The sequence below is a fragment of the Pan paniscus genome, chromosome 6 (assembly GCF_029289425.2).
Source record: "Pan paniscus chromosome 6, NHGRI_mPanPan1-v2.0_pri, whole genome shotgun sequence".
NCBI lineage: Eukaryota > Metazoa > Chordata > Mammalia > Primates > Hominidae > Pan > Pan paniscus.
This window is the reverse complement of record NC_073255.2, coordinates 47,339,519-48,492,951: the sequence shown is the minus strand read 5'-3', so window position 1 is coordinate 48,492,951 and position 1,153,433 is coordinate 47,339,519. Positions and strand designations below refer to the sequence as shown.

Sequence of the window (1,153,433 nt, the reverse complement as noted above, 5' to 3'; positions counted from 1 at the left end):
GGTCTTCCTCTGTGACCCTGTCGGAGTGCAGTGGTGCGATCATGGCTTACTGCAGCCTTGAACTGCTGAGATCAAGTAATCCTCCCACATCAGCCTCCTGGGTAGCTGGGACTACAGGCATGTGCCACTGTGCCATGTTACTTGTTTTATTTTTTGTACAGATAGGGTCTTGCTGGTCTGAAACTCCTGGCCTCAAGCAATTCTCTCACCTCTGCCTCTCAAAGTGTTGGGATTATAGCTGTGAGCCACTGTGCCTGGCCTAGATCAATTTTAGAAGTATACAAGTTGAGGATCTAAAAACTCACTTCCTTAAAACTTTCCCAACCTATTTATTCCTTAGAACATCTTTGAGTACCACTACTGAATTTGAAAATCATGGATCTAGATGGAAGGCAAAATAAACCAGGCTTCTTTTACAAGTAGCAGTAGGATCTTGGATAAGACATTTGATTTGTGTAAATCTCAGTTTACATCATAAAAAGTGAGTGTGGGGGGATTAAGCTAATTTTTAAGATTTTATTTTATTTTATTTTATTTTATTTTGAGATAGGGTCTCACTCTGTCACCCAGGCTGGTGTGCAGTGGCACAATCTCAGTCCACTGCAACCTCTGCCTCCTGGGCCTCAGGTGATCCTCCCACTTCAGCCTCCTGAGTAGCTGGGAATACAGGTGTGAGCCAACATGCCCAGGTAATTTTTTTTTTTTTTTTTTTTTGTAGAGATAGGGTTTTTGCCATGTTGCCTAAGCTGGTCTCGAACTCCTGGGCTCAAGTGATTCACCCACCTTGGTCTCCCAAAGTGCTGGGATTGACCTCCCAAAGTGCTGAGATTAGAGGTGTGAGCCACTGTGCCTGACCTAAGATTTTTGATTTTTAAATCCCTTGAATTCCACTGGTAATTTTTAGCTATGCTCAGGACAATAAGAAGAAGGCCAGGAACAAAGAGAGGGAAAAGGAAAGATGAAAAGCATCTGTGTGGTTACTGAGGACACCACAAAGGAAAAGAGCTGTAGATCAAGACTTTGACCCTGTATTAGTCTGTTTTCATGCTGCTGATAAAGACATGCCTGAGACTGGGAAGAAAAAGAGGTTTAATTGGACTTACAGTTCCACATGGCTGGGGAGGCCTCAGAATCACGGTAGGAGGCAAAAGACACTTCTTACATGGCGGTGGCAAGAGCAAATGAAGAAGAGGAGAAACAGAAATCCGTAATATACCCATTAGATCTTGTGAAACTTATTCACTATCAAGAGAATAGCATGGGAAAGACTGGACCCCATGATTCAATTATCTCCCCCTGGGGACCTCCCATAACATGTGGGAATTCTGGGAGATAGAATTCAAGTTGAGATTTGAATGGGGACACAGCAAAACTGTATCAGACACTTTAAAAAAATAGTTTTATTTGTGTTTAGAATATGTTTTGAGGTTAAAATTTGTTTCACATTATTGTTTATGTGGCTATAGGCAACTCAGTCTCTTTGATCTTTACTTTTCTCATCTGTTAAATGATAATAATATCTATTTTGTACTTCAGGTGATGATTATGAGAGAGAAACTAAGGCTTCTTTCACTTAGCATAATGTCTTCAAGGTTCATCCATGTTGTAGCATGTATTAGAAATTCATTCCTTTTTATTGCTGAATAATATTCCATTGTATGGATATGCCACATTTTGCTTATCTGTTCATCAGTTGATAAAAGTTTGGGTTGTTTCCATTTTTTTACCTATCATGACATGTTGTGCGAACATATGTTTTCATACCTTTTGGGTGATATGCCTAGGAGTGAGATTGCTGGGTCATATGGTAATTATATGTTTAGCATTTAGAGGAACTGCCAAATTATCTTCCAAAGGGACTACATCCAGCCCGGCGTGGTGGCTCACAGCTGTAATCCCAGCACTTTGGGAGGCCAAGGTGGATGGATCACTTGAGGTCAAGAGTTTGAGACCAGCCTGGCCAACGTGGTGAAACCCCATCCTTACCAAAAATACAAAAATTAGCTGGGTTTGGTGGAACGCCTGTGATCCTAGCTACTCAGGAGGCTGAGGTGGGAGAATCGTTTGAACCTGGGAAGCAGAGGTTGCAGTGAGTCAAGATTGCCCCACTGCACTCTAGTCTGGGCAATAGAGCGAGACTCGGTCTCAAAATAAATAAATGAATAAAACAAAACAAAAAGCACAAAAGACATTTTGAGAGAAGATTTTCTCATAATATTTAATCAACAAAAGTTGATTATTAAGCAATAATAAATAAACATTTAAATTTTTAAAAAGTGGCTGCCCCATTTTTACACTTCCACCAGCAGTGTATGAAAGTTCCAATTTCTCCACATCCTCAACAAAACTTGTCTATTGATTATAGTCATACTTTTTTTAAATTTTGTTTTGTTTATTTATCTATATTTGAGACAGGGTCTCGCTCTGTCACCCAGGCTGGAGTACAGTGGCACGATCTTGGCTCACTGCAACCTCCGCCTCCCAGGTTCAAGCGATTCTCATACCTCAGCCTCTCAAGTAGCTGGGACTACAAGTGTGCACCACCACACCCAACTAATTTTTGTATTTTTCTAGAGCTGAGGTTTTACCATGTTGCCCAGGCTGGTTCTGGTGTTTGAAATGGTATCTCCTGTGGTTTTGATTCGAATTTCCCTAGTGGATAATGACACTGAGCATCTTTTCATGTGCTTTTTGGTCACTTGTATAGCTTCTTTGGAAAAATGTCTGTTTAGGTCCTTTAAACTTTTTTTTTTTTTTTTTTGAGACAGAGTCTCGCTCTGTCACCCAGGCTGGAGTGCAGTGGTGCCATCTCTGCTCACTGCAATCTCCGCCTCCCAAGTTCCAGTGATTCTTGTTCCTCAGCCTCCTGAGTAACTGGGATTACAGTTGTGTGCCACCACACCTGGCTAATTTTTGTATTAGTAGTAGAGACGGAGTTTCACCAGGCTGGTCTTGAACTTCTGACCTCAGTTGATCACCTGTCTCTGCCTCCCAAAGTGCTGGGATTACAGTCATGAGCCATTGCGCCCGGCCAAATTTTTTTTCTTTTTCTGATAACACTTAAGATCTATCCTCTTGGCAAATGTGAAGTACAGGATCAGTTTTTCTTTGTTGTTGTTTTTGAGACAGTGTCTCACTCTGTCACCCAGGCTGGAGTACAGTGGTGGGATCTTGGCTCACTGCAACCTCCACCTCCTGGATTCAAGTAATTCTCCTGCCTCAGTCTCCAGAGTAGCTGGGATTACAGGTGTGCGCCACCACACTTGGTTAAATTTTGTATTTTTAGTAGAGATGGGGTTTGGCCCAGTTTGGTCTCCAACTCCTGGGCTCAAGCAATCTGCCTGTCTGGAATTTTAATTTGGATGAAATCCAGTTTATCTATTTTTCCTTTTGTCACATGTGCTTTTGGCTCATTTCGATTTTTTTTTTAATATGGTATGAGGTTGGCATCCAGCTTTTTTCTTTTGCATGTGGATATCCAGTTGTCCCTGTATCATTTGTTGAAGAAAAGTCTATTCTTCCCCATTGTATTGTCTTGGCACCTCGTTGAAAATCAACAGACCATAAATGTGAGTGAATCAATTCTTAAATGCTGATTTTTATCCTTTTTTTGTAATGTTCTGTAAACAAAATAAGACTCATATTGCCAGTTAAAAAGTTCTGGTAGAAATGGGCCGGGCGCGGTGGCTCACGCCTGTAATCCCGGCACTTCGGAAGGCCGAGGCGGGTGGATCACCTGAGGTCAGGAGTTTGAGACCAGCCTGGTCAACATGGTGAAACCCCGTCTCTACTAAAAATACCAAAACTAGTCAGGCGTGGTGGCAGGCGGCTGTAATCCCAGCTACTCGGGGGAGCTGAGGCAGGACAATCGCTTGAAGCTGGGAGGCGGAGGTTGCAGTGAGCCGAGATCATGCCATCGCACTCCAGCCTGGGGGACAAGAGCAAGACTTTGTCTCAAAAATAAAAAAAAAAAGTTCTGGTAGAAAAGATTTCCTGTGACCTATATCGTCATCAGCATTATATTTTAAGATGCTAATGATTCTACTTATGAGAAATTTTAACAAAACACAGATGAATTGTTCATGTTTGTTTCTCTCAAATTTGTTGATGTAATTAGTAACTTGAAATACTCTTGTTATCTAGTTGAACTTCCAAATATTCATGAATATTTATCTCCTAAGAGGACCTACACATTCTTGTAAAATTACAGAATAAAAAATATTTGGCCAGGTGCGGTGGCTGACGCCTGTAATCCCAGCACTTTGGGAGGCCGAGGCAGGTGGATCACTTGAGGTCAGGAATTCAAGACCAGCCTGACCAACAGGGTGAAACCCCGTCTCTAAAACAAAAATTAGCCAGGCGTGATGGCGCACATCTGTAATCCCAGCTACTTGGGTGGCTGAGGCAAAAGAATTGCTTGAACCTGGGAGGTGGAAGTTGCAGTGAGCTGAGATCACACCACTGTACTCCAGGTTGGGCAACAGAGACACCCCGTCTGAAAAAAAAAATGTAGTTTGGGGCCAGGACATGAATCTTAAGTTTTTGGAAAAACCAACTCCCCAAAAATCACGAAAATTATTTTAGGACAACATGAAAAATAAGTTTAATGCTAGTACCATCCCTGATCTATTGGTAATGGATGACTGCATCACTGTGTCTGTGGGATTCTGAGGCTACATTTAGGGTGAGCAGGAAGGAGTGCTGCCATTAATTAATGATACCTACCATGGAATGGAATGAGGACATGGGGTCACATGGTAATATTTAGCAACTTAATTTGGCTGTAATATAATTGAAAATAGCAGTGGCTTAAACAAATTATTCCTTTTTTAGTCTAGGGTTGGTTTGAAGGATCCATAATGCCCCCGAGGAGTCACGTCTTTCTATCTTCCTTTCACTTCACCATCCTTAGCCTGTGCTTATTCCTTTGTTGTCATGGGACAGCTGCTCAAACTCCAGTATTGCATTTGAGTTCCAGATGTAGAGAAAAGTAAGAAGTAAGAGTGAGGGGCAGAAGGTACAGGTCAGCAAAACTGACCTTCCTTTTTTTTTTGAGATGGAGTTTCGCTCTCGTTGCCCAGGGTGGAGTGCAATGGTGCACTCTGGGCTCACCACAACCTCTGCAACCTCTGCCTCCCGGGTTCAAGCGATTCTCCTGCCTCAGCCTCCCGAGTAGCTGGGATTACAGGCATGCGCCACCACACTGGGCTAATTTTGCATTTTTAGTAGAGACAGGGTTTCTCCATGTTGGTCATGGTTGGTCTTGAACTCCCGACCTCAGGTGATCTGCCCGCCTCAACCTCCCAAAGTGCTGGAATTATAGGCGTGAGCCACCGGGCCCGGCCCTGACCTTCCATTTTTAAAGAATCATTTCCATAAGCTTCGCCCAACAACTTCCACTTCACTTCATTGGCAGGAGCCCATGATCACGTCTTATCTGCAAGGAATACTGGGAGATGTAGTTTTTAGCTAGGCACATTTACCCCCATCAAACCCAGGATACTGTTACTTAGGTAATCAAGGGAAAATCCATTTAGGAAGACAGCTAGAAGTTTACTCCACCATTACTGTTTTATAAATACGTATCCCTCAGCTTTACTGAACCAGCAAGAATTCCCACTCCCCAGCACATAGAAGCAATATTGCACTTCTGAAAAAAAAGTGCTAACACTGTGGGCCTCTGAACTGCATAAAAGATGAGTCTGGGGCCTGGTGCAGTGGCTCACGCCTGTCATCCCAGCACTTTGGGAGGCCGAGGCGGGCGGATCACCTGAGGTCAGGAGTTTGAGACCAGCCTGCTCAACATGACAAAACCCCGTTTCTACTAAAAATACAAAAAAATTAGCTCGGCATGGTGGCGGGCAACTATAATCCCAGCTACACGGGAGGCTGAGGCAGGAGAATCGCTTGAACCTGGGGGGGGCGGAGGTTGCAGTAAGCCAAGATTGCACCCCTGCACTCCAGCCTAGGCGACAGGAGCAAAACTCTGTCTCAAAAAAAAACAAAAACAAAAACAAAACAAAACACGAACTCCCCACCCCCCCCACACACAAGCAGTAATAAAAATATAGTCGTAAATGGGAATTTCAAATCTCTTTAATATTCAGGCAAGCAGACAGGTTTATAGAAACAGACGGCTTCTAATTCAAAGGTCCTTCCCATTTTTTGGAGTTTGAATCCTATTAGTTATTAGTGTTTCCAACCACGTGGGCAGGTATTGTGAGCTCAAAATGTTCATTCAACCTCCCCCACCAAAGGTAGAATCTTTGAGGAAACATGGGGGTGGTAGAACCACAGTAAAAATATTTTAGTACATGTTTTTTGTTTGCACCCTGGATTGGGAACTATCAATTTACTTTTTTTCCCTTCTTCTCCATTTAATACACTTACACATGGGAATTATCCATTTACTATGGATCAAGTTTTCTTTGAAAATATATGATAGAAGATGACATTCTCAAGTGGAACTGGTTGTACACGAGGGGAGCTGCAAGCTAAACCTCTTATTTGCTCTCTTTGTTCTGTTATTCCAGTCTATTTAACGTAGGATGATGGAACAAGTTGATCCTACATGTTTCTGAAAAAGCCACTTGCTAAACAGTCTTTGGTAGGAGGCTGGCTACAGGACCTTCACTCAACAATACTGTCAACGAGAAATTTGTTTTAGGAACCCTGCCCCCTATTTTTCTATTCAGTTTCCCAATGCCCATCCCATGGTGTTGCCCACCCAGGCCTGCCCTCCTGGGAAATGCTCTGACTTTAAGATTACCTATTCCTTTGCCTCCTCCTTTATCCTTCAGCAAACCAACATCCTTTGTACTCGGTCAGTGAAGTCTGATCTTAGCTTAAATCAGGCCAGTCTGTGATACTGTGATGTCAAACTGATTAAAATAATTTACACTAAGGTATTAACGATGGATAGATACCAAGTGTTTAAGAACTAAACCAACTGATGATCTGAACAAATGAATTTTCAAAGGGGTTACTACATTTAGTCATTGAACAGACGGCTTAGCTTTTTCTTTTATTAGAGGCAGGGCCTCGCCCTGCTGATTGGCCAGGCTGGGGTGCTGTGGCACGGTCATGGCTCACTCCAGCCTCGAACTCTTGAGCTCCAGAGATCCTCCTGCCTCAGCCTCCGGAGTAGCTGGGACTACAGGCGTGTGCCACTGCACAGGGTTAGCTTGCGTTTCCAACCATTCTAAAAGCCAATAAGCCATTTACATTTTAGTCTAATTATCCCGAGTGCTCAGTCTGTAACTGAAGGGCAATTCTAAGGCAAGAAATGAGATGTGAGGTCACTATATGGCTAAGTTTGGCAACCCCAAAGGTTTAGATATGAAGGTGAAAGTGGGTGAAGTACTAAGAGGGCAGTCCTCATTCGCACAAGATGTTTTGATTTCAAGGCTCCTGAGAATTTGGAATTTTCAGTAGTTCCTTTTAACATTCCACTTATTTCCTGTATTGATTTAAAGCTTTAAAAATTTTTATTTTAAAGTAAATAGTGTTACCGAAGCTTGAGCTGTGATTCCCAAGTGTGTTTTTTAGGATAAGAAGGGGCCTCGCGGAAGTTGCGGTGAGCCGAGATCGCACCATTGCACTCCAGCCTGGGCAACGAGAGCGAAACTCAGTCTCAAAAAAAAAAAAAAAAAAAAAAAAAGATGGGGCCTCGAACTTTGGCGTACGTGAGACAAGTTAAACCAACGCCATCTCCACCCTGTTTTGCGGGGTGTTTCCTCTCCTTTCGCAGCTGTTCCACTCCCAGGGCTTGACTGAAGGTACACGGGGGGTAACTGCCTACTCCAGAAGGCCACCAACAGCATTATTTCCCTCGCAGTCTCCAGAAACACTTGTTCTCACTGTGACCTTTCGCTCAACAGGCAGGCAGTGCGGCGTCTGCAGAGAGCCGGAACCGGCACTGCGCGCTGGACGCAAGCAACAAGCACGACAGGCGCGCCACCACGAGCAGAGTCTCAAGCAACAGCAGTGGGCGGCGCACGAATCCTCTCCTTTCTTTAACCCTTCTTCACACGGAGTCCCACCCTCGCCGGAAGCCGAGCGGTTTCTACATCATGCCACTTCCGGTGCGGCCTGCCGGCCCCTGGCGGGAGCGAGCACGCCAGTGCGCGGCAACTTTGTTCCCGCCTCTCTTGCTCCGGCCACCTCTCATCTTCGGCTTTCTCTGAGCGTGAATTGCGGGCGCGCTCCCGGTCGTACGACAGGGCTGAGGGGAAAAGCCGAAAGAGCGAGGCGAGAAGGAGGGGTTGTGGAGGTTAGGGCCCAACCAGCAAGTCCCGTTGCTCTCCCTCCTCCTGACGAGGAGCGGAGAGGGAAGGGGAGGAGCGAGCCGGGGCCGGCCGCGCACACCAGGAGCCTCCTCGTGGAGGGGGGGAGCGGAGGAAAGGGGTAGCTCCGCCACCTCTGCTGGCGGCGGCGGCGGCGGCGAAAGAAGAAGAAAGTCAGGGCCCGTACCTACCGCCACAGACTCAGAAACGCCCCCGCCCCCATCTCCCCGGAAATAGCCCCCCGCCCAGCCCCGCACAGTCGCTGCCCCCACCGAGAGCCGCAGCCCGGTCGCCCCCGCCTCGCCCCGCCCCGCTGCCCAGCCCCGCGGGCCGCAGAGTGCGCGAGGCCCTAGGCCGGGAGTTGTTGTCAGGCCCAGGCCACTTCCGAGGCGCCTGCGGTGTGTCGCCGCCACCACAGGAGGACGACGTCGACGCCGAGGAGGAGGCGGTGGAGGCGTGTTGTTGTCTCGCCCACTCCCCTCCCCTGAACTTGCACCCAACGTCAGGGCGCGATGGAGTGAAGCGGCGACGAAGGTGGTACTTCCGCGTTGCGCTGCCCGAGCCGAGAGCGCGGCCAAGGCCGCTCCCCCACCCCCGGGGGCACTTGGAGGACTCGGGACTCCCCCGCAGGTCAGCGCCCGGCGCATCTGGTGTTTTCGCTGCCGAGGATAGGACGACGAGCGCAATCGGGAGCTCCGCCGCCCGGATTCCTGCTTCCCTGAGGCCCGGAGGCTGCTGCGTACCCCACTGTGACCTGGAACCCAGGGACCCGAGTCCCGACCCGGATTATCGTGGCGCGTCTCCCGGCCGGCCCTGGTGCTCGGTGTCCGTCCGCCGCCGCTCCCGTTTCCGGCGGGGGAGATGGCCAGGATCTGACCCGGGAGGAGGCCGCACCCGCGCCGCGCTCTGCGGCTGGCTCTAGGCGATGCCGAGCAGCTCGGACACGGCGCTGGGGGGAGGCGGGGGCCTGAGCTGGGCGGAGAAGAAGTTGGAGGAACGCCGCAAGCGGAGGCGATTCCTGTCCCCTCAGCAGCCGCCGCTGCTGTTGCCGCTCCTGCAGCCGCAGCTCCTGCAACCGCCGCCGCCCCCGCCGCCTCTGCTCTTCCTGGCTGCTCCCGGCACGGCCGCCGCCGCAGCCGCCGCCGCCGCGGCCTCCTCCTCTTGCTTCAGCCCGGGCCCCCCTCTGGAGGTCAAGCGGCTGGCGAGAGGCAAGAGGCGCGCAGGAGGGCGGCAGAAGCGGCGTCGCGGACCCCGCGCCGGGCAGGAGGCGGAGAAGCGTCGGGTCTTCTCGCTGCCCCAGCCGCAGCAGGACGGCGGTGGCGGTGCTAGTAGCGGCGGGGGTGTGACCCCGCTGGTGGAATACGAGGATGTGAGCTCCCAGTCCGAGCAGGGGCTGCTGCTGGGGGGGGCCAGCGCGGCAACGGCGGCGACGGCTGCCGGGGGAACGGGGGGCAGCGGCGGGAGTCCGGCCTCCTCCTCCGGCACCCAGCGGCGCGGGGAGGGGTCGGAGCGCAGGCCCCGCCGGGACCGCCGCAGCAGCAGTGGCCGCAGCAAGGAGCGCCACCGCGAGCACCGGCGGCGGGATGGGCAGCGCGGTGGCAGCGAGGCCTCCAAGTCCCGCAGCCGCCACAGCCACAGCGGCGAGGAACGGGCCGAGGTCGCCAAGAGCGGCAGCAGCAGCAGCGGCGGCGGCCGCCGGAAAAGCGCTTCGGCCACATCTAGCAGCAGTAGCAGCCGCAAGGACCGGGACTCGAAGGCCCACCGCAGCCGGACTAAGTCGTCCAAGGAGCCGCCTTCGGCCTACAAGGAACCGCCCAAGGCCTACCGGGAGGACAAGACCGAGCCTAAGGCCTACAGGCGGCGGCGGTCCCTCAGCCCGCTGGGAGGCCGGGACGACAGCCCGGTGTCCCACAGGGCCTCTCAGAGCCTGAGGAGCCGCAAGTCCCCCAGCCCGGCAGGAGGTGGCAGCAGCCCCTATTCTCGGCGGCTGCCGCGCTCCCCGAGCCCCTACAGCCGCCGCCGCTCCCCCAGCTACAGCCGCCACAGCTCCTACGAGCGGGGCGGCGACGTGTCCCCTAGTCCCTACAGCAGCAGCAGCTGGCGCCGCTCTCGCAGTCCCTACAGCCCTGTGCTCAGGTGAGTCCCGCCGTTCTGCCCGTGTGTGCCTTGGCTGCGCTGGCCAGATCCCCAGGAGGAAGGGAAAGTGGTGACCGGGTCCTCAGAACGACTCAGGTCCACCACCGAGACGAGACAACACCGCTTGAGCCTCCCAGGAAGGATAGGCGTTTTCGCGCGCGTGACACTTTCTTAGGGGGTCGAAGGGACAAAGCAAATGGGCGAACGGAACTTTTCTCCTAGCTGTGGCTGGAAAGATTTCTAAGGAAGAATTAAAAGTTTCAGACTTGTTGCATTAATGTGTTAACAGGTTTCTCTCAGTTGCTCTTTGCTTTTCTGGTACAATTTGGGTAAACCTAGAGGTGGTTTAAGTCTCAATTTTGAAAGTTCTGTGAAGAGGTTTCATTGTTGGGAATTTAGGAATGGACTGCAACTTAGGATCTAGTATTGTACAGGGGAATAAGAATCAGGTACTGATGTCAGAGTTAGATGTGGATTGCAGATGTTTCTTATGATTATTACAGAAATGGGAGAAGCAGCCTTTTTGTAAAGTTTATTCTTTTAGTATGTTAAAAAAGCTTAGGTGGAAGCCGATAGTCCTGAATACTGAAGATAAAAAAGGTATCTATTTAGTGATATTCTTGTGTGGGATAGTTTTTACCTGATCTTTCAAAGTCATAATTATAGAAGGTAGAAAAAATGATAAGACTGTGGTTTCTTTGTTGGTTTGTGATGACACACAGTTGCTAATAACATTATAAATCTGGGTGGTGTAACCTAGTGTAACCAAGTGAATGGCTGAGTACATTCTTACACTATTATAAGCCTGTAACTGCTTACTTTAAAAGCTAAGTAGACTTTTTCTTAGATATATGCCCGAAGGATAAAAACACAATATAACTAGACCTTTAAATATCAGGATCTTTGTCCAGAAATCTTTAAAAGGTGTAATTTAATTTAATGAAATTGGAGTAAAACTTTTCTGTAGCTTTCTTGCCTTTTTTTGTTATATAATATTCTTTTTAAAAAGTGTGCCTTAAAATATACTTATCCACTAAGCAAAGTGCATTAAAAACAACTTTCGAGTATTTTATGGGTTTTTATATTCCTTGAGATGTTTGGACATTCCAGACCTTATAGTGTAGAGTATTGCAAAATGACATTTGTATCAATTTTTCCTCCTGGGTTTCAGTAATGGCAAGTGGATGTACAGTACCTCTAAGTATGGGTTATGTGGAATCTCAACATAATACGAATATGCATCTGCAAAATTAGCAGACCTTTTTGAAGTATCACCATAATAAATGTAAAGGTGTGATGTTTATAGAGATCTGAGCGTGAGTTTGTCTTTAAGCCAAAAAGGTTGTATAAATTGCTTCACTCTTAAAGAGTGTTGAAGCATACTTAAAATGTTAGTTGATACCTTAGCGAAGAATTGAAAAACTCATTCATCAAAATTAGCCATTGTATCTTGTAAGACTTTGTATGTTACTTTTAACTATAATACTTTGCCAAAGGGTTTGCAGTTTTTGCAATTGAATTTGTTTTGCAAACTGGTTGGTTGAAGTTTCAGCACTTGAACAATTTAAAGTGCTTGATGCAATTTTAAGAATGGATTTTGTACTTATCAGGCTTTTTAGTTGCTGGATACTTCAGCGAGATCCTTTATAATAGTGGTATGTATTTTTTATATATATATGAAATATATAATCGTGGTATGTATGACTAGGACTATTCATATTTAGCAAGTATTTTTTGACCCTGTATTGTATGCCATATACTGTTTTAGGTATTGGGATGTAGCAGGAAAGAAAAAGTTACTTGCCCTCATAGAGCTTGCATTCTGGAGGACCGTTCAACACATAATCTTTTCATGGTGTTTACATTGACCACCAGTATTTCTAAAGAGTTGAATTTGGAAGGAACTTTAGGGTATCTTGGCTAACATTCCTGACAGATGGCCATTTGGTATGTGCCTGAAATACATCTAGAGGTGGGAAGCACGTTGGTTTGAGGCAACCTGTTCCACTAGATTTGGGACTTGAGTGTTTTAGCAAGATCCTTGAAGACTCAGTTTCCTAAACTGTAACAGGGAAACACTTGTTTTTCTGGATTATTTCAAGGATTAAGTGAAAATTTATCTTTTTAAAGCATGCAGCCTTACAGAAATATTTAAGGTCGTTGAATTATTCAATATCCCAAATTGTTAGAATTCTTCATATTGTGACCAAAATCCACCTTCGAACCATTGCTCCAAGTTTAACCCTTTGGAATGGTACAGAGCACACGTGTATGCTAACCCTTCAAAATATAAAGACAGTTGTCATGATTTCTGAGTCTTCTAGACTAAAAAACTCATACGGTTTTCAGATTTTTCACATTATATCTAGTTTGTCAAATGTCCAGCTTAAAACATAGGGCCCAGAATTAATAGCTAAAATAGTTGATTGGGAAAATCTGAAGATTTTAAAATATAATAAATGTATTGTTACTTTTTAGGAACGGTTAATTGAACTCACTTGTACAGATTAATGGAAAAGTTTTATTTATTTTCAGAATTTATTACTTGTGGTAAGTGGCCCATGTTCTTTAATGAATGGACTGCTGTGAGTTCCATGAAGGCAACTGGGCTGTCTTGTCCACCATTGTATTTCTAGTGCTCAGCACTGTATCTGGCACAAGTACACTCTTAGTAAATGTTGAATAGGTAAATGAAGGGATGCTGGAGTTTACTGAACATACAAAATATTAATGTGGGCTTGTATTACAAACTTCATTCAAAATATTTAATACAGACCATGTGTAATGCTGTAAGAAACAGTGTAATCTTTCCCCAGCCTATGCAGAACTTACATATTAATGAATTGTCAGTGTAGATATTTTCAAGGAAATGCATACACATTCAAAATAGTATTGAAATCGTGGTATGAAGATGAAAAACAATTTTAAATAAGCTGAAAATAGAGATAGGGTTTCACCATGTTGCCCAGGCTGGTGTCAAACTCCTGGGCTCAAATGATCCACCTGCTGCATCAGCCTCCCAAAGTTCAGGGATTACAGGTGTGAGCCACCACATCCAGCCTGAAGCTTTTTTTGATGTCAGATAAATAAATCCTTTTCATTTTAGTGACTTCCACTTCACAACTTGTTCTTTGTCTTCATTTGAATCTTCAGTCCTCGGCTCATGCATTTCTTTTCATCAGTTCCCTCTTACCTTTACTTTTTCCCCTGTATAATCTGTTTGCCATATTTTCTTTACTACTTGACTGTTGGGGTGTGGAAGGTCACGTAATCTTGCTGATTGGCCCTATAATAAATGTGAGGGTGTGCTGAAAAGAGGGGAGGGTACCGTTTGTAGTGTTTCACTGTGTGCCAGGCATTGATAAATATTTAACATATATTGACCACCAAAATCCATGTGATAGTTGGAAACATTCCCATTGATGGATTGGGAAACGGGAGCTCTAAAAGGTTTTAAGCGATTTGTTCCAAGGTCAGCTTGGATTCAAACCCTAGGCTGATTTGAAAGTACATGCTCTTAATATTAAAGAGCATGGATTTTGGTTACAATATGAAGGTGGATTTTGGTTACAATATGAAGAATTCTAACAGCAGTCTATTCATTAAAGAACATGGGCCACTTACCACTTAAAGCATATGCTTTATTGAACTTTAGTTGGCATTCAGGGGTGCTGGCCACCTCACATAATGACCTGTTTTGGTGAAAAATCAGCTTCTGCTTGGGTATTTATGTGTTGATTTCTGTTCCTTGGCCATTTTATCAGCATTTTGAAGATTTTAAAAGATGAATCTTCTAAAGATTCTTTCAGCTTATTTGCATTTATTTGTAATTTTTTTGAACAATTGGGTTTAAATCTTGTGGATGTTTTTCCTACTTTGTCTTTACAAAGATTGGCTAAAAACATTTCTTGAAGACATTAATTACTCTTAGTTATTGGTGGTGGTTTTCCAGAATTATTTTGATCTGAAGTTACTGATGTCAGATTAAAATCCGTGCAAGAAATTATTATGTGTGTTTTGTTCTTTCTCTAAACCTATGGAAGTTCCATTCCACCAAGAAGCACAGAAGCATTCATTATGGAATAATAAGAACCTAAGAATCTGAAAAAGATGGGTGGACTCTAAATATAAATAAGAAAAATTATTGTTATATGTGGTACCTCTGTTATGGATTATTTAGTGTTTTGTCCTGAAAACTATAGTTCAAAAGTATATGAAATGAAGATATTCCGTAATGAAAAAAAAACTCAAAAAATATGCCACTGATTTAATATATACTTAATAGAAATAAGTCATGAATATCCCTAGGTGAATGGAATTCTTAAAATGCTTTTAAAAAGTGTCAAAAAATAGGATACTAGAACAAATGGAGAAACTCTCAGAAGGGAATGGAAGTTTAGGTTAACTGTCTTAAATTTCCAAAGCTGTAATCATTATTTTCATTCTCAAAGTGATGGCCTTGTGTTTTGCTCCTTCTCTGACCAAACTTCACCTGACATTTACATCTACTCAGTCCTTATCACATTTCTTTTCCGCTAACGCTAATATTTCTTTCCATTTCTATCACCATTTCAGGTTAATTAGCTAGACTTCCTGTTACTGTGAACATTCTTCTCGTTTCATCCATTCTTCTCTTCTCAGTTCATTCTTTATCAGGAGAGTTTTCTTAATATCTTTGTTTAGCTCATGTCACTCCCATTATATTAGAATTATTATTAGAATAAACCTAAACTTTTTTTTTTAGGGATAGTGTCTAGCTCAGTTGCCCACCCTGGAGTGCAGTGATGATGTGATCATGGCTCACAGCAGCTTCGAACTCCTGGGCCCAGAGGATCCTCCTGCTTCAGCCTCCCGAGTAGCTGGGATTACAGGTGCATGCCACCATGCCTGGCTAATTTTTGTATTTTTTGTAGTGATGGGTTTTACCATGTTGCTCTGACTTGTCTTGAACTCCTGGCCTCAGACAATCCTCCCGCCTGGGCCTCCCAAAGTGTTGGGATTACAGGCAAGAGCAACTGTGCATGGCCAAGTCTAAACTTCCTAATGTTTCATCAGTTAATGCCTTTTATGATCTGGCTTCATTCTATCACAGTTCTGTTTTCAAAGACATTTTTATTTCTATTTTTATACTTGTTGTTCTGTTAGCTTAAATGATAAGAGACACTCCAAACTCTCTTTTGCTCTTCATCTCCAGCTTTGCATTTAAAACTCAGCTCAAAAATCCCACTGTCGTGTGTGTGTGTGTGTGTGTGTGTGTGTGTGTGTGTGTGTGTGTGTGTGGTTTGGTAGAGATGGTGTCTTACTGTGTTGCTCAGGCTGGTCTCCTGGGGTTGAACAATCCTCCTGTCCTTGCCTCCCAAAGTGTTGGGATTACAGGCATGAGCCAGTGTGTCCAGCCTTAAATCCCACTATCTTGAGACCTTTTTCCATTCATCTAGATAAAAGTTCATTTTTTTTCCTGTGCCCCCACAGCACTTTATCTTTGTTGTAGAGTTTTAAAAAATTCTGTTTAATATCTGCTTAGTTGGCTGGCTACCTTTGTGTTTTCCCTACTAGATTGTAAGCTCCTAGAGGACAAATTACAGAGCTTATTTATTGGTGGTTTAATTTAAATACATTTTTTCTCTACAGATTAGTGCAAACCAGTCTGCACAGATGCGAGTTATATCTGTAAACTTGCTTGGTATTTTGGTTTACATACACTCTCATACTCTAGGATAGGGCAGGTAATTGTTTCGATTTATAAGGAGGGAATTTAAGAACCTCCTTCTAGCTTCTACTTTATTAGAATGAGTAGAGGATGCTGGGAGTCACTTTAGTGTGAATGGAATAAATTCAGACCTAGTGTTTATATTTGCCCTCTGTTGTGCTGATCAAGATAAATTCTTGGTGAGTTTGAATTAATCTTTAAAGAGAAAATTTTCTGAGCAGACATTATGTCAAACTTATTTCCCGACTCTGAAAAATTGTAGCTATTTTTGAAAAACCAGTTGGAAGTGAATGTTGCTTAATAGTCACATATAAGATAATTTTAATTTTTTCCTTTATTTTGGACTTTTTTTGTGTGAATATCATTTTGTTGTTGTTATTTTGGTTTTGGTTGGCTTTGTTTTCTATAAATTTATAAGCTTTGAAGTGGGTGTTGGAAGCAAAAGTACCAAGCTAAAATCAGAAGCATTACTTGTTAGCAGTGATTTTGTTCCTTGAATTCCTGCACATTTAAATTGTGGAAGAACCTAGTGTTTTTTATGTATTTGGAAAGTAAAATTGATGTACATTAGAGGATAAATATAGGTAAAACTGGAATGTAAGTAAAATGGAAATGAGGTTAGTGAGAGGAACCGAAAATGGTAAATTATCTACACGCCTCCCTGCTTTTCTGTTTGCATTTTCAGTTGCATAGGGGCACTTTCACTGGGATATTTTATTGGCATTCCAAACTCAATTTACCTAACATTAAATTATTTCACCTTTCTTAGAGTCATTTTTTTTCTGTTACTGCTCTTTATTATTTTTCACCTGTTTGCAAGCATAATAGAGGCTAATGGTAGAAATTTTCCGTTAGTATAGAAAAGTATAAGAGATTAAAAGGCCCCTTAGGTCCAGCTACCTGATGAGATGATCACTCATGACATTTTGATAAATATTCTTCTAGACTTTTTTATGCATATATGCACAGGGACGTATGATTTTTCCATAAGCGGGAACATGTAACAATGCTGTCTTGTAGCCTGTACTCCATAGTACAGCATACCATTTTTATTAGTAGCTCCTAGTATTCTGTTGTATGGATATAGCATAAATTGTTTGGCTGAATCCACTTTGATAAATTCTTAGTTTTGTTTTTTTTTTAGTTTTTGCTATGTGTGTATATCTAAAGCAAATTTTTTTGTGTGTATTTGTTCCATTATCTTCTTTAGATTGAATTTCCTGGGGATAAAATTGTTGAGGCAAAGGTGGTATATACATTTGTAATATTGATACACTTTCAAAATGTCTTTCAGAAGGCTTTTACAAATTTACATTTCCCAACAGTGTGGAATTACCCATTTCCTGAGTCTCACCAACACTTGGAGTTGTCACATATTCCATTATTGGTTTTTTTTGTTGTTTTGTATTTTTAGTAGAGATGGGGTTTTGCCATGTTGGCCAGGCTGATCTTGAACTCCTGACCTCAAATGATCTGCCCACCTTGGCCTTCCAAAGTGCTGGGATTATAGTTGTGAGCCCCTGTTGGTGCCTGGCACCATTATTGTTTCATTCATTTGCATTTCTTTGATATTTAATAAGGTTTAATGTATTTTCATCTGTTTACTGGATATTTTAATTTCTTTCTTTTTTTTTTTTTGCTCTTGTTGCCCAGGCTGGAATGGTGCGATCTCGGCTCACCGCAACCTCTGCCTCCCGGGTTCAAGCGATTCTCCTTCTTCAGCCTCCCGAGTAGCTGGGATTACAGGCATGCGCCACCATGCCCAGCTGATTTTGTATTTTTAGTAGAGACGAGGTTTTTCCATGTTGGTCAGGCTGGTCTCGAACTCCTGGCCTCAGGTGATCCACCCGCCTCGGCCTCCCAGAGTGCTGGGATTACAGGCGTGAGCCACCGTGCCTGGCCTTTTTCTTTCTTTCTTTTTTTTAATTGAGACCGGATCTCACTCTGTCACCCAGGCTGGAGTGCAGTGGCACCATCTGCTCACTGCAACCTCCACCTCCCAGCTCAAGTGGTCTCTCACCTCAGCCTCCCGAGTAGCTGGGATCGCAGATGCATGCCACCATGCCCAGTTAAATTTTTTATTTTTGGTAGAGACAGCGTTTCACCGTGTTGCCAAGGCTGGTCTCGAACTCTTGAGCTCAAGCAGTCTGCCTGCCTTGGCCTTTCAAAGTGCGGGGATTACAGGTGTGAACCACTGCACCTGGCCAGATGTTCTAATTTCTTGATTCTTTTTTTTTTTTTTAAATTAACTTGCAAGACCTACTTGTGTGTTATAGCTACTTTTTTTTTTTTTTTTTTTTTTTGCGGCATTAGCAAGTATTTTTCGTTAGCTTGTCTTTTATCTTTTAACCTTCTTTATGTAACGTTTTGTTTTAGGACTAGGTTTTTGATTTGTCTCTGTGTGTGTGTGCACATGTGTGTTTTAAGTGGTAGTAGTTTCTCCCAGGTACCTAGTGTCAAACTTTAGTAGTACTTTTATCCCTCCATAGTTGTAATGAACTTCTTGTTCTGTAAAGTTTTTTCTTTTTCTTTTTTCCAGTGGTCTTTTGGTCCACACATTTATCTTGGAATGCTTTGTTAGTTCTGCTTGCTTTTAGATTTCTCTTTGAGCCCCTCCTGTTCTCTGCATTCAGATTTAAAATACCACTTTCATTTGATCATTTTTTTTTTTCTATAAGATACTTACAGAATCAAATACTTTTTTTTTTGAGATGGAGTCTCGCTGTGTCACCCAGGCTGGAGTGCAGTGGCATGATCTCGGCTCACTGCAAGCTCCGCTTCCCAGGTTCACACTATTCTCCTGCCTCAGCCTTGCGAGTAGCTGGGACTACAGGCGCCCGTCACCACGCCTGGCTAATTTTTTTTGGGTTTTCAGTAGAGACGGGGTTTCATCATTTTACCCAGGATGGTCTTAATCTCCTGACCTCGTGATCCGCCCGCCTTGGCCTCTCAAAGTGCTGGGATTACAGGCATGAGCCACTGCATCCGGCCATCAGATACTTTTAAAATTTATTTATTTATTTATTTAAGATGGAGTCTCACTGTTGTCGCCCAGGCTGTAGTACAGTGGTGTGATCTCGGCTCACTGTAACAACCTACGCCTCCCGGGTTCAAGCTGTTCTTCGGCTTTAGCCTCCTGAGTAGCTGGAATTACAGGCGCCTGCCACCATGCCTGGCTAATTTTTGTCCTTTTAGTAGAGATGGGGTTTTGCCATGTTGGCCAGGCTGGTCTCGAACTCCTGACCTCAGGTGATCTGCCCACCTTGGCCTGTCAAAGTGCTGGGATTACAGGCGTGAGCCACCGCACCCGGCCAATATATTTTTTATTGACAAATAATTGTATATATTTATGTGTGTGATGTTTTGGTGTTTACCTGTGGAGGGCTTCAATCAAGATAATTCAGAAATCAGTCACATCACATACCTATTTTGGTGGTGAAAACATTTTTAAAATAATTTTTTTTTAACACAGCTCGAAACAGCCATTGAAGAAAACATTTTAACTCTACTCTTTGGCTGGGCACAGTGGCTCACGCCTGTAATCCCAGCAGTTTGGGAGGCCAAGGTGGATGGATTACTTGAGGTCAGGAGTTCAAGACCAGCCTGGCCAACATGGCGAAACCCCGTCTCTACTAAAAATACAAAACATAGCCAAGCATGGTGGCATGCGCCTGTAGACCCCAACTACTCGGGAGACTGAGGCAGCAGAATAGCTCGAACTTGGGAGGCAGAGGTTGCAGTGAGCCGAGATCTCGCCACGACACTCCAGCCTGGGCACAAAGCAAGACTCCGTCTCAAACAAAAAAACTACTCTTTTGTCAGTATCAGAATATGCAGTGCATTATTGTAGTCACCATTCTGCCCAATAGATCACTAAAATTTATTCCTTCTGTCTATCTGAAACTTTGTGTCTTTTGATCAACATCTCCGTTTCCCTATACACTCCTCTCCCCTAGACCCTGGTAACCACCATTCTACTCCCTACTTCTATGAGTTTGAATTTTCTAGATTCCACATATAAGTGAGATCATGCAGTATTTATCTTCCTGTCACAAATGACATAATTTACTTCTTTTTTTTTTTAAATTATACTTTAAGTTTTAGGGTACATGTGCACAACGTGCAGGTTAGTTACATATGTATACATGTGCCATGTTGGTGTGCTGCACCCATTAACTCATCATTTAACATTAGGTATATCTCCTAATGCTATCCCTCCCCTCTCCCCTCACCCCACTACAGGCCCCGGTGTGTGATGTTCCCCTTCCAGTGTCCATGTGTTCTCATTGTTCAATTCCCACCTATGAGTGAGAACATGCGGTGTTTGGTTTCTTGTCCTTGCAATAGTTTGCTGAGAATGATGGTCTCCAACTTCATCCATATCCCTACAAAGGACATGAACTCATCATTTTTTATGGCTGCATAGTATTCCATGGTGTATATGTGCCACATTTTCTTAATCCAGTCTATCATTGTTGGACATTTGGGTTGTTTCCAAGTCTTTGCTATCGTGAATAGTGCCGCAATAAACATACGTGTGCATGTGTCTTTATAGCAGCATGATTTATAATCCTTTGGGTACATACCCAGTAATGGGATTGCTGGGTCAAATGGTATTTCTAATTCTAGATCCCTGAGGATTTGCCACAGTGACTTCCACAGTGGTTGAACTAGTTTACAGTCCACCAACAGTGTAAAAGTGTTCCTATTTCTCCACATCCTCTCCAGCACCTGTTGTTTCCTGACTTTTTAATGATCACCGTTCTAACTGGTGTGAGATGGTATCTCATTGTGGTTTTGATTTGCATTTCTCTGATGGCCAGTGATGATGAGCGTCTTTTCATGTGTCTTTTGGCTGCATAAATGTCTTCTTTCGAGAAGTGTCTGTTCATATCCTCTGCCCACTTTTTGATGGGGTTGTTTTTTTCTTGTAAATTTGTTTAAGTTCATTGTAGATTCTGAATATTAGCCCTTTGTCACTTGAGTAGATTGCAGAAATTTTCTCCCATTTTGTAGGTTGCCTGTTCACTCTGATGGTAGTTTCTTTTGCTGTGTGGAAGCTCTTTAGTTTAATTAGATCCCGTTCGTCAATTTTGACTTTTGTTGCCATTGCTTTTGGTGTTTTAGACATGAAGTCCTTGCCCATGCCTATGTCCTGAATGGTATTGCCTAGGTTTTCTTCTAGGCTTTTAGGTCTAACATTTAAGTCTCTAATCCATCTTGAATTAATTTTTGTATAAGGTGTAAGGAAGGAATCCAGTTTCAGCTTTCTACATAATGCTAGCTAGTTTTCCCAGCACCATTTATTAAATAGGGAATCCTTTCCCCATTTCTTGTTTTTGTCAGGTTTGTCAAAGATCAGATGGTTGTAGATATGCGGCATTACTTCTGAGGGCTCTGTTCTGTTCCATTGGTCTATATCTCTGTTTTAGTACCAGTACCATGCTGTTTTCGTTACTGTAGCCTTGTAGTATAGTTCAAAGTCAGGTAGCGTGATGCCTCCAGCTTTGTCCTTTTGGCTTAGGATTGACTTGGCAGTGTGGGCTCTTTTTTGGTTCCATATGAACTTTAAAGTAGTTTTTTCCAATTCTGTGAAGAAAGTCATTGGTAGCTTGATGGGGATGGCATTGAATCTATAAATTACCTTGGGCAGTATGGCCATTTTCATGATATTGATTCTTCCTACCCATGAGCATGGAATGTTCTTCCATTTGTTTGTGTCCTCTTTTATTTCATTGAGCAGTAGTTTGTAGTTCTCCTTGAAGAGGTCCTTCACATCCCTTGTAAGTTGGATTCCTGGGTATTTTACTTTCTTTAAAGCAATTGTGAATGGGAGTTCACTCATGATTTGGCTCTCTGTTTGTCTGTTATTGGTGTATAAGAATGCTTGTGATTTTTGTACATTGATTTTGTATCCTGAGACTTTGCTGAAATTGCCTATCAGCTTAAGGAGATTTGGGGCTGAGACGATGGGGTTTTCTAGATATACAATCATGTCATCTGCAAACAGGGACAATTTGACTTTCTCTTTTCCTAATTGAATACCCTTTATTTCCTTCTCCTGCCTGATTGCCCTGGCCAGAACTTCCAACACTATGTTGAATAGTAGTGGTGAGAGAGGGCATCCCTGTCTTGTGCCAGTTTTCAAAGGGAATGCTTCCAGTTTTTGCCCATTCGGTATGATATTGGCTGTGGGTTTGTCATAGCTCTTATTATTTTGAGATACGTCCCATCAATACCTAATTTATTGAGAGTTTTTAGCATGAAGCATTGTTGAATTTTGTCAAAGGCCTTTTCTGCATCTATTGTGATAATCATATGGTTTTTGTCATTGGTGCCGTTTATATGCTGGATTACGTTTATTGATTTGCGTATGTTGAACCAGCTTTGCATCCCAGGGATGAAGCACACTTGATCATGGTGGATAAGCTTTTTGATGTACTGCTGGATTTGGTTTGCCAGTATTTTATTGAGGATCTTTGTATCGATGTTCATCAGGGATATTGGTCTAAAATTCTATTTTTTGTTGTGTCTCTGCCTGGCTTTGGTATCAGGATGATGCTGGCCTCATAAAATGAGTTAGGGAGGATTCCCTCTTTTTCTATTGATTGGAATACTTTCAGAAGGAATGGTACCAGCTCCTCCTTGTACCTCTGGTAGAATTCAGCTGTGAATCCATGTGGTCCTGGACTTTTTTTGGTTGGTAAGCTATTAATTATTGCCTCAATTTCAGAGCCTGTTATTGGTCTATTCAGATATTCAACTTCTTCCTGGTTTAGTCTTGGGAGGGTGTATGTGTCCAGGAATTTATCCATTTCTTCTAGATTTTCTACTTTATTTGCGTAGAGGTGTTTATAGTATTCCCTGATGGTAGTTTGTATTTCTGTGGGATCAGTGGTGATATCCCCTTTATCATTTTTTATTGCATCTATTTGATTCTTCTCTCTTTTTTCTTTATTAGTCTTGCTAGCCGTCTGTCAATTTTGTTGATCTTTTAAAAAAACCAGCTCCTGGATTCATTGATTTTTTTTTTTTTGAAGGGATTTTTGTGTCTCTATTTCCTTCAGTTCTGCTCTGATCTTAGTTATTTCTTGCCTTCTGCTAGCTTTTGAATGTGTTTGCTCTTGCTTCTCTAGTTCAATTGTAATGTTAGGGTGTCAATTTTAGATCTTTCCTGCTTTCTCTTGTGGGCTTTAGTGCTTATAAATTTTCCTCTACACACTGCTTTGAATGTGTCCCAGAGATTCTGGTATGTTGTGTCTTTGTTCTCGTTGGTTTCAAAGAACATCTTTATTTCTGCCCTCATTTTGTTATGTATCCAGTGGTCATTCAGCAGCAGGTTGTTCAGTTTCCATGTAGTTGAGCGGTTTGGAGTGAGTTTCTTAATCCTGAGTTCTAGTTTGATTGCACTGTGGTCTGAGAGACAGTTTGTTATAATTTCTGTTCTTTTACATTTGCTGAGGAGTGCTTTACTTCCAAGTATGTGGTCAATTTTGGAATAGGTGTGGTGTGGTGCTGAAAAGAACGTATATTCTGTTGATTTGGGGTGGAGAGTTCTGTAGATGTCTATTAGGTTAGCTTGGTGCAGAGCTGAGTTCAATTCCTGGATATCCTTGTTAACTTTCTGTCTCGTTGATCTGTCTAATGTTGACAGTGGGGTGTTAAAGTCTCCCATTATTTTTGTGTGGGAGTCTCTCTTTGTAGGTCTCTTAAGGACTTGCTTTATAAATCTGGGTCCTCCTGTATTGGGTGCATATATATTTAGGATAGTTAGCTCTTCTTGTTGAATTGATCCCTTTACCATTATGTAATGGCCTTCTTTTTCTCTTTTGATCTTTGTTGGCTTAAAGTCTGTTTTATCCGAGACTAGGATTGCAACCACTGCCTTTTTTTGTTTTCCATTTGCTTGGTAGATCTTCCTCCATCCCTTTATTTTGAGCCTATGTGTGTCTCTGCACGTGAGATGGGTTTCCTGAATACAGCACGCTGATGGGTCTTGACTCTTTATCCAATTTGCCAGTCTGTGTCTTTTAATTGGAGCATTTAGCCCATTTACATTTAAGGTTAATATTGTTGTGTGTGAATTTGATCCTGTCATTATGATGTTAGCTGGTTATTTTGCTCATTAGTTGATGCAGTTTCTTCCTAGCCTCAATGGTCTTTACAATTTGGTATGTTTTTGCAGTGGCTCGTACCAGTTGTTCCTTTCCATGTTTAGTGCTTCCTTCAGGAGCTCTTGTAGGGCAGGCCTGGTGGTGACAAAATCTCTCAGCATTTGCTTGTCTGTTAAGGATTTTATTTCTCCTTCACTTATGAAGCTTAGTTTGACTGGATATGAAATTCTGGGTTGAAAATTCTTTTCTTTAAGAATGTTGAATATTGGCCCCCACTCTCTTCTGGCTTGTAGAGTTTCTGCTGAGAGATCAGCTGTTAGTCTGATGGGCTTCCCTTTGTGGGTAACCCAACCTCTCTGGCTGCCCTTAACATTTTTTCCTTCATTTCAACTTTGGTGAATCTGACAATTACGTGTCTTGGAGTAGCTCTTCTCGAGGAGCATCTTTGTGGCATTCTCTGCATTTCCTGAATCTGAATGTTGGCCTGCCTTGCTAGATTAGGGAAGTTCTCCTGGATAATATCCTGCAGAGTGTTTTCCAACTTGGTTCCATTCTCCCTGTCACTTTCAGGTACACCAATTAGATGTAGGTTTGGTCTTTTCACATGGTTCCATATTTCTTGGAGGCTTTGTTCGTTTGTTTTTATTCTTTTTTCTCTAAACTTCTCTTTTCGCTTCATTTCATCTTCCATCACTGATACCCTTTCTTCCAGTTGATCGAATCAGCTACTGAGGCTTGTGCATTCATCACGTAGTTCTTGTGCCTTGGTTTTCAGCTCCATCAGGTCCTTTAAGGACTTCTGTGCGTTGGTTATTCTAGTTACCCATTCATCTAATTTTTTTTCAAGGTTTTTAACTTCTTTGCCATGGGTTTGAATTTCCTCCTTTAGCTCGGAGTAGTTTGATTGTCTGAATGAAGCCTTCTCTGAACTCGTCGAAGTCATTCTCTGTCCAGCTTTGTTCCGTTGCTGGTGAGGAGCTGTGTTCCTTTGGAGGAGGAGAGGCGCTCTGATTTTTAGATTTTTCAGTTTTTCCGCTCTGTTTTTCCCCATCTTTGTGGTTTTATCTACCTTTGGTCTTTGATGATGGTGATGTACAGACGGGGTTTTGGTATGGATGTCCTTTCTGCTTGTTATCTTTCCTTCTAACAGTCAGGACCCTCAGCTGCAGGTCCGTTGGAGTTTGCTGGAGGTCCACTCCAGACCCTGTTTGCCTGGGTATCAGCAGCGGAGGCTGCAGACCAGCGGATATTGTTGAACAGCAAATGTTGCTGCCTGATCGTTCCTCTGTAAGTTTTGTCTCAGAGGAGTACCCGGCCGTGTGAGGTGTCAGTCTGCCCCTACTCGGGGGTGCCTCCCAGTTAGGCTACTCGGGGTTCAGGGACCCACTTGAGGAGGCAGGCTGTCTGTTCTCAGATCTCCAGCTGCGTGCTGGGAGAACCACAATTTACTTCTTTTTAAAGCTAAGCCGAGTGCAGTGGCACACGCCTGTAATCCCAGTACTTTGGGAGCCTGAGGTGGGCAGATCGCTTGAGCTCAGGAGTTTGAGACTAGCCCTGGCAACGTGGTGAAATCTCTTCTCTACAAATACAGAAAAATTAGCCCAGCATGGTGGCATGTACCTGTAGTTCCAGCTACTTGTGAGGCAGAACTGGGAGAATTGCATGAGCCCTGGAGGTAAAGGCTACAGTAAGCTGAGATCGCGCCACGCCACTGCACTCCAGCCTGGGCAACAGAGTGAGACCCTGTCTCAAAAACAAAATAAAACAAAAAACAAACCTGAACCACATTAAAAAAAAAAATCCGTTCATCTAACGATGGACACCTAGGTTGCTTCCATATCTGAGCTATTGTGAATAATGCTGCAATGAACATGGGAGTGGAGACATCTCCTAAGCATACTGATTTCATTTCCTTTGGGTATATACCCAGAAGTGGGATCATGTGGTAATCTTGTTTTTACTTTTTTGAGGAACCTCCATACCATTATCCATGATGGCTATAGTAATTTACATTCATACCAGCAGTGCACAAGGGTCTCCTTTTCTGTATACCCTTGCCAACACTTGTTATCTTTCATTTTTTTGATGCTAGCCATTCTAACAGGTGGGAGGTGGTATCTCATAGTGGTTTTAGTTTGCATTTCCTTGGTGATTATTGATGATGATGAGCATTTTTTCATGTATCTGTTGGCCATTTGTATGTCCTTTTTAAAAAAAAAATTGAGATGGGATCTTGCTATGTTGCCCAGGCTGGTCTCAAACTCCTGGGCTCAAGGAGTCTTCCCACCTCACCCACTTCAGCCTCCCAAGTAGCTGGGATTCAAGCACTAATCACCAAATCCAACTGTATTCCCTCTTTTGAGGAATGTCTATTTAGGTCCTTTGCCCATTTTTGAAATTGGGTTATTTATTTTCTTTCTGTTGATTTGAGTTGCTAATATATTTTGAATATTAATGCGTTATCAGATATGTGCTTTGTAGGTATTTTCTCCTTATCCACAGGTTGTCACTTTACTTCATTAATTGTTTCCTTTGCTTTGCAGAGGCTTTTTAATTTGATTCCATCCCTTTGTTTATTTTTGCTTTTGTTCCCTGTACTTTTGGGTTTATAACCACGAAACCTTTGCCCAAACTAATGTCATGGAGCTTTTCTTCTCCTTTCTACTGTATAAGGTGTGAGATGAGAGTCTATTTTCATTATTCTCCATGTTGATATCCAGTTTTCCCACCCCTGTTTATTTTTAAGACACAGGGTCTTGCTGTGTTGCCAAGGCTGGTCTTGGAACTCCTAGGTTCAAGCAGTCCTCCCGCCTAGCCTCTGCAGTAGCTGGGTCTACAGACATGCACCACTGTGCCTCACTCCCATCACCATTTATTGAAGAGGCTGTCCTTTTCTTGCTGTATGCTCTTGGCTACTTTGCCAAAAATCAGTTGACTATAAATGGGTTTATTTCTGGGTTCTCTATTGTGTTCCTTCAGTTAATGTCTCTGTTTGTATGCCAGTACCATACTCTTTTGATTAACATAGCTTTGGAATAAACTTTGAAGTCAGGTAGTGTGATACCTCCAGCCTTGTTCTTTTTTGCTCAGGATTGCTTTGGCCATTTGGGATCTTTTCAGGGTTTGAGTATTCCACTGAATCAGAGTCTTGAATGGGGCATTTAAGACCCCCAACACAGACTGAACCAAACTACTCTTACTTCTTACCGTATATCCTGATCACAATACAAACTGGACTGTTTACTATTTTCTTATATCTTAGTTTGTATCCTTCCTTCAGTTTGCCAGTCTGGCTTGCTCATTCTTTCAACCTTAGTTCAGGTGGGTTTTTTTGTTTGTTTGTTTGTTTTGAGATGGAGCCTCGCTCTGTGGCTGGAGTGCAGTGATGTGATCTCAGCTAACTGCAACCTCTACCTCCCAGGTTCAAGCGATTCCCCTGTCTCAGCCTCCCAAGTAGTTGGGATTACAGGCACACACCACCACGCCTGGCTAGTTGTTTTTGTATTTTTAGTAGAGACAGGGTTTCACCATGTTGGCCAGCTGGTTTCGAACTCCTCACCTCAGGTGATCCACCTGCCTCAGCCTCCCAAAGTGCTGGGATTACAGTTATGAGCTACGGCACCTAGCCTCAGGTGTTATTTTTATCTATGAAGTCTTCATTAATCTCGTTCAGAAGTGATTTTTAAAAATACCTTTAGAACTGAGATCACTTTGTGAGTACTTATTACATCCAGTTTACCCAGTTGATAGGCATTTGAGTTGTTTCCAGTTTTTGGCTGTTATGAGCAAAGCTACTGAACATTTGAATACAGGTCTTTTGTTTTTGTTTCTCTTGAGTAAGTTAGGAGAGGGTTTGCTGTGTTGTTGTATGGGAAGCGAATGCTTGACTTCTACAGTCCCATGGTGTTTTTCAAAATGTCTTTGCCATTTGCATTCCAGTCAGTAGAGTATGGGATTCCAGATGCCTCACCTCCTCAATAAGACTTATTTTTTTTTTGTCAGTCTTTGATTTTAGCCATTCTAGTGGATGTGTATTGGTATCTCATTGTGGTTTTATTTGCAATTCCCTAATGATAAGTAATGTTGAGTATACTTCCATATGTTTATTTGCCCTTCCTATTTTTTGCTAAGTGTCTCAAAATGTTCATTCTTCATGAATTGGGTTGTTGTCTTACTAAAGTTGTAAGAATTCTGTGTATATGCTAGATACAAATAAATGTTTTGCAAACGTTTTTTCCTCAGTCTGTGGCTCACTTTCCCTAACAGTAATTTCCAAGAGCAAACGTTTTAAATTTTAATGAAAAACCAGTTTAGCATTTGTCTGATTTATGCTTTTTTTTTTTTTTTTTGAGACAGCGTGTCTCGCTCTGTCGCCCAGGCATGTTCTCAGCTCACTGCAACCTCCGCCTCCTGGGTTCAAGCGATTCTCGTGTCTCAGCCTCCTGAGTAGCTGGGATTATAGGCGTGTGCCATCACGCCCAGCTAAATTTTGTATTTTTAGTAGAGACAGGGTTTCACCATGTTGGCCAGGCTGGTCTCAAACTCCTGACCTCAACCTGCTTCTGCCTCCCAAAGTGCTGGGATTACAGGCGTGAGCCACCCACTGTGTTTGGCCAGATTTACGCATTTTATGTCCAAAAAAATTTTTGCCTAACCCACAGTAACAGATATTTTCTCCTTAGGCTTATAATGTGCATGTTTCTCAGTCTACTTTTATGTATAATGTTAACATTATGATAGCATACTTAACATTTTCATCTTGTCTTTTGTACTGTTGTCATCTTTTTTTTTTTTTTTTTTTTTTGAGACGGAGTCTTACTTCTTCGTCTAGACTGGAGTGCAATGGCATGATCTTGGCTCACTGCAACCTCCGCCTCCCAGGTTCAAGCAATTCTCTTGCCTCAGCCTCCCCAGTAGCTGGGATTACAGGCATGTGCCACCACGCCCAGCTAATTTTTGTATTTTTAGTAGAGCTGGGATTTCACCCTGTTGGCCAGGCTGGTCTTGAACTCCTGACCTCAAGTGATCCACCCACTTCAGCCTCCCAAAGTGCTGGGATTACAGGCATGAGCCACTGCGCCTGGCCTGTTGTCATCTGTTTTATGTCTGTTTGCATGGTGTATGTGTGTTAAATACAGACATAAAATTTAAAATGAGAAGAGGCACTTATATTTACTCAAATATTTACCTTTTCAAATGCTTTTCCTTTTTACAGATCCAACTTTCCATGTAGTATCATTTTCCTCTGGCTGGAGGAATGGCTTTGAACATTTTTTATTATGTAGGTCTGCTTTTTCTATGTCTGATAAAGTCTCCATTTTGAAAGATCGTTTTACTGGGTGTGGAATCCTAAACTGAAATTTTTTCCTTAATATTTTGACTTGTTGCATTTCTGGCTGATAAATTTCTGTAATATTTTGGTTTTGCTTCAACCATTGGATTTCAAGTCCTGTGACTTTTTAAATATTTGTGGTTCTTAAGCACCTAGTACAGCATTTGATAGTAGGTACCTAGCAAGTGAGATTAAATTGCCTGTCTTGTTTTATAATTTTATTTTCTAGGGCTGGGTGTGGTGGCTCATGCCTGTAATCCCAGCAGTTTGGGAGGCTAGGGCAGCAGATCAACTGAGGCCAGGAGTTCAAGACTAGCCTGGCCAACATGACAAAACCCCATCTCTACTAAGGGTACAAAAACTAGCTGGGTGTGGTGATGTGCACCTGTAATCCCAGCTACTCGGAAGGCTGAAGTAGGAGAATCGCTTGAACCCAGGAGGCGGAGGTTGCCATGAGCCAAGATCTTGCCACTACACTCCAGCCTGGGCAACAGAGTAAGACTCGGTCTCAAAAAAACAAAACAAAAAACAAACAAAAAAAACACCTTGTATTTTCTAGCAAACTATTCCTTCAGCATAAATTGCTTTGGATTAAAAAAAAAAGAGGTCCAGGCTGGGCGTGGTGGCTCACGCCTGTAATCGCAGCACTTTGGGAGGCCAAGGCAGGCAGATCACGAGGTCAGGAGTTCGAGACCAGGCTGGCCAATATGGTGAAACTCTGTCTTTACTAAAAATACAAAAATTAGCCGGACGTGGTGGCGGGCGCCTATAGTCCCAGCTACTTGGGAGGCTGAGGCAGAAGAATCACTTGAACCTGGGAGGTGGAACTTGCAATGAGCTGAGATTGCACCACTGCCTGGGCAACAGAGCAAGACTCCATCTCAAAAAAACAAAAAATGAAAAACAAACAAAAAAAACCAAAGAAAGGTCCAGCCCCACACGGTTAAAAAAATTCTGTTGATATTAATAAGGTCTGGTAATACACTTTGAACAAATTCTTGATGGCTACAGAGAGACTAATCAAAGTATGTGCTTTTGTGCATGTCAAGTACTGAGCTCCCTTCTACTCTTCTCACCTGCTTTTCATTTTCTGTCTTCAAAAATACATATCAAGGCATGGTTCAGGGAAACATGAAGACAAACACAGAATTTATGCTCAGTGGACTAGAACATGTTTGCTTGAGCAAATCTGCAAAAAGTCAGCCATGTGTCTTTTTGTTGTTGTTGTCGTTACTTTTAATATGGCATGAGGACCATAAAGGAAGCGTATTTTTAGAATAAACACAAAACATTTCAGTTTTATGTTATCTTTTCTAGTTTTAAAAATAACATGTTTATTGAAATGTATTTCACATACTGTACAGTTACTGTTTTAAACTATAATTTATTAGTCTTTAGTCTCTTCATAGCTTTGTGTAACCACTAATTTGAGAATATTTCAGTCACTCCAGAGAGAAACTCCATGGCTATTTAGCAGTCACTCCCCATTCCCACATTCCACAGTTTTGGCAACCAACGGTTGGTGATTTCTTTCTGTCTTTATAGATTTTCCTATGCTGGATATTTCATTTCAGTGGAATCATATAATGTATGATCTTTTATGGCTGGATTCTTTCACTAAAGCATAATGTTTTCAAGGTTTATCTGTGTTGTAGTATATGGATCAATATTCCTTTTATTGGCCAAATATCCCGTTGTATGGTTATGCCACATTTTATCATTAGTCATGGACCTTTGGGTTAACTTTTTGGCTATTTTTTTAATGCTGCTATGAACATTTGTGTACAAGTTTTTGCATGAGCATTTGTTTTTCTCTTGAGCATATATCTAGGAGTAGAATTGCTGGGTCATATGATAATTCTATGTTTAAGATTTTAAAGAGCTGTCAAGCTGTTTTTTAAAGTAGCTGCATCATTTTTATATTCATATCAGCAACATATGAGGGTTCCAGTTTCTTCACATCCTCAACAAGAGTTGTCTTTTTGATTGTAGCCATCTTGGTATTTGCAGTGGGATCACATTTTGGTTTAGATTTGCATTTCTCTAATGACAAATAAAGTTGAGCATCTTTTCATGTGTTTTTGACCATTTGAGAAATGGCCAAAATCTTTTTTTGAGAAATGTCTACATGAATCTCTCGTCCACCCCCACTACCCCCTCTTTTTTTTGAGACAGGGTCTCACTCTGTTGCCCAGGCTAGAGTGCAGTGGCACAATTTTGGCTCACTGCAGCCTCCATCTCTGGGGCTCAAACAATTTCCCTATCTTAGCCTCCTGAGCAGCTGGGACCACAGGTACACGCCACCACACCTGGCTAATTTTTTCGTATTTTTGTATAGATGAGGTTTCGCCGTGCTGCCCAGTCTGGTCTCAAACTCAAGCTCAAGCAGTCCTCCCACCTTGGCCTCCCCAAATGCTGGGATTATGGGCATGAGACACCATGCCTGGCCTTCTTTGCCCATTTTTAAATTGGGCTGTCGTCTTATTATAGGATCTTAAGAGTTTTTTATACTGTCTATTCTAGATGTAAGTCCTTTATCAGATACATGATTTACAAATAATTTCTTTCATTCTATCACTTTGTTGATGGTGTCTGTTAAAGCACAGAAGTATTTTATTTTGATGGAGTCCAATTTATTATTTATTGCTTGTGTTTTTTGGTCTCAAATCTAAGAAGGCTTTGCCTAATCTATGTTCACAAAGATTTTCTGCATTTTCTTCTAAAAATTTTATAGTTATAGCTCCTACTTTGATCCATTTTCAGTTAGTTTTTTGTATGGTGAAAGGAAGAGGTCTAGCTTCATTCTTTTGTGTGTGGATATACAGTTGTCCCAGCACCATTTGTTGAAAAGAGTATTCCTTTTCCATTGAATTTTCTTAGCACCCTTGTTGAAAATCAACTGATCACAAATGTTAGGATTTATTTATGTACTCTGAATTATATTCCATTGATTTATGTATCCGTCCGTATGCCAGTACCACACAGTCTTGCTTACTCTGATTTTGCAGTAATTTTTGAAATCAGGAAGTGTGAATCTTCCAACTTAGGTCTTTTTTAAGATTGTTTTGACTGTTTGGGTTCTTGGCATTTTCAAATGAATTTTAGAATCAGCTTGCCAGTTAGTTCAAAAAAGCAGCTAGGATTTTGATAGGGAGTACATTGATTTAAAAAATTTTTTGTTTCATCACTACAGAACTGCAATACATTGACTTTTTAGATTAATTTGGGGAGTATTATCTTGTTAATTGTTTTTTTTTTCTTTTTGAGACAGGGTTTCACTATGTTACTCAGGGTGGTCTTGAACTCCTAGGCTCAAGTGCTCCTCCTGCCTTGGCCTCCCAAGGTGTTGGGATCATAGGCATGAGCCAGCGCGCCTGGCCAGGGAGTATTACCTTTTAACAATTTAAGTCATCTAATACGTGAACACGGGATGTCTTTCCTTTTATTTAGATTTTCCTTAATATTTTTTAGTGTGTTTTGTAGTTTTCAGGGTATAAGCCTTGCACTTTTTAAATTAAATTTTTAGGTATTTCATCCTTTTAAAGGCTATTGCAATGGGATTGTTTTCTTTTTTTCTTTTTTGAGATGAAGTCTTGCTGTGTCGCCCAGGCTGGAGTGCAGTGGCACGGTCTTGGCTCACTGCAACTCTGCCTCCTGGGTTCAAGTGATTCTCCTGCCTCAGCCTCCTATGTAGCTGGGATTACAGGTGAGTGCCACCATGGCTGGCTAATTTTTGTATTTTTAGTAGAAACAGGGTTTTGCCATGTTGGCCAGGCTGGTCTCAAACTCCTGACCTCAGGTGATCCACCCACCTTGACCTCCCAAAGTACTGGGATTACAGGCGTGAGCCACAGTGCCCAGCCGGAATTCCTTTTATTTCTTATCCTTGACTAATTACAATGGCTAGAACCTCAAATACAATGTTGAACAGAGGGATGAGAAGGGACTTTCTTGTCTTGTTCCTCATTTAGTCTTTATTCGCAAAGTAATTAGCTGCAGATTCGTCATAAATGGCTAGTTTTATTTTTTAATAAAAATAATGACTTTGATTCCAAGTCATTGCAGAAGTCAGGAAAAAAAAAAGACTTTGTTTCTCTCAAAGTCTTAAGTTCTGGTGTAAAAAAAATTCTGGGTTGGGCATGGTGGCTCACACCTGTTATCCCAGCACTTTGGGAGGCCGAGGCAGGAGGGTCACTTGAACCCAAGAGTTTGAGATTAGCCTGGGCAACATGGCAAAAACTTGTCTCTACAGAAAATACAAAAATTTGCCGGGCCTGGTGGTGTGCACTTGTCCCATCTACTTGAGGGGCTGAGGCAGGAGAATCACTTTGAGCCTGGGAGGTTGAGGCTGCAGTGAGCCAAGATTGCACCACTGCACTCCAGCCTGGGCAACAGAGTGAGACCCTGTCTCAAAGCAAAACAAACAAAAAAAACCCCTCAAATACCTTGTTTGACCCCTATATGTGAGCATATATTAATATAAGTATTCATTACTATTCTAGGGGCCATGAAAAAAGGAAATCTCCTATTTTGTAGTATGTGTGTAATGATTGCCACATTGGTTTCTCATATACCATGCGTACAGAAACATTTGAACAGTGTTTTATAATGAATAATGTATGCATTAATGTTGAAATTATGAGAAAGAGCCAGCCATGTGATGATCTAAGCATCCCAGGAAAAGAAAATGATGCATGCTTAGGCACCAAGTCAAGAAGAAGCTTGACCTTCTGCAAAAGCAGAAAGGAGACCAGCATGGCTGGAGTCTGGTAAATAAAGAAGGGTATAATAAAGATGGAAGGCGGTTTAGGCCTTGTGAGTCACAACACAGAGTTTTATTTTTATTTTAAATGCAGTTGGAAGCCACTGCAGAGTTTTTAAGCAAGGACATGGCATAATCCAATTTATGTTTTTAAAAGACAAAGACATAAAATACAAGCCAACCTGTAACAAGTACTGTGTGATCAGCAAATAGGGAAGTGATAGAGATGAGACTTTAGCTTGACCCATGCAAAATAGATAAGAATTACAGGCTCACACCTGTACTCCCATCACTTTGGGAGGCCGAGATGGGCGGATCACCTGAGGTCAGGAGTTTGAGACCAGCCTAACATGGTGAAACCCCGTCTCTACTAAAAATACAAAATTTAGCTGGGTGTAGTGGTGGGTGCCGTAATCCCAGCTACTTGGGAGGCTAAGGCAGGAGAATCACTTGAACCCGGGAGGCGGAGGTTGCAGTGAGCCGAGATCATGCCATTGCACTCCAGCCTGGGCAACAGAGCGAGATTCCGTCTCTCTCTCTCTCTCTGTCTCTCTCTCTCTCTCACACACACACACACACACACACACACACACACACAGAAACAAATGGAGGAGAAAGAGATAGTGTGGTAGCAATAAATAGTGCCTGGCTTTGAAGTGAAAGACTTGGGTTTGAATATTGACTCTGCCTCTTGTTAGTTCCCCCATCTGCTTTCTCTATACCTTGGTTGCACATGAGGAGCAAATCAAATGAAAAATGCTTATAAATGTGAACCTGTGAGGGTTAGTGTGGTATACAGTCATGTCCCCAGTTTTCCATGGGGCATATATTCTAATACTCCCAGCGGTTGCCTGAAACCACCAAAATAGTACTCCACTCTAAATATACTATGTTTTTTTCTATACATACATACCTATGATAAAGTTTAATTTATAAATTAGGCACAGTAAGAGATTAACAACAATAATAAAATAGAACAATTATAACAATACCCTGAAATAAAAGTTATGTGAATGTAGGGTCTCTCTCAACATCTCTTATTATACTGTACCTTGCATAAGAGAAACCATGGAAAGTGAAATTGAGGATGAGGGGACTGCTGTACGGTATTTGTTTTATTCAGTGAATAAAACACTGAATTATGCTAGGGGCTGTGGAGTGATACAACAATGAATTAGACTCAGTTTCTGCTCCTCAAAGAGGGTGCAGTCTGATAGACTATGTGGTTGATATCTAAAATGTGAAGTTAAGAGTTATCATAAGAAGGGTGCAGATAAAATGCTATGGGAGTTCATAGAATGGAGACCGTGCTTCTTGTTTGGATTTGGCTTCTTTTTTCATAAGGCTTTATGAAGTCCTTTATGCTAGTCCTTGAGAGATGGATAAGCCTTGAATAGAAGATGGAGGGCAAGATGATATTCTCACTAGGCCAGTATGTGGGAATGTAAAGGCATGGAAGTATTGGGCAAATTTAGTACTTGATAAGCAAAGGTAGGTTAGGACCAGACAAATTATGCAGTACCTTGATACTAGGCTGCTGTGAATTCTTTTCAATAGGAATACTATCAGCAGTGTCTTTAATTGTGTAAATATTTATTGAGCATCTACCACTGCCAGGTTTATGATAGAAGTCAAGGCTTGAGGATAGAATATCTCAGTTTAGTTGGGGAAGATAGATTATCTGATTATTTTTATTCTGAGATATAAACAGAGTTGTGATGGGATCATAGGACAAGTACCAGCTCTAGCTGACTGGCGTAATAAGAGAGGGCTTTATAAAGGTGGTAAACACTATGCTGAGATACGAAGTATCCTTTTGTTTCCTACATAAAGGAGGTGAAGACAGGAATATGAGAGAAACATTCTAGGCCTGACACTTCCTATATTTTGTGATGGCTGGACAAGGACTTTATATGCAAGTCAAGCAGGGCCGAAGGCTTTGGGGTAACTGAAAGATTATTCAAGTGCAGAGTTAATTGGAAAGGGTGGAGACTCGAGGTGGGAACCTGGTAAGGAGACTTGCACTGGGCCCAGTGTGTGATGATGTAGTACCTAATGTGGAATAGTAGCTATGGGGATAAAGAGCATGGAAAAATGGAGAGATGCTTGAGATGTAGAATTGGTGGAGCTTGGAAACCAAATAGATCTGTGAGAAGAGATAAAGAGATCATGTGGAATGTAGAATAATTTCCAGGTTTCTGCTGTTTTAGAGGGTGCCACTGCCTCAGAATAGGGTATATTTAAGGAGAAGGAGGGTGGATTTGAAGAGGAAGCTTAATAGTTTTAGCTGTATTGTGTTGAAGGTATATGTCACAGAGTTGGAAGTAGAGAGGATGATTTGCGGGGGTGACGGGGGACGAATTGACAACATTTAGGTAATCATTTAAGCCACACATAGCATAAATTAAACTTGTGGGAGAATGAATATAGGAAGGAAGAAAAACCTCAAGGTGCGGAAACAGCCATAGAAGTAAGAAAATCATGAAGACGAAAGGTAGTAGAAATAGCTAGGAAGTGCTCCAAATAATTGGAGCAGAGAGAGACTTTTAAGGTTGTAGCCAACATTATCACAGACAGTGATGTTTTTTTCTTTTTCTTTTTTTGAAAGGTAGGTCATTGGTTGCTTCAGAGGTGACCAGTTGCAGAGAGGATGTATGTATAAGCCAGATTGTAGTGATTTGAGGATTGAAAGGACAAAAGAGATTTTGGCCGTAACTGGAAGGACAGATAAAGATAATATCAGTATGCCATCATTTTCTCTTTGTTTTGTTTTCTTGTCTGTTTTTAAAGATCTTAGAGATTTGAGTAATTTATTCCTTCAGGGGAATTAACAAATGAACAGCAAAGGTTAACATCACAATTAATAGAATAAGCCAGCTATTGTCATAGAGTAGCCTAGCATAGTGCATCTCAGACTTTAATGGATATCTTGTTAAAATGCAGATTGTGGTTCAGTAGGTCTGGGCTGGAGTCTGAGACACAGCATTTCTGACAAGCTCACAATTGGTGCTGATGCTGCCTGTCTATGGACTACACTCTAAGAAGTAAGGCTCTAGAGAGTATGAGATTGATGCATTATAGGGGAGTTAGCCTTAGATAGAAAGAGGAACACCTCCTTTCTTAATTGAGGTGGAGTGTACGGTGGATGAAGGCACAGGAAATACAGATTAAATTTGCAGGCAAGAGACATGCCTGGTAGTCTTTGTTTTTTTCTGTGAAACAATAAGTAAAGCTATGCTATGTGAAGACTAGGAATGGGATTGTGTGAGCTTGATGAAAGTTGTGAAAGTTTGGAATAGCTACTAAGAGGAGGAAAATGAGTGAACTTGGGACATGTAATAATCGCTGAACAGTGAGGATTAGTTTGGTTATGGTGTCTGTAGAAATGGAGCAGACACAGACTAGTAATAAAGTAAAAAAGACTAGTAATGTAGATTTTTTTCTTTCTTTTTTTTTTTTTTTTTTTGAGACAGAGTTTTCGCTCTTGTTGCCCAGGCTGGAGTGCAATGGCATGATCTCGGTTCACCGCAACCTCCGCCTCCCAGGTTCAAGCGATTCTCCTGCCTCAGCCTCCCAAGTGGCTGGGATTACAGGCATGCGCCACCACACCTGTCTGATTTTGTATTTTTAGTAGAGACAGGGTTTCTCCATGTTGGTCAGGTTGGTCTCGAACTTCTGCCCTCAGGTGATCTGCCCATCTCGGCTTCCCAAAGTGCTGGGATTACAGGTCTGAGCCACTGCACGTGGCCAAGAGATTGCTTATTTTTTTAAGATGATATGGTACTCTAGGGAAGTGGTAATGAGGTCTAAAGTAGAACAGTGTCCTCGAGAATGGAAGAGGAGGATGTGGTAGGCCGAATAATACTCACCCAACACCACACCCCCTCCAGGTGCCATGCCCTAATCTTTGCAATCTCTGACTGTTACACTTTACATTTTAAGAGGAACTTTGTAGATATGATTAAATTAAGTATGTTGATGTGGCGGGGTTATTCTGGGTTATCTGGATGGGTCCTGTGTAATCACAAGGATTTTTATAAAAGAGAGGCTGTAGGGTCTAGTCAGAGAACTCACGTGATGACAGGAATAGGAGAGAGAAAATGTCATGATGAAAGTAGAGGCCCAGGTGATGTAAGGTTTTGAGCCAAGGAATGTAGACAGCCTGTGGAAGCTGGAAAAGGCAAGGGAACATTTTCCCAAGAGACTCCAGAAGGAACAAAGCTCTGGTGACATGTTGGTTTTAGTTCACTGAGACTGATTTTGGACTTCTGACATGCAGAACTGCAAGAAAATAAATTTGTGTTGTTCTAAACTGCTGACTTTGTGGAGTTTTCTGTTACAACAACGATCAGAAACATTCAGAGGGTATGGATATAAGGGAATAGTATAGAGTTAGAATCAGTAAAATGAGACAATTAAGAGGTTGTGGTGTGGGAACTGGGAAACTAGATTTCTAGCCTGGGTAAATGAGTGGAGAGTAGTGAAATTAAAAATAGAGAATGGTAAGGAGTAGATGTTACAGGAGGGTATATTTGCTTTGCATGTCATAATTTCAGGAACTGGTGAGAATAGTATTTTGAGTCTAGTAATATAGATTAGAGTGGAAGAAAATTTGAAACAAGGAGATGAATTTAAGAGGCTACCACAGTGCTGTTACATATAGTTAATAGAGCTGTTATAATAACGTTACATGACAAAATACACAGGATCATCACTTTATATAGTGCTTTTCAGTTTGGGAGTCATATTCATACCTTTTTGGGGGGGTTAATAAGTTTTTGAAATGGACACAGCTGCTATTAGCATGAGAAATAAGCAGAGTGGAAACATTGGCCTCAAAGATGTTGTGGATAGCAGCTACTGTATTGGGCATCATATGTATAGAACATTTCTGTCATCCAGAAAGTTCCATTGAGTGATGCTGCTCTGTGTTATTTTCAACAGTGGAGGACTGGATATTATCAGTATTACAGTAAAATTTTTAGGACACAGTATTTGCTAATTAGAAATAATCTTCAGAAGACCTAGACTCCTGGAGAAACTGTGAGATAATAGTCAAGTGAACAATATACAGTGCTCTCCAAGGAACACTAAATAGTCTAACAACGAGCACTAACCAGTTGGGTTTCAGGATACTGGGTTTTTATTCTGGTACTACTTTGTGTTGTGTGTATTTGGGAAAACCTGTTAGAAACATAGAAAGTTCTCTTCTTAAAGAGGTCCTGTAGCCTCTTAAAAACATCACAAGCAAGAAACAGGTAATATGTATTCATTAATTTCTACAACAGTGTAGGAATATTAGGAAAACATTTTTAGAAAGAAAAATCTTGGCTGGGTGCAGTGGCTTATGCCTGTAACCCTAGGCCAAAGTGGACAGATCATTTGAGTCCAGGAGTTTGAGATCAGCCTGGACAATATGGCGAAACCCCTATCCCTACAAAACATACAAAAATTAGTCGAGTGTGGTGGTGCGCGCCTGTAGTCCCCGCTACTTGTGGGGGGTGGAGGTGGGAGGATCACTTGACCCCAGAGGTCAAGGCTGTAGTGAGCCTTGTTTGCGCCACTGCACTCCAGCCTGTGTGAAAAAGTGAGAGACCCTGTCTTAAAAAAAAAAAAAAATTATCTATTAAACAAGGAGGTTGGACCTGCTACCTACCTCCATTTCAATTCTTTTAGTAAAACATTATCATGCCATAATTCATTATATAGTTTTAAAGATGCACTTCTCTCTTATTCTCATAACTTTTTATGGCTGAAATGTTAATCATTAGTAAAAATGGCCTAAACTGAAATTTGTTTAGTTTTAGGTTCCCAAACCATGTTTGTTATAAACAGTAAATATATTTTTGGAATTTATTAGCAAATCACAATATCTGAGAGAATGGAAACTTACTAAGACACGAAATAAATAGTTTAAGGAAGGAACTTTTGTAGAGAAATAAAAGAGTTGGAGAGGAACGGAAGTTGTATGTAGAAGAATTCAGTTGATAAAGTGATCAAATACTATAAAAAGTCGCTTCCAAAATATCTTTTTTTTTTTTTTTGAGACGGAGTCTCGCTCTGTCACCCAGGCTGGAGTGCGGCGGCACAATCTCGGCTCACTGCAAGCTCTGCCTCCCGGGTTCATGCCATTCTCCTGCCTCAGCCTCCTGAATAGCTGGGACCACAGGTGCCCGCCACTACGCCCGGCTAATTTTGTTTTTTTTTCACTATTTATTTTTTCTTTTTTCTTCTTTTTTTCTTTTTTTTAATTATTATTATTATACTTTAAGTTTTAGGGTACATGTGCACAATGTGCAGGTTAGTTACATATGTATACATGTGCCATGCTGGTGTGCTGTACCCATTAACTCGTCATTTAGCATTAGGTATATCTCCTAATGCTATCCCTCCCCCCTCCCCCCACCCCACAACAGTCCCTAGAGTGTGATGTTCCCCTTCCTGTGTCCATGTGTTCTCATTGTTCAATTCCCACTTATGAGTGAGAACATGCGGTGTTTGGTTTTTTGTCCTTGTGATAGTTTACTGAGAATGATGATTTCCAGTTTTATCCATGTCCCTACAAAGGACATGAACTCATCATTTTTTATGGCTGCATAGCATTCCATGGTGTATATGTGCCACATTTTCTTAATCCAGTCTATCATTGTTGGACATTTGGGTTGGTTCCAAGTCTTTGCTATTGTGAATAGTGCCGCAATAAACATACATGTGCATGTGTCTTTATAGCAGCATGATTTATAGTCCTTTGGGTATATACCCAGTAATGGGATGGCTGGGTCAAATGGTATTTCTAATTCTAGATCCCTGAGGAATCGCCACACTGACTTCCACAATGGTTGAACTAGTTTACAGTCCCACCAACAGTGTAAAAGTGTTCCTATTTCTCCACATCCTCTCCAGCACCTGTTGTTTCCTGACTTTTCAATGATTGCCATTCTAACTGGTGTGAGATGGTATCTCATTGTGGTTTTGATTTGCATTTCTCTGATGGCCAGTGATGATGAGCATTTTTTCATGTGTCTTCTGGTTGCATAAATGTCTTCTTTTGAGAATTGTCTGTTCATATCCTCTGCCCACTTTTTGATGGGGTTGTTTGTTTGTTTCTTGTAAATTTGTTTGAGTTCATTGTAGATTCTGGATATTAGCCCTTTGTCAGATGAGTAGGTTGCGACAATTTTCTCCCATTTTGTAGGTTGCCTGTTCACTCTGATGGTTGTTTCTTTTGCTGTGCAGAAGCTCTTTAGTTTAATTAGATCCCATTTGTCAATTTTGGCTTTTGTTGCCATTGCTTTTGGTGTTTTATTAGACATGAAGTCCTCGCCCATGCCTATGTCCTGAATGGTAATGCCTAGGTTTTCTTCTAGGGTTTTTATGGTTTTAGGTATAACGTTTAAGTCTTTAATCCATCTTGAATTAATTTTTGTATAAGGTTTAAGGAAGGGATCCAGTTTCAGCTTTCTACATATGGCTAGCCAGTTTTCCCAGCACCATTTATTAAATAGGGAATCCTTTCCCCATTGCTTGTTTTTTCAGTAGAGATGGGGTTTCACCATGTTAGCCAGGATGGTCTTGATCTCCTGACCTCGTGATCCGCCCACCTCAGCCTCCCAAAGTGCTGGGATTACAGGCGTGAGCAACTGCGCCCGGCCCCAAAATATCTTTATATAGAACAAAAGTTTTCTGAGTCTTTATCTCTGTTATTCAGATTCTGTCTAAAAGAGATTAATAGTTCAGAAGAAAGAATTGTGTTGGGATTTTACCTATTATCTTTGTATCTCTTTTCTTAGATAAGATTCACTGATTGTAAATTTCAATTAAATATAGTTTACGTGTCTGAATGAAATTGATGACCAGAATCTTGCCAGTGTAGGAAAAGTTGATTTAAGAAAAGAAGGTTTGCTTTCCAAACCTTCTATGCTGTTACCTTTGATGAGATGACAGTCTCTTTGCTTTCTTCTGCTGCTTACCTTTCTGCTACTCGTCAGTATCTGATCAGGGGATAGAAACATGACGTATATCAGACTTGTTTGGAGCTCCAACAAAATCTGAAGGGAGAGGAAATTAAAAATGTGGCTGAGTATTTCATGTTATGACACTTTTGGTTCCTATATTAAAGTTAACCAAGTTATTTCACAACCAGCTTACAATCACTTCATATTTAGCCAAACATTTCTTCTCATTTCTATGTATAATTATAAGCTTATTGATATTAAAGTGTGGGTTTTTATGAAATGCTTCCTCAATACTGAACCTTAGTTGACCCTCAGCACATACTTGTTTTTGAAAGAGGGAGGTAGATGTTGAATTTGTGTTTGAGTTTATCCTAAACCTAATCATCATTTTGTTTTTGTCCTAGAATTAGAATGTTTCTAAACACCTCCCTCCACACTGTATTAATGTCAACTAAGAACGGAAAATTTCAGTGTCCAGGCACGGTGGCTCATGCCTGTAATCCCAGCACTTTGCGATGCCAAGGCAGGAGGATCCCTGGAGCCCAGGAGTTCAAGACCAGCTTGGGCAGCAGAGTGAGACCCTGTCTCTACAAAGTTAGCTGGGCATGGTGGCGCACACCTGTTGTCCCAGCTACTCAGGAAGCTGAGGTGGAGGATTGCTTTAGCCCAAGAAGTCGAGGCTGCAGTGAGCTGTGGGTAGTATCTCTGCACTCCAGCCTGGGTGACAGTGAGACCCTGTTTCAAAAAAAAAAAAAAAAATTCTCTGCCTATTTATTATTTTTTTTGAATTAAAAAAAATTCACGAAATAAAAATTTAAAAAAATTTTGTGGGTGCATAGTAGATGTATATATTTATGGGTTACATGAGATATTTTGATACAGGCATGCATGCATATTAGTCACGTCAGGGTAAATGGGGCATCCTTTTATCCTTTGTGTTACAAGCATTTATCCTTTGTGTTACAGACAATCCAACTATCCTCTTATGGTTTTTTGTAAATGTACACTTAAATTATTTTTGACTGTTGGCCGGGTGTGGTGGTTCACACCTGTAATCCCAGCACTTTGGGAGGCCGAGGCAGGCAGATCACTGAGGTCAGGAGTTCGAGACCAGCCTGGCTAACATGGTGAAACCCCGTCTCTACTAAAAATACAAATACTAGCCAGGCATGGTGCGGGCATGCCTGTAGTATCAGCTATCAGGAGGCTGAGGCAGGAGAATCGCTTGAACCCAGGAGGCAGGATAATCTCTTGAACCCGGGAGGCAAAGGCTGCAATGAGCCGAGATTGCACCACTGCACTCCAGCCAGGGCTGGAGCGAGACTCTGACTAAAAAAAAAAAAAAAGAAAGAAAAAAAAATGTGACTATAGTCAGCCTATTGTGCTAGCAAATAGTAGGTCACCTTCATTCTTTGTATTTTTTGTGCCCATTAACCCTCCCCCGACCCTCCACCATGTCACTACCCCTCCAGCCTCTGGTAACCGTCCTTCTACTCTCTATCTCCATGAGTTGAATTGTTTTAATTTTTAGCTCCCACAAATAAGTGAGAACATGCAAAGTTTGCCTTTCTGTGCCTCACTTATTTTACGTAACATGATGACCTCTAGTTCCATCCATGCTGTTGCAAGTGACGGGATCTCATTTTCTTTTTATGGCTGAATAGTACTAGATTGTTTATATGTACCACATTTTCTTTATCCATTCATCTGTTGATGGACACTTAGGTTACTTCCAAATCTTGGCTAATGTGAATAGTGCTGCAATAAACATGGGAGTGCAGGTATCTCTTTAGTATTATTGATTTCCTTTCTTTGGGGTATGTACCTAGGAGTGGGATTGCCGAATTAAAAGATAGCTCTAGTTTTAGCTTTTTGAGGAACCTCCAAACTGTTCTTCACAGTGGTTATACTAATTTACATTCCCATCTACAGTGTACAAGGGTTCCCTTTTCTCCACATTCTCGCCAGCTAGCTCCTTGGCAGTGTGTTAATGTGTTAACCTGCCTACTTTAGAGTTAAAAAAAAATGCTGAGTTTCAGACCTGAGTTCTAGATAAAAATAGAATCCAACTCAGATCTTATAAGAGACTTTAATGCAGGGACTACAGAGGTGCCGTGGATTAAGGGAACCCATAAGGCATGTTTTTACTAGCAGCAGAGAAGCCCAAAGGGCCAGGAAAAACATAGTGTTATTGGAGCCTTGTGAGAGCTGTGAAGAGGGTGCCTCACAGCAACCATGGCGGTGGAGGGATGCAGCTTCTTCCAGAAAATGTGGCCATGAGGAGGGAGGGAGCTAGGAAGAAATAATCCAGCCTTTCTCTGCCTCCTTCTGTCAGTGGCAGAACAGCCCTGGAACTCAGAAGGCGTATCTGTTGGGGTCAGCATCATTGGGCACAGAGTAGGGCAGAAAGGTATTGGGAGATAGGGCAGTTGTAGTAAGATAATAAGCAACACAACTACTAATGAGTTCAGGTGTTGACTTCAGGTAACGTAATATTTTACCCAATTTCTTATCTGTTAACTATGCATACTTTACTGGGTTGATGAGGGCATTAAATGAGATAATGTGAAAGTACTATCATAATGTCTTTGTCTTGTGAGTATATTTTAAAAGTCTTGGTAATGCATGGATTTGAAAACCTCAGCTTCCTTTCACTTGGTACTGTGTTAAATTTGTTTTGTGGGAACTTTGCTTGCCACTATACTTTTAAATATATATTTTCCAATAATTTTTGAGAAGTGAATGGCCTCATTATTATCAAGTAGTTTCCAAGATTTAGTTTGTCATTGTTTTATAGAGCCAGAAGCCTGAAAACCTAAGTCCTAGTTCAGACTATACTACTATTTGTGGCATAGTTCTTTGTGGGAATTATTTTTACTTTGCCTCTCTGTGCTTTTCCTTTCTAAGAAATTGGAGTAATAATACTTAACTAGTAAATGTTTAATATTATGGTAAAATAATAGTTGTCAAGTACTTTGAAGACTTAAATGATATGTATATTAACTTTTTTACTCTCATTCATTTTGAAAAGTATCAGAGCCTCAGATTAAGAGTGATTGGATAGTTTTTACTTTGTTGCATTTTCTGTGTGAAATTATGTAGCTCATAAGCTATTATCTTGTATATGTGTGTTTACGTGAGTAAAGTGATTATGCTTATGTCTATTTTAGTTACTGTGTATGAATGTAATTTTTTAATTTTTTTGAGACGGAGTCTCGCTCTGAAGCCCTCCGCCTCCCAGGTTCAAGTAATTCTCCTGCCCTAGCCTCCTGAGTGGCTGGGACTACAGGCGTGTGCCACCATGCCGGGCTAATTTTTGTAGTTTTAGTAGAGACGGGGTTTCATTCACTATGTTGGCCAGGCTGGTCTCGAACTCCTGACCTCGTGATCCGCCCGCCTTCGCCTCCCAAAGTGCTATGATTACAGGCGTGAGCCATCACGCCTGGCTGTAAATTTTCTTAAAACTATCTTTCTGAAACGAACTCTAAGAGACTCTACTTATTGCCCAGTAGTAAGTCTTGTCTTTTTCACTCTTGCCATAGACAGAGCACTGCTTACTTCTGAACTTATAGTTGAGGAAGGTACTTTTGAGATGTGGCAACTGTCTCCTGGTAAAAGATTTGTCAGACTTTACCCTGCTGCTACTACTACCATTGATGTAGCCTTATTGCCTACTTCTTTTTTCTGAGACAGCAGTGATGCCTTGTCACATTTTTCGTCCTAATTTTTACATTTGTAGACCAGAGCGAGATCAGGGCAATCCATTTTGAAGAAAACTATGATCACCAAATAATACTCTACTTTAAAGAAATTTTTATTTTTCAAAACTTCAAAAATGTAACTTTGAAATTAAGTAAATTTCTATTTTATTTCATAAACTTGAGTTAGCACTGTCTTTGTAAATTCCAAACTGAACCTTTCTCAATTACTGACTAAATCTTAATTATTTCTCACCAGACGGTCTGGAAAATCCCGAAGCAGAAGCCCGTATTCATCTAGGCATTCAAGATCTCGTAGCAGGCACAGATTGTCTAGATCCAGAAGTCGTCATTCTAGTATTTCTCCTAGCACACTAACTCTGAAGAGTAGCCTGGCAGCTGAATTGAACAAGAATAAAAAAGCACGAGCAGCAGAGGCAGCAAGAGCCGCAGAAGCAGCGAAAGCTGCAGAAGCAACTAAGGCTGCTGAGGCTGCTGCCAAGGCTGCAAAAGCTTCAAACACTTCTACACCTACCAAGGGGAACACGGAAACTAGTGCCAGTGCATCACAAACAAACCATGTGAAGGATGTGAAGAAAATTAAAATTGAACATGCACCTTCTCCCTCAAGTGGTGGAACTTTAAAAAATGACAAAGCAAAAACAAAGCCACCTCTTCAGGTAACGAAGGTGGAAAATAATTTGATTGTAGATAAAGCCACCAAGAAAGCAGTCATAGTTGGAAAGGAGAGTAAATCTGCTGCTACAAAGGAGGAATCAGTATCTCTTAAAGAGAAAACCAAACCACTTACACCAAGCATAGGAGCCAAGGAGAAGGAGCAACATGTAGCTTTAGTCACCTCTACATTACCACCGTTACCTTTGCCTCCCATGCTGCCTGAAGATAAAGAAGCTGATAGGTAAGTGCAAAAAGTATTTGTCAATAACTGTTCAAAGAAAAAATGTAAGTCTGAAGTGAGAAATGAGTTGACCTCCCCTAACCCCCTCGAAACAACTTTAGTGAAAAAGACTACAAGTAAGTGAATGAATTTTCTTGATTATATGCATCTTAAAATGAAGCACATTGCATACAAGATGGCAAAATTAAAGTTTATACTAAGACATTCAGGGAAAAATTGCCATTGTCTTGGGATACAATGAATATTTCAATATGATTTTGGGTATTACAAATGCCAGTATTCTCTTTGGTTTAGTTTTCCTTGATGATGTAATCAGAGACAGAATATTTTATGAATGAGTTGGCCCTAGTTAATATACATCTCACAAGCATTTGTCTCATTTATTTCTAAGTTTCTTCAGTGGCCTTGTAAATTTATCACTGTCAGTGATTTTGTTATCACTTTTTAGTTTAGTCTTTTCTTAACTCTTTTAATTAAAAAAAATTTTTTTTAGCCTGTCTTGCAGTTGGGATTAATCACATTATATTATAGAAAACTCATAATGTGGCCAGGCCTGGTGGCTCAAGCCTGTAATCCCAGCACTTTGGGAGGCCGAGGCGGGTGGATCACCTGAGGTCAGGAGTTCAAGACCAGCCTGGCCAACATGGTGAAACCCCGTCTCTACTAAAAATACAAAAAACTTAGCCGGGCGCAGTGGCAGGTGCCTGTAATCCCAGCTACTAGGGAGGCTGAGGCAGGAGAGTCACTTGAACCTGGGAGGTGGAGGTTGCAGTGAGCCGAGATCGCGCCACTGCACTCCAGCCTGGGTGACACAGTAAGACCGTGTCTCACAAAAAAAAAAAAGAGAAAATTCATAATGTGATTATGCTTTCCTTTAAGATGTTTAAAAATTTCTATTATGAACATTGAGGGTATGGCTGATTTTTTATTGAGAAACATATTCTTAAGAGGCAGTAAAAATACAGCTAAGAATGTTTCTTTTTTGTATCCTAGTGTAGAAAAATTAGACTTGTGTGGTTTATCTGCCTGTTACACCACCTAGCTGTTTTTATTTTTATGAAGAAATTAGAGCTTCCACCCCCTCCCACTCCCCATTAAAAAGCAACTATATGAGTAGTTTTCCTAGCTGATTTTTTTTTTTATATATAGATTTTGAAGTCAGATGGATAAAAATGCCATGTGGACAAGTGCTTACTTTGGCATTATGAAAATTTTATAATTTAACACAAACAAAAGTGAAATAATAATTCTTGAGTTTCATGCCCTTTGAGGTGCCTTTTTAAAAATAATCAAAATGTTATTGGAAGACCCCATCCAATTTAATCGGGTGTTATTTAATTATACTACTATAATTGTTGTATTTGCAGGTTTGACCGTTCTCAGGGAACGCTGAAGGTTCATAACAGTAGTGATTTGTAATTGTGAGGCTTGAGTGTGGAATTGAATTACTTCATTAGAGAGTAACTAGTTACTGAGAATCCATGTTTCATTGAGACTGGTGTTTCTCTACTTTATCCTTTTTTTTTTTTTTTTTGAGACGGAGTCTTGCTCTTTTGCCGAGGCTGGAGTGCAGTGGCGCTCTCTCGGCTCACTGCAAGCTCTGCCTCCCGGGTTCATGCCGTTCTTCTGCCTCAGCCTCCCGAGTAAGTGGGACTACAGGCGCCCGCCACCAAGCCCGGCTAATTTTTTGTATTTTTAGTAGAGACGGGGGGTTTCACCATGTTAGCCAGGATGGTCTCGATCTCCTGACCTCACGATCCACCTGCCTTGGCCTCCCAAAGTGTTGGGATTACAGGCGTGAGCCACTGCGCCCGCCCTACTTTATTCTTCATATATGCTTTAGGAGTAAATTTTTACTAGGTTATTTTCAAGAATTCTTACGTATACATGTGAGTGCTTAATGAGGATATTCCTTATGCATCTGTCTTTAATTAGTTGGTGGCACATTTAATTCTTGTTCATTACTTTTTTTTTTTTGATCCACCTTTTCTGTCTCCTCTGCTTTTTCCCCTTTTTGTTGTCTCTTCTTTCTTTGAATGTGTTTGTATGTTTAATGGATACGGAAGTTTCTAAAGATTCATGAGCACTTCTACTACATGTCTGTGTGGCCAAAGATTAACTCATCACCAATGGAACTTTCCTTATTTTGATGTCTATAATTTACCTAAATGTATGTACTAACTACATATGAGGAAGAGACTTGATATTGTTTTACTTTTTATAAAAGTTTTTAGGTGATTAAATAAAAATGTATTGTAAAAAGAAATGGTTAGAAGTGATTACTTTTGGAAATAAATGGGCGCTGAAGGGAATGGATGGCACAGGAGACTTATTTTATATTTACTATTTATAATACTGTTAGAAGTACAATAACATTTGTTAGTGGGCTGTAGTAGAAAGCTTAGTTTTTAGTGCCAGTTGTACCTCTTACTACTCTCATGACTTAATCTTTCTGTGCCTCAGTCCATAGTTCTATTCATGGGTGAAAATATTTACAGTTTAACCTCACAGATTAGTTGTAAAGATTAAATTAGTTGATGGACTGAATTTTGCAAGCTGTAAAGTGTTATGCATCTCAGTTATTGTAATTAGTCATAGTATAAATCAGCACTGCTGGAAATATTACAGATATTTAAAACTGCTTTAGATTATTGAAAAAAAGTAAAAATTACAAAATATGATTTACATTGTATAATATATAAACCATTATATGTGTAACATGTAGATCCGGTGTGTAACGAATAGACCTAGTGCTTCATTTGAAAAGGATTGGTTTTTGTAAAAGAGGAACTATTGGTTGGTTCCCCTTTTATAATGAAGGGGGACCACCCCCAGGCCATTTTTTTCATGTATCTGAAAGTAATGCTCTTGGTAATTTTGTTTACAAGTTTCTTTTTAGTAACCATTGTATACTTTTTGTTTTTTGCTGAACAGCTATTAGTTGAAAGTGGTTTATAAACTATTTCTCTTGAGGTAAAGAAACAATCTTTTCTGTTACAACATACTTTAGGAAACCCGAATATGGGAGGTATCTTTATTTACTTGTTACTCACTGTAAATGTAAAGATCACTTTAAAGAAGAGTGAGTAATGGTCTGCATAATCTCATTGCTGTATCTTAAGGAAAGCTTTTGATCTTTGCTTTCTTTGAGCATGCCTGTATCTGTATTCCTGGTTGACTTTCACTGTTGTATCCACAAATACATTAGCAAAAGTGTGTGTGTGTGTGTGTGTGTGTGTGTTTTGGATGGCCTCTTGATTTTGCAAACCTGTACTCCACTTGCTTTTGCTGTTTTATTGTATGTCCAAGTAAATTCTCCCCTTCCCTCATAAATTCTTTATTTTTAAAATATTCAAGCACTTAGAAAAATTGAAATAATAATACAATTAGCATCTGTGTAACTACTGGAACTACTGGATGGAATTTATCCATCTAGATTAACGAAGTGTTAACATTTTGTTTTATATGCTCCATCTCAGCAGGTGTGGTGGCTCACAGTTGTAATCCCAAAGTGTAATAAGCACTTTGGGAAGCCAAGGTGGGCAGATGGCTGAATCCAGGAGTTTGAGAGGAGCCTCGGCAACATGGTGAAACCCCATCTCTTCAAAAAACACAAAAATTAGCCTGCTGTGGTGGTGCAGGCCTGTAGTCCCAGCTACTTGGGAGGCTGAGGTGGGAGCATCACCTGAGCCCAAGAGGTCGAGGATGCAGTGAGCTGTGATTGCACCACTGCACTCCTGCCTGGGTGACAGAGTGAGACCCTGTCTCAAAAAAAGGAAAAAATTATACACACACACACACACACACACACACGCACACACACACACTCCATCTCTAGTTGTTTAAGAGAACTAATGAGAGTGTGTGTGTGTGTGTATACACTTCTCCCTGAGATGAAGTCTTGCCCTGTTGCCCAGGCTGGAATGCAGTGGCGCCGTCTAGGCTCACTGCAACCTCCGCCTCCTGGGTTCAAGCAGTTCCCCTGCCTCAGCTTCCGGAGTAGCTGGGATTACAGGCGCACACCAGCATGCCCAGCTAAATTTTGTATTTTTAGTTGAGATGGGGTTTCACCGTGTTGGCCAGGCTGGTCTCAAACCCCTGACCTTGTGATCCTCCTGCCTCGGCCTCCCAAAATGTTGGGATTACAGGCATGAGCCACCGCTCCCAGCTGTGTATACATTTCTTTTTACTATACTGTAAATACTTAAGTCATCTCCCAAGAATAAGGTCAGTCTCCTGCTTGATCACAGTATCATTGTGATAAGGAAATCAACAGTAGTTAATCTAACAGAAATAAATAATAATATCATCCACTATATATAATCAATAATCAGTACTCCCCCCCACCCCCTGCCCCCAGCCCTATGACTTTTTGAAGAGTCTAGGCCAGTAATCTTACAGAATGTCTCACCTTTGGATTTATCTGATTATTTCTTCTTGGTATCATTTAACTTGTTCTTCTCTAACCCCTTTATTTCCCATAATCTGGAAATTACTTGTGCTTTGTTTATATAAAGAATACACATTTTTTTAGCCAGAATATTTAAGAGGTGATTTTATGTACTTTATGCTGTTGTTACAGGAGGACCAAAATATCAGATTGTTTTACTCTACTAGTAGTGATGTGATGAGCAACTTTAAGGTCTCTCCATATATGAGGGTGCATTTTCCTCTTTGCAATTAGAAGTGAGCTGTAGGGTAATATTTTTGGCAGTGATTGAATATTCTTTTTCCCAACAACCTATCACCTAATGGTTTAGCAACCATTAATGGTATTTGTCTAATTCAGTTACTGTAGAAGGGACTGCACATGGTGATTTTTTTTTCCATTGCTGCTGCACAAATTAAAAATGGTTATTTAATAATTCTGCCATTCCTTTTAACATTAGCTGGCCTTGTTTTGTAAATACGTGTTTCCCCATATCCCATTTAATCATTCTACTCTCATGGATTTTTATTTATTTTCTGCGTTACTAATAGTAATAGCCACTATTCTTTTTTACCCTCACATTGTCCGAAATTTGGCCAGTGGAAGCTCCTATAAGCTGACTCCTTTATTCTTCTGACATGACCTCGTTTTTTTTTTGTGTTTCCTTGCTTTCTAGTTAAAGGTATATGTTAGGTTCACTTTGAATTTTGCTTCATTCTCAAAATTACAGTCTGTTTTCCCACAAAATCATGAGATAGATGGTAATCTGTGTGTTTTCACAGAATGTAGTTGTTTTATTATTTTTAAAATTAGAATCATACCATGGATAATGTTCCTTGACTTGCTTTTTCATTTAATGTGTTAGAGATCTTTCCATGTTGGTATAGATGGGCCCAATATTCTTATTACAGGAATGGATGTATCGTGTTCTTCTGTTGATTAATGGATACTTAGGTTTATAATTATTTGCTATTAAACTCTCCTTATATATTAATATTTTATGTATATTTAGGTAATTTTTATAGGATAGTTACATGTCAAAGTATACACATTAAAAATTTGATACAAACTGTCAGATTATGTCTTAGTAAGGCTGTGTAACAATTTATGCACCCAGATGTATGAAATTGCCTTAACAGTTTTGGATAGTGTCAATTTTGACCGTCTTTAAAATATGTAATTAATTTTGCATTTTTTGATAATAAGGTATGGTATTTTCTTGAATGTTTATTGGTTGTTTATTATTTTTCTGGTGAATTGCTTGCTTGTATTCTGTGCTGGATTTTCCTTAAAGTTGTTTCCCTTTTTCGAATTGATGTTTAGTTGTTATGTTAGGGATGTTGAGCTTTGCTTCTCAGAGTCTGTTGCTTATTTTTGACATTTGTTTTGCTTTTGGTTATATGAATGTTTTCCATTTTTATCTAGTCAAATCTATTATTCTCTTTCCTTTAAAACTTCTAGGTTTATAAAATTTAAAAAGGTTAAGTCAGATCTGATAGAAGTTTGGTTTTGGTTATTGTGTAAAGAAGTGTTCTGATTCTTTACTCCCCCCAACCCAGTGTTGTTACCGGTACCATTTATTGTATAATTCATCTCACTAATTTCCATATATAAAAATTCTTACATATATCTGTTTCTCTACTTTCTTTTCTTTTAACATATTGTGTTTGTCAGTATCTTAACTGTTGTAGTGTCTTTAGATACATTCTATATTGGCTCCCAAACTCAAATTTCTATTTTAGGGGGAGACAGTAATATAAAAATGAAGGGGATGGAGTAAATTAGTGATGCATAAATGGCTCTGCTGTTGAGCCTCAACATCAGTGTTGCTCTACAAGAATTTAAGCTTGTCTTAGAACTTTTGCTTTTTTAAAAGAGGAAGCCTAGAACCTGAATATTATGTAAATCTTTGGATTTAAAATTACAATTCATAGTTCTTTATAAAACATTGGATAGACTGAGTAATATATATCCTTTGACTTCAACCAGCATTTGGCTTTTAGTTCTGGATCTCTGAATAGGTTGACAGGGCAAATGCCACTTAATTTTTCTTTTTGAGAAATTTCTTGGCAGTTCTTTTGCCGTTATTCTTAGACAAATTTTATAATCAGGTTGTCAAGTTGTATTTAAAAAAAAACAACTCTTCCTTGAATTTTTTTTGGAACTCTATTAAATCTAATACAGTCATAATTTGGAGACAGCTTTATAATATTAGTTTCCCATATTAAAACATGGTTTCTTTTCATTCGTTCAGATCTAATTTTATTTCTTCAGTCAAATGTTTTATTTTTTTCTGTTGCTCGTGTGTATTTCTTTTTAAGGCATTTTATTTTTGTTGCTGGGGTGTATAGAAGTGTTTTTAAAAAGCGCATTTTCTATTTTATTATTGCAAATATCCAATAAAAATGTTTTAAATTATGTAACATTGTTCTTGGAAAGTAATATTCGATAATATACTGACATTTAGTATAGATAGTCTTTTAAGTTTTAAATTATAAGTGAAATTAAGACTTTAGTTTTTTCCTCTAAAAAATGTTGATTTGAATCTTCAAATAAGAACTCTTGACTAAAGCCTCATTACAAGTTAGAGACTATAGTTTCCTAAATAAGTTATTCTAAATAGGCCTATTTTCAGTTGGCATTCAGGTGATACCTTTTCTAGAAAGAAGCCTTTACTGTATTTCAGACCTGATTTAGCCACCCTTTAGCTACTACATTACTCTAAGAATCTGTTTGTGTAACACTTTATCCTACTTTCCTACCTGTCTTCCAGACTGTAAGCTCTTTTTGAAAGAAACTGTAGCTTAATGTGTTTGTTGTTAAATTTCCAGTGCCTTACAAATACCTAGCACATGGAAGCTCACAATCAATATTTGCTGAATGGAGGGAGAGGCAAATTGAGAAGTGGGCTGTGTAATACATTACTTTAAAAATAAAACTGCAGGCCTGGCATGGTGGCTCACGCCTGTAATCCCAGCTCTCTGGGAGGCCGAGGCAGGTGGATCATCTGAGGTCGGGAGTACAAGACCAACCTGGCCAACATGGTGAAACCCCATCTCTACTAGAAATACAAAAAAATTAGCCGGGCATGGTGGCACGCACCTGTAGTCCCAGCTACTCAGGAGGCTGAGGCAGGAGAATCGCTTGAACTCGGGAGATGGAGGTTGCACTCCGTCTGGATCATGCCGCTGCACTCCAGCCTGGGCGACAAAGCAAGACTCTGTCTTAAAGAAACAAAACAAAACTACAAACCAATTTGTTTTAAAGCATGTTTTTTCTCTGTTAAAGAACCTTCCAGTGAGTAACACAGGACATAAATTTACTATGATAATTAAGTCGTTTTTATCAGATGGTATTATTAAGTTTTTATCAAGTGGTATTAAAGGATTCATTTGTTTTACAGTATTATTCAACACGAATAGGAGGATAATTACAATTAAATTATTTACATTGATAATAATATCTTCAGTAATTTCTGATCACAGCAGTGTAGTTGCAATAAATTTTTTCATTATGGGACTCAACTGCTGTGAAAGTATGTGAAGTCCAAATTTTATTATCATTATGAGATTCTCTTTCAACGTGTCACATTATATTAGATGACAGACTTTGTCATATCAGGGAAATTTAAAATAAATTGCCAAGTTAAGATATACTTTAAAACTCAGAGCTCTTTATGCATTCATAAAAAGTACAAAGCTAATGGAGTTTAAATTTCAGCTGTAATTCTAGAAAGCTGGAATCTTAAAAAAATTAGAAGAATAATTGTCCAATTTAGAAAAATTAATTAACCCTGAAAAGGGTCAAAGCTGAATTAGCTGTTGCTTGTGGTTATTTAAATGGGAAAGATAAATATTATCATGTGCTTTCTTTTATTTCTTACGGTAAAATATGTTTTGTGTCTCTACCAGAATCAAACTAAATGCTTTGCAGCTGAGCGTTGTGAGGCCAAGGCGGGCGGATCACTTGAGGTTGGGAGTTCAAGACCAGCCTGGCCAACATGGTGAAACCCCGTCTCTATTAAAAATACAAAAATTAGCCGGTTGTGGTGGCGGGCACCTGTAATCCCAGCTATTTGGGAGGCTTGAGACAAGATAATCGCTTGAACCCAGGAGGTGGAGGTTGCAGTGAGCCAGGATCTTGCCACTGCACTCCAGCTTGGGTGACAGTGAGACTCCATCTCAAAAAAAAAAAAAAAAAAAAGAAAAATGCTTTGCAAAACTGAGTTTTTATGCAAAGCATGTTTAGTTGATTTTCAATTTTAATGTACAGTTTTATAGTTAATTCTGTATCGTTTTAAAAAATAAACTTTATTTTTATAACAGTCTTACGTTTATAGAAAAATTATGAAGATACTACAGGGACCCTGAATACCCCATACCCAGTTTCTTTACTGTTAATATCTTACATCAGTATGGTACATTCGTTAACAATTAATCAATATTGATACAAAGTTACCATTAAAGTTCCTACTTTATACAGATTTCCTTAGTTTTTACCTAATTCTATATCATTTTTACTCCAAATTTTGCATTATACAGTTGAGTATAGTGTATTACTTTAGCTGGAAAGAAACTTGGACAATAGTCTTATAATGTGAAATACTGTTGAATATTCATGACTATTGCTACTTAAATGTAAGACATAAGCATATTTTTATTAGTCAACAAAATTTTTGTTTTATTTGTCTGACTTCTTTCACTTTCAGCTTACGAGGAAATATTTCAGTAAAAGCAGTTAAAAAAGAAGTAGAAAAGAAACTCCGATGTCTTCTTGCTGATTTACCGCTGCCCCCTGAGCTACCAGGAGGAGATGATCTTTCAAAGAGTCCAGAGGAAAAGAAAACAGCAACACAGTTACATAGTAAAAGGAGGCCTAAGTATGTGCTTGCTTTCTACCTGCTCTTAAATTGACCAGCAGTGATTCTGGGTCATCAGAAGTTCATAAAACACTAAATTAAGGTTTAAAATAAAAAATGTACTTATTCTTTCAACTTAAATATATGAATTCTATTAGAGTTTTGAAAAAAATCATAATTGCTTGCATTCCTATTCACAATGACTAATAAAACCAAATTTAGTTTTCTCTCGTAATTTGTAATGTATTAATTTCCTGGGGTATTCTATATGTTAAAGATACTTTCTGTTATTAAGAGATTGAAATAACACAGAAACACTGAAATTGGGCAGAGTAGAAGTCAGCATTTAGTGAGCCCAAATAAAATTAGTAATGGGCAAGCTGCTCTTTCCTTTGCTTTTAGCTCCATTTTCTCCCATAAACAAATATATTCTTCACTTTGCAAGAGATGGAGTAGAAGTTTTGAAATTTGTATCCTAAATTAGCTTCAAGTAAGTGCCTAAAGAGACCTCTTTCCCTTAAAACCTGTTAATCAGTTAAAGGCGGGGAACACTGGTGCCTTTTTTTTTTTTTTTTTAACTTCTTAACCAAGGGACAGTGAAGACTTTAAGTTAGATCTGATTTTAGAATTGCAGTTGAGGTAGTGCCTAGTGTGTGAATTTGAGGTCATTTTCTAAACTGGCCGGTCACAGTGGCTCATGCCTGTAATCCCAGCACTTTGGGAGGCCGAGGTGGGAGAATCACTTGAGTCCAGGAGTTTGATACCAGCCTGAGCAACACAGGGAGACCCCATCTCTACCAAAAAAAAAAAAAAAAAAAAAAAAGCCGGGTGTGGTGGTGCATGCCTGTGGTTCCAGCTACTCAGGAGGCTAAGGCAGGAGGATCACCAGAGCCAAAGAGGTCAAGGCTGTAATGAGCTGTGATCGTCTGCCACTGTACTCCAGCCTGGGCGACAAGGCAAGACCCTGTTTCAAAAAAATAAAATAAAATAAAATAGCTAAAAAATACTCTCTTCTTGAGCACTGTAGTTACTTGAATTTCTGTGATTTACTATAATATTAAAATACTACAAAATTATGTATCTTTTTGAAGAATGTAAGATTTTTGTCCTACCTGTCCATTTGTATCTGCTTAAACGTGGCTTCCTGAGAGTTGGTTATATTAATATCTTTTGTACTCTCTTAGACTGAAAAATCTTTTTTTTTTGATGTTTTTCAGATGATTTCATCCAGTCATAAGTCTAAATTTGTCAATAAGTTTTATAGTTAGATTTTTGTTCACATTCTTTATCAAACTCTTGTTTCTTAAAAGTAGATTATATATATTATTGTTAATGGATGCAAAATAAAACTTTCTGGAGATTGGTTAGAGAATTTTGACTCTACTAGTGTTGGTTTCATCTACTCACTGAAAAATTATATTTTATTTCTGAAAAGCCTTCAAGCTCTACTACTTTTTTTCTCAGTTTAAATACTTGTCTACAGAAGAAGAGTCAGTATGTAGAAATGATACCTCAGTTTTTACGATAACTTACAATACCAAATCAATGTTACTTGTTTGGGATAGATGATGATAAATACTGCAAGGGTAGGGAAAAATAAAGAATATACAATTGGGTGGCGAGTAGATATTGAGTTATTAGACAGTTTATTCTATTTGCTTGATTGTATATAAAAACTTTAGAACTATATTTGATAGAATATGTGGGCCTCGCTATGGTGAAATCAAAGAAAAAGATATTGACTGGGGAAAACGCTGCGTGGATAAATTTGATATCATCGGAATTATTGGAGAAGGTACTTACGGACAAGTTTACAAAGCCAGGGATAAAGACACTGGTAAGAATGCCAAGTTCTGGGGATCTTTGGGCCTACGGAATGTACTTAGTTTGTGTTTCTCCTCTGATGTTTGGCTTCAGAAATTTTCCAAAAAATTAAATTCAATTTTATTGTGCTTTTGTTTCATCTTGTTTTTAATTTTATTCTATATATGCATTTTGTAAGATATGAGTACATGTAAGTGGGTCTGTATATGTGTATATTTTAAAAAGTGTTCCTTTAGTATTTGTGATATACTGTATGGTAGGATTTAGTTTTTCTTTCCTCTTTTATGGTGAATAATTCTTATACTGTTATTAATCAGAGGGAAAGGTATCTTGACCTGAATTAATTTTAGTAGTAAATTTTTTTTGTCATAAGCCTTACACAACACTTTCATTTAGCCTTCAGTTTTTTTCCTGCAGTAACTATCCTTGGAGGCTAGTTTTAGCAGCTTAATCTTTCAGAACATAATCAGGAACTCAGAGAAAGTTTTAAAAGGCTTCACAGGAGAGCAAAAAGTAGCTGTGTCAGAAGCTATGTATTTTACTTAATAATGCATAGAGCTAGTATTTTATCTTTCTTTACTCATAACTGCTTACTGAAATAAACCGATAGGCCGGGCGTGATTGCTTATGCCTATAATCCTAGCACTTTGGGAGGCTGAGACAGGCAGATCACCTAAGGCCAGGAGTTCGAGACCAGCCTGGCCAACATGAAGAAACCCTGTCTCTACCAAAGACACAAAAGTTAGCCGGGCATAGTGGCACATGCCTGTAAACCCAGCTACTCGGGAGGCTGAGGCTTGAACCCAGGGAGTGGAGGTTGTAGTGAGCTGAGATCACACCACTGCACTCCAGCCTGAGCGACAGAGCGAGACTCCATCTCAGAAAATAATAAAATAAAAACACAAAAATTAGCCAGGTGTGGTGGTGGGCACCTATAATCCCAGCTACTTGGGAGGCTGAGGCAGGAGAATTGCTTGAACCTTGGAGGTGGAGGTTGCAGTGAGCTGAGATTGCACCACTGCACTCCAGTCTGGGCCACAGAACGAGACTCTGTCTCAAAGAAAGAAACCAATAGATTAAAATAGCACAGCTATTAGAGGCCATATAGTACATGGGAGATGACCTTACAGTTAGAAACTACTGAGGGCAATTACTGCATAGAGTAATAATTGGTGTTTATAATGATGTGTTATCAAAAAGATTAAATGACAACTTTTAAAACTGTTAAGTAAAACAAGGACTCATACACAATATAGAAGGCATTCCATAAAAATTAATAGAATAAGTTTAATGATTAAAAGAACATGCTTCCTTCTTTTAGAAAATTTGTAAGAACATTTTTTTCCTCCAAGGAAGTGGAATGAACAAACCTTTATTATAGTGAATTTTTTCTTATAATAGGCTTCGTGTATGTGTGTATATTTCATTTTCTATTTGGATCATTTCTGATACAAAGCTGACTCATACTTAAATTATGTGGCAATTTAGTGTAGTGGGGAAGAACATACATTTTTGAGACAAGTAACTGGATTTTGAATTCCAGTTTTACTACTAGGTAACTGGCCAGGTTTGGTCAGGTAATATGTCTGAGCGTATTTTTTTCACTGATAGAGTTTTTCTCCTCTGTTCAGAGAAATTTTTATGCATACATAAGCATATTGGCTATATTTGTCTTTCCCTCGTTTACTTAAAAAAAATAAAAATGACAGTGTGATATACCCAGTCTTCAGCATCTTTTTTTTTTTTTTTTTGAAATGGAGTCTTGCACTGTTGCCGGGGCTGGAGTGCGGAGTGCAGAGTGCAGTGGCGTGTCATGATCTTGGCTCACTGCAACCTCCACCTCCCAGGTTCAAGTGATACTCCTGCCTCAACCACCCAAGTAGCTGAGGTTACAGGCGCCCAGCTAATTTTTTGTATTTTTAGTAGAGTTGGGGTTTCACTATGTTGGCCAGGCTGATCTCGAACTCCTGACCTCGTGATCTGCCCTCCTCAGCCTCCCAAAGTGCTGGGATTACAGGTGTGAACTACCACGCCTGGCCTAGCATCTTTCTGTTTTCTTTTTATTTTTTCCCAAGTGAATGTAAAAGCATCTTAGTTTTTTCACTAAATATATAAATGGGGAGCATAGTATATTTGGACTTACCTCATTCTTTCTAATGGTTGTATAGTATTCCCTGGTTTATGTAAATATTCCATAATTTGTTTAATGACAGACTTAATTTTTTGAACTGTAAATATTATTTGGTATATTGGAAACTGAAACATACTTTGTGGTTCTATATTTGAGAAATAAGAACAGAATTGAATTAAAATACATTTAAAGTTAAGAAAAATGTCATCTGCTTTTGTTAACTGGTAACCTGATTTTATTAAATTCCTTAATAGGAGAAATGGTAGCCTTAAAAAAAGTACGTCTGGATAATGAAAAGGAAGGCTTTCCAATTACAGCAATTCGAGAAATTAAAATTCTCCGGCAGCTTACCCATCAGAGTATTATCAATATGAAGGAAATAGTGACTGATAAAGAAGATGCTTTGGATTTCAAGAAGGACAAAGGTATGTGCGCATATTTAAATAACGAATTTTTTGTATTCATGATTGATGTTGCTAACTTGGAAATTTTTTTTATAGATGTGACTATTTGAGTAATTACATACTATTGCTCTAATCGTGAAACTCTATTTTTAAGTTTGGTAGAGTTGAATAATGAATTGATTTACTTTAGTGGTTTTTGAGTAAACTTCATAAAGGGTATTTGCCAATATTACACACAAAGTATTCACTAGTAATATATATTTTATTGGGCATCAGTGTATAGTTTTTAGTATTCGTTTTTTAGTAGTTGAAAAACCAGTTCATAGTAGTAGTATTTTTACCCTACATTTTTATGTTACAAATGCCTTAACATACAAGGAAACTTTACAGTAGGCATATGTATTATTTCTGAAAGTGTGGAGGCAAAAATCATACTTGAAATTGCCTTTAATAATCTACAGTGGGGTGTGTATATATGTATAGTTATTATTTAGCAGAGAAGCTGACAAAAAATTAGCCTGCTTATTAAAGTAGTTATTATAGGGCATATGATGGGTGAAAGCAGTGCTCTACTGCTGGTGTGTTTTACATCTTCATAAGATTTTATATTTAAATCTTCATAAAATCTTAAATCTTATATTTTAGATGTAAATATAGGATCTTTATTTAAATCTTACATTTAAATCTTTATGAGATTTTAGAACCAAAGTTTACTGACTGTATTCTGAGGTTTGCAAACAGCAAAACTTTTTCTCAAACTAAATCTAACATAAAGCAGACAGAGTGTCTCACATCTATAAGCCAAACACTTTGGGAGTCCAGGGTGTGAGGATCACTTGAGCCCAGGAGCTCAAGACCAGCCTAGGTAACATAACGAGAGCCCATCTCTACCAAAAAAAAAAAAAAAAAAACCCAGAAAATTGGCCCTGCTTGGTGGTACATGCCTTTGGTTCCATTTACTCAGGAGGCTGAGGCAGGAGGATCTCTTGAGTGCAGGAGATAGAGGCTTCAGTGAGCTGTGATTGCACCCTGCACTCCAACCTGGGTGACAGAGCAAGACCTTATCTCTAAAAACGAAAAGAAAAAGATTAAAGTAGGTATGTTCTGATTGAACATGGTACTTAGGCTCCTGTCTTCCCCAGCTACACACACACACACACACACACACACACACACACACACACACACACACACACACACACACTCTCTCTCTCTCTCTCTCTCTCTCTCTCTCTCTCTCTCTTACTCTGTTGAGGGACACAATTCAAAATGATTGATAAACTACATGGTAGTTATTTTGCATAAAGGAACTGTTTGAAAGTACAATATGGAGTTCAGAATCATCATTTTAATTGATGTCACTTGTGTTACTTTTTGTCCCTAGTAAAGCTTTCATTTCTCAGCCTGACTTTTACCCTGGTTTGTCTTTTTAACTTTATTTTTCATTACTACTTATTGTGTGGTTGATGGGGTACTGGTGTGACTTAAATTAGAATGTCTGGGTCTAGAGACTTAGTGTATTAGTGGTGTGGCCTTATTAGCAAGGCTTTTAGCCCTTTTGAGTCTGTTATCCCTTCATCCATAAAAGGGAAACATTGTCTTTCATAGTTAGAATTAAGACTTTTAAACATGAAAGTTTGTGCAAATGCTGTTTGTTTTGCATTAACCTCAGGCTCTAGCCAAATCAGTGTATTTGATTTTCCTCCAGCATACCAGGGACGTCCTGCTTTTTTGATCTGTGAGATCACCTCCCTGCCTACTTCTCCAATCCCATCTATGCCATTTTGATTGCCCACCAAGCTTGACAGACACACACATACCCACACACTCATTCACACATGCACGCATGCACAATTTGAAAGGCTAATTTCTCACGCCTGAGGTCTCAGCCTGAATGTTGCTTTATTCATTAGTGAGGCCTTACTTGATCAGTCTTCCCACTTTCTACTACGTATAGACAGACAATTTAATGTTTCCTAATAAGTGGGAATAATTATAATGGTTTGTTACTTGTTTCTGTACAGATAGCTGGGAACCATACCTGTTTTCTTCACTGTTGTGCCTCTTACCTAGCTCAGTGGCTGAACCATAGAATGTGCTGAATGACTAATTGTTGAATGAATATATGAGCTCTATTTTTTTTAATAATCCTATTTATACTTTAATACTTAAACAGTACTACCTGTGAATATATTAATAGTCTTCCTGGTATTATAATTATGGTCATAATTTATTTTCTTTATCAGGTTATAAATTCCCAGAGCCTTTGTATTTTGCTTTGTTTTTAGTTTTGTTTCTCCTCAGTGCCTAGCGCTGCATTTCAGAAATCATAGATTTTCGTGTTATTTGCACCCTTCATCATCTTTCTTCCTACCATAATCCTGTTTGTAATTCTATGCATCATGATAAATAAGAATGTGTTTTACTATGTGAGAAGTTACATGTAGGTACCTGGAATTACTTAAATGCATTAGAGAATGTGAGAGGTTATAAAATTAAAACATAATTATTTCTTAAATGAATCTAATAATTTTGATGGGAACTATGATGAAGCAACATGATTTTCCGAAAAGGGAACTAGATTTGAAGTCTAATCCTGACCATGCTAGCTGTATGACATTACACTAATTGTGATTGCCATGCTGTGTGGTATTAAACTAAATTTGATTGTCTAGTTAGAGCATAAAGACAGTTCAATAACACTGGTTAAATGTTATGGGCTAATCTAAAATGAGTGTATTAGAACGTATAAACATTAAAAAGCAAAAGTTAGACAATGTAAATATGAAAATTAGAAACAATACAAAAATCAAGTAAAAATATTAACTTTTAAAAATATAAACATTTGCACTGTTATAACTAACTAAGCTATTAGTTGTGTAAGAGAAACATCATAAATGCCCGGCACAGTGGCTCACACCTGTAATCCCAGCACTTAGGGAAGGCCGAGGTAGGTGGATCACCCGACTGAGGTCAAGAGTTGTTTGAGACCAGCCTGGCCAACATGGTGAAACCCATCTCAACTAAAAATACAAAAATTAGCCAGGCATGGTGGCGCATGCCTATAGTCCCAGCTACTCAGGAGGCTGAAGCAGGAGAATTGTTTGAACCCGGGAGGTGGAGGTTGCAGTGAGCCGAGATTGCACCATTGCACTCCAGCCTAAGTGACAGAGCGAGACTCTTGTCTCAAAAAAAAAAAAAAAAGGAAAACATCATAAATATATTTTTTTAAAACTTAGCTTTACTTAAAAATGAGAAAAAGTTAATCATGAAGGTTATTAATTTCAATTAATTATTTAAAGTGAATTTTTTTTTTTTTGAGACCCAAGTCTTGCTCTGTTGCCCAGGCTGGAGTGCAGTGGCATGGTCTCAGCTCATTGCAATCTCTGCCTCTCAGATTCAAGCTATTCTCGTGCCTCAGCCTTCCAAGTAGCCAGGATTACAGGTGTGTGTCACTACACCCATCTAATTTTTAATTTTTATGTTTTTAGTAGAGACAGGGTTTCGCTACGTTGGCCAGGCTGGTCTGGAACTCCTGACCTCAAGTGATCTGCCTGCCTTGGCCGCCCAAAGTGCTTAGATTACAGGCGTGAGCCCCTATGCCCTTCCAAAAGTGAAATTTTATTTCGTCTTAAAAAAGGAATTATTCTTAAGAAACAGAGGGTTAAGTGGTATCACCAAGTCATGGGTATATTTTTGTGCAGAAACTTGCAGATGCTGAAGAAGATTTTTCTTGTTTTTTGTTTTGTTTTTTCTTTGAGACAGGGTCTCATTCTGTCACCCAAGCTAGCGTGTGGTGGCATGCAATCAGGGCTTACTGCAGCCTTGACCTCAGGCAGTCCTCCTGCCTCAGCCTCCCAAGTAGCTGGGACCACACATGCATGACAGCATGCCTGGCTAATTTTTTAAAAAGTGATTTGTAGAGATGAGGCTTGTCATGTTCCCCAAGGCCGGCCTCAAACTCCTGGCTCAATTGATCCTCCTGTCTTGGCTTCCGAAAGTGCTGGGACTGGCGTGAGTCATCACACTTGGCCTGAAGAAACTTTTTCTAAACTAATTGGGTGAATGGACAGGGGATAAACTGATTCTGAAATTTCCTCCTAACGCTTTCATCTGCATATAGTTTCATCTCTTTTAATCACTTTGAGGGGAACTTTGAACCTTTTTGTCTGATTTTTAATCTTTTATTGTTAGCAAGGTGGGGTTTTGGGATCAGAGAGAGCCTTTCCTGTTCCTCTAGGTACTCAGTTTCTTCATGTATGGAAGGAGAGTGGGATGCAGTTACTTACATTAGTTTCAGTATTTATGTTCATATTTGACTGTTCAGAAAGTCTTTGAACTGTTGGGTGTTTATACTGCAACAGATTATGGATGGAGATGCATTTGCTGAAAATAAAAGAATTATTTTGCAATATAAGCTTTTCTTTGTTACTTTCTTCCTTTCACTGAGGATTACAAAGTTATAGAAAAATGCTTTCTGAATGAGTAAAATAATATTTAATTAAATATTAAACATTTTAGTGCTGTTTATAATTCTCTGGGTAGGCTGAGTGTGGTGGCTAACACCTGTAATCCCAGCACTTTGGTTGGCTGAGGTGGGCGGATCACCAGAGGTCAGGAGTTCCAGACCAGCCTGGCCAAGAGGCCAGCTGGGTGTGGGGACACATGCCTGTAATCCCAGCTACTATGGAGGCTGAGGCAGGAGAATCTCTTGAACCCGGGAGGCAGAGGTTGCAGTGAGCCGAGATCGCGCCACTGCACTCCAGCCTGGGCGACAGAGTGAGATGAGACTGTGTCTCAAATTATCTTGCTAGAGAAGATTTTTATGCTGTATGAAGTAAAAACTCGAGTCATTGATCTTTATTTCAAGATGTAAATATTTCAGTATTCAGATTAAAAAAATTCCTAAACTGAAATGTACCAGTTTCTGCTGATAAGACCTACACATTAACATTCTTCTTTTTCCTCTTCTGCCCTACCCTCAAAAAGGTACTAACTCTGCATAGTAACAGTACTACACAGAGGGGTAGAATCCTAAAACTATGAATCTGTGACCTTATACCTTAACTGTAAATTTCACATAAAATCTTCCTACTTAACAGTGTTTTGGTACTTAAACTTAACATGGTATCCTGGACACCCAAACATCAGTATTATAATTACTATCCCGTAATTAATTTAGCTATAATACTTGGAATATTAGTGTTTTTATAATGAGGGAATTTGAGCACTCTAGTGTGGAATTTTCCTAAAAATCAAGAAGACAGTATTCTATAGCAAATGCTTGTGGCAACATGTCACTCTTTGGTCTGGGGAAGAAGTCCTCACATGTCACTTCCTGTGTACTCTCTGATTCCCAAACAGTGTTAGGTGCTCCCGTATACTTGAATTGCATGTCATACGTAATTCTGTAATAGTACTTTCATATAACTTGTAGTTTTGCTTTGGTTTGTTTTTGTTTTGAGACGGAGTCTCGCTGTGTCACCCAGGCTGGAGTGCAGTGGTATGATCTTGGCTCACTGCGACCTCTGCCTCCCGGGTTCAAGTGATTCTCCTGTCTCAGCCCCCTGAATAGCTGGGATTACAGACGTCCGCCACCACACCCAGCTAATTTTTTTCTATTTTTAGTAGAGACGGGGTTTCACCATGTTGGCCAGCCTGGTTTTGAACTCTTGACCTCAAGTGATCCACCCACCTCGGCCTCCCAAAGTGCAAGGATTACAGACATGAACCACCGCGCCCAGCCATAACTTGTATTTTCATATAACTTGTCATGTTTTCATATCTTATTCTTACTGTATTTCTGAGAGCAGGGACTCAATTTTATTCTTTGTGTTCATTGTGTGCAGCACACAGTTGATTATCATTAAATTTTGAGTAAGTGAATGAATGAAATGGAGAGGTAGGAATGTTCTATGGAATAGGTGGAATGTTAAAGGTGGGTGCAGTTTGGATAGGTATAGTGGAGGGCATTCTAATTATTAGTTGTCATGACTTGTTTTTACAAGACAATGAAAGATCGGCATATCTCCTAAAGAATACCTAGCTTCCAAATTATTTACCTTGTGTTTTTCTAGGTCTGAATTTATATTCCCGCAGTTTAGAACTGCTGATATCTCCTGAGGTTTGAGAAGAAAGCAACATTGATTTGTTCATTCTTTCTTTCCACAAATGTTTATTGTGCTAGGTTCTAGATAGATCTGGGCTGGCCAGTGCAGTAGCCACTAGCCACATGTAGCTATTTAAGTTAATTAGTATTACATAAAATCAAAAGTTTAGTTCTTTAACTGCACTATTCATGTTCCAAGTGCTCTGTAGCTACGTGTAGCTACTGGCTACATTTTGGACAGTGAAGTTACAGAACATTTTCATCATCTTAGCATTGAGTAATGTCCATCTAAATACTGGGGATATTAAACAAACAAACATCTGGTCCCTGACTCAACCTAGTTTCTGGAACCAGAAGAATCAGCAAACACTGCCAGAACTGAATCAGACTAATATATGAATGACAAACCTGTTTCTGCCTAGAGATTTTTCTTTATTGTTAGTTAATCTGTAATTGTTGGAATTTCAGTTGAAGGTGTTGAGTTTCAAAAGAAGTGAAAAAACTTAAACAGTAACTCACTGTGGAACCTACCCAATAAGTCAGGGAGCTTTGCTAAGGAGTCTGTTCTTAGCAACTGTAAACTATGTATCTTTTTTTCCCCTCCTAAAAAGAGAAATGAACTTGCAGGGTTTTTTTAATTGAAAATAACATGTTCCTGTAACAGTGCGGCTTCCAGCAGCATGTTAAGGCAGGGTTGAAAGTCACTCATAAGTTACTTTTTTTTTCTTTTATAGTGAGGGTTACTATATCGTGTTATTCATTATGTTATGTAAAAGATAAAACTTACAAAATAGTCTACGTTCTACATTTTATTTTTATCTGGAATTTTATGTGAAATTTACAATTAAGGTATAAGGTCAGGCATTCATAGTTTTAGGATTCTGCCCCTTTGTTGGCATAGTACTGTTACTGTGTAGAGTTAGTACCTTTTTGGGGGTGGGGCAGAAGAGGAGAAAGAAGAATGTTAATATGTAGGTTTTCTTTACTTGATGATAAAATAAATATTTGTCATATATTTGAAAAACAAAGTGTAAAAGAGAAAATAAGATGACCCAGATACTGTCACTATCATCATTTGTCTATATTTTCCTCTAGTGTCTCTTTTCTCACATCTGTATGATTATTGATTACCAAATGAAGGTTCTGCTTTTATTGTCTTATTTAATAAAATGCTTTTGTAATGGCATAATGTCACTTGGGTGAAATGTAGCCTGAACTATATTTTATTCCTCCATTTTGCATATTTAAGTTCCTTTAGGCATTTCATTATAGTTCCTTCTATTGAAGTTTTATGCTTGGATATTCTAGCAGGTACCTGCCACTATTCATATGCCTTTAGTTAAAGCAGAGGCTTCATGTGCTAAGAAAAGTCCTAATCAATTCTGAATTACTGGTTTGGTTAGGAATGAAGAATTGAGGATAAAAGTCTTACATAATGAGCAGCTGTTGCATCAATCCTAGCAGTCACTGGGTCATAGATACTAGAACCAGATTTCCTTCCATTCTGAATGTCCTTAGGGGTAAACGGTTTTTTTTTTAACATTTGATTATTTCCTTAAATAGATCAACAGGAATTGAATTGATAGACCGAAGTTTTTAAATTCTGAAACTTCTTGACATATATTACCAAGTTGTTTTCCAGAAAAAAGGTGCCAATTTATACTCCCAAATCCAGGGTACACTCAGCAACCTAGAAGTAGAAGGGAACTGCCTCAACCTGATAAAGGACATCTTATGAAAAACAGGGATATCTGCTTCTACCACCTGTATTCGGCATTGTACTAGAGGTTCTTGCCAGGGCAATTAGTCAAGAAACTGAAATAAAAAGTGTCCAAATGGGAAAGGAAGAAGTAAAACTATCTTTAGTTTGTGTGTGTGTATATTTATGCATGAAAATGGAGAAAATCCTGTGGAATCCACCAAAACAGTGGACCCCAACCTTTTTGACACCAGGGACTGGTTTCATGCCATTTTTCCACAGACTGTGGGGGAGGTGGGGATGGTTTTGGGGTGATTCAAGCACGTTAGATTTATTGTGTACTTTATTTTTATTATCGTAATATATAATAAAATAATTAACAACTCACCATAATGTTGAATCACTGGGAGCCCTGAGCTTGTTTTCCTGCAACTAGATGGTCCCATCTCAGGGCAATGGGAGACAGTGACAGATCATCAGGCATCAGATTCTTGTAAGTAGTGCGCAACCTAGATCCCTCACATGCACAGTTCATACTAGAGTTTGTGCTCCTATGAGAATCTGATGCTGCTGCTGATCTGACAGAAGGCGGAGCTCAGGCAGTAATGCGAGCAGTGGGGAGTGACTGTAAATACAGATGGAGGACCAGGCGTGGTGGCTCACACCTGTAATCCCAGCACCTTGGGAGGCCAAGGCAGGCAGATCACTTGAGGTCAGGAATTCCAGACCAGCCTGAACAACATGGGGAAACCCCGTCTCTACTAAAAATACAAAAATTAGCTGGGCATGGTGGCATGTACCTGTAATCCCAGCTACTCGGGATGCACAGGCAGATTTCACTTGAAACTGGGAGACAGAGGTTGTAGTGAACTGAAATCATGCGTCTGTACTCCAGCCTGGGTGACAGAGGGAGACTCCATCTCAAAACAAAACAAAAAACAGTTGGAACTTCACTCACCCGCCGCTCATCTGCTGTGCGGCCCAGTTCCTAACAGGCCACAGGCCAGTACTAGGATTGGGGACCCCTGCACTAAAAAACTGTTAGAACTAATAAGTAAGTTCAGCAAAGTGGCAGCATAAAAGATGCAGAAATTGATTGTTCTGTATACAAGTAATGAACAAAGTAGAATTAAGAAAACAATTTAAAAAGGCCTTAAAGAGAATAAAATATCTAGAAATAAATTGATAAAAGAAGTGCAAGACATGTATCTTGAATACTAGAAAACATAATTGAAAGAAATTGAAGACAATGGAAAGGCATTCCATGTTCATCGATTAGAAAATTCAGTATTATTAAGATGGCAGTACTTCTCAAAGTGATCTACATATTCAACACAATTCCTATCAAATCTCAGCTGACTTCAGAATCTGACAAGCTGATTCTGAGATTCATATGCAAATTCAAAGGAGCTAGAATAACCAAAAGAATCTTAAAACAGAAGAACAAAGTTGGAACCCTCACAATTCTCAATTTTAAATCTTCCTACAGGCTGGGCATGTTTGCTCATGCCCATAATCCCAACCCCTTGGAGGCCGAGGCGGGAGGATCAGTTGAGTCCAGGAGCTTGAGACCGTCCTGGGCCACATAGTGAGACCCTGTCTCTATTTTTATAAATTTACATAAATTAAAAAAAATCTTCCTACAAAGCTAGAGTGCTCAAGATTGTGTGGTACTGGCATTATGATAAACGTATAGATCAATAATAGAATTGAGAGTCTAGAAATTAATTCCACACATTTTATAAGCTCAACTGATTTTCGACAGGGTGGCAGGATGATTCAGAGGGAAAGAATAGCTTTTCAGCAACTGGTGCTGGGATAACTGGATATCCACACACAGAAGAATGAAGTTGGACCCCTTCATACCTCATACAATAATTAACTTAAAATGGATCAGTGACTTAAATGTAAGCACTAAAACCATAAACCTATTAGAAGAAAAGGTAGGAGTAAGTCTTTATGATCTTGGATTGGGCAGATGCTTATTAGATATGACACCAAAAGCAGGGGCAACAAAAGAAAAAAATAGATAAATTGAACTTCATCAAAATTACTTTTGTCCTTTAGTGGATGCTATCATCAACATGAGAAGAAACACTTAGAATGGGGACGATATTTGTATATTGTATATCTTATAAGGAACTTGTATCTTAAATGTATAAATAACTCTTAGAACTAAATAATGAAAAAAGACAACGTGATTAAAAAGTGGGCAAGGGATCTGAACATATATTTCTCCAAAGAAGATATGCAGATGGCCAATAAGCACATGAAAAGATGTTCAACAACTTAGTTATTAGGGAAGTGCAAATCAAAACCACAGTGAGTTACCACTTTATATCCATTAAGATGGCTATTATAAAAAACAAAACACCACCACCACCAACAAAAAAAACCCTAGGAAATAAGTGTCGTCCAGGATGTGGAGAAGTTGGAACCCTTACTCTTTGCTACGGAGAGAGTACAATGGTGCAGTTGCTTTGGAAAACAGTATGGCCTTTCCCCCAAAAATCAAAAATAGAATTCTAGAAATTCTACTACTGGATCTCCAAAAGAATTGTCATTAGGTGTGGTGGCTCATAGCTATAATCCCAGCACTTTGGGAGGAGGCCAAGGTGGGAGGATAACCTGAGGCCAGGAGTTCAAGACCAGCCTGGGCAACATAGCAAGACCACATCTCCTCAGAAAATTAAAAAATTAACCAGGTGAGGTGGCACATGCCTGTAGTCCCAGCTACTCAGGAGGCTGAGGTGGGAGGATTGCTTGAGCTCAGGAGTTTGAAGCTGCAGTGAGCTATGATCACTCCATTGCACTTCAGCCTGGGTGACAGAGTGAGATGTTGTCAAATAAAACATTTAAAAGATAATAATAAAAAATCTGAAGGCCGGGTGCAGTGGCTCACGCCTGTAACCCCAGCACTTTGGGAGGCTGAGGTGGGCGGATCACCTGAGGTCAGTTCAAGACCAGCCTGGCCAACATGGTGCAACCCTGTCTCTACTAAAAATACAAAAATCAGCTGGGCGCAGTGGCGGGCGCCTGTAATCCCAGCTACTCGGGAGGCTGAGGCAGGATAATTACTTGAACCCGGGAGGCGGAGGTTGCAGTGAGCCAAGATTGCACCACTGCACTCCAGCCTGGGCGACCAAGTGAGACTCTGTGTCCAAAAAAAAAAAAAAAAAAAAAGGGAAACAGCATTTCCAAGAGATTTGTTAAGCTCATGTTCATAGCAGCATTATTCACAGTAGCTGCAAGGTGGAAGCAACCCAAGTGTCCTTGGATGGAAGAATTGATAAGCAAAATGTGGTGTGTACCTACAATTAAGTACTGTTAAGCCTTGAAAATGAAGGAAATTTTTACACATGCTTACAACATGGATATATCTTGAGGACATGCCAAGTGAAATAAGCCAGTCACAAAGATAATATATGTGTGATTCTACTTACGTGAGGTACCTACAGTAGTCAAATTCATAGGGACAGAAAGTAGAATGATGGTTACTAGGGGCTTAAGGGAGAGAGAAATGGGGAGTTACTGTTTAATGAGTGTCAGTTTTGCAAGATTAAAAGAGTTGTGGAGAGGGGTGGTAGTCATGGTTGCACAACAGTATGAATATGCTAATGCCACTGAACTGTACATTTTAAAATGGTTAAGATTATGTTGTGTGTATTTCGCCACAATTTAAAGAAATTAAACGAGATGAAGTAATACATGCTGCTATTTGGATAAACCAAGAAAACGTGCTAAGTGAAAGAAAGCTAGTCACAACAGACTATGTATTATATGATTCCATTTATATGAAATATCTAGAATAGGCGCCAAATATTATCAGAATATAGATTGGTGATTGCCAGAGACATGGGGAGGGGATTGGAAATGGAGAATGACTGCTAATGCGTGTGAGGTTTCTTTCTAGGGTCATGAAAATGTTCTAAAATTCATTGTAGTGATGATGGTTGCAGAACTCCAAGTACACTCAAACCAATTGAACACTTTAAGTGGTTGAATGTATGATATGTGAATTATATCTCAATAAAGCTGTTATTTAAGGAAAAAAACGATAACTAGCTCCTATGAATTCTGTGTTTAATGAAAATACTGTCCAAATTGAGACGGATAGACAGGTGAGGGGTGTCTCTGTTATAAAAGATGAGACTGTAAAGGTGCTAGACGTTTGAATACTATGCCAAGAAACCAAAATATCAAAAAACTTCTACTTTTTTCAAAAAATAATACAGTGCTTATTATACATTTCAACCAGCATTTATAGTAATTTTATCTTTGGGCATTTGATAGGCAAAAAATGCTGTCTTGTCTTTTTTTTTTTTTTTTTTTTTTTCGAGACAAGCGTTTCACTCTATTGCCCAGGCTGGAGTGCAGTGGTGTGGTCTTGGCTCACTGCAATCTCCGACTCCCGGGTTCAAGCGATTTTTCTGCCTCAGCCTCCTGAGTAGCTGGGACTACAGGCACGTGCCACCACGCCCAGCTAATTTTTGTATTTTTAATGAAAACGGGGTTTCACCATGTTGGCCAGGCTGGTCTCGAACTCCTGACCTCGTGATCTGCCCGCCTCAGCCTCCCAAAGTGCTGGGATTACAGGTGTGAGCCACTGCCCCCAGCCTGTCTTGTCTTTTTAATACACATTTTTTAATTTCTGTGGAGCTTGAATAGTTTCTTATACTTAGAGGCCATGTGTATTTCTCTCTCTCTCTCTTTTTTTTTTTTTTTTTTTGAGACGGCCTTGCCCTGTCACCCAGGCTGGAGTACAGCGGCGCAGTCATCTCAGCTCACTGCAGCCTTGACCTCCTGTGCTCAAGTGATCCACCTACCTCAGCCTCCCGAGGAGCAGGGATGACAGGCACATTCCAGCACACCTGGCTCATTTTTGTCATTTTTTGTAGAGATGTGGTTTCAACATGTTGCTGAGGCCAGTCTCGAACTCCTGGGCTCAAGTGATCCACCCGCCTTGGCCTCCCAAAATGCTGGGATTACAGGCGTGTGCCACTGTGTCCAGCCCATTTATATTTCTTTAACCATACATTTTCATGTTTAGGTCCTTTGCTCTTTTTTAACTAGGGTATTAGTGTTTTTCTTAATTGATTATAATTGTATGTTTTACATAGTAATAATGTTCATCTTTTGAGTAACATTAAAAGCTGTTCAGGCATCTGGTTTTCTGGCTCTCAGTGTTTTTCTTATGTTAGTGATCAATAAATTTTTTTGAGGGGTGAGTCAAATTGAGAAGAAAAATATGTATAAAATAGATTGTAGTCTGTTTCAGAATAATCAAATAATTAGTAGAAGATGATAGAGGAATGTGTTTTAGTTAAGATACACCAAATAATGTCTTAAAGGAAAAAAGCTCAAATCTTAATTTGGAATGACTTTCTTCTCTGGGTTTCAAGGAAATGTAGAGTTAGTACCACGTTTTGAAATTTAAAGAACATAGAACAGAATGTGTTAGATGCCCATCAGGAGATGACACATGGCAAAGGGACTGTTAGGAGTTTAATGGAAAGGGAAACTGTGGGCAAGTAGGGAAGGGAGTTGGATAGGAATGGAAAGTAGGGTGGGGAGTACATTTCCCATGTCACTATTTCCTGAACAGTGCAGTAGAGCACTAGAAATATGTGCTCCTGGAACAGGTGGTATAAGGTAATAGTGATGGTAATATGTATAATGGGTTAAGAGCATGAATTAGAATCCTATACTCTGTTTTCTTCATCTGCAAAATGGGGTAATAATGACTAACTCACAGGTTTGTTGTAATTATTTAGTGATATAGTGCATGTGAAGTACTTCACATAGAATATGGCACATAGTAAGCACACATCAGTAAAGTTTAGCTTGGTAGTAGATTGATTTTGAGGGCAGAATTAGATTATTAATACAATAATTATTAGGCAGGTAGGATGGAATTTTGGAAGAAATAAAAATTTTAGTTTTAGTCCTCTAGTGAAATTTTATTATGTGGAGATCAGACCTCAGGAATGGAGTTGATCCAGAAGTTAAAAAAAAAATTTTTTTTCTGAAAGCTTAGAAGCAGTCTCTAATTGTGAAGAGTTTCAGTCACATCTGACTAGCTGTGAGTAATTGGTTAACCCACCAGAAAGAAAAAAACGAGTCATTGGTTGCGATCAAACCCAAACTGGCAGTGAAAGGAAGACTGACAAGTGAAACTCAGAGCAGATAATAAGGGAAATGCAAAGAGCAGATGCCTTGGTACAGGTTAGAAATGGAGGGTAGAAGAGGAAGTTAAGGAGCAGATACTGTTGAGATTGAGATAACTATAGCCAACAAGAACAGATAGAATTCTGCAGTTAAATTCTGCACTGGGAGGAACGCCAGCAGTGAAGGGTGGAAGGGGCAGAGTGCCATTTAGAGCACATTAAGCTAAAAGATACTTGTTATGTTGCTGTGCAGTTTTTGGTACCTCTTGGAGGAAGCTAATGATTAACTGTTGTTTCTTCATTGTGAAAAGTAGAGGACAATGAGGCTGGGGGATTGTTTTACTTTTGCCACACAGTAGTTATGTCAACGTGGGCAAATTATTTATTGTCTCTGAGCGTGACTGTTACGAGAAGATCATTATACTTTTTGGGTTGTTGTGAGACCTAAGTGAGACAATATGTGAAGTATTTTCACCATTCTTTATGATTACCATTAGAGTCTACGTATATGTACTAGATGTCACTGTTACTATGCCATGTGATAGGAGAGACTTTATATAGTAGTTGATCCATCATACAGTTATCATATAAAACTTCCAGGTTTCTTACTTGTTTTAGTTTGTGTTTAGAATTTTGTTGAAAGTCAGATGTTAAAGTTTGGGAGTACCAGGTGTTATATATTTATAGAAATATATCATCTGATGTTGAGAAATATGAACTGTGGCATAACTTTTAAACAAGGAGGCATAGTTCTTCTTTATACCTCATTAAAGATTTACTATAAAAGTACATAAGGTGGGGCAAAAAGAAGAAAATAATTTCTGGTAAATGTAAGAAAAAAGAAAAAATATCCAGCCTCACTATAATAAAAGAAATGCAATTTAAACGATACAAACTTTTTATCTCTCAAAAGTGGTAGTGTTTTAAAAAATTTTTCTCATTTGTTTTTTTAGAATTATAAAATTGTATTTGGTTTAGTTAAAACAATGGAAATATGGAAATAAAAAGCATAAATGGATAGAACGGGAATATGCATATGTAGCAGATAAGAATACCATGGCCAGTGATGAAGAGACACCAGTCACGTTTTTTCAGTTTCCACAAATTTTTTGTGCAAAACAAGCATGCGAGTCACGTTTTTTCAGTTTCCACAAATTTTTTGTGCAAAACAACCATGTGCATTATTCTATTCATGAATTTTTTCAAAATTGAGGCATTAATATGCAATATTCTGCAAAATAGATATCTTTATATGCCATGATATAGCCACTTAAAAAACAGAGATAGTATTCTGTAATTCTATAATTTGGATATATTTTGTATTTTATTAGGCTTGCCCATATAGATGAATATTTCGGTTATTGGTTTTTAGCGTCTTCCAACAGTGCTTTACCAAACATCGTTAAGTGTAAATCTATGTGTATTTGTTTGGGACTTTCATAGGATACATTCATAAAACTGGAATTGCTAGTTAGATGATATAATTCTTTTGTATATTAATAGTTATAGCTAAATTAACTTATAAGGAAGTTTATTCAATTTTTTTACATTCTAATAAAAATTTTGTGGGAATATGTAGTTTACTGAAGCACAGTATATTATTGATTTTATGGTTTTGCCCATCTGATAAGAGAGAGTAATACCTTTTTCCCTATTTGTGAAGTCAGACCTTTTTTTCCATAATTTTTACCATTTCTTCTGTGAATTTTCCTGTTCCTTTGACATTTTCTACTGATTTAGAGAGATACTAAAATACAGATATTAATGTTTTATGTGTTTCATATGTCAGATAATTTTCCCATTTATATTGCTTGCACTTTGTTTTTCTTTGTTATTTTAAATCTTTAAATATAGTCACATCTGTCCGTTTGGGGGCTTTTTTTTAATTTTGGAAGGGTGGTTTCTCTCATGCTTAGGAAGGCTGAATCCTTGGCAGAATAATAGGAATTTTTTTATATTAAAAAAAATTATATTATAGTTTGAAAAAGTATTCAGATATCTTAATCTTTTATTTTTATCTTACAGTGTTCTGCCATCTTTAGCCTGTATGAAATTCCCACGTTCTTTTTTTTTTTTAAATTCTCACATGTTCTGAGGATTCCTGTTTCACTGATGTTTTTGTATGTCCTGCCACCATATTATATTGCTTTAATTATCACCACCCTATAGCATATTTTAATTTCTGGTGGATAAAGATCGCCTTCTCTTTCCCCTTTAAAAAAAAGATTTTATTTTTGTGCATTTTAGATGGATACGAGGTCTGAAAACATACTGATGGAAATTTGGCTGGAATTACATTGATGTTAGTGTGGGAGGAAAAATGCTTTTTAAAAAATTGGTCAGGGTGTGGGATCATTGACAAGCATATTAATGTAATGCTGGAGAGTAAAAATTGTTAGAGAGTAATTAGGGATGTAGTATAGAACCTGGTGTGTGCTAAATACTAGATAAACATTTTATGTTACTATTTTAATAATCATTATTTCTTAAAATATAATGTGTTCTTTAACTCTGCAATTGTATTTTTGGAAACATAAGGGAAGTAGTCATACCCAAGAGAAAACAAGTCATTATATCAGAAAGACACCTGCATGCGTGTGTTTATTGCAGCACAATTCACAATTGCAAAGGTATGGAACCAACCTAAGTGCCCATCAGCTGAGGAGTGGATAAAGAAAATGTGGTTTGTATACACCATGGAATACTACTCAGCCATAAAAAAGAATGAGAGTATCTTTTGCTGCAACTTGGATGGAACTGGAGGCCATTATTCTAAGTGAAGTAACTCAAGAATGGAAAACCAAATACTGTTATGTTCTCACTTATAAGTGGGAGCTAAGCTGTGGGTATGCAAATACATTCAAAGTGGTATAAAGGATGCTGGAGACTCAGAAAGGGGGAGAGTGGGAGGCAGGGTACAGTGTACACTACTCGGGTGACAGGGGCACTAAAATTTCATACTTAACCGCTATACAATTCATCCATGTAACCAAAAACCACTTGTACCCCTAAAGCTATTAAAATTGAAAAAAAATTTTTAAAGTAATCAGGACTAGATACAGCTACAAGAATGTTCTTCATTGTATTGTTTATAATAACAAAACGTTAGCATCAACATAAATATCTCAACAATAGAGAATTGTTGAACAGAACTATGGTATATTATTACTAGAGAATGCTATGTGGTTATATACATTGTGTAAAAGTTAAATTATAAGGAAGGTTATTCATACTGTTTACAAAGGACTAGGTAAAGTTTCATCCAAAGTTTTGTTAAAATTTATTCCAGGAACACAAGAAAACTTTTGAGGGTGGTGGATATATTTACTGTCTTAATAGTAGCCACAGTCTTAATGGGTACATACCTATGTGAAAACTATTTAAGTCATTCCCTCTAAATATGTGCAGCTTATTATTGTCACTTAACACATCGAAGCTGTAAAAGAAAATTTTCTGTTAAAATGTAACAAACTTAAGCTAAAATTCAGTTTATTCCTTTAAGAAAGAACCAACAGGATGTATATTTACATATGTGTAGAGAGATTTATATTAAGGAATTAGGTCACACAATTGTAGGGGCTGGCAAGTCTGAAATTTGTAGGGGTGGCCAGCAGTCTTCAGTCTGAAGGTAATCTGGCATCAGAATTTTTTCCTTTTTGGTGGACCTCATTCTTTTCTTTCAAGGCCTCAACTGCTTGGATGAAGCCCACCCACATTGTGAGGGTTCATCTTTTCTCCCCAAAGTCTTCTGATTTAAACGTTAATCGTATGTAAGAAATACCTTCATAGCAACATGTAGGCTGGTTTTGACCAAGCAACTGGGCACTATAGCCTAGCCAAGTTGGCACATGAAATTAACCTTCAAACTGTAACAAGTTGATTTTGGCAGAATAACAAAATACCTAACTGAGAGACTTTTAAACCGTATGGGAATCTATTAGCTTACATGAGAAGAGACCCAGAGATAAGGGCAGGGTTTAGGGTTGGTTGGTTTAGTGGCATAAAGATGTTATCAGAAACTCAGTGTATGCCATAATGCATGATGCTTCATTCTCACGCTCAAGAATTTCGATAACAGGAACTGAATGATTTTTGCACTTTCATGAAGTTTTTTTGTTATTTGTCTCTGGCTTTAAATGTGTTTTCTGAAAGTGAATTGGAATTTTACAATATGTTCTAGATTTAATATAAATGATAAACTTTCAACTTTATTTTATTTTTTTTGAGACCGGGTCTTGCTTTGTCACCTAGGCTGGAGTGCAGTGTCTCAATCTTGGCTCACTGCAACCTTCAGCTCCTGGGCTCAAGGGATTCTCCTGCTTCAGCTTCCCAAGTAGCTGGGACTACAGGTGCATGCCACCATGCCCAGCTACTTTTTGTATTTTCAGTAGAGATGGGGTTTCTCTGTGTTGCCCAAACTGGTCTCCAACTCCTAGGCTCAAACAATCCTCCCACCTCCTCCCGGCAAAGCTCTGGGATTACAGGTGTGAGCCACCGCACCCGGCCCAAATTGTTTTATCGCCTCATGTTACTTCTGCAGCAGCCACTTTACCAACCAGGATTCCTTTATTGCTACTTTCATACTCCTTTACTCTTCAGTTTTGAAGCTCTTCCTTTCCCTCCTGCTGTTCCCCCAATGTATTTCGTTGCCTAAGAAAGGCTAAACTGGCATGCTACTCCTAAAATGTTAACAGTGATTGCATTTGTCTTAGAATGTTATTGAGGTTACACATACTTTTTGCAACACTTCCAACTCTTATAACAGACACTACATTAAATGATGGCAGTTCAATGGAATATTCATAATTAAGCTAAATAAAAGTTGCTTAAACATAAATATGCCTTTAATGGTAATATTATAGCTATAGGTGAAATACTTTGTAGGTAAAATTTTTAAAAAGCAAGGTAGCTTTTAAGGAAAAGATTGCTTTAAATATATTAAAAAGTAGGGGCGGGCATGGTGGCTCACGCCCGTAATCCCAGCACTTTGGGAGGCCAAGGTGGGTGGATCACGAGGTCAAGAGATAGAGACCATCCTGGCCAACATGGTGAAACACCATCTCTACCAAAAATACAAAAATTAGCAGGACGTGGTGGTGGGTGCCTGTAGTCCCAGCTACTTGGGAGGCTGCGGCAGGAGAATCACTTGAACGCAGGAGGCAGAGGTTGCAGTGAGCTGAGATTGCGCCACTGCACTCCAGCCTGGTGACAGAGTGAGATTCCATCTCAAAGCAAACAAACGTGTGTGTGTGTATATGTGTATATATATATATACACATACACACACACACACACACACACATAAAGTTTTAAGTCTGAAATTCCCAAAGATCAGTTCATACGCTTTCTTAGAAATAGTAATTTTGACTGGGCGCGGTGGCTCACGCCTGTAATCCCAGCACTTTGGGAGGCTGAGGCGGGTGGATCACTTGAGGTCAGGAGTTTGAGACCAGCCTGACCAACATGGTGAAACCCCATCTCTACTAAAAATACAAAAATTAGCCGGCGTCGTGGTGCACGCCTGTAGTTCCAGCTACTTGGGAGGCTGAGGCAGGAGAATCGCTTGAATCCAAGAGGTGTAGGTTGCCGTGAGCTGAGATCCTGCCACCGCACTCCAGCCTGGGTGATAGAGACTGTCTCAAAAAAAAGGAAATAATAATTTTGTCTGTTTTAACTTGATAATTTTCTTACACATAAACCTCCAAAAAATTTTTGAAAATATCACCAAAAAAGTAGAACCAACATACTTTTTTTTGAAAACTAGTTAGAAACTTAACAAATCTAAAAAAGTAGTGTTTTATTTAATTAAAATATATGTGTATAATGCTTACTGTGGGCCAGACACTGCTTTAAGCTAATTACAAATATTCAGTTAATCATCATAACAAATCTATGAAGGATAGAGAAGGAAATGAGGTACAGGGGGTATAGGAAAAGTTAGAATTTTTGTCATGCACTAAATATGTGAAAAATAGCAACTAAAATTTTTCTTTTCAAGCAGATAGTTATTTCTGTTGGTTTGATTTTAACAGGGTGTAGAGAATCTCATTATTTATCAAGGTATATTTATGGGAAAATGTGTTTGGAACTCAGATTTTGAGGCAAGATGCACACCTGTTCCCACTCCCAGTTGTGGTGTCATTAAATGGATTTTTACTCTTTATATTCCTACCACCTTTCACATTGAGGGCGAGGGCGAGTATTTACTTAGGCAGCTCACTATCACTAGTGGCCTTAAGGCCTGAAATTTGGAATGGAAAAGAGCCAGGAGGTCTTAAGTTTTCAGCATTCGAAGGTTTGAGGACCAGAGTTTTCTCTGGGCCTCTTTTTGGTGTAAACACCTCTGGGTTTGAGATATATATTTGGTTTCATGTCAGCACAGTGACCAGATCTTTCTCTTTTGCCATTTCAGGAATTGATCTAGTTTTTCTTTTCATTGCTACTGCCCCCATCAGCCACAAACTTCTTGTAATGTGCATGTATCAATTTTTAGGTTTCCTACCACTGATACTAACGAGAAATGGAATAGTATAGGTTCCTTCTCTTCCAATACTCATACTACACCTTCTACCTTCAGGCATAGTTTTTTCATATCTCTTCTACAGGTCATGGCTTTGGGGTAAATAGAAATGTTGAAATAAGATCCCTGAATACTTTTAAAAGAAATATTGTAACAAATATTTGTTGAGCACCAATTATATACCAAACATTGTTCTAGGTGTTTGGAATAGACAAGGTAGACCCTATGTTGTGTCATAATGGCTGAGGATTGGGGCTGGGGTGGGGTTAGGGGAATAGAGGAAGTATCTTTTTTTTTTTTCTTTTTTTCTCTCTGTCCCAATTGAACCAGTGTCAAAGCAGAGTAGAGGAATGTCCTGATCTACCCCCCATCGATACTGTATGACTTGGGACTCTAATGTTAGGTTAATTTGCTTACTCCTGTTAAAACTGGAATTGTTTTCTAGCAATTACAGATTAAAGGTAGATCCATAGGAAGAAAGTTTTTTTTCTTTTCGTCTTCTTTTTTTTTTTTTGCAGTTAGGCAGAAATGGTTTTGAATTTCATATGAATGTCCTGAAAACTTTGCAAATAGTCTGATTCTTTTACTTGTTTTCTCAAGTAAAGATCAATGCAATTGTTGCAGCCCTTAGTTTTACAGTCAGAACTGTTAAATCTTGTTTCTGAAATTCTCTTCCTTAGTTATTTCTGTTGTTGAATTTGAGAAAGCAGAGTTCTAGTACAACTTATACTTAACTTTTTTTTTTTTTTTTTTTGGAGACAGAGTCTTACTCTGTTGACCAGGCTGCAGTGCAGTGACGCTATCTCGGCTCACCACAACCTCTGCCTCCCAGGTTCAAGAGATTCTCATGTCTCAGCTTCCTGAGTAACTGGGACTACAGGTGTATGCCACCATGCCCAGCTAATTTTTGTATTTCTGGTAGAGGAGATGAACTCCTGGCCTCAAGTGATTTGCCCACCTCGTCCTCCCAAAGTGTTGCGATTATAGGCATGAGCCACCGTGCCCTGCAAACTTCTGATTATATATTTTCATAAGGTATTCGTGGTTGAAATAGGTGATTTTCTGAGACTTTGATCGGGAAGTTTATACCTCTGATATTTTGTCTTCTGGTGTCACACCTGCCCTAGCCTTCAACCTTGGATCTCTTTTTTTTTTTTGAGACTGAGTCTCGCTCTGTCATCCGGGCTGGAGTGCAGTGGCATGATCTCAGCTCACTGCAAGCTCCGCCTCCCGGGTTCACGCCATTCTCCTGCCTCAGCCTTCAGAGTGGCTGGGACTACAGGCGCCCGCCACCATGCCCGGCTAATTTTTTGTATTTTTAATAGAGACGGGGTTTCACCATGTTAGCCAGGATGGTCTTGATCTTACCTCGTGATCCGCCCGCCTCGGCCTCCCAAAGTGCTGAGATTACAGGCGTGAGCCACCACGCCCCGCCCTGGATTGATCTCTTAATACTAAAACTGCTGGAGAAGAATCATTACAGCCATCTAGGTTATTTTCTTCTCAGATTTATGGTCAACAAAGATAGGATTTCAGGGCTACCAAAGTATCCTTTTATTTGTCCTTAGTCAGCTCTGTCTTCCATTCTGCAAAGCAAGGATTCTTGTTCAACTTCTATTTCTTTTCTCTTAAATAGAAGATATTGCTTCATTTTCTGTAGGGAAAGTAACACCAGCCAAGAACTCACTCTCAGCTTTTAACTTTCCATGTATTTACCTCACTCTGTACCCGTTTTACTCATTTATCTCAGAGGAAGTAATATTTCTCTTTCCTACTTGAAGCAGATTCCCTCAAGTTCCTATGTACTTTGACGTGTGTGTGTTACCTTTTCTGTATTTTCAACTGCTTCCCTCTCCACTCACTCCTTACCTTCAGCGCTAACCCTACCCACATATTTCCTGTATTAAAACAAAAAAACCCTTCTCTAATTTGAGTCGGCTTTATGGATCATTACTCTGTACACTACTTCTTTTTGTTGTCAAACTTTGTGAAAGAGTAATCAGTAGATGCCAATTGTACTGCCTCGCTTTGTCATTCACCCATTGGTCTGAATTTTCTCGCCACTTTATAAAGATAAGGACAGTAGTAATTTCTTGCTAAAAGTAATAACAATTTCTCAGGTTTTCTTAGTTGACTTGGCCAGCGTTTATTATGTTGACTTGCTCTTAAAACTTCTACCTTTTCTGAAAGAGTTCTATTCAGGTTGGCTTTCTCTCTCTCTGGCTGTTGCTTCATAGTCTTTCTTAGTGGTGTCTACTTGGTGGTGGTCTTCTTCCAAGATATCTTTAGCTCTGTGGTTTTTTTTTTTTTTTTTTTTTTTTCCCCGAGACAGAGTCTCGCTCTTTTGTCCAGGCTGGAGTGCGGTGGCATGATCTCTGCTCACTGCAGCCTCCGCCTCCCAGGTTCGAGCGATTCCCCTGCCTCTAACTCCTGAGTAGCTGGGATTACAGGTGTGCGCCAGCACGCCTGGCTAATTTTTGTATTTTTAGTAAAGATGGGGTTTCACCATGTTAACCAGGCTGGTCTCTAACTCCTGACCTCAAGTGATTCGCCCGCCTTGGCCTCCCAAAGTGCTGGGATTACAAGTGTGAGCCACTGCACCCAGCTGTAGCTCTGTGGTTTTTTAATCATCATATCTCTGTGCCATTACCTTATGAAAACATTCCCAGATCTTAGCTTCAGATAGCTACAGCTATTCACTAGGTATCTCAATGTTCATATTTCACAAAGGTATCTCAAACTCATGCTCCTGATCCCTATCAGCCTGCTTGCTCTTAGTCCTGCTTTAAATCTCAGCTTAAGTATCTCTTCCTGATAGCTGAATCAGGTTTTATCTTTTGGGATACCACTGCATTTTTAAGCCTATCAAAGCATTATAATACTACAGTTACTTTACTTACATATTTATCTGCAGTGGTATTAATAAATTTCCAGCCTCCTGATGTGAACAAGTCTTACTTGTCTTTGTACTTGTAATCAATAAACTTCTGTTGTTTGTTTTGTTGAATAGTCTCACAAAGAAAAAATTCCAAAATAATTGGTAGAGTTTATATAAAATTATAATTTAAAAATTATTTAAATTAGTATTTGTAAATGTAAACTTGTAGTTTTTTGATCCACTTTCACCATTGCTATTCCTTGTATCTACTTTCAACTTCTGCCAACTTACTAGTCTTAACAGGTAGGATCTATATTAATTCAGATAATTTCTAGAATTGGTAATTAAAAGTTGATTGGGCATTCACAGCCTTTTTCTTGAGATGGGATTTTCTTCCATTAGGAATAATCTTATTGAAGAATTTTAAAACACATTTTTATAAATAGTGCTACCTTGCTTTCCATAATGTTTTGGTCATGTGTGAAATTTTATTTTGGAATTAGTAATAAGTGAAAACTTTGGTTTCATCTAAACCAATGTGCCATTGAATTTATTGTTTTATTGGTATTGTTTTCCCCTTCTTGCCTTATATGAACACTTAGAGAAGAAAAATTAAGAAAATCAAATGCTTTATTCTCTCTTAGTTTTAATACCAGTTCTGCTAACAGGTATTTTTCTATGTGAAGCAATTTTTTTTGTTGCCAAAGTAAGCCAAGGTTTAGATTCTAACTGTGTGAAGTAGTGGATAAGGACACTCAGGGTCAGTTCTTGGTTCTATCTGGCTGTCTTTCCTTGCACCCCTGACCCCTTTTGCTCTGATTCTTTCTAACCCATGGTTAGCAGTCTCAAAAGCACTAGTGGCATCTCTTTTAAGTACTAAACATGTGGGGAGAGTATTTCAGTAGAATTGGTTATGGCCACTATATCTTTTCTAGAGAACAAAAGTACCTCACCGTTGAAATTAAAAGAGAAATAAATTCTGTGTAAGTATACCATTTAGGCCAGATGCAGTGGCACATGCCTGTAATCCCAGCACTTTGGGAGGCCAAGGCAGGAGGATCTCTTGAGCTCAGGAGTTTGAGACCTGCCTGGACAACATAGCTAGACCCTATCTCTAAAACAATAAAACACATTAGCTGAGCATGGTGGCACATGCCTGTAGTCCCAACTACTTGGGGGGCTGAGGTAGGAGGATCCCTTGCTTGAGCCCAGGAGGTCAAGGCTTTAGTGAGCTGCGATTGCAGCACTGCACTCCAGCCTGGACAACAGAATGAGACCCTGCCTCAGAAATAAATAAATAACAATCTACCATTTAAAAATAATCTGAATATGTTTTTCTTACTCTTTCCTTAAATAACCTCATAAATAACCATAAAATTTATTCACTTCGTCTACAAGGTACTTAAAGCAGTTTTTGTTCTGGTTTTTCCTTGAAATAGCCAAAACATGCTGTTGGAAAGGCAGATGGTAGATTAAGCAGATTTCATAGACCTTTGTGGTGATTGTCATTCATTTCCTTTCCAGCCTTCATTTTAAAATGAAAATACTAGGTGAAAATTGGGAAATAATCCGAATAATAAAATACTGTGGTGTACTTAGAGTTGTAGTCTGGAACTGTTTGCTTCAAGATATTTCATTAGCTTTTTTTGAACAACAAACAATTTCAAGTTATATATAGACTTAGCTGGTTTCTCTTCAAGCTATTAGCTGGTTAGGGAGATGATTCGCACCTTTCTGATAAATAATGCTAACCGTGTATGTAAATTTTAAATGTTCTAAAAACCCCATTTAAACTAAAAAGACAAGCGAAATTATTTTAATATTATCTTTTATTAGGCTGGGTGCAGTGGCTCATGCTTGTAATCCCAGCACTTTGGGAGCCCGAGGCGGGTGGATCGCTGGAGGTCAGGAGTTCGAGACCAGCCTGGCCACCATGGTGAAACCCCGTCTCAACTAAAAATACAGAACATTTGCTGGATGTGGTGGCGTGTGCCTGTAATGCCAATTACTCAGGAGGCTGAGGCAGGAGAGTCTCGAGCCCAGCAGGCGAAGGTTACAGTAAGCTGAGATTGTGCCACTGCACTCCAGCCTAGATGACAGAGTGAGACTCTGTCTCAAACAAACACACAAACAAACAAAAAAACTTTCATTAACCCCAGATATAAAAATTATTTAGCTACTTTAGATTTTTTGGTACTAAATCTTCACAATCCACTTTGTATTGTACACTCACAGCATATTTTATCTCAGCTGGGTCTAACCACATTTCAACTGTGCAATAGCCACGTGTTAAGACTAAAGCCTTCCGAATGGACAACTTAGTTCTAAACAGCTTGGTATTTGCCCTACTTTGGGAGAGATATGGTATTTGACATGTTTTGGGGCCACCCACCACTGGTTTACCTCACTTTCTATAACACCCTTGGGCTTTCTTTTTTTTTTTTTTTTTTTTTTTTTTTGAGGATTCACCTTTTTTCTGTTCTCAGTCTGTGTAGCTGTGAAGCCTGCTCTGTTTCTACGGGTACGTGACTCAGATTGGGCAGTTGGAGCCTTACAGTTCTCTTACGAGGTTGAGACTTAACGCTGAGATTTCATATACAGAGTGAGGTCCTCTTACCTGTGCAGTGTGAGTGTGAGGGTAATCATCTTGAGACAGGATAGGTTCTGAGAATAGAGCAAGCACTGAGAAATGGAGAGAAGGAATGTAGACCCTTGCCATAGGATTTTGATAGTTCTGTTTTTTCCATAATTACAGTAGAAGCTCAGAAGATTGAGAAATTAACCTTGTTTTTTTTTTTTTTTTAATTAGTGTACATTGGGTTTTCTGTCACTTGCAAGAGTGACATTCCAAGTAAATAAGTATGGATTAGGGAGGTTCAGTATGGTGTTAGAATGCCCCAGCAGCTGAAGGTCGTTCTCTTGTTGATCAGAGTGGGGGTTTTCACCAGGTAGAAGTCAGATCCTTTGTGATTCCCAGGATCTCAGATGCTTGAATTGACTTTTTTTTTTTTTTTTTTTGAGATGGAGTCTCGCTCTGTCACCAGGCTGGAGTGCAGTGGCCTGATCTAGGCTCACTACAAGCTCCGCCTCCCAGGTTCACGCCATTCTCCTGCCTCAGCCTCCCGAGTAGCTGGGACGACAGGCACCTGCCACCATGCTCGGCTAATTTTTTGTATTTTTAGTAGAGACGAGGTTTCACCATGTTGGCCAGGATGGTCTTGATCTCTTGACCTCATGATCTGCCCGCCTTGGCCTCCCAAAGTGCTGGGATTATAGGTGTGAGCCACCACGCCCAGCCTGAGTTGACTTTTTACCAGGGTTTTTACAGACCTGTTGGTGGGCAGATACTTAACTATCTACTCAATGAAAAAGATCAGAAATGCAAATAACACAATTATTTATTCCCCTGATGGTGGTCTCACTGAGTCTTATTTGCTTTGCCTGTGAGTTTAGAACTTATTGTTTCCAACTTTTATTGAATTTTAAATCTCTTGTCTTTTAGGGACTTTTAACTATAAATTCCTTAATATTTTTCTTTTCAAAATAAAGTTCCTCTGTAAGAAGTATAAATGAGTTTACTATGACCACAGTAATGCAAATATATATAAATATATATAATAATGCAAATATACATAAAGAGAAAATTAATTTCCCATTTTCTCTTGCCACTTTTTGCCAAATCCAGTGTTAACAGCTTAGTATATATCATTGATACTATATTACAAAAAAAGGAAAACAGAAATGGAAAAATATATTAGATATATGGTTGACCCTTGAACATCATGGGTTTGAGCTGCATGGGTTCACTTATATGCAGATTTTTAAAATAAATATATTGGAAAATTTTTTTTTTTTTGGAGATTTGCAACAATTTGAGAAAACTCAGATGAACCATGTAGCCTAGAATTTTAAAAAATTAAGAAAAAGCCTGGGCGTGGTGGCTCACACCTGTAATCCCAGCACTTTGGGAGGCCGAGGCAAGTGGATCACTTGAGGTCAGGAGTTCAAGACCAGCCTGGCCAACATGGCGAAACCCCATCTCTACCAAAAAATACAAAAATCATTCGATCGTGGTGATGGACGCCTGTAGCCCCAGCTACTTGGGAGGCTGAGGCAGGAGAATCACTTGAACCGGGAGGCAAGAGTTGCAGTGAGCCGAGATCGTGCCACTGCACACCAGCCTAGGTGACAGCAAGACTGTGTGGAAAAAAAAAAAAATTTAGTCCGGGTGCAGTGGCTCACCCCCGTAATCCCAGCACTTTGGGAGGCTGAGGTGGGCGGATCACAAGGTCAAGAGATTGAGATCATCCTGGCCAACATGGTGAAACCCCGTCTCTACTAAAAATACAAAAATTAGCTGGGCGTGGTGGCGTGCGCCTGTCGTTTCAGTTACTCGGGAGGCTGAGAGAGAGAGAGAGAAAAGATTCTTTTTTTTTTTTTTTTTTTTTTTTTTGAGACAGCGTCTCGCTCTGTTGCCCAGGCTGGAGTACAGTGCTGTGATCTTAGCTCACCACAACCTCTGCCTCTGCCTCCCGGGTTCAAGCGATTCTCCTGCCTCAGCCTCCCGCGTAGCTGGGACTACAGGCTTGCACCACCGTGCCCTGCTAATTTTTTGTAGTTTTAGTAGAGACGGAGTTTCACTATGCTGGCCAGGCTGGTCTCGAACTCCTGACGTTGTGATACGCCTGCCTTGGCCTCCCAAAGTACTGGGATTGCAGGCATGAGTCACTGCGCCTGGCCTAGATTAGATTCTTACTGTCTGAAGTAGTGGATAAGGACACTCAGGGTCAGTTCTTGATTCTATCTGGCTGTCTTTCATTGCATCCCCTACCCCTTTTGCTCTGATTCTTTCTAACCCATGTTTAGCGGTCTCAAAAGCACTAGTAGCATCTCTTTTAAGTGCTAACCATGTGGGGAGAGTATTTCAGTAGTAGTAGTTATAGCCACTATACACTATATCTTTTCTAGAGAACAAAAGTACCTCACCACTGAAATTAGAAGAGAAAATTATATATATATATGTGTGTGTGTATATATATGTGTATAGATGTGTGTGTGTGTGTGTATATATATATATAGAGAGAGAGAGAGAGAGAGAGAGAGAAAGTCATTCAGGCAGTCTGGCATGCAAAGACAGAGAATCTGAGAGTGACACAAAAATAAACAGAATAGTTTTTCTGCTTTAAAAGTCCTGCGTTCATCCTTCCCCACCCCTGCAACTCTGGCAACCACTGATTTTTTTTTTTTTTTTTTTGAGATAAGAGTCTTGGTCTGACACCCAGGCTGGAGTGCAGTTGTGCCATTTCAGCTCACTGCAACCTCAGCCTCCTGAGCAGCTGGGATTACTGGTGCGCACCACCATGCCTGGCTAATTTGTATTTTTAGTACAGACAGGGTTTTGCTGTGTTGGCCAGGCTGGTATGCAACTTCTGACCTCAAGTGATCTGTCTGCCTTGGCCTCCCAAAGTGCTGGGATTACAGGTGTGAGTTACTGCATGCTGTCACTGATTTTTTTTTTTAAACTTTATCCATAGTTTTACCTTTTCAGAATGTCATGTAGTTGGAATCATACAATATGTAGACTATTCAGATTGGATTCTTTTACTTAACAGTATGCACCTAAAGTTCCTCCTTGTCTTTCTGTGGCTTTATAACTCAGTTATTTTTTCACTCAAAATATTCCATTGTATGGGTGTACCACTGTTCGTTGAACCATTCACCCACTGAAGGATATTTTGGGTACTTCCAAGTCTTGACAGTTACGAATAAATATTTGTATGCAGGTTTTTGTGTTAAGTTTCAGCTCCTTTGGGTAAACACCAGGGATTGATGGATTATATATGGTAAGAGAATGTTTACCTTTTAAGAAACTGCCAAACTGTCTTCCATAGTGTCTGCATAAGCAATAAATGAAAGTTTGTGTTGTTTCACATTTTTACCAGCATTAGGTGTTGTCAGTGTTTTGGATTTTTGCAATTCTAATAGATATGTAGTGGTATCTTATTGTTGTTTTAATTTGCCGTTCTCTGATGAAATATGATGTTAAGGCCGGGTGTGGTGGCTCATGCCTGTAATCCCAGCACTTTGGGAGGCCAAGGTGGGCGGATCACTTGAGGTCAGGAGTTCAAGACCAGCCCGGCCAACATGGTGAAACCCGGTCACTAATAAAAATACAAAAATGAACTTGACGTGGTGGCACGTGCCTGCAGACCCCGCTACTTGGGAGGCTGAGGCAGGAGATGTGCTTCAACCTAGGGGGCAGAGGCTGCAGTGAGCCGAGATCATGCCACTGCACTCCATCCTGGGCAACAGAGTGAGACTCTGTCTCGAAAAAAAGAAAAGAAATATGATATTAAGCATTTTTTCACTTGCTTATTTGCCATTGGTATATCATCTTTGGTGAGATGTCTGTTCAAATGTTTTGCCTTCTTTTTAATTGGGCTGTTTGTTTTCTTTTTTCTTTCTTTTATTTTGGAGACAGGATCTCGCTCTGTCATCCACGCTGGAGTGTGGTGGCACAATCATGGCTTACTGTAGCCTCAAACTCCCAGTCTCAAGTGATCCTCCCGCCTCAGCCTCCTGAGTAGCCGGGACTGCAGGCACTCACCACCAAGCTCGGCTAATTTATTATTACTATTATTATTATTATTATTATTATTATTATTTGGAGAAATGGGGTCTTGTTATGTTGCCCAGGGTAGTCTCCGACTCCTGCCTACCTGCCTCAGCCTCCCAAAGTGGTAGGATTATAGACGTGAGCCACCATGCCTAGTGGATACCAATCTCCCAGTCTGACTTGTCTTTTCATTTTCTTAGCAGTGTCTTTTGAAGAGCAGAAGTTGTTCTTCGGTTGTTTTGTTTTGTTTCGTTTCGGGTCCTGCTCTGTCACCCAGGCCTGGAGTGCAGTGGTGTGACTTTGGTTCACTGCAGCCTCTTCCCCACAGGCTCAAGCCGTCTTCCCACCTCAGCCTCCTGAGTAGCTGGGACCAAAGGCGCATGCCACTGCACCTGGCTAATTTTTGTATGGTTTTAAAAATATTTTTTGGAGAGACAGGGTTTTGCCACGTTGCCCAGACTGGTTTCGAACTCCTGGGTTCAAGCAATCCGTATGCCTTGTTCTCCCAAAGTGCTGGGATTATAGGCATGAGCCACTGCACCCTGCCAAAGAGCAGAAGTTTTAAATTTTAACACTATCCAACGTATTAGTTTCTTCTTTTCACATATTGTGATTTTGGTATCTTATATAAAACATCATTGCCAAACTCAAGATCACCTAGATTTTCTTCTGTGTTCTAGAAATTTAGTTTTGCAGTTTACACTCAAGTCTATGATCCATTTTGAGTTAATTTTTGTGAAAGGTATAAGGTTTGTGTCTAAATTTCATTTTGTTCACTTGTTGGTGTCCCCTTGTTTAAGCAGCAGTTGCTGAAAAGACTGTCCTTTCTCCATTGAAGTGCTTTGACTCGATTATCAAAGATCAGTTGACTGTTTTTTTAATGGATGCATTTCTGAGCTTTTGTATTCTGTTTTATTAGTCTAATTATGTTTTTTTTCCCCACTGATACCATACTATATTAATTACTGTAGCTTTATGGTCAGTCTTAAAGTTGGATAGTGTCAGCCCTCTAACTTTGCTCTCATAAAATGTTTTCTTGCTACTCTGAATCTTTTACTATCTATATAAACGTTAGAATCAATTTGTTGATAATCCACACAATAACTTGCTGGGATTTTGATTGGGATTGCTTTAAATGCATACAGCAAGTTGGGAAAGAACTGACGTCTTGACAGTGTGGAGTCTGTCTATGTGCATGGAATTTCTCTTCATTCTTTTGATTTCTTTCATTAGAGTTTTATTGTTTTCCTCATATAGAGTACTTGGGATTATATGTGTGAGCCACCATGTTCGGCTAATTTCTATATTTTTAGTAGAGATGGGGTCTCACCATGTTGGCCCGGCTGGTCTCGAACTCTTGACCTCAGGTGATCTGCCCACCTCAGCTTCCCAAAGTGCTGGGATTACAGGCGTGAGCCACCATGCCTGGCCTGAACATTGTCCTTTGATTCTTTCTTAGAGTTTCCATTTCTCTGCTTTTGCATTTTGCCCATCTTTTTTCCATTAGAGCTCTAGGAATATTAATTAGAGCTTTAAAAAAATTAGTAGTCTGATAATGCCAATATTTCTGGTATATCTGAGTCTGACTCTGATGCTTGTTTCTTCAAACTGTGTTTTAGCATGCTTTAAACTTTTTCATTGGAAGTCAGACATAGTACATGGTGTAGAAGGAACTGAGGTAAATAGGCCTTTAGTGTAAGGTTTTGTGTTTATCTGGCTAGGGGTTAGGCTATGTTCACTGTTCACTGTACCTATAAGTATCAGAGGCCAAAATTTCCTCTAGTGTTCATGTTTTTGTCTTCCCTGTTGTCTTTTGGTTTCTCTGGAATTTCTTCTTAAATAAGGTCTGAGGTGTGCAGTTTGTTTAGTTGTATTCTCCACTTAGTATACAGGAGCCATATTTGTATAGTGGTAAGGTGTAGAGGGAGGGAAGTGTTCTATAGCCTAAAGATTTGTTCTCAGTCTTTTAGTGAACCTGTGCCCCTGGTCTGTAGTCTCTACAAGTACTTCTAAGTTTTAGTTTTTCCCTGCAGTGAGACAGGAGTGCTAGAGGATGCTGGTATTGGGTATTTCATTACCCTAAGTCTAAGGCTAGAATGCTCTGGAGTTGAATATTTCCCTTCTAGATTGGTAAGGCTCTGGTGGAACCCTGGTAGGTTAGTCTCTGATAATTAATTTCTCTTGAAGTCAGGCCTTGTTAAGGACAGAATGCTCTGGGCATATTTCATCATAACTACGTATTTTTTTCTGATCTTCGCTATGATAATCTGGCAGGGCTTCTGGTTGTTAAAAACTGACAAAATGTGGAGGCCTCTCAGACAGGGTCCTGCTGTAGTTTTTAATTAAAACTTGTTCACACTGAACCTCCAGCTTGGTTTAGGCTTTCCTACCTTGGTAATGGTTCCCAAGGAGCTTTCTGCAGTTGTAAGTTGTGGTTCTCTGTATCCTGAACCTGCCTGCCTCTCTCTAATTTTGGGGGCAGTGGTTTGCCCTGTGACTCCAATTTCTGCGATGGCTTTAAGAAGAGTTGTTGCTTTTCACCTTTGCTTTTCTTTTGTTTTGAGTATGGAATGGCAGTTTTTAACTCCTTAAATTCCAGACCAGAAACCGGTCGTCTGCAGGGCTAATTTTTTTTCTATATTTTACTTTTCTTATTAAAGATTATAACATATCTCTAGCTGCATAATATACTACAATATGGATATACTAGATTTATTCAACCTTTGTTTATTGATGGACATTCAAGTTTTCTCAGCTTTTTTCCATTATAAATAGTACTGCTAAAAATATTCCTGTACATGTATATTTCCATACTAGTGCTGTTATTTCTTTACATTTACTCTTAAAAGTGGGATAGCTAAGTCAAAGGATATTTGTGTTTTTAATAATACATATTGTCTGATTACTTTGCCTAAACATAGCAGTGTATGAGTTTCCTTTCTTTGGCTATTACTGGATGTTGTCAGTCTGGTAGAAGAGAATGGTATCTCATCATTGCTTTGATTAGTACTTTCTTGAAAACTGGTGAGGTATGGAGCATCTTACATATGTTTATTAACATTATAATTTCCTCTCTGGATTCTTTATTTGTGGACATTGACATTTACTTTCAGTTGGGTTATTTGCTATTCCCCTTATTAATCTGTTAGGCACAATTGATAATATTTCTTAAAATTATACTTTTAGAAAAAGTTAGAAAATTGCAGCATAAGAGAAAGTAAAAATCACTTATCTGTTCACACAGATAAACTCCTAGAGTTTTGATACTAATATTTTTCTAAGGATATGTATATATATCAGCTTTCCTACCATAATGAAATTTTATGTGGCATGTTATAGTTCCACAACTACATTACATATGATTTTATTAATTTTTAAATACAATATCGGAAAAATATGAAGCAATATAAAAATGTTTTTAAAAATGCAGGTCATGACCTACTCAATTGATTGCATGACCCACAGTTTGAAAAACATTGCCTTAAACCAGGGTTTCCCAGCCCCCAGGCCATGGACAGGTACTGGTCTGTGGCTGGTCAGGAACTGGGCCGCACAGCAGGAGGTGAGTGGAAGGTGAGCGAGTCAAGCTTCATCTGTATTTGCAGTGGCTCCCCATAGCTCCCATAACTGCCTGAGCTCTTCCTGCTGTCAGATCAGTGACGGCATTAGATTCTCATAGGAGCACAAACCCTATTGTGAACTGCACATGCAAGGGATCTAGGTTGTACACTCCTTATGAGAATCTAATGTCTGATGATCTGTCACTGTCTCCCATCATCCCCAGATGGGACCATCTAGTTGCAGGAAAACCAGCTCAGGGCCCCCACTGATTGTACATTATGGTGAGTTGTATAACTATTTCATTATATGTTACAGTGTAATAACAATAGAAATAAAGTGTACAAGAAATGTAATGTACTTGAATCATCCCAAAACCATCCCTCCACCCACCCGTCCCCCCATCCCCCCATCCCCAGTCCATGGAAAAATTGTCTTCCATGAAACTGGTCCCTGGTGCCAAAAAGGTTGGGAATCACTGCTTTAAACTACATAAATATATAACCTTGGCTTCCACCCGTAATCCAGCACTTTGGGAGGCTAAGGCAGGAGGATAGCTTGAGCCCAGGAGTTTGAGACCAGCCTGGGTGATATAGTAAGACCTCGTCTCTATAAAAAATTACAGAAATTAGCAAAGTGTGGTGGCACACACCTTTAGTCCCAGCTAATGGGGTGGCTGAGGCAGGAGGAGGAGCACTTGAGCCTAGGAAGTGGTGGCAAGATTGTACCACTGCACTCCAGCCTGGGCAACAGAGTGAGACCCTGTCTCAAAATAAATAAATAAATTATATACACACACACACACACACACACACACACACACACATACACACACACACACACACACACAGAGATATATAAAACCTTGATAAAAAGTAAAAACCAGTTTTAAAATATAGGAACATGAAATTTATCTCTTAATTCAATTTAATAATTTCAAAGCCTTCTAAAATTTTATTTACATTTTTAAGAGACTCATTATTACTAAAATATTCAAACATCTAAAAGTAGATGAGGTCAGGAGTTTGAGACCAGCCTGGCCAACATGGCGAAACCCTGTCTCTACCAAAAGTACAACAATTAGCCAGGTGTGGTGGCAGGTACCTGTAATCCCAGCTACTCTGGAGGCTGAGGCAGGAGAATTGCCTGAACCTGGGAGGCGGAGGCTGCAGTGAGTTGAGAATGTGCACTGTACTCTAGTCTGGGTGAGAGCGCGAGACTCCGTCTCAAAAAAAAATTAAATTAAATTAAATTAAAATAAAATATAAAAATAAAAGTAGAGGAAATAGTATAATGAACCCCAGTGTCCCCATCCTTCACTTTTATAGTTAACACATTTTGCTAAATTAATTTATCCCTGTCAACTTAAAAAAAAAAAAAAAAACTCCTGGATTATTTTTAAGTGAATCTCAGGCTCATTGTATTATAAAAGTTAATCTTTGATTATGGAGAGACAATAGATAATGAAATTGTAGTTACATTTAAAAAGAAAAGAGACCTTACAGTTAACAAAATCAGCCATAATTTTATGTCATCTAATGATCTACATTCACGTTTACCCAGTTGTCTCAAAAATGTTTTTTATAGCTGCTTTGTTTGAACCTGGATGCAAACAAGATGGCATGTTGTTCATATTAATTAATATTTTAAGTCTCATAATTTATAGTAGCTCTTCTTGCCTTTTAAACATTTTATTCCATTTATTTATTGGAGAGTAGACTGCATTTTCAATTTGGCCAAATGCTTCCTTTGGGTGTTAGTTAGCTTGTTCTTCTATCCCTCTTTTTTCCTCTAAATAGTAATTAAATACAGAAGTTTATTTAGATACAAATTCAATTCTTTGGCAGTTGTACTTAAAAGATTATGATAGAAGCTACTATATCTTGAAGTTTCTGTGGGCAGGAATTTGGGAGCATCTTGGCTTGGCAGTTTTGGTTTGGGGTCTCTCATAAGATTGCAGTGAGATGTTAGCTAGGGTTGTCGTTAGAAGGCTTGACTGGGGTTGGAGAATCCACTTCCAAGATGGCTCCCCTCACATGGCTAGCAAGTTGTTCTCTTGATGGGAGGTCTCACTTATTTACATGGGCCTTCCACAAAGTTGCTTAAATATCCTGACAGCCTTGGTGGCTGGCTTCTCCCAGGTTGAATGATCTAAAAAAGTAAGGTAGACGCTGCATTGTCTTTATGACCTAGACTTGGAAGTCACATCATTCACTCTCCAATATTCTGTTGGTCACACAGACCGTCCTTGAATCACTGTGGCGTGGCATGGATGCTAGATAGTCAGGATCATTTAGGACCATTTTGGAGGCTTGCTACTGTAGATGATTTCAGTTTCAATTTCAGAGTACAGGATTTATACATCTTTGACCTTATCTTTCTTGTAAACTAAAAGCCCTGGTTCCTAAAATACTAACATAGCTTGCTTTGTTCTACCATATACATGTAATAATTTCAAAGTAACAATGCTGATATTAATTACTAAAAAGACTACTGAATGCAGTTTAAGATTTCTTAGTGTTTCTTTTTGTCCTTAAAATATACCCCCCAGCTGTATATAGTCAGTATACTCTATTGTAGACAGTTTATGCAACCAATTTGATAAACATAAATCCACCTAAATGTGGATATGTTTCCAGTTTTTTAGGGATTGCTTTTTTTCCCTTTTTGATTTAATGATGTATTTTAATTATATAAAACTTTTACTTGGTTTCAAACTCTAAACTATAAAACAGGTACATTCAGAATAGTGTCACTTCCATTCTTCTTTTTCTTGTTCTCTCCCTTACCCATGGGTAACTATTTTAAATGTTTGTTTCTTCCTCCAATGTTTCTTTTGTACATATTCACATTCCCTTTTTATATATATAAAAAAAAGGTAGCAATGTTGTAAGTGCTCTGCTGTACCTTTTTCTTTTCATTTAACCATATATGCTGAAGTTTACTCCATGTTAGTAGACAAACATCATTTTAGTAGACAAAAATCACGCATTGCTTAGAGGCACTGCACTGTGTGGGTATACTATAGTTTATTCAGCTAGTTTCCTAATGATAGATATTTTCATTGTGTAAATAATGCTGCATTGAATAACCCTATGCATACATCATTTTGTATTTTGGCCAGTGAATTTTTGGTACAAGTTCCTAGAATTGGGATTGTTAAGTCAAAGGGAAATACTGAATGTGATTTAGCTAGATATTGCCAAATTTCTCTTCAGAGGGCTTTTTTTTGTGTATTTCTACTACCAATGTATGAAAGTGTTTCTTACAGCTTTGTCAGTAGACTCTGGAGTTCTACTTTTAGATTTTTGTCAATTTAGTATCTTGGTCAAGTTTTAGTTTGGGAAATTAATTAATTTATATTTATTTTGAGACAGAGTTTTGCTCTTGTTGCCCAGGCTGGAGTGCAATGGCATGATCTTGGCTTACCGCAGCCTCTGCCTCCTGGGTTCAAGCGATTCTCTTGTCTCAGCCTCCCAAGTAGTTGGGATTACAGTCATGCACCACCATGCCTGGCTAATTTTGTATTTTTAGCAGAAACGGGGTTTCTTCGTGTTAGTCTGGTCTCGAACTCCCGACCTCAGGTGATCCGCCCATCTCAGCGTCCCAAAGTGCTGGGATTATAGGCGTGAGCCACTGTGCCTGGCCACAAATTTTTATTGTGAGCAAGATTAAGCTACTTTGCATTCACTTAGGGGCGCTTCGCTCTTTTTTCGGATGAGCTAATTGTCTCTTTCTCTCACTTTTTTGTAAGGTCGTTGATCTTTTCCCCCCCTAATTTAGAGTTTTTAACTTTGCATTCACTTAGGGGCACTTTGCTCTTTTTTCAGATGAGCTAATTGTCTCTTTTTCTCACTTTCTGTAAGGTCGTTGATCTTTTTTCCCCCTAATTTAGAGAGTTTTTATTTTAGTTATATATACAGATAGAGAGAGAGAGAGAGTGTCTTGCTTTGTTGCCCAGGCTGGAGTGCAGGAGTGCAGTGGCACGATTGTGACTCACTGCAACCTCCGCCTCCCGGCTTAAGTGATTCTCCTGCCTCAGCTTCCCAAGTAGCCAGGATTACAGGTGCCCACCACCATGCCCGGCTAATTTTTTTTTTTTTTTTTTGCGACAGAGTGTCTGTCGCCCAGGCGGGAGTGCAGTGGCAGGATCTCAGCTCACTGCAACCTCCACTTCCTGCATTCAAGTGATTCTCATGCCTCAGCCTCCTGAATAGCTGGGATTATAGGCATGAACCACCATGCCCGGCTAATTTTTGTATTTTTAGTAGAGAGAGAGTTTCACCATGTTGGACAGGCTGGTCTCGAACTCCTGACCTCAAGTGATCCACCTGCCTCAGCCTCCCAAAGTACTGGGATTACAGGCGTGAGCCACCGTGCCTGGACTGTAGTTGATACTAATAATCACTCTGCAGTATAAGTTGCAGCTATTTTTTTTCCAGGTTGCTATATTCTTTTAATTTTGCTTGTGGTATTTTTAGCCATGCAGAGGATTTTTATTTTTACATAGTCGTATTTGTCATATTTATTATTTCTTGGTATAAATTATTTCTTGATTCCTAGTTGGAACTTTTTTTCTACTCTTAGGTTATTAAGGAATTCTGTGTTTTTTTTAAAGTACTTTTATAGTTCTTTAAAAAAATTTAGATAACTGATTAATTTGCTTTTTTTTTTTTTTTTTTTTTTTGAGATTGAGTTTTGCTCATGTTGTCCATCCAGGCTGGATTGCAATGGCACAATCTCGGCTCACTGCAACCTCTGTCTCCCAGATTCAAGCAATTCTCCTGCCTCTGCCTCCCCAGTAGCTGGGATTACAGGCACCCACCACCACACCTGGCTAATTTTTTGTAATTTTGTAGATTCATTTGCTTTTTATGCTGGTGTATAGTGTGAGAGACAGACAAGTTTTATCTTTTTCTGGCTATTCAGTTATCCCAATACCACCAATTAAAAAGTCCATCTTTTCCACACTGAATTGATATGCCATCTTTATCATATAGTAAAGGTCCATATGTATGTGGATATATTTCTGAATTTTCTGTTTTATTTCATGTTTATTTACCAGTATCACACTTTTTAACGATGGAAATGTATACTGGTTTAATATCTGATAGTGTGTACACATACCCCCTTTCTCTTTCAGGTGTTACTTTGCTATTCTTAATTATTTTTCTATGTGGATATACATTACAGAAAAACAATAAGTATTGTGAAAAATTGGGCTGTGTCTAATTTATAAACTAACATAGGGATAATTAACATCTTTATCATGTTTAGCGCTGCTATCCATTTGCTCATGTGTACTTTTCTGTCTTGTAAGAGTGTTTATAGTTTAAAGGATTTCTCACATTTCTTATGTGAGCTTTTTAAATTTAATTCATTGATTAGCTATTACTAATGGGGTCTTCCATTTTATATTTTAACTGGTGGTTGATGTTAGTGACTACTATATGTAATATTCTACTTTTTTAACCTGTTTAACTGTGTGTAATAATTTTTTTGTTGTCATTGAGTGTTTATGGCTCTCCGGAGGCCAAAAACTTGTTATCTGCATTTAAAGATAGTTTTAGCTTTCCTATGTCAATTCTTAAATCTCGAATTCAGTGCTGTTTAATGGAAATAGAATGTGAGCCATTGTATTTTAATTTAAAATCATCTGGTAACTTCATTTTAAAAAAAGAAAGGTTGAAATTAATAACGTATTTAACCCAGGTGCGGTGGCTCGTGCCTGTAATCCCAGCTCTTTGGGGGGCCGAGGTGGGTGGATCACCTGAGGTTAGGAGTTCGAGACCAGCCTGGCCAACATTGTGAAACCCCATCTCTACTAAAAATACAAAAATTAGCCAGGAGTGGTGGTGCACACCAGTAATCCCAGCTGCTTGGGAGGCTGAGGCATGAGAATCACTTGAACCCAGGAGGCGGAGGTTGCAGTGAGCCAAGATCGTGCCACTGCACTCCAGCCTGGGCAACAGAGTGAGACTCTGTCTCAAAAAAACCAACTCAACAAATAATACATTTAACCCAATGTATCTAATTATTTCAGTATGTAATCAAGACCACAAATTATTGAGATATTTTATATTCTTTTATTTTGTACTGTCTTCAAAATTCAGTGTGTGTTTTGCACTCATAGCATTTTTATTTTTAATTTTTTTCTATATACTTTCAATAATTCTCAAAGTCATACCAGAACTTGTAGCATTTTTTAACTAGCCACATTTCAAGAGCTCATTAGCCACATGTGGCTAGTGGCTAGTAGCTACTGTATTGGACCATGCAACTCTTAATGCTGTCTTTTATCTTTCTGTGTTACATAATGCCACCAATATAATGTTAAATAACAGCAGAGATAGCGGTATGTGTATATTTGATAACTGACTTACTTTTACTCAGCATGCTCAGTACATTTCCACATCAATAATTATATCTCTACAACATTTTTCAAAGTTACATGGAGTGGCATAAGATATACCAGAAGAACTTTTTTGACATATTGTTTTGTTTTCTAAGTGTTTTATTATTACATTGCTTTAGTGATCATGCTTACAGCTAAATCTTTGTAGTCTTGCCACGTGAAAGAGTATGCAATTTAAAAGTGGTATACAGTTGCTTTGATTTGTGTATTTTGTTTAGTAATGAGATTAAATATTTTTCGTGTGTTTTTTGGACATAGGCATTCTTTTGCATATTGACAGTTCATTTGATGTCTTATTTTCTGTTGTGGGATTGGTATTTTTTTGTATTGATTCTTTTGTTGTTGTTGTAGTTGTTTGAGATCTTGGTCTGTCTCCCAGGCTGGCGCGATCTCGGCTCACTGCAACCTCCGCCTCTCGGGTTCAAGTGATTCTCCTGCGTCAGCCTCCTGAGTAGCTGGGATTACAGGCTTGTACCACCAAGCCCAGCTAATTTTTTTGCATTTTTAGTAGAGACGGGGTTTCACCATGTTGGCCAGGCTGGTCTCGAACTCCTGAGCTGAAGTGATCCGCCCACCTCGGCCTCCCAAAGTGCTGGGATAACAGTCGTGAGCCACCACACCCAGCCGTTTTTGTATTGATTTGTAAGATCTCATTTTATATTAAGGATATTAATCTAGTATATGTTATAGATACTTCTCCAGTTTGTCCTTTTCTTTTCTTTCTTTTTTTTTCTTTTTTCTTTTTTTTTTTTTGACAGGGTTCACTCTATCACCCGGGCTGGAGTGCAGTGGCGCAATCGCAACTAACTGCAACCTTGACCTCCCAGGCTTAGGTGATCCTCCCACCTCAGCCTCCCGAGTAGCTGGGATTACAGGCATGTGCCCTACATCCAGCTGTTTTTTTTGTATTTTAGCAGAGACGGGGTTTTACCATGTTGTCCAGGCTAGTCTCAAAACTTCTGGCCTCAAGCGATCCACCCACCTCGGCCTCCGAAAGTGTTGGGATTACAGGTGTGAGCCACCGTGCTCCAGCCCTCCTTTTTTTTTTTTTGGAGACTGGGTCTGTCTCCTTCTGTCACCCAGGCTGGAATGCAGTGGCCCTGCAGCCACAGACTCCAAACTCTGGGGCTCAAGTAGTTCTCCTGCCTCAGCCCCCCAAGTAGCTAGAATTACAGGTGTGCACTACCACACCTGGCTAATTTTTAAATTTCTGTAGACAGGATCTCTCCATGTCGCCCCAGGCTAGTCTCAAACCCCTGGCCTCAAGCAGTCCTCTCACCCCGATCTCCCGAAGTGCTGGGATTACTGGCGTGAGCTACCATGCGCAGCCATCATTTGCCTTTTATCTCTCTTCCATATTGTTTCCTTAGGCAGTACTTCTACATTTTCATTTAATGAATTGAAATCTGTTGGCTTTTTACTGCATTTTTCTTTGATATAACTGTCCACCTCCTTGTGGGATTATACATTTGTCAAACACTATTTTATCTATTCTTTCTTCACTGACTTAAATTGGCTATTTTTATAATTATTAGATATATAACTGGGATTTGTTTTCTGGTGTGTATTATTTTCACTGTTCTGTCAGTCCCTATGGTATGACACAGGTCAGATTAATTTCTAGTAGGGCAAGTGTTTATTTTCAGAAATGTTTTAGCTGGTACTCTGGTTTGTTTTCTTCAAGGATAATTTTAGAATTATTTTGTCAAGTTAAGTCTCCTCACTCCTGGTGACAAAAGAGAAAAACCATTGGTCCTTTTATTGAAATTGCTTTAAAATACAGAGTTTTATATGTGCGCGGTACCTCAAACCTGTAATCTGCCACTTTGGGAGCCAAGGTGGGAGGATCTCTTGAGTCGGGGAATTCAAGACTAACCTGGGTAACATAGAGAGACCCCATCTCTACCAGAAATAAAACAAACAGAAAAATTAGCCAGATGTGGTGGTGAGAGCCCATGACCCCAACTATACTTGGAAGGCTGAGGTAGGAAGATCACTTGAGCTAAGAGGTCAGGGATATAGTGAGTTGTGATGGTGCCACTGTACTCCAGTCTGGGTGACAGAGTGAGTGAGACCCTGTCTCAAAAAAAAAAAAAAAGAAAAGAAAAATACAGAGTTTTACAATTTGGTGTTTATTAATGAATTTTGTATTTTTTTTTTTTTTTTTTTTTTTTTGAGATGGAATCTTGCTCTGTTGCACAGGCTGGAGTGCAGTGGCACCACCTCGGCTCACTGCAACCTCCACCTCCCTGGTTCAAGTGATTCTTCTGCCTCAGCCTCTGGAGCAGCTGGGATTACAGGTGCACGCCACCATGCCTGGCTTTTTGTATTTTTAGTAGAGATGGGGTTTCACTATGTTGGCCAGGCTGGTCTCTAACTCCTGACCTCAGGTGATCCGCCCACTTTGGCCTCTCAAAGTGCTGGGATTATAGGTGTGAGCCACCACGCCTGGCTCAGTTTTGTATAATTCTTGTTAAAGTTTAGTCCTGGTCATTAGTAGTAATTTTTTTCTATTGTGAAGTCATTTAAATTTTATTTTCTAGTGAATTGTTGCTTCATATATGAAGTCTTTTGCTTTTTTTTTTTTCTTCTTTGAGACAAAGTCTGGCTCTGTTGCCCAGGCTGGAGTACAGTGGCTCAATCTCAGCTTACTGCAACCTCTGCCTCCTGGGCTCAAGCAATCCTCCTACTTCAGTCCCCCGAGTAGCTGGGACTAAGATAACACACCACTACGCCAGGCTAATTTTTGTAGTTTTTGTAGAGACAGGGTTTCGACATGTTGCCCAGGCTGGTTTCATGTTCCTGACCTCAGATGATCCACCTGCCTCAGCCTCCCAAAGTGCTGGGATTATAGGCATGAGCCACAGCGCCCGGCTGTCTTTTGCTTTTTGAATATTGATTTTTCTTTTTTTGAGATGGAGTCTCGCTCTGTCACCCAGGCTAGAGTGCAGTAGCGTGATCTCGGCTCACTGCAAGCTCTGCCTCCCAGGTTCACGCCATTCTCCTGCCTCAGCCTCCCGAGTAGCTGGAACTACAGGCATCCACCACCATGCCCGGCTAATTTTTTGTATATTTAGTAGAGACGGGGTTTCACTGTGTCGCCAGGATGGTCTTGATCTCCTGACTTCATGATCCGCCCACCTTGGCCTCCCAAAGCCCTGGGATTACAGGCATGAGCCACTGGCAATTTTTGTTTTTAATCTCATACATAATATCTAGCCTTTCCTATTAAATATGACATTGGTTGTTGGTTTCAGGGAGGTACCATAATAAACTTTTAAGAAAGACTCCTTCTGTTGCAAGTTTACCAAGAGTTCTTTGCTCTGTTTTAAAAATTAGGAACTTACCTGAACCAAGTTCAGATGCCTTTTTTGTCTTCGTGTTAGTTTTTCTGCTTTTCACAAATGTAATGAATTATATTTCTCATTCAGTTTGTGTGTAAGTTTCCTTTAGGATTTCTAAATCTCTCACAAGTACGTTTGTATAGTTTGTGTGTGTGTGCTATGTGCTATTTTAGGTTTTGGTAGCAGGACTAAGCTGTTTTTTATAAAATAAAGTTGTAATTTCAAATTATATTGTTTTTCCTCAAATTCTTGCTTTTAGGTACTCTGGAGCTGTATAAACAATTAAATTACATGTTTATTGAGGCATTTAGAAGTCGCCTAACATCTTTCTTGGCCTGTACTCTTTTTTTTTTTTTTTTTAATTAAAAGCAGTTCTTTTACCAACTTTTAATTTTTTGATAAACTATATTGATTTTATTCAGCTTCTAAGAGACAATTTGATGTCTAAAACATTAATCACACCTAGAAACTATACAATATGGAGAACAGCAGGGTGATTTTTTTTTTTTAAATCATAACTGTTTTTGCTGGGAGAAGAAAATAGATTAGATGTTTTCCTTGGGATTTATTTATTAATATTATTAAGTCCAGAGAGAAAGATGAATGTTATTAAAGTAACAAAGTAACACTTCTTTTCAAGGATTAATTCTTCCTCTACCAGCCTTTTATTGTTAAAAATTGTGAATTTATGGAAAGGTTGTAGGAATAAGTTTCTAATGTATTAATTATTCTCATTCTTAGGTGCATTTTATCTGGTGTTTGAATATATGGACCATGATCTGATGGGACTACTGGAATCAGGCTTGGTTCATTTTAATGAAAATCACATAAAGTCATTTATGAGACAGCTCATGGAGGGTCTGGATTATTGTCATAAGAAGAACTTTTTGCATAGAGATATTAAATGTTCCAATATCCTTCTAAATAATAGGTATGGGTATGAACTTTATATATATTTAAAATGAGTTTTACCATGGACATGTACATGGAGAGAACAGACTGGAAACCGTAGCGGCGGGGAATGTTGGGGGTGGTGAGCGTTGAAAGTTACCTATTAGGTACAGTGTCCAACATTTGGGTGATGGGTACCCCAGAAGCCTAACCCCTACTATTACACTTGTAATACCCATGTCACCAACAAACACATGTACCCCCGAATCTAAAATTTTTAAAATAAAAAAAAGATACGGTGTTACATGATGTTGCACCTTGATTATGTTAAAAAAGATTTAAAATTTAGTTTACTTTATACAAACTATGTAAAAATAATCAGGCCAGCCACAGTGGCTCACGCCTGTAATCCCAGCACCTTGAGAAGTAGAGACGGGCAGATCACTTGAGACCAGGAGTTCATGACCAGCCTGGCCAACGTTGATGAAACCCTGTCTCTACCAAAAAAATACAAAAGTTAGCTTAGTGTGGTGGAGCATGCCTGTGATGCCAGCTACACAGGAGGCTGAGGCATGAGAATTGCTTGAATCCAGGAGGTGGAGGTTGCAGTGAGCTGAGATCATGCCACTGTACTCCAGCCTAGGTGACACAGCGAGACTCTGGCTCAAAAATAAAAATAAAACTAATCAACAATATTATAACTTGGGATACCTCAAAAGTTGTGTTACATAGCTGTTAGTGGCCGGGTGGGGCAGCTCAGCCTGTAATCCCAACACTTTGGGAGGATGAGGCAGACGGATCACTTGAGGCCAGGAGTTCAAGACCAGCCTGGCCAACATGGTGAAACCCTGTCTCTACTAAAAATACAAAAGTAAACGCGGTGTGGTGGCACACGCCTGTAATCCCAGCTGCTAGAAAGCCTGAGGAACGAGAATCGCTTGAATCCCAGAAGTGGAGTTGAGTGGAGTCAGTGAGCTGAGATAGTGAAGTGCCACTGCACTCCAGCCTGGGTGACAAAGCAAGCAAGACTCGGTCTCAAAAAAAAAAAAAAAAAGAAAATCTAATAATAGTCTGTAATGCATATAAAATAATACTTAGTTGACTTTTCTGTTTGCTATTATGCCAAGTAATGTGAATGGATCATCTAATAAGCAATGTAACTTCAGCTTTAGGTTAAGAATAGATTTTAGAAAAATTTAAAAAAGCAGTCACAGTTGTAAAGTGAACTTCTTGGAAGTGTGTACACACACATACACATTCACATATTTAAAACTTATGTAAATAAGGTTAGATTTGTAACATCTTATATTTGAACCCTGGTAATTCTCTTGTAATTGGTACTGTTTGTTAATTTAAATAAGGCATGGCTGGTTCTCATTTTAATTAATAGACAGTGTTCTATGCACCTAGCCCCTCTAAAACTGGAGAATTAAACAAATTAAAAGTGATGTCACTTCATTCTTGAGCACTGTTACCTTGAACAAGAAATTTGTCTTACTGCTAAGTAATAAAAATGATCTCATTTTATTTTCATTGAAGTATGCTTTTCTAAATAGGAACTGAATAGTAATAAAATACTATTCTAATATTATAATACAGTAATTATAATAATCATATTACTATAATAATTTTAAGACTATCCAAGGATAGTTTACTTTCTTGTTTTGTGAATTTATCCAGTACTTGCCTTTGCCTGTATTACCTTGATGATATTGCAGTGTGAGCAGAGTTAAAGTTTACATAGGTTTTTTTTTTTATCAGTTCTAGGCATAGAATATAAATGTGTATTGTCAATTCAGAGTAAATTAATACCTTTTGTTCATTTGGTCTTATTTCCACCAGAGGGCAGATAAAACTTGCAGACTTTGGACTTGCTCGATTGTATAGCTCAGAAGAAAGGTAAGCATACCTTCAAATGAATATTGTAGATACTAGAGTTTAGTATTAGAAGCTATACTAAGAATACCTTATTGATAGTTTTATTTTTTAAAAGAGAAGTTTACTTTTCATGGTTAGTACATAAAACATTGAAATTTTATACCATATTGGGTTGATTATTGTAATTACAATATTTTATACATTATCTCAATTTAAAAATTGATCTTTAACAGGTAAAAATGATTTTTTTAAATGAACATCTTTAAGTGTAACTGAAGTGAACTTAAATTTCTAATGCGAATTCAGATATTAAATATTCTTAATGAAAACCTTTTAAATTGCATTTTTAAACTTATAAACTTTGGTTTCATTATTATTTTAGACAGGTTTTATTGTTATATCTACAGTTCTTTGTTTTTTTAACTCCCTAGAACCCTTTATTTAAACCAACTGTTGGGAGGATGTTCACTGTATAAGACACAAAAATGTAGAACTTTTCTGGCTAAAGTTGGATTATATACCCAACTTGGCTTTCTTTGTGCCTGGTGGTAGTGAAATATGATTTGTCCTATTAAAACTAATATGGGATTTCAAAATAAAATATTTTTGTGCAATAGTAGGTTTTATGTAAATAAAATACGGAATTAATTTGGCTTAATAAATCTTTAGTCCATTTACCCCATTCCTTTCTTGTCTTTATTTTCATATATGTATATATATATCTGAAATAATATAAAGAATTTTTATTTTATGACAATTTTGTCATTTCTTTAATATCACCATAATTTAATATAATGAAACATCAGTTGATTGCAGTCTTAGGAATAGATGTTTACTTTCATTTAATCTTTGCTTTTTTTGGTTAAAGCAATAAACAAAAACTCTCGTTTGAATTTTTCAGAGTAAAAAGTCTATTTTGTTAAATCTTGCAGCACCTGTGACATAATTCTGGAAAGTATTTTCCTTATATAGTGTTCTAGAGTAGAGGTTTATAAGTGATATGTTTTGGATCTATTCAAGTTCCATGAAACCCCTCAGAAAGTGTGCAGTGGGCCAGGCACAGTGGCTCATGCTTGTACAAATCCCAGCACTTTGGGAGGCAGAGGCAGGCGGATCACTTGAGGGTCAGCACTTGGAGACCAGCCTGGCCAACATGGTGAAACCCCATCTCTACTAAAAATAGCTGGGCTTGGTGGTGCACGCCTATAATCCCAGCTACTTGGGAGGCTGAGGCACAAGAATCACTTAAACCTGGGAGGCGGAGGTTGCAGTGAGCCGAGATCACACCACTGTACTCCAGCAAGACTGTCTCCAAAAAAAAAAAAAAAAAGGAAGAGAGGAGGGAGGGAAGGAGGAAGGAAGGAAGGAAAGACAGACAGAGAGAGAGAAAGGAAAGAAAGTGTTCTGTGGATGGGGTTTTGTGATTGGACCTCCAGTCCTCTGTACCAACTTTCACCAGAGTTACTTGGTTTTTATTTGTTTTAACTACTACACTTAAAATTAACATTTTATTTTAGGAAAGGGTTGTATGAGTGTTTTTTTTTTTTTTTTGAAGTTTAAAAGTGTTTTAAAGCTCAAAAGCTATATCCCTCATTTTGCATTTGAGCGAATTGAGACCCAGAAAGGGCTGAGTTAGTTTCCTTTTTTAATTTTGAAATATGTATACATTGTGAAATGGCTACATTGAGCTAATTACTATGCATTACCCCACATTTTTTTTTGTGTGTGCCAACACTTAAAAATCTACTCTCAACAATTTTCAAGAATACATTGTTACTAAGTGTAGCTGCCAAGTTGTACAATAAATCTCTTGAATTTACTTTTGTCTAACTGAACTTTTATATCCTTAGGCCAGCATCTTCCCCCCATACTCCCTATGCCCAGTATCTGGTAACTACCAGCTCTACTCTCTACCTCTATGAGTTGAGGTTTTTTAGATTTCACGTATAAGTGAAATGATGAGTTATTTGTCTTTATGTGCCTGCCTTATTCCACTTAACACAATGCGCTTCACGTTCATCCATGTTGTCATAAATGACAGGATTTCCTTGTTTTTTAAAGACTTGAATAGTATTTCATTGTGCGTATATGCCACATTTTCCTTTTTTTGTTTTGTTTTGTTTTTTTTGAGACAGAGTCTCACTCTGTCGCCCAGGCTGGAGTGCAGTGGTGCAATCTCAGCTCACTACAACCTCCACCTCCGGGGTCCAAGTGATTCTCCTGCCTCAGCCTACCGATAGCTGGGATTACAGGCCACATTTTCTTTATCCGTCCATCTCTTAGTGGACGCTTAACGTTGATTCCCCATCCTGGCTATTGTGAAGGATTGAGTGACTTTAAAGATCAAAAAATGTTGGCAGAGCCAAGGGTGTATAGTTAAGTTTTCAATTCCCAATTTTTTATTCTTTCTGTCATATATAATAGTGCCTCTTGGTAGAAGTTGAAAGGAAAAATTGGTCTGAATGTGTACTTAATCCAAAACTTAACTTGAAGTATATTTTTTTCTTCTGCTGTTTAAGAAGCATATGTATTTTATTTTATTTGAGACAGTCTCACTCTGTCGCCTAGGCTGGAGTGCAGTGGCGTGATCTCAGCTCACTGCAACCTCCGCCTCCCGGGTTCTAGCGATTCTCCAGCTTCAGCCTTCCGAGTAGCTGGGACTACAGATGCGCACCACCACGCCCAGCTAATTTTTGTATTTTTTAGTAGAGACAGGATTTCGCCATGTTGGCCAGGCTGGTCTCGAACTCGTGACCACAAGTGATCTGCCTGCCTTGGCCTCCCAAAGTGCTGGGATTATAGGCATGAGCCACCATGCCCAGCTGAGAAGTATATATATGACTAAATTAATGTGGCTATTATTTTGGGCAAGTTCTGGTTAATTAAGAATTCTATCTGCTAAGCTGGTTGAGATTTCACTGTAGTTAGATTTTGCTTAATATAAGTTTGTGTCTGTTGTTAATTATGTAAATCCTTTCCTATGGAATGGAAAACAGCTAATTACCATTTTAATCTAATAGATTCTTGTTATGCAGATATTTGTGCACATTTGGAATAGATATGTTTCAAAAAAGCTGATTATAAAGCCAAATTTTATATTATGAGGCTTAATTTTCCCATTGATTTTCATTTTAAAATCTAATTTGGGTTCCATTGGAGTGCCGGGGTGTGGTGTGTTCACTGGGCCATGGTCCCTGTTGCCCTGCTGGATTGATGTAGAAATTTTGAGTTTAGAGAACCAGAGTTTTAAAGTCCCATAACTTTGCATCTTCAGGTAATGTATACTGAATTTTTCTGCTCAGTTAAATGTATAAGAGGAAAATTCAGTCTGTCGTTTTGTTTTAAGAGCAAATATCCTATCATTATGGGGTTTATATACTCCTTTAAAACTTCTCTTTTTTTTTTTAAGAGAATAATTCTGATTTCTTCAGAATCTCCTGGAGAAGTAGTATTAATATAATGGAATACCTTTAAAATACATATGTTGCTCTAGTGAACCTTAATAACTGTGATTTTAAAAGAAATCTACCTTTAACAGATTTATTGTATTGTCTCAAATTTTCTAGATATTTTTTGAGATAAATATATAACAAATGATTTTTCATTCATATTTCTGCTTCATTATAAACAGAGAGCCAGGTAGGGCCTTACTGTAATACTCATGCAAATATAAAGTCACTTTGAAGTGTTTTTATTTTCTAAGTAGTTAATATAGATCGAATAACTGAAGTGTTCCAAGAATTTTGTGTAAGGTTTTTTGTTTGTAAATAGAGCAGATTTCAGCTTACAACTGTAATAGCATCAACCACAGCTCTCATTAGATTTTGGATGTTCCTTTTTTGAATTTGAGGAAAGCTGGGTGGAGTTACAGCTAGTACTTGGGGGTCTGTGACCAATGTGGATCTGCTCTTCATGTGCCTATTGAAGAAAGAAAGAGAACCACTGGATTAAAATTAGAGGGGAAAATGATTTCTTAAATTTCAGTCATTTTCTCATTTTGAACATTGGTATTTATACTTTGTCCCATTCTGCATTGGGAATTTTAAAACTTGAGAATAGAGATTTTTGCCCCATTTCTTCATTAACTGTTCATCTTTTAGTATATGGTTTTTTAAGTATAGTTTTTCTGACAGCTACAATGTTTCCCTCTTCTTAATTTTTATTTTACCAAGTCATTGCTCCAGTGGTTTTCAAAAGGATGGAGTATCTTTCTCTCTTTATGTGACCGTCCTGTATGAAAAAAGTTTTCCATATTAATTGAAACTAGCCTCATTTTCTAGAGAAGAAACTATAATGTGACACTTTATTTGTTTGTTTATTTATATTTATGAGACGGAGTCTCACTCTGTCACTCAAGCTGCAGTGCAGTGGTGTGATCTCGGCTCACTGCAACCTCCGCCTCCTAGGTTTAAGCGATTCTCCTGCCTCAGCCTCCTGAGTAGATGGGATTACAGGCACCTGCCACCACACCCAGCTAATTTTTGTGTTTTTAGTAGAGACGGGGTTTCACCATGTTGGCCAGGCTGGCCTTGAACTCCTGACCTCAAGTGATCTACCCACCTCTGCCTCCCAAAGTGCTAGGATTACAGGTGTGAGCCACTGTGCCCAGCCCTGAAAAACATATCTTTAATAATATTACTGTGATCAAAATGAAAGTTTTTTAAACAGTAACCAGAAAGCATACTACATTTCCATATGATGATCCAGTAAGGAGAGAGAAGGGAAAAATGAAAAGGGCCTTAGAGCATTAGCTCACTAATACCACCCTCCCAAAACGCACACACCTTTTTGAAGGCAGTATCGCCATCTAGTGGCTTTTCAGAACATTGTTATTGAAAGCAAAACTAAATTTTCCTAAAGTTGAAGGTATTAATGAGAGAGGAAGATAGTATTACCATATTTTATTCTTTTGTGTTTTGTGTTCCCTAAAACATTGACTGCATTCATGATAAGTGCTTGGTTGATGCTGATCTGGGAGAAGGTGATCTTCATCTGGAGGATCCTCCTGATGCAGATGAGTGCAGGGAGCTTTGGGGATTCTAGGTAATGAAAAGGATCTTCTGAGAATCACTAGACAAGATTGGAACCATGGTAATAAAAAAATTACTAATAACAGATGAATGACAATAAAATTATTAAACAAGCTTCGGGAAAGGAGATCTCATTTAGATCATTGACTTTTAACTGTAAGATCAAGATTAAATTGTTCTCCCTTCAACTCTAATGGAGTAGTCTTCATTTTTGAGCATATAAAGTGGAAAGAATTCCCCCCTCCTTCTGTTGGGGGTATATCATCCAAGACATTACTGCTGAATACTTACAAAACTGAATTCCAATCCTTGATCTTTCTTCTGGTCTCCAGACCTTTTGTTCATTGGAAATCTCTACCCGGGTGATTTGGGTACCCTAAATTAAACCTTGTTACAAAACCTATCTATTTCATTCTCCAGAAAAATGTCTACTCCTTTTCCTTTATTTCCTGTTTTAGTTAAAGGTTTCCAGTCACCTTCTCATATAGGCCATTTGTAAATAGAATTGTATTGGTTTTTCTGTCCTCTGGTCTTTCTCCCTTATGGTCTTCTCTTCTGCCATTCCAGCCCCCCTGATAATAGCAATGTTGAACTATTTGTAGTTCCCTAAACTTGCTGTGCTCTTGAATGCCTTTGTGAATCTACATAAGCTGTTTCTTTTGTATGTAATTATACTTCCCACCTGAGTTTGACAAATTTTTTTTTTTTCTTTCAGTGTGCAATTCAGGCCCTACCGCCTTTGAAATCTGTCCTGAATCCCACAGGCATCATTGGGCACATCTTCTTTTATGTGTTTAGAGTATATTATTCATTCTATGTATTATTTATAGTACATGATTATAATTTATATTACCACCATTTTTCTTTTTTTTTAAGAAAAAGAAGGGAAAAGGAAAGAACAAACTTAACTAACGTTTGTGTACATCACTTTATTTTACATAGTTTCCTTTCACAAGAATTATTTTAAAAGAAAGTTGTTTGAGATGGATGATGTAGGTATCATTCTTATGTACATTTTAAAGTTACAGAAGTTTAGAAAATTTAAGTGCATTTGCAAGATCACACAACCAATAAGTAGTAGAGCTCAGGATCTTTTGACAGAAAGATTATTTTCATTATATGGGAGTGCTTCTCTGATAAGACTCTGAATTCAGCCTTGATTACCTAGAAGTATCTTCCAGGTAGAGAACTCTAGGGGCCTCTCAAGTCTGCTTTAGAGGTACCATTAAGCTGATGGCAATTTTTAGAGTTCTTTTGTAGTAAAGGGTCTGCTGAATTTTGCTTTTTGTCTTTGCATCCTCCAAATATATTTTTGACAAATGAGTTATGCTGTAGGTTTAATCTTCCAGCAGATTAGCAAGTTATGTGATATTTCTACTTTTGAATCTCCCTTTGTCATATTGGATTTAATTATATTTTAAGCAGTTTGAAAGCTCTTGAAATATCTAATGAGAAATCTATAAACAAAAAATATTTTGATAGCAACAAATATTTAAAATTACCTGTAATTTTTCCCATGAAAGTTATATTAAAGTCTGATGACTTTTTTTTTTTTTTTGAGACGGAGTTTCGCTCTTGTCTCCCAAGCTGGAGTGCAATGGCGCAGTCTCGGCTCAACCCAACCTCTCTCCTGAGTTCAAGCGATTCTCCTGCCTCAGTCTCCCAAGTAGTTGGGATTACAGGCACCTGCCACCACACCCAGCGAATTTTTGTATTTTTAGTAGAGATGGGATTTCACCGTGTTGTCCAGGCTGGTCTTGAACTCCTGACCTCAGGTGATCCACCCACCTTGGCCTTCCAAAGTGCTGAGATTACAGGGGTCAGCCACGGCACCTGGCCTGACTTTAAATTTTAATACTTGGTTAATCACTTAAGGTTTAAGGAAAAACAAAAGAATTGTTTGATTTTGTTTTCTAATATGTTACTTTCCTGGCAGACAAAGAAATAGTGTCTGCCTTCTTTTCAAAAATATTAATGAGATTTACAAATGAAAGTATTTAGCAGAAGGACTGGCCTTGGTGGCTCTTGCCTGTAATCCTAGCACTTTGGAAGGCCAAGATGTGAGGATTACTTGAGCCCAGAAGTTCAAGTCCAGCCTGGGCAACATAGTGAGATCTCTATTTTAAAAAAAGTAGAAATTGAAATGCACAATAGTTAATGTTAAGAGCATTATTTTTGGGTCTTTACAAAGTTTAGTTTCTTGCCATCCAATAACAACTTATTGAAGTTACTAAATTTCGTTTTCCAATTTAATGGCAGAAGGACTGTGTGTGTGTGTGTGTGTGTGTGTGTGTGTGTTTGTGTTTTCCTGGGTTATTGAGTTTATTGCTTGGAATTGATCTAATTATGTAAATAAAGTGGAGTGGTTCATTTCACTTTTAGATTTTTCTTTTTTGTGTGTACACATTTATTTGATAACATCTAAGAACTCGACTATATGTTTTTCAGTCCTGTTTCTTTTTCATTGTGAGTTAATTTGCTTTTTGTGCAAATACTGGGTATAGACACACCACAAGAATGTAATTTGTTTTTTAATCCATGAAAGAAAAAAGCATCGTATATGTAGTGTCACATCAGTTTGCTTCTTCTTTGTGTGATCTAAACAAGATCATCTCTACGATGTTGACAGTTGGTAGCCAAATCTAATAGCGCAAGTTTGAAATTCATTTTTGAGGATTCCGGATTTTTTTTTTTTTTTGGAGACAGAGTCTTTCTTGCTCTGTCAACCAGGCTGGGGTGCAGTGGTGTCATCTAGGTTCACTGCAACATCTGCCTCCTGGGTTCAAGCAATTCTCATGCCTCAGCCTTCTCAGCAGCTGGGATTACAGGCATGCACCGTGATACCTGGCTAATTTGTTTTGTATTTTTAGTAGAGGTGGGGTTTCACCATGTTGGCCAGGCTGGTTCCGAACTCCTGGGCTCAAGCAATCCTTAGGCCTCTGCCTCTCAAAGTGCTGGGATTACAGGCATGAGCCACCACGCCCGGATGGATTTTCTTTTATTTGTCTGTCTTTGGATAATGTATTTTCATATTACAACGTGCTTTAATTTTCCTGGGCTTTAAATTTCCTGGAGCCAAAACATAGTTTCAGTCTCTTTTACTTTTGTCTTTACATTTGTAAATGGTTAACGGGATTTAATATTAGCATCCTAATCATAACATGGATTTTTGTTTGATAGTATACTATATTACTGAATTGGGTGATACCTGAAATTGTCCTTATTCTCTTCTAACTCCACCTATGTTGGAACTTGCTTTTATGATTAAATACTTCTGTCTGCACACTTTCTCAATATTTGCTTTTTCATTAGAGAGGTAGAAAGTGAGGCATGGTACCTATTATGCAGAATTTTTGAGTAAATCATCAGGTGTTTTTCCTCGTCCTTAGTAACAGTCATTTTCATTTGTCTTTTGTCATTGTTACCTTTTAAAAGCTTTTTAAAAAATAGTTTATTAAAAATATTTAAAATACAATTAAAGTACCACTAACTTCTTTAAAGTTTTCTTGCCAGCTCTGTTCTCTCTCTGGCTTTATCCCCTTTCTCTGGAAAATGAACATTTGCTCACCCGCCTCAGGGAACTGAGGGTTTAGTGTGATTGGAACAAAAACCAAATGATAATGGATTTTATAGGCCTTGTGTAGGTATTCTCTAGATGGAAGCAATGTGTACTATAGCCATAACATATTCATGTTTCATTTCACGCTATCACTTTGGAAAGTGGTTTGGCCTTATATGTCTGGAAAGCAAGAACAATCACTTAAGAAAGCTGTTGCAGTAAATCTAAATAGGATGATTATAGCTAGAGCCAAGGAATGGGCACAGGTAGTGGAAAGACAGATTAATTATATCATAAGGATGTAGACTTGTTAGAACTTGATGGTTGAATGTGTTGTGAGATACATCCCTGCCTCCACCCCCTACTGTAAGGTTTCTGCTTAAGCAACTGGATGAATGATTTGTTGGTTAGGATAGTCTAAACTTTTGTAACAAAGAGAACCACAAAAGTTAGTCGCTTAAAGAATGAGAAGTTTATATATGTATTTCTCACTTAATAATCTTGAGTGGTGGCTGGGCATGGTGGCTCACGCCTGTAATCCCAGCACTTTGGGAGGCTAAGGCAGATGGATCACCTGAGGTCAGGAGTTCAAGACCAGCCTGGCCAATATGGTGAAACCTCATCTCTACTAAAACTATAGAAATTAGCTGTGTGTGGTGGCAGACGCCTGTAATCCCAGCTACTTGGGAGGCTGAGGCAGGAGAATCGCTTGAACCCAGGAGGTGGAGGTTGCAGTGAGCCGAGATCACGCCACTGCACTCCAGCCTAGGTGACAAGAGCAAAACTGTCTCAAAAGAAAAAAAAAATTTTTTTGAGCAGTTGTTGCTTACCCCTGTGCACAATTAAGATTATTTAACCATACCACCAAGTCAAATGGTGACTGCTTCAATACAGCTATTCAGAGAAGAAGATTGGAAGATCTGTCATCTTCTACACATGCCTTCCAATGCTGGTGCCAGAGGTGAGAAAAGAGGAGGGAGGAGAGTAATGAGCCAGGCCTAGAAATGACACTTATCGCACGTGCTTATGTTTCACTGGAGAGCACTTGGTCATGTGGCCACACCTAACTGCAGTGAGGATGGGAAATGTAGCAGAGCTGGACAGCTGCCATAGAAGGGAGGAATAACAGATTTTTAGAGGGCAACTATGAGTATCTGCCACGAATGGTGAGGCTGTTTGCTGAGACAGTAAAGAAGAACAGAGATGCAGTTTGTAGCAAAAGGTAATAATGTAGGTACTTATAGGACTTCTAAATTTGCTTGTGTAATAAGAATGGGCAAGTAAGACAGCTGATCTTAGTAAGATGACAGCATCAGTTGGGAAAAAATTGGTTTTGTTTCTCTATAGCACTGTGATGATAGAGGAATTTAAAAGTTATTTTTCTTGGAAGATACCAAAAGGAGGAAAACAGGAGTTCAAATAGAAAGGGGGAAAGAGCATGAGAGAAAAGATTGTGTTTATTGTTATGTAGTTATGTTATATGAAAGTATTAATAAGTTAGGCAATGCATATGTAGGGTGAGGAATTTAAAATAGCTGAGTGCTACAAAGCAAATAAAATAACGACTATAGTGTCAAAGTAGGGGTGGTAGTGGATAATTGGGTAATTTTCATTAGGGGAGTTAAGATAGGCCTCTTTTAGGAAGTAAATTGGAGCTAAGACAAGAGTGATGAGAAAGGGAAAACTTAATGAAGACCTGGGCCAAGAACATTCCAAGTACAAAGGAGAAGGAACTCAGTACGGCCTGGGAACAGACTTGGGAGGTTTAAGGTCAAAGGTTGCCCAGTGTAATAGGAGGTAAGATCCTTGCTGTACAGTCTTATCAACTGAAGTAAAGTTTAAATTTTATTTGATTGCAGTGGGAAATCACTGGGCAGTTTTAAGCAAGCAGTTGATACCTGGTTTTATGCTTAATAAAAAAACTGAAAAGAAGTTAAGGGTAGCTGGGCATGGTGGTGCATGCCTGTAATCCAAGCTACTCCAGAGGCAGGAGAATTGCTTGAATCCAGGAGGCAGAGGTTGCAGTGAGCCAAGATTGCGCCACTGAATTCCATTCAGGGCAACAGAGCGAGACTCTGTCTCAAAATAAATAAATAAAATAATAAAAACAAAAACAAAAACGGGCAGGGCGGGTGGGGGGGTGCAATTAGAGATGGAAGCCAGGAAACCAGTTAAGATATTGTTGTGGTCATACCAGTGAAAAGAATAATAGCTTGGACTAGGTATTTGGATTGGGGATCTATTTTGGATGTAGAATTGGCAGAAGTTGTTTGGAAATTTGAGGGAAAGATGAATCAAGAATGACACTTGGATTTTTGACATCAAAAGCTGGGTAGGTGTTAGAAAATAGATCCCAGATTTCTTTTGTAGGTTTGATAGATTTTTCTGCAATGGATTGTGAATGTCTTAAAGATGACATGGCATTTTGTGTATATGATGAATTTAGTTTACTGAAGACTCTCTTTGTCTCAAAACAGTATAAATTATAGTATAAAAGAAGTACATGGGAGGGTTGCCTTCAAGCAGGAAGAAAGAAGTACATGGGAGGGTTGCCTTCAAGCAGGAAGAAAGAAGTACAGACTTTATCATATGTTGTTGGAAAAATGAAACATTTTAGAGCTAGTTTAGGTATTTCATTTTATATGATTTTTTTTCACTTAGAGTAGTCTTTAACAAAGGCAGCAACCCTGCTTTATAAATTTTAACTGAGATTATCTAGAACCCCCAAATACTTCAAGGATCTAGGATTTTGTTCTGTTTTTCTATATATATCTAGACCAATAGGAGGTTGAAAACGTGCCAGCCAAGGGGCACACTCCTTTATCACACTGCTTGGTTTGTTGTGGATACGGTGCAGCTTATCAGGCCTTAAGGTAGGGAAGGCCATAACCGTATCTCATCTTCCCTGCCCTCCATCTCTGGAATTCCTGGGATTGCTTTTTGTGTTTTGTTTTGTTTTGTTTTGTTTTTTGAGACAGAATCTCGCTCTGTCACCCGGGCTGGAGTGCAGTGGCGCAATGTCGGCTCACTGCAACCTCTGCCTCCAGGGTTTAAGCAATTCTCTGCCTCAGCCTCCCAATTAGCTGGGATTACAGATGCATGCCACCACGCCTGGCTAATTTTTGTATTTTCAGTAGAGATGGAGTTTTACCATCTTGGCCAGGCTGGTCTTGAATGCCTGACCTCGTGATCCACCCACCTCGGCCTCCCAAAGTGCTGGGATTACAGGCATGAGCCACTGCACCCAGCCTTCTTGGGATTGTTCAGAGGCAAAGTATTGGAATCTATAAATGAACAGATAGTCTTTGATCTCTACTCCGTTGACACTTCCTTGAATGTAAAAATAATTTTTAGAGTGTGGTACTTTTTGTTTTATAAAAAGTGTGTATCAGTCTGAATGTTTGTTTGCTTCATAAATCAAAGCATTTCCATATTTTTGAAATTACATTAGTGTTTTAAAATTCAGCTTCCTAGATTAAATTTTACAGTTGAATGTTTTCTCTCAGTATTTTGCCTAGTTCTTATTTCTTGTCTAACAGAAACTAAGCATTTGGAAAGGCCATTAATTAGTACACGTTAAATATTTTTCTGTACAGTTAGAAATATATTTCATGTGGTTTTGTGTTTAATTTTTGAAAATTTACTATTTTCACGTCTGAATTAATAAAACATTATAGCAATTAATAAAAAGTATATTCTAGTTTGCTAAGGTGACTGCTAAATATTGCATTAGATGATGCTACATATTGCTTAGAATTTGATATACAATATATAAAATAATCTTTTACTTATTCCTTTTTAGTCACCTGAATTTGTTTAGTTTCTCTACAATTCAACATACTTTTAATTTTTAAGATTTTTAAAAAAATACGAGACACTAAAAATATTTTTTAAAGTAAAATAAAAATTAACTATTTGTAGATAGATTTATATAAATTTAAACATTTCCTTGAGCCTAGTTATCCAGTTGCACTTTTATAACACCATTGTATAGGTTTGATATACTGATAGATCCCTTGATGTGTTTGAGAAACTAGTTGTCATAATTTTTACAAATTTTGTTCTTCCACCCAAGTTAATCATGTGTCATCTAAAGTTAGAGGGCAATATACATTAAGGTGCCTGACCTGTGCCCAGCATTGTTCTGGGCTTTGTGTGTGGGGTTCATAATAAAGAATGTTACGAGGTTTTTTAACTTTCTGGGAAAATACAAAATAGGGAGTTAAGACAGGTAAGTATGATGTAAATTTAAGAATGTGAAGATAAATATATTATTAATAGAGATTAGACTTTATGAATATGCATCTTTTACTGTGTTGTAAAGGAAGTATAGCACTTGAATGAGAAAAATAGGGAAAGGATTTTATTAAAAGGGGATAAGGCAGCTGGGCACAGTGGCTCACGCCTATAATCCCAGCACTTTGGGAGGCTGAGGTGCGCAGATCACCTGAGGTCAGGAATTTGAGACCAGCCTGGCCAACATGGCGTAACCCCATCTCTACTAAAAGTACAAAAATTAGCCAGGAGTGGTGGCGGGAGCCTGTAATCCCAGCTACTCAGGAGGCTGAGGCAGGACAATCGCTTGAACCCGGGAGGCGGAGGTTGCAGTGAGCTGAGATTGCGCCACTGTACTCCAGCCTGGGCGACAAGAGTGAGACTGCATCTCAAAAAAAAAAAAAAAAAAAAAAAGTGGGGGGGGGGCTAAAGCATAAAGAGGTGAGTATAATTTTAAAGAATTACTAAGTTCAGTTTAACTAGAGTAGCTAAAATTTGGAAGACTTGCTCATTATGTGAAGATAAGTGATTCCAGTAAACAAGCAAAAATCACTGAGAAAAGTACATTAATAATGTTAGAAAAACCTAAACTTAATTTACTATTAAAAATATTCATCTTATTCTGTCCTCTTTTCAGAATTTTTACCAAAGTCAAATGTTTTTGCTAGCTTTGGAGCACTGTTAACTATAGTCCTATCTGTGGTAATGCTATAATGCCCAAATTGATAGTTTTATAATGCTAGTGCTTAAGTTATTTGGAGAAATTTGGCTGGATGGGGGCAGAGCAGGTCAGGCAGATCTTACACTGCCTGGAACTGCAAATCTATAGATGGCAAGAGGGAATTGCTTTCTAAATTGAATGCTCCATTTCCTTAACAAGACTGGTCCAGGACCAAGCCAAGCTTAGGTAAATGGGCTTGGAATACAGCCTTTCTGGGGAATTTGCTATGGCTTTTGAGTCCTTGTGATTTGGAAAACATCTGGATATAAAGAGATGTTTATAGCTGATCTGAATATATATGTGATCTCCCTGAAGTAAGTAACTACAGATCAGCCGAAGAACCTCCTCTGACTACTTAGGATTCTCTTCAAGCGTGTCAATCAGCTAGAACATGACCATTCTCTGAGCGTTGAACACTTTACATTGCCAGATAATTTGTGCTGTTTTCGTCAAACCTGACCCTAATATAACTTGACTAAATAATCTTGTCTGTGGCAAATAAAGAGGTAGCAGTATATTTATGTCCTCTTTTCGGAAGGTGATAAAGGAATTATTTGATAAAGTACGATATGTATTGCTACTTTGCAGAGTAGACCTCAAGTAGATACTTGAGTAGACACTCTGCATTTGTGTGCTTTTTTCAAATATTCACACACTACAGTGGGTATGTGAATCAGTGAAAAATTGCCAAAAATATGATCAATTGAAAACTTTTGTTAGGTGGTCTCTATTTGAACTATATCTTGTCATCCATTAGTAATTTAACAAGATTTGATCAGAACCAGTCAACGCTCTTTAAATCAGTTAATCCCATTAAAGGTTTTTATGGAAAGGAAAAACAGTACTCAACAATTGAGTTGATACTAAAGCTTTGCTTTGACCAAATTGCAGTTAATACCAGTAAACTACTTTTTTTTTTTGAGACGGAGTCTTGCTCTGTCACCCAGACTGGAGTGCAGTGACGCTATCTTGGCTCACTGCAAGTTCTGCCTCCCGGGTTCACATCATTCTCCTGCCTCAGCTTCCTGAGTAGCTGGGACTATAGGCACCCGTCACCACGCCTGGTTAATTTTTTTTTAGTAGAGATGGGGTTTCACCGTGTTAGCCAGGATGGTCTCGATCTCCTGACCTCGTGATCTACCAGCCTCGGCCTCCCAGAGTGCTGGGATTACAGGCGTGAGCCACCGTGCCCAGCCTATCAGTCAACTACTTTTTGTTTTTATCTTCATATATTAAGGGAATTTTTAGTTAAACAGGTTGCCCTCACATATATTTTATGATCATATATTAGATACCTTTGGATGTCTGTATTTTTTAGTAGGCAGATGAAAGTGTTTTTAGTTAGGATTATAGGGATTGCTTTAGTAAAATAATATTTCCTCAGAGAATTTCTCTTACTCCAACAAATACTAACTCTAAAGACTGTTTTCTGTGTTTTTTAGTCGGCCGTATACTAACAAGGTAATTACTTTATGGTACCGTCCACCTGAACTGCTACTGGGAGAAGAACGATACACACCAGCCATTGATGTTTGGAGCTGTGGGTAAGATAGCCTTATTTACTGGTTTATTTTACTTGAAACTTTTGGTAGTGAATTAAAATAGATCATTTGGTAATGACGGGTATTTTTTCCATTAGCTGTATCCTTGGCGAACTCTTCACTAAAAAACCTATATTTCAAGCAAATCAGGAACTTGCACAACTAGAATTAATAAGGTAAGCTGCTGATTATAATATTGGTGGGAATTGGGAGAGTGTCATACTCCACAGGAAATTTAAACTCCCCCAAGTTTGTCTTTTCAGGAAGAGAACAACATGGTTCTCTGGAGGGCTTATGACTGCTAAATGGAGGACAAACTGAAATGTAGGCACTTTGATACTTGTTCCAGTGAAATTAAGGATATCAAAGCCCCTGGGTGGGTACATGTGTATGTGTACATGCATGCGTGCATGTGTGCGTTTTTTTTAAGTCAAAGGACTTGAGGCCCAAAAGATAAGACTGGCAAGGAAGAGTAAATGTAGGAGAGAATGAATGCTAGGTACATATTTTTTAATTATGAAAGAAATGAAAAATTCATGTTTTGGGGTATTGTTTAAAAATACTCTTGTAAATACACATATTTTTATGTGTATTTACGTGTCTATATATGTGTGTATACACACTAAAATACATGCATATACCCCCTAGCGTAGGCCTTCATTATTTGGAGCCTATCATAGGACCTAGTTCATAAGCAATTACTCATACATTTTAGTCGCTTTTCTCCTTATCTTTTATTTTATTTTATTATTTTATTTTTTTGAGATAGAGTCTCACTCTGTCACCTAGCCTGGAGTGCAGTGGCATGATCTCCACTCACTGCAACTTCTGCCTCCTGGGTTCAAGCAATTCTCCTGCCTCAGCCTCCCGAGTAGCTCAGATTACGGGTGCCCACCACCACGCCCAGCTTATTTTTGTATTTGTAGCAGAGACGGGGTTTCACCATGTCGGCCAGGCTGGTCTTGAACTTCCGACCTCAGGTGACTGCCCCCTGCCTCGTTCTCCCAAAGTGCTGTGATTACAGGCATGAGCCACCTCATCCAGCCCGTCTTATATTTTAAAATAATTTTAATTTTAAAAATGGGCTTTGGCCAGGCATGGTGTCTCACGCCCGTAATCCCAGCACTTTGGGAGGCCTAGGTGGGTGGATCACCTGAGGTTGGGAGTTCGAGACCAGCCTGACCAACATGGAGAAACCCTGTCTCTACTAAAAATACAAAATTAGCCCGGCGTGGTGGCCCACGCCTATAATCCCAACTACTTGGGAGGCTGAGGCAGGAGAATCGTTTGAACCCAGGAGGCGAAGGTTGCGGTGAGCCAAGATTGTGCCACGGCACTCCAGCCTGGGCAACAAGAGCGAAATTATGTCTCAAAAAAAAAAAAAAAAAGGTAGGGGGGCTTCAGTTTCATATGTAATAATGTAAATGTGCAACTTATAAAATTTCCATGAAAGTTTCAAAATATATATGAAGTTTTTTAGGAAAGATATTGATAGGGGGTACAGATTTACAGAATTTTACTTTACCGACTGAACAAAATGAACATAAAGCAACAAATAGTAACCAGAGAAGGACCTCAACATCATATCATAAACAGACAAATTGAATCAAACTAAAAATCTGACTATTGCCCTTTTTGGTGGTTAGGCAAGGTTTTTACTATAGGGTACAGCAGGGAAAGATGAGTGCCCTAGTTAGAGCCTGCTTCTTCTCTGGGGATAACTTGGCTATAGTCAGAAGTACCCGAAGCCAGAAACTAGTAGTGCTTCAACTCCAAAGCAGCCAGTTGCCTCACTTTTAATAAAATTATGAAAAAGAAGAAGGGAAGGGAAGGAGTTCACCTGAAACATAGACAACTTTTATGTTACTTTTTTTTTTTTTCCTATTTTTTGAGACAGTATCTCACTTTGTTGCCTAGGCTGGAGTGCATTGGGGCAGTCATGGCTCACTGCAGCCTTGACCTCCTGGAGCCAAACAATCCTCCTGCCTCAGCCTTCCAAGTAGCTGGGACCACAGGCATGCACCACCATGCTGGGTGATATTTTTTTTTTTTTTTTTTTTGAGACCGGCTTTCTCTATGTTGCCCAGGCTGGTCTCCAACTCTTGGACTCAAGCGATCATCCTGTCTCAGCCTCCCAAAATATGTCTTACCTTTTTAATTGTGTGATAGACAAGTAAAAAGGGTTAAGAAGAACTGATACTCTTGGAAAAAAGAAATACACCTTTCAGTGCTAATTGGGCATTTACAAAAGTTAGTTATATATTAATAGAGGAAGAAACTCCAAAACGTTGAAATACTACAGGCTAAATTCTCTAAAATAGAATAAAACTAGAAATTAATATAAACATGGAAACAACAAAGTCTCTTAACTATCTAAAAATTTACATATGCTAAAAAATCCTGGATTAAAGAGAAATCAAACTTTAAGACAGGGTTGTCCAGTCTTTTGGTTTCCCTGGACCACACTGGAAGAAGAATAGTTGTCTTAGACCACACATAAAATACAGTAACACTAATGATAGCTGATTGATAGGCTAAAAAAAAATTCCAAAAAAAAAATCTCATAATATTTTAAGAAAGTATGAATTTGTGTTGGGCTGCATTCAAAGCCATCCTGGGTTGCATGCAGCCCATGGACTGTGAGTTGGACAAGCTTGCTTTAGAACATCTAGGTTTAAAAAGAGTGATAAGTATAAAAATCCATGGGCTAATAACCCTGTGCTTAGGAGAAAATCACAACCTTAAATATACTACTAAATAAGAAAAGGAAAGCAAATTAATTAAGCATTCTACAGACAAACTAGACAAAAGCAGCAAAATAAACCCAGGAAATAAAAATGAATTATAGTACATAAAATGTAAAATTTATGAAGAAACCTATGACCTGGTCTTGGGTTTATTCACACATATATGCAATATAAATTAGTCTACTAGTTTAACTTCGTATGAAAAGAGAGTATAAAGAAATTAAAAGACTGAGTGCGGTGGCTCATGCCTGTAATCCCCGCATTTGGAAGGCCGAGGCAGGATCACTCGAGCCCAGGAGTTTTAGAGCAATATAGTGAGAACTTGTCTCTACAAATTAAAACAAACAAACAAAAACAACAACAACAAATTAGCTAGTCATTGGAGTGCGAGCATGTGGTCCATACTACTCGTGAAGCTGAGGTGAGAGGATTACTTGAGCCCAGGAAGTCGAGACTGCAGTGAGCTAATGACACCACCACATTCCAGCCTGGTTGACAGAGTGAGACCATGTCTCCAAAATAAAAAAACCAGCCCCATTATTTTCTTTGATAAATTATTGCACATCTTTTAGAAACCAGTACTTGTAATGTTCTTTAAACTATTCCAGAACATAAGAATAATTCAGTACAAGCTTTCTTATTCAGTCTTCTCTTGAAGAGTCTTATTAGATTAATTGATGCTCTTCATTCCCTCTGTAAAGAAAAACTGGCTTGATAACATGGCAAGCTGAATGCTTGTAGCTAGTAGGCTGTCACTTTCTAGTAAGACTATGTATTTATCCCACCAGTTGAAGAGTATGCTGAACAGGAGGTAGTTGTTAGTTTTCAATTTTTATGCTTTTTATTATTATTATTACATAGTTTAAGCGTAGATACAGTGCTTTACAAAAACTTTAAGACATTGCTGTCTAATTAGGGATGGACAAGTAATTGTGTAAGTTAGAAAAGTTATAAAAATCCAAGATGTATTAGATTGCTTTGAAAGTGTTTTTAATTTCTAGATTTATTTAAAGAAATCAAAACTAAAAATCCTTGATGATGTGTTATGGGCGTGGTTTGTACAAGAGAGCTAATACAGAATTCCATTCACTGAATCCTCTGTTCAAAGAGAAAGCCTTGGCCTTTGTCAGAAGATGGGAAAACAAATGTACATTTATAAACTTTCAGTTAAAATAAAATGTTTAAATTATATACCTGTGTATCTTTTTTTTTAAACGATTCCTTCTAACCCATTTTTTTTTTGTTAAACCCAACCAGCCAACTCTTGGTCCTGATTGTATTGGAAACTAGGGCTTCTATTAAAGATAGTTAACATCTATTTAGTTCATATACAATATCAGCATTATTCGAAGAGTTTCACTTGAATTATCTCAGTTAAGCTTCATAACAACCCTATGTCTTCTCTTTATAGTTAAGAAAACTGAACCTTAGGTGAAGAATTTGTCCAGGGTCATAAAACTAGCAAGTGGCAAAATTGAGATTTAAACACTGCTAGGTGTTACCTTAGGATCTAAACTTTTAACCATTACTCCAAACTACAGGCTGGGTGCAGTGGCTCACGCCTGTAATCGCAGCACTTTGGGAGTCCAAGACGGGTGGATCACTTGAGCCCAGGAGTTCAAGACCATACTAGGCAACATGGCAAAACCCCGTATATACTAAAAACAAAAATTAGCCGGGCATGGTAGCACACACCTGTAATGCCAGCTCCTTGGGAGGCTGAGGCATGAGAATTGCTTGAACCTGGGAGGCAGAGGTTGCAGTCAGCCAAGATCGCACCACTCCACTCCAGCCTGGGTGACAGAGTGAGAATTGGTCTCAAAAAAATAAATAAATAAACTACATAGGAAGTAAAACTACCTGGAATCTTTTCTTTTACAAAATCAATATGACACACATATCGGTACTTGACAAAGACAACATGAAAAATTTTATAAGATATTAGGCCGGGAACGGTGGCTCATGCCTGTAATCCCAGCACTTTGGGAGGCTGAGGTGGGAGGGTCACTTGAGGCCAGGAGTCTGAAACCAAGCCTGGCCAACATGGTGAACGCCCCCATCCCCCATATCTACTAAAAATATAAAAATTAGGCCGGGCATGGTGGCTCATGCCTGTAATCCCAACACTTTGGGAGGCTGAGGCGGGTGGATCACTTGAGGTCAGGAGTTTGAGACCAGGCCGGCCAGCATGGCGAAACCCTATCTCTACTAAAAATACAAAAACTAACCGGGCGTGGTGGTAGGCGCCTGTAGTCCCAGCTCCTCAGGAGGCTGAAACACAATAATTGCTTGAACCCAGAAGGCGGAGGTTGCAGTGAGCCGAGATTGCTCTGCCGCGCTCCAGCCTGGGCAATTGAGACTGTCTCAAAAAAAAAAAAAAAAAGAAAAATTGTATAAGATATTAATCCAAGAATTCTAAGGGAGGTATTAGCAAATAGTATCCAGCTTTTTATCACAAAGTTAACTTGCAGAAAAATGATGGGAGCTAAGATGATATAGAGGGTCAAGAAATGTATCTCCCTTTAAGTGACATTTGAGCAGAGATCTGAATGAAGAAATGGCAAAGTATTAAAGACTCTGAGGCATGAGCATATTTGGTTTTTTTTTTTTTTTAGGAATATGTTCTCAGTGAACCATATGGGGGGAAAGCTTGGTTTATCCATTTTATAGCATGCTGTACAGTTACTAAGAAGGAAATAGTTGGTCAGGCACAATGGCTCACGCCTGTAGTCCCAACACTTTGGGAGGCCAAGGTGGGCGGATCACTTGAGGTCGAGTTCAGGACCAGCCTTGCCAACATGGTGAATCCCTGTCTCTACTAAAAATACAAAAATTACCTGGGCGCAGTGGTGTGTGCCTGTAATCCCAGCTACTTGGGACGCTGAGGCAGGAGCATCCTGCCTCAGGTAGCTTGAACCTGGGAGGCAGAGGTTGCAGTGAGTCGAGATTGTGCCACTGCACTCCAGCCTGGGTGACAGAGTGAGACTATGTCTCAGAAAAAAAAAAAAAAAAAAAGTTGATTTGGAGATAAAGAAATGGAAAAGCAGCATGAATAGTTACAGAAGGCTATATTGAGATTGATCTCATTTAGGTAAAACAAAAGACTCAAATTGTTAATCTGAACATGGACTTTCAAGAAGACTAGGGAGGAGAAATTTTTATTTTCTAGTTTATATATTTCGGCATGTTTTTATTTTGTTAAGATACTTAAAATTTTATAAAGAGATTCACCGGGCACAGTGGCTAACACCTGTAATCTCAGCACTTTGGAAGGCCAAGGCAGGTGGATCACTAGAGCCCAGGAGTTTGAGACCAGCCTGGGCAATGTGGCCAAACCCCGTCTCTACAAAAAATACAAAAATCAGGTGGGTGTGGTAGCACACACCTATAGCCTGAGCTATTGGGAGGCTGCGGTACAAGGATCACCTGAACCCAAGGGAGGTCGAGGCTACAGTGAACTGTGATTGCACCACCTCCCTTTAGTCTGGGCAGCAGAGCGAGACCTTGTCTCAAAAAAAACAGAAATAAAACAACAAAACATAAAAAGATGCTTCAATTTTGATTTCATAGCATTAATTTCTTTTCAGACATGAAGAAAATGAAAGGAAGTTTCTGATAAAGGAAACAAATCTGACTATAATGAGGCAACGGAGTATACCGAAAAGTGTGTGGCCTTTAGAATCTTACAGGGTTGGGTTCTAATGCCAGCTCAGCTACTTCCTGCGCTTATGGTTTAGGGTCCCATATGCTCTTAAGTTTTTTTCTTCAAAAGTAAAAGAGGACTGATAACATGCTTAGGGTTGTGAGAATTAAATGTAAATAAGTTTTCAGTACATATTTCTTCCCTCACCTTATTTACAGTAATGCTAGATTGTTTCTCTATAGGCTCAGGAATGATGAGACCTAGTGTCAGTATTGTACAGATACATGTAAAACTGATCAAGAGTGATAACACTAATTTGCTTTAAATGGCTTTACACCATAGTGAATGAGTTATTTTATTTATAATTTGCTTTGTTCCAGAAAGTATTTTAGGCAGATTACAAATATTTTATAATAGAAGTAGCATAGATTAAAAAGTGATGGAGGGAGGCCGGGCACAGTGGCTCATACCTGTAATCCCAGCACTTTGGGAGGCCGAGGCAGGTAGATCATCTGAGGTCAGCAGTTTGAGACCAGCCTGGCTAACATGGTGAAACCCCGTCTCTGCTAAAATACAAAACAAGCCGGGCACAGTGGCTCATGCCTGTAATCCTAGCACTTTGGGAGGCCGAGGCGGACAGGTCATGAGGTCATGAGGTCAGGAGATAGAGACTATCCTGGCTAACACGGTGAAACCCCGTCTCTACCAAAACTACAAAAAAAAAAAAAAAAAAGCCGGGCATGGCGGCGGGCACCTGTAGTCCCAGCTACTCAGGAGGCTGAGGCAGGAGAATAGCATGAACCCAGGAGGCAGAGCTTGCAGTCAGCCGAGATGGCGCCACTGCACTCCATCCTGGGCAAGAGAGCGACACTCCATCTCAAAAATAAATAAATAAAAAAACAATTAGCTGAGTGTGGTGGCACACACCTGTAATCCCAGGTACTTGGGAGTCTGAGGCAGGAGAACTGCTTGAACCTGGGAGGTGGAGGTTGCAGTAAGCGGAGATTGTGCCACTGCACTCCAGCCTGGGCAACAGCAAGACTCCATCCCCCCCCCCCCCCCAAAAAAAAAAAGTGATACAGGGCACAATGACTCACGCCTGTAATCTCAGTACTTTGGGAGGCTGAGGCCAGTGGTTTACTTGAAGTCAGGAGTTTGAGACCAGCCTGGCCACCATGGTGAAACCCCATCTCTACAAAAATACAGAGTTAGCGGGGCGTGGTAGCTAGCACCTGTAATCCCAGCTGCTGGGAAGGCTGAGGCAGGAGAATCGCTTGAACCCGGAAGGTGGAGGCTGCAGTGAGCCAAGATCGTGCCACTGCACTCCAGCCTGGGCAACAGAGCGAGACTGTGTCTCAAAAAACAAAACAAAACAAAAAGTGATGGAGGAAGAGAATGGAAAACACACATTGGGACAAAATGGGATGAATGAAGGCAGAAAGCTCTGTGTGGCCATATATATATATATATATATTTAATTGTTTTTAAACATGAGGATCACATTACCCTAAGCCTTCTAGCAGTCAGCTGAAGAGCCTTTATATCACACAATGTACATTGCTTATGAGATAAAAAGGATTATAATCAGTGAAGAAATTGAAAGTAGATTAGAATTAAATGAATCCTTCTTTTATCTGACTATCTGCCACCTCATCCAGTACACACAAACCCTCAGGCCTAGGTGGTTTACACAGGTGAAATTTTTTAAACTTTAAAGGAATTAGATTTTGGTTGTACCAGAAGATAGGAAAAGAGGGAAACTTCCCATATTGAAAAAAATGAATCATGTATACCTTTATAAACTGATGGCATAAAATATTCTGTAGAGTTGTGCTTCTCAAACTTTTTGGTTTCGTAACTTCTTTATGCTCAAATTATGAAAGATCCCAGGAGTTTTTGTATCTACTGAGATTTACCATATTAGAAATTAAAGATATTTATGAATTCATTTTAACATAATAATGTTAACATGTTTTAAAGTCTATAACGTCTGTAGTTTCTAAAATAAAAGTTGTTGGAATGGCAGATCTGTCTGGTTTAATAGACATGACACTTGGATCCTCATATCTGTGATGTGCTGTTTTCAATAGCCTTTTTGGATAATGGTGCATGTTCTTCTTAGAAACCACAAAAATTAGATGATTGGTAGTTTTTTACAGGTTGTAATGTGTAATCTGAAACCATATGAAGGAATATTTTATACTGTACTATATTGAAATCCATTGTTCTGTCTTACACTTTGAATGGATCTTTTATCTGTGATGATTTTGTGATATTATGCATTGGTCATTTGAAAAATGCTACTTCACTGAACAGATCTTCCAAATGTAATGTTTTATGTTATATAATTTGTACCACCACTGATCTCATCAGAAAAGCTTTTCAGTATTTTGAAACTGTTAAGCTCACGGTGGAGGATATAAGTTTTCTAATATTCTAATTTCTCTAGAAAGTTCCAGTTTTATAATTGACAATAAATACTGTTGTTTTCCTTCAAGTGACAAGCTGACTTTGTTCCTATTTGAGAAAATGTCTGGAAAATACCCAAGTTTGGATGACTGTAGTTTGTTAGTTTTCTTTGCCGGTAAAAATAGTGGTCCATGAAAAAAGCAGCTGCCTCAGTTCGCAAGTCAAATCATTGCACATCTTCTCAAGATAACTATCATATTTTGTTGTACAGTAGAAGTGCTTATGAGTATTTCCCATTTCATCGCAGAGAATATTAAAAAGATACATACTCAAATATCAGAATTAAATGCCATTAACAATTTGTACTGCTTCAACAAGTACATTCTTTTTTTGAGAGAGTCCTGTTCTGTCACCCAAGCTGGAGGGCAGTGGTATAATCTCAGCTCACTGCAACCTCCGCCTCCCGGGTTCAAGCAATTCTCATGTCTCAGCCTCCTGAGTAGCTGGGACTACAGGTGCGCACCACCACACCCGGCTAATTTTTGTATTTTCAGTAGAGACAGGGTTTTGCCATGTTGGCCAGGTTGGTCTCGAACTCATGACCTCAGGTGATCCGCCCACCTTGGCCTCCCAAGTGCTAGAGTTACAGGCGTGAGCCACTGCACCTCACTTAACAAGTACATTCTTAAGTGAAACTGGCTTTTCTCCCCACCCTGAAATTTGCATGATAATGAAGACTACATCCTGTTAATATAGTTTGTTGCCACTGAGTTGAATCATGTTAAGGTGCTGGTAGTTTTACCACTGGTTTTGTACCATTAGTGCAAATCAACACATGGAAAAAGGCAAATAATGGCTTAGTAATAGCTTTGACCTGCCAGACCTTGAAGTGTCTAGGGGACGCTCAGTGGTCCTTGGACCCCACTTGTGAAAACTGTTGCTGTATATCAGTGTTACATACGAATACTGATGTACAACATCCAACTTAACAAGTGGAAAATACAGCATTACATTGAAATAATAGTACTTTTATTAGGCTTGGATGGTATTCTTCCTTTGAATATAATGATGAATATGTATTAGGAAGTCTGTTGATAAAATTCACATTAAGTAGCCTGGGGAGAAAATGCAGATGATGATGGTTATAGAAGTTCTAAAATATCAAAACTGATAAAACTAAAGCACTCTTAGAATATAAAAGCCACAAAAATTAAAATCCATAGTAGAGAGGAATAAATGAATGCTTCCTTAACAGGAAATATGTGTGAATTTGTATGTATATATATGAGTATATTTCTGTTATGTGTTTTTCAAACCCGAAGGCATCATTCTTCCCAGGGCTAAACAATGAATGTGCTCCCATTAAAATCAGAAAATAAAGTTACCCAATATTGTGTACTGTCATTATCATTTTAACATTGTTTAGTAATTGCCACATAATGTAACATAACACAGTGATAAAGATACATTTGAAAAAAATATAGATGAATTCTAACATGGGTTATATGATTTATATACCTGGAATACCTCAAAGAACTGCTAAAACTGGTAGGAACCCTACGATCTCAGATGGCTACTTATTATTAAATTTTTGTTTGTGGCCAGGAGTGATGACTCACACCTGTAATGCTAGCACTTTGGGAGGCTGAGATGGGAGGATTGCTGGAGTCCAGTAGGTCAAGGTTGCACTGAGCCTTGTTTGCACCCCTGCACTCCAGCCTGGGTGACAGTGAGACCTTGTCTCAAAAATAAATAAATAAATAAAATTTCAAACCTTTCCTGTAATAAAGCTTTTCTTTCTTTTTCTTTTTCTTTCTATCTTTTTTTTTTATTTGAGACAGAGCCTCGCTGTGTTGCCAGGCTGGAGTGCAGTGGCGCAATCTCGGCTCACTGCAACCTCTGCCTCCCAGGTTCAAGTGAGTCTCCTGCCTCAGCCTCCTGAGTAACTGGGACTAGAGGCGCGCGCCACCATGCCCAGCTAATTTTTGTATTTTTAGTAGAGACGGGGTTTCACCATGTTGGCCAGGATGGCCTTGATATCGCGACCTTGTGATCTGCCCACCTCAGCCTCCCAAAGTGCTGGGATTACAGGCGTGAGCAACCGTGCCTGGCCTTTCTTTTTTTCTTTTTTTTAAGATAAAGTCTTGCTGTCTGTCACCCAGGCTGGAGTGCAGTGGCCTGATCTCAGCTCACTGCAACCTCCACCTCCCAGGTTCAAGTGATTCTCTGCCTCAGCCTCCCAAGTAGCTGGGATTACAGGTGTGCGCCACCACGCCCAGCTAATTTTTGTGTTTTTAGTAGAGACAGAGTTTCCTCATCTTGCCGAGCCTAGTCTCAAACTCCTGCTCAAGCAATCCACCTGCCTCAGCCTTCCAAAGTGCTGTGATTAGAGGCATGAGCCATCATGTCTGGCCAAGCTTTTCTAATTAATTGCTTAGAAAATATAATGGGCATGGGCCAGGCGCGGTGGCTCACGCCCATAATCCCAGCACTTTGGGAGGCTGAGGTGGGCGGATCACTAGGTCAGGAGATCGAGACCATCCTGGCTAACACAGTGAAACCCTGTCTCTACTAAAAATACAAAAAAATTAGCCGGGCGTGGTGGCAGGTGCTTGTAGTCCCAGCTACGTGGGAGGCTGAGGCAGGAGAATGGCATGAACCTGGGAGGTGGAGCTTGCAGTGAGCCGAGATGGTGCCACTGCACTCCAGCCTGGGCGACAGAGCAAGATACCATCTCAAAAAAAGAAAGAAAGAAAGAAAGAAAGTAAATATAATGGGCTAAAAACATGTTTAAGGCTGGGCTCAGTGGCTTATGCCTGTAATCCCAATACTTTGATAGACTGAGGCAGGAGGATCACTTGAGGCTAGGAGTTTGAGGCCAGCTTGGGTCTCAAATTAGATGGATGTAGTGGCATATTCCTGTAGTCTCAGCTGGTAAGCTGAGGCAGGAGGATCATTTGAGACCAGGAGGTCGAGGCTTCAGGGAGCTATGATTGCATCACTGAACTCCAGCCTGGGGTAGCAATGGAACCCTGTGTCTATTTAAAAAAAAAAAAAAAAGCTATTTAAAAAACAAAAAGCCCATAAAGGAAATACACAAGATCTCACTGAAAATAAATAAATAAATAAATAAATAATAAATAAGTAAAGGAAAGAAATAGAAACACTATTTCTAAGATAGAAATATTAAGCATTGTAAAGGCAGTAGTTGGTTCTAAATCTATAAATTTAGAGTGGCGGTTGAATCCTAGCAGGATTCTCTTTTGGAGTGTTACAGTATTGATTATAATTCATGTGTAATAAAATTTTGAGGAGAATAAGTAAAGAGGTGGATAGGAGATTTGTCCTATCAGACTTTCAAGGAATATTAAAAGCACAATATGGTATTGACACCAGAGTAGATTGATGGAATCACGATAGATTCCCAAAGTATACCTCAGGTAATTGGGGATTTAGCATATACCTTAGTGTATGATGCATCTCAGTAGTAAATGGTATTGGAGTAGTTGACTGGCCACCAGGCACAGATTTTGTAAATGCAGTTATCAGTTGCTGTCATGTCTACCTCTCTAGTTTCTAGGAACTTTCCTTGCATCGGTATGTGTATTCCATCGTGTATCCTGCTTTCAGTTAGATAAATTCAGTACTCAGATATCTTTCAACATCACATATGATAAAATAATTGAAATTTTATTGAAATAAAATTTTAGGGTAATGAAACTGTTGTTTATTATAAGACTATTAATGGGCCAGATGCTAGCTCATTTAATTTTGTAGCTTCAAAATAAAATTAATCTTAAGTTTCCAAAAGAGGAGCAGATTCCTAAGCAATGTAATTTGACCGATGTCAGACAAGAGTCAAATCTAAAACTTGCTTTTAAATTCTGTCTTCATTATACATAGGCAAAGTACCTTAGAACTGTATTGTGGACTGGGTGCAGCGGCCCATGCTTGTAATCCCAACACTTTAGGAGACTGAGGTGGGAAGATCACTTGAAGCCAGGCGTTCAAGACCAGCCTGGGCAACATAGCAAAAACCTGTCTACAGACAAACCTACCGCAGTATTATCTAGACCCAGGTTATGCTTCCAGCTGAGCCTCCCTGAGCCCTGTATTCCCCCTACACTGATTTACATAGTGTTCCTCCCAAATGTCTATACTTTGCTACTTCCATGCCTTTGCCTGTGTTCTCTCTTCTGGTAACATAATTTATCTTATTCCATTTCCCACCTGTCTATGGTTTACTTATCCTTGGAATTACAACCGAAATTCTTCACTCTTTCCCTAACTTGAGTAAGTTTTCTTGTATTTCTGCATCTTGAAAGTATCTTTGCCTTCCTGGATTCCAGTATGCTTTATACTTCTATTATAGTGCACAACAGGCTGCCTGGGGTTGATTAATTGTGTTTACATGGTTTCTTGGAAAAGTATACAAAAACAAGAAATAGAAAAGAGACCTGTAAACAACTAAAATACAGAGCAGGATGAAACAAATGTCAAACCAGTAGCATGCAAGGAGTAATTCTGAGTAGCATTGGAGAATACAGAAGACTTTTATTAATTAGATTACTTTTGATCTGAATCTTGAGAAGTGAAAATAATTCAGCTATATAGAATTTAGGGAGAAGGAGCATTAGCATAGACATGAAGGAGTGGCCTGTGGGGAGAGATGCATTGGGAAATGAGACTAGGAAGGCAGATTGGGACCAGATCTAGAGAGCCCATGCTACAGGAGTTGGGCTTTGTTTTCAAGGGAGTAGGATTGAGGAGGTTGTGAAAATTGGACTTTAAGACAAAAGAGAGTAGAACTATATAAAGAATAAGTTCTTAGTATCTTTAAAGCTTGGGTTTATAAAAATGCTAAATATATTGAGACAAAAAAGTACATTTCAGTGACATACGGCTTTAAAAACATAAAAGGTCTCCTATAAATATGTGTTTCTGAGGTATCATTCTAAAGCTCAGCTAAAAGAATGTCTGGCAACTTGAGCCATTACTTGTTCATATACATTTATACATGCATTTGTATTTACGTATGTTTGGAATATTTTTACTTTTAATCAGTGATTCATCAACGTTTTCTTTTTACATATGCAGACCAGCTGACAATTTTATATATAATAAACATCCTTGAAATTTGGTATACTAAAAATAAGTAGATTTAAGCAAATTTTCATCTACCTATTACTAAATCAGTTAGTTTTTAAATGTTTACCAGCTGGAGTTGCCTATTTGTTTATAGCATTTCTTCTACAAATTACCATAACAAGGATTTACTAGTTAATGCTAAAATAATGAGGATTTTCAAGATACAGATAAACGAGAGTAAACCAGTTAAAATTTCTTTATGACTTAAGATCAGCAGCACTACTTAAATTGAAGAACTTTAATGTTTCAAGAGCGTTATGTTTAGGGTCCTTCCATTGATGGCAGTTAGCAGTAGTCTTTACACTACAGTTACCTTCCTGAGGTCATATAGAAATCCGTTTCTGCTATTATTGTAGACTGCCTTATATTCATGGGAAGGAGGAGTGACAGGTACCAAAAAACCAGAGAGGGACATATATTCAACTCTAGTTCCTTAATTTATGGGCATAAATTTTTTATGTTGGTTTTAAGGTGTAAGTCACATATTTTGAGTGTCATCATGTTTTAAGATTTCATTTTGCAAATATGAAAGTCCTCTAAGAATTGGAATGCTTGGATTGTTAAAAGTATCCACTGAAAATAAATTAATTTCTTAAATAATTAAATTCGGATGACTAAAATATTTAACGAGGGCCGGGCGTGGTGGCTCATGCCTGTAATTCCAGCACTTTGGGAGGCCTAGGCAGGTGGATCAGTTGAGAACAGGGGTTCAAGAGCAGCCTGGCCAACATGGGGAAATCCTGTCTCTACTAAAAATACAAAAACTAGCTGGGCCGTGGTGGCGCATGCCTATAATCCCAGCTACTCAGGAGGCTGAGGCAGGAGAATCACTTGAACCCAGGAGGCAGAGATTGCAGTGAGCTGAGACTGTGCCACTGTACTCCAGCCTGGGTGACAGGGTGAGACTCTGTCTCAAAAAAAAGAAAGAATAAAATAACAAAACTTTTTATAGACCAAGGCTTCAATTTTTGTGTATTTAAAAATGAGTTGATGTTTTGTATAACAGTTGTATGTATTCTTTATGTAGTTGATAGTGATGTACTTCCTTTTGTGTGTTGCTTAGCCGAATATGTGGGAGTCCATGTCCTGCAGTGTGGCCTGATGTAATCAAACTACCATATTTCAACACCATGAAACCAAAGAAGCAATATCGTCGAAAGTTAAGAGAAGAATTTGTTTTGTAAGAAGGGGATGTGTAAAACATCCTTATTGCATGAATGTTTTACTTTTAATTCTAGTGAATTATAAATGTTAGTCTATTCTCTAGTGATCTGAGGTAAACCTATAATTCTTCTAGGGCATTTAATTTTGAGTTCTGTTTGCTACATGCAGATTACCATTTTACCATTATTATGGAATCAGTGATTTGAGATTGTGTGTTTGGTTTGGTGCTTACATGAAAGAACTTTAATAAGATCATTTAAATGTTACTGGAACAGCTTTCAAGTTACTTGAGCTCAAGTTTTCATTTTGCTTTAGAAAAAACTATACTGTTCAGTTCTTAATTTGTATAATAACAGCAAATTGCCGATAAGTAACAATATATACTATTGTTTAGAAAGTGGTTACAAAAATTATGTAAAAATGAAATATTTATTCAAAGGAAAATTCGGATTTATTGAAGTAAAGTATTATGCACATATTAAAAAAGTATTTACAATTATTTTTAAATGATCTTAGTTTTAGTTTTAAAATTTAATTAAAAATAATTTAAGCTCCTAAAGAAACATAAGCTTGTGTCTAAAGAACACATCTGACTTTTGTAATCCTCTCATGCTAGTATTCCTGCAGCTGCGCTAGACTTATTTGATTACATGCTCGCCTTGGATCCTAGTAAGCGCTGCACTGCTGAACAGGCTCTTCAGTGCGAGTTCCTCCGAGATGTGGAACCCTCAAAAATGCCTCCACCAGAGTAAGTGACTTTTTATCCTATTATTATTATATATTATTATTATATTTATTATATTAAAACAGTTTTAATAACATTTATATATAATGATAAGATATTTCATGTCTGGTTATGAGAAAAGAAATATAATAAAGGAAAGATAAAACAGCAGTAATACACATAATTTGCACATCTGGGATATAGATGCTTGCTTAATGTTTACCCATAGGGCTAGCAAAAACAGCTGCCTTCTAGCTAATTTTAGGCTTGATTGACCTCAAGATTTAATAATATATTTCAACTCTAAGAAAATATTACTGCTGCCGGGCGCGGTGGCTCACGCCTATAATCCCAGCACTTTGGGAGGCCGAGGTGGGCGGATCATGAGGTCAGGAGTTTGAGACCAGTCTGGCCAACATGGCAAAACCCCGTCTCTACTAAAATTACAAAAATTAACCAGATGTGGTGGCAGGCGCCTGTAATCCCAGCTACTTGGGAGGCTGAGGCAGGAGAATCGCTTGAACCCGCGAGGCGGAGGTTGCAGTGAGCCAAGATCATGGCATTGCACTCCAGCCTGGGTGACAAGAGCAAGACTCCGTCTCAAAAAAATATATATATTACTGCTGTTGCTATTCTAATACTACTTCTACTAAATACTTAACACTACTACTGGTACTGCTATAGCTATAATTTTGAGTGCCATGCTAAGCATTTTTCATTTATTACATTAATCTTTATAACCTTATAAGGTAGGTATTAGTATTATTATCATCACCACTTCACAGAGGAGGAAGCAGGCTCAGAGAGGTTAAGAAACTTGCCCAAGAATACAAATCTAGTAAAGGGTACAGCCAGCTCTCAAATTCACATTAGTCCAATAAGTAAGAGAGGTTCTGAAAATACTTTATAGCATAGTATACAATATAAATTTCTTACCATTGAATGAAAAGAATGTTAGTATCAGAAGCCTGTATAGAAGGAATTATTGTCTGATGGGGGAAATATATAGAGTTTGGGAGTCAAAATAGCTGGCTTCTCTTGAACCTGTAACTTCAAATGGCTCCTGTTATTTCTCTAGGATTGATTTGGGGAGTGGGGGGGAAGGAAAAACAGTTCATTTGCATTCCTTGACAGGATCTAGAAACCTTGTAGGTATTTTCTTAGTAATTTTTATTTTATTTTTGTCTTGAGACAAAGTCTCACTCTGTCTCCCAGGCTGGGGTGCAGTGGCACGATCTCAGCTCACTGCTACCTCTGCATCTCAGGTTCAAGTGATTCTCCTGCTTCAGCCTCCCGAGTAGCTGGGATTACAGGCATGCACCACCACATCTGGCTAATTTTTGTATTTTTCGTAGAGATGGGATTTCACCATGTTGGCCAGGCTGGTCTCGAACTCCTGACCTCAGGTGATCCACCCACCTTGGCCTCCTAAACTGCTAGGATTACAGATTTGAGCCACCACGCCCAGCCTTTTCTTAATAATTTTTAAAATGATAAGGAGCATCATTAAAAGCAAGCCTATTATCTATAATAATAAAATGTTTCCATGTAATAAAAATAGCATATTTTAAATGAACAGACATGGGCTCTGGAGTTCAAATCCTGGTTCTTCTACTTATCAGTTAGATAGTGCTTATTATATTTCTATGAGGCTGTCATATTCAGCTTCAGTAAGCTTTTATTGAGCTGTACGTGGTTGGCCTTTATGGGATGATTTGAGAGCCAAAAAGGATCTATTACCTGACATCATGAGGGACCTGAATTTTTCACTGTTGAATTATTGTTTCATGTTTGCTTTTTTCTTAGTGTGTATCAGTAATCTTAAAACTTGGGCTCAGTACCCCTTCAAATAACATTTTTTAAACTTCTGATTTGGAAAAATTTCAACTCTATAGAAAAATAGGAAGAATAGTACAAAGAGTATTCATGTATATCCTTTACCTAGATTCAACAGTTAATAATAGTTGGACACATTTGCTTTATCACTGTCTACTTTTTTCCTGAACTAGTTGGATATCATGTTGTGCAGGTGACACTTATAAATATGTAATCATATCTGTAAGAACTAGGACTTTATTCTACATGCATACCATATAAAGCATATGAAATTTAACATGAGAATATTTAATGGTCAATCCATATTCAGATTTCCCCAGTTGACCCAATAATTTCTTTTATAGGCTTTTTTTTTTTTAAGATAAAGAATTTTTCAAAGTTCAGCATTCTGTTTATTTGTTATGTCCTTTTCATTTAATCACTCTCTAGGGAAGAGATCTTTTGACATTCAACATTTTTTAAGATTCCAAGCTAGCTGTTTGGTAAAATATTTCACAATTTGGATTTGATTGCCTTCTTTTTATCAGAATTAGATTAAGAGTTTGGGGGGGCAAGAATGTAATGTTGATGGTGATCCTGCTCTGTGATAATTATGTTCAAGAGAACATAATGTTACTTTGTACCATTATTATTGGTAATGGTAACTTTGACCAAGAGATGTAACCACTGTACTTAAAAATGTCAACATAGTAAATGCTGACATTTTTAAGTAGAGCAATTATATCACTCTTGTAAATATATCAAGTGGAAAGCAACTATCATAGCATTTTGATATCCACCACCAATAGTCATTTAGAAAATGTTGAGCAGTTGTACGTTGTTCCATTTTCATCTTGAACTTATGTTACTCCCGTAGGCTTTTATTCTAATGTAAAATATTTATGCTAGAAAGTATTTTATTGATTACTGTATCATATATTTTAAAAAACAAATACATGTATATAAATGGAAATTAAATTTCACATTTCCTGTGACTAAAAGCTCTTTTCTTGATTAAATTGTCATTGTAAATATCAGTAATGAATATTTCCTTATTTATTTATTGATTGATTGATGGAGTTTTACTCTTGTTGCCTCAGCCTCCCGAGTACCTGGGATTACAGGCATGCGCTACCACACCCGGCTAATTTTGTATTTTTAGTAGAGACAGGGTTTCTCCATGTTGGTCAGGCTGGTCTCGAACTCCGGACCTCAGGTGATCCGCCTGCCTTGGCCTCCCAAAGTGCTGGGATTACAGGCGTGAGCCACCGTGCCCAGCCCAAATATTTCCATTTTAAATAAAGAAAAAATTAGTAAATTTTGTTGGAAGTACAACCTAATGAAAGAGAGGGCTGAGACTTTTTTCCCAAGTAGTTTGCATATCTGTTGATTAATATTGCTTATTCTAGAGTGAGACATATTTCCATATGAATTCCAATTTTATTTTTTAGTTTTATAAGTATGCTTGTAAATTAGCATTTGAGAATGTAAGGAGTTTTGTCATAGTTATATCACTGAGTTCTTGGAACTCCTTCGACGTTATGTGTGAAAAGTCTTTCATCAAAAATGATTTTAGGCTGGGTGCAGTGGCTCACGCCTGTAATCCCAGCACTTTGGGAGGCCAAGGCGGATGGATCACAAGGCCAGGAGTTCAAGACCAGCCTGGCCAGGATGGTGAAATCCTGTCTCTACTAAAAATACAAAAATTAGCCGGGTGTGATGGCGGGTGCCTGTAATCCCGGCTACTCAGGAGGCTGAGGCAGAGAACTGCTTGAACCTGGGAGGCGGAGGTTGTAGTGAGCCAAGATGGCGCCACTGCACTCCAGTCTGGGCAACAGAGTGAGACTCCATCTCCAAAAAAAAAAAAGATTTAAAGGACGGGCACAATGGCTCATGCCTGTAATCTCAGCACTGCAGGAGGATCACTTGATGCCAGCAGTTTGAGATCAACCTGGCCGACATGGCGAAACCCTAGCTCTACTAAAAATACAAAAATTAGCTGGGCATGGTGGCGTGTGCCTGTAATCCCAGCTACTCAGAAGACTGAGGCAGGAGAGTCACTTGAGCCTGGGAGGTGGAGATTGCAGTGAGCCAAGATCTTGCCGCTGCACTCCAGCCTGGGTGACAGAGCAAGACTCTGCCTCAAAAAAAAAAAAAAAAAAAAAAAAAATTATTTTAGGCCGGGTGCAGTGGCTCATGCCTGTAATCCCAGCACTTTGAGAGGCCAAGGCAGGTGGATCCGTTGAGCCCATGAGTTTGAGACCAATCTGGGCAACATGGTAAAATCCTATCTCTACTAAAAATACTAAAAAATTAGCCAGGCGTGGTGGCACATGCCTGTAATCCCAGCTACTCCAGAGGCTGAGGCACGAGAATTGCTTGAGCTTGGGAAATGGAGGCTGCAGTGAGCCGAGATTGCGCCACTGCGCTCCAGCTTGGGCAACAGAGTGAGACTCTGTCTCCAAAAAAAAAAAAAAAAAAAAAAAAAGATTCTAATGACCCTCTAGGTGTTAAGATTCTTTTTCTCCTTCAGTTTTTTGGATAGTAAAGAATTGGAGGCTGGGCATGGTGACTCATACCTGTAATCCCAGCACTTTGGGAACCAATGCAGGAGGATTGCTTGAAGCCAGGAGTTTGAGACCTACCTGGGTAACATAAGGAGACCCTGTCTTTACAAAAAAAAAAAAAAAAAAAGATGAAGAATTAGGGATCACATGATCTAAAGAAGGATTTCTTATCTAGTAATTATTTGCCTTTTCAGTTGTCTTACCAATGCTTATGAAATGACATTTTCTAGTACTTGTTACTGTTTCTTTTCACAGCACATTTAATCCAGTATACCTAGAAAAGATTAGGAAATCAGCATGTAATATCAGTGCTACTTTGCCAGTCCATTTTTAAAATTGTTTCTTAATTATGTTTTTTAAGTATTTTGCCAAAACTTGGAACTATAGGTTTATCCCACTCAATGTATGGGAAATGCCTACCTTATATTCTAATCATAAACTGTGTCCTTATTGTAAAGCAAATCACCTAAATCAGACTTAATTTTATCAGAACACACCTGACTGCATTTTTTCATTAAAAACAAACATGTTAAAAATACATTCAAGGAACATTCTGTAAGCTATCTGTAACAAATTATGGAATGAATCTTGTTAGATACATTACTAAAGCAATCAAGTAAAGATTATCAGATTGATCCAATATTTAAATAAAAACATTTTATAAACAATATAATATCTCACTATTTTGCAATATGATATAATGAGTAGTTAAAATTATGCATTACTTATGAGGTAAGGACTGTGAAGAAATACATGGCATTCCTTTAGAAAGTTGGAAGGTGTATCAAACTCTTTTGATCAATTTTTAGGAATAATCAAATGAGAGAATGGGGTATTTAAAAATCGGAAATAGGCTGGGCACGGTGGCAGTGGCTCATGCCTATAATTCCAGCACTTTGGGAGGCCGAGGCGGACCTATCACTTGAGGCCGGGAGTTCAAGACCAGCCTGGCCAACATGGTGAAACCCCGTCTCTAGTAAAAATACAAAAATTAGGCCGGGCGCAGTGGCTCACACCTGTAATCACAGCAGTTTGGGAGGCCGAGGTGGGCAGATCACGAGGTCAAGAGATTGATACCATCCTGGCCAACATGGTGAAACCCCATCCCTACTAAAAATACAAAATTAGCAGGGTATGGTGACACATGCCTGTAATCCCAACTACTTGAGAGGCTGAGGTACAAGAATTGCTTGAACCCAGGAGGCAGAGGTTGCAATGAGCTGAGATCACACCATTACACTCCACCCTGGGTGACAAGAGTGAAACTCTGTCTCAAAAACAAACAAAAAAGTTAGAAATAACTCCATTAATTGTATTAGACGCCCTGTCAAACGTAAAGTATATATAGCTAGAAAGTGAATTAGACTAGCAGCCAGCCTGTAAGCTTTCTTTAACAGCAAGTAAAAAGCATTAAGCCATTTATAAGACAAAATATCAATTGCCATTAGAATGAATATTTCACAATAATGATTTGATGGAAATAGTTGTAAACTATGAATTAAATGATCAGTGATGTCAAACATGAATTAATACATTGCCTACTTTGTAAGAGGCACTGCTGAAGAGCTTGCACATGTTAACATACAGTACTACCCCATGAGGTAGATAGTATTGTTAATCCCATTTTTAAAGACAAGGAAAATGAGGCACAGAGGTCCAGTTATTTGCCTAAGACACATCAAGTAAGTGACTGAGCTGGCATTTGAACCTTCAAGAAAGCAAATAAAAGTTTGGTTATCTGGAAGACATTCCTGATCCATCTGAAAGTATCAGCATCAGTAACCTGTACTATTTTAGCTATTTCTTGGGTAAAATTTATCTTTCCTAGAGATGAGTATTAAGATCATCCATAAAGAATCTCTTACTTTTAAGGGGGCCAGGTACGGTAGCTCATGCCTGTAATCTCAGCACTTTGGGAGGCCAAGACTGGCAGATCACCTGAGGTCAGGAGTTCAAGACCAGCCTGGTCAACATGGGGAAACCCCGTCTCTACTAAAAATACAAAAATTAGCCAGGCATGGTGGCGTGTGCCTGTAATTCCAGCTACTGGGGAGGCTGAGGCAGGAGAATTGCTTGAACCTGGGAGGCAGAGGTTGGAGTGAGCCGGGATAGCACCACTGCACTCCAGCCTGGGTGACAGAGCACGAGAGCAAGATTCCATCTCAAAAAAAAAAAGCAAAGAAAATAATCTCTTACTTTTAAATTGTGGGAGGGAACAAAAGCCCTTTTTAATGGATTACTTTGCTTTGCTCTCATGGGGCTGTCCTTCAAGAGCAATGCATTCCCTGAGCTTCAGGATAGAAAGGTGGAATCACTCCAGTTACCCCACTCTGCAGTACTACAATATATCTGAATTTAAGGTATCCCAACAGAGACTGAGACCCACATCATATCATACACACACTTAGAAAGGAAATTCTTTGGCGGGTTTATGATGCCTGAAAGCTTCCCAATATCGATATTTCAAATTGTCCCTTTGTTTGTTACTCCAGGAGGTTTTTACACGCTGAGGCAATGCATCATAGTAAGATGGCTGAGAGGTATGCCTTTGTTCTGTTTTTGGACCTCAGGTGCATAGACTTGGTTTAATCATAATCCTTGTGTCACTCATCATTGGTCCATGCATGGCTCTCTTTTATTTATTTTAGTTACTTTAGTTATTTTTAATAATGTTAATAAGCAGCCATGAACCTACCAAACAAAAGCTAGAATGCTGAAAATAACATACTTTAATCATATTACCCCTACCCCCACCAACCTATCCCCTTGCCTTCCTCCACCTGAGGTAACCATCATCCCTGTTTTCTTTTGTATATACTTTTTGTTGCCATCTATATGTACTCATAAAAGGTTATATTTTAAAATTTTAGTTGTTAATTTTATAAAAGCGCGTCATGCTGTTTGTAATATTTTGGGAATGACTTCTTAAACTAATATTGCTAAGATTCAACCATATTATTGCATCTGCCTTTATTTTATAACATGAGTAATTGTGAAAGAGGAGATGTAAAAGAACTTGCTTAAACAAGCAGGCCATCCTCAAAGCTCAGTCTTAGGAAAGCAGACATATGGATATGGAAATTCCTTTAAAAAAATTCCAGGTGTACCCTCTTGGAGAGTCTTCAGGTACCTCCTAGAGGTAAACAGATCCAGGTTGAGGATTATAGGTATATATTACCAGGTGGGGTTGCTTAAGGGAATTTGTAGATATTCTGGGCAAGTTTATTCACCTTTCTAAGCCTCAAGTTTCTCATCTTTAAAATAGATACAACAGTAACGTTCCATTAAGTACTTAATTAGGGTAAGAAGAAAGCATTTATAAACCAAATATTTGTATCTTTAAGCAAAAGTTATTCTCTAGTGTTATCAGTTGTATGAAGTTACTTTAAGATAGAATTGACTAGGAATTGTGGGCAGTTTTGATAGTTGTTATTCGCAACTCTGTTGATAAATGATGAGCCACTCTATGCCAGGATTACCTATTTTGAAAACTCGTCTGTAGCATCAGTTTAATTCTAGAGCATTTGGATAGACAAGCAAGTTAGTAAAAAGTAAGCTTTTACTGTAAAGTTCTTCACAAATGTTATGTTCCAGCCTTACTCTTTTTTTTTTTTTTTTTTTTTTTTTTTTTTTTTTTGAGATAGGGTCTGGCTCTGTCACCCAGGCCAGAGTGCAGTGGCATGATCTTGGCTCTCCGCAGCCTCTGCCTCCTGGGCTGAAGCCATCCTCCCACCTCAGCTTCCCGAGTAGCTGGGACTACAGACATGTGCCACCATGACTGGCTAATTTTTTTGTAGAGACAGGGTTTTTCACCATGTTGCCCATGCTGGTGAACTCCTGAGCTCAAGTGATCCATCCACCTTAGCCTCCCAAAGTGCCAGGATTACAGGCATGAGCCGCTGCGCCTGGCCCTTTACTACTTTTTTATCCCATATCTGGTTTCTGCAAATGGCATGTTTTTCTTTTTTGTGTGACAGGGCCTGGTTCTGTCGCCTAGGCTGGAGTGCAGTTACATGATCTCAGCTCACTGCAACCACCACCACCTGGGCTCAAGCTATTCTCCCACTTCAGCCTCCCAAGTAGCTGGGACTGCAGGTGCACAACACCATGTCCAACTAATTTTTGTATTTTTGGCAAAGACAGGGTTTTGCCATGTTGCCCAGGCTGGTCTTGAACTGGGCTCAAGCAATCCTCCCGTCTTGGCCTCCCTAAGCACTGGGATTATAGGCGTGAGCCACTGTGCCTGGCTGGAAATGGCATATTTTTCTGCCTTCTTTTTCATGTCTTATTCAGTGTATGATGTACTGTCATAAGAACTGACTTTGAAGGGTTGCACCAACAGCAATAGTGGTGTTTTTTTTTTTTTTTTGAGACGGAGTCTCGCTGTGTCACCCAGGCTGGAGTGCAGTGGCGCAATCTCGGCTCACCACAACCTCCACCTCCCGGGTTCACGCCATTCTCCTGCCTCAGCCTCCTGAGTAGCTGGGATTACAGGTGCCCGCCACCACGCCTGGCTAATTTTTGTATTTTTAGTAGAGACGGGGTTTTGCCCAGGCTGATCTCAAACTCCTGACCTCAGATGATCCACCTATGTCGGCCTCCCAAAGTGCTGGGATTACAGGCATGCCCAGCATAGTAGCCTATTTTTATGAATATATATTCTTCATTCATAATTTTGATAAATGATTATTTATTGATTATTCAAAAGCCAAAGAAAAATAGATTATCTGTAAAGGCAAAGCAAGCCCTGAAGGAAGTGGGACAATAAGGATGATTTTTATTGGAAGAGTTTTACAGAGCCATTCTATGAAGTCTTCAAGAACTATTTGGGGTGGGGGCATAACTTTGGTGCTATATAGTGACTGTAGCATTTTTTGTTAAGAGATGCCATTTACAATTTAATTCCTTTTTTTTTTTTTTCAGTCTCCCTTTATGGCAAGATTGTCATGAGTTATGGAGTAAAAAGCGAAGAAGACAGAAGCAGATGGGCATGACTGATGATGTTTCCACAATTAAAGCCCCCAGGAAGGACTTGTCTCTGGGCTTGGATGACAGCAGAACCAACACACCCCAGGGTGTGCTGCCATCTTCACAGCTGAAATCTCAGGGCAGCTCAAATGTGGCACCTGGTCAGTAATGCTTCCATGGGTTGGTTTTCTTCACATTGTTTTGCAGTTAATTCTGATCATATTGCTCTAATGTTAAAGCATCTTGTGGCTAACAATGAAAATTAACATTTATTCACTGAACTAGACATTTCTTTGTGCCAGTACAGAAGTTTCATTGCTATTGGCACCACAATTTTAAGTAATCTTAAGGTAACTTATAAAGAAGCATCAAATTACCTGACTGGCAAGTCCTCGGATTTCTGTATTTCCTTTTTACTCTTAGTGCAGGAGTCAGTAGGTCTTTTACTGACACTACTCTCAGTGAGGCTCAGCATTCAATGTCTATAGATGCTTAAGCAGTAGGAAGAAAGGTATAAGAAGACAGCCAAAAATCATAATGAGAGCTCTTACATACCATTTATAGCGTCCTCATGTCACTCCTAATGTTATAATTTCTCTGGTTATATTAAAGAATCTTAAAGATTGGGGCCAGGCATGCTGGCTCACGCCTGTAATCCTAGCACTTTGGGAGACTGAGGCGGATGGATCACCTGAGATCAGGAGTTCGAGACCAGCCTGGCCAACATCGCGAAACCCCGTCTCTACTAAAAATACAAAAATTAGCTGGGCGTGGTGGCACACACCTGTAATCCCAGCTACTCGGATGCTGAGGAAGAAGAATCGCTTGAACCGGGGAGGTGGAGGTTGCAGTGAGCCGAGATTGCGCCACTGCACTCCAGCCTGTGCGACAGGAGGGAGACTCCATCTCAAAATATATGTGTGTGTGTGTGTGTGTGAGTGAATCCGATATTTGTGCCCAAAATAACTTAAAATATGAGAAGGGAAGGCCAGGCATGGTGGCTCACGTCTGTAATCCCAGCTCTTTGGGAGGCCACGATGGGCAGACCACTTGAGCCCATGAGTTCGAGACCAGCCCGGACAACTTCCTGAAACTCTGTCTCTACTAAAAATACAAAAAAAAAAAATTAGCTGGGCATGGTGGCACACACCTGTAATCCCAGCTACTCAGGAGGCTCAGGCACGATAATTGCTTGAACCCAGGAGGCAGATGTTGCAGTGAGCCAAGATTGCGCCACTGCACTCCAGCCTGGGTGACAGAGCGAGACTGTCTCAAAAAAAAAAAAGGATATCTTATATCTAGTTATTTTAGGGAAACTTAAATTTCTTCCTCTGACTCAGTCTGTCATAGAGTAAGCTTTTTGATGCAAAGTCTGCCTCTTCAATGTTGTCAAGAGTGTTAAAATCATTTAAGGACTTCCACTCCCTCCTTTTGCCTAAAGCATCCAGAAACACCCATCTTTAATTTAACACCATCTTTAGTTTAAGTTTTATGAAAACAGAGACTGATATAAAATAGAGAGAGAGAGAGAGAGTATGTGTGTGTGTGTGTGTAGGTGGTGGCTTATTAAACATGAAAAAATAGACTAGCACTTCTTAAGAGATGAGTATATGTCGATTGATGAGTTAGTTGATTAAAACAGATGTGTGGATCAGACTGAACTTTTGGTGGTTGAAGATAAATATAGATTAACTGAGAAAGCTTTAGGAAGATAACCATTAATGCTTGCCGATGTAGTCTACAAGCTTCTACTTGACCTTGGTTCAACTGCATACTTAAAGTACTCATTCAATGAATACCAAAAGCAGTTGTTATTTGTTGTTTAAAAGTATTCTTTCTTGAAATAGTGAGTTCCCCTTATACATTAAAATATTTGTCCTGCTAACAAAAGGATGTGAAATGGCAATAACAGAAATTTTGGATGGTGATCGGTTTTCCCAGGCAACAGTTGTCATATTTGGCAAGACTCTCAGGTCTTTATTTCTGGTCCTCTTCATGGAACTGATGTCTTAAACTCTACCAAACATAGTAGTTTACTCATTTTAGCTGGTAAAAAATGATTTGCCCTTTCTGGGCTCATTTTGTTGTTAATTTGCTCTAACTTACTTTACAACCCTGTTTTAATGGTGGAGAGTTTTATTTTTTATTTTCCTTTTTTAACTTTAATTTTTTTTTTGAGACAGTCTCTGTCACCCAGGCTGGAGTACAGTGACACGATCTCAGCTCACTGCAATCTCCGCCTCCCAGGTTCAAGTGATTCTCCTGCCTCAGACTCCAGAGTAACTGGGATTACAGGCATGTGCCATCACGCTTAGCTAATTTTTGTATTTTTAATAGAGATGAGGTTTTGCCATGTTGGCCAGGCTGGTCTCGAACTCCTGACCTTGAGTTATCTATAAATAGCTGGGTGTGGTGGCTCATGCCCGTAATCCCAGCACTCTGGGAGGCCGGGGCGGGCTGGTTGCTTATGTTTGGGATTTCGAGACCAGCCTAGGTAACATGGCAAAACCCTGTCTCTACAAAAAATACAAAAATTAGCCTGGCCTATATTCCCAGTTACTTGCGGGGCTGAAGCAGGAAAGATTGCTTGAGCCTAGGAGGTCGAGACTGCAGTGAGCTGAGATTGTGCCACTGGCACTGTGGCCTGGATGATAAAGTGAGACCCTGTCTTAAAAAATCAAAACAGAAAAGAGAAAAATCAGTATTATGATTAAGAAGTGAGAATTCCAGGCTGGGCATGGTGGCTCATGCCTGTAATCCAAGCACTTTGGGAGGCCAAGGTGGGTGGATCACCTGAGGTCAGGAGTTCGAGACCAGCCTGGCCAACATGGCAAAACCCTGTCTCTACTAAAAATAAAACAACTGGCCGGGCATGGTGGCTCACGCCTGTAATCCCAGCACTTTGGGAGGCTGAGGCGGGCGGATCATGAGGTCAGGAGATCGAGACCATCCTGGCTAACACGGTGAAATCCCATCTCTACTAAAAATACAAAAAATTAGCTGGGCGTGGTGGTGGCAGGCGCCTGTAGTCCCAGCTACTCGGGAGGCTGAGGCAGGAGAATGGCATGAACCCAGAAGGCGGAGCTTGCAGTGAGCCGAGATTGTGCCACTGCATTCCAGCCTGGGCCACAGGGCGAGACTCCGTCTCAAAAAAAAAAAATAAATAAAACAATTAGCCAGGCATGGTGGCGCGCGCCTGTAATCCCAGCTCCTAGTGGGGGCTGGGGCAGGAAAATTGCTTGAACATGGGAGGCAGAGATTACATATCATGCCACTGCACTCCAGCCTGGGGAACAGAGCAAGACTCTGTCTCAAAAAAAAAAAAAAGGAGAATTCTGGTTTTTTGAAAAAAGGATGAATCCTCTGAGTCATTTTCTTCTCCGTCATCAGTAAGTATGCTGAAATAAGAAAACGCCCCTTCAGCAAAAGAGGCACCTCAATTAAAGACCACATCCTGAATTCACATGGAGAGACTACCTGTGGTAATAGGGAAATGAAAATAAGGAAAAATGACTTGATTTGTAGCAAACAAGCATGCTCACGGATCATAAGAAGAACTTGCAGAAGTATCTCAAAATATATAAAGAGAATATAAAAGCATTAAACACCAGTTTTTCATCATCTTAGAGTTCCTCTTCTATCAATCTGTCATCTGTGATTATGGGAATTGCTTATCATTGCAGTCTTATAGTTACCATATATGGTATTATATGCATTTGAGCCTTGTCGTTATATGTGATTCAGATAAGCTTGCGGGAGGGAGGACCTGTGTAAATTATCCCAAGTCTAAACTGAAAGTTGGAAAAACAACTGAATCCTTATTACTGGTGATGAGTTAATACTATCATATGCATATATTAATAATAAGCATATTTCTGTAGGCATTCCTAACTTACCCAAAGTTACAAAAAAAAAAAAGGTAATTTGAAGACGCAGGCATTTTATCAGAATCTGAAAAATGTCATGATTTCAATATAGTGCAAAGATAACCTTAGATTTTGCATAATAAACTTTATTTTAGAGAAAGTACGGTGTAGTTAAGAGCTCAGATTGTGGAATCAGAATATCAGATTCAGATCTCACCTCTGCCACTTACAGAATATTTGCCCTTGGGCAAGTTGCTTGGTCTCTTTCGGTGTCAGTTTCTTCTTCTCAGTAAGAGGAGGCTAATAATAGAGTCTGCCTTCTAAGGTGGTTGTAAGGAATAAAGGATATTAAATGCTTAGAAGGTATGTGACACTCCCTTAGCTGTCATCATTATCATTATTCATTTCCCATTCACAATGTGCTGTTTCCTGGTTAAATCCGTAACATGAGGTTTTAGTAGTGGTCTTGATTTTCCTTTTGAAGTATTTACCCCTAAAGATTTATTCAAAATTGACTGCAGTTCTTTTTATGTACAGGTACATTTTAAATGTACATGATATTTAACTAGACTTGAGGTTCTCTTTTTACAGTATTTCTTAAATACTCTTCCTCAAATATATATTTTCATATGGTAATACAGAGCCATTTTGGTGTGGGAGTGGGAGGAGCTGTGAATTATGACAGTTCTAATTAATATAATTTTGTCTTTAGTAAAAACAGGCCCTGGACAGCACTTAAACCACAGTGAATTGGCAATTCTACTAAACCTACTACAATCTAAAACAAGTGTTAATATGGCTGATTTTGTCCAAGTGTTGAACATTAAGGTAAACTCTGAGACTCAACAGCAGCTAAATAAAATAAACCTTCCTGCTGGAATTTTGGCAACAGGTGAAAAACAGACAGATCCATCAACACCACAACAGGAGTCTTCGAAACCGTTGGGAGGAATTCAGCCTTCTTCTCAGACCATCCAGCCTAAAGTGGAGACTGATGCTGCCCAGGCGGCTGTGCAGAGTGCATTTGCAGTTCTGTTGACTCAGTTAATAAAGGCTCAGCAGTCAAAGCAGAAAGATGTGCTACTAGAAGAGAGGGAAAATGGATCGGGACATGAAGTGTCATTACAACTCAGGCCACCTCCAGAACCTAGCACTCCGGTGTCGGGTAAGTGTGCAGATACCAGACCACTAACACAGCTGCATTACATTGTCTACTCAGTGTTGCTGACTATATATAATGTGTATAGTTCAGTGACATTGCCAAAAGATGTCCTGAAGAATCTCAGGTAACTGGCAATAGGTTGGTTTTTCAGTCTGTTTACTTCCAGGAATGGATTCTTTAACAAATTATCCATGTGAGATAGAACTCATTATGAATGATAAAGATATTTCTAAGGTAAACCTATGGTTAAGAAATAATATTTAACTCCAAATACGAAAGGATGCTTGACTAAGGCATAATTTATGTACACAGTAGCTTTTGTTCCTCAAGCAATGAAGTATACGTGAATTCTGCACCTAGCCGTAATTAGCTTTAAAAAGCCAATTACGGCTGGGTGCAGTGGCTCACACCTGTAATCCCAGCACTTTGAGAAGCTGAAATGGGAAGATTGCCTGAACCCAGGAATTCAGTACCTATCTGTGCAACATAGTGAGACCCTGTCTCTAAAACAATTTTTTTTAATTAACTGGGCATGGTAGCACATGCCTGTGATTCCAGCTACTTGGAAGGCTGAGGTGGGTGGATCACTTGAGCCCAGGAGGTCAAGGCTGCAGTGAGCTGTGATCACTCCACTGCACTCCAGTCTGGGTGACAGAGTGAGACCGTGTCACAAAAAAAAAAAAAAAAAAATTTTTTTTTTTTTTTTAAAGAGAAGCCATATACAGTAAAATTTACCAGTTACCATAGTACTTGTAAACTTTTTGCTTTTTTCATTTAACATTTTGCCAGAGATGGAACTTCTAATCATCTTTAGAACTACCTACAGGAAACACTGAGTATTTTGAATATTTAGTTTTCCATGGTAACTTTTGACCTTGTTTTTGCTCTGTTTCACCTAGGACAAGATGACCTCATCCAGCATCAAGATATGAGGATCTTGGAGCTAACGCCAGAACCAGACCGGCCTCGAATTCTGCCTCCTGACCAACGACCTCCCGAGCCTCCTGAACCACCACCAGTCACTGAGGAAGATCTAGATTACCGGACAGAAAACCAGCATGTACCCACCACCAGTTCTTCATTAACTGACCCTCATGCCGGAGTGAAGGCAGCCCTGTTACAGCTGCTTGCTCAGCATCAGCCCCAGGATGACCCCAAAAGAGAAGGTGGGATTGATTATCAAGCAGGAGACACTTACGTGTCCACTTCAGACTACAAGGACAACTTTGGATCCTCTTCTTTCTCTTCTGCTCCTTATGTTAGCAATGATGGTCTAGGAAGCAGTTCTGCTCCACCACTAGAACGACGTAGTTTCATTGGAAATTCAGATATTCAGTCTTTGGATAACTACAGTACTGCTTCATCTCATTCTGGTGGTCCACCTCAGCCTTCTGCCTTTTCTGAGTCATTTCCCAGTTCAGTAGCTGGATATGGAGACATTTACCTCAATGCTGGTCCCATGTTGTTTAGTGGAGACAAGGACCATAGATTTGAATATAGCCATGGTCCTATTGCAGTCCTGGCAAACAGCAGTGACCCTTCCACGGGGCCAGAGAGTACTCATCCTTTGCCAGCAAAGATGCACAACTATAACTATGGTGGTAACTTACAGGAAAATCCGAGTGGCCCCAGCCTCATGCATGGACAGACCTGGACTTCTCCTGCCCAAGGACCTGGATATTCACAAGGATACAGGGGACATATTAGCACATCAACTGGCAGAGGCAGAGGCAGAGGGTTACCATACTGAGTATCTGTTTTTCCTCAGGCACATCATTTTTATCTGGAAAGACTTTTCTAGCTGCAATTTAAGGCAGCAATCCAAGAGACTTGAATAATAATAATTCAACAACAGCTTTATTTTTATGTGGAGAAGGGTCTTGCATACAATAGTTTAAAAAAGACAAAAAAAACCTTTGCTTAAATTCATGCTGTTCTAAAAACTAGATCTATCGATTGTACATCTTCACAAATTCTAGTTAACAATTTTATTTTGTATTCTTGCAGTTTTAAGTGGATGCTAATTTTAGGGACATAAGCCTTTTATGGCCCTCTTGCAGATCTTCTGAACTATGCACATTTGTGCTTTTTTTGTAAGTTTGGACCAACTTTTATGTAACAAACAGCCCCTCCCCACCTCCAGTTTTACAACAATCAGAAAGGGCACTGATTTATTTGGTATTTTTCTTTTTACAAAGCTACCTTTAGTCAAAGGTCACTGTCAGTCTTTGCACCTGCTTTCAGTGTTATTGTGAAAGGTGTACTTTGTGCTCATTTCAGAAAATAAAACACAACCTTTCTCTTGATGCAACAGTTTTATAAAAAAAAAATGGTCAACGTTATTTTTGTTTTGTTTTGCAGATTATCATAGCCTAGCAAAATGCATTTAAATGAAATAGTGGGTTTTATATGAAAACTATGGGTGGGGTGGGGAGGGAAAGTAAGTGCCTTAACAGGTAAGCTTAAGGTCTGAAAAAAATAGTTAACTTTTACCCCCATTTGTCTTTTAAAGGGAATCAATGCATTAAAAAGGCAAGAAACTCTGAAGTTTCAGGGGCTGCCTGTTCAGTTCCTGTTAGGTCCATTCCCTCTGCTTGTCACACTTTCTCCTTTTCTGCCTGTCTTTGGGCTGTGTTGCCTTTCACTACCACCTTCTCTTGATAGGGGAGTGAGACCAAAGAAAGGGAGTAGAACTGCAATCAGTACGTATTGTTTGAGAAGTTCTAAAAAGTTTTGTCATTTAAATGGTTGAAAGTAATAGCTCCAGGAGAATTTTAGAGTACCATTTTCTTTCAGGCTGCCATATTATCCCTGTTTCCATTTGCCATGAATAATTGGAGGGCCATGGTATAGAAGCAAGAGTTAATAACAGAACTTGCCTAAATGTGTTAAAGTTCATGGGGGAGGGGTGGCAAATACCGTATTTTAAGTTATGCAATTGCCCTTTTAAGAAAGTCAATTCTATTCACTTGTTAACTAGAAACATTGCCTAGATTGAATTTATTGAAGCAAAAAGAAAAGGCAATGAGAGAGAACTTTTATCTTCCTTCCTGTCACCTTCTGTAAAGTTGATTATGACTTCTGCCAGACTTAGAGCAACAACTTTAGTTCATTTTAACATTTTTTTTTAATGAAGAGCATCAAAGAATGGAGTAGTCCTTATTTAAACTATAATGGTGTCAGGTCTCACTGTGTGCACACTCTCACACATACACACACAATTATAATAATTCTAGAAAGGAACCAAAGGTAAATAACCAGTGTTTCCATTATCACTAAATGGAAAAACTGACTGGAAGTTAGAGTTGTGCCAATTAATCATTTTGTTCATCAACTGTTCTGGTAACTTATTTTTTTTTATCGGAATCTTAAATTGGAACAACTGTTACAGAATGTATATTGCTCCAGTTCTAAAGCCAGTTAACCCTGTGCCCTCTAACTTATGAACCTTCATTTCAAAACAGTATGTGGGAAGCCCTGTAGTTTGATAAGAGTAAAATTATTTTAAAGAGGATAATTTACCATTTTACTACTATAAAATAAGTTGATATCAGTTGACCATTTTATTTTTTGATGGACTCTTTGTTGGGAGAAAGAAATGAATGGAAGAAAAAATATTTTGCTTTTATTTGAATATTGATTACTAACAACTTATAAACTACATTGCAGGAAATGAAGAAATATTTTGAAATTAGCAAAATAGCAACAGTATTCAAGTATCTGAAATTTTAATATGGTGAGTCTTAGAGCTTTAGACTTTCCTATAAGTGACAGTATCTAAGTTATTCTTAATAGTCACACTTGATAATTCTGCTGACCATAAGCAGCTAACCTACAGTTGAAGATATTTATGTGACATGAATAGCCTGTGTTTTAAAAATTAAATATTTTATATAAAATTGAACTGTGTTTGGATAGTTTTTCTAATCAAACATTTCAGTTACATATTTATGTTGGGAGAGTGGCTGGGAAGACAGGGAAATTGTTGCTTTGAAATTGAAAATTTGAACTAGAACTTCTAATATTATCCTTACACAGCATTACTGTGAGACATGCTAGTCTTTTATATGTCACTTAGAAGAAAAAATGTTGCCAATTAAGCCACAATACAATGCTAAGACGTCATCAATTGTAAGCTGCATCCCAGATTCAGACATATTATATGAAAATATCTGTCTTATAATTGATGAAATATGATAGTAAAAAATTTTAATGCTTCCCTTCATAGCATTTAATATTTTAATTCAGTGAATTTGGATTAATAGAACAAAGTTGGGAAATCACTAGTTCTGTAGGTTATAACAGCAGTCATCGCTGAAAATTTGAGTGAAATCTAAAGAACACAAAATATTGCTTAAATTTTTTGGAAAAAAGCAGGTAAGTCAGACTGCAAGTTAAGAAGACAAAAATATAAAAGATTTGACCTGCCAAAAGAAGAAAGTATTTATCTTCTCCCACGTGAAATTCCCTTTTGTATTTACTGACACAGCAGGTTTTTCTGCATGCAACTCAGTATGTTTCCTATGTCTTCATTATTTGTTGGAGAGTTGCAAGTCATTTGTGAAACCTTAAAATGCCAATTTTAAGGAGTTGTCATTTGTGGCATGTGAAATAAGGTAATAATTCTAGCTGTGATTCAGAGCTTTATTCTGTCAGCAAATACATAGTCAGTGCCTACAACATGCCAGGTACTAATCTAGTCCTTGGGGTACATCAATAACCATCAACAGTGTTAAATCATACTTTCAGTGTGCTGACAGTGAGCAAGATTTTTCAAATGTCTGGAGAAGTTAGTGGTATTTGCTACCCTCAGCTGTATCTAAATTGCACTTAAGTGAATGTAGGGCATGAAAATTTGAGTATCTTTTTGAAATTTTAAATTGAAATTTGGATAGAGATGGTTATGGAGAGAAATCAAACAACTGGAATAGCTGTTTGATATCACTTAAAAGTGATAAAATTTTAAGTTGAATCTGGTCAGTTTGCAATGGCCTATTTGTAAGAAATATCAAGACTTCTTGAGAAAAATGAAAAGTGAATACATAAATGCTTAAAATCTGGTACTTCTGAGTTAAGGTTTTGCTCTTTGAGCTTAATCCAATTTGGGATGATTTTTCATCCTAGGGCTTTTTGTTTTCCTTTTTTATTTTAATTTTTTCTTTTTTTAGGGGAAGGGGACTTGCTTTCTTTTCCAAAAAGGTGAATCCTTCCTGTAGGACATAGGTAAAAAAAACAAAGCTGAAATACATGTTTTGAATATAGATAGCTAATTCCCTGGGATATAATATCCTTTCAATTTTTTTTTTTTGGCCCAGTCTGCCTTTTGATATTTTAAAAGTCTGAACGAGATGTCCCAGTAACCTAAAATTATCCAGTCGGTCTTCTTACTTTACAACTAAGAAAAATAAGGCTTAGAAAGAGGGATTGCCAGAAACTTTGGCAACTGGATTGCCTGTGCTTGTTCCTCTAAGCTATACCTAAATTCTGCAGTAAATACTTAACTTTTTAATAGGGAAATTGCTTCAAAATAACTTGACCAGTGATACGGTAAAATAATCAGACTATTGGACCAATGGTTTAACACAAGTGGCTTTAAAAAGTCTGCTTAAAAAACAATTTTTATTTAGAAAAAATAGAAAAATAAAAACATCTTCAAAATCTAGGAGCCTGAAGGGGCTGTTTGTTTCATATATGGATAATCTTTGAAAAGGCAAGTCCTGTATATATTTTTCATTTGTTGAAAGAAGATTGGTTATCAGTAGGCTTGCAAACATAATTTGCTTTTAAGTTCTTTCAAGGTTTTATGCAATAAAACCTATTGATTTGGAACTTTAAAAAAAAATACTTTCAGGGTTTTGTAATTTCAAGTGGTTTTTTAAGGGGAGCAATAGTTTGCCATTTACCAAAGGCTTCTCCAGATAATTTCTTAAATGTTTCTACTTAAAAATAAAAGCTATTAATAATAAGCTGTCATGGGATCCATTTGAAGACAGGGAAAATAGAAAATTTTTATTGTAAAGGGAAGAACTTATCCTTTTAATTTTATGGACTAACAGAGTCTGCAGGTCTTAACTCATTTCAGCCTGTCAAATGTGCAATTAAAAATGAATTTTCTAATTGTATTCAAATGAGGCTCTATAGTGAATACAGAATCACTCTTCTAAGTTTTTTCCCAGTTAATTTGTTTAAAAGTGTTGTACTCTCTTGCAAGAACGTTTAAAAGTCTTGTAACTGTTAACATCTAATGTATTAATATAAGCCATTTGTTTTTTACCATTTTTTTAAGGCTGTATTCAATAGTCTGTAAATAAATTGCCATAACACTCCCAGGCCATTTTTCAGCCTTGTTTGCTTTTTGCTTCTATCCAGAACAGACTTTTTGAAGTAATCTTATCTGATAAAGATGACCACTTGTAATCCACTGTGCCGTTTTTTTGACAAAGGTTAAGATGTGGAATCTTTTTTTTTCTTTTTATAATTAGTACATATTTGGAAATAGGAACACAGAGAAGAACACCCCCAGATAACAACATAATATTTTGCCTTTGATGGATGTATTTGAATGCATATCTTGGTTTTTTTTTCTTAAAACAATGGGATCATACTGCCCATAGCTTTGTAATTTGAATTTTTTCATTTAATAATATGTTGTGAACATCTCTTGGTATCAGTCAGTTAAATTCTATCCTCTTTCCCCCAGTCTGGAATGCAATGTCGACATCATGGCTCACTGCAGCCTTGAACTCCTAGGCTCGAGTGATCCTCCTGCCTCAGCCTTCCAAGTAGCTGGGAATACAAGTATGCACCACCATGCCTGGCTAATTTTTTAAATTTTTTGTAGAGATGGAGTCTCCCTGTGTTGTCCGGGCTGGTCTTGAACTCCTGACCTCAAGCAATCCTCCTACCTTGGCTTCCCAAAATGCTGGGATTACAGACATGAGCCACTGCGCCCAGCCCACCCTCTTTTTAATGGTTGTAAATTATTGCTTTATAGAGGAACCATACTTTCACAATTTCTCATTGCTGGACACAATATTTTGGACTTTTCTGTTACAAATAATGTGATGAAAATCCACAAAAATACATACATACACACAAACATAAATCAATTTCCTTGGAGTTGCTGGTATAAAGAATGCACTTTTAAAATGTTTGCTAGATCCAAATCGCTCTAGGGAAAAGTTTACCAGTTTCCCATTCCTGTTCCTTAACCTTTTCATTTAGCCATGTTGGGTACTTAAAAGTTAGAGATCTTTGTTAGTTAGACAGGTGATAAATCATCTTGTTTTAATTCATATTTCTTGGATTACTAGTGAAGTCCAACACTTCATGTTAGCCAGGTCTTTTATTAACTATTCAGATGTTTGAAAACTTTAACAGTTGATCCTAATATTACGTATATATATAGTATAATGCATACATGTATACATATATAGTATGTATATGTACATATTATATATTGTATATATGTATGTATATATTGTAAATATGTATATTATGTATGTATATTGTATATATTTGTTATATATATATTTGTTATGGGAAAATTTTAATATGTAGTTAAGTCTGTTAATCTTTTCCTTGTTTCTCTTTAGAAAAGCTTTTAGAAAAGCTTTCCTACTCCAAAGTTATTTAAATATTTACACATATTTTAGTATACATTTAATTCTAAACCATTCTATATTTTATAGATGTTTGTTTTGAGATATGGATCCAACTTTACACTTTTTTTTTAATCTTTATCTTCTGTTTACAAGTCCTACACTTGTATCATTATAAACTAGGCATCTGACATTATGTGTGTGTTTTAAAAATCATTTTATTTTCAATTCCTAGAAAATGTGTAGCACATAAAATTTGTCAGGCAGAACTTTAATTTAATTCTCCCCTTTTCAGAGTTTTCTATTCCTGTTTATTTTTCCATGTGACTTTCAGAATCATTTAGATTATTTTCTCAAGTATTCTGTTAGGATTTTGGTTGGAAACATATTAAATGTTTTTTACTTAGGGGATCTTTCCATTGAGAGCTTAGTAGAATTGTTTTTTTACATGTACCCCATTAAGAGTTCGAACTGTTTTTTTGTTTTGTTTTGTTTTGTTTTGAGACAAGAGTTTTACTCTGCCGCCCAGGCTGGATTGTGGTGGCGTAATCTCAGCTCATTGCAGCCTCTGCCTCCCAGGTTCAAGATTCTCCTTTCTCAGCCTCCCAAGTGGCTGGGATACAGGCCCCTGCCACCACACATGACTAATTTTTGTATTTTTAGTAGAGACGGGGCTTCATCATGTTGTCCAGGCTGGTAAGGGTTCCAAAATTTTCTTCATGTTCTTTTTTTAAGTTTCCAAAAATATTTTTGTTGCTTTTAGATATGGACTCCTCGTATTATAATATTTTTAACTAGTCACCAATTATATTGTAAAGCTGATTCTTAATTGTTGTTGTTAAACTGGCCACATAACTTTTATTATCATTTTTAATAGTTTTCAGTGAATAAGTGTAATGGCATTCTTGTTTCTGATTTTACTGATGTCTGATTTTTAGTGTTTCACTCATGTAATTTATAGGTTAAAAATAGAATATTATGTTTAAGAAGAATCTTTTTTCATGAAGCCTGCTTATTAGGATCAGCTGTTAAAGGTTTTTTTCAAATGACATTATATGCAATTGCTCTTTTGACCTTTTGATGACAGAATAGAATGTAATAACCATTAATTTAAAATGCTGTTATATTCTAATTCCTAGCCATGTATTTAGGACTTTGTATCTATGTTTTGTATCTGTGTTAATTTTGATTAACAGGTTATGACAGGTTGGCAGAATAAGCTGGAAAACTAATGTTTTATTTAGAATATAGATCCTGCTGGGTGCCGTGGCTCACGTCTCTAAACCCAACACTTGGGAGACTGAGGCGGGTGGATCGTTTGAGCTCAGGAGTTCAAGACCAGCCTGGGCAACATGGTGAAACCTCGTTACCACCAAAAATACAAAAAACTTAGCCGGGCATGGTGGCGCATGCCTATAATCCCAGCTACTCAGGAGACTCAAGCAAGAGAATTACTTGAACCTGGGAGGCAGAGGTTGCAGTGAGCCGAGATCATGCCACTGCACTCCAGCCTGGGTGACAGAGCAAGACTGTCTCAAAAATAATAATAGTTAAAAAAAGCGATGTTTTAGTTCTCTTAACTATTATAATTATTTCTAAAATGTTATCCAGCAAACATACTTGGGGTAGAATGTTAGACATTTATTTTAAGATGAGGAATAGACAAGGATGTCCATTATTAGTTACTGTTCAGGTTGTCAGCATTTTTGAGGGATGGAGGAAGGTAGAGAAGGGTTTGAAAAGGCATAATTTTATTTATTTATTTATTTGTTTGTTTGTTTGTTTGAGACAGGGTTTTGCTCTGTCACCCAGGCTGGAGTGCAGTGGTGTGATCATAGCTCACTGCAGCCTTGAAATCTTGGGCTCAAGTCATTCTACCGCCTCAGCCTCCCAAACAGCCGGGACTTACAGGCACATGTCACTATGCCCGGCTAATTTTTAATTTTATTCTTAGAGACAGAGTCTTGCTATATTGCCCAGGCTGGTCTCAAACTCCTGGCTTCAAGCGATCCTCCCAAAGTGGGAGGCCAAAGTGGGAGGATTACGGGTGTGAGCAACTGTACCCAAACAGAAAAAATTATTAATGGCAGACTTAAGTGATTGTCTATGTAAAGCACACAAGATAAACTATTATTAGCATTGATAGATTTGCGTGAATTGCTAGTAACTTTTACAGTAGTCTCCCCTTATCTGTGGGTATGTGATCCAAGACTCACCACTTAGTGCCTGAAACTGCAGATAGTACCGAACCCTGCATAATACTGTTTTTACAATCTGATAACCGAGACAGCTACAAGTGACTAATGGGCAGGTAGCATCTACAGCAGGTAGAGCCAGGATGGTGTGAGATTTTATTGTGCTACTCAGAACTGCTCACAAATTAAAACTCATTAATTGTTTCTGGAATTTTCCATTTAATATTTTCAGACTGCAGTTGACCTCTGATAACTGGGGTAAGCAAAACTATGGATAAAGTGGAACTACTGTGTGTAGAAGAAGAGGCCATGAATAGCTAAGGTAATTTCAAAGAACAAGATTTTGGATTTGTTCTACCAGATATAAAGATTCCTGGGACAAATGATTATCTACAAGAAGAAATAGGAAGAGGCAAATTTTGAAAAAAAAAAAAACACATTTTCATAGATCTGAATGGGAAAACTTTAAAATACTGAGAACAAATACACTTTGACTAGCAACTCCACTTCTGGACATATATATATTTAGCTTATTTCTGTCTGTATAATTTTATATATAATTATAAAGTGAAAAAAGGTAAATATCTTAAATATTCATTTGTAGGAGAACAGTTAAATAATATGGATAAAAGTATAGAATGACTCCATTGTATTAAATAAGTATCTCTATATAGTGCATAGAAAGAGTATTTGAAAACTGAAACTGATCGTGGGTTATAATAGAGCAGATTGTTTTAAAAAGAGACTTGTGAGCCAAGACTAAATCCTGGTTTTACTATTTATTAATCTGTATAGCTATAGCCAAGCTATTAAAACTCCCTTATTTCTCAGTTTTTTCGTTCATGAAGTGGGTACAGTACCTAAAGGTTTGTGTTGAGGATTAAGTAACTGAATAGTGCCTTGTACATACTTCAGGGCTCCCTGAATGTTTGCTGTTGTGACTGAGAGAAGAACTGGGTGGGAGTGAGGAAGGGGGAATTTTGCTGCTGCTTTGATGCTTATTTTTTATCTTGATTAAGAAAAATGTATTTGTAATAAAATAAATTTTTAAGTAGGAATTTATGGGTTCCAGTCAACAAAGCAACAATATTCACTCTTGAGGCTTTCCTTCCGGTTTTAAACTACTTTCTGTCTAGTTCCACCTTAAATATCTGATAGAAAAAGATTAATGAAGAACTGTCTAAAGTATACGTAATCCGTGGCTCATGCCTGTAATCCCAGCACTTTGGGAGGCTAAGGTGGGTGGATCATTTAAGGCCAGGAGTTCAACACTAGCCTGGCCAACATAGCAAAACCCCGTCTCTACTAAAAATACAAAAATTAGCTGTGCTTGGTGGTGCGCATCTATAGTCCTAGCTACTCAGGAGACTGAGGCACGAGAATCACTTGAACCCAGGAGGCGGAGGTTGCAGTGAGCCGAGGTCAGCCGAGATCACACCACTGCACTCCAGCCTGGGTGACAGAGTGAGACTCCATAACAACAACAACAACAACAACAACAACAACAACAACAAGTATATGTAATCCATTTATTCCTTGTCATTTAAACACTGGAACTTACTCTCTTCAATTTCACGTGATTTATTTCTCTGCTCTCTATTGGAAGAGATTATAGAATAAGCAAATTCTATGCTTGCTAGGAGGAAATGGTATAAATAAAATATCCTAGCATAGGAACCATTCACTTTGAAAATTTAGATCTCCAGTAAGTGCTCAAATCGGCTCTCAGGCCACACTTGAACTCAAAATTTTCAGTCTTGAATAAGCATCAAAATCATTTGTTAAGTTTATTTTCCATGTAATTTTTAAATTGTAATATGTTTACATTAAAGTTAAATTAAGTACACTTAATGGATTTTTAAATTATATTAACACCCACATAATGACCTAGGTCGAGATGGAGAAAATCTGTGTTACTCCAGATCATGTTCTTCTCAATCAGTACCCCTAGAAGAAATTACTATTCTAACACTCGGTTAGTTTTGCCTGTTCTTAAGCTTAATTTGTTCCAATAAATCTGCTAAGTTAGATGATACAGAAAAATACAGCTTAAAACTGACAGAAGAAATCCCAAAATCTTGTATCTATTAATGAGAATGAATCTGTAATTGAAAATCTTTCCACACACACAAAAAAACAAATATGACTGCAGCCTCAGAATGCTTTCCTGATGAATTCTTCCAAATACTTCAGGAAAAAAATATTTTTTTATACACCGTGAGATTAGAGATAGAAGGAACATGTTCCAACTGGTTTTCTGAGTTTAGTGCAACTCTAACACCAAAACCTGACATGGGACTTTACAAAAATGTTACAAGCCAATATTTCTCTTGAACATCCTTAAAAAAAAGGTTGGAAAATCCAGAGGTTTTTTTTTTTTCTTTGTTTCTTTTTTTTTTTTTTTTTGAGATGGAGTCTCACTCTTGTTGCCCAGGTTGGAGTGCAGTGGCACCATCTAGGCTCACTGCAACCTCCACTTCCTGGGGTTCAAGAGATTCTCCTGCCTCAGCATCCCGAGTAGTTGGGGTTACAGGTGTGCATCACCACGCCCAGCTAATTTTTGTATTTTTAGTAGAGATGGGGTTTCCCCATGTTGGCCAGGCTGGTCTCAAGTTCCTAACCTCAAGTGATCCTCCCGCCTTGGCCTCCCAAAGTGCTGGGATTACAGGTGTGAGCCACCGCGCCCAGTGAAATTTTTTTTTTTCTAAAGGATGATATATCAGGATCACATGGGATTTATTTCAGGAATGCAAGGTTGGGTAACATTCATAAATCAATGTAATTTACCACTTTCACTGAATAAGGGAGAAAAATCATGTCATAATCTCAAATTCAGAAACTGTAAAATTAAACACCCACTTATGATAAAAACTCTCAGCAGACTAGAAATGCAAGGAACATAGATGATCTGATAAAAGGTATCTATAAAAAACCTATAGTTAACATACCTGAAGAGGAAATACTGAACACTCTCTCCCTTAAGTCCAGAACAAGATAAGGATGTTTACTATCACTGTTTCTTGTCAATATTTTACTAAAGTTTGAGCCATTAGGTAAGGAGAATTAAAAAATATATATATATAAAGATTGTAGGCTGAGCACAGTGGCTTACACCCGTAATCTCAGCACTTTGGGAGGCCGAGGTGTGATGATTGCTTGAGCCCAGGAATTCAATAGAGGCTGCAGTGAACTATCATTGCATCACCGCAGCCTGGGTGACAGAGTGAGATCCTGTTTCTAAAAAAAAATAAGAAGAAGTAATTGGAAAGGAAGAAATAAAGCTGTGTTTATGTGTAGATGACATGATTGTATTCATAGAAAATCAAAAAGAACCTACAAACAATAAACTTATTTAGTAACAAAACTAAATAAAAGATCAACATACAAAAATTAATTATATATATATAGATTAGACAAAGATTTGGAAAATGAAACTCAGTAAACACTGCTTACATTACTGTCAAAAACAAATACTAAGAAATACAACCTAAAAAGATGTACTTCACTAAAAACTACAAAATATTGCTGAGATGGTAAAGAAGACCTAAAAAAAAGATACATGTATCTATGTATATATCTTGCAATATTTTGTATTCTATTTATATATTTTATATTTATATTATATATGTGTGTACAGTGTTTATATATAGTGGTTTTATATAGTTTATATATAGTATAGAGTGTATATAGAGACTAAATATATATACACACATATATACAGACTGTATGTATACATATATTTATAGAGAGAGAGACACACACACACACATAAAGAGAGAAAGTGCTTACATATATAAATACACACTGTCCCCTGGTATCTGTGGGAGATTGGTTCCAGGACCCTCTAGGATTCCAAAATCCACAGATGTCTAAGGCCCTTATATAAAATGATGTAGTATTTCCATATAACTTATGCTCATCCTCCTGTATTCTTTAAATCATGTCTAGATTACTTACAGCAGCTGATACAAACTGCTATGTAAATATGTTATACCATATTGTTTAGAGAATGACAAGGAAAAAAACGCTGTACATATTCAGTATGGATGAAACCATCCATTTTTTTTTCCTGAATGTTTTTGAGCTGCAGTTGGTTGAATCCATGGATGCGATAGCTGACAGTATGTATACAGTCATGTGCCACATAATGACATTTCCACATTTCAGTCAATGATGGACCACATATATGACACTGTCCCATAAGATTATAATGGAGCATTGGGATAAAGTAAGTACTTGATGGCTCTGAGGAATCTGTGTGACTTGGGCATTGCGGATCCATACCCACCATTATGTGACATTAAAGGACCATATACAGCACAATTGAACATACCATAGTGTTGGGTCCAACATGTAAAGAAGTTGTCAGCAGAGGAAATGACTATTCAACTTAGTCCCAAGCCACCTCAACATCTTTATTTTCTAAGCTTTGTTGGAGTATATTATATGAGAATTAATTTGCAACATGTCGTCTGTTTTAACAGTGTACCTATGTAATACTTCTTTTTTTTTTCTTTTTGAGACGGAGTCTCCCTCTGTCGCCCAGGGTAGAGTGCAGTGGCGTGATCTCGGCTCACTGCAACCTCCATCTCCCGGGTTCAAGCAATTCTTGCACCTCAGCCTCCTGAGTAGCTTACAAGTGTGGGCTACCACGCCCAGCTGATTTTTGTATTTTTAGTAGAGACGAGGTTTCACCATGTTGGTCAGGCTGGTCTCGAACTCTTGTCCTCAAGTGATCCAGCCACCTTGGCCTCCCAAAGTGTTGGGATAACAGATGTGAGCTACCACGCTTGGCCTGTAATACTTTTATCCATGTTTAAAAAAGAAGGAATTTGGCTGGGCGCAGTGGCTCGCACCTGTAATTCCAGCACTTTGGGAGGCCAAAGTGGGAGGATCACGAGATCAGGAGTTCCAGACCAGCCTGGCCAACATGGTGAAACCCTGTCTCTACTAAAAATACAAAAATTAGCCGGACATGGTGGCGGGCACCTGTAATCCCAGCTACTCAGGAGGCTGAGGCAGGAGAATCACTTGAGCCCGGGAGGCAGAGGTTGCAATGAGCTGAGATCGAGCCACTGCACTCCAGCCTGGGCAACATAGCAAGACTCTGTCTGAAAAGAAAAAAAAAAAAGGAATTGGCTCAAAGACAAACCATCTAATGTAATTAACCAAGGAAAAAGCTTTCAGGACTTTCAAATGTTAACTGTTTTTCCCTTTCCTGCCTGGGAAAATGCTATAAAGCTTCATTGAGTTAGGAATGACTTATACGTTTTGTTTTGATCACCCACGGGATGCTTTTCTGATATTTATATTGCCATAATTTTACTTGAATGCTTTGAATGACTACATCCAATTTTGCACCTATACCCTTTGGTGTTGCTTTTTAATCTTCCTGGAATCCATTTTCTAAAAAATAAAGACATTTTGAGATCTGAGAGCTACATCTCAATGTCTGTCTGTGGTTATAATTCTGGACAGGAGGTAGCTAAACTTAGTGTAGGGAAATGCAGTGACATTTATCGGAATTGTAGACCTCTACACTGAGACTTTCTTCTGTCATAGTGGCTAAAACAGGATCTACACGTGGATAAAGTGGGACAATCATCTTTTCTTCATAAATACACAGCTTTAGGAATATGTCACCATTTTTTATAGGACATATTAGTCTTTTTTTTTTTCCCCTGGCATCAGAAAGATGTACTAATTGAAACATAACTTGGGAACATTGTGCCATCTTGAAACCTTGATTTAGTAAAAATATGGCAGTACTGATCAGGAAATGTATTCAGCTTGCTGAGAAAACCAAAAGGGCATTAGAGCCACAAAAGCAAAGAAAACTTCCCATGTTTGGATCATGTTCTATAGAAAAACTAAATTATAATTGTAGGCTTCTTCATTCATGAGCCAAATGCTGTAATACTTTGCCCTTTGACTGGTTTGGATTCTTAACATTACTAGTGGTATTTCCAGAAGTAAGGTGAGAGTTACTCTCCTTATAGCAACTGAGTGTACTAAGTTGAATGAAAGGATGAATAATATTCACTTGTTTGAACTGAGCCCCACTACTGATTCTTTAACAAATTGCTTGAATTTTTTTTTTTTTGGAGATGGAGTTTCACTTGTCACCCCCCACCCCCAGGCTGGAGTGCAATGGTGCGATCTCAGCTCACTGCAACCTCCGCCTCCAAGATTCAAGTGATTCTCCTCCTCAACCTCCTGAGTAGCTGAGATTACAGGCATGTGCCACCACGCCTGGCTAATATTTTTATTATTAGTAGAGATGAGATTTCACCATTTCGTCCAGGCCGGTCTCGAACTCCTGACCTCAGGTGATCTACCTGCCTTGGCCTCCCAAAGTGCTGGGATTACAGGTGTGAGCCACCACTCCCGGCCTTGAATTCTTACATGTAAACAATTTGGTGGGAACGTTCCATCATAAATTCTAAGTTGTTTATATACCAAGGTAGCCTTAATTTGTATACATTTCAGTACAATGAGATTTTATTGCCTCTGGGATGCTGTTTGGTTTATATTTTGTTGAACGTTTTTCTCATAGAGAAACCTATGACTTCCGTACCTAGATCATTTGTTACATTAAAAAGCTGCTCTTTCAGCATTAGAGCTATAAAGGAATGTTATCTTGTGGGGAAAACAATCTAGTCTTTAGCTGTATGAGCTACCTTTATTAGGATGCTAGTTGTCTAGTGACATTGTTGCCTTCATAACATCATAAGGCAAAGCATTACTTTTTCTAGGTTTAGATACACAAATACTTAACATTGTATTACAACTGCCTGCAATATTCAGCATAGTAACATGTACAGGTTTATAGCCTAGCAGCAATAGGATATACCATATAGCCTAGGAATATAGTAGGCTCTACCATCTAAGTTTGTGTAAGTACATTTTATGATGTTCACACAACAACAAAATTGCCTAACAATGCATTTGTCAGACTGTATCCCCATCATTAAGAAACACATGACTGTCTATATAACCAGAAAACTAGATAAATAGGTAGGTAGATAAAGTTCATGGGTTGGAAGGCTTGATATTATTATTATTGTTACTTTTAAGACAGAGTTTCATTCCTGTCTCCCAGGCTGGAGTGCAATGGTGCAATCTCGGCTCACTGCAACCACCCCTTCCTGGGCTGAAGCAATTCTCGTGCCTCAGCCTCCCAAGTAGCTGGGATGACAGGTGCATGCCACCACGCTGGCTAATTTTTATATTTTTTGTAGAGAAAGGGTTTTGCCATGTTGCCCAGGCTGGTGTTGAACTCCTGGATTCAACCTTTCTGCCTGCCTTGGGCTCCCAAAGTGCTGGGATTACAGATGTGAGCCACTGCGCCTGGCCAAGGCTTGATATTATTAAGTCAATGCTACTCATATTGGTCTAATTTATAGATCAATGCAATTATAATCAGAATCCTAGCAGGTCTGTGTGTGTGTGTAAATTGACATGTTGAGACTAAAATGTATGTGAAAATGCAGAGGGACTAGTGTAGCCAAGCCAACCTTGAAGAACAAAGTTGAAGAACTTACTCTACCAGATTTCAGTGCTTAATGTAAAGCAACAACTATTAAGACAGTGTGATATTAGCATAAAGATAGACATAGACCAGGGCCAGGTGCGGTGGCTCATGCCTGTAATCCCTGCACTTTGGGAGGCCGAGGCAGTGGATCGTGGTCAGGAGTTTGAGACCAGCCTGGCCAACATGGTGAAACCCTGTCTCTACTGAAAATACAAAAATTAGCCAGGTGTGGGGGCATGAGCCTGTAGTCCCAGCTACCCAGGAGGCTGAGGCAGGAGAATTGCTTGAACCCAGGAGGCAGAGGTTGCAGTGAGCCTAGATATCACCACTGCACTCCAGCCTGGATGACAGAGTGAGACTCCATATATTTAAAAAAAAAAAAAAAAAAGCAGGTCGGGCAAGGTTGCTCACGCATGTAATCCCAGCACTTTGGGAGGTCGAGATGGGTGGATCACCTGAGGTCACGAGTTCAAGACCAGCCTGGCCAACATGGCGAAACCCCGTCTCTATTAAAAGTACAAAAATTAGCTGGGCGTGGTGGTGGGCACCTGTAATCTCAGCTACTAGGGAGGCTGAGGCAGGAGAATCGCTTAAACCCGGGAGGCGGAGGTTGCAGTGAGCCAAGGTAGCACCACTGTACTCCAGCCTGGTCGACAGAGCGAGACTCTGTCTCAAAAAAAAAAAAAAAAAAAAAAAAAAAAAAGAAAGAAAGAAAAAGAATAAAAAAATAGACATAGACCAATGGAACAAAATACAAGTCCATAGACCTCACAATCATTTTCAGCTTTATGCGATTCAATGGAGATGAAATAGTCTTTTCAATTCATTTTGCTGGAGCAATTGGGTTCCATGTGGGGAAAGAAAGGAAGCTTGGCTCATATATTCATATATCACACCATATTCAAACATTAATTTGAGATAGATTCTAGACATACATACAAAAGGTTAATGTCAAAGCTTGTAGAAAAAATAGATTGTTATGATCTTGAACAAAATAGAAAATCACTAATAATACTTCATTAAACTTAGGAACAAGTCCATGTATTATTCTTATAGTTATTCTAAGCGGTATCTTCAAATCAAGCTAGGCTTCATAACATTTAAGTACTTCCACCATTATCCACCATTATCTTGAAATTTGTAGAATTATCTAAACTAACATTTTATTATTATGCTCTCAGCTTTTTATCGAAGGGCACTATAGGAAACATTCACATGAAATTATTACTGGGCTGAGCATGGTGTCTCATGCCTGTAATCCCAGCAGTTTGGGAGGCTGAGGCGGGAGAATCACTTGAACCCAGGAGTTTAAGACCAGCCTGGGCAACACAATCAGACCCTGTCTCTACAAAAAATTAAAAAATTAGCTGAGGCAGTGGTGCATGATTGTAATCCCAGCTACTCAGGACGGAGGATTGCTTGAGCCCAGGAGGTGGAGGCTGTAGTGAGCTGTGATTGCACCACTATGCTCCAGCCTTGGTGACAGTGAGACCCTGTCTCTAGAAAAATTTTAAAAAAATTATTACTGCATTTGCTGTAGATGATTAACTAACACTTTAGTATTTACTGTGCACTAGGCAGTATTCTTAGCTCTTATAAATATTACATCACTTGGTCCTCATAACGCCTATGAAGTAGATAGTATTCCTATGTACATTTTACAGATGAGGACACTGGTGAAAAGACATTAAATTACCCAAGGTTAGTAGCCAGGGACTGCCACTTAGTATCAGGGATGGAATTTGAGCATAATCAGTGTATTAGTAAGCTAAGGCTGCCATTACAAATTTCCACAGGCTATGTGGCTGAAACAACAGAAATTGACTTCTCACAGTTACGGAGGTAGAAGTCCCAGATAAAGGTCTGGCATGATTTGATTTCTGGTGAGCGCTCTCTTCCTGGTTTGCAGACAGCTGCCTTTTCATTTTGTCCTCACATGGCCTTTCCTCCGAGTCCATGAGGAGAAAGAAGAGTGAGCTCTCTGGTGTCTCTTTCTATCAGGGCACTGATCCCATTGGATCAGGGCCTCACCTTCATGGCCTCATTTAACCTTAATTTTTTTTTTTTTTTACCCCAAATACAGTCACACTGGGCTTCAACATGAATTTTGAGGGAATACATATAGTAAGTCTATAACCATTCCATCACCCAAAAATTAATGTCCTTCTTGCATGCTGATATAAATGACCAGATCTCATGAGAACTCACTATCATGAGAACAGTACCAAGGGAAATGGTGCTAGAGCATTCATGAGAAATCCACCGCCACGATCCAGTTGCCTCCCACCAGACCCCACCTCCAACACTGGGGATTACATTTCACTGTGAGACTTTGGGGCTGGGGACACGTATCCACACTGTAACAGATGGAGAAATGAGAGTAGAGAAAATAACCAAAAACATTGGTGGAAACTACCACATGGTGAAAAACTCCAGGGAAATTCCAAGCTCAGGGCCAATAAATTCAGGAAGTCCTTTTTCATGCCAGTGTAACAGATGCAGCAAAAGACAACGTACAGAGACTCCACTTAAAATGGTGGTGGTAGGGAGAATTCTATAGTGGAGAAAAAAGTTTGTGAAAGCTATGAAGATAAATTTGTTGAATTTGTAGTTCAAATTTGTGTTATAATTGCAACTGTGTTAACTGTTAAAAGGACACAATTTGAATCACTCTTTTGCCTTTCTTCTATAACATTTCTGACCAGGCTGGGTGTGGTAACTCAGGCCTATAACTCCAGCACTTTGGGAGGCTGAGGTGAAAGGATCTCTTGAGGCCAAGGGTTGCAGGCTGCAGTGAGCTGTGGCTGCATCATTACACTCCAGCCTGGGCAAGACAGCAAGACCCTGTCTCAAAAAAGAAAACAAAAATCTAAGGCCTGGCGTGGTGGCTCACGCCTGTAATCCCAACACTTTTTCTTTTCTTTTTTTTTTTTTTTTGTCACCTGAGCTGGAGTGCAGTGGCACAAACATGGCTCGCTGCGGCCTCAACCTCCTGCACTCAGGTGATCCTTCTGCTTCAGCCTCCCTTGTAGATGGGACCCTAGGTGTGTGGCACCAAGCCTGGCTAATTTTTTTTACAGGGTTTCTCTTTGTTGCCCAGGCTGATCAAACTCCTGAGCTCATGTGATCCTACCCTCTTGGCCTCCCAAAGCACTGGGATGACAGGCGTGAGCCCCCATGCCTGGCCAATCCCAGCACTTTGGGAAGCCAAGGTGGGAGAATCACTTGAGCCACGGAGTTTGAGACCAGCCCTGGCAAAACAGCAAGACCCCCATCTCTACGAAAATAGCATTTAAAAATTAGCCAGCCATGGTGAAGCATGCCTGTAGTCCCAGATACTTGTGAGGCTGAGGTGGGAGGATCACTTGAGCCCAGGAAGTTGAGGCTGAAGTGAACCATAGTCACGCTACTGCACTTCAGCCTGGGCAACAGAGTGAGACTCCGCCCCCCGCCGCCTCACATTTTTTTCTGATGAAATAGTGTGATGGGACAATAAGAGATTTTCCATTCCATGCTTCATTTTTGTAACCTATTCATCGATCTGACCTTCTATTTAGTGGTATTAGGCCTTGAAGCAATTTGAAACAACAGCCTTGGGTAGGAAGCAATGATTCATAATTCTGTAGTTCTGAGAGAAGCCTGATAATGTGTATCTCTTTTTCTCTATCTTATCTCCTATTATGTCTCCCATTTTCTTGGGGGAATAATCCAGCTTTTTAAAACGTCAAATCAGGCTGGCCGTGGTGGCTCACACCTGTAATCCCAGCACTTTGGGAGGCCAAGGTGGGCAGATCACCTGAGGTCAGGAGTTCAAGACCAACCTGGCCAACATGGTGAAACACCATTTCTCCTAAAAATATAAAAAATTAGCCAGGTGTGGCGGTGTGTGCCTGTAGTCCCAGCTACTCGGGAGGTTGAAGCAGGAGAATCACTTGAACCTGGGAGGCAGAGATTGCAGTGAGCCATGATTGCACCACTGCACTCCAGCCTGGGCAACAGAGTAAGACTCCATCTCAAAAAAGAGCAAATTTGCCTAACTATCAAGTTGAGAGATGCTAGGGATCGTCCTCCTTAAATGAACCACTAAAAATTTTTAAAAAGTATAAAGGCAAATTGAGAAACGAATAGATCTAGATATCCCATTATCCATCCTACAGGGGTTCCAAAAGAAGAAAACACAGAGAATTTGGAGGAAGAAATAAAGAAATACTAGAAGAAAAATTCCCAGAGTTAAAGGAGACATGAGTCTTCTAATTTAAGAGGCCTATAGAATACCAAGCAAGATACATGACAAAGGTTTCAAACTTGGAATACATCAAAGTAAAATTTCAGAATTTTAGATTTTATTGGAACTTTAGATGTATTTATATTGAGAAAATAACAAAACAAGATTGTCTACAAAAGAAAGAATCAGACTGGCATCCACCTCCTCACCAATTAACATTACATGCAAAAAAGATTCTGCAATGTCTAAGAGAAAATAATTTTGGCTGGGTACAGTGGCTCACACCTGTAATCCCAGCACTTTGGGAGGCTGAGGTGGATGTATCACTTGAGGTCAGGAGTTCAAGTCCAGCCTGGCCAACATGATGAAACCCCGTCTCCACTAAAAATACAAAAATTAGCCAGGCGTGGTGTGGGCACCTGTAATCCCAGCTACTCGGGAGGCTGAGGCAGGAGAATCGCTTGAACCTGAGAGATGGAGGCTGCAGTGAGCTGAAATGGTGCCACTGCACTCCAGCCTGAGTGAGACTCTGTCTCTAGCAACAATAATAATAATTTTGACCTTAGATTACCATACTAAGTGTGTTAAGGAATACACTTTTCTCTAAGGAATAGCTTTTCTCTAAGCGTTCCCTTGGCCTTCTTGCTTTGACTGAAACCTGGCTCTTCCCTGAGGACACTGATTGCCCTGTCGCTTTCTCCAGTGATGACTGTTTTCTCTCCTGTGTACCACTGGGTTTGGAGTCTAGCTGGAGGTTCTTATTTCACAGATAGATAAATAAATAGGAGAGAGAAGCCAGTTGGCATGTAACAGGTTTTCTCGCTCTAGGGAGATTCTTCAAGCAATCACTATGTCGACAGACACAGATGTTTCCTTTTCTTCGTACAATGAAGATCAGGCTAAAGAGGCACAATTCACCCCCATTGGAATGGCAGGTTTTGTAGCAATTGTTGCATATGGACTATACAAATTGAAGAGCAGGGGAAATACTAAAATGTTCCATCATCTGATCCACATGCGTGTGGAAGCCCTAGGCTTTGTTGTAGGAGCAATGGCTGTTGTTGGTATGGACTATTCCATGTATCGGGAATTCTAAGCAAAACCAGAGCCTTAGAAGAAGAGATGTTGTCTTGATCTTGTTGGAGGAGCTTGCTTTAGTTAGACATCTCATTATTGAAGTTACATATTAATGTTGAAAATTAACTATTTGAGTGGGTTAAGATGGTAACACGGCATTTTGAATATTGGCTTCCTTTCTTGCAGGCTTGATTTGCCTGGTGATTGAATTACTAGTGAATAGTTTACTAACTAAGTCATTAAAGGAAGTAGAGTTAACATAAAAGATACATGTCACCTAAATATACTTCATAATGTTGAAATGTCCACCTTCTTAAACTGTTAAGATGAAATTAGTTCTAAAGAAGATAGTAGGCCAACCCTGAAGTACTCCCAGTTTGCTGCAGAATCTCACGTTTTGAATGTTATATAAGAGTCCTATTTGCCCAGTTAGTTTAACTTTTTTCTGCCTGTCTTGTGGACTGGCTGGCTCTTTCAGAACTCTGTCCAAAAAGTGCATGGAATATAACTTGTAAAGCCTCCTACAACTGACAGTATCTATGTGTGTGTGTTTAAACCCAACCTCGAAAGCTTACAATAGAGCTGTATAGTAGTAGTATTAAAGAATCACACTTGTAAACACGAGAATAACTGATGGATTCTAGTTTAGTTCTTTTGTAATTGCAGAATTATATTTTTGCTGCTGTTAGAATAATTTTTAAATGTTATCTTGAAATAGAAATATGTATTTTGGTTGGGCACTGTGGCTCACACCTGAAATCCTAGCACTTTGGGAGGCCAAGGTGGGCGGATTACCTGAGCTCAGGAGTTTGAGACTGCCCTGGGCAACATGGTGAAACCCTGTCTCTACCAAAAATACAAAAAATTAGTCAGGAGGCATAGTGGCAGGCACCTGCAGTCCCAGCTACTCAGGAGGCTGAGGCATGAAAATCGCTTGAGCCCGAAAATTGGAGGTTGTGGTGAGCCGAGACTGTGCCACTGCACTCCACCCTGGGTGACAGAATGAGACTGTCTCCAAAAAAAAAAAAAAAAAAAGGAAGGGAAGAGATATGTATTTTAAGAACTCATGCAAAAATAAATGAACACTATTAAAATGTGTGTGTTGCTTATTTTCTCCATAAAAACTGTAAACAATGGAATTGATTAATGACTTATGAGCAAACTAGTTTGGCCAGAAAGTATACAGAATTTGTTTGTTTGTTTGTTTGTTTAGTTTCAGTGTGTCTCCCAGGTTGGAGTGCAGTGGCACGATCTCGGCTCAATGCAACCTCCACCTCCCAGGTTCAAGTGTTTCTCCTACCTCAGCCTCCCCAGTAGCTGGGATCAGAGGTGCCCGGCACCATGCCCGGCTAATTTTTGTGTTTTTAGTAGAGATGGGGTTTTGCCATGTTGGCCTGGCTGGTCTCAAATTCCTGACCTCAGGTGATCCGCCTGCCTTGGCCTCCCCAAGTGCTGGGATTATAGGCGTGAGTCACCGTGCCCGGCACACAAACTTTTATATACTACAGAATGCTATTATACTTGTGAAATTCTCTTGTCTAACCTGAATTTACATTCCATGATGATAACATGGTATACGTATTGTTATGAAAGTGACCATGTCCATAAATAGATAGGAGAAATCCCATAACTCCTACTACATCAGTTCTACCTTTTGCAACCATTTCCGTTTCATTAACTTCTGTCCTGCTGCTATGGAAAAACTATCTGGACTCCTAGAAAATCTCTGCTTGCCAAACAAAGAACACACCAGCTCACCGCTCTCTCCTGCCTCATTTTTTCCCCCATATAAGGTCCATGAGGGTCACAGTTTTGTTTGTTTGTTTTGATTTTCTCTGCTGCTAGCATCAAGTACTGTGCCTGGCACACTATACAAGCTTAGTCTTTAATGAACAAATACAAATTAAATCTGTATATGGGCTGAGTGTGGTGGTTCATGCCCATAATTGCAGCCCTTTGGGAGGCCAAGGTGGGCCTATCACTTGAGGCTGCCAATTTTGAGACCAGCCTGGCCAACATGGTGAAATCCCATCTCAAAAAAAGAAAAAAAAAGGCCGGGAACGGTGGCTCACGCTTGTAATCCCAGCATTTTGGGAGGCTGAGGTGAGTGGATCACCTGAGGTCAGGGGTTCAAGACCAGCCTGGCCAACATGGTGAAACCCCGTCTCTACTAAAAATACAAAAAAAAAAAAAAGCTGGCATGGTGGTGGGTGCCTGTAATCCCAGCTACTCGGGAGGCTGAGGCATGAGAATCCCTTGAACCCGGGAGGTGGAGGCTGCAATGAGCTGAGTTCGCACCACTGCATTCCAGTCTGGGTGACAGAGCAAGACTCCAGCTCAAAAAAAAAAAAGAAAAAGAAAAAGAAAAAAAAGAAGTTCACTTTGCTGCCAAGATTGTGAGTTTTTGCTATTTCTTTCAATTAGGGGATGTTATACGTGTATGATTGCAACCAGTGACCACTGTATGTTTTCGTTTCTCTCCTTTCCTAAGGGAAGTTTCTTACTTTGTCTTTTCTTTTTTTCCAACTGTGGTTACCATGGTTTTGTTTTTTGTTTTTTTGTTTTGAGATAGAGTCTCGCTCTGTTGCCCAGGCTGGAGTACAGTGGCGCAATCTCAGCTCACTGCAACCTCTGCCTCCTGGGTTCAAGCAATTCTCCTGCCTCAGCCTCCTGAGTAGCTGGGACTACAGGATCACGCCACCACACCTGGCTAATTTTTGTATTTTTAGTAGAGACGGGGTTTCACCATGTTGGCCAAACTGGTCTTGAACTCCTAACCTCGTGATCCTCCTGCCTCAGCTTCCCAAAAGTGCTGGGATTACAGGCGTGAGCCACTGTGCCCGGCCACCATGTTTTCTTTCTAACATTGCATGTTGACTGAGCTGGAGTCAGTTAAGTGTAATTTGGCAATCATTTGCCATGAGAAGTTGTATTATATCTAGACCTGAAAAGAAATACAAATCATCCATGGGTTTCTGACCCTCAATCGGAATGAATAATGAGACTTTCAGCTATCTCCCTGAGGAGGTGTGTTTTGTCATGTAGGTTAGACAGTTACATTAGCTGGCGTGTGACCATTTTTAAGAAAGTATATAGATGCTAAATGCAGTGTGGAGTCCTGGATTGGATCTTGGAACAGAAAAAGATAATTATTGGAAAAAGCAATGAAAGACAAATGAAGTCTGTAATTTGTTTAGTATTCTTAGTTTTAACACATGTTCTATGGTTGTGTAAGATGTTAGCATCAGGGAAAGTTGTGTGAAGGCTATATGGGAACTCTGTACTATCTTTGCAACTTTTCTATAAATTTAACAGTCAACATATAATATAAAAACAAAACAAAACTACAAGGCTGGGCCTGGTGGCTCATGCCTGTAATCCCAGCACACTGGGAGGCCAAGGCAGGAGGATGGCTTGAACCCAGGAGTTCGAGACCAGTCTGAGCAACATAGTGAGATACTGTCTCTACAAAAAATAATACAGCAAAAAAAATTAGCCAGGCATGGTGGTGCATGCCTATAGACCCAGCTACTCAGGAGGCTGAAATGGAAGGATCACTTGAGCCCAGGAGGTCAAGGCTGCAGTGAGCCATGATGGTGCCACTGCACTCCAGGCTGGGTGAGAGCAAGACCCTGTTTTCAAAATAAGAAGAAAAAAAGAAAACTACAAAAACAAAAACCAAAATAGTGTATTATAGCAAAAGGTTTGTGTATGGAAACTGGGCTGCCAGGACATAGAATGTCTTTTCTGGCCAGGCGTGGTGGCTCACGCCTGTAATCCCAGCACTTTGGGAGACCGAGGTAGGCGGATCATGAGGTCAAGAGATCGAGACCATCCTGGCCAACATGGTGAAACCCCGTCTCTACTAAAAATGCAAAAATTAGCTGGGCATGGTGACGTTTGCCTGTAGTCTCAGCTACAAGGGGGGCTGAGGCAGGAGAATCGCTTCAACCTGGGAGGCAGAGGTTGCAGTGAGCCAAGATCACGTCACTGCACTCCAGCCTGGTGACAGAGCAAGACTCCGTCTCAAAAAAAAAAAAGAATGTCTTTTCTTACTGAGTATTCATTTTTTTTCTCAACAACATTCTATTTTCTACTGGGAAACTGTGCATTCCCTTATTCTCCGTCTTTGTGATTTAGAGGGACGCTAATTCCACCTCTGCCTCTACGGATAGCAAGTGACCTAGACTTGACCCACTGAGCAACATCACATCTTCTTGGTCACAGTTGCAGATTCAGGGATGGACATGTGATTTAATCAGAACAAATGAGGTGCAATTACAAGACTCTTGTGAAACTGTTAAGAAGCCTGCCAGGTTGAGGCTGCAGTGAGCTATGATAGTGCTACTGTACCCTAGCCTGAGCGACACACTAAGACCCTGCTTGAAAAAAAAAAAAAAAAAAAAAAGCCAGAATCTCTCCTTTCCACTGGGGGGTTGATAAGAAGAGTTGTGTTAATCTTATTGTCATCATGAGGTGAGAGGCTGCTGGAAAACGGGACCAAGACAGGAAAGAGCAGAACAAAAGAGCACAGCCAAGAACTGACAGCATTACTTAAACTCCTTTACCCAGCCAGGCCCTGTACTTTTAAAATAAAGTATGTTTGTTCCATGAGGCCATTTAAGTTGGGTTTTCTGAATCTTACAACTTGACAGAATCCAGACTAAGACAAAAATCGCTAACTATAGTGAGGTAATGCAAAACCGTGAATTAGTATGAAACCATCAAAAAATGTATTTGTTAGTGCATATGAAAATCTTTGGAGGCAGGGTGCAGTGGCTCATGCCTGTAATCCTAGCCCTTTGGGAGGCTGAGGCAGGCGGATCACTTTATGTCAGGAGTGTGAGACGTGCCTAGGCAACATGGGGAAACCCCCGTCTCTACTAAAAATACAAAAATTAGCTGGGCATGGTCGCACACACTTGTAATCCCAACTACTTGGGAGGCTGAGGCGGGAGGATCGTTTGATCCGAGAGGCAGACGTTGCAGTGAGCCAAGATCCCACCACTGCACTCCAGCATGGGCAACAGAGCAAGACTCCATCTCAAAAAAACAAACAACAACAACAAAAAAACAAACTTTGGAAAGACTAATCAGTTAACTGGATTGGGATTACAAGAGATTTTCACATTCTGCTCTACACATTTCTGAATTATTTGAATTTTTTAACAGGAGCATATATGATTCATATTACCAGAAATAGCAAACATCAAGCTGAACTGCAGCTAAGGAGTGTCTGTGATAAAGAGAAAACTGTTTGATTATTAAACAAAAGACAATTGAAGCCTCAGTTCTTTTAATTTGCCTTGTTCAATTAGTTACTTAACTTTATGAACTCAAGTCATACACTGAGACCCTAAAGTTGTTTTTGTTTTGAATTAATGCCATATAGCTGAAAGTGACAAACACTTTACTCATGGCAGTATACAGAAAATTTTCAGGGAAGATTAAAAGGCATGAAAACAGCAGGTTGCGGTGGCTCACGCCTGTAATCCCAGCACTTTGGGAGGCCAATGCGGGTGGATCATTTGAGGTCAAGAGTTCGAGACCAGCCTGGCCAACATAGAGAAACCCCGTCTCTACTAAAAGTACAAAAATAAGCCGGCTGTGGTGGCGGGTGCCTGTAATCCCAGCTACTCGGGAGGCTAAGACAGGAGAATCACTTGAACCCTGGAGGCAGAGGTTGCAGTGAGCCTAGATCGCACCACTGCACTCCAGCCTGGGTGACAAGAGTGAGACTCTGTCTCAAAAAAAAATAAAATAAAATAAGACATGAAAACTTGACTCTTGATAGACAATTCTAGCAATATACAAACTGTTTTTACTTTGTTTCCCTACAGTCTTGAATTTGTTGTCCAACTCATTTTCTGGTTATGAATTTAAAATTACAGCATAGTGCTAATGTCTGAGATGTAATCTGTTATTGGTTTAAATTCAGGATTCATAATATAATATGGAGTCTGCTCACATATTCCATGGGCTCATGTAGTGATGTTAATTATGTTTCAGAAAAAAAGCATCATGGTCATCCATTCTCAATAGACACTGTTGAATTACAAAACTAGTCCTAATATGTAGAATGTCAGTCAACAATGAGAATTCCTTTATATCTACACATGATGAGAATATTTAGGTAAGTTACTTAATAAATCCTGATCCCAACTTAAAAAGTGACTTTTGCTGAGGTGGATGGATCGACTGAGTTCAGGAGTTTGACACCAGGCTGGACAACATAGGGAAACCCTGTCTCTATGAAAAAAAAAAAAAAAAAAAAGCAAAAACCTAAAAACCACCACCAACTAAAACCTAGTCAGGCATGATGGTGCACGACTGTGGTCCCAGCTACTCTGGAGAGTGAGGTAGGAGGATTTCTTGGACTGGGGAGGTCAAGGCTATACTGATCTATGTGATTGTGCCACTGCACTCCAGCCTGGGTGACAGAGCAAGACCATCTCAAAAAATATATAGAATAATAACTTTTCCACCCCAGAAAGATACTGGTTCCACAAGTTTATTAAAAAAATAAAATAAAATGGCCGGGCGCGGTAGCTCATGCCTGTAATCTCAGCACTTTGGGAGGCCAAGGCGGGTGTATCATGAGGTCAGGAGATTGAGATCACCCTGGCCAACATGGTGAAACCCTGTCTGTACTAAAAATACAAAAAAAAAAAAAAAATTAGCTAGGCATGGTGGCCCGTGCCTGTAATCCCAGCTACTCCGGAGGCTGAGGCAGGAGAATCGCTGGAACCCCAAGAAGCAGAGGTTGCGGTGAGCCGAGATCACGCCATTGCACTCCAGACTGGACAACAAGAGTGAAACTCTGTCTCAAAATAAATAAATAAAATTAAAAAAATAAAAATAAAAAACAATGTGTGCACAATTCTGTTAATCATTTACAACAAAGGTCATAAACTGGTGACCTGGGGTTGGGATTCAGCTGATATGTGGTTTTGACGTACATTGTTTAAACAGTAACAAAAAATTAGTTTCAAATTGGGAGATTTTGAGTAAAAAAGCCCAAGTTTTGGGGAGTCTTTTGAAAAACTGAAAAATCTGGTGACACTACACTTTTACATTGGGTTTTAATTTTATTTTTGTGAGACAGAGTCTCACTGTCACCCAAGTAGGAGTACAGTGGCTTGATCATGGCTTACTGCAGCTTCAACCTCCCAGGCTCAAACAATCTTCCTGCCTCAGTCTCCCAAGTAGCTGGGACCAACGCGTGCACCACAACACCTGGCTAATTTTTGTATTTTTGGTAGAGATGAGGTCTCACTTTGTTGCCCAGGTTGGTCTTGAGCTTCTGGGCTCAAGCAATCTGCCCACCTTGACCTCCCAAAGTGCTGGAATTAACAGGTGTGAGCCACCACACTTGGTCTACAAGCTCTGACTTGTAAGTAGAAGCTAAATAATGGCAACACGTGGACATAGAGTGTGGAATAATAGACACTGGAGAGTAGGAAGAGTGGGAGGGTGCTGAAGAATAAGAAATTACTTAGTGGATACGATGTACATTATTCAGGTGATGCTTATGCTAAAAGCCTAGACTTCACCACTACGTAATATATCCATGTAATAAAATTGCTCTTGTGGCCCTTAAATTTATACAAAAAAAAAAAAAAATTAACAAAGTCATAGCCAAACCCAACTTCACACAGGTTTTTTCCTGCTGTCTTCTTTTATAGCTCTGTGTTTTACATTTAGGTCTATGATCCATTTGATGGTTTCTGTGAAAGGTGTTAGATGTGTCTTGATTCACTTTTTGCATATGGATGTCCAGTAGTTCCAGCAGTATTTGTTGAAAAGACTGTCCTTTCTCCATTGAATTGCCTTTGCTTCTTGATCAAAAATCAATTGATTTTTGACTAAGATCAATTTGTATTTGTGTGAGTCACACAAGTGTGTTTGTGTGGGTCTATTTCTGGTCTCTTTATTTTGTTCCATCAATCTAGTTGTCTATTCTTTTGCCAATACCACGTTGTCTTGGTTACTGTAGCTTTATAATAAATATCGAAGTCTGGTAGTGTCGGTCCCCCAACTCTGTACTCAGTCAATACTGTGTTGCCTATTCTGAGTCCTTTACCTTTACAATTAAACTTTAGAATCAATTTGTCTATACCCACAAAATAACTTGCTGGGATTTTGACTGGGACTGAGTTGAGTCTACAAATCCAGTTGAGAAGAACTGACATCTTGACAATATTGAATCTTCCTACCCATGTGCATGGATTACATTAAATTTCTTAAGATTTTCTTTCTTTCACCAGTTCTGTAGTTTTCCTTATATAAGTCTTATACATATTTTCTTAGATTTATCCTTAAGCATTTCTTATTTTTTGGTGCCAAGGTAAATGGGATTAGGTTAATTTCAAATTCCAATTGTTTATTACTGGTATGTAGGAAAGCAATTTATTTTTGTGTATTAGCCTTGTATCCTGCGACCTTGCTGTAATCACTTATTAGTTCCAGAAGTTTTTCCGTTTTCAATTCTCTGATTTTCTGCATAATCGTGTCATTTTTGAGGAACAGTTTTACTTCTTCCTTCCCAATTTCTATACTCTTTATTTCCTTGTCTTATAGCGCATCTCAGTACAATATTGATAGGAGTGGTGAGAGGACATCCTGACCTTTTCCCTGATCTTAGTGGGAAGAATCTAATTTCTTACCATTAAGTATGATGTTAGTTGTAGAATTTTGTAAATTAAAAAAAAAATCAAGTTGAGAAAGTTCCCTCCTGTTCCTAGCTTGCTGAGAGTTTTTGTCATGAATGGGTATTGAATTTTGTCAAGTGCTTTTTTGTGGCTAGGCATCATGGCTCACACCCATAACATCAGCACTTTGGGAAGCTGAAGTGGGAGGATCACTTGAGTCCAGGAGTTCAAGACAAACCTGGGTGACATGGCCAAGTCCCATCTCTATAAAAAATACTAAAATTGCCCAGGCGTGGTGATGTGCAACTATAGTCTCAGTTGCTCTGGAGGCTGAGGTGGGAGGATTGCCTTGAGCCCTGGAGGTGGAGATTGCAGTGAGCCAAAATCATGTCACTGCACTCCAGCCTGGGCAACAGAGTGAGACTTTGTCTCAAATTTTCTTTAAAAAAAGCTTTTTTTGGCCAGGTGCGGTGGCTCACGCCTGTAATCCCAGGGCTTTGGGAGGCTGAGGCGGGCGGATCACGACGTCAGGAGATCAAGACCATCCTGGCTAACACAGTGAAACCCCCTCTCTACTAAAAATACAAAAAAATTAGCCGGGTGTGGTGGCAGGCGCCTGCAGTCCCAGCTACTCGGGAGGCTGAGGCAGGAGAATGGCGTGAACCCGGGAGGTGGAGATTGCAGTGAGCCAAGACCGTGCCACTGCACTCCAGCCTGGGCGACAGAGCAAGACTCCATCTCAAAAAAAATAAAAATAAAAATAAATAAAAAATAAAAATAAAAAAAAGCTTTTTCATCATCTATTCATACGATAATGAGATTTTTCTTTTTTCGTCTATTGATGTGATGGATTACTTTGATTTTTGGATGCTAAGCCTTAAATACCTAGAATAAATACCACTTGGTCATGGTATATAATTATTTTTATCTTACTTTATTTTTGAGACAGAGCCTTGCTCTGTCCCCAGGGTGGAGTGCAGTGGCGTGAACACTGCTCATTGCAGCCTTGACCTCCTGGGCTCAAGCTATCCTTCTGCCTCAGCCTCCCATGTGGTCCTATCCAGCTGGGACCACAGGCGTGGACCACCATGCCTAGTTAATTTTTCGATTTTTTTGGTAGAGACAAGGTCTCACCTTGTTGCCCAGGCTGGTCTCCATCTCCTGGGCTCAACTGATTCTCCTACCTTGGCTTCCCAAAGTGCTGGGATTATAGCTGTGAGCCACTGTACCTGGCCAATATAATTCTTTTTATTTATTGCTGGATTCTATTTGGTAACACTTTATTGAGAACTTTTGCATCTATGGTCATGAGATATTCGTACGTATTTTTCCTTTCTTGTAATGTTTTTGTCTGACTTTGGTATTAGGGTGATGCTGCCATCACAGTATGAGTTAGGAGGTCAGAGTAAATTTTTTATTATAAAATATTTCAAAGAAGAGAAAGTAAATATACGTGTATTCCATGGTGAGGTTTAATAAATTTTAACATTTTCCAAATTTGGTTGACTTGAAATACATATCCACTCACACATCCATGTCCATCTGAAGCTTGTATCTCCCTGAACCCACCCCAAAATAATTACTATATCTAAAGCATGTTACCTTCATTTGTATTTACACTATGACCTTATATTTACCATTTATAGAGAGTACAGCATATTGTTTTGCAGACTTTTAAATTTGACGTAAAGAATATCACATAAGTTTTGCTTTGGCTTTTGTTTGTACACAATTTTAGATTTATTCATGTTGTATCAAATGGCTCTAATTTAATCAACTATCTTGTTATACTGTGCAAATATGCAACTTATTTATCCTTTCTCCTATGGTCATTTAGATTGTTGCCAATCTTTTAACTGTAAAACTTTTTTTCTTTTTTGAGACAGGATCTCCCTGTGTTGCCCAGGCTGGAGTGCAGTGGTGAGATCTTGGCTCACTGCAACCTTCACTTCCTGGGCTCAAGCAATTCTCCTGCCTCAGCCTCCCAAGTAGCTGGGATACAGGCACATGCCACCATGCCTAATTTTTGTATTTTTAGTAGAGACGGGGTTTCACCATGTTGGGCAGGCTGGTCTCGAACTCCTGACCTCATGATCTGCCCGCCTCGGCCTCCCAAAGTGCTGGGATTACAGGCGTGAGCCACCGCGCCCAGCCTCAATTATGGTTTTTAATGAATTTGAACAAATACAAATATCTGAGAAGAGTTAACCCTAATTAAATAAAGCCAATTTTCTTTTTTTTTTTTTATTTTGAGACGGAGTCTCGCTCTGTCGCCCAGGCTGGAGTGCAGTGGCGCCATCTTAACTCACTGCAACCTCTGCCTCCCGGGTTCATGCCATTCTCCTGCCTCAGCCTCCCGACTAGCTGGGACTATAGGCGCCCGCCACCATGCCTGGCTATTTTTTTTTTTTTCTTTTTAGTAGAGACGGGGTTTCACTGTGTTAGCCAGGATGGGTTAAAGCCAATTTTCAAATGTATTGTCCTACACTACCTTTTGGAGACATTTACTTCTATATACCTACTTATATCTAAGTATATGTTCTGCTTTTAAGAGTACTATAGGCCAGGAACGGTGGCTTAGGCCTGTAATCTCAGCACTTTGGGAGGCCGAGGTGGGCAGATCACGAGGTCAGGAGTTCGAGACCAGCCTTGCCAATATGGTGAAACCCCATCTCTACCAAATATAAAAAATTAGCAGGGTGTGGTGGTGCGTGCCTGTTGTCCCAGTTACTCGGGAGGCTGAGGCAGAAGAATTGCTTGAACCCGGGAGGTGGAGGTTGCAGTGAGGCGAGATCATGCCACTGCACTGCAGCCTGGGCGACAGGGCAAGACTCTGTCTCAAAAAACAAACAAAACAAACAAAAAACAGTATTGTATATGAGCTGGGTGTAGTGTCACACACCTGTAATCCCAGCTACTTGGGAGGCTGAGGCAGGAGTTGGAGACCAGCCTGGGCAACATAGGAGGATCGGTCTCAAAAAAAAGAAAAGTATTGTATGGTATTTTATCAAACTAAGACATGTATTTAACATCTCTGAAATTAAGATGTATCTTATAATCAATGACATGTCACAGCTTAACTGGCAGTATTTTTACTAAGTGGCATATAAAATAATAGTGAATCTGAAAGCATCTTAAATTAGATGATAAATTATGGAAATTATGAGCAAAATAAAAGAGGTAATTCAGGCTGGGTGCACTGGCTCACCCATGTAAGCCCAGCACTTTGGGAGGCTGAGGTGGGTGGATCACCTGAGGTCAGCTGTTCAAAACCAGCCTGGCCAACATGGCGAAACTCCATCTCTACTAAAAATATAAAAATTAGCCAGGCATGGTGGCTTGCACCTGTAATCCCATCTACTCAGGAGGCTAAGGCAGGAGAACTGCTTGAACCCAGGAGGCGGAGGTTGCAGTGAGCCGAGATCACACCACTGCACTCCAGCCTGGGCAACACAGCAAGACTCTGTCACAAAAAAAAAAAAAAGAGGTCATTAGGAAGTTCAGGGCTTATATAAGGTGTACTGATGACTACTATGTATTTTTTTTTTCCAGACTAGTCAAGTGCAGCAGTGAGAAGCGGGGGGAAGAATAGAACAAGGAGTTCGATCTGTAACTGACTGTGAACAATCAATTAAGATAACTCACTACCTTCCAACCAGGCGATTATGTGTCTTATTTACAGTAAAAACTACAACATATTTCTGTTAACTTAAACCTAAGTATATGGTAGGAATGAATGATACAGAGAAATGGTTGAGTGACAATAGCAGGAGACTTTGGCCTACGTAAAACAATTAATATGGAATTTATAGAACCTAATAATAAATGTATTGGCAAGGGTTAATGAAAATGTTTCTCTTAAGAATCTGAAAATGTTTCAGAAAATGTAAATTCATGAACTTACTTCTAAAATGTTTTTAACTTGAAGATGTAATGTTAGTATGTCAGAAGTAAACATGAAACTTTTAACTTCCTCCTCCTTGATATCATGCAAACTATGCTACTGAGACAGGAATTGAGATATCTTCATCAGGCTTTTTATAATTATCAAGAATGGTGGAGGGCCGGGCGCGGCGGCTCCCGCCTGTAATCCGAGCACTTTGGGAGGCTGAGGCTGGGCAGATCATGAGGTCAGGAGATTGAGACCATCCTGGCTAACACGGTGAAACCCTGTCTCTACTAAAAATACAAAAAATTAGCTGGGTGTGGTGGCACATGCCTGTAGTCCCAGCTACTCGGGAGGCTGAGGCAGGAGAATTGCTTGAACTTGGGAGGCAGAGGTTGTAGTGAGCTGAGATCGTGCCACTGCACTCCAGCATGGGTGACAGAACAAGACTTCGTCTCAAAAAAAAAAAAAAAAAAAAAAAAGAATGGTGGAAATACAGAGTTTGCTTCACAGGAGATTCACCAAAACTAATCATGCTTTTTTAATAATCTTGAATATTTTAATTCTTAGGTAGATGAGGCAAAGAGCCTTACCATTTGCTTTTTGCCTAAAAATAAGGTATCTTTTCCTTCATGTTAAACTCATGCTCTTTGCTTTCCTTTCACACAATGTACCCACAGAGGAAATGATTTTTTGGATAGTCCAGAAACAAAAAGGCAAGGTCACTGAACACTTTCATCATTATTTCCCAACTTGATAATACATCTGAATTCTGAACATCTCCACACGGGCCAATATAACTTTTTTTTTTTTTTTGAGATGGAGTATCACTCTGTCACCCAGGCTGGAGTGCAGTGGCACTATCTCGGCTCACTGCAACCTCTGCCTCCTGGGCTCAAGTGATTCTTCTGCCTCAGCCTCCCCAGTAGCTGGTATTACAGGCGCGCGCCACCATGCCCAGCTTATTTTTGTATTTTTAGTAGAGACGAGGCTTTACCCATATTGGCCAGGCTGGTCTCAAACTCCGAACCTCAAGTGATCTGCCCACCTGGGCTCCCAAAGTGCTGGGATTACAGGTGTGAGCCATAGTGCCTGGCCTATAACTCATTTTTAACACCACACTTTACCCACAATGAAAATACATTAACTTCCATCATATTCTCTTAATTATGGCAGTCAGAAGTTGGCTAAGGGGCCAAGTGTGGTGGCTCACACCTGTAATTCCAGCACTTTGGGAGGCCGAGGCTGGAGGACCCCTTAAGCCTAAGAGTTAGAGACCAGCCTGGGTAATACAGGGAGGCCCCTAAAGGGAGACCCCCTAACTCTTTGAAAAAAAAAAAAAAAGTCTGTTCATGTTCAAAGGGAAGGGATGTAACTCCACATCTTGATAAGGGTAGTGGCAAGGTTCGAGAAGGGTATGAGACTTTAAATATTGTTGGGATCATTTCTGCAAAACACAACTTGCCATAGGTTTCTTTTGTAAAATGGGAGAACAGTGATTACCAAAAGGCAGCAGGGAAAAAGAACTGGCATGATCCCTTGATATGGATATGTTTTTATGTAGGTCAATTTTAATAAAGAATTTACATGGGCACTGGGATCTGAATTTGCATTCCCTTAAAGCTATTTATGCCTGCATATCCCTTAGAAAGTTTAATATTCCCAGGAGTATGTAGACCCTTGTTTGAAGACTCTTATAGACTACACTTCCATCCTTTAAGCATATGAATTTTTAAGATGTATACTTAATTGTAAGTTTTTCTAAAAAGTTATTCAGCATTTTTATAGAGGTAAAATGTGTATCCTAGAACATTAAAAAACAATCCCTTTCATTTTAAAGAATAATCCATTCCTTTTACTCAGATAAATAAAAATAGAGTAACGGTAACAAACCAAATGACCAATGCCACAAGAATTTTGATAACTGAATACACTACTTACAGTGTATGCATCTTTCCTGAGGACAAAAATTTTTCTTAAAAAACTCAGGCCAGGTCTCTAGAAGTAGATGTTGGTAAGCATTAGCAAGAAATTTTACCTTTGTTTTATGTTACACTTATAGTGAAATAAAATGTATGTAGACCATTAGAAGAGTTACAGTTTGAATGTCTTCCAAATATGATATAAATACACTGGCACAAAATCCTAACTTCCGTTTTCGTCTTTACTAATAACCCAATGATCTAAGAGATGCTTCAGTAAATTATCTCCAAATGTCATTTCCTAAAGACAACATTTCTTACCTATAAAGTTCAATAAAGTATTTAAAAAAGTATTCCCTTTGCTTTAATTTCCATTATACATCATGACCTCAACATATCTGGAAAGACATAATGTTGGGAATAAGGACTTTTTCTTTAAAATACTGGGGAAAAATTACTAAGTTATCCCTTTTATATACAGGGTGTAGGTAGAACAATATAGTAGTTAGAATCAGAATTTCTACATCCATTTATCACTTAAGTACCTACTATCTTGCAGACACTATTCTAAAAACTAAGGAAATGGGGGGAAATGAGAAAGTAACAGCTACCACTTATTGAGTGCTTACTATGTGCCAGGCTCTGGCTTAAGAGTTTCATACTTAAATTCATTTAATCCTCCAACACAACACCTCTATGACACAGGTACTATTAATTTTCTCATCTTACATATGAGAAAATTGAGGCATAGAGAAGTGAACTCATCCAGCTAGTAACTTGTAGAAACAGCATTTCCAAAATCCTGGCTTTCATGGAGCTTTTATTAATCTAAAAGCCTTCCATTCTTATTTTCTAGTCTCTGTGAAATACTTAATGAACAAATTTCTGTGGGTATGGTTCAAATAGGAGGTGTGACCATTTTGTTTTTACACGTTTCTTTCTGGGAATGTTGAAACAAAAGTTTTACTAGCTGTATCTTCGTATTTTGTAACTTCAAAATGCCTAGAGTCTGTGTTACATGTTAAAACACCTGATTTTGGCCGGGCATGGTGGCTCACGCCTGTAAACTCAGCACTGTGGGAGGCTGAGATGGGTGGATCATTTGAGATCATGAGTTTGAGACCAGCCTGGTCAACATGGTGAAACTAAAAATACTAAAAATAAATGTTCTGGGCCGGGCACGGTGGCTCATGCCTGAAATCCCAGCACTTTGGGAAGCCAAGGTAGGGGATCACTTGAGACCAGGAGTTCAATCGAGACCAGCCTGGCCAACACGGTGAAACCCCATCTCTACTCAAAATACAAAAATGAGCCAGGCGCACGCCTGTATTCCCAGCTACTCAGGAGGTTGAGGCGGGAGACTCGTATGAACCTGGGAGGCGGACGTTGCAGTGAGCCAAGATTGCGCCACTGCACTCCAGCGTGGGCAACAGAGTGAGACCCTATTTCAAAAACAAAACAAAACAAACAAACAAACAAAAAAAACAAAACATGGTCTCTACTAAAAATACAAAAATTAGCCAGGCATGGTGACATGCGCCTGTAGTCCCAGCTACTCAGGAGCCGAAGGTTGCAGTGAGCCAAGATTGCACCACTGCACTCCAGCCTGGGCAACAGAGACTCCATCTCAAAAAACAAACCAAAAAAAAACCACTTGATTTTTAAAAAATAGTTGGGGTAACAATTCTTCCATATTTTTCTCTCCAGAACTATAGGTATATATCCATAGCATCCCTTAATTTGGAAAACCACTTCTCTACTCCAGGTAGGCCCAGTGGTGTTCAAGGTCACAGAATCCTGTCTCATTATGGTGATGTGTCCATGATTCAAGTTAATTAGGTCTCATTGTGGCCTTGGCCACAGTTAATTGGTTCAATAATACAGAAACATGATCTAAGTATGGCAAATTTGTCTTCTCTTGGATTGATGGAGATGAGAGATGTTCTTTTTGCAATGGAAGTGATTTGAGGCTGCTGGTAGCTATCTTCTTTGGCCTCAAGAGAAACTAACTCCATAATGCTGAGAGGTATAGAGAAATTCAGATAGAACACTTTGATTTAGCTATGCATGGTCTATTCTTGCCTTTTCCAGTTAAATGAGTATAAAGTTATGCTTAAATGGGTTTCTGGGGCTTCAAGTTTTAATGCATTTTAACAGAAGCATTAGATAAAATGAGTATGAACAGAACTCTGTTATTCTCATCCTCATTATTTACGAACAAATAGAGCTGTCTACAGCTCAAAGGATGGTTTACCTATTTCATTTTCAAAAATAATTTGCAAAACATTTACCTATGAACTCTAAGTGACTACAAAGCATTACTGTAGTAAGTCTACTTCTTTATCATACCACAAAACCACAATAGCTAGAAGACAAAATGTTTTATTTTAAAACATTGAAAAAACATTAAAAGACAAATGTCCATTATGTAACCAGGAATGTTAAATATATGGAAACGGTAAATCTCTAAAATGTGGTAGGTACTTCCAGAGCTAAATGTTGCAAGTTATCCTACTTTTTTCTCTAATATCAACAATACCTGATACGACAAAAAATAACAAAAAGACCTTACTAATTATCCAATCAAAGTCATCATCTTTGGGTAAATTTATATCAACACAAATTAAAGTTTTGTCCAAGATGTTCCTGACACATGAAGCTTCCAGTTGAATTTCAGAAATGTTAACAAAAGTATCTTCCTTTTTTGCCTGTGAATGTTTGAGTATTGCTGTATTGTTGGCTTATATCCACTACAGATACTGGTTCTAGGCCAGCCCAAGGATCTTCAAGCATTGAAGGCTTGAAATAATTTTCCAACTCATTAGACATTCTTTTTTCTCTAACACGCCCTGATCCAAATGGTGTAGATGTCCTTGGAGAACCCTTTAGAAAAAAAATCAGTTAAAAAAACACTTAGTAAAGATAATTGGTACTTCTTCCTTTAGCTAAAGGTTAGCGGGAATCACATTGCTGCTTAAAAGTTGTGACTTGAACCTAAATATGTTCAATTACAAAGTCCATGCTTCCTTTAATCAAGTGTTCCTATTTTTTAAAAAAAGTACTTAAAAGCAATTTGTTATTCTCATTTATTCATAATTCCATGACCACTGTCATCTCAAATACTTTTGTGTCTACTGTAGTAACTTTGCAGTAATTAAATACAAGCAGTGATGAAATCAAGTAATTATATTCAATTTTCCCTCGAAATTTTCACTTTTTTCAGGAGAAAACAATACTATAGTTTTAAAGTTTCTAGAACCTTTCTAGCTCATGAACATTTTCTTTACTCCTTAGCTCCAGGCTCAAAAGGGGTAGGGGGTTGGTGTAGAATACAGCAAGTTGGAAAACCACGTAGTTGCAATTTGTAAACCACAGAAATCCCAGACATGCTAGAGATACTCTGTCTTTTGTATTTGTTCTCACTAAAGGAATGGAAAACTTCCACTACCACCGATTTTCTTTTCAGGGAAGTTGGAGCAGAAGCCAGTGTAGCTCGAAAGAAAGATTAAAAAAAAAAGAAAAGAAAAGAAAAAGAACGATTTCTTGAAACAAACTGGCAAGGCCTTTGGCAAACAGGAGGAAATGGAGAATTAGGAAAATCTGTGTACGGGTGGCAGTGTACTGGTTAAAAGCACGAGGGCTCGAAAACAGAACGTACGGCTCTGCCACTCTTTCGGATAATCTTCCGGAAGTCACTCAACTTCTCTAAGCCTCAGTTCGCTCATCTGCAAAATTGGGCTAACAATAGTACCTCAGAGAGGATTAGACAAAATAATCCACGTAAAGGGAATATTAGTACCGTGCCTGCCATACAGTAAGAGCTCGGCAAACGCTGGCTATTATTATTACCTGGGGGTGGGTCTGCTGCTGCCCTGGGGAGTAGCCGAATTGCTGCTGGGACCCCGCGGGGGACCTGGAGTAGGAGCCAGGGTAGCCGCCAGGGGACGGAGACCCGAACCGGCCCCCCGGGAAGCTGCCGCCGTGTCGCGGAGAGTGACTGCTCCCGTACGGCCTAGACCGGGGCCCGTACGGCGGCGTGTGGTGCGGACTGCCGTACCCGTCTCGAGGGGAGGGCGGCCGTGGTCCGCCCCCGCCCGGGGTTCCCCGGAAGCTGCTTCCGCTACCCCAACCTCCTCCACCCGGACCAGGGTAAGGAGGAGTTGGGGGCCGAAAATTCTGTCGCTGCATATCAGGAGCCAAAGCCGAAAACCTCGCAGCCGCGTTCTCCCACCGGAACTGTATCAACCGGCCCTCCGCAGAGAACTGCTAGTCCTTTACTAAAACAGTCCTCCGACCGCAGCCACCCTACGGCACATCAGTTCCGGCGTCACAAAGGTTCCGCCAGGGGCGGCGGGATTACCTAAATTACTGACTTGGCGAAAGACTCAGTGGATTTAAGTGAAAAGAGGAAGAAAAGGAGACAGGAAAGGACGGACACCCAAGCCCAGCAACAACCTTTCCAGTCTGAGTGCCCTTGGTCTGACCGACAGACGAGAAGCTGGCCCAGCAGGCGACTAGTGCTCAGCCCCGCCCGGCGGGGGCGGGGTCTGCGGCGTCCGTGGGCGCCCCCCAGTGGCGGCGGGTGGCGCCGCACGGAGTTCGCCGCTTGCACCGGGACCGATGCCATCTGAGACGCACGCGATGCTGGCGACGCTGGCGAGGGTGGCAGCTCTGCGCAGAACCTGCCTCTTCTCCGGCCGGGGCGGCGGGAGGGGGCTGTGGACTGGCCGCCCGCAGTCAGGTACCCTCCGAGATTCGGTCTGGGTGGCTAAAGGGACCCCTGCCCCAGCTTGCCTCCTCGGGCGCCCTGAGGAGAGCAATTAGGGTCTGAAGTCTCTGCTGACCCCTTAGCGGTGGCTTTGCTCGCCTCCCTGCAACCCCGTTCCGTGGGCCTGCGGCCGGCCTGCCCCGCTCTGGCCGCCCAGGGTCGCCTCTGCCGCGTGCGTTGTTGTGACTGAGGGCTCCGTGCGCCGTGGGGTCCCGCTCCTGCGCGTCCCGCGGCTCGCGTTTGGGGCCTCTTTACTCCTGTCCTTTCGTCCGCCAAGTTTAAGTAACTTCGAAAATGCACACCAAGCCACATTTCAGAAAGGACTTTAGCCCGCTGCTTTGAATAACTTGACACTTCATGTACAATAAAAGATGCCCTTGTACAGTTACCTGTTGCAGAATTTTATTTAGACGATGAAATTTAGCTTTACTACAGTGTTATAGAACTTTCTTTACTCCCTCTGAATTTGGGAATGGTAATCCACTATGAATCTTTTTTTTCCTTTTTTCTTTTTTTCTCTTTTTTTTTGAGACGGAGTCTCGCTGTCTCGCCCAGGCTGGACTGCAGTGGCGCGATCTCGGCTCACTGCAACCTCCTCCTCCCGTGTTCAGGAGATTTTCCTGCTTCAGCCTTCCGAGTAGCTGGGATTATAGGCATGCGCCACCACGCCCAACTAATTTTTGTATTTTTAGTAGAGACGGGGTTTCGCCATATTGGCCAGGCTGGTCTCGAATTCCTGACCTCAAGTTATCCTCCCGCCTCGGCCTCCCAAAGTGTTGAGATTACAGACGTAATCTCTGTGATTATGCGCGCGGCCCACTATGAATCTTGAAATTAGTTGCAGGATGCAGGATTTTTTTTTTTTTTTTTTTGAGACAGTGTCTCGCTCTGTCGCCCAGGCTGGAGTGCAGTGGCGCGATCTTGGTTCACCACAACCTCTGCCTCGCGGGTTCAAGCGATTCTCCTGCCTCAGCTTTCTAGAGTAGCCGAGATTACAGGCATGTGCCACATGCCCGGCTAATTTTTTTGTATTTTTAGTAAAGACGGGTTTCACCATGTTGGCCAGGCTGGTCTCAAATTCCTGGGCTCAAGTGATCCGCCTGCCTCTGCCTTCCGAAGTGCTGGGATTTCATGCGTGAGCCACCGCGCCTGGCGTAGGATACAGAATCTTAAAAGAGTTTTAGGACTCATTAAATCATAGCCTAACGGGTAGCCTGGACCTGTGATTTCCATTCACCCTCTTGTAGCTGCTACTCCTCGCTGTCTCTTTGACATGTTCTGTGACATCCCAAGCTGACGAGTGTGGTATCTTCTCAGCTTCTATCCTCCTTGATGAATGGAGACACACACAGACAGTTTTTTTGTTTGTTTATTCTGTGGAAATTCAATTCACTACATTTCGTTTCTTCCGTAGATACAAGTGATAGACTTAATCAAGGTAGCATGTTGCCATTAAGGCTTAGTGATACAATTAAGGTCGGAGGACTCCAGCCTATCCACTTTATTAAATACAGTAGTTCTGTCCTGGCCAAAAATTCACCTTTCTGGACATTGTCTTTAGTGTTTAACTTAATGCTTGGGAATTGCTCATTTGAATATTTATTGAATAAAATGACCTAGGTGGGACGATTGCTTGAGCCCAGGAGTTGAAGACCAGCCTGGGCAACATCGTGAAGCCCCATTTCTACCAAAAATACAAAAAAAATTAGCCGGGCTTGGTGGCGTGCGCCTGTAGTCCCAGTTGCTTGGGAGGCTGAGGTGGGATGGCTTGAGTCCTAGGAGGTTGAAGCTGCAGTGATCCGCTATTGTGCCACTGCACTCCAGCCTGGGTAACAGAGCGAGACCCTATCATGCCCCCCCACCCCACTGGAAAAAAAAAAAGGTTCACATACATCACATAGGTAATTTTCACCTTTTAGATCATCAGCCAGTCTACTCAGGGGAGGGGGCAGAAAAGTGAGAGTGGTGGGGACCAAAATTAACTTTATTGTTATTATTATGGACATGGGGTGGTCTCACTCTGTCACCGAGGCTGGAGTGCGGTGGTGAGATCACAGATCACTGCATCCTCGACCTCCTGGGCTCAAGTGATCTTCCCACGTCAGTCTCCCAAGTAGCTGGGAGTACAGGCTCATGCTACCATGCCTGGCTAATTTTTTTATTTCTTTATTTTTTGTAGAGACAGGGTCTTGCTGTGTTTCCCAGAACTCTCCACCTCAAGCGTTCCTCTCTCCTGCCTTGGCCTCCCAAAACTCTGCAATTAAATGGTGTGGTGAGCCACCATGCCCAACCAACAAATTAATTTAATAGTAAACAGTTTAATTGATGGACGCCTAATGAGTATATAGATCTTTATTCCATCAACCCATTTATCTGTATAACTTCAATCTAAAGTTCACTAAAATTTATTAAAATTCAAAAGCCATGCTCTTTTTAAGCTTCTAGTAGTACATTTTGTAGCAAGATAAAAGTGACCAATAAAAAAGTTTGAGTTGTGTTTTTCTGTCTTATAGCAGTATACTCTCTCTATATATTTTTTATTTATTTAAGTATTGAGACATGTCTTGCTCTTTCATCCAGGCTGGAGTGCAGTGGCGCAATCCCAGTTCACTGCAACCTCTGCCTCTCTGGGCTCAAGCAATCCTTCCACCTCAGCCTCCCAAGTAGCTGAAACCAGAGGTGTGTGCCACCATGCCTGGCTAATTTTTGTATTTTTTGAAGACATGGGGTTTTGCCATGTTGCCCACACTGGTCTTGAACTCCTCAGCTCACAGAATCCAGCCACCTGGGCCTCTCAAAGTGCTGGGATTACAGGCATGAACCCCCTGTGCCCCAGCCAGTTATGATTTTTTTTGGCATATATTCATGGGGGTACAAGTGCAGTTTTGCTACATTGATATATTGTATTGGGGTGAAGTCAGGGCCTTCAGTGCATCCATCACTGGCACAACACACATTGTACCCAGCAAGCAACCTCCTGTAGTCCATCCCCTTCCCTCTACATCCCCAACCCTCCAAGTCTCCATTGCCCATCACTCCACACTCTGCTTCCATATGTACGCATTATTTAGCACCAACTTATAAGGGAGAACAGGCAATATTTGTTTTTCTGTGCCTGAGTGATTTCACTTAAGATAATGGCCCCCAGTTCTATCCATGTTGCTGCAAAAGACATAATTTCATTCTTTTTTATGGCTGAATAGTATTCCATTTTGTATATATGCCATATTTTGTTTATTTAGTGCTCCATTGATGGGCACTTAGGTTGATTTCATATCTTTGCTTTTATGAATAGTGCCGTGATAAACATATGAGTGCAGGTGTCTTTTTGATATAATGATTTCTTTTCCTTTGGGTAGATGCACAGTAGTGGGATTGCTGTATCTTCCGGTAGTTCTATTTTTAGTTCTGTGAGAAATCTCCATACTGTTTTCCATAGAAGGTGCACTGATTTACATTCCCACCAACAGTGTATAAGAAGAGTTCCCTTTTCTCAGCTTCCTCACCAACATCCTGTGATTTTTTTGTCTTTTTAATAGCCATTCTGTTGTGTGTAAGATGATATCTCATTGTGGTTTTTAATTTGTATTTCTCTGATGATTGGTGATGTTGAACATTTTTTTAAAATTTTACTCATGGCAGTACACAGAAATTTTCAGGGAAGATTAAAAGGCATGAAAACATGACTCTTAATAGACAATTCTAGCAATATACAAACTATTTTTACTTTGTTTCCCTAGAGTCTTGAATTTTTTGTTCAACTCATTTTCTGGTTATGAATTTAAAATGATTACAGCATACTGCCAATGTTTGAGAAGAAATCTGTTATTGGATTAAGTTTAGGAATCAGGCTGGGCGTGGTGGCTTATGCCTGTAATCCTACCACTTTGGGAGGCTGAAGTGGGTGGATCACCTGAGGTCAGGAGTGAGCCGAGATTGCGCCATTGTACTCCAGCCTGGGCGACAACAGCAAAACTCTGGCTCAAAAATAAATAAATAAATAAATAAATAAATCCAGGATTCATAATATTAATTAATTTATTTAATTTTGTGACAAAGTCTTGTTCTGTCACGCAGGCTGGAGTTCGATGGCAAGATCTCAGCTCACTGCAACCTCCACCTCCTGAGTTCAAGGATTGTTCTGCATCAGCCTCCACAGTAGCTGGGACTACAGGTGTGTGCCACCACGCCTGGCTAATTTTTGTATTTTTAGCAGAGACGGGGGTTTCACCATGTTGGCCAGGCTTGTCTCAAACTCCTGACCTCAGCTGATCCACTCACCTCAGCCTTCCAAAGCGCTGGGATTACAGGCGTGAGCCACTGTGCCTGGCTGATGGTGAACATTTTTGATATGCTTATTTGTCTTTTGAAAAATGCCTACTCATGTCCTTAGCCCATTTGTTAATGGGATTATTTGTTTTTTGTTGTTGAGTTGTTTGAGTTGCTTACAAATTCTGGATATTAGTCCCCTGTTGGATATGTAGTTTGCAGATATTTTCTTCCATTCCTCAGGTTATCCGTTCACTCTGTTGATCATTTCTTTTGCTATGCAGAAGCTTTTTAGTTTAATGAAGTTCCATTTGCCTATTTTTGTTTTTGTTGCCCGTGCTTTTGAGGTCTCAGTCATGAATTCTTTGCCTAGATCAATGTCTAGAAGAGTTTCCCCTAGGTTTTCTTCAGTATTTTTAGAGTTTCATCCTTACATTCAAGTCTTTAATCCATCTTGAATTTATTTTTTTCTTTCTTTCTTTTTTTTTTAAGATGGAGTTTCGCTTTTGTTGTCCAGGCTGGAGTGCAATGGCGCGATCTCGGCTCACTGCAGCCTCCGCCTCCTGGGTTCAAGCGATTCTCCTACCTTATCCTCCCAAGTAGCTGGGATTACAGGCATGCGCCACCATGCCCCGCGAATTTTTTGTGTGTTTAGTAGAGACAGGGTTTCTCCATGTTGGTCAGGCTGGCCTCAAACTCTCGACCTCAGTTGATCCGCCCGCCTAGGCCTCCCAAAGTGCTGGGATTATAGGTGTGAGCCACCGTGTCTGGCCAAATTGATTTTTTTATATGGTGAGATACAGGGATCCAGTTTCATTCTTCTGCATATGGCAATCCAATTTTCCCAGCACCTTTTACTGAAAAGGGTATCCTTTCCCCAGTAAATGTTGTCGACTTTGTCAAAAATCAGTTGGCTTTAAGCATGTGGGTTTATTTCTGGGTTATGTATGCTGTTCCATGGATCTATGTGTCTATTTATTTATTTATTGAGGTAGAGTCTTGCTCTGTTGCCCAGGCTGGAGTGCAGTTGTGCAATCTCAGTTCATTGCAACCTCCGCCCCCCGGGTTCAAGCAATTGTCCTGCCTCAGACTCCTGAGTAGCTGGGATTACAGGCGCACGCCACCACACCTGGCTAATTTTTGTATTTTTAGTAGAGACGGGGTTTCATCATGTTGGTAAAGCTGGTCTTGAACTCCTGACCTCATGATCTGCCTGTCTTGGCCTCCCAAAGTGCTGGGATTACAGGCATGAGCCACTGCACCTGGCCCTATGTGTCTGTTTTTATAGACACTATGAGTATTATGCTGTTTTGGCTACGATAGCCTTGTATATTTTGAAGTCAGAAAATGTGATAACACCAGCTTTGTTCTTTTTACTTGGGATATTTTTGGTTATTCGGGCTCATTTTTAGTTCCATATGAACTTTAGAATTGTTTTTTCTAATTCTGTGAAAAAATGATGTTGATAGAAATTGCATTGAACCTGCAGATTGCTTTGGGCATAATGGTCATTTTAACCACATTAATTCTTTCAGCCTATGTGCATGGGGTGTTTTTCCATTTGTTTGTTTCATCTATAGTTTCTTTCATCAGTGTTTTGTAGTTTTCCTTGTAGATTTCTTTCACCTTCTTGGTTAAATATATTCCTAGGTGTTTTATTTTTTTGTAGCTATCATAAATGGGACTGCCTTCTTGGTTTTGTCCTCGGGTAGAACATTATTGGTGAACAGAAATCCTAGTGATTTCTTTTCCTTTTTTTTTTTGAGACAGTCTTGCTCTACTACCCATGCTGGAGTACAATGGTGCAATGTAGGCTCACTGCAAAGGCCTCCCAAAGTGCTGGGATTACAGGCATGAGCCACTGTGCCCATCTGATTTATAAATTTTTGACAGATTATGCATGAGAGTGTGCTTCTTGGGCCAGGCGCGGTGGCTCATGGTTGTACTCCCAGCACTTTGGGAGGCTGAGGCAGATGGATCACAAGGTTAGGAGTTCGAGACCAGCCTGGCCAACATAGTGAAACCCCGTCTCTAGTAAAAATACAAAAAAATAGTCAGGCGTGGTGGTGGGCGCCTGTAATCCCAGCTACTTGGGAGGCTGAGGCAGGAGAATTGCTTGAACCTGGGAGTGGGAGGCTGCAGTGAGCTGAGATTGTGCCATTGCACTCTAGCCTGGGCGACAGACAGTGCAAGACTCCATCTCAAGAAAAAAAAAAAGAAAGTGTGCTTCTTATCACATTTACAGGTAATATATGAAGATTGAGGGAGAGGGAATTCTTTTTTTTTTTTTTTTGAGACAGGGTCTGACTCCAGTAGCCCATGTTATAAATAAAGGTTTGGTGCCACAAAAGAAATAGCACTGGAATATAAAATTTTCTTTTTAATTCTCAGCAAGGCAATGTACTTCTATAGAAGAATGCGCCCTTACAGATGGAACAATGGTGAGCACACACCTGGACAAGGGAGGGGAAGGGGTTCTTATCCCTGATGCACGTGGCCCCGCTGCTGTGTCATTCCCCTATTGGCTAGGTTTAGACCACACAGGCTAAACTAATTCCAATTGGCTAATTTAAAGAGAGTGACGGGGTGAGTGGTTTGGCAGGAAAAATGGTTATGGCAGAGCAGGAAATCTGAATGAGTCAGGGTGGAGAATGAGCAGGTAATCGGAATGACTAAGGGTGGAATAGGTAACTGGAATTAGTCATAGTGGAGCAGGTAATCAGAATGAGTCAAGGTGAAGCAGGTAATCGGAATGAGTCAGGGTGGAGCAGGTAATTGGAATGAGTCAGGGTAGAGCAGATAATTGAAAAAGGTTGCTTTACCAGGAAGTTAAGTTTAAAACTAGAAAGCAAAGAATTGAACATACTGACAAACTGATTCTTTGAAGAGAAATTTAGAACTCATATCTAACATTCTGTCCTCTTGCATTTCCTTACAGCTCTTTTTCTTCAAACTTCTTTAACATGTCTTGGCTTAGTTGTTCTACAGATTTTCCCAAAGAAGAAGCTTCTTTACATAAGGCAGAGAATAGTTAAGGGAGGTTTCAGTAAGTGCTGTTTTTATGAGCCTCTGCACCAACCCATGGATGCATGGTGTGACACAGCACCCAACAAGAGTAAGTACACCCATTATGGCTGCGAGGGAAGTAAGAACTGAGGCTATTATTCTTTTCCACTTACTGAACCACTTTTCTAGCCATCCTGTAAAGGAGTCATTTACCCCTGAGTTGTTGGCTAACTCATCGGACACAGCACTCAGACCTTGCAATGCCTTTGTTATACTTCCATCAGGGACAGTGTTGTTTGGATGAAGGTACAACATTTGTGTTTTAATCATGATGCAAACTCCTCCTCTTTCTGCAAATATCATGTCTAAGGGTATCCTATTTTCCCAAGCCATCTGGCTAGTAGCCCCTAATTGCTCAGCTATTCCTTTAACAGCATCTCTAGTATAGTTAATAAATTGCTGTTGGTTGTAATAGATGTAGTTTATCCAATCTACATTTTTATTAATTGTCACCCACCAAAATATTGACTCAAATTCTGTAGCTATTTGATTTTGGGGTTTAAATTGATCTGGTATTCCCTGTGGGACTCCAATTGCATTTAAATAGATGTGAGAGTCGAAAGACCCATAAGAGGCTTCTCTTGCTTTACGACGTCTGGTTTTTCCTTCCTCTGCTTGATGAAAGGCCAGAGTAAAAGGGATAGCCGATTGGACTAGAGCATAAATACTGCTCTAATTATTTGGCAGAGTGTCCAGTAAAGGTCCTCCATAATCCCACCATACATCCGCTTAGGGATGAATAAGGGCAGACTGATGGGTCAGCTCTTGGAAGTGCCGCACTTCACTGCATCCTGTTAAGTCTCCAAGGAATGCCAAATTTTTCCCTTGGTCGTTGGAGACATGAGGTAAAATTGGTTTTAGAAGATGGAGGCTGGATGGCCCTTGGGGGCTGACCCGCAGCATGCTGGACTTTGGGATATAGCAGAGAGAGAGTGTGGCACAACTTGTTACTCTAGGCTGTAGAATCCTGGAAAAGAGCTACCATGCAGCCCATGCCTGGTTGACTGGATGACCACCCTAGTGGAAAGGGGACAGTCTGGGCCTCTGGCCTGCGGTGTGCACAAGCATAACAATTGCTTTTGTTTAACGTGCAGACGGAATATTTGATCCATTCCAACCAGGCATTTGCATCTTGGTATCTTGTCTTAATTGCCGAAGTTTGTTTTAAGTCTTTAACTTGTATGATAGCTATCTTGGTCTTGTCGTTAGATGGAGGAGTGGCAATTGTTCAGTTGTGAGAGGTTTTGGAAGAAGGCTTAGAGGAAGGTGCAGTCACTGGGGGATCAAAGAAACACATTTCAAAGAATCCAATAGGGTCTGTCCCTGAAACCTCAGCCCCCATACCATAAAACTAGCTTAAAGAAGGGAACTGGCTTAGAAAAGGGGAAGAAGTTTGAGGGTTCGAGATAATAACCTGTATTGGAATGCACTGGTTTAGCTGACCCCCAGTTGGGGGTTGGCTGTCCCTCTAGTAAAATGAATGTATGGTTTTAGGAAATTACAAAAACTGGTTGGGGCAGTCCATCCTTGCTCTTTAGTGGTCCACAGAATGTTGGGCAAACTATGGCATAAAAGCTCTACATTGGGGGGCAAGACTCCTGGTTGACACTGGGGTCTTTACCCAAATCTCCCTGGATTAAGTGGTCCCAATTCACTAATGTCTAGTCTCAGGAGAGTCAGGAGGGAGAGAGGTACTTTTCTGAAGTAGAGAGCTGTCTTTGACTTGGCAAGTCCCCACAGGGTATAACAAGGCAAGCATCAAATGCAATAGTTTGAAGAGAAATTGACTTGGTTATGTTAATAACTAGATGGTCAGCAATAGAGCGAGGAAAGAAGAAAAAGTAATAGAATAGATGAAAGAGAGTGAAATTTTTCTTTGCTTTAGTTTGGTAGGGTTTTCCCCTGGGACTATGGCCCATGACTCTGGAGGGGGCGGCGCTTTCTTGACTCAGGTGTGATGAGTCTATCCCCTTTCCCACTGTAAGAACAGCAGTCTAGGTGGTTAGCAGCACAAGGTAGGGTCCTTCCCAGGGTGGCTGGAGTTTTCCTTCTTTCCACCCTTTGATGAGACCATGATCTTCAGGCTGTTGCTGGTTTACCGGAAATTCTAGGGGTGGTACCTATGCTAAAAGACTTTTAGTTTTGAGGGAAAGGAAAGTGGAAGATAAACCAAGTATACAATTTCTAAGAAATTGATCTTTTGTTTTAAATGTGGGGACATCAGCAGTGGACTTTATAGTCCTTGGTATCTTCTTACTGAGAAATTTCCTTTAGCACCTATTTTTATTAGTTTTTAGACCAAAGAAAGCCAAATACCATTTTATATTTGACAATGCTTCCTGTATGATTTTTATACCAGAAAAGCTAAATTTCACCTTTATATTAGTGTGCTATTAGTGATAAACTTAATTTTAATAAAACTTGTAGACACATTTATCCAATTTTTAATGTCTGACCATAAGGTAAGATTTTTATAGACTCTTTTTAACCTTGTATAATTTTTGTTAAAGAGCAGGTTAGTGCTTTAAGAAAAACCTGTTGTGCTTTTATTTTAATGTCCAGTTTACAGAAAAGCTGGATGATACCCCTTTAACTTTAGCCAATATGTTTACAAACAGAATTTTCTTTAAAATTAATGTTTCAAAACTTGCTTAAACCTTTAAAACAAAAAAATTTTTTAACCTTTTAATGTAGGTAAAAATCTACATTATTATGCCTCATTATAATCCTTTTACCAAAAGTATATTTACTTTCCTTACACACCTTGCACATAAACTGTTTCTTCAATAGTTTTACATTCAAGAGGCCTAATTACTTGTACATTATACAACATTTCTTGCATAAATTCCCTTTTATAACTTTTTTTTTTCACGACTTTCACAGACAATTCTTTGACATGCCTCAGCTTTCTCACTTGTTGCAACATCCCTTTCTTTAAACAACCAGTTAATTTATTTTAGGACAAGAATTTACTATATAACATTCATTTTTACATAAATTCTCCTCCCCACTTTTTTTTTTTTTTCTCAAAGATAATAACCATTCTTTTCCAAAGTGAACTTCCTTCATGTCTGTGGACTAGTCTAAGGCCACAAGATTAGAAGTTAGGATAATACATGTTACACTGTTAACTTTTAGCAAACTTTACTTTTGTTGAAAACCTTGTGAATTTGGGATTTCAATTATTCTTTGGTATTAATAACACCCTGTTCAGTCCGTATTAACTTAGAATTGATATAGATGGCTCCTTCCTGATTCTGTAAGTTCTTCAAGGCTTGGCTGAGTGCAAACAGCTGGCACGTTTGAGCAGCCCAATTATTAGGCAATTTTCCTAACTCGATTCTGTTAGAGTTTCCTTATCCCTTACTGAATACCCATTGTGTCTTTTTCCCTCAATCACCTGGGAGGAATCATCTATCCTCCTGTCCTGAAGGGAGTTCCTCCTAGGTCTGGTCAGACCTTTGTACGGTAATTAAGATTTAGACCCCCTGTTAGGAAACCTGCTGGGTTAAGAGAATTTTCAGTGGTTAATGTTAAATCATCTTTTTCTAACAGAATAGCCTCATACTTTAAGGTTCTTGAGTCAGTAAATTACCTTTTGTGCTTTTTTTTTTTTTTTGACTTAGTATAGTTCTGACCTGATGAGCTGTGCTCATAATGTTTCCTCTGAAAGTTATTTTTCTACTTTCTTCTGCTAGCAAAGCAGTTGCCGCTACAGATTGAATGCATTTGGGCCATCCGCAGGTTACTGGGTTAAGGATTTTTGATTAGGAAGGCTAATCAGTGGCCTCAGCTTGTCAGTGGCCTCAATGCTTTCGGGCTATGCCCTTGTTTACAGTGACAACTGCTGAGACCAGCTCAGTCATGGAGACCCTAACCCAGTGTCGCTAGAGGAAGTAAAGACACACATGCAGAAATATAGAGTGTGGAGTGGGAAATTAGGGGTCTCACAGCCTTCAGCGCTGAGAGCCTTGAACAGACATTTACCCACATATTTATTGACAGCAAGTCAGTCATAAGATTTACTAAAAGTATTCCTTATGGGAAACAAAGGGTTGGGCTGGAAATAAAGGTATGGGCTCTGGCTAGTTATCTGCAGCATGAACATGTCCTTAAGGTACAGATCGCTCATGCTATTGTTTGTGGTTTAAGAACGCCTTAAGCGGTTTTCCACCCTGGGTGGGCCAGGTGTTCCTTGCCCTCATTCCGGTAAACCTTCCAGTGTGGGCATCAAGGCCATCACGAGCATGTCACCGTGCTGCAGAGATTTTGTTTATGGCCAGTTTTGGGGCCAGTTTATGGCCAGATTTTGGGGCCTGTTCCCAACAGACAACAAGGTGGTATTGGAGTGTTATAGGGTCACAGGGAAGACCTTCAATTATAGGTTTTAAATTTACCTTGGCTTTTAAAGGAATAGGGTACACTGTTTTCTCTTTACTACTTCTATCTCTCTCCTTCTTTCTTCCTCTCTTTGACTTTCTGTCCTTTCTGTCTCTTTGATTCCCTCTTTGTCTCTCTGTCTCTTCCTTTTTCTCTCTGCCTCTCTTTCTCTCTCTCTCTTTCTTCTCTCTCTCTCTCTCCTCACTCTCTCTCTCTCTCCCTCTCTTTCCTCTCTGCTGGTCTTTCCCTGCCTCTGCCAGCCGCTTACGCTGCTGTTCCCTCTCCTTCCCCTTCTGCTAGGGGAGGGACCAGCAGGAGTGGACCTACTCTTTCTTCCCTAGAGAAGAAAGGAAAGGGGAGTTCTGAATATTTTTCTTACTACTGGAGGTTTGTGTGAGGTTCAACCCCCTCCCCATGGGGATTTCTTACCTCTTTTTGAGGTTCAACCCCCCCATCATGGGGATTTCTCACCTCTTTCTGAGGTTCAACCCCCGCCTTCAATGGGGATTTCTCACCTCTTTTTAACCTCCAAGACATCCCGACTAAGGAATACTTCACCACATCCCGTGGCTTTCTTTCCCTAGTCCCGACTAAGGAATGCTTTACTGTCCCTGCGGTTTCTCTCTCCTTGGTATGTCCTAACCAAGGAATACTTTACCACCCCGCAGCTTTTTCCTTAGTCCCGACCACCAAGGAAATACTTTACCCGCTCCTGCAGCTTCTCCTTCCTTGGTCTGTGCACAGAGTTGTCACCACAGTATGTGAGGATTCTTTAAGCTAGGTTGCTGGCCAGTTTCTCTCCGCATTGCTGAGAGCTCGAGTTATTCCTCCCACTGGGTGGGTCCTGATTTCTCACCCCTGAGGCCGCCACAAGGGGGCGGGGCAGACCTCCTCATGAGAGAGAACCAGAGACCACCCCCAGAGGGGAATGTAATCACAGGAGAGCCCCCAAATTGTTATAAAGTTTCTGTGCTGCAAAAGAAATAGCATTCGAATATAAAATTTTCTTTTTAATTCTCAGCAAGGCAATGTACTTCTTTAGAAGGGTATGCCCTTACAGTTGGAGCAATGATGAGCACACACTTGGACAAGGGAGGGGAAGGGGAGTTTATCTCTGATGCACGTGGCCCCTGCTGCTGTGTTGTTCCCCTATTGGCTAGGGTTAGACCACACAGGCTAAACTAACTCTGATTGGCTAATTTAAAGAGACTGACAGGGCGATTGGTTTGGCAGGAAAAATGGTTGTGAGAGAGCAGGAAATCGGAATGAGTCAGGGTGGAGTAGGTAATCAGGTAATCGGGATGAGTCAGGGTGGAGCAGGTAATCAAAAAAGGTTGCTTTATGAGGAAGTTAAGTTTAAAAGTAGAAGGCAAAGAATTGAACATACTGACATATTGATTCTTTGAAAAGAAATTTAGAACTCCTATCTAACACAGGCAATTATGTTTCCTAAGAAATATGAATGGACTGTCAGTTGTGGAAAGGTAAAACCTGGCCGGGCGCGGTGGCTCATGCTTGTAATCCCAGCACCTTGGGAGGCTGAGGTGGGCGGATCACCTGAGACCAGCCTGACCAACATGGAGAAACCTCGTCTCTACTAAAAATACAAAATTAGCCGGGTTTGCTGGCACATGCCTGTAATCCCAGCTACTCAGGCGGCTGAGGCAGGAGAATCACTTGAACCTGGGAGGCAGAGTTTGCAGTGAGCCGAGATGGCGCCATTGCACTCCAGCCTGGGCAACAAGAGCAAAACTTCATCTCAAAACAAACAAACAAAAAGAAACAAAAAAACCAGAATGAAGACCCAAACCCATGATGAGGTTTATGAGCTCCTATACCATCTTGAAGTTACAGAAAGAATGGGGGATTGGATTCTGATGAAAGAGGTTATGGGAACCGGGAGAGAAGAGGAACTCTGTTGGGGGAAATAAAGGATTGCTAGGGAGAATGAATGGATGAGGATGGAGATTAACTGGTAAATAGTTCTCTTTAGAATTTGAATGAGTCTTAGAGACAGGCTTTATCTTCTGAAAGGGCCTGTTCAGTTCTGATTACATTCTTGGTCTTCCAGGGAGGGGAGGAAAAAACAGTTGTTCTTCTTTGGTGGGTGACCCTGGAGTTTTGGCAGATAAAAATCTTAAACTTCTTTAGAAGAGATGGTAGGGGTGGGGAACCTTGGAGAGTCCTTAAGGTTTCTCCTTTAGTTCAGCATGTCAATGTGCCATATTTTGGGGTCTCAGTTTTTGAGTCCCAACACAGTCCATTCTTTGAAAAGTAAAATAAGCATGTAGCTTATTTTAGATTTAAAGATTTGGAGATACAACCTTAAATACTGGATTTTTATACATGTAGCTAGGGTCTTCCTGAAACCGCCTTTGCAAAATTATGACTGAGATAGTGAAAGAGATCTAACTTAACTGACTCCATCTTGCTTCTAACCTCCAAGCTGTCCTTGTTCATTCCTGGGTGTAGGCTGAACTAACTTTAGGAGAAACTTAGTTTATAGTTCATAGTTTAAACAAAGACTGTAACAGCCCTTTCCCAAAGCATACCTCCTTCTTGTCTGGGGACTAGATTTCCTTTGTAGGACTAGCATTAGCCATAAGATTAGAAATTATGCTTTAGGGCTGGGCGCGGTGGCTCATGCCCGTAATCCCAGCACTTTGGGAGGCAAGTGGATCAATTGAGGTCAGGATTTCGAGACCAGCCTGGCCAACATAATGAAACCCTGTCTCTATTAAAAATATGAAAATCGGCCAGGCGTGGTGGCTCACGCCTGTAATCTCAGCACTTTGGGAGGCCGAGGCAAGTGGATCACCTGAGGTCAGGAGTTCACGACCAGCCTGGCCATCATGGTGAAACCCCATCTCTACTAAAAATACAAAAAATTAGCCAGGCATGATGGCAGGCGCCTGTAATCCCAGCTGTTCAGGAGGCTGAGGCAGGAGAATTGCTTGAACTTGGGAGTCGGAGGTTGCAGTGAGCTGAGATCACGCCATCGCACTCCAGCCTGGGCAACAAGAGCAAAATTCCATCTCAAAACAAACAAAAAATTACAAAAATTAGCAGGGTATGCTGGTGCATCCCTGTACTCCCAGCTATTCGGGAGGTTGAGGTGGGAGAATGGCTTGAACCCGAGAGGCGGAGGTTGCAGTGAGCCAAGATCACGCCACTGCACTCCAACCTGGGCAACAGAGTGAGACCCTGCCTCAAAAAAATAATTATGGTTTAGGAGTCATGCAGCTGGAGGCTACAAGATTCTGACCCTCCCAGAACTACTCCTGAGATCAGTGCTTGAGATATTTTGCAGACCCTGCACTTGATGGATCAGCTGGCCCCACCTAGATCAATAAACTGGCTCATCTGATCTTGTGGCCCCCGCCCAGGAACTGACTGATCAAGAAGACAGCTCTGACCCCCTGTGACTTCATTCTGAGCAATCAGCACTCCTGGCTCACTGGCTCCCCCAATCCTCACCAAGTTATCCTTAAAATCTGCTCGCTGGGCCGGGCACGGTGGCTCACGCCTGAAATCCCAGCACTTTGGGAGGCTAAGGCAGGCGGATCACTTGAGGCCAGGAGTTTTAAGACCAGCCTGGCCAACATAGTGAAACCACATCTCTACTAAAAATACAAAAAACATTAGCTGGGCGAGGTGGTGGGCACCTGTAATCTCAGCTACTCGGGAGGCTGAGGCAGGAGAATCACTTGAACCCAGGTTGGGAACGTTGCATTGAGTCGAGATCAGCCATTGCACTCCAGCCTGGGGAACAAGAGCGAAACTACGCACAAAAAAACAAAAGAAAACAAAACAAACTCTGCTCCCTGAATTCTGGGGAGACTGATTTGAGTAATAATAAAACTCTGGTCTTCCGCTCAGCCAGCTCTGCGTGAATTACTTTTTCTGGATTGCAATTCCCCTGTCTTGATGAATCGGCTCTATCTAGACAGTGGGCAAGGTGAACCCCTTGGGCAGTTACATTCCTAGGCCTTAGCCAGGGAATTACCATGTATATGATGATGAATTCAGGAGAGAAGAGATGAAGAGAAAGGGAGAAAGTTTTATCTTGGCTGGGCACCGTGGTTTACGCCTGTAATCCCAGCACTTCGGGAGGCTGAGGCAGGCGGATTGCAAGATCAGGAGATTGAGACCATCCTGGCCAACATGGTGAAACCCTGTCTCTACTAAAATACACACAAAAAAATTAGCTAGGCGTGGTGGCGTGCACCTGTAGTACCAGCTACTTGGGAGGTTGAGGCAGGAGAATCACTTGAACCCGGGAGGCGGAGGTTGTAGTGAGCCGAGATCGCGTCACTGCATTCCAGCCAGGTGACAGAGTGAGACTCCGTCTCTAAAAACAAAACAAAACAAAATAAAACAACAAAGTTTTATCCTGGATTACCTAGAGTTAGAAAAGTTAAGAACTGGAGGTGGCTTCCAGTCGTGTGACCTGAGCACATGAGGCCAGTGGAATGCTGGAGCTGAAAGCATCTGTGTGGCAGCTGGACATGTCCTTTTCACTGGCTTCAGCTGCCTTTTTTAGATGAAGATTGTATTCACAGTGACTGTGAGCTCCTTAGGCACAGAAATTGAATTAGTGTTAAACACTATTGTATATGCCTGGCATTGGCATGAGGATAGTATAGATATTTCGAAGATCTCTCCTCATGGCCATCCTTGGATCCCAGAGCCTGGGACAGTGTTAGGGATCTTGGAAGCACTGCCAACATGTCTGACATTCAAGAAGCCACTAACAGCTCCTAGTTGTAAACCTGCATGAAAACCAGAGGTCTGCACAAGTGACAGAAAGTGACCTCAGAGATGAGTCTTAGCTTCCTCAAGTCACTGTGTAACTGCCCAGTGCATTCATTTTGCCCAGTGGCCCAGATACAGTTTAATTCATGCTTAGCCAGCTGTACAAGAGACTGGAGATTTATTACTCCAATCAGTCTCCCTTAAAATTTGGAGACTGAGGTTTTCTAAGGATAACTTGGCAGGTTGGGAGCCAGAGGGTAGGGAGTGCTGATTGGATGGGTCAGAGATGAAGTCACTGGGGGTCAAAGTGGGTTTTTCTAGCTTTCTTTTGTTTCTGGGTGGGATCACAGAACAGGTTGAGCCAGATTATTGGTCTGGGTGGCACCAGCTGGTGCATCAGAACGCAGGGTCTAGGAAATATCCTCAGCACCAGTGTTAGGTTTTACAATAGTGATGTTATCCCTAAGAGCAACTGGGAAGGTTCAGAATCTTGCAGCCTCTGGGTGCATGACTCCTAAACCATAATTTCTAATCTTGTGGATAATTTGTTAGTTTTACAAAGGCAGTCTGGTCCCCAGGCAAGTAAGAGATTTGTTTTGGGAAAGGACTTTTATTGGCTTTGTTTCAAAGTTCAACTTTAAGTTCCACCCAAAGATAGTTCAGCCTATGCCCAGGAATAAACAAGGGCAGCCTGGAGGTTAGAACCAAGATGGACTCGGTTAGGTCAGATCCCTTTCTCTGTTGTAACTTTCTCACTGTTTTAGTTTTCATCAAGGTGATTTCAACTATTGGAGCCAGCTTTGAGCAAACAGCTGTGGAAGAAGTGAGAGACGAACTGGGGTCACCATACAATCAGCAGAGACCATGGCAAGATATATTTTGTCATTTCAGTGAAAATTTGGCTTAGGTTTATTGTCCGAGATCGGTTGATAACTTATTTGTGGTTGTTCAGGAGTTTTAAGATTACTAGTTTAGAAAAACAAAGAAATTCTAAAGAATTTTGAAGACTTGGCTGGAAAACTCCCATGGTCAAACACTTTAATTTTATGGAAAATTAAGGTTTTTTTTTTTTTTTTTTGAGATGGAGTCTTGCAGTGTTGGCCAGGCTGGAGTGCAGTGGTGCGATCTTGGCTCACTGCACAACCTCCACCTTCCTGGTTCAAGTGATTCTCCTGCCTCAGCCTCCTGAGTAGCTGGGACTACAAGCGCCCACCACCATGCCTGGCTAATTTTTGTATTTGTGTTTTTAGTAGAGACGGGGTTTCACCATATTGGCCAGGCTGGTCTCGAACTCCTGACCTTGTGATCTGCCCATCTCGGCCTCCCAAACTGCTGGGATTACAGGCGTGAGCCACTGCGCCCAGCCAATTAATGTTGATTTTAAGTAACAAACAAACAAACAAACAAACAAAAACAAAGCTCAAAAAGATAATTCAGAATTCAAGTAAAAGGAAGGTTCATGATGGACAAGAAGTCCAAACAGATGAAAGAGATGTTAAAAAAAAGAGTTCATTCACTACAATGTTTTAGATTCACACATCTTAGGTTATTGTGAAACTCCAGCCATCAAAGGAGATAGCAACATTAGTAGGTGATGATTTGGCATCTTGCAGAGATGAGACTGATGAAAGCAAAAAAGAAGAAACTGAGCCTCAAGTGTAAAGTTCAGAGTCATGTGCAACAGAGTAGGAGAGAAACACTGCTTTCCCTCAAATGAGACTGGAAGAGATTCTGGGGGTGATGTTTAAGGCTATTTTAAGTGGAAGGCCGACATGACCAATTTGATGTTGCGATTCTTTTGAATATCCATGATAATGAAGTCACTGTGGGCATGGCATTGACTAAAGCGAGTCTCCACTGAAGACGTATCACACATTTTGGACCTATGACTCTTTTGTACCTATCAACATTTTGGACCTATGGGCACATTTTGGACCTATCAACTCTTACCCCTGGGATACTCAGCCTCTGTGGTCTGCTACCTTATGTTATAATAGTCGATCCAATGTGTGGAACAGGGGCAATACCAATAGAGGGGACTACTTAATGTTTTCACGTTATATTCTGGTGATAATAATCCTCTGGTTGTGAATAGAGCAGCAAACAACATCACATCTTTATTGACCAAGAGCCAAATTAAAGAAGGCTAACCATCCGGAAGCTTGCCCATAGATGCTGCTCAATGGGATAAATGCAATCTGCCATTAAGAACTGGCTCTGTGGATATTATTGTGGCAGATTTGCCATTTGGAAAAAGGATGGGATCCAAGAAGAGAAACTGGAACCTTCATCCAGCTTGCCTATGGGAGATGAGTTGTGTCTGTGTACACCTACAACAGGCCAAGCTGTACGATGTACTCAGGACGTGAAATGCTTTACCAAAGCATTATCTGGCATGTGATGTGTATGGTGAAAAGTGGATACAGTTCGGGTGAACACTGGGGGTCTTTGTGCTGCAGTTTATATTTTGAAATGTACACCTCAAGCTTTTGTTCATCCTTCAGAACAAGATGGAGAAACAGGAGCTCTGGTAATGCAAAGATTGAAGCTAACTAATAGTACTCGTACTTCCCAACACTGGAAATGTCAGCATGAAGAACTTGCTTTGAGAGCAAAATAGTATTTAAAAAAGTGCAGTGTGCACTCTTTAAACCTGTTCAGAGCTCTTCACTCTAGTTGGCAAAAGATGTGAATGTAATGTAATGTAATGGGATTGAAAAAGTCTTATGAGAAAGCAGAGCTTTTCCTTGGCACTGTTTTGTATTTTGGGCAATTAGTATTTTGCTTAAAATGCTTTTAAAGATGCCTAGTGAAAAGCCTAGTAAAACGCTCTGAGATTTGGGTGTAGAACGTTTTATTTTCAGGCTTAAAACATTTTTTTTAAATATTATAGTTTTTTGTAGAGATAGGGGTCTCACCATGTTGCCCAGGCTGGTCTTGAACTCCTGGGCTCAAGCAATCCTCCCAAAGTTTTGGGATTACAGGTGTGAGCCACAACACCTGACCTATTTTCAGGCTTTACGGCCTGTTTTCTGTTGTGCCAAGCGGAAAGCTACTCCGGCCTAAAGGAAAGGCAGAGAACATAATTACATCTTAGGCCACATTTCATTGCCTGCGTATCTGTGCTATTCAGTTGCTCAAATTCTTTAACTCTAGAAGTGAAGTATTGCATTTTGTGAACAATGTTTGCCCCATAAGATGAAATCTCACAAGTCCTATAGGAAAGTTTACCATCTGCCTTAAAAATTAAAATGCACATCTGTTATTCAGATTAATATGCATCTGTTATTCAGAACTAAAATAGAGGACTAGGATTTATCAAAGGGATTGCAAAAATACTGTTAGTAGTAGCATAGAGCATTACTATTTGTAAACAGCAGAGGCAGGGCATTGTGGCTCACGCCTGTAATTCCATAACTTTGGGAGGCCGAGGTGGGTGATCACCTGAGGTCAGGAGTTGGAGACCAGCCTCGCCAACATGGGAAACCCCGTCTCTACTAAAAATAAAAAAATTCGCTGGGTGTAGTGGTGCATGCCTGTAATTCCAGCTACTTGGGAGGCTGAGACAGGAGAATCACTTGAACCTGGGAGGCGGAGGTTGCAGTGAGCCAAGATTGCGCCACTGCACTCCAGCCTGGGCAACAGGGCGAGACCCCGTCTCAAAAAAAAAAAAAAAATAGCAGACACATTGGTATTTGAGGTGTGGGACCCACAAAGCAAATTAAAAGAAATGTTTTCTTCCAGTGAAAAAAAAAAAAGGACAAATGAAGAACTGGGATGATGCATGTGAGCTTATGGTGGCTGTCCTCTGAGCTAAGGGAAAAGGACACTGCTCGTTTTTGTGAGCAACATAGGTATGGTTCCCACAAAAAGATCCTTGTAGCACTGTTGAAGGAGGCCCAACATTAGAAGACAAGATCCTGGATAAGGCAGTGCTTTTAGGAAATATGCTTCCAGTGGCTAGGGGCTATCTTCAAGTGACATTGTATACAGAAGACATCATCAGACAAAAAAACCATCAAGGAACATTTGAGCACCCAAGCCTCTTGGGGAGCCCCATAAATAATTGGTTATTATTGTTAATAATTGGTTATTAATGATGTGGTGGTGTGTGTTTAGAAGTTCTGCTTTAATGCAAGTAAGGGTAACAAGACAAGAAAATTTAAGTATAAATGTAAATGGGACCTTGTCTATTTCTGTGAGGCTGAGGATTTTTACTTAGGATACCTAAGATTTTTTTTTTTTTTTTTTTTTTTTGAGATAGAGTCTCCCTCTGTAGCCCAGGCTAGAGTGCAGCGGCACAATCCTGGCTCACTGCAACCTCCACCTCCTGGGTTCAAGCAATTCTCCTGCCTCAGCCTCTGAGTATCTGGGATCACAGGTGTGCGCCACCATGCCCGGCTAATTTTTGTGTTTTTAGTAGGGACGGGGTTTCACCATGTTGGCCAGGCTGGTCTCGAACTCCTGACCTGAAGTGATCCACCTGCCTCAGCCTACCAAAGTGTTGGGATTACAGGTGTGAGCCACTGTGCCTGGTCTAGGATACCTAAGATTTTTAGTGCTGACTGGCCATGGTGGCTCACACCTATAATCCCAGAACTTTGGAAGGCCAAGGCAGGCGGATCACGAGGTCAGGAGATCGAGAGCATCCTGGCTAACACAGTGAAACCCTGTCTCTACTAAAAATACAAAAAATTAGCCCGGCGTGGTGAAGGGCACCTGTAGTCGCAGGTACTCAGGTGGCTGAGGCAGGAGAACGGCGTGAACCCGGGAGGTGGAGCTTGCAGTGAACCGAGATCACGCTACTGCACTCCAGCCTGGGCGACAGAGTGAGACTCTGCCTCAAAAAAATAGAAGATTTTTAGTGCCTTGTCTTAAAAAACTATGCTTGGAAGCCCAATATATAAGAGCAAATGGGCTGTATTCAAAGGAGGAATTGGAGTCCCAGAGCCCTGCTCACTCTGTACTCCTATTTTAACTACCCTCCTACCCCTTCACCACCTCTGAGGTGGTGGCTCCTGGTGGCACCTCTGAGGAATTCCCAAGGCTCTGCAGAAAGGGTTTGAAAGCCACTATTTTAGGTTGATGTCAGGTATTAACCAGTGCTACAAATAGAAATCGTTGGTTAGTTTCACTATGTGTTATTAAGAAGTAAATATTGGCTGGGCATGGTGGTTTACTTGAGGTCAGGAGTTCGAGACCAGCCTGGCCAACGTGGTGAAACCCCCGTCTCTACTAAAAATACAGAAATTAGCCGGGCGTGTTGGCACACATCTGTAAACCCAGCTACTCAGAGGCTGAGGTACGAGAATCGCTTGAACTCGGGAGGCAGAGCTTGCAGTGAGCCGAGATGGCACCACTGTACTTCAGCCTGGGTGACAGAGCAAGACTGTCTCAAAAAAAAAAAAAAAAAAGGGTAAATATTTTCATGTTTCTGCATGGTCAGGGCTTTCTGAGCATAGAAAAGTAGAACCTGGGTTAAAAGACAAGCCTTGGAAGTTAAAAGATGACTTAAGGGATATAAAACCCAGAGCGTTGGAGGCATTCCCAAGATTGTAAACCCAGTAACGCTTATCTTACCTTCTCCTGGAGACATTTATTTATGTTCCAAAGGGTAAGATCCCAGGGATCTTCCCCTTTTCTTCCCAAGGAGAATTTGCTTACCATAGGTAGATTGCTTTCTTTCACTTTCTCAGGCGAAGGTGGCAGCTGGGCAGTTATCCTGTACAAACTTACAGATTCAAAATTTTGGGATTCTTCTCCTGTGGTTCAACCCTTACCTATCAATGGGTTTTCATTGCATTGTCTATGGGGTATTAGGTATGGGAAAATGATGTATGTCTTGACTTAAGTAATAATAACTCTGATCTCTGCTCCAGAAACTTTGTGTTTACTTTCAGGTTACAAGAATGAATCAATATAGAGATTAAAAACTTAAATATTTTTAATGTAAAACACTTCTTAGGAGAATATACTTAATAATTTCTCTGTACAGAAATGATTGTATGTATACTTCAGGTTTAAGCTTTACCTTGGTATTCCTAAAACTTTTCAGATTATATCAGTTTTCCTTATAGAGGTGCTTATTGTTAGCTGTTTCATGTTAAAGGCTACTAATAGTGGAAAAGTAAGTGCTTCTGTAGGATGTGATTAGCTCACTCGTTGATAGGGTTAGACCTGCACTGAACACAGTAGATTGCTTAACTGTCACTTAAATAATGATCTCATTGATAAAGGGAGAATTAGAAGTGGCTTGTTTTCAAGGGTTTCTGAGAGTCAAATTCTACTGCTTCATTAAAATGTGGTATTTTGGGGCCACGCACAGTTGCTCACGCCTGTAATGCCAGCACTTTGGGAGGCCGAGGCAGGCAGATCACGAGGTCAAGAGTTCAAGACCAGCCTGGCCAACATGGTGGAATCCTGTCTTTATTAAAAATACAAAAATTAGCTAGGTATGGTTGTGCGTGTCTGTAATCCCAGCTACTCAGGAGGCTGAGGCAGGAGATTGAACCCGGGAGGTGGAGGTTGCAGTGAGCCGAGAGCGTACCACTGCACTCCAGCCTGGGTGACAGAGCAAGACTCTGTATCCAAAAAAAAAAAAAAGTGATATTTTCATTTCCAATTATGCAAGGTAGTCAAGCACAAGAGAAATGTTTTATACATATTTACTTCTTTGTAGACTAATATTCCTCACCCAAGTGTAACACAGGTATTAATGCATTAAGTTATGCTTATAAAAGTTTTTCACTGAAAATAATAAAATTGCTGACAGATTATTTCTATATGAAGAAATGTAGAGTATGAATATTGTTTTCCAGATACAAAGACTAAAAGTTTATTTAAAAATAAGTAAATATGGCTGAGTGTGGTGGCTCACGCCTGTAATCCCAGCACTTTGGGAGGCCGAGGCAGGCAGATCACCTGAGGTCAGAAGTTCGAGACCAGCCTGACCAATATAGTGAAACCCATCTCTACTAAAAATACAAAAATTAGCTGGGCGTGGTGGCATGTGCCTGTAGGCCGAACTACTCGGGAGGCTGAGACAGGAGAATTGCTTGAACCCGGGGGGCAGAGGTTGCAGTGAGCTGAGATTGTGCCACTGCACTCCAGCCTGGGTGACAGAGTGAGAGTCTGTCTCAAATAAATAAATAAGTAAAATAAATAAATAAAATGAGTAAATAAAATTTTTATGTCCCTAGCATTTACATATTTGTATTTTTTCAATTGTTAAAATGATGGATACATTTTGCAAAAAATGTGAAATATTTAGGAAAACAGAAAGCAAGGAAATATAGAGATCTCTTTTTAAAATTGTATTTCTTGAGACAGGGTCTGGCTCTATTGCCTAGGATGAAGTGCAGTGGCATGATCACAGCTCATTGCAGCCTTGACCTCACTGGCTCAAGTGATCCTCCTACCTCAGCCTGCTGAGTTGCTGGGATTACAGGCATGTGCCACCAGGCTAGACTAATTTTTTTGTATTTTTTTTATAGAGACAGGGTTTCCTCATATTGCTGAGGCTGGTCTCCAATTCCTGTGCTCAAGTGATCCGCCTGCCTTGGCCTCCCAAAGTGCTGGGATTATAGGTGTGAGCCACCATGCCTGGCCAGATAATTTCTTTATGTCCGGTTTTTACACAGATGTGGCAGAGAGACAATTGGAGTAGTATTTTTAGGTTTTGTGGCTGGCATTGGCGAAAAGAGGTCTGGTTTCTGTGACCCTTCTTAGGGAAGAGGGATTCTAGTTTTTTTTTATTGTTGTCGTTGTTTGTTTGTTTTGAGACTGAGTCTCGCTCTGTTGCCAGGCTGGAGTGCAGTGATATGATATCGGCTCACTACAATCTCTGCCTCCTGGGTTCAAGTGATTCCCCTGCCTCAGCCTCCCGAGTAGCTGGGACTACAGGCACGCACCACCACACCTGGCTAATTTTTCTTATTTTAGTAGAGACGAGGATTCACCATGTTGGCCAGGATGGTCTCGATCTCCTGACCTTGTTATCTGCCCACCTCGGCCTCCCAAAGTGCTGGAATTACAGGTGTGAGCCACCGTGCCTGGCCGGATTCTAGTTTTTATAGCTATCCTCAGAGGAGCATGGGACTGAGAGATAGGAAGGCAGGAGGTCAGAGAAAAACTTTGGCTTCTGAGGCTGCTGTGATGCCTACATTTTTGGGTGTGGCTTCTGTGCCTCAACAATGGTAAACACCTACCTTTCTTCTGGGAGGGAGTCTGGAATTGTGCTACATGGTATGCAGAGAGTGCCTATGTAAATAGTCTTCAGTGAAAACCTAGGTTCTGAGTCTCTAATGGGTTTCCCTGGGCAGAAACTTTGTGTGTTTCTGTATCTATTTTTAGTTGTTGCTGGAGAAAGAAGCATGCTTGATATGGCCTTCCATGAGAGCAAAAGAACATAAGCAGCCTCTGCATGGCATGAATTTTTTCCATTTCTACCTGTGTCTTTTCCTCTTGTTGGTCCTGTCATATGTCATTTTGCTGTAGTAAACCTCAGCTCTGTATACAACCAGATGGTTAGGTCCTGTGGATCCTCCTAGCAAATCACTGAAAATATGGGTGGTCTTGGGAAACCCTGAAACAATTCCAAAGGCAGAAACCATAAAATAATTTTTTTCTTTTTTTTTGAGATGGAGACCCACTTTGTCGCCCAGGATGGAGTGCAGTGGTATGATCTCGGCTCACTGCAACCTCTTGCTCCCGGGTTCAAGCGATTCTTCTGCCTCAGCCTCCCAAGTAGCTGGGATTACAGGCATGCACCACCATGCCCGGCTAATTTTTGTGTTTTTAGTAGAGATGGGGTTTCACCATGTTGGTCAGGCTGGTCTCAAGCTCCTGACCTCAGGTGATCCACCCTCCTTGGCTTCCTAAAGTGCTGGGATTACAGGCGTGAGCCATCATGCCCAGATGAAATGATTTTTTTAAAACATGAAATCTTAAAACACCTTTGAAAAGTGAAGAACAGATAGGGAAAAATTACTTTTACTAAATATGACTGATAAAAGATTAATATTCTTAGTGTATGTATAATTCATATAAACTTATAAGAAAAAGATAAATGTGCATGTAGAAATATGGACCAACATCAAGAATAATTTATAAGAGAAGATATAAAAAGAGCAGATTTAAAAGATGTTCAATTTCAGAAGTCATTAAATAAGTTCAAATTAAAATAATAGTGACTTGCAAATTTTTAACTGTTAGGTTGCAGCAAACAAACAAAAACTCCACAAACCCAGGAGATTATGTTTAGGGTTATGGAAGATGATAGAGAACATGATTTTCATAGCATACTGATATATACACACACACACATATATATAATATTATATATACCCTTTTTGGTGGACGGTTTGATAATATGTATTAAGAGTATTAAGGAATTCATAACATGAATATGGCTAGGCCACTTAAAAGCCTACCTCTGTCATTGGAAGCAAGTTCTTTGCTTCCCCTTCTCTATCTCCAAAAACTCTGAAAGCACTGAAGACTAATTTTTACCTTTACTACCTGAAGAGAAGTCTCTGGGAAGATTCCTTAGTCCAGCACATAGAAATTTCTAAACTTCTCTCCAGACATTTCTCTTGCTCTTCAGAGTTGCTCACTGGAAGCTGTTAAAAACAAAATCAAATCATAAAACAAATCTCTCACATATGTATCGCCCCCACGTTTCTTCCAAGCTTCCTCTTCCTTTCCCTTCTATTCCTCCGTGTTAAATATCTAAAATATTCCATGGAATGGGCTCTCTCTATATTTTTTTGTGTCAAGAGGCTCTTCGTATTCACACTCTAACACTGCAACACTCCACTGTCTTCATCCACCCCATGCATATTTTCTTTGCTGTGACAATTATAATTCTCCTTAAGTACCTATGAAGTTGTTTGATCAACCAACCTAGAATGGTCACTACTTTGCCAGTTTTCCCCTGGATGGGATGCATTTTTCTTATTTGCACTAAAGTCTTCCTTTTGGTCAGTCTTCTCCGTAGGAGAATCACGTCACCAATGTTGAGAAATTCCAGGGATCTTTTGGGTTTGTGAGCATTCTTATGTTGAATAGTAATTTGCAGTGATCATTTCCCCTCCAGTTTCTGGTTCAATCCCTTCTAATCCTCTGGACAGCTAACTTCAGGATGGCCCGTTAAAGAAGCCTGAACACCTAAGTTTTTTCCTTTGACTTGTTGACTTTTGGTTGTGCATTCTATAACTGTAGATTGATTTATAAAATCTATAAATTGGTACCATTTTGTACCCTTCCACATACCAATTTGAGGTGATTTTCTTTTTTATTTTTTTGAGACAGCCTCTTGCTCTGTCACCAGGCTGGAGTGCAGTGGCGCGATCTTGGCTCATTGCAACCTCCGCCTCCCGGGTTCAAGCCATTCTCCTGCCTCAGCCTCCCAAGTAGCTGGGATTACAGGCGCCCACCACCATGCCCAGCTAATTTTTTGTATTTTTAGCAGAGACGGGGTTTCACCATGTTGGGCAGGATGGTCTCGATCTCCTGACCTCGTGATCCGCCCGCCTCGGCCTCCCAAAGCTCTGGGATTACAGGCGTGAGCTACTGCGCCCGGCCGTGAAGTGATTTTCAAATCCTAAATGATTTGAAAAGGAATTATTTGCATATTTTAAGTTGATATTTTAAAGTTGTCATCACTTATGTAAATTTTATACTGTAAACCAAGGTGAGAATAAGATCTGGGATATGTTAGGAATCTGCTTTCCTTTGCCTTGTAGGAGAAGGCTTATTGTGAAAGAAGGCTTACTTACAGGTTGATCAATTGTAGGAAAGAATACCTATGGAAGTTGAAGATCTGGAAATTGATTTACTGAAATGATTCATGCATCCCTTAGGCAAGTATTTTCCTTTTTTGTTAGACAGGGTCTTCCTCTGTTGCCCAGGCTGGAGTGCAGTGATGCCATCGTAGCTCATTGCAGCCTTGACCTGCTGGGCTCAAGTGATCCTTCCACATCAGCCTCCTGAGTAGCTGGGACCACAGGCATGCACCATCATTCCCAGCTGACTTTTTTACTTTTTATTTTTATTTGGCAAAGATGGCATCTTGCTATGTTGTGCTGGTTGGTCTCAAACTCCAGGGCTGAAGTGATGCTCCCACCTTGGCCTTCCAAATGTTGGGATTACAGGTGTGAGTCACCTCGCCCAGCCCTTAGGGAATTCTTCACATATTCCAATTTGAAGATTGCCACTAAAAGGACAGTGAAACAGTCTACCCTGAAATAGACATCCTAGTTGTTGATGGTGGTAACTCATTCAGAACTCATGCTGCCTCTGATGCCTGGCATCTTTATTGGGCAGGACTGGCGGGGTTGTGCTGCAGTACAAATTAGCCCAATCTCAGTCGCTCAATACAATAAAAACATCTTACATGTGTAGCTACACTATTTGAAATTTGTGGGCTCTAAGGAGAGTAGAGGCCTGGAGGATTTCATGGGGTGTTTTTAAAGGTCAGAGTTGGAAATGGCTTTTATTATTTTTGCCTGTGTTTCACTGGCAAGATCCAAGTCATTTGACTCCAATATAATTGCAAGAGAAGCTGGAAAATGTGGAAGAGCAGTGAGATTTGGGATTAGCACTGAGTTGTACTTTGGTTGTGACATGCTTTAACCATGATTCAAAAGTTCTTTTTCTGGCCTTTTTGTACTATACTTTCTGCAAATTTCTCAAGCTTTTATTTAAAAAGTAGTGTTGGCTGGGCATAGTTGCTCACACCTGTAATCCTAGCACTTTGGGAGGTCGAGGTGGGCAGATCACAAGGTCAGGAAATCAAGACCATCCTGGCTAACACGGTGAAACCCCATCTCTACTACAAATACAAAAAATTAGCCAGGCATGGTGGCGCGCACCTGTAGTCCCAGCTACTCGGGAGGCTGAGGCAGGAGAAACACTTGAACTGTGGAGGCGGAGGATGCAGTGAGCTGAGATCGCGCCACTGCACTCCAGCCGGGGTGATAGAGCGAGACTCTGTCTCAGAAAAAAAAAAAAAGCAGGTTATTATATAATATCTAGCACAGATTAGATTTTTTTGAACAAAAATGGTGCATCTGTGTATGCAGCCACCCACTTGTCTATCTCTGAAAGGATTTATACCCAAAACACTACCAATTATTACCTTTAAATGATTAAAAAATGAGTGATTTCAATTTTGTCAATTTTCTTTAGCTCTATTTTCTTAATTTTTTGAATTGAATTTTTTTTTTTTTTTTTTTTTTTTAGACAGAGTCTAGCTCTGTCACCCAGACTGAAGGGCAGTGGCGTGATCTCAGCTCACTGCAGTCTCCACCGTCCTGGGTTTGAGCAATTCTCCTGCCTCAGTCTCCCAGATAGCTGGGACTGCAGGCATGCACCACCACACCCAGTTAATTTTTGTATTTTATTAGAGATGGGGTTTCACTAGTTGGCCAGGATGGTCTCGAACTCCTGGCCTCAGGCGATCTGTCCACCTCAGCCCCCCGAAGTCCTGGGATTATAGGCGTGAGCCACCATGCCTGACCCTTGAATTTTTTTTTTTTTTTTTTTTGAGACGGAGTCTCGTTCTGTCATGCAGACTGGAGTGCAGTGGCGCAATATTGGCTTGCTCACTGCAACCTTCTCCTCCTGGGTTCAAGCGATTCTCCTGCCTCAGCCTCCCAAGTAGCAGGGACTACAGGCACCTTCCACCATGCCCAGCTAATTTTTTTGTATTTTTAGTAGAGATGAGGTTTCACCATATTGGCCAAGCTGGTCTCGAACTGCTGACCTTGTGATCCGCCTGCCTTGGCCTCCCAAAGTGCTGGGATTACAGGCATGAGCCACTGCGCCCGGCCTGAATTGTTTATGTAAAGAGAAAACATGGAAATTAATTGCAAAAGTTGAGGATTTTTTTTTTCTGTTTTTGTTGTGTCTCTTTATTTACTTTATTAATGTAACAGAGGCTTCAGAAAATTAATATTAATTAGTTGAATTGGAAGGTGAATTCCTATTTTATTTTTTATTATGCATAAACATTTGATGCTGAAAATTCATGTCCCCTCTGCCTCCAGAGATTTCAGAAAAAGAAATCTAGTTAAAAATTATCATCTCGATGTGATTCTTTTGTGAGTGATTGTGTTAAAGAGGAATAAAGTGGATGATGATGAGACAATAATTAATCCATCAATACATACTTATGAATTTCCATGATGAACAGAATTGAAGCCTCCTTGAGTCCATGAAGATCTTTTACTCTCCTTTTCCACGAACCTCATTTCTTATTTCCCATGAACCTAGAAATTGAAAACAATTATTGCCTGCTGACTCCCAAATTATTATTTCCCTGGAATGTCTTCCAGTGGATACTAATTTTCCAGGTACCCTCCACTCCTAAAATTTCCTATCAAACTAGGTTGTTAGGAACAGAGCTTCTTCCGTGACTTCAGACACATGCTGGAAAGGAAACATCATGCTAACTATTATAGATAAAGCTTCAGCAGATTAAGAGAGCATGCTTTGAAGAGAGGCCCATTTTCTGCCTCCTCATGCATAAGGTCTGGTGGTTAAATTCTCTGTAAATCATCAAATTAAAAAATTATTTTGGTGTATATCACAGGTTTCTGTTTCATATTGCTATTTGAGCAGTTTGTTTTGTGACTTGGCCTTTAAGAATTTTTTTTTAATCTCAATAGTTGGCTAGTATGGGTGGGAAGGGATGCCATGATTCCTGTCACACAGATGAACCACTTATGTGGGCATCTGTCAATTATCCCTGCTCTGGTGTTGCTCAAGTTTATTTGTGTCGTCTAAACCCCAGGGCCAAGTACCAGGGGAGTCCTACCAAGCAGCTTTGGCAAGCATAGAATTGATGGCAGCTTCATTATAATTATACTTCTTTGCATGGTTGACCAGCTGTATCATCATAATAGCTTTCCATACTAGAGGCCAAAAAGACAGAGAGATATACAAGCTGCTCAATATATTTCAACAAATTACATTACAATTTATGCCTTTTCCAACTGTTTCATGCCTTGTAATCATCCCCTACTCCCACCCAGCCCATCAGTTCTTTCAGAAATATGCAAAATTTGACTCTAGATATACTTTTTAAGTATAGCGCATTAAGAAGTGATTTTTTTCCTGTTCCTTAGAATAATCATATGTTTATCTTTTCTTGTTTTCAAACAAGAAGTTATTTGCTGTAATAGATCATGTGACTGTATAATACATATATGATAATGATGATAATCATAACAATTGCAGGCCAGGTGTGGTGGGTGGTTCATGCCTATAACCGCAGAACTTTGGGAGGCCGAGGCTGGTGGATCACTTAAGATCAGGAATTCAAGACCAGCCTAGCCAATATGGTGAAACCCCATCTCTACAAAAAAATATATAAAAATTTGCTGGATGTGGTGGCACACGCCTGTAATCCCAGCTACTCAGGAGGCTGAGGCAGGAGAATCACTTGAACCTGGGAGGTGGAGGTTGCAGGGAGCCGAGATTGTGCCTCTGCACTCCAGCCTGGGTGACAGAGCTAGACTCCATCTTTAAAAAAATAAAAATAACAATTGCAGCTTTTAGTGGCATTTACTTTATACTGGGGGTATACTAAACACTTTATATACAACATTTCATTTAAAACTTGCAAACTCTATGAGACGGGTGCTTCAGATGAGGAAAGGGAAGCTTTGAGAAGTGGAGTTACCTCATGCAATGTCACTGAGCTCTTATATAGTAGAGCAGGGAGTTGAATCCAGGCAGTCTGACTTTTAGTTATTTAAAACTCACTCATTGATTTTGACTTAAATATGCTCTAGAAGTCCTTTCTGAGTGTCTTATCAGATAATAAAATTCCATTACCTGATATTAAATGAATTCAATTTACAAGTTTTTGTTTCATTAAATGGCCAACTATTTACATGAAACGATATTCAACATCATTAGTCATGAGTGAGATGCAAATTAAAACCCCAACAAGAAACCTTTATACGCCCATTCAAACAGCTAACATTAAAAAATAAACAATTCCATGGCTGGTCATGGTGGCTCACACCTGTAATCCCAGCATTTTGGGAGGCTGAGGCAGGCAGATCACCTGAGGTCAGGAGTTTGAGAGCAGCCTAGCCTACATGATGAAACCCTGTCTCTACTAAAAATACAAAAATTAGTCAGGCATGGTGGTGGATGCCTGTAATTCCAGCTACTTGGGAGGCTGAGGCAGAAGAATTGCTTGAACCCAGGAGGTGGAGGTTGCAGTGAGCCGAGATTGCGCCACTGCACTCCAGCCTGGGTGACAGAGTGAGACTCCACCTCAAAAAAAATAAAAAGAACAATTCCTATCTTTCAAAGATATGGAACATATGGAACTCTTATACAGTGTGGTATAAGCATTTTAGAAATCTGTTTAGACAGTTTCTTAAAAAGCTATACATGCACTTACCATATAACTCAGCCATTCCGCTAAGTATTTACACAAGAGAAATGAAGACATGTTCTCACAAAGATTTGTACACAAATGTTCATAGCATCTTGATTCACTGTAGCCTAAAAACCAATTCAGTGTCCGTCAACAGCTGAATGTATAAACAAATGTGGTATATCCATACAGTAGAGTGTACTCATAAAAATGCAACAATGTGATGAAACTCAGAATCATTATGCTTAAAGAGAGAAGCCAGACACAAAAATACATACTGTTTTTCATTTATATAAAATTCTAGATAATGAAAATTAAATTATAGTGACAGAAAGCAGATCAGTGGATGTCTGAAGCTGGAAATTGAGGAAGAGGTAGTTTGCAAAGGGCAGGTGGAAAGTTTTAGGTGCTAGAAAGTTCTCTTTCTTGATTGTGGAGGTGATTTTGTTACGGGTGGGTCTTTGTTCTTAGAGCTCCCAAGATGGTGGCAGGCTGCTCCTAAGATGGGGTGGGCTGCTCCCAAGATGGCAGCAAGCCTTTTGTTCTCTGACCTGGGGTTCTTGACCTCACGGATTCCAAGGAATGGAACCTAGGGCCATGCAGTGAGTGTTATACCTCTATTATAAGCTGTGGGTCACGGAAGAGAACTGTGGAACCCAGTGACTAGTGTTCAGCTCGATTAGGATGAACCTGGGCACTTAGCAATGCAGGAACAATGGTGAGCCTTTAGCCCAGTCGAGAGCGGCAATGGGTGCCTCACTGGATCAGAAACACAGCGGACACCCTGCCGGATCCGGAGGGGTGGAAGTCAGCGGCGGGTCTGCGACAGCAGCAAACAGCAGTGGTGGACAGCAAGCGAAAGCTCAGCTCGAGCCATAACAAACACGGACCAGAAGAGTGTGCAGTTGCAAGATTTAATAGAGTGAAAACAGAGCTCCCATACAATGGGAGGGGACCCAAAGGGGGTTGCCCACTCCCGCTCAAATGCCTGGGGTTTATATCCCATTGTGCCTTACCCTGTGCTCTCAGGTGATATATGATTTGTCTATTTCTTTACCTCCTGCTTTTAGCCTAATTTGTATTTTAGTGAGCCCTCTTTACTACCTGATTGGTTGGATGTGAGTTGAGTTAAAAGCCCCGTGTTTAAAGGTGGGTGTGGTCACCTTCCCAGCTAGTCTTAGGAATTCTTAGTTGGACTAGGAAATCCAGCTAGTCCTGTCTCTCAATTTCACAGGTGTATACATCTGTCAAAATTTATTTAATTGTACAATTTATTATATTTATAGAAATAATATATAGTATATCATATAAATTATATATAATGTATTATATAGTTATTTGTATAACATAATTTATTTATATAATGTATATCCTGTGTGTGTGTGTATTTTTCTTAGAAACAGGGTCTTGCTCTGTTGCTTAGGCTAGAATGCAGTGGCATGATCATGGCTCACTGTATTTTTTTTGTTTTGTTTTTTGAGATGGAGTCTCACTCTGTCCCCCAGGCTGGAGTGCAGTGGCACGATCTTGGCTCACTGCAACCTCTGCTTCCTGGGTTGGAGCAATTCTCCTGCCTCAGCCTTCCGAGTAGCTGGGATTACAGGTGTGTGCCACCATGCCCGGCTAATTTTTGTATTTTTAATAGAGACGGGGTTTTGCCATGTTGGCCAGGCTGGTCTTGAACTCCTGACCTCAGGTGATCCACTCACCTTGGCCTCCCAGAGTGCTCGGATTACAGGCGTGAGCCACCACACCTGGCCCATCATGGCTCTCTGTAACCTTGAACTCCTGGGCTCATGTTATTTCCCGATCTCAGCTTCTCAAGTAGGTAGGGCCACAAGCATGCCACCACACCTGGCTAAGAATATTATAATGTATTATATATAGTATTATTATATGTAAGTCATTCTTCAATAAAGTTAATTAGGTGCTGGATGCAGTGGCTCATACCTGTAGCCTCAGCTACTTAGCAGGCTCAGGTGAGAGGATTGCTTGAGCCCAGAAGGTCGAGGTTACAGTGAACTATGTATGTTCCTGCCACTGCACCCTAGCCTGGGCAGCAAAGCCCAGACCTTGTCTCTCAAAACATAAATAAATGAATAAAGTTGATTATAAAACATCTAAAGTACAGCAGAAAAAACAAAATTTCTGCCATGAACATTTTTATACCTATGTCTTAGCATACTTATAGAATGTTCCTGTGAATTCAATTCTGCCAACAGGAAAACTTAATTAAAGGCTATTAAGATTTTAAAATATTATGGAAAGTGTCAATTGCTCTCCTAAAAGATTGTTATTGATTGATATTCCACAATGTATGAAAGTGTCCATTTCACCCCACTTTTGCAAGTATTGAATAGTTATCTTTTAAATGTTTTCCAATGTGGTGAGAAAAAAAATTTTATTGTGATAATATTCATCTTTTTTATTTTAGGTGGAATTGCTATGAACATCTTTTGCTATGATACTGGAGATTTTTATTTATTTGTGAGTTGGTTGTTCATGTTCTTTTCCCACTTTTCCATTAGGCTGTGTTTCTTTCTTACTGATATGTGAGAGTTCTTTATACTTAAAAACCTTTCTTCTTTATTTTTTAGCCTTTCGGGCTGTCATTTATCTTCTAATTGTGTTCATGGTATCTTTCACTGTACTGCGTTTAAATTTTTTTTTTTTTCGAGACAGAGTCTCACTCTGTCTCCCAGGCTGGAGTGTAGTGGTGCAATCTCGGCTCACTGCAGCCTCTGCCTCCCGGGTTCAAGCGATTCTCCTGCCTCAGCCCCCCTAGTAGCTGGGATTACAGGTATGCACCAACATGCCCAGCTGCTTTTTGTATTTTCAGTAGAGACAGGGTTTCGCCATGCTGGCCAGGCTGGTCTCTAACTCCTGACCTTAAGTGATCCGCCTGCCTCCTCCTCCCAAAGTGCTGGGATTACAGGTGTGAATCACCGCACCTGGACTGTGTTTCTTTTTAAAGACAACTTATTGATTTCATTAACACCCTGTTGATTCATTAACATTGAACTCATGATCTGCAGCACTATAACTCATGCCTGAATGAAGCTTATCTAACAATGTATTTTCTCCATAAGCCACATCATGGCCTTCTTATGCTTGGGAACACTAGACAGCACTATGCTTCTGGGCCATAAACAGTGAGATCACCAACAAAAAACACAAAAATGTTAAAAACGTAACATTAAATATACTGCAAGAGGACACTTGTTTATAGTATGAGAGGTGAAAAAGTATCACCTTGTTCAACCTCAGCTGGGAACATGCACAATGACCTACTCAAATTTTCCTGCATCTGCATGTCTGGGAATGACCATGAAAGCTCCGCATGTATTGATTTTGGGGTTACAAATAAATTTTAGTGAGTAGGCTGGGCGTGGTGGCTGGCTCATGCCCGTAATGCCAGCACTGTGGGAGGCTGAGGTGGATGGATCACCTGAGATGAGGCGTTTGAGATCAGCCTGGCCAACATGGCGAAACCCCGTCTCTACTAAAAGTGCAAAAAATAGCGGGACATGGTGGCACATGCCTGTAATCTTAGCTACTTGGGAGGCTGAGGCAGGAGAATCACTTGAACCCGGGAGGTGGAGGTTGTAGTGAGCTGAGATCACTCCAGCCTGGGTGACAGAGCAAGACTCCATCTCAAAAGAAAAAAAAAAAATGTAGTGAGTAGTCAAATTCCCAAATACAGAGTCTGAGTATTAACTGTAATTCCTCTGTGGTGCTGCTGCCATGTGTACAATGAGTCAGTAAAAGCTTCAGAGTGGAAATATTTATCAAAACACTGCAGGGGGCTGTATAGCAGGAGATACACAGAATGATACTTCACTCTGTTGTTCACAAATGTAATATAGTTTATAATTTATTTTTTAATTTTTAAAATCAAAGTTTTAGGTATACTTGGTTTTAAAACTTCAGAAGTTCTGCAGTGTTAATTATGAAGAAGAGTAACCCCTTATGCCTTTCTGCCCCTTCCCTTTGCCCAGAGATAATAAATTTCAATTCTTTTTGCCTTTTTTTTCTGCCAAGTTGCTAAATAACCTGATTATAATGTTATTGATTATTTTGTTTTTTTTTTTAAGGCACTATCAGTAGAGATAAAGACTAGCTTTCAGGCCAGGCACGGTGCCTCATGCCTGTAATCCCAGCACTTTGAGAGGTCGAGGTGGGTGGATCACCTGAGGTCAGGAGTTTGAGACCAGCCTGGCCAACATGGCGAAACCCCGTCTCTACTAAAAATACAAAAATTAACTGGGCCTGGTGGCAGGTGCCTGTAATCCCAGATACTTGGGAGGCTGAGGCAGGAGAATCACTTGAACCTGGGAAGCGGAGATTGTAGTGAGCCAAGATCGCAAGCCTGGGAGACAGAGTGAGACTCCGTCTCCAAAAAAAAAAAAAAAAAAAAGACTAGCTTTCTTTCACTACCATTTGAACAAATATTCATGCCCTTTTCATCCTTCCAAATTATACATTTTGTTAGATCACTATTCAGTATTTAGGTTGTTATTATATTGTTTCATCAAACTAAAATCTGGCCTAAGAAAGCCTCCATACTCACATACTTGAGTTTTTACCTACAACCCACAACCTAATTTAGTAGGTAAGCAAACTGAAAACCTAACTTAGGGGTATGCTTCAATAACAGTTGCTGACTCTCAGCCAGTCCCAGCAGCTGGACCTCAAAGACTTACAGCCACCAGCTATTCAGATCGTGTTCTGATAAGGCACTAGCTGTTTCTATACCTTGCTTCTGCTCCCTGCACATCACTTTCCTTTTTCTATCCATAAGTTCTCTCCCACTGCGCCCACTATACAAGCAGCGCTGGCGGCCCTCTAAATCTGCTGTGACTTGGGGGAGGGTGGGGAGGGGTTGTCTGATTTCACAAATCATTTTTCCTTGCTAAATTAAACTGTTAAATTACGTTTGTTTAAAAAATTTTTTGAAATAGTACAATTATTATTCATACTCTGATTACACTGCTGCTCATGTATACCTTCTTATTTCTCTTTGTTAATATTTGTCCAGTTTCTTTAATTGCCTTCTCAATATCTATCCTCCATTTATCCCATACCGCAATGCAAGTGCAAACCTCTCAGCTATTGTGTTGGTATCTTCCTTGTTGTCATCCTGAGCTTTCACTTCACCCCTCTGCTTTGTTTTATTTTATTCTTTTTGTATTTTATTTTATTTTTGAGATGGAGTCTCCCTGTGTTGCCCAGGCTGGAGTGCAGTGGTGTAATCTCGGCTCACTGCAACCTCTGCCTCCTGGGTTCAAGAGATTATCCTGTCTCAGCCTCCTGAGTAGCTGGGACAACTGGTGCTCCTCGCCACACCCAGCTAAATGTTTGTATTTTTGTAGAGATGGGGTTTCACCATGTTGGCCAGGCTGGTTTCGAATTCCTGACCTTAAGTGATAGGTCTGCCTTGGCCTCACAAAATGCTGGGATTACAGGCATGGGCCACCTTGCCTACCATTATCTGATTTTTAATAGTTTGTTTGAATCAGGCTCTAAGTGAGGCTCATATACTGCGGTTGGTTGACACTTTTCTTAAGTCTCATTTAATTTGAGGTCTTCTTCTACATCTTGCATTTTCCTTGCCTTTTTATTTTTTAAAGAAATAAACATTTCCATTTCCTGCAGTGTTTCAGGCATTCTGGATTTTTCTGCCTGCTTCCATATGGTGTCCTTGAACATAGTCCTCTGTCTCCTATAGCTCCTGTCACTTATTTGTAAGTTGGATCTAGAGTCTTCCTTATATTCAGGTGGGGAGGAATGATTTTCTTATAAAGTAATTTTCTAGATTTCTAGATTACCTTTTAAAGTAATTTTTCTGAGAAAGGATGCATGAGAGGTAGTTTTTGAAAACCTGTGTGACTAAAAATTTATTTTTTTCTACCCTCACACTTGACTTGTGCTTTAATTGGGTTTAGAATTTTAGGGAGAAAGAATTTCTCCCCTCAGAATTTTAAGGGTTTTTTTTTTTGCTCCAGTTTTTTGTCTTTCAGCATTGTTGAGAAATTCAATGTCCTCTTGATAACCAATACTTTATATCTGACCTGCTTTTTTCTCCCTAGAAATGTTTAAGATCTTTTGTCAGAGAAGTCAGTATTCCAGATTTTCACAATGATGTCTTGGTGTGCTTGCTCTGTGTCTTTTTAAAATCCATTATACTGGGCCAGTAGAGGGACCTTCCAATCTGGAAATTTATGCCTTTCAGTTCTAGGCATTTTTTTCTGAATTATTTCTTTGGTAATATTCTCTTTTCTGTTTTTGCTGTTCACTAAAGAAGCTCATATTATTAGGTTTCCTGGACTGATGTTTTATTTTTCTTACCTTTTCTCCATTTTCCACTTTTATTTTATTTTTTTGTTCTGCTCTGTAGGTGATTTTCTTATCTCGATCTTTCTGCCTTTCTATAATATTTTTCCTTCTATCATATTTTTAAGTGTCAAGGGCCACAACAAGCAGGATTTTGTGAGCTGCAGAAAGAAGTTGGATTTCATTCTAAGTTTAGTAGGAAGCCATAGAGGATTTTGAGCAGGGAAGGATATTATGTTTTACATAAAAAAGGATCATTCTCACTGCTATAACAGGTTATCTCTGCTGTAAGCCATTGTATTAATCTATTGCCATATAACAAACCACTCCAAAACTTAGTGCGTTAAAACAAGACTTTATTTTTTTCTCAAAGTTCCGTGGGTTGATTGGGCAATTCTTTCTTTCTTTCTTTCTTTTTTTTAAGACAGTTTTGCTTTTGTTGCCCAGGCTGGAGTGCAATGGCGCCATCTCAGATTACTGCAACATCTGCCTCCTGGGTTCAAGCGATTCTCCTGCCTCAGCCTCCCGAGTAGCTGGGATTACAGGCATGCGTCACCATACCTGGCTAATTTTGCATTTTTAGTGGAGACAGGGTTGGCCAGGCTGGTCCGGAACTCCTGACCTCAGGTGATCTGCCCGCCTCGGCCTCCCAAAGTGCTGGGATTACAGGCGTGAGCCACCATGCCTGGCCAGTTGGGCAGTTCTTTTGCTGGATTCACTTGGGTTTATTCATGTGTCTGCAAATAGCTAGTGGCTTGGCTCGGCCTGGGTGTTCCAAGATGGCTTCATCCAGATGCCTGGGCCTCAGCTGGGACTGCTGCAATGACAGTCTCAGCTGAACTTCTCTCCATGTGTTCTTTCATCTTGTGCTTCTTCACATGAAGATGGAAGTGGTCCAAAAAGTCAAGCCCCAGTGTGTAAGCACTTATCCTGCCTCTGCTGGCATCAACTTTCCTAATATCCTGTTGGCGAAAACAAGGCAGATGTCAAAGCCCAGTGCCAACGTGGGAGGAGAATGTATGAGGTTGTGGATATCTGGAGGTGTGATTTTTGGGGAAATAGCTGTAACAATTTACCACATTAAACATGGTTTTAGCTACTTTCCTTTTTCTGATGCTTTGCCTATCAGTTTACCTTCTGATTATAATTTGGTTTTCCATGTAAGTATGCTGTCAAGAAAATAATGCACCAATCACATGCACTTCAAATATTTGCTATTGCTGTGATTGTGATAGTAATTTTTTTTTTTTTTTTTTGAGACGATATCTTGCTGTGTCGCTCAGGTGGAGTGCAGTGGCTCGATCTCGGCTCGCTACAGCTTCCGCCTCCCGGGTTCAAAGGATCCTCCTGCCTCAGCGAGTAGCTAGAATTACATGCACATCCCACAGTGCCTGGCTATTTTTTGTATTGTTAGTAGAGATGGGATTTACCATGTTGGCCAGGCTGGTCTCAAGTGCCTGACCTCAAGTGATCCACCCGCCTCCGCCTCCCAAAGTGGTGGGATTACAGGTGTGAGCCACCATACCTGGCCTGTGACAGCAATTTCTTACAAAATAATAAATTGGCTCATTTCAAGGACAGAATGCCTACTGTATGAGCTTCCAGTATTTTTTTTTTTTTTTCGAGACAGAGCCTTGCTCTGTCGCCCAGGCTGGAGTGCAGCGGCATGATCTCAACTCACTGCAACCTCTGCCTCCTGGGTTCAAGTGATTCTCCTGCCTCAGCCTCCCGATAATTGAGATTACAGGCATGTGCCACCATGCCTGGCTAATTTTTGTATTTTTGGTACAGGTGGGGTTTCACCATGTTGGCCAGGCTGGTCTCGAATTCCTGATCTCAGGTGATCCGCCTGCCTCGGCCTCCGAAAGTGCTGGGATTCAGGAGTGAGCCACTGTGCCTGGCTGAGCTTCCAGTATTCTTTACTAGAGCCTTGTGGTCTGTGGACTCCCTTGCTAAGAATCACTGTAGTCCTTGTGATCTGTCTCAAGCTTATAATGGTGTATGTGAAAATGTAAGAAAATTAGTAATGAATTATCTTGAAATGTTTTCTCTGTTTTGCCAGATATGAACAATATAAAGCCATTGGAAGGGGTAAAAATTCTGGATCTAACAAGGTTTGTATTGGTTTATCTACATTTTGGTGATTGGGTTTTTCCCTTTCCTCAAAAACTTTTAATTTTTTGAATTATAAGAAGAGACTTATATGCTTATGTTGAAATTTTAGAGAAGAAAATAAGAAAAGAAAAATTGCTGTAATATCATTCTATGAGACAGTTAGTGTAGTATTTATGCCTTTTCCCAATGTATATTTATATATAATCTTAAAAAACAAAAATTGGAACCATATTGAAATTAGTTTTACCCATATTTTAAACACAATGTTATATTTTTAATATTTTCCTATGTTATTCAAAATTCAACAAAAAAGTGAAATAGTAATTAATATATCGATGTCACATAATTACTTAATCATCCTCTAATCTTTCACGATTATAAATTAGGCTTCCTTGTACACAAATGTTTCCCTCAGTTTTGATTTCTTCCTCAGGATAAAATTCTAGAAAAAGAATTATAGGGGCCAGGCGCGGTGGCTCACGCCTGTAATCCCAGCACTTTGGGAGGCTGAGGCGGGCGGATCATGAGGTCAGCAGATCGAGACCATCCTGGCTAACACGGTGAAACCCCGTCTCTACTAAAAATACAAAAAAATTAGCCAGGCGTGGTGGTGGGCACCTGTAGTCCCATCTACTCGGGAGGCTGAGGCAGGAGAATGGCATGAACCCAGGAGGTGGAGCTTGCAGTGAGCTGAGATAGTGCCACTGCACTCCAGCCTGGGTGACAGAGCGAGGCTCCGTCTCCAAAAAAAAAAAAAAAGAAAAAGAATTATAGGATCAAAGGGGATATATATTTTTAAAGCCCTATTACATATGGCCAAATTACAGTTTTAACTGTTTTGATTCTTACTAGCATTATATGAGCGTGTCTGTGTTGACGGGTTGTTGGAAAATAATTAATATAAACATTTTCAAGATGGTAATTAATTTATTTATCATTTTTAACATTGTAGAGTCCTGGCGGGACCTTTTGCTACTATGAATTTAGGAGATCTTGGAGCAGAAGTTATAAAAGTGGAGAGACCAGGTAAAGCTATTACTCCCTTTAAAAAATAGAAACAAGCTAATAAATATTTTAAAATAATTCTCTAAATACCCATGTTTAGTGTACCTGTAAGTGGGATAAGGAGAGAATTAAAATGAAATGATTGTCTTTTTCTTCTCCATTTCTTGTTTTCCTGTGAACTAACACTGATGATATCTTTTTCACTCCTTACGTGTGCTAAGTGCTAAGGCTCAAACCAGTTTCTTCTTTGCACCTGAAAGCTTTTGTTAGAAGCTGAGGCTGGGCACAGTGGTTGACGCCTGTAATCCCAGCACTTTGGGAGGCCAAGGAGGGCAGATCACTTGAGGTCAGGACTTCGAGACCAGCCTGGCCAACATGGTGAAACCTCTTCTCTACTAAAAATACAAAAAAAAAGTAGGCAGGCATGGACCTGTAATTGCAGCTACTTGGGAGGCTGAGGCAGGAGAATCACTTGAACCCGGGAGGTGGAGGTTGCTGTGAGGCAAGGTCATGCCACTGCACTCCAGCCTAGGCAACAGAGCAAGACTCCGTTTCAAAAAAAAAAAAAAAAAAATGAAAAAAAAGGGACTGAGATGCAGCGTATAACAACGATGATAATGACACCTACAGTGCCGGGGCAAAGTTCTCAATGCTTTGCCTGGGCTTATTTAATCTTTACAACAACCCTATGGGCTGATGCTATTATTCATAGTTTATAAAGGAGAAAATGGAGGCACAGAGAAGTAAAGCAACTTATTTAGGGGCACACAAGTAATTAGGAATATCCAGACCCTCAGCCATGATTCTGGCCTTCCTTAGCCCCAGCCTAGCTTTAGCATTGAGACTGAGATTACAGTGGGCCTGGCCACCCTCCCTCACCGTGGAATCAAGGGAAGGCCAGGAGAAAGGAGGATAAAAGTGAAGAAATAGGGTACAGAAGAAGGAGAGGAGGAAAAGGAATCACAGTCCCTCAAAAAACAACCTAAGGCTGGGCGTGGTGGCTTACGCCTGTAATCCCAGTACTTTGGGAGGCCAAGGCAGGTGGATCACCTGAATTCGGCAGTTCGAGACCAGCCTGGCCAACATGGTGAAACCCTGTCTCCACTAAAAATACAAAAATGAGCCAGGCATGGTGGCAGACACCTGTGGTTCCAGCTACTTGGGAGACTGAGGCAGAAGAATCTCTTGAACTTGGGAGGTGGAGGTTTCAGTGAGCCGAGGTCGTGCCACTGCACTCCAGCCTGGGTGACAGAGTGAGACCCTGTCTCAAAAACAAACAAACAAACAAACAAAAAACCTCAAATACTCCAACCTAAGTCATTCTTTTCTATTCCTTTTTGTTTTTATTTTTTAGAGACAGCATTTCCCTCTGTCATCCAGGCTGGAGTACAGTGGTGTGATCATAGCTCACCATAGCCTCCAACTACTGGGCTCGAGCAGTTCTCCTGCCTCAGCCTCCTGAATAGCTGGGACTACAGGCATGTACCACCATGCCCAGCTATAATAATAAAAATTTTTTTGTGTGTGTAGAGACAGGGTCTTGCTATGTTGCTTGGGCTGGTCTTGAACTCCTGTCTCAGCCTTTCAGAATGTTGGAATTACAGGTGTGAGCTACTACTCCTGGCCATTTTTTTCTATTCCCAATAAAAGAAACATTTCCCCATTTTATAATTTTAAAGGTTTTGAAGCGGGAAACACCTAAGCTTAGATCAGTTTTTTGCTTTTATGTTTTTCATCTGACATCTTTCCTGTTCTTTCTTCCTCCTTTGTTCACCAAATAGATATATTCTGTGTACACATTTCTCACTTTTGTTTGGTATCATCTTAGCATTTTGGTGTTTAGTTCAAGCTGTTATTGATAAAGTTGCTTAGAAAAGCATCATTGTTGGCCAGGCATGGTGGTTCACGCCTGTAGTCCCAACATTTTGGGAGGACGAGGTGGGCAGATCGTTTGAGCCCAGGAGTTCAAGACCAGCCTGGCCAACATGGTGAAACCCCCTTCTCTACTAAAAGTACAAAAATTAGTGGGGCATGGTGGCAGATGCCTGTAATCTCAACTACTTGGGAGGCTGAGGCAGGAGAATCTCTTGAACCTGGGAGGCGGAGGTTGCAGTGAGTCGAGACCATGCCATTGCACCCCAGCCTGGGCAACAAGAGCCACACTCCATCTCAAAAAGGAACGTGTCGTTGTTTTGTGCCCTTTCTCTCCAATAAGCACTTAAAGGGCACAGTCCATGTTTTTTAATGTCTGCTATATCATCATATAAACAGCTTGTTTTATTTTATTTTTTTTTGAGACAGGTCTCACTCTGTCATCCAGGCTGGAGTGCCATCGTGTGATCATGGCTTACTGCGGCCTTGACCTCCCGGGCTCAAGCAATCCTCCTACCTTAGCTGGAACCATAGTTGTGCGCAACTGTGCCTGGCTAAGTTTTTTTTGTTTTGTTTGAGATGGAGTCTCACTCTGTGAACCACTGCACCCGGCCTTATTAAATTTTTTTTTTTTTTTGGTTAAAACAGGGTCTTCCTATGTTGCCCAGGCTGGTCTTGAACTCCTGGGCTCAAATGATCCTTCGACCTCAGCCTCCCAAAGTGCTGACATTATAGGTGTGGGTAAGCCACCACACATGGCCTATACAGCTTGTTTTAGAAGTTTTCAAAAATTAGCATTATTATTTATGTTTCAAGATCTGATCCTACGGGTCTTAAACAGAATCCCCAAATCAGTGAGACTGGTACAGTGCTGAATAGTGTGTATGTATCTCTAAGACTTACAAGAGAATGATTTATAATTACATCAACTTAGTAATTGACCATAAGTGATAGCCATATAAAGTAGAATATCTTTTTGTTTGTTTCCTTCTTTTTTAAAAAATTTTAAATTTTATTTTGTCTTTACAGAAAGTAGAATATTTGATCTGGAAGATTCAATTTCTTGTTAAGTAGATATTCTTAAGAGGCCAAAGCAGTTAGCAGAAGATTCTCTGATGAGCATGGGGAATATCATATATTAGTATATTATATTTTATTACTTTTTATTATCCCTGACAGTCTTAGGCAGTAGAAGTGCCTGGTAAGTCCTGCTCCCAGAGATGATGCTTTGTTTATTCAGCTAATGATGTTCATCGCTTTTAGTCATTGTTGGATACATGCGGAAGAATGTTTATTTTCTAGCTCAACATTTGTTTTTTTTCTTTAAAGCTTCTAATTTCCATATTGCTATCTGATTTCAACACTGCAGCACTACAACCATTGGTTTTCTTGCATTTTCCATTCCTAGATAGAAGATTCAATGTATTAATAATTTCTCTTGCTATTTCTGTTGGCCACCAGGGTAACATTTGTATTTCTATTAATTTTATAAATTGTTGTTCCCTATATAGTGAGGCCTATTTCCCCTTTGTACTTTTTAGTTTCCACCATGGAAACTAAACCACAACAGATCTTTCTTTGTCTAGGCCTTTATTATGTCTCATTGCCGTACACTTGGTATTGGGCTTTGTTCCTAGCAGGGATTTATTGTCCTTTTTTTTTTTTGAGACAGACTTTTCGCTCTTCTTGCCCAGGCTGGAGTGCAACGGCACCATCTCGGCTCACTGCAACCTCTACCTCCCAGGTTCAAATGATTCTCCTGCCTCAGCTTCCTGAGTAGTTGGGATTACAGGCATATGCCATCACGCCCGGCTAATTTTTTTATTTTTAGTAGAGACGGGGTTTCACCATGTTGACCAGGCTGGTCTCAAACTCCTGACCTCAGGTGATCCACACACCTCGGCCTCCCAAAGTGCTGGGATTACAGGGGCGAGCCACCACATCTGGCCTATTGTCCTTTTTTTGACCAGTTACTATGACTCCCTGTCTTCACCCTTCTGATTAATACATTTTAATATTCATATTATATATTTAATTGTTTTGGGTTTTTGAGATAGTTATTCAACACAGATATGAGAAAAAGGGATTTTCATTAAAAGCAACTTGGTGATATTTTCACATTTCAATAGAAAACTAGTTTCATTTTATATCCACTTCTACAGTTCCTCAATTACATAAAATTTGGTTGTTGTTTTCTTTCTTTCTTTCTCTCTTTTTCTTCCTTCCTTCCTTTCTTTCTTTCCTTCTTTCTTTCTCTCTCTCTCCTTCTTTTCCTTCCTTCCTTCTCTTTCTTTTCTCTTTTATTCCTTCCCCTCCCCTCCCCTTCCCTCCTCTCCCCTCCCCTCCCCTCCCTTCTCCCCTTTCCTCCTCTTCTCTTCTTTTTCTTTTCTTTTCACAGGATCTTGCTCTGTCCCCTAGGCTGGAGTGCAGTGGCGCACTCCTGGCTCAGTGCAGCATTGACCTCCTGAGCTCAAGTGATCCTCCCACCTCAGCGTCCTAAGTAGCTTGGAATACAGGCGTGTGCTACCACACCTGGCTAATTTTTTCATTGTTTGTAGAGACAGGGTTTCACCATGTTGCCTAGGCTGTTCTCAAACTCCTGGCCTCAAGTGATCCACCCACCTTGGCCTCCCAAAGTGTTGGGATTACCAGCATGAGCCACCGGGTCTGGCCTGGTTGTAGTTTTCTGATTTACTATTAGATGAGATTATTTTTATTTGTGTAACCAAAGAGCATATTACATTTATGTATACTCTTCTTTTTGTAGAGTTAGCCAGTCAGTGGGTGTATCTGTGTGCCTGCAGGGCCAGGCAGGGAACCTAAGTGAGGAAAGTGAGCAGGGAAGTGAGCAAGGATGCAGCTGAAATTTCAGCATTGTCTCCACTAGGGGACACGAGGCCAGGGCTGTTGGTCTTTTGTTCACTGCTGTGTCTGCTCTGCACAGAGCAGTGTCTGTGACATAGTTGGTGCTCATTAAATATTTGTTGAATGAATGAGTGTGTCAAAAGGTCATCTAGGAAAGGCAGTGTGAATTTTTAAAGATTTCCAGATTTTGAAATCATGGCAGCTAGTTAAAAACTTTAAGAATTGTGCAGGTCACGTATGTTTATTGCGGCACTTTTCACAATAGCAAAGACTTGGAACCAACCCAAATGTCCAACAATGATAGACTGGATTAAGAAAATGTGGCACATATACACCATGGAATACTATGCAGCCATAAAAAATGATGAGTTCATGTCCTTTGTAGGGACATGGATGAAGCTGGAAACCATCATTCTCAGCAAACTATCACAAGGACAAAAAACCAAACACTGCATGTTCTCACTCATAGGTGGGAATTGAACAATGAGAACACATGGACACAGGAAGGGGAATATCACACACCGGGGCCTGTTGTGGGGTGCGGGGAGTGGGGAGGGATAGCATTAGGAGATATACCTAATGTTAAATGATGAGTTAATGGGTGCAGCACACCAACATGGCATATGTATACATATGTAACAAACCTGCACGTTGTGCACATGTACCCTAAAACTTAAAGTATAATAATAAAAAAAAAAGAATTGTGTGGGTCAAATAAAACATGTCTCCCAAGCTGCAGGTTTTTCCAGTTTATGTCCTTTAACCATACATTTCCTGTCATGTGCCATGGACACAGAGCCTTCTGAAACCCCAGTTAGATCAGGAAAGCCTGTAGGCCTCCAGTTTAGACTCCTGACATTATCTCCACCTGAGAAATGAGTGCAAATATCTAAAATAAACTACTGGCCTGGTGCAGTGGGATCACTTTGGGAGGCCTAGGCGGCTGGGTCACTTGAGGTCAGGATTGAGGTAAGGAGTTCGGGACTAGCCCGGCCAATATCGTGAAACCCTGTCTCTACTAAAAATAAAAAATTAGTCGGGCATGGTGGTGCACGCCTGTAATCTCAGTTACTATGGAGGCTGATGCAGGAGATGTCGTTGGTTTATCTCCAGTTAGAACTAATGCTTCTTGGCTGGGTGCAGTGGCTCATACCTGTAATCCCAGCACTTTGGGAGGCTGAGGCGGGTGGATCATTTGAAGTCAGGAGTTTGAGATGAGCCTGACCAATATGGTGAAACCCTGTCTCTACTAAAAATACAAAAATTAGTCGGGCATGTTGGCGGGTACCTGTAATCCCAGCTAGTTTTAGCAATTGATGGTACAATGAAATTATAGTTCTAGAAATTGGTAGTACTATTTTTATTTTTATTTTCAAGGTCACTTAGAAACTGCTTTAAATGGATGGGCGCAGTGGCTCACGCCTGTAATCCCAGCACTTTGGGAAGCTGAAGCGGGTGGATCACCTGAGGTCAGGAGTTCAAGACCAGCCTGGCCAACATGGTGAAATCCTGTCTCTACTAAAAATACAAAAATTAGCCAGGTATGGTGGTGCACACCTGTAATCCCAGCTACTCAGGTGGCTGAGGCAGGAGAATTACCCGAACCCAGGAGGTAGAGGTTGCAGTGAGCAGAGATCGTTCCTCTGCACTCCAGCCTGGGCAACAGAGCAAGACTCCATCTCCAAAAAAAAAAAAACAAACCCCAAAGATTAATAGCTCATGTTATTATTTTCAGGAGCTGGTGATGATACACGAACTTGGGGGCCACCTTTTGTTGGGACAGAAAGTACATATTATCTCAGTGTTAACCGAAATAAAAAAGTAAGAATATCATACCTTTTTTGCTTTTTGTGTGTAATTCTCTTGTAATAGCAAAACTGTTGATATCATTGTGGCTTGTTTTTTTCTTCCTTAAAAAAATTAAGATGTAACTAATATTTCAAATAAATTAAACTTCTATTCATTTACCATTCACTAAGTAGAAACAATGGAGCTTTTTACTACTCTTTCTTACCTACTAAGTAACTTAGAACATTTCATAAGAATTTATAATGGAAATAATTTTATGAAATAGAAAAATTATTTGATTCCTTACATTTGTTATTATTAGAGAATAATTGCCTAACACTCAGTATTATACTTTAAAAACATCTCCTATCATCCTTGTTAGCATATTAATATATCCTCATGGTAAATAGAATCAGTAAAGCTGATTTAAATATTTCTTCATGCATAAAATAAATTTAAGAGGATGATCTATGATATGAATGGCTTTCTTGTCAGCAATAAGAAGAACTTTCATGGCTGGGCACGGTGGCTCATGCCTTTAATCCCAGCACTTTGGGAGGCTGAGGCAGGTGGATCACGAGGTCAGGAGATCGAGACCGTCCTGGCCAATATGGCGATACCCCGTCTCTACTAAAAATACAAACAGTAGCTGGGCGTGGTGGCGTGTGCCTGTAATCCCAGCTACTTGGGAGGCTGAGGCATGTGAATCGCCTGAACCCGGGAGGCAGAGGTTGCAGTGAGCCGAGATCGCGCCACTGCACTCCAGCCTGGGTGACAGAGCAAGACTCCGTCTCAAAAAGTAAAAAAAGAAAAAAAGAAAAACTTTTATGATAGTATTTTAATATACATAGTTTATTTTTTTTTTTACTTTTTATTTTAGATTCAGGGGATACATATGCATGTTTGTTATGTGGGTATATTGCATAATGGTGGGGATTGGGCTTCTTGTGTTTTGGTCATCGAAATAATATATATATATGTTTTTTAATTTTTAGAGTATTGCTGTTAATATCAAGGATCCAAAAGGGGTGAAAATCATCAAAGAGGTACAGTATGATGTATAGAAAGCATCCTACCACCTAGGTTATAATTAGGGATTGGAATATCAGAGCAAAAGTGTTTTAAAACTCAATTTTATGGGTGATCTGTACATTTGCAACAAATACCTTTTAAGTATTTACTTTGATTTGTATACTTCTTTGTAAGTGTGATGTGCTTTAAATTTTTTGTATATTGTGTATCATTATGGTGCTAGCTACTATTGACTGAGCACCAACTCTGCAGCAAATCCTGGGCTTGGGCACTTTGCTCACATTATCTCCTCTAATCGTCAGATTTTACCTTGTAAATGAAGTATTGAAATCTCATTTACATAAAAGGGAATTGAGTTTCCTGGTGCCTAAGTGATGCTCCAAGATTCCCTAGCTAGTATGGGGAGAAGCTGACATTTGGATCTGGGTCACATCACTGGAAAGTCCAAGCTTTCTCTAACCCTTACTCAGATGACCAATGTATCCAGACCTGGTCTGAGCATCTTTCTTAGAGGAGCTGGAAGGCACAGTGGTTAAATTAAGGGTGGTTACCTTTGCATGGGATTTGAATCCTGCCTTCTGTGCTTACTGGCTATATGACCTCAGACAGGTTACATAACTTCTTTGTGTCTCAGTTTCTTCATTAGTAAACTGGAGGTAATAATAGTAGCTACTTTCTTTCTTTTTTTAGAAACAGTCTCGCTTTGTTGCCCAGGCTGGAGGGCAGTGGCATGATCTCAGCTCACTGCAACCTCCACCTCCTGGGTTCAAGTAATTCTCTTGCCTCAGCCTCTGGAGTAGCTGGGATTACAGGTGTGCACTAGCACACCTGGCTAATTTTTGTAATTTTAGTAGCAATGGGGTTTCACCATGTTGGCCAGGCTGGTTCGAACTCCTTACTTCAAGTGATCTGCCTACCTTGGCCTCCAAAGTGCTGGGATTTACAGGTGTGAGCCACCGTGCCCAGCCCAATAGTACCTACTCTCTAGGGTTGTTGTTAGAATTGAGTTAGTCTGTGTAAAATGTGTAGACGAGTGCTTGCCACATAGTCAGCACTCATGAGGTGTTAGCTGTTATTATTTCCTATGTTCCTGATGTTGGATTCATCATGTGGGATAAACCTTGTTTGCCATCCTTGTTAAGGTTTAAGTTGAATCTAATGGATGTACAGTATTCTTCTGTATTCGGGGGATTGGTTCTACTAGAACCTCCACATATACCAAAATCTGTGCATACTCAAGTCCTGCAGTCGGCCCTGTGGAACCTGCTTATACAAAAAATTGCCTGTCAGGGTACATGGGTTTTGCATCCAGTGAATACTGCATTTTCCATCCACGTTTGGTTGAAAAGAATCCACCTAGGGGTGGACTTGCACAGTTCAAACCCCTGTTGTTCAAGGGCCAACTGTACTTAGGGCTATTTGGTTAGAGAACCAAGTCTCAAACTTATTTATTTAGAGACAGAGTCTTGCCGTGTCACCCAGGCTGGAGTGCAGTGGCGCGATCTCGGCTCACTGCAACCTTTGCCTCCTGGTTTCAAGCAATTCTCCTGTCTCAGCCTGCGGAATAGCTGAGTCCACAGGTATGTGCCACCATGCGCAGCTAATTTTTATATTTTTAGTAGAGATGGGGTTTCACCATATTGGTCAGTCTAGTCTCAAACTCCTAACCTCAGGTGATCCACCCGCCTCGGCCTCTCAAAGTGCTGGGATTACAGGCGTGAGCTACCGCGCCTGGCCTCAAACTTTATTTTTTACCAAAACATTAACTTAGCTTCAATTGCTCTGCTGCTGCTTTATGTTCTCTATCTCAGTTATTGGAAGATAATCTTTAATTATTAAGATCAGAATCAGGGACCATTCTTTTCAGTTCTGCTGGATCAATGCAGCCAATTTAGAATTTTCGTTAACTAGATATATTTCGAACCCAAAACTTGAAAATCATCCTGATCTTACCACTCTTTCTTCCCATATCTTTCCTGTAGCATAACTTAGGTTTGTTTCTGTTTTTCTTTTGAAACTTGGTTTGATTTTTCTAAATTGTTTTCCTGGCCTCAAGCAATCCGCATGCCTCAGCCACCCAAAATGCTGGGATTACAGGTGGGAACCACCATGGCCAGCCAATTGCTTTTAGATAGTTATTACAATTAATAAGTTATGTATCTTACTATCTAAAGGAAAAATTATTTTTTCTCTAGTCTTTCATATTTCTGGTACAGATTTCTCTTCTGGCCTTAAGAGTAGCAAAAAATGCCAGGCGTGGTGGCTCACGCCTGTAATCCCAGCACTTTGGGAGGCCGAGGTGGGCGGATCATGAGGTTAGGAGTTCGAGACCAGCCTGGCCAACATGGTGAAACCCTGTCTCTACTAGAAATGCAAAAATTAGCTGGGCGTGTTGGTGCGTGCCTGTAGTCCCAGCTACTTGGGAGGCTGAGGCAGGAGAATTGCTTGAACCCGACAGGCGGAGGTTGCAGTGAGCCGATATTGCACCATTGCACTCCAGCCTGGGTGACACAGTGAGATTCCATCTCAAAAAAAAAAAAAAAAAAAGGATTAGCAAAAATAACCCCTCTCCATTTAGGCCTTGGTGGCTATGATTGCTAGTACAATGAGTCTAGTTTATAGAAACAGTTCCAAAGTATTACACAAGGCAATCAGCTGGATACATGAGAGCTTCAAAAAGTATGACTCTTTTGTCAGCTAGGCTAACCAAAAACAGGTTGTGTAAAAACTGAAACTCTGCCTAGAAAACCTATATGAAACTTAGTATTATTGTGGCAATATGATTTGATAACTTCTGATCATGTCTTATCCAATATTTCAGATAATTTTCTATGTTAATTAGTTGACAGTCACAATATCATTATTATGGGCATGTGTTATGGTCAGCAGAGCAATGCATGAGTTTTATTTTCCTATAACATTTTGTTATGAAAAATTAAAACATTCAGAAAAGTTGAAAGAATAATGAACTCTCATTTATCCTATGCCTAGATGAAACAAAAATATTAGAATTTTGCTATATAGCATGCAGTTTATTTTCTTTCTTTCTTTTTTTTTTTTTTTTTGAGGTGGAGTTTTGCTCTTGTCTCCCAGGCTAGGGTACAATGGTGCGATCTCGGCTCACTCCAACCTCTGCCTTCTGGGTTCAAGCAATTCTCCTGTCTCAGCCTCCCGAGTAGCTGGGACTTCAGGTGCCCACCACCATGCCTGGCTAATTTTTGTATTTTTTAGTAGAGACGGGGTTTCACTGTGTAGGTCAGGCTGGTCCTGAACTCCTGACCTCAGGTAATCTACCTGCCTCAGCCTCCCAAAGAGCTGGGATTGCAGGTATGAGCTACTGTGCCTGGCCAGCCTGCAGTTTATTTTCTTTAGAGCTTGTAGTAGTGTTTTTTTTTTTTTTTTTTTTTTTTGAGACAGTCTCACTCTGTTGCCCAGGCTGGAGTGCAGTAGTGAGAATTTGGCTCACTGCAGCCTCCACCTTCTGGGCTCAAGCAATCCTCCTTCTTCAACCTCCTGTGTAGCTGGGACTACAGGCATGTGCCACCATGCCTGACTAATTTTTAAATTTTTTGTAGAGACGAAGCCTTGGTATGTTGCCCAGGCATGTCTTGAACTCCTGACCTCAAGTGATCTATCCCCCCAACTCAGCCTCACAAAGTGTTGGGATTACAGGTGTGAGCTATTTGGCCTGGCCAATTACTGTGTTTTTTTTTTTTTTTTTTTTTTTGAGATGGAGTCTCACTCTGTTGCCCCAGGCTGGAGTGCAGCAGCACGATCTTGGCTCACTGCACCTCCACCTCCTGGGTTCAAGTGATTCTCCTGCCTCAGCCTCCTGAGTAGCTGAGACTACAGGCACGTGCCACCACGTCCAGCTAATTTTTGTAGTTTTTGTAGAGACAGGGTTTCGCCATATTGGCCAGGCTGGTCTCGAACTCCTGACCTTAAGTGATCTGCCTACCTAGGCCCCCCAAAGTGCTGGGATTTACAGGTATGAGCCACTGTGCCCGGCCAATTTATTTAAAAAAGATTTTTTTTTTTTTTTTGAAGCAGGGTCTCACTCTGTCACCCAGGCTGGAGTGCAGTGGCGTGATCTCGGCTCACTGTGACCTCTGTCTCCCAGGTTCAAGTGATTCTTGTGTCTCAGCCTCCCGAGTAGCTGGGATTACAGGCATGTGCCACCACACCTGGCTCATTTTTTTGTAATTTTAGTAGAGACAGGGTTTTACCATGTTGGCCAGGCTGGTCTTGAACTCCTGACCTCAAATGATCTGCCCTCCTCGGCCTCCCAAAGTGCTGGGACTATAGGTGTGAGTCACTGCACCTGGCCCTTTAAAAACATTTTTAAAAGTATGTAGTCACAATTGAAATTTTGGGAAAAAAATTTCCCAATTTTTTGTAAAATTTCTGTAAAATTAAGGTTTACAATGCTGCATTGTCCTCTAATTCCCGTAACAGCGGTCTGGGCATCACAATCTGGATTTTGTTCCTGACAGTTCCTGGTTTACTGGGCTATAGTTTAGTAGCCTGAAGAAAAAAAACTCCAGTGGTTCTTAAATACATTTAAAACTCTTTGGGAAGAATGCATCTGAAAGGTGTGAAAACATTTCAGAATCCTGCTTAAGTGCGTTAAGTGCATGTTATAATGAGGAATATTACATAATAATAGGGATGCTGAGTAGTAGAGACATTGTGTTTAGGTCTGTTTTTGGAGACAAGGTCTAATAGTCTCCCAGGCTGGAGTGCAGTGGCGCCATCACGGCTCACTGCAGCCTCAATTTACCGGCTCAAGTGATCCTCCCACCTGAGCCTCCCGAGCAGCTGGGACCATAGGTATGCACCACCGTGTCTGGCTAATTTTTGTAGAGATGGGATTTTGCCATGTTGCCCAGGCTGGTCTTGAACTCCTGATCTTGAACTCCTGGGCTCAAGCAGTCCACCTGCCTTGGCCTCCCAAAGTGCTGAGATTAGAGGAGTGAACAACCACACCTGGCCTATTTAGTTTTCTTGTAAAGGTTTAAAAAATGTTTTTCATTGATTTAGTGTACTTACATTCTAATTTTTCTACCTAATCTTTTGAGAATCTATTTGGACAGACCATGTAGTCTAGATATTTATTACATTTGAAGGATGCAGAATCCATTCTGCATGTACTTACGTGTACTTACAAAAACTTTAATAGCCGTTATTTTACTGACAGTAATGCTTTAAATAGTTGACCAGAACTTCTATGTTTATCTAATTTGCTTCATCAGTCTGTGATTTTTCTGAGCTATTACAAAGGGAGAATCAATTGTGTAAAGTTAAAATTCTATCATGTGGGGATTTGTTGAGTGGAAGTCTGACTCATGTTCACCTCTTCCATCAGCTTGCAGCTGTTTGTGATGTGTTTGTGGAAAACTATGTCCCTGGCAAACTGTCTGCAATGGGCCTGGGATATGAAGATATAGACGAGATTGCTCCTCACATCATCTATTGTTCCATCACAGGTATTTCAACCCCACACCCTTGTCAGTTAAAAGGTTTTCCAGTTTCTGTGTTTTCTTATTGCTATAAGAAACCTTTTGCTGGCTTTTTTTTTTTTTGGAAGTTATTCTGTTTTCCTTTTTCCAAGGCCGTTTAGGTTGCTGAACTTACTTTTTTCTTTTTTTTTTTTTTTTGAGACAGAGTCTCGCTCTGTTGCCAGGCTGGAGTGTAGTGGCGCGATCTCGGCTTACTGCAACCTCTGACTCCCTGGTTCAAGCGATTCTTCTGCCTTAGCCTCCTGAGTAGCTGGGATTACCAGGCACGTGCCACCACGCCCAGCTAATTTTTGTATTTTTAGTAGAGACGGGGTTTCACCATGTTGGCCAGGATGGTCTCAATCTCCTGACCTCGTGATCTGCTCTCTTCAGTCTCCCAAAGTGCTGGGATTACAGGCGTGAGCCACCACGTCCGGCCTTGGCTGCTGAACATTATTAAGAAACATTAACCTAAATGAATATTTTCATAAATTTATTGGCTATTCGTATTTCTTCTTTGAATTGTCTGCCTATAGTTTTGCTAAGTTTTATGTTGATGTTTTGCAAATGTTTACAAAATACTGTTATTAACTCTTGCATAGGTGAATTTACAGTTGAAAACAATTCTTTTTTTTTTTTTTTTTTTTTTTTGAGACAGAGTCTCACTCTGTCGCCCAGCCTGGAGTTTAGTGGCATGATCTCGGCTCACTGCAACCTCTGCCCCTAAATTCAAAGGATTCTCCTGCCTCAGCCTCCTGAGTGTCTGGGGTTACAGGTGCCTACCACCATGCCTGGCTGATTTTTGTATTTTTAGTAGAGACAGTGTTTCACCATGTTGGCGAGGCTGGTCTCTAAATCCTGACCTCAGGTGATCCACCCACCTTGGTCTCCCAAAGTGCTGGGATTACAGGCATGAGCCATCACTCCTGGCCTACAGTTGAAATGTTAATTGGCTTTAAGATAATAACATAGGAACCCAAGGTATCCCTTCAATATATTCAGAAGCACTAAGCCAAAGGAAGGAAAAGAGTGGCATAAAGTCTTCCAATTGTTCAGCCCTTGCCAGTGAACCACTTATATATGCATGTATGTGTATGTTTAGGCTAAAGGGAAAAAGTCACGGTGTTACTTAGTTTTCTATATAAGTACTTAACTCTTAATTAGGGATGCAATAGAGAAAAGTGACTCATAACATAAAATGTTATATTAATAGTTTGCATCAGAAAAATTCATAATATTTTAAGTTTTTACTCAGTCATCCACCAAATATTTACTGCAAGCCTCTGATCTTCCAGGCAATAGACTCAGATTCTGGAATATAGGAGTGATAAAAATCCATCTGTGCTCTCTAGAGCATTTATATGCTAGGTTAGGGTGATAGATAGTAAATAAATAAGCACTTTTGTTTTTGTTTTTGGTAATTGAGTCTGGTAGTTGGCAAGGGGGTGGGGTGAGGATAAGTTATTTCATACTGGTAGGTGAGAGAATGCCCTACCCATATGGTGACATTTGAGTAGAGACCTGCATGGGGTGAAGGAGTGAACCACATAGCTACTGGCGAAGAGGGTTTTAGGCAGGACAACACCAAGTGCACTAGCCACCACACCCGGGTAATTTTTTTGTGTTTTTCATAGAGATGAGGTTTTGCCATGTTGGCCAGGCTGGTCTTGAACTCCTTGCCTTATGTGATTGTGTTATTCTATTCCCAGTTCCACCTGTAATGCAGAGCACGTGATAGGGGTTCCACAGCCAACAGCAGTTTCTTTTTTGGAGGCAGTGTATCTCTCTGTTCCTCAGGTTGGAGTGCTTTGGTGCAATCTCAGCTCACTGCAACCTCCACCTCCTAGGTTCAGGTGAGTCTCCTGCCTCAGCCACCCGAGTAGATGGGATTACGGGCATGTACCACCTTGCCTGGCTAATTTTTGTATTTTTAGTAGAGATGGGGTTTCACCATGTTGGCCAGACTGGTCTTGAACTCCTGACCTCAAGTGATCCACCCACATCAGCCTCCCAAAGTGTTGGGATTACACGTGTGAGCCACTGTGCCCGGCCCTGATGATTAACTTCTGTACTGAATGACAGGTTCTGTACTTGGTAGATGATTCTTGGCCACTAGATCTCACTTTTTAAAATGTGCTGTTTTATAGATCCATAATCATATTTTCATTTTTCTGTCTAAACAATATTTATATGTGTGACAGAGTGAGGGAGAGATTTTTTTCCATCAGAATCTTGTAATCTAATGGAAATGTTGAGGTTTAAAATCTTAATATAGGTAAATTATCTTCTGAATTATCATATTACCATAAAAATGCTGCATAGCCAACAAATGCAAAATGCTATATGACAATAAGCATTTATTTCTGTTTCCCATGTCTGTGGTTGGCTGGGATTCAGTTGATACAGACTGGTTAGGTTTGGCTCCAAGTTGTGCATTGGGGGACTGGTATGCTCTGCATGTCTGTTATCCTCCTTGGATCAGTGGCCACCAAATGCATCTCCCCTCTTAGGGAAAGGTGGAGTGCAAGAGAACAAGCCCATTTTCACCAGTGTGTTTAAAGCCTGTGCTCCCAATGTATCTGCTAACAAATGGAGTATTTGTCAAAGCAAGTCACATGGCCAAGTCCAATACCAATGGGTGGTGAAATACATTCTGTTTCAGAGGGAGGAACTACAAAGTCACATGGCATAGGGTGTGGGTTTCGAGCAGGATGACAATTGAGAATAATAATACATTTTAACACATCATCGAGTCAAAAAAAATGTTAGTCTACTTGGGAAGCCCACACTTCCTAATGATTCACATTTATAACTAACTGGTTAGGGTCAAAAGTTCTTCTGGGCCTTGACTTAATGATTGGAGAGTCTCTAAGTTTTCTTACAGTTCTCAAATTCTGTATTAAAATTTTAGTGTGGCGAAATGGCATTGGAGATAGATTATATAATTCAGTAGTTCTCAGACAAGGAAGAATGGTTCTATCATGTGCTTTTTAGTGATATTATGGAGGAATGAGAGGGTGATAGGCAGATATGTGTAGTCTGAAAACGTACCTCTCATTATTCTATAATCTCCTAATTCCCATCTCCTGACAGTTATTAGAATAACATCTATATACTCCGTTCTCCTTTATTTCCTGATAATGAAACAGATCCAGACCTAAGGTCACACAGCTATTTAATAGCAGATGGGTTTAAAACTCAGGCTTCTTGTCTTAGTAGTAAGTGCCTCTATGCTTTCCATACTTAGACATATCAATAAGTAATGACATAGATTTTGTAATTAGGTGACACTGAACAGTGCTACTTGAGAATAATATATTTTTGCCATTTTCTTTCGCTTGTTAATTTTATTTGCAATAGTGGAAGTCATGAACAAATTTATTAGTCAGGGAGTCTAAATTTCAACAGATTCTTCTGGAAGCCAAAGTCATTCATGAGTTGTGAGTTTGTGTGCATATAAAGCAAGGTTCATCTCTTTTTTTAAAATTTGATTTTCTTGGCTGGGCGTGGTGGCTCATGCCTGTAATCCCAGCACTTTGAGAGGCCGAGGCGGGCGGATCACCTGAGGTCAGGAGTTCGAGACCAGCCTGACCAACATGACAAAACCCCCGTCTCTACTAAAAATACAAAAATTAGCTGGGTATGGTGGTGGGTGACTGTAATCCCAGCACTTTGAGAGGCCAAGGCGGGCGGATCACCTGAGGTCAGGAGTTCAAGACCGGCCTAACCAACATGACGAAACCCCGTCTCGACTAAAAATACAAAAATTAGCTGGGTATGGTGGGTGACTATAATCCCAGCTACTTGGAAGGATGAGGCAGGAGAATTGCATGAACCTGGAGGCAGAGGTTGCAGTGAGCCGAAATCATGCCATTGCATTCCAGCCTGGGTGACAGAGTGAGACTCCACCTCAAAAAAAAAAAAAGTTTGATTTTCTTGGTAATCAGTGTGTCTGTGTGTGTGTGTGTTTTTTTTAATAAGACTGATTACATCAGTCTAAAGTTGCACATGTTGTGATTGAGATCCTAGACTTTCCTGATATTTCCCAATGGTATTGCTCTCTTGTCAGTGCTGTCCAAGCCCAAATAGTTTGTTCTCACTCACATGTTGGCCCTATTGCTGATGAGAGTAATCTTAGAATGGCTGGGAGATTGACTTTAATGCACTCTGACAGTTGTGTGGTTGAAATTGCCTCAGTCTATGAAATCTGGTCTGCAGGACAAAAATGCTAGAGTGATCACAAGGGAGGAAGGACCTGATTATTTTTATTAGCATGGTCCTCTTATCATTTCAGAGGAAGCTGAGTATGCACATTAGGGGGCAGTGTTTAAACAGCTATTATTCACTAGGAATTATTTTTGTGAAAAGGGCAGTGTTTCCTGTGTACCACTGGGTAGGAAGATTCTCTGAAGGACATATTTATATTTGTGAAGTGACCACTCTATATTTCTCTATACTTTTAGAAGTACAATGGTATTTCCCCGAACAATTTAAGTTGTACCTTCTTTCCCTTGTATCTTCTGAACATGTTATTAATTATAAAAATTTAGCAGTAGGAATCCTCTCCACTACATTTTAAAATGTTATTTCTCCTGTTCTTGTTAATTTCATTACTCTTTCTTTCTGGAAGGATAAACATTTCATTATATTATTGACTAGACTGAGTTTGTAGTGGGAACACTGTACATGTCATTTAATGAAGTTTCTTTTTTTTTTTTTTTTAAAGGAAGAGGGTTTGAAAAGTGCCTTTTTTATTTTTGTGAATTCCTCAGGGACATTTCCTTAATCTCTATTTATATAGCATTACATAGAGTTAAAATCGTACAAAATATATGTGTTTAAAATATGAAGACATATAAGGTAATGAATAGTACAAAATTCAAGAGAATGATTAACCCTGGGGAGTGGGGAGGTAGGATATGGGACAGGGAAGAGAGACCCACAGAATTTCAATTATATTCACAAAATAAACTGACTGGCTGGTACATGAGTATTTGTCATTCTGTATTTTATGATTTAAGTGAGAATAAAAGATTCAGAAATGCCCAAATAGCTCCCCTCCTTATTTCCTTCCTTTCTTCCCTTTCCTACCCCCAAACAACTATTTCTTGATCTTCTGTATATTCCTGGCTGTGTTGAGTGTTCAGGGCAAACAATGTAGACATTGTCCTTGCATTTTTAAGGAGCTGACAGCCTAGGTCAGAGACATTCTATAAACAAGTTAAAACATATAATAAATACAACATGTATTAGCAAACTATACTATTATGAAAGAATGAAATAGTACTGTGGTGGAGATTAACAGAGGAGGGGTTGCATGCTGTAAATGGGCTTGTCAGGGAAGGTTTTTTTTGGGGGGGGGGGTAACATTTAAGAGGCCTGAAGGATGACAAGGAGCCAGCCATGTAATGAGCAAGGGGAGAAGTGATTGAGGCAGAGAGAATACCATGTGCAAAGGCTCCGTGGTAGGAAAGATCTAGACGCCTTTAAGGATCTAAGAGAAAGCCGAAGTGTTTGGAACACTAAAAACTGAGAGCAGTATGCTTGAAAAGATACTGCAGAGGTGTGCAGGGGCCATGGCATGCTAGGATGGGTCTGAGCAGTGGAGGGGTAGGATCATAATCTTTAAAAGAAGTAGGATTTTTCAGTAGAATGCAGATTAAAAAAAAAGAGGTAGAATTCAATTCCTGGTTGACTGACTTCATTATAGGCATTGGAGATTGAAATGGGGCTCAGGTTTCACAGAGTAGCTATAAAGATAATTTTTTAAAGATTATTAAAGGCCCTCATAGTGTTTCAGAGTCAATAGCAGAGAATGGTGAGCCCAAATGGATGAGGCAAATTATTTAGCAACTGCATTCTACATTCATATCACAGCAACGGGAATACAAAACAAAACACTGCTGCAGTTGGATTCTTATGGCATGAGTTAGTCTGTGTGTGTGTGTTCTTATTTTCGGCATATTCACCACATAACTATAGCTTTAAAAAAAGATAGAATAATTAGAATAGGACCTGCAAATCCATACTGCAAATTCATAGATGTTTTGAAGGTGAGAAAAGACATTAAGACTAGAGAGAGGGAAAATAAGGAAGGAAGGAAGAGGGAATGAAGGAAAAAGGAAGGAGGGAATGAAGAAAGGAAGAAGAGAAGGAAGAATAAAATAAGAGAGGCAGAGTGGAGTAAAATGGGATAACAATCAGCAAGATTTTTAAAAAATTTCTAAAGACAGTAGTCTAGTTCATCTGGCGATGTTCACACTGCATTAAGTATCATTTTTAGACTGAATAAATAATCAATATGGAGATGATAGTTTAATAGATGATATTAAAGGGAACCCTCATAGTCAAAACAATTGAAAACTACTGGTCTAAATTATGAGTGTCTCTGTTGCACCCTCTTATATCAGGAAATATTTTTTCACCAGAGTTTCAGGATATTGTGGCCATCTGTCCAACTTTATAGACAGTGATCTTTAGTGAAAGTGTGGTTTGACATATTTACCATTTCATATTAAGCTCATTATTTAAAGAAATAATGACACCATCTCTGCAGGGGAAGAGAAACTTAGCATATAAATGTAGGGTTTCAAAACACAGCCCTTGGAGCTAAGGACTGAGATTATATTTTGTCTGTAGACATGGACTGATTCCAGAAAATGACTTTATGCCTTTATTTTATTCCCCAACAGTATAACCTTTTATCTTTAAATATTTCTTTTTACCCATACACATATAACAGATGTGTTACATGAGTTGGACTTACTGGAGTACCAGCAGATGCTTTCTTCTCTCCCAGCCCACCTCTGCAAACCTGCACTGTCCACTTATTCTCTTTGCTCATAGATGAAATCCCAAGCAAGTCCTATAGATTTTTTTTCTCCTCAGTTATTTCTTTTCTTTTCTTTTCTTTTCTTTTGAAACAGGGTCTGGCTCTGTTGCCCAGTCCGTAGTGCAATGGTGCGATCTCGGCTCACTGCAACCTCTGCTTCCCAGGCTCAAATCATCCTCCTCCTCAGCCTCTCGAGAAGCTGGGACTACAGGTGCATGCCACCACGCCCGGATAGTTTTTGTATTTTTGGTAGAGATGGGGTTTCACCATGTTGCCCAGGCTGGTTTTGAACTCCTGGGCTGAAGTGATCTTCCTGCATCGGCCTCCCAAAGTGTTGGGATTATAGACGTGAGCCACCATGCCTGGCAGTTATTTCGTTTAAAGTATTAAAATGTTCAGTCCAGTCTAATATCAAAACCTCAGACTCTTGTCCAGTTTATGATGTCTCCTTTCCCCCAACTTCAGGCTACTTTCTTGGGAATGTGAAGAGGATGTGTGTGTGTTTGTATTACAGGTGCACATATGTTGCATGTGTGTGTGTTTGTATTATGTATGCACATGCATGCCTGTGTCTGCATGTCTATGTGTTTCGGAAGAGCCTAGTCAGTTTCTTCATTATCCATCTTTTCCTATTGTTAGCTGCTATTTGTGGTTTTTTTCAGAATCAGGCCCTCCCAGGGAAGGGAAGCAAGTTAAAGGGTGCAAAAAGGGTATGACTTGACTGGTGTAGTTGTAACCTGCAGTGGAGCCTTCTGTGTGCCTGAAGTTCTGTAGGTGGCTCTCTTTATGGGGAGTTTTGTAGTCTCCTCAGAGACCTCAGACTGTAGTTCTCCCACTTCAGTCCCTGTTTTTTGTGGTTGTCTATACACAGAGTCTGTCTGTTATGATCACCTTGTCCTATAGGCAGCCCTCATGGGTAGAATTCCTTTTCAGATAAACTCCTTCTGCTTTCCTCATGGTGAACTTGGCCCATGGGGAAAAATCCTCCCTCCTCCTTGGCCATTGGCAGGTGTACAGTTTATTCCGAACTCTTAGCTCTGTTGCTTTTAGCCGATGTAGCCATAACCCCTTGCCTTTGGTATTCTTTCAGATACATGCCACAGGTGCTTAGGTAATTCCAAATTCCCAGAATTCCCAAATTCCCTTAGCTTGTGTCAAGGTCTCTGATGCTTTTTTGGAAGTCTCTCTTGTGTGGCTTAAGTTAAGGGGAAAACAGCTTGCTCCTCTCTTATGACAGAATGAGATGCCTAGCACACAATAACAACTCTTTCCAAGGAAATTCAGCTGAAGGTTTTATTTAGCTTTTCACCTTTTCTCACATATCCTCAAATGGATGATAAGCTAATGGCAGCAAAACTAGTTTCATAATCTTTTAGTGTTATCTGTGCTAGTGTTCTGCCACTAGGACATTTTTTTGGGGGTTTGAAGCCTCAGATGAAACTGAGAGAAGGAGTCTCTTTGCAACATTCTTTAAAGCAAATTTTGCTGAAGAAATATGTTTTTCAGGTAGTAAGGATTAACATTAAGTCGAGTGAACATGAGATAGCTGTCTTCAAAGTTTCTAACTATGGAAATAGAATATTTATTTAAGCCGGGCACAGTGGCTCATGCCTGTAATCCCAGCACTTGGGGAGGCCAAGACAAGAGGATTGCGTGAGGGTCAGTAGTTTGAGACCAGCCAGGGTGACATAGTGAGACCTCGTCTCTAGAAAAAATTTGAAAAAAAAAAAATTAGCCAGGCATGATGACACAAGCCTGTAGTTCCAGCTACTCAGGAGGTGGAAGTGGGAGGATCATTTGAGCCCAGGAGTTTGAGGCTGCAGTGAGCTCTGATTGCACCACTGCACTCCAACCTGGGTGACAGAGTGAGAACTTGTCTCTTAAAAATAAAAAGAGAAGGGCCTGGTGCAATGGCTCATGCCTGTAATCCCAGCACTTTGGGAGGCTGAGGCAGGTGGATCACCTGAGGTCAGGAGTTCGAGACCAGCCTGGCCAACATGGCGAAACCCCGTCTCTACTAAAAATACAAAAATTAGCCAGGCGTGGTGGCGTGTGCCTGTACTCCTAGCTACTCGGGGAGGCTGAGGCAGGAGAATCGCTTGAACCCAGGAGGTGGAGGTTGCAGTGAGCTGAGATTGCACCACTGTACTCCAGCCTGGGCGACAGAGCAAGACTCTGTCTCAACAAAACAACAAAACAAAAATAAAAAGAGAAAAGGAAAAAGGAAAATGTATTGGATTGGAACATGGATAAAGTGATTTCCCATTCTGTTAAAAGTGACAAAATTGGCCGGGCGCGGTGGCTCACGCCTGTAATCCCAGCACGTTGGGAGGCCAAGGTGGGCAGATCATCTGAGGTCAGGAGTTTGAGACCAGCCTGGCCAACATGGTGAAACCCCATCTCTACTAAAAATACAAAATTAACCGGGCGTGGTGGTGCATGCCTGTAATGCCAACTCCTTGGGAGGCTGAGGCGGGAGAATCACTTGAACCCTGGAGGCGGAGATTGCAGTGAGCTGAGATCATGCCATTGCACTCCAGCCTGGGTGACAGAGCAAAACTTCATCTCAAAAAAAAAAAAAAAAAAGAAAAGTGACAAAATTGTTCATCTTAGAAGAGCTCTGCTGGGTGTAATTAGGGATATGCAAGTACCCTCTCATGACACAGCTTTGTACATAAATGTATGTGGTCTACTTCAATTCCCAGATATTTTTATTTTTCTGATACTATTGATTTAAAAAAGAGAAACCCAAAACTTTAACAGGAGATTGAGCTGTTTTTCTACATATTCTAAAATTCCAGAAGCAAAGAGATCGCCTGGGCCTAGAAATACGGTATAAATTTAGTATAGATCATTACCCACTAGAATCAGTTGATTTCATCTTTTGTCTCTAATTTCTGATATATGGTTAGAATAGTTTCCAATTTAAAGAATCTCTTGGAGACTAGGGACCAGTAAAAGGAAAAAGATGACAATACTAGTTAATGTCACAGCAGTAGTTATTTCAAAACTTTCACAAATTGAATGTTTTATAGATCGTGCCAGATAAACATGCCAGGACTTAGCCACCATCCAAAAACCCTGTCATCAAAACTGAATTGTTTCCCCTTATGGTAATAGGCCTGGGAAATAAATCCATAAATTTAAAGAAGCAATGTTAGATAAGAAAAAAATTTTATACTTAAAAGGATAAAAACATACATGTCAGATAGTGTTTAGATAGCATTCATCTCGCTAATTATTTTTTCCATTCTTTGCATGTTTCTTCAAGCTAGCATTAGTGCAATACCACAACTTTCAGCCTTTTATTTGAACCTCAGTATATTTAATCACAAAGGTTAAAAGTATGTGGAGTAGGTAATAGTTTGAACCTGGAAAGATCAGGGATTTTGATGGAATACCAGATTGTGGAATCAGTGAAATCCAACTTGTAAAGAACATATTATGCACAAAGGTTTTTCAAGTGAAAAATATCAAAGTTTAAGAAATTTGGCAAACGTACAGTTAAGTTTATGTGAGGGATTAGTTCCAGGACCTTCTGTGGATGTTCGAATCTCTGATATGATAGGCATAGTGTTTGCATATAACTTATGCACATCCTCCTGTATTCTTTAAATCATCTGTAGATTACTTGTAATACCTAATATAAAGTAAATGCTGTGTAAATAGTTGTTATACCTATTGTTTAGGAAGTAATGACAAGAAAAGAAAATGTACATCTTCAGCACAGATGCAAGTTTTTTCCTAATATTTTCAATTTGTGGATTGGTTGAATCCATGGATGTGGAACCCATGGATACAAAAGGCAGATTGTATTTGATTATAAGAAAGACTAGTCTGGTCAGGCACAGTGGCTCATGGCTGTAATCCCAGCACTTTTGGAGGCTGAGTCAGGAGGATTGCTTGAGCCCAGGGGATAGAGACCAGCCTGGGCAACATAGTGAGACTCTGACTCTACAAAAAATAAAAAAATTAGCCAAGTGTGATGGTGCGCACCTGTGGTCCCATCTCCTTGGGAGGCTGACATAGAAGATTGCTTGAGCCTGAGAGGTTGAGACTGCAGTGAGCTATGTTGTGCCACTGCACTCCAGCTTGGGTGACAGAGCAAAGATCTGGCTCAAAAAAGAAAAAAGACTAGTCTAGCAAGCCACCAATTAGGAAATGGGCAAAGGACTTGAATACACACTGCTTCAAAGAAGACATACAAATGGCCAATAAACACATGAAAAATGCTCCACATCATTAGCCATTAGGGAGATGCACACCAAAACCACAATGAGATACCTACCATCTTGCCCCCATTAAGATGGATACTATCAAAAAACCGGGAAACAACAAGTATTGGTGAGGATACGGAGAAATTGGTACCCTTGTGCACTGTTGGTGGGAATGTAAAATGGTTCAGCCACTATGGAAAACAGTATGGACATTCCTCAAAAAAATTAAACACAGAAGCTGGGCGTGGTGGTTCACGCCTGTAATCCTAGCACTTTGGGAGGCCAAGGCGGGTGGTTCACTCGAGGCCAGAAGTTTGAAATCAGCCTGGACAACATGGTGAAGTCCTGTCTCTACCAAAAATACAAAAATTAGCCAGGCGTGGTGGCGGGCACCTGTAATCCCAGCTGCTCCGGAGGCTGAGGCAGGAAGATTGCTTGAAACCCAGAGGCAGAGACTGCAGTGAGCTGAGATTGTGCCAGAGCGAGACTCCATCTCAAAAAAAAAAAAATTATACACAGAATTAGCATATGATTCAGCGATTTTATTTCTAGGTATATACCAAAAGAATTGAAAGCAGGACCTTGAAGGATTATTTGTACATGCATTTTCATAGCAGCATTATTCACAGTAGCTAAAACATCAAAGCAACCCAAGTATCCATTGACAGGTGAATAAATAAGCAATAATGATGGAATATTATTCAGCCTTAAAAAGGCGGGGAATTCTGACACATGCTGCAAAGATGAACCTTGAAGACATTTTGTTAAGTGAAATAAGCTAGTCAGAAAAGGTCAAGTACTGTATGATTCTACTTATATGAGATTCCTAGAGCAGTAAAATTCATAGAGACAGGAAGTAAAATGGTAGTTGCTAGAGGTTGGGAGGAAGGAGAGACTCGGGAGTTAGTGTTTAATGGGTATAGGGTTTCAGTTTTCCAAGATGAAGAAGTTCTGGAGATGGATGGTGGTGATAGTTATACAACTATGTGAATATATTTAATGCCGGTGCACTGTACACTTAAAAATGGTTAAAACAGTAAATTTTTTGTTATGTATATTTTGCCACAATTTTAAAAAGTAGAGAAAAAAAGGAAAGAATAGTCTAAACTATAAGGTATTCCATGGAAGAAATTCAGATTACTATGTCACAAGTAGTAGAAAATGTTTTAATATGTCTTGGATCATGGTCTACAAATACAAATAAATATTTGACAACTAGGTATTGAATATGTAAAATATTCTCTTGTTCAAGAATAAATTGATTCTTTTTTTTTTCTCGCTCTGTTGCCCAGGCTGGAGTGCAGTGGTGCGATCTCGGCTCACTGCAACTTCCGCCTCCCGGGTTCAAGCAATTCTCCTGCCTCAGGCTCCTGAGTAGCTGGGACTACAGGCGCACACCGCCATGTCTGGCTAATTTTTTTGTATTTTAGTAGAGATGGGGTTTCACCGTGTTGCTCAGGCTGGCCTCGAACTCCTGAGCTCAGGCAATCTGCCCGCCTCAGACTCCCAAAGTGCTAGGATTACAGGCGTGAGCCACTGCGCCACTGATTCTTAAATGTTTAAGTTAAAAGCCCTTTATTTTAAGGATTTTGTTTTTCTTTTCAATCTGCTGCAATTAGTACAGTATAGGACACATACTTGTCATTTGCTTAATAATAAATTTTGACCAATATTTCATGTTTTTATCCTCAAAATTCTATTCCATAGACATCTTCAGATTCTTACTGCTATTCACCATATTTTGTTATTCCATTGTAAATTGTCATTCCTTAAATTGTCTAAGAAATACTCAGAGGAATGAGTGATGGGTGTTTCAGTCGGTGCTTTCTGGAGAGAAGACTTGTCTAATAGAATGAATAGTTATAATCAGGAGAGTTCTAGGAGAGTTGCTGATGTTACTTCAAAATAAGAATAAAGGGCCGGATGCGGTGGCGTGACTCACGCCTGTAATCCCAGCACTTTGGGAGGCCAAGGTGGGAGGATCACCTCAGGAGGTCAGGAATTAGAGATCAGCCTGGCCAAATCCCATCTCTACTAAAAATACAAAAAATTAGCCGAGCATGGTGGCGCTTGCCTGTAGTCCCAGCTACTCAGAAGGCTAAGGCAGGAGAACTGCTTGAACGGGGAGGTGGAGGTTGCAGGAGCCCAGATCTCGTCATTGCACTCCAGCCTGGGCTGCAGAGCGAGACTACATCTCAAACAAAACAAAACAAACATGCCGGGCACAGTGGCGCATGCCTGTAATCCCAGCACTTTGGGAGGCCAAGGCGGCTGAATCACCTGAGGTCCGGAGTTCGAGACCAGCCTGACCAACATGGCGAAAACCTGTCTCTACTAAATACAAAAAATTATCCAGGTGTGGTGGTGCATGCCTGTAATCTTAGTTATGTGGGATGCTGAGGCAGGATAATTGCTTGAACCCAGGAGGCAGAGGTTGCAGTGAGCCGAGATCGTGCCACTGCACTCCAGCCTGGGTGACAGAGTGAGACTCTATCTCAAAACAAAGAATAAAGATTTTATAATTATTTTTAAAATTTCAATCCAAGAAATGAAATATTTTGGCCCAAGTTTTTCTAGGAAGGCACATTTCCCCTACATAGTTCATCTAGAAAGTTCCATCATGTTTCTTACAGCTCTCCAAGGAAAGCCAAATAGTAATGTGGGACAAATCTTCACCTTAGTTAGATGCATCCAGAATCTGGCATGTTCTCTTATCATCCTCATACCTTGAATTTTCTATTTTTCTTTCTTTTTTTAAAAAAGTTTAATTTTATTTATTTACTTTTTGAGACAGAGTCTTGCTCTGTCACCCAGGCTGGAGTGCAGTGGTGTGCTCTCAGCTCACTGCAACCTCTGCCTCCCGGGTTTAAGCGATTCTCCTGCGTCAGCCTCTCGAGTAGCTGGGATTACAGGCATGTGCCACCACGCCCAGCTATTTTTTTTGTATATTTAGTAGAGACAGAGTTTCACCATATTGGCCAGGCTGGTCTCAAAACTCCTGACCTTGTGATCTGCCCACTTTGGCCTCCCAAAGTGCTGGGATTACAGATGTGAGCCACCACGCCTGGCCTACTTTTCTTTCTTTACCATACCTCGGTTTTTGCCTGCTATACACCCTCAGTTGTGTTTCAAACCCAACATATTGATATAATGATTCCATTAAGCTGTATGTGCATATATATATATATACATGTGTATATATATACATATATATATATTTTGAGACAGTCTCTTGTTATATATAAAGTTTTGGTGCTGCAAAAGAAATAGCACTCAAATATAAAATTTTCTTTTTAATTCTCAGCAAGGCAAGTTATTTATATATAGAAGGGTGCGCCCTTACAGATGGAACGATGGTGAGCACACACCTGGATAAGGGAGGGGAAGGGGTTCTTATTCCTGACGCATGTGGCCCCTGCTGCTGTGTCGTTCCCCTATTTGCTAGGGTTAGACCACACAGGCTAAACTAATTCCGTTTGGCTAATTTAAAGAGAATGACAGGGTGAGTGCTTTGGCGGGAGACAGGGCAAAGCAGGTAGCAGATAATTGGAATGAGTTAGGGTGGAGCAGGTGATTGGAAGGTAGGGTGGAGCAGGTGATCAGAATGAGTCAGGGTGGTGTAGGTAATCCAAAAAGGTTGCTTTACGAGGAAGTTTAAAAGTAGAAGGCAAAGAATTGAACATACTGACATATTAATTCTTTGGAAAGAAATTTAGAACTCATATCTAACAGTCTGTCACCCAGGCTGGAGGGCAGTGGTGTGATCTTGGCTCACTGTAACCTCCACCTCCCGGGTTCAAGCGATTCTTGTGCCTGTCTCTCGAGTAGCTGGTATTACAGGCACCTGCCACCAGCCCAGCTAATTTTTGTATTTTTAGTAGAGATGGGGTTTCGCCATATTGCCCAGACTGATCTCAAACTCTTTTATTGGTTGGTTGATTGATTGATTGATTGAGACTGAATCTTGCTTTGTTGCCCAGGCTGGAGGGCAATGGCACGATCTTGGCTCACTGTGACCTCCACCTCTGGGGTTCAAATGATTCTCCTGCCTCAGCCTCCCGAGTAGCTGGGATTACAGGTGCCCGCCATCATGCCTGGCTAATTTTTATATTTTTTAGTAGAGACAGAGTTTCCCTATGTTGACCAGGCTGATCTTGAACTCCTGGCCTCAAGTGATCTCCCTGCCTTGGCCTCCAAAGTACTGGGATTACAGGCATGAGCCACCTTGCTGGCCTTAGACTTGAATTCTTTATTACATACACGAGGCATAGAGATTATTGGATATAAGCTTTTTGATCCATCATTATTACCACCTTGAGACCTGTAGTATCTAAGACAACAAAAGCTAATGTGGAAGGCACAGAACACTGGACGTGTGGCCCAGACACGTCTCAGATGAAGATGGTGGAGAGAAAGCGGGACAAGGCCCAGGTGGAATCTGGGCTTGTGAGTGACATAAGTGGAGCTTAATATGTTTTCTTCTCATGCCCCACCTCTCACACCACCACATTCCCAGCATTTCTTTGGATTTTTTGCAGTTCCCAAATTTACTTATCTAGAGCAGGGGCCTGGAAGAATTATTTCCATTCTTGGGAATGTGGGCACAAGACTCACATTCTTGGCTTTTACATCATAGTGCATTTTCTATCCTAAGTATCCTAAGGGCCTAGATTTTTGAAGCTCAAAAGGGAACAAATAATGTACCTTTTTTCTCTACATCCTGTGGTGTTATCCCTGCCTTTAGGCCATGAATACCAAATACTCTAGATCTGGGGCCTGCAGACTTTTTCTGTAAAGTGCCAGAGAGTAATTCTGTTTTTTTTTTGTTTGTTTTTGTTTGTTTTTTTTTTAAGACAGGATCTCACTCTTTTGTCCAGGCTGGAGTGTAGTGGCATGATCGCGGGTCACTGCAGCCTTGATCCTCTGGGCTCAAGTGATCCTTCCACCTCGGTCTCCCAAGTTTGTCAATTCTAAAGAGCCTGGGCAACATAGTGAGACCCCATATCTAAAAAAAAAAAAAAGAAATTAGCTGGGAATAGTGGCACATGCCTTTATTCTTATTTATTTGGGAAGCTGAGGCAAGAGGATTGCTTGTGCCAGGAGTTTGAGGCTGCAGTGAGCTATGATCAAGCCACTGTACTGCAGCCTGGGTGACAGAGCAAGACCCTGTCTCAAAAACCAAAAAAAAGATATATGCCCCAAATAGTATGGCCACATTATATATAAGAGAAAAAATGACAAAACTATAAGGAGGAACATGTAAATTGATGATTATAGTTCAATATTTTTTTTGTTTGTTTGTTTGAGATGGAGTCTTGCTCTGTCTGCCAGGCTGGAATGCAGTGGCGCGATCTCAGCTCACTGCAACCTCTGCCTCCTGGGTTAAAGCGATTCTCCTGCCTCAGCTTCCCGAGTAGCTGGGACTACAGGTTTGTGCCACCGCATCCAGCTAATTTTTGTATTTTTAGTACAGACAGGGTTTCACCATGTTGGCCAGGATGGTCTAGATCTGTTGACCTGGTGATTCACCCGCCTTGGCCTCCCAAAATGCTGGGATTACAGGTGTGAGCCACTATACTCAGCCTATAGTTGAAGATTTTAATGCGTCTTTCTCAGTGATTGATAAGAAACAAAAATAGTAACTGCGAGGTGATGGTACATTAATTAACTTGATGATGGTAATTATTTCACAATGTATATGAGAACATCGTATCATATATCATAAATGTAAATAATTTTTGTCAATTATACTTCAACAAAGCCAGAAAAAATTTAAAACTAAATAAAATTTTTGAAGGTTTTCTTTCTATAGGTCAAGATTATTAATTATACTATACAAGTCTTTCATATTTTTAATGTTTTTTTATGTTGTCTTATCAATTATCTTATCAATTACTGAGAAAGACGCGTTAAAATCTTTATTATTCAAATTTGACCAACTTTTCCACTTAATGTCCTTTTCTGTCGCAGGATCCAATCCAGCATGTGGTACTGCATTTAATGATTATACCTCCTTCAATTTCTCCAACATGTAACAGTTTCTCAGTCTTTCCTTGTTTTTTTGACCTTGACAGTTGTCAGAGACTTGTCAGATATTTTGTAGATGTCCTTCAAACTGGGTTTGTCTGATGTTTTCTTAGGAACTGAGTTGATGGCTTTTGGGAAGACTATTACGGAGGTGACGCACACTTCTCTTTGCATCATATCAGGGACTATCTGATGTCACCATGACATCACTGATGACGTTAACTTTGATCTCTTCGTTAGGATGGTATCTGCCAGGTTTCTCCACTATAAATTTACTACCCTTCCTTTTCCATGTGATATTCTTGGAACTCAAGTTCAGCCTCCTCTCTGCTGAAGGGGAATGAAGCTTCACCTCCTGAGGAGGTGTGGAGTATCTCTATTATTTGTGACTGTTCTGAAAGCAACATTTGTTCTTTCTTTCCCAGTTGTTTGTTTATTCAGGTATTTGTTTATGTCAGTATTGACTTATGTATATTTGTTTTATTCTTCAAGTTGTAGTCCAATATTATTGTTTTTTGTTTTGTTGCTAAAATTTCTCAGCTTTGGCGAAGGGTTGCTCTTTCAGGTTGACTTTTGTGTCTTTCTGACATGCCTCTATCCTTTCAAGATTTTCTTTTCTTCTCTCTCCTCCTTTTCTCCTTCCTCCTCCTTGCATCAGCCCTACAACTCAGTGCTTGTTTTGTTAAATTATCTCATGGAATCCTCAAGATAGCCTTGCAAGGTAGACAGATATTATTATCTCCATTTTTAGATTTTGAAACTGAAGTCACACAGTGCTTGGCATAGTCAGACCATGAACTCAGCGGTTTGAACCACACTATTATCAACTGCTAAGCTATGTACTCTCTCCTTTTTCTGACAAGTTCGCATTCAAAGAGAGGTTAGTTGAGGAGGTTCTTACTGATAGAGTTTAAAATTTTCTTATAACCGTTGCCCTGCCTTCCAGACTCTTCTGTCACTGAGAATTCAACAATGAGCAAAACAAAAAAATTACTGTCCTCAAGGAGTCCTTATTGTAGTTGGATAATGATAGCAATGACTGAATATTTATTAAATGTTAGTCACTGTTCATCACTTTATATGTATTACCTGACATAATGTTTATAATATATTACATAATATTTACAGCAGCCCCATGGGGTAGCTTCAATTATCATTTTAAAGTGAGAGAACTGAGGCACAAAGAGGTTATGTCACTTGTCCAGGATTACTCTGCCACTAAACTAAGGGTTGTGATTCGTACCTCTTTGTGTGTCAGAACTTAGGGACTGGGAGCAGAGAGTTGTAGTTGTGGTGATGTTCTTTATGAGTGGTATTGTGGGTCTAAATTGAGATTCAGTGAAAGTAGAAATTATGGGCTGGGCATGGTGGCTCATGCCTGTAATCCCAGCACTTTGGGAGGCTTGGTGGGGGGGTCATGAGGTCAGGAGTTCGAGACCAGCCTGGACAATATGGTGAAACCCCCATCTCTACTAAAAATACAAAAATTATCTGGGTGTGGTGGCACGCGCCTGTAGTCCCAGCTACTCAGGAGGCTGAGCCAGGAGAATCACTTGAACCCGGGAGGTGGAGGTTGCAGCGAGCCGAGACCACGCCACTGCACTCCAGCCTGGGCAACAGAGTGAGACTCTGTCTCAAAAAAAAAAGAAAGAAAGTGTGGATAAAGAGGAAAGAGTATGTGTATATGTATAGAGGAGAGAATGCGTATGTCTACATGAGATCAGTCACATAGGCATTCCCTCTATGGGGAATGAGAGAAATAACTGAGAAAGACTCCCAGAGTTTATAGCATGGCAGATACGTTAAGGTCTATCAAAATTAAAGATGTCTCCCTTTTTCTGGGCCACGTTATACTTTGAACACTTTTTTTTTTTTTTTGAGACAAAGTCTCATTCTGTTGCTCAGGATGGAGTGCAGTGGAGCGATTATGACTCACTGCAGCCTTGAGCTCCTGGGCTCAAACGATCTTCCCACCTCGGCCTCCCAAGTAGCTGGGACTACAGGCAGGTGCCACCATGCTCAGATAATTTTTGTATTTTATTTTATTTTTTTGTAGAGACAGGATTTTGCCTTGTTGCCTAGGCTGGTCTTGAACTCCTAGGCTCAAGTGGCCCACCCTCCTTGGCCTCCCAAAGTACTGGGATTAATAGGTGTGAACCACCCACTCTCGTCTTGAACATTTTAGTCACAATAATGCAGAACTTTGAGGATACTAGAAAACAATGGCTAGTGAGTTTCATATATCATTTACTTCTTATCAAATATAATTAATGTTAAGAGCTTAATATTAAGAGATTAGGCCGGGCATGGTGGCTCATGCCTGTAATCCCAGCACTTTGGGAGGCTGAGGCGGGTGGATCACGAGGTCAGGAGATTGAAACCATCCTGGCTAACATGGTGAAACCTCGTCTCTACTAAAAATACAAAAAATTAGCTGGGCGAGGTGGCGGGTGCCTGTAGTCCCAGCTACTTGGGAGGCTGAGGCAGGAGAATGGTGTGAACCCGGGAGGTGGAGCTTGCAGTGAGCCGAGATCGCGCCACTGCACTCCAGCCTGGGCGACACAGCAAGACTCCGTCTCAAAAAAAAAAAAAAATTAAGAGATTAAGCCATTAAGCTAATTAATATTAAGAGATTAAGGTTTGGAACTTCTATGGCATGAATGGTTTGGGATTTCGAAATTGTTTCTCTATTGGTAAGTAGAGGTAGATGAATATATCCTGCAGCCCAGACCTTTTAGTAAATATCTGAGCTATTATTACCTTATATAGAACAGAAATTATTGATATGAAATGCAATTTACTTACAGCTCTCATCCACAGAGAAAGGCTTTTTTTTTTTTTTTTTTTTTTTTTAAAGTTGTTTTGGGAAATAAAAGGTGCTTTAAAAAGAATTTTCTTCATTTTGTCTTGGGGCAGATTCACAAATAGCTTACAAGAAAGCAAGATGGGGCTGGGCGTGGTGGCTCATGCCTGTAATCCCAGCACTTTGGGAGGCTGAGGCAGGCGGATCACCTGAGGTCAGGAGTTCAAGACCAGCCTGGCCAACATGGTGAAACCCCGTCTCTACAAAAATACAAAAATTAGCTGGCATAATGGCAGGTGCCTGTAATCCTAGCTACTTGGGAGGCTGAGGTGGGAGAATCCCTTGAACCCGGGAGGAGGAGGTTGTAGTGAGCCAAGATCGTGCCACTACATTCTGGCCTGGGCGAAGAGCAAGACTCCGTCTCAAAAAAAAAAAAAAAAAAAAAAAAGAAAGCATGATAGGACAAGGCTGCCTAAGCTTGCTTAAGAAGAGTGTTGGCCGGACGCAGTAGCTCACACATGTAATCTCAGCACTTTCGGAAGCCAAGGTGGGTGGATCACCTGAGGTCAGGAGTTCCAGATCAGCCTGGCCAACATGGTCAAACCCCACCTCTTCTAAAAATACAAAAATTAGCCAGGTGTGGTGGTGCATGCCTGTAATCCCAGCTACTCACTTTGGGGCCTGAGACAGGAGAATCGCTTGAACCTGGGAGGGGGAGGTTGCAGTGAGCTGAGAGTGCGCCACTGCACTCCAGCCTAGGTGACAGTGAGAAATTCCATCTCGAAAAAAAAAAAAAAAAAGAAAAGTGTTGTAATTTATTAATACCCTCTCCATATAAGAAAGAATAAAAATCATTACAGGCAGTCAGGATGTTCAGGGCAAGTGTAAGTATTTTCTTTGTGGTGTTCTTTTTACTCCGTTCATTTGGATGCTGGCATTTCCCCCACCTCAGTCTTAGATTGAATGGCAAATTGTTTATGGAGTCTGTATCTGAATTTAGCAAGAGTTTGCGGCACTGAGGTTTATAGTCTGTTGTCTTAACTGCCTGATACTGTGATTAAGCTACGGCCACAGATACCATTTGATGTTTACCCTTCTCCGTTGCCCACCAACCTGTCTTGAATTGATTCCAGAATTCTTCTTCTTCTTTTTTTTAAGACAGGGTCTCACTCTGTCACCCAGGCTGGAGTGTCATGGCGCCATCTAAGACTGGCTGCAACCTCTGCCTCTGGGACTCAAGTGATCCTCCCACCTCAGCTTCCCAAGTGGCTCGGACTACAGGCTCGTGCCACTACACCAGGCTAATTTTTGTATTTTTTTGTAGAGAAGGGGTTTTCCCATGTTGCCCAGGATGGTCTTGATCTCCAAACCTCAAGCAATCTGCCAGCTCTGGTCTCCCAAAGTGCTGGGATTACAGGAATGAGCCACCGCGCCTGGCCAACTTCCTGAATTATTGTTGTCTCCACACCTGCTTACAGTGCTGTTCCTCAGGTATCAAAGCATCCCAGCATGTTGTGCCTTTCTCCCCATCCTCCTCTACTTTCTCCTCTGTTGTGTACTGGTAACTCGGAATCTCTGAATGGCTGTAGAAACAGAAAAGTGGATGGGACTGATGGAAAACCCAAATTTGGGTTTCAGAAAGCTATCTGTTGTTTGACATGCAGTCTAGAATTAATGACTATACCAGGTTACCCTTGGAACATCTTGCATTTGTGGGCAGAAACATTTGGCTACTTGCCATGGGGTTATCCTGAAAAAAGATGGGCTTGAAAAACTGTCACTAGTGTCACTTGAATTGGTCATCCATGGTTGGGGAGTTCCATTCCAAGAGGATAATTTACACAATTTAAAATAAAGGGGGCCAGGTGTGGTGGCTCACACCTGTAATCCTAGCGCTTTGGGAGGCCAAAGCAGGTGGATCCCTTGAGGTCAGGAGTTTGAGATCATCCTGGCTAACATGGTGAAACCCTGTGTCTACTAAAAATACAAAAATTATCTGGGCATGGTGGTGTGCACCTGTAATCCCAGTTTTTGGGAGGCTGAGGCAGGAGAATCATTTGAACCTGGGAGGCGGAGGCTGCAGTGAGCTGACACTGTGCCACAGTGCTCCAGCCTGGGCGACAGAGCTAGACTTTGTCTCAAAAAAAAAAAAAAAAAAAAAAAAAAAAAAAAAGTAAGTAGAATAAAGGGAGTGAAAGCAAGAGGTGCTCTTCAAAATTATTATTTGCTCATTGGAGAAATACACGCATGTACTACTTTGTAGTAGTAACATTTTCATTGTTTTTTTTTTTTTTGTATTGTTTTGTAACATTTTCATTAAACAATAGAAGCCTGGCTCCCACTTCTCCAAATGAAGTGGGGGGAAAAGTGTTGTAACTGGATGTCATGATCAGTCATCTCAATTATAAAAGTTAGGTGACATTGTCTCTTTGGGACGTTGTTGAGCGGTGAAGCCAGCTGGGCTTCTTGGTCGGGTGAGGACTTGGAGAACTTTACGGTTTAGCTAAAGGATTGTAAATGCACCAATCAGCACTCTGTGTCTAGCTAAAGGTTTGTAAACACACCAATCAGCACTCTGTAAAAACGCACCAATCAGTGCTCTGTGTCTAGCTAAAGGTTTGTAAACACACCAATCAGCACTCTGTAAAAACGCACCAATCAGTGCTCTGTGTCTAGCTAATTGGGTGGGGACCTGAGTAACTTTTCTGTCTAGCTAGAGGATTGTAAACACACCAATCAGCGCTCTGTGTCTAAAGGTTTGTAAATGCACCAATCAGCACTCTGTAAAAACGCACCAATCAGCATTCTGTGTCTAGCCAAAGGTTTGTAAACACACCAATCAGCACTCTGTAAAAATGGACCAGTCAGCACTCTGTAAAATGGACCAATCAGCGCTCTGTAAAATGGACCAATCAGCAGCATGTGGGCGGGGCCAAATAAGGGAATAAAAGCTGGCCACCCGAGCCAGTGGCAGAAACCCGCTGGGGTCCCCTTCCAAGCTGTGAGAGCTACATTCTTTCGCTCCTTGCAATAAATCTTGCTGCTGCTCACTCTTTGGGTCCGCACTACCTTTATGAGCTGTAACACTCACCACGAAGGTCTGCAGCTTCACTCCTGAAGCCAGCCAGACCACGAACCCACCTGGAGGAACTAACAACTCTGGACGCGTCACCTTTATGAGCTATAACACTCATGGCCGAGGTCTGCAGCTTCAGTCCTGAAGTCAGCGAGACCAGGATCCCACCAGAAGGAAGAAACTCCAGACATGTCCAAACATCAGAAGGAACAAACTCCAGACACACCATCTTTAAGAACTGTAACACTCACCGCGAGGGTCCGCAGCTTAATTCTTGAAGTCAGTGAGACCAAGAACCCACCAATTCCAGACACATTTAAATACAAATTAGTAAGTAGAATAAAGGGAGTGAAAGCAAGAGGTGCTCTTCAAAATTGTTATTTGCTCTTTGGAGAAGAAATACACACATGTACTACTTAGTAGTAATAACATTTTTATTAAACAATAGAATCCTGGCTCTCACTTTTCCAAATGAAGTGGGGAGAAAGTGTTGTAATTGGATGTCATGATCAGTCATCTCAATTATAAAAGTTAGGTGACATTGTCTCTTTGGGACGTTGTGACCAGGCCATGTGAATGGAGATTGTTGAAGGATAGGCCTCTCTCCACCAGGTATGCCAATCACGGGGGTAGGAGTGGTGACTCTTCTGTTTGGATGTTTAAAATGTACATTAAACAGACAAAATAAAATACGAATTAAAAAAAACTAAAAAACTTCTTATCACCAAAGGGCAGAAAAAAACCTGTGTAAATAATACCTTAAATTAAAATTAAGAAATTAAAAGGCAACTTGTTAATAAAAAATCTTTTGATCCAACTTTTTTCCTTAGAATTCTAAATCTTATGTTCACTCCCTTATAACAAGTGTCAATTAATTAGAACCTGGTAAAAATAAGGAAGTTTACCCTAATTGCTGGCTGGTTTTTTTTAGTATAGGAGTATGTGAAGAAATAAAGCTTTTTTCCCAACTCGTTTGAAGGCAGTTTTTACTGTTTTGATTTGAGAATAGGAGACACATGATTTATCATTTAAGAATGTGCTTCTTAATCCTTTGCACCAATGATGCTTTTTGTGGAAATTCTCTACTAAACATGGTATGTGATGTTATCTTCCCTTTAAAGTGTTTTTCCCCACTTTGGCCAGTTTTGATGTTTATCATCTCTCTCTATAAGTGTTTTGATGAGATGTTGAGAGGCGTACTGGTATGGCTGTCTGCTGCCATGCTGACCCAGAAGTAGGAACTACTTTTGCTGCATTCCGTGATATTCCATCTGGCTGTAATGATATTCCCAGAGTGTTCCAGATATTTATATGCATCTGATACAAAGTTATTATGAATTAAAAACATAAACCTGGCTTTGCAACTTGACTATATCAGGAGGAAAGTTGTTATTGGTTCATGACTTTTTGATAAGTCTGTTACCAAGTATTTTTAAGCCATTAGGCCTTCAAGCCAAGTGATAGTCCCTGAGTAACAATGGAGGAAGCACCACTTAATCTAAGTTGCATGTGGAGGTGACAAAATCTGAGAGCTTTTAATGATTCATCCACCCCATTTAACTTAGGGCTACAAGGAAAAGTACTCTTTATGCAATAGTTTCTCATGTAAATGTGGGAAATTTTCTCTTCTTGGCACAATTCCACAAATACATAGATATATCCCTTTTCAAGAAAATAATGCCAGCCTCACCTTAAGTTTCTTATTTTAGGATTGCAAATTCTAAATTATTTATTTTTGGAGTAGCCACAGAAAAATTCTGAACCTGGGCTGACTCACCCAACACAAAATGTTTTGACATAATCTTCCTTGTTTGGATTGTTGAAAGAGAATGTAAATTTATCTTACTATTAGCTTAGCTCAAACAATGAGGAAATTAAGTTAATTGATATGAAGCCACATTTTCTGTATTGAAGATGCATTCACAGGACAATTTTTGTTTTAGCTTTTTAGAGTCAGTGTCTTTATCATCAGTGGAGATACAAAATATATGAATATGGTTAGATCCCGTCTTATTTGTCATGCACTTAGCAAAAACAACCCGAAAAACAAAAGGCAGTTTTCATTTATATTCATTTGGAAAATACACTTTTAAATTATTATTATCAGAAATCTAATTATAGCCTGTAATCCCAGCACTTTGGGAGGCCGAGGCAGGCAGATCACCTGAGGTTAGGAGTTCAAGACCAGCCTGGCCAACATAGTGAAACCCAGTCTCTACTAAAAATACAAAAATTAGCCGGGCATGGTGGTGCATTCCTGTAATCGCAGCTACTTGGGAGGGTGAGGCACAAGACTCGCTTGAACCTGGGAGGAGGAGGCTGCAGTGAGCCGATGTCATGCCACTGCACTCCAGCTTGGGTGACAGAGCGAGACCCTGTCTCAAAAAAAAAAAAAAAATCTAATTATAGAATAAATCATTTGTTTACATTATCTATTTTTTAATTTAGAAAGCTGTTATTGCTCTTTTTTTTTTTTTTGGCAGAGTTTCACTCTGTCGCCCAGGCTGGAGTACAGTGGCATGAACTTGGCTCACTGCAACCTCCGCCTCCCGGGTTCAAGTGATACTTGTGCCTCAACCTCCCGAGTAGCTGGGATTACAGGCGTGTGCCACCACGCCTGGCTAATTTTTGTATTTTTAGTAGAGATGGGGTTTCACTATGTTGGCCAGGCTGGTCTTGAACTCCTGACCTCAGGTAATCTGCCCTCCTCAGCCTCCCAAAGTGCTGGGATTATAGGCCTGAACCACTGCATTTGACCCCATAATAATTTTTAATTAATAAATGTTAATTGAATGTTCATAGTTTCAGAAGGAACAGTTCTATAAAATTTATAATCTGATGGCAAAAGAAAGGGGCTTCACTGGGACCTCTGGAAGATTTTTGTTTCCTGAACTTGGTGGATGAGTGGATTAATATATGATTCACGCCTGAGATATTTAGAGACTAAGAGGATGTCTAGAGGGCTGTGGTTTGGGATGCCACTGCAGTTCTGCAAATATTTCCTGTGGATTGGGGTAAGAGAGAGAAGAACATTGTGTGCTGGTTTTAGAGCCTGCGCAAGCAGGCAGAAGGAAGCTGGTGGTGTGCTGATGGTGACTGGGGGTGAGGAGGGACTTAGAAGTGACCAGGTGGAAAACAGATAGATTCATCAGTGTAAAAAATTCTGGCGGTGAGATATCCCCAGTGATGGAGTGGAAGAGATCTTGGAAGAACCTATTACAATGCCCCGTGTTACAATAAGTAGGCTTTAAATCCCCGTCAATCACAGGGAGCAGCAATGCTGGGTCACCAGAGTAATACAATTAAATAAGACCTTCACTACTGCCCATACCTCTTCTCTGTGTTCTCCAGTCCCTCAACCTTATATCCAGCCATGGAGGCATTAGAAGCTAGGTTTTGCAAAATGAGGTGCTACATGGATTTGCTTCTGTCACTATTGAACACTGATGGTTTTTCTTAAGTGCTTCTGATTTTTTTGGAGGTACTGTCTGCACATGGTAGCTACTCAGATATTTGTCAAATCAAAATTAGTGGAATAGACTGGGCGCGGTGTAATCCCAGCACTTTGAGAGGCTGAGATGGGCAGATAACCTGAGGTCAGGAGTTCAAGACCAGCCTGGCTAACATGGCGAAACTCTATCTTTACTAAAAATACAAAAATTAGCTGGGTGTGGTGTGTGTGCCTGTAGTCCCTGCTACTCGAGAGGCTGAGGCAGGAGAATTGCTTGAACTCAGGAGGTGGAGGCTCCTCCATGCCCAGCTAATTTTTGTATTTTTAGTAGAGATGGGGTTTCACTGTGTTGACCAGGATGGTCTCGATCTCTTGACCTTGTGATCCACCTGCCTAAGCCTCCCTAAGTGCTGTGATTACAGGCATAAGCTACCATGCCTGGCCAGCACTTTCTTAATTTTTGGCACAAGCACACATCTTAATTTTATTTTATTTTTCATTTATTTCCTTTATTCCTTTCTTTCTTCCTTCCTTCCTTCCTTCCTTCCTTCCTTCCTTCCATCCTTCCATCCACCCATCCTTCCGTTTCTTTCTTTCTTTTTGAGGTAGTCTTTCTCCGTTGCACAGGCTGGAGTGCAGTGGCATGATCTCGGCTCACTGCAACCTCTGCCTCCTGTGTTCAAGCGATTCTCCTGGCTTAGCCTCCCAAGTAGCTGGGGCTACAGGTGCCCACCACCATGCCTGGCTAATTTTTATATTTTTAATAGAGATGGGGTTTCACCATATTGGTCAGATGGGTCTCGAATTCCTGACCTCAGGTGATCCACCCGCCTTGGCCTCCCAAAGTGCTGGGATTACAGGTGTAAGCCACTGCACCCAGCCTGTTTTTATTTCTTGCCCCAGTTGTGGAATCAACCATTTATCCAAGAAGCCCTGATTCCATTGAGTGACGAAGGGTATTTAAAACCAAGATCTGAGAACTAGATGTGCTTATAACTGCAAACTTTTTAAACCACCCATTAGATAGTTATTCTATAAATGATCATTTTCACCAGGGCCATCACATGTTATACATGCCATTACATGCTCTTTCTCCTGATTTCATATTCTTTTCTGCTCTGGGATTTGGAGCCACTGTGTATGTTTGCCTATTTAGGAAGCATTGCTTGCCCTGAAGTCTGCACTTTTGAAAAGACTTTAATTGCTCTCACTTTGGGCAGTTCAAAGGTTACTGGATTTTATTTACTATCTTACTTACTTGAGTTACTTTTATTCTGTTCTTTCATTTATCTCTATTAAATAAAGATGTAGACTGTACTTAATTGTGTTTTCCTCTAGTTGATGAAACAAGGCTAAAAGGTGATTCTGGTTAATTTGTTACTCATTTGGGTTATCCATTTATCTGGATTTGATTTGAGATGTTGTTTAGTCTTGGTTTGTAAAGAGATCTGTACTGAACATTTCTGTGTTCTTTGCCTAAAATGTCCTTTCACAGGCTGACGTAGTGCTGCTATTTGGAGTGTGGGAATCCAGCTATAGGGAATTGGTTTTATGTGAGAGTCTGGCTGAGTTTTTATTTTCTTTTCTACTCAAAGATTATGTTTTATATTCCTGTCATTTGAAATTTGATTTTGCTCCTGACAATGAAAAATATTTAACAATGGTAATTCTCTTCATTCTTTAATGATTCTATGATCCATCTGCCAGAATGTGAGCTGCATTCATTTTGTAAAAAATGTTTGATCTTTGGGACATAGATCTAATTGCTGACATAGTTTCTTTAGAGTCCATGAAAATATATTTAAATTCTTAATATGAAGACAAATTTTGTGATTTATTTTCATTTAGTCTGTGTGGTTTATAATAGTTTTTTTTAATCTCCTTATTTGAATAAGTCTTCTAGGATTTAGGATAATCTGTGCGTGTGTGTGTGTGTGTGTGTGCATGCATGTGTATAAGTGTGTGTATGTGATTGTGAGTTTAGTCAAGGTCACTTTTAGCAAGATGCATTGACATGGTCATCAGAGCCTTTGAAATTGTAGACTCCATTTGAATAATAGTTTTGAAGACTTTTTTTCCTTAAAAAACAGTGTATGTTGTAGGCAAGATAGTATCTTGATACCTAGCTCCTGTCAATCTTCTGAAAACATTTATTTTGATAGTTTATTTGAAAAACATCATAGGCATGCATGGAATACTGTAAAAGGCAAAAATATGCACCAGTCAGGTGAAAAGTGTTTATTAAATTCCCGCTATACTACTGTTTCCTGTGTCCCAGTGTTCCAGCTATTCAGATCAGACCGGACCTCTTTTCATCTGTATGGATGTTGATGTTCCAAGTAGGGAGGAATTGTGACTCTGCCTTTTGTGTTGGCCTGAATTTGGGGAGTGCTCCTCCTGTGGGGCCGCAATCATTCTGAATTGTTCCAGGAAAGCTGTCTATAGGGGCATCCACACTACATTCCCGTGGGAGAAGCCCCAGCTGTGTCTGCAGTGGGGTACCATGAGGGAACAAGACCTTTCGGTATCACAGAGGCTGCCTGCCTGTTGGGGTAGAAGGTGCTGTCTAGTTGATGAAAATGAAACGTATGCATATGAAACAATTGCCAGACAAAACATAGCTTTATATATTAGCATTCCCAAGTTGGATATAGTAAAACAAAGTGGGAATTCTGTAATAAAGACAGATACCAGTGTAAACATTTTTCTTTTTTTGTTCAGTATGCTTTTGCTGCATCACAGGATACTGCTTAACTTACCAATTTATTTACCTTTGGTGACTAGGGACATATGCTTCTTAGTATTACATTTCAGAAGTTTTAGGTGCTGTGTAATTAATCAGCCAGTTTTGCTGCCTTTCTGTGATAGAGATTGAGGGGTCCAACTTCAAAGGTTATTGATGTAGTAAACCATATTAATCAGATTTTTGGTCTTTGAATAATATATGATTTTTTTTTTTTTTGAGATGGGGAGTCTCACTCTGTCGCCCAGGCTGTAGTACAGTGGCATGATCTTGGCTCACTGCAACCTCTGCCTGCCGGGTATAAGCGATTCTCCTGCCTCACCCTCCAAGTAGCTGGGATTACAGGCACATGCCACCACGCTCAGCTAGTTTTTGTATTTTTAGTAGACACGGGGTTTCACCATGTTGGCCAGGCTGGTCTTGAACTCCTGACCTCAATTAATCTGCCTGCCTCAGCCTCCCAAATTGCTGGGATTACAGGTGTGAACCACTGTGCCTGGCTAAGATCGATGAATTATTGATACTCATGGAAATATTTTGTAAAATATTACTCATAGTAATGAGTGTTTACAGTTCAGTAATTATAGAATCATAGAAAGTAGCTGTGTATCTTTGGATAAGGCACTTAGTCTTTCAGAACCTCAATTTTCTCAATAATAATTAAACTAGGACAATAAAATTTACTTTGTATAGTTCTTGTGAGACTTAAATGAGATGACACATATGAAGCACCAACACAGTCCCTAGAACACAGAAGTGCTCTGTACATGTTGACTATTATTATTATAACCCTAAATTGCTGCTATTAGTTGACCTTATGGAGTCTTTGGGTTATATGTTAATTTAGATTGGCTAGCAAGTATATTGGGAGGTCTCTTGCTGTATTGAAATTTACATAAATCTTATTGGAATCCTGCTGAGGTTGGTTTTGGAATCTTGCGTGTAGGAAAGTAACTATCTGTAGGTTGGAGATGCTGTATCTGTACCATAAGGGCAAAAGAGAAAAGGAAATAAAGCAAAATGAGGTACAACTGTGTGAATCTACCTTATTATACACATGGTGGCAGAAGGACAAACTACTAAATTGACAGTATGGTTGTGGCAAAACTTCTTTCCAAGTAATGGGAAGGTTTTTCACCAGGTCAGTAGAAAAAATGAAGTGAAATGCTGTAAGACTGTAAAACTTTGGACCATTTGCTGACCACATCTCATTTAGTTCTCACAAGGGTACTGTCTGCAAAACAAAAAAACACAAAGACCAAAAACACTAGAGAACTGGCTCTTGGTTTTGTTTCTGAATTAACTCTATAAAAGTAAAAAGTGGCTAAGAAGAATCTTCAGAATAGAAAACTAACTCTTTTTTTTTTTTTTTCAGGTGTAGGGTATCCAAAGTGGAAAACTGAAATGAGCATTAGTTCTAGTTTTGTTATTGCTTGGCTTCATGACTTTGGCCAAATCACTTAACCTATCTGGTCTTCAGTATTTTTCATCTGTAAAGTAAGAATTTTTGCCCCAGACCCATTTAGCTCTAAAATTCCTTGGTGTACTTTTAGACATACAAAATGAAATTTGCATATCACTTAAAAATTTATTGGCCCAGAGTGGTGGCTCACGCTTGCAGTGAGCTGAGGTCCTGCCATTGCACTCCAGCCTGGGCAACAAAAGCAAAACTTTTGTCTCAAACAAACAAAAAATTTATTAAATAAAAAGTTAATTATTAATAATTAAATAAAAACTAAATAATTTTTTTAAACATCTTATTGTGGAAAAATTTAAAGTCACCTAAAGTAGAGATAATAGTTTAATAGATCTTTTTTTTTTTTTTTTTTTTTTTGAGACAGAGTCTTGCTCTGTCTCCCAGGCTGGAGTGCAGTGGCGCTGTATCGGCTCACTGCAACCATCGCCTCCCAGGTTCAAGTGATTCTCCTGCCTCAGCCTCCCAAGTAGCTGAGACTACAGGCACCCGCCACTACGCCTGGCTAATTTTTTTGTATTTTCAGTAGGGATGGGATTTCACCATGTTGGCCAGGCTGGTCTGGAACTCCTGACCTCAAGTGATCCACCCCCGCTTGGCCTCCCAAAGTGCGGGGATTACAGATGTGAGCCACCACACCTGGCCAGTATAATAGACCTTGAGATCTTAAGATCCCAGCCCAATAATGATAATTCATGGCCAATCTTACTTTGGTGATGGGATCACAACTCACTGCAGCCTCCTTGACCCCTTGGGTTCAAGAAATCCCCTCACTTCAGCCTCCCCAGTAGCTAGGACTACATGTGTGTGCCACCACATCTGGCTAATTTTTAAATTTTTTTGTAGAGATGGGGTCCTGGGCTCAAGAGATCCTCTTGCCTTGGCTTCCCAATGTCAACTTTATTTTATCAAAAAATTTTTAATTGATATATAATAGTTGTATACGTCTCAATTATTTTAAAGCAAACCTCAGATTTCATCATTTCATTTCTAAATATTTCGGGATATATCTAGTAGGAAAGGACTCTTTTTTTAACACATGAACATCCAGGCCAGGTGCTGTGGCTCACGTCTGTAATCTCAGCACTTTCGGAGGCCAATGCCATTATCACACATAAGTAAAAATAATCATAATTCCTTTATTTATTTGTTATTTATTTATTTATATATATATATATTTATTTATTTTTGAGATGGAGTTTCGCTCTTGTTGCCCAGGCTGGAGTGCAATGGCACCATCTCGGCTCACTGCAATCTCCGCCTCCTGGGTTCAAGCGATTCTCCTGCCTCAGCCACCCAAATAGCTGGGATTACAGGCATGTGCTACCATGCCTGGCTAATTTTGTATTTTTAGTAGAGATGGGGTTTCACCATGTTGGTCAGTCTGTTTTGGAAGTCCTGACCTCAAGTGATCCATCCCGCCTCCGCCTCCCAAGGTGCTGGGATTACAGGTGTGAGCCACTGCACCTGGTCTTTCTTTCTTTCCTTTTTTGTCATTATTCCTTAATATCATTGAATATACAGTTGTTTTTCAGATTTTTCCCAATTCTCTCTCTCTTTTGTTTAGTTGGTAATTTGAATTGGGATCCGAATAAAGTAATCATAGTAATTGAGTTATATATTTCTTAAGACTTTAAATTTATAGTTCCTTCTCAGTCTTTTTTCTTGAAATTTGTTAAAAAAACCAGTTAATTTATTCTGTTGTGTTTTTTGATTTTGCTGAATTCCTGTGATGTTAATTTTTTTTTGTTCTTTATAAACTGATCTATAACTTGTTCAGGTTTGTGTGTGTGTGTGTGTGTGTGTTTGTTGTTTTTTTTTTTTGGCCAAAAATACTTCATAGAAGGTGGTGTGCAGTTCCACTAAGAGGCATATAATGGCTGGACATTACTTTCTCTGTGATGTTGGCAGGCATTGATGATGATTTCCCAGATCTGTGAATTTATTAGGAATTACAAAATGTGCTATTCTAGTTCTATCATTCCTTCTTCATATATTAGTTGGGAAACTTTTGTAAGGGGACTCTTTCTCTCATCAGTTATTTGATTACCCTGAGGTATAGGCAGGAGAGATGCACATTCCCTTTATTTACCAATTGCCATAATAATGAATTTTCCCCTAGGCTTTACCAGTGATGGCTATTTTTTTTTGTAATATCATTATGAACCCACAATATTGAGCATATTTGATGTGCTTCAATTTATTGCAATTATTATCCTTCTTGATGCTCACATTCTCAGGCCAGTAAAGGCCTTTCCGGGTTGGCTTCTGCGTCTTTTTGACATGACCAATAATTTTTGATAGCTTCCTTGATTTCTGGTAAAACAAGATATTCCAGGAACATTTTGTACCTTTCCTGCCCCATCCTGGAATCAGCCATTTCTTCAAGGACTGTTAGTTCCTCTTAGTGGGAAGTGGCATTTACATACTACTGTCTGATAGTAGGAATCTCAGTGATACTGGGTTAGTCTTTGATTCTAGGCCTTTTTAGTGGATGGATAAGAAAATAAATATTAAAAAAGAATATGCGCTGGGTGCGGTGGCTCACGCCTGTAATCCCAGCAGTTTGGGAGGCCAAGGCGGGTGGATCACCTGAGGTCAGGAATTCAAGACCAGCCTGGCCAACATGGTGAAACCCTGTCTCTACTAAAAATACAAACATTAACCGGGCATGGTGGCATGCGCCTGTAGTCCCAGCTACTCGGGAGACTGAGGCAGGAGGATGGCTTCAACCCAGGAGGTGGAGGTTGCAGTGAGCCGAGATTGCTTCACTGAACTCCAGTCTGGGCAATAGAGTGAGACCCCATCTCAAAAAAAAAAAAGTCCTGGTGCGGTGGCTTACACCTGTAATCTCAGCACTTTGGGAGGCTGAGGCAAGTGGATCACGAGGTCAGGAGATATCAAGACCATCCTGGCCAACATGGTGAAACCTCATCTCTACTAAAAATACAAAAATTAGCTGGGCTTGGTGGTGCGTGCCTGTAGTCCCAGCTACTCGGGAGGCTGAGGCAGGAGAATCACTTGAACCTGGGAGTTGGAAGCTGCCGTGAGCCGAGATTGTGCAACTGCACTCCAGCCTGGTCACAGATCAAGACTCTGTCTCAAAAAAAAAAAAAAAAAGAAAAAGCATCAGGAGTTTATACCTCCTATCATTTTAATTCAGAAACATCCTACACTAGAAAATGAGTAGAGAAATAAACAGAATCCAGATATGTATGTACATTTTGAAGAATTACATTACTTACTATGAAACATTTTATTGCATTTTATTCTCCTTTCAGGTAAACAGTCTATTGTTGGAGTTTCTGTAGTTGCTTAGAATATTAATCTTAACCTTCTAGCTAATAACAATGGTATTTCTTTTAAATATACACTGTTTTTGAACTCATTACCAGGATAGGTCTTAGTCCTCTTTGAAACCTGCTTCTTTCTTGTCTCTAGTAACCTATCATTGACCAGGTCTGTATCTTAAAGAGTGCTAGGTTTGAGCTGTCCTTGAACTGACAAACAATGGAGATGAGGATCACAAGTGAAATGGCATGTATAGAGGCCCAGAGGAATTAAAGAGTTTGCATGTCTGAAGAACGGCTATTCTAAGTATGCATGTCACGGGGTGACCAGAGATAAGATATGGGGAGTGAGTGGGGGCTAGGTCACAAACAATTCAGTATGTCATGCTAAGGAACCGTTATTTTTATCCTACAGGCAATTTCCTAAGAATTTCAATAAGGAAATGTCTTGATTAGAATTACAAATTCGAAAGGCTTTTGTAGCCACATGAAGAATAAACTGAGACAGGGGAAGTGGTAAGCAGGCTATCGCAGGACATGAGAGGCTGGATGGATTTGGGAATTGCTTGGCAGGTCAAATAATTAGGAATTAGTGATCTATTGGATATAGGCAGGAAGTAAAAGAATAGAGTCCAGGATGGCCCTTAGGTTTCCTTCAGTTTGAATTAGTGAATGTAGAAGGAGCAGTCCGGGTTGGTGGCATATGAATGTGACTTAAGTGGGATAACTTCTTCTTAGGGGTTGTCAGCTTGCATTCCCTTGGACTTTCTGGTGGAGATGTCCATACATGCATAAATATATATAAACATCTTTTTATTTAAGGACCCAGACTTGGGTTCAAATCCAAGCTCTGTTACTTCCTATTTGTGTGACCTTGAGTAGGTTAGTTAACCTTTCCATGTCTCGGTTATAGTTGTAAAAAGGGGATAATTCATAGAGTTGTTGTATGAATTAAACAATCTAATTGACAAAAGTCTAACAGAGTGTCTAATACAGAGTAACTTGATAAATGTTGTCATTGTTATTCTAGATACGGGAATTTCCAGTATCTTGTTTAGAAGGGATGAGATTCATTAGAGAGATGAGAATGAGAAGAGAGAGGACCAAATATGGACTGTTGGGGAATGCCAACAGTTGAACCTCAGAAACTCAGTTGCTGGGAGTCCTCTACCCTCAATAGGTTATTTCAGACATCACTGGAGGGAGCAGAGGTTTATCTCTGTCCTATAGCCGGTTGTAACAAGTGTTGTTTTTATTCCCAGACTTATATATTCACATTCACTCATTTATTAAACATGCTTTTGCTAAGTTACTGGTAGACGTAATTCTAGGTGCTAAAGATATTGCAGAGAACAGTCACCTTGGTCACAGGCCTCAGGGTACTAACATTCTAGAGGAGAGAGATATCCATCAAAAATATAAAAGTATCCACTAGTGATAAGTACTTTAGAGAGAATGAAAATATCATAAAATGCTAGAGAATTCCTAGGAGTCTATGTTAGATTGGGTGGTAGAGAAAGCTTCTCTGAGGAGGATGTAGTAGCAAGCCATGTGAAGATTGGAGAGAAATACATCCTAGGTTGTGCAAAGGCCCCACCTTGGGAATAAGCTGTGGAGAACACTAAAAACAACATCAGGGCCCAAGATAGGGCATTGGGAAAACAGACGAGCTGAGGCCAAAGAGTAGGTAGTAACCAAGCCATGTGGGGCCCTCTAAGCCAGGATAAAGAGTGGAGGTTTATTTTAAGTGACTTGGAAAGCCCTTAAAAAGCTTTAGGCAGGAAAGTAGTGCACTGATTTACCTTTTCAAAAGGTCACTGTATGGTTGAGCGTGGTGGCTTATGCCTGTAATCCTATTACTTTGGGAAGCTGAGGTGGGAGGATTGCTTGAGCCCAGGAGTTGAAGACTAGTCTGGACAACAAAGCAACACCACATCTCTACAAACAATTTTAAAAATTAGCTGGATGTGGTGGTGCATGCCTGTGGTCACAGTTACTTGGGAGGCTGAGGCAGATGGATTGCTTCAACCCAGGAGTTTGAGGCTTCAGTGAGCTAAGATCACACCACTACCCTCCAGCCTGGGTAATAGAGCAAGATCCTGTCTCAATCAATCAATCAGTCAATCACTGTGATCACAAGAGTAAAAAATGAGGTAGGGAGAGCAGAAACAGGTGGCTAATGGAATAGTCTAGATGAGAGATACTTTATTTTGTTCTCTTTTTTCCTTTTATTATCAAGTGAAAGCCTCATCCTGAGTCTCTTGGTTGCTTGGAAGCCTCAAAGCTGTCCTTGAACAGATCCCTGTCGGGAGAGTTGTTTTGATAATTGAGGTTCTCCAGGCCTAGAGCAGTGATGACCTACTGAAGGTCGTTAACCTGACTCTTAACCCAGGGCAACAGGGGTTAATGAGTGGGGTTCTAAGAGTATGAGCATGTATTCAATTACTTTCTTCTGAGGAGAGTTCATAGCTTCTTACCAGTTTGTCAAAGGGACCTGTGACCTCCAAAAGTATAACCATTAACAAGACAGTGTGTTGAGCACTGATGGGAGAGAGGGAAAACACAAAGTCAGACATAATTAAGAAGAAAAATGGGGTAGGCAGGCCAGATCATATGGCACTCAGGGAAAATATTAAGAGATAATAAATCTTTTCCCCTTAGCTTCCTCCCTGTACGTTTTTACCAACGTCTAGAAATTCACGTTTTGCTTTCAGTGTCCATAAATGCCACAAGATGGCGAGGTTGCTCCTTAAAATGAATGTGAATTACTAAGTGGAAGAGAGGGAGAAAGAGAAAGAAAATGTGTGTTGGGTATTCCTCTCTGATTTTCCATAACTTCCCTGATTTTTCTTAGCTCTTTACTTGAATATAAAGTAGAATCGACATGCATACATTTTTCCTCTTTAATTTAGATTTTAATCATAGTTGTTTTTGGAATTGTAAAGCTAAAAATAAAATTTAAAGGAACTATCTGGATCCCAGGCTTAACATTTTTTCTACCTCTTCATTAAATTATTAATGAATAATTTCATTCTGCACATCACCAACAGAGTAATCTTAGTAAAATACCATTTTGATGTTCATTCTGTGCTTTAAAATTTTATTTATTTATTCTCATAAAATTTGTTCATAGTACTGGTAGTCAGTATTTAAATAGTTACAAGTATAAGGTGAAAACGTGGAATAATTTTTGACTCCTAGTATGGAATATATATGTTTATTATTATTATTATTATTATTTTTGAGATGGAGTCTTGCCCTGTCGCCCAGGCTGGAGTGCAATGGCACGATCTCAGCTCACTGCAAGCTCTGCCTCCCGGGTTCAAGCAATTCTCCTGCCTCAGCCTCCCAAGTAGCTGGGATTACAGGCATGCGCCACCATGCCTGGCTAATTTTTTGTATCTTTAGTAGAGACAGGGTTACACCATGTTGGACAGGCTTGTCTTGAGCTCCTGACCTAGTGATCCACCCACCCCGGCCTCCCAAAGTGCTGGGATTACAGGCGAGAGCCACGTTTATTATTATTATTGTCAGCTTCTTCGCTATTATGAACAAGTGCAAGATTCCATGTACAAAATATCTTAATTTTTATGGTTTATTAAACAACATAATTTAAATGCTTAGATGTCTATTGTCATCATTTGACATACCTCAGGGTAGTTTTCTTTTTGTTATTCTCAACATTTTGTAGAAAAGGTAAGCTAATATATTATTTATACATTGATTAATGCATCTTTAGTAATTATGTATATTTAGCTCTTGATATAAAATTCATTTTGCTTGTGTTATCTAATCAAATTAAATCCTCATAAGAAATCTATGAGATAAATGTGAATATTGCCATTTTACAGATGAAGACATTGAGGCTTAGGAAGATTGAATGAATTGTCAAAGATTTAATAGTTGGCAGAACTATAATTTGAATCCAGATTTTTTTTAATCCTAAAACTCCCCTTTTTCCCTATACTTTACTGCTTCCAATGAGAGCAACTATTCCTTTTCTCTTTAATAGAAATACTTAGAAGTTGTAATTTAAAGTAATTAGGATATTTGTGTCTCTCCCTTGTCCTAAGCTGAACAAAAAGAGAATTTTTCCTGCAGGCCTTTATTTAGAAGAGTCCTTTTAGAGTTGCACTGATGGTGAGGGACCTGGGTTTGTCCTATTTGAGGGATTTGGGCTCCTGGCCAGAAGCACCTGATTTTCCGAACCTAGAGTTAACTGAAACTTAATTTCTTTTGTTGACTTCCTGCTGAGATAACAGGTGGTTCACAGTGCACAGGCCTTCCTGCCGATGGTGGCAGCTTCTTTCTGTTCCTGGAGACTTGTTTTGTGCTGGGGACTACCAGTGGTTTGAAAACCATTGCTTTGAAGGCTGGAATCCCGGGCCAGGGTGCCCTCTACAGCAGCACACTGCCTGCCCTGGAACTCATTCTCTAAAACTTGGCGTTATTTCTGCACAGAGAATGTTGGCTTATAGTTTATTTCTCTTTATTTGCTTCATATCCCATTGTTGTTCTTCTAAAGACTGAGAAAGTAATAGTTAAGAATTTATACATTTTGTTATTGATATTGGGAGATAAAACTGTAATTTACCTGAATCAAGACGTTTGGGTTTTTCAGTATGGTTTTATGTGGCCGGGCGTGGTAGCTCATGCCCAATCTCAGCACTTTGGGAGACTGAGGCTGGTGGATCACTTGAGCTCAGAAGTTCAAAACCAGCCTGGGCAACATAGTGAAATCCCATCCCTACCCAAAATGCAAAAATTAGCTGGGTGTAGTGGTGTGTGCCTGTAGTCCCAGCTACTGGGGAGGCTGAGGGGGGAGAATTGCTGGAACACAGTCAGTCGAGGTTGTGGTGAGCCCCGACGGTGCCACTGCGCTTCGGTCTGGGTGGCAGAGTGAGACCCAGTTTCAAAAAAAAGAAAAAAGAAAAAAAAAGAAAAAGATAATGGTTTTATTTTTTCTTCATGTAACAGTTCTAATTGAAAGATAGGCATAGTGGAAATAAAATTGACCATGAATAATTATTGAAGTTGACCGATGGGTTTATTATATATTCTATCTATTTTTATTTGAAATTTTCCAAGATAAAACATAAGCAGAGACATATTTTAACACCTTTTTTAATCATCAATAATTATAATCTTGAATTATTTTAATTCCTTCATATTAAGTGATAATTTTATCTGTGGAGTTTGTTTTACATACTCTTATTTGTGACAAAGATCATTTCTGGTGGCGAATGCATCTGGGTAGATTAATTGGTGATTATCACTCACTTTTATGGTTTTATTTATTTACTTTTTATAGATTGTTTTTGAAAAAAATTTTTGTTATTTTTATTTTTTGAGGCAGACTCTCACTCTATTGCCCAGGCTGGAGTGCAGTGGCATGAACTTGGCTCACTGCAACCTCCACCTCCTGGGTTCAAGTGATTCTCCTGTCTTAGCCTCCCAAGTAGCTGGACTACGGGCATGCACCACCACACCTGGCTAATTTTTGTAATTTTAGTAGAGACGGGGTTTCACCATGTTGGCCAGGCTGGTTTCAAACTCCTGACCTCAAGTGATGTGCCTGCATTGATCTCTCAAAGTGCTGGGATTATAGGCGTGAGCCACCGCATCCAGCCAAAAAATTACTTTTATATAAAATATTTTTGCACTAATTCATTCCTTCAATAAATGTTATTGAACACTGTTCTAGAGGCTGGGGATACAGCAGTGAACCAAACAGAAAAACATTCTGGAGTATACACTTTAGTAGGGAGGAGACAAAATAAATCTAACAAATAATGGTATTGTGTTTCTATTGTGATAAGTGCTGTGGCAACATATATAACGAGGGTGCTCTTTTACAAAAGGTTGAGGGAGAGTCTTCCAGGTGGCTGGAGAAACAAGGCTTGCAGGCAACCCTTTCATGGCCTTCCTAAAGCAGCATATGCAGGGAATATCAGCAAGTAGCTGATGTGTATGGAAAGCTCTTCATTGGGTCACTCTGCTTGATATGAAGGATTTGGAGACAAATTTATGTAGCTTCTGATACAACCTTTATTTATTTTTATTTTTGTTATTATTTTTTGAGGCAGAGTCTTTCTCTGTTGCCCAGGCTGCAGTGCGGTGGTGCAATCTCGGCTCACTGTAACCTCTGCCTCCCGGGTTCAAGCAGTTCTGCTGCCTCAGCCTCCCCAGTAGCTGGGATTACAGGCGCCTACCACCACACCCAGCTAATTTTTGTGTTTTTAGTAGAGATGGGGTTCCACTGTGTTGGCCAGGCTGGTCTTGAACTCTTGACCGCAGGTGATCCTCCCACCTCCCAAAGTCCTGGGATTATAGGCGTGAGCCACCACGCCTGGCCTGATACAACTTTTATGATGTAGCAATAAGCATCAGGACTGAGGGGAGTAGAAGAAAATCTTTCCTGTGTTCTGTTGATTCTTGCTGATGGCAAAAAAAAAAAAAAAAAAAAAAAAGAAAAATTTGACACCTTCTCTACCTTCTCTTTGTAATCTTAAAAATCACTTAGTTGATGTTATTGTTTATTTATGTCCAAATCTTAAAATCATTTAGGTTTTCTTTGTTTACTTGAGAAAATACATAAATAGAACTCAGGGAGATATTGTTTTGCTTAACTTTGTATATTAGCTTAACTTTGTATATTACTGTGTACAAAGCAAGGGTAGCAAATACCTGTTGGAGTCAGGGAAGTACTTGAAACCCGGCTGAGGCATATGGAAGTAGAGTGGTGGACCCTGTGGCAAATCAGAGGATTTATGCCCTATGTAGAGGGGAGAGGCAATACTCGACTCTAATTGATTATTGCATGTGAGAATGTGGGCCTGGTTTTGAATTATTTCCTTTTTTTTTGTTTTAAAGGGAGTCTCCCTGCATTGTCCAGGCTGGAGTGCAGTGGTGCAATCTCAGCTCAATGCAACCTCCACCTCCTGGTTCAAGTGATTCTTGTGCCTCAGCCTTCCCAGTGGCTGGGATTATAGGCATGCACCACCACACCTGGCTAATTTTTGTATTTTTAGTAGAGATGGGGTTTCACCATGTTGGCCAGGCTTGTCTTGAACTCGTGACCTCAAGTGATCCGCCCACCTCAGCCTCCCAAAGTGCTAGGATTACAGGCGTGAGCCACGGTACCCGGCCTGAGTTTTTTTTTAAGAATAGCCAGGGTAGGCCAGGCGCGGTGGCTCATGCCTGTAATACTAGCATTCTGGGAGGCTGAGGCAGGTGGATCACTTCACATCAGGAGTTTGAGACCAGCCTGGCCAACATGGCGAAACCTTGTCTTTACTGAAAATACAAAAATTAGCTGGGTGTGGTGGTGCACGCCTGTTATCCTAGCTACTCGGGAGGCTGAGGAAGGAGAATCACTTGAACCTGGGAGGTGGAGGTTGCAGTGAGCCGAGATCGAACCACTACACTCCACCCTGCTCGACGGGAACGAGACTCTATCTCAAAAAAAAATGAGTAGCCGGGGTCGAGCACTATAATGAATTCTTACTGCCTTCTTCAAGGAATAGTATAGATCTAATAGTCTCGAAATGCTGCAGGATTTCTGGATACAAATGTTTCTAACACACTATATTGTACAGTGGTTTTAGCACACCCTGTGTAGTGCTGAATATGTTTATTTTTGTTGTTTTAGGGTATGGTCAGACAGGTCCAATTTCTCAGCGAGCTGGTTATGATGCTGTTGCCTCGGCTGTTTCTGGTCTGATGCATATCACAGGGCCTGAGGTAGGTATCCTTCCTTAGAATATTCATAATTTCTTCCCTTACATATTCCAAAAGGATTTTACTCTGCACTAACCCATAGGATTAAATGAGTTGTTAGGTTGGGGCAAAAGTAATTGCTGTTTTTGCCATTGAAATTAATAATTTTAGAAAGAAACCAGGGAAAGTGAATGCTTATGAAAGTAAAACAGGAAGTGTTCATTACAAATGTATTGAGTCTAAACATCAATTTGGCCACATGGAAAAGAGCAATGTTTTTAGCAAGAAGCCATAGATCAGATGGTGAACACACTTTCCACATTTATTATGTTATTCAAGCTTAATATAGGCACCTTTGTGTGATTTAGGAATATTCCTTCTTTGAAATAAAACAGTTGACTAGACTAGACCACGGATGTCCATTTCTACTAGAGTGCCTTCATCTGCCATGTATACATAGCAGAGGGTCTCTTTTTCCTTTTGGAAAATTATAGGTAGTTATGTATTTGAAAATTTGTTGCTTAAAGCCTCCCTCAGGTTTAAATGTATCTAATTTGTCATGTGCCTTAGATTCTGACAGTGAAATAATTATTTGATTTTATAATAATTCCTCTCCATTGATAGTGGGTTGGGAAGTTCCTAACAAGTATTTAGATAGCCAAAATGTGGTTGGTTAGATTAAAAAAAAGACTCTCGGGGAAAGCAATATGAATGACGTTAAACAAAGTGAAAAAAAGTGTGAAAGCCTAGTAAATAAAAATGCTAAAACACACCCATTTCAAAACAAACTAGATTGATGGCCTTAAAAAACTTGTTTCAGTGGGTGTTCATTCTCCAAATCACTTCTTCTAGTTAATTCTTCAGGAAATATTGCTTGCTGTAGTGTTGGAATAAACTGAGACAGAGTAACCTTAAGTCTTTTGCAGTCTTCCTTTTATTTAATTTTTCTTATTAATTAATTATTTCCCTTTGCCTCTATTTTCTCATGATGAGATTTACTTTTTATTAATTTCAAAGCAACTGTTGGGGTTTTAATTTCTTGAAATATAAAGTTATTGTACTTTCATCTTCGTTTCATTTTCACAAGTCTTAGAAAAAAATGTGTGTGGCCTTTGCTTTTTTTTTTTTTTTTTTAAGACAGAGTCTTGCTCTGTCACCCAGGCTAGAGTGCAGTGGCGCGATCTCAGCTCACTGCAGCCTCTGCCTCCTAAGTTCAAAGGATTCTCCTGCCTCAGCCTCCCGAGTAGCTGGGATTACAGGTGCCAGCTACCATGACCAGCTGATTTTTGTATTTTTAGTAGAGACATGGTTTCACCGTCTTGACCAGGCTGGTCTTGAACTCCTTACTTTGTGATCCAATCCCAGTGCTAGGATTATAGGCATGAGCCACCACACCTAGCCTGTTTTGTTTTATTTGAGACAGGGTCTCCAGGCTGGGAGTGCAGCCTCCGTGGCACACTGCAGCCTCCTGGGCTCAATAGATTCTCCAACCTCAGCCTCCAACATAGCTTGGACTACAGGTGCGTGGCACCAAACCTGACTAATTTTTAAATTTTTTGTAGAGATGGTGTTCCATTATGTTGCCCAGGCTTGTCTTGAACTCCTGGACTCACGACATCTTGGCCTCCTAAAGTGATGGGATTACAGGCATGAGCTGCTGTACCCTGCTGGCCTTCCCTTAAAATATTCAAGAGCACCAGTTTTCTTTCCATCCATTGAGAGAATAGAGCATGGACATTTCTCTCATTGCTCAATTCCATAGGCTCTCATATGGCCAAGACATTCTTTATTGTGAATGGTTTTATTTAAGAGTGTTGAACTCAATTAGGAATATGTGAAAAGATCTGGGATTTAAAAATTTCTATATTCAAATGGTAAAATGAATTAAATGAAAAACTGTTGAGATGGGGGATTACTGTAGTTCCTTTAGTACATTGCACTGTGGTCTAACAGGGATAACCACACAGTATATGCTCAACCTTATAATTTCTCAGTCAATAACAGCTTTTATCTCTTGTGTTACCCTACTCAGGTGATTTTTGTTCTAGGTGAGCAAATAACATTTATTGAGTGCTTGGTATGTGCCAAACATTGCTTTATATACTTTCCATGTATTACATTAAGTAAGCTTAACTCTCACACTGTATTTCTTTCACATGGACACATCTTTCATTCCTTAATTAAGTTACACATCAACCTGGTAAGTAGTTACTGCATCTGTTTCCTACTGTACGGTGGGAATGGTGGTAGGCGCTGGAGATTAAGCAGGCAACAGGACAGGCACAGTCCTTATCTTCCTATAGCTGTTAAGTAGGGAAAACAAACATTAGCAGAAAATATTTATTACATGCAAATAAAAAGAACTGCGAAGAAGAGTACAGGGTGCTATGAACATATATAAATAACAGTGTGCCTCAGGCCATTATTATGCTTCTAAAGATCTCCATAAAGTGTGGTTTGACAGCTAAAGATAAAAGCTGATTGAAAAGAATCAGGCCAGCCTGGCACAGTGGCTCATGCTTGTAATCCCAGCACTTTGGGAGGCCAAGGCGGGCGGGTCACCTGAGTTCGGGAGTTCGAGACCAGCCTGATCAACATGGAGAAACCCCATCTGTACTAAAAATACAAAATTAGCCAGATGTGGTGTTGCATTCCTGTAATCCCAGCTACTCTGGAGACTGAGGCAGGAGAATCACTTGAACCTGGGAGGCAGAGATTGCAGTGAGCTGGGATCGCGCCATTGCACTCCAGCCTGGGTGACAAGAGCGAAACTCCATCTCCAAAAAAAAAAGAAAAGAATCAGAAGAATCAGGCCATGCTGGGAGTCCCCCTTAAGAGAGTTGTTTTCCCTTATCTTATCAGCAATATATTAACAATTCCCTAAGCCTCTCAGCAGAGATTGTACGGGAAAGCACTTCTGAAAGCCTTGGCTAATATTTTTAACCAGCCAGTGCACACACACTATTGCCAATTATATCCATTGCATATGAACTTTTCTGTAACTGCACAGCCTTGTATCTGTGCTGTAGCATAACTCCATGTTGTCAGATGAGTGATTGGAACTCAGGCTTCTCTGACATCAGGAGGCTTCTCCACATCACCCTACGCGGTGGAGCCCAAGTTTATCAGGGTTGTCGGTCAGGGAAGGCATCTCTGAGGGCATATATTTAGGGTGGGATCCTGTTAAGCATTAGCTGATTAGCATTAGAGAGTAATGCATGGTATTGCATGTCATCTAGATGCTGGAGAGTCTGGTAGTTTTGAAGAGCCAAAAGAAGGGCAGTGTCACTGGATTATTGTGAACTAATAAGGAAGTGGGGCCAAATGTGGTTGGGGAGGTAAGGAACAGTGGCTGAATTTATTGCTTGTGGATTTATTACCTTACTTAATAGTTTGATGAGAAAATACATTATTATATGCAAATATATTTTTAGTGATAATCTCATATGTTTCTCTCTTGAAATCGAGTGATATTCCAAAGATACAGACTAGTGTTATAATGAAAAAACTCAAAGTGCAACTTTTTTTCCTATAATGTTATAATAATGTCATTTTTATTCAAAACTGGGCATATCTAAATGTATAGTATAGGAACTGGGCATGGTGGCTCACGCCTGTAATCCCAGCACGTTGGGAGGCTGAGGCGGGCGGATCACTTAAGGTCAGGAGTTCAAGACCAGCCTGGCCAACATGGTGAAACCCTGTCTCTACTAAAAATACAAAAATTAGCTGGGCATCGTGGCACATGCATGTAATCCCAGCCACCCGGAAGGCTGAAGCAAGAGAATTGGTTGAACCCGGGAGGTGGAGGTTACAGTGGCCCAAGATTGCACCACTGCCCTCCAGCCTGGGTGTGAAAGAGAGACTCTGCCTCAAAAAAAAAAAAAAAAGGAAAAAGTATACTGTAGGGAAAATTTTGTGAAAGAAGTCTTTATGGCCTGGCGTTGTGGCTCATGCCTGTAATTCCAGCACTTTGGGAGGCCGAGGCAGGCAGATCATGAGGTCAAGAGATCGAGACCATCCTGGCCAACATGCTGAAACCCCGTCTCTACTAAAAATACAGAAATTAGCTGGGCGTGGTGGTGTGCATCTGTAGTCCCAGCTACTTGGGAGGCTGAGGCAGGAGAATCGCTTGAACCCAGGATGCAGAGGTTGCAGTGAGCTGAGATCACGCCACTGTACTCCAGCCTGGCGACAGACCAAGACTCTGTCTCCAAAAAAAAAAAAACAAAACCGTCTTTATCATGTGATTTTGGGTAAACTAATTACTGTTGACCTTTACTAAATCTAAAATCCAGCCTTTTACGTATGCTGTGGTGTTGTCAGATTAGATTATATTTGATTACGGACAAAGAGAGAATCTGTTTTGAATTCCTACACTATGCCAGACAGATGATAGACATTTTACATATGTATTTTGATCCTCACATTGGTACTTCCAGGTATGTTTTGACAAACTCTTTTTTTTTTCTTTTCTTTTCTTTTTTTTTTTGAGATAGAGTCCTCACTCTTGTCACCCAGGCTGGAGTGCAGTGGCACAATCTCGGCTCACTGCAGCCTCCACCTCCTGGGTTCAAGTGATTCTCCTGCCTTAGCCTCCCCAGTAGCTGGGATTATAGGCATGTGCCACCATGCCTGGCTAATTTTTTTTTGTATTTTTAGTAGAGATGGGGTTTCACCATGTTGAGTGGTCTCGAACTCCTGACCTCAAGTGATTCGCCCACTTCGGCCTCCCAAAGTGCTGGGATTACAGGTGTGAGCCACCATGCCGAGCCTCGTATTGACACATTCTATAACTGAAGCTTAGAGGCTTACATAACTTGATATGTAAAGTACTAAAGCCCAACTTTGAACCCAGGTTTTCTTTACTTCTGTAGCCTGTACTCTTTCCACTCCCCGTGATACCTGCAGAATGATCCTGATGTCTGTTGTATTTGCACCTTGCTTCTGCATGCTGCTTGATATTTGTTACGATGTAGTAAATAGTCCATTTGAAAGAGTGGGAGAGCACTCAAAGAGTTTGGGGTTCTGGCTCTAATTCACTGCTGTCTGTTCACTGACTGCCTAAAATGGGCCTCAGTAAGATGTAAGCCTCATAGGAAAGACCATGGTCCTTGATTTGGTCACTACTTTATGCATAGAACAGGCCCTTAGTAAACAATTATGTTGAGTAAATGAGTAAATGAATATCTGGTACTGTGCTATGTGGCATATATATATATATATATATATATATTTTTTTTTTTTTTTTTTTTGAGACAAGGTCTCACTCTGTTGCCCAGGCTGGTGTAATCATGGCTCACAGCAGCCTCAACATCCCGGGGCTCAGGTGATCCTCCCCACTCAGCCTCCTGAGTAGCTGGGACCAAAGGCACATGCAACCATGCCTGCATCCATCTCTCTCTCTCTCTATCATCTGTTTATCTATCTATCATCTTTTTTTAATGCATACAGAATTTGAAGAGATTGGGAATGAAATCAAAGTATGAGAGATTCTGGAAAGTAAATGACTCAGACATATGTGATATGTGTTCTGAGTAATAATTCAACTGTAAATCTTGGCACAGTTAAACATCAAGAAGAATTATACTGAGCAATCAAATGAACAAAGACGTATTGACCATATGTGTAGTGTTGTATTAGGTACCATAATAAGTTACTCTGTAAGGAATTATTTCCTTCCCTAGATTAGATGTATATGCATGGAAAAATGAGAAAATAAAAATAACAGAAAACTGAATAAAATTAGTGGTATGTTATGTTGCAGATAATACATCAGATTGGAAGATAAAGCATCTTTAATTTTCTTCTTGAGGATTAACAACATTGGAAAACTCATGAGTTGGATGATCCTAGAGGCTTGGGGCTTGGGAGTGTGTGTCTGTCTGTGTGTGTTTGTGTGTGTGTATGTCTATATATGTGATGTTGACAACGAAGGCAGTTCTTTGCAAGCAGCTGAGAGTGGCAGATGTATGAGGGCAAGTTGATATGGTGGCAGTTGTTAGATGTTTCTGTGAGAACTTCCATGGTAGGAATAGCCAAGAATTCAACTCTATGTCCTAGTTTCCAGTGCAATAAATGCTCCTCACAATTTAAAAAAACTTAATTAATAACATCTTCAGGATCTATTTATGGCTTACACTGAATCTGTTGGAGAGAAGTTTTTATTGTAACTTGATGATGTATAGGCAGAGTGCGGTGGCTCACGCCTATAATTCCAGCACTTTGGGAGGCTGAGGTGGGTGGATCACTTCAGGTTAGGAGTTCGAGACCAGCCTAGCCAACATGGTGAAGCCCTGTCTCTACTAAAAATACAAAAGTTAGCTGGGTGTGGTGGCAGGTGCCTGTAATCCCAGGTACTTGGGAGGCTGAGGCAAGAGAATCACTTGAACCTGGGAGGCGGAGGTTGCTGTGAGCCCAGATTGCGCCACTGCACTCCAGCCTGGGTGACTGAGCGAGACTCTGTCTCAAAACAAAACAAAATTAAAAAATATATATAAAGTATAAATGTGGTTCAGGGTAGGACTTTAAGGAAGCGGTGGGACTTGAGATGCATGGTGCCTGGAAAGATAGATAGAATGTGGATGGATTAAGACATTCCTAGACATTCCCAGGGGAGATCACACAGTGGAAAACAAATGCAGAGAAGCAGGAAGGAATCAGGCGGTCTTAGGGAAAACAATAGGCCAGTCACAGAGGTGCTGAGAGTTAAGGTTTCAGAACATAAGGGGAAGGTTGCTTTAGGCCTTACTTTGGCAAGTCTTCAAGGTCAAGTAAAGAAGTTGGGAGGTTGTTTGCTCAAAGTGAAGTTCAGAAGATGTTTCAGAAGGGGAGTGATATGATGAAAGCTGTGCTTCGTAAGATTAGTTTGGCCCAAGTGTGCAGGATGGATTAAATCAAGTTTATAAGCATTGTTCCTTAGATATTTATCTCCTCCTTTAAAAACTAAGAAAACACAAAATTACACAAGGAGAAATTGCTCTTACATTGCTGTCAAAAGGCGCCATATTATTCTTAGTTTTTATTTTATTTATTTTTCGAAGAGGTAATACATTCACATAATACTAAATCCATAAGATACATAAGTAGGTGGACCGTATAATTCATCATACAAACCAGGACACTTTTGAGAGAGAGAGAGAGCAGGAAGGTCCTCTGTATGATTACGTTGGGACATAAACTGGGTCTTTTTCCTTGAGTGTCTAACGGTCCACAATATAAATCTCCTTTCCTCTGTGCCCATCCCACCTTATTCTCTTCCTCAGATGAAATCCATCTTACCAGTTCTTTTTTGTATCTTTCCAGAGATATTCTATTCAAAACCAAGCAAAATAGTCTTCCTCTTTAAACTTTTTTTGTTGTTGTTGTTGAGACAGAGTCTTGCTCTGTTGCCCAGGCTGGAGTGCAGTGGCATGATCTCGGCTCACTGCAACCTTCGCCTCCCAGATTCAAGCAATTCTCCTGCCTCAGCCTCCTAAGTAGCTGGCATTACAGGCACCTGCCACCATGCCCGGCTAATTTTTTTTTGTATTTTTAGTAGAGATGGGGTTTCACCGTGTTGGCCAGGCTGGTTTCAAACTCCTGACCTCAAGTGATCCGCCTGCTTTGGCCTCTCAAAGTGCTAGGATTACAGGTGTGAGCCACCGCGCCTGGCCATGAACTTTTTTTTTATTTTAAATTTTTATAGGTACATAGTAGACATATATATATATATATTTTTTTTTTTTTTTTTTTTGAGATGGAGTCTCGCTCTGTCACCCAGGCTGGAGTGCAGCGGCGTGATCTCGGCTCACTGCAAGCCCTGCCTCCCGGGTTCATGCCATTCTCCTGTCTCAGCCTCCCGAGTAGCTGGGACTACAGGGGCCCACCACCACGCCCGGCTAATTTTTTGTATTTTTAGTAGAGACAGGGTTTCACTGTGTTAGCCAGATGGTCTCGATCTCCTGACCTCATGATCCGCCTGCCTCGGCCTCCCAAAGTGCTGGGATTACAGGCGTGAGCCACTGTGCCCGGCATAGTAGATATATATTTATGGGGTATGTAAGATTTTTTGATAGAGGCATACAGTATATAATAATCACATCAGGATAAATGGGGTATCCATCACCTCAAGCATTTATCATTTCTTTGCATTACAAACATTACAAGTCTTGCTCTGTTGCCCAGGCTGGAGTGCAGTGGTGCGATTATGGCTCACTGCGATCTGGGCTGAATCGATCCTCCCATGTCAGCCTCCTGAATAGCTGGAACTACAAGCACATGCCATCATGCTCAGCTAATTTTTGTAGTTTTTGTAGAGATGGGGTCTCTCCATGATGCCCAGGCTGGGTTCGATTATTATTTTTTTTTAAATATATACACCTGGATAGACACTACTCAGTTTAAGATACAGCATATTTCCATCACTCCAGAAAGTTTCTTTTTCTATTCCCAAGCAATACTACCTCCTCCAGAGATAACCACTATTTTTGACTTCTGATACTGTATGCTAGCTTAACTTCTTTAAGTAGAACCATATAGCATGTTCTTTTTTTTTTCTTTGAGATGGAGTCTTGCTTTGTCATCCAGGATAGAGTGTAGTGGTGCAGCCTTGGCTCACTGCAACGTCCGTCTCCAGGGTTCAGGTGATTCTTGTGCCTCAGCCTCCTGAGTAGCTGGGATTACAGGTGCTTGCCATGACACCTGGCTGATTTTTGTATTTTTGGTAGAGACTGGGTTTCACCATGTTGACCAGGGTGATCTTGAACTCCTGGGCTCAAGTTAATCTGCTTGCCTTGGCCTCCCAAAGTGCTGGGATTATAGATGTGAGCCACCTCACCCGGCCTAGTGTGTTCTGATTTATGCCTGACTTTTTTGTTTAATTGAAGGCTTGCTTTTTTTTTTTTTTTTTTTTGAGAAGGAGTCTCACTCTGTTGCCCAGACTGGAGTGCAGTGGCATGATCTCGGCTCACTGCAACCTCTGCCTCCAAGGTTCAAGTGATTCTCGTGCCTCAGCCTCCCAAGTAGCTGGGATTGCAGGCATGCGCCACCATGCCTGGCTGTTTTTTTTGTATTTTTGGTAGAGACGAGGTTTTGCCATGTTGGCCAGGCTTGTCTTGAACTCCTGGTCTCCAGCAATCTGCCCACCTCAGCCTCCCAAAGTGCTGAGATTACAGACGTGAGCCACCATGCTTGGACTAATTGAAGGCTTGTAATGTTCATTCAATTTTGTGTGTATCAGTGATGTGTTTTTACTGTGTATATTGTATTACATTTTATGAATATACCACAAAGTATTCACATTGCTATTGATCAACATTTGAGTTGTTTTTAGTTTTTGCCTTTTGTGAATAAAACTGAACTCTCTTCTGAATGCCTTTTGTTTGACATGCATATTGATTTCTCTTGGTATATACCTACAAGTGAAAAACTAACGGGTCACAGGGTAGATGTATATTTAGCTTTAGTAAGCTGCTGGTTTTCTGGAATGTTGCCAGATTATACTGTAGTAGCAGTGTTTGAGAGTTTTAATTATCTGCACCAACTCTTGATAATGCAAGTCTTTTTTTGTGTGAGACAGAGTCTTGCTCTGTTGCCCGGGCTGGAGTGCAGTGGCATGATCTGAGCTCACTGCAACCTCCGCATCCTGGGTTCAAGCAATTCTCCTGCCTTAGCCTCCCGAGTAGCTGGGTTCACAGGCACCCACCACCATGACCGGCTAATTTTTTTGTATTTTTAGTAGGGACGGGGTTTCACCATGTTGGCCAGGCTGGTTTTGAACTCCTAACCTCAATTGATCCACCCGCCTGGACCTCCCGAAGTCCTGGGATTACAGGTGTGAGTCACTGTGCCCGGCCAGTCTTTTAAATTTTAGCCATTTTGGTGAGTATGTAGTAGCAGCTCATTGTGATTTGAATTTGCAATTCCCTGATGAGTTAAGATGTGTTTTCTATGCTTAGTAGTCATTTAGATATCTATGTGAACTATAGGTTCCGGCCTTTCCTTTGTTTTTATTGGAGTGTTAGTCTTTTCCTCAGTGATTTAAAGGATTTCTTTGTATATTCTAAATACAAGTATTTGTGAGATGTATACATTGCTGATATTTTCTCCCAGCCTGTGGTTTGCCATTTTATTATCATAATGCTATCTTTTGATAAGTAGTTTTAAGTTTTATTTAAGTCAAATTAGTTAATTTATTTTCTTTATGGTTAATGTGTTTTATGTCCTCTTTAAGAAATCTTTGCTTACCCTTAGTTTTGAAGATATTCTTCTAGAAGGTTTATAGTTGTGATTCTTGTGTTTTTTTTTTTTTTTTTGAGATGGAGTTTCACTCTTGTTGCCCAGGCTGGAGTGCAGTGGCGTGATCTCGGCTCACTGTAACCTCTGCCTCCTGGGTTCAAGCGATTCTTCTGCCTCAGCCTCCCAAGTAGCTGAGATTACAGGCATGCGCCACCATGCCTGGCTAATTTTGTATTTTTAGCAGAGACAGGGTTTCTCCATGTTGGTCAGGCTGGTCTCAAACTCCTGACCTCAGGTGATCTGCCCATCTGAGCCTCCCAAAGTGCCGGAATTACAGGCATGAGCCACCACGCCCGGCCTATAGTTTTGATTCTTACTTTTAGGGTTACCTAAACTGAATGTTTTGCATTGTATTTTATTTTAAATCATGTTTCCTGGAGATTATCCTATATCAATACACTTGCTTTTATTGTGTCTATACCTGTGGATGTACCATAGTTTATTTAACCTTCTCTTGCTGGGCATTTAGTCTCTTTCCATTATTTTACTAATACTGTAACACTACAGGGAACATCCTTGCACCTATGTAATTTTCTACATGTGCAATTATTATTGTTATTATTATTATTTTTTTGAGATGGAATCCTTGCTCTGTTGCCCAGGCTGGAGTGCAGTGGTGAGATCTTGGCTTCAGGCGTGAGCCACCACATCTGGCCCCACATGTACAATTATATCTGTAGGAAAAATCCCTAGAAGGAGGCGTGGTGTCAACAGATTAGTTCATTTGTATTTTTGATAGGTATTTGTATTTTATAAGAGTGAACCATTTTATGCTCCTGTCATCAATGTTTGAGAATAAAAACCTGTTTTAAGTTAGAAATATCTATGCAAATAAACAAGTAGAGATGTGGCTCTTTCCAGCACACACACACACACACACACACACACACACACACACACACACACACACACTCTCCCTCTCTCTCTGTCTCTCTCTCTCTCACTCTCTCTTAAAAATTCAACTGTATTTGCTATGGGTTAAAATACATGTTCCCTGGGCTGGATATGGTGGCTTATGCCTGCAATCCTAGCACTTTGGGTGACCAAGTCAGGAGGATTGCTTGAGCCCAGGAGTTTGAGACCAGTCTGGCCAAAATAGGAAAGCCCTGTCTCTAGTAAAAATTTTAAAAATTTGCCAGGTGGTGTGGCATGAACCTGTAGTCCCAGCTACTCAGGCAGCTGAGGTGGGAGGATTACTTGAGCCCAGGAGATAGAGGCTGCAGTGAGCCATGATCTTGCCACTGCATTCCAGCCTGGACAACTGAGTGAGACCTTGTCTTAAAACAAAAAACACCAAAAAGCTATATATATATATATAATTATATTATATAGAATATGTTATATACAAATATTACATATAATATAATAAAGTATATAATATATATAATATAAGACTATATAATGTATTCCACAAGAAAGATGTCATGTATTGCTACATCTTCAGTGCCTAGGAAAGAACTTCACGCTTAATAAATATTATAGAAATTATGGGTTCTTACACATATAAAATATATTTCTTATTTTATGACTTAGGATAACATATTTCCTTGATTTTAATCTTAACCATTATAAGTATTAGTTCACTAACAAAAGAGGTTAAATAGTCTAGGTTAAGTAATGAAGTTTTTCTTAATTCATGCACCTTTCTAACATGACACTGCTTAAATATATCTGACCTTTGATTACAGTCAGAGTTAGAGTCAGAGTTAATAGTGGAATAACTTAACTGCTAGTTTTATTTATACTTTATTTTAATTGACTTTTTGTGTGTGTGTGTGACAGAGTCTCACTTTGTCGCCTAGTCCGGAGTGCAGTGGAGCGATCTCGGCTCACCGCAACCTCTGCCTCCTGGGTTCACGAGATTCTCCTGCCTCAACCTTCTGAGTAGCTGGGACTACAGGCGTGCACCACCATGCGTGGATAATTTTTGTATTTTTAGTAGAGATGGGATTTCACTATGTTGGCTAGGCTGGTCTCGAACTCCTGACCTCAGGTGATCAGCCTGCCTCGGCCTCCCAAAGTGCCGGGATTATAGGTGTGAGCCACTGCGCCCGGCTTAATTGGCTTTTAAAGGTAATTATTCTTGGGCCAGACATGGTGGCTCATGCCTGTAATCCTGGCACTTTGGAAGGTTGAGGCAGGAGGATTGCTTGAGCTCAGGAGTTCCAGACCAGCCTGGGCAACATGGCGAAACCCCATGACTACAAAAAATACAAAAAAATTAGCGGGGCATGGAGGTGCCTGCCTGTAGTCCCAGCTACTCTGGAGGCTAAGGTGGGAGGATTGCTTGAGCCCAGGAGATGGAGGTTGCAGTGAACCGAGATAGTGCTACTGCCTTCCAGCCTGGGCAACAGAGCAAGATCTTGTCTTTTTTTTTTAAAGTAATTATTCTTATATATAATACATATTTATTATAAAACTGAAACAATGTCAAAAATAATGGGGAAGAAAGTCACAAATTATCCTCATCTCATCAGTCAGAAGTTCCTAGTGTTAATAGTTGGTAAGCATCAATGTTGACATCTGTTTATGCTTATACGTTGGCATATTCATAGCATATGACAAACATAAATTATTTTATAAGGATGAGATAATAACATTTTTGCTAATTTGAAGCAAATAAGTATACAATTTAATTGAATTTAACAGAGGAACAATTAATTGAAGTGAAATAGAGGGTATTGCTCCAGTTTGGCTACTGTTTATTCTTTACAAAAGTAATCATTACTAAAAGATCCTGTGGAGGTTGAGAGGAGATTATGAAAACCCTTAAGATGTTGGAGTCACTTCATGCTTCTTTTTTTTTTTTTTTTTTTTTTTGAGACGGGGTCTCACCCTTTTGCCCAGGCTGGAGTGCAGTGGTGTGATCTCAGCTCACTGCAACCTCTGCCTCTCGGGTTCAAGCGATTTTCCTGTCTCAGCCTCCCGAGTAGCTGGGATTACAGGCCCCTGCCACTGCGCCTAATTTTTGTTTTAGTGGAGACGGGGGTTTCACCATCTTGACCAGGCTGGTCTCGAACTCCTGACCTTGTGATCCATCCACCCCGGCCTCCCAAAGTGCTGGGATTACAGGTGTGAGCCACCATGTCCTGCCTCATTTCATGCTTCTTTAACTATTACCTACATGTTCCATCGTGTATTGATTTCATGTTCTGAACAATGATTAGCATTCGAACATTCGTTCCTTCCATCTTCCCTCTCTTCACTTCCCAATTGCTGCTAATTAACTACTTGTACTTAGTCAAAGTTTACTTCACCTTTATATGTAAATACTTCTACTTAGTAAGTGCTGTCAGGTACTTTTACTTACTTTGCATAACCTAACTCTAGTCAAGTTCCATAACATGTAAATTCTATACTGCAGCAATAATTCCCCCAATTTGCAGTTGACTGAGATAAGGCATAGAAGTGGGATGAGGTTGAAGAGAACGTACCATAGGAGGCCAAGCCTTGCGGGGCTGAGTGCTGTCCTTATAGGGTTCAGGGGTCAGCCCTCTTCCCAAGACCCCAGCCAATTCCCTATGCTAGGCATCCTCCACCCAGCCAAGGGTGCGTCCCACTCCCACATGAAGGTACGTGGCAAATCCTGGCAGCACCTTTGGTCTTGGTTCTGGGCCTGAGACTTTCTTCCTTAAGGGTATTTTTGTTGACTTTTCCCAGTGTTAATTTATTATTTCATTGTATTTTCCCCCCTTAGAGATTTTTGGTAGCATAATTTAGATTCAGTCAACTGGCCTTTCTTCCCCTCAGTATTGTCTTGGTGAGGAAGGAGCGGTGAGGTGCTGTCCACACAGGCAGCACTTCAATCTTTTGCTTGGCTTTATCCTTTCAAGTCCATAACCTAAGTTTGTTCTCCTTTCTTCGGTTGTTAATAGGACCAATTTGTATGACCTAGGAAAAATAAAAAAACAACAACAAAGAAATAAATAGAGATGTTTTTGAGAAAAAAATGTGTTGGTAGAATTCTGCCTTAATGTGTTTGTTCACCACCAGAAAATTGAAGAGATTTTCAATATTCTATCTTTATGAATGAAATGATGTACTTAACATTTTATTTGTTAAAATTATGGTTCTATAGATCATATAAAGATTTCAAGATAAAAAAATCTTAAGATTTTTTGAGACAGGGTCTCATTCTGTTGCCCAGATTGGAGTACAGTGGCACAGTCACTGCAGCGTCGACCTCCTGAGCTGAAGTGATCCTCCCACCTCAGCCCCCCAGGTAGCTGGGGTATAGGCATGCACCATCATGCCTGGCTAATTTTTTGTTAGCCAGGAGTTTCACCATGTTACCAAGGCTGGTCTCTAACTCCTGGGCTCAAGCGATCTGCCTGCCTCAGCCTTCCAAAGTGCTGGGATTACAGGCATGCGCCACTGTGCCTGGCCCAAAAAACTCTGTTTTTTATTGTGATAAATGTTTGGGGTACCTTTCAAACAATGTAAGATATTTTGTGAAACAGAACAAATTTTACTAAGAATTTCCACATACAACTATTTCAGAAATGATAGTCATCCTGAAAGTACTACATTTTAAGAATTAATATTAATAACTTATCATTCTTTTTATTTTCTAATGACTCTCAGGAATATGGTATATAATAGGAATTTGGTTTATTAAAACTTATTTTATTTTTCGAAATAGTGTCTTGCTGTGTCACCCAGGCTGGAGTGCAGTGGTGCAGTCATGGCTCACTGCAGCCTCAAACTCCTGGGCTCAAAGGATCCTCCCACCTCAGCCTCCTAACTAGCTGGGACTATACGCACATGCCACCAGGCCTGGCTAATGTTTTTCAGTTTTTATAGAGACAGGGACCTATTATGTTGCCCAGAGTGGTCTTGAAACCCTGGGCTCAAGTGATCCCCACCTCAGCCTCCTAAAGTGCTGGGATTACAGGTGCGAGCCACCATGCAAGGCTAAAACTTATTAAAGCTAATGAATATTATAACTGTGGAAATATAACTTTGGAAATAATGAGGCCATTTTGATTTTTTATCAGCAATTGTGTAATATAGTGCAAAGAACATGGGGTTTGGAGTTACATAGCATTTGAATGCAGGCTCTGCCATTTATTATCTATGCAAATTTAGATAAGCTGTTTAGACAAACTACTGTGAACCTCCCTTTTTTCATCTGTGAAATGGGGATAACATAACTATTTCTAGTGGTTGTTGTGAAGATGGTGCCTATTAACATCCCTAAATAAGAGTATGTGGTCAATAAATGGAATATTTGATTTAGTGTACTACTAATTGGAGGTTCAGTCCTGAAAGGTGACATCCCTTTTAGGTTGTCCAACCACCCTCACAGTGTTTCCAGTTACTCTCCAGCTCCTTATCCTCCTTTAGTTTTCTTCATAGTAGTCATCTTCATGCGTGAAATTATATTTCATTCTTATTAGTTACTTTCTTTATCTACCTTTAAGATGTAAGCTTTATGAAGGCACGGACTGGCTGTACTGTACCCCCCAAATCTAGAACAATGCCTGGAACATAATCGGCATTCACATATTGTTTGATCGAATGTGTAAATATATTTACATTTTTTTTTTTTGAGGCGGAGCCTCGCTCTGTTGCCCAGGCTGGAGTGCAGTGGCTCCACCTGTGCTCACTGCAACCTCCGCCTCCCGGTGGCTGGACAGAGCCACCACGCACGGCTAATTTTTCTATTTTCAGTAGACAGAGGGTTTCGCCATGTTGGCCAGGCTGGTCTTGAACTCCTGACCTCAGGTGATCTGCCTGCCTCAGCCTCCAAAAGTGCTGGGATTACAGGCATGAGCCACTGCACCCGGCCTACATGTTTTAAAATAACTAGATTCTTAGTTAGTTCAGGGAACCTGCAAATAAATATAGAGAAAATAAGCATGTTTTTCTACCTTTACACAACTTACTTGTTGGTTGACTGAATTGACTGCTCAGTTTAGTTTAGTTAGTTCAACTAGAACTGGATTTATAGACTTAATCCCAGTGACTGACATTAACACTACGGATGTTTGTTATTGAAGCTCATATGATATTTCATTTGTTATTTCATAAAAGTTATATCACTAGGTGGTTCTACTTTGTTTTTCTTATATTTGACCCCCTAAATGGAAGGAAAGCCGAAAGAAGAGTTGTCTGTGAAATTTATATTGGAAAGCAAAATCTTCAAATTCCTCTAAAACCTCTTTTCTAAAACAGAGTGCTAGTGAAAGATTTCACACACACATACACACATACACAATGAATCCTGGTTTTTCAAGAAATGTCTTTTGGGGGAAAGGGACTCCCCTATTTGAGATAAGTTTCTTTTTTCATAGAAAGTATTTCATTGTGGAAGGATTATGTCTTATTCTGAAATATCTAATGCTTGCTAAAAATTGACTTATTTATTTACTTATTTATTTTTTTGCAACAGTCTTGTTCTGTCACCCAGGCTGGAGTGCAGTGGTGTGATCTCGGCTCTCCGCAACCTCTGCCACCTGGGTTCAAGCAATTCTCATGTCTCAGCCTCCTGAGTAGCTGGGATTACAGGTACTCACCACCATGCCCAGCTAATTTTTGTATTTTTTAGTAGAGGTGGGGTTTCACCATGTTGGCTGGACTGGTCTTGAACTCCTGACCTAAAGTGATCTACCTGCCTTGGCCTCCCAAGGTGCTGGGATTACAGGTGTCAGCCACCGCACCCAGCCAACAATTTATTTATTTTGTAAAAGATCATGCAATCTTCTGTAGTTTAAAATGTCAGGTTTTACCTCTGTTATATTCCTCTATCATTCAAATGCCTTTTAAATAAAATGTACCTTTTTTTATAGAAAAAAATTTATTTTTCAATAATTTAGCACATTCATGGTAATGATCCTTTAGTTTTTATGTGATCCAAATAAAATATTTGCTTTAAAGTTTGAAAAACAATAGTAATGAAAGAATATGTTGGCCGGGCGCGGTGGCTCACACCTGTAATCCCAGCACTTTGGGAGGCCAAGGTGGGGCGGGGGGGGGGGGCATCATCTGAGGTCGGGAGTTCGAGACCAGCCTGGCCAACATGGAGAAACCCCCATCTCTACTAAAAACAGAAAATTAGCTATGCGTGGTGGCAGTCACCTGTAATCCCAGCTACTCAGGAGGCTGAGGCAGGAGAACCACTTGAACCCGGGAGGCAGAGGTTGCAGTGAGCTGAGATCTCACCATTGCACTCCAGCCTGGGCAACAAGAGTGAAACTTCATCTCAAAAAAAAAAAAAAAAGAATCCTGGAAAGGATATGTCTTCAGTTTGAACTTGTCCATAAATTGCAAGAGAAAAGAACACTGGTAGAAGGATTAGGCAAGAGACGGTTTATTTTTGCCTGACTTAATGAAAGTATTGAAAATAACAGGCTGAGGCTGGGCACAGTGGCTCACGCCTGTAATCCTAGCACCTTGGGAGGCTGGGGCCGGCTGTTCACCTGAGGTCAGGAGTTCAAGACCAGCCTGGCCAACATGAGGAAACCTCGGCTCTGCTAAAATACAAAAATTAGCCGGGCATGATGGTGGATGCCTGTAATCCCAGCTATTCAGGAGGCTGAGACGGTAGAATTGCTTGAACCCAGGAGAGAGTGGTTGCAGTGAGCTGAGATCACGCCACTGCACTCCAGCCTGGGCGGCTGAGTGAGACTCTGTATCAAAAAAAAAAAAAAGAAAAAAAGAAAATAACTGTCTGCATTGTTTGTTTATGATCTGTAGCTTTGCATATTTTCCTTTATTTGTAATCTCATTGCTCCTTGATATTTTATTTTCGCCATCACAGTCTAAGAAGGAGAGATTGGACCTTGGTCTTGATCTACTGCCATCTTGTACATAGATCTTTGAAATTCTCTATTCATTTGGTAAATATAATGGACAGAGTTAATACCAGGTACTATGAATGCTCACCTGATTTTTGGTCCTTATGAAGGTGTAGATAGTTGTTAACTCCTTGTGTGTGCGTGTTGGGGGATGGTTGGTGGAGCTTTTTATTCCACCATCTTGCTCCACCACTCTCCTGGACAGAGTTGGATCAGGGTTAAATTTATGGTCATCTCATGAAATCTAAATTTCTTTAAATTTTATGATCCCATTGGAATTTATTTAAGAAAAGTATAATCGCATAGTTGTTTGTGAGAGAAAAATAGAGAGGAAGAGATGATTTGCATGTCTCAAGAGTCAATGGGATTTATATTTAGAATTTCCTTTCCCCTGACATTTTTGGGTTGTGGATTAAGGTCCTTTCTGGGACCAGATACAGATGAAATTTCAGCCTGTTCCTTGTTTTCAGTTCCTTATGGCTAAGAAGATTGGTTTAGCCAATCTTAGTAGTTTTTGGCCTTCTCTATACCATGAAGATTCCATAGTAAGAGCCATAGCAATGAAGCCAACCCAGGTCAGCTACAGCTGATTTATAGGTATATTTTGGTTACCTATAAATAGTGCTGTTGCTGGTCGAAGCAGAATAAATAAATGAGATCAGAGACATTATTTGAGGAAAATGCTTAAAAATTTTCTCATCTAAATAATTTTACATTGGAGTTACATAGGGTGAGGAATGAGGATGCTGGTGTATTCCTTTTTTTGGGGAGAGAAAGATTCAAGCCCTTTGTTTGGACTGGGAATGAGGATTCTCAATGGTCAGTAGTCCTTGTTACGGAAACAGTTATTTGTTGGCATCTTTCTAAAGAGTCTTGCAAATGTAATCACATTTGGAATACATAATTTTTTATTTTATTTTTTACTTTTTTGTCTGAGACAGAGTCTCACTCTGTCACCCAGGCTGAAGGGCAGTGGTGCCATCTCGGCTCATTGCAACCTCCACCTCCCGGGTTCACGTGATTCTCTTGCTCTGGCCTCCTGAGTAGCTGGGACTACAGGCGCCCACTACCACACCCAGCTAATTTTCGTATTTTTAACAGAGATGGGGTTTCACCATCTTGGCCGGGCTGGTCTCAAACTCCTGACCTCCAGTGATTCACCCACCTTGGCCTCCTAACGTGCTGGGATTATAGGAATGAGCCACTGCGCCCAGCCTATTTTTATTTTTATGTTTTAGATGGAGTCTCTCTCTGTCGTCCAGGCTGGAGTGCAGTGGTGCGATCTTGGTTCACTGCAACCTCCGCCTCATGGGTTTAAGCGATTCTCCTCCCTCAGCCTCCCGAGTAGCTGAATTACAGGCATGTGCCACCACGCTTGGCAAATTTTTGTATTTTATTTTTTAATTTTTTAAGATAGAATACATTATTTTCATTGAGCATTCTATGTAACAATTATTTCTTGATGTTGATTCCCTTGATATTGTCAATATCATTTTGAGCTGTGTTCATTTTTGTTTCACGTTACAGAGGAATAAGATCATCATAGTTTATCTATATATGGCACTGGTACGCTGGAATCTGTAATACTGAGTTGGTTTATAAGCACCAGAAATCCCAGAGAAACATCAACAAACTGAAAACATTTCAAAGAAATGTTAAAAAAAAAAAGAGAAAGCTTCTTTTTAAAAAGTAAACCAGGAGGAAAGACTAAAGTAAATGTTAATATAAATGGTTTGTTTCAATGTTGTAGGTTAAAAAGAAAATTTAAGACTGGGTGTGGTGGCTTATGCCTGTAATCCCAGCACTTTGGGAGGCTGAGGCTGGCGGATCACCTGAGGCCAGGAGTTCAAGACCAGCCTGGCCAACATGCATAAACCCCGTCTCTACAAAAATACAAAAATTAGCCGGGCATGATGGTGGATGCTTGTAATCCTGCTACTCGGGAGGCTGAGGTGGGAGAATCACTTGAACCCGGGAGGTGGAGGTTGTAGTGATAAGTATCATGAACAATATAGCAGGAGTATAGATTGGGATAATGGTTTTAAATTACTTTCAATTGGAGGATGCTTGTTCCTGGCTTCTCCACTTTCTGCAAACACTGAACCAGGGATGGTGTCCCAGGCTTCTTACTGTCTACCTTGACATCTAGTCATGGTTCTATAACCTATGCCAACATCCACTCCACTTCTAAAATCTATGCACATACTCTCTTTCCCACCATCATAGGTAACAAACATCCTGGCCTTTTCTCTCCTCTGCCATGTAATCTGAAAACCTTGACTCTTACAGTTTTCTTCTTAAGTTCATGTCCTGTCATTACTTTGAGCAGCCATTGAAGACCTATTTAACATCTTTATTGAACAGTCATAGGAATCAGAAAATCTGGGTTTGAATTTTCGTTCTGTCATTTGGTGTAACGTTAGACAGATTCTCTAACTTCAGTTTTTCCATCTGTAAAATAGGGAAAATATGTTTTTAATTTTTTTTCTTTTTGAGACGGAGTCTTACTCTGTTGCCCAGGCTGGAGTGCAATGGCGTGATCTTGGCTCACTACAACCTCCACCTCCCGGGTTCAAGTGATAATCCTGCCTCAGCCTCCTGAGTAGCTGGGATTACAGGAGTGTGCAACCATTTCCAGCTAATTTTTGTGGTTTTAGTAGAGACAGAGTTTCACCATGTTGGTCAGACTGGTCTCGAACTCCTGACCTAGTGATCCACCTGCCTTGGCCTCCCAAAGTGCTGGGATTATAGGCATGAGCCACCACACCCGGCCTGGAAAATATGTTTTTTCACTGGTAATTGTAAAGTTGTAAAGTGATGGCTGTTAGTGGCTATGTAAATTAATGTGGCCATTATGGAAAGCAGTATGGAGGTTCTTCAAAAAATTAAAAGTAGAACAACTATATGATCCAGCAACCCCACCAATGGGCATATACTCAAGCGAAATGAAATCAGTAATGTGGAAGAGATATGTGCACTCCTATGTTCATTGCAGCATCAACTTCAGTGTCCATGAATGAATGAATAAATGGATAAAGAAACATGGTATATATACGTAATGGAATACTATTCAGCCTTAGAAAAAACAAGGAATTCTTGTCACGTGTTACAACATAAGCGAACCTGAAGGACATTATTCTAAGTGAAATAAGCCAGGCACAGAAGATGAACACCACATGACCTCACTTATATATGGAATCCGAAAATGTCTAACTCATAGATGTAGAGAGTAGAATGGTGGTTACCAGAGGCCTGGGGAGGAGGGCAGGTTAGGGAGATGTTGGTCAAAGGATATAAAAATTTAGCTAGGAGGAATAAGTTCAAGAGATCTATTGTACAACATAGTTAATATACTTAATGTACAGTTGACCCTTGAATAACATGAATTTGAACTGTGCGGGCCCACTTACATGTGGAGTTTTTTCAATCATATGCAGCTTGAGGGATACATATATACTGAGGTTCAATTTGCATATATTTGTGTTCTGCAGGGCCAACTGTGGCTACGCGACTGTATTGTGTTCCTGAAAATCTCTATGACAGTAGATTTTTTAAGCGTTATCGTAATAAAATATAAGTATATGAAGTAATGCATTTGTTAATTAGCTTGGTGGAGCCATTCTACAATGTGCATATGTTTCAAAATATGTTGTACACAGTACATATATACAATAAAAGAAGAAATACGTGGTTGTAAAGTGATGGTGCAGCATCACACGAGGTATATGTGAAACCATGCTGTAATTTGTTTAGATTATTTATTTAGATGCCAGTTGTATGGTTATCTTTACTTACCGACATTCATTTGCTCAACCCACTCATATATCCACATTTTGTATTTTGTGTTATTTGTGAAGATTCTATTTTTGGTTTTATTCTCTAATTGCATCTTTTGTATCACAAATTTCTTGACCTTATTAGATCTTTTAATATTTTAAACACTTTCACTCATTTATTTAGTCATTGAACTCCTGGCTTCACTTTCCCTGCTACTGTTCATAATTAAGAAGCAATAGGATAGTGGATCTGTTCACTATGTCAGTTCTGAGCTTGAAGTATCCTTCATCTGGAGATAGTAAAACTCTAGGGAAATTTTAAAATGATATGTGGGATATTTCATTTGTTATTGACATTAGTGCTTGGGGTATGGATTAAACATCCTTAATGTATGGGACAGGCCCCTGAATCTGAATTTTTCTTGCAAAATGCCAATAGTGCTTCCATTGAGAGCACTACTAGGTGTGCAGGACTTCTATCCATCCTTTATGACATGGTTCTTAACTCTATTAGATTTGTTTTGCCATTTTTTCCCTCTGTGCTTCTGTATGTTTTTACTTATGCTGCTAATATATATCTGTTTGTCTTCCTCTTTAGAATATTAGTGGCTGAATTGAGAGAGAATCTTTGGAACATTCCTTTTGTATATCTAGAATATAACATAGACCTCCCATAGAGTTGGTGCTTATTATTTGCTGTATATGAATTTGGAATCTTTAATTGTTCTAGGAAAGATTCAGCTTCAGTTTGATAATCAGAAGCTGCTACATGGTAGCCATAGCTATGGCACTTGATTCCTTCTAGAGTTCTTTAAGCTACACGCTTAAAAGGAGAGCCTTTCTTATTAGGTAAAACCTTGTACTCAGATAATGTGAACTGGGAATTTCTGGGTTGTGAATATTTGGAAAAAATATGGTACAAATGTTTGGAAAAAATATTCAGCTTTGAGGTAGGGATTAAAAAGCTTTTGTTTTGTTTTGTTTTGTTTTGAGATGGTGTCTCACTCTGTTGCCCAGACTGGAGTGCAATGGAGTGATCTCGGCTTACTGCAACCTCTGCCTTCTGGGTTCAAGGGATTCTCATGCCTCAGCCTCCCGAGTAGCTGGGACTACAGGTGTGTGCCACCATGCCTGGCTAATTTTTGTATTTTCAGTTGGCCAGGCTGGTCTTGAACTCCTGACCTCAGGTGATCCACCCACCTTGGCCTCCCAAAGTGCTGGGATTACAGGTGTGAGCCACCATGCCTGGCCTATTTTTACTTTCTGAATTTTATTAAAGCAAGGAACCCCACCCCCACTTTTTTTTTCTATCTCAGTTACTTTTCAGAGTGTTGTGTTCATTTGGGTCATAATGCTTTGAAAAAGTTGTTATAATTGGAGAAGAAAAATGGCCAAAATGATTTCAGGGATATAAAGTAGACTTTCTCCAGTGAAAGTCTATAGGGACTGGAATTTTTGCCTTGGATAAGGCAAATAAATGATTTGATGTCTGTTTTAATCTATTTTTATGGGTAAGATGTAGAGCAGTTATTGTTATTATTCATAGAACAATGAATAAGAGAATATTAGCTCATATCAGAGAAGAGGTTTTAGTTACCTAATGAAGAGCTCTTTGACACTAGGGCAATGAATCTTCCAAAAGATAAAGAAATAGGTCCGGGTCACGCAGTTTCTATTAGCATGATGGAGTAGAAAGATCTTGGGCCTTCAGACAGTCCTGGCTTGGAATCTTAGTCCCAGTTAACATCTCTCAGCCTCATTATTTTTTCATTTGTAAAAGTGAGAATACTAACATGTATCCCAACATATGTACTAAGATTCAATGAGATGATGTGTAGACAAACACGGAGGAAACAATGCTAGCTCCTTTCTCCATTGTAGTGCTTGCCTGGCGTGTAATAAACACTCAGTAACTCTTCTCGGTCCTCTGGAGATACTTAAAGAGAGGTATGAGCATCTCTCCTGGATGACTTAGAAATTTACCTACCTAAAGGCAGGGAGTTAGACCAAATGTCTCTTTAAAAGTTTTTTACAGAATGAGTTCAGAGGATGCCTATTAAATGCAAGATTGTTTATATGCAGATCTTCGTGGATATAAATGTTGTTTTGTTTCAGAAGTTGGAGCCATTGACTTTTACATTTGTTCTTTCTACCCTCTGATCCATCAGTGCAGAAAACTGTAGCACAGAAACTGTAACTAAGAAACTTTTTCTTGAAGAGCAGCATGGAAAGATGTGAAATAATTTTTGAAATTATTTCTTAGTCTATTCCTTAAAATATCACAATTCCCCAACCTTCCATTTCATTTTCTCCCAGTCTTACTCTATTTAAACTCATGAGGACAGACAGGCTAGATGATATTTTGGGAATCTCACTGTGGGAGCTTAGTAAAAATGATTGAGATGGTTTTCAGTCAGTAGACAAGAAAATAGTGTGATCGAAGTATTAAGGCATTTTTGGAAATTTGTGGTTTTGTGTATTTTTCAATGTAGGCTGCCAATGAATTGATTCTTTCAATTATTTTCTGAAAAAAGTTTTGGTTTACATTGTTCAGATGGTAAAAGCATCTATGGCCATACCTCCCTGAACGTGCCCATCCTGCCTGATCTCTGAGTGGTAAAAGCATGTTTCTCTGTAGGTACATTAGATTGTTTGCAGTTCACTTGAGTTGCAAAGAACAAGCCATACCGGCTGGGTGCGGTGGCTCATGCCTGTAGTCTCAGCACTTTGGGAGGCCGAGGTGGGCGAATCATGAGGTCAGGAGATCGAGACCATCCTGGCTAACATGGTGAAACCCCCGTCTCTACTGAAAATACAAAAATAAAAATAAAAAAATAAAAAAAAAATTAGCCAAGCGTGGTAGTGGGCCCTTGTAGTCCCAGCTACTTGGGAGGCTGAGGCAGAAGAATGGTGTGAACCCTGGAGGTGGACCTTGCAGTGAGCCGAGATCGTGCCACTGCACTCCAGCCTGGGCGACAGAGCAAGACTCTCTCAAAAAAAAAAAAAAAAAAAAAAAAGAACAAGCCATACCACATTAGGGCCTATGATTTCTTGACTGCAGTTGTAGAAATGACAAATTAACTCACACATTTAAAATTTTTGCTCTTTAGTGATTGTCTGAAAAGGAAAGATGAGGAATATTGATGTATAATAAAACAATATATGGAGAAAAGATGGTAGCAAAAAGAACAGAAGCTTTTGGATCAGAGTTCCTGAGTTCTAGTTGTATCATTTACTCTCTGTGACTTTGACAAGTTAAAGAACAAATATTTCTTTGTTTTGAGACAGAGTCTTGCCCTGTCATCAGGCTGAAGTGTAGTGGTGCCATCTCAGCTCACTGCAAACTCTGCCTCCTGTTTTCAGGCGATTCTGCTGCCTCAGCCTCCCCAGTAGCTGAGATCACAGGTGCGTGCCACCATATCTGGCTAATTTTTGTATTTTTAGAAGAGATGGGTTTCACCATGTTGGCCAGGCTGGTCTTGAACTCCTGACTTTAAGTGATCTGCCCACCTTGGCCTCCCAAAATGTTGGGATTACAGGCATGAGCCACGGTGCCCAGCCTAAATATTTCTCTCATGAATTGTAAAATAGTGATAATATTGGCACTTATAAAATTATCTTTTAGTGTTAAATCTGACAACATGTGTTAAAGCATTTTGAAAAACATGATGTTGGAAGCATACATGTTACAGATGTGAAAGAGATCTGAATACAGCTTATTAGTTTATTAAGTGCAAAATATTTAATCCGAACCTGATCATGAAGCCCTGAGGAAGGCATTCGAATCCAGAAAAGTGGTATAGGCAGCAGTTTTTGGATAAATTGATTTGGGGTCTCATCTTGACTTTGCTACTTAACGTCTCACAGTATTTATTTAAATTGACTCTTCCTTAGCTTCTCTTCTGTAACAAGGATTGCTTGCTTGTAAGCCTTGTGTAGAGTAAGTTGGATGCTAAAATTTGACTATATGATATTATGATTTATAAGTTCATACTTTTCATGTTTGGAAGGGCAGAACATTTTAGTATAGTATTACAAAGACATTAATAATATTAGGTAATCAGGCACTTACAAGGGATCTGGAGAATGACACAAATCCCTTTGTTACATTTTCCCTTGAGTTGCCTGGCTAATATGGTGAGTCCACCTGCGATGAAGATCAGAGAGAGTTTTTGCTTTCTTCTTTCCCCCTTCCTGTCAGTCTTTCTTTTTTCTTCCTTTCTTCTGGGGTCTCAATTCGTCATTTTTTTTTTCTTCTGGTTTGTGGTTTGTTGAGGTTTAGCTGGAGGTGTATGGGTGAAAGCTTCAAGTCTTTCAGGGTGTAATGAAGAAAAATGATCTTCCTGTTCTAGTCTGCAATGTAAAGACCTTTCTCTTGTTGGGATTGTTCACCACTTATAGCCTACATTTAGTGCTTTGTAGTGTTAAGACTCTTTTCTCTGTCTTATTAGGGCTCTGTTTGTCAGTAATTAGTAGACACTGATCTCTAAACAACTCGTGTACTTTCCTGCTTGTTTACCTTTACTGATAAGAGGATTGAACTACAGGATCCTTTCAAGTTCTAAAATGGTGTGATTTAGACTGGAGGACTCCATAGTGTTACTGAGGTACATAAGTAATAGACTTTGTTATGCCTGTTTATAGATGAGGCAGTGGAAGGAGTGGAGTTCAGTGTTTTGAGTTAGTAAATGGAATTTCCTTCAAGTAGGGGAATGTTAGTTTGTGGAAATTTGTATGTGAACGTCTGTAAGCATATTTTTAGTATCAATTAGTGGTTCAAGTAGAGTGTGTGTTTGGAACAGAAGGTTCAGATGCTGTATAGTTGCAGAGTCTGTGCCCATGAAGTGTGAATGCAGTGACTGTGAGGACTCATGTTCTGTGTGCACGGAAACCCTCATTTGATCTGAATATTCCATTCTTTGTTCTCCATGCTTGCAATTCCACTGAAGACAGTTTTCCTGCTAGTTAGGGCTACAAGTCATGAGAATAGTGGTTTTAACAATGAAAATACTACCTTCATATTAAGAAACTTAATTTCCTGTTGATTGTTTCCCCAAATTTATTTCATTTTTTACTCTCCCCAACTGATCAATAGTCAAAGTCTCTGAATTCAAGTTTCTAAGTATCTCTTGAATCCATGGCCTCCACTTGTCCTTGATTGAGATTCTCATCTCGTCTCTCTGCCCTGCACTATTGCGAAGTCATTCTGACAGGTGTCCCATCATCACACCAAGTAGTTTATAAAAAGTCTCATTTGTGCAGCCTTTTACCTTCATAAAGTGCTTTTATATACCTTTTCTTACTTGATTCTCATATCAAATGCTGAAGTAGATTTTATCATTACCCATATTTGACAACTGAGAAAAAAACTAAGAAAGGCCAAGAACTTCTCCAAAGGTTGTGTGGTTAGTAAATGCTAGAAAAATTTATATTTCGGAAAGTGGTTTATTAAAAAATTTGTGTGCCCCAGGATACAAAAAAAATTTCTGTAGATTACATTAGTATAACGAATGACTCAGTATGAAATAAAGATACAACATAGGGACACATACATTTAAGAATGATTTTTTATTTTAGAAATGAAGCCAACTACTTAAAAAAAGTTTTAACACTTTTGTTGTTTTATGAAGTAATTAGGTTGAGTAATGTAACAAGAGAAAAATGCTTGGCGACTTTTCAAATTCATGCTTCTTTATTGAACATATGCCCAAATTGATTTACAGCTTCAATGCACTTTTTAACAAAACAAGATTTTAGAAACTTAGAAAAACACATGATTTTTTTTCACGCTGTCCCTCTCTCCCCCCTCCTTCTTTTCTTCCTTCCCTCATTTCTTTCTTTTTTCTTTCCCTATTTCATTTGGCAAGCTCTGAATGTAGTGGGAAGAGCATAGAGAAATGAATAAAAATGTTAAAAATTCTTAAATTGTGTATGTAAGTAATCTTTTAAAATATTTAATTTTGTGATTTAAGAGATCGGGATGTAAAGGAAACAAACAAAAAAAAACCTTTGGCTGGGTGCAGTGACTCAGGCCTGTAATGCCAGCACTTTGGGATGTTGAGACAGGCAGATCACTTTAAGCCATGAGATCGAGACCAGGCCAACATGATGAAACCCCGTCTCTACTAAAAGTACAAAAATTAGCAGAGCATGATGGCATGTGCCTGTAATCCCAGATACTTGGGAGAATGAGGCAGGAGAATCGCTTGAACCTAGGAGGCGGAGGCTACAGTGAGCTGAGATCATGCCCCTGCACTGCAGCCTGGGCAACAGAGCAAAACTCTGCCTCAAAAAAAAAAAAAAAAACCACACACACACACACACACAAACAAAAAACAAAAACCTTCACAGGTAGTGGTGTGGTTTTTCCCCTTCATCTCTAGATTGCATAATCAAAAAAATAAAGAAAAACCACTAAACCATTTCTGCCATTTCAAAATTATCAATTTTTAAAGAAGGAATTTCAGGTTTTACTTTTTAACTTTTTAATTTTGAAATAGTTTTTTTTCTTTTTCTTTTCTTTTCTTTCCTTTCCTTTTTTTTTTTTTTTTGAGATGGAGTTTTGCTCTTGTTGCCAAGGCTGGAGTGCAACGGATTCAAGTGATTCTCCTACCTCAGCCTCCTGAGTAGCTGGGATTACAGGTGCTTGCCACCATGCCTGGCTAATTTTGTATTTTTAGTAGAGAGGGAGTCTCTCCATGTTGGTCAGGCTGGTCTCAAACTCCTGACCTCAGGTGATCTGCCCGCCTCGGCCTCCCAAAGTGCTGGGATTACAGGTGTGAGCCACTGTGCCTGGCCTGAAATAGTTTTATACCTATCAAAAAAGTTGCACAAGTAGTAGAGTGCCTATACTCTTCACCCCATTTCCTTTAATGTTAACATTTTCAAGTACAGCTATGATCAAAACTAAGAAATTATCATCGATAATTTCTTTTAATAATCATTGATACAATTCTTTTATCTAAACTGCACCTTATTCAGATTTGAGTGGTTTTTCCACTAATGGTCAGCTTTTACTTTTAGTGAATTTTTGAATACATGAATGAATGGGGGATGACAGAGTATAAGAAAATAACCCACTGGGGGCTGGGCATGATGGCTCACGCCTATAATCCCAGCACTTTGGGAGGCCAAGGCGGGCACATCACGAGGTCAGGAGTCTGAGATCAACTTGGCCGATATGGTGAAACCCCATCTCTACTAAAAATAAAAAAATTAGCCAGGCATGGTGACATGCATTTGTAGTCCCAAGCTACTCGGGAGGCTGAGGCAGAAGAATCACTTGAAGCCAGGAGGTGGAGGTTGCAGAGAGCTGAGATCATGCCACTGCACTGCAGCCTGGGAGACAGAGCAAGACTCCATCTAAAAAAAACAAAAACAAACAAACAAACAAAAACAAAAAAAAAGGAAGAAAAGAAAAGAAAATAACACTGGGAATGGTGAAAATAGAGAAATACATGAATACATATGGGAAGTGAATAATCAGAAGACTTTTAGTATTTTTATTTAATACTTTGTCCTCACACTATAATTGTATGTCTTAAGTGTTAACTAGAGACTCTTCCCTTTCTTGTCTTTATTGATGACAGTCGTATCTGTTACTTTTACAGCAAAATTTTCATAAATCTCTCTGACAAAAGGGTTACATTAATTCATGAAAAGAGCTAAATACATTTAAAACCGTTTCTAAGTGACCATGAACAAAATAAAAATTGTACTATCAATTTCTAGAGCTATAATTTAATAAAATAAAATATTACTTGATGTTTAAAAGTCTGTATATGAGTTTAAGTCCACTTCTAATAAATTATGGTGAGATTCTCAGGCATGCTGCATAACAAGGTTTGTGAATTACCCATTTTTTTCAATGTATTTTTACTAAAGATTTTGAGTAATGAATCCCTTTACCCATGATAGAGACAATACCACCCCATTCATCCCAGAGTTAAGGAGAAGGGAGACATTGTTTTGTACTGCCATAGCAGCAGGGCTCTGTGGAGTTCCAGATGTGGAAGGGGGTTGTACCTTGTAGATACACAGCCCCTTCTCTGATTTTGTCTTCTTGCACCTGGGAATACTTAGGCACTTTACAGTCACAGTGTCGTTCTCTGTGGGAATTTCTACTCACTAAGTGGTAATTTATTTTTGCTTCCTTATTTCTCTGGCGTTCTGACAACTTTTCAATGATAGGAATATATTCATAAGACATTTTCACAGTATGAGCATAGCCACCTCAGAATTGTACTAAGGAGTGAATGGTACCCCTTCTTTAGTTATTGTTACCCTTGACTGAAATAAAACTTCATTGAAATAAAACAATAGCCTTGAATGAAAGAAAACTTCTAGAATTTTTACTAAATACATGATTTTAAGCAGGTCTTTAAAGATTTTTTAAAAACTTTATTTTTCCTGCTTCATTTAATTATCAGAATTATGGAGTTTAAAAATACAACAGCTTTATGGATATAATTCATATACTGTACAACTCACCCATTTACAGCGTACAATTCAGTGGCTTTTAGTATACTTCACAGGTTTTGCAACCTTACAACAGTCAATTTTAGAACATTTTCATCACCCCATAAAGAAACCTCTTACCTATTTGTGGTCATTCCCTATTCCTGCCTCCTCCCAGCCCCTGGCTAATCTACCTTCTGTCTCTATGGATTTGCCTGTTGTGGACAGTTCACGTAAATGGAATTATATAATATGCAGCCTTTTGTGACTGCCTTCTCTCACTTAGCATAATATTTGTTAAAGTGCTTCCATGTATTAGTAGAATAGTTTGTTTCTTTTTTGTTGCCTAAAATATCCCACCATATTGTATTAGTAGAATAGTTTCTTTTTTGTTGCCTAAAATATCCTACCATATAGCTAGTCCCCACGTTATCTGTTATCATTTGATGGACATTTGGGTTATTTCTACTCTTAGGCTATTATGAATAATGCTGCTATAAAAATTTGTGTCTAAGCTTTTTGTGAGGACACATGCTTTCATTTTCTTGTTTTTAATTTTTTTTTTTTTTTTTCCCCTAGTTGGAGTCTTGCTCTGTCCCCTAGGTTGGAGTGCAGTGGTGCAATCTTGGCCCACTGCAACTTCTGCCTCCCAGGTTCAAGCCTCAGACTCGAGTAGTTGGGATTACAGGCGTGCACCACCGTGCCCGGCTAATTTTTGTATTTTTAGGGGAGATGGAGTTTCACCATGTTGGCCAGACTAGTCTCAAACTCCTGACCTCGTGATCCGCCCGCCTCAGGCTCCCAAAGTGCTGGGATTACAGGCATGAGCCAATGCGCCCAGCCCATGCTTTCATTTTCTTGGGTATATACCTAGTAGTGAAATTGCTGGGTCATATGGTAACTCTATATTTAACTTTTTGAGGAACTGCCAGACTGTTTATCACAGTGACTACCGCATTTCACAGTCCCACCAATAGTACATGAAGGCTCCATTTCTTCACATCCTTCTTGACACTTGTTATTTCTCTTTTTTTATGATAGTCATCCTTGTGAGTGTGAAGTAGTATTTCACTGTGGTTTTAATTTACATTTCTCTGACAACTAATGATGTTGAATATCTTTTCATGTGCCCATTGGTCATTTGTATCTAGTTCTTTGGAGAAATGTGTCTTTAAAACCTCTGCCCATTTAACTTCAATTTTTACTTTTTTAATTTTTTTATTTTATTTATTTATTTATTTATTTTTTTGAGACAGAGTCTTGCTCTGTTACCCAGGCTAGAGTGCAGTGGTGGAATCTCAGCTTACTGCAACATCCACCTCCTGGGTTCAAGCAATCCTTTTGCCTCAGTGTCCCTAGTAGCTGGGACCACAGGTGTGCACCACTATGTCTGGCTAATTTTTGTATTTATCGTAGAGATGTGGACTTGCTTTTTTGCCTAGGCTTGTTTCAAACTCCTGAGCTCAAGGAGTCCTCCGGCTTCAGCCTCCCAAAGTGCTGGGATCACAGGTATGAGCCACTGCGCCTGACCTACCCATTTTTAAAAAATGGGATTATTTGTCTTTTTATTGTTGAGTTGTAGACTCACTGTGGTTTTCATTTGCATTTCTCTGATGGCTAATGATATTAAGCATCTTTACATGTGTTTAATGACCATTTGTATATTTTCTTTGGAGAAATGTCTATTGAGATCTTTTGCCCATATTTAAATTAGGTCATTTTTCTTGTTATTTTTGCATTGTAAGTGTTCTTTAAAAATTCTGGGCTGGGTGTGATCACTCATGCCTTTAATCCCAGCACTTTGGGAGGCCCAGGCCAGTGGATCGCTTGAGCCCAGGAGTTCAAGACCAGCCTGGGCAACGTGGGGAGACCCTGTCTCTACAAAAATACAAAAATTAGCTGGGCATGGTGGTGTGCGCCTGTGGTCCCAGCTACACGGGAGGCTGAGATAAGAGAATTGCATGAACCCGGGAGGTGGAGGTTGCAGTGAGCCGAGATTACACCATTGGATTTCAGCCTGGGTGATGGAGCAAGACCCTTTCTCAAAAAAAAAAAAAAAAAAAAAAAAAAAAAGAAATTCTGTACAAATTTCTTATCAAGTACATGATTTACTAAACTTTCTCTTATTCTTTGGGTTGTCCTTTCACTTTCTTGGTGGTGTCCTTTGAAACACATATTTTTAATTTCAATTATGTCCAATTTATTTTTTCTTTTGTTGCTAGTGCTTTTGATGTCATATCAAAGAAATTATTGCCAAATCCAATATCGTAAAGATTTACTCCTATATTTTCTTTTGTTATATAGTTGTAGCTCTTAAGTTTAGATTTTTGGTCCATTTAGAGTCAATTTTTGTATGTACTGCAAGGAGGGGATCCAACTTTATTATTTTCACCATTTTTTGTAAAGACTCTTCCAATTGAATTGTGTTGGCATATTTGTCAAAAAGTAATTGGATGTAAATGTGAGAATTTTTATTGTTTATATGTCTGCCTTCCACCAGTACCATGCTGCCTTTATTACAGTAGCTTTGTAGTAAGTTTTGAAATCGGAATTTGTGAGTCCTCTAACTTTGTCTTTTTCTAGATTGGTTATTCTTTGTTTATGGTATTTCCATATGAATTTTTAGGATCAGATTTTATTTCTTCAAAAAAGGTATCTAGGATTTTGGTAGGTAGAATTGCCTTGAATATGCAGAGGAGTGTGGGAAGCATTGCCATATTAACAATATTAAGTCTTCTGCTCCATGACTGTGAGATGTCTTTTGGTTTATTTTTGTCTTAATTTCTTTCAACAATATTTTATTATTTTAAGAGTATAAGTTTGTACTTCTTTTGTTAAATTTATTTCTAAGTATTTTATTCTTTTTTATCCTATTATAAATTGAATTACTTTCTTTATTTCATTTTTTGTTTGTTTATTGCTAGTGTGTAGAATACAACTGATGTTTGTATATTGGCTTTTATCTTGCAATCTTGCTTAACTCAATTACTAGTTCTAAGAGTTTTTTAGTGGATTCCTTAGGACTTTTGATATATAAGACTGGGTCATCTGCAAATTGAGATAGTTTTAGTTCTTTCTTTGCAATCTAAATTCATTTTATTTCTTTTTGCACCCTAACTGCACTGGCTAAAACCTCCAGTGTAATGTTGAATTGAAGTGGTTAGAGTGGACATCCTTGTCTCATTCTTTTAAAAAATAATTAGTTAAAATTTTTTTCTTTTGTAAAATATATAGGCGGGGGTCTCACTATGTTGTGCAGTCTGGGCTCCAACTCCTGAGCTTAAGTGACCCTCCCTTCAATCTCCCAAAGTGTGGGATTATAGGAATGAGCCTTCGTGCCTGGCCTCTTGTCTTGTTCTTCATTTTAGGGGAAAACATTCAGTTCTTTACTTTTAAGTGTGATCTGGGTTATGATTTTTAATAGATGCCCTTTATTAGGTTGAGAAGTTTCATTTTTTTAGCTTTTTAAAAATCGATACATAATAGGTGTACATGTTTTCAGGGTTCATGTGATCATTCCATACATTAATATAATCAGATCAGGGCTGTTGATATACCCATCATCACCTTAAATATTTACCATTTCTCTGTTCTAGGAACATTCAAATTATTCCCTGCTAACTATTTTGAAATGTACAGCCTTTTGATGTTAACTATAGTCACCGTACTGATCTACTGAACAACAATTCTTATTTCTTCCATCTAAGTGTATGTTTGTACCCACTAATCAACCTCTCTTCATCTCTCCTCCCCCTACCCTTCCCAGCCTCTGGTAACCAGCAGTCTGCTCTCTATCTTCATGAGATCTACTTTGTTAGCTTCCACATCTGAGTCAGAATATGTGATATTTGTCTTTCTGTGCTTGGCTTCTTTCACTTAACATAATGTCCTCCAGTGACATCCATATTGTTGCAAATGACAGGAATTTATTCTTTGCCCAGCTAATTTTTTATGGCTGAATAATATTCCTCTCTCTCTGTCTCTGTCTCTCTCTCTCTCTCTATATATATATGTTTCAAAAACAACTGCAATGTGACATATATATATATATATATACACACACATACATACAGGGTCTCAGTCTTTTGCCTAGATTGGCAAAAGTCTTTTGCCTAGATTGGCAGTGGCATGATCGTAGCTCATTCCAGCCTGGAACTCCTGCACTCAAGTGATCTTTGCACCTCAGACTCCCAAGTAGCTGGTACTAGGGGTGTGTGTCACCATGCCCAGCTAATTTTTGTATTTTTTGGTAGAGACAGGGTCTTACTCTGTCACCCAGGCTGTTCTTGAACTCGTGGCCTCAAGTGATCCTCCTGCTTGGCCTCCAAAGTGTTGGGATTTATAGGCATGAGCCACTGTGCGTGAACACATTTTCTTTATCCATTCATCCATTGATGGACACTTGGGTTTATTCCGTATTTCCGCTGTTGTCAATAGTGCTGCAATAACCATGGGAGTGCACATATCTCTTCATGATTGATTTTCTTCTTTCTTGGATATCTACCCAGCTGCGGAATTGCTGGATCATATGGTAGTATTATTATTATTATTTTTTTTGAGGTGGAGTCTTGCTCTGTTACCCATGCTGGAGTGCAGTGGCACGATCTCAGCTCACTGCAGCCTCCGCCTCCCGGGTTCAAGCAGTTCTCCTGCCTCAGTCTCCTGAGTAGCCGGGATTACATATATGTGCCACCACACCTGGCTAATTTTTGTATTTTCAGTAGAGATGGGGTTTCACCATGTTGGCCAGGCTGGTCTTGAACTCCTGACTTCAGGTGATCTACTCGCCTTGGCCTCCCAAAGTGCTGAGATTACAGGTGTGAGCCACCATGCCCAGCCTTTAGTGTAACTTTTATTGAAAAAAAATTCCACGTATAAGTGGATCCATGCAGTTCAGAACTTCGTTGTTAAAGGGTCAATGTAACTTTGAACTTGTCTTTCACTTTTAAGACATTAAATAATTTTAAATTCTAATGACAAATTTAATTTTAAGTGTATTGATTTAAGGCATTACATTACAACTTTTGACAATAATAATAGTAAACTGCCAGACATTTCCAAGTTTCATGGCAATATCGTCCTTGAAATTGTATTGAAAAGCAGGGAAAAATAAGTTTAGCTACTATACAGTCTCAGTTACTTGCTTTAAACATTATTTTGCAAAACAGTACTTTTGCAAAACAATTAACATGGTTTATGATGGGCTACAAAAAAAGGACAAATTAACTTCTGAAAATGATTCAACAGAAGCTAGACTTAATAAGGAGGTAATTGAATCACTGCATCAACCAGATGAAATATGAAATGTGAGTTTTTTTAGGTATTCTGTGCGATTTAAGGCTTAGCAGAATTAAAGGTAGTGACAAGTAGAAACTATCTGATATATCAATGACTAATAACAATGTTGATAATTTTGATAGGTGATTTTTATTTTGTGTCAAGTACTGTTCTAACATCTTTACATATGGGCCAAGGATTGGATTGTCAAGTCAGACTGACATGAAGTGGAGATGTTAATCAATATTAAGCTTTCCTTATAATTTCAAGAATACAGGCAATCAAAAGGCTCAGAAAAAGCAAAGACATGTCCGGGACATTGAGAGAGGCCCCCGGATCCTTTCTTACTGCAATAGACAAAGCTCTGTGGCCCAAAGCAGTAGATGAGGTCCTTAATGAAATATATGAGTTATTAGCAGGGAGTGTTACAGGCTGTGAAACATCTCCATTTTATACCCAGATAGTTGCAAAGCTCATGCCCTGTGCCCAGTGCTCCATGTCCCATAAATCTTGAGATTCTCAGTTTGTCTATCGTAGTAATCCTAATTCAGGGGCAGTCTGCTAACAGCTTTTTATGGGTAAATAGTCTTTTTTTAAATTATTAAGCAAACACTGTTAGTATTTTTGCCAGCTATTGGCATGCTTACAAGGAGGTTTGACCAGATTTTTTACCTTCTTCTTTTTTTTTTTTTTTTTTTTTTTTTTTTTTTGTGAGAGAGCCTCTCACCCAATAGGAGAAAAACACTGCTTTAACTCTTTCTCCCCAACAAATTAACTCATTTAAATTCAATTAATTTTTTTAGCATAAACAAGATAAAATATATCAAGAAGGAATTTAAAACATTGAAACATCAGATCGGTTTCTAAAAAATCTTTTATTTTTAGTTTGGTTAGTAGGCATTGGGGAGAGAAATGCACTGAGAAGTATATAGTAAATATAAATATTTTCCTATTACCAACAGATATTCACAATAGCAATTTATTTTATTAACTTTCTTGTGTGTATGTGTCTGCACAGTTAATAGACAATTCTTTTTTCTATTTCGCATTAGAAGATTTGAGAAATCATATGATTCTTTTAATGTTTAATTATTTCTTCTTTCTCAACCCAACCTTCAAATCAGAATGGAGATCCAGTTCGCCCAGGAGTAGCTATGACTGATCTTGCCACTGGCCTGTATGCATATGGAGCTATTATGGCTGGATTGATACAAAAATACAAAACTGGGAAAGGACTGTTCATTGATTGTAACCTACTGTCATCCCAGGTAACAATCCAACTAACATTTCAGATAATGTTATAAAAACTGTGTCTGGGTTATACCTTTTCAGATCAAATTCTATGGTCACATGTACAAAAACAATACAAAAACCAACACAACAACAATGAAAACTGTTTCATTTTGATGTACTTGTTTCTTTTCTTTTTTGAGATGGAATTTTGCTCTTGTTGCCCAGGCTGGAGTGCAATGGCGCGATCTTGGCTCACTGCAACCTCCACCTCCTGGGTTCAAGCGATTCTTCTGCCTCAGCCTCCTGAGTAGCTGGGGTTACAGGCATGTGCCACCACGCCCGGCTAATTTTGTATTTTTAGTAGAGATGGGGTTTCTCCATGTCGGTCAGGCTGGTCTCGAACTCCCGACCTCAGGTGATTTGCCCACCTCGGCCTCCCAAAGTGCTGGGATTACAGGCATGAGCCACCACGAATGACCCATGTACTTGTTTTCATATTAAAATACATGGACCATGAAGATTTTGTTGTAATGTAGACATCATTGTTGAACCCAAATTTTCCAGGCTGTTTTTACTAGAATGTGTCTGTTGCTTCTTGTAAGACAAGAGATATAGTTGCTTCACATGTACTCTGTAACTTACTTTGACTTGTTTCTTCACCTTTTATGTGCCATGAACCCCTTTGGTAGTCTGGTGAAGTCTGGACTTTTCCTTGCAATTGTGTTTTTGAACACATAAAATAAGGTACTTAGGATTACAAAGGAAGCTGGTTATACTGAAATATATTCAATGGAAAAATCAATTTTGCATTATTAAAAATATATAATTTTTACTAACACATTAAACCACAATATCTAATAGTGGGTGTAACACTATTACAATTTTGAAGTCATGTTGAGCATAAATGGTATTTCATGGTATCTGTAGTAATTGTAATATGATACAAAGATATGCATAATATTTATTCGTGATCAAGTCATAGGTACCACTAATATTCTTGTGGTTTGTCACCTACATTTATAATAGAATAAAATGCTAAATTTTAGAGGTTGATGAAAATAAAGATACACTTTTTTTTCCACTTGAGTTGATTAACTCCCAGAAATCTGTTTATAGACCCCAGATAAAGAATTCCTGGTTTCCGTAGTTATCAGTTATGTTGTGCTAAATACTAAACTGGGGGAATAAAAGGGTTAACTCACTGTCAAAATGACATTTTGCCTTCTTTTCACTGGATCAGACCCAGATGCTGTACCATATGTGGAAGTTGATTCTGAATAGATAATTTTTCCGTGATAGAAAAAGAAAATATCTGATTTGTGCAAGGAGACATTTTACTGTGGGAAAAACTACTTTCTAGACATAGAGACCCCAGTTGGGAATTTCAGATTTAAAAGGCATACATGGGAAAATAGTGAACTTGGAACACTGCTTTGGATGTTTTTTCCTCTTAGGCAAAATTAAGGAGGTATATAGAAATAAAAAACATCAATATGGTTGAAAATGAAATACTATGTATGGGTTTTTACATAACAGTAGCTTCGAGTCATGGTCAGAATTTTAATGTGTTTCTATAAAAAGGTAAAAGAACTCTGTTCAAATGAATGGTTTCACTCCTTAATAGAGAACTACAGATGTTAGTTATGGGAGGGTGCAGAAAGTCTTTTCTTCCTCTAATTTTAAGCTGTAAGGAACCTGAGGTAGGGTAAGCAACTGCATAAAAGTTGCAATAAGTTTGGAAGCCATGAAGGTTTCATGGGTGTGTAATCTGTGCAGTCATGGGTAGCCCTGGGCTTAGTTAAATGTTCTGCTGTCACTGTCTTGAATTTGTTAATAACATCCACAGGAGGCCCTATAGTTTTTATTTACACCAGTACTCACAAATTATGTAGCAGGTCGTGGAGTTGAGACTCTACTTAAGTCTCCTGATTTTTACCTAGGCTGCTTTACTCTAATGTATAAAGAGTATTGTATTATTTAGATGAGTATCATAGAGTTTAATTCACTTCTAGCATCTAACTAGTGGTTCACCATGTGAAGGTGTGTATTTCCCTGGGAGTAAGGGTGGGGAAGGTGGAATCACCATAGGGCTGCTTCAAAGTGAGGGCACAGTGACGGCAAACTCATGCATATACACACAGGTATATAGTCAATCATTTTTGGGGTGTGTGTGTGTGTGTGTGTGTGTGTGTCTGTGTCTGTGTCTATTTTTATTGTCCCTGTTTCTCCCTGAGACTAAATTCTATGACTGCTGGCACAATGTTTTTGTGTACCATGGTATCCTCAATTCCCAGCCCAGCCTTTGTCAAAGATTGGCTTTTCCAATCCTTTGAGATCAATGTGAGAACTACTGTTACCAGTGGGAATGTCTCGTAACCCTTAGGTTTGCCAAGGAAGATGTGAAAAGATAGTAAACCATTAGAATTATGATAAGTACTCGATAAACAGCTAATGATGAGATTATTTGCTTTTGGCAAAAAAAGTAGCAGTGATTTGGCCTATTCTACTACAGTTAACTCAGATTGCTAAAATTAGTGTATTTCAGTCTCATTAACTATCTTTCTTTTTTTCTTTTTCTGTCGCCCAGGCTGGAGTGCAGTGATGGGATCTCAGCTCACTGCAACTTCCGACTCCTAGGTTGAGCAATTCTTGTGCCTCAGCCTCCCGAGTAACTGGGACTACAGGCGTGTGTCAAAACTCCTGGCTAATTTTTTTTTTTTTTTTGTATTTTTTGGTAGAGACGGGGTTTCGCCATGTTGGCCAGGCTGGTCTTGAACTCCTGACCTTGAGTGATCCACCTGCCTCAGCCTCCCAAAGTGCTGGGATTATAGGCGTGAGCCACTGCACCCAGCCAGAGCCACTGTGCTGAGCAAGAGTTCTGTTTCTTTATTCATAAATTCTATTAGGTGGTGGTCTTTTAAGGCAAAGAATATGTCTCTTCATAGACTTGCTACAGCTGCCCCATTCAGAATAGCTTCTGGGCTGTGAGTAGTGGTTAGAGAACTTCAAAAGGCAATTTAACAGATAATTTGTTCTTCTTCTTCTTCTTCTTCTTCTTATTATTATACTTTAAGCTTTAGGGTACATGTGCACAATGTGCAGGTTAGCCACAGATGTATACATGTGCCACGCTGGTGTGTTGCACCCATTAACTCGTCATTTAGCACTAGGTATATCTCCCAATGCTATCCCTCCCCTCTCCCCTCACCCCACAACGGTCCCCAGAGTGTGGTGTTCCCCTTCCTGTGTCCATGTGTTCTCATTGTTCAATTCCCATCTATGAGTGAGAACATGCGGTGTTTGGTTTTTTATCCTTGCGATAGTTTACTGAGAATGGTGATTTCCAGTTTCATCCATGTCCCTACAAAGGACATGAACTCATCATTTTTTATGGCTGCATAGTATTCCATGGTGTATATGTGCCACATTTTCTTAATCCAGTCTATCATTGTTGGACATTTGGGTTGGTTCGGGCAAAGGATATGAACAGACACTTCTCAAAAGAAGACATTTATGCAGCCAAAAGACACATGAAAAAATGCTTATCATCACTGGCCATCAGAGAAATGCAAATCAAAACCACAGTGAGATATCGTCTCACACCAGTTAGAATGGCAATCATTAAAAAGTCAGGAAACAACAGGTGCTGGAGAGGATGTGGAGAAATAGGAACACTTTTACACTGTTGGTGGGACTGTAAACTAGTTCAACCATTGTGGAAGTCAGTGTGGCGATTCCTCAGGGATCTAGGACTAGAAATACCATTTGACCCAGCCATCCCATTACTGGGTATATACCCAAAGGACTATAAATCATGCTGCTATAAAGACACATGCACACATATGTTTATTGCGATACTATTCACAATAGCAGATAATTTATTCTATAGCTTACCTGAAGTGCAAGGCAATGCCTGGTAAGAACTTTTTCACTCTCTGGATTTGCTGCATCCTGAGCTCTGTTTTTCTGTTTGCCTCTGCTTTATTCCTTGTCTCTGTCCTCCCTTTCTTCTCATGTGCCCTTCTCTAGCCTGGACATCTCTTTTCTCCTCTTTTTCTCTCTCATCTTTCTTTACTTTCCTGTTTTCCTTTCTCCTCTATGCTCTTGACCTTCTTCCCTCTCCTTCCCTTTTATCCATCCTTCCTTATGTGGAACTAAGGTTTTAGCAGTTTTGGTTTCAGATCTTACACTTTTTTTTTTTTTTTAAAGAGATATGGTCTCGTGCTTTTGTCCAGGTTGGAATGCAGTGGTGCAATGATAGCTCACTGAAACCTCGAACTCCTGGGCTCAAACAATCCTCCTTCCTCAGCCTCCCTAGTGGTTTGGACTACAGGCGTATGGCATTATGCCTGGCTAATTTTTGTATGTTTTTTTTTTTTTTTAGAGATGGGGGGGTCTGACTGTGTTGTCCAGGCTAGTCTTGAACTCTTGGCCTTAAGGGACTTCCTGCCTTGGCCTGCCAACATGTTGGTATTACAGGTGTGAGCCACTGCATCCAGCCAGATCTTACCAGATCTTACATTCTTATACCGTATTATTCCAAAAAGTTTCAGAATCTTACAGTAGTTCCCATGAGAGATAAAGGAAGTTCCCTTTCCTAGAAGTCCCAGAAAACAAGAACATAATTTCACTGGTTTAAGGGACCATTTCTAAACTGATAAATGGGGCCTGAAAGATAGAATACACTGAGTGGCATAAGCAATTCCTGGTACTAGCGATGGGGTTAACTCCACCCAAACTGTGTGGCTGAGACTGGGGGACAAGTGATTCCTCCAAAGAATGGCATGGTTATTTTTTGGCCAGAAGAGAGGGAAATGGATGTTGGGGAAGCAATCTACAAATATTTACTATGCTAATGTAGAGGGTTGTTTTTAGGATCTAATGCAATGAAGGATGTGAAAAATACTTTGTAAATCAGAAAGTATGATGATGACAAGCATTAATTTTATTAGGTTATTGAAAAAATACTTCAGTGTTAGTAATGTTAGATTAAAAAGTTGGCTAATAACTTAATTATTTTATCATAATTATAACTTTTCATAATAGGTAAACCTTGACTGACTGCAATTTGTCTTTCAATTTAAGATAACACTTATAAATTCTAGATCTAAAAACCAACCACAACATGATTAAAATCTGCTTTATGTAAATAAGGAGTGCTATTTGTAGGTACTTTTCAAAAAAGCGTAACAGGAAACTTCACCTTTTTTTAAATTAAAAAAAGTATTTTTTTAAATATAAATGTTCACCTGCATTAAGCAGGTAACATTTGAATTTAATTTCAGCTGCATGAGAATGAATACAATTTCATGCAGTAGTAAAAAACTCATTTTCCTACTCATTTTGATTATATTACATAGAATGATGAATGATTATAACATTGAATGTTAGTTGCTAAAAATGAAATTGTTATATTCCTCTTAAAAGTGATCTAGTGTGAAAAAGACAATTTACACCTGATTGGAATACTAGCTAATTATTAACTCAGAAATGATTGCCTCAGCCACAACAAAACCATTTCAAGTAGTTCCTTGTAGAGACATGACAATTGCCAGGATGTGGTTTGTAGTGGGCACCACAGTTTTTATAGTTTTAAGGCTATAAACTTTTAACCCTTGTCAAAAATTCTTTTGATTTTTTTGTCTGAATATGATTTAAATTTGTCCAGTCAAGACAACTAACATCAGCATCTAAACAGTGTTCTTTAGATGATATTGGTAAATAACAAGGAAGTGGGTTTGGATGTGGTTCTGCTTATTCTGTTGCTCTATTCTGTTGTGGCCTACAGAAATATCTTTTGGAAGTTTTAATGTCCTTACTGTACTTAATTGGAACCAGGCTCCCTTAATTACTACTACAATGAGTTAGTTTTTTAAGCACCATAATTATTTGCACATATAGAATATATTGTCACTTTTGATGTGACCATCCTTTACTCACACATGTACATTGATAATATTACATGAACATATTCAAGTAGAAACAATTTTAATTCTTATCATTTTGACTGATAAACTTTTGAATCTCAAGCAAGTATAGTAATCTAAAATTCATTGTTTTGTGTCCTTAGATATACCTGTGTTTCTGCTTTTTTAAGCAACTTATATCATTTTTTTAAACAATTTTATTGAGGTATATATTACATATCATAAAAATGACAACTTAATGATTTTAGTAAGTTTAGTGGGTTATGTAACCATCAGTATTAATCAGGTTTTGATGAGTACCCGTATTGTTACTTCTGGTGCGGGTCTTGCCGATGAGGCTAGAATGGACGAGTTTTGAGTGGGGAGAGATCTGGGACTAGGCTGACTTAAAAGAAGGGGCCCATTATGACTTCCGTGGGCCCTGGGAACTTTTGCCTTTGTGGGTTCTTTCCTTCATAAAAATATTAAAAATTACATTCTATACCTGCATTGGTATAAAGATGAAGATAATTCATTATTCTGCATTTATTATTATTACACTCTTTTTTCTGATTTGAAATGAAATGAAAATTGAAAGATTTTTGTGTACCCCTAAAGTATTGTGGGTCTTAAGCATTGTGCCTACTGTGCATAATTGATAGATCAGCTCTAGAAGAATTACCTTGAGAAAAGCCTGTGAATGTACAAATCTGTGAGGAAAGCAGTTGCGTATCCGGGAAGGAAGTAGAGCTGAAAGCTGAGATTGTGTTGAAGCATGAGTATAGGACGAAAGAGTAGAGAGGCAGCACAGTCTATGACTAAGGAAATTAAGAGAACTCCTCAAAGGGAGTTTTGTTTTTTCTTTCTTTAAGGGAGAAGGGAAAGTAGAAGGTTATAGCAGAAAGTTGGGTATGATACTAGCTGTGGGCTTGTAATATGTAGCTTTTATTGTGTTGAGGTACATTCCTTCTATACCTAATTTATTGTAAGTTTTTATCATGAGAAGATGTTGAATATTGCTAAATGCTTTTTCTGTATTCACTGAGACAATCATATAATTTTTATCCTTCATTCTGTTAAGGAATCCAAAGCAGTCTCAGGTGAAAAACACAAAGCTGGAGGCATTATACTTCTTGATTTCAAAATATAATACAAAGCTATTGTAATCAAAACAGCATGGCATTGGCATGAAGACAGACATGTAGACCAAAGGAGCAGCATAGAAAGCTCAGAAATAAATACACACAGTTACAGGCAATTGCTTTTTTGTTTGTTTGTTTTTGATGTTTTTTTGGAGACAGGGTCTCAATCTGTCACCCAGGCTGTCCAGTTTAGCAGCATAATCTCACTCACTGCAACCTCTGCCTCCCAGGTTCAAATGACTCTCCTGCCTCAGCCTCCCAAGTAGCTGGGATTATAGGCACAAACCACCACACCCAGCTACTTTTTGTATTTTTAGTAGAGACAGGGTTTCACCATGCTGGCCAGGCTGTTCTCGAACTCCTGACCTCAAGAGTGCTGGGATTACAGGCATGAGCCACTGCACCCAGCCTGAATATCCAGTTTTACCAATACAATTTATTGGAGAGACTGTACTTTCCCTACTGTGTATTGTGGCACCTTTGTCAAAGATCAATTGACTGGCCAGGTGCAGTGGCTCATGCGTGTAATCCCAGCACTTTGGGAGGCTAAGGTGGGCGAATCATTTGAGGTCAGAAGTTTGAGACCAGCCTGGCCAATGTAGTGAAACTCCATCTCTACTAAAAATAAAAAAATTAGCCGGGCATGGTGGCATGCACCTGTAGTCTAAGCTACTTGGGAGGCTGAGGCACAAGAATCGCTTGAACCCAGGAGGTGGAGGTTGCAGTGAGCTGAGGTTGCGCCAGTGCACTCTAGCCTGGGTGACAGAGCTAGACGCTGTCTCAAAAATACTGAAAAAACAAAAACAAACAAACAAACAAAAAAACCAACTGGATATTCAGATGCAGAAGAATGAGGTTGGACCCTTATCTTACACTATATACAAAAATCAACTTAAAATGGATTAAAGGGGCCAGTGCAGTGGCCTGTAATCCCAGCATGCAGGAGTATCACTTCAGGCCAGGAGTTTGGGACCAGCCTGGCCAATATAATGAGACCCTGTCTATACAAAAAAATCAAAAATTACCTGGGCATGGTTGTGAGCACCTGTCACAACCATGTGAGGCTGAGGTAGGAGAATTGCTTGAGCCCAGAAATTAGAGGTTACATAGAATTATGAGCATGCCACTGAACTCCAGCCTGGGTGACAGAGCAAGACCCTATCTCTAAATGTAAATAAATAAATAATATGGATTAGAGACTGAAACATAAGATCTAAACTGTTAGACTATGAGAATAAAACATAGGGAAATACCTTCTTGACATTTTTTTTTTGGTGAAGATATTTGGATATGAGCCCAAAAAGCACAGGCAATGAAAGCAAAACTAGACAAACAAGATTGCATCAAACTAAACAGTTTCTGCACAGCAAAGGGAACAATCAACAGAGTGAAGAGACAACTTACAGAATGGGAGAAAATATTTGCAAAGCATATATCTGATAAGGGGTTATTATCCAAAATATATAAGGAACGCAAACAGTTCACCCCATTAAAAATTGGGCAAACGACCTGAATAGACATTTCTTTCTTTTTCTTTTTCTTTTTTTTTTTTTTGAGACGGAGTCTTGCTCTGTCACCCAGGCTGGTGTGCAGTGGTGCCATCTCAGCTCACTGCAACCTCTGCCTCCCAGGTTCAAGACATTCTTCTGCCTCAGCCTCCAAAGTAGCCAGGATTACAGCTGCGGGCCACCATGCCCAGCTAATTTTTGTATTTTTGGTAGCGACGGGGTTCCACTATGTTGACCAGGCTGGTCTTAAACTCCTGACCTCAGGTGATCTACCCACCTTGGCCTCCCAAAATGCTAGGATTACATGCATGAGCCACCGCGCCTGGCCAGACGTTTCTTAAAACAAGACATACAAGTGGCCAACAAGTATCTGAGAAAATGTCCAACACCATGAATCATCAGGGAAAATGCAAATTAAAACCACAACCTCAAACTTGTTACAATTGCTATTATCAGCAAGACAGATAATAACAAGTGTTGGTGAGAGTGTGGAGAAAAAGGAACCCTTACACACTATTAGTGGGAATGTAAATTAGTATAGCCGTTATGGAAAACAGTATGGGGGTTCCTCAAAAGAATTAAAAGTAGAACTACCATATGATCTAACAATCCCACTTCTGAGAATATATCAAAGGTGAGGAAATCAGTATGTTGAATAAATATATGCATTCTCATGTTCGCTGCAGCATTGGAATCAATCTAAATGTAAATAATCAGATGAATAAAGAAATGTGTTATATATACACAATGTAATTTGGTTTAGCCTTAAAAATGAAGAAAATCCTGTCATTTGCAACAAGACATATGAACCTGCAGGACTAAGTGATATAAGTCAGGCACAGAAAGAAAAATATCACATGGTCTTGTATATATGTGGAATCTGAAAAAGTTGAACTCATAGAGGCAGAGACTAGAATGGTGGTTGCCAGGGGCTGGGGGTTGGAGGTGGGGGCAGGGGGAGATGATGGTCAAAGGGGGCAAAGTTTCAGTTAGATGGGATGAATAAGTTCTGGAGATCTATTGTACAGCAAGGTGACTAGAGTTAATGTGTACTTTAAATTTCGTAAGAGATTAGATCTTAAATGTTCTTATCATTAAAACGCAGGTATATGAGGTGATGAAGGACAGGCATGGTGGCGTATGCCTGTAATCCTAGTGCTTTGGGAGGCTGAGGCAGACGGATCACTTGAGGTCAGGAGATCGAGACCAGCCTGGCCAACCTAGTGAAACCCCATCTCTACTAAAAATACAAAAATCAGCCAGGTGTGGTGGCGGGCACCTGTAATCCCAGCTACTCTGGAGGCTGAGGCAGGAGAATTGCTGGAACCCGGGAGACAGCAGTTGCAGTGAGCTGAGATTGCACCACTGCACTCCAGCCTGGATGACAGAGCAAGATTCCATTTCCAAAAAAAAAAAAAAAAAAAAAATGAGGTGATGTGTATGTTAACTAGCTTGATTTAATCATCTCACAGTGTAGTGATAGATTAAAACATTATATGTACTATCAACATTTGTAATTTTATTTTCAATTAAATAAAAAATCATCAATTTAAAACATTGGGAAAAAAAAGGATCTGTTGTTAAGATGAATAATTAGGAAGTTAAAGACAAACCAAAAAAGGAAAAATCAGATTACTTCCAAAGAAGTAATGCTATTGGTTAGGTTAAATGCAAATTGACTTCAATACAAAATATGGTTTATTGTCTTCTTGAGGAAAACTGAGCGAAATATAAGTGAATTGGGAACATGCTCTGGTTCTGTATAACTGAAGTCATTAGTTATATTCATGGGCATTGCATATTTTTATATGATATGAACTACAAATGAGGAAAATCAGGTATTCAACTTGTGATAATTGATAATTACTAGTGGGAGAATATCCCAAAGTAAAAAAGAATAAAATGGGGAGAAATATTTTATGGTGATGTAACTTAATTTTCTTATTAGATACTTCAAAACACTTTGGAGCTTTCAAATGTTCTGAAACAATAGAAAAATAATTAAGTTCAAGATATAAAAGAAATAGAAATGGAAAGATCTATTGATGTTAACATGTATTTCCTGAATTTAGATTTTGTCCTTGGAGAACCTAGTAGAATCATGAATTTAATGGACTATTCCTAAAGCTGTGTTTAATGATATCGGAATCATATATATTGTCTACTTTCAGAGTTAGAACAATTTGTTTTTGTTACTAAGTTAATTAATTTCACCTTTATCTTTGTACTTTCTCAGGTCAGGGAATTTTAAATTTTATTTATTTATTTATTTATTCTTGTTTTTTTCTTTTTTTGGGGGGGGCAGGAATTTTATTTAGAATAAAATGTTGCCATCGTGTCCTTGTGTATTGGCTAATCAATCAGTGGTGACTATTTACCCATCTTAATTTATGGACCATGTCTGTAAACTAGATCATGTCTCTTTGGTCCCAACTATTATGCCATCATTGTAGCTAAATAATAAAGAAACCACCTGCATCAAGCATTGTGGCGAGGTGTAATTCTAGGAAAATTACTTTAGTTCTTCACAGAATGGGTATGAGGTGTAACGGTGAGTACTTTTTTAATGTTTATAATTGGTTTGTAGCCTAGAGTCATTATATACCAGCAATGATAATCAGACCTTAGTTACCTGGAGAGCTTAGCAATCTAACATTATGGTTGATTTCATTTTCTAGATGAATAATAGTTAAAAGGTAGCTGCTTTAGTTTAAACCCTTGTCAGAGAAATTCTTCTAAAATGCTTAATTTACTTTTCTATTGTGATCCATTCCATATGCTAAATATATTTTCACCTCCAAGGGTATTATTCTGATCTAATTCCTTTTACATATTGATATTCACTTAGGAAGTAAGAAATTAAGTTGCATCTGTACAAACAGAATCCAACCATCCATCCCTGCTCCTCATCTATTATATGACAGAGTATACAATGAATGATAGATAAGCCAGCAAGTTTCTTGCCTCATGGAACTTTTATTGTAGTTGGAGATATAGACAACAAACAAGTAATTAGTAATAAATGTACATTAGGAAACACAGGGTTTGCTAAAGATAACAGGGGCACTTGTGTTAGGCTGGGTAGGAAAGATTACTTTAAGGAGTTAAAATTGCGGGGATGAGAAGGAGCCTGCCACAGGACTAGCCAAGTCAAGATACTCTCGCCTCTCTCTTAGGAGAACCCCTTTTTTTAAGTTTCATTAGGCCCACATGGATAATCCAGGATAATCTCCCATCTCAAGATCTTTAATGTTATCACATCTATGATGTTTCCCTTACCATGTAAGGTGGCATATTCATAGGTTCTGGAGATAAGGACATTGACATCTTTGGAGACTATTTTCAGCCTACCACAGGTGGTAATACGGAAGGAGAAAAGGGTAGACATAGTAGTGGTTAAACATTGTAGAACATGTCAAACTTTCTTCCGCTTCAGGCCTTTGCATTTATTGTTTGGTGTGACTGACTGAAAGCCTTCTCCTAGCAGTTGTGATTGGTACTAAATCTGGCCATTTCTTCATACTCATGTGAAGAATAAACATTGGGTTGTGGCATTTCAAATAATAACCCTATGTCCTATAGTTAGTAGGTCCATTCAAAGTAAGGAATCAGTAACAGGCTGTTTTTTGTTTGTTTGTTTGTTTGGCTGGGAAAGAGGGACTTTCTTGGCAGGACATTGGGCCAAGCCTGTAGAGCTGGAGTTGACTACTAGTGTTGTTTTGGTGGAATGGTAGTAGAAGCAACACAAGACTGCAGACAGCTTTAATCTTTCTGTCACTTGGACCCTGACTGGAGGGTGGTATTGAGAAGGTTGACATGGCTTCTGGAAAAGAGTGCCGTGATTATTATCCTTGCCTGCTGAGGTGCAACACCGGGAGGGTGCTATAAGTTTGCTGATCTTGGCATAGGTGCTGCATTACATAGGCTGTTTATATTCTCTAAAGTTGAATTATTGTGATCAGCATTGAGTGATAGAACTTAATGTGATGATCATATATTCATTTTTTTTTAATCTTACAACCTTGTTGGACTCAGTATTTATTTCTAAGAGTATTTTAGTGGATTCTGTAGGATTTTTCCTGTGTGAGATTACATCATCTGTAAAATAAGATAGTTTTACTTTTTTCCTCTCCAATATGAATGCATTGTATTTCTTTTTCTTGCCTAATTGCCCTAGACAGAAATCCAGTACAATGTTGAATGGAAGTGGCAAGAGCAGGCATCCTTTTCTTGTTCCTGATCTCAAGGCAAAACATTTCAGTCTTTCACCATTATGTATGATGTTAACTGTGTTTTTTTCCTTGATACTCTTTTTTTTTTTAAAGTCAAGGTCTGTGTCACGCAGGCTGGAATGCAGTGGCATGATCATGGCTCACTGCAGCCTTGAACTCCCAGTCTCAAGCAATCCCCCACCTCAGCCCCCTGAGTGGCTTGGACTACACGCATATGCCATCATGCTCAGCTAAATTTTTTTGAATTTTAATAGAGATGGGGTCTCAGTATGTTGCCCATGCTGGTCTCAAACTCCTGAGCTCAAGTGATCCTCCTGTCTTGGCCTCCCAAAGTGCTGGGATTACAAGCATGAGCCATAGTGCCTGGCTTTCCTTGATACTCTTTAACAGGTCAAGGAAGTACCCTCCGTTCCTAGTTTACTGACTGTTTTTATCATGAAAGAGTGTTGAATTTTGGCAAATGCTATTTCTCTGACTATTGACATGATGATTTGTTTTGTGTCACTTATCCCATTTATATGTTATTTGGTTATTGATTGATTAACAATTGACATTGATTTTTGTATATTGAACCAATTTTTCAACCCTTGGAAAAATTTCAGTTGGTCAAGTTGTATGATCTTTGTATATATTGCTGTACTCAGTATGCTAGTATGTTGCTGAGGATTCTTAGGTTTATATTCATAAGGGATATTGGTCTTTATGGTCTGTAGTTTTCTTATGATGTTTTTGGTGTCTGAGTAATATTTGCCTCATAGAAAGAGTTGAAAAGTATTCCCTCCTCTCCTTGCTTTTGGAAGAGTTTGTGAAGAATTAGTACTAATTTTTCTTTTATTGTTTGGTAGAATTCATCATTGAAGCTTAAAAAAAAAGAAAACAAAGCCTGGGTTGTTCCCCCACTAAACTTTAAACTCATTCTGCTGAATTTTGTGGTTGCCAGGCTGCTAGTATTTAGTTACTAATGAGGCTGTTGGTTCTCAAGCCTGGTAGAAGTGGATGTTAACACAGCAAGTTAAGACGTCACAAAGCTTGCCGGTCTCATTACAATTCAGGGTTTTTTTTTCTTGGACAAAAACTCATCAGTTATTGCAAGGCTTTAGTTAATTTCCAGAGTTTTCAAAAATTTGATTTTGAGAATTTTTGCCAGTGTTCTTGTTGCTTTTATGGCAGAAGGCTTTATTTCATCTTTTTTGAGTGTGCTTATTACCGACACCTATAATTTAAAATTCCCTATTAGCCCCATTAAAAAAAAAAGAGGAACAGATGAGATTAATTTTGATTATATATTTTATTCAACCAAATATATCCAAAATATTTTCCTTTCAAAATGTAAAATTTGTATAAAATTAATAATTATTTTACTTTTTTCTTATATGATGTCCTTCAAGTTTTATATGTAGTTGTACATTTACAGCACATCTTAATTTGGAATATTGCCATCAAAGTCTCAATAGCCACATGTGGGCAGTGGCTATTGTAATGGCTAGAATAGTCTTAGAACACAGAAGAATGGGCTGATGCTTTGAAATTTCAGTCTTTTCTTTCTTCCTTCCCCATTCATGTTGAAAGTGAAAAATAATGTTTAACCACTACTATGTCTCTTTCCTCCTTCCGTATTATCACCTGTGGTAGGCTGAAAATAGTCTCCAAAGATGTCAACGTCCTTATCCCCAGAACCTATGAATATGCCACCTTACATGGCAAAGGGAACATCATAGTTGTGATTAAATTAAAGATCTCGAGATGGGAGATTATCCTGGATTATCCATGTGGGCCTAATGAAACTAAAAAAAAAGGGTTCTTGTAAGAGAGAGGCGAGAGTATCAGAATCATTACAATAGTCTCTCCTTACCTGTGGGGGATACATTTTAAGATCCCCAGTGGATGCTTGAAACCATGGTTAGTACCAAACCCTATAAATACTGTGTTTTTTTCCTAGGTATGCATGTATAGGATTTGAACAATATGGTAAAATATTTGAATATGGCCTAATTTGAACAATGGTAAAATAGAGCAATTGTAACAATATATTGTAATATCTCTCAACCAATTAGGTATTGATGGGACGTATCTCAAAATAATAAGAGCTATCTATGACAAACCCACAGCCAATATCATACTGAATGGGCAAAAACTGGCACAAGACAGGGATGCCCTCTCTCACCACTCCTATTCAACATAGTGTTGGAAGTTCTGGCCAGGGCAATTAGGCAGGAGAAGGAAATAAAGGGTATTCAATTAAGAAAAGAGGAAGTCAAATTGTCCCTGTTTGCAGATGACATGATTGTATATCTAGAAAACCCCATTGTTTCAGCCCAAAATCTCCTTAAGCTGATAAGAAACTTCAGCAAAGTCTCAGGATACAAAATCAATGTACAAAAATCACAAGCATTCTTATACACCAATAACAGACAAACAGAGGGCCAAATCATGAGTGAACTCCCATTCACAATTGCTTCAAAGAGAATAAAATACCTAGGAATCCAACTTACAAGGGATGCGAAAGACCTTTTCAAGGAGAACTACAAACCACTGCTCAATGAAATAAAAGAGGATACAAACAAATGGAAGAACATTCCATGCTCATGGATAGGAAGAGTCAATATTGTGAAAATGGCCATACTGCCCAAGGTAATTTATAGATGCCATCCCCATCAAGCTACCAATGACTTTCTTCACAGAATTGGAAAAAACTACTTTAAAGTTCATATGGAACCAAAAAAGAGCCCGCATCGCCAAGTCAATCCTAAGCCAAAAGAACAAAGCTGGAGGCAGCATGCTACCTGACTTCAAACTATATTACAAGGCTACAGTAACCAAAACAGCATGGTACTGGTACCAAAACAGAGATATAGATCAATGGAACAGAACAGAGCCCTCAGAAATAATGCCGCACATCTACAACCATCTGATCTTTGACAAACCTGAGAAAAACAAGCTTTGGGAAAGGATTCCCTGTTTAATAAATGGTGCTGGGAAAACTGGCTAGCCATATGTAGAAAGCTGAAACTGGATCCCTTCCTTACACCTTATACAAAAATTAATTCAAGATGGATTAAAGACTTACATGTTAGACCTAAAACCATAAAAACCCTAGAAGAAAACCTAGGCAGTACTGTTCAGGACATAGGCATGGGCAAGGACTACATGTCTAAAACACCAAAAGCAATGGCAGCAAAAGCCAAAATTGACAAATGGGATCTAATTAAACTAAAGAGCTTCTGCACAGCAAAAGAAACTACCATCAGAGTGAACAGGCAACCTACAAAATGGGAGAAAATTTTCTCAACCTACTTATCTGACAAATGGCTAATATCCAGAATCTACAATGAACTCAAACAACTCTACAAGAAAAAAACAAACAACCCCATCAAAAAGTGGGTGAAGGATATGAACAGACACTTCTCAAAAGAAGACATTTACGCAGCCAGAAAACACATGAAAAAATGCTTGTCATTACTGGCCATCAGAGAAATGCAAATCAAAACCACAATGAGATACCATCTCACACCAGTTAGAATGGCAATCATTAAAAAGTCAGGAAACAACAGGTGCTGGAGAGGATGTGGAGAAATAGGAACACTTTTACACTGTTGGTGGGACAGTAAACTAGTTCAACCATTGTGGAAGTCAGTGTGGCGATTCCTCAGGGATCTCAAACTAGAAATACCATTTGACCCAGCCATCCCATTACTGGGTATATACCCAAAGAATTATAAATCATGCTGCTATAAAGACACATGCACACGTGTGTTTATTGCAGCACTATAGACACATGCACACGTGTGTTTATTGACTTGGAACCAACCCAAATGTCCATCAATGATAGACTGGATTAAGAAAATGTGGCACATATACACCATGGAATACTATGCAGCCATAAAAAAGGATGAGTTCATGTCCTTTGTAGGGACATGGATGAAACTGGAAACCATCATTCTCAGCAAACTATCGCAAGGACAAAAAACCAGACACCACCTGTTCTCACTCATAAGTGGGAATTGAACAATGAGAACACATGGACACAGGAAGGGGAACATCACACTCCCGGGACTGTTGTGGGGTGGGGGGAGGGGGGAGGGATAGCATTAGGAGATATACTTAATGTTAAATGGTGAGTTAATAGGTGCAGCACACCACCATGGCACATGTATACATATGTAACAAACCTGCACATTGTGCACATGTACCCTAAAACTTAAAGTATAATAATAATAAAATAAAAAAAAATAGTAATAAAAGTTATGTGAATGTGGTCTGTCTCAGTATATCATTACAATATGTACTATACTCACCTATTTCTAGATTGCAATTGAAAGTGGAAAGTGAAACCACAGATTAGAGGGGAGTCCTATAGTTTGCGATGTGATAATGGTAGCAAGAAGTTGAAGTGATTTGACGAACGAGGTCACACATCTAACAAATGCACTCAGCCTCTAGAAGCTTAAAGAGGCAAGGAAACAGATTCTCACTTGAGAGCCTCCAGAAGGAACCAGCTTTGTCGACACCTTGACATTAGCCCATGCGGAGTGATTTCAGACTTCTGACCTCCAGGATTATAAAATAATAAATTTGTCTTGTTAGAAGCCACTAAGTTTAGGGGCAATTTGTTACAGCAGTAACAGGAAACCAATTCACCACCTTAGCAGGTGGAGGTGGCTACAGACAGTTTTGGTTTTATATACCATATGTATATACATACATTCTGTACAAATGAAGGTCTATATCAGTTCTGATTCAAACTTTACATTGCTGGTGGAGTTGTACTCATTTTTAATTTCAGCAATTTTATATTTTAGGTGGATTTTCATAGGGACAGGGGATTAACACATTGTTGAGAGACAATTGTAAGAAATTTCAGCCTTGCTGTAGAGTCTGTATTTTTTAAAGTTCCAGAAACAGTGTCTTCTTGGTGGGATAGTTATTTTCAGTTCAATCAGTTCTTCCTGAAACTGAACCACACTTACAGGATAGACGATAATTCAGATACATTTTGAGGTTTTCTTTAAAGGAAGCTGCAGACACTTAAAGCATGATTTGAAATCATGTAAGTCATTGAGTCCTTTATGAAATGATGATTTCCTTTCCACCAGACAGCTCTGTAATTCTTTTATATCTTTGATTCTATTGAACTCAAGCCATGTCACAATGGTAAAATGAGTACATTCTCCTTTTGCCTTCTGCTAAGTCTGTAGGCCCAGTTTGAGTTTGAAATTTGTACTTCATTAAGTAAAGACATACTTTTAAAATTCTGTGACTGTAGTTTCCGGTGCGGTATAGTCAGATATGTTTTGTCAGGTTTAATAATGCACTATCTTATCTTGTAAGCCCCTGAGGGAAAATCAGGTGCATCCATCTTTCAGTCTTTTAACTACAGAAGCTCTTGACTTGAGATATCAGGTCAGTGAATCGAAATTTAGTTTATTCTGATACACATTCTACTTCTGTATTTTCTAACTATCCCCAAGCTGTTGCAGATTGGTATGTAACGTCATGAAAAAAACCATATTGGTCACTTCATCATATTATTTAATGAAACCGATTTAGAAGACAGGTTCAGAGCTGTATTTAGAGCATAAGTTTTCTGTCAATGGAGGCTGGAATTAATGATTTGCATTTTTGTTTGTTTAAAAGTGTTGAAAATGTTTTTTTTTAATTGTATGTAGTCATATTTGGTAATGAGAATTTTTCTGTGTTTATACCATACTTAAGATTTTTATGGCAGCTTGTTAGGTCTTATTGTCACTATGAAAAAGTGAGTATTAACGATTTTGTTGTTGTTGCTACTGTTAAAAGTCTCAAGTTGAGTGTGCTTTGACACTCAGGAGGACTCAACTTGGTCTCTAAGCTGTACCTTGGTCCTTCACAACACCAGTGCTCAACGTTGGCTGCCCATTGGAATCACCTGTGGAGTTTTCAGAATTTCTCCTGTCTCTTTCCCATCCCCAGAGATTCTAATTTAACTGGTATAGGGCATGGTCTGTGTACTGAGGTTTTAAAAATCTCTCCGGATGATTCTGATGTGCAGCAAAGTTTGAAAACTGCTGTCCCACAGAATAATTCATGAACTTATGATGTATAAAAGTACCAGTGAGCTTTTTGAAAAAATGATTCCTGGGCCTCACACGCAAGCATTGAGATCCACTCAGTCTGGGGCAGGATTCAGGAATCTGCATTTTGGAGCAGCACCCCAGATAACTCTGATGCAGTAGACCCAGGGGTTACAATTTAAAAAGAAAGTGTGTTTTAGGGTAAACCTGCAAGGTGTGTCTCTTATGTAGAGAGGCTTCTTGGATGGTTCCACTAATACTATCATTTGATACTCCTAAAATTAAATGGCATTGACGTTCCCCCAAATAATTTTTAATCAAAACTGAAGTTGTAATTGTAGCAACTTTCTTGGCTTGTCTGGGGGATAGTTCTGTACTTAATGTCTTTGCTCTACAGGCTACCTCAGGACAGGGGACTAAAAGAACATACAGTGATTTAGAAAGAGCTTTTTTTTTGTTGTTTTTTTGAGATGGAGTCTCGCTCTGTCACTCAGACTGGAGTGCAGTGGCACAATCTTGGTTCACTGCAACCTCCGCCTCCCAGATTCAAGTGATTCACCTGCCTCAGCCTCCCTAGTAGCTGGGATTACAGGCACGCACTATGGCGCCCCGCTGTTTTTTGTATTTTTAGTAGAGACGGGGTTTCACCATGGTGGCCAGGCTGGTCTTGCCTACTCCTGACCTCAGGTGATCCGCCTGCCTTAGCCTCCCAAAGTGCTGGGATTACAGGCTTGAGCCACCGCGTCTGGCCTAGACAGAACTTTAAGGCTTGATAACTGTGTGGATACAATGAACACAACTGAGGCAACGAAGATATGGACTAAGTGAATAACAGCAGCTTACCTGTGTAACTGGTAGTCTTTAGGAGTGTTTAGGAGCTCTTCATCTGAAGCCCTTGTCCTGAAAGGAAGCAGCAGCAGAGAGGGACATTCCAATGGCCATAGACATGAACCTCAAGTTAGATTCCGCTGGTCACATATTGGTTCCAGAGTTTACATACCAGTCTTTTAAATCATATTCACTTCCCATAGATGCGTTATGATGATGATGATGATGATTTGAGACGGAGTTTCACTCTGTCACCCAGGCTGGAGTGCAGTGGCATTGTGATCTCGGCTCACTGCAACCTCCGCTTCCCAGGTTCAAGTGATTCTCCTGCCTCTGCCTCCCAAGTAGCTGGGATTACAGGTGCCCACCACCACGCCCGGCTAGTTTTTGTACTTTTAGTAGAGATGAGGTTTCACCATGTTGGTCAGGCTGGTCTCGGCCTCCTGACCTCAGGTGGTCCACACACCTCAGCCTCCCAAAGTGCTGGGATTACAGGCGTGAGCCACCGTGCCTGGCCCTGTTGATGCATTATTAATCTCGGCACTTTGAAAAATGAAAATTTAAAAGCTAGCTTAGCTGTCAGTTGGAAAATATGCTGCGCAAAATGCTTAGATTCTGAAGTAGTTCTGTGGTGAAGGGCATTGTTAAATTAACCAGAAACTGTGTTTTATTAGTGTACGTGCAAATCATTTACACAAATGATTGAAATGTGTAACAGATATACAGAAAATAGAGACAAAGTCTTATCTTTCAGTGTTTCTTCATTATGACTGTAAAAGTATGGAGCATAGTACTTTTTCACATCTTTAACAAAAGAAATTCATATTAGAAAAAAATGCCAAAATGATACAAATGTATAATTTAATAAGTAAATTTTTTTTTTTGCATTTCCACTGCTTAGTGATAACTACTATGAAAAGTTTGGTAAGTGTTTTAGAAAAAAAATTACATTTAAAGAACTCACAGGCTGGGTGTGGTGGCTCACGCCTGTAATCACAACACTTTGGGAGGTCAAGGCAGGCAGATCACCTGAGGTCAGGAGTTCGAGACCAGCCTGACCAGCATGGTGAAACCCCAGCTCTACTAAAAATACAAAAATTAGCTGGGCATGGTGGCGCATGCCTGTAATCCTAGCTACTGGGGTAGCTGAGGCAGGCGAATCACTTGAACCTGGGAGATGGAGTTTGTAGTGACCTGAGATTGTGCCACTGCACTCCAGCCTGGGTGATAAAGGAAGACTCTGTCTCCAAAAACAAACAAACAAACAAATAAATAAAAGAAAAAAATCACTAATGAATGTTTCTTGAATTTCTTCCAGGGACATAAATAAATATTTTCTTTTAGTGGTATAATTGGCCATAATGTTGTGGCTTCGGATGAAAACTAAACTTTAGAATTTAGTTATGTCATAATGTAAACATTGTCTGTATGAGAATTTTGTAAAAATAATTGCCTATTTAGGTGCATAGATAAATTTTGCATTTTTTAACGCCTGCCCAGTTCTTCTCCTTACACCCCCTTATCTCTCCTCTACCATATGCTTAATTGCTGCACCCATTTCTTTTTGGAGGTTCTGTAGTGTAGGTGCTGCTGATGGCAGAACTAGTCATGATTTACTTTGCCATGTGTAGGGCAGGTGCTTTCAGCCTTAATCACTGACTGTTTCTGAACTCTGCAAAACACACTAATTGAAAAGTCATGTTAGGCAGCACAAAAGTACCCTATATGATGATAATATATCCTTGTTGGGCGACTGAGATGCTGTTAATAGTTTGGATGCCTTAAGTTAGTAGTTTGGGTTGGTCTTGTCTGAATTTATATACTTAATTAAGAAATAGTGGAGAATTTAAATGTAAGGTAATTTTGTGCAAGTCATAGGAAAATAAAAGATAGGTTATTACTTATGCTAGTTTCCTTTTTTTATGTGAAAATTCTGAATTGCTTATTGAAAAGACTAAACTTAAATATTCGATTCCCTTGCGGAAGAGGATGAACACGTGCTTCACCTACTTTATCGCTGGATGGCACTGTGTGCTCTTGGGCTGCCCTACAAATGGGATCTCTTTGGTGGTCAAAATGTTGTGTACCCATGTTTCTGGAGAAGGCTTTTTGTGTTCTTTTCTAATGTTTGTAATAGCACGTGTTACTTGTTGTCAAGTACATATTACATTTTATATTGTAGTTATTAGTAGGAGAATATTTTAATTTCAATGCAATGCAAATTTTTTTCCCTTATAAGGCAAAATCTCAGAGAGAGGGGGAAGGGAGAGAGACAGAGTGAGTGACTCGTGTGTGTGTGTGTGTGTGTGTGTGTGTGTGTGTGTGTAATTAATTTTAAGCTTATTGTTGAATTAACTTCTCTCTCCATTTGGTAACCTTCCTGTATAGGCCTCTAGGGTAGTGGTTAGGAAAACCTTAGTCTCTCTCTCGTGTGTGTGTGAGTTTGTGTGTGTGTAATTGATTTCGAGCTTATTGTTGAACCCACTTCTTTCCATTTGGTAACCATCCTATATAGGCCTCTAGAGTAGTGGTTAGGAGCATGGACTCTGGAGCCAAACTACATTGATTTAAATCCTCAATATACTGCTAAGTAGCTATGACCCTCAAGCAAGTCATGAAATGCTCTATGCTTTAGTTTCCTCATTCACTAAATGGGAATAATAATAGTGTTTGCCTCAAAGGATTGCTGAGGATTAAAATGAATTAATTTTTGTTAAGTTCTTATGGCAGTGCCCATTACATAGTAAGCACCAAATAAGTGTTAGCTTTATGACTATATTATTATTACCACTACCTTAGTTTCTCCTTTTTCTTCTCTTTCCTTCAATCCCTCTTCTGTCCATTTTCACCTTATTACTACATTCCTTAGCCGTGCATGTCCTGCCCTAGGAGCCCATTGGTTGCAGCAAAGCCTGATTTTTACCTAAAGCGTTTACTTTTTGATAGTCTTGCAATTATGATGTCTTCCATTATGAAGTAAGAGTCTTACTTTGCTACTACTTTTTTTTTTTTTAATTTCAATTAGGGTAATGTACATGTTAAAATACTTCAACCAAAATTAAATGAAACATGCTGATGGCGTATTTCTTATTGTAAACATCCATGTGAAGCTTATGGATTCTGGCTGATTCGTAGAGTAGGCAGAGAACTGAGATAACATGAATGTTCAGGAAAGACCTCTTTGGTAGTGAGCTGTGATGCAAACCTGATCATTTTGAGGAAAAGTACTCCAGTGCACATTGACCTCTTTTGCTAAAAGAGATCTTGAGGTAACTGACGTCCAGACCTTTACCATTAAATTGGTGAAAATCAGTACACTGAAACAAAGCTCAACATGAATTAGTACAGCCAGCACATATTACCCACTACAGATAAAACTGTTATTCTCTTTTTTTGGGTCTTGTTTTGTTTTGGGTTCTATCCACAAACTCCTCTTGACTCTAAACTACATCATTTCCTGAACTTTCTAATGTATTCTCAAGCATGTCCTATATACATGAAGGATGTCAAAACTCAGAGATGAAATTTTTTTCAAGATGATTCATAACAATGGTATTTGAATTTTGTCCCTGCCCAAAATTTATATTAAGAATCTAAGAAGACACATGATATTGTTTTCCTCCTTCTGTTTTTTAAACATAGCCTTTTTTTTTTTGCCTCATGTAACCTCAAAACATGTTGATGTCCTTCCTTTCCTTTCCCTTCCTTCCCTTACCATCCTCCCTCTCTTCCTTGCCTCCTTTGTGTTTCCTTAACCTTTTTTTCTTGAAGTTGGCTACAAGCCATGCATGGCTAAGTAATGTTGACCTTATAATTTGGGGACTAGGATAGAATTCCAAATACTTGTTATTTTTGAGTATCTTGATTTAAAAAAAAAAAAAAAAGATCAGTCACCATGCTAAAGTAGGCCTGAGGCTGAAAGTGAGGTTAGTGAGGGGAAGAGGAAGGAAGACAGATTTTTTAAAGTGGTGCATTGGGATAGAGACTTCTCATAGTTGCTCATACTGCATAGTTTTAATGGTGGAAGTGATTACTGTTAGGACAGTGTCAAGAAATACAAAACCCATTGATGGGAACTGTTTTAGGAACTTCCATTGGTCTTTGTTCTTTCCTCAATTTTGTCATCTGTATTTGTTCTTAGGACCTTGGAAGTGGTTTTTGAACAATAATTTTCTTTTAGTGGGTAGGACTATGAAGTTCATGCCCCAGGGGAAGAGACTGATACATGCAATCATTATTGTCGTGGGAAACACAGACCTATATATTAGAACAGGATACACTGCAGTCATTTGTGTAGGAATCCACTTAATGTGACTTGAAAGGGAATTTTCCTGACCACTATCATGTCTGGCTTCATGTTCAGACATTCTTACTGAAATACTCATTTAATCAGAGGTTTCTCTTGTGAAGGAATTTTTTTTTTTTGGGTCCAGGTTTTCAAGAGTTCCGTCAAATATCCGTATAAGGTTTTTAGACAAATGAAGAAAACCTGCTTTTGAGAAGCAATGATGGCTTTTTCACTAGAAATAAAAAGTTCCAGGTTTTATAGTTTGTTTCTTAAAAATATATGATTAAATAATTATCTTCTCTTTTAAAAAATTTGTTTTTTGCTGACTTCTTACTTTGTGACTTGAAATGTATGTTACAGTCTTCTTTTGTGCTTGAATAACAATGGTTTGAAAAGGAACAAAAAGGCATCTAAAGATGGTATTTCAATTTGTCCAACAGTGTTCAATTTAAGCCTTTTATTTTTTAAACTTCAAACAAGCACAGTGACTTGATTTTTTCCCCCATGTTATCATCTAAGAGTGTGTTTTGAATGTGTGTTTTGACCGTAAACCAGGAGTTGCAAAGTCAAATGCTTAACTATGCCAGACGGGTAATTAAAATAAGTGAACTGAGTCAGACGAAAAACAATAGGAAATGGTGATGGATATGGACTAAAGAGCCCACATCCTGTCTGAGGAGAGAGTCACTACTCTCTCCAGCATGTGCTACCATGTGACATTGTGATCCCAGTGCAGTGGTGTGCTGGTAAATGTTTAACAACTGGCTCATTAAAACAAGAAAAACAACAACAACAAACTGTCACAGGTTGCATTTGCCAATTCTAATGGTGTAAACACTCCCACATAGCTAATTTCAAGCCTCTACTATGATTGTCACTGCACATGTTTAGAAGAGATACTAATAATTGGCTCAATGAGCAAGTACAAGCTAGCTGCAGCACACCACTAGCCCCAGTGTAGCCAGGTTTGCAATTTTTGAAGAAAACTGATTTTTTTATATAAAATCTCTTGGGTTTTAAAATACTATGTAGGCCAAAAAAAAAAAAAAAAAATTAATGAACTAAATCATGCTTATCAGTTGCCAATTTATAATCTCTGACAGTAAACTGATAATACTTCTTGGAAATCTTATTAGAAATCGATTTTGCTATTTTATAGTCAAACTGCAGATGTCTAATCAATGGTTTCACTGGTATTTTTTGGAATCAACAATTTTTTTATTTTTATTTTTTTACACATGAAAATGTATTGCTATCAACAGTGTTTTAATGTATGTTTAATATTGGTATAAGGTAAAAATTAGCAGTTCAGAAATTATTCTTTGATTAATTAGAACAGCCAGTATACTTGGAATGTCTAAAACTGACTAAACCTGGCTTGCCGTCTAGGGGGGTTGTTTTTCCTGGATGCATTATTTGTGTTAGTGAAAGATGGAAAATGTCAGTCTAATTTATTGAAATTATAAAATTGTTGTATAGCAAAACCCTAAGTAAGCTGTTTTGTGTGTATTCCCTTGGATGATATTTTTAAAATTATATTTTACAATTCTTCTTACTTTTGAGTATTTCTGAAGCACTTTTTACGATGTTACCCTGAAGTCATACAGACAAGGCTGTGAGGAGGTTAGTGCTATTTTGTAAACTTGACTCAAGATACAGAACTTTGCTGTCCAAGGGAGTGTAATGAGGGCTGAGCTGAGACTGGGTCTCAGGCCTGTTGAATCAGGGTCCAAATTCCTTTTCGCCAGACTGCTGAGGATGTAAAAAAAGATTAAAAAATTCTGCCCTCTTCAGAACTGTCTAGCCCTCCAATTGTGGTTAAAGGGTGAATGGAAGATATGGCTAAGATAACGATCATTGTTGGATGAATATAAGAATTGACACAACAAAGCAGAGTGCCTCCTTAAGGGTTTTATCATATTACAGTCTTCTCACATATAAAACATAGTTGTGGGTATGTTAGAATGCAGATCATATGCAAATGTGCTGAATTAGGGACATATGAGTATATGGATATATGATATAGTATGTCATCAAATGCTGATTGTGTTAGTATACCTTTGAGGTCTCTTAGGGGTGATGTTGAAAAGCCCAAACATGTCTATAGCTTGCAGCTTAGATCTTAAAAGCCATCCAGTTTGTGCCATGTGGTCTGTTGATGAGGAGTTCTGACTGTAATGTAAGTTAGTGAATTTCTGAAATCAGTTTCCTTGATTTTATTCTCTGGTGAGATGCGTTAGTAAGAACAGAGGAATGATTATCCAGGTGTTTGTGTGTGCAGTGGGATATTCTCAGTGTTCCCGTTCCTGTGAAGTGATGGCCATAAAATGGCAGTAATATTTAACAAAAGCATTTTGTATGAGTTTGGGGAGGAGGCAAGGAGGTGTGAAAATAACACAGTTGTCATGCAAACTCATGTTTGAAGTAAGTCTTCTACGCCTGTTTTCAATCAGACTGTGTCCCTCAACTCCTCATGTCACTGGGTATTATTATTATTATTATAATCTCAGCATATCGTCCCTCTAAGTCACTGGGTTTTATAGTGTTTAGTGTGTGTCTTTTACACTAGACCGTTTTTCCATGAGGACAGAAAATTCATCTCTTTTCACCGTTCTGTCTCAGCACCTAGCACGGTGCCTGAATGAAGTAATAAGTATTTGCTGAATGAAAACAATGAAATGTGCATACCAGATTTTTAAAACTTTCAAATAAAACAGCATTAATATAGGAGAATATAAAATGTGTTTTCTCTCACTTGCTATTCTTCAGATTGTTTTTTAAATCACTGAGTTTGTTTAATTAATACAGCAATCCTTGGCATTATGTACCTGTATTCTTTACATGAATTTTTGCTTGAAGCGTAAACACGTAACAAGTATTTTACCTGCTGGATCATTTGGTCACTGAAATCATGCATTTCTTGTCCTATTCCACACCTGGCTTTGCACCTTTCCCTGGAACTCCCATGAGATAGATCACTTTAAGAAGAGTCATCAGTAAAGAACTTCATCATGTACTGTGTAGTCTAGTGAGTCTCCCCTGTTATTTTGGGAACCATTCCACAGAAGCTCAAGAGAGCAGTGCAGTGTGACATGGCCAGAGAAGGACTGTGCCAGCTGTGCAGTGGATCATACAAGTAATCGTCAGATTCACCATTACATTCTGGGATTTTGGTTGATCAGAATGATCAGATGTAGGGAGAGTGTCTAAGTTCATTTATTTTGATTTCATGCTGGGGCTTGGTTCATGAGCTTGTGATATGTGGGGTAGCTCTGTTACTTAATAGTTCTAAGAAAATGCTTGAAATTCCACTAAGAGAGCTTCATTCCTTTAGTTGTAGAGAAAGCTTTTGAATCTTTATTAATTTTTTATTAAAGTCTGTGTAGCCCTGGAAAGGGTAACATCATGAATAACCTTTACTTGATTCCATTTTTGGTGATGTGGCTGTGCATTTCCACTGTTGTTCTATTTCTTTCCTCTTTCAGTGCCAAACTTCATATGTTATTAGTATTTGAGGTTTCTGCTTCCTACCCACTAATTATTTTCTTAATGCTTTGCATTAGACTGTACACTCCCATCCTGCTACTGATAATGCCTTTGATATACATTCAACACTCTTCCGTCTAACACTCTCCTCCTTTGGCCTTTAGACACCACACCACCTGTTATTCTTCCCACCTGTTTTTTTTGTCCCCTCCTTGGTTGACTCCAGTGGTCTGCCCTTGTCCTCTGCTTTCCCTCCAATTATCCAGTCTAGTCATCCACTTCAGTGGCTTTACCCTTGTGTTAGTTTTCTGTTGCTGCATAACAGATTATCAGAAATGCAATATGAAAGGTGCCTTCCAACAACACAAACTATGATTTTATAGTTTCTATATGTCTGTTGTCTGGTAATGACTTAGATGGAGTCTCTGCTCAGGTCTTAAAAGGCTGCCATTCAGGTATCTGCTGGACTGAATTTCTCAGCAGGACCTCAGAGGTCTTTTCCAAGCTCATTTAGATTGTTGGCAGCATACAGTTTCTAGAGCTCATGGAGGTTGTGGGTTTCAAGGCCAACAGGAGCATGACTCTCTGAGCTTCACCTTCCTTTAAAAGTTAGACCAGGCCCACTCAAGATAATCTCTTTTTTGATGAATTCATTATTAACTGATTACAGACCTAATTATGAGAGTGACATTGCATTGTACAGGATGTATATGCCAGAGGATGGGACTCTTAGTGGCCATCTTAGAATCCTGCCTACCCCAAGCCTCAGTGTAGATGACCACTAAGTATTCATGACTGTGTCTCATCATTATTCAGGGCTCCAGTGGCTGGATGGCAACCACTCATAGGCATCTCCACCTGGACATCCTATCGACACCTTTAAATAAATACCCCTTCCCCAAACAAACAATCCCACTCTATTCTAGCATATTTCTTCACCAAGAAAGCCATTTTTTTTCTTTTTCTTTTTTTTTGAGATGGAGTCTTGCCCTGTCACCCAGGCTGGAGTGCAGTGGTGCAGTCTCGGCTCAGTGCAACCTCCGCCTCCCGAGTTCAAGTGATTCTCCTGTCTCAGCCTCCCGAGTAGCTGGGATTACAGGCGCCTGCCACCTCGCCTGGCTAATTTTTGTGTTTTTAGTAGAGACAGGGTTTCACCATGTTGACGAGGCTGGTCTTGGACTCCTGACCTCAGGTGATCCGCCCGCCTTGGCCTCCCAAAGTGCTAGGATTGCAGGCGTGAGCCACCTCGCCCGGCCAAGAAAGCTGTTTCTATAAAGTAAATTCACATTTCTTGTAAGTTCTAGGCTAAAAACATTGGAACTCTCTTGGTAACTTCTTGTTTATTCCCTACAGTCTGTTCCCAGGACTTGTGATTCCATCCTTTAAATGTCTCTCAGATTTGCCATTTCTTCTCTTTTTTTTTTTGAGACGGAGTCTTGCTCTGTTGCCCAGGCTGGAGTACAGTGGCACGATCTTGACTCACTGCAACCTTCGCCTCCCAGGTTCAAGGGATCCTCCTGCTTCAGCCTCCTGAGTAGATGGGATTACAGGCGTCAGCCACCGCGCCTGGCCCATTTCTTCTCTTTCACACTGTCCATACCTTACAAAGACCTGTGCAAGTTAGCTTATTGCCTTGTGAGAAAGGGGAACAGTCTAAAGAATGCCTACATGCATTATATTCCATACTTCCATCGTTTTGTGCCACCTCTCTCCCCATTTTGGAGGGGATAATACATTATTGAATGGTGTTGGCTCATGCCTGTAATCCTAGCACTATGGGAGGCTGACGTGGGTGGATCACTTGAGGTCAGGAGTTTGAGACCAGCCTGGCCAACATGGCAAAACCCCGTCTCTACTAAAAATAAAAAAATTAGCCAGAAATTGGCTAATTGAACTCGGGAGGCGGAGGTTGCAGTAAGCTGAGATCGTGCCATTGCACTCTAGCTTGGGCAACAGAATGAGACTCCATCTCAAAAAAAAAAAAAAAGAATGATGTTGAAGAAACAGTAACAAAAGAGCACCAGGACATAAAGGCAATGGTAATCAGAACTAGAGGAAAATGTGACAAATAGAGAATTGGAGAGGGTCCTAGAATAACCAGACAAAGGATGTGAAGCCCTTCCCAGAATGAATCACTCCTATGGAAGGAACAGCCCCTTGGGCTCCACGAAATAATGAAAGAAATCTGTAGAAGTTAGAAGGAAGTAGCCTTTATTCAACTTGTTTACTTTTGATATGCCTAGTGCTATCTCATGGAACCCATTGGTCACCCCATTTACAACAGACTCACCCCACTCCCTATTCCTAGGCCAATTCTTTTTTTTAAATTTAAATTTAAATTTTTTCATATTTAAATTTTTTATTTTTTTATTTCACTAGGTTTTGGGGGAACAGGTGTGTTTGGTTATTTGAATAAGTTCTTTAGTAGTGATTTCTGAGATTTTGGTGCACCCATCACCTGAGCAGTGTACACTGTACCAACATGTAATATTTTATCCCTCACCACCCCCCACCCTTTCCTGCAAGTCCCCAAAGTCCCACATATCATTCTTATGTCTTTGCATCCTCATAGCTTAACTCCCACATATGAGTGAGAACATTGGATATTTGGTTTTCCATTCCTGAGTTACTTCACTTAGAATAATAATAATAATAATAATCATCATCATCATCATCATCCAGGTTGCTGTTAATGTCATTATTTCATTCCTTTTTATGGCTGAGTAGTACACCACATAAACAGAATTAAAAACAAAAACCACATGATTGTCTCAATAGACACAGAAAAAGCATTTGACAAAATCCAGCATCCCTTTATAATTATGATTAAAACCCCAAGCCAATTCTGACTTCAGGGAAGGTTTGCTATTTCTTTTCTCTACCCATCTGTGGGTCTTTAGCATCATCATGCACTCAATTTTAGCCCCACAGGGTCTTGCTCCCTGAAGATTCCCTCATTGTTCCTTAAGCCACCTTTCCTCCTTTCTTCACCCTGAATACGGGGCCTCAGTCCCTGACATTGTTTCCTAACTCAGCCTCTATGTTTATCCATCTGGTATGTGGGGAAGGAACAAGTGGGCTTGGGCTTTGTCACTTCAGTGGGCAGATCCACTGAACAAGGCAAATTTCAGCCTGACCTTCTCATTCTGTGGAGATGCTTTTCTACTATTGTAGCTTTCTGTGGGAATTGTACCTAACTTTCCTCCTTTTCTCTTGAGCATTTCTTCTTTAAATTCTTCAAATTAGAGGAAAGCAGTGTTATTCATTCATTTTTGAGTTTAACTAATAGTTACTGATTGCCTACAGTGTGTCTTGGGAGTGTTCCTGTTGTGGAGAGAGAGCAGGAAACAAATCAGACAAATCCTTTGCTTCCTGAAGCTTGCATTCTAGCAGACAGAGATCCAGAAGACAAAATGACCCATCTGAGTGAATGAGGGAAGAGCTGACTGAGAGATGACATTTCAAACCATAATCCCTCCTCTTCTACTTTTTTTCTCATTGTCTCCATCTTGCTTAGAACTCCACATCTTCAATTATTCTTTTCTCTTGTATATGTAGATGAACTCCAGTTATTTTTTTATTTTTATTTTTTTGTGACAGGGTCTTGCTCTGTGTCCTAGGCTGGAGTGCAGTGGCATGATCATAGTTCTCTGCAGCCTCAATATTCTGGGCTCAAACAATCCTCCCTTCTCAGTCTCCTAAGTAGCTAGTTCTACAGGTGCACACCACCACGCCCAGTTAATTTTTTTTTTTATTCTTAGCTGAGAAGAGGTCTTATTGCCCAGCCTGATCTTGAACTCGTGAGTTCAAGCAGTCCTCCTGTCTTGGCCTCCCAAAGTGATGGGATTATAGGCATGAGCCACTGTGCCTGGCCAGTTATTTTATTTTATTTTTTTACATCCTCAAAAAGAAAACCTTTATTCTTTCTGCTCACCAGCTTAAGCTATGGTCTGGTATCTCTCCTCTCCTTTTTACACAAGCTCTGAGATACCCCTGTGGCTCTCACATTGTTTTCATTCATTCCTTTGCCCCCGTTAATCTGGATTTTGTCCTTGCTGCTTTGTTGACACTGCATTTTAAGAATCATCTGTGATCTCCTGGTCATTAAATTTAATAGCTTGTCTCAGTTTTTATTCTCAATACTTTTCCAGACATGTGACTGTGACCACAATATTTTCCTACTGGGAAGGCCCTTTCCTTTGTTTTTGCATGACTAAATTCTCTTTATCAAAAAATGTTAGCTCGAATGCCACTTTTTATCCCTTCTTGATTTTTTAAAAATGTCTCTTGTAGCATTGATCATTTCTATTCTGAATTATAAATAATAAATTAACCTTTCTGAGAGATGAAACTGTTTTATTGATTTTGGGATCTCCCACTACACTTAACAGATTGCCTTGCATATAATAATTACTTATTAAATATCTGTTAAATGCATGAAGAAAGTAATAAACACAAGTAAGTTTCATGTCATTTTTAGAACTTTTCAAAACTAGAATTGTAGAATAATGTAATATTTTATTCTACAAGCAGAAATATTTTGAATATCTGTTATCTAAAATGTAAAAAAGTATTTGAAGAAGACACTTGAAACTGAAGACTTGCTATCACAGGAATAAATAAGCACACCCTGTCATTAAATGTTGTTTTTCTACATTTCCACTTACTCATCACATTTTGTTTAGTTGTTCATAACCACTCTTTGAGTCATGTGATTGACTGGGTCAGTGGTTCATGGTAAGAAATATGTTTGATGTATTATTCTCAACATGCTTTTGAAATTCTGTCTCTCTTTGCTGTCTGGTCTTACCTCTGGCATTTGATATCCAGTTTCCTCATATGTCTGATTTTGATTCATATGTATTGGGAAAATTATTCTCAGTATAATGTGGATCTGTTTTTCTTTTGAGTTCATAAATAAAATAAACATCAGTATGATTTGACTGCTGTTAATGATAATTCAGAGGAACGTTCCTTTCATTAAGTTAAAAAATGACTATGAAGAGAATAATTCCATTATGTGTTTTTTCTTTGGTAAGTAAATAAAAGTAGAGATTTTAAAACTATGTAACAACTCTACTGGTTTTCAATGTTTACAGGTAAAATATTTATGGGTTGAAGTTTATTTCTAATTACATTGCAGTGAAGCCAAACCATATTTGCAGCAAAGCAGAAAACTTTGAATAAGTACTGCCTTATGTATTATGTAATAATTAAGGTCAAATTTATATGTAGAGGTTCACCTAATTGGAAAGGATGCTCAATCACTATTTTTTCTTTACCAAGTAGTAAGTTCCAACTAAACTTTTCCAGGTTCAGGGCCACTCAGAAATTTTGAGAGAAGTCTGATTCTGTATCTAGTGTAGAATGCCAGAAACCAGGCTAGATGAGTTCAGACCCTGGCTTGTCCACTTACTAGGCATATAACCTTGGGCAGATTATCAGACTACTCAGTGCTTCAGTTTTCTCATCTCTAAAATGGGGTCATCATAGTACCTCTCCCATAAAATTATGATGAGGTAATTCATGTAAATGAGATAATTCATGTAAAATGCTTAGAACAGTGTGCAGTAAGTGTTAGCTTTGATCAGTCGTAAATACTAGAAACTGATAAACGTGGTGCAGATGGGTAGAATACTGATTCTCCTTTTAACATGGCATGGACAATATACCTTATGTACTCTGGAGTCTTTTTTCCTCCTCAACCCTAGTTATTCTGAAAAAATCTGTTCACCTTATGGTGTGAGGGAGAAAGTGAAGCAAGTTAAATTGCAAGGGGAGTTTGACATGTAAAGTAACAGTATTAGGTTAAAAAGAGAGATGCCAGAAACTCAAAATCTCTTCCTGAGGCGAGGTCAAATTTTTCTTCTTGAAAGTTGTGTTTTCTACGAATGCTAGCCCCTTCATTTCTCTTTTAGCATTTTGTCCCCATAAGATATTTTGTAGTTAGTAAATGAGTGAGGTTGAGCAGAAGGATGTGAGGATTTATTGATTTAGTTAACAGTGTGTTTTCTAAGTAAGTACAGGGGATAGTAGAGGACTTCTAGTCCATTCCATTGATGTAGGGGTACTTGCCTGGAATATAAAATGTGAAGCCAAGGATACTACCAAAGATACAAATGTGAAACTACTCACTACTCGGGTGAAAGGGGCAGGGAGCAGAAAGGCTGAACAGAGAGGAGTTAGTGGCTTAGGGATGGTGTAGAGAGTACAGTGACCTGGGTTTGGGTCAGGATTTTTCCATTCGTCAACTATGAGACCTAGTTGACGAATTAAGTATTAACATACTTAATCTCCTTGGTCTTTAGTTTTTTCTTATAAAATGGGAGTTGCAATGTGACTTTATTTGCTTTCATTCATTGCCTATTCATACGCCATAATGACCAGATGATTTAATTATAGAAATCAATGCCTTCCTATGACACTTAGAATAATATCTCAGATCCTTACCCAGGCCTGCAAGGACCCATATGATATGGCCCTTTTACACTTTCCTGACCTCATCTTGTACTACTGTCTCTTTTACTTACTAGGTTCCAACTCCAATGGCTCTCTTTCTGTTCTTCACTGTATGTAAGCTTTTTTGCATATTAAAGTCTTCTAACTGGTTGATCTCACTGCCTAGAAAGATTTCTTCTAGGCCGGGCAGAGTGACTCATGCCTGTAATTCTAGCATTTGGGAGGCCCAGGCAGGTGGATCACTTGAGGTCAGGAGTTCGAGACCAGCCTCGCCAACCTGGTGAAACCCTGCCTCTACTAAAAATACAAAAATTAGCTGGGCATGGTGTTGTGTACCTGTAATCCCAGCTACTGGGGAGGCTGAGTCAGAAGAATTGCTTAAACTTGGTAGGCGGAGGTTGCAATGAGAGATTGTGCCACTGCACTCCAGCCTGGGCAACAGAGTTAGACTCTGTCTCAAACAAAAGGAAAATTTCTCCTAGATTTTCACAGGCCTTCTCCAGGTCTTAAGTTAAATATAACATCTTCAAAGAGGCCTCTACTAAGCCCATTAGTTTAAAAGAGCACTCTCTGTGATTCTGTTGCATTTTCTTCATAGCATGAATCATTTCTTGATATTTTCCTGTATATGTCTGAATGTAGCTTACCCTAGAATGTAAGCTTCGTGAGAGTAGGACTATGTCTTTCTCCTTCCCTGCTGTATCCCCAGTATCTAGAGCAATTCCTGGCACATAGTAAGTGTGATATCAGTGTTTTTTTTTTTGTTTGTTTTTGAGACAGAGTCTCATTCTGTTGCCCAGGCTATAGTGCAATGGCTCTATCTCGGCTCACTGCAACCTCCTCCTCAAGCGATTCTCCTGCCTCAGCCTTCCGTGTAGCTGGGATTATAGGCACTCACCACCATGCCCAGCTAATTTTTGTATTTTTAGTACAGATGGGGTTTCATCATGTTGGTCAGGCTGGTCTTGAATTTCTGACCTCAAGTGATCCACCTGCCTTGGCCTCCAAAAGTGCTGGAATTACAGGCATGAGCCACTGCACCTGGCCTATATCAGCTTTTAAATAAAAGTATGGAATGGATAAGGTGCTGACTGACACTGAAATAAACATTTGCTCTTTACCCTAAAACTCCTATTCTCTTTATGCTTTCCTATAAGACTGGGAAAGGAAATAGGAAGATGAGCCCAGAGCATCTTATATTGTCACAAAGTAAGGGAGTGCTAAAAACAAAGCCCACACAGCGATGTGTGGTGTGTGAGAGAGAGGGACACAGGTACCAATGGAGAGAGGTCCTAATGGCCAAAACTGGAATAATTTGATCAACAACAAAAAAGTGGTATTGAATTATAACCAAAAAGGTATTTAAAAAAATACCTGACCATGCTGATTTAAATAAATGATTGAATAAATAAATAAATAAATAAAGGGAGACAAATGTGTGCTAAATTCTCAATAATTATGTAGATACTCCACCCTCCAGAAGCAGGACCATAACTTTCTACCCCTTCAGTATAGGCTTATGTAGTGACATTCTTCCAAAGAGTACTGTATGGAAAGGGGGAGGAAAAAAGAGTAATCTTTCAGCAGAGAAAACTGATAAACACTACCTCAGCCAGGTGATCAAGATTGATTGTTGACACTGTGTATCTTCGATATGATATGTTGAAAATGGTGCTGTTCTTTTATGGTCTTTCTTTTAAAACCTCATAACTCCAGTCTAATTATGAGTAAAACATCACAAAAATCCCAGTCGAGGAAAATTCTACAAAATACCTGATCAGTTTCCTCAAAACTTTCAGTGCATAAAAAATAAGGAAAGTATGAGGAACTGTCACAGCGAAAAGGAGCCAGGATGACTAAATACGGAGACAGGATGACTAAATACAATGTGGTATCCTGGTTGGGATCTTGGAATAGAAAAAGGATGTGAAGTGAAAAGTCAGGAAATCTGAGTATGTGGGTTTTAGTTAATAATGTGTCAATATTGGCTCTGTAATTGTTAAGAAGGCACTCCACTAATATAGGATGGTAATAACAGGGATACTGGATGTGGAGTAGATGGGAATTCTCTGTACTATCTTGGTTTTTCTATAAATTGAACAATGTTCTGAAATACAAAGTTTATTTCAGATAAAATTCAAATAAAATGTTATGAATATTTTTCCACATGATGCTATATTGTTTTGTTGTGTCATTTAAGTGCCTATTTGTCTTCTATTTTTATATACAGATGTCATAGCTTATTTAAAACCACCCATTCTTGGGCATTTAAATTGGTTCTAGTAGTTTGTACCTACATCTTTGATCATCCCTTTGGTGATAGAGGAAGGACTGTTTTTGCATGGAAACTTTATCTTCTCTTGTTTAATATTATTTCCGATTTATTCTCTTATCTCTGTTTCCCCTTAGGTTAGGACTTTAAATACTTTCTATAGGCTGCTGAGTCCTGCCTAATTGATTATATCACAGGCATCTCAAATTCAACACATTTAGAGGTGGGCTCTTATTTTGTTTTCGCTTCAATTACTTCTCTCTCTGATTTCCGTTTTTCTGTTAAGGCTGTCATAGTTTACCCAGATATTCAGCAGGACTGTGGGAGTTAAGTTTGGTTTCTCATCTCTGTCACTATTCTGTCTGCATCCTCTTCCCATACAACCTTTCACATGCTCTGTCTATTCTGTTCTTAAAATATATCTTAAACTCATGATTTTTCCATGTCTACTGCTACCAACCTTGTCTGAGCTATCTATCATCAAATTATGCCTGGACCTTTACAATATCCCTAACAGTCCCCTTTCTCTCTTGCCTCTTCTTAGTTCATTCTTTGAATATAATTACAAATGTGGGGGATCCCTATGGGTTTTAAATAGAAGGATGACGATACAATTTGTGATTGTTCTGAAATGATCATTCTGCAAGATGTGCAAAGAATGGCTCCTTACCATTACTACAATGACTGGCATGCTGTGGCCTCTGTCTACCTTTCTCTTTCATTTCATTTCAGTCTCTTTCTCACCATGGTTTAGTTATATTTGTGTTCTTTCAGTTTTGTTCTTTCTCTATGCCAACCCCTTTCCTGCCTTTGAGCTTTCGCACATGTTACTCTTTGTTTTCCAGTTTTATCTTCCATCTTCTTTCCCCATGGCAGGTCCTATAATTCTTTGTTTAGTTATTTTCTTTACTATTCCAAAGAAGGCAAGACTATATCTTTTTTATTTCCTTATGTATACTTAGTACCTAGAGTAAAGCCTTACACATTAGCAACACTCAGTAGTTGCTGAATAATTAAACAAGTAGTAATTACCATTTTCATTCATTTGTTAAAAAATAGTGTTCAGGATCTGTGTTAAGTGCTATGGAAACACACAAAGGGTTTAAAATAAATAAGTCTTACCTTGAAATAGCTCCTAATTTAAAAGGAGGGATAGAAGAACATATAAATAATATTGTAGCATGGAGGAAGGCAATGTTGTTGGAGTAAAGTTCTGTTATTAACCACCTGTATGTCCTCACGTAAGTTTTTTTTTTTTTGAGTTGGTCTTGTTGCCCAGGCTGGAGTGCAATGGCGCAATCTCGGCTCACCGCAACCTCTGCTTCCCGGGTTCAAGCGATTCTCGTGCCTCAGCCTCCCGAGTAGCTGGGATTGCAGGCATGCTTCACCACGCCTGGCTAGTTTTTTGTATGTTTAGTAGAGATGGAGTTTCTCCATGTTGGTTATGCTGGTCTCGAACTCCCGACCTCAGGTGATCCACCTGCCTCAGCCTCCCAAAGTGTTGGGATTACAGGCGTGAGCCACCGTGCCAGGCCAAGTTATTTTTATTCTGTGTTCCTTTTTGTATCCATCTGGATATTAACGAGTTTGACTAGACTCTTGTAAGGCTATGCTTCTCAACTCTGGTGTGCCATTAATACTACGCTGGTGAAATTATTTTTTTCCAAGTTTCCATCCCTGAAAAACCTGATTCATTTGGTATGGGGTGGTTCTATGAATTCCACAGGTGACTGGGGGGATGCATGGGTAGGTTAAGGAAGTAGTGACCTAGCTCGTTCTAGCTTTGACATCTTACAATTCTAATTGTAGTACAAGGAAGACTGTGAAAGTGCAGTCGAAATCAGATAAATTAAGTGTTGTATTCATTCGGGGGCAGGAAATATAATTTCTTGCTTGCTGGCTGGGATTGGGGCTTAATGGAAAAGATGATGTTGAAATAGACTTTGAAGAATAGGTGGAAATGTGGGCAGGTGGGTGATTGCACGGTTGGTGTTCAGTTCACCTTAGCTGTAGGCCAGAAGACATGCAAGGGAAGGGGGGGAAAATGACCCGTTTTGATGCAGTGAACCATGGTTCTAGTCTTGTTTTTTTCATTTTACCTGTCACACTTGGTTGTCCTTTTGGAGATGAAAGATTGTATTATTGCAGCTTGATCCTCATTCGGTGGAAGTGGAGCATGTGGTGACAGACACCATGGGACTGCTTTGAGAGATAATTGGGCATATTCTTCCTCAAGCCTTTTGGGGCTTTGCTCTTTGAGATCCATTTTGACCACCCCATTGGTTTTCTGGTTAGAAACAAAGAATATCAGGACCCACTCTGTTATCTAAAATAATAGTTTGCTGTCAGAATGATTATTATTAAACCAAAGTTGGCTTTTTTGTTTAGATGAAACCATTAAAAAGGCAACATTCTGAGTAAATTATATAGCGTCCACTTGATGAAATAATAAGCCTAAGTTTAGGGAATGAAAGTAATGATCTAATGCAGTATTTAGAATGCATATACAGTATATAGTTATTAACCAAAAAGTCACATCCTGCATTCTTTTAATTTGTGCAAAATTTGTAATTAATTGCCCAGGAAACCTCTGATTTTTTTCATACATAATCACATCATAGCTATTGACTTTCTCTCCCTTCTCCTGCCTTAAAATACATCCCTGTAAATAGTAGATTACTTTCAGATTGGTAATACCCCCTTTAAACATTGAGTTGCTAAGTTTAGCCATGTTGCTCTCTTTCTTAAAAAATAGAATTCTTTTTTCCCCAACTTTGCCTTTGAGTTGTTACTGACAAATCACACTTTGGTTTTTTTGTTTGTTTGTTTTTTATTTTTGTTTTTTTTGAGACTCTGTTGCTGAGGCTGGAGTGCTGTGGCGTGATCACCGCTAACTGCAGCCTTGACCTCCCCAGGCTCAGGTGATCCCCCCATCTGTTTTTTTTGTTTTGTTTTGTATTTTTAGTAGAGACAAGGTTTTGCTATGTTGCCCAGGTGGGTCTCGAACTCCTGGGCTCAAGCGATCCACCTGCCTCAGCCTCCCAAAGTGCTAGGATTACAGGCATGAGCCACTGCGCCTGGCCCACACTTTGTTTTTTCATGGCAATTGGCTTAAAATTTTATTTAATCCTTCTGCCCAATGTGAGCCTGCTAATTCTGAAATGCTTTTTGTTTTCATTAACTACCACTGTATGGAGGAGGAAATGTATATAGTATTCTACTTGCAAACAGTTTGAGAGATGAATTCTGATTCTTCATTCAAACTCATTCTAAATGGGGCAGGGTCAGAAACACAGAAGTCAAAAATTGAAAAGAAAGAATAAGATAGTGGGTAAGGAATGAGGCAGCCAAGCTGATATCCAGCCAGGAATCCAGTTCTTCCCTATCCCTGGCAACTATCTTAGATCAATTTAGGATTTATAAGTTGGCCTGTGATCATCCAGCCACCTCACCACCTCATGTAGCCCTTGATGATGTTGGTCTATTGACTTTGAAATTAGAGAAGTAGAAATAACAAGCCTTTTGTGATTGACTACTTGCACAGAATAACCTTTACTAATTTGAATTCTTGGCCTTCAGTAGCAACAGAGCCCCTTAGAGAGTGACATTCGCCATGATTTATTTGAATGAAAAAATAAATAAAAAGAATAACAACATAGCTAGATCTGAAAAGAGACCTGAGAAGTCAGAAAATGTCTCCAATTTCAGGAAGGGGTGTCAAGGGAAATAACTCCTATTGCATCCCTTGTGTCTTTTTTTTTTTTTTTTAAGACAGAGTTTCACTCTCATTGCCCAGGCTGGAGTGCAGTGGCACGATCTCAGCTCACTGCACCCTCTGCCTCCTGGGTTCAAGCGATTCTCCTGCCTCAGCCTCCCAAGTAGCTGGGATTACAGGCATGTGCCACCATGCCTGGCTAATTTTGTATTTGTAGTAGAGATGGAGTTTCTCCATGTTGGTCAGGCTGGTCTCGAACTCCCATCCTTAGGTGATCCACCTGCCTTGGCCTCCCAAAGTGCTGAGATTACAGGTGTGAGCCACTGCTCCCGGCCCCTCGTGTCTTTTTATCTGCCAGATTGTTAAGAGGAATAATAGAGCCCGAAGTGTATACCACATTTGCCTTGTAAGCACGTTGAAGATTACTTACTATTTTGCAAATTGTGTTTTGTGTTCATGCTGCCTGGGTGGTGTTGCAGGACTGCTTCTGCTTCATCCAGAGCACTTGAAATATTATCTGCTTACATATTTATATATTAGGGTTTCATGTATTATTTGGTTGAATACGAGGGTTCTGCTTTTTTAAGAAAAAATTGAAAACCTTTGGTTTAGCTGAAATGCCCAAGATTTTATAGAGAATGTATCAGAAGATCAAAGAAGGTAAATTACATACCCACAGTCATGGAACTATTTAGAGGTCAACAGAGATTAGAAACCATCCAGGTTTCAACCATCCATGTCTGGACTTCCTATCCAGGGCATTTTTGCTACAAAATGTTGATTTGATTTTCCATTTTGAAAGACACAGAAGTGATCTGTGAAATGGTGATTAGCACTAGGCAGCCCCAGGCAGCCCTGGAATGCTCCATGGTTCAAATGCCCAAGACCAGATGGAAGTCTAGAAGTGGATGACTCAAAGTTTATTAGTTTTGCCACCTGGGCTGTACAGCCAAACCAGCTGCCACAGGCAGTTCCAATTTTGACAGAGCGGTAAATGAACATAAAAGTGAGTTTAAGTCCCAAGAATAAAGTAAAGGAGAATGGCTGCAGCAGCAAGGTGATTCATCCAAGCTGAGTCCTGTTGATATTTCTTGTAGGAAGCACAGCTGCTGTGCTAGGTAGGGGGCAAGAAAAGGCCTGAAAAATCATGCCTTGAGTTGTTCCAGGAGCCAATCTCAATTTGGGGTATGTTTTAATGACAGGCTTGGTAGGTTTTCCAATGGCATCTGACGATCTAGAAAGGGAAAAGCAAGCCCGTGCTATATCATGATTATGTCATGTGGCCTGAACCACTTTTTATTCTTTTCTGGAATCCATGGAAAATCATTTGATCACCTCCTTTCCATAGTTCTGCGGTGGTGGAGCCATAAATATTCATTGGAACATAAGATCCTTGTGGCAGATCACCAGGAATCAATTCATTATCTTCATATTATCGTCATATTGAGTTGAACTATTGTAGATTTGTCAAGATCTGTCCATGAAATACTACAGTAGTCAGAAATTGACTCTAAGGTTTTGGATGACCCCTTTAATAGATCGGCAGTTCTCAAAAATTGAATTGAGTATGACAGTGAGCACATGGGGCTAGGAACAAATTGGGAGAAGTACAGTAATGTTTCTTTAAATGAGGATGATCCACTAATTAATTTTAAAAACTCAAATAATCTTGATCTTTTCTGTCAGAATGCTTTGGGCAGAAAGTAACAGAAAACCTGGCTAAACTGACTTAAATAAAATGGAGGTTTATTATTATTACTTTTCTGTGTCAACAGAAATTTAGAGGAATGTGGTTCCTGGCTTTGGTTCATCTACTCAGTGATGACACAGGCTCTCTTTGTGTTATCTTGGTGCAAAATAAAAGGATATACATGCAGAGGGGAAAAAAATGCACGAGTTGCTGATGTATATTGCCATGGGTTTGAGGATAAAGACCGGACCACGGTTCCATCTGCTTGGTCAACCTCTGCTTTCAGATAATCTTTTTAGGGGTTGAACGTTTATGTATTTATATTTCTCAATTGACTATTACTTAGTCTCATGCAATAGTGTAATACCGTTCTTCATTTGTGTGATAAAAGTACAATGCCTGTATATTTTCTAACTTGATGGACAGGTTCTTTTCTTCTACAATGAGATGAAGTGAAATTACTTTCATAATATAACATTCTCTTTATGAGTATAGATAAACTAGCTGTTCTATTTTATTTATTTACTTTTTTTCCTGGTAGGTGGCGTGTTTGTCTCACATAGCTGCAAATTATCTTATTGGTCAAAAGGAAGCAAAACGTTGGGGTACAGCTCATGGCAGTATCGTTCCTTACCAGGTAAGACTACAGCAGTCTAGGGTTGGGCTGTTGTAATTTGCAGTTTTATATGATGTGTTTTTGGAAAATGATTTCTTTTTATACACAATTCCTTCAGCTGTTTTTTTTTTTTTTTTGTAATGTATCTGTGTCTGGCTATAACAAGGTTCTGTTGTTCACTTTAAGTTCTGTTTTGCGTATTTCTTCATCAGAAAGAGATTAGTAACAAGACCCTTAAACAGATCAAAGGAACTCGCTGAAAGTAAGTGCCTGTTGGGCTCATATGATGGTTTTCTTTTTTTTTTTTCCACCTAAAAGAGGCACTGACTGTAGCCATTTTATAAAGCATGATTTGTTAACCATGTCAGTTATAAAACAAATGTTACCTACCCCATCTGACAATAATATTCTCACAGGGTTGAAGTAAAATGAAAATTTGCGTGTGATGGTTCTTCATTTTTGGAACAAAGCAGATGGCTCAGGAGCTGCTGTTCTTTATTAAGTGTCTAAACTTGTCCTTAGAAATTCTTGACTTTGGCTAGTGTAAATGAATATGTGAAGTAACTGTGATCTTTCAAAAATAAAATTTAAAACAAAACCTAGCTCTTCTTCCAATCTCTAACCTTTGCTTGGTCCAGTTGCACTGTATGTTGTTGTATTTATTAATGTATCTGCATATCTTCTGTACTCTATTGCAAACTCTTAAGAGTAGAGGTGACTTTTTCATCATTGTATATCTTCTCACAATCAATGGAAGCACATGTTAGGTACTGTATACATGTCTGTGGAATGAATGAGTGAATTTTACTGGAGTCATTTCAATGTTAGTGCTCTTGGGAGAAAACAAAAAAGTCAGCATTTTTCATTTGCCAGGAAATTCATCAACCCTGCTAATCATCCTTTTAGCTTTAAGACATTATTTCCTTGGGCAAAACTAGTTTCTTTTCCATTTTTTAAAATCGGAATTTGAGGAAAGCACTGACACAATATGAACCTGGGATTCTTCCCTCTCTGTTTATATTCATGGCCCTTTACCTGAGGCATTACTGTGATTTCACTGTAGCACTGCTTTTTAACACATTGAGTTGATCTTTAGGTGTAATTACAGTTGTGGAGGTGTTTTCTCCAGTTCTTCCCCTTTGTCTGCACCATTCGTTTTATGACCACCATTAATGACATTTTGCTTCTCCACTTCCTAGCCCTTTGTGACTGACCCTATACTTCTAACCAGACCTGCTTCATTTCACAGAAGTCATTACATTGTTGAATTGGTTAGAGATCATCAGATTTAGTCTTTTTGTTTTTCAGATAAGAAATCTGATACCTAGATTGGGCAGATGAACTCCAACTGTGGTGCCCTGCCCCCTTGTTGAATATTCTTTCAGATTCTGCTACCTTTGATAAGAAAAGGTGATTTCAGTTCCCTTCATCAACTCTACCCCTATCAAGGGTCTCCATCAAACTTGCTCCTAGGTCAAGGGTCTGATCAACTAAATTTATACTCGTCATTGATAATGGAGGTCTTTCTCAAGGGTATTTTAACAGAGAACAATGTTGGAATCTATGGGAAATCATCTCAAATAATGGAAGTCTGGCTTTCAGTCTTTATTTATTTATTTATTTAGAGACAGAGTCTTGCTCTGTTGCCTATGTGGGTGTGCAGTGACACGATCTCAGCTCCCTGCAACCTCCACCTCCCAGGTTCAAGCGATTCTTCTGCCTCCGCCTCCTGAGTAGCTGGGACTACTGGCATGTGCCACCACGCCTGGCTAATTTTTGTATTTTTAGTAGAGACAGGGTTTCACCATGTTGGCCAGACTGGCCTCGACCTCCTGACCTCAAGTGATCCACCTGCCTCGTCCTCCCAAAGTACTGGGATTACAGGCATGAGCCACCATGCCTGGCCTGGCCTTCAGCCTTTTATGTACGTGAAGAAAGCATTCCTGAGTTGGAAGATTCTCTAGTGTAATTCCAAATCCCATCACATAGGTAGGTGTTCACTGCGTTCAAGCATAAAGTTTATAGTTTATTTTTTGCTCATTTAAAAAATAGAACGTCATTTTAAAAAGCTTTATATAGACCTCAGCTATTCCTTCTGGGCATGTGCACCTAGAATTCTGGCACCCTGGGTATACCCTCAATTATTTCACTATGTGGTGAAAAGAAATTCAGAATCTTGGCTTTTATTTTGGAAAGTAAAAGACATAGGATTTTTTTTCTCTTTCTCTCTGTGTGTGTATCTGTGTCTGTGTTTGTCTGTTCTTCAATGATAGAAATGTACTTTTCCTGTTGAATTGTGCCATTCACATAAAATGGATAGTATACTTATTTGATTTTAGTTGATTGCAGCTTTATTATCTGTAAGAAATAAGAAATCTACCAGGTTATTTCCTCAAGAGCCCAGAATTAATTTGTTTCCTCTTCCCAAGAACTAGTTCAGCACTGTGATTAAGGAATAAATGCAAATTTAGCTGAAATGAAACTAGCATACCAAGATGGGTCCTAGATATGCTTAGAGACCCCGGTCTGTTTTCAATTTTAAAAATAGATTGGGGGAATATTTTTGTGGGTGAATGCCAGGATAATTATAATTTAGTTTTCTGTAATAATTACAGAAAACTTTGCATCTAAGTTGAGTTGTCTGAGTTTTGGGCTGTCTATAATGGAAGACTCTGATGGTCACAGGAGTTACTTGAGGTGCCTAGCTCACTCTCCTCCATTCTTGTTGAACCCTATCTGAAAGATTGTATACCTCAAATGCATGGCATGTAAATTTCAGAAAAGTAGTGATTCTTGTTTTGTGTGTTATTTTATAAGCATGCAGTTCTTAACTTCTCAGATTGATTATCCTCTCATGCCCTTTTCTTCCCTATTCTTTGGCTGCCAGCTTTTTAAGATTAAGTAAGTTAGGCAAACGTAGACAGAGCTGACATAATTTTGCTACTTGTTGAACATGTTGGTGGATGCTTTTCTGAGAATTCAGATATTTATGTATTTATTTATTATTTATGAGACTGGTTCTCACTTTGTTGTCCAGGCTGGAGTGCAGTGGTGTGATCATAGCTTACTGCAGCCTCGACCTGCTGGGCTCAAGTGTTCCTAGTAGCTGGGATACCGAGTAGCGGAGACTACAGATACGAGCCACAGTGTCTGGCAGGTTTCAGATTTTTAAAAAAAAGTTTTAGATTTCACTGCTTCTTTTGTTCCCATTTCTAGTGGACCCTGCCACAGAGAAGCACTTAGCCTAAGGGATTAATAGTTACATAATATTTGTTTATTTATTTATTTATTTTTTGAGATAGAGTCTCGCTCTGTCACCCAGGCTGGAGTGCAGTGGTGTGATCTTGGCTTACTGCAACCTCCTCCTCCCAGGTTCAAGCTATGCTCCTGCCTCAGCCTCCTGAGTAGCTGGGATTACAGGCATAAGCAAAAACGCCTGGCTAGTTTTTGTATTTTTAGTAGAGATGGAGTTTCTCCATGTTGGCCAGGATGGTCTTGAGTGCCTGACCTCAAGTGATCTGGCTGCCTCGGCCTCCCAAAGTGCTGGGATTACAGGCGTGAGCCTGTAATATTTTTAATGCATAGATATGTTTCCCAGCCCTTAAACAATTATACTTAAAGACAGTAGGCTTTTAGAGATGGGAGAGGAGGGTGCAGAGAGAGCAGATAGCTGGTCTTCAAAAAGAATATATTTTATTATGTAACATAGTTGTCAGTGGGCCCTTTACATACATGGCCAACATGGTAATTCTTTTAATTTCATACCCTGCATCTATCTAAAACTCTTGCCCAAATTTCTTCAACCTTCTAGGAACCTTCATTTCCATGTCCTCCTTTGTTTGTGACCCACACTGACCTCTACTCTCTCCAATATCGTAGAAGATCCATTCACAAATACACTCACAAGGACAGGTGATACTGAATATAGTGGGAAAAAAATGGAGTTTTTATTTACTTATTTTAAAATTAGATTTTAGAGCATACGAGTGCAGGTTTGTTACATGCAAATATTATGTAGTGGTGAAGCCTGGGCTTTTAGTGCAGTCATCACCCAAATAGTGTATGTCATATCCAATAGGTACTTTCTCCTCCCTCACTCCCCTTCCACCTCCCATGTTTTTGAGTCTCCAGTGTCTATTATTCCACTCTGTATGTCCATGGGTACATGTTATTTAGCTCCCACTTATAAGTGAGAACATGCAGCATTTGACTTGCTGTTTCTTTTTCTTTTCTTTTTTTTTTCTTTCTTTCTTTCTTTTTTTTTTTTGAAGTGGAGTCTCACTCTGTCACCCAGGCTGGAGTGTAGTGGTGTGATCTCGGCTCACTGCAACCTCTGCCTCCTCGGTTCAAGTGATTCTCCCCCCTCGGCCTCCTGAGTAGCTGGGATTACAGGCAAACGCCATCACGCCTGGCTAATTTTTTGTACTTTTAGTAGAGACAGGGTTTTGCCATGCTGGCCAGGCTGGTCTCAGACTCCTGACCTCAAGTAATCTGCCCACCTCAGCCTCCCAAAGTGCTGGGATTATGGCCATGAGCCACCGTGCCCAGCCATTTTTGTTTTACTTTGTTTTATTTTGACAGAGTCTTGCTCTGTTGCCGAGGCTGGAGTGTAATGGTGCTGTCTCAGCTCACTGCAACCTCTGCCTACTGAGTTCAAGTGATTGTCCTGACTCAGCCTCCCGAGTAGCTGGGACTATAGGCCTGTGCCACCATGCCTGGATAATTTTTGTATTTTTAGTAGAGACGGGGTTTCACCATGTTGGCCGGGCTGGTCTCGAATGCCTGACCTCAGGTGATCCACCCACCTTGGCCTCCCAAAGTGCTGAGATTCCAGGCAAGAGCCACCGTGCCCAGCCTGACTTGATGTTCCTGAGTTATTTTACATTAAGATCATGGCCTCCAATTCCATCCATGTTGCTGCAAATGATATGATTTTACTCTTGTTTTATGTCTGAGTAGTATTCCATGGTATAGATATACCACATTTTCTTTATCCAGTCCATTGTTGACAGGCACTTAGGTTTATTCCATGATTTTGTTATTGTGAATAGTGCTGCGATAAACATATGAATGCAAGTATCTTTTTGAGATCTTGATTTTTTTTCCTTTGGGCAGGTATCCAGTAGTGGGATTGCTGGATTGAATGGTAGTTCTATTTTTTAGTTCTTTGAGAAATCTCTATACTGTTCTCCATAGAAGTTGTACTAATTTACATTCACACCAACAGGGTATAAGCATTCTCTTTTCTCCATGTCCTCACCATCTGTTCTTACATTTTAAGAGCAGTGTTTTTTTATAGACGAAATGTACCCAGTCTTACAACAGGAGGCCTCACCTTTCTAACCATATCCTTTGATTGTTACCAGGGAGTTTCACTGTCCTGAATAGCATAAGAATCTCCCCATCTTCTGTCTCTCTCTCTCTCTCTCCCTTCTCCTTTCTGGCTTCAGAGGTCCCTTGTCTCTCTTCTCCTTTTCAAGAGCAATGAATTTCTCTAGTCTTCTATGAGTTTTTATGCTCTCTAGTGCAGGCACAGTCTTTGTGCCCACAGATCTTTGGGTAGCTACCACTATACTAAGTGCTTAATGATTTGGTTTTGATATACAGTGAATCCCTTCCCAAGGGGCAAGCTGATGTGAGGATCTAATAGAAGCCCACCAGACTGTGTTTCTGATGAGACCATCTGTCCCCCCAGCTCATTCCTTTGGCAGCAGGAATTGAGGGAGCTCACAGTTTATTGTGCTCCCGGCAAAACCACAACTCCTTCAGCTATAGTGTTGCCCTCATGACAGGGTAAATTGCCCAAGAGGCCAGTCTTGAGAATAAGACTGTAACCTTTCCTTAAAAAGACTACCAGAGCCAGTCATGGTGGCTCACGCCTGTAATCCCAGCACTACTGATGCGGGAGGATTGTTTGAACTCAGGAGTTTGAGACCAGCCTGGGCAACATAGTGAGACCTTTCTCTCAAATAAAAAAGAAGAAGAAACTAGGCATGATGGCACAAGCCTGTGGTCCCAGCTACTCTGGAGGCTGAGGTGGGAGGATTGCTTGAGCCTCCCACCTGACTTGGAAGGTTGAGGCTACAGTGAGCTGTGATTGCACCACTGTACTCTAGTCTGAGTGACAGAGCGAGATCCTGTCTCAAATAAAATAAATAAAATAAAATAAAATAAAATAAAATAAAATAAAATAAAATAAAATAAAACTACTACCAGAATGAGTCCCATCACTCCTTATACCCATTTGCCTCAATTACAACCAGAACTCCAAACCTTTTGGCCATCTGTTATCACCTGGACAATTTTCCCATATGGCTCTGTTAATCTCTCTTCTTTTGACCCAGTCATTTCTCCTGTCATCAGTCTTGGTGGCTGTAAAATCCACATAGAGGACCCTTGCAACAGTCCACCCTCTCCTTTCTTTAACCTCTCCTCTCTTGCAGTGATCCTTTTCTGTTCTCACTTGGCTCCCACTCCCATTCACTTGGTGTTTCTCAAAGTTTAAAGTGCATGTGAATCATTTGGATGTCTTGTTAAGATGCAGATTCTGTTTCAAGGTGATGTTGATGCTGTTAGTAGGAGCACTCAGTTTCCAGATCTAAAATGCATTATTATCATTATTTTTTTAGAGACAGAGTCTCTCTCTGTTGTCCAGGCTGGAGTAGTGGTGTGATCATAGCACATTGCAGCCTCAAACTCAAGCAAACCTCCCACCTCAGCCTCCCGAGTAATAGCTGGGACCACAGGCACACACCACCATGCCCAGCTATTTAAAAAGTTTTTTTTAGAGACAGGGTCTCATCATCTTGCCCAGGCTAGTCTTGAACTCCTGGACTCAAGTGATCTTCCCACCTTCACCTCCCAAAGTGCTAAGATTACAGCTGTGAGCCATTGCTCGCAGCCTTAGACTGTTATTATCAATGACTACAGCTTTGCCTTTATACTCAACTGGCAAAATCCCAGTGCGGATAGACTTAATAGTTCATCTATTCCTGGCCTGCAGTCAAGTGGTGGATATGGCCAGAAGAAAATATGCTACTTTGCTGATGATCTCCCTCCCAGTCCATGGCCATCTCTCTCAAGTGGCCCCTCAGGCTTACCCAGAAATCCTGCCACCTTTACCTAGGTAATTTATTTTCTCCCCCTCTGAGATGACTACCTCACATCTTCTCTTCTCTAAGATCTTTCCATCTCTCCTCATCCTTAAAGACTGTCTCTTATTCCACTTAAAATCAATGCAATCAAAAGAGAACTACCTTATCTTTTCTCTACTGTACCTCCCAAACTCTTGCATTTGAACCTATATATAGATCACTGCATTCCTTCCTGTCACAAGAGAGGAAGTGTCCCTTTCCATATTTTGCCTAAGGGCATTGCATCTGCATTTTATGTCCTCTATCACCTGTATTATACTTCATAGGATAAGCAGATGATCATATAAATAAATAAATAAATAAATAAATATATATTTATTTATTTTTTGAGACAGAGTCTTGCTCTGTTGCCCAGGTTGGAGTGCAGTGGTGCAATCTCGGCTCACTTCAACCTCCACCTCCCAAGTTCAAGCAATTCTTGTGCCTCAGCCTCCCAAGTAGCTGGGATTACAGATGTATGTCACCACGCCAGGCTAATTTTTGTATTTTTAATAGAGATGGGGTTTCACCATGTTTGCCAGACTGGTCTTGAACTCCCAACCTCAGGTGACCCACCTGCCTCGGCCTCCCAAAGTGCTGGGATTACAGGCATGAGCCACCGCGCCCAGCCAGATCATAGTTTTGACCTTAAAAAGCCCACCAACCTTTCTTTGATTCCCAAGCAATGTCTTTTTCAAATCCTATCCTATTTCTATATGTGATACTATACAGGACTCTTCCAAAAAATTTTGGGTGATTGCTGGATGGAAGCCCTCTACTGTCTATTCTATGATGTGGTCTGTGCTTTGCAGACCAATGGGAGATCCCAGGAGTTCAGGTGGTATGCAATAGCTAGGGGTAGTTGACTTTCTGAGTAGTTCATTAGTGAGAATTCTTTTTTTATGCTCTTTCATGAGCCTTTCAATGGGAATTTTCCTTTAAATGGCCTGATAATTCACATGGTAATTTCTTCTAAACTTTTCTTCTGAAGTAGCTTCTAACTCAAGAGGTTGAAGAAAACAATTATTTACATGATTAAATAAAATAACATCTTCCTTGTTCCAGTTTGGGCTTATTCAACCAAGGAGTAGAGCAGGAAGCTGTGCTATGTTATTTCTGGTGGGGACATTATACTGTATATTTAATTTGGCAGAAGCAGAGACTCAGACAGGCAGTAAATTCCAAGTTTGAAGATATGCAGTACTTTGCTATCATTCCTTAGAAAAATGTCAAAGTGCTGTTAAATCATGGCAGATTAGGTAACATTGGGAATCTTTTTCTTTTTTTTTCTTAAACACATGTTAAGGATTTTTTTTTAAAAAGTCAAAATATAAATGATGTACATCTGTCTCTTCTTGTGTGACTTTCTATTTATTTATTTTACCATAGTCACACTAAGGCACTAAAATGTGAAGGTATAAACAGGCATATGATTCTATCACATGTTTAAAATAATTGTTGTATTAGTAATAACAGTAACAATAATCATGATGGTTACCAACGGACATGTACTATGTAGCTGGGAGATATAGGTATACATACATGTATGTATGTATTTATAAAATTTTTGCTTATTCTTCTTTTAGTTTGATGAAAGCGAAGCCTAGAGACATTAAGCAGTTATGTTCTAGAATAAATAGGAACCATGGATTTAAGGTTTTAAAACTTGTTTCTGTTTGTGACCAGCCTGGCCAACCTGGGGAAACCCCGTCTCTACTAAAAAATACAAAAATTAGCTGGGCGTGGTGGTACGTGCTGGTAATCCCAGCTACTCGGGAGGCTGAGGCAGGAGAATCGCTTGAAACCAGGAGGTGGTGGTTGCAGTGAGCTGCGATTGCACCATTGCACTCCAGCCTGGGCGACAAGCAAAACTCCGTCTCAAAACAAAACAAAACAAACAACAACAACAAAACAAAAACAAATTTCTTTTCTGACTGTATCCAAACTAAGCTGGATGCATCATGGATGTACGTCTTTTTTTTTTTTTTTTGGCAGATTCTAGAATTCTTCTAATCTGTTTCCATTATCTCTTTAACAAATGTCAAGTTTATTATGATTCTAGTGGGTACCAAACCTAATAGCTGGCCTTGCTACAGAAGTATCTTTGAGTTATGAGCTGTAGGGCAAGTGTAGGTTTCCCCCTACCATGGTTTCAGTACATTGCTTTCAAATGACTCTTGACAAACCAATTAAAACATAATGTCTTGAGTCCCCTGTGGGGTAGGCAGTGTTTTAGTCCTGAAAGCCTCCAAATGAGGAAGAACTGGGCCCTTGATTTCAAGGGACTCAAAGGCAATATAGCAGGGAAAGTTGGGAGAACTTGAGCTTTGGGGTCAGACAGGCCTGGAGAATTAAAAGAGATCATTGTACTCAGTGTTTTGTGCAGCATCTGACTCTAGTAAGCCCTCAATAAAAGGTGGCTCCTGTTATTATTGGTGTGTTGAACTAATAATTATAGCTTTTGTGAATAATAGTTTCTGTGAAAATATGAAATAGTCTCTATGAAAACTACCCATAGAAGCTTAGGGGCAGAGTAAATACATAAACAGAGCTGAATTTCTTTCTTAAACTTTATGGGATTTTTAGCTTAATTTCTTTTCATTTTTTAGAGAAGAAAAGAGGGCAACACGCTGTGGTAATTTTGTTTTAAAAAAACTCTTTGTAGAACTTTTTCAGAAATTGTAGCCTTCAGCTCATTGTCCAAATACAGCATTATTAAAATTAATAGAGTTTGAGGAGAATCATGTATGGCAGCATCACTCAGTTGTTACAGGGAGTAAGGCTTCTAGTTTATTGAATGGCTTAATTAATTGAGATTGGGTATAGATTCATACTTAACAAAAGGAACCATGACAAAAATGATTTTCAGGAGTAATCTCTGAGAAGCCCACAAGATGGGAACCTACCTTTATAAAAAATATATACTCACCTTTGTAAGAGCAAAAAATTGTGGAGATTTCTCTTTTGGTTTTAAAAAGTGAAGGAAATAGAATATTTTAAACACTTGTTTTTATACCCTTAAAATTGCAAAGAATGTCGATAATGCTTACCCATTAAAAAATATTTGGAGATGTATTGGGAACGAAAGAGTAGGTGATAGCAAAGACATTAGATTACATTTCAGAGGCTTCTACAAACTTTTGATTAATTAGCACTGACGAGTTAGAATATTCAAAAGTTGGTTTTCTGGTAAATTAAGGCATGGATTGTATGAACCCCCAGCCCCTTTAGTTCTAAAGTTTTTGGCCAGGTAGCTTTTGAATATTTGCCTTTGTGTATGCCTTGATCCTTACGGATTTGAGATTCTTGTTAAAGCAAGACAAAATCTTTTGTTTGAAGATCCTGGTTACTTTGGAACCAGTTGGCCAGGAGGTTGCCACAGTCTGAAGAATATAGGTCACTGGGCAGTCCAGGAGCAGGTAAAATTAAGGCAGATGTGCCAGCTGCTGGCATAATAGCTGCCACCCTCTGGGCTACTTCTTAGGAAAGATTTGGCTGTCTTTGATTTAAAACAAAATTTCTAAAGTTAACATAAATAAGGTAACATGATGTCCAAGTGTAACTGTTGCACAAAGAATAAATGCACTTACAACTGTTCAAAGACTATTATGATTTTTTAAACTCAGAATTCCCTCTAATTGACATATAGTGTTTTAAATGTGTTTCGCTAAGAGGTAAAATAGAAGGTGGTGCAAGGAAAGTCAAAGTAGTAAATCCCTAGTTCCTTTAGGATTTTTTCAGCTTTTCTTGTATTCTTACTATATGTGCAGAACTAATGTGTTTTTATATTTTCTATGCCTAACATATTTGGCTAAAATTATCTAAAAGAATCAAAGGCCATTTTGAATATTCAGTCATTAGTTCTAGTAACATTATCTTAATCACTATAATAATTATCAGATGTAACATTTATCAATGATTACTGTGTTATTAAATATCTTACATATATTAAATCAATATTTACCACAGCCCTTAAAATAGTTATTGCTAATATCTCCACTTTTACATGTGGAAACTGAGGCATAGAGAGTTTAGATAACTTGTGCAGGGTCACAAGTCCATGGTATCACTGGGATTCTAACTGAGGCAGGGGGACTTGAGCTCATTGTACTGTATAGGCAGATGATACAATGCTGCATGTTTAGTTTCATTTTCTATCTTTATCCTACTTTTGAGAAATAATTATGTGACCTTTTCCTATACATAATTTCCCCTTTAGGACTGCCAAGAGCAATTCAAGAGGTATAAACAATTCTGTTGTTTACTCATCACAGGGATCCTTAATTATGACTTAAAAGCAAATTTCCTTCAGAAATCAGGTTGTACATCTTTTGAATAAATCCTTTGGTCGCATATGCTAAAATGGTATTAGGATCATAAGTAAGTGATGGTATAGTGAAGCAACTCTACCTATTAATAGTTCCATCTATTTAATTAGAACAGTCCTTGAGCAATATAGGAGTTGGGGATGGTTTTAGCTGTTGTGAGACTCATCGTTTCTGGTTTTCAAACTGTATTTCTGGAGGTTGGTAGTGTGGGGACAGAGCTGGGATGGGAAGGAATATTTGGGACATGAGGAGGAGTATTCCAGGGCCTAAGGAGGGGGATAGCCTGGGTAGAAACCAAGTAGACAGTTTTCTAAGTATTCCCACCCCATTTCAACCAGAACAATTCCACCTTCTGGTAGTTTTTTGAAACAGGGATTCCACTGCTTAAAACTCATTACTTGTCCTAGATCGATCATCTTGTACTGAAGGACTTTATTGAACAAGAAAGTGGGTTTTGTACATGTGTATGTGTGTGTGTATGTGTGTGTATGTGTGTGTATGTGTATGTGTTTTGGAGAAAAGAGACTGATTTCCTTCAGTGCTGGAAATCATTGTTGTCGTTCCTGGAACTGTGGACCTAAAACCAAAGAATGGGTTCAAATCTACCCAAGGTGGAGGCCTAGGTGGGAGGAGTTTGGGTGAGGCCTGGCATAGCTCCTCTTTGAAGGGACACACACATTACCTCGCAGCTAAGAGTCTAGCCTGGTGGCTCTGTGTGGAGGTCAGGGCTCTTTAGCTCAAATAAATCACACAGGACTAGTTTATGGAAACAGTTGGATTCGCATGTAGTTACATGTCCTGTTTTGTTCCTAGGGGTGTCCAGTGCAAATCTTGTTGAAATTCTGAGTAGCTGTGCTTAGCACCAACACAGTACCCTGATAGATCTCAGTTCAGGTGCAGGCTGCCTGGGGGGAAAATAACTGAGTTCTGATATGGTACCAATTACTATTATAGTTTAATATTAGGCAAATAATATAACAATGGTAGAAAGCCTGTAAGATGTTAAGTACCGAAGTGAATCTGTACTGGAGACTTGAACAAATCATGTTCATGTATAAGTATGGCTGTGAAATAGGCTGTTTCCTTCTTAAGTTTGCTTCTGGCATTTAGGAAAAGGAGTACTGCTTCAGGGACCCTGCCCAGACAGGAAATGGTACGTGTGCATGCTGAGTGGTGCTAGTGAAATAGGAACATTATACAGAATTATATTAATAATTCATTTGGCCTATTTTTTACCTGGAAAGTATTTACTCTCAAGTGCCCCCTCCTCCTTCTCGCCTGAGGGTGAAAGCAGGTGCGAAATGCTCTGGGTCCTAGTGACACTGAGTAGTTTATGGAGTGGCAGCATTGGCATCACCTGGAAGTTAGAAGTAATAGATTCATTCTAATGAACCAGAATCTGCATTTTAACAAGATGTGTGCACAGGTGATTTGTTTTCCTTAGACCCTTGTTGTCATTCTAATATGAGTCCACTAGATGTCACTCTTGTAACCTGGTAATGGGACAGGATTTTTCAATGGGGATTTGCAAGAATCCCTGAACATGATCATATTATTATTAGATGATTTCCTCCCCATCCTTACAGCTACTGATATACACATTGATTATTTAAGGTAAAACTATCATTCTCTATGGTTCAAAGTCCTGGAGAGAGATTCCTGGGAATGATTTCCATTTTTTTGGATTGGCACTCCTGCCTACTCTCTTCCCTGTTGCATGGGTTAGTCTGTCATTATATAACCTCAGCAGAGAATACGCTGCAGATGCTGTGACAGGCTCACTGAGAGAACAGCATCCTGGGCTTCTGAGCACAGCAACACAGAATAAACATACAGATTTGATCTCCGTAGACATTATTGAGAACAGAAAGGAAGCAAGGCTGTATCCTGAAATTAGCATCAGCCTCTAAGATGTGATTGTTGGAGGAAGTGCTGACCTTTCTGAGTGTGTGAGGTGTCTCAAGGGAAGTTTTATAAAGAAGATTGAGTCTGCTTAGGAAATAATGTCCCAAATGTAATCTTGTAGGGAGTTAGTTTCAGCCATGAAGGTGAATATAGGGACATTTACAGGTAAAGTAATATCCTGAGGGAGAAGATATGCATTTAGAGATGTATGAGGTTCCTAGGAAAGGTCCTGTTAACAACTGGTTAGGTCTGCATATTAGGAAAGAAGGGTGAAGAGGGTAAGGACTATGCTTTAGAAGATTCAATTTTTTTTTTTGCCGGATGCCTAGCTTGAGAAAAGTTAGTTCTTGAAAGAAATTACCTGCTGGCAAACACTCCTCCCTCTAAGTCCGGCATGGTTTTTCCTCTGTTTCAGTTAACAAGGGTAGCAAACAAGTCATAAAGTAGCAAGTGTTTGTGTGTGCTTGAGTGTGTTTTGTGAGTGTGTGTATTTCCTCTTCTGGATGGGGGGGCATTTACTTTATATCACTAAATGCGTGGCAAATACTTGGTTTGGGTAATTTCAGCCAAGAAAATGGTTTTATTGATGTAAAAACAATACAGTTTTAGCTTACATATGATTTTCTTTTGTTCAAATAATTAAGGTCACCATAGTAATTACTTCTAAGCTTTAGGGTCTTTTCTAACATCATTTATTCTGATGTGATTCCTTATGACCAGAAACAGAATTAATTTTGAAGCATTTTAGTGAAAATCAATTTTATTTTTCTAAAACATTATCTAAAATTTAGATAATTTTTTGATTTCCCTGCGCCACATTGAAAGAAGAAGAATTGTCTTGGGCCACACATAAAATACAGCAACACCAAAGACAGCTGATGAGCTAAACAAGAAAATCACAAAAAAAATCTCGTAATATTGTAAGAAAATTCATGAATTTATATTGGGCATTCAAAGCGTCCTGGGCCACATGCGGCTTGGGGGCTGCGGGTTGGACAAGCTTGATTTAAATCATGGAAAACAAGCCTAAAATGCCCATTCCTATTCTTAGGCACAGTCTAAACATCTACTTCTTCAGTGATAGTATTTTACACACCCATCCTCTTTACTGCTGAATTTTTTTTTCCTTTTTCTTTTCACTTGTTGCTGCTGAGACTCAACTTGCTAGAGATAGCAGCACATTTAGGTGTAGTGTTTAAAAGCATGCATGAGCTTTGGAGTCAGACAGACCTTGGCACATTGCTTCATTTCACTGATCCTTAATTTCTTCATGTATAAAATAGGTATATTACTACCTGGTGACAAGTCACAGGACAGTGCATTTAAAATATGTGGCATAGGGTCTGGCACATAGCATATGTTCAGTAGCCGGTAGCTGTGACTGCCAGTACTACACGAGCTCAGAGACCGCAGGCCTGCTGCTGTTATCTTTATCTCCCAGCTGATAACCCAGTTCATCAACTGCCAGGAGTCCTTGTTCCTATAGGTTTTGTCCACCAGAGTGGAGCTCTGGGTCATGGAGAAGTCTTCCTTTTCCTCTGCCTGGCCAATATGTTCATGACAATGGTGTGGGTCAGTGGGGAGCAGATTGGTAGTCTGGTAGAGGGGCAGGGAAACATGTGAATCCTAGAACAGTAACTGGGAGAGAAGTTCCACACTGAGATTCTCAATGAAAATTTCCCTCATGGTGATCAAGCTCAGTAGAATTGTTAGCACCGTTAGTGTTGTTAGTATAGCCATCTTACAGGCTGGGCCATTTAAACTGCAAATGGCATAGTCACTGATTTAAGCTTTATTTCTAAAGAGAAACAAACTCTTAGAAGCAAACTGCCAAATTCTTATTGAATGTTTGCCACATAAATTCCAGATTGTCTGTTCTTTATTATCTTTATTGGTTTGGAATGACCATTTTTGGTTCAGAGAGGACCTCTGGACTTTGAATAGCTATGACTGACACCTTGGGGTCACCAGAACATTACTTGGTTAGCAGCAGTCTTGGAAAACAACTTCAAGGAAGTCTGAAGAGATCTCTCATCCTGAAAACATCCTAGTAAGAATCTTTGCACTTCCATCATAAACAGCCCCATGGTTTCGCTTGATAATATGCCACTGATGAAGAATGATGGAGATTCTGATGTGACATCACCTGTATTAGTAGTGTGCTGTCTCAAATAGAAGAAGAATACAATATTAAAGAATTAAGAGCATTATGTATCTTAAAAATAAACTCATCTTTCTTGTTAGACTTTTGAATCTGCATTGGATTTTTTTTTTTGTTTTTTTTTACATAAATTTAAGATATATTTCTAGTCATTGTTTAAAATGCATCTCAAAAAACTTTAGAAGGGGTGTGGATTGTTCTTTTTTGCCTACCATGTCATTCCTGTTTCCATTGTAGGAATCAAATCAGTAAGTTCAGTCCTACTTCAAAGAAGCTGGGAGGCAGGGAACAAAACTTATAATAGTGTTACTGTGTAGACTGCAAAAGAATCTGAGGTTTGTTCAGCAAACATAATGGTGCATTGAGGTGTTGCATTAATGTGGGGGGCCAGAAAATGAGCTCTGTGTGTAGCGAATCTGTTAAGTGGCAGTTTAGGGTTTAACCTAAAAACTGGGAGAAAGTTGATAAGTGCAGAGGAAGCATGAGACCCAATTTGGCACAGACCTTGCTAGGGTTATGGTGGCAGGCAGTGGAGGGAGTAGTGACAGGAGAAGAGGATTTAGTGGTGTATTGGATGAAGGTGGTGTGTTGGGCATGGCAAAATCATCCATCCATCTAGACAGCAAATTAACAGTTTTGTAGAAAAGTATAGTCCCCAAGTATTTATATGCATATTAGATATATAAATGCTAAAAGCATAAAAAAAGAATGGATAGAATGATTGGTGGCAAGTAAGTATCCTGATTCCATTTTCCTTTCATAATCTTGGTAGAAGGAGTAAATTAGTAGAAACTAATGGAAACTACTACTGCTGGGTTAGGAAATCTTTAGGAGCATCAGGGTTGGATGAAATGGTGGAATTATAACATTTTATATACAGAATGATGAAAACAGATTGAATATAATGAAAACAGTAAAGAAAATGTATAAAATAATGCTGGACAAATATATTCTTTGTGAATGAGGAAACACATGGTCAGTATGTAATAATAATAGTATATTTAGTGGCCGGGCGTGGTGGCTTACACCTATAATCCCAGCACTTTGGGAGGCTGAGGCAGGTGGATCACTTGAGGTCAGGAGTTTGAGACCAGCCTGGCCAACATGGCGAAACCACATCTCTACTAAAAATATGAAAATTAGCCCAGTGTGGGGGCATGGACCTGTAACCCCAGTTACTTGGGAGGGTGAGGCAGGAGAATTGCTTGATCCCGGGAGGTGGAAGTTGTAATGAGCCAAGATTACACCACTGCACTCCAGCCTGGGTGACAGGGCGAGACTCTGTCTCAAAAAAAAAAAAAAAAAAAAAAATATATATATATATATATATATATTTATAAAATACACACATATATATAATTTAGTGACAGCATCGACCAGTGGCTCTTTTTTTTTTAATTTAAGTTCTAGGGTACATGTGCACAATGTGCAGGTTTGTTACATATGTATACATGTGCCATGGTGGTGTGCTGCACCCATTAACTCGTCATTTACATTAGGTATATCTCCTAGTGCTATCCCTTCCCACTCCCCGCACCCCACGACAGGCCTCGGTGTGTGATAGTCCCCTTCCTGTGTCCAAGTGTTCTCATTGTTCAATTCCCACCTATGAGTGAGAACATGCAGTATCTGGTTTTTTGTCCTTGCGATAGTTTGCTGAGAATGATGGTTTCCAGCTTCATCCATGTCCCTACAAAGGACATGAACTCATCCTTTTTTATGGATGCATAGTATTCATGGTGTATATGTGCCACATTTTCTTAATCCAGTCTATCATTGATGGACCTTTGGGTTGGTTCCAAGTCTTTGCTATTGTGAATAGTGCCACCATGAACATCGTGTGCATGTGTCTTTATAGCAGCATGATTTGTATTCCTTTGGGTATATACCCAGGAATGGGATGGCTGGGTCAAATGGTATTTCTAGTTCTAGATCCTTGAGGAACTGCCACACTGTCTTCCACAATGGTTGAACTAGTTTACAATCCCACCAACAGTGTAAAAGTGTTCCTATTTCTCCACATCCTCTCCCAGCACCTGTTGTTTCCTGACATTTTAATGATCGCCATTCTAACTGGTGGGAGATGGTATCTCATTGTGGTTTTGATTTGCATTTCACTGATGGCCAGTGATGCTGAGCATTTTTTCATGTGTCTATTGGCTGCATAAATGTCTTCTTTTGAGAAGTGTCTGTTCATATCCTTTGCTCACTTTTTGAAGGGGTTGTTTGTTTTTTTCTTGTAAATTTGTTTAAGTTCTTTGTAGATTCTGGATATTAGCTCTTTGTCAGATGAGTAGATTGCAAAAATTTTCTCCCATTCTGTAGGTTGCCTGTTCACTCTGATGGTAGTTTCTTTTGCTGCGTGGAAGCTCTTTAGTTTAATTAGATCCCATTTGTCAATTTTGGCTTTTGTTGCCATTGCTTTTGGTGTTTTAGACATGTAGTCCTTGCCCATGCCTATGTCCTGAATGGTAATGCCTAGGTTTTCTTCTAGGGTTTTTATGGTTTTAGGTCTGACATTTAAGTCCTTAATCCATCTGGAATTAATTTTTGTATAAGGCGTAAGGAAGGGATCCAGTTTCAGCTTTCTGCATATGGCTAGCTGGTTTTCCCAGCACCATTTATTAAATAGGGAATCCTTTCCCCATTTCTTGTTTTTGTCAGGTTTGTCAAAGATCAGATGGTTGTAGATGTGTGGTATTGTTTCTGAGGGCTCTGTTCTGTTCCATTGATCTATATCTCTGTTTTGGTACCAGTACCATGCTGTTTTGGTTACTGTAGCCTTGTAGTATAGTTTGAAGTCAGGTAGCATGATGCCTCTAGCTTTGTTCTTTTGGCTTAGGATTGTCTTGGCAATGCGGGCCCTTTTTTGGTTCCATATGAACTTTAAAGTAGTTTTTTCCAATTCTGTGAAGAAAGTCATTGGTAGCTTGATGGGGATGGCATTGAATCTATAAATTACCTTGGGCATTATGGCCATTTTCACGATATTGATTCTTCCTATCCATGAGCATGGAATGTTCTTCCATTTGTTTGTGTCCTCTTTTATTTCATTGAGCAGTGGTTTGTAGTTCTCCTTGAAGAGGTCCCTCACATCCCTTGTAAGTTGGATTCCTAGTTATTTTATTCTCTTTGAAGCAATTGTGAATGGGAGTTCACTCATGATTTGGCTCTCTGTTTGTCTGTTGTTGGTGTATAAGAATGCTTGTAATTTTTGCACATTGATTTTGTATCCTGAGACTTTGCTGAAGTTTCTTATCAGCTTAAGGAGATTTTGGGCTGAGACAATGGGGTTTTCTAGATATACAATCATGTCATCTGCAAACAGGGACAATTTGACTTCCTCTTTTCCTAATTGAATATGCTTAATTTCTTTCTCCTGCCTGATTGCCCTGGCCAGAACTTCCAACACTATGTTGAATAGGAGTGGTGAGAGAGGGCATCCCTGTCTTGTGCCAGTTTTCAAAGGGAATGCTTCCAGTTTATGCCCATTCAGTATGATATTGGCTGTGGGTTTGTCATAAATAGCTCTTATTATTTTGAGATACATCCCATCAATACCTAATTTATTGAGAGTTTTTAACATGAAGGGCTGTTGAATTTTGTCGAAGGCCTTTTTTGCATCTATTGAGATAGTCATGTGGTTTTTGTTTTTGGTTCTGTTTATATGCTGGATTATGTTTATTGATTTGCGTATGTTGAACCAGCCTTGCATCCCAGGGATGAAGCCCACTTGATCATGGTGGATAAGGTTTTTGATGTGCTGCTGGATTCGGTTTGCCAGTATTTTATTGAGGATTTTTGCATCGATGTTCCTCAGGGATATTGGTCTAAGATTCTCTTTTTTTGTTGTATCTCTGCCAGGCTTTGATATCAGGATGATGCTGGCCTCATAAAATGAGTTAGGGAGGACTCCTTCTTTTTCTGTTGTTTGGAATAGTTTCAGAAGGAATGGTACCAGCTCCTCCTTGTACCTCTGGTAGAACTCGGCTGTGAATCCATCTAGTCCTGGACATTTTTTGGTTGATAGGCTATTAATTATTGCCTCAATTTCAGAGCCTGTTATTGGTCTATTCAGAGATTCAACTTCTTCCTGGTTTAGTCTTGGGAGGGTGTATGTGTCCAGGAATTTATCCATTTCTTCTAGATTTTCTAGTTTATTTGCATAGAGGTGTTTATAGTATTCTCTGATGGTAGTTTGTATTTCTGTGGGATCGGTCATGATATCCCCTTTATCGTTTTTTATTGCACGTATTTAATTCTTCTCTCTTTTCTTCTTTATTAGTCTTGCTAGCGGTCTGTCAATTTTGTTGATCTTTTCAAAAAACCAGCTCCTGGATTCATTGATTTTTTGAAGGGTTTTTTGTGTCTCTATCTCCTTCAGTTCTGCTCTGATCTTAGTTATTTCTTGCCTTCTGCTAGCTTTTGAATGTGTTTGCTCTTGCTCCTCTAGTTCTTTTAATTGTGATGTTAGGGTGTCAATTTTAGATCTTTCCTGCTTTGTCTTGTGGGCATTTAGTGCTATAAATTTCCCTCTACACACAGCTTTAAATGTGTCCCAGAGATTCTGGTATGTTGTGTCTTTGTTCTCATTGGTTTCAAAGAACATCTTTATTTCTGCCTTCATTTAATTATGTACCCAGTAGTCATTCAGGAGCAGGTTGTTCAGTTTCCATGTAGTTGAGCGATTTTGAGTGAGTTTCTTAATCCTGAGTTCTAGTTTGGTTGCACTGTGGTCTGAGAGACAGTTTGTTGTGATTTCTGTTCTTTTACATTTGCTGAGGAGTGCTTTACTTCTGACTATGTGGTCAATTTTGGAATAGTGCTATGCGGTGCTGAGAAGAATGTATATTCTGCTGATTTGGGATGGAGAGTTCTGTAGATGTCTATTACTTCTGCTTGGTGCAGAGCTGAGTTCAATTCCTGGATATGCTTGTGAACTTTCTGTCTCGTTGATCTGTCTAATGTTGACAGTGGGGTCTTAAAGTCTCCCATTATTATTGTGTGGGAGTCTAAGTCTCTTTTTAGGTCTGTAAGGACTTGTTTTATGAATCTGGGTTCTCCTGTATTGGATGCATATATATTTAGGATAGTTAGCTCTTCTTGTTGAATTGATCCCTTTACAATTATGTAATGGCTTTCTTTGTCTCTTTTGATCTTTGTTGGTTTAAAGTCTGTTTTATCAGAGACTAGGATTGCAACCCCTGCCTTTTTTTGTTTTCCATTTGCTTGGTAGATCATCCTCCATCCCTTTGTTTTGAGTCTATGTGTGTCTCTGCACGTGAGATGGGTCTCCTGAATACAGCACACTGATGGGTCTTGACTCTTTATCCAATTTGCCAGTCTGTGTCTTTTAATTGGAGTATTTAGCCCATTTACATTTAAGGTTACTATTGTTACATGTGAATTTGATCCTGTCATTATGATGTTAGCTGGTTATTTTGCTCATTAGTTGATGCAGTTTCTTCCTAGCCTCGGTAGTCTTTACAATTTGGCATGTTTTTGCAGTGGCTGGTACCGGTTGTTCCTTTCCATGTTTAGTGCTTCATTCAGGAGCTCTTGTAGGACAGGCCTGGTGGTGACAAAATCTCTCAGCATTTGCTTGTCTGTTAAGGATTTTATTTCTCCTTCACTTATGAAGCTTAGTTTGGCTGGATATGAAATTCTGGGTTGAAAATTCTTTTCTTTAAGAATGTTGAATATTGACCCCCACTCTCTTCTGGCTTGTAGAGTTTCTGCCAATAGATCTGCTGTTAGTCTGATGGGCTTCCCTTTGTGGGTAACCCAACCTTTCTCTCTGGCTGCCCTTAACATTTTTTCCTTCATTTCAAGTTTGGTGAATCTGACAATTATGTGTCTTGGAGTGCTTTTCTCGAGGAGTATCTTTGTGGCATTCTCTGTATTTCCTGAATTTGAATGTTAGCCTGCCTTGCTAGGTTGGGGAAATTCTCCTGGATAATATCCTGCAGAGTGTTTTCCAACTTGGTTCCATTCTCCCCGTCACTTTCAGGTACACCAATCAGACGTAGATTTGGTCTTTTCACATAGTCCCATATTTCTTGGAGGCTTTGTTCATCTCTTTGTATTCTTTTTTCTCTAAACTTCTCTTCTCACTTCATTTCATTCATTTGATCTTCAATCACTGATAGCCTTTCTTCCAGTGGATCGAATCGGCTGCTGAAGCTTGTGCATTCATCACCTAGTTCTTGTGCCATGGTTTTCAGCTCCATCAGGTCATTTAAGGTCTTCTCTACACTGGTTATTCTAGTTAGCCATTCGTCTTATCTTTTTTCAAGGTTTTTAGCTTCTTTGCGATGGGTTTGAACTTTCTGCTTTAGCTTGGAGAAGTTTGATCGTCTGAAGCCTTCTCCTCTCAACTCGTCAAAGTCATTCTCCATTCAGCTTTGTTCCATTGCTGGCAAGGAGCTGCATTCCTTTGTAGGGGAGGGGTGCTTGGAGTTTTAGAATTTTCGGTTTTTCTGCTCTGGTTTTTCCCTGTCTTTGTGGTTTGATCTACCTTTGGTCTTTGATGATGATGATGTACATATGGGTTTTTGGTGTGGATGTCCTTTCTGTTTGTTAGTTTTCCTTCTAACAGTCAGGATCCTCAGCTGCAGGTCTGTTGGAGTTTGCTAGAGGTCCACTCCAGACCCTGCTTGCCTGGGTATCAGCAGTGGAGGCTACAGAACAGCGAACATTGCTGAACAGCAAATGTTACTGCCTGATTGTTCCTCTGGAAGCTTTGTCTCAGAGGGGTACCCAGCCGTGTGAGGTGTCAGTCTGCCCCTACTGGGGGGTACTTCCCAGTTAGGCTACTCAGGGATCAGGGGCACACTTGAGGAGGCAGTCTTAGCGTTCTCAGTTCTCAAACTCCGTGTTGAGAGAACCACTGTTCTCTTCAAAGCTGTCAGACAGGGACATTTAAGTCTGCAGGGGTTTCTGCTGCCTTTTGTTTGGCTATGCCCTGCCCCCAGAGGTGGAGTCTACAGAGGCAGGCAGGCCTCCTTGAGCTGCGGTGGGCTCCACCTGGTTCGAGCTTCCTGGCCGCTTTGTTTACCTACTCAAGCCTCAGCAATGGTGGGCGCCCCTCTCCTAGCCTCGCTGCCATCTTGCAGTTTGATCTCAGACCGCTGTGCTAGCAATGAGCGAGGCTCCATGGGCGTGGGACCCTCTGAGCCAGGTGTGGGATATAATCTCCTGGTGTGCCGTTTGCTAAGACCATTGGAGAAGCGCAGTATTAGGGTGAGAGTGACCCGATTTTCCAGGTGCCATCTGTCACAGCTTGGCTTGGCTAGGAAAGGGTATTCCCTGACCCCTTGCGCTTCCTGGGTGAGGCGATGCTTCACCTTGCCTTGGCTCACGCTTGGTGGGCTGCACCCACTGTCCTGCACTCACTGTCCAACAAGTCCCAGTGAGATGAACCCGGTATCTCAGTTGGAAATGCAGAAATCACCCGTCTTCTGCATCACTTACGCTGGGAGCTGTAGACTGGAGCTGTTGCTCTTTGGCCATCTTGGAACCGCCCTTTTTTGCCCAGTGGCTCTTAAACTTTCTTGTTGCCTGTAATTCTTTTGAGGAACTGATGAAATCTATGAAAGCCTTTCTCAGAAAAGTACACATATTGATATACATGCATGATTTTTGCCTGGGATATCAGGAGCTTCTCAGACTTCCTAGAACTCATTCCTGGACCCTAGGTTAAGATTATCTGCCAGAGACCAACTCAATATGGTAAGGATAGTGAAATTACATTGGGAACACTGGAAAATTAGAACAAATAGTAGTAAGTAGTATGAGAGAAATCACACTATACAACTGAAAAAAGATTGTGCACAAGTATCTGCCACATAGGGCAAGAAGTGTTAGAATTACATAAGGAATGGTATTATACTGGACTTGGGCCTAGGACTGTGCAGGGATTGGTACAGGAAATAATCTGTGACTATTGTAATAATGCTCACAACTCAATTACACTTAACCTTCTAAAGGGAAATAAAGGCCAAAAATAAAAAAAAAACCCTATCACATTATTCCTCAATTTAAGAGAATGGAACTATGATCAAATCAACGTGTGCATTAAGTTAAAAAATGAAAGTAATATTTTTAAAAGTCTGTAACTTGTAAGAAATCTGGAAATGCTTTAAATACATTAATAGAAGGGCAGGGAAATACGTCATATCAAAGATTAGGAGCTCATATAAAGACTTTTGCATCCATTTCATAAAGTAAAAGAAGCAAAAGTAGGGGGAAAAAGTAGGCAAAAGATTGTTCAAGTGAGAACAGGGAAGACCTCAAAGTGTGACAGGTCAGGTGTAAATAAGGAGCCAGTCCGGCTATAAAGGAATTCAAGACACAGCACAAAAAGGACTGCAATTCAGAAATAAAAGTGTTTTTATACATGAAAGATAGAAGGTCGACTGGAGAATCAATGAGACTGCTTGATGATCAGGGTGCTCACGGGGAAAAAAGGAGATCTGGAAACTCAATGAGTTCTTCACTTTGGTCTTTGTTGAAATGTAGAACTTTCCACTGTCATCATGTCTTTTGAAGCAAAGAGGTGAGATATGTAGTATTAGATCAAATGGTGATAAGGGAACAGGATGTTCTGCCTGATTGGCCTGATGGATATAAGTAAATTGCTGAAACTTTATGACATCCATTATGAGGGTCTGAAGAAACTCAAGGGAATAAATGGATCTAAATGTGAAATAAGTTATTGCACTCACTCTTCAGTATTAGTGAATTCTTGTTTACATTCTAATGAAACCTACTGAGGAGACCCTACAATCTATTGACTGTTGAATCTCATTCATATTAGTAAACTCCAGAAATTGTGGGATCATTGACCATTTTGTATAATGAATGGAGAAAAGCATCCTGTTTTTTATAATATACTTGAGCTATTTGAAAGGGTAAACAAGCACCAGGAAAAAAGCAAGAAACAATTTGTTTAGACTTTCAAGGAGTCAAAAAGCTTCACAATGCTATTCCAAATTGTGTTACCATGGTATTAGGAGGGAAATTTCACCACAGGTAGGTATTAATAGAGAAAAAAAAAGTGTAGCATGTATGCGCCTGCTGTTGAGGGAGACGTGTAAACAGTGAGGTCCCTCTTGGGATTTCTGCTGGGCCTCTTTATTAAACATGTTTATAGATAATCTGAAAGGGCAGGCACACAATGAAGTTTCTAAAGGTACAGGATTTAAGCTCTTTTGGCCAGTAAAATTATAAATCAACTGGAATAAGCTTTTGAAAGATGGCATAAATGGACAAGAAAGTGGCAGGGAGGATCCAGTACTGTGAGAAGTGCTACCTATTTAGGGAAAAAGAAACTACACTAAACTTGTAAAATTGTGGGCTGTGAATTAGTTAGAAACCTGGTTTCATTTAGGAACCAGGAAAGGAGTTCAGAGGCATTAAAGTTGCATCCTTCTGAGTTGGCCAGCAGAATGCTGGAAGGTTCTGAAAACAAAAGTACAGTTGAAGCAAAACCATTGTGCCTGTGCATTCTTTTGGTTTTGATGGGCAAATATTAAAAAAAAAGAATGGGGTATGATAAGGACCTGGTTTCAGATCCTGACTCAGTCCTTAAAGGGATGTTCTGAGGACCAAATTAAATACATGTGAATGTGCCTGCACATGTGGTGCAGTGGTACATGTCAAATCTTGAATACAGCATCTCAGAATGGCCATGATGAAGTCATCCTCCTAGTTGGAGGAAATGAATCAATCTCTCACCTGGCAGGGGAAGCCCCTGAGAAAGTCTATGGCAGATACTGATCCATCTTCTCTCCAACTCAGCTACAAGGAGTTCACCTCTAACAAAGGGAGACAACTTGATTTTTGAACCTCTCTAATTGTCATTAGTGACCTAGTAGAAAGCTAACTTTCTGTAATTCATAGAACAACAGAATACAGGGATGAAAGGGGACTTGAGAGATTACTCAGAAACCTCTTTCTTATGGATAAGTATGAGCAATATATAGGAAAAATCAAAGCTCAGAAAAGCAAATGAGAGACAAATTACCAGTTTGTGAACTCTGATCTTTCAATAGAGTAATCAACCATAATATTTCCTCCAGGCAAAGCTACACACCCCTGTTTAGTTCATATGATTAAATGTTGATTAATTTAGAGTAGGGGGCTCTGTGGAAAGTGCATAGAATACTTGGTATTTCATTTTTGAGTCTTTAAGGAAATATCTGTTATCAATATTGACATTTTCCATTTCCAGCATATTAGAAGTTAATTGAAGGCTCCAATATCCTAAAATTACTCTGTCAAATTTCTAAACGTGTACTTTTTTTTTTTGAGGCAGAGTCTTGCTCTGTTGCCTAGGCTGGAGTGCAGTGGCGTGATCTTGACTCACTGCAACCTCTGTCTCCCAGGTTCAAGATATTATCCTGCCTCAGCCTCCCAAGTAGCTGGGATTACAGGCGCCTGCCCCCATGCCTGGCTAATTTTTGTATTTTTAATAGAGATGGGGTTTCACCATGTTGGTCAGGCAGGTCTTGAACTCCTGACCTCAAGTGATCCGCTTGCCTTGGCCTCCCAAAGTGCTGGGATTACAGGCATGGGCCACTGCGTCTGGCTTGTCTCCAATATCTTAGAAGTTGGTCTTCCTCAGCTTGAAATAAATCTGGTCTTGAATATTTTTCTGTTTTTAGACACATGGCATATAAGAAGGTTTCTATGTGAAGTAATGACTGTTGGTGAACTTTGCATGACTTTAAAAAAAATAATCTGAAGGCTATGCTCTGGAGGAAGTTCCATAGTCATACTCTTATACACACCTCTCGATCAGCCTTCCACCGATAGCTTTATCTTAAAATGTCATCCTAATTTATCTGTTTATTCCTGGGGTTATTATTGTTATAGTTATTAGAAATTATTATTAACTCATTAACTCAAAACTATTATAATTACTTATATAATGTTAATGCCATGCTAATAATTTCTGATATGTATTTAAAAATAATTACCTGCATATCACCTCATAGCATGTGCTGGCCAAGTTTATAGAACAAATTAATCAGACTTGGAACTTGAATGCAGGTCTTTTTAAGGCCGAGGAAACAGAAATCCCATTGAAACTATATCTGGTGTTTCAGTTATGGACCGTTTTAGGAAAAAATAAGAAAAACGAACCCTAGATATCTCTATAGATGGCATTTCCTCAAAACTCCACCAAGAACAGAATCCCTTTGGCCGATCTCCAAACTTGAAAACAATTATTTTTTCTTTCTCACTCCTGTACCCCTTCTCTTCCTCTGAACATTTTTATTAGTTGAAACTCTTTATTTTTATTTTATTATTATTATTTTTTTGAGATGGAGTCTCGCTCTGTCGCCCAGGCTGGAGTGCAGTGGCGCAATCTCGGCTCATTGCAAGCTCCGCCTCCCGGGTTCACGCCATTCTCCTGCCTCAGCCTCCTGAGTAGCTGGGACTACAGGCACCCGCCACCACGCCTGGCTAATTTTTTGTATTTTTAGTAGAGACAGGGTTTCACTGTGTTAGCCAGGATGGTCTCGATCTCCTGACCTCGTGATCCGCCCGCCTCGGCCTCCCAAAGTGCTGGGATTACAGGCGTGAGTCACCATATTAGTTGAAACTCTTATCTGCTTTTCCTCACTGCCTTCCATGCAAACCTTAGACCTGTTCCCAGGAGGTTGCGTATTGGATATTCAACATACTTTTGTATCCCCTAGGTAACTGTGTTGGCTCCAGATGGTGAGGTACATGCTGGGTTCCATGGTGCCATTTTATTCTATTTCTTCCTTGCTGAAACTTGTGAAATTATGGATTTAAATTGGCAGCTTAGGATGTGTTTCCAACCACATGAGTTCATAGAACGATGCCTTAGTAATATTTTTGTTAGCATTATTTATTAGTATGTTTATTTTATCTTGGTATTTTTAAGACTCTTAACATCCAGACCCATCTTGACCTTGCATTGTGTAGCTTCATTATCAGCTTTTAGTACTGATCCTATCCTTGGGCTTATTTATTTCATTTTCGATATTGCAGGGGTGGGCAAACTAGGGCCCATGGATCTGTGCTGATTTTATGTGACCCATGAGCTAAGAATAGTTTTCTCACTTTTAAATGGCTGAAAAAAATCAAATGAAGAATAAAAGTTTTTGACATGTGAAATTCAAATTTAAAGGTCCATAAATAAAGTTTTATTTAACCACAGCCATACTCACTTGATTATATATTGTCTAGCTGCTTTTGTGCTAAAATAACGGAGTTGAGCAGTTGCAACAGAGATTGTATGACCTGCAAAGCTGAACATATTTATCATGAACCATTTACAGAAAAAGTTTGCTGACCCATGCTTTAGAGTATCTTCAAAGACCCCAAAAACATCACTCTGTATCCCTTCTTGGGCTTTTTCCTCCTCAGAGGTTTTGCTTGAATTCTGCTTTTATAATTTTGAAAAATTTCCCTTTCCTCTTTATGTAACACACACTAGCATTTGATTGATTGTATAGTTCTTCAGTAGTTTTATGTATATTAAATTTTGTGATTTTTAAAAAAAATGTAACATTTTTGAAAGCAGGAACCGTATAAAGTGTTTAGCAACTCAGCATTTAGCCAAGGATTAGGCACATAGTATTTGATTCTCCGTAGGTACTTGCTAAATTTAATGGAATTCCTTTATGTGGGGTCCCCCAGAGTTCATATAAGGAGCCACAATCAAGAACAGAATATTACCATATACAAATAATTAGCAGCTTTAATTGTGGTTTCTACAGAGAACTCTGGGAGCCCAGATGAGCATAAGAAGTAAAATTTGATCTAAATCTTGAAGGGAGAATAGAAGTTTGAGAGGAAAAAAGGGAAAAGGGAAAGAGTGCTTGAGCATTCCAGTCAGAGGGTTTGAGTGTATAAGGTATGGAGGGAAGAATGTATCCAGATGACCTCTCAGTCCCTTTCCTCCCCTACGGAGGGATAAACACTGTCCTAAATCTGGTGTTGTCAATGTCACAAATATTTTTATTCTTGTATTACATATATGTATACCTTTAAACAATACATGGTATCATTTTGTATGTTTTTAAACTTGACTTATATAGTACCATACTGAAACATCAGTCTGAAAAATGCTTTTATTTCTTTCAATTTTTTGAGTTTTTATGAATTTCATTTTTATGACTTTTATGTATGTTCATATGTATAGTTCTAATACATTCTTTGTTATGCTTCACATTATTCCATTCATTCAGTATGGCACCATTTGTTTGCCATTCACCTGTTGAATGATTTTTAGGTTGTTTCACAATTTTTATTTCTGTAAGGTTGTGTTTTTTTAATTCATTTGTCTTAAATGATCTGAAATCTATATCTGAGAGTAGAATTGCTGCATCATAGGTATGTATATATTCAATTTTGCCTGATATTGATAGAAAGTAAATTATATCACTAGATTTTCTAATATTACATTGTCTTTCCATTCCAAGGATTACCTATTAGTTATAATGTATTGTTTTTACATGTTTGTAGATTCATTTTTTCCTATCATTTTATATAGGACTTTTACATCTATTTTGAAAAAGAAACTGGCTCAGATCTTTCTTTTCCTATATTGTTCTTATTTGTTTTTGTTTTTTTTTAAATTAATTTTTTGTACATGTAAAGTTCTTTAGTGGTTGTTTCTGAGAGTTTGGTGCACCAAAGACTTAAACTCTGGTTTTCATGTTAGTTTAGTTTTATAAAATGAGATGGAGAATAACCATCCCTTTTCTATTCTCTAGAAGATTGAAATTATCTGTATATTAAAAGCTTGGTAGAGATAATCTGTTAAACTGTATAGGCCTAGTGGGTTTTGAATGGATAGATTTTAAATTATACATCTATTTATTTTCAAGTTTAAAAATTATACAGGCTTTCCATTTCTAAGTCAATTTTATTGACTGTGTTTTTCTAGAAATTTGCCCACTTAATCTATGAATGTATTTAATCTATGTATTTAAATTTTTCATAGTTTTTTCTTTTTCATAAAGTTAAGTATTCTTCTATAACTAAAAAAAGTCTATTATATTCATTATTATTTTCTTTTCATTCCTAGCAGAGAGAAAATTACAACAGGATAGGGAATATAGGTACAGACTCTGTAGCCACATTATCTGGGTTTGAATCTAGCCTTCACAGTTTTCTGGTTGTGTGATCTTAAGAAAGTTATATAACTTTTTCTGTGCCTTAGGTCCTCAATTGTTAAAACAACAATAAAATAACATCTACCTTATTGGCTGAACTTAGAATTTTATAAACATAAATATATGTTTGCAGACATACACACACACTGTTGTTACGAGCTATATGTGTCCCCCAAAATTCACATACTGTAGCCTGTATTTGGAGATGGGTTTCTAAGGAAGTAATTATGGTTAAATGACGTCATAAGGGTGGAGCCCTAATCTGATAGGATTAGTGTTCTTCCAAGAAGAGACACTAGAGAGTTCTCTCTTTCTCCTTGTACATTTACTGAGGAAAGGCCATTTAGGGACAGTGAGATGGCAGCCTGGAAAAATGCCCTCACCATTTGCCAATCAGCTGGAACGCGATTCTTGGACTTGAACCTTCAGAACTATGAGAAATAAATTTCTGTTTTCAAAAGCACCCAGTCTATGGTATTTTGTTACAGCAGCCCAAGTACACTAACACAGATTATGGTACTGAGAAGCAGAGTGTTGCTGTAACAAATACCTAAACATCTGGAAGTGGCTTTGGAACTGGTTGATGGGTAGAGGCTGGAAGAGTTTGAGGTGCATGACAGAGAAAGCCAAGATTGCCATGAAGCAATTGTTGGTGGAAGTATGGACATTAAAGGCACTTCTGCTGAAGGCTCAGAAAGAATGAGGAGAGCTGGAGATTATGCCTTCATTTTCTTAGAGAATACATAGATAATCTCAAACTGAATGTTGGTGGAATGTAAAATCCATTGTGGTGAGGCCTCACAAGGAAATGAGGAACAGGTTATTGGCAAGTGGAGAAAAGGCAACCCTTGTTATAAAGTGGCAGATAACTTGGCTGAGTTGTCTTCTAGTGTTTTTGTTTGTTTGTTTGTTTTTAAGACAGAACTTGCAAGACACGAAACTGGTTATTTAGCTCGAGAGATGTCAAAACAAAATGTTCAAAGTGTGGCCCATGTCCTCCTGAATGCTTATAGTAAAATGGGAGATAAGATAGATGAATTGAAGAAAAATTGTTAAGCACAAAGATACTAGAGTTAGAGATTTGAAAAATTCTCATTCTGTCCCTAATCAAAAAATGAGAAAGCACGTTCAGAAGAGGCCAGTGTTATTGTGACTTATTTCCAACCTCTAGTTTATGTGCCATCTTTCCATTAATCAACATAGTTTAGTTATAGCTGTTGATCCCACTGTGAATCCATTTGCTAGCTTTATTAATCAGCTTACACACCATATATATTGCACTGCAGGATATTGTGATAGACATATACAAACACCTCTTGAAAATCTGTTCAGATCATTTATGATATTTCGTTGTTCTAGTTACTCATGTTGTTACTTGCATTCCATAAATTAGTATGTAATTTACTAGAGTGAATGTAAAAATTATGTCTGCCTAGCATTCTTTTCTTGGGAGGTACTTTTCCCTCCTCCATTTTATAAGCATATCACTTGGTACATGTGTTTCAAGGGATGGGAATGACCCTACCCCTTGTAAGGTTTTGAGGGGAAGGCAAGGGTAAAAGAGAGAGCTGGTGGCTCAACAGCAACACAGGTTTATTGAACGAAGTCCTGCAGGGGGGTTGCGGGGAGACAGCAGCTAGCGCTGGAGCCCACCCCCACTTACAGACTGGGGTAATTATAGGTCCAGGCGGGAGAGGTCTGGGCTTGTTGCAAACTGGGGTGGGCGGTGTGGTTAGCTGCTGATAAAGGAGGAATTTCTTGCAGTCAGGTGGTTAGACCTGGCACTTGTCCGGCAGGATATTTCTCATGGCCGGAGCTCTAGTGGAATTTTCTGCTCTGACCAGGGTCTGTGAAATGGTAAGGGTTTACAAAATGGTGCAGCTTGGGCTAACACCTCTGACCGTCTATGCCAAGCAGGTCTTGTGAATGAGTCCTGTTAGAATCCAGTCCTTCCTAGGGTCAGATGATTGGTGTGGGCATAGGCATATGATCTCAGCTGATTTTCTGGATCCATCCATGACAGGAGCTGGAGTACCTTTGAACTCATCAAGTCTGTGAGCCAATACACTTGACTCACAACCTCTCCACTCCCCCACCTTTTTTGTTTGGGTTAGTTTGAGTTAGGCATCTTTATTTTAGGTCTCTGTCTGTCCTTTCATCCTTTCATATTTATTATGCCTCATCAATGTTATTTTTGCTCCTTTTCTTCTTCTTTATTCTGGAAGAAGTTTTTAGATTTGTCCTGCATATAACTTACCCCATTTTCTGTAATGCTGAATTTTGCTCTTTTACCCTTGAAATCCATAGTATTCTTGTCTATCTCTATTGTAATCTCTTTTGACTTCTCAGTTAGTGCTGTTGTTTCATAATCTCATGTTTGATTTCATATTTAAGGAAGACCATATTTCCCTGAGTTGTTTTGAGTGGATAAGCAGACACTTTTTATAATTTGCTTCTTTCCCTACATAGATGGTTTTGAAATTCTTGCTTTTTTTGCTGCACCTGGAGGACTCTGTTCTCTTTCTTTTATATTGTGGGATATTTCTATAGGTCTTTTCCACCCTCCTTCTGTATATCCTCACTGAATGAGTTCTCACGTATATTGGCTGATGTTTGCTGGCAAACAATGGTAAGTAATAATAGCTTTGCTTGTCTTTAATACTCATCACTATTTGGTTGCTGTTCAAAGTGCTTCTCTTAAATCTTAATGTGAAATACTCATTGATACAAATTTAGATTCAGAAAGCTTTACAGGAGTGTGCAGGCTCATCAGGGGAACTATGTCTCTTGATTTTTCCTTCCCTTTTGATACATTTGATTTGGCCATTGCTTCAGTGACTAACTTACTTTCCTTTTTGTCTTTTTTTGTAACAGAGTCTTGGCTCTGTTGCCCAGGCTGGAGTGCAGTGGCGCAATCTCAGCTCAACTTCAGTGACTAACTTTTTACACTTGACACTATAATAGTCCTTATTTCCTAGTACAAACTGGTCTTTTGTCTGGATAGTTGAGTCTAGTGTTTGTCATTCTGTTTCCTACTTGGTGTTGTCAGTGCGCAAATTCTGGGGCCCTCTCTAAGATCCCTGCGTTCAACTACTTATTCTCAGTTACAAAATAGAGGTTTTGCCGCTTGCTCCTCACCTGGTATACCATCACTCATTCCTCTAAGAAGTTCTTCTTACATGGTTTTTTTTGGAGGCAGGGTTTCACTCTGTTGCCCAGGCTGTAGTGCAGTGGCACGATCATGGCTCACAGCAGTCTCTATCTCTTGGGCTTAAGTGACCCTTTTACTTCAGCCTCCTGAGTAGCCAGGACTAAAGGCATACCACCACACCCAGGTGATTGGTTTTTATTAATATTTTTAGTAGAGATGAGGGTGCTCTACTAATGCTACATTGTTCAGTCTGGTCTTGAACTTTTGAGCTCAAACAATCCTCCTGCCTCGGCTTCCCAAAGTGCTGGGATTACAGGTGTGAGCCACTGCACCCAGCTTTTCCTATGTTTTTGTCAACATAGATTTTTTACCTGTATGAGTTATCAATGGACCTCTGGTGATTTCATTTATTTTGGTTCATTTAGAATATACCTAGCAGAAAATCTGTAGCATTTCTGCTGTAATATCCTTTATTCTAATATTGTTCTTTTTAAAATAATTTCATATAATTGATATATGTCAATTTTAATAATATTAAAGATAATACTTTTTATGTCATCTTTGTACTTATTACAATTTGATTTTTAAAACTTTTCCTGTTTTGTAAGTGAATCATACTCATTACTATATCTTATTTATTTATTTATTTATTTATTTATTTATTTATTTATTTATTTATTTTTAAGAGAGTCTCACTCTGTTGCCCAGGCAGGAGTGCGGTGGCACGATCTCAGTTCACTGCAGCCTCCGCCTCCCAGGTTCAAGCGATTTTTCTGCCTCAGCCTCCCAAGTAGCTGGAACTACAGGTGACCACTGCCACACCTGGCTAATTTTTTTTTCTTCTTCTTTTTTTTCTTAGTAGAGTCAGGGTTTCACCATGTTGGTCAGGCTGGTCTTGAACTCTTGACTTTAAGTGATCCACCCACCTTGGCCCCCCAAAATGTTGGGATTAGAGGCATGAGCCACCGTGCCTGGCCTATTATATTTAGATTTTTAAAAAAATTATACTTTAAGTTCTGGGGTACATATGCAGAATGTGTAGGTTTGTTACATAGGTATACAGGTGCCGTGGTGGTTTGCTGCACCCATCAACCCGTCATCTACATTAGGTATTTCTCCTAATGCTTTCCCTCCCCCGCAACCCCCCCGATAGGCCCCAGTATGTGACGTTCCCCTCCCTGTGTCCATGTGTTTTCATTGTTCAACTCCCCCTTATGAGTGAGAACATGTGGTGTTTGTTTTTCTGTTCTTGTGTTAGTTTGCGGAGAATGATGGGTTCCAGTTTCATCCATGTCCCAGCAAAGGACATGAACTCATCCTTTTTTATGGCTGCAAAGTATTCCATGGTGTATATGTGCCATATTTTCTTTATCCTGTCTATCATTGATCGGCATTTGGGTTGGTTCTTAATGATTTTGAATGTTTTTTCTAATTTCTTAAATATTTATATATAGTGAGTTGTGTATATGTTCTTTATTGCTGTGTAAGCCTTCTTAAGAACTCTTTGTAGGTTGATAACATTATGCCCAACTCATATTTGTTTTGACTAGTCTTTCTCAGTTTGTGTTTTAATTTTATTTCTGTTTTCACTGTGTCTAATATTATGTTTAAGTATCAAAGTTAATAATTTTTCTTTCATGACCTCTTTTATTGTGTTTCTGCTTTAAAAGTATTTACCATCTTAAAATCTAAAAATGGATCTCTTCTGGATGAATTTTTATGATTTCACATTAAATTATTTTATATTTTTATTTTTTCTCTTTTTAATAAAACAAACTATCTTCCTAATTCCTTGAGTGGATTATTTATTTAGGAATTTAGCAAAATGTACTTATAATAGTGTGATTATATTGTTTTCACTACTCTTATAAGATTTTCAAGGCCTTTATAAGCATTATCCCATTAATTCACATAATACCTTTTTGGGTTAGGTAATAACTGTGATCAGAGTTCCACATAATGTTTTTAGAAAATCTCTAGAATGAGTAAAGCTTAATTTTGTCAATAAAACATTTATAAGCACTCTTCAATGACTAGCTGACATCACATTTAGAGTTTGGTTAAAAACTGTTGTATTTAATGGCAACTTTGCCAACTTATCTATGTTTTTGTCTTCATTTTTTAATCTGTGGAAAATTTGCTACTCTTGTATGGCTTTCTCAAATGATATATGTGGATTATTGTTGAAGAAACAGAGAAGAGTTTAAATTTTAGATTAGTGCTTCTCAACCCTAGCTGCACATTAGAATTACCTGAGAAGCTTTTAATGTAAAGTTAATGTCCAAGTTTCACCTCCAGAAATTAATATTTAATTGTTCTTTGGTGTTGCTGGGCATTAAGAGTTTTGAAGAAGCTTCTATTATGCACCCATGGTAGAAAGCTATTATTTTGCATCAGTGGTTTTCAAAATGTGATCCCCAGATTTGCTGCATCACGTGAGAACTTGAGATGTAATGAAATGTAAATTATCAGACCACATCTCGATCTGTCTGCTTTTTCAAAAGAATTTTTTGTTCTGAGATAATTGTGGATTCACATGTAATTGGAAGAAATAATAGAGATCCATTTTCACCAGTTTTGCATGCATTTGTGTGTTTGTGTGTGTATATTTACTTCTATACAATTTTTTTTTAGTATATGTGCTGCCAAGGTGAGCACTACAATCTATTTTTTTTAATGTTTTATTTTAGATTCAGTGGTACATGTGCAGGTTTGTTACATAGGTAAGTTGTGTGTCACTGGAGTTTGGAGTACAGAGTATTTCACCACCCAGGTACCCAATAGGTATTTTTTCAATCCTCTCCCTCCTCCTTCCCTCTACTCTCAAGTAGGCCCTGGTGTCTGTTGTTGCCTTTCTTGTATCCATATGTACTCAGTGTTTAGCTCCCACATGTAAGTAAGAACATGGCGGTGTTTGGTTTTCTCTTTCTGTGTTAGTTTGCTTCAGATAATGGTCTGCAGTTCCATAAATACATGATTCATTCTTTTTTATGGCTGTGAAATATTCCATGCTTTATCCAGTCTACCATTGATGGGCATTTAGGTTGATCCCATGTTTTTGTTATTGTGAGTAATGCGATGAACATACGCGTGCGTGTGTCTTTATGGTAGAATGACATATGTATTCCTTTGGGTGTACACCTAATAGTGTGATTGCTGGGTGGAATGGTATTTCTGTTTTGTGTTCTTTGAGAAATTGCCAAACTGCTTTCCACCCTATCTGAACTAATTTGCATTCTCATCAACAGTGTATAAGTGTTCCCTTTTCTCTACAACTTTGTCAACATCTGTTATGTTTTGACTTTTTAATAATAGGCATTCTGACTGGTGTGAGATGGTAACTCATTGTGGTTTTGATTTACATTTCTCTAATGATTAGTGATGTTTAGCACTTTTTCATATGCTTTTTGGCCACACATGTGTCTTCTTTTGAAAAGTGTCTGTGTCCTTTGCCCACTTTTTAATGGGGTTGTTTTCAGATGTCTACTATCACTAAAGTCAAGATACAGGATACAACAACAATCTGTGTTTCACCAAGTTTTCGGGTGACTGGTACTGCTAAGGTTTGATAACTATTTAAAAAATAAGACTAGAAGAGCAGGAACAGACTTTTTTTCCCCAAAAGGATTAGTCTAAATATGCAAAGGGTACTCATAGACCAGCAGCATAGATCTCACCCAGGAGCTTCATATTACTGTAGAATCTTAGGTCCCATCTTGGACCTAATGAATCAGAGTTCACATTTTAACAGGATCCTCAGATAATGTGTGTACATATTGAAGTTGAAGGGTACCTGATTAAGGGGTTAAAATATGCAAACAAACAAAAACAACTAAATCAGTTTTCCGAAATTGGGTTTACATATTTATTCTCACAGTAAATACCTTTCACGTTGAAGATAATTTGTCTTTTAATAAAGATAATTTTAGTGTTGAAGCAAAACTAATACCATTTTCTGTGCTTTACATCTCATTTTAGGGTCATTATGCTGTTATTTTTTGCTGATGGAGTTGGGTTCTTAAAAAAACCATATAGATATGCAAGTTGAGATTTTCTATCAATTAGTCTTAATATTACACCATCTTAAATACCGAAAATATGACAAGTATCATCAGTTTCATCAACATCAAACTTAAATGTGTCTGAATTTTTTCATCAACTTTTTTTTCCACTTGTCACTTACTTCTGATAAAATTGGATATACTGGGTTTGTTTCAGGCTCCTGTAGCAGTTCATCTGGTAACTATCATTATTTTCTGCTTTCATTTTTATGGCATTTGGTTTGAGAGTCTGAGAAAGAATTTTAAAGAAAAAGTGCAACATTGAGAAAAACAGACAAGAGACCGGGAAGTAGCCTTTTTAATAGACAGATGTATTAGTTTAGGCTATTTTCCAATTCTGTTTTGCCTCCCCCCGCAACAAGTAATAAATGAACACATTTATAATTATTTTTCTTCTTCCCTCCCTTCTTTTCACACTGTGTAAGGTGGAAGGGAGTTTCTGGCTTAACCAGGGGAAGAGTATTGTTAAATAAGGCTTCAAAGACATGCAGAAGGCTAAATAAGAATTTGTGAGGTGGATTTATTGGTTGCGGGGCAGTAGAATACAGAATTCAGTGCTGATAGTTCAGATTGAGGTATTACATACAACAGTGTGGGCAGAGGGCAATGAAGGGATGGACGGAGAGGTGGGAAAAGCAGGGATCTGTCACCTCGCCATACAGCCAAAGGGACAAGAAGGAAATGTACTTCCTGGAGCCAGTAAGGGAACTGTGGAGGAGAGGCCACCTGGTTAAAGCTGTGGTCATGGAAGAACCTACCTGGCTGCTTCTTGAGATACAGTGCCCACATGAGAGGGAGCCACAAAGAAATTCTTCTATCTCTTTTTCTTCCCAGAGGTGAAATCTAATGAAAAGTTGGCTGGGTATTGCAGTTTGTGCGGTCACTGTCAAGAGCACTGAATAAAGTAGAGAAGGCTGAGGATAGATGGAGTTTAGGGGTATAAAATAAAATAACCAGGAGATCAGAGTGGAATGCAATTCCAGAGAGAATGAATATTATGTGCTAATGCACAGAAATGCCAAAGATTGGCAACTGTGGGAATAATGAGGAGTATAGGAAGCAGGAAATGTGAAAGCAAAGTAGTAGCAGGAGATGAGGCTGGATACATAACAATAATAATAGTTAATACTTTTGGTGCCAAGCACTTGGCTAAATAGTTTACATAATTTCAGTCTACACATTATTATGAGTTTGACCCTATCATGTAGCAATTATGACTCTTGTCTACAAATGCGTATGCAATTTTTTTTTCTTACATTGACTCAGATTTCATTCTGAGCCTTTACCTTGTATTGGGAAATCGTACCTCAGTCATTAGTTTGGCTCCTGCCTTCTCCATAGAGTTCCATAAAACTCCAGGAGATTTGCAGGGTGACCAGATGAACAGGGAAGGACTCTAATCTCTAGGCCACCAGATTCTGCCAACCTCCTCTTCGTTACTGATAGTGGTCACTTGAAATTCCTGGATTCTTGAGCCATGGGAAGGACACTGGAGTGTTTTTGAAGGCTGTGAGCCCCAGTGGGTTAGGTGTCCACTCCCTTTGTATGTTTTGGTTTATCATTCCTAATATCATAAACTTGTCAGAATCTTTTTATAACTGACTTAGGAGGTTCATCATATCTCATTCATCTTTCAGACATTTATGTCAATCAAAACCTATGACAATTTCTTACTATTATGTTTTGTAACCTGTAGGTAACCTTTGTAACCTTTTGGGCAATATTAACCATATATGCTCCTTAGAGACTGTGAGATGTTCCCTTTTACAACCAACCCTTTTGAGCAGGAGTTGGCAGACTTTTTTGGTAAGCAGCCATATAGTCAAGAATTTAGGCTTTGCAGGCCAAGAGGCAAAACTGAGGATATTATGCAAATATTTATGCAATAAGAGAGGAAAACATCTCACGAAATTTTAAGTGATTAAATTAAAGAATATAAAATAATTTAGTATTATTTATAAGACAGATTTACTAATGAGAAGAATGGAATTCTTTTTTTGGGAGGATTATATTTCACTTCATTCAGGTGTAAAATTAGTGTTCCCTATCATTAGAATTGATTTCAAATGTTTATCTCTTAATGCTGATCTGTAATAAGAATTTACATATTTCATCTTTGAAAATGTCTTTTCACGCAGAAAGGTGCTGCCAAGTAGTTATATCAATCCACAGCATATGATTTAAATTGAGCATATTCATTGCCTGGAAGGCATTTCTAGAATTTATTAGACTTTTCTCTTGATATTTTCCTTTTACATGTCATTACATTGCAGATTAATCACTTCCAATTGAAAGTTAGGTGGAAATTCCTCAGTTGCTCCGTTAAATGGATTTTGAATTATGGAAATTTCCTTTGCACTTGCATCAAGGTCTGAAGAACACTGTTGTAGCTTGAGTTCAGAAAATATATCTGCTCCAGATTCATGTGGGAATGGAAATCTCACTTTTTGTTTTATCTTCTGACAGCGCAGGAAGTATATAAAACAGCTTGGCATAACTCGTGATTCAAACAACATTAGTTGTCATCGAAATGACTTTACCGTCATAAAAGTTTTGCATGCAAATGCTGTTTTGCCTTGAAATTTTAGATTGAATTCATTAAACATATTGTCAAATCCACAGGAAAAGCCAATTTCCAAAGCTATTTAGTGCTCAATGATAGTGGTTGAGGATAGATTTTCTTACTCAGAAAAATTTCATTCATGATCCTGAGCTCAAACACCACACCTAAGTTTATCCCTATTACAGGCATGGAAGTGCTGTGTAGTGGAGTGAGTCAGAATATTAAACTTCTATTTCTGAGAAAACTTCTAGGACTAACTGGCTAAGCCTATCAGAGCAAAACATATTTTCTGAAAAGTACTTGCTGGTGAATAATACGATGAATAACCATAGGCTCTGAACACCTTCCTCTGTAAATTTGTCCAAGTCACCCTCTGCTCCATACATAACTTTTTGCCACTCTAAATTGTAACACATTTTAGCAGATTCCACTTAAGTCGTTTTCAATTAGTGTTTTCTTAGTTTCTTTGAAAATACTTGTTTGTAGTTGTTCTGTGCAGTCTATTCATAGAAACTAATTCTTCAGCCTCTTCAAAATCAGTACTGACTCCTTGAAAGAACAACTGAACAGTATCCATCACATCTGTTAGCTTATCAAAAGCTGAGGAAAACCACACAAAATAATTTGCCTTATTTTCAAATTGACTATTGATATTGCTCCCAATGTCTTCAACTCTTTGAACAACTGTTTTTACTGAAAGATTAATATTTCTAAACAAATTTATTTTCTCTGGACACATTTCTTTAGCTGCTGTAATCAGACACAATTTAAAATAACTCATCACTGGTAAATGGTTTTCTTTGCTTGGCTCAAAAATGAACCACTCAGAAACTCACTTTGGTTGCAGTCTTATTTTTATTTTTTAATTTTTGTGATGAAATTCTGCTGTTTTAAGATAGTGTGTTTTAAATTTTATAATTTTTCTGACTATTGCTTTCCTATGAGTTGGGAATATTTTGATCAGTACCCAATTTGGCAGTTATTGTCTCCCTTTAGCACAGCTATAATGTCATTACATAATAACCAAAATGCTTTGTCACCTAATTTAATTAAAAAAATTCATCTTCCAATGTATGTCAACATCTAGCATGATGAAGTCCATTTGTCTTCTCTTTTCTTCTTTTGAATGATTGGTATACATTGGGAAGATTAAAAAAATGTGACCCTACCACATGCGTGACACTGTCGATTTTGTTGAGTTATGATTGTGTCGCTGTGATTTGTGGTGCATCAAAAAGATGTGCAAAGCAATAAGCATGAGAATGCGACGTGTTCTCGGTCACAACTACTCACTTCTGCTGATGTAGGGCAAAAGTAGCCATAGATGTAAACAGAGGAATGTGGCTGTGTTTCAATAAAACTTCAGTTATGAACACTGACATTTCAATTGCATGTAATTTTCATGTATCATGAGATATTTTTCTTTTGATTTTTAAAAATTTATCTTTTTTCTTTTTTTCCTTTTCTTTTTTGTCTTCTTTTTAAAATCTTTTTTTTAATCTTCTTTTGATTTTTTTAACCATTTAAAAATGATTTTTTTAACCATTTAAACATGTAAAGAACACTCTTAGCTTGTGGGTCATCCAAAAATGGACAGCAGGCTGAATTTGGCCAGTATGGCATTGTTTGCTGACCCCTACTGTTGAGAATCATTGATCTATGATGAGTAGAATGTCAAAGATACCAAAAAATAGGTCCTGCTTTAAGACTTGGCACATAAGAATAGGAGACTTGGCTATTTTGTTTCCCATTAAATCCTTAGCACATAGATGCCCAATAAGTAGTTTTGAATAAGGCAATTATAGAAAACTTCTGGCACATAATAAACCTAAAAGATCTGTTCCATGAATGAAATGAATGAATGATATGCTGTCTATCCTACACAATATATGGGAGCTTAAAGATGATGGGTTAAAAATAAATTGTTTAATCTGAGAGAATTCAAAAATAGGGAGAGGTTATCCCTGAAAAGCATGAAGTGTTTAGTAGCTGGGAATCCTTATGGCCAGGTTATTAAGTAATAATAGCTGGAGAGCATATTATTTTGCGTAACTAAGATGTGAGAGGAGTATAGTAGACAAACACAACTCTCTATAGGCTATTTCTATGAGGCTCTTTATAACTAAATTGCTTTAAAAAGTTATTCAGAGGGCCGGGCGCAGTGGCTCACGCCTGTAATGCCAACACTTTGGGAGGCCGAGATGAGTGGATCACCTGAGGTAAGGAGTTCGAGCCTAGCCTGGCCAACATGGTGAAACCCTGTCTCTACTAAAAATACAAAAAATTAGCCAGGTGTGGTGGTGCACGCCTGTAATCCCAGCTACTCGGAAGGTTGAGGCAGGAGAATCGCTTGAACCCGTGAGGCAGAGGTTGTAGTGAGCCGAAATTGTGCCACTGCACTCCAGCCTGGGCAACAAGAGCAAAACTCCGTCTCAAAAACAACAACAACAACAACAACAACAACAACAACAACAACAACACTATTCATAGAAAATGACAGAATTTTCGACAAAGAAAGAACTTAAAACCAAAGAAGCTAGTAGCCAATTGCATTTTCCAGGAGGATGAGCTCCATGTTAGGATATTTTAGCTATTTAATAGGCTAGACTATTTATACAACATCCCCCAAGTTATGTATACTTCCAGGCATGTGTTATATCTCTCAGGTATAGGTAACTGTGGGAAATATGATTGTTAGCCAAAGATACATTTTACACTATGTTTACAAACTCACTTAGATTGCATGCAAATAAAGAATTTGGCAAGTTTTTAGTCATCACTTTTGGCATGGGGCTGTTCCCTGGATATGCACTGTTTTATCAACTCAGAGGCATTTCTTATTCCAGCAGCATTAGCTTTATGTTCTGTCATGTATGTATGTATGTATGTACATGTATGTATGTATGTATGTATATTTTTGAGACAGAGTTGTATGTATATTTTTGAGACAGAGTTTTGCTCTTGTTGCCTAGGCTGGAGTGCAATAGTGCTATCTCAGCTCACTGCAACCTCTGCCTCCTGGGTTCAAGCCATTCTCCTGTCTAAGCCTCCCGAGTAGCTGGGATTACAGACATGCGCCACCACACCTGGCTGGTTTTTATATTTTTAGTACAGACAGGGTTTCATCATGTTGGTCAGGCTGGTCTCGAACTCCTGACCTCAGGTAATCTGCCCATCTCGGCCTCCCAAAATGCTGGGATTACAGGCGTGAGCCACTGTGCCTGGCCTGTTCTGTCATTTAGTACAGTAAGATTGGACCTGACATGGCAATATCAGTACAAGTTTCATGGTAACTCTTGTTTACCCCCATGATATAAGAGTAGAGAAACACCCACCCAAAGGAAGGGTATAAAGAGAACGATTGTCAAACTGCCTTTCTCACGTCCTAACTGTGTTGTTGTAGGTAAGGTGTTTACCCTTCTGAACCTTCATTTCTTCCCCTGAGAAGTTGTAATATGATCTACTTTAGAGCTAGATTGTGGAGATTAAATGAGACAACATGTGTCAACTGCTTAGCACAGTGTTGGAGAGTGGAAATGGTAGCTATTATTTACATTAAAATGACAGATTTTATACTTTAATATTTTAAAATTTAAAATGACTAGATGACTGTTGTCTCTGCATAATACAAGCTCATTATGGACAATTTTATTGGTAACTACTTACAAATGTTAGAGAAATGACCTGCAGCCTTTTATTACCCACTGCATAGCCCATGAGTCTGCTATGCATGTGTGTGCAAGATTTTATTTTTGAGACAGAGTCTCACTCTGTCGCCCAGGCTGGAGTGCAGTGGCACGATCTCGGCTCACTGCAGCCTCCGCCTGCCAGGTTCAAGTGATTCTCCTGCCTCAGCCTCCCGAGTAGCTGGGATTACAGGCACCTGCCACCACACCCGGCTAATTTTTGTATTTTTAGTAGAGGCAGGGTTTTGCCATGTTGCCCAGGCTGGTCTAGAACTCCTGATTTCAAGTGACCCACCCGCCTTGGCCTCCCAAAGTGTTGGGATAACAGGCATGAGCCACTGCACCCAGCCTAAGATTTTTTTTTAAAGTACTGTTTTTCTTCTATTCTACCTTTGTTTGAAGAGGGTTAATGCAAATTTCATTGAGATTTGTGAAGAAGGAATACAATTCATTCATTGGTTTATTAATTCATGATTTCAACAAATGCTGAGCACCAACAGTGTGCCAAGCGCTGGGTCTACAGTGAAGAACAAGCAATTGCCTCCGCCCCTAAGCAGTTCACTTGCACCTAGAGAGAAAGTGAAGGTGGTGGTGATGGATGCAGTAACAGAGTAAGTGCACTGTGATATGGCCATGCATGGAAGGCACTCCTAACCCCGTTGTGGGAGACTTGAGATTTCTTAGAAGAGGTAAAATCTCTGTTGAAGGCAGGTGAGGCAGAGATGAAGGGATTGGACTAGCATGAGAGGGAGCAGTGAATGTAACTGGAGAGGTTTCTAAGGGCTTTGTAAACCATGTTATGAAATTCAAACACTATCCTAAGGGCAGGAGAGAGCCTCTGAAATGTTTTAGGTACTCAAAGACATTTGTGTTTAGAAATATTAATAAAATTTTGACAATAGTGTGGAACAAGCAAAGATTGTGGGCCAGGAGACCAGTTAAGGGGCTGTTACAGTACTCCAGGTGCAAGGAAATGGTGGCTATGGGGATGAAGAGATAGCAAACAGGTTCAAGATCTATTAAGGAGTTATAATTGATATTGCTTGATCAATAATTATTAGTGTGAATGTTGAAGGAGTAGATGATGATTCTCAAGTGTTTTACTTCAGCCACTGGGAGGATGTTATTAGGAAAGATGAGAGGAGGAGTAGGTTGTGTCTGGAGAAATGAGAGAGTAATGACTTTACCTGTAGACTGATTTTTCTAGTGCTATGGGTGCTTCAAATGGAGATCCTTCTGTATGAGTTCAGTTTCCCAGTCAGCAGTCTAATCTGCCCTTTAGGATACCAACAAAGCACAGGCAGCTCAGCCCTCAAAAAGAGAGAAAATTAGGTCAGGCGCGGTGGCTCACGCTGGTAATCCCAGCACTTTGGGAGGCTGAGGTGGGTGGATCATGAGGTCAGGAGATCAAGACCATCCTGGCTAATATGGTGAACTCCTGTCTCTACTAAAAATACAAAAAAGTAGCCAGGCGTGGTGACGGGCACCTGTAGTCCCAGCTACTCGGGAGGCTGAGGCAGGAGAATGGTGTGAATGCAGGAGGCGGAGCTTGCAGTGAACTGAGATTGTGCCACTGCACTCCAGCCTGGGCGACACAGCGAGACTCCATCTCAAAAAGAAAAAAAAAAAAAAAGAAAATTCAAACACTCTAGGAAGAAGTGATTTAAATTTCAACAAAATTTTCATTTTGTTTTAATTTAAAAAGCAAGCAACATTTTATTTTGTGGCTTACTGTAGTGTTTTGGTATTTCGATTTTTGAATGATAAAGGCAGTGGTAACTGGAGATACAGACTTGGGAGTCACTGGCATAAAGATAACAATTGAAGTGATTGAGTGAGATCTCAGGGAGGGATCAAAGAGCAGTCATGGTTTTTTTTTTCTGAGGGCACATTGGAATCACATGGGGATCTTAAGAAATATCCTGATGCCTGAGACCCATCGCCAGAGATTCTGATTTAATTGCTTTAAGCTGGCCTGGGCCAAAGTTTGAGAAGCACTGGCTTAGAGTGAGAAGAAATTACAGGAAAGAATGTGAGGGGATCACAATATTTAAATGTCAATCCAGAGAGGACTGTAATACACGTAGGCCACCAAGGAGTTCAAGGAAAGAAAACTCTTTAGAACATCAGGTGTAGCTGCATCACATGTTCTTGATTCAGATGATTAAGAAGTTCAACCATGCCCGGCGCAGTGGCTATCGCCTGTAATCCCAGCACTTTGGGAGGCCGAGGTGGGCAGATGACCTGAGGTCAGGAGTTCGAGACCAGCCTGACCAACATGGCAAATCCCTGTCTCTACTAAAAATACAAAAATTAGCTGGGTGTGGTGGCGCATGCCTCTAGTCCTAGCTACTCAGGAGGCTGAGGTAGGAGAATCACTTGAACCTAGGAGGCAGAAGTTGCAGTGAGCCAAGATGGCGCCACTGCACTCCAGCCTGGGTAACAGAGCGAGAGTCCATCCCCGCTGCTCCCCCCTCAAAAAAAAAGGTAGTTCAGCCAACCAACCAATCAATGTAATCCTTCAGTGTCTCCAGCACCATCAACCTGCTGTGATTAAAGCTTCTGGTGTAAGTCTGCATGCTAGAGAAGGAAGCTTGGGTAAAGATATAGGTATACATAGTATTTTTCTCTTTGACAGTACTATATAGCTGTAAGTATTAATAATGATTATATCCAACGTAGAAGGAAAGTTGAAAGTGGAAGCATAAGTTTGGAAACAATATAATTTTAAAAATTGAGATATAATGATATAATTTATATATTATAAAATCAGTCCTTTGAAATGTACAACTCAGTGGTTTTTTTGTATATTCACAAGTTTGTATAGCTATCTCTATGATCTAATTTTGGAAAAAAATGTAGTCTTGATCTATATGGTGTGATTAGAATGTGGCTTTTAGCCATTCTATTTGTAAAGTGCAATTTTGTCTTATAGTATATGAAATAGATCTAATTTTAAAAATCAGAAGGAAAAATGCAAACAAAAAAGTCCCTCAATACCAAAACCCCAAATAACAACCCATTTTTAAAATGGCTGTTATTGGTCTATTCAGAGATTCAACTTCTTCCTGGTTTAGTCTTGGGAGGGTGCATGTGTCGAGGAATTTATCCATTTCTTCTAGATTTTCTAGTTTATTTGCATAGAGGTGTTTGTAGTATTCTGTGATGGTAGTTTGTATTTCTGTGGGATCGGTGTTGATATCCCCTTTATCATTTTTTATTGCATCTATTTGATTCTTCTCTCTTTTTTTCTTTATTAGTCTTGCTAGCGGTCTATCAATTTTGTTGATCCTTTCAAAAAACCAGCTCCTGGATTCATTAATTTTTTGAAGGGTTTTTTGTGTCTCTATTTCCTTCAGTTCTGCTCTGATTTTAGTTATTTCTTGCCTTCTGCTAGCTTTTGAATGTGTTTGCTCTTTGTTTTCTAGTTCTTTTAATTGTGATGTTACGGTGTCAATTTTGGATCTTTCCTGCTTTCTCTTGTGGGCATTTAGTGCTATAAATTTCCCTCTACACACTGCTTTGAATGTGTCCCAAAGATTCTGGTATGTTGTGTCTTTGTTCTCGCTGGTTTCAAAGAACATCTTTATTTCTGCCTTCATTTTGTTATGTACCCAGCAGTCATTCAGGAGCAGGTTGTTCAGTTTCCATGTGGTTGAGCGATTTTGAGTGAGTTTCTTAATCCGGAGTTCTAGTTTGATTGCACTGTGGTCTGAGAGACAGTTTGTTATAATTTCTGTTCTTTTACATTTGCTGAGGAGAGCTTTACTTCCAAGTATGTGGTCAATTTTGGAATAGGTGTGGTGTGGTGCTGAAAAAAGTGTATATTCTGTTGATTTGGGGTGGAGAGTTCTGTAGATGTCTATTAGGTCCGCTTGGTGCAGAGCTGAGTTCAATTCCTGGGTATCCTTGTTAACTTTCTGTCTCGTTGATCTGTCTAATGTTGACAATGGGGTGTTAAAGTCTCCCGTTATTATTGTGTGGGAGTCTAAGTCTCTGTGTAGGTCACTCAGGACTTGCTTTATGAATCTGGGTGATCCTGTATTGGGTGCATATATATTTAGGATAGTTAGCTCTTCTTGTTGAATTGATCCCTTTACCATTATGTAATGGCCTTCTTTGTCTCTTTTGATCTTTGTTGGTTTAAAGTCTGTTTTATCCGAGACTAGGATTGCAACCCCTGCCTTTTTTTGTTTTCCATTTGCTTGGTAGATCTTCCTCCATCCTTTTATTTTGAGCCTATGTGTGTCTCTGCACGTGAGATGGGTTTTCTGAATACAACACACTGATGGGTCTTGACTCTTTATCCAATTTGCCAGTCTGTGTCTTTTAATTGGTGCATTTAGTCCATTTACATTTAAAGTTAATATTGTTATGTGTGAATTTGATCCTGTCATTATGATGTTAGCTGGTTATTTTGCTCGTTAGTTGATGCAGTTTCTTCCTAGTCTCAATGGTCTTTACATTTTGGCATGATTTTGCAGTGGCTGGTACCGGTTGTTCCTTTCCATGTTTAGTGCTTCCTTCAGGAGCTCTTGTAGGGCAGGCCTGGTGGTGACAAAATCTCTCAGCATTTGCTTGTCTGTAAAGTATTTTATTTCTCCTTCTCTTACGAAGCTTAGTTTGGGTGGATATGAAATTCTGGGTTGAAAATTCTTTTCTTTAAGAATGTTGAATATTGGCTCCCACTCTCTTCTGGCTTGTAGAGTTTCTGCCAGTAGATCCGCTGTTAGTCTGATGGGCTTCCCTTTGTGGGTAACCCGACCTTTAAAATAGACCAATAACAGGCTCTGAAATTGTGGCAATAATCAATAGCTTACCAACCAAAAAGAGTCCAGGACCAGATGGATTCACAGCCGAATTCTACCAGAGGTACAAGGAGGAACTGGTACCATTCCTTCTGAAACTATTCCAATCAATAGAAAAAGAGGGAATCCTCCCTAATTCATTTTATGAGGCCAGCATCATCCTGATACCAAAGCCGGGCAGAGACACAACCAAAAAAGAGAATTTTAGACCAATATCCTTGATGAACATTGATTCAAAAATGCTCATTAAAATACTGGCAAACCGAATCCAGCAGCACATCAAAAAGCTTATCCACCATGATCAAGTGGGCTTCATCCCTGGGATGCAAGGCTGGTTCAGTATATGCAAATCAATAAATGTAATCCGGCATATAAACAGAACCAAAGACAAAAACCACATGATTATCTCAATAGATGCAGAAAAGGCCTTTGACAAAATTTAACAACTCTTCATGCTAAAAACTCTCAATAAATTAGGTATTGATGGGATGTATCTCAAAATAATAAGAGCTATCTATGACAAACCCACAGCCAATATCATACTGAATGGGCATAAACTGGAAGCATTCCCTTTGAAAACTGGCACAAGACAGGGATGCCCTCTCTCAGCACTCCTATTCAACATAGTGTTGGAAGTTCTGGCCAGGGCAATTAGGCAGAAGAAGGAAATAAAGGGTATTCAATTAGGAAAAGAGAAAGTCAAATTGTCCCTGTTTGCAGATGACATGATTGTATATCTAGAAAACCCCTTTGTCTCAGCCTACAATCTCCTTAAGCTGATAAGCAACTTCAGCAAAGTCTCAGGATACAAAATCATAGTACAAAAATCACAAGCATTCTTATACACCAATAACAGACAAACACAGAGCCAAATCATGAGTGAACTCCCATTCACAATTGCTTCAGAGAGAATAAAATACTTAGGAATCCAACTTACAAGGGATGTGAAGGACCTCTTCAAGGAGAACTACAAACCACTGCTCAATGAAATAAAAGAGGATACAAACAAATGGAAGAACATTCCATGCTCATGGGTAGGAAGAATCAATATCGTGAAAATGGCCATACTGCCCAAGGTAATTTATAGATTCAATGCCATCCCCATCAAGCTACCAATGACTTTCTTCACAGAATTGGAAAAAACTACTTTAAAGTTCATATGGAACCAAAAAAGAGCCCGCATTGCCAAGTCAGTCCTGAGCCAAAAGAACAAAGCTGGAGGCATGACACTACCTGACTTCAAACTTTACTGCAAGGCTACAGTTACCAAAACAGCATGGTACTGGTACCAAAACAGAGATATAGATCAATGGAACAGAACAGAGCCCTCAGAAATAACGCCACATATCTACAACTATCCGATCTTTGACAAACCTGACAAAAACAAGAAATGGGGAAAGGATTCCGTATTTAATAAATGGTGCTGGGAAAACTGGCTAGCCATATGTAGAAAGCTGAAACTGGATCCCTTCCTTACGCCTTATACAAAAATTAATTCAAGATGGATTAAAGACTTAAACATTAGACCTAAAACCATAAAAACCCTAGAAGAAAACCTAGGCATTACCATTCAGGACATAGGCACGGGCAAGGACTACATGTCTAAAACACCAAAAGCAATGGCAACAAAAGCCAAAATTGACAAATGGGATCTAATTAAACTAAAGAGCTTCTGCACAGCAAAAGAAACTACCATCAGAGTGAACAGGCAACCTACAAAATGGGAGAAAATTTTCGCAACCTACTCATCTGACAAAGGGCTAATATCCAGAATCTACAATAAACTCAAACAAATTTACAAGAAAAAAACAAACAACCCCATCAAAAAGTGGGTGAAGGATATGAACAGACCCTTCTCAAAAGAAGACATTTATGCAGCCAAAAGACACATGAAAAAATGCTCAGCATCACTGGCCATCAGAGAAATGCAAATCAAAACCACAGTGAGATACCATCTCTCACCAGTTAGAATGGCAGTCATTAAAAAGTCAGGAAACAACAGGTGCTGGAGAGGATGTGGAGAAATAGGAACACTTTTACACTGTTGGTGGGACTGTAAACTAGTTCAACCATTGTGGAAGTCAGTGTGGCGATTCCTCAGGGATCTCGAACTAGAAATACCATTTGACCCAGCCATCCCATTACTGGGTATATATCCGAAGGACTATAAATCATGCTGCTATAAAGACACATGCACATGTATGTTTATTGCGGCACTATTCACAGTAGCAAAGACTTGGAACCAACCCAAATGTCCAACAATGATAGACTGGATTAAGAAAATGTGGCACATATACACCATGGAATACTATGCAGCCATAAAAAAGGATGAGTTCACGTCCTTTGTAGGGACATGGATGAAATTGGAAATCATCATTCTCAGTAAACTATCGCAAGGACAAAAAACCAAACATCGTATGTTCTCACTCATAGGTGGGAATTGAACAATGAGAACACATGGACACAGGAAGGGGAACATCACACTCCAGGGACTGTTGTGGGGTGGGGGGAGGGGGGGAGGAATAGCATTAGGAGATATACCTAATGCTAAATGACGAGTTAATGGGTACAGGACACCAGCATGGCACATGTATACATATGTAACTAACCTGCACATTGTGCACCTATACCCTAAAACTTAAAGTATAATAATAATAAAATAAATAAATAAATAAATAACCCAGAAAAAAATAAAATGGCTGGCACTGAGATATTCGCTAAAAGTATATGAACTTACTAAACAACACCTGTGCCCCTCAAAAAACACTTAATTTTTTTTCTGAGAAAAGAAATGTTATTTTACTTCCGTAAAAGGAAAACCAGCACCACTTGCCAGAAATAGTAGGTAAGAGCAAAAAGAAATATAATAGAAATTAATGCAATATTTAACTAAGGCAAACACATCTGTCCTCATCTATCAAATCTCTCTTCTTATTTCCTCTTCTTTCCACCTCTGCTTCCCGACCGTGGTCTGTTATCTCTCCCTTAGAATATTGCAGACTCTCATTCTTGTCTCTCTGCTTCCACTTTTGCCTCCCAAGCGTCATGTCACCCAACAGATTCAAGGATGAAGACCCAGCCCTTAACCTGGCCTTCCTGGCCCTTGCCATCTGTCCTCACAGCCTCTCCATCTGTGCCTCCCACCATTCTCCTCCTCCTTCATGGCACTCCAGGCAAACCACCTGCTTTCATTTCCTAGATGAGTCACTCCTCTTCTAACCTCTAAGCCTTTGCTCCTGCCATGTTTCCATCTCCCTAGAGCACTTCCAGCACCCCTTCACTAGGAACAGCCTACTTATCCTCCAGATTTTGTCTCTATTGTCATCTCCGAAAGTCTTCCTTGACCTCTTACTTCCTGCTTTTCCCTCGTAAGTCAGATCTCACATTATAACATTTTAGTCTATACTTTCTTATTTTGTGATTATTTATTTATTTATTTTTGAGATGGAGTGTTGCACTGTCGCCTGGGCTGGAGTACAGTGGCTGATCTCGGCTCACTGCAACCTCTGCCTCCCAGGTTCACATGATTCTCCTGCTTCAACGTCCTGAGTAGCTAGGATTACAGGTGCATACCACCACACCCAGCTAATTTTTTGTATTTTTAGTAGAGATGTGGTTTCACTGTGGTGGCCAGACTGGTCTCGAACTTTTGACCTTGTGATCCCTCCTCCTTGCCCTCCCAAAGTGCTGGGATTACAGGTGTGAGCCACTGCACCCGGACTATTGTTCATTATTAATATCTGAAAGTTCTTACTTACACAGAAGCTGATATGATCACTGCATAGACTTGGAATCTTTTGTCTGCAGTTGCCTCAAGCTCAGACTTCAAGTACAAAGCATGTTCATTGAACGTATACCTAGGTCTGAAACTAGTTTTGACTCTAATTTACCACTACTCTGAACTAGGCATGAAACCTCATGAAATGAAAGGAAGTCCATTTTCCTATAATGTACTGATTTTCAAATTTGGCTGATTTTCAGAGTCATATGGAGGCCTTTTGAACATGCAAGTTCCTGGGCTTTAGGCCCATTCAACTACAACTTTTGGCTGGGTGTGGTGGCTGACACCTGTAATTCCAGTACTTTGGGAGGCTAAGGAGGGCGAATCACCTGAGGTCAGGAGTTCGAGACCAGCCTGGCCAACATGGCAAAACTGCATCTCTACTAAAAATACAAAAATTAGCTAGGCATGGTGGTGGGTGCCTGTAATCCCAGCTACTTGGGAGGCTGAGGCAGAAGAATAGCTTGAACGCAGGAGGAGGAGGTTGCAGTGAGCTGAGATCACGCCATTGTACTCCAGCCTGGGTAACAGAGCGAGACTCTATCTAAAAAAAAAAAAAATTATAACTTTTGAGTGGGGATTGAGTGTTTTTTAAATTAGTTTTCCAGGTGATTCACATGCAGTGAGATTAGCACTAGATGGCAGAGAGGCATTTGGGAACTAATACTTCAACACATTTAGCAAAATTCTTGTTGTAATTGTCTTCCCTCTGCTTTGGAAGTGGAGTGGAAGATGGCAATGAAGTAGACTATTATTAGAGATTTCTCTGGCTTTTATGGGAAGAAGATGACTTCTAAATTGAGTTTTTCTTGAAGAAACTGACTCCTAGTTATGTCTACCATTTTTTTCTATCATTTTTTCCTTTTCACACATCAAATATTCTATTCTGCTTCTGACTTCCCACACCCATGATTGCAGGAGCTTGATGTATAACGCTTAAAACATATACATTTGTGTCTGGCCCCTTATGGAATATTATAATGGGCTGTTGCAAGAAGGAAGGAAGTTGAGTAAAACAATGATTCTGCTCCAGCTCTGGCCCCTAAGAAGGGGGAGGGTGCAGACATCAGTCCCAATTATACCATTTAAGAGGCATGTAAAGGTTGAATCCAATCTGGATTAGGATTAATATCAGAGATTCCAGTTGACATGGGTGGGAAATGGCAGTAGAATTACTGGATGGAAGCCACAGAGAATAAAGTGGGCCTGTGGATTAGGAGTCCAAGCAAAGTTTATTCAGTTGCAATAAATCCTAGGCTCCTGCTGATTGTGTGAGTGTTTTGATAGGTCATGGAAAGGAGGAAAGAAACTGCTAGCATCTAGCAGCATTTCAGGGCTCTGGCAAGATTAGTGAGGTTTATGGTCAGGCTCTAGTGCTCGTGGGGAATGGGAGTATGATACTGAAGAGATTTCCAGTTCGAGGACTCATGGTTCATGCAATACGTGATATTGCAGCTACTTTGTATTAGAGAAAAATGAGACACTCTGGGTATGTTGGATCCTTGGTTTAGGGCAGTATGTAAATATCCAAGTTTACCCAGTAGTGGGAATGTGTATTTTGATCTACTGCCAGGGTCAGTTCTCACTGGCAATCCATGACCGAAGCATAACTTTCTACTAAAGTTGTCTCATCACATCTGCGTCCCTTTCCTCTCAGCTTAATTAGTAAAGAACGCCTAGAAAAGATAGGCAAAAAAGAAGGAAGACAACAAAAATAAGTTTTGCAAAAGCCAGGGAAGGATCGGTTTTGAGGGAGAATGAGTGAGTCTTCAGGGGAGATCTGTAGGGCCCTGCACTGTAGCTGCTCCTCTCTACACATGTATTCTCTTAACTCTGCCGAACCTGGATGATCAGGAGTGATTTCCCTCAAAAGGTGTAATTGCTGATCCCCCCATATGAAGTTGGTTGCTTTGTATGTAATTGAGGCTATGGAAGGAAAAAACATACCTAGAGATCCTCACTTGCAGAGATTCTTTTCATGATGCTTAGGATGGATTTGGAGGGCAAAGGAGAGAGAGAGAGAAGAGAGAGAGAGATGGAGGAGAGAGAGAGAGTAGAGAGAGGGAGATGGGGGAGAGAGAGAGTGGGGGACAGAGAGAGAGATGGAGACAGAGAGACATTTAAATGTTAAATGTGGTATCTCTTGGTTTTAAGATTTGGGAGGATTTCCTTTTTCTTTTTTTTTTGCTTTTCAGGGCTTTCTAAATATTTCTATAATTTTTATATATTACTTCTTAGTAAGAAAAAAGTATTTTTATAAAGTGCTGTAACTGCTATTTGCATTTGTGGGAAAATATAAGTGCTATGTGCTTTAAACTAATAACAATAGGCTTAGTGTTCATTTATTGAATACCTATGGTGTCTCAAGCCCTTCATCTTAGTTAACTCTCAGTACTGTTGTACAGGATATATAGTTGGAGGAACTAATGCTCAGAATATTACACGACCTGGCCAGACTCATGTAACTAATGGCCCAGAGCTAGATAGTCCCACTTCCAAAGACCATGAGTGTTTCTTTCATGCTAAATGTTTTTACTCATATGAACATTAAGAAAAAAATGCCAGAAGGGAAGAGTCCATTTTGACCAGTTCTCATCTGTTTCTTACCCAATTTTCCCTCACTTTCTCTCTTTTTTCTTAGTTACTTGAAAAGAGTTTTTTGCTGTATAAGTACCCAGATTGGTTGCTTTCAGTGACTACAAAAGTTAAATAGTGCACAGGATGAGCCAGAAACTAAAAAAAAGCTTTGCATTTGTGTTTTGTTTGTTTGTTTGATTTGTCATTTTTATTTCTCCTATAGCTGGTGAACCCATGGTAATTGGTGGTGTCAGGTGAGGGAAGAGTTGAAAAGATTGACTGTGTAATAGAAAATTGGCTACTAACTATCAGGAATGCAGCTGTGGAGTCCGGTTAAGGCAACACATGCTTTTTTGTGCACTTCAAGTTCCTAAAAGCATTTTTAAATAACAGAGAAAACAAATTCATTACATCGTGGTTTTTCTACTGCTGCTAACTGAGCAAGATTTGGGAGCTTTCAAAAATATTATACATTGTTTAAAAATATTACAAAGAAATCTTAGCTTTGCACAAGAGATTCATTAAATTTAGCATTTTTAGAAGATATTTTCAGTCATTAAAGACTTTTGGTATTGTTTCCTTATTGTCTTAATTGTCACTGTTCAATTAGAATTAACATCAATATTGTTCTGATCTTCGAAAAGATTACAGAAAAACTTTCACTTCATTTCCTGATATAGGAAGAAGAGAATCTTCTGATTTTCTTCCATCTAATTTAAAAATCATGTTCACTGGAAATTCTTTCTAATCCTTTTAAGTAAACAAAAAGTATAATTATTGCTTTGGATGTATGTATATACATCTCGAACACACACACACACACACACACATCTGTGTAAAAATAGTCTAGGTTGAGGAGGACAGTGTGTTTTTTAAAAAAAATCAGGATTATGAAACACATACTGCAAATGAGAGCCAGGGTTGTCTGTGTGTTTTTGACATGGTTTTACTGGTTTGAGGTTTTTTTTTCAGGTTTGTTTTTGGATTATATTTTTTTGACGCTCTTCCTGTATTCTTCCAAGTCCAGTAATGGAATAAGAGTTGAAGAGCTGAAAGATTCACGTGGAGATGACCTCTGTGACTTCATCTGTCAGGTGTCTGTGTCTTTATTAGTCATCTGGAATTTTGAAGACTGATTGAGGCCATTACAAAATGTACTGCAGATCTTAGACCCTACATCTTTAATTAATTAATGTTAGCAAAGCACTTTGCAATCGATGAATGAAACTAATTGTAAAAATGTACTGAATGGTTTGCTCTCTTTTATTTTTCTATTTCCACACCAAATACCTTAATTTGATTTTTAAAAATTGTGCTGTGGATACTCCTAAACACTTTTTTCTTTTGAGCTGTTTATGTTATTTACATAAAGTTGGCAGAGAAATATCTTCTGTAGTTTTGCCTTTGATTTTACTGGGAAATAGATACTCCTGTAGGCTATAGATTTATTTTTCAACTGAAAAACACCATCCCAATGTTGTGTTAATTATTAATAGGATTAATCTTTTATGTCAGTGGAAAAATGTCTAAAATTATGCAGGCAAGTAAATCATACATTTATAGAAACTTTGAAAAGAGGAACATAAAGATCACAGAGAATGTTCTCTAACAGAATGGAATATTCCAGGATAATGCTTTCTAACAAGCAAAGGTAATTTTTATCTAAAACAAATATGACTGAGGAGCAGGTGCATTCTTGCTCAAATAACGGAAAAGATTCAATGCAAGTAAACACGCATTTTGTCCTCCAATAATTTATAATTCAAATCCATATTGATTTGTCATGAAAAGGAAATTGTAAGACAAATATATACAGACAGAGGATTATTAGGTTGCAAGAGCCAACTCTAAGAATTAAGATTTGTGCTGTATGTAAAAATTATATCATATGGCTTAATTGTGTATCATAGTAGTAATTATTACTAAACAATTTTGGGGAATTCATAGGTGAAAATTGTTGCTAGTGAAGTCAGAAGAAGTAACACTATCGTACTACAAATTCCTAGAATATGTGATTTAAAGTTCAAGTTAGAAAGTTAAATTTCTCTTCTCCTTTTACTTTGAAGAAGTTAAGTGATTCTAGAAATAATGCCTATTTAATTCTCTGGGTTTTCCACTTAGCTATAATAATTAATATATAGAATTTAGAATCTATAGATTCTAGAAAATTTAGAATCTATAGATTCTAGAAAATTTAGAATCTATAGATTCTAGAAAATTTAGAATCTATGATTAATATATAGAATTTAGATCAATGAAAAGTATCCTAAAACTTTATAAATTTTATTTTTGAACAGCATTTTAAGATTTAGAAAAATGAATTCCAAATTAATAGTGCCCTCATAATTTGAGGGTACTCATTTGACATGTGAGTATTTTCAATCTGAGAGTATATACTCCTGAAGAAGGAATATAGTTCAAAGAAGTCCTCAAAATCAAATTAGGACAATGCTAAGTGTCTGTGGACTTCATTCTGTTCCCAAATGCATATTTTTGATTGTCCTTGATATTACTGGAAGTCACATGCAAGTTTATTTTGGTAAGAAACAACAAGATAAACAGGTGACTTATGTATGATTGACTAATTATGTTTGTGCCAAATTTATTTTGGACTGTACTTTCAGGAGTTTTGACAAGATAACTGTTTTAATAAAAATGAGTCAATAACAGGAGTGATAGAAATCTGTAAGAATGTTTCAAATGCTTTATAGTAAAAAAGTGCAAGTTGAATTCATTATCATAAAGAGGTACATAATGCCTATATTAATTTTCTTTTGTCACCAATTTACTTTGGCGTCAATTACTAGAACCCCTATCATGTCTGGTTAAGTGGAAAAATATTCTGGTTAATTTTTGTTGTTGTTGTTTTGTTTGGCTGTGAAACAAGACTTGAAGTTTTCAGTGAATCTACTGAGTTACATGGCACCTTACTTAGAGATGCACAATACTAACTATATGAACCCATGAGGCAAAATATTAACAACATGTTGCAAGAACTTTGCTGGGCACATGCATATATAGGGTTGAAGAAGGAGGAATATTAATGTAGCCTTGAGCAATAGCTATTTCTGGAATGAAGATGAAAAAAATCCACAATTACAGTTTGAGTTAATATTTGTATGTTGCTTTTTGCACGTGCTTTCTGTTTTGATCTTCAAAATGACCCTGTGAGGTGGTAGGTGGTGTCATCCTCATTTTACAGATGAGGAAGCTAAGGTTCAGAAATATTAATTCCCTTAAGTCACAAGTAAATAAGTGGATTTAACCTGAGCGTTCAAGCTCCACTTTCCATGTTTTCCCTTTCCATCAAGTGGGGACACAGTCAAGATATTAATCCAAATAAAGGGTATCAGAACAAATTTTCTGGGAGGAATTGTTCTTGCAAGACAGAGGAAAGGTAAAATCTAGACATATATGGAACTAGGGTTGTCTCAAATTGAACGGTTCATGGACTGAATTCATCCTGAATATGAGTTAGGTATAACTAGCTCTGCATTTTCCAAAGGGTGTGAATTTGACTGCCTTAGGTCTAAAAAGGTTTTTCTTGATTTCTCAGTGTCTACCACTCTGCTTTTCTCAGCTGAGTCACTTATATCACCTTCTCGTATTCTGATGTTGTATGAACATGTAATCCTGGGCTGATTGAATCACACAAACAAGAACATGGTGAGACATATGTGGGCGTGAGTGCAGAGAGCAATTTTATCTGGCTTGAGCCTAGGTTTTCATGAAGGGGACTCTGGTGGAAAGTTGTTAGGGACCAGATTATGGATGCTATCTGGCCCTCTTTGTCCCCCAACTCCACTACCTCTTCCACGAACTCTATGTTAGTTGGGTGGGCCAACATACAAGTGAGTAGGAATAAAGATTGTCATGTGTGGGCTCAGTCTTTAGAAGGGAGGTCCTGAAACTTTGACCATAAATGATATAGGTCCAATTCTGTGGGAAACCATTAGTACAGACAGCGTCACAAAGCTACGTGTTCTGAGCTGGGAGAGGGAATCACGGTGCAGTTGCGGGTAAGTGAGGAAATGTCCTGAGTGTTGCTGTGAATACTGGCTGATAGTAGTACACTTTTGAGGGTCAGTGGGAGAATGGTGTTTTATCGGTAACACAATTTTAAGGGTGAGGCAAGTTTAGAAAGATGCAATCAAGTTTCTTTGTGTATGTAGAAGATTATTTTGTGAGACATCTAATTAAGGCAAGTCCCTTTGATTGGAAACTTTGAGTGGGAAGACTTGTCTGAGTCCAGTGGACCTTTGAGTCTTTGGATGATTTGGAGGAGAAATAAGGTTATAAAAAAATTATCATATCAAGATTTGAAATTAGGAGTTTCTCTCCTACTCCCCATCTCATGGCCTTGGCACATGCTTTATTTCCTTCATGGAATGTTCTTCCCCAACTGTCAGTGGAACTGATTCTTTCTTATCCTTTAGACTCTTTACCTATTAGCACAACTATCCCTCATTTGAGAGATTGTCCCAGACAACCCTATCTAAAAAGAAGTTCCTTCTACCTTTATTCTGTTCTTTAGTCCTGTACTAATTTTCACCACAGTATTTCTCAATTTATAATTGTTTTGTCTTAAATAAATTATAGACATATAAATAGACATATAAATTATGTTTACAGTAACGTACCCTCATAATACTGTGCCCCATAGTACCCTCAGGGAATGTGCATTTCATAGGGCAGGGAGTTTGAATTCAGAGTCTAGTACCATGCCAGAATGGATGCTCTGTGTTTGTGAATGAAAGGAGGAATGGTTAGAATATAGCTGAGAAGAAAAATACCATGGGTATTCATGAGAAAGTGTACCACAGATTCTCGTGTCAGATGGAGGATGTAGCATATGCTTTCTAATGTGTGTTATAACAGAAATTCATACGTAATAGCAACAGGGGACCTTATATGTATAGATATCTCATGAAAATTTCATAATGCTAAATTAGAACATTGATTAATTCTTTTAAAAAGTTATAGGATTAGTATATTTTGGATGTAAAAGTTTAAATGACAGAAAAAGCTATGAAGGGAAGGTAAAATATGTCCTTTTTCAATTCCTTTCACTAATCACTATTAATACATTCTTACATGTCTTTTTGCAAATTTTATGTATGTATATATGTATATAGCATTAATGTATTTATCTTTCTGTAGATAATTAGTTGCCTACTTATTATTTCAACCGTTGTGATCACAACATTAATATAGTTTTTCTATTTGCAATTTTTATCTAATGTATCTTTTTTTTTTCTTTTTTTTTTGAGCTGGAGTCTTGCTCTGTCACCCAGGCTGGAATGCAGTGGCACGTGATCTCCACTCACTGCAACCTCTGCCTTCCGGGTTTAAGCGATTCTCCTGCCTCAGCCTCCTGAGTAGCTGGGACTACAGGTGTGCACCACCATGCCCGGCTAATTTTTGTATTTTTAGTAGAGATGGGGTTTCACCATGTTGGCCAGACTGGTTTCAAACTCTTGACCTCAGGTGATCCACCTGCCTCGGCCTCGCAAAGTGCTGGGATTACAGGCGTGAGCTACTGTGCCTGGCCTATCTAATATATCTTGAATGTCTTCTCGTGTCAACATATAAAGATATAATCACTCTTTTTTTTTTAACAGTTGCATACTACTCTATTGAAGTTTCCTTCTGTTATCATTTTCCTTCTGTATGAAAACTTCCATTCTTTTAGAATAGGTCTGCTGCTACAAATTCTTAGTTTTCATTGATCTGAAAATGTCATTATTATTTGCATTTCTGAAGGGTATTTTCACTGCATGTAGAACTCCAGTTTATATATTTTTTCCCCCAGCGTGTTAAAAATTTTGTGCCAATTTCTAATGGTCTTCATGGTTTTTGGTAGGAAATCCATAGTCATTTGAGCTATAGTTCCCATATAGGTGATTATCCTTTGGTGTTCACTCACATTTTTCAATCTGTGTTTATGTCTTTTACCAAACTTGGAAAGGAAATTTTCAGCCATTCTTTCTTTCTTTTTTTTTTTTTTTTTGAGACCTAGTCTCACTCTATTGCCCAGGCTGGAGTGCAGTGGCATGATCTCTGCTCACTGCAACCTCCGCCTCCCGGGTTCAAGCGATTCTTGTGCCTCAGCCTCCTGGGTAGCTGGGATGACAGGCGTGAGCCACCACACCCAGCTAATTTTTGTATTTTTAGTAGAGATGGGGTTTCACCATGCTGGCCAGGCTGGTCTCGATCTTCTCACCTCAGATGATCCACCTGCCTCGGCCTCCCAAAGTGCTGGAATTACAGACGTGAGCTACCACGCCCGGCCTTCAGCCATTATTCTTTAGAAAGTGATGTTCCCCACCCTGTGTGCAAGTATGCAGTTATTTTTAAAATGAGATTGGAGGACAAAAGAGTTACAAACGGAAATACATTTTGGTTGTCTTTTATATTTACCTATGTAGTTATCCTACAAGTATTCTTTATTTATGTGGATTTGAGTTACTATATAGTGTCCTTTCATTTCAGTTTTAGGGATTCTGTTTAGTGTTACTTGTAGCGCAGGTTTGCTTGCAATTAATTATTTTATAATTTTAATTTGTCCTTTATATATGAAGAATAGTTTTGTCAATGTAGAATTCTTGGTATATGTTTTTGTTTGTGTTTTCTGTTTCAGCACTTTAGATATAATATGCCATTCTACTGTCTTCTGGCCTCCATGGTTTCTAATCAGAAATCATTGGTTAACCTTATTGATGGTCTGTTGTACGTAATGAATTGCTTCTCTCCTGCTGCTTTCAGGATTCTCTCTTTGCCTTTGGCTTTTGATTGTTTGGTTTAGGTGTTTGTGTAGTATAGATCCACCTTGGAGTTAATTGAGCTTCTTTGATGTGTAGGATATTTTTTTTTCCAAAAAAGATGGTACATTTGGCTGTTACCTTAAATATTCTTTTAGGCCCCACTTCTCAATCCCCTGTCCTCCTCTTCTCCTCCTTCTCTCTTCTCCTCTTTTTTTTTGGGACTCCTGTTGTGCACCTGTTAGTATTCTTGATTACGTTCCACAGCTCTCTGAGGATCTGTCAGTTTTTCTTCATCCTTTTTTCTTTCTACTATTCAGACTGGATAGTCCCAGTTGACCTACCTTCAAAGTTACTGATTCTTCTGCCACTGCAAATCTGCTATTGAGTTCTGGTGATTTTAACATTTCTGTTATTGTACTTTTCAACTCCAGATACTCTGTTCAGTGAGGCACCTTTCTCATACTTTTTTTTCTTTTGAGATGGAGTCTTGCTCTGTCACCTAGGCTGGAGTGCAGTGGCACTGTCCCAGCTCACTGCAATCCCTGCCTCCCAGGTTCAAGAGATCCTCCCACCTCAGCCTCCTGAGTAGCTGGGACTACAGGCATGTGCCATCATGCCTGGCTAATTTTTCTATTTTTAGCAGAGATGGGGTTTTGCAACATTGGCCAGGCTGTTCTGGAACTCCTGACCTCAGGTGATCTGCCTGCCTTGGCCTCCCAAAGTGCTGGGATTACAGGCATCCATGCCTGGCCTTTCTCATACTTTCTTTAGTTCTTTAGGACATGCTTTTCTTTAATTCTCCGAACATATTTTACACAGCTGATTGAACGCTTTTGTATTGGGCTGAAAGGTGGCCCCTGAGATATGTCCATGTCCTTATCATTGGAGCCTGGCTTATATGAGAAAAGTGTGACTATTATCACATATGTTAAGATGTGATTAAGTTAAGGATCTTGAGGGGTGGAAGTTATCCTGGATTATCTTGGCGGGCCCTGAATGTAATTACATACATCCTTATCAGAGAGAGGCAGAAGATGTCTTGAGACACACAGGTAAGGAGAAGGCATTGTGCAGAAAGATTGGAGTAATGAAGCCTCAAAGCAAGGAATGCTGGCAGCTACCAGAAGGTAGAAAGAGCAAGGAACTGAATCTGTCCTATAGCTTTTAGAGGGATACACAGTGCTGCCCACACCTTGAGTTTAAACTTCTGGTCTCCAAAACTACCAGAGAATAAATTCCTATTGTTGTAAGCCATCTAGTTAGTCTGTGATAATTTGTTATGGCAACCTTACAAAACTAATGCAGTCTAGTCTAGTCTTTGTCTAGTAAGTCTAACATCTGGCACTCCTCAAGGACAATTTCTATTGACTACTTCTTATTTTTTTGAGGCCTATAAGTTTTTAATATTCTTGCATGCCTTGTATTTTTGTTGTTGCTGAATATTAAACATTTTAAATAAAATTAATGACAATTCTGGAAATTATATGCTGGCTCTTTTTTTAGGATTTGTTGTTGTTTTCCTGGTCAGTTTTCTGAACTAAATCTGTAAAGTTTATATTCTTTGTTGTATGTGACCACTGAGTGTCTTCTCAATTAGCTTAGTAGTCAGCTAATAATTTGACAGAGATTTCCTGTCTTCAAGTATTTGCTGAAGGGCTCTGTCTGTGCTGAGGCTTGCCTTCCATGCTCAGCCAGTCCATTGACTCTTCTGCCTTAGTCTTTACCTCTTTATTGCACAGAGCCTCAAGGTTAGTAAGAAGTGAAATTGTAGGCCCTTCTCAAGTTATTCCTGAGCTGTGCACAGCCCTGGGCATGCAAACGTTTCATGTGTTCATGGGTCTCATAGGTTAACAGGAATATGGTGGTAGCTTCTCAAAGCTCCTTATGAATGTTCATTCCTCAGATCTCCCTTGATAAGTTTTTTTGCTTAGTCTATTGTTTACCCCAACTATTATCCACTGTTTCAGGCAGCTGAGATGTTAGACAATTGGCAAATGCCCACAAAGAGATGGTTGTTAACAGTGGGAGAACCCTGAGGCAGGTCAAATAAAGGAAAGCCTTGAAAATGAGGTATTTTCCATAGGTCAAATAATGACAATTCTGTGCTAATGGGGATTCCAAGGAGTTCCAACCCAGTTCAGTGTCTTCTAGTGGCTGGTAGTCTGCTGGTTTTCACTGTGATTGCAACTTACTGTTTTTCAAGGCTAGTGCATAGCTGGGGATGCAGAGATGGGAATAGGGCAAGTTAAAATGCCATAAACTCAACTGTTTTTACCATGATTCAACTGTTTTTTAAACACATGCTCCCTGGATTGCTACAAGCCATTACTCAATTTCCATAGTTCTGAAAAAGTTGTTATTGACTATTTTTGCCAATCTTGTCATTGTTTTGTGGAGGAGAGGATTTTCGGAGGTCTTTACCCTGCCATTCATGCTGATGTCACTCCGGCATATGGCTTTTGAACTCTGTGCAGCTTGCCTCCTCCGAGTTGCTGTTTACTGTATTTATGGCTTATTCTGCTTCGAAGAAGACTTCTTTGACTTTTCTTTTGGGTTGCATCGCATCCCCTAGATTCTACTTCCATCCGAATTGGGGGATTTCACTGAGAATTATCAGAATTTTCTGGATTCAGTTTCTTCCGTCTCTATAATGTGTGTTGATAGTCATGAAAGGAACTGAAAGTTGATGTCGGAAATATTTACTCTCTTGTCTCTGAATGGCATTTTGTCAAAATTTGTGGTATAGTTTGCTTACTTTCTTAATTTGATTGCTGCCTGTATATTTTCCTTTCTGTATTTATTTTGTTAGGTTTTGGGGGTTAGAGCTTGCATAATTATGTATTTTCTGTTTACTGTCTTTTTTTGAAATCATACAGGATTATTCACTGTGAAATCAAATGAAAACTTTGATTTAAAAAATGAAATGCGTAGCTTTTTCTTTCTGGCTATAATTAGTAAGGCTAGTTTCTGTCTGTGACCATACCTAGTTTGTAATACTGAAATAATACCATCATTTGTCATATTATTAATATCTATTCTCAGTAGGTGGAGCGCAGTAGAATGTGTTGAGAAGAATAAGAGGGTCCATTTTGTTTTATCTCTTTAGATTCCTCAGTAGTGATTTGATTCTTTAAGACTCAAGTTGATTCTCATAGTAGTGTTATGGTATAGATAAGTATTCCCCTGAATATGGCTGGCTATATAATATATAAGTAATAGAAAAATTAGTAGTAGTAGTAATAGCAGTAGTGATAAGAGTAGTAGCAATAATAAATTTTTAATAATAAGAAAATTGTATTTTTAGCTCACTTTTACAGGAATATTATAAGACATTGGTATTTTTTAGATTTTCTTTGCCCATGTCTCACAGTACATTGTTCTTTTGTTCACATGGATAAAGTATTATTATGAAACTTTTATAATTTTATGTTCTTTAAAACTCCAATCTTAAAACTGTCTTCAGAGCATTACTGTTTTTGTTTTCGTAACAACAACAAAAAAACCCTAAATCTGTTGACTCGTGGTTCCGAAAAAACTATAAAATTCAGTAACTTCCTAATTGTAGTGAAAAGAGTTTTTCCTTGTCTCAGGAGACAACCTAGATTCAATCATGTTGTGGTAGTGTGGATGTAATGAAACTTACTACATTACTAAGGAATACGTTGGCAGTTCATATCATATCATTTCCTAACTCCTCCTTATCTCATTGTACCAGAATCCTAGGCCTTAAAAAAAATCACAAACACACACCTACAAACCCCATGAAACCAAATAACTATATGCCATTTGGAAAAGTGTTAGTTTGGGATACATGAGCAAATGATTAGTATTTTTTTATGTTAATCATTTTCGGTTTATTTCATATATGTTTTTTCTGCTGGACAATTATTTCAGGTGGAGTTGATAAATTTCACTTCATTCAGTACACCATGCCAGTGCTGATGACACAGATCTGGAGTAAATGTGATTCCTACCATCAAGGGACGTGTGTGTGTCTGTGTGTGTGTGTGTGTGTGTGTGTAACTCTAGGAATTTCTTGAGTGTGGTATATGGATTTTTACTAAACAGCGCTGTTTTTATTTTTCAAAAAACACCTATAATATTTAAAAATATAGTCATTGCTCTTTAGTACATTCATTTTCATATGTCCCTGTGTAGCCTCTTTTAAGAGTTTTTATGGGCATGTGTCTTTTCTGATAGACTGAATAGGTTTTTCAAAATCTTGCATAATCTAGTGACTGTCACAATTATGTTGTCAGGAATAGAATTTTATTGCTTGTAGGTTTACTTTTCACACATTTATACATGTGACTAAAAAAGGGAAAAGCTATTTTAAATTTGAAGTGAGCTTAGCTCATATTATGTAGTCCCTTGAGGGCACATGAGTCTCAGGATTTGGCACTTCCACTCCACTTTATTGGATAGGAAGAGGTAATGGGTCACTAGTCTTAGTCGATATCTCCTTTTTATGAAAGGAAATACTCTGCAAGGGCACAGAAAGGAGGACGTGAAAGAAGATTGAAGTATTTCGCTTTGTGGTCTAAGCTCTTACCTTTAACTCATAATTATAGTGCTAACTAGAATGTCTTATGTTTAGGAAGGAGTTGGAGATGAATAAAATGGAACAGCTTATTAAAGCAAATGTATTTGTGTTAAATAGCAAGGAACTGACCTAAAACAAAAGAGAAAACTTAATTTGTATTGCATACTTATAAATAAGTCTATTTGAGATAATATTCATTGAATATATACAATGAAATGACAATTTAGATGCTTTGAAAACTTTGTAAGCTCTTTGAAGTTGTGAGATGACATACTCATATCCATTATCTTTGGAAAGTATTTAGTGTGGAAACGTGATAATATTACATAGAGAACTAATAAAGATGTGTCTGCTTTGTAAGATTTCATATTTAACACAGATTACATTCATTAATTTATTTTTATTGAATGTACAAGAAGAAGCTTGGATAGACATTAATTAAATTGTCAGAAATAAATAGAAATTGTAAGTATGACACCCCCTGCAAAGTGGAGATTTATGGTGCTATAAAAGCATTACGTGGAGGGATTTGATGTAGTCATGGCCCTCTGGGAAAGTTCTCTGTGAAAGTGATGAAGAGTTGAGCTCTGAAGATAGACTAAGAGTTACTGAGCAAGGGGTATGGGGACTTGTGTTTCCTCTGTTTGAAATTATATACATATTTTATGCTACACACTACATCTATGTATTAGTAATGGCCTGAGAGATTTGCTCTAATTCATGTTCCTTTTCAGATGAAGAAACTAGAATCCATCAATTTTAAGTAACTTGCCTGATTCATAGCTAGCCTGTGATTAAAATTGAAGTAGCACTATGTCTTATGATTCATCCCATTTCTATTAGGACGGGTTCAAGACATAGGAACATCAGAACAAAAATGGACTTAACTCTTTATTCAGTTATTTATTTTTTCATCTTAAATTACAAAGTACTTACTATATAGAAAGGACTGTGCTACTTGATGTGAAAGATGAGGAGGTAAATGATATGTGGCATTTGCTTTCAGAGAACTTCCCATCTATTGGGAAATACAAAGCATAATCTGAATTTAGAGAGTAACATGATAGATGTCAATAGAAAAATATAGATAAAATGTAGGAATTCTGATAAGGAAGAGATTGTGTCCATTGGGACTAAGTTTGGGGTGGCTTCCCGGAGGAAATGATAATTGAGCTGGTCTTAAACGTGAAAATGAAAGGCATTTGGTATAGAATGGACTGCGTGATCAAAGCAAGAAGTTCGTCAGGGCATCAGCAGGTAGTTCTCTTAGATGGCACTAAAATGTGTGAAGTTGTAATGCATGTCTTAATTAAATAACTGTCTTTGTTTCTCCCTTCTGTAATATGCTTCCCCCTGCACAGATCTCCCCCTGCCCCACGAAATGCTTGAAAGGTAGCTTGACTCTTTGTTCGAGGCTCAGTCCTTTGGATGTTAATCCAACTGGGATGGTGTAACTAAATAATTAATTCCTTCTCAACCCCTCGGTCTCTCTGATTCCTTAATTATCCCGCAGCAGAGGGAGAGATAGTGGGAAATAGATTTGAAATATATATTGACACATGATTGTGGGTAAATACTATAGATAAGGGGTAGCCCTTAATTTTCTTATAAAAAGGAGAACAAACTACTGGCAGTTGTTGTTCAATGGTAAGTGCATTGGGTGGAGGATAAAGAAAGGTTGAATGTGAAGCTGCTCTGTGGGGTGCTGGGGATACAAAGATAAATATGTGTACTTCAGGGAGTAAGTATGATGCTCAAAACATGACGAAAGCCTGGTGTGAGACAAATCATGCCCAGCGTGTAAGAAAGTGAAGCTATTAGTTCTCCTGTGAAGAGTTTTGAAAGGCTTCATGGATATGTGGGCTTTTAGTTGCTTTTAATATCTTTATGTTTTGTCTTCTTAGATCACAGGTTCCCTGTGGTTTGTTATCATCCAGTAGTTGACAAGGTGGTCTTACTGCTAGGTGCCAACACATACCCTGGCTCCCTTAGTCAGTAATTTTTTTTTTTTTGAGACAGTATCTTGCTCTGTTGCCTGGGCTGGAGTGCAGTAGCATGATCTTGGCTCACTGCAACCTCTGCCTTCAAGCAATTCTCCTGCCTTAGCCTCCCAAGCAGCTGGGATTACAGGTGCCTGCTACCACGCCTGGCTTTTTTTTTGTATTTTTGGTAGAGACGGGGTTTCAGCATGTTGGCCAGGCTGGTTTTGAATGCCTGACCTCAAGTGATCCACGTGCCTCGGCCTCCCAAAGTGCTAAGATTACAGGCATGAGCCACTGTGCCCGGCTCCCTCAGTCATTCATTCTACAAGGGCGTATTGAGAGCCTACTATGCATCAGTCAGTGTGCTAGGTTCTGAGTCTTGTGGTAAACAAAGATAGGCTCTTTTCTTGTCCTCAAGGGCCTTTTCTTGTCCTCAAGGGTCTGGGAGGCAAGACACATTAAACAAGTAATTAAAATAATATGTGATTAGTATTAATGATAGAGTAGTATGGAAGATAAAGGCAAGACGATTGTCAATGATCATAACATTCTAGGGAATTGAAAATAGTGTTATTCGTTCATATTTTAATTTAGCACTGCTAGAATCCATGATGGCCACTGGGAAAGATTCATATGAATTCTAAAATTAATAAAATCATACCATGTGAGGGGTGAAAGAAAAGGAGGATTCGTGGGTTAGGATCATGGGCTTTGGAGTTCATGGTTGGAGTCAGGGACAGTTCTGGCTGAAATTCTATCAGTATGTATTGGCTAGGTGATCTTGTATAAGCAACTTAATGTCACTGTTCTTGGCTTCTTCGGCTGTAAAATGGGGAAAATTACATTTCATATCAGGGTTGTAGTAAGATTTAAGTGAGATGAGTACTTTAAGTATAGTGCCTGGTATATAGTAAGTGTCCAATGAATGCTGTCTTCTAAAAAAGATATAATTGCTCGTAAGAGAATGGCATTTAGTGTCCTAGTCTTTCTGTAGGATTTTGACGTGATCTTCACTGATCCCTGTACTCAGGCAAGAAATCTGAATTCCTTGTGCTGCTTCCCCCATATGCAAAAAGGACTATGTTTCTCCTTTTTTCTTTTTAGAAAAGAAGTATAAAGATTAATTACATCATACAATGGTCTTTTCATTTTTAGGGAAAGGTGGTACATAGATGTGTTTCATTCCTTTCCTCAAATCTGTTTTTGTACTGAAGTTGAGAATGCTTCAAGTCTCTATTTTTTAAATGCATATTGCTGTTTAGTTAGCTTTTAAGGTGACGTGTGGATGTTTCTTATAAAACCAATAATTTGTGTCACTTTATATAGCATTGCAAAAGTCCTTTCTTGCCAATTTTGTTGTGACATGTAACAATTGTCAGGGGGGATGGATGCATATCCAGATGCTTAAGCAGATTTTATTGATTATAAATAAAATAGCTTAAAAATAAAGCTTTAAAAATGTAATTACTGCTGCCATTTTTACACACAAAGAAGTAAGAGTAAAGAAATATGTGGTGTTGTCTTGGGGACAGAAGGATGGCCTGGTTTTGTCTTCACTGTACTAGGACACAGATGCAATCTGGAAAGCCATCTTAGAACTGTTACTGTAGAAGAGGCTGGTGCTTCCCCAGGAGTGCACAGAAGATAGGACAAGAGCTTTGCATGTTTTCAGAAAGCCCCTGACACTCAGCTGTTAATCTGAAATATCTAGAAAGCACATCTTCTCAATAAACCTTGTTGTGCAAGGAATGTCTCGAGCTGTAATTCTTTTAAATCAACTAAATCCAACACTGAGCCCTCATCCCACCATCTTGACGGGAATCTCAGTTATAATGGGGCTCCCTCACTCACAAAGTTGTGGGGCTGAGGTCCTGTGATGGTGCATAGAACAAAGTATTCAGGTGAGACCCTTGAGTTTTTAGTTCAAATTAGTTTGCTAATTTCCTAATTTGTTAGCTAATTAGTTTCTCTCAACAGAGGCATACTGGGGTTTTGGTGGGATAGTTCTTGTGGTGTGGGAATGTTCTATACGTTGCAGGATGTTTTTAGCATCCATGACTTTGATTCATTGTGACAACTGAGAAAAAGCCTTTTCTACCTTTCCAAAGCTCCTTAGTTGAGTCCCACAATACACATACTTTTATCCCCCCAGCAGATCCCTTGGACTGTGATGGGGTTGGGACTGTTGTCCCAGGGGTGTGAGAAAGTAGTGGGCCCAGGCGCTCTTAATGGAGCCTCGTGTGGCCACTTTGCTTTTATTTCCCATGCAGATCCAACCTCTTTCCTGGAGCTCTGCAAGAGGAAACTTTTGGGTGCATTTACTTGTAGGTGCCACAGACCAGCCCTTCCTCAAGCTTGGGGCAATCTTTTTCTTTCTCTTGCTGCTTGTGCCAGACCTGTCCCCACCATCATCCCTCATTCTCACACCAATGCAGTGGCTTCTTTTTGTGTCCATAGTACTAAGCTTTTGGAAAACAATAGCCAGTAAAGGAAATTCTCTTAGGCCACTTCTGTGGTAGCTGGGCTACCCTGTGGTGAGGAAGCATGCAAGACCTGGCTCTCTTCTCAGGAGGTAGGATGAGGTATCAAAAGGCAAAATAGGGAATGCAAATTACTAAATGTGATTTCAATCTTTTGGGTTATTCGATAGCAATAAAACTATGAAGCTCATTAACATCTTAGTAACTTACCTTGCACCCAAACGTAGGTATTATTCATCTCCCTTCAAAAATGAGTGATCTTGCCCTTCCTGTATGGTCTGATTTCTTTACCATGGGGAACTAGAGCTCTGTAACTTGGGCAGATCGGATACATGGCCCACATGTAAGACTGACACAAAGGCAGGAAATCTATGGACAGGGTTCAGGGCTATACTTACTTTCTATTTGGGTTTTTGAACTGAACAACAGAACACAGGAAACTACCTGAGTCACTATTTTTCTGATTTCTCTTGTGGATGCTACTTTCTAGTTTAATAGGAAAGAAGTTAGATTGTTATATGGAATGGTTATCTCAGGGCATTCGGGTTTATTTTTCTTGCTGAACCCTTTGGAGTGATTAGTGCTAATCCTTGTTTTTCTGGTCCTGTTGTCCTGTGAAATAATCAGAATTGTGGTGTACAAATGAGTTCTTCTCTGTTAAAGGAGGATGATAATAATACCTACTATGTAGGTACTGTCGAAAGGGATTAATAATGTTTATAAAGTGCTTAGTACACTGCCTGGCCCTCAATGAGTGCTATGTAAGGGAATAATGTTAGTGGGTCCAGGCACTATGCTAAGTACTTTACATCTTGGTGCTTTCTCATTTCATCATTCTCTAACTGTTCCTGAGATAGATACTATTATTCCCATTTCACAGATGAGGAAGAGAGTTTGTTACTTCGCTGAGGAAACACAGCCTGTAAGCGGATGAGTTGGAATCGAATGCAAGTTTGGAAGGAAGTATCCTCTCCCCAAATGTGGGGCAGAGAGATGCTTGGGCTGACCTAATTGTTAAAGCCTCAGTCAGTGTTATGCTGAATTTGTCGCTTACATGTCTGCACATTACTTTCAATTGAAAGTAGAAAAATGAAATAGAGATCTAATAAACATTACCACAATGTTAAGACTGAAAACATGAATCTTTGTCTAAATCTGTTGAGTACAGAGCCTACACCTGGAACATATTTCTTTGATCCCCTTCATAAACTGCTAAAAAATATGCTGTAATTACAGGCATTTAATGAAGCAAGCTACTGGGCACTTTTGTAATAGGTTGCATTTTCTTTTCCTTAGGATAATGAACAGGCTTATAATATAATGAGGAAATTTTGACTTCCTCACCTTAACTTAGTTTTAATACAAGTCATTGAAAGCAACAGAAATCAGAGCATTTTATTTATTTATTTATTTTTGGAGACAGTCTCGCTTTGTCGTCCAGGCTGGAGTGCAGTGGCGCGATCTTGGCTCACTGCAACCTCCACCACCCAGATTCAAGTGATTCTACTGCCTCAGCCTCCCAAGTAGCTGGGATTACAGGTGTGTGCCAATATGCATGGCTCATTTTTGCATTTTTAGTAGAGATGGGGTTTCACCATGTTGCTCAGTCTGGTCTTGAACTCCTGACTTAAAGTGATGTGCCTGCCGTGGCCTCCCAAAGTGCCAGGATTACAGGCATGAGCCACTGCGCCCGGGCAGAACATTTTAACATTTAAAATGTTAGCAGATGTTCCTTTGAACTTAATGTTTTATATTTTCACATCATCATGCTCTGAAGTAAAATAAAAGCACAGTCTCCTATTATTTTGGATTTGGATAATTCATAATAATTTAGATATAAGGGATCTTGTTTTTTCTCAGAAAGAGTCATCCATGGTTCATAATATTCATGTTTTACCACTTAAGAACTTAAAAAAATATGTTTGAGATATTCATTTATTGTGAGAAAACCTGCTGCTCTTCTAGCTTTTCATTGGCAAGTCATTGTCAAAATATGCTTGTTATTGTTTTAATATGTATCAAGACTATTTCTCTTTGTAAGAAAGAGTATTTGTTTGTAAGCACTAAAAAGACTAACTTAGATAAAATATAAGAATGTTTTACAAAGATTTCTTTGCCAAAGTAAGGCATTTAAAGAAAAGTTACTGAGGCCGGATGGGATGGCTTATGACTGTAATCCTAGCATTTTGGGAGGCCGAGGCAGGTGGATTGCTTAAGTTCAAGAGTTTGAGACCAGCCTGGGCAATCCGGAGAAACCCCATCTCTACAAGAATACAAAAATGAGCTGGGCATGGTGGCACACACGTGTTGTAGTCCCAGCTACTCGGGAGGCTGAGGTGGGAGAATCAATTGAGCCCAGGAGGCAGAGGTTGCAATGAGTCGTGACTACGCCACTGTACTCTAGCCTGGGCACGCCTGTCTCAAAACAAACAAACAAACAAACAAACAAAAAAACAAGCAAAAAGAAGAGTTACCGAACATATACCTTACTGTTTTGTGTTCTGACTTCAAAGTCAGCAACAAATAGTAATAACTACAATTCTAACTTATTGGGGTCTTACCCTGTGTCAGTTTATATCCTAAGCACTTTATCTCATTGTCAATGACAAAGCAATAAGGTAAATATTATTTCTATTTCACATATGAAGGGACTGAGGAATTAGAGAAGTTATATGATTTTCCCAATTAAGAGAGTCGATAAATAGTGGCAAAGTAATTTCAATCCAGTTCTTTGTGATTCTGCACTACTCCTAACTACTGCACTCTGATATGGATAATACAGAAATGCACAGGCTATGGCAGAGACACAACAAAAAAAGAGAATTTTAGACCAATATCTCTGATGAACATCAATGCAAAAATGCTAAATAAAATACTGGCAAACCAAATCCAGCAGCACATCAAAAAGCTTATCCACCATGATCAAGTGGGCTTCATCCCTGGGATGCAAGGCTGGTTCAACATATGCAAATCAATAAAAGTAATCCATCATATAAACAGAACCAAAGACAAAAAAAACCACATGATTATCTCAATAGATGCAGAAAAGGCCTTAGACAAAATTCAACAGCCCTTCATGCTAAAAACTCTCAATAAAGTAGGTATTGATGGGACGTATCTCAAAATAATATGAGCTATTTTTGACAAACCCACAGCCAATATCATACTGAATGGGCATAAACTGGAAGCATTGCCTTTGAAAACTGGCACAAGACAGGAATGCCGTCTCTCACCACTCGTATTCAACATAGTGTTGGAAGTTCTGGCCAGGGCAATCAGGCAAGAGAAAGAAATAAACGGTATTCAATTAGGAAAAGAGGAAGTCAAATTGTCCCTGTTTGCAGATGACATGACTGTATATTTAGAAAACCCCATCGTCTCAGCCCAAAATCTCCTTAAGCTGATAAGCAACTTCAGCAAAGTCTCAGGATACAAAATCAATGTGCAAAAATCACAGGCATTCCTATACACTGATAACAGACAAACAGAGAGCCAAATCGTGAGTGAACTCCCATTCACAATTGCTTCAAAGAGAATAAAATACCTAGGAATCCAACTTACAAGGGATGCAAAGGACCTCTTCAAGGAGAACTACAAACCACTCCTCAACAAAATAAAATGACACAAACAAATGGAAGAACTTTCCATCCTCATGGATAGGAAGAATCAATATCATGAAAATGGCCATACTGCCCAAGGTAATTTACAGATTCAATGCCATCCCCATCAAGCTACCAATGACTTTCTTCACAGAATTGGGAAAAACTATTTTAAAGTTCATATGGAACCAAAAAAGAGCCCACATTGCCAAGATAATCCTAAGCCAAAAGAACAAAGCTGGAGGCATGATGCTACCTGACTTCAAACTTTACTACAAGGCTACAGTAACCAAAACAGCATGGTACTGGTACCAAGACAGAGATATAGACCAGTGGAACAGAACAGAGCCCTCAGAAATAATACCACACATCTACAACCATCTGATTTTTGACAAACCTGACAGAAACAAGAAATGGGGAAAGGATTCCCTATTTAATAAATGGTGCTGGGAAAACTGGCTAGCCATATGTAGAAAGCTGAAACTGGATCCCTTCCTTACACCTTATACAAAAATTAATTCAAGATGGATAAAAGACTTCAATGTTAGACCTAAAACCATAAAAACCCTAGAAGAAAACGTAGGCAATACCATTCAGGACATAGGCAAGGGCAAGGACTTCATGACTAAAACACCGAAAGCAATGGCAACAGAAGCCAAAATTGACAAATGGGATCTAATTAAGCTAAAGAGCTTCTGCGCAGCAAAAGAAACTACCATCAGAGTGAACAGGCAACCTACAGAATGGGAGAAAATTTTTACAATCTACCCGTCTGACAAAGAGCTAATATCCAGAATCTACAAAGAACTTAAACAAATTTACAAGAAAAAAATCAAACAACCCCATCAAAAAGTGGGCAAAGGATATGAACAGACACTTCTCAAAAGAAGACGTTTATGCAGCCAACAGACACATGAAAAAATGCTCTGCATCACTGGTCATCAGAGAAATGCAAATCAAAACCACAGTGAGATATCATCTCACACCAGTTCGAATAGTGATCATTAAAAAGTCAGGAAACAACAGGTGCTGGAGAGGATGTGGAGAAATAGGAACACTTTTACACTGTTGGTGGGACTGTAAACTAGTTCAACCACTATGGAAGACAGTGTGGTGATTCCTCAAGGATCTCAAACTAGAAATACCATTTGACCCAGCCATCCCATTACTGGTCATATACCCAAAGGATTATAAGTCATGCTGCTGTAAAGACACATGCACACGTGTGTTTGTTGCGGCACTATTCACAATAGCAAAGACTTGGAACCAACCCAAATGTCCATAAATGATAGACTGGATTAAGAAAATGTGGCACATACACACCATGGAATACTGTGCAGGCATAAAAAAGGATGAGTTCATTTCCTTTGTAGGGACATGGATGAAGCTAGAAACCATCATTCTGAGCAAACTATTGCAAGGACAGAAAACCAAAGACTGCATGTTCTCACTCATAGGTGGGAATTGAACAATGAGAATACTTGGACACAAGGTGGAGAACGTCACACACCGGGGCCTGTCGTGGAGTGGGGAGATGGGGGAGGGATAGCATTAGGAGATATACCTAATGTAAATGACAAGTTAATGGGTGCAGCACACCAACATGGCACATGTATGCATATGTAACAAACCTGCATGTTGTGCACACGTAACCTAGAACTTAAAGTATAATAATAATAAAATAAATAAATAAAGAATAGTCATAATACAAATTAGATATAGAGATGAAAAAGAAATGCACAGGCTATCATGGAGATAGAGAGGTGGACAGGTAAGCAAGCCTAGGATTCATGAATCTTAAAGTATATGGGTTAGCTAAAGCTATAGAGGCGGGTAGAGGGTAATGGGTGGGGGGAAGAAATGAATTCCAGGTAGAGGGTTCGGAAAGCACATCTTATTATTGTTACTTGTTACTACGAATATCAAGTGAGGTTTGCATAATGCAGCAAAAGTGAGGTCCAAATTTTTGAGAATCTGTGTTAAAAAGCTTGGGCATTATCTTGTATGATAGAGAGATACTGACAGGTTTCACCCATATCAATGACATTGTAATATTTGTGTTTTAGGTAAATTACTCTTGAATGGGTGAGGAGATGGTTTTAGGAGAGACAAAACTGTAGGAAGGGAAGCCAGATTTAATCTTCCATGTGAAAGATGAGTAAGACTTTGGATTAAGTCAGTGGTAGCAAGGGATCTATTTGAGATGTAAGTTTGAAAAATAAATTTACAGGAGCTAGTGATGCTTAGCTTTGGGTGATGAAGCAGAGAGGAGTTAAACAAAAAGTGCCAGGCTTAAGCCTGTAAAACTGGGTGGATTGTAGAGTCACCAGTTAAGACAGTGAAATGCAGGAAGAGGGTCAGGCAGAAGATATAGTGAGTTTGGTTTGGGGCACATTGTCTTTGGTATAGTCAAATGGTGATAGTCAACAGAAATTGACCATATGAGTCTGATCTTGTCGGCAGAGATTTGGGGTGGAAACAGTTGAGGAATTATTATCATCTGTGGTAGGTGCTATTATTATAGTGACTGAGTCATGGTGCATGGGGGAATAATGGGTTGTAGATGGATTACTGGGGTACCTAGGTTCATTGAAGAATGGGAAACCCACAGAAGACACAGAACAGGAATAATCAGATGTATAATGAGAACCAATGGTATGTGGTATCAGAGAAACAGACAGAATTTCAGAAAAATGTTAAACATTGTGCAGTGCTGTGTAGAGGTCTTATGAGATAAGGGTTGAAAAATGTCCACTAAATTAGGGAATGGAGACAACTGGTGACTTTTGCAAGAAGCGATTTGATAGAATGATCTTGACAGAAGCCATGACACATTGGGTGTAGAAGTAAATGTTGGATTGGGACTTGAGGCAGCAAGTAGGGAATCCTCTTTCATGTATTGTGGATGATAAAGGGAGAAGATTAAGAGGTAGCTACAGATGGAGTTTTTTGGGGGGTTGAGATGGTAGAATTTAGCAGGTTTCTAGGTTGTGGGAGAGGAGGCTATTGAGAGGGAGGTGTTGAAGATAGAAGAGGGAGTATGACCAGTGCATAGGTCCCCAGTGAGTCCGAAGTCTGGAATAAAGAGATAAGTAGAGGATGGACCTTGCACGGGTCTACAGACCCATTTCTTTCCTGAAGGAAAGGAATGAAGATGGTTGTACTTTTAGAGCATGTGTGGGTCATATGTGTTAGACAGTCCAGTGATTACACAGCTGGTTTCAGCCATCTGGAGGAAGAAGGAAGCAGTGATAACTCTTGAAAATGAATGTGGTGAGACACAAAGAGAGTAGTAAGAGATTATACTGGTTTCTGAATTGCTAGAATTAAAAACAACAGCAACAAAAGCAACCAAAGAATTGTTCTAGGGATTGTGTCTTAGTCTGCAGTGACAAAAATGTGGAGGTTGTGCAGAAATAATCTATGAATTGTCGAAGACCTGAACTTTATTCTTTGACTTTGGTGACTTTGTCTATAGTTGCTGAGACACGGGTAGGATGAGAATATTTTCTTTATAGCAGTGGTTTTGAGACTTGACTGCTCACAGGTATTATTTGTCGAACTTAAAAAAAAATAATGATGCCAAAGTCACTCTCAGAAATTCTGCATCATCAATATTTTAAAAATCTCCCCAGGTGATTTGACTATGTAGCCATGATTAAGAACCACTGCTGCAGACCTGTGGTTAGCAAATGGGTTTTTTTAATAGAAGACCAGATAGTAAATATTTTAGGCTTCGTGGTCTATACAGTCCCTGTTGCAACTACTTAATTCACACTGCAAAAGGAACATAGATAATAGATAAATAAATATGCCCGTCTTCCAATAAAATTTTTCTTTGAAATTTTATTATGACTTAATTGACAAACATAAATTATATAGATTTATATTGTGCAACATGATGTTATGAAATATGTATACATTGTAGAATGGCCAAGTCAAGTTAATTAACCTATGCATTACCTCACATGCAGTGTTAACTATCGTCACCATGTTGTGCAATAGATCTCTTGATCTTATTCCTTCTAACTAAAATTTTGTATCTTTTGACCAACATCTCCCCAGTGCTTCCTCTGCTTCCTCCACCAGTCCCTGGTAACCACCATTCTATCCTGTGCTTCTATGAGTTTGACTTTTTCACATTTATATATAAGTGAGGTGATGCAGTAATTTCTATTTTATTTTTTATGCCTGGCTTATTTTACTTAACACACTGTCCTCCAGATTCATCCTTGCTATTGCACATAACAGGAGTTCCTTCTTTTTAAGGCTGAATAATATTCCATCATTTATACATACAACCCATTTTCTTTATGGACACTTAAGTTGATTCCATATCTTGGCTATTTTGAATAATGTAAGAAAGCTTTTATTTATGGACACAAATTTGAATTCCTTATAATTTTTAGATGTTGTGAAATATTATTATTGTTTTAATTTTATTCCCAACCATTAGAAAATGCAAAAACCATTTTTATCTCATAGGCCAGGTAGGGACAGGGTGCAGTTTGCTCTGGATCCTTGCTGCTACCCAGCGTGGTCCTGAACTCGCAGGATAGGCATGACCTGGGAGCTAATTAGAAATTCAATTTTGAGGCCAGGTGAGGTGGCTCATGCCTGCAATCCCAGCATTTTGGGAGGCTGAGGCAGGTGGATCGCCTGAGGTCAGGAGTTTGAGACTAGCCTGGTCAACATGGTGAAACCTTGTCGCTACTAAAAATACAAAAATTAGCTGGTTATGGTGGCTGGTGTCTGTAATTCCAGCTACTTGGGAGGCTGAGGCACGAGAATCACTTGAACCCAGGAGGCAGAAGTTGCAGTTAGCCGAGATCATGCCATTGCACTCCAGCTTGGGCTACAAGAGAGAAACTCTGTCTCAAAAAAAAAAAAAAAGAAAAAAAATTCAATTTTGAGCCTCACCTCTGCTGTACTGAGTCAGAATCTACATTTTAACAAGATCAAAGTGATTTGTATGCAGATTCAAGTTTGAGAACTACTTATCTGCTTTAAGCCATATTCCCCCATTCCCACTCAGCTCAGAAAATGTGGGAGCCTCATCATTTCTTCTGTTGTCTCAGGGACCTTTTAATGGAAGCATGAGAGCATTGAAGGAAAACTATGGCAACAGGCTGTCATCCAGGTGTTCTGAGTTGCTTAACAATTTGGGTAGTCTTGCTTTTGGTTCTAGAAATCCAAGTGGGAAGTTATCATTCTCCTAAAAAAATGAAGAGTTTAATTTATATTCTAGCAACTATAGACTGTTATTTTTACAGAATGGGCATACCAAGGTTCTTACAGGGAGAACCAAACTTTCCTTTAAGAGACACCTTGAATTTATTCAACAGCCTCTATAAGGACTTTTTTGAGACTTCTGAGAACTAAAGCCAAGAGAATGTAAGAGATAGTTTTAGCTTTGCTCTCTGATAGGATACCATAGAAGAATATTAAATATATAACAACTAGCATGGACACTCAGAGTGAGACTGTTAGTGAAAGAAGTGTCCCCCATTTTTTGCATTTTTGAGGTTCAAAAAGTGAATTATTTAGGAAATAAGATGACTTCTGTTAGATAAATTGGAAGAAAGTGGAATTTGAAATGCCTTAATACAACTCTGACATGGGGAAGTCAAATTTTTTTTGAACCTTAGTTTTATCATCTATAAAATGCAGATAATGTTTTTGTACCAATTTTTCCGAGAATTATTATGAATATTAAATGTATGATAATTTGTCCTGAAAAGTACTCATTGATGTTCAGAAGTAGAATAAGCCGTGCTTCTGTGTGTTTAAAAGAGCTTGACTAAGACTGTGCATTTGTAGGCTGACAAGACAACCTTTAGGACTGTCTAAAACAGTCCTCAGGTTGAACTAAAAGTACTTATCCTGTAAGAAAAAAACAATTTCCTTCTAGCTTCACTTATTACATTTTTGCCGATTTACTTCCCATTTGACTCTGGTAAGAGTAAGATTAATAATGGGACTGCAGCAAATGTTAATCCCCCAGGATGTGGAGAGAAACCACATGCATACAAATGTGTTTAACATTGATTTCCCACGTTATTTATTTTGGCTAATTTCCTTTAAATTCACATATATGTGTGGATTCAGGCACCTGTTGAAGAGAGTATTAAGCATTTACTTATTTTGTTTATTCATCTTTTTTTTATTACCTCATTCTCCCTCTTTTGTAAAATACAAACCATCACTTCTTTCTTTAAGCAGTAACTGGACAAAGCAAGACAAAAAAGATCATGGGCTCTTAAACTTTTATGCTATCTTATATGACCATGAGGGAATGACCCCCTTCTGAATTCCTACATTCCATTTCAACAAGTTTGATTTTATAGAAAATGTAAAATATGAATACTATACTGGTCTTTAAAAATAATATATATTGGATAGACCTTACCACCAGAGGCATTAATGTCATGCCACTTTTAAGAGTTGAAAACTCTGATGATAGATTACTGAAATGGTAAAAAATGCATGCAGAGTGGTCTTTTCCAGCGATATCTCCCAGGACACTTCTGTGATGTGTACATTATGCTCCAGCCAAAGCAGACTGTATCTCAAAGGAGCATGCATTTTTCTGTGGTTGGAACTTTGCTTATAATATTCTCTATATTTAGAAAGCCCTCTAGCCACCTTTTACTGACAAAATTCCATCCATCCTTCAAAGCTCAGCTCTCAAGCCTCTTCATTCACATATCCTTCCTGATCCTGCCAACTGGATGTGATATTTATCTCCTTTGAGCCCTCAAAGCACTTCGTATTTACCTCTCTTATGGCACTTAGCTTATTTTGCCTTATGTTTTAGTTATTTGTGACTTCGACTTCTGGACAGCAGGGAGTTTATTCTTGAAACTCTTGAAAGTTAATGCTCCTATTTCCTCACAAAGATCATTGTGGAGGAGAGTAAAGACAGACTGGTTAGAAAAGGGACATTATATCCAGTCTAAGTTGCTTTTGTCTTTTGGATAGTATTCATCAAAGGGGAATCTATTATATTTAATAAGGGGATTGTACCTATGTTTGAATACGTAATACAATATGTTAAGTAGGTGAATGAAAATGTATATAGAGACTGCAGAGAAATCCATGAGGTAATGAGGAGGAGAAAGAGCTTGCTGGTATTCTTGTGATCATGAAGATGAGGTGACTTGCAAGCTGTTTTGGACAGTGTAACTGATGCTATTGATGGTCCATTCCATATCCCTTCTGTCCACTCTGTGTTTTCCTTCTTTCCTTCTGAGATAGCCCTGCACTCACTGATGGCTGCCTACCTCAAATATCTGTCTGTCCTCAATCTCTGACTGAGGTCTTGCTTTCAAATCACAGGTTCTAGCTTACCTAACACAGGGAAGTTCAGAAACGCCAGAGATTTTATGTCTCCATGGACAACCCCCAACCAGCGAGGTGTGGGGGTCAGAGGGTTGAATATTCCACATTCTGTATTTCTTTTTTCTTTTCTTTTCTTTTTTTGAGACAGGGTCTGGCTCTGTCATCAAGCTGGAGTGCAGTGGCATGATCTCAGCACACTGCAACCTCCGCCTCCCGGGTTCAAGCAATTCTCCTGCCTCAGCCTCTTGAGTAGCTGGGATTACAGGCACATGCCACCATGACCAGCTAATTTTTGTATTTTTAGTAGAAATGGGGTTTTGCCTTGTTGGCCGGGCTGGTCTTGAACTCCTGACCTCAAGTGATCCACCTGCCTGGGCCTCCCAAAGTGCTGGGATTACAGGTGTGAGCCACCATGCCTGGCCCCACATTCTCTATTTCTTGATAAGACAATTCTGAGGTATATCATATGTCATTAATCAGAAAGCCCCAGTAGGATTGCATCTCGGTTGGCCAGAGCAGTAACCTGATCAGTAACACTTTACTGGCTTTTTTTTTTTTCTAATTTTCTTGTTATATCTCCCTAAATTATGCTTCCCGGGATAATGTATCAAATAGGGTCTTGTTTTGGATCATCTCATCCTAGTACATTCTAATCAAGTGTAGCTGAAGACTTGGCAAAGAATAAATTAGTCCTGTTATAAGGCCCAATCTTTTTATTAGTGATATCATAATCACAACAGCTATAGGTAAAATAACCACAGAGTAATGAGAGTGAGAAAGATATAATTTATTTAGCATGATTTTGGAGACAAGAATTTTTGGAGGGGTCTGGAGGGGATTTGTGCAGTGAACAAAGGATTGAATTATAAGAAGGATGACCTTGGGGCATAGATAAAAGTGATTGTATTGAGCCTTCATGCTTGCAAATTGAATGTGTACTACATACTTCTCATATCTCCTGTTGACTTTGTCCATAATCAGTATAAATAAAATCAACATGTTTTATAACTCCACTGCACACATCTGACATGTCTGATTGCTGTTTCACTGCCACTGCAATGTGGAAAGTGAATCTAGAAGGAGTATAATAGATGAATATACATTATCACCCTGCTGCATTAGTGAAGAGGTTTACAAAGGACTGATTTTGATGCATCAGTCAGGAAATTTTTTTAAAAAACAAAATTTAACGTGTGGCAGGATGGTATTTATACTAATTTCTTATTAGAAAATAATTATTTTACCATTTGAAGGTAGATTTTGATTTAACCCTAAGGGAAGAAAAGCCAAGGGGAAAAAAATGTCGGAAGGAAAGAAATTAAAAAATCTAAACCCTGAGAGGATTTAAGGTATTAAAAAATATATGAGGAAGAAATTAAGACTCTTAGGTGATAAGTGACAAAAAACCTAACCCAAATTGGTTTCAGCCAAAAAAGAGAATTTATTGTTTTATGTAACTAGGAGGTCCAGGCATAGAATACTCTCAGACCAGCTTGATTCATGGTTCAGTGTCACTAGGATCATTTTTAGACCCAGCTTCTAATAGGGTAGGCTGGTCACCAGGAGACTGAGAGTTTCCTCACCACAATAAAAGATACAACAGGAAAGAGAATTCGTACCAAAATTTAGGAATTGTTTCTCCTTGGGTCTTATTAGCCTGATTTGGTTCATGTGTCCGTCTCCAAAGAAAGGACTGGATAATGAAATGAGCATATTAGCTTATTTTGCTTTTTGCTTTCCAATCTGTATGTCATTAATTTCTTTTTCTGGCTTCATTGCACTGGCTAGTACCCCTAGTACAATGCTGAACAGAAAGGGTAAGAGTACATCACTACTTTACTCCTGATATTAGAGAAAAATGGTTTAGTGTTTCACCATTATAATGGTAGTTGTAGGGTTTTTTTAAAAAATAGATTTTTATACAAAAATTAGCTGGGTGTGGTGGTGTGTGGCTGTAATCCCAGCTACTTGGGAGGCTGAGGCATGAGAATTGCTTGAACCCAGGAGGCAGAGGTTGCAGTGAGCCAAGATTGTGCCACTGCACTCCAGTCTGGTGACAGAGCAAGACTCCATTTCAAAAAATAATAATAACAAAAATAAAAATAAATAGATTTTATCTATCAGACTGAGAAAGTCTTCTATTTCCAGTTTGCTAAGTTTTTTTCTTAATTCATAAATTGGGTTGAATTTTGTTAAATGCTTTTTCTTATCAATTGAGATGATAATATGGATTTTCTTCTTTCTTCCTGTTAGTATGGTGAATTTATTAGTCTATTTTCCATTGCTATAAAGGAATAAGTGAGGCTAGATATTATATAAAGAAAAGAGGTTTATTTGGATTATAGTTCTCCAAGCTGTACAAGAAGCATGGCAACAGCATCTGCTTCTGGTGAGGGAAGCTTACAGTCCTGGCTGAAGGCAAAGGAGGAGCAGGCAGGTCACATGGCGAGAACATAGAAGTGCATGTATCCTTTTAATATAATGATTTCTTTCCCTTGGGGTAGATACTCATTAATGGCTTTGCTGGATTGAGTGATAGTTCTATTTTTAGTTAAGAGGAGATATACTCTTCATGAAGCATATATCTTCATGAGAGCCAACTTCTGTCTCCATCTCGGCATCATTTATTAATGTGTCTCCTGTGACGAGGACTTCTGTGACAGGAGCAGTGCATAGACTGCTCCTCTAACTGGCATTTGGTGTGAATCTAACCACTTACCAGAGTATTTCTATTGACTTTTGCTGATGTGTTGGATTTCTGTGCTTATGCATTTTGCTTACTTTGTACCTTACTTAAGTAATGAGAACCTACTTTCAGGGTCCTTCGATAGTCATAGCTCATCTCAAGCCAGTCGCCAGAAATAAAGAATATGAGCCTGTACCCTAAAGGAGTGATGGAGATGTAGGTGGGGAAAAGATTTTTGCACCCTTACTTGAATGGTTTTGAACAAGGCCAGATGGAACTTTCCAATCCATATAATCATCAAGAAGGCATCCCAATACAACCCTTGGAAGTTGCTAAAATGCTTTTGTTTTATATCCTTTCATCTTCATGTTACTCTTTAGCTGTAATTTACTCCTTTTTTGTCAATCATGAATTGTTCTTAACTTTTGAGATTAAGGAAGGATAACTGGTTTGATTCTTTTTTTCTTGTGGAATAGCCTGTATCTCATAAAGCCTCAGATATATTTATAAAAATTACAGGGTCTGGCCTTAAGAAGGAATATTTACTGTCATTACAAGCTGACCAAAAATTTCCTTGGGCTCTTATTACACCAAACCTGAGAAATAATTGTATGACAATATAAGTTACAGCAGTACCTTGTGCAATTACCTTACTTTAAGAGGTCTGCTATACACTAGGTCCAATAGGGCTAGATCTTGAAATGATTCAGAGAAGGGCTCTGCCCTCTGTGTGCTCTACAACTCTGTTAAGTAGAAGTGTCAGGCTCTGTGGACTGGACAAGGAAACATGGAAGTGGAATAGCATGTTAAGAGGCTACTAATTTATTTACATAGGCAAGACACTGTTAGGGCCCAAGCAGAGAATACTCTGTTAAACTGTGAGCATTCAGGAAAGGTAGGTTAAGGACTCTGTATTCTCTGAGGTTTGCACTTCCAACTTTGCAGTCTGGGAACTGACCATTCATTTAATCTGAAGAGTGATTAAGCCCTAGGGAAAATGCACTCACAATGACCAAATTCTGGTTTTAGTTAGAAACTAGTTTAATAATCTAAAATAGGAAATACCTCTTCCTAGAAGGGAAGTTTACATAAGACCAGAAATAACAAGAGCTATAAATCAAGACAAGAAAACAACTTGGTGAATATTTAGTATTTGAACAAAGAAGGATCCCCAAGGAAAAGCCTTTTCCAATTTTTGGATAGTCTTGTTTAGATAGGGGTCCTCTCCTCTTGACCGTGATTCTGTTTCTTTCTTTCTGATACTTTTCAAAATGCTCCAGATTTCTCTCTTAATATTTTGGGTTTCAACAACTTTTTTTGTTTTTTTGCACCAAACATTCCAGATTGTTTCATTAAAACACATTTATTAAACACGCATAACAATAATAGCCAATATTTATTGAGCGTTTGTGTGCCAGGTACTATTCTAAATGTCTTTACCCCTTATATACACTTGGTAAAATAGGTATTTTTATCCCTTTTTTTTTCAAATGAATGAGACACATGGAAACTAGATATCTTACCAAAGGTAACACAATTAGGAAAGGCCATTCTAGAACATGTGCTATTAAGCATTCTGTAATTCTGTCCCCATCTTTCTTTTGAGTTGCTGGAGACATTAAAGATGATTTGATAGAATCTATTTTCATTGTCAAGATGAGTGAACAGGGAAAGTAATCCAAACTTAGTTTATGGCTGACATAAAAATCAAGCTGTCTTCTCTTACTGTGCTATCTGACATCCTATGGCCTGGAAAACAACTGCCTCAATTAAGAAAGTCAACTTATGTTATAAGAGGAAAAGATTTTCTTTTTCTTTTCATAAACTTCTATGGGGGAAAATTTATGATTAGTTAGAAAAATAAATCCCCTTAACAATATGCAATACAAAGTCAGTGAAATTTCCAGATACTGTTTATTGGTACCTGTTTTTTTTTTTCTGTTCTTTCTTAAAAATCCACTTTTAAAAATACATCTAGGTTTTCTCTTTTTGGCTTAAATGTGTTGGAATGGGAATCCATGTATGTATTTTAATAAGAGCTATATTAAATGGTTCTGGAAATCAAATGTCTGTCTCTCTCTCAGCTTTTAGAAAGTCCGCTCTCATTGCTTCATCCTGATCGGGTAGGATTCATCCTTTTTAGGGTGAGAGGAAGTTCAATCTCCAAAAAGCTTAAGTTTCTGGACTCTCCAGAGCAAGCACTGCCAACTTTCTGATTTATGTGTGGTTTTAGTGATGAGGACTACTGTCTTCCATGGATTTAGGTGAGAACACAAGAGACTTTTTACTGGAAACCTCGCGTTGCACTTCACTTAATTTCCAATAGGTTAGAGGCAGCCCACGGCATGATTATGTGCACGGGGGCATTGTCTGGTCTCAATATCTGTGTTACTTACTTAATTTTAAACTGTACCCTTATTCCTCATGTCCTATCTTTATTCTTATATTTATTTTTCCATTTTCCTTGTTTTGCCTTTGGGGAGTAGATGACTGTAAACTATATGTTAAACACATTTTTGCTGTCATTTTCCGTGATTTTATTAGGTTTTGTACAAAAATGCAAGTGCTTTTGTTGCTTACGTGGCACAAAAATAAAGAAGTAGGTAAGCTTAGCAACATTACAATCTGTCAATAAATAGAGAGTTCCATGCAAGCTTTATTCACAGATACATAAGACTTGTCATGAAGAATGAAAGCTGAGTAGTATTTTATCCAAAACACTTTTGATTAGGGTACAATTTCTTTATCTCACTGTATTAAAAACAGTGGTAACACTTGCAGGGACACTGAATTTGCTAGAGGGACTGTAAGCCTAAAGGGGCAGGGGAGGAACATTTGTAAAACGGGAATAATGGGAATAAGAACTATCTTTTTAACTGTCAGTATGTTGGGTAAAAAGAGAAAAGTTACAACAGACATAAAATGGGAGGGGCCATTTGAAAATTCAGGAGAATGTTCACATAACCCAAACCTGTCAATGTGACTTGAACACAGGACAGAGTAATTAAAACTTTGAGTTTCTGAGGCTGCCATATCTCTGCTTTCCATGTGATTAGATGATTCACAACTTCTGTCTACTCAATTTCTTCATAGTAGAATGGGACTAATTTGATGCAGTTTGATGGCAAGCATGTTTTCATGTTTTCTTTGTCTATATGGCAAACAGGTTGAGTTTACAGTGCAAATATGCCCTTTTAATCTCTTTGAGGATTAGTTTTGGAAGCAGCATCTGCTTCTGGGATTCTTTTTGACTGGCTTGCTGGCTGATGCAATGTAATCAATCTAGATGAAATTGTGCATTACATTCTTGGGCATTTGTATTCTTTAGTGGGTTTCCTTTTCCACGCTGTAGCCACATAGGAAAAGGAGATAAGGAAGGGATCAGGAAAAGGAACACACTGGCTACACTAAGGCACTGAATGCGAAGATAACTGGTACAGGTCACTTAGGAATGGAAGGAGATGGATGAGCACTGCGATGTGCAGGAAAAGGGCCTCTGCCAGGACCTCAGGAAACTCCACTTCTGGGTGACTTTGAGCAAGTTGCCCAGTTTTGCTGGGCTTCAGTTTCCTCATCAGAGAGAAAAAAAATTAGAGCCGATGAAGTTTCTTACAGTTGCTATTGCACAATTCCAAGCAAAAGATGGAAGATGATATTGGTTTTACTTGTTAGGCAAGGCTCCTGACATCTTGTAGGTGTTGGTACCGAGACAATGACATTCTCTAGTCTTTATTTGTCTTCCTTGGTCTGAGGAAGACATACTTTCAGAGAAGGATCCACTTGATTTTTTTTTTTTTGAGGTGGAGTCTCACTCTGTCACCCAGGCTGGAGTGCAGTGGTGCAATCTCGGCTCACTGCAACCTCTGCCTCCTGGGTTAAGCGATTCTCCTGCCTCAGCCTCCCTAGTAGCTGGGATTACAGGCATGTGCCACCACACCCAGGTGATTTTTGTATTTTTAGTAGAGACAGGGTTTTACCATGTTGGCCAGGCTGGTCTCGAACCCCTGACCTCAAGTGATCTGCCTGCCATGGTCTCCCAAAGTGCTGGGTTTACAGGCATGAGCCACCATGCCCAGACTCCACTTGAATTTGTTGCTATCTCTTTGCCCCTAGAGGAGATTTTGATCCATATTTTGATAGCATAACTTCTTATAGAGAAAAATGCTTCTCAGGTCAACAAAGGCTGTTCAGTATGATTCCATTCTCTGACAGGTTCTTAATGTTTACAGAGAGATGTGCCCTAGCAGTGCTGGGAATAGTGGTTTCTATTCCTAATTCTGGTATCTTTATAGAATTAGCTGGGCTTTAGGTTGAAACACAATACCAAAGCTCTCTGGTATGCTGAGCCAGGGAATGTTTTTCAATTTCTAGGCCTCTTCATTACCTGAAACCCAAACCTAAACCTTATGACTACTCTGTAAGCTGCATAGCAAATCAAAGAGATGAGAGCCTCACCTGGCAGATCCCCCTCAACAGCAGAAGTGTTTAAATAGCCAGGCCTTCTCCTGAGCTGTTTTGACAAGGCTAAGGTGTCAGTTTACTCATGGCTGGAAGAAGTAAGAGAGACCCAATCACATGTATACAGTGACCTTAGCCCTAGGAAATTCAGTGTTTTATGCTCTTTTAAAGTGATGTAGTATATGTATTATAGGATATGTTATATAAATATCGACCACAGTTTCTCCATTTGTATAATGGGGATAATGTCTTTTCTTTTTCTTTACTGCTAAGATAATGTTTCCTTCTTTAAAATTAGCATTTGAACATGTTTTAATTATTACAAAGCACATTTACTTTGCTTCTTATAATATCAGCTACTTAGTATAGAAAATATTTTACAAAATTAATGTTTTTAACAATGAGGAGCTGGGCGTGGTGGCTTATGCCTTTATCCCAGCACTTTGGGAGGCCAAGGCAGGTGGATCACTTGAGGCCAGCTGTTCAAGACCAGCCTGGCCAACATGGCAAAACCCTGTCTCTACTAAAAATACAAAAATTAGCCAGGCATGGTGGTAGGTGCCTGTAGTCCCAGCTACTCGGGAGGCTGAGGCAGGAGAATTGCTTGAACCTGGGAGGCAGAGGTTGCAGTGAGCGGAGATCGCGCCACTGTACTCTACCTTGGGTGACAGAGCAAGACTCTGTCTAAAAAAAAAAAAAAAGAAAAAAAAGAAAAACCAATGAGGAAATGTTAGTTTCAATTTATGAAATCCTATAATGCAGATTTTCATGGTGATGCCATTGGCGTGACCACACAGCGCGTTCTTCTTGTCTGCTGCCCAGATAGAGCCAATTTATCAACATGGGAAATGCAATAGAGTTTAATACTCATAGAGCTAGCTAAATGGGAGACAGGAGTTTTATCATTCCTTAAATCAGCCTCCCTGAAAATTTGGAGCATAGGGTTTTTCGAAGGTAGTTTGATAGGCAGGTGGCTAGGGAATGGGGGATGCTGATTGGTTGAGTGGGGGATAAAATCATAGGGAGCTGAAGCTGTCTTCTTGCTGAGTCAGTTCTTACAGATGAGATGATACAATGTACTAGTCTGGATGGCGCCAGCTGGTTCATCAGAATGCAGGGTCTGAGAAATACCTCCAATATGAATCTTAGGTTTGACAATGGTAATATTATATATAGGAGTAACTGGGGAGGTTAGGAATCTTGTGGCCTTTGGCTGTGTGACTTGTGAGCCATAATTTCTAATGTTGTGGCTGATTTGTTAGTTTCACAAAGGCAGTCTGGTCCCCAAGCAAGGATGGGTTCATTTTGGGGAGGGACTGTTATCATCTTTGTTTCAAAGTTAAACTATAAAGTAAATTCCTCTCAAGTTTGGCCTACACAGAGAAATGAACGAGGGCAACTTGGAGGTTAGAAGCAAGATGGAGACAGGTCAGATTTCTTTCACTTTCAGAGTTTTCTCACTGTCATAATTTTTTCAAAGGTCTTTTCATTAGGCAAGGAAATTGATTTATTTAGGTTAACTAGAGAGTTAACCTGATTAGGGTTTGTTCAATTGTGAGTTAATGTACACTATTCTCTTTATTCAAAAAGTTGTAATTTAATCATAAGAATGTATCTCAGGGATAAGTATTCCAAAAATCTGTCCTAGACTTTTGAGAAGTTTTTAAAAGAGTAAATAATATTGCAAAGTATACTGGTTTTTTAGGTGCTCATTCATATTCAATGACAGCTGAGAGAATTCTGAATTTTTACAATGATCATTTGGCATGGGACTAGAAACAAAGGATCCCTCAGCTATTTTTGCTAAGCTTTAAATTATACATATGGACAGAAAACTGGGAAATGTGATGATAGTCTAGGTTCTTGGTTGAAAACAAGTTTCGAAATAAAGTCTACCTTCCAAAAATAAAAACTTAAATACATTTTTTTTGTCAAAAAAGATAAAGAACAAAGAGCTTGAAGGCCTTCTTTGAAGACTACAACAAAGAAAACAAAATATGAATGAATATAAGAATTCAAATGCACAAACGTACACAAAAATGCTTGCAATTCACCTTATTGTCATCAGATAAATTTTGCCGTTCACGTATCTTTGTTGATTCAAGGAAAATTTTACCCTGATTGGCTCTATGAATAGAAATATAATAAATGTAGCTGTGTGATATTCCAAAAGCTGGATGAAATGGCTTTTAGTATTTAAGCATAATTCCAGATATTTTGTTTTAATAAAACAATGAAAGTTAGCATTTGTCAGGATATTATCTGAAATTAATGTAAATATTTAATTATTTATATATCTTTAAAGTTGATGAAAATATAAAATATTATATTAAAACTGGCAAAAATTAAAAAAAAGAAGTACGTCATCATTTATGGTCCTCTTTAAGTCTTAAGAAGATAGAAATAGTAAGCTTCAGTACTAAGAAGAAGATCATGCCAAAAAAAAGAGTATTGTTCTGTTCAGTGTTAAGTATTGAAGAATGAACAGCATTGACAATAACTTTGTTTTTGATCTTCCCTCGTTCTATTTTGGCAATCCTCTGCAAAAGGATTTGGCAGATCTGAGCTTTTAGAAAGCTTTTCTTAGGAATGAATTAAGAGTCCCCCCCTCCCCCAATTTATGAATTGGCAACATAGACTAGAAGAAAATTTTCATTTATATTTCCTCTAAACGAGACTATCTTAGCTTAAAACAGGACATATTCTCTGAAATAAGAGCCATCCAATTCATTCCCTAGTGATGCTGGAAGAGTTTTCTATTACCATAAACTATCTTACCCCTGAGTTCCGACATTTTCTTTAGTTCTGTTTTACCTATTTTCTTTGAAAGGATATTAATGGTTTATTGATTTCAATGCCACCAAGCTTCTCCAAGTCATTCAGATTAAATGTACTTTTCTGTAGTCTTTTGGTAGTCATTATGTAAAAAAATTTGGAAGGCAAATTGAAGATGATACTTTTTTATTTAAAAGACAGTATTGCTAGAGCATTTCTTAAACTTGAAAGCAACATTAATTACAGTTACCTCCTTTTGTTTAAATGACAGATGCTCTTGGTTAATGTATAATGCATATACTTGCATATTCTGTTTATCATATATATTGGAGCTACTATTGAGAAAATATTCTTTAGTTACTTTTCTAGAGATACTCATCTATATTACTAGTAATTTAGGAAACCTAGTCCTTATCATTTGAACACTTTTGTTCCTGAAACCATGTTAAAAACTGACTTCTGCAAACCGAAGGATTGACTTGATTATTTTTATCCCATCCTAGTATGCCTCCCGCTTTCTACTTACTTAGATGGTGACCTTGTGGAACTCCTCATGAAGTCCTAATTTTCCAAGTCAATACCCAACTGTCTAAGAATATTTTTCAGCCATTTTCGTTTTCACAGTTTACCTGGGTTATAGTTTATTACCAAAGCAATTTTTCCCACAGTTGCATCATTGTGGAGGGAATCTCAGATTTATAGAATTTTTAAAAACTTTTTTTCTTTTCTAATTACAACTTCCATTGAACCCATACTATTAAAATAACATTTATGAGCTTTTTCTAATTACGAAATGGAAGCATTCTCATTGTTGGAAATTTGGAGAGCTCAGGAAAATACCAAAATGACAGGGAAACACAAAACAAACAGAAGCAAAATGAAGTCATTTGCCCAAAGATAAGTAGTGTGGGCCCTTCAAATAGTTATTCCATTCACCTTTAACCATTTATGTTAATAATACCTCAGTGATTTGAACTTATTTTATGAACAGATACACAAAGGCCTACATGGTTTTGGCCTTTATATTCTGTTCTCTCTCTCTCTGCTTTTTGTTTCTTTTGTTTGTTTTTTTGAGACAGCATCTTGCTGTGTCGCCTAGGTTGGAAGCTGTGGTGCAGTCATGGCTCACTTGCAGCTTCTACCTCCCAGGCTCAAGTGATCCTCCCACCCCAGCCTCCTGAGTAGCTGGAACTGTAGGCGCAAGCCACTGCACCTGGCCAAGTTTTGTATTTTTTGTTGAGCTGGGGTTTTACCATGATGCCCAGGCTGGTCTCAAACTTATGAACTCAAGCTATCTGCCCACCTTGGCCTCTCCAAAGTGCTGGGGTTACAGGTGTGAGCCATCATGCTGAGCTGTCTCTCTTTTTTATTTTTATTTTTTGAGACAGGGTCTTGCTCTGTTGCCCGGGCTGTATTGCAATGGTGCGATCATGGCTCACAGCAGCCTTGACTTCCTGGGCTCAAGTGATCCTCCCACCTCAACCTCCAAGTAGGGACTACAGGTGTGCACCACCACACTTGGCTAAATTTTTTATTTTTTGTAGAGATGGGGTCTCACTCTGCTGTCCAGTCTGATCCTGAACTCCTGAGCTCAAGCAACCCTCTTGCCTTGGCCTTCCGAAGTGCTGGGATTACAGGTATGAGCCACCATACCTGGCCCCTGTTGTCTCTTACTACCTCAGTTCAATTCTATTGTCGTTGTTTTGGCTTTATAGCAAATTTAGACATCTATTTTCATAAACCCTATGGTATTCTTCATTTTCAATTTTTTTTGCTCATTGTTTTCTGTGTATTATTTTGGATAATTTTTTTTTTTTTGAGACAGAGTTTTGCTCTTGTTGCCCAGGCTGGAGTGCAGTGGCATAATCTCAGCTCACTGCAACTTTTGGAGAAAATTTTGAGGGAAAATGTCAAGTAAACAACAGTTTATCAGATTTTGATTGGCATTGATTTAAATATAAAAATTAAATTGATTAGAGTTGATCTGTTCATCATAGTTGAGTCTTCCCTTCCAGGAGCATAGCACTAGTCAACCCTCATAATAGCAAGTTTTGTAGATTTCTTCGTATACATTGTATACCTGTCTTGGTGTCTGTGTCTAGATATTTTACATCTTTTGGGTGCTGTAGTGGGTAGAATCTTTGCCCCTTGTGTAGCACGAGCGTATATAATCTAAGCATGGTAATTGCTTATATTAGATATGCAATTACCATGCTTATATTGTATTACTATGCTTGTATTATATATATGTCATAACTGGCCACATCACCAAAATCATTTGTTACTTCTGGGTAGTTCAAATTCACATGTCTTGAGCTGCTGTATTATATAACCTTCTTTAATTTTATTTAGTTTTTTCAATTATTACTTTAAATCCAGTTAATACTTTTTGTCTTGAATACTACAATATTTATTTGTTTATTTGATATTACTTTAGTTCTTTGTACAACTTTGACCATAAATGAAGGCAATAGGGAGACACTATTTGCTCCCTTCTACTTTTTTCTTCCTTCAGCTTCCAGATTTGTTGTATATTTGATGTTTTTATCTCAGTTACTACCTCAGCCACTGTTTTTAACTCATATATCTTTTATTTCAATAATTATTATACCATTTTATATTATTTTATTTTAGCAGCTATTTTGGATATAATTCTGAGATCGAGTAGTGGCAATATTTATTCCCATTTCTTTCATAGCACTTTCATATTCGTGAGTTTTTTTGTCTTACCTAACTTCTTTGTGGTAGGAATATGCCTCCAACCTTTTATTATTTCTCTAGGAGGCATAGGTGGCATATTTTGTAAGTCCTTACGTATCTGAAGATATCATTCTGTTGTGTTTACAAGTGAATGAAAATTTGTCTGGATATAGAATTCTTGGTAAGCATCTTTCCCCATTGAAAAGCTGTAATTTTATTCCATACACAATATTGTGAAGTGATCTAGGCCAATCTGACTTTTAAGTCTTTTTTAAGGACTATGTCTTTATCTACAAAAAAAATATTCATCAGGATTGTCTAGGTTTAATGAATTACACCTTATATAAGGTGAATCTTTTTGGTCAGCACAAAAAGGGTTAGATTTAGTTAGATTTTTATTCATCTTGGTAATTTTGTTACAGAAAAAGTCTGATTAAGCTAAAAAAATATAGAGTGGGAAAAATGGCTCTTCTCACTTTTCTCTAACACATTGTCATAAGCCAATGAATTGGCTGGGCGCGGTGGCTCATGCCTGTAATCCCAGCACTTTAGGAGGCTGAGGTGGGAGGATCATTTGAGGTCAGGAGTTCAAGACCAACCTGGCCAACATGGTGAATCCCCATCCCTACTAAAAATCCAAAAATTAGTTGAGCATGTTGGCACATACCTGTAATCCCAGCTACTTAGGAGGCTGAGGCAAGAGCATCACTTGAGCCTGGGCAGCGGAGGCTGCAGTGAGCCGAGATCGTGCCACTATGCTCCAGCTTGGGCGATAGAGTGAGACTGTGTCTCAAAACAAACAAACAAAAAGCCAATGAATTATACATTTGAGGAAAGAACAAATTAAAAAGTCCTGTTGTTTGCTGCAGGATAGGTGGAACTGGAGGTCATTATGTTAAATGAAATAAGCCAAATAGAGAAAGACAAGTAGCGGATGTCCTCATTGACATGCGGAAGTTAAAAAATTGCATCTTAAGAAGATAGAAGTAGATTGGTGGTTGCCAGAGGCCAGGAAGGGTAGCAGGGAGAGGGGGGACAAACAATGATTTATTAATGGGTACAACTATACAGTTAGATAGAAGAAGTTAAGACCTGATTTCCAACAGATCCGTTGGTTGACTATAGTTAACAATAATCTATTGTACATTTCAAAATAGCTAGACAGGATTAATTTGAATGATCCTACCATACAGTAGATACATATTTAAGGTGGTGGATATCCCAATTGCCCTGATTTGATCTTTATACATTACATGAACGTATCAGATTTACATATGCAGCCCCCAAATATGTACATCTATTATGACTCAATAAAAAAAGTAAATTATTCAAAAAAGGAAAAGAACATAATTTTTTGATGGTGGTGGACAAAAACGAGGCAGGGCATTTTTTCCTGCCTCCTTTAGGCCCACGCCATCCACTTTTCCCACCCCTGTTTAAGCGCTCAAATGTTCTTTCTTCGGCTGGGCATTCTTGATGGCAAATATGATGTAAATGACTTCTTGTTCAAAGGTGGAAGTCAGAGGCTGCCAGGGTGGTTTCCTATTCAATCATGCCTTGTGTAGTGTTCCCAATCCACAAAATCTTGTCCATTAGACCAGAGACTGCACTGCTTGTCCAAGTCCTCACAGTGGTCACTTCAGAAGCCACTCACTGTTCATGCACTTCTTTTCTCATAACTCTCACTCACAAATAGACTGCTTGTTTCTTATTGGTGCATCTCCTTAACTTGTTAGGAAGACAGACTTTAACTAGGAACTAACATTTCTTGGTAGCCAAAATGTGCTGTCCAATACAAATTCCTGTTATTGCTAGGAGGAATTATGGTTTGTAAAATTAGCTGATGCTTTTTCTCCTTTCTTCATCTTTTCAAGATAAGATAAACAACAACTACTACAAGCTATAGCTTTAAGGAAAGTTTCTTACGCAATATTTTGTTTTGTCGAATTTGTTTAGATTTCTTCTTTATTAAAATACATTATTTATATATTGAATCTCCATTTTATGTCTCCCATAATTCTTATCAGTTTTGGGGCCATTTTGATATGTTCATCCCATTTTTCATCAATCTTGCCTGGATTGATTTTCTGCAATGTTGGTTCTGACCTTTACAAGTTTTATTGTAATTTTAGACTGTATTAAGGCATTCTTCTCTCCTTACTTTGTTTTAATGGTTCTGCTAATTTTCTTTTTGTTTGTTTTTTCTTAGCTCATCTTTACTTTCTCTGTTTGGAGGGTCCAGAGAGTTTTCTTTAATATATGAGAGGATAAATAAATGCTTTCTAAAATTTACCTGTTTTCTGCCATATTTATGTTAAAAGTATGCTCTTTACCTCTTACATTTTATATTTATTTCCTTTTGTAGGGCATAATATCTTCGTGGATATTATTGTATCTTCTTATCTTTTTCATTCTTAAATGAAAAAAGATTTATTCCGATCTTGTATTTGCCCAAAAATAACATGGATGGTTTGTTTCTGTATCTCCTCAATATTCTCTTGTACAGTAGTATTCTCCCTTCACATCTAACATTGAATGGCTGATTAGTGTAAATTTATATTAGTGACCAAGCAATTTGGAGAAGGTGGAGACATGGGACATCTAGGCTGGAAGATTTCCTTTCTGGTTGGTTTACTCTCTGTACATGGGGAAACTGCTGTTCCATGGGCCAGCTTTCCACAGCTAGTTTCTTTTCCTCCTGGCATCTCCTCAAGAATACTGCTTGGCTGTGTCTGGCCTCCTTCCTGGAGCTCCTGCCTGCTGTTTCAGGCAAGAACCCTACTTCAATGGGGAAAGTCAGATTCCTAAGTCACTTCATCCACCAAAATAAACTCCAGATGGATTAAAGATTTAAATGTTAAAAAAATCAAACTTTGCATGTACTTTAAGAAAATAGAGGAAAACATTTATATACTCTTTGGGCAGGAATGTACATTTTAAATGCAATACAAGGGAAAATTAAATTACTGATAGGTTTAACTATTTATTTCTCACAACATCTGTATGTGAGAAAGCTCACTCCACATACAGTATTATACAGTAAATAGAAATATTTATAATGTAATTTGATGGCCAAAGATTGAGTCTTTATGTATAATGAAGTTTTACAAATTAATAAGGGAAGCAGGAAAATCCTAATTGTAAAACAAGCAACATTGATATGATCCATAAAAAGAATGCACAAATGGCTAGTGACAACATAAAAAAAACTTTCGATCTCATTAGCAATCAAATAAATGTAAATAAAAGCAATGAATTACAGTTTTCTTTATTACATTGATAAATGGGAAGAAAAGATAATAATACTAGTTCAGGACTTGGGAAAGTGTCTTTCCACGACTGCATTCTTTTTTTTTATAGCTGCATACTATTTCATGGGTTGGATGTAACTTGATTAATTTCCCTATTGGTGGACAATATATTATTTCTCTGTTATTTGCTATTACTATAAATACTGCACTAAACATTATTTTATATGTGAATAACATATGGCTTTTAAATCTACAAAATAGATTATCAGGAATGAGATTGCTATCACTAAGGAAAGAAAGAACTACACTAGTCCCCACTTATCTGCAGTTTTGCTTTCTATGGTTTTACATACCCATAAGCAAATGTGGTCTGAATATACTAAATGGAAAATTCATTAGATTTAAATTGCATGTTTCTGTGAGTAGCAAATCTTGTGATATTCTCCTTTTTCCCACCCAGGATGTGAATTATTCCTTTGTCGAACATATCCATGCTGTATATGCTACCCAATTGCCATAGCCATCTAGGTTTTCAGGTCAAATAAACATAGTATATATAGGGCTCAGTGCTGTTTGCGGTTTCAGGCATTCGCTGGGGGTCTTGGAACATGTCCTAAGCAGATGAGGGGGGACTACTCTGATTGCTAGACTTATTTCCAAAAATAGCAGTCATTCACATTTTTAACAACAATGTATCAAAGTGCCCCTGCCCTACATCTAATTTTCTATAATAATGGGTATTGTCACATTAAAAAAAAATTCGGCCATGTTGGCTGGGCGTGGTGGTTCATGCCTGTAATCCCAGCACTTTGGGAGGCCAGGGCGGGCAGACCACTTGAGATCAGGAGTTCGAGACCAGCCTTGTCAACATGGTGAAACCTCATCTCTACCAAAAAGTATAAAAATTGGCTGGGCGCGGTGGCTCATGCCTGTAATTCCAGCACTTTGGGAAGCTGAGGTGGGTGAATCACCTGAGGTCAAGAGTTGGACACCAGCCTGGCCAACATGGTGAAATCCTGTCTCTACTACAAATACAAAAAATTTAGCCAGGAGTGTTGGCAGGCGCCCATAATCCAAGGTACTCGGGAGGCTGAGGTAGGAGAATTGCTAGAACTCTGGGGGCGGATGTTGCACTGAGCCGAGGTCACGCCATTGCACTCCAACCTGGGTGACAGAGCCACACTCTGTCACACACACACACACACACACACACAAATATATATATATATATATATATATATATATATATATATATATATATATATATATATAAAATTAGCGGGTCGTGGTGGCAGGCCCCTGTAATCCCAGCTACTCAGAGGCTGTGGCAGGAGAATCACTTGAGACCGGGAGGCAGAGGTTGCAATGAGCCTCAATGGTGCCACTGCACTCCAGCGTGGAGACAGAATGAGACTCCATCTCAAAAAAAAAAAAAAAAAAAAAAAAAATTTGGCCACATAATGTGTAAAAGAAATGCATAGCAATGCTATTTTAGTATTGTCTTCTCTGATTCAGATTGAGTTTGACTCTGTTTATGTTTATTGGACATTTGCATTTCCTGTTCTTTTTTGGTTGCTTATACTTTTTTTTTTTACTAATATGTAGAAACTCTTTTTAAAATGTTAATATTTTTTTCCCAATCCTCTATTCATCTTTGACTCTGTTTTTATTTTTTATCTAATCAAATATTTCTGATTTTTCTTCTAGAATTTTTGGGTTTTCTACCTTTGGTTATAAAAACCTTGAGTAAAAAGTCTCCCCCAAAATTTATTCTCCTAAATTTTATTCTATTTTTACTTATTTTCACATTTGTGTCTTTACTCCACTCATATGAAACATGATGTGAAATAATGACTTAATTTACTTACAGATAGATAACTAGCTTTGACAGTGTTTTGAATAAATACTTTTTTCTTACTAAAATAGAATTCTACATGGAATATAGTAATTACATGTATATATTGGGACCTACTACTGGACGCTATTGCAACCACTCAATTATTTGCTTATTTCTTATTTGTTTAAGATTCTGTTATAGTGAGTTTTAATAGATGGGAGTCTTCAACTTACTATTGTTTTTATATTTTTTAATCTTCTTAGCTAGTTATACTTCCATATGAACATTAACATCATTTTAATTGATTTCAAAATGGTTGTGATTCTAACTGGATTGCTTATAAGTATACTTTGAAGCATATACTTTTTGGAGGATTTTTGTTTATAATACTTCGGCATGAAGTCTTCTTTTCCAAGGACATTGTTTGCCTATGTACTTGTTCAAATCTTATTTTGTATTTAACCATAAAATTTTACAACAAAATAGAGGGTTTTTTTGTTGAACTATCGTGAATAGCAATTTTCTGTTTTAATTTCTTGTTTTTGTTCGATATAAAAATATTGGTTTTGCATATAGTGTATGTAATCACCTTGTACAGTTCCCTTATGAACTTTAGTAGCTTTATTACTATAATTATTAAGCCAATTATTTTATTTTCTTATCCTTATTTACTAGAATCTCAGAGCCCAAATTTGAATAATAGTGGTAATAAAGGGTCATTCTGATTTTAATGATGTTTTTCTTTATATTATAAATACTATATTTATTTTCTTCCAATCTGACTTGGAATTCTTATTAGAAAATATGCCTGCATTTTATCAAATTACTTTCAGTACCATTTATGAAATCATAGATATATAGAGATGTTTCTTTAAGGTTTCAATGTAATGAATTTGTCATTATGTTTATTGGTCATGTTTGGCTTTCTGAAATAAACTGTACCTGATGACAATGCATTACTCTTTAGAAATCTTGCAAATATTGATTTAATTTGATAGTATTTTATTGACATCATCTGCACATATATTTACCAGTGAAATTGGACTGTGATTTTCTGTTTTTGAGCTTTATTACATCTGGCTAGTTTAAAATTTAAAAAACAAATTAGAAGGCTTTCTATTTTTAACTATAGTCTGGGATAATTTAAATTTCACTGAAATTATGCATCTTTCAAAAGTTGGATAATTCAGCTGTAAGTCTGTCTGGAACTAGTGCCTTTAAAAAACAAGGCTTTAATTGCCTTGATAATCTACATTATTAGTGGTTTGTATATTCATTTGGTCTATTTTTATCAGTTTTGGTAATTTGTATTTTTCTAGAGAATTATCCACTAATGCTAGGCTTTCGAATATGTCATCATAGAGTTGCATATAATATTTTCATAAAATTTTCTAACTCTTTATCTGGTATATCTGTTTTTATTTTCTGCTCACCTTTCTTATTATTTCTCTTTTCTCCTTATCAGACTTGTGAGAATTTTTGCATTTTATTCACCCTGGCAGCGTGAATTTTTGAATTCTTAGATCATACATTTCAGCTTTTTTCTTTGTTTATTTCTACATTCTGTTTTCTTTTGGTTTATTTTGTATCTTAACCTTTAACATTTTAAAAATGTTTACTTGGTTCCATTCAGTTTTTCTTTTTTAGTAATGATTTTTCAGGGCATACATTTTTCTATAAGCAAGACTTTATCTATATCCTAATGTTTGGGGTATGAAGTAGTCTCTTTTTTATTGTCTTGTAAATCCTTAGTAATAGCAGTTTTCTTTTATTTTCAGACCTAAGGATTATTTAGGAAAATATTTAGCAATTCCCAAATAGTCAGCTTCATTTTTGTGAACATTTTATTGTGCTTTTAAAATTTATGGGTTTATCAGTAGATGTGATCCATATGATTTTCCATGTGTTGAATTTAAGCATATTTTTTGTTCAAGTGCATGATTTAATTAAAAAATGTTCTATGAGCCTGAATAAAATATTTGTTCTCATTTCATAATATGTATAATTATATTTATGTATCTATATAAAATCTTGTTTGACTGTATTATTCATGTTTTCTATTAATTATATTATTAAATTTTTTCATGTGCTTACATATTTTTAATGTACTAGCTGTATGGTATTTTGAAACATGGGTGTGAATCTCTTTGTCGATGATTGTTTTATTTGTTAATTTCTCATTACATTTTTATTAGTTTTTGCTTTATTTATTACACTTACATTTAATTTCTGTTATTTTGCTTTATTTAACATTATTTAACTTTTATATTATATGTTATGCAGCATAGAAAAACAATACATGTGATAAATATTATATATTTCACACGAGTCAAAGCTTCATGTGATGTCAGCTGCCTTCAGACAGATGTGTATGGTTTTTTGAACACAGCCCTAAATTTTTACACCTCTTTTGATATTTAAACAGGATAAATTCTTTTTTTGTTAGGTTTTTGAATATTACAGCTCTGTGAAATAGTTTCTTTTTCTTAGCTTTAAAAGAGCTGCACTAATTGTTCAATAGACACTATGTCAGCAGTCATTGTGTTTCCGATTGTTTGATTGCAAGGAGTCCCTCAGTAAAAGGAGGTTTACTGTAAGGATTCAGATGGGAAATCTCAGGAATGATGTCTTTTCTAGGAATGGGTCTACCTGCCCTCTGCTTCTCCTTGGTTGGGTGATAAAATCTGCCCTTGCAGCTACTCAGTGGAATTTTTGCCCCTTCATTATTTTGGGTTGCATGGATTGTTGCCTTGCCATGTTCCTGATTCACCCTCACTGCACATTTTTATTACCAGCTTTACATTTAAATGGCTGAGTCTTTCCTTTTCCCAATACCAAGCATTTGGGAGAATAATGAGTTTGTACCAGCTCAAATTTTAGTCAGGCACAGGCTAACTGGCTGGCCTGCAGATGAGCAGACATTGATCAGTTCCCTCTGTCTTAGCCCCTACCAGCTGCAACAAGAGGGAGTCATGTGATAGAGGAGTAGGCCACTTGGGCTGCAGGGGTTCTCAGCAGGCCCATTACAAGCGGGGTGTGGCCTGGACAGGCAGTGACAGCTTCTCCCCTGTAATCCACTGGTTACCATGAGGGTCTTTAAATGAAGAGAATCATCTTTTCAGTTTCAAAACAGAGGAAATGACATTTTTCCTCTGCCCTGTCAGTGTTGGGCAGCTTAATTCTAGGATAGTGAAAATAAGTAAAAATGCCGTATTAAGCACCATAATTTATAAACTGTAACGTACTTGTAACCAGCATTTTAATATTCATCAAGGTCTTGAAATGATGCATTCTTCTTTTCTTTACTGTCTGCCTACAGTAGAGTGCTGTACATGTATTTGGAAATTGTGATGGCATTAAATATAGCTTTAAAGAAGAAATTCGCTATAAAGTATGTTAAATGAGTTTTTTGTCTTAATGAGATGCAGCAGAATCATAAAAATATGTGCTCATTTATGGGGCGGTGAATTCCTGTTGCATGGAACAAAAGGCAAAGTTCATGTTTACATATTGTAAATGGATCTTGTAAATGGATAGTTCTTCATGGGTTTCATTGATTGAATTTCCTTGGCTGATGACAGAGGTACCAAAAACTAGTGCAATGAGAGATCTGATACCAGGAATTCAATTTTTTTCTTGTTCTTAATTAACCACATCCACTTCTATATATTACTGGCCAACTCTAAGCCTAGACAAAATCCCCAATATACTCATGAATCACTTGATTCATTACTGAAAAGGGAAAAAATAATTTTGGCTTGAATTAGAAGGAAATGAAGGAGAGTTCTAATTATTACTCAGTAAAAAGCTACTTTCCTCATTTATTTATTTCTTTATTATTTCTGGCTACAAAGCTGTACAAAGTTCAGTCTGCAGTTTGGGTAGCTCCCTCTCCATATTTTCTTCTTCTTTGGTATCTGTGGGAGGAAATGATGAATCCGTTCAAGAGCGTGCTCATCTCTTTGTGAAGTTGTAGCTCAGGTCCACTGTTGAGGTCCACTGCTAAGAGGCATTGTTTGGAGGGAAGAGGGGATGAGATCCCAGAGATAGTGGGGGAAAACCTGGTTCTATTCATTGACTTGGAGTGTTATCTCTGACACGTAGCCTAACCTGCTTCTTTGTTTTGTCTGCAGTATCACAAGAATGGTTAATAAAAAGAAAAAAACTTTATTATTCAGTGCTTCTGTCATGTGAAGCACTGTGCTAAGCAGCTTGCATGTATTGTCTCCTATACATTTTGCAGAAGTACTGTGAGGTACCATGGATGATATGTAGCTGGCAAGTTACAGAAACAGGAACCTGGGCTCCAAACCATGTGTTTTTTCTCCCTGTGACTGGTTATAGTTTCAGGAGGGAAAACAGAAAATCTGAATCAGCACTTACTGTGTGGTAAGTGTTGTAGCTGAGATACTGCAGGCTGCTGTGTGAGTACCTGGGTGAGAGAGAAGAGGAGAACCTTAGGAGTATCAGCAGCTGGGTGATTTTTGAAGTGTGAGAATGAGTTAATAAAGGAAGAAAGTGTCAAAGGCACGTTGGGGTATGTTGCTGTTACTAGCTGCAGTGAAAGTGTCTTGAGAATGGCAGTGGGAAAGGAAGGTATGTGAAATAGTCAGATCATGTTATGCAAGTTGCTTTTAAGGAAGAGTATGTAGTTTTTTTTGTTTTTTGTTTTTGTTTTTTGAGACAGAATCTTACTCTGTTTCCCAGGCTAGAGCACATTGGTGTGATTTGGGCTCACTGCAATCTCCATCTCCTGGGTTCAAGTGATCCTCCTGCTTCAGCCTCCCGAGTAGCTGGGATTACAGGTGCCCGCCACCATGCCCAGCTAATTTTTGTATTTTTAGTAAAGACAACGTTTCACCATGTTGGCCAGGCTGGCCTCAAACTCCTGACCTCAGGTGATCCACCTGCTTCGGCCTCCCAAAGTGCTGGGATTACAGGCATGAGCCACCGTGCCTGGCCAGGAAGAGTGTGTGTTTTAAGGAAGACTAAGTGCTGTGGCAGATCGTCTTTCTGGCTCTTTGTGCTGCTGTGGTTTATGTCTCCATTTCCATGGACACATGATCCTACCTTATTTTCACTTGCCTGGACTACTGTATAAGCTGTACCCCAGGATACACACACAGACACACACACACACACGCACACACCCACACACTATATATATACTTTCTTGAAGCTGGAAGCAGAGCATTGATAAGGTCTCTTCTCTGTTCACCAAGTTTGTAGAGCCTTTCTATGGTTTATTGATTAAAGCCCACTTTCTTTATCATGGAAGCTATTAAGGTTCCACCCCGCTTTTCCAACTGTGTTTCCAATATTTCCCTCGACCTACCCTGTATTTTTATCCAATCCACTTGTTCCTGTTCCCATCCTGTGCCTTTATTTACATAGTTCTCTCATGGAATTCCTGGGGTTCTTTACCTTGCCACATATTTGGATCTGCAAAGTCCACCTTGTCAGGCCTAGTGAGAACTGTGACGGCTGCTTCTTAACCCACGAGTGAGACCGTTGGCACCCTTCAGAGGTCTTGAGCTACTGCTTTTTCAGTTCTGGGGACTTTCCTAGCCTCTACCTTCTACTTTCCACTTTTACTCATCTAGTTTTCCAAGTCTCCATGTTGTTGTCAAGTTCCTGGAGATCTGTTGCTGGGGTTTGCGTTGTTTTCTCCTCAATACCCCACCTCTTGCCTCATTAGCATTTGCAGTGAGAGGACTCAGGACCAGTGGCTCCTGACTCCTGCGTCCTGGACAGGCTCCTGGATACTTTATCATAATCCAAGCTCAGCATCCCTTTTGACTTCCAATTTTCAAGGATGATTGGTCTGAATTCCATGAGCTTCTTGATTTATTTTGCCATTTATCCCTTCAACAAATGTTTATTAATTACCTACTTTGTGTCAGACTCTGGAGGCATAGTGGTGAGTCATACAGTGGGCATGGCCCCTACTTTTTGTTAAACATATCTACAGAAAGAGAGCAATTTACAACCATCTAAATAAATGTAAGACTGGTAGAGAGTGTATGATGCCATGACTGCTACCAGTGGGAGATGGGACCTAACTAAGTAGTAAAAAAATGCTTCCTTGAGAAGTCTCCAGCGCTGATACTTGTAATCACTCTTAGGACTGTGTACTCACTGATACTTGTCACCTAGTAAGACTGTGCACTAACTTTGAACTGTGGTTCATCCACAGCAGGTCCTTCTGCACAGTTCTCAGAGATCTCCGACCTTCTAGCTTTGGGCCATTTACCTTGCCCCAACTCTTTCCCTTAGGTGTTAAGACATTAGTGATGTTTTGGTGATCCGGTGTCTAACATTTTCCCTCTAATGTCTACCACTTAATGTCATTTGTCCTCAGATCAAGTCCAGGCCTACATGTTTCACGGGACTGTTTGTACCTTTTTTTTTTTTTTAATCTCCAAAATCTCGTGGAACACAATTAAGGTGGATTTAAAGGCTTCTAAATCAGTCTTAAATTTGTAATATAAGCTAACTGCAATGTAGTGGGGGTGGGGTGGAATTCTGTTGTGTGGTCCTGTGTTTATATGTTGGCAGTATTTTGTCAGTATTTAGAATAGGGTGTAATTAAATTTTTAATAAAGCAATTATTTATTGACTAGCATTTTTGAGTTGTTGGTATTGAGGCAATCACTGCTAAAAGTTACCATACATATTATTTCATTTAATCCTATGGAAAATCTCAACATGTCTTCCATGGAATCTTGTATAAAAATTTTCTTGGTCGTTTTACAATTTGGCCAATGCCTTCTCATCCAGCCTCATTTCCCACTATCTTTCATCCTTTTGTCTGGTATTGTATATGCCACATTTGCAAATGTCTTTTTTCTTTACTTAGAATGCATTCTTTTCTCTTCACATCAGAATCCTAAACTTGTAGTTTTTACTGTTTCCAGGACATTTCAGTCAATCTGTATACAATGTAACCTTTGGTGTTGTCCTTAAATAAAGTAGGCACTCAATGAATATTTGTTGAATTAAACATCAGGTGTCTTGGGTAGATTTGTTAATTTATCACATTTAAACTAAGCAGATGTTTTGTAATAGCCATGTAATTACTGTGATTTGAGATGATTTGCTACTCTTTATCCTTGCCATTTTAGAGAATTAACCAGTTGTCCAAAAAAAAAAAAAACACCAACTCCCTAAAACATATAATCACTAAGAATCTCTAGTACTTCATTCTTCATTTTGAGAAATGTTCCATGATTTAATAATACTTATATTATCTTTAAATAAAGCAAGTTTCAGAAAAACTAATTTAAGTGCTACTTGCTCATAGATGCTGAATGTTATGAATGAATGGATCTTATGAGATAGGTTCTACATAATTTTATTATCAGTTTCAAAATGAGATGCCTGAGGCACAGAGAGGTTAAATAGCTTTCCTGGGTGACAGAAACTATCAGTTGGCAGAACTGACAGCTTTACCTATGTGGCTTCAACTTCTGGCCTATATTCCCATCTCTGCTAACAGTTATCAGAGGTATAATTTTAAATAGAGTCTCATTTCTTATTTAATTTCATTATTACTTTTAGGAACCCACCCTTTTAGGAATAGCTGGACTTCCAAATACTGTGATTAGTGTCTGTGGAAAGATATTAATGTTACTGCTGATGCGTGTCATATTCACTAAGAAAGTACATGTCAAACTGTCTGAAATCATAGACTATTTTATAGGAAGAGATGTGACTAAATTTATTTGGCAATAAATTCCCAGAATATATTTATCAATTTAAGTAACCAAAAGCTATTATATAACTTTGCTTTACAGTACCTGTTCCTCAACATAATTTTTAAAAATCTTTTTCCAAATGGTCAGCCGTTGCTTTCCATTTCTTTTCACTTAAAAAAAATTTTTACTAAGAACACACTTGCCAGATTTCACTTAATTGCATTTTTATGGTCCAGTCATTAACCTACTGAAAAAAAAGTAGCTTAAATGGAAACATTGACATAAACCTCATTACACTGGCTCCAATGTGTTGCTATCATAAACTATCCATCTTCTATATGTGTATGTTTTCACAGGATACTATTGAAAAGGTAATGGAAAATTAATGTTGCAATGGAGAATTTGATTCTGTGTATAAATTTTTTAAACACACCAACACAGTGTATGTTTACAACATCAAGGGGTTTATTTGGAATTAAGGTTTATCATAAACTTTATGATATTTAAAACACATTACAACTGGCCATATATTATTTCAGGTCCCTGTTTTCAAGTTTTTCTAATTTTTTTGACAAAATATTTGTTATGTGTCTCTCTTTGGACTGGTAACAGACAACTGATAATCATTTTCAATAAGAAAAAAAAGTTTTAGGATCTTAAAGTGGTCAATCTATCATACTTTCCCCTGTAAATTATTTTTTGGCATTTACATTTTAAGGCATACTCTGCCGTGGTTGGATAGTTCCTCAAATGTTAAAAACAGTTGAGTCCAAGATAATCAGTTAAAATCATTTAAATAAGCACTATTGTTATTACTAGCCTCACTGTTTTCAGCACAGGGACTTATGTAGTTTTCATAAAGAAAGGGAGCAAGGTATAGAATGAAGAATTGAGATGGTGACAAAAGTATTGGAGTATGTCAGTGCCTGGAAGGCCATTTCTTTTTGCACATACTTGATATGTGTGTAGGTGTGTGGAGAGCAGTAGAAGAATTTCATGATTTATTTGAAATTCTATAAGCACTGCCTGAATAATCTAAGAATCCTAGGTATCTATTTGTGAAACATGAGAATAAATGAGTACTTTTCTTCTGGATCTTGAGGTTCTATCAGATTTTAGGTGATTTGGAGGTAGGGGTTTGTGAGCATTAATCTTTTTAAGCTGTGTAACTCTGGACAAGTCACTTTACTTCTATATGTTTCAGTTTCCATACCTATAATAATTCGTAGCCGATGAAGTTGCCACGAGGCTCAAATCGATTATCAGGTAATAATGATTTAATAAATTTCACTACTATTATTATTTAAATAGTGAGTAGATTTATTTTAAATTGTTTTGGAGGCAAAATGGCAGAGCAGAATTTGACAGACTTAGGTTCTCATCCTGGTTTCTTATTTAACAGTTGTTCAACTAAGCTACCATTCTTTCTGAGGATTGGTTTTTTTATGAGGAAAGTGTGATAATTATACATATTTTGTAGACTTATTGAAGAATAAGATTATGTATGTAAATTGCCAAGCATAGAGTCAGACCCTATGGTAGGTACTCAATGAATGGGAGCTATTGTAATTATTTACAAAAAACACAGTAATAGAGTGGGTACGTAAGGACCCCATGTCTTTATAAAATAGCATTACTTTACCCAACAACATAAAGAAAAAAGTCAGTGTTCTCAGAAACTCATGTAGTTGAACATTTCTCTCAGCCAAAAGAAATATATTACAGTGTAAGTGGTTGTAAATGCTATGTTCTATTTATACATGATGAAGGTGTTATGAACTGTGGAGCCACAGTTTAAATATCGTGTGTGTGTGAGGGCCTTCTTGTTTCTTACCTTATAAAATGTCCTCATTTTAAATGTCTCTAAGTGCATGTAAACATGGCCCCAAACACTCATAATAAAATAAGCAAGATCTTCTATTCCAGACCATTTTCTTTATTTTTTTACTGTTTTATTACAATCCTCCTATCAGGATCTCATGTTTGATCGTGAAATCACAGAATTTTATAGCTGGAAGGGACTTGTCTAACACCCTAAATTTATAGGTAAAAAAACTGCCACCTGACCAATTTAAGTGATTTGCTCAAGGCCATATAGTAAGTTAGTGTCGGAATCCTGATCTCTTGTCTTCAAGTCCATAACATTTTGGGAAGAGAAATGAAAACCTGTTTCAGACACAATTAAGCTTTTTTGTTTTTTTAAAACTTATGAGAGGCGGTGCTGGGGTCTACAAAGTGACTCTCAGCTTTCTGCTGAAAGGAAAGATTGGTGGGGAGCCTTAGTTGTGGGGATCCTTACCTGGTAACAGAGACTGCCCTTGTGGAATTACCTAGATGGAGCCATACGCCATTGATAATGGATATTGTGATCTCAGGTATGTTCACATAACAATTATCCAAGGATATCAGGTTAAACCAGAAAGGCAGCATCTGGTGGGGTTCCAAGTAGTGGGATAGCAGATTCAAAGTCAGACAAGCAATTGCACCTTAGTTCCAGGGAAGCCTTGTTAATGAATGCTTGGGAAAGTTGCTTATCTTTCAGCGCTTCTGTTTCCTCAACAGTAAATTTATAATAATACATATATCTTATGGTTGTGCTGATGATCATGCAAAGTAATTGATAAAATGAATTTATTATAATGTCTGGCACATATCTTAATCACTTAATAACTTAAAGCTACCACTATAATTCCAGGTGATCAGTCTCTTCACAGTAAGAGACTTGTTACAGGGAGATAAGCTCTATTCCTTGAGAAAGGACTGAGAGAACTTACTCGGTATTCAGAGTCCAAGCTCAGTCACCCACAATTTAGGATAACATTTTAGTCCAAACAAGTCTTGGGGGTACTTACTGAAGAAACTGAGGCAGAAACCTCTCCCATGAAGGAGCCAACAAGGTAGATAATTGGTTTGATTATAGCACAGAGACTGTTATGATTTATGGTATATGCGTGTCAGCTGGATATATCTCAGACTTACCAGGCTCTAAGACAAATTTCAGTGACCCTATCCTGATTAGATTCAACATTCACCAGTGGGCTTTCATTCTGGAATCTTTTAGAAAGATGACTTATTCTCTATGTCCTCAAGTAATTAAAAACTACTTCCAGGAAGAGAAGCTACATAGAGGCTGATTTTAATTTAAAATAAAGCACCTCTTCAGATGAGCAGAAATATCTGTTTAAGAACTTGGTTACTTTGGATGGTATTGACTTTTACATCACTGAAGGTGTTTCCATAGATGGAAGACAGCCACACTGTGGGGATTCTGGAATTAGATTTCAGGCCCTTAAGGTTTTATAATACTACAGAATCTCTGGGTTTATGATAAGTGAAAGTTTATGGAAATAGTTGGGGACAAAGTATGAGTAGAAGGTACAGAAGTAGAAAAGAATATATATATTTTAAGAATGGCACATTTAATTTATTATTTTTTAATTTTTATTTTTTTTTAAGAGATAGGGTCTTGCTCTGTCACCCAAGTCATAGTGCAGTGTTGCAATCATAAGTCACTGTAACCTCAAACTGCTGGACTCTAGCAATCCTCCTGCCTCATCCTTCTGACTTGTTAACTTGTTAGAATTACAGGCATGCAGCTAATTTTTAAACATTTTTTGAGACAAAGTCTCCACCCTATTGCCCAGAATGGTCTTGAATTACTGGCCTCAAGTGATCCTCCTGCCTCAGCCTCCTAAAGCATTGAGATTACAGACATGAGCCATACAACCCAGCTAAGAATAGCACATTTTAAATTTTGATTGAGACATATATGTCCAGGAATTTTGAGCAGAGAGATTGGACAGGCTAATCAAGATTAAACTGTGGGGAGTTCCAAATGTCTAGTTAAGGGATTTGGGTTTATTTTATGAAAACAAGTGATAATAATTATGATCCTCTATGGATAATTCTCACAAAGTTCTATAAGATGGTCATTATTTATATATTATACAAGACATAACTAAAGTTCTGTGACTCGTCTAGGGTCACACTGCTAAGTCAGTGGCAGTACTGGGATTCAGACTCAGCTCTGTCCAACTTCAAAGTCAATGTCATTTCCCCCTTAACATAGTGTGGACATTGTATATTCTGTTTATTTTTCAGTGATTACTTTAAAAAACTTTAATTGTTAAATAGTTGTCTTTATGTTCCTTTGAAACATTATGAGCAATGTTTGAACTCCACTCATTCCTCAGTTTGCATATTGTTGTTTTTCAGTATTTAGTTCCACCTCGGTTTTTATTTTAACCTCATAATCAGTCATTGTGGTGGTTTGGGTCCTCTGAGAAGCAGAAGACGACAAGGCTGAATGTCCCATGCCGGGGGCTCACTGGGAGGAATTCCTATGGAGCAAGAATAGGCAGAGAGGCCTTCCGATTGTAATGCAGGATATGACATCTGGGAAGGGAGAGTCAAAGAAGGAAGATGGGGAGTGATATGGTTTGGATATTTTGTTTCATGCCCTAACATACTCTGGAGAATATTCCAGTGGTTCTTGAGAAGAATGCCTATTCTGATGCAGGGTAGGAGGCTCTCTATATGCCTGTGAGGTACATTTATTCCATAGTGTTCTTCAAGTCTTGTTTCCTCTTATCTGTCTGAATGTTCTATTCGAGATTGAAAATGGGTTATTGAAATCTAGTATTATTGTGGTGTTCTCTTTATCTTCCTTTTGCTCCATCAGTGCTTGTTTCATATATTTTCGTAATTGCTGTATCTTCCTGATAAATTGACCCTTTTGTTCTGTAATGTCCTTCTCTGTCTCTTGTGACAGTTTCTGACCTAACATCTATTTTGCCTGATGTAATTATGGCTACCTCTGCCCTCTTTTAGTTGACATTTGCATGAAATTCCTTTTTTCATCCATTCACTTCCAGCCTATGTGTGTCCTTAAATTTAAAATGAGTCTGTTGTAGACGGCATATAGTTGGATTTTTGAAATTTGGAATTCAGGCACTTTAATGTCTTTTGATTGGGGAGTTTAATCTATTGACATTTAAAGTAATTACCGATAGGGAAGGACTTACCTTGTCACTTTTAAATTGTTTTCTGTCTGGCTTGTAGCTTATCCCTGTTTTCCTGTCTTGTTGTATTCCTTTGTGTTTAATTTATTTTTGTAGTTTCTCTCTCTCTTTCTCTGTCTCTGCTGTGTGTGTGTGTGTGTGTGTGTGTGTGTGTGTGTCCTGTGGGCCTTATGTAAAACAGCAATACATTTTAAGCTGATAACAACTTTAATTGCATACTAAAACTATATTGTCTCCACCCATTTATGTTATTGATGTCACACATTACACCTATTTTATACTGTGTATCCATTAACCTATTTTATTGTCATGGTTGTTTTTTATGCTTACAACTTTTAACTTCTTTACCAGCATTAAAAGGTTTACATACCAATGTTATAGTATTACAGTATTCTTTGTTTGTCTATGTTTGTCAGTGAGCTTTAAACTTTCACACTGTTTCATATTGCTATCTAATGTCCTTTCCTTTTACCTTGGTGGACTCCATTTAAGAGAGGATACCTCTTGTAATGCAGTCTAGTAGTAAAGAATTCCCTCAGCTTTTATCTGGGACAGTTCTTATTTCTCCTCCTTTTTTTCTTTTTAAAATAAAAATTTTAATTGTGTATATTTAAGGTATGCAGCATGATGTTATGGGATACATATAGAGAATAAAATGGTTACTATAGTGAAGCAAGTTAACATATCCATCATCTCACATAATTACCGTTTTTTTTGTTATTGTGGCAAGAGCAGCTAAAATCTACACATTTAGCATGAATCTCATATACAGTACAATTTTATTACCTATAGTATTTATGTTGTACATTAGATCTCTTAACTTGTTAATCCTGTATATCTGCTATTTTGTATCCTCTGAACTGCATCTCTGTATTGTCTTCCCTTCTTCCCATGCATGGTGTATTAGTCAGGGTTCTCTAGAGGGACATAACTAATAGGATAGATGTATATATAAAGGGGAGTTTATTAATGAGTATTGACTCACACGATCACAAGGTGAAGTCCCACTATAGGCTGTCTGCAAGCTGAGGAGCAAGGAAGCCAGTTCAAGTCCCAAAACCTCAAAAGTAGGGAAGCTGACAGTGCAGCCAACCTTCAGTCTGTGGTCAAAGGTCCAAGAGTCCAAAAGCTGAAGAACTTGGAGTCCGATGTTTGACGACAGGAAGCATCCATCACGGGAGAAAGATGGAGGCCAGGAGACTCAGCCAGTTTATTCCTTCCATATTCTTCTGCCTGCTTTTATCCTAGCCACGCTGGCAGCTGATTAGATGGTGCACACCCAGATTGAGGGTGGGTCTGCCTCTCCTAGCCCACTGACTCAAATGTTAATCTCCTTTGGCAATATCCTCACAGACACACCCAGGAAAAATATTTTGCATCATTCAATCTAATCAAGTTGACACTTAATATTAACCATCACACATAGTACCCTCTCTTTTGTTCTGTATCTCTGTATATAATTGGATTTTTAAAAATTTAGATTCCACATATTAAGTGAGATTATGCAATATTTTTCTTTCTGTGTCTGACTTATTTCACTTAGCATGATATCCTCCAGGCTCATCTAAGTTGTGGCATTTCGCAAGTTCTTGTTCTTTTTTAAAAGCTGAACAATATAATATTTTGTGTAGGTACTACCATTTCTTTATTTATCGATGAACATTAGATTATTTCCATATTTGGCTATTGTGACTAATGCTGCAATGAACATGGGAGTGTAGGTATCTTCACAAGATGGCGATTTCATTTCCTTTGGGTATATGCTCAGAAGAGGGATTACTGGGTCATATGCTAGTTCTATTTTTAATTTTTAAAGAAATGTCCATACTGCTTTTCATAACAGCTGTACCAATCTATATTTTCACCAATGGTATACAAGAGTTCTCCTTTCTCCACACTCTTACCAACATTTGTTATCTTTTGACATTTTGATTGTAGCTATCCCAATGGTTGTAAGGCAGTATCTCATAGTGGTTTCAATTTGCATTTTCCTGATGATTAATGTTTTTGAGCACATTTTAATGTACATGTTGGCTATTTTTACGTCTTCTTTAGAGAAATACCTGTTCAAGCTTTTTGCCTTCTAAAAATCAGGTTGTTTTCCATTATTGAGTTGCGTGAACTCTTTATCAATTTTAGATCTTAACCTCTTATCAGATATATGGTTTGCATAGATTGTTTTCCCAATCTGTAAGTTGCTGGTCTGTTTTGTTTATGGTTTTCTTTGCTATGCAGAATCTTTTAAGTTTGATGTAGTCTAATTTATTAATTTTTGCTTTTCCTTAGTTTTTGGTGTGATATCAAACAAATTACTGCCTATGTTCTCTTCTAGGAGTTTTAGAGTTTCTGATCTTATATTTAGGTCTTATACCTACATTTTTAGTTTATTTTTTTCAGGGATAAGATAATGGCCTGTGGGCCGGGCACTGTGGCTAACACCTGTAATCTCAGCACTTTGGGCGGCTGAGGCGGGCCTCAGCACTGGAGGTCAGAAGTTCGAGACCAGCCTGGCCAACATGGTGAAACCCTATCTCTATTAAAATAAATACAAAAATTAGCTGGGCGTGGTGGCACATGCCCGTAATCCCAGCTACACAGGAGGCTGAAGCACGAGAATCTCTTGAACCCAGGAGACGGAGGTTACAGTAAGCCAAGATCACAGCACTGCACTCCAGCCTGGGCAACAGAGTCTCAAAAAAAAAAAAAAAGATAATGGCCTGTGGATACTGAATTTCCTGGCACCATTTATTGAAGAGACTATCCTTTCCCCATTTTGTCTTCTCTGTGCCCTTGGGAAAAATTAGTTGACAGCATATGTTTGGTATTATTCAGTATTTCTGGGTTGTCTATATTTTCCACTGGTCTGTGTGTCTGTTTTTAAGGCAGTATCTAGTGTTTTGACTACTATAGATTAGTAATATAATTTTAAATCAGGAAGTGTGATGCTTCCACCTTTGTTTTCTTTCTCAGAATTGTTTTGGCTATTTGGGGTCTTTTATGGTTCCATATGAATTTTAGTATTTTTTTTCTATTTCTGTGAAGAATGCCATTGGGATTTTGATAGGAATTTTATTGAAATCTGTATATTGCTTTGGGCAGCATGTACATTTTAAGAATATTAATTGTTCTGATCCATGAGCATAGGCTATATTTTCTTTTATTCTGTTTTCAGTTTCTTTAAGCAGTATTTTATAATTTTCAGTGTAGAGTTCTTTCACTGCCTTTGTTAAATTTATTCCTAAGTATTTTGTTGTTTTTCATGTTATTGTAAATGGTGTAAACTCTTTAAAGGTCAGTTTGTATTTTATTGGCATTCTCAGTGTTGGTTCTATTTAGATATTTTATTTTTTATGCTGTCATAAATGGGATTTTTAAAAATGTCTTTTTAATTTGTTATTTGTGTATAAAATGCTGATAGTTTTTGTTTGTTGATTTTATATCCTGCAACTTTACTGAATTTGTGTATTAGTTGTAATAGTTTCTTTTAGGTGGAATCATTGTTGGTTTTTTCCCCCATATAGGATTATGTTATCTGCAGATAGGGATATTTTTACTTCCTCTGTTGTGATGTGGATGTCTTTTATTTCTTTTTCTTGTCTGACTGTTTTTTCTAGTACTTTCAGTACTATGTTGAATAGAAGTGATGAGATTGGGCATCCTTGCTTTGTTTTGGATCTTAGTGTAAAACATTCAGTTTTTCCCAATTGATTATAATTTTACCTATGAGTTTTTCAAAAGTGAAGTGACTTTTATTATGTTGAGGAACTTTCCTTCTATAGATTTCCTCATTTTTGAAGGATATTTTTGCTGACATAGTATTCTTGGTTAGAATTTTTCTTTCAGCACTTTCAATACATTATCCTATTCCCTTCTGGTCAATGAGGTTCCTGCTGAACAAACCCACTGATAGTCTTATAGAGACTCTTTTGTACATAATGAGTCAATTTTATCTTGCTGCTTTCAAAATTCTCCTTGGCCAGGTGCGGTGGCTTACGCCTGTAATCCCAGCACTTTGGGAGGCCGAGGTGGGCAGATCACGAGGTCAGGAGTTTGAGACCAGGATGACCAACATGGTGAAACCCCATCTCTACTAAAAATACAAAAGTTAGCTGGGTATGGTGGTGGGAACCTGTAATCCCAGCTACTCGGGAGGCTGAGGCAGGAGAATTGCTTGAACCTGGGAGGTGGATGTTGCAGTGAACCAAGATTGTGCCGCTGCACTCCAGCCTGAGCAACAGAGTGAGACTCCCTCTCAAAAAAAAAAAAAAAAAAAAAAAAATTCAAAATTCTCCTTTTGTCTTGGTCTTTGGACAATTTAATTTCAATGTATTGCAGTGTAGATTTCTTTGTGTTTATTTTAGTTAATGAGTTTTGGGCTTCTTGAATCTGGATGTCTATTTCCTTCCCTGATTTTGGGAAGTTTTTAGCCATTATTTCTTCAAATAAGTACTTTATCCTTTCTCTCTCTCTCTCTCCTTCTTCATTGTGAACTTATATAATGTGCCTATGGATCCGCTTGATGGTATTCTGTAAGTCCCTAGGCTTTATTCTCTTTTTTCATTCTTTTTTCTTTTTGCTTCCTTGATGCGATAATTTACAATGACCCATCTTTGAGTTTGCTGAATATTTCTTATGCTTGATCAAGTCTGCTATTGAATCTCTGTAGTCAATTTTCCAATTTAGGGATTGTTTTCTTCAGGTCCAAAATGTCTGGTTCTTCATTATGTGTTCTGTCTCCTTGTGGAGCTTCTCATTTTGTTTATGTATCGTTTTCCTGAGGCCATTGAACATCCTTGTGATGATTATTTTGAATTATTTGTCAGGTAATTGATATGCCTCTGCTTCTTTAGGTTTGTTTGTTATTTATTCTGGTCCTTTGATTGGGTCATGTTTTCTTTTTTTCTTTTTTTTTTTGTCTTATAACTTCTCGTTGATATCCACATGTTTCAAAAAGTATGTGACATATAATTGAGATTCACAAGATGTAAGATGCCATTAGGAATGAGGCAGTTGCTTAGTCCATATCTCTATTTCTATTTTGTAGTCTGGTCTCAGTTTTAGAGTTTATTAGTCTTTTGGTCTTACTTAGTTAAGCCGAATATGGCCATCTTATCTCCACCTTCCTGTTTCCTTTTGAATCTTCAAGCTGATGCAGTTGATTTGTGCCAAGTAAACCTACTGGCTGGCATGGGAGTGGTGCTCATGCTATTCTCTTCAACCAGGGAAGAGGAATGCTCAGTTGCATGATGTATAGAGCTGCTTCTTTAAGGTGTTTGGGGTGGAATAGAAATTAAACATATCTAATGTAATTGGGAAGAAGAATTATAGTATTTGGGGAGGCATGCAAAGATAAATTATTTTCAGCACATTCTGTTATTGTGCATAAAAATATTTACATATTCTCCACCTTTATTTATAGAACAGGAATCCCAGAGAAACTGAAATATAATAATTACTCACACAGATAAATGAACTCTAAAATCAAACAGAATTTCTTGGCTACCCTTGATCTTTTAACCAATATAACCTGTTATAATAACTTTGGGGCGGGCATATACATACCACATATGTTATTATAAGTGGTTTTAGAGATCTGGAAATAATTATTGCTTTCTTCACCTTGTGACCTACTAGGATGACTTACTAAATTTTTTTCGTGTTGTTTTGGAGGAATGTTCCCATTTGTTCTGCTGTTAACTTACTTTGGAAGGGATAACTTCCTAGTTGGTCTAAATTTTGTTGCAAACCTTACATAACACTCTCATGACCTTAATCATGGTAGATGTGCCCATGTGAGTCCAATTCTTTTGAGTAACTAATGACTGAAAGGTATGTACAGAATACTATTCAGATTGTATCTTGTTTTTTCTTGTATTTCATAGAGTTCAATGGTTGAGGTACATTTGGAGACCTTAATCTTCTAGCAGTTTATCATGGTTCCTTCTGTTGAATAAGGCTGGTCCCATTTTTTTTTCTCTTCTTATAGTCACACACAGAATGGTGTAATGATTTTTTCATTGGCAGATTCAGGCTGAACTTCATATCCAGATTCATGGGGACTTGAGAAGGAAGAACTTAAACCATGCTCATGTCTGTGATCTTTTACCTTCTAATTATTAGTTTCTGAAGAAAAGAATTAGTCATATAGTCTTTAAGTATTGTGGCTTATCATATAGTTCTTTCTAATCATATAGTAGTAATTTATCCTTCTGGTATCTATCTTAATCTCACATGCATTTTAGATGCCTTGAGTTAGGCTTCCAGATCTGATCATCCAGTACAAGAAGTGAGTCCTATAAAGAACAAGTCCAGACCCTGGAATATGGCAGTCTCCTCAAGGTCCTGCCAGGTGCGTGTTGCCTACTACCTTTTCCATCATTTTTTTCAGTTATAAATGTCTATACATATATCAGATAGAGCCTTCCCCTATGCTTTTTCTGATGCTAGGGTTGACTTGTTTTAATATTTGGTTACTCCATGAGAATTTCACCTGCTGCTGTGGGTCAGCAGGACCCTCCCATAAGGACTCATTTTCTGCTGAATGAGCCGAGTAGCCAGTCACACTTCCCATAGTTCGCCAAGCCGAAAGATGTTTTGAGAGTCTGTATACTTTAGATTCCAACCCTCTGTACAGGAACCCAAATTTGGATGGCAAATATATTTTATTATCAGTGTATATCCTATTACTTGGTAGTAGCTATGTGGAAAGGGTACAAAGGCTGACCCTCTATGCTTCAAGGCCAACTTTTGGCCATGGTAAGAAGAATGAGAAGTACCTAATAAGAAGGACTGAGGTCCTCATTGTTCCAACTATAGGACATACCTATAAATCCTGATAGAAGTATATTCAGCATGTCACTTTAACTAATATTCATCCTTAAACTTGGGTGATCATCTGTGAGGAAGGAAGTTTGGGGAATCTATTGTTAGCATGCTCGCCTTTTTCAGTTGGTCCTTATCTTTGATTCTCTGAAACTCTCCTCTATTTTATGCTTACAGTTTTGCCACCAAGGCTTATAATGTCTCATATTTCCTGAATTGCCTGGGTTGCTGTGACACATTGACATTGATTTAAAAAGTGTATTGGGTTCTAATATCCCAGATACTGTCTTAGACGCTTAACTAACTAGCATCTTGAACTAGCATTTAAGTTGCTCTTATCTGATATTCAGCCACCTACCCTCCCCAGAGCTCACTCTCCATGCTTGCTCTACCTTTGTTCAATGGCTTGGGCTTCTGCTTTTGCCTATATTCTCTGAGTTTCTCATTGAGTTAACTGTCTGGTTCCTGTCCCTCCACGCTTTGCCTTGCTATCACAATTCCTTATATGAGAATTTGGTGCTGAGTTTCTGAGCCTCATCCTCATATCTGGGATCCTGCAGCCTGTGACTCTCTATATATCTCTTGGGCCATTTAACTACTGTGAGTTTCAAGACTTTTGCTATCAAAATTTTTCATCTCCCATATGCCATACTTTATCTTGCTGACTGCTTTCTTTTCTTTTCTTTTCTTTTTTTTTTTTTTTTTTTGAGATGGAGTCTTGCTCTGTTACCCAGGCTGGAGTACAGTGGCACAATCTCAGCTCACTGGAACCTCTGCCTCCTAGGTTCAAGCAATTCTCCTGCCTCAGCCGCCTGAGTAGCCAGACTACAGGTGCGCGCCACCACACCCAGCTAATTTTTGTATTTTTAGTAGAGACAGGGTTTCGTCATGTTGGCCAGGCTGGTCTCAAACTCCTGACCTCAGGTGATCCTGCCACCTCTGCCTCCCAAAGTGCTGGGATTACAGGCTTGAGCCACCATACCTGGCCATGACTGCTTCCTAGTACTGCACTTACTCAAATTTTCCATACTCTGGGATGAAACTCTGCTGTCACCTGGGCCTGTACTCTAATGCCACTTTAGGTCTAGTGGGCAGGCCTAATTTCAGGGCCTCCCCCAATCTCTGTCTCACTATGTATACTCTGTGTTTTGTCATTGATAAATCCAGAGATATGATGAACAGATATGCTTGGGAAACATTATTGGAAATACACTATATAAGCCAATTTAGAATATTTTTATTGTAACTATAGTTACTATTTTTTTCTAGCTTGATTCTTTGCTTGTAGGTAGTGAAATGTGGTGACAGCTTGACTAAAGCTCTGTTCTATAAATGCCTTTAGTCTGAGGTAAATGTAGGCTTTGTCAGAAATGACATTTTCATATATGGTACATAGATGGTACAGAACTGTGATTATTGTAACATGTTTGAGATACAACAAAGAGTACTTAAAAATATTTCATACGCTCAAGGAATTTTTACCTTGGGTTGTTCCTGAAAAATCAATATGGTCCCTTGTCTAGCATTTTTTGTGTAGTTTCTATAAAGTAGTAGCTGCTTTTGGTAGGCTATTCAAAATAATCTGGCTTAGCATTCTTTTGGAATTTTTACCTTGGGGTGTTCCTGAAAAATCAATATGGTCTCTTGTCTAGCATTTTTTTGCATAGTTTCTGTGAAGCAGTAGCTGCTTTTGGCAGGCTATTCAAAATAATCTGGCTTAGCATTCTTTATAATACAGTTAGTTCAGGTTTCTTAAAACCAGTTTTTGGCCTATATTCCTCAGGAAGAAAAACTCTGTGTCATTTTACCTTGTGCCCAAGATACATGATAACTGCCTTCTTGAATAACAGCAGGCTTTCTTCACACCAAGTTTTCTTTATAAGAAAAATAATATCCATTGACAACACGTAAAGAATAGAAAATATATGAGGCAGTTGCCCATTTCCCTCCTTGTCATTACCTCCACACCCAGTATCAGAAATGGAGTGATTGAAAATCCTACATATGTTGGATTGGAAGTAAAATTTAATTTATTTGAGGAACCTCAAGGATATATGTGAGCATTCCAATTTCCTATTATGGAATTAGCAAAACCTAGCCTGGATCTGGGGCAGGAAATCAGTATATAATGTTGCTTTCAAGGTTACTCTAGAATTACCTAATTCAAAGCAAGGGCTTATATTTAGCAATGAGCTTTCAACATGGTTTGTTCCATGTAAAAAATGTCCTGCCAATGCCAAATTGGTAGTAGGTGAAGTTGGAGACTCCAGGGCTCATCTACCATTTGTGGCATTGTTCCATCCATAGATGACACTGTTCTTAATTTGTAAGCAGAGCAGTCTGTGCCTCATTGCCATCTGGCTCAGCCCAGTTCCAGTGCCATAAGGTGAACTGAACTGTCAGTGGTAGGAAATAGTGCTCTATGTTTGTCATGATGTACTAGCACAGACCCAGAAGTCAATAACTGCTTGGCATTCCAGAAAACATTCTCATGGCAGTGAGTTAAACTTCATGGAATGTCTTTTTCCAGTGGGTGATGAAGTCATTTAGCAATGGTTACCTTTTGTGGAAGAAAATCTTGTTAAAAAGTAAGTAGCCCTGGGAAGCCTTGAAGTTTATGCTCTTGTTTTGAAGTAGACATACTACAAATTTTTTGTGTTTTATTTAAGCCAGGGAAAATACTAGATGCACTGATGAAGTAACTTAAGAAGATAACATAGGAACTTCCAGTTGTACATTTTTTTCTTTTCCCACTTGATTATATGATATATTGTGTTGACATGGACTTCTGAAACCCCTATGTTTTCATCTTTAGTCAGCTTTATAATTAGGATGTCATCAAATGAGGCTAACATGCCTGGAAGCCCAGAAAGCAAAGTCCCTGGGAAGGAGTAGAAACTTCCAGGAGCAGCAGAAATTCTCAATTGACCTTCTCAATTCCCCGCCTTCACATCTGCTCCACTGTCTGCACTTCTGTATCTTATATCTCAGGGGTGGTCACATCTTCTGTGTGGAGCTGCTCTAAATAGAGAAACTAAACACCGAACCTCCATTCCCTCTCCTTTTGTGTCTCCTAGTTTGATCATGAAGTTCTTTAGTTTTGTCGTGTCATCAAAGTCCTTGACCCATCATTATTTTCTCAGTCTTGTAAAAGATCTCCCTCTCCAGGAGAGGAGGTTTCTCACGATGAGCATATGATGAAAATGTGCATTTGTGTTTGGTTTCCCTATCAGTGAATTTTGTCGTGCCAGAATGTGCACAGCTTCTAGTGAGAAGGATGTCTTTCTTTGGGAGTAATACAATCTGGTCTCCTGTGAGGCAATGCTTGGTTTTGACCTTGTCCTTTAAAAATTCTAGACACTTGCCCTTGCTGCTGTCTCCCCACATCATTTCATTCAGAAGCAATTGTTTCTTGAATTTCTTACAGGAGACAGTCCTGACTGTTTACAGCCCAATTCGCTGCGTATGATTTGAGCTCTCCCTGTGATAAAGAATCTGGTAGTGGTGTGTGTGCACGGCATGTTATCACTTGGTTTGCTTTCTGTTAGAGTGAGGCAACCAACAGAATGAGAAGAAGAGAAGGAGGAGTGATTTGCAGGGCCAGTGAAGGCCTGGGAGTCAAGACCTAAGGGCTTAGAATTCACTGAGGAGTTCCTTTCTTGTGGGACCAAGAACAGTAGTAATTATATAATAATTATAATATACTATAATATACTACTGTATATCTAGAAAGTACATATATAGAAATTGTGTGTGTGTATATATATATGATATATATATGATATATATATATCATATATATATATATGGAGAGAGAGAGAGAGAGAGAGAGAGTTGCTGCTGTCTCATAGCAGCAACTATTTTATGTACTTCACACTGTGGATCTCTAGGCATAACCCGAACCTGCCTCACTCCTTTAATCACTGATTGAAGCATTCTACATTCTAACCATCCATCGTCTCTTGTTCTTTCACCTTACTTATTCAGCTACTCCCATCGTGACTACTCCTAGACCTCATCAGGACTTCTGACCCACTGAGACACCTCCCCATGCCTAGCCATAATCTCCTATCTTTACCACTTTCTTTCTTATGCAGCTAGTCTGTGGCTCATTGCTCAGTAACATTCTGGCGGATTTTCCTACACATTTATCTTTTTGTCATATCCATCTGGCAACACCCTAAAGCTAGTGAATGTAAATATACTTTAGTCTATGTCTGGATAGCTGAGAGATGATAGAGAAAGTCACTCAGTTGGGCTCTCAACATGTCAGTATTCCAGTTGTGTTAACTGGTCCCGGTGCTACGCCACTGTCTTCAGTGATATGTCAGAACTTCTCTACTCTTTTTTAGTCTTTCATTCTCATATCTCCCCAATCTTCTCTCAGTTAATAAGAAGGTAGAAGCATCCAGTGGGAACTTCCTGGGTCCTCCTCGACATGGGAACTCCGTCTGCAGCCATGCTCATGCTGTGCTTTCAGTCCATACTCATCCCTGCGCTTCACAGCCAGACTGCTCAAACAGATGTCTGTGTGTGCTCACTCCCTTTCCTTAACAGTTATGGAGTCCGTGATTCATGTCAAACTGCATTCTGTTCGCATGATGACACCAGACACCTCTTGCTGATGTAATGGAAGTCACTTTGTAGGCATTCTTCAGTCCTCATCTTACGCTCTGAGTACTTCTGCCTGGATTTCAAATGGGAGAGGCCTTCAGACTCCTCACTTAACTCCCTTTTTTTCCTACTCTGCAGTGTGAACTTTCTTCCTAAATGATTTGGTCCATGTGATGACTTCAATTATAGATAATAAGCAAATGAGTCAAGTTTTTTGTCTGTGTGTTTTTTTTTTTGTTTTTTTGTTTTTTTTTTTGTTTTTTTAAGACTGGTTCCTGCTCTGTTGCCCAGGCTGGAGTGCAGTGGCCTGATCTCAGTTCACTGCAACCTCTGCCTCCCGGGTTGAAGCGATTCTTCTGCCTCAGCCTCCCAAGTAGCTGGGACTACAGGCATGCACCACTACGCCTGGCTAATTTTTGTATTTTTAGTAGAGATGGGGTTTCGCTAATGTTGGCCAGGCTGGTCTCAAACTCCTGGACTTAAGTGATCCACCTGCCTTGGCCTCCCAAAGTGCCAGGATTACAGGAATGAGCCATTGCACCCAGCCAAGTTTTTATCCACAGTTCAGACTTTCACCTGGTACCCAAGTCTTACTCATGTGAACTTGTCACTGGACTATCTCAAAAGCTCCTTAGAAACTTAAGCATCATCATGACACCTTTTTTTTCCCTTAGATTTCAACTCTCAACCATGATATTCATGATATTTACCAAGTCAGTAAATTTTACCATCTCAATCTATTTCTAGGGACTTTTCTAGGATCACTTTTCTAGGGACTCTTTCCTGGCTTCAGCGCTCCCAACCAAGACAACATTATGTCCACCTCTCCTAAGATCTCATTGTTTGGGGGGCTGAGGTTGGAGGATTGCTTGAAGCCAGGATTTTGAGACCAGCCTGTGCAACACAGTGAGACTCCATCTGAGTAGTCCCAGCGACTCAGGAGGCTATGTGAGGAGGATCTCTTAAACCTAGCAGTTTGAGACTGCAGTGAGCAAGGATTATGCCAGTTTACTCCAGCCTGGGTGACAGAGAGAGATGCTGTCTTTAAAAAAAAAAAGATCTCACTGGGTTTTGTACTTTTCTTTTCCAGTGCCTGTCACTGTTTGTAATTACTTATGTGAATGTTTGATTAGTGTCTGCTACTTTATTAGAATGTATGTCTCATTTGTCTTGTCATTTTCTACCCATTGTACCCAGAGCCTAGCACATAGTGAATTATATCAACAAATATTTGCCAAGTACATGAATCAATGTACTTTATGAACTTAGTCAAAATAATTTTAAAGGTAAGTACTGATCATTCCTATTTTAGAGATGTCAAAACTGAGGCTCTTAAATTATGTAAATTGTCTAATATCACACAGGTTAGTTATTAATAAATGTCTTGGGTGGGATTCATTTTGCTATTTTATCCTCCAGGCCTTACTGGGGTAAGGTTGGCTTTTTAAGGATCTTAGTTGGACCAGACATTTTCTTCAGAGTTTCAGTATGAAATTTAATAATTTTTTATTTGTGATATTAACATATGAAATAGGGCTTGATTTGAATACAAAACAAACTAAAAAAACCCCTCCAGTTTAAATGAACTTAGAATGTTGAAGCAAATTTTGAAAAAGATATTTTGTGTCATTAAAAACAATGCTATTTAAAAATGCTTGTGATAGGATGTTTAAAAAATGCAGTCCAGAAATTCATGTATAGTAAGATATTCATGTAACTGCCTGACCAGTTCTTCTTGCCTGTTGCAGAGATGGAGCCAATTTGCTGAAACAGCAGTGTTACAGTAGAGAAAGAGTTTAATAATCACAGGGCCAGCAAAGTGTGGGAAGTATGGGAGTATGGGAGTTTGGAAGTATGGGAGACATTTCTCAAGTCAGCCTCCCAAACAGCTTGGAGTTTAGTGATTTAAAGAGTAATTTGGCAGGCTGAGGGAGAGGGATTCGGTGCTGCTGATTGGTTGGGGATGAAATCTTAGCAGTGTCCAAATTATCTTAGTACTCTGAGTGAGTTTCTGGGTGGGGATCTCAGGACTGGTTGTATTACTTCCTTCATATGACTCATGGGTCTGGGTAGAGTTAAGTCATTCGCCAGAATGTCAAAGTCTGAAAAATATTTCAAAGACCAATCTTAGGAGGTTTTGACGATAGTGATGTTATCTATAGGAGCACTTAGGAAGTCACACATCTTTTGACTTCTGAAATAGTAAATCCTTATAGAAAGGTAAGCAAGGGAACCATGCTGGTTATCATTTCATTAAGCCATATCTTAGCAGAATTCAAGTCCCTTCTCTAATGCTAATCTTGTATTCTTTCATTACTCTTAAAAGGCAGTTTTGATCCCTGAGCAAGGAGGGCTCCTGGAAGGGACTGTAAAGTTAAAGAAGTCAGTTAGCTTGTGAAATTAGAAACAAGATGGAGTCAGTTAGGTTAGATTTCACTCACCAATAATTTTTCTGTCATATTTCTCTCAAAGGTAGTTTCTTTAATAATGTAAAAACACATACAAAGAAACTAGAAAGAAGAATGCTACTTAATAGTTGCTTCTTCTGGGTGATGATATCATGCAGTTTTTTTTTCCGTCTTATATTTTTCTGTACTTCCCCAATTTTCTACAGTGATAACATATTATGTTTTATTTATTTATTTTTGTCTTTACATAGGACCATTTAATGCCTTCTTTACTAGAAAAGTTGTTGATGGTAATCTAGCTCATATACTTTACCTGGGAGTTGGGACTTGCAAAATGGCTTAATTTGGTAGTTTCCAAACCTTGTTAAAAAGCTTAAAAAGTCCCAAATTCTTATAAAAAGCTCATTTTTAAAAATTATACTTTAAGTTCCAGGGTACATGTTTACAACGTGCAGGTTTGTTACATATGTATACATGTGCCATGTTGGTGTGCTGCACCCATTAACTTGTCATTTACATTAGGTATATCTCCTAATGCTATCCCTCCCCCTTCCCCCCACACCATGACAGGCCCCAGTGTGTGATGCTCTCCATCCAATGTCCAAGTGTTCTCATTGTTCAATTCCCACCTATGAGTGAGAACATGCAGTCTTTGGTTTTCTGTCCTTGTGATAGTTTGCTCAGAGTGATGGTTTCCAGCTTCATCCATGTCCCTACAAAGGACATGAACTCATCCTTTTTTATGGCTGCATAGTATTCCATGGTGTATATGGGCCACATTTTCTTAATCCAGTCTATCATTGATGGACATTTGGGTTAGTTCCAAGTCTTTGCTATTGTGAATAGTGCCGCAGTAAACATACGTGTGCATGTGTCTTTATAGCAGTATGATTTATAATCCTTTGGGTATATACCCAGTAATGAGATGGCTGGGTCAAATGGTATTTCTAGTTCGAGATCCCTGAGGAATCACCACCCTGTCTTCCACAATGGTTGAACTAGTTTACAGTCCCACCAACAGTGTAAAAGTGCTCCTATTTCTCCACATCCACTCCAGCACCTGTTGTTTCCTAACTTTTTAATGATCACCATTCTAACTGGTGTGAGATGGTATCTCATTGTGATTTTGATTTGCATTTCTCTGATGGCCAGTGATGATGAGCATTTTTTCATGTGTCTGTTGGCTGCATAAATATCTTCTTTTGAGAAGTGTCTGTTCATATCCTTTGCCCACTTTTTGATGGGGTGTTTGATTTTTTCTTGTAAATTTGTTTAAGTTCTTTGTAGATTCTGGATATTAGCCATTTGTGTGATGGGTAGATTGCAAAAATTTTCTCCCATTGTGTAGGTTGCCTGTTCACTCTGATGGTAGTTTCTTTTGCTGTGCAGAAGCTCTTTAGTTTAATTAGATCCCATTTGTCAATTTTGGTTTTTGTTGCCATTGCTTTTAATGTTTTAGTCATGAAATCCTTGCCCTTGCCTATGTCCTGAATGGTATTGCCTACATTTTCTTCTAGGGTTTTTATGGTTTTAGGTCTAACATTGAAGTCTTTAATCCATCTTGAATTAATTTTTGTATAAGGTGTAAGGAAGGGACCCAGTTTCAGCTTTCTACATATGGCTAGCCAGTTTTCCCAGCACCATTTATTAAATAGGGAATCCTTTCCCCATTTCTTGTTTTTGTCAGGTTTGTCAAAGATCAGATGGTCGTATATTTGTGGTATTATTTCTGAGGGCTCTGTTCTGTTCCATTGGTCTATATCTCTGTTTTGGTACCAGTACCATGCTGTTTTGGTTACTGTAGCCTTGTAGTGTAGTTTGAAGTCAGGTAGCATGATGCCTCCAGCTTTGTTCTTTTGGCTTAGGATTATCTTGGCAATGTGGGCTCTTTTTTGGTTCCATATGAACTTTAAAGTAGTTTTTTCCAATTCTGTGAAGAAAGTCATTGGTAGCTTGATGGGGATGGCATTGAATTTGTAAATTACCTTGGGCAGTATGGCCATTTTCATGATATCGATTCTTCCTATCCATGGGCATGGAATGTTCTTCCATTTGTTTGTGTTCTCTTTTATTTCGTTGAGCAGTGGTTTGTAGTTCTCCTTGAAGAGGTCCTTCACATCCCTTGTAAGTTGGATTCCTAGGCATTTTATTCTCTTTGAAGCAATTGTGAATGGGTGTTCACTCGTGATTTGGCTCTCTGTTTATCTGTTATTGGTGTATAAGAATGCTTGTAATTTTTGCACATTGATTTTGTATCCTGAGACTTTACTGAAGTTTCTTATCAGCTTAAGGAGATTTTGGGCTGAGACGATGGGGTTTTCTAAATATACAATCATGTCATCTGCAAACAGGGACAATTTGACTTCCTCTTTTCCTAATTGAATACCCTTTATTTCTTTCTCCTGCCTGATTGCCCTGGCCAGAACTTCCAACACTATGTTGAATAGGAGTGGTGAGAGAGGGCATCCTTGTCTTGTGCCAGTTTTCAAAGGGAATGCTTCCAGTTTTTACCCATTCAGTATGACATTGGCTGTGGATTTGTCATCAATACCTCTTATTATTTGGAGATACATCCCATCAATACCTCGTTTATTGAGAGTTTTTAGCATGAAGCGCTGTTGAATTTTGTCGAAAGCCTTTTCTGCATCTATTGAGATAATCATGTGGTTTTTGTCTTTGCTTCTCTTTATGTGATGGATTATGTTTATTGATTTGCATATGTTGAACCAGCCTTGCATCCCAGGGATGAAGCCAACTTGATCATGGTGGATAAGCTTTTTGAAGTGCTGCTTGATTTGGTGCAGAAGGCAAGAAATAACTAAGATCAGAGCAGAACTGAAGGAGATAGAGACACAAAAAACCCTTAAAAAAATCAATGAATTCAGGAGCTAGCTTTTTGAAAAGATCAACAAAATTGATAGACCGCTAGCAAGACTAATAAAGAAGAAAAGAGAGAAGAATCAAATAGACGCAATAAAAAATGATAAAGGGGATATCACCACTGATCCCACAGAAATACAAACTACCATCAGAGAATACTATAAACACCTGTATGCAAATAAACTAGAAAATCTAGTAGAAATGGATAAATTCCTGGACACATACACCCTCCCAAGACTAAACCAGGAAGAAGTTGAATCCCTGAATAGACCAATATCAGGCTCCGAAATTGAGGCAATAATTAATAGTCTACCAACCAAAAAAGTCTAGGATCAGGCGGATTCACAGCCAAATTCTACCACAGGTACAAAGAGGAACTGGTACCATTCCTTCTGAAAGTATTCCAAACAATTGAAAAAGAGGGAATCCTCCCTAACTCATTTTATGAGGCCAGCATCATCCTGATACCAAAGCTTGGCAGAGACACAACAAAAAAAGAGAATTTTAGGCCAATATCCATGATGAACATCTATGCAGAAATCCTCAATAACATATTATTTTTTAAAGTTCTTATTTAAAATGTTTATTAAATAAATACTGTAGCAGTAACAGGGAACAAATAATTATTAAAAAGAACTCCTAATCTTACCTGAATCTTTATAAAATCTATTTGATAATCTTTAGGCTGATTATATTCTGAGGCTCAGTTGCCATGAGTTCTTCACTTTTCAATGATCATTGACTAGTTACCTTTGCAGAAAATTATTATGTTTACTGGTTTGTTATAAAGGATATTAACAAGGGTACAGATGAAGAGATGTGTATTGTAAAGTATAGGGAGGGGTATGGAGCTTCCATTTCCTCCCAGGGCATGCCATCCTTCAGGAACCTCTGCATGTTCAGCTATCTAGAATCTTCTTAAAAATTTTTAAACTTTTATATTGATAAAAGATATATTTAAATATATGTTGGCGGCTGCAGGGAAAAATATGCATTTCTTTACTTATTAAAAGGAAATGAACAGCCCAGAAAATATAAACTTATTGGACATATCACTGATCCAAAATTTGGCAAGCCTTTCTTCACATTATATATTCCAACACAAATTGTTACTTCACATTTACTTATTCGCCCCCCATCTTACCCTTCTCCACAAAAAAGCAAGCAAACAACCTGTGTAACTTCACAGTTGTCAATGGTTCCTTGCAATACTTCAGCTCAAAATCCTTTGTACCTCACCCACAGCTTTGTTGCAGATTTTCTTTCTGTAGTTGAGAAACACTAATGCATTGTCTATGACACTAACTTTACTTTTGCCCTCATGGACAAGGGAGAATGTTTGAAAGAGTTTATGTGATATCTCCTTAATAGCATTCCTTACCAAATCAAGCAACAATGTAAATAGAATAAAACCTTTTTATAATGTATTTCTTGGGATCTATTTTAGTTACCATTGTGCTATCTGGAAGCAATCATTTGGTTGATTCATTAGCATTTACCAACTATTTATTAATTGCCTAACATTCTTCAGATATCATGTTAGGATGATGAAGACTGAAATTAAGACATGACCAATACAATCTCCCAGTTCCACTCTACCAGCACTGTATAAAATAACTTTATGTGATGATGGAAGTACTCTGTGTCTGTGCTGGCTAATACAGTAGCCACTAGCCACACGTGGCTATTGAATGCTTGACATTTAGCTAGTGTGACTATGGATCTGAATTGTTAATTGTTAATAACAGGTTTATTGGAATGTAATTCATGTACCATATAATTCACCCATTTATAGTGCACAATTCAGTGATTTTTAGTGTATTCAGAGTTGTGCAACCATCAGTCAATTTTGGAACATTTTCATTACCCTGACAAGAAACCCAGTATTCATTAACAATCACTCCCCATCTTCCCCCAGCTTCCACTGCTTTATGCAGCCACTAGTGTTTTTTTCTGTCTTGATGGATTTGCCTATTTTAGACATTTCTTATAAATAGAATCACAATATTTGGCCTTTAGTGACTGGCTAATTTCAGTTTATTTAAATTTAATGATCACATGTGGCTAGTGGCTAATGTAAGAAGCAAGTGAAGTGAAAGACCAAAGACAGATGCTTAAGGAATGCTGAAGGCTCAGGAGAAGAAAATCCTGCAGAAAGGGTATGTGTAAAACAGAGAGCTAGGAGATGAACTTGGACAGAGCCTGAAGATAAGAGACCTTCATGGAGGAGGGAATGGTTAACAGTACCAAATAATACAGAGGGTTCAAAAAGTATAGTTCAGTGTGATAGTAAGTATCCCGATGACAGAGGTCACTAGAATGTGGTCTTGGTGAGGAAGTGAGGGCAGGTGGCGCTCTTATGTCATTATAGAAGAAGGGAACAAAGGAACATTCAAGATACCTTGAAAGGGGTGTTGGGATTGATCAAAATTCTCTTCAGTTGTTGTTAATGTTATTTTTATGGAGAACTGAGCCTATATGTAGGCAGAAGACAAGGATTCAGTGGAAATGAAGAACTTACAGATGATTAAGCAAGTTCTGGAGGATGCAGGTGGAGGTGATCAGCCCAGGAGTAAGTCCAGTCAAGGAAAACAGTCTTTTTTCTCAAAGGGAGGAGGAAGTGAAGAAAAAGTAGGTGGAGATACAGCACAGTTTTTATGTAGAAAGGATGAAAATTCAAATAGCTAATTTACTTTGGGGAAGTAGGAATGAGGCCTTCTGAGGGTAAAATTTGGTTCCTCCAATTTCACTGTGATCATATGTGGAGAAAGAAGTGCTAAAACATTCTCCAATGGGCTAGGACTGTGGGTGGTTAGAGTGTCCATCGCTGTCCACAGGAACCTGTCACCAAAAAAGGACAGACATTTTTAGGTGCATAAAGCCACATGAGGTCCAGAGAGATACTGATGTGTCCATTTTTGCCACTAAAATTAAAGAGTGCCCAAAAGATTACATTTGAGTTCTTGAAAGAAGCAATGTAGCTCCATGAGGTCACTTTCCTTCCCTCTCCCAGTTCCCTCCCTCCCTCCTTCCCTTCCTTCCTTCCTTCCTTCCTTCCCTCCTTCTCCTTCCTTTGCTTCTCCCTTCTTTCTATCTATGCTTCTTACACTTTGTAGAAACATAATGCTTTTTGCCTTATAATGCTTTTTGCCCTACAGGGAAAAAATGAAAATAAAACAAAAAAATTCTTAATTGTTCCAAACCATAACGAATAGAGTATTTTATTTTGTACATTATAATGGATTTCCTTTATTTTTTTGAATCACTCTTTTTTGTTTTTTTGACAAATGTTGTAACAGTGGAAGAGTTAGGAAATGCTTAGAACCATCTAAATGAAACCAACTATCCAAATATAAAAGAAAAAGAGCCAGGCATGGTGGCTCATGCCTGTAATCCTGGCACTTTGGGAGGCTGAGGTAAGCGGATCTTGAGCCCAGGGGTTTAAGACCTGCCTGGGCAACATAGTGAGACCCCATTTCTACAAAAAGTACAAAATTAGCTGGGCATGGTGCCATGCACCTGTAGTCCCAGATACACAGGAGGCTGGGGCAGGAGGATTGCTTAAACCTGGGAGGTGGAGCAGTAAGCTGAGATTGTGCCATTGCACTCCATCCTGGGAGCCTGGGTGACAGAGACAGACCCTGTCACCAAATACATACACACACACACACATATATACATACATAGACATATATGTGTGTGTGTATATGTGTGTGTGTGTATATATATATATATATATATATATATATATATATATAGAAAGAGAGAGAGAGAGAGAGAGAGATCTATTCTGTGATGATGGAAATATTCTGTCTGTGCTGGCTAATACAATAGCCACTAGCCACATGTGGCTATTGACTGTTTGACATTTAGTTAGTGTGTATATATATATTATATCTTTTGTGGAAGATATATATGTATACATATATGAAAAAGATACAAATTAATCGATATTGAATTAATAACATTGCTTTAGAACAAGCTTTCTATATAGATATTTTAGAAATTAAACTTTTGTGGTCTTGTCAACATATAAATAATATTTACCTGTGTATTTATTTCTTTTAGGCTTTTAAAACCAAGGATGGTTATATTGTAGTTGGAGCAGGAAATAACCAGCAGTTTGCCACCGTGTGCAAGGTAATCTATAATTATTGGGATTGGTCGATGATCTTGTACAAAGCCAGGGAAAGTTCAGTTTTGCCCAGGTCACAACCAACTTAGGCCCCCTGTGTTAGCAACTAAAAGTATAGGATATTCATGCGTATAAAGGATAAGGCAGAGTCCAAATTAGCATTCTGTGTTTTTTGTGGTATTTGGCTGTATTTTAAAGTGAAGAATCGTAGTAGCTTAAATTGTCCTAAAACTTGACCTGCCTACCATTCCAAACAAAATGGGGGAATCATTTTTAAAGGGACCTTTAACACTGGTATTTTTTTCTTTTTTTCACCTCCCTCCTTCCCTTCCTGCCTTCCTTTCTTCCTTTCGTTCTCTCCCTCCTTCTCTTTTACTATATCAGGTTAATTGGAACCATATATAGTTAAGCTACTCCCATATTTATTTTATTTACTACTGGAAATTTTAAAACTTTTTTTCAACTTAACCTTTATTTGATGAGTACCTTTCTAAAGAATTTATGTTTCAAGGTTTTAGGAATTAAGATTATATTAAATTGTTCCTTCTCAACAAGGCCTTAAAATAAAGACCTTGGAATCATTTAAAATAATTTATTCTTAGGGATATTCTAAACTTGTAGCATTTACTAAACTTCGCCATCTCGGATCACTGCAACCTCTGCCTCCTTGCTTCAAGCGATTCTCCTGCCTCAGCCTCCAGAGGAGCTGGGATGACAGGTGCGTGCCACCATGCCTGGCTATTTTTGTATTTTTAGTAGAGATGTGGTTTCACTATGCTGGCCAGGGTGGTCTCGAACTCCTGACCTCAAGCGATCTGCCCACCTCAGCCTCCCAAAGTTCTAGAATTACAGGCGTGAACCACTGCACCCGGCCTACTAGACTTTTTTTTTTCTTTACTTGATGTTTATATTAGTTATCAAGACTTTGGTGTTTTGTTTTAATTTTAGAACTTAGGTATCTGTTCATTTTTTCTGGTTTTAATCCAAGGAATAGAATTTCATTTTTATTTTTATTTTTCTTAAATATATCCAAAGGCCTTACCTGTTAAGGATTTTTTTCTTTTTTTTTTTTGAGGGACAATCAGCTTTTATACTAAATTTTACCATGAGCTTTCAGTGTTATTAAAGATGACTATGAGGGCCAGGCGCAGTGGCTCATGCCTGCAATCCCAGCACTTTGAGAGGCCGAGGTGGGCAGATTGCCTGAGCTCAGGAGTTCTCGACCAGCCTGAGCAACATGGTGAAACCCTGTCTCTACTAATAAATACAAACAATTAGCCAGGTGTGGCGGTCATGCGCCTGTAGTCCCAGCTACTCGGCTGAGGCAGGAGAATTGCTTGAACCCGGGAGGCGGAGGTTGCAGTGAGCCGAGATCGCGCCACCGCACTCAAGCCTAGGCGACAGAGGGAGACTCTGTCTCAAAAAAAAAAAGAGATGCCTATGAAATCCTGAATCTCATTTACTGTAGTTAACTTATTATGTACAGAAATTACTTATTACTGTGCCTCTTTTGTATGAGAAGGTAGGGAGCAGAGCTAAAAACCGCAGCAAAGGGATGGGAAGGACCAGGGAGAAGCTGACAAATGGAGATAGTTCTGATTGCAGGAAGGGCTGAAACATCTGAGGTGGGAAAGAGGGGAGCCTTTTAAATGGTGACTCTGAGTAAGTGTAGGGAAAATCGATTCAAACATTTGATCTGGGATCAAAGAATCTTTATTATGAACGGTCAATGTTAAAAATATGAAACATACGGAAGCTGTTGCCTGTGAAGTCATTTGCGTACTCTAACTGCAGAGATGTATAAGCCAGTTCATTGCTATAAACGAGTACAGATTTTCTTTCTGGGCCATATGTTTTGGAGTTTTCTTTCTCCAGAAAGTCGTGGGGTTGGGGGTGGGAGGACCTGGCAGTGAAAATTACTGTTTGACATACTCTTTAGTTTTGAAAATAACTGTACTGAATTCTTTGTATTTTTGATTCATTACTGCTGATCAAGTTAACACTTTTGAACTTCCTCATAAATATCCATAAGAACAGTTTTCAACAAAGGTTCTTATTTCAAAGCAGAATATTTGCCAGAAGTTTTAGTATTGAAATATGACTTATTGTTATGGTGTGTTATAACACATTGCTTATAAAGGAGACTATCAGAGGGCCTTAGGAATGGCACACTTGACCTTGATTTTCCCATATGAGAGTTAGGAATGATAATCCCTGTTATGAGCCATTAATCCAATGTCTGTAAAACTCTTTGAGATTCTCAGAAGATTTATGTGTACGGGATTCTTGAGTTATTTACATTATTAGCTAAGCATCCTGCGTGAATGCTGCAATCTGATTGACTTTTTCAAATCTTTGTAATTATGCCCTCACATGTAAACTTGTCCTAAACACCTTCTTACCTAAGAAAAATAATCTGTTCCTCCATTCTGATGCAAGGTTTTCTTCCCTTCCCAGTTATGTGTAGTGTGTGGACTTCTTCTAAGCAATTTTTTTACTCATATTTATTTATTACTCAGAGCCTTGTTATTCAAACTGGGCTTATAGAAGATGGGGTTCCCAGTTCTTCACAGTGAGCCCCTCAAAACTGTTCTTTTGTCAAGTACACTCCATCAGGAAAGATGGGACAGCTTTAGTTCCTGGTGAGAAATGTGGCAGCACTGTCTGTGACAAATGAATGGAATTGACTTATGCCTAGTCTCTTTCCAAAATAGAATTGATATAGTGGTTGATTGATAATTCTTGGGGAGGAGCTATATTAGTGAGCTTTCACTGTAAGGAGTTGGAGTGGGAGCAAGAATATTGGGTTCAAGTCTGAGGTTCCAGAAAATCTTGTTGTGTATAAAGTGAACCTTGTTCATAACAAGTCCTACTTAATGTTCCTTACCATGATACAGCAAAGTATGAAAGTGAGCATATGTAAGCTATTTTAAGCTGATGGATGCCACCCAAATGGGTATTCCTATATGAAATATTGAATATTGACATCCTTTTGAAAGTAATGTAGACTGAAGGCTTCTTTTACTGGAGAGACTATACATTGGTTCTCAATGTAGTATGCATAGGAATGTCCTTTAGCCCCATTCCCGAACATTTTACTTTAGTATGTCTGGGGTGAGGTAGAGGAAACTTCAGTTTTAAGAAGGACTGTAGGTGATTTTGGAGCAAGTTTTTAGACCGCCTGCTCCAAAATATAATATATCCAAGGTATAATGTTTAAGGCCTACTGTAAGTCTTATTAGTAGGTAGGTGAACTCTGTCACGGTCCTTAATCTTTTCTAAGCATCTGTTTTCCTATGTATAAAATGAAGATTATAATACGTAATTATACTTGTATACAACTTAGGGGTTTGGAAAGTGTTAGAGAAGTGAAGCACTTAGAATAGGCCTTGCTCATATGCACTTAATAAATGACATCTATGAAAATTAGATATGAAGATTCTGGTTCTGAGGAGGAGAGAGTAAATACACTTTTCCCACTTACCCCGAGCACGGTGATCATACCTGGACAGAATTGCATGAATCCATGAAGCATGTATTAAAAGACTTTGAAAAGTAAATAGTAAGAGATTTAGGGGAGAACACCTGAATTTGAAGTACCTCTAACTGGCAGTCAACTTAACCAGCTTTTCCCTCTAGTTATTCCTTCACTTGAGTATAGTTGAACCTGAAACCTGAAAGTGAGCACCAGGCAGTGCAGCAGATATCCAGGAAATGCTCTTTATTCCCGGTGCAAAGAACATGAAAAAGTGAGCTGTAATGTCAGAGAGAGTGTGGAAATAGTTTGTTTTCCCCTCCTTTCCATTTTCTTATGCCCCAGACCCCAAGTAATCCTGTATTGGAAACAGCAGATGAGCAGGAGCCAACTCTGAGAAAGAACTTTCTTCATTGCTGAGCTGTGATCCCAAAGAAAGGAGTGAATCTCCTTTCCTTTTCCCCCTCCATTCTCCTGTTGCATGGCCTCTGCCCTGGAACCATGCTGGGGAGTGGGATAACTAAAGCAGGAGCCCCAGGCAACTGGAAAATGCTAGAGAGATTGCAGAGAGAAGATCTTGACAAAGCAATCCTTGATGTTGTTTATGAACTCTTGGGATCACCCCTTACTTGCATATGCGCTAATTTGATCCTAATCAGCATACCAAAGATGATAGGAACTGAATTAGTAAATAGACAACTGCCCAGGTTGTCATATGACCATTAGGTTTGGCACTTACTAGTCAGATTCAAATAACACTGCAAAGGCTTTGAAACCTTAATCAAAATGAGAATCAAAGCCCACAGAAGGTGGGTAAGAACTGGCAGCCTGGATGTAACCAGGTCAATTGTCTGCTAAACCAGCAAGAGTAAAAATTCTCCTTAGAATTTAAACAAGACCCAGTGGCTCATAATATAATGTTCAAAATGTCCAGGATACAATCCATTATTACTGAGCATATGAAGAACCAGAACTTGCATGAGAACAGGCCATCAATGCCAATGCGAAGATGACACAGATGTTGGAATTAACTTACAAAGATGTTTACATAGCTGTTATAACAACGCTCTAACAAGCATCACAAACACTGTTTAAATAAATGGGATATAGAAATATTTAGCAAAGAAATATAAGATATGAAGAAGAACCAAAAGGAAAATTAAAAACTTAAAAGTATAATAACCAAGAAAAAAATTACACCTCACTGGTTGAGCTCAATAGTGCAATGAAGATGACAAGGAACTTAATGATACATCAATAGAAATTATTCAATCTGAACAATAGAGAGAACAAAAGATAGCTCCTTCCTACTCAAAACAAGAAATAACAGATCCTCAGGAACCTATTCAACAATAACAAAAAGTCCAATATTTATGTCATTGTAGTCCCAGAATGAGGGGAGAAAGTGTACATGCTGAAAAAATATTTGAAGAAATAACAATTGTATATATACCAAATTTGGTAAAAGTTAAATGCCCGTAGATTTAATAATTTCAGCAAACCATAAATGGGATAAACTGAAAAAAATCTATGCGTGAATACATAATGTGTCCTTTAAGAACAGGTGTATGTCCTGAGAAATGTGTCAGTTGGTGGTGGTGTGTGAATATCATAGAGTGTACTTACACAAACCTAGATGGTATAGCCTGCTACACACATAGGCTATATGGGATAGCCTATTCCTCCTAGGCTATAAATCTGTACAGCATGTACATGTTACTGCACTCAATACTATAGGCAATTGTAACACAGTGGATACACAAAAATCATCCAGAAAAACACCCAGAGGGAAAAAAAATGTATTATCCATGGGGAAACAGTGATTTAATTAACTGCATATTTTTTTTTGTCAGAAATTAATGCTAGGGAAGAAGTGGCACAACATGTTTAAAAGGCTGAATGGAAAGAAATGCCAACCTAGATTTCAATATCCAGTAGAAATATCCTTAAGAAATGAAGGTTAAATAAAGATGTTCTGTATAAAGGAAAACTAAGGGAATTTGTAGCCAGCTGACTTCCTCTAAAATAATTTTTCCAGGAATTTTTCATTTACAGAAGGTAAATGTTGTCAGAAGGGAACTGGAAACATCAGAAATGAAGGAAAAGTAACATAAATAGTAAATATCTGGGTGAATATAATGGTCTATTCTTTTCCTAGTGAATTCTTTGAAATATTTGATGGGTGAAAGCAAACATTAAGATACTGTCTGATGGGATTTTCAGTGTATGTAGATCTAACATACAGATAAATACAACATAAAATGGGGAGAGTAAAGGGACTATATTGTAGTAAGTTTGCTATATTCCACTTGAAGTGGTAAAATTTTGATTCTAACTACAATGCGAAAAGTATATGCATTATGATCCCCTAAGCAGTCATTAAACATCTATCATTAAACATCTATGCAAAAATATAGCCAAAATCAAAATAGGTAAGTGTGATAGTAATGACTCTAAAGAATACCAGAAAGCAAAACAGGGATAAACAGAAAAAAGAATAAACTGATAGATCTAAGTCATTCAAAAATATCAACAACATTAAATGTGAATGGTCTAAATATATGAATTAACAGAAGTTGTCAGAAAAAAATGACCCAACTCTATGCTGTCCAATTCATATTTGAAATTCACTTCAAATATAATGATACTGTTAAGTTAAAGTAAGAAGATGGAAAAATATACAAATACAAACAAAAGAGGCAAACACTAATGAAAAGAAAACTGGAGTGGGGCTATATTAATTATGGACCAGTTTTTGTCATCTCAGAAAACTTGTTTGCAACAAATTCTTGTGCAAATACTTATTTAACATTTGTGCTGGCAGAGGGAAGATCAGATGATCTGAATTTGTTGAGAAATTGTGAAACCTCACATTTCACAAGAGATGTTGCCTTTTCCTTTATCTAAAAGCTAGATTCCAGTAGTTCTTATGCTACAAGTGATTCTCTGTTTCTGCACCTTCCTGCATATGCAAAGATCTTTTATTTCAGTACTGAGTTATCATATTTTCTATCATACTGGATGCCATTTTAAATGGCAATTAAACTTAACATGTGTTGTGTCAGTAATGCACATAAAGTGATGGCGGTGTATATGAACATTATGACTTACAGGCAATGACAACTCTTCATAATTTTCTCCTGACAAACAGCTCTTTCAAGAGGCCATATAGCTTTTAAGAAGCAACTATATTTATATTTTATTTATTTATTTATTTTTATTTATGAGATGGAGTCTTGCTCTATTGCCCAGGATGGAGTGTAGTGGCATGATCTCGGCTCACTGCAACCTCTGCCTCCTGGGTTCAAGTGATTCTTGTGCCTCAGCCTCCTGAGTAGCTGAGATTACAGGCACCCACTGTCATGCCTGACTAATTTTTGTATTTTTAGTAGAGATGGGGTTTCACCATGTTGGCCAGGTTGGTCTCCAACTCTTGACCTCAGGTGATCCACCCGCCTTGGCCTCCCAAAAGTGCTGGGATTATAGGCATGAGCCACTGCCCCTGGCTGCAACTAAAAAGTGATTTTAGACATAATTGAATAAGGTATATGCATAGAATAATGTCTGCAATATCATACACCTGAAATTGTTCACATTGTTTGTCTGTGAGCTTGTCAGTTGAAGAATGTGTTGTCAGCATTTGGGCTATACCAGTGAACAAAACATTTAAAATACTTTGACTTTGTGAAGCTTATATTTTAGCAGGGCAGACAGATATAGAGTAATAAACATAATAAATATGTTAGGTGATAAATATTATGGGAAAAAGTGGTCAAGGGAAGAGGGAATCAGGGGAGTCAGTGTTGAGTGGGGTGGGGTGGCCTGTGATGGGGGTAGGGTAATCAGGGTAGTTGCATTAAGAAGTTGAATTTGAGCCTACTCAACCAAGGAAAGGAGGAGCTAGCCAACTAGATGTCTGGTGGAAGATGTTCCAAGCAAAGGAATAGCTATTTTAAAACTACTGAGGCTGAAGTGGAACAGACATGTTTCTGGTCCAGCAAGAAGATGAAATGGCTGCAGCAATGAGCAAGGGAGGAGAGCATGGTAACAGGTGATGTTAGAGAGGTAATAGCGCCATATTGTGTAGAACCTTCCAAACTATCTTAAGGATTTTGGTTTTTGCTTTAAGGGGAACATTAGATGATAGGCATGTTAAAACACTTGCAGTTTTTATTATCATGGGTCTTCATTATTTTTTCTCTTCTCCTTTCGTTTGCTACTCAGTTTATGGTGTTTTGTTATTTTCTTTTTTTTTTGTTTTTGCCAATGTCTCTTCATTTTTTTGCAGAGCCCTCCCTCCTTTCTTTTTTGTACCAATATATGCTTTTTAAATTTTTCTGGCCAGACTCTGTGGCTCATGCCTGTAATCCAGGCACTTTGGGAGGCCGAAGTGGGCGGATCATTTGAGGTCAGGAGTTCGAGACAAGCCTGACCAACATGGTAAAACCTCATCTCTACTAAAAATACAGAAAAATTAGCCAGGCATGATGGCGCGCATGCCTGTAATTGCAGCTACTCAGGAGGCTGAGGCAGGAGAATCCCTTGAACCCGGGAGGTGGAGGTTGCAGTGAGCTGAGATCGTGCCCCTGCACTCCAGCCTTCGCAACAGTGTGAGACTGTCTCAAAAAAAAAAAAAAATCTTTTGGGGGAAACAGTACCTAGTTGGAATATTTCACATTTATTTAGTGCTTAATATGTCAAGCATTTTCATGTACATTGTTTTATTTTATCCCAGGCAGCACTCTTTTTTAATTTAAGCTCCAAAATAATAGTTATGATCACAGTCATTGAAGTTGTGTCTCGAAACATTTTGAATGTTAGCTGGCATAGCTGAAGATGGAAGGATCATTACTTTGGCCAACAATTTCACACCATCTTTGAAACAAAAAAGAGTTCCAGTAAGTCAAATACAGAGGACACATGGGCATTCCAGTTACCCTTAAGTGTGGTCACTGTGTAATTTTTTGTTGCTGATGGTGCTTTTTGGGTGAGGCCAGGTTTATAAATTTAACCTGTGACTTAGTGAAGACACTTGGTTTTTTCTTGGAATGACTTATTCACTCTTATGGAGGGAGGGTGTCTAACTGCTAGACAAGGCTTGAGGCCAATTCTTGGATCAGGTGTTGTGACAGGGAGGTTTCTAGAAAGGGTGCTGTATGTGGTGTTGGTTTTTAAAATCCGGGAGAATAATGCAGTCTTTATTATTCCTAAAGGAAATAAGTGAAACATGTGAAAGAAAAATTACACCACTGAGATGGTCTCTTTACTCAAGGGAATCTTCTTCACTTCTCTGTCCTTTGTAAGATGATTAATAGATAGATTTTATTTAAACTGTGGAAAATAAATGAAACCATTAAATATTTATATTGAAAGTAAATATATTAGTAAAGGCAATGAAGCTTTCTGTAGGCTGCATGGCCTGCCCCCAGGCTGTAAATACTCCTTGTGACTTTCCAATACAACTGCCAAGCACTGCCTCTACACAGTCTTTGTAAAACTTTTCCATTCCAAATCCACTTGGTACTTTCATTATGGTCTTGTTAACGTTGAATGTTGTCCAAAGGGACTTGCAAGATAGATTTTCCCCTTATTGAGGAGGAGCAAAAGAGGAAATCTATAAAAGCATTTCTAGTTGGTATTACTTCAGGGAGATATATTAATAAAAAATAGTGATACTTCTATAGGAAGAAGATCTTTTAATTTGCTATTGTTTAAATGGTGAGAATTTGGGTAAATGTATTTGCTTTTACTTTATTTTAGCAGCTTTTAGAACATTCTGCATAGGACAACCTGGGAAGATCACAGTATTTTATTTACATATGGTATAAATAAGTGAATATATCTACAAGGTACATGTTGACTGTATACAAGATACATGTAGATATGCACTTAGGATATTGGTTTTTAAAATTTGGTCCGTTTTACCCAGTTTAGCATCTCTCTCCCTATTTCCTCTAAACAAGATTTTTTTCTGTGGGGATCTGCTAACATGTTTCCTATATTCTCATATTTGGTATAAGACTTATGGGCATCTTTTGCTGGTCTCCTATATGTAAGAATATTTGCTTAAATGTAGTAAAAGCCTCTTATGAATGACAAACCCTTTCACCAGCATGTTCCATCCTAATCGTGTGCTTGTTCCCTCCATATGTCCTTGTTGAGGGGCGTAAAGACCAGCAAGGAATGTTCTTGAGAAGGGAGAGATAGGACCTGAACACTAGCACCCACAGGCAGGTACAAGAACAACCTATTTCTTATACTGGAAAATTATTTTTTTCTTTTAGATCTTGGATTTGCCTGAGTTGATTGATAATTCCAAGTATAAAACTAACCACCTTCGGGTACACAATAGAAAAGAGCTTATTAAAATATTATCTGAACGGTAAGTTTGGATGTTGTATTCATCCATTTAAGAATTAATATGTGATAAGCATTTATCTGGTGTTTTATATGTTTTTTTTCTTGGCTTATTTGAGATCAATTTGTAATTCTCTTCCATTTTACAAAACTGGCTGGTGGAGAGATTTTAAAGCTGTGGGGTTTTTTTGTTTGTTTGTTTAGAAGCACTTGAACACATTTTATGTTTTTTTAAGTACTGAGTCATAACAATGATATAAATAAGAAAGTCACCATGACTTGAATTTGGTTGTTTCTCTGTGTCCTGTACCTGTTTGGGTTTAGTTTATCATAAATACAACAACAACAACCATAATTATTTCATACTTTCACTTTGTTAAATGCTTTAGATACATTGTCTCGTTTAATCCTCATAATCATCCTGTGAGGTAAGTTCTGTTATTTCCATTTTACATGTAAGGAAAGCAAGGTAAAGAGAGGTGAAATCAAGAGTTGGTTTGCATTTCTGAGCCACTCCTGTGAATCTTGATGTTATTTCTGGATCATTGCAGATGCCACATTGAGTTATGGGTCATAAAATATTAATGTTAATTAAGTAGAATATTTTATTTCCATTTTTTTCCATTAATGTCAGGTTATTTTTTTGTAATACCTGTACCAATTTTTCAAGTTTGTCTGAAGAAAATAATTATTCTTACTGTTTCATGTCAGTTTCACTTTTTGTTTGCCTTTACATGTCTTCTGAATCTGTACAAATGGGCTTTGTGGCTTTTGTGGATCTAAATGCCCACATGAACTTTTCTTTTATATTGAAAATTTGCTCTCATCATGCCAATAAATTAGGTAATTTTGTTTAAATACCATATTTAGCCTTTTGAAAAGGCTCATGTGTTTCTATGTAGTATACATCAAAGTTATAAGAACTAAAATTCTGCTGTTTTAATTTTTGTTGTCTTTGTATTTGGGGATGTCTGCAGGAATATCTGAATCAACATTCATCTATCTGTTTTTCCTGGATTTGAAATACTTTTGTAACTTTAAACACTTTTGTAATTTTAAACACTGCCTGTATCTTTTCCATGTGCCAAATGCTATTCATATCAATAGGGACTGTGTGTTGTGGGACTGATAGACACAGAATGGGGGATGGAGAACTGGGTGCCCTTTTCTGGTCCCTAGTTAAATATAACTCTGATTCTACCGCGAAGCCCCAGAGCCCTCAATGATTAACTTTTCTCCACATGAGAACTGCCCATTTATTTCTTCTTTTTGCCTCTATGCCTCTCAAGCATTTGTAATTCATATAATTAATTGATAAAGCTTTTTCCTTTCACACGATGGTTACCAAGTTTCAATAATAGCCACTTGTGAGAACCTTATCAGAAGCTCTTTGATAAACTGAATAAATCATGACCATACTGCGAGAAGAACAGATCCCAAGAAAAATATGATACCTAGATTGGTTTCCTGTGTTTTAAAACTTTTATTCCTTGCTAAATTCTGTTATAGAGTTCAACTGTGGGATGACTTTTAGTAGCATCTGTAACATACTCATTGCCATTTTCCCTCTTTGGGGTGAATTATATAATCTGCAACCTTCTTCTTTCTGTTCTTTTATACACAGAAGTAGAAGTTTCAGCATTTTGGTATCTATAAGTTTGTTATATTTTTATTCAGACTTAACAATAAGTAAGGAATCGACCTGCAAGGAAGAGACGGGGCAGGCGGGGGTAGTCCTAGGAGAGGAAATTTCATAAGGAGGTCACATCATGATTAGTACTGCTGTTAAAACACAGACCACAGATAGAGCCCTTGGCTGCTTGCAGGCTAGCTTTTCTGCTCTCTTCTGCTAGTGCGCTGACATTTTTTGGTACCTTCTTATGAGTTGCAGTTCTCCAAGTCTCTTCTAGCACGTCTCTCTTCATCCACGGTAGTTCAAATAGTGATGACCTGGGAAGATTAGAATTAGAATATTGATTCATTCCAGTTTATAAGCTTATCATTTATTTTTCTGAACAAATATCACTGGAATCATTAGTACTGCTTAGTGCTTGGCTTTGAGAAGTCTCTTAAAATTTCTCATTTTCATTATATGATTGTGTGTTTTTCCAGTATTCAAAAATATTAGTGGTGCTTCATAAGTTACATGATTAGACGTAGCCTCCAGCCTGGCATGCGGTGTCTTCCATAATCTGACATCACCTTTCCTGTCCACTCTTCTTCTTACATGTTTCCAAAGGACGGCCCTGCTATAGTCACCCTCCCAATTGGTTTAGTTTCCTCTCTGAAATGCTTCTCAGAATTACCACTATTCTGAAACTTAGTCATGCTTCAAGGCCAGTTCTAGAAGCCTCTGTTCCCAGTCAGATGTTGGCAACTTTAGGAAAGAACATTGTCCTTTTCATGCCTTGTCCGTTGCCATTGCCAAACAGAAGTACAATCAACGTTAGTTGTCATTATGAATGATACTGCTCTAGGGCCTTCTCAACATTCTCGTCTTGCTCAGCACATGCATTACACAGCCACCTCAGAACTTGCAGGCATTTTATTTCCTAACAAAAGTGTTACATTAGCTCACAGCCACAAAAAAGGAGCCAGGGAGAAAGGAAGGAGTGGAACCAGCCTTTGGTGGCTGCCAAGTACATGCCAGATAAGTGTTATTATTCCCACTTGATATGAAAATTCTGACACTTAGGGAGGTGGTCTCCAGGTCAGGCACATAGTGAATAGTTAGAAATGGGATTCAAAAGGATACACCTTTTTCATCTCTCATATTGCCTCCCTGAAGTGGCACGTGAAATATGACTGTGTCCTTGTTTGTTTATGCACTCAAGAAATATTTATTGAGCACTAACTGTGTAGTAGGCACTGTTGCAAGTTGGGGATAGAGAAGTGAATGAAACAGACAAAGTGTATCCATGAAAAATAATACAGGCCAGGACAAGGAAGAATGCCAGAAGTTAAGTGTGAAGCTGGTTTTTTCATTTAGTCTGGTCACAGAGGGCTTCTCTGTGAAAGTGACATTTGAGCAGAAGCTTGCAAGAAATGAGAGAAAATGTCTGAGGGAGGCTGGCAGGCATCTGGGAGATGAATTCCAGGCAGAGTTTATGGAGTAAGTCAGAGGACAGTGTGCTTGGATCTGAGGGAGCAAGAGAAGAGGGGTGTCAGGTTGGTTCAGAGAGAGTGGGAGCCCATGGCAGGCAGATCATGTCGTGAAATCATGAAAGCCTTTATGACAAAGTAGTTTCTTAAACTTGTGAAATAAAGGATATTTTTTTTTCTGGCCATAAAATGGATTTGCTTATTGCAACTTTTTTCTAACTTGAAGAGAGAGCGTCAAGGGAGGGAGTGCTCTACCTAGTAGAGAAGAGGTCAAAGCATTTCAGCAACGTGGAGTCAGGAAGACCCCGTTTCTCACCTAGGGAGACCAGAGGGCCAGGTTGAAGTGGTCTATGCTTCTCCTCCATTTATTCAGTCTCTCACATATTCAACAAGCATTTGTCGAACACCTACTATGTGCCATGAACTGTTCTGAGCACTAGGGATATAGCAGTAAAATACAGTCAAGAATTCCTGCCCTCCTGAATTTTCATTTGGTAACCATTGCAGACTTTCTAGAAGACATACTTCTTTTTGGTAGTGGTTGTTTTTGAACTATTACTTAACACATTTGTTTCGGTGAGCCTAAGAAGTTAGTTTTCCATATTTTTCATAATAACCACTTAAAAATTTTTTTTCTCTTGCAAAAGTATTACAGTTAAAGGCTGTGCCTGTTACTCATTTATTGTACTTTTCCAACATGTTGATATACATGCTCCAGTTTTAAAAATGTGGTTTGCCAGCCATTTCCATAGTAAAAGCATATTTTTAGTAACAGTAGCCACTCACAAATAATCGACTTTACCATGTGAGTCTATCGTGTTTTTGCCTGTTGTCTTCTGTTAAACCTTACATCGCAAGCACTTTCCTTTAATACTTATAGACACTTTCCTTGCCTGATATTTTTATTTTAGAAAATCTTTAAAACATGAAAATGTGGAGGGATTCATGAGAGTAAATTTGCACAGCAGATAACTTTAAAAACAAACTCTAGGAATGATGAACTCACTGTGTTTATTTTAAAAGGGTTTCTCATCCTTTACACCCAATTCGAAGACAGTGAAAACAGAAGCATTTATGGATTTTTACAAAGTTGGCTCTTGTAAATATACATGTGAATTTCCTATTGTGTTTCAAAATCTTCCTTCCAAAGTATTTTCCTTGAGCAATTTTTGAGTACTCCCCTCCCTGTCCCTTGTAAGCCTTCATTTATATTTTTTAGAATCAGGTGATTCTCCTATGAAAAGTCCAGGCTTTTTTGGAAGTACCTACCAGAGTTGTCAGTCACTTACCTCAGTTCTCTGTTATTCTTGCTAAGTACAGTTTGAAGCTACTCTCTGAGGGCGATCAGCCTCACTCAGGACGGCAGCTGCCTGTTTTGGTCATCAGCTGCGTTTTCCACAGCCAGCACACACGATTCCCCTCAAATGCTCTCAGGTGTTACTATTCCCCAACCAGGGCTGTGAGCAAGTCTTTTTTATTAATCTAAAGGTAGAAGACTTTCCCCTGGAGTTTGCCATTTTATCCACGGTGTTGCAGAAAGTATGTTTACCCAGCTGCTAACATTGAAAACTAGGTAAAACTCAATCATGTTAAAAATCCCTAGCTAAAACAGAAGAGGAGATATAATGGAGACTAATCCAGCGCCAGATAAAACAATCCCCTTCTTTGCAATGCTAAGGAGCAACAAACTCTTAAACCTGTGCTACTCACACACCAGATCAGCATTTTTGCAATAGTTAGGACCCCAAGAGAGATATTGCAAGTTGTGAATTGAAACTAGGAAGAGAGGGATAAAGATGATGTATTAGTGTTTGGGGAGAAATAATAGGAAAACATGAAATGAGGATGAAGGAGAAGAGAATTGATGGAGAAAATAGACATAAAATTTATTTTATTCCCTCTCTCTTCCTCTCTTCACCAACATTTATTGGCCATTGACTGTGTACCATTGTCCTGCAGATACAGAGCTGAAAGATGAAGCCTGGGCTTTTAAGGAGTTCATGGTCTAATTAGGAAAATAAACACAGAAAGCATTGATTTAAGTAGAGTGTGGGAATTACCTGGGTAATCATATGCACAGTGGATTGGGGAGCCCAGAGAAGGAGCAACTCCTTTAATCTGGGAAATCAGGGAAGGCTTCCTGGAGATGGTGCCATCTAAGATAAATCTTGAGGGGCAAACAGAATTAGGCAGGTAAAGAAAAAAGTTCAAAGAAGGAAATATTGATGTGAATGTACTTTTGTAGCATGAAAATAAAATCATGATAGCAGAAAAAAAGTACAGATGGTCCCCAACTTACAATTTTTTAAATTTACCATGTGGTAAAGTGGTACACATTCATTAGAAACTGTACTGTGAGCCTGGACAACATAGCAAGACCCTATGTTGCTACAAAAATTAAAATTAAAAATTTAACTGGCCCTGCTGGCATGTGCCTATAGTCCCAGCTACTTTGGGAAAGAAACCATCCTGTGAATTTGGATCTTTTTCCAGGGTAGCCATATACGCAGCAAAATACTCTGTTGCGATGTTGTGCGGCAGTAGTGAGCTGCAGCTCTCAATCAGTTTGGTAGGTTAGGTGTATTAAATGCATTGTTGACTTATGATATTTACAATTTAATGATAGTTTTATTGGGACATAATACCTTCATAAGTTAAGGATTATCTGTAGTTTGGAGAGATGCAGATGACAATTTTCAAGCTGCTTTTGGAAAAATGTTACATATGTAAAGCAAGTATATGTCAATGTAGTCCTAGTGAAGGCATTTGTAAAAAGTTGTTTACATTATGTCATCATAAATAAAACTAACAGCATTAGATAAGTTCGCCTTTTAAAATACTGTGGCAATTCCTTTAGTAAAATAAATAGTTTTGGTTTTGAATGATTTGGTTATTTCTTAAATTAAGTTTTTGATTTTTAATTGTCTATTTACTTATTTTCAGAGTTTACTGCATTGTGGAGTTAAATGTCCTATATCAGGGCCTTTTAACAGAGGTGCCAAACAAGTATTTGTTGAAATGAATCAAGCATTTAGGCTGGGTGCGGTGGCTGGCTGGGTACAGTGGTTCACGCCTGTAATCCTAGCGCTCTGGGAGGCTGAGGCAGGCAGATCACCTGAGGTCAGGAGTTCGAGACCAGCCTGGCCAACATGGTGAAACCCTGTCTCTTCTAAAAATACAAAAATTAGCTGGGTGTGGTGGCACACGCCTGTAATCCCAGCTACTCGAGAAGCCGAGGAAGGAGAATTGCTTGAACCCGGGAGGCGGAGGTTGCAGTGAGCCGAGATCATGCCACCACACTCCAGCCTAGGTGACAGAGCAAGACTCTATCTCAAAAAGAAAAAAAAAGTTTATTAGTTACATTCCTCTAAGTTGATCATTTTTAAAATTTGATATCAAATTATTTTGAATAGATTTATACAAAATACTGGAGAATTGGACCTGGAACATTTCTTGGCTCTTGATGGAGCAATTGTAACTTCAAAGGTCCCTATACTGAATGTCAATGTAAAAAACTGACATCTTGGCACTATTAAGCCAATATGACCATTTCACTGCCCTGGCTAGCTAGGTCTTTCTGGGGCTCTCTTCACCTTTCAAAAAAAATAAATAAATATATATTTTTTGAGACAAGGTCTCACTCCGTCACCCAGGCTAGCGTGCAGTAGTGTGATCATAGTTCACTTTAGCCTTGAATTCCTAGGCTCACGTAATCCTCCTGCTTCAGTCTCCCAAGTAGCTAAGACTACAGATGCAAGCCACCATGCCTGCTTAATTTAAAATATAATTTTTTTAAAAAAGATAGTTGGTGGGTGGGGGAGTGGGGTTTCCCTATGTTGCTTTGGCTGTTCTTGAACTCCTGGCCTCAGATAATCCTCCTGCTCCAACCTCCCGAAGTGCTGGGATTATAGCTCTGAGTCACTATGCCTGGCTTCTATAGCTTGAAGGATAAAGTTCAAACCATTTTACCTGAACACATGCACCTCCCACCTTGGCAGCCTTGCCTGGGTCACACAGAGCCCAGTGCTACTGCTTTTAATGTGGCCTAATCTTTCAGTCCTCCATGTTTCCCCATATGCTCATTACTTGACACTCAAATGATGGAGCTTTTTAATCTCACTACCTGCTATCAGTCCTTTAAAATAAGCACAAGTTTTAGGAGCTTTTCTGGCCTCGCTAGTCTGTTCCAAGGGGCCCCTCCTGTGCCGCTGCATCACAGCATCTACCCCACTCAACTGTCATCAGTCATTTACTTCTCTTCCTCCTTGACAAGACAGTGAATTTCTTATGGCAGAGAATATATCCTTTGGATTTTTATTTCTAGCGCCTATTTGGCACTCAGTAAATGTTCTCTCAGTCAGTGAACATGTGAAGCAATGATGGGCAAGGTATCCAAGTATGGCAGAACTGACCAAAGGGAAAAAGCAAGGATCCACGATGTCAGGTTCTACAAAACAGAAAAGAGCAGTGGTAGCTGGAAGTGAGGACTTTGAATGAACTAGAGAACCTGTATTGTGGTCATACAATATAAGAAGATCTGAATTTGAGATCCTAGTCTTTCAGTGATCAGCCTTGAGCTTCAGGTTCTCATATATCATACGTGTAAAAATACCTACATCACAAAGAGGATTAAAAACCAGAACAGACGGGCCGGGCACGGTGGCTTACGCCTGTAATCCCAGCACTTTGGGAGACTGAGGCAGGTGGATCACGAGGTCAGGAGATCGAGACCATGCTGGCTAACATGGTGAAACCCCACCTCTACTAAAATACAAAAAACTAGCTGGGCATGGTGGTGCACGCCTGTAGTCCCAGCAACTTGGGAGACTGAGGCAGGGGAATCGCTTGAACCTGGGAGGCGGAGGTTGCAGTGAGCCAAGATCGTGCCACTGCACTCCAGCCTAGCGACAGAGCAAGACTCTAAGAAAAAAAAAAAAAAAAAAAAAAAAAAGCATGAAAACAGCCAGCACAGTTTGAGCGTGCAGCAGTACTCAGCCTATTTGAGGAAAATCTTTTTAAAAAAAGTTTTAATTTTTGGACTACCTAGTGTACGTCTATAAATTTATGGGTAGCATGAGATATTTTGATACAGGCATGCAATGTGTAATAATCACATCATTGTAATGGGGGTATCCATCAGCCCACACATTTATCCTTTGTGTCTCAACAATCTAGTTATACTCTTTTAGTTATTTAAAAATGTACAATGAAATTATATTTTACTGTAGCTACTCTGTTGTGCTAGCAAATACTAGGTCTTATTCACTCTTTCTATTTTTGAGACCTATCTGAGGAAGATCTTAATCCTGGAAAATCATAAACTTTACTTCCCCAATTGTTTGCTTTAGCAATTTCTGTATTAGTTTTAAATTCATGAACCTCATTTCTAAGATTTTTTTTTCTGCCAAACTGTAATTCTTATAAGACTCAACTTTCACAATTTGTGTTTACAAAGTTATTTTTAACTGCCAATCAGACATCCTAACAAGGATGATGTAACTAGTATTATAGTAGTAATTTACTTCTACCAAAAGCAAAGCATGACATTTTCATTAGCCTGCATGGCCTTTTTGTAGGTGGATAAATAATTTGTTCAACTTTTTGAAAAAATAAAAATAGCTCATAGGACTTAGGAATACATTTTACTTTGTACTAATTTCCTAATTAAGACTATTAATAGTACTCATTTTCTTTTTTTTTTTTTTTAACTAAAAGAGTACCTTAATAGCCCCTATTCTATTCCCTTTCAAGAGACACTTGTTCTGCGTTGTGGGTAATGAACTTGGAATTTGTGAACACTCCACTTGAGTTATTTCTTGCACTTGTGTCTGTACTTTCATAAAGAATGAAACACTTTTTGCATGTTCCTTAATTGCTACCCTGTGTTAATAGCCTCCACAAAAAGCTTCAGCCCATATCTTTAAGCACTTTAGTAAAATACACCCATGACTTCTCCTGTGCCATTTTTATGTGTACGTTTTTCACTGTTTTATTTGGTATCTCTAGCCTTCCTGAAAACTGTTGACTTTTCAGTTAAGTAATATCTGTAATTTCCTTATTTTTTATTTTCTCATGTTTAATTTCTAACATCTGTGTCACCTTCCTTGGCCTTTCCCCCTTTCCTAAATCCTCAATTTTATTCCTCCCTCCTTCCTTTTTTGGCCTACCCCATCTTTCTGCCCCTACTCTGCTTTTCACACTTTGAACTGTTTTAAAATTAAACAATAAATGGGTATTATGTAGTACAGTCTTAATTGGATTTCACTTATTTGCATGAAGGCTTTATTGAGCACAAGTTTTCTTAGAGAACAGGGAGGATTTTTATCAGTGGTTACCTATGTAATACAGTTTAGAAGGCATGGAAGGAAACTTTATTCCATGAAAGATAATTCTTCCTTACACATAGTTTGCTGATTTCAGAGGTTTTACAGTTAAAGATTTTGTGGGGGAGTGGGGGTGGGTTAAAAGTCTGTATACTCTTAAGTTTCAAACAGCGCAGGGAGGGTTAAAGCTTGAACTCTGATTCCTTAGTGTAAATACATTTTCCCAGATCTTTGCCTCAGTTTAGATTTTAATGTGGAGAAAACAGAGGAATCTTCCAAACACTGGCTGCCTAAGGTAAGTGAAGAGGGACAAAATGAGAAGCTGAGAGCAGTTAGGAGCCCCAGAGATGAAGATCCCCTTCCTGACACATTTGCCAAGGGCTGAGAGGTTATGGAAGTGTCTTTTAAATCCGATGAATTCCACCTTTCCCTCAACCTGGCAACCATCCACTCTCCCATATCTACATATTTTTAATATACATAGAGAAACTTATTGTTTTCACCCTCTGAAACTTTTTGAGTTGGTTTAATATTCTTTTTTCCATATGATCACATTTTAAAATCTCTTCTGCCAACTTTTTTTTCTGACTTCTATTAATGTCTTATGAGGCTGCATTTCATAAGCTTTATATATATCCTCAACCTACATATTTAGTTTATTGTAACCTCCTCCCAACCCCTCATAATTCTTTGAATCATATCATGGCATTCACTGTAGAGGGGCTAATTTGGATAAATGGATCTGATGTTTGGTGAGGGTCACATTTGTTTTCTTATGCATTCCTTGGCAGTGCTGCCATTATCAGCTAATAGATGGTCCCTTGTAAAATGTCTATATTTTATGTGGTACATTTTCTGAATGTTGGTTATTTGGAGATAGATTTAAGTGGCTGTGTTTTGTTACTATAAAATCAGCCTGGAGGGTAAAAGAAAGAAAGAAACACAGCTCTGGAAAGCATCCCTTTGGCTTAGAGAATGCAAAGGGAACCACTGCAACTCCAGGCAATCTCCTCGTGACCAAGGCTTTTTCCACCCTGTTAGGAGAATTCTTTGTGACTGAGAATCAAATGATGTCTAAAGACTTAAAAGTGAGTCAGGATGGAATGGAATGTCATCTCAGTTTTTTTTTTTTTCCAAGAGGGCTATAAACCATTCCACACTACCTTTTAGGAGGAAGAATTAGGTGGTGGTTGTGGGATATTTATATGTTTGTATACGGAGGGGATGATGGTGATGGGAGGGAGTCCAGTAAACTCTATTTCCCTGGATAAAACATTTAATACCCTCGTTTCTCCTTTGGAACTTAATGTGTATTTTTAGATTTATAGAATGTTAGAGTCCTAAACACTTGGGGAGCTGGATAGAAGTTTGGATATCATCAAATTTAACCCCTTCCTAAATGTGAGAACTTAGAATTAATAGTATCACGGGCCAAAGATCCCTTGAAACGTGGTGGAAGACTCCACAAGTCAATGCTAAAGGCCTTCTTTTTTGGGAGGGGGAAGGTACAGCTCTCCATACTTTTCTGGCTGACCTTATTTCGCTCTTGACTTTGGAAATGGATGGAGAATCTGGAGTTTGACTCAGTCAAATCTGGTTTGCTCCTCGGACTCCCTGACTCATCCCTGTCCTGCCCAATTTCCTGCTTGCCTTTGGGTCAGACTGAGTTCTGCTCTGTACTTTGCCCACTTGGGTTCTATTCTTATCTCCTCTTAGCTTTGGCTCTCCAGCATGGACTTTCCTTGAGTCTTTGATCTTGCATCAACTGATGTTTCTAGTAAGGGCCGACACCACCTCTCTCCCAGTGCTGACAGATGACATCCCTGCTGAGTCCTGATTTCCACCAGCTGTTTAGCGTTCTGGATCATTCCCTGTTGACCAGCTGCTTCTGGCCATCCTCACCTGGACAATCTGCAGTAGTTTTGGCATGTTGCTCACTGCTTCCATTGGCTGACGGTACCTACCTTAGTTCTAGTTTGTCATGTTTTTCCCAGTTCACACAGCTCGTTGATGAGGCTCAGATTGCTATCTTCTGATTATCAATGTCTTTTCCATAGCACTCACGGAATAATTGCTTATTCTCCTTTTCTCTAACTACACATTTTATGTTTACAATATTCCTGGCTAGGAAAAGAAACTAAGTGAACAGTGTCTCTCTCTCTCTCTCTCTCTCTGTCTTTCTCTCTCTGTCACACATACACAGAATCATATGTACACAACTTAAATCTCTAAATTTATAAATTTACATTTTCCTTTTTAAATGATTTTTCTTTCCTCTATTGTGAATTGTTTTTCTTTTCTCATTTGCTAACTTTGGAAAGAGAAAAAATCCAGACATTGGAATGTCTGAGTTTATTTAAGTCTCAGTACTCTGTTCAATTTAATGAACGGAAACAAAAAAGGAACATCAAAATGCTGGCCTGGATCTTTGTGGCTCCAGGATTGGCCCTTTTTGGTGGCCATTGATAGATAATGTATTTGAAAAATAGGAGTAATTGTTGGTTTCAACTTACTTTTTAAACACATCAAAATATACAAATATATTCTAAAACACAGAAATTTGGAATTATGAGAAAGTGAGAGAAATTGTGAAAAACAATTGTATATAATTTAACATTCTGTTATCTAAAATAAAGGATAAAATGGGTCTCTGAATGCACACTAACAAGCACAGGTTGTTTACTTAAATGGTTACATTTCTTAGACTAAAAAAAGTACTAAAATACTAAATATAAAATTAAAATAATAATATTTAAAATAAAAATTTTAAACTGTATATAAGTTATAGAGTTAAGCATCTGACCAAATATGAAATCAATGTACTTGCCTATATAATCCAAAATGTAATGAAGAAGAGATTCTATGCATGGTTAACAGCAGCAATGAAATACAACATATCTAGGGATAACAGTAACAAGATGTGTATGGGGCTTACATACAAAAAACCTATACAACTTTCTTGGCTAGGAAGACTAAATATTGTAGTGAAGATGTAAAATTTTCTCATATTAACTTTCACAAAATTCAAAACACCATTTCAAGAGGATTATCTTCAGAATTTAACAAATTCTAAAGTTTATCTTCAAGTATACATGAAATTGTTTTTTAAGTACTGGAGATAACAATCCCTGCTACATGGTAGAACAATTCTAATGTTAAAGCAACATAAATAAATTGAAAATATAAGGTGGGAAATATATTTCCAAGAATAACTGCAGATAATAGTAGTTATTTTACAGACTATTAAAATAGGTCAGTAAAAAATTATAACAACCTCAATGTATTAACTTGAAATACTTCACAAAAACTGAAAACGTAAGGTCAAATTCATGTATGAAAAGTATTGTCTTACTAGAAATTAAATATAACCAAATAAAATGGCTGAAACATGTTTTTCTCTTTTTAATCATTCACATGCTTATAAAAATGAATAATAATTAGTATTGCGTAAGGCATAGTAAGACATACAGGTTCATTCCCTGCTGTGCAAAAAGCAATTGTTCAATAGGCATATAGAGCCTTAAAGTGTCATTCTTAGTGACTCGATAATTCTATTTTGAAATATTCATTCTTGGAGTCCTACGTAAATGTCTTTAGAGGAATCAAGATAAAGACAATGATAAGTACACAATTGCAGAGTTGTTCACAATCATGAAATAGTGCAAAGCACATACACATCTGGCATTAGAGAAACAAATAAAAGCTTACTTTGGAATATTCTGTATTCACTAAAAATTAAATTTGCCACAGATTTTTTTTTACTGCATGGGAAATGCTTATTACATCAGACTAATTTAAAGGCATAATTATAAACTATGCTAGCAACGGCATAAAGGAATAGCACCAAAGAAGGAAGTAAAGCTAATATTAACCGTGGTTGTCTCTCCATAGAATTATAGGTAATTGTTTCACATCTTTATATTTCCCACTGTTTTCCACGTTTTTAATGTGAACATCTCAGTAATCAATGAATTGATGAAGTTAACAAATAGCTTTGGAATATACATCCATTTTTAAGAGAGCAAACCACATAATGCCAATAATAATAATAATAATAATAATAAAAACCTCAGGGATCTGACATAGCTGATGAGCACTATCAGCAGTTTTATTTGTAGCCTTTTGTCGTTGAGAGCCCATAATGGCACAGAACATGGAGGTCAAAATATAGGTAAGAAATGCCTTCTGTTATTGATTTATGGAAATGCCTTCTGTTATTACTTCATGTTCTTGACTTTCACTTTGCGTGAATATCAATGTCACATGTATCTGAGTATTTTCTAGCTTTATGTTACTCAGGAGAAATGGCTAAATTCTTATAATAATGTGTTATACAATTGACTTCTTTTCAGTTGTAGTTTTCTTCCTTACAAATGCATTGAGAAAGTTGTATATTTTTCTTTCTTTGATTTTTCTATGGGAAGGAAAGTATAAACTCAGTAAGAGGGAAAAGAACCATGTTTCTTGTTTGTGTATTACAAAATGTTTCATTTTTCAGCGGGAGAGTGAATGTTCTGATGAAACACAGTCCACCAATGACTTCTGCCATAAGTAGCTGAATCCACTAACAATTTATGCATGCTTTTTGTGGTTGTTTACTGTATTGTTCAATAAATCTTACATACTTATTTTAACAGTAATCATATGAAGCATCTTAAAGCAACATGCACATGCAAAAGCTGTACATTTGAGAAATGTCAATCATTTTCTGATAGTTGGTTACGTCATTTTTACTAAATATATCACTTTATCCCAATAGCAATAGTAGTTGGATGTGATATTTGATTGAAATATTATTTTTCAGTGCATTAAAGTTAAAAGTTAAGATTGCATTTAGTATACTCTCTTAAGTAGCCTTTATTTTTCCCACTCCATGTTTCTAAGCCTAAGGTGTTTCTGAGTCTGAAAGGTTCCTTCTATCGGTTAGCAGCAGGGACTGAGTTTTTGATAGTACTTTTGACCCCCTCCCAAAAGTCCTCTGAAAGTTAGAAGAGTGTGGCTGTGATCCACAAATGCACTAGGAGGAGCAGAAAAAAAAAATGGTGGCATGATTTAACCAGGGACAAGTAATTGTTTTCTAATTTGCCAGCTCAGTTTGAGTTACATGTTTGAATGCAAATAACCCCCTTGGGGCATATCCAAAAAGAAATTAATTTAGGAACTCACTCAGAGATATTATTGCAAATGGTCTAGTTTTATAATTTGGTGCATGGAGTCCAAGGGTGGCCAATCAGGTAAGTAAGAGTCCTTGGGTGGCTGACAGGGTGGATAAAAACCTAACTTTTACTTGAGTTATAATGATTAAATATAAAATTTCTGTCTCATATTTCTCCCCCATTCTTTTACCATTTCCCCTTCTCTCTCTCTCTCTCTCAGCTACTATTATGTTTGGTAGGCCACCTGGAGGAAAATCGTGCCCGCTTCTCCCCCTTTCCCTATGTCAAGCTATAGTTTAGCTGGTAACATAAAACAATCAAGGAATGTTTAATTAATGTCAGGGATACCCATGTTATGCTGAAAAATATAAATTATTTAGTTTACTTAATTACTAAATGACACAGTTAATAGAAGATTTGAGAAGATTCAGAAACAGCATAGAGTAGTATGTTAGGGTTTGCCTAGAAGCAAAACGAATCTGGGGTCTTGGGTACCATTAATTTTTTAGGGAGAGGATTCCAAGAAATGGTATTGAGTGTGGGGGGCAGAGGGGCAGGGAAGTGAGGCAGATAAACAGTTTGCCATTTTGGGTAGCTGGGGCTCAGTCATGTTGGGAACAGTCTAAAAACTGTGTGTACATACTTTGGAATCATGTAACCAGAGGGTGTGGATGTTAGGGCATTTATCCCCCAACTACTATCCTCCAGTGTTTGATGGTTTCCCCTGGAGGTGCCATCCAGCACACTCGCATAGTTTTGGGAAAAGCCACATGCAAAGAAGAGGTGCAGGCGTTTGGAAAGGAAAGCTGTCAGCAGCATGGAACTGTTTATACTTCCAGTAAACAATAGACAACCCAGACCAGCTCAGGTTGGTCAGGGGATGTGGGATGGGGCATCTGTAGCCTCTACAGCTCTGAGTGTCAGAAGACAAGAAAGGCTAAATGCAATCATGGTAGCATTGAAGCTTGAATCAAACTGCTCAGCTTTCAATACTTGCCCTGTCCTATTAAGACATTAGTTATGTGACTTCTGTGTTTCAGAATTTTTTCATCTATAAATTGGGGATAATGAGCTTATAATAGTAATTCCTACCTTTAAAATTGTCGAGAGAATTAAATGTGTGAATACAGTAGAGGGCCTGGCACATGGCAAGCACTTGATAAGTACTGCATATTGTAGGGGTCTGCCAGGGCAGCAGCATAGTGTGATGGTAGTTAACTTGTCTTGAGTAACAGAGTTCACTTAATGAAGTCTAAGTTTTCACTCTTTTTGGAAGCTATGTGCCACGTTGACTTGCATTGGGTGCCCATTACTAAATCACCTTTTAAACAAAACCTTAGCAGTTCCTAAACCTTATTTCTCCTGTGCCTTCATTGTAAAGTACATTTTTTATTCACTCTGTTTAAAATAAAATCATCTTTGTTTAAACCAACATGATTGCTGTCTCCGCTAGCTTCTTGTTTTTCACGAATCTGACCAACATGACATCATCCAAGTCCTTGTTTGGGTTCAGCAATAGACACCATCCTCACTACCTGAGGTTGAAACTGAAAGCTCTGGTTGTATTATTTGACTGCCTTCAAATTCACACGTTTGTGTCATTATGCAAACTGCATTTCTCCGTCTTGTTCACGAAGATATTTTGAATGACCTTGTTAGTACCTTCGGTGAAATCCAGGAATACTTTGTCCATAGTATATCCCTCATATACCTGTTTAAAACCAAGCAAAATAGAAAATGAGATTGGCTTGGCATTATTTGCTTTAAGGAAACCATATTGGTGACTAATTCTTACTATTTCCTTTTCTAAACTTCAAAAGAGTACTTTACAATCTTTCATTCAATGAGTATGTATTGAGCTTGAACTCTGTGAAGCATCATTTCGAATCCCAGGATTTTTCCAAGAATTAACATCAAATTTACAAAATCCAGTTTCCACATCTTCAAAATGAGGCAATATGAGGCATATTACAGGATTGTTACTATGATTCAGTAAGAAATATGTGAAAGCACCTAACAGTGTCAGAGCAGAGAGGTGCTCACTACTAAGTCAGTTTCCTTTCCCATGTTCAGAGAGAGTGAACCCAAATAATTGATCTATAAATAAGTCTATCAAATTATCTATCAATCCATCAATTGATTGTTTCATTCATCCATCCATCCTAAAATTCATCCACCCTTTATTGCTCACCTCCTCTTTTACTGAGGTGGTATAGCAGGGGCTCCTACTGTCTCAGTTCTAATCCTGGCTCTTGCTAACTCTGTCATGTTGGTAAATCATTTAAATGTCTCTATGCTTCAGGCCCCTCATATGTAAAATGGGGATGATAGTAGTACTTATGTTATAGGGATTAAATGTCTATGTCTATGTATATGTCTGTGTCTATGTCTATGTCTATGTCTATGTCTATGTAAAGTACTTAAAACAGTGCCTGACACATAGTATATGCTATAACAATATCAGCTGTCAAATGTCAGGCTCTGTGTCAAGGCTATGTGGAACAGGGAACAAGTGAGGCTGTTTCCTGCCCCACAGTGCTTACAGTTAGTGGAGCACCACATACTCTCTATTAAGCCATGAGACTGCTTTAATTATCTGCCATTTTTTTAAAAAGATTTGGAAACCGTTGAGGAAAAAAAAATGATGATGAGGGAAAAAATTTCTTTACAAATTGTTTTTGGAGTTCTCTTAATTTATATGCATAGTTAGATGTAATCATATGCACATAACAATTGTGAGTTCTTTTTTTGCATTTGCTTAACGTTCTTTGTGTATATGGTATCAAGTATTTTGTGTACATTGGTTGTATTTTTTACTTCAATTGGCTCATATACTACCCTGTTGTATAAATATTTCATAGTATACTAAGGGATTTTGATTTTTTTTGGCATTTAAAATTTTTAGTGTTATTAGAATTTTATTGTCATGAGAATATTATTATATTGAATATTACTGTACAAATGGAATGATTCAATCAAACTGAATGAAAAGATTTATAGTTCTCATTCTTTTTTTTTTTTTTTGAGACAGTCTCACTCTGTTGCCAAGGCTGGAGTGCAATGGCACAGTCTTGCCTACTGCAACCTCTGCCTCTCAGGTTCAAGTGATTCTCCTGCCTCAGCCTCCTCAGTAGTCCCTGTACTTGGAGTCCTCCTGGGACAGGTGTGAGCCACTGCGCCCAGCCAAATGTCGGCTTTTAATATCACAAACAACATTTAAACTAGTTTTTGCAAATGAGAGCACTCATCTTAGCTTTAATGTGTTTATTCTTCAATTAATATAGAGAAACAGTATTTGAGATAAATGACTTCCACGTTTCTCATAATAATGCTATATGTATAGGAAAGATAACATCCTCAAGGCCAATTTTATTGGATTTTATTATCATATTATACATTCATATTTATAAAATATTTGAATTATTTGAGTGATAGTTCTGTAAATAGAGATATCATCTTTAGGAGTCATTTAAAGGAAATGAGTAATTTAAAGGAAACAAGACTAGTCTGGGTGGAGTTAGGGAGGGTGGACAGAGAGCAGCAAGACTGGGGAGTTGGGAGTCTTATTTAGAGATTTCCAAAAGTGACTTCTTTCTGAATGTAGTAGTATTTCCTGGAAGAGCACTTCCTGTACTGTATACATGCAAAAGCGGGTTGGATTACCTCTCTTCAGGGTTCCTTGGGTGGAATGACATTGTCGGCAAAATTTATTCTACCTTTGGAATCTTTTGGAATAAAAAATAACCTTTTCTATCCTATGCCTCTTTTCTGTATACCATTTTCATGTTGGTGTATTGTGTACAGTAAGAAAATAATGTTCCCATTCCTAAGACTGATTTATGCATGGAAGGCAGCAAATGAGAAAATGGGTAAATGTAAAATAGTAAATTTTTATGCTTCACTTGAAAATTTCTTTATTTTAATAAGTTTAAATTAAATTCAGTGGGGACATATTAAAAATAGGGTTTCAAAACAGAAAAATCAAAGAGAAGTTGTAGGCTTGTATATTCTGGCGTGTTGCTTTCCATTACCATATACTTGAATTTAGATTATGTTTGATATGTTGCTTAGAGTCTGAATGTGCAGTTGAAGTGACTTTAGCTTGATTATTAATCTTTCCAGTATGTCAATAGAGAACAAATAGATTTTAGGGCAAGAAGTCTGACAACAGCATCCCCAACAAATTATTGTTTGGGCTTTTTTTTCCCCCACCTTTAGGAGAGAGGTTCTTGCTGTGTTGCCCAGGCTGGAGGGCAGAGGTGTAGTCATAGCTCACTGCAGCCTCAAACTCTTGGGCTCAAGGGATCCTCCTGCCTAAGCCTCCTGAGTCATTGGTACTACAGGCATTACAGGCATACGCCACCATGCCTGGCTAATTTTTTTAATTTTTTTTCCAGAGACAGGGTCTTGCTTTGTTGCCTAGCTTTGTCTTGAACCCCTGGCCTCAAGTGATCTTCCCTCCTCAGCCTCCCAAAGCACTGGAATTATGGGCATGAGCCACCATGTCTGGCCTCCTAATTTCTATCTAGTACTTACTACCTGTGCCAGGCACAAAAATAAGACTTTAATTTACATCACATATATTTTATTTAAACTTCACGAAACTTGCGCGAGGTAGGAATCATCATTATGTGCTTTTATTGATGATGAAACTAAGGCTTAAAGACTTAAGATACTGTAAGGTCATGATGGAGACAAATCCTGGCTCGCCTATTTAAAGATGTATTGCTGGGTTTTTTAAAGGTGTATTTAACAAATAAATATTGTATATATTTAAGGGGTGCAGTGTTGTGATTTGATATACATATGCATTTTGAAGTAATCACCACAATCAAGCTAATATACACATTTTTCACTGCAGCAGGTTAGCACTGTTTTTGTGTGTGTAGTTAACTGAAGATCTAAGCTTTTGGCAAATTTCAAGTACAGAATAAAGTATCGTTAACTGCAGTCACGTTGTTTACTATATCTCCAGAACGTATTTGTCCTCATAACAGAAACTTTGTACCCCTTGAGCAACATATCCCTCTCCCATAATCAAATCTAATATTAATCTAATCCATGTTAATATACCATATAATGTCAAATCAAATCGATTCGATATATATATGGAATTCCACATATATGTGAGGTCATATAGTATTTGTCTTTCTGTGTCTGACTTATTTAACTTTATATATTGTCCTCTGGGTTCATCTGTGTTTCAGCAAATGACAGAATTTCTTTATTGTTTATGACTGAATGATAGTCCACTGTGTGTGTGTATGTACCTATATATATACACACACATATATATGTTTGTGCACCTTATTTTCTTTATCCATTTATCCACTGATGGACAATTGCTTAGGTTGTTTTCATATCTTGGATTTTGTTAAGCATGCTGAAATGAACATGAGAGTGAAGATATCTCTTTGAGATACCGGTTCATATCTTTTGGGTATATAATCATGTACCACATAACAGTGTTTCAATCAATGACAGTCTGAATGTAGCATAGCGGTCCCATAAGATTATAATAATGAATTTTTATTGTTCCTTTTCTTTGTTTAGATATGTTTAGACACAATATTCATACAATAACATGCTGTACAGGTTTGTAGCCTAGCAGCAATAGACTATAGCTTATAGCCTAGGTGTGTGGTAGGCTGTTCCATCTAGGTTTGTGTAAGTACACTCCATGTACGTGTTCTTATATGATGAATTACTTAGCAATGCATTTCTGTATTAAGTGATGTATGACTGTATACCTAGAAGTGAGATGGCTGAGTTACAAAGTAGTTCTATTTCTAATTTTTGAGAGCTTCCCTGTTTGTCAAAATGGCTGTACCAATTTACATTCCCACCAACAGTGAGAAGAGTTCCCTTTTCTCTATGTCCCTGCCACACTTGTTATTTTTTTCTGATAGCAGTCATTATAACAGATTTGAGGTGATATCTCCCTGTGACTATGATTAATATTTCCCTGACATAGCGAAGTTGAGCACCTTTTTTTATATCTGTTGGTCGTTTGTACGTCTTCTTTTATGAAATGCCTATTTAAGTCCTTTGCTTGTTTTTACATTGGGTTATTTATTTATATTTGCTATGGAGATGTATTAGTTCCTTATATATTTTGGAAGATTATCCCTTAAATATATGGTTTGTAAATATTTTCTCTCATTCTGTACATCATCTCTTCACTCAATTGATTATTTTCTTTGCTGTACAGAGACTTTTTAGTTTGATATAATCTCATTTGTCTATTTTTGCTTTTGTTGCTAGTGCTTTTATGGCCATAATCTAAAAAATTGTTTCTCAGGCCAATATTAAGAAAGTTTCCCCCCGTCTTTTTCTATTAGTTATATGGTTTTATGTCTTATGTTTTAGTCTTTAATCCATTGTGAGTTGATTTTTGTGTACGGTGTCAGATACAAGTCGAATTTCTTTCTTCTGCCTGTGGATATATAGTTTTCTCACCACCATTTTTTGAAGAGATTATCTCTTCCCTATTCTATGTTCATGGCATCCCTGTGATGATCACTTCACTGTAGATGCATGGATTTATTTCTAGACTCTCTATTCTGTTCCATTGATTTATGTGTCTATTTTTATGCCATTACCACATTGTTTTGATTTTTTGTAGTTTTGTGATCTATTTTGAAATTGGGAAGTGAGATGCCTCCAGTTTTGCTTTTCCTGCTCAAGATTGCTTTGGCTATAGTCTTTCATAGTTCCATATAAGTACTTGGATTTCTTTTTCTATTTCTGTAAAGAATGCCGTTGACATTTTGATAGGGTTTATATTAAATCTGTAGATTACTTTGGATAAAATACTCATTTTATTGATATTATTTCTTCTAATCCATGAACATAGGGTGTATTTCTGTATCTTCTTTAATATTCTACATTAATGTTGTATAATTTTTAGTGTACACGTCTTTTAATTTTCTGGTTGATTTTTTTCCCTATTGTTTAATTTTATTTTTTGTTACTACTGTTCATATAACTGAGTAATGTATTGGAGAATAAGCTTCAGACCACAAAAGTGCCCGGAGAGGTAGTGATCTATAGATTGGTGGTGTGTTTAATTTATACACACATACATACACCCAGAGACACACACTCAAGAATGGCTAAATAAGAGTGAAAGAGTAAGAACAGAATATGCAATGAGCATATACTTCATGTAGACACATAGATATAATATGACCATTAAACATGGGGGCAGCATAATCAACATTTTTAAAAAAATCAAGTCTGGTGCAGTGGCCCATGCCTGTAATCCCAGCACTTTGGGAGGTTGAGGTGGGAGGATTGCTTGAAGCCAGGAGGATTGCTTGAAGCCAGGAAGGAGTTCGAGACCAGCCTAGGCAACATGACAAAACTCTGTCTTTACAAAAAATATAAAAATTAACTAGGCATGGTGGCGTGCACCTGTAGTCCCACCTGTTCGACAGGCTGAGCCGTGAGGATCACTTGATCCCAGGTGTTTCAGGCTGCAGTGAGCTATGATTGCACAATTGCACTGCAGCCTAGGTGACAGAGTGAGACCCTACCTCAAGAAAAGATATATATATTATATATATATAATATTTCCTATATGTGGTAGGATTAAGGTATTTATTATGAGATTATTATGTATATGATGTAGAATAAAGCAAATGAGAAATTGTGGGATATTCTAATTTTATCATTACCTATGTCCTTGAGAGCCAGAAGTATTCTAGAAGTTCTGCACATTAAAAACCACCATCAATAAAAACTTAAGGTAAATACAAAGCTGGTCTAATGTACTTAATATAAAAATCATCTACACATTTATAAGAAAATGATAACCCAATAGAAAATCATCAAAAAGATATAACCAGGGATTTTGTAAAATAAGATGTGTAAATAACTGTAAGCATTAGTAATCAGCGAGATGCCCCCTTTTTCCCTATAACACTTGGAAAATAATCAAATCAATGATAAAAATTATAATACTGAGTTTTGGTGAGAGAAACTGCTTATATAATGCATTTGACACTTACTCTTCTCATTGAGACCTTAAGTTACCCTGTTAAAAAGTGCAACTCTTCACAAAGGGCTTTATTTTTCTGCTTAACTTTTTTCCATAGCAGTTCCACAGATAATACAGATTTTATTCATTTATCTCTCTTTTTGGCAATCTTGGAGATGAGGACTTTTGTCTATTTTGTTCACTGCTGTAACCCTACACAATGCCTTGTATTTACTAGGAATTCAATGAAACTTGTTCTGTGAATAAATATTAAAATGTTTTAAAATGATACATATTTAAAAGATTTCCCTTTCCAAGAATGGATTGTAGTGAAATAAGATCATGTATAGAGCTGTATCTGCAATGATGTTTATTGAAGAAGTACTCAGAAATTTTAGGAAAATAAAATGTAAATATCACAGGTTAGCTCAAGTAACTTATGATAGACCCTTATAGTGAATATTCTTCAGCCATAGTAGGTAACTATTTCTGGACCAGAACATATGACTGGTAAGTTTAAAATGGTTACAAAACATTATGATCATTTTTTAATTTTATAAATATACATTTGTTACAGAATCATGGTATGGAGAAAAGAATAAAAAGTAAACATCCACATTTATACAAAAATGCTAAAATTATGCATAAACCAAAATTATTTCTATGTGGTAAGGTTATAGTTGATTTTATTTCTTCTTTTCTCTCTGTCGATATTTAAATATTTTTTCTTTAATAATTTGGTATTACTTTACCAGTAGTTCTTCACAAAGAGGTCCTAATTAAAAAGACTTATTTTTTAGTATAAGCAGCCTCTGGTGTGAGGTGTGACCAGACATCGGTAATGTGGGTAACTTTCCTATATTATGTTTCCATTGACACAGCTTAGGTTGTGTGGATGGTCATAGCAATTCTGGTCAGGCCAAACCATTGTAATATGTGATCCACATTTTATTCAGAATCTTTACAAAAAACAGTTTACGTCTGAACTGTGAATGATTAGTATGGACGAGAATTGTTAATGTGTTCATAATAACTGTGAATCTTAATACATTAACCTACATAACTGTTGTTTTTAAGAGCAAGTTATATGGAATGTGCTGAGCCATCTTGAGATTGAAAGCAGTGCCTAGATTCCTTGTTGGACTCTTACTCCATCTTTTGTGTGGCCTGCAAATTGACATGCAGACAATGGAGAGCTCATAAATGCTAGGGGGAGAAAAGATAACTTTAACCATAATTTATCAGTAATATGTAGAGATAATTCCTAAGAGGAAATAAGATCTGAGGAAATTACAGGAAATATTAAATCTGTGATTCTGTTTACGGTAGAAATGCCGACCAACAAATTCCAGCTGTTTCTCTGTGGGTTACAGAAGTGTCACAGGCCTGTTTATAGTTACTGAATTGTAGACTCGAGGCTGGATCTTACAGAGCCTTGTTGGTTTGATTTGGATTTACTCAGATTTGTCCAAAGGGACATTTCGTATAGGTAATGCATGTATGGAATGCACCCCTGTACCAAGTTTTTGTTCCTAAAAACTTCTTCTCTAGTGTCTTCCGCTTCCCTGCCAACAGTTTGCCTCCCCACAAATGTTAGTGTAGTTTTGTTTATTTAACACTTATATAGCACTTACTTGTACTGTGCACTGTTCTGAATACTTTCAAAGTGTTAATTCATTTAACTTATCATAATAAGCTTATGAGATAGGCACTATTTTTTAAACCAACACAAAAGCAAAAACCTTGAAGGACAAGAGTAATAATTTGTGGAATTAAAGTAGCTCCTATATGAAAAAGGTAATTAAAAGAGAAGCTATAGTCCAGGAGAAGAAATTTGTAATTTGTGTAACTGATAAAGGATTTATTTCTAGACTAGTACAAAATTCCTGTAAGTCCATAAGAAGACAGTTTCACTGAAAAAAAAAAAAAGAAAAAAAAAAGAAAAAAACAGGACAACCCTCAACATCTGATGACCCTTAGTCCCATGAAAAGATGCTTGATTTCTCCAACTGTGGGAACTATAAATAGCCATGAGATATACCATGCTCCCTCTATCGGACAATAGCAATAGTTGGTGAGAATATTGAGCATGGTAGAAGTAGTGAATGGCATCAATTACTTTAAAGTGCAATTGGGCAAAATCTAATACAGCTGAAAATGTGTCTAGTTTCTGACTGAGAGGCTCTGCTTCTTTCTCTGTCTACCCTTAGGAAATCACTGATAAGTAAATGATATTTACTGTTACTTTGCAGTGTGCTAAGCAATTTACAACTACTATAATTTCCTTAGAACAAATGAGAAAATTGGAGCTCAGAGAAATTAAGCAACTTGCCCATGGTCACAAAAGTAGATTAAGATTAAATGTCAGACTTATCTTCTCAATGAATTTTATTTATTGATTTATTGATTATCTTCTATATAAGGCAGCAGTGTGCAGTGAGATGGGCTATGGGCCTGGAATGTACAGACTTGAATGTGAGTATCTTAGTCCTTCAATTTTTCATATTCCAAATAGGAAGCATTTGTCTTTTCTCACAGCATTCTTGAAAGAATCAGTTCATGAAATCGTTGCCAATATTATGAGACATTTTGGAACCATTGGGTTGATCGGTGGTTAGTTGGAAAGAAGTCAGGGATGGGTAGAGCCCAGGCAACACTCCCAGTGCTCCCAAGTGGCCTTGGGGGCAGACAGTAGCTCAATTGCCAGTGGCCTAAGGGTGGTCCTACATCTTAGAGTTTGTTTGCATTTTTGTTAATATCTAATGAGTCTACCCTACTGAATGAACCTAGAGAAATACCAATTCAAGATCTCCTCCAGCTAAGAGATTTGAGCCTTCAGATCCAGACATTGCCCTATCTACTTCTCTAAGCCTCAGTTTCCTAAATCATGAAAATCATAAAACTCATGTCATAGGAGGACTAGAAATAGTATTTCTTGTGGTGCCTGGTACATAAAAGGCTTCAGTTAATGTAGCACTAAGATACTGTATTTTAAAAACCTACTGCCTTTTTAAGCCCTCTGTGGGACTGGTCTTTAGCACCACATCACTTACAGAGCTTTGTGTGGTCTACTTTCATGAACTTCACCACCAGAAGTCAAGCAGTAGAAGGTGGTGATTAACACATGAGCATTGGACCCAAGATAGAATTTCTGCTTGGTGCATAATGTTTACGTGAATTTAAAAGGTAACTTAAATCTTCTAAACCTTGATTTGCTTATCTTTAAAGTGAACATAATGATGGTATTAATACTTACCCCACGGGATGTTGGAAGAATTAAGTGAAATAATGTGTACTAGTAGCTTAGCACAGAGCCTTGCATTTACTAAATGCTTAATAAATGGTTCATTTTTAAAAAGTTAATCTTAATTAGTTAAGATTTTTATGAAGATCCTATTGATAATTGGGCTTGTGACTCTAACCCAAATCTATTCAAAGCTCATGTGTATTGTAGCACACTTCCTGTGTTTGTTTGAAGACTTCCAGTAACCTGACTGCCTGTGAATTTCCTATTATTAGTAATATTTTTAATATACATCAGACAATGACTTTGAAGGAATGTAGAAAACAATGGAATTTTATTTTTTTTCAAATATATGTGTCTGTCTATATATCTAGATAATATAGGTATATATATATCTATATACATTCTTTTTTTTTTTTTTTTGGAGACATGGTTTTTTTTTGGACCCAGGCTGGAATGTAGTGGCATGATCATGGCTCATTGTAGCCTCAGCCTCCCAAGCTCAAGTGATGCTCTCACCTCAGCCTCCCAAGTAGCTGGACCTACAGGCAGTCACCACCATGCCTAGCTAATTTTTCTATTTTTTGTAGAGAATGGATTTTGCCAGGCTAGCCTCAAACTCCTAAGCTCAAGGGATCCTCCTGCCTTGGCCTCCCAAAGTGCCAGAATTACAGGCATGAGCCACTGTGCCTGGTCTCATGTATACCTAATTTGTGGAGGGTTTTTGTCATGAAGGGATGTTGAGTTTTGTCAAATTTAGTCAAATGCTTTTTCTGCATCAAGTGAAATGATTATTCTGTTAGTGTGATGTATCAGGTTTATTGACATACATTAGGTTGAACCATCTTTGTATCCCTGGGATAATCGTTTTAATATGCTGTTGAACTCCATTTGCTAGTATTTTGTTGAGGACTTTTGCATCTATGGTCATCAGGGATATTGGCCTGTAATTTTCTTTTATTTTTGTGTTTTTGTCTGGTATTGGTATCAGAGTAATGCTGGCCTTGTAAAATGAGTTTGAAAGTATTCTTTCCTCTTCAGTTTTTGGAAGAGTTTGAGAATAATTGGTGTTTGTTCTTTAACCGTTTTGTAGAATTCAGCTGTGAAACCATCAGGTCCTAGGCTCTTCTTTGATGGCAGACTTTTTATTACTGATATTGTTTCATTATAATTCAATTATGGTAGGTTGAGTATATTTAGGAATGTATCTGTTTCTTCTAGGTTATCCAATATGCTGGCACATGATTGTTTGTAATAATCTCTCATGATCATTTGTATTTTGTGATGTCAGTTGTAATGTCTTTTTAAATGTTTTTGGATTTTATTTATTTGAGTCTTCTTCTTTAAAGAACTTGGACCCTTCAATGATTTGTTGAGTTTATCTTTTCAAAAGCCAATTCTTTGTTTTGTTGCTTTTTAATTTTTATTTTTTGTAGTTCCTATTCATTTATTTCTGCTCTGATTTTTAATATTTCCATTGATTTATAATTTTGGGGTTGGTCTGTTTTTGCTTTTTTAGTTCCATGAGGTGCATGATTAGATTGTTTATTGTTAATCTTTTTACTTTTTGATGTAGACACTTACTGCTATAAACTTCCCCTTAGTACTGCTTTTGCTGTGTTTCATAGATTTTGGTATGTTGTGTATCCATTTATATTCACGTCAAGAAATTTTATAATTTTTCTTTCATTTTTCTTCCTTCCTTTTTTTTTTTTTTAATTGAAGTGAAGTCTTGCACTGTTGTCCAGGCTAGAATGCAGTGGTATAATCACAGCTTACTATAACCTCAAACTCCTGGGCTAAAGCGCTCCTCCTGCCCCAGCCTCTTTGTACTATAAGCAAATTCTACAAATTCTACCACACCTGGCTAACTTTTTTTTTCTGTAGAAATAGGGTCTCAGTATGTTTCCCAGGCTGCTCTTAACTCTTGTTAAGGAGCATGTGCAGGAGCATGTTGTTTTATTTCCATTTGTGAATTTTCTAAAGTTTCCGCTATTACTGATATCTATTTTTATACTATTTTGGTCAGAAAAGATAGTTCATATGATTTCAATCTTTTTTTTTTTTTTTTTTTTTTGACACAGAGTTTCGCTGTTGTTGCCCAGGCTGGAGTGCAATGGCACGATCTCGGCTCACTGCAATCTCCACCACCCAGGTTCAAGTGATTCTTCTACCACAGCCTTCCAGGTAGCCAGGATTACAGGCATGTGCCACCACACCCAGCTGTTTTTTTTTTTTTTTTGTATTTTTAGTAGAGAAGGGATTTCACCGTGTTGGCCAGGCTGGTCTCGAACTCCTGACCACATGAGATCCACCTGCCTCAGCCTCCCAAAGTGCTGGGATTACAGGCGTGAGCCACCATGCCTGGCTGAATCTTAAATTTTTTAAGACTTGTTTTGTAGGCTAATATATGATCTGTCCTGGAGAATATTTTACATGTAGTAGAGAAGAATGTGTTGGATGGAATGTTCTACATATATATATTTCCATTTGGCCTAGATCATTATTAAGTCTAATGTTTCCTTGTTGATTTTCTGTCTAGATGATATGTTTATTTTTTAAAATGTCATATTAAAGTCTTTTACTACTATTGTATTGCTGTTAATCTCTCCTTTTAGAACTATTCATATTTACTTTATGTATTTAGGTGTTCTGATTTGGGTACATATGTATTTACAATTGTTATGTCCTCTTGCTGAAGTGACTCCATTATTATTATATAAGGTCCTTCTCTATTGTCTTTACAATTTTTGCATTAAAGCCTATTTTTTCTGAGTCTAGGAACTCTTGCTTTCTTTTGGTTTTCAGTTGTGTGCAATATATTTTTCCATTCCTTCACTTTTAGTCTGTGGGTATCCTTAAAGATGAAGGGAGTCTCTTGTAGTCAGCATACCAGAAGAGAAAGAAAAGAAAACCAACTGGTTTTTCTTTCCTTTTACTTTTATTTATTTATTTATTTTTAATTTATTCAACTACTCTGCTCTTTTTTTTTTTTTGGAAGAATTTAATCCAACAAATTCGATGTACTTACAGATAGGTATGGAGTTAATACTGCCATTTCAGTCATTGTTTTGTAGTTGTTTTGTAGATACTTTTACTTTTCTTTCTCTCTTGCTGTCTTCCTTTGTGGTTATTTGAATTTTTTTCTAGTAGTATGTTTTAATTTCTTGTTTTTTACTTTTTGTGTATTTTTTCTGTGTGAATACCATGAAGTTTACAAGAACTTATGATTTTTGTAATAGTTATAGCACGTAACAATAGTTATAGCACATTATTGTAGTTAATAACAATTTTTGATTGCAACAACAAAAAACTCTACATTTTCACTTCACTCCCTCTTCTCCACATGTTGAATTTTTGATGTCACAACATTCATCACATTACATTCCATATTCTTTAATGAATTATCATAGTTGTTATTGTTTTTAATAGTTTTATCTTTTAACCTTCATTCTAAAGATATAAGTAATTTACACACCATCATTACCATATGAGTATATTCTGAATTTGATTGTGTACTTACTTTTATCAGTGAGTTTTATACTTCAGATTTTTCATATTACTCACTCATGTCCTTTTCTTTCAGCTTGAAGAATGATCTTTAGCATTTCTGGTAAGGCAGGACGGATTTCCTTAGCTTTTATGTGTCTAGAAAACTCTTTATTTCTCCTTTATTTCTGAAGGATAACATGCTGGGTACAGTATTCCTGGTTGACGGTTATTTTCCTTCAATGTGTTAAATGTATCATCTCACTCTCTCCTGACCTGTAAATGTTTCTGTTGAGAAATCTTCTGCCAGGTGTATTGAAAGTTGCTTATATGTTAATTGCTTCTTTTCTCTTGTTGCTTTCAGTATTCTCTCTATGGTTTTGATATTTGACAGTTTGATTATAATATATATTTGGTTAGCCTGATTTTGATGAAATCTGTTTGGAGAACTTTGATTTTTCCATGAACAAATATTTATATCTTTCTCTAGGCTTGGGAGGTTTCCTGCTGTTATTTTTTTAAATGTGGTTGTACCCCTTTACCTTTCTCCACTCTCTTGAATGCCAACAACTGCTCTTTTAATGTGGTCTCATACCTCCATTAAGCATTCTTCATTTTTTTTTCTTTTTCTCCACTGCCCATATATTTTCAAATAATCTGACTTTGAATTCACAGATGTTTCTTCTACTTGGTTAATTCTTTTTTTAATGTTCTCTATTGCAGTTTTTTTTTTTGGGTGGGGTTCACTTCATTTTCAGCTCCAGGATTTGGGATTTTTAAAAATTATTTTAATTTCTCTGTTACATTTCTCTGATATTTGTTTCTCTGTATTTTCTTTAAGTTCACTGAGCTTCCTTAAAACTGCTATTTTGGGCCAGGTGTGGTGGCTCACACCTTTAATCCCAGCACTTTGGGAGGCCGAGGCAGGAGGATCACCTGAGGTCAAGAGATAGAGACCATCCTGGACAATATGGTGAAATCCCGTCTCTACTAAAAATACAAAAATTAGCTGGATGTGGTGGTGCATGCCTGTAGTCCCAGCTGCTCAGGAGGTTGAGGCAGGAGAATCATTTGAACCCAGGAGGTCGAGGTTGCAGTGGGCCAAGATCACACCACTGCATTCCAGCCTGGTGACAGAGCGAGACTCTGTCTCAAAAAACAAAACAAAAAACAAAAAACAAAAACAAACAACAGAACAAAACAAAACACACACACACACACACAAACTGCTATTTTGAATACTTTGTTATGCACTTCACTGATCTCTATCTCTTCAAGGTCAGTCCCCAGCACATTATTTTGTCCGTTTGGTGATGTCATGTTTCCCTGATTGTTCCTGATCCTTGTGGTTGTGTTTTGATCCTGTGAATTGAAGGAGATATTTGTTACAGTCCTCACCATCTGGTTATGCCTAGTAATGTTGCTCAACAGTAAACCTGTCCAGAAATCTTGAGCAGACCCTCTGTAGTGGTCCCAAAGCCCATGATCACTATAGCTATTGCAGCACTAGAAGGAGCTCTAAGCCCAGGACAACCATGGCCAGTGCCACCCAGGCTTGAGTTCCTTGACTTATACAGCTGGTACAGAAGCTGTCTGGAATCAATCTGAGGAAGACTCAATGAGAGCACCAGCTTTGTATGGAGGCTGTTCGTGGGTTCAAGCCTGGAAGACCTGTGGTCTGTGTTTCCTGCAGCATAATGTTGTTGGCTAGTTTCTCTTGTGTGGTACCTTCACTGGCCAGAATGCAGAGCAACCACCAAGGTTTGTATATTTGTTGCTATGAGCTCCAACCCTGTGCTTTGTTTCTAACTGAGCCTAGGTGGTCTAGCCCTGCTGGTACTCTCAAAATTTCTCATGAGATCTCGGAATGGTGGGGAACCTGAATATCTGCTTTGAGTTCCACTTTTCCCACTGCAGAAATTGTGAATGTAGGGCAATTCACAGTGTGTGGTACTGTTTTGGCTTGGGAGAGAAGTGACATGGCCAGAGAATTGTTCTTCTTACCATTTCATTACAGTTTTTCTCAGTTTTTTGGTGCAATAGGATGTCTCAGCCTCTCAAGTCCTTGAATATTCAGACTGGTACTTTTGCCTGATGTTAGTTACTAGTTGGATTTCTTTGTGGAGGAGTTCAGCTATACAATGCCTATTCCTTCATCTTGCTGCTGTCACTCTAAAAGAATGGATTTTTAAGGTCATTTGAATTCCTGAGATCTTATGACTCTGGAAAGTATAGGAAGTCCCTAAATTGAAACATGATGTTTTAAGCATTTTTATGTTAGTCAGTTTTTGAAATGTGAATTTTTTTTTCCCTAAGACATACTGCAAGATTTTCTGCAAGACATACAGAATTTAGGGACTGGTCTCAAAGAAAAATTAAGAGGAGATGCTGTGCTATTCCATTTTAATCTAAGGATCTCAAATTGTCGTCCTTCTCTCAGTGTCTGGGTCTGATTAAACGTAGTCTTTCCAAGGTTTTAGGAGACAATTATGTACCACATTAATTCAAACTAATGTCACTGAGAGACTCTTATTCTTTCCAAATCATCATATATTCACTCATTCAGCAAATATTGAGTGCCAATTATCTTCTAATTACTGTGTAAATGGCAGTCAAGTAACAGTCTGTTTTTAGTGTGAGAGAAGATAGTGGTACTGGGGAAGGAGACAGTCAAACAGACTTGAGATACACCTAACATTGGTGACTTTTTGGAAGGAGGAATATTGGAGGCAATATGTTTTTAACCAGATATTGCTATAGTCTGGGTGTGCAGAATCAAGGGCCAGGACTGTGATAGTTACAGTGTGAATGGAAGAGTAGTTGATTCTATAAGGCAATTGTATCTAAGTTGTAAGAAATGATGAAAAGGAAGGAGTTCCAGGTTTAGCCAAGGGTGTGAATTCTGGCAAGTGAGGAATCCTAGGTTTATGAAGGAAATGGAAATCATAAAATCTTCTGTGGTCATGATATCATGGGGATGCTAATGCATCTGAATGGAATTATCCTATGATACTTAGAAAAAGGGAACTAGGGAAAGAAAGGTCTGGGCTGGTAATATGGATTTGGGTGTCATCTGCATAGAGATGACAAGATGGCTTAGGTGAGTAAAAGAGAACAAAGAATATTGGGAGTGTCAGAAAAAAGCACAAATGTCCAAAGCAGTATTTAGAGAACCAAGGGAGGGCCGGGTGTGGTGGCTCATGCCTGTAATTCCAGCACTTTGGGAGGCCAAGGCAGGAGGATCACCTGAGGTCAGGAGTTTGAGACCAGTCTGGCAAACATGGTGAAACCTGTCTCTACTAAAAATACAAAAATTAGCCAGGCATGGTGGTGGGCACCTGTAATACCAGCTATCTGGGAGTCTGAGGCTGGAGAATTGCTTGAACCTGGGAGGTCGAGGTTGCAGTGAGCCGAGATTGCACCACTGAACTCCAGCCTGGATGATAGAGCAAAACTCTGTTTCCAAAAATAAATAAATAAATAAATAAATAAATAAATAAATAAATAAATAAAAATCTAGGAAACCAAGGGAGAATGGTGTCACAAGACCTCCAGGTAGAATAGTTAACATCATCAAATACTACATAGTGATGTAGTATGACAACCATGAAAAGAATATTGGATTTGACAAATGATCACTGGAGACCTTTAGAGACTGGGTAAGAAAAGGCATTCATGACCAAACCAGATTTCAGAGGCTCGGGAGTGATGGTGGATTGAAAACAGATATATAAGAGTAATTAAAAGGGTTGGGAATGTCTAGAAAACAATTTTTTTTTCAAATGGGAACTTGTTTTTGTTATTGATAATAATATGGAAGATACTACTAATGAGCAGATTTTGGATGCATCAGAGGCAAAGCGTATGTTGCCTCCTGTCAAGTTTCTCATCTACATCAGCCATACAACTCTAGTCTCACTTACATCAGCCCATTGTCTGCATCAGTGCTGAGTAGGTCAGTCCCCTGCCTAAAGACCTCTCTGGGTTCCTTGTTGCAAGAAGAAATCCAATATTCTTAGCATAGCAGACAAGTTGCTTTGCATTCTGGTTCTAAACTCTCTGTCACATTTCATCTTCTGCCACTTGGGGCACGGGAGATTTCAGATTCTTTCCAAGTTAGATCTTTGTATATATTGCTCTCTCTACCTGGAAGAGCCTTACTCTCATCTTTCATATGTCTAATTCTAACTTGTCTTTCAACACTTGGCTCAAATATCGCGTTGTTTTTGAACCCTTTCCTGCCTCCGTGGGTCCAGTGCAAGTCTCCCTCTTTGTTGCTTCAACCATAAGTTGTTTCTTCGTATCTTTGTTTCAGCATCCTGCATTGTAATTCATCTATTTTCATAGCTGTGTTCTCCATTAGCCTATATGAACTCTTAACACAGGGACGGTCTTTTTTATTGCAATCTCCATGGCAGATGCAAAACAAACTCTTGCTAAAAGCATCGGGAATGAATGTGTATCAATGTAATAATATATACTGAGGTATATACGATAGAAGTGAAGAAGCATATTATTAGTGCAAAAAATGAACAGTTTCACCTCTGCTCCTTCATTTTTTAGCTGTGACCATATATAATGAATAAAATATGTGAAGCTATGCATTCTGAATGTATTCTGCTACAGTCATTATGTGTTAGAATGTGGTTTTGGAGTTAAGCAGTCTCAGCTTGAAACATGACATCTGACTCTAAAAGCTGTATGAATTTGAGCAAGTTAATTTCTCTGAACCTGAGTTTCCTATTGGTCAAATGAGGATGGTACTGTATAGTGTGGTTGTGAAGATAAAATTGACAAAATATAGACTAAACAATTTAATAACCAGCATTTCGTTGTCACTAATGTCACAATTATTTCCAGCTCTCACCTTCATGACTGAGATCTCTTGTTAGTTTCTCTCTGGTCTTGTATTTGTCTCATTTGCAACTTTAATTCATTTTATAAAGAGAAGAATGTTTCATTTCTTAAGTGGAATGTTGATGTTAGGAAATTTAACATCAGCTGTGCTTCACCTATCTAAATGATACCATTTGATTCATAATACTCATTCCCAGTATTAAGTGAATTTACAAAAATCTAGAATGAAATATATGTGTTGATTTAGTAAGTTGCCAATTAAATTTGAATTGTTTGTGAGTCTCCAAATAATTTCCCAGTGAAGGCCCTAGCTTCACTTGCTAAGCTGGATCTGAGGACACTCTTTTTGTCTTATCTTCTGAAATCTATTGCCCTGAGTGATTTAGATCAGCTTTTAAAATTTTTTTTAGCAGAATTTTTGTGGTTAATAAAAACATGTGCTTACAGCTTTTTGCATAAAGGATTCCACATCCGATTTAGATCAAGAGATAGATTTTTAGAAAAAAAATGATGGATATGTCCTCTGAGAGCAGTGGAATGCAACGATGTTCTGTCTCTCTCTGATTGAGTTCATGGCATTTCAGAACCCTTCCACACCCACACCCACGCAAAGACGCAAACAGTGGTCACAACTGCAGCTCCTGCAGTCTCATTTCAAGAGTGCATCCATTGTTTTCCATAACATGAAATAAATCCCTTTCTTTTGCCCAGTGGTGAAAAGCTTATATAAATACTAAAACTTCAACTATTCCCCTGAGTTTTCTGTTGGCTAACCTGCAGCCATGGGTTGTTTGGATATTGACATGCGTTTTCTGTGTAGATCTTTCAGGCCACTTTGGAGAGTCCAGTGGTGATAAATTCTGTTGTCTTGAAAATTTATCAGGCTAACTGTTTTAACACTCCATTTATGAAAACTTAAGTAATTGACACCCTATTCGAAAAGGCTGCAGGTTCAAAGTATCTCTTTTATTCTTTCAGCATATATCATTCTGATGATATTTATCTATATATATTTTAGGAGGCCTTGGCCAGGAGATGACTGGAACAGTCATTGAAAAGAAAGTAAGAATGTAAAGAATTGATTAGAGCCCAAACATTTAACCTTGCATTGTTATTCTTATGAAAGATTTTTTAAAACTATATTTAGAAGTGAAGTATTTTATTGTATACCAAATAGGGGTAGTTAACATTAGTGGGCTGAAATTAAAATGTATAATAAAAAATCCTTATCCATCAAATTGGAGAGAAAATGGAAGGCATATACTTAAAAACAAAAATCAATACTTGGTGTATAGTGGGCAATCAGTAAATGAATGTGTGGATAGGATTGATTAGATTCCTAGTGAAATGTAATACTACCTTTATAAAAAATATTTATTATATCCTTAAGTAAAAACTTATATGATTGAACATCATTGTTCATATAGTAGCCTTATTTTGGAACATATATTTATTCCATTTTTTTCTTTTTATTTCTTGTTTTTCATTTCTTCTCTTATATAGCAATCAATGAAGTGTCCTTCAGTATTGAAATTATTCTTTTTTTTTGTTTGTTTGTTTTTTTGAGATGGAGTTTTGCTCTTGTTGTCCAGGCCTGGAGTGCGATGGTGCAACCTCACTCACTGCAACGTCTGTCTCCTGGGTTCAAGGGATTCTCTTGCCTCTGCCTCCTAAGTAGCTGGGATTACAGGCACCCGCCACCATGCCTGGCTAAATTTTTGTATTTTTAGTAGAGACAGGGTTTCACCATTTTGGTCAGGCTGGTCTCGAACTCCTGACCTCAGGTGATCCACCCACCTTGGCCTCCCAAAGTGCTGAGATTACAGGTGTGAGCCACCACGCCCAGCCGAAACTATTTCTATGCTTTTTTTCTTTTTTTGAATGGTGAAAGAAGTAAATTTAATACATTTTCCTCTGGAGTCTGCAGATTTGAAGCTAATTCTAGCTATGTACAGGAGAACTGAAGGGAAGTCCATGAATACTCTACTGTTGTTTCACTAGCCCTTTCATATTAGTAAAACATTTTAGTCTACTTTGGCTAATATTTTAAAAATGTCTCTTTGGTTACCTAGATTATTAATTAATTAATTAAAACAGGTTCGATATTTTAATAATAATTCTGAAATTCTTCATACCTTAGAAACTAATTGTGTTGTGGTGTCCCTATAGATCCAAGATTTTATTTCTGTGTTCACTGTTTTTACAGAGAATAAATATAAAACAATAAATCTCATAAATGTGTTAGCTTCCCTTCCTTAAGACCTATTAGAGAAAATAAAGAAAATCCATGTGATTTTCTGTCTATGAAGTCCAATTTTAAATTATAGTAGAAATAAAACAGACAAAGGATTTGGATGAATTTGAGTTTTGTTGGTTAAACTGAAATATCACTCTTTGCATGTCTTGAGTTGTGCTGGTTAGTAAATCACAGTGCAAAGGTCGTTTGTAGGCCAATGGTTGTGACCATTAATTTTTGTGTACTTTTCCCAAAGCTTTCTTAAAACAGCTATATTAGTATTTTTTTTGTTTTGAAGAATAATATATCAGTGCCTATCCTAACCCGATTTCCACTACCTGAGACCTAAAAGACATATTGCCCAATGACTTCACGCTCAAAGTACAATGATATTATTATTATTAAATTCATAAATTGCTCAGAGAGTTCATAGCAATAGAAATAGGAAGAATTACATCTCTAAATGATGGATTTTTAAACACTAGCACCTGGGTGGCTACTCTTATCCACTACAGGGCCACTCAAGTCATTTCATACAGACAATCTTCTCTCAAATGAGGTGTAAAGAAAGACTAGGAAACATAGTTTTATGACTATTGCTTGCTTTCAAAGAGGGCCACATGATAGAAGAGGCTGTGTTACATTCCTTCCTGTGTAAAAAATTTATCCTTGTTTGTCTTCTTAGGTTTGAAGAAGAACTGACCAGCAAGTGGTTACATCTTTTTGAAGGCAGTGGAGTCCCGTATGGCCCAATCAACAACATGAAGAATGTATTTGCAGAACCTCAGGTTTGTTTTTGAAGTTTAACAACGCCTCTGTTTTCTGTCCAGATTGACTTATATCAAGGTACCTTTGCCATTGATCGCAAGCTTAAGTCACATGATGTGAATTTTCACCATCATATTAAAATTGTTTGTGGGTCTGAGATAAAAAGAACCAGAACTTAGAAGTGCCTGTCCATAAGCATACTTATGTCTCTGTTAGATTTAATATACTGTATTTCTTCATCAGCCACTACATGAAGTTTCTGTGGCCAGGGTATTTAATTTTCCTGAAAAACAGAAATATACACAATTGAGATATTGGGGTTGGGTACTCAGAGACTATTCTTTGTAGGAAGAAATATGAGAACTTTCATTCCTCTGATCATATGATTATCTTAAACCTCTGATCATATGATTATATATATAAACCTCTGATCATATGATTATACCTCTGATCATAAGATTATCTCTCTGATCATATGATTATCTTAAAATGTACAGAGCAAGTCATATTTAATTCTGCAGATGAGAGGACTTTGTTTGCTTTGATGAATATGTGTTATTTGTAAGGCATAAATTTTACACAGATAGATATTTGTGCTCTACATTGCTTATCAGGCTCCTTTTTGGGCTCCAGGAACAGGGTCACCTGAAAATATATTTACTTTATAACATTGTTCAAGTGATTATTTTTAGATTATGTGAAAATAATGTTTTGATTTTATTACTTCAATCAATATAACTACAAGCAATTTACCATTTCTCAAATTCATCCATTGATCCCCAAAAGTAGAGGGACTCCATTTTAAAGCTTTCACTATGATTATTCAACTGTCTTGTCAGTTTCCAACATTCAAAACTATGGGGTATATTTTCTTGGGTTCTTTATATTTATATCGTGGCAGGTTTTTCTTAGAAATAAATTACTGAGCATAGAATACACCTTTTGAGGGAGGAGACCTTTGTTGGAAAACCTTTGGTGCCTTTTATCTTACATGAATATCTGCTTAAAAGAAAATTGAAATATTTTAAATTTAATGGTTACTACATTTACTGGAGAACAAAAGTGAATGAATTCAGGAATTCTGCTTGTGCTATTTTTTTGGCCAAGATTGTGAATATCTCAAGGCTTTGTTCATGTTAAAACATTGGTCAATAATGGTCAATAAGTATTTGAGATAAAGGGGCCCATTTGGTGTGTACTATGTGAATTCATCTGAAAGGGACCCCACACCATCAGTGGATTAATGCCTGGTGATTCTTTACAAGGAGGTAACATTGTGCATACTCTGAATATAGTAGACCAGGGGACTGTTTTTCTCACTTTATAACTTTGAGTGAGGCCAAGCCATCATTTGAAGCTGTCGTGTATTGAGGTGTATGTAGAACTTCATGTTTACCTCAGTTTGAGGGTACATTTTTCTGGAGATATTTCCTAAGAGTTTTTCCATCAGCATTTCTATTGCTCCATCTGTGTTTTATTAGAGATGAAGGCACCAAAGCAAAGAGTTATTTTTAAATAATTATATTATTTAAAAATATATTAAGTATATTCTAACACTACCTATTTTTTAGACTTTGATAAACAAAGATTTATAATCCCACCCACTATCTTAAAATAATTCACTTTATTGGCTAGCTCAAAGTGAATATAGGATAATTAGGATTTTTATAACTAATTTTCTCTTGTGGTTCAATGTAATTACTTTAATCTTTGCATCTCAATTCTTCTGGAACTACAAAAAATTTTGTTATTGGTCTATGGCATATTTTCAGTCATTAGCCAGTTTCCAAAATGGAGAAAATTTATATTACCTAAGTCAACGTACAAGCTTTTCATACTATTACAAATGTCTCTACAAACTGCCCTGTGTGTAAATTTGTGTAAAACAGATTATTTTTGAAAACCCTCCAGATGACATCTAACTGTGATGACTTAGTTCATTCATTTATTCAACAAACTTATGATATATCCAGTGCTTGTGACTTAGCAGAAACTCAGTACACAACGTGTACCTGCTATTTAAGTCCATTTTGAATTTATTTATTAGAAAGGTAGGGGTTAATGAGTTGTTTAACTCTGGAATGTGCAAGTTTTCCAAATAATCAAGTTGCTCCTCTGCAGTCCCCCTTCCCCTTTTTGAAATCCTCCCCACCAGAACTATCATCCTGTGTACTCCTGAGTGAGGCTGACAAGCTCTATCTTCAGGGCTGGTTGTAAAACCCTTGGTGATCTGAGGGAACTCAGTGTAACATAATGGTTAAGACCATGGAGTCAAAATTGGTGGACAGTTTATTATAAACTTCTAGACTTTAGTTTCCTTAAGTGTAAAATGGTGAAATAGCATCTGAGATAACTGTTTATGAAGGGAACAGCACAAGGATTGCAGGATGGTAAACAGCCAATGCCTAGTAGTAGCTGTGGTTATGATGGTGCCCTTTAAGGTTATATTCTTGTTTAACTTCTTTTACTTACCTTTGTGTAGTGGATAGAGGAAAATCCAGTGTAGCTTTGGGGATGGGGATCATTAAGTTAAGCTTGCACTCTACTATCCTTTTATAAAAATATATCTGCAAAATCTATGCCAAGAAGAGAAGTTCCCTTCCTCATTTCTGATGATTGAAAATCCTTTTATTTTTCATTTTCCGTAAAAGTTTTTTCTAAGTATGATTTCCGTTTAAGGTATCCTCCCTTGTTTTGCCTCTGATGAGCTGCAGAGTTTCTTGGCCCTGGGTGCATGGAAACGGCCACTTCTGTTCAGATGTGGGAACGCACCGCTGGCGCGTGTGGCCCACTCTCCATGTGCGCTGTGCCAGCACAGCTGCTAGTTCAACTGAAAATTGCTTTGGGTGAAGTACAAGGCCTGGAACATGGCGTAGGAATGGAGACTTTGATAAAGTGAAAAGGGGTATGTCTACCAACAACAACAAAAGCCAGGATTGGGAGACTCAGTAACGGCAGAAAAATTTGAGTGCCTACTTCTCAAGTAGACCATTTACAGCATTTCATTTGTGGTTTGAACTTGGAGACAACAAAAATTTACTTGATGGTAGAAACTATTTCTAGCCTAACAATTTCATCATAGTCTCATGGATTGAGATAACTTGATTTTTCGATTCAACCAAAACAACAGATGATATTTTTTCATGGATAAATGAGAGATTGTCTACCTTTTATCCTCTGATTATATGTGACAGACCTTTGCACAGTTAAAGTGATCCTGCAGGCATCCACTGTTAAGTCAATCAAGAATACTGCAGGCTGGTTGGGAGGGGATTGGTCTGCATTTACTGAAAGTTCTGAGGAGTTTTTATTCAAAACCCTTAGAGTGGGAGTTTTATTGTCTTTCTCAATGATAAATTATCTGTGGAAAGCTCTGTGCATTATAGATGTATAATATAGATTATCTGCATATAGATTTTAATAGCCAGTCATTTTTCCAAGTGCTTTCTTAAAATATCTTCTTTTAATCAAGCCAAGATTGTGCAGCACATTAAAGGAATTCTTAAAAAGTTTCAAAAACTTACTAGATGACCTCAGTATGGTCCTATTTAACATACCCTTGGGAACATGTGCATGAAATACATTGTGGTTTGAGGATTTCCAACCGAAACACACTTAAAAGAAAATACAGCTTTTAATAGAAACTATTCAAATTCCTGCAAACATAGGTATATATCTCACCACTGAGAGGGATTAAAAGCATCATTGTCTACGTTGAGAATGAAAAGGGAATGTGCCATTCTACTTTCAGGCTTTGCTTAAGACTTTTTACTTGGTGATTCCAGCATATCACCATCTTTGATTAAACTGCTCAATTAAAAACTATGAGTGATTGAAGCCTCTGATTAGTGTTTTTCTTTGTCATGGATGCCATGACCTGAGGGTAGGGAAGAGAGGGCACAGGGTGTCACAAACCTGGTGTTATTTAATAGAGTCTTCGCATTTGTACCACACAAGTCGAATATATCAGGTGTAAGACATCACCCTGAAGCATCACTTCTGAGAACTATTGGGAGGAAAATATCAGAACTATTGAAATATCACAGCTGGCCCTGATTTTAACTAGTGCCAAACACCTGCAGGCTCTAAAAGGATACCAAAACAAAACCCCACCCCGTGGCAGCAAGCCATCCCTTAACAACCCTTTCTTAACTTTGCATCACCATCAAAATTAATTTAACATTTTCTCCAGAAACCTTATTCTTCCTGTCCCAGAAGGCCATTACAACCCCTTTAGCAAATCTTTTGTATGGGATGAATATGTCATAGAAACAGAGTGAAGTCTTGAAATATTTGATGGCTGAAAATTATCTGTTTTCATCTCATTATTTGTATAAGCTTTTGAAATTGGAGAGTTTATTAATCTCTAGACTAGCTCATATTATCTGAGTGATTTTGTTTTAGCACATTTTGGCAGAATATCTGAGCATCTTATTTTTTAAAAAAGGCCAATGTTCATATAGCAAACATCAGAAGCACCCCCAAAATACAGTTATTTTTCAAGACCTTTCTATCACACACACACACAGACACGCACACACACACATACACATACACACAAACACACCCACACTCACTTCTGATGCATTTTAAAGATCACCTTTCAAATGACATTAGTTAATATTTCTTGAAATGCAGTTTCATAGCCCTCAGAGGGTTATACAAGTCAAGCAAAATTATATTCTTGTTTCTAATACTGCTGGGAAATACATATATACAGTGGTCTTTGCAACTGGAAAACTGTTGGTAAAGATCTGATGTAAAATAGTAGGTCTGGAAATAATTCCTAGCAGGCAAGGAGATAAAAACATAAATTATATGTGTGTCTCTGAATATACATGACACATTCAACTGATGTACAAATTTAGATACATCATATTATTTGTGTATTTGTTTTATCATCCCTGGGTGTAATATTTTAAGTATTTGAAGAAATAATGTATTTTTGATGTAGGTGATTAAATAAAATAAAAATGGAGAGTTTAAACTCCCAGTTTTTTATTAATATATAAAGTATGAGGCAATAGTGTACAGTTTTATCTTGAGTTGAGAAAATTATCGTATTGCAAAAAACTTCCTGTGTTATTATTTAAGAGGAAATGTTAAAATGTCGAATAAGAATCAAGGACTTAGTATAATATTACTGGCATTTTATGTTCTTTTTCTTCTATATACCTACAAAATTTGGACACATTTTTTATGGACACAATGTCTTTAAGCTATAACACACAGGGGCAAAGGAGATCATAATCATTTCTTCATTCAGTCATCCCTTCCTTCATTCAATCATCCCTTCCTTCATTCAGTAAATCATCATTGACATCCACTATGTGTATGGTCTTGTGTTTGGTATTTGGCAAGGAATGGTACGATGGTAGAAAATGAATCAAGAGGACAAAGCTGTCAAAATTTCAAGGACTTTGCAGTTTAGGTTAAGGTAGAAAGTGTTCAGTGTCACAGAAGGGTTACACATAAATGCTCTGAGCATTTCTAATAGCAAGAAATAACAGGCATAAAACTTGGGGTTTTCTTGTTTAATGGTGTAACAAAAGTTTAAAATCTGACAAAAAAAAATTTAAAATGTCTTAAGCATATTTGCCCCAGAACTCTTTATCCTTTCAAATGCCTGTTGTAATTAGTTTATTCTATTATTAATAAATTTCTTCTTAATGACTAAGAAGAAGATAATGGAGGGTTTCAGCTTTTACTATTTAGTAATTTTGAAATTATTTGTGACCTTGATACATAAAATATATTTTGATATCTTATAACATTATTCTTTCTCTGTTTCTCGCTCTTTCTCTAGCATGTGCTATAGTTTATTCATCAAGCTCCACATATGTACTCTATGTTTTCTGAACACTTCTATAATATTTCAGAGTGGAAATATATAGTACAATCATTGACTTTTACTAAACTTTGAACTTGCAAGCCAAAGACATAATTGTTTTAATGTGTAAAAAATTAAAATCAAGAAAACTGAATTATACTATTTGGGGGCATTTTGCAACCCAGAATAAAGAGTAATTAGTACCAGCTAATTTTTGAAAGCAGTTTAGCACAGTGCTTTACAATAAAAATCTAATGCAAGCCATATTTATAATTTAAATTGTGTAATGGGCAAATTTTAAAAATAAAATAGCAAAATTAATTCAATATTAAATTAATAGCAAAATGTATAATTTTAATTATATATTTTATTTAACTTAAAATATTCAAAATATAAATGCAATTAAAATTAAAGGAGAACATTAATGAAACATTTTAAATGTTGTGCTAAGTCTTTGAAATCCATTGTGCATTTTATGCTTATAGCACTTGTTGCAGACTAGTCTCATTTCATGTACTCAGTAGCCACATGTGGCTATTGGCTGCAATGTTGGCGGGATCAAGCTAGCCAATTATAAAAATATGTGGGAGTTTGTTCTTCACTTTATTCTCCAGCTTTGCTCACTTTTTAGTTATTTTAATTTTCATTTGTTAGCCTCCAACTAAATTTAACATATAATTTTAGACTTAATATCATCATAGTATTTGCTTTGAAGGCATAAGAATTTCGTATTTTAAAAGTCCTATATGGAGTACGTAATTAGCATGCATTCTACTACCCATTTCTTTTTGGCAACCTCCTAAATTTGTATTGGAAGGAAAAGCTTTTACTCAAACAAATGATTTCTATAGTAACAAAATGAAAACATGTAATAAGTTAGCAACTATCTTTTCTCATACAAATAATGTCAGATTTTAGGGCTTTCAGGCTTGGTTTTTTTGAGGGAGTTGAAAAGAAAAATCCGAGGTGTAGATACAGAAAACTATCAATATTAACCTTGATTGAGAGACATAAAAGGTTTGAATATATGTAGAGACGTAGTCATTCATGGCTGCAAACACTGAATATTGTTAAGGTGTCAATTATTCCCAGATTACTTATCGCTTTAATATAATTGCAATCAAAGTCCTGGTAGAATATTTTTCTGAAATTTTTTAGCAAGTGGTTTTTCAAGTCTACCATAAAAAACATGTGGACGAGAATAGCAAATATTTTGTATGTTTAAATATAAGTAATGAGAAGGAAGCAAGCATTATCATACATAATTAAATATATTCCAAAACCACAATAATGGGGCTAGCAAAAAATAAAGAGATAGATCAATGAAACATAAAGAAAAACTTTAAAACATGCATAGAGATTTGGTATGTGATAAAAATAGCATGACAAATAAGAGGAGAAAGGGAGACATTTTCTGTTTGAAATAAAGGAAATTAACTGTTACTTTTCTCTTAAGATTATATCTATGCTTTATGCCCAGATAATAGAAGTTTCAGAGTTTACTGTAGACTATTTTTAATTAAAAGAAAGTATTCATGAAAATCAGTTAGATTTTAAGAAAAGGAAAGGTTTTCTAAGCATCAATGCAATAGCAGATGTCAGAAAGAAAAGAAATCGATAAATTTGGTTAGTAAAAGTGAAAACCTGTAAAGTACATATCGGTATGATAAAAATACAAAGTTTAGTTACAGAGCAATATTAAGTTATTGCAATGAATATGACCGAATGCTGTTATAACCTAAATATCTTAAGAGCTCTTAGAAACAATAGAAAACACTAAAATTTCCAAGAGAATAATGGGCAGAAGACATAAGATGCCACTTTGTACAAACTCAGAAAATCCAAAGAATCAATAAACATAAAATGAAGGTCAGCTTTGCTAACCGTAAATGGAAAGATACGTTCGTCAAAGAGTACAAACTTTCAAATATAAAACTTTTCATTTATAAAGGTACTTATAACATGAGTAAGTTCTGGAGACTTAAAGTACAGTATAGTGACTATAGTTAAGGAAAATGTATTTTCTACTTCAAATTTGTTGGGAGAATAGATCTTCTTTTTTAAAAAACAAACAAACAAACAAACAAACAAACAAGGTTTTGCTCTGTTTCCCAGGCTGTACTGCCTGGATAATTTTGTTTATTTTTTGTAGAAATGAGATCTCACTATGTTGCCCAGGCTGGTCTCAGCCTCTGGCCTCTGCCTATGCTCCTGCCTCAGTCTTCCAAAGTGCTGGGATTATGTACCTGGCCAAGAATAGATTTTTTTTTTTTCTTTGAGCAGTGCCTTGGTCTGTTGTCCTGGCTGGAGTGCATTGACACAATCTTGGCTCACTGCAACCTCTGCCTCTCAGGCTCAAGCAACTCTCATGCCTCAGCCTCCCCAGTAGCTAGGATTAGAAGGGCGTGCCACCACACCCGCTAATTTTTGTGTTTTTAGCAGAGACAGGGTTTCACCATGTTGGCCAGGCTGGTCTCGAACTCCTGGCCTCAAATGATCCGCACACCTTAGCCTCCCAGAGTGCTGGGGTAACAGGTGTGAGCCACCGTGCCCGGCCTGGATCCAGTTGTCTCGGTACCATTGTTGAAAAGACTTTTATTTTCTAGTGAATTTTCATGTCAATTAATCTTGCTCAAAATCGATTCACCATTAATATAAAGAGATTATTTATAAATTCTTGATTATTTAGGAATGTCTTATTTAGTATCCACTGTTATGTATTTCCCAAACTTTCTAATGTTAATTTCTGATATCACTCATTGTGTTTGAAAACATACTTTGTGTGATTTCAGCTCTTTTATATTCATTGAGTCTTGTTATGTCCTAGCATATAATCCATTTTGTAGAATATTTCATGTATTTTTGGAAGAATTTGTATTCTGTTGGAATATTTTGTAGATGTCTATTAGGTCCCTTTGTCTGTCTTACCAGTATGAAGGTATCTCTAATTCTAGTAACATTTTTGTTTTAATACCTATTTTCTGATATTAGTGTAGCCACTCTATTCTCTTTCATGGTGGTTGATTATATTATACATCCTTTTATTTTCAACCTGTTTGTAACTTTGATTCTAAAGTATGTCTCATGTAGATGGTAGATAGGTGGATCCTGTTTTTTTTCTTTAATTCAATCTGAAAATATCTACCTTTTGATTAGGTTATTCAAGCCATTCGTAATGTTTTGATTGATAGGTTGGATTTACATCTGCCATTTTGCTTTATGTTTTCTATGTGTCTTATGTCTTTTTTACCCCTCTGCTGCCACTTTATTGCCTTCTTTTGTACTAAGCAGGTATTTTCTAGCATACAATTTTAATTCCCTTAAGAATTTTTAAAGTAATATCTTTGAGTTTTCTTATTGTTTTATCTAAGCCTTGTAATATGCATCTCAATTTATCAAAATTGACTTCAGTTTTGTACTGATTTAATTACAACAAAACAATGTTTTCTGCTACACACTTCCTTTTTGTATGTGTGTGCATATATACATATGAAACACATCTATGTATATTAAAAACTCAACAATATACTCTTATAGTATTAGATTTATTTAATATTATGTCTTATATAATGTTAAATCTTTTATGGAAGCTGGTGAAAGAAATAAGAGCAAGTCTATATTGATAATATTTGTTATAGTAATCTTTTTGTTAACCCTATCTTATTCTTAGTTTCTTGCTATTGATTTGAGTTATTAAATGGTATCTTTTTCTTATTTCCATATAGCTTTTTGCTCTTACTCACAATGATTGTGTAATTATTGTCAAATATGTTACATTTATATATGTTAAAGGCCTAACAATACACTTATATACATATTGTTTATTGAAATTGCTTTTTAAATCAATCAAGAGAAGAAATATTCAACTGTATTGTTTTGTGAAATTGCATACATGATTACTTTTACTGGTGCTCTCTTTTTTATGTGTGCATGGATTCAGTGTGTTGATGATATTAGTTACTTTCACCCTAAAATATTTTCTTTGGTGTTCATTTTAATGTAAGTCTATTAGCAATGTGAATTTTTTCCCATTTTTTTTGATCTGAGATTGCCTTTAGTTTGCCATCTTTTTTGAAAAATATTTTGCTGGGTATGATTCTTGTTAGACAGTTTCTTCCTCTGAACACTTTGAATATGTCATTCCACTGCCTGATGACTTCCATTGTGTTTGATAATAAGTAATGTGTTAATCTTACTAGATTCCCTTGAGTGTAATGTATCATTTTTATTTTGCTCCTCTGTTCAAGGACGAAAGATTTCCTCTGTCTTTGAACATTTTTGGTATGATATGTCTGGATGTTTGTGGTTCTATTAACAGTTAATCTACTTTGAGTTCATTCAGCTTCTTGGATGTATTGATTATACAATTGATGTGTTTGAGTTCATTGAGGTTCTTGGATGTTTTTCATAAAATCTGAATAGTTTTCAGCCATTTTTTTCTTTGATTTTTAAAAATGCTTCTTTCTTCTAGTACTTCCATTATACTTATGTTCTTCTATTTTATTATGTTTCATATTTCTCTAAGGCTCTGTTTATTTTTCTCCAATCTTTTTTGTCTGTGTTCTGCAGATTGCTTATCTCTATTAATCTATCTTATAAGTTTGCTGATTCTTCCTACTGCCAGTTCAAATTTATGGTTGAACCCCTCAAGTAAATTTTTCATTTCAGTTATTGTACTTTTGGACTCCAGAATTTCTATTTGGTTCGTTTTAATAACTTGAATAATTTCTACCTCCTTATTGATATTATCTCCTTTAGGAGACAGTGTCAACATACCTTCCTTTACTTCTTTAGGCATGGTTTTCTTTTGTTCTTTGAGCATATTTATAACAGCTGATTTGAAGTTTTTTTTTCTCCTAAGTCTACCATCAGGATCTCTTCAAAGGAAGTTTCTGTTGCCAGCTTTCTTCTTTCTGTATGTTGGTCACACTTTACTGTGCTTTGTGTGTCTCATAATTTTTTGTTGTTAACTGAACACTTTAGATCTCCCCTCCCCGACCTTTAAGGTTGTTTTGTTTGTTGCTCACTAGTTCAAATGACGTTAACTTTGCCCAACCAGTTCTGCGAAATGTTCCTCCCCACCCACCTTTTTTCTACAGTGCATAGCTTTTGAGGTCCCAGCTCTGAGTCTTTCCAATTGTTTTTATCTTCCACCTTGGGGTAGGAGATTTTAATCTTGACCTCTAGGGGTCACTCTTCATATGTTATAAGCTACTAATTGATCAAAGGTTGTTCTTAGCCAGTTATATTTTTTATCCTTTACCGTTGGATGTGTGTGCTTGACTTAGAGACTGCTATCACAGTTAAGGTAGTTTACTCACCCCCCTACCCCTGCTACCCATCCACATTCAGCCGGGGTCTGGTAATGTGAAGATTCCCTCTGCCATTGCTTCTGAGAGGACCCAGCCTTTAAATATGGACATAGTTGCCCAGACTTCCATGGATGAGTGTGATTTTGAAGCCTAGCTTTCTAGGCATTGCCCTTGGGTCAGAGCAGCTTACTGTTCACTCAGTGTTTGGTTAGAGTTTAAGTACCTCGTGCCAGTGAGGCTACTGCGTTTTGGGTGGGTCAGGATGCAACCTGATGAATACTTTCAGGTCTGGCCCCAAATTGTGCTTTGATTACCCCTTCTTGGTAAAGCCGAACATATGTGTACATCCTTTCTTGCATACAGAGTTGCCTGTGATCTCAGAAGGGCTCATCTTGATTGTCTCTTTTCTTGATTCTATTAAACTTGCTTGTCTGCTGTTTTGCTAGTATCATGAAGCTAACATCTTTCTCTTAATTGCTCCCCAGAAAAACCTGTATTGTTTTCAACAATGCCCTTAGACTTAGAGCTCTCCACTCTCTCTTCCATGTAAGGATAGCCTCCTCAGGCAGAGCTGGAGAACTCTTCATCCTTATGACCTACCTTTCTGCCAGGCCAAAACCTTGTTGCCACTGTACCAGACTTCTGGGGTAAGTTCCACTTTTCCTGAGTAACATTCCTGCTCTAAGAGTGAGAACTAGAAGTGGTGGTGGTGAGTGCCCTTAGTCTTTTTGGCTTGGTCCTTCTGCAGTGGATCATTTTACCTACAATTAAGCTGTAACAGGGGCAACAAGAACCCCCGGTGCCTTGGCCTGCCGTGCCTAAGGTAGAGCTTCCACCCTATGTGTGGGGATGGGATGGGGGAAGGCAGACCATGTCATTTTTGCTATGTCTGCCTAGAATGTAGCTTCTGCAGCACAGGCTATGAGAAGTGAAAAACACAGCAGCCTGCTCCTCATGGGGTAAAGCCATAGTCCTAGAGTAGAAGGTAGGTGGAGAGGAAGCCCTCCTTATCTTGGCTGCACCTGCCTGGAGTAGACTGCCTCGGTTAAAGCTTTTGTAATGCAGAGGTGTAGAGCTTGGTAGTGATGGTGGAGGTTAATGGAATAAGCCATGGCTCAAATGCCATGGACCCTCACCATTCTTACTAAGATTTAGTTGATTCTCTTGAATGAATGTTTTTTCATTTGCTATATGACCTACAGTAATTTCCAGAGAATTTCAATTTAAAAAAAAATTTTTCACCAGAAAAATTGCTGTTTTGCTAAGAAGAGGGTATATTTCAAAAGTCCTGTCCTGCACACTTTACCCTGCCTCTTTCCAAGATAACCCAAATGTATCTTTACCCTATCAGAATAAATGTGCTAAATTTATTTTACTCTGAGCTTGGTGCTTATTCTCTTTCCAGTTATTTCCTACACCCTCAAGAATGTCTGACTGTGCCCTGCTGTGGTGTTCAGCCTCCTTGCCCTGACCTTGCTAGCTGTGATCTCCCATCTCGCTTTTTTTTTTGAAAGAAAAGTGTGGACGTTTTACAGTAGTGTGTTTGGAGTAATCTCCCAAAGAACACATGGGCCAGAATCATCCTGGAGCTTTGTTAAAATTTATGTTTCTGGACTAACAAAGTCCGGTGATTTCTAGTATCTTTCATAGGGCTTAGGAATTGGCATAAGTAGATTGCCAGAAATTATTCTGGTATAAACTATGTGATTCATAAGCAACTTTATACAGTCATATTCTCAAGTTTTTCTCTCATGATCTCCCTGGTTATTTCCAGTTTTTAGGGATACCTTTTTTTTGGTCCTTTGGCCAAAATACTATGACTTTCATTACCCTAATCTACTGTGCACTTCCGCAGCCACACTGTCTTTGGGGCTATGTGGCAGGAGATCACAAAGGGAAAAAGACCAATGGTATTTGGCTGTACCCTTTGGAAACTGTCATTTCTTTAAACCTAGAAGAATGTTTCCTTTCTTAGGGTTTTGTCTTTTGTTCACTCCCATTCCCTCTTTTGTCACTGCATTTGTTACCATCGTCAGCAGAGGATTGCCTGAAGTCCAGCGGGTAGGCAAATGAACAAAATAATTTTTTTTTAATTGAGGGTTTTTTTTACATTCTCTCTGAGTGTTTTGCATTCCCTTTCCTATAAGCCAGAACTAAAAGGCTTCTCCTGGGCTTTTTCTTTCCGTCTGCTTTTCAGGGCTCACTTCTTTGTTTGTTGTGTGTTGAGTTCAGACCAGGGGATACAGGAGTAAAAAAGTTAATCATGTTACCACTTGTTTGCTGGTATTTGAATTCTGTTCTTCTTCCTCAGTCCATCTGCTGCTATTTACTTTTGAATCCTCAAATAGCTGCTCCTTGTAGTCTGTCCAGGATTTAGAGCTGTGTTCAGTGGGAGAGATGGTGTAGAGTTATTGCTCCATCGTACCCGCAACCTGAATGTTCCAACTTTAAAGCAACATTTTCTTACTATTTTTGAAAAAAGTTTTTTGATCATTTGCTTGAAGAGAATCCTGACATAGTTGTTAAGTTGAAGTGCTCTAAAAGTTTAGGTATTTTGTAAGTACTTATTCATGGGAATTTGAATTTTCATAGTATATATAATTCAAGCTATGGAAATATATTGTATAAAATAATAAATAACTAGAATTATAAAACATTAATTATTATATTGATTATAAGGTAAGAAAATGTTATAGTTTTGGAAATGTATATAGATATATTTAATAATACTGTATGGCTTTTTAATTACATATATAATTCTGTTTTTTTATTAAAATAAAATGATTTTGTTGAAAAGACAGAGAAAATCTGATATAGAGGAATGAATGGTTAGCTTGTTCTTAAACTACTTTCCTTAAATATCATTTTTCTATATAAGGCATTTGATAGTTATCTAGCACTTATTCCGTGTTCTCTGGTAAACACAGTGTTTTGGAGTGTGAGGGAAACCAGAATTTTCAGAAAGAGAGATAAAGTATCAGAGTCTGCATTGGTCGGGGTGAGGGAGGAAAAAGAAATCTTGTTTTTTGGTATCTGAGCAGTACTAAATAATCTGTCCCATACTTGACCTCAAATATAATATAATCCTGGAACGTCTTGTGGTTCTATTAAGTAAGGAAGTTTTCACAAAATGATAGGAACATGACAGAAGTACAAAGAGGCAATGTTAAGCGTTTTCAGCAGCCACTTTGGGACCATTTTTGTTACAAAATTATATTAATGGATTATACTTTTCGGAATAAAATAAGTATTCATGAGGTCGTACAAAAATAAGTAAATGGTTGAATAAATAAATAAATAAATGTGAAATGTAGAATTTCAATTAATAAACTTAGAAGGCAGAAGAGAAATAGAAGGTTACCCTTAGGTAAACACCACAGTAATAATTGTTGTGGGAAAAAGGACCATTGGTGGATGCCTCAGAGTCACCTGGGAAACTTTTCCAATATACAGATCCCAGAGCTCCAGGAAGAGAAAACACAGGTTTAGGATGGAGTTAGGGATATCTGAAGTTTTAAAAGATTCTGCAAGGATTTCATTCTAGAACTACAGAATATTTTAGATAGAGTGCTGTTGCTGTGTACATAGTTTTCACAGTTAGACATAGTATTTTTCCATCATTGTCATTACAGAGGAAAAAGTAATAACCTTACTGTGGAGGAATCTTATAGACATCAGCTTAACCAAGTCATCATACATCCCGAGAGCGAACTTCCATATCATGTACCCCTTGGTATCATGTATAATCTCAATTTCCTGCCTGAAATGCATGGCTTCAATCTAATTGTGGGAAAACATCTGGCCAACTTAAACTTAGGGACCATTGTCCCTAAGCTGACCAGTATTCTTCAGAAGCATCAAGGTTATGGAAGACAAAGCCTGAAGAACAGTTTCAGACTGGAGAAGGCTGAACGACATGACACTTGTATGCTGTGTGGGATCCTAGATTGCCTCCTAACCCAGAGAAGAGAACATTACTGGGTCACTTGACAAAATTCAAACAAAGTCTGCAGGTTAGTTAATAGCCCTGTATCCATTTTAATTTTTTGGTTTTGATAATTTTACCATGATTAGGTAAGATGTTAATAGTAGAAGTTGAGATGGGAGTATGTGAAAACTTCACTTTACAACTTTTTTGCAAGTCTGAATTTATTTTAAATAAAAAGCAAAAATAACACAAAACAAATTTCATTTCAAATATCTCACATTACATAAATGCAAAGACAAAGAGCCTTGAATTTTTAAAAAATGTTAAAGCGTATAATGGCAAAGGGGGAGCCCTATATATGCCATGGTTTTCATTTTTGTCTCATTTCACACTTATTGATTACAATAATCCTCCTTTTCTTGTTCCAAAAACATGAAAGAATGAGTAGTATAAAGCCTGAAATATTATTAATATTTCTTCATCATACTTGAGATTTTATTTTTGATGCCTGAGGACCACTAAGACAGCTACACACTCAATCAAATGTTCAAATCAAATCTATTCTCCACACAATTGTAGTTGATCCCTTGTCAAGAATTTAAATGAAAGATAATTTAAATTCATTTTTCTTTACAAAACAGATTTTTGCTAATTTACAAAATGTAATTAAATGTTACCAGAATGCAGTTACTCCTGGAAGTACTTCTCTACAGATTCTCAGTTTTGCAAAATAGACATGTCTCATTTAACTTTTTTGAAAAATGGTGTATCACCAAAATTGGTTTCAGATGCTGTCCAATTCCTAGTGGTACACTGAAGTGTCAATACTTGTTCTAAGACCTTCTATATCATGAGGTGGAGGTTCTCAAATACATTGTGCCTCAGTGTCACCTGGGAAACTTTCCCAATATACAGATCCCAGAGCTCCAGCAAGAGGAAACACAAGTTTAAGATGGAGTTATGGATATCTGAATTTTTAAAAGATTCTGCAAGGATTCCATTCTAGAACCATAGAATACTTTAGATAGAGTGCTGTGGCTGTGTACATGTTTTACACAGTTAGACAGACCTGGCTTTTTCTTTGGGCTCTGTCGTTTACTCAGTGGGTGACTTTGGGCATTACTCAACTTCTATATGCCTCAGTTTTCTGTAAATATTTATTTATTTTAATGATTTATATTTCATTTATTTCATATACGAGTGAGATAGTACATGCATAAAGAACTTTAAAATGATGGAAATTTTTTTTTTTAAGATGGTAAGATGTTTGCTGGAAAATGTGGAAAATGTGGTGAAGAGGTAGGTACTTTAGGCAGAAGTAGTAACTGGCATAGAAATGGTAAGTGTGAAACTGCTGGGGAAATATGAGAAACTCAGGTTGTATGCATGGCCAGAGGATAGAGTGCAGATGAGAGATAGTGAGATGAGAATGGGGAATCTAAGAGTCAGTTTTGGAATGCCTGTATGCCATGTTGGGGAGTTTGATCTATATTCAAATTGTAGCACCATATACTATGATGCCAGTTACTGGAAGTGGAGCAGATAGACTCATACCAGCAGGAGAGGATTCTGCTGATCCTGAGTATCAATATCCTTCTGGGCAATGGAGCCCAGCATGATCCGGGATGTAGATACGCCTGTATACATCTACAGTTGACAAATGTAGGGGAGATCAGTCCCATGGTGGAGCTTTAGTTTAGAAGATAGCAGTCTTCAGGTCCAAGCCACATTTAACACAACCTACCAAAAATCATACATCGTGTGATTTTTTGGGATCTTGCCCACCATAACTGTTCAACCTTTGTCTTATACCCTGTTAGTCAGAACTCTGGGCCTCAGCTTCTGGTAAACTCAAATTCTGATAATAATCAAGCTATGGATGACCAATGAATGAGCCCTGTAAAAGCTATACTGTGCTTCAGGTTACCAGAAATCAGCTACTTCAGTATATGGATATGTGTGGGCATCTTGGGGAGCTATATTGAACTACAACTGGGCTAAGCTAACCTGCTCTGAGCTCTGTTTTTGGCATTTAGGATCATAAAACTTGTTTTAAAGAGGCGTTCTGTGATAAGATTCAGTTCCTATTTCCTGAGAGCTCCATTTCACTTATTCTCAAATTGTCACTAAAGTAGGGGGAAGCCAGGACCTACCTAACCTCAGGGATACTCTTGTACAGGAGCAAACACAGTAAGGCAAGATGCTCTTTTATACTCTACCATCCTCTTACACAGGCACTCAATGACATCATGGCTTTGAAAAAGTGACCTTCGTCCTGAAGATATTTATGAGCTATAATTAGGACTTATTTAAATTAGGGGATTCTCCTAGAGATAATGCTGACTGTGTGATCTTTAAGCTCAGGGAAGTATTTTTTTTTTTTTTTTTTGGAGACGGAGTCTTGGTCTGTCACCCGGGCTGGAGTGCGGTGGCGCGATCTCGGCTCACTGCAAACTCTGTCTCCTGGGTTTAGGCCATTCTCCTGCCTCAGCCTCCTGAGTAGCTGGGACTACAGTCACCTGCCACCATGCCCGGCTAATTTTTTTGTATTTTTAGTATAGACAGGATTTCACTGTGTTAGCCAGGATGGCCTCGATCTCCTGACCTCGTGATCCACCCGCCTCGGCCTCCCAAAGTGCTGGGATTACAGGCGTGAGTCACCGTGCCCAGCATCAGGGAAGTATTTTTATGCAAACTTTAGTACAAGTACAATTAAATATGGACTGTTTTTTTTTTTCAGTGACTCAGAAACTTATGCATAGAAAAGAAGATGCCTTAAATTGACGTTGATGTTTCCTTTAGGCTGGGCTTCACAGTCCTGATGTAGAGTCACCACAGCTCAGTTTGTTTTCTGAGACCTGAAGATTCAGACTTCATTTATTATCAAATATTTCATGAGTGCCAGCTGTGCAAGGCATTATGCTAAGCACCAGGGGAAAAGAATCACAATTTAACTTACTATTTTACAGAAAAATATGAGATTTAGTAACAAACAAAAATGCCAAGCTAAGGCCAGGCGTGGGGGCTCATGCCTGTAATCCCAGCACTTTGAGAGGCCGAGGAGGCTGGATCATCTGAGGTCAGGAGTTCAAGACCAACCTGACCAACATGGTGAAACTCCATGTCTATTAAAAAGACAAAAAATTAGCTGTGCATGGTGGCACATGCCTGTAGTCTTAGCTACTTTGGAGGCTGAGGCAGGAGAATAGCATGAACCCGGGAGGCGGAGGTTGCAGTGAGCCGAGATCGTGCCATTGCACTGTGGCCTGGGCAACAAGAGCGAAACTCCGTCTCAAAAAAAAAAAAAAAAAAAAAAGACAAGCTATGTATTTGTGATGAGAGATTTGCTTCAAAGCCAGCAACACATGACGTCTCTTTACCACGGCATACTTTTCAGGTATTAAGGAACTCATGGAGAGCCAAATTAATAATCAGGATATTGATGATAAAGATGAGATTTAAAGACCATGGAAGTTATTTTTAAAAACATGTTTTTATTTTTAAATGTGAAATAATTTGATTCACAGAATATCCTGAAAGTGGTTAGAGAGGTCTCGTGGACTTCTCACTTGATTTCCCTCAATAATTACATCTTATATAATTATAGTATAACAGCAAAACAAGGAATCTGGCATAGTTACAATGTGTGTGTATATAGAGTTGTATGTCATTTTAATACATGTGTAGATTTTTGTAACCATGACCACAATCAAAACACGGAGCTGTTCCATCAGGGCAAAGATCTCCTTCATGCTACCCCTTGAGAGTCACACCCACACCCACCCTCATTCCTGATCCATGGCCATCATTAATTTGTCTTCCAGCTTTATAATTTTATCAATTCAAGGATGTTATATGAATGGAATCATACACTATGTGGCCTTTTTACAAAAACAGCTTTATTGGGATATTCACATACTGTAAAATTACCTTTTTATTAAAGTATATAATCCATGGATTTTAGCACATTCGCAGAATTGTGTAATCATCACCACCATCTAATTTCAGGACATTTTCATAACTGCTAAAAGAAACACCATTGGCAGTCGCACCCTTCTTCCCTCCCCTTATCCCTGGTAACCTAATCTACTTTCTGTTTTTATGAATTTGCCTATTCTGAACATTTTATGTAAACAGAATTATTGAAAATGTGTACTTTTATGAGTGTCTTCTTTGACTTAGAACAATGTTTTCAGTGTTCTTCCATGTTGTAGCATGTATCAGTACTTCATTCCTTTATATGGCTGAATAATATTCTGTTGCGTGGGTATACCACATTTTACTCAGCCATTTATCTGTTATAGGCATTTGTATTGTATCCAAATTTGGGCTACTATGAATAGTATGTCTATGTAAATTCATGTAGTCTTTTGTATGAGCATATGGTTTTCCAATGTTCTGAGTATGTACCTAAGAGTGGAATTACTGGGGCATATGATAACTCTATGTTGAACATTTTAAACAATGGCCAAAATATTTTCCAACGTGGCTGCGCCATTTTCCAAATCCACCAGCAATGTGTGAGGCTTTGAATTTCTTCATAACTTTGCCAACACTTCTTTATTTTTTTCCATCCCTCTCTTCCTTCTTCCCTTTCTTCTTTCTTCTTTTCATTTCTTTTTAATATAGCCATACTGGTGTATATGAAGTTGTATCTCACTGTAGTTTTTATTTGCATTACACTAATGACAATGATGTTGAAAATCTTTTAAGGTATTATTGACACTTTGTCTGCTTTGAAAAAAAGTCTATTCAAATCTTTTGTCCTTTTAAAAAGTTGGTTATTTGTCTATTATTATTGAGTTATAAGAGTTCTTGAGAGCATCTGGAAAAATGTCTTGCAAATATTATCTTCCATTCTGTAAGTTTTCTTTTCATTTTCTTGATTGTATTCTTTGACACACAAAAGTTTTTAGTTTTGATGAAGCACTAATTATCCATTTTTAAAAACATTATTACTTGTGCTTTTGGTATCATATCCAAGAAACTATTGCCTAATCTGAGGACATGAAGATTTAGGAATATGTTTTATTCTAATAATTTAATGGTTTTACCATTTACAGTCAAGTCTCTAGTCCATTTTGAGTCTTTTTTTTGTATAGGGTATGAGGTAAGAGTCTAATTTCATTCTTTTGCACGTGAGTAACCAGTTGGCACAGCACCAGTTATTACAAAGACTGCTCTTTCCCCATTGAATTGTTCTGGCACCCTTGTTGAAAATCAATTCACTATAAATGTGAGGGTTTATTTTGTTTCATTAATTTATATATCTATCCTTTTGCCCATACCACTCTGTCTTGATTACTGTAGCTCTGTTGTTAAGTTTTGAAATGAAGAAGTGTCTGTACCTCATTTTTGTTCTTCTTTTTCAAGATTGTTTTGTTTTTTTCTAGGCCCCTTTCATTTCCACATGAATTTTTGGAATACCTTGGCAATTTCTTGTAAGAATCCAGCTGGGATTTTGTTAGGAATTGCATTGAATATGCAATTTTCGTTCATACTGATGTCTCGTCAATATTAATTAAGTCTTCTGATCGATGAAGGTGATATGTTTTTCCATTTATTTATGTCGTCTTTAATTGCTTCCAAAAATGTTTTGCAATTTTTAGTAAGTAAGTCTTTCACTTCTTTAGTTAAATTTATACCTGAGTAATTTTTTCTTTTTGATACTATTGTAAATGAAATTTATTTCTTAATTTCATTTTTGAATTTTTTATTTTAATTGCTGTTACATAGAAATTAAATTAATTTTGTAGGTTAATCTTGTATCTTTCTATCATGCTAAACTCACTTATTAGTTCCAGTAGCATTTTTTTTTTCGATGTGAATTCCTTAGGATTTTTTAAATGCAAGCTCATGTTATCTTCCTATCCAATCTGGATGACTTCCTTTTCTTGTCTTTTTTTTTTTTCTTTTCTTTTCTTTTTCTTTCTTGATCTCCCTGGATAGGACCTCCAGTAGAATGTTAAATAGCATTGGTGAGAGCAAATATCCTTGTCTTGTTTCTGATTTAAGAAACAAAGCGTTCAATCTTTCACCATTAAGAATAAAGTTTACTGTGTTCTTTTCATGGGTACCTTTTATCAGGGTTAGAAGGTTCCTCTGTATTTTGAGTTGTTGAGTGTTTTTATCATAAAAGGGTGTTGGTTTCCTTTAGCTGTCTGAACATATTTATAATGACTGTTTTGAAGATTTTATCTGTTAAGTGTGATATTTGGGCCTAGTATTGATGTTCTTATTGAAATTTAGCAGATTTTACCTCTCTAAGCATGTCTTTCTTTGCTGTATGCTCTGAGGATGATTTATAGAAGTGTTACATGTTGTTTTTAATAATGATTTTCACCACTTATGGTTGATTTGCTGTAGAGTAGTTGGTCCATGAAGGTCCTCATGCTGTCATTCTGGAAGTTGCCACCCCTTCTACCCATCCTGGTAGATCTTAAATCTATATTGCTGTATGAAAGAAGCCAGCCACAAAGGGATGCATATTATATAATTCCATTAATACACCATTATCTGAAAGGAAAAACTATGGAGTCAGAAAACAGAATAGTTTTCTATTCAAGCATCTGTTGCTGATGCTTGAGAATGGAGGTAGGCGGTGATTACAGAAGGGTAGCACAAGAGAATTTGGCGGGAGATTGAACTCTTCTATATGGTACTGTGGTGGTGGACACAGAACTTTATGCACTTATCAAAATTCACTCAAGCCTACAGTATAAATAGTATATATATGAAGAAAAAATCAACCGGGATATCAAGAGAACCCAAGATGGAATCCAGAATGTGACAAATGAATGACCACACTGAAATGGGTAGGGAAGAAAGAGCTGATTGTAGTAGCCTCGAAACCAGTTATTTTGACCAGAGCCTGTAAGGCCAAGCACAATGATTACTACATCCAAACAATGTCTTCCAATTGGTAAATTTGTTTTTCAAATGGGTATGGGCTAACAGTTATGAGACTATTTTATCTGTATACTAGGTTTGAACACATAAGCAAATATATTTTAGATAATGAAAGCCAGATTACTTATGTTGTAGAAAGATGTCGTTAATAAGCCAAGTGGGAATAATAGAATGAACCAATGTCAACTCAGATGTTGTTTTTAAAATGCAAACAGATACTTAGATGCAGAAATAAATATAGATATGTTATGCATGCATTAATTAGTATTCATATATATGATGTTCTAGAAGCAGTTGTATCCCAGATGTCAGGAACTTATGTAGCTCCCAGATCTTGCTTTCCAAATATTCTTTTCCTATTTAAAAGTATCAGAGCTTCTTAGAGTAGTGGTTGATTCCAGGGTGGGTACAGGAAACCATCTAAAATATGTCTGAAAGTCTAGTGGTGCCAGAAAAGTCAAAAATATATAGGAGCTAACCAAAAAGAACTCCCAATGGCCAAAGTTAGATCAAATTTCACAAAAGATAATCCAAATGACAATAAATAGACCAGAATTATTTGAGTTACAACTCAAAAGAATAAAATAAATATTCATGATATAATAAATGCTTAAATAAATAAATTAGGGAATAAGGGAATATAATAAGTTTTCTTTATAAAAGTTTTCCAGTTAACAAATGCACCTTAACTCTGTGTGCTTGGTAACTTCTCCAGAAATAAGACACCAATATCATGTATTCCTGGATATAATTTGCACCGAAGGGCACACCACTTTTGCGATAGTATCTCCAAAAGTCCATAACCTCAATCTAATCGTGAGAAAACATCGGACAAACAAATTGAAGTGCATTCCATAAAATATCTGTTCACAAATGCCATCTCCATGAATGACAAGGAAAGACTGAGTAACTGTCCTAGAATGAACTAAATTCCAAGTGTGACCCTGAGTTAGATCCTGGTACAGGATAAGGACATTAGTAAAACAGGGTGGAATCTGAATAAAGTCTTTAGTTTAGTTAATAGCATTTTGCCAATATGAGTTTCTTAGTTTTGGCAATTGTACCATGGTTATGTGAGATGCTTGCATTAGGGGAAGCTAGCTAGAGTACATAGGAACCCTTTGTAGTATTTTTTCAACTCTTCTGTGTGTCTGCAATTATTTCTAAATAAATAATTTTAATAAATAAAATATTCAGTGAAACAACACTGCATAAGAGATGGCACAGAATGCTGTATGTTCAGTAGACACAGAAAATTCTTGGCGCCAAGAAGAGAAAGGATTGAGAAAATTTTGACATTATATGTCTGAATTAAATCTCTGAAATAAATTGCCAGGAGAATAGAAAGTATAATAAACATTTTAATGGGCCAATGTATAAAAGATAAGACAAGCTGTTGATATATTTTATTAGCTCACAATTACAAACAAAGAAATCTTATATTAAGTTAATAATTAATAAAAATTACTTTTCCTTCCAGTAGGAGAAACCTATATTGCAAAGACAGATTCAGTGTGAAACTCTAATGGAGAATTAGGATAATTCAGATAGATAATAAAATAGATAATTTAGAAAGGTGTCCAACAGACTCAAATTTGTTGAAGCACTCATTTCAACTGCTCATTTATTCCAGATACTGAGTAAATGATAGAGTTACCAATAGCAAGTGGTTCTGTTATATCATATTATGCTTTGGAATTTGGACTATTTTAAAAAGAAGGTGGATAGCTTCTAAATTCAAAGTTTGAAAGACTATGGAAATAGACAATGGGAAACTGGCTTTACTTATTACAGACAGAAAGAAAAATCCGACTTAAGAGTTGACAATCAATTCATATTTAGGACATACTAATACCAAGTTTCTTAGACAAACGGAATAAAAACAAAACACTAAAAGGACACATGGTATCCTTACAATACTAGAATTTTGATAGTTTTCAACAAATAGCATTGAATATTATTAGAAAAGCTAAAGATGGGACAGGTTAAATAAATTCTGGTGTCTATTAAACTTTGGAGGGGTTTTTGTGGTTTTCTAAGAGTTTTGGTCAGAAAATCTGGCTTTTAGTACTGTAATCTAGAGTAAGTCTGCCCGTGAAGCTTAGCTTCATGGTTTATGAAGTGGTGCAAATATCTATCTCCCAAGGTTATCTTAACATCAAGAGAAATAATGGATATGAAAGAACTCTGTTAATGTATTAGTCATTATATTTTAAGGGAAACTTCTACCTTCAGAGGAGCCCACAGAATGCTACAACACAGGTTGTAGCACTCTGTACAATTAGCACTCTTTCAAGGCATTTGCTACAATAGGAGGAAGAAAAGTACAATTTCTTGGCCTTGACAAACCACATTCGAGGTGAGAGATTTGCCACTCTGTATTCTCACTTCTGTTATACTTCTGGTTCATGGACACAAGTGACCCAGGTAAAATGACTTGAATAAGCATTTCAATTAAAAAAATAATAAATTGGCAGCACATCCATGTGCCTCTGTAGAGTGTCTGAAGGACGTGTTTATTGCTGCAATTTAGGTGGCAGAACAAAGAATGGAGATATTTAAAGGGGACACATTTTCTTGTATTTATCCTTCAGATTGTCAGGTATACTTTCTAATATTGTTTCTAAAATAATATTTCAACACAAAACTAGTAAATAATTTTATTGCAAGTGTGGTTAAAGGATTTAAAATACCTGTAATTCTCATACACTGGGGAATACAGGTGAAAACACTAGATTATAGGAAATATGATAAAAGGAAAACTAGATATTGTCAGTGATATGGTTTGGATCTGTGTCCCCACCTAAACCTCATGTTCAGTTTGAATCCCCGGTGGTGTAAATGGGGCCTGGTGGGAGGTGATTGGCTCATGGGGGCGGATTCACATTAATGGTTTAGTGCCATCCCCGTGTGATGCTGTTCTCATGATAGTGAGTGAGTTCTCACAAGATGTGTTTTTTGTTTTATTTTTTTAAATGTGTAGTACAGTGCTTTCCCTGCCTATCTTTCTTGCTCCTGCTCCAGTCATGTGAAGTGCTGGCTCTGCCTTCACCTTTCCACATGATTATAATTTTCCCTTTCTAATGGAAAATTGGGCTACACAATGGAGGCAGGGCATTCTCTTGGAAGTCTCTTAGTACTTCCGTGTTAAATAGTAGTAAGGATTCAGACACTTCAAGAAAGAAGGCATAGGTTACTGACCAGTGAAGTCTTGGCTGATGTTAGGAGAAACAGGGAATAGTGAAAGAAGGAAGTTATAAACAGTAGTGACAGCCTCATGAACGGTTGCATAAATAAAGACTGTAGCAGCTATGCCTATTTTATTCTTTTATATCTCTTCGTTTTTTTCTCATTTTATTTTTTTTAGAGATTAACTTTTCATGTAGTACTAGGTAACAAAATTCAAATGAGACAGTGTCTGAAATTGGGGAATAATGTAGTATAGGGATGAATACTATGATTGCTGGGATTTTGTGTCTACTCACTTTGAAGAGATAGTGTCTTCATTTGCGCTAATAATAGTTGCATCTTTGTTAAGTGGAAACATAGATTGGTGGTGCTGGTATTATATGAAAGAATATACTTAGATGTGAGTTCACCAAAGCTATACCAACTACTAAGTTGTTTCTCTGCTGGATATTTACCCTTCTATATTCTGTTTTGTGATGTTGGACCTGGGATTCTATAAACCACATTTCTGCTTTGCAACCTGACTTCATGTTTGAATTTTACAGAGAAGAGACATTAGAGGGAATTGGCAAGGTAGGAAGAGGATGAAAAGACTTCCCCTTTTCTGTTTTTCTGCTTTCTGTTCATGGACTTCATTTTGTCTATGGTTCCAATAGTCATCACCCTAGTAACACTTGTTCACCTTGGCAGCAGCAGTTCTTTCATGTACCAGCAACTAATTCAAACTTGTAGTTTCTCTAACACTTGCAAATTAATTTCAAAATGTACTGTCTCAGAGAAACCAACTCTAACTGGGCAGCCCGCCCTCCTTAGAGAGATCTGAGTTTTAGCTTCAAAAGCCCTTTCTCTAAGTTTCTAAGTTATTAATTCTAATGTTTTCCATTGTTTATCCCCAGCCATAGGGGTGATAACTACTTACACTAGTTGCTACCATTGTAATATCTTAGAGTTCTCTTTTCATCCTTACAGTTACCTGGTTAACAACTTAATTTTTTTACTAAATTATTCTATCATACTATCCCTGAAAAGAGAAACGATGTGTTTTCTGTCTCCTCACTTGACCCATCCTGATATTGAATGTGCAAGAAAAAAATGTTAATTTGGAGAAAAATTTTTGTAGGAAATATGTAATGTACAATAAAGGAAAACATCTCATAAATATTTTAGATTTTCCATCCAGGCAGTAACTAGACTGAGTTCTTCTTTTTCCTCTTAATTTTAACTGTTGAGTAGACCTGTTTGCAGTTGCTATACGAATAACCCACAAATTGCAGATATAATACAAAATGTTTGTCCCATGTGCATATTGACAAGTCATTTTCTGCCTCTTGTTGAGGGTTTCACACTGCTATTATAGGTGAGGCTCTTAAGAAATTTCAACTGACAAATATTTTACTAACTTTCCAAAAATTTTAGAATTCAGTCTGTTACAAAAAATACATTTTATGCATAAAAGCTTTATAATATGTAATTAATGTTTGCCAAATTATTGAATGAAGCTGACAAAATATAGGAAGTGAATATCCCTTTTGATTCCTATATTATTAAGAGATAATTTTACGATAGTGTCAATGGAATTAAGAAAGACATGAAGAAAGTCCTTATAGCAAAGACTGAGATATTTAGGGAAAAGTGGTAAGTCCCTTTCAACCAATAATATTGGTGGATATTATTCTTTTTTATATGATATTATTGGATATTAGTGGATATTATTATTTCTTATATCAAAATCCCCCAAATGAATTTTATCTAACATGCAGGCATTTATGATATCTAAAGATTTATGAAGCCAGACTATCAGCAGATATAATGAAATTATGTATAATTCAAATAATTAGAAAGTCTTATGGCTTGACATTTAATATCTATCTTAAGAATTTTAATATGTAAATGTACCTGTTTTCTCCATGGAAAAGACTATGATGTCAAAGGCAAGAGGATATCTTAGTATTTTTATAACCTGATGAGTGTCTGATTATATTAGTTTTCTATGATTGCTAGAAAAAACTTCCACATAGTGGCTTAAACTAACACAAATTTATTCTAGTTCTGGATACCTGAAGTCTAAAATAGGTCTCACCGGGCTAAAATCATGATGTTGACAATGTTAAGGTCCCATTGAAGGTTCTAGGGGAGGATCTACTTCTTTGCCTTTTCCACCTTCTAAAAACTGCCCACATTCCTTGGCTTATGGCCTAGTTGAAAAAGAGCTCTGAGAATCCTAGTAAAGGAGAAAATCACTATCAAGATAAATCCCATGCATGCATGGATTGTTTGCTGGACTTTTTGTTCTGTTTACTAACCAGTCTATATATTTCTGGATTAATTTCTTGCTAGTTTTTAACTACTGTGGCTACATAGTACAGTAGTAGGCCAAATTTTCTCTCAATTTTTTTTCTTTTAAAACAAATGTTCTTGCTGATTTCATGGATCTATTATATATAGATTTTAGAATCACATGAGATGATTTCATCTAATTCATAGATTAATTTGGGGGCAAATTTATAGTTTCATAATATTGAATCTTTCTATAGTAGCATGGTATTTCTCTAGGATTTAAGCCTTCTTATGTCCATGGTAAGGTTGGCAGTTAAAAAAAATGTTTTGCACATTTACTTTACCCTTGTTCTTAGTTTATTAGTATTATTTGTTTTCCGAATGAGATCTTTAAGAGTTTCATTTTCTAATTTGTGATTGCTAGCTACTGATTTTATATGTTGATATTGTTTCCAACTGGCTTAGTAAACTCATATTTATTTTAATAATTTCCCAAATGTTTTGCTGGACATCAGATTGTTGGCAAAGAATGCCTGTTTTTTAAATATGCCATATTTCTGATGTCTTTTTGCTAGGACATCTTGTGTTTGCTAGGACCTACTTTTAGTCCTAAGTGATTTCTTATGATCTTCCAAATCATTAATTGAATCTTTATTCATATCCATCTTGCTAGTTTGCTCATGTATTTATTTTTAAAAACATTTGACCACAATGCTTTTAATTTCCAGAAATGTTAATTATTTGTCTCCCTCCAATTCTTTCTGTTCTTCCTCCTCTTCTTCTTTGCTTTTTTCTGAACATTGTTTTTAAGGGAATGATGTATTTCTTCAGCTTTATTGATTATAATAATAAGAATTCTGTTAAAATTTCTTTCTGTTTCTTTCAGAAATTTTAAGGGATTAGTTCAGATTTCTATGGGATTAGTTCTATTTGTAGGATATTGTCACATTATTGGCTTCTGTAGTTTTTTAATAGTTACATTTGAAGGATTCAGTTGAGAAGCTTTGGTAGTTGGAGGGCTGTTTCATAAATGCAAAGAGGAATTCCTATTCTTTCAGCAATGATTTGTGGCTGTGTCCCAGGAAGGATGACCAAGGTGGTGGTGTGGTAGAGAGTGGAGGGGCATGTGTACTTCACCCCTACACTGTGAGCCTCTGGGGCAGAAGCCTTTTTCCTTCATTAATATGTTTATCTTTGGCTTCTGGAATAGCACTAGCTCAATATTTAATTCAAATGCTTCTATACAGGTTAAGCAAAGACCTTTGTTAAACTGTTAAACATTCATTATTTTGTCCTAACAGTTGTAAATTCAATATAACAGAATAATGAAATTAGAGGCACTGATCTATAATTAAATCCTGGAGAGTAAGCAAGCTTTAATTTATTCTCTGCTTTAATGCCTATTCTCACGTTGGCATTTTGCATCAATCACTGTTTGTCCAAAGATTTGGAGAGGGATGAAGAAGAGTTACTGGAATGAACATTCGTGACATGTTTTTAAGATAGTGAATATAGAACTGTGATTGGAGTGTAGGGTTCACATAAGGAAAGAGCCGGAGATAAAGTTGTAGCCAAGCTGTGAAGATGTTTATATTTATGTCTTAGGAGTTTGGACCCTGTCAGTAATGAAGTATTGATGGGTTTTGTGCAAGAAAACATTGTGAGGAAAGTGTCTGTATTTGACAGTGGTGTCATGAGAAGTATAAAGGAAAAGGATTAAGAGATTGTTCAGTAATCTAGGATGAGAGGGTGAGGGCCTGAGATAGTGTGAAGGAAGTTGGAATGGAAAGAAAGTGACATTTAGAAGAATCTGAACATAATAACTTTACGATCCGGTGATTTCTTGGATGAGAGAGAGAGAAAATATGAATACTTAACAAGCATAAGGGTTTTAAGCCTGGGTTACTGAAAAAGAAGTGATAGAGTTATAGAACTAAATAAAGGGATCAAAAAGAAGTGCTTGATACTGATTTTCTGGTTTAGCTGTCATTTAAATACTTAGACACAATCATGTTTTATATCTTGAACTCTTTTATGCTTTCTGTGCACTGACATCAAGAATATCCATTAATTACATAAGGGAGCAGAGGTGCAGAAGACGGTGTTTGCATTATGTGCTGGTCAGACTTGGGGACAATCTGGCTGCACTATCTGCCATCCATCTTGTCTCCAAGGCTATTAAGTGCATCTGCCTCGCTGGACTCAGTCCAGCTCCCAAGAATGGAACTAATTCAGAAGTTGACTCATGAATATACTAGACCTTTACCTGTCAGTCTTTCAGGAGAAGTTTTATGAAGATTTTTACTGTTAAATGTTGCTTTAAAGGTATGCAAAAATCCTCTTTTGAGGCCTCCTAGGGTTTTTGCCTCTGTTGCCATTGATAGATGTGCATTCAGGAAACTCACTCTTCTCATAATAGCATTGTTTTTTCTTTGTTAATTCTTTTCATTGTGCCCTGTCAAACGAATGAGTTGCATTGACTTGGTATATATAGGGTTGCCATAAGGATTAAGTAGGAGAATATAAGTAATATGCCATGAAGAATGCTTTGCTCAGTTAGCCCTCAATAGCTGTTAACTGTTTTCACCATCAGGATTCACAGTTTCAAGGACTTCTCTACTTGTTACTGATCGTGCTGTGACATTTAAGGCAATGTACTTCATACTTTAATATGCATTAAAATAATCTTTAGGGTTTATTAAAACACAGATTACTGGACCTCACTCCCAGAGTTTCTTATTCAGTTGGTCTTGGTTGGGGCTTGAGAATGTGTATCTCTAAACGTTCCCAGTGACGTTGATGCTGCTGTTTGGGATCAAACGTTGAGAACCAGTGGTTTGGGAGGGATTGGATGGGGGAGAATTTTTGTTTATAATGGAGTCAATCACTTTACAGTTAAGAATCCTCCTCTTCTGTCTGCACATTCTGAACCTAGTCTGCTGTGCTCTTTGTTTTTGGAAGCAGCAGAAACCAGTCAGCAGGTGACAAATTTCATTATTCTACTTTCTTTGAATTTTCCCAGAGAGTCCTAAGTATACCACTGTTAGTGCTGACACTTTTCTGTTATTTTAAGGATTTGTTGGTTTTTCCAAGGTGGTTTTCCCTTGATGCCAGAAGATGTGAATAAAAACATTATGATGATGTTCGGGTCTATCTTGCTATTTGATATATGGTGGAATTTTTCACTTAATACTAATTTTTTAAGCCATACTTTTCTTTCTTACTTTTTTTTCAGTTCTCATTTAATTAGAGTTACAAATGGCATCGCTTATAAACATACTTATTGTAAGCACAGCAATGTGGCTTTCAGTATCTTTGTAATGAAAGTTTAAACTACTTGGAACTCTAGCTTACATTCCTTTAAGTCTTTATGATCTAAATATTCTTTTCCATGATGCCAAAAAGGTTCTGTGTGATCATCTAAAGTTTGAAATTCTTTTTCAAATCAAAGGCACTGCCAAACTCAGAAGCAACTGTGTGAAGAAAATGTGTGGAAACACCACTCATTACAGGTTGGTTTATAAAAAGAGTTGCAGATTGATAGGTCTTTGAAAAATGTTTGGTGACACAAAACTCTTTCAATCAGTTCCAAATCTGGCAACTCTCTTGTTGCATTAGATTCTTTTTCCTTCACTTTTCTTCTCTTTCTAACAGAGACAGACACATCCCTTTTCCTGTGTCCCATTTTAGATGACTGATGGAAAAGTAAACACCAAATATGAGCATGTGGGGATGGTTTATTTCTTTTTACATTGACTAGAAGGCAGTGTTGAAAGGGAGACACTGCTGTCATTTCACAATGTAGGAAATTTAGAAAAGGTGTTAGAGCTGTTTTAAATAATTTCTATTTTTGGATTATGCCATTCATGAGGGTATGTAGTCTTTCCTTTATAGAAGAAATTTGTTTAAAGTATATCTGAGATCTCTTGGTGACAAATAAACAGTGTGTTCAAAAGAAACCCTGTAATTTTTTCATTAGATGATTCATGCTTAAAAATGTCAAATGATCAGAAATGAAAGACCCAATGATCAGGTCATTAGAAACATATGGTTCCGGGAATTATTATGCATGCCAACTCTAAATATGGAATCTCAGTCCATTCTTTTGTCCTTACAAAGATAGCAGAGGCTTTTATGCCTAGTTTTTTTCTTTTTACATTTTAAACTCAGTGCCCTTGCATTTCCTTTACCTATGAGGTAGTACAGCATAGTGGATAGATATAAGTACAACAGGATGAGTTTGCCTGGGTTCAAATTCTGACTCTACTAATGCATGGAGTGATGTTGAGAAAGCAGCTTAGCCTTTCTGTGCCTACATTTCCTAATTTGTAAAATGAAGATAATAAGTATACTTACCTTGAAAGACTACATTACAGTGAAGATTGAATGAAATCATACCTGCAATGCCCTTAGAACAATTCTTGGTACATAATAGATGCTCAATCAGTGTTGGCTTTTATTATTTACTTTGACTAGACTACTTAGTTTGACTTATTGTTCCCCCTAGAGAGGAAAGATTACAACAACCTCCATGTAGATTGATGTTTAGGATGCCCTTTGGGAATAGATCTGACTTAAAATGGCTTAAATATTATACCTTTAGACTGTCATCTTTATGAACATTGAATATGTGATATTTTGGTCATAGGTTTAAAGAGATACACTTCTACTATTAGAAATCATTCTTTATTATAGTAATTTCTCCACACATTAAGAATGGAAAATTCTGTTTTAGACCAGTAGATTTAGGGAGAAAGACTCTATGATCTTTATTTCTGTCTTTCTCAGCAGCAATGGAAAGGTTGTACCAAAAAGGATAATTTGTTAATGATATCGAAACTCTTAAGAATGACCCAAGTAAAATATAATTTTATGAAAATCTTTTCTTCTGAACTGTATATTTGGATTTGATATGGATATTTCAAGATATACATTTTAGAAATACTAAGATAATGTGTCTAGATTCCTGGTAATGCCAAGTTCCTACTTTTGTTCCTTGATTCCCCCAACTCGTTAAATCAATAGCATTCATTGCTTCTTGCACAGGATCAACCCAGATGACAATAAACAATAGAGTCATCATTTGGCTTTGATCTTTCAAACATGTGTAGCAAGATGGCAGTCTTCAAGCAAGCACCTTTTGTTTGCAAAAGCCATGCTTTTTTGAGGTAGAAAAAAGGAGGAGATGTATATTATGGTATTCTTACAAATTAGAACTCGATATGGGGATCTTAGAGCAGAACAAAACAGAGAGGAACAATGGACAGAACACATGGGAAATTCCCACAACATAGGAAGGAGCAAATCTACCCTGTACTGGGGAAGATCACTGAAGGGGAAGAAGATCAAGAAATTTGGCAGAACACTGTTACTTCTCCATCCTGTCACCCTTAGGTGAGATCTTGAAACTGGGAGTGGACAAGTAAAAGTTTAATTGATTCTTCCAAATTCCAGAACCTGGGGGAGGTTGTAGACCCTCTTTATAGTGAAATGTCCAATATGACATTGGGGTGGCTAATGGGAGAGGCTAAGGTTACCTTGAAGGAGTCTTGCACACTGCAGAGTCAACAGTGGAGAGCTTCCTCTCCACCTCCTCTCCAGTGTTCACATTCTGTGAGGACCAGTGCACCAAGGAGCTGAGTAGTGGAGGATGCAGAATGCAGAGAACTCACCAACAGGTGCAGTGGCAATTCCGTGGTCATCAGGTGTGGGTACCGTTAATAAACCAGGGCAGACAAATCACTGTTACCAGGAGAGGATTGCTAGCAGACTGCGCAGATCACAGGACATTTCAGCAAAAGCCCCGAGAACCCAGAGGAGAGAGGAACTAGATGTTCCTTTTCATTCAGGAACACCCTCTTGGGAAGAAGGAGGAGTATGAAGAAAATGTTCCTTTTAATTGTAAAGTTAAAGGATTTTTTTTTCCATGTATAAGAAGACCTGTATGGAAAACCATATCAATGATAAAAAGTAAAGTTATTAGGTTGGTGCAAAAGGAATTATGGTTTTTGCCATTGAAAGTAATGATAAAAACCGCAATTACTATGCACCAACCTAATAAATGAATTGTAGAAAATAAACTTTACACCCACCAGCTAAGCTATTCATTCTATGTTCAAAGGTACAAGGAAAGTTGACTTTTCTGAGGGCCAGAAATGTGGCAGTATAAACATAGCTTATTTAGCCCAGTGTGGACCATAAGCCCTAGAGTGTCCGTACCTGAAGATTTTTTACCTAATTGCTCACCTCTTTCCAATTTTTTTGCCTTTAAATTCTATCTTGCATTTTGCTGCTCATGTAGTCATCTGCCTGCAGTCTGCCTTTCTGTGTCACGCAATTCCCTAACTCAAGTACCTCAGTAATGCATTTCTTTATACCAGGAAGAACTGTAATTCACTCCTAAGATTTGTTTCTTGTTTTATTACTATTTTTTGTTCCTTTTGAACAATTCTAATTATAACTTATAGCAAGTTGAGTGTAGTTTGTTCTATAATTTTTAGCGACAGAAAATGACTGTTTAGAATCATTTTTTCCATGCCTTCACTGTTATTCTAAACATAATATATAGTTTAGACTATGACAATGTAATAGTTTTAATAAAAATTCAAACTGACCAACAGCAGGAAGTGTATAAAAGCCTTCAAATACTACTGCTAACCAATTGAGTTCAGTGACCACACTGAAACTTGAGAAGAGCATGCTTACAATTTAGCTTTGTGGTATATTGGAGTCTTGTGTGTCAGTATGCATGTTTCATGGGCTTTGTAAGCTGAAAGACCTTGATGCTAACTTAATACAAACAAGATAAAATATTCTTAGCAGAGTGTGCTGACCATATGTGAGATTCATTTGATGATGTTTTTCATTTTCTTTATAAAACACATCTCAGGACCACTAGCAGTTATTGTTCTGAAACTTAAATGACACAAATGAAGTCACATCATTGTGATCAGTGAATCCATCTCTAATGGTTTAAATTTTAGATTCAGCTAATCTAAACTAAATCCCTTCTATATCACAGACAACTAAGCCCAATGCTTTGTGTATAACATGCATTCATTTAAACATTGGTTTTTTTGTTTTTTCGTTCATGGGTTAGGCGTGTGCTAAGTGCACATGAGACGGAAGAGATAGAAGGCATAGTTTAGGGTCTCAGAGAACACACAGCGTGGTCAAGGAGTTGGAATAATAATCAAGTAAATATAAGGGTGAAATTTGTATAAGTTTATCTTGGAGCCTAGCGAATGGGCTGATCTTCTCATATGGTCATGGAAGATTTCCTTAAGTCTCAATGAATTAGTCCCTATTACCCAAGTAAATAGAGGAAGAATGCATCGGAAGCCAAGGGGATGAATGAAGCTGACACCTTTCGAGAACCTTGAGGAGTTTGATTTGAACAGAACATAAGATGCACATGGAGAAAGTGCCTAGATATAAAGGCTGAAAAGTAGGATTTAGGGGAGATCATGCACTATCTAAACCTCAGAAGAGCTCTGTAAAGTAACTAGTGTTATGCTTATTTTACCCATGAGGAAACAGCCTTGGGGCACTGAAACAACTGGCTCACAGCCACACAGTAAATGGCAGGATGGGTCTTCTGACCCCAAATCCTGGGCTCCTCTCATTATCGCAGAGGAGTTATTGGATTTTTTTTGTCTCTTCATGGTCCTTTTTATTTCTATCTATAGTATCAGTCATTAATGGAAATAAAATTTTGAGTTGGAATTGCCTAATAGTAGAGAACAATGCTACTCCAAAATTTATTAGTAATAATAAATCATAGCTCTTACTCTTAAGATTATAAGAAGCAAGAAGTTCCTATCTATCTTCACAGCCATGTGTTTAAAGTTTGTATTGAGTATGAGACAAATATATTTTAAAATATGTATATATATATTTTTTATTTTTATTTTTTTTTTGAAATGGGATTCTCGCTCTGTCACCCAGGCTGGAGTGCAGTGGCACGATCTCGGCTCACTGTAAGCTCCGCTTCCCGGGTTCCCGCCATTCTCCTGGCTCAGCCTCCCGAGTAGCGGGGACTACAGGCGCCCGCCACTACGCCCGGCTAATTTTTTATATTTTTAGTAGAGATGGGATTTCACCTGTGTTAGCCAGGATGATCTCGATCTCCTGACCTCATGATCCGCCTGCCTCGGCCTCCCAAAGTGCTGGGATTACAGGCGTGAGCCACTGCGCCCGGCCATATATATTTTTATTCATTCAAAAAATATGTTTCTGCCACATGTATAGGCAAGCCTTTCATTTTGTCCTTCTGGGTAACCATTTGTTCAGAAGCCTGGGAAGTAAGGGAACTAGCCTAAGGGGTGAGGCCAACTGCAAGGTTGGTCTCATACAGATGTTCATCTGGGGTTGGTTAAAATTGTTTTGAAATTTCTTCTTCAGAAATAAGGATCCAATGCTCATGAATGATTTGATGTCTTAGAGTGACTCAAAGTATCAGAAACATTTTAAGTATTTAGTTTGGAACCATTAAAATGAAACAAATGAAAATTTAGCCATGCCTTATACTCCTTGAGTGACCATCAGGAAGAAAATAGTCATTCTTTTAAGTGAAAATTTATTAATGTGGGGTTAATTCCCCTAAGGAGAGGCCTAATGATAAGCATTAGGTAGGTATCTGTGTGTGTATAATTTTTCTGGAATGGAGAGAATCTGTAGGATTCTTAAGACCCAGTAAATTCTGAAGGATTAAGAATCACTTCAAGTCTGACACCCTGAACTGAGCAAGTATGTCTGTGTGTGTGTGTGTGTGTGTGTGTGTGTGTATTTGCTGTGTTTGTGGATAGCCTTGGATTACTTTTAATCTGTAGTGTGAGGTTCTCTAGAGTTGATTCTAGGTAAGCAAGCAAAAATTTTTAGACATTTTAGGTTAACATTAGGCAAAGAAGGTTTTTCGTTTGTTTTGTTTTTTAATATTAAGAGGGGATGTTCATAAAGTAACATACTGATTCCATTATGTCATCCAAACAATAGTATCAACACTATGTTCCACAACAGTAAAGCTTTAGGACCTGTAAATTAATGTTTCATATGTGAATTATGAATACAATATTTTAATTATGTTGAAATTAAACCAATACCACATCATCAGTCTCTCAGCTCACAAGAGTAAATAGAAATGTGATCTTTAATTTTTATTGAGTTGCTTAACAGTTTCTGCTTTGTAAAATCTGTGATAGGCTACTAAATCCCTTTATAAACCCTTCCTTTTACCCCCAAAATATTTTCAGATGGTGCAGAATATAACAAGTTGCTATAGTAACTGTGCAAGCTAAAGTAATATGCCCTGTAATAGCCATGAAATACAAGTAGCATTATTTTGAATTTTGTGTTAAAAACAGAAATGTATAAAGGTGATACAATAATAAATAAAATTTAATTATGTGTTGACCAATGAAACAAAAATCTGTGAGTCACATTTTCCTCACCTATAAAATTTTTGCACATTCTCAATTGTTTCATATGTATCTATTTTCTTAAAGGGTAGTTCTAAACTTTCTTTTACTTTGCTTAAATTATTGCTCTCAAAATATAAACAAGCTTAGTAATAGTGTATCTAATCAATCTAATTGATATTTTAGAATATCAATTAAGTGTTAATATTTATATTTTACTATAATTATGCAGAAATATATAAATCCAAAATCTTGTTTTATGTTTTTACAGTTTTGTAGACTTTTTTTGCATTTGGAGAATATTTTTGACATATTTTCCACAATTGCAAAGAAATTTTGAAATCTAGCCACTTCTAAAGAACTACTTCTAATTTTGAAGGCAAAGAAATTATCTTTAAGTCTACATTTAACCTATTTAAGAGAATTCTTATAACTTAGCATATAACCAAAATTTAGGCAAAACATAAATTCTGATCTGAAAAATAGTATTACCTACTTGATTTTCCATCACTTATATGTTCTATTAAATAACAACTTTCTAAAACATCTAGTGTTTTAATAACTTTTGTGAACATTTCAGTCACACCTAATAATGCATCATAATATAAATACAGCATGTTTTAAAAAGTTACTCAGCTTCTTTTACATTATTACTCCCTATTGGTTAAAATATTGCAAAATGGACAGTCTTTTTACAGATGTACACAAATAACTTACAGGTTTGGGAACAGTTTGCAATTCTTTAATTGCCATTTTCTCTGAAAACTATCACTGCTACATCCAAAAGACATATGTGACATTCGAAAGTATATACTTAAATTTTGTAGCTAAGTGTTGTGTGTGTTAATGGCATAAGCTTAGGATTGGCATAAATTTTTAGGAAAATAACTTTAAATTGGTACCATTTAAAAAAATCCCCAATACCTATTTGTGATGATCTTACTATGTTCTCTTAAGACTAATGAAACTAGAGAAACTCTCTTTGAGATGGTTTTTGTCTATTGCCTGTAACTTACCACAGATTCTGTTTTTGTGGTGTGCTATTAGTTGTCACTTCCAATATAATTTAATAATTCTAAGGACATTGATCTTATTGATAGTGTTCAGTAAGAATTTGCTTTTCATTATGCCAATGATTTCATATTGAATTAGGACATATTTGTAAGAATCAAATAATTAGTTCTTAATTTCTTTTTTTTTTTTTTTTTTTGAGACGGAGTCTCACTCTGTCGCCTAGGCTTTAGTGCAGTGGCACGATCTTGGCTCACCGCAACCTCCACCTCCCAGGTTCAAGCGATTCTCTTCCTCAGCCTCACGAGTAGCTGCGACTACAGGCATGTGCTGCCATGCCCAGTAGCTGGGTTTACAGGCATGTGCCGCCGTGCCCAGCTGATTTTTGTATTTTTAGTAGAGACGGGGTTTCAGCATGTTGGCCAGACTGGTCTTGAACTCCTGACCTTAGGTGATCCACCCACCTTGGCCTCCCAAAGTGCTGAGATTACAGGTGTGAGCCACTGCGCCCGGCCTAAAATTTCTTTATCTTTCATTCTGATTTCCAGTAATTTCCGAATAACCTTTAGTCAAATTTGAAAAATTACTTATGCCATTATAATGGTAAACATGCTTTCAAGAAATAAAATGTTTTCAACTATAAGTTTTGCCTACTCTATTTGTCTTAACATATGTTTATAACTTATTGGTGACAGGTGATCACAAAGAGATTTTCCCCAAAACTGAAATGATTTCAAATATATTTATTTATAAGATTTTTTAATGTTTTTAGTGTTTGGTGAGTGACTCTTCTCTATAGATTACATTTTCATGGCAGAACAAATTTGCATTCAATTAAATATAATATCTTCATTATCATTTATCTAAATAAAAAGATGCAATAAAACATAGTCTATCTTAAAATTTTTATAATTTGGAGATAAGTTTGTATATATAATATCACTTATTTTTAATTTTTTTTCCTCCAACTTTTAGATTCCATGGGTACATGTGCTGGTTTGTTACCCAGGTGTATTGTGTGATGCTGAGGTTTGGGTTACAAATGATTCCATCAGCCGGGTGCTGAGCATGATACTCAATAGTTAGTTGGTCAACCCTTGTTCCCCTTCCTCCCTACCCCCGGTAGTCCCCAGTTTCTATTGCTGCTGTCTTTATGTCCATGTATAGACATTGTTACCTCCCACTTATAAAGAGAACATGCAGTATTTGGTTTTCTGTTCCTTCATTAATTGACATAGAATATGGGAATGAAAATTAGTTCAGCCACTGTGGAAAGGAGTTGGGAGATTCCTGAAAGAACACAGAACTGCCATTCAGCCCAGCAATCCTATTAGTGAGTGTATATCCAAGAAGACACATGCACTTACATGTTCATTGCAGGGCTTTTCACAATAGCAAAGACACTGAATCAACCTACATGCCAATCAGGATTGGACTAAAAGTGTGGTACATATATACTATGGAATACTATGCAGCCATAAGAAAGAATGAAATCATGTTCTTTGAAGCAACATGGATACAACAGGAGGCCATATCCTGGTCAGGCTGGCCTCGAACTCCTGACCTCAGGTGATCCACCCACCTTGACCTCCCAAAGTGCTGGGATTACAGATATGAGCCACTGCATCTGGCCTTTTGACTTTTTATTAATAGCAGTTGACTAGTGTGAGATGTTATCCATTGTGGTTTTGATTTGGCATTTCTCTGATGGTTAGTGATGTGGAGAATTTTTTTCTTATGTTTGTTGGCTGCTTATATGTCTTCTTTGGGGAAGTGTCTCTTCATACCTTTTGCCCATTTTTTGATGAGGTTATTTGTTTTTTGCTTGTTGTTATTAAAATTTCATATAGATTCTGGATATTAGACCTTTGTCGAATGCATGGTTTGCAAATATTTTCTTCCATTGTGTAGGTTCTGTTTACACTGATGTTAGTTTTAGTTTGGTGTGCAGAAGCTTTTTAGTTTAATTAGACCCCACACATCAATTTCTGGTTTTGTAGGAATTGCTTTTGAGAGAGGAAGGCATTTCATTTTTCTAGAGAAAGAAGGAAGATAACAAATGGAATAAGATCTTGAACTTGGTGTAAATGGGAAGGTATACATTCTGAATGTAAGAGAGAGGGATACCTTATGCTCTGAGACAGGCAGGGAGAAGGGGGCAGGGATTGCTGGTGTCTGAAGGTACGGGGACAGAAAATAGAATGAGTTCATGCTTTGTTTATTTTGCCAATTAAGTAGGAGGCAAGATCATTTGTGAATTGTAAGAAAAGATGGCAAGGTAATTTGCCCTAAGGGGTTTGAGAATGGAAAGTTTTGGAATGGCTGTTTACAATTGGATGTGAGATAGCCACATAGGGCCAGGCAAGTAGTTAGCTGTGTGGCGTTGAGTCCCAATAATTTAACAAGCATTTCCTGAATTCTTGCTACATGTCAAGTACTTGGCTAGGCTCTGGAAATACAGAGATGAAAGATCTGGTCCTGGTCCTTGGGAGTTTACAGACATGTCAATCACTAGTTAACCTGTGAGTGCTGCTATGGCAGCTGAGAAGGGGAAAGTCTTTCTCAGCTTGGGTGGGAGACAGAAATGGATACATTTTCCCTGAAGGAGAGCTTCTTAAGCTCTCGTATGTGCTACAGAATCATCTTGTTTTCAGGCAAGTTAACAGCAGAATATTCTTAAGGTCTAAGTTATGCACTGAATGGCATCTAACAGTACAGTAGGAAATTAAACAACAAAATCTAAAAATAATGAACACCGAAATATTAGGCAGAGTCTTTCAGTTGTTAGTGACAAAGATCCAAAGTAAATTAAAGAGGGAAAAAATAATTGAAATTGTTGATTCACACCATTGCAACAATCTGGAAATCGCTTTTGGTTTCAGAAATGGCTACATTTAGGGGTTTAAATAGTATCAACATGTCTCAATCTTTCTGTGACTTTGAGAAAGGAGCATCCTCTGTACTCCAGCAGTTTCATATTGTACACCTATGAGCCTGTGCATTCCCCTTTGAGAAGTAAAACTTGCTCTTTTGCTATAGCTGCGTGGCAGAACTGTGAGTTCCAGGTTCAGGAAAGCTGTGTTCCCTGTCCCATCTGCCCACCGAATCTGATGAGAACATTTTGCCTTACCATTATAGTTTTAAAAAATGCTATTTTTTATATATTTAAAAATTTTAGGGTAAAATTATCAAATCTACAATTGAAGCTTCATCTTTATTAACAAAATAGCCACTAATTACTTGAACATAATTCTGAATACATACCATGCTCAATTCTAGTGTTGATAGTTAATAATTTAAACAAAAGAATAAAAAAATGTACATTAGAATCTTAAATGCAGATGTAGGCAAAGTCACATGTGCTTGTTTGAGAAAATTTTTGTGTTGTATAACTTGGAATAGATAAAGCATTATAAAACCTTCAGTGCAGGGTCCTCCTTAACATTCAAATGTACTGGACTGTTAACAGAGATCGTAAAGATTTTTAATGAAATGTAATCCAAATAACTATTAAACGCTTTTCCTAGTTTTGTTTAATACTTTCAGGAAACTATCTGATCATGAAAATGTAATGTTCCTGAAGCGATTTTTTTAAGAAGTCCAAACATAGTCACATGAGGCTAATCTTAGACGATTTAACTACATTATGAGCAAGAGAATTGATGTTTCAGGAAGTTGAGAAAATAATGTATGTATGTTTTATATAATCATTGAGAATCATTTCAGTTTACCCTATTGCATATATCTGATTTCTGTGTTCTTTTTTTTGGTTAGAATAATGAACACGATAGCTATAAAACATTGTTTCCTTTGCTTAGTTTATTTCGACTCTGTTATATCCTCATTTGCATTCATCTGTAGGTGAGCAATTAACATTATTATTTGTGTTGCTCTTAATTCATAAATATTATACCATAAACTGTGCTTTAGGTAGTCCAGTTTTATTACTATGATTAATAACTATGATAATTATTTTTATCTTTACATCATTTAACATTTTGCCATATGAAATCATCGCTACAATAAAGGTAATGAACATATTCATCCCCTGAGCATTAATAATGTTTAATGCTTGGATTTTGAAACTATGTTAGAGAGCAGTTTGAAGGATGAAAACATCAAGATTGTCACTGAATAGGAAATAAATGTCCTGGTATGGAAGAAATGAAATAATATAAAAAGTTTAAAGTTTCTGCACAACCCAGGGTAAAAAATGAAGGCTTATGACTCAGTCTTTGCAGTAAAAATATCTCCTCCCCTCCTTCCTAAAATGGTCTCAATTAGATAAGGTTACCGTTGTGGTCACCACATTTTTTGTAAAAGCAGGGCATTCTGTCCTCTAAGTTTCTGGTCAGAGGTTGAAGCAATGTAAAACAAAATAAGCACCATTGTTACATAAGCACTGCATGTAGACAAGGTATATTTAGCTTTGTAGGTAGTTCAGAATAATAAAGATTAGAATATGAAGGCTGAGCGTCTGGGGAAATTTTTTTAAAGAAATGTTTCTGAACAAAAACCACAGCACAGATTAAGGATTGGTGCTTACAATACAAAGAATGATAAGCAACATGCATTAAAATTTTACTGAAGGCCGGGCGCGGGGGCTCACGCCTGTAATCCCAGCACTTTGAGAGGCCGAGGCGGGTGGATCATGAGGTCAGGAGATTAAGACCATCCTGGCTAATACAGTGAAACCCCGTCTCTACTAAAAATACAAAAAAAAATTAGCCGGGCATGGTGGCAGGCGCCTGTAGTCTCAGCTACTTGGGAGGCTGAGGCAGGAGGATGGCGTGAACCCGGGAGGCAGAGCTTGCAGTGAGCTGAGATCGTGCCACTACACTCCAGCCTGGGCGACAGAGCGAGACTCCATCTCAAAAAAAAAAAAAAAAAAAATTACTGAAGACATTTTCTTAGTAATGACTGTACTTGGAAGACCCCTGGGCTCTCTAAAGTGGTATGCAGATGAAGAGAGACTGACTAGGATGCCTTGGTTGTTCAGGGCAGAAGGAAGACACAGAGACAAAAGATTGCTGACCTATAAATGGCTCTAAATGGAAGTCCAAAACTTACTTTTCCCTGACTCGTCATTGAGATTGTACTTTTTATTCATAGTTTAACCTTCTTTACTCAAGATGATAAAAGAGCAATAGGAAAATCTGGGGAAAGGAAAAGATGGGTAGGAATAAAAAAATGTATCTATGAATGAGGTGAGGACACAGAATTCATGCTGTGTAGTCCAGCACATTCAGAAATGACCTCGAATTTGGTTCTGAGATTTCTAGCAGCAAGCAAAAAGAAGGCAAATCAGTTACAAGTGTCATGTGTTTCATAAGATCAAAAATAAACAGTTGTTCTAGGGAAGCAAAACTCTTCACTGGCACTAAAGGGAGACATTTCTTCTCTCAGTTGTTTTGTAGTTAAGGAGATGGTGGCTCCTCTTCTTTGGACTCCAGTGTTAGGGAGAATCTTCTGATTCCTAGAATATTGAATAAAGGTGGAAATCTCTTAATGATATTTTACAAAGTAAAAAATTTTGCCAACATCATTTTATCCCTAGAAAAATGCGTTTGACATTTGGAATTATGTTAAGAATATGTTATTGTTTCCAATACTAACTAAATACCAGTAGTAACCAAGGTGCTATCAAACTATGGATATCAGTGATATTTAACACGTTTCTGCTATTTTGCAGGTCTTGAAGTGCATTCACATTTATAATCACATCAAATTTTTATAGTATATCTGGGGAGTAGATAACATTATCCCTATATACTGGTTTTCCTACTGGTTTGAGGTCAAGAGACTTGCTTGAACTCACACAGAAATAAGTGGTATAGTTGGGACTAAAACATAGAACCAAATGTTTAAAATGTTTTTGTCACTACAGAAACTACAGTTCAATTTTGCAAGGAAAATCTTCCACTTACTCATTTATCATAAGTATAGGCATGTCTTTTCAATACTTATTTTATATATTAGCAGCATCCTTTTATTTATTGCTGTAATCTTGATAATATGGAATAGGGTGGAGAATAATGGGAATAATAAAATAACTATCATTCACCAAGTACTTTATCATTTCATTTATTTATTACAATAGCTCTGTAAGGTAAGGACCATTGTCCACATTTTGCAGATGAGAAACAAAATAGTAACAGCTGGTATATTGCAGAGCCAAAATTCTAAACAGGTCTGCCCAAGTCCAAAACCCTTATTTCTAGTTACCATGCCATGTGGCTGGACAGCTTTTATGATACACATCAAGGAAGTTGCCATGATGGTAGAGTTAATTAGGTGTAAGACCATTGTTACTCTGTCCTTACCAGGAAAGTTGCAGAAAATATAGCTTCCTGCACTGGCTGCTAGGTAAATGCCTACTTACTCTCTGGGGTATATTAATGTTGGCAAACAGGGCAGTTTTCTTACACCAGGCTGTATACCTGTGTTGAAGAGCAGAGCTTTGGAAGTTGCCAAGGCAGAACTGCCAGGCTGACTTCCATTTGGTCCATAAAAGTGAATAATGAAGTGAGTGTCCCTGCACATGGGACCGAGGAGACTGATTGTGTATGTCGCAGTAGAACTTTAGAATTCTGTGCATTAACACCTTCTTCCTTCCCTCCTTTATGGTATTTGAGATATTAAATGGATGCTGCTATTTTCAGTTCAGCTGGCCAAGGGAAGTCATGGGTTTGGCAAGAAGAGAGCAGTAAGAGCAATATGTAACTGTTCTCATCCACTTATACTTCCATTCCTTCCATTATTTTTGTGTTTATGTTTTATTTGTTGTTTCAGGTGCCATGGTAGGTGTTACAGTGAGTGCAAAAATGAAGGAAAAATACCCTATACCTTAAAGGAATTTATAATTTGGCAGTGGGTGAAGAGGAAAGATAAGCATTTTAATTTAAAAATGCCCTCCAGGCTCTATAAGCTAAATGGCCAAGAAAAATAGACCCATGAAGATTAAATGCATTAGTAAGGAGAGAGATACAAATGAAAGCAATAATAAGATGTCACTAAAGTGACAATAAATAAAGTGGCAAGAGTTAGAAAACCAGAGAGAGCCAAGTAATGGCAGAAATGTAGAGATGTGGGGGCCAACATGGACTGCTGTTGATATTGCATAATGGCGCAGACATTCTAGAGAACGGTTTGTCATTACTTAGGCAATAAGATTACCTATTCCTGTGACCCTGCAATTCTTCTCTTTGACATATAGATTAAGAAAATCCTCAAACAGGTCTATAGTGGTCAGATATGAACATATTCATTTCTGGTGAGCAGTAGTTGATTGTCAAAAGTGTGGGCAGTAAGCATTATGCAATAATTAGAAATTCCTGTGGAAACTTGGAAGGATTGTAAAAACCAGCATGGTGCAATCAAGAAAGGAGCAAGAGCTCTATCACAGAATCCAGTTATATAAATGAGAATGAATGTATAAAACAGTACATATTTTTCAAAAGTTACATGAAATATATTAGAGTAGTTTCCTGTGGGAAGAAGAGTCTAGAGATTGGATTGGGATTACAAAGGAATGTAAATATAACGGAGGGACTATTCATGAACCAATAATTATAATGTTCCATTAAATAAGGAGTATGCTAAATTCACACCTGTAAACTAGAAAAAACAAAAAACCTGGAGATTCAAATAAGTCACAACTTGAAGAGTTTAGGATATATTTCATGGAGGGGGTGGCATTTGAGGTGTATCTTGAAGAATGGGTAAAATTTTAAACAGATACTGGGGAGGACAGGGAGCTGTCACAGGTAGGAGATAGTGGAATATATGAAGAAAGCCTTCCACCAGGGAGGAGGGTCAGGACCAGCAAGTGCTTGGCAATACAGTGGCAAGGGGCAAGGATTCATTTAAAAGAGAGGAGTTCACTTTGGTTGGAGCAGAGGGTATGTGTGAAGCAAAGTAAAGATAATGAACAGTTATTTAGCACTATGTGTCAGGCATTGGCCTGAATACTTTATGCATAGTATCTAATTCATCCTCACAAAGGCCATATGACATAGACAATGTAATCATAACCATCGTCATCATCATCATCATCATCCGCCTCACAGATGAGTAAACCATGTCTCAAAGAGGTAAATAACTTTTCAGCCACAGGTCCTGCAAATCCTAGAGTCATGAGGAACAGCCGGGTATAGCTCTACTCCCTTTCTCCAGGGATACCTCACACTTTTGAAAAACAGGGCTGTTCTCTGTATCCCTGTCAATGTAGATGCAGAGGGTCTTGGCGATGAAGTGGTTAAAGTAGTGAAAACTCAGCCTTACACTAGGTATGGATTTAATTATCCCATAGTACTGATTAGTTTGATAGCAAAAAAGGATATTTGAGAAGGAAGCTGCCCATATTATAAAGGCCTGCCTATATAATAAAGGCCTTTTTGCTCATGTGTGTCTCATTGAAATGATGGAGTGGCTGTGCCAACATCAAGCTAAATAAGGAGAAAACATTTATAAGCACCCTTTTAACTCTGTTAGAGCTATGTATTCTGAAATCCCTTCAAGTAACAAATGGGTAAGGACAAAAGGGGCAGAATGGGCCTTTCGACTGCAAAGACTGAGGCTCAAGCTGTAGGGAACCCTGTTTATGACACTGATTCGATATAGTTAAACTCCAAGCTTCTATGTAGTTAAACATGGGGGAAATGGCCATATCTATAAGGTAGGATTATGAGTCTCAAGCATTCTGAAAAGGAATGTCAGACATGTCTTTCTGGTCAATGTAGGAATAGAATTTGCTTCATCGGCTAGGTGAACATTTAGGCCAATTGCTATGGCTGTGTCTTAGAAAGTGACATTTGTGACAAGAGAAATAGCTAAGTATAGAAGCCCACCAGTGAACAACAAAAGCCAAAATGTCCATGTGAACTAATGTTTCAATACGTCTGTTTTTAATTTATGCCTTCCTTTTTCTGGCATCTCTACCCATTTCTCAAATTCTTCCCTTGCTATTTACACTTCAAAACATCTGGGATTGGGCTTCCAGCACCTGCTATAGGAAGCAGAGATCATCCTCCTGAAAATATGATTTTACATGTTAACATTTAAATTAATATTCTTTATTTAGTTCAAAAACAGTATGTTTTAAAATCTAGTTCTTCTAAAATATATGCAGCTCAAAAAATGATAACAACTACAAAATTTTCACAAATGAAATGTGCAAACCTGAAGATCTTGATAAAATAATTTAAAAAATGAAGGCTGCAACACACAGACTGAAAACAGGCTCTTCATAGTTTAGGATTGGAAGACTCTGCCGTACATCTGTTTAACATCTTGCAGTTTGAAGAACCCTGCCTTGCAAAACCTTCTGTACCAATGACACACAGGATAAAAGGTTATATTATGACTTTCAGATGGAAACCTGCAAAAGTTTATCTGGTGGACTGGACCATTAACTCATGCTACTTTTGATTCTAACTGTTGAAAGGATTTTTCATGTGCAAATTATAATGAACTTTTAGGTTTATGTCAGAAAACACCAGAAAGAATTCTTACTTGGAGAGAGTGAACATGCTGTGGAATGAATAGAATGTTTTAGTTGTGATGTTCAAATGGAACTAAAATTCCCCCAGTAGGGAATTTGTAGAGTGTGTTTTAATAATAAGTATATGTGCCTATATATTTAGTTGGGAACAAAAGCACCACATTTGAAATATGAAAGTATTCCAAACTTCCATCACTGCCAACATTTATTGAGAGTTTAGCTGAGAGAACAGAAGCCTGTTTTCAGGTATGGCTTCACAAAAATGCCCATATATTGATGTGACAAAAATCATACTTGGTAAGGAGGCACTCTAGTTTGGAGTAATGTAATATTAAAAATTAGAGATCCCTTTTGAGATCCGTTGACTACCAGAATTGTGTTGTCTTTGCTTACAACTTACTTGGCTTGGGTGAAGGTGGGAGGTTTTTTTTTTTTTAGGGCAGTTTCTATACACACCCGGTGTCCTGTGTTAAGCTGTCATGTGGATGTGCATTTTCTTAATTTGTAGAAAGGAGATACTTCCTTTTTCCTCCATAACCCAGGAGGCTTCACTGCCAGGCTCTGGCCCCTGTGTCTCCAGCATTCAGCCCACAGATCCCATATATGCTGTGGAAAGCTCACTGTGCTGCAAGTGGGTGTGTGAGCAAAGGAGAGGTAGCATTTCCTTTAGAGACATCCACACCCTCTGACCCAGACGAAGGAAGAATCTTCTTTGCAGCGGGCTTGCTGCAAGGGACTTTCCATGTGCATTTTATCATGCCGAAGCTGACGGTGGTGACAAATTCCACATTAAATAGCTATCTGTCTTTTCTGAAATTTCACATTCTCTTCTTTTTGTAGGGAAAGTGTTGTAATACTCTATCGCTTGTGTAAACAGTCTCATTTAATTAGAGGCTGTCAATTTTCTCTTGTGTACCATGAAAGCTGCCTTGCCCCCACTCTGGGGCTGTTGTAGACTTTGGTTATGCAGTGATTACCTAAGCTTTGGGGAGCAGTGGGGTGTACATACTGACATTGGTAGTAGCCAGCAGTTTTCACTAGGGAAATCAGTTTAGTATACTGTTATTAATTTGGTTTAGAAAATAGCTGCAGAGTGCTCAGACAAATAAGACATAGCAGAACACATGGTGTTCGTTATTCAATAACTATCCTTCTGGAAAGGAAGCATGGTCTATTTCCCATTTGAGAAGGAGCTTACAAAAACTAGTAAATATGGAAAGAGGGCATGTACTATAATTTTATAGAATAGCTCTCCTCATGCACTTATACAGCCCTCTCCTCTCCCCCACACACTCCAATCACATTCCCACAACATGTCCACGTAGAATGTATTCCCAACTGGTATTAGCATAATCATTACCACATTATAAACAAGCTGGTGGAAAAATAGCCTGAAAGACTTAGATGGTTTGTTTTATAAATGAAGGTGGGGGTGGAAAGCCAGATATTTTTGGAACAAATTCCTCTGTCTTTAGAAATGATAGCTCAGCTCTCATAAACCTCAACTGATAGCATGGACTGAAGAGGTGGAGTTGAAGAAAGTCATGACATATTCGGTATTTCTCAGTGAAGGTCAATGAAAGGTCTCCTGTGGAGCCTCTCTGCTGGAAGAAGTCCTCATGATAGAAATGTTGAGCCTTCCTTTCTTCTTTCTTACTGGAGCACACATGGAATACTTTTTGTTTTACTGGTTTAATATAGTTCTGTTGGTCAAGGTCTCTGGCTGTTTCTCCTTTGTCTATTGCATTTTTCCTGGAGTTGACGAGATGAGAAATCCTGACTTAATGGCTAATTCCAAGTTTACTGCCAAGACCAATAAAATATGATGTAAAATCTGGCCTTACCTGAAAGCTTCCGGACATTAACGCTGTTAGATCCAGTTTTCATTGTAAAAAGAAACCAAGACAAAGAAAGGAGAATAATTTTATGAAAGTAAGAGTTGGTTTGTGTGTCCAGGTTCTAAGAGATCAGATAACAGGCTGAAAAGAGATTTGGTGTGCCATCCTTTTTTCTTCCTTTCTTTTTCTGTTTGATTTTTACAGTTATACAGAGAATAACAAAGTATGCTTGCCACAGAAGAATCATGGGTGTGTTCTTTTAAACATTTGACTTTGGAAATACCCAGAGAACTGTGTGATGGGGATGAAGATGGCATTAATGAATGTGATTCAGACAATGCACTCTCTGTGGGCTTATTGCATCTGTGGCCTACTGATTTGTTTGTAAGATTGCCTTAATTTGATCAGATAGGCTCAGTCATGTGTATCTATAAAATCAGAATCATACGTCATATGGATCACATGAAGTTCAACATCCAGGAAGTTAATCTTCAAGCCCAGCACTCAAATGTCTTTCACCTTTGACATGGGATTTCTATTTGGAATAAATTTAACAACACTCTTTCCTCCTGCCCTAGCTCAGACTTAGACACAGGACATCATTACATGTAGCAGACCAATGGGAAAAGAATTCACACGTATCACACTGGCATGGCTCTTTGGAATACTGGAACCTCACTTTAACTCCTGTACGCTGTCCTCAAATTACATCAAGTGCTGTGGTTATTTAATGTTTCATTATCAATAAATTATTTGATATGAAATAATTATACTCATAAATTGGCTTTTTTCCTTAAGAAAGGTAATTAGATTAAGACAGGCCTGTTTCAAAGTAATGTGCCCATTTTTTCATTATATGTTTGCAAAGTTAATAAAGTAATTGATATTGTAAAGAGTTTGCCAAAAGTCAGGGCATTACAATTAAAGCCTGAAGTCCAAAAGAGCTGGCTTAATGTATTATTTATTGAGCACTGATGGAATATTCAGTGTAAGACAACAAAATTAAGCCAATGTATTCACAGTTTGAATAAAATCCTCTAAATATTTTTTCCTATTGACAATAGACTCTTAAACTCATAGAGTAGAAAAGGACCCTGGAAGATTTATGATCTATCAAATTCACATTATAGATGAAGAATCAGAGTCTTAGGCGAGGGCAGTGACTTACCCCAGGGCATAGTAGCCCAGCTGAAGTTAGAACTCAGTCCTATTGATTTCCTGAGACTGACAATCTGCCCTTTTTCACGGATTCCACCCCAGGCCATCCACTCATCCTTTTTGCTCACTTTCTGCAGTATCTTTCTGGCTCGATATTTAGCCTCTGGCCTTGCCCAGCTCCACTCTGCATGCCATTATAAGATTAACCTTCTTCAAGCATAATTCTAATCATAATCTTTTATGTATTAGAGTTCTCCAGAGAAACAGAAGCAATAGGAGACTTAATGTAATAAGAGATATATCTCCTATTGCTTCTGTTTCTGTTTCTCTGGAGAACCCTGACAACTACAGAAGAGACTAGTCATATGTATATGACTTATGAGTAATTGAATCATGTGATCAGTCCCAAGATCTGCAGTTGACAAGCAGGAAAGCCAGGAAAGCTGGTGATGTGGTTCCACTTTGAGGATCAGAGAAGACCAATGTCCCAACTCAAACAGCGAGGCAAGCAAAGTTCCCTTGTAGCCTTTTTGTCCCCATTCGTGTCTTCGGTTGATTGGTTGAGAGCTACTGTACTTAGTTTGCTGATTCACAAGTTAATCTCTTCCAACAACAAACTCACAGGCACACTTGGAATAATGGTTGACCAAATGTCTGGGCACCCTGTGGCCCTGTCAAGTTTATGCATAAAATAACCATCATACCTTCCTTAAAAACTTATAATGGCTATGTCTTTTTTATTATTATTACTTTAAGTAGAGTGTTTTATTTATTTCAAAACTTTTTTATGGACTTAATCTTATTATATCTAATTTTGGATTCAGAGAGAAAAGGAGGGAATGCCAACATTGAGTTCCAGATTGTTCTGAGATACTAAGATTATCTTTCAGCTCTTATTTGAATTACAAAAAGTAAATGCATACTATAAAAATGCAGATAATAGAGATAAACAAAGAAGGAAATAAATGTTTTCCTTAATTCAAGGATCAGAGGTTACTTCTCTTTATAGCTTTTTAAAATTTTGTGTATGTGTAGTTTTATAAAATATTAGAAATAATACTCTGATATATTATCATTTTTCATTCACATACATATACCTATGAAAGGATTATTTTTAATCATTTTGGTGTATTTGCTTTATGGATATTTTATAATTTATTTAACTAATCCAGTGTTGAATATCAAGATTGTTTGTAATTTATGCTGAGATACAGCTTCATACATAGAGCTTTGCACATGTCTGATTACTCTTTTAAAACAAATTCTTACAAGTGGGATTTTTATTTTCCTTATCATGTCAACTCTTAACTATTTTGTCTCCTTTTAGCCTTATAATCTTAGATATATTTTCTACAACTTTTTAACACAAGTATTTCATTTAGTGACCTCAGTTTTATACTGTTTCGCATTCTTTACTTTTTGTGTGTTTTAATTTTAATCCTCCAAATAAGCTATAAACTTCTTTCTTCTTTTCTTTCTTTCTTTCTTTTCTTTTTTTTTTTTTGTGATTAGGTCTCATTTTATTGTCCAGGCTGGAGTGTAGTGGTACAATCATAGCTCACTGCAGCTTCAAACTCATGGGCTCAAATGCTCCTCCCCGCTAAACTGTCTGAATAGCTGGAACTACAGGCACACCCCATGGCACACTGCTAATTTTTTAAAATTTTTAATGGTTTTTGTAAGACGGGTCTTGCTTTGTTGCTTAAGTGCATCTTGACCTCCTGTCTTCAAGCAACCCTCCTGCCTCAGCCTTTTTAATTGCTGAGATTTCATGCATGAACTATGGCACCCAACTTTTTCTTTTTTTAGTAGACTATTTTTTAGAAAAGTTTTAGGTTCACAGAAAAATTGAGCAGCAGATACAGAATTTCTCATATATACCATGTGCCCACATATCCATAGTGTCCCCTGTCATCAGCATTCCCCCACCCCCAGAGTTGTACATTTGCAATAATCAGTGAACCTACATTGACCCATCCTTATCATCCCAAACTCCATTGTTTACATTAGAACTCACTCTTTGTGTTGTACATGCTATGGATTTAAAACAGTGTATAATGACATGTATCATATCCATCAGTGTATTATCATACAAAATAGTTTCATTCCCCTAAAAACCCGCTGGCTCTTCCTATTCATCCTTTCCTATCTTTGGACACCCAATCCATGTCTTCTTATCTATTTATTGAAGGGAAGTATCATATTTTATATTTTTGTATTGAGTTTTTAAGGAAACATGCAATAATTGACTTGAGTGTATTGCCTAATAACCACCTTGTTACCCGGAGGCCCTCACTGAGCTCTTTCCTTGGGCCCTCTATATTCAAGTGGGCATACTCTTTGCCCAACAGTTTCTCCTTGGATCTCCTTCTGATGGCCCTCTTGGAACACTTGTGAATGTATGGATTACAACCTTCTTGTTCTCCTATTTCCCACCCTATTCTTTGGTTAAATCCTTAGTGAGGGTTTTGGCCTTTGCATTGAAAAGCTGATTTCTGGTATAAGAGGCTTCATTATGTTTCTGCTCAATATAAAATTCTGTCTCTTTCAAGGGAGACTTTTATGTGTTATTAGGTCTGATAATACACTTTCTGTAGACTTAGCTAATGAATTATGAATAGAAAATATTAAAAATAAAACTCTTTTGTAATGACTAGGAATAAACAATAAATCCTGGAATAATGACTGAATTTAATTGAATGTCAAATTAGAGGTAGCCTTAAAGAAATGCAGGCATTTGGCTGAAATTGTCTAGGAGGAAACCAAAGATGGAAAAGACAGTGTACCTCTGCCTTAGGAATTTATTATCTAGTGTGAACATTGGACACACACAACTCTCTAGTATGTCAGTTTTCAGTGGTGATGCAGTCAGACATTAGCATAATGTGGTCGGAACATAAGGGCAAGAACAGTTATTATGATTGATTGGCCCAAGGAAAGATTCATTGAGAAAAAGACATTTGAGGAGGGCCTTGAATGATAAATATGATTTAGGTGTGTGAGTTGTGGAAAGCAGGTTATAAGTGTGGAAATAGCATGAGGAGGCAGTATAGACATTTGAATATACATAAATGTTTCTGAGTTGTTGAAGAGTCTTGTGTAGCAGAAGAAAAAGATGAGGGGAGTGGACAGTGGAAGATAAAACTAGCAGGGTAGCTCGGGGTCAGATTCTGAGGAATATACAGTGCTGTCCTAGAACAATTGAGAATTCATTTCATAGGCAGTGGAATGCAACTAGGAGAGGATTGTAAGGAGGAGATAGCATGTTTGGGTTTATTTCAGGATGATTACTTTGATCTTGTCACAAAAGATAGATTGCAAGGGCTAGACACTGGAAGCTGAGAGAAGGGTTGGGAGACTTTACAATCAGTGGTTTAGGATATCAACAATCATCAGTTGCTGTCTATGCTGGTGGCTCTACCACCTGATGAAGAGACTCTAAACAGTCATAAATTGTTATCTATGCTGGTGGCTCTACTACCTGATTAAGAAATTTAATCAAATTTAAAGCCTCTTTGGTCTTGTCTGTGACTCTGGTCCTCTTCCTTTTATGGGATATGAATGCCTTCTCCTCTGCTATTGGTTGTATCTCTTCGTATAGGGAAGGACTATTTGTATTGTGTTCAGCGTTGCTAGTGTTACTAAGTATTCCTGCTAGCTAACAATCCAGAATTGTTCTTCCCTGGAATACCTAGTCTTTCATGAAGTTGCGTTTGCTTTCTGACATCAATTCTGCTCTATCGTACCTTTTCTCTTCTTGTACAAGAAAGTAGGAGTAGAGGCAGATTCCATCAAGGACTGTTTATGCCTGCTTGGGTAGAGGAGAGCAACCACACATTGAAGCATTTGTTATACATACAATATCCTTTCAGGGCTCTTATCCTGAGACTTATAACCAAAAGCATTTATTTCAGAACCATGTAATCATATGCTATGGCAAAAACATTAACTAAATGTACTAAATAATTATTTGAACATTTAAATCAAATATGAATATACTTCCCTTTGTCCACCAGTTTCAATTCACTTAGCAGGTTCTTCCTAGCCAGAATAGCCATTGTTCTGTTCTTTTTCCATTTTACTCTCATTGTGTCTTCTGAGGTGTCGCAAGGGGCTCTAGATGTTTTTCAGAGTTCACATACATTTCATCTTTGTTCTTCAGGATCCATTTACTATAGTACTACAGCTCTCCTCTTCTGGCTACAAAATCTTACTGCAGCACTTTCCCTTATTCTTGCCTTCTGTTTTACCCATTTTACCTGTTTTCTTTTCTTTTCTCTTGTCTTGTCAGGCGCCTGTGGCAGCCTTCTCCCTGCCTTCCCTCAGGCAGCAGTGTGCCATGTCTCTGCAATGCCTTGTTGCTCGGAGGCCCTCACTGAGCTCTTTTCTCAGGCCCTCTGTATTCAAGTGGGATGCTCTTTGCCCAGCAGGTTCTCCTAGGACATCCTCCTCTTGGAACACTTGTGATTTTATGGATTACAAACTTCTTGTTCTCCTAGTTCCCACTCCACCCTTTGGTGATCCTTAGTGATGGTTTTGGCCTTTGCATTGAAAAGTTGATTTCTGGAATAAGAGGTTTAAGTACGTTTCTGCTGAATATAACGTTCTATTTATTTTCCTTAGGGATATTATGTGTCTTTTGAGGGAGAGAATTGACTTTCAGGCTGAATGCTACCAGGAATACTATCCTCTGTAAACATACTCAACCTATACTCACATATAACTTTAAAACATCTTTAAGCTGTCTTTCAAAGTTTGTAAACAGAGAAATGGCTTAGTTAAATCACAGGGAAGTATACAATCTAAAACAGACAGAAAGAGAAATAAATATATATGTTGTGCTCGGTCATAATAAACATTGACAGTTCAGGCTGAAGTGTATCCATCATTCACTCCACATACACCCATGGGCACCATAAGTGATCACTCCTATGGATGGAAGGCAGTAGAAGGCATACATCCTGTCCACAAGAAGAGACCGTTCAGTTGGAGAGACAAACATAAACATGATGACTGATTACAATGTGGTAGGATAAGTGTCACAATACAGCCATGTAAAAATAATCTTGAAGACACAGATAAGAGAGTGAATTATTCTGACCAGTACAGGAAGCTGGTCTGAGGCAAGGGTGCTGAGTCAGCCAGCCTGAGGAAGCCAGTCAGAGTGAAATCAAGGAGCTTTCACAGGTCAGCATTGTACTTGACTTGCAAGCTGTGAGAGGCTCCCTTCAGCTCAATAACAGAGCCTATCAGACTCATCAAACTTGAGCTACACCATCTTGGAATGCTTTATCAAACTTTAAGGATCCCGATTTTCTAGAAAACAAAAGCATCTATGAGGTGCTAGAGAATTGTCTTGAGAGTTCATAGGTCACCATTCCCCACGTCACAGCACACTTTCCCTTAACAGTGTGACAGGAAGGCGGCAACATCTGTTTCCATGTGACTACACTGTGATACATTGAAAGGGACAGGCGGTGGTTTAGTGCAGCCTGCGACTTGTGAGGAATTTCATATGGAGAGAATTCTACTCTGTGGTTCTGAAATTAGGAAAAAGAGGAAGTTGCTTTTATTACTGTGGCATGAGAGGCCCCTCTGCCCTCCATACCTCTTTTTCTAATTTGTAACCATTTCCTGACTGCTGTTCCTGTTGCATGCTTTTTTCATAAGTTACTCCATGGCTTACATCAGTTAATGGCTGGGGCTGCACTCTCTGAGCCTGGAGCGGAGTCCCTGCACCTGGGCTCACCCTACTAATAGATCACCCAGGGCCTGGTGATGGCCTGCGAGGACAGCTGGAATGGCTCAACTCCCCCACTCATCTGTCATGATTACCATGCGTTGGGGGTTTGCCTGGCTTGTTCCACTCATTTCCTTTGTCAGCATGACAAAGATCAAAGTGCAAGTAGGATACATAAATGATAACCTAGAACTTTGCCCAAACACATAGGCTGCAATCTGGGTGACATCTTCCATCACACTTTCCCCATAGGCATGGAAGGAAAAGGGCAAATTATGTTTTAAGTATAGCCTTTCTTGCCCAGCCCCTTCCAGCCCCCCATCCCCACCCCCACCACCCAGCTTTGTTTCCTGAAACCATCATAGCTGTATTAATCAATTGGTTCAGGGATTTGAGATTTCCTGACATAATCACAGGATTGGAGAAATCCTGATTTCTGTTTATATGAAGCCGTGGCTGTGATTGCAGACCTTGTACCTGGCTGAGCTTGCATCTTTCGTTCCCTATTCAGAGTTTGAGATGCTTCTGGCCATTCTCCTAAAGAATGGGAGTAAATGATCTTTGCATGTCTGTTGAGCAGAAGATATTTACTTGCAGAATTAAAATAATACTGATAAAAAGTGTTCAAAATGGTAACAATAGTTTGTGGAAATATTTGGGCAGGTCATAATTACTTTTGGACTTGTGTTCCCCATTCAAAAACAAAATACCTTGCAGTGTTTCTGAGTTTACTTTTGTCATGCTGTATACGTTCTCTCTTCAAAATGAAAACTGATGCATTAAAGAAAGAATGAGATGAATTTGAGGTATGGGTGCAAATTAGGGAACTACTAGGAATTAACTAAGGGTTATTCTTTCAGAAAATAACATTCAGATAATGCAAAGGGTCTTTAGTTAGGAAAATGTATATGATCTCTGGATTGATGTTGTCTTTAAGAGTTGTATCATACAGAATAGACATGGAAAATTGACCTCGAATGATGTAACCCTTGGTCAATGCCATTGCACTTGCATGTTTTCTCTATCGAGATAATTTTTTTATTTTTTATAATAATATGTGAGAATTTCTCCATGGATTTACAGAAATCACAGCTAATCCATGTGATTTCTTTCTAAATATAGATATTTATGTATTTATCTATATCGATATATGTCCACCCTCTACACGTAGACTGATAATCATTAACTGACAGTAAAAAGCTAAAAATGTAGACACTTTCCACACCATCTACCTCCTTTACTAAGCTGCCACATTATGTGTGTGTGTGTGAGTGTGTGTGTGCATGTGCACGAGCTGGGCTATGTTTCAAATGTTCTGTTTTCTTTCTCAGAAACTATTGATGTGTTTTGGAAATATTGAGGATGCCTCCAATGTGAGTATCCCCCATATCAGATAGTGGGGCAGCCCTGCCCTGGGAACTTAGACAACTCAGATCAGATCTTCCCAGTGGGCTAACCTGGCACCTAACTTTTTCGTGTTTCATGTTCCTCACCTGTAAAATGGTGATAACAATGACTATCTCAAACAATGACTGTTAGGAGGATTAAATTAAAAAGGCTAATGGGTGAAGAAAAGTTGCTTAGTGCATTGAACTCTGACTCTGGGGTTTGCAGATCTGGATTTGAATCCTGGCTTTTCTACTTAAAAGCTGTGTAACTTAGGCAATGCATTTAATTCTTTGTGCTCAGCAATAAATGTTGTAAGGCATATAAGTGGCATAGTTCCCGACACATTGTGAGCACTCAATAAATACTTGATATTAATGTTAAATTGTAAATCTGCGCAGATGATAACTTTTTTTGATGAGCTGATAATAAGATAATGCCTAACTCTGATGGTGGATGGTTTCCCTAAATGTAACAACAGATCTGGAGAGTTTAGTGGCATGTAGATTGTCATTTTGTTCATTCATAACCTGCCAACTTGTTAGGGAATGAATGTTTTTGTAGGTTTAAGCTAAAAGTGTGATTGCATGCATTTGTCTTAAAGACAACTGGAATCATTTAGCTTGTTCGTGTTTTAGAACACTTCTATGGTAAATGTGAGAGTTAAACAGCATAGTGTAGGTGTAGCTTCTCTGTACTATGTTTTATTGTGTGGATAATTTTAATGACCAATGTCTTGAGGGTAAGAATGACTTTGGTGTTTCAGCTAAAAAGCTGACTTTTACAGAAGAGGTGTGTTGTATTTATTGATATCTACAGTCTGCATAAAAATGTTCCCTTGACTTCCCTTAGACTTGTGTTTGTCATATTCTTAATTTATGTCATATATGTCAGTTTCTCATATATTTTCCTCCTATCAACAGTTGTACTTCTGAGCCTAACAGATTTTTCCTCTTCCAGCATCTCTCCTTTCTAATCCATTTTGCAAAACTTGACAATCATTTACCTGAAGCATGACTTCTGTTTATTTCACTCCTCTGCCTAATGGTTCCTCATCCTGACCTTAATGCCTGTCCATCATCATACATTCATGTCACCATTCTGCATATCCTGGCCCATGAAACTGCTATTCCTTCTGCATATCCTGGCCTATGAAACTGCTATTCCTTCATAAACTATACTTTAATATATTAATGGTCACTGCTCAACAGTTTTTTTCTGTAGTAAATATCTGGTGTTCTATATAGTATTTGACATATGATCTCAAAGTAGTACAGCCTGCCCTCATCCTCTTTTGACCAGTCATTTTCTGAGGCAGTGTGGGTATTTATGAGCCCCCAGAGCTGGACCAGTTCCCGAAGAAAATGGAAGATCAAGAACTCTGAGAACTTCCAGGAAATGGATGGGAGGATGGTCAGCTCTCGATGGTCCAGGATGCACTCTCTGATCAATGAAACCCTTCCTCTTTGTCTTTTTTTTTTTTTTTTTTCTCACTGATTAGGCCTCATGGAATTCTGAGCCTCAAGCTTGTTCTTCACAAAAGGCTGCTCTTTGGATGACTGTCCCTTCATCTAGTCTAAACTCCCTTTTCAGTCCTGGGTGTTATTCATTCCAGACCAGGAGTGTGTATGAGTGTGATGCTGGGCCGGTGGGTCCCAGGTGGCCTGATGTCTAGCGCTTGGTTGAGCTTTCACAGGCCCATGATCCTGGGTGTGATAGAACAGTATCTCTCCAACTTAAGCAGGCATCACAGTCTCCTGTGGGGCTGGTTTACACGTAGCCTGCTGGACCCCACTTCTGAGTGTCTGATTCAGTAGGTCTTGTGTGGAGCCTGACAGTGTGTATTTCTAATACTTTTTGGGGGAACTCATGACAAATTCCAATATTCCAGTATTCTAACAATGTTGTAAGGAAGTACAATATTGCTGAGTGATATGATTATGAAAGTGCTCAATACCTTCATATCTCGGTGTGGCTGCTCATGTTTGAATGGTCTTGTAGGCTTTCCCCAAGTCTTTCCATTTACAACACCTAGATCAAATGCTACATCTTTAATGATGTTTTTGTGACTCCTTTAACCAGGGGATAAAACATTTGCTGTTACTCTTCTCTCTAACTTCTTAGCAATGTGTTTGCCCCTCTTATAATATTTATCACCATGTACCCTACATTAAGTATGCCTGTCTTTCTGCCAACACATACATAATCTCTTTGAAGGGGAGTGTATTGGTCTCATTCATCTTGCTTCTTCTAATGCTTGGTACAGTGCCTTAGATGCAATACATATTGTTTGCCCTGTGCCCAGATCCCTTGAGTCCACTTTTTGACCTCTGTTAAGTCTATCCTCCACCTTCAGCACGCTTTGTTCCTAACAACTTGAACTTGTAACTTTCTCCAGAGGACTGAACTTGAATTACTGGAGGCACTTCACTCAGACATATGGAAAGCTGGGATTGTCTAGAAGTTTATCTCCACAGCAGTGTTATGCTGCAGAGTGGTGCAGCAGTATGAAGGCCCTGCTTCTTGCCTTGAGGTGGACACACTACAGCTCTGCAGGATTAGGCTGAGGCAGGCCCTTCAAACCCTTGTTTGGATTCTTCCCCTTCTCAGTCCTGCTTTCCTTATTCCTTTGACTGATTTCTCCTGGGAGCACTTCACTAATGAATCACCTGCACACAAACTCTTGTCTCATGGCCTGCTTCAGGAGAACTAGCAGGTGTTGTGTGAATATTTGTAGAATGAATGAATGCTTGAAAAGGAGTGTAGCATAATAGGAGTGTGGACTCTGTAGCCAGACTGCCTGGGTTTAAATCCCAGTTCTACCACTTAGTGGCCATGTGACTTTGAACAAATTATCTAACCTTTTTGTGCTTCAGCTTTTTTATTCATATACTGAAGCTAAAATAGTACTTTATATGGAGTTGTTATGAGGATTAAATAAATTAATAATTTTAAAGCACGTGGAACAGTTTCTGGCACATAATAAGTGGTAATTAAGTGTTTGTAAGAATAAGTTTTAAAAATTGCGTTGAATGACATTAAAATACACATAAGTAAATGGAAAGACATCTTGTGATTATGGATTGGAAGGCTGTATTATTCAGATGATTCTACTACTCAAGGCGATCTCCAGATTTAATGCAACCTCTATCAAAATCCCACTAGTGTTTTTTACAGAAATGAAAAACCCATCTTGAAGTGACCTCAAATAACCAAAACAGTCTTGTAAAAGAACAAAGGTGGAAGACTCACACTTCCAAATTGCAAAATTTACTTCAAAGCTATAGGAATCAGAACAGTATGATCTGACAGACGGACAAGCATATATAGACTAATGTAATAGAATTGAGAGCCTGGAAATAAACCCACCACACATGTGAGGTAAGCTGAATTTTAAGCTAGGTGCCAAGACTATTCAATGAGGAAAGGAAACTCTTTTTCCCAAAAGTGCCAAGAAAACTGGATCTCCACATGCAAAAGCATGAAATTGTATCCTATCTTGAGATAAAGCTATAAAAGTCTCAGAAGAAAATACAGGGGGAAATCTTCACGACAGTGGATTTGGCAATGATTTCTTGGATATGACACCAAAAGCACAGGCAACAAAATAAAAAATAGACAAAATGGGCTTCATCAAAATTAAAAACGTTTGTACATCAAAAGACACTATCGAGGCCAGGCGTGGTGGCTCATGCCTGTAATCCCAGCACTTTGGTATGCCGAGGTGGGCGGATCACCTGAAATCAGGAGTTCGAGACCACCCTGGCCAACGTAGTGAAACCCCATTTCTACTAAAAATACAAAAATTAGCTGGGCATGGTGGCATGTGCCTGTAGTCCCAGCTACTCAGGAGTCTGAGGCAAAAGAATCACTTGCACCCAGGAGGCGGAGGTTGCAGTGAGCTGAGATTGTGCCACTGCATTCTAGTCTAGATGACAGAGTGAGACTCTGTCTAAAAAAAAAAAAAAAGAAAAAAGAAAAAAGACACTATCTTGCAAAAGGACAACCCACAGAATGGGAGAAAATATTTGTAAATTACACATCTGATAAGGGATTAAGAATCAGAATATTTAAAGAACCTTTATTGGTCAACAACAAACAAATAACCCAGTTAAAAAATGGTGAAAGGTCCTGGATAGACATTTTTCCAAAGAAGATAAACAGATGAAAACAGATCAATAAGCAGATGAAAAGTGCTCCACATTATTAGTCATTAAGGAAATGCAAGTTAAAGCACAATGAAATACTACTTCACACTCATTGGGATGGCTATTCCATACAAAAAAACAAACCAGAAAATAAAAAGTTTTGATGTGGGTATGGAGAAATTGGAACTCTTGTGCAGTGTAGGAATGTAAAATGGTGCGGCCTCTGTGAAAAACAGCTTAGTAGTTTCTCCAGAAGTTAAACATAAAATTATTGTAAGATCTATTAATTCCACTCCTGGGAATTACTCCCAGAAGAATTGACAGCAGGGACTCAGATACTTGTATACCAGTGATCATAGCAACGTTAGTCACAATAGCCAAAAGGTGAAAACAACTGAAGTGTCTGTCAATGGATGATTGGATAAACAAAACATAGTATACAATGGAATATTAGTTATAAAAAAGGAATGGAATTCTGATATATTTTGCAGTGTATGGATGAACTTTGAAACATTATGCTAAGTAAAATAAGTAGGGACAAAGGACAGATATCATTAGGATTCCACATACGTGAGGTTCATAGAATGGGCAAATTCATGGAGATTAGAAATAAACTAGATGTTACCAGGCTTCGGTTGGTGGGGTGGGGAGCAGAGTGAGGAGTTATTGTTTCATGAGTAAAGAGTTTCTGTTAGGGATGAGTAGAAGTTCAGGACATAGCGGTGATAACTGCACAACATTGAGAATGTACTTAGTGCAATTGAATTGTATACTTTAACATGTTAAAGTGGCAGATTTTATGTTATGTATACTTTACCACAGTTTTAAAAAACATTAATTCTAGTCTTGCATTTTGTTATTCTTGCTCTGCCTCTGGGACCTGGATATATGCATCACTAATGCTGCTTTTCTCTCTCATGAGGGAAATTCCTTTGAATTGTCTATAAGCATTTAAACAATATGCTTGGATAGCTGTGAATTTTTTAAATATCCAGTTAAGAACAGAGAAAAAAAATGCTGTATGTAAATATGAATAAACAAAGGCATAATTAGATTATTTCAAAATTCTTTAGGTTTACTCAGAATTTGCAATAATCCTGTGAGTGCAGTGAGTCCAGTTTAATTATTGATACCATAAAGCAGTCTGAACCTAGAGTTTTCTTCAGCTTTACTGCTATGATTTTATAAAAGCTCTCCACATGGGTCCACTTGGTTTGGGCTTATAGGCAAATTGGTCTCCAGCCAGATGCTCCATCTCCTTACATGTCACACCTCTCCACAGGGCTGAAATGTTCCCCTGAAGAGAAACTTTTTAAAAGCCCACAAACTCCAATTTAGCTTTGGCAATCACTGCGCTGTGGTGTTTGAGTGTTTTAGACTTAGCAATAAATAATGTTTTAAAACTTCCAATGTTGTATGTCTTATTTGTCGTGCTGTTTGTATCTATAGGCGACAGCCCTGGATATCACAGTATATGAAATGTGATAAAGTCACCCAGTGGTTACAATTGTCCTCCCTGTCCCATAGCCTCACATTTCCCTCATTTTTATCATAAATGGTGAAATGAAATGAAGAAGAAAGGGGGTGAGAATGTGTATTTGTTTATGAGATAGTGTCCCTCAAGGAATCAGTTGATAAGTTTGACTAATCTCTGTAACATTCACTCTGACACACTTTTTCATCTTTGTTTGCTATACTTACACATTACTATCTTAAAAACTTTTTGGTTTTCATCTGGGAAGCCCAGTACTGTGGATGTGTGGGATGGAGAACTGACCTATTTAAGTATATGTCATTTATATGAAATTTCATCAAAGAAAATGCAATAGCAACAAAAGGCCAAATTCCATTTAACAAGAACTTTTGAAACTTTCACCACTGTCACAGTTATTTCAAACAAAACCACTTTAAGTCTGTTCTGGAATAAGACAGTGCGTAAAGAGGTAATGCAATATGTTAAACTAATGCAAAAGCTTTGGTATCTGGATATGCAATGATATATTTTAACCTTTTCTATTTTGGATTCAGATCAGGTCTTCTGTTGTGGATCAATGGTTCTTAGGCAAAAGGGTAGTTTGCTATGAATTATCCTATTTAAAATATCTTGTTACTAGTGGTTCTGTTCTTGAAGAGTGTAAATATAACACATCTCCCCACTTCCTATGCGTGGAGTTAACTATGACAAGAAATGAGTGGCCCTAAGCATACAGCTAGGTTTATCACATGAGTGTTTAGTTAGTGCCCAATGGTTGAAAATCTGAGCATTTGGAAAGTGACACACACACATGTGCATGCATGCATGCACATATATATATACATGCGCACATCATGTACACATGCATACATGTTTTCCCTCTACTTTTTGGGTGGAGGGCCTTGTAGAAAATAAAATGTCCAATGGGCAGAGAGACAGAGGAAAGAATGCCCATGGGACAAAAGGCAGCACAGAGATGTAAAACTAGTTTCTCATTGTTACTTGCTTTTTCCACACAAGACAGAATCATTCTTGCCTAGGGTTAACACTATCAGAGCATACTCCCTTATGGAAAACACAGAACTTCTGGAACATCTTTTAGGAATGATGTACCTTAAGGTGAAATCCAGTACTCCAAGGATCTTAGAGTCCTGAGTAGAGATTATACTGATAGAGACAAATTGGTTATTTCCACCCAACCCTCCAAATTTCACTGTTTGGCTTTGTATTGAAAATTGAAAGTATGTCTTTATTTATTTACTTCCAGTGTAAAACTTGCATGGTAAAAGTTTGTTGATGTGCAGTGTATCCCCAGTGGGAAATTACTAGAACTAAGAAGACTAGGAATATTTGTTTTCAAATAGATTTTTAAATTGACCTTGATAGTTTTCAATGTTTCTTAATTAGTGTTTGCAAATCTGCTGATTTTATGAAAAATCTGTTTCTTGCTGTATTAGAGTATAGCATCACAACAAAATTAGCATTCCATATGTTGTTTTGTTAAACATCCTTGGTGACTTTCCTTAAAATCCTTTGGGAAATGTTTTGAAATTTGTTGAAACAAATATGCAACACTTGAAATTAAATGGTGATTATCACCACATTGTTCCTTCTTAAAAGCATTGCCTGTGTTTGGACTTAGTAGAAATGCTATCACTGAACACATATCTTTCAGAAATTCCTTACGAGTGGGTAAGGCCTAATACAAGCCTTTTTACACAGACTAGGAAAAGCAACTTGCTACAGAATTCTAGCAATGCCATGATGCTATGTGTAGTAGATAGACTTTACCAAAAGCTGGAGTGGCAAGACCCATGTATAACAGCCTTTATTGGATTTCTTCCTTCTCTAATTGGAATGAGCAAATTCAGCTTCCTTTTCCTAAAATCTCCTTCAGTTCTCATAAGTAGAAACAGAAGAATGTATTTCATCTGAAATTGGAGAACTGGGTTGCATCTCATGGTAGTACCACTCATTTTTAACCACTAATTGAAACTGAGAGTCATATCTGTGTCTTCATTTTAGATTTAAGATTTAGTCAACAGATATATTGAACATCTATTATGTGCCAGGCATTGTGCTTGGGGCTAAAGTTACCAGCAGGAATAAGACAAACACAGTGGATTCAATAACCCTACTTTGAGGACATCATAACTCGACAGGGGAGATAACTTGAAGCACAACAGACCTGTGGGGAGGGGTTCACGGATGATTCGCCAGAGGTGGAGATGCTTAAGCCGAGTCTTTTTTTTTTTTTTTTGAGATGGAGTCTCGTTCTGTTGCCCAGGGTGGAGTGCAGTGGTGTGATCCCAGCTCACTGCAACCTCTGCTTCCCAGGTTCAAGCGATTCTCCTGCCTCAGCTTCCCAAGTAGCTGGGATTACAGGTGCACACCACCATGCCTGGTTAATTTTTGTATTTTTAGAAGAGACGGGGTTTCACCATGTTGGTCAGGCTGGTCTTGAACTCCTGACCTCGTGATCCACTGGCCTCAGCCTCCCAAAGTGCTGGAATTACAGGCATGAGCCACTGCGTCCAGCCTAAGCTGAGTCTTAAAAGGTGAATGCCAGGCCAGGCGCAGTGGCTCATGCCTGTAATCCCAGCACTTTGGGAGGCTGAAGCGGGTGGATCACAAGGTCAGGAGATCGAGACCATCCTGTCTAACATGGTGAAACCCCATCTCTACTAAAAATACAAAAAATTAGCCGGGTGTGGTGGTGGGTGCCTGTAGTCCCAGCTACTTGGGAGGCTGAGGCAGGAGAATGGCGTGAGCCTGGGAGGCGGAGCTTGCAGTGAGTCGAGATCGCGCGACTGCACTCCAGCCTGGGCGACAGAGTGAGATTCCGTCTCAAAAAAAAAAAAAAAAAGGTGAATACCACTTTATCTGGTAGAAAATGCAGGATGGGTCATTCCATGCTGAGTGACTGACGTGTAAAGACTGAGGCACTGAGGTGTAAAATGGTGTAGGATGCTGGTGTGATGGCAGTTTCTTCAGTGGGGTTCGAGACAGGCCATAAGGTGTAGATCTAATGTATTTGTAAAGGTATACAAGATGTTTTCTGCTGCGTGAGGAGATTGAACTTCAATTTGTAGGATTGAGAGACTGAAGAATTTTGATAAGGGACAGAAATTGATCAGTGTGGGAAAGGTGGAGAGACTGAAGACAAAGGTATTAATTATAATGGAAGCTGTTATAATAGCCTGGGAGATGATGGTAAGGGCCTGACCTAAATCGTAACAGTGGGATTTAGAAGGTTCTCCTGTTTAGGTCTGAGAGATAGGAAGAAGGACCAATTTCACGCTAAGGAAAGAAGGATCAGACAGAAGGAATGATGATGAACTCCAAGGTTTGTGCTATGCAAACTGGGGGCACGGCCACACCATCCATTATTAAGAGAAACAGTAGAGATTTTAAGAGGAAGAAAATGAGTTCGTTTTGGACATGTTTAATTTGAGGTTACAGTGAAACAGATCGGAAGTATGGATCTTGGCCTTGGCTCTGATAGTTGAAACATTTTATTTCTCTCTCTCAGTGGCTTAAGACTTCTACTTTCTGTGAGGGAGGGGTCCAAGGAAGGGAGCGGGGTTGAACTCCTTCCCCTCTTCCTTCGCCCAAGTAACAGTGGATCATCACGCACATGCACATGCACCTGAAGCGCTCTATGTCCCGTCCTCCTCCCATGCTTTCTTAGCAGCAGGGAGTGGTTGCCCAAAGACAGGAGCTTGTTGGAGACTCCCCTTTTATCTGTGACTTCCAGTTATTCTGTCATGTCGTTCCATCCTCAGACTTTAAAATTTGTAAAAATTTTAGCTATTTTCATCTTGCCTGCTTTTATGGTAGCTGCTTGTTCCTCCCATGTTCTACCAAAGGTGAAATAGTTCAGATACTGCCTGTTCTTAGAAGGGTTTGACAGTTCTTCGGTATTTGGTTTACGTGGTTGCCTTCTAGGAAATGCTAAAGAAAAGTCATTATTTGGGCTGTGTGTGGTGGCTCATGCCTGTAATCCCAGCACTTTGGGAGGCCAAGGCAGGAGGATTGCTTGAGCCCAGGAGTTTGAGACCAGCCTGGACAACATAGTGAGACCTTGTCTTTACAAAAAAAAAAGAGAGAGAAAATAACCAGGCACAGTGGTGTGCCCCTATATTCCCAATTACTTGGAAGGCCGAGGTGGGAGGATCACTTGAGCCTGGGAGATCAAGGCTGCAATGAGCCGTGATTGCACCGCTGCACTCCAGTCTGGGCAACAGAGCAATACTGTCTCTAATGATAATAATAATAATAATAATAATAGTATTAATAATAATAAAAGGTGGGGGAAAGCCTCTTATGGCTTTCTGCAATCTAAGTGAAAGCAATACTCCTTCTGTGAATGAATTTTTATAATTAAGCACTAGCAATTATTTTAGAATATGATCTGAACGGCCTACTTGTGTATAGCTGCTGGCAAGTAGAGTATATAAAAAGTAGTCCCCCAGAGATGCCGAGGAGACAAATACAGATATCAGTCCTTAAAAGTCCACAGCACAATGAATGGGATATGTATATACAGAGAAAAAAATATCTAGAAGTAAACATACCAAAACGTTTCTTATCTTTGGGTTGTTGAGTTGTAGGTGATTTATTTGTTAAAAATATGCAACGTCTTGGCCGGGCGCCATGGCTCACGCCTGTAATCCCAGCACTTTGGGAGGCCGAGGCAGGCGGATCACGAGGTCAGGAGATCGAGACCATCTTGGCTAACACGGTGAAACCCCATCTCTACTAAAAAAAATACAAAAAATTAGCCGGGTGTGGTAGCAGGCGCCTGTAGTCCCAGTTACTCGGGAGGCTGAGGCAGGAGAATGGCGTGAATCCGGGAAGCGGAGTTTGCAGTGAGCCGAGATCGCGCCACTGCACTCCAGCCTGGGCGACCTGGGCGACAGAGCGAGACTCCGTCTCAAAAAAATAAATAAAATAAAATAAAATAAATGCAACATCTCAAACGATAAGCCTATGTAACTTTTATAATTCAACCACCGTCATGTCATAATAAAGGAATAATTATATCTGTAGGGTAGAGGAAAGGAATGTACTTGAAATTGCTCTTTATAAGAGTTAATTTCAACTTATTCTGTTAACCTGTCATGAAACAGAATCTCAATTTCTTTTCCTACTGGAGATATGTCTGCCCTTTACATCACCATTTAATATCTTGACAATGAAGAAAATTGTATAACCTAGAAAGGGCTGAATATTACTGAGCCCTGGGACCTGGGTCAATGATACTTGTAATGTGACTCTCTTCCAGGAGGGGCTTGGCCTAACTTCTTGTGCCCACTGATAGAAGGAATCAGATCTCCCTAATGGCAACTTTCCCTTTCTGTTAGTGAACTGGGCACTCTAAGAGACGTATTTATTACTTCCGAGCAGGCTTTTGTATACTGAGAATGAAGACAATTTTTCTGTCTCCAAAATGCCCAATATGATCCTGGTCTAGGTAAAAAGCACTTGCTAACTATGTTCTCATGTAAGTAGCTCAAGATCCAATTTCCTGTACCCCAGGAAGAATGGTAATCCAGGACTGATAACCACATCCTTCAACTAGAGAAACTGGATTCTGAAGAAGTACTGTAGATACTAAAAATATGTTGTGGATGTGGGCAGTTGTTATTACCAGAATTGGCTTTAAGGAACGTTGAAAAATAGGCAGAATTCAGCATTATTTTATTCTCCTTTTAGTAGCATTCTCTCAATTTTTTACCATTACTCGTGCCTTCTTGAGAATCAAATGGAAAACTTACCCCCTAGGTCTCTTTTTGTCCAGACACTTAAGAAACCTCCTTTCTGTTGATAGTTATATTGGCCAGATTTGTTAGTCAACTAATTTATGGAATACACTGATGACTTGAAGTGGCTAAATTATTATACTGCTCAGGTATGTTCTGCAAAGTAAAGGGAATATGGCTTTGATTAACGGAATAAAGGTCTAATGGTAGATAAGTTTCTGCTGGGGCATAGGCTATCCCCATTATTTCTTATATTAATTCATCTTTTCTTTGATTCAACAAATCTTTATTGCACATCGTTTATATACTAGGTATTGTTTTCAGCATTGTGCTTTACTTTAGATGGAAACCCTATTCATTGGACCACCCTAGTCATTGAACACGATGATCATCATGACCCTGTTCTGCTCAAATCCTCCGATGTCTTTCCATCATGATCAGCATGAATTCCAGAGGTGGAATGATCCGGTCCCATTTACCTCTATTATCTTATTTTCTATCTCTATCCAACCTTCTCATTCTATCTACTTCAGCCTCACTGACCCCTTTGATGTTCTCTAGCACACTAAGCAAGCTAACACTTTGGCATTCTAATATTTCCTGTTATATCTATATGGAATATTCTTTTTACAGACATCCTTGGGGCTTACTGCCTAATTTTATGTAGGACTCTGCTCAAATGTCACCTCAACAGAGAGGTTTCTCTTGATCACTCTCTTTCCTTGCTTAATTTTCTTCGTAGTGATCAACACCTGGCATATCACACACACACACACGCACACACACACACACACACGAATATAAGCTTCATAAACTCAGGTGTTCCTGGCCATAATATACACTCAGTGAATATGTGTGTTTGTTGAATGACTCTGCTTCCCATGGAGCGTCTACAGTGTTGTCTTCTTAATCTTGAGTTCTTATCTTCTCCCCAGCACATGACCAAGTAAACAGACAGAATATCATTATCACACCAAAAATAATAATTAAGGAGATTCAATCATATGTTCCAAGTGCTTAACACAGATACGATTAATATTAGATCTACACATTCCTTTCCCAGGAAGGGCCCTGTTTTCAGGACATTTGGCCGTCGTGACTCTGGTATGGCTCTGCTGTTATTTTTACATGGTGTTAATGTGTTCCTGACATATTTCAGAGACCAGGCTTGTCATTTACTTTGAGGGGTCCCATGAATTTCTCTCTTACACTTTTCAAATGAAATTTCAGAATTGAATCAAATTTATTGTTTCAATCAAAATGGATTTGAATTACAGATGTCTGATCCCTTAAAAACAGAGCTAAAAAAAGAAAGCTTCCATCAACTTCAGTTCTTCTTTGCTTGTCTGCTACAAACCAGAACCAAGGACTTTCTATGAGACCTTAAAAATCTTTATTATGTTAAAAAACATCATGCATATTAAGCTAAATGCATTATATTTGCTTATATTTTAAGGTTTGTTTCATCGAGGAAGTGGTATAACCCATGAGCAGGTTGTGGATGCTTTCTCAAAATGTGATTATTGCTCATAAAAGCTGTTTTAATTGAAAATTTTATGCCATGGAAAGCCTATAGCAATCTTAGATGCACATACCTATATTTATATCTATAATTTATTTTTAAAGATTCCCTATACAACACTATTTTGAAATTACTAAAGGGATTTTCCTTCCTTTTTGTTATTCATCTGGGTAACTTAAAAAAATATTGCTGTTATGTTCAACTGTTGGCACTGTTGCAGGCAACTAAAAGCTTAAGAAAATTATTCCCTCGCCTGTCCCCCCAAAAGCCACATCTAAAAAGGTCACGAAAGGAAACACACAATTCAAATAATCTCCATGCTGTATCTGAGATTAACTTGAACGCAGATGTTTTAACTTACAGTTTGATCTGGCGTAATATATACATTTAACAAAATCCTGTTTTGTATTGCTTCTATAAACACTGACGTTTGATAAAAGTGTATTGATTTTTCTGCTATTTAAGAGCTTTTGAACCAGTGCTTAAAGCAGGTTTTCTTCAAGGCCTAAATTAACTCTTTCAGCCTTTGACTATGGTTTACATGTAGGGAGTTGTGTGTGCATTAAAAGTATGTGTTTGTTTATGCTGGAAATGCATTCGAATGGCAAACCATTTTGTGGTCTGCAATATTTTACTCAGTAAGGATAATCATTAGACTTTGTTCTTGATTTTTTTCTTAGGAGTTTAAATGATTCAACACTATTCATTACCGCTCATTTTGGAACCATGCTGTAATCATCATAGGCCTAGATATTATCTGAAAAGTTACTGAATAGGGGATTTCTTCTAGCACTCTGGGCATTTCAATGTGGACCTCATCCTTCCTCCTCTCTATCCTCTGGTCTTTTCTCCAGCCTTAATGTGAGGGCTCTCAAGAAAGTGGGAACATCCATCCAGTTTAAGTCTGTCTTGCTTTCAAAGTTGTTCTCACACTCTCTTCTTTGTTGGCCAACATTCTAACATGTCACAAGTTTCTTTTCTTACTTTGTGTGGGAGCACAGAGCCACACAATTGCAAGTAGGCTTCTCTAAGTAAACCGTGTCTTCAGACTAGGTAACTCCTGGGGAAAAATGTCCAAATTTAAAATAGCAAAAGAAATTTCAAATTGAGCAACACCACAACCTTTGAAGCTACAGAAGGTTGCTGTTATGTGGAATCTCTTATGATGGCATACAAAGAAAGACTGTAACTTATGTAAGACACTAGCTTACATGAGGGCTTATTAGACTTTGTCATTTTCAAAAGTCTTCAAATGAATGATTCCATTTGAGTCTCAATATAACTTGGGTATTTTATTAGATATTTCCATTTTGCAAATGATGACATCATATCTGAGAAAGGATAAGTGGTAGAGGCAAGAACCTAAATTCTGCATTTCTTTTCTTTTACCAGCCAGAAAGATCATGTCTCTCTGGACATAATGGAGAAGCAAAAAATTTGATTCAGTGGAAAGTTAGTCAAACGGCTATTTTGTGATGCTGTACCACATTTCTTAATTTTTAAATTCATCATTCAGGTACATAGTAAGCATAACCTATAACCCTGATAAGAATATTTCTTTATCAGTGATACACACACACACATGCACACACACACACACCCCTCAAGAACAGGGTCAAAAACAGATGGAAAACTCCAAACTAGAAACCTATAAGGTTTTGTACAAAGGAGTGTTACCCTAAGATCTTTCTCAAACAAAACTTATAGAAAATGAAAACTGTTTGAGTGATTGCTATAAAAAACAGCTTTCAGAAGAATGTGCTCCTCAGCTCCCAGACATTGCCTCTTTCCTGGGACAGAGCTTCCAAATATAAATGGCACCATAGTCATTGTTGGTGGTGACATGGCCTGTGGGGAGCATGGCCATGAAGCATGGCTTGTCCAGACATCTTGCTGGAAAATGACATTGTAATGATGCTATGGCTCTTGGGAAACCCAGGACATAGCTCAGGTGAAGTTAATATTTATTATTAGAAAGATGATGGAGATGCTTTACATATTTTTGAAGAGATTTTATTTAATTTACATTTTATAAAAGAAAAATAGCTTCCTTTAGCCAAAAGCAGTTAATAAGTTCCTTTGTGAGAATTAGGAGCAACATTGAAGCTAAGAGAGCAGCCTCCCTCTAAAGGACTTGGGTTTGAATCCTGGCTCTGCTATTTCCTAGCTGTGTGACCTTGGGGAAGTTCATTGTCCTTTTTGAGCTTTGGTTTTCTCATCTGCAAAGCATAAATAATAACACCTACCTTTAAGGATTGTTTCAAAGGTTGTAGATAATACATGCATTGGCCCAAGGTAACTTTTTAAAAATGAGGTACTCAATTCATGTGAGGAATGGGACTTTGGATCATTAAGAGCCTCATTGCACATATATGCTGCCAAGGACTTGTAAGTCAATTGCTTGAAATATGAATTAAGGGGGATGAGATATAGGGGTCAGGGATTTTAGATCTTAAGAAGATAAATCTAAATGTAGGACGTAGGTGATCCTAGGGAAACACTCAAGTCTCTCCTTTCCATCCAGTGGTTACCGAACCCTTGGCCAAGGCACTGCTCCCCTGATCAGTAATGTGTGAAATGTCATCCTTTCGCTCAGTATCTCTTCCCATGTGTCTTTGAGTTATATCTACTCATTTTACCCACCAAACTTACTTTTATTATCTTCATCTTTATAGAGCCAGCACATCTCCGCAGGAACTAGCTGAATCTGATTCTGCTTCTCACATCCCTGACAAAACTGTCAGCTTCATTTCCATCACAAAATCTTGGTAGCTCTTAAGGGTGTCAGAGCTCAATGTTTCCCATTCCAGGTTGAATTGGCACAGCTGGGGCAAAGAGGCACTTCCTTAAGACTTGTGAAGTGAGCAACTTGGACTGACAGATCATTGAGAACATACAAATGTGGGTTTACATTTCTACTGTAAAATAGGAATTGTCTCAATATGGAAGGATTATAAAAAAATAAACTTTGACTTAACTCATTGATAGTTGAGAGTTACAATATAAAAAGCAATTAGACTGTCTTTTCCCTTTGACCTGTGGTCTATTCTGATGATAATCATTGCATTAAAAACCTTTTAATCATGTTAAGCCTTCGATTCTGACCTAAATGATAAAGTTGATTTTTTTAACTTAACTGATTGGAAAAATTGTTAGGCAAAAATTTATGCGATTATTCTTTCACCAATCATGAAGTGTGGTATCCAAAGTTGATGATATGTAGCTTGCTACCATAAAAAGGAAGGCTGCATTAGCCACATTGTTATAAAATCTTGCTTTCAAAGAAAAGAAAATGAGGGTTTCAAGAGAAATTACTATGTTAGGGAAGTAGCTCAGTGGTGATTGCATTATATTTTCAAAATAAGAACTTTTTTAGTTACCTGAAGTTGCTACTCCGTTTTAAGACAGACTTATTTTAAACATTTTTGGTGGAGATATTATAAGCATTTTTCTCTTTGCTTGTTAGTGAGAACATACTAAAGATTAATTTTCCTGGAGGACACAGGGTTAACATATTTTTTTATTTATTTATTGAACTAATATTTGCTGAGTGCCCATGCACTATCAGTTACTGTATAAAGGGAGTCTTAAAGAGAGAAGGCCCAGCCATGTTGAGAATGGGGAGAATGGAGTTCCCAGCAGGGAGAACAGCATGAGCTGTCCCTGAGGTGGGAAAGCACTTGGCAAGTTTTGCAGAACTGAAGAACAGCGTGGTTAGAGCTTAATGTGAGACAAGGAGAATGGAACAAGAAGAGACTGGAATGCAGTTAAATGTGGAGGGACTGTTAATGTGCATGGAGCAATTGCCCTTAAGTTAAACATCACCAGGCTGCTGCACATTTTCTGATATGTGATGTATTTATTTTGTGATGTTTCTGATGTCTTTTCCCCAGCTGCTTCCTTCATTGTTGTTAATTCCTTGACTTTGCAGCAATTGTAAAATCTAAGTCTAGTGGTGTTTCCTTTATTTCTTTCTAAAAGTCTTCTGTTGGGCTGGAGAATCAGATAACCAGCCTAATTAGGATTATGTCTAAACTAAGAGTAAAACAGTGATGAGTTTGCAATAGGTACACTCTCCTCTGGGCAAAAGCTTTAGGCTTTTTTTTTTTTTTTTTTTTTTTTTTAGTTGGAGCTTTGCTCTGTTGCCCAGGCTGGAGTGCAGTGGCATGATCTTGGCTTACTGCAACCTCCGCCTCCTGGATTCAAGCGATTCTCCTGCCTCAGCCTCCCGAGTAGCTGAGATTACAGGCACCTGCCACAGTGCTATAAAAGCTGTAGGCTTTTATAAATGTACCACTTTCTTTCTGGGCCTCAGTTTCCTTATCTGTAAAAGCAGGTTACTGATCAAAATACCACATAAAGGCCGTTTCAGTTTGTAATTTGACTTACAATAAAAGATCTTTAAAACATATTGCATTGTATTATGCTTTGCATAGCTAAGCTTGCCCTTGCCACATTTTAATTATCTGCAAGCATTAACTGCTTTTTAAAATAACAGCATCCCCAAAGCATTAATATTGATGAAAATAAAGTAAAAAATTAAAGTTTTGAGAATTACTGTATAAATGAAATTAATATTTGATTATAGATCACTTATTCTGTTACTTTTTTTCTTTGACTATGAAATTTATTGTGAGAAAGTGTGAACTCAAGTGCAAATTAATTTTGAGTTCCATGTCTAATCATTTCTAAATTTGGTAAATGCATGTCATTATTTTCCTATTTCAAAATTTTAAATTCTATACTTTCTGTATACAGGAGGGTTACAATTGTTCATGCACACACAAATATCTCTTAAGGGAGAAGCTGTTGCTTCTGTTTTCATGTCAGCTACAGCATTTGACATAGTATTTTGAACAAAATAAATGCTCAAGAAAATGTTTTTTGCATGAACACATCAATGAAAAAAAATTCATTGGCTTGAATCTGACTTAAATATTTGCTAAATGGATCAAGCACCACCACCAAGCTACTTTTCTGTCTTCAGAAAAGCTTTTATCAGGCACCAGTTGCTTAAAACTAAAGTGTGAATCTGTGGTATTCTTAAATTCTTTGGGATTATGTAGGAATGTGTAAAATGATGTTCAAGTGTCTCAGGAGAAAAGGGTTAGTAAGCAACACTTACATAGAAATGAAATTGTTTGAGACAGTGGTCAACCTCAGCATAGTATTTGCAAAATAGCAATCAGGTGACTGCTCTCATTTGCTTTGGGGGTCAGAAGCTGTCCACTTACCTCCAAACCTCACTCCTCACTAATTGCAGGGATGGACGAGTGGAAGGCAGGGTGTTGGATGAGTGCTGACAGCTGTCCCGAATGTGGCATCTTGTTTCCTACGGGCCCAGGTCTGCTTAGCATTACACAGTGCTTAGCTTCGTTCAGGATGTGGTCAGTGTTTGCTGGGAGGCGTATGAGACACTGGCTTTCCAGGAGGAAAGCTCCTGGAAATTTACACCAGGCATGCAAATTTGAGTGTAGAAAATTGACTGTAAAAATTCAGGGGGGAAAAAGAAAATTTATTGGTGTGGCAGCAAGGAAAATATTTCTTTTGCCTCCCCAAAGAAAAAGAAATTCTGCAGGGCTTAGAGTTTGTATTTGAAAAGAGATAAATTCATTCCTAGAAATATTTTGGTATCACTGGCTCTCAGGTGGCTCGTGTTCCATTCATTGGTGGTCAGAGCTTTCTGGGATCTAAGGAAGGAGAGGTGAGGAGTTGGAGGGGAGGATCTTACATGTAAGGGGAGCACGTGCGGTGTGATATAACAATCCCTGAGCCCCCCAGCAAGTAGTGAAAATTATGTATTAGATTAATCTGTGTCTAACTTTAACCGGGATTATCTTCAGTTTAAAAAGCAAAGGTAGAAAGAAGCATCTGGGGTAAATCCTTCAAGCCTCTGGGATAAATTTATGATTTTAATCTCTTATTATCCTAATGTTTAAAGTATTAACTTTTTCTTAGGAATAAGCAGCTAAATTGATGGTACCTCGGGTCGCTGCTGGCTTTCAATTTCAGGGATGCTGTGATGAACGAAGAATGAGGGGTGTGTCCGATAAAAACTTGGGCCTATCTCCTTATTTCCAAATCAAATGGTGTCATTGGTAGCATCCACTGTGGCATCAAACTTCTGTGAAAGAAGAGAAGGCAGGATATATACACGGAGGCATGTGATTCATCTTGATGTCATCTGTCCTCTGCGTTATTTGGAGAGTGGGCTGAGAAACCCCGGGACTGAAGACGTAGGGTAGAGTAACAAAAATGCACCCCCTACAATGTCTAAACACAAATGTTCACTTTTTGTTTCAGCTTGAGCTGTGACCTCTGAAAACTGCTTACTCAGCCTTTCTTAATACCAGAGCAACTTAAAAACGAATCCCATCTTCTACCAAAACTGCTTTAGGAAGCAGCTCCTCTGGGCCCCTGGCTTTGACAGGATTCATTCTGAAATGGTCCTGTATCATCCAACCAATACAGCAAATCTGTTACTTTTAGAACAGAAGAATCCGACAGGATTTTCCAGAGGCCAGCTGTGGATCTTTAGATTGTCGTCATGTTACTCAGAACAGAACAACTGTTTGAATCAAAGCCAAAGATGTCCTTGAATCATTTAGTATCAGGGCACTAATGAGCTCTGCAGACATTTCAAATTCCTTTTCCTTCCCATCCCACCCTCCCCATCCACCTTACCCAGGTGTGACTTAATCCAGTCTATTTTTCCCCTAAGTAATAAGCTGTAACACACATACACTCATGCACATACACACATCCATACATACATATAGACATAAGATTTATAGGTGTATAATCTGTTTCGTATGGTGAAGTGAGGTTTCAAAACAGTGATTTTTCAAAAGCAGCAGCAGATTATTCACTGGTCTCTTTTAATTAATAGATATGTAGAAGTAGAGCTTTGATTTTCATTGTGTCCTACGGTTTTTAGAAATGGCAGATGCCTTAATGATCTGCTAAGCCAACTCTGAGTTTTTGGAGATGAGAAAACTGAGGCTCAGAGTTTGAGGAGATTTGTCCAAGATCCCCCAGGTAGCATCTGGTAGAGCTGGACTTGAGCAGGTTGTTGACTTCCTGGCTCTCTTTCCTCTATAGCACATAATTTGAGAGCCTTATTCATGTTTCTTACTTTCTCCATTTTCTTCTGCTTAAAACTGCCTGTTGTAAATGGGCAAGTTTTATTCACCTATGATGTTTCTTTTTCTTGTTTTTCATGGCAAATTGATGAAATTGTGTTATTCTGAAGTCGTATGTTATATGAGCACACATAATGTCAGTCTGGTATGCTCACTGTTCCCTGCCCCCTACCCCACTACATCTGTGTGACAAATTCTGCTTATAACCAGGGCTCAAGTCTTCTGTGAGTCTCTGTGCAAAGCAAAACTTCCCCTGGATACTCACCTCCCCTCACTCTTGGCAGCTGCTCCTCTCTCTACTCCAGCAAGCCTTTGTATATGGAAGCATGAGCATTCCTACATTCTATTGTATTTATTTATTCATTCACTTATCTCTTTTTTATCCCCAGTTCTCCAATATAGCAAATGAAATTCCTTATAAAACAAACCCCTACATAACTTAAGACTGTTTTAACCTTTATTTCCAATTTCATTTCTGAAGATATATTATGTCATCCTGAAGGTGGGCCTGTTAGTTTTGTTGTTGTTGTTTGTTTTGTTGTTGTTGTTGTTTGAGCCAGGGTCTTGCTCTGTTGCCCAGGCTGGAGTGCAGTGGTGTGATCTTGGCTCACTGCAAACTGCGCCTCCCCAGTTCAAAAGATTCTCTTGCCTCAGCCTCTCGAGTAGCTGGGATTGCAAGCACACGCCACCACACCCTGCTAATTTCTGTATTTTTAGTAGAGACAGGGTTTCACCATGTTAGCCAGGCTGGTCTCGAACTTGTGACCTCAGGCGATCCGCCTGCCTTGACCTCCCAAAGTATTGGGATTACAGGCGTGAGCCACCATGCCCGGCTGGGCCTGTTAGTTTAATCTTCCAAAAGATTATGAATCAGCTTCCTACTTTTTAACTGATATTTATTGAGCATCAAGTACTATGTTACAAATAACCGTAGGACTTGCTTCTGTGGACATCATGCCACGAAATCTTCACAACAATCCTGGAGAGTTAGGTTGGCCTAACTGATGTATAGCTACAGAAACAGCAGAAAGAGGGCACATCTTTTCTAAAGTCTGCTGAGTGGCTAAATCTGAGATTCAAACTCAACCATTTGAACCAGTGTTTAAGATCTCCACCCCTCCATCGCACTGCCTCTGCATCCCTCCTTAACTCATTAAGCAGATTTTTTTCAGTATGCCTATACTTCAACAAGATAGAAGCAGGATGGTGGGCAGGAGGGTGGGGGGGTGGGGATGGGTGAAGTTTTGGAGTAAATTCTTCGGATTGTCTGCCTCAAACATATCCCTCCAAAAGTCATCACTACCAATATGAAAGTTTAAAGTGTTATACTTTTTAAAGAAGAGGACTTAGGCCCCTTCAGCTCTCTGTTATTGTTGCCTTATCTTCTGTTTATCACCTCTCTGATTTAATTTCTTACCGTTATTTAAAACAACAACAACAACAAAAAAAAACTAACCACCGAAAGATAGTTCCTAATTATCCCAGGATAGTGACGTAGGGGATGGCATATTCAAATTACTACTTGATTCAAAATGTGGAAGAAGTTGATACCTAGTAGCTTCCTCCCACCAAATTTTTGTCAGAACTTCTATTTAACAGCAAACATACATTGCATCTACTTCCCCCCACCCCACATCTTTTAATCTCAGAAGTCCTATTGGTTCATTAAGTGGCATTATTTAAATGGGAAAAAAAAAAAGCTAAAAATGTCTTAGGTTTCCATCACTTGTACCTGAAGAGTTAAGAGTTATTTGAGGCCAGGTGTGGTGGCTCATGCCTGTAATCCCAGCACTTTGGGAGGCTGAGGCGGGTGAATCGCCTGAGGTCAGGAGTTCGAGACCAGCCTGGCCAACATAGTGAAACCCTGTCTCTACTAAAAATACAAAATTAGCCGGGTGTGGTGGCACATGCCTGTAATCCCAGCTACTCATTGCTTGAACCAGGAGGGGGAGGTTGCAGTGAGCCGAGATTGTGCCACTGCACTCCAGCCTGAGTGACAGAGTGAGACACTGTCTCAAAAAAAAAAAAAAAAAAAAAAAAAGAGTTGTGTGTAACTGTGTAATGCTTCTCCCATGTTGTAAAAACTAGACAGTATCACTGAGTTGCGACAGTCAGTCCTTTATAATTCACCGTTGCTCATGTTTTGCATCTATCAGTTAGTACTGAAAAGTAAAAGGCAGGCCCTTTCATTTACATAAAATAAAAAACAAGACGCATGAAACTTTTTAGCTTTTTGAATAACTTAGCTCTAGTGGCAGAACAGGAATGTGTTTAAAAGAATTAAAAGTGATGAGAAGTGTTTATCTGTTGATAGAACAGCAGCAGCCTGAAGATTGACCCTGCCTGCAGCTTTGAGCTGTTTGATTACTATTTGTCTTCTCCCCTGCAGCTATCAAACAAGGGAAGCAGGTTTTGAAGGGGCAACAGTGAAAGAAGAAAGGGAAAAAGGTCTGCCCTCACCAGAGGAAAATGTTTCTTCCATATGGTTTGCTTAGAAGCTATTTTGTCTCACCAAAAGGATAAAAAGTCTCTCCCATGCGTTGAGAGCAGGGAACATGTGAGTCAGGGAAATCGGGGGCTCTTGGAGACCTAAGTGTTACTGCAGACTTATGCATGTGAAAGTTAGTACAAGGGCATAGGGCATGGCTGTTCAAAATTTAGCTACTGGTCATTGTTGTCTGTCTGGTAAACCCGACCAGAGGCAAGAGTTGCCGGGATTGTCTTTGATTTGTATAGGCAACAGCTTGGCTGAGTTTTGTTAGAGCCATTGTTTTCAAATATTTTTCTTATCATCTCAACTCTTTTATCAAATAAAATATCAATATATGAAACAGAGAGTAGCAGAGTTGCTCTGGTTGCAGTAGGGGAGAAGGCCTGGTCCCTGCCTCCTATGCTTTCACCTTCCCTCTAATAGCAGATGCTCAAGCATCAGATTTCCCCCAGGAAATAACTCAGAAACCAAACAAGGAAAGGTGATTGGTGAGATCCCTTATCATCCTATTGTCCTGGGGCCAAGGGGAGTGATGCTTACCCCAGTGGTTCTTAAAGTGTAGCTCAGACTGGAAGCATCAGGATTACCTGGAAACTTGTTAGACATACAAATTCAGAATCCAGATCTCTTAGGTGGAGCCCAGCAACTGTGTTTTAATAAGACCTGTGTGTCAAGACCACCAGGGTTTGAGAACCATTACTAGAGCAGTATTTCTGATTTTAAGCTTTCTCAGATTCATTGCGTAACTGGATCCTCAGAGAGGCAGGTACCACTTGCAAGGATGTTCATACAGGAAGCACCTGTAAGAGAAAATGAGACAGGAGCTGGAAAAGACTGAGAGCTGCTGAAACTCATGCATGTCTACTCTGAGTGGAGGAGAGAGGGAAGGAAGATTGGGTGGAAGCATCCCAAGACATTAATTCTAATATCTGGGTATCTTGTAATTGGTCTCCATTATTTGTCATTTCTCTTGCAAATCTCATATTTTCCTGGATTTTTTTTTGTGTGTGGCATGTTGGGGGCAGTTGAGTAAATTCAGTAAATGTTTTCTAGTCATGAATGATCTCTTGTAGAGACTCTGTATTTTGATATACTCCCCTGAATAGTGCTGTTTTTTAAAAATAGTCACTTAATTTTGCTGAACTCAAACTGTAAACTCTCTATCTCACACCTCAAATCTTGGGTTAGTTCTCATTAGCTTTAGCTGTCAGTGCTATATGCACATTACAGGGGTCAGCCACAGTTGGAACAAAGTTTATAGACTCTGCATTTTGGGCTCCCTCCTTTCTGGAATTTCCCCTTCGCTTTCCAGTACACTTTTTTTTTTTAAACTGTAAGTGGTTTTCTTTTGGCATCATATTATCAAGGTACTCTATTCTAAGGAGTTTCACAGCAGTTTGAGCCTTAAGCTGATTTCTTTTGCTTTTGATTGTTTAAAAACTATAAACATTTGTTTTATTGCTTGAGCAAAATATGCCTTTCTACTGGCTTATACATTCATAAAATCAAAGACTTTAATATTCATCCCACTGTTTAGACATTATCAACATATATTTCCTGATGAGTCAATTGATTTATTCATTAATTCTTCAAACCATTGCCCCCTTCTCTGTCTACACTGTAGACATAGATTTCTCCATTACTCTAACACATTGGTTCTCAAACCTTAGTTTACATCAAAATCATGTAGAGGGGCTGTAATAACACAGATTGCAGGGCCTCACCCCAGCGTTTCTAATGCCGTATGACCATTCTTTGAGAATGACTTGTCTAACCCTGGTGACAAATTATCATTTGCCAGAGACAGCCCCAGTTTTTGCACTGAAATTTCCATGTCCCTGAAAATCCCTTAGTCCTGGGAAAACCAGGAAGACTGGTCACTTTGTCTAACACACTTGGCAGTACATTGAAAACTCCTGAGTACTTTTCAAAAATACTGTTGCTTCCCACTCCTCACTCCTCTTGGCCCCACCTCCACCCCTTGCCTTCTATTTAACGGGTTTGGGGTGTGGTATGGGTATCTGGATGTTTAAAAGCTGTCTAGGTGATTACAATTAGAGGTTTGTCAACCACTGCTCTAATCACAAGCCTCACCCCTCATTGGAAGAGTTTGGTACTAGCTATTCCTTCACCTGGAACATTTTTCCTCTTCAGTGGTTCTCAGTCCTGATTATTAGCATCAGCTGGGGAACATTTAGAAAATACCAATGCTCAGGCCCCCACCTCCCAAACCCAGAAAAATGAGTCTCTGAGAATATAGCCAAGGCGTTGATAGTCTTCAACTCAGGCGATTCTCTTAGGCACTCAAGAATGGGAAGTCTTGTGATCTTCTCATAGCTAACTCCAGTCATGCAATAAAAAAGACCTATCATTCCTATCCATGCCATTTAAATTCACCCCCACCTGCTTTCCCTGATGCTTGTCAGTTTCTGATATTTTCTTTTTCATTTAATTCTGTTTATTTTTTCCTTTCCCAAATAGAATGTGAACTCCATGAAAGCAAGAGCTTTGTCTTATTTATCACAGTATTACCAGTTCTCAGAAGTGTCTAGAACATGTAAGCACCCAATAAATGTTAATTCATGCCTGCAATGTATTGAGTACCGTGCTTGGCTCCAGGGACAGTACAGTAATGAACAACAACAATAATGACAACAACAGACAAAATAGTAATCCTTTCTGACCTCATAGAGCTTGCCGTCTAGTGGACTACTTCTTTTTTTTTTTAAATAACTTTTTGTGATCTGCCATTAGAACCTCAGAAAAGTAAATGGTGAAATCAATCGAGGGGACACATTTCACCACTTGAAGACCGCCACTGGCACCTCACCTTTTCATGCAGTTACCAGCATCATGTTTCCATGGTTAAATGAACTTAGTGATCTATAGAAACTGAAGTAACATTTCAACCCTGCCTTATGACAACCTGAGCCATGGTTTCTGGGCTTTGTGAATTTCTTCTGTTTTCACTGGCAACTTGGGGCCGTTGAAAAGCTGGGAGACAATGCAGCTTTCACCCCCACACGTCAGGCCCACGATGGAATCCCCCTGGTGGTCCAAGCACAGAGCTGAGTCTTCCTGCTGTGGTTGGGTTGCAGGAAATACTCTGCAGTCTTTCACTTCAGCCAGACAGACACATGAAAGGACCCAGGAACACAGAGAAAACATGTAAACAAGTCACATCTATTTTTATGGAAACAGACATAAATGGTGTGGGGGTGTCGTAGCACGTGGGTGTCTAGATTCCAGAGGGCTTTAGTCAGGAGACAGTGTAATGCTCAAAGCAGAAATTTAAATGAAGGAGGAACTTTGTTGGACAGGTCAGGACTGGAGCATTTCAGGCCACGTGAATGACATTGCAGAGTCTTGAGGACCTTAGCTGACATACCCAATGTGAGGCCAAAGCACATAATCCCTGTACTGTTCTTAAGGAGTCCCACCTGGAGCAGAGTAGGATGGTTTAGGGATTAGGTAGAGTCAGCATTTCTTCCTCTTGCCTTTCCTCCTGAAATAATTCACCTATCAGGTCAGGTTTATTCTAAGATTAAAGAGATAACTGTAAAGTAACTTATCCAGTGATATGAAACAATCTGCATTGCCAAATAGACACTGTGAGGAAAGAAACCTTAACTTTTGCCTAGATATCTAGTTTTATTATGTCTCTAATGATTAAGTCACTGGAAATGTTTCATCTAGAGCTTTGTTTTTGCAATGCAAAATTATAAAGAGAAATCCATTACGTGAGTGAAATATGAGCGTGAACAAGGTATATTTTTCAACATACAATACACAGAATATGCACATAGTATATAATACTGTGTGTATATAGTACATATATATCATACATACATTTATCTATCTCTTGATCAATTAGTCTATCTCTTTCATATGAAATGATAGTTTGCTGAAAGGTAGAGACCATTCTATAATACTTAGAAAATATATTTAAAATATGTCCTATTAGCATTTAAACTATTTGTGTTATTCATGAAGGAAGTTTAAGAACAGTGCTAGAAGACTTGTAGCTTGCTTAGGTATAACATCTACCTAGCTGTATTGTCTTTTGAATTGCTTTCATTTTATCACACATATTTAACATCGCATCTCCCAAAACCCAGGCCATCCTGTGAAAAGTCAAACCATAACTTCAGAATATCCCAGGTGGTGTATTTGGCCTTGCCTCAGTAAGAAATTAGACCACCATGACTTCACAAAGCAGAGGCATTGTGGTGGGTAAAAAGAAAGGCACAGGACATTTCTTGATTAATATGTGCAGTCATGTGCTATGTATGATGTTTTGGTCAATGACAGACCACATGGACGGTGGTTCTATGAGATTACAACTAAGTTTTTACTGTACTTTTTTATGTTTAGATACACAAATACCATTTTGTTACAATCGCCTACAGTGTTCAGTACAGTGACATGTATAGGTTTGTAGCCTAAGAACAGGCTATACCATATGGCCTAGGTGTATAGTAGGCTATGTCATCTATTAATAGATTTGTGTAAGTGCAGTTTATGATGTTTGCAAAATGATGAAATGCCTAACAACACATTTTTCAGAAATAATTCCTGTTGTTAAGCAACACATGACTGTAATTGTAGGTTAGTGTGAAGATGCACTAGCGAGACATTATGACACTGTATTTTACTTCATTAAGCAGTAAAAATCCCTGTTGTGTGCTTCGCTGTTTATTTAATCATTAATTCGATACATATTTATTGAGCGTGTATTATGTACCAGGTACTGTGATAGGCACTGGGTATAATGGTTAAAATAAAATTTAAGAAAAACAGTTTACAATTAACTTATGGAGGTAGGAAATTAAAAACTCTATAATTGCAGGTATGGTTATACAAGAATGAAAATGGTGCTATGAGACACTGATGTGAGGAACATAATTTAGATGAGGAAATGTGGCAACTAAGTGACATTTAAGCCAGGAGGTAGTTAGCCAGCTAAGGAGTACTTTCCATTTCAGGGTTTCCAGAAAATCTGCAAACTTGACATACCTTGATTTACTTTCAAAACTAAAGGCAGAAGAGGTACAGTAACTTGTTGTTCTAGTTTTTATTGTTTTCTTGGGGAAAGATATGGAAATTAATTTTTCCCTAAAATACATTAATCATGAAGGAAGCCACATGGAGTAATTGTGGAGGGTTACTTTATTTTTCTTTCAAGATTGTGATTTTGTCATGCATATTTAACACCCTATCTTCCAAATGATGTGTGTATATTTTTCCCCTGATATCTATCAAAGACCATTTGCAGAGGAAATAAAAAATAGGAACACCCATAGGCTAGAATATTTAAATAATTTCTGCAAGATGTAGTACAAATAGTGCCTAATTTATGGAGGCTTTGCTCATTTTGCCATTTACAGCTGGGAAAGAAAAGTCCACCTGGAAAGTGACCAGAGAGAATCTCGAGGAGTCCAAGTCACTTCTTTATTTGTAAAAACTGGCCTAAGAAATTAAATAGAAGAGACTATTGGGCACAGAAATAAATGTCCCTGCTCCTGCATGACTAATCTGAGGAAATAAAACAGAGAAAGGAAACATAAAATAAAACAAGGAAGGAAATATATAATCTTTCTTCTTTCCACTTTGGTACTGAAAGTATTGAACAGGGACATGCACAATCTCACCCAGAACTTACTGTAAATTACAGTTCTGGACAAACAGACATTGCTCTCTATAACAATAATAAGGAAAAGTCACCGAGAGAGATTGCTTTCAGAAACAATAAAGAAATACAAAACCATTCCATTTTCTATAAGGTCATCACAGATTACAAGCTAAAATAGAGTCTGAATGTGGAGTCCATCCCCTTCAAAATGGTGTTACTTGCAGTACGGTGAAGTGCATACTTTGTTGGTATAATCTGTATGTGATTTCCTAACTGAGGGCATATTAACAAATTGTGTACTGGTTTTAGTGTCTCTCAACAATGAGATATTTGAATTCCATTTTTATTTCACAGGCAGAACTGAAATGAGTCAATATTTTGCCACTACACTATTATAATTGAGGCACAGGGTCTTGAGTTGAATATTTTTCATTAATAAAAGTCCCATAAACATAATTCATAATTTGGGTATTTGATAATCTTCTATTTGTAGACACTATTTTTGCCTGTACTGAAGGTAAGCTTGTGGCCCAAACTTGGAAATGGAGTTCCTTTCTTCGTATGCTGGAGCAGAAGTCCTCCTCATCCTCTGTTAATTGCAGCTGCAAACATCCTCATCATTAGGTTGCTGGTGCAGAGCAAGTGCTCTGGCGTCGATAACTTCAGCTTTCTCTAATGACTTTGCTTCAACTTCCTCATCTATACATTGAGGAAACTCTTCGTAGCTTCCTCATTGGGTGGGCCCTTAACTCCGTGGCCGTCACAGAGCACATAGTCAGTATATATTAGCTCTGTATCCAAAAAGTTTAGAAAAGTGGTTTAATAATGTCAATACAGGGCATTTTCTATAATAGTAATGCTGGTATTATTAGTATATCCTAAATATTGTCATTTATTTTCATAAGCAATTTTGGATCAGTTGTGTTTTATGTATAAGTAAACATTTCTTAAAAATTAAATCAGCGTAATAGCAAAAAACTGACTGTGAAAATACAGAACACAAAAACTAGCAGCTCAATAATTTGCCTTGCAACATAGTACCCTTAAATAACAACTAGCTGGTATTGGAAGCTTTTGAAATCAACAAATGAATTGAATGGGGTGGTACATCTGTAAAGGAAAATATACTTTAAAGTATTTAAACTCAAGTAAAGAGCAAAGGTGAGAAAACAGCCTTTGAAATCCTGTCATAAGGCAATATAAAAGTCAGAATCTTCATTGTTAATTTCAAGTGATTGAAGTTTTTTCTTGAGTATAGAGGGAGATAGATTTTTCAATTTTTTTTTTTCAATTTTAGAAACTCTTCTTTCCTGTATGGATTGATCTTTCCTTGGCTTTTCTAATGAATACTTGTAGTGTTACACCTTTATCCTAAAGTGATCATTGAAAATCACATATCCTTTCCGTTGGTAGTTTAAATATGTCTTCCCTGGAATTGTATGATGATATTTAGTGTCATTGAGTCAATTATTTTACCTTCACATCCAGACAATTACATTTAAAGTGAATTCTTAAACATTCAGAATTGAAAAGAAGGTTTCCACATTAAACCAATGGCTCTTTTGGCATCTACTACATGCCTTAATTTTTACCACATATGCATAAATTGGCAAAGTATCTTATGGGTTATAATAATCCTGATGGCTTGGAATTAATATATTGCCATCATAGAGCAAGTCCTGAGCCCATCTACTCTGAATCTTTGGATAAAGACAAAACTCCATCCTGCCATGCACCTGGTCAGTTGTGCAATGCTGACCAATACACAGCTGCTAACAATAAGGGTATTGTGCTTATGTAACCCAGTTCAGGATCTGATGGTTAGTCTCTCGATACATGCTGAAACACGAGGGAATTTTTACTTGCCAGGATGCCTGCTTCATGGAAAATATTGTGTCTATGTTGAAGCATACACTTACATCTCTCTATATAAGTTGGTGGAGTTGAATTCTACCAGATTACCTTAGCTTTCCAAGTCAGTTTTGACAGGGGTAAGGCTCTCTCAGTCAAGAAAAGGTCATACAGTGTGGCATCGAATGTAATTTTAGGAATTGTTTTTTGAGCACTTGTTTTATCAAGTTAACAAAAGTCTGTATTATGTTTCTTCTCATTGATGTGGGTGGGTCCTTGTGTGTGTATTATTCGAGAGAGGCTTCCATTTGTTGAGTGATCTTCATGCAAACATCTTGGAGTGCTTTACAAAAGAATTTTAAAAATCAAACCAAACAGGATATGAAACTGTGCTGCCAAACAAGTAAGTCTTTAGGCATGATTTAAATTTAGTTAATGACATAAAGAGCTAAATCTGTGAAAGGAAGCAAGTTCCTTGGATCAGAAAAAAAGCAGAAAACAGATACTCATATTTTGTCTAAGTCTTCATTTGAGTAGCTCCAAAAATGTTCTTTTAGAAGTGAAGTTGGAAAATCCCAGGCTAAGTGAACTCCAAGGAGCAGTGTTTTAGGGGAAAAGACCAGATAATAGTTCCCATGTGCATAGTGATCTACAGATTGCAAAGTGTTTTCCCAGCCATTATCTCATTTGACCATCACAACACTCCATCAAAGTAATTAAGGACAGTGTTACCCCAGTTTACAGATGAATAAACTGATGACAGGAGAAATTAAGGAATTAAATGAGGTGATAGAGCTAGATGGTGATAGAGCTGGGATTGGCATATGGATATTGTTCCAAATCCCATGTTGTATATACAGTAACGTAAGGCTCCACTGTGGCGAACTATTTACACTGGATACTTTTCTCCTGCCATTATAGCTGCCTTGGGAGTGATAGTAATGACTTTGACTTCCCAGGGTATCTTAACATTCTGCTTCCTCTCAGGAGGATCTCCTGACATTCTTGTGTAAATGGAAAAGTAGAAATCCAGGATCTTCTAAGGCAAATGCATTGTAAATGATAATTTTATGCCTTAATCTTTTCAAAACATTTAAACTGGCTTTGATGATTCACTTTTAAACTCACCCTTCAATAGTTCTCAGAATCCTCCTTGAGAAGATGAAATTGGAATGATCCCATCAGCTCTGGCAGTTGTAGGTGGATTCTAATGGTAAGGGACAGTAGTGGGGAAAATGGGGAATTCTTAATGAGCTCCCTTTCTATTGCTGACTTGAACCAAATGTAGTTATCCTTGAACGTTTGAGGATTCTATAAGCATTGTGGTTTCAGACAGTGAGTCATAACCTTGTGCCAGAGGGGTGGGTGATATAGTATCTGGATTGATTCATGAGACATATAGTGGCTTTTTAAGGTATATTCTGAAATGAGTCTTCCAGCAGTCAGGTTTCGTTGTTGTCATCTTTGTTTTGCCTTCTTCTCTGAAAACACAATTATTTTCTCATTCAAGGTTTGGACTTTAAAGGCTTACTTTTTCCTTAAGACACCTTTAGCTTGAGACAAATCTAGGAAGAATATCGTTTTGTGATTCTGTAGATCTTTTGACAAAGTGGATCCTCCTGCTTCGGCCTCCCTGCCAATTACTTTATTTTTTGTAGAGGCGAGATCTTGATATGTTTCCCTGGCTGGTGTTGAACTCTTAGGCTCAACCCATCTTACCCCACTTGGCCTCCTAAAGTGTTGGGATTTCAGGCGTGAGCCACCACACATGCCTCTAAACTTTTTTGTTTTGTTTTTTGAGACAGGATCTCACTCTGGCACCCCGGCTAGAGTGTATTGGTGCGATTATATCTCACTGTGGTCCCGACCTCCCAGGTTCTGGTGATTCTCTTACCTCAGCCTCTCAAGTACCTGGGATTACGGGTGTGCACCACCACACCTGGCTGATTTTTGTATTTTTTGTAGATATGAGGGTTTTGTCACGTTGCCCAGGCTGGTCTTGAACTCCTGGGCTCAAGCAATCCATCTGTCTTGGCCTCCAATGTGCTAGGGTTACAGGTGAGAGCCACTGTGCCTGGCCAACTTCTAAATTTCAATGACTTATTATTTTTTTTCTTTTACCTGCCAGACCTTGGTAATCATTTCTTCTTTTAAATTTTTTTAATATAATTGTCCAGGTGGTTCAAGATCCCCTAAAAGATGCTGTATCATTGCTTAAGGTAGAATGTCTTGCACAGAATAGGAGCTCAGTCAATGTCTGCTAATTATTAGTTTTTCCTGTTCTATATAGAATTATATAGTTTTAAGTGTTAGGCAATGTTTTTAACTTAGAACTTAAAATGGAAATCACTATGATGATTAAAATATTCTATATCCTCATTGCCCAATATGGCAGCCACTAGCCATTTTGCTTGAGCACTTGAAGTGTGGCTTCTGTGACTGAGGAACTGGATTTAAATTTTATTTAACTGTAATTAATTTAAATGTATAAAGCCACATGTAAGTAGTGGCTGCCAGACTGGATGATGCATGCTCTAAGAATGTGCAGAATGGCAATCTAAATGTGAACTGTGAGTTAGAGAAGTCCTCCTGGAGGAAGAGGAACTTGGGTCTTGCAGAAGGGAAGCAGAGAGAAGGGGTGAGGTGTTTTAAGTAAGGGATATAGTAAAAGCTCTGAGGTGATTGACAGTGTTAAATTTGGGATTAGTTTCAAGACTGGAAGTAGAGCAGAGTTTGAGCACTAGGGACAGTAGTAATAATAACAGCAGACACTTACCAATTTACAGGCCACATGCTAGTTTAATCTTCACAACAATACTATAACTCGAAGAATATAAGTAATTTGCTCAAAGGTACAAGTTGATATTGGACCTGAGATTGGAACTCATATCTGTCTAGCTCAAAAACCTAAGCTTTTAACCACAATACTGTGCTGCCTTATGATCTGCCATGTTTAGAAAGACTTACAAGTAGGAAATAGCCTAAATGTCTTTTAACTGGTAAATGAGTAAACAAATAATGGAATACATCCAATCAATGGAATACCACTTAGCAATTTGAAAAGTAACAGAACTACAGATATATGTAACAACATGGATGAATCACAAATGTATTATGCTAAGTGAAAGAAGCCAGAGGTGAAGAGCTATATACTGTATATTCCATTTGTATGACGTTCTAGAAAAGGCAAAATTATAGAGACAGAAAACAGGCTCAGGAGTTGCCAGGAGCTGGCAGTGAAAGGCAGGGATTAACTATAAAGAGACACAACAGATTTTTTGGGGGACATGATGAAAATAGTGTGTATCTTGATGGTAGTAGTGGTTACATGACTATACATTTGTCAAAACTCAGAGAACTGTGAACAAAAAGGGGTGAATTTTACTGTATATAAATTGCACATCAGTAAAGTTGAATGATAAACAAAGACAGACTTACAAGTAGATCCAAGTTTATTTTCTCAATATGTTAAGTTATTGTAACCAGGCTATTTTGAAAAATAAATAATTCTAAAATTCTTGTGTCTAAACATGTCTTCATATTTATGATAGATATATAAATATATACAACACATATAATAGAAAAATGATGTAGAAATTAAAAATTCATAAAAGTGATGTGTGTGTGTACCTAAAGCAGTTAAATTTGCATTTAACATGAGTTGACACATTAAATGTTTATTCAATTTAGTGTTTATTTGTCATTGCCAAGGCAAAGCAGTTGGAGGTGAAAGAGGAAGTGATGTTTTAATTAAACATGATTGGTAAGATGTCATATGACTTATCCCATTTTCCTTTTATTGTGTTTAAATGAAAATAGCTACCATATGAAATCATCAATCCTTTTAAAGCTTGCTTTAAAATTTTTCAATACATAATGGAATTTTCATTTTCACTCATATTTCACTTATATAAATCACTTGTATGAGACAACAGTAAAATGGATATCTTTTAAACAGATATATTTATATCCTCCTTTTATATTTCTTTTTTTTCTTTCTTTCTGTTTTTTTTTTTTTTTCCAGACAGAGTCTCACTCTGCCGCCTAAACTGGAGTGCAGTGGTGCAATCTCAGCTCATGGCAACCTCCGCCTCCCAGGCTCAGGCGATTCTCCTGCCTCAGCCTTCTGAGTAGCTGGAATTACAGGCGTGTGCCACCATGCCCGGCTAATTTTTGTATTTTTAGTAGAGACAGGGTTTCACCAATTGGCCAGGCTGGTCTCAAACCCCTGACCTCAAGTGATCTGCCCGCCTCGGCCTCCCAAAGTGCTGAGATTACAGGTGTGAGTCACTGCGCCCAGCCCTCCTTTTGTATTTCTAAGAAAATTCTCTCTCTTTTTTTTTTTTTAATTATACTTTAAGTTTTAGGGTACATGTGCACATTGTGCAGGTTAGTTACATATGTATACATGTGCCATGCTGGTGCGCTGCATGTGAAATAAACTTCCTGAAGGTCTTATATCACTCTGTGTTCACTAGTTTTGTTATGTATTCATAAAACTATAGATTAGTATAATTTTTAGGCAGAGAGGACCTCAAAGTATTAACTCTCCTGGTCCATTATCTACAGGAGGTAAGGGGTTATCTGTGTTTTATAATTGAAGAGGTGACATACAGAATTCTAACTTTCCCATGGTCACATTTCTAACGATTAGAGTTTTAGGTTTCAAGAGTGATTAATCTTAATAAAGAACTATAAACAATATTAATTAATGATTATGATTTAAGCATTTCATTTGATTCTTTGCTTTAAGCATTTCTCTAGGTTTAAGGTTTAATACCTTCATATTTAATAATACTGCAATAATCCTGGTTAATCTTAAAATAGTGTCACTAGCGAACATGTAAATTACAGGATATGTTATTCTTTGAATGAATTTCATCTGCTATTGTGGAATTTGAGGTAATGAATCTGAAAACAGTTTGAAGGCTATAAAGCACTTAACAAATGTTATTTTTTTCTTCTTTGTTTTTGTCTGTCATTTGCTTGCCATTTTCCTTAGAATCTGGAGTAATATGCATACATTTGCAGAGAAAACTCATATCTGATATTTTTGCTTGCTAGGAAATAATTCTGTTTTGTACAAATAAATATATAATTATACATCAACATGTAGCACATTTTCAAAGTATGATCTAATTAAAATAATCTAAATAAAATTTTTTTTTCTGAACTGATACAAAACCAGTAATTGGTGTCATAGCAGCTTGTCACTCTGTTTAGTAATCTTGTAGTATTGTTTAAATATGTACATATATGTGTGTGTGTATGTGTGCTTGTGTGTGTATCCTTAAGACTGTGAGCCAAGACAATATTTTCTTATGTACCTCCCTTTTCTTCTTATAATTCCACTTTAAAATATTATCTTTATCTATTTTCTGCTACTTTAACAATACATGAGACTGGGTAATTTATAAAGAACAGAAATTTATTCTCTCAGAGTCTGGAGGCTGAGAAGTCAAAGATTAAGGCACCAGCATCTTAGGGCCAGTTTCTCTGCTTCCAAGATGCTGCCTTGATCAGCCTTCCAAGATGCTCCCTGCCATTCTAGAGGGTAGGAATGCCAAGTCCTCACATGGTAAAGGACCAGAAGAGAGCAAACGGATTCCAGAAGCCCTTTTTATAGTGGCTTTAATCCATTAATGAAGGCAGAGCCCTCAATATGTAAACACATCCCATTAGGCTCCACCTCCCAATGTTGTTGCATTGGTGATTAAATTAAATTTCCAGCACATTAATTTTGGGGAACACATTCAGGCCATAACAGATATATAGGGAGAGCAAAAGTAGACATAAGTAAGGCCAGATAATTTACTCTTAATTGTGTTATAGTAATGTTAATATCTCCATAAATATATTTCTTAAGTTAGTGAAAACTTAAACCAAATAACAAAATGGTAAATTTGTTAATGTTACATGCATTTTAGATCCTCTAATGTATTTCAGGCATTTTGGATATATTCTTTTGATCTTTGCTCATTTCCAACTACAAGGAATGCCTCATTTCATTGTACTTCACTTAATTACAGTGTGCAGATATTGCTTTTTTAACACATTGAAGTTTTGTGGCAGCCTTGTGTTGAGCAAATCTACTGGTGCCAATGTTTGAACATATGCTCACTTTGTGTCTCTGTGTCACGTTTTGGTAATTCTCCCAATATTTCAAACTTTGTCATCATTAGTATATCTGTTATGGTGATTTGCGTTTAGTGATTTTTGATGTTACTGTAGTAATTGTTCTGAGGCACTATGAACTGCACTCCTAGAAGATGCTGAACTTACTAAATATGTGTTCTGACAGCTCTAGTGATCAGCTGTTCCCCATCTCTCTCCCTCTCACTGGGCCTTCCTATTTCCTGAAAGACAATAATATTAATATTTGGTTAATTAATAACCCTATATTGGCCTTGAAGTGTTCAAGTGAAAGGAATAGCCACACATTTTTCATTTTAAATCAAAAGCTAGAAATGATTGAGCTTAGTGAACAAAGCATGTAGAAAGCCAGTATGGGCCAAAACATAGGCCTTTTATGCCAAACAGCCAAATTGTGAATGTAAAGGAAGGAAGTAAAGGAAAGAAGCCATCTTCATAACATAAAAGTGCAAAATGAAGTAGCAGGTGCTGATGTAGAAGCTGCAGCAAGTTATCCAGAAGATCTAGCTAAGATAATTGATGAAGGTAGCTACACTAAACAACAGATTATTATGGTATTCAAAGTAGCCTTCTGTTGGAAGAAGATATCATCTGGACTGTCAAAGCTGGAGAGAAGTCAGTTCCTGGCTTCAAAGCTCAAAGGACAGGCTGACTCCTTTGTCAGGGGCTAATGTAGCTGGTTACTTTAAGGTGGAGCCAATGCTCCTTGACAATTCTGCAAATCTTAGGGCCCTTAGGAATTATGTCAAATCTACCTTGCCTGTGCTCCGTACATGGAACAACAAAGCCTGGATTACACTGCGTCTGTTTACAGCATGGTTTACTGAATATTTTAAGACCACTGTCGAGACCTAGTGCTCAGAAAAAAAAAATTATTTTAAAATATTATTTCTCATTGACAATGTACCTCATTACCCAAGAGCACTGATGGAGATGTGTAGGGAAATTAATATTGCTTTCATGCCTACTGACACAGCATCCATTGTGCAGCCCATGGATCAAGGAGCAATTTTTATACATTTCATAAGGCTGTGGCTGCCATAAATAGTGATTCCTCCGATGGATCTGGGCAAAAGAAATTAAAAACCTTCTGGAAAGGATTCACCATTCTATATGCCATTAAGAACATTCGTGATTCATAGGAGGAGGTTGAAATACCAATATTAATCAGGGTTTGGAATAATTTGATACCAGCATGCATGGATGACTTTGAGGGGCTCAAGACCTCAGTAGAGGAAGTAACTGCAGATGTGGTGGAAATAACAGAGGATTAAAATTAGAAGTGGAGCCTGAAGATGTCACTGAATTTCTGCAATCTTATGGTCAAACGTGAATGGATGAGAAGTTGCTTCTTATGGATGAGCAAAGAAAGCAATTTATTGAGATAGAATCTATTCCTGGTGAAGATCCTGTGAACATTACTGAATCGACAGCAAAGGATTTAAAATATTTCATAAATTTAGTTAATAGAGCAGTGGCAAAATTTGAGGGAATTGACGCCAATTTTGAAAATTCTACTGTGGGTAAAATGCTATTAAATAGTATCGCATGTAACAGAGAAATCTTTTGTGAAAGGAAGAGTCAATCAATGCAGTAAACTTCATTGTTCTCTTATTTGAGGAAATTGCCACAGCCACTCCAATTTTCAGCAGCCACCACTTTGATCAGTCAGCAGCCATCAACATCAAGGCAAGACCCTCCACCAGTAAAAAGGTTATGATGTGCTGATGGAACAGATGATTGTTAGCATTTTTTAGCAATAAAATATTTTTAAATTAAGATGTATTTTTTAGACGTAATGCTATTGCACACTTAATAATGTTCAATATAGTGTAAACATAACTATTATATGCACTGGAAACCACAAAATTCATATGACTTATTTTATTTTGATATTCACTTTATTACAATACTTGCTTTATTGTGATATTTGCTTTTTTTGCAATGGTCTGAGCCAAACTTGTAATATCTCCAAGGTATGCCTATATTTCTTGGCACAAAATATAGAAAAACTTTGCAAAAAGACAGAATTTTTTTACTGTAGAAAGTGTCAAATTTACATTAGAAGACAAATGTTTGGTAATATTAAACAACAGGTTTAAATATGAGTTGAAATGTTGGCTTAGATTCTCTCTAAGCTCACTTTCACCCTCAGGAATTGCTAATCATCATAATTATGGGCTGTCCAATTTAGCTATTGTTAACTGAGGGCCCATAGGATAGGGATGAGGTCCCATTGTCTCTCTTATTATTTTGTGGCAGAGATTCAAATAAAATAATGGTGACTGCTGCTCCTGGATTTGCAGACCATAAGATGAGGCATCCTTAGAGCACTGGTTGTTTGTCTGGAAGAGACATCCATCCTCTCCGGTTGACTGTCTGGGTCTGCACGCCCTGAGCAGAGGGATTGTGGGTAGAGAGCATGCAGGGAAGGGCTAGAGGAATGATGAAGGTGAATAAAGGAGGTTGGAAACTTCGTATACTATAAATTGCAAGATTGCTAATCTAGGGACATGCATATGGAATGGAGGACTGTGTGATATTTGGAGAATGTGTAGTAAACTTAGAAGTAAAGTAGTGCCAGGGGCTTTCTGATTTGTTTTTAGATTCCGTATTTGGGTTCTGCTGAGGAGGTGCTTACCCTGAGCCAGGCAACATTTTGAATATGGTTTTGACTGAGATATTTTGATGTGTACCAAAACAAAAAAAGAGGTAGTAGCAAGTCTATGTTTTGTTTTGTTTCCCCATGATCAAGGAGGTAAAGAGAGATCTTCATCCCATTGCTGTTTCCCATCTCTAGGTCTTGGGTATGGTCCCTAGAGGTCAGGGATATCAGTTGTACACATTTATCAGTGATAAATAGTGATTTTTACATTTTGACACTTTGCATCAAAAGGCTGTCTAAAGAACTAAGTGAAATATCCTGTTTAGAATTAAGGGCACAAGTAAGTGCCAGGTGATCGAACCAGACCAGGGCCTAGGAGAAAAACATAGCTTTGGGTCAGATTCTGAGCGGCTGGTAGGACACAAAGGGGAAGAAGTCAACGATTATGAAGGATATGGCCAGGTAAGAAGGTGGAGGCCAGTAAAACTTAAGAGTTCAGAGTCACAGAGGCTGACTTCGCCTTGGAATCCAGAGCAGGGGAGGAGCTGAACACCCAGCTCTGTCCTTGGCCTAGAGCCCGTGGGATTCTAGTGGGAACCCCTCTCCCTTTTCTATTGGTTTAACAATTTCTTTCCGTTGCCTCCCCAAACCCACACCATCCCACATGCCCAGCAACCAGTGCCAGAGAGGTAGGCATGGTCAAACCGTATTATCCTTGGTTGGTGATTTTAGGGGCAGTAGATGGATTTCGTTGGCAACTAGAAAATGGGCATTGGCAAAGGACAATGTACAATTGTTGCCTTCAAGAGTGGCCTGAGTGTTTCATGAATAAGAAAGTTTGAGAACACTCTAATAAAACAGTAATAAACAGTGTCAAAGAAGATTTTTGAGTTAAAATATATCAGTATGGGCCAGGCATGGTGGCTTATGCCTGTAATCCCAGCACTTTGGGAGGCTGAGGAGGGCAGATAATTTGAGGTCAGAAATTTGAGAATAGCCTGGCCAACATGGTGAAACTCATCTCTACTAAAAATACAAAAATTAGTCAGTGCAGTGGTACACTCCTGTAATCCCAGCTACTTGGGAGGCTGAGGCAGGAGAATCACTTGAGCCTGGGATGTGGAGGTTGCAGTGAGCTGAGATTGCGTCACTGCACTCCAGCCTGGGTGACAGACTGAGACTCTGTCTCACAAACAACAACAACAACAACAACAACAACAACAACAACAACAACATCTCACTATGATTTTCCAGATAAAATATGATGTAATTCACAATAGCAAAGACTTGGAACCAACCCAAATGTCCAACAATGATAGACTGGATTAAGAAAATGTGGCACATATACACCATGGAATACTATGCAGCCATAAAAAATGATGAGTTCATGTCCTTTGTAGGGACATGGATGAAATTGGAGATCATCATTCTCAGTAAACTATCACAAGAACAAAAAACCAAACACCGCATATTCTCACTCATAGGTGGGAATGGAACAATGAGATCACACAGACACAGGAAGGGGAATATCACACTCTGGGAACTGTGGTGGGGTGCGGGGAGGGGGGAGGGATAGCATTGGGAGATATACCTAATGCTAGATGACGAGTTAGTGGGTGCAGCGCACCAGCATGGCACATGTATACATATGTAACTAACCTGCACAATGTGCACATGTACCCTAAAACTTAAAGTATAAAAAAAAAAATGTAAAATCCCAATATATTATCTGTTCTACCCAAGTCATCTCTACCATAATTATGAAATGTGATCACCCTTCCTTTTCATATCCAGTTATTATGACAGGAACCTCCACTTGCCAAGTTGCTAGGAATTTGCCCATTTCAACATGCTCTCAAATGATTTAATTAGCTCACTTGGGCAAGTTAATTAACCTCCCTATGCCTCAATTTTCTCCTCTATAAAATGGGGAGTCTGAGTCAAACTATGGCCCCAGATTTACCTGTGAATCTCTTACCATGAACTTCTTCCAGGATTATGCACAGTGAGAACAGCTGGGGACACCCCTCCTCTCTTCACAGGATTTTAGTCAGGTCCTGTGTGGCACCAACAAGACAATAAAGAAGTAGGACATCATTGGTGAATTTCCCAAATCCCACATTTATGCATGGTCAATGTAAAACAGAACACAGTGCAGCTGCTTTGGTTAAAGTAGGGAGAGAAACTCAAAGCCCCATCTGCTTGGCTTCCCTGCTCACCTTAACCCTTCAAGCCACTCTGCTACGTTTAGAATGAAGATGAGATCCTCAAAGCATCATTTCTATAATAGTTTAGGAGAAGTTTATGGGCAAAGTCTCCTTTTTTCTGTCATGAATGAATCATTTTACTTTAGGGTAGCCATTGGCCCTGAATATGAAAAAAGAGGTTGCATAAGACATCAGAAAAAAAATAATTCTCTGTATATTTAATATTCTAAGTAAGAAACCAAAAAATTTAAAAATTACCCTGTGCTAGGTGCTTCAAAATATATTATGTTTATACTATCCGCCACAACTCTGTGAAAAACTATTGTCCTCCATATTATAGTTGATGAAAATGCCCCCCACTTCCTCGGCAAAAGTGAAATAGTTTGACCGAGGTCATAATGCTGTTAAGTGATGGATTTTTATGATGCTGAAGGCCACATTCTTTCCATTCCCTCCTTCCCATTTGTGGAGCCTTCAGGAAGTGTATTGTGCTTCTTTAATTTTTGTTGTAATATATCATGATTCATTATTGCCATGAGCAGAGAAGAGAGTCGAATAGAGTCAGTGAAAGTTGAAAAGCATTGCATACAAAGTTGGGAGCATTTAATTGACACGTTGTCATTGATAAAACTGACATCACCTTAGAGGCAGAGGACAAGTCCTCACATTGTTTCTGGGACAGGGGCATGGAAAAAGAGAAGCTTTCACTAATTCCCTTTATGTTGTGTATCTCAATGGCTACTAAATACACCTCTCTCCTTTCTTTTTTCTTTTCTTTTGCATGCCACACACACACACACACAAAAAGTACGGTAAATTTTTAGGAACTAGTTACAGTTATAACTAGTTACACCACTCCCATCTTCAAAATCATTTAGCTGTCCCAACTCATTAAAGGTCAAATGTGGTAACCGGAATATGGAGATGATCTTTGCTAACAAAGGTTCAGACTCTTTACACTGTGAGCTGGATTGGATTTAGATTTTGTATCAGTGGTTTACAGCCTATGATCTTAAGTTTAGTAGCTTAAGCAATTTATATTCATCAAAGTTACTGGTACCTTTTCCCTCTGCAGCTGATGGAAAACATGTCCTATTTAATTGGAAGGAAAAGCATCTTAAAATAACACTGAATCTTGGACATGTTGAAGAACAAATAGTTTCATTTCCATGTAGTGCGAAATCCTCATTTTATTCGGGACATGGCTGACATGTTTATAAGCTAAGTTTCTTTTCAAACTAGAGAATCCCACAGATGTCTCATCTGGGAGGACTTATGAGCTGTGTGACTTACTTTATTGTTATTGTTAATAATAAAACAAACTGGTCAATTTAGAAACCATTTCTTATCCTTTTCATTGCTTTTTGCACATTTCCTTTATAGTTATAAAAGGATTCTTTGTATTTTAATAGTTTATTCATTCATTCCAATAAAAATAGCTAAAAAATAAAATTACAATAGGCACTGGGAGTACATCATGTCCTTGGAAACCATATTGGTACTACCGATATTAAAAGGACCAGACAGCCACAGATAAAATTCTACCACCGCTTTTCTGAATGTATAGAGGTCACTTTGGTAACATTGAATATTACTGCTGCAATGTAAATTTTCATTTAGGAAATGGGATCCTTTAAACATGCACAAATTATTTCAAGTTGAATACCTAGGAAGTCAAAGGAGAACTTAAGGTCCTATCAACTACCCAAGAAAATATGACTCTTCTCCTCCATGAATGGGCCACACACTATGTGGCAGGTTTGGCTTTATATATCTTTGGAAACTTGGACATGTGTTTCATTGAACACTGGGGGTCTGGTAGATGTGGATGGATGGAGATCTTCTTTCAGCTAATATATGAAGTGTTAAAGTTTACATTTGCCTTTTGTATTCGTTGCCTTCCTGTCACTTGTCTTCCCTATTACCTCCTTTTAAGGGCTCTTATACTGGTGCATTGAACAGATTAGTGACAGTCTTGGTACTTTTTGTACTATGCACATTTATTCCTGTATTAACACAATCTATTATTTAGAATCAAGTGATTTCTGTAACTAGTAGCAAGCAGATTAGAAGATCCATGAGATCAAGTATCATGTATCTTCCCCCTTAATCGCTGTATTACCAATGCAACCTAGTGGCTGCATCCAGTGGATGCGAAATGACTATTTGATAATTGAATGAAATCATGTTGTCTATTTCTGGGTAGAAATATTGAAGCACAGGGCTTCAAAGTTATACAGCAAGTAGGTAAGAAGATAGGAACTAGAACTTATATCTTTTTGTTATTCTAATGAATCTCTGTTTTCCATCGGATTCTGTTTCTCCAAAAGAAAATCCTTAACATATAAAAATCAGATTGTTAATAGGTAGGTTAATTTTTCCCAAATTATTTATCAAACAGGGAATTGTTCTAGCCTAACTTCCTTAGCAAAACATCTTGGAGATAGAAGTGTGCAATTGTTGTACAACTTCAGGTTCAGATAAGTTTTTTTTTTCCTAGAATCTTTCAGACTGGATATGGAAACATCTATGAGCAATATGCATTTGATTCAGTTAACAGTAAAATATAATTCAATTTATTGTAACAAGTGTGATCTACTTTACAAGCTTGAGGTACAAATAAGGTCATGTGGTAGTCATCAGTGCTGTTTACCAAATATTTCCAGCTTTCTGACTTTTGGCAATGTGACAGGATTCACTTTCTGGCTTTCTTATAGAGGGGTGGCATGAAGACTGGATCTGGCCATGGTGCCACAAACAGAGGGTTGTATGTCATTTCCAGGCCAGAGCATTCTGTATCCTGCCTGAGACCTTGAAGAGCTCTCATTTTCCTTGGCATGGTGGACTGATAAATGCTTGATACAGTGGCTTCTTTGTCAGCCTGGGTTCCTCAATGATTGAAAGGAACAGAGTCCACTATTGACCCACAGTTGAAATATAGCATGGAAGAGAAATGAACCTTTGTTGTTTTAAGCCACTGAGATTTGGAGTTGCTGTTCCTGTAACATAATTCAACCTATCCTGACAAATATAGGTACTATTTTTTATTTTCCAGCTAATCTTTGAGCCCTTCAGATATCATCTGCCTCCTCTATTAGTTTCTCCAAAAAAAAAAAAAATCCAGTGTATTATTTTACCCAAAAAGGTCAGGAAAAGACTGAAAAGTCATATTAGCATGCTTCTGCCTTTTCTCCATCTCTGTCACATAGTGTACCCATGGCTTCTCACAGACAAGTGGATTCTCATCTGCTGGAGTGATAATATCCTTGCAGGTCCAGATCTCTGCATAGGTAGTGCCACATGCCAAGATATCAGCTGTTTAAATTCACACCCTTAGCTGTTGCTTAAAGCGCAGCAGTGTGAAAGGGTAACTGAACCACAGCACTCAATATACTGGAACCATGCCTTTCTCTTGAGTTCTGGACCATGGTGGGCCCCTCTCTACCAGTAGACTATAGTTAGAGTGATGATTCAGCCAAGAGATTCTAATTATCTTCATTACCAAAAGGGATGAAATCAACGTCTTGAACCTTGTTCAGGGAGCTGGACACATACACAATTAATTCATGTATATCAGCATGCCAGGTCACTACTATACAGGCAGATGCTCTTTAGAAAGGCCAGTGGAGGGAGGATTCATAGAGGTGATAATTGTTTTGGGCATTCATGTATATGAATTTCTTTTTCCTAGCAGAGAAATAGAGAAAGGGTCACTGCAAGAAGAGGGACTGTTCACGTAGACATGAAATCCAGAGTGAGAATGAGCATGCAGGGGTCAAACATCTGTTTGATGGGACATCAACATCTGTTAACGGGACAAACATCTGTTTGGATGCATGGGATGTGAGCCATAACTGTAGGATATTATTTCAGAAAACCAGGTGGTCAAGAAGGTGACAGAAGATGGTAACTTTGACCAAGGAATGACAGCTACCATCCCAGACACAGGATCTGTGTAGATAGTGTGCAAATTTTCAAACCACACATGTGTGATACATGGCTCTCAGAATGGAGAGGGTTGACATTGGAGAGAGAGAGAATATTAGACCGTCAAAATACTGACAAGGGGATAATGATTCTTAATAAGAGCATCTCTCTCATCTCCAAGACCATCTTCTTTTCTGTCCACGATTCTAAACTTAATGGTGGCTGAAGAGTTGGAATTGTAAGGGGAACCTAAACGGGGCCTACCTTCCTCTCCACTTCCTTCTAAATGAAATACTGTCTCTTGTTGCTGCTGCCAACTTCCGATGCCACAGGAAGCAGGTCTGTTTTGTGGTCAGATGAGAGAGGGAGGTTGAAACCGACACTTTAAGGGAAGCCTCAGAAGCTGGTGCTCGAGATTTGCTTGCTACCCAATATTATCCTTGCCACAGGATACCATAGGGTTGGGAGAGGGTTTCTCAGAAGTTTGTGGGTAGCGTGTGTATTCTCATTAATTAGGAAATTAAATTGTTCGCTGTAAATTGAAGGGTAAGGAATGTTTTTATTTAAAATTGAGGAAATGAAGTGTGGGAGGGTAGATGATAGCCATGCTTTTTACACCAAATTGCAGTGGTTTACTTGCTTTTGCTTTGAGGGTCATATTAACTTCAGCACCAAAGCTGGTCCCTTGGAATGCCTTTCAGTCCTCCTAAGAATGGATTCATTTTATAAGAGTTCCTGTATGAGCATGATTCTGGGTAATATAAGTCACCTTATTGATTACAAGTTTTCATTCTCTTCCTCCAAACTGCCCGTCTGATTTTCTTTAATATTCTCTCTTACTCCTTGTAGAAACAAACTTAAAACCCAATTGCTTTTGATTTCTAAGCTAAGTTTCCCCAGGCTTACCAGCTTGTTGATAATACATAATAAACTGTAATATTGCTTTCTACCCACTGGTGTAACTCTGGGCCTCTAGCTATACCTTCAAGCAGTCCTTTCTTATTTTCCTCACTCTAGCTCCCCTTACTGGAGTCCAAATCCCAGGAAGTAAAGTAGGGGTAGTGCCTGAGTGGGAGTGCTATATGGATACTGGTCTCAGCGTTCAAAGAACCGGCACCATGTGCTCTGGAAGCCCTTCCAAAGTGCCCGTAGGGTGCCGGGATACCTGCGTTTCTCATTGTGAGGAGGCTGCACCAGGTCACATGTGAGGAGAATGCTTCTCTTCCTCTTTGCAGTTATATTTTGTCTGTTGGGCTCTGGAGAAACATTTCTTGTGCCCGTCAGCAGTTCTTCTTTCTATGGGACTGGTACTATGACCCATACCTGAAGTTGAAAGCAGTCTGTTCTGCCAGTCACAGCCTCTTCCTGGATGTGTCTGCAAAACCATTTCATTATTCTTTTTTCAGGAACCTTCCCCCAAACAAACAGAGCAAAAATTTCCAACAACAGAGTTCCTGTTCACTCATTTCTTATGTGTGTGTGAATCCCAATGTAGACTCAAGCTGGATTTCTGTGCATCTAAGAAAGTTACTTCATGCAAGTCTCCCATTAGCCCAACCAACAAAGTTGTGCTGGAAACACTTTCACCCAAATCCCAGGCATCATTGTGGCTAGATGAATGGGTTACCAGGGCTGACTGATAACACATGGTTTGCAGAATGTCATCTAAGGTATTCATTTTGTTAATGTTACAAGGTTTATTAGAGAACCTCTGTGCATCTGCTTAATCTCCAGGGCTTTCACATCAGTTTGGGGGATATAATTGTAACAAGTTCTGTTCATTTTACTTTGATGAGAGACATGGAGACTTGGTACTTAAATTCCTAATTGATTTGAAAATTGAAGCCTCAAATACCTTTGGGAAGTAGAAATCATGAAAACCAGAGTAAACCACTTTTCTTTTTTTCTTGATCAAGGGGACATGTGAATTCAGAATTTTTGAAGAATCAAGATAGAGAGTTTTTTTTTTTAATAAGACTTGTGGATTGGATTCAAATGAATAAGCATTCATTTCATATAAAGGGAGTAGATATGTCTGTGGCATGAGGATGATGCTCAGAATTGTCTAGTTAGAGACAATTTTGTTTTGTTTTTAAGCTATCTTTACTTGGGGGAAGTTAAGTACTTTTTAAGGTACTTATGTTCAACACTATGTTCCAATAGTTTTTGGTCAAAACATGAAATGTACCACTGTCATTCTAATATAGCAACATAAATGGAATACTATAAATCTGAAGCCAGTTCTAGAAAGAAAGAGGAGAAAAGGATATTTTTAAAGTCCCATATTTATATGAAATTCAAAACTGCTTATGGTAGTAGGCAAACAAAATTTCTTTAGTTTATCTATGTGCAGGACCCTTTGAATGGCCAGATGTATTAGTAGCAAATAGTTCAGTATTTGCTATTTGGATGTCTTAGGAAATAGCTTCCAGGTGGGAATCTGTAGAGTTTGACATTGGGGTGTGCAATCTAAAAACTCCTTGTTATTCTAGTTTACCTTTTGTCTTGTATTGACCTGAAGCTCCTAGCTCATTTGATTGGCAAAGGGAGAGATCTGGGATCTGCAGACACCAGGTTCCCCTGTGGACTGTAACCATCAAGAACACATGTCCTTGCCACAAATCTTTGAGGTACTCATGTAATGGATTTCTGAGTGATAAAATAATACTGCTTAGAAACATTTTCTGAAGGTTTTGAGTCTGTTTTGGAAATACTTACATGAACCACAAAGTACCCTGGCTTTATGCTGTGGTTCATTACCATGAAATTCCATGATGTGGAGTATCACAGGAACCTTACGCTTTGTCTTCTAGTATTTGACAACAGCAGCTCTGCATGAGAAAGCCTAAGCCTCTAAGACAAGCTTGTCCAACATGCGGCCTGCAGACCGTTCATAGCCTAGATGGCTCTGAATGTGGCCCAACACAAATTTGTAAACTTTCTTAAAATGTGAGGACTTTTTTTTTTTTCTCATCAGCTATCTTTAGTGTTAGTGTATTTTATGTGTGGCCCAAGATACTTCTTCAAATGTAGCCCAGGGAAGCCAAAAGATTGGACACCCTTTTTCTAAGATCTAACCCTTCAAATAAGATCTAACCCTTCAAATTGCCAAATTCAAAGTGTATCTAAAAAAGGATTGCCCTTTGCCTGAGAGTTCGCATTTTAAAGCACTTAACATTTTCATTTAGAAATAGTTTCTTTGGACTTTTATAGACATACTCTTTCAAGTTTTTACCTTGGAGACCTCTTCATATAACAATACTTAGAATTTTAAACATGATTTCACTTTAAGTAATCTCAGCCCAACTCTGTTGAGTGAAATAGATTTGTTTCCTCTCTCAATTGTGTCTGCTGTAATGTAGGATCAGATTATAGGTCAACCCTCAAACCATGGTTATGTACTTAAGCCATGGGAAAAACCAACCAACCAACCCCCAAACCTGAGTTACTGAGGCAGTAGGATGCTGTGCTTTGCCACAGTTACCACGGGACTGAATGAAGGGGGATGAACCCAGAAATGAAAACTTAAACTGTTTTAATGAAGGGATCTGTCGGGGGGAAGAAGAGGGCTCCCTGCTTCTAGTGAGCAAACACAGCAGCCCTGAGCCTTTACAGCCCTTCGTATTTATTGGGTAGAAAGAGCAGGGAGGAGGAGGTAACGACTGGTCAGCTGCTTGACTGATCACAGGTTCACATTATTGCTAACAGGCTTCAGATGTGTCTAATCACAAGAAACACTTGTGCCTGGGTCGTGACTGCCCTCAGTATTCCTTCTGGACCACAGACTCAGTTTGTCAGTTTGCCAACATCCTGCTTTCATGAGAACAGTTTGCTGTTTACTCATATAGCTTCCAGTGGTATACAGAGCTGATCATGACCCTCACTCTTCTGACTTGCAACAGTAGGAAGTCATAGTGTCCTCATGAAAGCCTACTGGAACTGTTTCCTTCCCTTCTGGGATCTTCTGTTCTTTTTGTCATCCATTCTAATCATTTCTAGGTGTATGTACTATCTCTCCCTTCCATGGGATTAGCAATCCCATCCTAGACATTATTCATAGTAGTGGTAGGATTTTCCAACAGGATGACACTCTTAGGATATTCTCACTTTCTTCTAGAAATGGTAGAAATTTCCCAAACAGTCTTGAGTGGCTGCTTTTCAGAACTGCAGTAGTGATGGGATGTTGGAGCAAGGAGCTGGCATAGTAATTCTGAGCATAAATAGGACTGAGGGGAACAGAACTCTCATGTGAACTTCTAGGGAAGTTAAATTCTAGGATGAATTAAATATATTCTTCACTTACAGTTATCCTCTAGTTTGTGCTCATGTGTTTTTAAGAATATGTAACCGATATTTTTCAAAGAAATGCAACCTGAGAGTATAGAAAATATGTTGATTTAAATTTGATTTTCCAAAGTTCAGACTCTATATTTACACTTGAATAATTGGATGTTAGAGACTAAAAGGGTTTAGATACATAGGAGTATGTATGACAAATGCATAATGATAACGAAAGTGCTTTCATTGGTATTCTTGTGTGCCCAAGGTTACCCATAAACCCAATAAAAAAGAAGTGATTTCCTCTACTTGATTTGAAGTAGTCTCTGAATTTCTAAAGACAAAGATTACATTTTATTGATCTCAGAGTTCCCAAAAGAGTCTAGTACAATGGATTAAATATAGTAGCTGTTCCATAAGTTTTTTTGTGTAATTAAGTTCCTGTATAATGAATAATACTTTTATGATTTGAAAGTAGGATAGTACTGATAAAATCTCAAATCCCTTGAGATTTTATTCTGGATTTAGATGGTTCTCAGCCTTGTGGTCTGCATAAATAGTAGTCCTTAGCATTGTTCAAGGCATGAGGCCCTGGGTTTAGGGTGTAAGTCAAGTGGACTAGAGATGAGAAAAATTCCCCTTCTTATTTGGTATGTCCTGCTTTTCAAAAATAGGTTAATGATCTTGCCATGCCCTATCATAATTAGTAAGCATGAAATTTAATTTGACATTTCATGTTTGATATGCATAAGCTTGCCCCACTATTTTCTATTTCTAGAATGATCTTCCCAACATGCAAATCTGCTCATGTCATTCCCCTGTTTAAAATTCCTCAGTGGCTTCTCGTGAGTTTAAGATATAGATAATATCCTTAGTGCTATTTACAGTGAGTTACACCAACCTTCATCTTTCATTATCCCCAGTCCCCACTTTGTTCTTTAGCCCATCCTGAGGTGGCCACCATTTTTCAGTAGCCATGTTCCCTCCTGCTTCTAGACCTTTGCATAGGAGTGGGGGAGGTTCCTCAATGTGGGGTAAAATTCCGGGCAGGCTTCTCGTTTCTGTGCTTGAGGCATATTTTGAAGGAAGAAAAAAAGTATTTTGTGACATCTTTCTGAGTGTTCACCCGAGGCCCTTGCTATCTCCTCCCTCTTAACAAGTTTCATGATTAACAGAGCAGACAAGCAATCTCCCTGCAAGGCCTATGATGGTCTCTTGCTTTTCTCAGAAAAAGCGTGGGAACTTGTAGGTTTCCTTGAATGTTACATGAATCTGCTTGGTTTATTTTGTATTTTTAATTTTTTCTTTCTAGATCACTGGCCCTTCCTCTTACATAGATCAACAGAAGCATCTGTTTTTAGAATGTGAGAGGATGTCATGTTTTCGCTCCTCTTCTACAAGCTCATTAAGTATAAATAACGTATTTAGGTGAAGGACTTTATGCCATTGAGCCTTTTAATAGACTAGTGATCTTAACGTTACACTTCCGATGCCTAAGATATCTAAACCAAATCAGTAAGAGTAGAGAGTCATTTTCATTCAGTTTGGGGACAGGGGCCTATTGAAAACCCCCACCTTGATCGTCCCTTATTCACTTACAGAAAGAAAGAATTAGAATGTAGGCTATAGCCAGTTTAGGGTGCTTTCTGTCACTGTAAGGCCAAGTAGGAGTGAGTTAAAGCTTCCTTTTCCAAGAAATCATCACACTCCTGAGTGAAGAGCCTCACCTTTGCCCTCTCCCTATTTGCTCCCAAACGGGTTTGCCTGAGAGCTTGAGGTTCACTAACACCTCATTGTGAGTGGGAAGAACAGAACAGAATGCCAAGGAGCAGGCAAGGACAGGAGGTCAGCATGCTGACCCGGATTCAAAGGCTTGGGTTTGTTGAACAACTTCACCCAGTCCTGCCAGCCCGCTTTGATGGCCGGCGTTGCACGGTATTGGGGGCTGTGCGCCCTCTGCTGGGCAGAGCAGCACACGCGTCCGCCTCTCAGCGCCTGGCCTAATGAATTTCAAGCTTTTGCTAACACGGGGGCAGATTTTCCTCTCAGGAGTGATGCTCTACCAGCATAAGACGATGGCCATGGAAATACAGCCTTGAGTTATTTGGGGAAATTTTAAGTCAAAGAAACAAATGATAACTTACTTTATGTTCTACTCCAATCAACTTCAGAGCCACCAATTTCCTTTCATCGTGGAATGGGGCTTTACATTTGCTCTGATGACATTCAGTTCAGTGGCACAATACACCAAAGTGTACGTCTTTATGTTCACAGACACAAATGGACCCACACAAAGAATTACCTAGTAACTCACTCTTTCCACTCAAGATATTCCGTGTTTTTTTGGAGAATACAAGATTTGGCATATTTGTGTGGCTTTCCTTATGTTTAACACAGCTCTTTCTAAAATCAAAGCCTTAAAATCTATTTGGATTTGATTCATTCATTTATTTTTCAGTCACTGAACAGACATGAATGGGCACCGACTATGTACCTGCCATTGTGTAGGGCTGTAGAGAGCAGTCAGAAATGGAGAGAAAAGAGAATACCTACAATCTTGAGAAACTCCGTCCAGAGGAGAACTTAAAAAGCGCACTAATAAAGGAAGATATTAATTGCGAGGGAAACACAGAGATGGGAATAACAACACTATGAAGGGGTAGGAGTTAGGATCTGCTCTGCAGGCTGGTGAGAGGTAAGTATTAAAAGATATTTGTATGTTTGAAAGATACTTGTATGTTTGCCAGTAAGACAAGTTTGGGCGTGGCAGATAGTAGATGGTAGAAGAAATGGTGTGTGTGTGTCTCACAGGGCCTTTTGAGAGGCTGGAGTCCAAGGAGTGGAGCCGGGTGAGAGGTGGGCTAGAGTGGTAGGTTACAATCAGTTTGTGCAGTGCCTTGTCTAGCATGCTGAGCAGATTGCATCGTATTCAGTCGGAGAAGGCAAGTCGTTGAACGACTGTCACTAGGAGAGTGTGAGGGCTGCTTTTCATTTTAGAAACATCTCTCAGGAAGGTAGTGGATGGATAGAGGGTAGAGGAATGTCAAAAATAGCAACAGGAAGCTGTCTACCTTCTGTTGGAGCAGAAAAGACAAAAGAAGAAGGACAAAGAGAGTGGGGCTCCTGGAGAAAGGATTAACGGGAAAGCTTTCTAAGAGGCAGAAAGTTGATTGAAGGTGGAGGATGACAAAGAAGGAAGCATTGAGGAAGACTGAAGGTGTGGATGACACTGATAACAGGATGAGCTGAGAAAGGTTTGGTGCTGCAGTCGTGAGTTTCACTTTGGGCATATGGAAACTGAAGCGACCACGTGTGAGGATACCCACTACACAGATGGAAACAGGGTCTTCAGCTCAGAGAGAGAAAATGCAAAAGGGCGAGATTTGGGATCCTAGAGCATCCAGGAAGTGTCTTTGTGTGGAATACAGGGGAATAGAGGCAAATGGAGCCTTTCCTTGTTTCCTGCTTCCCTTTTACTTAGGAGATTAAAGTGACAGTTTCATTAACTGCTTTTACCACATTAAACATTGTTGAGGATTTGGATTTGGGTAACATTTTGTCTTAATAAGAAACCTACTAAAAAGTAAGTTTTTCAAAAAATGTTTTACTCTTACATGATCAAGTCTTTATCACGGAACCTGTCAGCGTTAACATCTAGGATTTAATGTCAACCAACGTAAGCTTTTAAAAAGCCATATTAAATCAGAAATGACTTAAAAATAAACTCTAGATGAACTTGATCTATTTAAGTTAAAGGATTAAGTTATATACATGATGGAGCATCAGAGATTGAGTCCTTTTTGGGTGGGCCTTGGAAAGGGAAAATGCAGAAAGATCTAATTTGTTTTGCTTTCGAAGAAGAATCATCCTTTTTATGTATTCATATGCATAATTTGATCAGAAAAATGCTTGATATTCTAACCTTTTAATTAGGAGGGAGGAATGTAGAGATCATGTTGTAAAATTGTTTTCCAGGTGAGGAATCTGTGCAATAAATTTGAGAAACACTGAAGGCTTTATTGTATGCTTTTTCTGGATTTTTTTTTTTTTTTTTTTTTTTTTGAGACAGAGTGTCACTTTGTCAGCCAGGCTGGAGTGCAGTGATAGAATTATAGCTCACTACAGCCTCAACCTCTGGGCTCAAGTTATCCTCCCACCTCAGCCCCCCAAGTAGCTGGAACTACAGGAATGCACCACCACACTCAGCTAATTTTTAAATTTTTTGTAGAGACAGGGTCTCACTATATTGCCCAGGCTGGTCTCAAACTCCTGGGCTTAAGTGCTTCTCTCACCTAGGCCTCCCAAGTGCTGGGATTACAGGTGTGAGCCATCACACCTGGCTGAGTTTTATAATTTACCTTGTGACATTGAAGACTCTGAGAAGTTCTGCAGGAACCTAGCATTTCCCAGTCTTATTTGATGGCCAACCCAGTATTTCCCAGAGTTTGGATGATGTTACTTTAAAAGTTACCTTTATAATTAAGTAGAGCAATGTAAGTGTTCAAGCTTTTAACCACAGAGCTCAGTTCAATTAGTAAACATGTATTGAGCTCTTTTATCATAGTTACCATGTTAAGTCCCCAAATCATGAAGATTATTCATAAAACAATAATAATGACAATAATAATAGTAGCTAAGACTTGTTGAGTGCATACTAGGTGCCAGGAAATTTACTAAGCATGTTGCATACACCATCTCATTTAATCCTCACAACTCTGGGAGAAAAGTATCCATTTTAGAAATGAGAAATTCAGACCCAGAGAGGTGAAGTGCTTTTCCTAAGGCCATAGACCTAGTGAATTACAGAACTGGGTTTTAGACATGTTTCTACCTGATACTGCTGCTCACATTCTTAACTACCATAGCCCTGTCTATGGAGAATTTATGGCCTCAATAATGTCCATGAAAATTTCCAAGATGGGCTTCAGGTATTTTGACTTGAGGGTCTTCAACCTGTGAGTTCTATTATTAGTTTCTGATATTCTGCATTACCCTGAAAAGTCTTCCTAATTTAGAACCAAGGTAGCCCCCTTTCTCTCTGAATCTGAAGCTCTTTGTATGAAACAGCCTTTTGTTGGGATGTAGTATCTCGTTTCTTCCACATTACGTAATGTAACATACATGAAGTAGATCAGGATATAGCTAATTTACAACTTTCCTGCATCGTTCCTGAATGTTCCTTTTTCATTTTTTTAAGTGGGAAAAATGAACACTATATTTTAAATCTTCCTTATACACTCTAGGCAATACTTAAACATTTAACTCTTAGCATTTTGTGTTTTTAATGGAATAGGGTTTTCCTTTTGGGTCATTTTCATAGGGTAACTTTGGTTGTCCAAACATACTCTGAAATACGTTGGGGATTATGGTTTCAACACATGTAAGCCTAAGGCCAAAGTATGAGTAACACATGATATTTTGTTACATTTCATGAACAAACCACTGTTTTGTGGTATAATACAAAACATAGCTAAGTAGTTTAGATTACTATCAGGCATTACAAGGTTAGGTTTTCAATTTATGGGATTACTCAAAGCTCATTAGAAGTATATTCTCTAGCTCTAGGGAATGCAGCCTAGAAAATAGTGGTTTCCCTTGTGAAAACGGTGTGTTTTTAGTCCATTTATTATATTTTTCAGTTTATCTCAATTATGTCCTTTTGTACTTTAGTACAATAGTTGAATTCACAAATAAGCTTACAAAGTCTGTTTTACCAATGAGCCAAAAATGGTAAAAAGAAAAGAGGGAAAACACATTGTTGTTATTTATTAACTTAAACTGTCTTCAGAATGTCACGGACACTCTGTCAGTGACACTTTTCAGAGCAAACCAACTGTGATTGGTAGAAAAGCCCCGAGTTGTAGTTCTGTCTCTAGCATACACTACAATGCCAGTTTGTTTTTCTGATATTTTTTTGGTTTTCTCATTTAGAAAAATGGGCCTAGTATCCTGTATTCTGCTATGTGAATGTTCTTGCAAGGTATGCTAGGAAATAACATGAGCTTTGCAATTACATATAAATGGGCTCCTATTCTCTTGCTGTATGTATCTGTGATCTTGAGCACATTTTTTAACCTCTTTGAGCCCTAGTATCCTTATCTGTGAAACAATGATAATGGTAGAGTGTACATGATCGGATTATTGTGAAGATTAACTTAGGTTCATGTAAGTACCAGAGACCAGGATGGATGCAGGGTAGCTTCTCACTGCATGGGAAGTTCTCTCCATTCTTCCTTAAAATAGAAATATGATTATCCCAGCACTTTGGGAGGCCGAGGCGGGCGGATCACGAGGTCAGGAGATCGAGACCATCCTGGCTAACACGGTGAAACCCCATCTCTACTAAAAATACAAAAAAATTAGCCGGGTGTGGTGGCGGGCACCTGACGTCCCAGCTACTTGGGAGGCTGAGGCAGGAGAATGGCGTGAACCTGGGAGGCGGAGCTTACAGTAAGCAGATTGCACCTGGGCAACAGAGCAAGACTCCATCTCAAAAAAAAAAAAGAAAAAGAAAAAGAAATATGATTATCACTTTATTCTTTCACACACTGTTTCTTAACTTTTGTTTATATATTGGTGCTTCAAAATTGCACTGAAAACTCTTAAAAAAATAACAGCAAAACAACAAATGGATTGTGACTATATAGCTGATACCTGAAGAATTGGGCCGAATCCGATCCAGCACATGTTTACTGACCTTTTGCTTTGCATAATGCGTTGGAGTAACAGATGATCTCTTTCTGAGTTCTTGATAAGTCCACATTTCAAAACGCTAAGTGTTGATTTTTTTAAGCCAAATCAGAATGCATTATAGGCCATTACTTTCAAATTTTCCTTTATAATTGAGTAGAGCAATGTAAGTGTTCAGGCTATTAGCCACAAAGCTCAATTCAATTAGTTAACATTTATTGAGCTCTTGGTATTATAGGTACCATGTGAAGTTCCCAAATCACAAAGCTTATTCATAAAATAATAATAATAACAATTATTTCTTTTGGTTTAAAATGGAAACACTGACCATATTTTAAAAACTGAAGTATTGTCTCGTCTGCAGGACACCACTTCCTTCTGGAGTGGCTTGGGGCCTAAGGGAAAGGGCAGCAGCCATTGCTCTGGAAGGGAAGTGTGAAGGAAAACCTTCATGTAGCATCCGCATGTGAGTCTTAAGTACACCCACATTAATGAAATATTTATACATGTAATTTTTGAATAATCATTTACATCTGGGTCTCTATCTGCAATCCCTTTAACTTAATTCTTGCAAACCTTTTCTCTTCTTGCTTTGACTACCAGGAAGCTTAAAACAGAATCTGTGGCCCAATTATATTAACTTTGTGGTATATTTTTTAGCTTGGGTGTTATTTTTCTTGGTCCTGATTTTTGTGGTGTGTCTTTTATTTTGTTGTCTATTAGTGAGTGATAAAATTTGTTGAGTAGGGAAGAGCATTAATATAATACATAAGTCAGAAAAAAATTCTAGGAAAACATTTTGCTATAAGAGAGCTAGTTCTCAAATGATTCAGACATTCGACTTGTAACGCGTAATGGTTCAACTTACACCTCATCTGCTCCCCCTTGGAAGCTGCATTTGTTTTGGCAAAGCCAAAATTGAGTGTTTAGAAATGGGGTGTTCTGAGAAGAAACTAGCAAATCCTAGTGATTCTGGACTGCCCTTGGAATCCCAGTGCTGGTTTGAACAATAATCCTGATTTTTAACAGCTTATTATGTGTGGCTCCACTTTGGGCCAAGGGAATTTAGTTGTGTTTAAGACTTCGAATTCCATCATGAACTTTGGTCTTGCCTCATGTCAGTTTAAGATTAATTATGGTAATTCTCAAAGCAACTGAATGTGTGTCAGAATTTCTATCTGGATCAGCACTCCTCCTCTGATCCAGAACCCACGTCTGGGGAGGCTGGGTAAGGAAGTGGAATTAGGGGAAAGGCATGCATTTTAGACATTTCCCCTGAGTGTGCTTGGTTCTGACTCCAGGCCTTGTCTGCCCACTGTTGACGGTACCTTCTTGTACATTTGCTGTACATTTCCTGGTTCACTCATACAGTTTTTTAGTCAGGGTGCATCAGATTTAGTAATATGTCTCCAGAATAACCATATGCTTTGAGGTATATTTCATTTTCCAACACTGAAAATGAAAGAGCTATTAGGCTATGAATCTGTAAACAGTCAGTCATTCCCTGTGTAAAGTAAAATGAATTATCATAATTTATTAGAAAATTCAATTTTCTTTGAAGTGCTAGTTGTATTTTCAGGCTGCATCATAATGGTTAGTAATGACTCATTTAAAATAATACCCTAGGAAGTTTTCCATTTTAGATTATTAATGGTGGGGCATGATTGAAAGAGGAACAAAACATACTGAATGACTGAATGTCCTTTCACAAACTTCAGGAAATAGGGTTACTGGATCTTCATGTGGAGTGTTGCTTTTATTTTAAATCAAATGTGATCTCTACACCATGTGCCCCATTTCTTCTCTTGGGGCAATAATTCTCTCACAAGATATACTGAGTTAGGTAGTAAAATTGCATAGTAGTGGTAGTAGTAACAATAGTACTCCCAATAATAGCTAACTCTTTTTGGGTATCTGCCAAGCTTTCTTCAAAGTACATTACGTATATTAGCTCACTTAAAACTCTTTGTCCTGTGAGTCAAACTTTCTTATTATCTCCATTTTATAATCCTATTAAGGCAGGCATTTTTATTATCCTCATTTTATAGGTAAAGAAACTGAGACATAGACAGGTTAAAGAAGTTACCCAGGGTCACACAGCCATTGAGTAGAACAGCTGATGTGATCTGTGCAGCCTGTATGCAGAGCTGCTGCTGTAACCACTATCACAGAGCTGTCTTCTAGTCATTTTTATTGTTAATATTTTATAAATTTATGTCTCATTAAAGCACTGTTAAAAACTTTGATTCCCCCCCCTTTTTTTTTTACAACAGATCACTGATTAGTAACAACATTCTTAAATTACAATAATGATCCTCATAATGTGTTATGCAGTTTATGTCTATGTTCATGATGTCTCTTGTGGCTAGCATTTATGGATAGGCCATTTTTCAAAGTTCTTTATATCTGCGAGAACCTTTAGTCCTACTATTATTTAGGTAATATTAGATAACAGTCTCTTCTTCATACGTTGTTGTGAGAATTAAATATGTTCATCTATGCAAAGTGCTCTGGAATATGTGGCTCATAGTAAGTGCCCTGGAATGCTGATCATTATGATCCATATGTTACAGCTGGGGAGGCTGAGACTTTAGTGAGGTTGAATACTTGCTCGCAGGCCCTTACCCACTTAGAGACAGAGCAAAGCTTTGAACTCGGACACTTGCCCTCTAGAGCCCACACCCAGCCACCACACAAACAAGAAATATCAGGACCTTGTCTTTGTTTACTTTGGCAAGCCAAAGCTTTTGTTTAGCTTACAAGAAGCAGCATGGTATCAAGATTAAGAGGACAGAGTCTGGAGTCAGCCTTCCTAGATTGGAATAGCATCACCCTCCTTCCTTGATAGCTGTGCAACCTTGGGAAATTTACCTCAACTCTCTGTGCCTTTTCTCATCTGTATAATGGGAATAATTACAGCTTGTATCTCACAGGTTAGCTATGAAGATTAAATGAGAAAAACCTGCAAAACTTAGTACAGTATCTGGCATATGGTAACATTCAAATAATATTAGCTAACATGATTATTAGAATTGTATTTGCATTTCTTAAATATATTTTGAATTTTAAAGTCACCGCTTAAATCCTTGGAGCCACCAGATGCGGTGGCTCATGCCTGTAATCCCAGCACTTTGGGAGGCCGAGGCTGGTGGATCACTTGAGGTTAGGAGTTCGAGAACAGCCTGGCCAACATGGTGAAACCCCGTCTCTACTAAAAATACAAAAATTAGCTGGGCATGGTGGGGGATGCCCATAATCCCAGTTACTAGGGAGACTGAGGCAGGAGAATCGCTTGAACCCAGGAGGCGGAGGTTGCAGTGAGCCGACATCATGTCACTGCACTCCAGCCTGGGCAATGAAGCAAGACTCCATCTAAAAAAAAATCCTTGGAGCCAAATTCAATGATACTCTTATATGCCAGACTCCCCCTGAGAGTCTGTATGTGTGAAGCCTCTTACTTTGAAAGACTGTGGGGCTGTCATAGCAGGATTTTGGTGGGGGCAGTCACCATGAGGCTGCTTTCACAGCTGGAGTCGCTAAAAGGGGCACGAAGTGAAGATGCCCTAATGATCTGCATGGCCACATTTGTTTCGGGCACTCAGAAACTGTGTTTAGACAGTTTATTCTCTGATTATGTGTGGAGTTAGACTTCACTTAGCTCCATCATGACTTTGTTTTCCCCAACTGGGATAGATGGAGGAGACAGAGAGATAAAGAGCATAGGCAGTGGCTTCTTGACATTAGTTTTCCTCATCAGAATTCTTTTATTCTGGAAAGATGAGCTCAGTGGTGTAGTCTTCTTGCAACAGCTGACACACACATTTGCTCTTCCTTCCCAGTCTTATCCTGCACCCAATTTTTTTTTTTTTTGAGATGGAGTCTCGTTCTGTCACCCAGGCTAGAGTGCAATGGCACAATCTCAGCTCACCGCAACCTCCGCCTCCCGGGTTCAAGCGATTCTCCTGCCCCAGCCTCCCAAGTAGCTGGGATTACAGGCGCCTGCCACCACGCCCAGCTAATTTTGTATTTTTAGTAGAAACGGGGTTTCTCCATGTTGGTCAGGCTGGTCTCCATGTTGGTCGGGTTGATCCGCCCTCCTCGGCCTCCCGAAGTGCTGTGATTACAGGTGTGAGCCACTGCGCCTGGCCTGCACCCAATATTTCTAACTACATAGTAGTGCATGCTATGGGTTACAGTTTGAATTTTATTTTCAAGTTATTTCTGTCATGTTTCGAATGTCATATCTGTGCTAATTCGTATGTCTATGGTTTTTAGTCTCCACTCTCTGAAAGCCTACCATTTAATTCAGGCAATTACCCTGAGGTCGAGGTAAAAGATAAGCCAAAAATTATAAACAACCCCAAGGCTGTTTTTTTTTTTTTAACTACACTATCCAATTGACTTTGAAGAATGTTTCTTCATTTTTCTTGCTTTCCCTAAATTTTGTTGAGTTCTGCATTCGAGAAGAGGACGCATTCTTGTGTGTCTATAGCCAACTTCCCCAGTCTGTTCTGTATAAAGCAAGTCAGACGATGTTAATACATGCTCTGCTAAAGACATGTACTGCTTTATGTTAGTTTGGGAACCACCAGCGCATACAATGTAAGCAGGCTTCTTTTCTGCTGGACTTTGAGAATCCTTTGCTAATCCAATGTAGGTGTCTGTCTCCAGGAGGAGACAATCATATGCTGACATCTTTATTTCTTGCAGCATCTTACAAAGTCAGTGTCAGAGGACCATGCTTTGGGAAATGTTAGTTTATGCAGTAGTCATTGCTATAGATGGAAATAGGGAAAGGTGCACCAGCTTAATGGTAGTTGTGCTGTTTTTTTTTTAAAGATTAATGAGGCCATACCACAGTTTATTAAAAACAAACACAAAATTGTTGAAATCAGAACTTAGGAAAGTATTTTTCTCCTGTATTGAAAATAAAGAGGAAAATGATAAAGGCCATACTACTCAATGGCTGTGTGACCCTGGGTAACTTCTTTAACCTGTGTCTCAGTTTCTTTACTTATAAAATAAGGATAATGTGGCTCACGCCTGTAATCCCAGCGCTTTGGGAGGCCAATGTGGATGGATCACCTGAGGTCAGGAGTTTGCGACCAGGCTAACATGGTGAAACCCCATCTCTACTAAAAATACAAAAAATAGCCGGGCATGGTAGCAGGTGCCTATAATCCCAGTTACTTGGGAGGCTGAGGTGAGAGAATTGCTTAAACTTGGGAGGCGGAGGTTGCAGTAAGCCAAGATCATGCCATTGCCCTCCAGCCTGGGCAACACAACCAAAACTCCATCTCAAAAGAAAAAAAAAAGAAAGAAAAAAAGAAAATGATAAAAATTTAAAAAGAATTTATTTACAAACACACTGCTAATTCTATATTGAATGCTGAATCCACCACAAATTTGATCTAATAACATACAGATTCCATCTATAGTCAGATTGATGAAAGATCACCCAGGGAACTACAAGCTCCTCAGTTTTCAAAGATTTTTTTTCTTTAAACAAATGTCGCAATACAATAAATATAGATTAACAAGCAATTTTTTTTTAACACAGATTTTAACAAAAATGTTTTCTGGACATTCCCACCTACCCAGAAAACCATTTTTCCAGAACCTCTCAATCCCAGTAAATAAAATTATTTATTGTGGTGTTATGTTAATTCATGCCCTTTAATTCTCAAGTGAGAAAAAAATTTATTTTTTGCTATCAAGATAGGAACCTAGAAGGATCCTGAGCAGAAAGTCAGAAGGCCTTGGTGACCTTGTTAAATACAGATCACCATGCCTCTTACAGAATGGGTACCCAACACATCGCTGTAGAATGGACTTTTTCTGCCTGAGCTCATCTGCTGTTCAGTGGAGAAGCTGGGCAGAATACATGATCTCCTAGGTTCTTTCAGTCATGGAAATGTGGGATCCATGGTATATTGTGGTTATTCAATTGTTTAGCGAAAACACAAGGATCATTTAGGAGCAAATAAAATTTTTGTCTTTCTATGTATAATCATAAGCCCAAGTATAAGCTTTAATTTTAGGAAATGGGGCTTCCCACCTTCTTCTGCTTCATCCTCCTGGTTGTGTGTGCCATGGATTCTTATGTGCCCCCTTCACTGCATGGAAAGTAAAGCAAGTGATTAAGAAGAGTTTGCTCTCCATTTTGAAAGACACCTATACCATTTAATATGTTTAATAATATTAGGGTTTAATTAATGCATTTATCTCTTGGAAACATCACCTGTTTCTTTTCCCTCAGAGGTCTCTATATTTTTTATTTCAGGATCACTACCTAATGTGAAAAACAGCATAAATATATGACTGGAGAATGTGGTTAATAATTATTGAATGACTATTATGTGCCAGATACTGAACAATATATTTACATGTGTTTTCTTCTTTATTCTTTTAAGAAACCAGGAACTAGGTATGTTAAAGTAGTTTTTTTTTTTTTTCTTTTTGAGATGGAGTCTTACTCTGTGGCCCAGGCTGGAGTTTAGTGGTGCGATCTTGGCTCACTGCAACCTCCACCTCCTGGACTCCAGCCATTCTCGTGCCTGAGCCTCCCAAGTAGCTGGGATTACAGTTGTGAACCACCACGCCCAACAAATTTTTGTGTTTTTAGTAGAGACGGGGTTTTGCCATGTTGGCCAGGCTGACCGCAAGTGATCTACCCGCCTCAGCCTCCCAAAGTGCTGGGATTACAGGCATGAGCCACCAAGCCCAACATTAAATTAGTTTTATACGTGAGAAAATCAAAGCGAAATAAAGCTAAAGTGGTTTGCCCAGGATCCATATGCTAGTAAATGATGCAATAGGAATGCAAACCTAGTTATCCTCAGAGACAAAGCAAACTATTTTGGGGAGTAAGTAGTCCACTTGAAGTGCATGGTGGATTGTGGGACCATGGAACGAGTGAAACAGGGAAAGACTCTGAAGGTGGCCATAAGGACTATTGTCCTTCACTCAGGGAGAAGTCCTGTTGGGGAACAGTCTTCAATAGAACTGGGGTTCAGTCCCCTTCCCACCTTGCCCTCCAAGGGGAGTGAAGGCCTCAAGTAGCATTTTGGTCTGAATGGTGGGGTCCTGGAGACAACACATTTAACAGCATCTTCTATTTGATTGACGTTGGTTGTCCTGGAAAAGTCTATATTTTCCCATTTGCATGTAAAACCCAGATATCCAATAAATTTTTCCATTTCAAATTTGAAAAGGTGGTTTTTAGTGGATTAAAGGTCAGGCATAATTATGACTTTTTTCATACTATGCCACAAGGCAAATAAGTTTTGTCTTATTTTTTTAAACCTGCACTTTATTTATTAATCTTTTCCTTCTTGTTTAATATTTGAAAAAAAATCCAAAGACATTTGCCTCTATTTCCCACTATTTTGAAGAAATCAATCCTAAAGACTGGAATTATGTCTTTGAAAAATGGATGAACACTATTTTAATGTCTAGCTGAAAACCTTTGTCATAAGGGGGCTTAATGAATACTTTTAGATGATCAAGGTTAGATAAAAGCTTTGAGAGGTCATCCAGTCCTAGGCTTTGAATAAGATCGCCTCCAAAGTTTCTGTCAAGCTTGAAGCTTTATGCTTTTATGCTATCTGAAGTGTACCGATGAAATGTCTCCTTTTGACATATTTTTGAAGAAGAACTTTGACTCACAGTACAAGAGCTCAGATGTCCAGTAAAATTCTGATTCAACTGGTTAGATTTATATGTGTATGTGTGTGTGTGTGTGTGTGTGTGTGTGTGTGTGCGTGTTTTCTTACTCGTTGACTTGCTCTTCCAGGAGAAAAGAAATTTAGCTACTTGAAAAAAAGGCTCTTAACTTTTATGAATGCCATTATAGAAATAACTTACTGAGATTAAAAAGTGAAATTCTAAAATCTGGGAAGACTTAAAATGTCTTAGAAATTCCATAACTTTCAGATTTTGTCTATAAATTGATTCTAAACACTGAAAACCAATAACTGCATACTTTTTTTTCCAATGGAGAGCTGTGACTGTAATTTTTTCTCAAGGCTTTCAGTGATATAACCCTTGTGCTACTCATAAAAAAGCTAAAGAGATTTTTTCTTACATTGTACTGATTGTTCAACATCATGTCTTCCTTCAGTTTTTTCATATGTCATCGACTCTGAAATACTATTTTTCTTTTTGTTTTAATTGCCTTCTACATAATTGAGAGAAAAAAGTATTTTTACTTCACTATAATCCTGTTGCTTAGTCATTATGTATATCCATTTCATTCTTTCTCTAGAAGACATTCTTGGGGGCTTTTTGAATTTTGAGTGATTGTTTTCTAGACCTGTTACACAGCTAATGTTCTGAGAATTATTTTCAAAGAACTCTTAAGTTGGTTTTGACATTCTTTATTACTGCTATCTTTCTTTTTTGATCCTCTCAATTCTTATTTTGTTAGAGTACTACTTGATATCTCTACATGGATGTCTCATAAACATCTCAAATTTTTCTGCTAGTCTTGCTCTACCCACCGTCTTCTGCATCTTTATTTATGGCAAGTCCATCTTTCCCGTTGCTCAGGACACAAATCTTGAAACTACAGTTGACTGTCTCACAGTCCACATCTCACTCAACAGGAATTGCTGTAGCTTTACTGCCAAAATAAGTCAGAACCTAACCAGACTTCTACTGAAGCCATGAGCAGCATCAAAGTGGTACCCATACTACTGTCCTAGAATTGCACATGACCAAGTAACTTTGTTATCATGACCAAACTGGAACTTTAAAGGAGATATTCAGGCTAGTAGCATGTCTTCATACATTCTATGTTGAATATGAAATTTTCCCTCTTCGAAGATCCTTGATGGCATTTGCTAGCTATTTTCAAATAATTTAGGGACTGTCAGAAGTAATTTTTGGAGTTCACATGATTTATTATTTATTTGTATAGAAACTTAGTTCATAAGGCACTATACATGATTATCTCATTTGACTTTTATAATCTTTGTTGGTATCTATTTTATCACTGTTTTGCAAGTGAAGAAACTGAGGCTCAGATACTACATTATTTGAGCTAATCTTGTTAATGGTGATGTCTTCAGAATTTAAATCTGATTTTTCTGTTTCTAAATTTTATTTTCTTTCTGTCATTTCTGTCCTCTAGGAGACAGAATTAGGAAACAATTATAAGTCTGAACTTATAGATAGAGGATCCTGTTGAACAAAGATGGACACTCTCCTAATTAGAGCCATCCGATGTTAGAATGTGCTGAAAACCCACCGTCTTTGAGTCACATTCTAACATTCAACACTCCCTACCTCTACCTCCTCTCCCACTCTGGCCAGGAATACTATGGGAGTTCCCCTTTGGCTAGATGATGGCTTCCATATTTTCTTTCAGAGATGAGATTCTATTATTTACAAAGGCCCATGGGCATGTCTGCTTCTGTAAGAACCCATTACATCAGAAATATAACCAGGCCTCTTGCAATCCCATTTTAATAGAGCTATTTTTAATTAAATAATCGAAACATCTACATTACTAGTCATGAGTACTTCTGCCTTGTTTATTAATTCTTTAATATTTGTATTATTGTCTTCCATCCTATAGTAGGCCAGTATATTTAAAATGAAGGCTAAATAAATTTTCTGATAAATAATTGGAAAATATGTTGTTTATTTTACATTGCCAAATGGCATACATCTATTAATTTTGTTGTTTTTTTCCTTCATCTAGAGTACTCACAGTTTTTATATTAAAATCTAAATGAAGCAAATAATTTCTGCCAATTTTATGATTGAATTTTTTTGTTTGACAGTTTTTATATATTAATAATGCATGGCCTTTCCATTAGCTTTACAGTTTTTGTTTGGGATTTTTTAATATGTGGGAGAATATATTTTCATTTTATAGCTTTTAAAATCTGATACAGGAATAAAATTCACTTTAGTTTTATGAATACACATAAAGTAATTCCTATCTTTTATCTCAAAGTTTTTTCAACCCAGTAAAGCCATTTAAAACTTTTTCCCCCTCAGATTCATTTGTGATGCCATTTGTTATATCAGCCCCATGTTAAAAGAGGGCTGATAGTTTCCATTAGTGGGCTTATCATACTTTATATAATGTTTCCTTGCCGTATTACTTTCAATTCAGCTTTCAAAGTTATCTACAAAGAGTTTTCACTTTGACTCTGACTTTGCACAGCAACAGGATAACTTAGTGGCTTTCCTCTATATTTTACCATTACAATGAGTGAAAATAGCTGATAGTTAGAAATTGTTTGATACTGCCAGGAAGAAAACATGTCCAGTGTCCAGTTTCCATACTCATACTTCCATTCTCAAGAATGTGGCAGTGAAGGAATATTCTCCTTTTAGAATTAAGCTGGTCTATATTCAAGCCATGGTGTGCATGATGTCAGGGATGTACCTTACCTGACAATTGTGATCCCCTTGTTGGGGGTATTTACACCTTGGAACCAGCAAATACTAAAGACCAGGACTCTCCTATCACCCCAAAGAGCCATTTGTTAAACATTTACCAGCACAGCACTTGTTCAAGCACATTGAATTTATGTTACTTTGCTCAAGATATTTAACCTCAAGATATTTAGCCTCATTTTCTATCTCTATAAAATAGCGGCAAGCTAGTACTCTACCTACATCACTCATTTTTCAATTTGGATCACTTTTTTTTTTTTTTTTGAGACAGAGTCTCGTTCTGTTGCCTAGGCTGGAGTGCAACAGCGATCTCTGCTCACTGCAACCTCTGCCTCCTGGGTTCAAGCGATTCTCCCTGCCTCAGCCTCCTGAGTAGCTGGGATTACAGGCACCTGCCACCGTGCCCAGCTAATGTTCATATTTTTAGTAGAGACGAGGTTTCGCCATGTTAGCCAGGCTGGTCTTGAGCTCCTGAACTCAGGTGATCCGTCCACCTGAGCCTCCCAAAGTGCTGGGATTACAGGGGTGAGCCACCACGCCTGGCCAATAACTCTTAACATAGTATGGTACTTAGCATTTGGTGAATGGCCATAATAATAATGAGACTGATAAAAATTATCATTTCAAACACAAAGAGATTGTTAAGTGTTAATTTATAGCACTGCTTTCCTCACTGTTAGCTAAATAGCAAGAGGAACAAGTTTGTAAAACACTAGGGGAAACTTTATCTATCTTGAGGTGGAAATAGTCTTGGTGAGTTTTAACTTACTTTGGTTTAATTCAGATCTATTTTTTGTATTTATCAGAAGGCAAACCACCATGATAAACAGAGAGAGGAGGATGTTTTGCATTTTGTTGCCTGTTTCCTTTTGTTTCTTCTCAGTGAGTAAAACAGTTCTAGAAATAAGCATCAATGATTTTTTAGCCTGTATTTTTATTCCTTCTATCATCACAGGCTTATTTACTTGCATACAGAATACAAATATTTGTATATACGTATATGTATTATTAGTATTGTATTTATTATTGTAGCAGGTTGAGGAATAAATGGGAAGTCAGAAATTGAAGATACACAAGGAAGTCAGCAATTCTAGCCCAGCGAACACAGCAGCAAGAACACTGCTCCCCTGAACACTGGGGAGCTTTCTTATGTGTGTTATTTTGGTTTCTCCTGTCTTCTCCTTGTAATGATCAGTGATGGAAATCAGCCAGTGTGGATATTCTTAGAGCTGAGATGCTGAGCTGCTTTTTATTCCCTGGCTTGAGGCTTGAACGCACAAAGTCTCCAGGGAAGAGTGGGTTGGAGTAGCTACCTAAGGAGAAGGAATAGGTTAAATCTCTGGGGCCTTTGGCTATAAAGCAAAGGAATACAGAGTAGGCTGGTGTCGGCCTGCAGATCAGCCCTGAGGCTGATCAGAAGGGGCTCTGGTGAGGTTTTCTGACATATGGAGCAGTTGGAGAAATCCGGTGATAAAAGGAAGAAGAGGGTGTTTCAGTAGCTTGAGGAGAAGGTAACAGGCAAGAGAAAATCAAGGATGCAGGATGTGAAATCAAATGATGGAACTTTCTGGCTTAATGCAGACCATCTGGCTATCTTATCTTTAAACCAATGATTTCTCAGACATTTTTCATCTTATATGTACAATGACCACATGTCCCTGAGTTTTTACGATAGGCCAGATTTCAAATATTTCTGCCCATTGTTAGGCTCTTGGTCCCAAATTGAGATTGGAAAATATGATCATTATTCTTACATCCCCTCCCCCAACTTCTGTTACCTTTGTCACAGGCATTTGAGGAAAGCCCGTGGAAGCCTCCAACTGGTTAACAGCATCGTTAGGCAGCTGTCCACAGCAGTAGGTCTCAAACCTGACTGTGTATCAGAATCATCTGGTGACATTAGTTAAAATACTGCTTTCTGTGGCACCTGCCTCATCCTCCTAGCCCCAGAAATTCGGATTCATTTGGATGTGAGAGATCTTCAGATTATTTGTATTTTTAGCAGGTGTCCCATGTGCTCATGAGACATGTGTCCCTTGGGGCAGGTTTTTGGAAATCAGTGTGCCAATCAATGCCTTTCACATCTTTATCTGATCATTCAAACTTCTTACAACAGGGCTTCTCATACTTGGGCTTTGACTTAACGGTGATCTTTGAACTTCTGAAACTTGATGATAAATTTGTGAGTATGGGTTCTTAAGCAGTTCCTGGGAGAGGACCTCAGCTTTCATCAAGCTCTCACTGGTGGTAATGCCCAAAACAGTTACAAACCCAAGGCTGCTCAGTCAGCAATATGAAGACCATCCAAAATGTGGAAGGTACTTTTTTCATTGATCAGACTTAACTGCCCTCATGTTTGTTGTGGTTGTTTTGTTTTGTTTTTTTTTCATCTTCTGAAAACTAATTTCTGGCTAAAATTCACACACATATATGCACACTGCTATACCCACCCACTGGTGACTTATTCTTAAAATGATGACTTCTTTCAGACCAGTATTTTCAGTTTTATCAGCCAATAACATTTAATAGGATGTGTGTGTGTGTTTGTGTGTGTGTGTGTGTGTGTGTCTTTGAAGGGGGGCTGGCTGTCGGGGTGGGAAGATCTAATTAGGCCTCACTATTTTCTCAACCATCCTCTCTTCCCTCTCTCCCCGACTTTCCACATGCATCCCCCAAAACAGGTTCTGAGCCTGTGATCCCATGAAACCCCGTCTGGTTTAAACCTTGGGCTAATATTCTGCAGCTGTGTTGCCTCAGCTGTAGGGAGACTTTTTCCTTGACAAGCATTTGTGGTTTAGGGAGCCAAACAATTGATTGGAAACTTCAGGGCTATGAGTTCTAACTCTTGGTCTGCTCTGACACAGTGTGTGACCTTGGGCGATTCATTTGATCTCTGTCCAAACTCTGATGCTTGATAACAGGATTTTCTAGAAATCTCCCTGCCAGTAAAGACATATGGAACCACTCCTTGGTTCCACAAGGGAAGGCTACACTTCATTATCTCTCAGGCTTTTAACTCTCTTTCTCCATTTGCCCATCTCTCCATGCCAGGGACTCCATAGTTTTTTCTAAGTCTTAGAAACACGTTCCTACTTTTCTTTCCCAAAATACATCAGCAATGCTACTCTATTTCAGTCATCCCCAGGATTTTAGACTTTGTCCGTAAATATTTATCCCATAATACTAAATTACCCAGACTGCTTTGGAACAGGGAATTGTGCAGAACTGGACTCTGCCCTTAATTTCACATGGCTACTGTAAATAGGAGAGCTGCATTTCTCTCTCATTTTTCTGCATTCTACAAGTACAATTTATTGTTTTATGAGCCTCCACAAATCATTTTATACTCCCTCTTCTTTTTAACATCTCCTTTTACAGAAAATTATTAAGTTAATAAATTTTACTAAAAGCAATACAATTCCAAGAATTTTTTTGTAGAAAATATGTACTATTTTAGCTTTTGGACTTTGTTAGAAGATTATTTACTCAGATAATAATCTTAAACTTGCCTTTTAAGTTTTAGGAATGATCACACACATGTGCATGCACATGCACTCATACACACTCATACACACACACACACATTCCAGTGTGTAATCAATAATTTTTTGGGATGGCATACGAGAGAATTATGTTTTGTAAGCTTTTATAATGGCTGGTTCCTCATTTTAGAACAAGGCTGAAGAAATAGAGTTGTAAATATTTCTTTCTTACTTTCTTCTGCTTTCTGCCTCAAGATTCTATGTCTCTCTGGGATACTGGGTTTTGATATTTTAATCACTTTATTTCTGTTAATGTTAATTAAGGGTTCTTGGGCCAAAATACCAAGAAGGGTCAGTATGTGGTTCATAGTAAATCAATCAAATGGACATGCGTTAAACAGGTCATGCGCTAATTTCTGTTGTGTGTCACATGTCAGACAGTCTCTGGCTTGGAGTGATTTACTGGTTACTCTTCCTGGAAGGAGAACGTTCCTTCCCTGGCACTTCCCTCCATCTCCTCCCAGTCCACATGGGGCTGAGACAGAGCACCCACCTCAGGCCTCCTCCCCCAGTATCTTCCTCTTGCTCTAGGCTATCCTCTCCTCTCTCTCCACCAGGACCTTTTTTAGGTAATCGCCAAACTGGAAATGGTTTGATAACCTCATATCTATATGTTATTATTTCTGTGAAAAGGAAGACGTATATTAAAGTAACAGTAATAGTTAACACTTATTTTTAACTCTGTGCTAGTCCTTTTTACAGTACTTAACATGTAATTTTACATTTAATCATCACAATAGCCATGTGAAGATGTGTATGCTTATATACCTACTATATATTAATAGATGAAGAATGAAAAAGCATTAAGCCAATTTTCCTAGAATCACAGGATGAGTGAAGGCAATCTGATTTGAGACCTTGTGTGCTTAATTAACTAATGTGCTGATAAGCTGCCTTTTTGAAAAATAGCCAAATGCACCTCTATATGCGGTTTTAAACTGCGATGGTTAGACTCCTATCACGAGTAGAACTGCTCTTTGGATAAAAGGAAAGTCGGGAGTGAGGAAATCAAGTAGGTAGGGCCCCTGACTTCCCTCCTCTGTCTCTGTAAAATGTTTCTGTGGAAACACACACACACACACACACACACACACCACAAACACGCCAAGCTAAGCAGACCTTCTTTTATCTGTTTTCACAATGGACTTCCAAGTAATGTTTCATTTGAAGAGTTTCTCTGTAAAAAACTAACACACTTTGAAAATGACTGCCTGCTACAACCCACTTATCATAGTGCATTCTTATCTTCCCCCCCAATTGAAAATGCTAATGTAACTCAGATGTTAGCTGAGGTCATCCTTGTCTCTGAGGTCACTCTGTCCTTTGAGATTGAAATAAAATTGCCTCAATCCCCCATTTTATATCTCCTAAAAGGTTCCAATGCCATCCCCCAGATTTCTGCACATTCTTGGACCTATTCTCATGGGTAGTTCTTCCTGGCGAACTCTTGACCTGACTGCATCTTACCTCCTCCGGCTGCATTTTTCTCTGTGCTCCATGCTGACCTAGATGTGGAACTCAATCCTTTTTCCTTAACACGCAACCCCCTTCATCCCCACTTCACTCCCACAGAGAACTGTTCGTGAAGGTTTTCAGGGCAATAGGTGAAGGTTTATATCCCAGCAAAACATTTAAATAGGGTATCAGGATCCATGTTCTTAAAAATTCTGAAGCCACTCTGCCACTGGAAGGTTCTTCTTGACTGCATTCTTATGCCTTACCAAGTTGGGCCCCCCTCACTCCCTCACCTCCTCTTCCTCCTCTTCCTTCTCCTCCTCTTTCTCTTTCTCCTTGCCATCCATCAGTTCAAAATTCATCTTCATTTCTTCAGTGAGGCTTTGATTGCTGCTTCCTTCTTACCCATGCCTCCTTGAGCCTCACCTCTTTTACCCCAGGCAACTCATTAGGGTATTTTTCTAAACAATGACAGTTTTCTCTCCAGGAGAAACTGTGGTGCAAACTATTAAAATAAATTTATTAAGATGAAATCCCCCAGCCCCTGCAACATTAACACAGTATAGCGGATTGGCGGGGTTTAAGCAGGCTGATTAGCAAGCCCCATCAGAAGCTAACTTAAACCCTCACTGTAGAACAGTCAGGGTCCATGTGCAGGACAGGTGAATGATTGCTTTTTCCATGAACAATTTATTAGGAGTGATTTAAAAAAATTAAGCAATTGCTCAGCATCAAGCATGGTGCGAAGCACTTCACATTCTTTATTTAATTGAAATTCACACCCTGTGAAGTACATATTTGTATTTTCTTTTAACTAATGGTAAAAGTTAAGCAATTTACCCAAAAGTCACAGCATTAGAAAGTAGTACAGCCTTTGATAGGCCCTGCAAGGACCCTCCTTGTTCTTAACTACCATACCAGGGCTTTCAACCACCTTGTGGCCAAAAGGACGTTCCTTTATCTAAATGTTCCATTCTACCTTCCAGCACTCCTTGGTCTCCTCAGGAAGCTTCCCCCAGACTCTGTGTTATTTTCCTGCCTTTAAAGAGACTTTCTTTCTTTTTTCTTTCTTTTCTCTTTTTTTTATTGGAGACGGAGTCTCACTCTGTCACCCAGGCTGGAGTGCGGTGGTGTGATCTTGGCTCACTACAACCTCCGCCTCCCAGATTCAAGCGATTCTCCTGCTTCAGCTTCCTGAGCAGCTGTGACTACAGGCGTGTGCCACCACACCCGTATAATTTTTTTTTTTTTGTATTTTTGGGAGAGGTGAGGTTTCACTGTGTTAACCAGGATGGTCTCGATCTCTTGACTTCGTGATCCACCTGCCTCAGCCTCTCAAAGTGCTGGGATTATAGGCATGAGCCACTGCGCCCGGCCCAGAGAGACTTTCATAGAATTTTAGGAGTATAGCTATTTTCAGCTTTCTCCTGGGAATGTGTGCTTTCTGCAGGATTCAGGAAAGAATGAAATGTGCTAAGTAAACATTTTTACAAACAATAATGAGAAAACTTATGGGGAATGGGTTCTTGGGGTCAGACAAACACGGGTCCAAATCCTAGTTCTGGGTCTTATTGTGTGTCCTATGCCAAGTTGCTTATCTTTACTGAGCTTCCATTTCTGTATAACATGCACAATCATACCTGCTTCTCTAGCTCAGTGCTTGGCACACAGAAAATGCTCAATAAATACTAGTTCCTTTCCCCGTGCATGTCTAGTTAAAGTTTTCATATCAGCATATTTACCGAGTATTTGTTCAAAACATCAAGTAGTTTCAACACTGCAAGTTGAAGGAAGGCAATATGATGAAAATGTTTTATTTTTCCAGTTTTCCTTATATTTTTATGTGCATTGCAAAGGTATTGCAAAGTGCCAACAAAGGGAGGCCTTTTATCCCACTCCTACTTTTGGTGAAGATTGAAAGGCATGTAGACAAAGAAGAGGATGTGGAGTCAAGACCCATTGTTACTGGTGGAAGGTGTCCAGATTCTTGGTGTTTTGAAGAAAGAATTAGACAAAATGCACAAACAAAGCAAGGAAAGAATGAAGCAACAAAAGCAGAGATGTATTGAAAATGAAAGTATGCCCCACAGTGTGGGAGTGGTCCTGAGCAGCCATTCAAGGGCTGTGGATACAGAATCTTCTTGGGTCCAAATACCTGCTAGAGCTTTCCTATTGGCCATTTGGTGTTCATCCCATGTAAATGAAGTGGTGGCCCACAATCAGTCCGATTGGTTGTGGAAAGCAACCAATCAGAGGCTGAAGTGAAGTTACAAAGGTCACATTCCTATGCAAACATCTGATTGGTTGTGGAAAGCAACCAATCAGAGGCTAAAATGAAGTTACAAAGTTGCACTTCTGTGCAAACAAAGACTTGGCCCACAATCAGTCTGATTGGTTGCAGACAGCAGGCTGAAGTGAAGTTTCAAAGTTACACTCCTATGCAAATATCTGATTGGTTGCAAAAAGCAACCAATCAGAGGTAGTTTCAGTTTCCCATCTGCCTTGCAGAAAAGGTGGGGGTTTGCAAAGCGAGTAGCTTCTGGTCCTTTTGTTACTTAGGCATGGAAAGTTACGGTTTTCCTTTCAATTTAGTTCTAGGAAGTCAGTGTGAAACAGCCTTAGGTTCCCTGCCTCCAGACACTATTCTCCTGCCTCACCATGACATGAAACTTCTCTGCCAGGGCTAAATGGCAGGAGGGCTCTCTAAATGTGTCTGGCAGGAATTGAGTACAGCATTGACATCCTCAAATTGAAACATGTGGCCTGCATTTATTTGAATATAACAGTTTATTGCCTTTTGGACTTCGGGTTTCATGTTATCAATGCTTACTATATTGAGTGGTTTTATATTTAAATGTCTTGTGCAGTAGTGTCCCCCCTTATCTGTAGTTTTGCTTTGTGTAATTTTGGTTACTGAAATCAACTCTAATTGGAAAATATGATATGCAATAAGATATTTTGAGAGAGAGAGAGACCATATCCACATATCTGTTATTACAGTGTATTGTTATAATTGTTCTATTTTAATAAACTAAACTTTCCACTGGGGTTTTGGGACATATCCCCCTTGGATAAAGGGGACTACTGTAAATGTTTTGTTGTTTAAATAGGCTTATTGAAATGCAAGGTGCTCATCAAAGGTATGCTAGGTGGTTGGATCATTTAGCACCAGTCCAGTGATTTGTCAAATGTCTCCCTCAATAACCATACTCACAAAACATCTACACTATTCTCGTTTAGAACCGCTTATTTTGTAGCTGTGATTCAGTAATCAGAGTATGCCATTTAAATTGGGGGTTCCTGTCAGGTGGGACATCTAGATCAGGCCCTCTGGCCAGATGAGAGCACACTCAGGAACGCCTGCCATCTTGAATGGAAAGATCTCACCTGACATTGAATCCTGCTCTTTTCTTAACACCAACAACTGCAAGTTTAAATGAAGTGTGTGTACAAGATAAAATAATCTTCCTCCTTTCAGGTTTTTAATTATCTCTGAAAGTGGATAGCATTCAACGCTTTAGAATTTACTCAGTTTTTGGGTGTGTGTGTTTTGTTCTGTGTGTGTGTGTGTGTGTGTGTGTGTGTGTTTTAGATGGAGTCTCACTCTGCCACCCAGGCTGGAGTGCAGTGGCACAATCTCAGCTCACTGCAACCTGTGCCTCCCATGTTCAAGCGATTTTCCTGCCTCAGAGTCTCTAGTAGCTGGGACTACAGGCATGCACCACCACACCCAGCTAATTTTTTGTATTTTTGGTAGAGATGGGGTTTCACCATGTTGGCCAGGCTGGTCTCAAACTCCTGACCTCAGGTGATAGGATTTACTCTGTTTCAGCATCCTCGTTTTACAGCACTGGTTCCCAAATCTCGCTGTCCATCATGCCTGCCAGACTCTTAGGTCCCTCCTCATAGGTTCTGACTGAGTTAACTTGGGATGGAATGCAGGAACCCTGGCCTTTCCAAAGCTCCTTCTTGAGTATTTCAGCGCAGTTCATGCCTATCTTTCAAACAGCTACATACAGCCGACACTTACTAAGCATAATTTATGTGGTTTGAAACAATGAATGATAGAGAAAAACCTGTGTGCTGCTCTTCAAGGCATGTCAGATCTAAATAATTTAGCCAGTCATTTGACATGAAAGAATCTGTCACACAGAGTAAGTAATAAACCAGGAGTGAGGGTAGATGCTCTCCCTGAGAGTTGTCAGAGGGTCGGGGAGACTCTCAGATGAAGAGCTTTGAGGAAAGCCTTGAAAGTAGACTCTCAGTTTGCCTCACAGACAAGAGGCAGAGGGCTTTTAGGATATAGCAATGAAAATAATGTGTGTGGATCTCAAATAATCCTATGTGGCAGGAATAGGGGGCTGGATAACGGCAGGAGGAGGTGGTCAATTTTGAAGGCCATTATAGAGGGAGAATATGTTACTCGAGGTCATGTCATCTGTGAGTAACTGAGATGGGAATAAAGTTAATTTATTTGAGAAGGGGCCAGGGAAAGTTACTGTTCAGAATTAGTGATGAGAGTTAATGACTGCCTCCTCTGTCAGGTTTATGTATTAAGAAATACCAGTTTTTAAATCTATATGTTTTATCCATATGTAAATTACATGTAACTTTTTGCATATGGATAAATTTTATATTACATGTAAAATTACCCTGGAAGGATAATGTTCATGACTCTTGAAAAGATCTGTTAATCCACAAGAGGAGCTCATTTTATGACCTGCAGAGTTGCAGTGAGAAGCTACAGGGTTTGAGAGGAGACATTCTAAATTTTTGAGGCCAATTTCATTGGAGAAATAAAAGCCTAGCACTTCAGGAGAGAACGGTTTTGGGGATTACCAGCCTGTATTGCCCTTGACTCCTGACTTCTTGCTTCATGATTTTAAATTTATACTAAGGCATGGAACACTCCTCACTTCCTCCTCAACCAGCCAGAGTGATCCTACGCTTTGCGCCTCCCATCACTTCCTCCAAACTGTTCTTTATGCTACAGGGAAACCTGTCTCCTGTGAGCTGCTTTCTCATTTCATCTACTATTTCTCCTTCAGCGATGTTCCTTAGCACAAACCCAAAGTCTTGTAATACCAGCTACGTATGAAGTCACAACACAGAGGGAAGCCCCTGCCCTGCTTCCCGTTGACCCTCTGGAAGTGGGGAACTGGGCCCTTTTCTTCTTCATCCATGGCTTGATTAGTTGACATTATAAAATACCTGCTATCTGCTCACAGTCGCCTGACCCAATGGAGAACAGAGATGCTATTTCAGAAGAAAGAGCGACCAACAGAAAGGATAAGCAGAAACTAAAAAATAATAGGACCTCTTTTTGTAATATTGTTTTTGGTTAAAAAAAAGATTTTGCCTGTGCATAATGGAATATTGGAACTTAGATGCTATCCTATCTCAGTAAATGGAGAAGAGCACTCTTAGGACATGAGCATAATAAATGTTAAAAAAACAAAAACATGAAGTAACTTTTTCTGACTAACTGTATGCCAATAACTTTCTGAATCCTCATGACAGAAAGACAATATGATACATCTCCTGTCCCCCAAAAGGGCTCTCAGTCTAATAGAAGAGGTAAATTTATAGCAAATACTTTAAAAGTTGTATAATAAAGTATATTCAAGATTCTGAGCTAACACAGTGGGGATTTATAAACTGGTCTGTGTGTCTTTGTGTTTGTGTGTGTAGATGTATATGAGACCCACACATGGGGTCGGGGGGGTGGGTGGGAGACTCGTTAATTTTGTACAAAAATCTTATGATATGGGTGTCAGTATCTCTGTTTATAGATTAGAAAATTGAGACTCAGAGTGGCTGTGTGATTTGACCACATCATCTAGTACGTGGTTACTTGACATTCTTACCCAAATCTTTCTGATTGTAAAGTCCAAAGTTATTTTATTTCATCCTACTGCTTCCTGTCTCCCTAACCCTGTGTTCTAGAATGATAGGAAAGAACAAACATGAAAACAGGAGAGTATTTGTTTTCATGAGCACTCTATTGTGGCATAAATGTATTGCACAGCTTTACTTTCAGTGATTCTGTTTTTTTTTTCAGCATTATTTACGTGTAACAAGAAACCATTTAGCTTTCAGCATAGACTCCTGATTTGATTTATGCTTAATAACACCCTTTCTTCCTAAGCTTGGCTGTGTATGGATGGTTATGAGTTTTGGATATAAAATGCATCCTGAACAGGAGTGAAGATTACCATGTGACATTTGTTTTTCCTGCCGCCAGCTGTTTAGATTTAGTTTTACCATTCAACAAATTCAACATTTGATGGTTTTCACTCATCAAAGAACTAAATCAGCAGTTTCCCTACAAATTGGCAAAAGCTAGTCCTTTCATGATCTGAAATCCCGTGCCTGGATTGGGTCTGGATAACCATAGAGGGGAAGAAGTGATCCATGTTTAGACCTTACTTTTTGAAATCAATAAGGTAATGCCACAGACTTCTTAGATCGGATTCTGCCTGCAGATGTCCATGTCTCCTGAGACATAAGAGCAGTTCCATCTCAAAAGCCTGGGTAGGGTTTGACAGAGGTAGCTAGAAGACCACTGAGTTAAGATTCCCTTGATCATGGACAGGCTCCTGTCTTTTCTCATAGGACATAGCTAGAAGGCTAGAAGACCACTGAGTTGATATTCCCGTGGTCATGAACAGGCTCCTATCTTTTCTTCTAGGAAAATAGAGATTTACCTCATTGCTACATGGATTTGAACTTTTACTTTTGATAATCCAGGGTCATCCCCAACTTGATTTTTGAAGTTACTGAGTTTTTTCTTTGGACTCTGACCTTAATCCCTGCAGATGCTCCCAAGCCAGAGCCCTCTCTAACTCTTCTCCTGGAATGCTAGCGCCCCAGGAGCAGGATCTCATTTTCCACAGGATCTCCAGGGCCTGGAAATGGTGCTTCATACATACTGTGTCCACCATAAATATGAGTGGGATGCATTTGGCACAGGTGGACCCTCAGGATGACCCATTCTTGTTTGACATTGTCTCCCTCATGGGATGGAAGTCCTGATTCTTTCCTGCCCTGTGTCAGCATCATTCTGAAGCCTTGATAAGCTCAAGCCTTGAAAAGCTGCTGGCCTTTTGCTGGAAAGTAAGAATTACGGCCTTAGACAATGGGCCTGGCATGTGGTGTATAACTAGTAAATGCCAAACCTGCTTCTCTGAATCTTCTGCCTCTGAGTCTCCTTAGGTGGTCTGTGATTGCCATGGGTGGTGGTATTCGGGCATCTGTTCCTCTGTACTTTATTTACTCATTTTTATTTTTTAGTCCATTTTCATCATCTGTACTTTATTTTCCATTTCCTAGTCACTCAACATGAAGACATACTAGATAGACATGAAAAAGGAATATGGAGTTACCCGACCAGTTTCTTTCTTCTGACTTGCTTGCTGTTCTATGCCTGAGCAAGAAGAAAAAGAATGTTATGTATCTGTTTCCATACAGATAATGTAAAACCATATTCATTCATTCATTCGTTCAAAAAAGATTTGAATGTCAAGTATATGTCAGTCACACAAGTAGTTGAAAATATGATTTATTTTTCACTACATCTTCAAAATAGAGATTTAAAGTCTTCCATTTTGAATTTTTAAGCAAAAGAGACTAGTATACAAGTTCACTTGAAATTGAAGTGCATGAGTATTCTGAAGTGTCACTAGGGTTGCCTAAATTTAGTGACCTGTACATTTCATGAGTCTGGATACAGACTCTATTATAAAGAGGTTTTTCTTTAGCTAATTAAAAATAAAAGTCAAGCCATGTTGGTTCATCTTGAGCTTCTAGTGGTACCACATTCATTATACACATATTTATGGGAACACAATATGTGCAAGGCACTATCCCTAGGAGGATAGCTTCAAAAACTATGACAGAGAGAGAGAAGAGAATTGACTGATTTATAAGAGATTCATCACATAGCACAAGATAACTATATTATAAAATTGGCTAGAGGAGGAATTGTGTATATCTTACTCATTCTTTTTATCACCTAGTGAAGATGCTCAGTAACTTTGCTTCTGAGTTTCTGTACAGACACTTTTAAATAATATCGAAACCAAAAGTGTCTATATTTTTTTCTCTTTTAAGTCTATTGAATACTTAGTATTGAGGATCAAAAGAACATTTCTCCTTCATTTTTTAAGTAAAATAAACATTCACTGATATATCCTGCATGCCAAAACACATTTCTTTGCAGAAAGATGGGCTTACACTGAAATGGGCTGACTTGACTCAGGATTTCAAGCATATTAAAGTTTGTTCACAATGAACTGACATGTAGACAAGTATTTATGTGAAGTCTCTTGTCAGTCAGTGCATATGTCAAATCACCTACACTTTTAGCCAGGAAAGCGATACCTTTTAGCAGGTGCTTGGTACAAAATCAAGCAATCAGGACTTATCTTTGAAAATTATAACCAAAGAGCCAGTCCTCACCTGGCCAGAAAGTTGTTTATGCAATGAATCTCAAGCAAAACCCACCAATTCCAAAGATTTAAAGGCTCATAAAGGTACAGCTTAGGAGATCTGTGAAAGGTTAATGTCCTATATGAGGAATACAATGTGTGTGATTTTCTACATATCTTCTGGTTTTGCATAAATATACATGCATATATATTTAAAAGTTAGCACTGAATCAAATATTTATCAGACCTTTGCATTACCTATAATACTTGCATCATAATATTATTTTTAGTTCTTTATTAGAGCAAATATATCATTTTATGCAATGATACGCTTGTTTTACCTTCTTCTGTCCATCATGATAAATATGAAATTTTATCTGTGAAAATATAGGGATCTTCATGCTAACTCGAGGAAATGAAAAGAATCACTCTTATTCTGATTCTTGCCTCTATAGTCAAAATGGCAGAGTGAGTACACGTGGAACACAAAGCAGGGAGTGCCTCTCCATCTACTTGGAACACAGAGAGTTGGAGGAAAAAAAACACTTAAAAAATAGAGTTTCACTTATAAAGCAGAATTTAAAATTAAAATTTCTGCTGTACAAAAACACAGTGAAAAAACACATGGCGAGCTGGCGCTGAAGTGCCTGGGGCACTGAGACGGGAAAGAGGGAGCTAATCTAACCCTTATCGTCCAAACCCCATGAGGCACTAAATGCAACCCACCGCGGTGCATCTTGAGGGCTACTGCTCTGTATGATGTCAAGGGCTGTGGTAGAAATGATGTGGCCCAGAGAGGAATCAGCTACCTGCTCATTCCAGTGGATTTTCCAGTGGTGCCTCCATGTGATCCCACAGGAACTGGAACTATGATTTCCTTCTGGCAAGATCCCGGACTTCTACTATAAGACCTGGTTCTGCACTGTAGACTGTGGTGTCAGGGCTGAGGCAATTGTGAAACTATCCACTACAGGTAGGCAAGTTTAGAAAGAGATAAAAACAATGAAGCAAAACAAAATTTCCTAGGCAAGAAGACCTTACAAGCCCCAAGTTTTTTTTTTTTTTTTTTTTTTGAAACGGAGTCTCGCTGTGTCTCCCAGGTTGGAGTGCAGTGGCGCGATCTCGGCTCACTGCAAGCTCCGCCTCCCAGGTTCATGCCATTCTCCTGCCTCAGCCTCCCAAGTAGCTGGGACTACAGGCGCCCGCCAACACGCCCGGCTAATTTTTTGTATTTTTAGTAGAAACGGGGTTTCACCGTGTTAGCCAAGATGGTCTCGATCTCCTGACCTCGTGATCCGCCTGTCTCGGCCTCCCAAAGTGCTAGGATTACAGGCGTGAGCCACCGCGCCCGGCCACAAGCCCAAGTTTTAAAACGCGAGGGAATTTAAGGCAGATAGCCAGTGCACCCAACAAATGGGAAGCATTAACACCTAAGGAAATAGAGATTATCATGCATTGCTCAAGTTATTTGAAAATTATTTTATAAATCTTTGAAAAGATAAAAAAGGAATGAGTATCCAAATTAAGTAGTAAAAAGAGATTGTCAAGAAAAATCAAATTTTTTGAAATTAATATGAATGAATACAGCCAATAACTCATTACAAATCTTGTAAATAAAATTTTCATACAGTTTAAATGTTTGAAAAAGACTCTAATAAGGAGAATAAATAATAGATCGAACACAGTTGAAGTGACAGTTAATGAAAATGGGACTGAGGCTGGGTGCGGTGGCTCACCCCTGCAATCCCAGCACTTTGGGAGGCCGAGGCAGGTGGATCACTTAAGGCCAAGAGTTCAAGATCAGCCTGGCCAACATGGTAAAACCCTGTCCCTACTAAAAATACAAAAATTAGCTGGGCATGGTGTCCAGTGCCTGTAGTCCCAGCTACTTGGGAGGCTAAGTCATGAGACTCACTTGAACCCAGGAGGCAAAGGTTGCAGTGAGCCAAGATCGCACCACTGCACTCCAGCCTGGGTGACAGAGCAAGACTCTGTCTCCAAAAAAGAAAAGAAAAAAAAAAAAAACAAGAAAAACCACATAGGGATTGAGTCAATTACATAAAATATTGCAGAAAGAAAGAGTTGGATATACTATGAAAGAGAAGAGCATCAGGGGATGAACTGAGACATGAAATACAGGAATTTCAGAAGAGTGAAGAAAAGACAATATACAACAGATGACAACAGCTAAGAATTTTCTAGAACTAAAGAAAGTCATGAGTTATCAGCCAGAAAAAACATTGAGTGCTAATCAAATTAAATTAACACAAAATAGCAATAAGAATCTCTATATAAACACATTGTATTGAAGCTCCAAATAAGGGAATATTTTGAAACATTTATTTCTTTTAGTCCTGTTGTTGCCAGAACAGAATCTGTCTGCATTATTATCTCTTCTTCTGCCACTGAGATCTCCTATTAATCTGTTTTTATTGCCAGTATTTATTAAATGAAGGGGCAAGTTATCAAAATAGCCAAAAGCTGAATTTTGTTTTCTCCCAATCAATGTGTGAATGTTAATCACCATTGTGCAGATACTCAGGTATCACTGGATGATTCAAGACTGTTGATTCCTTCCTACCTTAACTTTGGATTTAAGTTACTGTGGACTTAATTGACCTAAATATTCCACAGCCATATTGTCTCCAGGATTCCCTGGAGTTGGCTTGTGAATTTTTGGCTCGATCTATTCTATGGGATACGTGGAGGACAGATATTCAGCTGATATATACCTATGTGATGTACTGGCCAGCATTCACCACGACTGGTTGGTATTCCAAATCTCTATTGCTGCATAACAAACTACCCCTACATTTTGGACACAAAATGATAATATTTATTTTGCTTATGAATCTGACATTTGGGGAGGGCTGGATGAGGCCAGCTTGTCTCTGTTTCACATGGCATTGGCTGAGGTGGCTGTAAAGCTGGGGGCTGGAATTAGCTAAAGGCTCCCTCACATGACTAGTGGTTGATGCTGGCTGTTGACTGGGTCTTCAGCTGAGGCTGTGGCCAGAACCCCCTTGACCTCTACATGTGGCTGCTTGGATTTCTCAGAGTATGGAGGCTGGCTTCCAGGGAGAGGTGGGGAGGGAGTCAGGTGGAAGCTGTATTGCCTCTGTCTGAGCCTGCAATTTACCCAGTGCTGCTTCTACCTCATTCTATTCATTAGGAATGTGTCACTAAGGTAGGCCCACGGTCAAGGGAAGGGAAACTCTTTGATGTAAAGGAGTGACAAAGAATTTTCAGACATTAAAAGCACTATAGTCCTTATAAAGGTGCCTAGAATAGGCAAATTCTTAAAGACAGTAAACTAGAGGCTGCCAGGAACTAGGGCAGGGTGCACGGGGAGCTTGTGTTTTATGGGTACAGAGTTTCTATTTGGGATGATGAAAAAGTTCTGGTAGTGAAGAGCGGTGATGGTTATATAACATTGTGAATGTATTTTGTACACTTAAAATGCTTAAAAGGATACATTTTATGTTATGTATAGTTTACCACAATTTAAAAACCCATATTGTCTGCATCCATTCTAATTAATCATGCCTGACTATTTTGGTCTTAAAATTTTTTAAATGGTCCTTTTGGATACATGTATGTTCCCAAAATATTCAGAAAGATATCCCTAACCCCTCCTTTCCTGGCAAGGATTTCACAAAGGCAGAAGGAAATATTACTAGTGAAAGGAGTGGTGACTTTTGCTGTGTGCTCCTGGGGCTAAAAGATCTAGAAAAGTTTGGGAATAAGCTATTACCAATTTTATTTCATGAGTAACCCAAAAGGGGGGCTACTTTTAATATGCGGGGATGACTGATGAAGCTCATGTTTCCCATTTATGTTTGATGAACTCATAATTTTGTTTCCCTCCAGGGAAAACTCACTAAAATATGTAAAAGGGAAATCATAATGGAGATTTTCAACTTCTCAATTCAGCTTCATCTTTCTGTTTGCTGGGAGTGGGAAAAGCCAGATATCCTTATGGCTCACAGAGTGACACTGGGACTTGGTGAGAATGTGCTAAGACTGACCACCTAGTGAATAGAAGGTCCTTTGGTGTCTTGCCACACAAGGCAGCCTCCCCTGAAACATTGAAATCTAATATCTTGCATCAAGGAGAGGTATGGCTGAGGCATAGGAACCAGGATCTCTAAAGGAAGAAAGAAGTGTTTGATAGGAAACGGGGAGGACGCCTTGACCCCAGACACTAGGGTAGTTCCTTGAGTTAAAACATCTTTTTGATATTTGTTGTTAATTCTTTAACATCAGACCCTAGTCAGCAAACTACTAGAACACATGGCTCTCTAGACTGAGAAAATTGGCTATCCCTACTTCAGTGTGATGGTCCTCTGGTAGGAACACCACAGCTTAGTCTCTCCATGTTTTGCTTCTAACTGAGAACCTAGACAGATGCTGTCATGTATTTACCTCTCTTGTTTCTTAGTTTTATAAAAGTGACCATACTCACACATTAACTAATTGGTTATTATGCTAACAGCATGAAATATGCTTCTTTGAGATTATAATATGGTGATTGGAAGATTTTTTTAGTATGAAAGGTTTAGAAGGCATAACGTTTCTATACAATCAGCCAATGTGGAAGGAAAGCTTTGGGCTCAGTAACACAGTGTTTCTTCTAATGACTTGTACAGAGTATTTGTAAGTACTTGATTGCATTATTATCTGTCCTGATACTGCTTGAAATTTTTAGAAGAGGCTATAGGGTATGTATTTGAGCATATGTGGTGCATTTTATCCGAACTACTTATGATTTCAGCTAATTTGCCACAAAAGAGCTCCCTCCTGTCAGTTCCTGTTTCTGTAGCTTACCTCTGTTGAACAGTAAGTTGCTTTTAGAGTGCAGGGTTACTAGCCACTGCCTTCAAATATCTGGCACTTGTTTTGGTGGCAGGTTTGTAATCACAGTGCCTTGGCTGTGAGGTGTGTTGTAAAACATAGGCAATTAATTACTACTAGTTAAGTGAATTTGAGTGGTTTATTTTTTTAAACATTGAGCAGATTCAAGCTTTTTGCTTTAATAATATTACTCTTATTTGCATTCTGAAATGCTTCCTTGATGAAAGAGAGTGGGTGAAGCTCTGGCTGGATCACTCTCATGAGAGTGTAGTCTGCAGGCAGAGGTCATCTATCCTGTGCATATTGAAGAATTCTAGTTAATCTCAGCGCTTTACATGGCTTGTATTTGCTTTTGAAAAAGTCTGAAGACAGAAATGACTGAACACATGTTCCAAGGTGATAAAAGCTTGATTAGGGTGCTGCCAGAAACATTCTGACTTTTCTGCTTAGTGTGAGGAGAAGACCCAGTACCCAAGAATAATATGAATTTGTCCTTTCTGCCTTTGGGGATTTGCTCCATCCTTGTGTGCAAAGTGCTATAGGGGCCAGTAAGGGAGGAAAGGAGCAGGGTGTATATTAGGAAAATGATGTAGTAGGGATGCAATGCCTGTGATGTCAGATTGCCTTCTGGAGGTGTGATGGGGATAAACAGGTCATGACTGGGTGAAGGAGAGGGAGTAATAGGGTACGTCAGACATGATGTAGGTGGGACGTGTGCTGCAAGGCAAAGGCATTAGAAAGGCTTGAAATCCAAGGAAAGAAATTTAAGAACCCATCCAGTACCTCTAATCTAATTATTCTACCTGGCCCTGCTGAAATCAGAGAAACCAAAGAAAACTGATTGGAAAACACTTTATTTAAATAGAAATCTCACGCTATTGAGAATGAATTGAGTGAACAGTGGGATGACTTGAAGTTTAGAGGATGAAGTTGATTACTCAGCAGATAGTTTTCTGTGGCATCTTGTGCAGAATGCAGAATTTATATCATTTGGCCAGGTTCCCCTTTTGTCCTTTTGTATGCTATACTGTCTGTTTATAGCCCAAATTTTACTTATTAGTACTCCTTGTAGGTCTGTCTCCCGGGCTAGATCGTAAACTGTGATGGCAGGACCACATCTGCCTAATTTACCGCTACATTCCCAGTATAGCGCCCAGCAAAAAAATCAGTTCTAATTAAATATTGGCAAAAGAGGAAGTATAACACAGAAGAAATACCACAATATCTCACAGCAGATGAACTTGAGTTTAAATTCCAGTTCTATTACCAGATAAGAATTGACTTATCAAATATCTAACTTGAGACGGTCACATCAATTACTATGATTTTCAATTTATTTGCTTGTAAAAGAAAGGTAATAATATATACTTTTTCAGATTTTTTTTTTTTTTTTTTTTGAGAAGGAGTCATGCTCTTGTCACCCAGGCTGGAGTGCAGTGGCGCGATCTTGGCTCATTGCAACCTCCACTTCGTGGGTTCAAGCAATTCTCCTGCCTCACCCTCCTGAGTAGCTGGGATTACAGGATTACCATGCCGTCTAATTTTTTTTTTTTTTTTTTTTCAGTAGAGACGGGGTTTCGCCACATTGGCCAGTCTGTTCTCGAACTCCTGACCTCAGGTGATCCGCCCACCTCGGCCTCCCAAAGTGCTGGGATTACAGGCGTGAGCCACTGCGTCTGGCTTGCTTTTTCAGAATGTTGTAAGAATTAAACTCACTGTCTGTAAAGGATGTCATTCAGTTTCCGGTTCTTAGTCGATACTCAATAAATGCTTTTTATTATTTATGGTAATAATTTTTAAGTCATCTTTCTCTGTCTCTTGTTTGATTGGTTAGAGAAGACTAATGGAATTAGAAAGCTATGAAGATTCAGCATCACGGTGTTTGAATAGTATGCAAGAAAGTGTAAACTATCCTTAAGGCACTTGCTAGAACTCATTTCAGAAAGACATAAAACAATTCTTGCACCTTCTTAATGAGTCCTTCCCTCAAACTTCTGGTGGCTGCCTTTTCCTCTTAAACCCAGCAAGTCAGAAAAATCAAACAATGAAACTAAAAAAGTTAAATCTAACCATGGGAAGTGAAATAAATATTTACACATGGCTTCCATAAGCATGATATATGTTTATACCTTTAGTATGTTTTGATTTGTGTATCTTACCACCTCAAGATATAAGCATTTAGCAGCTGGAAACCTTATCCTGGATATATTTTGTATTGTACTTTATTGTATCTAATAACTGTCAGAGTCCACCAATAAATATACTACACTTAGTGTAGATACATGCATGGCTAATTCAACAAGCATTCTTATCTAAAATTTTGTGTTTTTACTTGGCTGCCGTATTGGTAGACTTGAAGACTCAGCCACAGCTGTCCTGAGAGGCTATCTATAAAAGTGCAGGTGTTCAGCATTAGCAAATATTTCTTATTATATGGATTGACTTTTGGCAGCTAGTAACGATGTTTCCTGAGATTGAAAAATGATTTTCTACCTTAAACAGTGGTTTCACATTACTGGAATGCTGAAGTAAAAAACACATACACACGCACACACACACACCCCACAAAATTCTTCTCATCAAGTAGTACCGAAACTGTTTTTGTTAGTTGTATACATTTCATGATTTGTATATTTTATAGTAGAATGCAAGCCTTTCTTTTTAACTGTTGTGGTTAGGTTTAGGTCCTTTGCCAAATGAAGCAGACTATGAAGAATTAGGAAGCGTAATGCATCCTGGGGTTGTGTTCCTGGTAAAGGGGACTTGGACCTGGCTGGAAGCCAAGGAAGGACCTGGGGCTGGAGATATTTTCAAGACTTTAAAACTATCAGGACATTTTGGTGTTCTACTATTGGAGACTTGTTTGCATCAACAGATATTAACAAATAGCCTTTTATCCCTGTTTACAAGAAGTTCAAATACCCTTCGTGATATCTCTCTTCCCCTTCTTAACCTTAAAGTCACAAGTGGGCAGAGTCTGAGGACCTTGTTTCAAATGATTTATGGGAAGCTGAGAAATCCCTCCCTCTGCAGTCCCTTCATTTCCTATATACACACCAAATAATAAAACCAAAGGATAAGACATTTGGCTTGGTATCTGTTAATTTCTACATTAAATCTAGAAATTATAGTTTTTCTGTATTCTATAAAGCAAAAGACTAAAAATTGAAAGTAAAGGGCAGAGACATTTTCCTTTTGGAACATTATCGAAAAAATATGAAGATCATTTGCAGTGGGTTAATGAAGCTTGCATTTAATGCCTGAGCTCTTCACTGCTTGCCTGAGAGTTTGCCAAACCAACAGAGAAATTAGTTTGGCTAAATAAATAAATGACAAGAGGGCGCTCTTGGGTGCGGTGGGGTTGGATAATTGAATCCAACTTAAGTATGGCTGGTTCTGTTACCCTAATAATTTTCCTTACTTTGGCAACACATTGCTGATGTTTTGGAATCTTTACAAGGCAGGTAAGCCTTGAGATCGAGGAAAACCAAACAAACCAATGTCAATTATTTGAGCTAAGCTCTACTTTGACACACTTGAGTTATGGCCCATGGCAGGAAAATTCAAAAATGTTCCATGTGTAAAGGTTTCCCCTTTATCATCTTACCTTCTCTGTCCTTCAGGTCTTCGCAGGAGAGTGTGTTTCAGGTTTTTGTTCAACTTATGAAAGGCTCAGTTTCAAAGGCTTGGGTTTTCACATCCATGTCAATATCACAGATTGAAATGTGACACGGGTACCTGGCTGCATACTTTCTTTAAACCTGAGCCAGTTATACCACAAAACGTTAGGGGAGGCACTCTTTCATCTCACACTTTAAAGTGAGGTTTGTTGATGTAACCCAATTTCCAGTCTGCAGAGGTCACTCTGTAATGTAGTGCGATGATGATAAACCCATCAATCCTGTCTGATGTTTGAATTTCCCTTCCCGTGGTCTTTACCTCCACTTTGTTTTGTAAAGTAAGTTTGGTAATAGTGATATTCTGGCTTGTCAACGTGTGATGATCTGAATTCCCCTGACACTCACTGGCTTTTTAAAGCATGCACATGCTTTTGCAGAGATTATGCCGTGGATATAATTATGAAGGGGATAATAGAAATAAATGTTTTTATATACTTTCGATGATGTTCTTGGGAAGAATAAGTGATCAAATGCAGAGATACTAAACCTTGGTTCCTGGCCCTCCTGTGACCTCTGAAAGTAGTGAAAGTTCTTCTGTATTCTGTAAAGTGTTTGGCAGTTGGTATGAAATGAGTTGGTGGTCTCAGCAGTCTCTGTATGATTGTGGGTGTGTGGGCATGAACTGAGGGTAAGGAGAAGGAAGGGAATGGACAAGAACCAGTATTAGCTGGAGGAAGGGCATGATATAACTCCTGTGACATGCTCAGTCCACAGAACCTTAAGTAGAAGGCTGCACTATATTTACTGGTCCCTGTCCTAAGTTAAGAGGCAGAATCAGGGATGAACAAGGGACTAAAGCCTGTTATTTGGAATACTGGAAGGTAAGAGTCAGTTGAGAACCAGGCCAGTGAAATACAGGTTGAAACATATTAAAGTGCCAGTATTTGGCCATTTATGATTTACAAAAACATGTGATTCAGTGTTTTCATTTCATTGGATTTCATGTGATTCAACCTGATTCTGCATGCAGTAGCCAAATTGGTTTTTTTCTGTTTGTTTAGAAACACCCCCCTCACCACCTCCTTGCTCATGGAAAGCCAGGGTTATAGTGAGGGCAATATGGTCGAATTAGCAGCTGCCCATTGTGACAAATGGTTGTTTTTGTTGACTGGTCCCTTCTGGCAAGGGGCGGCAAAAAAACAAAAACAAAACCAGAAAAAGACACCTTATTCAAATTATTGTGTTGGAGGTGATTGGAAGCTCCATTAGCTCATCACTTTTCCTCCAGTTAAACCATCTGGATTATAATTACTTGCCACTTTGCAAAGATCTGTATTACTGGCAGTGGCACAACTCTTTTTAGTGATATTTTTCAGTGTGAACTTCCTGGCTAGGTACAGCCTCCTCTAAGACCTATGGGCATCAGAAGATGAGGTATATTGCAAGATAAGAAGAAATTAGACTGGTATTAATAATATAAGTCCCTTTCAAGTGACTTAAAGCTCTCTGTGTTGATTTTAGGACCTTGTCAAGATGAGCCAAACCGTGATGGATCCTAGTAGAGTACCTCCACCATCGATTCAGCTGTGCAATTTGGGCAGTCACATAACTTCTCTGCTTAACATTTTTCCAGTGCAGTAGAACCATTTCAGAGGTCTGGAAACTATAGTGTGAAGTGCCGGGTTCCTCTGAGTTGCTTTTGGATGGTGCTGGGGAGGAGAGGGGAGTCCTCTTAGTTGAGCCTGGACTTCCCACACCTCTTACGTTTTTGTCCCATTCAACAAGAACATCTCTGTCTTTTGTTTTGTATCTGAAGAAAGAGTTCAATGCTAAAAGGAAAACATTTGAAAACAAGTGGATCAAAAAAATCTCTAGGCCTTCTACTAGCTCATTTGAATTTTTCTTCTCTAAATATCAGAATGTACAATCTGACGATATATGCCAATGGAAGGAGGCTAATTTTCTTCCTTTCCAGGCATCCCTACTGAGGCCCGTAAAATGGAAACATCTGTCCTTCTGGAAATAGTAGGAAGGGAGGAAGCTTTCACCCTTCCTGCCAGCCCCCTCCCAAAGGAAAGGGGGGACTTATCTGATTGCCTAACTGGGGAGAGTAGCTGACTTTCTGTGGCTCAGCCCCCTGGGGCTTTCTTTCTGTCAGCCCAGTTTGCCTGCGGGCAGGACATGTTCTTCTTTCCCCTTGTGCTAATCTTACTGGGCAAGCTGTGCGTCTGCCTCTGGAAAACCTGTCGTTTGGGATGGGTGCGGGAAGGTAGGAAGTCTGATCGTGACCTCAGATACTAGCCACATTCTCTGGTCCAGGTTTACTAGTAATAAAGATGATAGATTGATCCCTAACTGACTCCTGCATCAGCTTCTCTGTAAGTTCTGAAACTATAGGAGGGGGGAAAGATGTCAGAGGTTTCCTGGGAGAAACTCTGACAAATAAATCCTTATTCCTTGGCAGTTCATTATTGATTTCCCCCATATAGCGAACACCCTGTCTCCTGATCTTGATCTGTCTTAAAGTGCCTTCCATGTCCAGATTAAGATCCTGTCCCCTTGAATGTTCTCTCTCCTTACTGCCTCTCTGGTTCTGGGCTGTGCCCACAGCTACCCCTCAGTCACTGCTTTCTGGATTATGGAGCCACTCACTACTGATCATGCTTTTGCTTTTCCTCACATTGCCTCTGCATTTCAGCTTTGATTCACAACCCTGTGGGCCACCATGGGTGGATCTATGTTTCACAAGAAAGGTGTCAATTTTTTAAACTTCCTACAGCTGTGTTTGTTGATCCCAAGAAACCATGCAGGGTGTTCAGCCCAGGTTAATGAGCAGTCGGCTCACCCACAGGCACTCTCTGCTCAGGGATGCTAAGCCCTTTCATCTCTGGATTTCATCACTCTTAGAACTGTCAGGCAGTTGCCAGCTATTAGGGAGCCATGCTATTAGGGAGTTTGGCAGCTCCTGGAATTCCGTGTGCAGGAGGAAGCTCCTGTCATTCCTCATCTCCTCATTTCCTTTGTGGGCAGACCCTGTGTGATGCTTGCCGTCACCGAAACTTGCCCTCCTCAGACTGGCTTATGGGGTTTACCCGAGTTGCTTTGCGAGCCCAGCCTCCTGTCCGCACCTGGGTCCACGGGCAAGGCAGATCTTGCACCTTCCCTCAACCGCACTGTGGCTGTGTTTCTGTGTCAGGTGTTCTCCAGTGCTTACAGCATGATACATTTCAACATGCTTCCCCTGCTGGTCCCTTCTTCCTGCCTGCTGCAGGCCTTTTAATCTCATGAGTCAACATCGCTCTGTAGAGCGGGTGCTGCTGTTCTGTACCGCCATCTGCTATCTCCTGCTCCTTTTCCTCTGTTAGTCAGCACCTACCTCGCGGGGCGAGACAATGAACTGCTGGGGCTGTTACATGGGCTGCATTTTAACTCCACACCTTCCGTCCTTTTGGCTGCTCTGCCTAAAATGTCCTCATCGCTCTTAGGGAGTTGGACAAGGAGATCAGAGCCTCATTGTTCTAGAGAGCAAGTGAGAGGACAGTCCTAGAACACCAGAGCCTGGTGCTGTGGGCCGTGGCTCTTTTCTGTCTCCCAGGCTGGAATGTGGTGTGGGAGGGCCCACCATGTACAAAGGGCCGGGGACTAAGTGGACATGAAATAAATGTATCAGGGCTTGCCTCTCTTGTATACTCCTCAGTTCATACCACATGAGCAATATCTATTCAATTGCTTGCAAAGAAGGCCATCTATTCCAACATTTTTCCTACCCTACTTCCCTGAAGCACTGTGGATTCATCCTCCTCAGAAAGACATTACCTTTCTGCTAATACTCATTTAAATACACGCTCATGGTAGACCACAGACACCTGGTCCAGTATAGACTGGATTCAGATTGGAGGAGGCAGACCTTTGGTGTAGAAGCCTGGCAAGGAATCTCTAGGTCACATCAGTCTCAATATCAAACACCTGGGATCCAGTGGGATCCGAGGGTAGATCTGGGTCTACTGCACAGTGAAGAGGAACAGGTGGGAGGTCAGCTTCTCTGCCAATCAAGCTGGGGTTCAGGCTCAGGCTCTATTCGCAGTGGTAACTGTCTCACAAGGCAGTTCCAATTACAACTTCCACATTTTCATCCTGAGCTTAGACCCCATGTCTCAGTTCCAGACATGGATATCTAACTGCCTCTTTTCATCTCCATTGGGATACTGGATGCGCAGGTATTTCAGTTACCACATTTTCAAGACTGAACTCTAGTCTCCCTTTTCATCTTCACCACTACCAGATACCCCCAACAAGATTTTCTCAAGTCTGTCCTTATCTCAATGAATGACCCCACCAGCCAGCCATTTGCTCAAGCAAGAATCCTAGCAATGGCCCACATATAATATAACTTCTTCTTCCCCACATATAATATAACTCTATTATGGCTTTCCCAACATAAAGCTCAAATGCCTCCAATTCTCTGTGACCATACTAGTTCAAGGCCCCGTTATGCTTCACTTGGGACTCCTCATAGCCTCCTTATTAGTCTATCCACTTCTACCCTTTTCTATCTATTATCTATTTTCTATCTGTTTTTCAGAAAGCAGCCACTTTTGTAAAAATAGCTGGGTTTTTTTCTATGTATTATCTATTTTCTATCTGTTTTTTTCTTTGTTTAAAACCCATCAATGCCTTCTTAGTGAAATTAAAACAAAATCAAAATGCACTTCTTCCTGTGTCCTACAAGACCAAGTGCTGCAGGGTCTGGTCTCTGTTTAGCTAACTCATATCTTTCCTCCCTTCTCTGCACCACTCACTGGCTTCATTTCTATCATTTTTACTGGGCTAGTGCTTTCCTGTTCAGGACCTTCACCCCGCAGAATTTATTTCTTCTCCTGGGCCAGTCTTTCCCAGTCTTTGCACGGCAGGTTACTTTCATCCTTGAAGTTTTTAATTTATTGTCACCTCCACAAACAGGCCTTCCCCAACTGCCCAATCTAACCAGGTCACCTCTTCCTCTTGTTCTCTGTCTTTGTACCATATCATTTTTCTTTTTGGTGTTTATCTCAGTGGATCATTCTGTATTTGTTTAGTGCTTTAATTCACTAAACTCGAGGAGGCAGGTGCAATTTTGTTCAGCATCTAGTAAGTACAGGGCCTCCCACTCAATGAATATCTGTTGCATGAATGAATCAGGGTGAGCAGGATGCTGCTGCTGATTCAGAAATCAGACATACCTGCCAGCAGAATTAGTGTAGTGGGCAAATCCAGACCGCTGTGCTCTGTACACACTGGCTAGAGTTCAGTGAAGCTGGGCTGGGTACACCTGAGTGTCACAGGCCTTCATCACATGCAGCTTGACAGGGCAAAGCAGGAACAGATAATATCAGGGCCCTCAGCACCTGTGGCCATTTTTTACTGGGGGCTGGAAAAGTAACTGAAAGTCTCTAACATTAAATCACTATTATATCAAGGCACTTGAAGGATATCAAAGAATATTGGGAAATATATCAAACTTACCTGTGTATTTGGTAGGGGAGAGACAAACACAAATATCTAAGGGGTCACTTTCAGACTACTATGACTTGTTTGTCATTGAAGTCATCATACTGCATTTCAGGAGAATGTACTCAATCAGAATATATTAGGTTGGTGCAAAAGTACTACTGATACTATCAGATACTCCATAGGAAATTGCTGGTCAAATTATCGGTGAAAAGCAGTTGACTTATTATTCTTATTGAATATATGAGCAAAAACCTTTCTAAAATGATGTTCTGAGACAAGCCCTATCATATATCCAGCTTTAATGTTAGGACAGTGAGACACATAGAAGTTAGGCCCCTCAGCCAGGCACAGTGGCTCACGCATGTACTCCCAGCAGTTTGGGAGGCCAAGGTGGGTGGATCACCTGAGGTCAGGAGTTTGAGACCAGCCTGGCTAACATGGTGAAACCCTGTCTCTATTTAAACTACAAAAATTAGCCAGGCATGGGGGTGGGCACCTGTAATCCCAGCTACTCGGCAGGCTGAGGCAGGAGAATCACTTGAGCCCAGGAAGTGGAGATTGCAGTGAGCAGAGATTGAGCCACTGCACTCCAGAAAAAAAAAAATGTTAGACCACTTGCCCAAGTTCACATAGCCACCAAGTAGGAGATCCTGACTGTAAACCCAGTCATTGGTGTATAATCTTCATTATTACATTATGAGTAAACCCACAGCTATCCTACATCCCGCACATTCCTTGAACATTGATTCAATCCCTTCAAAAAGCGCAGATGCATATTCACAACTATCAGAAGATGAGTATAAAAAATATACTTTACTGTTACTGCTTTAATGCAAAGTCTACAAAAGTCTAGAAAAGCGTTTTAACTGTAATAAAATATTTAAAGTATAGAACATTATGAAGATGAAACTAATAATCATCTCGTCCTACCAACAATGTCAATGATGATTAATATTTCAGTGTACTTTCCCTAAGATTTTTCTGTATATATATACATACATAGATTATTAGCAGTCATTATATCTTTTTGCATATTTAAGCATCTATTTATATTTTAATAATTTTAGTTTTATCACATCACTGATATTTTTATGTATTAGTCTTCCACAAAGTTTTAGTAGATTTTAAATATTTGATTATATAGATGCATGCTATTTTGCGTGTTTCCTTATTGTCATATATTTAAATTGCTTCCAATTGTTTTCAGGTATATACCTTTTGAACACAGTACATAGTTGTGAGTTGAATTGTGTGTTCCCCAAAAGATACGTTGAAGTCCTAACCCCTGGCACCTGTGTCTGGTACCTGTGAATGTGAGCTCACTTGGAAATAGAGTGTTTGCAGATGTAATTGAGTTTACACAAGGTCATAGTTGATTAGGGTTGGCCCTAAATCCAATGACTGGTGTCCTTACAAGGAGAGCGTTTTTGTCCTTACAAGGAAACATAGCCACACACACTGTGTGGAAGATGGCCCTGTGAAGGTGAAGGCAGGAATCGAAGTGTTATTGCTACTTTATTTCATTTCAGCTACAAGTATGCCAAGGATGGCCTGCAACTACCAGGGGCTAGAAAGAGACCAGGTGGGATTTTTCATCAGAGCCTTCAGAGGGAGCACGGGCCTCCCAGCACCTTGATTTTGGACTTCTAGAACTGTGGGAGGATACATTTTTGTGTTTTAAGCCGCCTAGTTTGAGGCAATTTGTTATAGCAGCTCTAGGAAACTAATATAATGAGAATATTTTGTTCTTTGAACAAATTTATGAAACTTTTTTCTTAAAAACTTAAGAGAGCTATTCTTATTTGTTATCATTACTAATATAATTGGTCTAAAACTTCTTTCACTAATTTATTGTTTTTTAAATGGTTACTTAGGTTTCCTTTTTTGAGCTTTTTCTTTGCTTATATTTTCTCTGGTGTTTTGAAATCTGTATGTTTTACTACCTTTCCATTTTTCAAAATATTTTTTTCCTATGTTTTTTAATTGTCAGAATTAAGATTCAAACAGCAGTATTTGAGATGCCTGTGCTTGAGATCAGAAGTCAAGCAAATTTAATTTTTGCCTTCTTTGCCACTTTTTACCTCTTACAATGTAATAATAGTATGTCACATTTACTGAGTAGGTACCATGCCCCCGTGATAGTCTTTACATGTCACACCTCTGCTTTACAGATGGGGTGGGGGAAGGATTGAGAGATTATGTAACTTGCCCTAAGTTACTAGATAACCTTTGCATAGCCACTGCTTCTGTGATCTCTGGCACTATGCTATCAGGCCTTCTAAGTAAACTCTGGGGTGGTAGACCTAATTATTTAGGATATTTTCTATATTAATTCTATCTTCTATTTTCAGATTTCTTTTGGACATTTTATTTTGTTATTAAAGATAGATTGATTGTTGGTTTAATTGGTTGAATAGCTGATTTCTAAATCTGTGTAGTACATAGAGACATAATGGTATTAATATGTATATGAGGCTCTTGCTCAAACTAAAGGTGTCTTCCTTCCCAAGACCAAGAGTAATTTTCAGTTATTCAAAAATTGTCCATATGGTAGAAATTTCAGAATGCCAAGAGACGGAGAGATCAAAGAGTCACTTACTATTTTCTTACTCTTAAATTTATTCATTATTAACCTGTAATATATTGGTTATTTATTGCTGCATAACAAATTATCCCAAAATGTAATGGCTTAAAGCAAACATTTATTATCTCCTAGTTTTTGTGTCAGGAACCTGAGCATGGCTTAGTTGGATGGCTCTGCCTAAGGCCTTTCAGAAGACTGCAGTTGACATGCTGGCCTAGGCTGCATTCCCATCTGAAGGTTCAAATGGGGGGAATTTGAAATCAGGGTTCATTTCCTCATAAGATGTCGGACTAAGGGCCTCAGTTCTGCACAGGCTCTTGGATGGAGGCCTCTCTCAGTTCCTTGCCACGTGGGTATCTCAGTTTTGCAGGTGACAACATGACAGCAGGAGTCCTCAGGGCAAGGAAGAGAAAGAGAGGGCTGAGACAGAAGCCAATCATCTTGTAAGTGACATTATGCTACCTCTACCACATTGTATTCATTAGAAGGGGATAACTAAATTCAATCTGTGCTCAAAGGGGGGGATTACACAGTAGTGTGTACCAGGACATGCAGACTATTGGAGACCATCTTAGAGGCCTGAAACATGCTGGTTTCAGCTTTCTGCTCTTGTAACTTCTAAGCAGGGTTGAATAATCTCAGATCATTTAGAGGAATCCAACACTAAAGGTTTGGTCCGCTCCCTGTGTATTTGTTTTGTAGGGTGTGTTTTACCTCCTCTTATAATCTGTTAGGCAGAAATAATTGGCAGTGATCCCATGGACATGTTTTAGCCAACTTTCAGCAATAAATCAGATACTCCTCCATTTTCATTTGGTATTTAGTGTTGCAAAGGATATTGCTAAGAATAATCAAAATTTGTTGCCTCATATTGCAGAATTTGATGACTTTTTCACTCAACTTTGTACTTTTTTATTTTAAGTTCTAGGGTACATCTGCAGGATGTGCAGGTTTGTTGCACAGGTAAATGTGTGCCATGGTGATTTGCTGCATCTATCAACCCATCACCTAGGTATTAAGACAGCATGCATTAGCTATTTTTCCTAATGTTGTCCCTCCTCCCACCCTAACCCTCAATAGGCAGCAGTGTGTGTTGTTCCCCTCCCTGTGTCCATGTGTTCTCATTGCTCAGCTTCCACTTATAAACAAGAACATATGTTGTTTGGTTTTCTCATCCTGCATTAGTTTGCTGAGGATAATGGCTTCCAGCTCCATTCATGTCCCTGCAAAGGACATGATCTCGTTCCTTTTTATGGCTGCATAGTATTCCATGGTGTATATGTACCACATTTTCTTTATCTACTCTATCATTGGTGGGCATTTGGGTTGATTTCATGTCTTTGCTATTGTGAATAGTGCTGCAATGAAAATATGTGTGCATGTATTCCCATTCCTACCAACAGTGTAAAAGCATTCCTATCTCTCTGCACTTCACCAGCATCTGTTGTTTCTTGGCTCCTTAATAATCACCATTCCAACTGGTGTGAAATTGTATTTCATTGTGGTTTTAATTTGCATTTCTCTAATGATCAGTGATGTTAATCTTTTTTTCATGTTTCTTGGCCACATGAATGTCTTCTTTTGAGAAGTGTCTGTTCATGTCCTTTGCCCACTTTTTAATGGTTTTTTTTCTTGTGAATTTGTTTAAATTCCTTGTAGATTCTGGATATTAGACCTTTGTCAGATGGATAGATTGCAAAAACTTTGTACTTTTTAAAGGTTATCGTCATGTGCCTAGGCATGCATTTTTTCACTGGTTTTCCTGTGAACCACTAAGCTGTGAACCATTGAAACTGCTTACACATGACTTTCTTCATCTCATAGAATTTTTAAAAATCTTTTATCTTTGATTGTTGCTACTTTCTTTAATTTCATTCTTTTCTTCAGAAACATCATTCAGCCTCAACTTGGTTTTATGGGTTTTATCATCTGTAGCTCTCATTTCCTTCTTCCTGCTTAGTTCTTTTCTTTGTATTCTAAGGAAACTTCTGTGCTTACCACCACATTTTTGTTTGAGTTTATGCGTCATTGATTCTGCCCTTCCTTCAATGCATATTTTAATTCTAATGATGGGGTTTTAATGCCATTGCAATTATTTTTTCATTTTGTCATCACTCATTTTATTTCATCTTTGTATCTTTTTACCTCCACCTGTTCTTTCCTTAAGATTATTTGATCCCATCCTAAATCCTTGACTTTTTGTCCTCATTGAAGAAGCCAGATGTTTTCATGAAATTTCTACTCAGTCCTGAAATAAATGAATGTTATGAAGTCTTTTATTCTTCCCTATTTTCTGGATGCTATTTCTTATTCCTTTTTGGGCAAATCATTTTCTCCATGTTGGTTTTCCTTTTACTTATCTTCAAACAAGTGTTCAGTTTCAGTATTTTTCAGTAAATAAGGAAGCTAAACTGTCCTTTATACCCTGAAGTTGAATTACTTTCTTAGTTTTGCATGTGGAGGGCAGATTCATTTATTCACCCATTTTCTAACAGGCATAAATTATAGTGCACCTCTATTCTATCAACAGAACAACTTACTCCTGCCCTGCCTTCTTATTTCTCTGGTTTGATGAACTGATTGAATACATGAAAAAATACATTTGTGATATGAAGGTTATGTCTATCTCCATCTTCAAAGCTGTACTATTCTACCTCTAGGATCTCCCCCCACCTTCATGTTTACTACTCAGTGGCTTTCTGGTTTTTGGTCTGTGTCTGAAAATAAAATGGTATAGAGACAGATGCATCTCAGCCTAGCTCCAATTATCTAATAGCTATTGCACATTTTCCTAAATTCAGACATAGTCTGTTGATATTAGCTTTAGGATTATTTTAGTATTTTTTCTGTCTTCATGGATATTTGAACAAGAAGTTGGGGGAACTGCACTGGTTGCTTCCACCAAACATTATTTTGAAAGAAAAATCTGTATTGCTATAATAATACTTTCCCTCTCCGATCTGTTTGCTACAGTGCTGCCTAAAGATCTTTGTAAAGGGCATAGATCATGTCCCCTCCATCTTAAAGCACCTTAATGTCCTTCTTATCCAAACTCCCTTCTTGTGGAATGTTTGATCTTCAGAACCTCATGTCTGTTTTATTCTGGAGATCTGCCACTTTCCTCACACTCTGTTCTAACTCTCCAGGCTTTGACCACTGGCTTTTCCCTTACCTATTATATCCTTTCCTCCCAGTTTGTCTTGAAAATGCCTGTTCACTTTTTAGGACTCGGCTTCAGCTTCATCTCTACCATGAAGAGGAGACTTAATGATTTCATCTTTGTATCTCTGTTGGGCACCATGCATAAGTTAGTCTCAGCACCTCTCTCTCCTTATTACTTTTACTTGACCATGGCTGGGCAAAGGAAGTTTCTAGTTTACCTCTGATTCCCCAGATCCTGGTCTAGCGCCTGGCATATATTAAATGCATTTTAAAATGGTGGACTATTCAAAGAACACTTGAATGTGTAACTACATTTCTTTTTTCTTCTGGTAAAATAAAAAAGGGTTGAATATGGGATTAGTTCTTTTCTTTAGTTCTTCTTATCTCTTAAGGATTTAATACCCAATTCTTGAGCTTATTATTTTTTTTCCAAAATAAAAACTTCTTGTCCTTTGAAAATTTATAACATGTTATGAATTTATTGTCCATTACTTCTACTCTGTGACAGTTGTATACATCAACCCTCCTATCAGGAAAAATGGCTTAGTAAGCTAGCTGACTCTTGAATGGACATTCCCACGTGTATTTAAAAAGCTGAATTCAGTGACCCCATCTCCTTTTCCCTCCCTTTCAGTTTCTTCTCTCCTCTCTTCTAGAATTGTTCTGATTGCCTGGGAGCTGCCTGGTCAGCTGCAGGAGGTCCTAATCCTCACCCAGATAGGCTGTGAATCTCTGAGGGAACCACTTGGACCTTTGGGTGTCTTATTTTTAATCCCTGAAAAACATTTTGACTTGGTTCATTGTGTTGTTTCACATGAAATCCATCTATTAAGTAGCAGAAAAATAGTATTGTTTTTCTCTTCTTGAAAGCAAAATTTAGTTTCTGTGGAAATGATTTTGTTGCCGCTAACAGTATTGCGGACTCCTGTGTGACACAGTAGCAAGTACATATCAGCTGTTAAGAAACAAAGATCTTGCTTTCCTACTGGAGACATATGGTTAAAACCACAACAACAACAATTAAAAAAAAAAAGGATACCAAAAGGATATTTTGCATACATAGAAAGAAGTCAAGAGAATTAGTTTTAAGTAATATATCACTTACTTTCCCATAAGGTATCAATATCTCACAAACACTGAATAGCATTGATCCAATTTTTTAAATTTTGATGTTAAATTAAGATGCTAGTTACTTTAGCAACAGGGAGATGGATAGAGTACATTAGAGAGTGAGAACTAGTCTTTTGCTGTTGTCACTTATGAGAATGAAAAGGATAAGAAGAGCTCAGGGAAAAAAAAAAGTTCATTTCTAATTGCAGTGCAACCCACAAGCTTGCACATCCTATAACGAGAAAGCTCCTTGTTAGCTGCCAAAATCTGCCATCCAATCTGTCTAGTAGTTGATTTCGTTATTACATTTTGATGTGCCCTTGACAAGCTTTAGCACACAAAAACTCAACACCTCCTCCTAAGCTCCTCCGGTACCAGAAAGATCATGAAGGGATGACAAAGGCCTGTGCTTGGCTTTTTATTATTCACATAGCTAGAATGTTTATAAACAGAACAGAGTGTAACGAGAGCAAATGCTCAACCACATCAAGTGGTTCCCGTGTCTTGCATGTCATTTAAATATCGATTTAATCTCGTCCTGCACTATATGCTTCACACACACAAAGACCCAAACCAAGTGCCTGAAAACTGTCCCTAGGGGCTTTCAAAATGTGGACAAACAACTCTCTTTTCTTTGGATAATTGTGATGCCTTGTTCCACCACTTTGGGTCTACAGCATCTGGTGTTTCTGAAATCATCTTTAGATGTCACTGTGATCTCTTTGGTCAGCACTGGTCCACTATCTGTCCCCTAACTCATCCTTACAGATTTACGTCTGCACACAGATTCAAGTGGGGGAAAATAGACAATACAATTAGAGGGAATTGAATTAAATTATTAATTTCATGAAATATATTATAAACCTTAGAACAACTTAGGTGAAAGGCAATTAAAACAACCAATGCCTTGATGCCTTAACAAATATAATTATAGGCTAGGTGACTATAATTATAGGCAATATCACTTTTGGAGGCTGAGGCGGGGCATCATTTGAGCTCTGAAGTTCAAGACCAGCCTGGACAGCATAGCGAGACCCCGTTTCTACAAAAAATCAAAAAATTAACTGAGTGCGGTGGCGTGTGCCTTTAGTCCCAGCTCCTCAGGAGGCTGAGGTGGGAGAATCACTTGAACCCAGGAGGTCAGGCCTGCAGTGAGCCATAATTGTGCCAATGTACTCTAGCTTGGATTATAGAGGGAGATCCTGTCTCAAAAAAAATTAAAAATTAAAAAAATTTATATAATTATATCCTCTCTCCCTCTCGCTCTTTTCCATTCACTAGTGTTAATGTGCTATAAATGTACTGGCTGGGTTTCACTGAAAAGGTTATAACCTGCTCCTTGGGAGTAAAATACTGCTTTCAGCATTATTCTTAGCTACACTAAACTTCATAGGAAAGCAGAGTTCTCTCCCCTACTCTGACAAAGTTTTACTTTGCAAACTTGTCCACTGGTAACCTTGAGTGTTATGGAGGCGTCAGTTACAAAGCTGATGACCCACTCTGAGCCAGGATATTCTTTAATGCCAGGGACAGTGATTGTCCTGCTTACGGAGGGTCAAGATGATCACAATATGTGAGTACTTACTATTTTTGGCAAGGTCAGGGGAGGGGGAGGGGACAGTGGTGAAATCAAAAATGTTCAGTTTACCACAATCATAAAAATATATGCCAGGAGATACATTTCAAGAACTGTATTAAACCACAACAATAAACTTTTTTTTGGCCATATCCAATGGAGAATACTTTTAAATCCATGTATATGCTTAATTTCTTGTATTCTGTGCCATACTACTGATGTTTTAGGTCGTAGGCTATATTGAGCTTCCTGTCTCATTATATTTGCCAAAAACATATTGCCTTTGGAAAAATAAGTTGTTAAATAATAGAAGGAAGGAGCTGAGAGGGGCAAGAGAATTAACAACTATTGGCTACCTTCTATAGCCAGATAGTCATAATTGTTTGTTGTTTTACATATGCTATACAATTTAATATAATAATCATAATATAGATCTCTTTAAGATAAGAATGATCCATATTTCCCAGATAAGGAAAAGATAAAGCAAGATTAAGTAACATTCCCAGAGTCACACAGCTAGTATTTTAAAATCTTGGTCAGTCTTAAGTCAAAATCATGCTTATTATCATAGCATCTTTTTTTTTTAATAGACAAGATGTCTGAACACCGAGATTTGACCCTAACACACTAATACTCCCAGGAAAAATGTGTACCTCAAAGGGATATTCCAAAGTTTGCCTTACTTAAGCAACAACAGATTGAAACTATTTGTGGATATAGTACTAATAATTCTGGTAGAAATATGATGAGAAGCAAATAGATCCACTAGCTAGAGGTAGCCGGTTTGCATTTGAGATTAGCTGGCACCTGTAGGTTATTCTTTCTTGTTTTAAAAAGTGTAATTAAACCAACTGTCCTAAGAAAACTCTTCCTTCTGTCCCACATGTAACCAATTCCAGATGTGAAACTGATTCCCTACAATAATTGGTTAGTGTTTTACTTTCTTAAAGCCTACTCCTTGACCTTTCTTAAAACCTACTCCTCTCTCAAACTCATTTAGATGCTAGTTTCCAGACTGAAATCAAATTTGGACCCTAAAATGAGGAATGTCTGCAAACAGAATTCCAATTTAATTTGCACTGTTCTCGAAACATTAGAAGTTGAAGGGAAGGAAAGAATGATGATCTCCCGAGGGCCAGAGATCCAACCCCACTCTTTGGTGTGTTCCTGTGGTTTAGCCCCTCTTCCAGGCAAGACCCTCAACTGGGGCTTTCTTGGCTTGGAGTCATTTTGCTGCAGTTAACATTTAGTTCACACATCATTAGATGAAGCCCTGGTTACAGAGATACACTGCTCTTGTCATAGCAGAAGTATGCTGCATGCACCTGCAGTTTGAAGTTTTTGTTGAGGGAATAGACTGAAATGAATGAAAAGATTGAAACCGTTTACTTTTTTGTGACTCCACCTGCTGTGGTGTATTTTTGTTGGACAGAATAACTGGAGGTGTGTTTATAGCTTCAGGGAAAGGATACATTAGGGGTTACATGATTTTAAGATGATTTTTTTTTTCTTTAAAGCTATAAATCAAATTTCCATGAAAACAGTTATATGTATATAACTGCTATAGAATTTGTGGAGATATATATGTATCTATTATGCTTCTTTTCCCCTTGGTGAGTAAGAAAGGAATAATTTCCTTTGTTGTTGTCATCCCAGAAGTAATTTTTCCATGGTAGTGGTATGTCAGTACCATATCTGTGCTGTATTTGAGATTGACAATAATGTCAATCGATGCTAGCCTATCATATCTACAAACTTATAATTATTAGATTCTGTTTTAAGTGTCTTTCAGAACGCATATACTGTATCAAGTGCTCAGTCAGGCCCTGTAACATTTAATTAGTAATCTCATGAGGTAGATTTTTTTTTGAGACGGAGTCCTACTCTGTTGCCCGGGCTGGAGTGCAGTGGCGCAATCTCTGTCGCCCGGGCTGGGGTGCAATGGCGCAGTCTCGGCTCACTGCAACCTCTGCCTCCCGGGTTCAAGCGATTCTCCTGCCTCAGCCTCCCCAGTAGCTGGGATTACAGGCACCCGCCACTAGGCCCAGCTAATTTTTTGTATTTTTAGTGGAGACGGGGTTTCGCCATGTTGGCCACGCTGATCTTGATCTCCTGACCTCGTGATTCACCCACCTTGGCCTCCCAAAGTGCTGGAATTACAGGCCTGAGCCACTGCGCCCGGCCATGAAGTAGATTTTATAATCCCCATTTTCTAGATGAAGGACCTAACGTGAAAGAAGATAAATGTCTGGCTGAAGCTTTTGCAGCTCTTCAGTGATGGAGCTGGGATGATAACCTCAGTCAGACACCAAATCTAGTGATCCATGACACAACAGTACCAAGGAAAACTCTTAGAGGGAATTGAATTAAATTATTAATTTCATGAAATATAAACCTTAGAACAACTTAGGTGAAAGGGAATTAAAACAACCAAAGCCTCTAATGACAGTGAAACACATTATTCCTTTATTGTATCAAGTCTTCGATTAAGCCATTTTTGTCCATGAATTCTAGGCCTTCTGTCTATTGGCATTTATGTTGTTAATCTCTGAATATTTACAAGTCAGCATGAATATATGATGTATAACCTCGTTATTGAGGAGTCTCAACTCTGAGATAGAGGCATGAAATGGCCTTGGTTTTTTCCAGTTATTGTTTCAACTCTGTTATGTTGAACCCCTTCCCCCTTTCCGTCTCTTAATTTCCTAATTGAGATGACTCCATAAGTTTCTGGTTATTTTAATATGAGACCTAATATTATTATAATCCCAAACTCAGCTTAAAGTCCTATCTTTTTCCCGTTTAAGGGGCAGATCTGTCCTGGCTCTGATTTCCCTTCTCCTCATCCTCATCAAGACCTAGATCCTTATCTGCGGGTCAGGGAACTAGCAAAGGCAGATACTCTCTTGTGTTACTCTGGTTACAGGCGGTAGGGGAAGTGTCCCTGGCTGTACTCCGATTTGATCTAGTTCTGTCTGATGCTATGGACACTTCATTTAAAGTGAATGTGTTTTGAGTGATGAATTGTCTTGAGATAGGCTTACAATTATTTGAGTCCCCTTTGTTGTGAGTACTTTCTCACAGAGAGGCTGTTTAGTTTTCCTTTGGCATTTCCAGCCATAAAATCCCACACCCCTCACAGGGTGGGGTAGCCTCATGCTTGGCCTGGTGGCTTCTTGTGTAACCCATGGCTTTTGCCTGGCTCTTCCTCTCCATGTGTCATCACATAAGCCAAGAAAGCTACAGAAAATTTCTTCTGTTCTTTGAGGGCCCGGGGAAACTGGAGTGGTGTGGAGTTTGACTCATTTCATTCCTAGGAACAGTACTCTATTTGTCCCTACAAGACCTGTTGGCATGGCTGCTCCAGTGAGGCTCTCATTTCTGGAAGTTTCTAGTCTGGGAGCAGTCACTAGTCTCTGCTTATGAATGCACTCACACTTCTGGGAATGGATTAGGCAGGCTTTCTCTGATGTTATAGGGATCTAATATGCAGGACAGATCAACTCCCAAAATTATGCTTAACCCAACAATGATACTTTATTATCCCATAGTTTCCCTGGGTCAGAAATTCTAAAGAAATGGCTGGGCAGTTCTATTTCAGGGTTTCTCATGAGGTCACAGTTAGATGTCATGTGGAGCTGTAGTCATCTGAAGGTTTTATTGGGGCTGGAGGATCTGCTTCCAAGGTAGCTCACTTCCATGGCTGGCATCCTGGGGCTCACTATGGGCAGAAAGTCTCAGCTCCTCTCCATGCGTGCCTATTAGTAGAGCTGCTTGAGCGTCCTCATGACATGATGCTGGCTTCCTCCCAGAATATGTGAGCCAAGAGACCAAGGCAAAAGCTGCATGTATTTTGTGACCTCAGCTCATAAGTCACAAACTGTCACTTCTGTCCTGTTCTAGTAGTCACATAGAGTAGCCCTAATTCAGTGTGAAAATGGACTACACAGATATATGAATACCAACAGGATTCTTGTGGGTCATGTTGCAGGCTGGTTACCACAGTGGGCCTTCAGGTTTCTGAAACTTAACTAAATGAAAAACAAAACAGCAGGAAAAAGAAGCCAATCCACCCTTCTTGCATGCAATCCCAATTTCTAACTAGTGACTCACTGAGAGCCCTCCAATTTACTTGACTTGGGGTGAGGGACACCATCACTTTCTCCTCCTTAGATATACTCTACTACTCTACTATACAATAGTGTACAGTATACTACACTACACTGTGAGTGGGAGCCAACAACTCATTTCTCTTCTCTTCTTGTTCCTCTCCTTATTAAACTAGAGAGGAAATGTGGAGTTATGGTTGGTGTGTGAGGCCACTACATCTAAGTAATTTTTTTTGAAGACGTCTCCAACTTCCATTATAAGACACATGATGGATGTAATATTGGTTACAGTGACAGCTGCTATAACAAATTAACACCAAAATTTGAATGGCATATTCACCTTCAGTTTATAGGTTTCTCACGTAAAGTTTTCTAACTGGGAGGATTGCTCTATATAGTCATTGAGGCTGAGAGAGGCTCTCCCATATTCAATATGAGGTAATGTCTCCTTGACATTGATATACAGCCAGTGAAATGGGGTAAGGCAGAGAGTATGGGAAGTTTGTTATTGTTGTTGTTTGAGATGGAGTCTTGCTCTGTCACCTAGGCTGGAGTGCAGTGGCATGATCTCAGCTCGCTGCAACCTCTGCCTCCCAGGTTGAAGCAATTCTCCTGCCTCAGCCTCCCAAGTAGCTGGAATTACAGGTGCCCACCACCATGTCGGGCTAATTTTTGTATTTTTAGTAGAGATGGGGTTTCACCATGTTGGTCAGGCTGGTCCCGAACTCCTGATCTTGTGATCCGCCCGCCTCGGCCTCCCAAAGTGCTGGGATTACAGGCTTGAGCCACCGTGCCCAGCCAGGAGGTTTTTATAGTAAGCTTGGCCTGAACTTGCACTCATCAGTTCTCAGACCTCTTTGGCTTTGATGATCTGTCTTCCTCTCTGCTACTACCTGTTGGAAATTCATTCAGGCGGTCATACCTTAGATGTAATCACTGCCAACATCACAACAGAGTTGTGCCACCTCAGAAAACTGTTTGATAAAAACAACCCAGTCTCTGACTTCCTCTGTTTACCTCACTTACTCTGATTCTGCCTTTCCAAGAACTCTCCCACTAATCTACAGCTGTACCTGTTTTCAGTTCCTCACCATTCTCCTTGTGCCCTCACCTCTCTGTCTACTGGCCTGGATTCCCGTCCCAGCATTATAACCTTCTTGCCACCCCTGTCCCTTCATTGTACATGACTGGGAACCCCCTGAGGCTGGTTAAAACCAACTGTCTACTTGCGCCACACCTGTATTTGTGCTCTTGAACATTGTCAGTGAAAAAACATGCGACTTTACTCACTGGACTCATTACAAATTTACAACCAAAAGTGTGAAATGGGTGCTCCACACTGCATAGATGGACTAGAGGACTCACTTTCTTATTGTCTAAGATGTTCATTTCACACCTTCTCCAGTCTCTTCTTAAATGTTTTTAGCTAATGACCTCAATCTATAATTCTTAGAGATAATTGATAAAATTAGTCAATAACTACTTTAACTTCTCATTGCTCATCATGTTACACTGAAAAGTGATTCCTGCCCCTAAAACCAACCGCTTCAGTTTTTTTCTTAGATCCTGTCTTTTGTACCTTCTGAAAGATTCAGTTACCATTATCCCCTTTCTGTCTTGCATCAACTTTTTCCTCTCTGCCAGATCATCCCCACTGGCAAACAAACATACTGTAATGTAATTTGTCTTAAAATGAAAAACAAATCCCCTTAATTTGGTCCTTCTTTCAAGTGCCACCCCATTTCTTGGCTTTTTTTTCACAGAAAAACTACTTGTAAACATTCTTCAAATTCACTAATTCACAAATTCACAAATTCACCCTAAATTTTCCCCTCTCATTTCTTTTTCAGTCTACTGAAATTGGAATTTGACTCCTACAACTCTACTAAAAGCTTTCAACAAGATCCCCATTGATCTATGTCTTGTCAGTGCCAATAGTTAAGCCCCTCCTATACTCAGCCTCTCAGCAGCCACCCTGGTTACATGTTTCTTCTGAAACACGGTCTTTTCTGGCTTTCTGCAACACAACATCCTCTTGGATTTCCTTCTTCTTGGTCTTCTTTGCTGGCTTCTTTTTCTCTACCATGTTTTACATGTTAGTGCTTCAGCCATACCCTCTCTCCTGATGACCTCATCCAGTTTGAGTTTTTTAAATCACTGATACACAGATATCTCTAAATTGTTCTCGCCAGCTCAGTCTGCAACTAAGGTCCAGACCTTTAAATCTAACTGCCAAACTGGTATCTCTACTAGAATTCGTAACTCTAAACTGACATGCAAAACAGAGCTGTTTGTTTTTGTCAAACATATCTCCCCCTTGCCCCAAAGAAAGCTTTTCTCTTTTCAGCAAATGGTGCCATCAAAGGCCTAGTTTCTTAAGCTAATATCCAAAGAATGTCCTTGAGGTTTGTGAGATTTTTTATTTTTGTCCATTGACAAGTCCTGTTGGTTCAACCTCCAAATTATAGTCCTAATTCAACTCTTTCTTACCAGCTCTGTTGCTGAAACCTAGCCTGCACTGTGTCACCAGTTTGGTCTACTTCAAGAGCCACCTCACTCGTCTCCTCACATCCTCTGTTCTCCTCCTATAGCCCATCCTCCCCACATAGAAGTCAGACTGCTATTTTAAAGATGAGATCATGTTATTTCTCTGCTTAGAATCATCCAATCGCTTTTATTATCATAGGCTTCAAGGTCTACCTGACCAGACCCTGCCTAGTCCTCTAACCCCAGGCCCCTCCTCTCTCCCTCCTTGTTCACTGTGCTTCTGCCACATTGGCCTTCCTTTTGGGACCTTGAACCTGCCAAGCTCATCCCCATCACAGAAACATCGCACATACTATTTTTTTGATTTGGAATGCTCTTTCTCCAGGGAGTTGTGTGGCATTCTCCTCCTCTTTCAGGTCTCATTTCATATACTGCCTCCTCAAGAAATCTTGCGTGACTATAGAAGCTAAAGAACTTCCACTTTGCATCATAGCGCTCTATTTAATTTTCTTTCTAGCCATACTGAGACCTGAAATGATCTCAACATATTTTATATTTTCATGTTACCTTTTAAAAAAATTAATACTTATAATCATGCTCTAATACTTAAGCTCCTTGAAGACAAATCCTTTTTCGTTTGCTTCTTGTGATATGTCTAGTGCCAAGAACAGAGCTTCCCTCAGAGTGGGTGCTAATAAATATTTGCTGAATGAATGACTAACTCTCATAATTTCAGGCATTTCAATTATAACTGAGAATTCAATGTGACAGTCATTAGTATAGCAGCAATCTTGTTTTCTATATGTGGAAAATGGGCAGGTTTAGTACTTTAAATGACATTATTAAAAATGTTAGCATACTGTCCAGCTAATGGCAGCACATTAGTAAACTATTTTATCTTCATACTGCAATGAAGAATTATTTCCCTCTTTCATGAAGGTAAATAAAGAATTGATTAGTCTTATGGACTTTGTTTAATTTTTAATTAAGGATAATTCTTTTTAAATAGCTATTTTAACTTTTTCTTGCTTATTAATGTAATACATGTATATTTCAAAAAAATCTGGAAAGTCTGGGAAAAAGTTATGTGAATGTATTATTCACTCTTAAAGCCATCCAGAGAAAAGTATTTCTGACATTTTGGTGTATTTCTTTCTCTCGTTGGTCTCCATCTCTGTCCCTGTCTCTGTCTCTTTGTCTTCTTTTCTCACTATATTCACCAAATTACTTTGTGGTGTATGTGTGTGTCTCTCTGTGTGTGTGTGTGTGTGTGTGTGTGTGTGTGTATCATTACTTAAAGGTTTATTTCTCCCACCCCAAGTCTCTCTTGGAGATCCTCTGTGATGGGGTGGTCTCTTGTATGTTCCTAAATTAATCCATCCTGTAGGCATGACCAGTAACCTGTTTCTAGTACTCTGCCCACCTGCTGGTTGTCCCTTAGATCCTCTCAATTGTATTTATCTGAAAATAAGCGTGCTTCAATTCCACCCAGTCCCATGCATAGGAATTGTGTCTGGTAGAACCTTGTTCTTCGAAGGGTAATCCATGGCCCAGCAGTGTTGGCATCACCTAGAGGTTTATTAGAAATGCAAATTCTTGATTTCCACCTTTTATGGTTTAAATTATGTCCCACCAAAATTCACATATTGAAGTCCTATCCCTAATACCTCAGAATATGACCTTATTGGGAGATAAACTCTTTACAGGGGTAATCAAGTTAAAGTTAGGTCACTGGGGGGAGGGCCTAATCCATTTGACTATTGTCCTTATAAAAAGGGAAAATTTGGACACAGAGAATGCATAGAGGGGAGATGGCCATCTACAAGCCAAGTAGAGAGGCCTGGAACAGATTCTTCTCTTAACGTCCTCAGAAGGAACCGATCCTGCCAACACCATGATTTTGGATTTCTACCCTCTAAAGTTGCAAGACAATACATTTTTGTTTTTAAAGCCACTCCACTTGCAGTATTTTGTTATAGCAGTCCTGGCAAACCAACGTAACACTGCAAAGCTGTGAATTGGAATCTGTAGTTTAAGAAAATCTCCAGGTGATTTTTATGCATGTTAAGGTTTGGAAACATGGAGCTAGAGTGCTTTACAGAGCAAGTCAGGGAAATGTAACTCAAATAGTCATTAACAATAAACAGAATTTATTGCACTGGCTCAATCTGGATGCATGCTAGGGTCACCTGGGGAGCTTTTAAAAATCATAATGCCAGGAGCATAACCCAGACCACTTAAGAAAGAATCTCTGGAAATGGATCCTAGGTATCAGTAAGCTTCCCTGAAGAACGGAATGAGCAAACAGAGATGAGAACTACTGATTTACTGATGTATGTAACTGAAACAAAGTCCTCCACTGAATAACTGGGAACAAGCATCTTCACTTATTTAACATTAGATTATGCTAAATGTGCAATGATGCTTATAATCTTTTAAATTTAATTAAAATATTTTTCTGGAGCCAGGCACAGTGGCTCACGCCTGTAATCCCAGCACTTTGGGAGGCTGAGGCGGGCGGATCACGAGGTCAGGAGATCGAGACCATCCTGGCTAACACGGTGAAACCCCGTCTCTATTAAAAATACAAAAAATTAGCTGGGCATGATGGGAAGTGCCTGTAGTCCCAGCTGCTCGGGAGGCTGAGGCAGGAGAATGGCATGAACCCGGGAGGCGTAGCTTGCAGTAAGCTGAGATTGCGCCACTGCACTCCAGCCTGGGAGACAGTGAGAGACTCTGTCTCAAAAAAAAAAAAAAAAAAAAAAAATCTTTTTCTGTGTCATTTTTATGGCGATCTAATTTTTTTTTATATGTCCACTATAATTATTTTACTAATACTGTATTATTTAACACCCTGGGGAGTATAGATACATAAGGCTGGGCCAAGAAAGTGAACTTTAACAAAGCAAATTTACAAGTACTGGCCAGGCTGGACGTGGTGGCTCAGGCCTGTAATCCCAGCATTTTGGGAGGCTGAGGCGGGCGGATCACCTGAGGTCAGGAGTTTGAGACCAGCCTGGCTAACATGGTGAAACCCCGTCGCTACTAAAAATACAAAAAGAATTAGCCAAGCATTGTGGCGTGCGCCTGCAATCCCAGCTACTCGGGAGGCTGAGGCAGGAGAATTGCTTGAACTCAGGAGGTGGAGGTTGCAGTGAGCCAAGATTCCAGCCTGGGCGACAAAAGTGAAACTCTATCTCAAAAAATAAATAAATAAATAAATAAATAAATAAAATACTGGCTCAAGAGAGAAGAGAAAAACCAGGAAAATCCAGCATGAGTGAAGCCAAGTGAAAACACCGTTTTAAGAAGAAGGCAGTTTTCAAGGGTGGTGAGAGCTAAAGAGAAGTGAAGTAAGAGAAAGGAATAAAAGTTTCCACTAGTTTGAGCATTCCAGAAGCCATTGTAGGGAAAGAATTACTCTCTATAGAGTGGGGACCAAAACCATTTTGCAGCAGGTTGAGGAGTGGGGATTGGGGAACGGAGGCAGTGAGTGAAGACAAGTCTTTTAAGAGTCTAGGGAGGATAGGGAGAAGATAAGGTGGGAGCACAGGATGTGATAGCAAGTTCTCATTTATTTTGAAATTTATTGTATTTTATTTTTTAATAGGTGTGCCGGTAAGTATAAATGCTGAGGTTGATAATTCAGATAATGAGAAGAAATATATACTTATATATAATGGTATATACTTATATATGCAGGCTTATATACTGGTGGATATAAGCCTCTGTATAGGGTAGAGAGAATAGGATTTGATCCACAGTTTGAGGAAAAGAGCCTTGAATGGGAGAAATGCTTCTTGTGGCCGGAAGGAAAGAAGAAAGAAGGGAGGGCTGGGTGCGGTGGCTCATGCCTGTAATCCCAGCACTTTGGGAGGCTGAATCATGGGGTCAGGAGATCGAGACCATCCTGGCCAACATGATGAAACCCTGTCTCTACTAAAAATACAAAAATTAGCTGGGTGTGGTGGCACATGCCTGTAATCCCAGCTACTCGGGAGGCTGAGGCGGGAGTATCACTTTTACCTGGGAGGCGGAGGTTGCAGTGAGCCACGATCACACCTTGCACTCCAGCCTGGTGACAGAGCAAGACTCTGTCTCAAAAAAGAAAGAAAGAAAGAAAGGAAGGAATGAAAGAAAGAAAGAAAGTAGGGTTATAGGTTAGTTTTTTTTTTTTTTTTTTGGTGGGTGGACAGGATATTTAGGGATTTTCTGCTTCATGTTTTCCATTTTTCCCAGGGACTGGTAAACAAGAATGTTTTCAAAGAATGAAGAAGGAAGTAGTGGGCGGATAGTGGGAAGACCAATGATATGAACAAGCTACTGTGTGGATTGGAAAAAAAGAAAGCCAGCCAGGGAAACCAAGAGTGTATTCTGCTTAGTGCTGAAGATCCAGTGACTTCAGATATAATACATTTTTGTTCCATGTGTTTGTATGATTTCCCCCAACACTGCATAGGAAAGGACAAGTCTGATAATTAGATTGGTTCAAAGTCATAGGCTTACTTGACGGGTACAACATAAAGAAAGAAGTGGACACAACAGATTAATATCAAGAAAGATGTTAAAGTGATGGATCATGGACTCGCAACTTGAAAGATAAGAAAGTGCTCATGGGAGCACTTTGGGAGGCTGAGCATGAGGATTGCTTGAGCCCAGGAGTTTGAGACCAGCCTTGGCAACATAGTGAGACCTCGTCTCTACTAAAATTAGATGTGGTGTTGCACGCCTGTGATCCCAGCTACTTGGGAGGCTGAGGTAGGGGGATCATTTAAGCCTGGGAGGTCAAGGCTGTATGGTTGTGCCACTGCATTCCAGTCTAGATGACACAGCTAGATCCTATCTCAAAAAAAAAAATGCTCATTGGGACAACAAAATGAATGAAAGGACTGATGATTTTTAATGAGATAGAAAACATTTTATGTGTCTATTTAGTTGATTGTATGGTTTTTTTTTTAAACTCTGTTAATTTAATTAATTATATTTATTGATTTGCATATGTTAAGCCAATCTTGCATCCTAGGAATAAAGCCTACCTGATCATGGTGTATTAACTTTTTGATGTGCTGGATTTGGTTTGCCAATATTTTGCTGAGGATCTTTGTGTCTATGTTCATCGGGGTGTTGGCCTGTAGTTTTCTTTGTCTGTTGTGTCTTTGCCAGTGTTTGGTATCAAGATGATGCTGGCTTCATAGAATGAGTTCGGGAGGAGTCTCTCCTCAGTTTTCTGGAATAGTTTCAGTAGAATTGGTACTAGCTTTTCTTTGTATGTCTGGTAGAATTCGACTATGAATCTACATCTGGCCCAGGGCTTTTTTTTTTTTTTTCGTAGGTTTTTAATTACGAATTCAGTTTCAGAACTCGATATTGGTCTGTTGAGGGTTTCAGTTTCTTCCTGGTTCAATCTTGGGAGACTGTGTATTTCCAGTAATTTATCCATTTCCTCTAGATTTTTTAGTTTGTTGCACAGAGATGTTCCTAATAGTCTCTGAGGATCTTTTGTATTTCTGCAGCATTAGTTGTAATGTCACCTTTGTTGTTTCTGATTGTGTTTATTTGGATGTTTTCTTTGTTAATCTAGCCAGTAGTCTACTGATCTTGTTTATCCTTTCAAAGAACCAATTTTTTTGTTTAGTCAACCCTTTGTATGGATTTGTGGGTCTCAATTTTTTTCAGAAAGCAACTGAGAAAAAATTATAAGGATATTATATTTGATACCAAGAAACCTGATATTCATAAAATTAGAACATTATATAATCATAATTAAAGCAATTATTTAATCACAGTTTCAGTGCTCATTGCTAATCTTCTTAAAACTGAGATTTCATACTTGAGTTAATTTGCATTTGTCAGAATATAAATGGTACATCTTTAATTAAATTCTTTTACAGTATGATATATTGGTGAATGGTATTGACTGAGTCCTTTCACATCTTAGAATGTTTTTGTGCTGTCTTCACATATGAAGTGCAGTTTGAGTTCAGAATTTTAAAATTATTTCTTTCCAACAACTCCGAGGTATTTAATGGTTTTCTGCCATTCATTGCTTCATTCATCTTTATTTTTATTTTATTCCTTTGTAGATAATCTTCTAATTTATATATGAATAGTTGTAGATTCATTATATGTAACTGAAGTATTTACCAAAATATTTTTGTCTTGGGGATCTTCTCATTGATTCATTCTCTAAAACAGAATTTTCTTTAAGAAAAGTCAACTTTGGAGACTTCTGCTCCCAGAAAAGCAGAATAAATGTTTGTACTTTTCTCTATTCCTTCTGTTAATTAAAAATGAAAACTCTAGATATTATATATGAAACAAACATAAGAAGACTCTAAAAAGTAAAGAGAAAAAAGACAGACTGGTTAGGCATCTCAAGACCCAAGAAGCAATAGGATGGTCAGTTCTTTTGGACTTATATATTCCAGAGTTAGAGCTAAAGAAGACGGCAATCTGGAAACCCTAATAGGCCATGGACAATGAAAGCTCCAAGGACAGCCAAAAGACAAGGAAAGGGGCAGCCTCACAAGACAAAAATCTTTTAGACAATAACTGCTGTACTCTAGCCAAACACCACTGAAAAACTGTGACCTCACCCCCAGTCACTCTAAAGCCAAGTTGGGAGCCTAGACTTCTACCCTTGTCAGGGTGTAATGAGACACTCCAACCCCCCTGACAGGGTGTTCAGAGAAGGCCAAATAAAGAACCAGGACTTTCATCTCTGCCAGGCTGAGACCACATAGGGAGGCTGGAATTTTACCTCTACTCAGTAGTAGCAAGGCCCCCTTCTGTGATGTGGGTGCCACATGAGGAATAGGACAAAGATTTTTTGCCCCTTCCATTCAGGGCAGTTTTAAATGGAGACCTACTGGGAAGCCAGAACTTCCACTCCTACCTAGTGATGAGTGGTTTCCTCCTCTCCAGAAGGTCTAACATAGGCCAAATGGGGAACCTAGACTTCTACTCTAACCTGGCAGTACAGGGGTGGCTGTATTGAAGCAGAGTTAGATGAAGCCAGCTAAAACAGAAGGTTTAAATAAGGTCCAGAGTCACATAACATAATACCCAAATTGTGTAAGCTTCAAAAAAAAAAAAAAATTACTCATCCAACCAAGAACTAGGAATATCTCAAATTCAATGAAAACAGACACTCAATAGATGCCAACAGAGATGCTAGAATTATATGACAAATATTTTAAAGCAGCCATAATTAAAATACTTCAAGCAATTATAAATATGCTTGAAAGAAATGAAAATATAGAAAATCTCAGCAAAGAAATAGAAAGTCTCAGCAAAGAAATAGAAGATCTAAAAAAGAATCAAATGGACATTTTAGAACTGAAAAATACAATAACCAAAAAAAAAAAACACCCCAAAACAAAAAAACCCTCAACTTAATGGTGGATTTAACAGCAGAATGAAGGGAACCAAGAAAAGAATCAGTAAACTTGAAGACAGAACAAAATAAATCACCCTTAATGGACGACAGATAGAAAATAGACTAGAAAAAAAGAAATAAGCAGAGCTTTGGGGACCTGTGGGATCTAACAGCCCTGTTACTGGAGACCAGGAAAGATAGAAGAAAAAGAGTAGGTGGAAAAAGTACTAGAAAAAATTTGATGAAAAGCTCACCAAATTTGTTAAGAGACATAGTTGTAGAGATTCAAGAAGTGGAGCACACCCTAAACAAAAACCTAAAGAAATTCATGCCAAAATACATCATAATACTGAAAACTGAAAACTAAAAACTAAAGACACAGAAAAAAATATTGAAAACAACTAAAGAAAAATAACACCTTTCCTACAGAGGAAATACAATTTGAATGCCAGTAGCTTTCTCATCAGACATCATGGAAGCTACGAGGAAACTGCACTCCAGCCTGGGCAACACAGGAGACTCCATCTCAAAAAACAAAAAAAAAAAAAAAGAAGAAGAAGAACAGTTTCATATCAGGAATCTAAGCTCTTTCTTACTTCAAGAACCTAGAAAAAGCAGAGCAAAACAAAACAGAAAGAGAAGGAAGGTATTAATAAAGGTAAAAGCAGAAATCAGTGAAATTCAAAACAGAAAGCCAAGAAAGAAAATCAATGAAACAAAGGGCTGGTTTTATGAAAAGACCAATAAAATTGACAAACCTTTTCAAAGACTGACAAACTTAAAAAGGAGAAAGAACATACTAATGTCAGAAATAAAACAGGATATTACTACACACCTTGCAGACATCAAAAGGATAATAAAGATATACTATGAACAACTATACACACATAAATCTGACATTAAAAAAAATTTTTTTTAGAGACATTGTCTTGCCATGTTGCTCAAGCCGTCCTCAAACTCCTGGGCTTGACCAGTCCTTCTGCCTCAGCCTCTTGAGTGGCTGTGCCTGGCTTAAATTTGACAACTTAGATGGAATTGGCCTCCTTTCAAAAATGCAAAATACTACAATTCACTCGATATTAAACACATAATATAAATAGCCTTACAATTATTAATAAAATTGAGGTCAAAATTTTAAAACTCCCCCAAAAGAAACCTTCAAGCCCAGATGATTGCAAGGGAACATTTTACCAATGTTAAAAAAAAACAAAAAAACCCACCAATTTTACACAAACCTCTAGAAATTAAAAGAGGACAGAGCACTTCCAGTTCATTTTATGAACAGACAAGGCAGTACACAAAAGAAAGCTACAGACCATTATCCATCATGAATATAGAAGCAAAAATACTTAAAATATTAGCAAATGGAATTTGGCAATATATAAAAATAATTACATACCATAACTAAATTGGGTTTATTCCAGGGTGCAAGTTACAATGCTTGAAAACCAAATGTTGTCTATGTCTTGCTCAGATTTTGATAGGAATTGTGTGAAACTGTATATCAATTTGGAGAGAATTGGCACTTTTCATCTGTTGAGTCTTCCAATCTGTGGGACACCATGGATCCATCATATTAACAGGCTAAAGATGAACAACCATATAATCATGTCAGTCAATGAAGAAAAAGCATTTGACAAAAATGAAACGCTCATTCATTATAAGACTCTCAGAAAAGTATAAACAAAGGAAAACTTTATCAACTTGAAAAAGAGCATCTACAAAGTTCTGGAAGTTCTAGCCACCACAACAAGGCAGTGAAAGGAAATAAAAGATATGTGAATTGGAAAGGTAGAAAATAAAATGGCCTTTGTTTACAAATGACATAATTTACTGAATACTTCTAGAACTAAAGATTGAGTTCAACAAGTTAGGGGGTGCATGTTAAACACATCAAAATCAATTGTATGTCTATATACTAGCAGTGTACATGTGGACACCAAAATTAAATATGCAGTACCATCTACATTCTCTCAAGGATAAAAATGAAATAGATGTAAACCTAACAAAACATATATAGCACTTGTATGTTACAAACTACAAGTGCTGGTGAATCAAATATACTTTTAAAGTGGAGATACACTGTATTCATAAATTAGAAGATAATATAGGAAAGATGTCATGTCTCCAAATTCGTATATAAGTTTCATGGAACTCCTGTCAAAATCCAAGCAAAACATAAACAAACTTATTCTAAATGTTTTATTTAGAGACAAAGGATCTAGTTCAGCTTAAACAATTTTGAAAACGAAGATTAGGAAAGTAGGAATTAGTCTACTTGGTTTCAAGACTTATTTTATAGCTACAGTAAACAAGATTGTATACAGAGAACAGATAGACACATAGATCAGTGAACAGAAGAGAGAACCCAGAAATAGATCCCCACAAATATACCCAATTGATTTTTGACAAAGGTGCAAAAGCAATTCAGTAGGGAGAGAGAACCTTTTTAACAAATGGTGCTGGAGAAATTGGACATCCATAGGCAATACAAAACACAAAACAAAAAACCTAACCTAAGTTTCACATCCTATACAAAAATTTACTCAAAATACATCACATATTTTAAGTAGAAATATCTTCAGGATCTGGGTTAAGCAAAGAGATCTTAAGAGTTGACATCAGACCACAGTCTGTAAAAGGAAAAATGGTGAATTGAATTTCATCAAAATTAAGAACTTTCCTCTGTGAGATACTTTATTAAGAGATGAAAAGACAAGTTACAGAATGTAATAAGAAGAAACAAACTATTGATACCTGCAGTGACTTGTATGGATCACCAGGGAATTATGCCCAGAGAAAAAGACAATCCCAGTAGGTTACATATGATAAGATTCCTTTTATATGTACATTCTTGAAATAACAAAATTATAGAAATGGAAACTAGATGAGTGGTTGCTAGGATTTAAGGAGAAGGTGGGGACAGAAAGGAAGTGGATGTGGGTGTCAAAGGGCAACATGAAGGATCCCTGTGGTTATGGGACTGTGGTGATGGAATATATCTTTACTCTATCAATGTCAACATCCTCACTGTGAGACTGAACAATAGTTTTACAAGATGTTACCATTGAAGGAAACTGCATAATGGTTATGTCGGAGCTCTGTATTATTTCTTACAACTGCATGTGAATCTATAATCATCTCAAAATAAAAATTTCAATAATTTTAATTTCATTTAGGTATAGTTTACATACAATAAAATGCCTCCTTTTTGTGTGTACAATTTGAGGAGTTTTGATAAATGTATAAATGATAAATGTGGTGGTGTGTACCCACCACCACAATCCCCCAAGCAGGCTCCCTCATGCCCTTTTGTAGGCGATCTTCCCCCATCCCAGACCTTGGCAACCCGCAATATGCCACTGTAAATTAGTTTGTGTTTTCCAGAATTTCAGTATTTACTTTTAAACCACAATATTTAGATCTCTATCAGTATCAGTAACATTTTCTTCAATAACTTATAACTAGTTTTGTTCCATTTGTCTTTGTTTCTTATTTGGAAAATTCTATTTTGTTTAGATTAAAATTTGGAATCTCCATCCTCCACGTCTGTTATCTTCTTTCTCATGTTATTTTCATTTCTTTGTTTCTTTCTTCCATGTATCAGGAGAACTTCTCATCTTTGCCCCTTAATCACTGATTTGATCTTCTGTAGAGTGATGTGTCTGTTACTCTCACCAACATGGATTCTAATGCTGCTCTGTGCTAAGTATTTCTTATAAACCACCTGTGGGCTCTGCTCCTCTCTTTGCTGCTCTGACTCTAACTTCCCGTGGCCTTTCATCATTTAGTTTCTTCTTCTGTGGATGCTATTTCATCTCTTTGCCAAAACTCCCTCTGAACCACTGAGTCACTTCCTCTATTTAAATCTTGCCTCAAAGCCTTCTTTTCCTTTTTTATTTATTTATGAATGAAACTCTCTGTGAGGAGTTTTGTGGTTCTATTTAAGGGCGCTATGTAAAGCTGAAGAGTATTATATAACCATCCATAAAATGTCTCTGACTGAAGTACAACATACAAATGGAGGCTGTATAATTCATAAACTTCTTTTGTAGTCACCTATCACTTAATAAATATGAGGGGACTAACTGCATTACATTTTTTTCATGAACAAAAACCAGTCTTTGAAACAAAATTGCCTATGCTTTGGAGCCGATTCTATCTTTCATGGTCTAAAATTTATGCATTGTGACTTTGTACTGTTGGAGATCAATAATTCTTCCCTCAATTATACAAAGGGTTTTTGCTACCTTAAAAGATATTCCAGATATCTGGAAACCTTTTCTACAACCCAAACGCATTTTCTGTCAAAGCCACTTAAAACAATAACAAACAGGCACTACAACAATAACAACAATGAAAACTAGCCACAGACTTTACACTTTTAAAAGCTCTGTTAAAATGAGGATTGATCCGATTAAAGATTAAGCATATTATGCAAGAAAAAAATGTAAAAGGCTTAAACTAGGAGTCCATTCTTTGGTTTTTTCAAAGAACAGGTTTGTTATTGTTAAAGTACCAAGTACTATTTCTTCTTGGAAAGTATAAATTTTATAAAAGGAGTGGCTACATAAAATGGAGACTTTTACTATAGGATGCACAGTCTGTGGAAAGTTTCATTACCTTGTAGTGCAAGCTCCCTATTGCAGTTTATTGCCAAATATGATGCTTCACTTCAGAGAAGTAGAGCTGGTTAGTGCCAATAATGGCAGAAGAATAAGTCCTTTAAGGATGGGCAGGGATTTCAGTTCAAAATGGCATCATATTCACATTTTATGAAATGTCCTTCCCTGGCTCTCTACTGAAATACTCATGAAGACATTTAAAAAGGCAAAACAGTTATGAAAACCAAAGACAGTTGTGAACCGTTTAACAGCTACAGAGGAATTCTTACCAACCACAGCAGGAAAGAACCTGGACGGGGACCAAAAACTGTGGCCCTGGCATGCGTGCCTCCACTTCCGAAAAAGAGCCTCATCTATGAAAAATAAAACAGTAAAATAAATAAAAATAAATTGGGAAATGTATAAAAATGACTCTAGTTCACAAATAGAAATGAAGAAATCCAGACAGTCTGTTTTTTTTTGTTTTTGTTTTTGTCTTTTTTTAGAGGAAAAGTTGGTATAGAAATAGTTTTCTGTTTAAGTACACAGCAATATTAGAATGTATATCAATGATAGTAAAGAACTGTAGAAAATCAAGTCAGTGATTTAGGAGACAAAGATGAGAAGTTCTGCCGTCCATGATGCAGAAGGTGGAGGTGAGTGCTGTATATTAGGAAAGTAGTTTTTGATTGAACCTAGTCTACTTAGAAGGTGGAGTAAGATCATTAAGAATATAAATTAGAATATGACTCTAGAGTTGAAAAGAGAATCTCTCCTCCTGTTAGATAATTATATGTAATATTATATATGTATTTCTAAAATCTTTTTTTTTTTTTGAGACAGAGTTTCACTCGGTTGCCTGGGCTGGAGTGTAGTGGTGTGATCTTGGCTCACTGCAACCTCCGCCTCTTGGGTTCAAGCAATTCTCCTGCCTCAGCTCCCCAAGTAGCTGGGATTACAGGCACGTGCCACTATGCCCAGCTAATTTTTGTATTTTTAGTAGAGACGGGGTTTCCATGTTGGCCAGTCTGGTCTCAAACTCCTGACCTCAGGTGATCTGCCCGCCTCGGCCTCCTGAAGTGCTGGGGTTACAGGCGTGAGTCACCACGCCTGACCAATTTCTCAAATCTTCTAATGTGTAATAACATATGTATAAAATATATGTTGCCTATATGCATATGTATGTGTAGAAAATGTGGTGTGTTTTAGAAGGAGAATGAGTAGTTAACTGTGCAAGTTTAGTTATGCTAGGCTCAGAGAGAGACAAAAGCACAACACTGAGGCCTGGATTAATAGAAGCACATCGTGCTAAAAGAAACGTCTAGTGAGGCCACTTAAGCTACAGCTGGGGGTCAGAAGTGATGTCTAAGATGAAGGAGGTATGGGAGTTGGGCAAAAAGAGTCAGGGAAATTGCTCCATGCAGAGGTGCTTTCGGCTGCAAATGCCTGGAGCTGGAAAAGCATCAGGAACTGGGAGACATCCAATATGGATCAAACACAGAATGAGCAGTAAGAGTTCGCAGACAGAGGTGTCAGAATGGAGAGGACTGCTGGGAGATGGGGCTGGAAAGCAAGGAAGGGGTAAGTGACACAATTCAGAAGTGTCATGTCAAGGAGTTTTGATGTAATTCTTTGAACAACAGTGGAGAAATATGAACAAGTATACACAAGAAAGATGTCTGTGGCCGCAGTCAGATTGGAGAGGAGTCAGGGAGACCAGTGAGGTGGCTGAGGCTAGTCACATCTGGAAAGCAGATAAAAATGAGTAATACCAAATATATAATTAACAGTAGCTGGTAATTGATTAGATTTGGATGGGGTTGGGGAGATGTGGGAGCCGGAAACAGGAGGCATTGAGACATAATGATATGAGCAAAAGCTCTGGACTCAACAGTGCTAGGCTTACTTTGTAAGCATCATCAGTCTTCTCATCTAGCAAAGGGACTGATTAAAAAACTTACTTCATGGAGTTATTGTTAAATTTAGATAAAATAGCATATAGAGTATGCTTGGAAACAGTATAGAATTGAAATATGGCTACTAATTACTTTTCTAACAATTATTACTTTATCATCAGGGCTATAAGTGAAATATGTTTTCTGAGATCTTGCATCTTGATCTTTTGCCAATATATATTTTCAATTCATGGGCTAAATAGGATATACCAGATCCTGCATAATGTTTACTTGGGTGTTACTCATCGAAGCAGAGACACACCAAGGAGAAAAATCCCTTGCGGTTTTGTTTTGTTTTGTTTTTTTTTTTTGAGATGGAGCCTCACTCTGTTGCCCGGGCTGGAGTGCAGTGGCAAAATCTTGGCTCACTGCAACCTCCGCCTCCCGGGTTCAAGTGATTCTCCTGCCTCAGCCTCCTGAGTAGCTGGGATTACAGGCATGCACCACCACACTGGGCTAATTTTTGTATTTTTAGTAGAGACGGGGTTTCACCATGTTGGCCAGAGTGGTCTCGAACTCCTGACGTCAGGTGATCCTCCCACCTTGGCCTCCCAAAGTGCTGGGATTACAGGCATGAGCCACCACGCCTGGCCTATTCCCTTGTGTTTTGAAGTTTACTATTTTGTTTCTTCACACAAAAATTGTTATAAAAACCAAACATACAAATGCAAAGCTTTCAGAATGACGTGTGTGTGTGCGTGTGTGTGTGTGTGTGTGTGTGTTGTATAAAGGGTCATACTCTAACATGCCATGCCGTGAAGTGCCCACAAAAGTCATTCACCTCCCATGTGAGTTTTCTAAATGTTCCAAAACGTATGTATGGAAAAATAAGCTGGCCCAACCAGTGTTTTCACATTTACCTCTAACTCTACAGCATTTATCATTGCGCAGCCTGCATCCCAACAGGCAACAGTTATAACAAATGTTTCACCACTGCATAATAAAGGTAATCCTGTTTCCAAACAGAAAGAGTTAGAACCTCACAGCCAGATGTCCTATCTCTTTCATTCGGCCAACTCTACATTTTAGGACCTGTTCTCTAAAGCACCCATTCTTGGTTCAAAAAATGAGGAGTTCTGTCAGCCGTAAGTGATAGAACATTTAGCTAACAGTGGTATAAAAACAGGTTTATTTTAATCACTCACCAAAGTGGTAGGAAATTGCCAACATTAATTTACTTACCCAACAGTGTCATAAGGGACCTGAGCTGTTTGCTTGTTTTCATTCCACAATCCTCTGCTGTCAGCTTTTCACCCTCATGCATGTCACATCCCTGCTGTAAGATAGCTACCTCAACCCCAGATATCATGTTCATAGCAGAAACTGGGAGGAAGGTGCTGTGTGATGAACTCTCTTTCTACCTGCTCCTTTTATAAGACAGCTTCCTCGGTAGACTCCTGTTTATGTCTCATTGGTCAGAACGAGTTCCATGCCCACTTCTGGCTACAAGGGAGGCTAATAAGAATGTTCATATCTTGCTTTTAAAAGATCTCTATAGCAGGAGTCAGTCAAAAGAGAATGGGGTTGGAAATGACGTTGGGTTAGTAGCTGTATCTATTGCTACATAATATACCCCCAAATGTAGTGACTTTAAACAAAATAAGTGTTTCTTATTTTTCACAGTTTCTGTGGGTCTGAAATTCAGAAGCAATCTTGGGTGATCTTGACTGTTACATGTTGGCCTGGGCTGCACTCATCTGAAGGTTTGGACTGGGGTTGCAGGTGCTGCTTCCAAAGTGGCCCAGGGACATGGCTGGCCAGCTCGACCTGGCTATTAGTGGTCAGCTTCAGTTTCTCCCCAGTAAACCTCTCCACAGGGCACAGCCGCTGGCTTCCTCAGAGCAAATGATTCAAGATATCAAAGCAGAAGCTGTAATACCTTTTATGACCTGTTCTCAGAGGTCAGACATCCTTACTTCTGCAGTATTTTATTGAAAACAGAGGTCATCCCTGTTCAATATAGGGGACATCAAAGGCATAGCTAGTAGGAAGCACGGATCATTGGTTGCCGTCGTGGAGACTGGCTACCATAGCAGCAAAGATCTAAGGTGCTGCTCCTATTTTATCTCCTCTCTCACTCGACATTGGTTTTTTGCACTCATAGTAACATTTTTACAGCTTTTCATGCTCCCTGTCCATGAGCAGGAATGAGTGAATATATGATGAAGGAAGAAGATCCTTGATCTAAAGCTATTTTTAGTTGTCAAAAAACAATTACCCATACTTCCCTTTTTCACCAGAAAAATCCCTCTGAACTACCCAGCCACCAAAAGAAAGAAAAGAGTACACAATGGGGTGTGAATGGCAATTCATACTTTCCCTTCCTGGGCAAATTTGTTGGAACCCAAAAATAAATAAATAAATAAGCCAGACATCACTGAGTGATTTTTAACAAAATCATAAGCAAAATTCCACTGTAATAACATAGAGTGAATGGTGTGAATTGTTTTTCCAGTAGTGAACTGTTCATATAGTATATCTAGATGAGACATAAAGGCAAGGAACTGTAACATTTTGAATACAGTTTTGTGCTTTAGGGCAGATATTTTTTCCTACATGAAGAAAATATAGGTAATTTGATTCAGTGAATCTCACACTGTAACCAATTTGGTTTGTTTGCCCTGGGCTTTTAGAACAGTCCTTTCACTACTATTGCAAAGTGTTATTAAAAGCAAACAACAAACAAAGAAACCCGTGGCAAATAAATAAATAAATAGAAAACTTAGCCACTTCAGCTCATAATTTTGAAGTTCCTTCTGGTTGACTTTGGTAGCCACCTATAGTTCAAGATAGTGGTGACCAAGAATTATTCAAATCAGAGACTAGACATAAGAGTACTTTGCAGAGCCCAGGCCACCCTTCTGAAGGGTTCAGGCCATTGGGCTTCCCATATTCTTATGCCTCATTCTCTTTTATGTGAAGGTACAAACGTCTCTGTAGTATGTCTACCCAGTTCACATATCTTGACTCTAAATTCACTGAGAAAGGAGCATTTCTAATATCCATTATGGTAAAGAACAAAGCCCCTAGTGTTTATCAATCTTGAAGATAGCTGAAACCTATCTTGTGAAAACTGTATCTGGAGTTGGCCTTTTGTTTAAGATTTTTTCCATGCTAGCCCACCATTCCTGGAGTGTGTATCCCTGATAAGAACAGATGACCAGCTCAAAGGTGTACATTAAAATGAACACTTGCAGATACATTACTGATCTATGCTGGAGTGTCTTAAAGAAGGCTACAATCTCATGACAACTTCTCTCTGACTAGGCAAGTTTGCATCCTACCAGAAACAACTCCCCTCATTTATGCCAGTCTCTTGAATGAAGTCAAGAGCCTCTATTCATAATAAATAGTATTCTAGACAACCTTTCCCACTTTGCTGCTGTTCTGCTGGCTGGATGCAGAGAATACCTTTTCTGGCATGGACAATAGAAGAGAGCTAGTTGATAAAATAGTGATATTCCATTAACATTGGAAAATTTATGATTAAAAAAGCCCACATGTAGAAGGTAGAGTTCTGAGTCCAAGGCTAAATTGCTCAGGAACTAAAATTTAGTTTGTCTTTGTTAAAATCCTCCTTCCTTTTCCAGATCTCATTTGCTATCCTGTGATTGATCCTCTTATTCACACCAGTATTCTCTCATGATGAGAATTTCATATCCAGTCTACACAATACCTTAACTGAAAGCTACTTACCATACTGCAGCATTTGTGTCATGATATAGAAAGATATGCTGTTTGATTTTTTTTAAGGCATTGTTGCTAATGCATGGCCCTCCATCCTAAATTAAATGGTTAGATGAAAGAAAATGTAATGTCATATTTTGGACCCTTCAGCTTTTTAAGGAACAAGTCCACAAAAGGTCATATCTTAATCTTCACAGAAGGTTTATTTTGCAGAGAAATGCAATCCTTTTTCTCAGGCAGAATAGGGAGGAAGGATTTACTATCAGAATCACCTAAATAAATAGAGCTTGTTTTTAACTTTTTGGTTTGGTAATAGATGGATTTCTTTTAAAAAATCGAAGTCAGCTGTTTAACACCTGCAAAAGATTCAGGATATATTATGTTCAATAAGTGCTAACTTTTTAAAAGAGGCAAAAATTCAGCAAATAGAAACAAAAAAATCTCAGTACAATAAATGTTAGCATCTGAGAATCTCTCTTTGGCTTATTCATGAGTGTTACTTAGAAGTCTGTCTGAGGCTCATTAGGCCATTTAAAATCACAGGTCTATCCATGTGTAGACCAAATGTTTAAGAAAGGATTACACACCCACAAGAGAAGTAAAAGAAAAATAAAAGGCCTGAAGACTGTGCCTTGAAAGTCCCAGGGTGCATTCTCCTGTGAAAAGGTAATTATACTCTACTCACCTCCCCACCCAAGGATGTAACTACTTGTTCCATGAAGTTTTACAGGAGGAAAAAAATCTCATATTTTACATTGGTACAATCCCAACCTGGAGGGAATTATGAAATTTATAACTGGGAATCACATATCCCCTATTCTGCATTTTCTATGCTCCCTTTGATTACGGTGACCATAGTTACCATATGCAAATCAGGCATGTGTGGCCAATGTAGTCATGATCATTCTACCTGGGGTTGGCAATCTTCTAAAGTAGTAGTACAGTAGGTGAGGCTCTAGGGGCAGTCATGAGTAATGAGATGAAGCACCATGTCCACACTTAACATTAGGAAAATTCATGCACTTTAAACCTGAACAAAATTGTAAGTGCGAGCATGTTTCCGCTAGCAATGGACAACTGAAGACTTCCTCTGGAATATTAACTTCAAAACATCCTGATCCTCATTTATAATACACCTCAGATACTGGGAACCATGGGGTTTGTGATATCGTGAAATATATAGGACATTTAGTCTTTCTCTAAAGAAAACCCTAAAAGCCGGAATCTCCAGTGATTAGTGTGTCTTTTTTATGCTAATGAGACAGCATGACTCATTAGATAGTAGTGATTGGCAGCCCCTATACAGTTTAGAATGAGTTTGGTTACCAGAAAAACCAAAGCCTAATTAGAGGGTTGGAACTTTCAGCCCCACTTCCCCCAGCTTCAGGGAGGGCAGAGGTGCTGAAGGTTGAGCTAATCACCAGTGCCCAATGATTTAATCAATTATGTTAATGTAATGAAGCCTCCATAAAAACCCAAAACAAGGTTCAGATGAGTTTTCAGATAGCTTAATGGGTAGAGGTTCCAGGAGAGTGGCACGCTTTGTTATAGAACCCAACTGGGGCCCACTTTCTCCGTACAGTAAGACCAGATACCACACCGAGGTTTTGCGGGAGTAGAAAGGAAGGCATTTATTGGCAGAGCTCTAAGCAAGGCAAATCAGGGCAGCTGATGCTTCTTTCTCACCTGAACTCCTCAATGGCTTGCAGGTAAGGGTTTTTTAAGGCAGGCACAAATTTCAGGAAAGCAGAAGTTACAGGCAAACTCATAAATCAAAACATGGACCATATACATTGGTTTGACCTCAAAAGGCAGGACCTCTTGAAGTAGGGGACCCACAGGCCAGAGGTGGATTCAAAGCTTTTCTCATTTGTGGGTGGTTCAGGACATGAAGCTTTGTTTAAAATTGGGGATCAGCAGAAAATAATATTAGCTCTAGCTCATGGGCATGACTTCCTTCAGGCCCTCAGGAAGAAATTTGGAATAGAGAACAGTGGTCAGAGTTCAGTCCTCAGTTTTTTGAGTAGGCAGATTTCTTTGGTGGGGGTCTGGGTTTCTGAAAAACAAGTCAGGGGTGCATGTGAAGATATCTTGAGTTTCTATAGAGAACCAAACATTGTTTTGACTAACTTCCTTGGCTGTTGTTTTAGACTACTATTACCTTTTTGCTTATTAAGTTGCTTATTTACTTCTCAAGGCTAGCTAGGTGCCTGGAATTTCCCTTGAAGGAGCTCAGGATTTTCCTTTATTTCCATGCTTTGGGGTCCCCCACAGGCTCCTAAAAGAGGGGTCCCTGCTCCATCTCAGCCTGGAAAGGGCATGGAAGCTCTGTGTCCCTTCTCCCATTCCCCACCCTATACATGTCTTTCATCTGGCTGCTCATTTGTATCCTTTGTAGTATCCTTTGTAATAAACAGTAAATGTGAGCAGTATTTACTAGACTTCTCTGAGCTGCTCAAGCAAATTAATCAAACCCAAGAAGGGGGACCAGGAATCTTGATTTATAGCCAGTCAGTCAGAAGCACAGGTCACAACCTGGGGCTTGTGACTGGCATCTGAAGTGGGAGGCAGTATTGTGGGACTGAGCTTTAATCCGTGTGATCTGCTGCTGTCTCCAGGTAGATAATGTCAGCACTGAGTAGAATTACAGAGCACTCAGTTGATGTCCACTGGAGAACTCATTGCTTGGTGTATGGGGAGAAATCCCCACACATCTGGTGTCAGAAGTATTGTATTTACTGGTGTGTGAGAGTAAGAAAAACGCTTTGTTTTTTTTCTATGTCTATTAAGGTTTCATAGAAAACTGACTCCCTCCCATCCCCTCCCCACCCCCCAAAAAAACCCACTTTCTCTGGGAAGAAGGAGAAGAGTTAAGTTTTTGTTTGATTTACATAGCTTGAACAGAGTCATTATTCTTTTTCTGTTTTGTGAATGTGGACCTAAGTTATATTTATCTCATTCCATTCTACATTTTTGGTGTCTCCCAAAGGAAAAGATATGTTTGAAAATGAAAGGTCAGTATGTATTGTGAACATGGAAAAGGTTACTTCCATTTATGTTGCTGTTCTTTCACAGCTTTTGGAATTTGTGCCCTGTCAGTAGTGAAATAGGATTCCTTTGCATTTTTTTTAATTTGTCAATTTACTTTTCTCACTTTATATCAGTAAATTATCCTTTTAAAATTTACTTTAGATGACTTTTCTGCTTAAAAAAAAAGTAACCCTAGACTTTTTTCTGTAAATAGAAATTTTAATAAAGACAATTTCTCAGTTATTCTTTATTAATTAATTCCAAGAGGCTTTGATGTTCTAGTTAAGAAAGTGATCAGGGCGATTTTCCTGATTTGCTGGCTGTCAGGTTGAAGTGAAGGACAACATGTTTTGTTAAAGCCTGTGTAGCCCTGAAACTTCTGCAAATGTCGCTTCTCAGAGGTTGTGAGAGTAGGTTAGTTTTTCCACCTGTGCTCAAGACCACCCCCTTCCTTTCTTCAGGGCAGGCTTCTGAAGTCTGAGCTTGTGCTTTTTTATCTTGGGTGCTTATAAATATTTAAATTCCATCATAAACACATCCCACTGGCTTGGACACATTTGAGAAATGGCTCTAGTGGAAGAATGTGGAAGAAATTCGGTTGTTTGAAGTTCCCTTTCCCACTGTGGGAATCTTCAGACTTCTTGGCTGTGCTAAAAACTACTGATCAGCCTGTGATGGCAAGATGGATACTCCATTGCTTGACTCTCAGTTGACCCTTGTCAATTATGTTGAGAAGATGAGACAATCTCTGCAGTGAATTTTAAGTTCATGTGTTTATTGAGCATATTAAGTGTCAACATTCACTCTCAGACGTTGTCACTTAAGTAGGTAACTGCGTGAAATGGCTTGGGATTTGGCAGTCTATATTAGTTCTCTATTATTGCCATCACAAAGTTCCAGAAATGTCGTGGCTTTAAACAAAACAAATGTATTATCTAACAGTTTTGTAGGTCAGAAGTCTCACATAGGTCTCACCAGGCTAAAATCAAGGTGCTGGCAGATGTATTCCTTTCTGGAGGTTTTGGGGGAAAAGCCATTTCCTTGATCATGTGTGTTACTGGCAGAATTCAAATCCTTGTGGTTGTATGACTGAGGTCCCTGTTTTCTTTGCTGGTTGTCAATAGAATGCTGTCTCTGGCTTCTAAAGCCTGCTGCATTCCTTGGCCCATGGCCCCTTCCTTCATCTTCAAGGATCAGCAAGGGTGAGTTGAGCCCTTCTCTTATTGCATCTCACTTCCTGCAGCCAGGAAAGGATAATCCAGGATAATTTCTCCATATCAAGGTTTGTGACCTTAATTACATCCATACTTATCCATTTACATCACAAGTTTCAGGGATTAGGACATAGCATCTTTGGGGAGCCATTATTCTCTCTGCCATAGTCATGGTGTTGTTTAATGGACAGAGATGCAAAGAGGCATTCCATTTTACTTAGATTCCATTTCTGAGACTCTACCCTCTCTTTAAAAAGCCTTCCTTGTAATGTTTTAAAACATTTTTATCAAAGTATTTCATACATATGGTTTGAAGAAACAAGTAGTATGGATAGATTTATAATGAAAAACAGCATAACCTTGTGCCACCTCTCGTCTTCAGAGTCTTGTCTCTGGAAAACTCTGAAAGTTATTTATTCAGCTAATTATATCTAGGTTTCTAAATAATACAATTAATACTATTTCCTAATATTTTTTGAATTTTAGACATCTATTCTGTTCCATGGACAATGAGGATTTAGCTCTCTTGTTCCATTTTCTACACAACTCACAACCTGCTTCTCTCTCTCCCTTCCCAATATAATCTTATATCACTATTTTGGTTAAATAAGTAGCTAATATTTACATTACCGTGAGTATATAAATGTTTCTCATGGTTGAGACACATAGTGTTTTATGAGTTTTCGTGGTTGTTGTTGTTGTTGTTGAGACAGAATCCTGCTGTGTTGCCCAGGCTGGAGTGCAGTGGTGTGATCTTGGCTCACTGCAACCTCCGCCTCCTGGGTTCAAGCAATTCTCCTCTCTTAGCCTCCCAAGTAGCTGGGACTGCAGGCATGTGCCATTGTGCCTGGATAATTTTTGTGTGTGTTTATTTTTTTATTTTTTATTTTTTCAGTAGAGATGGGGTTTTACCATGTTGGCCAGGCTGGTCTCAAACTCCTGACCTTAAGTGGTCCACCTGCCTTGGCCTCCCACAGTGCTGGGATTACAGGTGTGAGCCACCACACCTGGCTCTTATGAGTATTTTCCTGAATTTAACAATTTTGACTTCATTCATACACTGCTTAATTTTCTGTGTTTGTTCTAGTAATTCAGACCTAAATTCTCTGCTGGAGTTGTAAAACTGTGTGATACAATATTTAAAAATCAAGAAATTTACAAATTATAATCTACCTAAAGATATTCCTCTTGGAGCCCTCTATCCTGTCACTCTGATGTGGATTAATTCTCTATAGACGTTGCTGTTCGACTGTTTTCCTGAATTGTCCTCTCACCATCAACTTGGGACGATTTTCTAGAACCCTGTTTTCCTATTGGAAAAAGATACATAGGATATAATTTTGTGGAGATTTTGCATGCACCTTTATCCCATCTTTATCTTTGATTGGTAATTGGCCAGATGCCAGTCCTATTCTACCTTCAGAGTTGCTGTTGCATGCCTCATCCCATTCTAATTCTTCATCTTTTGATTGTGGATTTTTTTCCCTTCTAGAAACTTTAAAAATAATCTTTTAAAATCTGGTGACTATTTCTCAGTAATATGTTTTAGTGTAGATCTTTTGTCCAACCTCGTGCTAGTTGGTTATTCTTTGACTCATTTACTCATAAGTTTTAGGCCACACGCATGGTGCATGCCTGTAATCTCAGCACTTTGTGCAACCAAGGTGGGAAGATCCCTTGAGGTCAGAAGTTTGAGACCAGCCTGGCCAACATAGCAAGACCCCATCTCTATTGAAAAAAATTCAAGCAATTTGGAAGTTTTCTTATATTAATTCTTTGAGAATTTCATACCACAGCTTAATCTGTTGTTACTTTCTAGATAGATCATCCTAGTTTTCTATCTCTTTTAGTTCTGTAATTCTATTTTATAGCTCATCTATCCAATTGTCTGCATTCACACTCTCGTTCTCTGAATGAAAGAGCATCCTGTTTTTATTTTTTTATGATTGTAATATTTTACCTGAGTAAATGTGGTACAGTTGGTTATACTTTTCTTCTGGTTCCTGGTTTCCTGTTCCATTGTTTCCCTTTTTTTGCTTCACTTTGTCATGTTTGAGGCAGTAAGATGTACAGGTTAGAAGCATGAGCTCTGGATAAAAACCGAAAGACTGTGAAACTGGCCATACTACTTAGTAGCTTGTGACCTTGAGCAAGTTACTTGGCCTTTATGTACTTTACTTTCCTTACTGAAAAAATGAGAATAGTAATGGTACTTCTAAAACTGGTATAAAGTGGTAATTAAGTTTATGTGTATATATGAAAAACATTAATCTATATATATAAAGAAGTTAATTTGCATAAAAATCAAAATGTGCTTAGAATGGTGCTTGACACACAGAAAGACAGCATTGACTATTGATATTTCAGAGTGTGGCATTGATAAGCTGACTGGGAGCTTTGTATGTGTGAGTAGGATTTGACGACTGACAGCTTCTTGAGTGGAAGCAGATAAGATGGTAAGCTGGCTTTTTCATTGAAGGACCCCAAATATCAGCATCTACACATCCATTCTCTTGGTCTGTTCAGTTCTCTAGAGGGAAACTCTACACATCTCTGCCTGTGGGGTTTAAACCTGATTGTCTTTGTTCTAGGAGCTCAGTCAGGGAAGGAGGATAGGGAATGTCAAATTTGGCATGTGAATTTTCAGTGAATTGTCTGGTTTTCTGCATGGAATATCACTTTTGTTCTCAGCTGTGGATGGTGTTACAAAATCTACAGCTTCTATGTTCAAAACCTCTAGAAGCTGGGGGAGGGGCAATCACCTATTTACAAACTTTAAGCCGATGCTCCTGTTTTCAGTGTTACCCTGCACACCCACCTTCCTCAGGTTACTCCAGTCCCAGGATTCACATGTTTGAACTGGCTTCTTTCTCACTGCCCTCACCCGCAACCCACAATTTCATTTTTTTCCCATCTTCTAAGTTGATTACTGCTTATCCACTGCATTTTCAGCCTGTAAAATGTTGTTACCATCTATCATCATCTGTTGTTTCTACTCCTCTTCTCTTTGCCCTTCTAGGTTTGTTCTTGAAAAAAAAATTCTCTACTGTCATTTTGGTGGAGAATTATGAGGGAAGAGTAATAAACACTGTGTTCAACCTACCACATCTAATTGTCGCTCTCCAAGCAAGGGCTAGCTTCATTGGCAGAAGGGGACAGGGAGGAAGCAGACATTTAAGCAGAAATTCTTGTTTTGAGTTTTGTCTCCTTTTCTCTGATACTGGTGGACTCTGTTGATGTAGTAGTTGTGATTTCTTGAGGAGACTTTCAATTTTACTCCAGCTCCCTCCCAGAGAGTGGCAGATTAATTATTTTTTAGCTGCATCAGTAGTTGATGGTCTAGTCCCTTCTACCTTTTTCTAGTGGCCATTTGGTGGCCCCACAGCTCCCATATCCCCTCCAACCTCTGTGTTCCTTTATGAGGAGCTGAGGAACCGCTGAGTTCTTTCCACCCTCAAAATTTCGTAGAGAACTGGAATGGGTATACCCGCAATTTTTCTTCCCACAAACACCATACCGTTATAGCCCCTTCATGTCCTATTGGCATGAGCTGATCCAACAGATCTCAGTTCCTCAGTAATCTCTAGATGAGAAGCAAGCACTAGCCTCTATTTTTAATTTGTGCCACCTACACCCATACATACTTCAGAAGACTTATGGCAAGCTTCTTAGGAACTCCTTCACCAGGCTTCTCTGAAGGCTTCCAGGTTCTATGAGTGAGCAAGCTTGAAGCAGAGAGGCGGTGGCTATACTTGGAAATGGTGGAGATAATTTATTTTTGTCCATTTCTTTTGTGTGTATTTGGAATTACAGGGCCCCCCAATATTTTTAGCCACCAGTTTATTTACCATGGAAGCAGTTTGTTAATTTGGAACTCTTCATCCTTCAACAGTTTTTATTGAATATTCAAGATGCTAAGACTGAATTTGGAAACTCTTATAAAAATCTATAATCTCAGTAGTATTCTTAATGCAATGGTCAGTAATTATTAGTCCTTTGATAAGCAGAGACCTCGGGACTCCCATGGCACAGTCAGTCTTGGCCCAACAGCTTCAACTTTCTTCCATGTGACAATGTTGCAGTTGAAGCCATTGGAGACCCAGTCTTTCTCTGTTACACAGATTCCTGGATCAGCACATTCAGAAAAGGGTGTCTCTGTTACCAGAGATTTAAAGTGAGATGTTTCATGATAGGAATTTTGCTTCTGAATTCACGTTTGCCCAAAGAAATTACAATCCAAGTCTTGTACCCAGTCACTGGAATAGTTGCCATGGCACTTCTATCTGTCTTGAAATTATATTTGTCGCTAAGATACCATGTAATAGTAAAAATTTAAAAACAACTCCCAAAGCCTCTAAGCAGTTGTATCTGAATTACAGATTTGTCATCAGACCACTAAAATATATATATAATATTTAAAAGAAGATAAGTTACAAAATTTCTAGCACATGTTGGTCACTGTTATATTAAAGACAATATGAAAAATAAAAAATTTCAAAGGAAATACACTCAAGTCTTAACACTAATAGTGTTTGGAATGAGATTGTGGTGTAAAAGTTAGGGCTAACTTTCCCCTTTTAAAAAATGTTTCTCTGCATGTCACACATTTCTTGTACTGAAATTATATTCTTTTTGAGTTAGAAAAAATAATTTACACAAGCACATGATATAAATTACTAAATTAAATTAAAAGTAGCATATTTGTAGGTAAAATTAAGTATTTAAATTCTCTGTTCATATTTTTAAAAAAATTTTGGAGAGAGTACAGATTCTAAATCTTTACCCCATCACACTACTGAATTCTGAAAAGAAATGGATGTGTGTAAAGGCTAACTTAAAGGACTATGGAGTGGAGCAAATATGGTAGTTTTTACATTGACTATTGCTGGTTCAGTTTATCAAGGAAGGAAGGAAAAGGAGAGACTTATTTTTCTGAGGCAGACCCAACTTAAAGTTTCTTTAAAAGCTTCTTGTAGGTTAAGACATGTTCAGAAAGCTGCAAACCACTACATGTTCCAATTCACATTGCCCTTCATTTTTGCCTGTGTGTTTACTAATTTTTAGCCTGTCAAGTAATAGGAAAGGTAGCCTTGGGTGGAGCAGACATCTCGTTGTTCTAGAGAAGGCTTAGGTGTCCAGTGGATAGCAAGCAATGAGCCCCCAAATTCTGGGGAAAATAAAAATATCACGAAGGCAATCTTTTTTACCTTTTTTATGTCTGTATTTTTTAAGAAAATCATAGATTTCCAAGCAAAGCAGAAAGACCATAGTTTGTTTAGAATGTCACTTTCAAGAGGATTATCGTGAGTAATTTTCCAATGAGAATATTTAGCAACTTTAATGGAACATAATCCTCTCAGATTTCAGACAGAGGCTTTCTACTCCTGCTGATCTTCCATAAGGACAAAATTCTTTCCTGACTTGTACTTCCTTCACACTGTATGAAGGGCATCATATAGTCAACACAGAAAATCTTCTAGTGGAATCCTGGTGCAAATGAGACGAAACCATGGCTAAAGGCCCATTTCTTGTAAACAGACCACGTCTGTTTGCTCCAACTCAAATTCTTGTAGCAGCCAAACTGGCTGGACAGTTTCACTTAATTGAGTGGCAGGGGATGGGGTGGATGGATTGAAGGGTGGGGGGACTGGGGAGAAGGATATTGAGTGAGTCATAAGGATTAGCTGTGCATATTATTTTACTCAGGGTACTCTCTTCCCTAATTCCTATGACTTACCCCTATGGATTTTCCACATTTAAGCAACAAGTAGCCACTGTAAATTACCACTTAATAGGATCAGTTCCCTATGTCAGAAACCTAAAGTACTTCCACAGAATGGGAAATTAATATTTGGCTTTTGCTTTCTGAGAATCCATGCGTATGGTCACCATACTACAAAGAATTTCAAATTCATATTTACATAAATGGATTTGTTCTCTTTGCATTTGTAATAGTAACATAAAGGAGTCTTCATAGTTGAGCCCTTATTGTTGAGTCCAAAAAGGATGCTGAAAACATGTGGAGCTTGGGATATGGGCCAAGATGGTAAACATAATGGTTACAATTTGGTTGTCTGGGACTGTTGCCTTAAAGTTGTTGTATTCACAATATCATTATATATATGAATAAGAATATTTTTGTGACATGAGTAGACTTCTGCTCAAAAAACAATTTATAAAACGTTTTAGAACCTTAAGTAGACCTTCTAGCTACCTTTAGATGTACTCTATAAATCAAATATTATCTTTCGTAAGCACTTACTTCTTCCCCATGCCTAATTATGTTAATTATTGCCCAATACATTAATTATATTAATAGGTATATTATGCTTAATATGTTAATTATTTAAAAACTACTTTCTCATAATTCTTGCTGTAAGTCATATTAATGGAATAGCAAGATATAGAGAGATCAATTCATCCCTATAATTTTTTTTTTTTGAGACAAGGTGAAACTCTGTCACTCAGGCTGGAGTGCAGTGGCTGGATCTCAGCTTACTGCAACCTCTGACCTCCTCGGCTCAGATGATCTTCCCACCTCAGCCTCCCGAGTAGCTGGGACTACAGGCACGTGCCAAGGTGCCTGACTGCCTGATTAATTTTTGTATTTTTTTGTAGAAACGGGGTTTCACCATGTTGCCCAGTTTGATCTTGAATTCCTGGGCTCAAGCCATCCACACTCCTCAGCCTCCCAAAGTGCTGAGATTATAGGCAGGAGCCACCACACCTGGCCATCCATATAAACATTTGAGCTGAAATCTTAGGAGGACCTAAAGATTGTAACTAGAAGTCACTGACAGGCACCCTCAAGGTCTGGTTCTTCTCCAGAGGAAAAGGCAAGAGCCCATCTGGACCAAATATACTTGGGCCTTTTGCACTTGGCTGTCTGATATTTCCTCTGGAATAGAAAAGGAAGACTCAGGAAAAACTGATATTGGGTCTTCCTACTGTTGGAGAACTAAGGATCTCAAAGAATGAAGACGGATTCTATAGAAACAGGAAACAAATGGAGCTGCATGAAATCCTGGAGTGACCTGGCCCTCTACTTGAAGATGCAAGAAATGGTTTTTGGGCTCAAGGTCAATCAATATTTTCTCTTACGAACCTACAGTGCATATGAGACTGTGTAGACTCCTGAAAACTACTTGATTAATTTATGTGAGAAACTTTTTTTTTTTTTTTGCCTTTAGTACTGATATAAGACAGAACTTTTTCTCCTCACAGCTGGATCATACCCAGAAGCCATATTTCTTACTGATCATGAGCTATCATAGCTATTGGGGTTTAGAAAGAATTGAAATCAGCATGATCAATAATTCTTCCCAGAAGTCAGGCCCAGCTTTCTGGTGAGAGTGGAATCAGATATAAACTTTTGATATATGTTAGATATACGCTAGATATATCAAAAGTTTAATGGAGCCAAACCAAGACAGCCTGCTATATCCACTCAGTGATGGCAGCCAGAAATTATTAAAGTCTTGGCTTAAGAATCCTATCTTTATCTTCATACTAGAACCTTTCTTGACATCAGATTTATAGTATTCAAGTCAAATGGAAAGTCAAATGGATGTCTTTCTTTCTTAGAGTCTGCTTGGATGAACTCACCTAAAACTTGTCTTAGAATTCTTTTTTATCTAAAGTTTCAACAACCACCTTCTTCTTTTCTAGGGAGAGGAATGGCATGGAGTTTGGGGAAGGAGGAATATAAAGAGAAGAAAATGTGGGCAGATTTCAAGAGACACAAAAATTTGTTAAGTGCTCACCATGTAGCAAAAATATTTATAACCCTTTCTCATTGGATTCTTATTGAAATGATCTATTTCATAGATAAACAGAGGTTCATGGAGGTCTTGCCATAGGAGGTGATAAAGCCAGAATTTGAACTAGATGTCTCTAATACCAAAAATTATGCTGTTTCGCTGTATCACCTCTGCCTCACCTATCCTAGTCACTCGTTAATAATGTCTCAGTAAACCCTATTCTGTGTCTGCTATGTCTCAAGACTATGCTAGATGCTGAGCAGAGAAAGGGTTTGATACATTGCCTTAAGTGGTATAGTAGTGGTACTTAGGGGGAATCATGAACAACTGAGTGGTGCAGACAAGGTAACAATTCTGTTTTGCAGGGAACGCAGATACTCAGTTCTATAAAAACTACAGTGAAGGTGGGACATTTAAGTCTTCCCCTGAGAATAAGAGTATTACTTTGCCAGGTTAAGAGGACAATGGATTGGGGGATACAATAGGGAAATGAAGAAGCTACTTCAGGTTTAGGAAGTAAGAACAACAGAAGCAAAATTTGAAAGCTTGACAGTCCTGATTTTTTGGACTTCCGTGGTACAGCCAATGAAGATGCAAAGGGTCTCGTACTGTGTATTAAGAGAATGGGAGCCTTCCTGGAGGTGAAACTGGATGAGAAAATTAGAGCTGTAAAATTTAATGATGGAGTAGAATATACTACTGCAGCACACACTTTGGCTAACTCAAGAACAGTTCATAGAGCCTGGCTTCCTGGGACACCGGGATAGTTGTACTGGAGAGAGGATTCCAGAAGCAAAATAGATACAGAAAGGGCTCAGGCACCAACTCTAAATTTCATTTAAAAACTCATCAAGAACCTGCTAGGCCTATTTTCCTTCACCTAGAAGCCAGCTGAAATGGGTTCATGGTCCCATTCTACCAATGAGACACACAGTTGTGATGAGAGTGACACATTCTTGAGAATTGGTTGAGTAAGGGGAAGAAGAATAGCTTTGAGATATTCATGCTTTGTGCTAAGTGTCAGGAAAATGACCTGTTTAAGGGAAGTTTAGTTTGACTGAGCTAGTAGGGGTCATCTTTGAAATCATATTACTTCATCTCTACTATACGGGCTTTGGAGAGAGGAAAGGAGTTGTGAATGTCTCCTGGAGGGTCATCAGGAGCTACTTCTTAAACTAAGAATGTGCCTTATCTCCGCCCTAGTAGCCATTGTTTCCTGCAGTACAATAGACCAACTCTTCTCTTCACAGTCATTTCCCCCAGTACATTATTTTGTGAGTGATTATGAGCCTGGGCTTTAACTCGTGATAGAAGTTTTTCAAGTACTGGCTCTACCACTTATGAGCTGTGTGAACTTGGACAAGTTAATTGACCTAGCAAAGCCTCCCTTTCCTTATTTGTGGATGAGAATGATGGATGGTACTTAACTTACAGGGCCTGTGTGCAGATGAGATGAGACCTAGAATTAATAGCACACTTTCAGGTGCTATTCCAAATGCTTTACATGCATTCATGCATTGAATTTTTGAAACGGTAACCATATAAGGTAGTGCCATCATTATCCCCATTTAACAGATGAAGAAGCTGAGGGCCAGAGAGGTTAAGTAAGTTTCCTAAAGTCACATGATTAGTTTCAGAGCTGGGATTTGAACCCAGGCTTTTAGGCTTCAGAGATAACACTATTTGGCTACTGTGCTATATTGCCTCTGAAGGAGCATGAATCACCTGGACATATTTGCTAAAAGATATAATCATGAAATAAAGATCAGCCAGTCAAGAAAGCCTGACTTTTTATTTCAACCTGATGTTCAGTGTATTCCTCAGTATTAGAATTTTGGAAGCTCACCTTACCTCACTGGTGCATTAGCTGGTATTTATTTCTTCCCTAATCCAGTTACATGAACACAATTAAAATATTTGCTATTTCCATGACCTGGGAAAGTTCTACGGGAAGACACTTCTTTCAATCACTAATTTAAAACAATTTCATTTCAACCTCACAAAACACTGTCCTGCCCTCAGAAAAACGTCCTGCTGTGTTCTCACCATTCTTTTTGAAAACATTCCCACAGATCAAACAAATTAAAGATGTCAGGATCCATTGCACAGCCAATGTGTATCTAGATATTTCTTGTAGTGCGTTTTCACTGAAGTTCAAGTTTATTCTGGTTTTATCAGCTATTGTCCTTAAAAGGGATCTCTAGATGTTGTAAAACTTGAGATCTTGATTTTGACTGGCTTCTATTTTCGTTTTCCATTTTGAAAGTTTCTGTCAAAGGCCCCAAGTGTGAATGAGGAAGATTGCCTTTAGTCCTAAACCTACCAACTTGTTTCCGTTGTGCGAAAAGCTGACATGGAGAAAGTTCAGCAAGGATGTCAGGTCTGCCCTAACATAACTGTGATGGTTTGCAAAGCATGTGAGCAGGCTCCTGGCAAAACCCTGAGGAGAGGAACTTCTCCAGCTATAGCTCTGGGCTGCCATCCCTTTCTTGAACTTGGCACTTAATGAGCTGGCCCTTAGCTTCTTTGCATCTCAGAATCAGCTTGGAATAAGCTTTATTCTTGATGTCGAGCTTTTCAGTTTTGTCTCTAGTATTTCCTTTGCAGCAGAAATTTTTATTAACATTCATAAATAACGTTTTCCACATACTATCATTTATCTCTCTTCCACCTAACTTATCCCAGATTTTGTGGGGATTGTCTGAAAGTGATTCACGTTGTTAGTGAACAATTTCTACATTGTTCTTGCTGGTTGCTAAATAGAGCCTTGCCCCTGGTTAAGTCAATGAGAAAGATACAAATTTGTCCTCTTTTCAACAGTTTGTTTCCTGTTAAACAAACTGAAGAAGATATAAAACAATTCTTGCCATCAGTAGTCAGATCCCTCTTTTAAAAAGACATCATGGCTAGGAAATGGCTCTGAACTTTCTGAGATGAAATGACTACCTTTCTTCTAGAAGTACTGAAAGAATTTACACCAAGTGGCTAGAGATGTTTTGGGGGGATTGGATAGACCAGTATCACGTGGTGACCTGCTCAGCTGTAGTCACTTTGGCTTGAAGAGCAGACACATTTGTGCAGCTATCCCCTTTGTTTTATGATGTAAATCTTGTTTTTAGGATGAGTGCTTATGGGGCATTGTTGAGGGGTATTACAATTGCCATCTGCACCCAAATAGCCCAGATACTGAATTGCCTTAAGATGCCTTAGACTTTCACCATTTTAATCATTTATTTCATTAATGTTATCTACCTAAACCCTTATTTTATTTATTTATTTATTTATTTATTTATTTGGAGACAGGGTCTCTGCTGCTCATGCTGGAGTGCAGTGGTGCGATCATGGCTCACTGCAGCTTTGACTCCCTGGGCTCAAGCGATCCTCCCACCTCAGACTCCTGCATAGCTGGGACCACAGGCACGTGCCACCATGCCTGGCTAATTTTTGTATTTTTTGTAGAGATGAGGTTTTGCCATGTTGCCCAGGCTGGTCTCGAACTCATGGGCTCAAGTGATCTGCCTGCCTTGGCCTCCCAAAGTGTTGGGATTACAGACATAAGTCTGCGCCCAGCCCAAACCCTTATTAAAATACAAACATGTTTATTGGAGAATTTAATATTCAATCCCTAGAAATATAATTTTAATGTGAGTTCTTTTTCAGGATGTGATAATGTAATGGCAATGATCATAACTACAATAGCAAATATTACTGAGAGCTACAAAGGCTTTTTTTCAGACAGGAACAATTATTAGTATTCCATTAAGACAGAATTTTTTAGTCTTGGCACTACTGACATTTTGGGTTAAGAATAATCATTATGGGGGCTGTCTTGTGCACTATAGGATGTTTATCAGTTTCCCTGTCCTCTACCCACTAGATGCCGGTAGGAACCCCTTCACTCTAGTTTGTGACAATCAGAATGTCTCCAGACTTATCAGATGTCCCTGGAGGAGGGAACTTCATGGAGTTAAGAACCATTATGTTAAGGAGATGATGAAACTGAGGTCTGGAGAGGTTGAGTAGCTTTTCTAAGGTCCTAAATGGCAGAGTTAGTTCTACAAGGCTTTTCTGATTAGAAAATGCTTGTCTACTTACTACTGTACACCACCAACCCATCCAACAATTCTTTTCCCGTTTCTGTCTAATAGCATATGTCTAGTGGACATTTGCCATGTATACTGTGTGTGCACACCTGTATGCACCCATGTCCAGCAACTATCTGTTAATATTTCAAAGCACTCTTAAACTGATTTTACATTAATCCTCAGTCACCCATCAGTCACGAATTGTAGAAAAGGAAACTGATACCTGTGCCGTTATCCTAGCCATTTCTGAGCCAGGAGATGCCTTTTAATGGAGGTCTGACATCAGAGGCTTGGCATAAAAGTCCAGATTAGGAGACCCCACTGCAAGCAAACTTTCATTTCCTAATGGAGCTGTGCAGCCTGCAACTCCAGTCATCACTACCCAGGCCCCATCTTATGTTTGGGGTGAGTAGACTATGCCAGTCTCCAAGGGATAAATAAATAACATGAAAAAGCTCCAAAATGCTTCTCACCCCTGTGCTGTCATGAAATGGAAATGACACCCAAAGCCAAAACTAGCCAAATTTATATCTTTGTTTTCCTGCCCATCCTGTAGTCATTATCAAAACCTCCAAACTCCAAGTTTCAGCCTCTTCCATCCGAAGCAGTTGAGCCACTAAGAATGTTTGAGAATGTTAGTAGATTTTAACTCTGTGTCTCTTTCTCTCCTGACTGTTGACATCAACTCTTTCGTGCTCAGCGACATTTTCTTCATTACTTCATAAATACATGAATATTTATTACTATGAGGGGAAAGCACACTACAGTTTACAATGACTGCAGCTGGAAAAAATAATAATTAACACGAGAGATTTCCAGGACTCAGGAGAGTAAGCAGCCTAGGGAAGGCAAACTAGGGTCTGTGGAATATGAAAACAGCTGTCACCCAGAAACAACCAAAATGGTAAAGACCTGCCAAAGGACATTGTGTTGGCAGAAAATAACCAAGAGAAGTTTTAGATTATAGTGTGTAATTAGTGTGTAATTAACATTTGCATAAATATTCGCACTGCGGTACTTTGTGCATAGTATGGTAGTAGCGGATAGCAATTGCACACACACACACTCACACGTAACACACACACACAGCAAAAAGGCTCAAAAAAGTGTGTATTCATATACTTATTCAAAATCTTACTTGAAAGTCAACTCCCTGTTTAAATCTTCCCCATCTTGCCTACAAAAAGTACTTGGCATTTTATTCCGATATCTATGACTCTTTTCTGTTTATAAGTCTATTATTTCTTTAGACTCTAGACTCTTGACTTACCTGGTTTATTGCTTTCACAGTGCCCAGTGAAATGAAGGTATGTAGTAGATGCTCAATAATTGATGGCTGGGCCAGGTGCAGTGGCTCATGCCTGTAATCCCAGCACTTTGGGAGGCTGAAGTGGGTGGATCACTTGAGGTCAGGAGTTCGAGACCAGCCTGGCCAACATGGTGAAACCCCATCTCTACTAAAAAAATAACAAAAATTAGCCAATTGTTGTGGCAGGAGCCTGTAATTCCAGCTACTCAGGAGGCTGAGGCAGGAGACTCACTTGAACCCGAGAGGCGGAGGTTGCAGTGAGCCAAGGTCATGCCACTGCACTCCAGCCTGGGTGACAGAATGAGACTCCATCTCAAAAAAGTTGATGGCTGAATGAATAAAGATGGTCAAGATGAGAATTGTGTGATTCAGTTTCATTTAACTACCTGGTAACATGCCCCAAGCAGGCAGTGTGTTAGCTACTGGAGAACAGGGACATCTGAAAGATTTGTGGCCTTTCCTTCACCGTGGTCTGAGATGATGGCTCATACTACACCTTATTGCTCAATCATTCAGCTAGTCAGACAGCCAACAAGCCTTTTCCCCCTCAGTGCTTGCAATGTGCCAGCCATGTGCAGGACCTTTGAGAATACCCAGCAGACATTCCAATTTGATGTGATACATGCTGTGCTTGATATGTGCTCAAGATTTTTCGAAAACAGAGAGGAAGACATTCTGACAGGTAGAGTCAGTCAAGGCTTTCCAGGTTAATGAGCTGAATCTTGAAGGATGAGTGGGATGCTCAGATGGGCACTGCAGGCAAAGTATAGCACAAGCAAGTCCTGGAAATGGAGGAGAGATGGTAAGATGGCAGCCTGCAAGTGGCTGGCATGGCCAGGTGACAGCAATGTGAAGGCCTTTGGAGAGGTAAAGGTGGTATCCATGTAACCTGCATAATGCAGGTGAATGTCTCAGGTGGCCTCAATCCAGGCTCTTAGAGGGGTTAGGGAGGGTGAGGCCAGAAGAGGTAGGCAGGGCCAGACTTAGTGGCCCAAAGTGTAACTCAAAAAGATGGAGGCTGCTAGGGACAGGAGGCTTGCCCTGACTTGCAGGACTCTTCAAGGGTGGAATGCAGAATCCTCACCCTGTGTAACTGGAGTGCAGGCTCAGGGCAGAGAGCAAGTTCAGGATGCTGTCTCCCTTAGGGTTAGACATCCTCTTGTGGTCAGCATCCAAGAGGAAGAAGCGACCACACCCTGTCATTTGCTGTGGAGACTACACTGATGCCTCAACTTACACATATCAGGCTATCAACACAGTCTATTGAAATAGCTTACTTTTTCTTTTGGTCATTTGCTTTGATTTCAAAGTCAGCCTTGTCTAATTGGTTGCTAAGATTGGGCTTCGTATCCAGTTAGGGTTGAAGCATTACATTTTACTATCCACATAATTCGTGAGTTAAAAATACTTCCAACAGTTTATGAGTCATACTTTTCAACTCATAGATGAGAAGTGAGGTGGGTGACTGTGGATGCCTGTGATTTTGGTATAGGCTCAAGGGCCAATGGGTTCTAAATGTGATTTCTGGTCTGCTGAAAAGGCCCTGACATTCCCAGATCATTCCAAGACTTTCGGGCTATGCCAGAAATTAGAGCCACATCCATTTAGATTCAAGTTTATTACCTACTGTGATGAGTAACATTTTAAGTTTCTATCAATCACACAGTCTTTTATGTGTTTGAAAGATCTGGGAGTAGGTTTTGATAGGTGGGAGTCAGGGTTGGGAACAAGAGGTTACAGGGTGGGGGAGGCACAGAATTCACCTGGTTTTCGATTTCATATGAGATTAATGCAGTTTGGTTCAATGTGCCAAATATTTATGGAGCACATACTGCATTCAAGATATGGCAACATGTCCTCAGGCTATCAAAGATGGGGCTCCTGTGCTGCTTGCCCTCAGTGAGGTTTCTAGCCTTTGGGGACACTGAGAAATATATCAATAACTGGGATGCAGCTCACAGTATGTTGAAAGAAGCTGCTAAGGGGCACAGAGGTGGAGAGCGAGTAGGTTTGTGTGTGCAGATGGGACAAGGTGGGGACGTGAGAAGAAAGGGAGCTCAGGCCACATGGCAGTGGACACTGAGTGAGAATGCTGCCAGGTTATACAGACCCACCCTAGAGTTGGCTTGCTCATTTGTAAACTAAGGGTGATGAGTCTCCCCGTGTCCTGCAGAGGTATGTTGTAAAGGTTGAATTAATTGCATAATGCTAATGAATTTGAAATATATAAAGGGTGTTTAAATGCTGTTAAGGCCCCTCACAGTGGCTTACGCCTATAATCCCGCACTTTGGGAGGCTGAGGTGGGCGGATCGCTTGAGGCCAGGAGTTCAAGACCAGCCTGGTCAACACGGTGAAACCTCATCTCTACTAAAAATACAAAAATGAGCCGAGCCTGGTGGTGCACATCTGTAATCCCAGCTACTCAGGAGGCTGAGGCACGAGGATTGCTTGAACCCGGGAGGTGGAGGCTGCAGTGAGCCACTACACTCCAGCCTGGGTGACAGAGCGAGACTCCATCTCAAAAAAATAAAATAAAGTATAAAATAAGTTAAAAAATAAATAAATGCCATTAATTATTTCATTGTTGGCAGCATCAGAATCAGAACCCAGGCTATTTGGTTTAACCCTTAATCTCTGTGAGCCTTTCTGAAACTTTTTTCCCCTTTTTAGTAGAATTTGCTTTATTGGAGAAATCTTTTGGTTGCTGTAGGCAGCTGCATGTGTCTCTTGATTTATAGAGGAGGGTGGAACAAGGACAAGGAGGAAGAAGATGACATTGATAAGTGTGGGTGGAGAATTCTAAATTTCATGAGTCAAATACAATTTCTGGGACTCTTAAGATGCTTGGAACCTCTTTGAAAAACTGCCTTACACCCTGTGTTTTAAATTGTGCAGTGGAGCATACATTAACTGAGTGGGCCTGCCTTTACATCTCCAGTCCCATCTTAGGACTGGAGATCCCTCAAGCATTCAGAAGAACTTAGCTTCTTCCTAAGACATGGGTCTGTCCAGGCCTTGCTTGCATGAAATCTTACATTGTAAGATTTAAGTGATCATGAAATGAGAAATCTAAGCATTGAATTTATTCATGGACTCTGTAGTGGGAAACCTCCCCAATATACTCTTGTTTGAGTGACTTTGAAACCAGAAAGAAATAGGGCAACAACGCTGTTTATTTTGAAAAATATTTCATTTGCTCTGCTTTCAAATCAATTATTTGTATTTTTGTTGTGACTGAAAATTGACAAATGTCAGAGGAAATGCTGCATGACGTTTCCCTGTCCTGGAAAATGAAGAAACATATTTATTGACCATGTCGGTGGTTTTATATCTAAGTATCAGCTGCTGTTCAAACCTGTTCTTTTCCTAATTTCCAACAGCATGAGTTCAGGTGGCAAGGGATACTTTCTGAGCAGGTAGTATATTTTGTTAGAGGCCAGTAGGCGGTGTGTGGTGCAAAAAGCAGCCACTGATTCTTGTTTGACTTCTTAAATGTATCTATATTGTGGGAGTAAGAGGAGACTAGATGCGACCCACAGTCACTCACTGAGGAGAGAAGAGCCACTGCAGAACCAAAACCAAACCTCCCCTCTCTTGTAAGTAGCTTCCTGTAGCCAATCCATTCTGAAAATTACAAGCAAGGGTTGGAGTTGAGAGGGGATCTTCTTTCCTCTGCTCTTTGTTTTGCTTGGTAGTGGTCCTGCTGAAACCCTGGCTCCTTTTATCATTCTTTCCTTTTATAGTTTCTTCAGGAAAGCCCCAGGCCTCTGAGGCTGGCTTCCTCCCCCTCCAGAGATTTTAAATGTGAAGACAGGAAACGTTTGTTGGGCTTCGTCATTTTATGACACTGATGCCCACTCCCCCTCCCACACACTCTCATTTGATGCCTCCTAAAAAGTTCTGCCAACATTAAGCAACCATCTTTTAATGTGGCTTTGGCTGAACTTGTCCTCTAGGAAGTGTGTGTGGCAGGGCACTCCTATCTCAGCCCCGGCAGCCACTTCAGAGAGCTGAGCTCATCCGCCATTCCAGTGTTCAGAGGCCCTGTGGGCGTCAGCCTCGCTCCTACAGCACTGGGAGGCCTGAGGACCAAAGCTACCTCTTCAGGGCCATCTGGCTGCTTCCAGGACCAGCCCTCTCCTTTCAGAGGTAGCTGCTAGGTGTCCCAACAAACGATGATACGCTGGGTATATGCATAGTATTTTCCAGGCGATCCCCTGGGAAATGACAGAGTTTATGTGGGAACTAGAGAAATACATAGTAGTTAAAGGAATTGTTCATCCACAGCCATTCGGGCACTGATAGAAGGTGAATTTCCAATTCTCCTTTCTACCAAATTTTGTTTAATTAGCTAGTGTATTTTCACTGTTGAATCTCTAGAGCAGTTCTAAAATTGTAACATGCTCTGCCATCCCCATTTGCTAAACTTCACTGGAAAGCTCTGTGAAGTAGGTACGTGGGGGCTTCCTCCTACTTTCAGCTAAGAAAACTGAGTTGGGGAAGAAGTTCTTATGTGGCCTAGAGCCAGACAGTGAGTGAAGGAGAGATATGCTCTAAAAACTTAGCCTCAGATTAGGAGACACTGGTTTGCTCCAAGGCCATGGTTCTGTCCCTTTGCTGTCACACATATGTCAAAGGAAAGCTGTAGAAATGCATAAGAAACTCACAGATTACTGCGCAATCCACCTGGGTTACATCATCACAGGATTCAACTCTCACTTTGTCATTAGCCTTTTCTGTAAGCCCCGCCAAAGATTAGCTTCCTAAAATAACCCTCAAAGCCACCAAAAACCTGAACTCTGCCTGAGGCAGGGTGTTTGAAGGCAGCCAGACCTTCCTCAGATTATCTAAGTGGTGATAGAGAGATAGTTACCAATGATCAAACTTCTTCCAAATCTCACAATTTGTACTGGATGGGCAGGCCAGCTGCTAGAACAAGTTTAAAAGAAATTTAAAATCTAGTTTCTAACCTCTCACTGTGTCAAAGGATTTCTCCTAATGTGAAAGAAACTTGGCACTGTTCCAGGTGAGGGAAATAATAGAGTGAAAAATACACATTTTCATGTGACTTTTTCTGTAAAAAATACCAAAGTCAAGAAAACCAAGTTAAATCATTATTCATTACCTCTAACAGCCACAAATTACCTTCCTACTTCTTGGACTATGGGCATCCATCTGCCTTTTCCTCCTTCGTGTGCTCAGCAATGATGTTTTGAGCATATGGTATTGGTATGTTAGATTTATGTGCATTTTAAAAGCATTGAGTCCACTTCACTTTAAGCTTCTCTGCTTTAGGGGTCGACCTACTGTAAAGCTACTTTCAGTTTCATAGTGATCCATCAATATGAGTCGGCTCCATGTTTTGGGGGTTGAGAGAACTATGTAACAAGGTGTTCTTTTAATGTCCTGCAAGTGTCAGTGCAGGATTTCCAGCTCAATGAAAGATCACTGAAATGCATTTCCTGGGCTAGTTTCTTATCCCATGGGCCCCTCACCTATAACCACAGCTAAACATGGAATTCTTTTATAGCCCAAAACTACGTAACTCTCAAATCAGCCCACAAAGCGTGCAAGAATATTTGGGTTCTGTTTTTATATGTGACAGAACTGTTATACCAGTCCTGCCTCACCTTTGTTATTCCAAGGAAAAGCATCTAAATGCTATCTACATGGACTGTTATAACAGGAGAAATTTGCCTTCTGTGTCTGTGTGTGTTTCAGCCTATCTTTTTTTTTTTTTTTTTTTGAGACGGAGTTTCACTCTTGTTGCCCAGGCTGGAGTGCCAGGGCGCGATCTCAGCTCACTGCAAACTCCGCCTCTCGGGTTCAAGTGATTCTCCTGCCTCAGCCTCCCGAGTAGCTGGGATCACAGGCGTGTGCCACCATGCCCGGCTAATTTTGTATTTTTAGTAAAGATGGGGTTTCTCCATGTTGGTCAGGCTGGTCTCGACAGCCTGTCCTCTTTATAGGTGGTGGTCGGGGTCCTTGCCAGGGTCTGACTGACCATGGTTCTTTTGAACAGATTTTTCCTGGAGATCTCAGCACAGGTGAAGCTCTGAATTGACCCACAGCATCCCCACAGAATGTGATTCTTGAGTCCTTTGTGAAGGTCACCTCCTCTGACCTCTCTATATATACATACTCAAACTTCTTTGGAGACTGGAAGATTGGTACTATCTTTTAGAGTAGTTTTGCTGAAAAGTGATAAACTCCTTTCACAGTGTGGGAAAAGAGATCCAGTAAAGCTTAATCACTTGCCCACATTCACAGTGAATAGTGATTTTTAAGAGCTAGCAATAAATCAAATATATTTCCTGATATTGATACTCAAGTTTCTATACTTATAATCCCAGATGGTCAAAGATGGGCATATATACAAGACCTTCTCAAACAGAAACATGGGCTATCTCTGCCTTCTTCATGCAGTGCTTCAAGTTTGGGGGCCAAGGATTAGAAAGTACAGACCACTGTGTTAATTGTTGTGAGTGGATACCAAATAATAGCAACATGTGGTCCCCATGTTCTATGAGCCTCCAGTCTATTCGAAGAGAAGGAGCTCTAAAGCCACTAAAGGTCTGACAAAAGCAATGTGTGCTCACGCCTAGCGTGGTCTAACTATAGGAGCAGCTGACCTGACCGGAGGAGACTTGTACGGTGGATCCTCCTTTCTGGAACACTGATGAGAATCAAGAAGAGAAAAGTAAAACTTGTCCTGACAACAAGGTGTCCAAAAGCTCCCTCTAGAGCCCTAGAGATTCTTATTGTGAATCTCTTAGTTTAGATGATGCCCATAATGTGGGAGTTTCCCATCACTCTGGAAACTTCCAGCCTTGGCTTTTAATTCAGAAAAATTGGCTTTGAGAATAGGAACTACTACTTGCTGGCTGTGTGATCTTGGGAAAGTCACTGACTTTTCTGAGTTCACTTCTCTTCATCTGTAAGTGGGGATATCTACCCACAAGGATTTTGTGAGGATTATCAGCAGTAATCTGTGGGAGTATGCAGATGACAACACCAGATGCTGTCACAAGGGGGCTCTTACAAGCACGCCATTACCTAACCAAGTGGACAATAAGACCCATATTAGAAGGGAGGTGGGGGTGAGTAGTCAGGGAGGTAGGGGTATTGGAAAGAGCAAGGAGTTCCAGCTAACAGGTGGACCACAGGGGTAGAGGTCACATAGCATAACATGGATTATCAGCTGTCAGGGTCAATGGCCAGACCTGACCCAGCATGAGGGTATCATTATGTTACAGCTTGGCACAGGGCAATCTGTCCAAGGATGAGTTTTCCCCAGCCAGCTTCCACGTACCTGAGAGCCTGATGTTAGGGAAGGTTTTGTCGTTTTTGTATTGAATTATAATAAGAATAACAACGATGACAACAACTAACCCAAGTAACACTGTGTTCCAGATACTCTTCTAAGGGCTTTATGTTACATCATATTAACTTATTTACCCACAGAACAATTCATTGAAGAAGGTACTGCTATCCTCGTTTCACAGATGGTAAAGCTGAAACTCAGTGAGGAAACTTTCTCAAAGCCGTGTAGCTATGAAGTAGTGGAGTCATGGTTTTTGGCCAAGCTGTCTGTTCATACTTTCAACCACTATGTAAATGACATATTAAGACTTCTGACTCCTCATTTGTCAGATATGCTGAAAAATCTTAATATTTGCCTTTTAATTTTATATTTTTGTACATTCAGAAATTTTCAATTTTTATAGTCGTTTATCAATTCTTTTTTAAAAAAGGATTCTTCCTTGCCCACACCAAGTTCAGCTATTTTTTACTTCATTCTATTTCTTTTATGCTTTTATTTAAAATTTATTTTGAGTTTTTATTTTTGAGATAATTATAGGTTTGCAGGAAGTTGCAAAAATCATATGGAGAAGTCCTGTGTACCCAATGGTAATGTCTTACATAATTATAGTGCAATATCAAAATCCAGAAATTGACATTGGTATAATGTATATGTATTATGTCATGCCATTTCATCCCAGGTAGATTTAGATAATGAACACCACAATCAAGAGGTAAAACTGTTCCATTACCAGAAAGATCTTTATGCTTTGATTTTTATTCACAATTTTTTGGTTCATCTGGAATTTATTTTGGTGTTATTGAGAAGTAGTGATTCTATTTTCTAATTTCCAATTTTCTCAGCACCATTTGTTTTACAAATCTCCATTTTTGACACTGACTAGAAATTTCACCCTTTTATCCCAGCATAACACTATTACAAATCCTATATCTTTCAGACCCCAGAGCCATTGCTCCTTCTGATCCACTACATTTCATCCTAAAATTTGGGTCATGCCAGAAGTAATATTTAATTTTTATGCCATCAGAAGCTATAGAGCTTGAAGCAAGGTCTCGGACCACTTAACTGTGCTGCTGGTGCCAAATTATTGCCTTTTTCCTTGACATTTATCCCTGGATTTTACTGGGACAACAGGGAAAACAGCACCATCTTCTGCACCCTGGTGGCTCCTTTCCATGGTGGCATATCTCAGAAACTCAGAGGGGACTGGTGTGGTACAAAGGGCATGAGTTCAGAGCCATAAAACCGGGTTCCCTCACTTTTCTTAATTTCCTTAATTTTTCTTTGGCCTTAGTGTCCATCATCTATAAAATGAGAAAAACTATATCTGCTTCAGAGGCATGTGATTTTTATGAAGACTACATGAGATCATACCTTTAAATATATGGCCTAAGAAGGGCTCAGCATTGTCTAGTATTTATATGATCATTAATATTTCTAATAATACAGCATTTCCTTTATTCTATGGTACATATATTTTAATTTATATTTGAAGACATTTATATCAGTATGTGTCTTCAATCATGATAGTGATTCTTATCCTTCTGGAAAAGTCATTATGGAGTGGCTGGGCACAGTGGCTCATGCCTGTAATCCCAATACTTTGGGAGGCCGAGGCAGGTGGATCACTTGAGGCCAGGAGTTCGAGACCAGCCTGGCCAACATGGCAAAACCCTGTCTCTACTAAAAATACAAAAATTAGCCGGGAGTGGTGGTGCACACCTGTAGTCCCATCTACTCGGGTGGCTAGGCAGGAGAATCGTTTGAACCCAGGAGGCAGAGGTTGCAGTGAGCCAAGATTGTGGCACTGCACTCCAACCTAAGCGACAGAGCGAGACTCTGTCTCAAAAAAAAGAAGAGAAAAGTCAGCATGATAAGAGTCTTCGAATTTGGGAAATGTGGTCATTGTGAGGTTAGAGCATGGACTTGATTATAATAAGTGGAAACATCCTCCTTCCTCTCTGGGTGATGTTTCTCATGGCAGTGGCTTCTTTGGTTGGCAGTAACATCCATTCAGCAACTTTCTAGAGGCTGCTCTGGTGTGGGGACAGCCAGCCTTGTTCCCAGCACCACTTCCAGCGAGCAGCTATCTCTAGAGACCTTGCTGAGTCTGGATCTAGAAGAAACCATAGCATTGCCAAAAAATTTTGAGATAGCTTTGTGTGCTGGCTTTGCATTTAGAAGGCTAGGTTATATAATCTGGCTGCCTCCTTTTTTCTTTTCTTCTGAGCATAGTTCCCAGACTCTCACTTTGCTCAGGATGAGCAGTCCTGCTCCTTAAAAGAGTCTTCACAAAGATTGTGGTCATGACACAGTTCGGCTAAGTAGAGAACTACCCACCCTCATTGTCCACCCTCACTCTTGGAACAAGAGCATCTCTGTGTTAGCATGTCCTAGCAGTTGCCTCGGATACCTGGATATCCTGTAATTGCCCAAGGTAGAACTGTTTGGACTGAACTCGAACAGTGACTCAGATTACATGAATTTACACCTAACACTAAAAGAAGAACCTGCCTTTAAATGAGGGGTATAGATTTGAATTTTCAGTGTAAGCTAAGAAAATGCTGCAAAATCTACTTTTTTTTTTTTTTTTAAAAAGGCAGAACTGTTTGGGCAAAGAGAACATTTTCTTCGTCTCCTTTCTTTGCTTCATCCTCATTTGTTTCGGAAGGTGTTTTGAATGAATGTATATGCGTGTTTTTCTTCTAAGTTGTCATCATATAACACAAGAATGATGCTGTGATTATCATTTCCTAAAGAGGCACTCCTACAGGAAATTGGGCTGCAAGAGAGGAAAAGTGTGTGTTTCCCTGAAGGAAGTGCTCGTAGAAAGCTAAATCTGGGAAACAAATCATGGAGAATGTATAAATAGACTTCTGGCTCTTTGCATTTTAGTGGTGAGATAGTACCTTTGGTCCTATGGAACGCAAATGTTTTTTGGATATGATCCTTAAGGCATGTGAAAGATTCAGGTTTAATTTTAAAACCAGCACCTACAATCTTCCAATAACCCACTTTCCCTAAACCACTTGACCACAGGCACATATACCACAACCATCAACATCAGGAAACTTACAAATGGGAAAATTGAATTTCATTTAAAAAAGGAATCTCCATGGATTTAAGCCTTAAATATTGTTTCTAAGTAGATCTGGTGGATTTTTGTTTCTTACCAAAGAATTGACTTCTTTTGTTAAAACTTGGTTGTAATATAAATCATAATTGACATATCTTTTTCTGTGCATTTAGAAAATACAATAAAATTTTAGCAATGAATAGGAGCTTTGGGAGAAGAAATGAATTACAGATTTTTAGCTGTTAGCATAAATGATATACAATCTTTCTTTGTGGTATTATTTAATAATATTTATATACTTTGAATAAAATGAAATAGAGATAAGTCATTCCTCACCTTTCAGCTTCAGGAATAGAATGTGGTCTCAAGGATACTTGCCATGTCTCCACAGCACCATTTAAAGTGACAGGAAGCAGAGAGATATATTAGTACTATTGAAGTATTTCAGTACTAACGTCAACATTGGGTACCAGGACTGAAACACTTCCTGGGTACTCTGTGCTTTAATGGTGTCCGTATAGTACCTCAGTCTGGATGTCTGAGACTTGATGCCCTTCATTCCAGGTTGTGATAAAGCAAAAAGGAAAGGAGAATTGCATTGAGTATGTAGAGTGTGTACATCCTGCAGGGCCTGTCAGAGCTCTTAGTGGATGAAGGAAGTAAAGGAATAGGTCAATAAACTTTTCTGGAAGCCGTTAGTGTTTGTTTCATTCTCACCTAGCCTACTGCTCTCTCCTTTTATCTGTGGTCCCTGCTTCTCTTGCCCTATCTACATTAGCTCAATCATGCCACCACCTGCTCAGAGCCCTTGGAGGCCTTCCGATCACATCATGTTCTTCCTGTGAATATGGGACCTGCAAGCACCTATGTGATCAGGGGCCTGGCTACATCCTGAACTCATCTCCTGCCACTGACTCCCTTGCTAAGCAAGCACCTGCCTCAGGTCTTTACACTTGCTGTTGCTTCCGCCTGAGCACTCTAGATATCCTCATAGCTTTCCTTACTGCAGTCACTGCTTGCTCAAATATCACCTCTTCAATGCACTCCCCAACCCCCACCCCCAGTTATCATGCTCTATTCCCTTCCACTTCTTTCCTCTGGTCCATAGTATTTCTCACCTCTCTATATCAGATTACATGTATTCATCTGTTTATTGCCAGTCTCTGTCATCAAGATGGAAGTTCCTTGAGGGTAGAGGCTTTGCCTGTAGAGTTTACCATAGAGGTCCCAGTGCCTAGAACATAGAGGAGCAGTAAACATTTGTTCAATGAATTATTTTGTTAGTAAACATGAGTACTTGCCTCTCTTGGAACTTCCTGTCACAAAATTGTACAATAAGTATCTCTTATTCACTGTCAGGAATTATGATGACATAAATTTTAGAAGAGTCACTAGGGATCATGTGATCCACCAGTTTTCAACCTTTATTTTAGCAGTGCGAGAGCACACAATGTTGTTTGATGCCCTTTTGATAAGACTCCTATGGGTATTCCCACATGTGTTAACTCTTCCCCACTAAACAATAACTAGCCCCATCCATTATCACGCTAAGAAAAGTTTCGTAAGTAATTACACAACAATTAGTCATGTCTTAGCCTATTTCCCTAGAAGCGGACTTGAGAAGTGGATTCATGTGCACAGGATTTAATGAGGGAGCAGTCTTTAGGAAAATCCTGTAAGAGAGTGAGGAGAGCAAGACAGAAAAGGAGGAGGATCTACAAGGATATGCTCTTAGGCAAAGTCTAGCCTTGGCCTGGTCCCCAGGCTCACAGGGCTGTATTGCCCTGCAAGGAGTTCAGGCTTAAGAACCTTATGTCATTGCCAACCCAGGGTTGTGGGTAGGTGGCTTCCCAGGCATCTCTCCTTGTTCTGCCAAGCATGGAGAAGTAACTGGAGAAGGACACAGGTGTAAACGTTTCCTCAGCTGTATTCCTCCAAGCAGCCAGAGTACAGGTGCGTTGGCTGGTCAGGAAGATCTGAATGGGTGGCACCAACAGCCTCTACTACAGATGGTTTCTCCGTAGTGGTTACTCACTATAGGTGATAACCGCAGTTCTCAAACTTCAGTTTCAGAATCACTTGGAGGGTGACTTCAACTACATACATATTGTGGGGCTTCACTGCCGGAATTTCTGACAGATCTGGGGTGAAGCTCAAAGATTAATTTCAATAAATTCCCAGGTGCTGCTGCTGCTAGTCAGGGGTTAGGAACCAACTTCAAGAACCACTGGTTATAGCATACTGAAGATTGCCTTGAAGACATTCTCAGACAAAAGAAACACAAATTTTACCCTAAACAGCATTGGAAGCAACATAGATCTTTATTGAAATTTTCTTGAGGAAAGGACAGGGCTGTACATAAACTAGGGACAGCACCCAGCTAACTTCCTAAAAAAGAATTCCTAGATATTGCTCCTCTTTTCAAAATTCCCACTCTTCACTGTACTGACTGCATCTATCTCTGGGTTATGAAACATTCTCTGCATGTTAACTATACGGCGGACCACCTCTTTCTCTCTCATTCCAGAAAATGCTGTAGAACGCAACACAGAGGAGATACATTTCTACAGACGCAACCTTGAAGTTGCTTTTACTTACTGAGAAACAAGCCATTTGTAAATTTTTATTCTACGAGTATTAGGAACAAATTATTTGTGATCCATCTCAGTTTATGGAAATAATATAGATACAACCCCAGCCTCTGTTTTATAGATGGTGAGTAAGGGGCACTGAGGGTGGTAAGGCTGTTAATGTTTTACCCCAGAGAACTTATCTTTGGAGTTTTTCATCCACTTCCTCCTCCTTCATTCTCACTCCTCTAGATCTTCATAAAAAGGGTAGTTTTAAAGATGTGTGTGTGTCTGTGTGTGTGCAAGCAGGTGAGAGAGAGATTTCTAAAATCATACCTAAAGAAAAACAAATGAGAAAAACTTTATAATCACATTAATAACTAGTCTAGGAAAACAAGAGATGCTACAACTAGATAATTTTATTTGAGTGGAGAGCCCAGCAAATAATTATCCACTTACTGAAAGATCAACCCCAGGGCTCATCAGAGGTTTTATTATTGGTCAATTTATTTTTTCCCATGGGATCTTAATTTAAGAAAATTACCTTGAGGAGTTTTTATTTGAAAAGATGCCATCTAAAATAAACTCAAGGTTTGCCTGTAGGTTCTCTGTGTTTAGAGTGTGAAATGCAGCCGTTAAGGTGTTACAGGATAAGTTGCTGCCAGTGGACTAGGGTAAAGGAAGGAATTGGGAGTACAGTGTCGTTGCCTGAGTTGGTTGATATACACTTAGGTCTGGAGCACTGTTTAGCAAGGTTAATGAAACTTCTAAATCAGAGATGAGCAATCTCAAATGCCTACCAGGGCTGGGCAGGGAACAGCAGTAAGTGAAGGCCAACGGGTGTGAGAAACTCAGGAGAAGTGACCACTGTGCTGCCCTAGAGAGGACAACTTTTCTTCAGAGAGCAACTCCAACCCAGCCCCTGGGGTTAAAAGAAAAGCTGGAGGCTGGGCGCGGTGGCCCATGCCTGTAATCCCAGCACTTTGGGACGCCGAGGTGGGTGGATCACAAGGTCAGGAATTCGAGACCCGCCTGGCCAATATGGTGAAACCCTGTCTGTACTGAAAATACAAAAATTAGCTGGGCATGGTGGCGCACACCTGTAGTCCCAGCTGCTTGGGAGGCTGAAGCAGGAGAATCACTTGAGGCAGAGGTTGCAGTGAGCCGAGATCCCACCACTGTACTCCAGCCTGTGTGACAGAGCAAGACTCTATCTAAAAAAAAAGAAAGAAAAAGAAAAGCTGGAAATCAGGATTTTGTTGTGAAATTTGATAATGGAGACGTTAGTTTGCAACTTCTGTATTAAAAACTGCCATACCCATTTCTCTTTCCTTTCCAGTCCTCCCCATAGACCTCCATTCCTCCATCTTTTGAAACTTCAGCGCTGCTGCCCGCAGAGTTCGCTGCTCCCTATGGAACCTTATCACTAACTGTTGGAGTCACTCATTGAATTTATACTGTTTTGTGAATTCTGTTTATATTTGAAGTCATTGATAAAATGTTTCTGTGTATCCTCAACTAGATTTTAGGTTTGTAAACTCTGAGCACAGTATCCAGTCTCATGGGTCTTTGAGTTCCCTGGAGTGGCTCATGCCTTGACATGTACAGAACAGGATGACTGGCCTGCGCTTAGGTAGCACTTAACAGTGTGGCAGAGGTGTTCACATCCTCACTCTCATTCAGTTCTTCCCATGGCTCTGGAAGTGAGGTCCACATCAAAGATGAGGAAACTGCGGCTCCGCAAGCCTAGCTGACTTAGAAGGCGGCCCAGCCATAACAGCAGGCACTTGAAACTGACTTTGACTTTGTTGCCCTCTACAATATGTAGACTGCAGCTTCTTTGCTTGGTAAATAGGGGTTATGAATGATAGATCCATGTCTGAATATTCAAATTATTTGTATGGATTACTAAACATTCATCTTGTAACTTTGAGGAATGGTGTTTGTTAAAGGAGCAACGCCAACAGAGAAGTTGATAGGTGAGATCTGATAGAAAAATATAACCTACCTCCTCTTAACCACAAGTAATTTTATAAGAACAGATTCAGCTGTATTTTCTAGCCAAATAAAGCATATTGTGTTGTTGCATCAGGCAGAACTGGAAAGCAGCATATATCTCACATTATATGTTTCACATGAAAGTTGATTTTTCACCATAATTTGTTATAGGATGTTGTGCAAACCTCCTGGAACATAATGCAGTATGGAAGGAAAACTACTGATTGCCTCTGTAGAGAAAAAGAGTTTAGGATTATATAAAATTTGTCTTGAGTATGCAGCTTTTACTTGAAATGCAGGCCAAATAAAATGGAAATATATTTGTTTCTTTTAAAGTATTTCTTAGAACTACCAGTTAATTGCTATCTTTCCAGAAAGGGATGTCGAATCCAACATTTCAACATTCAGCCTCTGAATATACCTCAGAAGAGGATGGAGTCTCTTACCTGAGGCCACAGGAGGCCCTTGGCACATGCAGGCCTCACATCTCCATAGAGTTAAACTTAGGGAGCAGACTTCAGAGTGCACTGCCATTATTTTATTCTTTTGAAACCTTTAGATTTTACTGCCTCTGGACCTTGGGCCCATCCCAGAACTTTTTCAGTGACTTGATAGTAAAACGTCTTCCACATCCCTTTCAGTCACAAGACTTGTCTAAAATGTAATTCTTACATTAACATGGTGGAATAGCAAAATCTCTGAACTACTTTAGAATGAAAGCCTCTATTTTTTTCCATCAATGGCCCACTTCAATTCAGAGGTCTTTAATGAAGGGAGGAGGAGGGGGTGCGGTTGGCTTCTGTTCCGTTTCCTCACTTGTCACTTGTCCTGCACCCTTGGCCCCAATTACCTGTCAGGAAAGGGACACAGCAGAGTAGATGCAAGGACAGGAGAAGCCTCCCCTGACTGGCACTGTGTAGTCTGGTGTAGACCTTCTCTGGGGTGGAGACTGCTGCAGGCTGACCCTCTCCCAGAAAGGGCAGTTTTGTTCTTCTTCCACTCAGAAAGTCCTCCTGCAGGGCTCTGGGCTCAGACAGTGCCTCTCCTGTGCCTGGCCTCCGAGCATTTCCTTAGCCCCTTCTAAGTCCTGTAGGTATGATAACCCTCCCATCTTTTCTTGGTTATCTTCTGCAGGCCTCTTTGATTAAGCTTGAGGGCAGGAAGAAGCAGTTCCTTTGTACATCCATGGTCAGGGTGTTATCACAAGAAATGCCACTGTATTCCAATAATTTTATACCCATGAGGTAGATGTTGAATTAAGGGTTAAAAACCAGTTTTCACCACTGCCTTGCAAGTCCTACCAAGGCATTCTAGAATCACAGCCACCTGTTAATTTGTGTTTAACCTTTGGGCCTTAACCACAACAGAGGTGGATGTAATTCCATCTTCATATTCTGTAGCATGTGCAAATCCTTCTCTGCACTTACACATCTAGCTGTGGTCAATTTGAGTGTTTGTCTGGGAATTATCAGTTGTGTAGAAAATTGTTTGGATTATTCCTTCTGTTTCTCTCCAGTCCCTACCCTCTCCTGTCCCTCTCCCAATGCCCCCCATCACATCATGCATAAACTTTTCTTCATATTCTCTTAACCCTTTTGGAAAAGAGGCATTTTAACCACATTATGGGACATCATTTGGTATCTAACTTCCATTTCCCATGTAGAAAACCATCTGAAGTTATTAAATTAAGAAACATTTTAAACTTTATGTCAGTTTCCATGAGAACATTAATTAGCTAATATTAATCATTGAAAACAAAACAAGGCCGGGTGCAGTGGCTCATGCCTGTAATCCCAGCACTTTGGGAGGCCAAGGCAGGAGGATCACTTGAGGTTAGGAGCTTGAGACCAGCCTGCCCAACATGATGAAACCCTGTCTCTACTAAAAATACAAAAATTAGACAGGTGTGTTGGTGAGCGCCTGTAATCTCAGCTACTTGGGAGGCTGAGGCAGGAGAATTGCTTGAACTCAGGAGGCGGGTTGCATTTAGCAGAGATTGTGCCTCTGCATTCCAGCCTGGGGGACAGAGCCAGACTCTCTCAAAAAAAACAAACAAAAACAGAAAACAAATAAAAAAAATAGAAACAAAAGGAACATAACTACTCATCCCCCACCCAAATTCAAAAGATTCTCTGAGATTTGTCATATACTTATTTAAGTGTCCCTAAAAAGAGAGCTATGGTTCTGCTGTAGTTTCTGTTTAAATCTCCTAGTTTTGCCTGAAGCCATGAAGTTAACCTCAGAGCAGAGCCTCTCTCCAGCCCTTACTCCCCAAATGAAAACCATGTGCTTGTGTGGGTTTTATTTGTTTTTCTTTTTAAAGATCTTCTCCATTATTTAAGGAAATTATTACATAACTGCATAGGTCTTCAATAATAGAGTTCACACTGGCTTTTATCAATTAAGTCACAAATAGTTTTTCTCAGAAGCAAATTTAACTCTAGACATTTTTAAAGCTGATTGTAATACCCTGGAAAAGCTAGAAACTTCTTGCATGTTAGCCAAGTCAAACTGTACAAGAGAATACATGGAAATAATATGTGGATGAAACAATAATACTTGCACAGTTCCTAGCCATACTTTTCTCCTTCCGTGAAGGCAATTAATCAGTCTAAACTCCCACACTGGGTAGTGCCACTTCTGACCCTGTTTAAATGTAGAAATATGTAATTCATACTGAAGTTCTATCATGTTCCTAAAACTCAGCGGCAAATCACAGGTCAGTACACAGAGTGAATGTGGTTTCTCTGCCTTCCACTTGCCAGGAGTTAAGGTTGTATATGGAAAAAAAAATTGTAAGGGTGTGACTTGGATTATAAAAATCACACTTTTAATTCCACTGAAACATTAAAAAAAATAAACTCTCTCCTTTGTTCTTAAAATAGACCAAATTTGTACAGACAGGGCACTCTTGAACGATCTATTCATTTCAGTTACACAACAGGGAATGAGCAGTTATGGTCAGTGCAGCAAACACAGCAAAGGTATTGATGCGGGGTGGGATGGGAAGTTTTGCTGCTGTGCCCTCATCTATACAATTGCAGAAGAACATCTAGCCTGCCTCTGCTGTCTTCTTAAAGTCCCATCTCCTGTCCCCTGGCATCCAATCCCATCTCCCTCCCTTCAGGAACCCAGTGTCTTCCACTACAGGATGGAAGGAATGTCACCCAAAGCATGCTCCATCCATCAGTTGCCCTCATTTTCCATAAAACAAACAAACAAAAGAGCTCAATGTGTCTAAAACTGAGCTTACCTTTGCCCCTCCTCCTGTGTTTTCTATCTCAGTGGATGGGCACAAGCATCTACCAAACATAAAAGCTACAAAAGGAAGAATCATCCCAGACTTCTCCCTGTCTTTACCTGCATATTCAATCAGTTGCTGAGTCCGGATTCCACCTCCTCTTCCTATCTTCTGACTCCTTTTCTGTTTTCCCAGACTTGTCTTTTGACATCCTCCCTCACATCTCCTGCCATATGCTTGTTAGGCTGTTCCCAGTCCCTGTACCCCCAACTCTGTATCAGCCAAGTGATTCTTCACATACCACTTTCCTGTGGTTTTTCGCCCTCCCCTGTTTCCTCTTGGACCATAGTTTTCTTCTTTGTTCTCCTGTTGCACCCTCCTCTCCATCAGGAAAGTAAGGATTGGATTTTGTAGCGCTTGTTATTGACTTATCTTTCTTCCTCACTAGCTGGCGTTCTGAAGTCAGAGACATTTTCCTATTTCTCTCCTGTCTTTAGTGCTAAGCACAGACAAGCCGCTTATTAAGTGGTAGGTGAGTGTATTGCTGGATTTGGGCATTATAAGAGGAACTTGTGAACTCAATTGATGAGCTGGGTGGGGAACATGTTCCTGACTTTAACATATTGCTTGACCCTGGTGAGCTGCCAGTAAATTCCTGTGGAATTCTGTTGAATACTGAAGCAGGGAGGTTTTCCCGCCCTGCACAATCCTCCTTCCTCCCTGATTCCATCAGGTCAGAAGAGTGGTCATCAGCAGTGAAGAAATACTAGGTTTCAATTTGCTGGATCCTATTACATATAATGTGACTGAGCAGTAATAAGTCAGGGAGCCCAAATGGCTGATTGATGTTTAACCTGTACAACTGTCATCTCTGCAGAAGGTCCAAACAGTTACTTCAAAACTTTAACTCATTCCAAAGTCTACTTCTGTTTAACAAATTTAATTAATGAATCAATGGTTATCTAGTAAATGCTTGTTGTGTTTAAAGGGATTAGTAATATTTAAATAGAATAAGCTTTAAATATGTGAGCACAAAAGAACTATTCAATAAATATCACTAGGGTAATTGGCTAATCATTTGTGAAAAGAGTAATTTTTGAGATTACTTTTATTAAATATTTCAATTTAATATATAATAATAGAAAACTAAGGTAAGCGTTTATCACAGAAAATCAGAGAAATCATGGACATGAAGCCAATGAAGAAAGCAGCTCACTATGTAAATACTAAAACTTCTCTGTATCTACTAAACACAACCACAGTATATAAACGCAGATAATATATTTTATAGATTTCAGATATGGATTGAATGATGCAACATTATAAGTATCAATGAGAAAGAAAAAATGCCACTAGTCTAACTGTGATATACCATAAATTGTAATATATAACTAGATTTTAAAGATGTTAAAATGTGAAAGAAAAATGTGCCTTTTGGGATCAACAAAGTATAGTAGAAAACTAGAAAAAAAAAAACCAATATGATAGAAAAATGTCATCTGCTCACCTCTACTGGGAATGTAATTTTATACAATATTTTAGCAGTTATATACCAGAAAGTTTAAAATATGCACCCTTTTGACACAAAATTTATTTCTTGAATGTATGCTGAGGAAATAATCAAGAATACATAGAAAGATTAAGCTACATATTTGTTCACTGCGACAATATTGTTGCAGAACTTTCTCCTTAGTTCAGCTAAAAGCAGGCTCTTGTCACACGACCAGGAAAGATTAGGCTCGCGGACACATAGAAGGGTGAGGAAAATGGAATTTATTGGGCGAAGAGGAAAAAGGAAAATGAACCAAAGCAAGAGAGAGCCCTGCTAGCAGCTTTTCTGACTCACAGATTGAATCCCAGGTCACCACAGGAGCTGAAGACAGCAAGCTCCTCCCCTGCACAAGGCGTGAACTCCCCGTGGCCCCACCCATTTCCCCCAGGGCACATGTCGGGCTCCAGTCCACTGTGGGCATGCCCAGACAAGCCCTGGGCAGGTTCCCTCATTTGCACAAAAGCTTCTGATGTAAACACTTGTGGGGAAGGTTGGAGATTCTCTGGGGACCCCTTTTTATCTGTGTAGGCATTTGGCTGTCTCAATATTTATAAAACTGAAATATTGGGAACAATTTAAATGCACAGAAATCAGTGATTAGTTGAATAAATTATAGCATATCTATGTCAGGGCACTGTCCTTGATATTTACAAATAATGCTGTAGATGAATAGTAATTGGCATGGGAAGATCTTCACTGCATCGTTTGGTTCCAGGATTTTTTCTAAGAAAATATCCATAGACATAGTTATAGATACATAGATATAAATACATAGAAAAAAATATTTGGAACTAAATTTATATTAGAGGTAGTTACTGAAAATGGTACATAATGAGAAGTATATTCTCTTCTTTTTCTTTATTCATATATTTTAGTTTTTAAAAATTATCTATAATAGCACAATAATGAAAAGTTATTTTCTATTTTAAATGAAAGATATGTCTTTAATAAACTGATAAGATTGACACAGTAAAGGGAGAATACAAATGAAAATGCTTTTGGAATAAAAATAGAAACTGTGCTCTTGATTTTGGTCATTTGTATCAAATCATATTTCATGCAAAGCAATAAGCATTCTGATATAAAAACTAGCATCTCCCATTTTATTGCTGTGTTGATTAATAACAAATCAGTTTTCTATTTGTGTCTCATATGTGTATTAAGACTCTAACCTCTGCAACCAAATCCAACAAAATCTTGTGAAAAATTTCAGAAACAATGTTTGAGAAGAAACCCGGGACTTAAAAATGAACAAGTATGCAGTGTAAGCTGACCCAGAGTGTCACATTTTAACATCTGTTTTTCATGTTGTGATACTTATTTGAGATTTGGTATTATTAAGTAACGAGGAAAATATCTTACTGTTTCCATAGGTAACAGGGCAGTAACTTGAGGCTGATGGATTGGCATGCTTTGTCTATATAATGTAATTCAAATAAAGTCAGAACATTTTGGCTATGGCTTATGTGTCAAACATTTATACATTTTTTTTGTCTGATAAATGAACTGCTAGGCTTTCTGACTGGTTAATAATAGTCCAATAAAAAGGGAGAAAAATAGCTTTTGACCTTCCATTTAATATTACTACCAGCAGTTTGGAGATTTAGGTGTATATGTAAACATTTAAAAATGATTTTGCATTGACTTTTTTTCAGAAAAAGCACTTTTAATATTTTAAATAATACTTATTGAAATGGATTCCACATACTTGTGTCTGAGCCAGTGTCCACACTATTGCCACAAACTCTGGGAACAAATTCTTATATATCAGATACTATACAAATATTTATTTATAATCTTTTCCCACAGACTATATGATATAAAAATTTAAAAGCCAGTATGAAAGTAGACCACTTAAAAAAGGTAACTGAATATGGTTCCCTAAGGAATTAAGGCCAATTTGGAAATTTCTTATGTAACATTCCTAAAATACAAATTTCATCATGTTATTCTATGTCTAAACTTTTTCATATCTCTTCATTGTCCTTAAGATAAAGCCCGATGCCCCGACATAGCTTATGGAGCTATATGTGATCTGGCACCTGCCATTCTCCCTGGGCTCATCTTTTCTATGAAACCCCTTTGATCCTTCAGGGCATTGACTGTGTCCTGCTTTCTGGTATATAGGCCTTTGCACATGCTGTTCTTTCTGAAACTGTCTGGCCATTCTTTTCCTTTCCCTGTTCCTCAGTCCTCTGTATCCTAATCTTTTTCACATTCTGTTCCAGGCTCTAATCATCTCTAACGTATTGTGATTATTCTTTAAATCTCCTGCTTTCCTAGCTGCTGGTGTATGCATCACATCAGCTTTCCACCCCTGACCATGGTCTCCCTCAGGGACTTTCAGTTGAGCTTGTTGTTCCCACATTGGATTCTTTGGCATTATACCTAGCTGGAGCCAGCCCCGGAGAGCCACATGCCAGGGGACCTTAAAACCTGTGGGACTTCTGCAAGCCACCAACTTAGGAAGAGCAAAACCGAAAACCAGGAAAAAGATTTTCAGAACTGAAAACCAGGCAAAAGCCCACAACAGAAAAATGGAAAGCAGAATGAGGTTGAGAAGTGGGTCCACACAGAGGGAGAACTGGGGTGAAGATGAGAATCTGATGGGCAAGATGAGGTGAGAAGCAATGAAGCTGCTGAAATAAAGGTGCATAAGGGAAAAGACAGGAGTGCGGAGAGCTTAGGTGAGACGTCACTTAGTAGGCAGAGCACACGCAATTCTGTTTTGTTTTGTTTTGTTTTGTTTTTGAGACAGAGTCTCACTCTGTCACCAGGCTGGCATGCAGTGGCACGATCTCGGTTCACTGCAACCTCCACTTCCTGGGTTCAAGCGATTCTCCTGCCTCAGCCTCCTGAGTAGCTGGGATTACAGGTGTCTGCCACTACGCCCGGCTAATTTTTATATTTTTAGTAGAGATCATGTTGGCCAGGCTGGTCTCGATCTCCTAACCTCAAGTGATCCACCTGCCTCGGCCTCCCAAAGTGCTGGGATTACAGGCGTGAGCCAGCACACCAGGCTGGGAGCACATGCAATTCTGGTACAAGTCATAAACCTAGATTCTAGTCCCCCCACTGCCAGACCTTGGGTAAGTCACTTAACCTCATGTGATTTTAGAGTCACATGACCTTGGTTAAGTCACAAACTCCTTGGTCCTGAGTATTCTTATCTATTAACCAAGGAATTTGTGTTAGATCTGTATTTGTCAAAAGGCACGTAAATGTTAAGAGGTACAAGGGGACATGGAGGGGTTCACAAAGATATGGCATAAAAATGCCGCATCTTGGATTACTTTTATATAATGGAACAATTTTAAACATTTTAATCCAGAGAAGAATGGAGATGCTGTATATCAAATGCAAAATTTGAACAGTTTTAGAATGAAGCATGAGAATACAAAGACATTTTATTCATGGTGAGGCCTCTGTAGACTCTTCCCCAAAATGTATATGGAATCTCTGTTCACTCCTCTCTACTATTTGGGGCCCTTCAGTGGACATGTATGAGAAAGAATGACTACAGTATTAGTCAGACTCTTTCCAGCTGAAACAAGAAGTTTTTAAGAATAAGATTAGTGTAATGTGTTAAATATGAAGTTTACTAATAACAGTGTTCTGTCTCTTAGAAATAAGTAAAATAATAGCCTTTAGATGGCCAGATGCCACTCTGTGTCGTGTTTTTGCTCCTTGAATGTATATATTTTGTAATAAAATGCATCCCTTACGTATCATCTTTGAATGAGACTAAAAGATGCACGGTGTTTTGACAACATGAAGAGAGCTTTACAGCATGTTACATGAAAGATTTTAAAACACTGAGCTATATTTTTTCTTTGTATTTCTAGGTTCTACCTGGATTTGTAAGAGTCAGGTTATTTTTCCTGGTTTTATGAAACTTATCTTCCAAAAGCACATAAGGTTAATTTTTTGAAATACTCAAACATTGAGGAAACAGAGTCTGGTCATGGTAATTGGAACTTTTGATGTGCCCACTCCAGTGACCTGTTCATGCAAAAGCCTTAAGTAAGCAGGTTCTGGAGCCAGTCTGTAGCAGCTCTCTTCACTTTGAGAATGTGTTGATGGATTAAAGCAGAACCCAAACAGTCCACTATCTGCCTGTTGCTGTGTAAATGAGAACCCCCTTGATTTTTCTTTGTTTTTAAAGGAGGGGAGGGTGTAAATATCAATGCTGGGAGGTAACCAGATTAGCATGAAACAGAGCTGCCATTTTATACTATGCCTCATTCAAGTGACAGTCATTCAAGTTGCATTTTTTTTTCATCTCCTGAGAGTTATTATGAACTTTCTTTACTGAGTGTTATATTTAAGCCTTTTGAATAGTTTGCTGTCTGCAACAGTGGCGGCAGATAAGGAATGCTCTCAGAGGATCTCACTGTGAGACATAATGGTGAAATGCTGCAATGCATGGAATTTTATTTGGGACTGCAATTTAATAAATGATGGACTATCTCTAGGTCAAATCTAGTCCAGATCAGTCACTACCATCTGTCACCAAGCTACGGCCAACTGGCAGCTTGTTGGTGGCCATTATGAAATCCATTAGTAATTTCAGTTCATTTCTTAATTAATGGACATACTTATGCACAGAACATTCCATAATTGACCATTTTCTTAAGTGGCTTCATTCTGTTCCTGTTTTAGGATGGACATTCTTTGCCTCTGAGGAATATGTCTTCTAGTTTGCAGTTGCTACAGTGGAGATAAAGTTTCTTCTATCTCTGTTTATGCATATGTGTACAATCTGTGAAGGGATGGTAGCTTTGAAACTTCATTTTACATAGCTTGAAGTTGAAAATATGATTCCCAATGAGACTTTTAGAGTTGGACACATTTCAAGAATGTCCTTTCATAGGAGATTTTAGTATTGCATCCATATATTCTGGTCCCAGATGAAAGAAGTTCTTATAGAAACCTTCAACCAAAGGAAGAAAACCTATCCATTTAAATATGAGGAAAGCTGGCCTGTGTTTGGACCATTCTCCCAGTAATTTTTTTTTTTAACGTCTTTGAATGATTTCGTCCACCACAAATTGACAGGGTAGAGGACCTCCTCTTTTGGAGTTGCCAACAAGCACATTTTGCTACCAGTCAACTCTCCTAAATAATAAGTATGATGAATAACAACCAATTGGGGAAAATTTTTCAGCATAAAAAAAGGCTGACAGCTGTGAAAACAAAGCAAGCATGCAGCTCTTCAATTTAAAGAAATCCTTGCTCACGCTTATACTATAATGTAGGGGAGTCTCTTGGCAGAGTCATATTTTGCTCTATTTTTACATAATAAATACACATATAATCAAGTGAAAATAGACCTTGGTGCAGTGCTCAGCCATTCCCATGCTGTGACGATATAGTTCATTTAAATGCTCCTTGGGAATGTTGGCTCATTCAATGAGAAAACAGTCAGTTTTAGACCAAATATAGTCAATTCCAAAAAGCATTCAAGCCAGTTGCATGAAAATGGACTTTTTTGCTTCTCCACTGGCTGTTTTCAAATCACATTTGGCTCAGACAGAAAATGGAGTGAGCCTTCTAAAACCTCATGGTTTGTCCACTATAGCTTTATTTTATTGTTTTTTACTGATACATAATAGTTATACATATTTTGGGAAATACATTTTAATATAATGTTCAATACCTATCTGTTTCTTCTCTAAGCTGAATCACCATATTGCTACTTCTGTTGTCTTATCATATCTTTTCAAATTGCCCCTTTGTGGTGAAGTATTTCTGTTTTCTTGGTCAATAAAATGTCTGTGTGACACATTGAAGCGATATCCTTCAATCTGATAACATTATTTATAAACCCTATAAATCATAAACAACATCTGTACTCTCAAGTTATGTTTGCCATCTGAAATGAATCTACCAATAGTGCTGTGTAAGTAATTTGCTTCCGAGATCAGCTAGCTTGGAGTCCAAATACAGAAAGCAAACTGGCAGAGTTTTCATGAACATTTTTTACAGGACTATTGAAACCTCTGCTTAACTAAAATGACAAAGTGCTTCCAAAGCTTTGTGCTTTGTGAAACTGGAGGTCTTACTATTTCATAAGCACACGAGATGCATTTATGTGAGGCTGGACCTTAGGCACTCAGCTGGCTCTGTATACACAATCTCCAATTTTAGCAGGAGGTAAATGAACTAGAATCTTGGTCCCACCATTTCCTTGTGACCTTTGAAACTGACTTGACTTCTCCGATTTGAGTTTCCTCAGCGGTTGACACGGGTTTGAAAGCAGATGATGGCTGTGGGAGTGGCTGCTTCTGTGCCCACTCTGGTGGTGTTTAGCAGTGTTCTTCTCTTTCTCCGTATCTTTCCCCTTTCCAGCGGGTGTAGGGGCTGCGGCTTTTTCTTTCTTTTTTGCGTCTATTTCCAGAAATATACAAAATGCACGAATTCCTCAACCGATAATGCAGCAGATGACTGCTTAGCCTCTGGAATATTCTGTCTCCTTGAAGTCCCAGTTCTCTAAAGAAGAATGAGGTTTACTTTGACTTAACTGGAACAGCTTCTGCTACTAATTCCTTCTAATGGACTCCTACTTGTGATTCTGACTTTGAATTAAATCACGAAACCACAGGAAATCTCTAATTTGTTTTTAAGACTTTTTGGTGAAAAAAACAAAAGTATGACTTTCCAGGAAACACTAGAGTTACTTGTTTTCCATACTATATCCCATTAATTCAGACACATATTGAAGATATTCAGCCCTTAACCACTATACATCATAATTGTCTGCTTACTGTCTGCATCTTCATAATATGGGATCTTGTTCACCTCTATCACCAGTTCCTACCACCTAGCAGGCCCTTGGAAACTGCTGGTTGAATCAACAAATGGATCAATATTTGTGTATTTCCTGTCTATTTCTCAAAAGGATTCAAGGCAGTTTATAAGAAACACATGTGAAACAGAGCAATACAATTAAGATCAGAAAAAATGAGACCAGACATCATGTGAAGAAAATGAAAAGATATTTATGCTAAGGACCAAGGCCTGGTATGAGATCATTTGAGAACTGGACTTAACTCTAAATTAAGGCAAAAAAAATGAGCACATGATTGCCTATACTGTTCCCTTAATCGGAGAAAATAAAACATACAAGAGGAATTTCTTCACATGGGGGAACTATCAAGTAGGAGAATATTGCAAATGACCGTTGCCACATCTGACCCTATTTGTGTCTATGTGGCATTCTTGGTCATTTCTGTCTCTTATTAAGAAAGTCTGGGGCTTTGGGAGGCCAAGGCGGGCAGATGACAAGGTCGGGAGATTGAGACCATCCTGGCTAACATGGTGAAACCCCTTCTGTACTAAAAATACAAAAAATTAACCGGGCATGGCGGCGTGCGCCTGTAGTCCCAGCTGCTGGGGAGGCTGAGGCAGGAGAATGACGTGAACCTGGGAGGTGGAGCTTGCAGTGAGCCGAGATTGCATCACTGCACTCCAGCCTGGTGACAGAGTGAGACTCCATCTCAAAAAAAAAAGGTCTGGGGGTCTGGGGTTAAATGTAATGTCCTGGAACCTGAGATCTAAGCACAGCTAGTGGTTTACTGTTCTTTCTTCTGAAATCAGTACAGTGCAATTTGGATATGTATTATATGTAAGTTTTTATACATAATATATATTTTAAATATATGTATATATAAATATACACATATAAGTTACATATGTATATTTATGTCATGCATGAAAGCTAAATTTCTGTGGGAACCAACTCTATATCCTTTATTTTTTAAAAGGTCAAATTAGAAACAGATAAAACTTTAACAAACATTGCTATTTAAGGTTTGAGGAAACAAAAAGTAAATTCCTTTTAAACATCTATTCTGCTGCTGTAGAAGGGGACTTCGATGCATTTGCCAGTAGCCCATTTTTATAGCCATGTAAAAAGCTCTAGAAGTACTCAAAACAGTTGAGAGTTAGAAATGCTGGACAGGAGGAGTGCTTGCTGAGACAGGAGCTGTCGTGGGGCTCCTTTCAGATCCTGTTCCCCACTTCTCATTGAGGCCTGGCCTTGCTTTCTCTTCCCAGGACTTAACACATATGGTAGTGTTCTCAAGCGGTTATAGAATGTAGAATTTTGCTACTGAAGATGAGTTCAGGAAGCATCAGCATCACCTGTAGTCTCAGGAATGCAGAACTCCTAAGCCAATTCTCTAGAGGATTTTTATACATTGCTAGTGTGCCAAGCAGTAATATAGAGGACTCTTTATTTTGAATGAATAAATGAAAAATGTGAGACCTTCTTTCTTTAGAGTATACTTTTATGGTATGCATTATCTGAAACTATCTTCTTTGAATCCTAATATCCAAATGACACAATGCGTTTTCCGTGAACCCTTGCCCACTTTTAATCTTTTGAGTTTCTGCATGCTCATATTTCCTTTTAAAGTTTCTCCTTCTAGTTGAAACTCTACCTATTACGTAGGTGGCCAACATAACACATTGAGGGTCATAACAGACATTGAGCAGTAGGGACCTCTATTTTCTTTTTTTTTTTTTCTTTTCACTCTCTTTTAACTATTCAAATTCACTAGTACATTTGTCCCCTATGAGGAAGCTGATATGCTTCCTCCTGATGGTAATCTCTTGAAACCCTATAGTTAACTGTTTATACCTACCTTAAAATCCCGTTTCTCAGCAGAGTTAATACAAATCTGTAGTTCCCAGAAACACTGTGTTCTTGATGAAAACCCTAGACTCTTTTCATGGAGAAATCGGATTTTGCCTATTTATCTTGCCTCAAACCCTTTTATAGCCTTGATTTTTAAGGATTTTTTTTTTAGACAAGGGACCCACCAGAAAGAGTAAGTGAGTAAAGAACTTTATAGAGAGGGATGGCAAAGAGCTCCTAGCGAAGCATTAGAGAATCTTGCAATCAGGAAGGCAGTCATTAGAAGGTAATATAAAATGAGTGTCAAGAGTTTTGGCCCTGGCACCAGGGTGCCCCAAGTCGGGAAATGATCCATATAAAATCTCAACACGTAATAAATACTCACTTAATATTAGCAATTACAGTTAACTCTTGAACAATGCAGGGTATAGGTTCCTACGCGGGAACGGTGTCAGGACAACCACATTGTATTACTTGGAGTCCCCAAATACTGTATTACTAGCCTACCATTGACTGGAAGCCTTACCAATAACAAACAATCACTAACATATATTTTATATATTATATGTATTATATACTATATTCTTACTGTTAATATAAAGTAAGCTAGAGGAAAAAATGTTATTAAGAAAATCCTAAGGAAGATAAAATATATTTACTATTCATTAAGTAGAAGTGGATTATCATAAAGGTTTTCATTTTCAGCATCTTCACATTGAATAGGCTGAGGGGGGAGCAGAAAGAAGGGGTTGGTCTTGCTGTCTCAGGGGTGGCAGAGGCGGGAGAAAACCCATGCATAAGTGGATCCGTGCAGTTCAAACCTGTGTTGTCCAAGGGTCAGCTGTATTACCCAATATGTACTAACCTGCATACTTAAGACACTTAACAGTTTCTTAGGTGTTTATAAAGGCCAATATCTTATATTTCAGTGTAATCACACATGAAGAGATATTACATTCAGAGTAGGGTGAAAGGAAAGCTGAGGCGCTGCAACCGAATTGCCAGGTCTGTTTTGGGAGGGCACCGACAATGGGTTGGCTTACCGCCACCGTGAGGACACACACTGTACCTGACTGCACAGGTGCTGCTTGGAATAAGAATTTTCGTGGGAGGAACAAGTGTGATCATCAGGGAAGGGGTTAGTACCCGTAGCCAAAGGACTGTGCACTAAGACAACAAAGAATGATATATAAACAAAGCACAACACTTGCATGGCAGGAGAAAGATGAATGGGGTACTTAAGCAAAGCTCTCGAGACAGAGTAGTGTGTGATTGAAAAGGCTAAAATGACTATGTATATTGTGTTTGGAGAAACAGGTGAGGCCCCCATGGGCTGTCAAATAATGACTAATATATTAGTAGTCATGCTATCGTGTTATTATTAGTGACTCCTTTGCTCACTGTTAGCTAAGGCAGTTACTTTTTCTCTATACAAGGATTTCTTGACCTGTGAGATTTCCTTTTTTTGCCTTTCACGGTACACTTTTCAATGCTATGTACAAAGATGTCATGATTTGTTTAGCAGGAAATCTATTATTATTGTCCCCTGGAAGTTATTCTTCAGCTTATCCAAGGTATACAAATTCACTTTTGCATTTCTAAGTCACAGTTGTTGATTCCCTAGTCTCAGTTGATATAAAGCTGTAGCATTTTGGAAACTGTTTGCCAAGCATCTTTCTTCATCTTCAGCAGTGGAATCTAGCCCATTGGACCATTCTCCTCTCTTGTAAGCAATTTTTATTTAGTCAAGTTCCAAGGCCCTGATAATTTTTTTATGATATACCTTCATTTATTGACAAATGGAAGACTATTCCACCTAAAACTTTGTTGTGTACTTCATGTCTGATATCTGTGCTGAGGCTCAGCAAGAAATAACTGTATCTCACTATACAGCCATCCAGTTCAGATTAGAACTGAGTTTTTCAAACTTTGATCTTTGATAAACAATGTACCTGTCAATTTAATGTAACTTTTTGTCTAATTCTGAATGCATAGGTCATAAAGTTGAAATGTTTAGTAACTGTGTGCAGAAAGAGAATTTTGTAAACCTAGGAAAATGCTGTAGTTCTAGTGCCTATTAAGAAAGAAGTGTTAATTTCCTTTCAGTTTTTCCCTCTTAATATTGGGGATTAGTTTATTCATATAAAATTACATTATGCATTTTTTACTTATGTTGTTAAACAACTTTGTGAACATAATTTTACTATTTCCTCACAGTTCTAGCATATATCTATGTTATTATTTATTATTCTAGTTTTAGACAGGTTCTTACCAATTAGATACTACAAGTATTCTGAGATGAGCATTTTTATGCATAAAGGTTTTTTTCTTTGTTAAAATTATCTCCTTAAAAAAGATGAAGAATATTAGGATTGTTTAGTCAAAGAGTATTTATAAAGTTCTTTGTATATATATTGACTAAACCCATTATATAAATTTACACCTTTACCTTCAAGGTAAAAATTATATGTCTCCTTTCACCCTTGAAAGTTATGTCCTTATTAAGGATATACATATTTAGGCCAGGTACAGTGGCTCATGCCTGTAATCCTAGCATTTTGGGAGGCTGAAGCGGGTGGATCAGCTGAGGTCAGGAGTTCGAAACCAGGCTGGCCAACATGGCGAAACACTGTCTCTACTAAAAATACAAAAATTAGCCGGGCATCGTGGTGGGTGCCTGTAATTCCAGCTACTTGGGAGGCTGAGGTAGGAGAATCACTTGAACTGGGAAGGCGGAGGTTGCAGTGAGTCGAGATTGTACCTTTCACTCCAGCCTGGGCAACAGAGGGAGACTCAGTCTCAAAAAAAGAAAAAATAAAAGAATATACATATTTATATGTTATAGGTAGATGGTATTTTATTGTTGTTTTAGAATAGCCATTCTTCCATTACATGTATTTATATAGGACTAAATTGGAACTGAATGAAAGGAGGACTTTCTTCAAATACCTATCTGTGGGAAATGAAGGCTTTATGACTTGTCTGAAAAAATATATTTTTTACCTTATGTAAGTGATATAGAAGACCTGGGAATATAGCTGTCTCACTGCAGTGCTCTTCTATAGGTCCAGTCTGTGGAGTGGCTACATAAGGGAGACATCTTGATGAAGAAGACTTTATATAACAAAACAATAACCATAACGGTAATTGCAATAACAATAATCTCAGCTAAATTTGTTTAATGCTGTGTGCCAGATGCTCCTCAGTGTTTTGTAAGTCATATAATCATCTCAATATCCTTGAAAGCAGGTTAAAATTCCTATTTACAGATAATTAAACCATTTTGACAAGTAGCTGGGCTAGAATTTTAATCAGTAAAGTCTGACTCTGGAGCCTACAGTCAGACGCTACACTATGATGCTATTACTTTCTCTTTTGATTGGATCCAAAGTGAAATTCATTAATATTTAATTCTAGTCTGTGATACCTAATATTATTTACTCCAAGTCAAACCAAATTTATTAGTGCTTGCTGCGTGCCAAGTAGTAGATAAGTACTCCAACATTTTTGTTTGTTTGTTTTAGCCATCACATATTAACACTTGTATGTATCAGGTACTGTGCTAGAGGCTAGGGATATAAAGGTCAGTGAGCATGGCCCCTTTTCTCAGGGACTATATGTCCACAGATTATTGGAAACCAACATCATAAATTCTATGATGTGTGTAGCATTAGAAGAGGAAGCACAATAGATGTTCTGAGCTGACCAAATAAAGCTTCGCTAAAATAGTGCCATTTAAGTAGAGTCTTGCAGGACACATGTTTGCAAAGAAGATAACATTGGAGATGTGGTAGAGGTGGTGGTGAGTGGAAGCATATTAAAAATCAAGGAGATTTTTTGAAAGAGTGTGCTGTTCAGGAATCTACAAGTGTTTGATGTTGCATTTGGGTGAGATGAGATGAGAAAAGTAGTCCAGGGTGGGAATCTGAGGGCCTTTGGTCCATGCTAAATTTTGGACTTTATCTTGTAGACCAAAAGTTACAATTCAGATACCATCAGATGCTAGGCAAATGAAATCAGTGAGTGAATCATACTGGGTAACCAGCAGAGAGAGTGGTGGGTACTATGGAAAGCAGGAAAACACACACCACTGCTAAAGAGAAGAGCTGCCTCTCAGCTCATGTAGGTTGTATCCAAGGGTCTGGTTGCATCCATACCCTTTTATTTTTCATGGAAATTCATAAATCCGGGTTTGTATGTGAAATCTCCAAATTTTCAATCTAGGCAATTAAGATGGAAAATGATTATAAAACACTGTGCAAGCCAGGGAAAATATAAATGGTGCCCTTGGGCTGCTTGGCTCGGTCCTGCTAATACAGAGGGTCCAGGGAAGAACATGAAGCAGGGGAATGACGTGGTTGGATTTGAACACAGGAGAGTCCATTCAGATGGTATTTTGTTTTGTTTTGTTTTGTTTTTGAGATGGAGTCTTGCTGTGTTGCCCAGGCTGGAGTGCAATCGCATGATCTTGGCTCATTGCAAGCTCCGCCTCTCAGGTTCAAGTGATCCTCCTGCCTCAGCCTCCTGAGTACCTGAGATTACAGGCATGCACCACAGGCCCAGATAATTTTTGTATTTTTAGTAGAGATGGGGTTTCACCATGTTGACCAGACTGGTCTCAAACTCCTGACCTCAAGTGATCACCTGCCTCAGCTTCCCAAAGTGTTGGGGTTACAGGTGTGAGCCACCATGCCCAGTCTGTTTTTATTTTTTAATGACAAATAATAATGATATATATTTCTCACATATGCTGTGATATTTTGGAATATGCATAAATTGTGTAATGGCTCAGTTGAGCTAATTAATATCTGCAATACCTCACATACTTACTTTTTTGTGGGTGAGAACACTTAAAATCTACTCTCCAGTGAGTTTCAAAATGCAATACGTTATTATTAACTATAATCACCACTTAGTACAATAGATCTCTTGAATTTATTCCTCCTAACTGAAATTTTGTGTCCTTTCACCAATATCTCTCCACCACCCTCTCCCTTGGGTCCTGGCAACCACCATTCTACTCTATATTTCTGTGAGTTCAACTTTTTTAGATCTCACATATAAGTGTAATCATGTGATACTTGTCTTTCTATGCCTGGCTTATTTTACTTAGGATAATGTCCTCCAGATTCATCCATGTTGTTGCAAATGACAGAATCACCTTCTCTTTTAAGGCTGAATAGTATTCAATTGTATACACACATACCAATGGACACCTAATATTGATTCCATATCTTGATATTGTGAATAATGCTTCAATGAATGGACAAGTAATAGACTTGGTAAGGAATTTAACTTGACTGAAGGACAAAAGTGGCAAGTTGTTAGAAAGGGCAAAGTCAAGGAGACTTCCCAGGTGTGAGACATGGGAGACTGAGTGAATGGGAGTGCTAGTGGTTGGTAGGGAATTTGGGAGGAGCAGGTGTGAGGAAGGGTGAGAATGAGTTTTGGGTGGCCCTATTGACTTTGACAGTTTCTCAAGGGTGTTTAGGTGAAAGTATTTCAATTCATCTAATTATCTTAACGAGGCTACATGGTCGAACATAATAGTCCAGTTTTTAAAAGTGCAGAGACAGAAGTCCAGAGAAGTTAAAAGAATTTTACTCAATCCCTCTCATCTGATTAGTGGCAGAACCAAAATTGGTAGGTTTTCCCTCTACTAGTCCACAATTATTTTAGATAAGATCAGGATCCTTTGAAATACCTGTTCCTCATCTCCTTATTTAGGTTTTGGAATATTCTTATTTATAGGAAAAAACAGCATTATCAATTATGCCTTTATACTTGAACGAAAAACTTGAGAAAGTCAATTTCAGGAATCCTCAGAAAATAATTACATCTTAGAAATGAATTGAAAGAGTGAAGATAGCATGAATCTGCATTTACATGGTGCATACCCCCCCACCCCCCACCCACCCCCACCCACCCCACCCCACCCTAGGAATCACCAACCTGCGCCTGAGTTCAGGTCATTTGCCTAAACAAATCGTTAAAGTGGAAGAAATGTAAATTTGGTGTGAAAACAGTATTTGGTTTTAAGTTTTTCCCAAGTTATTGAGAGTGGCAAAGCTAGTTCCAAAAGAGTGAAACATAGGATGAAAACAATAATATTTCTTTATGAAAATAGCTGCAATAGAATACCATCTAGTTGACTTCATCATGATTATGTGCTGCTCAAAATATTCCTTTCTCCATTATGTAGCAAGTCAGTCTCTTTTGGACCAGAAGATTGATTCCGGTCTTTGTTTTTTAAATGGAGGGGTTATTTGTTTAGATAGGGGTACATGAATTAAACAGAATTCTAGCTCCTGATAATCTATGTGGGTATATCTCGGGAGCTAGGATACAGTTTGTTTTAGGGCTGCTGTAACAAATTACTACAAACCGGACTGCTTAAGAGAACAGGTATTCTCTCACAGTTCTGGAGGCCAGAAATTCAAAATGAAGGTGTTGGCAGCATTGCACTCTCTATGAAGGCTTTAGGGGAGAATCTTTCCTTGCCTCTTCCAGCTTCTGAGGCTATAGGCATTCCTTGGCTTGTGGCAGCATCACTCCATTCTCTATCTGGCTGGTGACATTGCTGCTTCCCCTTCTGTGTATCTGTGACATCTTCCCTTGCCTCTCTTATGAGAACACTTGGTGATGGCATTTGGGGCTCACTCCCTTAATCCAGGGTAATTGCACCATTTTAAAATCCTTCGTTTAATCCCATCTGAAAAGACTCTTTTTCTAAATAAGGTAACATAATCCAGGAGTGGGACTTGAGATCTTTGGATGACCATTATTCAACCTGTTATAGGCAGTGTAAGGTTGGATTCAAGGACTAGGCAAAGTAAGGTGGGCATCGGACATAGGGTTCAACTTCAAGGAAAGTCTTTATTGTGAGCAAAAGCAAAATGTCCAAACCAGAGTGGCAGTGTCAAGTGTCAGGCCCAAAAGATAAAGCATGGATCTGAATAAGAAGACACACCACACAGCTGGAACTCAGAAGGCAGCACTCTCCCTGATACTTAAGCAGGGCAGAGGCAGGAACCACTTTTCTGGTTGGGTGTCGAGATGTGATAGTGTGATATCCATGTGAATATCCATGCTGAAACAGTGTGTCTGTAAGGCAGGCTGATGACACCTGATTGAAATTGTGAGCCAACACGTCTGTAATCCCAGCGCTTTGGGAGGCCAAGATGGGTGGATCACTTGAGGTCAGGAGTTCGAGACCCACCTGGCCAGCATGGTGCAACCCCAACTCTACTAAAAATACAAAATTAGCCAGGGATAGTGGCGCATGTCTGTAATCCCAGCTATTTGGGAGGCTGAGGCAGGAGAATCACTTGAACCCAGGAGGCAGAGGTGAGCTGAAATTGTGCTGCTGCACTCCAGCCTGGGCGACAGAGCAAGACTTCATCTCAAACAAACAAACAAACAAAAAAGAAATTGTGAGCCAAGTCAGCTGGGAACACAGATGTGTCTGAGAGAAGCTCGGGCTTGACTCCTGACTGGACTCATGTCACTCCATTTTAGTTTCTATGTATTTCCATCTCTACCCCTCTGCCCCACACTCCAACTAGTGTAAGCCAGAATTATATATACATGACTCAGCCCTTTCTCCCTGATAACATCTCTTGGCATATCCAAAGGGTCACTTGCCCACAAAGTTATCAGTGACCCTGCTCTACTTATCAGTATTATCTCCCTCAGGCCTGGTCACACAGGCTCCTTCCTAAAATAGTTCTCCTTATCTCCTGGCCTAGAGCAAACATGCATCTATCTGCCTGCAACAAGCAAAGTATTTCCCCATCCACACAAATTCCCAGGAAAAGCAAACCAAAATGTAAAATGAAAACACTGAGTTTACTGAATTTTAGGACCACCACCTTAGTGTTTTTAAGTCTTAGAAACGTGTTAATTATCATAATGGTTCTGGCCTTTTTGAGCCTGAGCAAATGTTTGGCATAATGAATCAGGCACAAGGAGGATGTCATGTGCAGTGTCCGTGTCTTTCTGTAGCCACAGTACTGTCACTTGATTGCTCCCTGTGTGGTTATGGTTCTCTAGAATGGTTGACATAAAGCAAACAAATGATATTGCTTCCTCATGGCGAGGACTAAGTAATCGGCACATTTATCAACCGCTGCTCGGCCTTGTGGCTGTTCAGATATTGTATGTGCCACGACATCGTTTCCTTTGTGGCTTCCTGATGCTGAAAACCTTTCCTGGTTAAACTTCTATCATACTATATCAAGAGTGATAATGAGTCTTAAACATATTTGGCATGTATGACTTTATTAAGAAAATTTGTTAAGGAAGCAGATGTTAATGTTTTGTTACATCCTTCATATTCTTGTGGACTTACTAAGGGAAAGCTTTGCTACATCAAATAAGGAGATGCCTTGTTGCAATTCGATCCCAAAGGAGATTTAATTTCAGTAGAGTTTACAACACATTACCCTCAAGGAGACAGAGAGAAAGGTCTCCATAAAAGATTACTTGCATCTTACTATACCTGATTTTCTCAGACAGCACTTGCACCAGCAGAAGAAATGACAAACTGCTAATGGCAATAATTTGGAATAGTCTGTGTCCCCAATGACTCTTTTTTCTTATGTCTGTGTTGCACTCAGATCAGCAATACTAGAATCTTATTATAGCGGAAAGTCGTACTGAACACTTTAGAGACAGACACAAGTGTGGCAGAAAGATCATAGGCTCTGCTGTCAGATAGACACCTTTTACCTTAACTTACATTATTACTCAAGTCATTTTACCTCCTCAGATCTGTGTCTTCATATATAAAATAGAGATAATAATGAAAAATCTGTTTCACTGTGTCTTGGCACATACAAATTGCCACCTAGATATTAGGCAAGTGTCAAGTATGGTCCTCTCACACTCACTCTGTCCTTGCTTTACATTCATGCTGGTTGGACTGTCCACCCCTGACAAGTCACACAGAAAACTCTGCCAACTCAGAGAATCCATGTGCATTTTTTTTTGTTATGCTGTATTTTTGTCCAATTGACTATTTTTCCTCCTTACACTTTTTTGTTACTTTGGTCCCTGCAAAAAAATAGAATGGTTGGCAGACATTTAAGTGATGCGTTCTTGATCAACAAATGAAGAGTAATAAGAAAAATGTTTGCCTCAATGGCTTCTGAAGAGGATGAAGCATCACTTCATTAATAAAGTAGATAACTTCTGCCTCTTAGACTGGACTCCCAAATTCTTGCCTAGAATCTTCAGTCTCTGGGGAAGAGAGGACTAAATCCAGTCAGAAATATAATATATATACAACCTCCTGACCTGTTCTTAGGACTAATCAAAACTCACAGGTTTCCCACTGGGCAACTAGAAAATTCCTAAGAATGAAGGAGTTATTTGGTTCTTGCTAAGTGAAGACAGCACACACAAAATTACCCTGCTGACCACCACTCGGAATGGTTCCTTTCACAGGGCTTTGTGGACTCCTGTGCTGGAGGGGAAAGAATGCTTTCTTAACTTGAAAGTTTGTAGTTTGGTTCTGGGATAACTTAATTAAAGGCCCCACTGCCAAGAAGGATAGAATTAAAGATGTAAGTCGGGACTTCGAATATCCTGACTTTAAAGTTCATAAATCACCTTTGTATTTCACTGGATTCTATTGTATTTCCTCTTTTATTTAATAGTTGTTATTTTTCGTATTTTCTGGACTACTTAGTCTTGGGAAAGGTTGGAACACCAAATTAAGACTTCAAATGTAGCTTAAAGAGGATACAGTGACATCTGGAGAACCTCTGTTTCTGACAATATGGGGGACTATATGACCAGAGAAATCCTGCCAGTAGAAAAATGATTAGAAAACATGCATGCAGAGAAGCAAGCACTAGAACCAGCATTTACTAATACTCTTTAGCTTAGAACCTGAACTTTATGGGCCATAAGAAATGAGGATATTACAAGAATCCTGAAGTCCACAGTAGGTGGGAGATAGAATAGAAATTTCAAAATAAAGGTCAGACATCCAAAAGTCAGCAATATCAGTGGGTGAACTAGGTAAAAAACAAAACAAAACAAAAAAGAAAGCAAACAAATTTTAAAACCTGTCATTGAAGACTGAAGAAAAAAACAGTAGATATTCTAACCTGTTTTGACCATGGTTCTTGAAAATCTCTCATTTTTCTGGGGCTAGGAGATGAGCTATCTACAAATCTACTGTCCTATATATAGGACAGTAATTAATTCTACTTGGCCCAAAAACCACCAAACAGAAAATTAAGTGTAATGTGGTTCTATTTCAGAGGTGCCCTTAAGCACTTAGAAAAACAGAATGCAAATCATCTCTGGATTAAGAACAACTGCACAGCAAATTAAATGGTAGATTAGATAGAGGAGAGAATTCATGATTGGATACATAGATCTGAATAAATTAATTACAACTCAACCCAGAGAGACACACACACACATAGGAAATACAAGACAGGCAGAGACATACAGTGTGATCACATCTAATATATAGCTAAAATTTGCATTAATTTTATATATGTAATTTATCAATATATAATATATCAATATATAATATATTATAATATATCAATATATAATATATTATAATATATCAATATATAATATATAATATATTATAATGTTTATATAATCTATTATATCTTATAATACATTATATATACATTTATGTGTATATATAAATGTATATATAACTGCAGTTCCAGGGGAAGCTGGAGAAAATAGGCAGAGGCAATATTTTACCATGCTTAGGAATTTTCCAAAACTTTTGAAGACATAATTTTTCAGACTCAGGAAGTCCTAAAGACTACATGGATTCAGTAAAAATTAAATACATTAAATAAAAAGGTATTTAGGTTTAGACTGATGGTGGTTAAACTGTAGAAAACAGAAGACATAGAGATCTTTAAATCACCCAGAGGAAAAAAATACAGATTACCTACAAAGCAATGACAATTAGAATCATGGCTGACTTCTTGAAAACAATAGTGAAACTCAGAAGACAATGGAATAATATCATCAGTATACCAACAGAAGGTTAACTGTCAGCTTAGAAATGTACAACCAATACAAATCTTTTAGAAGAAAGAAAAAAAAATAAAGAAAAAAATATCTTTATTTGGAAGCAAAGTAACTTTGGGGAAAATAAAACCAACTTACTGTGAGAACTTACTACGAACAGATGAGTAAGGAAATTCTAAAGAACTATTCTACAGGAAGAGAGAATATAGCCACTAAAGGAAAGCCTAAGATAAAAAAATGGGGATCAAAAATTAGCATAAGCATACAGTAAGCTAAAAATCATTGATTTTGAAAAACGGTATTGATACTAATGATTTCCAGATTAAAAAAGTAGAAAACCAAAATGCTGAACCCAATTGCAGGTAACTGTGGTTCTCAAACTATGTACTGAGGCACTCATGACATCCTAGTGAATGCGCAGGGGCACTGCAGGATGTTTATATTTTCTAGGGAAACAGGGCAATGTATATTGGACACAGCACAGAGTGTCCTCAAGTTCACAGCTTCGACATTGAATCACACTACATTCCTTTGATAAACACATTTGATCAAACTCGGTTTTTGGATGGATGTTGCTATGAAAAAAATGCAAGTACCAAGAGAAAATCAATATAAAACAAGAAATATGGTTGGAGATATCTGATTCAATTCCAAGATTTAAGAAGTTTTACTGTGCCTAACAGGTGTACATATACTGTTAGAAAGTAATAGTGGCTAAGAATCAAATAAAGATTTTTTTTCTTTTATTATAATTTATGTCTATTATTTTTTCAAATGACTACTCAGTTATTAGGATATGAATACATATTGTTTTTACTTAATTAATAAACAAAACAATACTACTTAATACACAAAACAGTATTCCTTTTTGCCTAAGGGCATTATGAAAAATTTACAGAGACAGAAAAAATATGGGGAACCAAGAAAGTTTGAAAACATCTGGCATATAAATTGGTAGGGGGATAACTGGATCCTGGCATATAATTGATACGGGGATAACTGGTATTGATTACATTTTTATTTTGGTAAGTTAAATATGCATGTTAAGACTTCTGGAGGAAAAAAAATTTCGTCTTGATATAAAAATTAGCCAGGGGTGGTGGCGGGCGCCTGTAATCCCAGCTACTTGGGAGGCTGAGGCAGGAGAATTGCTATAACCCAGGAAGTGGAGGTTGCAGTGAGCCAAGATGGTGCCACTGCACTCTGGCCTGGGCAACAAGAGTAAAACTCCATCTCAAAAAAAAACAAAAAAAAAAGGCCGGGCGCGGAGGCTCATGCCTATAATTGCGCAGATCACGAGGTCAGGAGATCAAGACCATCCTGGCCAACATGGTAAAACCCCGTTTCTACTAAAAATACAAAAAGCTGGGTGTGGTGGTGTGCACCTGTAATCCCAGCTACTCAGGAGGCTGAGGCAGGAGAATCGCTTGAACTAGGGAGGCAGAGGTTGCAGTGAGCCAAGATCACAGCACTGCACTCCAGCCTGGGTGAGAGAGCGAGACTCCATCTTAAAAAAAAAAAAAAAAGATTATCCTTTTGATAGAGTATATATCTTCAAACTAGTAAATGTGAGGAAACAATCTCAATCAATCTCAAACACAGCAAGATGGGAATTTTTTTATAGGGGGCCAAAAATAGGCACTAAGTAAGATTCTAAGATGAATTAAAACATGTCAATAATGTCAATTCATGTAAATGCAGTAAACTTTTCAGTTAAAAGGCAAAGATAGAATAAATCCTGCTATTTTCTATTTTCAAGAGATACACATAAAACTAAAAACTTAGAAAGGTTGCATATATATAGGTTAAAAATGATGTATGAAGAACATACAAACCAAAATGAAGCCAGTGTAGCTTTAGTAATGTTAGATGCTACCGACTTTAAAACAAAATGCATTACTGTTCAAGTCACCTCATGTCAATAAAAATTTGAATTCACCTGAAAGAGATAATTATTCTAAAATTGTACAAGTAACAAACAATTTTAAGACAATACATTTGATCACTTACTGCAGTTGTAAGTGATCAGATTAATGGAGAAAAATTATATGATCCTCCCAGTAGATGGATTAAAAGCCATTTGCTGTAAGTAAACATCTATAATAAAATTTCTCATCAAACTAGGAATAGATTCTATAACTTGATAAAGTATGCCATTATTCCTTGTCACAAACATACTCAGTGATGAGGCATTAAGTGCATTTCCTTTAAAATTAGGAACAAGATAAAAATGTTTTCTACTAAAACTCTATTCATCAATATATTTCTAGCTGAGAAAATAAAATTGAGTCCCCTCTCACATTATACCCACAGGAGACCATAATTTAAAAAAAGCTTTTTGTTTTGAGAGAATTATAGATTAACATGCAGTGATAAGAAATAATACAGAGAGATCCCATGTAGCCCTGTTCCCCAATGGTAACTTCTTGCAAAACTATACCACAATATCACATTGAGGGCATTGACATTGATATAGTCAAGATAGAGAAGAGTTCCATCACCACGAAAATCTCTCCTGCTGCCCTTTTATAGCCACATGCACCTCCCTTCCCTCCACTCCCATTTCTCCTCTAACTTCTGGAGACCCCCAATCTGTTCTCTGCTTCTAGAATGTTGTCATTTCAAGAATGCTATGTTCAATGAAATCATATACTATGTAATCTTTTGGATTGGTGTTTTTCACTCAGCACAATTCCCTTAAGATTGATGCAGGTTGTTGTGTGAATCAATAGTTTGTTCCTTTTCATTGCTAAGGAGTATTCCATAATATGGATGTACCATAGTTTTTCCTGTTTATTTTCTTATTTAAATATTTTTCCTGTTTATTTTCCTAAATTTTATAGTTACCATTTTCCATTTAAATCTATGATCTGTTTTGAATTAATTTTTTACAATGTGAGCTTTATGTTGAGTTTCTTTTTTCCCCCCAGCTCCAGTACACATGTTTCAGTGCCATTTGTTGAAAAGGCTGTATTACTTCCTCTATTGCATTTGTACCTTTGTCAAAAATTATTTGGACATATTTGTGTGGATCTATTTCTGAGTTCTCTGTTGTTCTGTTGATTTATGTGTCTGTCTCTCTGCCAATATGATATTCTCCTAGTACCTGCTTGGTGTTTGGCAGTTATATAGTATATCTTAATATCAGATAGAGTAATTATCTCTTTATTATTTTTATGATTGTGTAAGCCATTCTGAGGCTGTTATCTTTCCATATAAATTTTAAAATGAACTTTTTAAAAAGTTTACAAAAAAGCTTTCCTGGGACTTTGGTAAGAATTGCATTAAACTTACACATTTTGGGAGAATTGGGATCTTTACTATGTTGAATCATCCAGTCCATGAACATAGTATGCTTCTCCACTTGTTTAGGTCTTGATTGATTTCTTTCATCAACATTTTGTAATTTCCAGCATACATGGTCTATACATTTTTTTGTTGTTTATATCTAAGTATTTCATTTTATTTTTAGTGACTATTAATGGTGTTGTTTTTAATTTTGGTTTGCACATGTTTATTGTTGGTATACAAAAATATGATTGATCTCTGTACATTGGTCTTGTATCCTAAGACCTTGCAGAAGTCATTTATTAGTCCTAAGAGTATTTTTGTATATTTTCTTGACAATGTGGACAATTGTGTTATCTGTATGATTTCTTCCTTTTTAAATTTTTCTTTTAATTTTTTATATTTGTTCCTTTTATTTTTATTTTATTTATTTTTCCAATCTGTGTGCCTTTTATGTTTTTCTTTTCTTGATTATTGCAGTGTCTAGAACTTCTAGTAATAAGTCAAATAAGAGTGGTGGGAGCAGACATCCTTGCCTCATTTTATTTTATTTTTAATTTTTATTATTTTATTTTTTATTATTATTTTTTTCCTTGCCTCATTTTCAGTCTTAGAGGAAAAGCATTCAGTATTTCACCATTAAGTATGATGTTATCTTTAGATTTTTTGTAGGTGCTCTTTAAAAAGTTGAGATTATTCCCTTCAATCCCTAACTTGTGACCTTTTATTATGAATAAATGCATCAAGGTTTAAACATTTTATAAGAAAATTTAGGATAATATCTTTAACACTTAAGAATAGGAAATAATTTTTAAAATATGTCATAAAAAGCGAAGAACAAAAGGAAAATTTCAGTAAGTTTGAAAATGCTGAAATTAAGAACTTTTGGTCACCAAAACATAATACAAAATAAATGAGAAATAAAGCCATAATTTCAATTCCAGTATTTTCATGTACCAATGAAGAATTCATATCCAGAATATGTAAAAAACTCATACATGATAGCATCCTGGCATGGTGGCTCACACCTGTAATCCCAGCACTTTGGGAGATGAGGCAGGCAGATCACTTGAGGCCAGGAGTTCAAGACTGTCAGATAACATGGAGAAACCCTGTCTCTACTAAAAATACAAATAATTAGCCGAGTGTGGTGGCACAGGCCTGTAATCCCAGCTAGTCAGGAGGCTGAGGCACGAGAATTGCCTGAACCCAGGAGGGTTCAGTGAGCCGAGATCACGCCACTGCACTCCAGCCTGGGTAATAAAGTGAGACTCTGTCTCAAAAAAAAAAGAAAGAAAAATAAAAATATAATTAAGCCAGTAGAAAAGCTTCTTGAATAAGCATTTCATTTAAGAGGAAATGCAAATTATTATTAAGCAGGGAAAATATACTCAACCTGATTAGTAATTAAGGAAATGCAAGTTAAAGCTTTAATAAGATACCATTTCACAGTGATCAGATTGGCAAAACCTAAAAACTCTGATAATATTAAGTTTTGCTGAGATATAAAGCAACTGGTGGGAGTGATTGGTAAGTGATTAAGGAAAATTATTTGTCATTACCCAACAAGTGAAGATATATTTAACACTATGCCATAGCAAATCTAGCTCTAGGTTTGCTAGAAAATCCCCTAGCAAAATTGTTGCATGAAGAGATGGGTTAATGGCAGCATTGTTTGCCATGGTAAAATAACTGGAAGCTACCTAAAAGCAGAGTCAGTTAAATTATGGAGTATTTATACAATGGCATACTTCATATTAATGGCCATGATTAGCCTATGGCCTCATGCCTCAGAACGGGTGAATCTCAGAAACAATGTTATGAGAAAAAGCAAGTCAGAGAAGCATATGCTTGATTTCATTGAATTAAATGTTATAAATGGGTGAAATCCAGAACTAAATATTTGGAGTATATACACACTGATACAAGTAGAAAAAAAGAAAGGAAAAGATTAACAAAATTCAGGAGAATTATATTTGGGGATAGAAGAGGGAGGGACTGGGTACACCTGGGACTTTAAACATTTTGGTAGTTCTGTTTCTCGGGCTGGGTGTTTGGTGCATGGGTGTTCATTTTATTAGTCTACATTAAGCTATATATACGTGTGTGTGTATTATTTACACTATATGTATACACACTATATATACACACTATATATATGCACACACATTATATATGTGTTTGTGTAAATTATGTGTGTGTGTATATTGCATGACCAATTTTCATAGTTTTTTTAAATTAGAGAAAATAGGAAAAAGGCTATGTCAGGTGCATTCACAGCAGAATGAAATTTAGTAACAGTGAATTGTTTCAAAGAAGTAAGATAACAAAAAAAAGTCAGCTTTTACATGTGATCTTCATTATCTAAGTCAGCTGTCCCCAATCTTTTTGGCACCAGGGCCAGTTTTGTAGAAGACAGTTTTCCCATGGACGGGGATGGGGGATGGTTTCAGGGTGATTCAAGGGTATTACATTTATCATTAGATTCTCATAAACAGCGTCCAACCGAGATCCCTCACATGTGCAGTTCACAATAGGCTTCCCGCTCCTATGAGAATCTAATGCTGCCGCTCATCTGACAGGAGGCAGAGCTCAAGCTGTAATGCTCCTTGCCCACTGCTCACCTCCTGCTGTTCAGGTCACTTCCTAACAGGCCAAGGACCGGTACTGGTTTGTGGACCCCGATACCATGGACCATGGTACCGGTTTGTGGACCCCTGATGTAAGTAAAGTTAGGAAATTTCATGTCAATTTGTTGTCAGGAATTTATGTTATTTTTGCATTTTTTGAGGGCACAGTTTTCAGAAATAGTTGAATTAACTTTTTAATATATTCACTGTAAGTTTTGCCTTCAGTTATGTAACCTTTCAAATATTATTCCAAGGTTGTTTTCCTATTATGCTAAAGGAATGACCAAATTGCTAAAATGGGAAATGAAATAAAGAATATTACTCCAGTGTTTTTTGCTTAGTAAGATATTGTGTGTTTTAGAAATGGTTTTCTGAGTATTCTTAATGAAGAAGAACTCTGTAATTGTTTTCTTCAAGTTTGGTAGATTAATTTCACATGTATAAATGTGCATGCCCATGTTTTTTGGCTTTCCTTTATCGATAATGACCATTGTCCATGCAGAGCTTCTCAGCATGGCCTCTGGAGTGTCTTAAAATATGTACAGTGTATATGGCAGATTCAAGATCAGCTGGAAGCTGCTTTAGAAAACTGAAGAAATTGCAAGGCAACACTAGAACTTGATATCTAAGTTCCTAAAAATGACTGTATTTTGGAAATTCAGTAAAACAGTTTTGTGTCTAGAGAACTCTAGGCATTCATTAAAAGCTTAAAATAAGAGCACTCTCCCCCAACTTCTATAAAATAAAGAAACCAAAAGGAAGTACCTGCAATTTACTCAGTTAATTCAATTTAATTTAAAAAAATTCAGTAAATGTTAATTGAGCATCTACCAGATAGTGCCAGATAACATTCATGGCACTGGGCATATAGCAGGGGACAAAACAGATAATATTATGTAACAATAACAGACCAGTGGTTTCTGCTTAATTGGAAAGTTTCCCTTAAAAGGCAGTAAGCTTCTTGAGGGCATGACCTTGAGTTTTCTGTGACCCAGTTTTTCCTCAGCACTTAACAATGCCTGGCACATTAATATGTATTTAATGCTTATTGTTAATTATTGTTCTTTACTGTTAGTACATTTAATATGTGTTCAATGAATGTACCCCAAAGCCACACATCTTGTACCTGATGAAGCCAGAGTTTGAACCCAGTCTATTGGTAACAGGAAAAACAGTTGCCGCTTCTTGTGAGCACACTCTGCACCAGGGCCTATGCTCAGGGCTTTATACTCATCATTGCACTTCGTCCCTTAGAAAGAGATATTATTATCCCCTTTTTACTAATAAAGATTCTTTTTTTAAATTTTCTATTTTTAAAATTTTTTGAATATATTTTTTTGAAACGGAGTCTTGCTCTGTCGCCCAGGCTGGAGTGCGGTAGCACAATCTTGACTCACTGCAACCTCCGTCTCCTGGGTTCAAGCGATTCTCCTGTCTCAGCCTCCCGAGTAGCTGAGATTACAGGCACACACCACCACACCCGGCTAAATTTTTTTTTTTTTTTTAGTAGACGCGGGGTTTCGCCATGTCGGCCAGGCTGGTCTTGAACTCCTGAACTCAGGTGATCCACCTGCCTCGGCCTCCCAAAGTGCTGGGATTACAGATGTGGGCCACCACGCCTGGCCACTGATGAGGGTTTTAAGCCTTAGACTACTTAAATGCCTTGCCCAAGATCACCCTCTGGGTCCATCCCCTTCAAATACTTCCAATTTTCACAGCCTTTGTATCTGTGGTGCCAGAGTATCCTTGGCTACCTGCAACGGTGCAGCTCAGTGTATTAACTAATAGGACCACATGGTGTCATGTAATCTGTTTGGCTGATTTTCTTTCCCCACTAAAGTGACTAATTTTTTTTACAGAATTGACCACATCAGCTAGTTATTTTAATGGTAAATCAAATAAAGCTTTTCCATTTTTTTTTTGTCTCCAACTGCCAGAACCTGGCTAAATTAGACACACCTAAATTATAATCCAAGATCAGCCATTTAGTAATTGTGAAATCTTGGACAAATACTTAGCCCCTCTAGGTTTCTAACACCTTATCAGTAGAGGTGAAGATAATAATTCCTACCTAGTCTGGTTAATGAGAGGATTAAATGAATAAAGCTTTAGCTCCTAACCCAATGCCTGACCCTTAAGGAGTTTTGCTGAGCAGCACCTGCTGTTACTACATTTATCATTGTTATTTTTAACCTTAACATCTAATTTCAATATTATCTTTGTTCTCTGGTCTTTACTAACCTCCCTGACCTAAGTCATATTATCTTAATCTAACAAATCACCAACTTCTTTCAAGATAGGCAGAGTTACTTACTTGCTCCTCTTTGGATTTGCTCCTTTGTTATGGAGCTTAAACTGTGTTATAACAATTTATATGACTGTGTTATGAAAAAGATCTCTTATTCTGTACCCTCTCTTCTAATTACATACATTTTTAATGCAGGTTCATTAATCTTTTCACTGCCAGCTTCTTCATTTTGCCTAGCATATAAGTGCTATCGTGTTTGTTGAATGAATAGGTCATATCATTATCCACAGTGAATAGATAGGTCAGTTCTCTTTTGTACGTTATTGCTAATGCCATTGATGGTATTACTTTGATTTTGATATGTGTAAGGACACTGTAGTGTTTACAAATATCATTCGTATATGTAATTTCATGTCTTTTCATTAGAATATTCCTCTCTCACTTTCCATAAATATTTTCACTGTCTATGGATTTTTAATTTTTGCATTTTTTGTCTTGCTAGTGCTATATTACAAATTTTTTTCTTCTGCCATTTCTGCCATAGGACTTTATAAAAAGACTTTCTTACTTTCACTTAAACTTTTATTTCCCACGTTACTTTAAGGTATACATTTTACTCTTTCCCCCCATCATTAATACATTACCACTTGACTCTGTCATTAGGCTGTCAATCTGTAAAATGCTTGAGAAAGAAAGAGAGACCTTATTTTAAATAGGCCTGATACTTTGCTAAAGAGGTTGGCGCACTGACTACAATTCTATTCTTGTCAAGAATAGGCTTTTGAAATTTCAAGGAGAAGAAATGGAATTTAGAAGAGCTACTAAACCATGAAAGACCTAGGAAGGATAAAATAAGTAAAATGAAGGAGAAAACAGTAAAATCCAAAGACATTGCTAAATGGACAAAATTCACTACAAAATTCTGGAGAAATTTCCTGCCTTATATTGAAATAACTCAATATGCAACAAAGAATGCCCTGAATGGCCAGACCTAGCATCAAGGCATGAAACTCTCTTTAAGTCATGAATATCTTAAGGGAAATTATAGCAGTTAATTGTTAGTGGTCAGAAAACAAAACATTTTTTAATTGAATTTCTAGGTTAAGGTGGTAGAGGTTGGGGTGTTGGGGCCAGATGAGAAAAGAACAAGGAAACATTTAGTAACCATTCACCAAAAAATGTTATACAAATGGTGATAACAGGTAGTTCCTTCATTTCCAATGAAGTTTAGAGGGGACAAATTTAATCATGTGGCAAAGTTAAGTGTCAAACATGAAAGGGAGTTGAAGTGTCAAACGTGAAAGGGTAATGAAGCAGGAGAGATTTATGTTAGAATTCAGACAGACTTCCTGGGTTCTGAAATCCTCTAATATGTTACTAAGCAGAGCAGGATTCGCCCCACAAACAAGGCTGGAGAGTTTTCCAAGATTCCAAGTCATTAGGCAGGGTTTCCAGGGACAGCACTGCCACAGCCCCCATTGTTCTGTGGGATATTCTGACCTGATTCACGAAGAAAGCCTATGGAATTGTATGGACTTCACACTTTATATGAAAAGGTTGGCGGCAACCAAGCAGGGGAATACATCAGTTCCTTCTGAACATGGGGCTCACACCAGCCCATTTGCCTCATAATTGTATGCATGCTACAGCAAATGAGAAACTGCAACTTCCTCTGCTGAATGTAAGAAGAATTTATATTTTTGCTTAAAACGGAATGGTTTTCAATGCAAAGGCATTGATAAGGTTAAAGTTTCATACTGAAAATATCCTATATAGACAGCAATCGGCATAGGAGTGGAGAAAGTACACTCTTTAAACTGCTTCCGTGGAAAATTTCAATCAACTGCTAGCTTTTGCTTCACAAAACTTTGACGTATGTCCCTTGACCTTTACCAACTACCCTTTCACGTTTGACACTTAACGTTTGCTACATGATTAAAATTCAGCGTTAATTAATTTCAACACTATCAGTTAAGTTATATTTAGCTAAGAACACTCACTTTTGTCTTTCGTGAGTAGCACTGCAGTGTTATTACAAAGAGGTAGTCAGGAGGGCAACAGAGATACGAGGAGAGAAGAATGATTCAGTGTGCAGATAATTGTTTTGAGTGAAATTTAGCTCGGTATTTTTGTTCCTGTCCTCAGTAGAACTGAGATTTAGCACCTCCCGTTGGCATTTAGCCCCCACCCCCACATAGGAGGAAGCTGTGCGGGGCGGGTGCTGAGAACGAGCCACACCAGAATTAAATTATAGCACAGTTCTAACACTGGCGAGAATTTTATCTGGCCAGCTCTTGAGTACAAACCTGGTGATCCCAAAAGAAAGAATCTCTGTGTGGTGTGTTATCATCCTCAATGAGGGAGGTTGACATCGTTGTTTAAAGAGCATCACCCAAAAAGTGGTAACCATTCCCAAAGAAACCAGTGGCAGCCAGAATATTTAGCCATAGCAAAACTGTAGTTCTAAACTTAAAAGGTCACCCGTGAAGTTGTCTTATTGATGATTTATTTTATGATGTGACTCACTAGAAATGAATAAAACCCAAGAAATTTGAGCTCTCTCTCCGAGTTTAACAAAGTGAGAAAACATTTTATTACTTTCTTTATTCCATGCTCTTTTGCTCTGTGAATGGATTATGGTAAGAAGGTAGATATGCAAATCTTGCTTTTACCTGAAGCTCAAAATGCTGTAGAACCATTATAGCTGCCACTCTTTGGGATGCTGGCATGAAATCGTGGTCTGTAAGATTACTGTGCCACTGAAATACTTCTGTCATTTAGATGCATGTACAAGACAGGAAGAGAGGTTCTGTGCTTGGTAGATAGTGTAGGTGAAACACAATTTATATGTAAGATGCCCATAAATGTCTTACTAAGGTTCCAGTAATAGATGTTGGATTCTTTGGGACAGTATACCCAGGTAGTCTCCAATTGTTTTTTTTTAAATAAAAAAATGTGTTGCATTTTTATTTGCGTATCACAAAACATTTTGCCTCCAATAATTCAACACTTATGTATCAGAATTTGGTTCCATGCCCTCAGCCCATCCACCACCTTTAGTTGGAGGGCACTGCGGATTTTGTCTTTTTGCCTACCCCCAGGGAAAATTCCAGCCTTCGTTTGCCAGGGATTTAAGTTGCTTCATTTCAGTACTCAAGTGATTCAGCATCAAGTCACATTTCTCTTGTCAGGCACTGGTAGAATGTCCCTGCACTAGTAACTGGCCTTAGATTTTAAATCCAAGCCAAAGCTACCTTGTGTTCTTGGTGGGACACTAGATACCTATCTCGGTCCCATTGTTGTGGGATTAGGAGGATTAGAGAGAGACTTTGGGGTGTATGTAGGAGGGTATTTTTATTACTGAGTGTATTTAGATTTAGTAGATTTAATGTTTAAAGATTGGGTTTAGAATAAAGATAGTATTTGATTTTTATGTATATTTTATAAAAGGGGGTGGGTTAGTTTGAAGTAAGTTTATAGTGGCGTGAAAGTAGGGATCTAGAAGCAGGATAAAGATAGTTAATTAAATTGTAATAGGTTTATAATTTATGATTGTATATGATTGTTTTTAACTAATTTAGATGTTTATTATTTAGGTTTTGTTTTAAAGAGTTTTGTATTGGTTTATTTTATAATTTTTATTATGGTGTTTAGATAGTTGTAGTTTTAGTTAGGTTTGTTTAGTTTTTTTATGATTTTTGTTGTATTTTTAGAGAAAATAGAATATTTGAAGTTATTAGTTATAGAGAATAAGAATTTATAAAAATATACTTATTGTTGTCTTTGAAATAAATTAATTTAATATAGAAAAATTTATTTTATTTTGTTATTATTTTTTAAATTTCCTGCCTCACCATTGCATGAGAACCTAATCAGCCCTCTGGGATGAAGTCTCTGGCTTTTTTACTCCAGTATCCTGGAATCCTGTTTCTGAACTCTAGTCTTATGCTTAAGGTCTTGGCCACCATTGAAAATGTTCCTGGTTCAGCTTCCCTGTGCTTGCCTCTGACCTGGGTCTCCTCTGGATTTGCTGTCAGCTGCTTATTTGCTTGTCACAGCAGCCCTGAATCCTTCCACCTCCAGCAGTCACCGAGCCTTCTGGATACTCTGATTTATTCTTCAGACTGGACTGACTCCCCATACCTTCTGCTGAACAGATTTCCAGGAGCATGTGTACCACCCCAGTGTGCTGCCCTGTTCGAGGTCCTATTTCTTGACCTTGGCCGAGTCCTGCCATAAGGTTATGCAGGAAAAGGCTGAGCTTTAATATTAGGGGAGCATCCATAAATGAAAGAGAGGAAATCATCTGCTATATTTAGGAGCAAATAAAAATTTTAAGAGTGGGAAGGTCTTATTGAAATGTTTTCTAGTCCGTGAATCCTCTAGTCTTTTTTGGCTTCGTTTGGTGTATTATAGGATGAAACGTTATTTTTATGTCAAATATTTACTTTCAAATGAAAATTTTAAACACCTCTGTGTTTTGCCATATCTTTCTTTGATGTTGACTGAATAGGTGGCTGTCCATGCCTTGCAATTGAAGATGGTTTTATTTTGTAAATTATTTTTCTCTCTGTTTTTGCCTTTTCAGGTATTACACAATGGCCTCATTATGGAGATGGAGCATCCAACTGTGGGGAAGATTTCCGTCCCAGGTCTGAAAAGTTTTGGTATTTTCTCTAACACCTTTCTTTATTAATTGTCCCATATGCTGTTTACTACAGGTAGCTTATGAGCTCCCAAACAACTTTCCAAGACATTATCCAAATTTATAACATTGGGTAAAAGGGGAATCCTAGGACTGCACTCACAAAAATGTATGCTGAGACTATGGCATTGTGTCTTAGCTCTAAGGAGTGTCGGATTGCCACGATGACAAAAAAATGCTTGCATTTCTTAATTCCATTTTGTGTAATCACGTGCTCACAAAAGTACATCATGTAATTATCAACAGGTTGATAGTAATAGGTATGGCCAATAACAAGAAATAGAGTGTCGTTCATATGAGAATTGGAAAGAAATCCAGGCAAGATGTAACTGGAGTCCGAGGAAGGCTACTGACTGCTCAGGCTCGGGCATTTTCTTTCAGAACCGTGGTTTAAGGTATGGATCTTGGCTTTACAGAACAAGAAACTAAATGTTTTCAGTACACCCAGAATAGATTGAATTTTTATAAGTTGATTCATACTAAACCAACTCACCAGAGACTGCTGCCTAAGCCGAAATGCCAGCTTCTTTACTTGCAGAGGTAGCTCTTATTTCAGCAGCCAGTAGCCTCATGCCTACTCTCAAATCATCCTCTTAAGTGGTGCATTTAAACTGCAGTAAGAGCTTGTGACCAATACATTTCCCTCCCACAGCCTCTGATAATCACAATATTACCTTTATCAGATATGTTTTTTCTCCATTCCAGGCATCGCTGGAAAATCCACATTCCAGCAATGGAGTTCCAACTTATTTGTTCATTGTGTCCATATTTTCTAGACTAAACACAAACCAAGCACTTATTTTTTTTTCTTTTCTTCTGATGGAGGTCAGTGAAATTAGCTAGGATATAATTTTTGTTATTGTTTTTTCCTAAAACCATTTCCTGGCCATCTTACTTGGAATTTAGGTATCTGCCAAACTCCTCAGTCACCTCAGTCAGGTGGCATAGAGTATTTACTTCTACAGGTATCTGATCTCATTTATTGAAGGACTATTCTTGTTAATTTTATCCTAAATAGAATCTAAGATTTGGGATCAGCTTTATAATAATCTCCCATAACCTACCAGATAGTGACCACTCGCGCATGAAAAGAGTAAGAAGAGGGAAGTATGATGAATAAAGTTGAAGAGAAAATTCTAATGTTCAAGAACATAAGGAATATTATGCATGGATTAAGGAAGGTAACTAAGAGAGCAGGTATAAGCAAATGAAAAACTGAGATCACATGTTCTAGGGAAATGTTATTTGGTATAGAAAAGTGGTAGAAAAAAATGTTGACAAAAGCTAAGAAGTTCATTCGTTCATCCACTCATCTATATTACTGAGTATATACTATGTGCCAGGTACTGCTTTGGGTCCTAAAAATACAAAAATAAACCAGACAACTTCACCCCCGGCCACCTGGAACTGATACTTAATAGAAAGTTGAATGATATAACAACCAACAAATGTTTCTATAACTGTAAGTCATAAGTGCAAAGAAAGAAAGAAGAATGTGCTGTCATAGAGAATGATGGGGTCAGGTGGGGCCTTCTGTAGTTTAGGTGATCGAAGAAAGTCTCTCTGAGAGGCAGACTTATAACATGACACTGAAGGGCAAAACGAATAGAGGATGAGCATTTCCAGCAGAGGGAACAGCATGGGAGAAAACCCCGAGGTGATGAAGTGTGGGGTGTGTTCTAAGCCAGGATGAAAGGTGGGGAAGTGGGGCAGGAAATGAGACTGGAGAGGTAGGGAGAGCCTGGGGGCCCTGTTAAAGTTGTGTTTTCTCTCGTTTTAAGTAGGGGAATAAAATGACACAATTTACAGCTTAAAGCCAGCGGTCAGGTTAGGAAGTGATACAGGAGTTTAGGTGATAGTGTCTTAAATTAGGGTCATGGGAATAGAAATAAAAAGAAGGGGTGGTTAAAATAAAAAATGTAATCATAAGTCTTTGAGTATTAGATCTTTAGAAAACATCTGGTCTAGTAGTTTTTGATATTTATACAGTAAAACTGATTTTCCACATGAAGAATCCATAGCTAACACAGATGGAAGCAGAGTTAGGCTGATTGATAGGTTAGCACTCCTATTGTTTAGCTTTCCTCCTCTGCCCACCATGCTGTGGTCTTCGACACATCTCTCCTTGGAAGTCTGGGCCCTGAAGAACCAGTGATCACTTAACCCCACAAGTTTACAGATGAGGTCATACAGGGGTTGGTATCCCTAACACATTAGAGAAAGGGTAAGCATTTGAAAGTCAATATGATTGTCAGCATGATAATGAGGAAAAAAGTAAGTCAGTGGCCAACCAAGAATGAACTCATTGGAGGTAACACTCTTTCAGTCAGGCGTAATTTGCTGACTTTCACTGTAAGTGAACGAAAGCTAAATCTCAGGAGGAGGGAAGTATTATTTACAGATTACTAGAAGGGAAGAATATTTCTTTTGCCCACTTTAATTTATCAATGTATCAGGTAGCCATTGTCACAAGAATGCTGTGTAAGAAATAACCTCAAGCTCTTAATGGTTTTCAAACATAAGCATTTGTTTATCCCATGCATGTGGATTAGCTGGGATGTTTCATATAGTTTGGGCTCAGCTGGGTAGCTTTGCTTCTAGTTCCAGGTCTGGCCAGGTTTAGCTCCTGCCTGTGCTTGGAGTCATTTCTAATCCGTGTGTCTCTCCTACTCTTCTGACGGTCATGGCTGCAGAACACTGGGGCAAGCAGAAACCACAGTGCTATGTAAGATGTTGGTGTACAGCTGGCAAACCCTTCTGCCTGCATCTTATTAGTCCAAGCAAATTTTATTTTTTAAATTAATTTATTTTGAGACAGAGTCTCACTCTGTCGCCCAGGCTGGAGTGCAGTGATGCAATCTCAGCTCATTGCAACCTCCACCTCCCAGGTTTAAGCAATTCCCCTGCCTCAGCCTCCTGAGTAGCTGGGATTACAGGGACGTACCACCACACCCAACTAATTTCTGTATATTTAGTAGAGACGGGATTTCACCATGTTGGCCAGGCTGGTCTCAAACTCCTGACCTCGGGTGATCCACCTGCCTCGGCCTCCCAAAGTGCTGGGATTACAGATGTCAGCCACTGTGCCCGGCCAAAAGCAAGTTTTAGGCTGTATCCAAATGGTGGGGAAATACATGTGACCCTTTCTGAGAGAAATTTCAAAGTTATATGGTGAGGAGCATGGGCACAGGGAGAAGTAAATAATTGGAGTAAAAAATTCACTTGACTACAACAGAGTTCTCAGATCCACAGCAATTTCTTTCTCCTTTTTTTGTTTTAATCTCCCTTTGGAAAATTCTATTTTTGTTTAGTGTTTATAGGGCTTAGTCATCTTTTTGGTATGTCTATCTTATTATCTTGTATTCTTTCTATAGAATTATCAATATGGGAATTCCCAGATTTGAGATGAAATGCATGAGTCTAGTTAATGTTTGGAATTAGAATCTTAGTGTGTTTTGAGTGCAGCACATCTGAATTCCTCATGAGAGGGGAATGACAATTCTGCTTACAGATGTCAGATAAAAAGAGGCTATTGTATCTCCTAATTCAGTATATCCCAATAAGAGGCCACATAAACAGGACAAGAGTTGTTAAATGCAAAGGGAATTTATCAGTAATATAATTTACAATTTGTCTGTGGATTCTACCTGTCCTTGATTTTATTTACCTATGATAGTTCTGCCTTTCTTTGTTGGGGATGTTCCCATTGGAGAACTCATAAATGCTATAGACATAACTCAGTTTCCTCAGAATGTCTCAATATGGTAAGTCTGCCAAAACAAGAAACACAAGCTACAGTTAAAGGTGACTTTTGCTACACTGTTTTCTGGTTAACTAGTGGAGACACATTTTGAATTTGCTAGACATAGTTCTATAGATTTACACATACATATCCACATCTTCACGTTTACAGTAACAATCCTTATTAGGATTGTTATTAGCATTATTAGCATTACCATCTTATTACCATTCCAAATTATTCTACTTATTTATATTTCCTGCCTTATTTATGAACTTCTTGCAACCAGTAATGAATTTTCTGTATGTCACACTAATTTGCCTGAAGCACTTTCTTAGTCATTACCAGAAACTTGTCTCTTAAAAACAGCAGTAAATCATGTGATATTTACAGAGCCTTCTTTAGAGTTGTATAAATCCACATAGCATTCCTTCAGATGAGAGCTTATTGATTAATACATTAAAGGTACTGGTCAACCCATGTTTAATATACTTTGGACAAGGATAGGAAATTATTTACCTCTTAAAAATCCCTTTTGGCTACTTAAAGAAAATAATTATTTCAGCCATTTAGTACATTGTTTCAATCTTTGTAATCATTACCATTATTAAAATACAATAAGTAGTATCATCTAAACTATTTCCTTTATTATATCTATTGCAAATACTCCCTTTCATATGAGTCTCTATCATCTTCAAACTATAATAAAGAGTTAGGAAAGAAATGTAATTTGTGTTTACAGATGATCTGGTTAAAACATGCAAACTAGTTAAGCCCATGAATTATCTTTAAGTATAAGTTTTAGTTATGCTAATGCTATTGTTCTTTATTTAGTATATTATTCATTAAAGTACTCCCTCATCTGAACTTTAAAGCCTATTATACAGTTAAAAGTGAAGAGAGACAAAGAAAAATGAACTATCAATGGGCGTATAAGTGAGAACAGGTATTATGTGACTCTTTGCCAGACTCTAACATTCTGGTGTTCTAAGAGCCCTCAGTGAGGGAAGTGGTTGTTAGTTTGAGGTCACCATTAGCTTAATGATAGAAGTGTCAGCATGATAGCCACAATGTACTAATTTTCTCTTAATTAATATAACCTATATTGAGTGCTAAAACCTCAAACGTTCCCTCCCCTTCCCCCCACAACTAACCTAACTAAACTTACTGTGTCTGGTACACTATTTAAGCTCTGGGGAGAAAACTGGATAGGACCAGTCCCTCGTGGAGCTTATGCTTTGCCAGGGAAACAGGCATGAACAATGAACATGGAAAAGTAGGTTGAGTGTTTCCTTGGAGAATCAGGGGCTACAGCTCAAGGCTCTGGGTGCACATACCAGGGAGACCTCACTTAGTGTGTAGGCTGAGGAAAGGTTTCTCTGAGAAGTGAAATGTATGCTTCACTTTCAGTGTGTAACTAAGTACAAAAACAGTATCAATGTTGAATCTGTGAGTGGTTTTCCACCTACTGTGATGTGCTACTGTAAATATACCTCTTTAATTACTTCAGGTATCTTTGATGACCTATTTAAATTTGTGTACATCATTGTACATAGGATAAAATGTTTTCACGTTTTTATGATAAAATTTGAACAAATAGCTTTTTAATAGATGTAATGATCCTATGATTCATCAACAATGCCAATGATTCTTCAATGAAATTATATAATGTAAAAAAAATGCAATCAGATACATGAACAATGTGAGTGCCTGGCACCCTGGAGGAGCAGAGAAAGCACTCCAGTGGAGAAATAGGGAGGGGGCAGGCTCACAGTGACCCCGAAGAGGGATCCAGAGGCCAGAGGAATAAGTTCTAAAATAGAGCTAATAATCACATTAAATACAAATCAAAAAAAATTCAAAGATATCTATGCTGGGGTCCCTGAGATTCCTACTGTCTGAGGAGTGAAGGTAGGACTTGCGAGTGGAGCTTGGATAGAAACCACCGGTTTAGCAGATGTTCTCATGGATTGATTTTAGGGGTAACTTCTATTTCTGTTGAAGACTTTTGTAAAACTTACAGTGTCCTAAATTTTAAACTGTGAAATTGATAGAAAGTTGTATTTGTTAATTACAGAAATTTAAAAAGCACATTAAAGTTTATATCACAGCATTTCTGCGACAGGAGATGGGCCATTATGTAAATTTCACCTTATTTGTGACTTTAGTGGGAAGATCTTGCATAAGTTATCACATTCCAAAGGTTGGCCAATTTCCACCAAGCCATTCACTATTTGCATCTTCTTGCAATCACACCGGTCTTTGGCCTTTGAGCCAGAGTGGAGCATGCTGTCCTTGCATGTACTGTGGAGGTGCCAAGTTAGCATTGGTGCTGAGCGCCAAACTTCAAAGGATGTCATTGGAATAGAGTTTGATGTGTAGCTCTGCAGTTTCTCACCATAACCTTTTTCAGATACTTCCTGTGAATGTGCATTGCAGTCATTTGATTCTAGTTGCACTTCTGGGAAGTGTTTCAGTGGTGAGTGTGTCTGTGCTGTGAAGGGGAAGCAGTCTTCTATACATGCAAAAGGATTCGAAATTGAATTGCTTCTGCCTGCTGGTCCCCTGATCTGTGTTTTTCAGAAAGCAGCCCCAAGTTCTTCAATATATTTTCTCCATAGTATTTTAATACTCACATTTGGAACTTGCAGCAGTTTTTAACTAGTGAGTGTTGGATGCAGAGACAGTAGTCACCACCATGCATTAGTGTAGTTTGAATCAAATTATTAGAGTATTGATGTTTGGATTTTAAGGTGAATTTGTATAAAGTTGAATGTACTTCTCTATTTTATTATCAGACACATTATATTTCTGAATATTTTGCAAGATGTTTTATAAGTAATGATATAAAACACTTCTCTGGGTTTGAGACAGTATACCTTCATAAGCTCCTGGAGGGCAAAAATGTCATAATTTGAAGTCTAACCAGCACCCTGTATGCCAACTAGGAACTTAAGAACATTTTCTGGATGATGATTACAATGGAAAACTATTAGATAATCAAAAACTTGATTTATGATCCATTTATTCAGTATGCATTTTTTATTAATGGACTGGCTACCTGCAGAAGCTCTCTGATAACAATTTATTTTACTTATTTAGTTAGTTTTCAATTTGAAGCCCATACATTAAATGGAGTAACTGCCTTGTATTTTCCATGCATTACAACTCTGCCTTTTCTATGCTACACAAGACTTTGCCTTCCCCTGTTACTTTTAGCTTTTTTCTTCTCTTTAGGTAGAAAATTAGATCATGTTTCTGAAATCACATGTCCTCAAAGTGCAGTTAAATTTCTATAATGGATAACAGCAATGGGGAAAGCTGTCACAAATCTCACTGGGGAAAAAGAAAAATTAAGAGGAACCAAAGTTTCAGCATATATCTCTCCATAAAGTTTAAGTATGTTGGTGCTCATAAGGAATTCTGTGTAAAACCAATGTGAAAATGAAAGGTGAGATAAGTTATTTCTTCCAGGTAGAAAGGCCTTTCAGATGACAACAGGAAAAGTGTGTAAAGTTTTCATGTTGTGCGTAGTGCATAATCTATCTTCTAGAAAGAGCATACTCCTTTAGGGACCAGGTTAAGCTGCAAAAAGAGGAAAGAGATGAAAGGAAGTTTCTAGAGTCTGTCAACAAAATGAGAGAAAGCTGGCAAGAAAGTGAATTTTCAAATAGACTAGCTAGGGTACTTCCCAAAGTCCTCAATTATTTTTTTACCGTTATTAAATCCTTAACCCATGGCAGGGTACTGAGAGTGAAATCAATCAGTGTATTCTCAGGTGACTTGCCATTGAGTGCCTGGAGTCTTCTCTGGAAGTCCCTATAACAATAAGGTGGGATAGTAGACATTGTTACTGTTCTGTGAGAAATGAATAGCACAGTGATTTTCCTTCCTAGGAGAGCAGGGAGGAAACAAAGGAGGCGTGAATTGCATCCCCAGGAATGTCTTTCCATCAGGCACCAGAGAAGCATCAGGAGCCAAGTTACTGTCGCTGATACAACTCAGGGATCTCCATCAACTATGCTTATCTGTGGCATGAGGAAGAAATATTTTGTGAGACCTGGGCTTTCATGCTCTGGGAATTCTTATTTCTGTTAGTTGGGACTTGGAAAGCTGCCAAGAACTCAGTTGTTCTTTTGCAACATATCCTCATCAACGTAGACCCTAGTGGGTTTCCCGATAAGTGAATGTGTCTAACAGACAAGAAACTCTTATTGCAAATCAGCCCTAAGTTATCAATGAATTCCTGGGGTGCAGAGTAAGTTTTCACTACTAGGAAGTGATATTTATGCTCAAGAATTTTCCTGGGGGAATATTTAATTGGACTCATACATTCTTTGGGATTTTTTCCAGTATCTCTATGCAGAATGATCCTTGAGATTAGAGGTATGTTTTAAATAATCCGAGTGGACCATTGAATGTTAACCTGAATATAGAAATCAAAAGAAAAATAAAAAGCCACAGGAAGAGTAAAAGGCTAAATGATGGTATACCGTTTTTGCTATTGTGTCAGAAGATGTATCAGAAATTTTCATCAGTTCTTGATTGCGTTCTTGGTGTAGCTGCAGCCAACCTTCATTGAGTACACAAAAAAGTCTTTCTGGATCAACTTTAAGTACTGACTTTACGATAAGCATTTAGGGAATAAATTAATCAAATTTAATTAGACATGTAAACTGATTAGAGAAGTAAAAACAAATATCTTACAATAGCTAAATACAAAAGTTTTAAAATTATCTTCCAGTTTGGATTTCAGTGTCATGGCATTAACTTGGAGAATCAAGAAGTGACATTATCTTTGCCTCCAAGTGGCTTCAGCTAGGAGTGAGTTGCTTGGCTTTATTGTCGGGTTTATTCATGGTTGGACAGGGAGTCATTTTAATCCTTTCTCAAAGAGGAGTGGGTTTGCTTTCCTTCAGCATTACCAAGAAGGGACTTCTTGGTGCATGAAGAGATAAATTGGGCTGAATTTCATGGAATTTTTTTTTGTTAAATATCAGTCTTTAAGATGTCAAGAAGTATTCTGATTAAGAAGACTTAGATAAAATATTTATCTTTACTAAGCCAGATGGAGCAAGCCATCTTTTTATTTAAAATGATTGTAGTTTAATTTTGACTAAGCATACAATGTTATGTTAATATTAAAAAGATGTTGGTGGAGATAAAGAAATGGTAGTAAAGGGGTTAAAGAAAAACCTCCAGATACCTTACTATAATCAATAGGAAATGTATCATATCCCATTTTTCATATCATCCCCAAACCTTCAGGATTTGGGGGCACTGAGCTAGGTATGTGGGCCTTACTGCTTCTCTCCTCAGCTGGAGCGAATCTTATTTGTCCTGTATGTATCAGCTTTAATGAAACCATATATTCATGTTGTCATATCTTTATCTGGGTATGGCATTAACAGTCAGCATGTCTCAGTGTTCCTCCTTTGAGTAAGATGTTCTAATACCACATAGGAAGGGGGGCCCGAGGGACCTTGAAATGCTTCCCTAATTTGCCCTTTATCTGAACATTGTGTAAGTCAGAATGGGCTGTGTGCCTCTTGGAGTGGGTTGCCAATTAGTCTAATCTGCTTACAACCCTTGTGTCTGAAATGTTCCTAAGAGCTCTAAATCCTGGGTTATTTCAAGAAGCCGTAAGCATTTCAAACAGTTAAGCAAAAACCAAATTTTAATTAAATTAAAAATGAAAAAAATTAATAACAGGACATTTTGGGCATTTGAGGCATGGATGTGGTCAAATAAAAGTACCAAGAAGATGCTGCAGCCACAAAAACTAGAGAAGCACTACCCTCCGTAGACTTAAAGAATATCTGCAACAGAGACTAATTCTGCTTTCTCTTTGTTGCTGGGCCTTCAAGTTCATGTGTGACCTTAAATAACTGACTTCAGCTTCTAGTGCCTTGTTTTCTTGTTCTAATGGGATTAGTCTTTTCATCCTTTTAATTTAATGGAAAAATGCAATTCACTGTGCTGCATTTAACTATATTTTGTGAATAGGTTTTAATGGCATAATTGCTGTGGAGCATTCAAATTTGAGGGGAGGGAATGTAAGTAAATAAACATCTGCTTAATACTTGTCTATATATGGTATATATATGAATACTTTATATACACCATTTGTTTCTTCTCTGGGACAATTCAGTAAACCATATTACTATGTCCATTTTACAGATAAGAAAATAGAGATTTGCTTAATGTTGCTATACCAACCAATGTTAGTGTTGCAATTCAAACCCAGCTCTGGATGTATCTTTAATCTATCCTCTTTTCTCTATTTACTATTATCTCCTAAAGTTGAGCCAAAAAGGGAAGTTGAACCAACTATTGAGTTTTTTTTTTTTACCTTACTTACATTAGTCTCTAATTTAAAGGCTGCTGGATATATTTTAAATGTTTTATTTGAAGATCAGTTGACATTTATTTAAATAATATTTACATTTTAAGAATTTAAAGTTAGATTCAGCCTATCTATTTTGGGATTACCTATTTTGGGATTACATGGGTTTTTTTGTTGTTGTTGTTGTTTTTGTTTTTTTAACAAAGTCTGTAATTGTGTTTCTATTAAAAAAAAAAGCAGCAGCAGCCATCAGAAAATGTATTGTTAGGCCATTTTAATATTCTCAAGAGTATATAAGTGTAAATGCACCAAAACATGTGGACTACATTTCCCGCTAGTTGTACTGTTTTCACACATTAACAGAAATGCTGTTTGGAAGGGGAATAAAGGAGATGTGTTTGGGATATATATGCAGATTTCAGTCATCAAAAGACCCAAGATATTAAGCTGCCTCCTGGAATCACCCAGAATTTTTGTCTTTCCAGTGATCTCTGTGGCCATGGTGCTGTGTGGGCAAATTTCCTCTTGCTGACCTGGGGCTGGTTTTATTTCAAAGTTACAGCCTGATTCCTTAGAGCAGTATTAATTAAACTGCAAACAATGTTGTGTTGGTATAATAAAGATGATTTTTCTTCCCCAAGCATGTGGTTGATACTATGGCCAGAAAAGTTTAAAAATAAATTAGTGACAAATACTGCGTGATTCCATATAAGGTACTTAGAGTAGTCAAGGTCATAGACACAGAAAGTAGAATAGTGGTTGTCAGGGGCTGGAGGGAGAGGGGTATGGCGAGTTAGTGTTTCCAGAATACAGAGTTTCACTTTGGGAAGATGACAAAGTTCTGGAGATGGATGGCATAATAGTTGCACAACAATGTGAATGTACTTAGTGCCACTAAAGTGTACGCTTAAAAATGGTCAAAATGGTAAATTTCATGCTACATACATTTTCAGCTACAACAAAAATATGATTCATAAAAATATTAATTAACTTCTATGATGTTTTCATGTGTACATGTAGGATGTATGTGTGGTATGCATACAAAATAGGCTAGAATGGAGAGCATGTAGGCTTAGTCACCGAGACCTGAGCTCAAAGCCTGGTTTTGCAATTTATGCTTGGAGATCATTGACAGCCTGTCTCACGTATTTCAGTGGCAGCTTTCTTATCTGTGACAGGAAGACCAAATACTCACTGCAACTTATAATAATTAAATAATAATAAATGTCCAGTGCTCAGCACATAGAAGGATTAAGTGGAAACACAGTATAGATAGTTAATAAACTCGTAGCTTCATCTACAGTAACAAGTAGTCTTGGGGAAAAATAAAACTAGCCACATCATTAATTTTTCAACCATTAAACCTTGAAACAATCACGCATGTTTCTCTAAGAAATAACATAAAACAAATCATCCTTTCACTTAACAAATGTTTATCTAGTGTTTACTCTGTGCCAAGTCCTGGCTGACAAGAAGCACTGTGTAATGGGGCATGTGACAGTGACCAGCCAAATAAGACACAGTGAGGACTGGGAGATCCTGAGGCTGCCACTGCCAGATGCGTGCGAGGCTAAACTGGCCCCTTTGTTTGTTTTCCAAGTAGGAGCTCTTGGATAAGTATTTTGTGTATAAAGTCAATGGAGACCATGCAGTGTGAAAGCCTCCTCCAAAACCATTATTGTCAGACAGTTCATGCAGGTGAAAATAATGCAGAGGTCATAGATAACACTGTAACAGCTTAATTATGGGAAATTAGAGAGGGGCCCATGATAGAGCACAGCATTTCCTAAATGTTCCTTGCCTAGAGGACCCTAGTTTTCTGAAATAGTAATAGTTGTCCCACCACAAAATGACCCTTTTGTCAAACAACTTTGGGAAACCTGCATTAAGCAAAGGTCAGTGAATTTTCTTTACTTTGACATTTCTCAGAAGCATTGATAGTCTAAAATGTGTTTGCCTAAGAGGGAGATATCGAAGACCATCTTTCCTGAAGTTATTTGACAGCAGAGCCCTTTTTCCCCCGGAGCGCTTATTAACATCCTGTGGAAAAGTGATTTTTGGGTCACCCCACTAGGAACATGTGTCCCTTGGAGCCACATGAGACAAGTTGTAATGGTCATTTACTGGAGAAATTGGCTGGATTATGCTAACAAAGGGAGAGGAAACCAAATAAGAAAACTGACCGTCCTCCGAGGGTCAGGATTTTCTTTTGTTTTTTTAGCTCAAGGGTCCAATGTTCCCGGGGAGCGTCAAAGTGGGTTCTTTCTGCTATGATAGCTGAATACCCATGAACACTGGGCGGGAGAGGGTTGGCCAGGAGCACGCCCCGGGGAACCTGTGTGGTAAGAGACCTCCAGTGGGGGGCAGTGATTTCACTCCTAGTGGGCTCAGCCCCCACCAGAAGAGCTTCATTTGACAAGGAAAGGCATTAATAATGGAAATGGATTGAAGGTAACACTGACGTGCAGATCAGGAATAGCTCACACGGTGATGCTCTTGCACTAGAAGCAGAAACTATCCTGGGATCTAAAGAAATCACTTAAGAAGAAAACATTTCCTCTTCATTGAGCCTCAGTAAAGCTGCATGAGGAGAATTCTGCACAATTGTTCGTACTCTAGCTTAGAAAATGGAGTTGATTAAGTGGAAGGAAACTTTAAAAATGTGACAAAGATGATGAGGTGATTAAGGGGTAGGTTTTAAGTAGCAAGATGTGGGGAATTTAAGATGTATGACTAGTAGCGGTGACAGTGAGGTTTATGATAGCTGCCTATAAATACCCAATTAATTGCCTAATGTGGCAAATGAGAAGAAACAGGCTTTTACCACCAAAAGGGAAACTTGAAGTATATTAGGGAAACAGTATTTAACAGTAGGGGTGATTTGGCTGCCATGATACGGAGAAATCAGTTGTGTTATTTGGATAAAGACTCGGAAAGGTACTTTTCTTCCTGATAACATCCTGGTGTCAACAGATTATTTTTCTTTAAAAAGGATGCATACATTTTCATATTTCTTAGGAGCAGAGATTGAAAAATAGAGAAAACTATTTAATTTGCTATAATTCAGGTTGCCTGAAGCCTCCAAACATGTTTTCCCCCAAGCTGAATTATAGTAATATCTTTGACGGTAAGAAGCATAAAACAACTCTTTTTTTTTTTTTTTTTTTGAGACAGAATCTCACTCTGTTGCCCAGGCTGGAGTGCAGTGCAGTGGCGTGATCTCAGCTCACTGCAACCTATCCCTCCCAGGTTCAAGTTATTCTCCTGCCTCAGCCTCCTGAGTAGCTGGGATTACAGGTGCCCACCATCATGCCCAGCTAATTTTTGTATTTTTTTTTTAGTAGAGATGGGGTTTCACCATGTTGGCGAGGCTGGTCATGAACTCCTGACCTCAGGTGATCCTCCCACCTCTGCCTCCCAAAGTGCTGGGATTACAGGCATGAGCCACCCCTCCCAGCCAGCATAAAAAATTTTATGCATTGTATTATACTGTATGTGGAGCTACACCTGATAGTGTAAGCCACAATAAGGCTAGTTGTAGGGCACACCTGATAACACTCGCTAACACTTAGTGAGCCTGAATATGAATTAGGTGCTTTATACGGGAGTATTTAATCAGCACATGGACTCTCGGGGTGTGGCATTAGAATCCTCATTTCACAGGTGAGCAAACTGAGCCTCAGATAAATTAAATAGCCCGAGGAAGGTCACATAACTAGAAAGTCACAGAGTCAGAATTTGCATTCACTTCTGAGTTACTCAGAAATCCATGCCCTTTTATTGCGATGCTCTACTGCCTCCTGAAGGCATTTTTTGATTATCACTTTTATAAACTTTAGGCTTAGTTTATATGAAGCACTCCTGAGAGTGAAATGGTTCGCTCATGTTTGAGAGTGGGTTGTCACCAGGGGTGTTACTCAGGCTTGACACAGATAATCCTGTGGCATGGCTTCAGCAAGCAGCTTGCCCAAGGTTGCACAGAGAATGAGATTGGCCAGGCTAGAAGGAAGGGCGGTTGGCTCCAGCTCACCGGGCATTCATATGGTATATGGAGGAGAACTGCCAGATCTCAGAAACAGCATCCAGATTTGATTATAACTTCTCTTTGTGGTCTTTGAAGCTTTGTGTTATTTCTTCCCTTCACTCGTGGAGTTAGGATCTATTTTCACATAAACAGAAACGATTCCTCCTTTCTGAGCACTTCATTGTTGGTGGCATTGTGGAATGTCCCAGGAAGGGGGGAATGGGGCCAATTAGAAAGGAGAAATTCTTCTTCGGCTTGCGTGTTTATATGAAAATGCCAAAGCCACCAGCTGTTGCAACAGCAGGCCTAGGGTAAAGCTCTTCCCCAACTGTCCTGCAGCATATATACAGCAGAGGGAGGTCTTTTCAATAGGCTCAATTAGAAAGTGGAAAACAGAAAGCACCCCCACCAAAAAAAAGTGTGGTCCTGTGTTCTTGAGTTGCACAGCAAACTTTGGAAATAAGCACTTAAGTATACTTTTTATTTCTGCAAGAAGTTCCCAAATATGAGCATGGAAATGACAACTCAAATTCCAACCATTCCCTGTTAAATGCCTTACCTCAGCTCACCACTGAGGAGTTTGTTCCTTGAGTAGAGATAATGTAGATTGAAAAAAATTAATTTCACATTTCTATTTATGGGACATTTGAGACAAACAGCCCATCAGTGTTACTGTTACCTCATTCACCTTTTTTAGCCATCAGGACTGACTGCTTATGTCTTTTACATTCATGGGACACATTTCAAATATGAGGAATTCAGTTCCATAGCAGGACTTAAGCAGAGATGATATATATCATCTTATTTGGCTATCTTTATAAGGCTTTCTTCTTTTCTTCAAAAAAAATATAAATGGTATATTAGTACTGATGGAAAAAACAGACCTGACAGGAAGGTTAAAAAAAATAAGTGACTTAAACAATTATTCTGGAATCAATTCAAGAGAGTAGGGTGGAGTAGAGTCTGAAACCAAACAATATAATCCTAAAGATTATATTTGTTAAATGAAGCTTAATTGGGGCTGTTTTACTGCATTGAACTAGCTAAGGAGTTTTCCCTGTCAACCTTCCTGATAGAGGTAGTTCCAATCCTATTTCATCCCTCTGCTACCTTGTGTACAAGGTGAGCTGTCAATTTCTTGGAGAGGAGTAAGATCACAGCTGGGACTCACACACAGTTCTTCCAAGCATGCCACAGGTTGGGGCTGCAGTGTTCTTTCTGTGGTGTGGAGGCTCCTCTTTCTCTAGTATTCCAATCCTAGAGGTTCTTTGTGCTTATGGTATCTCAAGTTATAGTCAGAATGGTATAGTGGGGTTTCATAATCTCCTTTGCCAGCTTATAGCAGTAGAGTCCCTACATTCTCAGAATGTGTAAGTGACAGCTTATTTCATATTTGGCATTTTAGATTCAATGAGATTTAACAATAGTTTTTATTAGTTAATTTCTCTTCATTTGTAGTGAATTACAGATAATTTTCTTTCTGATCCTTTTTTCTAAATCTTTAGTTGTGAAATTTTCCAGTAAGACAAATACAAACAACTGTCATGTAAATACATTTGGTCTTAAATCAGATTAGAACTGTGGACTCTCCAAACCAGAGGTTCTCATTCCAGTTGAAATACCAAGATATTTTCTATGGAATTGGATTCTCTTCATTTCAAAAAAAGTAAACTAAATAAACAACAAAAAAAAAAATGGCTTGAAAATGCTTCTTGGTCTCTTTACAGTCAAACTCCGTCCTGGAATCTGAAGAGCCTGATACAAATGCTTTCAGGGACATGCCATTAAAGAAAAAAAAAAAAAAAAAAAAACCCTAAAAACTGTGTTTTTCTCCTGAAATAAAAAATAAAAAATAAAAAATAACGAACTATTATAAAGTCATCTACTTTAACGATTTGGGTATTCATGGAGCTGAAAGAAAAATGAGCTATTTAGAATAAGAGGTTTCTAAACCAATATAAATCGCCAATTATGTTCTTCTTTATCTTTTAAGTTTCCTTTGTCCTTATGTAAAGGGTTTAGGAGGTAATAATAAAGACCAAGGGAAGGCCCATACACGGGGAAGAAACTGGAATTCATGAGTTAAAAAGAAGTAGAGGAGATACTCATATTTGAGCAGTTTCTGAAGTAGTCTAAATCTTTCACCCAGTCAACCAGGGTGCCTTCTCTCAGATGCAGGGAAACCCTCTGACCACAAGGCCCCTTCCTGTTCTTTTCTTGAATATCAAGCATCACCCTCTAAGTTTTCAGCCATGTATTTTCTTTGGACTACTCTTTTTTACCTTTATTAAATGCTTCACATATATGAAAGGAAATGTCAACATTCAACCTTTCGTGTGAGGTGGGAAAAGGCAAAAGTTTATTTCGGTGCTCTCCTATTTAAAGACAACAGAACTCTGTTGTAATATAATTTTTTATACTTGAATTCCAATATAATATAGTTGAAACCATGAAGCCCTCAAAAGTGTAGAAAAAGTGATACATATCATCTATATACAAATCCTGTTGTCAGTCCTGGTATAACTAAATTCAACCTTAAATCTTTAGTTATTTATCTATTTAGAGACAGGGTCTCACACTGTTGTCCCAGCTGGAGTGCAGTGGCGTGATCTCTGCTCGCTGGAACCTCTGCCTCCCGGGTTCAAGCAATTCTCCCACCTCAGCCTCCTGAGTAGCTGGGATTACAGACACATGCCACCACACCCAGCTAATTTTGTATTTTTAGTAGAGATGACGTTTCACCATGTTGACCAGGCTGGTCTCGAACTCCTGACCTCAGGTGATCCACCTGCCTCGGCCTCCCAAAGTGCTGGGAAAATCTTTATTTAATATATGGATATTCCTGTCATTTTTTCTTTGTTCCCGCAAATCTAAATTCCTGCAAATCCTGTCAATTTAGTATTTTTCCTAATAGAAATTGTAAACTTCAATATGTTACTAAGAATTAAGCTTTGAAGCAAATAATTTTTTCCTGCCATATTCTCTTAGGGTATGTATAGAGAACTGCTGGAGTATTTGAAAATTAACCAGTAGTCAGTTGTAGATTTTAGCAAATACACATATTTTTCATATAAGCAATCCAATCCTATCCTCCTGGCCTATATATGCAGTTTGAGGTGGATATGTGTTCACGTGACATATTTTGAAATTCCAAGTCAAATACTTTAAGTGTTATACAAATGTAAGTTACTGGTATTATTACTGTGTATGTGACATTTAATTTGCACTATGGGGAATTTAACAATATTGGATGAAAGCGATAGCCTGGATATAGTAGTAAAGGCATGAAAACTGGTGCCCACACTTAAGGAGGCCTTATATTGATGATGATGATTACATAACAGCAATATCTCCACATCTAACCTAAGAAATGTTTAGATATGTACTGTCTGGATTATTTACTTATTACATGCTTTTGAAAATGTTCCAGTGACTTAAGACTTTTGAATCTATCTTTTGCAAAGGAAGAGAAAAGTCTACTTAAACCACAACACTAAAAGCAAGTTGGCTTACAGGAATTGACCCCCTGCATTAAAGAAAAACAAAAAACATAGGTGGCGTCTTCATAGAATTTTTCTCAAAAGGGTGTAATATTAATTCCTGTAACTTAAAAAAGCCATCTGTATAGAGTTTTGTACCCAAAATATATGCCCATAGAATGTAAATCACATGATATAAAAGAAAACTATATGGTATTCCTAAGCCCTAACATTCCCAAACCTATCTGAATGGGGCATTTTTCAAAATGCTATTGGTCCAAAGGGTCTCTCATGGGACCCAGATCTGATATGAAACCACAGAGGAGAGTGACAGGGTTAGTTGCCTAATTAGGATGGAGCAGCCCATGGATGTGAGAACTTGGAACTGGGCAGGCCAACTGGTGTGGGTCAGAGTGGTGGCAGAGGATGGCCTACCTGTGGGCAATGGAAAGAATGCTGACCCATCAGGTGGGGCACAGTAACTGGTAAATATGGTGTCAGAAGATTTAGCAAGAGATGAAAAGGTGCCCTGATAGGCAGTGGACAAAACACACAGAGATCGTAGGTTCAAGAAACATCACAGAATCCTAGCAAATAGGTAAGACAGAGGCTTCAGGTAAATCCTTCTGGATAGCAGGGCCTCAGCCACAAGGCCAGTATTCAAAAGCAGAATTCAATTCCTGACATTTAAGAAAGAAAAAGCCAAGAACAAGATGGAATCATTGATTTTCCCATATCCTGGAAGGACACAGTTACCAGAATAGTTTTAAGGGTGGAACTGAGACCAAGGGAAGAAGGCAGACTTTTCAAAACTTGAACAAAAGGTAGGAATTCATTTCAGGACACATTTGAGCACCATGACTGTGTCTGAAGACATAGTGAGGACTGGCCATGGGTCATCTGAGCTTGGGCCAAGAATGCCCCATACTCCCTCAGGGTCCCAGGCTCTGTAGAAATTGGGGAGGAGAATTAAAGGGCAGAAAACCAAGCAGCATATTATCCAGATAAGGTTTTCAGCTCAGTCTTGGGCTTCTTCTCCTCCATTCAGCAGGTAAGATTCCATAGTCAGGGGCCTCAGGCTGCTTCACTACCTATTTCTTAGAACTCTGCACAGCTTTAGTGGAAGAGGCAGTGGCTGCTCAAGGAGGGTTCACAGCAGCAATCTGCAGGAAGCCTCGGCTGCTTCCTGTGTCCCTGGAAGAGTTCTTGGAAGTTTCCTAGAGTCCTCAATGGCACCATGGACTCTTGTTCTCCATAAAGGATATAAGAATGATGTTTCAACTCGTCTAGGCCACTTTGTGGGAGGCACCTTTTGACCAGGAGGCAAGGTCACCCAGGAATCTGTTCAGTGTGTTTAATGCCAACAACCCCTAAATGTTTTAAACAGCACCGAGACCCACTCTATCTTTCTATGACCATTTCTAGGTAGAATTATGTTCAACATGACCAATAGCAAACGTTGCTTCATAAAAGAATACTTGCTGTGAAGATCAGGCTGGATGCTTAAAAACTGAGCCCTATAGGCAGTTCATTTTCTTTCAAATAATGTTGTGTTTGCCATATTGCAATCCAAATGTCTTCATATCATGGTTGATGCTTGGTGTCACATTTATAAAACACTTAATTTGTTTATGCCATTCCTTTTTCTTGTAAATACCTAATCAGACCTCCAAACATCAGTACCCTGTATTGGAAGGCAGGTGCACACAGAAGTTTGATGGGGAGGCACATGTGAGTGCCACGTTGTTCTTTAGGGAGAGTGCAGCCTGCAGGGCGAGGCAGCTTGAAATCGTGTCCTGTGCTGAGTGTGTCTATTAGGAGAAGTCTTGACTATAGTGGTTAATGTAGAGAGGGATATTCCTTGACAGGGCAGAACTAGGGCTAATAATTAGATGTTAGAGGGAAAGGATTCAAGCTCAAGGCATAGACAAGCTTTCTTACATGGGGAGCAGTAAAAAAAAAGCAAGGGGGAGAGTATTGACCTTCCTGGCAAGGAAGCAAACATAGCAGTAATAGTAGAGTTAAAAGAAGAGAGTGGATGAGCACTTAGCAGGAATTTTATATTTAAGTGTAGAGTAGGGAATTGACTTAAGTGGCTTTTAAGGTCAGTGACTGAGTTAGAAGCAAAATTCAAATTTCTCATTTCCTAATCTGGGATTTTTACCTGATTCCTTGAGGTGGTGGCTGAACAATGCCCTCTAAATATGTCATGTCTTAATCCCTGGAACTTGTGAATGCTATCATATATGACAAAAGGAACTTTGCAGATGCGATTAATTCAAGGATGTTAACTTAATTATCCAGGAGGGCCTCATGTAATCACCATCATTTTGTAAGAGGGACACAGGAGTAGTCAGAATCAGAGGAGAATATGATGTGATAATGGAAGCAGAGAGCAGAGTGATAAGCTTTGAAGATGGAGAAAGGGGCCACAAGCCAAGAAATGCAGGCCATCACTAGAAACTGAAAAAGGCAAGGAAATGGATTGTGCCCTAGATCTTCCAAAAGGACTGTAGTTCTGCCAGGGCTTTAGCTTTAGCCTAATGAAACCCATTTCAAACTTCTGACCTCCAGAGCTCTACAGAAACAAATGCACGTTGTTTTAAGCCACCAACTTTGTGACGATTTGTAACAATGGCCACAGGAAATGAATACACCTGCCTTTCTCTAAACTCTATCTTAAATTTTATTTGATCCCTAAAGGTAGCCAACGCCCCAAATGTACACACCAATGCAGGAAGCATAGCTGTCTGACTTCTTTCCCTCAACACTTAGTTGTTGATTCTTGGATTGAGCCTGTATATTAACTCACTCATTTCTTATAACATTATTTCTCCTTTATTTAAATATGCATTTGATTTTTATGCATTTCTAATTAAATCGAATTTTCTTTGCATGACCTGCTAGCCCCTTCATGATTAAGCTTGATACTTTTCCATCTACTTCCTCCCTGAACCCCTGTCATGCTGAACTTGTCAAGTGTCTTGAAAACACCATGCTGTTTTGTCTCTGTTATTTTGCATGTATTGTTTCCTCTGTGGTGAGTGGCTTTTATATTATGTTTTGCCTAGATAACTTCTATTCTGCTGCATCAGGATTATCTTTAGCTATAACAGAGACCCCCAAATAGCACAGATTAAAGAGAGGTTAATCCTCTCTCCCATGATAGTCTGGAGGCGGGCAGTTCAGCGCTGGTATGACATCTCTGCCCTGGGATGTCTTCAGGAAATCAGGCTCCTTTTAGCTCATTGCTCCACCTTCCCTGGAAGGTGGTCCTTGTCTTTGTAGTACAAGATGGCATTTCGAGCTTGGGTCATCATATCTATGTTCCAGACAGAGGGTTAGAGGAAAGCACAAAGAGGAAAAAGGAACAAAGAGCATACCCCAACTATTTCGGGAGAAGGTTCCTGGAAGCTGTCAAATTATACCTATACTCACATATATTAACAAGTACTTAGTCACCTGCACAGGGGCTGGGAAATGTAGTTTTTATCCTGGTGATGAAGAGTGGCATCTTCCCTACTGGAAAACAGATGCCCTATTTCTATGGAAGAAGAGAAGGGATATTAATGGACAACAAACCATATCTGTCACATCATCATTTAACTCAGTTTATATAATTCCTGCTCTAGGAAGACTTTTTCCTAATCCCCAATGCACTGGTGTCCCTTCTGTATGCTCCCCACATCCTGTGAATACCTTCACTCACTGTGTCAAATGCCTTTATAACCTTGGAGACAAATTGCTCACTGGACTATGAGCAATTTGAGGCAGGAGCTCTGTGATCACTTTATGGCCTAGCACAGTAGCTATTAAAATGTATTTATAGTGAATGAATGAACTAATTAACCCTGAAAAATTTCCAGATGCCAATGTCTCTAAAATTTTGAAATATGAGCAGATAATTTAATTTCATGTATACTATATTTTATGCCTTTAAAAGTTTTCTAGAAATTCCCAGGAAGTTAAGATTGTATATCCAAAAGTATAACAAATGTAGCTGTGTGTGTATGTTTTGTTTCAAAAGTTATAATTCTACACATAGCAAAACATACTTAGATTTCCCCCCCAACACTCACCCACATCTTTCTCTATAAATACAGTTTAGAAAGGTGTAGTTTAATCTATTAAAATACAGCAGATTGTGTGTGGATCACAATCTGTATCGATGTAACCAAATTATATCAGTAACTGTAACACTATAGTTATCAAGTAGACTGATAGTCAAATTGAATTATAAAGTCTATCAAGTAACACAATATACAATTTATTTTCTAGCATTTTTTTTCTAATGTGCCCCTTTCCTGTAATGTATCTTAAAAATGCCATGAGGTTGTCAGTGCTGGAAAGGTAAATACTGTGGTTCAGAGCAATCCAGGATCGTATAGCACTAAGTTCAAGTGACTAATTTTATCCTTGTAAGATTAATTCAAGATTCGATGGGGGAATAAAAGTGTAATTATTATTCATATTATTTTTCAATATGTAGGTCTTCCATTTTTCTTACGGATACTATTTTGATTGTTAACAGATATTTATCATCTACTGAAGAAGTGAAATAAATGAGACTTGAAAGGAAATATAATTTTAAAAGACATTCTGGCTCTTAAAAACATGTAATCTAATAGGAAAGAGAGATTATATTGGAAATTGTAATGTATTACAGTAGCTATTCACTGAGACTAACTGAATGAATGAATGAGCACATAAATTGGGGAAGTTATTTCTTCAGGGTATTCAATGGAATACTTTTGTGAATTACTCCTTTATATTTTCCCACTGTCCTCTACCTCAAGAATTGTTAGAAGATAGTTAATTAGCATAGTATTTTTCATCTTGCTCCTTAAAACTAGGGTGACCATATGTTCCATTTGCCTAGAACTGTCTTGGTGTATGCCTGTTGTCCAAGCATAATTATTAATAGTGCCCCCTCAAGCTCCCTGAAGGAGTAAGCCAGCTTGCAGCCTGCTCCTCCATCCTCAGCAGGATGAACTTTCCCTTCCTCCTCCCTTCTTCTTCACTTTCCACACCAAAAGTCTGTAGGAGTAGGGGAGAGAGTAACATTCTCATTGAAAGCTCAGTTTCTGGCTTTGGTTCCCATATTCCTGTTACCACCTGCTGAATATCAGCCCATACGTAAGTCTTGCAGATTGTTTCAAGTTCCTGTGGTTACAGATAAAAGCCTTTATTCTTTGGAGGAGAACGTGCTTCTGGTTAAAAAAAAATAAAAAGACAGAGTTCCATGTTTGAGCTCACAAGCAATTCTTTCAATAACTATGAGATTTTCCAGCATTCATCATGATAGACGCTAGATCTCCAGAGCATATCCTTATGTGCCAATTCTTTTGAAATATCTATCTATCTATCTATCTATCTATCTATCTATCTATCTATCTATCTATCATCTATCTATCTATCTATCTATCTATCTATCTATCTATCTATCTGGTGTTATCTATCTGCTATCCATCCATCTCTCTCTCTCTCTCTCTCTCTCTCTCTCTCTCTATCATTTACTTTTGAGACAGGGTCTCACTCTGTTGCCCAGGCTGGAGTGCAGCAGTGCAATCATGGCTCACTGCAGCCGCAACCTCCCTGGGCTCAAGGGATCCTCCCACCTCAGCCCCCTTAGTATCTGGGACTACAGGTGTACACCACCACAACCAGCTGATTTTTTCAGTAGAGGCAGAGTTTCACCATGTAGCCCAGGCTGGTCTCGAACTCCTGGGCTCAAGCAATCTGCCCGCCACGGCCTCCCACAGTGCTGAGATTACAGGTGTAAGCCACTGCACCAGCTTGAAATATTTTGTATTCCATGAAATTCTTTATAAAATTACTTTATAAAACAACTTCCTCACTTTCTTAACTAATGTAGATTGAATAAAATGAAAACTTTTGTTTTTATAATCATTATGAATATTAATTTTTTATAGTAAGTGATTCCTTATGGACTACAGGGGCACATGGAATCATTTGACCTTTTTATTAATAATTTTTGAATTAGTATCTTTCTTTTTTTGAGATGGAGTTTTGCTCTTGTCACCCAGGCTGGAGTGCAATGGTGTGATCTCGGCTCACTGCAACTTCCACCTCCTGGGTTCAAGCGATTCTCCTGCCTCAGCCTCACAAGTAGCTGGGATTACAGGCACCTGCCACCACGCCCACGTAATTTTTGTATATTTAGTAGAGATGGGGTTTCACCATGTTGGCCAGGCTGGTCTCAAACTCCTTACCTTAGGTGACCAGCCCACCTTGGCCTCCCAAAATGCTGTGATTACAGGCATGAGCCACTGTGCCCGGCCGTATCTTTTTATATCATATTATTTTGAGTGTATTGCCTCTATTAGTCTGTCTTTCTCACATACGATTTGTTTCCTCTAATCTGCTCTAGGCTCAAAAACAACATCAGCATAGTGATGGGAATTGTGAATAAAATCAATGTACATTTGCTTCAAATGATGAGCAGCTCTCCGATGGGGAAAATCTATGTGATTTGATGACATCACTTTGCCTGCAGAGATACTTTTTTTGCTTGCTTTTTGTCTGAGTTCCAAGTAGTTGAGTTTGTAGAATAGTTGACCTCTAGATAAGTAAAGTGTTTTTGTCATTCCATTTGAAAATTAGTGTGGAAAATTAAGGTGTGCACCCCCATGGAGAAAGTTGAGGTCAAGCAATTCATTCCCGAAGCTGTGCAGTCATAAAGATTCACATGCCGAGCTCAGAACTAGTATTAACCAATCAAATTGCTCCCAGAGGGGTGCTCACTTCCTAGGTTAACTCTTAAAACACTCCACATAGCCATTTTAGGCTTCTAAATACTTGTTGGTGAATGGACAGAGAAACAGGAAATCAGAGTGAAAATGGATGCTATAAATCTATTTTCTACAGAAATGTGTTATGAGGGCAAATACACTACATCAAATTTTAGAATCTCACAATGCTTCCGAATTCAACCCAAAGCTTTCCTTTGTTACATTTTTTTCTTTCCCTAATTTAAGATTCACCAAGATTGTGTAAAGCTTATGATTATTTCCAAGTTTTGGAAATCAGCCTTCTTTCCCTTTTAGAAGAGATTGAATAGCCATCCCTCTGAAAGTCACAGGGAAGATAGGAAATTCTATGAAATAGATTTAATGTATCTCATGAAAGCCCAGAAGTTATTCTTGCCAAAAGAATGCCTTCAGAAGTAGCAGGCAAAATGAAAACTGAAATATTTGCTGTAATTTACATAAATGCTCTCTTTTATGTAATTACTGCAAATAAGTATAATGAGATAAATGTGTCTGTTGCTTTCTCTTTAGAATAGATGTTATTAATTAATCTTGAAAAGTTCCCAGTGTCCCATGAAATTGATCTATAATGTTCTCATTACTCATTGTGAAAATGGGAGATTGCTGATTGTGTTAATTTTTGCTACATTTTGATTTTTAGATGCTCAAGTAGAATCTGTAGGCCAAAAACACTGTCTTGCCGAAATGCAGTTATAATTTCCTAACAGAGTTATTTCTGTTGTTGATACTTGTCTACAGATTATAAAGCCTTGCAAAGACTTACAGATTTTGATTATATGTTGGCTTTTTCCATAAGTTTCATATTTTCAATTTACCCCAAATACTGTAACTGTGAAATATAACGACTAAGGCATTTTGGCAAATAAAAAAAAAAAACCCACAAATTTGGTCTGAACATCAAGAAATAATGGGTCTTGAGTTTTCATGGACATGTGTACCGTCCCATTAGTAACATTTAGTTGGTAATAAAAAGATAAAAAAGTTAAATAAAATGATTCACATCTTTTTAATTGTGAAACAACAGTGACCAAAAAAACCTCTAAATGAGACTGCAATTCTTGTTATTGGAAAATATATATATTTCACAGTAGCAATCTATACTTGTTTTTGGAACTGCTTACCATACTATGGAATTTCAACTGTGGTGTTATTGGGGTTTCTACACAGAAGAGATGCCAAATAACAAATGCAAAAGCTTTTATTTGAGAGTCATTCAGAGTTGCTTGAACATCTCTGAAGGTTTTGAAAGATAAATCTGCTTTATCATCTGTAAACATTAATGTGGCTTACATCAGAAGGAGGTGGCCTGAAGGGCCCATGCACACTAATGAGCTGTGCCCAAAATGAGTGTGATATCCTTTTTCCAATTACGTACCCTGACTTACAAGTAAATGTATTTTCCTTCTGCTCTCAACCACTAGCTTATACATACACAAGGTCTTTGGCAGGACATAGAGTCCCAGTTTCTCTACTGGAAAGGCAAATACCTACAAGCATTCTCAGTTAACAATGCTAAGAGGTATATCTGCAAACTAATAATTAATATGCATTGAGTGCTAACTCTGTCAGAGAAGATGCCTAACATACACTGTTTTAGAAACATTCTTTCATCTTGGCAGGTTGATACTATTTTCTGTGTTTTACAGATTAGAAAATTAAGGTTCAGGTCAATTAAAGATGTGGAGCTTTGCTTCTCCATGGGAGAAAATTTGGCCTGGTTTTAGATGGACATACCTTATACCTTTTAGAGCACAAACCCAAGATACTAAAGAGATCTTGGAGATACTAAGAGATCCAGAGATACTGTCTCTGGATTTAAGTGTAAGGTGAGTGGATTATTTCTGCACCTTATCTCCTTCCGTGGAAGTATACATAAGTCAATATAGGTGCAATCTTTGAAATTCCTATTAAGCAGCAGCAACATAAAATCACGTCAGCCTAGGGTGTGAGAAGGAGGAGCTCCATATAGGTTTTGAACACAGATGAGGCTTTCAGAATGGTTCTGCCTCTGGAATTGTTACTTTTAGTTCTTTTCCTTTTTCCAAAGTTTGTGTTCTAAAGAATCTATTCTGTTAAGACATATTATCTTTCAATGTCAGATGACCTCCTGGCCACTCACCTGAGCCCTTCCCCATTGTGCCTGCCACTTTTATACACCTTGGCCAAGTTCCTGCTGAGCCATATTGCAGTTTGCAGTGAGGTGCCCAGCGGTTGTCCCCATCCTGCCGCTGTGAAAGTCAGCCAGGGAATCCACGTGTCTGAGAACTAAAACAAGTCAACTCCAAATCAACTCTTCTATTTCTAAACCCAGAATCTGCTGTTGATTCACACTGGGGCCTTTGAATTAGTTTTCTCTTTCCCACGCTGCCTCAGTTTCTCAACTATCAAAATAGGAAAAAGAACACAAAAGCACATGTGTTCAGAAGGGAGACTCCAGCCTTATTTAGACTGAAAGACTTTTTGAGTTTTGTGGGGTTTTGTTGGTGTCTTTTTTTGTTTGTATTTTAGGACATAAACCCAAACTGATTACATCACTATTTATATTCATTTTAATGGTTGTTTCTCTTTGATTGACATCAAATGGTCCTTTTGCATCATGAGAAAAACTCTACTTCTTGGATTTGAGTTTTCATATTCTTCTGGAAGTTCCATAGTTATTAATTAGTTGCTCTTACTTTTTCTGAACCTAGAGGCTATAAGTTTCATCAATGTTACTTTCTACGTATTATTTCAGTTTTAAATGTCAACACCTCTATCTCAAAGAGATATTTGAAGCTGAATCTCTTTGTGCTCTAGGCTCACAAATGCAGTCCTCTAAATCACTCTCTTGCACATTAAAGGTGTAAGCTAAAGCTGGCTGGTACCTAGCATTCTGGCTCTTTTCCCTCCCATGCCAGTGACAGACATTGCTCATCAATACCAGGCTCTTTCCTACCAAGCTTAGAGTGTACTTGGCTTTGGAGAACCCTTCCTGGGACAGGGCTCTAACAGTCATTTGGAGTTAGCAAGTAGGATGAAATCCATTTGCCATCTATAGAACAATGCCCCATGTAGTAAATATCAAGCCAAAGGTTGGTTTTTCTCCTCAGGGAGCTGTTTGAAACATTAATGCAGTAGAGCGGTGAAGCATGAGAAGATGCTGACAATCTTAGAAGCTCTATTATGGTGTAACGGGGATCTCCTCTATGAAGTTTTGAACTCAAAATCCTACTACCAGGGGTAGAGATGAGAGAGAATTTTCTTCTCTTCTCTAGATAGCCTCTTATCTATCTTCATAGATAGTGGTTGTTCAGATTCATGTTAACCAAACACTAATGAAATGCATCTTCTTCTTCCTAGACCCAGATATTAGTTTCTAGGTTTTGATCCTACTTGCTTTTTTTCTACTTAACTTGAATGGAAAGCCACATGATGGAGGTATGCATCAGACTGGGCACTCTTACCTTTTCCATGGGCATCGGGATCAACTAGTGGAGAGGCCATGAGTTTCTATTGTAGTAGGGTAAAAAGACATCAGAGCCACATTCTGATATGAATGGCCACATTCCTATTTATGTTTCCATGGTGGGTTTTTAAAAAAAATCAGTTCACTTTTTTGGGTCATCTTTTAATCTGAATGTTGTTAGTATTAAATTTCAGTGATACTTCATAATGATTTTGGAAGAAGAATGTCCAAATTGCTTGAAGTACTCACATGAACCAGGAGCTACACTAGGAGCCAGCCTCTTCTGGGAGTCCTGGCATTGCTGTGGGTCTGGGGAAAGCTGGGTCTGCTTGGGACTGGGCAGCGCCATGGTTGGACTACCCCAGAAGATCTTTAATCTTTCCTTTGGGGGCCTTTTTTTTCTTCTCAAGGCATTCTTGGTTACCAGAAACAGACATGTACTTAAGTTGCCTCCTGTGAAGGAGGATTGATTGAAAGTTTGTGCCTGGGAGAAGCCAAACGACCAGCTGCAGCAAGGGCAGGGGCTGCACTGTACCACCCTCACATCCTTGTTTGAATCACAGTTCCTCTGCCTGACTCTTCCCTTTCTTTCCCAGCTGGCTTCCTCTGTGTATTCATAGTCACTCCCCTCCTCAGCATATGCTTAGCCTAGCCCACAGTGGCCACCCCAGCAACGCCTCCCACCACCTTTCCACTCTAGTGGCCCCTGCTGTCTAGCTCAGCGACTTAGTTTGCCAGTTCTCAATTCCACAGAGAGGACTGGGACACAGCATCCCTGATCATAGTGTCACATAGACTGAAATCCAGTGGTTAACCACTTTTGAGTCAAGACCCTATTGTTTTACTCATCTGTGGCCAGAGGTTGTAGAATTGTACTTTACAAATCATAGCTGCCTTCTACAGACTCTTTAGTATACCTGTGCTTTTAGCACCCTTGGGGTGTGAGAATATAATGATGATGCCTAGATTAGAATCGTGACAATCTACTTGATTTACCTGGGGAATATCATAACAGTGCGGTAGCCATTTCCAAAGCTAGCTTCAGAGAGCTCACAATAGGATTAAAGTTATGTTTAGAAATTAAATATGATATTTAGCTCATTTAAAATTTACATTTGTCTACCCATTTATTTTTTTCCTGGCAGAAGTAAAATTATTTCAGAAGCACTCATTTTTTCTGTAATTGTTGTCATTGGGTTATTTCATAATTTAATGATCTAAGAATGCTCCACGTCACCCAGTGGTGAGGTGAGGCTACAAAGAAAGGAACCCTGGCATCCTGCCCTGCACTCATAAGTGATCAGAAAATAATCAAAGTGGATCACAGGCCTGGAGGCCAAGGAAGCTCGTTTGATATGAGTGATCTGCTTGGCGTAAAACTTACACCTTTCTTACCCTGACCGTCCCACTTAATGTTACTTGGGATTAGAACTGAGACCCTTGGAGTATAATTTTTTTGTAGAAACATATTTCTGTGGTAGGTGAGATGAAGCTGAGAGTCTTTTGGGTAAGGAGATTTTCCACCCCATTATTTTCTGTATGGCTTTTACCAAGTACAAATCAAACCAATATTAGAGTCCATTTCTCCAGCCCTTTTGGCTCCCTTTCAGCCACCTCAGAAATGTTAGCATGGACATTGACCAAAACACCCCAGCCTTTTGTAGAGGATGCAGGTAGTGTTCTGAGCAGAGACCTTGGGGAAACAGATCAGGCAGAATGGCTCAGGAGTCTGGGGTCTGATATTCTACACTGGGTGGTGCTGGTTCTGTCTCCGTTGATGTCTTTGCCCTAGAAAAATTCACCCAACTTCTTTTCAGGTCTCAGTTTCCTCATCTGCAAAATGGGAATCAACTCCCCTCAATGACCTCTAAGGACCATTAAGGAGCTGCTTATTAATGATGCTAAGAATGCTTGGGACTTATAAATATTTCCTAAGCAGAGCTGATATCTTTCCTCTTGCTATAAGATTGGAGGAGGTATGCAGCATCTCTCTGTTCATCTGTAATTTAGTCAGCTTGTGTACATACTGCATTGCATTAAATGCTGAACTCTGATCCTAGTGTTTAAACATATTAAATACAAAATATGAGTAGTATAAATTGTATGAAACACTTTTGTCTCCTACTTGGAGGCTTAACAAGATTTTGATGCGGGGTCAGCACAAACATTATACAGACACTGCTAAGAGTAAGTGGAAGTCTTGTAGACAGTGGTTGGAAAATAGTCTTACGGCAAAAGTAGTCGAAGCCCATCACTGGGGGATTTATAAGTAGGCCAAGGGAAATTGAGGGTGGGCGAGGATTTGAGGTATTTGTTTATTTTATTTGACCATTAACTTTTGTGATACTATTTCTCTAAAGAGCAGAAGAGAGCTTCACAGATAACAGACTTCAAGTTTTAAACTCTTCATTCCCACAATAGCTTTGCTGGGGTTTGCTGCCATAATTAATCAAAAGGAATGTCACCTATGTCTCCCTTTAGAAAAATAAAGCTTCAGGACAAGGCAGTTTTCTATTAGTGGCTTGGGGATAGAGGACACCACCACATGTCTTTTATTTCTGAGATCTGGCTTCTGGGTGTTCATTAATAAACACACAAAGGGTTTTACCTGATGGCTCTGTAAGGTACAGTGCTGTCAGCAAACTGTGTGGAAGCCATTGACGATCATCATACTCTCCTGTTGTTTAATTGAAACTCTAATGGTTTTATTTACCTAAGCATTCTTTAAATTATGGAGTTTTCTTTCTTCCTCTTTCTAGAAGTGGTCATCTGTTGCCCTCCTTTGCTTTTGTCTTCGGCTGGTGATTTGTAGCCTCTGCATCCCTACAAGTGTAGTTCTCTAAAGCCACTCTGGATGGGAATCAGGTGCTGGGTGAAGGTTTGTGTCCTAAAAGAAATGTGGAGCTCTTTAACTATTTCCTTTTTATAATCGTGCTGTTTTCTGTTTTTGCCCTGACTTGTGTTTTTAAATTTTACTATAATACCCTGAGGTCTTTAATATTTTCCTCTGGGGCAAAGTCCAAGAGGAAAATAAACTCTCTAAAGAGTGATAGAAATTGTTGACAAGGGAAGTTTGCAAATGACCATGTTTTATTTCAGTTTTCAAAAACTGTAAGCAGACCTACAGAAATCCCAGCAGTTACCCATATCTGCTGATCCCTCTGTCCTCTGAGAAGAAGGAAGAGATTTATGGAATCACAGGGGCTAGGGCCACATAACCCAGTTTGAGCTTAGAAGGCACTAGCTCCTTAATGCCAAGTAAATTTTGGAAATGATTCTCCTTTGCTGACAGTACCCTCATTACTGATTGTGTAGAGTAATTTATCAGGCATTTCTTAAAATAAACCGTTCATTTATACTAATAGGACTTGGCAGGAAGAAAAAATTGGCAGGACTTGGAGTTCCTAGTGTGGGTTTTTTTTTTCTTTTTCTTTCTTCTTCTTCTTTTTTTTTTTTTTTAATTTTGTTGCCTTTAAAAAATTTAAAAACACCAGCATTGAAAAGTTTTAAATATTTTGAGGAAACAGTTTTCAGAGGCCAGCTTGAAGTTCATTAAGGCATAAAGAATGGCATTATAAATCTGCAAAATGGAAGAAAGGAAATATTTCCAATGACAAAGTTTACCAAAAGAAAAATTAAGTACAATGCATCTGATTTTATCTTTCTTCATTCTTCAGGTATTGGGTTCCTCATGTGGATAACTTTACCTATTTTTGATGTCACATGGGCTTTTGAAGAATGCTCATTTTCCTTTTTCTTCTCCATGTACAGTTACAATCTCCTTCTCCTTGGAGTCTGTATCAGCTCGCTGCTTCTCCTTAGTTATGCACGTAATGTATCAGTGTTGTTTATATATACCCAAGATAGTTATTCTCAAGGCTTTCTTATTATCTCTGTATTCTTAGCCTTGGGCCTCTGACAATAAATTTCCATCTTACATTCCCTTGGAATTAAAAGGACATCACCAGGATTGATAAACTTTTCTCCTGAATAAAATGATAGCGATGGAAATCATAATAAAAGATAAGTAACAATCGAATCTGCAGTCTCAGGAAAACTGCATTAGCCCTCTGCCAGCACTGGGAATGCGGCTGGCCTGAGAGCCAAACTCAGTCAAAATGCTGCAGTGCAGGGAAGATACACACACACATACACACACGCACACACTTGTAACCACACACCCTTGTATATTAGATATATTTTTATAATAATGAAGCTATATAAGTTACAGCATGTGTTGAGATTCAGACTTGCTAGTAGGTTGTGTAGTTCAGACCAAAACAGAAAGAATAAATGTTTTCTGAGAATGAATAGAGTTTTTAAAAAGTTCAGGGGTCTACTGATGGTTGAGTCACACTCAAAAGTGGTAACATGGGCTAAGTGAAACTTACAGGAAAAAATTGGCAAGTGTTTTCTTATCACTGAATTAGCAGACTCTACCAGCTTCTCAGGCAACTTCTTTAACTGACTTTTTAACATCAAATGGTTATCCCTGTTTTCATCTTCTTTCCTATCGGGACCTTAGAGCTTGTTATTCATCTAAAACTCAACTGTTAGATTGTTTTGTAATATTCAAGCTTTTGCATAATTGATAGTATGAGGTGTAAGCCTCCCCCTACCAAAAAAAAAGTCTAGAAGGAAATATATCAAAATGTTAAAGACAATGTTATTATATTAATAATAATTCTTCCTGGGTGATAAGATTTTGGGTAATTTTTATCTTCTTTATCTTTCTTCAGTATTTTTAAATAATTTACTCTAATATTTAGAAAAATCTTTACAGAACAATGGGAAAAAGGCATAAACCTTATTTTTTTAGAAGTACAGTGTCAATAGAATATTTTTTTCTAGAGAGTTAAAATTGTGTCCATTATTTCTTTCTCCATGTGCATTGAGAATTAATGCTCTACACAGTCATATTATATTCTGTTTATCCTTATTTTTATTACATATCTATAATTTTTAAATATCCCTGACCAATTCATCAGTAACTTTTAATTTTCTAGTTTTCTTATACTTTTCTTGCCAACATAAGTAGTTTTCCTTTGTTTTCTTTCTTTTCATTTTTCAGGCTGTCTATTAATACAAGCATATGCCAGTTTATTTCTATTATTATCTGTGGTCTATGATATAAGGAAGTTAGGTAGTAAACACTTGGGCTTTGTAAGTTTCTTCTGCTCCTAACCAAAGATTTCTAGCAAAATCATTAGCAGAAGTGTTCTTCTAGCCACCACATTTAGGTCATTGTCTTTAATTTCAAACCAAAAGATTGTCTAGAAAAGTTTGAGGGCAGTGTGTATTTGGATTGGCACATGCATCCTTTGAGCCTAAATATAAGAAGAGAATCCAGAGAAATATCGTCATTCCTGTCAAGGAAAAAAGTGGTATGAGGGGGCCTCATTCCTTACCCCTTTTCAGATTGAATTCATCTCATGAAATTGCCATGTTCTTGTTTAGCAAAAACAACAGAAGCATAGAGGAACACGGTTATTTCAATAATAAAGATTCTTTTTATCACAGTATCTTGGGATGTCCAATAGATTCTAGTCTTTTCACTATGGTCCTTTAACCCTTCTAACCACTGGTTGCCTTTTGCTGAGTTACTATGATTTTCTGCAAAGGGGACTCAGTTAACAGGAATCAGTGAGAGAAAAACTTCCATGTGACTCTGCCTCTGTGGGTGCTGTGGTTATGATGTGGTGGGAAGATATTGGAGTCCAGTTGATTCTGTGCTGAGGAAGGCTGACTTTGAGCATAAGCTTCTTCCTGGCGTCAGTCACTAGTGAGACACCCAGCCAGAAATGCAATGAAATCTGTGTCTTTTGTGACAAACTCTGGGTAGTCACAACATCCAAAAGCTTGCCCTGTGGAGACCAACTGATGCCAGCCAGAGGACATCGGACTACCTTTTCCTCTTGCTAGGAATTATTTTAGTCCTGGAGCTAAGAGGGTGGCCACCTCTTTTTCAGGGAATCCCATACAGAATGAGATAGAACTTTCAGGCCCCACAGGCAAATTAGCTTTGATAGGTTCAGAAAGCTTTTCTTAATTAGTTTGCCTATGTGTGTAGCATTCTTATTTCCCCTTTGTTCTCGTTTAATATTTAGTAAAAGAAACTCTTCTGAAAATTTCAACCAATTTCAGTGAAAACTAATAAGTAAAACTAATTTTGTTCCTGTTTATTTTAGAGCACTAACAGGAGTGGTGGTAAGAGGCCCATAGGAGAAGGCATAAGAATCAGAGGGGAGAAGGAGAAAAGGTAGGCAAAGCCCAGGTGGAGAGCCTGGGGGTTGGTTCAGACACCCCTTTGCAGCCACTGATTTGCTGTCCAATGCTAAATTCTGAAGATCCCTACGTTTTATTAAAGGAAATAGTCCCATTGATGAATTACTGAGAAAATGTACCAATGTAGGTGTGCTTACAACTTCATGCAGGTTTATTTAGGCTGGGATCCTAGATTTGCTCTCACCTCTAAACTTTAGACATTTCTCAGTTATTTGACCTGAATTACTATGGTTTACTCTTCCAGTAGGTTGCAGGCCCTGATGAAATTGGTTTATACCCTTTAAACTCACTCATAAAACTAATTTCCACCAAAAAGCCAGTTGAATTCTGAGCTCCTAAAGGGCAATGGTGTCTCTATCGTTTTAGATTCTTCAGTGCTAAGCATGAGTGTATGACTCAATCAATGACTTGTTGAATTAGTGTCTATTAAATTTTTTTGTGGGAAAAGCCTTTTACAGCTTCTGGATCTTTCTATCCCTGAGTATGATACCTTCTTCTTAGTCTAATAAGAACCTAATGTGGCACATTGATACTCACAAGATGGTTTGAGCATGGCTTCCGGGCAAAGAGAAGCAGGTAGTTTGGAGCCATTTTGTGTGTGTTGGGGGTGACGGGGGTAGTGAGTTTCATAGCTTTATCAAAAATTAGTTCTGCTCCACTCATCAGCATGCTTTTACCATCATCTGAAACTTAAGCTCCTATGATGGTGTCTCTCTTGGACAGGGCTAAGAGCATTCTTTTCATTCTCATTTTCAGTGTTTCAAGTGGGCCACTCAGAACTGCTTAGGTCATCCTCTTCTCATAGCGACTTATAACACTTTTATGTCATTAAAATTCTACATTACTGGGGATTACATTCTGAGGACAAGATTCACTTGCTTCTGGGAGGAACTCTTGTAGACTAATCCCTTATTAATACACGTGAATTCTTGACTTCTTGGGCCAGAGAATGTCCCCTTTGATCCCTTTCCAGTTCATCTTTTCTGTAGCAGGGACTGGGGAAGAAATAACTTTAAAACAATAATGAGTACAATGCTAAAATTACCCTAACATGCCTTGAGAATGTTAAACAATGTTATTTGACATGATTATAGTAAATGCAGGTACTACCTGGACTGTGGAGAACTGGAAAGAGAAAATACTGAAAAAAGAGTTAGAATCTGGCTTTCGTCCTTATATGTTTTGTTACCTGTAGCAAGTCACTTAATCATGCTGAGCCTCCATGTCTTCACTTTGAAATAAGTAACTTTACCTACTGTCTAAAATTAATAATATTAACATATACATCTATAGGAGCCCATAAATGCAAGGTAATATTGCATGTGATTGATGGACAGCAAAAATATTTCTGAAGAAACCCCTTAACAGGGGACATTTACCTTCTAAGCAGCCTCAATAATTAGTTTTACCTGGTCAAAACTGTCACAGTCTCTGCCACCATCATTTCCCCCTACACCCCTCCAATATTTATACATTTCACATTTTTAACATAAATTTTATCAACGGAAAACAGCCTCTCAAAGTGAACTAAAATATATACAAAATTGATATCAACCATTTCTTCTATTAGGGAGAATAAGCTGCTGGATTGTCCACTCCTGGAGAAGATGGCTGTTCTCAGATTAACTTGATCTGCCTACCTGTATTTTTACTAATTCTTTAGGGATAAGAACCAGGACTAAATTAGCTCAGTGAAATGAATTTTGACAATGTGGCAGTCTTCAATCTTCAGTAACCCAATCCTTACAGTATCTTCAAAGATAAGTATGTCTCATAAATCCTATTAAAGAAAGCTTAGTCCCAGTTGGAGAATATACATTTGATACTGAGATTTCTTTGGACCAAATTAGTAACCAGGAACTTAAGGTAAATCCAGGAAAAGCCTCCAAGGCTTCGTCACAATCACTGGGAAATATGAATACATCTATAAGCACTTTTTTTCTTTTTCTGGGGGCAACAAGACACAGTGGCTCACAGCTGGCATTCTTGCCCCTCACTTTTTCTTTTATTTGCAGCACACGGTTCCATTTTCAATGTAGCATATAAAGAAAAAAAGTTAAGGTATTAAAAATGCCTGTAATGTCTTCTAAATTGGTGGGTTTCAGAGTGAAGAATTGTAATTGTATTACAGTTAGGCAAAATCATTAATTAGGCTTCTGTTTGTAATTTGGTTTAAAGAAAAATAATTTTAGGGCCAGGTATGGTAGCTCATGCCAGTAATCCCAGCACTTTGGAAGGCCAAAGTGGGAGGATCACTTGAGCCCAGCAGTTCAAGACCGGCCTGGGCAACATAGTGAGACCTTGTCACCAAAAAAAAAAAAAAAAAAATTAAAAAAATTTAATTAGCTAATGGTGGTAATGCATGTCTGCAGTCCTAGCTACTCAGGAAATTGAGGCAAGAGTATTGCTTGAACCCAGGGATCTGAGGCTGCAGTGAGCTATGATTGCCCTACTGCCCTTTAGCCTGGGCAACTGAAGGAGACCCTATCTCCAAATAAGAAGAAAAAAGAAAGGAAAAATCTTAGCTTGCATAATGCCTTGAATTTTCCTATGGAAGGTCAGTAAGTGAAATATTGATTAAGGCTTGTGAAATTTGAGCATATGATTTCAGACATGTGTGTTGACAATAATACACTGATACCACAGTTCAAGAAGAAAATGATTCAGGAGGTAATAGAAGAATAAAGATGGCCACTATTAACTAATTTGCTAATGATTATTTTCTATAAGATATGTGTTATAGGATGTTCTTAGTTTCATATATTCAATGTAACACTTTTGATTAGCAGGAATTACTTATTATGTCAGCTGTGAGGTTGGCCTTACCATAGTTATTTGGCTTAAACTGGCAATCACGTCTGATTTCAATTATGTTAATGTAAGGTAAAGATATTCATAGACTAGAAATTAAGAGTATACTAGCAGAAACAATTCCAAATATTCTTGCTAATTATATTGTTGCATATTATTCAAATAAGTAAAGAGCCATATTAAGCAATTATCTGTGGAAATAACCAAAAGAAAAATATAATTAATTTCTATAATAAATGAAAAATAAGCTGAGATAAGTATACAGGAGTGGTATTCAAAATACCTTAAAAATAATTAATCATACCCCCTCACTAAAAATAATAGAATGCTGGCCAAGGCATTGGAATGGTGTCACTGAGGCTGCATCCTGAACTGGATGTTAGCCTTAATGTTTTGGATCATTAAGAATTTCAGTGGGATCCCAGGTTGGGCACAGGTGATGCAGGACAGCAGTTATTTACTAATTAATATGAAATAGATCAGTATTCTAGTAACCAGTATGAATGTACCAGTGCACACAAGCTTAATGTCAGCCCTGGTGAAAACCTAATAATTCATTAGTAACTGTTTGATTCATTTTTTATTAAACTTCACAAATGCAGTCTGTCTTGACTCTCAGTCCTCCGCTGTCAGAACTGAATTGTAAGTCCTGGGCAGATATGAAAGAAGAGAATACTCATTACAATATTGTATGCAAATCCTAAGGAGGTATCTGAGAGTTTCATTTCTAATAAGGAAGACCAGTTTGTAGCACACTAACCCTTCCAGCAAGAACAGTAAGAAAAACTGGATAAGTTTTCAAAAATCTGTTCAAAATCACCAGGGAACTACCAAGAGAGTTAGGGCTTCAGGGCCAGTATCCCAAAGAGAAAGGAAACACACTGGAGTAAGCTCTGTATACTCTTTCCCTTTCCCCACTTAGGGCATTACCATTTCTTGGTGCATGGCATAATGACCTACCAGAAATGGTGACTTAAAGCTTGCACCAGTTTTGCTGGGTCTGGGTTTAGGGACACTAAAGCAGTCAGCACATACGGGGCCAAGATCTCAGAGAAAAGTAGATATTGGAGATAAATGTAAGACTGAAAGACAAAGAGAAGAAGGCAAACCAGCTAGCAATCTTGGGATCTAAGGATCAACATGACAATAAGATTCTGGGATTTCTTTTTGCTTCACATATCTCAAGCTAGGTATTGGAGAAACTGGTAACCAAGAAATTTTGACCAAAAAAAAAAAAAAAAAAAAAAGCCTCAAGAAATGCCTGCTCTCTCTAGCCAAAGAACCAGGAAAGGGGCAGGCTAGCATGATAGAAAATGTTTAGACAGTAACCTCCCTACTTCAGCGAAACACCACAGGAAAAAACGGCAGCCCCACTTCCACCTCTGTCAGCAAAGGCAAAGTGAGAAGCCTAGACTTACATTTCTACCTGGCAGTAATGATGCCCATCCCCGCATCAAAAGTGGAGACCCATGGGGAGAAGGTACTTCCTCCCCTGCCCGGTGGTAACAGGCATGCCTCCCCTTCTTTGCTGGCGAGGTGTTAGAGACCACGGGGGAAAGCCTGGACTGTTATCTTCCAGCAGTAACAAGCCACTCACTCTACCACCTGCTGTATCCATGAAAGCCACATGGGTAGGAGCAGGAAGGTCCCTGATACCACCAGAGACCGAGGGGGACCCTGAAGTTCCACCCCTGCCCAGTAGTATTGAGGAGTCATTCCCCCTGCAGCAGGGTATCGTGGAGACCAAATGGGGGCCTGGGCTTCCACCTCCAGCTTGCCATAATGAGGCAGGACCCCTTCCCCGGCCAGCATGCAGTCAAAGGAGGCTTCCTAAGACAGAAGATTGAAATGAGATCCAGAGTTTCATAACACTCAAAATGTCCAGGAATACAATTGTAAATCAGTCTTCATATCAAGAAAATCTCAGCTTGAATGGGAGAAGAAAAATCAATGGATGCCAACGATGAGACTGCACAGACGTTGGAATTACCTGGCAAAAGTTTTAAGGCAGCCATCATATAAAAGCTTCAAAGGCAGTTACAAACACATATAAAACAAAGGTGAAAGTAGGAAGTTTTAACAAGAAAATAGAACATCTCTGCAAGGAAACAGAAGATATAAAGAAGGACCAAATGGAAATGATAGAACATGTTGAGGCTATAAAGTTACTGTTCTCTTCAGATGGATCTCTGTGTGGGTTGGGGTCTGCATTCAAAGTCCAGACATTTCTCAAGTCTGTCTCAGCCTTTGCTTTCCACATGACCCTGTCATGGCTCCTACTCATGGTAGTTCAGGCAGGCCTGCTACAGCCTCCCCTGGGCAATGAGGGAACATGAATCTACTGCATCCTCCTGGCCAGAGATTTCAGTCCAGGGCTAGGCACATAACCAAGTACAGAACCTGAGAAAATTCTTGGATTCTATCTGTAATTATTGGGAAAACTATCTCTTTTTCAGTTTGTCACTTAATTGTTTGAATAATTATTAGAATTATTAGAGCACAGGCTCCTGGCTGCCATATTTGTCACTACTCAGTTGGAGCCTGCTTCAAGTGAGCCAGGAGACAGGGATTAAGACATGATCAGTATTAGGATCCTGGTGACAGGGTTTCATCACTGGGATCCATCTAGGCTTTCTTGAGTTAAGCTTTTGTTTTTAAAATATTATTTTATTTTATTGTAAGAAAACTTACCGTGAGATTTACTCTCTCAAATTTTTGAGTGTACAATACAGTGTTGTTAACTATAGAACAATATTGTACAGCACATCTCTAGAAAGTTTTCATCTTGCATAATTGAAACTTTATGCCCATTGATTAGCAATTTCCCATTCCCCTCCCTCTTAAGTCCTGGTAACCACCATTCTACTCTCTGATTTTGTGAATTTGACTATTTTAGATACCTCAAGTAAGTGAAATCAGGCAGTCTTTATCCTGTGACTGGTTTATTTCACTTAGTATAATGTCTTAAAGGTTCATCCATATGGCATGGATTTTCACATCCATCAAAATAGCAGGTGGTAGGATGATCTTCTTTTTTAAGGTCAATAATATTCCATTGTATATATATACATTTTATTAATCCATTCATCTATTGATGGACATTTAGTTTGTTTCTTAGTTACTATGCATAGTGCTGCAGTGAACATTGGGGTGCTAATGTCTTTTGAGATCTTGATTTCAGTTCTTTTGGATAAATACACAGGAGTGGGATAGCTGGATTTTGAATTGGGCTCTTAAGAGAGAAAAAGCCTTATGAAAGAGTCCCAAGAAATAGAGTCCTAAAGAGTAAAAGCCTACTTTATATTATTCTTCGGATTAAAATGTAGACTTTTATTGTGTACCTTTTGTTTATAAAGCACTGCATTAGGTTTTGTACTCATCAGTTCATCAACTCCTCCTAAAACCCAATGTGGTGAGTGTGATTTCCACAGTTAACAAATGTGTGGAGGAGGAGTCTCAGAAGGGTTAGAAAATGTGTCCAAGTCACCTTGACTAGTAATGCCCCAGGAAAAATTCAAGGCCAGAAGTGGCTGCTCCCAAAAGCTGCCTTCAAAATAAGATTTATCTGTAAATATTTGAGGAAGATAAGAATGTGTTACAAATAATAACTTCTATATCAATGAATTTTCACTGCTATAGTAAAACTTCGACATGGTTTGGCTGTGTCACCACCCAAATCTCATTTTGAATTAATCGTAGTTCCCATAATCCCCATGTGTCATGGGAGGGACCAAGTGGGAGGTAATTGAATCATGGGGGCAGTTACCCCCAGCTGCTGTTCTCATGCTAGTGAGTGAGTTCTCACCAGATCTGAATGTTTTATAAGGGGCTTTCCCCCATTTTGCTTGGCACTTCTCCTTGCTGCTGCCATGTGAAGAAGGACATGTTTGCCTCCCCTTCCACCATGATTATAAGTTTCCTGAGGCCTCCCAAGCCCTGTGGAACTGTGACTCAATTAAACTTTTTTCCTTATTAAATTATCCAGTCTTGAATATTTCTTCATAGCAGTGTGAGAATGGACTAATATAGCTTTGAGTGTATTCTAAGTACTTAGTGAGCCATGATACAGAGGAGAGTTTTCTTAAAATGTCTTTTCTCTGAAGGCCTAACTCAGATCAAAGAAATAATTCCAACAGATAGTAGAATAAATAACAGTATGGACTACAGAAATTATTTGCAGACAAATAACATTAATTTAAATGCAATCTTGAAATAATTCAAAAATATTAAGTCATCACATTTACTTATATGCACATGATAATTTAAATTCTGATAACCTTGAGAAAATAAACATTTGAGATATTATCAATGATTTTTTAGAAACTCTAACTTATCAAGTGATGAATAAATATTTGAGTGTTATCTGTTTTAGTAATGTACTCTGTCTGTAGACACTGACTGGTGTGCATTTTCATCTGTAAGCAATGAACTAAATTACTTTTTTGATGCAGTCCTTTTATTTTCTAGTCAAAGAATATTGCAAATGATTGAAAGGATTTATAAAATGAGGTGGCTGAGATTTGTTCTTATTTGCTTGCAGCTGAAAGCATAATACACTTAATACTTCCAGGATATGGAGGAGCTAACAGATGTCAAAAGAGCAGAGAGAGCTATTTTGCAAAGATTGTTCAAAAAGCAAACAAAAATCCTTTCTTTTACAAAATTCATAAACTTTCTCTATCAGACATTAATTATCTTTGACAGAAAAAGCATTTGCTGTTTATATAGAATGTATCTTTTCCCTTTTCAATTAAAAAAATTAAAGTTGTTATGATAAAGGTAAGACCACTGGATTAAAATTAGTGTAACACAAATTTGTCTTCATCAGATTTCAAAAGAACCATTACTGTAAGCTCTATCTTTGTAGCACTTTACTGTCAATGCAATAGAGACAAATAATTTTGCTTAAAGATAGCAACAAAATAATTTAAAATCAAAGAATGTTTTCAGTTGCCATTTTGCCTAAACAGTTTTCTAACTGATTTGCATTTCCAGGAACTGCCATTTAACGCTAGATATTTTATTCAGCAAATTCAGAGGCTGTGGATGTATTCTAGTGATCAGAGGTCTGTAGGCCTACCTAGGTAGGTCAACTTGGTATGCTTGAAAGAATAACCATAATGTTGCACATTAGAATTTTAGGAGAAAGATGATAGTTTGAGGAACAAATTGCTTAATGCTGTTTCCATAGGTCCCATGTAAACAAATAGTCGAATGCTGGCAAGTTTTTACAATCAAGACCAATGTTTAATAAAGACAGGAAGGAATAAAAAATGGAAATATTATTTCTGGATTTACATTTTGTCTTATTTCAGTCCAAATTCCTAATGCTGAAATAATCCAAAAATGTACTGAAGCTGTCACCTGGGCTGCCACCATGCTCTTATAAACATGTTACTTAAGTGAATTGGTTTGTTTGTGACACAAGCTCCCTTTGGAATTAATCAGGAATACTACAAATACAGTAACTATTTGGCCTTACACATCTTATTTCCCTCTTTTGTTGGTCTAGCCCCTCTTTCTTCTGGGGTAACTCCTCCCACACACATGGAGATCATGAGCAAAGATTTTAATCCTGTCCTCTGGCCACACATGATTTGTCAAGGGTTGGCCTAAGTTGAGTAAATATGAAGCATTGCCACAGAAAATTTGCAGTTATAATGGAAGAAACAATTTTTTATGCTCTGATGGGCAAAGCTGCATTGATTTAATAAAAACAAAGTCACATTAAATCTATATATCTGTCTTAAGACATTTCTGGACTTTAGAAATATGAACATGCGCCTGTGTCGTAAAACAGGAAGGAAGAGTGTATATTTTTAAAGTATTACTCTAAAGCAGGGTACAGCAATTAATTAAGGAGTTTTATGGGAGCAGTGTCATCTGTGCACATCCCAATCTTGTTCACATACTCAGAGTTCCATTATCAAGAGGATACTAAGGTAGATTACATTGTTCACAGGGTTATTGTCAAAAGCCCTACATTTTCTGGTCTTGTGTTAAAAACCATTCCTTTGATGAGAAGGATATTTCAAGGGATCTCCAATTTGTCTTACTCCCTTGTTCTGATTCCGTATTGACCAGCAACCTATTAATTGCCATGAAGAAAATATGCTGATGAAATATGCTGGACTTGTAGCTATCTGGTCCATGTGACAATGGTTTCTGATGCAAACAAAGTCTCTTCTTGAAATAATGCTTCCATGTAGTTGACTGTAGGTGGAGAATGGGCCAATCATGGGAACACGAATAGCAGTGCTTCATGTGACAGCAGTATACATTAAGGAGTGGTAATTTGGTACCCATATTAGTTTTAAAGACAGTTTGATTTTGAGTATGTCAGCTTTCATGGGACTGAGAACTAATAAGAATCAGGTACTGGGCCTTTGGAGCACAAGGTTAGATCTAGTTGGAGTTCCCTTAGACAAGTTGTTCCCAAATTTTTCCATGTATCAGAATTGCTTAGGAAGGCTTTTAAAAGTACAAATTCCTGTGCTGGAGATTCTATTCAGTAGATCAGGCACAGTCCAGCTATTTGTATTATTTAAGAACACTCCATAGATAGTTCTAATGCATATCCATATTTAGGACGCATTGTCTTAGACTATCTCCATACAACATTCATATATGCCTTGTTTTAGCTGATTTTTAAAGCCATAATTAGATTTCATGAGTTACTGGATTTGCCTGCATTATACTTATAAATTTGATTCTAGATGGAATTTCTGGTTGATTTTCTAAGGCACACATCTCTGGGTTTGCAGAAGAGGTGGAATGGAGGGGTGGCAACAAAAATTGGAATTTGCATCTTTGATGTGGTAAATAGGCAGCCAAGCTCACTACTCCTGTCCCTAGAGACTGCACTTCAGAAATGATGAGTGATTACTCTTAATTTTAATGACATTCTTTCTCTAGTTAGTCATTTCATTGGTCAGCTTCTGATACTTTTTACTTTGTTTTCATAGTTAAAGGATATTATACAAGACTATTTGCATTGACTAGTAACATCTATGCTTGTGGCTGCATTCTTGCTGTTGAGAAGTCAGCGTTCTAACTATTGTTACTTCATAGGTAATCTTTTCTCTTTCTCCTTCAACTTTTAAATTTAAATTTTTGTCTTGGACTTTATTTTTTGCTGTTATTGTTTACTTGTTAGTTTTGTTTTTGCAGTTTTACTAAAAATGTAAGATGTATCTAGGTATGGATTTATTTATATTTTTATTATCTTGTTTATAATTTGTTTGACTTTTTGAATCTGAGAAGTCATGTCTGTCAACAGTTCTGGAAGATTCTTCAAATGTTGATAGTCTCTTTTCTCCTTCTAGAACTCCAGTTAGCTGTATGTTAACCCTGATTACTTTATCTTTCATGTCTTTTAACTTTCATATTTTTAAAGTCTGATTATTATCTTCAGTTCTGTTTGGCAGTTCACTTAATGTCTCTTCAGCTGTATCTAATCTGCTGTTTGCAATTTGCTAAATGTCTCTTCATCTGTATCTATACTGTTTAACCTTTCCATTGAGTTTTTAAATTAATGATTTACTTATTTCTAAAAGTTATGTTTTCACATATTATTCTTATAGAGTGATTTTTTTCTTATAACTTTGATTCTTCCTTTTTAAAACGTTTATATGTTGGATTTGATAATCTAATAGCTGAACTATTTAAGGATCTGATTCTTTCATTTATTTGTTTTGCTTTCTCTAGTTCATGGTAATTTATTTCCAGGTATGTTTAATATGTTTTGTTCCTTGGAACTTTACCTGTCAGAATTCTTTGAGGTCCAGCTCAAGAGCATATTCCTTTGTGTTTGTTTCTGATAGACACCTATGATACTTCAAACTAACAACTTTTTAAGCTACATTTCACCTTATAGTGTTTGTTACTCTCAAAGTGGTGTGAATTCAGGCTATAAATCTGTATGAGGTCTGACTTATGGTTAAATTCTCAAGGAAATTATTTTATCACCCTCCATGCTGTGTCAGGGTTCTTGCCATTGTTCCATGAGATGTATTTTATTTATAGATCACCATTTCACTGAGGTTATAACATTTTGGGAAGCCCAGCTTTATGGAGGGATCACAAATATGACTCCTCATCTTGTACAACCCTTAAGCTAGGTTTTCTGTTCTTCCTGTGGTCATTTATACCACAGCTATAAGTCAGAAAGTATTGACAGATGCTCCTGGGGAAGCTGCTAACTTCGGAACTCATTTAATATTTTACCATTTGCTGTGTGTACTGGATCCTCCCCACTCTCCTCCTGCCTTCTGGAAAGATTTTTTATTTATTTTTTATCAATGTAGCCATACATTTAAAATATTTTAAATCTGTATCCTAACATTTTTTTAATGTCCTGGGTCGAGAAGATATTTTCAGGATAGTTAATCCACCATATTTCCATAAATAGAAGTTTTGTGTTCTTTTTAAAACTTAAGAAAAACAACTTCATTCTTCAATTTTTATTTCATGCCACAGACATTTTGAGCAATCAGATAATACAAGAATTTATGGGAATTTTAATAAACATCTTTTTCAATATGCTAATATATTTCTGGTGAGTAAATATACACCTGGAATAGCGCTTCCCAAAGTAAATGTTCCATAGAACACTAATTGTAGTTACATGATAAAATAAGCTTGGGAAACACTGGGTTAAGCAAACTTACAGATTTCCTTCTTGAAGAAATTGCATGATGTATAATACACCAGTGGGCTCAAGCATCTTTGAGAGTAGGATAACTTATACCCCTGTCTTCCCAGAGGTGCACTGAAAGAAAGCTGGCTTAGACATAAAAATGACTTCCCCAAAGCCATAGAGGTAGTTAGCAGAGAGCCAAGACGAGAACCCAGTTCTCCTCACACTCCCTTTCTCTTTATTACCACAATGAAACATTTTGTAAATAGCTACTTGCAAAACTATTTCCAGTAGGACCCCATCCTCAAATTGAAATGTGTTTAAAGCCCATCTTCTTTCACCAAATAAATGAAAGTTGGCTTCTCTCCTAAAAACAGCTAAATAGGAATGTTCCAGAAGTTCTTCAAAATAAAATCTTCGAGAAAAAGAACTTCTAGAAGTTCTTCAAGAAAAATAAAATCTTAAGTAGAAAAGCAGGGGTTCCATATCTTGAACTGAAGTCAAAAATTGATGCTTTTGTGGGGCTTCAATCCGCATCGACACAAAGATATAATAATCCTGTCTGATTGTTAAGAGGGCTTGTATTCTCTTGAAAATCATAGTTTCTAGTTGGCAAGGAGCAAACTCCCAAGAACAAGTTGTGACAGAAAACTTTAAAAAAAAACTACTTTTGGATTTCAACCAGCAGAATGTGCATAGTTTCTGACTGTTAGTGTATTCTTCCCCCTATTACGGAAAATGGACTATGGGAACTTGGGAAGGTGAAGTGCAATGTTATTTACATTTTTGTGCCAAAACATTATGAAGTGAAATGGTCAAACATGCTGAGAGAATGCAGCATATGAAAATTAATAGGAACATTTTGAATATGTGATCTTTTACTTGAAATAATATAAATGAAAAGGGTTCTGTGGAGGTATTTCTTGACCTCTTTTAAATGTTTCTTTTTCTTTCTTTCTTTTTAAACACTCTCAATTGTTTATAATAACCCATTTGGATCCTAGACCTCAAAGTTCTTTCCTTTCAGAATTTCCTTTTGTCTGTGTACAACAAATACCTTTCAGGAAAAAAAAAAAAACACACACAGTGTGTTGAGCCCACTAAGTAGTCAGTAAAAGATGTCTAATACCATCTAGAAGTAGGAAACGAGATGAGTATTGGGTTGGGGATCTGAGTGTTGGTGTACCATTTAGTCATCAATCCATGAAAACAAGTGATTATATGCAAAGGTATTCAAAAGGGATGAGAACACTGATATGGTAAGGAGAGAACTTCCTACTGAAAGCTAGAGAGTGACCTGGACATTTCTGAGAAGATGCATGGGAGGATGGCAACTTGGTAGACTTCATACTAACAAGAAGCATATTAGAGAATTAACGATGATGAGGAAAAGGAGAAGGAAGAGAAGAAGGAGGAATATTGAGCTTTTATTCTCTGTTAGGTACCAGGTTAAGCACTGGCCATATATGATTGTATTATCACATCGGGACCTCGAAAGCTAGGAGGCAGCTTCCATCATCATTCCTGTTTTATAAGTGAGGCTTAGAGAGCTAAAGTAACTTGTTTGAGATTTTATATCATACATAGCAGACCAGAGATTTGAACCCAACTTTTTCTGATACCACACCCTGGTCTTCATCACTAAGCCATATTGCCTTCTATATGAGGTGTGGCTACAGGTTGCATCTTCTTATGTCTTAGATATTGTGGAGAAAATATTTGACTTTATGCTGTTAATCTAGACCAATGAAAGTTTGGAGCCAACTGATAGCTCCAGAAATTTGGCCCTGAGGCAGTGCCCAAAAGAGTGGATGACAGTTAGTGAAGGTCAGCCCGAGATGAGACAAGGCAGGTCCCTGAGGAGAAGCCAGGCACAATCTGAAAGCTGAATGTCCAAAGAGCAAGGCAGGGTAAGGCCAGGGTTGACTGGGATATGAACAAAGTATAAAGTGGGTCAGGGCAATTCTGACAAAGGATTTTCTAGTGCTCATGACCAAGTTTCCTCAGTCTACAGCATGCATTGCATACTGAGGGGCTCAGTAAGTCTTGGGATAAATTTTTATTTGTTCAATAGGATAGAGAAAAGATGAGATGATGCAGAGTTTCTTTCCAGGAATATTAAACTGACCTTCAATATCAGTATTAAAGTACCCAGCATTTCATAGTTATAGCAATAGCTCCAAGTTGAAATACCTGCCTTATTTTCTCACAAAAACTGCATATTGGGATGTCCTCATAAAACTGTTTTTTTTTATTTGGAAAATATGATCACTCTATAAGTCATTTCAATTTCTTAACTCAAGACCTCTGAAACTACACTGTTTTTCTATATTCTGAAGTCCGTTCCTTCTCTTGTATTCACTGTCTGGATTATCGGTCACATCAGTCCCCGTAGTTGGAAATGACAGTCATCCTAGGCTGCTTCTGCTCTTATTCCCCACATCCATCTGGTCAACAGAACTCTCAGTTCCATGTCATATATCTCTTAGATTTATCCCTTCCTCTCCATTCCTACATTTTCTATCCCATGTACCTTACAGGCCAATGGGCTTTCTCATGTCCAACCTTTGGACCAGCCACTGATTCTCAGCCCACTTTATTGTTATCAAACTTACAGGGTCACCTGATGAAAAGCATGGACCCCCCCCAAATAAATGGTGGGCTGCTTTGCTTAGAAGAGCTGATGCAAGTTGTAGGTACTTTTAGGATTTAGGACTTCACAGTATTAGGTACATACTCTGTATGCCCTTTGCTTATAGGTCAGAATTCAAATTCTATAGACTGGAATACAAGGACTTCTTTCCCAGGACCCCATTCACCTTCCCTGCTTGTCTTGCCCTATGGCCAACTCATGCTGTATTGATTAGCCACTCAGATATATTGGCAGCTTTATACAGTTTCATGACCTATGTTATTTCCTGTGCTTCAAACGTGCATCCCCTTATATAGTGCCCACCAGGAGATCTCCAATCCCTCCTTTAGAATTCAAGATTCAGCAACTCTGATTGAATCCTCAGCCACACACAGATTCTCCAACCTTCCTTACTCTTCTGCATATGTGCATTTCCTAGCATTTATCAAACTGTATTATAGTAATAATTTGATATTATGTCTTTTCCCTTCCCAGTGATCTTCTTGACTGTAGGCTCATATTTATCTTTTATCCTCAGCCCCTTGCAAAAACTTGGTTCAATAAATGTACTTGTTGAATAAATGATTGTGCTAAGATAGATTAATTATGACAAAAGAATAACTCTGGCTCTTTTGATACAAATTCTGTTGGTTCTATGGTGCACTCCTTTTTGTGAGATCCTTTGAGAACTGTATAGAATACTTTTTAAAAGGGAAAATATGTGTTTTGAATTGCTGAGGTAGAACATCAATATATTGAGAAATTTTTATAAGAATTTTTTTGTTGACAGCAGTGAAAGAAAAAGTCAGAAGCTTTAGTCAAAATAAGTGAATTTTAACTCATGTTAGCAAATAATACATCCTGGTGCTAGTGAGTAATATTTCAAAACACATTGGTGTCTTGGGTTTAAATAAATCTTGTTTTCTTTATTGCCATAAGGTTCAAATACCACCACTTATTTTGTCTGTTTCCTTTATGCTTTGCGCATGCTACTTAACTTTCTGAGCATTATAATCCCTACTGTAAGTGCTGGAAGTGATATTTACCTCTCAGAACTATCATAAGGATCCAAGGAGGCAAAATACCTAAGTTACTAAAATAATAGCTGACTTAGCACTTAACAGTACATTTTTTTCTTTCTTTTTTATATTTTTAAAAATCATTTTTGTTAGATGGACTGTACCCCAAAGTGTTAGGTTCACAAATGCATTATAACTTGTCATTTCTCATTACAAGCTAAACTACCCCAGCGCCATTGCAAATCCCTGCGGATTCTTGCTTTAGGAAGATTGCTGTAGACTTAACGGGTGAATCACTTTGCTCCGCTGGATGGTAGCCCACAGCCCCCTTGAGCAAAGGAACTCTTATGAGACAGGATGGACTCTGGGCCCAAACACATTTCCAGTCAGATCAAGAATGCCCCAAAAGGGCACCAGAGCTACCTCTTCCATGAAGAGATCCTGGAGCTGATGCCTCCTTTTTGTGCACCAAGAGGCTCTTCAGTTCCCTAGAATTGGTGCTCTTATTTACCCAAACACTCAAACCAGACCTTTCTTTCCTTTTCTTTTTCTTTTTTAACTAACATCAAGGTTATTGGAAAATTTTGATAGCTTTTATGTAGCATATTTTGCTTGGGAATAGCATACTCCTTTTGAAAGCTTCTAAAGAAAGCATATAAAAATATCCTGTGCATTTTGTGTGAAAGATTGACAAAAGTATGTTTTCCTAAAGAAAGTTACCCAAACAACCAGAAGAAAAGTGAGGCAGAGTAAAAGGATAGACAAGGGTTGGTTGATGGTTGACATGTGAAACGCTTTACCATTCATAAAATATTTAGGTTATTTGAGCTAAGGAGGAAATTGCTAAGGATTAGGTTTATAGCACTTGACCATGTCTCAGAAGTGCTACTCTGTAAAACTTGTCAAAGAGGAAAAAAGAAAAAGAAAAGAAAGCAATCCCATTAGGCAACCTGGACTTTGCATCCTGTCGTTTATTAAATTTGTCAGTTGAGGCAGTTAGGATTATGGCAGTAGATTTATTAATTTTTCAGAAAACCTGGCATGGAAAAGCCTTATCCTTGGCACTAGCCTGGAAAATGCAGAGAAGAAAGTTTGTGAAACAAGCAGAATGCTGAATACCTACAGTGAAAAAGTCATTAGTATAGCAAACCTGTCCCAGATGAAGCCAGGTAACAAATTTTGGAAGGGCTAGATTCCTGAAAAACTGCGAGATTTTATTCAGAATCTTTTTGTAGAAAGGAAAATCCTTTCTTAGCACAAGTGCTACAGTGGCTCCACTCACTGTGGGCCTGGAAAATGACACTGTGCTCCAAGCAGACGTTTGTTTTCATTTCTGACATTCAAAAGTCATTGTCATCAATGTCTAAAGATTTATTCTTGCTTACCCAGCCAAAAAGCAGGACTTACTCTTTTCCCTTTACATAACGTTGGGGGCTGCAGCACTCTGAGGTCATCTTGCTGATGCTCCATGCCTTGGATGATGGGTGTGGCCTTGTTTGAGAGTGGCTGTGGTCTGAGGCAGGAGTGGGGGCAGGGTGGGGGTGTCGTATTCATGACTTTTTTTTTTTTTTTTTTTGAGACAAAGTTTCAGTCTTGTCACCCAGGCTGGAGTGCAATGGCGCAATCTCAGCTCACTGCAACCTCCGCCTCCTGGGTTCAAGTGATTCTCCTGCCTCAGCCTCTCGAGTAGCTGGGATTACAGGCACCCGCCATCACGCCTGGCTAATTTTTTTTGTATTTTTAGTAGAGACGGGGTTTTACCGTGTTGGCCAGGCTGGTCTCAAACTCCTGACCTCAGGTGATCCACCTGCCTCAGCCTTCCAAAGTGCTGGGATTACAGGCGTGAGCCACCGCGCCTGGCCCTCATGGCCTTTTAAGGTCTTTGTTATTCATTCTGGATACCACAGAAAGAAGATTCCCGTTATTTTCTGCTACCACTTACTGTAGACTCAAGTTGCTTTATTTCTTTGTTTTCTACCCAGGAAGGTGTACAGGGCATACAGAGGGTTCTATATTGTGTACAGAAGTTGAAGCTATAGTGTTCTTGATTTAATAATAATAATCATAAAGTGTCTACTATACTTCAGGCATTATTTTAAACACTTTACACATATTAATTAACTTAATCACACAATTTGTATCCTAGCCCTATGAGGTAGTTGCTATTATTGCCACCATTTCAGAGATATGGAAACTTGAGACAGACACAGTTAAGTGCCTTGGCTGAGGTTACAGAGCCAGGAAGTGCCACTGCCAGGGTTTGTGTTCCCAGGCACATCCTGACACTGATCTCAAGCAGTCATGCCATGGTGGCAGACAATGTGTTTAATGTGAACCAGATCAACTTGTTCACACAGCAGTAGTTCCATTGTGAGTACTAATAGGTAGAAAGAAGAAGATTCCTGCCAGCAAGTGGCTTGATAGTGAAAGTGTGTGAACACTCTCCAGAATAGAGTGAAAGGGATGAAGACCTTTGTTACTTCTACTTCAGCATACACATGAGCCATCCGGGGTATTTAACTTTTCCCCCACCTGCAGAAATGTCTGATTCAGCAAGTCTTAGTGGGATTTGGAAGCTACATTTATGTAAGCAATCCCAAACAATTCAGAACATCTTGTGGGGGGGGAGGTCTGAGATGTATTTTGTTAGAGATTTGTGCCTTATTCTCATAGGCTTGGGTTATTTCAAAAAGGATAGAGAGAAAATGTTATCCTAACATCTTGCCAACCAGGATTTTGTGGATGTATCTTGGTAAGAAACTTTACAGTATTCAAAGTATTTCATCTTGAGGGGTAGATTTCACGTGGACAATGAAGAAGGGGTTGGGAGAAGCTGGCAATAGTGAGCCAGTCTAGAATCTTAACCATAAAAATGAAGACTGAGTTTTTTCACAGGAGGATGCCCCTTCTTCTGGGAGGTACAGCAGACGGCAGTGTGTATTTTCTAGAAATAAGTTCAGAATTGAAATCTTGTGGGACATTTCAAATTGGGCTGAACTTTGAACTCATGTTTATATACCTTGGACATAGGAATGGGGGGAAAATAACAATCCTAAAGATGTTTATGTAATATATGGTTTATCACATGTGCTCAGGCCCTCTGGGTCAGGATGTATACATCTAAAAATGCCCTCATAAGTGCATTGGATGAGGATCTGACCCCATAGACCAGCTTATATAGCTCTTGTGAACAAGAAAAAAAATCTGCATCTAGTCTTACATTCTCTTCTAGCAAATGTTAAGCGTGGCCACTGAGAAACCCAGTCATTAAAAATGAAAATAGAACAAAAACTATTTCCTATGATGTGAATTTAAAGAACAGACTCTTTTTTTTCCTGAATGGAAACAGTGACTTGAAATGGAGTAAAATTAAGCTAAATAAGAGGAAACAGTGAAATTTTGTAGACTATGGAATAGTCTCACTGGGAACATTATGGAAGCCTCATCACTTAGTCATTAGAAACTAGACCAGACAAATGACTTGAAGATATGCTGCAAGAAACAATGTCATAGGGAAGGGATGAATGAATTTTTTTTCTCTATCCCCCTGTGGAAATTTCCCCAGTGGTGTCAGCACTCAGACACACACACACACGCACACACCACACACACACACACAGTCACCTTCAAGTTGTCTTCTTGCTGACTTTGCAATGTGATCATCACCAAAATGGCATTTAAAACCCCCCAAAGCCTCTTTCTATTTCTGGGTCTACATTTACTGTGTATTCTGATCCCCTGTCTTGTTCATTATGGATAAGATTTTCTGTTAAGATTATAAAAGCCTTACGGTTTCCACTTCGTCATCTTTAAAGCCTTGTAAACACCTTCCCCAGCAAAGCCTAGTGATTGCAAGTAGTGAGCGGTAGAACTGAAACCCAATGGAGATGGAAGAGGACAACCCAATTCTGTTCAAATAGTGGTTTACAGAAGCTGTTCACTTCAGCAGGCTCATTTAACTTACGCAACCTAAAAACCACTGAGCCTTCCTTCCATCCCTTGAGTCACACGTGCTTTCTATAGATAGCTGGTAGAAATCACAATATTGAAAAGTCAATTACTTGCATATTTGGAGCTAAAAGTGGGGATTTGAAGTATGACCATCCCCAGTGTTTCTTATTCTATAGAGTGTAGCCTGCACCAGAAAATATATAAATGACCAGATTTTATTCACTGTTTGTTCCATTTTCTATCACTAGCTACAATAAGAGATTCAAATGAAATTTAAAGATTACTGTGGCTATCCATTTAAACACACTATTTTTGATTCCCAGATTATAGGAAATTAGCAATCGGTTGCATGTTTCTTAAAAAAAGCTGTTTACCTATTACAAGTAGTTGATGATAATGGAAAATAATAACACCAATTTTTATCAACTATAATTTTATTTGGAAGACAAGGCTTTTCTATGATACTTCATTCCTTTTCTTGTTGCTCATGGGCAAGATAAAACTAAATTTTCCCTCTTGTCTTATGCAATGTAATAAAAAATAAAATACTAGTAATAGTAATAATGAAAAGTAGCAACCTTTTATAGATCTGTGACATATCCTCACAGATATGTCAGGCCTTGCACCAAGTCCTTCATGGATATTGTTCCATTTTATGCTCACAACAGCTCTCTAAGTAAAATATTCTTATCTTACCGATGGGCAGCTTGATCTTAAGAGAGGTTCAACTGTGCCTAAAATCATGTGAGCATGTGGCAGAGCCAGATTCAAGCCCATTTTTTTCTGACTCCAAAGCCTGTGCCTTTAATTACCTGCCATGTGCCTCAAATTCCTTAAGTCTTAAGGGAATTATTGTATTTCCTATGCCCTCTCTTCCCTCATATTGCATCTTCTTATTCCATCCTCATGAAGGAAACAAGAGTTCACCACCCAAAATAATATTTTTGAACAATTAAAAATAATAGACACAACTACTATTAATTTTACCAGTGATTAAAATGATCACAAAAGTAATATGATCATGCAACTAGACACAAATTCTTTGAGTAACCTAAAGAAATCAAAATTTAAATTTAAATTTCTTTAGGGTTCTTAAAATCAGATAATTGAAAACCATTTCCAGCACATTTGTGCTGTTGCATTTGTCTTTTCAAATGCTAGTTTTATTGAAGACTGTAAAATATATTGTTACAATCTACAGTGGGAAGGACAGTGTGTTGATTACATTACTTTTGGAAGAGGAGGAAACGATTTATATTACTTTTCTACCTGGTCATCTAGAAAGATCAACTTCAAAACCCAAGAAAATTCACTTTCCACATGAAAAGCAGTCTATGGTAGTATGTTGACTAAATGGAGCATGGGGTTTTGAGATGATAGTATTTTATTATTCTTTGTCGCAAAGGGGCTAATCATAATCATCTGGGAATTGATTATTGCCTTACAAAGAAAAGTGTGTGTAAACTTCTTCTTGCCTTCCAAAAGCTTACAAGTTTTGGCAACTTTGTACATCTTGTGCATAAATATAACATTGGGCATAAAACTAAGAGAAGAAATGCTTACAAAAGATTTAAATCAATGCTTACTTGAGCAATACAGCATTGATCTAGTTCTTTTATTTTTCCCTCTTCAGGTATAATAGAATGCAAGTTTCATGAGGGCAGATACTTGGGACTTGTTAATTAACTGCAGTCTCTCTAACATTTAGAAAAGTACCTGACACATAATAGATGCTTAATAAATATCTCTTAGATAATATGAGCTTTAAGAGGAGGAATCATGGGGATGCCACACCTCATCCTGCATCTGTTTATATCTATGAGTTGAAGTAGTGAGGTCATCTACCTTTGTCTTTGTAAGAATATCACTGTCTGGGCCATTACCCTTCTCAGAAAAAAAAAAAAATTCTTTCAATGCAATCAGCATTTGTGGATGATTCAAAGATGGAATATCTTAAGTGAAAGCATCTGTTGGAAAACATGATAAGGTACTCAGAGACAAAGTCCTTGTCATTTATATGTTCTGAATGATGCCTAGCTTCCCATAGGTAAACACTGAGACCTAAATTGCCATAATAAAAGATCAGTGCCATTGCCATTAAAATGCACTGTGTTTCTACTATCTTGAGTGCAGAAAAAGAAAAAATGTTGGCATCATAGGGCTGATTCTGCACCCATGTGGAATAATTTAATTCTGTTAATAATGCTAGAAATGTTAAGAAAACATTTGGGGGAGGGAAAGGCAGAATATGGGGACGTGCAAAACCAGCCTTGTTTCATCTGAACTCCAGGATCCATGCGTTTTCCCTTGTTTACTGTACTTATTCTGGATCTGTTTTCACTTTTATTTGTGGTCAGCTTCGATATGTCTACACGAAAGCACACTTCAGAAGTAAAATGACTCTGTCTTTTTACAGTATGACTTCAGACAGTTGGACAGTTTTAGGATGCACTGGTTCCTGGATCAATTTTCCCATGCCTGCTTAAGGCATGCTAGTTAATATACTGCAAAGAGAAAAGGCATTGTCTCTAAAGGCACATGAATCCAACCATTGAGCTGGGTTCTGGGTGTACGCCATGCCCTTTGAGCCTCATGCATAGCACCCCAGCCAAATTCTGCCCACCCTCAGAAGTTGAGCCTTATGCATACCACCCCAGCCAAATTCTGCCCCCCAGAAGTTCTCATGCAATTTTCATTGACTATAGTAGGACTCATCTGGGTGTGTCCAAGGGCAGAATCTGGCTGGCTACATGTAACATAATGTTTGGGTTGGGGCATGAGGCCAAAAAAGCATTGTTTACTATTTATATGGGTCTTCACCAATTTCTGGACTCTAAAAGAGATGAACTCACTGCTTCTGAATAATTCATTCATCGAAGCAGACATGAAAAATTTTGTTCCTTGAGTTTAGTTAGAAAGCAAAGCATTTGCTGTTTCACTGTCTGGAAGCCAAAATATGTTTGGGGCTCTCCACTTCAACCCAAGCTGACATTCCCAAGCTGACAGCATCTTAAAGCAAGATGACTTGCTTTCTTGCAAAGAGGCAAGCAATTGTGGCCATGAGGGTATGACAAAGACATTGAGATTGCCTTGAACCTCCCTCAAGGTTTCCTACAAATTTCATGTTCCTGTAAAACATTTGGGGCTAAACTATGGTAGTAGCATAGAATAGGGTGTTGCTCTGACTTGGACTAAAATCATTTGTTTGTGTGTATGTGGAATGCCATCTATGGCACGTTAGAGACAAATGCCAGGAATATGAAGCAGTGAGGGGGAAAGGCTCCTTGAAATAGTGCATGCATCTTAGAAAGCCACCTGGGGAATCTGCTGAGAAGGGATGGCTAGATATACTTCCAAATCCTCAAATATCAAGCATCCAAGTGAAACCCATTAAGTTTGATGAGTTACTCTGTTTGTAAAAGAAAACTAAAAGCTTATAGAAATTTCAAATTTACAAGTACCTAGGGCTAGATATTCTGTAATAAGTTCCTGCTTTTAAAAAGGGGCGATGTCTAAACTCTGTAATGTTGGTGGAGTTTTGTTCTCAAAGGTTGCCAGGTGGTCCTGAATAGCCCATTTCAGGGTTTTATCAAACCCTGACGTGGGCAAGACTTACAGATGTTCAACCCTAAATCCACCCTGCTTTAAATCTCTTTTATCTTGTTCATATTTATATGAATGTTTAGAGTGAAATCCTCATTAGGAATTTTTTGAACATTGAGATTCAAGTCAGCCTTAGTGTTCCCTTCTCAACCATTATCATTGTAATCTTCCCGGTCAACCTGATTTTCCTCTCTTTGCTTTTTTACTTTTTTCCCTACATTTTATAACATTAGAGGAATTATGGTGGTTCTGAATGATCTTGTTGTCTTATATCCATCCTTGGTTTTCCTCTCTTCCCCCTTTTATTTGTTTTGTTAGGAAAAACATCATCATGAATATTGATTCTGAAATCAGGTTCTAATTTCCACATATTTGTATTCAGAGTGACTCTACCATTCAACCAGATTTCTTTAACTGGTCCTTCACAATATATTCAATGTAATAGAATATATTAAAATCAATAATATTGGTACAAATGCTGGGATCGGAACCTTGGAATGAACAAATGGGGTCAGCTGAGGTAGAGGCTGGGGGTTTCAACCAGGCTCTACCCAGCTGCCCTGAGGATGAGGGAATCTGTATCTCAGAGGATGCAGCGTGGTCTCCATGCAGCTCCATGTGCACAGCACTTGGCAGTCTCTGGCTTCACCTCTTTATATATAAGTTTCCAGACCTATAAAATTAAAATAAGGAGGATATTCACTACCCACCTTCTAAAGTTGTAAGATTGAGTGAGTTCATGCATGTAAAGCACTTAACACAATGTTCATCACTCAAAAGATGCTAATTGGTAATAGCAGTAGTATTAGTAGTGGTAGTAGTAGCAGTAGCAGTTGCAGTAGATTTATTTCTTTACAGTCTCAGAAGTTAGAGAGAATCATTGAGAAGTTATAGTCCAATGTTATTTACATTTTTCAGAGAACATTTATGTTATTTTTTTATTTTTATTTTGAGTTCTGGGGTGCATGTGCAGGATGTGCAGGTTTGTTACATAGGTAAACAGGTGCCATGGTGGTTTGTTGCACCTGTCAAACCATCATGCTTAATGTTCTAGAACAAGAAATTTTGACGTGAGGTCTCACAGGATAAAACTGCAATAAACTAAGACAAGTGAGAAGGGGGATGGGTAGAGAAGAGGTTTCCACAGCCCGTAGAGTCTGGAGGCAATTACTCAGTTTCTCCACAGAAACAGGTGAAAGTGTCCAAGGCCTAGGCTGTACAAATAAAGCAGTCCAAAAGCTGAGATTTAGGAAAGGATGATGGCCCTTGACAAAGCGTCTACAGGAAGAAGCTGGACAAACAGAGGCTCAGAACCATGATGAGGCTAACTTGGGGATAGTCTGAGTTATGATGGAAGGGCTATCTGACTACACTGGACATGTCCCATGGTGTATTAGTTAGGGTTCTCTAGAGGCACAGAACTAAGAGGATAGATGTATATATAAAGGGGAGTTTATAAGGTGTACTGACTCACACGATCACAAGGTGAGGTCCCACAATAGGCCATCTGCAAACTGAGGGGCAAGGAAGCCAGTCCGAGTCCCAAAGCTGAAGAACTTGGGAGTCCAATGTTTGACAGCAAGAAGCATCCAGCACAGGAGAAAGATGCAGGCCAGAAGACTAAACCAGTCTAGCCTTTTTATGTTCTTTTGCCTGCTTTTATTCTGGCCTCACTTGTGTGTCTACCCAGATTGAGGGTGGGTGGGGTGGGTCTGCCTTTCCCAATCTACTGACTCAAATATTAATCTCCTTTGGCAACACCCACATAGACACACCCAGGAACAATACTTTGCATCATTAAATCCAATCAAGTTGACACTCAGTATTAACTATCACACATGGCTACTCCACCCTTACCCTGTTTGTCAATAAGGAAAGCACAAGAGCAGGTGAGGGCAGCCAAGAGACTTGGCAGTGGATTTCAGGCCTGAGAAAGCTGCTTAATTTCAAGGTTAACCTGAAGGACCCTGCCCTTGAGACTGGCCCCTGGCCTCACCTGAAGACAGAGGCCATCAGACATCCCAGCAGCAGAAGCCTGGACAGTCTGAATAAATGGGAATAGCCTTCTGGAAAATGAAGAATGCTTGGATTTGCAAGAACTGTATTCAGCCAAGGCTGGATTATCTGCAAAGAGGTATCCATATGCTTGGGCACTGTCTGCTCCATCACAGCCCAACTGGTCCACTTCCAGCCATGCTCCCTGGGGACATTGCCTCCATTCCCCAAGACTTACTCTTCTGCAGTTTCACAAAGCCCAGTTGGTTTAAATTCTTTGTCCTTCCATTGTCCAAACCTAATAAGGAAGTCAGTCAGCTGTGGGTTGGGATAAGGAACTGGTTGGTGGTAAGGAAGAACATTCCTCCAAGGGCCTTTTGATCTTTAAGAGGCAATAAGTTGCCCCATTCCCTGCTTTTATACAAAAATATCCCTTGTGTGTGTCATTCAGACAGATTGTTTTCCTTCCCATGAATGTAATTGTTGTCTCTTGGAGATTTTATGAGAAACAGAATTCAGGCCATTCCAGAGTTAGGCAGAAGAGGAAAGCATATGACTTTATCTTGCTCACTTCCCAGACTTGTCCTTTTACTTGTTGATATTTGTCTCCAGGAGTCATATATTTCAATGACAAGGCAAAATGCCCCCAGACAATTCATGCCTGTTCCTGACTCTGTACCTAACCAATTGTGGACCTTGGTCAAACATTTTATACTGTTGGGCCTCGGTTTTCTCATCTGGAAACTTGGGAAGTTGGACTGGACAAGATAAATTTGGCAGGTAGTGGGTTATTGCTATCAAAAACATGGATTTTGCAAATTAACATACCTGATTTTCAACCCTAGTTCTGTTACTTGCAAAGATGACTCAAATGCAGCAGAGCCTCAGTTTTCTCTTATAAACAAGGTTGTTATGAAGATTACATAAAATAATGCTTGTGAAGTGCTTAATACTACCTGAATATTGTAAGTGCTAAGTCAGCTTTAGCTCATATTTGGTGTTTCCATCTATGATTTTTCCTTCTGAAGTAAACTTTACAATATCTGTTATTCTTTACCATATATGCCAATGATATTTTCTATTAGTGTGGGCAAATCAAAATGGGCAATGGTAACACTATATTATATTCTATATATACAAGTGTGTGTGCGTGCTCTCTCTTTCACACACATGTACACACACCCAAAAAAGTAACTTATTTTTCTACCATCAGCAGAATCTAGAATTAACTTAAAGAGGTTACTTTAACCTAGTATGGTTAAAGAAGTACCATACTGGTTTTGGTTCCTCAAGCTCTTTCACAAATCCTTCCTTTTGAGTCAACAGCTCGTGAAGATAGTAGGTCAATGTTTTTTTCAACTTGTATTTTAGATTCAGGGGGTATATGTGCAGGTTGGTTATCTGGGTATGTTGTGTGATGCTGAGGTTTGGGATATGAATGATCCCATCACCCAGGTACTGAGCGTAGTACTCAACAGTTAGTTTTTTAGCCCTTGTCAACCTCCCTACCCTCTCTAGTAGCCCCCAGTTTCTATTGTTGCCATATGTTCCTGAGTACCCAATGTTTGGCTCCCACTTATTTATATGTGAGAACATATGGTATTTGGTTTTTCTGTCCTGACATTAATTTGCCTAGCATAATAGCCTCCAGCTGCATCCATGTTGCTGCGAAGTACATGATTTCATTCTTTTTTATGTCTATGTAGTATTCCATAGTATATATATACCACATTTTCTTGATCTAATCCATCTTTCATAGGCACCTAGGTTGATTCCATGACTTTGCTATTGTGAATAGTTCTGTGATGAACATATGAGCACATCTGTCTTTTTGGTAGAATGATTTCTTTTCTTTTTTTTTTTTCTTTGAGACAGGGTCTGGTTTGGTCACCCAGGCTGGAGTGCAATGGCACAATCATGGCTCACTGTAGCCTCAACCTCCCAGGCCCAAGCAATCCTCCCACCTCAGCCCCCCAAGTAGATTTATTTTCTTTTGGATACATACCTAGTAATGGGATTGCTAGGTCAAATGGAAGCTCTGGTTTTAGGTCTTTGAGAAATCTCCAAACTGCTTTCCACAGTGGCTGAACTAATTTACATTCCCACCAACAATGTATAAATGTTCCTTCTTCTCTGCAGCCTCACCAGCATCTGTTGTTTTTTGACTCTAATAATAGCCATTCTGACTGGTGTGAGATAGTATCTTATTGTGGTTTTGATTTGCCTTTCACTGATGATTAGTGATGTGGAGCATTTTTTCATATGTTTGTTGGCCACTTGTATGTCTTCAACAGATGTGTCTGTTGCTGTCTTTTGCCCATTTTTTAATGGGGTTATTTGTATTTTACTTGCTCAAATGTTTATGTTCCTTATAGATTCTAGGTATTAGACCTTTGTTGGATGTGTAGTATGTGAATATTTTCTCCCATTCCATAGGTCATCTGTTTATTCTGTTGATATTTCTTTTGCTGTGCAGAAGCTCTTATTTTAATTAGGTCCCACTTTTCAATTTTTGTTTGTGTTGCAATTGCTTTTGAGGACTTAATTATAAATTATTTCCCAAATGCCATGTCTAGAACGGCATTTCCTGTTTTCTTGTAGGATTGTTATAGTATGAGGTCTTACATTTAAATCTTTAATCCATCTTGAGTTAATTTTTGTATATCGTGAAAGGTAGGGTTCCAGTTTCATTCTTCTGTATATGGCTAGACAACTATCCCAGTTCCAGGTATTGAATAGGGAATCCTTTCCCCATTGCTTATTTTAGTTAACTTTGAGGAAGATCAGATGGCTATAGGTATGCAACTTTATTTCTGCATTCTGTATTCTGTTCCATTGTTCTATATTTTTGTTTTTGTACCAATACCATGCTGTTTTTGTTAGTTACTGTAGCCTTATAATATAGTTTGAAGTCACGTAATGTGATGCCTCCAGCTTTGTTCTTTTTGCTTGGCTTACTTTGGCTATTTGGGCTCTTTTTTGGTTCCATATGAACTTTAGAATAGTTTTTTCTTCTCTTCTGTGAAAAATGATGTTGATAGTTTGATAGGAATGGCATTGAATATGTAGATTGCTTTGGGCTCTATGGTCATTTAAATGATACTGATTCTTAGAATCCATGAGTATGGAATATTTTTTCATTTGTTTGTTTAATGTATGATTTCTTTTAGCACTGTTTTATAGTTCTCCTTGTAGAGCTCTTTTTTGTCCTTGGTTAGATGTAGTCTTGGGTATTTTGTTTGTGTGTGGTGGTTTTTGTAAATGGGATTATTTTCTTGATTTGGCTCTCAGCTTGAACATTATTGGTGGATAGAAATGCTGCTGATTTTTGTACATGGATTTTGTGTCCTGAAACTTTAGTGAACTTGTTTATCAGTTTCAGGAGCCTGTGATGGAGTTTTTTGGGTTTTCTAGGTGTAGAATCATACCGTCCTTAAAGAGAGATAGTTTGACTACTTTTCTTATTTGGATATATTTTATTTCTTTGTCTTGCCTGATTGCTCTGGCTAGCATTTCCAGTACTGTATTGAATAGGAGTGGTGAGAGTAGACATCCTGGTCTTGTTCCAGTTCTCAAGGGGAATGCTTCCGGTTTTTGCTTGTTCAGTATGAGGTTGGCTGTAGGTTTGTCATAGATGGCTATGACTATTTTGAGGTATGTTCATTCAGTGCCAAGTTTCTTGAGGGTTTTTGTCATGAAGGGATGTTGGATTTTTTTGAAAGCTTTTTCCATGTCTATGGAGATCATATGGTTTTTGGTTTTGATTTTATGTTTATGTGGTGAAGCACATTTATTGATTTGTGTATGTTGAGTCAACCTTGCATCCTAGCAATGAAGCCTACTTGATCATGGCAAATTAACTTTTTTTGTGTTGTGTTGGATCTGGTTTGCTAATATTTTGTTGATGATTGGCCTGTGGTTTCATTTTTTGTTGTGTCTTTGCCAGGTTTTGGTATCAGGGTGATGTTAGATTCATAGAATGGGACCACAGTCATTGATTTTTTGGGGATAGTTTCAGTAGAATTGGTACCATCTCTTCCTTGTACATCAGGTAGAATTCAGCTGTGAATTCATCTGGTCTGGGGCTTTTTCTGATTGGTAGTTTTTAAAATTATTGCTTCAATTTCAGAACTTGATATTGGTCTGTTTGGGGTTTCAACTTCTTCCTGATTCGATTTTGGGAGGTTATGTGTTTCCAGAAATTTATTCATTTTTTCTAGTTTTTTTCTAGTTTGCACGCATACAGGTGTGCCTATTAGTCTCTGAGGATCTTTTGTATTTCTATGAGATCAGTTGTAATGTCACCTTTGTCATTTCTGATTGTACATATTTGGATCTTCTCTCTTTTTTTTGTTAATCTAGCTAGCAGTCTATTGATCTTGTTTATCCTTTCGAAGAACCAACTTTGGATTTTACTAATTCTTTGTTTGGATTTTGGGGTCTCAATTTTGTATGGTTCTGCCTTGATTTTAGTTATTTATCTGCTAGATTAGGGGTTAGTTTGTTCTTGTTTCTCTACTTCCTCTAGGTGTGAGATTAGATTGTTAATTTGAGATCTTTCTAACCTTTTGAGGTAGGTTTTTAGTGCTATAAACTTTCCTCTTATCACTGTTTTTGCTATGTCCCAGAGATTTTGGTAGGTTGTGACTCTATTTTCATTTATTTCAAATAATTTTTTGATTTCTGCCTTAATTTCATTATTTAATCAGAAGTCATTCAGGGGCAAGTTCTTTCATTTGCCCTTGGCTTTGAGAGGTCTTCTTCGTACTGATTTCTAATTTTGTTCCACTGTAGTCCCAGAGTGTGGTTGGTTTGATTTTGATTTTTTAAAAAAATTATTGAGACTTGCTTTATGGACAAGCATGTGGTCAATCTTAGGTAAGTTCCATGTATAGATGAGAAGAATGTATCATCTGTGGTAATGAATGGCATATTTTGTAGATGTCTTTTGGGTCCATTTGGTCAACTGTGAAATTTAAGTCCAGAATTTCTTTGTTAGTTTTCTGCCTTGATTATTTGTCTAATGCTGTCAGTGAGATGTTGAAGTTCCCCACTATAATTGTGTGGCTGTGTACGTCTTTTCATATGTCTAAAAGTACTTGTTTTATGAATCTGGGTGGTCCAATGTTGGATGTATATATATTTAGGATAGTTAAATCTTCTTACAGAATTGAACTCTTTATCATTATGTAATGCCTGTCTTTGTCCTTTTTTACTGTTGTTGGTTTAAAGTATATTGTGGCTGATATAAAGATGGGAAGCAACTTGTGCTCTCTTTTTGCCTTCTTTTGTGTGGTGGATCTTCCTCCAAGTCTTTACTTTGAGCCTATGGGTGTGTAAGATAGCCTTATGTGTAAGATAGGTCTCTTGATGACAATAGATGGATGGGTATTATTTATCCAACTTGCCACTCTTTGCCTTTTAAGTGAAGCATTTAGACCATTTACATTCTAGGTTAATATTGATAGATGAGGTTTTGATCCTATCGAGAAGTTGTTAGTTGGTTGCTTTGTAGTTTCTATTGTGAGGCTGCTTGATAGGGTCTGTGGGCTATGTACTTAAGTGTGTTTTTGTGGTAGCAGTTTTCATTATTTCATTTCTATGTTTAGAACTCTCTTAAGGAACTGTTGTAAGGCTTGTCTAGTGGTAATGAATTCCTTTAGCATTTGCTTGCCCGGAAAAGATTTTCCCTTCACTTATGAAGCTTAGTTTGGTGGGATATGAAATTCTTGGTTGGAACTCTTTTTCCTTAGGAATGCTGAAAATAGGCCCCCAATCTGTCCTGGATTATAAGGTTTATGCTGAGAAGTCCACTGTTAGCCCGATGGGGCTCCCTTTGTAAGTGAGCTGCTTTTAAGATTTTTTTCTTTAGTGTCGACCTCGGATAGCCTAGTGACTGTATGCCTTGATGACAGTCATTTTGTGTAGTATCTGGCAGGTGTTCTCTGGATTTCTTGTATCTGGATGTGTACCTCTCTAGCAAGATAAGGGAAATTTTCTTGAATGATTTCCTCAAATTTTTTTTTTCCAGGTTATTTACTCTTTCTCCTTCTGTCTCAGGAATGCCAATCATTTGTAAGTTTGGTCACTTTACATAATATTTCTTGACAACTTTATTCATTTTTTAAAATTATTTTTTTCTTTATTTTTGTCTGACTTGGTTAGTTTGAAAGACCAGTCTTCAGGCTCTGAAATTCTTTCTTCTGCTTGTTCCAGTCTATTGATAAATCTGTCAATTATATTTTGAAATTCCTTAAGTGAGGTTTTAAATTCCAGAAGCTCTGTTTGATTCTTTTTTTAAAGATGTTTACCTCTTCCTTCATTTCCTTGATTGCTTTAGAAGTTTCTTTGTGTTGATGTTCAACCTTGTCTTGGAGGTTGAGCTTCCTTGCAATCCATGCTTTCAAATCTGTCATTTCTGAGTTTCCATTTTTGTTAGGAGCCATTGCTGGAGAGCTAGTGTGATCCTTTGATGCTGTCACCACATTCAAATTCCTCATGGTGCCAGAATTCTTGCAGTGGTTCCTTCTCATCTGGAGATGCTAGCACTTCTAATTTTTATAATTATTTTAGTGTGGGTAGGATTTTTCTTTTTCTTTCTTGCCTATAATATTATTTTTTTCTTTACCATTCCCTCCCTTCCTAGGTGATGTGACTGTAGAGAATGCTGGGTAGGGTCTTTTGGCTTTGTTTCTATAGCCCCATGCACTTCTGATGGCAGGTTTTATATTGGGCTCTGCAGTTTGACCTACAAGCTTGTAGATGGCGCTTATAGGTAAGAGTCAGCTGCAGCCAACATGGTTGGATATATACTTGATCCTTGCTTACTAGGAGAAGCCCTCTGTTTCCTCAGGCAATGGGCTAAGCTGTGGAGTGCACAGTGGTCTGAGCTCCCTCCTCAGCCCTGTGGGGTTGGGGGCCAAGATGGGCAGGGCTAGACCAGGCAGGTCCTCCTCCAGGGGCCCCGATGGCAGGCATGAGCACCAGTGCTGAGGGTGGGTACAGTGAGCAGCCACTGAGCACCCAGAGGTGTGCCTAGGCGTGGTGCTGGGAAACCTCCTTGGCCTAAGTTCTCTACGTGGGACTGAGGGGTGGCTTAAACTCCTAGGAGAATAGGTACTCCAGATGCCTGGAGGTCTGCCTGGTTATGGGCTAGAGAGGGCCCCTTGCACCCAGGATCTCTGCACAAGAAGGCTGGGGAAGTTTAGGCCACTGTTCCAGTTGGGTGGGTGATGTGAATGCCTGGAGATGTGCCTGAGTGTGGAGCAGAGAAGGTCTCCCTACACCAAGTTCTCTGCTCGGGAGGGGCAGGATGACTAAGGCAAGCATCCTGGAGATTTGCCTGGGCATGGAGCAGAAAGGGCCTCTCTGCATCTGGATCTCTGCATAGGAAGGGTGGGGTAGTTCAGGCTGCTGAACTAAATGAGTGGGTGTTCTAAATGCCTGGAGATTTGCCTGCATGTGAAGCAGAGAGGGCCTCCCTGTACCAGGATCTCTGCACAGGAAGGATGGGGCATGTCAGGCTGCTGATACAGGTGAGTGGGTGCTCTGAATGCCTGGATGTCTGCCTGTGAATGGAGCGGCAAGAGCTCTGCTGTACCACAGTCTATGCCCAGGAAGGGTGGTGCGGCTTAGGCTGCGAAACCACACAAGTGGGTGCTCCAAATGCCTGGATTTCTGCCTGAGGGTGAAATGGAGAGTGCCCTGCTATACCACAATCTCAGAGGAGCAAGCTGGGGCACCCAGCAATGGTAGATGCAGACCAGTTCCACGTTGCCAAGCTGGCAAGTCTCACTGCCCAAGAGAAACTACAGCTGTAGCAGCTCTCCTTCTGCCTGAGGCTTGCAATGCGGGGAGCACAATTCTAGCACCTACTGCTGAGGTGCCTTCTACAGTTCGGGCTGTGGAGGCCCCTACCCCACTCCAAAGCAAGTCTTGCTCTAGCCTCTGGTCCAAGACTAAAATACCAACACAGTCATGCTGCCAGGTCACCAAAGAATTCTTGACTTTATGTGGTCCTGCATTAAAAATGGCACCCTGCTCTTGGTCCTAGGCTAGCCTGGGGAAAATGTATTGAGGTTTTTGTGGTGTCTTTCTCTTACAACATCTTCAATCCTTTCCCCAAGTTAGCACTAGGGCTTGGGAGAAACAAAGTGTTCCCCCTTGGCCTGGGTTGCTTGGATCTCCATTGGAAAGGTGAGCTTCAGAGGGAGGCTTTCTGCCTCTCTCATGTACTGGGGTTTTACTCATTTTTATCAGCCAGACACCATCACAGGGGCTGTTTGCTGGCATTTTTCTCCCTGGATTCTGGTTTGTTCTTCAAGATTCCAGTAGATTCCTATTTTCCTTCTTGAATGAAAGTTCACAGAGTTGATCTTTATGCATTGTCTTGCTATCTCCAAGTGGCTGAGGCAAACTAAAAGCCTCTCATCTGCCATCTGGGATGGGGTGGGGTAGTTGGTCAATTTTAAGGCTAAAGAGGTTACTAAGGTTATTCTTTAGCAAGCCCATTGTATGCAAAGTAAAGGCCTCTGTACATATGGAATGAACAGAATCTTAATAGGTGAAGTTATCACAACCCTGCAATATTAGCTATGGCCATTAACTCCAGAACCAGGGCTTGGTTTGGTAGGAGTATACAAGTGAGAAGTCAAATAAGAGTTGCATGAAGATATTGTAAAGAAAGAGTATAAGAAGGTGATGAGAATAGAGTTAAGTTAAAAGTGTTTGTCTGTAGTGTCTTTGGGGAGAAGTTTGGAGATTACAAACCAACACTTCTATTGTCCAATATCACATTTCCCATTCTTAGTTGAGTTGGTTTTGATATAATTTGAAGGCTGGAGCTTCTTCATTTTTGTGTATGGCACAGGCAATTCTGACTTTTTACTTATTTATCCACTCAAAAAATAGTAGTAAGTACCTATAGTTGGCCAGCATTGTGTTAGATTTTAAAACTGGTCCTCTACCCATGGGGAACTTACATTTTTGGAAGAGACAGATGAGAAAGTCAACCCTCTCAGTACAATAGGTGGTTCTTTGAAAGAGGTATTCAGTAGATACTATGAGAACACAGAGCAGGAACACCCAAGTCACTGGGGAGTCGGGGGAAAAAACCCTGAATAAGCAGTGATAGAGGCCGGGAGTAGTGAAGACATACTGGAGAGAAGTTAAATCATGGAGTAAGTAAGAATAGTGACTGGACTTAGAATCAGGTTACTCACTGGGGGATTTAGGATAACAATTATATCAACTATTGATGGAAGGAATACAAGACAAAGAGCTATTTTATGCAAAATAATGATAATTTTTGTCTTAACCATGTGGAATTTGAGGATCTTGTGGTACATCCAAAAGAAGATAAGGTATCCAGCAAACAACTGTCATTAGGATTCAAATGGAGGTTGGAGCCATGAACATATATATAGTTCTTCAGACAGAGTATATAGACTGAACAAAAGTAGGCAATGGGATGCCTGAGGAAGAACCATTTTTAAGGGTTGAAATGAGTAAATAGAGATGGCAGGAAGGAAGAGAAGAAATAGCTTCATTAGTAGAAGGAACATCTGGAAGAGTTGTATTACATAAGCCGAGAGAGAGAACTTCTAGAAGGAGGTAGTGATCTGCAGAGTCAAATATTACACATGTAATATAATGGTTGCTAGGTGGGCTTTTTGCTAGCTAAGAAATGTTCATTCAGGTTCTCTTGACAAAGAAATCAAGAAATCAATTTGCTTAATTATAACTATACACTCAGAAAATGAAGTAGACAGAAACTCTACTCATGCAACCAGGTTCTGAGAGAATAGGAACCAAGGAATGCCAGGCCTCATAAAGAATGGACTGCAGTTCAGAAACTAGGAGCTCAGGATATAACGCAACTCTTGCAATCAGGATATTTTGTTACCTCCTCAATAGGAGGTGCACCCTGGTCTGTCTACAGGCAGTCTGCCATCAACCTAATTCTTTGTTACTCTATGGAGGTCTACACACCTTGGATGCACTTCCATATTACCATCTCTAGATCAGCTCTTTCAAGAGAGAATCTGATTGGCCTAGTTTATCCCCATGTTTCTAATTAGAGAGGGACCTCATAGTCCATAGATTGGTAGCTATTGAATCACTTGTGTTGCCTCACCCCCCTGGGGCCCAGTCAGCTGTAGCCAGGGAAACAAAGTAATATGGTACCCAGAACATGACTACTTCTTCATAAAGAACTGGTAAGGCCTGCTTTCCTCAAAAAGGGGCAGTGGCTGTGGAAGATGCTTCCTGTTTTAAAGCCTGTATCATGGACATTAATAATGTAGAAGTATATGTGTACCTGTGAGAGTATCTTCAACACTGGAGATAAACACTGGAATTGGGATCTTAATGGATTGAAGAGTAAATGGGAAGTGAGCCAGTGGAGGCAGGGAATATAGATGAATCTTTGCAGGAAGGAAGGTAAGAGATACAGTACCATAGCAAATAGGAAATTTGTTTCCAAGGTAACATTACCTTTTTTTTAAATATACTTTAAGTTCTAGGGTACATGTGCACAACATGCAGGTTTGTTACATATGCATACATGTGCCATGTTGGTGTGCCGCACCTATTAACTCATCATTTACATTAGGTATATCTCCTAATGCTATCCCTCCCCCCTCCCCCCACCCCACAACAGGCCCCAGTGTGTGATGTTCCCCATCCTGTGTCCAAGTGTTCTCACTGTTCAATTCCCACCTATGAGCGAGAACATGTGGTGTTTGGTTTTCTGTCCTTGCAATAGTTTGCTGAGAATGATGGTTTCCAGCTTCGTCCATGTCCCTACAAAGGACATGAAATCCTTTTTTATGGCTGCATAGTATTCCATGGTGTATATGTGCCACATTTTCTTAATCCAGTCTATCGTTGATGGACATTTGGGTTGGTTCCATTGGTCTTTGCTATTGTGAATAGTGCCGCAATAAACATATATGTGCATGTGTCTTTATAGCAGCATGATTTATAATCCTTTGGGTATATACCCAGTAATGGTTTGGCTGGGTCAAATGGTATTTCTAGTTCTAGATCCTTGAGAAATCACCACACTGTCTTCCACAATGGTTGAACCAGTTTACAGTCCCACCAACAGTGTAAAAGTGTTCCTATTTCTCCACATCCTCTCCAGCACCTGTTGTTTCCTGATTTTTTAATGATCGCCATTCTAACTGGTGTGAGATGGTATCTCATTGTGGTTTTGATTTGCATTTCTCTGATGGCCAGTGATGCTGAGCATTTTTTCATGTGTCTTTTGGCTGCATAAATGTCTTCTTTTGAGAAGTGTCTGTTCATATCCTTCACCCACTTTTTGATGGGGTTGTTTGATTTTTTTCTTGTAAATTTGTTTAAGTTCTTTGTAGATTCTGGATATTAGCCCTTTGTCAGATGGGTAGATTGTAAAAATTTTCTCCCATTCTGTAGGTTGCCTGTTCACTCTGATGGTAGTTTCTTTTGCTGTGCAGAAGCTCTTTAGTTTAATTAGACCCCATTTGTCAATTTTGGCTTTTGTTGCTGTTGCTTTTGGTGTTTTAGTCATGAAGTCCTTGCACATGCCTACAGCCTGAATGGTATTGCCTAGGTTTTCTTCTAGGGTTTTTATGGTTTTAGGTCTAACATTTAAGTCTTTAATCCATCTTGAATTAATTTTTGTATAAGGTGTAAGGAAGGGATCCAGTTTCAGCTTTCTACATATGGCTAGCCAGTTTTCCCAGCACCATTTATTAAATAGGGAATCCTTCCCCCATTTCTTGTTTTTGTCAGGTTTGTCAAAGAACAGATGGTTGTAGATGTGTGGTATTATTTCTGAGGGCTCTGTTCTGTTCTGTTCCATTGGCCTATATCTCTGTTTTGGTACCAGTACCATGCTGTTTTGGTTACTGTAGCCTTGTAGTATAGTTTGAAGTCAGGTAGCGTGATGCCTCCAGCTTTGTTCTTTTGGCTTAGGATCGTCTTGACAATGTGGGCTCTTTTTTGGTTCCATATGAACTTTAAAGTAGTTTTTTCCAATTCTGTGAAGAAAGTCATTGGTAGCTTGATGGGGATGGCACTGAATCTATAAATTACCTTGGGCAGTATGGCCATTTTCACGATATTGATTCTTCCTATCCATGAACATGGAATGTTCTTCCATTTGTTTGTGTCCTCTTTTATTTCGTTGAGCAGTGGTTTGTAGTTCTCCTTGAAGAGGTCCTTCACATCCCTTGTAAGTTGGATTCCTAGGTACTTTATTCTCTTTGAAGCAATAGTGAATGGGAGTTCACTCATGATTTGGCTCTCTGTTTGTCTGTTATTGGTGTATAGGAATGCTTGTGATTTTTGCAGATTGATTTTGTATCCTGAGACTTTGCTGAAGTTGCTTATCAGCTTAAGGAGATTTTGGGCTGAGACAATGGGGTTTTCTAAATATACAATCATGTCATCTGCAAACAGGGACAATTTGACTTCCTCTTTTCCTAACTGAATACCCTTTATTTCTTTCTCCTGCCTGACACCCTGGCCAGAACTTCCAACACTATGTTGAATAGGAGTGGTGAGAAAGGGCGTCCCTGTCTTGTGCCAGTTTTCAAAGGGAATGCTTCCCATTTTTGCCCATTCAGTATGACATTGGCTCTGGGTTTGTCATAAATAGCTCTTATTATTTTGAGATACATCCCATCAATACCTAGTTTATTGAGAGTTTTTAGCATGAAGGGCTGTTGATTTTTGTCAAAGGCCTTTTCTGCATCTATTGAGATAATCATGTGGTTTTTGTCTTTGGTTCTGTTTATATGCTGGATTATGTTTATTGATTTGCATTTGTTGAGCCAACCTTGCATCCCAGGGATGAAGCCCACTTGATCATGGTTGATAAGCTTTTTGATGTGCTGCTAGATTCAGTTTGCCAGTATTTTATTGAGGATTTTTGCATCAGTGTTCATCAGGGATGTTTGTCTAAAATTATCTTTTTTTTGTTGTGTCTCTGCCAGGCTTTGGTATCAGGATGATGCTGGCCTCATAAAATGAGTAGGGAGGATTCCCTCTTTTTCTATTGATTGGAATAGTTTCAGAAGGAATGGTACCAGCTCCTCCTCGTACCTCTGGTAGAATTCAGCTGTGAATCCGTCTGGTCCTGGACTTTTTTTGGTTGGTAGGCTATTAATTATTGCCTCAATTTTACAGCCTGTTATTTGTCTATTCAGGGATTCAACTTCTTCCTGGTTTAGTCTTGGGAGGGTGTATGTGTCCAGGAAGTTATCCATTTCTTCTAGATTTTCTAGTTTATTTGCGTAGAGGTGTTTATAATATTCTTTGATGGTAGTTTGTATTTCTGTGGGATCGGTGGTGATATCCCCTGTATCATTTTTTATTGCATCTGTTTGATTCTTCTCTCTTTTCTTCTTTACTAGTCTTGCTAGCGGTCTGTCAATTTTGTTGATCTTTTCAAAAAACCAGCTCCTGGATTCATTGATTTTTTTGAAGGGTTTTTTGTGTCTCTATCTCCTTCAGTTCTGCTCTGATTTTAGTTACTTCTTGCCTTCTGCTAGCTTTTGAATGTGTTTGCTCTTGCTTCTCTAGTTCTTTTGATATGATGTTAGGGTGTCAATTTTAGATCTTTCCTGCTTTGTCTTGTGGGCATTTAGTGCTATAAATTTCCTCTACACACTGCTTTAAATGTGTCCCAGAGATTCTGGTATGTTGTGTCTGTGTTCTCATTGGTTTCAAAGAACATCTTTATTTCTGCCTTCATTTCATTATGTACCCAGTAGTCATTCAGGAGCAGATTGTTCAGTTTCCATGTAGTTGAGCGGTTTTGAGTGAGTTTCTTCATCCTGAGTTCCAGTTTGATTGCACTGTGGTCTGAGAGACAGTTTGTTATAATTTCTGTTCTTTTACATTTGCTGAGGAGTACTTTACTTCTGACTATGTGGTCAATTTTGTAATAAGTGCGATGTGGTGCTGAGAAGAATGTATATTCTGTTGATTTTGGGTGGAGAGTTCTATAGATGTCTATTAGGTCCGCTTGGTGCAGAGCTGAGTTCAATTCCTGGATATCCTTGTTAACTTTCTGTCTCGTTGATCTGTCTAATATTGACAGTGGGGTGTTGAAGTCTCCCATTATTATTGTGTGGGAGTCTAAGTCTCTTTGTAGGTCTCTAAGGACTTGCTTTATGAATCTGGGTGCTCCTGTATTGGGTGCATATATATTTAGTATAGTTAGCTCTTCTTGTTGAGTTGATCCCTTTACCATTATGTAATGGCCTTCTTTGTCTCTTTTGATCTTTTGTTGGTTTAAAGTCTGGGTAACATTGTCTTTTAAGATAGAAGATACTTCACCCTAGTTATATTGTAATAGGAAAGAGAAATTGCATATGTAGGGGAGAAAATGATTGATAGACTGAGGTCCCTGAGGAGCTGCAAGGGAGCCTTGTAGAGCACTGTTTTTTACCTTACTCACACGTACACTCATCAGTGGACTCTCCTATCTGAGGTAACGTCATATTGTTGAATGTGGAGAAATCCTGAAAGAGATATGGGGAAGGAATAAATTGAAAATGAGAGTGTTAAGGAAATGGGGAAATACTATGGGAGTTGGCAGCTAGAAACACAAGTTAGGAAAGGAAAGAGTGGGAAATTCAGAGAAAGTGAAGAATCAGTAAGCAAGAGTTTGACTAAATATTCCGAAGGGACAGGTTATAAGTCCTCCTGGGTGTTCTGATGACTCCAAGGGCTGCTTATTTATTTTGCTGCAAGGAAAAAGCCACAAGCATGCCTTGATTGTGATGTCTCTCATAACTCACTACCATAGCAGGCAAACCCTCAGGTATTCTAGAGCTTTTTGTTTTGCATCAGTAAATATTTGCTGCCATTGTATCATCTTAGTAATGATTTACCATACATCCTATTTGAATTTCATGGAGCAACCCCCTTAAATAACTTTTAATACCAGAGATAATCCCAGTGGCTAAGTCAATTAGATCTTAAAAATAGAACCTTTGTTAAAAGGTCACTCCGATTTCTCTTCTGGTGTTGGGTTCTGACACTGATAAATTGTCCCCAGACTCCTCTCTTAACATCTTAGGTTAAGACTGTCTCTACTACATACATACACCAGAAGCACTGAGATTTTTTTTTTCATTTAAAAATAGATCCAAAGGCAAACATATTTAAAGTGGATTTCCTACTATGGCGATTTCAAAACCTAACACTGGAGAATGAAGGTGGTAACTGTCGTTTCACATGTGTACTCAGCAAATGCAATTTCTACTACCATAGTTTTCCTTTTCCTCCACCTAACTCTACTACACTGCTTATTATAAACAGTAGTTGGAAGGGGTAGATTTTATAAGCATTTGGGACGTGCATTTTCATCCTTGAGTAGAAAATGGACCTCTTAAAAATTTTCATTTACTTTTCTTTCCTTTCCTCTTCCTTCTCCTTCTTTTTTGAGAAGGAAAAATGAAAAAAAGTATTTGAAAAGAAATTAAGAGGTGGCATGTATACTTAAATTTTTATTTCCCTTAAGTTTCAAATCTGAGATTCAAATAGCGACGGACTTAAGAGAAGGGCCTGGCATCACTCCTAGTCCCACAAAATTGTCCTACTGCCTCTTGACAGAGTTAAGGCCATTTGTCTCCTGGTTTTAATCTTATTGCTAAATAATAGCTAACGTTTAATGATTACCTAGTAGGTTCCAAGTATCAGGGATAAAAAATGAATAAGCGCACTGGTTCTGTTCCTAAAAGAACTCACACTGTAGTGGTGATGACTGGGGAGTGGCTAGATTAATGCAACAATTTAGGGAAAGTGGAAATCAGAAGGAGAGAAAATGACAGTGAGCAGTGGATGAAAAATTTCTCCCTTTCTCTCATTCAGGTTCATGACAAGTAGCTAGCTAAATCCTCAAATTAATTCACTCTATGACTTCAGAGGGCAAACCATATTCCTTGCTCAAAAAAAAAAAAAACTCATTAAGGAAAGAAATTTGTCTATAGCAGTAAAGCTGATGGATGTTCTTAAAATCCAAAGAATCTTTCCTGTCAGGCCCGCTTGCCATTTCAAAGCTGGAAAAGGATTATATAAAGGTAAACGGGTATGTGTGTGTGTTGGGGAGGCAAGAACAGAGGGAGGAGGGGAAAAACATCAGGTAGAGAGACAGAGCACTTGTGCAGATAAAGGAGTTTTCTTAATTGTTGTCTTAAAATGATGGCTATGGTTGAGGTAGGAAATAAGCAACACAGAGAACATACATGATATAATATGGTATGCATTCGTTGGGGTACATGATGCAAGCTGCTACAACAACCGCTAAATATCAAGTAATGATTTCTTGCTTCTTCCTGTATCTTTGTTTCGTGCTGCTATAACAGAACACCAAAGAATGAGTAATATATAATAAACAGAGTTTTATTGGTTTGTAGCCTAGTGGCTGGGAAGTCCCAGATCAAGGTGCCAGTATCTTATGTGGGACATCTTGTTCTGTCATCCCATAGTGGAAAGCAGAAGGGCCAACAAAAGTGAGAGCAAGAAAAAGAGAGAGCAGAAGTGAGTGAGCCTACTCCTGATAACTGGCATTAGTCCACTTATGAGGGCAGAGCCCTCTTAAGGCCCCACCTCCCAATACCATCACAATGGCAATTAAATATCAACATGAGTTTTAGAGGGGACAAACCTTCAAACCATTGCAGCCTGTCACAGACCAAGATAGTCATGGAAAAAAGGGCACTGCTTCATGTAGTCTTTCAGGAACCCAAGCTCTTCCTGTCTTGCAATGCTGCCATCTTCACTATGTGGTCCCAGGGTTAGTGTAAAGGGGGAAGAGAGATGTTAAAGGTTGTGCAGGAGGTGGGAGGATTCTGGCAGACCTGGAAGTAGTATACACAACCTTCACTTGCATTTCTTTGGATAGAATTCAGACTCATAGCCCAAAATTAATTACAAAAGAAACTGGGAAATGTAGTCTTTCTGTATGCCCAGAGGGAAAATAAATTGTTTTTTTGATGAACATATGGCATTGTCTCTGACACATGGTAGTACTTTCATCAAGCTAAAATTGACAGTGATAAGAGTCCTACATAACAAACAAGTGAGGTCTTGCCCTTGTTGGAACACTAGCTGCCTTGTTTTTAGCATTACTTAGGAGAGTTTGAATATTTGTGTCTCTCTGTGGCTTAAATGAAGAACCTTTTTAGGGTTTCAAATTTTCTGTGGAAGCTTCATTTGAAGTACATGGCATAGGTTCGATACTTCTTTCTGTTTTTTAACGTATTCCATGAAATAAAGAAAAAGAAAAACCTGACTTCTTCAAAGTCCTAACCCCTCCACATGAGTAAGGGAAAAAATGGAGGGAGAATCCGATGTGTGCTCACTTTGAAGAAGATGCTTTCTCCCAGCTCTGACTGTCAGAGTGGACTCAGCTCATTAAGTAGGCTAGGCAGGTGACCCATTCTCCTCAGCCATCCGACGGTCCAAACAGGCAACCTTCCCAGTTAGAGGAGCCCTCTTTTTGGATTAAGGTTACATAGATGCTTACATTCCCAGCTAGAACTTCTAAAAAAGCCCCCATGGCATAGAAACTCGTATTTCAATGTTAGTATTGCTGTAGGAATACCTACATGCCCGTATTTATAAAGGAAAACTAAATCACCAAAAAGTTCCAACATTTTATATATAATATGCATGTTACATATATAGTAAAGCTATTTTATTTTTCCTTAAAAATCTATTTTATTAAGTGCCTACAGACAATATATTAAGAAGGAGACTTAAGCTCAAAATGTAAAACCCACAATAAACAACTCAAGTACTGCATTTTTAAATCCTCATATTGCACGGCTGGTTGTCTCTAAGTTTTAAATGGTAGTTGCTAAAGCATACCATCAAGGATGACTTTTAGCAAAAATAACAGCTGGCTTTGAAATTAATTTGAAAATGAATATAATCTGTAACAGGTACATATACATGAGGTGAAGTAATTCCTGGCATCCTTCAACTGATACACTATCTTCAAGTTTAGGGCAAAGCATTTAGTATTCAGGAAAATTACACATAAGATTATATTTTATGATTTTTTTTTCCCTGGGAGCATATGAACAAGCATTGCAAACATGCTACACACCTGTAAGACCAAGCATTATGGTAGGTAACTAGGGAATATCCACAACACTAGAAAGAAATCTGCACAATGAATCAGGCAGAGAACAGCTGGTGAAGAAATCAGATGGAGAATGGGAGTAATCTGTGGAAGGTATTTGAGTTTGCTATAAACATTTTGCAAGCATTGGGTGAAGAAGCTAAGCCTCTGGGCCTCACAACCAAAGCCCAGGCTTGCCGCAGGCTACAGAAACAGTTTTCAGAAAGTACCCAGCTCCGGACAAAGAGTGACCATTTAAACAGTATGTGGAGAATGTTGTTAATTCTGACTCCAGGGTTGTTTTTGAGTCACCCACAGGGCATCAGTCTTTGTAAGTATTGGCCCCAGGTTTCTAGAGAGTTTGACCTCTTGGGTGCCCTGTATTTCCACTGTTAAAACAAGTGCATTGCTAGAGAAAGAAAGGGTATTTCTTTCAAGTATTAAGTAAGTGCTGAGCAGGAAAGAGCTTTTTGCCTATCCCTTGAGGCACAAAATAAGAGCACTGTGGTGAGTAACTGAGAACTTGGCCAAGAAAATAAATCTGTTTAAGGTTTGGAAAACTGGGTGCAAGTTTGCTTTCTTTCACCTCCAAATCCACTAGATTTTTCTATCTTCATTTTCTTTTGGTGCTTTGTGCTTCAATTTTTTTGTGGTATGCATAGTTAAAATCCTGACGAATGAAAAGGAATCCTCTGTCATACAAACAAAGGAAGAAGCTCAGTGTACTTAGGCCACAGCATAAAGGAGGGGCAGGGAGGGAAAGAGAAGCATAGGAAAGAAAAACACAAAAACACAAATACTGGAGCAAACTCAGACCGCTGGGTCAAATGAAAACCCATAGTGCAAATGGCAAAGGATCAAAGGTGATAGGGTGTGTTGCTGGGGAAGGTGCTGCCCCTGCTCTGATACATTCCACAGTGGAGAGAGTCCACTGGAATCAGGCACCTGCTGCTTTAAGAGCAGAGTCTCAGAGAAGGGGAGAGAAGCCTTCTATGGAGTAGGGAGAAGAGAGGGAGCAAAGAGGCTGCTGGGGTCAGAAGCAAGGGACAAACAGAGCTGCTGCATTTTAGAGGCTGAAGTGTCATTTCCCTGCTCACCAGCTCCAATCTGCTTCTGATTTGGGGCTCCCTGTCTGTTCTCAAGTCAACTGAAATGTGAAAAGCTCTTAATTCCAGCGAAAGGTTAGACAAAGGAAGCTTGGCTCTGTTACTAACCACGAGGCTCATTTCTCCTCCGGGGCGTGTCCAGGCCTGGAGCTTCGGGCCTGATCCTCTCCTTGTCTTTGTGGCCAGGATACTTGATCTGCAACTCGTTTGCCCATTCTCAGGGGAGTCTTTACCATCCAGCTCTCCTTTGGTCTTAAGCAAGGCTGGCAAAGGGAAAAAGCCACAAGAACTTAAACTTCACAAAAGCAACAATAACAAAACTCCCCCACACCATGGAAACCATCCAGCCACAGAGAGGCCAGCGTGTCTCTTGGTGGGGTTGCTTTGATACTGCCAGCACAGAAGTTGCCCGTCTGTCACAGATGGGTATCAGAGTCTTGAAAACCAATCCTGTCCTCTAGCCTAAGCTCTGCAATGACAGTGGTCAAGCTGCTACTTCAAAATCCATGCCTGGATTCTTATGTGGAATGTGCCCTCTGTCTACCTGCATTTCTTTAGAGCTTAAATCCAAACATTGCCTGTTCGGTGAAGGCTCTGAAATAAAAATAAAAGAGGTGATTGGAACATGAGAGGATAGAACAGTAACAGTAACCAGCAAGTATAGCTCCTATGTTCAGTTTTACTTTGCTTGCAGAAGTGAATATGCTCATCAGTTCATGAGTCAAGTGGGGCTGCCCCAGGGTCAGAACCTCTATCCCCAACCCATGGGAGGGCTCCTATCAGGGAAGGGGAGCAAGCATGTTCCAGTTGGGGGCTATAGGGCACATGGTCTTTCTTGTCCTGAGGGGCTGTGAAGCTAGCATTTAATATTGTCACAACATTGAATGATCCTCTCCTTTCTCTCCAATAGCTTTGCAGTTAAGGAATGAAAAAGAGCAGGGGATGGAGAAAAGGCATCTGGAGAGCTGGCATATTGGGGCTTCCAAAGCACCTTCACGTTGCTCTCTCTGCAAAGATTTTGTTTCCTCCTCCTATTACTGTTATATTCTAAACTGTGTCTGACTTGCTACAGTAAAAAAAAAAAACAAAACTCAAGAACACAATGTTGAATTAAAAAAAGATACAAAAGAATACAAAAATTTACCCTTTACATCAATTTGAAAAACATACAAAATTGTACTGTGCATTGTTATGGAGATACCTTTATGCAGTAAGAGCTAGAAAATGCATGGGAAAGACTGACCTCAATGTCATCATAATGGTAAAGACCACCTCCAGCGGCGCCACAGTTCCTGACCTTCACTGAGAACTTCCCACACACCAGGCACTGTTCTCATTGCTCACTAAAGCCTCCTGGAGAAGGAAGAAGAAGCGGTTTAGACCGCATGACTTTAGCGGTTTGGGGGCATGACTTTAGTTGTCTTTGAAATGAATATAGTGAGATGGGAGACCAGCAGGACTTATATTCCGAGCACCGATCATGACCCTACTAATCAAAGCCGGATGCAGCAAAGACACCAGCCGAAACCAGCGGATAGCAACAAAAGTGACCCTCTTGCCCTCACTGCTAATAAGCATAAAGACAGTCCCACCAGTGCCATGACAGTTTACAAATGCCATGGCAACAACCCAGAAGTTTCCTTATATGGTTCCAGGAACTCCCCCACCCCTTTTCTAGAAAATTCTGAATAACCTGCTCCTTAAATAGCATATAATGAAGACTGTGTATAAATATAGCTAGCCAGCAATCCATAAGGACTGCTGCTGCTGCTGCTGCTGCTGTTGCTGCTGCTGCTCTGGGCAGCTCTGCCTATGAAAGAGCCCTGCTCTGGGGAGCAGCCACTTTGCCATACACTGTTGCTCTAATAAACTTGCCTTCTTTCATTGCCAGCTCATTCTTCAGTTCTTTCCTGAGCAAAGTCAAGAACCCTCCTGGGCTGAGCCCCAATTTTGGGATTCGCCTGCCATCAGTTGCAAAGTGGCAAAATGTTCACAAGTTAGAAATCTGGGTAGAGTGTCAGTTATTTTATTTTCAGTATTCAGCATGTTTTGAAATATTTCATAATTATTTTAATAAAAAGAAAAACAAAAGCAGTAACAAAAAAAAGGACACAAAGAATTTTTGTAAGAAAGGGCCTCTTCTGTCATGTCACTTTCCATGCATGGAGTGGCATCTCCTTCCTCAGACCTCTAAAATGCTGTGCAGTGTCATGGTGGGTTCTCCTCCCTCTCCTCCATTCCTACTCCACAGATGACCATGTCCGGCCCTGTGCTTTCACCCATATCACTCTGTGGAGGCCTCCCCAGTGTCTCTCTCTAGGCCTGCACCCTTCCCTAGCTCCAGGGCCTGCATCACATTTCCACACAGACACCAAAAGCATATAGAAAACTCAATTCATGTAGCATGTGGCAAACTCAATCCAAAATAGAATGCTGACTTTCCTTCAAAAGCCACTTCTCCCCCAGTATTCTCCCATTGCAGTAACTAGCATCATGTTTAGAGTAAAAAGGACAACAATTTGATTCTTTCTCTGCTTCCTTCTTTCTCCCACATTCCACCACCACGTCATGAGCACATCCAATTGGCTCTACTTCACCACACACACATTGAGTCAGAATACATCTGTGTCCCCAACTGCCACCACCCCAGGCCCAGAGCCTCATCTCAGGTCTGCTCTGCTGACCACAGTCACCTCCCAGTGCTTGCCTGCCTTCACCCTTGGGCCACCAATTTCTTCTCAATGTGGCTTTTCACAATGTAAACTCCTTCACTCAAGACCTTCCAAGGGCGTGAGTACCTAGAAGTTAGGAGAAAGTCCTTCCAGCGGTTTGCAGAGCACATATCAACAGACCATTGGTCCTGCCCTCCCCTGTCCATGCCCCGTGCCCATACTTTTTGCTCCCTGCACTAGTCATGAAGACCCCTGAGGACCTCCTTGCAATGTCTCAATCAGGCCCTAGCAGACCCTGACAGCCTGGCCTTTACTCTGATTATTCCCTCTTCTTGGATGCCTCTTTCTGGATATTTCTGTGGCTCACTCCCACTCCTCACTGAGGTCTCTGCTCAAATCTCATCTATTCAGAGAAACTTCCCTGACCACTCCATCTAACAGAACAGGCCTGCCTTGATTATTTCTTCTTGGCTGGATTCATGTTTCTAAGGTGGCGCCAGGCCTATAGTAGGCACTCAACACACATTTGTCAAAACAGTGAATGATAATTATTGACCAGCTCATTGCAGCCATTCACACATATGTTGATTCATTGCTACCAACAAAAGTCCTCAGAGGACAGCACAGAAGACAGTAACTCGGAGAGTGTGCCCAGCCCCTCCATGGGGTTGATTCTGAGACTAGAATTCAAATCCACTTATTTTTACTCTAATCTTTCACCTGTACCACCTTGCATCTCTCAAAGGAGGAAAGTAAGACAAAGCAACATTCAACTGTCTGGTAAATGCTGCTGAAGATTGTAATAATCACATTTACACAATTTGATCTTCACAAACACCCTGAGAAGTAATGTCGTCTCAATTTTGGAGATGAGAAAGCTGAACCTTCTAAGAGGTTAAGTATTTAGCTTAAGATCATCATTTTTAATAAGAAACAGAATGTACCCCAGGCCTGCCTCATGCCACGGCCTGTGCTTTCTTAATGACATTCATCCTGCCTAAAAGTTGCATTTTAGATTCCTGTAAAAAGCCTGTGTCCTATCAACAGTGTAGGCTCACCCAGTGTTTGCTGTCTGGTGATGATTCCAACTCTGTCTTCTTCCCTCTCCTGCCCCCCTCCCTCTACTGCTGGGACTGTTCCCCAGCACTTTCACCTTCTCCTCATTGCTTACGCCTGCTGTGGCCTCAGAGGAGCAATAGCCTTCATGGGCCACCCAGAAGTTGGATATAAGAAAACAGGTTAGGTTGGAGAGAGTGAGAGGGAGAACAGCCAGTGCTGGAAGACAGGCAGTACCCAACTTTCAAATGGGTTTGTTTGCTAGAATTTCTTTGGAGGGCTGTCATACGAAACTTCAAACACATTTCCCCATAGAAACAATATTATCAATGATGGATAGGGTCTTGCAGTCATCCTTGAAGCCCTACATAATGTAGATGTTTAACCAAGATGCTACTAAATACTCCCAGAATTATTGAATCTCATTAGCAAGTCAGCATCAGTCACATGGATTCTGTGGGAAAATATAACCTTGAGTTCCGACTGTGGACACTAAGAACACTTCTGTTTACATGTTACACCTCTAGATCCTATCTCTGTGTGATACTCTTCTTACTATTCACCCCCACCCCAGCCTGAATTCAGCAGGGCTGGCTATAGGCCTGTAGGGTGATGAAGGCTACCAGGCATATTAAGGAGGAAGAGAGTACAGGCTCACACACTGGCAGGACAGCCTAGAGGGGGCTCCAAGGACTCCCAGAGGAGGAGTCTTCTGGCAGGACAATAGCCTATGTTTAGAACACTTATATAGTAGTAACTCCAGTTTCAGGGCAACAGCACATGTTGGGGGGTCTTGGGTGTTGTGGTACAGTAACTTAAGTGTGCAGGGGAATGAAAGAAAGTGAGCAGTACGGAGCCTGTCTCCATTCACAAGGGGCCGTGCATGCAAATGTGTGGCTGTCCCTGTGTGCATCCGGGTATCTCTGGAGAGCACTCATGAGATAGGTGGTGACACAGAGTCCTGAAAAGTAACCCAGAGCAGGCATCCAACAGTTCTGGTTCTTGCTCCGCTTCCTTATTTGGGGGATTCTAGGCAACATGAAACCTCTCAGGGCCTTATTTTCCTTTAATGTTAAGTGGGAAAAATAATTATCCTCCATCCCACAGAGTCATTGTGAGTATCATCTAATATCATATGGTTGTGAAAACACTGTGTCCCATTTAATGTTGTGGTAGTATTAATATTATACCAAGAATTATGTAATAGGACACATGTTCTCCCAAACTTTATATTTTTTAGTGTTCTGCACCAAACAGTTAAGAGAAGGATAGCTATAATGGTTCATACATCCACTCTGGGTTTTTTGTTTGGTTGGTTTTTTGTTTTCCGGGGTTTTTTTTTTTTTTTTTTTTTTCCGGATGTGAGCACTCCTAGCCACAAAGAATTAGCTAGAGAGGAAAATTTCAGGCCAGATATACCTATTGCTTCAGGCCTTCTTTGTTTCTTCCACTCCCACTTTTTTTTTTTTTTTGAGACAGAGTCTCACTCTGTCACCCAGGCTGGAGTGCAGTGGCCCAATCTTGGCTCACTGCAAGCTCCACCTCCCAGGTTCATGCCATTCTCTTGCCTCAGCCTCCCAAGTAGCTGGGACTACAGGCACCCGCTACCATGCCCGGCTAATTTTTTGTGTTTTTAGTAGAGACGGGGTGTCACCATGTTAACCAGGATGGTCTCGATTTCCTGACCTTGTGACCAGCCTGCCTCAGCCTCCCAAAGTGCTGGGATTACAGGCGTGAGCCACTGTGCCGGGCCTCTTCCACTCCTACTTCTATTCTGCATGCTGCCATCCCCTCGGTCCAAAGACCTCTGCTCGGGCCATCATCCCTTGACAGGTCTGCATATTTTACCTCTAGATTTTTTTTTTTTCAGCAGTCCATTTTTTCTTGGTTGTCCCACTGGAAAGGAATCTGATCAGTACTGTTTTTAAACATTAAAATAGATCCCATTGTAGTTGAAGATTACTGGAAGAAAAAAAGAATCCAAACTCCACATGTAGGAACGTTGATCTGAGATGGGTTGTTTTCCAAGACCCATCTTAACAAGAAACATTAACAACCCAAGGAAGTTTCCCTGCTTGGAAAGTTTTTTTCCTTTTTTCTACCTGCTGAATTATTTCTCCCATTTGTGATGTAAAGTTCCTTACGTGGAAAGTAAACATTGACTTAACTGACTCCTGTTAAATGACTCTTTTCTGTAGGAGAAGCCAGCCTATTTAGTGCCTTGCCATTTCAACATGTGTTCATACACTTATTAGTTAATTTGCCAGATTCCCTGTTTTAAAGTCCCAGGTTGCATTGTATCTTTTGAAAATTGAAGTCATGTACACAAACCACTTTCAAGTTAGGAGAGACATTAAAAATAATTAGGTCCTGCAATATTTCTCTAGAACCGTTCCTTTCAGGATCTTGGCACGTGCTACATCATTAATGCATAGCCACCTGCTTTGGGATCAGGTGCTGCAAATTTTCCTCTATTTGTTTCTAGACTGAATGAGTCAGTGAGAGACTTGGTTCTAAAACATCCCAGCTGGACAGTGGTGAAGGCAGCATTTAGAACAGAGAGTTCTCCTCTCCCACAGCAAGTTCAAAGAGTTTTGTACAAGAAGTGCATTTGGTGACGGACTGTGGTAAATACCAAACTCATTAGGATTCAATTAAGTAGGACCCTACCCTTTATTATTGTTTGAAAATCAATAGAACCATTAGAAATTGTTTTCAGCATTGTTTTAATGTGAAATGCTAGAGTTGCCCACTGTGGGGTGCCAATACTTCAAGTGCATCATCCCTTCTCCAGGGTTGGTGAGTTCTCTTCTGTGCTGTAAAAACCTCCCTAGTCATCTTAAACAAAAAAATCTCAGTTCTGTTTTTTTAACTTTCTGGGAAAGGTGAAGCGTATTGCAGGAGATTCAATAAAAGCTTGGTGACTAGGTATGTCTTTGTGGGCAAAATGGAGAAGCATGGACTGGACAGCTAAATAGTTGAACTGACTTGTGAATGGTTGGGTCCAAACTGTGATGATTCTTAGGCTGGGGGTTGGGTGGGGAGTAGAGTTTCCCAAAGACATACGCTTGGACCCCATTATTAACATTTTTAATAGTTACATGGAGAAAGATGTTGGAGGCCACGCTTTTGCATCTGATATAAAATCAGGGTTAATGATTTTTCCACCAGAAGTATTCAAAAGTAGACTGGTTATAAATAGGACACACAACGTTTCAATTAGATGGAGCAATGGGCCACATTAACCAGATTGCAGGGTTTTATTTAACTAAAAACTAATTGCAAATAAATTTATTGGTGGGGTTACTAAAAGTCACCTTGTGATTTTAGTCTGTAAAAGTAGATGCATAATATCTAGACTAAGGAAAAAGATAAACCTCCTATATTCTGCGCACCTGGAACATGGCACTTAATTTTGGCACAAGTTATTTGACTAGAGATATAGATAAATTGGAACCCAGACTGGAATTCAGCAGTAAGCAGCCAGAATGATGAAAGACTTACAGCTATAGAACAGTTTCAAATAAAAGAAATGTTTCTTTTAACCTGCAAAAGAATGAAGGAAATAAAAATTATTTGCCATGGCTATTTAGACATCAGTAACAAGAAAGATTCAAGCCTGTAACAAGTGTTTTGACAGGATAGTATTCGGGGTCTTCTCCACCCTGCTCTTCTAGGAGGCTATGGATATGAATCCATCGATGTGTCATTTGTAAAATGGTGTCCTTTTTAAATTAAAAAAAAAATTTGGGACTTTTTAGTGTTTTCATTAATTATATAGATTGGAGCTGTCCAATGCTTGAGATGATAGAAATGTCTTTCTTTACTGTCCAATATGATAGCCGCTAGCCACATGTGGCTGTCAAGCCTTGGAAATGTGCTAGTCCAATTGAGGAACTGAATTTTAGTTTTATTTAAGTTTAATTCAAACACCCACATGAGGCTGGTGGCTCTGGACCAGGACAATGCAGTTCAAGACACTGCCTTCCTCTTCCATTTCACCTTGCTGACAGCTTGGAATTTGGTCTTTTGTCTCTTTGAGATTCACCTGAAAACATAAAAGCATAAGAACAACAGAATTAAAATCTAATTTCCAAAGAACTAGATGTGGACTGTTTTTTGTTTGTTTTAGATTCCTTCCAGGTATATCCTAAATTTTATGCCCAAATTCTTCAAATTTCTTCTTACCTATGATGGCTCCTACAAGCACTTTCCCCTATTTCTTACATGTTGAAATATTGACTACAGAAATTAAGTTCTGCTAGTGCTCTCCTTCTGGCAATACCTACATTCCATTCTATGCCAATCTCCAGAAACTGTTTTCTGTAAAGGATCTACATAAAACCTGATTTGTATGACACAGTAGGCAATCTCCCAAGGCTTACAAACAATTTGGAAGAACGTATTTGATGGCTTTATTGTATATTCTTACTTTGTTTCAAAGCTTTTAAAAACATAAACATATTTATGGATTTGAAGTAAAGTTTAGTTTTAGTTTAATGTTAAGCTTCATGAACCCATTATTAAGTCCTCTGGTTCAGGTAAATCACTTAACTTTTCTATCCCCCAATTACCAGATCCATCCAATTGGTTAGGAAAATATTTAGTACTTTCCATTTTGGAGGAAATCATTAGTATCTTCCATTTTCTTTTTTTTTCTTTTTTTTTTTTTTTTTGGTGAGACAGGGTCTCACTCTGTCACCCAGGCTGGAATGCAGTGGAGTGATCATGGCTCACTGCAGCCTTGATTTCCCAAGCTCAAGCAATCCTCCCATCTCAGCAGCTGGAGTAGCTGGGACTACAGGTTTATGTCACTATGCCTACTAATTTTTTAATTTTTTTTTTTTAGTAGAGATGAAGTCTCACTGTGTTGTCCAGTCTGGTCTGAAACTCCTGAGCTCAAACAATCCTCTCAACTCAGCCTCCTAAAACTCTGGGATTACAGATGTGAGCCCTGTGCTCAGGCATATTTTTCATTTTCTTGAAATGGGATGTTAGATACAAAATGAAAAGCATTAATCAGATGTAAGGTTTTGCTTTTGTTTTTGTTGTCTTTTCATAGCTTTTAAAACCTTTTTATTTTAAGATATTTGTAGATTTACATGGAGTTGTAAGAAATTATCTGTTCACTCGATTTGCTTCAGTGGTAACACCTTGCGTAACTATAATACAATATCAGACAGGAAACTGTCACTGATACAGTTGACTGACCATATGCAGATTTTACCAGTTTTATGCGACTCATTGTGTGGTGAGCGTGTGTGTTTAGTACTATGGAATTTTATCATACATGTAGATCCTTGTGAATATACCCGTGATCAATGTATAGAACAATTCCATCACAAGGATCCCTCATTCTGCCCTTTTAGAGGGACCACCACTTCCCTCTCTCCCTCCTTCTATAATTGCTGTCAACCACTAATTGTTCTTCATCTCTATAATTTTCTTATTTCAAGAATGTTGTATAAATTGATTTATACTGTACGTAACTTCTTTATTTTGGCTTTTTTCACTTAGCATAATTTCCTTGAGATTCATCCAAGTTGTTGCTTGGATGAATAGTTCATTCCTTTCATTGCTGGATAGTATTCTTTGGTATAGAATACAACACCTTTGTTTAACTGTTCACCTACTGAAAGATATTTGTTTCCAGATTTTGCATTACATATGAACATTCATGAGCAGATTTCTGAGTAAATTCAAGTTTTTATTTCTCGGGGATACATGTTTAGGCGTACAGTTGCTATATCGTATAGTCAATGCCTGTATATTTTTGAAAGGAATTGTCGTACTCTTTTCCAGAGTGACTAGAAAAATTTTATATCCCCAACAGCAATGTATGAGTGATCCAATTTCTCTGCATCATCATCAGCATATGGTGCTATCAATATTCCTTATTTTAGTCATTCTGTAGATGTGTTTAAACAGCTAATTGTGATTTTTATTATAATTCCTGAATGGCTAATATTGAACGTCTTTATATATGCTTTTAGCCACCTCCATATTATCTCAGTGAAATGTCTGTTCATGTTTTTTGCTCATTTTCTAACTGGCTTTTAAAAATTTTTACTCGAGTTTTGAGAAATATATAAATTCTAGGTACTAGTTCTTTGTTAGCTATGTGGTCTGCAAATATTTTCTTCAAATTTGTAGCTTGTCTCTTCATCTTTTTTTTTTTTTTTTTTTTTTTTTTTTTTGAGACGGAGTCTCGCTCTGTCGCCCAGGCTGGTCTCGATCTCCTGACCTCGTGATCCGCCCGCCTCGGCCTCCCAAAGTGCTGGGATTATAGGCGTGAGCCACCGCGCCCGGCCCTCTTCATCTTCTTAACATGATATTTCACAGAACAAATAGTTTCCATTCTGATGAGGTCCAGTTTATCAATTTTCATTTTAGATTTTGCTTTTGGTATCAAGTCTAAGAATTCTTCACCTAGTCTTAGATAAAGATTTTTCTCCTATGTTTTTATCTAAGCATTTTACACTTTTAATTCTGTGACCATTTTGAGTTATTTTATTATTATTATTATTTTTGAGACAGAGTTTTGCTCTTTCACCCAGGCTGGAGTGCAATGGCACAATCTCGGCTTACTGCAACCTCTGCCTCCTGGTTGAGTGATTGAACCCAGGTTGCCTCCTGGGTTCAAGCGATTCTCATGCCTCCTCCTCCCAAGTAGCTGAAATTACAGGCACCCACCACCATGCCTGGCTAATTTTTGTATTTTTAGTAGAGGTGGGGTTTCACCATGTTGGCCAGGCTGGTCCCGACCTCCTGACCTCAGGAGATCCACCTGCCTTGGCCTCCCAAAGTGCTGGGATTACAAGCGTGAGCCACCAGGCCTGGCCTATTTTGAGTTAATTTTTTATGGGATATGAAAATTAGGATGAGGTCTGTTGCCTATGGATGGTCAGTCGCTCTAGCACCATTTGCTGAAAAAACTATCTTTCCTCTATTTAATTGCCTTTGCACCTCTGCTAAACATCAACTGGATATGTTTTGTGAGTCTATTTCTGGACTCTCTATTTCTGTTCCATTGAGTGAGATTTCTATCGCTCCACTGGTACTACATGGTCTGGATGATTGTAACTGTATAATAATAGTTAAAATAGAATAGAGTGAATCTTCCTACTTTACCCCTTTTTTCAAAATTGTTTTAGCTATTACAAATCCTATGTCTTTTCAGATAAAATTTAGAATAGGCTTATCTGTGTTTACAGGAGAAAACAACAGTTCCTTCAGGGATTTTGATAGGAATTACATCCAACATGTGTATCAATTTGAGGAGAATTGACATCTTTAATATGTTGTATTTTCAAATTTATGAACACAGTATGTCTCTCCATTTACTTAGGTCTTCTATGATTTCTTTTATCAGCATTTTGTAATGTTCAGCATACTTAAAAGCTTTGTTAATTTTATACCTATTTCATTTTATTTGGAGTAATTGGAAGGAGTGTTGTGTTTTTAATTTCAGTTTCCACATTTTCCTTATTACCACATAGAAATGTGATTGCTTTTTGCGTCTTTATCTTGTATCCTAAGGCCTTCATTACATCTAGTGTTTTGTTTGTTTGCTTTATAGATTACTGAAGATTTCCTACATAGACAACCATGCCATCTGCAAATAAGGACAATTTTATTTCTTCCTTTCCAAACTATATGCCCTTTATTTCTTTTTATTGCCTTATTACTGGGCTAGAATTTACAGTACTTTGTTGAATAAGAGCGGTGAAAGGGGACATCCTTGCCTTGTTTCTAATCTTAAAGTATATAGTCTTTTATCATTAAGTATGAAGGTAGCTATTGGGTTTTGTAAATGCTTTTTAGTTTTTTATGAAGTTGAAGAAGTGCCCTCTATTATTCCTTTGGTGAGAGTTTTTTTTTTTTTTTTTCACATGTAGGTGTTGTATTGCATCTAATACCTTTTCTGCATCAATTGATATGATCACATGATTTTTCTCCTTTAGCCTGTTCATATGGTGAATTGCATTGATTGATTTTCAAATATTAAACCAACTTGGCATTACTGGAATAAATTCTACTTGTTCATGGTGAATACTTCTTTTTTATACATTACTGGATTTTATTTGCCATATTGAGATTTTTAGACATAAGATTATGAGATATGTTAACCCCTAGTTTTCTTTTGATGTACTGTCTGTCTAGTTTTGAGACCATATTTTTATTTTTTAGAGACAGGATCTTGCTCTGTTGCTCAGGCTGGAGTGCATTGGCACACTCATAGCTCACTGCAGCTTCAAACTCCTGGGTTCAACTAATCTTCCCACCTTAGCCTCCCAAGTAGCTGACACTGTAAGCATGTACCACCATGCCCAGCTAATTTTTATTGGTTTTGAGACCATAAAATGAGTTGGGAAATATTCCTCCCTCTTCTATATTCTGGAAGTGATTGTGTAAATTCTTTTTTAAATGTTTGGTATAATTCGACAGTGAAACCATAGAAACCTAGAAATTTCTTTTTTAGAAAATTTTAAATTATGAATTCAATATCATTAATGATTATAGAACTGTTCAACTTACCTATTTTAATATTTTTTGAGTTTTGGTAGTCAGTGGTTACTGAGTAAAAGGTCATTTTCTGAGTTAAATTTTTATGAGTAAACTTTTAATGACTGCAGGATCTGGAGTGATGTCCCTTGTTTCATTCTTGATATTGTAATTTATGTTTTCTCTATTTTTATTTTGTCAGACTTAGCAGGAGTTTATCAATATTATTAACTTTTCATTAAGAACAAGCTTTTGTTTCATTGATTCTATTCTCCTATTTTCAATTTATTGATGTTTGATCATACATTTATCAATACCTTCCTTTTACTTGCTTGGGTTTATTTTTTACTTTTTTTCCCCCTAGTTTCTTGAGGTAGAAACTTAGATGATTGATTTGAGACGTTTTGTCTCCTCTGATGTAAGCATTTAGTGCTATAAATTTTCCTCACAGTACTGCTTTAACTGTGTCCTACAAATTTTGGCATGTTATATTTTCATTTAGTTGATTGAATGTTTTTTCTTTTTTTTTTTTTTTGAGTCTTCCTCGACCTACGCATCATTTAGAAGTATGTTGTTTAATTTCCAAGTGTTTGGAGGTTATCCTGTTGTCTTGCAGTTATTGATTTCTTGTCTGAGAACATATTCTATGATTTTGTGGTGGTCATCCTGCAGGACTGACCTCCACTCAAAACTTCATTTGGATGTTGAGACTTAGGATTACAAGCACATACCAAAAGGGTATGAAAGGATTATTATTCACATAATGAGACTTTCTGAGGAGTGCAGGATGACTCCCATGGAGTTCACAAAGTGGCTCAAATTTAGATAACGAGCCCTACTCACAGAGATTCTGATTTAGTATGTGTAAGGCCAGGCTCAGCAATATGCATTTTTGAGTTGGCAAGCTAGAAAACTGAGGTGGAAAACCTCAGTTTCACACTTTGATAAATACCTAAGGCACTGAGTCATCTGATTTTTCTTTGATAAGCTGGCTCTCACCCATAAAGGAAGCAGAAAATGAGAAAACCTCTTTTTTTTTTTTTTTGAAAACAGATTTGGGATGCTCTCCTCTTCTGGGTTTTGCCCAAGAGGCTTCCAGCATTTCCTGTAGCGCACTCGGTGGGCATTACTGCACATTCACTGGCACACCACTGGTCTGGGGAGTCAAACTTACTGTAGAATAGTCACTTGGATGTTTATTGAATGTTCTGTTTCATTGGAAACAAAATTGTGGTTATCTTTAAAACACAGACATGTATTTGGGTGTTTTTTTTTATGTTACAACAACTATTTTTAGAGACTGCCAACTACCTAATCCTTTTATAGTATATGAAAATAGTCACTTTCCTCACATAAACTATTTTATAATTTCAAGGTACAAAAACTTTTAAACCAGTGTAATCCAAGGAGGACTCTTAAATTTATAACTCATTATTGTTATAATACTTAGACTTTTTTTTTTCTTTTATGAGATTCAAAATGTCATGTGGGAACCTTCTCATTAGAGTACTTCCTTTTTACTTATTTATTTTTCCTAATAAACAAAATAAAATTTTGCTGACACAGACAACAAAATGTATTAACACAAATGACAAATTATTCTTTTATTCATTCATCAACAACTTTTTTACAGACAATAATTTACAAATCATTATCTGAGACTACGTCTTCCTGTTTTACAGACCTTTAGACTTAGAGACCTAAGAGTATTTATATTTCAAATTTGGTTCTCATTAATTTTGAATATATGATCATCTATTGTAGATGACGACAACTAAATTGATGTTTATCTTTGTGCTATCTTGTTAAAGACATTCCTAAACAAATTTTTGGTTTAATTACGATTACACAGGGAATGTTTCAGTTACTCTTAAAAATAAGCATGCTCAAACATAGAACAAGTACCTGTTGTAGACAAAGAATTGATTTACTAGTTATAATCCACTTGTGTATTTTACTAGAGTAAGTTTTCTTACGGGTTTGTAAGACATCTCTGACATAGTTTCATTTATTTATAAGAAATGACACATTTCATATTTTTCATTACCTATGCTGGATTGTGAATCAGGCAAAATTAATGAAGTTTCAATGTCTTCCCACTCAGCATGGGCTGAGGATATCCTAAACATTTCATAGACAATGGCCATCTCTACCCTTAGTGTGAGAAGAGAGCCAATTTTGTTTGTTGGAAACTGTGCAGAGGGCCCTTTGGGGAGAGAGAATATTACTCGTGTATTTAATTAGTACATAAAAAATAAATGACCATACTCAGATCCACAATGAAACTGTGAAAATAAAAACATTTCAGATTTTCAGTACTAATTAGCCCTTTTCACCTTGTGTGTTAAATACTTTTAAATAATTCAAAAGATACTGGGAAAGAATAACCACAGAATTAATATTAGGAGCATTGGAGGGCATTTTGTAAGCATCAGTCTAAATAGTTAATAAGGAGAATATGCAGAAGGGGAAGAAACAATAAATAGGAAAATGTTTGTGTACCACAACAGACACATATCATTATTATTATTATTATATGAAATTTGCAACACCCACTACCAAAGAGAAACATGGGAAACAAAATAAGGTTATTGTACAATTGTACAAATTACAGTCTCATAGAAATAAGAAATAAGACTTATGTTTTCCAAGTAGGAAAACAAATAATCATTTAAAAAAATAACAAAAAATATGTTCTTCCAAGAAGAAATAATAAACATTTTTTAAAAGTCTGACAGTGTTTTCCTGACTCATTTTACATGGTTCATGGAGTCTTACCTATTACTGTCATACTAAAAGCTTAACATCTAAACAAATTAAATTAAGGTAAATTCGGTATCATACCAACACCCAGATGATAAAACCTTTAAGTGAAAAGTTAAATTACCTTTTGCATTCTTGTTTATTTCTGAAAATGTAGAGACTCTTTCTCTTCATTTATTTGTTCATTTAACAAATATTTATTGAGCATGTTAATTTACTAGACTCTGGACACACAATGCAAAGAAAACAGATAAGATTCCTGCCCTCACAGAACTTAAAATTGTTCTTGAACACCTGTTTTTATCCAACTTATAAAGTGGATCTTTATACTCAAAGATTTCACACAGCTGTTAGAATGTTTCATTTTTGGAATATTGCAGGGCCTCTTTCTTGTGGGTAACATACATGCAAGTTGCACAATTCTGTAAAGTCAGGTGCAGTGAGAACAGACACATTGCATTTAACATTTTCTTGTCTACATGAGACTATTTTGGTTCATGTTCAGTGAAAATGCCTCACCTTGCTTTTAGATCTGTTTGACAGAATTTGTTTTTTGAGGTTGTGAGCACTTTGAGTTTCCTTGTTTTAGAAACAGGACTGAATTCAAAGCTTGGTTAAACTCAATCAGTCCCTCATTCACTCCCTCTTGAGGAAATACAAAGATCTCTACCATTATAACATGTACATTCTAGCAGAGAAAGACAGATAAAGAATGGTAGATGTACATGAAAAGGACTCTGGAAGAAAGGAGGTAAACTGGCCTAAGGGGCGATGGAAAGTAGCAGTCAGGGTGGCAGGATGAAAAAAAGTAGAAGTGAAGCTGGGCGTGGTGGCTCACGCCTGTAATCTCAGCTCTTTGGGAGGCCGAGGCGGGCAGATCACGAGGTCAGGAGATAGAGACCATCCCGGCCAACATGGTGAAACCCTGTTTCTACTAAAAATACCAAAATTAGCTGGGCATCGTGGCGCATGCCTGTAATCCCAGCTACTCGGGAGGGTGAGGCAGGAGAATCGCTTGAACCAGGCAGTCAGAGGTTGCAATGAGCTGAGATCACGCCACTGCACTCCAGCCTGGCAACAGAGAGAGACTCTGTCTCAAAAAAAAAAAAAAAAAAAAAGTTGAAGTGAGTCAGTGTAGGCCTCACTGAGCAGAAATGTGAAGGACGTGAGGGAATGATGTGAGTAGATTTTAGGAGGAAGAATGTTCCCAGCAGAGAAGAATGGCTGGAGCAAAGGTCCCAAGGAGGAACATGCTTGGTGAACAGCAAGGAGGCCAGTGTGGCTGGGGCAGACTGAGCCAGAGGGAGCACTGCAAGAGAGGAAGGCACAGGGTGGCTTGGTGGGAAGAGGAGTGGATTATGTAGAACCCCATCGCCTATTGTGAAGAGCAAGGGAAAGCCTCACAGTGTTTTGAGCAGAGGCATGACATGACTGGACTTGTTTTTAAAGGGTGACTCCAGCTGCTTTGTTGAGAATACACTGAAGGAAAGCCTGCAGGCAGGGAGAGCTGGTAGTGATATTTCCCTTGACCTCTTTGCAAGACTTGTGAAGGGGTGGCTCATTTACTCGGCCCGCAGCTCTAAACCCATCATGGGAAGGGGAGTACTCAGGTGAGTGGGTGCAGGAACCAGGGCAAATCAACACTGGAACCAGCCAGTTGCTCCTCTCTGGTGGGAGCAGGCTTTGTACAGGAACTACGGCAGCATCCAAGCATGTTACAATGCTTTTTTAGCTCTGCTGTCTGGGAAGGGGTGTCTGCAACTCCCGGAGCCCCAGAAGGCATGTGTTACAATCAGTGCTCTTTTAGCATTTTCCATCTGCAGATGGCTAAGTATAAACCAGCTCAGTGGAGGGTCAGGGTGACAGCCTTTTACACCCTGCCCTCTTGGTATCCAAGTTTTTGTCCAGTGTCCAGGAAGAATCAGGTCACCCAAATGAATTGAAGGCTGGTGTATGCAGAGGATTTTATTTAGAGGTGGAAGTGGCTCTCAGTGGGAAGGGGAGCTGGAAGGGGGACAGAGTGGGAAGATAATTTTCTCCTGAATGACCGAACTCTTCTTGGAAGTCCCGCCATCAAGTCACCCCTCTGAAGTCAACCTGCTTTTCTCTGACATCTGGCTGCTGCTTCTCTTCTCATCTCTGCTGCTCCACTCTGCTCTCCTGCCAGTGGAGCTTGGGGTTTTTATGGGTATAGGGTTGGGGGCAGGGTGGGCCAGGGTGGTTTTGGAAAAGGCAACATTTCGGGTTGGAAAACAGGGATGTTAAAGTTCTCATTTTGGACCGCAGGTCCAGGCTTGAGGTTGGGGCCCTCGCCAGGGACCGCCCTCTTCTACCCAGTACTTCCCTGCCTCCTGTCTGTATCAATAGGAAGCTCTCACAGAAATCCAGCAAGAGATGATGGTAGCTAGCATTAGGCTGGTTGTAAAAAGTGATTGGATTTTGTATGTGTTTAGAAGCTAGAATCAATAGAATTTGCTGATGGATTGGATATGACATGTAAGAGAAAGAGAAGAGTCAAGATGACTTCACTTAGGAATGTAGTGCAAAATGTACCAATCTGTAAGCCTTGACCTCCCTTTAGTTCTATATTTCACATATTTCTAGTGGCCTTGTTTTCTATTCTAGGAATCTAGTGGGTTTTGGTTTTTGGTGGTTTTTTAATTATTTTTTATTTTTGTCTAACATTTTCAGCACTTACTGATGGAATACGCATATGGTAGATGCTGTGGAGGATACACAATGGACAAAACATTAATTTTGTTGTCAGCAAAGATCACAAGAGATAATGCAATTAGAAAGTGGGGTACAACACTGAGGAGAAGCAGATCAAATGTTATAGAGAGTCAAAGAAGGGAGATGTTTCTTTGGACTATGGGAAAAGGGGAAGGTCCAACATTAAGTTAGCCTAAACAGAGCTTTGAGAATATTGTAGACTTGAGGATTGCCAAGCTGAGATGCATTCCATTTTGGCACATATACCCACACAGCCTCAGGTCCAGCGGAGAGTAAGTGCAGTTTGGGTGGAAGAAACAGCAGGGGAAAAGGATTGAACAAGTTGTCCTCATATCGCACAGTGCTTTGAACCAAGGGGATGACAGAAAAGATCAGAAGTGTGGGTGTGTGTGAAAGACATTTTCAGAGATAGGACTGTGGGGCTAGCAAGGTATAAGTAAGGCCAGGGATTAGACTGCCGTTATTGAGAGGATGGTCATGCCAAAATTCAAATAGGGGCATAGAGAGAAAGGACTTTCTCCTAAAACATTTCCATCTGGACTGCAAAGGCAAGGTGAAAGGGAAAAACTAAGATCAATTGTTCGACAAATAATTAACATATTCCCTTTTTCTTAGCAGCAGGTTTGGGGGGGCCTAATTTTCTTGATTCTCTCTTTGCTTGGAATATAACCGTCATTTGTGTGATCTTAAAGACTCTGGGGAAAGAATAGAAGATGGTTGATATAAGACTAATTCTTTTACTATAGTGACTAAAACGTTCAGAAAAAAATTATTAAGTTCCAAAAGACTAGTATCATCAAGTTTACAGAAAAACTTTTCAAAGCTCATTTGAGGTAAGAGCCACAGATAACCACCTACTATAGCTCTGTTTAGTTGCTCCTTTTAAAATTGAATCGAAACGTGATCTGGCTTTTCTGACTGGAAACTTCCGGTTTTTTCCTTAATGGAGCACAGAGGCAGAGGAGGTGAGGAGAAGGTCACTACTTTGAAGGACTATGGAGCTTAAAATATTCTGGCTATAGACTTCAGCTGAACCAATTTTGTTTTCCATGGTGAAATCTAACCAAACAAAGTCTTGGGAACGCGCCCAAAGAGCTTGTATTGAATATTTGAATTCTAGAAGGCAAAGAAGAGGAAGAATTGATTATTTTGGCAAAGAGCACGTTGTCAGCAAGGTGTTTCTTCACCCTTTTGAGTATTCATGAGTGTCTAAAATAATGACACACAAACACTAGTGTTGGAAAAAAAAAAAACAGGAGAGAGCTTCTTCCAGTCCCACATTTTTCAGAGACCTCAGCGGAAGGTTTGGGTAGCACACTTTGAGGGGAGACAGCATGTTTACTAATGAATATGAATAGTATTTCCTTATGGGCCATATATTTTTCCAGTAGGAAATGGATAATCTACTATGACATTTCAGTGGGTTGGAACAAGATAGATAAATCAAATACAAGTTGCCCTGTTTCTTTTTCAAATGAAAGATAAATGCCTTAATGGATTAGCAATCATGAAATATATAAGTATTTATAATACAGTACTGCTTTATAACACCATCTGCTAAAGAATGGTATTTATCCAGCCACTGATATGAGAGCAGATTTTCTTCCACATTATGCAGGGAGGAAGTACATCCCAGTGTTAATGAGCACGCACTTTGTATTTAACCAGCCTAAGTTCTAATGAAATTCTTCAGTTGACAAGCTGTGTAATTTTGATACAGTTACTTAACCCCACTTTCTTCATTGAGAAAATGGTGTCATAATGATCCTACCTTTTAAATTCATTTAGTGCATCAAAGAAGGTAATATATAGAAAGCATTATGCCAAGTGCTTAACACGTGTAAGTACTCAATAAATAATAGCTAGTATCATCATTCCACTGGCCAAAATTGGCTACACACAAAATGAGCCATTTCAAAGTATTTGGAATGTCTGGAGTGAATGCTTTTTAAAGGAGTACTGAGGAACTAGATTAATGAGTTTCTCCTCTAGTCCAGGCAAGTGGGTCTCTACACTGAAACTGAGGCATGTGTCAATCTTAATAGGCTAGTTTGTGGTGGGATAACAAACAATTCCCAAATAACAGTGTCTTAAAACAACACAAATGTATTTCTTACTCACACTACCTGTCCATCATGGGTTGACAGGTACCCAGGCTGGTGGAACAGTCACCATTCTCACACACTGCCAAAGAGACAGGGAGACCGACAGGGTCTTAAATCAACAATTGAGGGTTCTGTCCTGGAGATGACATATACATTTCTTTTCTTTCTTTCTTTCTTTTTTTTTTTTTTTTTTGAGATGGAGTCTCACTTTATCACCCATGCTGGAGTGCAGTGGTGCGATGTCAGCTCACTGCAACCTCCACCTTCCGGGTTCAAGCGATTCTCCTGCTTTAGCCTCCTGAGTAGCTGGCATTATAGGCGTGCATCACCACGCCTGGCTAATTTTTGTATTTTTAGTAGAGACGGTGTTTCACCATGTTGGCCAGGCTGGTTTCAAACTCCTGACCTCATGATCTGCCCACCTTAGCCTCCCAAAGTGCTGGGATTACAGGCATGAGCCACCACATCCGGCCCACATTTCTTTCATTCACAATTCATTGGGCTCACACAGTTTTACCCAACCCCGAAGGGACAAGGGTGTGTAATACTGTCATATTCCTGGAAACTAGTGTAAAGGAAAGTAAAAAAAAATCTCAGGACCCCCAAACTCCTTTGCAAAAGGGAAAGTTAAGCCTGGAGGCTGAGTCGTGCAATGCCCTTTTCCAAATGAAGCTGTTACTGGCATTATACATTAGCCAGATCCCCACAAGGTAAAAGGCCTTGGGCATCTATGAAAGACTGCTCCCACAGATCAATCATGGGCAAATCTTTTGCTGGCCTCCCAGAAACAAGGGCGTGCCAATTATAACTTTAGGCCTGCAATGTAAGTCTAGCTCCTAAATCTAAAGTCTGTTGGATTCCACACTGATGGTGTAGATTACAAGCTTATCTTTCCAGGTGCAGAACAAAGATAAGAGGAGACCAATTATTTCCACCTACCCAGAGAAACTTGCATAATTTACACTTCCTTTACTTCTTTTTCTCTTCAAACATTCACCTTATTACATGTAAAATGTAGATTTACCTGGCACTAACTAAAGTCTCACAGGAATGTAACCATCCACTCTACCTTGTACCTGGCCCTCTTCCTACATGCTTTCTCTCCCCCTTAAGGAAATGTATATATACTGGACAGCCTGAAAACTCTTGGGAAAAATAGCCACAGCTGTGTCTATGGCTCGTGTTTTTCCTGGATGTACCCTAAAGCTAGCTTAATAAACCTCCATGATTGAGACTTTTTCCTCAGTGCCTCATTTCCGTTGTCAGCAGAAACTGGAAATTTGGTGGATAACACTGATGACTATCAAAGGGTCATTGATGTGGTTAAAAATAGACAACCTATAGATACTGGCACTTGAGGCCCTCCTTATTAAGTTAAAAAACAATGAGCCAAAATTGATTCAAGCAGTAGTGATATATGGCGTTTCTGAACTCTGAGTGAGACTGGAGACATATCTATGTTGGTGGTACATACCACAGGATGCCTTGAGTTTCTGGGACGCCTGGTCCCGTAAGCAGTGCCATGGATTGAGTTCTTCTGTTAAAAATATCCAAAGCCACATTTATTCTCTATGGCCTTATCTCACCATTCCATGCTAGTTAAATAGCTTTCTCTGTTTTTATATCACATCTAATGGGTTTAATGTGTTCTAAGTGTATGGCTCCATTTGGTGCATTGGATGCTATGGCTGAGAGGTGCCATATAAAAATATTGTTATTGTTATGATGATGAGTTCAAGCACTGGAAGGGAAATTGTGCAATAACTTAGTACTGGAGCTATCATTATTTTCAGCAAAATGAAGTTTGGCTTCTTACTACACTACTAAGCCTTGAAGATTAAATGGTATCTACAGCATGTATCTTAGCAATGAGCCAAAGAAGTCCAAAGAAAAAATGTTTGTTATAACAAACATTTCATATATTATAAAACAGATGTTCACTTTTAAGTATTCTTGATACTTTAAGAAGTTGATGATACCCATGTCAGAAATTAAGAAAAAAATCAAATGAAAAAAATCCACACATTTAGGGTATTTTCCATTTATTAAATTTTATTAATTCTTATTTCCATTGTGATCAGACTGGCCAGCTATGTTAATTACTTTAACCCTTAGTGCTGATCAATTGCCAGTGACCTGTGAAGTTGAGCAATAGTTTGTTTCATTGCTGTAGAAATGCATCATTAGGATGGAAGGTGCATGGAGTTCTGGAAAAAGGGACTGTTTAGGTCCCTTCCCTCATGATGATGTGATATTATGTTCCCATTACTTGAATATTCATTATGGTTTCCCCCATGTTTTTGGCTACCTCTGTTTCCTGCAAGTGTTTACATTATTAAGTTGGTTTGGTTTATAGAAATGTAGCTTGAACCTGTATATAGCTAGAGTAGCTTGGGGTGTTTGCATAGATTGGTTAGATTTCCTTTTCACCCTAGAAGAATCATGGGAGGTTTCTAAAAGGAGGTGAGACAAAACCACCGGGACCGTGTTACGGAGGGATCTCAAAACACAGACGGAAAACACCACAGAGCTAGTTTGAGGGATTCTCAGGGGGCGCCAGGCACTAGGCCCTCCTTGTGCTTTGACTCAGGTAACTTTCGACAGAGGAGATAGTGTAAGGCTTCATTCCTTTCAGGGTGGGTGGAGGGAGGTATTGCAGAGCATCCCCTGACTCGGAGGCATGAGAAATTGGCATGTATTGACAGTGCCGTGAGTCCGGGACTTCCTACAAGGGTTTAGGTGGCATTTGACAAATTCATTTGAAAACAGGAGGTAATAACAAGTATTTATTGCACAAGGAATCTAGTGGACTCTGATCTAGAAAGATGGAGAAGACATACTGGTCAGAAGATGGGGCCTCAAGTGGCTCTCTGTGCGTTCTACTTCTGGACCCCTGAGTTCAGTTTCAAGCTGAGATCATTCTCTCCTTCCTTTGCTCTCTTTCTTTCACCAGAAAGCAGTGTGGTCCAGTGGCAAAGAGCTGGGATTCTGCCACAGGACTGTCTGAGTGTGAATCATAGCCCTGCTCCTCACCAGCTCTGTGACCCTGAGCAAGTGGCTTCCCTTCTGTCTCTCAGTCTCCCCCATTTGTAAAGTGGGGATGATAATAGGGCCATCTGGGGTTATCATAAGGACTGAGCAAAATAAATGAGTGAAGCACATATAATAGTGTCTGTAGTAAGTGCATGTTAAATGAGTGAAAGAAGTCCTGTGTTTTCATTGTTCCTTCCACTTAACTAGTTAAAAGGTAAAAGGGTATAAAATGAATTTCTGGTACACGTCCTGATGCTGTTAGAGACACTAAGTATGTACTTATAAAGAGTGTGGCTTGGGTAATCATCCAACCTCCCGTGCCTCTTTTTTATTCTCTGTAGGAAGGGGAAACATACCTATCTCAAAGGGTTGTAATGAAGAATAAGCAAAATAAATATTTGAAAAGTGCTTTTTATGTAACACGTAGTTAAGAAATGGTTGATTCCTTCCTCCCTTTTCCCTTCACTTTAAAAAACCTTGTCCCTGACAATTAAAGATTTCTACAAGTTAAAACTTTTATCTTTAGCCTGCTCTCACAAATCTAAAATGCAGCTAACTTGCTAATGTTCTGGGAAGTCTAGGTCTGAAATTAGCAGGTGATCAAAGCTCAATGAGAGGTATCTAAGTTGCTAAGGTCATCACTGTAGCATAGAAGAAAGGATAACATACATTGAGTATTTACTGTGTGCCTGGTACTGTTCTCAGGGATTCATAAGAAGCAAGGTTTTTAATTATCACAGCTTTATATGACACTTTATACCAGTGTCATGCCCATTTTACATGTAAAGATACTGAGGTACAGGTTCAGTAAGTAAATTACCCAAGGAGATGGAGTCAGTAAATGGCAGAGCCAGGATGTGAACCTAGACACTCCAGCTCTAGAACCCACAGTCTTAACCGCCTTGTTGTATCACTTCTCAAAAACAACAGCTATGAAGTCAACAGATCTATATTTGCATCTGTCATGTGCCCTTGTACACATTTCTTAACCTCTCTGAGCTCCATGTTCCTCCTTTGTGATTTAGGCATTAAGTGCATTTGTAAATGTAAAAAAAAAATGTTTAATGTTGTTGTGAGGATCAAATTAGATAACAAACACATAGCATCTCATGTCGGGTGAGGTATGCAGTAAGCGTTCATTAAATAGTAGTTTTAGATGTTATAATATATAATTTAGAAACTGTGACAGGATCCTTCCACACCTACCTCTGCATTTTGTCTACTGCCAGCTCTGTAATTCTGGCTTCCATGAAGTTGATCAGTTCAGCCTCCCAGGTATGGGCATATGAAGCAGTTGAAGCAAAAAGCCTTTGTCATTATCCTACACCGCTCTAGAACCATCCCTTAGAGGACCACAGGCAGTTCACACACAGCCCTTGCTTAGAGACGGGCATAACCTGTAAGCATGGCTTAAAGTAAAAGTAAAAGTACCTTAATTTATACCCATGAAGTCCATAGATATTTGTCTGTTGAAGGACAAGAATATGGACTTTCTTTTAAAGAAATGCACTTATCTCCAAAATTATGAGCTTTAGAGATAATTATTTATTTATTTTATTTGCCCCCTGTGGACATAAAATGTTTTTGATGCAATAGATTTTGGTAGAGACCTTAGATAGTAGAGAAAAGGCGCATAAACAACTTATTTTTAAAACCTCAGCATCAGAGATGTTGGAATAAATACAATTGCTGTGGAAATATGTCATTTTAGAATGAGGATATTTAGATGGTAAATGACTTCTGATTTTACACATGCTGGCCAAAACTCTTCCTTTAATTTCAGACTTGCATAGCTAAAGACCCACTGACATCTCTCTTTGGATATCTCATAGGCATCTCAAACTTGGCGTGTCCAAAAAAATAATCCTTGGCTTGTGCCAAACTTGTCCATGCAATCCATTCAATCTTCCCTATGTGGTAAATGAACCCAGAAACTCAGGATTCTTCTTTGATCCTTTTCTTTTTCTCCTGAACTACCTTGGCCCATGTATTAATCAGTGTGTCCTCTCATTCTATCACTAGGATACCTCTCAAAAACACATCCACTTTTCTTAAAACTCTAATGTACCATTCCAGTCAAGGCTGCCATCATCTCTTCTGATCTACGCACAACAACCTCCAAACTCATTACATTCTCTGCCTAGCACAAAAGTATTCCTTATTGTAAGTCCTGCCACTGCTTTTCTTAAAGCTCCAGTAGCTTCCCACTGAACCTAGAATAAGATCCACTGTCACTACTATAGTCTATACCCTGTGCATACTATCCCCTGCCACTTCCTGCAACTTTATCTAGTACCTCTCTTCTGTTAAATTACATGCTAGCCACACTGGATCATTTTTTTTTCAATTCCTTGAACATCAATCTTGTTCATGCTGCCTGGAATCTTCTTTCCCCCACTGTTCGTATTGATAGCTCAGCTTCCGACTTAGCTTAAGGATCGTCTAATCAGCTTGGCCTCCTCTGCACGTCCCATTTAGAAATGCCCTTTCTCCCACTTCAGCCCCTCCCCACTGTGATTGCAATATTATTCCATTTTCAACTTGGTTTTTAATAATTTTATAATTTTTCGCAAATTTTAGCAATTTATTTGCTTTTGTTTGTTCATTGTCTGCCTCCCACATCAGAAAGTAAATTCCAGAGCATTGGGTTTAGTAAGTGCTTATTTTGAGGGGAGGACCAACAGCTTTTATCAGCCTTTCAAAGGGTTTCAAGAGCTAAGAAATGTTACTAATTGATGAGTTTGATGATGACAATAAAATTGTGTTTTGTTTATTCCCACAACCACTCAGCACAACACTTCAAAAAAAAAAAAAAAAGAAAGAAAGTAAATTCCAGAAGAGTAGGGTCCAGGTCTGTGTTTTGTTTGCTAATATATATGTAGATCATACAGCCCAGATCTTGGCACCGGGATAGATACTCCAAAATTATATGTAGAATAAATTAGTGTATACATACATTAATTAATATGATATGTATTACTATGTGTAATAATATCACAGTATTTATTAAACTTTCTTTTATTGTTAGCAATTATTTGTTCAACAAATTTGTATTGATTGACAGAGCATGAGCCATGGAGTCTAATGGATAGAAGCTCTTTTTGTTTTTGAGACAGAGTCTCACTCTGTCTCCCAGGCTGGAGTGCAGTGGTGCAATCTTGGCTCACTGCAACCTCCGCCTCCCGGGCTCAAGAAATTCTCCTGCCTCAGCCTCCCGAGTAGCTGGAACTACCAGTGCACTCCGCCACACCCCGCTAATTTTTTGTATTTTAGTAGAGACAGGATTTTACCATGTCGCCCAGGCTGGTCTCGAACTCCTGAGCTCAGGCAATCCGCCTCCCTTGGCTTCCTAAAGTGCTGGGATTACAGGCATGAGCCACCACACCCAGCCTGATATAAGCTCTTGTACTGGTTCTATCACTTAGTTGGATAACCTTAGACAAATTAATTAACCCTTTAAAGAGCCTCAGTTTTCTGATCTGTAAAATGAGAGCTATAATAATTTCTACCTTATATAAATTGAAAAGTCCAATGAAATAATGAAACAAAAAGCCACAGTCCACAGTCATAGCGAATATCTAAGAAAGAATGCTTGCCATTGATATTTTCATTTTATAGCGACCATGAAAAGCATTGAAGGCCCATTAGCAAACACAATTGACATTATTCCTGCCCCCATAGGGGATACAGGCATCTAAATAGACAATTTAATGCTAAGAGCTGTTGAAGAGAATGCACAAGGTTATATGTGCTACTCAAATGAATGTTCTTAGCATCAAGGTCAAATGAATTTTCTTTGCAGATATTCCATCAATTACTTAAAATCTTGCCATATTTTGGATTTGCTACCTATTTGGATCTTGATTTTTCCATGCACATTTTTTTCATGGAGTATCTAATTATTATTTTTTCTTGTATGATGTAACTTATTATTATATTTTTCCAACTTTTCAGTTACAGCAGTTACACAATTAAGGCTTTTTGTCTTCTTAGACTTTCCTTCTGAAGGCCTCTGTCCTCCTTCTCCATCTCTGCTTTTATTGGCTCTCCAGGTCTGAGCTGTCATCCTGGGACCTTCTTTCCCTATGCTCCTTAGCAGGTCCTTATTGTGTATCAAAAAAATTTTTTTTCTTTTTCTTTCTTTCTTTCTTTCTTTCTTTCTTTCTTTCTTTCTTTCTTTCTTTCTTTCTCTTTCTCTCTTTCTTTCTTTCTTTCTTGTCCATTGGCTTCTATATTTTACTGCAGTCATACTCAAGAAACTTATTTCAGTACACTTACTTAGTCTTTGAGAGTTTGCAAATAACTTCATATTTGATTAATCATTTAACTGGCCATACCATTCTAGGTTTAACAGTATGTCCCTTGAGAAAGTTGAAAGGTGGACATGGATGCTCCTGTATTCTTAGCTACTTGGGAGGCTGAGGTAGGACGATGAGGCCAGGAGTTTGAGACCAGCCTGGGCAACATAGCCAGTCCCCATCTCTAGATTTTTTAAAAAATTAGCCTGCTGTGGTGGTACACTCCTGAAGTCCTACCTACTTTTGAAGCTAAAGTGGGAAGATCCCGTGAGCCCAGGGGCTCGAGGCCGCAGTAAGCTATGATAGTGCCTTTGCACTCCAGCCTGGCAGACAGCACGAGACCCTGTGTCTTAAAAAAAACAAAAAGTTGAAAACAAGCTCTACTTGTAGTTTTTAGTAGACACTAGTGAGGAGTTTGGTGCAGTCTAATTTTATTCTTTAAAAAAAAAAAACTAGTTTCCACCCTCCTTTCCTAGTGCTTAGGTCTTGAATTGTTCACCCCTCCTCCATTTCCAGGAAGTTTCTCAGATATTTTTAATGCTGATATTCTGAAATTTTATGTGATGTCAAGATGTAAATCTTTTTTTCATCTGTACTGTTGGATTCTCAGTTGACTCTTTTAATCTGAAAAAATGCTCTCTTCTCTAGTCCTCATATTCTTTGTTGAAAAATTTCTCCTCAAAAAAAAAAAGAAAAGAAAAGAAAAGAAAAGAAAAATTTATCCTCTTCTACTCTTTTTGCCTCTTTTTTCCTGGGGTTCTTGTCTGCTTTATGAGAACTCTTAGCTTCTTTCTCACATTTTTTAGACAAGCTATATTTTTGTCCCTAAATCCTTGGGAGCATCTTTTACTTTATTTTCTAAATTCCTAATTTTAACAATAATATTGGAAAATGTAAGTGCTAAATCTTGTTTAAATTGCATTTTTTTTTTGCATAGCATTCTGTTCTTGTTCTGTTTTGAGTTATCTTCATTGTTTCCACTTTTAACATCTTTTATTTGGTTCTCATATTTCTAGTCATCCCTGGTTGATCAATCTTTTATAGAAAAAAGATCTGGATGCCTGGCATTGATTTTTCTTTGTTGTTGAGGATGTTTTCCACTTTTACTGGATCTACTCTGAATGAGAATGCTTGGAAGTGTGGGTCAAGGTAGTTTCACTGACAGTCTTTACGACATGGATTCAGAGCCATAGACAGGCTATGGGCCCCTCAAATGTTGGAGTATCGAGGGCTTTGCACTGGGGCACAAAAATCCATATTAAAAATTTTTAACTTTCCCTTTATAGCTTTCTTGAGCTTCTTTTTAAAGAAATGGTTGATGCTAGCTAAATGCTAGCTGCTTGTACTCTACTTTTACAAAGCTTGTTTAAATGTTATTGCAGATCCAAACTGGACCCTTGTTCTATATTCAGACATTCAATCCTTCTTCTTAGTCCTATTTCTAGTCCCTGTTCTGTGTCTCTCATAATCACTGACTTTAAGATCAAAGGCTCTTGGGAGGCAAAACAGACCAACTGGCATCCGCTTGCTCTTATTCTCCTTCTACAATATTTTAGGCTTCAGCTTTCTCTATCTCTTTTATCCATCAACATGATCTCATCCATGTGGCCTGTAAATTTGTTGGAAATATCCCATTCATTAGTGATGATCCCTTCCATTCTTTTCATTCATATGAAGTTTTTTTGTTTAATTTTTATACTTTTATTTCAGTGGGGTTTCAGGAGAGTGTGAAGGCAATATATATACTCAAAGCCAAAAGTTAAATTATAACTTGAAATTACTGTACAATTTCCCTATAATTTATTTAACCAGTGCCCAACTTTTGGATAAATCTTTCTAATATTTTTCAGCATGATAACTATTTGACCTTTTTATCTGGAAGAGAGAGGTTGAAGATAGGTGTGCAGGACAGTACATGAAATAATGAGAAGCTGAACACCTAGTCCTAACAGAGGTAACCCTTGGAAGCAATGAGCAGACAGAAAATTTAAGTTAAACCAAAGTTGGGATCCCATGCAAAGAATTTTTATGGGCTGTAGGTTAGAATGCCATGTAGGAAGTCAAGAGCTCTTAACAGTATTGAGCAGATTTAAAAATCTATATGGATCTTTGCCTATGAAAATTGTGAACATTCCTAATTATGTCCATAGGAAAAAATTTTTAAAGTGGGATTTCTCCATCCAAGTATGCGAACACTTAAAAGTCTCGATATTTAGTTGACAAATTTTTCCTCCAGAAGGATTGCACCAATTTACACTCCTATCAGCCACCAACCTCTTAAAATCAAACAAAAATTCCCACATTATTTGCTAATTTTATAAGCAAAATTTTATCTTGTTATTTTTACATACATTTCTTAGATTACTAATATTGATTGATATCTATATAATATTACTCAGTGCCCAAACCACCCTTCAATAGGTATTGCTGACTTCGTTTTAGAAATGTGTAGACTGAGGCTCTGAGACCTTAAGAGTTCTGAAGTTCACACAGCTTGTACGTATTTAAAAACAGATGAGAACATAGATGTTAGTTTGCCAAAAAATTTAAGAACATGTGACTTACCTTGCTCATAATTTTTTAGATGAAAGATCAGATTAGTCATTTTCTTTGGACCTTAGATATAAATAATTCTGTCATTTTCTACTTTTTGAAACAAATGTGTTTTTTGAGCCCTTTGTTTTCTTCATGCAAACCTTATTCAGAGAGGGATGTCCCTGCTATTATTATTATTGCACAGGGTTGCAAGAACAGATTTCAAATGGCTCATGGGAATTTAGCTTTCTCTGAGATCTTGACATCACTTTATTTGTCCCGTTGCAGTCTATGTCTTCATCCTAGCAAGTGTGAAAAAGTTGCCAGGTAATACCATTTTACCAACCTAAATTCTTGAAGATATTTTATGCAAAAGGTTAAATACTCTTCATTCTAAACTGGTAGCATAGTCTTCAGTGTAGATCTGGAAGCTACCAGAAAAGTATGGCATACAGTGGGAGGAACACAAGTTGAACTGCCCTTTAGTTTGGCTCGACCTGAAGAATTCCCTCATTCGATCACTGTGTGGAGGTTAAAAGTCCAGGCGCTTAGTACTGATATGCACAATATGGATGAATCTCAAAAATATTATGTTAAGTGAAAGAAGCCAGACACAAAAAGTCACAAATTATATATGATGCTATTTATAAGGAGTAGCCAGAATAGATAAATCCATAGGGACAGAAAGTAGATTAATGGTTGCCTGGATTTGGGAGGAATGAGGAGAAGCTGCTTGATCACTTTAAAATGGTTAATTTTATGTTATGTTAAGTTTTACCTCAATAAATTATTATTATTTTTTAATCCAAGTTGTTGAACCCAACAGACATGAAATTGGAATCTAACTCTATCATTTTCTAGCTGTGTGAATTTGGGCAAGTTATTTTAATTTCCTAACCTTAATCCTAACTTTAACATTTAAACCTCCATTTCCTTCAATGTCCTAATCTGGAAATAAAGATGACTGACAGTCTACCCAACCGACAGGACCGTTGTGAGAACTGTATGCAATGTTGTATTAATACATAAAGCCTTTGGTGCAGTGGTTGACGCATCACAAGTTCTTAAGAAATGGTAGCTGGGCCAGCCTGACCAACATGGAGAAACCCGTCTCTACTAAAAATACAAAATTAGCCGGGCATGGTGGTGCATGCCTGTAATCCCAGCTACTGGGGAGGCTGAGGCAGGAGAATTCCTTGAATCTGGGAGGCAGAGGTTGTGGTGAGCCAAGATCATGCCATTGCACTCCAGCCTGGGCAACAAGAGCAAAATTCCATCTCAAAAAAAAAAAAGAAAAGAAATGGTAGCTGGACTATGATAGCTATTACTACTACTGTCTTGCTTCAGGTAATTCAAGTGGAGTAAAGTCACATGACATTGACTTCAGGAGGCATATATTGCCTCAAGCAGTTCTTCTTTTGATAGACGGGCTTTAGATTAAAACTGTTTTTAATTAATATCAAAATGGAACAGAGTTGGAGAGAGCAATGAGTAAGGGTCAGATGCCTAAACCATCACATTATTGGCATTCTTGGGAGAGCTGTGGACCCTGCCTCCCAGTGTCTGCTATAGTTGATTTCTCTCTTACTGAAAAGGGACAAACCCTTGAAAAGGTAGTCATGCACTGGGGCATTTAAAAGAAAATGTGAGAAGAAAACGATGAATGTCACTAAGCTTCAGAGAAGGAAAAACTTTAGGCATCAGTTGAAAGTTGTCCCTCTGTCGTGGATTAGATGTGTTACACAAAGGTGCAGCTTGACGGTGTTAGGAGACCCAAGTCCTCCATCTCTGTCAACAGTGGCAAGTGCAAAAGTACTTTTATTAATGGAATTCTCCAAAGAGCTCAAAGCTCGTTTGCTGCTTTACTGATGGGCATTCTTTTACCCACTCATGCTTTGGTTTTATTTGTTCTTCCTATGGGCTCCTCAAATCAAGAGAAAGCCAGAAAAAAAAATTGAGATAGGAATATCCTGTTTTATCAAGTCTTCTTGTGACTACTATATCATTTGTTCTCCTGAAGCCTAATCAAATGAGACATAAAGGACAGCCAACATAAATACCACTTACTGAATGTGATAACAAAGGTAAAATTTGTTGAAACAACATGTTCCCCAGTGTCCAGCCTCTCCGTGGAAGAGTGAGAAGTCAGAAGTGGCCGCTGATGTTATGGAAAGTTCATGGCCTTTAATGTGAGACAGTTCCAGTGGACACAGATTTTCATCCAGGCCCTATGATTAGCTATGTGGCCTTGAGCAAAACTTTAGGTTTTAGGGGTTTTCATGTCCTCATGGGAAGAATGGGGATAGTAAAATCTATTTCCAACAGTTCTTAAAAGCATTGCTCAACTCTGTTTAGAGGAACTTTGTGCCCGGCACCCCTTTTCCCCTTACACTATAAGCTTCAAGAGAGATGTTGTGGCAGCTTTTGTAATCATAGTAACCAACAAGTTTTGTGCATTAGCATGGGTTAGGGAATGCTTACTTAGTGCTTTCTGTCTATGATCTCAATTAAATCCTTACCTGAAGTCTGTATAGTAAACATTATCACACCCAGTTTATGTTGTGAAGTTCAGCAATTCATCCAAGATGGCTCTGCTAGAGAGCATAAGAGCGGAGAGCAAAGCCTAAGTCTCTCTGACAGTGAAGCCTGCACACATAACTTCTTCTACCACCAAAAGCCTTGAACCAGGGTCTAGCTGAGGTTTCGGTGATCTGCAGTCAGTTGAACTAAACCTTGGAACTACACAGTAGACATTGAGTAGTCAGCTGCTGGGTTGCTTTCACCTGGGATCAAATTTCCAGCTTCAGAGAGACACTACGTTTCTGTGGTCACTGTTCTTTCCTACCTAGAGTTCACTCAGTTGAGTGCCCTACCTCTGAGTCTTCATGACGGGAACACCAGCTTCCAAACAGGCCCGGCACAAGTTAGCTTCATCCATGCAGCCCCACTGCATGGCGATGAGCGAGTCAGATGAGCACTGCACATTTGGATGAACGTGAGTCAAGAAAAGCCACATGTGAAAACACGTTTATTTCCAAAACGTTGATGCATCTGGAAGGGTGTAACTGGCACTCATTGATATTTTTGGCATTCATGGAAAACACCCCAGGCTGCTTAGGTAATTAATTTCGTAGGGTTAGTCATTAACAGGCTTCCTGCTTTCCTTCTCCTTTGGCAGGCCCAGCTGTGAGATACAGTAAGTTCAAGATGTCAGAGGCCAGGCCGCCTCCCCTGCTCGGGCAGCACACAACGCACATCCTGAAGGAGGTCCTGAGATACGATGACAGGGCCATCGGGGAGCTGCTCAGTGCTGGAGTGGTGGACCAACATGAAACTCACTGACAAAGGAAAAGGGCTCTTCCTCATAACCTCGATCCGAATACACTGGCAAAGGCAACGCTTTGCTTGGACCCTTCTCCCCAGTTCTGATACCACTAAAAAGAAGATTTAGAGTAACTCCAGATTTCTTACATGGCATCTCCAGAATGGCTCTGGTATTAATGAATCTAGTGCCTTTTAAATGTATCCCATGTTTTGTTCCCTACCATCTTTTTTTTCAGATGATGATTTCATTATGGATTTGTGGGATTTTTAAAAATAAAGATTTAATTTTTTTCCTGGAAAAATGCACTCCTTATTCTAATTACATTAATGTCCTAAACGTTTGCCCCTTACCCCCCATGCCCTCACCGGACCCCCCGCCCCGTCCATACAGGCCTGAAAAAGAGCAGATCTCTTGATACTTTCTACTTGTACATAAAATCTGCATTTAAATTTGTGTTAGGGAGTCAAAGCAATAAGCAGAATGACAGTCTCTGTGATTGATTTTATACAGAATAACTTAATTCTGAGCTCTTGAACCCTTTGTTAGTCTCTAATTTAAACCATAGACTTTGCGGATGTCCATTATAAAACTGAGCTCCATTCTCCTTTGTGGGGGTAAATATTTGCTTTATGTTGTATTTCTCTGGTGATTTTATGCTATGTGGCAGAAAGTCAATTTTCCCAGTGCATTTAGAGATGTAGGTATCTGTCTGCACAGGTAGGTGAGAAGTGGTTTTACACTTGGTACCTTATTTTGAGCCAAGTGAAAATGCAACAGGGTTTTTAAATGAATTAAACAGGTTCTTAAATGACTATCCAGGTGTTAAATAATTTATACATCACGACAGATAAAAGAATGACAGGAAGACATTGCTTTGTAATCTGAGCATCCACTGTTGAAGACTAGATCATGCCTTAGCATTGAGTATTTCAATGGATATAAAGTATAAAAAACACCCGTGTCCAGTAGGTGAGAAATGATTAGGACATATGTTCCAGGATAAATTGTTGCTCAAGACTGCTAAGCCCAGGTATAGTCCGGGGAATCAGATGACCTCAACTCCTGGCTGTTAGGCACTTCTATTTTAATGTCATTACACACCAATTGGTAATTGAAAGCTGAATTACAGATGTTCATCTTTCAAACTGTGATTTAAAACTCATTTTCTTTTCATATTCTTCTTTATTAGAATGATTTGAGTCATTAATCTATGCTGTAAGGCCTAAGATGTTTCTAGAATGAAGAATTCCAAACAAATAGGAACTTGTCTTCTCACAAGGTCTTGTGACACTTTTCCAAAGAATGTTTATTAATTTTTGAAACAGTTATTGTCTTCTCTGCTTTGCTTTTTGTGGACATCTTATTCTGAAGAACTCTTGCTGTTATTCTACTAGTTAGAATCACATCATACAAGGGTAATTGGATGCCTTCTGCAGTACTTTTCCCCCATTGGTTAATTCACGATGCATACTCAGAGACATTTACTTTAGGCCAGGTAGTGAAATATTTCTTTATGCTTGTACATTTAATATGAAAAATGGTAAAAGATTAGATGGCAGAGAATTGGCAAAACCACATATCTTGAAAGATAGGCCCAATCATTTCTTCTGCTGATCTGGGTAGATATCTTGAAATGTAAATTTACTCACTTACTGAGCAGACCCTAAATATCTGGCTAAACATATGTAGGATGATATTGATCATGCAAAGAGGACAGAAAATTCCTCTAAAATTTTCAAAATTCCCCTAAAATTTTCAAATCCATGTACAGCTCAGTCTTCAGACATGACACAGTCAATATTAAAACAAAAAGACTGTCTCTAGTGAAATCATATATGTAAGTATCTAGGACTCCACCTACACAAGTCAAAATGATCCAGGATTTTGAACCTACTGGTCACCCAACAGAAAGCATTTACTGTGCTCTACTGATTTAGTGGAAGAAATAATTTGGAATATATTTCAAGTTCAGATGAATAATTAGTCCTGAAAGAAACATCATGCTTGCTAAAATTTCTAACAATATGCCCCAGATCAAGTTATGCTTATAAACAAATGTGCTGTTTTAATTATCAGGGCCTATTATCTTACACATTCCTGAAACAGAGCACACTACTAATATACCATATGCTCAAGTTCAGTTTGTGTCAAGGCCTGCCTTCTGGCAGGTTTGTGTCTAAGGTTGGCTTAGAAAATTTTCTGAAACTCAGTGGGGTAATCATTACAGAATTGGAAGTGTGTCCGTAAGCAAATGGGCTTCTTTTTCTTGTTTTTTTTTTTTTTTTAATTCTGAAACTTTTTACTGCCATGATTTTCTGACTAATCAAGCATGATATTTTCCAGAAAGCAGTCTGATATGCTGAATGCTTCTCTAGCAGAAGAGAAATGAATATTGATCAACTTTGTGTGACTACCCAATTACTTGGTGTGAGCGTATGTTTGATCCGTCTCCTAGGGGTTAGAAGTATAATCATGATTTAAGGAAACAAAGAGGGGGCCAGGCACGGTGGCTCATGCCTGTAATCCCAGCACTTTGGGAGGCTGAGGCACCTGGATCGCTTGAAGTCAGCAATTTGAGACCAGCCTGGCCAACATGGTGAAACCCCGTCTCTACTAAAAATACAAAAATTAGCCAGGCGTGGTGGGTGCCTGCCTTCCCAGCTACTTGGGCGGCTGAGGCAGGAGAATCACTTGAACCTCCTGCAAAGGTTGCAGTGAGCTGAGATAGCACCACTGCACTCTAGCCTGGGTGACAGAGCGAGACTCCATCTCAAAACAAAGAGGATTTTATACAGGCTAGTTCATACCAGGACATTAGGCTGGATAGCACCACAAGGCAGGGCTTTGGCATGAAGACTTCACAACTCCTGCCCTTGGGAAGCTTGTACCTTCTCATATCTCACCTGAGTTTGCTATTTCACCACTGACTCTTTTGTGCCATGGGTTTGTCATGTTGTATTTTAAAGGCTTTATAGATATGAAACTTTCAGGTCTCACGTGGCTCAATGCTTCATTCATGCGTAGGATTCATACTCCAGATAATGGACCTAAAGAGTCTGAGAGTGAAGGCCAGGTCCAGGCTAGACAGACTATGCAGATCTTCAGCCCCTTCTCATAACTGCTCACCATTGACTCTCAATTGGCAAACGAGATGAGTGGGAAAAATGCACACCGTTGCCCTCCATACCCTAACCCTGGGCTATTCATTTTCAAACCCATTGCCCAAGATTATGATAGTCTCCTTGCATTTGCTTCTGTTCATAGGAGACTCCCTGATGTAGTGAGCCCTTCTAATTGATGGAATTCTTGAGGTACAACGGGCCTGAAAAAAAACAGTTGCTTATCTTGATTACAGTATGAGTGATCTTTAGGAGGTAGGGTGTCAATCTCACTCCTCTTCCTTCTTGATCTAGTGGTACTAGTACTGGTGCATGTGTTTGATAAGGAAGATGAAGAGATGCAGAAAAAAGATGCATATTTCCATTTCAAACAGCGTTAGGGAAAATTAAAAACCCATCACAGAGGCTCTTATATTGCAGGCTAAAAGTTTTCTCAGGCATGAAGTACAAGTGCGTTTCTTCTTACTATCCCAGTATAGCAAAACTAGGGTTAAATGTTTCATGAATTACTGCTTTCATGAGATGCTTAGTTTCTCCATATGGACACACCATGCCATTTTCTGAGCATGAATGGCCCTGAAAGTTTCTTTCAACATCTCAGTTGCCTGGGCTCTGTTGTCCAGACTGGAGTGCAGTGGTGCGATCTCAGCTCACTGCAACCTTTGCCTCCCAGGTTCAAGTGATTCTTATGCCTCAACCTCCCAAGTAGCTGGGACTACAGGTGTGCACCACCACTGCCCAGCTAATTTTGTATTTTAAGACAGGGTTTCACCATGTTGGCCAGGCTGGTCTCGAACTCCTGACCTCAATTGATCCGCCCACCTCAGCCTCCCAAAGTGCTAGGATTACAGACATGAGCCACCATGCCTGGAATGGCCCTGAACTTTTAAACAAGGTGGGCAGTATGCAGGACAGGCTTATGTGGTGGGATTAGTGGAGCAGAAGCAACTCCACTAGACATCTTTACCCCAACACCCACTCAAAAATATGTCTTCTGGTGTCACTTTAGGAGGTTAAAGTATTATAGGCAAATGAATGCAAATACTTGCACTAATACATTTATTCCACACACTAGGGGAAACAAGTACAAAAAAGGAGAGATTTGGAGGAATGGGAACTGGAATAGGCAAATTTGATTAGGGGGAAAGGGAAAGAGAGAGCACACCCAGGAGCTGCAGATCCAAGGACACATTTCCTTGGAAGACTCCGGAAGCCACAGGCAGAATGAACCCAGCCTGACATGTTGGTGCCGAGAGGGAGGGGCAGGCACTAGAAAGAGCTCCAACACTAGCCAGATATCAGAATTTACTCACCTCGATTTTTCAAGTGAAGCAGCTCCTTTTTCTCATTTATTAAGACCTTAGGGTTAAAAGTGCAGCACAGGAAACTCTCTCCTTTGCAACATGAACAATTGCTGCCTCCCCGCTCTTCCATTTTCACCTCTTTCTCTCTTTGTCCTGATTACTCCCGTTCTTACCTGTCTTTTTTTCTCATCCTTTGAACCTCTTCCCCTCTCTCTCCTTCTCTGGGGTAAAAATCTTTTTCCTCCTGTCCTTTTATCTTCCAACCCCTCCTCCTCCTCTTTCTTCTCTCCTTTCTTCATGTCCTCATCCTTTCTCTCTCTCTCCACACACAGACACGCACACAGAGTTATAGATCCATGTTATACAACTGTGGATACCAAAACCTGTGTCCGACCTTAAGAAAAATAGGACTTTCTCAGTCTTTAGGAAGATAACTGGTGGTAATTCTATGACTTCACCCCCACAAGCAGTCTTGAATTAATCTCTGGGTGGGGTGGCTCTTTAATAACTAGCTGCCACTTCTTGTCCCTTGAGACACAGGGAAAGAAATGAAAGGGTACTCCAAATGCTACTCTGGGCTGTGGCAGAGTTCTCAGGCTCTCTGGCTGTATGTCACATGCACCCAGTTCTAAGGGGGAAAATCTAAAGTAAATAAAATAGAATGCAGAGCAGAGTCTAGACTCTTCGTTCCAGGCCCAGACACTTTGTTCCGGCCCCAGATGCTGGAGCCGAACAGCTTGGGTCTTGCTGTTGTGGTTACAGAGGAAGTTCCATTAGGGCAGGAGCAGGGAGAGCATGACAGTGTGATCGGGGACTGTTCTGCTCCAGCGTCAGGCTGGGTCTTGGACTTTGCTTCTTACTCTTTCTTAGCAAAGGAAAATTTACTTGGCCTTCAGGTGGCGGTGAATAGTTTGTCCCTGGCCATTTTAATCCAATGGCCTCCAGAAGGATGGTGCCCTCACCTCTACCTTGTTAAATAGGGTGATTCCATTCTCATGTTCCCTTTGCTTTCTTCTCCCAGCAGGCTGAAAACACTTTGCCACATCCCTCCCCATGCCTCCTCCCTTTCTCTTTCTTTGCAGATTAACCACATGACAGTCCTTTCAACTCCAGTTAGTTTCTTTGGCTCCTGACCACATAGATTGGGGGAACAGTGTTTTCCTGCTTTGCGTCCTGTCACTCACACCCCTTCCTCTCCCCTAGAACTTTGCACGAATACTCACCATTAAACAGGAGACTCAGCTTCAGAAGATGCAACTGGGATACTGAAAGAAAAGAAATTAATGTCAAACTGTCACAGGAAAATACCTTTCTTTCCACCCCCTTACCTCTTTGTGAACCCACTAGAATTTGGATCTCCATAGCATCTCTTGGTATGAGATGTGGCAACATGCATAACACACATTCACCCTGACGGTCCTGGATTTATGTTTTTAGATTTTACAAAAAACTTCCAGCTGTTCCTGATGGAAGCTTTGACATGTACTCCTGATGAACATTATTGTGTTCTTTCCTTGGAGAGGGTCAGGAAAATTATAGCTTCCATTTTGGGAGGACAGTTAAAGAATCACTATCTCTAGAGGTAGAAAAATGAACTCTCTTTTCCTATCTAGGATTGCCTCTTCATATAGCCGAACGTGCTTGCAATGGCATTGACACAGGCCACAGGGAAGGACAGAAATGCAGCAACTCCACAAGTGCAATGGGAGAAGTCTGAGACTACAGCAGACTGAAGCCCCCATTCTCAGAAACACGACAGAGCCGAAGTAGCCAGTGACTTGGGCTCCCACCTCCAAGCCCACGTTTCCCATATGCTGAGTCCCAAACGTTTTGTCTCATTCTCTAGCTTTACTTTCTGGAGTCTGGGAAAACTCCAGTGAAAGGATGTAAGCCCAGCATGCAGGCCAGAGGTGGTGCTCAAGACTTGCTAAGTGAATCGTTAGCTGAACTCACTGACAAACCACGGAGAAATGACAACGATCCAAACTCGATGTTTTATGCAACTACTCTCATACAACCTGGGTGACATGAGGTGAAATGAGTAGCTTGGTGGGTCTCTGTGTGGGCGCTTTTCTGGGGGAAGGTTTATTAGCTCGGCAAAAAAAGCTCTCAGATCTAGAATAGGCCCAGATGGGGGGAGAAAGAGGACTCTGACAGTTGTCAGAGTTGTTACCTTTAATTTCCTGAACAAAGTGGAAGTAGATTTACAAGACGCATCCATGTAAAATAAGAACTCTTTATATATATAAAATAAGATTAATATATAAAATAAGATTAATATATATAAGAACCCTCCCCATATATATATTTGTCTCTATACCACATGCCCCCATATATATGTCTCTATCTCTCTGCATATATATAATATATGATATATATAATAAGCTTATAAGAACATCTCATAAGCTCATAAAACATTTTCAAATATTGGAGCATATATATATGTGTATATATATGCTCTCCATATATATGGGGAGAGAGCAAGAGAGAGAGAGAGCATCTCTTATAAGCTTATAAACGATAGCTTACCAAAAATTCTGAAAAACGTTAGAACATGAGTGAAACCTATTTCCAATTAAATTTCAGATTCTTGGACAAATAAAAAGAAGTATGAGAGATGTCTAGAATTATATATATAACTCCAGTAGGAGTTTTAAAAATTGTATTAGTAGGAAAACATGCATTTATATGAAAAACCTACTCTATAAGCAAATTAAACAAAAAAAGTAGTCCCACAAAATGAGAAGATACAGCAGTGAACTGAATAGATAACTTCTTTTAGTTTTGGTTTGTTGGAACATTTTCAAATATTGGAGCAGAAGCAAGAAAGAAGTACATCTTCATGTTTGTCTATTAAGCCATGAATGAAGCTCTTTCTAATTGGCACAATTAGAAGTGTTCGCTGCATGTTGTTTGCTGTCTTAGTCCCCTGTGCTTATCTGACCAAAACAGCTGTCACACATTGAGCTATCATAACCTGGTTACTGGTGGTTCTCTTCTATTAAACTATAATATAATTGTGGGTATCGTAGTCACTATTGTATCTCCAGTTGTTATCATAGCGCCTACTCTATAGGAGATACATAACAAATATCTGCTGAATAGACATCCTCTCACCCACCAGATTACAAGTTCTATGAGACAGAAACTGGTCATATTTATTTTACTACTCATAGTGTCTGTAATAGCCTTCAAGGATAGTCACCATCTATTCCTCCCTCCCTATATGCACGTGCCTCCTTCTTGCAAGAGATGCATTTTATTTCTCCTCCCCTTGACACTGAGCTAGTCTTTTTTTCTTTATTTCTTCTAAAAAACAAAACAAAAATACGGGATACATGTGCAGAACATGCAGGTTTGTTACATAGGTATACATGTGCCATGTTGGTTTGCTGCACCTAGTGACCTGTCCTCTTAAGTTACCTCCCCTCACCCCTCACCCCACAACAGGCCCTGGTGTGTGTTGTTCCCTTCTCTGTGTCCATGTGTTCTTATTGTTCAACTCCCACTTATGAGTGAGAACATGCGGTGTTTGGTTTTCTGTTCCTGTGTTTGTTGAGGATGATGGCTTCCAGCTTCATCCACGTCCCTGCAAATGACATGATCTCGTTCATTTTTATGGCTGCATAGTATTCCATGACACCAAGATAGCCTTGTGACTTGCTTTGTTTTTGTTTAAGAGGTGAGCGCTTGCTCTGTCATCCAGGCTGGAGTGCAGTGGCACAATAATAGCACATTGCAGTCTCAAACTCCTGGGCTCAAGCGATCTCCCTTCTCAGCTTCCTGAGTAGTTGGGACTACAGGCATGCACCACCATGCACAGCTAATTTTTAAATTTTTTATAGAGGTGGGGGTCTCACTATGTTGGCCAGGCCAGTCTCAAAATTCCTGGCCTCAAATGATTCTCTCACCTCAGCCTCCCAAAGTGCTCGGATTACAGGTGTGAGCCACTGAGCCTGGCTATGGGCTATGACTTGCTTTTTAAAAAATCTTTTTACTTTAAATAATTTTAGATTTACAAAAAATGCCAAAAATAGTACATAGAATTCCCATGTACATTCACCCAGTTTCTACTAATGTTAACATTTTATATAACCAACGTAACATTATGTAAACTGGAAAATTAGCATTGATATAATCCTATTAGCTAATCTATAAACATTATTCAAATTTTACTGGTTGTCTCACTTGGGTAGGCAGAATTCTAAGATGGTCCCCAAGATTCCCAGCCACACACACTGTCTCTCAGTTATCCAATCAAACACTAAGTAAGTGCTGCTATGGAAGGAATTTGTAGATGTAATGAAGGTCCAAAATCAGTTGATCTTAGTATAGAGAGACTCTCTAGGTGGGACTGAACTAATCACATGAGTCCTTTAAACCTGGGTCTAGAGGTCAAACTCATTAGGCTTCAGATTTGAAGCACAAAGGGGATTTGACATGTGGAAGTAGTCACATGGCAAGGAATGCAGGTGGCCTCTAGGAGGTGAGAGAAGACCCAAGTGACAGCCAGCAACAAAACAGGGACCTCAGTCCTACAACCACAAGGAGCTGAATTCTGCCAACAACCTGAATCAGTTTGGAAGTGGATCCATTTCCAGAGCTTCAGACAAGAACTCAGCCAAGCCAGCTTGATTTCAGTCTTGTGATACCCTGAGTAGAGATATACCATGCTTGAATTCTGACTTAAGGAGCTGAAAGCTTATAAATGGCTGTTGTTTTAAGCCTCTAAGCTAGGAGTAATTTGCTATGCAGTGACAGAAAATGAATATACCCACGAATGTCATTTTTTTTTCTCATCCAGGATCAATTCCAGGATTCCACATCACATTTAGTTGTCATTTTTTCTTAGTCTCCTCCAATCTGGGTCAGTCTCCAATCTTTCTTTGTTTAATTACCTTCAGTGTATTGTGCAGTTATTTTGTAGAATGTCCATTAATTTGGTTTTGTGTGAAATGCTTCATTATTAGATCAGGATTATGCATTTTTGGCAAGAAATTTCAGAGGTGATTTTGGATCTTTGCAGTATATCGTAACAGGATGTACATGATGTTGATATTGTATTACTGGTCGTTTTAACTTTGATCCTTTAGTTAAGGCGGCATCTTACAAGTTCCCCTTAAAAGTCCTGGGTTTGTTTTTGTTTGTTTGTTTCTGTAATCAGTAAGTATATTTTGGGGAAATATTCTGAGACTGTACTAGTTCACTTCAGCAACTGTAACAAATTACCACACTCATGATCATGTAAAACAATAGAACTTAATTCTCTCAAAATTCTAGAGGCCAGAAGTCTTTGGATTTCATTCTGATCAATGTCATTGAACTGAAAGAAAAGTGTTACATGGCTGTGCTCTCTGTGGAGGCTTTAGAAATGAATTCCCTTCCTCACATAGTCCAGCATCTCAAGCTGCATTCCTTTCATTCCTTGGCCAATGGTCATTTCTTCACCTTCACAGACAGTGGTGTAACATCTTCTCTCTCTCACTCTGCTTTCTTCCTCCTCCTTTACATGATCTTCTGTGTGCCATCAAATCTCCTTCTGCCTGTCTCTTGTAAGCAAACTTGTGGCTCTATTCAGGGCCCACCCACACAGTCCAAAATAACTCCTCCATCTCAAGATCTTTCATTTAATCACATCCATAAAGTCTTTCCCATGTAAGATAACATTTACAGGTTTCAGGGATTAGATAGAATGCATTATCTTTTGAGGAGGCATTTTCTAGGATACCATAGAAAATATGCAAATATTCTGTTTTTCATTGTAGTTTTGCCCACGAATTTTAGCATCTGTCTGTGATTCTTGCCTTAAACAATTATTTGGTATTCTACTTCTATTTTTCCTGTTTTTAGATTTATTAACTGTAATTCTATTGTAAGAGTTGCCCGTTCTCCATTTGTTTACTTATTCAATTATTTATTTATATCAATATGGACTAGTTGATATTTATTTTATTTTGTGGGTTATCGTTTATTGTACTCATTGTTTTTTTGCTTAAATTGTCACAGATCTGGCCATTGAGAGCCTCTTCAGCATGAACTGAATGTCCTTTCAACACGCTCCTACCTTTTTAAGAACACTTTCTTACTTTCTGTCAATACAAGATGTTCAGGATCATGTTGTATTTTTCCTACAATAGCCCTGGAATTAATCATTTCTCCAAAAAGCCCTTGTTCCTTTTACTAGAAAATGGTATTTAGAAACCAAGATCTGAATACTAGACGTGCTAATTGTTACTGGAATATCATTATGACTAGGTCCCCTTTGCAGACGAGGGAGGAAATACATGCATACACACACACCCAGCCACACATTTATATTTGTTTCTATATGTATCCTTGCACATATTTTTAAAACCACATGCCATTTCTAAGCTAAGTCTTTAAAAGGTATGACATCTTCCTTTTATGCTCTTGGAAATCAACTAGCATGCTACATGTCTGAACATCATCCTCTGAAGAAGCCCAAGCTAGCTATGTGGAGAGAGAGGGGGGCCATTTGGAGGAGCACCAGTATACCAGACATGTGAGTGAAGCTTTCTTGGATATCCAGCTTATCTTAGCAACCAAGGGAATACAACTGAATGAGTGACCCCAGCCAGTGCCACATGGAGCAGAAGAACCTGCCCATCTGAACCTTGACCAAATTTCTGACCCACATACGTTGACATTGTTTTCATCCACTAAATTTCAGATAGTTTGTTATACAGCAATACATAATGAATTGTAAACTCAGAGAGGAGTTTAACTTCCTGAGTGGTTTCTGCAGTAGGTCACCTTTATAGTCCCCCCACCCCCACCCCGCCAGTGAGCCTCACCCTCTGGTATTCACGTCTTTCAGTGATCTCCACTCTTTGTCAAACCTTGTCTGGAGGAGGCATTATGAAAGGGCAGTGTTGTTTGCTGTATGTTAACCTCTTCGGGGGAGCTCAGGATATAAATTACAGCAGTAGTGGTAGAGTAGGCGGCAAAGGATATGGAACACAAATATTAATGAGAAACTTTTGCAAGGACCTCCCAGAATAACCTCCACGTTCTAGACCAGTGGTTCTCTGGGAGGAGGGTGGCAATTTTTTCCCTCATGGGAAATTTGGTAATGTCTGGAGACATTTTTGGTTCTCATAACTGGGGGCAGCAAGGAGGGGAGTGTGGGGGGAGAAGGATTGCTACTGGCATCCAGGGAGTAGAAGCTGGGGATAGTGGGTACTGATAAACATCCAGCAATGCACAGCACAGCCCCACAGCAAAAACTCAGCCTAAAACGTCAGTAACGCTGCTGCAGAGAAACACTATTCTAGAGGAAGCTAATCCTTCAGGTGGGAGAGCGGGTGCCTGACCGTCCCATCTATTCATCTTTTTTTTACATTATTTAAGTTTAAGGCAGGATACAGGTGGGCTCATTGTGGTATAATTGATCCACAGATAAAACTTACCATAGTGGTTTTTTGATGAAAAATTCTTGTTCTGACTTCTTGTGAAATTCTTATTTTGGCTTCTTGCAATGAATATGTTTCTAACGTGGAGGAAGCAAAACATTCTATCTAAAGAAGATTCCTCATTAATTGTTCTTCGAATTTGCAGTTACATTAGGGACACAAGTCAAATTACAGGGAAGATCTTAGTTCTTAATATAATTAGAGAACTATAAGTTGTCCAAGCGACACTGACCAGGCCGCATCCCCCTCTGGGCCACAGTTTACTCTGATGAGTCAGGGGCTCTGAGGACATAATTTCTAAGATCCATATTTTGAGTTCTGCCATTCTTATTTCTTTCATACTGTGGATACACAGAGAATGGAATAAGTGTAGAGAAAATAGATGGACAGTTTTGAACAGTGAAGTTTAAAGGAGAAAGAAACTTTAAATGAGGAATTAACTGTACCCCTTTTGGGTATCTGCTAACCCAACTGTAGGGAAGTAGAGTGTTTACAAAGTTAAGAAATATCAAGTGAGAGAATTCATACCTTCCTTGGCACACCTTCCTAACTCTTTGATGTACACACTCTTCAGATGTCTGCTCTGGAGAAGAACTGAGGTGGATTAAGGCTAAAGTGTGGAGCATGAGAGGGGTCTGAGGTCAGGGCTTGCTGACTGGGTCACAGCTGTGCAGCCTCAGCGGAACCCGGCTGATCCCTTGATCAGAACATAACAGTAACGTACCCTACCCCACTGAAAACCTGCAGATCTAGAAGTCATAGGGTCTTCTCTACAATATGGAGCTTTCAAGAGGTACTTAAGGACATGAAAAAGAGGATTAATACATGTGCAAAATATTAATCAACATTTGCAATTCTGTCCAATTGTTCTAACAAGGTTAAAATGAGGACCAAAAAACTTACCAATGAGCTTCCCATTGGAAAAAAATTACTTTGCCAAAGGAAATGGTATTTTAAAGAATTGAATGGAAAAAAATATTTAAAGGTCATATGATAGAATTTGAGCCTACAGGATGACTTTTTCTTGGCCCTAATTGTTGACTCTATAGACCTCAGCAAGTTACACCTAGAAGATACGCAATGGGAAGGGCATCTGGCAACCAGACTTCTGCACTGGTTTGTTGATTTTATTGCATTATCAGAATGTGGCCAGGCTCCCGGGCCCACCCATTCCATGTCCACATTCTTTTCCATGTCCACAGCCACCATTTTAACCTACGCCCTTCTTGCTTCCTCCTTCTCACACTTCAGTCACTCCTGCCCTTTCTTCCAAATCCAATTTTAAAAGTCAGTGGTCTAGTAAACCTTTAAAAAATTAATTCCAGTTTATTCTGGTTATAACTGATTACTCCTTTACTCAGCTTAATACTTATGCCTGACTTTATATTGCCATCAAGAGCATTGTTGAAGATTTTGTGTTTGTTAAGCTTTGGATATACAGAGAGGATTAGGACAGGTACTCAACATCAAGGAACTTAAAACCAAGGTTGGGAGGTAAGACACATAAAGTTGATGCATAATAACTCATCCTATTACCTAAGAAATGCCAGTGTTGTTGGAGTTCAGAGATGGGAATGACTCTGTAACCTGCTGTGCTTAGGAAAATAATTTTGTAGGAAATGAGCCTTCATCTTCAAAGGAAAACAAGACTCATATCAGTAGACGCATGAAGAGTGTTACATGCAGAGGTGAGCAGGCCGTGTAGGCAGGAACACCACTGGCATATTTGGAAATAGAAATCTTAAGTAAACAAATTTAGTTAAAGGAGCCATGTGGGTAGTGAAAGAGGGCCATTATATGGCAATAGATTGGAAGACTGGGAAGGAGCAGATTTCAGATGATAGCTGGGGACCTTGAAAGTCAAGAGCGTAATTTTTCTGTAGACACTATGATGATGTTGTAGGTTTTCCACCAAGGAAATGACTCATCCAAAGCTACACCTTGTGAAGATGGCCCTGACAGTTGTGTATAGAAGTGGACCAAAACTGAGCCAAAAGAACCGTCATAATCTGCCTTTGAGACAGTAGGGGCCTAGATGAGAGATAGTAGTCTTGTATGTTCCTTTATACATTTTGTTCTATATATCTCTGTTGTATTAAGTTAACTAGATTATAAATATCTTGTAAGCCAGAGACATTTTCTTTTCAGTTTTATATCATGATTCTTCTTGCCGATACAGTGCGCTGGATTAAGTGACTGTTAGTGAGTAACTGTTGCTGTTATTATCACCCTGTAAATTTTTATCAGTCTTAGCTGCTCCAAATTAGTTATAGACATGTAGCACTGATATGAGCATGTAAGAATTTGTGATATACAATATATTCTCTGTATAACATATTCTCTAGGGCCAAGAGTGCAGAGCCACTTTGATAGATCAATGCTGTTCAACTGGGAATCCTAAGAGTTGTATTGGAAGATGGTGCAGGAGCCTGAGAAGCCACCACCACACTTAGTGCTCTAGAAACGTACCTCCTCATCAGGCTTCAAGATCTATCCTTTTCTGGAAGAATATATATTTATACAAGGTCACAGTAGTGGTTATGATTAATACATGGGAGAAATTGAAGCTAAGTCTGAAAAACTCAGGCCATCTGTCTGCCTGCTCCATGGAAAGTATCAGTCCCTGTTACAGATTTAGGCAGATCCCATATGCCACTCTGCCAAACGGCACTGCACTTAATTATGGGATTCTCCCTGGTCAAGTTAGTCATGGCCAATTAAAATGGCGGTAGCAATTTCCTTGCACTCTGAGTTCTAGATGGTCTTTTCTACTATTAACCCTTTACTGCGCACATGTTTTCTTCTGAGATAGATTGGAAATTTCTTAAGGGTAGAATTTGTGTCTCACACATCTTTTGTATTCTGCTTAGCACCTGGCACAGCATAGGAAATAAGTTAGTGTTCAGGAAATAGTTGTTGAATTGGACTGTTGAGAAAACTCACTTTCTCAGAAATCTTTCTTTCAGAAATTTATTTTTCCATGGGGAGGATGTGCTTCTGGTTTTAGTCAAAAAAGCTTGAGGACATGTTAGTGTAGTTCCACATTGTCTAAAGTTCAAAAGGTGGCAGAACAAAAGAGTGTAAATGAAACAGCACCCAGTTGTTCAGTCCTACCCATGGCATTGATGAGGCCATATCTTCCATTCCAGGCTAATTCCTATAACTAATCATTTTTCCTTCTCCTCCCCAACACAGTTGGAACCCCTGAATCCTTCTTAAGTACCACTTTAGACAGCCACTAGAAATCAACCTGAAGTGACACAACAAATGTGTTTTGTCATTTCAAGACCTTTGAGGCAATAACCAGTTGCAAGTTTTTCTAAACTTCCTGTAAGTCTACAAGTGCATTCCTAATGTAGACAATAATGCTAATAAAAGCTAACCTTTACAGAATCTATAAGTAATCTTCCCCTCCATCCATCTCTCCTGCAAAGATGAGTCTGTGCCAGGCTTGGCAGTCCTAGTCTCCCTGCAGTGATTATTTTAGAATGAGCATGGGACCTAATTCTGGTCCAATGGATGAGGGAAGCCTCCTGGAAAGCTTCTGGGAAAGTTTGCCTCACCTTTTCTTACTGAACATGAACAAGAAATAATGCCACAGTTGGTCATAATGTTGTCCATGGGCCACCATTATGTGACCAAGACAGAGAGAAGCTTTGGAATGAAATCAATACCAAGGATAGCATAGAAGAGGGGAAAAGAACCTGGGTTTTGGACAACCCATTGAATTGTCAATCATTTTGTGCTGAAGGCTGCTTTTCTGGATTCCAACTTATATGAAACATACATTTACTTATTGTTTTGGCCACTTTGAGTTGCTTTTTGTTTGTTTCCTTTTTTAATTGCAACCATAATACCTCTGGGCAGGGGAATATTCCAACTTTGTTGACATTATCTCACTACTCATAATAACTCCGTAAGATTGACACTGTCTTCATCTCTATCTCTCAGGTGGGCAAATTGAAAATTAGATTGCTTAAGTAACTTTCCTAAGGTCATAGAACCATGCATGCCAGAGCTTTCATGTGCACATAGGAAGTCAGACTCCAGAACGCCCACTCTTAAAACATTACTCTTAAACCCACACTCTTACAGCTGTCTGTCAATTTATTCCCTGGAAAGAACAGAAGGACCACACTAGAAGAAATACAGGCTGGGCATATTGAAGTTTCTAGAAAGTTATTTAAATACTTTAAAGGAAAGGGGATCCCATGTGTATACCAAGTTGAAAATATAACTTAGGTGCAAATGCCACCCATGGCTTAGAAGTCTGTGTATGAGTAGTGTTTCATTTGGCTTCTTTCCTTCTAGCAGGCTGGAAAGGAAGGAAAGCTTCACCACCATAAATCAGAGGCTCTCCAAATTCTTCCTAGGTTGTCTCAGGCCCATGGGAGGTGGGGTCGGTGTGTGGGGCTGGTGGAGGCCTTTGGGGTGGTTTGGCAGATAACCATGCTGAATGGATTGTATTTGTGCATCCATCCCAGGGCTGCTGCTTAGAGCCACAGGTTCCTGCTATGAACAGACACTGGTTGTGCAGCCACTGCTCCTGGAGGGGCCTCTGCAGCCTGGAGCCATTCCAGGACTCCACAGCATCCACGATCTAATTTCCCCTGAGATCTTTTTTTTTTTCTGACAGTACCCTTTCTTAGAATTCATAAAAGCCTTTCTCTTCTTTAATATACACACGCATTTTTCTTTTTCACTTAGAGCCTAGACAAAGTTCAAAATCATTTAAAGTTAATATCTACTCAACTTTGTTTTCAAGGAATCTCTTCTTTTTGTTTTGAAGGACTCTCTTCCTTCCTTCAACCTCTTGAAGCTTCCTTCAGCCAAAGCATGTGCCCAAATGAACAATTTCTTTTGAAACATAGCTTGTAATCAACACATTAAATAGTCTTTAGATAAAATGTAATAAACAATTTAGCAAGTGCTAAGAATACCTTTCATGTTATACCCAAATGCGTGTCTGTATGTGTTTACCAGAAATGGCATGTGATTTCAAGGTTCATTATTGGATATTTTCCCCCAAAATCATTAGTCATGGGTTCTATACATTTTGATAGCATTTTTTAGACTTCACCAGTGTAAACGTAATTTTGACATATTCTTTAGTTTTTTGATAATGTACTGCAGGGAATTAGTATGCACTCAATGAGTGGGGAGTATGTGTGTGAATGGAGTTTTTCTCAACACACAAACATTTTCTTTTTATAAAAATTTCAAACACAGCTCTCATCTGAAAACCACTTAGTCCCAACTTTCAAAACCAAAATGATGGGAACTTCTCTAGCTAATTTACATCCCTGTGAGAGATTCTTAGATTTGTTTTTAATCTTAACCTGTATACACCAAGAGCTGACAATGAATGTAGGGACTAGATTTTGAGATTCTCAGTTCTAGAAATAAAAGCCTGGCTGAGTTATTAGATACTTGAGGGTTTACTCCATATGCTGCTGAATCTTCTTTGGTTTTATATTTCTAGAATATGCTCATCACATTAAATTGCTTCTGCACATGTGCACGTCACATATTCTGAAACGACATGGTGACAAAACCAGACATGATGAAAACACCAAAGATCTAAACAAAGCTCTAGAGTTCTACTGTTCTGTCAGATAAATGGCTATTCTACTCTTCTCTTATCCGCTTCAGATACTTCCCACTTCCAGGTGCCCCAAATGTTTCCTTCACTTTCCCAGTGATAGAAAGTATCACATTTCTCTTTCCCTTCTTGGGGGTACTCCATTATATCTTCTTTTGTTGTTTCTTCTTTTTTTAAAACCAGGGCAGGGTAGGAGTTAAGATTGAATTTTAATTTCCAGCAGTCCTTTCTACTACCTCTTATTTTTCCATTTTCATAGAATTCTGCTCTTGTTTTATGAACATTATCTTGTTTCAGTATCTCTGAGAATGCTAATTGAAAGATTTTCTTTTTTAAAAAATATTATCTTCTGTTTCCTAGTTATTTCTGTTTTCTCTGGTGTCACTTTTCCTGTGTTTATCTCTGTTGAGCTGCAGACCTTCCCCAATTATATAGCGATTCTTCATAGTCCATTCACATCTAAGAATAAGGCAATATTGGCCTGTTTGACATTCCTCTTTGGACAGGGCTGATTGTCTGGTAGGCTTCACTTTAGGGTGAAAACAGGAGGAGCTGACTATTGGGCTGAAAAGCCCTAGATGCTACATTTTGAAGTGCTTTGCTCTTGGGCACCAGTACCCACATTAGCTGCTCTAGTTTTCCTTAGACAGGTTTTGCCTTGTTTAAAGGAAAATGAAGCCTGTTATTTTTCACTTGGAAGGCAAATACTTTACCAGATATCATTCTGTGTGCAGATGTCTGGATGGGTGAATGTGGTAAAGTTCTCGGCTTTATGCTGAGCTCTCCAGGGCAGATCAACACCCTCCACCAGAAAAACCCCTGCCACCCTCCACCACACATGCACATACTTGAGAATGAAGCTTTCTCAAATTTCTTTTTTTTTTTTTTTTTTTTTTTGAGATGGAGCCTCACTCTATCGCCAGGCTGGAGTGCAGTGGCACAATCTTGGCTCACTGCCAGAAAAACCCCTGCCACCCTCCACCACACATGCACATACTTGAGAATGAAGCTTTCTCAAACTTTTTTTTTTTTTTTTGAGATGCAGCCTTGTTCTATAGCCAGGCTGGAATGCAGTGGCGCAATATTGGCTCACTGCAAGGTCTGCCTCCCTGGTTCAAATGATTCTCCTGCCTCAGCCTCCCGAGTAGCTGGGACTACAGGCACCCGCCACCACGCCCGGCTAATTTTTGTGTTTTTAATAGAGACAGGGTTTCACCATGTTGGCCAGGATGGTCTCGAGCTCTTGACCTTGTGATCTGCCTGCTTCGGCCTCCCAAAGTGCTGGGATTACAGGCATGAACCACCGCGCCCAGCCCCTCAATCTTACTTTCTAAGTTACCACTCATCTAACCACTTTACATATTTAAGGAACTTCACAATTTTGTCTACCGATGACTTCCTTCATGTCCTGTCATTTTTAAAAATACCTTTTAATTTATTCACTATGATTTAAAACCTATTTACTAGGCAAAATTTTAAAACATATATAAAGTTAGAGATAATAGTATAATTAACCTCCATGTATTCATTATCCAGCTTCAACAATTATCAATGTTTTGTGAACAGTTTATTCATCTCTTACTTTGTTTTCTAGACGTATTCAGAAGCAAATCCAGGCATCATGTCATATGTGTCATGAATATCTCAGTATACATCTCTAACTCAGAAATACATGCATGCATGAGCTTCTCATACCTAACAAAATCAACAGTCCCTTAACATTCTGTCATACACAAAGATTGTTAACATTGGTTCTGTTGTCCCCAAAGTGAGATTTGATAGTTTGAAATGAGGCCCAATCATGGTTCAAGAAATGTCTTCAATGGTTACATTTCTCCAGTTTCTTTTATTCTATAATAATTCTTCATTTTGCATATTTTTTTCCATATTACATTTACCTGTTTTGTTGTGGTAACAAATGACCCCCAAATTCAACAGCTATAACATAAAGGATTAAATTTTTAAATTTCTGGACCACAGTGCACACTGTCTGCAGTTGGGCAATGCTTTGGCCTCTCTCCATGTGTCTTGTTTTTCTGGGACCCAGGCTATTTGTGGCAGGACGTTCTTGTGGCAGACATAAAAGGGCAAGAAAGCTGGTGATGGCATAGCTGACATGGCTTTGCTTGGACATGGCATAGTCTCTGCTGCTTACCTGCCATTGGTCAAAGCAAGTCATGAGGCCCAGTCAACACCAATGGGACAGGAACATACTCTGTTCCTTGAAAGAATGGCCAGCCAAGGAGCAATAGGCCTCAATGTATAATCTTCTCACAGGAAAAGGGAGTGAATAATTGGCCAGTAATCCAGCTCACTGCACATTCTTTTGATCGTTTGGAGAAACTAGGATATTTGTTCTGTAGACTGTCCTACATTCTGAATTTGGCTGATTGCTTCCTCATGGTATTGTTTGATTTATTCTTTTATGACCCATAGCTCCTGGAAACTGATGTGATTAGATTTCCTGGAAACCAGAGGAAAGATTTTTGGGTTTATTTAGTTATTTATTTATTCAGGCAAGAGTACTTCATAAGTCATGCTCTATACTCCCTGCTGCAAATGCTCTGAAGGCACAACATAGCTGATTAACCCACTTTTACTAAAATAGGTGTGATCATTGGGCTCTGTTGATGTCAGCCTGATCCTTGTATTGTGAAGCTCCCCATCAATCTTTCATCTTGTGATTTCAGCACACATTCATGGTTCCTGCCTAAATCCATGGCTTCATTAGGGACTGCAAAATGATGATTTTTGTTTGTAATTCTACTATCTATATTTATTTACTGGGTAAAAGTAATAAAAAGTTATGATCAAAATGCCATGTTGAATCATAGCTACTATATTTATTTTATATTTTGAGAACTGAGTAAAATTTCATTGGAAAAAAAACTTTTTATTTAAAACAGTTTAAAAAATCACTGGGCCAGAGAATCTCTTGGTTGCCTTCCAACTCTAATGGTTTATGATTCAGTGACCTATGCTGAACCAATGTTTCATGACAGGAAAAAGGAGTACAGCTGATAGGCAGAAGTTCTGCTGTAAGTGTGCAAAGGTAGCCAGTTAGATTTTCCATCTGGCCTAGAAGAGATTGGATATTGATGGAACCAGGGAGGATCCTCTGGGCAACAGCTTATTGTGAGGTAGAGAGAGAATGACCCTCAAGCATTTGGTTCTTGAAAGCTATGCAGAATGATTATGAGGCCAAGTTGTACAAGCATATGTGTCTCACACCAATGTAGAATATAAAACTGGGATTAGAAAACATAACAGAACATAACTTCTACCTTATCCCTTCACCATCTCATCCTCCACTATGAGATTTTCAGTTTCTTGTAAAGTAGCTTGCCACTGTCCTCATGTTTTCATGGGTAACATGTTCTCCCATGTTCTCAGAAACCTAGAGGCACCCATCATTAACTACTTCTCATGACCCATCAGCCAAAGCCTTGGCTAGTTTGAAACCATAACCTGTCACTGCTATATAGAACACAACTCTTCTATGTTTCCTACATTCCCCGGTGTGCTAAAGCTGCTCCCATTCCCTTTAAAGTGGGAAGAATTCCTCCTCTTCATATTTGTGTTCCATTCATTACATGAATAGAAAAGCAATTCTTCTGGGGACTCAATGATGTACAGAGATTTTAGTGAAACCTCTCTGTCAAGTTGAGCCCCCTGCCTTCTCCCTTAAGACTCAGGTACATGTTTATGGAACTTGGGAGGATGGGTCATCTGAGCAACAGCCACTTTATTACATATCAAATGCTCCTTTTATTGTTTTGGCTGGGAGATGGGGGTGGCCCCATATCCTGATATAAAAGAGGACATTGTTAAGCCCTTTCTTAACATGATAGTTGCATGCCAAGTAAAGCAGCAGGCTGGGAAATAACCCCAATCTCTTTTCCAGATCTCAGGCACAGTGGCATCCTTCACCATGTGGAAGTTGACACTGGCTTCTACCACACAGTGTGGTTCTGGAGAGAGTCAAGATGAAGTCCTGTTGATAGAACTGTGTTTATTCTGAAGCCCTCGCTCCCACCCCAGGGAAAGCCGAAGGAGGAGCTTGACAAGCTAAAGGGTAAGCCCTGGAAAAAGGCATAATCTAAAGTAACATTAAGGACTAGGGTAGTAAAAATGCACATGTGAAAACCATCACGAAGACGGTCATTTGGTTTGCTAAGGAAATCAACATTGGCTCTAATATTGGTCTAAATCCCTGAGAAAGGTCCCTTTTCTCACACCTTTGTTTGCTTCTAGTTTCCTTTTAGACAAAGTATTGGAAGTTATGAAATGTCCTTGTTATAGATGAGAGCAACTGACCAGATCTGCCACACACAGGAATGCCTCCCATTGCTCTCCAGGCATCAGAAGATGATCCACTGGGTTGCAAATTATGGAGGAAAAATCCATTAATTTATGAAGGTTTTGAAATATCCAACACTGAAGTTGAAGTTCTTGAAGTCTGGCCAGTATAAACAATTTTACATAAAGCTCTGTTTACTTCTATTCAGAAGCAGTCAAAATGACCCAGTTGTTCTGTGGAGCATGGAGCTCTGGTGTCTATCATCCACTGGTTGGATTTCTTTATGGTCAGGTTATAAAGAGGATCATCTTAGCTACTTCCTGCTATAAAATTTTATCCTCTTTTCTCCTATGGAAGGCAATACTCAATGGTCCCTGTAGAATGTATCTTATTGGTAGCACACATCAAGGCTGTGTGTGTCTGTGCGTGTGTTCTCAAGATCCCCACTGTCATTAACAGAAGAGGACTATAGATATGCTTCCTGTTAGAACACACAATAAAGCTCTTTGATTAAGGCTCACACTAATTGCATGTGAAGTCTGCTACCCATTGAATTCAGGTTAAAGGTAAAACTAATAAAGATGTTACAGGTGAACATTGGCCTTCCTGAAATTGCATAAATGTAATTGATGAGAAAAAACAATGAAACAAAGTAATGAATATGTTATTAATTTCCTGGTTCAAGTTTGAAGTCAAGAAGAGATAAAAAGTTCATCAGAATTGGTGTTTTATCAGGTAAAACTGGATTCATATTTTTTTTATTCTAGGAGCAACAATTCATCCTTGGTTATTTCTCAGAATTATTCCATATTGTTTGGAAGCTCAAAAACTTGAGCCCATCTCCATCTGTTCCTTCGTTTAGCTTTGAAAACCTTTCTATGCTTCTAGTATATGTGGATCAGCCTGCTTTCTCCTCCTTCTTCCTAGGACTCTTTTGCTGCCTTAGTCCTTGGCTCTGACAACCCTTTGGTTTAGTTGTCCTGCCTAACTGAAAGCATGAGATTAAACCAAGGCAATGAGAACTTGGTGTTCCCAACTTAAGTTTGTGTGGTCAGTTCATCAGAACTCACCATGCTTTCTTCTTAACAGTACAGGTTTCTTAATTAGGTATCTGTCCAGCTCATGAACTGCAAGAGGTGAAGACCTTTCCCTTGCATATTTGGAATAAAAAACAGCTTGCCTCTGGTGATTTGGGACCTTGGCCCCAGTAACTCAGCTGTTTTTTATTCCTACAGTCTACCTTCATGTGCGACTTTGAGAATCTCAAGGGTTAGAGAATGGAGAACAACAATTAAATTGGGACTCTTCGAGTTTCTTTTAATTGATCCTTAGTTTGCATTACATAGAAATTAACAGCATGGGCCTGGGAGTTTAACACCCTAAGGTCAGATCTTTACTCTGACCCATATTCTGTATGAACTTAGAAAAGTTTCTGATCCTCTCTGTGTCAGTTTTACCTATAGGCATAATATAGCTATTTATCTCACAGAATTGTCAGGATGACTGAGTGACACAATACATGCAAAATGCTTACTACAGAATAAGGCCTTGTTAAATGTTGGCTGCTATAATTGTTGTAAATAGTGTTAAATTGGCCTTCTAGAAGTTAAGGGTGGGACTTTCCAGGATGTACTTTACCTGTTTTAATGTATGAATTTTGTAATGTAAACATGCTTAACGTCCCATGTGTTTTACTATAAGTATAAGCAGTGGATTGATTTATCCCTATCTCAGTCCCAAAACATCAGTCAATCCTGGTCTACCTACTTCAGGGCATATCCCACTGAACTGGCTCCCCACTGTGGGAGCAGGATATGCAACCACAGACAGAGTCTCCAGTAAATTCAGTTTCCATAAGCTTAAATCACAGAAACACTCTGGAGGCAATGCCAAGTTTCTTCCAGAAAGAGAAATACTATGATCATAGCTCACAAAATCAGGCTGAACTTTCACATTCTCTCTTGTATCACTAGTGAAAAAAAAATCTTACTGTCAAGGAATCTCCACCCTAGGCAAGATTTATGTTCCACTTTCCTGACATTTGGTGCTTTTCCTGGGATCAGACTCATTCCAATATATTTATGCTTGAAGAGTCCACTGGAAAACTTTCCAAGCCAGCAATAGGAAACTGCTACCTGGCTGATTCTCTCCTCAGCTGCTGGCATAGTGGAGAAAAGACTTCAGGAACCTTCAGCAGACTGTCTCCCTGTCCAGATTTGTATCAGCATTAATGCTTTGCTCATGATTGAAAAGCATGTTCAGGCTTCCAGACTCAAATATGTTTCCTTTGCTCATAACCCTCTGGTGAGGGAACAAATGGTTTTGGATCCCTAGAGAGATGGGATGTCCCTTTATGACTGAGTTTCCCTGAACTCAGTGGGGTGCTGTGGGCTCTCTGGATGCCATTATGATGAGGCTGGAGATGCTCCTTGCTTGGCTAAATCCTCACATGTTAATATTTGGCCCGCCTGTTCTGCAGTGATTGATATTAAGGGATGAGAGTTTTTCCTGAATTTTTTCCCGCATTTTTCAAGCAGAGGTCACAATGACCTGCTGAGAAGGCAAGAATGGCTATAGCAATTTAGAAGAAACATGACAATCACCTCTTGCTTGGTAGAAACAGGCAAGGGAGTGATAGCCCCAAAGGAGGAGAGAGACTGGTTATTCTAAAGAGTGCGACGGAGTCACAAAGTATGAGTGAGCAGGAGAGTAGTTGGGGATGAGAGATGTGGAGTAGGACTTATCGTTACTTTACAGTTTGTGGTTTGTTAATCTGAACTCTTCTTCTCTGCCCCAAAGGGAATCTTTCATCTGTCATAGTGGTTAAGAGCAGAGCCTTGGTGTCAGATGTACTTGGGTAAGAGCTCTGCCACTTAGAAGTATGCCTTGGTCAGCTTGCCTGGCCTCTCTAAACCTTGGTTTCCTCATTATTAAAGATAATAATTCCTGTTATATACATTAATGAAAAATAAACATCAGATCACCTATAATGGTACCTGCCAAATAATTCAATGACACTAAAGAGTGGCTAGTGATAGTAGTGGTAGTTGGAATAGTGGCCAAGGTTATGGTATTGGTGTTGAGGATGGTGGTAACGGCAGTAGAAGCAGAAAAGGCTGTAATACTTGCAGGCTCCAGCGTTTTCACCATATGATTCAACGGTCCTCCAAGGGCGCCACAGCAGATGTACTGGCTTGGAGAGAAACCAGAGTTTGTTGGCCTCACCGCTCTACTGCCTCCTCAAAAGTATACTTTTTCCACCACTTCTTCCTTCTTTTAATGGAGCCAGATTTACAAATGGAAAAAATAAAACGGGCCCATATTTCTGACACCTGCCTCACCTGTGATCCTGAGACTTGGCAGCAAAGATTTCCCAAGGGCCATGGCAGAAACTAGTCTATAAGTCTTCCTCTTTGGGGACCCTTGTTCCCTTTCCTGGATCCCCAGCCAGACAGCCCAGGTGGTTTTTCATGCCATCAGACTCACGTTAAATTCAACCTCAGTTCTTAAAGGAAAAGGTACCATTTCCTTTCACCAGTCCCTGGAGCCCACCTCCATCCTATGATTGGCCTTCTCCCAGAATGACTCATCAACCCAGAGTTTGTCCTTTTGATGACCCCTGACGTCTTCCTGAGATGGGGTGAGACCTGCTGGGAGGAAAGGCAATCATTATTTCATCCCAAGCTGAGGCCACATAAAACACTTCCCTTCTCTAATGAATGGGCTCCAAAGGGCAATCTGACTTGTCTTGGTGTGACCCTCCTAGGCCAAGGGTGGGGATGAGAATTTAAGCTAATGTTGGTGTTGGAAACATTTAGATATCAATTTCTCAACTTTTTCTCATTATAACAGATAGTTAATGCTGTTGTGGATGGACCTTTCTTTACCTTTCCCCCGACTTTTAAGAGACTTTACAGAAGCAGAATAGGAAACCACTCTATTAACAGTGTGTGGCCTGGAAAGTGTCAGTGTTTCATATAATGTGGAGGCCTAGTATATATAAACATGAGCCTCAAGGAATATGGAGAGTCATGCTTTGAAATGAGGCAAAATAGTGCAATGGCTAAAACAATGCATGATAGAGTAGAACAGATTGGGTTTGAATTAAGAATGTGGACATGCCACTTTATTTTCTAGGCTTCATTTTCCTCATGGGTATACTGGGGCTATTGATGGTACCCTATCTCGTAGGTACTATGTTAGATAAGACTTATAAAATGCACAGCATGGTGCCTGATGTACCATGGTAGGATGTGGCAGGGGCCACTAGCGGGGAATAAGCACCATCACTTGGAGCTCCAAGAAGACAACACTAAGCTACTGTGGGGATGAACACTTAGATTCAGGGTATTCATGAGTTGACATTCAGATTGGGACTTGAAGGAGAGTGTGGCTTCCACAGTGGCTAAATAAGTATTACAGGTAGAGAATGAAAACAGAGCTGTGAAAGGTAAATTCATCAAGCAATGAATTGTGTGTGGATAGCAAGATGCATGTGTGTGGGTAGAATAGTGAATGAAGAAATAAGCTGGGCCAAAATATTGGATGGCTTGACTAATACACTAAGAAGTTCTTCCAGAATGCGATGCCTCCATAGTGGTCATTCTCCTAGGCCTGCTAACTAGCCAGCTCCCAGAATTATTAACCCCAACAGGCAAGATAATTTGGAGATACCCATGTTGGTATGCAGTAAGCATCCCAGCATATGCTTTAGGATTATTTATACCCCTGTAATTCAGACCTACTGACAGGTCCGAACTATTGGAAGGACAGGCCCAGAAAAGTCTATTTATATGAGAAATCAGGGTACTGCCAGGGAAAATAACCACTTCAGGAACTTGACTCTTGGTCAAAGATGTAGCTTGAGAGAGTAGCAACAATTATAAATCCATGGGATCTCCTACTTCCGTCTCCCTTGGACCTATACCTGAGTCCAATATTAGATAAAGGTCCTGTACACCAGAAATGGCAGGGAGTCCTAAGCCCATGAAATAGAACCTTTGAGGACCTCAAGGTGGAAAAGAGGACCAGTATAACCAGTGGCTGGAAGAGTGGCAAGTAGTGAAGTTGAAGATTGAAGCAGAGGCCAGATGATAAAGAACATTCTAAGTCCTGAAGGATAGTCTGAATTTATTAATATTTCTAAATAAAATGGAAAGTTACCAAGGGGAATTTAAGCAGCTGAGTGATATGACTTACTTATGAGTCAGAAAGACCATACATATTTGGAGACTGTGTTGGGTAGGAAAAGGTCTGGAAGCTGGAAACCAGTTAGGAAACTACTGTAGTAGTAAGAGCAAGAGGTTGTGATGACCTTCATTGCTACAAGGGTAGTGGAAGGAGTCATGGAGACAAGTATAGATTCAAAATGTCTTTTTAACATAGAATCACAGAGCTCAATAATGGATTAGAAAAGTAGTGAAGACAGAGAGGTTGGAGTTAAGAAAGTCTCCTAAGTTTCTGGATTCAGCAACCAGGCCAACAGTGGTAGTATTGACTGAGACAGAATACACAGGGGTGAGAAGGTGCTTTGGCTGGAAGACACAAGAGTTCTGATTTTGAGAAGTTCAAATAGGTCCTTAGGTAGGCATATGTTTATCCAAGACCTTTCAATGCCCTGGGAGTTGTCTGGACTAGAGAGACAAAGGTGGGAGGGCTGAGCTTCCTGAAAGAGAGGAAAAAGACAGGGCTCTGGAACTAACCTCCAAGCAACTCCAAAATTTTGTGTTTGGGAGGAGAAGGCAGAGCCAGTAAAGACACTGAAAAGAAGTGCCCAATAAATTTGGATGAAAAGCAGGGGAATGTGGTACCGGAAAGTGGGGGTTGGAGAGTGCTTTCAAACAAGGGAGGGCTCAGCAGGGTCAGGTGCCACTAAAGGGCTCACTATGGCAGGTGTGGCACTAAGCATTCTACATGCAGCATCTTATTTTATCTCTGAAGTGGCAGAGCTGGGGTTGAAAACAAGGTACATCGACTCCAAAGCCAATGCATTTTCTACTACCCTATGCTCCGTAGGCATCCATGCCCTCATTTTGCAGATAAAATATTGAATGTCAGAGAATAAAGTGGCTACACAGACCGAGAGGAACTCATGTTCGACTGAAACCTGGGGCATCTCACTCCTAAATCTATGTCACTTCTCCTACAGCAGGCTTCCTCTCCTACTCTGCTTCCAACATGGACTTGGAAAACTCTGGGAATATATGCAAATGGTTCTCCATGAAGTAGAAAGAAAGGTACTTTTTCTACCACAAAAGGTAGAGATAGGGAGGCCGAGGCAGAAGAATCACTTGAACCCGGGAAGCGAAAGTTGCAGTGAGCCGAGATCATGCCACTGCACTCCAGTGTGGCGACAGAGCGAGACTCCATCCAAAAAAAAAAAAAAAAAAGAAAGAAGAAAGGTAGAGGTAGAGATATACCCAAGATCAGGTTTTCCAGCAGTGTTTTTGAAAAATTAAAATAAGCTTGATTTGCATAGGAAGCAAAAATTAATGACATTCTAAGCCTTGTGCTTTAAGGCACATTCATAGGTTTAAAAAAAAATAACCATGTCACATAATAAGGCAAGGTGCACTTTGGGTGTGGTATACTGGAACACCCAAGCAGGGACTACAGGCATGGGTTGGGTGCACCTGCACTTGGGAGGATTTATGGCAGATCACAGATAGGTACTCACTGATGCTCACTGCATCAGTCAGGGCCAAAGGATTACAGGTGGAAGGGAGGTGTCAAGTAGGAAGTCTGAGAAGAGCCCAGGTCACCTACTCCCAAGTATGCATTGGAAGGGGACTCAGATGTACCTGGGTGTGGCAGTGTCCACTTCTGTTTCTGGAACCAGAGCCATGGCTGCTGCTCAGCTAGGCTGGCTCTGCTGCTCTCCTCCCTTAGCTGTCAGTTAGGCTGAGACAAAAAGCCTGTGGCCTGATACTGCTGCATGGATTGTGTTTTCTTTGACTGATTTTCTTTTGGCACAAAAGTGGCAAGAAAATGAAAATGCACTGGAGCTTGACTGTGATGAATGGGGCAGGAGGGTGGTAGGAAGAAGGCTGGTCCAGGAGTTAAGCTGTGCCTTGAAGTACATCGATGGGCTGGGCAGGCAGTGGTGGATCACAGCTGGTAAAAGCGTGGACCCTGGTGGATAGGCCAGCCAGCTGGCTGTCATGGCTCTCAAGGGACATCTGGAAAGTACGGGGGATCAGTCTGTGGCTTTTAGCTGGACTTGATGATCTTGAAACACATGGTCTGAAGTGTTCCCTGGGAGGACTGCTAGTGGCAATCCTTGACGGTTATGTGTTCTGTGGATCCACCTTGCTGGGAGGAGAGAGTGTCTCAGAGTACTGTTAACTTTGGCATGGGCTTTGAGACAGATCTTGGAAAGGTTATGCCTTATCCCAAGCACCGAAATGCCATCAAAAGTAGTTCCCAGGGGCCTTTTTAAGGGCCTGATCATGAGCCTTAGCTGTCTTCAGAATCAGAAACAGAACACATGCTCAGACCCCCATAATTCACTACCTTGAGGGCCTGAGAGTAGATTCTTATGCCCCAGGCTGAGATCTCTTTCTGTGGAATCCCATGTGGACACATAACAAATTATCTCATCACCAATCTCTTGCCTAAGAAACTCCCTTCAAACTTCCTTTGACTTATTAATATAGGTCAAGTAGTTTATTACCTACTGACAACAGTTCTCACGGTTCTATTCCACTGGACCTTTTACAAGCAAAATCCCAGGAAAAGACTATCCCTGTTATCACTTTCCTGAGTTCAAAGTCTAAGTTCAAAGACTAAGTCTCATGCACTATATAAAATAGTCCCACAACTCAGATTGTACCCTTTTACCCCCTTGTTTTCAACATGATACCTGACAACCATGTTATTTGGGTATTTGTGTTTATTTCTGCCTTTGTCCTGTAGAATGCAAACTCCATGAGGTCAGTCATATTGCATCGTTCACTTAGCAGTGACAGCATATCTGACATATAGTAGTTGTTCAATGAGCACTGATTCAATCATTGAATGAATAAAAGTTCTGTGTGGGTTGCCATATGGGGCATAATGAGGAGACAGGTGAGCAACTGAGAGGTAAGCCTAAGAGTGTGTAAGCTGCTGAGTTTTTGAATTTATATTATTATATAAATATTTAATTATATATTTATATTTATATTATATAATTAAATATTTATATTATATATTTATATTATATATTTATATTATATAATATAAATTAAATATTTATATTATATAATATAAATATTTATATTAATATATAAATATTAATATATTTATAATAATATAAATATATTAATATTTGGGCTTTCACCCTTGTGGACCCAGGCTCTAGGTATGCCCCCATGTCCAGGCCACTTCCCTGTCCCATGCTCTTGGCTCACCCCCATGGACCCAGGCTTCTGCCCCATCTGAGGACTCAGTCATCAGGCTCAGCCCAGTGGACCCTAGTACCAGGCCAGCCCCTTTGGGCTCAAGCTCTAGGCCTGCTCACCTGCTGACTCAGGCATCAGGCCATCCTGCCTGAAGACTCCAACAGCAAGCCTGCCCACAAGCCCCACCAGTTAGCCTACCCAGAACCTCTGCATGGGCTGACTGGTAAAAGGCTTTCCCTGGTGAAGATGGTCTGTAAAGACTGGAGGAGGCACTTACTTCTTCAGATGCATAGCCACAAGAAACATCAATAATCAGAAAAACATAACACCAACAAAGGAACAAAATGAAGTACCAGTAATCTAAAGAAATGGATATCTATGAACCTCTTGACAAAGGATTCAAACTAATTGTCTTAAAGAAGTTCAGTGAGATACAAGTGAATACTGATGGAAAACTAAACAAAACTAAGAAAACAATACAGAACATAATTAGAAATTCAACAAAGAGAGACAACCCATAAAAAAGAACAAAAAATTTCTAGAATTTAAGAGCATAACGTTTAGACTGAAAAATTTCATATAGAGCTCAACAACAGACTAAATCAAGCAAAAGGGAGCATTAGCAAGCTCAAAGACAGGTCATTTGGGATTTCCCAAGTAGAGGAAAAAAAAAGAAAGGAGTCAAGAAAGTCTATGGAACTTACGACACACAATCAAGGGAACCCAATATAAGCATTATGGGAGTTCTAATGGAGCAGAGAAAGAGAATGGAACAGAAAGCATATTTTAAAAATGAATAACAGAAAACCTCTCACACCTGGAATGGGAAATAAATATCCAGATCTACTAAGTCCAAAGAACCCCAAATAGGTTAAACGTAAGGAGATCTTCACTGAGACACATTATAATTAAATTCCCAAAAGTCAAAGAGAAAATTATCAAAGCAGCACAAGAGAAGCAACTTATCACATAAAAGGGAATCCTCTTCAGACTATCTACATATTTCTCAGCAGAAACCTTGCAAGCCAGGAGAAAGTGAGATGATATATAAAGTACTGAAAGAAAAAAAGAACAAAAACTGCCAATCAGGAATATTATACCCAGCAAAGCCATTCTTCAAAAATTAAGGGGAGACAAAGACTTTCCCAGACAAACAAAAGCTGAGGGAGTTCATTACCACTAGACCTACTTTACAAGAAATACTAAAGAGAGTTCGAGTTGAAAAAAATTATGCTAACAAGCTGAAAACATATGAAAATATAAAATTAGTCCAAGTGAGGTGGCTCTCACCTATAATCCCAGCACTTTGGGAGGCCGAGGCAGGCAGATCATGAGGTCAGAAGATTGAGACCATCCTGGCTAACAAGGTGAAAGGCTGTCTCTACTAAAAATACAAAAATCAGCTGGGTGTGGTGGTGCACACCTGTAATCCCAGCTACTCGGGAGGCTGAGGCAGGAGAATCACTTGAACCCAGGAGGCAGAGATTGTGGTAAGCCGAGATCATGCCACTGCACTCTAGCCTGGTGACAGAGCAAGACTCTGTCTCAAAAAAAAAAAAAAAAAAAAAGAATATATAAAATTCACCATAAGGATAAAAATATAGTCAGACTCAGAATAACACTGTAGAAGTGGTGAATAAGTCACTTTTAACCCCAGTATAAAGTTAAAAGATAAATGTATTAATAATAACTATAGCTACAATAATTTGTTAATGGATACACAATATATAAAAGGTGTAAATTTTGACATCAATAGCAAAGTGTGGAGGGAGGAGAAGTTAAAGTGTAGAGTTTTTATATGTGGTCATAATTAAGTTATTATCAGCTTAAAATTGGCTTTTATAGCTATAAGATGTTTAATGTAAGCCTCATGATAACCACAAAATAAAACAAAGACCTATAGTACATACACAAAAGATAAAGAGACAGAAATCAAATCATACTACTATAAACATTTATCAAATCACAAAAGAAGACAGCAAGAGGGAAAAATGAATAAAGGAACTATAATACTATCAGAAAACAATAAACAAAATGTCAACATTAAGTTCTTACCTTCAGTAATTACTTCTTTTTTAATTAAAATTAAAGTTTTTTTAGAGAGAGGGTCTCGCTTTGTCACCCAGGCTGTAGTGCAATGCTGTGATCATAGCTCACTGCAGCCTCAAACTCCTGGGTTCAAGCAATCCTCCCTCCTCAGCCTCTCAAGTAGCTAAGACAGCAGGTGTGCACCACCACACTTGACTAATTAAAAAAATTTTCTTTTGTGGAACTAGGGTCTTGGTGTGTTGCCCAGGTTGCTCTCAAACTCCTGGCCTCAAATGATCCTCTCATCGTGACCTCACAAAGTGCTGGGATTACAGTCATGAGCCACTGTTCCCAGACCTGGTAATTACTTTTAAATGTAACTTGACAGAATGGCTGAATAGATTTTGAAAAACAAGATCTAACTATATGCTGTCTACAAGAAACTCATTTTAGCTTTATGGAGGCACACAGGTGGAAAGAGAAGGAATAGAAAAAGATATTTTGTGCAAATAGTAACCAAAAGGGAGCAGGAGTGGTTATATTTATATATATTTATATCCGACAAAATAGACTTCAAGTCAAAACTGTCCCAAGAGACAAAGAAGGTCGCTATATAATGATAAAAAGGTCAATTCATCAAGAAGACATAATAATTATAAATATATATGCACCCAACATCAGGGCCCCTAAATATATAAAGCTAATAGTAACAGAAAAAGAAATAGACATTTATACAATAACAGTAGGGGACTTCAATACCCCACTCTCAACAGTGAATAGATTATCTGGAGAGAAAACCAGTAAGGAAACAGTGGATTTGAACAATACTGTTCAAATGTTATAGATCAAATGGATCAAACAGATATAAAAAGAATATTCCATCCATCAGGAGCAGAATACATATTCTTTTCAAATGCACATGGAACATTCTTCTGGATAAATCAAAGGATAAGGTAGGCCATGAAACAAGTCTTAACAAATTCAAGAAGACTAAAACCATTCCAAGTATCTTTTCTGACCACGATTGTATCAAACTATTAATAGGAAACAATATCATGAGGAACATTGGTAAATTAACCAATATATGGATATTAAAGAGCATGCTAATGAACAACCAATGGGTCAAAGAATAATCAATAAATAAAGAATTTTTAAAAAAATATTCACAGAATCAGTAAAAAAACCTGTTTTGAAATTCATATGGAACCACAAAAGAGCCTGAATAGCCAAGGCAATCCTAGGCAAAAAGAACAAACCTGGCCACATTAATTTACTTGACTTCAAACTATACTACAAGAGGCTGGGCATGGTAGCTTACACCTGTAATCCCAGCACTTTGGGAGGCCAAGGTGGGCAGATCACCTGAGGTCAGGAGTGTGAAGCCAACCTGGCAAACATGGCAAAACCCCATCTCTGCTAAAAATACAAAAATTAGCTGCACATGGTGGCAGGCACCTGTAATTGCAGCTACTTGGGAGAATGAGACATGAGACTCACTTACACCTGGGAGGCAGAGTGAGCCGAGATCATGTCACTGCACACCAGCCTGGGCAACAGAGTGAGACTCTGTCTTAAGAAAAAAAAAAAAAAAAAGCTATACTACAAGGTTAAGTTTACAGTAACCAAAACAGCATGGTACTGAAACAAAAACAGGCACATAAGACCAGTGGAACAGAATAGAGTCCAGAAATAATCCTGCACATGTACAGCCATCCAATCTTCAGCAAAGCTGACAAAAATAAGCATTGGGAGAAAGGGATCCCTATTCAAAAAAAAATGGTGCTGTCATAACTGGCTAGCCATATGCAGAAGATTGAAAATGGACCCCAAAATTCAACTCAAGATGAACTAAAGAAGTAAATGCAAAACTTAAAACTACAAAAATCCTGAAAGAAAACCTAGGAAATACCATTCTGGACATAGGACCTGGCAAACATTTCATGATGAAGATGCCAAAAGCAATTGCAACAAAAACAAAAATTGACAAATGGGATCTAGTTAAACTGAAGAACTTCTGCACAGAAAAAGAAATTATCAACAGAGTAAACAGACAACCTACAGAATGGGAGAAAATATATGCAAACTATGAACCCAACAAAGGTCTTATATCCAGAATCTATAAGGATCTGAAATCAACAAGCAAAAAACAACCTCATTAAAAAGTGGACAAAGGACATGAACAGACACTTTTCAAAAGAAGATATACGTGTGACCAACAAGCATCTGAAAAAATACTCAGCATCACTATTCATTAGAGAAATGCACATCAAAACTACATTGAGATACCATCTCACACCAGTCAGAATGGCTATTATTAAAAAAGTCAGAAAATAACAGATGCTGGTGAGGTTTCAGAGAAGAGGGAACACTTATACACTGCTGGTGGGAATATAAATTAGTTCGGCCATGTAGAAAGCAATGTGGCAACTCCTCAAGGAACTTAAAATAGAACTACTATATGACCCAGCAATCCCATTATTGAGTATATAACCAAAAGAATATAAATCGTTCTACCATAAATACACATAAATGTGTATGTTCATTGCAGCACTATTCACAATAGAAAAGACATTAAATCAACCTAGATGCCCATCAGTAGTAGAGTGGATAAAGAAAACGTACATATTCATCATGGAATACTATGTAGCCATAAAAAAGAATGAAATTATGCATGACCTTTGCAGCAACATAGATGGAGCTGGAGGCCATTATCCTAAGCAAACTAACACAGGAACAGAAAATCAAATAGCACATGTGGTCACTTATAAGTAGGAGCTCAACAATAAGAGCACATGGACACCAAGAAGAGAAAATAGACATTGGGGCCTACTTGAGGGTGGAGGGTGGCAGGAGGGAGAGGATCAGAAAAAAATACCTATTGGGTACTATGTTTATTACTGAGTGACAAAATAATCTGTACACCAAACCCCAATGACATGCAATTTAACTATATATTAATAACAAACCTGCACATGTACCCCGAACCTAAACAAAAAATTAAAAAAAGAATCACAAACTATGATCAAGTGGGATTTATCCGTGGGATGCAAGGATAGTTCAACATATGCAAATAGGTAAATATGATACACCATATTAACAGAATGAAATAAAAAATTATTGATTATCTGAATAGACACAGAAAAAAAATTTGAAAAAATTTCAACATCTTTTTATAATAAAAACCCTCAACACATTAGACATAAAAGAAAATAGAAATACAAAAAGCAATCTGAAAATGTGTACAAAACCACAAAGTCCTCAAATAGTAAAAACAATCTTGAACAAAAAGGACAAAACTGGAGGCATCACACAATCTGATTTCAAGATACAGTACAAAGCTATTGTAATCAACACAGTATGGTACTGTGGGCCTCAACATAATAAAAACCACATATGATAATCTAACAGCTAATATCATTTTTAATGGCCGAAAGCTGAAAAATTTTCCCCTAGGATTGGAATTGAGATATAGCTGTCTACTCTTGTGTCTTGTATTTAATATAGTACTAGAAGCCCTAGCCAGAGCAATTAGATTTTTTAAAAATTACAGGGATCCAAATTTGGAAGAAAGAAGTAAAATTGTCTGTTTGCAAGTGACATGATTTATATACAGAAAAATTCTAAAGATTCCACCAAAAAATCTGATTCAAACTAATAAACAAATTTAGTAAAGTTTCAGGGTACATTTGATATGCAAAAATAAGTTGTATTTCTGTACACTAACAATTACCCATTTGAAAAAAAATAAGAAAACAATCCCATTTATGATAGCATTAAAAATTTAAAAAACCTTAAGAATAAATTTAACCAAGGAAGTGAAACATCTATACACTGAAAGTACAAAACATTGATGAAAGAAATTGATGCAAAGATATCCAATGTTTATGCACTGAAAGAATTAATATTGGTAAAATAGTCATACTACCTGATATGGTTTGGCTGTGTCCCCACCCAAATCTCATCTTGAATTGCAGTTCCCACAATCCCCACGTGTTGTGGGAGGGAACCAATGGGAGATAATTGACTCATGGGGGCGGTTACCCCCCATGCTGCTGTTCTCATGATAGTGAGTGAGTTCTCATGAGATCTGATGGTTTTATAAAGGGCTTTTCCCCTTTTGCTCGGCACTTCTCCTTGTTGCCACTATGTGAAGAAGGTTGTATTTGCTTCCCCTTCCACCATGATTGTAAGTTTCCTGAGGCCTCCCCAGCCCCATGGAACTGTGAGTTAATTAAATCTCTTTGCTTTATAAATTACCCAGTCTCAGGTATGTCTTTATTAGCAGCGTGAGAATGGACTAATACACTACCTAAAGCAATCTATAGATTTAACGCAATCCCAATGAAAATTCCAATGTCATTTTCCACAGAAATAGAAAAAACAATCCTAAAATCTATATGAAACCGCAAAAGTCCTCAAATAGTCAAAGCAATCTTGAACAAAAAGAACAAAGCTGGAGGTATCACATAACCTGATTTCAAGATACACTACAAAGCTACTGTAATCAAAACAGTACAGCACTGTGTAAAAACAGACATATAAACCAGTGGAACAGACTAGAGAGCCCAGAATAAATCCACACCTTTATGGTCATTTGATTTTTGGCAAAGGTGCCAAGAACACACAATGGGGAAAAGATAGTCTCTTCAATAAATGGTTTTGGAAAAACTGGATATCCACATGTAGAAGAATGAAACTGAACCCTTATCCCACACCACATACAAAAATCAACTCAAAATGAATTAAAGATTTAAATGTAAGTGCTGGAACTGTGAAACTACTGAATAAAATATAGGGGAAAAGCTTCTTGACATTGGGCAAAGACTTTTTTGGATATGACCCCAAAAGCACAGGAAACAAAAATAGAATTAAACTACTGATATTTCATTAAGAAATCATGTTGCACACTTTAAATATATACAATTTTTATTTGTCAATTATACCTCAATAAAGCTGGACACACACACACACACACACACACACATACATTTGGTATATTTGGGGTTTACCTTCCAGCACGTGAGGAAGCCACAGAAGGGCTTTAACCATTCAGGGATAGGATCCAAGTTATGTTGTAGAGTGACACTCTGGTGGCTGGGAAGAGTGAGTTGTGTTACACTCAGAAGCAGAGAGATCCCATTGTGTGGCCATTGCAGTGGGCCCCCAAGAGCCTTCAGTGGGGGCTGGTGGCTCCAACTGAGCTTGAAGGACTTCCAAAGACAGCAAATGAGAGGTGAAGCCAGCTAGGCTTCTGGGTTGAGTGGGGACTTGGAGAACCTTTGTGTCTAGCTAAAGGATTGTAAACGCACCAATCAGCACTCTGTGTCTAGCTAAAGGTTTGTAAACGCACCAATCAGCTTTCTGTCAAAACGGACCAATCAGCACTCTGTAAAACAGACCAATCAGCTCTCTGTAAAATGGACCAATCAGCTCTCTGTAAAATGGACCAATCAGCGGGATGTGGGTGGGGCCAGATAAGAGAATAAAAGCAGGCCACCTGCGCCAACAGTGGCCACCTGCTCAGGTTTCCTTCCACTGTGAAAGGTGTGTTCTTTTGCTCTTCACGATAAATCTTGCTGCTGCTTATTCTTTGGGTCCACGCTGTCTTTATGAGCTGTAACACTCACCCAGAAGGTCTGCAGCTTCACTCGTGAAACCAGCAAGACCACCAGCTCACCAGGAGTGACAAACTTAAGTCGGGAGGACTGAACAACTCTGGACGTGCCACTTTTATGAACTATAACACTCACTGCAAAGGTTTGCAGCTTTCACTCTTGAGGTCAGAGATACCACAAACCCACCAGAAGGAACAAACAACTCCAGACATGCTGCTTTTCTGCGTTTAAGAGCAGTAAGACTCACCGCGAAGGTCTGCGGCTTCACTCCTGAAGTCAGCGAGAGCACGAACCCACCAGAAGGAAGAAACTCCGGACACATCATCTTTAAGAACTGTAACACTCGGCAGGGCATGGGGGCTCACGCCTGTAATCCCAGCACTCCGGGAGGCCAAGGGGGGTGGATCACGAGGTCAGGAGATCGAGACCATCCTCGCTAACACAGTGAAACCCCAGCTCTACTAAAAATACAAAAAATTATTTTGGGTGAGGTGGTGGGCGTTTGTAGTCCTAGCTACTGGGGAGGCTGAGGTAGGAGAATGGCGTGAACCCTGGAGGCAGACCTTGCAGTGAGCCGCGATCGCGCCGCGAGATTCCGTCTAAAAAAAAAAACTAACACTCACCACGAGGGTACGCGGCTTCATTCGGTCAGCAAGACCGAGAGCCTACCAATTCTGGACACAAAATGGGGTGGAGGTGGCAGAGAACAATACTCGGTGAGGCTTTTGGGGGCTATTAGGTGATTCATGTGATCAAAGTGAACAGTTCCTAGATCAGGGACAGTCAAAACTTCCTAGGTAAATGAAGAAGCTATTCCTCAAACAATGTTACGCGGAACTGCCACATTTAAGTGAAAGGGCAGTGGCTCTCCTTGGGGCTGGGGAGGGGGGTCTACAGGCCCGTCCGGCTCTTAGGCATTGTTATTCCTTCTTCCCCAACTGTGGCCTCCAAGCCACTCTTGTAGAACCCCCAGAGCTCTGAGGGTCCTAGTGGGAGAACCTGATAGGAGGGAAGGAGTGAGAGAGTGCCCTGCTGTGCTCTTCCTCTCGCTTTGCTCCCTTAACTTGTGCTGTGCACAGCTCTTGACCTTTCTGAGAACAGACTGGCATCTCTGGCCGCCCGCCCTCCTTCCCTCCCTCCCCACCAACCCTGACTGGCAGAGGTTCTCTGCGTATCTGACTCAGTGAGCAACCTTCCTTAAGGCAAGGCCCTTTATTTACTGCTCCGCCTCCCATTTTGGCACCTCGGTGGCTATAAATACGCCGTGTGAATGCAATTACGTGATGGAACGCAGGCTGCGCCAAAGCCTCTTTGCTCCAGGCTATGGTGTCAGCTATTTACCTCAGTGAAGCATATAAAAAGACACGCGACTCAAGAGGCAACGCACACGCTGAGACAGAAAGCAAGAGCACAACGAAAAATACAACAACAAACAAAACTCATAAGACGGCATTATGAGTATTCCCAGGAGAACAAAAAGGCTCCAAGAAGGTAACTCCCGTCTCTTGAGCATACAATATGGTTTTTATAAACTTCCAGGACTCTTTACTACTTTTTTTTTTTTTTTTTTTTTTGCTGTTTTTACCATATCACCCCCACAATACAGTTTTTTCTTAGGGAAATTAAACACAAAACACCTACTGTATATTTAATTTAAAGAGGAAAAAAAACTTCAAACTTTTCAATGTTGAAATATCATTAAGCAGGGTGACGCAAAGCTGGAGAGGCCAGGAAATTGAGTCTTTAACCTGCCACTCCTTCCCGAGCGTATGGCCATGTATGTCATTACACAGCACTCTGCTCCAGAGTATAAATTAAGCTTCATTATAAAGATAAAGAAGGCAGCCCAGGCCTGGAGTTTCGCAGGATCTGGCTGCGGTGGGCTGGGGGGGAGTGGGTGGGCCCTGGCCCTCTCTCTTCTAGAGGTCACAGTAGCAGCACAAGGACCCCCACCTCCTTCATCCTCGGGGGCTGCTGCGAGGCCTTCTCAGCGAAGCATTGGCCAGGCTCTGGGAAGAGCCCATGATGGACCGGCTGTGCTTTCCAGATTTGGAAACTTGGCTCATACTTTTCCTTAAGCAGTCTCCAGCTTCTCTGCGTATTTCAAATCGTCTTGTCATTCAATGCCCAGAGCAAACGCCGTGGTCTTGCTGAAGCCACATTTCTAACCGCCCAGCTATTTCTTTCCCTCTGGCTCCTCCTGCATAACCAAGATTTTGAATTGTGAAGTTGATTGCCTGACTTCCCGGCAATGTTCCTTCATGTTGGACAGGTGACTAAGCCTCTTTATGCCTTTGTTTCCTTGTCTACAGGATGAACTAGTTGTGCGGATTAAGTGAGATTGTGCCCATAAAACACATAGTCATTCAACAACTCTTACTTAAACTATCTTGGGAGCATAGCAGATGTGAAAGAAAACTATCTTTAGTCCCCTTTGAGTTCCAAAGTTCATTCCACAGATCTGGCTGGCCCAAACAATAGTACTTGTTTGTCAAAGGCGTCGTCTGTGCCCAAGCCTGGGCTGGGGAGTGTCAATAGCTAGTGAGAGAGGGGCTGAGGAACTCTGAAGGTCCTTGCCAGTGAAGAGCACGTCATACTTCCAGGATGCTGTCTGTGCTCTGCAAAAACCACGAGGCAGCCTAGAAGCTGCATTTCCGCAAGGAAGCTAAAGGAACTTAGGACAGAGTAAGGACTGCTGGGCTGCAGTGAAAGGGAAAACCTTGGAAGAAGAATGGCACATCATTTATTTTTCATTTACAAAGTGATTAACCTATGCGTTATTTTTCCCCAAAGGATTTTAGGTGGTTTTCAAAAGCACGTGCAATTCAAAATATAAGATAAATGAGGGAAAATATATATAATTGTCAGTCCAGGGATTATATTTGACACTTAGAGCTTAAAAGAAAGAAATGTTTGGATGGATGTGTGTGTGTGTGTATATTGTAGGGGGTGGGGAGTGAGGTAGTGTTTCCCAACTGTTAGCTGATTGTTTTAGGTTTTCATCTTGTGATTCATACTATATTTGGCTTTGAGAAGCTTAAGTCCATTGTAGAGAAGATATTTCAGTTGACTTACAGCTCTTACACGGACTCTCAGCAGAACTTGGTTACAAAGGATTGGGAAAGTGGCCCAGGGATCTTGGTGACCAATATCTGGGGACATAACTAATGAGGAAGTGACCCAGGCTAGCAGCGAAGAAAACAATGACTCTCTTGGCTGGTCCTAAATCTCCTGTTTTCTCACGAAGATCCTTTGATCACTTCCTTGGCCAGGCAAATGTGTCCTTACTGTTTGTTTCAACTTATGGGGAATTTCCCGGGAGCCTGGCCCTATCTATCTCACGAGAATAACCTTTAATCTTACGAGTCTTCACAACACACACTATATAGCAACCATCACCTTAGGATACTAGACAGTGCAGTTGGTGTGCATCCAATAAGAAGGTCATCCCCAAGGCGTTCTGCAAGCTCAGGCCTCACGGAATGATGTTACCAAACTGCCTTGATTTCTGGCAATTTCCAACAGAGGATCACAGAGCAGGTCCACGTTAACCTTGTGGCTTTCTTGGCACATAGATCCCAAAGCAAAGGATGCCAGGCAATAAATCAGAAATAGAATTGAGAAGTAAGCACAAAGGATGAAGGGAAGTGCAGAATACATTTGGTTTCTCATGGGGGATAAATTGAATTACGGTCTTAAAAAGTTTTAAAATAGTACAGAAATGCTAAACATGAAAAGAGGCGTTGGATATTTTTTAAGATTCCAGGAACTCAGAATCAGAGTCATGACATAAGAGGGATTCACTGGTCATTTTGTACAGTAGTGCCAGAAATAAGGGGCCTTGCGGTGCACATCCAGCCAAATCCAGGCAAGTGGGAATGGAGAGGCAAAGAGAGCTTGGGTTAAAACACAGTATCGTTTTCATGCCCCACTGGAAGTTACTGACATCCTCACATGGGCTCAGAATTCGAGCACGTGAGCTCACCTTCAACTTTAACAGCCTACATTCACCCAAGTGGTTCTGCAAAGAAATAAGAAACTGTGTTTTCCTTCCAAGTAACAGAGACCATGAGATGAGTGTTCAGGCTGGTTTCCCTGCAAATCCAGGCATCACAGAAAAACTTGTGACTACACAAAAAAACAAGCTTACATTATGTGGCCAGAATATGTTTATGTTTAATATATTTTTCAATTAAAAAAATCAAAACCAGCGGGGTGTGGTGGCTCACACCTGTAATCCCAGCACTTTAGGAGGCCGAGGCAGGTGGATCACGAGGTCAGGAGATTGAGACCATCCTGGCTAATATGGTGAAACCCCATCTCTACTAAAAATACAAAAAATTAACTGGGCTTGGTGGCATGCACCTGTAATCCCAGCTACTTGGGAGGCTGAGGCAGGAGAATCACTTGGCCCTAGGAGGCAGAGGTTGCAGTGAGCTGAGATCCCACCACTGCACTCCAGCCTGGGTGACAGAGTGAGACTCCATCTCAAAAAAAAAAAAAAAAAAGAAAAAAAAATCAAAACCACAAAGAATTAATGAGAGCAGCCTATCTATAAAGCCATCTCCTTGTACTTCTTTTGGAATCATTTAATAATGTTAAAATCTTAATGTAAATGAAATCATATTTTCAACATGATTTTCAGGATTTGTATGTCTCTCTCTGTCTCTGTAAGTCTAAGCCAGGACCTTGACTGAAGAAAAGTATTCCTGCATCCAGTTCTGCTCTGGCCTTGTCTTTCTGAAAAGGCAGAGAAACAAAGGCTCCAAGAGATACTGTAGCTGAAAAAACCAAAATTGTTAAAACTAGAAAACACCATAGGCAATGAATTTAATCCTCTCCTGTTACAGAGGAGGGTCCAAGCTTTGAAAGATAAATTCTTTCCCGAAGTTCAGATCTCCTGACTCCAAATCAAATTACTTTCTTTCATTTCTTTTCTTTTCTTTCTTTCTTTCTTTTTTTTTTTTTTTTTTTGAGACGGAGTCTTGCTCTGTCCCCAGGCTGAAATGCAGTGGTGCGATCTCGGCTCACTGCAACCTCCGCCTCCCGGGTTCAAGTGATTCTTCTGCCTCAGCCTCCCAAGTAGCTGGAACTATAGGCGCGTGTCACCACGTGCAGGTAATCAAGTTACTATCTAGCCAAACTATCCACGTCTGAAGGGCTGTGCAGCTGGACGGGGGTGAGAGGGAGCTCTAAATGGGCTCCAGGCAGAACAGGTATCACTTGAGGGACAGCTCTCAGTGCAGGGAGCCCCACTTACATCAGCGCCTAGACAGAGAATTATGGAAAGTAAATGGGGACAGAGTTCAGAAAGGGGGAGAAGAGGGCCAGGGGAGAAGAAGAGAAGGGCAGTGGCTCAGTAAGACCATAGCCTTTGCTAGGACACCAGTCTGTTGAGCCAGAAGTCCAATATGAGAACTTCCTTGGCCGTCGTTGGAAGCCCCCACACAGGTCTACTGGTGCCAAGTCACTTCTGGCTCTGAAAGGCCTGCCTTTTGGTTATATTCTCCCAGTACCTCAGAATGAACAACAACAACAAAAGCTTCATTTTACTTAGATAAACCCCCCTCTAGCAATCCCTGCAGAAAGACGAGTTCTTTCATCACACGCAAGGTAAGGGGTGGCACCCTGGGCTTTCAATGGGACCTGTTTGCAGCAGGAAACTGTCATTCTCTCCAGCCTTCATTTCCAAATGTTACCTTACATCCTCCTACCAAAAAGAAAGATTGCTATTGTTCAAAGGCCCTGAGAGGCTTGAAGGGTGCCTCTGTATCCCCAGTAGGGCTGAGATTGACAACTGACCTTGTGTCTTCTGCTCAGTAGCCATGAACCCAACAGCACTTGATATATTTGGGAATTGAGGACCACAAGAAAGATGAACCTCTCGGAAGGCAGTACTGGATGGCCGCTGCCCAAGCTTGGCGCAGCTTACATCACGCATACCATCCTTCCTAGCCGGCCAACCACCCTCAGCCTCTCTGGCAGGGTTCTCGCCAGCAATCATTACGACTTTATTATAGCCCCTTTCAGCAACTCATGAGTTTTTACAGCCAAATTACAAGTCTGTTTACAGTTAAGTAGCAGCGAGTACTTTTAAAGCAAGTACTGTAGATGTTTTTACGACTGAGTTTGCACCATCAGAAACATACCGAGTATATGGCAGGGCCCAGAACGCCAGGGAGGCTGTTTAGGATTCATCTAAATAGGGCAAATAAAGGGGCTTTGTGTTTGCCTCATGGAGGCAGGTCTCCACCAGGCCAAGGCTTAGATTTTACACCATGAGGTCTTTGTATATATACCAATGTGGGGTTCATCTGATAGTTTAAGGGACGTAATTTGCTTCATTAACTGTATTAAATATTAGAATAATTAGGTTGTAATTTTAAAAATTATTGTCACATAATAGAATAGTCAAATTCATAGTGACAGAAAGTAGAATGGCCGTTTCCAGGGGTTGCAGGGTGGAAGGAATGAGGAATGGGGAGTTGGTGTTTAACAGGGACAGAGTTTCATTGTGAGAATATGAAAATCTTCTGGAGATGGATGGTGATGATGTTTGCACAGCAATGTGAATGTACTTGATGCCACTTAAAATGGTTAAGATGATACATGTTAAGTATATTTTATTGCAATAAAAAATATTTAGAAGCTGAAGACATATATTATTGCCTTCAGGTAGAGGATGGAGATTTAGGTTTAGGGAAGTAAGTATACACACATATATGTATATGTATATATGTGTGTGTGTATGTGTGTAAAACAATCCCTTTTTCGAAACACATAGTTAACTTCCTATTCTTTCACTTTCTACTTTGATAACACCAATATCCAGATTTAGTACAAGATGTCTAAAACATTCTAGTTTTATCATATGAGCCAAGTTTGCCTGAAAACAAGTGGCAGATGGTATTTTTAGTGTGGTAAATAGTTTCATTACTTTCAAGTAAAATCTCTATAACATGGTTAACTCATGGAGTGAGATGTTCAATTCTGAAGAAACCTCTAATAGGATAACAATTTTAGAGCATTTTCGTGATGGAATCACTCACAGTTGTTTGAGAACTTTGATACATATCTCCAACAAATAAATAAACTATTCGTATTGAGTAAATCTTTTTACTTGAATCATTTGGTTCATAAAAATGACTTACCCGCCATTTCCAAGCAGCAAGAAACCCTTGGTTGTGAGAAGACGATTCTGAACAATATGTGTATCTTAAGAGTGATTTTCTCATTGACTTAAAACATTCTCTCTTTTGATTACAACCTGAAGAATTTATGTTTTCTCACAAAAAAAGCAGAAGAACAAGTAAATATTAATGAAAAGAGATGATAAAAGGAAATAGAGCAAACATAACTAATATTGATTATGATATTTGTAGGTTTTTTGTTTTAAAACAACAGAAATGTATTTCCTCCCAGTTCAAGTTTTTTATCACTACACTGCACTGTGTCTCATTCATATAACGCCATTTATTTTCTACATTTCCCTCTGAATGGCAAATTTCACAATGGCCAAATATCTGTCTCTCTCATTCACTACTGTGTACTCAGGGTCTAGAACATTTCCTGGCATCTAATAGGTGCCTTGAAAAAAAATTGTTGTGGTAGAATACACATGACAAAAAATTTACCATTTTAATGTTTTTTTTCTTTTTTTTTTTTCTTTAGAGGCAGGATCTCACTTTGTTACTCAGGCTGGAGGAGTGCAGTGGTGCGATCATAGTTCATTGCAGCCTCAAATTCCTGGGCTCAAGTGATCTTCCTGTCTCAGCCTCCCAAGTAGTTGGGACCCCAGGCACATGCCACCACACTGGCTAATTTTAAAATTTTTTGTAGAGATGGGGCCTCACTATGTTGCCCACGCTGGTCTCAAACTCTTGGCCTCAAGTGATCTTTGCACTTCCGCCTTGGCCTCCCAAAGTGCTGGGATTACAGGCATTAGCCACTGCACCCTGCCATCATTTTAACCATTTTTAAGTGTATAATTCAGTGGCATTAACTGCATTCATACTGTTGTGCAACCATCATCACCATCCATTTCCAGAGCTGTTTTTTTTTTTTTTTTGCATCAATATTCTCAACAGTAAAGACCGTGGTGGAGAACATTTTTGATAAACTCAAGGATTTGATCCAAGGAGTTTATGAACCAATGCTATCCCTCAACAGAATTGAACATGCACAACTCAGGTGATCCTGTACTCTGAAACTTTCTTTCCACAGAACTATTCAAGGAGAAAAGCTTCATCCAAATCAGAGAGAACTGGGGAAACATTGGCCAAAGGACTAATAGTGAGTCTTGAATATATTTAATTATAGATCCCAAACTAAAATAAATGTAGGAACAACGGTAGAAAAATAATGTGTAATTTTTTATTGTTCTGACAAGTATGTGGGCCCTCAATATCTGTGGGTTCCACATCTTCAGATTAAAACAACTACAGATAGAAAATATTTTTTAAATGCAACAATAAAAAAATACAAATAAAAGAACAATAGAGTATAATGACTGTTTACACAGCATTTACACTGTGTTAGGTACTATAAGTAGTCTAGAGGTGACTTAAAATATGCAAGAGGATGTGCGTAGGTTATATGCAAATACTAAGCCGTTTTATATAAAGGACTCGAACATCGTTGGAATTTGATATGGGAGGTGTTGTCCTGGAACCGATATCCCATGGATACCATGACTATATAATAATACAACTTTAAAAACTGGGAGAAAGGAGAGAGGAGAAGTAGAATAAGCACATTGATTGCTGCATAGGAAATAGATGGGAATTATAATTTTTAAGAACGCTCTATAACTTAGAGTTGACAAACCAAATAACAAATCTTCCCAGAGAGGGAGCATTCCTTCAAGCATTGCTGGCCTCCCAGAGACTCAAGGAGGTGCTGTTGTCAAGAGTCATGAGCTTAGCTGGTGCTTCTTTGTCTCCATAATAGGATGGGGCTTCAGTTCAGGGTAGGAAGATGGAAGTAGGTTATACTTGTTAGGAGAAATATTTGTTCTGATAGTGTGTTTGTGTGTGTGTGTGTGTGTGTGTGTGAGAGAGAGAGAGAAGATTGAGTGGGGACTTGGGTTTCTGCCTCAGAGTCATGAACTTCGCTGACTTCTAAACTCTTTCTTAGCTCAGAAATGCAGTATCAATGTCCTGACTGAGCTCACCCACTACTGTGTTATGTGTCATATTCCCAGACAGAAATCAACATCCCTGAAACATAATTCTATAAGGGGTGGTGTGTAATCTAGTTTTTACCTTCCTGGGCTTTGAATTCCTGATTCTAATTGCGAGACAAGGCCCATAAATAACAGGTATAATAATACTCGTTTAATATAGCCAACACTTACTGAGTTATCATTCTGTCAGGCGCTAGCCTTGTAAAGCAGTGCCTAAATGTAGTTAACATTTAACTGTTACTGGTTTTATATGCATTGCCTCATCTAACGCTCACAAAAGACCCTATGAAGTAGGTGTTATTACTCTTCCCATTTCACAGCTGAAAAAACTGAAACTGAGATTAAGTATATTGCCTAATATCACATGGTTAGCAAGTTACAGAAAGGCCTTGAATCCAGATTTGTTTAACATCACAGCCCGTTCGCTTAACCACTCTGTTAATTCTGGAGGGATCTTTAACTCAGAATTGCATAAAGATGAGGCAAGGCCGTTGACAATGCCTGAGACACACTGCATTATACAGCTGTAATCTAAGATAAGTTTGACATCATCCTCACCAAAATTGAGATATTGTAACAAGAAAAGTTTGTTAATTTATTTATCTTATGAGGGGAGTCAATACTCACCTTTTAATTCTAAACATTAGTAAATAAGGATCCAGTTTCATTACTTACAATGTTTAAAAGTAATTATCTAGTTTTTTTTTTGTAAGATGTATATGCAGATTGGTAAGAAAAATACTCACATCCAACCTCAACCTAACAGAAAAATTGGAAAGGCATCACCAGGACAGCCATTTAAAAGTATGGACCGGCCGGGTGCGGTGGCTCGCAACCTGTAACCCTGGCGCTTTGGGAGGCTGAGGCAGGCGGATCACGAGGTCAGGAGATCGAGACCATTCTGGCTAACATGGTGAAACCCCATCTCTACTAAAAAAAAATACAAAAAATTAGCTGGGCGTGGTGGCGGGTGCCTGTAGTCCCAGCTACTCAGGAAGCTGAGGCAGGAGAATGGTGTGAACCTGGGAGGCGGAGCTTGCAGTGAGCTGAGATCACGCCACTGCATTCCAACCTGGGGCACAGAGCGAGACTCTGTCTCAAAAAAAAAAAAAAAAAGGACCACAAGTAGATGAAGTTTACTAGAAATCAAAGACATACAAATTAAAACTTAATAATATACCACTTTATTCTATCAAATGGAAATATTTTTAAAATTAATAACACAATGTTAAAAAGTATGAGGAAAGAAAGGCAACATTAGAAATAATTCAAAGAGCAATTTGGCCAAATATATCATAAGCTTTAAAATTTGCATAGGCTTTGATACAGCACTTCTTTTCCTTAACCTAGGAATTTGTAATACCATATAATAGAAAAAATATAAAAATAGTTAACAGCAGAATATATAGCTACCAGATTTTTCATAGTAATATTGAATCAGGGAATTGGTTAAATAAACTTTGGAAGATTCTTACAATTTAATACCATGTGGCTATTAAATACATTGGAATATCTGTAGCTGTAGAAAAGCATGATGACTTAGTAAAGAAAATACAACAACTTACAAAGTAATATGGATTTTATTGAGTTCTACATGTGTACATGCGCTTTTCTGTATGTATATTTAAATTTTTTTAAATGACTATGGATGGTATGGTTTTATTTTTGAAAAGTATGCATAGATACATCATATGCAGAAGAAAATCTTCAGAATGGAATACTCTAAAATACCCCCAAGACTATCTCTGGGTGGTCATTTAAGGTTTTTTCCCCACTTTATTGTGATGTGCTTTTTCCACAATGCATGTATACTGCAAGCACAATCATAAAATTTTATTAAGTAAAAGAGAGTGGAGACCCAATCTGTTGTGGCAGAAATACAGTCTCAGCCATTTCCAAAATCAACAGTTCCTTCTCGGGTCACCTGGACCAGAGCTCTGCCAAGGACAGGCCAAGGTCTGGAAAACAGTATATCACTTGGTGATCCTGGAAGAACCTGGGAGCCACGCTGCTGGACACTCGATGTTTGGTTTCTGAGTGCGACTGGTCCAAACAGTGCGTGCCTCCACCTGTCTCTTTGACTTACTGCTCTGAAGCATGGCTACATGTCACCCTGGGGTTCGCTAGGCTCCTGCTCATGGGCTGTGGGCCAATGTTTAGTTCCTGAAGGTGTTGTATTTTCTGACAGTCAAAATTGGTTGCTAGATGCAGTGAAACATGAATACAACTGAGGTGTGGGCTGCAGACCTTCCTTTGATGTCACAGGGAGGAGAGAACTACGGGGGAGGCTATTCTTAGACATTGGAGTTCTCCTTCACTAAGGACGGCCTTTGCTTGGCTTTTCATTCTGTGTAACTTCATCTGGAATTCTGTTTTCTCATTATTACCTGTTTCCAGATATTTCATGAGAGATTTCAACTACTCCACTTGTCTGATTATTCTGGCCCCTTCCAGACAGACCGGCTCCAAGGTTATGAGGTAGTTTGGACTCATCTCGTGGCTTTATCAGGAAGGTTTGCAGAAGAGTGAATTCATCTATACGAAATTCCTTACTGAGTGGCGGCTTTTAGAGCCAACATGTCTGAGTCTAAAAACAGCAACTTGGTTAGACAGGGCCTCACCCAAGGGCATCTTCCAGGAAAGTGCTCACATTACCTGCTGACTTCTTGAGTTGGGGTTCAACAGGCTAATTCACTTTTCATTTTCCTTGTTGGAAGCTGGTGGCAACAGGGAGAACATCCAGAGTTGGAAGACTGCAATCCAATCCAGCTGCTCTTGCCTTGACCTAGATGTAGGATTTGGTTTCTTTCCTTTTTTTTTCCTTCTTGGTTTTCAACATGGAAAGTGCTTTCCTAAGACCTACCAGCACACAAAGAAGGATTCTCTGAAGGATCCATGGAATAGAGGAAGAGCTGGAGACAGGAAGCAATGGCAGGCTTAACCAGAAATGCACATCAAGCTGGAGACGGAAGACTAAGACCAGGGATGACAGATGTTAGGTCAAAATAGAAGAAAGATGGCAAAATGCCCAGTCTGAGAAGATTAACTTTTAATGGAGGGTAGCAAGAATTATAAACTTAGGTTGGTACTTGCTATCTACAGGAAATAGTTAACTTATCATGTGCTGGGTCAAGAGATATTGCAAGGCCTGCCTGCAAAAATATGGAACATTTTTATAATGACATAAGCTTGAAAGTTGATCCATGCTTACAAAGTGTGCTGCAGTGCAAACAGAGAGGGGACATAATGGCAGTTAGAAGGGAAGTAATGAGAAGTAAGAATGCCTGCCTATGTGTCTAGTACTGATTAAGGATTCCAGTGACCGCTCTGACAGTGTTATTTTGGTGACTTTGGAAGATCCGGTCAGCCTTTGCTCTATTTGGTTCCTCTGCACTTGCATCCATTGATAAGTGCTAATAATAATGGTAACCCCATGTTCCCCTTTATGGAAAGCAGGAAGCACACTTACTATACCTCTCTATGACCAGCACCCAGCATAGCCCATGGCACACAACAAATCCAAAATATATACACTAATTTGGCATGTATTTAATGATTGCCTTTTACATATAGAAATGATGGTAGGCCCCAGGAAAAGTCAAAATGGCTTTACAAAGAAATTTTTGATTGGTTTGTTAGTAGTAAAGACCATCCTGGCAATGGATTGTGTTTTCAGGAAAGAAATAGAACTCAGAGAAGGAGGAGGTTCTGATAATAGGTACTAAAAATAAATCTGGGCTTTATTAATTTAAACCTTTGTACCCCCTCCCATCTTCATTTCCCTTCCCTTCGCCATGGCTGACAGGCATAACTTTCCATTCTTTCTGAATGCTTATCCCAAAGTAGCCATGAGTGACTTTCTTGATACTGCTTCGGGGGTGGGATAAGTTCAGAAGAACTAAGAAGATAAACAACAAACAAAGCAAAACATTACAAAATAAGCAAAGAAACAGTACAACCCACCAAAAATTGTATCAAAGTCTAGATTATTAAGACATTGTACTTGCTGTTTTGAAAATACTCTTCTGAACTTTGAGTACAGTTCAAAGTCAATGACATTATTTTAAAATCTTCTATGTGAGAGCTGCTACAAGAACAGTTGTATAGTGATTAAAATTAAAAAAAAATTTTTAGTTGGGTGTGGTGGCACACACCTGTAGTCCCAGTTACTGGGGAGGCTGAAGTAGGAGGGTCAACTGAGCCCGGGAGGTCAAGGCTACAGTGAGCCGTGATTGCGCCACTGCACTCCAGCCTGGGTGACAGAGTGAGACCCTGTCTCAAAAAAAAAAAAAAAAAAAAAAAGTCTCTCAACTTTGGCACTTTGGGGCCAGATAATTCTTTGTTGTGGGGGCTGTCCTGTGTGCATTGTAGGATGTTTAGCAGCATTACTGGCCTATATACACTAGATGCCAGTAATTTCCTCCCAATTAGTGACAACCAAAAATGTCTCCAAACATTGCCAAATGTCATGCAAATCATGCTTAGTTAAGAACCATCGGTATAAAGGAACCATGAAAAGCAGTTTTCTTGGTCTTGTTTCTTACATCCCTGAGTTCACATGCTGAAGGAATTGTAGTAACTATGAACTCATGCAGGAGGGAGGGCATGGTGTGTGTGTGGATGTACGTGTGTGTGTGCACAGGTGTCAGCTAATCATATATGAAGATTGGTGGAAATGTTGAAAATTTAAATTTAAGGTCTATTGGTATTTCATCCTAAGCACTCTTCCCCAAGGTCTGGCGTTTCAAGAAACTATTGGCTTTTATATGACAAATTTACTGCCCTGAAATTTATTGAGGAATAAAGGATGCTTCACTTCAACTTACTGTGACAGCTTGCCTTTTTTTCTTGAAGAACTAGGCCTTACACATTATCCTACAAAAGTTTTAATTCAATGTTTACAACACCTATCTTTCTATTAATTTAGATTGGCCACATTTATGATACATTAGGCCTGTATTTTATGTGTTATTTTTAAATTCTTGCCCATTTTATGGTACTGGGGTCAAAATTTTACTAATTCAGATGATTTTAGAGGTTTATGGTTGTTGTATCTTGCTTGTATGACATTTTGTTAGTTATATCTGTGATTTATCTGTTGCTGAGTCCTTGGTCAGGAACACAACTCCCAATTATCCAACCAATTATAACATTGTTCCATGGGAAAACTTTAGCAGCTGAAACTGTTGACTCAGTATAATAAAAAAGAGCAGCTTAATATCAGATAAACTAAAATAAAATTTTGTTTTGGTCGACAGTTGCCAACATTTACAAGGCAAGTCCTGAGAAACTCCATCTATCATTAACTTATACTGTGTAATTTCCTGTCCTAGATGGGCCTGTGCTGATAGCATTTTTGTAGTCAAGATGTGTCCATCTTTGTAAGAATTGTTCTTAGTTTCCAAATTAAAAACAATTGCTTCATTACTACATGACACAGTAGTCTGTGTTCTGAAAGACTACATGTTCAGGCAATTAAACGTTTCCAAAAAAAAAAAAAAAGCCGACTTCACCATAATGCAACGTGGAGTTCACTATTTAGTTTTCACAATAGAATGCTACTTTTCTGTCAGTCAACTTGTACTCCATCAATATTTAATGATGCTGTTTAGATACTTGATGCACTTGTCTGAGAATATACCCCTGATCTGACTGCTCCAGTCCTGCCATCTCCTGCTATCCTTCACCATCCTTCCTGACTATGGAATTGCTGGATCCAATTTTTTTTTTTTTTTTTGAGATGTAATCTCCCTCAGTCGCTGGGCTGGAGTGCAGTGGCGCGATCTTGGCTCACTGCAACCTCTGCCTCCCGGGTTCAAGTGATTCTCCTGCCTCAGCCTCCCGAGTACCTGGGACTACAGGCGCGTGCCACCACGCCCAGCTAATTTTTTGTACTTTTAGTAGAGATGGGGTTTCACCATGTTAGCCAGGATGGATCCAACCTTTGATGGACACACCATAAGCAGTGGGGCTCAGGACATGGAGAAACGCCGTCACATGCCACTATGCCACATGCACATTGATTTTATAACACATCCTGGTTTTAGAAATGTTAAAATGGAAAAAAATTGTACATCTTAAAACTAAGAACATCACATGGTCCCCCAAATTTCCATTAGTCCACCCAAAGTAAATATACAATCTAAATAAAACAGTACCCTTGCTATGAAAATTCAATTTCAAGATAAGTTTTCTTGTCCCATATTCCAACTGCATTTTTGCTTTTAGAAAGAAATTCCAGAGCATGTACTACAAGAATGTCTTAATGAGATTTTGCCAAAATAATGCTGCCTACCAAATAATCTCAAAGCTTGGTAGCTGACAACACAAGCATTTGTTCTCCCCATTCACTATTTTGCATGCTGACTTGCAGTTCAGCTGGTCTAGAATGGACTCATCTAGTTGTCTTTGCTTCAGGCTGTGGGCTCGCTGGATTCAGATCTGCTATATGTGTTTTTATTCTGGGGCCCAGGCTAAAGGGGCAGCTCTATCTGCAGTATGCTCCTCTCATGGTGATTACCAAAGCACAAGAGCCAAACTGAAATGCACAAGCTCATGGAAGACCTCTTCATGTCATGGCCACTAACATTCCATTCACTATAGAAAATCATATGGCCAGGTCTGGCATCAGTGGAGTCAGGAAAACAAATTTCACCCACACAAGAAAGGGAAATAAATAAATATTTGCAGAACAATAATCCTATCACAAAAATATGGCATTTGACAATGAGACTAAAGATGCTGTTAAGTCAAGATTTTTTTTTTCAGTTTTTTTTTTTTAGCTTACTCTTGAGTTAGCTCAGACAACACCACTTCTACGTATCTAATTTTTGTCTGGGGATTTTCCCCTTCCCCTCTTTCAGTCCCTAATGTCTGGACAGGGTTCCAGGCTTGTCCTAAGAGTGACACACATCACTCAAAGTCCAATTACATTTCCTTTGTCACAGTGCTCAATGCATTTTAGGACAAGGCTGATGAGACCTTCTTTTCAGCCCTCTACAAAGCCAGGTCTTCTCCTGGGCTTTTCAGTTTTGTCACCCAATTAATGGCTATGCTTGATACCTCAGATTTAAAAACTTTACCACGGATAAGATCTTTACACAGAAATCATTGTCAGGAGTAGAGTATAGTAGAGTATAGTAAATATTAGATCTTAAAATATGAAAATGCTAGGCTGAGGAAGTAGAGTGGAAGGCACTGAGAACCCCTATTCACAGCTTAGAAGTTGGCGTTTTATGTTGTTTGGTAGTGTAGCCATATCTTACACTGCTGTATCTCAGACCTCAAACCATAGGCCTATAGAGGCTGCAGCATTATGGAATTTGGAGGAGAAATTCAGGATATTGAAACACATGCCTGCCTTTTGTGGCCTTTTAGAAGGCACAATAAAGGTCCCACCAGAATTAGACAAACTGATGTTGAACCTTCTATATCTGAAATCAGAGAGGAAGGAAAATACAATTTGGCTAAGAGATGCCTTTGTGCATGAACCCTGTAAAATAAGGAAGATGAGAATTGGGTGATCTGGAATTTTGCAGGTTTAGAAAAGTTTATTCTTACCGTAATCATAAATTAGTGCAAACCTAATCAGGAAGATAGGGATCGTATCAGAAAATACCATTAGAATGTGGGGCTAACTTCTTTTCCGATCACTGCTGAGCATATCTTGTTCCCTACGTGACAAAGAGGATAATGACCCACATTCTTAAGGTGCGGCTGGTTGGTGCCTGAGTGCCAGATGAGTTTTCTTACCTCAACTATTGTTTCAAATTGCTCTGGGCAGTACAAAGTCGAAGGTCACTAAGGGAAAGACTTCAGGGATGGACAGAGCACCGGTCTTATCACTGAGAAACAGAAATTCTCAGGCTGGAATCCAATTTCCAGGATCATGACTCAACAAGATATCTGGAGACTGGCTTATGGAGTTCAGTATTTGAAACTAGGTAAGACCTCAAATGTTCCTAAAGGAGGAGCCAGACAATTCATAGGAGGAATTGTCTATGAATGTTTAGTCTCTAAGAAAACCCTGAGGTCTAAGAAATGTTGTCAACAACAACAGCAATAACAACAACAAAAACAGGCTAATAATGGGGACAGTTTTGGCAATGCCGTGTTAAGATATGGTCACAGAAAACAAAAGACCAAGAGGATTCTACCAAAAGCAGAAAAGGTAGCCATAAAGGCAGAGGACAGGAGCCATTCTTTCAGAGGGAAGAGCAGGAAGAACTTGACAAGCTGGGCAAGGAACTCATTCTCCTGCTGGGACAGGCAGCCCTTCCCATTCCTGTCCAGCTGTGTGTGCATTCATTAATTCAGCAAATACTATTGTACCTACTATGTTCCAGACAATGTAGAAATACATAAGTAAATAAAATAGAATTTGATACATGCATTGAATCAATGATTACTAATGTTTCCCATCGCACCCTGTTTTTTTGGTTCTCTCTCCACCATTGTATATTGGGCATGTTGGGTACCTTGTGAGAACTGCACATCACCCATTAATCTTAAACTTGAAGTGGGGTGAAACCATCAAATGAGATTTTACTTTTTCTTTCTGGAGACTGAGTGAGTATATTATATATGTCATATATGGATGTGGGACACTCTCTCTCTCTCTCTACATACACACACACACACACACACACACACACACACACACACACAGAGAGAGAGAGAGAGAGATACATATTAGCACTAGAATTGTATATGAATGTTAGGCAGCCAAGAGGTTAACCGCAGTGGGTGGTTGCTATTTGTTTCTCCATCACCTGTTTCTTCTTCTTTCAGTACCAGACCTAATATTTTGTATGGGATCTACTTCTTCTCAGTCCATACAGTCTAGGTATGGGTCCACTTACAGCTCTAGAAATGAAGTGCATGATGTAGGCCTAAGTCATTCTGATTGCAGTGGTTGATTGAAGGATGGGTATGAATGGAGCAAGTCCAGTTAAAGTGAATCCCAGGATGTGGACCATGTTAGGAAAGACTCTCACTCGTTACTACTAGATTTTAACCTGGCATTAGGTAGCTCATGAGCTTCTGACAGCTTGTGAGGATGAAGGAGGAGTCTTTTTGAGAATGAAGCCAATACAGATGAAAAGAGATAAACTGAATCCTGATAACATCATGTGGGTCATAGCATCCTATCATAACTGAATCTAGGTCTACACTTGAATACTTCTCTTTCTGAATCAGTAAGCTGCCATTTTAATTACATTCTACTATCTGGTGTTTGATTTTTCAATTACTTAAAAAACAACTTTATGTATGTGCATGTGTTTGTATGTATGTATACAGAAAAGACAAAGACATGCTACTGGCACTTTTTGAGTGTCAGACTGTGTAGGCTTTAACATTTATTATTCATTTGTTTCTTTATACACACAGATATTATACTTTAAAAATGTCCATACATGAAGCTATTGACAAAGCCATATGGAGTCTGGAGTAGTTACAGAATTAGAAACACATGATTGATTGACCGTAACTAAGAGTGCAGAATGTCGGAATCTATTGGTTCAAGTAAATAAGGAGTCATAAAAAACACTGTAGATAATAGAGGGCCCCAGGGACTGAATATGTTAAGTAATCTTCTTGTCTGACAAAGTAGCCTGGGAATGTCCAACACAGCAATAAGCTATTATTCAACAGACCCAGTGAGGGACATCGAGAGTTCCTCAATCATACAATGTAGATTTCTTTTCCTCTGGGTTGAGAAGCATTAGCTCCCCATAGGGGAAGACTTTGGACAAAAATTCATGACTGTCAACTCTAGTAAACTTTTTTTTGTATCTTTGACTCTTCTAATCATTATAAAATGACCTTACAATGTTTTCTATAATTGAAAAATACTATGTAATTCCCTTTAGAAGAAGGAGCAGTTCTTGGTTTTATTACCCATCTTACCCACAGTTTCTACCATACATAAGTTAGGGTAGTAGGTTACTCTTATAAAAATATTCCCTCAAATTTAGAGGCTCAAAGAACAAGAAGTTAATTTTTCTCTGGAAGTTCAAGATGAGAGGTCAAGGTCTCTGGGATGTACGCAGCCACCCAGATTCCTCTCCTTTTGTGACCACATCATCCTTTAGGGCCTTGCCATCATCTGCATGGTAGAGACTGAGTTACAGACATACCCAGGCTCTAGGCTGCAGGAGGATAGAAGAAGCCAGTTGTCTCAGTTCAAGTTGCTATAACAACAACAACAAAAACAAACTTGGTGGCTTATAAACAACAAACATGTTTCTCACAGTATTGGAGACTGAGACATCCAAGAACAAGGCACTGGCAGATTTGGCCTTTGGCGAGGGCCCTCTTCATGGTTTGCAGATGGCCACCTTCTTGCTGGGTCCTCAGATGGTAGAGAGAAGAACCTCTGGCATCCCTTTCTCCTCTCACAAGGGCACTAATCTTATAATGAGGGCTCTGCTCTCATGACCTTATCTAATCCTAATTATCTCTCAAAGGCTCCATCTCTTAATACCGTCACATTGGGGGTTAGGACTTCACCATATATATTTTGGCTGGATACAATCATTCAGTTCATAATACCCGTCCACATCCTGAAGGCCTAGATATAGGAGGGCAGGCACTTTCCATTGGAGAAAACCCAGTTAGAGGATCACTACATGGAGAGGTGGGAAATGTTTCCTAGCCATGAGCCTAGAGGCAGGAGAATAAAATTGGGTGGAAAATAAGTCTCTTCATCTCCTCATACCCCCCTGAAAAGGGTCTTTGGTAAAAAGGGGAAAATAGGCCAGTTGAGGTGGTTCACACCTGTAATCCCAGCACTTTGGGAGGCCAAGGCGGGCGGATCACGAGGTCAGGAGTTTGAGACCAGCCTGACCAACATGGTGAAACCCCGTCTCTACTAAAAATACAAACATTAGCCGGGCATGGTGGCGTGTGCTTGTAATCCCAGCTACTCAGGAGGCTGAGGTAGGAGAATCACTTGAACCCGGGAGGCAGAGGTTGCAGTGAGCCAAGATTGTGCCACTGCACTCCAGTCTGGGCGACAGAGCGAGACTCTGTCTCAAAAAAAAAAAAAAAAAAAAAGGTGGGGGGGATATAGAAAAATCTGTTAGTCTATTACAGCCCCAAAGCTATGATGATAAGAGGAAAGTCAAGTTAGCATGGGAATAATCTACTTGTTTTAGAGACATTACCTTCTATCAGACCTTATAACCATTCTCCAGGTTGAAATGCAATGGAACCCGCTGAGTGAGACCAGAATTCTGGAAGATGATTGAAATAAAAGGATAGAAAAAGGAGGGAGGGGAGAGAGAATGTACTCCTTGGTGCCCATCCTAGCTTTAGAAATCTTTGTTTATGCCTGAAATTCCATTCTTAGTGGTTCATTTCTTTGGTATTCAAATACTCAAACAGCCAGAGTCCCTTAGAGTCTAAATTCCACAAGACAGGGTAATACTTTTAATCTCTTATATCACTGTTTTATACAAATATGCTTATGTCATTGTCAGAAGGATCTGGTATCTGTGGGACTCTGAATAGATGAAAAAGTTCCCTCACAAGTGGTGATGAGAGAAAAGTTACCTGACACACTCTGGCTTATTTCACAGGCATGGAGCGTCATCCACTTAGCTGCTGGGGTTTTCCTGAGTTTTATCTTTCCTCTCTACTCATTCTAAGTGTTCTTTCTGGATGAGCTCACTGAATCACATGCCTTTAACCACCTGCTAGCCACAGATAACTCACACATTTATTTCTGTAGCCCTGACCTCTCCTCAGGCTTCCACTCATTTGCTCAGGGACTACCAGATATCTCTACCTGCATGTCCCACGGACACTTCAAACTCACTCTGTCTAACACTCTACTCATCTTTCCCTAAAAGTAAGCTTCCTCCTGGATTGTCTGTTATTTGTTGGTGCCAGCATCCACCCAATTATCTCAACCAGGCACTGGGAAGTTACCTTTGAATCAACCATCTTCACCATTTTCTGTTTAATCACTCAGAAAGTCCTATTCATTTTACTTCCTAAATGACCCCAAACGGGGGGTTCTTAATATATTGTTTATGATCCTGTATACAGAAGTGTTATAACGACTGATTGACAGGTTTCCTCATCCTAGCTTTGCTCCTTCCTCATTGCCCCCACTCCAATACATTTCAGATTGTTGCTAATAAAATACACAGAACTCCAACCCAAGGTTTCTTAATTTATCTTTTATGATCCTATATACAGAAGTATTATAATAACTGATTGACAGGTCTCCTTGTTCTAGTTTGCTCCTTCCCCACTGCCCCCACCCCACTACATTTTTAGATTGTTGCTAGAAGGACCTACCTGACCATCTAACTTACTTGTGTAATACCTTTCCACAACTCCCAATTACCTGACAAAGTCCTACATGTTCAGAACGCAGCCAGGCCTTTCACAGCCTGACTCCTCCTGATTCTTCACATGCATCTCCCAGAGCTCCTTTAACAGCCCTTCTGCACCTTCCCTTCTAGCATCAGCTCCAATTGCCTGAACACATCTTGCTGATCCAGTGTGTGGCCCATGCTTCTTTCTTCCTCCATAGTTTTTATCATGGTGTTGCCTCCTTTTCTTTTATAACTCAGCCTGGGAGCACCTTCTCGGAGGTATCTTTCTTGACTACCTTCCTCCACCTCCTCTACTTGGTTAAAGGCCCCTCTGTGTGCTTCCATAGTCCCCTATATATTCCAGAATTATTTCTCCACTTATGACCTTGTGTTGAAGTCATTTATATTTCTAGCTCACCGGTTAGATTGTCATTTTCTCATGGAAGGAACCATATCTCGGTCTCTTCTTTCCTAAGTGCCTAGATATGGCATATATGATGCCCATGATAAATATTTCTCCCGTTGAATTGGCTTCTTCTGTGAGGAAAGTATGCCCTGTGCAGGACAAATGACAATTATGAGTGAGATTAACAAGAATATCACCAGAAGCCCTGGAAAGTTCAATATCTGCTATCACCTGACCTGTACCTGCTGATATTGCCAAAAAGAAAGGGCTGAAGGAGAGGGTGGGACTTCTCCAGGAATGACTGAAAAATGCACCCCCAACTCAGCCCATTTGGAAGCGAGGTGGTCCAGCTACTTCCTGTTGGCATGTGGTCATGTCAGAGCCTCAGACATGAATTGGGCTTCAGTTTTATTGTTGTTTGTCAGTTGGTTGGTTTTATTTCTTCTTTCTCTTTCATTATTCTTGGTCTAAACAGGAAAATCATCCTCCCAAATTGTTGATTGGCAGATCTTCTATTTGTCAATGTATCTCTAGATCCCCAGATGAAAGAGAAAGGATGGACTACCTTTAGATATTATCAGAGAGCAAAGGAGACACAGCATGAGAGAATGTAGCCAAGAGATAAATAAAAATAAAATGAAAGATAAGCAAGTTTAAGGTTTAAATACTTAATACCTTGTTTTCTGAAAGCCTCAGAAGGAAAAGAAAAGAACAAAATGCCAAGCGTGTTCATTTGGATGGTAATTAAATTGCAGTCCCATTGCTGTGATTAGTATTCCTGTGCTATGCTCACTTTAAGGAAGTGGACAGGTTGGTGTTGGCCCTGAGGGTAATTGTTTCTGGGTCAGATACTGTTAGCTCCACACTCTATGCCTGTATCTCCCATCACAGGTTGGATGTTATTGGCACCTTCCTTCATTTGTCAGTGCTCTAGGGATACAGATGGAAATGTGTTAGTATAAATAAAAAATATTCATATTGTAAGAATCACTTTAATAGGTGCTTGTAAGGTGAAAATTCTGGTTTTAAATTAAATTTTATTTTATTTATTTATTTATTTTTTTACAAAATAATATATTATTTGGAAGCGAGGTGAATAAATTTGTATGTGGACTATAGGGGCCTTTTAAAAACAAAGAAGCACAGGTCCCTGAACCTGTGTTTTCAAAATCCAAAGTTGCTGCACTCTGCCAGCGTGGAAAGGTCCTAGTGAGAGGGAATAGCAAGGGTTCTGAAATAAAACCTCCATGGAGGTAGAGAGAGGCTGGGGGCCATGTGCACCTTCGTACTGAAGCAGGTCATCAGGGTGCTCAGATCTCACCTAGGTGAAGCAGGCGGCACTGGGAGACCAGGCTTAGTGTAGGCTGGAATACTCTTCACCTCGAAGAACTCCTGGAGCTAGGTCAGGACTCTAAACTTTCTCCAGTGGCAAAGAAGAGCCCAGTAAGCAAGAACAGCACAATCAGATGCCTCGGCTTTTCCCAGCTGTCATCTGCTGCAGAGGCCTTTGTCTGCTTCCAAAGCTACCAACCCCCGGGGGTGGTGGCTGTAACCTCCTGCTTTTCGTGGGCCTCAGCTCGAAAGTGAGGTTGCCCACTGCACTTTGAGAGGTTTGTGTGGGTGTGTGCATGTATGAGCATGCAAGGAAAGGCTCTAGACTGGAGCTGAGGACAATCTCACAATAGGGAGGTGGCAGTTCCAGCCATTTATTTAGAACATTAAAATTAAATATTGCCATCTTTTTCACTCTACCCTGGAGAAGTTGCATATATCCATAACATGAATATAAATCGTAGTGAAGTCAGTTAAGTTGCAGATTCAAAAGAGACACCAGTGTTCCTATATTAACTCAGATGTGTTAGAAAGGAAAAAAATGTATCTTCCCGTATTTGTCACCCCCTGGATTGTTTCCATGGTTATCCAATGCTATGAGGAGAGACACTTGGTTTTTACTCCAGGGTTTAGAGGGGTGAGGAGTTCCTTAATGATTAAGCTTAGCATCCTTCCAAATCGGACTATGTCTTCTAGTGACCCCTTTTGGGCTTAGTAAAGTATTTGTCACCTATCCCAGAGTTTCTGTAAAATTGATCAGGAAAGAGGTGATGTTGTTTCACCTGGCCTCCCTGGTGGTAGGAGCACCAGCACTCCAAGTCCTAATTTCAGGAAACTCTTTGGCTCTTTGCCTGTGCTTTTTAAGACCTGGGTGCTTCTGAAGAGAACACCTTCCTTCTTCATTAGGTGGCTCTTGCAGTCTGCCTCAGATTCACGCCTCAGGAGTCAAAGAGCCTGACTCACGGGGCAGGGTTCTTAGTCCTTGCCAAGGAGACAGAGACAGCAGCCTTGGGCAAAACTGACATCACATGCATACTTTAAAAGGAAGCAAAAAACACAAGGTTTCTTTACTGAGAGTGTAGAAATCAACAATGACTGTAGCTTTTCTTGAAAGAATCCACTGGTATATTTCACTTCATCCAAAATAGAGCAAGATTCAAGGAGAGGCCACATGAGCTTTGGGTTAGTAAATTGAAAGGTGCCCTTGACAGTTGCCTCGAGTTGGAGTTAGTAAGTTTCTCATAATGGTGAGTGGAGTTTTACCTTGCAATAAGTGCCACACATAGCTGACTTGCCTTCAGACATATTTCTTTACAGGCCTCTATCTTTCCCCTCTATGCCCCGGTGGTATTTCCTGCCCTTTGGCTGTTTTACACAGGCATGGGCAATACCAAGTAATTACTAATAGGAGATTTGCCCTCTGAGCTGTCTTGAAAGTGACCAGCTCTTAGCTACTGGACAGACCCTTTGGTACAAGGCCATTTTGTATGTGCTTCTGGGAAGATTAGAAAGCTGAGATGGGTGGAGAGGTAGACATCAAGACCAGCGCTTTCAAGATTCAGTTGGAGCCTCTATAAAATAGAAATTGAGGGAGACTCCTTAGCCTATAAATGTGAAGAAAGAGGAGAAAGAGATGAGCAGTGTTTTGTCCTGGGTGTGCACCCTGTGGAGCTTTTGTATAGGAACTTAGGCCCCTTGGTTCCCTACCTGGTTTTAAAAGCATTGCAGTTACTTGGCAAGTTACCATCAGAGAACATCATAGAATTGTCTGCTATTTATGTTAAAGATATTACATGCAGGAGACATTTATTCTGAAAAAATGCCTTTTGAGAATCAGAAAAAACAAGGGCATTTAGCAGTTTTGACAAGAATTCTAGCTCACATAGTGATTTTTGGCTTGGTCATTGATAATCATTAACCATGGTTTTGCACCATTTACCCATTCAGAGCACAAAGCTCTTAGGTAGAGAGTCAATAATCAACGTTGAAATTGAAACATGTTCTGTGACCTTAATTCAAGGAGACAGAAAATAATTTTCAGAATTTCTGGCTTGAGAATAAATTCACAGGCCCCTAAATCTTCTCTCCTCTAAGGAAAAAGCACTGACTGGTCAAGGTTCTTCTTGGGGACCACCAGATTCCCCAGGCCTGCAATTTTCTCTAGTCCATCAATATTGCCTACATCCTTGGCAAAAATATGGTATTTGGTGTTTCAGATCCCATTCTAAGTTATCTTCTCTGCTTTTCTAAATGAGTGCTTCTCACTCTTCTAGTCTTTATTTCTTTAGTGTCAGTTGAGTCATCCTGGAGGCCGTGGATCTTGATCTCCATGAACTGTGAATAGAAACATTTCCCTGCTGATGATAAACTTCCTCATTTGATACTGTGGTCTGAATGTTTGTGTCCCCCACAAATTCATATATTAACAGGCAGGAACTTTGCAAGGTGATTTGATCATGAGGGCAGAGTTCTCTCATGAATGGGATTAGTGCCCTTATAAAAGAGGTCTGAGGGAGCTTATTTGCCCCTTCTACCAGTTGAGGTCACATAGAAAGCAGTATCTATAAGGAACTGGCCCTCACCAGCCACTAAATCTGGTGGTGCCTTGAATTTGGACTTTCCAGCCTCCAGAACTGTGAGCAATAAATTTCTATTGTTTATATGTTATCCAGTGTTAAATATTTTGTTAAAGCACCCCAAACTGACTAACACATTTTATCTTCAGCCAAGGTGGCCTGGATCTTTCAATTACGTGTGTGTGTGTTTGTGTGTGTGTGTGTGTGTGTGTGTGTGTATGTAGTGGCATGATCTCAGTTTACTGCAACCTCTGCCTCCCCAGCTCAAGTGATCCCCCCACCTCAGCTTCCAAATAGCTGGGACCACAGGCATGCACCAGCATGCACCACTATGCCCAGATAATTTTTGTATTTTTAGTAGAGATGGGGCATTGCCAGGTTGCCCCACCCAGCTGGTCTCAAACTCCTGAGCTCAAGCGATCTGCCTGTCTTGGCCTCTGAAGGTGCTGGGATTACAGGCATGAGCCACTATGCCCAGCCTCAATTTTCTATATTAGACCCTACAGGAAGATGCTCCAGGAATGGCTTGGATGATTAGCCCATCAGTCATCAGCATGGATCCAAGGACCTCAGCTCTCTCCTTCAACTAGGTATCCATTACAAGACACTCTTAAACATGGAGGACTATCTCTGGGGCTCAGATTTACAGTGTGCATAACGTACAGGCCATAAAACTAATAATTTAATGCTCAGATGGAGTGAACAAAGGAAGAAAACATAGGCAGTGCTTGTTATTAATTCTGTATCATCAGTACTTTAGTAAAGTCAAGGTGAACTTTCTTCATTCACAGATTGTAAGATGCTTTCGTGTCATTATGTGTAACTATAGCACATTTATTTTTATGCTATATAATCTATCACAAATATCATGATGTATTCATTCTCTAGTCATATGAATATTGTGTTGCTATGAAGATTCTTGTACATGACTCCCAGTGTACCACATGTAAGTTTCTCCAAGTCTGGTGTATACACCTAAAGCTTTTTGTAGTCTCTGTTTTTAGAAGGAAGAGAGCTATAGCAGGCCACAGCTTGCAGAGCTTAATTAATGATATCTCTGGGTTATAATAGTAAGCCCCTGACTAACCCTTGGAATAAAATTTAGTTTTCTTAAGCAAATCCTGACTTTCTATTTTTATGAGAATTTTCTATACTTTCTGACAGTAGTCAAAAGCTAAAATTCACACTGAAAATGGTTTCTTATCTTATGGGATGAACCCACATGATATTCCCCCATGTAAAGACTGGTTTCTGCATGACTCTTTCAATTTGAATTGTTTCAGGGAAAGGAATGGTCTTGTCTGACTTGCTTTTTAATATGCCTAATAGAATACAATCACAGTGAATTCATCCTCCTCAGTTGTCCACATGTATATTATCTTCCCAGAGATAACTATTGTGACAAACCTTGGCATTCTTTCAGCTTTTTGAGATATTAGCTCTATTTAATTTTAAGTGATATTATTCCCTATTCTGCAGAGCCGCTCAGATAAAGCTCAATAGGTGTTCTCTTCATCACAGAACAACTCTTTTGGGCTTGGTGGTTTACATGAGTCTGGAGAAACCCCAGTTGAGAGCAGGGAGGAGAAAGTAGCTGAACTGGATACCAAGATAAGAAAACTGGACCAGCTTCCAATCCCATCCAAAATGATGTATTCACAATACAACTCTGTGCTTAATGCACAGAATTTATGGAACCTCAGCAGAGTCACGAATCATACTCAAGCCAAAAGCACTGGTTAAGGTGTCATTTAAAATTTCTTGCCAGTCATGATGGCTCATGCCTGCAATTCCAACAATTTGGGACGCTGAGATGGGGGGACTGCTTGAGTCCAGGAGTTTGAGACCAGCCTGGGCAACATGGCGAAACTCCATCTCTACAAAAAATCCAAGAATTATCCGGGCATGGTGGCACATGCCTGTAATCCTAGCTACTTAGGAGGCCAAGGTGGGAGGATTGCTTGAGCCAGGAGTTTGAGGTTGCAGTGAACTATGATCCCATGATCATGCCACTGCACTCCAGCCTGGGTGACAGAGCAAGTTCCTGTTAAAAAAAAAAAAAAAATCCCACTCCACTGCTCATTCTGCTAATTAAGAACTTACTACGGATGCTGAGTAAATACTACCTAATACAGCCTGATTCTTCCCAAACAGGACCATCCATGTTACTCAATATTTCAATAGTAGTAATCAAGCCTTATTCTTCTTAGCTTATAATGGAAATCATAGGAACTAACTCTTGAGAATTGGGTAAGATTGTCTTTGTATTGGACTCTTTGTTTGGTGTTATTCAGTGAAACATCCACAAAATTTCTTCCTTAATGGAGAAATGTTACTAGATTCATAGATACTAGATCAGAGGATTTCCTAAAATTGCTGCTGGAAACCAGAAGATTGTTAAACAGCAAAGATAAAAACTTAGAATAAAGTAATAAGATAGTTTCTAGATTCAAGTAGTTTGCTTTGTGTAATGGACCACATGTTTGTATCACCCCAAAATTTATATGTTGAAGCCCTAATCTCCAATATACCGGTATTTGGAGATGGGGTCATGAAGGTCAGTCCCTCATGGTGAGATTAGTGTGTTTATAATAAGAGACACCAGAAAACTTTCCAGTTTTGTCTCTACCATGTGAACAAACAGTGAGAAGACAGCCAGCCTCAGCCAGGAAGGGAACCCTGACCAGGAACTGAATCAGCTGGCATCTTGATCTTGGATTTCCCAGCCTCCAGAACTGTGAGAAATAAATGTCTATTCTTTAAGCCACCCAGTGTATGGTAATTTGTTATGGCAGCCCAACCAGACAAATACACTTTGGTTTGTTTTTCAGTCTTTCCATCAAGGCCAAATATTAGTTTGAGGTAAATTCCAAGTTGTGAAGACTGATTCATTTAATAGAGCTGCCAGGGCTCTTGTAAACCTGAATGTTCCTGCTATCTCTGACAGTATAACTGTTTAGACATTACCTTTAAGGGAATCATGTTCAAAATCTCAATTTGGGAAACATATTTTGTGACTGGAAAATAGTGTCTCAAAGACTATAAAAAGTATTATTTAAAAACTTGTATATGAGGCATGGCAAATTAACCAATCTCACATAGTCTAAGATATGCAAAGGAAAGTGTAGCTACTTAGCATTCCCTAAGGTATCTGATCTCGTTTGTGAGTGCTACCCACTCAATCATGGGAAAATAAAGATAAAATAAATTGATTTAAATTATTATTTTGAGATGTCTTAATCTTTTGGTGAAAGCATAGTCATGTGGATTTCCTTTCTCTTGTCTTGCCTTGCTCTTGTGTGGTACATGAATATAGGTATCACTGAGTGGTGAGAAAAGGGGAGTCAGAACTATACAATATCCTCTGCATGCTTGCTGAGGTCTTTCCTGTGGAGGACATGATTCTTGTATTGATGCTTGCTATGATAACCAACCAACCAGAACCAGGCTTGTTCTTGTCTTAGCATTAAACACTTTGCATACCAGGAAATACTTCAGACCTGGGAAAACTTAGTTGGTCACCGAAATTGACTGTTGAGGGGCATATAGTCATATCTAACCTTTTGGGACAACATAAAAGACCACTGAATTAAGTCCTGGCTATTTGCTTCTAGTCATGATGTCCCTGCATATGTGAGCCTGTTGGTTCTGAGCTCAGGTATCTTTCAGTCCACTGACCCTTTTGGAGCCTCCATGTAACACCACTAAAATGGGGTATAGAAATGTCTGTGTTTCCCGCATATCATTCAAAATTTGTGAGAAGTTAGAATCATTGCCTGAGCTCATATGTTTGTAGTTAATTTATTTAGTCTTTTTATGTCTTTAGATACCTTTATTTGTCTTTACTCATACATGAGAGTTTAGGTATAAAATTCTAGTTTAATGATTATTTTTCCTTGGCATTTAAAAAGATATAATTTCATTTTCTTCTGGAATCTATTGTTGCTAATGAATCTCTGGTGGTAGTCAAATTGTTCCTTGGAAAGTAATCTCTCTTTTCTTTATATTATTTATTTTTTCCTAAAATTTCCCAAAGATATGCCTAGCTGTTGGTTTAATTGAATTAATTATTTTTATTTTTTTTCCCACCCATTTCTCCTTAATTTTATTTAATTTCCTCAGTACTCAGAGTACATTTTCCCTATAAAAACCTATGGATTTCTTCAATTATGAAAAATATTCAAATGTTTCTTTTTCAACATCCGCTCCATTTCTTTTACAAGAACTTCTATTATACATATGTTGGAACTTCTCAATCTATTTAGCTTATCTCTTCACTAGTTTCAGTTTTTAAGACATCTTTTCCTTTTTTTGCTTTATTTTTGGCAAATTCCTGAATACTATCTTTCAGTTAATTAACTTTCACTTTTATACCATCATATCTGGAGGTGATTTTTCTATTGTTTCTTTTTATTTCGATAAATGTATTTTTCCATTTATAATATTTTTAAATGATTATTCTATATTTGCAATTGCTTTGTTCTTTCAGTTTTTGTTTCACATTTTTAATGTAAAGTATCCCAGCATTTGTTTCTTTGAGGACAGTAAAACTCTAATTTTTTTTTTTTTTGAGACGGAGTCTTGCTCCGTCTCCCAGGCTGGAGTGCAGTGGCGTGATCTCGGTTCACTACAACCTCTGCCTCCCAGGTTCAAGCAATTCTCCTGCCTCAGCCTCCTGAATAGCTGGGACTACAGGCACGCACCACCATGACCAGCTAATTTTTGTATTTTCAGTAGAGACTGGGATTTCACCATGTTGGCCAGGATGGTCTTGATCTCTTGACCTTGTGCTCTGCCCACCTTGGCCTCCCAAAGTGCTGGGATTACAGGCATGAGCCACCCTGCCCGGCAAAACTCTACTTTTTCCTTTTTCTTTTTCTTTCTTTCTTCCTTTCTAAAATTATACTTTAAGTTCTAGGGTACATGTGCACAATGTGCAAGTTTGTTACATAGGTATACATGTGCCATGTTGGTTTTCTGCACCCATCAACTTGTCATTTACGTTAGGTATTTCTCTTAATGCTATCCTTCCCCCAGCCCGCCACCCCCTGACAGGCCCCGGTGTGTGATGTTCCCCACCCTGTTCTCATTGTTCAATTCCCACCTATGAGTGAGAACATGCGGTGTTTGGTTTTCTGTCCTTGTGATAGTTTGCTGAGAATGATGGTTTCCAGCTTCATCCATGTCTCTGCAAGGGACATGAACTCATTCTTTTTTATGGCTCCATAGTATTCCCTGGTGTATATGTGCCACATTTTCTTAATCCAGTCTATCATTGATAGGCACTTGGGTTGGTTCCAAGTCTTTGCTGTTGTGAATAGTGCCGCAATAAACACACGTGTGCATGTGTCTTTATAGAAGCATGATTTATAACCCTTTGGGTATATACCCAGTAATGGGATCGCTGGGTCAAATGGTATTTCTAGTTCTAGATCCTTGAGGAATCGCCTCACTGTCTTCCACAATGGTAGAACTAATTTACACTCCCACCAACAGTGTAAAAGTGTCACTATTTCTCCACACCCTTTCCAGCATCTGTTTCCTGACTTTTTAATGAATGCCATTCTAACTGGTGTGAGATGGTATCTCACTGTGGTTCTGATTTGCATTTCTCTCATGACCAGTGATGATGAGCATTTTTTCATGTGTCTCTTGGCTGCATAAATGTCTTCTTTTGAGAACTGTCTGTTCATATCCTTCACCCACTTTTTGATGAGGTTGTTTGTTTTTTCTTGTAAATTTGTTTAAGTTCTTTGTAGATTCTGGATATTAGCCCTTTGTCAGATGGGTAGATTGCAAAAATTTTCTCCCATTCTGTAGGTTGCCTATTCACTCTGAAGGTAGTTTCTTTTGCTGTGCAGAAGCTCTTTAGTTTAATTAGATCCCATTTGTCAATTTTGGCTTTTGTTGCCATTGCTTTTGGTGTTTTAGTCATGAAGTCCTTGCCCATGCCTATGTCCTGAATGGTATTGCCTAGGTTTTCTTCTAGTGTTTTTATGGTTTTAGGTCTAACATTTAAGTCTTTAATCCATCTTGAATTAATTTTTGTATAAGGTGTAAAGAAGGGTACCAGTTTCAGCTTTCTACATATGGCTAGGCAGTTTTCCCAGCACCATTTATTAAATAGGGAATCCTTTCCCCATTGCTTGTTTTTGTCAGGTTTGTCAAAGAACAGACAGTTGTAGATGAGTGGTGTTATTTCTGAGGCCTCTGTTCTGTTCCACTGGTCTGCATATCTGTTTTGATACCAGTACCATGCTGTTTTGGTTACTGTAGCCTTATAGTATTGTTTGAAGTCAAGTAGCGTGATGCCTCCAGCTTTGTTCTTTTTGCTTAGGATTGTCTTGGCTATGCAGGCTCTTTTTTGGTTCTATATGAACTTTAAAGTAGTTTTTTCCAATTCTGTGAAGAAAGTCATTGGTAGCTTGATGGGGATGGCATTGAATCTATAAATTACCTTGGGCAGTATGGCCATTTCCATGATATTGATTCTTCCTATCCATGAGCATGGAGTGTTCTTCCATTTGTTTGTGTCCTCTTTTATTTTGTTGAGCAGTGGTTTGTAGTTCTCCTTGAAGAGGTCCTTCACATCCCTTGTAAGTTGGATTCCTAGATATTTTATTCTCTTTGAAGCAATTGTGAATGGGAGCTCACTCATGATTTGGCTCTCTGTTTGTCTGTTATTGGTGTATAGGAATGCCTGTGATTTTTGCACATTGATTTTGTATCCTGAGACTTTGCTGAAGTTGCTTATCAGCTTAAGGAGATTTTGGGCTGAGATGATGGAGTTTTCTAAATATACAATCATGTCACTTGCAATCAGGGACGATTTGACTTCCTCTTTTCCTAAATGAATGCACTTTATTTCTTTCTCTTGCCTGATTACCCAGGCCAGAACTTCCAACACTATGTTGAATAGGAGTGGTGAGAGAGAGCATCCCTGTCTTGTGCCAGTTTTCAAAGGGAATGCTTCCAGTTTTTGGCCATTCAGTATGATACTAACTGTGGGTTTGTCATAAATAGCTCTTATTATTTTGAGATATATTCCATCAATACCTACTTTATTGAGAGTTTTTAGCATGAAGGGCAGTTGAATTTTGTCAAAGGCCTTTTCTGCATCTATTAAGATAATCATGTGGTTATTATCATTGGTTCTGTTTATATGATGGATTACATTTATTGATTTACATATGTTGAACCAGCCTTGCATCCCAGGGATAAAACTGACTTGATTGTGGTGGATAAGCTTTTTGATGTGCTGCTGGATTCAGTTTGCCAGTATTTTATTGAGGATTTTCACATCAATGTTCATCAGAGATATTGGTCTAAAATTCTCTTTTTTTGTTGTATCTCTGCCCGGCTTTGGTATCAGGATGATGCTGGCCTCATAAAATGAGTTAGGAAGGATTCCCTCTTTTTCTATTGATTGGAATAGTTTCAGAAGGAATGGTACCATCTCCTCTTTGTAGTTTTGCTAGAATTCGGCTGTGAATCCGTCTGGTCCTGGACTTTTTTTGGTTGATAGGCTATTAATTATTACCTCAATTTCACAGCCTGTTATTGGTCTATTCAGAGATTCAACTTCTTCCTGGTTTAGTCTTGGGAGGGTGTACATGTCCAGGAATTTATCCATTTCTTCTAGATTTTCTAGTTTATTTGCATAGAGGTGTTTATAGTATTCTCTGATGGTGGTTTGTATTTCTGTGGGATCAGTGGTGATATCTGCTTTATCATTTTTTATTGCATCTATTTGATTCTTCTCTCTTTTATTCCTTATTAGTCTTGCTAGCAGTCTATCAATTTTGTTGATCTTTTCAAAAAACCAGCTCCTGGATTCACTGATTTTTTGAAGGGTTTTTTTGTGTCTCTATCTCCTTCAGTTCTGTTCTGATCTTAGTTGTTTCTTGCCTTCTGCTAGCTTTTGAATGTGTTTGCTCTTGCTTCTCTAGTTCTTTTCATTGTAATGTTAGGATGTCAATTTTAGATCTTTCCTGCTTTCTCTTGTGGACATTTAGTGCTATAAATTTCCCTCTACACACTGCTTTAAATGTGTCTCAGAGATTCTGGTACATTGTGTCTTTGTTCTCACTGGTTTCAAAGAACATCTTTATTTCTGCCTTCATTTCGTTATTTACCCAGTAGTCATTCAGGAGCAGGTTGTTCAGTTTCCATGTAGTTGTGTCGTTTTGAGTGAGTTTCTTAATCCTCAGTTCTAATTTGATTGCTCTGTGGCCTGAGAGACAGTTTGTTGTGATTTCTGTTCTTTTACATTTGCTGAGGAGTGCTTTACTTCCAACTATGTGGTCAATTTTGGAATAAGTGCAGTGTGGTGCTGAGACGAATGTATGTTCTATTGATTTTGGGTGGAGAGTTCTGTAGTTGTCTATTAGGTCTGCTTGGTGCAGAGCTGAGTTCAAGTCCTGGATATCTTTGTTAACCTTCTGTCTCATTGATCTGTCTAATACTGACAGTGGAGTGTTAAAGTCTCCCATTATTATTGTGTGGGAGTCTAAGTCTCTTTGTAGGTCTCTAAGGACTTGCTTTATGAATCTGGGTGCTCCTATATTGGGTGCGTATATATTTAGGACAGTTAGCTCTTCTTGTTGCATTGATCCCTTTACCATTATGTAATGGCCTTCTTTGTCTCTTTTGATCTTTGTTGGTTTCAAGTCTGCTTTATCAGAGACTAGGATTGCAACCTCTGCTTTTTTTTTTTTTTTTTTTTTTGCTTTCCATTTGCTTGGTAGATCTTCCTCCCTCCCTTTATTTTGAGCCTATGTGTGTCTCTGCACATGAGATGGGTCTCCTGAATACAGCACACTGATGGATTTTGACTCTTTATCAAATTTGCCAGTCTGTGTCTTTTAATTGGGGCATTTAGCACATTTACATTTAAAGTTAATATTGTTATGTGTGAATTTGATCCTGTCATTATGATGTTCGCTGGTTATTTTGCCCATTAATTGATGCAGTTTCTTCCTAGCATCGATGGTCTTTACAATTTGGCATGTTTTTACAGTGGCTGGTACCAGTTTTTCCTTTCCATGTTTAGTGCTTCCTTCAGGAGCTCTTGTAAGGCAGGCCCGGTGGTGACAACAATCTCTCAGCATTTGCTTGTCTGTAAAGGATTTTATTTCTCCTTCACTTAGGAAGCCTAGTTTCGCTGGATATGAAATTCTGGGTTGAAAATTCTTTTCTTTAAGATATTGAATATTGGTCCCCACCCTCTTCTGGCTTGTAGGGTTTCTGCCGAGAGATCTGCTGTTAGTCTGATGGGCTTCCCTTTGTGGGTAACTCGACCTTTCTCTCTGGCTGCCCTTAACATTTTTTCCTTCATTTCAACCTTGGTGAATCTGACAGTTATGTGTCTTGGGGTTGCTCTTCTCAAGGAATATCTTTGTGGCATTCTCTGTATTTCCTGAATTTGAATGTTGGCCTGCCTTGCTAGGTTGGGGAAGTTCTCCTGGATAATATCCTGAAGAGTGTTTTCCAACTTGGTTCCATTCTTCCCATCACTTTCAGGTACACCAATTAAATGTAGATTTGGTCTTTTCACATAATCCCATATTTCTTGGAGGCTTTGTTCATTTCTTTTTACTCTTCTTTGTCTAAACTTGTCTTCTTGCTTTATTTCATTAATTAGATCTTCAATCACTGATATCCTTTCTTCCACTTGATCAAATCAGCTACTGAAGCTCGTGCATGCATCACAAAGTTCTCATGCCATGGTTTTCAGCTCCATCAGGTCATTTAAGGTCTTCTCTACACTGTTTATTGTAGTTAGCCATTCGTCTAACCTTTTTTCAAGGTTTTTAGCTTCCTTGCAATGGGTTAGAACATGCTCCTTTAGCTCGGAGAAGTTTGTTATTACCGACCTTCCGAAGCCTACTTCTCTCAACTCATCAAAGTCATTCTTCATCCAGCTTTGTTCCATTGCTGGCCAGGAGCTGTGATCCTTTGGAGGAGAAGAGGCACTTTGGTTTTTAGAATTTTCTGCTTTTCTGCTCTGGTTTCTCCCCATCTTTGTGGTTTTATCTACCTTTGGTCTTTGTTGTTGGTGACCTACAGATGGGGTTTTGGATTGGATGTCCTTTTTGTTGATGTTGATGCTATTCCTTTCCGTTTGTTAGTTTTTCTTCTAACAGTCAGGTCCCTCAGCTGCAGATCTGTTGGAGTTTGCTGGAGGTCCACCGTAGACCCTGTTTTCCTGGGTGTCACCAGCAGAGGCTGCAGAACAGCAAATATTGCTGCCTGATCCTTCTGCTGGAAGCTTCATCCCAGAGGGGCACCTACCTGTATGAGGTGTCTTTCGGCCCCTACTGGGAGGTGTCTCCCAGTTAGGCTACATGGGTGTCAGGGACCCACTTGAGGAGGCAGTGTGTCCTTTCTTAGCACTCAAATGCCATGCTTGGAGAATCACTGCTCTCTTTGGGGCTGTCAGACAGCGATGTTTAAGTCTGCAGAAGTTTCTGCTGCTTTTTATTCAGTTATGCCCTGCTCACAGAGGTGGAATCTATAGAGGCAGTAGGCCTTGCTGAACTGTGGGGGGCTCCACCCATTTTGAGCTTTCTGGCCTCTTTGTTTACCTACTCAAGCCTCAGCAATGGTGGATGCCCCTCCCTCCACCAGGCTGCAGCCTTGCAGGTCGATCTCAGACTGCTGCGCTAGCAGTGAGCAAGGCTCCATGGGTGTAGGACCCGCCAAGCCAGGCACGAGAGAGAATCTCCTGATCTGCTGGTTGCTAAGGTCGTGGGAAAAATGCAGTATTTGGGCAGAAGTGTCCTGTTTTTCCAGGTACAGTCTGTCACAGCATCTCTTGGAAAGGGAAATCCCCTGACCCCTTGTGCTTCCCGAAGCTCTGCTTTGGCTCACCCTCCATGGGCTGCACCCACTGTCCAACCAGTCCCAGTGAGATGAACCAGGTACCTCAGTTGGAAATGCAGAAATCACCCGTCTTCTGCGTTGATCATGCTGGGAGCTGCAGAACAGAGCTGTTCCATTTGGCCATCTTGGAATGGACCCAAAACTCTAATTTTAAAGTCTTTCTCTCACTGATAAGTGAATAGAAGATAATATAGAAAACATGGCAAATTTCATCTGGAATAAATTTATGCTCAAATTGTCTATTTGTTGATTCTGCTCACTAGCTTCAGGTATTTTCATGTGTTGTATAATTTTGGCAGTCTGTCTAATTTTTTAAAATTGATATTTTATTAATATACCATAAAAATCACCCTTTGATAGTATACAATTCATGGTTTTTAGTGTGTTTACAAAGTTGTGCAACCATCACTTCCATTGAATTCGAGAACATTTTCATCATCCCCCAAAGAAACTCCATATCATTAGTTGTTACTTTGTCACTCCAATTCCTTCCTGACCTCAGCCCTGGCAACCACTATTCTAATTTTTATGTTTATGGCTTTGCCTATTCTGGCTATTTCATATAAATAGAATTATACAATACATGGCCTTTGTGTCTGGCTTCTTTTACTTAGCATAATGCTTTCAAGGTTCATTAATATTGAAGCATGTATACATACTTTATTTATTTTATGGCCGAATAATATTCCATTGAATGGATATACCACCTTCTGTTAATCACTTGACAAAAAATGTTGTTGGTCCCAATAATTAACTATTATGAATAATACTGCTATTTGCAGTCATGTAACAAGTTTTTGCATGAACATTGTTTTCAATTACCTTGGGATATAGCTAAGAGTTGAATTACTAGGCTATATGGTAACTCTATATTTAACTTCGTGGGTAATAATGAAGCTATTTTCCAAACAGGCTGTACAATTTTATAATCTCACCAGCAGTTTATATGGTTTCCAACTTTTCTAGATCTTTACCAACATTTGTTATTGTCTTCTTTGAGAGAGCCTTCCTAGTAGACTAGTCAAGTAATATTTTCTGTGGTTTTGATGTTCATTTCACTGATGATTCAAAAATGTATTATACCGTTTTCATGTGCTTATTAATTATTTGATGGAAAATTTTCTATTCAAATCCTTTGCCCATTTTAAGTTGAGTTATTTGCCTTTTATTTTTGAATTGTAAGATTTATTTATATATTCTGGATTTTCTTCAAAGAATTGTGATGTACTTGGCATTAATTATTTAAATGTTCAGTATAATTCACCACTGAAGCCATTTGGGCTTGGGTTTTTCCTTGTGGGATGTTTATTATTATTATTATTATTACTAATTTAATCTCCTTACCTTTTATAGGTCTTTTCAGATTTTTCATTTCTCCTTCACTCAGTTTTGGTAGTTTGTGTCTTTCTAGAAATTTGTTTATTCAGATAGGTAATCAAAAATGTTGGTATATAATTGTTCACAGTAGTCCCTTAAAATTCTTATTTTAATTTTTTGTTATTATTAATAATGTTCCCTCTTTCACTCATGATTTTAGTAATTTGAGTCTTCTCTCTTTTATTCTTGGTCAGGTCTGGCTAAAGGCTTATTAAATTTGTTGATATTTTCAAAGAATCAACTTTTGGTTTTGTTGGCTTTCTTGTTTATTAATATTTTCTATTCTCTATTTCATGTATTTAGGTTCTAATCTGTATTATTTTCTTACCCCTTGTTTTGTGTTTAGTTAGCTTTTTTTCTAGTTTCTTATAACAGAAAGGTAGGTTATTGATGTGAGATTGTCTTCTTTTTCTATGTAAGCTTTCAGAACCATAAATCTCTCTCTTAATTACTTCTTTAGCTACATATTATATATTATGATAGGTTGCATTTTAAAATTTTCATTCATCTCAAGCTGTTTTTAAATTTTTCTTATGATTTCTTTTTTGATCCATTGGTTGGTTAAGGATGTGTTGCTTTATTTCCACATATATAAAAATTTCACAAATTTCCTTCTATTATTGATTTCTAATTTCATTTCTTTGTATGTCATGTCAATTCTTTGTATGATTTGAATTCTTTTAAATTTTTAAGACTTCTTTTATGCCCTACCAAGTTCTTTCCTGGAGAATTTCTGTATGCACACAAGAATAGTATGTATTCTGCTGTTGTTTGGTGGACCAAATAGATGTCTGTTAGGTGTAGTTTATAGTGCTATTCAAGTCAACTATTTCTTTGTTATTTTTCAGTTTAGTTGTTCTTCCTCCACTCCCCCACCACCAAGAGATGAGGTCTTGCTCTGTAGCCCAGGCTGGAGTGCAGTGGCTCAATCTCGGCTCACTGCAACCTCTGCCTCCCAGGTTCAAGCGATTCTCCTCCCTCAGACTTCCAAGTAGCTGGGATTACAGGCGCCTGCCACTATGCCCAGCAAATTTTTTTGTATTTTTAGTAGAGACAGAGTTTCACCTTGTTGGCTAGGCTGGTATCAACCTCCTGACCTCAGGTGATCCACCTGCCTTGGCCTCGCAAAGGCATGAGCCACTGCACCTGGCTTCAGTTTAGTTGTTCTAGTCATTATTGGAAGTGTTGTATTAAAGTCTCCAGCCATTATTGTTGTTTATTTTTCCCTTCAATTCTGTCACTTTTTGTTTCATTCTGGGGCTCTGATGTTAGCTGCATATGTGTTTATAATTGTTATATATTCTTGATAAATTGGCCCTTGTATCATTATAAAATTTTGCTATTTGTTTCTAGCAACAATTTTTTTGTCTGAACGTCTATTTTGTCTGATATTAGTATGTCCGTTCTAGCTCTCTTTTGGTTACCGCGTGGATAGTATATATTTTTTCCATCCTTTTACTTTTAGCCTATTTTTGTCTTGAATCTAAATTGTGTTTTATACACTAACGGTCCCCAACCTTTTTAGCACCAGGGACCAGTCCTGTGGAAGACAATTTTTCCACAGGCAGGAGCCAGAGGGGATGATTTTGGGATGAAACTATTCCACCTCAGATCATCAGGCATTAGTTAGATTCTCATGAGGAGCACACAACCTAGATCCCTCGCATGTGCAGTTCACAATTGGGTTTGTGCTCCTGTGAAGATCTATTGCCGCTGTTGATCTGACAGGAGGTGGAGTGCATGTGGTAATGCTCAGTCACTCACTGCTCACCTCCTGCTGTGCAGCCAGGTTCCTAATAGGCCACGGACTGCTACCAGCCTGCAGCCCGGGGATGGGGACTCCTGTGGTAGACAACATATTTTTGGATTTTTTTTCTTTAAATCTTTGCTGTTTGATTGGCATGATTACTTTATTTACATTTATTGTAGTTGCTAGGATACAAGAAATTTACCATTTTGCCTTTTCTTTTTTATATCATGTATCTTTTGGGTTCACCTATTCCTTCGTTACTGCCTTCTTTTGTGTTAAATATTTTCTAGTATATCATTTTAATTCTCTTATTTGTTTTATTTTTTTTTGAGTTGTTGTCTCAGTGGTTGCCCTGAAGATTACAAATAACACAGTAATTTATAACAACCTAATTTGGATTATTATCAACTTAATTAATTAACTAATTAATTTTTTAAAGATACATTTTCTATTTCAATAGTTTTTGAAGTACAAGTGGTTTTTGGTTACATGAATGAATTGTTTAATGGTGAAGTCTGATATTTTAGTGCACCCATCACTCAAGTAGTGTACATTGTACCCAATATCTATTACTGTATTAGATATTAGATGTAATTAGATATTAATACTAATACTGTATCAGTCCATTTTCACACTGCTGATAATACCCCTTCCCACTCTTCCCACCAAGTCTCCAAAGTCCACTATACCACTCTGAATGTATATAGTATTTGGTTTTTTATTCCTGAATTACTTCACTTAGAATAATGACCTCCAATTCCATCCAAGTTCCTGCAAAAGACATTATTTCATTCTTTTTTATGGCTGAGTAGTATTCCATGATGTCTATATACCATATTTTCTTCATCCACTGATAGGATGATGGGCACTTACGTTGGATCCACATCTTTGCAATTGTGAATTGTGCTGCAATAAACATATTCATGCAGGTGTCTTTTTAATATAATGACTTCTTTTCCTTTGGATACATACTATATTAGTCCATTTCCATGCTGCTGATAAAGACCCGAGACAGGGCAGTTTACAAAAGAAAGATGTTTAATTGGACTTCAGTTCCACGTGGGTGGGGAAGCCTCACAATTATGGAGGAAGGAAAAGAGGAGCAAGTCCCGTCTTACTTGGATGGCAGCAGGCAAAGACAGAATGAGGAAGATGCAAAAGTGGAAACCCCTCATAAAACTATCAGATCTCTTGAGACTTATTCACTACCACAAAAACAGTATGGGAGAAACCACCCCCATTATTCAATGATCTCTTTCCAGGTTTCTTCCACAACACGTGGGAATTATAGGTGTACAATTCAAGATGAGATTTGGGTGGGGACACAGCCAAACCATATCACATACCTAGTAGTGGTATCACAGGATTAAATGGTAAATCCTACTTTTAGTTCTTTGAGAACTCTTTATACTGTTTTCCATAAAGGGTGTACTGATTTATATTCCCACCAGCAGTTTTCCCTTTTCACCACACCCATGCCAACATCTGTTGTTTTTTGATTTTTTAATAATGGCCATTCTGGCTGAGGTAAGGTAGTATGTCATTGTGGTTTTAATTTGCATGTCCCTGATGATTAGTGATATTGAGCACATTTTCATATGTTTGTTGGCCATTTGTATATCTTCTGTTGAGAAGTGTCTATTCATGTCATTTTCCCACTTTTTGATGGGATTGCATTTTTCTTGCTGATTTGAGTTCCTTGCAGATTCTGGATATTAGTCCTTTTTTGAATGCATAGTTTGCAAATATTTTCTCCCATTCTGTTAGTTGTCTTTTTACTCTGATGATTATCTCTTTTGCTGTGGAGAAGCTTTTTAGTTTAATTAGGTTTTATGTATTTTTTTTCTTGTTGCATTTGCTTTTGAGTTCTTAGTTATAAATTCATTGACTAGTCAATGTCCAGAATAGTTTTCCCTAGGTTTTCTCCAAGAGTTTTTATGGTTTCAGGTCTTAGATTTAAGACTTTAATCCAACTTGAGTTGATTTTTGTATGTGGTGAGAGATAGGGATCCAGTTTCATTCTTCTACATGTGGCTACCCAGTTTTCCCAGCACCATTTATTGAATAGGATGTCCTTTCCCCAGTTTATGTTTTTGTATGCTTTGTTGAAGATTAGTTGGTTGTAAATATTTGGCTTTACTTCTGAGCTCTCTATTCTGTTCCATTAGTCTATATATCTACTTTTATAACAGGACTATGCTGCTTTGGTTAACATAGCCTTTTGTAGCATAATTTGAAGTTCAGTAATGTGACACCTCCAGATTTGTTCTTTTTTGCTTAGGGTTGCTTTGGCTATTTGGGCTCTTTTTTTGGTTCCATATGAATTTTAGAATTGTTTTTTCTAATCCTGTGAAAAATGATATTGCTATTTTGATAGGAATTGTATGGAATCTGTAAATTGCTTTGGTCAGTATGGTTATTTTCATGATATTGATTCTTCCATACCGTGAGCATGGGATGTATTTCCATTTGATTTTATCATCTATGATTTCTCTCAGCAGTGTTTGGTAGTTCTCCTTGTAGAGATCTTTCACCTTCTTGGTTAAGTATATTTTAAGATATTTTAAATGTTTGCAGCTATTGTAAAGAAGGATTGAGTTCTTGATTTCATTCTCAGATTGGTCATTTTTGGTGTATAGCCATGCTACTGGTTTGTATACGTTGATTTTGTAACCTGAGACTTTACTGAATTCATTTATCAAATCTAGGGTCTTTTGGAGGAATCTTTAGAGTTTTCTAGACAATCTTTAGAGTTTTCTAGACAGTTGGATATCCCCTTTCCCAATTTGGATGCCTTTTATTTCTTTCCCTTGCCTGATTGCTCTAACTAGCATTTCCAGTTCTATGTTGAATAGAAATGGTGAAAGTGGGTATCCTTTTCTTGTTCCAGTTCTTAGGGGAAATGCCTTTGACTTTTCCCTATTTAGTATGTTGTTGGCTGTGGGTTAGTCATATATTGCTTTTAATATTTTTGGGTATGTTCTTTCTATGCTTATTTTGTTGAGGGTTTTTATCTTAAAGGGATGCTGGATCTTATTGAATGCTTTTTCTGCATTTATTGAGACGATCATATGGTTTTTGCTTTTAATTTTATGTGGTGAATTAAATTAAAGGTCACATTTGTGACCTTTCAGACTTTTTGAATTAGGCATTTCATGCTGTAAACATTCCTTTTAACACACTTTGCTGTATCCCAGAGGTTTTGATAACTTATGTTGCTATTTTTCATTTTGAAGAATTTTAAATTACCATCTTGATTTCATTGTCAACCCCAAAATCACTCAGGGGCAAATTATTTAATTTCTATGTATTTGTATAGTCTTGAGGGTCCTTTTTGGAGTTGATTTCTAGTTTTATTCCACTGTGGTCTGAGAAGATAGGATTTTGACTTAAAAAAATTTATTGAGACTTGTTTTGTGGCCTCTCATATAATGTATCTTGAAAATGTTTAATGTTCTGATTAGAAGAATGTATATTCTGCAGTTCTTGGGTAGAATGTCCTGCAAATATATGTTAGGTCTATTTGTGCTAGAGTGCAATTTAGTCGAGCGTTTCTCTTTGTTGACTTTCTGCCTTGAGGACTGGTCTGTGCTGTCAGTGGAGTGTTGAAGTTCCTCATTATAATTGTGCTGCTGCCTATCACTTTGCTTAGGTCTAGTAATAATTGTTTTATAAATCTGAGAGCTCCAGAGTTAGGTGGGTATATATTTAGGAATGTAATATCTTGTTGTTAAATTGATCCTCTTATTGTTATATAATGACCTTTTTCTTATTTTTACTGTTGTTGCCTTAAAATCTGTTTTATCTGATATTATAATAGCTACTACTGTTCATTTTTTGTTTCCATTTTCATGTAACATATTTTCCACCCATTTACCTTGAATCTATAAGAGTCTTTATGTGTTAGTGAGTCTCTTGAAGACAGAAGATATTTCGTTTGTGAGTTTTTATCCATTCTGCCAATCTGTATTTTTTAAGTGCAGCATTTAGACCACATTTAACATTAATATTGAGATATAAAGTACTATTTCAGTCATCATGTTGATTGTTACCTAGATACTTTAATTTCTTCACTATGTTATTGTTTCATAGGCCTGTGAGTTTTATGCTTTCAAGAGGTTCTATTCTAGTGCATGTCGACCTTTTGTTTCAAGATTTAGAATTCCTTTTAGCCGTTCTTATAGGGCTTGTTTGGTAATGACAAATTCCCCCAGCATTTGCTTGTCTGAAAGATACTTTACTTTTGCATAATTTATGAAACCTAGTTTTACTGGATACAAAATTATTGGCTGATAGTTATTCCATTTGAGGATGCTAAAGATAGGACCCCAGTCCCCTCTGGCTTGTATGGTTTTTGCTGATAATTCTGCTGCTAGTCTGGTAGGTTTTCCTTTGTAGGTTACATGATACTTTTGTTTCAATACTCATAATTCTTTCCTTTACATTGAGTTTAGATAATTTGATGACTATATAGCTTGGTGATATTCTTTTTGCAATGAATCTCTTAGGAGTTCTTTGAGCTTCTTGTATTTTGATGTCTAAATCTCCAGCAATGCCCAGGAGGTTTTCCTCAATTATTCCCTCAAATAAGTTTTCCACACTTTTTCTTTTTTCTTCTCTCTCAGGAACACTAATCATTCTTTGGTTTGGATAATTTACATAATGCCATATTTCTTGGAGACATTGTTTCTTTTAAATTCTCTGTCTTTTTTTTTTTGTCTGATTGGGTTAATTTGAAAGCCTTGTCTTCAAGCTCTGAAATTCTTTCTTTTACTTGATCTAGTCTATTGTTAAAACTTTCCAGTGCATTCTGTAATTCCCTAAATGTGTCTTTTATTTCCAGAAGTTCTGATTACTTTTTAAAAAATATCTGTCTCTTTAGAAAATTTTCCATTCATATCCTGAATTTTTTTTACATTTCTTTATGTTGGTTTTCACCTTTCTCTTGTATCTCCTTGAGTAACTTAATAATCAACCTTTTGAATTTTTTATCTGATATCTCAAAGATGTCATCTTGGTCTGTATGCATTGTTAGAGAGCTAGTGTGATCTTTCAGGGGTGTTACAGAACCCTGTTTTGTCATATTGCCAGAATTATTTTTCTGGTTCCTTCTAATTTGGGTTGATGATTTCTTCTAATTATTTTTAATTTATTTTTTGATTGTTTATTTTTAAATTTCCTTCCTCCCCTTGAAGATGTGACTTTATTATTATTATTATTATTTATTATTATACTTTAAGTTTTAGGTTACATGTGCACAATGTGCAGGTTAGTTACATATGTATACATGTGCCATGCTGGTGTGCCCGCACCCATTAACTCATCATTTAGCATTAGGTATATCTCCTAATGCTATCCCTCCCCACTCCCCCCACCCCACAACAGTCCCCAGAGTGTGATGTTCCCCTTCCTGTGTCCATGTGTTCTCATTGTTCAATTCCCATCTATGAGTGAGAACATGCGGTGTTTGGTTTTTTGTCCTTGTGATAGTTTACTGAGAATGATGATTTCCAATTTCATCCATGTCCCTACAAAGGACATGAACTCATCATTTTTTATGGCTGCATAGTATTCCATGGTGTATATATGCCACATTTTCTTAATCTAGTCTATCATTGTTGGACATTTGGGTTGGTTCCAAGTCTTTGCTATTGTGAATAGTGCCACAATAAACATACGTATGCACGTATCTTTATAGCAGCGTGATTTATAGTCCTTTGGGTATATACCCAGTAATGGGATGGCTGGGTCAAATGGTATTTCTAGTTCTAGATCCCTGAGGAATCACCACACTGACTTCCACAATGGTTGAACTAGTTTACAGTCCCACCAACAGTGTAAAAGTGTTCCTATTTCTCCACATCCTCTCCAGCACCTGTTGTTTCCTGACTTTTTAATGATCGCCATTCTAACTGGTGTGAGATGGTATCTCATTGTGGTTTTGATTTGCATTTCTCTGATGGCCAGTGATGCTGAGCATTTTTTCATGTGTCTTTTGGCTGCATAAATGTCTTCTTTTGAGAAGTGTCTGTTCATATCCTTTGTGCACTTTTTGATGGCGTTGTTTGTTTTTTTCTTGTAAATTTGTTTGAATTCATTGTAGATTCTGGATATTAGCCCTTTGTCAGATGAGTAGGTTGTGAAAATTTTCTCCCATTTTATAGGTTGCCTGTTCACTCTGATGGTAGTTTCTTTTGCTGTGCAGAAGCTCTTTAGTTTAATTAGATCCCATTTGTCAATTTTGGCTTTTGTTGCCATTGCTTTTGGTGTTTTAGACATGAAGTCCTCGCCCATGCCTATGTCCTGAATGGTAATGCCTAGGTTTTCTTCTAGGGTTTTTATGGTTTTAGGTCTAACGTTTAAGTCTTTAATCCATCTTGAATTAATTTTTGTATAAGGTGTAAGGAAGGGATCCAGTTTCAGCTTTCTACATATGGCTAGCCAGTTTTCCCAGCACCATTTATTAAATAGAGAATCCTTTCCCCATTGCTTGTTTTTCTCAGGTTTGTCAAAGATCAGATAGTTGTAGATATGCGGCGTTATTTCTGAGGGCTCTGTTCTGTTCCATTGATCTATATCTCTGTTTTGGTACCAGTACCATGCTGTTTTGGTTACTGTAGCCTTTTAGTATAGTTTGAAGTCGGGTAGCGTGATGCCTCCAGCTTTGTTCTTTTGGCTTAGGATTGACTTGGCAATGCGGGCTCTAATGACTTTCTTCACAGAATTGGAAAAAAACTACTTTAAAGTTCATATAGAACCAAAAAAGAAGATGTGACTTTAATGATTACAGTTTATTGAAACTTAATTCAGCTCTTGGTGCTTTCAAGGGTGAAGACTCTGTATGAGTTCCTTTGTAGAGGATGATGCCTAAAAACTGCTTAGTGTGTGAGCAAGTTCACTATCTTCTGTGGGGTTGGAATGGTAGAGGTCTCTTGAGGCTTATATCATTCCTTAGTGGTGTACATTTATTTGTTTATTAATTTTTCCTCACTATTTTGTTTACTGGGTTGCATAGTTCAGACTTCAGGCAGTATAGAGGGGGTATCTATGGGTAAAAACCAGCTGTGGCTAAAACAGGTGGGTAAATGCAATACCCAGTGGTGGGCAGGGGTCCAAGTTTTGACAGAGGCAGCTGGGAGAGTGCTCAGTGAAACACACTGAGGTCTTTTTAGGGGGAAAGGAAGAAGCCACCTCAACTCCACTGCCAAGCCAGCAGGAAAGTGGACTACCTCCCAGTCACATTCCTGATCCAGTGTTCTAGCTATTCAGATTAAACAGGCATCTGTTTTTGTCTGCAGGAATGCTGAATGCTGATGTTTCATGTACAGAGGGATTGTAACTCTACCCCTCATGCAAGCCTGAACCTGGAGGGCACTGCTGTGGAGATGCAGTCACCCTGAAGTGTTCTAGAAAGGCTGTCTACAGATGCACCCACGCCAAGCTCCTGCAGGAGAAGCCCCACTATGTCTGCAATGGTGGGTGAGAGGAAGAAGAAGTCCTTTTCACCAAACCTTTCACAAGCACCAGGGCTGCTTGACTGTTGGGGTAGAGCTGTAGGCTTTCCCCCACTGAGCCCAGCACTGCACCTGTGGCTCTGCTGAATGAAAATTTTCACAAGCAAAAGTTCTGAGACTCAAGGTCTGCCATGTGGATTATTTGTTCCCATGGGGTGCTCCCTTGATGTGATGGACTTCCCCTTGCCCCAGGAGTAGGAGTCCCTCCCTGAGGGCCAAACTACTGTGAATGCTGCTGCTCCTCTGAGTCTAGCCACCCAGTGGGGCTGCCACACTACACTCCAGGCTGGTGATGAGCAATATCTGCAAGGGTTACAGTAATGTGACCTGTCCTCTAGTCTCCCAGGAGCAGGTACCAGCACCAACTCTGACGGGGGTGTCAGAGGAGTGATATAGAATCTGTGAGATACCTTGGTTAGAAATAGCTGTAGAGTGTTGGCTTTTTCAAATGCCAGCTGTAGTAGTGATTCATTAATAGACTCAGAACCTTCTGGTTAGCCAGGATGATGCACGCAATGGTGATATCTGAGGTCACATACAAGTTTTTTTTTTTTCATGGCACTCTGTTCTTCTGCCTACAGATGCTGTAACAGACTGTGTTGATTGGCCTCCAGCTAGGAGGTAGTGATGGGATTTATGCTTGCTTTATACTACCCAGGGAAAGTACTCTGGTGTATCAGGCAATGGGCAGGACCACAGACCGCTCAAAAATTTCTGTCCTTTGTATTAAGTGACCATAGTGGGTGGAGGGGTAAGGTCAGGTCGGGGCTGAGTCAGGCAAGTCCACACTCTGGCTCTGCACATGGGGATACAAGCTGTGGTTCCAGTGGGGATTGGAGGGCCGTTCTCTGGCCACTGGGGTAATGTTCCAAGAAGGAGTGCAACTGCCTCTGCTGCACAGAAGAGTCAGCAAAGGGAGTGGGGAGTAGCAAGCAGCAGTAGGCTAATCCAGCTCCTATGTGCTTATCTACTAGAGGTCTTTATTTGTTCATGTGGATTTAAGTTACTCTTTTATTTCATTCTAAAGGGCTTTTTTAAAGTATGTCTTTTAGGGCAGGTTTGCTAGTGACACATTCTCTTGGTTTTGGTTTATCTAGGAATGTCTTTATTTATTTTCAAATTTTATTTTGAAGAACAATTTTGCTGGATATAAAATTTTTGGTTGGCAATTATTTTCTTTCAGTACTTCTATTGTGTCATTCCACTGATTTCTGGTATCCATTTTTTTAAAATGAGAAATCAGCAATTAATACTATTGATTATCTTTTGTATGTGATGATCTTTGTATTTCACGACTTGCTTCTGTCTTGCTGCTTTTAGGCTTCTCTCTTTGGTTTATCCTTTGACAGCTTGATTGTAATGTCTTGATCTGAATCTCATTGAGTTTATCCTACTTAGAATTAGTTGAACTTTTTGGATGTGTAGATTAATATTTTTCTTCAAGTTTGGAAATTTTTCATGCATTGTATCTTCTAATATTTTTCTGCCTTTTTCTCTTCTCTACCTCTGAGACTTATGTTATACATATGTTGGTATGCTTGATGGTGTCCCACAGGTCTCTGAGACTCTGTTTTTCTTTCTGTTTTTCAGACTAGATTATCTCAATTAATTTATCTTCAAGTTCACGAATTCTCACCTCTGCCGGCTCAAATCTGCTGTTGTGCCATTCTAGTAAATTTTCCATTTCAGTTGTACTTTTCAACTCCATAATTTCTACTTGGCTCTTTTAAAAAATAATTTCTATTTCTATTGACATTCTCCAATTGATGAGGCATTATTTCCTTTATTTCTTTAGAAATAGTTTTCTTTACTTGTTTGTACATATTTAAATTATCTGATTTAAAGCCTTTTTATAGTAAGTCCAGTGTCTGGGCTTTCTCATGCACAAGTTCTATTGACTGCTTTTGTTTTGCGTGTGGGCCATACTTTCTCTCTTTTTTGTTTGTTTGTTTGTTTTTGCATGTCTAAGAATTTTTCTGTTGAAAACTAGACATTTAAAATAATACAGTATAGCAATTCTGGAAATCTAATTTGACTTCCTCCCTAGAATTTGTAATGGTGCCATGTTTTATTATTGTTGCTGATATTGTTTGTTTAGTGACTTTCCTGAACTAATTAAATGAAGTCTATATTCTTTGTCATGTTTACACACTGAAGTCTGTTCAGTTAGCTTGGCAGTCCACTAATCACTGGAAAGACATTTCCTTAAATGCTTGTTTCCCTGCCATTGCCAAGAGTCTCTTCATATGTGCTAAGGGATATCTTCAATGCTCAAGCAGGCAGTTCACAACTTTTCCTTAACCTTCACTTATTGTTTGTGCAGAACCCCAAGTTCATTCATCAGTCTCTTAGTGAGATTATAAGAATAGCAGCAAGAATGACTTTTATCTTATCCAGCATGCAGCAGAACAGACTCTTCTCCTTTAGCCGATGAAGCCTCTATTGACAATTTGATTATGGAGAAGAAGTAACTAATGCTTTTATACTCTGTGTTTGGCAAAAGAAGTCATGCCCTTTAGATTATTTGTTTTACAAAGAAACCCGTTGGATATCTCGGAGTTTCTCTTCATGTCCTGTGATATTGCACAAGTAACTAAATGTCAAACAGAATATAGTTTCTACAGTTTAGTTCTTTATTTGTTATAGCCATGCCATTCCTTCTCTGCATGAAAATACAAGCATGGCTATTTGTTTAAAGAAACTGCAACCCATGATCATGTTCCAAGGCAGTTGCAAGATAGATCACTAAAGCAACTTTCAATAAGTAACTTTCTGCATCATTCCATGATTCATGCCACTTAGACTGAAATGTAACCCACAAACAGATTTAGTGTCAACTCTGGCAGTAACTTGCTCCCTGAAAAACCTGATGATGATGATGATGATGATGATGATGATGATGATGCTTAAGTTCTGGAATACAAGTGCAGAATGTGCAGATTTGTTACGTAGGTATACACATGCCATGGTGGTTTGCTGCATCCATCAACCCGTCATCTACACTAGGTATTTCTCCTAATGCTATCCCTCCCCTTTCCCCCACCCCCTGACAGGCCCCAGTGTGTGATATTCCCCTGTCTTTGCCCATATGTTCGCATTGTTCAACTCCCACTTATTAGTGAGAACATGCCGTGTTTGGTTTTCAGTTCCTGTGTTAGTTTGCTGAGAATGATGATTTCCAGCTTCATTCTTGTCACTGAAAAGGACATGAACTCATTCTTTTTTATGGCTGCATAGTATTCCATGGTGTATATGTGCCACATTTTCTTAATCCAGTCTGTCACTGATGGACATTTCAGTTGGTTCCAAGTCTTTGCTATTGTGAATATTGCTGCAATAAACATACGTATGCATGTGTCTTTGCAACAGCATGATTTATAATCCTTTGGGTATATACCCAGTAATGGGATGGCAGGGTCAAATGGTATTTCTAGTTCTAAATCCCCGAGGAAACGCCACACTGTCTTCCACCATGGTTGAAGTAGTTTACAGTCCCACCAACAGTGTAAAAGCATTCCTAGTTCTCCACATCCTCTCCAGCATCTGTTGTTTCCTGACTTTTTAGTGATCGCCATTCTAACTGGTGTGATATGGTATCTCATTGTGGTTTTGATTTGCATTTCTCTGATGGCCAGTGATGATGAGCAGTTTTTCATGTGTCTGTTGGCTGCATAAATGTCTTCTTTTGAGAAGTGTCTATTCATATCCTTTGCCCACTTGTTGATGGGGTTCTTTATTTTTTTCTTGTAAATTTGTTTGAGCTCTTTGTAGATTCTGGATATTAGCCCTTTGTCAGATGAGTAGATTGCAAAAATTTTCTCCCATTCTGTAGGTTGCCTGTTCACTCTGATGGTAGTTTCTTTTGTTGTGCAGAAGCTCTTTAGTTTAACTAGATCCCATTTGTCAATTTTGGCTTTTGTTGCCATTGCTTTTGGTGTTTTAGTCGTGAAGTCCTTGCCCATGCTTATGTCCTAAATGGTATTGCCTAGGTTTTCTTCTAGGGTGTTTATGTTTTAGGTCTAACATTTAAGTCTTTAATCCATCTTGAATTAATTTTTGTATAAGGTGTAAGGAAGGTATCCAGTTTCAGCTTTCTACATATGGCTAGCCAGTTTTCCCAAAACCATTTATTAAATAGGGAATCCTTTCCCCATTTCTTGTTTTTGTCAGGTTTGTCAAAGATCAGCTGGTTGTAGATGTGTGGTATTATTTCTGAGGGCTCTGTTCTGTTCCACTGGTCTATATCTCTGTTTTGGTACCAGTACCATGCTGTTTTGGTTACTGTAGCCTTATGGTATAGTATCGAAGTCAGGTAGCATGATGCCTCCAGCTTTGTTCTTTTGGCTTAGGATTGACTTGGCAATGCAGGCTCTTTTTTGGTTCCATATGAACTTTAAAGTAGTTTTTTCCAATTCTGTAAAGAAAGTAATTGGTAGCTTGATGGGGATGTCATTGAATCTATAAATTACCTTGGGCAGTATGGCCATTTTCACAATATTGATTCTTCCTATCCATGAGCATGGGATGTTCTTCCATTTGTTTGTATCTTCTTCTATTTCATTGAGCAGTGGTTTATAGTTCTCCTTGAAGAGGTCCTTCACATCCCTTGTAAGTTGGATTCCTAGATATTTTATTCTCTTTGAAGCAATCGTGAATGGGATTTCACTCATGATTTGGCTCTCTGTTTGTCTGTTATTGGTGTGTAAGAATGCTTGTGATTTTTGCAGATTGATTTTGTATCCTGAGACTTTGCTGAAGTTGCTTATCAGCTTAAGGAGATTTTGGGCTGAGACGATGGGGTTTTCTCGATATACAACCATGTCATCTGCAAACAGGGACAATTTGACTTCCTCTTTTCCTAATTGAATACCCTTTATTTCCTTCTCCTGCCTAATTGTCCTGGCCAGAACTTCCAACACTCTGTTGAATAGGAGTGGTGAGAGAGGGCATCCCTGTCTTGTGCCAGTTTTCAAAGGGAATGCTTCCAGTTTTTGCCCATTCAGTATGACATTGGCTCTGGGTTTGTCATAAATAGCTCTTATTATTTTGAGATACGTCCCATCAATACCTCGTTTATTGAGAGTTTTTAACATGAAGGGCTGTTGAATTTCGTCAAAGGCCTTTTCTGTATCTATTGAGATAATCTTGTGGTTTTTGTCTTTGGTTCTGTTTATATGCTGGATTACGTTTATTGATTTGCGTATGTTGAACCAGCCTTGCATCCCAGGGATGAAGCCCACTTGATCATGGTGGCTAAGCTTTTTGATGTGTTGCTGGATTCAGTTTGCCAGTATTTTATTGAGGATTTTTGCATCAATGTTCATCAGGGATATTGGACTACAATTCTCTTTTTTTTTGTTGTGTCTCTGCCAGGCTTTGGTATCAGGATGATGCTGGCCTCATAAAATGAGTAGGGAGGATTCCCTCTTTTCCTACTGATTGGAATAGTTTCAGAAGGAATGGTACCAGCTCCTCCTTGTACCTCTGGTAGAATTCAGCTGTGAATCCGTCTGGTCCTGGACTTTTTTTGGGTGGTAGGCTATTAATTATTGCCTCAATTTCAGAGCCTGTTATTGGTCTATTCAGAGATTCAACTTCTTCCTGGTTTAGTCTTGGGAGGGTGTATGTGTCGAGGAATTTATCCATTTCTTCTAGATTTTCTAGTGTATTTGCGTAGAAGTGTTTATAGTATTCTCTGATGGTAGTTTGTATTTCTGTAGGATCGGTGGTGATATCCTATCATTTTTTATTGTGTCTATTTGATTCTTCTCTCTTTTCTTCTTTATTAGTCTTGCTAGCGTTCTATTAATTTTGTTGATCTTTTCAAAAAACCAGCTCCCAGATTCATTGATTTTTTGAAGGGTTTGTGTCTGTCTCCTTCAGTTCTGCTCTGATCTTAGTTATTTCTTGCCTTCTGCTAGCTTTTGAATGTGTTTGCTCTTGCTTCTCTAGTTCTTTTCATTGTGATGTTAGGATGTCAATTTTAGATCTTTCCTGCTTTCTCTTGTGGGCATTTAGTGCTATAAATTCCCCTCTACACACTGCTTTAAATGTGTCTCAGAGATTCTGGTATGTTGTGTCTTTGTTCTCGTTGGTTTCAAAGAACATCTTTATTCTGCCTTCGTTTTGTTATGTACCCAGTAGTCATTCAGGAGCAGGTTATTCAGTTTCCATGTAGTTGAGCGGTTTTGAGTGAGTTTCTTAATCCTGAGTTCTAGTTTGATTGCACTGTGGTCTGAGAGACAGTTTGTTATAATTTCTGTTCTTTTACATTTGCTGAGGAGTGTTTTACTTCCAACTATGTGGTCAATTTTGTAATAAGTGCGATGTGATGCTGAGAAGAATGTATATTCTGTTGATTTTGGGTGGAGAGTTCTGTAGATTTCTTTTAGGTCCACTTGGTGCAGAGCTGAGTTCAATTCCTGGATATCCTTGTTAATTTTCTGTCTCGTTGATCTGTCTAATGTTGACAGTGGGGTGTTAAAGTCTCCCATTATTATTGTGTGGGAGTCTAAGTCTCTTTGTAGGTCTGTAAGGACTTGCTTTATGAATCTGGGTGCTCCTGTATTGGGTGCATATATATTTAGTATAGTTAGCTCTTCTTGTTGCATTCATCCCTTTACTATTATGTAATGGCCTTCTTTGTCTCTTTTGATCTTTGTTGGTTTAAAGTCTGTTTTATCCGAGACTAGGAATGCAACCCCTGCCATTTTTTATTTTCCCTTTGCTTGGTAGATCTTCCTCCATCCCTTTATTTTGAGCCTATGTGTGTTTCTGCACATGAGATGGGTTTCCTGAATACAGCACACTGATAGATCTTGACACTTTATCCAATTTGCCAGTCGGTGTCTTTTAATTGGAGCATTTAGCCCATTTGCATTTAAAATTAATATTATTATATCTGAATTTGATACTGTCGTTATGATGTTAGCTGGTTATTTTGCTCATTAGTTGATTCAGTTTCTTCCTAGCATCGATGGTCTTTACAATTTGGCATGTTTTTGCAGTGGCTGGTACCAGTTGTTCCTTTTCATGTTTAGTGCTTCCTTCAGGAGCTCTTGTAGGGCAAGCCTGGTGGTGACACAATCTCTCAGTGTTTGCTTGTCCGTAAAGGATTTTATTTCTCCTTCACTTCTGAAGCTTAGTTTAGCTGGATATGAAATTCTGGATTGAAAATTATTTTCTTTAAGAGATTGAATATTGGCCCCCACTCTCTTCTGGCTTGTAGAGTTTCTGCTGACAGATCCACTGTTAGTCTGATGGGCTTCCCTTTGTGGGTAACCCAACCTTTCTCTCTGGCTGCCCTTAACATTTTCTCCTTCATTTCAACTTTGGTGAATCTGACAATTATGTGTCTTGGAGTTGCTCTTCTCGAGGAGTATCTTTGTGGCCTTCTCTGTATTTCCTGAATTTGAATGTTGGCCTGCCTTGCTAGATTGGGGAAGTTCTCTGGATAATATCCTGAAGAGTGTTTTCCAACTTGGTTCCATTCTCCCCATCCCTTTCAGTTACACCAATCAGATGTAGATTTGGTCTTTTCACATAGTTCTATATTTCTTGGAGGCTGTGTTCATTTCTTTTTATTCTTTTTTCTCTAAACTTCTCTTCTCGCTTCATTTCATTCATTTGATCTTCAATCACTGATACCCTTTCTTCCAGTTGATCGAATCGGCTACTGAAGCTTGTGCATCCATTATGTAGTTCTTGTGCCATGGTTTTCAGCTCCATCAGGTCATTTAAGGACTTCTCTACATTGGTTATTCTAGTTAGCCATTTGTCTCATCTTTTTTCAAGGTTTTTAACTTCTTTGCAATTGGTTTGAACTTCCTCCTTTAGCTTGGAGACGTTTGATTGTCTGAAGCCTTCTTCTCTCAACTCATCAAAGTCATTCTCTGTCCAGCTTTGTTCCATTGCTGGTGAGGAACTGCGTTCCTTTGGAGGAGGAGAGGTCTTCTGACTTTTAGAATTTTCAGTTTGTCTGCTCTGTTTTTTCCCCATCTTTGTGGTTTTATCTACCTTTGGTCTTTGATGATGGTGACATACAGATGGGGTTTTGGTGTGGATGTCCTTTCTGTTTGTTAGTTTTCCCTCTAATAGTCAGGACCCTCAGCTGCAGGTCTGTTGGAGTTTGCTGGAGGTCCACTCCAGACCCTGTTTGCCTGGGTATCAGCAGTGGAGGCTGCAGAACAGCAAATATTGCTGAACAGCAAATGTTGCTGCCTGATCATTCCTCTGGAAGTTTTGTCTCAGAGGGGTACCCGGCCATGTGAGGTATCAGTCTGCCCCTACTTGGGGGTGCCTCCCAGTTAGGCTACTCGGGGGTCAGGGACCCACTTGAGGAGGCAGTCTGTCTGTTCTCAGATCTCAAACTCCATGCTGGGAGAACCACTACTGTCTTCAAAGCTGTCAGACAGGGACATTTAAGTCTGCAGAGGTTTCTGCTGCCTTTTGTTCAGCTATGCCCTGCACCTAGAGGTGGAGTCTACAGAGGCAGGCAGGCCTCCTTGAGCTGCAGTGGGCTCCACCCAGTTCGAGCTTCCTGGCCACTTTGTTTACCTACTCAAGCCTCAGCAATGGCGGGTGCCCCTCCCCCAGCCTTGCTGCTGCCTTGCAGTTTGATCTCAGACTGCTGTGCTAGCAATGAGCGAGGCTCCGTGGGCATGGGACCCTCTGAGCCAGGCGTGGGATATAATCTCCTGGTGTGCCGTTTGCAAAGACCATTGGAAAAGCACCATATTAGGGTGGGAGTGACCCAATTTTCCAGATGCCATCTGTCACAGCTTTGCTTGGCTAGGAAAGGGAATTTCCTGACCCCTTGCATTTCCCGGGTGAGGCGATGCCTTGCCTTGCTTCAGCTCATGCTCAGTGTGCTGCACCCACTGTCCTGAACCCAGTGTCTGACAAGCCCCAGTGAGATGAACCGTGTACCTCAGTTGGAAATGCAGAAATCACCCATCTTCTGCGTCGCTCACACTGGGAGCTGTGGACTGGAGCTGTTCCTATTTGGCCATCTTGGAACTGCCCCTGATGATAGTTTCTTTTGCTGTGCAGAAGCTCTTTTGTTTAATTAGATCCCATTTGTCAATTTTGGCTTTTGTTGCCATTGGTTTTGGTGTTTGAGTCATGAAGTCTTTACCCATGCCTATGTCCTGAGTGATATTCCCTAGGTTTTCTTCTAGGGTTTTTATGGTTTTAGGTCTTATGTTTAAACATTTAATCCATCTTGAATTAATTTTTGTATAAGGTGTAAGGAAGGGGTCCATTTTCAGTTGTCTACATATGGCCAGCAAGTTTTACCAACACCATTTATTAAATAGGGAATCCTCTCCCCATTGCTTGTTTTTGTCAGGTTTGTCAAAGAACAGATGACTGTAGATGTGTGACATTATTTCTGAGGTCTCTGTTCTGTTCAATTGGTCCATATATCTGTTTTGGTACCAGTACCAAGCTGTTTTGGTTACTGTAGCCTTGTAGTATAGTTTGAAGTCAGGTAGCATGATGCCTCCAGCTTTGTTCTTTCTGCTTAGGATTGTCTTGAATATATGGGCTCTTTTGTGGTTCTGTATAAAATTTAAAGTAGTTTTTTCTAATTCTGTGAAGAAAATCAATAGTAGCTTGATGGGAAAAGCATTGCATCTATAAATTACTTTAAGCAGTATGGCCATTTTCACAATATTGATTCTTCCTATCCATGAGCATGGAATGTTTTTCCATTTGTTTGTGTCTGATTTCCTTGAGCAGTAGTTTGTAGTTCTCCTTGAAGAGGTCCTTCACATCCCTTGTAAGTTGTATTCCTAGGTATTTTACTCTCTTTGTAGCAATTGTGAATGGGAATTCACTCATGATTTGGCTCTCTGTTTTTCTGTTGTTGGTGTATAGGAATGCTTGTGATTTATGCATGTTGATTTTGTATCATGAGACTTTGCTGAAGTTGCTTATCAGCTTAAGGAGATTTTGGGCTGAGATGATGGGGTTTTCTAAATATACAATCATGTCATCTGCAAACAGAGATAATTTGACTTTCTCTCTTCCTATTTGAATCCCCTTTATTTCTTTCTCTTGCCTGATTTCCCTGGCCAGAATTTCAAATACTATGTTGAATAGGAGTGAGAGAGGGCATCCTTGTCTTACGGTGGTTTTCAAAGGGAATGCTTCCAGTTTTTCCCATTCAGTATGATACTGGCTGTGGGTTTGTCATAAATAGCTCTTATTATTTTGAGATACATTCCATCAATACCTAGTTTATTGAGAGTTTTTAGCATGAAGGGTGTTGAATTTTATCAAAGGCTTTTTCTGCATCTATTGAGATAATTATGTGATTGTTGTCATTGATTCTGTTTATGTGATGGATTATGTTTATTGATTTGTGTATGTTGACCAGCCTTGTATCACAGGGATGAAGCCAAGTTGATCATGGTGGACAAGCTTTTTAATGTGCTGCTGGATTCGGTTTGTCAATATTTTATTGAGAATTTTTGCATCGATGTTCATCAGGGATATTGGCCTGAAATTTTCTTTTTTTGTTGTGTCTCTGACAGGTTTTGGTATCAGGATCATGCTGGCCTCATAAAAAGAGTTAGGGAGGAGTTCCTCTTTTTCTATTGTTTGGAATAGTTCTAGAAGGAATGGTACCAGCTCCTCCTTGTACCTCTGGTAGAATTCAGCTAGGAATTTGTCTGGTCTTTGGTTTTTTTTTGGTTGCTAGGCTATTAATTAGTGCCTCAATTTCAGAACTTGTTATTGGTTTATTCAGGGATTTGACTTCTTCCTGGTTTAGTCTTGGAAGGGTTTATGTGTCTAGGAATTTATCCATTTCTTCTAGATTTTCTAGTTTATTCAGGTAGAGGTGTTTATAGTATTCTCTGATGGTAGTTTGTGTTTCTGTGGGATCAGAGGTCATATTCCCTTTATCATTTTCATTGTTTCTATTTGATTCTTTCTTGTCCTCTTTATTCGTCTGGCTAGTGGTCTATTTTGTTTATCTTTTCAAAAAACGAGCTCCTGAATTCATTTATTTCTTTTGAAGGGTGTTTCATGTCTCTATTTCCTTCAGTTCTGCTCTGATCTTTGTTATTTGTTGTCTTGTTCTAGGTTTGGAATTTGTTTGCTCTTGCTTCTCTAGTTCTTTTAATTGTGATGTTAGGGGGGCAATTTTAGATCTTTCCTGGTTTCTCCTGTGGGCATTTAGTGCTATAAATTTCCCTCTCAACACTGCTTTTGCTGTGTCCCAGAAATTCTGGTACATTGTGTCTTTGTTCTCATTGGTTTCAAAGAACTTATTTATTTCTGCCTTAATTTCATTATGTACCCAGTAGTCATTCAGGAGCAGGTTGTTCAGTTTCTATGTAGTTGTGTGGTTTCGAGTGAGTTTCTTAATCCTGAGTGCTAATTTGATTGCACTGTGGTCTGAGAGACAGTTTGTTATGATTTCTGTTCTTTTGCATTTGTTAAGGAGTGTTTTACTTCCAATTATGTGGTTAATTTTAGAATAAGTTCTATGTGGTGCTGAGAAGAATGTATATTCTGTTGATTTTGGGTGGAGAGTTCTGTAGATGTCTATTAGGTCCACTTGGTCCAGAGCTGAGTTCAAGTCCTGAATATCCTTGTTAATTTTCTGTTTCATTGATCAGTCTAATATTGACAGTGGGGTGTAAAATTTCCCACTATTATTGTGTGGGAGTCAAAGTCTCTTTGTAGGTCTCTAAGATCTTGCTTTATGAATCTGGGTGCTCCTGTACTGGGTGCATATATATATTTAGGATAGTTAGCTCTTCTTGTTGCATTGATCCCTTTACTATTATGTAATGGCCTTCTTTGTCTTTTTTGATCTTTGTTGATTTAAAGTCGGTTTTATCAGAGACTAGGATTGCAACCCCTGCTTTTTTTTTTTTTTTTTTTGGCTTTCCATTTGCTTGGTAAATCTTCCTCCATCCCTTTATTTTGAGCCTATGTGTGTCTTTGAGAGAGCATGTGAAATGGCTCTCCTGAATACAGCACACTGATGGGTCTTGACTCATTATTCAATTTGCTAGTCTATGTCTTTTAATTGGGGTATTTAGCTGATTTACATTTAAGGTGAATATTGTTATGTGTGAATTTGATCCTGTCATTATGTCATTATCCTGTCAATAACCAGCTAGCTGGTTATTTTGCCTGTTAGTTGATGCAGTTTCTTCATAGTTTCAGTGGACTTTACATTTTTGTATGTTGTTGCAGTGGCTGGTACTAGTTTTTCCTTTCCATATTTAGTGCTTCCTTCAGGAGCTCTTGTAAGGCAGGCCTGGTGGTGACAAAATCCCTCAGCATTAACTTGTCTGTAAAGGATTTTATTTCTCCTTCACTTATGAAGCTTAGTTTGGCTGGATATGAAGTTCTGGGTTGAAAATTCTTTTCTTTAACAATGTTGCATTTTGGCCCTCACTCTTCTGGCTTGTGGAGTTTCTGCAGAGAAATTGTCTGTTAGTGTGATGGGCCTCCCTTTGTGGGTAACTCAATCTTTCTCTCTGGCTGCCTTTAAGATTTTTTTCTTCATTTCAACCTTGGTGAATCTGACAATTATGTGTCTTGGGGTTGCTCTTCTTAAAGAGTATCTTTGTGGTGTTCTCTGTATTTCCTGAATTTGAATGTTGGCCTGTCTTGCTATGTTGGGGAGGTTCTCCTGGATAATATCCTGAAGCATGTTTTCCAGCTTAGTTTCATTCTCCCCGTCACTTTCAGGTACACCAATTAAGGATAGGTTTTGTCTCCTCACATAGTCCCGTATTTTTTGGAGGCTTTGTTCATTCCTGTTCATTCTTTTTTCTCTAATCTTGTCTTCACGCTTTATTTCATTAAGGAGATTTTCAACCTCGATATCCTTTCTTCTGCTTGATCGATTTGGCTATTGATACTTGTGTATGCTTCACGAAATTCTCGTGCTGTGTTTTTCACCTCCATCAGGTCATTTATGTTCTTCTCTAAACTGGTTATTCTAGTTAGCAGTTCCTGTAACCTTTTATCAAGGTTCTTAGCTTCCTTGCATTGGGTTAAAACTTGCTCCTTTAAGTTGGAGGAGTTTGTTATTACCCACATTCTGAAGCCTATGTCTGTAAATTCATCAAACTCATTCTCTGTCCAGTTTCGTTCCCTTGCTGGCAAGGAGTTGTGATCCTTTGGAGGAGAGGAGGCATTCTGGTTTTTGGAATTTTCAGCCTTTTTGCACTGGTTTTTCCTCATCTTCATGGATTTGTCTACCTTTGATCTTTGATGTTGGTGACCTTTGGATGGAGTTTTTGAGTGGTCATCCTTTTTGTTGATGTTGATGCTATTGCTTCCTGTTTGTTAGTTTTCCTTCTAACAGTCAGGCCCCTTTGCTGCAGGTCTGCTGGAAGTTTGCTGGAGGTCCACTCCAGACCCTGTTTGCCTGGGTATCACCAGCAGAGGCTGCAGAACAGCAATGATTGCTGCCTGCTCCTTCCTCTGGAAGCTTCATCCCAGAGGGTCACCCACCAGATGCCAGCCAGAGCTCTCCTGTATGAGATATCTCTTGACCCCTGCTGGGAGGTGTCTCCCAGTCAGGAGGCACAGGGGTCAGGGATCCACTTGAGGAGGCAGTCTGTCCCTTATCAGAGCTTGAGCATTGTGCTGGGAGGTCTGCTGCTATCTTCAGAGCCAGCAGGCCAGAACATTTAAGTCTGCTGAAGCTGTGCCCACAGCTGCACCTTCCCCCAAGTGCTCTGTCCCAGGGAGATGGGAGTTTTATCTATAAACCCCTGACTGCGGCTGCTGCCTTTCTTTCAGAGATGCCCTGCCTAGAGGGGAGGAATCTAGAGAGGCAGTTTGGCTACAGCAGCTTTGCCAAGCTGTGGTGGGCTCTGCCCAGTTTGAACTTCCAGCCAGCTTTGTTTACACTGTGAGGGGAAAACCACCTACTCAAGCCTCAGTAATGGTGGATGACCCTCCCCCCACCAAGCTGGAGCATCCCAAGTCGACTTCAGACTGCTGTGCTGGCAGCAGGAATTTCAAGCCAGTGGATCTTAGCTTGCTGGGCTCTATGGGTGGGATCTCCTGAGCAAGACCACTCAGCTCCCTGGCTTCAGCCCCCTTTCCAGGGCAGTGAGCAGCTCTGTCTTGCTGGTGTTCCAGGTGCCACTGGGGTAGGAAAAAAAAACTCCTACAGCTAGCTTGGTGTCTGCCCAAAAGGTCACCCAGCTTTGTGCTTGAAACCCAGGGCACTGGTGGTGTAGGCACCCGAGGGAATCTCCTGGTGTGTGGGTTGCAAAGACAGTGGGAAAAGCATAGTATCTGGGCCAGAGTGCACCATTTCTCAAGGCACAGTCCCTCATGGCTTCCCTTGGCTAGGGGAGGGAGTTCCCTGACCCCTTGTGCTCTCTGGGTGAGGCAACACTCCACCCTGCTTCTGCTCACCCTCTATGGGCTGCACCCACTGTCTAACCAGTCCCATTGAGATGTGCCAGGTACCTCAGTTGGAAATGCAGAAGTCACCCACCTTCTACATTGGTCTCGCTGGGAGCTGCAGACTGGAGCTATTCCCATTTGGCCATCTTGCCTGGAAATCCCTCAGAAACCTTTGATGCCACATTGCCCAATTGCTTGTGATGATCAATAGATTTTGGGCCCTTTGTGAAGTGAATAAACAACTACCCACAAAAGGTCATAGCATCTCATTTGCACACTCTCCTTCAAAAGCTGTTTCTCATAGTGAAACAATGAGAGTTGTTTCTCTGCAATTTCTTTGGAAGTTGTGACTTCCAATATGTAGATTTGTGCTCATGCCAATGTTTTGTGTCCCCACAGGTTTATTCTTAAATCAGTCATGGTACATAAATGACATCAGTATTTTTGAGAAGAGTCCCATTAGTGCCATTAGAAGTATTCTCCATTTTGCTTCCAGGTCCAAACAATATGTTTGAAACCAGACAAAATCCTGGACAATACATAAGCATTTCAGATACCAAAATACTTTCAAATGCCCCATAGATCTAAAAGATGTTGTAGATTCAGAGGCCATGCACTTTAGTAGCACTAGAAAGTTATTTTTCAAAAGAAACATTATAAGTATATATTACATCATCTTGGAGACATTTGGGTAACTTTTTCAATTTGTTGTTTTTCCAAAGTTTCTCATGGTTATCTCACAGAAAATGAGAAATATTTCATATAAATTTCTTCCATTTTCATACAGTCTTCAGCATTACATCTCATTTATGTTTCTTTTAATGTATCTTACCATACCAGCACATTTCTTCTCTCCCAAAAAGTTAATGCATTAGTCCACAAACATGTATATGTGTATTAATGCATGTTTGACAGCAGTCACACACTTATATCACTGGTCCTGTGACAATTTAATTGAGCAGGAAAGTCTGAAAAGCATTTACTTACCACAAGGATTTTTGAAGTTGCATGTTCTTCTTAAAAGATTGGAAGACTCTCTTAAGAAGGGAACAAAATACTATGCACATACACATACACATGATATTAGAAAACAACACTATCACAGTTTACTGTAACTGATGTGACTCCTCCTCCACCCTCAGCACCCCCACACTCCTGATAAAAGTTACTTTAAATCACATAGTGGATTCAAAATATTTAAAAATACTTCAAACTGGATTAATGTTTACCAAATGCAATTTAACTGTCCTTTAAAGGCTGGGCTGCTCATCCATATGTAGGCCCTTTCTAAGGGAAGGCTCTGGAGACAGATGGGATCACACACAGTGCCACACCTGCCTTCCTAGGAAGGAGAGAGAGTGTGACCAAAGACTCCCTCATTAAGTTAGCAAGGGAGTGAGGGAGTGTGACCAAAGACTCCAGATGACAGAACTCTATTCTGATTCTTATTCTTCTCTTTTGTGATCAATCACCTCCTTCCTCAGCCTTGGGTTTTGCTAGGATGGACTTCATCTCACACCTGTTGTGGCTGAAGTGGGAGAGGGGGACTCAGAAAATCCCAGCTCTTCATTTGCTTCAAAAGCAATTAAAGCCTAAGATAGAAGTGTGTATGGAATTGGTTCCTTCTCGTGGGTTCTTGGTCTCGCTGACCTCAAGAATGAAGCTGAGAACCCTCGTGGTGAGTGTCACAGTTCTTAAAGATGGTGTGTCTGGAGTTTGTTCCTTCAGATGTTCAGATGTGTCCAGAGTTTCTTCCTTCCAGTGGGTTTGTGGTCTCGCTGACTTCAGGAGCGAAGCTGCAGACCTTCACAGTGAGTGTTACACCTCTTAAAGGTGGCGCATCCGGAGTTGTTTGTTCCTCCCGGTGGGTTCATGGTCTCCCTGGCCTCAGGAGTGAAGCTGCAGAACTTCACAGTGATTGTTACAGCTCATAAAGGTAGTGCAGACCCAAAGAGTGAGCAGCAGCAAGATTTATTGCAAAGAGCAAATGAACAAAGCTTCCACAACGTGGAAGGGGATCCAAGTGGGTTGCCCAGCGGGCTCAGGTGGCCTGCTTTTATTCCCTTATTTGGCCCCACCTACATCCTGCTGATTGGTCCATTTTACAGAGAGCTGATTGGTTCATTTTACAGAGTGCTGATTGGTCCATTTTTACAGAGTGCTGATTAGTGCATTTACAAACCCTTAGCTAGACACAGAGCACTGATGGTGCATTTTTACAGAGTGCTGATTGGTGCATTTGCAAACCTTTAGCTAGACACAGAGCGCTGGTTGGTGCATTTACAATCCTTTAGCTAGACAGAAAAGTTCTCCAAGTTCCCTACCCAATTAGCTAGACACAGAGCACTGATTGGTGCATTTGCAATCCTTTAGCTAGACAGAAAAGTTCTCCAAGTCCCCACCTGACCCAGAAACCCAGCTGGCTTCACCTCTCAGAAAGAAGGTAGTGTGCTTGCTGTCCTGTTTGCCTCAAGTGGACAGTTGGTATCTCTAGATCCTTCAGATTGCATAATATTCAGTTCAATAGACTGTGCTCACCAAGAACCCTCAACCCCCACTATACGAATTCCTTCAAAGGTAAATCACACACACACACACACACACACACACACATCAGAAAAATGGAGAGTTTTGCTCAAGACAGCATACTTGCATTACTAGTGAGAAGTTCTAGGTTAAAAAATCCATTCATGTCATGAAAAGAGTGTGCAATACAATGGGAAAAGGGTGGGTGAGTTGGCTCTTCCTGGGCTGATCACACAATGGCTCCGCGTTGACTTTTGATAAGGAACACAGCTGAGTTCAATGTTCTTGTTAGATAGAAGTGTTATGGATCAGCTCCTGGAAACTTTTCTACCCTAATCTGCCCAGCTTGTTTATTTTCAAACCTGTGTACCACTTTTTTAGGCAGGTTTCCAGGAAGATCATCTGGAGATGAGTTTATTTCCAGCTTCCTCCCCTTATAATAATGTCAAAGAAGAAACTGACCAAACCAAAGGGATTGTATTTTAAGCATCAACTACACCTTTTTCTGGGAATTGCATATAAACAAAGAAACATTATTATGTTGCCCCAGCCCTGTACTTTCACATGTTGTCTCTTCCAAGTTATATCATTTCAAAATTTACCTAATTATTATTTGAATTATTCCCACATGTATGTATTATGCTTATTCTTTTCAAGAATATTGGGTTTTTTTTGTACCCAGAAGTGAGAGATACTTTTGGTGAATGTAAAGGTATCGTGGACTCCCCAAGTGGAGACTATCATCAGGCTCTTTGGCCCACTGAACAAGAACATGTCCTATCCCAATTCAGCTTCCTAATGAGATGGAGATAGATTTCTTCATTGATTTTTACTAGTCCCAATTTTTAGTCTTCCCAGTGCAGCAAATGCATTGTCTACTTGGGTATTAAACTCCAATTGATACTTTTTAAACATCTATTTATTCTCTGCTTTTAGGAATGAAATAATTACATCTGTAACCTGAATAGCAGGATATGCTCTTATGCCTTACCTGGAGCCAATTTGTATTGGGGAAGAATGTTTTTGTGTTTCTCTTAAGAAAGCTCTGTTAAATTAAATGGAATACTCTTTCCAAATGTATTTGCACACAAAATTTAATAATGGCAAATGGCATTCTATGGCATAAATATGGGGGAATATTGCTTACGTATATCGATATCCTAGTATGATTCATTCTGCTTATATACAGTCATCAATGTGTATTCATTCTCTTCATTGTTTCTGGCAGAAGATGTGCCTCTAGATCTAGAAGTAGTTGCAAATCATCAAGATAGAAGTTAAAAGTAAGAGAGGTCAAACTGCCATGTTTCATGCTGTTCAGTATTTTGATCCTTTGAAAAGATGTCAGATGCAGGTTTAGACTGCATTTATGTGAGGCTGACTTACTCACTCATCTTAATTAAGACCATCATCAGAAGGGATATCCTGGACTTGTGGAAAGCAATTGTTTTTCCTTCACATTAACCCTTGAACTGATGTCCCCCAGCCCGGTGAATGTTAAATTGAACATTGGTATTTAGGAGTATCAGAAAGACTTTCACATTCTACATAGTATTTCTTGATGTAATGAAGATATCAAAATGTCCTATTAATCCTTGCTCAAGAAGGACTTCTCTATTCATTTTGTATCAATGAATCATTCATAAATTAAGACAGATTTGTCTTGCTGTGCTTGAATAAACTTGGATCTTGCCTATGTAGCTCTTGATTGGAAAGGTCTTCCTGGGTAGACAGAAAGCTCCACTTATATCAAAGAGAGAGTATATAAAGGGAAACAGAAAGGAACTTGCTGAAATTTAAACTTAATTTTGAACATCTTATTTGCATGCGTCATAAAATCAGAAATACACTCCATCTTTGTGGGGATGTTAGATTGAATGTATTGATCAGCAAGAGACAAGTCTCTGAGACCCAGATTCTGGAGAGGGGTTCAGGAAAGCACCGTCCAGGCAAGTGCCTCAAATGTCATAGGCACTTGGATCCCTCTGGGTGGGTCTCAGTAACATCACTTTGCAAAGCTCACATAGTGAAAAGTAGCCAATGGTGTGCACCACTGAGTGAAACGATGCTTTGCCACGTGTTCCAACCTTAGTCATGTGACTTCATGGGAATGATCCCAGCTAAATGGGCCCCAAGTAAATATTCTGTTTGCAGAAGGTGAATACTTAATTCTTTATTGATATGCTGGGAGTAAATTTCTACTAGAAGAGTTGTCTGCACTCACACTCAGAGCCTAACTCTGTGGGGTGTTGGTAGGAGAGTAACAGCTGCTCACCTGTTAAATTGGTTTTGGCAGATCCCTATGCTGTGGTTGAGATATCCAGTTCAGGACAACATATCAGCCTTCAACTACCTCATCACAACACTGGCCTTCCTTGTTCCCACTGAAAAGGCAATATTAAGCTGTCTATTGTCCAGCCTTCACAAAAGAGTTGTCTAAAGGTTAAGCACTCTGTTAATGCTTCTACCCAAGCTAGACCGATAAAAGCTTCATATTTGGGTTTACAAATTGCCTAAACTGGATTGCATTTTAAGGTTGTGCCCTTGGTTTCTAAGGAGGAGACTCTAGCCTTGCTTGTAGGACTCCAGTTAAGTTCAGTGTGTATAACATCACTCAGCATTTCCCATGTGAGGCCCCACCAGCCTGATTTGCTTGAGAAATTAGTACAAGAAAAATACATTCGCTTCCCCTGAGGAACTAGCATGTTTCTTCTCATCTAATAATAAGAACTATGCAACTGACCATATCTCCCCTCTTTTGCTTTGACTGCCAGGGGGCTAAGAGCCAAATTTAACTATGTTTGCAACAATGTAAGCCTATATGGGCCTGTGTATTTGCATCCTTGTATCACCTGCCTCTTCTTTCTTTCTTTTTTCCTTTATTCATTAATTCATTTGTTTTAGTCTTACCTTCGTCAATTACTCTGAAAAAAATAGGCAGAGTTATATATTAATAATAACTTAAAAAGTAGAAAATATTTGGTAATTTTCAAAATAAAGATGGTTTCACTTTAGAATGATTGTTGGCCTATTTCTACTGTCAACATTATGAATTCATATTAATCGAGTTGTATATGATGTTTCTTTTAAAGTACTATATATTCATACTAAAACAAATGAAACAAAATAAAACATACTTTTGTCTTTGGGTTGATTTAAGTTTCAGAGATTTGGCAATTCTACCTCTGAAAGACAAAACAGACTATTTGGAAAACAAAACAAAAACTGATGTAGAACATACCATCTATGCATCTACTATCAGAGAATGACCTCTTTGTTTTAAAATGGACAATGGAAAATGAAAGTTATTTACATTAGCTGCACTTTGTTAATTTGCTGATATCATGAATGAAAGAAGACTGTTGGTTGAAAATCTAAAAAAAATGGTAAGAATTCAGTCATTGTAATGGCCTAGTTTCAAATACCACAAGGCAGGTTTCGGGGTGTTTCCCCCGCATTGTCACTCTCTTCTGCCTCACCACTCTTTTACACAGAAACCCTTTTTAAAAAAATAAGTATCTCTATTTGCATAGGACTGCATAGGCCATCACAATCATTCAATAAAAAGTGGGCACTATTAGTAGACAAAGGTTGAACATGTTTGAGTTTTGAAGAACCTAAAGCTAGTTTCAAAACCAATAGGACCCTGTGGATTTCACAGAAATTTTACAGGTGGTAAAACTAAATGGAACAACAGATTGAGAGCCAGGGTTCTGGGAGAAGGTAAGCAGGACACAGGGATAGTGAAAGGAGACCAGAGGAGAGGGCTCCTGAGAAGGATTCTGCATTGATGGAAAAATAGAAAACAAAGCTGTTGCATATCATCCTCTGGACATTCATGAGTGATCATATAATAGCAATGTTTTCTTTCTGGTAATTGACTGTCCTCTTTTGCCCTTAAGAAGTTAAAGACTCTCTTAAGGAGACTCTCTTATTCATATGCTGGGAATAAATTCCTATGACAAAAGTTGTCTGCGTTCACGCTCAGAGCCTAACTCTGTGAGGCGGTGGGAGGTGAGTAACAGCTGCCCACCTGTTAAATTGGTTTTGGCAGATCCCTGTCCTGTGGTTGAGATATCTGGTTCAGGACAACACATCTGCCTTCAACTACCTCATCACACCACTGGTCTTCCGTGTCCCTACTGAAAAGGTAATATCAAGCCGTCTGTTGTCCAGCCTTCACAAAATAGTTGTCTAAAGGTTAAGCACTCCGTTAATGCTTCTATTCAAGCTAGACCGATAGAAGCTTCATACTTGGGTTTACAAATTGCCTAAAGTGACTTAAACATAAAGGAATAGACTGCCACATTGGAAAATGACTCATGGTTTGGTTGAAAGAGCTGAAAGAAACAGAGAAAAGGAAATATTTGAAACTGTTCTAGAGGTTGTTTCAATGAACCCAGAGATGTGTATCTTAGCTCTTTGTTCACTATCCAGAAAGCTGTGCTTGTGGTTGTATCAGACTTCATTTTTCTTTTCTTACATCTTTTGAAAAATTTGATGCTTACCATCATGGAACCCTGGGCATTTCCAAGCTCATCCTTCTCTGAGTTCAAGTCTGTAAAGCACAACTTAGGTGTTTCTCAGGTTCTTTGTTTTGTTACCCAAATGGGTGAGAAAAGACTCACCCTGTGCTCTCTCTCCCATCACCACAGAGTCTCATGCTATCCAGTAGCCTCCTCTTCTGCACCTGCCAGAGTGCAATCTCACCAGTATGGAAGAGGTGCTGCCAGGCTCCCAGAGGCAGGGATGTTATCCTTGTCATAGCTGGAAAAGAGCAAGTTGAGATTGGAATCATGAAGTGTTATTACAAGTCACTAAGTTCATGTGTAAGTAATGAGAAAATCACAGAATCTCCGTTTAATAAGACAAGTACGAAATCCCTCAGAATAGAGTGCGTTTCATAGGAAACTGATAACCAGATCCTCCCACACCCAAGCAATTAAAATAAAATAACCTCCTTCCTGCTTCCCAATCTCACACACCCTCACCCTCAATCAAACTGAAGTTGAAAAAGTACTTGTATAAATTCTGGCTACATAGCATTGAATGTCCTCTCCCAAATTATGGGAACTTCTGGAAATAAAATGCAGTGAATTCTTTTTTTTTTTTTTTGAGAAGGAGTCTTGCTCTGTCGCCCAGGCTGGAGTGCAGTGGTGCGATCTCAGCTCACTGCAAGCTCTGCCTCCCGGGTTCACGCCATTCTCCTGCCTCAGCCTCCCGAGTAGCTGGGAATAGAGGTGCCCGCCACCACGCCCAGCTAAATTTTTTTTGTATTTTTAGTAGAGGCGGGGTTTCACCGCATTAGCCAGGATGGTTTCGATCTCCAACGCAGTGAATTCTTATACAGAAATACATACAATAACCACAAGAACCCACTCCTACTATTTCTTCCCTAATAGAGGGTCTAAGACTGGACTCAATGGATATAGAAAAGCTAAACGTAATACTTATTTCTAACCTGTGGATCATAATTTTAATAACAGATGCTATTTAATACATTTCTATGTACCCATCCATTTTTCTTTTCTTCTTTCATGAACCTAAGAAATTTTCCAAATGAAAAACATACTCATTGTATGAACAACGGACCTGATGAGATTTGGAACCAATTCCTCTTCTTGTCCACAGCTTTAAGTCTTATTTGCATATTTCTGTAAAACTAGAAAAGAATAAAATAGGATGAGGCAATCTAGATATATTTGAAATGTTTATAAAACAAACCCTTTTACAACAAATAATTTACAACACCCATGGACCAGGTCACACACCGAACCCCTTCTTCATTTGCCCATAACGTGAAACCGAACAGTGGAACCGTGTCTGCCGAGTCCACTGTGAGGAGGGCTGCTTCCAGCACAGCCTCATTTTGTTGTCAGGGCTTAACACTAACTGGCATGGACACAGCAAACCATGACCAGTTGAGGATGCTGCCTCCCTATATATAATTCAGTGGACAGGTCCAGCACTGGAGAGCTGAGAAACTAACGCAGTGCAATGACTGTACATTATTAGTGCCCAAACTGTGATCAGCCACCTCCAAGGTGAGGTTCAGCTCCTGAAGCCTCTAGAAGAGACATCGAAAAACAAAACAAAGTTCTCTGTGGCCTACAGGAAAATAAGTGCTGCTGATCTCAAGACCAAAAGGCATGGCTGGGTAAAGGTAGAGAAAGGATACGGGGCTTAATGTTCACCAAGACAAGAGGAGTAACCAAGGCTGGGGCACAGAAGCGATCTCTGAAGCAAACCCTCCAGTAAGTAACAAGGCCCATCTGTGGAGGGCTGTGGCTGAGCTGCTACAGGACATGGGCCAACTCTTCCTCCACATGGCACCCAGACCCCACAGACCTGAGGGTGGAAGTCCCCTCCTCACAAGCACCTGTGGTGTGAGCATCCAGAAGGCCTGCCTGTAGCCAAGTGGATCCTGAGCAGCTCCCAGAGACCACAGTCCCACCCAGAAGCCCCTGAGGCTGTCCTCTTATTCCAGCTCCTGCTCCAGCCGGCCCCACGAGGCCAACTCAGGGCACTGTGGGTGTCAGGAAGAGAAAGAACCTGTAATGGCAAAGATGTTTGTTCTGATCCTCACTTAAAGGATAGTTCTTTAAACTCCACTGCTTCCGATTATTCCAGAGCCTTTCTTGGGAAAAGTCATCATGTTAGAAATGGCTTATCAGTCCTCATGTTACATGGTCTGTCTTGACCTTTCAAACCCTTTCTGGAAACACTGTGTTATACTCTGCTTATGATAAGGGTTCACACTGATGAAATAAAGATTATTTCAAATTTACGTGTGGTCTATATTTTGGACGCCTATTCCAACTGATGCATTTTATGTATTTATGTATTTATTTATTTAGAGACAGAATGTTGCTCTATTGCCCAGCCTGGAGTGCAGTGGCACAATCACAGCTCACTGCAGCCTCAACCTCCCAGACTCAAGGGATCCTCTTGCCTTTGCCTCGTGAGTAGCTAGGACCATACCATGCCTGGCTATTTTTTTTTTTTTTAATTTTTGTACTGACGGGGGTCCCACTGTGTTGTCCAGGCTGGTCTTGAACTCCTGGCCTCAAGCCATTCTTCCACCCCAGCTTCCCAAAGTGCTGGAATTACAGGCATGAGCCGCTGCACCCAGCTTTCAACTGTTGTATTTTAAATAGAACTTAGAAACTTGATTTCCAGTTTCAGGCCCACATCCTATTGGGTCAGTTTTTATGTCTGGTCACGGCTTTTGTTTGTTTTCTACATCTGCTTTGGTTCATCTGAGTTGACATTTATTTCTGTCTTGAATGTTTTTTGAATAAATTACAGAAAAGGTTTAAAGTATCTCTTAGTATGCTTAGTTCCACAGGATAATCTGATAAAGCATATTATCCTGTTATGGTGTTAGTTTTTCCTGTTGGCTTTTGTCCCAGTGATGCTAACATTTCCAAGGTGGCAGGAGGGGGAGACTGCCCTGTGTCCAACAGAAACAAAAATGTCTAAAGCAACATTCTTTGCAGGTAAAAATCACCTAATTTATTTCTTTCTGGGCAGCAAAATATTGATGGCAATACAATGAAAGTCCATCGCGAGGAGGCTTTTTAATTGGGAACTTTTCAGAATCAAGAAGGTTTGTTGAGTGTGTTTGTACTCAGGCTCTATGGTTTTGTTTTTCTTTTTTTTTCTGAGACGGAGTCTCGCTCTGTGGCCCAGGCTGGAATGCAATGACACGATGTCAACTAACTGCAATCTCTGCCTCCTGGGTTCAAGTGATTCTCCTGCCTCAGCCTCCCGAGTAGGTGGGATTACAGGCATTCGCCACCATGCCCAGCTAATTTTTGTGTTTTTAGTAGAGACAAGGTTTCGCCATGTTAGCCAGGCTGGTCTTGAACTTCTGATCTCAAGTGATCCGTCTGTCTTGCCCTCCCAAAATGCTGGGACTACAGGCATGAGCCACTGCACCTGGCCAGACTCTATGGTTTTAACTATGTATTTTTTTCATTCAGGTATAGATTTTCTTTTGGGTGCCAAGTATAGGACTAGATGTTGATAATGTAAATATAAATAAGATGTGGCTCCTGACCTCATGTGTTCACGATCAAATAGGAAAGTTCTGAGAAATACAAAAGCAAAGGGTGGTGAGTGTTTGATGAACTTGAATATGATATAACTGAGACTCCAAAGAAGGAATTCAACTTGGGGAGACTGTTATGAAACCCTTCTTGGAGGATCTGAATCTTGACATGAGCATTTGCCTGGCTGGGTGGGAGTGGGGACATTCCATAGAGGAGATGCAAGAAATCAAAAGAAATGAGTCTTGGGAGAAGGACAAGGGAGATAAGGAGAAAGTTTAGTGAGGCCAGCAGGTGGACCTTATGTGCTGGGACACCTTGTAGGTATTTGGGAGACACTGAAGGATTTTAAGCAAAGAAGTGACACTCTGACTTATGTTTTTAAAAAATCAGGTGGCAGGGTTAAAGGAGTGTGTGTTGGGTCATTCTTGTGTTGCTATAAAGGAATACCTGAGCCTGGGTAATTTATTTTTTTAAAAAAGAGGTTTAATTGGCTCACGGCTCTGCAGGCTGTATAAGCATAGCACCAGCATCTGCTTGGCTTCCGGGGATGCCTCAGGGAGTTTTCACTCATGGCAGAAGGTGAAGTGGAAGCAGGCATGTCACATGGCAAGAGCGGGAGCAAGAGAGAGCGAAGGGAGGTGCCACACACTTTTACACAACCAGGTCTCATGTGAACCCACTCAGCATGAAGAGGATGGTGCTAAGCCATTCATCTGCCCCCATGATCCCATCACCTCCCACCAGGCACCACCTCCAACACTGGGGATTGCATTTCCACATGAGATTTGGAGGGGACTTCCAAACTATATCAGGATGTGAAGTGGAGATAGAGAGACCAGTTCAAAGAATATTCTAATATCCAGGCAAATGATGATGAGAACCTAGATTCAAGCCAGAGCAGTGAAATGCACTGGAAGGGATAAGCACAAGAGATTTAAAAGGGGTTTATGCAGAGGTTAGTCAGTGATTGAGGGCTGAGTCTCAGGCTTCCTGGGTGACTTGTGGCACTGGATAACTCACAGACACTGAGTGAGAGTGTTTATTCATTAAAACACCAGGCATAATTGGCACCTCAGATTCTAAATGTTAGATTCTGAGACTGATCTTCAGTTGTTCTAAGAGGATCGTGTCTAAGATGGGTATTTCCATTATTTCTTTTCTTTCAGGTTCTGTGGGTTGTCGTCAGTACCACAGGCAGAGCTGTGTCCCATCAGGAACCTCACTTTTATTTGCAGCTCCCTCTGTATTTGCAGAGCAGTTCTTTACAGTTTGTTTCAAGTATAAGGCTTTTGTCATATGCTCTTTTTTTTTAGCAGGTCTTTGTCAATTCATATAATTTTTTACATAAATAATTCATGTTTACACTGAGAAATAAGAGACCTCATAGATAAGAAAATAAATAAAACTCATTTATTAGTCCACCACCTAGAGGAAGCTCTGGTTAACATTTTTCTTTTTTGGTATGGAAGCATGCAGAAATTATATATATATATATACACCTGTGAAATGTTTATGTGTTTATATAAAAGTGGTTCATCTATATATGTTTCTTTTTTACCTGGTTTTTCACTCAAAAATATGTTGTTATTTTATTTCCATGTCAATAAATATACATCCCGAAGCCATTCTAAATGTCTGCACTCTACCTTGTGTATCTGTGTACCACAATTAACTTAACCAATTTCTCCTTAGAAGACAGTTAATGTCCTTGTTTTTACGAAATAATCATCATAGCTGTCAGGTCTGGGATTCGATTTTACACTCCTTGCCAGCTAAAAAGTAAATCTGCTACCATTTCATGGATGCTGGTAGAAGACATAAGATGTTGGGTCAGAGACAAAGGGCTTTATTACTACAGTACTGCAGGTAGCATGAATATCAGCATGTACGTTGGTTCCCCTTACTTCCAAACCCCACAGACCTGATTCAGTGGGCCCAGAGGGACACTTTGCACACAGTGGGTTTGCATTGCAACAGGAATACTGAGCTTAGGGAATCTACTTCTGCTTTGTAAATGGTAAGTAAGCCTGCTCTTTGTCTCAGTAGGAGACATTACCTCATCCTCCAAGGTTGCTTGCTATAAGCACCAGCCTGGGAAATGGCCTTGGTAAAGAGTGGTAAAGGATGCTACATTCTTGCCATATCCAGCAAGGTGTGTTGTAACACAAGAGATTTATCTAGGGCTACCTCCCAACAATAAGCATCCTTGCCTACATATCCTTGGGATAATTTCAAAGGAGTGAAATTACTGGACCAAAGGGTTTGCACTGCTGTAGACTTTCTGTAAGACTTTCTAATTGTAATGTAATTACCAAATTACCATCTAGAAACTTGCTCCTGCAGGTTTGCTTTCTCACGTATAACTATAGCTTTTCACTTACCCAGGAATGGCCTCTCTCATCTGAGCACTCAGATCCATGTTGGCATTCTCTGCTTTTCCGGAGATATGTCTCATTTGTATTAACAGGGAGGGTATTTTAGCAGAGCCATTTCCTGATTGGTGTCAAGCTGAAAATAGATTGCTTGCCCCCAGGTTGGTGGAAACAGGAATGCTTAGAAACAACATTGCCTCTCCTCCTCTGCAGCAGGTCAAGTCTCTTCCTACCCATGAGGCCTAAGCCCCTGTTTTCTTATTTGATCTAACACTCTGGACAGGTGGTATGTTCTGTGTGTGCTGATAGGTGAATTTTAATGACATTTTCAAGGCATTCTGAAAAAACAAAGCAATTCTTTGAATTGCTTTTGTCAAATAACAAAATTATTTGACATAAGTCTCATTGAAAACAGATGTGGAAATATGCAATTCTTAATTTTTTACTACCCTTCCCTGGGGGCTTTTGGCTTATGCCAGTCTGAATTTTGATGTTGAAAGTTTCAGTGTCTCTCTTTTCCAGGTGTATTGTCTTTAATATATAGGAAAATCTAGGGGAAGGGACCCTAAGCAGTAGCTAATACTGTTAAAAGCACGTCTGAACTATCAGAGAGCTAATTAAGTAGGAAAGGTTTGTCCTTGGACTAAAGCCTCCCACGGGATAGGACGCTGGTGCATGCGTCCTGGCAGTGGCTAGAGCCAGTGGGTTTGGGCATGGGAAACTCTGTTTTCATCATAGAACTTTCCTATAATTTTGGCATATTCATTTCTTTTTAATTTATTCTTCAGTTAAATGAAACTACAAATATCTGACCTTTACTTCAATCACAAAATCATTTCTAATAGCCCTTGTATTTTATTTATATATGTGACACCAAAGCCTATAACCCAAGACAGTATTTTGTTTTCCTTCTAGAGCTCCTCTCTCTTTCATCCCCCAGTAGTGGCTGTCCATGATCTTACCCATGCTTTTCCTGGCATTTGAGGCAGATAAATTGAAATCAATTATGTATTGGCTAATAGTGATTGTTCATAGTTAGCTGCTAATGGATTACCTATGGTATTTGCTTGAAGTCAATGAGTCCAGTATTTTCAGAGAAAGAATTCTGGCTACTGCATTCTCAAGATGGTTTATTTTTGTCCCTACACCAGGGATGATGGAAGGAAAAGTCCATAGTGCCTAAAGAGCCACCTTCAAAGAAAAGTGACTCTATTTTTCTTTCTGATCTTGTGGTGTTGTTCACATAGGGTGCCCTTTGAGTGACATCTGCCCTGCTACCAAAGCAGGAAGAATCAGCCATTATTATAGACTGAATGTTTATGTTCCCCCAAATTCAAATGTTGAAGTCATAACCCTCCAATGTGACTATACTTGGAAATTGAACCTATGAGGAGGTGATAAAGGTTAAATAAGGTCAAAAGTGTGGGAGTGTAATCTGATAGGGCTGATGCCCTTATAGAAAGAGAAAAAGATGCCAGAGCTTGCTGTCTCCATCATATGAAGACACAAAAAGAAGGTGACCATCCACAAGTTAAGACAAGAGCCCTCGGCAGAAACCATCCCTGCCAAATCTTGACCTAGGACTTCCAGCATCAAGAACTGTGATAAAATACATTTCTGTTGTTTAAGCCACACAGTCTATTATATTTTGTTATGGCAGCCTGAGATGACCAATACAGACACATGAACACTCCAGAAACAGCCACCTAGGACTGGGCAGGTGGAAGTCCAATCACCTTTGAGATGACATGTTACATGTGCCCAAGAGTAGCATTTCACCCTCACTGATTGGTACCAAATGAATTCTCTGAAATCTCTTCTTGGGAAAGCACAAATGCTAAGAGAATTAAGGAAAGTACATTATGTGTACCAAGTTTTCATTCTTATCTATAATGAACATTTTTTTCATTTCTCTGTAAAATGTAGACATATCCCAACTATCCAGATATTCATCCAACTTTATAGGAGGTACTTGCGAAAATCTGCTTCAAGATCTGTATTAAAGCTCTCTGAGAGTAAAATAAATCTTAATTACCAGAATATTCATGCACCTGGCACAGTAGGTGGTCAATAAACTCTTGTTATAGGCTAAGTGAGTGAACAAATGTTAATGAAAGAATGAATCAGTAACAAATAGAATCTGAGGTGACTCTAGTGTCTGATCAATTTTATAAATATTCCACATATCTTCTGTCTTTCCAAAAACCTTCATTACCCCTGGTTTTGTATACATTTCCCTTCAAGAAACCTAAAGAAGCCTAACCAAGATTTCTTCATCGTGTTCTACACTATAAAGGAGGAAGGGTTTGGAAGCGGAAATCTCAAGGATCATCCTCCTCACATGTACAGAGTGTTCCTTCAGATCTCTATATGTGGATGACTTCCTTGGGTCCCATATCACAGCTGAAATGTTCAAATCATTTAAGTCCGTTTCATGATGTTCAAGAGGTATGCAAGATTCTATTCATTCTAAGTATAAGAAGCCACCTCTCTGTTTGCAAATATCAGAATACCCAACTCACAGGAGCTTAAACCAATAGTTGTATTTTCTTTTCTGCATATGATACAAATACTAGAGGTAGGCTGTCCCTCTGATACTTTGATTCAATGATTCTTCAGTTCTGTGGCCTTTAAAAATGTTTTCCAGATGGTGGCTTCTTTTCCAGGCATAACATCTGCTTCCTAGTCAGTGAGAAATGGGAAGAGTATGCCTTTGCCTTTTTATTTTGAAACCCATCTTGCAGCCCACAGGGTTCTACCTATATTTTCTTGGCCAGAGTTACAGTGCATTGCCATCCTTAGATGCAAGGGAGAGAGGAAGGCAAGGAAGAACTGGGTTTAGAATGTGTGTTGAATGAACACTCATATGCAAGTATCTTCTACACTTTCTTAAGTAAGAAGAGGACGTTTTTGAGAATGCCAAACAAGACTTGGAAGTAAGAGTAGCTTCTGAGAGTTCAGCAAAAAGTGTTATGGCCAATTCTTTCATAGCCCTGCCTTAACTAAGCTCCATGACTACGTCTGTGTCATCTAGTTCCAATCTAAATGGCCAAACCAGGATCAGATATCCCTCCCACCCTTTGTGGATCAGTTATGGCTAGGGTCCTGCAAGCTGAGGGTCAGGGTTGGATGGTTCAAACATTGGTTGTAGGGGCATTCAATTTACTAATAGCAATTTTCACAGAAGAGGAGTCGTTGTGAACAAGGGAGCTGTGAGGTGGGTCTATTTACTCTTGGAGGAGGTGAGTGCGTTGCAGGCAGATTTTTCCAATATCACCTCCTGCTGCCCTCAATTGCTTCTAAATATGGTTTTAGAGACCTTGGAGAACAGAGCTCTTGTCTGAGCATCCAAATACATGGGAGTTATCCCAGTTCTTAGCTATGACTTTGGGCAAACTATTCATTAAATATCCATTGCCTCATCTGTGCAGTAAGAATAAAAATATCCATGGATTAAGTGAGAAATTGAAATAAGTATATTCTGACATGACTGAAGCCTTAGATAAATAGAAGATGTTGCTATGATTTGTATCTTATAACAGTGCCAAACTATGACTACCTTTCCTAGCCATTGATAGGTTTCACATCTCTGAATGTGATCTCATGCACATGGGCCACCAATATTTACAAGAAGAATTATTTTTCCTACAACCCCTCCTTCAATTTTTCCAGGCTTTTTGTCACCTCTCACTCAGCATGTTCTCTTCCAATGAGTAGTTGAGAGTGGAGGATGGAATATGTCTTCTGGAATCAGGAGCTGTGTCTCATGATCCCATTTGCAGTGCATGTGACTGGAGAAGGCAAAACCTGAAATCCCCTTTTCTCACCAGAGGTCACACAGACCCCAAAGGTTTAAAGCAACAGTCAAATGAGCTGCACACTACCTCTCTAACAGCTGTTCAATGAGATAGTTACTTGACCACACTACTTTCAATGAGGTAATGGTCCCACATGCACCCTCTTTCCTTGGTAGAAGGTGCATAAAATATAAATAAATGATCAAGTTACAGAATGAACTCTGAATGACCAATTCTGGTTCAAGTAAAGGCCTTCCCCTACCCTGCAGTTCCCTGATGATAAATCTTTCAGCAACAGGCTGATCCCTTTCAGAAAATAGGCTGACTAGCAATGTTTTCACCTTCTGTACTTGTCAGGATGGAGTGAGTGTGAGATGGAGACCTGAACACACACACAACCACAGACAAATGGCTGTGAATGGGTTTCCTCATTCAGGGCCATTTGGCCGATCCTCTGGCGGCTGCTGGGAGGGAGAGAAAAGGGAACAGGTTGCAATGTCAATAATAATAGCAAATGCAATAGACCATCTGTAAAAGGGAGCTGTTGATCTGACTTCCAGAGCATGCTGGCGACAAGGTTGAAGGGACAGGACAGAGCTCCTACTACTAAAATGAATGGCAATGTCATTTTCCATTTCTTCATTCTCTTAGTTTTCCCTTGGGGGTAGATTATTTAAAGTCTGTCATGAGTCTTTGCGAATTTGCAAAGCAACTTGTATGTGCTATCTCATTTTACCCAGACCTATTTGTATGCTGTAGGAAAAAGAATATGAAGGAATTAGGGCTTCGGTATTTCTCAAGGTATTCTTTGGTGACAAGTTGCATGGGGCTTCTAGGGGAGGGGGTATGAACAAGCTTACAAGGTGGCTGCTCCGACCAGAAATGGAAACCACTCCCTCTCACAAGGAAGTTATTGTTGATAAACACCTTTCAGAGGTAGTCAGAGGATATAGAAATCAGATCAGGTTATTTTCCTTTGTCTTGTTTCTCTGGTTCCCCTGGTGTTTGCTTTTTCCTCTAAATTAGTTAGAGCCAAACTGCATTAAAGTGACTAGTAAATCCCTACCTGGGCAGATCTTATCTGAATGCCACCACTTCCTGCTATTTCTCCTGCCAGGAGATTCTAGTCTTGGGTCTGGCTGATGTATTTCTGTGATCCAAAGCCTGCCTCTGTAGCCTGATGAACCTGCCACTTGACCCTTAAACCTTGGCCATCTTGGGGCTGTGATTCAATTTTTTCCTGTTCGCCATTGGCTCTCTTGTCTGTAACCCCCTTGAGTTATTGATAGGGTCTTGGATAGCCCCTGCAGTGTCTTTGTGTGAATTTCCAAAAGCTCTCAGCTCTTGGCAGTCTAACCAGAAAAGCATCCCCCTGTGGATTGAGGTGGCTGGCACCTGGCCAGCCCTTGGAATACAGGCTGGTCCTCAGCCCTCACTTGCACCCCTCTGCTCAGCACACAGACACATGCTGTGGGCTGGAGAATGGCAACACCTCTCGTTTGTCTTTGCCTCTGGCCAAAGTGTCAAAGGGAAGTCAGCTCTGATGGCAAGTCAGGCAGGGGTTGCTCTCCAGGCTTCTTTGACTGCTGTGTCAGGCGACCACAATGTCCTGGCAAGGACAGCTTAACTCTTGCCAATGGGACTTTCACTTATTTATTCAAACACTGACTGAACACCTACCAAGTGCCAGGCATGTGTAAGATGCTGGGGATATTGAGGGCACACCAAGACAGATGTGGTCCCCATGCTCATGGGCCTCAAAGTCGAAATGTGGGACAGTCAAAAACGTGTGAGCGGGCATAGTAATTTCATAATGTATGAGGGCTGAGGAAGTTATGACCAGACTGCTGAGAAAGAAAATAATAGAAAAGTAAGGGATGGATTTCGAATGGAGCAATTGTGGCGAGACCAAAAGGATAAGGATAAGCCAAAGCCAAGAGCATGAGTGGTCCATCTGAAAAACAAAAGCAGCATGTGTCAAGGCCACGAGGCAGAAAAAGACTGACATGTTCCAGGAACCAAAGGGGCACTGGAGTGGAGGCGATGAAGCCCGAGAAGGGAGGCACGAGTAAGGTCTTTGAAATGTGTATGACACAGGTTATGCAGGACTCACTAAGGCTTTCCAACTGCATTCTTCATGCAATGGAAGTCATTTGAAAGGCTTTAAGCAGGATAATGACATGATTGGGATTAGATTTACAAAGATCACTTTGGCTGACAGCTCTAGTTGCTGTAATTTGCTTTATCTGCCTTGCTCAGCCTCATAATGTACCTTCCTGATTGGGAGTTGGTGCAAGGTTGATGTACCCCCATATTCACAGTCCCTGGCCCCCCATGCCTTTTCCATTATGCCTTATGCTTGTGCCTCCACAAAATACTGAGCCCCAAATCTGTGAGGAGAACTTCCTTGACTTAGTTTCCCCCTTAGCATTTCCCACTTTCCAAGCTTCAAGACATCCACAAGCAAACATCCTTGGGACACTTTCCTACTCACATGAAAGAAGCAGGGTTCCTGTTACTCTACTCTTTCCCAAGACTCAAATGTGGGCCCAAACTACCTGTGAAGCTGACATAGTGTACGTGTTAATCTAAAGACCAGAAATGCTGTTGCAAAATGTTTTACCTTTATGTAGGTACTAAAGACGCATTTGCATTTTTCTCCAAGTGCTCTGGCTCTTACCAGACCACAGAAGGCCAGCAGCATGGTGGTCTGATGAGTGGATTGGAGTGTGACTCATCAGCGGGTCTTCCTGGAGACACTGCGGCTCAGCAGCCCCTGCGGAGGCCTGACTGCGTCTGGTGAAACTTCATTTTGACACAGGTGTTGGTGACATGGTCAAGTCATGTAGAAGTGAGAAAGTCAGTTGCTCTTTTCTTTTGTGGCCTGTCTACACAGCTTCATGAGGAGAAGGGTGGGGAAATTTCTGTCCCACTACTCAGAGACATTTTAAGAAGAATAAATCCAAGCACCTGGAACCTGAAATCAAGTCACTTTTTTTCTTATCCATTGGTATAAGGGAAATTTTGGAGATAAAAATATACCCGAAAAGAGGATACCTAGCTTTCTTTTTGGAAGTCTTTGCGGGGAAAAGGGACTGTTAAAAGTGTAGCGTAGTTGGTTAAGTGAAAAATCCTCAGGTAAGGCTTCCAAATTCAAATCTCAATCCTACCACTTCCTAGGTGAGTGGGTTCATCTGCTCAGGCTGTCATAATGAAATACCTTGGACTAGGTGACATAAACAACAACAGTTTATTTTCTCACAGTTCTGGAGGCTAGAAAGTCCAAGATCAAGGTACTGGCCAATTTTGTTCCCCAGTGAGGGCTCTCTTCTGGCTTGCAGATGGCTTGCCAAATTGCTGTGTCCTTACATGGAAGAGAGAGACAGCAAGAGAGAGCAAGAGAGAGAGAGACAGAGACAGAGAAGAAGCTCTCTGGTGTTTCATCCTCACTAATCCCATCATGAGAGCCCCACACTTATTATCTCATCTACCCCTAATTAACTCTCAAAGACCCTGTCTCCTAATACCTTCAAATTACAAGTTAAGACTTTGGTACATAAATATTGCATCCCTTTTGCCCCCCCAAATTCATGCCCTTATTGCATACAAAATGTATTAATTCCTCCCCAATAGCCGCAAAAGTCTTAACTGATTTGAAATATTATCTCTAAAGTCCAAAGTCTCACCTCAGTATTATGTAAATCAGATATGGATGAGACTCAATATACAGTTCATCCCGAGGAAAAACTTCTCTTCACTTGTGAAACTATGAAACCAAACAAGTTGTGTGTTTCCAAAATACAATGGTGGGACAGGCATAGGATAGACATTCGTATTGTAAAAGAGAAATATTAGAAGGAAAAAAGAGGTGAGTAGTCCTAAGCAAGTGTAAAACCTAGGAAGGCAAATACCATTAAATTTTTTTTTTAGATGGAGTCTCACTGTCACCCAGCCTGGAGTGCAGTGGTGTGATCTCAGCTCACTACAACTTCTGCCTCCTGAGCTCAGGTGATCTTCTCGCCTCAGCCTCCCAAGTAGCTGGGACCACAGGCACACACCACCAAGCCAGGCTAAGTTTTTGTATCTTTGGTAGAGACAGAATCTTGCCATGTTGCTCAGGCTGGTCTCAAACTCTTGAGCTCAAGTGATCCACCTGCCTTGGCCTCTCGAAGTGCTGGGATTACAGGTGTGAGTCACTGAGCCTGGCCCCATTAGACCTTAAGGCTCAAGAATAATCCTCTTTGGTTTGCTCTTCCACCTTCCAGGCCCAGTGGGATGGCAGCATCTCATTTCTTTGGCTCTCTGTGGTAGCTCTGCCCACACATGGTTCTGCAGAGTTGTGGTCCAGCCATCTGAAACTTACGTGGAGGCAGCCTTGCACCCCTGGCCTGTGCACTCTGGACCAGTGATAGGATTGGCAGCCCTGATGAAGTCTGAATTGTGGCTCTGGGGTCCTTTTTTCCTTTTCTTGAAAGATAGCACATGTTTGCAACCAGATAGTTTCATGATTCCATCAGGTAAAACCCAAGAAGTCTGACAGACTTGCTGCATTTTGTTGTGTCTTTTCTGTCCCCTTTAGTTCACACTGGCAGTGTCTTTGCTGGTATAATCTCATCTCTATTCCTGGCTTCTGTTAAGATGGCTGATTAAATGGAGAAACTGGATGCATGATCTCTTATTAAATGGTTGATCATCCATACTCTTAGTGTTCTTTTCAGAACATTTCTTTTTGCAATATGGAGGGGCTGAGAAATGTTCAAATCTTTAAATTCTGGTTCTTTCTTGCTTAACAAATTCCTTCTTCAATTTATCTCTTTCTTCACATTTTACTATAAACAGTCATGAGGAACCAAGACACTCCTTCAATACTTGGATTGGAAATCTCCTCAGCTAAATATCCAATTTCATGGCTCACAAGTTCCACCTTCTACAAAACGTTAGAACATGAACACAAGCCAACAAGGTTCTTTGCCATTTTATGACAAATATTGCCTTTCCTCCAGCTTCCAATAACATGTTCTTCATTTCCATCTAAGACTTCACCAGAATCTGTGTTAATGTCCATATTTCTAGCATACGTCTCAAAACTCTTTCAGACTGTATTCATTACCCAGCTCCAAAATTACTCCACATGTTTAGGTATTTGTTACAGAAGCACCACACTTGTGTTTGACCAAATGTCTGGGCATCTTATGGCCCAGTCAAGTTGACACATAAAATTAACCATTATACCATGATGTCATATCCAAGATTCTCATCTTCTTTATTAGTTTCTTCATCTGTAAAGCAGGGATAATAATAAAATCAACCTCACAGAATTGCTTTGAAGATTCACCTTTTCAACGTATGTAAAGCACTTAGCAGGGCCTGGCTCACAGTGAGAACTCAATACATAATAGCCATTATTATTGCCACTAGGTTGTACACATCACCAAAAAACAAGTCCACAGTGAACATTAGAATGTTCATAAATGAGTTCAGTTCACCACTGATTATTCATAATGCTGTAATGCCAGGTGTCTTAGTCTTGAACATATTATCCTAGGACAATGTGACCTGGCATTGTATCTGTTGAAACTAAAAACCCTTACTGGACTTTTCGGGTGAGGGTTAGCATTACTCACTACTTTGTGTAAAGTACTAGGTGAGTGTGTTCATCTGCTCAGGCTGTCATAATGAAATACCCTGGACTAGGTGACATAAACAACAGCAGTTTATTTTCTCACAGTTCTGGAGGCTAGGAAGTCCAAGAAGTGAGTAATACTAACTGCATTAGAACCACCTTCTAACTTGTTAAAAATATAGATTCTTAGGTTCTATAGGTTCTAGATAAAACTTACTATAGCAGTATCTCTTTTTGATTTTTTTTTTTTTATTTTTTAGATAGAATCTGTGTCACCCAGGCTAGAGTGCAGTGGCATGATCTCGGCTCACTGCAGCCTTGACCTCCCAGACATTGATCCTCTCATCTCAGCCTCCTGAGTAGCTGGGACTACAGGCATGTGCCACCATGCCCAGCTAATTTTTTGTATTTTTAGTAGAGACAATATTTTTCCATGTTGCCCAGGCTGGTCTCAAACTCCAAGGCTCAAGTAACCTGCCCACCTCAGCCTCCCAACGTTCTGGGATTACAGGCATGAGCTGCCATGTCTGGCCTAGTAGCACCTGATGACCAAGAAGCCCAGAGCTCTGCACTTTTAGCAAGAACCCTAGGACATTCTTAGGTACATTATATGTCAAGAACTACTGTCTTAGTGGAAATTGGGACAGCTTGCTGATTCATTATTTTCATCCCTTTGCTTTAGTAATGCACAAGTCAACTGTGTTTTAACGTTATTGCCCCATTTGAGTTTTTGTTAGTGTTTTATCCCTCTTGTGTTCCTCAAGTTGTAGATCATGTTCCTTCAGGATGGGGTTCAGGGCAGTTTTCTACGATGGTTGGTCTTGTGGTCCGAGGCCTTCTCACCCCATGCTTGTTTACTGCTACTGAACACATCATTCCCTTGCTACCCTCAACCGTAACAGACAGTCCTGCCGGCTCCCTCCTGATTTATCCTGTATTGTATTACTTTCTTTCCCTCCCCTTCTTGGTGATTTAAGAAGCTGTTTTTATTGTTCCCAGAGCCAACACATCTGTCATATATTTTCCTCCAACTTAAAAACATTGGAAAATCACTGGCTGCTTAGCACAAAGTCCTGCCGGCACTGGATGATTGTTCCTTTTGTAACTGGTGTTCACTTAGTGAGACTGGACATTCTAGGCTTCTGTTCTCCCACTCCTTTGCTGCCATTTAGCCCAGGCCCTTTAAACTCAGAGGAGACAGAGCAGCCTCTCAGTCTAGGTTTGTGTATATAATTGCTTCATTTTTGTGAATTAAAGTAAACAGTGCGGCTTATCCACAGTTTCCCATTTTTAAAGATCTATGCTCTGTCTATGAACATAGAAAATTAAGCCATGGTTTTAATTGAGAAAGCGATATAGCACAAAGTATGTTAGCAATGGAGAAACAAGGATTAGAGGAAATGATTGGTTTGCCTCTATTTGAATTATATTTATAGTGAGTGTCTTGCTAGTCAGAAGTCACAGAAATCAATTTTGTCTATCCTAAACAAAAAAAGAATTGGTTGGGGGATAGATGGAGAGCTCCCAGAAACATCAGGGTTGAATCGCCTGTAGGAACCAAGGGGGCCTCTGTAGCTGGATCCTCTGGCAGAATGCAGGTAGGCGAGGGGTAGGGCCACGTCACTTCCAGGTTCAGAGCCCCAGTGGAAGCTCAGATTGAATAGGTTCCACCAGGTAACCACTCTCTCACTGACAGAACTCTCCCCTTTCAGCCTCCGTAATGAAAGGTGGGCCTTCTTCCTTTACATCAGGGTTCCTCCCAAATACGAAGATTTGGTTGTTTTATAGCCCCAGATGACAAAAGTCCACTCCAAACATGATTCACATTCCCTGTATTTCCACTGCAATAATAATAATATCTATCAATTATTGAAGACTCATACTTTTCCAGGCATTGTGCTAGGTGTTCCTAACTTAGAACTTTTAATCCTAACTGCAACCCTCTAAAAAAGATAACAGTGGATATTTTTTATAGGCAAAAAAAAATGAGCCTCAAAGAGGTTAAGTGACTTTCCTATAGCCACACAGGTGATGAAGCCAGACTGATCTGCCCCCTGGAACTGATAGCTTGTCTACCCTATTATGCTGCCAGTTTATGGAGTATCTTCCCCTCAATGTTTTCCTATATTCTAATAAGTCGCGCAGATAGGACTTGTTTCTTAGCTATTACATCCACATCTGAGTAATGAAAGATATTAACAACAGTTCCTTTAAGACTCCTTCCATCTGTGATGTTCTAGGTTGCTATAACTATATTCTGACGGCTACCATTTTACAATGGCATTGAGTGTGTAATTACAGAACAGATTTGGACAATGTTGGTGGAAACATTATCACTATCAAGTGTGATGCTGTTTTTTGTTTGTTTGTTTGTTTTTTGGTATCGTGCAGCCTTCCTCCCCTGTAAGATTGTACTTCTCCCACTAAGTTAGGTCCCTGAAATCTGTTAGGAAACGAAATGCAGGCCTGTATCCCTCCAGAAGTGGCTGCCAAACATACAATTTCTGCTGTCTGTTTGGTGATATGCTGATCAACCTTTGTTCTTCTAAATGAATACATCTCAGCAGAGACTCAAGGGAACATTTTCAAAGAACAAAGTGTATGTGTTCACCATTTTTACGTGGACAGGCTGTCTATTCAAGTAATAACCCTTGATGTTCTCTTGGGTGTATGTTTTAACTAGAAGCTAAAACCTACTTGGATGCTTTTGCAGAACCCTAACCCTGGCTTCAGTCTGGAACTTGATACAATTGCAAGTTGAAATTGCAAATTGTATCAGGGCTTTAAAAAGCATGAGTTCTGGGCTTGTTCCTTTCTAGTGAGGAGCAGTTTGTGATTCATTTATTCAATGGCATTGTAAATGGACATTTATGGAGCACCTGGTTGGGGCTTGGGATTGTATCAGCGTTGAGCTTTCATTACAAAAAAGACAAGTCCTCAGCGCAGTGCAGGAGATAGACATCAAAACAAATAATGAAAATGCTGGTGATGGAAATGACACGACTCGAGTGCCTGGAAAATGCACTAAATGATCAGGAAGAAGGGAACCACTAGGTGTTGGGGAGTAAATGTGGGGGGAAAAAATCTCAGAAGAAGTTAAATTTGAGTGCAGTGTTGATGACAGCAGTTTTACCTGGAAGATAAGGAGAAGTGTGTTTGAAGGCTGAAGGGTAAAAGCCTGCAAGTTTTGGGACATATGAAGTTCAGGACAATTGTGAATTACACAGAAAGGGAATTTTAAAAGGGCCAAAAATAGACCACCATAGTATGAATAGTGCTGTACATCATCCAAAAGTATTTGGATTATGTTAACAGGGAACTGTTGAAGGTTTTCACTAGAAAGTGATACAATCAGATCTGTATCTTAGAAAGATCACTCTGTGGACAGAAGGATTAGGGCAAATAGGGAAAAGCAGCCCTTCTGGATAGTAAAATTAGGGTTTTGGTAAAAATTCATGCAAGAGTGGGAAGACCCATGGTTTTTCAGTCTCTTTAAACAAAAAATGAAAGCCATGAGGCTTAGATATGAAAATGTGTGGAAATTTCGTTAGGAATAATTATAGTGTTCATTTTCTTTTACTAGCCTGAAATGTTTTTAAAAACACAGTAGGCCAGTACTATATACTTTGACTTTTTGAGGCATAAATTTTACACAACATGAGCCGAATTTTGTCCTCTAGCCCATAAAATGATTACCAACAGAATCCTCAGTTATGGTGAGTTAATAAGTTATTAAGAATACTATTTCTTATTTGAAAGTTTTCACACTGTTCCTCTTGCCAGTGAAAATGCTTATTTAATGTTCAATGATTTATTTAAGAACCCCTTTCAAACATGTATCATGTGTCATTGAGCTAAATCAGAATATGTGAATGTGGACTTCTTTAAGACATGTCAAAATGAATAAGAGTTTTAGTGAGCTGTTCTATTTCTTGTACAAGCCAGTGAAATAACAATGAGCAAGTCTTCAGTGTTGAGATGGGGAAATACGAAAACCATCCCAGCTTACTCCACTCATCACCATGGTTTCATCATCTATTACACAGTAAAACAAACAGAGCCACTGACTATAACCCTTAATGAGCATATGTGACTCCGATAATATTTATCGGGTTTATTTGTTTGAGGCCAACTGAAATGAAAAGAAAACAGTGCGGGATTGGGTCATTACTCTCTTCTGACGTGTGCTGTAATTCTAAGGAAAACATTAGTAGCCTATTTTTAGCAAGTACCTTCATCCACTGAAGAGATAATGGCCCAAGGAGTAATCGCTGAGATGGAAAGCAGAAATTCCCAGAATTAAACTGTCTTGCTCATCTGTTCTATGGTCATAGGAAATCTATCAGCACTGTCATTTCTCATCAACAACGAGGAATGTTTTAAATCAGACCATTATGCAATTCTCCCTAACTGGACTGCCTTTCACCTTCATCTCTGCTAAGTCAGGATCCTCCAGCCAAAAGAAATAAAAAAACCTCACCTCCTCCAGAAAGTCTCCCCACATCATCCTGTTTATCCACAAATGTTATCACTTACACCTTATATTATTTGCACTTACATAATCTGTATATTCTATGTTTTTCCTTTATTCAAAAAAATCTATTGAAAAACTCATACAAAAATGATAAGACAAGACATTGCTCTAGTTCCCATAATGATGGTGTCTGGGGGAGGTAGAGCTGGATGAAGAAGCTACAGTTTCTTCCCTAGAGGAGTACATAACCCAGTAGGACGGATAAGGACAACAACAGGGTGAAAACGTGGTCCTCAATATTGTTTTGCCTCAGGGTCTGAGGGGGATGCCACTCCCTGCCACCAGTCCCAGGGACTCATCAGAGATGGACAAAGGTATGTGGACATGATGAGGGGACTGCAATCCTGGCTGGTGGGGTGGAGGAGAGGAGGATGTAGAAAGTGGTTTGAGAATGATCAGGAGACACCAGTAGTTTAAAGCAGGGTTTTTGGAATGAAGATATGGATTACAATGCGGTACCTTCCACTATCTGTGTGACTCTTGGTAATTTATGTAATTTTTTAGAACTTAATAAGGTTTGTGTTACATATACTCCCACCCTTTCTTCTGGTGGAGAATCATTGTGTTAAATTGTAAAATGTCTCCCATGAAAAATACTATATATGCTGGAGGTTCAGAAGAAAAGGAATTCTATGACTTTGGAGGAAGGGATCAGAGACAGCTTTGTGAAAAACATCTGGGTTTTAAGGTTAGTTATAATTTGAGGAAGCAATGATGAAGGAGGCAGAAACCATCCAACCATGAGCCAAATGATAAATGGAGTAAACAGAGAGTATTTGCATATTCCTTTCTTGATATTTCAACAGAATTCCAGGCATTTGTTGATATTCCCACCAGAAACTGTAAGCTTCTTAGAGCAGGAACCATTATTTGTCATTCTATTTATTATCCATCTGCACAGAGAGGCCAATGAAAATAAATACCTTGTTGATGATCTGGGTCTATGTGAAATCATTCTTAAAATGTGTGGTTGATCGATACACTGTGAAACTTGTTCTTTCTCTCTGTGTGTGTCTCTCTCTCTCAAAGGGAAAGGGAGGCTTGGAGAATGGAGGAGTGGATCCAGGGAGTGGAATGAAGCCTTCTCATTTCTAGAAGGTTTCACATGTGTGAGACCCCATCAATTCTCCTCCAAAGAGCATGGCATATGTAATAGGCTCTCCAAAGTCAAGTAGTTAGGGTTTATTCATCTTTTGTAATTCTTCAGTAATTGGTAAAATCTTTAATTTTAATTTTAATTTAATATTAAAATTTTGCAACATGTTTTCAGCTAAGCAAAGAGGCAACTAGATGAAGATGTTTAATTTAAATGTGTTTAGAAGTGTTAAAGGCCAAGAGGACCCACAGGAATTGGTGGGTGGAGATAAGACCTTAGGGTACAGGCAGCTCCAGGGAAAGGAAGTTGGGCTCCTTGACTTATCCCTCCTCTCCAGGAGCAGATTCTCCTTCTAATGCTACCAGGTTCTGGGGTCCATTTTTTTTTAAGGTAGGTGTACTTCTCTTTGAAGGAATCTTTTATAGATTGGCATAAACTACTGAGATCATGCCACAAGGAGGTGTTCAAAAAAACTGACTTTATAGAGTGCTCTACAGCTGTATAGGTCCTAAAATGTGGATACTGGTACTGGGGATAATAATACTGCTATAGAAAAAAAGTGTGCGTTTAAAAAAAAATGCTTTAAATATGTGCTCTACATGTAATTTTTTATTATCGTAGAGAAAAAATCAAAAGATTGAGAAAAGCATTAAAGATAAACTAAAGAACTCCCATAAACTTATTATTTTAGCACCCTTATGTACTTGATATTATAGATAGACAGATTCTTGGGAAAAAAAGACATAAGAAAATGCTGAAATTCCTGTTTCGTGACTTGATTTTTTCCAGTTAATATATGGCTTTGCCAATAAATAAATATATTTCTAGCACATTCTTAATTTTTGTAGTTTTTTTGGTTTGTTTGTTTTCTCCTCAGTATATAGGCAGGTTTGATTCCAGACACAACAATAAAGCAAATATCACAATAAAGCAAGTCACGTGCATTTTTTGTTTTTTTCAGTGCAAATAAAAATGATATTTACACTATACTGTAGTATATTAATTGTACAATAGCATTATGTATAAAAAACAATGTACAGACCCTAATTGAACATACTTTGTTGCTAAAAAAAATACTCAAGATCATTTGAGCCTTCAGCACATTGTAACCTGCTTGCAGGATCTAAATATGACGACAATGAATTTTGCTGCATCTATTGACTTTTCCTGTCACAAAAGATTTCTCTGTAACATGTGATACTGTTTCATAGCATTTTACTCACAGTAGGACTGCTTTCAAAATTGGAGTCAGTCCTCTCAAATTCTACCACTGCTTTATCAACTTAGTTTATGTACTATTCTAAATCATTTTTGTCATTTCAATTTATGTAATATTCTAAATTTGTCTTTGTCATTTCAACAATGTTCACAGCATCTTGACCAGCAGTAGATTCCATCTCAAGAAACCATTTTCTTTGCTCATCCATAAGAAACAACTCCTTGGCTGGCATGGTGGCTCACACCTGTAATCCCAGAACTTTGGGAGGCCAGTGTGAGCTGATCACCTGAGGTCAGGAGTTCGAGACCAGCCTGGCCAACATGGTGAAACCCCCATCTCTACTAAAAAAAAAAAAAAAAAAAAAAAAAAAATCAGCTGGCCCTGGTGGTGTGGGCCTGTAATCCCAGCTACTCCAGAGGCTGAGGCAGAAGAATCGCTGGAACCTGGGAGGCAGAGGTTGCAATGAGCCAGGATTATGCCACTGCACTCCAGCCTGGGTGACAGAGTAAGACTGTCTTAAAAACAAAACAAAACAAAAAACAAAGAAGCAACTCCTCATTCGCTCAAGTTTTATTATGAGATTGCAGAAATTTAGTCACTTCTTCAGGCTATATTTCCAATTCTAGTTATCTTGCTATTTCTACCACATCCGTGGTTACTTTCTCTGCTGAAGTCTTGAACCCCTCAAAGTCATTCATGAGGGTTGGAATCAACTTCTTCCTAACTCCTGTTAATGTTGATATTTTGACTTTATCCCATGAATTACAAATGTTCTTAATGGCATCAAGAATGGTGAATACTTTCCAGAAGGTTTTTAATGTACTTTGCCCAAATCCATCAGTGGAACCAAGCCCTATGGCAGCTGCAGTCTTACAAAATCATCTTCTTAAATAACAAGACTTGGAAGTTGAAATGGCTTCTTGATTCATGACCTGTAGAATGCATATTGTGTTAGCAGGCACAAAAACGACATTAATCTCCTCACACATCTCCATCAGAGCTCTTGGTTGAGCAGGTGCATTGTTATGAGCAGTAACATTTTATTAGTTTGGTGCAAAAGTATTTGCAGAACTGCAATAACCTAATAAAAGGAATCTTTTTCTTTTTTCCTGAGTAATCAGTCTCAACAGCGGTCTTAAAATATTCAGTAAACTATGCTGTAAACAAATGTGCTGTCATCCAGGCTTTGTTATTGCATTTATAGAGTACAGGCAGAGTATCTTTAGCATAAATTTTAAGGACTCTAGTATTTTCAGAATGGTAAATTAGCATTGGCTTCAACTTAAAGTCACCAGCTGCATTAGCTAGTAACAAGAGTCAACTTGTCATTTGAAGCTAGGCATTAACTTCTCCCTAGCTATAAAAGTCCTAGATGGCATCTTCTTCCAATAGAAGGATGTTTAATCCACATAGCAAATTTGTTTAGTGTAGCTACCTTCATCAATTTTCTTAGCTAGATCTTCTAGATAACTTGTTGTGGCTACTCCATCAGCCCTTGCTGCTTCACCTTTCACTTTTATGTTGAGAGAGCTTCTTTTCTCAAACTTCATTATCCAACTTGTGCTAGCTTCAAATTTTTCTTCTACAGCTTCCTCATTTCTCAGCTTTCACAGAAGTGAAGAGAGTTAGGGCCTTGCTTTGGATTAGGCTTAAATTAAGGGAATGTTGTGGCTGGCTTGATCTTCTATCCAGGCCACTCATACTTTCTCCATATCAGCAATAAGTCATTTTGCTTTCTCATTCCTTTCCTTTTGCATTCACAACTTGACTAACTACTTGGCGCAAGAGGCCTAGCTTTTGGCCTATTTCAGCTTTTGACGTGTCTTCCTCACTAAGCTTAATCATTTCCAGCGTTTGATTTAAAGAAAGAGATGTGCAACTCTTCCTTTCACTTGAACACTTAGATGCCATTGCAGGGTTATTAATTAGCCTAATTTCAATATTGTGGTGTCTCAAAGGAATAGGGAGGCCTGAGGAGATGGAGAAAGATGGGGAATGCTGGTTGGTGGAGGAGTCAGAGCAATTCCAACATTTATTAATCGGATTTGCCATCTTCACTGTTCCTTGCACCTCAAAACAATTACAATAGTAACATCAAAGATCACTGATCACAGATCACCATAAAAGATATAATAATAATTTGAAAAATTGGAAATATTTTGAGAATTACCAAAATGTGACACAGAGACACGAAGTGAGTGCAGGCTGTTGGAAAAATGACACCGATAGACTTGTTGGATACAGAGTTGCCACAAGCCTTCAATTTGTAAAAAATGCAGTATCTGTGAAATGCAATAAAATGAAGCACAAGAAAGTGAAGTATGCCTCTACGTTCTCACTTCATCTATTGTATCTTGATTGGTTTAGGGTGAGGCAGGCCGGAGGGAATTTACTTCCTCCCGTTTGACCATGTGTCTGGTGAGAAGACGCACCTGCAGCTCCAGGAATGCCCCCATATTGGTTTAAGTGTTTCAGTATTTTCACCTTCAGCCCCTGTGATTGGGAAAGAATGGGCATGAAACAACTTGGGCCAATAAATGATATACATCCAGGATGAGCACGTATCAGAAGAGCCTTTCCCTCTTCTGCATGGTGTTTGAAGATGGAAGCTGAGTTTTCTCAGCTATTTTGTGGCAAGAACAGTGGTGAGGGGAACATCTGAACTGCCAGAGAATGTGTTTCCAGAAAGAGGTCCCAATCCAGACCCCAAGAGAGGGAATTCTTTCTTGCTGCAAGAAAGAATTCAGGATCAGTCCACAGAGTAAAGTGAAAGCAAGTTTATTAAGCAAGTAAAGGAATAAAGAATGGCTACTCCATAGGCAGAGCAGCCCCGAGGGCTACTGGTTGGCTATGTTATGGTTATTTCTTGATTATATGCTAAACAAGGGATGGCTTATTCATGGGTTTTCCGGAAAAGGGGTGGGCAATTTCCAGAACCGAGGGTTCCTCCGCTTTTTAGACCATATAGGTTAACTTCCAGATATTGCCATGGCATTTGTAAACTGTCCTGACACTGGCGGGAGTGTCTTTTAGCATGTTAATGTGTTATAATTAGCATATAATGAGCAGTCAGGACAACCAGAGGTCACTTTCATGGCCATCTTGATTTTGGTGGGTTTTGGCTTCTTTACCACACCTGTTTTATCAGCAAGGTCTTTACGACCTGTATTTTGTGCTGACTTCTTGTCCCATTTTGTGACTAAGAATGCCTTAACCTCTTGAAAACACAGCCCAGTGTAGGTCTCAGCCTTATTTTACCCAGTCCCTATTCAAGATGGAGTTGCTCTGGTTCAAACACCTCTGACAAAAGTATCCCTCTTGTGGGTCTATAGGATCTGTGAAAACTGCTTCCCCATATTCTGCAAAGGGTTTTTCTGGGAAAAATGGGCCATAGGAGGTATGTATGAAGTAGTTCTGGTTATAATAGGAAGAGATTTGGCTTTGGAGTGAGCCAAGCCTAGCTTCAAATTCCAGGCACAGCCACACCTAGCAGTAATTCTACCCTAGGTGAGTTATTCTCTCTTTGGACCTCAGTTTCAGTACCTGTAATGTGGGTACAAGAAAACATATCTATGAACTGTTGTGAGAATTTAAGGCATATATTCAAGAGCAAGAGTGTTGTGAGGCTTGAGCATTGTGAGAGAGGAGTGCGGACACAGACACAGTTATGTGGGGAGGGGACAGGTAAGAGAATGAAGGAGGAATTAGGGCACAGACCTCCTCGTATGCAGGCTCGAGGGAAATCGGTTCCCTGGTATAGGTTTCTCAACCTTGGATATGTGCATAAATCACCTGGAGATCTTACTAAAATGCAGATTCTGATTCGGGAGTTCTTGCATGAGGTCTGAGTTTCTGTTTCTAACTAGCCCCTGCCTCCTGGTCATATGGATCTTCTGGTTTGTGGGCCTCTTGGGTTAAAATGCTCTAGATCACAAATGAGGGCAGACCTCATCACCCTTATTTTTACTCCTGAGAAGTCTTTCTACTACCCACTAAATGGCAAGCTTTTCCAACGCAATCCTAGATGTGTTCAGTGTTCTGTGCACTGTGTTTGCTCACTCTATGGAGGAAGAGAGCTCAATTATGGGAGGTAAAGGAGATGCCCTGATGCTGTCTGCTTACCCTGCAGAGCTGAATGCGAGAGGCTTACAAATGGACCTGAGCTCAAAAGTCAGGAAGTGTTGGTAGAATCCTGGCCAAAGCCTGGGTGGAGAGCTTCTCAGAGGGAAGATGGAAAATGAAAGACTTTCTGTGTCACTGGTTCCCTTCATTGTTGGGTGTTCACATCTCACTGCACAGGAAGCAGCTTCATCTGCAGTTTCCTTCATGAGTCTAGGGAGAGCAAATTACTCCTTGATAGGAGGTAGGTAAGAAGGTGACTTGTTTCCCATTGGCAAGCATTTTACCCATGGCCAGAATCCAATCCCAGGGTTGTGCATCTTTGAGATGTAATTGAAGAGCAATAGATTTGAAGTTGGAAGAACTGGATGCTGCTCAGAGCTGGAAAATGACCTGTTCAGTTACTTGGACAAGTTATCCAACCTTCCTGAGACTCAACTTTTTAACCTGTAAAGTGGTGATTATCAAGTAGCACAAGTTTTCTAGTAATCCTATTATCAGGAACAAGTGAAAAAATATATGCAAGAACTTTGAAAAACAAGCAAATAAAACACTATTCAACTGTAAAGGATTGTAGGGACAAGAGTTGTAAGGCAGCTTAGTTACCCAATTGCCTGACTGTGAAATTATATCTGAGACACTAGAACCCAATAAGGTTGGCCTTAAGTATATCTGAGGAAGGGGCAATGCAGAGAGAAAAGTGACAACTACTCAGGAAATCTGTCATGCCCTCTGTGCATTATGATGTCTCACATGGTGTGGTCACCTGTGTCCCCAAGGATGCAATGCAGATCAGGACATGACAACCAGAGCATGACCCCATGGCCCCTTGAAGGTGTGCAGTGGCCATTCAGTTTGAAGGCAAAGAGATCTCCCTAATCTAATAAAGCACATCCGAGCAAAAGGATGGAGTTCAGTTTCTTCCGTATCATTAAAACTAGATTGAGAATACCCACAAAATCTAATGTATGGATGGAAAAGAACAAAGAAGATATTTACATCCCACTTCTCTCAAAGAGTCAGCCCCCCATTTGGAAGCCTGTCAGCATCCTAATATTGTTGTTTTCTAACTCCTTGACCTGAATAAAAAAGTCCCATGCCCCAAGTGTAAAGAGATTGGAGCACATGCTGTGCATCGGTTTCTTGACATTTTAAAGAAACAGGAAAAGCTCAGAAACCACCTGGCATCCAAACCAGGAAATGCAGGGCCTGGCCAGAGAAGGTACAGAAGGACAAATTCTCCTTGTGGGTTAGTCCATGTGGTCTGCTAGAGTTTGGATGTTTGTTCCTTCCAAATCTCATGTTGAGAAGTGCGATTCCCAGTGTTGGAGGTGGGGCCTGGTAGGAGGTGACTGGGAGGTGATTATGGGAGTGATCTCTTATGAATGGCTTACCACCATCCCTTTGGTGACAAGTGAGTTCTTCCTCTGAGTTCACGCCAGATCTGGTTGTTTAAAAGAGCACGCACCTCCTGCCCTCTCCCTTTTGCTGTTGCTCTCACATGTAATATACAGGTTTCTTCCACCATGATAGTAAGCTCCTTGAGGCCCTCACCAGAAGCAGATGCTGGCACCATGCTTTCTGTACAGCCTGCGGAACTATGAGCCAATTAAACCTCTTGTCTTTATAAATTACCCAGTCTTAGGTATTCCTTTATAGCGACACAAATGTTCTAACATGCAGTCTAAAAATCACGTTCCCTTAAACTTCACATACTATACAATTCTGACAGATAATGCAATGAAGGATGCTGAAAAGGAAGGGAACACCAGTTAATCCCTAGGGCCTGGGAATAGAGATGATAAGGAAGTCAAAGAGTCAACCGTTTGCCCAGAGAATGACTCTTTCATTTAGCCAGTGGATTCTGTCTAAATGTTATCTTCTTGGTGTCTCTTTCTCCAACACTCATTAAGCAAATTAGCACCCACTTCCTAGACACATACACACATTTTATCCCCGTTACTCCTCCCCTTCTCAGCACTTGGTATCCTATATAGCTGTTATTATTATTATTATTATTATTATTATTATAGTTTACTCTCTTTCATCACCATAACGAAAGCTCCATGACATTGATTGCTTTGTTTACTATTATATCCTCTGCACTTAGCATGGCCCGAAAATGATAGGTGCTCAAGAAATATTTCAGAATGAATAATGCCCTGGATTGTGTCCAATTTAGTCCTTGAATACTTCCCTCACTTAATAGTTTTAGGTTCTTCAGCCTTTTTTTTCTCATTCTTCTTAATTACTTCAATATTTTTTTCTCAGTCTATTTTCCTATCATCATCATCATCACTATAATCATCACGTAAAATGGCTAGCATTTCTATATGTGGAGAACTTAAAACCTTACAGCCCTTCATGGCAATAGCTCCCTGGCAATCCACCTACAGGCACAGAAAGGGCTGGCAGTTGCACCTCAAGCTGAACAGTCTCCAATCTCCTTCAGGCAGAATGCTTCATTTGTGAAATTCATTTCTCAGGGTATATTTCTCTCCAGGTCATTTATGAAAAGGGACTAAGTTTGTTGGATAAAAGCAAAGTCATAAAATCACTTTTCTGGTGATATCATACATGAGGGGCAAATGGCATGCTGGTGTTCTAGCCCCCTGAATTGCAAAGTGACGTCTAACTGGCAGGAAACATGTTTCTCCAGTGTGAGCAATTTTGTCACAGATGGAGAAATATCTTTGGAAAAAAATATCTGACATATAATCAGTGCTCAACATTTTTGGAATGAATGCATGGACCAAATCTCCCTGGCTGCTCTGTTTCTCCCTCCTATGTTGATGGCTTGAATTTTGGGGATTTGTGGTAGAGTTAACTACATGTCCATACTTTTTTTCTCTGAAGCCCAGCTGTCACTGTGTAGCCTCTGTCTTCCTGTACATGAAACATTCCCTGTGCATCTGGAGGCTCAGAGAAGGGACCCCGCCAGTCTGTACGTGAAATTTGCAGCCTCAGCTTCTGCACCTGTGGGCTGAGCGATCTGGAATATATTTCCATTTCCCGGTCACAGTTGGAGCAGTGAGATTTGACCTTTAGAAGGCAGTGGTTTGTTGAGAGCCTGTTCTTAGTTCTTTTTAAATCATGTACACACTGCAAGAGCTGGACACTTCTGCCTACTGAAGGCTGAAGGAATGTTCCTTGAAGCCAAGTCTAGACAGAATTCCAAAGCAGGGGAATTGGTGGGGACCAGGGAAATTGCCACACCTTCCATGCCAACTTTCTGTCCTGCAATTTTACCATTTTTGTGTTTCTGGATGTTAGCCAAAATGAGATGCCTTTTGTGCCAAGAATGACCATAACAAGCAGGTTGAGGTTTCCACTGGAGGTTAATTTAAATGTTCCACCTTCCTTCAGCTCCCAATTTAAAGTGCATTATGTTTCCCAAGGCAACCCCAAGATTTTCCAGGCCTCTGGTTTACTGAGGGGAGAAGCAAGGAAAAGCCAAACTATTCTCTGTCATTTATCAATTTATAGCCACCTGTAATCAATCATCAGACGAATGGGGATTTACAAAAACAATTGAATTAGGAAAGTACTAATCCCAACTGTCAATGGGATGAGTAAAACCCCAAACTGAAGCGAAGGAGACAGGCATGATCTTTCTGGCTCACTTTCTGCTGATGCCCGATGCGGCTCCACAACCTGAGGCTGAGCCTGCCCCAAGCCACACAGCTGGCACCCCATGAAAACCTGGCACCCCAAGCCCTCATGTGGTTTGTGACCTTTCGTTTTAAACTGCCTGCTCCACCCATTTCAAACTCCATGTCCTGAAGAAAACATTCTCTCAGCATCTGATGGTTTCTTATTCAGAATCTACTCTCTGTCTCCCTCATCCTACACATCCATTAGCCACGAAGTCCCACTGATTTTACTTCCTGTCCCATTCATATGCACACCCACTGCCACTGCACTGATGCAGGTCCTGCCATCCCTCACCTTGCTGGGACCATCTGCCCGCCCTCAACATGTTCTCTACAGCAGCCCCGCTGTCAGCTCCATTCTCCACATGGCAACCAGCACCACAGGTCAGCCATAAGAATCTGACCTTGCTCTTTCCTGCCTAACATTCTAAGCTTTGATCACCAGACTGCTCATGGTTCACTTACCGCCACCCTGTACACACACACACCTGCTGGATCATGACTTTGCCCTTCCTTTGGCCACTCCCCAGGCATTCCCAGGCTTCACTTGGATAATATTCACTTCTCAAGATGTGGATAAGGTTGCATCTCTTAGAAACCTTCTCAAACGCATCACCCTGGTTCAAACATATCTTCTTACTCTGCTCATAATTTCCTATGTAATTTTGAAATTATTTGATGACATCTCCTTCCTAAGCTCTCAGATCCTAGACAGTGGGATTGCCCCTACCTGACCCCATACTTGGAACACAATAGGTATTCAAGAAATCTGTGTTGAATGGGAGTGATAAGCCTCACTTCTCCCTAAAATCAGTTTTCATGGTATTGATCTCTTGACTTGCATCATTTCCTGTCTTGACAATGGTGTAGACTGTTTCCTCTAAGGGTGCTTGCCCTGGTGTATTCATAAGCAACCTGCTCAATGCTCACCAGCTACTCCTCGGAAATCTCTCAGTGGTCCTGGAGTCCATCCCTGGGATCTCTCAGTGGCCTCTCTGTAGTTTTAAGAAGAATTTTCAATGAGGACTTAATTCCGGAATGATTTTGAAAGTAGGTGTGGGCGGTGGCTCACAACTGTAATCCCAGCACTTTGAGAGGCTGAGGTGGGCAGAACACCTGAGGCCAGGAGGTTGAGACCAACCGGGTCAACATGGTGAAACCCCCGTTTGTACTAAAAATACAAAAATAAATTAGCCTGGCATGGTGGCACATGCCTGTGGTCCCAGCTACTCAGGAGGCTGAGGCTGGAGGATCACTTGAACCTGGGAGGTGGAGGTTGCAGTGAGCCGAGATTGTACCACTGCACTCCAGCTTGGGTGACAGAGTAAGACTCTGAAAAAAAAAAGGAGCTAGGTGTGTTGAACTGAGTACATAATCACTACTACATTAAAAAACTGCTCCAGAATAAAGCCAGAGGAACAAGGATGACATGAAAAATGTTGCAGTCCTATGGCACTTTGTAGCTACAAAGGTTTGTCTTATTTGGGAAAATTTAGTAGCTCTTGTGCCCAGCTGTCATAAATTAGTATCTTTTCTGAGTACTGGCTTATTGTTACATCAACTAGGGAGCTTTTAGCTGATGCCCAGGTACAATCTCAAAGGTTCTGATTTAATCAGCCTAGGTAAAGCCTAGAGTATTGGTGTCTTCTAGAAAGCCCCCAAGGGATATTTTGAGCATCCAGAATTAGGAAAGGTTGCTCTACAATGAGCTTCTCCTCATTGGTGGTGACATCCCTGACTCTGTCTTCCCAGCCAAAGCAAGTTCCTTTTCACTGCGCCCCTAATGACTGTGGACTTTACAAAAGCTTAGGTGATCTCTCTTGAGCATAGCTTCCAGTGATTCTTCAACTTGGAATTTCACTATGCGGAAAATGTGTTGAAAAGAGAAAAAGAAAACACTGCAAAGGGATCACATTTATGATTCTGTAACAGGTAATTTAAGCAGTGGTACACATACACGTGTAAATATATACCCAATGCAAATATAACATGTCATACACCTGTCTCTGTGGAATGCAGTGTGGCACAACAGAGACTGCTGTACTGTGAGCTGCCGAAGTGACACACTTTGAACTTTATGTCTTACTTAGGAAAGCCTGGAGATTGATCTTCATAAATTTAGGTGAGAGGACGTCTGTAGATTGAGGGCCCTGCCTGAAGGACAGGCTCTTCCATTATGCACAGCTTTTTTTTTTCTCATTTTAAAGTATTCTTCTTGTCTTCCTGAAGCAAGACCAACCATCACTGAGGAGATGAAAAGACCTGACAAACATCAGCCTTGGGACTAAAACTTAAAAAAAAATTAGTCTTTCAATTCTTTCATGCCTGGTACATCGATGGACAAATTCACAATTTCTATGCTTGAATTTCTGTTGATCCTTAAATAACATCCACCTTGAGAAAGAGGCCAACAGAGAGTAAGCCAGGGTGTTAGAGACGTACTTCCTATTCATTAGGAGACTGTAGATTATATGACTTCGTGTTTGCAAAGCAAGTAAAATAGTGCCTCGCATGTACTTATAACACTATACAAGTGTTAAACAAAAACAGGATAAATGTAGTAGAATGCTGCTACTTTTGCTTCCTTATATCATTTCTTCTGGGTAACAGCCCACTCCCCAATCAATGAGATTCCAGTGGGGCCAGAAATTCTAAAGTCCCCTACCCCAAACTTTCCTGGAGAGAGCAAGGCCTCCAGTAGCAGGATCATGGTGGGACTTTTACCTTTCCAGAACGTCTGCTTCCTTCATCCTTCCTCCATTAAAAAATCTACAACCGCTTTGACATAAAGATGTCAAATTATATTTGACAACTGCTTTGGCATAAAGATAAATAAAAATACAAGCTGAATTTATTATTATATATTTTTTACTATATCAGTTTTTTCTTTTGACTTTAAAGGAAACTGAAAACATTTTCAAGGGTCCCTAAAAGTACCATGGGCCCCAAGCACAGTGCTTCATGGGTAAGTTGGCCCCATCCAACAGTCCCATTGAATAGGCCTTGACTTTGCCAGCTCTTTTCCTTTCCAGAACAAGATGGGAGTGTTTTATTTTGTTTTGTTTTGTTTTTGAGATTTGGGAGAAGGCAGATTTCATGAGCAATTGTAATTCAAATTCAAAGCACTCAACAAGTTCTTATTAAGCATCATTATGTTTGTGTGTGTGCATGCATTACTCATTATACTTACACACATACACACACACGCATGGACATACACATGCATGAACACATGTGCAAACAGGCATGCACATGCACACACACACGCACGGACACACACACACGCACACACACATTCTTAAATTGGTCTTGGATGGTAGGAGTTTGCAATCTGGTTGATACGTCCATAATTTATCCATATCCCAAATGTTTTCCTACAAAGAGCCAGACATTAAATGAATTCTAGTCCAAGGCTATGTAATTACAGTTCTTCAATTGTAAGCAACTAAGTTAGACTCTGCCTAACTTAGTTGTTTTTTTTTTTTTGTAAGGAATTTGGTGGAAAGATACTGGAGAACTCTCAAAATGAAGAAAAAGCATCATTATCATTTTTCTTAAAGATGCTATATTGTGTTTTGTAAGCCAGAGTGAGAAATTTGGATTTAATTACAATGTGAAAGGAAGCCATTGGATGGATTTAAAGGAGGGTAGTGGTGTGATCTGATTTATATTTGCAAATAATGTTTCCAGCTGCTGTATGGAGAATAGCTTGTAGATGTGTTGGAAGAAATCAGGATGATAAGTGAGGAGATATTTCATGGACCGGAGAAAAGATGGGGCCCTTGCTAGTGGGAAAATGTGCATATGGAGAGGCATAGACAGAGGCACAACATATTTTTAAGGTTAAGGAAGTCATCAAGGGATAACTCTTAGGTTTTTGGCTCCTTGGCTTTGCATTTGACCAACTAGGTATATAGTCATGCTACTTACTAAGAAAAAATTAAAAAACTGGAAAAGAAACATGTTTAAGGGTGGCATCAAAATTCTTGCTGTGGCAGTTTGAGTTATCAGCCATATATCCATGTGGAGATGACAGACAAGTCGGGAGTGGTCTCTGAATTTGGAGTTTCAGGGAGGGATCAGGGCTGGGGATATCTACTTTCAATGTTTATATAAAAATGATGTTTAACATGATGAGTCTGAAAACATTACTCAAAGATGCTGATAGAGGAGAAGAGCATTGGCTGAAGCTCTGAGGTGGCACTTCAACATTTAAGGTCAATTAGAGGAGGGTAGATGAGTGGGGAGTGTGGTGTCACAGAAACTCAGAGAAGAAGGAGTGTCACACAAAGATGTATAACATCCTGCTGAGATATAAAGTGAAGAGAGAGGACACTATGGATTTGGTGGCATAAGCGTTCTTGGTGACTAGAGATATAGGGGGAATAGAAGTCTTGTTGGAATGAATTGTGGGAAGAATAAGAAAGAGTCTACTAAGAAAAATGGGGACTGAGAATGGGATGTTAACTGAAGGGAATGTCTGAATTCAGGCTGCTAGAATAAGCTACCATAGATGGTGGCTTATAAACAGTAGAAACTGATTTATCATAGTTTTGGAGTCTGAAAGTCCAACATCAGGATGCTGGCATGGTCCAGTTCTGGTGAGGGCCCTGCAGACTGTGGGTTTCTTTTGTATCTTCACCTGCTGTTACTAGGGTGAGAGAGATCTCTGGGGTCTTTTTCTTTATAAGGGCACTAATCTGATGCATAAGGGCTCCACCCTCATGACAATTACTTCCTAACAACTCCATCTTCTAATACCATCACATTGGTGGTGAGGATTTAAATGTATACATTTTCGGAGGACACAAACATTTAGGACCTAACAGGGATGTAGCCTCCAGGCAAGAATCATTTAAAGTTGCATGTTTGTCTGCTGACAGCAGGAATACAGTATACAGAAAGAATTTGATGATTTAGCCAAGGCAGGAGCCAAGTCTTTGAAAAGACAAGGGTGCATGAGAGCTGGGTGCAAAATTGGAACAGTCACCTTCTCATTAGACTGCGAACTTTTTTTGTTTGTTTATTTTGAGAGTCTTGCTTTGTTGCCCAGGCTGGAGTGCGGTGGTATAATCTCGGCTCACTATAACCTCTGCCTCTTGGATGCAAGCGATTCTCCTGCCTCATCCTCCTGAGTAGCTGGGACTACAGGCACACACCATTATGCTTGGCTAATTTTTGTATTATTAGTACAGATGGGGTTTTGCCACATTGTTCAGGCTGGTCTCAAACTCCCAACCTCAAGTGATCTGCCTGCCTTCGCCTCCCAAAGTGCTGGGATTACAGGCATGAACCACTGTGCCCGGTGGAGAATGCGAACTTTATCCCTTATCAAGAGATAGAGGACAGAGAACAAGCAGGTCAGTAAATATGGTGGAGAAGAGGTGAAAAAGCTCCTGGCTGATTGCTTACTTTCTCAGCAATGAGGAATAGCCATCAGCCGAGGGTGAGAGTTGCAAGGATGTAGAAGATAGGACAGAAGGGTGAGAAATCATTGCTTGGGAGAGCCTAAACGTGAAGAGGAAAGGGAAACCCAAGGAGGGCTGCCTGGCATGATTGAGTGTCCATTTTAGATTTAACAATATGAAATTTAGAAGACCAGTCAGCATAGTTGGGTTTTTGTCCAGCAATGTTTAGCTGCACTGGGGCAAAAGTCTTGGCCGCTATCATGAATGATAATACTAGCTGGCATGTATTTAATGCTTATTAGGTGTCAGACACTTTCTGAAGCACTTTAGAAGTCTTATTTGTTTCTTACAACTGCTTTATGATGTATGTGCTATTATTATAGGTGAGGAAAATGAAATAGGGACAGCTTGAAAGGGTTGGGGCCTGTTGCAGATCCTGGCAATTAGACTCAAAAGACCACATAATTCACGCCTTATGGGCTGTTACTAGGACAGATGAGTCAATGGTATATAAAGCATCTAGCACAGTGCCCTGCCCATAGGAGGCATTCAATGAAAATGCCTCCTATGGGCATTCATAAATACTGCTATTTATGAATAGCAACAATTAAGAAATGATATTATCTACCACATAGAGTTTTTATAAAGTTTAAGAAAGATGAAATCCGTGAAATTCTGAGCTTAGCACCTGGAACTTAATAAATGTCGGTGCGTTTCTTTTCTGTACGTCTCCCACCAACCTACATAATATTCTGACATCTAAGTCCTTAGTCATTTATGATTGCTGAGAACTGTGTTGCCATGGGAGACCACTAGGTGGCGCCACCAAAGAGCAAGCCTGTTCCATTTACCTTCAGATTTAACTCAGATACAGGTGGGCGAGCAGAAGCTGGACCTTGACAACCAAAAGAAGAATTGTCATAAATAAATAAACAGATGGATAGAGAGAGGGATAGGGTTGCATTTAAAGCATATATTTGGGTAAGCAAATAAAACAAAGAGCATGTATATCCAAAGAGACTCTGTTAATTAGATAGGCAGGCGACAAGGGCCAATGCAAATTTCCTGTGCTTGCAAGCTAAATAAAACAGAAATCTTGCCTACTTTCTCAAAACCAAGCTATACTCCCAAACTGTTAAATCCATGCATCAGACAAAATTTCTAACGGTGGCATGGGCATATGTCTCTCTATTTCCTTTTCCTGCCTCCAGCACAGGTAATGGAGACTTCAGCCCAGCCCACCCTATAATTTGATAGCTATCTCTCTCTAGCTGCCAACCCCATCCAAGATCAACAAATGAAAACACCTAGTGTTCCAAGCAATGCTGCCTCATCCGGAGACAATCCCAGGTATCCTTCTTTGTGCAACACTTACATTCCAGGAGGTTCTCTCTGAATGACAAAGGTCAGAAACAGAAAAGCATGCTTTTCTTATCTCTCTTTTCCTAGGAGCAGTGATATAATGCGATTGAAATCTCTTGCCTGTTTATTGTATCATCATCCACAGCTGTATGGCTCTATGATATTCTGGAAAAGGTATAGATACGATTAAAATAAAAATCCATCCCACCACATTATCATGGCCTTGGGGTACATTTTCCAAGATCCACCCTCCCCATCCCTGGGCATCTTTCTATTGCTTCCTGGATCGCCCCACTAAGGACATATGTATCTGCTTGTAGCCAGTGCAACTGAGCTCCCCAAACACAGATTCCCATGAAAACTGAACAAAAGAGGAGGGAGAGGCAGAGCATGTTAAATGTCTCATTAGGCCTTCTGTCTGATTCTCATTAGATTCGCTGACTGCTTCTCATTAGGCCCATTGCCTCAACTTCTTTCAGGCCCTGAATATGTAGGCCAGTGCTTATTGTCATGGTTGGTCGAGAAGATCCATTTCATTTATTCATAAATTGAATGTGGCTTCTGAAAAGTCCCAGGCAATTTCTTTTGGCAAAGTGAAGGCAGGCGTATTGTTGTTATTTGCTATTTTTTGAGCAATCCTAAGCAGAGTGGGCAGAAGAAATAATTTAAAAGACCCAGCACAAAAACTTCAAACACTGCTGCAGAACTGGAGCACTGGGAGACACATTGTTGCAGCCAAGAGGCCAGCATCATATGCAGACATCTGCAATGGGACATCATGGGCACAATCACTAATACCACCAGGTTCAGAGAGGAACTGCTATGGCTCTAACAAGATGCCCACTGGGCAGGCTATGGAAGACAAGAGCTATCAGGGACATCAGTAAGTTGCAACTCCTGTCCTCCCTGCCATTTGAAAACATGTACCCAGTGTTTTGAATTAAGAACCAAATAATCACATAGAAAAGTTACTGTACAGTAAAATATTCTACAAATTATGGGTATAATACATTACCCTTGTGGAAAAAAAAATAACTGGCATCTCAATATTCTTCTCATTGAAACAAGTAACTGATCCCTTCCCCTGGGAAGAAAGCTCCCACGATATGGCAGGAAGTTAATGGAACTTAGAGACAATATGTTTATTGTGACATCGGTGGACTTGGCCCTAAAGAATCACACAAAATACATATCTGCAATGGAAAAAGTAAACATTGATGAGCATTTGCCCAAAAAATGGCAAGCAACTGCGTACTTCCTATGCTGTCTCTTTGCCATTGTTTGCTGTCTTTGCTTGAGTTTCTCTCCTGGGTGCATGTGATGTGCGCCTAACATGACTTTCAGAGTCATCTGGTGCCTAGAATCAGAGAGATGATTTTCATAAGGAATTATTTTTTTAATTTTCCCGGACAGTAAAGTTTGAGTGAGGAGATTTAGTACCCTTTAGAAAGCCAGTGTTTCCCCCTCAGCTGAAGGTATGCTCTGTGTTTGATACAGACCTATCGAAGCAAGTCAGGCTGCCCAAGAAACACTTTTCTGAAATTGAATGTTAATATTAGATTGGAAACTTTCTCCCTGCCCCATCCCCCCACCCATGAGGGATAAAAGAGGTGTCTCCATATAAAGTCTTCTCCATCAGGAAGAAATGCGGGTATTCCCCAAGGAAGGAGAAGGGCCATGACTCACTGAGGAGGTCCAGGGTGTGGTTTCTTTCAGACAAGCTCCAGCTGTTCCATAAGCTGGAAAGACATGGCAACTTCTCCTTTGTGGGTTTTGTTCAAGTTTGCAATGTCCCATTTTGAGGTAGCACTGGAATCCTCTTTTTACCCTGTGCTGTGGGAAGAATTTCCATGTGGGTACATGACTGTTATCAATGAGGTTACCTATGTTTAGGTTTGTTGCCTTTGTATCAGGCTATGTGGTCAGCCTTATAAGGACCTATGTGAAGATCAGGGCATAGAACTTGCTGTTAGGAAAGGGCATGGTCATTCCAAAGATGCTTCTATGCTGATTTCCCTCACCCCCAATACTGACTTCTAAGCCAGTTTCCCCATACTTGGTGACTAGCCCTCAACCTTGTGTAAGTACTCCCATTTTGGGGAACTTGACCTCCGAGCATTCCAGGAAATGTGTATCCCAGACTGCAACGTTCATTCACAACATTCCCAAACAAAACTTGTTTTTCTCCCAGTTGGCTTGCAGAATATACTGTTTTGTGAAGCCCTCCTAAGATGTATTGATAAATATCTGAAAGAGACATGCTTATTGATGTCTGTGAGACATGACTGTGGAGATGACATAAAAATTTTGGCTCCAAAGCTTTTCAGTAAAAAGCCCAGTTCAGAGACAGGCTGTAACAATGGGCTGAAAATGATCTTGGCCTTTCAAGCGCTTTATCCTATCCAAAGTTTCAGCAAGAGAACCTGATCTCCTAGAAAGTATTTCTTTTATTGCCAACCATAGGGAATCACTGACAAAACTAATTAAAGAATTTGAACCTCATTTCCTCTTTCATTAGCTGACCCTCAACCAGGGGCTGGACTCCAAACAAAGGCGCTCTGAGCCAACAAGATATAGAATGTGAGCCTCTCACCAGAGTAAAGAGGGCTGCATGCTCTCATTCTCCTCTTTGAAAGAGCTACTTGAGTGCAAAATACCTTGCCCTTTTTTTTATAATGGAAAAAGCTTTGGGTTGCCATCAGAAATAATGAAGTTTGAAGTTCCTGAAAGTTATTCATTTATTGGACTTGACTTTCCACCCTTCCCTTGAATTCCAGGAGCCAGGTCAAGACAGTGAGTTCTCATAGAAAATTAAGTACTTTTGCAAAGGTGCTTAAAGAAATATGCTTGTTTCAGGTTTCAGGCTCTCAAGGGGATGGTGGTCATTGATTTCCAGGCTTAAGACAACGATAAAGACTTCCAGATATGAATGAGCTTATATGGAATTCAGCCAGTCTACCTGAAAGGCCTGTTGTAAAATACTTGGTTCTGTCTTGGATACTCACCCTTCTCCTTCTTGACTTTTTTTCTTCCGCATTTTAAGATTGCATAATTTGGCAGTCATTGCAATGATTACATAGAATGGCATTTATTGATTGAATACCTTGGCAGATTGAAGAATAACTATCTGAAGATTGTGAAATGATTTCTGTAAGTTACATGATTATCCACTGAAGTGATGGGCTCTATCACAACATATATCTTTGTTAGTTGGTTATGAAGCTGACATACATTTAAAGAAGAGGGGCCTCAGAGAGGTTTCTGGAAAAAATTTTCATTTTATTAATATGGAAAAATCTTAAGCTTAGAGATTCAGTTTTTTTTAAATTGAGTGGAAACAAATCCTATTTTATTTTAAAAATATATTTTATTTCCATTTTAACTTTGATGACAATAAAACACAGATTTTGATAGAAGAGTCATCATTCAAAAACAAAGGATGGGTCTCCTTTCTCAAGTGGCACCCTGACTACTTAATATTACACTACTGATTGGTCTGCATGATCCTGTTTGATCAAGTGAGATGGCCCTCACTGAACAGGCTTTTCCAAAAGCATTTTACAACAAGTCGAGGCCTCCTTAATCCAGAGTAAAGCTAGGGATATACAAGAGTGGCAAAATGTAAACAAGGGGAGACCCAAGAATATACTCAGCACGGGAGCTCATGACTTCCTCTCTGACTCTGGCCAAGAGTATTGTTCCTGCTGTGTGCACGCCTTAGAATATCACCCAGGGAACCGGATGCAATGCTTTGGCACTTCATCTAATTTCTCTGCTCTGGAGACCTAGTCACCAATGCCAGATAGATTCCCTTGCAAGTGATCAAATACTTACTTGACTTTGAACTTTTGGTGAAAGATTTAATGTGGGATAATCAATGAGTGAAACTACACTATGCAATCCCACAAATATGCAAAAAACAAGAAAAAGAAAGGGGAAATTAACATTCTTGGATTATTTGACCATGAAAGCATGGAATTTGCTTTAAGTAAAAGCTTCTATGACAATGGAATCTTGAAGGAATTACAACTGAAATCCAACAACAACAACAAAAAGGACTAAATGGTCTTATGTATTTTTTTTAAATCGTTGTGTTCAATTGTGCTATGTAGAATCCACAGTTTTCTCTTCCCTTAACAAAATCTTGGGTGTATTCCATAACTTCCTGGTCACATTTGGTAATTAAAACTTAGTGTGGCTTAATTTAAACCCTTAATTGCATATCCAATTTAAAGCTAGAGCTGTGACTCTGGCTGCTTAGAAAGAGGGTGGGGGGCAAAATCTGGCTGTGGAGCAATGCTATCCTCCCCCTCCCGTAGACCCAGCTTTTCTGGGGAGCCTGAAGGAGGGCTGGGGGATGCACAGAAATCCTTTCTGAAATGGCCACTTGCCTGTGGGAGGGAGGCGCCCCTGGGCACTGTTCTGATTCTTCCTGGTTCCATTTTCCTCTAGGAGTTTCCATGCAAGTGCTGTATGTGTTTTTAAGCTTTCTTCCACCCCACGCTCCCGAACGCAGCCTTGTCTGCCATCAGCCCTGGGAGGGCATCTCAGGTCTCCTCTCGGTGGACCCTGGAGGAACCTCCTGGCTCCAGCACCTCCTCTCACATCCGGGTTTCTTCTAGTGGGGCCAATGAAAGGTCACAGTCTGATTTCATGTCCTCTCAGCACAGAAGAAAACTAGGTGGGTTGGGGATCACCCTCTCTTTCCCCGGGAATTGCTACCACAGTCCCTCCAAGTCAACACTTATGCCTTGGGAAATTCCTAGACTGAAAGCAGGCCACAGCTTGCGTGTTCCTCTCTGCCTGTATCGCACCTCAAGGCTCCACATCTTCCATGGAGACATCTTGAGTCTGCCAGCTCTGGAAGCTTGGGAGGCCTCTCGGTGGGGAATGAGATGCCAGTTTCCCTGTATTGCAAGTCCCCCCAGTCACTATAAATGACGCTGCTGGAGGGCAAATTCGCCCTTCCCTGGGTCTGTCTCATGCACACCTCTCCTGCCCTCTTCTCTTGACTGGGGAGGACCTGGCAGGATGCAGTGGTGCTTGTTGGCAGTGTGTCCCTCCTGCTGCCTCATGGTCACCCGAAGGGATGGTATCTGGTCCCACCCGAAGGGATGCTGTCTGGTCCCAATGCATGGTGGCTTCTTGATGGGTCTTGCGAGAATATGATGGTATCTCTGTTTCCAGTAGTATTAAATGTCCTGTGGTATGAGCAAAAAAGGGACATGGCTTAAAAGTGACTTATTTTGGGGAAAATGCAGTTCTAAAGAATGCAATTTAGCCGGTTATGGTGGATCATGCCTTAATCCCAGAGCTTTGGAAAGCTGAGGTGAGAGAATGGCTTGAGCCCAGGAGTTTAAGGTTATAGTGAGCCATGACAGTGCCACTGCACTTCTGCCTGGGTGACAATGTCTCTCTCTAAAAAAAAAAAAAAAAAAGCCACTTATATGTTAAATGATGGGCAATGGAATGAAAGATTCGATTTCACAGTCTATGAATCTATGTTAATTATTAATTCTCAAAATGATTTTTATACCCAGGGCTCAATGAATAAAATGTTTCTTCATAAAAATTAGAGGAAGGAGACTGAACTGAGTTTAGGTTCCCAAATCATAGGCCTAGTGCCACGGGACAGGTAAAGCCATGAATCTTCTTGTGAATTTGGTTGCTAACTTAGAGCACTGGGTAACTGGGTCCATCTATGTATCCATCCACCATCCTTCCTTCCTTCCATCCACCATCCATCCTTCCTTCCATCCACCATCCATCCTTCCTTCCATCCACCATCCATCCTTCCTTCCATCTACCATCCATCCTTCCTTCCATCCACCATCCACCCTTCCTTCCATCCACCATCCATCCTTCCTTCCATCCACCATCCATCCGTCCTTCCATCCACTATCCATCCTTCCTTCCATCCACCCACCCATTCATCCATCTCAGTGTCCTGATTCTTGTCCCTTAAAAGCTATAGTACAATGTTTTCATTATGTGGTCTGACTTTTAACAAGTACCCCAGATGTGTTAAGTTTGAGAAACTCTGGGCTATACTGAAGACTGCAGAAAAGTACCTTCTCATCAATGAAATCAGTGATCACTCTCTTCGATGATTATTTCCCCAGGCATGACTGGCCTCACAAAGAAACTTCCCTTGAGATATGTGCTGTATTCACATGCAAACTTTGATGTGTGCATCTCAACCAAGTGAGCCTACATGTGTTTGTGCTGGATGTGTACTATTTTGTAAAGTGAATTCAGAGAGATGGAGAGTTCAGATCAAGAGGAAGCTTGCTTCCTGCCCTCTAACCTCACACCACCCAGCAGAACTTTTTCACCATCTGAAATTTTTGTTTGTTCATTTATTGCTCATTATCCACCTTCCCAAACCTGAATGTAAACTGTGATATTAAGTACATTGATTGCTTGTTCACAGTGGAGCCCCAGCACCTGGCTTAGATACCAACACGTAGGAACCACTGCTACTGTTACTGTTAATGACTCAATGAGCCACGTAGATAGACACGAGTAAAACACAAGCTTTGCCCAAATAATTGCAGACATTGAGGTGAAGTAGGGATCATAGTGGAGTAAAAAAATGGATAGGATTAGTTTGGGAAACATTTCTAAGAGTGAAATCTGAGAAGCCTTCTGAAAGGCATAGAGAATGGAAGGTAGGAACTTGTTCCTTCTCTGTAGACCAGTTCAGGCAGAGGCCTTGAAGCGGAAATTGAGAAACTGGTTCTGAAAAACAAGAAGCACAGTCTGGCTGGAACAGAGGGAACTTGGAGAGGAGAAGTCACAAATGAGAGTGGCCATAGGGTGGTGCTGGGTGAAGGAGAGTTTGAAGGCAATGGTCAGAAGTTTATATTTGGTCCAGATGGTAATAGCAAGCCACCGGAGGGCCATGTTTACACATTTTCAAAATCCAATTAGGATACCACATGTTTTTGTGCTCTAATCACCCATTTTGGACCCATTAAATAAATTAGTTGAAAGAGAAAAACAAAGAAAAAAAATAAAACGATGTGTCATTTGATAGCATTAGGAAATCATGGGATAAATGTATTAAATTGGAATGTTTGACCTGGAACGAAATTAATCCAAATATGGTCTTGATGACTGAGTCTCAAACTGAGCCAGGCCCACAGCTGATGTTTGAAAATATGAATGGTTAAAAAACAAACAAACAAACAAAAAGAAATGATGGTGGTTTGGGTGAGGAAAATAGGCATATCTTTCCCTTTGAAGGGTTTGGACATTCACTTACTGAGGGCAGAAGCCTGGACCTGCTGATTTCTCATGCTCGATTCCAAGCTCTAGATTATGACAGTTCTATAAGAACACTGGTTGACACGCATGAGGAGGAAGCAGCTGTTTCAGTGGAATTCCCTCTGGAGAGGAAGGAAGTCCAGCCATCCAGATGGGATCAGGCAGAGGGAGGCGGATAGAAGAACAAGCAGGCACTCGGAAGAGGGGAGCTGTACAAACCTGGGGTTTCGTGTGTACCTACTGTACATCCTTTCTTTAGCCTCAGCCACAAATTAGAACATGCAGAAAAGATAGTAGAAGACAAAAGGGAAGTGAGAAGGTGGACACAGATGCTGCTTTATTGGGAGAAAGTAATAATCTTTGTCTCTTCTGCTAGTATGATTTATTTCTTAGAGCCCCCACTATTCAAAGTGTGGTACCCCAACTGGGGTATCCCCCAACCTCTAGGGGAGCTTGTTAGAAATGCAGAAACTCAGACCATACCCCAGACTTACTAAATAAGAATCTGATTTAACAATATTTCCCAAGTGTTTCATAAGTAACTAAAGTTTGAGAAGCACTGTGTTAGAGTTTGGAGCAAACTAAATAAAATAAAACTCAAGGTGAGAAAAAGTTATAGAATTATAATCCCACAGGACAGAAAACAGTGTAAATCATCCCACCTCCCTCCCAATGGAACTGGATAGATTATAGAAATTACTACAGACCTACCCACATATATTCAACCATAGAAACTCTTGATTCACAGGTATACATTTTTGTATACAGATAGATGCCACTGGGAATGCACTGGTGGGAAAATTCCTGCTGCTCCAACCCCAAATCAGCTTGTTTTTTTCTTTACACTGTGGCTTTGGAGCTACTGTCTTTTCCCTCAATCACGCCCAGTTCCCTTCATCGGTGGTGTTTTATGTTCTTTCTCTGTTTCACTTCATATTCCACACTTGCATCTTTCTTGAGTGCAGCCCCAGCTAAACCAATAACTGGGGAAGCCAAATGGAGACAGTTTGAACTGGAATCATTTGCCATTCAGCTGGAAAAATAATGATTCCCCAGTTTCTCAAGTGTGGAAATTTCCCGGAACCAGCCTTTTCCCAGGGCCTGTAGACCCTCCCTCATTAGTTCCGGTGAACTCTCCCTCCCCCTGTGTCTTTGCTTATACCCCTCAATAGTCTCCAGGCTTGATTAGCTCACGCTCGCCTGTGCTTCTTTTCCATCACAGCTCAAGCTCACTGCCTTTCTTTGCAGCATTTAACCTCTGTGAAGAGCCGTGAACTATAATGGCTAAACGCAGTGGTTCAGTGTCTGGTGGGTCTGAGTTTCAACCCAGCCTGCTCTGTGATCCTGGTCAAGCTACTCAGTCTCTAGGAACTGAAGTTTCTTAACCTGTAAAATAGGAACAATAATAGCAGCTGCATGGAAACTTGTCATGATCAAAGAGACTATGTTACCTAAAGCAGTCAGCACCATACTTGCACATAGCAAGTGCTCAAAAAATGATCAGTGGTAGCTATCTGAGGCCTCCATGGTAAATTCATTAGGTAATCTTGGCTTATAAAAAACATTAGTGGATCCAAGTGCCTCATTTATATTGTGATTACTTCAATTCTCTCTAGACAGTGCTGCCCTAAGATTCATGGACATTTTAGGTGAAGAGACTGCCACCCACACATTTAATTACACTAATGTTTTATCCAGAGAAACTAAAAAAAAAAAATTAAAATGAAGCAGAAGAATGCAAAAATCAGAAAATTATGGTGATAATGCTATGAGTGTATTTTTTGAATCTCAGAATCTATGATGAAAATTCTAAATGAAAAGCAAAATATTTTGACCTTGTTTAAATATTTCCACATTCAGAACTCTAGTAAATTTCTGTGTAAGTGAATTACATGGTTGCCAGCACAGCACCATCTGCAAGTCACCTTTAATAATCCAAGTGAGGAAACTCTGATTTAAATATATATATATGTATTTCATTAATTATATATGCATATACAATTTTTAAAATAAGAAGTCCACTTATGTGTTTGCAGAAAGTTTTGTCCCACACACTCTGCTGTGCTGCTTCAGAACAATGATAAATACAAATGGCATTTCACTTCAAACTGCGGAAATAATACATGATTTCTGTTCCTTTGGCTGACCAGTCATTTATCACAGGTCATTTACATAGATCTGGATGGCTTGGTAAACTAATCACTGAGCTCTTTCATGTGGTACCGCGTTCTTCTTAGTACATCATGTAAAATTAGTTTGATGATTTCAGTTCCTTCTCTTGGGATCCATAACCCCATTCACAGATGAACAAAAAACAATTTGGCTGAACTCACCAGCCCAGGTCCAAAGAAGGGGACAGTTGTGTCTTGATGTTGGAGTCATTGACAGCCAGTGAGTCAGTTCTGACTCCTGAGGAGGAGCATTGGCTGAGGACATAGACGAAAATATAGTAACAAAAAAAGTGGTGTCCATGGGTTCGTTTGAATGTGCATAAGTGCGCAGGTGTCTGTGTGCGTGCATCTAAGTGTGTATTATCTATGCCTGTATATGCATTTTGTGGGTGTGTGCATGTGGCTGTAGTGAATGGGCTGATTTAGGAGGGCAAATATTGAGACACATTCCAAGAGGGTACATCATAAAGTTTTGATCAGGACACATTTTAGTTGCTTTTCTTTCTTTCTTTCTTTTTTTTTTTTAAAGAAAAGAAACATTGACTTTTGATTTTTTTCACTAATATATTTCTCTCCCTAATCTCTCATGACAATATTTCAGGTCCCACATGCAGATAACTGGAGTAGATATTATATGAAATTAGTTCGATGATGTCAATTTTTAATTTGGGGAACCATAACCCAATTCAAAGATAAACCAAAACAATTGGACTGAACCCACAAACCTGGGTTCACACACAGGGACAATTTTGACTTAATTTGGTGACAGTGAGTCTATTATGGCTTCTGAGAAGGAGGCTTTGGCTGGAGAAACAGATAATAAGATTCTTAAAATAGTGTGTCACACAAAGTACCAATGCTCATTTTCTTCTTTTGATATTGCACTATAGTTACAGAAGATGAAACCACTGAGGTGGAGTGGGTGAGGGTATGTGAGACCTCTGCACTATCTTTGCAACTTCATGTGAATCTATTTCAAAATGTTTTACATGAGAATGTTGTATATATGCGTGTATGTGTGGCTGTGTGTGTCTGTGGTGAATGGACTGATTCAGTATGACAATCATTCCCATGAAACTTTCAGTGACTACTTCATAAAAGTTTGATCATGACAGGTATTAGTTACTTAAAAAAAGAAACCTCAAAGTTAGATATTTTTATTAATTTATTCACCACCTCCTCCTTCTCCAATTTCACACTGGATTTAAAAAGTGAGAAGGGACCTATTATAATCAAATAGCACAATTTTCTTACTGGAAAGAACTTGAGAAATATTGAGCAAGATCTAAGAAGGGTAAAAGACTTGCAGTCCCTCGTGTTGAGTCCCAGCTGAGGACTTGGGGATGTGAGGGTCAGCCTGGAGCTGCCGATCACCAATGCTCTTTCTCAGAAGAGGTGTCAAATTCAACAATGAGCCAAGTCGTCAGTCTCAATTACTAAGGGGATGGTTTTTAAACAAGGAAAAGAAAACTTGGGAGCACAATGAAGCAACATAAGATCCCTAAGAAAAAATTTACTCCACTTCCCAAATTTCTCCCTTTTTGTTTGTTGTTATTAGATTTATTTTACCAATAGATTGAGGAATATGGCAAACATAATTCATGAGGGGCCTGACATAGCATTTACAGTATCTAGATGAATAGGCTGGGGAAATTGAGAATGATCAAATAAAAGCATGCAGCATATGGATGACACATGGCTGGCATACCCTGGAAAACCATTCATCTTCCAATAAATTACCTGAGAATTATGATCTTTTTAAAACATAAAGAAAAGTATGATTGCAGGCAGAACTTTTGAATTAGAGATGAGATATAATTATAGGCAGGAGATAATTGGTGTGAATCACTGACAAAGAGGTAACTTTCCCTCTCCATGGTCCAGTGGTCATAGGAAGAGTCAGAACTGAAAAGAGGAATGGTGGAGCAGAAGCAGAGATTGAAGAAGAGGCTTCATTTTAGGAAATAGATGGAGTAATTCACAGTAGAGTGAATGGGGACACTTGGTATTTACTTTTCATTGGTTAGGTGATGGTGGTGATGATGATGATGATATATATATGTGTTATTTGTACACATGTTAACTTTAAGCAATTAATTGGGTGAAATAAATTAGAACAGGCTGTTGCTTTAAGTGATCATGAGCAGAGGTTTTCAAATTTGGCGGATCATTACCTGCCGTCATATTTTTAAAATGTAGGATTCCCAGGCCCTACTCCAGACTCTGTACACCAGAATCTTTGAAAATAGAGCCCTAAATTCTAATCTTTGAAAGTATAGCCCTACATTCTGTATTTTTAAGGGCTTCCCAGATGATTCTTCATATTACCTTGGCTTGTAGAATGAGGTAGAAATGAATCAATGTTTCAGTTTTCTACCCTTCAAATGATAACGGGCATCAGGCTATTTGTAGTCAACTGCATTGAGGTAATGAAACTTTCTATAGGAGGTTCTGGTAGAGCCCTTCAGACAATAAGCAGACCCGGTGTGGACTCTTCCTACAGTGTGGGCAAGCACATCTGAGTGATTTTATTTCTAGATTTGTCTGTTTTAACTCAATAGACCATTAACATATATCCCCCAAATATTTTTCTTACTTCCTTCCTTTAATGCCAAGCGTTCACCACACAAAATGCCTGAATTGGGTGTTGCATGTATGTGTGTGTGGAAGTAGGAGTGAGGGGTGTGCTGGGAAGGACAAGCTCAGGAAAGACCCTATCTGCATGGTTACTGCATTCAGCGAGAACAGTGAACCACAAATGATTTTGAAGGACTGATGTTTCAGGGAGGCCCAGCAGCCTAGAAGGACTTGTATCTTTTCATAGGACAAAATGTTCCCATGTTCTAACCATCAGAAAGGTGTACCTTGGGAAAGGTGGTTTGCTATCCAAAGGCTTTGTAAGGGGGCATTTTTCACATTAAAGTCACTTACAATTTAATTTTTGCTCTTTAGCTTTCTTAGCTCTTCACGGGAATACACTTTGGAAATGTATTATTTATTTTTATTTTTACATTTGGTAAGTGCATTCAAGGTGGATGTTTACTGGCTAATCTTAGAGACAGATGCATGAATAAAACAATGCATGCATAAATAAAATAGAAATGTATTATTTTGTATTGAAAAATGGAGCAGCCCATAAGATAGCAGATTACATCCAGGAGGGACTTGCCAAGCCAGAACCCATAGATTCCTGTTTCCCTGACTCTCTTGATTTTAATTCATACTTTTTTCTCTTATTTTTCTTTAAACTCAAATTTGCTACCCCGCCCTCCACTAATTACAACAACGTGGTGGAAAATCTAAGCAACATATATTAGTAAAAAGAAAGAAAACATGAAGAAGAAAATAATGATCTTTTGCAATCCCAGCACCCAGCAATAACTGTGGTTAACATCATCCAGGTATTTTAATATGTATACTTACACGTATAAGCCAGATGTCAACTGGGTCTCTCTGCTCCTCATTGTCTAGATAAGATGCCTTGGTCCCTCATTTCATTGTTCTCCTCCAGATTTTGGCAACTTCCCAGGATCTCCCATTCTAATGCTCACCTGTGACTCTGGCTTCCTGCGTCTTGTGAATTCTGTTCTCCACTCCTCAGCCTACAGCTGTTCCTTAATTTCGCTTTGGCCATAGACCCAAAAGTGGAAATCAGGTTCTTTCCTTGATTCAATAGTAACTACAAATCAACCATACAAGGAGTTTTTGGATTCACAGCTAACTTAACTCAACATTTCAGGATGTGAAGATCATTACGCTTGAATGTTTGACATCCTTTTCCTTAGAATCCTTTGGTCTTTGAGCCACGTTACTCAGCCATGAGCTTGCTCTGCTCTTACCATTCTCTTTTTGCTTTCTTCCTGTCATAAGCAGAAATCATGTTCTTCAACCTTTTTTTTTCTTGCAAAGCAATACAGACGTCTAAAGACCTTGTCTACAAACTTCAGGAATTCCCTTTCTATATACAAAGTCTCCCCTAAAACTTTGACATTCTCATTATCAAAGGGGCCTGGGTTATTGGAAAAGCCCATTCACGTCTCCATATGAGCATGAAGTTTCTACTGAGCCATAAAGATGCGATACATGGGAAAGACAAAGGGGGTTGAAAACAAGGCCACGTGGCAGACCCTTCTAGTGAGATATTTAAAAATCAGTTTCACACTTGTCAGTCCCCTTCTTCACATCAAGGATATCAAAGAAACAAGACTGGAGATTAGGAAAGGTTTTAGAAAGATTTCACTGGAGGCCGGGTGCGGTGGCTCACGCCTGTAATCCCAGCACTTTGGGAGGCTGAGGCAGGCAGATCACGAGGTCAGGAGATCGAGACCATCCTGGCTAACACAATGAAACCCCGTCTCTACTGAGAATACAAAAAACTTAGCCGGGCGTGGTGGCGGGTGCCTATAGTTCCAGCTACCCGGGAGGCTGAGGCAGGAGAATGGCGTGAACCCCGGAGACAGAGCTTGCAGTGAGCCGAGATGGCACCACTGTGCTCCAGCCTGGGTAACAGAGTGAGAGTCCGTCTCAAAAAAAAAAAAAAAAAAAAGAAAGATTTCACTGGAGAGAACAGTGAGAGGCCTGTAAGAATCCCCATCCTAACCAGAAAGAGATGGGAGTAGGATGCTTTCCATTTCACATCAAGTCAGAAGAGAGAAGCCTGAGGGCCACCCAGAATTGCATTAATTTGATGGAATTGTGTTGTCAGCTGGGGAGTTGCAGGAGACTGATGCATGACTTCTGCTTGGGAAAACTTAAAAGCCACAATGGGCTAGATGGGCCAGTGTACTCTGCCTGCCCTCAGGTCAAAGGAAGGCAGCCCTAAGGAACAGCTGTAGCCCCTGGTCAAGGATGGCTGACCAGATCATCTTTGGTCCAGCTCAAGAGGACTTTCTGGAGGGGCCTGGGGACAGACAGACACAGTCTCTGCCTATGGACCGCTGCAAGGGGAATGGTTAATTGGAGAGAATGCATGACCAAGTCACAGGAAATGCAATCAAATGAGTCCAGTGCAGGGGAGGAGGCTCCAGAAAGGCCACCAAAGGGGCTACCAGAGAAGGTGAGCTTTAATCTCCAGCCAGCCTGAGATCATGGTGCCTCTCACTGCAGACTGGTCAAGTGGCTTTCCTGCTTCTCACTTCTCTCTTTCCTCACTGGAAACCAGACTTAGCAAAATGGAGGGAAAGGTGAGGAAGCATGGCAGGGAATGAGAAACGGATAGCCACCAGCTCTTTTGAACTTCACCTGCAGAAGATTCAAGTCAGATAAAGAGATTTATCCTAAAACCAAGTCCTTTATTTTGACAATTACACAGCACTGGATATTTTACTGAGTTGCGACTGTGTTTGTCTTTCAGAGATTGATAGTATTTAATTGCCTAAGAATGATTTAAAAAAAACAAAACAAAGCATGGGACTCCGTAAGTTTCAATCAAGGTGTCTATTCTCTCCCTACCTAAAAGTGTCTGAAGAAACTATGGAGGATAGAAATGCAGATGCTGACTAATTGATTGCTCTGTACTGCATTAACTATTCTGCAATATTATTTTTCAATTGTTGACAATTGCAAATAATTGTTAACAATGATTAATAATTCTTTATCCAATATAATTGAACTTGGGTTACTTTTTATTTTCCCCTATAAACAACATTTATATGATTACTAATATATTCTTTTTTTTTTTTTTTTTTGAGACGGAGTCTCACTCTGTTGTCCAGGCTAGAGTTCGGTGGCGCGATCTTGGCTCACTGCAACCTCTGCCTCCCGGGTTCAAGCGATTCTCCTGCCTCAGCCTCCCGAGTAGCTGGGATTACAGGCGCCTGCCACCATGCCCAGCTAATTTTTGTATTTTTAGTAGAGGCGAGGTTTCACCATGTTAGCCAGGCTGGTCTTGAACTCCTGACCTCAGGTGATCCACCTGCCTCGGCCTCCCAAAGTGCTGGGATTACAGCCAACATACCCAGCCACTAATACATTGTTAAGTATTTCTTTAGGACAACTGTGAAGTTGTTGGATCCAGGTGTATATTAATAATTAAAATGTTAGCTATGAATTGCCAGATGCACACCGATCTACATGTCATCCACATAAGTACTTGTCATAAATATGTTAAGACCTTCAGTTCTCCTTCCTTTAAGTGACTTGGCTCTCCTGACCCTGATCCTTGTGGATTGATTTATAATGTAACTCTTAAAGGACAACATTATTTGCCAGTTCTTGAGGTGGTGATCACATTCATAAACACACATGCATTTTGGAAATCCAACCTGTTCATATATTAGCAGCTGCCGTCATGTTGTTTTTATGGTCTTTATTATTACAAGATTGGTCTGAAAATTCACCATTATTTGTATACTTTGGATAAATTACCATACTTGGGTTGGGAAAACAAATTTATTGAATCAAATTTTCCAACTCTATGTTCTTCTGAGAAAGATGCAGTTGCTTTCTGACCTCAGAACCCCAGCTAAGGCTGTAATTCGGGTTGACTCGGCAAATACAGCTTCTCCCTGACGGGGATGTTATCTGTAAAATCTCTGGTCTTGGAAGGTGGAAGAAACAGAACTTCAAGAATTTTCTTGGGCTTTCATGACAGGAAAAACAAATTTTTAAAAAAGTCTTAAGAAATATTTCAAAACAGGATTTTAATAAGCAGTAATCCCCTCTGTCTATATTTGGATATGAGGTACCTCCCCATGAAATGTAATTCCTAGCTGGCTGTCACTTGTCATTTTTCCTGTGTTCAATATTCACCAACATAAAGGTCCTATTTTGCCAACTCCCAGCACTTAATTTTCCTTCTCACTCATTTTATCATTTTTCCTAAAGTGAAAATAACACTCAATTGTCAAGGGGATTGAATGCATTGTAAATAACAAATGCTATCTTACTTTCTGGAACTTATCTCATGCTATGTTATGGTTTTACCAGGCCCCACAAAATATCAAATATATGAGCCTTAAAGGGGAAAAGTCTCCATACTAGTATATGAAAAAATTCCTAAATTCCAGAAGGGTGAATGAACAGATGGATACTTTTGGGACATGTGTGTGTGTCATTTTTGTTTTACATTTCCTTGGCTCTGCAAGAGAACGCATTTTCTACAAAGTATGGTAGCTAAAGTGAGGGATCATATTAAACTAAACCTGGAAACAAGAAATGAGAAGTAAATAGTTTAGCAAAAATGCAGTTCCATATGTTAATTTTGAAAAGTTTCATTATTAAAACCACAGATTTAAAATAACAGGGCCACAGTCTAAGGCACAAAAGATAAATAGTGATGACTGATGTAATAGAGAATATTTTTCTTACTTGAAGGTATAGATGCCATTCTAACTCATTCATATATGTATTTTCAGATTTTCTTATTTAAGGAAATTCAATGTTTTAATAAACTGCCATAAAAGTAACTATATATTGGTGCTCTCCCACACCCTGGGTAGTGATGTCTTCTATAGGAAGTAAAGAACTGAGCAGTTCTAGCAACGTGGAGGGCTGGACTATTGTAGACCCATCTCTTCTCACAAATATACAAATTCTGGATAAGTCATAAGACCGTAACAGTTTATAAAACATATCTCAGGGGAAAAATGAATCAAAGGAATCCCCAGTTGCCAGAAATGAAGAATGAACCCCTGGACAGAGCAGAGTGAATGTAGCAGCAGCCTGATATGGTTGTGGGATAATTCACATGTAGATAGATGTCCTGCAATTTAGGGGCCAAAGTATGAATGCTCACAGATGGACAGGAGATGTGGCCTGTGGCCTCCGTGAGGCACAGTGCTTGAACTGAGGCTGGCATTGAATTACCCACTCTGTGAAGAGACCCTCACAGAAAAGCTGCCTTGACCAACATGGCAAAGTACAACAAGCTTGCACTACCCCAAACGTAGGGAAGAGTAGAAAAAGGCACAAATAATCTCTTGAGAAACTGAAACTCTGGCCTGCCACAGGCAGAGGAGTGACAAGCAAAGTTATGGACTAGCTAGCACAGAATCTCAACTCAGAAATCCACATGGAATCTGGTCTCAGATGAAATCCTTGGTACTTTGAAAAAACAAAACCACTAGGAATTCAGAGCTAAAAAGACTCACAGAGAAAACAGACATTTTCCTTATTATTTTTTCCTTATATATGTTTTTTAAAGTGCCCTGTTGTTATACTTTATCCAACTGTTTTGTATGTTTGTAGTAGGAGGTGAATCTGTAATAGTTCAGTTCACATGATGCTAGAATCAGATAATGACTTACTTTCTATGCAAGAAATCATCATTCAGAAAAACTTTCAGTCTGAAAAATGTCAAGATGAGCTAGCAAGAAAAAACATGGGAAATAACAAGTAATTATTCATCATAATGGAGAGCCAACGATGGGAATATTAATGCCCCCCACCCCCAAGAACTAGAGGTCATGGAATAATCTGAAAGAAACTATAAAATAAGAATATCTAAAATTATTAGATATTAAAAGAACAGAGAACATGATGAAAGGCATGACACTGTGTGTAAAGAACAATCTAATTAACCAAAAAGTAGCCCCCAAAATACATAGAGTGTCTTTCCACAGAAAAAGTAATTTAAAACTTAAAGGATAAACTCAATGATGCATTAAACATAGCAGGAGAGAGACTCAATAAACACAGATATAAAATCTGGGAAATAACCTAGAATGCAGCATGGAGTGATACATAAATTGAAATATGAAAGAGAAGTAAATAAATATGAAAAATAGTCTTAGGCAGCCTAAAATATATCAAATTAAAATTCCAGAAAGAAAATAATAGAGTGAAAAGAAAGAGCCAATATTCAAAAAGATAATGGCAGAGAATTTTTTGGAATTGATTAAAGTAATCAGTTCTGAGATGTAGAAAGCTCAATGAATCCTAGGCAGAATGGATTAAACAAAATACTCACCTAGATACCTTGTATGTGAACAATGGACTGCCAAAGACAGGCAGAAGGTCTTAAGAGCAGCTAGAACAAAAAGGGGTATTCTAAATAAAAAATAAAATAATAATCTTGTCATCACCAAAATAGAGACCTGAAGACAATAGAACATTATCTTCAAAGTACTTACTAACTTTATATTGAAAACAACTGTCAGTCTAGGATTCTGTGGTAGCTAAACTTCTACTCAGGAGAGAAAGCAAAAGAAAAACATTTTCAGATAAACAATGAATGGGAGTTTCTTCTTTAAAGATGCTTATTGAAGAAACATCTTAAGAGTGTAATTAAATTAGATGAGAATTAACCCTGGAATGAGGAATAGAATGCAAAAATTGATGGTGAGTAGAGGATTATTAAAATGTTGGATACATTTCTTCAAAAGCATTGACTTAAAAATATTAAAACCAAGTATTTGAGAAGAGAATTAAAATCCAGGTGGAACTAGAATGCTAGAAAAGAGCACAATGGAAGATAAGAAACACTCCATAGAACTAATATATTTTGAATTCTTTAAAATGTTTAGGGCAAGAGTATAAATATTGATTTACTGTGCTAAATATGCATTACAATTTTAAGATAAGCATGTAAAAATAGGAATAGAATATACTTTCCCAATAGGTGAAGGAAAGAAAGTACAAAAAAAATAAGAGCAGGATAAAGAGAAGACACAAATTAGTTAATATCAGTATTTGTCATAAATATAAATATAAACTTATCAATTAATATAGCTTCTCAGATTGAATATTATTTTAACAATCCAAACATCTGTCACGGCAGTTTTTCATGCTGATCACTAAATTTTCCTTATCTTCATCCTGGACTCATGATTTGGATGTCACTTGCCTACCCCAGGAGTGAAGTGTGACGTACAACTTGTTATATGATGTGAGCTGAAGTGGTGTGTGCCAGTTTGGGATGGAAATGCTAACAGTTCACAGCATGTCAGGTTTTCTCTTTCTGCTACAACCACTAGCAACGGTGCAAACAATGACTTCTTGGGACCCCAGGGTAAGGATGAAGTGGAACAGAACCCCCCATGGAGCTTTGAGGGACCTGCAGTTCTTTGTTTTGCTCAATTGTTGATATGTTGGAGCCGTTTATTACCACAGCAGAGCATAGCCTAACCTTACTGATGTGTACAAGAGAAATATGTAAACATAAAGAAATATACTTTGAAAGTAAGGAATGAGAAAAGAGATACAGGAAAGCATTCATCAAAAGAAAAAACATACATTAATATTAATGTTAGACAAAATAACCTTCAGGACAATACAAATTAATAAAAATATAGAAATAAAGAAAAAATAAAAATATATTCTTACATAAGAATAAAAGGAACAATTTGTCAGCAAGATAACAATCCTGAATCTTTGTACATCCAACATCTGAGCCCTAAAATAGATGCAGTGAAAATAGAATTGTAAGGAGCGATGGACAAATTGACAATAATAAAACAGTTCCTACAATCCCATTTCTTTTTCCAGGCAGTGATGAATGGCTGCCCATGTCACCCACTGCTGGGCAATGGTGTGTAAGGAGCAATCCCCAGCAGGGATTCTGGGAAGGGATTTTTTTTTTCTGATCAAAATAAGATGTCCTTCACGCCTGTACTTCTCTTTTTGTCTTTGAAAAGATTTTCATTAGGAAGTGATTGTTGAAAAAGCAATAGCCATTTCCTTCATTATTCTTATTATATGGCATTTTATAAAAGCCCATTTTTATGTCAGTGTGAATTGCAGCCCAAAGCATCCTAACAAATACAAAGGTGAACTTCCCGTATTAGGCATCAGTAATCATGATCAAACTCTGGTAATGAAAATGGCATAATAGTGCAGAAATGGATAAATAGAACAATGCAAGACAACATGCATGTATGTGAACTTGATAGATGCCCTTAGTGGCATTGCAAGGAAGAGAAGACGAAATACACTATTCAATGATTCTGTGGAAACTTCCATTCAGAAAAACATAAAGTTAGAATCCTACCTTACACTATACAGAAAATTACGTTCCAAAGGATTAAAGGCATAAATGTGGAGGGCAAAACCTAAAAATACTTAGAATTGTATCTTGGAGAATATCTGTATAAGCTTGGATGGAGAAGGATTCACTAACCGAGACACACAAACCACAGACTGTGAAAACAAAGAATGATTAATCTAACTACATTAAAATTAAAATCCTTTGTATAACAAAAGGCAATGCAAACTTAGTGAAAAAGCAAGTCACAGACTAGGAGAAGAAACTTGTTACACTCTTAGCCAACAAAGAATCCATATCTAGAACTTATAAAGCGCTTTCTCATAAAAGCATACCCAATTTTTTAAAAAATGGCAAAGGATATAAATAAGTGCATAGCAGAAGAGAAAACCCTAATGGCCAATAAACATATGAAAAGACACGTAATCTCCTTAGTGACAGGGAAATGAAGATTAAATCAGCAATGAAATGTCTCTTCACACCCAACAATTTGGCAAAAAAAAAAAAAAAAAAAAGGATGCCTCGTTATAACAAGTAAGAGAGAGGAAGTGTAGTTGAGGAACTCTCAAATATTGATTGTGGGAGTGTAAATGGGTACAGCCCCCTGAGTGGATATTGTCAAACTGCTCCCAACTGAGGCTATTCAGACCCTACAACCTGGGTACATATTCTTGAGAAATATATGCACGAGAACCATATACTCTAATCGTCACTGCACATTGTTCGTTAAGAAATAGCAAACAATCAGAAAGAAGCCTAAGACATGGGGGTGTATAAGTTGTCCTATATGCATAGGAGCTTACTAAATAGCAGTTAAAATGAATATCCTAAATCTACATGTATCAACATACATACTCTGTAAGTGTTGAAGGGATAAAGAGCAAGTTACAAATGCATTATATAATTTTGGTAAATTGAAAAGAAAGACATAATGCTATCTAGTTACTTATGCATCAAAGTATAAAACCATTGATAGGAAAGTTATAAAACCCTCAAGATTTTGGTTAATTCTGTGATAAAAAGGAAGGGAGTATATGGGGACATTTCCAATATATGTGCAATAATTTCTTTCTTAAACAGATGTCAAAGAAATATGGCAATATGCCAACATTTATTAAATCTAGGGTTGGATATATCTGGATGTCTGTATATTATTTTCAGTATGTTTGAAATATAATTATTTTCCATGTTTGAAAGAGAATCAATGTATGATTTTTTTTTTTGAGATGTAGTTTCGCTCTGTCACCCAGGCTGAAGTGCAGTGGCGTGATCTCAGCTCACTGCAACCACCGCTTTCTGGGTTCAAGCGATTCTCCTGCCTCAGCCTCCCGAGTAGCTGGAACTACAGGCACCCACCACCACTACTAAAAATAGTAGAGATAGGGTTTCACCATATTGGCCAGGCTGGTCTCGAACTCCTGACTTTGTGATCAGCCTGCCTCGGCATCCCAAACTGCTGGGATTACAGATGTGAGCCACCGCGCCCAGCCACTGTAAGAATATTTTAAAATAAAATAAGAATGAGTTGTGTTAAATAAAATAATTGAAAAGTTAAATAAAATGAGTTATGAATAAAGGTGAAAAAATGTTAAATTCTGTAGTTGGAAGGAAGACATCCATTTCTTTTTAGAATGGAAAGAAGGGAAAAGAAGGTGTATTAGGTTTTTAACCTGAGTTCAGCTATGCACCCATAGCTTTCTGGAAAGCCCCTTGCCAAGTTATTAAAGACCCGTGAAGCTGATCTCAGGAACTCTGCACATGTTAACATTTGTAAGTCCCGGAGCAGTCGAAATGGGTCGAGGGGTGGACTCCAGGAGAGGCCTTGGAGGCCAGCACACTTTTTACAAGATTCACATCGAGATTTCTCTGAGTTGAACAGTCTCACGGGGTGTGCAAACGCAGGTCTATGTGTGCTCTGGAGCTGCACCTGCTGCCACCATCACCTTGGTCTTACGTTGCCTCCTGGCCAGGGCCAGCTTCATGGGCCTGCGACCTGAGTAGGTCTTCCTGACTAATAACCCTGCATTTTCATTTTGCACTGGGCCTCCCATGTTATGTAGCCAGTCCTACTCCCGGCAACCACCGAGTGGTGATGGTCTCTGCTAAAGGGGGTATGTGTTCTCATCTTTACCTGGTCAGCGCTGTCCCCAGCACTTGAATTGAACCATCCATTCATACAACTTGCTTGACTCCTGCAGGCATCTAGTTTGTTGCCTGTATTTTACAGTTTGGACCTGGCTGTACTAAGGAGTTCCTGCAGAAAAATGCTGTCCTGCCATCACGCTCTGTGAAATTTTGGGAGTCCAGGGCAGAAGGCTGCATTCATCTTGACACTGATGCCTTGATACTAATTCTATTTATATTCAGTGAAACTAATGCAACAACTTAAAGTAAAAGGACAATGAAACTGAAGTTATGGTATCTCAGAAATGATTATTTAGGTAAACACAATCTGATTGTCTTTAGATAGTATTAACATGCCCATCTACGTGAGAAGTCTTGTACAGTCTTTATCCAAATCAAAGGCGCCAGCTTAATTCAGACTTTCATAGAAGCTGGTTATCTCATCCTTAACTTTTATACTTAGGCTGTGTGCGGTGGCTCATGCCTATAATCCCAGAGCTTTGGGAGGCCGAGGCAGGTAGATCATGAGGTCAGGCATTCGAGACCAGCCTAGCCAACATAGTGAAATCCCGTCTCTACTAAAAATACAAAAATTAACCAAGAGAGGTGGCGCATGCCTGTAATCCCAGCTACTCAGGAGGCTGAGGCAGGAGAATTGCTTGAACCTGGGTGGCAGAGGCTGCAGTGAGCCAAGATCATGCCATTGCACTCCAGCCTGGGCGACAGAGCAAGACTCCATCTAAAAAAAAAGTTTTATACTTAAAAAAAAAGTTTACACAAAAACAAAAACAGATCTTTCTAGATGTTTCTAGATGTCAGAGAGAAATGGTTAATGCCTACATTCTCTTTTAGAAGCAGAAGCAATCTGGAAAAAGAAGTCCAGAGTTTTAGCCTACGGCCTTAATGGCTGGTCCTCTAAAACCTCCCATCCTCACCCTGCATCCACGCCTTCCAAGACGTCTTGGGAAATTTCAGGGCAAGAGTCCCAAGGAAGGGATTGCTCTCGGTACCATTAGTGAAGGGCATCAGCCTTGAAAAAAGGACCTTGGCCAGGGCAGGGCTGAGGATGGGTCAAGGGATGTGGTTGCTCTTCTCCTTAGTGACGTTGTGGTGACCATGAGCAGAAAAATGGTAAATCCCTCAATGACACTGACTAGGTTTGAAGCTTACATTGTATTGGTAGGAGGGGGAATTTCCCTTTCAAAAGACTCCTCAATTCCTGGATATGCATAATGTTCTGCGGTGTAAGAAGCATGCCAGGAATGGAAGGGACAAATATGCAGGAAGTTTGTCCATCCACTTTATATGTACTACAGTTTGTGGTTATGAGAGCATCAGAGGTATTCAGGGCAATGACATTCTCATTCATGGCATTCCACTTGGCTCCTGGGGAATATAAACCAGTTGTCTCATGTAAAAAAGTCTCACACTCCCATTAGGAAAACATTAGGAGAAAATAGACATAACAGGGACATATTTAATTTTTTAATGATCGTCTAAAGACCACAAAGAGTCTGTGATATGAAAGACTTTAAATTCCTCTTTGATCTACGTTAGCTGAGTAATCACCACATTATCACAACATGCGGGGGCTCCAAGCATCCGAAACAGTACAGATGTCATCCCAGCAGATGCCATACCTTCTGCCTCTGTGAAAGCTGATGAACCCATCCAAACTGGCTTTCCTCATCTGTAAAATGGGTAGATATTGGGATTTTCTTCATAGATTTTAAGGATTAATGATCATGCAGGAAACAGGCTTAGCACAGAGTCCAGCACTTAGGAAGTCCTTGGTGGGTGCTAAGGATGATTCCTAACTCAGGCAGGCAGGTATTGAGGCAGTGCCTCCAGCGTCTGGTCCCTACATCCTATCCACAAAATCAGTGCAGAGGGAACATGCATTACAGCAGCAGACCTAGAAGCCAAGAGAAAGAAGGAATGTTTTAGTTCTTCTGAAGTTGAGACCCTGGATATCTTGAGAAAACTAGCATGGAATAAGAGCGGTCAAAGAAAGGCTTTAAGAAATAAAGTCGCTAGAATTTATTGTTTCTGTCTAACACTAAATAATCCCTGAGAGGACTAACAGCATCACTGGCCATCCCAAGTGATCAATTTGGAAAGCAACATACAGTCATGAGTTGCTTAACAACTGGGGATCCATTCTGAGAAATGCATAGTTAGGCAAAATCATTGCTGTGGGAGCATCACGGAGTGCACTTACACAAACCTAGGAGGCAGAGCCCACTACACACCTAGGCTTTATGGTATAACCTATCACTCCAAGGCTACAAACTTGTACAGCATGTTACTGTGCTGAGTAGTGTAGGCAATTGTTACATAATGATAAGCATTTTTGTATATAAACATAGAAGTGATACAGTAAAAATAAGGTATTGTAATCTTATGGGACCACCTTTCTATGTACAGTCCATTGTTGACTAAATTGTTGTCATGCAGTTCTTGGCAGAACCTAAATGATTCAGCTCTCTGGCTCTGGGGACAGACAACGCCAGTATGCTCTGGCTGGGTACTATAGTGCATGCTATTTCACCTCTGTAAGCCTGAGTCTTCACATCTGTAAAACTGGGATATCAATTGTGCCTCCCTCATGGGCTTGTTGAAGTGTTAAGTGTTCAGCTCTCGGCAGTGTTAATTTGAATTCTCTCTAATATACCCCCAGAGAAGAGCTTTAGGGAACAAGATGGCACCAAAATCATATTTTTGGCATGTCTTTCAGACAACAGATAAAAGGATGATCAGTTCTGAATGCTCAAAGACTGGCTTAGTCAGCCTCTCCTCATGCCCTCCTCCCCTGATGTCCTCAGTGATGTGGGAGCCCTCGTGAGGACTCCCCAGCAAGCCAGCCTACATGCAGTGCGATGACCTGAAAACTCAGTCATCTGCAGACTCCATGACGTGAGCATGAGTCACTGAACTCTCTAAATGTTACACTCTACAAGGTGAGTGCTGCTTGTTTATAAAGACAATGGGGCCTCGGCTATATCCGATCATGTCTCCTTGAAAATTCTTAGTCACATATTAGTCAGAACACCCCCAAGTCAGAAGGGAGAGCCTACCCCCAGATTCTGCATGTAACTTCTGGAACCTCCTGAGTCAGCAGTGTTGTCACACCCCCTCCACCTCTGTGGCTGGGCTCAGGCACATGACTGGATGGATGGATGTCCATGAAACAGCCTCCTACACCCCGTAAAGCCCCTTGTCTCCCAGGCCCACTGCTAGCAGCTGAAACTCCCTTGCCTTCCTTCTAGGAAAAACCCATGCCAGAGACTTAATTTTTTCCAAGTAGACTTTACTTTCGGCAGTTTTAGGTTTTCAGAAAAATTGCTCAGAAGAAAAGGTACAGAGAGTTCCCATATACCTTCCCCGTCCTCTCCCCAGTTTTCCCTGTTGTTAACATATATTATTTTGGTACATTTGTTATAATTGATGAACCAATATTATTACACTATTATTAACCAGAGCCCATAGTTTACATTAAGGCTCACTCTTTGTGCTGTATATTCTATGAGTTTTGGCAAATACATAATGTCATGTATCCATCATTGCAGTATCATAAGTAATAGTTTAACTGCCCTAAAAATCTCATGGCTTCACCTGTTCATCCCTCATCTCTCGCCTCCCCAACTCCTGCAGAACACTGATCCTTTTATTAACTCTATAGCTTTTGTCCTTTCCACAATGTTATAGAGTTGGACTCACACAGAATGCAGCCTGTTCAGAATAGCATCTTTTACTTTACAGTATGCATTAAGGCTTCTCCATGTCTTTTCATGGCCTGATAACTCACTTGTTTTATTGTTGATTAATACACCATTGTATACATATGCCACAGTTTTGCTGTTTGCCTATTGAAAACATCTTGGCTACCACTTTTTGTCGATTATGAATAAAACTGCCATGTGCAGGTTTTTATGTGAACATAAGTTTTCCAGAGGCTGTTTTTTTTTTCATTATTAAGATCTTCAGTGATTCACCATCTTCTGCTTTTTTGGTTTTTCTGAGAGTAGGCAAAATGGAGTTTCATTTGGAAGCCTTACTTTCTGAAAAATGGTGGGTGAAATGGAAAGTCTGGCTTTCATCCTTTAGGAGTTCATTTAACCCTTCTGATTTTTGACTCATCCATTAAGGCAGTGATAACATACAGTCTGGAAAATACATATAAAAAGGATGGTTATAAAATAATAAGCAAATAAACATTCATTTTACATGTTTCCTTGCACTCTTTACTTCCTCCTCTCATCCCTCCCTTTACATTTTCCTGCTGAGAAATTTTAAGATTAGATTTCCAAATTATCTGCTGCTTGAATTTTTCACACATTTTAATTTCGTATCTAAGGATTTCCCACACCACCCCAATTTCCATCCTGGATTAATCATACATTATAAATTCTGAATGTATGCTGACATTTCTGTTTGGTCTTTACAGTTATGATAAAAAGTTAATTCCAAGGTGAGTCTTCATTGGCTAGAAGTGAGATCGTTGCCTCTGAGTTATGGGAGTAGCCCAGGGTGGTGAGTGGGGAGAAAGGGAGGAAACAGGTCAGACCACCCCCAAGGGGGGAGGATACAGAGGGGAGTGCTGTAATGATTACTCATAGTTGGAGGACGTATTAGTGCATCACAGATAATGTAGTAGGAACCAAGTGCCACAGGATTGATTATTTGTTTATTTTGAGATAAGAGTCTCACTCTGCTGCCCAGGTTGGTGTGCAGTGACACGATCTCAGCACACAGCAACTTCCGTCTCCCGGGCTCAAGTGATCTTCCCACTTCAGCTTCCCAAGTAGCTGGGACCACAAATGCATGCCACCATGCTGGCCTAATTTTTTAATTTTGTGTAGAGATGGGGCCTCACTATGTTACCCAGGCTGGCCCATAGGATTATTTAAATCAAGAATTCTCTGTCTTCTATGCTAACAGCTTATGCCAAGTCTCGGCAGGGCAGTTCACTGAAACCTGAAATGATGGCCTGAAATGTCACAGGTTGGTGAGGATGCTAGCAATATGGTCTGGGCTCTCTGATTTATGAATTTTGGAAGCTGTGTCTGCATAGTACTGCTAAAAAGGACTGAGAAAGAAAATTATCTGTTTTCTACCCAGTTGCTTTGCCAAGTAAGAACAAAATCATTTGGAATGGAATTGTCTCAACTGATTGATCCACAGTGGTAAAAATAGTCTTTTCCAGACAGGTCAAGGTTACAACATGATTGTCTGTGGCCATCTGTGACTTCCACTTCAAGCCCGTCATTGGCTCCCTGTGCTTTCTGGACAAGGGCATCACGATCTGACCGTTGCCTACCTCCTGTTGGCTTTTCCTTGTTTCAAAGGCTATATTTCAGATATTCTGAACTTTCAAAATTTCCAGAAGGCCAACATTCTTCTTCCAAATTCTTTAGATCATACTTACCATTTCTCCTAGAATGACCCACCCACTCATCTCCATTACCTTCCTCTCTTACTCTTCTCTGAGCACCCTCCCTAACCCCTAATGGGCTGCATGCCTGGCATATTGTGTGCCCCATTGCATCATTTACTTCCCTTGTTGTGGCACTCTTCTGTCCACCTTGTACTTACCTGATCATGCATCCTCCTCTCTCTACTAGAATGCAAGCTCATGAGTATAGGAACCAGCTTCACTCCATCATGCTCATGGAGTGGAGCCCTGTGCCCAATATCTAGTAGGGTCTCAATGAATGAATGAATGAATGAATGAACCTAAAATTAGACTGAAGATGCTTGAAGCACATGCTAAAAGCTGGGGGATTATATGAACAAGACAGGAAATTCATATTATTGCCTTTCACACCACAGCTGTAAGGGCTGTAGAACTAAACCAACAAGCAAATACACACAACAAAGAATTATCTTCCCCAGATAGGCCAAGTGCACATCTCCAGACTTGGGGTACACACTGCTGGTTACCTACCTAGTACCCATGTGCATCTTTTTCCTTGCTAATAGAATCCCAGTTTTGTTCAAGGAGACAATGTCCTACATTTTAAAAATAAAAGCTACATTTCTCATGTTTTTTTTTTTTTCTTTTTCAATGGAGTTCACCATCTCAGACAATTCTCACCAGTGAGAAGCAGAAGATTGCTGGCGATTCAGAGAAAGTTTCATTTTCCTGATACGAAGGTATCCTTTCCTTCCTGTTGCCTGTCTTCCTCTTTTTTTTGCCTGGAATGTAAAGGAAAGGCAAGAGTAGACTCACTGTAAGTACACAACTACATTCTAAGAAAGTCAGACCAGAAAGACGGAAAGAGCCTTGAACCTTAAAAATATGGTGGAGCCTACCTTCAGATGTGTCATCAGAGAAAAATAAACTGGCTAAGCCACAGGAGACTAATTTGTGTTCTATGCAGAATGCCACCTCTGAATGACACAGAGCTTTATCTCTAGGCTCCTGAAGTGAGTGCATTTCAGTGGGGTAAAAACAAAAAACCCCAGTTTTTGTTTGTTTATTTGTTTGTTTTGAGATGGAGTCTCACTCTGTCGCTAGGCTGAAGTGCAGTGGTGAGACCTTGGCTCACGGCAACCTCTGCCTCCCGGGTTCAAGCGATTCTCCTGCCTCAGCCTCCCGAGTAGCTGGGACTATAGGCACATGCCATCATGCCCAGCTAATTTTTGTATTTTCAGTAGACACAGGGTTTCACCATGTTGGCCAGGATGGTCTCGATCTCCTGACCTTGTGATCCACCCACCTTGGCCTTCCAAAGTCCTGGGATTACAGGCATGAGCCACTGCGTGGGGCCAAAAAACACCCCAATTTAAGCCCCTGTTTTGTATGGCCTAATGTGTAGAGGACAAAGGAAACTAGCCAGGCCCAAACATTTGGTCATTCAACAATCAAATTGTAGGTGGTTCAGGAACCATTAGCTCTCTCAGTGAGGGGACATCTGAATACTCAATCTTCAGAAATTGCAGTAAGTCAGATCAACAACTGCAAACTTCTTTTCCCTTCATCTCTCCTGTCTTGCTTTCCTTTCTGGACTCACTTCCACTACCTGCTCTCTTACCACCCTAGTTCTCTTTTTTGTCCTTTGTATGATGCAGTATGGCCATTTAAATTTCCCTGATTATCTGTTGGCTTTTGCAGAGGTAGCTGTCAAAAACTACATCTGAGACGATTGCATACAGTAGGAACTCTGGGACCCAAACATGTTAACTCATCCCCAGCTGAGACCAACTCTTAGAATGGTGTCTTGAAATTTCCAAGTCTTTATGGTTTACAAACTTCTGTTATGGCTCTAGGAGGTCAAATAACTTATCTTAGAGGTTTTACAGTCTGGAGGGAGGGGATGGGAGGTATGCATGCAAATGTGCACATGCAGGAATTTCCAGGAAACTTATTTAAAATGCTTCTTTCTCTTTCCCACTCCTAGAAATTGTGATTCAGTTAGCAGAGCCCAGGAACTTGAATTAACAAGCACCCAAATGTTTTGACTCAGGTGGTTCCTGAGTCAGACTTGAAGAACTATTGACCTATGATGGGTCTGATGTGGTCCCATGTGCTGAGCTGGCCCTGTGTGCTGAGCTGGTCCCCATCTGACAGCAAGGTCTTGAAGAAAATGAAACTGGAATTGGGTCTTGGGGGCCAAGTAGGTGAGGGATATGGAAAAGATAATTGACACAAGGGAGGGGAAATAATGCTAAAAAAGAAGGATGAGATTGTCAAAATGCAAAGTTTCTGTCTCCACAGAGGTATGAACCTATCAATGTTGTCCGTGTACATTATGGTGACAGGGTACTAGTATCAAACTGTTTTGCTTAGGATAACCATGGCATCCTGAGTATAATAGGTCATGAAACCAATACAATGCAATAGATGTGAGCAACTTAATTATACTTGTCATTGTGTTGAGAGCATTTAAATTATGATATGCTGGCATGGTCCAACCTGGATCATTTGAATTCAGCAGTACGTGCGTATGTGTGTGTGCTCATGAGTATGTGCAAGGGAGAAGGGGGCACAGTACATCTTGATTCATGTAATATCTGTGTGGTCAAGAGAATTCTCATTTTCCATGAAAGTAAAACAGATTGAGAACTAACAGTTCATTACCTCTGGGCCAGACTTTTTCTCCTTGGGTCAAACAATCAAGTGTTTAGAGCCGAGTCTGAGCCTTAAGAAAACAAGGCTGACCATGGAGCATTTGGACCCATGAACACAATCTTGCTGGGGCTGGAGGGGTCAGAGCTGCTCACATCTAGCCCCACAGAAGCGAGCTGATAAGACTAATTGGGACTTCCTGTGCACCAGGCTGAGGGTAATTGGGTCCCTAGACATGTTGACCTTTTCATTTATTCACCATTTAACATGAGCTCTTAGCTACTGTGTTTGGAGCTTAAACTGGTACATTTAAAGCAGCAGCCACATTCTTCTTCTGCATGTCCATTCATCCTTCTTAGCTTCTTTTCTTTCTTCCTTCCTTCAGTCTGCCCTTCTTTCTGGTCTTTTGAGGAAGATGGAGTGGCCTCTGAGTGGAGGTATTTGCCAACAGAAGGCAAACCTTACTTCTTGTCTAGGCCTCTTTCTAGGGGTGATGGGGGTATCACTTAATAAGGCCCCCAGCCTCAGAAATGGAGTTGAGAATTTGAATAGCGTGGTTCTGCTCCAGCTGCCCCTTCCAGACCGTCTCAGCATGGGCTGGCTGGACTCCCTATTTCTCTGCCCCACAGGCTGGCCAATGGTCTGAGAAGCACTTGGGCACTGGGGCACTGATCTGGCCTTTGTCCCCAGCGGTGTTCTTCTTTGCCACCAGCTGCCTGCTAACTCAGTCTATTCCTGTAGTCAGTAGAGGGGCAAAGTACCCAGTGCACACAGGCCAAGGCCCATGGCATTGCCTGGGCCTCTTATAGCTACAGTATTCATATTGCTGAGAAAAGAAGGTTCTTGAAACTTTTTCTTGGCTATTGAGTGCAACCAGGTGGTCTCCAGGAATCCAAGTAAGATGAATAGTGGGTGCACATTTGCTCTTTTGTGCTGTAACACAACCACTTACAATAGGGCCCTCTTACTCCTACAGCAGGGTGACTTCACCTCTCATCCAGGAACCCCTGGGCCCTTCCATCCTGAAATAACATGCAAAATATCACTTGGGAGTGCATTTACACACATGGTGCAAAGAGGGGCTGCGTTGTTTCCATCATGCTCTCAAAGGGTTGCTCGGCCTCCCAAATGTAAGACCCATCCCTCTATACTCTCACCTTTACCCTCTGGCCTGAGGTGTTCACATTTTGTTAAGCCTAGGACAGGTTGTTTACAAGATACACAGTTAAATATCTTTTTTGAAATTTTAATGTCTTAGGAAAAATAAATACTGCATCAAAACTGCAATTTTGTGGATTTTAAAGTTTGAAGCTAAACTATCTTAAAATGGTTGATTTAAGTAAAAACATCAAATAATGCAGGTGGTGTGCTGATATATCAAATATCAGGAGGAGGGCAGCTTGTTGACCTGTGGGAGCTCACTCCGGCCACGCAGCTTCCTCGTGTCTCCACACAGCCTGCTCTGCCGACACCTCACCTCACAGGACCCCCCAGCCTTGCATTTTCTCCCATCTGCTTCACATGATGCAGCTCAAAGGACCAGGATCAGGCTCCCTTGTCTTTGAAGCTTCTCTGACTCCTCAGGGGGAGCAGCCCCATGCCTTTGGAACCCCCTGTGGTTTTGTCTCACATCCTGTTCAACAGACAGATGAGTGTCTTTGTTCAAGTGACAGTTTCCTCTGAGGCTGCAAGATCCTTCAGGGAGGACTCAGGTCCCCTCACTGTGGGAAGTCTTGCTTACTTGACTGGTGCCAGGCTTATTATAGAGGCTCAAAAAAATTTGTGGAATGCATGAGCGAATCAATGGGTGCAATAATGAGTGGATGAGCGAGTGCATGGGCGAATGACTGAATGAGTGAATGGACAAACAGCTCCTGTGTCTGGCCTCACCAGGAAAGTATTTCAATTAAGGCACCTTTCGAGAAAATTTTCATAGCTGTCAGACTTTTTGTAACAATTTATGTTAGAAATGTTTCTACATCAGAAAAGCATATTAAAGAGCATGATATTACAAGACAAACAGACCTGGGTTCTAAATCTGGTCTGACACCAACTGGTTGGTGAGTTTTATGACTACTTTCATTCTGTATGAGCTCTTGGCAGCATTTATGTCATGTCTTGACACTGTTCGTTCCTTAAGATTCTCCTCTCTTCTGATTTCTGTATTTCCTCCACTCCCTTGACTGTCTCAGCCCCTCTCCCTCTTTTCTCTGTTCATCCCTTGATTCCTGTCATAACCCAGGACTCTACTGGGTTGGTGCAAAAGTAATTGCCATTACTTTTATTGGCAAAAACAGCAATTAGTTTTGCACCAGCCTAATAGCTGCCACTGCTGCTTTTCTTACCAAATCCCCGCCCAGGACAAACTTCCTCAGGCTCAAACACACCTCAGCTGCCACCAATCTGTTCAGTACTCTCATATCTCTCTCCAAACTCCCTTCTAATCCCAGACGTTTATTCCCAGCTAATCTTCTGCTACATGTACCTTAAGCTTGGCATTTTAAGAACAGAACTCCTTACCTTCCCTCTTGACCAAAGCCAGTCTGCTGCAATCAGGCACAAACTTGGAGTCTAATTCACAGACTCTAACTCAGATGGTAAGTTAGCTGCTTGAGTCCAAACTGTGGTTTACTTTTTTAGTAACCTGGGACAAGTAACTTCGACTCTCATTATCTCAATCATAATTACCTCACTTATAAAATGGATAGACAAATCCTGTAACACTGAAACTCACCTGTGCATGTGTGGATGAAATATGATTATGTGTGTGAAATTTGTAGCGCAAAGAAAGCCCTTCCTTTGGGATTGCCTTCTTTACCTTGCCAACTAAGGGCATTTGTCTCCATTATTTTTTATTTTTTCTGCCCCTCTGAAGCCAAATCATTTCCCCCCACATAGACACTCTCTCCTTTGAAGTATGGATTACGTATGTCTGTGGGTCTCACTTGCATGCCTGTCTTTCCCTCTAAATTGTGAACTCCTGTGTCCTTACTGAATCTGAATCCTCACACCAGGCATTTAACACACATTAGGTGAGTTGTGTTAAGCTGAATGATACTTTAAAAAAAAAAGATATATTACATAATTCTCAAGAAGATTCTAGAAAGAAGACAGTAAAGTCCATGTGCTCAGCCTTTTTTTTTTTAATTTCAGAACACTGAGTTTCAAATTATTGAATTTACTGACAGAACAGTGAAAATTTCTTAACTAACCTGGAAAAGTTCACTAATTGAAAGGGTCATTTCAGTTGCAATTCCAGAGGCCTTCTGGAATCAGCTTTAGTGTCCTTGGCAAATGTCTAGATAGACCCTCCTTCCAACATGCAGACCATGGAAATGCCTCAGTTATCAGTTCACCGCCATGTGTGCACTTTTTTTTTTTTTTGGAAAGGTAGGTTTGAGTATCCCTCCAGCTTTTCTTGAGAAAAGCTGAAAATATGGAAACTTCTTAAGTAATTGATTTAGCTTCCCTGAAGCTCCTAGTTCTTGGCAGGTCCGATGTTGGAAACTGCAATAAGATTCCTTTTTCTGTTGTGTTTTCGACATTTGGTTCTTAATCCATATAAAAGTGCAGTTGCTATGAGGGAATGTTTTTGGGTCACTCAGAACACAGGAAAGGAAAAAAATTATCTAATAATACATACACACCCTGCAAGCGGAGGAAGAGTGCTTCTGATCTTTCTTATATTTTTTCTTTCCAAGAAAGTCTTGAAATGGAGGAGGACAAAGGAAGGATTGTGAGAGAGCTTGGAGAAGTGGGCAGCCCAGGGCACCTGCCTGCCCGGAGCTGGGACAGGTGGAAAGTGAGGCGTCCGTCTGACCTCCTTTTTGCCCTCCTCTGTTGGGCCTGGTGTAAGTAGAAGGTTGCTACAGGGCTGTGTGGGGCACTTGCTGGAGGCTTCTGACCTAGGCACTTGCAGCTGATGCCTGCTGTGTATTGACTTTTCTCTGATTCTTCCTTCTGCTATTCTGCAGGCAGCAAACAGAGGCCTTGAGAAAACCCTCGAAAATGGCACCTTGGCTGAAAGCCCAAGGGAGGCTCCCATCTCTGTCCATTCAGGGAATGTTCCGCAGGCCTGTTTTTACGTGGGACGTGGCTGCTGCTCTGAACAGACAAGTAGTCATATTTCACTCACTCTTAATATACCCAGTACCCCCAGTACCCCTCTGCCAACTCTTCTGTGACCGGTGCCAGTTTCAGACAGGAAAGGAAGGTGAGTTGCCTCCTCATCAACAGTGGAGGATCACCCTGCTGTGGGACAGCTTTAGAAACCCAGTTTGAACTCCCCATAAGCTGGCTCTATTCACAGAAGGAGAACACATTAATCAATGAAGGCCAAATCTCTGCCTCCCATACCATGCCTCATAGTTTCCATAAAAGAGAGCACATTGGGCTCCATCTCTCTTCACTTCAGTTTCATCATCAGCAAGCTGAAGATAGTGATATTGACCTCGAAATGGGGCTGTCAGGATTAACTGACATGGGGCATGCAACGTGGGGAAAGGGGAGCGGGGCAAAGAGAAAGTGCTCCGGAAATAGTAATTATTGTTTTATTTCTCTTATATATGCTTTATTATTTTATTTTAATTACCTTTGTCATTTCACTAACTTCTCTGTGGGCAGCTCTTTCTCTAGCAGAAACCCCTTCTCTTTATTTGTTTTCCATTTTTTGAGACAGGGTCTCGCTCTGTTCCCAGGCTGGAGAGCACTGGTGCAATCACAGCTCACCACAGCCTCAAACTCCCAGGCTCAAGGATCCTCCCACCTCAGCCCCTTGAGTAGCTGGGATCACTGGCACATGCCACCATGCTAATTTTAAAAAGTTTATTTTGTAGAGACAGGGTCTCACTATGTTGCCCAGGCTAGTCCAGAGGCCCTTTCGTAATTCAAAGTCCCTATAACTCTCTGTTCTGTCAATGTGAAGGCATCAAACACTCTAACATATGTTTGCCATTGAAAGCCAATCTCTCAGCATTCCCTGTGTGAGGGACCCCAGACACCACACCAGGGAGCTGACCCTTGTGAGACCAGTATCAAGGTGGAAAAAAAGAGTCCAGTGTGGGCTGTGTGTGTGTGTGTGTGTAAGAGTGTGTATATGTGTGCATGCATATCTAGAATGTGTTTGGGGTTGGAGTGGAATGAATCAGGGGCTTGGATTCTTGGAAGGGCTTAAAGATTTCTTGGAAGGAGAGACCACAGGGGTGATGACCAGGGAATACTTGAGAAGGCAAGAGCTCCAGGGAGTGGGAAGAGCGATGGAGAGGGGTAATGAAGAGGAAGAGGCCTTTCCCCATCCCCAGGCCCCACTGTTGCCTAAGGCTATTTTAGCAAGCCTGCTGAGCCTTGGGACAAGCCTTGGGGTGAGCAACGAGGCCCTGAGAAAATCTCTGCAGCCTCTGGCTGCAGCACCACGTGGCTTCCTTCGTTCCCAAGGCTTGTCTTCTTGCCTTCTTGCTCATGTTTCCTCAGCTTTGGCATGACGACTGGTCCCAGGCTCCCATGGACCTCCTGCCATTATCTTCCAATGTGCTAACAGTATTGTTTCTTCTCATATTTCTTGTTGATTGTGTGTTTCTGCAAGAGAGAAGAAAAGGTTTCCATAACCACTCACATATCCAGCCACAGTGCCTTGGATTGAAAGAGGTATTTCCTACGGAATTTGGTGTATTTGTTCTGCCAGGTTCTGACCTTCTGCCACTAAACTGAAAACTGGAAAGGGAGCTCCCTCTCCTGAATGGTCACAACCCCCGCGGGGCTCCCATAAATCTCATTCTGTTTACTACTGATCTCCTTTGCTCTGCTGTTCTTGGATTGCTGATTCTGAGGGTGTTAATACAACACAACTTCCCATGTAGAGCAACTCATTTAACCAAGAGACTCAGCTGGGACCCTCAGTGGCTAGGAGAGTAGGGGGAAGACTGGTGACAGTCCAGGGTTAATTCTAAAATCAGCAGACCTACCTGATGAAGGAGGGAACAACAGTCTCAGATTCTTATTAAGAGTGATCCTCTTAAACTGGAAGCGTGTTCTGGCACCTTTACTGTGTTCATAGGCAAGCCAAACAGTTTTTGTATGTTTGAGAACTCTATTTCGTTCTTGGACTTGAAAAGCTTCTCCTTTATTTTTTTCCTTTTCAGAATAGATCTTTTGATGGCTAAAGCAATGTTGAAAAAAGAACAAAATTAAAGATCCCTCACTTTCCAATGTCAAACTTTATTACAAAGTTGTAATAATCAAAACAGAGTGTCATAAAGATAGACACACAGATCAATGGAATAGAACAGATAGCCCAAATATAAACCCTTGCATATGTGGTCAAATGATTTATGACAAGGGTACCAGAACTATTCAATGGGGAAAGGACAGTCTGGTTTGGACTTATCTTGTCTTATCTTCTCTCCTCTCCTCTTCTCTCTCTCTCTTTTTTTTTTTTTTTCAAATAGTGTCTTGCTCTGTTGCCCAGGCTGGAGTGCAGTGGCATGATCATGGCTCACTGCAGCCTTGACCTCCTAGGCTCACGTGATCCTCCTACCTCAGCCTCCTGAGTAGCTGAGACTACAGGAATATACCACCACGCCTGGCTAATTTCTTCTTTTGAGATGAAGTCTCACTCTGTCGCCCAGGCTGAAGTGCAGTGGCACAGTCTCGGCTCACTGCAAACTCTGCCTCCCAGGTTCAAGAAATTCTACTGCCTCAGCCTCCCGAGTAGCTGGAACTACAGGTGTGTGCCACCACACCTGGCTAATTTTTGTATTTTTAGTAGAGATGGGGTTTCACCATGTTGGCCAGGCTGGTCTCAAACTCCTGACCTCGTGATCCACCTGCCTCAACCTCCCAAAGTGCTGGGACTACAGGTGTGAGCCACCACACTCGGCCTGCTAATTTTTAATTTTTTGTGAAGACAGGGTCTTGCTACGTTGCCTAGGCTGGTCTCAAACTCCTGGGCTAAAATAATCCTCCTGCCTTGGCTTCCCAAAATGCTGAGATTACAGGCACGAGCCACCATGCCCAGCCAGGTCAGTCTTTTCAACAAGTGGTATTCAAAAAACTGGTTACCCATATGGAAAAGAGTAAAGTTGAACCCTTACCTTACAGAATATACAAAAGTAACTCAAAATAGATCAAAGACCTAAACATAAGAGCTAAAACTATAAAACTCTTACCAAAAAAAAAAAAAAACATAGAGAAAAAGCTTCATGAGATTGAATATGGCGATGATTTTTTTGACATGCATCAAAAGCCCAGAAAACAAAAGAAAAAATAAATTGGACCGCATCAAAATTTTTAAAATTTCTATGCATCAAAGGACACAATCAACAAAGTGAAAAGACAACCTATGGAATGGGAGAAAATATTTGCAAGTTATGTATCTGATAAAGATTAATATTCAAAATATTCAAAGAACTACAACTAAACAATAAGAAAACAAATAACCTGATTTTAAAATGGGCAAATGACTTGAATAGATGTTTCCTTAAAGAAGATATACAAATGGCTAATAAGCATGTGGAAAGATGCCCAACATCACTAATCCTAAGGGAAATGCAAATCAAAACCACACTCCTCACATCCACTAAGGTGGTTACTTTAAAAAACAAAACAAAACAAAACAAAAAAACAGAAAATAAATGTCGGTAAGGATGTAGAGAAATTGGAATTTTTTGCAGGCACTGTTGATGAGAATGTAAAATGGTGAAACCACTATGGAAGACACTATGATAGTTCCTCAAAAAATTAAAAATAAAATGTTCATGTGATCCAGAAATTCCACTTCTGGGTATATATCCAGAAGAATTGAGAGTAGAGTCTCAGAGAGATATTTACACACTCATGTTCATTGCAGCATTGTTCATGATACTTATAATGCGGGAACAACTCTAGTGTAGGTCCAATAGGTGAACAGATAAAAAAAATGTGCTGTATACTTACAATTTAAATATTATTCAGCCTTAAAAAGGAGGGAAATTCTGACATTTGCTACAATATGCATCAACCTTAAGGACATTATGCTAAGTGAAATCAACCAGTCAGAAAAAGACAAATTTTCTGTAATTCCACCTACATGAGGTATCTAGAGTAGTCAAATTCACAGAGACAGAAAGTAAGATGATGATTGCCAGGAGCAGAGGGGAAGGGAAAATGGAGAGTTATTGTTCAATAGGTATAGAGTTTCAGTTTTTTAAGATGAAAAGTCTCTGGAGATTGGTTGCTCAACAATGTGAATATACGTAACTACTGAACTATATACTTAAAAATGGTTATGATGGTAAATTTTGTTATGTGTAGTTTACTGTAATTTTAAAATTAGAAAAAGCCAGACAGATCTTTTGGTGACAGCAATGGTTGGATGTTGCTTCAAATAGGCCCAGGTTGTAATCCTGGTCATATCACTAACATTAAGCAAGTGGCTGCACCTTGGTTAAGCCCACATCTCCTCATCTGTTAATGCAACATGTGCATTTCCTCACAGGGTTGCTGTGAAGATTAAATGAGATATTATTTGTAAAGTACCTAGCACAAGATCTAGTACATAGGAAGGCACTCAATAAATGTTGTTTCCTTTGCTTACACGTTCATGAGCACACATTGGTGGGAGCCAGTTGGATAGCAAAGGCAATGAGGTTTACGGGGAAAATCTCTTGTAAAGAAGCAGCCACATGTGCGTTATGGTCTCTCCCTCTTTGTTTAAGGTGACGGTATGAAGTTCACCTCAGATTCCACTGGTCAGCAATGTTTTGAAGCTGTTCCTGGTTGCTTGCGTGGGACCCTCCTAACTGATGCGACTGCTAACCTGTACTGAGAGGGAGGCATCTATTCTTCCACATAGAGTTTTCTCAGAAAGTAGTTTTATGCTGATTTTCCACTAGAGATTGGGACTAAGGGAGGCAGGATTATTTACATGTATGGCCAGCATACTGCTGTTTCTTTCCACATCTGCTACTTTCCAATTAATCTCAGAAGTTTTCATTGTGCTGTGTCTTTTGTTGGAAAACTGGTGGTTTCCCAGAAGAGCTAAGTTTCTGTTCTAAAGCTCTACTCAGCAACCTCAGGATATTTGAGAGGGAGATGTGGGTTAGGGTTTTCTGTCTTTCAACCTTAACATTAAGACATTTGAGAAGAAACCTTAAAGTTTAGAGAATGTGTCTGACCTATTCCCAGGGCTGCTTCATCTATGCTCAGTTGGGTGTCAAATTAAACAATGCTTTGTCTATTGTAGAAGTGTCAGCCAAAGCTGTCCTTGAGTGCCCAGTGTAGCCCTGTCCTGGATAATGGAGTTGGGAGGGTGGAAAAGAGAAGGGGAAGAATAGATAAAAAAAGCAACTTGAATTCTATAATATGCACGGGCCAAATGAAGTCAGTAGCCTTTTTGCTATGTAGAAAGATGACTACATTTTATTAACCAGGAAATTCTCAAATTTCCAATATCACTGCACTAATAGGAAAGGTATGGTTTCAAAAGCATTCCTAACTCTTTCTTTCTCTATATATTTTTTCACTTCAGGACCTAAAGTGCCTGAAATAAATTCTACCATTTTATTTTGTTCTCATTTATTTTAATTAATAGGTAGCAAATTGGGTTATCTAAAACATTTTCCTGGATGAGTTTATCAGCTCTGAGTCCAGAGTTGTTTAGAGGCCCCTGAGTGGGTGTGTCAAGTGATGCAGCAGAGAAAAGCAGTATAGCCCAGTGCAGGGTCTCCACAGAGTGGCCCATGAACCAGCAGCATCACCTGTGGCTGCAATGTTCAGGTCCTCTCCACACCTACAGAATCAGAATCTCTGGAGGTGGACCCAGAAATCCGTGTTTTAAGAAGCCCTCTGAGTGATTCTGATGCACCACCAATATCAGAAACATGCTTTTACTATCCACAATCCATAATTCATGTATACTGAGCACTTACTCTCCATCTGGCTAGACTCATATATTTTGTCTACTAATTACAACAATCCTTTGAGGCTGATATTTCTCGACAATTTGCATCTGAGAAAAATGAAGATCAAAGCAATTAAATAATGTTTTTCCAACAGATCCATTATATTTTGTTTCTTGGGAACAAGAAGCCTGGCTGTATACGCTTCCTACCAAGAGGTGGAAGGACAGCCTGGCACTGAGCCAGTGGTTTGAGCTTTTCTCCCAGGACCAAATAGACACAATGAATGAGGTCCTATTAGCTATGACTCTCATGATCTCTGCTTCCTAAAAATGTCACTCATTTTTCTTAAGGTCTCAACATATAAGAATATGAGTACACTGTCTGCTGGACCCTTATACTGACTGACAGAACATGATTAAGAGAGGATTTAGTTAACTAATGCCCAGGCTGCACTCAGCATAGAGCATACATATTCTGGACACATTAAATTTTTCCCTGTAATTCCCTCTCCTCCTAATTTTTATTTTTCTGCGTTTTCAGGCTATTTTTTTCTTTCTAAAATGTCATACCAATTCCCACATGTATAAGTTACGACCCACTTTTTTTTCAAGTCCAGTTCTACGTCCTTTAGATCTTTCTTAAATGCTCACTTTGGAAAGTTCATCCTTCTCTCTGCAATACCCATGACCCTTTATCTTCACAATTCAATAACCCTCACAATACCCTCCGAGAGAGCACATTGCACATCACAGGTAATCCAAATTACTTGTTGAATGTAGGAACAAATACAACACTGAAAAAAATTATACGCATTCTAGAAATATCAGTTTCTTTTATTGCTGTTACCATATGCGATATGACTGCTATGTAGACATTCTATTTTATATTTTTTCCAGGTACATTCAAAGACTCTAATAGAGAAAATATTCTCCTCTCTAATATTTTATAGGATTTTATTTATTTTACTCTTCATGGTCAAGATCCTCATAAGAATAGTCTACAAATGCAAATGGCAAGTAGGTTCCATTTTGTGTGCCAGTTTATACTCCAATAGGGTGGGCTGTGAGTCCTTTGCCATTTAACTCAACTGGAAAGCCTTCCGTGGTGCGCAGTGGTGTCTGCCATGGATGAGTGAGCCACAAGCAGCCATTCACAACCCTGTGTTCACCGATCCTCCCGTGCAGTTGCCTTCAGTTTTTTTTTTAATTATTGTATTTATCTTTCTTTTAACTACTCATCACTATTAATGTACTCATACCTCTCTCAGTGGGCTTTTGCTAGCTTTCTGCTGTGTGCCAGAGTTTCCTTCATGCTGGGTTAGGGAAATCAAGGAAGAAAAAGTCCCATGAGTAAGGGCAAGAGGTGAAATGGCTCAAAGATCTTTCATTGCCTGTTGTGACTTTGCCAGTTCCATACCTGGAAATACCTGCTCCTCCAGCCTCAGAAGCGTTCCTGCTGCCTGCAGGTGGCACTGACCACCTGCCTGATGCCACTCACATGCTTTCCAAGCCTCAGATCTGGTGCCACAGGATTGCCTTTGTTTACTCCCTGGCCTTTCTCCAACCCCAGGCAGCCATCAGCTCTAGAATGGCATCTGTCTCCTGGTCTCGCTGTGCTGGAGATTGGGCACTTAGGCATTTTTGAATAGATGGATGGCCTGATGGATAAATGAGTGAGTACATAAATATTATAAATTTTGGCCCAATGAAGGACAATGCATCGTTATACAGTTCTAACTGTATCTACCAGTTCACTTGAAAATAATGGATCTGAAGAATGGTGAGGTAAAGGAAATGAGTGATTCCTATTTATTAGGGATTTATTAATCATCTCATTTCAACAACCGACATTCAGAGATCATCACAGGAAAGTGGGAAGCTGGGAAACCTGTTTCTGTCAACTTTTTATTCCATATAAGGATGGCCCATTACATACACATATCCACAGAACATGGGCTTCCTCTAAGAGGAGGAGGGCAATGGGTGCTCTTGGGGCAGGACTTGACTTCAAGTAGCAGCTGAACCTCAGTGATGGTCCCTGGCCTTCTGCACGGGAGAAGGAGTTTTAACATATTACGAGAGAGCAATGGGCCCAGGGAGTGAGTCATTTCCTCCTTCTGGCTCTCTGTGGGGTTGGCCTGTGAGGCTCTGATTTGGAATGAATTTGGAGTGACCCCTGATGTGTTCTCGCCCCCCACCAAGTAGCCTTAAAAATATCTTTGTGCCTAACCGGATGTGAGTTAAACTAAAAAATGACTCTGCTAGCCAATAACGTAGGTCGTCAAACTCAGGGGCCGGTGTGCAGCTGGTGAATGATGTTTGTGTTGCCTCACTTACCAAAAGTGCCTCTTGGGGAGGGGAGAAATGTCAAGGAGGACATCTCAGGAAGAGGGACAAGTGTAGCCCTGGGCCAAAGTTTCTTAGAACAGCTACTGAATGAGGTTGCGTCACTCCAATTACTGCAATAGTGGGTCCCATGGGAAATTGGAAACCTTACAGGGGAGCCAAACACTTACACACACTCACATGCATGAACGCCCCACGATGGGTGCATTTTGTATTGGGATTCCTTCTGTGTCAGCACCTGACAAGTGCTGAACTTGAAGATTAGCAGGGTCACCATGGCTGCAAAGATGTGTGTGTGTTTGCAAGTGAGGGTAGATGAAAAAACCACCTGCCCTCAAACACATTTCCATAGTGACAACAGGCTTCGGTGACAATGCACAGGCTTCATAATCGGCTGAGCATATCTCTGGGATAGGCACTGGGAGTATACTGGGGAGAAAAAGCCAGAAGAAGAGAGAGAGCCAGCTCCATTTTGCTAAAAGACAGATTAAATTTCAACCCCTGGAGGAAAAGAAAATGTGAAATTGAAAAATGAAAAAATGCTAAATACAGGGCTTATTTTCCATGCTTGTTGTTATTGTTTAAAATGTGTACCTGTCTTTTGAACAGTTGCAGAATGACAAATGCAAATGCTTTGACCCCAGTCCTCCTGGATGCTGCCTGGCGCAGCTGGGCATCTCTCTGACCTTTCTTTTTGGACAGCATGGTGAAGGGGAGAGGGAAGCTTCACCCTCCACAATCTGTCTGATCCAGCACAGCTGCATTTTCTCATTCTTGAGAACCGGACGAGTTTCCTGAGCCCTGGGTTGATATACTGTACCATCTTTGGTGCAGCTGTAATTTTAACAAGGGGAACCGACTTGAACCTCTCTAATCCTTACTCCAGACACCTCGCACTCCTGAGACTAGTGTGTATGCGTGCATGTGTTTTTAAGGGTTTTTCAGCTGTGCTTCTGAGAAAGTGGCTCAGTCCAAAGTTTAAGAAAGAAAAGAAAGAAGTGGGGAGGGGTTTAGTGGCACGTCTGTCTTATTCTGACCACAAGATATTTCAGTAGCTTTTGTATTTACAATAGCAAAAATAATGTTTTCTTCTGTGCTCACCTACTGATGTCTTTCCATTTCTATTGTCTCTTCTGGGGTAAAATGATGGACACTATGTCTCCTTCTCTGCTTTGAGCTGTAGAAGAATAATCCAGAATTAAAAGTATGAGAGGCATTGTGGGAAAGGCTTGGAAATCAATTGCAACTAGTCTCAGAATTGCACAACCAACTTCAGATTTTTCTTTTTTCTCAAGACTTATATTTTGGGAGGGAGCTGTTTTATGAATGGATATAGGCCTGACACATGAAGCGCGTGGGATTTGTCTGAGGGCCTCATCTGGTTTCACTGTGACATCTGGCTCTGATGAATCTGGCATATTGTGACTCACAGATACACAAATAGTAATCCTTGATAGTGACCACTTGTGACTGCCGACAAACAATGTCAAATGTCAGGGAACTGCTGGGGCCTCTGGGCTGAGCTGCTCTGGCCCCTGCTGCCCTGATGTAGAAGGCTCTGAGCTGCCGTCAGGGAAGAGTCACGGAGCTCAGAACCTCCTCATCCCACTAGGACCCCAAGCAGCCTGGCCCTGAGGAATTTATAGTCATGGGTGCTCCCTGAGTGCTCCTCTTAGGAAAGCCCGGTTGAGAGCATATGGCTGCGATGGCTGATGGTCTGGGTTTGAACCCTGGCTCAGCCACACCCTCGGCTGAGAATGTGGCAAGTTGTTTAACTTCTCTGTTTCCTCATCGGCTAAAAAAAAAAAAAAAAGGTGAAACAGTAATTAAAATAGCTGGTGTTTATTGAAACTTCCTATGGGTCAGGCATTGTTCTAAGCAAGGTACTAGAATTATTTCAACTAAGATTTAAAAAATATGATGTGCTTGGTATTTTTGTTAATGAAGAAACTAACACATAGCCACACTGATAGTAGGTGTTGGAGCCAGAATTCCTTGAGCCTTTCTGAGACTCTAGGGCGATAGTTTCGAACCAGGGGCAGTTTTGCACTCCAGGGGACATTTGGTAATGTCTGGAGACGTTTTGAGTTACCACTACTAGGGGCAGGAGAAGAGTAATACTGGTATTTATGGGGCTGAGGGCAGGGATGTTGCTTAACACCCTACAGTGTACAGGACAGCCCCTACAGCCAATAATTACCCAGCGCCAAATGCCAACATAACAGGTGTTAACTCATTTAATTCTCAAAATAGCCAGAGAAGAGAAGTGCTATTTTTTTCCTATTTTAGATATGGGGAAACTGAGGCACAGAGATGCTAAGCAACTTGCTGCCAGCAGAAAGATAGTAGGTGGCATAGCTAGGAAGCAAACCCAGGCAGTGCAGTGCCAGAGGCCACACCCTCCACCACTGGGATGAGCTGCCTCTACCTAGAAGGGGCTGGAGGTCATTCAGGCAAGGTGGGCAAAGATTTCCAAGTGCAGCAAGTCAAGATCAAGAGACAGCATTAATAACAGAAACACACACTTAAGTCACCTATATTGTTTATAAGCTTTTTTATATTCCTCACTGAGGGCAGAAATTAATAAGTGAGTGGGCACACATAATCATGGATGAGGGAACTCTCCTATATGTGGTTTCAGACGCGAGGGGAACCAGCCAGAGGCCATCACCCTGACTAGGGTATGGAGAGGGCATTTGGGCTTACAGAGGTCCGAGGTGTTGGTCAATATCCATGAATAGCATCTAACCCTAGCCAGGTATTCCCAAACACACGCCTTCCATGATGTATTTTCTGAGTGTCTGCTGCGGGCCCCAAGGAGGGTATCAAGGCAGAGGCAACACAACTGCTAAAGAAAGAACTTACCCACCACATATCCCTTCAATCTGAAGGGGAGCCTGTTCGGAGAGATGTCTTCCAAGACAGCGTTGCTCTAGAATTCTGCCATATGTTAGAACTGTTTCATCTATGTTTTTAAGGATTCAAGAATTGGACACACTTTTGGGACTGAGCTTGGTAGAGAAACTGAGAGTTGAACCAATATCCCTGATAAATCCTTTGCACACAGATGAGGCCTGGAGTTCTGGCCACCTCTGACCATCACTTCCAATTGAACTTCTAATGCCTACTAAATACTAAAGAAGAGATGTTCAGCCATTCGATGGCATTGTCTGTCACCTGAGGAGGCTGGTGTCAGTCAACTACCAGCCTGCTACCCAATGGCCAGGGAAGTTGGTGAGGGCAATTTATAAATGCATCGATTTTGTTAGGACCACCATGATGATACATTCATTAATGTGTATTAATCCTTCCTTTGCATGTTGAAAGAAATTAATGTATTAATGTGTACTAATCCTTCCTTTGCATGGAATCGGAGTCCTTTCATGTTTTGGGGGCACACACATCAGGTCCTGTGCATTGTGTCTGGGAGGAGAATGAAACCAGAGGCTAGAGTGATGCTCTGTACCCTGTGCATTTCCTAGGAATGCATGTGGATTTGCCATGACACCACCTCCAATGCTTTTCTGATCCCCTTTGTAACCTGTGCCATTGCAGAACAAATACCAGGATTACTGTGGTGATCTGTGTGACTGCACCCACTGCCACTCCTGCCTGACAGCCCTCCACCCACACCCAAAGCCTCCACTGCTGTCTTCCTTCCCAACCACATCACTGTGACTTTCTGGGAAAGGCCACCTTTGGCTCAATCCAGTGGACAAGTCCCAATCCTAACCTTCCTCGACACCTAAACTGACACAGTTTCCCACTCACACCTACAGCCCCATCTGTCCTTGGTGTACGTGGCTTTGCCTGCCTCTCTGATGATTCACTGTACTGTTCAGCAGTGACCTCTCCTGTCTGCTCCAGACTCTTCTACAACTGCTGCCTGGATATAGATCCTTAGAATTCGCAGAATCAAATCACACTTAATTTGTCCCAATCTTAATTCATTCTTTTTCTGCCCCATGCCTGCTTCTTGCAGTGAATTTTGTATTTTAGTGGACATTAGTGCCATCTTCCTAGTCACCTGGTTGGATACCAGGGAGTGAACCGAGGCCACAAACTTCCTATTTCCCCAAATCCAGGAAGCCAGCAAGTCTTGCAAACTGACTTTTGAATATGTCTTGATTCGACTCTCTTCCCACAATAATGGTCTTGTTCAGGCCATTATCATCTCACTCTTGCACGATGGCAGTAGTGTCTTTTGTGGCAATTCTTATCCTCTGTCCTTCTCTCTTTTAAAACCATCCTCACTGTGGTCCTGATGTGTAGTCATATCAGGGCTACATGTGGTCTTTAGGTCAAAAGACGTTTTGGTCAAGATCCTAAAAAATGTTAGATAATTCAAGACAAAGCATGGCCACAACATAGAATCTGGATACCGGCGTATCTTTGTGAGTGTGGGTGGGTGAGCGTGCATATAGGCACACATTAACGCACGTATGCCCTACCTCAACCACACAGGATTTACAGTGTCGGTTTGCAAGTTTTTTAGAAGCATGTGTTATTTTTTTCTGGGAGGGGAGGTTACGCTATAGTAGAAATTGAGGAAATCAGACAGGCGGTTACATGGAAATTAAATTAAAATTAAATTACATTAAATTAAAACGTAAGCTCCTTTAAGACAGCTGCTCATGATCTCTTGTTATGCCTCGCAACACTTAGCAAAATACCTTGTTGAATGTGATCGGGTTCAGACCCAGGAAAGAGGCAACTTGCATTAATCAAAAGCAGATGAGGGCAGTTGAGCCTTTGCAGGTTAAAATATGCCAGTCTTTGACGAGAAAATGGAGTGGATTTCAGAAGCAAAATATTTGTGTGTGATGAGTTGGAGTTTGGGAGGTTTTTATTTTTGGGCTTTTTTTTTTTAATGGAAAAAAAGAAGTCCAAAGAAGCCAGAAAGACGCTAATGGATGAAATGCTTTGCACATATGGGATGGAAAATTGTGCTCGGCTAAGTCAAAAAGCAGCTCCTGAAGAACGTAATGTGGCTGCGGCTTCACAGGTGCCTGACCCGCTGCCCCGCGACAGTGCTGCTCTGTGTGTTTGGCCCTGCTCCTCCACTCCAGCCGGCAAAGGGGGAAGAACGGATTCAGTCAGGCAGAAACTTCTAGAACCGCTTCGAATTGCTGCTTGTGCCAAAGATCTCCTCCTTCTCACCCTTTTATCCACACACAGGAGCATTGAAGAACTAAACAGCTCTCATCTCAACTTCCTCCCAACCTCACTCTTGGCTCGTCCTCCTCTGAGGAGCAGCTGTTTTTCAGCTGATGTTTAAGCTCACACACTCTAAGTTAAATTACTCCATTTCTTAAAAAAACAAAACAAAACAAAAACCAAAAAAAAAAAACAAAAACGGAGCTCCTTTTTCCCAGTTTGCTTTAATTCCCCCTAAATATCATTCCTACAGGGGTGCCTCACTTTACACATTTTTAACTCTCCTCCAGAACATATGGTTTATACACAGCAGTATAAATCCAATATTTGCAAATTGAATCAGGATTGAAATTCACCAAGAAAGGATACCATTTAAAGAAACCATGTGGGGAATTCTTTTTTTCTCTTTTACATTTCTTTTCTTTCTTTTTATTCCCCTTGAAGCCAAGAATCCTTTGATAATGCAAATGATTGATTCTTTTCACTCTTTTTTTCAAAACATTGGATGTACATTGGAATTTCTCAACAAGAGACAAGCACTTGTTTCCAGGCAAGCAGTTACTCATAGGCAGGGGAACTAGCTTTGTGTGTCTCTCCTCATTTTCCCAGCTTGTTATTACTCTTTAAAGAATGGTGACTATGCAGGAACGTAATATTTAATACAAGTAGTAGAGTTCATATGTCCAAAAGAATGCCATCCCCTCCAAGTCATCATGTTGGGACCACCTAGAAGTCTGGCACTGTACTTTTGGCATTGTTTTTTGTTCTAGCTTGGGAAGGACCCTAGGAGGACAGTGTAGTGAGCCTGTAGACAGAGCATGCCAGTTCCAGGGACAGCTGTGGTCCTATTGTGTGCTCAGAACCTGGTCGTCAGAAAAGTTGGTCTTCAGCATCCCCATCCTCCTATTCATTGGCCTTGAACTTCTCCGTGGAAATCTGTTTCCCTCAGCCCCTTGTCTCTACCTTTCCTCTTTCCTCATAGGATCAGTAGCTAACTTTAAATAGCACCACTTGTAAGCCAGGCACAGTTCCCACACTTTACATATATCAACTCATCTCATCTGCACAAAACTCCTTGCAGTAGGTGCGTGGTCATCATCTCCATCTGGCACAACAGAAGGCTCAGGCGCAGAGAGGTGCAGGCCACATAATGAATGGCAGAGCTTGGATTACAAGGTTTAATCACGCCCTCACAGGGTTTCTGGCCTGGGCTCGGGAAGGAGCCATATCTGACTTCACACCTGATGGTGAGCCACATCAGCATGTCAGTGTGCTTCCACATTCTTCTGCAATAGAGACAGCTCATGTTTATTTCACACGTAGTAGATATGAGGCCTTTTGCTAAGTGGTTTGCTGTCTTACTTTATCCTTACAGCACTCCTTACATCCTCTCAATTATCCCCACTTATAAGTTAAGAAGCTGGGTTATATAACTCACACAAGGCAACAGAACTATCTAGTTTGGTGGCAAGGGGGTTCACCTGCAAACGTTCTCTACCACCATAGGTATAGTTAAGCTGAACATGAAGAGTAATTTGAGGGCTGGGCGTGGTGGCTCACGCCTGTAATCCCAACACTTTGGGAGGCCAAAGCAGGCAGATCACTTGAGGTCAGGAGTTTGAGACCAGCCTGGCCAACATGGTGAAACCCCGTCTCTACTAAATATACAAAAATTAGCTGGGTGGGATGGCACATGCCTGTAATCCTAACTACTCGGGAGGTTGAGCCAGGAGAATCACTTCAACTCAGGAGGCAGAGGTTGCAGTGAGCCGAGATTGCGCCATTGCACTCCAGCCTGGGTGACAGAGTGAGACTCCATCTCAAAAAAAAAAAAAAAAAGAAAAAAGAAAACAAAAAAAGAATAAATCGGACCTCCATTAACGAAATTTCAGAATAGTGGGATGGATAAAAGGTTTTTAGGGACAGGGTTAGAAGTCGCTGATATTTTATCATGCAAATCTGACCCTTCTTACTGGATCCACTCTCGCTCCCTACAACTCATATACACACATATGAGCACACATGTATGCCCATCCTTGTACAGGCACACACATGCATGCACCCATGTACACACTCCCATGCCCATGCACACACACCAAAGAAGCTGGTTCATAAGACAGAAGTTCTCACCACAAAGAAATGATAAATGCGTGAGGTGATGAATAAGCTAAATATACTGACTGGGTCATTATAAACATATGGGTGTATCAAAACATCAAATTGTACCCCTTAAATATGTACAATTACAATGAGTCAATGAAAAAAAATGCAACACTCTTTAGTAAGTTAGAATAAGCTGAATAAAATCCCATGCCTGTTAAAACCTTTTTCCTCCAGGAAGGGGGTGTCCTGCTGACTTCCTTGTCAGGAGGCTACTTCAACTGAGCCTCCAAACAGCCTGCTCTTAGTAATTATTTTGGTATGGATTTGTTTGGGTTATGTCCTTACTGACAAACTTACCAAGGCTTCCCATTCTTTATAAGAACACTTCTTAACTTCTTAGTTTATCACTGGGGTCTTTTTCAATCTGTTCCAAACTTACCTTCCCTTCTTGCTCTATCATCTTCTTGCCACCATGCACCCTACACTTCTGTTTCCCTGGATGACTTAATTAATGTCGAATGTGTATTCCTTTGTCATTGTATTCCTTCATCACTTTGTCATGGCTGTTCCTTTGCCTTCCATATCTTCTCAGACTATTGAGCTCCTGTTCATTGGTCGAGACTTGGCTGACGTGTGTTTCCTCTGTGAAGCCGCCCAATGGTTTGTCCAGATATTATTACATGGAAATTCTTCAAGGTAGTGGGGCAGCACACCAACAACACCTGTATTTCACTTATGTGTTCAGGGCCTGCTGTCAACACTTCATACCGATTAGCTCTTTCAGTCCTCTCCACAACCGTATAGCCTTATTTTATCCTTGAGAAAGCTGAGGCACAGACAGGTCATGGAACTTCCTCAAGACCATGCACATGGCAAGTAGCAGAGCCAAGAGCTGAAGCCAGGCAGACTGAGTTTTCCTCATCCTCTTTTTTTTTAAATGCTTACCCCAGCATGAAGTCTGGGGAGGGCAGGAAATGTTCTGTGTGGAGCCTTGCATTTGCTAGTGCCTCATACCAGGGCCTTCAGTGCATGCTTGTGACTGAAGGAAGATGTGCTGATGTTTCATACAGGCTTGTTCAATAATGGAAGGAAGTTTTTGAGATGAGGCCGATCATTCCAATTCCTGCCGCTTCAGGATGGTAGAGAAAAAAAAAGAGAGGGAGACATGCTGTCCACAATGACTTGTGTCTGACATTTACCTTAAATCAAAGAATGCTGATGGAAGGAGTTATGAGGACTCTCTATCAAAACCTATCTAAGAGTCAGCCTGACCTTAAATGGAGTGTCTTCAAGCCTCATTGCTCAATTTCAGTGTGGACTTCACTCTCAAAGCCTAGCAGGAATTAAGTTTTTTGTCAGCTTTCCCACACACATGAGGCTCACTTTGGCATTTCCAGGTGGCCTGGGTCATAGCATAGCCTCCAAGCTTCACCGACCTGGGACTTCTTGGGAGGTTTTAACCTGGGCTGTGCTGCATAGGTGTGCATTGTGTGAGGTTGAGGTGATGGTGGGTGTGGAAGAGAGCTCATCAGTCTTCATTTCATGGCATAGAAATAATCAAGCCTGGATATTAATTTTGTGGTAATTCCTCCCCGCTTCGTGTTTACAGAGAGAGAGAAACAGCTGGGGCGGTTGACATCTGAAACAGGAGCCGCTGATCATTACTTGCGCAGCAGATGGGCTTGAGTTATGAATAAGCAGCAAATGTGAAAAAGAGATTCGCAGGGGTGAGCCAGGCTTGCTTCGTGCAAAACCGGTTAACCCTTCCTTGCTGTTTGCCACAGTTGCTGCGGGTTCAAGGTTTGGATTGCTGGGCTGCTTCTTTTTATGGTTAGAGACCTGGTACCACCAGATGTGACAGGGAATAAAGTAAAACTGGACTAAAAAAATGCATGAGAAAAGCCCGTGCATGTTTGATAAGTAAGCGTGACATCGAAACACAACACAGACCCTGCTACGAATGAACGGCAATGCAGCCCCTCTGCCTGGATTTACTCTCCTAGCGTACGCATAAATCAACACCTCCAAAGTGGGTCGGCCTCAGGAGGAATAGGGAGTCCATCTGATGAGGATCCTGGACAGGATGTGATTTGAGAGGTGTCAGAAAGTTCCCATTTTCCACCAATACCTCCTCAACTAACTTCTCACCAATGTCTGCAATTTTATATTTAGGAGAGCATTCCTTCATGTTACATAACTGAACAAAGCTCATTAAAATGCAATGTCCTTGAGAGGGGTGACATGTTGAGACTCATGAGTTTGTCAGATCCTTTCCAGACTTCATCTTTCGAAGCTCTCAGAGAGCAGCTCCCTGTGGAGTTGGACAAATGATGGGGGAGAGGTTAAGCTGAAGAGGGGCCCTGAGCATAGTGAATGCCTTGAGCATCTGGCTTAACCTGGCTCTGCCACTTACTAGCCATGTAACCTTGGGCCAAGGGCCAAGCCTTGACCTTGAGGCACATAGCCTAAGTTTTGGAATCCTCATTTTTAAAAAGTCAAAATAACAACAGGTACTGTGACTAGGTCATAGGAGTTAGTGCATATCAGACATGGCAAAGATTATGGGAACACCTTGATAGCTACAAAGCAATATACAAGTATAAAATAATAGTGGTGGGATGATCGTGCTTGGAGGGGTGGTGTAGGTCACAGCAGTTCTTGTGATAGGAGGCTTGGTACTTTTCAGAAACTACAAAATATATTGGTGTTGGGGGTATGCAGAAGTGCTTGGAGCCTCTTTGCAGCTCTAGTAACCAAAGCCTTTGTTACAGGAGGCATAATATGGCTAACCAGGAGTCGCTCCTGAGTTGCAGTTATCGAGGGGACTCCTACCAGCATTGCATGGAGCAGGGCATGGAATTTGTATTTCTGCTTAATATTGAGGGATATTCTGACCTAACCCAAGAGGCAGAATTAGGTCTTTCCATAACCACAGCAGGCAGAGAATACAAATCAGGAATATCAGAGGTAACCTGGAACCCAACAAAAAGAGGAAGAACTCGGGAGGAAATGGGAGAGAATGCCCAGGGACCCAGGCAGAACAGGCAATCAGTATCTCCAGATGGGACTGGCGGGAAGCACAGCCTCATTAGCAATTCCTGATAAAGACCGATCTTAAAATTAACTTTGAGCCACTTTATCAGCAGGAGAGATGAGGGAAAGCCCTGCTATAAGAAAATGAGGTCATGGGGTAGATGTACTGGTGTTCAGAACACCAGTAGAGCTGGAGGAATATGAGCTTAACTTGACGGATATCACAACACTAGCTCACTTCCAGTCTATGAGATCCCAACAACTCCTAAACGTGGAAGAACTGCAAATTTATATTAAAGCCACTTTAAAAAAAATTGCTGATTTATGGTATGTATTAATTTGTATTGACTTGTATCTTAAAATATCATTCTCCATCCATTTTTAACAAATCCTCTTCTTTTACCTTCCTAAGGTCTCCTGTTAAGGAACACTTACAAGGTATGTTTACAGGTAGACATATTCACCTGGTGGGTTGAGTGAACTATTATAACCAAGATGTTGATATCTAGTGTGGTCAGAAGCTCATATAATAGATTATTGTTTCAGCTGGGCTGGCAACTTGGTTTGCTCCACAAGATAAAGCTTACAACCTGAATTTTTCTGCCCATTTCAGCTCCAAAGCTCATCATTTTCATCTCAAACCATCATTTGATGGCATTTCCCTTAAAATGTCACTAATGTGGTTTAGCTATGTCCCCACCCAAATCTCATCTTGGATTGTAGTTCCCATAATCCCCACATGTTGGGGGAGGAAGCCAGTGGGAGGTAATTGAATCATGGGGGCAGTTACCCCCATACTTATTTTCTGATGATAGTGAGTGAGTTCTCATGAGATCTGATGGTTTTATAAGGGGCTTCCCCCAACTACTTGCCCTGCACTTGTCTTTCCTGCTGCCATGTGAAGAAGGACCTGTTTGCTTTCCCTTCTGCCATGATTGTAAGTTTCCTGAGGCCTCCTCAGCCCTGTGGAACTGTGAGTCAATTAAACCTCTTTCCTTTATAAATTACCCAGTATCGGGTATTTCTTCATAGCAGCATGAGAACAGACTAATACAGTCACTTTCGTTGACTCCTGGTGTGGTATATATGTATGTATGTATATGTATGTCTATATATATATACTCTCTCACTGCTCTGGGAATAACAATTATTGCTCTTGGGTTGGGCTTTATTTTGGATATCTTTCTAAAATCCTGAGTGAAAGGAATCTCAGAATTGGCTGCTGATTTCTCCACATTACAAAGCTGAAGTTCTCCCTTAATTTACTTTTCTTTTTCTATTCCTTTCCTGATGATTTTTTCTTGTTCTTATCCTTATCATAGCACGTGCTTTAGTGGTTTCTCTTGTGCCTGTCAGTTTAGGGCTCCAGCCCTTTCCCAAAGGTCCCACATTTAGGTTTTAGGGTCATCAGGGGGTTTCCAAGTGATCTCACAGTCAGTTCTCTTTAAGCTTCAACCACCGAGACCCTTCCTCTCTTGCTCGATCTGTCAGTGTCACCCCTGTCACCACCTCTCACACTTAACAGGACCCAAATTCACTCTTGAGGTGCTGGCACCCAGGTGTGCTAGAGCTTAGCTCTTTGGTGAGTCTTCCATGTGCCAAAGCTGCTCAGGGTCCTTTACAGGAATTAGAAACATTGTCCTCATGGTGCTTTTGAGTAATGCTAAGATAGAGGAGGAACAAAGCTAAACTTTTACCTCAAATTATTTAGAGAATTTAGCAGATCCCACTGCCATCCCTGCCTCTCCAGAACTGGGCAAAACATGATACTCTGAGTGCTGCCACATCCACTGTCACCATCTGAGGCCATAAGCCACGGCAGTCCCTCGGGCACAAATCAAAATGGGTCACACCATGGGATCCCACGAGCTGGTCTCACCTGTGGACCAAGGATGGGGATCGGGGCCAAAGACAGTCCTCTGGATAGAGGTCAGCCAATGGGCAGATTGGGGGAAAGCTCTCATCAACAGGGCACTGATAGGGATTAACTTAATCAGGAAACCCTTCCTTGTGGAGTTTGAACCCAAAATATGCAGTCACTAGATTACTTGATCACAGAGACAGGGAGGAGGCACAGCACCAATATGGCAGGGCCCTGGGGAAGAGAAAATCACAGGCTCTTGACCTGGGGAAAATGAGGCGTTTCAATCAGCAAGGTCTGGGTTTTGCCATAGATAGCATTTAAGTCCAAGTAAAGAATGATCCCTTCATTTTGTCTCCTTTCAAGCAGCAGCCCTCAAATAAGGTGGACACCCTATGTCTATTCCTTGTGACCCAAAAGAGTCCAATGATTTGGCTCTTGCCCCCTCCCCTACTCTCCTGCTGGAGCAAGGAGGGATTACTATGTTGCCAACTGGGCTGCTCCTGGAAAAGAGAGCTGCTTTTTCCCCTTAATCCTTTTGATACCAACAATTAGAGTTCAGAGGAAAATAACAGCCTCAAACATAACTAATGCAGCGCTAGTCCCAGCCAAGGTGCCGTCCCTACCCTCTCTATGTGGCAAAACACCCCACTGGAGGAACCAAGGAATCAGGAACTTTGGGCTTAGGTAATGACTGCAGAATTGGGCCCAAGCTGAGTCAGCCACAGCCCTTGGCATATCCCCAAGTGAAAGAAACAGCAGATTGAGGGTTACTTAAGATATGAACTCTTTAAACCCTCTCCCATTGGGAATGCTGACAAGCCAGCTAAAGTGCCTCCCTTCCTTTGTCCCTCTTCATCTCAGCAAATGACAAAGTGCAGGTTGTTGCCTCCAGGTGAGCACAGCTCTGAGGAAACAAGGAAAGCAAACAAATACTGCTGTGTGGCTGAGTGGTTCCCAGGCTCTATTTCAAAGGCAGTCCCTTATGGCTTTGTTTGCTCCTGTTTTTCCCAGCATAGGTGTTTGATATCACACAGACCCATTCTGAATTTCCAAGAAGAGGAGTATTTAGTTTACAGTGGGTAGCCGAGAGTATCCTAGTTTGAAAAAGGGAATAAGTTATCTGTCCACCAGGTATATTTAAAAGCCCCTGATTGTGCTGGTATCAAGGTGCTGATGGGACATGAGAAAGTTCAATTCGGGTATCTGAGAAAAGCACCTATGGCAATGGCTTTTCTGAGACAACTCACTGGCATTATTCACCCTTGGTTGAAGGTCAGCATTCTCACTGGAACCTCACTCCCGGTTCCCAGCTTCAGGTGTGGCAGGAGAAGGTTAGGACATCAGGTGATTGCTTACACAGGTACACTTGGAAAAGACTCAATACACTTCAGAGAAAATAGTAAGTGTGGGATTCCTCTAACACCCCACGTATCATCAGCGATGTGTTGAAACTCTCACAACTATTCCCCATTTTTCCTCTGACACAGACGTGACTAAATTGTCAGGAGAATTTCTATTCTGCTTCCCTTTACTCTAGCCCAGAGAGATACCAAAATGCACAAGCCTCGGCCATCATCAAGGAACTGAGAAAATGTGTCTTCAACCATGAGGAGGAAAATTCAAAGGAGTTCCGAACATATACAAATACATGTAAAGGGACAGAGATGAAAGGAATGGAGCCATCGGAGCGGGAGTACAGGGGGAGAGGGAGCAGCACCTATGCCCAAGCCCCGACTGGGCAGCCTGGGCCAGCCCTCAGGATGAGAGCAAGGTTCTCAATGCCCTTCCTCACCTCCCTCCTCAATGGTGTTCTTCATCCTCACCATCCCATCACCTCCAGAGACCAGTGTGTTTGTGGCACCCTTCTTCCCAGTCAAGCCTGCTCTCAGAAATCATCCTTGGGAAGGTAAGAACAATAGATGGGGCATAGTATATCTTTCAACAATGCCTTGAGTATTTGCATTTTCGCAGAGGAAGTATTGAAGATGGTATTTCAGTTCGAGGTTTTCAAAAAGGACTTATAGGTAAATAAATCACACAGACAATGGCATCTGCCTAAAGATTAGTGTAATATAAGTGCTTTGTCCCTGGAACACAAGGCGATATTGTTAGCAAAAACTTTTATTGAAAAATATCTAATCAATTAGAAAACATGATAAAGCCTTCCTCTGTCCACCCATGTTCCCTCACTTCCAATTCCATGCCACATGCAGGAAATGGCTTGGGCAGTATGCCCGCAGGCTAGGGTCAGCCGTGTGCTAGCAGCTGGACTCAGCACATCTAACACGTACATTATTCTAAACTTCAGGGCATTTTGAGGCATGACTGACAATGGCAACAGGGGTGTGGATTGTCTTCACGTGCACTGGGCTTGCATTTGAGTGCCAGGCTGTAGCTGTGTGTCAAGCATGGGAAATTCCTTACCTACTCTTGCTATCAATAAACGATTCGTACAGCTCACAGAGGAATCCATTTCTAATCACATGGTCAACCATCAGAGCAGCTTGGACGCTTGCTTCTGCCCTGGGCGGGTCCAGGTCAGATTCTCCTGAAGTAAAACACAGCCAGGGTAAAGAGAGGAGACCACCTGGGAAGTGGGCGTAGCCACAGAGCTGGCACCACACTCCTCCTGCATCCGTGGCCTGTGTGTCCCTCTGCGGTGCCAGGGATGCTGAGGGGAGTCTGTAGAGCAAATGTCCACAGTGTGACTGGGTGCCATGCACCCTTTTGGGGGCTTCACGTGGATAGTTTTCATAATCCCCATTCACAGATGATGAAACCAAAGGGTAGAAAGGCTGAAGTATTTGCTTGTCTTTGCATCCGCACATACTAACTGACCCCCCAACAGGGTTCTTCTCATGGTACCAGGTATTGTGAGAGGCTTGAAAGTACAAGAATGGCTCCTGATTTTAACGTTAAATATTTTTAATTTTTTTCCCTTAGATATTTTCTGTTTTCTTTCTTTTTTTCTTTCTTTCTTTCTCTCTCTCTCTTCCTTCCTTCCTTCCTTCCTTCCTTTCTTTCTTGCTTTCTTTCCTTTCTTGCTTTCTTTCCTTTCTTTCTTTCTTTCTTTCTTTCTTTCTTTCCTTTCTTTCTTTCTTTCTTTCCCTTCTTTCTTTCTTTGTTTCTTTCTTTCTTTCCTTCCTTCCTTCCTTCTTTCTTTCTCTTTCTCTCTCTTTCTTTCCCTTCTTTCTTTCTTTCTCTTCTTTCTTTTTTTTTCTCTCTCTCTCTCTTTCTTTCTTTCCTTTCTTCTTTCTTTCTTTCTTTTTTTTTTTTTGAGACAGTCTCGCTCTATTGTCTGGGCTGAAGTCTCGGCTCCTACAACCTCCACCTCTCGGGTTCAAGCGATTCTCCTGCCTCAGCCTCCCGAGTAGCTGAGATTAAAGGCCTGCACCACTGCACCAGGCTAATTTTTTTTTTTTTTTTTTTTTGAGGCGGAGCCTCACTCTGTTGCCCAGGCTGGAGTGCAGCAGCTCGATCTCGGCTTACTGCAAGCTCTGCCTCCCGGGTTCACGCCACTCTCCTGCCTCAGCCTCCCAAATAGCTGGGACTACAGGTGCCCGCCACCATGCCCGGCTAATTTTTTTGTATTTTTAGTAGAGATGGGGTTTCACCGTGTTAGCCAGGATGGCCTCGATCTCCTGACCTCGTGATCTGCCCGCCTCGGCCTCCCAAAGTGCTGGGATTACAGGCGTGAGCCACCGCGCCCGGCCGCACCGGGCTAATTTTTGTATTTTTCATAGAGATGGGGTTTCACCATGTTGGCCTGGATAGTCTTGAACTCGTGACCTCAGTTGACCCGCCCACCTCAGCCTCCCAAAGAGCTGGGATTAGAGGTGTGAGCCACCAGGCCTGGCCCCCTTAGATGTTTTCTAAGCATGGTTACCAAGAAACCCACAGAAAAAGAATATTTTCCCCCCACCCCTTCATGTAGTTAAGGTGACAAGATTGATCCACATAAACAATACATGCACAACTGAGCTTGGTGGTCCTATTTGAAAACGTGCCTCTGAAAAATACTTTGTATAAAATGTGAGGGTTAACTTTAAATAAAATATAAAACATTAAAACTACAACTATCCATATGCTTAATAAATTGCATTTATTGAAAGGAAAATGCATGCAATTTTTTAAAAATCACATACTTATATATATTCCGTGTATTCTTTGATTAAGAAAATTAAAAATCATGGGAGTTTTCAGTTGTATTAATAGGAGACCATCTAAAATAACTAACTACGAATTTGCCTTTCAGTTTTCTTTCTGATGTTTCTTTAAAAAGACAAACTAAACTAAAATGAAAATAACCTATAATTACATTACCTATATTTTATAAATAATATTCTTTTTCATTCTCTAAAATTTATAAATTTTAAAATGTGTTAGAAAATACCTCTATGATTTTGTAAATTAAATGGATGTATTATAATTTATTTATTCAGTTGGATCAAGTTTTGCCATTTTACGTAAGTCTGCTCTGAACAATCTTGCCCTTATTGGCTGTTTATCTCTGATTGTATCCTCAAGAGACATCCTAAAACAGAATCACTAGGTCGAAAAGTATGAAATGTTTAAGGTTCTTGATGCTTATGACCTAATTGCCTTCTAGAAACGTTTAAACAATTTTCTTTCCCATTAACAGATTGCAACACTGCCTGTTTCCTGTATTAACCATTGCAATTTTTTCCTTGCCCTGAGAATTGCCAAACCATGTCCTTTCATAGGACTTTGTTAGTAAATAAGTATTTTTCATATCGAATTGGAAAAAAAAGTTTTGCATATTAAGAATATTCATCTCCTGACATTTGTTGTAATTCTTTCTTGCAGTTTGTTGTTTATTTTTCTGTTTTCCTAAGAAACCTAATGTATAGCTGAAGTAACCTACTAATAATTTCTTGTGTAATAACTTCCTCTATTTTCTCTTCTTTTTGCTTTTTCTACTGCTTTTTAGAAAGTTTGTATCACAATATCAGTTAATATTAAATATTTAATAAATAAAAACTAACTTCATTTCCTGCCAAACCATCAATTTAGTAAACCACTTATTGAACAACTCCACTGATGCGTTGGTCAATTTTTATGCCTGTGATATACTACTTGTATTATTATTGCACTAAAATATATTTTAATATCTTTTAGAGTATGCCTTAGCTGTTCAGCATTTTCTTCCATAAACTTCAGAACCACTTGTTAAAGTTCCAAGAACAAAATAAGAAAAATAGCTGTCAGGAATTTGTGCAACTATCAAATCTATAAATTGTTGATCTATCTACCTACCTATCTAGTTTTTTGGCTATTTTTAATTAGAAGGCCTCTAGTGTTTTATTACCAAGGGTGACATTTAGAATAGATGTTTCTGATCATGATAAGGACATAGCTATCTATTTCTACTTAAGTCTTTTGTTTCTTTTAAAAAAATCACATATGGTGTTGGAGTCTATCCAATGCATTTTCAACATCTATTGGGATGATCATATGGTTTTCTCATTACTCTCTTATACGGACTCTCACTCTAGTTAAATTAATCTGTCTGCTCAGTTAAAAATTTTATCATTTTGTATAAGTCACTTTGTTTTTACTTGATGCTCTTCTGTACTAGTCAGGATTTCTAGGTGCAAGTGACAGAAAACCAAAGTGCAATGAGCTTAAACAGACAAGGAAAGGTCAGTGATTACTTAACTGAAAAGCCCAACCACAGGGCAGATCCAGGAACCCAAAGGATGCCGTCAGGACTCAGTTTTGCCCTGTAGTTCCTGACACTTCACACTTTCATCCTCACGGATGCAAGTCCAGAGGGAATCAACCTTTTCCCCCTCTTTTTTATTTTTTGCCGATAGCTCTGACGTAAGTCTTTGACAAAGAATTGATCATCTGCTCAGTCTTGTACCAATCACTGTGGCCAGAAGCCAGGTAAGCTGATTGACTGACAATGACTGACAACTAAGATACTTGTCCACACTGAGCCTGAGAGCAGACTACACTGAGGATGGGGGAAGGCTTTTCCATGGAAAAATCCAGGCGGTTTTACCAAAAGAGCAAGGATGGGTTCCAGGTAGACAGACAAATTAGGCATCCACCACACACCCTTAATAGCTCAAAACCTCCCAGGATTGAAGAGCTGAAGTAATTGGTTTTCTTACTACCACATTGCTTCTCCACACTCTCCGATCTTGGGCTTTCACCCCCTTTCACTGTGGTAGTAATTCTCCACCATTACTATGAAATGAAGGGTCCTAAAACCTATCAGATCTTTCTGTTTTTAGCCTGAGTTGCTTCCCTGGCTCAGGGCTGGCTTGGCATTTCTCTTCCTAGAAGACTTCCACTGTGACTGGATCATTAGATCCTTGGTGTTCTGTTGTTCACAACACAGGCTGTGTAGCACGGCATGGTCTCTCTGTCTTCCTCACTGTGTGTTGCTTCCATGGAGAAGAACCTATGTTTTCCTCAGGGTGAGGATCCAATTACTGATCTCAATACAGGCACAATGGGCCTAGGAAAAGAAAGAAGTTACACTGTTTCCCAAGCTTTATGAAATCATTTCCATTGTGGGTCCTGATTCATGATTCTGACTTTCTTGTTGAGATGGTAAGTTGCATCTCTCCCTTTGGTAATACCCCAAAGGGAACTAGAAGTGAAAGAAATGTCTCACAGCTCAAAATGCTAAGCGCTTTTACATTAGTAAGAGCCTCTCTCCAAGGACATTCACCTCAAAAGGTCTCTACCTCACTCAATCATTACCTGTTTAGGGTATTTCAGAGGATAAAAAGGGAGACCTACCCAAGGCTGAATGGAAACCACTTTTGACCACCTGTAAGACATGAAAACGTCAATTAGATGTAAATATGTTGCAACTTCCTACCTCATAGAAGTGTTGCAAAAATTAGAAATCAAGATTTATAAACCTAATAGCATTTTTTGATAGATAATAGATAGATAGACAGATGATAGATAGATGATAGATAGAGAGATAGATAGAGAGATAGATAATGTCTGACACACCTAGGAGCATATTAAAAGTTAAAACTGCCCTTTGAAAGAAATGGGATTGTAATTGACAGCTATGTTGACCCATGAAGGGTTCACCAGTGTAATGGCAGTAAGGAGAATGCTGCTTTGTGTGGCTTTAGGGAGAGTCCAGGCCAGCTGCTCAGAAGCAGTTTAATGCCTTCAGGCTGTGGGTGGGGAAGGCGGGAGGAAAGGGTTGGTGGAGTAACCCAGGTAAATTTGCCAAGGTTCCCAGCAGGGTTTGCCAGCTCAGGCTGAGACTGCCTCAATCCAGTGCTTTCAAACCAATGCTGAGCGGCACGATTCCTTCCTTGTTTGTCTTGCACTGAAACCAGGAGAGGGATTTGGTAGCTCTCACCAGCTAGGAAACTAGTATAAACATTCTTTACTTACTTGGTTTCTCCTCTCTCTTTCATCTTTTGTCTCTGCTTTCTTTTTCCTGAAGGCTTATTATACCTCATCAAATCACCACACCCACCAGGATGAATTTAGGGTTGTAGGCAAAACACAGTTACCATGTTGGGCCCTGCGAAGGTTCACTACTGGTGTCTCCTACTGTAAAAGGCACAGTGGTGGAAAATGAGCATCACCTGATACCAAGCTCCACCTGCAGAAAAGAACAACCTGAGTTGATGCCACACTGTTGTGAACTTGCTTATCTTGCTGTGTCTTGCAACCAGAGTATGTATATTTCTCTCCTGTTGATGGGAAAATGCAATGCCATTCTTTTCCATGAGTCAAAAATCTTTGGACATTTGGCCTAGGATGTTGAGCACTTTAAAAGATAGTTAGAGCTTATATTATTACCCAGTCGTCCAATCTAATTATTATTTATTTTTTTAATCACACGTTCAAACCAATAGACATCATAATTGTTATTGCACTCTCTGGGGTAAGTAATGCTAAGGGAATATGGCCTAAGGACAATGTTAGCCCAAGCCATCTTAACTCTGCAACTGTTGGGCTTTTGTCCACCATCATTCCTCTGTCTATCCTCACTGAAAATTGTGAGTTCAGTGTGTGTAGATCCTTGGATCCCATCTGACATAACACCCTGTGCTACTCTTTCCCATCTCACTTTCTATAATATGAGAATATCAAGATAACAACCATGCCAAGGCTTCTCTAATACCTGAAATGTATTTGGCTACTAGATGCCCTCAGATGCTTTGAGGTATTCGGTGTCATTGGCACAAGAAATTTGAACTGATATGGAAATGGGCCATGGATTTCCTGTTCTTTACTTATGAAAATTCCTAAACACAGATGTTATGATACAGAGTATTAAAATCACCTATTGCCCTGAATGACAGTGTTTGATTAAAAGGACATTGAAGTTGGTCATCTTGAATCTATAACATTTAGGAAATCAATCGATCAGTCAATAAGGGGTAGGAGCCAAATACCATTCTCATTGATAACCCTGCCCTTGCATTATTCCAAGAAGTGAACACAGAAGGGATTCTTTACCTGTAAGGGGTGGTCCCCTAGGAAATCATAAAATAATCTCAAAAATGTGGTTTGGACAAAAACATATTCAGTAATACAATATCATTTTATATTGGAAAAGTATCAGTTGAGCAACACAAATTTAAGAAAGTAAACTTGGTCAAAGTTATCTGACCTAGTAGTTGTATCCAGAAGGTACAGGGATTCTCAGCCTGTGGCCTGGTAGAGTCCCAGTGAAGGGGATGTTTATACGAGAGACACACTGAGCCAGGAAGGCAAAGTGAGAGACAGAGGGAGAAGAGTCTGTATGGATTTTAAAAGATGCTAAAAAGGTAGAAACTTCTGTTTTCTTCTTTGAGTTGTTAACCTTTCTGGAACTGACAATGATAAAGTCCATGTGTTGAGATATGTCTCTGGGAAAGGACATGTATCTACTGCTTGTGTATCGGTATGTGTTCCCTACAGGCATAAGTGGCTTATTTTACCATGACAGTGTTGCAGGGCAAATTACTGTTCTAGGATTATTTACACACAGTGGTTTGAACCTGATGGTTTCTTTTTCTTGTTTGGGTGATGGACCCTTGGATATCAAATTTCCTCTGTCTGTACTGCTGTCCCGTGAAACTACTTGATTCTAGTGAACAGGAACACAGAGCTTGGCAGTCCTTGATGAAGCATATTTATGAGTTAAGCCCAAATGAATCCAAAACATATGGATTAAATTTCCCTTGAAATATCTAAATTAAAGGTGGAAAGCACTGTGAAGAATGCACTGGGGACCTGCTTGCTGCTCCTCAGGCCAGTTTTAAAGTTTGAGCTATTTTCTCCCACTCAAAAGAGCTTCAGGTTTGCCCATGCTGTACAGTACTTGAAGGTCCCACCCTGGCTTTTTCATGGCAACTGCTATTTTGGGGCAGGCAGACCTTGATATCCCAACAGCGACCCCACCTAAGTCCAGAGGGTCATGCCTCAGGCTGAAAAGGCAATGTTTTATTGAGTGATGCAGCTTAATGTCTCTTCCGGGTCCCTGCCTCATCCAAACCTTAAACACAATTAATGGTAAATGTGCAGGAATGAAAGAAGCCAGGAAGCCCTCCAAAAAGCATTTACAGGCACAACAAGAATGACATGGACTCTTTCTCCCACAAGCCAAAGTCACAGTGAATGTAGCTTAGTACTTTAAAAAAAAAAAAAAGGATAAATAAAACAAAAGCTACCCAGTCATTGGAGTTCCTTCATTTACAGATAAACTGAATTATTGTAACTTCCCAAATAATTATACGATACTGAACTTTATCCCATAATCTTGACTTATTTTTTGCATTTGCCATCCTGAATTGTAATAGTTATAACTTCAAATAAAGGTGCCTTAAATATCTAATAAAATTTTATCCTCTCTCTGCTTTATACATACAAGGTGTATTTCATCCAATGGTTTGATCTCAAACCATTATTAATATGATTATGGTTACTTTTTAAATTGCCACAACTTTTACACATAATCTATTGGACTGCCTAGGCTCAACAGAAAATTATTCTTGTATATTTTCTTATAATTACAATAATTGGCCTAGTTTGTCTTTTTTCCCTTACAAGATTGCAATAATTTTCCCTCTGGTCTTTTGCCTCCACCAGAATATTCCAGTGAAGTTCAGGTCTGTCTACAAATGAGTTGAATTTAGAAATTGATATCGGTAATTTGCTCTATAGATGACCAAACAAAGAGATTGATTATATTTTCACTGGAAACAGTTTAATTTTCCTTAGATTAATGCCTTCTTTATTGAGGCCAGTGGGACTTCAGAATTCAATGTTCTCAAAATTTGACCACGTGCACATTTGTCATAATTTCAGGTTGCAATGGTGTCTTTGGAATCAAGTAAAACTATTGATAAAAACTTTTCTTGGGCACCAAAAATGCTCTTTCTTGTTAATTCTTTGTCCATCGGATTGCAACTGTCCAGAGGCAAGTGACTATAATTTTAAGAGACCTGAAGGTAAATAGATTTCTCCCACTTACCTAAGGAAATGAGATGAAAATGCTTGCACTTGGTGACGTTTTTAAATCCATTACAAAATACATTTTATTCCTTTATTATTAGTATTCATCACAAAGAAATGTCCTCACCAAAATAAACCTGTGCCAAGTAAGTTCCAGTTTTTAGACATTATAAAGTTGTCATTGTTTTACTGTTTTTCAAAATATTAACTCTAATCTTGACTCTCAAAATCTTTGTGGATCTACATACGTGAATTTGGAGAAGTGAATTTTTAATAAACATATTGTGGAGAAAATAAATTTAGAAAATTTAGATCTAATGGCATGTTTTGTGGCCAAAACTATCTGATATCATTCGCATCAACAAATAAGCAAGGTAATAGCTCACTGTTCCCTTTATGTAATCATTACCTTTCTGTCTAGATTTTATCCTAGCCAACCTTGCATAGGGGAAAAATTATGAAAACACTGGAACAGATGACGCCCTTGTGATGTATTCTCAATGACCCTCAAGTAATAGTTCAGACTTTGGTTTAGAACAAAGCAATACCTCTCCTGAGTCTATGAACTTCCCCAGAGAGGCTGAGTGTTTTAATAAGAAGAGGTCGTCCCAAATAGAGATGCAAAATGTCTGATGACTGTTTTAGGGTGTATCTGCTCTGTGCAGATATTTCCTCCATCCTGTCATCATCCTCTGGACTCTCTGGGCCAGACCTCCCTGTGCCTTGACCCCCTGGCTCTCCCACAGGCTTTAAATCTGGCTCTCTAACTGGAGGGAGCAGTGGGAATCTCCATTAAGTATATTAAAGACTCGACATCTGGCTTTTCTTCCATGCTTCTTGAATCTGGTGATTCGAAGCCAACTTTTAGTGGCAACCCATTCTCAGAGAACTGATATTTCACTGTTTCTCCTTGTCACACACTGAGCCTTAATTTTTTAGAAAGAAGAGGCAAGATAGAAGTCAATTATTATTATCATTATTATTGTTATTTTTAGACAGAGTTTTTCGCTCTTTGTTACCCAGGCTGGAGTGCAGTGGCGCCACATCAGCTCACTGCAACATTTGCCTCCCGGGTTCAAGCGATTCTCCTGCCTCAGCCTCCCATGTAGCTGGGATTACAGGTGCCTGCCACCATGCCTGGTTAATTTTTGTATTTTTTAGCAGAAATGGGGTTTCACCATGTTGGCCAGGCTGGCTCAAACTCCTGACCTTAGGTGATCCGCCTGCCTTGGCCTCCCAAAGTGTTGGGATTACAGGAAGTCGATTATTTTCAAACAACAAAAGGGCTACTTTCCTGTTCTTTTGTACATGTAAAAGTGATTCTGAAGACCAGTGAAGGCTGCATTTATACATCCTGCCTTTGTTCCAGGTGCACAGCATGCATACATATATTTGTTATTTTTTTTGCACTGATACTACAAAACATCCTTATTTTGATCACATTTTGAATGACTCATTTTGTTTAAAGCAATAAATTTCATGAACAAAATCAACTCTATCAAATGAAGAGCAGTAATATGTAGTAAAACAATAGACTGAAGGGTTTTTTGTTTCTTTCAATTTTTACACCTTCTTCTTAAGAGTGTACTATGACCCAAATAGCCATATGTGATTCATGTGTGGACTTTCATGACATTATACACATAGCAGAACAAGTATGTATGGTTCAAACATTGACAGAAAATACAAAGTTTCTATCCTGGCCAGTTTGGCTGTCTTTGTAAAGATTCAGCAAGTTTCTTAAAACAGACGGATGAAGTCAATTGCCCAAGTTCTGTGTCAGTAAAGTTAACTAATGTTGAGCTGTTTTTAGTCTCTCATATCCTTCAGACAGAACCTAATGAACAAATCCAAACAAACACAGTAGCCTTAAGTCTGAATCACTGTGGCCAGATAGACAAGCAGTAAGTAATTCATTATTGAGAGTAATTGCAGTAAACAAGGATAGAGGGTTCTTGACTCCTCTGAGAAGCATTATAGAATAATAAAAAGAATTTAGAGAGATGTGGATTAAAAGTCTGTCTGTATGCCTTATTAGCTCTGTTGAAACTGCCTTTGCAAAAATTATAACAGTGAGAAAATTATGACAGCGAAAGAGATCTGACCTAACCAACTCCATCTTGCCTTTAATCTCCAAACTGCCCTTGGTCATTCCAAGGTCATTCCAAGTCTTAAGGGTAGGCCAAGCTAACTTTGGGAGAAATTTAATTTATAGTTTAAATGATAATGGCCCTTCCCTTCCCCAAACTAAATCACTTTTGTAAAACTAATGAAAGGCCCTCAGGTTAGGAGGATGGGGGGGGCCTGAATTCTGCTAAGATGATAGGCATAGTTAGATGATTACCAGCCATTATTCCAGCAGTGACAAGATTTGTAACTTCCCCAATACTCCAGTAAATAACCTAATATTGGCCTTTTGAGATGCCCTTTCAGGCCTTTGCATTTCTGATGACTGGATGGCCACACAGGGACCAGCTACTCCTCTGTGGCCCCCACCTAGAAACAGACTCTGCACCCAAGGACCATTTTCCACACCCCTATGACTGCATCCTCCAGCCTATTGGCAGCACTCATTCTTTAGTCCCCTGTCAGCCAAACTATCCTTGAGAAACCCTAGCCTCTGAATTTTCAGAGAGGCTGATTTGAGTAATAATAAAACTCCAGTTACCTGTGTAGCCAGCTCTTAAACTCTTCTCAATTGCAATTTTTCTATATTGAAAAATTGGCTCTATCTGAGCAGTGATTGAGAAAAAACCCACTGGACAGTTACACTGTGATCTGCAGTGAGTTCTACTACTTCTCTAAGCCTCTGTGTCCATACTTCTCAAATGGGGATCAGGATATCTCCTTTCAAAGTTGCCATCATTATAAAATGAGACAAGATGTATAAAGAGATTGACCCAAAGTAGGCCCCAATACATGTTGATTAAACTTCTCAGCATTGATGGACTAATTTCAAATGCTTCTACTAATATGAGGTACAGAGCTCAAGGAAAGATACAAGATGCTGTTGTCACAGAATGTGTTTGATCTTCTCAATTTCACTAGGTACCCAAGATTATTTAGGGCCATGTTTGTAGGTCTTGTCTGCTTTGATAGAGCCAGGAACTAACATCTCTAGGTTTTCAGCTCCTCACAGAACTCAAAACCTTGCTAAAGAGAACTGGAATGGGAAGAATTTGTTGCAAATGTTTAAACATATCTTGTAAATACATAATTGTACTCTTAACAGATAAATATGTTTGACCTAAATATGTGTACTTCAAGGTAGAGTAGTAGGTACAAATTGGTAGCTTTTCCTAATGTCTAAAATGCAATCCCCAAAATAATATACAGTCAATGAACTATTGTTTTCCCCGTAGAATAATTCCAATTCAAACTGAGCTTCACAGTCCCTTGAAAGGCTTTTGTGAACTTAAAGTAGTCAGAATGCATTTAACCTGAAGTCCCTTTACTTCTTCCACTTAAATCAGCCCTATTTGGAGTAAATGAAGAATGGTAGGAAAAACAGTCACCCAATTCTATATTACACACCCAGTAATATTATAAATATCATATCTTCATTTTTCTTTGACCAGTATCATCTGAAAAGGGGGGGGGCGCTGTAGGAGATTTCAGGAAATGTGGTAGAGAGAAAAAGGATTGCATAGTATCTATTTCCTAAAATCAAACAAACTCAAAGTAAGCATACATCAGCAAAGATGCACACACAAACATCTTGCAGAAAAAAAGGCACAACTTTAAGGTCATAAACTAAAAAGTAATGAATGAGGGGAAGGAAAGACAGAGAATTAATTTTGAGAATTGGTGTGACTCTTCAACCTGACCTTCAGAATCAATCTTGGGAAAAAAGTGGAAAAATCTAGAACAAAACTCCATTAATACCCCCTAACTGAGGGACATTTAGACAGAGGAAGTATGTATAGGTTCTTGGGCAGGAGATGGGGAGGAAAAGAAAATCTCTGAAAATTGGAAGCCCCTCTTCAATACTGCAAAGCCTCACCTGAGGTCAAACAAATGAAAAACTGGGCAAGACTTCCACCTGGAAAATTGGAGTCACCTTAGTTTCTCCACCAATAAATAGGTAAACTCCACCAATAAACACAGGCACTTAGCTGAATGGAAGACAGGAGAAAATAACCCAAAAATCCGGGAGTGTATTCTGAGGCCTTGGTAGAAAAGGCACACAGAGCAGCCCAGTTAAACAAAGAGCTGCACCGGTTTCTTCTAAATGAGAAGTTGGGGCCCTCAGCCATGGGATTTACTGATCTTTGCCCTACACTTGCTAGGAGAGGACTAGGACAGATGCTTGAGAGCTGAGGGTGAAGCAGGGGAAGGGAGAATTGGGAGCTAATGATGAGGTTCTGAGGATCCTTCCTGAATGAGCATGGGAGGAAGGAACTTCTGTCTTTGAAGGTAACCCAAACCAGAGGAAGAGGTGCCCAGGAGAAGTAAACTCCAGCGCATACCCCCTTAACCAAGTTGTTGAAGGCAAAGCCAAGATCAGGCCCTCCAAGCACAACTGCGTATTGAGGTACAAAAGTGCTCCCTGATCTCACTCTCTCCAAGCTCTTAAAGAAAATTAGAAAATTACAAGAAAACACACATTATTCTGACTTCATACTGAAGTTCTAAGGAGGAAGACAAGAAAAGGTGACACAAATGTCCAGGAGAATTCATTAGAACAAAGATTTAATAGACTCTTTAGATTTTGTTAAAAAATATTATGGTAACTAGTTGCATAATATCTATATCTATGTTATGGTAAGAAGTAATGCGCAAGTCAGGTAAGTATTTAATTAAAAGCTCTTGGAGGGAAAACAAAAAGAGCATTTGTAGCATTTGCTAATTTCCATGGTGTAAATAACCCCACCATAGCCAATTAGGAAATTAGAAAGAGGTGCAAACATTTGACTCTCATGAACCAGCTCCAGCACACCAACTCATGGTAACTTGCAAAAATTCCACTGTGATAATGATGGAGAAGAGAAGAGCATGCCTAAGACAGATCATGCTTACATTTCATAAGGCAATATAAGCCAGGAAATCCCCACAGTGGGCGTTTTTCTTTCTATAACTTAAACAGATTTTTTTTTTTAAAGAAAGGCATCAAGAACAAAACTTTAAAACAAAAAATAATGAATTTCAAAGCTAAGGAAATAAATTCTGGATCAAAATAAAATAATTATGGAATAACTAAATTAGGCTGGGCACAGTGGCTCATGCTTATAATCCTAGCACTTTGATAGGTCAAGGCAGGAGGATTGCTTGAGGACAGGAGTTGGAGACCAGCCTGGGCAACACAGCAAAACCCTGTCTCTACAAAAAAATAAAAACTAAATTAAAAAGAAGAAGAAGTAAAGAATAACTAAATTAGAAATATCAAGAACCAAATTGACAACATCAGAAATTGGCAGCCATGAAAAAGTCTTTATGTCAATGAAAGAATGCAGAAAAAAAAAGATTAAAATAATTTTAGAAATACATGATTATCTCATATAAAGATAATTGATACATCTGATTGGAAAACCCACCAAATGGCAAAGAAAATACACTCTATGGATCAATTTTATTTATAAATATGAATTTAAAGATCTTAAAAACAATGTCAAAATTCAGCAGCATCTTGAAAGAAAATACAAAATAATCTAATAGGTTTTCCTCAGAAACCCAAAGATGATTTGTTATTAACAAATCATGTAATTCGTCATATAAATAGGTTAAAAAATTGAAAACATATTCATTTCAAATATATCAAAACATAATTTAATAAAATTCAACAACCATTGCTAATTTGTTTTTTTTTAAAAACTGACATACAATTCAATAGATACTTCTGTGGCATTTTGTGTGCATGTGTGTATATATGTGTATATTTGTATATGTGCAAAACAGGAAATAAAAAGTTATTACAATGATGAAACACACAGAAATATTTGTAGTAAAGATTAAGCGAAAGATGCGTTTTATAACTACTATAGTTAACATTGTTCTGCAAATACCAGGCAATGTAATTAAGGAACACCTCTAAATAAGGTATAATAATTGAAATGCATATGCAAAAAATTATCATTATTTGCGTAACCTAATTTTGAAAACCTAGAAAACTGAAGAAAACTAACTAAAAAGTTATTAGAAAGAATGATCTTTAATCAGAAGCTAGTTACAAAATTAAAATAAAAAAGTCGATACCCTTTCTTTGTATAAACAATATCCAGTTAAAAAATAGACCAGGAAAGCAGGTTTCCTCTACAATAGAAAAATAGGAATGACACACTTTTAAATGTAAACTACTTATATATTAATATAAAGGACGTGAAAGAAAACTAAAATGCTAAACCAGATTATATCTTGGATCGGAATGCTTGATCTTGAAGATTCCTTCATTTATTCATTCAGTCACTCAGAAAATATTTATTGAGGGCCTATTGCATAAAAAACACCATTCTAGGTCTCGGGGATTAGTGAACAAAATAGACAAAAGTCCCTGGCCTCATGGAGGGGGACCTAGTGAGGGGAGACGGACAGTCTACAAACTAAAAAATACATCATATGTTATGGTGTTCAGTGCTATGGGGAGATGTAAAGCAAGAAGACAGATTGATAGGGCTGAAGAGTTGGATAAAAGTGTTTTTTGTTTTGTTTTGTTTTGTTTTGTTTTTTTAAACAGCATGGCCGGGGGCTGGTAAGGGAAGACCTCAGTGACAGGTGATATTTAAAGTTCTGACCAAAGGAAGTGAGGATGCAAGCCAGGTGGCTACCAGGGGGAAAAGCATTCCAGGCAGAGGGAACAGAAGATGCAAAATCCATAAAGAGGACGCAAGAGTTTAGAAAAAGGCAGGACTACTCATTTTAATAATCTTAACACCCCAAATATACAATTTTATTTATCTAAATTGCTCACAGCTTAGCTTGTTTTTTTTCTGCTAGGAAAATTAAGAAAGTAATATTAAACTTCATCTGGAAAAATCCAATGCTCAAAATTATGCAGAATAAGAGCAACAAGATAGTGTCAGTCAAATCGGACATTGACCATATCATGAAGTTATCATAATCATACATTTTTGTACTCGAGTAGATTATGTAAAAATGTGCATTTTAATACTTAATAATTCTGGTATTGTAAATCAGTATTGAAAAGATAAAATAGTCAATAAATAATGTTGACAACTGGTTAGACATTTGAAACATAAATGAAATATTTGTGAATACCTGTGAGGTCTTATACCAAAATAAATTTCAGTTCTTTAAAAATATGTACACCTAAAAACAAATTTACAAAAGACCTAGAAGACAAGGAAATGTTTGTGTCAATATGTGTGTACATGTGTGTACAGGAGTGCAAAAAATCTTTATAAGCAGATATCCAAATCACGACCCTATCAAGGAAACGACTGAACAATAAAGTTAAAATTAACATATAGTAAAAATATGAAAAATAAAATTAAAAGACAAAATCTTAAAAAATATTAAAGCACTCATTGTTGACTTGAAATAGAAAGAACATTTAAAACATATATATGAAAAAATACAACCTGATAGAAACAGTGAAACAAATAGCAAAAGAATATGCAAAAACTTCTTCAAATCTACTTTAGATTAAAATATTCAAATGAAAAAATAAGATATGACTTTCCATCTAGTAGATTTGCAAAAATAATTTAAAATCATTAATGATATTCAGAGCTGAGAGGAGAGTATGGGGAAATGAGAGTTGTATATTGATGCTGCATTTCCATAATGCACATTTCTATAAAACTCCTATAGAAATTGAAATGTGTTTACCATTTGGTGAATTTTATAGATTTGATGGAAATGGTGTACAATATTAACAATATATATAATTGAAACAGAATAAAGATTTAAAACAGATTCAGAATTTAATATATAAAAAATAGGCTTTCAATTCAGTGAGGAAAAATCCTGTATTTAATAAATAATATTGGCTTAATTGGCCATTAATCTACACAAAAAGAAGGCTGGGATCTTCACCTTACAGTGTATCAAAAATAATTCCAAATAGATTAAAATTTTAAATGCTAAAAATAAAAAAGTAATTCAAAAAACATATTATTTGACCATGCAATCCCACTGCCAGAAATTTATTATTGAGATACATTAAGAAAAATTTTCCAAGCATTTTCTATAAAAAAAAAAGACAGGAAATGTCCAAATGTCAGCCAATAGGAATCTAGCTGAATTTTTAAAACATACGTATATACAATAATTTTAAATATATAAAGCTATTTAAAAAAGAATGAGGCAGATCTGTGTTTACATGAGAAAAATCTCATAGCAGTTTAATTTGATGGAAAAAAGTATAAGTTAAAAACAGCATGCTTAATTTGTGTTTGTATAAGTTTTAAAATGCAGTTATACATAAATAATTATATGAATAATAAAATAATAATACTCAGCATTTACTCAATTGTTACTATGTGCCAGGTACTATTTTAAACACTTTACATGCATTGACTCTTAACAACTCTAAAAGATAGGTATTATCAACAGGCCCTGTGACCCAGAAAGTCAGAGTAATTTGCCCAGAGTCCTAGTAAGTGGTGTACGAGGATTCAAAACCAGGCAGTCTAACTCCACATCCTGCACTGTTAACCATTGCTATGCTATAGGTATGCATGCTGAACACCACACACACTTGATTATTTCTGGATACAAAAAAATTATTGGTTGTAGTTACCTGCAGTTGAAGAATAAAAGTTTGGTTCTGGAATATGGGGCGCTTACAGTTATTTAATAGCTAACTTTCTGGGCTTGATTTTCTTAAAAAACCATATACAGGTTTTTACTTTTTTTTATTATTAAACAAACTTAAAAAAAGAGAGAGAGAGAGAGAAAAAAAAAAGGAAGGGATCTCAAGCATCCTCAGGAACTCCAGGGAAAAATGACTCCAGCTGGCATAAACACCTCTTCATGGCACAGAGCGATGAAACTGGACTTCGCTGAACCTGAGAGCAGTGTGCCCTTTGCCTCTGCGCTCCCTTTCCTGAGCTGGTGTACGGAACTGACTTGCCGGAGCAGAACCTGGGCGCCACTGTGTTGCATTTCCTATCAGCAAAGAGATCAGAGAAGGATGCTGTCCTCTTTATCATGTCTCTCCTATCGATCGATCAGGTTCTCTCCTTTTCTGTGTGCCCGACACCATGATACCCAGGAACTTGGACTGCCGCTAGACTCAGGACAAACAACAAAGCTGGGGATGCTCACTTATCATCCCCTGGGAAGGGAGGCCTGAGAGCTGGTACTGGTTGGCCAAGTTCCTGGCAGAGGGCCTTGGTTTCTCTGGCAGGGAAGAAGTCACCATACGTCTCCAGGCACTGGTTAGCTTGCTGCCTCCAAAGGAGTTAACTGTGTTCTTCACTAGAGGACTCAGGTGTCAAGCATGCTGGCAAGGTACTGGCTGCCACCTGAAACCTCCAGAACGCTACATTGTTCTTTTCCAGGTTCTGAAAGAGAGAGTAAGAGAGGAATCCGGCCATTATTGTTGGGCCCCAGAGAAATAAAATCAGCCCTTCTGAAAATCCAATGTCAGTGTGAACTGATAAAGTACTTGGTGCAAAGGGAAAAATAAGAACTTAGTGGAGCTTCGAAGCTTTATTCCCTCATGCATTCTTGAGTAATGGTTTCCCTGAATCATGCCTTAATTTTTGCAGATGATACAAAGAATGGGTACAAATCAAGTCCTAACATTGAGGCTTGACTCACAGAGTTCAGTGGTTGGGAAAGTTGCAAGTAGGGAATACTCAATAACGTTTACAAGGGAGTGTGTGTGCACGTGTGTGTGCTAATACAAAGAAATGACCATACTACCTTCCAACAGTGAAGCATCAGAGAGGAAAAGTACTTATTTACAGGGTTGGGGTAGGAAAGAAAATGCAAAGGCAGGTTACGTGGACTCAAGAAGTGTTTCAGAAAAAAAAATAAGAGCAGCATATCCATATAGTATATTTATTCTGGCTGCTTCATGAATTAGATTTCTTTTAAAAATCAAAGTTTATAAGACTTATAGTAGATTTTTGGCTTCTTCCTTTACAAGAGATTATTGACATGGGTGTAGATCAGTGGTTCTCAAACTTTTTGGTCTCAGGATTACTTTGCACTCTTAAAAGTTGTTCATAACTAAAACCAAAGAACTTTTGTTCATAGGAATTATATCTGTCTATATTTACTATATTTTACATTAGAGTTTAGAAGTATTTAAAAATAATATTTGTTAAAACTCATCACATCTTAACATAAAGAATATATTTTAGTGAATATAACTGTATTTTCTAAAATAATAATAAAATTAATAGTGGCATTGTTTTATGTTTCTTCCAATCTCTTTAACATGTGCCTTCAGGGAAGATAGCTGGATTCTTACATATGCTTCTGTTTTCAATCTACTGTGTTGTTACAGCCTCTGGGAAGATTCTCTCTACACTCTTAAGAGAATGAGAGCAAAAAAGACAAATAATGTCTTACTATTTTTTTTATGACAATAGCTTTGACTGCAAAGACCCTGTAAAAGAGTTTCAGGGACTCATCAGGATCCCCAGGCCACACTTTGAGAATCACCATTGTCATTAATAAGCAGACAATTAAGTAATTGAGGTGATGTATGGGAAAAATCACTGGGGTTATTGGATTGAATCAACTATTAGCGGCATTATTATTTCCACTACTAAAAGCTACCCACTGGGAAATGAGAGCTCTGGGTTTGAGAAGGCCAGTTGTGATTTTGAAAATCAAGTCATGTGAAGTTGTGTTTTGGGGAAAGTATGTAGGAAAAACACACCTTTGGTTAACAACTATGATAACTAGCTAGCCTCATGCCCAAGCCCATGATTAATGTCTGGGCAATCTGAGGACTTCTGGTGAATTCAATAGTTGAGAGTTTTTGTGCTTTTAGAAATTAAAAATCTAGCGGCATTTTTTTTTCTAAAAATATTTTGTGTATTTGGAGCATGGTGGCAAGGTTATTTTGCATAAGTGGCACCCCAATTATAATTCAGTCACAGGTTAAGTGGTTGACAGGTTAAGGACTGATTTTTGTTTGTTTGTTTGTTTTTATCTCTCAAGGATTTGTGGGAAGATCATGAGAAAAATAAATGGAAAAGTCCACTCTGAGAAGTTAGTGCAATAAAGCATAAGATTTATTTGTTGCTCTGTTTGATTTTTGGAAGGGTCTATGTGGGAGAGCTGCCATGTTAATGTCCAAAATATGACCTTCAGGGAATATATGGACCACACAGGAATCTGACCTTCAGGGAATATATGCACCACACAGATAGTTGGAAATGGGAGTAAGCAGTAAGAAGGTTAATACAGTTAAGTTCAGTAATAATAATTTCTTACAAGGTTATGAATCCTGAATAATGCCAGATGCACCCAAATAAACTTTCTGAAATATTGAATTATTTGTGAACGTAATTTCTTCCCCCTAGTAACTAGAGAGACTACTATACATGAAGAGAACAGTGGGTTTGCAGCATAATAATCCCAAATAATAAGGATGCACACGTGCACACACATAAAATCCAGGGTATAGGCTTCTCAGTTGTGTGGATTTGCCCAACTCCAGCCTTGCTGTAGCTTCTAGATTCAAAATACTGGGTTAGCACCATAAAAACTTCCGATCAATAAAATAGTATATGCAGAGAGCCTGGCTCATGGCCTGGTCCTTAGAAAATACAGTACTCAGGAAATTCACTCCTTCCCCCACCCATTCCCACCTAGTTCAAAAAATAAAATAAAATAAAATAAAATAAAATAAAATAAAATAAACCAATAGAGAAATTCACGATTCTAAAGGCCTCTAAACTTTGTATTTTATCCCAAGGATTCTGCCTTCCATGGAAAATGCCTTAACACAAAGAGGTGGCATTACAATTAATTCCTTGATATGTGAAATTTGGCTTAGAAGTTAGAGAAGATACTGCCTTTGGGTTTCAAATGAAAGGTGTTGCTAAAGAAATAACTTGTCGGGAGAAATATGAAACTGTCATGTAGTTGAAGGATGGGAGGAATGCTGGAATTGTAAATAAGCATTTGTAATTGGTGTGAAATGTAAGGTTAATTGTGTGAAAGTAAACCAGACTAAATTTGTTATTTTTTTTCTGTTTTATTCCAAGTGTAGACTTTAAGATAATGATTTACAATGTGTGTGCCAAGCAATGCTAAAAAAAGAAACACACACACAATTATTTGATGTCAGTATAGGAAGGGACTTTAAGGATGATCTACGTTGTTTTTCAACCACAGGGGCCCTGGCCCCGGGCAGTTTGGACCTGTGTGGGAACTGTTATGTAGTTGGAATAACCATGAAGGAGGGCTGCCACTCTGGCACTAACTGTGCACCTCAGAGGGCCAGGGACACAAACCATCTTGCAGCATAGCCTAGGACGCTTAGAGGCCTTATCTCACTCCAAATGCAGACAGCATTCCTTCCAGGAACACTGACTTTTCAGAGGTGTGGGGAGCTCACCTGCTTTTCTATTGTCCAGAGATCTAGTTTTGGTGGAATTAGGACTAGATTCTTTAGTTTCTGTGCCTTAGTGCTTACACTAATAAATCTTGATAAAGATATGTTTGGGCTGGGTGCGTTGGCTCATGCTTGTAATACCAGCACTTGGGGAAGGTGAGGTTGGTGGATCACCTGAGGTCAGGAGTTTGAGACCAGCCTGGTCAACATGGTGAAACCCTGTCTTTACTAAAAATACAAAAATTAGCCAGGCGTGGTGGTGGGCACCTGTAATCCTAGCTACTTGTGAGGCTGAGGCATAAGAATCGCTTGAACCCGGGAGGCAGAGGTTGCAGTGAGCTGAGATCGCGTCACTGCACTCCAGCCTGGGAGACAGTGAGACTTTGTCTTAAAAAAAAAAAAAAAAGTTTGGTATTTGTTGAATAAGAATAATTTTTACTTTGAGAACCATGTAGTATTTTACAGTTTTAAAACTATAGTGAACTATTAATCACTTTCAAGATAAGTAAGAATTCATTATTCTTATTTAAATAACTTAAACCAGTCTCTTATTTTTGAGTTATTAATTATGGACTTACCTGAACATTCCAGTTCAAGGTTTACTTCAATTTTCCACATTGTGCAACAGAGATCTGTTAGCTTAAATCATGAGGATAAAAGACTTGAGCCAAAGAAATGTTTTTGTGCAGCACGTAGACTATCTCTTGTTTTACATGCCGTATAGTCAAAAATAATGTGCTGCTGATAGTTTTAATTAATCTATGACATACAAAGAGAAAAATTGATACCTTGTTCATATCGGCATTTCTTTAATTATAATAGTTGTTGTAATAATTCAGTATATTCAGTTCAGCAAAACCTTGCTTGTGTGGGTCTTATAACCTGTAAAAGAGAGTAAGTTTAGAAAATACTAGAACGCGAATGAATCAGGTGAATAAAATCTCTGGATTACACAAGTTCATGGATAACAACTGCGGCTCCAGTTATACCAACTCCAGAAAGACGGAATTACCAGGGCCATAAGGCCCTCTATGCCAGGGTGCAGACCCCACAATCTCCTCTGCCTGCAGTGTTTCCCATGGCTCCGCGTGGTGCGTGGGAATGAAAATGTACAATTTGCAGCTCTTTAGGAGGCCAGAAATAGAGACGCTACTGGTGACAAAGGAAAATATATGTATATGATTTGTTAGTGGATTCTTCTCTTTGGGTGCCATAGATTAAACTATAGGCAATATTTATTCTTCAGTAGTTAGAGTAGGGATGCGTATTTTTATTTCATTTTTTCTTTCTTTTCTGGGAGGTTAGCTGAGAATTCTTTCCCATGAGGAAAAGACAGGCTACTATTTAGGTCACATTTCTAACTCTTTTGTCTGTTTAGTATTGGATGAGGAACCTGTGGCTGGGAAGCCAGACATGACCTTCAGACTCGTTTTTTTCTGACATGGTCACTTCTGCTTCAGTACAGATAAGCACCACTGTCCCGGGGCAGCTGTGCTTATATGCTTATGTCAGCCAGAGCAGAGTCTTGAATTAAGGAGTAGAGCAGTCCAGCAGCCACACCTACTAACGCATACTAATAGGCTCTGTACCTGGCTGAGGATGCCAGATGATGATATTGTGACGTTCAGGTTCAGAAGAGCATGGAATTGGGGCCTCTCGCACTAATCTTCGATTCCTGAAGCCTCTCCTTTATTTCAGCCTCATCTTTCTCATGGTCTAGTTCCTCTTTCCCGCTAGTGTATCTCTTTTTCTATTACTATCCAGCTTTTCCCATGTTACTATCCTTCTTTTTTCCTCTCGTGCTCTCTCTTCACCTTATCTTCTTTATTTTCTCTATTGATGGATCGTAGCATGAGATAACTATTTAAAAGAGCTACAGTTATATATCTCATATGCCTTCAATCTACCTTTATGCCCATCTGTTTCAATACAGCCCCGTATAGTCTATGTGCTTCCCAAATAGCGGGGTTTTTATTTTTTTAACACTAATATTCACACATTTGAAAATTTTTCTGGCAGTGTCCTTTTTGACACCTCTGCCTGCAGGCTCAGTTCAGGTGTCAGCTCTTACAGGAAGCTCTCTGGCCTCCCTTGGTACCTTCCTCTAAGGTAGACTCCGCATTTCCTCTTTCGGTGAGCTAATCCATTCCCATGACTTTATTCACTACTTTGATGTGAATTGAACTCCAATCTACAATTCTAGAGCTAACTTTGATTCTAACCTGCAGGCAATCATGTCAATCAACTAGTTATTCAATATCTCCTCATGGGTGACCAGTTAATCCAGGAGGACAACATAGTCTCAATAATATTATATATTAATCACTCCCAAATTCACACACATCCATGCACACACACACACACACACACACACACACACCACTCCCACACACCACGATGTCGATGGATGCATTTCTCCACCCCATTTGTAAAAGCAGTTTGGATAAGCTGATGCATCAGTTGTTTTTTAAAATTCATACGTTACAGGGGCAAATTGCTATTTTCTGAGCATTTCTTCATTCACTGCTTTGTGCACCCGCCTACTAAGGCACACGTGATCAACGATGCCCTAGTGCATCAGATCCCTGAGTTCTCTGCCTTCTCCAGCCTTGCGGAACTTCCCCTGGCCATCCACAAGAGCCTCGAGCCATACATCTATTACAGGAGCTGGGCCTTGGTGGGGCACAGGAGTGAAGTGTGAGATACCCTGGGATTCTTCTGATACTCTAATATTCTGTCTAAAAAGAGGCCTGCAGCCCCTTTAGAAAAGGTTCTTCATACGCTGAACCATCAGGATTACCTGCAGCGACAACACAGATGGGAGTTTGTTCCAAGTTCAACTATGTAGGGGCTAGAGAAAGAGGTCAGACTGACACACATTCCTAACACCTTACAGATGCAATGGAGAAAATGGGTCTCTGCTTACTGGAAATTGCAACGTTAGTTTCTACATATAGGGGTTTGTGTAGTCATATGTTTGCCTGTCTGTCTGTATGGCTACTTGTATTTTAAGAGGACTTGCTAGCCAGAAGGAAAGTGAGGCACTCTATTGTGTCCTTCTCTTTTGTCAAACAGATTAAAACAAACTATAAATGGATTGCTTACTGATCATTAAAAAAAGGCATGTAAATTGTTTAAACCCGAAGCACTAATAGAAGATCTAAATTTTCTATCTTTTGTCCATGATCTGTAAGCTTAAAGCTAACTATGAGTGGGTGAATTTTATTCAATTATATTAAAAATCAAGCAAACAAATACATCCTGGATGCGGAGACAGAAAAAAAGCCACTGTTTATATGTTTATTAATTTGATTAGTTGTTTTCAAACTTATAATGCAACAATTTATTCAGCGGGAAGAAAAAATTTTTTAAAAACCCTTGACTGATTTATTAATATATAATTAAAATATGTGGGGGGGGAAACAGCATCAGGATGTTTAGGGTGAGAACTTTGTTACACCAACTCATGTCAATGTTCCTCACTACTACTTCCAAGACTTTCTGGATTTCTGAAAGACTCCCCTGTTTCGTAGGCTTCCTACATAAAATGAACCCTAACTGAGACACACTAGATATAAAGGACTAGTCATTGTTTTCAATGAAAAGGTTAAATCCATCAGTTTATGTAAAAACTTATAGCTGCACAACAAAATAATGGTTTTATTCTCAGTTTCCTTCCCTCCACACAGTAGAGAAGCCAATTTTCTGAATAATTCCCAGCAATGCCCAAGTTAAAATCTTCTGGTGTGTTGGAAGCTAAAACCACGGATGAATCATCCTATTGATGAATGGCCACACAAATTCAGACCACACAAGACTTCACACTGGGCCTAGCATAGGTCAAAGATTTGTCAAGAATTTTGATTTCCTTGTGAAAAAATTGATGAATTAATATTTTAAATTTATAATTGGAAAGAATTGACATGACAATATCTCTTCATATACTTTTTCCGTTCTCTGACTTAATTAATGGTTGGATTCAGTTGAATGATAATAGTTACTACAGAGTTGTTTTAAAAGTAAATTGTGTTTAAATAAATTAAATGTTTTCCTTTCCTCAAAAAGTTTGCTTAGTAATATACACTAAAATATATATCATGTTGTAACATATTTGAAGCCTTTTTAAAATGAGACACCAAACTATTGAGATTCCCAATAGTCATTTCCGGAGAGATGTCAGGATTATTATTATTGCTGTTACCAATGACAGTTTGCATCATACTACTTACTAACTGGAAAACACTATTTATAAGTTGTATTCTAAAACAATTGACTGTAACTCTTATTTTCATTAAGGGTTTATGAATCAGATTATTGACTTCAATAAATCATACCATTTGCCCCTCTATGTCATTTATAGTTGTACAAGGTCCAATCACAACCTGATCACTGCTATTAGTTATTGCTTTTTCCATGTCTCCTTTCTCCAGTGAGCTACATTCCAAATCTCACAACAGGGTACATGGGCACTGCGCAGGCTGCAAGAAGTGAGTCCCATTTATCCTGACAAGACAAATAATACATAACTATTTTGTTACAATAAATTTTATTTTTTAGAAGTTTTAAGTTTACAGAAAAATTGAGCAGATTTCCTGTATATCTCCTGTCTTCACATAGACATAGCCTTCCCCACTATCCCCCACTATCAAATTCCCAATCCAGAGTGGTACATTTGTGACAATCTATGAACCTATGTTAATACGTCATTATCATTCAAAGTCCATACTTTACATTAGGGTTGACTCTTGGTGTTGTACAGTCTATGGCTTTTTACATATGTATAATGACATGTATCCACCATTATAGTGTCCTGTAAAACAGTTCTACTGCACTAAGTGTCCTCTGTGCTCTTCCTAGTTATCGCTTCCTCCTCTTTAATCCATGGCAACTACTGATCCTTTTACTGCACTCATTGTTTTCCTTTTCCAGAATGTCACATAGTTGGAATTACAAAGCACGTGTAGTCTTTTCAGATTGGTTTCTTCCATTTAGCAATATGAATTTAAGGTTCCTCTATGTATTTTCCTGGATTTATAGTTCAGTTATTTTTAGGGCCGAATAATATTCTGGTGTCTAGAATTATTACAGTTTGTCTGTATGTTCACCTGTGAAGGACATCTTGGTTGCTTCTAAGTTCTGGCAATTATGAATAAAGCTGCGGTGCACATATGTGTGTAGGTTTTTGCATGGATGTAAGCTTACAACTTATTTGAATAAATACCAAGGGGAGCAATTGCTGAATCTTATGGTAACAGTATGTTTAATATTGTGGGAAACTGCCCAACTTTCTTCCAAAGTGGCTGTACCATTGTGCATTCCCACCAGTGTGAATGAGATTTCCTGTTGCTCTACAGCCTTGTCAGCTTTTGATGTCATCGGAGTTTTGAATTTTGGCCATCTAATGGGTGTGTAGTGGTATCTTTGTTAAATTTGCAATTCTCTATTGACATATGTTGTTTATCATATGATTATTTGCCATTTGTATATCTGCTTTGGTGAGATGTCTGTTCAGATATTTTGCCCACTCTAATTGGGTTTATTTTTATATTGTTGAGTTGTAAGCCTTCTTTGTATATTTTGATTAATAGATTAATTAATTGATTTATTAGATATGTATTTTGCAAATATTTTCTTACAGCCAGTGGCTTACCTTCTCATTCTCTTGACAGTGTATTTCACAAAGTGGGTTTTTAATTTTAATGAAGTCTAGCTTATACATTTTGTGGATTTTTTGGTGATCATGACTCTGGTGAGGTCATACACATTTTCTCCTGTGTTATCTTCTAAAAGTTTTACATTTTTGCATTTGACATTTAGGTCTATGATACATTTTGAATTAATTTTGTGAAAGGTTTAAAGTCTGTGTCTAGATTCATTTGCTTTTTACATGTGGATGTTTAGCTGTTCAGTACAATTTGATGAAAATAATACTATTTTCCCATTGCATTGCCTTTGCTCCTCTGTCAAAGATTAGTTGACTATATTTATGTTTGTCTATGAGTCTCTATTCCATTCTATTGATCAATTTTTCTATTATTTGCCCACACTACACTCTTTCAATTACTATAGCTTTATAGTAAGTCTTGAAATGAGGTAATGTCTATCCTATAACTTTTTTTCATTTATATCATGTTGCCAATTGTGGGTTTTGGCCTTTCCATAATAAATTTTAGAATAAATTTGTCTGTATCTACAAAAATAACTTGAGATTTTGATTAGGGTTGCATTGAATCTATAGATCAAGTTGGCAAGAACTGATTTTTTTTTCTTTTTTTTTGAGACAGTTTCACTCTGTAGCCCAGACTGGAGCACAGTGGCACAATCTTGGCTCACTGTAACCTCTGCTTCCCAGGTTCAAGTGATTCTCATTCCTCAGCCTCCCAAGTAGCTGGGATTACAGACACGTGTTGCAATGCCTGGCTAATTTTTGTATTTTAGTAGAGATGGGGTTTCACCATGTCGGCCAAGCTGGTCTTGAACTCCTGACCTCAAGTGATCCACCTGCCTCGGCCTCCCAAAGTATTGGGATTACAGGTGTGAGCCACCGCACCCAGCCAAGAACTGATATTTTGACAATATTCAAATTTCCTATCTGTGAATATGTTCCATATCTTTTTAAAATTTAGTTCTTTAGTTTCTTTCACCAGAGTTTTTAGTTTTCCTTATATAGATCAGGTACATATTTTGTTAGATTTATACCTAAGTACTTCGGTTTTGGGAGTGCTAATGGAAATGATATGTTTTTTACTTCAAATTCCAGTAGTTCTTTGCTTGTATATAGAAAATTAATTGACTTTTCTATATTAACCTTGCATCCTGAAACCTTACTATAATTGTTGATTAGTCCCAAGAGCTTTTTATCCATTCTTTTGGATTTTCACATAAACAAACATGTCATCTGAGAACAAAGAGATTTATTTTTTCCTTCCCAATCTGTATACCCTTTTATTGTCTTTTCTTTTTTTATTCCTTTTTCTTGTTTTATTGCATTAGCTATGACTTCCAGTACAATTTTGAAAAGGAGTGGTAAGAAAGTGCATGCTTGCTTTGTTCTTGATATTAGAAGGAAAGCTTCTAGTTTCTCACCATCAAGTAGGGCATTCCCTTAATTTCTACTTTGCCAGGAGTTTCTCTAATGAATGGGTGTTAGATTTTGTCAAATGCTTTTTCTGTATATATTGATATGATCATGGGGTTTTTCTTTAGTCTGTTGATGTGATGAATTACATTAATTGATTTTCAAATGTTGAACCAGGCATTTTTACATAGGATAAATTCCACCAAGTTTTGTGGTATAATTCTTTTTATGTATGGTTGCATTTGATTTGCTAATATTTTGCAAAGAATTTTTGCTTCTGTGTTTATGAGAGATATTGGTCTGTAGGTTTCTTTTCTTGCAATATCTTTTTCTGGCTTTGGTTGTAGGGCAGTATAGGCCTCATACAATGAGGAAACAGTCCCTCTGTATCTATCTTCTAGAAGAGATTTTAGAGATTTGGTCTAATTTCTTCATTAAATGTTTGGTAGAATTCACCAGTGAACCCATCTTGGCCTGGTGTTTTCTATTTTAGAAGGTAATTAATTATTAATTCAATTTTTTAAATAGACATAGATCTACTTATATTGTCTATTTTTTCTTATTTTAGTTTGGCAGATTGGTCTTTTAAGAAATTGTCCATTTTAATATGGTTTGGATGTCCTGCCCAAATATAAAACTGAATTGTAATCTCCAATGTTGGAGGTGGGGCCTGGTGGGAGGTGTTTGGATCATGGCAGTGGATTCCTCATGGCTTGGTGTTAACTTCACAATAGTGAGTTCTTATGACATCTGGTCATTTAAAAATGTGTGGCACCCCTCCCCTACCCACCTATTCTTGCTCTCTCTCTTGCTTTTGCTTTTGCCATATGATGCACCTGCTCCTTCCTTATCTTCCGCCATGATTGGAAACTTCCTAAGGCCTCCCTAGAAGCAGATGCTGCTATGCTTCCTGTACAGCCTGCAGAACTGTGAGCCAATTAAACCTCTTTTCTTATAAATTACTCAGTCTCAAATATTTCTTTATAGTAGTGCAAGATAACACATATGTCATCTAGGTTATCTAATTTGTGAGCTTAGATATGTTCATAATATTCTTTTCTTATCTTTTTAATGTTCATAGGCTCTATAGTGGTGTCTCCTCTTTCATTTCTGGTATTAGTAATTTTGTTTTCTTTCTTTTTTTTTGTTAGTAAACCTGGCTAGAGGCTTATCAATTGTATTGGTTGTTTCAAAAAACAAGCTTTTGGTTTTCTTGATTTTCTCTATTGATTTTCTATTTTCAATTTTATTGATTTATGCTTTGAGTTTTATTATACTTTTTATTTTGCTCAGTTTTGATTTAATTTGCTTTTCTTTTTTTAGTTTCCTAACTTAGAAACTAGGTTATTGACTTTAGCTCTTTCTTCTTTTCTAATGTATGCATTCACTGGTAAATTTGTCTCTAAGTACTGTTTTTGCTGCATCTCACAATATTTGGTAAGTTGTATTTTCATTATTATTTAGTTCAGAATGTTTTTAACTTTCTCTTAAGATTGTTTTCTTTGACTTATGTGTTGTTTTTAAATGTAGTGTTTTATTTCCAAGTATTTGGGGATTTTCCAGCTACCTTTCTTTTATTATTGATTTCTAATTTAATTCTATTGTGGTCTGAGGATAGCCATTATGTAATTTATATTTACTTAATTTGTTATGGAGTATTTTATGGTCCAGAATATGCTCTATGTTGGTGAATATTCCATGCAAGTTTGAGAAGGATATGTATTATAATGTCATTGGATGAAGTAGTGAATAGATGTCAATTATAATATTCAATTATTTGATGGTGCTGTCAAGTCCAACTATGTCCTTAGTAATTTTCTACCTTCTGAATTTCTACCTTCTACCCTCTATAATAGAGGGGTGTTGAGACTTTAGATTATAATAGTGGACTAATCTATTTCTTCTTGAAGTTCTATCAAATTTGTCTCATCTATTTTGAAGCTCTGTTAGACACATGCACATCAAGGATTTAGATCTCCTCAGAGAACTAACTGCTTTATTGTTATGCAATACCACTCTTTTATCCATGATAACTTTTCTTGCTCTGAAGACTGCTTTGCCTGAAATTAATATAGTTAGTTACACTTTCTTTTGATAAGTATTAGCACCTTTCTCCATTCTTTTAATTTTAAATTGTATATATTTTTATATTTAAAGTGAGTTTCTTGTAGATAACCTGTACTTAGGTCTTATTTTTAACACACTCTGACAATCTCTGTCTTTTAATTTGTATATTTAGACCATTGGCATTTAAAGTGATTATTGATATGTTTGGATTAATATGTTACTGTTTTCTATTTGTTGCTCTTGTTCTTTCTATTGTTATCTTTGACTCTTTTCTTTTGTTGTTTTAATTAAGCATTTTATATGATTTACATTTTATATGATTTCTATGATTACATTTTCTCTCCTTTCTTAGCATATTGATTATACTTCTTTTTTCCCTCTTTTAAACCTATTTCCCTAGAATTTGCAATACACATCTACAACAAACCCGAATCCACTTTCAAATAACTCGAAACAGTTTCATAGGTAGTGCAAGTACCTTACAATAATAAAATATTCCTAATTCTTTCCTTCTATCCCTTGACACATTGCTGTCCTTCATTTCACTTATACATAATTATACATAAGCATATGTATATACATAAGCATACACAGTTGAATACTTTGTTGCTGTTATTGTTTTGAGCAAACTGTTATCTGTTAGAGCAATCCAAGATAAGATAAATAAAATATTTTTTCTGGCTTTCACTTGTCTCTTCTTTAATGCTCTCCCTTTCTTTATGTAGATGTGACTATCTGACATATATGTTATTTTTCTTTCTGAAAAATTTCTTGTAACATTTCTTGCCTAGCAGTCTACTGGCAACAAATTCCCTCAATTTTTGTTCAGGAAAGTCTTTATTTCTCCTTCACTTTTGAAGAATGATTTTACAGGGTACAAAATTATAGGATTTATTTTTCTTCTCAACACTTTAAATACTTCTTTCCACTCACTTTTTGCTTCCATGGTTTTTGAGGAGAAGTTATATGTAATTCTTATCTTTGATCCTCTATACGTAAAGTGTTTTTTCTTTTAATATATTTTTTAATCTTTAATTTATTGTGGTTTAGTTATGTTATATGTAGATGTCTTTTTTAGGCATTTATCCTACTTGATGCTCTCTCAGCTTCTTAGATATGTGATTTTGTGTCTGATGTTAATTTGGGGTAAATTTGCAGTCATTATTGCTTTATATATTTTTTGTTTATTTCTCTCCTACTAATATTCCCATTACATTCATGTTACATCTTTTGTCCCATAGTTGTAGTTGTCTCACAGATCTTAGATGATCTGTTTTATTTTTAAAGTCTTTTTTTCTCTTTAATTTTTTCATTTGGAAGTTTCTATTGACGTAGCCTCAAGCTCAGGGATATTTTTCCTTAGCTATGTCCAATCTACTAATGAGCTCATCAAAGGCAGTCTTCATTTCTATTAGTGTTTTTGATCTCTAGTATTTCTTTTTTATTCTTTCTTAGAATTTCCATTACTCTGATTGCATTATCTGCCTTTTTTTGCATATTGTCTACTTTCTTCATTATATCTCTTAGCATCTTAATCATAGTTTTTAAGATTTCCTCACTGATTATTCCAACATTCCTGCCATATCAGTCTGTTTCCGATGTTTGCTCAGTCTCTTCGAATTGTGTTTCTTTCTTTCAGTGTGTGTTGTAATTTTTTCTTGATAACCAGGCATAATGTGCTAAAAGAAACTGTGTAAAAGAAGCTGTGATAAATAGGCCTTTTACAACGTGGTGGTAAGTTGTTGGGGAAGGAGAAGCACTCTATAGTTCTATGATTATGTCACAGTCTTTTAGTGAGCTTGTGCCCCAGACTAAGAATTTCACAAGTCATTCTGAGTTTTCCCTCCCCACCCCACAGTTGGGACAGGAAAGCTAGATTGGGCTGGAGTTGGATATTTCCATTTCCCAATGTGGAAGGTTAGAGGGAGCTGGACTAAGGTATTTCCCTTCCCCAGGTCAGTTGGGTTCTATAAATCCCCAATAGGTTAGACTCTGATAATGTAGTTTCTCTTGATGGCAGGCCTTGCCAAGAAGAACAAAATGCTCTGGCACATTTTAAAATGATTACTTATCCCCTCCCCATGCCTAATGGCCAAAGGGATTTTTCTCTGCTCTTCACTGTGCAAACCTGGCAGAGCTCCTGGAGGTAAAACTCACAGAAGTGTGGGGGTCTCCCATGACTTGTCCCCCTGGTGTTTTTATCGTGCAGATTTTTCTCCACTGAGCCTCCAGCAAGTCATCAATTATCTATAGTTCAGGTTTTTCTGCCTGGCACTGGTTCTTGTGGAAGTTTCTGCTCATAGGTTTATTCCCTGGTAAGTTGTGATTCTTAGTATCCTTCTGTCTGTCTATACAATTTTGGAGGCAGCATTTTTGCACTGTGATCTCACTTCTCTGATGTACCTAAGAACTGTTGATTATTCAGTTTGTTCAGCTTTTACTTGCTGTTAGAATAAAATGTCAACTTCTAAGCTCTTCACATGCTGGACTAGAAACCGGAAGCCTCACACATAACTTTTGAAACTAAAACTCAGGTCACCTGAGGAGGGAGGAGGGAATGAAGATATGCTAGTCAAAGCGTACATAATTATGGTTGGATAGGGGAAATACATTTCCAGAGATCAACAAGGATCTCTGTACAACAAGGTGATGATACTTAAGGATGATATATTCTTGAAAAATGTAGAGAGTGAATGTTAAGTGCTCTCACTACAAATGATATCTATGTGAGGTAATTCATTTGTTAATTAGCTAGATTTAACCATTCCACAATGTATATGTACTTCAAAACATCATATTGTATATGATAAAAAAATACAATGTTATCTGTCAATGTTTTTAAAAAAAGAAAAAATATAACCTTAAAAATTAAATCTCAGAAAGGGCATACATAGGCTTTAAACTCCAATGGCAAAAATGAATTTGATTGCAATAATTATAGTATCTAGAAATTAAACTAATTAGTTTATAAATTAGGCTTCCAGACTAGTAACGCTGATTATTCTCCATTTGTTCCCTCTGCTCCTTTCAAGATTAATTTTCCACCTTCTCTGCCCTTCCTTATTCCTGGGGATCCCATTGTGCTCTTCATCACTCCTTTGGCCTCCTGTTGGGTTTGGCCAATGGAAGATTCCAGCTGGGAAACAGAAGATGAAAGGAGAATCAGTGTGGCCTAGCCCTTCCCAACTTTATCTCTGCTTTGATGCTTCAATTCTACAGGGGTCTGCGGCTTCGAATGAGTGGCTCCAAGTCCAGAGCTCCAGCTCTGGCTTAGGCACCAGTATTTCTTCCATTTGCTCCATCATCTTAGGAATGCTACTGGCTTCCCTTTGATGATGATCATAGGGACCTCAACATCCCATACCCTCCTCACATCTAAAAATTCTCTTCATTAAGATCCCCACAGTTAACTCTTGTTTCCTACAGGGATCCTGACTAAGGCACTATAATTCTATAAAATTAGCAGAAATGTCTATCAGTTGTGCATATAAAACCAGGTATTTAATGTTGTTAAACAAACAACTTCTAACTAGTGAAGGATAACACCAAAAACGTAGACACAAATGCAAAAAGTATGAATGTGTGCAAAGAAGACTCTGGTCTTCTTTAGGGTCATGGAATATGCTTTGTGGCGTGTTTTGCTATGCTTTTACTTAAACTCGTTTAGTTGTGTATATTGATTTAATCATCACTATTATTATTTACCTATAGTTTTATATCTTACAGATATTTTTATATACTTATATGTAATATTATATACAGATATAAAAATATATCTAGTTACCTCCTGGGTCCCCTCTTCTTGAGCTATGGCCTGGAAACCCTCCGCAAGTAGCAAGCTATGGCAATCATATATGTCATTTGTATCCTCTCTCTCAGGGGCCATTGTCCTGTGATGTTATATATCTAATATATAAAAATAATTGTCTATACAGCTTGCTTGTTTTTTTTTATTATGTTTCAGGCTGGAAACAATGTTACTCTATTTGGACAGATTGACTCACTTTACTTTTAAAATAAAATTATTTTTATGACCTCAAAGAATAGTTTATGTAAGGAAAATGATATGATAATGATTTTAATTTATCAGTGTAAAAATTTACAAGACTAATATATAGATCTTCTAAAACTTTGTGTTATTTAATATATTCTAAAACTAAAAGTGAAATAGAGATACATGTATTGATTCATTCATTCATTTAGGTATTTATATATTCTTGCAACAAATATTTATTGGGTACCTGTCTATGTGCCAGGTAGAATGTCTAATGCTGTGGAAACAGGGGTAAACTAGACAGCTGGGGTGTTTAGATTCTAGTTTGTGAGATAGACACTAAAATAAATAAATGAATTACAAATTTACTAAGTGCTAAGAGGGCAATCATAGGACATTCTCCGAGGAGGTAATATCTTTGTTAAGACCTGAAATATGAAAATAACCCATTCAGAGGTAGAACTATGGAAAGAGTTTTTCAGATAAGGCAGGATCAGAAGTCTAAAGGCCCTGAAGTATTAAAAAGCTTGTTGTGTTTCAAGAATGGAAAAAAGGTCAATAGCTTGAAATGACTGTGGGGGACAGTGGTAGAAAATGAGAGCAGAAAGCCAAATCCATGTTGGCCCTTATGGGTCATGATAGAGAATTTAGATTTCATTCTGAGGATAATGAACAGCTATGGAAGTATCACAACAAAGTGATGATGTGATCTGATTTCAGTTAAAAAAAAGGTTGCTCAGTTGCTTTGTGGAGAATGAATCTTTGAAGGTAAGAAGAGAAGTCAAAGGGTGAATTAAGAGGCTATTGCAGCAATCCAGGTGAGAATTATAGGGATTTGTGCTCGGGTGGCAATGGAAGTAGAGAAAATTTGGATATTTTTGGGATATGTTTTGAAGGTAGAACTTATGTGATGTCCTGATGTATTGAATGTAGGAGCAGAGAAAACAGAAGAATCAGTGAAGACTCCTCAAATTTTGGCTAGACCTACTGGGTGTTTGATAGTACATTTAATAAAAGATTAAAAATTCAGCCTGAAGCAGGCTGGGGAGAAGACAGAGGGACATAAAGAGGTCTATTTATACATACGAAGTTTAAAATACTCATTAGTCATACAAGTAAAGAAGACAAATAATTAAACATACAAATCCAGATATCAATGTGAGAGACATCAGCATATAGATGGTACTTAAAGTTATGAGATAAGATGAAACCATCAAGGGAGAAAATATGGATAGATAACAGGGGCCAGGCCCAAGCCCTAAGGACTCCATCATTCAAATCAGGTAGAGAGGAAGGAACCCACAAGAGATGAACAAAGTGGTGGGGAGGTGGGAGGGCAACCAGGTAAGTGTGATGCTAAAGAAGCCAGGACCAGTGTTCCACTGTGCGCAACGCTGCTAAGAGGTTAGAGAAGGACGAAGACAGAAAGTGTCAGAGTTTTACTGAATCAAAAAAAGAGATGTTACTTTGATGCAAATTAGGGCCACCTGTGAAGCATGAATAAATTACTGAAAAAATGGTCATAATAAAATATGCAAGGGAAGGAGACATACGGATTTTGATGAACCTTCTAAAAATGGCATCCTACATAGACACTCTTTTGAATTTTGTTCTCTGGAAGAATGATGCCTGGAGTTAGTAGGTACATTTAAGGAGGGATCTTTGCATTTGCAAATGAATATATAGGGCATGCTGTTGCCTTTGGAGAAGGTTAATTTTCTGTCGACTTGTTCTAAATATAGAGAGAAAGGTGATTGCTAGGAGGAATAAAGACATTTTAAAATGTTTTTTTTCTGAATATTTTTGCCCAATAAAGGTTATTTGTAGTAAGGTGGTGAAAGTAAAGAATTAGATCCCTACAGAGGAGAAGATCAGTGATAAAATTCAGCATGATGTGAAAAGAGAAATGGAAACATATCCTGATAACTGGCTGATGAAATTCCATGTGAAGAAATGTCAAATAATGAAGAGTGGGTCAAAGTTCCAGCAAAAGGAACTATATAAAGCCTAGCAGCATGAAGAGGTAGAGAGTTCTGTGGGACTGGGAAAAATAAATTCCCAAGTCTCTGGCACAGATCGAGAGTGAACAGTTTAAAGAAAAGAGTGGGAACCAGAAAGAGTCTGAATGAATGTAAGTGGAAAGAAATGACTGCACGCCCCTATAACGGATTAATGAGGCTACATATAAATTGTGGTTAGCGTTTCTTGTCACACTATGATAAAAAGTGTGTGGGGAAAGCGAGGGATGATGAAGGGGATCTGTGAAGTATTTGGTCAGGTCATGGAAAGTACAGCATCCTCCTGATGGGGTTGGATCAGGGTGGCCTGTAAGTGGAGTGAGCAAGACAGATGACATCATCCACAGTGGATCATTCCTGTGGTCTTCTGGAAATTTCTAGGCAAGGAGGGGGGCAAAGGACCATATAATTATAAAGCCTGAGTGGAGGGCAGGGGTGGTTGGTTTGGATAATGATGGCCTGACCCTTTTAGAACTTCTGTGGCACTTTTTACCTTCCTCCCCATCACCCCACCCTTCTGGGAGTTAGGCAGGTAAAACGTTTTCTTTGTTCCTGTGTTCATCCATGCTATTGTTGCTCAATTCCGTGGCTAAGTTCCTTCAAGACTGGAGAGTCTGCCTTAGTCGTATTAATGTCCATGCGGTAACAGTTTAGAATCTTACGTGTCGGAGAAAATCAGCAGAGTTTGTAGGTTCATCCTCCGCCAAAATATGAGTGGCTTTTCACCAGCGAAGTTTTTCAACCGCCTGGAAGAAGCCATTTGAGGTTTTGGCTGGACTGAATGTACATTTTTTGGACACTAAAAAAGCACAAGGTCAGTCTATTTTAGTCGCTACTCAAGATGTAGTCATTATTATGAGACATGTGTTTAAAAACATATTTTCTAACGTTCCTTTTTGAATATGCACTTCAGAGGTGTGTGTCATTGTGGCTAACCAGCATTAGCATGACTGATGATTACTGTTATTGTGTGTATGGACGTCCTTATATGACTGTGGAAAGGAGTCCACAGGCTGCCTGATTAATGCATTTTAAAAGTGATTCCTCCAAAGACAAGAGAGAACTTGTTCATAATTATAAAGAAATTATCTTCTAATACACACACCAGCATTCCTTTTTTTAAGCTCACTTAAAAAAATGCATCTATATGACTGTGTCCTACAGAGTAACCTTTTATTATACTTTCCAAGTGCCAGTTACCAGAATTGCTGTTCTGTTCATTATCTCATTTAATACTCAAAAGAATCTCAAGTTGTGTTTCTCAATCAATAGACGAAGATACTAGGGCTCCGAGAGGTTAAGTTCCTCAGGGTCATATTATGAGTTAAGCAAAGACATGGCATCCAAATCCAGGTTTTCTGATCCCAAACCACACACTCTTTTTATTTAATTGTACTAATTGTCCTCGTAGCAAGGATTGTGTACTCACTGAATTCAATTCAACAATCTAAATATAATTCAGAATGTGAAAAGCCACGACTAAAACGCAGCCAAAATGTAACGAAAATGCAAGCTTGCTTTGTCTCTCCTTATTCCTTTAAAGTATGTGCAGGGGTAAGGGATTGTTTTCCCACCACCAGGACTTTTTCAATCAAACTTAGGCCACAAACAGCCCTAAAATCACTTGAAATTACAAACCAGTCCATTGTGAAACCAGCACATTCAGATTAAGATAACATCACTTCAATCTTTATTCTAGGGTTACACTCCCTCAGCCCTTCCTCATGTTAGGGCCTATATTGAGCAGCCACTTACCATCTGTGAAGGGGTGTGTTTAGCTCTTTCTCTCTGCTCCTCACGTTTTTATTTGGCCAGTGACTGGTACTGCAGCACACTGGCTCCTACACACCCTGATGCTGGCTCTTAGATGATCCTTGCCGTGCCCATTTGCTTCTGAGAATCCCCTTCCTTGCAAGCATCCTCTCGAGTTAGACCTAAATAGCTCTAGACCTTCTTTTTTTTGTGATCCATGGGAAAAACTCATATACTCCTTGCCCTGCCATCAATTAGAGATTAATTACTTCCCAAATACAATCGTCTATTCTCTCTGCCCTGCCAGAGACCACTTTAAATCTTCTCGGGCAAGAATAAGCCTCCAATTCAAGATGGGCCCACATTTCCAGGAACATGCTTCAAGCTCTCCATCTGCTCTATGCTTGAGACAGAGTAGCTAGCAACAGCCCACTCCCACTCCCAGACGCACCCCCCAACAGATCCCCTTAAGTTGAAAGTGACTCACCCACATAGCAGAGAATAGAAATTCTCTTGAAACCTCACAACTCCTTCCCTGCATACTCTGATCTTCCATTTATGGCCTTGATTTGAAGACGGCTTTGTGGGGTTGGTTCTTCACCATTTTCTCTGTGAATTCTGCGTTTCGATGCAGCCCTTCATTTTGAAATTTAAAATTGTGTTTTGGCACTTAAGTCGAAGTTTTAGTTTTAGCATATTTTTCTACAAAGGATGTTTATATTTTATTCTAGAATGAGCTACATTAGTAAGAAAAGGCTGCTGACCTGTTAACATTAAAGTAGAATTTAATTTAAAGAAACTACTAATTGTCTTCATGGGATTATTGGCTCTAAGATTTGAAAGATAAATCTTTGTGGCAACTGGATTGAAAAGGGCTTTGAAATTACATTTCATTTAGTCAGTTATTCAAGTCTATAGAATAACTTGTTGAGTCATGTCCAGAATTCACAGATACAACAGGGGTAATTTAATTGAATTGATAAGCTAAACTACTGTGCTTTTAGAAGCTGTAGGCAACTTTCTAAAGATAAAACTCCTATGCTTCTATAGTTTTCAAAGAGATTTCATATATTGGCATGGCATGGTAGGATTGCAAAAGGGGACAAAACACAACTTCTGGAATAAGATGCAGAATATTATTCCTTACTTAAAAAGCAAGTTACAAGTACATTTCTATGAGTCTAAAACTGGAAAACAAGTACACTAGTGTCTTATTGCCTTACATAAATTCTAAGGACATTGAAAGCCTGAACACTTCTTTGGTAAAAAAGTATTCTGTGATGAAACAAGGTGTTTTCTATTTTATCACTGGGGAATGTAGCAAACCTCAATCTCCACAAACAATGAGATGATCTGTTCTTAGGTTTTTGAATAACCATAGAAATGGGCCTTCCTTGTCTTAAAACTTGAAACTTACATTTGTCCCATCTGAGTTCCTTGTTTAGAGCTGAAACCCACTAGATCCCCACATCCAGAGGATGAGATGTCAAGCCCTTCATTCATCATGATTGCTTTCTTGCCCCTCCCTAATTCCTGTTTTCCCCACTTTGCACGCTATATAAACCCCTAATGTTAGTTTGCTGGAGAGACGGATTTGAGACTTATCTCCTGTTCTCCCAATTGACGTTACCCAAATATAAAGTCTTCTGCCCTGGTAATACTCTTTGTCCCAGTGATTAGCTTTCTTCATGGTGAGCAAGAAGACCTGGACCCAATCTCTGGCATTTTGGTAACATTCTTATTTTAAAAATAACTCATTCAATTGTAAGCACATGGGACTAATTTGAAAGAAAACTGGAATCAAGATTTTCTTGCTCATCGCACAGACCCTGAGATTTGATATTTGTGTTGATGTCAATGGAGCCCCATCAACTTAGATTTGGGAGGTTTGAATGATGCCATCCATCACCAATCCAACCAGCTTAAGGACATTAAGCCCAAATCATCGTAAGTTTGTCGCTAATATATCTGGAGAAAGGGGACAAAGTTAATTTTAGAGAACAGTAGCATTTGTAACATACTGTCTGAAATGTGGACATACATAATATTTATTATGATTTATTTCAAACTATATTTCCCAGAGCACTAGTGTTCTCCATAGGTTACATGGAACTCTCATAGAGGCCCCTAGCCAGCTCCAAGCAAAATAGTTATAATCTTATCCATTTTCTATATTTAGATTTCAAATAAGATTTTTTTTGAAAAGGTTATATCAAAAGCCACTTCTCTATTTGCTATGCATGCAGGATTTTGCTGTATGTATACTAGGAAATGAAACTCATAGTCTAATGGGGATAATCTCTGTACGAGTGTTATACAGTTTCTCCATCTGGGGAGGATGAGTGGAGCTCATCATGGGTACCAAGTTTGTAGGTAATAAATCTTAGGAAGTTCTGTGACTCCCTTCCCACCTGATGTGCTGTAGAGTTTCATAGTTGAGGTTATTTCACTGGGGGAGAGACCCATCTGACCCTACTGAGAGGCCATTTTCTGCTTCGGGTACTGGAAAAAGAGGCTAAACATAACAACACCCTTTTGGCTTGAGGATTATTATTTGACTTGTGGAGCTCCCTTTGTTGGCAATTTCTTACAGAGAAGGATCTCCACATACCTCTGGAACTCTTTTAAGATAGGACTATATTTCTCTGTTAGGCTTTTTATGTCATCAATATTTCTCC

At 39.1% G+C, this 1,153,433-nt stretch overlaps 4 protein-coding genes, 1 long non-coding RNA gene and 1 pseudogene across 10 annotated transcripts; 4 read left to right on the top strand and 2 right to left on the bottom strand.

Moving 5' to 3' along the window:
• Nucleotides 1-9,210: 9,210 nt before the first annotated feature.
• CDK13 (cyclin dependent kinase 13) lies at nt 9,211-155,875 on the top strand. Of its 4 annotated transcripts, none has more exons than XM_034963997.3 (15): nt 9,211-10,421; nt 46,252-46,911; nt 56,049-56,219; nt 57,896-58,035; nt 60,408-60,578; nt 104,605-104,794; nt 106,597-106,653; nt 121,660-121,761; nt 121,857-121,934; nt 136,769-136,885; nt 137,486-137,617; nt 144,468-144,515; nt 146,899-147,104; nt 151,702-151,974; nt 152,871-155,875. In XM_034963997.3, exons 1-15 carry the CDS (start codon nt 9,211-9,213, stop codon nt 153,719-153,721), a joined length of 4,407 nt encoding a protein of 1,468 aa, XP_034819888.1. In that variant the 3' UTR covers nt 153,722-155,875. The 4 variants fall into 4 exon arrangements, with proteins under 4 accessions (XP_034819888.1, XP_034819887.1, XP_003808748.1 ...); XM_034963996.3 differs by having other exon boundaries at nt 151,522-151,974; XM_003808700.7 differs by lacking the exon at nt 144,468-144,515.
• An 18,377-nt stretch (nt 155,876-174,252) lies between these two features.
• LOC117981192 (HIG1 domain family member 1A, mitochondrial-like) lies at nt 174,253-174,675 on the top strand. The gene has a single exon (XM_063605683.1). It carries the CDS (start codon nt 174,377-174,379, stop codon nt 174,620-174,622), a length of 246 nt encoding a protein of 81 aa, XP_063461753.1. The 5' UTR covers nt 174,253-174,376; the 3' UTR covers nt 174,623-174,675.
• Nucleotides 174,676-191,428: 16,753 nt separating this feature from the next.
• On the bottom strand, nt 191,429-193,312 carry MPLKIP (M-phase specific PLK1 interacting protein). Its single transcript, XM_003808699.7, has 2 exons — nt 192,912-193,312; nt 191,429-191,945 (listed from the first exon to the last, which is right to left on the bottom strand). The coding sequence occupies exons 1-2, from the start codon at nt 193,248-193,250 to the stop codon at nt 191,745-191,747; spliced, it is 540 nt and encodes a 179-aa protein (XP_003808747.1). The 5' UTR covers nt 193,251-193,312; the 3' UTR covers nt 191,429-191,744.
• A 298-nt stretch (nt 193,313-193,610) lies between these two features.
• SUGCT (succinyl-CoA:glutarate-CoA transferase) lies at nt 193,611-912,984 on the top strand. 3 transcript variants are annotated; one of them, XM_034963995.3, is made up of 15 exons: nt 193,611-193,803; nt 234,093-234,144; nt 235,098-235,171; nt 241,623-241,708; nt 242,671-242,721; nt 248,073-248,193; nt 289,770-289,861; nt 326,549-326,692; nt 368,775-368,870; nt 501,089-501,160; nt 510,915-511,012; nt 548,061-548,163; nt 605,585-605,626; nt 801,551-801,614; nt 912,537-912,984. In XM_034963995.3, the coding sequence occupies exons 1-15, from the start codon at nt 193,683-193,685 to the stop codon at nt 912,698-912,700; spliced, it is 1,380 nt and encodes a 459-aa protein (XP_034819886.1). In that variant the 5' UTR covers nt 193,611-193,682; the 3' UTR covers nt 912,701-912,984. The 3 variants fall into 3 exon arrangements, with proteins under 3 accessions (XP_034819886.1, XP_003808744.1, XP_063461752.1); XM_003808696.7 differs by lacking the exon at nt 605,585-605,626 and having other exon boundaries at nt 193,620-193,803; XM_063605682.1 differs by lacking the exons at nt 326,549-326,692; nt 605,585-605,626 and having other exon boundaries at nt 193,676-193,803.
• Nucleotides 210,274-213,002, top strand: LOC103784452 (tRNA (guanine(6)-N2)-methyltransferase THUMP3-like; annotated as a pseudogene).
• A 103,909-nt stretch (nt 912,985-1,016,893) lies between the features above and the next one.
• Nucleotides 1,016,894-1,032,149, bottom strand: LOC130541698 (uncharacterized). Its single transcript, XR_008955790.1, has 3 exons — nt 1,031,587-1,032,149; nt 1,020,333-1,020,402; nt 1,016,894-1,019,507 (listed from the first exon to the last, which is right to left on the bottom strand). It is a non-coding gene; the product is annotated as an uncharacterized LOC130541698 (long non-coding RNA).
• Between the last annotated feature and the right edge of the window lie 121,284 nt (nt 1,032,150-1,153,433).

What these genes read in the sequence shown, in the direction of transcription:
- CDK13 (XM_034963996.3), top strand. Translation starts at nt 9,211, where the DNA reads ATGCCGAGCAGCTCGGACACGGCGCTGGGGGGAGGCGGGGGCCTGAGC. An exon ending in GCACAACTAGAATTAATAAG is followed by an intron (nt 121,935 to 136,768) that starts GTAAGCTGCTGA and finishes TGTGTTGCTTAG; the next exon opens with CCGAATATGTGGGAGTCCAT. An exon ending in TTAAGAGAAGAATTTGTTTT is followed by an intron (nt 136,886 to 137,485) that starts GTAAGAAGGGGA and finishes CTCTCATGCTAG; the next exon opens with TATTCCTGCAGCTGCGCTAG.
- LOC117981192 (XM_063605683.1), top strand. Translation starts at nt 174,377, where the DNA reads ATGTCGACAGACACAGATGTTTCCTTTTCTTCGTACAATGAAGATCAG.
- MPLKIP (XM_003808699.7), bottom strand. Translation starts at nt 193,250, where the DNA reads ATGCAGCGACAGAATTTTCGGCCCCCAACTCCTCCTTACCCTGGTCCG. An exon ending in AGCAGCAGACCCACCCCCAG is followed by an intron (nt 191,946 to 192,911) that starts GTAATAATAATA and finishes TTTTTTCTAAAG; the next exon opens with GGTTCTCCAAGGACATCTAC.
- SUGCT (XM_034963995.3), top strand. Translation starts at nt 193,683, where the DNA reads ATGCCATCTGAGACGCACGCGATGCTGGCGACGCTGGCGAGGGTGGCA. An exon ending in GACTGGCCGCCCGCAGTCAG is followed by an intron (nt 193,804 to 234,092) that starts GTACCCTCCGAG and finishes CTGTTTTGCCAG; the next exon opens with ATATGAACAATATAAAGCCA. An exon ending in ATATTGAGGATGCCTCCAAT is followed by an intron (nt 605,627 to 801,550) that starts GTGAGTATCCCC and finishes TTGCCTTTTCAG; the next exon opens with GTATTACACAATGGCCTCAT.